The sequence below is a fragment of the Camelus dromedarius genome, chromosome 7 (genome assembly GCF_036321535.1).
Source record: "Camelus dromedarius isolate mCamDro1 chromosome 7, mCamDro1.pat, whole genome shotgun sequence".
Classification (NCBI taxonomy): domain Eukaryota; kingdom Metazoa; phylum Chordata; class Mammalia; order Artiodactyla; family Camelidae; genus Camelus; species Camelus dromedarius.
In genome coordinates, this window is record NC_087442.1 from 16,655,470 (window position 1) to 17,650,260 (window position 994,791).

Consider the following 994,791-nt stretch of genomic DNA (forward strand, 5'->3'; position numbering starts at 1 on the left):
TCCTGTATTTTATGTCTCCTACGAGGGAAAATGGCAGGCTGGAGGAAAATGAGGCTCAAAGAGATCTCGCCAGATCCCACACTCTTTCTACACACAGCAGCATCTCTGCTCACTCACTGATCAAACAGGGATAACAATGCAGATTTGCCAGCGATTCTGTTTTGGACAAACCAATGAGTAGGTGCGCCTCCCCCTGCATTTGGGAAGGAAAATATTGAGCCCCCGGCTGCCAAGCCACGGACACTGAGATTCACTTCTACTGCCAAGGGCAGAGCAGATTAAAACATAAATGAGAGGAAGGGAAATGTAGTGCTTTCCAATGAATGGGCAAACATAGCCCCATCAGCGGCTAAAATCAATGAAGCAACAACAGACGGATGATATCTGAGCCAGCCAGGACGAAGGCCCAGAGGCCCACACCTCCTTCAGTGTCCTTAGGACATCTTCTGTCTCTCTCACACCTGCGGACTCATCGCCTGTGCCCCTCACCCCTGCTACTGCCCCAAAGACACCAGAGGGGGCATGCAACAGGAGCCACATGGGGTACGCACAGTATCTATGTCCTAGCTGTCTTGACCCATCTCTTGTATCTAATGCAGGCACAGGCAGGTTGGTTCCAGGTTAACTAAGGGACAAAAAGAACTTTAAAAGGGCCACATTTAGGAAGTGCATAGTGTCACTAGGGGGCAATTAAGTAGGTCTGATCTGGGAGGAAGGAGAATGAGCAAAACTGTGAGAAGTGAGATGTAGAGGCTGCTGAACTCAGCCCACCCCTCTCCCCAGCAGGGGGTGGAGACAGTAGACACGTGGTCCTTTTGGGTGGGCAGCCTAGTTTATTTAAAATGCCTGCTGGGATCTTTCACCTCACTGGTCTTCATGAGCCACCAACTGGTCACCTGACCCCACCGTGGGCAGCATCTGAGACCAGTGCTGTTCACGCCCCCTTCCTCTGCCTCACGGCAGACCTCTCTCAGGACTCCAGATCCACCTTAGCAAGCAAAACCCAGTTAACTGACGACCAGTTTCGTTGGCATGCTGCTGAGGAACTATCTGATTGATTTGCTTAATACTAAACTGTGGATGTCAAGGTCACGTAACTGCAGCCTGGAAGGGTTGCGCTGTGTGGCTTCCCTATGGCCACTCACCAGCTGGGCGTTTGCTGCCCTGGATTGGTTAACAGTCAAATCCAGATGTGTTGGCATCCTGTGGACTCTTCCACTGGAACATAAGCTTCTCGAGAGCAGGGATTTTTATATAGAATCTCAGGGAATCCATGGGGGTCCACAGCGCCTAGTACACTGCAGACACAATTCCTGCTTGTTGAATGAATGAAGTTTTTGGGTTTTTTTTTTTTTTTTTTTGGTGATGGTGAGGAGGTAATTAGGCTTATTTATTTACTTACTTATTTAATGGCGGACCTGGGGATTGAACCCAAGACCTCACACATGCTAAGCACGCCCTCTACCACTGATCTATATAACTTTCCCCACTGAATGAATGAATGATGAATGAATGAGGTGCAGGGGTTCATGCTCCCAATGAGATACAATAGGTTCAAAGAAATCTGAGCCTTTTTGGAGAGAAATAGCCTCAGACATTCTTGGCTCCCTGGCTGTGATGGGAGACCCTGGGCTAATGGCCCCGTTCATCTCCTCAGAACGTCCCTACAAAATCCACCTCTCAGAGTCACCTGGGAAGCCCCGTCCCTGAATGCCAACCTGCAGCAGATTTCATGTGATTCTGAAACCATCCCACCTCCACCCAGCTCTCCACCCCCTCCCCCCACCAGCACCTGGCCAGGGAGCTGCTTCCCAGCTCCTGCTTGTGTTCATGTCAAGATCAGCTCCCAGAAACACGCCTCTGTCCCAGACAGCCTTACTCTAAATGTAAATCTCTGACAATGAGGAGGAAGAGCCTGGGATGGAAGGGCGGGAGAGAGGGAAGGACAGACCAGAGGGACATCGTGTGGAGACTGGCTGCCCCTACCAGACGCAGGATTTTTCCTTCTCCAGCAAAGAAGGTGGAGTCACACTCCACGGCCTCCCTGGGGGAGGGGACAGCTCCTGCTGGAATCCCTTCACTGTTCAGGTTTCCTCTCTTGAGTCTCCAGGTTTCCCTTTTCTGAGGATGTTCCTGATGAAGGCAAAGACACCAGACTCCACGACCTTCTCCTCCAGGTAATGTCCACTGTGCCACTGAATGAATCTAGCAAAGGAGTCTTTTATAAAGTTTTTGATTCTGAAGTGGAATCATTCATAAAAGACTGAGCAACTGTGGAGACCAGAAAACCTAGTCTTCTTAGTTGACTGATGAGGAAACAGAGGCACAGAGATGCTAATGGTCACGGAGCAGGTGATGGGCGGCTAAGACTTGAAATCTCCTGCCCCGCTGCCTAGCCCAGCTCTGCAGGACCACTGCGATGATGCAAAGAGAGATTCTCTCCACCAGGGAGTCTCGTTTCCAAAATGTACGCGGGTTCATTCAGCCTTGCACATAATTCCCCGAAGTGGTCAAGTCTGCAAGCGTACTCTATTAGCCAAAGTTGTTAAGGGTTGGCCACATTTACCAATTATCATCCTCTTTCTCGCCCCTTCATTCCCCACCTACTCTTTTCAAGTCCAACCCCCCACACCCCTGCCCAGTTTCCAAGTGATTATTTAGAGTTTAGTCATCGGGTCCTCACTCGGACCAATACAAGACTTGTGTCCATGTGACACCAGTTTATGGCTGGAGATTATTTCTGCTCCCAGAGTCAGCACCTCTTCTACCGCCAGCTTCCCCTAAGGGCGGTGACTCCTGGGAGCTCTGGCTCTGACTTTGTGAACTCCTCTCCCGCTGGCAGTGTGCAAAGTAACCATGGAACAGGTGGCAGCCCGTGCCTTAGCTTCTATAAAGACAGTAACAAAATGCATTCCTGGAAAAATCTATATTTCAGTAGTCACATTATTTACATTTTTCATTTATTAATCCTATTAGGAATGTTCCCTCCAGGAGTAGAATAAAGATGGAACAAAAAAGCAAGACAAATGGGCAACTCTAGAGGGGGTGGGGGAGAAGAAAAACCTCCATTCAAAGGCCTGCTGTTTCTCCTGGGCACAAGCTTATAGATCACCTGTGTGCAAAGAGGACGTCTGACTTGGTGCAGGTACGGGAACATCTGTGGCTGAGTGTCTCCTGAAAACCCCCAAGACCCTGCGATATCCCAGCCTAAGGGAAGCTGCCGCCAAACATTTCTTTAGAATTCCCGTGATAGCCGTATCAAATGCGACAGGAAGTGTTGAAAAGACAAAATACGGCTGAATAAATAAACCGACGGGAAGGCAAGCGGGCATGGGCTGTGCGGTTGGCTGGCTGGTGGTGACCGGCGTGCGGAGGGCTAAACACGGACCTGAATTCCTCAGGAACACGGTGAATGGAACTGCCTTCATTTCAGCCCCGAGCCTGGCACTCAGTCCGCCCGGGGTTATCGCCGGTCCCCGGGGTCGTTGTTGCCGTTTCATCACCTGTCGAGGAAACACGACCCATCCCTAGCGATCAGCTCTCCGGCTGCCTCTTCTGGTAAAGCTTTCTGGCATCTGTGCCTTCTCCAAAGTCCTGCCAAGTTGGGCTTCACTCCTTTTCTCAATGTTTTAGTCCTCTGCCTACTCTCTGTCCCGTGTTGGACTGTTAGTACCACAAGAACTCTGATTTTTACTCACCCTTTTTACCACCCCCATGGCATACAGTAGGGGCACAGTAAGTAAGCCACACACTCACGGAAGTTGGAGGCCGCCATATTTATTTGTTGGTACTTTCTGCTTCTTCATATTATAGCTTCAGAGATGGGAGAAAGTTTTTATAAACCAGATACACACAGGGAAGGGAAATTCTTTTTCTCACTTGCCTTCGTGCTTTAGCCTTCTGGGATTTTGAGAGAAAGGAAAGGATTTTGGTCAAAAGAAAAAAAAAATCAAGAAATGCAACCCAGTCTTGTAATACAAGGTGGAGGCATAAGTTTCCAAAGTTACAATTTTCTCACCTCCAAGATGAATAATACTTCCTATTCTAACTACCTCGCAGGGCTATCATGAGGCTCAAATAAGATAATATGCATCTGAAAGCTCCTTGCTAGTAGGAAAGCATGATACGGGTGTAAGGTATTATTATCCCTTTAATCTTTCTATTCTCATAATGGAGAAAATTTTCCAAAGACAAATTGGCAGCTCATTTCAGGCTCTCAGCTGCCTCTTGCTACATGACGCTCATGACAATTAATGCTGCAGGAGAGCCTGGCTGAATTCAGATAAACAGCAGGTGAAACACATTTGTCAACCCTCTAGCTCTGCCGAAATTGGGGAGGATACTCCTGCTGGTCTCTGGGACTCATCACTGGTGGAGGCACCAGTTCACATGAGAACACCATGGACGCCATCCTGGGTAAGACCCTTCGTTTCTTGCATTCCTGTTTTCTGCTTTTACCAAGCCAGCGACGGCGGTTCTGCAGGAGGGCATAGTAGTTCTCCATGATCGTAGAACTTGCAAAGTCTTCAGAAGTGAAATTCAGGGAGCTTTGCCCAGACCCTCTGCCCACTCTGGGACTGAGGGACCCCTTCCCCCAGATGTTGTGAGTCATGAAGCTGATGGCTCTCAGTGGAGCCCAATCTGGGGACTGCCCTCAGCCTAAGAGATAAGATAGCCCCTTTTCCAAGGCCACATTCCCTCCCATATCTGGTGACTAGTCAGTGGCAGGGAGGGGAGGCGATAAAGTCCTGGCTATCCGATCTCAAAGTGGGACAACTGCGAAGAGCCATCCCCGCTCCAAAGCTCCCCCGAGGATCTGCTGAAAGCTCGGACTCAATTTTATTGCCACCCAACTTCTCCCTTTGCCTGGTCCTCTGTCCCTCACCCTTCACAGGTGATGTTCTTGAAATCACTAATCAATAAATGTCCTGCGTGCTGCTCTCTGAGAAGCTCCACCTAGGAGACCGCTCCGTTTTATGGTGGATGGGTTACTGATCCACAGGGATTGATGCTCTCAGCCCTTGGGGAAGCTCAGTGGGTCCCGTGTCAACTCGTGTCCCCCAGCAAGTTGCCTTGGCCACAAGCAGCATTCTCCATTTACCCAAGGTTGCCAAACAAGCATTATTTTCTAGGTTCCATGATGAGAAAAGGGCCGGGAAGCACGCTCAGAAATAAATCTATTTTAACACAGTATCGTTGCCTTTCCAATATCCGTTCCCTCTCTCCCTTACTGACTGAACCCTGATTTTAATTCCAGGCAGTAATTTTCTGAGCTGAAAAACAAAACAAAATCAACCTCCAACATTCCCCCAGCCTTCTGTGCAGCCAGGAGAGCCATGCACACGGTTCCTGCTCAGTGGAGAGAAACAGGAATTGGCAGCTTCTCCCATAAAGGCATCTCCCCACTTGCCTGTTGGTCCCTTCTTTGTCTTCCCGGCTGGGATGAGGATGGGAGGCTGGTGACCAAGAGACCCCCATGTTGAGTGTATTCAGCATCTATTGCTGCATCTAAAAAATCACCCCAAAATTTACCCTAAAGTTACCCCAAAATGTTAAACAAATATTTATTATCTCAGTTTCTGTGGGTCAGAAATTATAGGGACAGGGATCCCTTTGATGTATTCTCTGGTCAAACAGCCCAAGTGTGGTACAGTGTGGGCAGGAGCTCTACAAGGATGTGCATTCCAGGAGGCAGGGATCGTCACGGGCCTTCTTGGAGGCTGCCTAGCGCCGTCACCCTCTGGCCCCTGGGATGTGCATTCATCCCAGTTGCAAAATGTACTCCCCCTCTCCCCAAATCTGCAAATGTCTCAGTCCATGACAGCGCCAACATCCAATTCAGAACCTCGTCCTCTAAGTCAGGCCCAGATGTGGAGGAGGCGCCTGGTGGGTAGTTCCCAGCAGGTCGTCCAGGATGCTTCCACCCCCAGCCCAGCTCCCAGCTTCATGGCATTATACGAGCATGTGTCAGGAAGGAGGAAGAAGAAAGATAATCTGGCTGTGATTTCAGTCCCCTCTCTCCCTCCCCGTCCACTGCAGGCTAAAACTGGAGTGTGCATGTCTGAACCTGGATGTCCATGCACACACATGCACACTTCCCCCAAAGCACACTGTGAGAAGGGAAGCTCTCACCAAGTAGGCAAGCCAGGGAAGGGGGTGCTCGAGGGGGATACCAAAACTGGTATTTTTGCAGTGAGAACAGGAATTCCTATCAGGAATACTGTTCATGAGTGGCTGGTCCAGCAGAAGCCAACTGAGGGTCCAACCTCTTCTTCAACCCTCCCTGAAGCTCCCCTTGGGAAGCAGTGATACAGCAATAGGGGGATGGGGCGGGAGATGCTTAGCAAGCTTGGGACGAGGGGCAGTAAGAGCTGCAGGCAGAAAAGGAGTAATAGAGAAGTTTCTAGGGCAGCATGGCGCCTGTCTTGCTTTAAGCTTCCAAGGTGTTCTGCAAAACAAGGGACACAGAAACACCCCATGGTGAGGCGATCTTCAGATGCTGAATTGCTTAACTGTGATCTGAGGTCCCTCTTTCCTCTCTGGTTGATGGCACATCCTTGGCGTTGACTTCAGAGAACTCCCTCAGGCTCGGCCAGCTAAGCACTGTCTTCCTCGTGCTATCTGTGTGAAAAGTCACACTTTACAGGTTCTCGGAGAGTGATTCCAGATACTGATAGAGAAGCCAGCCCTGAATACCACTCTGCTGGCTTTGCTGCCTGTGCAGATGTTCCCAGAGATTCAATCACTCTCTCTGCATTTTCAAAGTTCGTGCTGCAAAATTAACATTAATAACCAAATGAAACTCACTTGTTTTTTTTTCAACAGAGGCCACCAATCCAGATTTGAGATTCAACCTTTTTCATCCTGTACCCAAGTAGGAAAAATTTAAGAGCATAAAGCCAGTAGCTGGCATCAAATAACCTTGGTTACTAGTTTCTACCTGATCTTGATCCCTCGTTTACAATAACTGGCCAAGCCTTTGCCATGAGCCCCAGTTCCAGCGGGCTATTAGCCGTGGTTCCAAGGAGTCTTCTCCAAGAGTAGGATAACACCTTATCCTTCATCCTCTGAAGATTGATGTTCCATTTCTGAACCCAAATTCCTGAAGGTAAATGTTGCCTTCTACCTGGCGGTAGTCTGCTCTGGTGTCTAGTTGTTCCAGACCTGGAACTTGGGTTTGTTGGAACCCTGACTCTTCCCAGGTCAAGGCTGTGTCCCTCACTTGTCAGACCACTTGTAAGAAACACGGTATTCACAGCTGGAAGGGACTGTACGCGTCATCTGGTTCGACCATTCCAACATGTCTTGGTGACAATAAACTCAGGAAATTATTCAAACAATGCCTCAAATTCAGAGCTCTCCCCTTGTCATGACGAATAAGAATGACTTAGAGTCAATTCAAAAATTTTCTCTCCAATGCCAAGGACCAGGGTCTAGGGATGCAGTTTTCAGATTGCTTGGAAAAGGGTCTGGCTAATGGGTAAAGGAAGGCTGGCCATCTCTGTCCCGTCATGTCGCTCAACACCGGTCCCTGACACAGTCCTGGTCTGTATTCGTCTGAAATTGCACCCTGACAGCCCAGCCAGCCCACAGAACCCCCGACAGGCTAGATGGCCAAACACTTTCAGGGAGGCGGGGGGTGTGGGCATCGTGCATTTTGTGGATGTGGAGAAAGCCTGATCAACTGAACCTGGGAGGCCCAGGAAATGTGGCAGATTTGGGGCAAAATGGGATCAACAGAGGCAAAAATAATTCAAAGGATGCCCTGCTGGGAGCCACCAAGCTTTTCACGGGATGCTACTTGACTGCACCAAAGTCAATTTTGACCTGGCAAGTCAAGGGTGCACTAGGTAACGGTGGTGGCAGTGCCTGGGCTGAGGGAGGGAGATGCAGAACCACACGACTCATATGCTTTGGCTGGACCACTTCTATCGAAGCAGGTAGTTTGGAGCTATCCAGCCAAGTAGTGTCAAATTACTTGTTCAGCTAGAGGTAAATATATCCCTGGGAAGGGTTGGGGCTCATCCGACACTTTTAGAGGGGTTGGGGGAGGGGGCAGTGAAATTGTGCAACTCTCAGGCAGTGTGTGGACTGTCAGCACAGAGAGCCCTGACGTCTGGGGGCCAGAAAATTCTAATGGGACCCCAAGCATGGGGAAGACTCCACAGGGCCCCCTGAGAACCACAGGCAGAGCCCGCTCCTTCCCACCATGGCACAGGCAGGGCGTGGGATCGATGGTGCCCGCAGACCCGCAGAGCTTAGCAGGGAGAAGCAATTCCAGAAGGAGAGCGCAGGGCTGATTAATGCGCCACAGCCTTTGAGAAGATTAATGTGTGGACAAGGGGAAACCAATGAATGTAATTTATTTAGACTTTCAAAAAGGCTCCATGCTAAGGGCTATTTTTAAAAGTCACCATGGAATCTGGGTTTTAAAGGACCTGCTTTTTGAGGTTAACGCCAGTGAGACACCCACATTTTCTGGCTGCCACTGCCACAAAGTATGGATGACTCGTGACTTTTACCCTGTGTGGCATTTCTAAGCAGATTCCCACCTCCTCTGGCCCCTCCAGAAGCAATTCTCACTCCCTCCCCTCTGAATTTCCATCCAGTCCTCTCTTACTTAACACTATTCACCTTATGTGTAATTCTACTTGTGTATCTCGCCCCTCATAGACTGGGACCCACCTGGGGACAGGGGCAGAGTCTTACCCATTTTTGCATCCCATCCGGTACTCTGACTAGGAGTTCCTCTCCCTGAGTAGGGAAAACACAGTGACCTCAGACCCAGCAATCTTATCCACCACAGCTTATACCTGGGGCTACGTCCCAAGCACCTCAGATTTGGCATGGCCAGCCCTGCAGCCATCATCTCCAGCCCTGTCACACACAGCCACTCCTCCATGTCCCCTCTCGGTTAGTCACCCTGCTCCCACCCACCTGGTGATACCCACTTCTCTTCATCCTCACCACACCCACCATATTGGGGCCCTCACTGCTGCATCTGTATAACAACACTTTCCAACTGGTCACAAATTTCAAAGGCCAGTGTGCAGGGCTCTCTCTGTCCCTGCCCAATTTCCCCTCCAGCCTCCCCTTTGTGCCACCTTCTGTCCCGTGTGTGCTGGGTGGGGGGGTCCCTGTAGGTCCTTCGTACACCTGGATAACTCCTGCTGTCCTCTGATTACCTCCCACTTTTCCTTGTCCTCGCTTCTTCCAGCTTCTTCTTGTAGTGAAATATTTCATTACAAGAATGAATGAATGAGCACATAGCAATTGCTTTTCCTATGTGCTCATTCATTCATTCAACAAACATTTCTTGAGCAGCTACTATGTAACAGGCATTTTATTAGGCAAGGGTGATAGAACAGTGAACAGGACTGATGGTCTCTATTTTCACAGAGCTCAGCATCTAATGAGGGGCAAAGATAATTTTACAAGGAAGTATAAAAAACATAGTAAGTGTTAGAATGAATGCCCCCATCTACCACAGGGCCTTTTTATATGCTATTCCCACCCCCTGGTGAACTCTCTCTCCCCTTTGTCTAGTACTCCTCCAGGTTAAACTCAATTAGTTCCCCCAGGCTAGATCAAATTCCTCTCCTTTATGCTTTTGTCACATTTAGTACTTCATAAAAGCATTTAACACAATTATAATTGTGTATGTATTTGTATCACTGCTTGATTAATGGCGACTAACTCCTCGAGCCTGTAAGCCTTGGAAATGCTGGGCCAGGCACAGTTTGCTCACCATGATAAACCTGGCATGACAGACACATACCAGGTATTTGTTGTATGATGAAATGCTAGGGAAGTGAACAGCAGTCTCCCACCTGGTTTTTCGGGGGGTTAGGCAAAGCTGCCCAGAGGAATTGATAAATCAGACACCCTGAAGGGAGTGCAGGAATTAGGCCAAGAGCAGGTGGGCAGTAAAAGCGTTCCAGGCAGCAAACACAGCATTGGGAAGACTCTGTAGCTGGAAGGCTGGTGTTTATAAGCACATGTTTCCAGAGTAAGGGGACTTATTCCCCAAGGGGTGCACAAGAGAACCCTTTAGGAAGCGGGAAAAAAATATTCATCAACTAATGCTGAATTTTTAATCTAACTGAATAAGAAAGAAATTAAGCTCTCCTATTATCTAATAAACAGGCTGAAGCCAGCTACTCCCTTAGTGTTAGAGGGTCACGTGCCGTACAAAGTCCAAAGTCCATGACGTATCTGAAGGAGCAACAGCTGTGCCCTAACGTGCAGCTTATGTGTGTCTGTTACATGAACTCACGGAGCGTATTACTTAGCCTAACGTGACCCTCACAAAATGAAACATGGTTTAAAGGGGGTCCTGCCAAGAAGTCACAGAGTGAAGGTAATGCTAATAATATAAGTACAAGTGAACGAGATTATCTCCTTCTGAGCTGACACTGCCTCATACAAGCTCATACAATGTCAGCCACATTATGAGATGAAAACAATGGTTTAATAAGACCTGACAAGAAGACTGCCAAAAGAATACAAAATTGTCACCAAGTCTGCTCGAAATGTGGATTTGCGCCCTCTGCTGTTAAGGTTGAACTTTGCTGTTTATGGTTCTCATCTTGATACATTAGTTAATGGTAACAAGGCATGTGCACAATTTATAAATAAATATGCATCCCTTAGAGTATATACTCATACGTGTGTGCATATATACAGAAGCCTAGAAGGTTTTTGCATCTTCATTTGTTGTTTTCTAATTGAGGTGTATAACCCAAACTTTGGAAATCATTTCATTCAAGAACTGAAAGAAGACAAGATGGTAGAACTGGCGAGTAGAGGAGAGAGATTAGTCTAGAGAGGTAAGCAGGACATGCATCTCTATCATAGCACTAATTGTACTGTTTATAATTGTTTATTTTATGGATACTTAGGGTTAAATTACACCCAATAATTTATGCATATGAGTATTTTGTGGATAAGATTCATAACCTTCATACAATTCTCTGAAGGTCCATGTCTTTGTAAATTTTAACTGATTTAGTTAATGGCCTATGTCTCCCAACTAAACTGTGTTCCTTGATGTTGAAGACTCTCATCTTTACGATCATCATCATCATCATCATAGATACGAAACAGGGATTCAATGATTATTGAATGAATGAAGGATTTACTTATTGCTTTCTCTTCCAGCAGTGGAAGACAAAGAAACCAGAAAACCACATGCAGCCAAAAGCTGATTCTTTCTCATAGAAAGAGAGTCTGGTAGGTTTTATTCAATATACAGCTACACAGCACTGACTGTATGCAGACATAAGTCTTTGAGCGATATTAACACATTCAGTCCTTGAATAAAACCTAGGAGGAAGGTGCTATCATTGCCCTACTTCCTGCATGGTAGAGCTGAGGGACAGGGAGGTTAACTGGCCTGTCGAGGGGATGCAGCTGGTAAGTGGCAGGGGCAAGGGTCAAACCCAGACAGTCTGGCTGCAGTCTGTGCCAGGGACCACCACGCTGCGGCATGACCTGCGTGTCGGCTCACATCGGAAAAGGGTCTTGTCATCAGAAGATACTCAGTGTAACCTGACAGCAAAGACACCTGCCACGACCTCACTCATTCTGTGGCAAGTAATGACCTTCAAAAGCAAAGTAGGAAAAAAGCAGATTTAGATTCCAACGCCTTGGGTTCCTGTAGCCATGAATGATGCACTTGAGTGGACAGTTTTACCTTGTGAGATAGAAAACTGCTGACAAAGTTGTGAGATTATATTTAACGTTTTATGGTGGATATCCTCAAAAATATCCAAAAGTGTAGTGAAAAACACAGTGAACCTCCATAGACCCCCTCACTCAGCCCCAACAATTACCAACACGTGGCCAATCACATTTTATTCTTATGCTCACTCACTACCCCCTTTATTATTTTTAAGTAAACTCCTGATATTGTGTGATTTCATAATGGGACTTTAAAATATTGTATTACTCACTTAGAATCTGTCTAGAAATGAAATCAGGAGACTTGAGTTTGAGCCTTGCCTCTACAATTTTCCAGCTGTGTCCTTGGGCAATAACTTCTCTGAGCCTCAGTTGCAACATCTGTAAATCATGGATAATATCTGTTTTACCCTGTAGTTTTTGAGGATGAGTTAAGTCAACACATGTAAGAGTAATTTCTAAACTGTAAGGTCTTGATTGAACCTCAGTATAAGTCTACTTCCATCTTACCCCACCATGAGAACTGTAAAGGTTATTTTCATATGGCAAGACAATGGTGACCAGTTACTTGGTCAAATACCAGTCTAGATGTTGCTGTAAAAGTATTTTTAAGGTGTGGTTAACATTTACAATAAGATGGCTTTAAGTAAAGCAGACCAGCCTCCATAATATGGGGGGTCTCATCCAATCAGTTGAAGATCTTCAGAGAAGACTGAGGTTTCCCCCCAAAGAAGAAATTCTGCCTCCAGGTTGTAGCACAGAAATTCTGCCTCCAGATTGTAGCACAGAAATTCTGCCTGATTTTTCAGCCTTTGGATTAAAGGCTGCAATGTCAACTCACTCAAATTTTCAGCCTGCCACTTGACAATGGAGTTTGGACTTGCCAGACTCACAATCACGTCTGGCTTCAAATTGGGATTTGCCAATGAGAATCCACTGCACGCAATCGGAGGATGGAGGAAGAGAGGGGTTGGGGTATTTATTCCCTTGACTTTTCCCTGGTAGGTTGTACTAAGCTGCTCTTCCCAAGTGGTCCTTTCCACTGCCCAGGTTCAGTACCACTTCCTCCCCTCCCCTAGAGGTGATGGGGTGACAGTGCTCTCTCCACATTGTTCCCAGCCCCAGGCACTAACCCTGTGGTCTCCTCACACTGTGCCCACACCTTTGTTAATGGTCCCTTTATTAATCTCTTCTCAGTTACCCAGTTTGAGCATGCCACCTATTTCTCACAGGGACCCTGAGTGATACAGATGCTAGAAAAAGCAGTTTAATGGAGAATCACATGCTAGTTATGTGGATTAAACAAATTCACTAAGAATTCCATTAGGAAAACTTCAGGTGCTCATCAGTATCACTTTTCTGGAGTTCCCAGACGGCCACGTTCCAAGCTGTAAAGCTCTCTGAGAACCTGAGCTAGTGCGTCCTCCACTCACTCCCTCTCCAAAGGTGTTCTCTACTGGGAGCGGGACTCGCTCAGGTCCCTTAAGTCTGCCCTTGACCCTTTACTGCATCTTGGGAGGAAGGAGAACCAGCTCCTTCCCTTTCTCACAGTACCTCTTCACCTCATTCCTTCCGTGCCCCTGCCTCCTCTTTCCCCAGCCTCTGAGCCTTACTCCCTTTGGGACCAGCTAGCCCACAGCCTCTGAAGCCAGCTCAGTCAAGGCCAGAGAGTCCCCATCAGTGGCTAATGATGGCCTCCAGTTCAGCCTCTCCCCAACACACATGCCAAAAAATACTTTGGTTATGTAAGTCGCTATTGTCATTTTTCTTTTAGATGTGGTGATTCAACAGTTTGGCCATTTCTGCAGGACTACACAATTAATTTCAATCGAGAGCTAATTGGATATCCTTTCATTTCCCCACTAGGCTCTAGCGTGGCTCCCACCACCCCTTGCCCCCATAAATATTTATAACTCCACTCCAAATGTTAGCAGTATGTTTTGAAAAATACATCCAATTATAACAGGAATCTGATATTATATTCAAAGCTAGTCACAGCCTTTCCTTCCTCGGCAGCTTACTTTGAAAACTGGAAAACAACCTTTCTTTGTTTATTAAAAAAAACAAAACAAAAACTTGTGTGTATATATATATATATACCACAACACTGTAAATCAATTATGCTTCAATTAAAAAAAAAGAACCAAAAAAGAAAAAAAACCCCACAAAAACTGGACCTCTATTCACCAACACATCAGTGTGTGGAAATTTTGCTTCAAATAATTAAAAATATTAATAAACTACAAAGCAGTCCTTTCGCCTGCTACAGCAAAAGCTGTCCATTTTAATGAGACACTGATACAACGTAGTGATTTTGATGTTCCCCTGATTTCATTAAAATGGGATTATGTGTGGGTGGGTGTGTGTAGCCGTAAGAACAAACTCAAAGACCTGAAGTCCGAAAGCTGTTTGAAACCTAATTAAAATGGCCCTTAGGATTTGGGGCACAGCAAGAATGTAAACACCATCTCCCTGCCAACTGCCTCTGTCAAGAACATACAGCTTGAATTCAGCCAGCATTCCTGCTTTTGGAGTTTATGACTCAGCTGGTGAGTGGCCTGTGGATGATTATTACCGACCTGAGTCATCAGTTAGCGGGGCCTCTCTGACATCCTTCCCCAGCCAAATTTCCGTTAGACCGTGGCACCTGGAAATGGGGGGCTTCCCGCAGCAAATCTGCTCAGCCAACCTGGCTGGGGAAAGATCTTCTACTCAGTAATGGGGAAAAGCAGCCTGGGACGAGGCTGAAAAATCTCTGGGAACCAGACCTGCTGGGGACCACAGCAGGGACCTGACCCTCCTCCCAGCCTGACCCCACAAGGTGGCAGAAACCAGGACCCCAAAGATTCACAGCTTTTCAGAGCAAGTGGCTTTTCTTTGTCCTTGTAAGGCATTAGCCTCCGTATCTTGGGAGCCATTTAGAAACAGTGGGTGAGAAGTAAAGGAACGTGCCCAAATTAGCCCCTGGTGGACTCATTTCTCTATCCTGCTCTCTGAACCTTTCCTCTTCAAACCCTGCCTCCTCCACTCTCTCTACCGCTTCTCTCAAATGCGCTTTGAAAGAAGTTATCAAACAGCCAAAGGAAAGAAAAAGATTTTACATGGAAACGTTTGTCCTCCTTCTTTTCGCTCTGGAACTAAACCCCCAAGCTGGGTGGTGAGTGTGTCTGCTGGGATGTTCAGTTCTTTCTACTAGTCTGTCTTTGCATGTCTTAGGAAGGGCCTGGGCTTCAGGGTCAGGTAGATCTGGGTTCTATTTATGCTAGATTACTTTGGGACAATTTTAACCTTTCTGGTCTGCAGTACCTCATGTGTCCATAGGGCCTCATAACAGGATAATTATGAAGATTAAATTTAGCTAATGAATACAAAGAAGCAATGGGCAGAAGTTGGAATATCTCAGGTCTTCAATCGCACGACAGACACCAAGCTATCTACCCAAACCATTACTGGGGCACGGAATTTACATGCTCCTTGGAAAAGAATAATTAAGGCCCATCATGAACGTATAAATTATGAGACTTACCAAGGGGAAACCCTAACCTGGAAACTTTGAGACAATACTCCTGACTCCTAGGTTTCTAACTCTCTCTCGAGAATTAAATTCTCCCCATGAGTTTGCGTTCTCCCAGCTGCTCTGGGAGCCACTGTCTTCTGTTGTTTAAATGGATCAGAAGTTCAAATGAGGACAAGATTCTGTTTTTTGGCTTTAGCTGTGACATTTCTTCTCACTGCACCTGCAGGACTTAAATCGGGTCTCCTGGTCCCATTCATGCCCCTATTACAGTCTGTCCCAATAGTGAGAGGAATTTTCTTAAAAATAAATCAGGTGGTGTCTTTCCATCTCACTGTTTATCCATTCACCTATTGAAGGACATTGTGGTGGCTTCCAGTTTTTGGCCATTATGAATAAAGCTGCTATCAACATTTGTGTGCAGGTTTTTATGTGGATATAAGTTTTCAGCTCATTTGGGTAAATACCAAGAAGCACGATTGTTGGATCAAATGGTCAGGAAATGGCTAACTTTGTAAGAAACTGCCAAACTGTCTTCCAAAGTGGCTGTATCGTTTTGCATTCCCACCAGCCATGAGTGAGAATTCCTATTGCTCCACATTTTCACCAGCACTTCATGTTGTCTGTGTTTTGGACTTTAACATTCTAAAAGATGTGTATAGTATCTTGTCATTTTAATTTGTGGTTCCCTAATGACACATGATATCCATCATGCCTTTGTGTTTTTTTTCCTAGTTCATCAGCCCTATGGAATCAGAGACTCCTGTTTCACTTATTCCTGTCTGCCCCATACCTCAGAACAGCATCTATATAAGGTCCGTTCTTTATAAGTGTTTGTTAAATAAATAAATACATTTTAAGAACAGTGGGTGTAGGGAAGATGGCGTCAGTCATGCTCCCTCGCCTGACGTCTGGTGCCCAGTGACTTAGCAATATTATCCCGCATGCGCAGTACCCATGTGTTGGTACGTCGTGATGACTTGCGCTGCGCAAGCGCAGAGGTCAGCCCGTAGGTCAGTCGGCTGCTTGCCGGTTTTTGCGAGCCTCGCGATATAAGGCGGGCGGGACTTTCCGCCAGCGCCGCCGCCGCCATTGAAGCTCAGGGACTCCACTCCGCTCCGCAATAAAGGCGCGTTTGAGATGCGGCTCTGCGAGTGTTCGTCTGTCTGCCCGAGTCCGTGAGCCTGCCAAGCCTGGAGCTCTGTGAGCACCTACAGTACAGTGGGTTTTATAATTTTTAGTTCTCAGTTGCATTCATTGTCCAAGATGACCTCCTAACATCTTGTGGAGACTGGCCTTCCACCCACAGACCTTCGTGGACCTGACATTGTGAGACTAAACACAGCTCCAGGAGGGGCAGAGTGACACTCAGCCTTTTTTATATTTGGGGGAAGGTGGTGGGAAGTATAATAGCCCCCTAAAGATTCCCACATCCTAATCCCCAGGACCTCTGAATATGTCGCCTTGCTTGACAGAAGGGATTTTGCAGATATGGTTAAATTAAGGCTCCTAAGGAAAGTAGCCAGAATCCGTCAGGTGGGTCTAATTAACCACAAGGGTCAACATATGAGGGAGGTAGGAGGGTCAGAGGCTGGAAGGTGGTCACGTGATGACAGAGGCAGCGGTCAGAGTGTTGCAGGACCATGAGCCAAGGAATGTGGCAGCTTCCAGAAGCTGGAAAAGGCAAAAAATGGATTCGCCCGGAAGCTCCCAGAAGTTTCACAGCCACGCTGGTCTCTAGAACGGTAAGAGAATAAATTTTGTGTTGCTTTAAGCCATTAAACTAGTGGTAATTTGTTTCGGCAGCTGTAGAGAACCAACACAGGGGGCACCTGCATATAAGAAAATAATGAAAATGTGTGAGAAATGCTAGAATCAAAATTGATCTCTGTGATGGACTGATCTCGAAGACGAGGAAATGATGAAAACTTCTTCAGGGGAAAAGCGCTGTATTCTCAGCAGTGTGCTCAAAAGGCAAGGAGTCAGTCCCCGGAGTGCAGCCCGCAAATGGTGCAGAGAAATTAAGCACTCCTTTTCCATAGGTGGTATGTTGTTTCCCTCCGTTTTCCCAGAGCCTGCTGGAGCATCAGGCACAGAGTGGGTGCTCTGAACATGTGTGTAGAGAGTAGGGTGGCAGGGACTGGAATGGAGGAGAATACTGGGTTGGAGGCAGAGGTCCTACCGGAAGTGGGAGATTTGGTTACTGGCAGATGTCCAGGTGCTGAGGTTCTTCTGAGCCTACAGAGGCCCCTCGGAGAAAAGGGGAGGGAATAGTATTGCAAGAAAGGCCAGAGGAGGTGGTGGCCGAGGTCAGTTTTGCTTCCATTTTCAGCAGGTCCTGAACAGTTCTGTAGTTCCTAAGCTGCCCTGACCCTGAGCTATAGACCTGTCTGTGCTCATCCTGGTCCCTGATGGGGCGCATCCCTTTGGGCTCAACGTGCATAATGAAGGATCAGGTAGGCTGCCCAGGCTTGATTTCAAAGACAAGGAACCTGGTCTCGCTGTACAGATGGCAACTGGCCTGTCTTGCCTTCCTTTATCTGTATCTGAGGCTTCTGTTTTCCCAGAGCCAGCACAACACAAGGTCAGCCCATAAGAAAGCCAATCAAACCAAACATTTAATGGTTTTTAGTACTATTAGTGGAGAAGAATCCCATGGTGCAACGTATCTCTCACTCTATTGTTATCTTACTCCTCCTCCTTTTTACTTTCCTCCTTCTCATCTCCAAGGTAGAACAAACATATAAATAAATAAGGTTTGTATTCTTAAGCAGAATAACTTTGGCACTTTCTCTGAAACCTTGGCACCAGAGAACAGCTATGCTTCAAAGCAATTGACTACACAAGTGAGCTTATCAAGGCATTTTTCTCAAAAAGGCAAGCCTCTTCCTAAGATAAATTCTTGTACCAGCTACTAAGAGGATAGCATTTTTCATCTCATTGTGCCTGGGAACTGCAGCTGAGTAGAGTAAGGCGTCTGTCACACAGACAGTCTCCTGGCCCGGACCCCAGGTGCTCGTGGCTGAGTTCTGCAATAAAAGAGCAAGTCAAATCCCAGAGCGCTTTTTCATCATTATCTCCACAGGGTTCTGAGAACACAAGACACCACTATACTGGTCCCAGCAGCTCTGCAGTGGTGGGAGATAGTGCCAGGGACTTCAGAAGTGCCACATGACAACTCCCTTGCTCTGATATCTAGGCTTTCAAATCAGGCATCAGCTGGTGGCAGTTGCAGTGGGGACCTAGGTAGAAAATTCATGCCTGGATGTTGCTTTTGGAGTTGACCCAATCTGGCATCATTCAATGGACAGGAAAAGGAAAACTGCACTGTGTTACAAAGATAACCAATGCATAGAATTCACAGGAGACACCCTCACTCCAGGGCGCCTTGAATGCTCTGGGAGGGATTTGAGCATTAAACAGATGAACTGCACTAGGTTCTCAGCAGGGGATAACAGGGGTCTCTCTGCTAGATTTCTATCATGAATAGGAAATAATCCATCATACCAAACATATCCTCTGTCAGTTTGCCTTCCACGGCACATGGCAATGTGGCTTGTCTTGCTCAAGGTTATTTAAGGATAATTTCGAAGCGCGGAGGAAAGAGAGCTTGGCTGACTTGGCCTCTTTTGCTTTCTCTCCTATCTCCCTTTCTCCTTCCTCTCTGAGGGACACAAATATGGAGACAAAACTTCTCGTTGATGATCCAGGAAAGGGCAGAGAGAGTTCCATCTCTGATTAAAGACACTCCTGAATTGTGTTAACAACTTCCTTATCCCTCCATCTTTCCCACTCCTCCCAGTCAATTCTTTTGATACACGTGAGCTAAGATCTTGGTATCTACACATAAGGGATGCTAAAAGCTAATTCTGTAAGGTTAAAAGTCCTTTTCCTAAAACTCTCAGATAAAACCAGTGTCCTTATAACCTGCTAAATCCTATAATTTTTAATGTGAGCTAGAGCCCTTTCTTCCATTTGCTCCACAGTCATTATGTTGTCATCAGTATCCTTTTAATCTCTTTAAGTTGTAAATAGATGAGCCACAAATTGGGAAAGATAAGAAATCTACTGGAAGAGAGATGAAAGTTCAGTGCTGTTGTAAGCTTTACTCAGTGTCAATGCCAGTTTGTTTCATCTAATGATCTGCATGGGGTATGAGTGTAAAGAGTGCTTACGTTGGTGCTCATGGTTATAAATCTTGTACCACCCTTTGGTCTATGCCTGACTCTCTCCCGTTGCTCAGGGTTGTTTCAGCATTCCCCCATGCAGCGCCACCTCCAGACAGCGGTCACCCAGGTGCAGCTGGAACCTCTGACCTCGTGCTGCCTTCCGCCTCATCCCCACAGCTGCTACGTCCTCCCTAGCACACAGGAATGAGGTCCTAATTGGCTTCTCAAAGGCTGGATGTTCTGGCTTCAGCATCCTTTCTTTCTGCCAAATCTGAATTACGACTGCTTCTCTGGACCATCCACTCTACCTGCCTTTTCTTCTTTACACCCGACATCTGTGGATTTTCTCTTCTGTGGGTTTATTAGTACGTTTAACCAGCATTGATATCTATAGTTTTCTCCTACAGTGTGCATCATATAATTTTAAGTCTTTTTTGTTCTTACATTCTCTTTCCCTGCATCCCTGACTCCCACGCACACGCACACAGTAAAAACTCCTATACCCAGTACTTCACCCATTAGAATGCTTTTTGCCTACACATTGATGCGTTTTTGCCTCATTTTCTACTACCCTATGATGAGAAACTTAGACTTACAATGATCACAAAATTCTTATACCAAGCAGTATTGGCTATCATTTGTCTAGATCTGTGAAATACCTGGTATAGAGATGAGGAAATTGAGAGTTGCTGTTTAAGAAACTTGTTTAACATTAGACTGCTAGCACGTGGTGGAGCTGGGACCTATTTCAAGGTCTTTTTGACTCTAGAACATGTTTTCTTAACTCATGGCCTGGTTCTGGTACCGAGAATTTGAAATCAGTGCTGACACTAACATTTGATTGCTGTACCACTCCTCTGTACTTCTGGACTCCCCACCTTTCCGTGTAATACTCATAATTTTAGGAAGGATGGGGGAAGCCTTGTGCATTCTGTCCCACCTTTATGCCGCTGGCCCCAGGTGTCCTGAGCCTAGTCCATCCCACTCAGCAGTGTCCCCAAGCCAATTCCCTCATCAACAAAACTCCTCTCCTTTCCCTCAGATGGCAGATAAAAACAGCCTGCTTTATTTTTAGACCCTAAGTATAAAACAAACCCTACTTTAGAATCATTCTAGCAGTCACTTTAGAAATTGTTTATAAATGGTAGTGTTTGTCCTTGGTGAGCAAAGTTAAAATTTGAACATGACCTTCCGAGCCTGAAGATGAGAAAAACCTATGGACTGAAAATAACCAAAAGGATTTGAAATGGCTCGTGCATGCCGAATTCCTTTTGTGATTAAAATAGAGAATTTTGAAATAAATAACACAATTCAATAAACACACATGATTCCACTTGAATAAGATCCAAAGGTATTTTTGGTTTAGGGTTCCACTGTTTTTCTGGGCTCATTGAAGGACACAGAGCAATTTATTTTCAACCTGTGTTTCTGTTATTTGATTTAGAGGTCTGTGCATCAGAGAAGCAAAAATATCTGGAGCTGGGGCTGAGTAGGTGTGAATTACAGATTGACAGCAATTAGTATTTTAATAATATATCATGTCGACTAAGGTCCTTTTTACACTGATGTCAGTCTGATCTCAAAATAACTTTTCTTCTGAATCTAGACTGCTCTGGTGAATTTAATATTATTAGAATGTTTTCAAAATGTTCTTAGCTACTTTCACCTGTTCTCCAGAATTATAATTATGAACCTTATAATTATATTGCCAGTTTCCAAAAAAAATAGTCCCATCAGCATGTTGATTGGGTTTTTAATAAATGGATAAACTAATCTGGGAAAATTTAACATTTTTACAGTATTCAGCCCTGTTATCTAGAAGTATGCATATGTCTCCATCATTTTAAAACTTAAATTTATGAGTAGTGAGTATATTTTGCTGTTTTACCTCCCAAACTATAATAATTTTATGCTATTTTTAAAAAAAAATTCTGCTTTTTTATTCCTTTTATTTTCCTAAGATTTGTTTTAATCTTATTATTCTCTATTCATCTATTATTTATTTTTTAAATTGAAGTAAAGTTAATTTATAAATATATTAGTTTTAGATATATAGCATAGTGATTCAGTATTTTTACAGATTATACTTCATTAAAAGTTATTATAAGATAATGGCTATTATTCCTTGTGCTACACAGAATAGCCTTGTTGCTTATCTATTTTATACAAAGTAGTTTGTATCTTTAACCCCATCTTGCCCCTCCTCCCTTACCTCTCCCCGCTAGTAACCGCTAGTTTGTTGTCTCTATCTGTAAATCTGTTTCTGTTTTGCTATACATGTTAGTTTGTTTTACTTTGTAGATCCTACATATAAGTGATATCATAGAGTATTTGTCTTTCTGACTTATTTCATTAAGCATCATATTCTCTAGATCCACCTATGTTGCTGCAAATGGAAGAATTTCATTCTTTTTTTATGACTGAGTAATATTCCAGTGTGTGTGTGCACGTGCACATGTGTGTGTGTGTGTGTGTGTAGGTTTCACATCCTCTTTATCCATTTGTCTGTTGATAGACACTTGGGTTGCTTTCATATCTTAGCTACTGTGAACATTGGGATGCATATATCTTTTTGAATTAGTGTTTTTGTTTTTTCCAGATATATACCCAGGAGTGGAATTGCTGGGTCATATGGTAGTTCTATTTTCAGTTTTTTGAGGAACCTCCATAGTGTTTTCTATAGTGGCTTTACCTATTTACATTCCCACCAACAGTGTACAAGGGTTCTCTTTTCTCTACATTTTCACCGACATTTGTTATTTGTAGACTTTTTGATGATAGTGATTCTGACAGGTGTGTGGTGACACCTCACTGTGGTTTTACTTTGCATTTCTCTAATAATTAGGGATGTTGAACATCTTTTCATGTGCTTGTTGGACATCTGTATGTCTTCTTTGGAAAAATGTCTATTCAAGTCTTCTGCCATTGTTTTGATTGAGTTGTTTGGTTTTTTTGATATTGAGTTGTATGAACTGTTTATATATTTTGGATATTAACCCTTTGTCAGTTATATCATTTGCAAATATTTTCTCCCATCTTTAGGTTGTATTTTCATTTTGTTGATAGTTTCCTTTGCTGTGTAAAAGCTATTAAGTTTAATTAGGTCTCATTTGTTTACTTTTGCTTTATTTCTTTTGCCTTAGGAAATAAGATCCAAAAAATACTGCTATGATTTATGTCAAAGAATGTCCTACCTATGTTCTCTTACAGGAATTTTATGGTTTCATGTCTTACACTTAGGTCTTTAATCCATTTTGAGCTATTTTTGTATATGGAGTGAGGAAATTTTCTAATCTCATTGTTTTACATGTTGCTGTCCAGTTTTCCCAACACCACTTATTGAAGAGACTGTTTTTTCTTCATTGTATATTGTGCCTCCTTTGTCATAGATTAATTGACCATAAGTGCATGGGTTTATTTCTGGGCTGTCTATTCTGTTCCATTGATCTATGTATCTGTTTTTGTGCCAGTGCCATGCTGTTTTGATTACTATAGCTTCATAGTGTAGTCTGAGGTCCGGGAGGGGGTGATTCCTCCAGCTTTGTTCTTTTTCCTCAAGATTGCTTTGGCAATTTGGGATCTTTTGTAGTTCTATGTGAATTTTAGGATTATTTGTTCTAGTTCTGTGAAAAATGCCATGGGTATTTTGAAAGAGATTGCACTAAATCTGTAGATTGCTTTAGTTACTTTGGCCATTTTTAATAATATTAATTGTTCCAATCCAAGAGCACAAGATATCTTTCCATTTCTTTGTATCATTTCTTTGTATTCTTTATTAATCTTTTTTTTCTTTTTAACAAAATAAGAATATAGTTTATGAAATAAGAAAATTGAGTCTGAGGTTACCTATAGTAGTGCTTTGGTTGCCTTCCATTAGACTTCATATCTTCATAGCTAATCTATTTTATTATTTTCCTCTTTAAACTTTTATTCTTTGGGGTAATAGAGGATGCAACTAAAAAATAATAACAATAGTAAAAATAGCAACAGCTAATATGTATTGAGTGCTTATTATATGCCAACGACTATAATAAGCTCTGTAGAACTCATTTGTTCCTCAAAACACTCACAGAAGGTAGCTCTTTTACAGATTAAGAAACCAAGGTTGAGTTAGTAAACCAGAACGTGACGCCAAAGTTTCTGCCTTTTGTTTTCAATCCTCATAATTTCCACGCATCTGAATTTCTTGAGGTTGTCATTTGGGACCTGTATTTAAGTTTGGCATTGGTAGTGCAACAGAGGTGCTTGATAAGAAAGCTGTTGAAATGTACAAGCTTGGAAGTTGATCTGTTAGTGAGCATCCCCTTTGCCCTTATCTGCACTGCCTACCTCCTCAAAGACTAAGAGGTTTCTACAAGTCTCAGTGACCATGCTTCTCTCCCTTCCTCCTGCTTGCGCTGGAACAACTAAGCCTTTTAAATTTATCAAAGATCTGCTGCATCATGGAGCCTATTTATCACAATTTCAATTCTGTCCTTTATTGCCTCCAAAGGGAATGTTTAAAAATTCTTTTGAAAAGTAATAAATATTTTTTTTGCTTTTTAGTTTCCCTGCAAGCCTCTCTCTACTGTTTCCATTTTTATCTCACCCCGTTGCCTGTTCATCTCAACTTCACCCATCACTTTCTTCTTTCTTGTAGAGCCCATATCTTCTTACATGCTACTACCCATATCAAATTACCCTCTAAAATTTTCCTCTGGTTTCAGAGACCTGCCCTCACCCTGAGCCATGGACATTGCATCCTTCTTTCTCCTCATGTTTTCTCTCTTTCTCTATGCTCATCCCAAACTTGGTGCCCATTAAGAGACAGAGCATGGAAGTATCACTGGTCCTGCTCTCTGCCCCTTTCCTGCTCTGGACTTGGCATGTAAGTCAGTGTGCAGAACCCCTGTGCTGGTTCCTAGGTCCTGCAGGCTTTTCTTACTTAACTTTGCTGAACAGAGATGGGACCCCTGCTTCCCCTCTGCTTGATTTTTCTGATGCTCTGACTGGTGTGACAATAAAAGACATTATCCACTTGCACGATAAGTAGACCTCTTTCTGTCTCTACCTTGACTTCCAACAATTTTTCTCAACTGTGAATCCAGGAATCCATGAGTTCTAGGAGAATTTTAAAATTCTGTCCTTTTATTTTTATGATAATCTAAAAACATTTATTATTATAAAGATTAATTTCTGTTTCAGTAGTAATTTCCAAATGAAAGATATTAGCATAGAACTGGGTTTTGGGTTTTTTTTACGTAACAGTTTTTAAAATTATCATAAGTCATTATTAGCATAATTAGTGAGATTGGATTAGATAATAGTATTGTATCAATGTCACATTTCCTGATTTTGATAAATGTTTATTGTTGTAGAAAAAGAGAGTTCTTGTCTTTAGGAAATAGACATTGGAGTAATTATGAATATGAATAAAGGCTGCAAGCTCCTTTCTTGGCTCAATGAATGTGTGTGTTTGTGTGTATGTATGTGTGTGCATAGTAGATTGATGAATGAGCAAATGGAGCAAAATGTCACCAATTTGTTAGCAATTGGTAAATCTGGGTAAAGGTGATACGGGAGTTCTTTGTACTTTTTACAACTTGTTTATAAGTGTAAATTATATAAAAATGTGTTTTTAAAAAAATGTCATGACTTTCACTGACCTTGGTCCACTAAATGCTCTTGGAATATACAAAAAAATCTTTTTTATTTTCATTTAAAAGATATCAGGTTGAGAAACATAAATAAATTCTCCACTGTCCTACCAGGTTGATCACTGGATGGACCTATTTTTAGAAACCCCAACTTTTTTACTTTCCTGCTTAGAATGTTCTGGTGGCTCCTGAACACCATGTTCCAAGCACCTCATCTGGCCTGCAAGACCCTCCATGATGTAGTCCTTGCCCAGTACTAGCTGTGGCTACTCATTGCATTTAATTTAGAAACACTAAACACTTGTGGTTTCCTAAGAACACTCTGTGGTTTCACTCTTCTGGGACTTTGGCCAGATTACTCATGTTGTGCAGAATACCCTAACTTGCCCTCCTTACACATCCTTCTCTCTATAATGGAATAACTGTTAAGCGTTTGTTAAAACCCAGTTCAGACAGTTCCTCCTCCAGGAAGCCTTCCTTGAATCCTCCCAGGCTAAGTGCGTCCACTCTGGGGTCTGAGAACCTCCTATGGGACCCTCCATCACAGTCCTCTTACTGCTGTCTCCACCAGACTGAGCTCCAGAAGACAGAGAAGTCTGCCTTCTCTTTGTACCTTGCATAGTGATCAGGAACAGAGAGGACATTATTGACCTGAGTTGAAGAAGTAGAAAGTAGAAGTAGAAAAGCTTGGCAGATGGCTCCATTGGTGGGGTCCTACAATGTGTGCAGAAGAACATAGCTGCCTTGTGATGGATGAGTTAGAAAACTCCAAAAGAATCTGCCTCCTTTGAATGTGTTCCAGTCTTCTCCCACAGTGTTTGAAATTTCCACCTTAGTGTCTTTTGTTAGAAGTAACTGGTTCTACAAAGATAAAGTTTAGCTGTGCTTACCTTTTCTGGTATGGATAACCCATTAGTATGCATTTTTATAACAGTACAAATCGTCATCATTAAAGCATACCTATTCATTTGTAGAGTACTTTGTGATTTATAAATGATGTAAGTTTCTTGAAAGTCTCAACTGTCTTCACATATATTTTTGTTCTTTGCAACCCAGCAAAGTCCTTGAACATAGTAAGTACTTAGTAAAATTATTGACTAAGTAAATGAATGAATGACCTTCACACACATTATCTCAATAGATGCTCACATATAAAACCCAAAGCCAGGAGAGCCCTTGACTACAAACCTCCTAACATCATTTACCTAAAGGAATGAGCTATTTGGAGTCAGAAAGAGGGCCACCCCAAGGTGACACACTTGTCTCATGAGTTTGCACATTCACTCACCAACTGGGGCTGGCAAGAGTAAACTTTTTGAAGAGGAGGGACAATGATGGATTTACCTGAGTCCAAAACAGGTGCTGAGATACCTCTTCTGCATCCCGCCAATTCAGCAAGGGGTTAATGGAAGCTTTCAAGCAGGCTAGATAATTAACAGGATTAAATCTCTACCTGTCAATTAAGCCAATATATTTGAGTATAATGCTATTTAATTCTGTACCAGGAACAGTGCAATAAATCAAAGTTTACAGATGTCTTCAGCAAACCCTTGATGGATGAAACACTGTAACTCAGAGGTGCATAGAAAATCTCAAATAAGATAACCTCCCATGTGATTAATATAGCTGTCTGCATTGGCATTGGCTCCAGAAGGTTCTAATCCAAACATGTTTAACATCACATACTTTATTGTGACAGATTTAGACACTTGAACTAACTAACCAGGCAAACGGTGCTTAATTATACTGACTCATTATGGACCTCAGCAATAAAGCTGGGATGCAGAATTAGGTGTGAATTCCCATCACACACAGTCACACAATGCAAACGGCCTCATGTCCAGAGGGCCTTACAGGGTCTGGTGCACAAAGCACAGAGTAGAGGAGCAATCTGATTTCTCCAAGGAACAGTTTCCTTCTCTGTGTTCAGTGATGCTTGTCCTCAGTCCTCGTTCAGACTGTCTAGCCACCAAATGCATATTACTGATCACAAGGGGAAAGAGGCCAGTGGACATGAACATCTTTATGAATGTTTCCCAATTTAAAAAACAATAAGAATTGAGGTTCAAGTCTTTTTTTGTGAAAGATGGTGCCTACCCAAGTATATATGTATGACTGGAACTCTTGTTGAATGGGCGAACCCAAATGCTTGTCAACTTTCCATATTTATTCTGGAACGCAATTCTAAAAGCATGGCCTTCTAAACAGGTATACAGATTTGAGTTCTCAGAAGTGGGCTAGAAATTTCCAGATACAAAATTCAACACCCAGCCCTGTTTCTAAGCTGAACTTACTCATAGGGGACCCCTCTCTGTTTCATATGAGTGGCAAAGTGTGCACAATTAATGCTCATTTTCCCAAAAGGATCTAGTTGTTGGATTCCATCTGTGCTAATGTCACAGTGTAATCATGAGGAGCGGGTCTTAGTGCTTGCTTGCTGATTGACTAAAGGATCAATAACGTGTGTCAAATGTGTAAAGATGGGGTGGGACAGAAATCGTGCAGAACAGTCATTTTCAAGACATGCCTCATGGATTTGAGCAGCTCAACACATACTAAGCTACAGTATTGGCTCTATGTGAAAAAAAATTCAGTGAAGAGACACCAGCATGGGCTGGAGTGAGTTAAGAAAGCTTGCATGAAGGAGGTGAATCTGAGATGAATGTTAAAAAAAAAAAAAAAGGAAGGAGTTTGGACTGATGGAGAAGATGAAATAGGATGTCCAATCTGGAAGAGACCACACACAAGTCCAGAAGCAGGAACTGATGTGCTGAGGGGGGGAGGCAGCGTGGAGAGCAGTTTAAAGGGTGTGGGTTGCCTCTTAGTGGTGGATGGGATCCTTGTGCTAAAACCACATCTGCAAAACCACCCAGAAATGTCCAAACCTAAAACCAATGGCAAGAGAGAGAGACATCTGACTTAATTGGATAAAGACGTGACAATGTGAGAAGAGGGTTTTAAGAAGCTTCGTCTAGCAGGGGGTGTGTAAAGTGGGGACTGGAGAAAGGCAAGGTGAGCCAGAGCAGGTAGATGAGAAGTTACTGCAAAATCTAGGAATAAAAGCATGAGCAGCTTGACTGTGGTAATGATCAAAGAATTAAGACAAGAGGAATCAACCCAGGAGAATCAAAGGGAAAAATTGACCTAGAATGTCTGTTTCTGTGACTGCAAAATGGAAATAGAGATAATGTCTGTGATGGACTCCCCAACATCCATTCCACCCAAAAGCTCATCATCTTACCCCTGGACTAACAGTTCTCAACCAGTCGCTACAATTTTATTCTTCTTACCAGTGATGGCTTCAGAATTCGGCATGTAACCACTTCTGGCCAATGAGAAGTAGCTTCTGGGAAACATTTCCTCTCTTTAAGTGAGAAACACGAGATGGGATGATCTCTTTTCTTCTTCTAGACATCGTCCCATATGGATGTGATGTCTGGAACTGCTCTACTACCTTGCTAGCAGCTTTGGAAAATAATCTGAGTCCTTGATGACATGATGGAGCTGCTGGATGAGCTAACCCTGAGCCCCACAAAGCCCCCAGACTCTCAGTAATGTGTAATAATTCACGTCCTTACTGTTTCAGCTAGTTTCAGCTAGGGGGTTTTGTTGTGTGTAGCTGAAAACATCCTAACTGTCCACAGTTCTATCTTCTTGAGTTAAGGATAGAACCCTTTTGTAATGTACTATACAATGAAGAGGTAGGGGGAAAAGGAGGGGGAAGTAATGATTCAAAAGTTAACACAATTTAAGACTTGTTTTTAAGTCATTTCATGAGTCCATTGCTGAACAAAACAAAAAATTTTAATTGCAGCACAATAAACTAAGGTTCTTTATTCTTCAGATTTGCTAAAATTGGTATTTTCTTTCCATCTCTGCCAAAAGAGATGCCACTAACTCAAATGGAGATTAGTGCCTTCCTGCTCACCTTATGTAAATAGTTATTAAGGATGGCAATAGATACTTTGATTATTTCTTAAGAACACTGTGGGATGGTGGCTGAGATTTTAGCTTGCAATATTCTGTGTGGTTTCAGTTGACTTTGAGAGTTGACTGTAGCTCTAGCAAGCTGAAAACCCACACAGTACTATGGGACATGCTGGGTGATGCTACAGTAACAACATGACTACCTCTGGGGCTTAACAGTAAATGTTTCCTTCTCACTCACACAAAATCCAGTTCAAATCTAGAAAACTCTCTGGGCAGCGGTCTTCCATATGGTGACTCAGCGGCCCCAGATACTCTTGTGACTCTCCCCACATAGGTTTCCAACATCCCATGGCCAGAGAAGAGAGGGCTGAAGGTTCTCACCCCAGCAAACAAACATTCAGCCTTGATGTGACACCCCACTCACAGCCCACTGGCCAGTTCTGATCATGTGGTCTGCCTAACTGCCAGGAAAGCAGGGACGGGAAACCCACCCACGTGCCCCAAAGGAGAGGAGAACTGGGTGAGGGTGCACGTCCTTGCCACACGTACTAACACGTGATGCACCCAATATATGCTCTTGAAGTTGGAAAGTTCTAAAGAGCATTGTCCGGTCTTGCTGATGAGGGTCTGAAGAGAACTCCAAGGACTTTAATAAAATGAACAAGAGTTGGGAATCAGAACCACTCCCATAATGACTCTTGTCTTGGTGGACTTCCAAAGAGCTGCCTTTCAGTTATTAGGTCACCTAGCTTAACAGTTGTCCACCTTGACCACTATCTTCCCTGTGACTCCAAATTCCCTGAGCTCAGTGCCTTGCATGGAAAATAGAATCAGAGAAACAGTAAAGATAAGATGAAACTGGATGCAGCTTGAGTGGGAGGGGCACTGGGAATAACATACTCAAGGAAATCAGATGTCCCAGCCTGCTCCGGATTCTCCTGTTGTCAAACAATGGACAGTCAGTTGTTCTGTGAATGGACATAATGTAATGTGGCAGATTTCCCCCAAATTGCTTAGTATTTGGAGCAAAGAAGCTGTCAGGAAAAGTCATTCCTAAGGGCTTTATACAAGCAGGAGAATTTCTCTAACCAATATCTTGAGGCACACCCTTCAAAAATGTTATTTCTAGTTGATACTTACCAGTATCACATTTTACCAAAATCTTTGAGTTTCCATGGCAAGCTTTTTTTTTAGATTGTTAATAAAAATATAAAGTAGTATCAGTTCTCTCTGAGATTTGGGAGATTTCACTGTTTACATTTCCCTTAGAGTCCCAGGGAAATGTTGCTCAGATATGACATGTGAATGAACAAGGTGGAGGAGGTAAGGGGGACCCCTCTGCTCCACTCTCTGCTCACATGTTCACCTCTTCTTTTTGCTCCTCTTTCTAGCTCCTCCCCCTTAAGGATCAAATGATCAGAGTATAGCACATTCACAGAGATATCTGCATCTTGAGATATCTGCATCTTCAGCCAGCATCCTGGGCTCCACTACCTCTCCTCCTGATGCTTGGAGGCTTAACCTAACCATCAGTAAAGCGAAAAACTGTTAGAAAAGGGGGCTCACCTGACCCTTCTCCTGCTGTAAACAGAGAGCTAGCCTAGCCACAGCCCCTCCAGAACAGGAAGTAGACAGGAAACTCCTGAAACAATCTCTAAAAGGCAGCTAGTCTATATTTAAGGAGAGTTAATCTGCTGGATGTGTCACAAGTATCTAATATAGTGTCTGCCACTTAATAGATGCTCACTAAACATTTTTTAAAAAACAAATAGCTGAACAGGTTAATTGGATTTGCATCTGATAATTTTGTTTTTCTCTCTCATAATGAAAACAGTCCTGCTTTAAACCCCAGCAGCACTTTGTGGCTTTGGGAAAATTATTTCATCTCTTCAAGATTAGTTTTCTCTTCTATAAAGTGGAGATAATGGTGATGGCAGTTAATAGCCCACAGTTGTGTTGGGAAGACCAAATGAGATAAAGTACACAAAACTCCCAATAAGTAATCATCATCATAATGCTATGATAATAATGATAATAACCCTTAAGTGAGCTCTCCACCCCCTTTCCACGATGAATGGATTTGACTGGAGCACATTTTGGTCACTCCTGTCAAAGATCCTAGTAATGGCAGAGCACTAGGGCCATATTAGTGACTGAGTGTCCCCAGGCCCTTTGTTACTAGAATTTCATTTCCACCATCAGTCGTCTGCTAAATCAAGTCAGCTTCTATTTCCTAGCTGGTGTGTTTTCCAGTTTTTATTGGCCAAAAGGAACCCAGGAACAGAACTAGTCTTGGTTTTGTTTGTTTAATTTTTAATTATTATTCTTAGGTAGGTGATTCATTGGGTCAAATATCAAAGTGAGTAAAAAGTTATACGTTGAACAGGCTCATTCTCACTCCTGTCCTCACCCACCCTGTTCCTCAGCTCTAGTGTTCTCTGGTAATCATTTTTGTTATTTTCCTATATATTTATTTTTTTCCTTTCCATATACGCAAGGCAGCATACTTTAAAGTGCTCTGAACCTTGCTTTTATCACCTAATGATACATCCGAGGGTTTTTCCATATTAGAACGTACAAAGTTTCTGAATTATTATTATTATTGTTACTATTTCTAACAGCTACATGGGATCCCACTGTGAAGGTACTATGGTTTATTTAACTCATACCCTACCATAAACATTTATGCTGTTTGCAGTCTTTTGCTCTTACAAACAATACTGCAACAAATAATTTCATACAGAAATAATTCACATGTGTGCAGATAATCAGAATAAATCCTTAAAAGTGGTTTGCTGGCCCAAAGGGTCAATATACTTATCATTTTGATAGAAATTGACAAGTTTATCTTTATTTGAATTCTACCATTTTCTACTCCCAGCAGCGATGTCTATGAATGTGATAAGCACGTTTAAAGCCATTTAACAAAGAATAAATGAGGATAAATAATGAAAGTAAGCAGGAGCTTGGATGAAGAGCATTGGCATGTTGTAGATTGAAACTGCATGATTTATTAGAAATGGGAAAGTTGTGTGTTGATTGCACAGAAGGTGAGAAGATGAAATTTACAGCCCCAGCAGCCCTTATACCACCTTCTGTAACAACAGCAGCAGCTCGTGTGTGTAGCACGTCACAGCCTGCGAAGCCCTCTGTGTAGATTAGCTCAGTTTGGCCTTCGCAGCATCCCAGTGAGGTATGTGAGGCAAACAGAAGTACTATTCCTATTTACAGAAAGGTCAAGGAGTTGTCTTAAGGGAAACAGCTGGATCCTGGCAGCTCTGCAACGTAAGCCCCAATCTTCTAACCCCAGTTCCTGGATGCTTTCTTGGAAGAGAATCTGAGTAAAAGCCAAACACTCCTCCCACCACTAGTTCACTGCCTCCCACCCACCCCCAGCTGCCACCCCTATGCACCTTTCATCCAACTACTCACTCAAAATCTCCCACTCTTCGTATCCTTTTCCCCTTGACCCTGACTTACGGGTGGTGAAGCAACCCTCTGATGTCCAGGTGCATCCCCTCAGCCTACCTCCAATTTCAGCTGCAGCCGTGGAGGACTGTTCCGGTGCACACACACTGCCTCCACCGATCCCATTTCAAGCACCACCATGCCTCTTTACTTTTCTGCTTTAGGACATTTTTCGAAGCCACAGGATCTCACTTTGCCGGGATCTGCAGGTGGGGAGGTGTCAAAGCTCTTGTGATGGATCCTCAACCAAAGGGGGCAGGAGTTGGCAGGTCAGTGCCCCAGCTGCTATCCTTTGGAGGGATATCTGAGGGGCATTCCACCTGGTTTCTTGGAGGCTCCCCAGCAGGACTGAGCCCCAGTTGGCCACATCTGTAATCAGCCTTTCTCCTTTTTCATCTCACTCTACCCTCTTACTCCTGCTTCTTGGGATCCCCTCCCAAAAGACCACCCACAACGGAGTGCTGGTCCAGGCTCTGCTTCCAGGGCAGTTCCAACCAAGGCAGGTGGGCTCATGTTTCAACACACATCACTAGGCATAGGTTAATAATCTGGGAGAGTTGGAGAGAGACCTGTAGAAGCTGTGGACAGGGAGAAAGCATGACCGGGAGTTAGGTAAGTTAAACTATTCTTAGTTTTGCCTCTAAATTGACTTGTGATCTTGGGCAAATCACTTCCCCTCTCTGAGCCTCAGTTTCCTAATATGTAGAATAGCGATAATAAATATTCCCTGCTGCCTCATAGGGTTGTTGCGGGGGGGGGGGGGGGAGGGGCGGGGGCGGAGGCCCTGTCCTAATTAACCTCTGAAGTTTCAATGTCTTCTCTTTGCACCACCAACTCTACTATACACTCTGCGGAGAATAGCTGACTCCTTCAAAACTCTCTCCTGGACCCTGAGTTGGAGGGAGGAATTCTTAGGAGGAGGAGGAGCAAAAATGTTAAAATTCTTTTTTTCCTAAGTGGAGGGGCTTCTCTTTGGGATTGTCATGCTGTCTTAAAACTGTTCTCACCTTGGACTCAATCCAGGGCAAGCAGCCAGCTGATGGACTGTTAGAATTGTGGGCGTCTGGGGTACACGTGGGCTTTATTTCACCACCAAATTTCCAGGAGTTTCTTCAAAATCTGAGTCTGCCCTTGGAGTGTCGAATATGTGAACATCATTGTGTGTGTTGCAGCAGGGAAAGGAAAAGCTGAGAACCCCCGTCTTTACGTGGCTTGTTTCCTATTTGGCTTGCTTGTGTCACCAGTGGTTGTATGAGTGTGTCAGGGTACAGCAGAGGCTGCCCCAGCAGGAAAACTAATGTGCAGCTGACTTCAGTTGGAGTTTGTTCCTCTCTTGAGCACTAGGTCCCAGGTGCAATGTCCTGGCGTGGAGCGGAGCAGGGGGCAGCTTTGTTCCATGCACTTCACCCTCCTTCTTGCCCCACTGCCCTATAAGGTGCACTGGGTCTGGATGACCAAAGCTGAGTCATCGCCTCACCCACCCAGCTTGCAGAAATTTAGGAAAAGAAATGTTTTAAAGCAACTGTTGCAAATATGAGGGGAGGACAAATTGCAGTCTGCCATGCTCACCCCAGCCAGTTATCCCCTACTCCTTGGTGATCCTGAGAAAGGCCAACACTACTGGCTCAGGAACAGCGGGAACCCAGAGTACTAGGGGTAAATCTACTATCATAAATGCAGAGGGGAGCATTCGCAGTGACCAGCTGTTCTCAGGGTGCCAATGAGAACAGAATATAAAGCACAGACTTAAAATTCAGGGCAGAGACACACGGATGTGAGAAGGGGCTGTCGTATTGGAGGGGTTAAAACATGCAAGCTGGGATGTTGAAAAAGGCTGTAGCATCATCCTTCCTGCAGGCTCTTTCAGAGCGCCATTGTTAGTGATCATTTCCGCCTGGAAACCAGAATCTGAGCAAGGTGACCCCTTGAACTTCCTCCAGATTTGTGATTTGTATTATTCTGGTCCCTAACAGGCTTGTCATCTCCCCATATGCCGCCCCCTGAAAAAAAGTCAACTTAAAAAATATTCTGTGTAAAAAAGAAATGCTACCAGAGGGGAAAAAAGTCAACTCCTAGATAATTCTGCTTCCATGTTAAGAGATTTTCTTCCTTTTATTTTTCTGATTTAGACCATTTGCATGGAGACTGAGCCACTGTCTCTCTGCTTGTGCTGTTTCTCTGTGTTCGTATTCTTGTCTGCTCCACGACGTGACAGTCAGTCGCTGCAGAGATGACTGCATGTGACAAGAATAGAGAATTTCATCATTTCAGGTGTAGGATGACTTGCTGTGTCCTTGGCTGATGGTTTCTGTGATAGCTTTGGCTCTTCAGCTGCTCTTGTGAGAGCAAGAAAGATCTGTTGAAAAGAACTCTTCTGATTAACATTTTAAAAACTTACTTAATTACTTTCTTATTCTCAACTCTCATATCTGGCACCCATCTAAAGTCACTGTCCCTTTACAGCGGTGGCAGTCCCAAATGTCAACAGAAGCATATCTCTGTTTGTAGTCTTGCAGAAAATAAGATGATGACATGCATTCACAAGCAACACATCACAGATTCCCCAGGGCGGTGAGTTGGCTGCCACCTGGTAGAGGCCTAGAAGGTAACGTATTTCAAGACTCTGGGTAGATCTCTGTCTCTCCCAAAACATACTTCTCAATCAGCTGACATTTCATAATGAAAAATTCCTTCGTTGGTCACCTCTAAAAGGCAGAAGCTCCCTTGGAGCCTCCATTCCCACCCAATTACCTGGAATGGACACACGGAGTGAGGACTCTGGGGGTGGGATTGGAGGGAAATGCATGAAGCACAGGAAGAAGAAAGAGGAGGCTGTGGATACGGGAACACACATCCCTTTCTTAGAGTTTTCCTTGAAGGCAAGGAGAATGCATGGCAGAAGCTGATGGTGGCCCACCCATCTCTCTTTTGCCCACCTGAAGTCACCTGCAGCTCGGGAAAGTTTCTATACGGGGTGATGGCTAACTCTCTTAAGCACCTGTTAGTCTTGAAGACTTTCTCTGGCCTCGTGCTAGGAGCACAGTCAGTTTACTTGTGGGGAGGCCAGAAGTGCAGGGAGTTAGTCCCAGGAGCAACCTTCAAGCCAATAATATGAAACTGGGTAGATAAAAATAGCTTCCTTATGCCTCGGTGCGGGACAGCCGCAAAGGCTGACTCGACTGTTTCACGGTTCATTGTCAAACTTCTTTGGAATGTTTGATAAATGCATGTTCATTCTCAGCTTTATTTCCAGAAGCTTAACTGTTTGGGCCATGAAGTCTAACTCCAGGTTGAACTTTTCTTGTTTCATCTCAGGCTAAGTTTAAAGGGTATTTGCAAAGTCTGAGTGAAATTCTGTTTGCTCATTTTCAGCTAAGTATGAAGAAAAGTGACTGCATGCTTAAAAACCAGAATTGTTCATTTTGTGCCTAATTATCAATTCCAAGAAAAATAACATCCCGAGTGTTCCTCAGGTCTCTGCGAGGACCCCCGTGGAACCGAGCCCTGGTGGCCCACGGTGACACCCACTCATTCACACACGCTTGGCTGGCTTTCCTCCTCCATCTCACTTTCCCACTCTCCATGCTTCCTGGGATCGCTTCCCAAAGAAACTACTTGTACCCAGTTCCTTACTCAGGGTTTACTTTTGAGAGAATACAAACTAAGACAGCACATCTTCTCAAAACAGGAACTACTCATTCATAACCCATCATGGGACCCACCGCCTTACATCAGTTTCTCACAAGTCCCCACTGGGAAATATCTGCTTCGGTCACACCCCTTCCCTTTCCCATCAGTGTTCTCTGATGCCCACTTCGTCCCATCTCCACATTTTTCATCACCATCTTCCCCTCCTTGGAAGTGTCCCATACTTTCTCCTTGCCTGTGTCCCTCAAGACGCGGGAGATCAATCCTTGATATTTCTGGCAAAGAGATCTGCTGACATTGTAAACTTTTTGACGACTTCATGTCATACACTTTTCCCCATGACTCTGTTTCATTGCTTCATTAGATACAACTCCATGCCAATGATCCTATCAGAAGATGCAAAAAAGAAATCCACCCTTGAGTTAACCTGATGACCAATGACACCTCTATATACCTCAAATGCCCAATGCTGGTAGCAAAAACACCCCCACAGACATGGCCTGATTAAAAGTGGGGATAGATGTGCAGGGTTCTCTTGGCAGAAGCTGTAGTGAGTTCTTATTTTCTGTCTTAATGAAAAATGGTAAATTTTACACTCTCATAGAACAAATAGAATTGTGACTTATGCTTCACAATTTAGGTAATTGACTTCTTGGATTTTTGACAGTTCTATCATGCTTTCAACAAATGTTTCTTTCCTCCCTAGGAAGTTAGTTGTATGCTATTGGGAGATGGTGTTTCAGGGAGCCCTGATTATTTTCCTTTCTTTCAATTGCAAGGCAATTACTGCCTAAATCATTTATTTGGCACTTAGCAGAAGTCATCTTGCATTTTTAATTCCTTTTTCTACCCACAAAAGCCCAGCTTCCCCAGGCAGGCATCTTGCCTTGTACTTCTCCCAGGAGCTGATAATTGCCGGTCATCTAAAAATAGAACAATAATTTTTTTCTTATTATTGTTGAAAATGTTGACACTCTTCTAAAATATATTACAAAATTCCCTGCCTTTCTTAAGAGAAGTGTTGGCAGAATTGGATCTCAGCAATTGCACCATGCGCTGTTACGTTTCTACACTGAATTTAGATTTCTGTCTTCCTCTTCCTTAACCAACTCGTCTGCTCCCATGGTACCCATCTCAAATGCCTTCTCTTTCCACATGACAAGTCCTTTCCCAGTTCCTGGATTATACTCTGCTGCAGGCTAGGAATCCAGTATCCCAGCTGGGACTGTGCTTGGAATGAAGAAGGCACCAGATGTCTGTCTTTTGTTTTGCAGCTCTGTGATGGACATATCCAGTGCTCAGAGACCGTCCCCCTCACATCTCCAGGCGGGAGCTGTTGGTTGCAGAAGGCTTCCCTCCCTGTGTACACAGGGTCTTGGGTGGGCCTGGGCAATGCCTGGGCAACATTAAATGATGCAGAGAAAGGAATCATTGACATCCTAAAAGCCAGCATGAGAACCCCTATGCATGGCTGTGACTCATGCAACATCACTCCTAGCTTTGGTTTTCCATGATTGCAAACTGGAAAAAAAATAAGACAACTCGCTTCCTCAGAATCCAGAAAACCTATTGATCAACAGCAGCTTTGCCCACGAAGAACAACCTTCCCCAGCTCTGCCCTCTGTTAACTTTTTTTTTTTTTGAAGTATAGCTGATTTACAATGTTGTGTTAGTTTCTGGTATACAGCATAATAATTCAGTTATATGTATGTATATATTCTTTTTCATTATAGGTTATTACAAATTATTGAATACAGTTCCCTATGCTATACAGTAGGATCTTGTTGTTTATCTGTTCTGTATACAGTAGTGTGTATCTGCTAATCCCAAAGTCCCAATTTATTCCTCTTCTCCCCTTTCCCCTTTGGTAACCATAAGTTTGTTTTCTATGCCTTTAAGTCTGTTTCTGTTTTGTAAATAAGTTCATTTGTGTCATTTTTTTAGATTCCACATGTAAGTGATATATGATATTTGTCTTTATTTGAGAAGCTTCACTTAGTATGATAATCTCTAGGCCCATCCACTTGCTGCAAATGGCATTCATTCTTTTTATGGCTGAGTAATATTCCATTGTATGTGTATATACCACAACCTCTTCATCCAGTCATCTGTTGATGGATATTTAGATTGCTTCCATGTCTTGGCTGTTGTATATAGTGCTGCTGTGAACATTCAGGTGCACATATCTTTTCAAATTAGAGTTTTCTACAGATACATTAACTTTGTTTTGGCCTATGGCTGGAAAACCTCATCTTTTATAGGCAACCTCAGGCAGCCATCCCAGATCCACAGAAGTTAACTGCAACCTGTGTCCTACTCGAGGTGATATGGTAGCATTAAAGTTCCCATTTCAATGGGCAAAAAAATGCAACATACAAGGCATTTTAAAAATGTTTGCTATCTCTTTTCTATAAATGAATTATATTGGTTGTACTGGCAACCTGCTGTTGCGCACAGAAGAAGAGCCTGTCTAACTGAACAACTTTTATTTTTGTTTGTTTGTAATTGAGGATCTTGGGAAATTTAAGTTAGATCATTAGTGGGCATTGGGCTTCTCAGTTTTAATGGACTTAGTCATCACACCTACCCTCCTGCAGTGTCAAAACCCTACCAGAACAGTTTGCTCTGGCAGAAGGAGAACTGACAGAACTCTGGTTCTCCTTTGATGGAAAATCCTGGGAAAGTTCCATTTTCACAGGTATTTTAGGTGTTGCACATGCACAGTCAGGACAGCCTGAGAAGTCATTGCTGGTAGTGAATGTTGGTGCAAAGTTTCTGCAGCTGAGTGAAGTCAGCTAAAAAATGCTCCATGTTAAGAATGGTCCAACCCAGGAGAACTAAGGAAAATGTTAATGAAACCAGCAATTCCTTGAGAAAATTCACCTTTTGGTCCAAAAGGGTATGCACGCATAGCAGATGCTTTGTGAATTATGTACTTGAAGGTGTACTTGGAGGTCCCATAACTGCAAGACTAGCCAGTGAGCAGTATGGCACCCCAGGTGTACTTTGTGTGGACAAAGATGAGACCAACAAGCTCTCATTAGGGCCGGAGGCTTTACCCCATTTATTTAGTCTCACAACCTGCTGCATAGGTTCTGTAGGAAGTAGTTTTAATTCCCTTTATAAATGAGTCTCAGAAGAGAAAAACAACCTGCCTAAGGTCCCCCAGCTAGTAAGGATTGGGGCCAGCATTCAAACCTAGGATTTTTCTGCTGAAACTACAGACACATTCTGAAGAAGATGCGTATTTGGAGACAATGTTTCTGTTGATATAAATTCTTCTCCAGGGTGACAATCAAAATGTTTAGCCACCAGAATGCCCCAGGGCACTGACCAATCAGAAGGGAATCAGCAGTAATTAATGTGTACAATCGTACGGGTGCATATCTGCTGAATATCTGTCCATCCTCGGCAGTCCATAAGCGAGATTCAGAACTCCCTGAGTGATTGTAGAAGAGTGCGTGGATGGTCACTGACATCAAAATATTTTTTATTTCAAATATTTTTGATGACAAAAATGTAGATTGGATAAAATTACAAAATACTTAAAAGCATAAAAAAGAAAATAAAAATTGAATGTAATTCACACACCCATATACTCCTGCCATAGGTGAGATCTTGCCTTTTTCACTGATGTTCTCATGTCATTTAAAAAATCTCTGGTGACTTTATATGCTAATGGCTGCTTAAAATTTCATTTTAGGAATGTAATATAATTGATTTAACCTTCCTCTTCCTATTGTAAATTTCAAATATTTCCAAGTTTTCATTTGTATAAATAATGCTTTGATAAATATCTTTGTGCCTGAAGCTCTGTTTGCTTTTATGTCCTTCAGAAAATTCTTAGACCAGTTGCTGGTAATTGACTAATGTTATAAATCTGAACTCTAAACTGACTATTATTTTCTCAACTCACCTCTTCAATGAGGAAAATTTCCCTTCCACTCAATATAGTTACCACCAATACTAATAATTATCATCATCACTATTATGGTTATTCCCTTTGTGGTCCCCTCACTGCCATTAGGATGAAGTTCAGTCCCCTGTATGAGGTTTACGAGGTCATGCGTGAGCTCACTTTGTCTTATCCTCTCTGTCTCATCTGTTGCTACTCCACCCTTGAACTTCATGCTCTAGCAACATTATGTGACTTACCATTTCCTGAATGTACCAGAAGGTCTCCAGGACTTTGTATGTGCAGTTTCCCCTGCCGGGACCACTTTCTTCACCACCTCTGTAACTCCCAACTAATCTCTCCAGTTTATGCTTTGATATTCTTTATTCTAAGGAGTGTCAGGGTCACTACATTGTGCCCCATCCCATGACTGGGCCACCTGGCCCACCTGATGCCGCCATTGCTTTGTAGTGTCCACCCCATCATCCATCACTCTGCAGTGTAATTAACAGTCTTCCCCACTAGTTACTAGGCTCCTTGACAACTGTGTCATGGAGCCTGTTGTGTCCTCAGTGCCTTTTGCAGATCTGGCATATGGTAAGCAGGGAATAGATATTTGTTGAAGATACAGGACATCATCTATATTTAAAGTATTAGTTTCCTGCTCCAATTGAATGAATCAGAGAAAGTCCCCAAGCGCTAGGTGTTTGTAGATCTTGAGAAGCTGCCTTTTTTTTTTGCTTAGAAAATGATACATTTCAGCAGAAATGGCAAGAAAGTCAAAGCCAAATGTGTAAGGCTCCGGTTACTGGGAAACCAGGGAGAGAGGAGGGAAAGGCATCCACCCTTCATCCCACAGTAAGTTTAGATAGCAGACCTACGTGCTGACTTCAGGTTGGAAATTCCCATTGCACAGATTAGCAGTACAGGGATGGATGAATGATTCCTGCTTTTAAGAGCCCAGCCACAGTCTGGAGATCACAATCCCATCCTGGCCTGGGAGCCAAAACAACCAGATGTAGGGAGGCGGCACCCTCAGACCTGCCATCCCTGCCTCCCAGATACAAAAGGGAAATGTCTTCTCATGTTTAACCATCAGTTGTGAACCAGCCCCTTAACTCGTCCCATCGCTTGGAATCCAGTTGAGCTTCTAGATTCCAGCACTTTCTAGAATTTTCAGAGGAGACGGTGACTCATTTCTGCGTGATCTGCCCATGCTCTTTCCGCCCTCGAGCTGATGTGTCAGTACAAAGACCTTGGGGTTGGCCAGCTTCCAAGCTACTGAAAGCTATGTATAGTGCTGTGGAAGAATACAGAATTGGTCATCAAATGACTTGCATTCTGGTCCAAGTTTTGTAATTAACTTGATTGTGTATTTCTTTATGTATCTGCCCCCTCACCTGGAAATTGAGGTGTTTGGGGCCAGGTCACTTCTTTTCGGGTTCTTTTCCATTATATGTTATCATAAGAAATTGAATATTGTTCCCTGTGCTTTACAGTAGGTCCTTGTTGTTCATCTATTTTATGTATAGTAATGGTATATGTTAAACCCCAACCCCTAAGCAGGCCACTTCTGAGATCCCTTTCAAGTCTTAGATTTTTCTAATTTGATTCCTACATAACCCTGTGCTTGGCACTGCTGGGAACTGGTTAAATGTAAAGCATGATTTCGGTCTTTTGGCAAACTGAGGGAGAAAAGATGACCTGGATTGGTTCATATATTCTCCCATTTGTGTAAATGCCAAATAAAGGGTTCATGCCCTCCTCCACACTATTGGAGACAAAGGAGAGGCTTGAGCAGATCCTTGAAATGAACCATTCAACAAAGACCCCTGGCAAGAAACAGCCCCTGGGGTGTGCCATAGCCATAGCCTAGTGTTTGTGTTGTAACGTTTACCTTCCATCAGAGCCCTAGAGGTTCTCTAAGAGGGGCAGGTGCTCAGAAAAGTTTGTGGGGCGGGATGGGAAAGGACAGGTTGTATTCATGTCCAGTCTACACTTCACACTGTACTTGGCTGTAATTCCTCACTCAGAGACTATCTCTAAGTGCTTTTCTCTGGGGAACCACTATTACTACTAATTTTTAAAAAATCGCTTTAGCTCAGCATAGGTACACATGCCTATATTTGCAAAAAGTATTGCCAGGAAAATAGTCTTCATCTCTGACCCTTCACCTGGGAGGGAAGAGGGATTGTGAACTAAAGCTAGTCAGGCACTGAGTCTGAATTAGGTGGCACAGCCCCTCTGTGACCTCTCCCTCCACCCACTTCTCTCCCCATCTTGGCCTCCTTTTACCCAAATGAGTCATCTGCTGCTTCCCTCATCTGGGAGGTTAGCTGCTAGCTGAACCATGGGGCTTTAATGGCTAGGAAACTTTCCTACTGTTCACCGTGTCCACCTTTCCCATAAGATCATGCCTCCCCTCCTGTGTCTGCATTTGGATTTCCAATGGGGATGAAATAAGTAAATAAATCAAGGGAGTGCATATGAATGGAGGAAAGGAATAGAAAAGAAAAGGACAGAAGGGATGTCCTGGAATTACTTATCTGGGTTGGAAGTAGGGAACTGAAGTGAAACTGATGGCAGAATACCTCTGTGCCACTCCCACTGGCCCCCACGTCCATCTCAGGCATCAAGTCTCCACTCTAGTGGCTGCCAGGAGCAGCAGTGTGCTAATCTGTAAATCATGCCACGTGGAATCACTTTATTAATTGCATTTTTCATATGCTATTAAAATGAATTTGGATCTGACCTTATTAAACAGAGAGTGATCACAGGTTCTTAGTCGAGGGGAATACTTGAATACAGCAGCTTATACTTTGTATCTGCCAGAATCGTGGCAGGAAACAAATGGCATGTCCCAAGTGGGTGCTTAAAGAAAGTTCATTAAAGACACTAAGTACAATGGTGTGGGTGGAGAATAGGGAAGCCGGCAAGGGAGACTGCAGGAGACCCGAACTGGTTACTGCACCTTGGACCAAGCTCTAGCTGTAGGAGACAAGCGGCTACCTGCTGGCAGCTGTGGGCTCTGGTAGAGGAGCACAGTGTGGCTGGAATGGAGGGAACAGGGAAGTAACCCAGCTCTCACCTTCCAGTCTCCTGCCAAAGCCTCCCATTGGCTAAACCCAACGTGAGACCCAGTGAGAGAGCAGGAGAGCCTGTGGACAATGTCCATTCAAGTCAGCTTCCCAGGGTCAGAGCAGGGCGGGGACATGAGGTTCTGGGTCTGCAGGGGCACACAGAGACGATCTAGTCCACATTTGTGTAGTACATGATGATAGCCAGAAATACAGAAACTCAGATCTGGATATAGAAGTCTATTTTATAATCTCATTTGATCCTCACAACAACCCTGCAGCATGTTCACATTTTTCCAGTAAGGTAACGTGAGTTCTCAAGTGATCAAATCATCAACCCAACTAGAAGAGGTGGCAAAGTGAGGCTATCCATCCAGAATTCTGACCCTTACAGATGTCACTCCCTGTGTCTGTCTCTTCTCTGTACCCGCCCTTCTCCCCAACTACCCAGGGTTGACCTGTCCTTCAAGTCTAGTTCAAACTATTTGAATGAAGTAACTCCATGGATCCCACCCCTTCTCACTGTGGAGACTCTTGGTGGTGGTCAACTACACAACTTGGTGGTGTTCGCTTATTGACTTTGTATTGTCCTGGGGTGTTGGTCCCTGAGCTCCAGGGTCTGTTTTCTTAAGACAATATCAATAGACAATTCCTGTGGATGTCAACATCTGACAGTGCTTGGCACATTCTGCTACTCAGCAAATGACCAGTAAATACTTCCTAAATAGAAATCAGTGGTGTGGGAAGGCAGTCAGAAATAGGTACACATCTGTGAGTGAAGCTACCTGTGTCAGGCAGGAAACAGAACCACTTGTGCTGAAAGGGATGGAATGTAGTATTTCCGCATGTTCTGGGATCTTCAGCTTTACTTCCTCTTAACCTTTTTCACCATTCTGTAGCCATCTTTGGGTGACTGGTAACGTTTGCTTGCAGAAGTAAGGGGCCACCGGTTAGACTTTTGGTTTTAAGATCAAATTACTCTAACTGTGATTGACAGGTCAGGAAGTTGGTATTGCTAATGACCTCTGCCTACTTCTCCATTCTTCATTCAAGATCAGCTCACTGGCATTATTTAGCACAAGCTAAATTGCATCTGGAACCCTAGCTCTAAGAAAGAATGAGAAGGCGGTTTGGGAGCTCTTCACCCTTGTACTATTGAAGGAAGCCTAGAAAAGGGTGGGAACGGACTCTGAACAGAGCATGTACATGCAGGACTACGAGTGGATGGACAGTATCCGTGTGCTGCCATCATTCAGAAATCAAGACACTGCAGTCGGGGCTGGGAATCCAGGAGTGTCAGGAGGCTCAGTGAGGCAGATGCTTTTGAGGTATTTTAGATTGAGCACTTTTCTTCCAGTCTTCAAGGTCAGCCTTGGAGGGACGCGATGTCAAAGAAAGACAACCTGTGACACGAGGGTGGGTGGAGAGGAAGGGCAACCAGCCTTCCCTGGGAGCCCCAGGGGTGCAGTGGAGTGGGGCTGGGAACCCCCCAGGCTTCCAGATTATGAACCTGCATTTCCTGAGCATCAACTGCTCATTAAAAGCCCCCTCTCCAAGCCCTCTTCCATCACCCCACCACAAACTCCATCCACCCCCACATACTCTGGCTGACATCTTGAGCCCTTCTTGATTAACAGGGCCCCCTGGTGGCATCTCAGAAACAAATTTTCTGTAGCATAGCAACACATGAGCTCAATTTGAACTCAACTTTTACATGGCGGAAAAACACAAATCTAAACTGAGACAATGAGCAAGTTGGAACTGGAACTCAAGACGCTTAGCTCCTGGCAACTGGGGCAGCTCCTACTCTCCTCCTGAGGTGCGAGGCTGAATCCAGCTAGTCCTTATGCAGGGCAGTGGTTCTCAACAGGGGCTGTTCTGCTCCCCCCAACCCAAGGCACACTTGGCAATGTCCGGAGGCATCTTTGATTGTCACAACTTGGAGCTACTGGCATCCAGTGGGTAGAGGCCAAGGATGCTGCTTAAACATCGTACAGTGCACAGGACAAGAAAGAAGCATTGGTCGAAATGTCAACAGTGCGTCAGTTGAGAAAATCTCCTTCGAGGAGGACAGCTGTCCTCTCAGGATGTTCCTCAGGTTCTCACCAGGCTCAAACTCTGCATTGCTCTTCAAACCTGAGACACAAGAGAAATGAAAAGAAAGGAAATGGTAAAAACCCACAAACCTCACACCCACTAAGATGACCGTTATTTTTTATTTACAAAAGGAAAATAACAAGCATTGGCAAGGATGTGGAGAAATTGAAACCCTCGCATATTGCTGGTGGGAATATAAGATGGTGCAGTCATTGTGGAAAACAATATGGCGGTTCCTCAAAAAGTTAAACAGAATTACCGTATGATCCAGGAATCCAGGATGTACCCCAAAGAGCTGAGAGTAGGGACTCAAACAGATGCTTGTGCACCAATGTTCATAGCAGCATTACTCACAATAGCAAAATAGATGGAAACAACCCACATGTCTGCCAACAGAAGAATGGGTACACAAAGTGTGGTGTATGTGTACCATGGAGTATTACACAGCCTTGGGACGTAATGAAACTCTGATAGGTACTACAATGCAGACGAACCTTGAAAATGCTAAGTGAAATAAGTCGGACACAAAAGGACAACGATGATGTGATTCCACTTAGAGGAAGTACCTAGAAGACACAAATGCATAAACACAGGAAGTAGAATGGTGGTCGCCAGGGGCTGGGAGAAAGGAGAATGGGGAGTGTCTGTTTAATGGGTAGAGTTTCTATTTGGGAAGGTAAATAGTCTTGGAAACAGATAGTGCTGATGCTCGTACAACACTGTGACTACTTAATGCCATTGAAGTGCACGCTTGAAGATGGTTAAGATGGTAACTTTTATGTTACGTATATTTTGTCACAATAAGAAAACCTCACAAGCTTGCAGTTCTCAGCTCTTTTAGACCAAACCACAGCAAAGGTCAGCAGGGTCCCCAGATTGCCAAGACCCTCTGACAGGGACCCAGGTCTCTTTGCCAGAACGTATGCCAGGTCATGACATATTTGCTGAAGATCAGCTGCACATGGCTTTGATTACCCTGGGCTCAGCCTGGATTTCACGGGAGTGGGGACAGCTGGCAGCAAGGTGACTGCCACCCCAGCTCACCAAGAGGGCTTCACTAAAAAGTCAGAAACGCACTGCGAAAGGGGGCCCCTCGGAAGCCCTTTTGGCTTCAGTTGCAGAATCAGCAGGACTGTCTTTCTGGGGAAAAGAAGACAAAAGGAAGGGGCTGGAACTCGTAGGAGGAATGGGGATGGTGCCAAATCCTTCTGGCTGTCCCTGCGCCTCAGCTGCGCCTGGGAGGCACCAGCTCTGCTCAGGTGAAGATGAGGCTACATTACTTGTCGTAACCCGTTTCTCTGTGACAGTTCACTGTCTGTTTGTACAGGTGGATGTGATGGGTGCACACCCATGGGTGCTTTACTTAACATTTCCCTCTAAGCTGGTGACCTCAGTCTTTACAATACAGGGACGATGGGCTGAGGGTAGGATGTTCAATTCCAGTTATGAACCAGTTAGCATCACCAGTGAAAACTGTCCTGCATCACAGAGAGTACCCTTGCCTCAGACAGCCAGCTGGCAAGGAGATCGGTAAAGGAGTAGGATAGCTCTGAGCAAGCCGTGCACACCCAGCCACGCCCAAGCCCTCGGGGAAACAGAAGCCTTTGTCAAGCAGTGAGTGGTGCTGAAGGGCATCAGTACCTGGGTAACTGGCTATGGCCGCAAGCTGTCATTCACCCAGAGGGTGCTGCGGATCCCAGAAATACCCAGTACATGGTATTAGTCATTTCCCATCAACTCAGCAAGCCTCAAGCAGCGTGACTTCTCGGTTCTCTTTTTGAAGTTGTAGATGATGTCCACTGTGTAAACCCAAGATTTTCCCAGTGTCCCCCCATGGTTCCCAGTGAGAGGAGTCAGTAGCTTGCGAAGGTCCAAGCTGGGTGAACGTGGTTCCTCAGCTGTCAGGATTGAAGATCTCTGTATGACCAGACCAGCCTCTGCAGAGTCTACAGACCTTCAAGACATCCTCTTGGTGCGGTCTTAACCCAGCAGTGCTAGAATTACTCCAGTATTCCCCTCCAACAACCACAGAAAAGCACTCTCACTATGGAACTGAGTATAGGGTCAGAAAAGCCATGGATTTTCTAAAGCCTGGATGTAGGGGTGATGTCATCTCAGGCCGCTCCCTGGGGTGAAGCAGTGTCCCTGGCCATTGCCTGTTTGTGCGGGGTTGTGGCAATATGAGAAGCACCAAATCTCTTAAATATCTTTGCTATACCTTCCCCCCTGAATAGGATACCTTCCCATCCCAGTATCTTTATTCAGTCTTCCCCAGTTTCTACGCATCTTTATACATCATACTATTTAAGCAAGTCAAAGCAAGGCATGTTACAAACTGTTTTCTTCTAGAACCTTTTATTTGCAACTCCGAAACCTGCCACCAGGTGGCGGCGGCACGTCACGTTTTGCTATTTCGGTTCCCACGGGAACAAACATTTACTGGGAACCTATCCTGCGTCAGGCAGTGCGCGGGGAGTGGTCCCCGCGTGGGCTCGCTTTATCCTACGAGGACCCAAAGTATTACCGTCCCCGTTTTACGAAAAGGAGGCAAATTCTGAGAGGTTGAGCAACTGGCCCAAGATAACACCACTCCATAGAGGCAGAGCTGGAGTTTTGAAACCCGGTGGCTATTTTGATTCCCACAGTGTTTGCGCTGAGCTTCGCTGTCAGGGCGGAGTTTCCTGACGAGCCTCCTTTCTATGTGCCTGCGCCTCTTCTCCTAATTTTCTATGCCGCACAGTTTGCCCTGCAGTCAAGGCCCCGCCTTGTTCGTTTGGCGCTCTCACCTGGGGACTGGATTGCCGGTTTCCGTGTTCTGAACCTCCTGCGCATTCCAGGCTAAGTGGGGCTCACAGAGAAGGTTCAGTGCGTTTCGAGGGCTTGCCTGGCTTGGGCTCTCAGCGTGGGGGTGGGTGCTGACTGAACTTTAATTGTTGGGGGAGGGGTTGCCAGACATCTTCGGAATGAGGAGGAGGTGGGAGAGGCTGTGCAGTGGGGGTCAGCTCCGCAGGGCAGCGTGAAGCAGCTGCGGGCCAGGCCCCACGGGTGATGTGAAGACCCACTAGGTACCCCCAGGACCCCACACCCCCGACCGCCCTCCCCTTGGTGCCCATAGCTCTTATGAACTGTGTGAGCTGCACTTGCTTAAGGAAGGGAAGGTGTCTCTGGAGAGGGTGGAGAGGGAAGGGAGAAAGTCTGGGGCCAAAGAGATGTTGCGAGAAGGGCAGGTGATGTGAGCAGCAGGAAGATGGAGAGGGCTTGCCAAGGCTCTTAACTGTTCCTGGGGCACCGCCAAGGGGCGGGGCTGGGGGGTGATTACATAAGCTAAAGGGAGGGAAATGGGAGCAGCTGTGAGGGGAGGGAGCCAGGGATGTGTGGGAAAGTGGCAGAGATTCCAGCAGTGTCCTGGGCAGGGAGAACATGGCAAGTGAGACCCCTTCCCGTTCCCATGCCAACGATCCTCTCAGGCTCCGCCCCTTCCTTCTTGGTTCTGAGTATCTTCCCGCCGGGGTGATCCTAAACAGTCATCACTTGTTCAGATCCCTGCTCTCCCAGAGGAGGGGCAGAGAGTCAGCCCACAGGGTGGGGGTTCCTGCGTGGCTGGACTGGGTGATGACAAAAGCCAAGGAGCAAACAGAACCAAGAGCCCAGTTGTGAGCAGAACGTACAAAGCCAGGAGGTGGAAGGGGGAGCTTACAGGCCCACAAACCATGGGGACAAGAAGCAGAAAGAGAAGGCAGAGTGTAGGACCAGGAATCCAGTGTCAAGGAGGCAGGAGCAGGACGATGAGAGGAGACAGGAGGGTCGGCCCTGTTTAAAGGAGATGCTGTTGGCCTCCTCTCCTTTTAATGTGGCTCATGGGGCCGTTCCTGGAGAGGGTCAGCCAAGTGTACAAGGCAGGTTGGGCCCCATGAATGAAAAACAAGTTTCTGGGGATCAGCTTCTGACAGTGGCTTTGTATTCTAAGAAGAATCCCCCCAAAGCCAGCTCCCCCAATTCTACCTGAGACATCCCACAGCTCGTGGTGTGCCCCCATTAGAGGTGGCCTGGGGTACAGGACAGCGGTACCAGAAAATGCTGCGCCGGGGAGAGCTCATGAAAGCCACGGTGCTTCTGCAGTGGCTGGACTAGGATTTAGCTTGAATTAGATGACGGTGTGGAGAGAGATTTCTTATGTCCCTTTTTAAGTAACTGAACCAGAGGTAAGAGGAAGAGGACTCAGGTGAGCCTGACAACTTCGAGAAACCTCTTTAGGGTACTTCTGTAGGAATTCTCTAGAATAGCCATCCTGAGGAAGAGGGGCAACATTGCAGGGCTCGTGGAGTCACCGTACGGGCAGGAAGCCAAGGGCAAAACACAAGTGAGGAAAAGAACACAAACACCTAACAGGACGGACAGACCACAGCTCGCTCTCCCCTTGTGCCATCCCGGAACCGACCAGCCGGAGCGTCCTGCCCCTGTGACTCCCCAGCCCTTCTGCGGCCCACAGCCCTGTTGTCAGGGGAAGAGTGCTTAGTCCCTCATAGAAGAATCTCTGATGAGAAACCATACTGTCTGCATGGCTGGAGCTGAAGCATCGCTTACATCATTTCAGTATTAGGAAGGGGAAAATCACCAAGGTGACCCTGTGTTGCCTCTGTGACTGTATCTGACCGGCAGACTCCAGCGTCTGGGTGGGGTTGACCTCTGCCTGTCTGCTGACAGTTCACACAGCCCTTTCACACGTGCAATCTCCCTTGAACCTCACAACAGGCCTAAAGGGTGGGCTTCTCATCCCCATTTTGTGATTGAGGAAAGGAGAGTCAGGAAGTAGCTCGCCCCAGCCACGGAGCTGGTGGGTGAGACTAGACTTGAATCAGATCTTTTAATTCCAAATATCCCCGCCTTTTTTTCTATTATCAGGGCCAAATGATAAAAAATACCAATCTGGGGAGTTTCTAAAAAGCTATTTTCCATTTTATGAAATTGTCCTGTGTTCTGTGATTATTTCCTTTCTGCTTTATTTTGGAGGCATTAAAATATCTTTTCTTTAAGAAAGTGATGCTAATGTGGATGGCAGATAAACATTTTAAATGTAAGGTTTACTTGGCCAGATTGAAAAAAGTGACAACCCTGTGTTAGCCTCCAGAATTTATATCGGGACCGTCCCTTGTGTTTGACCTCGGAAAGCCCAGGAACCAGCCCCCTGCAGTGCACCGTATTCACAGGGAGCAACTGAATCCACCTACACTGATAACCACTGGAGGACAGTTGCTTTATGCTATGGCTGAGCGTCCAACCACATGCCTGAGGAGTCTGCCCGGCCGAGAGTGGGAGTGACGTCCTCTGATGTATGGAAGAAAGCTGCAGAGACCCTCCTCGCCCCAAATGTGACAGGCTTTGGAGTACCCCTGGCACCTCAGTGCATTAAAAACATATTCCTGTCTCCAAAATGCATGGATACATATCGTATTAGCAGCATTCTTATTGCCAAGAGAATTTTCCAGGTCTGTTTTTACTTTGGCAATTAAAGTTATTCAAAACTCTTTAAACTCTGGGAAACCTTAAAACTGTGAATGAAGCAATTTTTCTTAAATTTCAACAATCAAAACAATGTATTTTAATGAATCTCTGAAAGCAACACTACGAAGGTGGAAATGGGCGACCTGGTTACCATTGGGTCCGTTTTTGAACCATCATGTCTATTCCCGGTTGCATGTGATGCTTATGTGATTGGCGCCCGTTGACTGTGTTTAGACTGTGTACAGTCTAAACAGCCCGTGGAAGGTGTGCCCGCATCCATCAGCGGGTCATCACGGACAGGCTTCGTCAAGCCTGGATCAGAAGACCTTGGTATGCCTCACCAAAGCCACATCCACTGTTATTTGCAGAAGCTTATAGCAAATTCACTGATTATATCAATTTCCTCCCATTTTTAAGTCAGAAAAGAGCAGATCCATGCGGTAACGTCACTTCCAAGAGTAAATATTATGCAGTGACAAAGAAAAAACAAACTGGCAAAATTAACATCCTTTGACGAAGCAGAAGTTATCACAGTAACAACTGCCCAGACAGCCCCGCAAAAGCCACCAGCCCAGACCATCGGTCTCCTCTTCTTTCCTGTGCCAGCAGTTTCACCAGCAGGTTGGCCACACTGTCCTCCTGACAACCTGTCTCATCCTGAGAGTGGGCTGAACCTAAGGGTTTATCATCGGCCAGACTGACTTTGCCTTAAGCTCCTCACAGTCAAGGAAAAGAAATGCTCAGGCCAAACAGCTTTATGGCAAATGAGGAAGAAATGCCCACCAGATACACCTTTCTGGACCCTGCCCTGGTTTTGTGTTTTTGTGATAATGTGGCACTGGAATGTTTTGCAACATCATTGTGCCACCTTCCAAACCGGCATGTCACCGGCAGAAATGCAAGAGTCTTTTTATAAATAAACTTCAGCTCACTTTGTGTGAATACTTACATGCTCCTAGGGTTGCTTATTACCTGGAAGAGTGTAATTATTTGCATTCTACATTCCACAGTACCTAGCACTGTGCCCTATGCCGAACAGATGCATCATACCTGTTGCACTAAATCATGGATGGGCTTTAAGTCAGCACATTATAGAATCCCTTGAGGAGCAGGCTCCCCAAGGCAATCTCTTGTGATGATCAAGACTGGATCTATAGGAAATATTAGTGAACTACACCCTTCCACCTAAGTGTAAAAGTCTGAAGGTGATCAGAGGAGAGGCGTATTGGTGAGAGAAATGAAATTGTTTGAATTCCACTTGGCAGTTCCGGGAATGTAAGTTACTCCCAGAGCATTTATAGCCCTGGAGGATCCTAATCCTAACACACCCTGGGACAAGTTAGTGGATTCTGGCTTCAGCATGAATCCAGAGAAGCCAACAGAGTTGTCACAGCACCAAGCATATAAATATTGAATTATCATGTACTGTTAAGATGCTGTACAAGTGGCAAAAGAATTTTCACTACTTTCATCAGCCATGGCTGAAAACTGAGGCAGGTAGCCTAGAGGAAAGAGAACAATTTCTTCAAGGTTCACAGTTTACAAAATACTTTCACACACATTATCTCATCGAGTCCTTCTAACAGCCAGGTGAAGTAGGTATTATTTTCAGAGAAGAAAGGCTTAGAAACGTTGCAGTTTGCCCAGACTGGGTTGGGAAAAAAGTGTCTCCAAACCAGAATATTTGACTCCAAGACAAGTTGTCCCCGACCAGGCATGGATTTAGTCATCTAACCCTTAGAAACTTACTGAAACGGACCAAAAGGACGATGTGAATGCGAACCCTATTTGGTTAAAAATTATTCTCTTACATGTTAGTAATTTCAGTGCATCAAATGGGTCGTGGTGTAGCCTTTCTTGCCTTTTTAGGGAATTCTGACAGAATTTCAGTATTCCTTGGGGGAAGTTTCAACTCTTTTGCTCTCTACTTGTAATTCATTCCCAACCAGTGATTCCCACTGTGCCTTATTTGTAGTTGCAAAATATTGGAGCAAATAAAATTGCACAGCTACAGACAATGTGTTAGATTAACCTCAAAATCATGGTTTCTCTGCTTGAGTATAGAGGATTCTCTCTCTTCTCTGTCACTCACCTGTGCCACTTTGGAATGTGAGTTCCCTGCCTGGCTGGTCTCAGGTCCCCCTTGCTCACCCAGGCTCAGGCAGGAGTCCAAGAGCCATGTGACCATGGGGGTAGTGGGCCCTCTGCTCAGAATTGCCCCTGCTCACTGCTGGATGAGGGGGAGCCACCTGGTGGCATGTGTCACTAACAGCAAATATTAAGTGCCACACAGTGATGGGCTAATAAAAATTAAATTGTAAAACAATAAAGACATCCACCCCTTCCCTTTCCTAACTTCGGCTGTAGACCAAGGCAATCTTTTTTTTCCTTTATTTTTTAATTGAAGCATAGTCAGTTTACAACATCAATTTCTGGTGAACAGCACAGTGCTTCAGTCATAACATATACATACATATATTCATTTTCATATGTTTTTTTTGTTATAGGTTACTACAAGATATTGAATATAGTTCCCTGTGCTATACAGTAGAAACTTGCTTATCTATTTTATATATAGTAGTTAGTATCTGCAGATCTCAAACTCCCAATTTATCCTTTCCCACCCTCTTCTCCCCTGGTAACCATAGTTTGTTTTCTATGTCTGTGAGTCTGTTTCTCTTTTGTAAATAAGTTTGTCTTTTTATTTTTTTAGATTCTACATATAAGTGATATCATATGGTATTTTTCTTTCTCTTTCTGGCTTACTTCACTTAGAATGACAAGCTCCATGCTGTTGCAAATAACATTATTTTGTTCTTTTGTATGGCTGAGCAGTATTCCATTGTATAAATATATCACAACTTCTTTATCCAGTCATCTGTTGATGGACATTTAGGTTGTTTCCATGTCTTGGCTATTGTAAGTAGTGCTGCTGTGAGCATTGGGGTGCAGGTGTCTTTTTGAATTGTAGTTTTCTCCGGATGTATGCCCAGGAGTGGGATTGCTGGATCATAGGGTAAGTCTATTTTTAGTTTTTTAAGGAACCTCCATAGTGTCCTCCAAAGTGGCTGCACCAGATGACATTCCCACCGACAGTGAAGTTCCTTTTCCTTCACACCCTCTCCAGCAGTTACGGTTTGTGGACTTTTTAATGATGGCCATTCTGACTGGTGTGAGGTGAGATTTCATTGTAGTTTTGATTTGCATTTCTCTGACAATTAGTGACGTCGAGCATCCTTTCATGAAGGCAATCTTTTTTATCCTAAGCAAGATTTCATACTTTTCCTTCTCTCCTCTCCTCTTCCCATCCTACTGCATCTGCATGTCATATACACACTCATTTTTGAGGTCCAGTCCTCAATGACGAGAAGAATTTAAAATATAAAAAGATGGGGGAAGGAGGGTAGAGGAAAAGGAACAAGCCAGCTGGATCGAGGGCCTCCAAATCTCAGGGGGACTGGCTGATGTTAGTGCAGTTTGGAGACCGCCTCATCATTTAGTGAAACACAGAGAAGAGAGAGATGCATTTGCTATTCTAAAAAGCCGCAGTCGGTAAATGCAAATGTGCCCTATTGGAGAAAACCAAATTAAAGGAACTGCTGGGAATTCTCTGCGTAGTTAAGCAGAACAACGTTCCCCCGTTAAGGCCATGTTTACTCTTCAGAAATCACATACCCTAAAGCACGGAAACCTAGGCATGCATCATTTTCAGGAAGGATAAGTTACATTAGCCCGGTTCTGTCCTTCAAAGGAAGAAACACAAAATCCATCACTGCCCTGAACAGCTTCTGCAAGGAGCAGGAACTCCAGGGCTCACATCCGACTGCTTTGAAGTGACTGGTGTCTGCGTGGTCAGAAACTTGGCCTTCCTCAGGCCACTGCTACACTCCAGTGTGAAGATAGTTTGAAAGATTGTAGACCAGGGAAGCACCTTCCAAAGCCAGAGACAGGTAACTGGCAAATAAACAGGGATGTGGAGAGCTCACGCCCCAGTTCCTAAAATTTGTCACTGGGTCAGTTGCAATGATCGATTCAAGATGTATATTCTTTGTTTAAATGGCTAAAGGAACTTTCTTCCAATTGTTCTGTCTCCATCTCCAACCAGCCTGTATTGGTTTTGGGTTATAGAAATTCACTCAGCCGAGCCCAAGTTAAAAGGAGATTGGTTTCTGTGATCTCATAAGGACAAATAAAATAAAATAAAGTAAAAATAAAATAACAAAACCAGAGAGTGCAAGGGTGTATCTGACTCTCTCTGAGTCCCTGTCTCTGTCTGTGTCTCTCCCTGTCCCCATCTCTAGGCCTATGTCCCTCCTTTTGTGGGTGTTTCTCCTCTTGCTTTCTCTTGTCTGGCAAGAGATTCATTCCCACAGCTCCCGGAGGATTTGTCTTCAATGCAGGCAACAAGCAGAGACTGACACCATCTCTGATTCTCAATTCCAGACTCCTAGAAAATAGAAACTTGTGAACAACAGCAAAAAATACTCCCAGCCTTTGTGGAATTATAATTTCATGGAGAGGAAAAGACACTACCAAAAACTGCCAAAACAGGCACAGACGTTTATAAATTGCAAGGTGAGAGGCAGTGGTACGCAGAAGGACGGACCGCCGAGGGAGAGGAGAACGGTGGGGTAGTGCGGTAGGCACTCTCGTTCGTATGAGTCCCTCCAAAATGCGTATGTTGAAGCCTAACCCCCAAGTGATGGTATCTGGAGGTGGAGCCTTTGGGAGTTGCTTAGGTCATGAGGGTGGATCCCTCATGAATGGGATTAGTGTCCCTATAAAAGAGGCCCCAGAGAGCTCCCTCACCCCTTCTGCCCTGTGAGGACACAGTGAGAAGGTGGCCGTCTACGAACCAGGAAGAAGCTGCTCACCAGACGTAGAATCTGCCAGCTTGATCTTGGGCCGCCCAGCCTCCCAAACTGTGAGAAAATACATTTCTGTTGTTAAGAAGCCACCCAGGCTATGGGATTCTGTTAGAGCAGCCCGAGCAGACTAAGCCTGGGGGGTTATATAGACTGGGGGCTCTGGGAAGTGCTGTCCTGAGGGAGTGACACTTAAGGTGAACCCTGAGCAAGAGTAGGAACAAGATTCCAGACCAGGCAACCACAGGAACAAAGCCGCAGGGCAGGGAAGAACTGAGCTTATCTGAGAAATGTTATGCCAGTGCAGCCAGAGGATGAACTGGGATAAGTCTCAGGAGTCACACAGGCTGGGTCTCACAGCCCCGCTGTGGTATTTGATTGGCAGGGCCATGGGAAGCAATGAACGAGTTTTAGGCAGATGCATCATTTTCGATTTTTGAAAGATCATTGTGGTGAGAGCATGGACTGATACCTGGGAAGGAACAGTGGAAGCAGGCGGGTCAGTTAGGAGTAACTGAGAGTCCAGAGGAGAAACTATGCTGGCTTCTTAGTCCAAGGCTGTGACCACAGAGATGAAGTGAAGAGGATTCCAGATTAATCTGGGAGACAGAAATGACAGATGTTGGGATGTATTTTATTGGGGGCAGGAGAGTGAGATAAAGGGTAGAGCCAAGACTGCTCTGGTCTGAGCTGCTGGGTGGATGCAGGTGCCAGTACTGAGACCAGAAGCCCTGGAGCAGAAGCAGACAGAGCAGGAGAACCTGCTCCTTTTCGGACCCATGAAGTATCAACTATCTCTGAAACATCAGAGTTGAAGAGCAGGCCATTGTGCATATTAACCTAGTGCTCAGAAGCGGGGTCTGGCTGAGAAGGGTCCATTTTAGAGGCATCCGGATAAAGAGGTTTTTGGGTTTTTTTGTTTTTTTTTTTAAATCATGGCAGTGGGTGAACTCACCCAAAGAGAAAGTGAAGAGTGAAAGGAGAAGAGGGCCCAGGACTGAGAGTGGACAACTCTTAACATCTAGAGCTTAGGTAGAAGAAAATCAGCTAGGAGGTCTGAGAGGCAGTGGCCAGAGAGGATAGAGGACAACCAGGCGAATGGGCTATCGCAGAGCAAGGAAGGGGTGGGAGTTGAAAGCTGGAACAAAGGCTGCTGACATAGTCACCTAAACCAACACCAGTTCAAAGCCTAAGTGTGGGGGTGGGGCCATCAGTTCCCCAGAAGATGTCATACATAGCTAGTGAGAGCACTATTCCTACTTTCGTCCTAGCCCCTTCCTGTTTTACAGCTATTCTAGGTAAACTTTTTACTCTAAACTCCACCTATAAACTGTAAACATCCAATTATCCATCTGGCTACTTATCCATCCATCCATCCATCCATCCATCTATTCATCCATCCATCCATCTATCCGTCCACCCACTTATCCCTCCATCCATTCATCCATCCATCCACCGTGCCTCACGTACAAGCAATGATATCCAGTCTGGTGTTTGGCCTTGGTAAAGTACCTTGGATCCCAGTTTAATTATGTTGAGTTTGTAGTAGTAATCATAGCAATGATAGGAACACCATGATTGGAACCACCTTCCTCTTAATGAAGAGAAGGAATATTTCTAGCTTCCAAATTACCCACACTGTGTTTTCACACAGCCAAGATGGCCTCTCACCCATTTAAGGTTCCTCTTCCTCTCAGTTCACTTGGTTCCTTTCAACATTTACATTTTCTTTCAGCTTGTCAGCACGAAAAACTCTTCTGTAGCAATGCCTTAAAGGTCAGTGTGTACTACCGCCACAGAGACTGATGAGACTATTTCCTGTAGGGCTACACCTGACAGTGAGCCTCCTTCTCTCCTTGCAGCTGATGCCCGTCCTAGCTTAGCCAGCATCCTTGCCCAATGCCAGTGCTCTCACTAACTGATGCCGGCTAGTAGGTCCCTTCCTCCTGCTATCACCTGGACTTGCCTTTTTACAGATCATTTATCCATCCAGATTTGGAGTAATGGCAGACTTCATTTGAACTTCCCCAAACAGATGCACATATTCCTTAAGGACCCTCTGTGACACCGATTATAAACTAAGACACTAGTCATCATTCCTTAAAGCTTCTACTGTGTCAGAATTTACCTATTGTCAGTTTTCTCTTTCCCTAGACTGTTTCAAAGCAGCTTACAAATGGTTCTTTCACTCCGCACCAGCTGTAGCCCCTGGGACTCTCTCTGCCACTTGGTCCATTCAAATTATGCTCAGTCCAGCCCAGATTTTCACACATGGAGACCATCCTTCATCTTTCTTCAGGGGAATATATCACATAGCGCTCAGCTTTTTTACGTTCTCTTTTCACTGAACTCTGAGCCAACTCCATCAGCAGGTGGTCTCACGTAATTTTGGAATTAGGTAGGGGTGTAAATCCTTAGGAAAATAGATAGACTCCGTCAGCTTGTGTTTGCTGTGGCAGGTGATGAATTGGGGGATTAAATTTCCAGCAAGCGAGAGTTGTTAATGCTGCCATGGATCTACCAAAAAGAGGTTCCTGAGTGTCTTTCCCTAGGGGGTCTTTCCAAATAAAATGAACCTGCCTCAAATGATTTAGGGGGACAGATTAGATAACTTTACGAAATTCCTTTCGGTCCTGAGTTGCCACTATTCGTTTCTCCCCAATGCTGCCCTCTAACTTCAGAAGCGTAAGTGAAGTTATGTCTTGATGGACTGCACCCATCCCCCGCCACCAACCTGTGTTCTCTGTTGCCCCGATTGTATTGATGGGGTGCAGTGGACTTCTGTAAATCCATCAAAAACACATCTGAAGCATACTCCGGGGTACATACTAACTCTAGGAACCTGATGTCCTTTTATTTCTGTACCTGACGATTAAGCATCTGTTCCCGTACTTGACCAGCTCTTGGGTTTGCTGATTTGCTGATTCTCTTTCCCGTGTTCATCTCTCCAAGTTTTGAGTGAATGGGCACTTCTATGAGGCACTGAAAGAAAGTCTCCTGAGAAATAATTAAGCCATGGAATTCTTTGCTTGAGAGGGTAACTACGAACTCAGAAGCATATTCCTGTGAAGCCTGATGAATTTAAAAGCCAAAGAGGATTGACTCACGCCATCTTGCTCGGCACAGGTGCAAAGGGTGGATTAACTGGGTTCGTGCTTTTCCAGCAACTCGCTTGCTCCACAAACACTACCAAGCACCCACTGTGTGGGGGGCCCGGTGCTGGGGAAATGCCGAGAGACAGCATCTTCTCTAGCCCAGGAGGAAGAGAGTGCAGGGTAGAGGCAGAGAGCCTCGGTTCTGGAGCCAGACACACATGCACTTCTAACCCTGCCCTCACCACTTCACAGCTGGGTGACCACCAAATCCACCAGTGCCTTCGTCTTGGACTTCCCGGCCACCAGAACTGGGAGAAATAAATGCTTGTTGTTTAATTTAAAAAAAAATGTTAAAGCCTGCTAAGCTTCAGTTTCTTCTCTGTGAAATGGGGGTAAATCTAAGACTGTTGTGAGTTTTAGGTGAACCAACGAATGGGAAGTGTTCAACCGGCATCACCAGTGTCCAAGGTGCATTAAACACGTAGTGACTACTCCTGACCCCTGAATTTAACTGGGCTGTTTTGTTTAAGGCAAGTCTTGGTGCAGGGCTGCATTCAAAGAAATGCGCAGAAAGCTGTGAAAGGTAATACATGCCTCCCTGGAAGCGTCTTAAGGAGGCAGAGAGAGAACTTAGACCTGGGCTCCCCAGCCAGTCTGTTCACTCCTCTCCCTCCCCTCATCCCACTTCTTAACCAAAGACCCCACTTCTCTGCTTCTTGTAAATCTTCCTTGCTCCGTCCCAGCCCCCTGGCTCTCATGCTTTCTTCTTCACTTTGAAATCACCTCCAGCGCACGCCAGCCCACTTTCCTGCAGCCAGGAAGCCTGCTATGAGAGTGTCCTGAATTGGTTTTAAGCCATGCTAGATGGGTATTGGCGTTTTAAGGATTGTGGAGACCGTTACCCAGAGGCAAGTGACTTTTCCCATTTGTACTGAATAAAACTTGATTTTAAGGAGAAAATCTACAGGAGAATCTGAAAGGATGGAGGAGAAAGTGAAAGGCAATGTTCTCCCCTGCTTCTCAAGACAGAAAGCACCTGTCCTCCAGAGAAAGGAGGGTGTAACTGTTCCGATACATTCACCTGAGAGGAAAGAAATGTCACTGGTCACAGGGAGGTGTGAGTGGCTTGCATTTCAGTCCTCTGCAGAGCCCATGGTTACTCCACATCATCACTGCAAGGGCACAGCCTCCTGCAGGAGTTCTGAGAACGTGGTGAGCGCCCCACGCCTCTCTCTTCTCTGGGGCCCACCAAGGGGGGCATGCACGTCTGCAGCAAGCTCAGAAGAAGGTGTGTTTGGTTGCATCACTGGTCATCCAGGCTCCCCACTCCTGGGTCAGGCTGACTTCCCAAGGTCATATCGCATCTCCAAAGAGGAAGGAAGCATTAAAGGATCTGGATTCTACATGAAGTTGGTGCCCAGACCCTACTAAGAGCCCCAAAGCTTCCTGTGGCTGTGGATTTGATCTGGCCACCGTGAGAGTAGATATCTGGAGGCACATTCAGCAACAGCTCTCTTATGCAGGAGACAGAGCCTTCTCCATTAACCTTGGCTGTGTGTTTCATCTGATGCATTTCAAGGTGGACAGAGGGCAGAAAGAGATTAAAGTTAATTGAGTACATCCCCTGTACATCCCCGGAGCTTTACTTTGTAATATACTGAATTCTCGGGTTTATAATAGATATGTGCTATTATTCCCTTTTACAGATGAAGAAACTAAGCTGCAGGTTGTTAACAACTTGCATAAGGTCACAATACCCGATAAGAAGCAGAGTCAGGGTTTGAGGCCAGTTCTATCTGATTCCAAATATGTGTTTACTTTTCCCATATTCCACACATTTTCCCCTTCTTTGGTATCTTACATTAAAATTCAAGCCCATTAACTCTTTTAATCCAACTTTACACATTCCTAAATTAAGGCTTGATAGCAAAATCCTCAAAACAAATTCATTTTCACAGAAAAAAAATTACACAAACTGAATGCAGTTAAAATCATCCCTCCACCCAATGCTCAAAGCACAGCCCACAGCCTGCCAGTTTCATCTCTGGATTTATTTACTCCTGTGCATGTTCAGGATGGACACAAGTCCGTGACATCTGACATATGAGTCAGATGGAATTTCTCCACAAATGGAGGAGGACACTCTCTTTTTGAGAACATCGTGGTCAAGGTTGCACCCTGTCCAAGGCTCACCGAGCAGCCACAATACCCAAATCATACTGAACATTCAACACTGCCCGTTCACCATTTCAGGAGCCAAAATATATCTGGGTAATTTTTTTTTCACAAAATGTCAAATCAAACAGCGAATGGACCTAGCTCCTTTCCTTCTAAAGCACATTGGATAACTTACTGTTACCAGAGGGGGAAAAGGTTGGAGAGGGATAAATTGGGAGTTCGGGATTTGTAGATACTAACTACTATATGTGAAATAGATAAACAACAAGATCCTACTGTGTAGCACAGGGAACTATATTCAGTATCTTGTAATGGCCTATAATGAAAAAGAATATGAAAAGATACATATATATATGTATGTATAAATAAGTCACTATTCTGTACACCAGAAATTAACACAACATTGTAAATTAACTGTACTTTGATTTAAAAAAAAGAGAAATGCCTTTTGCCACATCAAGAAACACATTCTTTCAAGTTTTTCGTTACTTGAAAAAAATAATAAGCACATTGCCCCAATGGGCTTCCTTTGGTCACCCAGGTAACGAATTCTCCACACTGCCAGGTGAAGGACCAAAAAGAAAAAATATATCCTAGATTAAAAAGAAAGGAGTCCCTTAATCATTACCCACCGAGTCTGGAAAGTCTGCACAGAGTGTGCCCCTATTAACGCTTTCCTTCAGAAAAGGTACTTCTTAACTGGCACCTGGCTTTTTGTTTTTCTTTTATTTCTAATTTAACTTCAAATAACATGAGGGTCTCTAAGGAGATAGGAGGGGAGGGAGGGGCTCAAAGAGAAGGAATAATTGCAAACTGAGGGAAGTCAGTGGGCCCCAGAAACTGGGTTCTTTTATCCCTTGTAAGTAGGACCCAGAGGTCCATCCTGAGTTGCTGAGCAGTTGGGCAGAGAAAAATATTCTGCAAAAATGAAGCAGAGCATCAACTCTGAATATCTGAGGCAGTGCTCAGGAGATGGGGAGAAGAAGCCAAGCCCTAATGTCCTGTCACTCGGCCTCCAGGATGTCCCTGGAGGTTTTGTGTCTGAGGCTGGTCCACCCTCGATTGGAAGAAGCGGTTTCCGAGGCTCCCCACACGGTCGCCTGCACTGGGTGGCCTCGCTGCCCGAGACAACAACAGTCACTTGCTGTTCTGCTTCTCAAACCTCCTGAGAACCTCTCCTGGGGGGTCTCCGCCAAGGACTGAGTCCACTTTCTCTGGGTCCCCATGTCTGGCATGCTGTTGACTCTGCATTAAAATGCTGCTGACACCTGCCAGTAAAGGAACGGGGAGTGGGGGTGAGAAACCTCTGAAGCCTCGTGGTGCATCAGCAACTTACAAGTTGAGGAAACCGTCACTGGAAACTTAGGTTGGAAAACGCGTTACCAGCCAAGTACGTGGCCATTAAGGTTCTTGACCAGATGTAAGGCAGAAGAGCACAGCAGCAAAGCCCCTCTCCCACCCTCCCAGCTACTTGGAACAGCAAGGTGCACGACCAGTTCAAGTGTGCATCGTGCAGACAACCCATGCCAGAGACTTCAGGTGCCTGTGATTAGTGGCAGAGGGGAGTTGGCCCAGATTTATAGATTTCCCTATGATGAGATCATTACTTTACACACATATCCAATTCTGCATGAAGAGTTTCTTTGTAATCCCTTTACAACTTTCTACAAGTTAACGTAAAGTAGGAAGCAAGGAGCTTATAGACAAAACTTGGACTCTGGTAGAAGATGCCCATGGATCCCAAGGTCTGAAAACTCAGGAGCTCTGGCTTTAAATGACCTAGAGGTCCCTTAAGTAGTAATTTTGTGCCTCAGTCTTCCTATCTGTAAATTGGAGAGAAGACCACTTGTGTGTCCTATAGGACTACTGAAAGGGTAAGAATTTTAAGAGATCAAAAATGTGCTGCAGACATTAACTACACGTGCAATATATAAGGTTCCTTTATTCTGAGACATCAAGGCATATCAAGTAAACTCACTTTGCTAATATATACTGAGCATGTACTGTGGGTGGCCAGGAAGTGATGGGGAGGTGGGGGGCGGACCAGCCTCATACACAAAACCTGCAGGGACATACTGGAGACCGAGTGACAGAGAGGACATTAAGGCTTGGCTGCTTCTCTTCTACCCATCTCCTGAGCACTACCTCAGATATTCAGAGAATTGATGCTCTGCTTCATTTTTGCAGAAGTCTTTGCCCAATATCTCAGCAAGTCAGGGTGGACCTCTGGGTCCTTTTGGTGAGGGATGGGAGAAATGATAAAAGAACACAGTTTCTGGGGCTCATTGACTTCCCTCAATTTGCAATTATTTCTTCTCTTTGAGACCTTCTCTTCCCTCATCTCCTTGTAGATCCATTTGTCATTTGGAAAGGTCAAATCATCTGGGGAAGGTCAAATCTGACATCCAGTGACATCGCTGCTGCTGGTGATGCAGCAGTGGACAGAGCGGCTAAGTCCCTGTCCTGAAGGAACTTACATTCTAGTCAGAGAAGACAGAAAATATAATGTGGTATGACATGATACAGTGTGATATAGTATGATAAGATATAGCATATTTCAGGTGTTGATGAATATGCCTTAGGAATAAAGAAGGTAAGGGGCTGGAGGGGAATGAAGTGGGGGGAGGGGGTGTTGCTATTGCAGACGGGGTGGCCAGGTCTGTCTAACAGTCTGGCATCTAAGCAGGAAGCTGCATGCAGTGAGGAAGTGAGCGATGTGGACATTTGAGGAAGGACCACTCTTAGCAGAGGGAACAACAAAATGCAAAGTCTCACCCCTGCTCAGTATCACAGTCAGAGAAGGGACAAAGATTTGCCTCCTCCAGGGGAGGCTGAAAAAGCTGAGGTCCAGAGAGAAGCAGGGCATAGACCGGAGATCTGCCTGTGGTCCCCGCCGCTCCATCAGCCTGAGTTAAGAGCTGAGCTGTAGCAGCCTCTGCAGTTTTCTGAGACCTGAATTTCTCCAACTATGAAGATCCTTCTAACTTTTTTCTGTAAAACAGGGGTTGAATTCTGTGTGCCTCTGAAAATGGGAGCGGAAAGCTTGGTAAATGATCTTACTTATATGAAACAACCCTCTTGTCTACCCCCACTCTGCCCGTGAGTGGGCAGCAGGCAAAACACCACCAGGGTCCCTGCACTTTATGCACAAAGTGCCTATTACCCTCTCACTAAATATTAGTTTTTCAAAGGCTTTAGCTAATTTACAAGCCACTTTATAGCTTGAATATACCCCACTGTAGCATGTATATTATACTGAGCTATAAAATGCTTTGAGGTTTCTTAGGATGGGAATAGGTAGAAAATTACAGTCCATTATCATAATATATTTCTTTTCATTACTCTTTGTTATATTTCTTAGGCCTAACTAAAATAATTCTTACTCTGCTGACTGTTTACAACCTTCAGATGTGAGTAGATGGTCCCCGAGTTCCCCCAGATCATCATTTATGGAGCTCTACCATTCAGCTCTTTTAATCTTCCTTCGTAAATCCAGTTTCCCTCCCCCATCACTCTTGTATCTTTCCTCCCAACACACAACCCATTTGTCGGTACCTGGATAGTAATTAGGTGCTCAGAGCGGAGCCCAGCCTTCCAGGTGGGGTCTCAGCAGGGTCGTCTGTTACTCTAAGTATTGCTTTGCAAATCCATTTCTGTTTCTTCCGGGCCCCGCATTTCACTCCAGACAGGATAAGACAAAGAGAGCACAAAGGAGAAAAGCACAGATATTACCCAGGCCCACAGAATGGGTCCCAGGAGGGAAGATGACAAAACTGGGCTGTGTTCCACTTAGAGCCCAGAAGCCGACACAGGAAGATGGTGTGAAGAGGGCAGGGATCCATTTTCTCCTCCATCTTCAGCAGCAGAGACGTTTTGTCTTAAATGTTATGAAACTGCATGGAGCTGAGCTTTCTGGGATCTCTCTCCTTCCAGAAGTCACCAGAAGGCTCCTCTACAGAGAGATGAGATGCAAGGAAGAATGTCCCATCCCACGAGCATATGAGGCCACAACCCAGCAACTCACTCTCTCTTGTCCACATCCCCTCACCTCTGCACCTGCTCCTTCCTCCCCCCAGTCACTTCAAGGGACCTTCCCAGCTACTCACTCACCATGATCCAGGATTCACTCATTTTTCCATCAGCAGGTTGATGGAAGGAGAGAAAACCACACCAGCAGACAGCCTGGATGAGTTCACACCTCTGGCAGTTTTGTTTTTCCTCGCCTTGTGTGCCCACCCCAGCCCCATGTATACCATTTATCACAGAGCACGTATGTGACAGACACTTGGGAGACGGCCCCAAACAGTGGATTAGAATGTTTTTTAAAACCAGACAGCACTGGACTTGTTGCCTCATCCTCCCATCAGCTGTGTGATTTGAGGTGGGTTACTCCACCACCCCAGACCTCAGTCTCATGTCTAAGACAGAAGCAAGCGTTTCACTGGGGTTCTGTGAGATGTGAGCAGACATAAGAAAAGCCCTTGATACAGAGCTGGCAATTTCTACGATGTTAGTTTCTCTCCCTTGGTGGGGGGAAACTGGTAACTGTGGCTGGCTCTGGTAGACCTCACAATCTCGCACACATACAAAATTTCTGTAATCATCTCTACTTATGGAAAATTCGTGTTGGGAGAGAAAAAAAATTCAAAGAATACAGTTAGTCTAATCCATTAGGAAGACAGCGCAGAAGTTCATAACCTAGCTTTGATCCGCAATTTGGAGGAAGGAGTTTCCAAATACTTGAGGGATCATTTCTCCCCCTTGATGTGATGTTGGAATTTAACTTCCATTAACTATTACAGGCTTAATGAGTCGCATCCAGGGGAAACATACCTTCTAGTGCTTAATGAACACAAAATAAAACATTTCCTTTTATCTTCAACATCTACCAGAGTAATTTGAATAATGATATTCATATTCATGATGCATAAGACCCTTCCATCAGCTCAGAATTGTCACAGCACCTATAGAATGCCAATAAGGACACTGAGATCTTTTTGATGACACTGTGGTGACGGCACTGCTGCTGCAGATGAATCACAGGGTCCCAGGTCAATAGAAGGTAAAGAACATTCTGCAGGAGCTGTGTCTTTCCACTGAAATGAGTGGAATTAGGAGGCCTTGAAATGATAACCTCCAGATAAAGCACAAAGCACCTTTAATCCAGCAAGGATACTTTACCTGACAGGTGAAAACAGGGCAGTGGCAACAGTGTGTGAGTTTCTGTAGTTTGCCCAGTTGGGACTAGAAGGGGCAGGCTTGGGAGTTTAAAAAGGACTGGGGGCTGGAGAGGGAGGATTCAGGCTATACTGTAGTCCTGAACTGAATGCCTCTGCGGTGAAGCCATCTCTCTCCCTCATTGTATCTGTGAGTTCCTTGAGGCATAAGGCTATGTCTTAGGTATCTTGACCTTCCCACCTCCTGGCACAGAGCTTGGTACACAGTAGGCTAACAGTTTGGAAGCATTCACTATGGCCCAGACCCTGTGTTATGTGTCCTACATCATATCATTTTACCCATTTCTCATTACAAGTCCATGAGGGAGGGAGGGAAGGAGTGGTATTATTCTCTTTTTATAGATTAAGAAGCTGAGGTTGGTTTAGAAAATTGTAAAAGCTTGCCCAAGGTCACCCAGTAGATGTTAGAGCAGAGAGTTGAACCCAGGTCTGTCTGGTGCCATAGCCTGTGGTCTGAGCTACAGGTGCTCAGTGCAAGGTTTGCTGAACAGCATTGGAGTCAAGGGTGGAGTCAGGGTGTGCAAAAGCTGCATTGTTTGTGTTCACGAGTCTGTGGATATAGGCAGTAACTCCAATATGGGATAAATCTAGAGGGGATGTATATCATTCAACGGCAGGGATTGCAAACTTTTTCTGTAAAGGGCCAGATAGCCAATATTTTAGGCTTTGTCACAACTACTCAACTCTGCCATTGTAGCATGGCTGAGGTCCAATAAAAACTATTCACAGAACAGGCGGTGGCTGGATCTGCATCGCATCCGCCTCTGGAGTTTGCCAACTCTTGCTGTACATTGTCTTGCCAGTGAGGTCAATGGCCACATCAAGTGGGGGAACAGGTGTGCCCCAGAGAGGACAGAGCACAATTTGATGCTGTCTGTCAGGATCCCAGAGAGAAACAGATGACGCCCTCAAAGAGTTAATGAAACAGAATTTTACGATTAGACTTTCCAAGAGATGTGCACAGGGATAAGGGAGCCAACAAAGGACCATGAAACCTCCAGGGACTAGAAACTGCAGGAGGCAGTTACCACTCCGAGGCCTGAAGGGACAAACAGAGGACCATTATTATTGGAACTTGGCCTGAGCTACATTCATGGGAAAGGCGCCCTCCAGCAGGGTTTGCAGCCCAGGTAGAAAGATGCAGTCGCCGCTAGAACCATGGCCTACGGGATGAGGGGCAGGGGGAATCAGGAGCCCAGCCTCTCTCTCCTCCTGCCCTCTGATCTCCTGGCTGGTGCTTTCTATCTGCCAAACTCAGCAGGAAACCAGGGAGCAAGGGAGCCCAGGTGATGTGTCCCATAGCTGAGTTCCCAGGGTTCAGGGCAGGACAGAGAAGAGTGGGAAATGGATCAGGAGGGACGATGAAGAAAAACCAGCACCATTTTCTATGATAAAGTTGTGCACTGCTGTTCCACTGGGATGTGGCTAGTTTTGTGACTCAATCAATATTATTCTAAAACTCTTTTTCACCATATTTTTGGGGCCAAGAAACTAGAGAAGGGCTGTTTTCTGGACAAACTAGTACCTTATAGTCCCCTCTCCAGATTTATCAGAAAAGTCTCCTTATCCAAGGTTGCTCAACTGCCCCATCTCATCTGCTGAGTACAGATTAAAACTGTGTCAAACCAGGTAAAAAGTGAATACTGAGAGGAAATTAGTTCTACTGTTAAAAAAGAAGATGCTGGAAGGTTGTGATGTCTGGGTGATTTTTTGTCTTTAATGGATACTTTTCTGTTTTTTCCTTTTATTCTCTGGTAAACAGGGGGAATATCTCCCTTGCACAAAAGTAAAGAAATAAGAAGAAAAAGAAAAAGAAAAAGAAAAAGGGAGATCTGATCTAATAGCACACTTTCTGGTTCAGAGGGATGTCCGGGTTTACAGCTCCAGGCTCTGCTAAGGATGTGTCATTGCTGCCCAGCCAGAGTCATTCACTCGTTCATTTGGTAGATATTCATTGAGTATTTCTCATGAACTAGTGACTATACTACACACTAGGTTTCCAGTGCTGGAAAGATTAGCATAGCCCCACCTATATGGAGCCAACACAGCAAGAAATAGGTGAATAAAACACAGGGTTCTTAACCTTGAGGTCCTTCCAGTTTGGATACACTGACTACCCAAGAGGGTAAGTGCTGAGAGACAGGTAGGCAGAGGAGGTGTAAGAAGCCAAGGAGGGGCACCTGGGTTCCTGGAAAGGAGGACATAATGCCTGAACTTATATTGGGAGATTTGTAAAACTTATGCAGGAGAATAAGGAGGGAAAATGAAGTCCAGACAGAGGGACCAGCACAAGCAAAGGCAGAGAGCTGGTACAAGAAGTTAGGGTAGTTTCTAGAGCAGTACTGTTTGAACTTTCTGTTCTATTCTGATGTTCTGACCATGGAAACGTTCTCTAAGTCTATCCAAGATGGTAGCTGCAAGCCACACGTATCTACTGAGTACTTGAAATGTGGCTAATGTGACCAAAGAACTGAATTCTCCATTTTATTTATTTTTAAATTCTTAAAATTTAAATAGCCACATGGGGCTAGTAGCTACCAAAATGGACAATGTAGTTCTAGAAGAAAAGATTAGGGGAGGGTTCACAGGAAGAGGACCATAGATCTGATGTCATGTTTTGGACCTTATTCTGTGGGCAACGGCAAGCCACGGAGGAAAGTTAGTCTGGAAATGACTAGTGGTCAGATTTGTGCAGCATTGGAGGATACACAAAGCTTGGCGTGCCATACGAGCTTTTAAGAGGGAGTCTCAACTCAGGATAAGGTCAAGGGGAACTGCCTGACTAGGAGATTGCACCTGAGCAGAATTAAAGAAATGAGCAGACATTTGCCAGGTGTCTCTAAAGAGACGGAAATAACAGATGCAAAGCAGCAAGGAGGGACAAAGGTGGTCAGCGCATGCTCAGAGAGGCCCAGCCAGGTGGTTTTCATAATCAAGGTCCCAGTGATGTAATGCAGAGTGTGAAATGAGGCTGGGAAGATAGGGGTTAAAGGGCCCTGGAAGGAAATCTGGATTCCCCCCCCCTCCCCCGATAATGATAAAGAGATCAAGGAAGTCTTTTAGACAGGGAAGTGAGACTTAGGTATGTAAACTCGGGTTAACTATCAACCTCTCTGAGCTTCTATTTCATTGTTTGGGAATTGCAAAATTGAGGATACGAGATCCGCCTCACGGACCTGTCTGTGTAAGGACTGCCCCCTTTCCTGCAGCAGAGTCGTTTCACAGAAATGCTAGTCTCCTAGACTCCCCCAGCTGCCTCGTCAACACTTGGCATCTCGGGATGTGCTGTGGCCTCCTTTCTCAGCTGTCACCACCACAGGCTTGATGCTAAGCCGACTAGAACTTCCTCTTCTCAAATCCACCCACCCTCCTGTGTACTGCCCTCCACCCTTTCATGAAATTGTGGGTGTTGGGGGTCTAGGGGAGAAAATGAATGCTGACTCTGTAAGAGTGACAAAAAGAGTATCTGTATCCTTACAGGGTTTGTTAATAACAGAAAGCCAAAATTTTTATTTTCAACAAAACTCAGACCATCACATTGGTGCCTCAGGGGAAACGGTTGATACTGCCTCAGGGTTGTTTTGATTTGTCATGAGAGAACCGCCTTCCCTCACCTTTTCCCTAAAAACCAATCTGAAGTGAATGGGGTAGTTTTGTTAAAGATGGAATTTTCCAGGTCCACATTCTGAATCTTCCAGGTTCCACGTTCAGAGTATGACTATTCACCAGCAGGAGATCAGGGACCAACTCTCCACTTTCCGAAGGCATGATGCAACTCCCAGCAATCAGAGCGATGGGAGGAAAGCAAGATGCAAAAACCACACTTGGAAAAAACCTGTTGACACATCATCAAAAACTTGGAAAACACTGCATAGGAACAAGATTTCCTTGTATTAAAGAGGTGGGCGGGAACAGAAACCTTCTCTGCCTCGGAGTTCCTTTGACCACTCTCCTCGTTACTGCTCACAGAGTCATTTGTTCCTTATAAGCCATCTGTCAAGGCTGGGGGAATAAAGTAGGGGGACCTGAGGTATCTTGGAGGAAACGAGTCCTGAACAAGCAGCTGCCCCATGTTCAGACCCTACTGAGGCTGTGCTGTGCACGTTGGGCTGAAGCTTGAAAAGCCCATGTTCCAGTTATCTTCTTTGTCTTGTCAGAACTTGCTGAAATCAGTGTAAAATGGAAGAGAAACTACTTTATTCTAAAAGTTTTGGAGATTCAGACTATAGCTCTGCCAGAAAAATAAGCCCTGGGAGAATGACACCTCAGGACATAATCCGTAGTGGGAAAGAGTACGTTCGGATCCTGGCTTAGCCACTAACTGCCCACCAGCAGGTTATTCATCCTCCCTGAACTTCTGTTGCTTTATCTTGTCTGTAAAATGAGAAGGAAATAATACACCTCTCTCCTAGGGTCGTGGCAAAGTAATCAATGCTATAATGTAAGACATCTGGCAAAATGCCTAACACAGAACTGCTGTTCAATACTTGTCAGTTATCTTAAAGAACAATTATCTTAATTATCTTAATTTGTTCATCCGACAGTTATATACTGAGTGCTACTATCTATGTACCTGGCACTGTTCTTGTCGCTGGAGGTGCACACAAAGTCCGTGGCTTCCCCCAAGTTTACTATCTAGAGGAAGACACAGAAAATAAAAGACAAATCTATAAAAAGGTAATTACCATCATGCTAGATAATGGTAAAATGAAGAAAATAAAGCAGGGCAGGGCCGGATAGAATGTTAGGGAATGCTATTTTATATGGTGGTCAAGGAAGGTCTCTCTGAGGAAGTAACATTTTAGCACGAAACTGAATGAAATGAGGGAGAAAGCCATGGATATACCTGGGGGAAGAGCATTCTAGGCAGAGGGAAGGGCAAGTGGAAAGGCCCTGGGGCAGGTGTGTGCTCAGCATCCTGCAGGAACAGCAAAGAGTCCAGAGTGCCTGGAGAGCAGTTGCATAGGGACAAGTGGTAGATGAGTGGAAGAGAGGTACCAGGGGCTGGGTTACAGCTAGAGTGTTCTGAGAAGTTTTGGTGGCTTCATGTGTGTTTATACTGTCTCTCTGATAAAACTGAGAACCTCATGGGTCAGTGGAGCAGAGGAGTTACGACTCTGACCTCTTAATCAGACAGATCTGGGTGTTAGCTGAGCTCATAACTTTATATCACCTTGGAAAAGTCTTAATCTCTCTAAGCCTCAATTTCCTCCTCTAGAAGATGGAGATCTTAATAGTGCTTATGTGTATCTTATTGGATTTTTATGACCATTAAATGAGATAATTTGGGAAAGGTGCCGGCATTGAGTAAGTGCTCCACATGGTGGCTATTATTTTTGAGGGCAGCAGAACCACGTTCAGCACTTTTCCTTTATCAGTCAACAGATACCTGTTAAGATCTTGCCATCACAAGGGCAAGCCTGGTGATGTACAATCTCACCTTCCTAGCATCGTGTTGACCACATTAACTAGATTCCTAATGAATTCTGTAGCCTTACAAAACAGCAATAACTCTCTAACCCAGCAATCAGCTGACTGACAACTCTATTCAGAACCCAGGAACTAGAAAGAAAACAAAATGTGTCTTTGAATTCCCCAAACACCTGTCAGAAAGATTATGCCCTAAAGCTATAAGCTTGAATCATGGAGAGCTCTCCATTTCTAATTTGTTTTTAAACCCAATCACATGCTCAGTCAGTCGGGTTTCTCAGCTTACAGAGAGTTGGAAGGAAGAGTGGCCAAAGGCCAACACGCTTAAGGTATAGAGAGCAACAGTGCAAAAGATAAAATTAAAGCTATAAAAAGCAGGGAGGAGAACGCAAAAAAGGAATATGGGAATGTATTCACTCACTCCTTCATTCATTTATTCAATCATTCATTCACTCAACAAATATTAATGGGTGACTATTGTAGGCTACGCACTATTGTTGGGAGCTGCGTACACAAAAGTGGCAAGAACCTCACAGCTTACAAAGACAGGCAAGGAAACCATTTCAACAGTGTGTTAAGTGACAGGACAGGGTGAGCACAGGACACTAGAGGGCGCTGGAGGAGCATGGATCGGTCTTCATCTGGCCCAGATCATTTCCTGGAGAAAATCGGAGGCCATTTAGTATCAGGGCACTCAGGCCATGGTTCATCCAGTGACTCAGAATCACCACACTGCAATAATGGATGCTCAAAATCTCGATGTTCAGTGCGCCAGATAACGATAGGCAATGTTCCCTGTATTCTATTTGATAAAGCAGGGAATAACATGAAGATTTCCATTAAAAACTATTTCAGTACAATTTTCAGTTCTAAAATTGATGCACTATCTGGAAATTTTTGTTTAGTTGGAATCTGGCCCTTGTGGCACTAACATTTATTTCCTAATGATATTAGATCTAAGAGGAATTATTCTTAGGCTGTAGTTTTCAGACAGTGTATGAGGTATACTATATCACATTTTGTCTTATACATAAATATTAAATAAAGTATCTGCTTGTTTTTAAACTATCTGGTTGTATGGAAAAGGCTCAGGAAGAAGTACCCTAGCTATGGGAGTCCTATGAAAGCTTGGCACTATTTTTTTTTTCAATTTTTTTTATTGTGGTAAAAGGGTAAATAATATTTTAACGCAATGTTTTTAAAAAAGCAAAATCAATGCAGAAAATCCACAGTGAATGAACTGTCACAGTTTTAAATACAGTAAGACGAATGAGGTGAATATGCAAATTCAGGGTTGGATCCTGAGGGTTTTTTGGGGTATAATTGACATACAGTATTATTAGTTTCAGGTGTTCAATGAAGTGATTTTTTTTTCATGGTGATTCATTTGTGTACATTAAGAAATGATCACCACAATAGGTCTGGTTGCCATCTGTCAGCATACAAAGTTAATACAATATTATTGACTGTATTCCCCATGCTGTACTAGACGTTTGCATGACTTACTGATTTTGTAACTGGAAGCTTGTACTTTTTGATCCTTTTCATCTGTTTCAGCCCCACTCTCTCCCATCCAATTTCTCTCCCCTTTGGAAACCATCAGTCTGTTCTCTATGTCTATGAGTCTGGGTTTTGTTTTGTTTTGTATGTTTGTTTCTCTTGGTTTTTTAGATTCCACATGTAAGTGAAATCACGTGGGAGTTGTCTCTCTCTCTCTCTGACTTATTTCACTTAGCATAATACCCTTGATGTCCATCTATGTTGTCAAAAATGGCAAGGTTTTATTCTTTTTTATGGCTGAGTAGTGTTCCACTGTGTATATAAACAACATCTTTATCCATTTGTCTATTGATGGGTATTTAGGTTGCTTGACTATTGTAAATAATGCTGCACTGAGAAAGCTTGGTACTATTAATGCTACAATTTTGAATCTAAAACATGAGTCAATGAGATAACTTGACTATGCTAAGTCATTACCAGTTGTCCACTTCTTTGGTTTATTCAGAAATACATGCCATTTATATTCAATGGAGTGCTGTTTGCAAAATATTGGAAACAACCTAAAGATCCAACAACAGAGACCTGGTTAAATAAAAGACAGCACATCCATAAATGGAATATTATATAGTCGTTAAAAAGAACAACACAATGCTTATATGTTCCATATAAGATATATTGTTAAGGGGAAAAAATGATATATGAGTGGAAAAAACCCACATATTTTGTTGTAAATGGAAGGATGCACAAAACATTAGTGACAATGGTGGTCTCAAAGTAGAGGAGCTAGGTGCCTGAGGTTCAGGAAAGGGAAGGAAATTATTTTATACTGGTATACTTTATGCTTTTGGAATTTTATACCATTTGCATGTATTACAAATTAAAAAATTAATCTACAAAAATTTTTTTAAATGAAGAAAAAGTAAGAAGTGTCATCAATCCCAAAGAAAGCCTGCTGGGGTAAGACAGTGGAGCAAATTGAACAGATGTCGTGTGAGGGTTGGTCAAGGGCTGTCTCCTGGATCTGGCTCTGTCACTTAGGACATAATCTGATTAAGGGTAATAAGCCTTCAGCATGCAGAAAGAATCTGACCCAAATCTCCATTCTTTAAAAATGTGAATTTGAAGGACTTGAATGCATATTTCTCCAAAGAAAATATACAAATGGCCAGTGAGCACAAGAAAAGATGCTCAGTGTCACTAGTCACTAGTTAGAGAAATGCAAATCAAAACCACCATGAGATACCATTTCACACCCGTTAAGATAGCTACTATTTAAAAAATAGAAAATCAGTGTTGGTAAGGGGACAGAAAAAAGGAACTTCTGTGCACTGTTGGTAGGAATATAAAATGGTGTGGCTGCTGTGGAAAAGAGTATGATGGTTCCTCAAAAAATTAAACATAGAATTAACATCTGATCCAGCAATTCCACTTCTGGATATATACTCCAAAAAAAAAAAAGAAAGAAAGAAAGCAGGGTCTCAAAGGGATATCTGTACACCCATGTTCATAACAGCATTACTGACATAGCCAAAAGGTGGAAGCAACTCAAAGGTCCATCAACCAGTGAATGGATAAACCAAATGTGGTGCATACAGACAATGGAATATTATTCACCCTTGAAATAGAAGGAAATTGACAAGTGCTACAACATGGATGAATCTTGAGGACATTATGCTGAGTGAAATAATCCAGTTATAAAAAGACAAACACTGTATGATTCTACTTCCATGAAGTATCTAGAGTAGTCAAATTCACAGAAGCAGAAACTAGAATGGGGGTTGCCAGGGGCTACAGGGAGGAAGGATGGCTGAATGATTGTTGAATGGGTACAGAGTTTCAGTTTTGCCAGATGAAGAGAGTTCTGGGGATGAATGGTGGTGATGGTTGCACAACAACATAAATGCTTTTAATACCATCGAACTGTGCACTTAAAAATGGTTAAGATTTTAAATTGTATGTTATATGCATGTAACATACACACAGTTAAAAATAAAATTTAAAAAATTTGAATTTGAATGTATCCAGACACAGTTTACACATTCCAAGTCCCCAACAAACTCATGTTTTGCAGTCAGTTTCACACTTACCTTGAAAATCGGTTTCACATTTATCTCGCCTGCCTGGCCCCACATACATTCAAACTTGTGAGACTTAGCAAATGTATTTAAACTTTTTGACCCTCTGCTTTTCTCGTAGGAATAATAATCTCTATTTAGCTCACATAATTAATGGAGGGGTAGATAGGCTCTGTGGGGAAGCATTTATAAACTGAAACATTCACTGAGATTTGCTGTGTTCACCCCCAGGAATAGCAGATCAAAGCACGTTTCAGCCTGTGGGTTAGTAACATAGCTTAATATCTGAGGCGAGGAAAAGGGGACGGAACCAGGGATAGGAAAATCAGAATTGAATGACCCCATGGGTTCATTTTATCCCTTTAAAATATTATTAATTATCCCAGCAGGGAGGGTGGAAGCCCAGTAAGTAACTTTGAGATGCGTCACAGTCACACTCAGAAAACTTGATTCTCTGACGTCATTCTTTTCCTAAATGTGGCTTGACAGTATCTTTTCCCTCATAGTTAGATTTGCCAGCTCAGTTCAGTAATGCAATTTAACAAAAGCCAATTCAGCAGCAGTGAAGGAAGCGGTGAGGCCCACAGAGCAAGCAGACATGGTTCTTGCCGTCAGGAGCTCGCCCGCAGCCCCAGGCACTAAGGGCGACTTCTTCAGAGCTTTGTCCTGCTTAGTAGTTTCTCCCATAGCAGGTCCATTTGCAGGCCCTCACCTGTTTATGTATGGGAGCTTCTTAAATGGGACCTGGTTTTTCCAAAGGTCCTTCATCCTCCCTCCCTGTGTTCCTCCATCCTTCTGTCTCTCCGTCCCCCTGGACCTCCATCCCTCTGTCCCTCTGTCTCTCCGTCCCTCTGTCCCTCTGTCCCTCCATCCCTCTCTCAGTTCCTCTGTCCCTCTGTTCCTCTGTCTCTCCATCCCTCTGTCTCTCTGTCCCTCTATCCCTCCATCCCTCCATCCCTCTGTCCCTCCATCCCTCTGTCTCTCCATCCCTGTGTCTCTCCATCCCTCTGTCCCTCTGTCTCTCCGTCCCTCTGTCTCCCCATTCCTTTCTTCCTTCCTTTTCACCTTCCAACCATACTCACTGAGCATCCTGTGCCATGATGTCATCTAGATGTGGAGGGTGCCGTGGCTAATAAGACAAAGTCCTTGACCTAATGCCACTAGCATTCTGGTCGAGAAGGCATCCTTCCAGGCCAAAACTCTATGTGCCTTAACTGTAGTACCCTGAAAAAGGTCATTTGTCTTTGGATAACATCCTTGAAGAAGCTAGATTACATAAATCTATCAACACATGGGGCCACTGCTTGAATCTGACCTATGAAACAAGTAACAGAAATATTTGACTTAATAAGTAACACCCTACATATATTTATAGTGTGCCTTTCCTGTACATAGCTCCAAGCATCTCAAGATTTATGTGATAGAGAGGAGAAAATCATCTTCACGTGACAAATATGAAAACGAGTTAAAAAAAATCAAGTGACAAATCTCTGTAGGTTGTCAACTTGAGGACACTTGTCAAGCAGTATCCCACAAGGAGCCATCTTACTTAATTTTTTGTCAACAACGTGGTTAAGTGGATTTAATAAATGATTCAAAATATGTCTGAGTGGCTGGAGCTAGAAATAAAAATGGCTTTTAAAACAACCTTGACATCTTTTTCCTGCTGACAACACAGGGGCAAAAATGATGAACATTCCCAGAGCGATAGGTCCTTCCTCCCAAGGAAAGTGAATTATGTGAAGGTTTAAACATGTTGAGCCCAGCTGCTGTCTAAGATATTACTGTTCAAAGATGCTAGAATTTTGAACTCAGAGGGGAAAGCAGAAAGAAGTCTGGGAGGTGAAGCTTTGCCTACACTTCATAACTTTGGTTTTATGATGAAAAAACTAAAATATTAAAGTTGAAATGACTCAAAAAAAAACAAACCAAAAACCCGTGGGGTGTCCCAGTTGACAATTTACAGCCTTCTGGCTCCAGATCCACCTCTCATGGCCCTGCTTGTGGTGCTGAGGCAGGATCCTCTGGTGACCGCTCCTCTGCCAGGTGGGGCAATGCGGACCTTTGTCACGGACGGTGCTGCAGGAGCACTGCGGGGGAGGGGGCTGGTCTTCCTGGTTCTGGTGTTTTTTCCTCTTTTCTTGTTCCCCCAGCCCATGGGGCATCCCGTGCACTCACCTTGCTGAATTCAGTGCTACCCGTACAGGTGGTTACCAGGACGTTCTTCCAGAGCCTCAGCCAGCTTCCTAGAAAGTACATCGCCCCCAGCAGCGGTTCCCAAGGAGTTGGCCAGTGCCGCAGCTGGACTCCAGAGGGCGGTTCATAGCTAGTTTTATCAGTACTTTACTGAGCTTCTCTGCTGGCCAGAGGGCTATAGCCATGCCCTCTTCAGTAAAGCCTGAGTCTCAGTTTGTGGAAGGAAAGGCCCTCTTCCAAATTTGTTCCTTCCTTGGGCAGTCTGCTTCAGTCCTAGGCAGTACTGCTGTTCCTATAATCCTGGGAGTTTTTAACCCCTTATGGTGACTAACCCTCTGTTACTAATTAATAATTCCTTGTATTAAGCTTTTCTTGTTCACTCTGTGATTTCTGTTTCTTGACTGAGGACTTTGATGAATCCACTGACATCCAACAGAAATGTGTGTTTATGTTCACCAAAAGCTTTGTACAAGAAATTTCATAGGAGCACTATTCATAATAGCCAAAATGTCCATTACCAGGGGATAAAGTGTGGTATATTTACACCAGGGAATGAGACACAGCGATGAGAATAAATGAACTACAAGTATATGCAACAACACAGATGAACAGACAAACAATGTTGAATGAAAAAAGCAGAAACAAAAGAAAATATTCTGTATGATTCCATTTCTGTAAAGTCCAAAACCAGGCAAAACTAATCTCTGGTGCTAGAGATTAAGAAAACTGGTTATTCGTGGAGGGGGTTAGTGATTGGAAGGGGGCACAGGATTCTTCTGGGGTGCTGGTAATGTTCTGTTTCCTGGCCAGGGTATTGGTTATCTATCACTGTTTATGCCAATTCATTGAGCAGTGCATTTTTGATGTTTACATTTTAGAAATTAGTCAAGCTGGAAAATATTACATATTTATTGAATTTATGAGGTGTGAATTAGTGGACTCAATAAAGTCAAGCTCATTCATTCATTCATTTAACAAAAAGTATATGTACATATTATATACTAGTTACTGTATATAATGCTAAGGATCTAGAGATGAATTAGTTATTCTTGGTTCCTGTCTACAAAGGGGCACTGTCTAAAGAGGGAGACCAACATGAAAATAAGTTAACTACAATACAATGTGATTGATTATTTATGGATGGAGTGCTGGAGATATAGAAGAGGGAGCCATGAATTGTGCATTGGAAAGTTACACACGGAAAGGTGATGTCTAAGCAGAAGACCTTCCCCCTGCACAGTGTGGAAGTATCTACTTACTCCTCTGCCCTTCATTGCCATAGAAGATGAGCAGGAGTTGGCCAGAGAGAAAAGGATATTCAGAGCAGCCAGAACAGCATGTGCACAGATGTGACTTTTGAAAGTCACCATAAACTCACAGAACAGTGTTTAATGTGGCAGGAGTCCAAAATGGCAGAAGACAAAATCACAAATTTAAACCGAGGCTTGATTGGGCCATGTTTGTATGCCTTCTACAGAGTGTGAATTTTACACAAGGGGCCAAGAAACATTGAATACCTATGTCTTCAAAGATGCCCCTCCCCACTTACACAGCTGATGCCTTTGTTAGTTCCCTCCCATAATGAATCTGAGTTGACCAATGGAACCACCAGAATTTGGTGTAAGTGACACTGTGTGACTTCTCAGACCACTACGGCTTCTGCCTTGATTTCTTGGAAGGCTTGTTCTAGGGGGAGCCAGTCGTTCTGTAAGAAGTCCACCTATCCTGAGTCCACAATATTGTGAGCAAGCCCAGCCAAAGAGAGACCATGAAGAGAGAGCTGTTCATCAGCCCAGTCAAGCCTTCAGGTGACTCCAGCCTCAGGTGACATCTGACCACAACTGCATCAGAAACCCCAAAAGAGAACAGACTAGCTGCGTGTTGAACACTGTCAACAAAAAGAACTGTGAGAGAGAGAGAAAATCTTTTTGTTCTATCCTACAATTTCGAATCACCACATATTGGGGTGGTTTCTTATACAGTACTAGGTAGATAACTGGAACACACATCTTGGAATAGCAGTGTGACAAAAAGAGTTTGAGTTTGTTTTTGGAAACAGTGTAGAGACAGTATGGAGTATAGGTTGAAGAAGGCAGAGGCTGAAGGTACCAAGACAAGTTAGGAGGCCTTCACAAGAGGATAAGTGGACGTCGATGAAAACTGAAAGGAGAGGCTGGAATCCAGAGGTACTTGTGAGGCAGACCTGACAGGATAGAGAGATAAAATAAATATGTGACAGAAAAGGAAAGAAGACTGAGCGTCTTTCAGGGTTTTGCCCGAGGAGAATAGGTGGTGGATAATGTCCTTACTTAAAATAAGGGCCTGTTTGAGAGGGTATATAATGAACTATGTATATGCCAATGTTGAGGGGTGTACAAGGATATATTGGTGAGAATGTTAAATAGGCCGTTGGAAACTTTGACTTAAGGCACACAGGAGATTGGGGTTGTGTGTATGCATACACGTAAGATCACAGCTACATACAGTGATGGTTGAAGTTATGAAGAAGAGCTCTTCAATATAAAATGTTCAGGGCAACAAGAGGAGGGGACAGATGACAAAACTTAGAAAGAACTCAGTGGGCAGAGGAGAAAGACCCAAAAAGAAAACTGAAAAAAGATAAATCAGAGAAGTAGAAAGAAACAGGAGACTCGTGTCTCATAAGCAGAGGGACAGGAGAATGTCAAGAAGAATTGTCAAAAGCCACTGCAAGATCAAGAAAGATGCGGTGTATAGCTTTGACAACTAAGAGGTCATTAGGACTCTGAATGAGACTACTTGCAATAATCTGGCTTTGATCAGGGTAACAAGCAGAGACTATGAATGTAGATTACTCTTTAAAGACATTCAACATTAAAGTGAAGGAGAAGGACAAGTTAGTTTGGGCAGGACCGTAGGCTACGGAGAAAGAGGAGCCTGGTTGGCTGGTTGGCTCACACGAAGCCAGTGGAAGGGGTAGGAAAGAAAGGTCTTCAGAGTCAGCTGTTTTACAGGCATCTGCTCTTCAAAGTGTGGTCGACAGATCAGTAGCATAACCAACACCTGGGAACTTAAAACCTCGGCCCCACCGCAGGTCTAGGGAATCATAACCTGCCTTTTAACAAGATCCCTCGGTGATCACAGCTTTTAATGCTCACAACAACCAGGTAAGATAGGCATTATTGTTCCCATCTTCACCTATGATGAGATGGAGATTCAAAGAAGTTGCCTGAGATAGTCCAGCTGGTTAGAGGCTGAGCCAAGATTCATCCCCAAACTTCCTAAGTCCGATGTTATTTTAAGAGGTAGAGAAGGAAATTCGGAGGAATTTCTACTTTCCCTCAATTCAGGAGAACTTTCAGATACTAGAACACCTGTAATGATCAATTAATCACAAGTCTGTAGTTCTAGTGCCTTCAGCTGTGAGCTTGTTGTGCTAATGATGGACGAATCCGTTCCAAAGCCCTTAGAGGCCTCTTAAAGAAATAACATTTACAGTGTTGGGACTTCACTTCCCAGCAAGCCCCGCGGCTTCCTGCCGCGCGAGGCATGACGGGTACCTCGCCCCTTTCCTCTCCGGTGGAGCCGCCCGGCAGAGGGAGGGCACCTCTCAGCCTGACGTACGGGCGCGCGGCATCCTGGGAAGTGTAGTCTGGCCCGAACTCGGACGCCCCCTCGGATGGATGGGCCCCCGCTGCCTGCGAGCTACAGCTCTTCCTCCGCCAGCGTCGGTGGCGGCCGCGGGGAAGGGGGTGACTGCGGCGGCCCGAGGAGAGCAGCGTTCCGGGACGGTGGTGATGTTCAGTGCCGCGGCGAAGCGGCAGCCAGGCTTCCTGGGGTAGCGGTCTAGGCGGGCGCTTCCTCTGCGCGCTCGCTTCCTCTCCGCCGCCCGGCCATGCACCCGGCCTTCGCGGTGGGCCTGGTTTTCGCAGGCTGCTGCAGTAACGTGATCTTCCTAGAGCTCCTGGCCCGGTGAGTGACCCCGCTAGCCGCACTACAGAAGCTGGAGGAGGGGCGCCCCCGCGTGTCAGTCTCCCGAGCCGCGCCTCTACCCGAGGTGCGCGGGGGCCGGGGTGGGACCGCCTGAGCCCCGGGTCGGCTCTGGGCTGCCTGGGACCTGGCTGAGTCGGCTGCTGGGTTATTCTGCGCACCGCCCGCTGTCCCGCCCAATAGTTTCACAGCATCCTTCGAGGGGAACACTCGGGGTGTTGCTGTCGTCACCCCCGTTTCACATCCTGAGGGATTGAAGCCCGGGGAGCTTTTCTTCCAAGGTCAGCAGGGAGCTCGTGGCGGAACCCAAGGTTCCTCCAGCTCTTTTCTCCATCCTGCCACATGTTTGACTTGAGCAAAGCTTTTTGACTTAAAAAGCAGTCTGATTTGGTACAGGCTGCGAAGAAAGTTTCAGTTGTATTAAAATGGCCTGCAAAGCATTTGTTTTATTGGCTCTAGAGATGGTTTTGAGTACTTACTCAAACATACCTCTCAGTGATGAGGTCCAACTGACCACAGATAGCATTTTCAGCATTAAGATATTAAATTAGGAAGCATGCAGGTTGAGGCGTAACTTTATAAATTGAGAATGATTATGACTCTTTCTCAAAGGGACACCAGGGTAGCTTTATTGAGGTGGCATGCAAATAATGTTGAGCAATAAAGTGCAAAGTTCAGTAAATAGAAGCTGTTACAGAAAAGGCAACAGGTGGACTGGAAAAGGCTCAGGACTGAAAAATCTGTTATGAGTTTCAGTCTTTGGCTCTGCCATCCACTGGCTTTGTGACCTTTTCAAGTCATTTAGCATCTCTGAGCTTTTTCCACTTGTGAAATAATATCGATGGTGCTGTGTAGCGCCATGTTTTTAAATCTACACATTATCTCCACTGACCATCAGAACAATCTTATGTACAAGATAGGCCAAGAATTATATTTTTGTTTTTACTGAAAGTCAAACAGGTCCCAAGAAGTTAGATGGTCTTTTACTACTTCTAATTGGCAGAACCAGGACTGGAATCCAGGAATCTAAACTCCTAGCCCAATACCGTTTTCTACCTTCCTGTTATTTTTGCACTTCAGCAGCCCATAGCCCAGTTTCTGACGTGCCTACTAGAAAAAAATGTATTTTATTTTTATGATACTGTTGATTAATTAAGTCATTCTGAAGCAACCAGTTAAGGTTAAACTCTGTGGGGTTAATTTTTTTAATTTAATTTTTATGATTGCAGAGCTTGAAATTGTGTCATGCAAAAAATGTTGATAAAGATCTGTCATTTGTCATTCTTGGAAGTAGGTGGTGAGGGATATGAAAATGAAAAGAAATGTCTCCAGCTGTCAGCTGGGACACTTCAAAGGAAGGTCACTTTGGAAATGGATTTAAAAATATAAAAATGTGATAAAATCAGGCCAGCCATGGAAATGAAGGTCAGAGAATAATACTGTAATGTTTGTGTTGAATATGCTGTTAAATTAAATCTTGCCAAAGGCTGTGTGACATCAAAATATGCTAGCAACTGAAGGCCCTTTTTACTAGTTGTAAGCCCTTAGCTGAAGTACTTGATCTCAGCGAGTCTGTTCTCAGCTGTGAGAAGGCGGTGATGGCTCTACCAGCCTTCACTGGGTATGGAAGGATTAAATGAGACACAGCTGCAAATCAAAAGCTCCCAGTCAGTTCCCCTTCTACCTAACAACTTTTGTTTCAATATACGTAGACCCTGCTTTATTGAGCTGTTCCTGAAAAACTGTGGGCAAATCTAACTTTACAGAATGTTTTTCTACATTATAGGAGCTTCTATTTAGAATACTTTGAGTAATTTGTTAAAAAAAAATCATCATTCCTTATCTTTTTTGTAAATCTGGATTTTTACATACAGCCATGGGTTTTCATAAAGTGGTAAGGGGTACATTTGTTAATTTAAAGAATGGTACCCCAGGCCGAATAGCAGCTTTTTCCTGATTTGCTTGGGCAGCTCACAGCTTATCGTGTTTCAGATCAGGATAATAAGAGCCGGTTGGACCAGATGGTCTTTAAGTTTCTTTGTAGATGTGTCCTGTCATAATATGTTACTTTATCTTGGGACATCACAGTGGAAGGCTAATAAATTTTTATGGAGCAAGAACTGTCTTCTCACATGGCTTCCTTGGACTCATTAGGTGCCCTTGGAAGTGGGAATTAGGACACTAAGTATGAATGGAAATGCTAAAGTGACAGCTAGAGAGACGTGAACATTTTTAACCATTTTCCTTCAAATTGGAGAAACAAATTTAGGGTTTCCTTTCTGACTTCGTACGTATAATTAGGACCTATAATAAAATGGAAATCACCATGCAGTATACAGAGTGGGCATGAAGTAATGAATGAGTGCATTGATCTCTGTCCTGAGAGAGGTTACCTTCCACCTTGGAAATGGGATCCGCACCCATCAGGCTCACTAACTAGGTGAGGTGTCTTACGTCAGGAAAACAATCGGAAACATTCTCTTTCCCCGGTTTTACTTTCCAATCAAGTGCCTGATGTTAATCAAGTAAGTTTTCTAAATCTAGAATAAGAAATATGGAAGTCATAAGCTATCTGCCTAATTCTTTCTCTTCAAAGTTGCTTTTTTTTTTTTTTTAAAAAGAAGTGCAAATTTGGATTCTTGCCAAAGAGACTTCAAAGGGAAAGCGTTTGCAGTTAGTGATTATCATTCCCGGGGAATAAAGTTCAAGAAAACAAGTGATTTAGAGAGAAAGGATTCAAGTTTTTACTCTGAAGTTTTAAAATGAATTATCCAAGTTAAAATAAATAGTTCCATTGGTAGCTGTACAGCAGTGTGTTCTTAAAAAGCTCTGTAAGTTGATTTTTTTAAATCGAATTATGTGGGTACATTAGGAAGATATAAACATCCTATGGAAATGGAGATAAAGTAGATTAAAATTGTCAAAGAGAGGGGGAAATGAGGAATGACTCTTAACGGGTATTATTTAATTTTGGGACACAGAAGTGTGGTAATGGCCACACAACTCTGTACTAAAAACCATTGAATTGTAAAAAAAAAAATAATAATAGCAATAATAAGGGGGTCTGCAAACACCATGTATTTGCCAGGTGGCCCTGGGAGACTTACCTAACTCAGTGCCATGTGGCCCCCAGTGTCTTTAGCAATAAAATGGGCATAATAATACCTACCTCCGTAAAAACAGATGAAATTAAAAATTATTATGATGACTTTTTAAAAAATATCCTATGAAAAGTACACTTTTAAAGTGAATCATTTTCTTGAAGTAGTTACTTTTAACTCTCATACAATCCGAATATTGTAGATCACGTTTGCTTCAAGTGAGGCAGCCCTACATTCGTTCAGTTGCTTGAGTGAAGACCAGACACTGGTGCCCAGTTGAACTGGCTTAAGCTTTTGGTAAAGAGAAAATGGAAGGGAAAGCAAGAAAGGTGACGAGCCCCTTGTGGACTAAGTATTGTGCTTGGCACTTGATGCATATTTCCTCTTTGAATCCTCACAACGATGTTAGACAACATTTCCATTTTATAGGAGAGAAAAAAATGGGTCGATGTAAATGTCTTCAAAAGGGTTACTATACTTAGATTGAAGGCCTTTCAATATGCAAGATTCTAGTGTTCCAGTCTTTGTCTTTTCCCCTCTGTTAAGAGCTTTTCAGGGACTGGGTTATTTACTGTACAATAAACCAGTGAGCCAGGCACTAATTCCGTTGACATTGTAAAGATAAGAAAACTTAGAGTAATTAACTTCCACTGCCACAGGGTAAGAGGTGCAGCTGGGTCCTGTGTGTCCCTGTGTTCTTCTAACCACGTGGGGAACACTGCTTCTCAACCCTGTGACACACGCACGCTCACACCCCCTCCTACACCTCCCAGCTCTTTTTCCAGACCTACACTGGTGGTTCTCAACTCTGGGTGCACATTCGGATCAAGAGGGACGTTTTCAAAAGTAACAGATTCCAGGGCCCTGTCCCAGACCAGTCCTATCAGAAATCAGAACTGGGAGGGTGAGGCTTTCAGGCCGACGGGTTTTAAAAGAGCAGCCCAGCCAGAGCTGAAAAGCACTGTGCTAGGAACAATCCAGAGTTCCTCCTCCTGCCACTCATATTTAGGCTAATGGTTTTAATTAGCTCCCTGAATGAGGCAAGCGTCTTACGTGATTATTTATGGATTCCGGCACCGTAGCGCCCTGTCCCTTGAACATAAGGAGTGCTAAAAGAAATGGTGCAGCTGGATATAAAGCAGTGGTTTTCCAGGGAACCGTCCTGGGCAGTAGAGCCTAAAGGGTAGCAAGCACAGCTCTGTACAAGGATGGCTTACGCTTGGCCTTAGTTTTGTGCTGGGTGGGTGTATTTAAGAATGTGATCCTAGGACAGGAAGTACTCCTTGTCTTGAGCCACAGGGCTATTAATTGAGTGTCTGTCTGCATCTGTGAAAGCAGGTATAAAATTTGTGCTTTTCAGTATGTGTACGTTATACCTCAATAAAACAAAACAAAACAAATCAACAAGAATGTGATCCTGTTAATACAACAATGGAGAATGAGTTGTTTTCAATAAATAGCATTATGTTAATATATAATAATATAGTTAAATCCCTTTAATCACTAGCTATGAGCAAATGTCTTGGTTACGATGAAAATACAGAATATGAAGTCTATATTTCATAACATGGGAAGAATGGGAATGTGGAAAATCTGGAAGCTTCGGTAAAACAAAGGTAACTGCTGACTTTGCACTTCTTCCAGTGACTGAGCAGAGCTTCACGGAGGACAGGTTTTCAGTAATCAGTGACGAACTTTCACAGAGTGCCTCAGGAGGGTTGCCAGAGGAATTTCCACCTTGTAGACATATTCCTAATAGTCACTGCGGAAAACTCCCCCCACCCTTACACAGATCACTGAACAGGGCGATTGAATTCCATGGGCGTTCACTGGGTGCCTAGTCTGTGTTAAGGGTTGTGGAGAATAGTAGACTTCAGCAGTGCTCCTCAAACCTCCCCTCATTATCGCTCCTTATCACCCACTACTCCCACCAAAGACCCCTTTTTCCCCTAATCATCCCTCCACAGATACACTGTATATGGGTTCAGGTACTGTGTGTATATTGGTGCTTTATACTTACAAAGATATTAAGATTTCCTTGCCCCCCACCACCAAGAACCAATTGTTGCTGCCGTGGGGGGCTCTGTCTAAGGTAATGGATGTCCTTGTCATCAACACTGGGTACGAGTCTTCTGTTGACACCCATCTCAGAAATTCTGGGCCCAGAGGCTATGAAAACATCCCAGGAGACCTGAGCATATTTCTGTCCTTGGGCTTTGTGCTTAAGCTGACAAGGAGCTGGAATAAAGCCCTCTTGGTTAAGTGAGGATCCTAACAAGACCATAAAAAGGAAAAAAAAAAAAAAAAAAAAGACCACATGACTGACTTTCTGCAGTTTCCTGGGAATGCTGTATCTCAGTTCTCAGAACAAGCATTATCAGCATGACTCTTCCCCATGGCCTGCTACTCCCATGGCGGGGTGAAGTGGGGAAGCCACTGATCTTGCCTGTGGGTCTAGTGCTCTTCGTGTCATCTGTGGGAGGTGAGAACTGAAGCAAAGGAGAACAGTGGGTAATAGAAATCTCTGCTCCCTGGTATCAATAAAACAATCTGTGCCCTTTCTCTCAGTTTTTTGATGCCTTTTTTTTTTCCTTTATGTTCTTTGCTACGCAGGAGGCATCCAGGATGTGGGAACATTGTGACGTTTGCACAATTTTTATTTATTGCTGTGGAAGGCTTCCTCTTTGAAGCTGATTTGGGAAGGAAGCCGCCAGCTATCCCAATAAGGTATGGCCCTTTGAAGTCGCTTTTAGCCCTCTTTTTTTCTTTTTTAAAGTTAAGAGCTTTACTGGTACCTATATAAAAGGAAATGAGGCATCTTTTTACAAGATTTGTGTCAAAGATATCAGTAGAATAATTCATTTTCTGAATTTAATACATTATGAAACTATAGAGAGCCTAGTTTTAGAATAAAATTCCTGCCACAACACTTAATATAACTCTGACAACTATACGTACGTAGTGTATGTGTGTGTTTCTGTCAGTTAAAGGTCTTGTGTGACCATCAATTTTTAAATAGTTCTGTATGTTATTATCTTCATGTTGGTAAAGTTATCAAATATGGTAAGAGTAGTATCATTGCTCCTTTTAAAAAACTAATGGCTTTTGGAAATAGAGGTGGTGGTTACACAACATTGTAAATGTATTAAGTGTCCTTAATTGTTCACTTTAAATGGTTTATTTGATGTTATGTGAATTTCACATCAATTGAGAGGAAATGAATGGCAAGTTCAGGTAAGGTAAAACTGTTGATTCCAGACCTCCATCCATTAGTCCAAATTTGCGTAACTGTACTCATGGGGCCAAATGAAAAACAGGGCAGTTCTTACAGTAAACAATGTATTGCAGACTCAGCATTCTTGCCGTGAGAGACTTGAATAAAAGTGTGATTTTTTTTATCCAATGGGGAGTATTTAGTAGGCTAGCGGCCATTAATCCCTTTGAGAGGGACGTTCTGGTGTGAATGCACCAGAGGACTGGTTAGGATTCCTCCTTGTTGGTGTTATGTTGCAGTGTTCCTGAGTAGCTTGCTCTAGAAAATCTGGCTGAATTTTGTTACTAATATTATATTTTAAAATTTCCCAATGTGATGCTAAATATTCTGAATACCTACCCCCCCCCCACAATTGACTTTAGTATCTGCATGAAACTTTCTGCTCCCACGACCAGCATTTACACCAGAGTAGGAGCTCCAGCATTTTTTTTTTATTCCTCTGACCCTTTCCCTCCTCCTCGCGCTATTTCTTTCTACTCTGGCTGCCACTAGTGTCGTTCAGGAACGTGGCGTAGTCACTCTCCCCACGACATTTATACTAGTAGCCTCGCTGGCTGACCTCCTGCCTGTCCCCTCTTCATCCCTCCATTTCAACTTCCTGCCACTGCCTCGTGACACCTGCTCTCACAAGCACTCAGGGGTCACCGTTAGGTTCAGAGTGAAGCCCAAGCTCTGATGCTTCTTGGATGCTCCCCATCATCTTGTCCTAACAGCCACAATGTCCAGTGTGTGCTGGGTATTTTGCTTTCTCTCCATGAGGCTAGAATCAAAACCTCGCTCATGTCATTCATTCCCGTGAGCGATCTCTAGGCAGTGCTAGGCAGGCAGCAGTACAGAATAGCTGAAACTAATTATCCTGAAAGAACTTGATGAACTCACTTTATCTCCAAATGGCGTCTTTTCAAGACAGGACTTAGAAAATGGGGCAAGAAACCTTGTGAAATCACCGATAGTGTATTATTCAGAGGCTGTGAAGTAGGTCTTACCAGTAACTCTGCCCTCTGCGCTCTGCATTCGTGGTAAAGCTCCTCACACTTTCCAGACTGAGTTCATTCAGCCCTGGTGTGGCTGCCTCTCCGGGCAAACAGTGCCACGCCTAACCAGGGATGCAAAACAGGCTCTGGTCAGGGAAGATAACTTGAGACTCAATGTTGTCATGTTCTCCAGATGTGCAAAGGTGAAAAAGGATGGGGACCTGTGCTTAAAGACTTCCACCCTTTCCTGGAAAATATCCAGCCACTTACTCACCTTTGCCCTGCACTCTAGCCATGTACTTCAAGAATAGTATTTTTCTCTTTTTGAATGTATTAGGTTCATATGAAATTGCTGATGTTCAGCCCCTTTTGACCTACAAAAATGGCATTTTAAATGGTTGAAGCTGATATGTATGAAAGGCATCTTAAGGATTTTCTAGATCAAAATAGGGGCATTACAAATATAAAATTATTTACTTTATTTATTTATAATTTTTCATTTGTGTTTATCCCTTTACCTTTTTAAGTGATTAGGATTACTGATTTTTTTTTAGCTTTTGTTGTTGTTATTTGAAGACCTATAAATTCTCAAAAAACAGGTTTCTTGATTTTAAATACAAATCTATATAAGTCAAATGGTGTCCTCATTAATCTGGAGGCCACTGGTTCAGAAGGTGGGGTAATTTTAACAGCTTCTAGGCTAAAAGTAACTGTTGACTGAGCAAATATTTTTAGAAACAGTGACAATGGTATTAACAAGTTTGTAGAGGAAATATTTGAGAGAGTTTAACCATTTACAAGTTCTTTAGACGTGTATGAAAATTATATACAAAGAACTTACAGAATAATAAAAATTATCCATTCACTTAAAAAAAAACCCTATTGCTGTATATTAGGTAACTTTTTGAAGCCTCATTTTTATTGCTATGCATACTTGAAACATATTAAAATAGTGTTTCTTGAAACATTCTTTAGTCCAGACTTTTTCCACATCAGTCTGGCTTTGTGAAGTATTTTCATATGTACCTAGTCTTTAACTTCACATTCTAATAGTGATACGATCTTTTAATACAGAGGCCACAGGCATAATACATTTTTATCCAGAAGTATGAGTTTCCTTCTGTACTTGATTTTCTTGAAATAGCAGATTCTGTGTGGTGTGAGCTGTTGTCTCTGCATCTCAGGTACTACGCCGTGATGGTGACCATGTTCTTCACCGTCAGCGTGGTGAACAACTACGCCCTGAACCTCAACATCGCCATGCCGCTGCACATGATATTTAGATCCGTAAGTGCTGCGGGCGCTCGTGCGTGCGTTCCTCTGGGAGATGCAGCTAAGTGGGTGCATTAAACACATGGCAGAGGTAGAAAGGTCCTGTAAGACGTAAAGGCTCAGATACAAGAATAGGTCTTACGGAGGAGTAAGCAGAGGCTTGCTTCCATCTTAGAAGTGAGGCAAAAAGAGAGAAATGGGAAGGTGGGTGGTTTACGTTTATTTATCAGAGGTCTTAACGAGCGACTAATAAAGGAAGAGTTAATATCTCCTTGGGAAACAGATTTTACCTTTAATTTCCTTCATCTGGTTAATTTTATATTTAGTTTTGCTGTGAATGTTATTTAACTTATTTGTCATCACTCTTTGTTTCTTTCATAAAATTACATTTACCTCTAGTACATGAAATAGGTATATCCCTTTTCTGACTTTTTTGAAAGCAGAGACTTGGGATAATTGGATAAAGGGAAGTTCTTGATGGAGGTAGATTTTCTCCCAAAGCAACAGAGGTTTTCGTCTCATGCATGGTGGGAGATCTACGTTTAGTTTGTACATAAATAAGAACAGAGTGTTTCCTGAGGAACAGGAAAGAAACTCAAGGGGGAGTGTGGTTAGGCTTGCAGAAGAATGCACAGTACATGAAAATTAGAATTAGATCATCTCTGTGTGGCCTGAGATTTTTGTGAGACGGAACATGCTATTCCTAATGGGACTTTCCAGAGCTGATCATAATTACTAAGATGACCTTCAAAGCATTAAGCACCTAGTAGACTTTCAATAAACACTTGCTGATTGATTGATGCCTTTCCAGAGAACAGAGAGATCCCTGCACAATTTCATTCAGTAAAACTGTGGGTGAGGAGAAGTTAATAAAGAGCTCCTGTAATCCAAAACCACTAGCTAAATGTATCAAATTCGGTCTAACTCACTGTGTACCATGTGAACCCTTGTAAACCAATCAAGAATAGTTATTTAATTTTGCATTTAAAGAACTGCTTTTGATAAAACTGCTTTTAGAACTAAATAAATAAATAAATAAATGCTCCTATAAATTAGATGGAAACTTTGGCAAAGATAAGCCTATAATATAATTTATTCCTGCCAGCCTTAGCTTCTGTTATGACCACTTACTGGGAAGTGATCATTTTTATTCTCTGTCATCTTTAAAAGTTCCTGTTATTTTGTGTGATAGATTTTTATGGTTTGTACTTTTTGCCGTCATAAGAACAAATGAACCTTGCTAATCATTCCATCCTAACGCCCTCCTTTCCACCTGTTTTCCCCTCTTGTCCATGTTCATATGTATCTTAAATTAATGCAGTTTTCTTTCCCTAGTGCACTGAAGCTCTGTTGTCTCTTTTTACAGGGTTCCCTAATTGCCAACATGATTCTAGGAATTATCATTTTGAAGAAAAGGTAAGCAATACTCCTTAATATTTTACGTGCAGGAAGGCTATCCTGAGCCTCAGCCGTGAGCTGGTGGGGATTCCCTTTCTCCCCGCGGTGCTGCGTTTGCCCGGCCGTCTGCCTTGCTCCCTAGTTCTCTGTGTGACGATGCCGCCCGCTCCCAGGGCAGCGGGCCAGTGAGAGCAGCCGCAGTGTTCTCTCTGCGCAGAACTAAGTAGCTCTTGTCATCGTTGAATCCTTAGTTCCACACTAAACTCCGAAGCCAGTTGATCTAAAACCTCACTGTCCCATGTGGTCACCACTGGCTACATGTGACTATTTACATTTAAATTTAAACATTTAAAAGTAAATGAAATTAAATATGTAGTTTCTCCATCTCACTAGTCACAGTTTAAGTCCCCAGTAGCCACATGTGGCTAGTGGTGACCACAGTGGAGAGCCCCAATGTGGACATTTCCACACTCACAGAAGTTCCGAGGGCCGGCGCTGTCCTAGGGGGCGTTCATCAGGACTACATGGTGAACTGAGGGACCCTCACACATACTGCAAGGAAAATCCGTAACAAAGGCCCCGGTGGCCGCGAAGACGGGATGAAAAGCTTCAGGGCTGTTCTTTGGGGCTGTCACCAGTGGCTGTCTTCGGGGGGCGGTTGGGAAATATCAGAAGTGCTGGGATGCTTTTTCAAAGCAGCTTGGAAAGTAGCTGTCAGTTCAGTGTGGGAACCAAGAATTTTTAAGTAATAAGGGCTGTGTCATTGAAAGGACAACTGTCCTGTCCTACTAGGCTCCTGACGTTCATCTCCTGAGGCTTATGTTCCCCCAGGTGAGCACCGCTGCTGCTGGTTCCTCTTCTAGGTTCTCCCTTTTCAAGCATGCTTGAGTAGTGGCCAACATCATTACCCTCAAAGTGACCCCTGTGCTTCTCGGTAGTGTTAAGTTCACCTTGGGACGGACCACGGCCTTTCTAACCTTTGATTGTTTGACTCATAACAGGGATACAAAAGAACATATTATAAAAGGAATGTATCCTCCTGATAGTGCCCCGAAATTTGAGGGGCCTTTCTCAAACATCTCAGTTTTCCTTAAGGACTTGTTTTGAGTCTGTCATCTTAAATCTCTCTCATCTTAAACCTTCTTCAGTGTTTATCAGTCAGAGAGCAGGAATTTCCCCAAGTTAAACTATCTAAGATCAAGAATTAGTAATTTTTTTATCTCCTTTTATTTACCTTGAGTAGAGCCCCTTCAGGTTCACAGTGTGTTCCTCATTCCAGGATTTGAAGACCGAATCTATATTCACCTTAACCACGGCCTTCACTATTTTTTAGGCCTGAATTACAAACCTCTCTCTCTGATCTTCCCACACTGAAGAGTTCCCTGATTTTGCTATCCGCCCCTAGGAGTGCCTCTTCCCTCCTCCCACCCCTCTTCTCTACCGTGGTGCCCTTGGTTCCTTGCTCAGCCTTTTTACCTAGTTTTGTTGGCCTTTTTATAAGGTGCTGTGAGCAAAACTATGCAGAGTATTTGAGTAGGAAACTTCAGATGTGTATAAGGTTTTCATTTATGCCTGAGGCCCTTTGCTTTATCACCAAGAGCCTGAGAAGGATGTTAATTGATGCTATTTTAGTTAATGTGAAATGCCACTGTTATTCGTGCTAATAGCCCCATTAGTTTAATATTGCCCCCTTTATTCAACTACGCCAACATTTAAAAACAGTATTTAAGTCACTCCAAAGCATAAGAACAGTACCCTCCCTGAACACGGTCAATTGAATTGTTTTCTGAGTATCGAATCCTGCTGCTCGTCCCCGAGGCTCTGTTCTTCCTCTGCGTGGTGGGTCTCCTCACACTCCGGTTTGGGCCCCAGAAGCCAAGAAAAGCAACAGGTGTCCATTAAGATCTCAGTCAGGCGTTCATTTGGAGTCCAGAGCAGGATGGACTCTCATGTCCAGTCTGTGTCTTTTTTTGATTTCCTGATGAAATAATCTATTGGTCCACAAACTATCGGTAACTAACTGTTCTAAACAGCACCAAGGAAGGGGGTTGTTTAGAACCAGTCAGCATCCTGATTCTTTGACACACAGACTTACTGGGAAGTGGTTCCCCTTGACCGTGTTTTGGTGATTTGCACTCTCATGAGCTGCCTGACTGTACACATCATGTGGAAATTCATATCTGTACTTCCCTAAAGTCTTCTTGTTCTTCTTTTTGCAGATACAGTATATTCAAATATACCTCCATTGCCCTGGTGTCTGTGGGGATATTTATTTGCACTTTCATGTCAGCAAAGCAAGTGGTAAGAATCTACTCACAAATCATTTATATTCACTGCTTGCCATGGGGGCCCAGGTACTTATTAATGATACAATAAATGTAAATGCTCATGTAACACAAGGGTTTAAACCTCTGAAAGAGAAGAGTGGAGGGAAATGGCTCACAAATGTTCCCCTAGTATCTAGGCCCCTTGCAGGTAGTTGTGGTCTCTGTACCTTGTATTTTTTCTTATTTCCTAGACTTCCGAGTCCAGCTCGAGTGAGAATGATGGATTCCAGGCATTTGCATGGTGGTTGCTAGGCAAGTACAGTAATTACAATGAAGCTAATTGCCTCTGCAGTTCTGTTTTCAAAGTTTGCTCCTGAGGGATATGTTTCTTGGCAAGAAGCTTCGGCTAAACAAATTGTGTCGTGGAAGAGAGAGGCACCTGGGATAATGTATCTCTGAACCTTAGTGTTCAAGAAATGAAAAAGAGGAAATGTCCATGTTCACGGTGGTGTGTTCTACAACATGGATGTTTTCCTCAGTGGCTTGGGTGCTTAGGGTAAAGTCCGTGTCTGGTTGCCCCGCATGCTCTCTGGGAGCAGTGCTTAGAGTGTCATCCATTTCTTTATGATCTGTCTGCTGAGCAGAAGCTTCTACAAAGGGATGGCACATTACAGCAGTTGACTGTTGAAATTTCCAAGGGACCCATTTCTAAATCTTAGATTAATTTTCTTCCTAAGCTGTTCCACATGGCAACGTTCCCAAACCTGACCAATCATCGGAATCTCCTGGAGAATTTTTTAAAATACAAGTAGCTCTTTGTGGAATTAATCAGACAACTCCTACAGAGCTTTGCCCTCACTGGGTGTGAGACAGGAGGGCACGCCTTCCCAGGTGCGCTAAGTGACGGCAGTAGCAGATTGGGGCCGACTGTGTGGAAGAGAAGGAGCCATGAAAGAGCTGTCTTCTGGCTTCTTGACTTTGAAACTTTATCCCTTTAGGTTGCTCTTCTTTACATAGAAAGATCTTTATGAGCTCTGAGAAAAATACTTTACCTAATGAGAAAAACTTGCAAAAGGTACGAACACACAGTTCATGGGGAAAAAAATTAATGTCCAGTCATCTTATGTTCAGTCTAATAATCAGAGAAATGCAAATTGAAGCCAAAATGCAGTACCTTTTTATTTTTGGTCTATTATATTGGCAAGATAAAAAATAATTATTCTCACTGCTGCTGGTGGGGGCAGTAAGACGACTATTTTCATATAATTTTATGGTAAATTGATACAGCCTTTCTGGAAAAAAAATTATGTATTGAATTTTTTAAAATGTCTACAACCTTTGACTCAGTAATCCCACTTATGAGTGTTTATCCTAAGGAAATAATCAACATTTTTTTGAAAGATTTATATACTAGGATGTAAGTTGATTTTAATGATGAAATACTCGGAGGTAATCTAACCCTTCTTGTATGGTAAGACATCTAAGTATGGTACACCCACATGAAAGAATAATATGCAGCTATTAAATCATACTTTTGAAAAAATTTTAATGAATGACTTGAAGGAAAATCTAGGGGAAAATCGTTAGGAAAGCAAGATACAAAGTTATATATTCATTATGATCATGTCTTAGCATTAAATATATGCATAAGTATGCATAGAGAGCCGTAGCAAACTGTGTAGGATAGGATGGTAATATTGTGGTTGGTTTTTATTACTTTTTAAATTTTGTACATGTACATTTAGTGTGTAATATTTGTAGAACTTAGTAAGTGTTCTTTAAGAAAAGATCTGGCAGTTAGCAAATGCAGGCGTCTTGTAACTGGATGTTTGCTTTCTAGGTATTGGGGCACTGACTTTTGCTCTTCTGATGTCAGCAAGGATGGGTATTTTCCAAGAGACTCTCTACAAACAATTCGGAAAACACTCCAAGGAGGCTTTGTTTTATAATGTAAGCGATTTCTTGAACCCGGGGAAGATGAAAATCACTGAGTTATTATTGTATGTACACATATGTAATTACATATATGTGATATGTTATTTCAAATATGATATGCCATCCTTCTGATATTTATTATCCAGTAAGGTGCCTTGGGACCCACGGACTCTGGCACTTTTGATAGACTGCCACAGTCCTCTACAGGAGGTGATCATAATCAGTCAGTGTAAACAGAACATGTCTGCTAACCAGGTACTGCCCCATGGGACAAGGAACCCAAGGTTCCCACAGATGAAATCAAGTTAAAACCAAGATGGAAACCTGAAACGGGAATAGAAGGTCCAAGAACCACAAGCCAAGGAGCATGTATGCAGGCAGGCCTTTGAGAGAGCTGAGGAGGATGGGGTTTGAGGAGTTACGTTCCTCAGTTGGGCTTTATTCATCTGATGGAGAGTTTAATTAGTTAATTATATACGTTCACTCTTCTTTGTTTGAAACTGCTGATCTAGAGCCACCTCCTCTAGTGTTCCTCTTTCTCGCCCCTCTTTCCTATTAAAAAATGTCCAAAGTACAGCCCCTCAAGGTCACAGTGACAGGGTTGCCTCCAGATTCAACAACCTCAGGGATTCCTTCCCTGCCAACTTTTTGTACTGAAGTGTCAGATGAGCAATTTGAGATATTTAATTGGGAGCTAGAGTATGTGGCCAGGAATTTTTAAAATAAAGGAACATTCTGTTTGGTTCACATGATTTTTTTTAGCACAATACCTGGCTCATAGTTAACTGCTTGGTTAAGGTTAGCTGTGATTCCTTATTATGATTGTGGTGGTGGTGGTTGTGGGTTGTGGCCAAGCCCATTAATCTTTGCTTACCTGTTGTTTCCCCTTCCTTCTTCAGTCTCTCTTTATTCTTGTCTTCCTTTCTTTTTCCCTGACATCATATTGTTCTCCACTCTCTTTTCCCACTAGTTTCCTGAACACGCTAAAATCTGCCTTCACATTCCATATAATTTTTAAATCCATTATATTTGCTTAACTGGTCTCAAAAATAGTAAAATGTGGCAAATCGTTAGGTTAGAATGACTGTGTGTTTACATTTCCCATTCTCTTTTGTTGAGTAAAAAGGTGCTGGCTCTCTTTTTTAGTTTTGTGTTAGGGACCATCACACTCCACAGGGCACAGACTGTAATTCGGGGGTTGATATCATACCATACAGTGTCAGGTGGTCAGTAGCACTGGATACATTTAACTTAATAAGTCTGACTTGCCTTTCTTGATGTTGCCTGTTAAACAACTTGTAGAACCTTCAATCATTGTAAAGATACTCTAATTATTCTGTAATGTTTTTGCAGTTAAATTTACGTGAAATGTTTCTTCCCATAGCACGCCCTTCCACTTCCTGGTTTCATCTTCTTGGCATCTGATATTTATGACCATGCAGTTCTATTCAATAAGTCTGGTGAGTCTGGGGTTATTCAGTAGAACTACCTGAGAGTTTCAGAGGCAACGTCTCAGTTTTACTCTTGACTTGACCACTGCTTTTTTCATGATTTTTTAAAATTTATTTTTATTGAAGTACAGTCAGTTTACAATGTTGTGTCAGTTTCTGGTGTACAGCACAATACTTCAGTCACATAGGAATATATACATTTGTCCTCATATTCTTCTTCACCATAGGTTACAAGATATTGAATATATTCCCTGTGCTATACACTATAAACTTGTTCATCTATTTTATATATATTAGTTAGTATCTGCAACCTCGAAGGCATTCTGAGTGAAGTAAGCCAAAAGAGAAAGAAGAATACCACATGATGTCACTTACACGTAGAATCTAAAAAAAAAAAAAAGACGAATGAACTTATTTACAAAACAGAAACAGACTCACAGACATAGAAAACAAATTTATGGTTACCAGTGGGGGAAGGGAGTGAAAAGGGATAAACTGGGAATTCGAAATTTTTTCGTGATCTTATCCAAATCATCTGTCCCCCTGAAATTGTCTGTCCCCCTGAAGTCGTCCCCATTCCACCTTCCAGGAATATAGGGCCATTAATCTGTAGTTGCAGCAGCAAAAGCTTTTACAAGCACTTTTCAGTTATTTGCAAATGAAACAAGACAGTATCTTCAAACTTTCTATTTTGCTTTGGAATTTGTGTGTTTGCATTTGAATGTGGAATGTTTGATATTCTGAAAATGCAAATGAATAGTAATAACACACTGCAGAGACTGGAGCCTTGAACAGTTAGGCAGTGGTCCAGCTCTCTCCACTCCTGTTCATCCTTCTCTGCTGGGAAAGGCAGATCTGCTTAGAGATCCAGGCCGAGCCACCTCAGAGCCAGGAGGGTGAAAATGACAACAGGGCTTTTTCCTAGTTACAGAGTAGGTAGGCGGTAGGAATCAGCAAAATTAGTTCAAAAGTCTACATTGTAAGTTAGCTATGATTTTTTAAAGTGGTTGTTTAATAAGCTATTGCCAGTTAACTTGAGAGAAATTACTTGTATAATCTGATTATCTATTAAAAGAATGTGTGTTATACAGACAGTGAATACACAAGGAACAAAGAAACATTTTTCGTCTTTTGGGGTTTTTTTTAAGTTTATGTATTTATTTTACAATATCGTATTTTTTAATTGAAGTATAGTTGATGTACAATATATGTTACAGGTATAAAATATAGCACAATTTTTAAAAGTTATACTCCATTTACAGTTATTATAAAATATTGGCTGTATGCCCCATGTTGTACAATACCTCCTTGTGGCTTGTTTTATACCTGACAGTTTGTACCTCTTAATCCTCCACCTCCATCTTGCTCCTCCCCCTTCCCTCTCCCCACTGGTAACCACCATTTCCTTCTCTACATCTGTGAGCCTCTTTCAAAGAAACATTTTTAAAACTAAGGCTTTATGTTGTTCAGACCTAAAGTGGCAAGTGTGTTGCATAGAATGACAGTAGCTGCTCAGTGAACATTTGTTTGCTCTCTGATTGTGGACTGTGAAGTTGTGGTTGTTCTCTGTTTGCAAAATTGCCTCTCCCATTTGCCCACAAATAAGTGTAATGAAGGTAGAGTGTAAGAAAGTTTTTAAGGCTCTGAATTACTCGGTCATTTCTGACTTTTTAAACTGAGATATAATTGACATATAGCTGATTTTTGATGCAGTGATTTTTCAGGTCTCTTAGGGCCCCCACATAGCAAAGGGCTATTGAAATAAACACATTGTCAAATTCCTTGGGATTAATAATGATTTAGTTACTAGAATGTTCCTTCTAAAAGTTGCAGGGATGGGTATTTATATAATTTTTTTTTAAGAATCTGCCTTCAACTTCCTTAGAATCACCCCTAAGTATACATTTTTTTCTCTTGCTTAAGTGTCTGAGATGAACCTTTTATCCTAGAATTTCCTAAGGGCACTGAACATTCGTCTAAATAAAGCCCTTCTAATTGCCTCTTTCCCCAGCAAACTGATACAGTGGATCTCTGAAGTTATTAAATAGTAATAACACTTGGTAGCTTACTTTTCATTTCAGTACTTGCTAAGTGTTTCAGAGACAGTATAATATTGGGATTTCCCACTAGTCAGACATACAATTATAACAAGTTATCTTTATTTAGGTATATGAAATGTTATTTTTTGCAAAAGAAAATTAATGTTCATTTACTAACCAGATTGCAACATCACTTTGTTAGACTTTCCTGAGTTATGCTGTATAATTCAAAGCCCCAAACAATTCAGCAATTCAGAAAAACTGACCCTTCAAGGGTGTATATGTCCTTATTTTCTTTGATCTTGGATATTTTATTTCCTCCCAAGTATGTACTGTGTAGGCCTCATTATATAAAGCTAACATAAGTATGTATTTAAAGGAAGAAAAGGTACAGTTCGATCACCCTACCCATGAGCTAATTTCATTTTATCGGTGTCCTTCCCAACACTATTTACATATATTCTTGTGTAATCCTTGTGTAGGTATAATTTTATACTTGCTTTTTCACTTTCAGTCTGAGTCATAATCCTTGTGTAGGTATAATTTTACACTTGCTTTCTCACTTTCATTCTGAGTTTTTTATGTGACTGTGTATGATCTTTGTTTATATCAAATATATAATGCCTCATCTAGTTAAAGTATCTTTGCTTACATAGTCCTTGCTCTATCATTGGACATTTAGATTGATTCAGAGTTTTTCCTTATTACAAATACTACTGCGATGCATGTAGAACTTTTTTCTTCTTTTAAGGTAACTACGATTAACTCCTAAAAGTGAGTAGCAATACTTTTATGGCCCCTTGATACATAATGTGAAATTGATTTTTTAAAAAAACACCAATTTATGCTACCACCCACTGAATGGCTGCCAGTTTCACCACCATTTTGCCAGATTAGGATATTATTTATCAATGTTTAACAGCTAATTTAATAGATACAGAATGGTACAGCCTTGTATAACTTAGAATTGGTTACTAGCAGTATTGAACATATTTCCAAATGGCATTTAGTTATAGGTTGTCTCTCATCTTGTATTAATGGTCAGTTAAGACCATATCATTTTGAACTTCTCTGTGTTTCACAGTCTTTCTTTGTAAAGTGGGGTCCTATTCAGGCAAATGGTAAAGAGTCTATTTTAAAAGTAAAATAAATTATAATTTGTTTTAAGGAACCAGTGAAATGACTCTTGAGGCTGATAATATTCTGGAATCAAGGCAAGTAAAGTGGTGGAAGGTCCAAATGTCTCTGCGAGAGAGAACGTTGCTGCCTCTGTTATGTTCACCTGTATTACTCGATTCAAAAAAGATGAAGACTTAAGACGTCAAAAGTGATGCAACTGTCCTCTCTTAATCTTTGCAGAACTGTATCAAGTTCCAGGCATTGGTGTGACAGTGCCCATCATGTGGTTCTACCTCCTCATGAATGTCATCACTCAGTATCCTTTGCACTCCTCTGCCATCCAGTCATCTCTGTGTTATTTTGGCCCAGGAAAGTTTATCCTTTTCTTCTAATGGTGCAGTGACATGAGTTTTGTTTTTGCCTTGATCTGTTCTGCAGTAAGTGGGAGACAAGCCCAGCCAGCGAGCTCCTTTGTGGGGGGCCGGAGAGACAGTGGTGGTCGGAGGGTCAGTCGGCCACAGGGCACCATGAAGGAGAAGCTCTAGGTGCAGGTGTGGAAATCAGTGGGTAATCAAGAATTAGCATATGACACCAATGCTCTGTGATTTCTACCATCCTAGGATATTTCACAGGCTGTCTCAAAATTCTGCAAAAAATTTCAAATTAATGAAAACCTACTTTTTTTTAAAAACGTTCTTTTGAATGACCTCAAGCCCTTTCTAAAAATCATCTTTGAAACAACTGAGATTGACCTCATTCCTCTGAAGTCACCTCAAAGGACTGCCCTACAGAGAGAGATTCTTTGTAGAGGAGGGGGTGGAAGGACCGGGGACCAGATCAAATAAAGAGGGATGTGATCGCCTTTACTGAGAGTTACCCTCTGTCATTACTAGGGAGACAGCCTTCAGTGTGAACTGTGAGAAGAATCCAGAATAATCATAGGAGGGCTTCAGGCCCTTTGACGTTAGGCCCCACAACCAGAATGGCGGGACGGGAGTTCTGCAGGGTGTTCGGCCAAGGAAGAGCCTCAGAGCAGCCGTAGCTGATCCCCACGTTTTCTGGTTCCCTCAGTAGGAATACTGAAGCTCAGATCCTTGCCAGCAGGTTCTGCCGCTGCCCTCTCGGTAGTCCACCGAAAACCGCCTTAACCCCGCCCCTCCAGGTACGTGTGCATCCGCGGTGTGTTCATCCTCACCACAGAGTGCGCCTCCCTCACCGTCACGCTCGTCGTGACTCTCCGCAAGTTCGTGAGCCTCATTTTCTCCATCTTGTATTTCCGGAACCCTTTCACCCTGTGGCACTGGCTGGGCACCTTGTTTGTCTTCCTTGGGACCCTCATGTACACAGAGGTGTGGAACAACCTGGGGACCAGCAAAGGCCAGCCTCAGAAGGAGGACAAGAAGAACTGACGCCTGCCTGGAGCTGAGAGACCGGAGGCAGAGGGGAGCCGGATGCGGCCACCATTTCACCTTGGTTCGTGCCGAATTACCCCCCACGCATCGAACCAGCCCTGCACCAGAGAATCCTCAGAGAGGGGACTTCTCGGGTTTCTCATGACTATAAAGATGGCATTTATGGACTCTGGATTAGAAGCCCCTCAACCCTGAAACAGAAAAAACAGTTCTCTATGGTTGAACAGCCGGTCCATTTGGTGTATGTTTTGTTTACCAGAATATTCAGCACTGTGCTTACTGACGTCTGCGTCCCCAGAGCTGCTGGTTTTACATCCGTGGTCTCGGACAAGATGATCCCTTTTGTTGCTGTTCTGAAGATTCCCGGCCACAACAGTCATTATGCTTCTGTGGCCTTGTCCCCTTGTTCTGTCACCCTGCCACCCCTCAGCAGAACTTTTCAGTCAGTCAGACACTTGAGGCACCTTCACCAGGAACAACAAGTGGCCAAAGGAACAGAGACACGGGTGACCCTGGGGCTGGACCTTCTCTGCTGTGCTGGGAGAGAAGTGGTCGTCCCCAGGAGCCCTGCCGACACCGGAGCAGGCCCGGTGGGAATCCTTTTCCACGTTTTGCTGGGGTTTTTTTTCCTACGCAGAAGTCATACGCTTTCACACCTCCTGTGTTCTGTACTTAGAACAAACCTGCAGCATCCCTCTATGGCTCAACATTAATAAGAAAGAGAGGTTGTGTATGAATTAGGAAAGACAGACATTTCCTCCCAGCCTTCTACATGCAGCCCATCAGCCTGGAGCTGAGATGGTTAACGCCAGGAGAAGCCTGGCCCTGGTGGCACCCAGAGAGCCACGGCTCCCCTGCCGGGCTGGTTCCAAGTGGGCAGGTCTTTGAAAGGCTTCTTACCCAGAGAGATTCAGCTCTGCCCGGCATCTCTGATAGAGTCATGACCAGTCAGGCTAATGAGTAAACCCGTTTCTAGTGGGTGTGATGCGTCAATCGGGCCAAATCACAACCAACATGGAAAGTTTTTCTCGTTATTTATTTTTTTAATAAGGCATCTTAATGTTCTTGATCACTATGCGGGGGTATGTGGTTTATTATATGTAGAAACATGACCCTCTTTTGCTAATCATCTCAAAGGTCCAATTTTCCTCCCATGTGATACTTTTGAGAGAGAGGACCAGGGTCAGGGTAGTGTGTGTAGGTGTGTGTGTGTGCTCTTGTGTGGTTTGTGATCACTCAAGAGGAGAATGGAGCACAGAAGTGAGTGTTTTTATCTCTGTTCTTCACTTAGCCTGGGCCTCCACCGCCTCACCCAGGTACGTGCTCTGGAGGCCAGCAGACTCACCAGCTCCTCTCTTTGCACCCGGACAGAGGCCTCTCCTTTTGCACTGGATGCAGGCTGTGTTCTTAGATCAAGAGGCTGCTCCCTGCGTCTCCTGGGCTCGCCCAGGGGGTGGTGTGTTTATTCCACTGTCGAGCTGTTCTCTGATAGGGTCTGAGATAAGTGTCCTAGAACCACTGGGTCACTTTGGGGAGGTCTCTTAAGCTGCCTTGGGGTTTTTGATACCTAAAATGTGGCTACTGTTTCTCCAAAGTTAGAGGGTTTTCAGATCAATTTGTTGATCTGGACATGGACAGCTGTGCGGTGCCAGTGAGGGTCTGTGCTAAGCGATGCTGAATGAGGCGCGAACCTGTGCATGGACTCGAAAGGTACTGTCCTTGAACTATGTAGAGGTCCTCAGACTGATGGTGCTATGAATACCACGTGTTAAATACCCTCTTAAACAACAACAAAAGCTACTTTTCTTACTGTTTCATAGCAGAACCTGTCCCTCGGGGCTGTTTGGTAGCTGCATATCTGGAGTCTTGACAGGATAACTCTGGACAAAGCTTTACATTTATAGTAATCACCCTTTTTATGTCGATGGGAAATGTTACCTTTCCTAGTAACCGAAACAGTGTTGATGTACACAGACAGCATTTAACTGAGCCGATTAGGTTTTAAATTCTGGTTTTAGTGAATATGTGTTCCTCTCAGTCTGAATACCTCTGTTGGTCTTATTAACAGGAGGATACGTGTGGGCAGATGAGGGCCCGCGTACAACACAATGAGCGCGTGTAAGAACAGGATGCCGGACGTGCTGTGGGAATTGGCTTTTATCTCTCGTCTTTGGATATAAGGAAATACATCTAACAGACACCAGTTAATATTTTTAAAAACAATTTATTCCCCTTGGTTAACTTAGTTTTCAATCCAGGCTGAAATTGATTTCAGCCCCTTTTAAAAGGGAAAAAAAAAACGTTTTGCAGAGGGTCAGATACCTACTAACTGGAGGAGAAAGGTCTCTTAAAGTCGTCTCCTCTTTCTCTGGGTCAAGACTATGTAATTTTGTGCCCCACAGATAGAGGGTATAGTTTGTTAACAAAACCCTTAGAAGATCAAATAACAAATGAGACCAGCCAGAAAACATACTGTGTGTGTGTGTACTTCTGTGCCCACTTCGCAGCTTGACCAGAGTCCTAGATGAGGTAACAGGAGAAAACAGTGGACATGTGAATTATTTTAATTTAATGTCTATTCTTTACTACAATTCTTGTCACATTACAAACGCTTTTTCATTTTTTAATAGGAATTTATTTTGACCCTTTATTTGCTTTTTTATCCAACTAAAACCATTAATGCACTTGATAAGTTTCTATCAAGTTCTAAAGTATTTAGACACAATTCAAATAGTTGGATTTTTTTTGTACCTTCTTCCTGCCTAGTTATCCAAAATGAAATGCTGTGGAGCTTGAATTTGGTCATTGCGTCAAGTGAAGAAAAACCGTGAAAGCTGAGTTGGTCTGTGCCACTTCCACCAAACCTTTTCCATTCTTCTGGGAAGATGACCTGATATATTTTAAGGATTCTAATAAATACCTTGTGGTCATTTCCTGAGTGCCTTTCCTCCCTTCTGCATATATTTTTTAACTTCCTAACCCCCATGTCCAGTTTCTTCATCAGCCTCCGTTCACTTGGATACTTTTCTGCTGAGTAACAGCTCTATTCTTGTATCTGTTTATGCCTCTATTCTTTGGGGCTTCTGGGTGTTTTTGTGGATTTTTACAGGGTATATATATCTGTGTAGCATGTATTTTGTTATACACTGTTATAAGCACTGATACTGGGGTGGGGGTGTCTGTGAGGATGAGAATATCTGGCGGAATATATGAGTATATGTGTAATGAGTATGAATGTGAAGGGTTAATGTAAAAATGTTAATATTTTCTGTTACAGCTCAGGGTGGGGCTGAGAATCCTTACCACCGTTCCTGTCTGTATTTGGAAAACAGTAGTTTTCATACTTTACTCTTTTTACACTACCTCCAGCTGATTTTGCTCGCAGTGCCAGATGCCTGTGGTGAGGGGAGGTGGAAAACACCAGGTCGGGAATAACCGTAAACCAGTAAATTAGCTCTGGGCCAGTGGACGTGCTCATCGGTGGACCAGCTGGCATGGCAGACATTGTAGCAAAGACCTGAGCATCTGACAGATGCACATGGAGAAGAATGGCATGGAGATCTGAAATCGAGATCCTCCATTTGTTGTAGTTTTTTCTCTTTGGCTAGGAGTAAATAGAATTATGAGTAATTCTGCCCTTATTAGATAAACAAAGCATTTTATTCTCAATAGCTTTATCCTGAAAAGTGTGCGGGGAACTCATCTGTGACAGTTCATTCTTAGGTTGAAAGAACTGTCAGTATAGATAAAATCCATTGTTACTAACTGATTGGTGTGACATTTGAAAATAAGTATAAACAATATTTGTCAGTAAAAGAACTAGTCATAAGTGTCGGAATACATTCAGTATGTACCGGGCTGGGGTGGGAGACTCTGTAGTGTGCTCTTTCTAGCAGCTTCTTCACAGTGGACAGTGCAGAGAAGAGAGGGACCAGGGATGACATCTCACTCAGTTCTGTACTGCCAGCCCCTGCACAGAGTCTGACTTGCATCCCAGGAGTAAATGAACGCTTGCTAAGATCTTATTCCCTCACCTGATGATGGCTTCTAATTCCTGTTCCCACTCTTCATCAGCTGGTTGGCAGGAACACAAATAAGAGGAAACATTCCTAAGGTTCTAAGCCAGAGACAGAAGGGAGGATATACACCAGGGATGGGGGGGGGTGCAGCTTTTGCTCTCTGGTTACCTGGTGCGAGGAGGGCAGAGAATTATAGACTTAGCGTCTTACATCATTTGGTGCTCAGTGCAGGGACATGCCCTCAGGGTTCTATTAGGATTCTTAGAAGTTTCTGAAGTAGGCTGCTTGGGGTGACCCTTAACCTCACCATAGGTAGTTGGTTTGTATTGGCTGGTGCCTGGGGCACATTGTCCTTTTGTCGTCTCGGTATCATGCTGACACCACTTCCCTGAGCTTTACCTATGAAATCACTAAACATCCTACCAAATTTCCTCAATTTCAATCAAGTAAGGCAAGCTACAAGGGTACCACAGATAGGTAGGGGGGAAGAGCTTGGTCTACATTTAGAAGTCATGACTTACATTTTTTAAAGGAGAAGGCTGTAACAGTTCCTTGGCACATTGAATTATTTATTTCTTTTCAGATGTAAAGAAGACTCCCGTGAAACAACAAGAGAAGCAGTAGTTACTCCCCAGAGCAATAAAACTGTCTTTGTGTATCACTTGCAATCACAAGTCATTTCTGTGCTAGTTGCTTTCATTCCAGAGAATGGTATCCTCCTCCAAAAAAGAGGATGATTTTCAAAGTAGGATTTCCTAACAGATTATGTGGCGTGGGGCTAGGGGAGGGCTGGTGGGGATTTGATTTATTCAGCCTCTGAGCTCTTGATTCAGCATTACAATTTAAGAACAAAGATTGGAGGAGGAGGAGGGACTAGACAGCGGTGGAGGATGTAGAACATTAGTGAGCATTCAGATTTTGAGCTGTGTAAATATCAAATGTCGGCTTCCAGCCTTATGAGTTATTTGAGCAGAGAGTTAAGAAGGAAAGGAAGATTCTGAATAAAATGTTTGGCCCAACAAATGGAATGAGTCTTTTTACCATGATTTCTCACAAAGAGCAATTTTCTACCTTCTGAAACAACTCATCAGACACCTGGTTTTTATCTTAAATTGTACAACCATTGTTTCTTAATAAAAGTGATACATTTCTTGCAGGTGTTTCCATTCACCATTACCTTTCAAGTGCTTGTGTGCAGTTTCAAAAGGTCTCCAATTTTTGCCCTGTGTAGTGGTGGGACTTTTTACTACAGACAATCGTAAGGAACCCGTCTTCTGATGCCTGACAACTGGATCAATCATACACCACTTCGCAGGCTACAGGTAGGTTTCTACTTCAGAAATTTAAAGAGGATCAGCCTAGTTTGGGAGGTTTTTAGAGGTTCATGGCAGTAAGTGTCTGTAGCAAATCTCAAAACCTCTTTGCCTTAAAAGAAACGCATTGATTTTTGTACTGCTGCAATGCCCAGCTCTCTTTATCTTCCATCTGTTGCCTTTAAATGAATCTTAATGTGAAAGCAACTTGCTGAGCAGTTTACCGCACCCAGTCTATTTTTTCACTGATAGTTGATTTACAGTATTATATTAGCTTCAGGTGTACAACATAGTGACTCAAAAGTTTTATAGATTACCACTCCATTTATAGTTATTATAAAATACTGGCTCTATTCCCTGTGCTGCACACTATATCCTTGTAGCTTATTTATTTTATATATAGTAGTTTGTGTCTCTTAATCCCCTACTCCATCTTGCCCCTCCCTCCTTCCCTCTCCCCAGTGGTAAACACTAGTTTGTTCTCTATATCTTTGAGCCTGTTACTTTTTTTTGTTATATTCACTAGTTTTATTTTTTAGATTCCACATATAAATGATAACATATTTGTCTTTCTCTGTCTTATTCCACTAAGCATAATACCCTCCAGGTCCATCCATGTTGTTGCAAATGGGAAGATCTTATTCTTTTGTGTGGTTGAGCACTGTTCCATTGTATGCATACGCCACATCATCTTGTCCATTCATCAGTTGATACATACTTAGGTTCTTCCATATCTTGGCTATTGTAAATAATGCTGCTATGAACTTTGGGGTGCACATGTATCTTTTTGAATTAGCATTTGTTTTCTTTGGATATATATATGCAGGAGTAGAACTGTTGAATCATATGGTAGTTCTGCTTTTATTTTTTTGAGAAACCTCCATACTGCTTTCCATAGTTGCTACACCAATTTACATTCCCACTAACAGTGCACAAAGGTTCCCTTTTGTGCACATCCTCCCCAACATTTGTTTTTTATGGTCTTTTTGATAGCCATTCTGACAGATGTAAAGTGGTATCTCTTTGTGGTTTTGATAGGCACTTCTCTGATGATTAGTGATGCTGAGCGTCTTTTCATGTGCCTTTTGGCCATCTGTATGCCTTCCTTGGAAAAATGTCTATTCATATCTTCTGCCCATTTTTCACTCATGTTGTTTGTTATTTGATGCTGAGTTGTATGAGCTGTTTATGTATTTTGGATATTCACCCCTTGGTATATCATTTGCAAATATTTTCTCCCATTCAGTAGGTTGTCTTTTTGTTTTGTCGATGGTTTCCTTTGCTGTGCAAAAGTTTTTAAGTTTAATTAGCTCCCATTTGTTTATTTTTGCTTTTGTTTCCTTTGTCTTAGGAGATAGATCAAAAAAAAATTTCTATGATTTATGTCAAAGACTGTTCTGCCTATGTCTCTTCTAGGAGTTAAATGGTTTCCAGTGTTACATTTAGGTCTTTAACCCATTTTGAATTTATTTTGTATATGGTGTTAGAAAATGTTTTAATTTCATTCTTTCACATGTAGCTGTCCAGTTTTCTCAGCACCACTTATTGAAGAGACTGTCTTTCCTTCTTTGTGTATCCTGCCTCCTTTGTTGTAGATTCTTTGTCCTTAAGTGTGTGGATTTATTTCTGGCTCTCTATTCTGTTCCACTGATCTACGTGTCTGTTTTTGTGCCGGTATGATACTGTTTTGATTCCTAAAGCTTTGCAGTACAGCCTGAAGTCAGGGGGTGTGATACCTCTAGCTCTGTTCTTTAAGACTGTTTTGGCTATTAGGGATCTTTAGTGTTTCTGTACAAATTATTTGTTCTAGTTCTGTGGAAAATGATACTGGTATTTTGATAGGGATTGCACTGAATCTGTAGATTGCCTTGAGTAGTATGACAATTTTAACAATATTAATTCTTCCAGTCCGTGAACACGGAACATCTTTCCATCTGTTTGTATTGTCTTCACTTTCATCAGTGTCTTACAGTTTTCTGAGTACAGGGCTTTTGCCTCCTTAGGTAGATTTATTCCTAGGTATTTTATTCTTTTCAGTGTGATTGTAAATAGGATAGTTTCATTAATTTTGCTTTCTAATAGTTCATTGTTACTGTATAGAAATGCAACATATTTCTGTATATTAATTATGTACTCTGCAACTTTACTGAATTTACTGGTGAGCTCTAGTAGTTCTGGTGCTGTCTTTTAGGATATTCTGTGTATAGTACCATGTTGTCTGCAAACAGTGACAGTTTTATGTCTTCCTTTCTAATTTGGATTTCTTTTCTTTTTCTTGTCTGGTTTGATGTGGCCAGAACTTCCAATATGTTGACTAAAAATGTGAGAGTGGGCATCCTTATCTTGTTCCTGATCTTTGGTGAAAGCTTCCAGATTTTCACCATTGAGTATGGTGTTAGCTGTGGGGTTATTATACATGACCTTGATTAGGCTGAGGTATATTCCCTCTGTACCCACTTTCTGGAGAATTTTTATCATAAATGGATGTTGAATTTTGTCAAAAGCTTTTTCTATATCTGTTGAGATGATCATATGGTTTTTATTCTTCAATGTGTTAATGTGGTGTATCACATTGATTGATTTGCAAATGTTGACCCATGATCCTTTTAATGTATTGTTTGATTCATTTGCTGAAATTTTGTTGAGTATTTTTGCATCTATGTTCTTTAGTGATACTGGCTTGTAAATTTTGTGTGTATGGTATCTTTGTCTGGTTTTGGAATCAGGATGATGCTGGCCTCATAGAACGAGAGTGGAAGTGTTAATTCCTCTGCCACTTTTTTAAAAACAGTTGAAGAAGGATAGGTGTTAACTCTTCTCTGAATGGTAGAATTCACCTGTGAAGCCATCTGGTCCTGGACTTCTGTTTTTTGCAAATTAAAAAAAAAAATTACTGATTCAATTTCATTACTGGTAATTAGTCTGCTCATACTTCCTATTTCTTCCTGGGTTAGTCTTGGGAGATTGTACATTGCTAGGAATTTGTCTATTTCATCTAGGTTGTCCATTGTATTGGCATATGGTTGTTCAGAGTAATCTCTTACAATCCTTTGTATTTCTATGGTTTTGGTTGTAACTTCTCTTTTTTTATTTCTGATTTTATTGATTTGAACCCTCTCTTTTTTTCCTTGATGAGTCTGGCTAAAGGTTTTTCAATTTTGTTTATCTTTTCAAAGAACTAGCTTTTAGTTTCATTGATCTTTTCTATTGATTTTTTGTCTTTATTTCATTTATTTCTACTCTGATCTGTATCATTTTTCCTTCTAATAACTTTGGGTTTTGTTTGTTCTTCTTTTACTAGCTCCTTTAGGTGTAAACATTGGTTGTTTATTTGAAGTTTTTCTTGTTTCCTGAGGTAAGCTTGTATTGCTATAAACTTTTCTCTTAGAACTGCTTTTTCTGCGTCCCATAGGTTTTGGATCATTTTGGTTTTGTTTTGTTTCCAGGTATTTTTAAATTTATTCTTTGATTTCTTAAGTGGTTCATTGGTTGCTTAGTAGTATATTGTTTAACCTCCATGTGTTTGTGGGTTTTGCAGGTTTTTTCTTATAGTTGATTTCTACTCTCATAGTGTTGTGGTTGGAAAAGATGCTTGATTATGATTTCAGTTTTAAGTTTACTGAGGCTTGTTTTTTGACCTAGCATATGATCTATCTATCTTGGAGGATGTTCAATGTGCACTTGAAAAGAATGTGTATTCTGCTGCTTTTGGATGGAATGTTCCATATGATTCTGTTAAGGCCATCTGGTCTAATGTGTCATTTAAGGCCAGTATTTCCTTATTGATTTTCTGTCTCAGTCTGTCCATTGATGTAAGAGGGATGTGAACCACTATTATTGTGTTACTGTCATTTTCTCCCTTTATGTCTGTTAATACTTGCTTTATATAGGTACTTCTAGGTTGGGTGCATATATATTTATGATTATTGTATCTTCTTTTTGGATTGATAGCTTGATCATTATGTAATGTCCTTCTTCGTTCCTTGTAACAGTCTTTGTTTTGAAGTCTATTTTGTCTGATAAAAGTATTGCCACCCCAGCTTTCTTTTGATTTGTATTTGCATGGAATACCTTTTTCCACGCCCTCACTTTCAGTCTGTGTGTGTGTCTTTAGATCTGCAATGAATTTCTTGTAGGTAGCATCTTATTTCTGTAACCATTCAGCCACTTTATGTCTTTAGATGGGAGCATTTAGTCCATTTACATTTGAAGTAATTATTGATATGTATGTACTTATTGCCATTTTGGTAGTTGTTTGGGGGTTGTTTTTGTAGTTATTTTGTTCTTTTGTTCTCTTCCCTTGTGATTTGATGACTATCTTTAGTGTTAGATTCCTTTCTGTTGTGTGTATGTAAATATTACAGATTTTTGGTTTGTAGTTACCATGAGGTGTATGTGTGTGTGTATTTATATGTGTGTATATATACTTATATGTGTGTATGTGATTAATTTGCTGATTTCTTAATGTGAAACACATTTTAATAATCCTGAATTTTTACTCTCCTCCCCTCATAATTACTGTTTTTGACATCAAATTTTACATCTGTTTGTCTTGTGTATCCCTTAACTGCTTATTATGGATATATAGATGATTTTGCTACTATCGTCTCTTAACCTTCCTAGTATCTGTATACGTGGTTGATTTACTACATTTACTGTGTATTTGCCTTTACCTATGAGCTTTTTACTTTTGTAGTTTTCATGTTTCTAGTTGTGGCCTTTTCTTTTTTGCTTAAGAAATCCCTTTAATAGTTCTTCTAAAACTGACTTGGTGATGCTGAACTCTTTTAGCTTTTGGTTATCTATAAAACTTTTGATCTCTCCATCAAATCTCAGCCTTGCTGAGTAGAGTGTTCTTTGTTGTAGGTTTTTCCCTTTCATCACTTTGAATATACTGTGCCATTCATTTCTGGCCTGCAGAGTTTCTCCTGAAAAGTCAGCTAATAGCCTTATAGGAGTTCCCTTGTATGTAACTTGTTGCTTTTCCCTTGCTGCTGTTAATAGTCTCTTTACCTTTAATTTTTGCCATTTTAATTACAATGTATCTTGGTGTGGTTCTCTCAGGAGTTGATCCTGTTTGGGACCTTCTCTGCTTCCTGTTCTTGGATGTCTGTTTCCTCTCCCAGGCTGGAGAAGTTTGCAGCTATTATGTCTTCAAATGTGTTATCTGCCCCTTTCTCTCATTCTTGTCCTTCTGAGACCTCTATAATGCAAATGTCAATACGTTTGTTCTTGTCCCAGAGGTCTCTTAGACAGTCCTCATTTTTTTTTCTATTCAGCTTCAGTGATTTCCATTACTCTGTCTTCCAGCTTGTGGATCTATTCCTCTGTATCATTTAGTCTACTGTTGATTCTTTCTAGTGTATTTTTCATTTCAGTTATTGTATTCATTTCTGTTCTTTATATTTTCTAATTCTTTGTTAAAAGCTTATAATTCTTCATTCTGTTCATCCATTCTTCTGAGTTCTTTGATCATCTTTATGATCATTACCTTGAACTCTTTCTCAGGTAGATTGCCTATCTCTACTTCACTTAGTCCTTTTGGAGTTTTATCCTGTTCCTTTGTTTGGAACATGTTCCTCTGTTGCCTCATTTTGCCTACCTTGCTATTTTTATTTCAGTGTATATGGTAGGTTGGTTACATTTTCTGAACTTAGAGAAGTGGCCTTGCGTAGGAGACATCATGAGTCCCAGCAGCATGCTCCTCTCTGGTCACCAGAGCTGTATGCTCTAGGGATGCCCCCTATGAGGGCTGTATGGGCCCTTTTGTTGTAGCGGCCTGACTACTGTGGGCAGTCTGGTAGGCATGACTGGCCCCCATCTGGTTGGTTGTCAGGCCCTGCCTAGTGTGGAAGCTGCCAGCCACTGGTTGGCAGGGCTGACTCATGAGGTGGGGGTCCAAGGGATTCTGAATCTGGTGCCTGAACACCAGTGTGTGGGTTTGGGTCCTGAGCCCTCTGGTGGGCAGGGCTCAGGGCTCAGGGAGTCTTAAGACAGCATGTCTGCTGGTGAGTGGGGTTGTGTCCCTGCCCAGTGTGTTTCTTGGCCTGAGGCTTCACAGTACTGGTGGGCTGGGGCTGAGTCCTGAGGCTAATAAGCTAGAGGGAGGATTACAAAATGGTACGTGCCAGCACCAATGTCCGCATGGTAGAAAGGGCTCCCCTAAAAGGCTGCCATTCAGGATCTGTGTCCCCAGGGTGAGCTCCAGTTGCCTCCTCCTCTCCAGGAGACGCTCCAAGATCGGCAGGTAAGTCTGACCCTTTCAAATTACTGTTTCTTCCCTGGGTCCTGGAGTGTGAGATTTTGTGTACACCCTTTGAAAGTGTAGTCTCCCGTTCCCACAGCCCACTGGTGCTCCCAAAAATAAGCCCCACTGGCTTTCAAAGCCAGATGTTCTAGGTACTCGTCTTTCCAGTGCAGGACCCCCAGGCTGGGGACCCCAGTGCGGGGCTCACACGCCTGGCTCCTCGGGGAGAACCTCTGCAGCTGTACTTACTCTCCTGGCCGTAGATCAGTCACCTACCAGGGTCACGGGTCTTGGCTAGACTGCATCTCTGCCCCTCCGACTCATCTCATTGTTGCTCCTTCTTTATATCTTTAGTTGTAGAAGAGCTTTTCTGGGAGGTTCTGGTCTTTTTCATTGAGAGGTGTTCTGTAAATTGTAATTTTGGTGAGCTCCACGAGAGGAGGTGAGCTCAGGGTGTTTCTACTCCCACCATCTTGAGCTTTTCCCCAAACTATTTTTAATCATGTTATTCAGTGGCCTCTAAGTAGAGAACACTAAAAGAAAAAAAAATGGGAGATTTTTGCACTAAATACAGCATAATTAAAACTCATCTCTTTAAGAACGTCAAGTCCTGTCCTTCTGATAAAGTTGTGCTATGACTTTTAAACAATACTGAGCCTGTAATTGCATGCTTGGAATGGTCTTAGCTGCTTCTGAAGCCCCTTTACTCTGAAGTCATATAGGTATAGAGGGTGGTGAACTACAAAAAGTTATGAACTGCAAGCCCCCCCCCCCCCAAAAAAAAGTAAAGAACGCTTTGGGAGACTAAGTCAAGGTTTAACTCCCCAGCAAATTGTATAATCTCATCAGTGGAGCAGTCTTCTACAGGGTACCCTGTGATTCCAGTGCCAGCAGCAAAGCATAAATGCAGACAACACAAATGACATAGCAGTGTCTCAGCTTGAGGCGCCCCTCCTTAATAAGGGCTCAAGCACATAGGTGGATGTCAGAAAAGAGTCACTTTGTGCCCATCGTACATTTGCCATTCAACAGACTATCAGAAATGAACATAGATGAATGAATGGAATGTGTACTAATGTCAAAACTTTTCTTCAAAAGAAAAAAAAAACCACATCTGGCTATGCAAGTATTTGTTACTTGTCAAAGCTTTTCAGTGATCTTTATCTGAAACTTAATTTTAACAATGGGATGAGTTTATTAAGTTATGTTCATGTCTGTTTCTTAATCAACACTTCAAGAACTTAGCATCTGGCTTCGTTATTGCATGTGACTCCATGGTGCACAGATGCTTTCTGAAACTAAGGGAGCTTATGATGATAATTACTGGAGGTTTATTATTTCCTATAATAGCTTCAAATGAAGTTTACTGCATGAACACACTCCTTTCATGAAGGCCACACATCTGTATCAATTTCCCAGAATCTTTAGCACTGTTACAATAATGAGTTTCATTCCGGCAATTAAATGGCATGACTTAGTAATAATAGCAAACATATGTACCATGTGAGGCACTTTGCTTGACTTATATTAACTTATGCAATCCTCACGACAAATCACTGAAGTTAGAAAATTACCCTAGTTTCACAGGTAACAAAACAGAGGAGCTAACTTGCCTCAGTTACTCATATGCACTGGATCCAGGATTTGAACCCATGAAGACCAAGTCCAGAATCTACCCTCTCATCATCATTGTACTATGCTACCTCTAAAACCTCAGCAGGAGACTGTCCGAGCTTCCTTTGCCCTATGTCTCCCTGTTTGGTGTTGCTCTCTATATGCCAAATGTCAATTAGTCTTGAATTAACATGTGTTTAATTCATATCTTATTCTCTACTTTTCCTCTAAGAGTTAATGATCTGTGGTACAAGCAAGAAAATAGAAGAGGGAGATCAAGATGGTGGAATAGTAGAATGTGGAGCTTACCTCCCCCCCACAAACATATCAAAAATACATCTGCATGTGGAACACTTCTCATAGAAAACTAACTGGCGAAGATCTCCTATATACAACAACCAGGGCTGCAAGAAACATTCCCATATAATCAGGTAGGATGGGGAAAGTGACACTGGGTCAGGACCTGTGCCCCTGGGAGGAGACTAAGAGGAAAAGGGAAATTGCACAGGTGGACACATCCTGTAGCGGGTCAAGCTACAGGCTGGGCATCCCAGTCCTGGGGTCCTATGCAGAAGAGACAAGCCCCCATGGCTGCCTGGAGAACCCCTGGGACAGATACAAGGGCTGGAGAAGCCTAGACTCCACTTGCCAGGAGTCTGCAGGTGCTAGCTTTCCACCAGAGAGGGCAGAGAGAGGTCTGCCTTACCAGCTGCCACCTTGCCCTGCTCCCAAATCCAAGCTGAGTGAACACCCCGGCCTGCTTACTCCACGCCCCAGCTTGTCACTAGATCTAGGGCAGCCAGGTCCTGGGAAAAGACCCAACCTAGGGATGCAGAGGTGGCCCAGGGTCCTTGGGTGTGGTCTAGGCAGGGAGGTGGAGGCCCTTGTTGGTGCTTAGTCACAGTGCCACAGCAGCAGCCCAGACTTCTGGTGGCAGTGCAGGCGCTCCAACTCCTGCGATCCCTACTCCCCACCTAGAGAACGCCCCAGCCTGCTCCCTCCATAGCACAGCGTGACACTGGATCTGGGACAGCTAGTATTGACGCTTCAGCAGCACCACAGCAGCAGCCCAGACAGCAGGGCAGCTGCTTCAGTTGTTACAGCCACAACACTCCCAGTCCCAGCCCCAGCCGTGTGACTGCTCCAGCCCTACCCACTCCATGCCACAGCCTTGCACTGAGATCTGGGATGATCACAGGGGAAAAGATGCAAACCTGGGCTGTGCCCTAGTAGAGCCACAGACACCTCCAGAGGCAGTGCATCAGACCTCGATAAGCATGGGAGCCTCACTCACTCCTGCCCTCCTCTCCTTTGGGGCAGAGGCCCCATTGTGGGGAGAAGGAAAAACACACTTAAAGGGAACAGAGCCTGCTTGAGCCCAACTCTCAGGGCTTCTGCTCCAGTAACTTGGGAGCAGATTCCTACCCTGACAGGTGGCTTCTACCACTGAGCGGAGAGAAGTCCCCCCTCACACCCTGCACAGGCTCAAGCTCCTCCATCAGCAGCCGCACAACCTGAGGAAAGACAGGCTGGAGTCCACATCAGATCCAGCGCTCAGACCAAAGACACTGGGTACATGCAGTCTACACAGGAGCACTGCCACATAAAAATACCCCTTCAAGACCACAATAGGTAACTGTTTCACCAAAATTCAGAGAGAGAAAGTTAAGTAAAATGAAAAGGCAGAGGAACTACTCCCAATTAAATGAGCAAGAGAAAACCCCTGAAAAAATAGTGAAACAGATAATCAGGCTAGCAGACAAGGAGTTCAAATAGTTGGTCATAAAGAAGCTGACTGAATTAACAAAGTGAATTGAATGGTGGTGGGATAGCCGGACAGCTGCATTTAAATCAAATGAAGTTAGAACACTCCCTCACACCCTACAATAAACTCAAAATGGTTTAAAGACTTAAACATAAGACAAGAAACCATAAATAGAAGAGAACATAGGCAAAACCTTCTCTGACATAAATCATAGTAATATTTTCCTAGGTCAGTCTACCAAGGCAATAGAAATAAAAGCAAAAATAAACAAATGGAACCTAAGTAAACTTAGGAGTTTTGCAGAGCAAAGAAAACTAAACAGAACAAAAAGACAACCTACTGAATGGGAGAAAATATTTGCAAATGATGCAACTGACAATAGCTAAATTTCCAGAATACACAAACAGCTCATACAATTCGATAACAAACCAAAAGCCCAATCAAAAAATGGACAGAAGACCTAAACAGACATTACTCCAAAGAAAATGTACAGATGGCCAATAGGCACATGAAAAGATGCTCAGTTTCACTTAATTATTAGAGAAACGCAAATCAAAATGACAATGAGTTATCACCTCACACTGGTCAGATGGCCATCATTAAAACGTCTATAAACAGTAAATGCTGGTGAGGGTGTGGAGAAAAGGGAACCCTCTTGCACTGTTGGTGGGAATGTAATTTGGTGCAGCCACTATGGAAAACAGTATGGTGATTCCTTAAACTTGAAAATAGACTTACCATATGATCCAGCAATCCCACTCCTGGGCATATATCCAGAGAAAACTCCAATTTGAAAAAGTCACATGCACCATAATATTCATAGCAGCATTATTTAGACTAGCCAAGACATGGAAGCAACCTAAATGTCCAGCAACAGATGAATGAATAAAGAAAATGTTTATATATATATAACATATATATACACACATATACACACAGTGGAATACTACTCAGCCATAAAAAAGAATGAAATCATGTTATTTGCAGCAACATGGATAAACCTAGATATGATCATATTAAGTGAAGTAAGTTGGACAGAGAAAGACAAATATATGATATTACTTATATGTGGAATCTAAAAAAAAAAAAAAATGACACAAATGAACTTATTCCCAAAACAGAAACAGACTAAAAGGACATAGAAAATAAAGTATGGTTACCAAACAAGAAGGAGGGGAGGGATAAATTAGGAGTTTGGGATTAGCAGATACAAACTACTATATATAAAATAAACAACAAGGTCTTACTGTATAGCACAGGGAACTATATTCAATAACCTGTAGTAACTTACAATGAAAAAGAATATGAGAAAGAGTATACGTATATATAACTGAATCACTATGCTGTACACCAGAAATTAACACAAAATTGTAAATCAACTATACTTCAATTTAAAAAAGGAATCTAAACACTTATTTAAATAAGAAGGTAGAGACTATAGGGAGACCCAATCAAAAATAGGTAATTCAATTTCTGATATAAAAAGCACTCTAGAAGTAATGAATAGCCAACTAAAAAACACAGAAGAATGCATAAGTGATCTGGAAGATAGAATAACGGAAATCACTTAATCAGAACAGAAAGACAAAAAAATGAAAGCAACATATGAGATCTATGCAATAATATAAAATGTGCTAACATACTCATAAATAGAGGTTTCAGAAGGAGAAGGGAGAGAAGGGGGGACTGAAAATGTATTTTTAAAAATTATGGTTGAAAATTTCCCAAATCTAGAGAAGGAAACAGATTTCAAGGGACAGGAAGCACATAGAGTCCAAAACAAGATGAAGCCAAATAGACCCACACCAAATGTATCTTAACTAAAATGGCAAAAATTAAAGAGAGACTTCTGAAGGCAGCAAGAGAAAAAAAAAAGTCATATACAAGGGAAATCCCATAAGGCTATGAGCAGATGTCTCTGCAGAAACTTTGCAAGCCAAGAGGGAGTAACATGATATATTCAAAGTTCTGAAAGGGAAAAACCTGAAACAGGATGCTGCATATAGCAAGATTATTATTCAGAATAGGACAGATAAAGAATTTCCCAGACAAGCAAAAACTAAAAGAATTCAGCAATACTGAATCTACTCTAAAAGAAATGTTGAGGGGGGTCTTCTCTAAATTGAAAAGAAGTAAGAATTTTTAGGAAAGGGAAAAATCCCAATAGGAAAAGAAAATATATATTAAGGATTGAAGATCACTTAAGCCAGTATGTAGATGAAAAAAAAATTTAAAAGCAATTATAACCACAATAAACAGTAAAGGGATAAGCATGAAGGAGTAAAATATATCAAAAACACAAAATGTAGAGGAGGGGAGTAAAAATGTAGATCTTTTAGAATATGTTTGAACTTAAATGATTATCAGTTTAAAGCAAGTAGTTACAATTATTGTCAACATATGTGAACCCCATAGTAACCACAAATCAAAAACCTACAATAGATACACAAAAACCAAAAAGAAAGGAATGCAAGCATACTACAAAAGAAAAGCATCAAACCACAATGGGAAAAACAAAAGACGAAATGAACAGAGAAGAATTACAAAAACAACTGGAAAATAAGGAATAAAATGGCAATAAGTACCTATCTGCCAGTAAGTCCTTTAAATGTCAGTGGGCTAAATGCTCCAATCAAAAGACATAGGGTTGCTGATTGGATTAAAAAAAACCCAAGACCATTCAATATGCTGCCTGCAAGACTCACTTCAAAGTCAGACACACAGACTGAAAGTGAGGGGTCAGAGAAAGATAATTCATGCAAATTGAAATGTCAAGAAAGCAGGATAGCCATATTTATATCAGACAAAATAGACTTTAAAACAAAAGTTGTAATGAAAGAGAAAGAAGGGCATTATATAATGATAAAGGGATCAATATGAGAAGAGTATATTATACTTGTTAACATATACACACCCAATACGGGGGCACTTAAATATATAAAGCAAATACTAACAGACATAAAGAGAAAAATTGACAATAATATATTAAAAGTAGGAGACTTTAACACCCCAGTGACATCAATGGAGAGATCATCCAAACAGCAAATCAATAAGACAACAGGTGTCCTAAATGACACAGTAGACCAGTTGGACTTGATATCTACAGGATATTCCATTCCCCCAAAAGCTGAACACACATTCTTTTCAAGCACACGTAGACTCTTCTCCAGGATAAATCACAGACAAGGTCACAAAACAAGCCTCAGCAAATACAAGAGGATAGAAATTATATCAAGCATCTTTTCCGACCACAACGGTGTAAAACTAGAAATCAGCTACAGAAGAAAAATGGGTAAAGAACAGACACATGGAGACTGAACAACAGGCCACTAAAAAACCAATGGGTCAGTGGTAGAATCAGAAGAGGAAATCAGAAAAGTCAGAGAGAAAATCAGTAAATACCTTGAGATAAATGAAGATGAAAACAGATTTCTAAAATCTATGCAATGCAGCAAAAGCAGTTCTAAGAGGGAAGTTCATGGCAATACAGGCCTTCCTCAAGAAACAAAAAAACTCAAACAACGTAACCTACCACCTATAAGAATTAGAAAAAGAAGAGCAAACAAAGCCCAAAGTCAGCAGAAGGAAGGAAATAAAAGATCAGAGAGGAGGTAAATAAAATAGAGATCAACAAAACAGTAGGAAAAAAAAATCAATGAAACCAAGAGCTGATTTTTTAAAAAGATAAACAAAATTAATGAACCTTTAGCCAGGCTCACCAAGAAAAAAAGAGGAATCAAGTAAACATAAAAAGAAATGAAAGAAGAGGAATTATAACTGATACCACAGAGATACAAAAATTCATAAAAGAATACTATGAATAGCTATATGCCAACAAATTGGATAATCTAGAAGAAATGGACAAATTTCTAGAAACATACAGCCTGCCAAGACTGAGTTAAGAAGAAACAATTTGAACAGACCAATCACTAGAAGTGAAATAGAATATGTTGAAAGAAAAAAAAAAAAACAAAACTCCCAGCGAACAAAAGACCAGGATTAGATGGTTTCATTGGGGAATTCTACCAAACATATAAAGAAGAACTTTAACCTATCCATTTCAAACTATTTCAAAAAACTGTAGCGTGAATTCCCCAATTCATTCTATGAGGTCACCATTATGCTGGCTACTGATCACAAAACCAAAGAGACTACAGAAAAAGAAAATTACAGGCTAATATCTGTGATGAATATGGATGCAAAAGTCCTTAAGAAAACATTAGCAAGCCAAATCCAACAATACATAAAAAGGATCACACACCATGATCAAGTTGGATTTATCCCAGGGTCACAATGATGGGTCAACATATGACATGTGACACACCACATTAACAAAAGGAAAGACAAACCACATGGTCGTCTCAGCAGATGCAGAAAACTCATTTGACAAAATCCAATATCCATTCATGATTAAAAAAAAAAAAACAATCTGTCATCAAAGTGACTATAAGGGAACATATCTCAACATAACAAAGGCCATTTACAACAAACCCACAGCCAACATGATACTCATTGGTGAAAAGCTGAAAGCCTTCCTGCTAAATTCAGGAACAAGATAAGGATGCCCTTGCCACTTCTACATAGCATAGCAGTGGAAGCTCCAGCCACAGCAGTTAGACAAAAGAAAGAAATGAACGGTATCCAGGTTGGAAGGGAAGAGGTAAAACTATCATTGCTTGCAGATGACATGATACCCTAGATAGAGAACCGTACAGTCTCCACACGAAAACTGTTAGAACTAATAAATGAATTCAGCAAGGTTATAGGCTACAAGATTAATATATGAAAATCTGTTGCAGTTTTATACACTAATAATGAAATATGGGGGGGGGGAGAAAAAGAAAAATCCTGCTTAACATCACATCAAAAAAATAAAATACGTAGGAATAAACTTAACCAAAGAGGTGAAAGACTGATACTCTGACAACTAGAAAACATTGATGAAGGAAACTGAAGATGATTCAAAGAAACGGAAAGATAACCCGTGCTCTTAGATTGGAAGATTATTATTAAAATGGCCATACTACTCAAAGCAACCTATAGATTTAATGCAATCCCTATCAAAATACCCAGGACATTTTTCACAGAACTAGAACAAAAAAATCCTAAAATTATATGGAACTACAAAAGACCCCAAATTGCCAAAGTAATGCTGAGAAAAAAAGAACAAATCTGGAGGAGTCACCTTCCCAGACTTCAGACTATACTACCAAGCTACAGTAATCAAAATAGCATGGTACTGGCACAAAAACAGACACATAGATCAATGGAGCAGAATTGAGGGCCTGGAAATAAACCCACACACCTACAGTCAATTAATCTATGATAAAGGAGACAAGAATGTACAACGGAGAAAAGACAGTCTTCAACAGTTGTGCTGGGAAAACTGGAAAGCTACATGTAAAAGAATGAGATTAGAACATTACCTCATACCATATGCAAAAATAAACCCCAAGTGGTTTAAAGACCAAATCTAAGACCAGAAGCCATAAAAGTTCTAGAAGAGAACAAAGGCAGAACACTCTTTGACATAAATCGTAGCAATATTTTCTTGGATTAGTCTCCTAAGGCAAAAGAAATAAAAGCAAAAATAAACAATTGGGGCCTAATTAAACTTAAAAGCTTTTGCACAGCAAAGCAAACCACTGACAAAACAAAAAGACAACCTGCGGAATGGGAGAAAGTAGCTGCAAATGATGCGACCAACAAGGGGTTAATATCCAAACTATACAAACAGTTCATGCAACTCAATACCAAAAAAAACCCCAACTTAATCAAAAAACAGGCGGAAGACTTGAATAGACATTTTTCCAGAGAAGATACACAGATGGCTAGCTAATAGGTACATGAAAAGATGCTCAACATTACTAATTATTAGAGAAATGTAAATTAAAACCACAATGAGGTTATCACCTCATACCTGTCAGAATGGCTATCATCAAAAAGCTTCCAAATAACAAATGTTGGAGAGGGAGTGGAGAACAGGGTACCCTTGTACACTATTGGTTGGAATGTAAATTGGTATAGCTACTATGGAAAACAGTGTGGAAGTTCCTTTAAAAAACTAAAAATAGAACTACCATATGAGCTGGTAATTTCACTCCTGGGTATATATCCAGAAAAAACGAAAACACTAATTTTAAAAGATCCATGCATCCTAGTGTTCACAGCAGCACTATTTACAATAGCCAAGACATGAAAGCAACCCAAGTGTCCATCAACAGATGACTGGATTAAGAAGATGTGAGATACACACACACACACACACATATACATACATACATACAATGGAATATTACTCAGCCATAAAAAAGAATGAAATACTGCCATTTGCAGCAATGTGGATGGACCTAGAGAACATTATGCTTAGTGAAATAAGTCAGAGAAATACTGTGTGATACCACTTACATGTAGAATCTAAAAATGATACAAATGAATGCATATACAAAACAGAAACAGAATCACGGATATAGAAAACAAACTTGTGATTACCAAACTGGAGAGGGAAGTGAGGCGGGACAAATTAGGGGCATGGGATTAACAGATACAAACAACTCTATATATAAAATAGATAAGCATCAAAGATATACTGTATAGCACAGGGAATTATACCCATTGTCTTATAATAACCATAGTGGAATGTAATCTGCAAAAATACTGAATCACTATGCTATAATCTGAAACTAACACAATATTGTAAATCAACTATACATCAATTTTTAAAAGTGACTTTTTTTTTTTGGCCATAAAATCCTATCTTGTATACCCAGAGTTGATTTTAGGAATGTTAAAAAAAAAAAAAAAAGAAGGCTGTGGCAGCAAATACCAGTAGCAAAACAGGACTCTGGAATAATTCTGCTTCTTAAATATTCACATCAGATTGTTCCCATTATTCTTGGTATCTGAAGCACATGACTTGGGTTCATCAACATTATCAGTATGCATTATGGAGACGTATGTAATTAAAGTACAAAATCTTTATCAATAATTTGCCTAAGTAGCTATAATTTACAGGATGTTTAATGTATGCATTAATCGATCTTTTTAGTTTCTCCAAGTTCCGCCTCAGAAAGCATTTAAATTGTTATCTCATCTACCTGGATAAACGCCATCCCTGAATTATACTTTGATAATAAACCTTCAATCATTACACAAGGATCATTACAGTTTTCATTTTCAGGAATTCAGTATCTTTGGCCCAAGTGGAGTTTACTGCATTATACATTACCCACTGGATTGCCTAATATCCCCTTTTCAAACAAGAATCAATGTTATAGCACTGCTCAGATGTTAGTTCTAGAAAACATTTGTTCCTGCACTTATGTTTGCATATGTAATTTTGTCAGAAAATAAAAACTTAACTGCCATTCATTTTATACAAATTTTATCAGAATCAGTTTTAACTACGTGGAATAGAAACAAAACTACAGTAACTTAACCTCATGGTTTATTTCTCACCGGAGGTAGGCAGCCTGGGGCTGGTTCAGCCACTCTAGAAAGTCGTCAAGAAAAGCAAGTGGAAGCTTCCATAAGATGGTGCATCTGCAAAAGCCCTCCTCTGCCCACTATCACGAGATGAGCAACTATACCGCTCTTGATTCATTTCTGCCTTCCACATCGCACGGGTGCACCGCATTAGAGGGCTCTCCCAAAACACAGCTGGCAAAGATTCCAAGGACTGGAGATTCCAAGATTCTCAAGCCCTCTGGTACAAGGAAGAGATTAGGATTAGATAGGGAACAGCTGAACTGCCAGCAGGCACTCCAGCACGGTGCCCCATGGCTGGACTATTAATCCGTACTGTTTAACTTCCAGACCAACAAGTCAAATAAAACAGCATGCTTCTGCCTAATAAGATATGACATCCCTCACACAAATGAACACGCTCTCCTTTTTTCCCCTTAAATCCCCAAATCCATCTCTGGTTCAGTCAGTTCTCCTTTGATATCCTGTAACCTGAAGCCAAAACTTAAGTTAACCACTACACGTTCTTACAGAAAATGAAAAAGTGGGGGATGGGGATTTGTTGCTGAAAAGAAAATTAATTTGCATTAACTTCCATTAACTTGTACCTCTGGGCATGTAAGCACTAAGAAAGTTTCCCAGAGGATGCCTTGAGCTGCAAACATTCCTTATTTCCATGACATGGCAGTACCTTTGTTTCCCCTTCATAATCAAGATCAATCCCCACCCCCTCACTCCCCACCCCGCACCGACGATAACCATCCTCCACTTTGCCTATGGCTTCAGTGACATCAGAAATCAAAAGTGAGGAGGTGACAATCTCAACTTCCCCCTAACTGGACCTGCTGCATCCCTCCCTTGGGATCTAAAACCTGTAGCCCAGCAGCACTTAACGTCGTGAGAATGAAAAACACACGTGTTGCAACTGTTTTGTTAGGGGTGATGGTGTGAAGCCACTTCACATCTACCTCCTAATTCTTGGACCCCTGTTTTCTCTGTGGGTGAAAAGGGACTGTCTATTGGTTGCTGGTTCAAGCAGATACTTGCAGGACAGCAGGTTTTAACTGTTCTTCCAATTGGCTCACATTGAGACTGAAGCAGGCAAACCTAGAGCCTTTTTTTCTGGCTGCTGCAGAAACAGCCAGGTCTCAGGTATTCCAGTTTCTAACAGCTTGAGTGGCATGGAGTTGGTTGACTTGACTTAATCCGTCTGTCTCTACATCTTTCTCAAACGCTACTTAAACACTTGCAAATGAAACACGCATTTGCAGTGCTTCTGGTGTAAAAAAATCCTGAAAGTGACAATTTTTTCTTTTTCTTCTGAAGGCTTTCCAGTCCCCCCACCCCTACTCTCTTTCTTTGGTGGACGCATTTTAAATGTGTTAAATCTAGGAAAAGATGTCATCAAAAGGAGAAAAACAGGTGGGGAAGAAAGAGATGAAAACACTCTGACAGCTCACTTCTGTTTTGCAGCTGTGAGAGCCGCAGCTTTGAATTGTGTTACCTCCCTCACCAAGTTAATTAATCTTCTTTTAAAAAAACAAAAAACAAAACCAGAAAAACCCACATCTCCTTCCTTCAATCAATGTCAACAGCCAATTACAACCTTTCATCACCCAAAGTGCAATAACACAAATGTTATCAAAGAAGAAAACAGTTGGACTGACAAGATTAGCAATTCACTCCTTTCTTAATCTTGTAATCACATGGTATGCAGCAGTTTACAATAACATACACCCAAGTTTGCCAGTAAATTACTCTAGAAAGGCCTTGTGTAAATTCCCCATCCTGTCATGTCTACTTTTGGCACAGAAGCACGTGTCTTCCTGTAGAAGACACAGGATGAATTAAGATTGACTCCTTAGAGAGCTTTTCCCTCATCCATTAAGCACTGCAGAAGGCTGTTAATTATGTAAAGAGGGGCACACTTGGTGGAATATATAACCATGAGTGGCATTTAGGGACGTCAGAAAACGGAGACAGCTGACAGTGACAGAAGTTATTTCGCCAGTGCTAAGATTAGCACTCTGCTGTCATGTGCTGGAAGGCAGAAGGCTTCTTGCCTTATAGGGATCAAATATTTGTTGATATGATTTGGGTTTTTTCCCTAACACCTTTGGGAAGCCCAACTTTGTTATCAGTGCTCAAAAACCAAACTCCCTACCACCCCAGGGGGTGTGAATGTAATGGGTATGAATTTTAGACCACCAACAGGATTGTGAAAGGAATGTCTCATATAAATGATATAAAGAAATTAACTTAACAGATTCTCATTCTGCCCTCATTCTTCCAGGCTGGTGGGGGTCTCAAGTTGCTTCTTGCCAAGGCTGCCCCATCTCCCTGGGGTTGAGGAAAGACCCAGGAGGCTCATATGATGTTTAGAAATTGAATGAAGGGTTCTGAATTCCTGTCCACTCTTGATGGGTGGGGTCTCTGAAGCTACTGCATCCACACTCATTCCCTGATTCTAGACCCTGAAGGAGGATTTCTCTTTCTTGAGTGGCTACAGGAATTTTGGCCAATCTTGGATTTTATCTGAGAGCAATCACACTGCTTTCAGAGCCCCTCTACTGTGGAAACTGGAACATATTTCCTCCTTTTCCAAAGCCCTCTTCATCATTTCTGCCAGGACTCCGCCAGGATGTCCTATAGCTGAATAGCCCAGGAAGGCATGAAGATCAGGCCTCACATTAACCACCGCTGGAGTCACACACTTTTCATACAGGATCAGATCTTGGCAGTCCACAGGTAAGTCAACACAGCCAGAATATTTCTTAATGAAAACATATGTCCCCAATCTCGGGATCATCCTTACGTAGCCAAAATATAGCCACTGTAGACAATTTATGGAAGACATGAATTATCTGCACTCAGCATGCTGAGTGCCTTGTTCTTGACAATCTCCCACCAAGAGTGAATGAAAATGTATCTATTTCAAATCAGAGAGGCGCACACTCTGCTGTGGATACTGCATGTTGAGTTCATTTCACATAGCTATGGCACAGATCCACAAAAACACTTCTCGCTGACAGTGTGCAGGCATTTGAAGGTGCTGGGAAAAATACGTTATGTATCTCTGCCACTTGCAGTGCCCAGACATGCCTTTGGCATGGCATGCTAACCAACTATTTTACAAGCAAGAATATATGATGATAAGTGAAGTTTTAAAATACACGATCAATGACAAGTTATTGATAATGAGCTATGAAGGGTTAAGATTTCTTACTATTTTAAGTGAATTATTCTAATTAATTGTTGACTATCACAATTCACAAGTGTTGTGCCAAACTATAAAAATACCAAGCCAAAAAACTTGGAACTCATTTCAAGGCACTTACAGTCTAATGCAGTAATCATACATATAGACACACCATTGTAAATAGTGCTGCTATGAACATTGGGGTGCATGTATCTTTTCAAATTGGAGTTTCCACCACATATATGAGGCAAGTAGTTTTTGAGCAAGCTACTGTTGCGTGGTGTTCCACCACTGGGAATACAGTGATGAGCAAAATCAACAGAATCCCTGTTCTTACAGAGTCTAGATCTAACAGAACAAGATGCCCGCTCTCGCCACTTTTATTCAACACAGTTTTGGAAGTCCTAGTCACAGCAATCAGAAAAGAAAAAGAAAGGGAATCCAAATTGGAAAGGAAGAAGTAAAACTGTCGCTGTTTGCAGAGGACATGATACTATACATAGAAAACCCTACACAGGAAGCAGCTGCATTTCTGTACACTAGCAATGAACTATCAGAAACTAGGGAAACAATCCCATTTACCTTTGCATCAGGAAGAATAAAATATCTAGGAATAAACCTACCCAAGCAGGCAAAAGACCTGTACTCGAAACTTCAAGATGCTGATTCAAGAAACTGAAGTAGACACAAACAGATGGAAAGATACATGTTGTTTTTGGATTGGAAGAATCAATATTATTAAAGTGACCACACTACCCAAGGCAATCTATAGATTCAATGAATTCCCTATCAAAATACCAATGTAATTTTTCACAGAACTAAAACAAAAAATTTTTAAATTTGTATGGAAACACAAAAGACCCCAAATAGCCAAAACAATCTTGAGAAAGAAGAACAGGGCTGGAGGAATCACGATGACTTCAGACTACACTCCAAAGAATCTTTGTAGATTTAATGTTAAATTTCAGAATTAAGAGCTCTGGAGCAGGAAAAAATAAGAACAACAAAAATGAAAACTTTGGCTCTCCAAATACCATTTATGCAAATAATTCCAACAAATTAAAATTTACTGAGCATTATAGCAGCTGTCAAATTGCCCATAAATTATGTGATTACAATAAATTATGTGTTCAGTTGGTTTAGGTTATGGAGGAATATTAGAAATTGGTTTAACTCCAAATGGTACTTGGAGAAGCAAAAATAATTATTATTGTACATTGATAATTTAAAAATAAAAATGAGTAACTCACATGTCAAAGGAGTTGTCTATTTATCTTTCCAAAAAGTTATTTAGGAAAAATTGCCCAAAATGCTAGGAATGGGAAATTTTAAGAGGAATTTCTATATAATGTGATGGGTTAAGCTGACATGGATGGGTCCCCTTCCTGTTCCAAACCCATAGTTAGTCTGGGAGGAAAAAAGTGTAACAAGGAAGGGAGGGAGGAAAGAAGAAAAATTAAGCTACAAACTAGAAGAATATATTTGTCATATATATAGTCTTTATACATATATATCAGATAAAGAACTGATACTCAGCATTTATTTTGAAAAAATAACTCCTAAAATCAATAAGGAGAAGACAACTGACTAGAACAACCGGGAAAAAAGACATAAACAGTATTTCACAGAATAAAAAACACCCAGTGGACTCTGAACATGAAAGGACGCTCAATCTCATGGGTAATTAGGGAAGTGCATCCTAAAACCAGACTGATGTATCATGTTCCATTCATCAGATTGACCAACGTTGAAAAGTCAGAAAATAACAAGTAAGGACAAGGAGTGTATCAATAGGAACTTTTTTAAAAAAATATTTTGCTATGGAGTGTAAATTGGAACAGCTAACTTGGAAAATAATTTGACATTATCTTTTAAAGCTGAAAACATGTCTCTCCTAGGAACAGAAATTCCGCTCCTGGCTTCACCCAATGAGAAACTCTTAAGACACATGTACCAGCAGACAAGCCCAAGACCATTCATAGTAGTGCTGCTGGCTTTACAAAATAAAAATAAATTTTTTTTAATGGAAAAGGTCAAAATTGTCATTGATAAGAGAATGGAAAAAATGGAAGAGTTATGAATGAACTATAGCTTTACTTGTCAACGAAGATGAATCTCAAAGACATACTGTTGGATGAGAAAAGCAAATCTCAGAAAATGATACACGGAATGCTAGCATTTTCATAAAGGTCAAAAATCAGCAACATCAAACAGTATGTACTATTAAAAAAACACAAGGTAACAAAAGGCAAACTGAAAATTGAGAATTGTGGTTATCTCTGCCTCCTGGGGCTTACATATTAATACGGGGAAGTATACAATAAACAGGATAAATAATTAAAATAAATGTTAGGCGGTGAGAATGCTGGGGAGACAAGTGAAGCAGGGAAAGTGGGTGAGTGTTGGGTGGAGTGGGATGGGGGCTCTAGGCAGAGAGATTTTACACAGGATGTGCAGGGAAGACCTGAGACAGTGATGTGTGAGCAAAGGCCTGGAAGGGTGAGGGAGTGAGCCCTGTGGTTATCTGCGGGGACAGTGGCCGGGATGGTGTTAACACAAATGCATGCACTCTCATCAGTAGCTTAATTTCATATGTGCATCGGAACCAACCAACATCCTTCACCTAAAAGCTACCTTGCCTTTTCTGTTCTTCTTTTCCTTCTTTTGTCTAGCTTTCTGAATCATATGTTGATTGGGTTTTTAAGGACTTGCCCCCCCCCACCACCAAACAAGCAAGTGGAGTTATTATTTAGGTAAAATGAGTGACCCAAGGAAAAAAAGTCTTTATTTGGCAGAATTGATAGTTAGATCAGGAATTCTGCTACAACTCGCAAGTACTGCAATTTCAGGAAAAATAGATTGGGTCTCGGTACCTAAGCTCAGTGATTTAGTAAATATAGAATTTAAATATTCCACAGTGGCAATGGAGAATACTTTTGACTTGCCAATTGGTAGGAAGTGCTATTTCTTATGGGATTTAGAGAATTAGAGGTAGGCACCAGGATAATAGAATTTTCAAGAGACCCTTATAAACTAGGGTGAAAATTAGATGTTGGGCTTCAGCGTCTGGGATTCTAATTTAACGTGCTGTGGAATTCACCTCATCAAATTGCTAAACTAATCTTTCATGCCAACAACTTGCCTGGGTTAATAAAAAACCTGGAGCTTTTCACATGTTAATAAATTTGAGAAAATATAAAACTGCAGCCCTTTCTCCTTCCTAAATGCAAGCAGGAAATATGTGACCTTAGCTGAGCCACTTTGATGGGAAGGAGGCATTCTAATTAGTGGATCAAATTGCTCTCATCTTTCTTAGTTCTCAGGCAACAAAACTTGCTGCATATGCTTTTTAAAAACTGATACCGTAGATTCTGTCTGGTGCTCGCTGATTTTTATACTGAGAAGCTGTTCTTTGTGTGTTGATTTCACCATCTTTCTAAACAACACCCTCTACTATCAACAGAGTTTGTGATTGGGGTGTTTTTATTCATCAGGTACATTAGGGAAGAGTTTTCACATGTGATCACTTCTCAAAAAAGTATGAAAACAGTAGTATATGATGCTTATGCACTGGGAAATCTGAGGGACAAGCATGCAGCCTCTCATCAACACTGATGAGACAATGATGGGGTTTGAGAGAAGAGGGTCAGGTCATTCTCCGGGAGCCCTCACACCTCCCTCCCCACCGGGGCTCTGCTTCGGCCCCTCAAGGTGAGAAAGCCCCAGAGCACAGAATTCTGGGCATTGTTGCTGTTCACACCTTCCAGTCACAGCCTGGGTTTTTTCCTCACTTCTCTTTTAGTTTTTGGCTGATTTATTTTATTAAGGAGATAAATATTATGTGTATGTAACTAGTCTATACATATAAACCTATTTGTATGTATTATGTACAGAGATATGTATTATTTTACTGAGTTTTCCTCACTCTATTTGTATTGTTTTGTTTATATTCCTATCCTGTTTTAAAATTTATCTATTTAATCTTTGTGTTCTCTATTTTGTCTTTTAAAATGTATTAGTGTACATGTACATGTCTTAGTGTTAACACTTTAAAATACTTATTTTGATGTTTTAGTTTTAAATAGCTGTTTTGCCTTCTCAAATGTTTTTCATTTAAGTCTAATTTGGGAACTTTTTACTATTTTTTTTTAAATTTGAGTTTTTATTTATTCTTGATTTCTTGGTTTTTAAATTCTTGTTCCTAAGCTTTTATGTATCACACGAACTTAAATTTTTAGCTTTCTATATTTAAATTATTTGATTTCTCACATTGTATGAATAGAAGTGGAAAACTGACCCCGCATAACCTACACATAGTGTAAGCTTATCTATTATTATGTACACTGGAATGCTTTTGAGAACAAAAGGGAGCCCTGTTCATAATTTTGCTGGGACAATGGGCATGAACTGGGACTGCCCCAAGCAAACCAGGATGCGTGATCACTCAGCCCCTAAGGGAACTTTTAGCTCCTCCCCATGTCAGCATTCCCCAGCCCCACGAAACACTGTAGCATTTCTGGTTTTCTCTAATAGATCCTTCCTATCTTCCAAACATGCGTTGCCAAAAGTCCTTATAAAAATTTAAAAAGTTAATATTTATTGAGCATTTACTATTCGATAAGCACTTTGTGTGGACAGTTCTGGGGGGAACAGGGTATGAACTTCCCCTGAAGGTAGATGCAGGTTCCTCCAGGACTGGGATGGTGTGGCTACTCCCCGTCTGCCCTTCCCACGCTGAGGTGAGTTTCCGAGAGCTCACACACAGTGGTCTTTGATTCCCTTCCTGGTGGATTTGGGGCCAGTCTTGCCAACAACATGCTACCACACAAGAGGGAAAAGTCCGAGGGATGGTCTACTGGCAATGACCTCTCAATAGTCCTGGCTGACTTGTGAAATAATACATAACCTTAGGGAAGTGGCACCGGAGGGTCCCCGACAGGCTGTCCACTTACTCTCCTCTCTACCTCCCTCTAATTGAGGATTCTTATGCTTCTTTGGTAGTTTGACTCTTCTCCTCTACTGACAAAACAAATTTTCTGGTACATACAGTTCTTTCGCCTCATTACACCTGGGGAAGATGGCTAATGCCATGGTTAGCCCTAAAAGGGCATCTTTTTAAAATGGGAGAGCCATATTTCTGCTCAACACCTTCTCACACAGAACCCTAACTGGACGTCCATGGCTCTCTCTGACGGCTAGAAGTTTGGAAAAATCCACGCTACCTCCCCAAGCAGATCTTAGCTGTCCCCGAGGAAAAGCTGGTCTCTTACAATAATTACCCCTATCATATTTTATTGAATCTAAGATGTTATAAATTGTAACATACACCATCATTTTATATTCCACCAAGAAAGAAAAACAATGCTGCCAATTCAACCATGGCATGCCATCAATTTTAAAATGTGCCCTGATTTTTAAAATATTAAAATGTGAAAAATGTGTCTCAGAATCAATAGAATACTTTGTTTTTCCTTCAATTTTTCACGACTTGATTATTAATTCTCCACCAAGACCCACCACAGGGGGCTGGAGACTTGAGGCTGGAGACCTCATTCATTACAACATGATTCATTACAACCTGCCCCACCCCTGCCCACCCCCAGCTCTGTGCAATGACATCTCCATCAGTCCCTCCGTGACTGAGCCTAGCAGTGGAGGAAATAGAGACTTGAGCAAATTACCTAAGGTCGGACTCCTGCGAATGGCTGAATCGGGGTCTGAACTCAGGAATTCTGATAGCAGTCTCACATAGTTAGCCATTATGTCATAGTGCCTCTCTACACATTTAGACAGGGCCTCTCAAAAGTTTGCTTTTTTGCAGGGGGAGGCGGGGGCTGTGATTGTATCATATAGTCTATACTGCAGGACATGATAAGAAATGGCTGTGTCAAACTCAAGCTTAATCACTGCCTGTAAGGTGTGGAGAATGTGCCACGTGTTCAGATAGCGCCCCCTTGGGGCAAACTGGGAAAGAAAGGCCTCCTAAGTCTCTTTAACAAGAAAAGCTGTGCTGCTTCTGGGCGACCGCTTGACTTTATCTGGAGGTCACCATGATGCTAGAAACTGTGGAACTGACTGTGCTTCCTTCTTCCCTGAGCCTCCCAGGAAGGTTAATTCTGCAGCCAACCTCTAACAGTTAGGGCTCGCATTTGATGTAATAAGGCATTGTCTTTTTTCTCTTTACCTTAATATCCTCGCTTTTTCATGTGTTATTTGATCAAACTGAATGCACCACCGTCTGCGTCCTCAAACCTTTTTGGAATGCAGTGGTCAACAATCCATCCATCCACCCATCTTTATGAACTTTTGAAAATTTTGCTTTTCCTAGAAGTTGAAATGCAGGCATCCGGGTTCACACAGCAGTATATTTGCAGCTACCTGTCCTGACTTCCCATTCAATAAAAGACGAAAGACGCCGCCCTTATAAAGTCCAAACAAAACAACAGTAACAAAAGTAACTGGCACTAAGAATAAAATCTAGAGGTAAATTAACATGCAAAGTCTTAGAATATCTACTGAGTGCAGGATCCTGGGAGAGCAGAAAGAAAATATATCCTGGGAATAGAAGAGTAAATGTTAAAAGGTGTAGGAAAAGTTCAGTCAGCTCTCCCCTCTTGTTTTTCCTACTAGAATACAGAAGTCAGATTCCTCCGTTACTATAGAACTATTTTCTGAAATGCTTCCCCCTCCTTACTTTCCCTTCAGGCTTCGAGATGAAGAATTTGACAGTAAGAAAGTAACCCTATAAAAGAATTGGTAGTAAACATTGACATTGCTGAGAAAGCCAGAGAGAGAGGAAATAAGTATTGAATATAAAGTCAAAACAGCTCTTGAAGATTTATTTGAGGAAAATAGAAAGAGGTGTGAGGTTTAATAAACTAAATCTACAAACCCTGATTACATTTATAACTGTGGGAATGGGAAAGGCAGAGAAAAATACAAACATTTTAAATTCCATGCAACAGATCAGAGTAGGGGAAAATATACCTTCCAAATTACTATCAAAGAAAAGAACAAAATAATAGCAAAAGACATAAACCAATAAGCAAAATGGTCAAAAAAGTCTAAAACTATCAAAATATAAGGTGAAATGATAGAAATAGGACTGAACTCATCAGTATTAAAACTAAATAAAAATAGCTGTGCTCCACCACTGAAGTAAAGGCAGAAACTCGGACTGGGTTAAGGAAGAACATTCAACTGCGTGTTTCTTACAACAGCGAGACCACAGTCAAGTTACATAGAATAGGACTGAGAGGGAAGAATAAAATGATTCAGGCAAACAAAAATGAGCAGAGGTTGCACTGGCATCCTTAGAGGAAGGGTCAAAGCAAAAAGGGTTCAATGAAACAAAGGGACCCTTTTATATTGAAACAAGGTGAAATCCATAATTATGAAATAGAAGTCCTGAGCATGTATGAGCTGATTAACGTAACATCAAAATCTAAATAACAAGAAAACTAGAAAACTGTAAAAAAGCAAACAAAATAAAGGGAAAACATTCAAATAGCAAAAAACTCTGTAAGAAGAAAAAGACAAACACAACTATAGCGAGATACTATAATACCAATATCATTTATGATAGGGCAAATTGATAAAAATAAGAGGTAGTTTGAATGATATAATCAGGAAAATCAAATTGATAGATGTAGCAAAATTTTATACCATAGGCTTTCTTTTCAATCTCATTGATGATTAAAAAAAAAAATCCAGCACATGCCAAGGCATAAAGAACATCAATAACATTTATAAAATATAAATTACATAAGCCATATTTTCATTTCTTCCTTGAAATCCACCAAAACAAGAATGTATAAAGAAAAAAAAAACTCTCAAAGTAACTGGCAAGCACAAAAAGTCCCAAAACTACAATGGTACACCCTTCAGAAATGCACTCTTCAGTGTTGTAGCCACTAGTAACATGTAGTTACCTACTACCACATTAATGAAAAGTAAGCAAAATTGGAAATTCAGCTCCTCAGTCATACTAGCCACACTTTATGTGCCCCATAGCCACGTGGAGCTAGTGGTGGCCACAGTGGACGATGCAGATATTCCTACCTATTTCCATCATCACCAAAAGCTCTACTGAACAAGTAATGCTTTTAGAAAATAGATTTCATGATCAAACACAAGCAAACGCTACAGAAGAAAACAGAGCTAAAAGCTTCTCTATTTAAAATATAGACCAATGACAAAGCGAGATGGATATTTAAAACAAATGGGAACCAAACAGTTAATATTTAATAGACTGAGCTCTCACCAAAGTATAGGAGAAAACACTGACATCCCAGGATAAAAATGTAACAAAGATACGAACCAGCAATTCACTAAGATGGAAATACTAATAAAAAATAAATATGAGAAATATTGAACCTAATCAACAGAACATTTGTGAACCATCAAATTAATAGTGATAAAAAATTATAATACAGTTTATGCTAATAAGGGTGTGGTGAAATGGTCAGTCATCTGCTGAAGACAAAAAAAAAAATTGACAAATTCATTCTAGAAAAGCCTCCACCCAACCCATTAGGAGCAGTGGTTCTCAAACCTGGCTACCCAAAGGAATCACCCTGGAAACTTTTTTAAAAATTACCATGCTTTAGCACACCCCCTCCCCCCAATTTCTTAATGAATTGGCTCAGGAGGGAGCCTGAACAGTGTTGTTCAATCTTACAGAGAGTCTGATATGCTGGACCAGGTTGCGAACCATCACTCCAGAGACATAACTTCAAGGTCCAGGGTACAGTAGAAATCCCACTGGAATGTGGACGTGAAGAGCAGGACCTCACTGCTTGACTCCCCATGTGGGGCTGTACCAGGCAGCCAGCTGACTGCATTCCCAATATATGCATGTGCTGGGAACTCAGCAAGGACCGAACACTGCATGGGTGTCAAGGCAGAGAGGGGCCGAGACAGACCCCTGGCCGCGGATTGGCACAGTGGAGCAATTGGCTTATGATGTGCTTTCATGAAGAGAACCAGAGTTACGTAAAAAAGAGAGCTGACGTACCTGGAATGCTCAAAATAATGGGGACGTGGCAGCAGCTACAGGCATGGTCCCTGGAGAGGAGGCAAATCCCAAGACTTTCTTGTTAATGCAGGAACCAGATGCCTCCCCCAGATGCCTTAAAACTCCATCATAACACCCTGGAAGTTGGATGAAATTCCAGGTTAAAAGCAAGACAGAGGCAACAGAATTGACTGAGACTGGCCTGAGTTGACAGAGAATGAGATTGTTTCTTTCACTTTCGATTTGAGCTTACAATTAAAGAGTTTGTGGCCTAAGGTATTCATGCTCACTACATACACATCATCTAGCTTAATTATCGAAAGAATCCTAACAGGCAATCCTGTTATAATCCTAATTTTATAGATCAGAGCACTGTGATCCAGATAGGAAGCAATTTACACCTCCAACAATTTTTGCCTTATATATGTGGACGTTATATGACTCACTTCATAGACCTCAAAGGGTTCATGATCGTTATATCTTAGTAATGGGATGTACCTATTTTTATGTAAAAGGGTATTTTATGTATCATTTAATGATTTTTGTCTTGACCTCTTATTTCATCTGATTACAATATTGCTACCCCTGCTTTTTTTTAATTTGTGTGATGCTTACTTTTGATGCTTCTGTAAGCATTCCTTTACATACCATTAACTTCTCTACAAGTCAGCAGGTAATCCAGGAAGGGAGGAAGGGAGGAAAGGAGGAAGAGGAAAGAAGGAAGGAGGAAGGGGAAGGGAAACCCAATCCTAGTGAGAGGGCTTTTTTTTAAACATTTCAATATAAGTAAGTAGGAAAAAAAGAAAATAAATGTTTTGAATAATACAATTATGACTGAATTAATACACTCCTCAAATTTTTTGTATGCTACAAACACCTTCTTTTCAGTACTCATTCATTGTAAAACGCATAGTAAACCAGAAATTAAATGAAAATTCTTTTTCCAGAGAAGATGATCTGCCAAAAATCTACAGCATTTTTCACACTTAATAGAGACACATTAGAAAGATTTTTAAAATTGTAAGTGAGACAAGGATGCCCACTATTGTGGGAGTGCGAACTTGGGTTAACAAACTTTGATACTGTAATAATTGCTTTACCAAGTCATATTCTCACCTTTATGTAAACACATAAGAAATGTAAAATCAAAACCAATGCTTTCTATTAGTCATTATACTGCTACTTCAAAGCAAAATGTCCAAAAGCACAAAAGACTGAACTCGCAGTACCAGTCACCACCTTACTGACAGAACTTAGCTTAGTTGCCTTGAAGCTGCTTTGCCAGCGCGAATCTGCTACAACCCGTCTCCTGGCTGTAAAAAGCAGAGACTTGCTTTGCTTAGTTCGAGGTCATAGATTCAGCGCTGCTTGTGCTTATGGAAAACCGTAACTTGTCCCCTGCCCTGACCGGCAGGACACGCGTCGCTCTCAGGCGCAGGCGGACAGATAGGGTGGGCCGCTCCTGCTCACGGAAGACCGCGACTCAGCCCTCAGCTGGGGACAGCGGCGCTGCCTCGCGTGCTGAGCTGACTCCTGATCGCTGTATGGAGGCTCTGTCGTGGTCTGGGTTTTCATTATCAGTTATTCAGAACACTGTAACCTTGCTCATGATTGTTTGGGGCTTGAACTGTTTGTACTATCAATATTGTAACCTTCTCTCTCAGTATAAATTAAGATTATAATGTTTCTGTTTTTCACGAACTAAAACTACTGACCTGCATCCCTGCACATACACCGTGCCCCTTGCTCATTCCTATGACGTATTTCACTTTGATTCTTTGTTTGTCTCTTCTCAGTGAATACAAGAGATTTGGAGGGCTCGGGGAGTCGGTCTCCGGCTCCCTCTCTCTCTCTTGACCTGACAAAGTCTTGAGTAATTTTGTTCTTCCGCGGTGGAACTTCTGCTGGACAAAACCCACGACAAACAAAACCCACACACTATCGTTGCTTCTACTCAACATTATATTAGAGGTTCTCTCCAGGGAAGTTTTTAAAAGAAAAAATAATGAAATAAACAAATTTTAAAAATAGAGAAGAATAATAGACATGGAAAGAAAGGGGGAAATTACCATTTTTGATGATGATATGTGGAAGGAAATCCTGAAATAAACTACAAACATATTGTTAGACTTAATAATACACATGACATCTGTGGAAATGAAATGCATTCCATACACCAGTCACAGAAAATATAATCTTAAAAAATATTCCACTTACAATAACCAAAATAAAAGGTACCCAGGAATAAATCTCTCTAAAGATATATAGGTCCTTCATAGAGAAAATTTTATAACTTTATTAAAGGAATTAAAGAAAACCTACACAAAGGGAGCAAGTTATAGACAGAGAGATACAACATAAAGAACACAAGCTTCCTCAAGTTCATGAACTAAATGTAATTCTAACTTCAAACAGGGCATTGGGTAGAGTTTGATACATATTCTAAAATCACTTGGAAAGGCAAGATGTGAAGAACAGTCAAGATAATTTTGAAGAAAATCGAAGTGTACAACTTATCCTACCATACTGTAAGACTTATTATAAATATATAGTAAATGAAGCAGTAACGAAGAGCAGAGATCCCGGAAACAGATCCAAGCACTTGTGGAAACAATATGAAAGACATGGTCTTACAGATAAGAGAGAAACAGAGGTGGAACAACTGGATAAAATTTAAGACTTACCTCACACCATACACAAAAATCCATTGCAGGTAGAATATAGACCTAAACTGGAAAGGCAAACTTAAAAAAAAAAAAGCATTTAGAATAGTATCTAGGGAACTATAGTTATGACTATGGCATAGGGAAGGAATTCATAAGCCATAAAAATGCATGAACTATCAAGAAAAGTTTGAAAAATTTGGCTATATTGAAAGCTTTTATTCATTAAAATATAACATTTTAAAAAGTGAAAAGACAAGATACAGCCTTTAAAAAGATGTGCAATACATACAACTAAAGAATTAACAATCAGAATATATAAATAAATCCTGCAAATTGATAAGAAAAAGATAATAATCCAATTGAAAACTAGACAAAGCATATAAATAGGCAATTTACAGAAGATGAGCCATAAATGGCTAATAAACATAAAAAATGATCAACTTTGGAGAAATTCAAAGCACCACAATGAGTTTACATTAACACCTATTGAATTAGCAATAAAAACACTGCTAATTCCACTTGCTGGTGAAGATGTGTAAAAATAAACTCTTACGTATTTGTGAAGGCATACTAGAGTAACTGATGTAGTATTATCTTGTAAAGTTAAAATTTGTATACTATAACACAGCCATTCCATTCCTAAATAAAAATGTTTTTTAGCTGCCCCTTTTGAAGTAGTAAAAAAAAAAAAAAAAAAGTAAAAACATTTAGCATTCATCAACAGGAAAGTGGATAAATTATGGATAAACTCTTGCAATGGACTATTCTATAGCAGTGAAAAAAATCTTTAAAACAATACAATGTTCATGGCTTAAACCCACAAACATGATATTGAGAAAAAACTGATGGATATATACAGTATAAAATAAAGTTTAGAGTCATGGTGAACAAAAGCATATATTGTTTAGGGATAGAGACATACATACTAAAGTCTTTATCAAATTTAAGACAGTCTCCTTAATTCCTAGATTTATTATCATGAATGGGTGTATTTGACTTTGTTAAATGCTTTTTCTGAGTTAATTGATCTGATCATGTAATTTTTCTGGTTTACCCTGTTATTATGGTAGATTACATTGGTTGATTTTAACTAGTGAACAGCCCTGCATCCCTGGATTAAATCTCAGTTGGTCATGGTGTGTAATCTTTTTTACGTATTGCTGAATTTTATTTGCTGATATTTTGGTAAGGATTTTTACATCTACAGTCATGAATGATATTGATTTGTAGCTTTCTTTTTTGTACCATCTGTCTGATTTTGGTATCCAGGTAATATTGGCCTCATAAAGTAAGTTGGGAATTGTTCTTTCCTTTTTCATTTCCTGAAAGATTATGTAGAATTGGTGTGAATTCTTCTGTAAGTATTTGGTAAAATTCTCCAGTGAAAGCATCTGGACCTGGAGATTTCTTTTTCATAATTCAATTATAAATTCTTTAATTCAATTTAATTATTCAATTCCTGTAATATACATATTGGGTTATTCAAACGATCTATTCCATATTGTGTGAGTTGTGGTAGTTTGTTTTTGAGGAATTGGTCCATTTCATCTAAGTTGTCAAATTACGTGTGTTGAGTTGTTGACAGTATTCCCTCATCCTTTTGATGGCTGCAGAATCTGTAGTTTTGTCCTATTTCTTTCTAATATCGGTAATTTGTGTCTTCTGACTTTTTTCCTTTGTCAGTTTTATCAGAGAGAAGTTGTCAATTTTACTTTTCAAAGACCTAGCTTTTTGTTTTATTGCTTTTTCTCTGTTGTTTTTCTGTTTTCATTTTCACTGATTTTTGCTCTTTATCATTTTTTTCTGCTTACTTTGGGTTTGTTTTTATTTCCCAGGTTCTTAAGGTAGGAGATTCTTATGTAAGAATCCTTCTCTTTTCTAATGCAGGCATTCAGTGCTATAACTTTCCCTTTCAGCGCTGTTTTAGCTCATCCCATAGATTTTGATATGGTGTCTTTTCACTTCCATCAAGTTCCATGTATTTCTCAGTTCCCTTGAAACCTTCTCGTAGGCCCACAGGTTATGTAAGGCTGTTGTTTTGCTTCTAGATGCTTGGAGATTTTCCTATCATCTGTTACTAATTTCTAGTTTGATTCCATTGTGGTCAGAGAATACACTCTGTACGGTTTCAATTCTTTTAAATTTGTTAGGTCTTTTCATGGTCCAGGATATAGTCTACCTCGGTAAATATTCCACGAGCACTTGAAAAGAAGGTTTATTGGGCTGTCATTAGATGGAATGTTCTATACATGTCAATTAAATCCTATTGGTGGATGATGTTGTTGAATTTGTATATATACTTGCTAATTTTGTCTAATTGTTCCATATGGCAGTTGTTGAGAAAGAAGTATTGAAATCTACAACTGTAATTGTAAACCCGTTTTTCCTTTCAGTTTTATCAGTTTTGCTTCATATAGTTTGCAGCTCTGTTGTTTACTGCATACATAATCTTAGTATGTCTTCTTAGTGGATTGACACTTTTATCCTTATGCAATATATCTCGGTCTCTGGGAAATTTTTTTTCTCTGAAGCCTACATTATCTGATACTAATATTACCAGTTTTGCTTTCTTTTGATGAATGGTTACATGATATATGCAAATACTTTTCCATTCTTTTATTTTCAACCTATGTTGTTAAATTTCAAGTGGGACACTTTATAATTGGGTCATTTTTTTAATCCACTTGGCCAGACTCTGCCTTTTAATTGGTGTATTTAGATCATTTACTCTAATGTTATTATTGGTATATTAGGGCTTAAGGCTGCTTTTCACTTTTTGTTTTTCGGTCCTCTGTTTTCTATTTCCTGACTTCTTATGTGTCACTTGAACATTTTTAAAATTCTGTTTTTATTTATACATAATGCTCAACTATATCTCACAAAGTAGCTTTTTTGGTGATGTTCTAGGTATTACATTATTCATATATGGCTTTTCACACTCCACTGGTGTTGACATTTTAACAGTTTGAGAGAAATGTAGAATGCTTACCTCCTTTTAAGTCCCTTTACTTCTGTTTACAATATAATTGCCTTAAATTATACATGCCTTCTACATATATTGAGAACCACATCAGACAATGTTATAATTTTTGCTCAACCAGCTAACATAATTTAGAAAACTCAAGATGAGAAAGAATTTCTATTACATTTACCCATATTTTTACTTTCCGTTGTTCTTTTTTCCTTTCTGATATTTTTAGATTTCCTTCTTTTATCATTTTCATTCTGTTTCAAAAAATTTTTTTTAGCCATTCTTTTAGGATAGATCTACTGGCAACATTTCCCTTAGTTTTCTTTCATCTGAAAAATGTCTTGATTTCCTCCTTCATTCCCAAAGGACTTTTTACTGAATAGAGAATTCTAGATTGATGGGTTTTTTTTTTCTTTTAGCACTAGAAAATGTTGTTCAATTCCTGTGGTTTCTGGTGGTAGCATGATTTCTAAAGAGACATTTGCTATCATTTGACTTGTTTTTTCTTGATAATTAAGATATCATTTCTCTATTGCTGAAGGTATTTTTGTCTTTAGTTTTCAGAAGTTTGATTATGATGTGTCTTATTGCAAATTTACTGGGGTTTATTCCATCTGGGATTCATCATCATCTTGAATTTGTGGAGTTTTGGCTTTTGCTAAATTGGGACAATTTTCAGTCATTATTTGTTTTAATACTTTTTCAGTCCCACACTCTTTTTGGTTCTCCTTCTGGATCTCTAATGACATAAGCATTGGACATTTTCACTTAGTCCTACATGTCCCTGGAGCTCATTTTGTTTCAGTTTGATTTTCTCTCTGTTGTTCAGATTGGGTAATTTCAATTGCTCTGTCTTCAAGTTCATTGATTGTTCTCTCTGTCCTCTCCATTTTACTTTTGAGTCAATCTAGTAAATTTTAAAAGTTTAGTTATTCCATTTTTAGTTCTAAAACTTCCATTTGATTCTTCTCATATTTTCTATTTCTCTGCTGAGACTTTCTATTTCTTTTCTAAGACTGTCTATGTTTTTCATTTGCTTCAAACATGTGCATAATTGCTTGTTGAAGCATTTTTATGGTAGCTGCTTTAAAATCCTTTTCAGCTAATTCCAAGATCCGTTTCATCTTGGTGTTGGCATGTTGATTGACTGTTCTCATTTAAGTTAAGGTTTTCCTGATTCCTGAGGAGTATTTTTATATTATATCTTCAATATTTTAGATAGTATGTTATGAGACTCTGGATCTTATTTAACTCTTCTGTTTTAGCTGACCTTCTCTGACACCATGCCAGTCGGGGAGAGAGCACTGATTCATTACTACCAGGTGGAGGTGGAAGTCTAAGTTTTCCTTTTCCACTTGGCCTCTCTTGACACTTAGGGTGGGAAAGGTGGGAATGATGCTTTACTAATGCTGGGCTGGGGTGGAAGTTTAGGGTCTCCACATGGCCTCCCCTGACACTGCAAGGAGATGGGTCAGTGGTGGAAGTGCTGGATCTCCACAAGACCTTCTCTGACACCACTCTGAAGGGAAAGGGAAGAGGTACCTCATTACTACCAGATGGGAATGGAAGTCGAGGTTCCTAGGTGGCCTTCGATGTTACTCTGGGAAGCCATAAAAAATAATAAAATAATGCCGTTTGCAGCAACATGGATGGAACTGAAGATTGCCATTCTAAGTGAAATAAGCCAGAAACAGAAAGAAAAATACCATGTGATATCACTCATATGTGGAATCTAAAAAAAAAAAAGACAATAAACTTATTTACAAAATAGAAACAGACTCACAGACATAGAAAACAAACTCATGGTTACCAGGATGGGAAGGGGGTAGGAAGGGATACGTTGGGAGTTCGAGATCTGCAGATACTTATAAAATTGATAAACAACAAGTTCATACTGTATGGCACAGGGAACTATATTCAATATCTTACAGTAACTTATGGTGAAAAAGAATCTGAAAACTAATATATGCATGTTCACATATGACTGAAGCATTACGCTGTACAGCAGAAACTGGCACAACATTGTAAAATGACTATACTTCAATAAAAAAAAAATTCGTATACAAAAAAAAAAAAAAAAAGACTGGGTGGTAGTGAACATCCCTGTTCTCCATGAGAGCTTCTCTGATACTATCACAGCAGGGAAGAGGAGGGGAACATTGTTACAACCAGAAAAGGGCAGAAGCCTTTGCTCACAAGGGTGAGGATAAGGGGTGGGGCACAGTTTTATTCACAGTATTTGGCTGCAGGAAGGCAGTTATTGTCTAAAAGTTTTCTGTCTTGCTAATTTGCTCCTTTCCTAGTCCTTTAGCTAGAGAGAGCAGGCGTTTTGTTGGAACTTTGGTTGTCTGTATCATTACTGTTTTGGCGGTGGTAGCTTCTCCAGCACCCAGTTCAGGATATCTGAGGCCAAAGGAAAACCCAGGGAAATTACCACTATGTCATTACCCAGGTCCAAAGGTCCCCAGGTGGTTTGCCTTCTTTTTACCTCTCAATCTTCTTATGTTTGTTTTAGATATAATTTCTAGGATTTTAGCTGTACTTAGTGGGAGAAATTTTTAAAAAATGCATCTCTTCCATACCATCTGAAATTGTATCTTCCTGGCTATCTAAAACATTTCATAATAACTTTTTAAAAGATTAGATGATGGTGGTGAGTTAAACTGTTTTTTAAGATTCTTGGGACACAGCAACCCACTCTCTGTGTCCCCACTCCTCCAGAGAGGATTGCCTCCCTTCTCTGGCTCAGCCTTATTCTATTCCACATTCTACTCTCCTATCCTTTCCCACCAACCCCAAGAAAAGAACTTTAACTAGTTCCCAGTAAGAATAGGGCTAGGTGGAAAATAGGAGCCATTAACAAATCATATTACACCCAAATTTGAGTTATTGGGGTGGTGGGTAGTGGTAAAGTGCATGCCTAGCATGCACGAGGTCCTGGGTTCAATTCCCAGTATCTCTATTAAAAATAAATAAATAAACCTAACCACCTCCCCTCCAAAGACAAAACAATACAAATTTGAGTTATGGGGAAGGAGGTTGATATTTTTCAAATGGAAAATAGGGGGTTGATATTTTTCAAATGGAAAGCATTAGAGGATTTTGATATTTAAAATATTTAGCAATGAATACAGCACTTTGTGAAGGCTCTTGTTCCCACCAGTCATCATGTACAGAGGATTCAGAGAACAGGACCATTTATCAATCCAAAGGGATGTGTTTCAATGCTTTAACCACCAGGATAGTCTTACCTGTACATATCAGCTGAATACCAGCCTCATCTATAACTGCAAACAGCAGGTGATGAAACCACAAAGATGATCAGTTTATAAACTTTCCATAATCAGAGTTAGGAATGGGTGAAATAAAGGAAATACCGCATGCTCTTTATTCCTTCATATTGCTAAAGCAGGTTGAGACATCATGTTGGTTACAAGTTAAATGGAACTCTACATTCCTTTCATAATCAGAAGAATAAAACATTTCAATCCCCTAAAGGATACACTGATGTTATAAACGGACACATTGAAATTTCAAAATCACAACTCCCATTGGCTATATCAAAAATCACTACGCACGTAGCAATGGAGAGATCTTGAGAGATTTTGCCATCTGATATTTCAGAGAAGGAAGCAGCTGGAAGAGTCATTAATAGCTGTGGGAAAAACTGAAATCACATTTATAAAAGCTAAGAATAACTTACATTTTAAAAAGATAGGCACTATTCAGAGAATCACAAAAGAAATTGATTGAGGGGTTTAAGGCATTTAGAACATTCTTTCATAGGTAGTTGGTTGAGTGAAGAACAGCCAGGATCCACGGTCAGGTAAGACAAAGGCACTGGACATGATCAGAGCAAGTTTTCCATGTTAAGATCAAATGTCAAGCACGGGTCTACTTGCGGCCCTGAGGGATTGGAGGGAGGGTGGGTTTCGTATTGGAACCTGGGCGACTGATGAGTGTGATTGTGTGTCTTCTGTGTTGGAAAGATCCTTTGTCACATGGAAATGACTGTTTATCTAGTGCTGTAAAACATTAAGAAAAAGAAAGATACAGTACATATAGTTAATCCCTTGGTACAGTAAACAAAGAAAATAAGCATAAATAAGAATAATCCTTAGAATTCATTCATAACAAACTATAAGGAATAAATGACATCCAAACAAGAAAAACAGGGGATGAGGTTCAGACTGTATCATGTGCGTAGTTGGACAAACCTCAGGTTGTGCAGACTTGCCCAGTGACTGGAAGGCTGCTACAGCCAGGAATTCCTATGCTACCCTGCTACGCTGCTTGTACCGTCTGTAACGATGCCCTGCACCATACTCCTTTTCAGTTGTACATAAGCACACTTAGCCCAGACGCATACACACATCCTGAAGTCCTTCCTAGAGAAACCTTATCTAGTGCCCTTTAAAGCTGGTGGTTCACCAAGGATGAAGATACCAAAGATGAACCATGGAGTTAGGTTCCTTCAGGGACTGTGCGAAGCAGGAAGAGTTTGAAAGACAGCGACTGAAGGTAGAAGCATGTGGCCACAGAGGAAGCTGAATTCTCAGTGGGGAGAAAGTAGTGTAGGAGGGATTGAGAGAGGGAGACAGAGGATTCTACAGGGAGTGAGAAGAATGGAGCGACCTGTAACACAAGATCAGGAAGACTCAACTCACTGGGCAAACCAAAGCAATCCAAAATGTTGAAGGCAAAATGGATCTTTTAAGGGTATCTTTAGAGCAAGAATGGTGCACTCCTTAAGAAGATGATGTTGTGTTACAGAGGACAGAAAAAGAAAAAAAAAATTCCTCCTTGTTTTCTTCTTCTTCTTTGTTTTTTTCCGCTATGGAAATATTTTAAAGCTGGAAAAGGTAACAAAAACATCTTAAGAGAATAAGGGCCCTGAAGAGGAAAGAAGACAGTAGAAGAGAGGGCCTCATACCCAGGTAAGTTACCTCCCAGGGCGCTGAAGTAACTTACAGAGGTGGCGTTAAGAGTTTCTGGTCTTTGGGAATTCATCACAATGAGGAAAGTACTAGAAGCAAATACTCTTGCCATTTAAAAAACGGAAATAAAGATCTATAAACCAATACAACTGATTTTAGACCTTAGCAAATTTGAGCTTATTAAAGAAATGGTTTGTGCATTTAGAAAATAACGTAGTGTGTGATAAGCGTTGGGCGGGATTTGCAAAGAGAAATCATTTTGAATTAATCGAATTTCCCTTTTAGTAAGGCAGGGGTCAACAAACTATGGCCCACAGGCCAAATCTGCTCTGCTGCCTGTTTTAGTAAATAAAGTTTAATGGAACCCAATCCATGCCCCTTTCTTTACGTCTTGTCTGTGGTTGCACTTGCACTGCAGTAGTTGAGCAAAAAAAGTCTATGTAGACCACAAAGCCAAAAGCATTTATTGTCTGGCCCTTTACAAAAAGCTTGTTGAGCTCTGAGTTAGAAATGCCACTGATACAATGCAAGGCACATATCACAGTTTCCTGGGAGAAGACACTAGAGACGGGAGTAGGGCTCACAAAGCAGGGAGACTGGCCCTAGAAGTCAGTCTCCACAGAGCTTCCACAGGATGCTGCTCTTGGCCAAGTCCTGGGTCCCAACGTTGACAGCAACTATGACAAGGGCATGGGTGGCATGCTTGCTGGCTTTACAGAAATCTCTAAGTAGTAAATATGGAAGAGGAATCAAGACCCAAAATGACCTAATCAACTTGGAAAACAAAATGATAAAAAGCTGAAAATAAAAGTTGCATTTATGTGGGAAAAAAATCAACTGCACGCATATTGCATGATTAAAACTTGGTTTGGCAGTTCATGTGAAAAAAGACATGAGGGTTTAACTGACCCAGAGCCAGTAGTGGGACGTGATTTCTAAGAAAATCACCACAGGAAGATGTTGGCAAGATGGCTGACCCGGAAGCTCCAGGCCCTTGTTCCCCCAGGGACACATTCAATCAACAACTAGAAACTAGCGAAAATGACGTTATAGGAGCCCCCGAAATCAGTCAATGATCTACAGAACCAAGTGAGCGCCCCAGTCAGGAAAAAGCCACACTGAAGAGGGTAGGAGAGCTCATGACTGACCTCTGCCCCACCCTCTCCCCAGTGGGTTGAGGCACAGCTTGGGGGAAGGGAGGGCTGGGTCCCAGGGTCCTCCTGTGAACCAGAGAGAGTAAGGTTCTAACCTGAGTAGGGGCAGTCTCTTTGGTCTCTGTGTCACCTAACTCAGAGCCCAGTGGGCTAAAAGTGCCACTGCTGGGGTCTTTGGCTAGAGGAAGCCACAGGAAGCTGGGGGCAGGGTTCCTGAAAACCACAAGGGGTCACAGACCCAAAAGAGCCTGGAACAAGAGAGTCCTAACTGAGGAATACAGTAGGGGCCCCAAGAAGAAGCAGGAGTAAGTCACTTAAGGAAATTAATACATTCATTTAAAAGCATTTGTGTATACTGGGGAATTGGAAAACAGCACACTCACAGGCCCAGGGAAAGGCCATGCCCAGAAAAGGACTGAAAAGCCCTTGAGCCCTCCTACTGGGCCGACCCTGGGCTCAGAGCACGTCCTGCTAATTAGGGAAGGTCTGCCCCTAAACAGAACCAGTCTAGACTTGGAGAGGCAGCTGCTTTTTCAAATGCCCAATTTTCAACAAAAGCTCACAAGGCACATAAAGAAACAGGAAAAAATGGCCCATTCAAATAAAATAAACCTCCAAAAACCTGCAGAAAACAACCACAGTCTTCTAAGGGTATAAAAATATGCAATCATAATACCTAGCAGGCATCTAGCACTTTACTTCTTACTTACACCACACCCCAGCGTGCTGGTCCTATAGTATTATATTATGTATAACATTATAATACATACATATTACAGTAATGTACAGTAATACAGGATATTGCTGTATTATTGTGGAGCAGATATTATTATCCCCAAGGCTCAGACATTAACTGATTTTCGCAACACTGTGCAGCTAGGCAACAGCAGAAATGGAACCAGAAGCCAGGTCTTCTGATTCCTAAGACAATGTTTTTTCCACATACCCTCCCCACAGGTAACAGCCCAGCTTTGGTCTGGCCAGACTATGTTGGAATGTAGCTTTCAACCCTATGCATCCCATTTAAGGAAGGATACAGGCAGAGGAGAGAAAATGAGACGGGAAAGGTCTGGGAACACTGTCCTAAGGGAAGCCAGAACCAGACATGTTTGGTCCAGAGCGCTTGTGTTCCCTCAGGCTCTGAAGTGGCAGGTCACAGCCTTTAAAGGGGTCCTAGAACACTTGCCACACCTGTGAGATGACATAATATATCCACTTTTGAGTACTTGGGATTATTTCCTGAAAATCTGGTCTTGGGACTAGTAAAAAATTAATCAACAGAAACCGCAATTAAATGGAATTGGGAGACCAGAAGGGGGCGCTCTCACGCCCTGCGACCATAGCAGAGCCCAACAGGAGGAATTAAGACTCCTCTTCTTTCCTGGCAAGGACTCAGCCAATGAAGAGCCATGGCCTCTTTGTTTACTAAAGCTTTCCCAACCCCTTTCCCTTGTATAAAAAGCTTTCTCCTCTTGCCCTGTGGAGACTTGCACGTGGCTCGCCATGGTTGCAGACCCCAAATTGCAATTCTCTGCTGATCCTGAATAAACCCATCTTTGCTGGAGAAATGTCTGACAGTCTATTTGTTTCAGGTCAACAGATTCTAATTCTTATTGTTTGTGTCCTCCCTTATGAGTAAAATCCTTGAAAAGACCCTGTCTCAGTCAGCTGTCCTGAATACAACTACCCCTGAGGAGGGAGTCCACCTTTGAAATGGTTACAAGATGCCTGTTTTAGGAACAACCTTCTGGAGGTGCATCTGCTATGTTCTCTTGTCCCTGGCAACCTAACAAGCCTATATTCTCTTTCTGGGTCCCCTGGTCACCTGAGCAAGCAGGGAATCCTCACGTCATCTTCTGGGTCAGGCAGACTCCCTGCTCCCCTCAATCTCAGGCTACAAATGGTGGCTCCTCCTAGCCTCCAGGTCCTAGCAAATCCCCCCTAATTTATTCAGTCTTCTCTCAGTTGCTAGCAGAACCGCTTGCTGGGTTACTGTTTCCCTGTCTCATTTTCACCTCTAACACTTCAGTCTCCCCACCCTGTTACATACTCAATGTCATTTATGAACATTGCCAGAGACAAAAATGCAATAGCCACTCTGTCTGTGCCTAGAGATGCGCATTCATAAGTGTGCTGGGGAGCAAAGTGCAAAAAGGAGGTGAAGCAGAGAAGCTGGGCCGGATCCTTCAAACCTAAAATGATCAGGATTCTGTGAGACCCCCAGAGCAGGAGATCAGCCAGCAATATGAAACCTTCCCTGCTTTTCTTCACCTTCCCTGAATGGAGCCCAAGTTGCTAAAATCCCCTACAGGGAGCATGTGCCCCTCGCCCCAGAAGACCCCTGCAGGGAGTGTGGTCAGGTGGGTGGAGCAGCTGCATCCACTCTTTGTAGCTAAGTAACTTTGGGCACATTCCAGACCTTTTTGAACTTTGTTTCTTATCTATTACACTAGGGGGTAAATAATCCACCCTGCCTCAAAGGAGAGATTCTGACTTAAAACACTCACTTAATTAAAAAAAAACTCAGAAAGTCAGAAAGACAGTGGGAAATATATATAATTACAATATTAATATTTATATAAAAACCATATATAAGCGACTCCTACCTTTTAGGGCCTGATCCTGAGTATCACTTGTTACTGATCTTGAGTGTGAATAAATACTGTCCTCTGGAGGCCAGAAAGGCAGATCTTTGGACCATGAACAAGGCTGAAATAGTACAGAATGTTTCATGGTACCACTGGAGTCCTTGTCACTGAAAAATGAGCAAAGAATGATATCTTTGAGATGTAAAGCCACCACTGGCCGTATGATCATAGGGTTACCTTTGTCAAGTCATCTCATTAGTTTGCAAACACATCTCCATTGAGCTAAAGTTTTCAATGATACATAGGCAACCAGACCTAGCAGTTAGCATATTAAGTACTGTACATATTAGCATAAACTTCTCGTCCACTGTGCGAAGCATCACTGAATACTCACTGAGAGCAAAGCATCGTGGTAAGTGCTGGAGTATAAAACAAGATGAGTCAGGCACAGATCCCAATTCCTAGGACTTTAGAATCAAGCACAATTTATATATGGTGGTTCCTGCTATTTCAAGGATACAGAAAATGAAAGCGTGTTAGGGGGCTTGATCTGGACCACACGCTGGGCATACCGAATGCTAGTTCTTTGTTCCCCGTCTTAGGACAAGGTTGGGATGTGACCTGGGTGTCTGAAGTCTCTGTGTCTGGGCCAGTAAGCCTCCTACCAGCAGGTTGCTCTCCTTTGGGACCAGCCTGTTTCCTGGTTTCCTCTGGGGGAGGCAGCGTCACCGTGGGGGAGCTCATTCTGCAGAGCACTGTGAATAGGTGAGCTTTGTTCATGGCAAAAACATTATTTCTTGTATTTATTCAATAGCTTTTCTCCTGTCTTTTGTGAGCTACTTATGTCTTTTCTTCATTTATCTTCTGAGAATTTTAGTGGCTTTCATATCAATTTGTGTGAATATATGTGTTTTATATATTACATATTGAATTGAATATATATTATATTGAATTATATATTACAAATTGAATATATAGTATTGAATGTTATAATATATGAATGTTATAGCATGTTCATAATACATATTATATATTCATAATTAGAAATATTTCATGTTATGAATATATAAATTATATTTATATTTAATTCATTATAGAATATATTAATGATATAGTCATAATGTATATCATATAAATGAATATAATATATATTACAAATATATATTATGAATATTATATTCAATATATTCTATATGTTGTTACACATACTGTATATCACATATATTATATATTATTAATATGTATTTTATATAGATTGCTATTTTCCTTTTTAATTTGTTTTGAACCTAGAGAAATTTAAAATGTTTATATAATTGAAATATATTCATCTTTTCTTCTGTAATTTTTCTCATCTCTTCAAAAACATTTCATTAGCACTTTAATCAGCCTACTAAACATATATAGTTAAAACTGAGTCATATTATATAGAAGGGCTGATAATAGAAAGTAACAGTCACCCCAGTTGCATTCACCCCAAAGCCAACCATTCTTAACTTTGTTTTCAGATACTCTGCCAATAATCTTTTTACTTCTAAATAATGTCACTGACTTTTATTGACTTATCAGTTCTAAACATATCTTTGATAGATACAGATTTCTGCTATGATCAGAAAGGATTTAGCTCACTTAATAACACTCCTCCCATTTTTTCTCCCCACAAACAGTTCTATCACTATTCTCACTTCCTCCATCAGTCAGATCTACGTCATCATGTACCGTATTTTAAATCCTCATTTCTTGTTCCATCAACCACAAATGATATATACTGACTTTCCACCTCCACCTCCTAACCTTTGTCATTAGAACTTTTCACTGTCAAAGTTGATTGTATTAAGTTTTGTATTCACACTTATGTCTCTTCATGATTTAGCCAAGGGTTGATTAACAATGTTGAAAATCAATACATAATTGTTTACTACAGAGCCTAGTAGTTGGCTGTGATTACGCTTTCTTCTCTGTACTTTCTATGTAATGATTCCTATCTCAGCACAGAAGTACGTTTCTAGGATCAAGCTCAACTTAAGCTCATATCTGGCAGATGAAGATGAAGCCTGTCATCTATATGAGGATATCTAAATGAGTCCATATCTACCAGGACGATGTTATGACTGTAACAGAGATGGAAAGGGTAGAAGCAAGTCTTGATGGGGTGTCCCCAGGAGGTCATGGCTCTATCACTGGAAACACAGTCCAGTTAGCTGCCTGGGCCTGTCCTTGACCCAGGATGAAATATAGTGGGTGGTCTAGGCATACTAAGGGGACACTTCCAATGTGTTTGAATGCCAAGCAGAGGCTGCAGCCCTTGGGTGGTAGTTTGAGTCTGGAATCCAGAACCAGCTCTCCTGGAAAGCTCCCATACTGCTGAGCATGGTCACTGTCCTCTGGCTGGATCTAAGCTTCCCATCAACTACAGCCAGGGCTGGATGGCACCAAAATTCCCAGGAAGAGATTGTCCAGAATGGAGTAATCTTCCTGTGCCTATGGGTTCTGCTTAGAAGTTTTGGCTACTTGTTATCAACTAGAGAAGTCTAATGGCTTTCTTGAAGGCAAGAGTCTTTTTTACTAGTCTGGGCAGAGTTCTGGAGTCTTCTTGTTGATAGACAACAGCTTTTGGAAACCCCTCATAGAATGCTAGCCCCTTTGGGTAGAACATCCATGCTCCTAGAAGATCTTGTTTCCTAATCTCTTGCTCCCACATAAGGTAAGTGAGCTTTTCCAAGAAGCACTTCCTAAAGAAGTATATACCCTGAGACCAATACTGCCAATATCTGGATTTCCCAGTCACTAACAACTCTTCCTCTACCCTTTGCAGTGGAAAGTGTCACTATTAACCAGTGCTTGGGATCTTCTCTCTAGAAGTATAACTAGACAGAGTCTTTTCCCCTGAATACAGCCTTAGACGCACTTACCTTTTATGGGCTAGATCTTTCATTCCAAACTATAGAAGCATAAAGATGTTCTTCATTTTAGTACAAAATAATAATAATAACCCATACATTTCACAGCCAGATCTCTAAAGTGATATAAATAGAGCATGTTGAAGGGAATTAGAAAGAAAATGGCATGAAAAATGTCACTGGATTGTTGATACCTATTGTATTTGTTTGCTAGGGTTGCCATAACCAAGTACTGTGGACTGAGTGGTTGAAAGTCACTGTCTCATGGTTCTGGAGTCTAAAAGCCCAAGATCAGTATGTCAGCAGGGTGGGTTCCTTCTGAGGGCTGTGAGGGAGTATCTGCTCCAGGCCTCTCCACTAGCTTTGAAGGTTTACTGGCCATCTTTGGTATTCCTCGGCTTTTGTATCACCCCAAGCTCTCCCCCTGTGTGTGCCTATTTCCAAATTTCCCTTTTTTATGTAAACACCAATTATATCTGAATAGAGGTTCACCCTTCCCCAGGACAACCTCATCTTAACTAAATTCATCTGCAATGACCGGACTCCCCAATAAGGTCACATACTGAGGTTCTGGGGTTGGGACTCCAACATATACATGTGGTGAGGGAGACACAATTCAACCCAAAACATATTCGTTTTGGTCTTATTTTCGGAAAAGAATACCTCTTCATTTAAAACACACACCAAAAAAGGGATCAGAGAGCAAGTTCTGCCTTTCAACAATTGCTTTTCCTCTGTATCATAGGAAGTAGTAAATGAAAATGCTTCAAAAGTCAGAAGTCAAGAAGTGGTGGGGTTGAAACACACATGTGTTACCACATGGGAAGTGGGCAGACCTGAGTGACAGATCTGACCCACTCTTTCCCCTGTGGGAACAGATGATATATAAACCCATCGCAGCCTATTAAGCATTTTTATTATTTTTTTTTTCTTCTCCTATGGACTGAATGTTTGTGTCTCTCCCCACCCCTGCCCAAATGTGTATGTTGAAATCCTAACCCTCAGTGTGGTAACAGAAGCGGGTGAGACCTTAGGTAGGTAATTAGGTCAGGAGGTGAAGCCCTCGTGAAAGGGATAAGTGCCCTTACAAGAAAAGGCAAGGGACAGCTTGCTTCCTCTTGCTGTTTTCCACCATGTGAGGACACAGCAAGAGGACAGCCATCCGCAAACCAGGAAGAGGAGCCTCACCAGGACCTGCCCACGCTGGCCCCGTGATCTCAGACTTCTCAGCCTCCAGACAGAACTGTGAGAAATAACTGTCTATTGGTTAAGCCACTCAGCCTACAGTAATTTGTTATAGCAACCCAAACTAAGACATCCTCTCTCCCATCATGCTACCTAACTCTACTCAAAGTTCAGAGCATCAGTAAATCCTCAGAGATCTACAGTTTCAACATTGTCACAGAAAGTTAATTAACTGACTATAATCTGGAGTCTCTAGTATCTGGTGAGGTGGACAGACTCAGGTGGACCATTTAGAAGGGCCTGTTATTTTCCATCATCAAATTTATGACAGTAAACCCGAAGTGTTACAATAAAACTCAGAAATAAAGGAAGGCATTGTTCATTTTTTAAATTGTCCTATTCATTATGACACATCACCTTCATAAAATATCCCTTTGCTGTGGCAGACTTTTAAAATAACATTTTAAAATTATATTAATACTTCAAAAATTATAAAATGCTCATTGTTGAAAATGTGGAAAAGAACAAAGAAAATTAAAATTGCCCATAATCCCATCACCAGAAGATAATAATTGATAATATTTTGGTATGTTTCTTTTTAGTGTTTTCTTTTCTATACATACACATGAATATTTTTAAACCTGCATTATGCTGGATATACATTTGCATCTGACTTATAGCACGTCATTTATATTATAAGCATTAATTTGCATTTAACTCCAACAATTTATCTAAAATTTGTTTTAACCTATAGAGTGACATGAGAAAGTTAATTGTATCTAGAGCACCAGTGTTTCCCATTTATTGAATATTTCATCAAATTCTCATGGATTTTTAATAGCTTTTTTTAAGGATATAAAAATAAAACATACATATTCCATGCAGATGACTTAGAAGTTACAGAAAAAAGATAAAGAATAAAAAAATTCTAGAGGATACCCACTGCTAATATTTTAGTGTGCTTCCTTCCAATCACATCTCTTGTCTATTACGTTGCCACGCATTCAGAGAGACCAAACCCACAGACCCCTTTTGAAGAGTTTTTTACCTGCCTCTCTGTCACTGCTCTGGACACAGATGACTGGATAAAGGGTTGGTACTTGACCTAAGGGCAACCAATCTATAGACCAGCCTGTTAACTACAAGAGCTCTCCCCAAGAGTGATACCCGTACTAGATGGTGATTGATCCAACCAGCCAGATCTTTGCTTGGGAAGTTTGGGATCAAGACCTACAGAAAGTCAGTGGTAGTGGCAGGCACAGCTGAAGCAGAAACAGAATGTAGTGGCACGCCCACAAACGCCAAGCTCTCAAATCAGTGGCGGGGGTTCTGCTGTGGTCTATACGAGGTTCTCAGCTTACACAGATTCAGGTTTTGAATCACACTTCGGCATGTTAAGTATTGGAACCAAGGAAATGGCTTTTTATAAATTGGGCATCAGCTGGGAAGCATTCTGAAATATAGCATTGTACTAATCAAAGATGTTGATTGCAAATTACAGATGCCAACTGTGTCTGGCTAATTTAAATATCCAAAAGGGAGTTACTGAAAAGCTACTGGGTAGTTTATACACTTAATAGAAAACTAGAGAACCATGTTTTAAAACTGGGCAGGAACACAGTAAGGTTGGTACATGCCAAGAACACACCCAAGTTGCGATGCAGGGAAAGACTGGTAGACATCGCTGCTTGCACTCCACAATGGATTCTTGACTCTTCTACCACTTGAATGATCTCTTAACTGCCCTGCACCATTGGTTGTGTCACTCTCTCAAGATTCAGAGAGAAGCTTCCTAGGTTCCAGTTAACCTAGGTTGGGGCCAGGTTAACCTAGAGGGCCAGGATCCACTCTGTTCAAATTCCATGGTGGGAGATGGGTCCTTGCTTCCCAGTTTTAGGACTTCTCTGAAGCTTAGGGAGGAGTGCCTTCTCTTAACTAACCAGAAGAAAATACCGATTCTATCCAACAAAACTCAACTCACCTCTTTTCAGGAGGTCCAAAGGGAGGTTTAAAATAATCTTCACAAAGCTCAAAACTTTTCTTTAGTTCTAAAGCTGCAAAATAATGTAGACTACAGATGGTGGGTGCTGGTACTAGACCCCTGAAATTAGAAATTAAAAAAAAAAATCCAAAGAATTTTATAACGGTACAAAGCAAATACATATGTAATATCTAAATACTGACTTTTACATCCCAAGTAAATGCAAGTGCCAATAAAATCTATTTGGCATAATGTAACATATGCACTTATAAACGTTCATGTCAGAGCCTGTCTTAGAGTCTGGCATTACTGCATTCTAATTTGTAGATTAAGCAAATTTGTATTTTGGGGAATATTCCTTATCCATTAAGAAATTAATAGAGGCAAATTATTTTCCTACTGATTAGTATGTATTCTATTGTAAACCCTCATCCATTTGTTACATGAAGTCCAGCAATAGATCAACTGCTATAAAAATTGAAATAGATGTTTTCCAATTTTGTTTATGTTTATGGCTTTAAAATAATACCAAAATAAAATATTTCTAAAAATTCTCATATTGTACTTTCAACCTAACTTTAGTATAAAATACCCTTTTTTCATCTATGCTTGCCTGTTTCCCCAGAGTGACTTGAGAGAATCATTAACTATTTTTAGAGAATAAATCCTACTGCTGTTCACCCTAGACTTGCTAAATAGAGGAGCTATGTGCAAAGTCGCCCGACTGCATATAAATGCATGCAAATTCAAAGTATCATTCTGCCCTAGTATGACCCATTTGGAGCACACATTTAAAATGGCTTAGTGTCTCTGTCCACAGTGTTTTAAAAGGCACGGCCACTGTGCTGGTCAGAGGTCACACAGGCTCCAGCTTTAGCTGCTCTAGGGGACACCGCCTATCTCCTGCTACCACCTTCCCGACCCCTCAGTGGAACTTTGTATATTCCACACAGCCTGTCTTTTGAATCACACTATCCAAAGATGGCTTACCAATATGGGGGAAATTAATCACACTTTTTTTGATACATGACAGACAAGACAAAGTTGAATTTTATTTATATTGGTTAAAGATTTTGAACAGATAGCTTAAAATGACAGACAATAAAGGGGAGTAAAATTGAAAAGAATTTTTAAATGGCTTTTTTATTCCATTTCCTTGAAGCACTGCATGTTAAAAAGCTCTTTAAAACACTATCATTAAGGTCTTGTCAGTGCTCTTAGTAACTTTCTGAAAACGGGGACTTGACTTTATTGCTCATATTTTCCAAAAGGTCACACAGAAAAGAGAATTCAGAACACTGAAGCCTATAACATTAATGAGAAAATAAAATGCAAACATTTCATAAACATCTTGGCTGTTCATTTTGAGTACATCTTAAAGCCTAAATGTGCCTTTTCACATGTAATAATTAATAGTACAATAATTATTACAGCCACTAATATCTAGGAAGCCTTTACTATGCATCAGGGACAAAGAGAAACATTTCACATTAAGGACTAAGAATTCATGGATTAATAAAGATACAATGGTCTCCATCCTCATGGAATTTAAAGTTTAATACGGAAAGAAGACATTAAACAAATGATCCCGCAAATCATCAATCACTATTGTTTTGAGATTCATGAGGGACAAGAACAGGCTATTGAACAGGATATAATTAACCTTCAGTCATCAAAGCCTTGGTGAAGGCCAATGCTGATATTCAAACACCACCAGAAATATCATTCTTTGCAGGCTTCAAAGACTGCAAAAAAATCATCAGTTTCTAATAACTATTAGCATATTGTGCCTTTAAAAATACATATAAATGAAAGGGAAATACAACTTCAAGAACTAGGTTTATTACTGAATCACTGGGTCCATTTTAGCACAAAGGTCCCTGTTTATGTTGATGATTTAGGATTCATTTAGTATATCTGGATACTAGAAAATCGATCTAAATATGCCCAGGTATAAATAAATGTGAGAAATCGCTACCTTTGAAATAGAAGTGTATGACAAGGTGGTGTCTTTCCCATTAGAGCCTGCCGGGCTACCTCATACTGTCTCACCACAGATTCTCTTTCCTAGGCAAGAAATAGGATCTAAAATTACATTGATGTTCAAAAATGTCAGATGATTAAAACAGCTACAGTCATTCTCTTCTTGCTACAGATTGCCAAATGTGTGGAAAGGAAAAGGGGAAAAGAAATGGGCCTAAAATAGAATCAATATTTGTTCAGTGGAAAGAAAGAACAATTTATTAATAAAATGAAAAATATTTTTATGAAGACTGCAATTTAGTATGTAAACTTCATTTGACATCTAAATAATACTATGACAAGTTTTAGTTACATTTTAAAAGTCTTTCTAATGAGATGATCTCCCAAGGAGTTTTACCAGATCTCAGCACATATATAGTAACTAACTGGTTGGCTATATCCAACCATGTTAGGTATGATCCTGAAACAGGACAGATTGGGAGGTCTTTCTTGGGTATTTCACCAACATCCCATCACCATCACTAAATACTTGGTAAGTATTTGATGATGTAGATACAAAGATATTAAAAAAAAAAAAGTCTCTGCATCCAAAGGGTTTATAACCTGGTGCCAAAAGACATCTAAAAAGACGGGGAGGAAAGACAGGCTGTATTATACATACACATGCTGTTGAGAAACTCTAGGTCAAGTTTTTGAAACTGTTCATCAGACAAATGACCTGAGGGCTGACAAGGGGACTCACTGAACACAGCCTCTCAGGTGGATACGTGATTGCCAAGATCACTTTATGGTTCCCCTGACCATTAGCTCTGCAGTTCGGTGTAAGCATAATGAGAAGGAAGTATCTGCTGGTGGGAGGGAGGGGATTTATAATGGTACAAGAAAGGAATAACCAAACTCTACTTAAATTTCATCATTTAAAAACTATGTTTAAATAACTCCATAAATACATCTAAATTGTTTCATGTTACCATAAAATGACTATACATCAGCCAAATCTGCTGTCTTACTCTCATGTTGATTTGTTATTGTTTTTCCTCATTACTTTATACTAGTATATACATTTTCTATCATGATTTTACTATATACCATCCTTATTTTTTTCCTATCTTGATCCTTGATTTAAATTATATTGTGACTGGGAAGATGACAGGGGTAGTGGAAGCACAGTTTTTGGGCTTTCCAGAATTTCCACATAAAAATAGATATAGCAACTAAATTGCAAAATAGAAACATATGAAAGCATTTACAAGAAAGCCAGGTAAGCCAGGTGACAAGCTCTCCTCAACCCCCCCAACACAGGTGATAACAGCCACAATACCTGCATGGATCAGTGTCCACGTAAGAGGAAGCCGAAGGAAGCAACAGGGCGACTCAAAGACCTGAGAACAGGAGAAGCTCAAAATAGCTCAGAAGTAGTCACTGGAAAGCAAAGCAGGACAATCCGGGAACCACAGCTGAAACCTAGGAGGGGCTGTTCCCATTCTCATAGTGGCTAAGAACAAGGGGTCCATGGTAAGTTCTGAAGGAGCTGAATCAACAATGAATTCTTGAAACTAATCCACTACAGGGCTCCCTTCTAAGAGAAGGTTCTACATTAAAAAAAAAAAAAAAAAAAAAAGGAAGTAAGGACTAAAAATTCCTGGGGGTAAGGCAACAGAACCAGGACATCTCAGGAAGGAAACTGCCATGCATTTAACACTATTTGAAAAACCATCTTCCTTCTAAAAGTTTGAGAAAACAAACTTCACATAAAAATGAGAAATTTTCTAGTCAAATCCCATACAAAGTTATTATAAGAAGTAAGAGGAAAAGGGGTAGAATAATACTTCTATACACAATGAAAGGAAAACAGATAAAATCCATAACCTACTATTTCAAAATAAACTAAAAGACACTAAGAAAATGACACAAAACATTAAGGAATAAATTACAATTTTACAAACTCACAAAAGAGGTGACAGAACTCAGGAAAGAATTAAAATTTAAGAAAAAACTCACTCAGGAAGTGAAAACTAAAACAGAAGGAATACAAGAGTGAATATACACAACAAATAATAATAAGAGAAATAGAAAATATATAAATGAAAAAATGTAACTCAAAAAGAAGTCAAGAAAGAGGTAAAATGATTTAAGAGGTGACAAACATTTAAGATAGACAAAGAAGATCCAACATATCAACATTAAGAGCTCTTGATAAAGTAAACCAAAACAAATAGACAGGATAGGTGATAAAAACTACAATTCAAGTGTAAAGTATAACAGACTGTTACCAACAGGCAAGAATGCAGGAAATATTTTCCGCATAGCGCTTTCTGTATCTAGCAGAGAGTAAGCTTAGGCAATAAAACAACTAGACAGATACTGACCTAAGGTCTAATGATGAGTATTACGTATGAACATATTTGAAAACTAAGACAAAATGAGAGTTAAAAGGGAGAGAGTATATGACAATAAGCTCTGATAACACAGCTATAATATAATCATTAATAATGGGAGAAAACATTTGCAAAAAACTTTTTAATAAACTATTTTCAGTTTTTACAATAGGTGCTGGTAGTATTTAGTATTGTTATTCTGAGAATCTTCTGTGTGTAATGTGGATAAAAAAATGAGAAATACAGTGAGAAACTGGGATGCTATCATCTCCCATGTCTTTGAGAAGCGGGATTTTCAGTGTGGAAGAAAATATGTAACAGAGGAAAAAGTAAAGTAAAAATCCTGAAGTCTTGAATCTGAATTGGAAATATTAACTTGAATTCATGAAATATTTTCTCTAGCCACAGAAAAGGCCTAGAAGCAATGGCCAGTCCAATAGCAATAAGCATTTCTAGCAACCATGTTGTATTCTTGTACTACCATCTCCCATTTAAAGAAACCAAGACTTCTAGGGGAAAAGACTGATTACAGGACTAGGATAGGTAATGAAAAAACAGCATAGAATACATTGTTATATCAACTAGCAAGATGGCTATCAAAGATTACATGGGTCACGTTAAAAGGACACAAGAGCCAACTTCTATATTGCTTTATAATTTTCAAAAGTTTCACACACCTGACTTCACATAATCCCAAAATAACTTTTTTCCCCTATGCTTCCCCCTACCCTGCTTGGCTCTCCCAACTGGTAACCACTAGTTTGTTCTCTATATCTGTGAGTCCGCTTCCTTTTTGATTTATTCACTAGTCTCTTGTGTTTGTTAGGTTCCACATACAAGTGATATCATACAGTTTTTGTCTTTCTCTGTCTGACTTATTTTACTTAGCAAAATGCTCTCCAAGTCAATGCATGTTGTTGTAAATGGCATTATTTCATTCTTTTTTATGGCTGATTTTTTAGTCATTCATTATATATATAAACCACATCTTTATCCATTCATCTGTTGATGGACATTTAGGTTGCTTCCATATCTTGGCAAATGTAAATAATCCTGTTATAAACATTGGGGTGCATGTACCCTTTTGAATTAGTGCTTTTATTTTTCTCAGATATATACCCAGGAGTGGAATTGCTAGGTCATATGGTAGTTCTATTTTTATAAGCATCCCTTTATAGTATTATTCTAGGTAATAAATGTGGTACTGTACACCATGCCCTGAAAAACACAGAGTAGAAGAAAGCACTTGTCCTTTGGAGTCAACATAGACACTTCTAAGCTGTGTAACTTTAGACAAGCTCGCTGAGCTGACCTGCCTCACAGTGTTGAAAGGAAACTGTGCTTAGTAGATGTAGGGCTCAGTATTTTGTTAACACAAGTCCAGTTTCTCACCAGACTTCATTTCTTTGGGTACTTTATAGGATTTACAGGATTGTACTGGCCTTCTCTGCCACATGCATCCATTTGTTAAATTGGCTTTGAATGAATTGGTCATTCAGCAATTTTTTTTTTTCCTGGAGAATTGACTTTTAGTAACTTGGACTGCCTCAGGAGTAAGGGTCTCCCCTAAGGAGGTCAGAGAGAAAAGACTGATTCCAGGTCTAGGACAGGTAATGAACAAAAGAACACAGAATACATTGTTATACCAACCAGCAAGATGGCTATCAAAGACTACTTGGGTCATGCTAAAAGCCCGTGTAGCCTTCCTCCAGGCTGGACAAACAGATACAACTGAAGTTCTGAAAATCAAGCTTCCCCTAGAAGGCAAAAACCTAGTCACAGCAATTCCAGAGCGAAAAATCTTCACTAAGCCATCATAACCTTCGTGTGTGTTTTCCAGGGAGCCAATCATGCGAAATGGGGTTGCCTCCGGCAAGGGAAATGGAAGGAAGCACAGTGATATCTGACAAGTAAAACATGCGGAATTACATTTTTGTAATCACTGGTATGTGTGAGGGTTGTACAAATAAAAACCTATCACTAGATAGTGTTTATTATATACTTTTTGCAGCAGTAAGAAAAGAGCAGTGCATTTTTTAAAACTCAAACCTAAAAAAGAAAATTGTCAGTGTTTAAGAAGTAAGGGTGATTAAAATTATATTTATAGTTCTCCAAGAATCTTTTAGATATGTTCAAATTAATGTGCTTTGGGAGTCATTTGGAAAAGAATACCATTTAGGCTATAAAGAGAGAAAAAGATAAAGCAACAAAGGATTATATAAACAAGGGATGAGGAAATGAAGAAACTGACTATTTTAATTCATATTAAATCATGGTTATATTCATAGAAAGCCTTTTGTATTGATAAACTATTGGAGAAACAAGCAAGAAAAGCAATGTTAGCAGATACTATACAGACTTGAAGAGCAAAGACTACCATTCTTGGATATCTCTTCCAAACAAAGACAAATCAGTAGGGCCCTAGAGCAAATCCCCAGAGACCTTAGAGATGAGGGAAAAAACCAGCTGCCAGTAATACTGAGGATCTCCATCTCCATTAGCCCATTTCCTACCCAAAGAAAGAAGGCAGTAGTAGAAGGGCTAGAGATACACTGACTTCACCCTACCGAGGAGACGAGAGCAGAGGGTTCCATAGACTATACGTTCCATAAGGGCAGGGGCCAGGCCCACCTTGTTCAGTCTAGAACAGGGTCTGGTCAGAAAATACTTGGTCTACACTGAAAAGTAAATCCAGATCCTATATACATGGTAGGAATTCAGCAAATTTAGGACGGGTAGACAGATGAATGAGTGAGAAGAAGGGAAGGGGAAGGAGAAGGAGATGGGAAGGGAAGGGAAGGGAAGGGAAGGGAAGGGAAGGGAAGGGAAGGAAGGGAGCCTTTTGCACATGGGGTTGGAGAGGGTGTCTGAGAGCAAAGACCCTTCCTAGGCTTGCTAAACTAACGAAGCCGTAGTGAACTCATCCTCCAATGAACTGCCACACAGACCATGGGCACTACTCCTTCCACACATGGCTGCACTTCCCTTAACTCATTATTTTACTTTTCTCAGATTTGCACCCATGAGACAGGAAGCTAAGTCTTGGCTGTTAAATTTCCCACCCTGATCTGGTCTATCACCGTGATCTGAATTTCTCACTATTTTCAGATTCTTCAGATTGATCATCTAGTTGGACTTTTGTCTGGTTTTGGTTTCAGCATCACCTTATAGAGTTCCCTTGATCTTTCAAGCTCTAGGAAATCCTGCCCAATCCTGGAGTTGCTAAGTAACTCACTGAGGCTTGTCCAGCTGATGACACTCATTCCACTACACCAAATACCCTGCTAAATTCCACAATTGCCAGCATCCCCCAAGTCCCTTAGGACCCTTTTCAACAATTACCATCTTCTTCCCCCTCCAGAGATAAGTACCCCACTGATTTTTATGGCAACCACTTTTTCTTTATACTTTTATTATCTTAACTTGCATCCCTAAACATTATGGCTTAGTGTTGCCTGGTTTTTAATTGTATTTTACGAGTATCATATAGCCTGTATTCTTTTGAGTCACAAATTCTTTGGTTCAACAGTATGTTTGAGAGATATATCCATGTGGTGAAATTTGTTCACTTTTTATCACTGTATATATTTTATTATAGGAATATTCAAAATCGTGCTTGGCCCATCCACTGCTGATGGGCATTTGAGTTTCCAGTTTTGGAAACTATGCACAGTGCTTACTATAAGCACTCTTGTACATACCTGTTGGTGTGCATGGCTACCCATTTTTGGTGGGTTTATACCCAGGATTACCACTGCTGAGTCATGGAATGCATGTGTCTGCTCAACTTCAGCAGATAATGTTCAACTATTATCTACAGTGTACACACTGAACCTCCCACCAATTGCCTTATAAGAATTTCCATTGCTCCACATCTTGAGAGTCAGGTCACGACTTTAACAGTTCTAGTTTATCCATGATGGTATCTCACTGTGGTTATAATTTGCATTTTTCCTGAATACGAGGTTGAATGTCTCTTCGCATGATTATTGGTCATCTAGACATTATCTTTTGGGATTTTTCTATGGATTACCTATTTTTTCCTTAAAAATTTATAGGGGTTCTTTATATATTCTGGACACAGTACTTTGTCAGTTATACTTAATGCAAATATCTTCTCCCTCTGTGTGGTTTTTTTCTCTTTAATGCTGCTTTTTGATTAATAGAAGTTCTTAATTTGAATGCTCCTCAATGTTTGAAATTTTTCCTTTGTAGTTTAATACTTTTTAACTACATTTAAGAAATCTATCCCCACCCCGAAGTCATCAAAACCTCATACATTGTCTTCTAAAAGTATCATTGCTTTGTCTTTCACTTTTATACAATCTACCATAAGGTAACTTTTGTGTATGGTGTGAGATCAGGGTTAAATTTAAATTTTTCCATATTTCTACGGAATTGATGCAAAATACCATCATTTTCATACTGCTCAGCAGTGACACTCTTTTCATAAATTAACTTTCCATACGTACATGGGCACGTTTCTGGCCTCTTATTCAGTCTATTAGCCTATTTTTGTGCCAATTTCAGCATTTCCATATAAATATTAAAACCTACTTATAAATCCCCACAAAAAATTTTATGAGAGTTTGACTGGATTGCACTGAGTCTATAGATCTATTTGGGGAGAGTTGATACTTGTACAATACTGAGTCTTGGAACTATGAATGTGGTCTACCCTTTTACTTATTTAGATCTTTATTTTTTCTAAATAATATGTTTAGCACTTTTCCATGTAGAGATACTATACATCTTTCATTAGATTTATTCTTAATATTTTATAGTTTGGAATGCTACTCAAAATATAAAGTTTTAAAAATATATTTCAGATTATTGCTATTAAAATGTAATTTATTTTTGTATATTGACATTGTATCTAATAGCCTTGACAAATGTACTTATTACCTGCTACCAAATTTATACCAGTCATTTCTTTTTTATTGGTAATATAGTTGACATATAATGTTGTCTACATTTAAGGCATACAATAGCTGAGAGCCTGAACCCTTTCTCCCCTCACTGTCAAACATTATCTCAAAAATAATAAAACATTCATTTTGTGGTCCATGATATATAAAGAAATTCCATATGCATTTGATCCAATACCATCGTAAGGTACTGTTACTAGCGCTACTTTACAGAAGAGAAAATGACATCTCATAGCAGATAAGTGACTTTCGTAAGATCACCCAGTAGGCGGCAAGACTGTCACATGAACTCAGAGTTACTGAATCTCCTCTTGGGTCAAGGAGTCAATTGTTAAATGTGGATAGAGGCAAGCCTAGATTGAAAATACACACAAACGCACACATAAATACACACTCACCCATCTAGTGAAGACACGTGCATATGTGACTACCCGGGAATAGGACCAGTTTCCATAAGACACAAAACCAAACCTATTATTTTATAATCATACCCTGACATGCACGTAGTTACAAACCACGCACAAGGAAAGAATGGAATATTAGAACAGAGGGGTTAGACTGAAAGGTCGCACATCCGCAGTGAGAGCGAGCTAGTTCTGAGCAGATGGGAAGATGCCGTCCTCAACAGGAGCAGAAAGGGTGCTTCAGAGAAACAGAACCAAAAAAGCACTGACGGTGGGAATTTCTGCCTAGTCCATCACTCTCAAATGGCTCTCTTGACAGTTTATAAAGGTAAATATAAAGACATTAAATCTACAGTTAAGACACCAAGAAAGCACAAACATTTCTACTTTTTTTCTTTGACAATTCACGATACAGGTTTTCTACAGAGGAATTTGCAATTCCTTTTTTCAATCCACCAAAGAGTTCCAAAAACACATGGGAATTTATGTTGGGAAAGTAAAATGAGGAAAAATCACATCTCCTAAGGGCTGCAATGACAGGTACACAAGACAACTTACATGAAGCCCTTTCCAAGTTATAAATGCTGTATAAAGGCTACTTCTGGTCTCCAACAGCACCATAACATCTCATTAAAGCTTCTGTTGTGATGATCTCAAAAGAGCTGTTGCTCATTTGCAGCATTATAACAGCTGTTAAGAGGTTAACAACTTATGAAATACCCTAAAATTTGAAAAATACTTACAATTTCAAAATAGCATTGAATTCATAATCTTTATAAGAAAATGAGGCACTAAAAATAATCTTAGGCAAATTCACTCCATATATATGACAGCAGCAATTTAGCATTATCTTTGCACTGATTTTTGATGAGTGAATCTGTTGGTTCTTATGGGATTTGATTTGCTTTTCTGTGAAACCACTCTGTTGCATTATATCTCCACCAGGACTGGGAGGTGAAGGTACCAGAACCTCAGGTTGCAAGAGATTCGAGCATTGCTGCCATCACAAATCGGTAACTGCCAACCCTCTAACACAGGACACAGTAGGTTTCCAGACTAGGCTCTAGATGCCCTGGATTATGGGGGCTGAATGCTTTCTCAGGGAGGACTGCAGGTAAGGAGTGACACTGGGCATGTTAAAGTTCATGAGACTGTTGGACAGCAGTTGGTCTGTCCACCTGCTCTCCACCCACCACCAAGGTGGCTGCTTCTACTCTCACATTGCCTTTTTAGCATACCTTCCCCTCCAGGCCCTCCATACTGCTCGTTAATGTTATACTGAGATGTTGGAGATGAATTATAGCTGAGAACACTGTGTGTGTGTGTGTGTGTGTGTGCGCGCGCGCGTGATCTCTGTTCCTCTGTTCATGTTCCTGGGTACTGAGTCTATTCAGGTTGGTCATGTTTAAACATATCATGAAAACCCACTAACTGGCAGAAGTTACAAATTAAAAGTGTGGATTTCTCATTCGTGTGTCTGAGGTTGTGTGGCAGGACAGCCTAACAGGGACGTGAGCCAGTTCTGGTCATCAGGACACAGACTTATCATTAAAGAATAAAGGTGGCCAAGGATGTGAGTTCTGGAGTTAATAACCTGGATAGTCCATGTCCTGGAAGATGGAAAAAGAACTGGTATTTGAAAGTCTAAGCTCTAAGAAGCATAAAGCCACATCATCCGAGGAGGACGGGATAGCAAGTACAGAGAGAAAGTGGTGGGCTGAGCTGAAAAGGGCTGTGTTTCCAGGACTGGGAGGACAGAGGCCGATGGGTTTCTCAGGGAGATGGAGCACCTAGGGTATGGCAAGCTCTCAGGGGTCAGCTCTAGGCAAAGGTACTAGTGGGAGAGGATATGGAGGAAAAGGAGCCACTGGCTCAGAATGGAACTCAGGGTTTCAGACAAGGAGAATCTCCATGGTAACCATGATGGTCTGAAACCAGGGGCCCTTCCCTAACTTTCCAGGATGGTGAAAACCTCAGGATTCTTGAACTTAATCCAAAGAATGGGAGTGGCCCCCACTCCTCATGACTGATATTTGATTTCCCACAGGTCCTAGCAGATGGGAACAAGTGCAGATTTAATTCATTTTGGATAAATAAATAGGACATTTTCTGCACTCCAGTCTCATTTTGCAAATTTATATTATTTATCGACGTTTATTTAGAGGGCACCACCCTCTGCTGCTTCTAAGAAGCCACAGTCTGTACCACGTGGCCCTGCCTTTCGACCTGCCACGGGTGACCGGAAGAGCAGTCTAATTTGATCCATGTGGGATGGCCTGAAAAGTCCTGCTGGGCCAACTAGATTGCTTTGCCTTCCTCAATATGAATTACAGAGACAGAGAGAAGTGGCCAGGAATTGTGGGTACAGAGCCAAGGGGTCATGGAGGGTCAAGGCTGGCACACACGCGAATGAGTTCAAATTATGTGGGAGGGAAGCCGAGTGAGTGGAGGAGGCCGGGCGGGAGAGAGAGAGAGAACAACAACAGAACATATGAAAAACAGAGGCAGAGGCAAGAGGAACCTGGGAGGCAGAGAAGCCTCAGCACCGCGCTCTCCGATCCTATGTCCGGTTACTGTGAGATCTGTACGTCCTCCCTGCTCACGACGTACTGTGAAGCCACTCACTGTATTTTTTAATAATGGAACTACCTCTTACTTAAGCTGACTTTCATGTCTTCTTGCACCTCAAACACCCCATTCTTAGGAGTTAATCAGAGCAGAATGAACAGCTATCCCTGTACAGACCACGGCCCTACACTTTTCATCTGAAGTCACCAGTCTGATTCTTGTGACCATTGCCTACGGTTGTGACTTTAGAAGATAATGTGCTCATTTGCTTAGAACAGGTGAGGCTTAAAGGAAACTACGACCAAGGAGGTGAGAACCAAATCGCGAGTTCTGTGCCTTCTGTGGCAGCTGCGATGATTTAGGTCCCTTTGTGTCCCAGACCATCACAGGAAAACCATCATGGAGGGGAAAGGAACGCGACCTAATTTGAACAGTGCCATCCTGACATCTCTGAGCTAAAGAACAGGATCAGAAATACGTTACAGGACTAGCTTAAGTGCTGCAAGGTTATGAAACGTGGGCTCTTTGAGTGGACTCGCTTTGAAGGCTCAGCACAAGAATACTCAAAATTATATCCCAAGAGCAAAGCAAGTTTTCCCTTGATGGACGTATTTACAGCATTAATTCTGTTGTAGTGCTTTCAACTCTGCTAAGTAGAAGAAATGAGTGTCAGAGTTTTGACTAGGAGCCTGGGGGGAAAGGTACTCACAAAATCTACACTGAATATTCTGTTTTTGGAACCTGAGTCTATTTGTAGAGGTGTAGAAGGAGGCAGGGGGAAAACTTGTCTTCGGCCGATACCAGTCAGAGAACAGTTTTGGCAAAACTTGCTAGTCTGAAAATATCAAACCCTCTTTTTGTCTGAACTGTGTAATGCTCAGGTGCCACTTCCCCCCATCTGTCCCTTCTTACCACTGGCGTTTTTTTGCCTGAAAGTTTGGCCCATAATTTCACAAAGTAGTTTCTGTCTGTAGAATTCAGGCACTCCCAGTCACTCGAACCTCTAAACTTCCTAGGAGACTTTTCAGATTTCAGCTGAGGTTGTTTAATATCTGCTAGGGGAAAAAAAATCAAGTTTAAAATAAAAGACATAAAACAGGACAAAGCAACGTTCTGAAGTGAGAGAAATGTTTTATATCTGGATTTGCCCAAACACAGCAAAGTGTATAGTTAAAGTCTGTGAATTTCAATTTGAAAATAAGATAGCTAAAAATATATCTTAGGCTATGATAATAATTATTACTGTAAATTATAAAGTGACCCTGTAGCACCTAGTAGATACGTCCTGAGAGTATACTTAGTGTTTAATCAATGTAAGCTTATGAATGGAATTAAAGGAAGTAAAACCTGGCAAAAACAATGGTTTCCAGATATTTAACTGAAAAGTTCCCTTTATAATTACTTTCCATTTGACAAAATTATCCTAAAAGGCTATAACAACAACAACAACAACAACAACAATAATAAAACATGCAATGCTAAGAAACTAAAAAGGAGTGGAATGGATGATGAGGTCACTATTTAACAGTATTCATAAATAACGTCTAATGTTTCCTTTAAAACATTAGAACGTCCACTTACAATATAAACAGTCCAAGTTTCTATTACCGCACCCGTATAGGGGGCCCAGGTGCAAATACCTTTGGATATGTAGGAACATCAACACTTTCAATATCACTCTAAAAATGCCAAAATAAATAAATTCCACATGGACCACTAGCCAATATGGCCGACTGAGCAGATGAGGGAAGCTATCTCCAGCCAAGACAAAATAAACACTGGATAATGTATTACAGAAGTTTGTTTTTGATACATAGCAAAATTGAAACCAAGAAAGAAAAATTTCCAGGTGCTAGAAGTGAAGGGAAGATTCCAAGTAGGAGGAGTTGGGAATTGAAGCTAAGAGGCAGAGTGTTCTGGGGGCTAAGGTTTCTGGACTGAGAAGGGAGACCAGTCCCTGTGTGCTTCATGTATAAGACCGGAGAAGTTGGAAAGGGAGTGTCCAGAAATCTCAGCCCATGGACCTCAGGACTTGGCCTGGGCACAGTCTCACCTGGACTGAGGGTAGGAACACCTGTGGGAAATCAGACTTCTAATCCTGTGCCGTGCTGCTGGTATGGAATCTGAACTTGAACTCCCACCAAATTGTGTGGCAATCCCGAGCCAATAAAAACAAGGTAAAAAACGTTTCAGACAAATAAAACTATTTAACCACAGCACGGAAGTCGGAAGCTCCACAACCCAGCACCCGTCTTGAGAGAGGGGAAGAAACTCAGAAGACGCAACAAATGGGCAAATCCACACCCAAGGTCCCAAGGTGATAGAGCATTCTGCAAAGGAACGCTGTAGTAACTATATTTATAACAATCACAGACATGATAGGAGACAATCGTTATCGTTATGGAAACATTCTCTGTTAAATCCCTGTGATGGAAAAGCCATTCAACTCATATTCGTTGAGTATCTGCTATGTGCCTGCCAGACAGTGCTCTGGACGTTGGGGATATGGCAGTAAATAAAAAGTCCTTGACCCGTGGGACTTGACATTCTCCTGTTGGAGACAGACAGATAACACGTCAGATAATGTCAGGTAGGAGTAAGTTCCCTGAAGGACCAGGAAGCCAGATAAGGAGACAGACTGAGATGGTCAAAGAAAAACCTCTCTAAGGTAGTGACATCTGGACAGTGATCTCAAGCCATAAAGAAGGAAGGCATCAAATATCTGGGGTGCAAGCATTTCAGGCAAAGAGAGTGGCCTTATATAAGGACCCAGAAGCGTGCTTAACACAACTGAGTTACAGTAAAGAATTCAGCAAGGCTGAAGCATAGGAGAAAAAAGGAGACGGTGGGGCTGGATTCTGTGTGCTCATTAAAAAACAAACAAGCAAACAAATGGAAAACCGGAACTCTTGTCCTCTTGATGGAACTCTAAGAACAGAGCATTGTAAAAAAGGCCAGATGAATTTGGAAAAAGTTAAGATAAAATGTAAAGAAATAGAAAGTATATTTATATAATTTCCATAGAAAGGATGCTTTATATATAAAAGCTTTTTTAAAATACAGTATTTGTGTCAGGGTTCCTTCTTCTAGCTCTCTCAGACATATGCTATTTGTACTACAATAGAGACAAATCAAGTTCTATCTGACGATACAGTGCAGCTATAATTCAACAGGTTAATGTCCTAATGGCTTCTCAGCAACAAAACATTTTGGGTAAAGATAATGTGTTTAGATTACTGTTAAATTACATTATAATGCCACCACTTCAGTGACTTGGACTCCTATAATAAAGAGTTCATATAGTTCTTAATATAATTTCTAATGTCTATAATACATTAATGGATAAGAGATTCTATTTCTCAATTAAAAAAAAGAAAATATAATTACCAATATCATAATGCAACAAAGTTTCTTAAAGAGATCTTATTCAAAGTATCTCAATTAAAGTCAAACTTGAGGCAACGTTAGAAAGAAAAAAATATATATAATATATATATATATGTTACTGTCCAATCCATAAAAATTACCAAGTTCCTCCGTGTATAGGCTAGTTAAATTAAACACCTACAATGAGGCATACATGAATCTAATGAGGTATGACAGACTTTTAAGTTATTTTATGGATTGGTATCATTATCAAAGGCAGGAAAATATAAATGAAATATTTGGAACAACTGGAACTACATCTCAAATTAATTCAAAATAACTTAGACCTTTTATTTAGACTTATATCTCTTAGCAGTCAAGTGAATTAAAATAATGTTTGTATAAAACATTTTAAAAGAATAGGCACACAACCCAACCGAAATAACAAATGTAGTAGAAGCCACGAATCTAAGATAAAACATTTGTATGTGTATTTCCTAACGTATCATCACACAGACTAAATAGGTTCTTTTACTGAAAAGAAAAAAAAAAGAGAGGAAAGAAAAGATGTTGATCTGATATTACAGGCACAAAGCCATTTCAATAACTGGTAATAAAATTAGAATTTGAGTCAGATTGTGAATATTTTCAAAGGCAAAAGATCCCTATTTTCATAACCAATTTTTCTATAGCAGTAAGATTACTTGCATAGCAAAGCAACGAAGGCATTCTCCTGTCCAAAAACACGAGACTGAAAACTTTAAAGTGTACATTTTTGACATTTAAATAAAACCTTGACAAAAAAAAAAAAAATCAATCAACACTAGTCTGCCTCTCTTTGCAAACACTTAGAAATGTATAACTTGGAAATAGGCTTTAATTTTCAGACAATAGTTCTCAGCCAGAATCATTCATTTTTCCTTCCCACTCAAATGGGACTTTAAAAAAAACACGTTTATTTAGGTAATAGTGAGGTTTTTTTTTTAAACTAACAAGAGTAATTTATACCTACCATAATTAAATACAAATATATATACATAAAATATAAATAGCTATAAAAATCCCTGTAAAAGAGTTTCAGTACCAAAATATGTAACCATAAAAAGGGCTGAAAACAATAATCGGCACAATTTAAAATATTTATTTACTTTTAATAGGATAGTTACATAATTCATAGCGGAAAATTAAGGGAAATATTCAGTTCATTAAGGAAGTTACTATCACAAAACTGAAGGTGCTGGAAGAAGCCATTTTCCCAGGACAGAATTAAATCTTAAAAGTCTTGTCTCTCTGTGCTTCTGAGAAAGGAATAATAGCAACTAGAAAAATAATCATTTCACATAATATCCATAATCATTTTCCACAGCAAAATAGCTTTTGTAGTAGAAAGCTACCATATGAGTCCAAAAAAATACAGTAATAATGTTCATGTTATATACATGGTAAAATGAACACACTTATGAAACCATTCTAACAGTAAAGCGCTGTATTCTTGAGTGTCCAGTCAAAGGAATAATCAGGCATTTAAACAGAGAACAGATGCAGGACAAAGGAAAGCACGTGAGTGCGTCTTTCCACTCACAGAGAATGAGGTACAAAATAAATGCTTCTCTCTTTTGAACTTCATACTTTGGAATGTCTTCAGTAGAGCCGAACTAATGGGTTCAATACTGGGATACCCTATCCAGGTTGTCCCAGAAAAAACATAATAACAATAGTACCCTGAATCTCAAGAGTGTTCTTTTAATGGATGACTTTATCATGAAGAAGTGAACTGACACTTTGAAGGAGACAGGACATAAGACAGGTAGATTTCAAGAGTGGAAACTTGATGCATAAGATCTGGATGTGTACAGAATCAGGGAAAGGCAGAGGAGAAAAGGGAAGCTAAGACTGGCAGGAAATCAGACAGACACCTGCAGGGAGCTTGAACACACACTAAAGGTTTCCTCTCCTTTGAGCAATATAGGTTTGATACTAAATTTCTGATGTGATTTTGACCCAACCCTATACCCCCACCTCCGGGAAATGTGGTCTTTGCTCAAGGGCTCATCCTTCAAGAACAACATTTTCAAAGATGTTGTTTCATTGGTCACTTCTCAAGCAAAGACATCTTTTGTCTTTCTTTTGCTATCTTTGTCCTTGGAAACCGAGGGTCTTTAGATCTGGTAGCTTGTAGAAGCCAATGTTTGTTTCAAACTACCATAAAAAGAAAACAAAATCCCCACTTATCTGGTAGTTTATTCCTGAATCAGGTAGCTTGTTGGCATTTACCACTTAATCAATCTGAAACACAGAATATAAATGTTTTTGATATTATCAATGACAAAAAATAGCAAAAATGATAAATAACATTTATTGAGTAGGTACTATGTTCCAGGTGTTATTACAGTCTTTTCTGTGTGTATCATGAGTCAGTTTCATAAAAACCTCAGAGCTGATGTCTCCCCACTTCATTCTCCAAGATACAAGCCTACCTGTGAATGTGCATGAAAAAAACTCAGCCTCAGAAATGTTTTGCTGAACTACAATTTCTTTCCAATATTATTCTAATTCTGTTTAAGCCCCTTAATTCAATTAAGGTTGTCAAAGTTTTTAAAAAGGATTTTCAGAGAAGACCACGCCATTTGCCAAATATTTTACCTACTCTGAACAGTGTTGTTCTATTCCAATTAAGGATAAAATGTTATTTAAAAAAAATTTTTTTTCTGTTTACAGGTTAAAGCTAACAGACACTCATATAAGCACTTACAGTGTGTCAGACTTTGTTCTGGGTGTTTTTCAATAAATTGAACTCATTTAATCCTAACAATAATCTTGAGATAGATACTATCAATTATCTCAATTTTATACATGGGAATTTTGTAACTTGCCCAAGGTCACACAGCTAGAGCCAGAATTTCCAATGATAATTTTGACTTTTAGTGTTATCTTAAATCATAAATTTCTAAGGTTACAAACTTTTAAAAAAGATCTCCAGCTTTTGCTAATCATGACTGTTTTCTCATGATCACCTTTGAGAACAAAGATCTGGTGGTCTAACTTTATCATCAACACAAAGAAACAGTCTCTTCTTACGGTCTTCTCTGAATGCCTGGTCAATAAAGAAAAGTGATTTCTAGAACGATGTTTTTCAAACTGAACTAAGCAATTAATCAAATTCATTTATGCACATACTGTGCTAGACACTTTAGAAATGGTACAATTATCTGAAGTGGAATTTGGAGGAACTTTTATAGTAAAAAGGTGATTTTCAGTGCTGTTACGGAGCAAGAAGAAATGCAACCAGCTAAGTGGTTAAAACACTATAGATCAGGATTATTTTGAGACTGATTTTTTTTTTTTTGCTTTACATAAGAACTTACTACTATGCATAAACATTTCCGATACATCTTTTCTGGAGCCCTAACACTAACAAAGAACATAACTGCCAATACCCTGGGTCCTTCTACTGTCCCGGAAAACAATTCAGCATCAATCATGCCAACGCATCCCACCTCACTTGAAGGCAACCAGAGCAGGGAAGCATCTGGACAGCTGGCCTCTAAGAACAGCACCACAGCAAAGCTCTAGAGCGCTCAGGACCGGGTTTTTCAAACTGCAGACTAAATTGCAAAATCACTTTAGTAGGTCATGAGCAGCTTGGAAAAGTAAGATTGAATAAAATAGAAAGTATCAGGGTTTACCACCACAGTAAAGGTATTTCATTATACTTTTGTCTCCTATGTGTCTGTGTGTAGGTGGGTCATGATATTGTGAGCTGTATTCTTAGTTATGGGTTTTGGACTAGGAAGTTCGAAAGCCACTGATCTAACAAGGACTAGCTGTGTGCAATTTTCTAGCACTAAGCTCTGTATTTAATAAAACAGCCTGCTGGGTTCTTCAGAGCCAGCAAGTAGAGCCAGTTGTAGTGAACAGATCATAGATTATAAGAGGAACCTTGTATTTCAGCCGGTCCAACTAGTCACCCAAAGTAAGGAGACTTTCTGGAAGATTCCCGTCATAGAGCGTCAAAGTTCTGGAGAAAGCCTGCTGGTTCCTGTGTACATGATTCTGACTCTTAGAAAGTCCTCATTATGCCAAAAAAGAAACAGAACATGAGGTTGCTGCTTTCATAGGACAGCTTTTTATGTGTGGGACTTTAGTTCTATATAACTTTTTCTGAATAAACACAGGTTCATTGTAGAAAATTTACAAAACACTAAAAGGCATAAATGAGAAAATTAAAATTATCCATAATCTAACCACTCAGAGCTCACAACTGGAACCACACACTAGCCACACCTCCTTAACCTGCTTTCTTCTTAATAAGTAACAAACATTTTCTTTCTCTATGCATTCTTCTACAACATGATTACAATGGCAACATAGAGCTGTATCAAAACTTTCTTCCCATAACTCATTTTTGAAATCCCATTTGATGGCTAGATTATTTTCAGATTTTATTATAAGACAGTAATACGAACATCCTTGTACTTAAATTACTTCCTCATGCTAATTCTTGGATTAGAATTTCTAGGTTAAAAATATGCAACATTGTAAGGCTTTGACAGATACTGTGAAACTGTCCCCAGAAAAGTGCTGTCTCCACGATACAGAAAGTTCATTTACTCTTCACCTCACCAAGAACAGCCATTAATTTGTTTTCCATCTTTGCCATTTTGGTACCCAAAAAAGTCTAATCTGTTTTGACTTACAGTGATAGTGAAGGTTTAATACTTTTCAACATATTTTCTGGCCATTTTAATTTCTTCTTCTGTAAATTACCCAATCATATACCCTTTGTCCAATTATCTTTTGAGGTTTGAAAATAATTGATTTAGTTCTTTAAATATCTGAAGCAGGCTCTTGTGCCCAGGGGAACAATTATCTCTGTTGATTTGAATACTATGTACCAGATTTCTTTTTAAAAGCTGAAGATTGTATTAGCTAACAGAGTGACTGAAGTCCACAAAGTTCTTTTTCTCCCCCATTGAGAGCATTTTGCTGAGGAACACAGCAAATGAAAGTGGTATCAACTTTGCTTGTAAAGATAGATGGAAAATGGCAATTTAAAAATATTTATGTTCTACAATTAAAAAGCAGGAGTTTCCCTTCTACCAAAAACATCAATAATAGTAAAAACCTCTCACCAGTGAGGAGTTGGTAATCTTTTCTACTCCTTTCCTTGAAACACAAACAAAGTGTTGTCCAGCTGCACTGAACTGGAGACATCTGCACAACCAAAACACAGACATAAACGCAGAGCTGGCACCATCACGGACCCCCGGGAAGGGTGTTAAGGCTTCTTCCAAGTCAAATGAAGGGAAATCTGGCATCTCGCTTTGCATTAGGACCCTGATGAAAATGCAACCCCAAATGCCTTAAGACACCTCAGAAACAGCTGCCCAAGGAGGAGACCAAGTACATTTCTAAAGTTCTTCACCTAAGTGAGGTATCGGTGCCTCTGAAATGCCCCGTGCAAGGGTCATAAAGACTGGGTGCTTATCCAGATCATACTCCTCTCTTGCACAGTCTGCTCTGTCCCCACATCCAGTCCAAATACCTTGCATCTGCCCATTCCTGTCACGATGCCTTATTTCAGGCCCTTACCTTCTTGTCAGGACTACTGCCATGGTTCTCAGCCATTCTTCCTGCCATCTGTATTGCTCTCCTTAAGTTAAAGTGATCCTCCATGCCAACTCGGAGACGGGTGCCTCTAAGATAAAAAAAAATCTAACCATTCCATGGCTCCCCGTGGTTAGAAGGTCAAGTTTCCAAGCTCCTTAACATAGCACAAAGTGCCCTTTGGCTCTACATGCACCTGCTCCTGACATCTGAGTGCTCAGAAGACACTACGCCTGCTCTTGCCTCCATGCTTAGGCACACACTGTGCCCTCTCCTAAGGGACCTTGCCCTCTCTCCCATCCGTCTGCTGACTACTTCACAACCTTGATGGCTTAGCTGAAGAATGAGCTCCTCTTGGAAGTGGTTTCTGACCCAATTCTCACATCCCAGGCTGAACTCAGTGTCCTTCCTTAGTTTTCTTATGACATTCTGGAAAAGTTAAGAATTGGGTTTTCTTGTCTATTTGATGCTAAACCTATCCTAGCTCGCTGTGGGGCCTCCAGTTGCCCTAATCACATGGTATTATAATGAACCCTCTTATCTGTCTCCTTGATGAGAGAGAGAGCTTCTTTAAGTGTCCTCATCAGCTCACTGTATGTAGCCACTATCATGGTGTCTGGCATATAAGAAGTGCCCGATCAATCCTGTTGGAGGACTTGAACTAACCTAATAAAAAATAAGCTATGATATATTAAAAAAAATCACCATATTAATTTCATCTTGGGCAAACCAGATAAATCAGAGGGTAATTACTAGTATAACATAGGCTCTTCATTACACAGGAGGAGTCCTGCATCCTGGATTGTAAAACTATCAATTTCCTCTACTGCCCTTGAAGTAACACTTTGCATACAATTTTTGTGGACGCATGCCTTTTGTGTAAGAAAAAACACTTATACAGGCATGCAGTCATCAGTTCCACTTTTAAACACAGGATGCCCAACACAGCTTAGCATGCTGCTGTGCACACAGTAAGTACTCAATAAATCTCTTGAAAATTCTTAAGAGTTAAATCTTAGATTGGTTGCTCTGCTTATGGTTATTTTCCTTTATGTGAATGCTAGGATTCACAAGAGTGAACCCACTGAATATATTTAAATGTGACCCTGTCCCCAGTCAGAGGAGATTGGTTGAAGGATGAGCATCTGACCCAAGGAGAGCCAGTCTTCCCCTGGAAAAAAATATATATATATATATTTTATATATAAAATATAAAAAATATATATTTTTTATATATATATATATAAAATCTTAGGGCCAAGGAGCACGTGAATTAATCCCTTTCTAATAGTGGGAGCTGCCAGATGTAAAACCAGGTGTAAAATTTAAGAGCTCTTGATGGTCATGTTCTCTGCCATGTACAGAAAATGACAGAGTCATTTAAAGCATAGGGGATGAAGCCAGCATGGAGAAGATACAGAGATGAGAAATGACGAGAGTCCTGGAGGTGACAAGAGTCCAGGAGACGATGAAAACACTGGGGATGACAGGAGTCCAGGTTATGTTCAAAGATGGTCCTCAGTCTCCCTGAGGTTCTGCTGCACCTCTGCCCTCCCCATAGTTCGGTTGTGTAAGATACTCCACTCCCTCCTAATAGATTCACATACAGTGGCTCAGGTTGGATTCCTGTCACTCTCCAGCAAAAGAATCCTGATGGTATGAATAGATAAATAAAAAACAGATTCGCCTGAATTTTCTCCCCACTAATTCCTTTAAGTGATTCAACCAGATGGTTCGGCATAATGAAGGTATGGGCTAATTTATCTGTGGTTCCTATTCAGAGAGAGAGGGAAGGTATTCATTTCAAGCAAAATTTACTTTCAGGTAATGTGTCTACGTGAATCTGAAGCTCTCGATCACAGTGTCATGGGCGTAAAGGACTTGTCTTCTTCCCACAAATTAACTGTGGGTTTGGAATCCTTGTGGAAGAGATCAAGACTGAGGAACTGCAAAGTCTTCCTTTCTCAGAGTTTGTTTTGCTTCTGGACCTCTCAATAAAGCAAGAAGCCTGAGAAATTTTTCTAATCTAGAAGTGAATTTCCCTAACGAAGAAAACGAAACTTACTGGCAGTATGGCACTGCTTCAGCTGGAGCTGGAACTCATGTTGGAATTCGCACAAGTCTGGACCAAAGGCTCCTTGCTGACACCAACTATTAAGACCAGCTCTATCAGCTGGCAGCAGGAGTACCACTTGCTGGGTATCCCTCCAGAGGGCGCTCTTCCAGGCTGCGATGGCAGGCCACAAAAGAGACGCAAATGTGCAAAGACTGGCAGCCTTCTAAGAATCTATCCACGGGCCCCACCCACACTGACTTGGTGTTGCGGAGGGAAGCTGGTGTACAGACCACAGTGCCCTGGGATGGCTTATACCTTGCTGCTCTGACTGCCCCGAGCCCACAGCCTTCCCTTCCAGCTGCCCTGTTCCTCGGCAGACACCTGCTCCTGGGCTGCGGCTGGGCTGCTATTCTGCGGTGCTCCCCCATGTTTCTGGGGATGTCTCTTTCTGGCTCGCTGCCTGGAAGCACTGTCCCTTTGGATGGAGCTCTCTCTGGTCTGGCTGGTCCCCTGATGGGTGTGTGTCTCTTTAACAGTCTGCTGGGTGGGGGCCACGCCATCCTGCTCTGTGGGGTCAGGAGCAGTCTCTCCCTTCTGAGAACTTCCTCTTCTATGACTCTCTCTCTTTCTTCTTGGATGTTCTCCAGGAGCAGAAGTGCTTGGTGGTGACTCTGCAGAGGCATCCTCAGTAGGTTTATTTTCCTGAGATAATCCTCCAGGATTATTTCTTTTTGAAGGTGGTCCCTTTTTGGACATGGCTACCTTCTGAACCTGGGCATTTAGGGGGAGGCTGGCATGGGCCTTTTTTCTGGACTAATGTACTTTTCCCCTTTTCTCTTCCTGTAACTGGGCCTCTGTAAGTAACGGTGCTGTATGGGGTGGGTCAGCAATGCCTAGTGTATGGCCTTTTTCTCTCTGGTCCCCCTGAGGGCTCCCAGGAGGGCTGGGGTTAGGGGGGCTGGGCGCCTCTGGGGGAGTGGGCTCTCTCTGGGATTCTGGCTGCCAGGCTGCCTGCTGGCCTCCAGGTGGCGCCCGTTTGTGATGTGCAGGCCCCTTAGGAGTCTCTTCGTGGATGAGGAGTTTTTTTTTTCTAGCTCCGGTCTGCTGCACTGGCTTTTGGTTTTGGGGCGAGGCCTGTATGTCTGGAATCTTCTTGCTAAAGGAAAGGCCTGCTTTGGGAGCCTGCCTTTCCTCTGCAGGCCTCGAGTCACGCTGGGCTGCCCTAGTGTTCTGCGGCAGCTGCCGTTCGGAGAAAGAAGTGGGGATCTGTGGAAGCTTAAGTGCCTGAGCCCCCTCTTCCTGGGGCGGATCAGGGGCAGGCTGTGGTGCCCGGTCCTGGGCGGGGGGACTGACAAGAGGGAGTTTCACCTCCCTGACTTTCTCCTCCTGGACTTGCCGAGGACTGTGGCCCTGATGGGGGCTCCGAGTCTGTGGCTGCTTGGGACGACGGGAACTGATGAGAGGCAGTTTACTGGGGTCTCCTTCCTGAGCTGGCGGGGGCCTGGGAGAGGGAGTCAGGGTCTGATCTGAGGCGGTCCCTGAGGCCTCCGCCCGGCTGGGTGAGAGGAGTTTGGGTGTGGGTCTCCGACTCTGGAGGGGAGCGAGGACCCGGGGCTGGGGCAGCCTGGTGGGAGCCAGCCGGCTTGTGGGAGGCAAAGTCACTGGGTCTTCCCTGTCCTGGGTCTGTCTGGTGTTTGTTGAGCCCTGAGGGTGTGACAATTCTGGGTAAGGAGTGCCGACCCGGACGACTTCAGCTTTGGGGACTCCCTCCTCTAGAGGTTGCTGAGAATCTCCCAGAGGTGGTCCAGGTGTCTTGGCCTTGTCAGGACCAGAAGGATCTCTTGGAGCATGATGGGAACTGTTGGGTGGCAGGTTGGCTGACTCAATTTCCTCATCCTGCATTCCCTGGGGGCTGAGGGATGCTGGGCCAGACCTCTGTGCAATTTCAGACGGGGGAGGGCCGGTGGGGAGTACTGTGGCCTCCCCCGATTCCTCATCCTGGTTCAGCTGAGGGCTGTGCGCTGGCAGTGGGTCAGGGTGCCGAGGAGGCCCTTGGGAAGGAGTTGGGGAAGGCTGCCCTCCTTCACTGGCTTTCACCCCGGATGTCTGGGCCTCATTTTCAGGGAGATTTGTGGTTACCGTTTTGGAAGAAAGATCTGATTGTTGACCACCCCCATCCTTCTGGTTTGGAGCCTGCTGGGGAATACCAGGCGCTGATGTGCTGGGCTGTGGAGGAGGCTCGGCGCTGACGTGGCCGCCGGGAGAAAGCTCTTCTTGATGGGTTGCTCCCTCCTGAGTCAGCTCTTGGTTCTGGGAGGGAGCTAGGCTCTGATTTTCAGGGACCTTTGCAGGAACCTGCATTCCAGAGAGATGCTCTGTCATCTGGCCATCGGCCTGCAGTTTCGCCAAGCGCCTTGGGGATGGAACCAGGTGTGCTGGCACCCCAGAGGCAGTCTTCTTGCTAGAAGGAGCTCCTGCTTCAATATAAAAAGAAGTTAGCTAAAAATATCTCAACAGGTACGACGATGTAACTTTAGAAATTAATAACAAAAAATCTTTCCCTTGGTTGATGCACATAGGCCCTTGAAAAGAATAAAATTACATGTACTGAAGAATTTAACTGCCCCTTCTCCTTGGCTACAATTTTTCCTATTTAGTGGAATTAGAGCAATTTTTAGTCAATGGAAGACATACACTTTAATGAATAAACATAAAAAGGCTTATTCACAGAACCAAAATCTACACTCAAGTCTGAGAGTGATAAGAAAATTTTCTAAGTGAATGAGATTTTAAAATTTTCACCACCTTAGAGGTCAGTGCTGTTTTTGATGGTAGAAACTAGAGGATGGCCATCTAACCCAGATAAAGTCGCGTTTGTTTCCTTGTTTAATGGCCTTTCTCCTTGTCCTGTAAAGAAACTGTGAGCTCTCTGAGAAGTCGTGCCAGTTTACCAGTGACCAGCAAGGTGCAGAAGCTCAGCAAGCACTCAAAAAATAAACGATGAGTGGAAGGAGGGAAAGAACAGATCCCAGGGACTCACAAGGCTCCGGGGCTCAGAGGAGCTGCTCCTGAGGACCCACCGTCCAAGCTGCTGCCCCACCCCCACCCCCACCCGAGGGCTACCTCTTCCCTCCAAGTCTCTCCCGGCTTTAAAATTGGCTCTCAGAGGCCACTAGCAATACTGATGCTGCAGAGGGGTGTCCCTGCTTTCAGCTGCCACCACGGGAAAACGTTCTGGTCTCACGGACAGTCTCACGGACACAGTCACCCCAGCAGACACCTGCTTACGACAGAAGCCCTGATATATTCTGCCCACGTACCACTTTAACCCAGTCTGGCTCTGAAATGCCACTGGTCAGAGGTGGCACCCCAGTCTGCAACAGCCTTGAAGAAACTAGTCTCCTCTTATTTGGGGGCACACCCGACACTCAAGACACTCCACACCAAATCAGACCTCGGAGGTGAACCCATGGTGGTCCAGCCCCAGAAGCAAACCAGACTCCTGGCCACCTTCCTCTCTCTCCCCACAAAGCAGGATGAGCTTGGACTACTCTGGGTTCTCACGGAACTTCCTAGTCTGGGTGTGTACCCCGTGCATCCAGTCAAGCCAGGTGTCTTGGGGGGGGTGGAGGTGGGGAGAAAAAGAGGGAGGACAAGGAAAATCTTGCCTCTGGTGGGGTTTCTGAGGGGCTGCCCTGTTCTCTTATCATTCTTATCACCCTAGTTTATAACAGTTATAAATTAAAATACAAATTTAGTTAAACAAGGTTAAAATAAAACATAAGAAGAGTGAAAATATTTAGAAAAGGCAAATTCATAGAGACAGAAAGTAGATTAGAGGTTACCACGGGCTGGGAGGGGCAGGTGGCTGGTTACTGCCTGATGGGTATGGAGTTTCTGTTTGAGCTGATGAAAAAGATTTTAAACAGGTAGTGGTGATGGTTACACAACATTGTGAATATAATTAATACCTTTAAATTGTACACTTAAAATAGTTAAAATGGCAACATTTTTGTTATTTTTTAACCACAATAAAAAAGTCACTAAGAAAAAGAAAAATATAAGAACAGTGAAATCCAATGCTGAAGTTTCTTCCCATCTTTAAGCCCTTCTGGCTTCCTGTAATCAGACACACAAGGATTTTTTCCCTCTACTTTCACCATTTAACAATTCACATAATTTGGCAAATGATACCATGCCGTTTATTAGAGATAAAGGCACCACTTTATGGACCAGTAAATTGCTCAAATTCCCCGTTTGACTCATCATCACCATCATCATTTTTCTCTACCATTAGTCAGAATTCTGAATAATGATTTTCAAATATAATTTTATTTTATGATCTCTATCATGAGAACCCAGGGTGGTACTTGAATCAGCTTTTTAAAAGCTTTACTGGAAGTACTGACTATTCCAGAAATCAGCTGTACAGAAACAAATGGAGGATAAAGACATCCCTGAAACTGAGTTGTGAATATAGTGAGTTTTTCCTTATTTTGTAGAAACAATATTATTTACTCAGGGTTTTTTTTAGTCTTCCTGCTTTAGAAATGAATATTACTTATAGGAGAAAAAATAAAATAACTCTGTACTTTAATTGATATACCCATTTTCAATTAATGGTATGTCTAAAGATCTTGAGGGTTTATAATCACTCTGTACCCAAAGTTACTATTTTACACATGCATTAAATGAACATGTAATTAATCTCTCCTCCAGTTAAGGTTCACATTTCTAGGTCCAGGCTGACGGGCTGCTATACTCAGAACTGACAGACCTTGGGCTTATTACTTTCATTACTTTATTCCACTCTCATCGTTAAGAAGAAGAATTTAGAACTGCATTCTCAGTTACAAATTAGCAACATAAAAATTACTAAAGATAAAGCTATGTATTATTACTTCAAATGTTTGGCAGTCATTTTCAGTTTGCATTGACACAGGATTACCGCTTCTATGAAAACAATGCCATTGGCCATCAGATTTCTATTTGAACTGAAGCTGAACATGGAGATGGTCTAACCCAACTGAAGAGAACAGCTTGGCTCTGGAAGAGCATAAAATGTCCTAGAACATTATATATAGTTCATCGGGGGTTTGTTTTTTAGAAACGGGAGTTCAAGTGATTCCCTCTAATCAAATGAATGACTACTGGTGAAATTTAGAATGCAAAACTAAGGCTTCCTGTTTCCGGCCCAGTTTTCTAATGGCTCAGACAAAACTGACTCTCATAGAATCTTACTTATCTTTTATTTCAGTTTCTTACCTTTGATAGCTCAATTATATATAAAAATTATTCCAGTATACTAAAATTAGGGATTTTTGTTTCTAGGAATGCCATGAACATTTATGTAAGTGATGTAAGTCTCTATGCAGATATACCTAAACCACAGAGCTTAACATCAGAGTGACCCAGCTCAGAGCAGAGGCCAAAAGTGGAGAGGCAGCCGGGCCTGTGGCAGTGACCCTGCTGGGGCTCTGGGCCCTTCTCTGGGAGTCACAGCCTTCATTTTGCGATGATTATGACTGGGCGCTGCTCTCCTGCAGGGAACCCGTTAACACCTGCCCGCGCAGCCCTGAAACCCAGAGGGCCACTAGCTCTGCTCCTGCTCCTGCTCCGTTAGAGACGCTGTAAGAGCTTATTAATAAGGACTACGTTAATTAGAATTTTTAAATACTTGAATAATATCTGGGCTCCACAAAGTCACTTTATGTGCAGGTGTATCCTTAAGCCATCAACTGAAAAAAGTACCTTCCTCCCCAGATTAACTGTATAAATAAAATAAAGGGTTTGACTTCTTAAGAAAACACATTATTTTCCAAAATAGTAAACCTGCCAGAAAAGCAGAGATCTGTTGGGGCCGGAGGTTTGGTATATTAATTACAAACCCTCCCATGTACTTTTTAAAGCTGGGATTCTATTAGTCAATAACTGGATGGCCCAGTTTCAGTTATTAAATGTATCTGTGAGTGATAACACTTCTACAAATTCCGTAATTCATACTTTTCATTAAATCAGACAGGCCTAACCTAATTAGTCCAAATAAATGAAGTTTCAAGATACCCTTTAAAACAGGAGTCTATCTTCTTCTGCACACATTATCTGGTCTATTAATTTGCCAAACGGCAGCTGCATCCAACAGTTTGTGTTCCTGGTGGTGGCAGAATAAGAGAAGCCAGAGGGCAGGTCAAGCTCCAGAGCCACGATTCAGAGGCGCCTGGGGCATTGCTGATTGAGAACCACGCTCGCCTCAGGTACTCAGAGCTACTCAGGCTCGGGGGATCAACTCAAGTTTCCCCAAGCCCCTGAGGGGCTGATTTAAAAGCCAGAACACCCACTTACTAATTTACAGTGGGAGACAGGCTGGCTCAGGGATGGGGCAGGGTGCTCTTACAGAGGGGAGCCCCCCCAGGGACAAGCCCACCCCGGGGGACTAAATTAAACACCAGAGGTTGCTGGGCTAGCAAACAATGAAAGCAGCGGGAGCCAGATTTCCTCAAGAGAAACTTCCACGGAGCTACAGAGGCCTCAGGCACGCACAGCTTTCTAAAGAGTGCAGCCTGGCGCGGAGGAGGAGAGCAGTGCTGGGCGGTCACACCCGCTCCTCCCTGAGCGCTCCCTCTGCGGATGGAGCGTGGCCCCGCCCCTCCAGCTGTGCCTGCTTTCACTGCGCCCACTTTCCTCAGGCTCCTTCAGGGCACCTGTCCCCTAGGAGACATACCCAGAAGCAAGCCTCAGACATTACCCGTCAGTGGGTACCAGTTTCTCACTAACCTCATTCAGAATTCCAGGGGCACCTGCCCTGGGAGAAGTGTGCAGAGTTGCACAACAGCACAATTAGTGTGGACTCAGGTGAAACAATAACCTGGCCTCCTCCTGCCTGGCCAGGATGCGACCTGGCCAGCAAGATCCTGCTTGGGCAAAAGTATCGCAAAGGCTAAACCGCCCGTACACACAAAGCCGTGGAACATCTACACTTCCGCATGGCAGCAAGTCTCATATTAACATTCTACAACATGCCATGTGTTACTGCAGTTCAGCCCACTGTGGGAGCATTCTATTATTATTATTATTATTATTATTATTATTATTATTATTATTATTATTATTATTACTACTACTACTACTACTACTACTATTATTACTGTATGTAACATAAAATTTGCCATCTTAACCATTTTCAAGTGTACCCTTCAGTAGTGTTAAGCACATTCGCACTGTGTGCAACCAATCCCCAAAACTCTTCATCTTGCAATCCTAAAACTCCATCACCATTAAACAACACCCCCATTTCTCTCTCCCCAGTCCCTGGCGAGCATCCTTCTACTTTCTGTCTCTTTGAATCTGACTACTCTGGGTACCTCATGTAAGTGGAATCATACAGTCTATGTGTTTTTGTGGCTGGCTTACTTCACTTAGCAGGATGTTTTCAAGGTTTATCTATATTGTAGCAGGTGTCAGAATTTCCTTCTTTTTAAAGGCTGATAATATTCTCTTATATATATAAACCATATTTTGTTTATCCATTCATCTGTTGATGAACACTTTCGGCTATTGTGAATAATGCTGCTGTGAATGTGGGTGTACAAATACCCAAATATCTTTGCAAGACCCTGCTTTCAGTTCTTTCAGGCATATACCCAGAAGTGGAATCACCAGATCAGATGGTAATTCTATTTCTAATTTTTCTGAGGAACCACCATACTACTTTCCATAGCAGCTATACCATTTTACATTTTTACTTTCTCCACAACCTTGCCAACACTTATTTTCTATTTTTTTGTTTTGTTTTGCTTATTCATAGCAGCCACCTTAATGGGTGGTGAGGTGAATTTGGGTAGAAACTGCTAAATACATCTCAAAATACTCATGTACTAAAAATAAAATTCTAAGTTAGGGCTTTAGAATTCCTAGATTCCAAGGAGCTGCACTCAGATACCCCACGACATTTGCTGTGCATGATTTGTGAAGCAGCTGGGGAGCATTAAGTCCATCTGACAAGACAGCAAACTGAAGCTCAGAACAGCAAAGCAGCTTGTCTCCCAGGGGCAGCTGGACTGGGATCAGGCTCACATCCTCTGACCAGCGCTCTTCTGTTACACTCTGCAGTGCAACAGTTTGAGGACTATGGCAACATGAAGAAAGGGGAAAAGAATCTCTTGGATTAAAACAGTGCTGCTGAGCAGAAAACCACCTCAGCTCCCTAAGGGAGCCAAACTTCCCAAAGTCTGAGTTCTGAGCCATGGGGCTGACCTTTCTCTAAGCCTTCAAGGCACTGCCCAGCACGTCCTGGAAGGACAGTCCTCTGAGGCTCATTATGGTCACCGAGACAAGCAGAGGTACAGGTCCAGAGGGCTGACGGGTGTAGCTTGTTTGTGGGGACAATGGCACCAGAGGCAGTACAGGGATTAAAGAGTTAGAAGCAGCTTCAGCCTAGCTGATGAATCCCCACAGATTTGTTTTTCTTCCCATAGGGGGGAAAAATAGTTCTGGCACAAAAGGAATAGGATGGTACCTGCAGTTGGAGCCAAAGTCTTGGCAGTTTCCTCCGACAACCCTAGGTACTCTCGAATGAGCTCACTCAGCCTTTGGTAGGCGACATCCAGGTCATCTACGGTAAAGGAGATAATGTGCTTTAAAGCAACAGAATTACATTCAAATAGAGTCAACCCGTCATAATGGTTTTTTAGCTAGATCTAATTTTATGAATATTGTGGTAGGCAGAATTCTAAGACCCAATGGTACTTCACCCTTGTATAATCACCCCAGCTTGAGTGTGGGCAGAACCTGTGAACGTGATGGGCTATCACTCCTCTCCTGCAATTTTATTAGATTCAATGGCAAAGAGATATTTGTGAATGTAATTAAGATTACTTATCAGCTGCATTTGGGCTGATCAAAAAGGAGGTTATCTGGGTGGGCCTACTCTAATCACATGATCCCCATAAAAGGAGGTTTTTTTGGTTGCAGAAGACAGACCCTTGAAGCATGAGGAGGACTTGATAGCCTGAAGACAAAGAGGGCTGTGTGGATAGGACCTGGGAATAGCCTCCGAAAACTAAGGGTGACCCTTGGCCAACTGCCAGCAAGTAATCAGACACCTCAGTCCTACAACCACAAAAAACTGCATTCAGTCAACAATGAAGATGTACTCTGGAGCAGATTTTTTCCCCCAGTAACCTTACCCTTGCTGAAAGTTACTGACCTGCATTGATTACTGCATCAAAATATCCTGGGAAGTCCTGACTAATTTTAACATAAAGGTCCACTCTGGAGACAGCAAATTCAATCTCTACACGACTGAATAATCCTTTTCTCCTCAAGTAGCCCTCATATTTTTTCTTGTTCATGGGTACCACCAGGATATATCGAGGCTCAAAATAGGAATGTTTTAAACTTCTTACACCCTACACATTTAAAGAAAACATAATAAATTAGTAACAGGGACACAATTTAGAAGTCATTTAGGAGACATGAGACAATACAGGTATAATAAACAGTACTGTATTTTATTTGTATAAGTAGCTATTACTTTCCTACTAATATCTCAGGATTGCATTGCTTCTCTCTGTTCATCAAATATTACATTACCATTGGAAATACACCAATTCATTCTGCCCAGTTATCCTCTAATGAATCACTCTAATGAATCTGACTGTTACAAGAGAAAACTGCTAGATACAAATAGATACACTCACAGCAGTACTGCATCTTTATTACTGGAAAGTAATTTCAATTCCACATTTCAAAAGGCATCCTTGCAGTCCCAGGAGACAGAGATCTTAGCAGAGAGAAAGGCTCTTCTGTTACATCTTTGTCATCAACTTGGGCCCTTCCTATTTTGAAACCAGCAACCTGGTTGGCTACTTCCTATGACATCTCACAGCCTGTACCCAGGGCACAGGAAGGCCAACCTTGTGGTACCCTGGTAACTGGGAGCCACATAACCAGGGAAGCGGTTATCAGGTAGTGGTCTGTGGATCTGGAGGGTGGGGTCATGACTGCAGCTCTACAGCTACTGTGACTCCACGTAAATCCCTCAAACTCCCTGAGCATCAGTGTCCTCACCTGTAAAATGAAACTTATTCCAAATGGACTCTAAACATCTCATTCCTACCATCAACAATTTAATTTAGTGCTCAAAATCATTTTAAAAAAACCAGGGGGAAGAAATACAGACTCTTTAAAAACGGTTTCTAAAAGATTCAATGATAAAAACAGTTTGGTAAAATGGTTTATGTGTGAACCTGCCACTGTCCTGTGGGGACAGGGAACTGGTTCCGCACCCTGTAGGAAACAGATTTTCCTTTAAGTCACTTATATAAACAGAGGCTGTGCTCTAAAAAGAAAAAAGGGATAATTTAGTGAGGAAATAACTTAGAAAATAAATCCTGAGTGGCAGTTTTACTCCACAGTGTTTGGGCAATTTCCTGTTTTGTAATCTAACTCCTGTCATTTGAATTATTTATATCTTGCCTCCCTTAAGTTAATTACAAACTTAAAATCTCACACTTCTGTTTGCATTCCTCTTGGGCCTAGCAGCGTGCTGCCGGTCCCCTGCACCCCCTCCCCAGTCCCAAATGTACATATGCAAACTCACAAACACACATTAAAAATATATTGATTGGTCCGGAATAAAATAAAGTGAATAAATAAAATAAAGTGAAGTGGGTAAGAAAGAGAAAGAAAAATGCCACATGACATCATTTATATGAGAGGAATCTAAAAAATAATAATAATGAGGACACAAATGGACTAATTACTATTTTGATTTCTTGAATATGTGTAAGTACATTTGACTGTCCTTTATGATTGGATTACTGCATTCTGTTGATTCTTATTTTGTAGTTGGCTTTATTCCTTTGATAACTATGTAAGTTTAAAAGGCTAACAATCTAATCTGTTCTTAGAAATAATAATTAGTACATATATGTAAACTAAAAGACAATGTGTAGTATACTGTATATATGTATTTACATGCAATATAATGTGTATGTGCAGTCGAACTGTAATAATTCTACATAATAAAACTGCAAAAGGAGAAAAAAATTGATTGAATGAAAAGTACTCACTTCTATTTCCATATGAACACAGCTTGCTAAACCATCTCTTGCGATACCTTCTATGGTGTCCCGACTTAATCCATACTTGTGATTACCGTAATTAAAGGTTAGAATGAATTTCCCCTGAAATTTAAGAAGTACAAAGATTTTCATGTAACAGCTGCCATCATGGAATTTAATATAAATAAAAAAATTTGATGTTTTATTTTATATGATTTCATAAAAGTTATAAATATTAGCAATTTTATAAGGATGCCAATGCATTTATGAAACATAATAACAAGTTGTGATGGAGAAATTCATTCAGGAGTCTCAGCTGGCAAAACAAATTAGGTTTTTGGAAATAATCTGCTGACCAAATGTTTGAGCAGAGGGAAGGCCCTGAAGCTCATGGTAAACAGATCATTTGCTGGCTTCCCCATCCCCTGCCAAACCTACACTATAAACCTCCATTACTGAGAAGGCAAAACTAATACGTCACCCTCTGCCTCAGCCATTTCAGCTCTGCCAGCACACCAGGTCTCCCCCTGAAAAGCTTCCATTCTCAAAAGCCTTGCACTCGCAGATAAGCCTGCAGGCCATGGATTACAGGGATGTCCTAAAACCTTTGCAGCCTGAGATAAGCCATGAAAAACAGATCCATCCTGCTTTTCCTTACAAACATAGCTTTTTATTGAAACTACCCCAGATGTATTCAGCAGCACTGTGTGCCCTCCAGTCATTTGAAGTATAAATACTGCCTTTGCTCCTTATTCTGGAAGCCCAGTTCTTCCCAAAGCTGTATTACCATGCAAAAAAAAAAAAAAAAAGCAAGTAGAAACACACATCTCAAAATTGTCTGACTTTTTCTCTGAAGATACTATATTTACTGAACCACAAGGTTTGATCTAAACTGGAAGGCTGATGACAACAGAAGGAATAAAAATGTGGACATTCTTGGCAACCGTGACTCCTTACACACGTTGATTTTGAAATAAATAATGATGTGAAAACTCCCAAGGCTGAATCCCATCGATTGAAGCCCATCAAACAGCAGCACCGCCATTAGAAACAGTAAGAGTTCAGAGACTTTTATGCTACCCTGTGCCTCCTGGCCCCAGGTTTTCTGGAGATCTGTGGGGATGAGGGGGCGGGCTGTCTGTTGGAGGGGGTGTTGGAAGGCCAGGAGACATAGGGTGTCCCTCACAGGGGTGAGTCTTTGGGGGATGTGTCTGCTGCGAGTGATGAGGAAAAGCCACACACAACATAATCCAAAGAAATTTATGTCATGGATTCTGAAAGTTAAAATCTCAACAGTAAATATCCTTACTGTTTGACTTCCTCAGTGTCGTGTACTCTTTGTTCTTTCAAACACACACTGTGACTCCTTTCCTTTTAATATCTGTAGTCTATCTATTTGGTAACTAGGCATCTGACGCCCCCATAAGGTATGTATTCGATTTTGTTCACTGTGAGTCTGTTTTTGTAATGTCTATTTGAATCCCCTTTTCAGATATATACTACGAGTTTGTTTACTTGTGTGTACGAGGGTCTCCCTCTGTGGATCCCAAAAACATTTTCTGGAAGGATGTTCGGTTGGGAGGAATCTTGCATTGTTACTTGTGTATCTAAAAGAGGGCTTATTCAACGGATTTGTTAAGAATTGAGTTGAAGTGGTCCCCCAGCTCCTGGATAGTCCTTGCGTTGTTCCCTATGGATTTCTTAATAAATAGCAATAATCATTTTTCAGAAACCTCCAGATTTGTGGTCTTATTTCCACAAGAGAAGAAGAGACTCTGTAGGTAAGTGACTGTGTTTATGTCCTTAAAAGGGGCTCCTGTGTCTACGGGCACATGGGGTCGGGGATGATCTGTGTTGGGGGTGGGGGTGGAATGTATATGGAAGGGTGTGGGAGTTAGGTCTTCCTCTCACAGAGGGTAGGTGTGACTGTCCACAGCAGGTGAGCAGGGCTGTCTGTCAAGGTGGGGACTGTGATTTGGGAGGGGGACAGGCTGTCCGGGTGAGCGTTCCGTGGAGGGGGGTTCTGTGTACAGAAGGCTGAGTGTGTGGGCGTGACTGGTGAGGCTGACCATGTGTCTTGAGTTTCTCATCTCTAGGTTTGTCTCTGTTCATGAAACAGCCTCAAGCTTACTTTCAAGAAAAGAAGATCTGAAGCAAAATCCAAGTTGAAGATAAAGAACTTACAGTGAAGTAATATATGTTAGCAGAAGCAGTAAAAATGAGTACTTCTCAAACACACAAGAACTTTTGTGGAGGGAGTGAAAGTAGAAGACTAGATTTGGTACAGAAGTACAGTGATTTCCTTCTTAGACTAGGAACGGAACCAGACTTACTTGACCACAGATACGATAAGGAGTGAAACATCAGAGGAGCATGTGAGGCACTGAGGACAGATGAATTAACCAAGAGGAAAATGTCTCAGACTCTAACGAGAGAAATTAACATCAACTTTGGGAACTAGTTGTCTTTCAGCCCAGAGTCCTAGGAGGGTGCTTCTTACTAATGTCAAGATAACTCCTCAAATTTCTATTACGGCTTTTAGAAATATGAAGTCCCAGAGTACTCCTGATACTTTAGACTGAACTTCTAAAACACAGCCCTACGAGAGAAAATCATAAAGAATTTCCAAGAGGTTCTCTTGACAAGATTAGAGCGAAAATATCCTGGTGATTATAGGACTTTCTCGCTTGGGTTTCTCTGTGAATGCCAGAGAGAACGCGCAGCCCGTGTAACGCTGGCCGTTCCAAATTAAACTCGTGGCAACTACAGAGCCTCTGCTTTAAGTGCCCCAGAAGATCTAAGCTCGTGCACTGAGGTGTAAGCCAGCTCCATTTGGGGGGGAAGGGGCAGAGAAAGGATAGAAGGAGAGAGAAGAGAGGGGAGAGGGGAATGTAGCTATCAAAGCATCACTGGTTGGATGGTAATCTTTCAAAAGCAGAAATATAAACTCATCCTTAATCCAGTCTTTCAGTAGGCTTCAGGAAAAAACAAGAGTGGTGTAGGATTCATTTGGTGACAGAAAAGATGATAATATAAGCACAATAAAGGCCCACGGTGAAGAGAAAACAAAAGGCTTACAGATTCATCAGTAGCGATGAATATGAGATACTCTCGCTGTTTAACTGAAGTCATGGGTGGATATGTATTGACATTAGCATATACTTTTGGCAGATAAAATACACTAGGGTTGTGAGAATTCCCTTTGCATGTAAAGACCAAGAAAGAATGAATTTTTTTACAGGAAATGAACTCAAGAGACAAGGATGTCATGAATTATTACCAATAACTAGATTTATCAGGTTTCAGGGAAAAAAATCTTCAAATTGAGTAAGATTGCCCATAGCTAGTATGAAATGGACTAGGGCAGGGTAGTTAGCCTCACCTAGTAAAGACACAGACCTCAAAGAAATGAGGAATCCTCTCTGGTCTAATGGCAAGGGCTTCCACCTGCATTAGTGAACTGCCTGCCCTCCAGGACTCAGGACTTCACACACAGGTATGTCATGGTGGGAGGTTAAGGCTGTGGACGTGTCCAGGGCAGACCAACTAAACGGGGTATACCAGGGTGAAATGGAGCTTAGGGTTGCAACAGTCAGAAAGCACCAGTGATGGCAAACAGAGGGAGTGGTCTCTGGACAGAACAATCCAACCCCCTGAAGTGCTCAGTTCACAAGCTTGGTGCATCCCAGCAGGTCTGTGAGAACTGTCTGTTGTGAGTAAAATCCAATCAAGAAGAGAAGCACCTGATCAATACAGATCTAAAGAACTTTTCGTAGTGTCCTTCCTCCCAGCTTCTTAATATGTCTGTTTATTTAGTTTCACTGGAAATTTACAATATTTTCTCCAAGGTCATAAAATCAAGCAGCATGTGAACAATGATGTATTAAATGCTTAAGGAAAAAGTAACTCAGTAAGAACACATCTCTCATGAAAAAACAAATATAATTGTTCTCTTTCTTATTACTATTTCCTAATATTTCTACCAGAGAACACGTCTTTCTTGTGCGATAAAAATTGAGAACTTTCTTACCATGTTGAACATTTCATCAAAAACTTCTTGAGAGATGAAATGATAGTCAACTCGATCTCCTTCTCCAAAGTAAGGTGGTCTTGTGGTGTGAAAGGGCCTGAAAACATAAAGCAGGTAACCTCCTCATCCAGTTCCATTAACTTGAAATTCAAAATGGAAAAAGTTTTGGTCTAGACTATGTTTTAAAAAAAAATTAAAATTGATCCGCAAATCATAAATCATAAGTAACATAACTGTGAAAACCCTGAAGTTTTACAGTGCTCAGCTGCATTCACTTGCTATATTCTACGGGGATTAGACAAATTCCGGATTATAGACACCAAACTTTCACTCTGTTCTTTATCACCTCCTGAACCACCTCCTCTGATACCACATCATAATACTTTAAGATATAACAATATTTATTATCCACAGGCTTTTCACCCCACTGTTTTCATGCTGTCTCTGATATACGGGCACTTTCTGTGTGCTTCCCTCCCCATTCCTCCGCCTGGCTGACTCACTTGTCTTTCAGGACTCAGTTTAAGCATCACTTCCCTAAAACGCCTTTCCTGACTCCCTGTCGCTGAATTTCACACCTCCTCTTCATCTTTCCAGAGCCTCAGTGCCTACCGCCATCTGCCTCCCAGCCCCTGTTCAGGATCCCATCTCCTCCGCAGCCTGAGGGCAGGGATGAGCTCATTCCGCTGTCCCGGCACAATATCAATACTGTGCATGAACCTCCCATGGGAATCCAGGACCCCAGTGCCGAATGGAATTCTCAGCCCAGCCAGAGAGGCCTTTCTGCTCGCCCTCTGAAACAGCATCCCCACTCCATCCTGCCACACCCCCAAGTACTCTCCATCACCAAAACTACCTTCTTCTATCTGTTTTTTTCCTATCTTCCCCAGCAGGACGTGCGAATCATGAGGGGAGGACTTCATCTTGCTCATCTCATCTGCCACTGCATCCCCAATGTCTGGCATTTATTAAATATTTGCAGCATGAATGAATTAATGAAACATGAAATGGATGTGATGAACTCCATTTTAAGATGACTACAAATGTGACTTGTCTGAGACCAGGCCAGGATCAGTCCCAGACCCAGAAGTGCAGGCATCCCAGCTAGGCCAGGACTCTTGATTTTATACCATTCTGACCTCCCAATGTTAAGTTCTGGGAATGCAAACTGATCTTTAGATTATCCTACGGTTTTAAAATAAGAGATGCAAGCAGTTAGACACATGATATGCTACTTCATTTACTCCTCACAGAAAACCATGAGGTAGGTGTTACTGTTTTTATTTTATAGAGGATAAAACTGAGGCAGAGCAGTTATAAGTAATGTGAGTAAGAAACAACAGGATCCTGCAACTCTCTGAAGCCAGAGCTACATAGATAGCATGAAAAAAAAAAAAAAAAAAAAAAGGAAGAAAGAAACAACAGGTTGACACCAAAGTCAAGTCCTTTCAGCATCACACTAAGAGGGTAAAGTCGCAACCTCAAAATCCTCTCCATTACAAAGTCAAAGACAAATGGATTTTCATAGCTCATACCACTGTTCCTCTTCCATTATAATCAAGAACTAACTATCCTATAAATTCGAAGGTCTTAACATTACATTTAAATTGTATACTCAGGAAAGAGAGCACATTCTAAGAGAAGAATGTCAAAACACATGACATTTGTTGTGCTGTTTGGGTACACTGGCATTTCTCCACACCCCTTGGCAGGGACTTGAGACCCTCTGTCTACAGGACAGATAACTCAGTAACTTGACATCCTGTACTGCACACCCTTAGCATATCCTTTATACACTGCACTGAATTTGCATTTTCCAACAAAGGAATTGAGTGGCAGGGATTTTTGTCCAGAATTTCTAAGAAGAAAACAAAGCAAAGAAGCAACTCAAAGCTTCTAGGCAGGTGAATAAAGAGATGGCTTCACTGACGCGGAAAATGCTGATGACAAAACCGGCAGCCACTGCAGAACTTTCTGTTAAGACAGACCTAAGATGACCTGTGGTTTTTTGAATCTGTCATCCAAGTCTCACATATAGAAATGTTCTCTGTGTAGTATGCCACCCAAATACAAACATCTTAAAAAGGAAATACTTCATAGAAAAGCAATATTTGACTAAACTTAGAAAAAACATGATACCAGACTTTAGGGAAGAAATTTGCCTGGGCCATCACCTTGAATATTGTTCCTCTCCCGTATCTAAATATAATTTCACTTGTAATTTACATTTCCATGAGTTTATTATCACTAATTAATTTACTAGTTAGATGACTGTAAATTAGTCAAATCATGGTTTGTAATGGGAGCCATACTCCCTTGTTACTTTCACTTAACAGACAAAAGAGTTGACTTAGCAATTAGCCCCAGGATATAACACTGGTGCTAAGTCTAAGGGTGAGTGGGTTAGCACACTAAAGGCCAATTCATTGGCCATCTGTCATTGAGGACCCTAACAAACCATCTCCACAGACAGGAGAACATGATCAGGAGGGAAAGGAATCCGGAAAGGCCAGGCCAAATAATGAAACGTTAATATACCCAGGAAAACGTAATAGGAAGAAGAAAAGATATCTAAGAAAGCTAGCAGGCGGATGAGGACATAGACATTTTTTCAATGTGATTCAGAAGCATGCAGATTTAGAATCTCAATTCCGGACCAGATTGCCTCAAGAAATAACGAACTTCTTGTCACTGCAAATATTTAGGCAGCGGCTTGGCTGTGAGTGCATCCAAATTCAAGTACATTATAGCATGCCATATTGTTAGTTAGGGAGCTCTTTCTCTGGGGAGCCACAACAGCCCAGGTATTCCTAGGGCATTTGGTAGGCAAATGAAATTAATCCCAATGCCCAGTGCAAATAAATGTCGGTAAATTGCTGGACACAATTAAGAGATCATGAGCACAGCAGATGCCAGCACGTAGTGCATCTGAGCATCAGATTCCAGGAAGCCAGTACTCTATTCACTTTCCAGTAACTACATACCACTTTCTAATTCATGCCATCAACATCCGTCACTATATCCTAAGCAGTGATCCTGTCTGCAGCCTTCCCTCCCTGAGCCCTCCCCCAAACTGCCCACAGGATGTACTTTCTAAAATGCAGCTGTGATCATGACACGCCCCTGCTTAGAGACTCTTGATGCTCAGACCCCGGTCTACTTTTCTGGTCTTATCTTCTGCCATCTTCCTCCACACCTCAAGCCCAGCCACACTACAGTGTACTTTCAGTGACCCAACTGTGCTCGGTATTCTGCCTGCATGGAATCCAATCTCCACTCCCCAATCACATCCCACTATCTTTCACTTCAGTCACAGAGGCTCTTTCCTTCCTGCACCACAGTACCCAACAAACTGTCCAGTTAGACAGCATTTACTCATCATCTAAATCTCACACTAGGTGCAAGCTACCAGGAGGACAAGGGCCATGTCTGCTTGATTTCTAGTTTTCTCACTGGAACCGGGCACATGGATGGTGCTCAGTAAACACTGACTGAGGGAATGGATGCACCATCCTACCAGTCCGCCACATCTGCATAAACGGACAAGAGAAGAGATGGCACTTGGGCAGCCATAGCTCAGACCATCTCATTTAGCTAAATAGCTGTGGTCTTTTACTTCACTGTAGTCCAGTCCTAAAAGGAAAATCTAGTAGTCAGCGTCATGGAAAAGGTCATAAAAATAGAGATTGCTATAAAACAGAGATCTAAGGAAGAAGCACAAAGTTATGCTTCTATGACTTTTCAGATCACTTTCAAGGCCTCACGTCTGGAAGATGAACACGCACGCTGCTATTGTTGTATGTTTCTCTCATTATCCAGCACGCTTCCAGGAAGCCACAGGTCTGCATGGTAATATTAAGATTGGAAATAAATGGAGAGACTTGGAAGGTAGTAAATGCCCTTCTCCATGCCACCTACAGCTAACACAGGTAAAGAAAGAACATCCAGCCTATTTTTAAAATCAAGAACAAATAATAAAATCAGAACCTTGGACAAGGGCACAATCTCTCGGCCACACCAATAATTTGTTATACCACCGAGCTATGGTTTTAATATGGATACCTCTGGATATGCAACTTAGCATGTGAAAATTTCATTGAATGTCTTGGTTCTGGGTCAATGCAATTTAAAAAGGAAGAGAAAAGTGCCAGGAGAAAATGAAATAAATAGGAGGGAAAGAAAAGATTCAGACAAATGGCAGAGAAAGTGCCTTTGTAAATGCTTATGTGTTTCACAATAAGACTGTACATGTGGCCTTTTTTTCTTTTCACTTAATAAAAATCAATAAAATGTATGCTGGATAAAGAATAAAAGAAAAGAAAACCTAAACAAGAACAATGACTTGCCCCTGAGGATGTGCTTCTGTTTTATCATTTGTTTCAATCAGAAAGTTGCTGCATTAAATTAGTAGTACTACCTGACTTTCTCAATGCATGAAATGATGAGTTCACTAATACCTTTTTAATTCAATGATATGCTCTTTGATCCATGCCTTGATGGAATTCTTAGAATGATTTGCCACTGAACAAGCCTGACCTCTGCCTCCCGGAGGATGCCAGCGCCTGGTTGGATGCTGCGTCTGAGCCTGTGAGGGAGGTGGGTGAGTGAGCGGGAGGCACTTGTGAGTGTCTTTCCACTCACCACGAGAAACAGCAGTGGCAGCGGTAACAGTAAAGGAGCAGGAAGCTAATTTGGGGATTTTGTTTTGCCACCTTGTGCCTCCACACAAATTGCACATGACACTAACTATTTAAGGTCTGAGTTCCCCACCAGATTACAAAGTTCATTAAGGCAAAGACCTCACCAGTCTTGTTCCCACTGTATCTTCAGGGTCAAGCACATGGGAAGAAACCGATAAATGTTTATCAAAAGAATGGATGGACAAATCCCTCCGTCCCTCCATATCCCCATCGGTGGAAGTTGGGGAAACCACCTATGCTTCTTATTACAGTAATTCCCTGCTAAACACTGCATACAATAGCATTCATTCATTCCTCCACCAATTCACTCAATCACTTAGTCATTCATTTACCAAATATTTCTCATGCATTTATTAAGTGCCTGGCTATCTGCTGAACATTGAGAACTCAGTGGTAAGCAAAGCTGACGTTGGTGGTCAGCTTACAGTCGAGCAGGGCAAACAAGCGTTAAATACATCATCACAAGCATGATGGATAAATATTCTAATAGGCGAAAGGAGGATTTAATAAGAATGAACACTGGGGGTGCCTATCCAGGAGAGAATGTAGAGGCAGACTGGACCAGAAACCTTTTTCGTGTGTGTGCAGGTACTGGGGATTAAGCCCAGGACCTTGTGCATGCTAAGCATGTGCCCTATCACTGAGCTATTATTACCTCCCTTCACCCCCCAGATCAGAATCTTTTTGATGAGTTAATAAACACCTCCAGAAACACATCTGACCCAGAGTGCCTCAGCGGTGCCCATCACAAGTAAACATCAAGGACGGGCTACCAGCCATCTGCAACCTAATTGGTGTCAGAAATGTGAAAGGAATTTTAACTGGGGAAAGCCTTGGCCCCCGTAACTCACTGCGGTTTGCTGAAAGGTTCCAACCAGATTTACGTATTAGCACTGTAGTCGGGACACACCTTTTTGCTCTAATTGGATCATCCATTCATCGTGTTTACTTATTTATCAAAACAGGTTCCGTACCACCATATAAGCATGATGACACTCTGTACTTTTTTATTCTAATATCAAGTTTTAACTTATTGTTGTTGCTTCAAGGTGTTTAGAATATACTAATGGATAAATTGTTCTATGTATTTGTATCCTAGAACTGTTCAAATGAGGGATGTAATGTTAGATTTCTAAATAAATGGACCTGTTTAAAATAGTGTTTACATTGTTTGAACATGTGTAGCTTAAGGGAAGGAACTTTTCTGTAATAGCATTAGAAAATAATCTGCATTTCTCTTTCTTTCTGTCCTATATATCTTGGCAGACACATTCTCGGCTCACTGGCAAACATCACTAATCTAAAAGTAATGTTTTTGCCATAGATGAAAAATAAGAGGAAACCAGTTTTAAAGACCACAGCAATAATTCTAAATCTGACTCCCAGAAAACTTTTAAAAAGTCTGTAAATCCAGCTGAAGATTTTCTTGGATGGTTGTAGTTTTTTGGATATAACCTTCTATTTTAACTGGGTCATTAGGGAATCACGCAGCAAAATATTTGCTCTGGAAAACCAAAAGTATATTGAAGGCTAACCTGAGGAAAAGGAAAAGAAACACTTTAGCTGCCCCTTTTCCTTCCTCTTCCTCTTCCTTCTTCAGGAAATATGCCTCCAAAGAGGAGGACCCGTGTGCAAATGAAGCAGCTGATGTCTGGCAGCATGAGCTCCAGCAGAGACCAGGAGAGGCTGTCACTGGTGCACAAACCCACCCACCACCTGTCACAACACTGTGATTCGTGTTGTCACACCACACACAGGATGAGACCGCGTTTCAACACCACTGTGCTTAATTAAAGCCACGTGTACCTTCCAACACGTGGAGAGTGATTTCGGTTGTTGAATTAAGTAAAACATTTGGAGAATTAAAGTAAAAAAAAAAATTACAGTGTGTATCACAGTGTAACACCTAGTAAAGATGCTCATAAGCCTTCTATGTACATTTTTAAAAACTTGCTTAAAATTAATAACCAACATTTGCAATATTAGACATGTGACAGCCTTATCAGCCAACAAAGAAACTTACCCATATCTGAAGTAAGTGCTAAACTGTCTGCAGAGGCGGTGAGCGAGCTCTCGTTTACCACACGCTTGAGGACCAGCCAACACCAGAATGGGATACGGGGCATCCAAACTCGGAAGGGTGCTGCAGCACGGGGCAGAGACAGACACGCATGTTAACTGCATCCAGGGTGGCAAGTGTCCAGGTCACAACCACTGTAAGTTCAGCAATCCAGCACCTGCTCTATGTAGACACTGTATAGAAGGATGGTCCTACTTTCCAGATGCAAGTTGGTTATACTATGCCCCCAAATTTACTTTAACAACAATTTTAAGAGGAAAAATACAGTAAGAGGTATTAATTCTTGGTTGATAAAATATTGTCAAGAAATTCAAAATAAATGAAGTAAGACTACCCTCTCAGAGGGAAACTTTAACATCCATACCTGTTGAATCAGAACACAGATACACAAAGAAAACAGTAATCACTAAAATTTACCTGAGCAATTACTATGTTCCAGGCACTACTCTAGGAGTCTTGTGTGCATTTCCTCATTTAATTATCACAGGAAGCTAATGAAGATGTTTCTGTCACGATCCGCATTTAACACAGGAAGAAACTGAAGTACAGAGAGGTTAATAAACTTGCTCAAAGTAATGGCTACTAAATAAGAACTGCCATGTGAATCTACGCATGGCTTCTGGGTCTAAAAGACTGAAGGATGAATTATTAATAAAATCTCTTGCCACGCGCTGAAGTGTTTGGGTTCCACTCATGACACAACTTATAGAAATTTAGAAGAAAATATTATTTTGAAAATACACGTCTGAGGTTTAGATTCTCGGAAGAGTGGGGGCAGTGCAGCATCATTTTTCAATCTCGCTGAATACTCAGAGGAAAACTTGAGAACCAAAACGCATGGAAAATATGTATAACAAAACCAGATGAAAAGCCGCAAACCCACCAGACTGTTATGGCACTGGAATCTGTGCAGGAGGAAGAACAAGGGAGCAGTGGGCAGAGTCCGAGAACAAGGGAACCCCAGAAACCCCAGAACAGTGGGTATCCTGTGGAAAGCAGGCAGGCTGAAACTGGGACATGTCCAAAAGCCTGCATGTGAATGTTCCTTATAGATGTATTCGTAGCAGCCAAAAACTGGAATCAGCCCAGATGTCCTTCGAGACATGACTGGTTAAACTAATTGGGTTCATTCATACCAAGGAATACAATTCAGCAATCCAAAGGAGTGACCCACTGATACATTCCACAGCTTGGATGAATCTCCAGGGAATGAGGCTAAGTGAAAAAACCAGTCAATCCCCAAAGGCTATATATATATACAATATGATTCCATTTATACAGCCTTCTTGAAATGACAACATTACAGAGATGGGGAACAGATTATTGGTTGTCAGGGGTTAATAAGATGAGAATGAAGGAGCTGGCTGTAGCTATAAAAGGGAAGGAAAGAGTTCTTTGTGACAAAACTCCTGTATCTTGACTGGAGTGGTGCTCACATCAATCTGCACATGTGATAAACTGCATAGAACTAAGTGTACACGTGAGTACATGCAAAACTGGTCAAATCTGATAAGGTTGGTGGATTGTACCAATGTCAGTTTCCTGGTTTTGACATTCTACTAGAGCTAAGTAAGATAATACCATTGGGGGAAACTGTGAAAGATACACAGAATTTCTCTGCATTATTTCTTACAACTGTATGTGAATCTAAAATTACCTCAAAATAAATATTTTAAGTGATTAAAGAGAAAAAGTTTTGAAAGTGACAGATATGGAGGATAGGCCAGAGATCTTTTTCCAGAAGAAGAAAAACAAAGCAAAGCAACAGAGCAAATATTAAAGTGTCATTCAAGAAAATTTTCCTGAAATTTAAAAAAAAAACAAAACCAAAAAAACTATATAATGTATCCGAGAATATTAGTCCAGGGAACAACTGGGCTACAAATGTTGTAACAGTAATACCAAGACAGAGTCTAGTAAAATCATCAGACTTTTAAAAAAAAGGGAAAAAAACTGTTCAGCTAGAACAATAGAACACATGATTTATAAGGGAAAGAAGACGAAATTGCCATCAGATTTTTGGCAGCCATGTTTACACTGGAAGTAAACAAGAGAAACATTTTTAATATACTCAAGGAAAAAAATGTGAACCATGGACTTTATAGCAAGAATGCCTTTCAAGTGTAAAGGGCAGGGAATATTATCAACACACGAGAGTTCAAGAGGCGCTGATTCCACAGCCCTTCCTGAGGAATCTACTGGAGAACAGGCTTCACGCAACTAAATGACTCAAGAGACATCAGCGCGAGGGCTGGCGGCGAGCGATCAATATGCAGTTACCCATAGAACTAGGATTAAATGACAGCAAAGGAGAAAGTACAGTACGTGATGGATATGTGTTCTGACAATATAAATAGAGTGCACTATTTTTAAAATGGAGTGATTGATGCTTATGTGAAATATATACAGTAGGCAAATTCATAGAGACAGAAAGTACATTAGAAGTTACCAGGGTCTGGGAGTAGCAGGAAATGGGAGTTCTGTCTTAATAGTTACAGACTTTCTGTTTGGGGTGATGAAAAAGTTTGGGATACAGATGATGGTGATGGTTGCACAACATTGTGAATGTAATTAAAGCCACTGAACCACACACTTTAAAACGGTTAAAATGGCAAATTTTATGTTACAGATATTTTCTGCAATAAAAACTTGAGGTGGGTAGTTAGTGGGAAGAGCACAGGCAAAATATGTTTTTAATGTTTTCAGTAGTCGTAGTGGTGATAGTATTAGCATTGGTAATCTGATACTGTGGGGGTGTAATATGGGGTTTTAGACTTGAGTAATTGTGGAATATTCAAATTCCATCTTCCTGTGTCTTCAGTGAGAGAGAAAAGGAGATATAGATGTGACAGGAGGTTAAGGAAAAGCTAAACTGTAGTCTTGAAATTGAACTGTAAGTACCAATATGAATTCAGAAGGTATTTATTTTATCATCTATCTATAGATACAATGATCTAGATACAGATTAGATATAACAGATTGAATAGATACAGATAGATAGGTGCAAATAGGCAAAGGGATGGATGGATGGATGGATGGGTAGATAGAAAAAAAATGGATGGGAAGAAGGAAGGAAGGAAGGAAGGAAGGAAGGAAGGAAGGAAATACATTCCTAGCTCTGTCCACTAAAAAGCCTAGAAACAATGGCCAACCCAGGAGCCATGATTATCTCTAGCACCCAGATTGTGATTGGGAAATACCAGTTCTCACTAAAACAAACCAGGGCTTCTTGGAGAAATGGCTGATTTCAGAGTTCAGACAGGGCTTGTACAAGAGGACCCTGGAGAATGCTGTCATAGGAGAGAGCAAGAAAGCTACCGCTGACTCTCAGGCCAGAGTCAAGGTTCTGCCAGGTCATTTTAATACTAGATCCTCGCCCCAATCCCACCAGGAGAGGGGACAGTGATTCACCAATATCACAGCCAGAAAGTCCCAAGATCAAGAGTCGGGTCCCTCTCCTGGAGCCTGACTCCTGGGGCTGCCAGGGAGCTGTGTCCTGGCCCAGACAGGGAAGGGCATGGCCAGCCTGCTCTCGCCTCCAAGAGTTTTTCATATTGTACACCGCTCCATCCCGGAGCAGCTGGGGCTGCTTGGCCACTTGCTATTGTCTGCCTGACAGCCAGAAATGATCAAGAAAGATGTGTTCATCAGATACCGCTGTAAATATCTTTGATACATATTTTTATATAAATGTACCTAAAAGCATGGAACAACTAGCAATCTCATAAACTAGAAAAGAAATACAATGAAGACATAAATGCCCTTCATTGAAATCAAATGTGCTTTTCCAGATGTATGCAAATAAATGATAAATCATTTCACCTAGAGGGCTACCATAAATACATAAAACTGTCAACATCTATATTATTAAATTACATGTAAAAAAAATCATGTCCTGGATGCAAAACAAAACATTTTCTTTCTGTGGGAAACCAACCATGTGAAGCACAGGAGCAAACCACATGAAGAAGAGAAGCCATTTATAACCAAGAGATTTTACAAGTATTTTTAAAATGCCTTTGGGTATTGATGGAATTTCTGTATTATACTTATAGCATAAGTGGCCATCTGCTTCAACAGATTGTTTAAAAAGAAATGGAGAAATCGTGGTGAATCTGCCTTCGAACTTAGAGGTGAGAGACTCTATTCCTGTGTTCAGCCCAGCTGGGCGACTCCTCCCTGCTGGGCTGACTGCAGCTCAGTGCAGTCTCTGTGAGGACTGTGCCCGGTTTCCCCGAGGCGAGCAGGGCCTCCTTCTGGGGACTCTCCAGTCTATAACCTGTGGTCATGGGTGCTCTTTGGCAGGGGTACCTCGCATGCACTCACAGCTACGGAAAAACATGGATAGAAATCATCACAGGCCTCCATTAATGAGGCTAAGGTCTGTGGTTCTGTCTGTTGTCACACTTTTTTTTTTTTTCCTTTCACCATCCTATGTCACAGGCTAGCCCCCATTCAAGGGTCCAGACGAGAGGGAAGTTGAATCTACTCATCGCCATACCTGGGAAAACGTAAGTGAGTGAGCCCCTACTCAAGCACGTGATAACACGCTGTACCTGAGACAGCACAGCCTATCAAAGGAAAAAAAGACCTGATTCCTTCCCTCAGAGAGGTCAGAACGGAACAGTCACAAACCAGAGGGCTAGAGGAACGGTGAGGTCGTCCTGCGCTGGCCATCCCAAGTTCCACCCCGCGGACCCCTAAGGAGTACCTGTCAAAGATCCTCTGTGGTTGCATCAAGCTGTTGACAACGTGGGTCATGTGATCTTGGGCTGCGACCACCTCGGGGGGTGGCTTGTATTTATTCACGGCCATAACCTTTTCCAGAATTAGAAACGCAAAGGGAAAACACATTTCATTGTAAAACAAAGATGAGGCTTAGGTTTTCTTTCATGAAATGTTCTAGGAAACGTGCAACCAGGAAACTTTGTGTTCAGTCTTGGCCACCTACTTCTATACATTCCCTGGTTCGGGAGGGAAAAAAGCAAAAACAAAACCTCTAAGGTCTAAGATGATCTTTAATATAGTAAACACTTCAACTTCTAGTACAAGAAGGAGGAATGAAATTCATAGTTCTAGATTCCAGGCTGGTAACTACTGCAGAATTTTTCCTCATGCCATCTCACCAAGAACTATTCCTGCGATCTCAAATTCTACCCCAAACTCTTCCTCTTTTAGAATAACGTTCTCTGCTCAGAGATATGGGCCTTTTTCTCATACTGTCCAGTTCTCTATTCCCTTGTCCTTGTCATCCCTCTAAATACACTGTCGTCGTCCACACCTTTAACTAATGTGTGGTTTTAAATTGCATTCCCTTCGCAAAACGTTAAGTGGAAAGAGAAATCTAGTAAGTGCCTTTGAGTGTGTGAGTAATAACAGACTAGCTTCTGTACCTATTTTTAACCAAGGTTTCAGAAAGGCATTTATGCACTGGGATATCTCCCTCTCTGCATCCTTATACCTGCTTTTTCATTCCCATCTCAAGTCTGCATCTGGGGTGAGAAACCTCTCATGAGTGGAGATTTCAGCTGACACTAGCCATGAAAACATGACACAGCAGCTTCCACGGGTACGGTGGGGGAGGCAGTGCTGGCATCCAGGGCCTGGTTACTCCGGAGCTGTGTGTCCAGAGGAATCATTATTTTACAGAGCAGAATAAAGGATTTAAAATATCAGAGTAGTGATTTATTTGAGTCTTTTTGAATTCTGTGGTAGAATGACATCATAATTCATTTCATTATGAAGTGAATTTTTAGAGTAACACAGATAGAATCACACACCCTCCAAATATGACACTTATCCAAACTAGCAGTCGGCCGTACTGCTGCCAGCCTTGCACACACAGCAGGGCTCTCACTGCATTTGTGGGGATGCTCCGCTTTGCAGAGGGTTAAACACAGCCTCAGACAAGGAAACACTTACCAAATAAATAATGAGTGTACGTGCTGCTCTGTGTGTCATTATGGACCACACCAGTCCTGCAGCAGGCAGAGTGAGCTTTTGAGCCTATTAACTCATAAACACATGAAATGATATGATTACTTACCTTTTCTTCCACTTTAATCTTCTTCTGATCTAATTCTGTTAATCGGAGGAGCATAAAAATTACAAAGGGCCAATAGTCAGATTCTTCCTGTTTAAAACATCAAGGGGGTTATTCATTTGCCTTCCTTTTCCCAAACTGACAAGCACTAGCAGTCTACTTTCATGAGCACAGGCCTTTTCACCTACTAACTCTGTCACTCACTCACACACACACACACACGTACGTCTTCACATTTTCACAGTTACCAGTCCCCTTATATTAACAACACAAAAGCAGACCATGCCTTGTAACTTATAAAGCTTTTCAAACATGTGATGTTGTTAATCTCCCTGTGAGATAAACAGGACAGCTCTGATTATCTTCATTTCTAAAGAGAAAAACAACTAAGACTCAGAGAAGTGAAGTATTTCTTCTAAGGTTCCATGGCCAGTGATCAAAACCCTATCTTCTAAAGACAAAGAGTTTCAGTATTACAAATAAGGAAAAATTACTTGTAATTGGTTTCTCATTATTTATTACTTTGCACTGTTTTATATATTGATTTGTATAATTAATTTATGCATTTGTTTTATAATAAAATAATATTCATTCATAGAACAATTCCCTTATCACTCCCTATCATCCGCTGTGTTAGGACTGTCTGCCTTTTAGAAATATCATTACAGTTTTTTGGTATTAAAAAGCTACATCTCTTTGAAGGGAAAGATATTAAGTGGATGATGCATTTTATAGATAAGAATACGCATAAAATGATTATACAAAGGTATATTTTGTGTACTTCAGTGTGCAAGGCTGGGCGGAGTTAATATATAAATGAGTCAGCATGTGTGAAAGGTTTGAGCTGTTTATTTATGCAAACACCCAGATGCTCTTCATGGGTCTGGAACTGGAAGAGATGGCTACTTTAAGTCCTTTCTTTCCCAAATATGCTTCTAAATTACCTGCCACTATTCTCATCCCAAGGATGGTTTTAATTTTAAAATCTTATCTTTCACTTTTCATTTTGATTTTTTGCCTGTCCAGACATGTTTATCAAGATACACACAAAAGTTCAATCCCCAGTACCTCCTCTAAAAAAAATAAGTAAAGCTAATTACCTCCCCACTCTAAAAAAATTTTTTAATTAAAAAATAATAAATAGTTTTTAAAAAGACATAAACAGAAGGAAAGGTACTCAGAGATACATACAAACTCAAGAGTTTATGGAAAGATGAGTGAATGATACAAGTAGAAAAACAGAATGAATGATGTTTGCACAAAGAGGGAGGGACAGAGTCCAGGAGAAAGAATCTGTCACTGGGGGGAAAAAAAAAGAGAGAGAGAGGATCCTTAAAAAGTCATGGATCTTTGATTTCCAGAGGTGAAGAATCAGCAGCAAATACATTGTTTTTTCTATAATCACTTTACAATGTCAGTATCACAGCTATCCCCAGGCAAATTTCCTGAGGTGTCTAATCTTAGACTTTTTCCTGCCCTGTTTTAAAGTAGGAACCACATTCCACTTACACCTCAGGCATCGTGCATTCTCTGATGTAAAGGGAACACTGCTCTACAATCTCAGTAGCTCCCGCCTGTAATCTTTATTACCTCCCGGATGAGTCACAAATGACCACACAGAGTAGGCAACCAGTATTTAATTTCAGGTTTACTCACGCCGATGGCGTGCACAGGTGCTACTTTGCTTACCCTTCTAATAGAGAATGAAGAGAAACACACCTTATTCACATTCCTGATGTTCTATCAAAAGTACTTCACAAAAAAGAAGAATTTCAGAAAAATCTTCCCTCCTCCCTCTACTAAGGATCTCTCACCTGAATTGGATTTCTTAGGAGATTGAGAACCCGAAGGAGAGGTAGGTTTTCAATGTATTCAATTTCACTCAGCTCAGCAATCTGTTTAATCAAAAAAAAAAAAAAAAAAAACCACCACACAAAATATTATCAACAGACTAAATGCACAAAGACAACAGGAAACATAAAAGCAGCTACTTTGGGTCCTCTAAACTCAACTTATTTTAAAAATTGCTCTGCTGGATATACAGAAAATTCCACAAAGCTACGCAGAACAAGGGAATTGTTGCATGTGCCTTCAATAGATGCAAACACACAGCCACATTTTCTTTTTTCTTCTCTGGGTGGAGAACAGTGAGGAAGATGTTCCTCATCTCACCCATGTTTATTTTAAGGCAGAAGTAAAATAGTACGTAGAATCAGAGAAACTACAAAAAAACGCGTGCAAGGGCTCCGTGGTTTTCTCCATCACTAATCCTTCCAAGCCTCCAGTTCCCTAATTTCTTTTTCCAACACTGCTTCTGCTAGTCTGGTGACTTGTAACTGGTGAAGCCTTCTCACTGCATGGACATGTGTGGCTTTATTATTTTTTCGATGAGATAGTTGTTTCAAGAAAAGATAAAAAATGGGAAATTGTGTGACATATTTCTTGATGTGAGTGTTAATGCCTGTTCACCTTAAAATTCTTTCCTAAACTGTATACTTATGTGTTATACTTTTTTGTCTAGGTTATTTCACAACTTTAAAAAGTATGGAAAAAAAGGTTGTTTGACAGCTCCTTAGTTTGACTGGGGAGAGAGCTTGGGTTGCAGTCCTGAATTCTCCACTAAACTAAAGACAGTTTTCCTTAAATGTCCTGTAATTAGCATAATTATAATCTTATTTCAGATGTAGCTGCTGAACTTTGGCAAAAAATTAATAATCACTTTCTCATTTGTATTTCTCCCCAAGACATTTCTGCATGCATGGTGAAAGCACTCCAAAAGCAGTCACTGATCATCCCTGAGTTACCAACCACAAAATGCAGCTGAAATGTTAACTATTCCCAAAGCTTAATCAGGGAAAGGACTCATGCAATGTGTTCAAAGGATGCCATTTTCAAAGACATAATACGAAAGGCGAATTCTGAGTTACAGTAGACAACCTGCACACGTGAATCTGGTTATAGCTACGTTATGCTTTTTCCGTAAGATGACTAGACTCTCCATTAGACTGCCATTTGGATCATCTATGAGATAAAAGGATCAATTTTTAAATATTGTGTTATTCAGGAAGGTGGAAGAGTCAACTTGGTTCACATTGCTCAGTCAGAACTTTCAAACGATAGATTGATTCCCCACAGCATACAGCTAGCTCTTGAGTTTGGACCTAGCACGATGAGGAGGAGATGTTTTTGCTCAGTCAACATGTCCACGTGTGCTTGCAGACGTTGCTGGTGGGAGTAGAAATTGGCAATCTGGTATGTTACATATGCATAAGCTATAAACCAGCTATACCACTTCGAGAAGAGATCATCAGATAGGCAAAAATTAGACACATGAACATTCGGTCTAACATTTTCAGTGAAAGTTTAAAATTTTCTAAGTTCCTGAAAACCCCATCATTATGTGATTAAATGAGTCATGGCACAGTCCCATAAGAGGAACACTAAGCACCCATTTTAGAAGATGGTGACATACATGGTGCTTGACATGGAAAGATCTCCCTGAAAACACTGCAAACACGGTGAATAAAATGGTCACAGACTATGTAAAATACTCTCACTAAGATGTCAGCTGGATCATATGGTAAGCCTAGTTTTAGTTTTTAAGGAACTTCCATGCTGTCCTCTGAAGTGGATGCACCCATTTGCATTCCCACCAACAGTGCTGGAGTGTTCCTTTTCCTCCACACCCTCTCCAGCATTTATTATTTGTAGACTTTTTAATGATGGCCATTCTGACTATTGTAAGATGATACCTCATTGCAGTTTTGGTTTGCATTTCTCTAATAAAATCAGCGAAATTGAACTGTGGTTACCAGAGGGGAAAGGGAGGGGGAGGTATAGTTAGGAGTTTGGGATTAACAGATACACATTATTATATATAAAACAGATAAACAACAAGGACCTACTGTATAGCACAGGGAACTGTATTCAGTTTCTTGTAATGAGCTGTAATGGAGAAGAAACTGAAAAAATATATAGGTATGTATGCATGCGTATAACTGAATTGCTTGGCTGTGCACCTGAAAAAAGCATTGTAAATCAAATAACTTCAATAAAAATAAGAGTTAAAAGAAAAAAAAAAGATGTCAGTTGGGATCAGCTGGTCTTTTGAGAGACAAATGAGGAATCTAGCTGCCCTCCCAGTCCTTTTGAAGGATGGATGAAGCAGGTCAGGACAAAGAGGGCACATGTGGAGTAGCCCGGCTTCCAGTTTCCACATCTGCTGCACACTGGTGATGGGCACCAGGTCCTGGCCATCCTGCTTGTGCCCTCCCTCTCCTGTAGACCTCTCCCCGCGGCAGACCCACCTCTCTTCAAATCCCAAGACCCAAGGCTGTGTGTGTCACAGGCAATTACAAAGTGTGCAGAGACACAGCACCCCAAACCACCTAAAGTGAAACATTGCCAGAAAGGTTATATTCTGAAAGAACTTCAGCCATCTGCTGCCAAAAATGTCATACCAGCAGGGCTAATCTCCAGATTCCAGTCAACCCCTCTTCCCCAATCTCCTTTGCCCCTGCTGGCTTCTCCCCACCCCCAAGAAGCTTATCAACTTCCACTAAGCAGGGAGAAGCTGACTCTTTTTCAGTCATTTCCTTCTAGGCCATCCAGATCTGAAGGGGCCTGTTAAGGCTTTTTCTTAAAATAGATGATAGATAGACAGACAGACAGACAGAAGGATGGAATAATGACACTAAGACTCAGAGAAGCAAAACAGCGTTCTCTAAGTAACTCCCAGATCTTGCTTCTAGAAGACTGAGGTTATAACAGAGTTAACATTTGGGGGGTAAGTTTCAAATACTAGAAATGACATAAAATCTAAAGAGGGCTATAGAATGACACAGGCCCCCAAATCATCAGTTGATGGTGAACATTTTTCAAGGGACTTAAAAGAGATGTTCGAATGATCACGTGAAAGTCTGGCAATGTTTCAACAGTTAAAACCAAGTAAATAATGCTGATGAAAGTGATAACAATAAAACAGTACTCCTAACAGCAAGTTAACATATGAGAACCAACAGCTATGTTATGTTTCTTGTAAATGATAAATTTTCCATCCTTGATACACAGTATTCTCAGTAGTGCTAGAGAAACCTCTGAGGAAACCTTTGGATGGCGCATAGAATATTTCAAAATACTGCTGGTTGCTCTCCAACCTGCCCAGCAGGGAGCGAGGGAACTGTGTTATTGTTACAGACCCAATCGTTACCAAAGGGTCCTTCCTTTGGGATACATGGCTACTTTTATTTTTTTTTTTTAATGGAGTCTCTTTAACATTTGAAAATTATAAACTCTTTCCTTCACTTAATAATCCTCCCTTTTTCCCCCTTCAACTTTTCAAAAAGTCTCCTGAAATGGAAGAGAACACTATACTACTCGCGAGGTCCTTCTAGATCTGCACTCTCCAGTACGGTAGTTACTAGCCGTCTGTGGCCACTCACCACTGGGAATACGACTGGGATGGTTTCAAATGTACTGTAAGTCCAAAGGACACAACAGATGTCCAAAACGTAGTATGAAACATTAGAATATAGAATATCTCAACAATAATTTTTATGTAGATTATAGGTCGAAATGAGAATATTTTAGATATACTGGGCTAAATGAAACAAATAATTAATTTCATCTGTTTCTTTTTTACTTTTTTATTGTGGCTACTAAGAAATATAAAATTACATATGTGGCTCACGTGCATGGTTTACGTTATATTTAAACCAGAAACCACTCTTCTAGATCATGACAACGTACATGCTTCTGAAGGGAAGGTCATTAGCATTTCATTTACGATATGATCCTGCAGGATTAAGGAAATGACTCTGGGGGCAAATCATTCTATATTTGGATTCTGGCTCTGCTATTCACTAGATGTGTATAACTTTGGGCAAGTTGCTTAACCTGTCTTTGCTCTAGTTTCTTCATCTGTAAAATATCGATAATAATAGGTTTATAAGGACCATTAAATGAGATGATATATGCAAAGTGCTTAAAACAGTGCCTTGTGCATAAATACGCAGTGAAGCTCTCTAGATTATTTTATGACTGTAATTGTTATTATTATTACCATTACTCAGTTGAAATTTAATCAGTGCATTCTGCCTTTTCAACACCCCCTGCATACATGTGCAAACCATTTTAATGACCATTTCATGAAAAAGACACTAAAACCATATGAAACAGAGACTGCATTGACTTCATGAGACACATGGGACAGTGAACAAAAAAGTGGATTAAAAATCCACTTCTTCCCAGACCTAAAGACTGCCTTTTCTTGATTTTTAGAAATCTAACAGCTAATGGAAGTCCATTGCAGAAAGTCATCAGGGGCAGCTGATAAGCATAATCACAGCTGAACACAGAAGCACATCTCACCCCAGGTAGGATCTATGTCTCTTTCAGGGTCAGCCAAACTTTTTATTTTCAAGAAGAAATAAACATTCAACTTTCTTATGATATCTTTCCCCAAAATATGACAAAATACTCAAGATGAATAAAATCACAGTGCAGATCTTATTGCATAAGAAGTGAGCTATAACCCGTACACTCACAGTCAATTAATCTTCGACAAAGGAGGCAAGATTATACAATGGAGAAAAGACAGTCTCTTTGGCAAGTAGTGCTGGGAATGCTGGACAGTGGCATATAAATCAATGAAGTTGGAACATTCCCTCATACCATACACAAAAATAAACTCAAAATGGCTTAAAGACTTAAACATAAGACAGGACACTATAAATCTCCTAGAAGAGAACATAGGCAAAACACTGTTTGACATAAATCATAGAAATGTTTTCCTAGGTCAGTCTACCAAGGCAATAGAGATGAAAGCAAAAATAAACAAAAGGAACCAAATTAAACTTGTAAGCTTTTGCACAGCAAAGGAAACCATAAATAAAATGAAAAGAATCTACAGAATGGGAGAAAATATTTGCAAATGATGTGACTGACAAGGGCTTAATTTCGGGAATATACAAACAGCTCATACAACTCAATAACAACAACAACAAAAAAAACCCAACTGAAAAATGGGCAGAAGACCTAAACAGACATTTCTCCAGTGAAGACATACAGATGGCCAATAGGCACATGAAAAGATGCTCAATATTGCTCATTATCAGAGAAATGCAAATCAAAACTGCAATGAGGTATCACCTCACACCAGTCAGAATGGCCATCATTAAAAAGTCCACAAATGATAAATGCTGGAGAGGGTGTGGAGAAAAGGGAACCCTCCTACACTGTTGGTAGCAATGTAGTTTGGTGCAGCAATTATGGAAAAACAGTATGGAGATTCCTCAAAAAACTGAAAATAGAGTTACTATGTGATCCAGCAATCCTACTCCTGGGCATAAATCTGGAGAAAACTCTAATTTGACAAGATACATGCTCATCGTAGCACTATTTACAACAGCCAAGACATGGAAGCAACCTGAATGTCCATTGACAGATGACTGGATAAAAATTTGGGGTGTGTGTGTGTGTGTGTATACACATACATATATATATAGACACACACACACACACACATATATACATATATATATATACACACATATACATACACAATGGAATACTACTCAGCCATAAAAAAGAATGAAATAATGCCATTTGCAGTAACATGGATGGACCTAGAGATTACCACACTAAGTGAAATAAGTCAGACAAAGAAAGACAAATATCATACGATATCATTTATATGTGGAATCCAACAAAATGACACAAATAAACTTATTTACAAAACAGAAACAGACTCATAGACATAGAAAACAAATTTATGGTTACCAAAGGGGAAAGGGGCAAAGAGGGATAAATTAGGAGTTTGGGATTATCAGATACAAACTAATACATATAAAATAAACAACAGGGTACTACCTGTATAGCACAGGGAACTATATTCAATATCTTATAATAACCTATACTGGAAAAGAATATGAAAAAGAATATATATATGTGTATAACTGAATCAGTACGGTGTACACCAGAAACTAACACAATAGTATGAATCAACTATACTTCAATTAAAAAAAAAAGAAGTTAGCTATAGGTACCATCTTGATATACCACGATTAGGAGCATAAGCACTTTATTAAAAATAAAATGTAATTAAGAGTGAAAGCTACTTTATATAATTTGTGAAGTAATATGTGAATTAAGCCAGATATGGAAATTTGAGTTAGTCCAATGCCCACCTTAGACAGGCTGGGAACACGCACTATTGTTACAACAAGGATATGAGTTCACGTGCTGTGTCTCCTCGCTTTGAATGGCGGCACTGACAACACCAGCCTAAAGCTATTCTCTTGTCTCTAGTTTCTGGGCTCTGACACATCAGACATTCCTAATGCCATCTTTCTACCCCAAATTTCACATGAACACACCTACTTCAGAAAAGTCTTGCACACTTATTTGCAGTTTAAACCTTCAAAACAATGTAATAAGGAATCTTCAAATTTTTGAAAATCAAGAATTATTAAGTATGTTTTTTTTTTAAAAAGTCCTTCAACTGTTGCTTCAGAAGGTTTTCTAGAACAACATTTCTAAGCTGGCACTGAATGCCACTGCACCTGAGAAACCAATAATGGGCCCTAATATGGTCTCTTATGTAGACACTGAAACCAAGCCATATAAAGTATGACATTACCTTATTATCCTCCAGGTTGATCACCTCCAAGAAGTCATGACTCTCTAACCCTTGGAGGCTACTGATCTGATTGTGGGACAGATCCAGGATCTGCAGGGCTCTTAGGTCATCCAACCCTGTGATCTTCTCAATCTGGTTATTGCTCTAAAAATTGATAAAATACACTTAATGTCCTGAAGGCCTCTCATAGAGAGAAGTGTAATGACAAGTTTTCATTTGGATAGTGCCCCAAACCTCTTAGAATCAGTAAGACATTCTTGTCTCTCCTCTCGTTCCCATCATTCACCTCTTTAAACACACACACACACACACACATCCCAGAAAGAAATTCCACTTCTTCAGCTGGGAGACTCAGGGCATAATATTTTCACTAGAGGTAAAGCAGATGATAGTCTGAATCAATAGGAAAGACAAAGGTTACGTAGTATAAGCTTCCATCACTGCTAACCTCAAGCCTAATGGCAGCACAGCTCTATGCTAACCATCAGAGATATAAATTTAATGCAGTTCTTTCATCGCCATCACAAAAAACCACTTGAATATTATAACTGCTACATATATTAGGTTTTCAGAAATATTCTGAATATAATCACTTCCTATCACGGGGGCTGTGGTGGTGTGATACAGGCCTCCACCTATTCATGCTCTTGTACAGTTCCTCCTCTTGAATCCAAGCTGGACCTAAGATTCGCCTTAACCAAAAGAATATGGCGAAAGTGTTGCAGTTCCAAATCTAAGACTTAAGAAGGCCTAACAGCGTCCCCTCTTGTTCTTGGAGCCCTGAGCTGCTGTGTAAGAACTCTAGCTCTTTTGTGGGAGAGAATTTGTGGACAGGTCACATGGGGAGGAGCCCTGAGACCAAACAGAGAGGAGAAACCCAGCCGTTCCAGCGTCCCGGCTGAGCCCAGCCAGCAGACAATCTGCAAGCTGAACATAGCAAGACCAGTGGAACCACCCTACTGACCCCAGCTCAGATTACAGAACTGCTGGCTAATAAAATAGTTAAGTGATGAAATTTCTCCACACCACTACACTTGGGGTGGCATGTTATGCAACAATAAGTAACTAAATTCTTCAATAATTTGCATATAAGCATCTTCTCAGACAATAACCATAAAACAAAGAAATAAGACTTAAATGTTGTTCTCTTTCCTAGCTCCCATGTACACATAACAGCAAATTACAGTGATAATAATAATTTGCATTTTCTTGTAATTTTCCAACAGATTCAAAATTCCTTGGCTTCATTAGCCTTTGAGCTATAACAATATGCCACAATAAAAGTAAACTTTGAGTTGAGAATCACAAAGTAATTTTGGTTTCAATTAACACCATGTTATACCCATCCTTAAACTTTTAAAACTTTTACTGAGCACTTTAGAACTAAAAAATGAAATTATAGTATTCTCTACCATCTATCATTTTTTCCTGGTACATGTTTTCCAATATATTTAATAGTAAGAGCTCATTTTCACCCAATTTTCATAAGATTTCACTTCAATAATGAGCAAGATTTATGTTCATTAGTATAATTCTATGGTTGTTGAAAATATATTAATAGAATGTTGATAATCTATAAAGCTGAATGATAGTACATGGGGGCTCATTAAACTACTCCCTTTATCTTTAAATATGTCTGAAAAATTCCATAATAAGAAGGAAAAATACTCATAACCCAACTGGCCTAAGTCAAATTTCCTACTGTTCAAAAAAGTTCTAGAAAATGGAATAGAAAAGGGAAAGAAAAAACGACACTAACCTGAACATAATATCCATATTAATTCAACTTAGTGAAATAAGACCTCAATATTCTATTTAAAATATGCACACATATCAAATTTATATATAATACACTTCTCCCAAAGAAATCTGAAGTGCTGTAGATGTGGAAGATAACCTGTAATTCTTCTTTAGAGGGTCTCTGATGGCTTTCAAAATGGTAAGCAGAGTGAGGCATAGAAAAGTTTAATTACATAGCCTATGGTCATAAAAGAAAGCAGAACTGAGAGACCTTCAGAATCAGAATTTCTGAGTTGAAAGTCATCTAGTCAAACCCTAAAGTGATACATTGCTCGTCAAAGTGCACATCTAGTTTCTGCACGAACAGTTCTTCTAGCTTGTTTTAGCATGATTAGCAGGGGAAAGGGGGCCTTCAGAGAGAAACTATTTTATTAAATAAATGAAATGAGAAATATCCTTATTTTCCCATGGAGGGGGCACAAATGGCTTTTACCAAGACAAAATGATTTTTAAAGTTTGGAATGTGTTGTCCTTACTTGCTAAAGGTTGACAGAACAGGCCACAAGTGAATCATATTTCCCCCTAACATTTATCATGAAAGTTGATGGTAGAACATTAACAATCGGTTTGTATAGTTATTGTATTTGCATTGTTATTTTTTTCTCTAAATTGCAAAATGAATTATTTTCAATAGCAAACCAATTGGTTTACCGAGTCCACAAATTTAAAAAATAAAATCATTAAAAACTGTTGAAACAAATGTCATTTTACATTTTATGTATTGTATTTAATATATGGAAAAGAAAGCTTTCCTATGCTCAAAAAATTTTAAGGAAAATGAATGAGGTATTTTCTAGTTCACCTTGGGTGATGTGGGTGGGGAATGGGAACAATCCACCTAATCTACTTGTAGGAAAAATAAGTCTTTTATGCTTTTCCTAAAAGCTTCTTGAGACGGAACTGTCAGGACAGATTACGTATTTAGTTATTGAAGCAAAGTCTTAGGATGAAGGTGCTATGTGTTGTTATTAATAATGAGCTTAGCTCTCGTTCCCTCAGGCACACCCCCACATCTCTTTCCACATACCATGCTCCACTTAAAAGTTAACAGGAATGCCAATACAAAGAGATACAAAAGGAAAAGGATAAGGTTCTAACAAGCTACTGAACGTACTGCCAATAATCCTCCAAGTTATTATAATTTTAAAATGCGACTCTCTTTAATAATTTTTTAATTTGCAATCCAACTTACCAAATTCATTTTCATTTACGCTTTGCTAACATGCCTTAATGGGCAGAAAGTATGAAACCTCAGGGGAATTATTAAACCTTTCCATACCTTGGTACTGGGAACCAGTCCTTCACCGTCACCTAACTCACTGTAAAGAGTGAAGGGTCTTGAAAAGGCACTTTAGGCTCCAAGCTCAGGGAGAGAAAAATTAACACATAGCAGCCAACTTTCAGATGTCTGGTTAAGTAAGACAGAATAGTACATTGAATACGTCAAAAATCAGCAGATAACCCAAGACGTCAGTTCAAACAACAGTTTAACACTCTCCTGTGGGGTAGTTCACACAAGAAATTAATGAGCTACTAGACTCATGGCTTAAAATCCCCCTGGTGACAGAAATAATAAAGCCATCCAAGGGTAGGTAATAAGTGAGAGGAGGGATGTGAGGAAGAAGAAAGAAACCTAGATAACCTACACACTATGTTATCAGCCCCCAAATTAGTGAGCTGGACTGTTACTTCAAAAATACTGTATCTTTGGAATTATGATGATCCTGCCGATTTTTAAATAAATTGTATTTTCATTCCGTCACAGTCATATAGAGTGTCACAGCTTAAGAAGAGTGCTTTCTATGGGAAAAATTAAAATTTTTAACATTCTGATTGGACTCATTCACTTATTCTCAGCACTAACTCTGGTTTTCTAGAATGAGCATATAGTGATGTTAAAGGACTGCCAAAATTTCAGTGCCCAATGATTCATTTGAGAGCAATGAAGTGTTAACTGCAATAGATATTACGCTCAAATATGTCTAAGTGCTATTTCATCAATAAGACATTATAAATATACTTTACACAGTGATTAAAAGTATGCCTTTCTTACTCAGTGTTAAAGTCGATCTTTTAAAAAATGGAATTTGTATGCCAAATTAGAAAATCATTTTACTTTAGTATCAAATATTCATCACACACACGCACACAGCACACAAGTTACGAGAAGGAGCAAACAACACGGAAGACAATGACATTTCATGAAGGAGTTAGCTCTTCATAAAATTTAAAAATCCTAATTGTCATTCATATATTTCCTAAGACATTAACACGTACTCCTATAAAGAATAACATTTTTGTGAGACTCACCAGGGAAAGTATTTTGATTGGCAGCATGCCTAAACCATCGATAGCTGTGAGCTTGTTCTTGGCCAGACTGAGGTGGGTGAGGTTGCTGCACTGATCTAGCCCACTGATGTGGGTTATCTCGTTGCCTGGACACCACAACGATGTTTAAGGAAAATGTTATCAGCAACATTTTGAAGAATAAAAGAATCAGTATTCAATCATCATTAGAAAAACCAGACAACGGCATACATTTAAAAAGTACTCACTACCCAGTGTAGGATGAACGCTAAATCTTAAAATTTATTTTATCATATAGAAGTTAATACTAGCACATTTAAAATTCATTTTTTAAAAAGGCATAGCTTTGGAGTGTGCTCGGATGCATTTGTATTCATATGTGACTCATTTAATTGGTGAGGAAAAATATTTCAGAGTGATTCAAAGCTGCCTCCTTGGCAGTGTTCCTTCCTTGGTTCCTTAATGGTCTCCATGAGACGGTCCTGTGCTTTCCCACAGGCAGAACTTCTGAAGACAGGGTCGCCCTGGAAAGGCACAGGCACCCAGCTTTCTCATCCCCCTAAGCAGGGAAAGAGGCTGGGAGACAGCAGGTGCAGAAAATGGGTGAGGCCGAGAGGAACAGCCTTTCCTTCTATCTATACTGGCTTCTCTCTTTAAAATACTTGAGGCTTAAACTCAGCCTTCATTTCCTCACCTGTTGATTAAGTTTCTAGTCATTTTTAAATTGAACTTCTAACCTTTTGTGTTCCATTCTTACAGTCACCTAAAACTGCAAACTCAAAAGTCGCCAAGTCTACTTACCTCTCTCTGTCCTCGATCTGTTTGGCCAATTTCCCCACCAAAGCTCAGTTTTCCCTCCCAAGTAGGATTAGACATCACCATTCTCTCAGCCACTTGTAATCCTCAGGGCATCCAATCAATCACCAAGACCGGACATCTTTTGCTTTAAAACAGCTCTTCAATGACACCCTTCCTTTTCATTCACTCCTCTGCCAACTTAATTCAGCTTGGGTACCAATGGGCACCTCTAACATCCATTTCTTCCTGCCCTCAAGCCCACCTGACCCACTGTAGTCAGCTTAATTTTTTTTTCCAAAATATTCAATGGATATCATGCTTTGGTTAAAAAAATTCTCACAGGACAATTTTCAAATTCTTCACTCTGGCATTTAAGGCCCATCAGTTTAAGCAAAAGCAAAACTGATTTATGCAATATCATCCCCATTATAATCCAGGGAGAATTCTCCAATTCTGTCAGGTCAGTCTTCTCAATAGTTCTGGAATATCCCAACAACTTTCGTACTTGGCACTGTATCTTTTTTTCATACTGCTTTCCTATTTCTTTCTAAACCCTGTCCATTCTTCAGGACTTAATTCAAATTCCACATTTTAAAGCTTTCTTTCTTTCTTTCTTTCTTTTTTAACATTCACATTAAACCAACACCTTAAGTATTTCTTTTTGACAAATCACCTCATTTCCTTATTTCTATTACATTTTAATTACATAAGTACAAATGACAGACTGGCAGAATATATCTGCAACATAGACAGATATAGACAAAGAATTACTATCTAGAAAACAAAGAATGACAATAACCCAACGGAAAATGGAGAAAGAACATGTCCAAGAAATTCCCAGAAGAGCAAATCCAAGTGGCCAACATGATAAACACATGAAAAGACACTCTGCCTCAGCTGTAGTCAGGAGAAAGCAAAGTGAGATGCCATTCTTCCACCTGTCAGTTTGGCAAACATTTCAGAGCTTTTGAGGAACAGACTCTTTCCTACCACTGGGTGAGAGGGTTCGCTATGATACAGTCACTTCGGAGGCTCTTTGGCAGTGTCTGTTATAACTGTGAATATCACAGCAATTCCGATTCTTGGCATCCACTCTAGACAAACTATTTCTTCCTCAAAGCTTTTTCTGGTCAACTTGTGACACCCCATCTATCTCCTTCCATTAATCACGGAATCAACAATTTTTTTTTTAAGAAAAAGGAAGGGATCACAAGTATCACAAAGTCATACATTTTGCCTCATAATTATTTGTAGTTATCCTAATTTTACTACTTGCTACTTACGTGACATAATTTCTTTCTGCTCAGATTTTTCACCTGTAAAGTGGGGATAGTATCAGTTGCCATGAAGGCCAAAAGTTAGATCTTGAGAAAAAAATTTTTAAATGATTGTGAATGAGTTGCACAAAACATAAAGTACCTCATAACTACAGAGGCATTGTTATCATTACTAAATTACAAGCACATGAGGCCAACCACATCCTCCACTTCTTGGCCAATAGCATAAAATGGAAGATTCAAGGCCAGGGTTGATTTTGAGAAGACCCAGGCCAGAGAAAGAGGTTATTAGGAGACTAGCAGCAATGATGAGAAAACACTGCCAAATGAACCAGAAATTCCTAGAAATTTCTAGATTTTCCTCACTGGTTCCAGAGTCAATCCTTGGGCTGAAGCTCGGTTCTGCTTGTCGTCAATATGCATTTCAAAACCACTTTCATTAAGCTTCCTGCCAGAACAGCGCTACAAATAGAGCGGTAACACTTATGCCCACAAACATGGTCCTTCTTTCTGCTTCCATTTTCTTTGGGCTATTTTTAAACCATCATTCTGGAACTAGAACAAAGACTAGATCTTTGTAGACACAGATTGTAAGGAAGGATGTGAAATATAGGAAACAGGAGCTTTAACTCTCACACAGATATAGATGGAATAAAACATTCTTGGAGTGGCAACCTCAGGTTAAAAAAAAAATAAGCATGGAAAACTTCAAATGTCCATCTGTCTCAGTCTAGCAGAGGAAGTAACAGTCTTTAAGTCCTCTTTCAGGGCCACTAGTGTCTTGGCAGCTCCACTTCAACCAAAATCAAGACACACTGAATTACGAAGGAGAGTAAAACAAATTACGGGTGGCTGAGTCAGGAAGTGTTCCCATGGGACACAAGAGGGACTAGAAAACAGGAATCCTGAACCCGCCAAGAGATAATGGGACCCGAAATGGGAAAGGCTGTTTACTGCATATACAGCAATTTTCCAAGACATCAGAGGCAGTTCCCTTGGTGCATCCAGCCCACTCTCTAGCTTTGACTAGCAGGACAAGTCATGGCTTATGACATTAGTGCTGCAAGGGCCAACAGGAGGAGGGATACAGATGCCTCACTGCAGCCGTGGCCATGGCTTCTGCAGCTGCCACTGCGGTCGCTCACAGCACTGGGCAAAGGGTGAGGGTTGATGGAACATCTCTGTTGAGAAATCTGTTCATTTCACAAAAATTGTCTCCAGTTTTCCAACTCTTCACTTCGAATTTCAAGGAATTTCGGACACTGTAAGTTACAATTGGCCCTTGAAAAACATGGGTGTGAACTGTATGGGTTCATGTATGCTTGGATTTTTTCCACTCAATACACAGTACCGTAGTACATCATCTGAGGTTGCTTCCGCTGATGCAGAGCTGTGGATGCAAAAGACTCAAAGTAATGTGTAGATATTCGACTGCTCTGGGGTTGGTCCCCTAACCCTTGCTATTATTCAAGGGTCAACTGCAATCAGGCGCTTAAGTAAAGAATACTTTTAACAGTGATGTAACACCTCCCCTCCTCCAATTCCTCCCACAGTCACATCAAATGTGACTACCAGCAATGACAATGGTCAATATGCAGGGCTGGCCCATCCAGAGCCCTAAATTCAGGAACATCTTTATCTCCTTCATCTCCCATTTTCTTATCTTAAGAACCTTGCCCTTCCTTTTAACATTATTCTTTCATGTTCTTTCATAGGTCTTGGGACTTTCTGATAAGAAGAAATATAATCAGATAAGTCACTAAACTATTACAATGAATTAGCTTACTGGGCTAATCCTCTTAGGTATATTTTAATTTTAAAAGGCCACTATCAAGAGAAAGAGACTCAGAGAACTCAAAATCATCATACTGCATTCCAGCTCTAAAGTTTTTACAATTCTGCGAATAAATCTTTTACAATGGAACTGAATGAAGGGACCCAAAGGCACATAAGCATAACTTTACAGCTAGAGAAAAGCTCAACAATGTATTTTTACATTTTGGCGATGCTGTCAGCAGTTCACAGTGCCTGACATGAATTATTCACTAGTTCGGTATTTGCTCTTATTCATTTGTCTACAATCATAAAATATGGGCCGGGTGTATAGAAAACAGTTACTAAGAAAAAAGTAGGAAATCCATCATAATTCTCTGAGTGGAAAGAACCACAATGATGGCTTTAATCAAAACCAGTCCTGAAAGATCTATATCACCTTACCAGTGAAAAATGTTCTTCAGTTTAGGGGTGAGTCTCTCTAAGAAATGAAATACGCATACTCTTTAAATGGCTATGTGATAAAAGTCGTAATTATTCAATGAATTGCAACATGGGGAAAACAATGGAATTCAAAAGACGTAGTCTCAGTTCAACCGTTTATCAAATAATCTCATGTCATGTCACATGTCACAGAACCTCCCTGGGTCTTGGGCTCCGATTCCATAAAATAACAGCAATTCATGATCCTTAATTCCTGTCTGGATTTAAATACTCTATGAATCACTTTTTTTTAAATTTCATGATTCTATAATCATAGAATAAATTTTAATGAACAATCAGTCAATATTTTTTAGGTAAAGAATAAACTGCATCCTTTCTTAAGACCACACAACTACTTAACCTTGGCAAAGTTTACCATCTGTTGATTTGGGATGATTATCAATTAGTCATCAGTTGCCCACATACAGAAGGACAAAATAGCATAAGATAAACTAAAAAGTGGATATCTTACAGTCAACAATCCACTCTGAGGTTTTAACGTAATCTACTACAATCACACTGTCAGCACTACAAGCTTAACTGATTTGTTCTTATTTTAAATAATTATTTTTAATAATGATAATCACACTTTAATTTTATTTTAAACAAAAGTGCACTTTTCCCTCCCTCAAATAGAGAAAACCCATATGCCCTGTAAGGAAAGCTTCAACAACTATAAAGTTTAAAAAGGATAATAGCCAAATTTCTAAAGCATTCTGAAAAGGACAAATGGACAGCATCAGATTAGAAAAGCATGACTCTCAGGTTATAACAGGGAGGACTGAGCAGCTTAGAGCTGTGGATCTCAAAGTGTGGTCTGCAGACCAGCAGTATTAGCACCACCTAGGAACCTGTTAGACATGCAAATTTTCAGGTTCCACGCCAGACCTACTTAACCAGGAGTTCTGGAGGGTGGGGACCAGCAACAGGTGTTCCAACAAGCCCTCCAGGGAATTCTGAGAGCGCTGAAATTTGAAGTTTGGTAAATAATTGCTTTCAAGCAAATGAATTTATCACTTTCAAATTAAAAAAAAATTTTAATGGTCACAGGCACATCATTGGCCATACACGGCCTGCTTTTACTTACTTGTAAAAATTAAATGAATACTCTTGAAAGCAGCACAACTCCCAGCCTAAGAAGGACATTAGCAGTAACTTCTACCTACCTCTGCTCATCTCTCCTGTCACTTCCTGATGTATCCCTCTCACAGGTACCCCTATGCTGAACTGCCTATTTCCTCCCCTCTCTTCCCTTTGGTTTTATACCTAAATTACATTTAGTTTTATTAACAGTCAGCTTGATTGATGCATGGAGATATTTCATTCATTTTCACTGCTGGGTGGTAATGCTATTGTAGCAGTATACCATGATCTAGTTATGCTTTCTCTTATCAAGGAACACTTGAGCTATTTCAATTTTTTGCTATTATGCTATTTTTTTGCTTATATGTTGTTATGAGGATTCTCATACAAGCCTTTGGGTACACATATGCTAAACTTCCTGTAAATAAGAATCAAAGTGCTACATCACAGAAAATGTTTTATTGTTCCTTGTCTGGTTTGGATATCAAAGTAACTTCATTAGAATGAATTGTGAATATGCCTTTCATTTTTAATCTTTGAAAGAATGTGCTCATTATTGAAAGGTTTGTTCTTAAAAGTTTGGCTCCGGTGGGGTTTTTTGCATAAAGATTTTTAATTTAATTAATTTTAATTTGTAATGAATTACTTTTATGGGTACAGGACTACTCAGGGTTTCTATTTCCCAATCAGCATTTTGGTGCATTACATTTTTCAAGGGATTTATCTATTTCACCTAACTTTTCAAATGTACTGGCATAAAAAGGCTGTTTAGAAATTTTTTATCTTAAAGCTTTTTAGTCTTTTCAAAAATCTAATCTAATTACATAATTACACACAATATGATATACTTGAAAAGAACAAAAGAAAGAGGCATAGTGAGAACCGGTTAAAAACCAGCCTACTATCTTTTCAAAATCGTAAGCTATCTAAGAAGTAGTTTATGAAGGGTAGCTTGTTCTGGATATTCATCTTTGCATTTTTTAAAAACACAGGTGAGGAAAGGTGCCAGGTTACATTCTAATTACATGGCCATGAATTTCAGTTGGTTCTGATGTGATGATTACAGCTTTTTATACTTTGAAGATGCAATTGCTGCAGCTCAAGTTAAAGAAGAAAACCACTCCGATTCCTTCCTCCATTGACATCTGCAAAGTCATAACAGTTTAGCTTTTTACATGGAAAGAAAAATGCATATAGAAATCAAGACTTTCATAACAGAAATGTTTTAAAGTACGTCTTCTGTTTTGAGTCCAAAATACTGTGGAGTTGTTTTCTCTGGCAAATTCCACGCTGGACACAGAAGAATATTTTTTCTGGGAGACAGAGCTCCAGGCTGTCACGTCACTATCCTCATACAGGGTTCCCTGAAGATTAGAATGGGCTCTGGACATTCAAGCCCCTCTGGCTGGTTGGACTTCAGGGGGCCAGCTGACTTCTAGACCTGTGCTTCTCAAGTTTTAATATGCACTCTCATTACATGTGAGTCAGGTTAAAAATGCAGATTCTGGTTTCAGAGGTTGAGCGTAGAGTCCAAGAGTCTGCATTTCTAAGAAGTTCAAGGCAATGCTAACACTGCCAGTGGTACCCAAGCAGCATTCCTGCAGATGCCCTGAGACAAGCAGATCTCTGAGCCAGACAGCTTCCGGGCTGTCAGACTCTGCCTCCTTGTGAATGCAATATACACAGTGGCCAAGCATAAAGTGACGGTTGTATGGACGGGTGCTGCTAACGTGCACTACTTGTGGAACATTTCATTTTGATCATGTTCTCATTAGGCTACATGCAGGAAAACTTGCTCGTTTCAAGAGCACCGTCTAAATGTCCCCTAACTGCTCATTTTCACACAAAAGTTCTAAAGAGAGTGGGGCTATGTTTTAAGCCTTCCATCATACATGAACACACATATTTTCCTACAAAATATGACTTCAAGAAAATGTACCTTTCATTCTCCCCACACCCCAGCCTTATTACAAGTGCAGTGTGGACTAGCTGCTGCCACATCCCTGGAATGAGGCACTTGAGGGCAATCAATTCATTCTCCACTAGGCCCTGAAAAATCCTCAGGTGCATAAGAGGCTACTTACTGAGAAAGAGAAGGCGCTGCTCCCTTATTACCCAGAGAACATCAGTCTCTGGTGTAAAGAAGAAACTCGAGCTCATTAAACTCAGACATCCCCAATCAACCCCTTAGGCTCCAGGAGCTGGAGGTGCCTCCTTTAAAGCAGGTGCTGTGTTTGCACGGGAGCTTGGCTCATGCAACAGGTTTGCTCCTGAGGTTGGTTGCGAATCAAAAGTTGTTGGTTTCACTTTTTTTTTTTTTTTTTTAATGAAAGCATCATTTGAAATACCCTAGAGAAGCTTGCTATTTAAAGGGAGCTTAATATGAATTCTTCTGTAAAATAAATAATCACTAATTTTGGCCGTATTTGGATTTTCAGATACTGAATATATATAAAATAGAGTATCAGTTTAAGTAAATTCAGCAAAAGGAGTTGGGTAAGAATCTCTTATCTGGTTCTAGAATTAAAAATAAGCCTACGTATATCAGAAGAACCACTGTCTTAGCTTTTCAGGCATAAGATGTTCTTGTCAAGCTTTGACATACAGTCTTACTCATGGTCAATAAAATATCTTTCCTCATTTTGTGAATATCAGTTCTTAATCATTTAAATGAGTCACACTTCTCTAGGAAATTGCTTATCTGGTACTGTTCCATGCCATGCGGTAGACACGTATTAATGGGTCTATTAACCAAAATTTCCCCTTTACTCATTCAAAGGATACTGTCCAGAATTAGTTTCGTGAGAGCCTGGTATGCTGACAGATCACACATTGCAGAAATTTGGTTGCAGGAAAAATCCACCTTCTGATGAGAGAAAGAGAGCAGTCTGTAATACTACACTTCTCATCCATCTTAACCACACAATTACCGGCACAAGAAGAATGTATTTTCTGATGAGGGTTTAGAATTCATTGTTGAAGTTACACATAGGCTAACATACTCACCCACGTTTCATCATTCCCTAGCTGGGACCCTTGTCTGTGCACTCTGAAGGGTACTAAGGGGATCCCTTCCCTGTGGTGGGCGCAGACATCCCCACAATTGAAATGCTTCCCATATCTGCAGTCACTCTCCCCATTTTCAGCATTTATTTTAAACTTTCTTGATCTTTCTTCAAAATTTACCTCAATTTTACCCTTACTTCCCACCATGTCTTTTTCCTCTAATGCCCAGCAGCCTGTACTCAGTTTCCATGCATATCTCTCCTCTGTTTCCTTTGCCTTCTCTATTTCTATCTCAATTTACTCTCCCATGTCACCCCCTAAATGCCTGAAAAGTCTTTCTTATTCATCCCTCAGGCCATTCCTCTTCCACTCAGCACCCTTTCTCAAAATTGACTATTTCAGGAAAGTGTGTATTTTCGGAAAGCATCACTGGTTCCTACTCAAAAATATGAGACTAAAGAAAAAGATCATTAAATAACTTTGTTTAATTATCCACCTACTGGCAAAAAAGTAAAAAAAATTAAGAAAAAAAATCCACTGAACTGATAACTTGCTGAGCATAGTGTACTCATTTTCTGGAAAACTACCAAGCAATTATATAAGTACTATTCTTCTTGTGCCTTTTAATACAGTAATTCCACCCCCCAAATGCACTAAGATTATTTTATTAATGTATTAAATACTAAATACTTCAAATACTGAATACTAAAAAAATTTTTTTTAAAAAACAACTCAAGTGGCAAGAGTAGAAAACTGGCTGATTACAATATAGCAACAGGACTGCACAGTCAGTAAAATACAAGTACATAAACCATGTGAAGAAACAGAAATGTGCGAACAGAATAATAGTAAAAAAACAACCAGAACACAAAATTTCATGCATATACAAATTGCAACCACGTAAGATGCATCCTGTGAATGAATTAAAAAGTCAGTTTGGCATGACGAAATAAAGTTTAATATTTGCTTTTTTTCCCTATACAATAATGATGGATTAGAAATAAACTTATAATTATAGAGGCTTACTTATAACTGACAGATTTTCATCGACACCTTTCATTCTCGTGCCACAGCTTGCGTCTGCTCATGATACCCGTCTAGCTACTCCCCTGCCGGGGCTGTGTGCACTGTGCCCCACACGCACCTGTGATGCTGGGTTTGTTGAGACCTTGAAAGGGTTATGATTTTGCTCTGACTCGCACTGGGAGTTCCATTGGAACCCAGAGCTTGTAAGAAGTGCTCATCCGTCAAATGAACCTTCTTCTCCTATTAAGAGCAAAATCATTCTAGGAAACACAGAACGGGTAGCAAGTCCGAGCTCCTGCTCTTTGGCAAATGTATGCTTTTTCTGGTTGGTGGCACAAGGCACAGAGACAAACAGAAGCAGAGCTTCCCAACAGGGTGGGACACTGGATGCAAGCCTGACTTACCGGAAACACGGGTTTTGGGTCTCAGACATGGGGTTCAATCTCAGCCTTGCTACCTGCCAGCAAAGATTAAGTTATTTAACCTTTCTGTGCTCCTGCAAGCTCATCTGTAAAATGGGTTCATTCCAGCTGCCTCACAGTTCTTTTGGGAGGATTAAAATGATACTGCATTGAAAACACAGGAAGGTCTCAGTTATTCCCCTCTCAGGTTCACTTAGGGTTCATATAAGGTTGAAATATCTCATCAGGGACAGTCTGGCACTTTGCAAGCATTTTCCTAAGGTTACCAATGTATTTGCTCTTAATTCTCTAGGAACCTTAAGCACTGAGATACATGTCATTATACATTTGTCCAAACCCACAGCATATACAACACCAAGAGTGAATCCTAAGGTAAACGGTGGACTTTGGGAGATGATGATGTGTCTGTGCGGGTGTGAGTGTAACAAAGGTACTGCTCTGGTGGGGGATGTTGATGATGGGGAGGCTGGGCGCACGTCTGGGCAGGGGCTATCCAGGAAATCTCTGTACCTCCCCCTTAATTTTGCTGTGAACCTAAAACTGCTCTAAAAAGAAAAGATGGGGTATCTGATTTGGTTTTGCTCATTTGTGCAGCCTTTTTGGGAGGGAGTGAGATAAGGCTGTGAATGAAAGAAACTCCAGGGAAGATTTTCCAAGGAAGGGGTCACGCTGTTGCCATGACTGGCATCCCTGGGACTCAGGGCAAGGCGGAAGGGGAGGCAAAGGGGGAGAATCAAGACAGCTCTGTAAGTACAATTCCTGCTGACCTGGAGGCCACAGGGCCCCACGCTGACTACAGTTAGGTATCTTGTATGGCTTATCTGGATAAAGGAACACCACCCCAGCAATAACTGTAACTACAAAGGGGGAAAATGCTCTCCTGATAAAAATGGAGTGATGTGGAACAACAGAAGAAAAATTAAGAAAGGCGTCTTACTGGCAGTATGGAGGAGGTCAGATTCTAGCTTTCACACAGACTCATATTTGTGCAAGTCCCGGCAGAAGACTTTGGATTTAAGTTAATCTGGTTTGTAAATCAAATGAAACTAATAGATAATAAAAGGCAATCATTGAAGTCCCTTCCTTAAAATAACTTTTTAATGAAATATTTGAGTCCAGTTGAAGAACTCTAATCTCAGGCTTGTGGCAACAGTTCCCAAATTTGTCAGCACGTTAAGAGTCACCTGGGGTGGGGGAGGTGGGGTCTTTAAAAAAAACTCCCACACCTAGGCCTTACCTTGGACCACTTGCATCAGAATCTCTGGCAGTGGGATCCAGGCAAAAGTAGCTTTCAAAACTCCCCAGATGATGCCAACGTGCAGAAAATACTGGGTACTGTTAATCTATGACCTCTCTGCTTGAGTGTGGTCCACAGACCAGCAGCCATGGCTCACCTGGAAGGTCGTTAGAAAGCAGAGTCTCAGGCCCACCCCAGACCTACTGGGGCAGAATCTCCTTTCGCAAGAACGCCATGTGGTCGACATGCACATTACAGCGTGAGACACAGCACTCTACAGCAGAGCAAGTGACTCCATCCACCACGCCATCAACAGAGCTTAATTCTGCCTCCGAAATGCAAAAGCAAGGGCTGAGAAGCAAGAGTGAAGAGCTGAAATCATGGTTTTTCTAAACAAAAGTAAAGGCTGGATCAACAAGGAAGGCAAAATTTGAAACCCTGGAAATTTTTAACAGATTTTTCAGATAAAAAATTGTTCTGCTATAATAAAAATACACACACAATAACTAGTACTTAAATGAAAGCAGGAGAAAGGAAGGAAGTTAGTTCTTTGGTTTCAACACTAGGTTTCAGCAAAGCTTCCTAAAAAGATGATCTTTTGATAGATCTCCCTTTCCTAACATAAATAATATACAAATCCTTCTTTTTTATTTCATTTCAGACACACACTATTCACTCCTACGCCTTATTCTCTCTGAATTCTCTTTCAGTGCTGTTTTGCTGGTTAATACACTTTGCAAACCAGTTAACATAGGTAACTAGTATATTAATAAAGTTTACCTTGAGATTTTTGGGTGGCTTGAAATTGAAGAATGAAGTCAGCTTATTTTGAGAAGCATTAAGTTCGAGAAGATAAGGCATACAGCTCACACAAGACAAATCTGGGGGTGGGGAATGAATACAGAATAAGGCAAGCCAACAAAATACAAATTAGACAAAGTCATTAAAAACAGCATACATTACAACAGAACACTTTTTAAATTATGCCAGTTGCAAGCACAGCCAAGCAAGAAATGACTCAGGCCTCCTCGGTGTCCCAGCTCACTCTCTCACGAGCTGCTCACAGTCAATGCTTCAAAGAGTGCCATCCTTGGAGAAACTAAAGCCTTCGATAATCCTCTGGATAATTAGCCCCTAAATCACTGAATTAGGTCTTTTCGGAAAGGCTGAAAATGCCACAATTAATTCTTTGTTATCAATTAAATTTTGCTTTAGATGGACTTAATCTTAAAACTCATTCATTATTTGAAGTGATTTAAATTATTGTTATTATTTTACTTTGACTCTGGACTGGTTCAAAAGTATGTCCGTGTTTTGCATTTTATCCCAAAGCCAATATTCTGAACCTAGGAATACTAAGGAAAGGACTACAGTGTTAATAAAAATTCATGAAATTACATATAAAACATAAAAACGGTGAAGCACTGTGCTGCCTGCCTTTCTCTGCCCCTTTACAGCAGACGGACTTTGGGGCAGCAGGGGAATTAGGGAAAGTCTCAGGAAGAATCACATGATGAGGATTTACAGCACATCGCTATCAGTAACTTGCTTTTCCACCTGTCTTGTCATTCTAGAATCGCAGAATCGCAGCCCCTCAGAAGATGGCCTCTGGCAGGAGACCGGAGCCTCCACACCTGAGGCCAAGCAAAGTGCTTCTCCCTCTCACCAGGTGACGAAGACACACCCCGATGGGGGGAAAGAAGCAGGGCTGAGCAGCTGGAGCCGGCAATGTGAGGGGCCCCCGCCCCATTCCCCCAACATCCTTCCTTCTCAGGGTCGCTGAAGCCAGAAGATCCCCACCAATTTCTACTGCATTTCTCTGGTCTAAACCATACCCTCCTTTAGCCTGTTTATTTTATGAAATTGTTCTAGGAGGGACCATACATTGAGACAGTAACAGGAGCAAATCCAGAAAGGCTGCCTGTGAGAGGAAACTTAAGGGGAAACTCTAATTGCTTTACAGGTTTTGCCTATTTGTCCATCCGAGCTCAGCTGCACGTCTATCACCAGTGGTCTCTACCCTCTTAACTCCACGGGCCCTCACACGCCTTGGAGCTCATCTCCCAGTGGGCAGGTTAAGTGCTGTCCCATGGAGCTCTGTCTTGAAACAGAAGCAGCAGCTACGCTTGCATGGCAAGTACGTCTCCAATCACTGTGATAGGAAAAGCCCACTGCCTGGGTTGCTGGGCTTCTCACTCCCCTTACTCAGTGTAGTGACCTCCGTGTCCACCAGATGGCAGGAGCTCCTCACATCTACATCCGTGGTTCTCAAACTGTGATCCTGGACCAGCAGCCTAGGTTTCCCAGGGAACTAGTTAGAAATGCAAATTCTCAAGCCCCACCCCAGATCTACTGAGTCAGAAAGCCTGAGGGTGGGGCACAGGCAACCACGTTTTAACTGGCCCCCTCCAGGTAATTCTGGTGCAAGCTGAAATCTAGTCTATATCAGGTCATCAATAAAGCCGTTCTCTTGGGGGAAAAAAAAATACTGTACCTTACACGCAGGAGGTTCTCAAACACTTGATGAGTTAATAAAAGGGGCCATAAAACACTGAAGGAGACATCTGATGAGGAAAGCTTCATTTGCTACTGGGGACTGCTTGCTCAAGAGCACTGCAGATCGTTGAAGTCTCTTGCACTCTGCAATCCCTCACCCAGTAAATGAAACCAGCCTTGGAGGTGTGGAGTGTGGGCAGAGCTCCTGCCAGTAACGCTAAGAGGTCTTTCTGATGATATGATATCCGGGATTTGCTTTAAAATAACCATAGGAAGGTGGGCAGGGAAGGATGGGTCAAGCAAGACAGGCCACAGGCTGATAACTGTTGAACCTGAATATTCATTACAAACCTCTCTACTTGTGCACGTTTGTAATTTTCCATTAAAAAAGTTTTGTGAAGCCAGAAAAAAAATTAAAAACCTCTGAAAATCAGTAGCATTTGAAGAATTAAAATCTGCCTGCATGTTTCTTAGCCATTGAAAAGAAAGAGTGAATTTTAATTATTGCAGTCAGATGAGGGGAAGAAATCAGAAAATGAATCAGAGAAGACCAGCAGCAACACTTAATCGTCATTAAAAAAGCTAAAGAAGCACGTAGAAAGATTATCCATGAAGGAAGAAGCAGGTCGGAAATTTCAAATAAGATCAGAAAATTAGAAACAAGGATCAAGTTTGAAGAAAACGTGACTAATTTCATTAAATGTGAGCAAGGTATCATATTAGACACCTTATACAGAATTACAAGTGGCAGACTGAGTCTTGAAAGAATCAACTAACTATATAGAGACAACAAAGAGAGGGGGAAAAAAATAAATTTCGGAATCCCTGGTGCTCAAATAAGAAGAGAAGCAGTTAGCCAGGATTAAGATGTAGATGCAAATGCAAAATAAAGAAAAGAATCCATTAAGGGGGTGGGGAGAGGACTAATTCAACTACATTGAATAAACTAATAGGGGGAAAGAAAAGGGAGTCATCCAATATTCAGAAAGCATTAAGGAAGTAATGATCCATCTCTTAAAAGGAAAGAGCAAAGCAAACATTCCATCTGATAGTCTTTAATGTCACTGAGTACGTCTCAACCACAGCGTAACATTGCGTGTCTGCTGACCTCTGCCTTTTTCTTTACTCATCGTCATGCAAAACAGAGGATCAATATGTAAACTGATCCACAATAGCACTTATGTCTAGTTTGGTAGTATTAAAGTACATTGCATTCTGCAAAGCTTAAATTTTCAAACAGTTCAGCGATCCATCAATTTACTAGGATGACAATTACGTACCTTCAATTTTATTTACTGAAAGATCCAACTTCTGTAGGTGAACGTATCCACAGAGGATGCTAATATCAATTAAATCGAGACCCTGAGAAAACAAAAGGTAAAGGACTTTAATGTTGCTTTAACAGATTAGTATTCAGACTTCTCGAATCATCTGGAAGTAAAAGTTGATAGGATGAAATCTGGAATTTCCTTCGAAAGTATAATAGAAGAGAACAAAACCTGAAGCCTATTACTAATATGCTCTCAAAACAGACTACAAAACCCAACAGAAAATGCATTCTTCTGAAGGAAATAATAGCTCGGAAAATTAGTGTTGTTAGGGAGAACAAATACGACATGAAAAGGCAAATTAAAGCAGTGTTCATGAAGACCTTTAGAGCAGTTTTACACTTTTTTAAAAACACACACACACACACACATAAAAGCAATAAAGTCCAAGCCTTTATCTAGTAGAAGAAAAGAAAAAGCAAATGCCTAGAATTCAAATGAAAGGTTGAAAGAGTTCACACCTAATCGGGGAGATCATTAGAAACAATACCTCCTACGCTTTTCCAGGGTTCCTTTTCAAAGCTCTCTCACAATAATCTCATCTGATCAAACAAAGCTGTGCGCTCTGCGTGCAGGGCAGATTATCCCCAATTTAGAGATGGGGCAGGTGAGGGCCAGAGAGGTACGTAAATCGCCTAAAATCACTTAGCAAGTTAGTGATGGAGAAGGAGCCCCAGGTCTCCTGAGCCCTTGTCCAGGATCCTTTCCATGAAATCTTGCTTCTGGTGAACTCCTAGAGGGGTGGGAGGGGAATCTGGTCCCTTGGAACAAAGACTCATGTCACTGGCTTATGTTGTGGTGCCAAGAGTCAGAAAAGACCAATCAATGAAGTGTTATCATAAGCAAGGTCTCAAACATTTCTTATATAAGAATGTTTAATGAAGGCTGCTGGAACAGTAAGAAAACTACCAAAGACCTACTATGTACAAGGCATTATGCTTGGTAAGATGAGAATTACGTACAGTGATGGATTAGAGCTATATCTGCCCTTAAGAAACATGACTTTGGTGGGAGAAACTATGTACACAAGTAATAAGCAAAAGGTAAAAAAAAAAAAAAGAGTAAGGTAAGTAAGATATAAAGAGGAAAAAAAATCACCAAACTAGCCAACCCTAGGAAAGTGTATTCAGTAAAACAGGTTATTAGGGCAAAGTAATTCAACACGTAATATCTTAAATGTAAGGAGGTCAGTGGCAAAGTAAGTTAAGCTTCGGACCATCTAGCTGAAATCAGATTTAAAGGATTGCGGTTTTTTGGGAGATCAATTTAAGGCGTACCACTACGTATATAAGTAGAGTATTGACTGAAAGGGACTTGCATGGGGATGTACTGGGTGCTGGAATTATCTACCATTCCAATGCCTAACACAGTGCAGGGCACACACGGTGCTCCCTGTATGTTAATGCCTGACTGGCTGAGTCATCTGTAAAAGCTTATAAGGTGAAAATAGCAAAAGATTAGAGTCTTAGTATGCTGGTCTCAAAGGACACGTCATGGAACCGGCATGGCTGAGAAGAGCTTAACATCTCTTGGACAGTGTACTAGTTCAAGTCCAAGGCAAAATAGCCTTGCTGTGAATTACATATGCTTTGAGCCAAATTCAGGTGCTATAGCAAAATTTCAGTGTGTTTTTTTAACCTATGTATCTGCATTTACTCTGTCGACCTCCAAGGAATATTTAATGCTTTAAAATATAAGGAGGCAAAAAGAGTTAAATTGTTTTTCTAGGACTACAGAGAAACAAAAGGAGGAAAGAAGCTGAAATACTTTGAATACTCTGCTCTAACAGCTTCTCTTATGATAAAATTAGAGCCAAGATTCTGGTCTAGTATTGAAATCTTGAAAATTGATGAATAACAATACATTTTTTTTTCATAATAGGTATCTTTTAGAAAGTGTGCTATAGCTCAAAAGCTACTTATTTCTTGATGTACTTAGGGGGGAAAGTCAATACCCAAAGACTTTGTTCCCTTGGATTCAGATACAAAATTTCAGTCCTGGCACTGATCAGAGAGAAAATTCTTAAGGAATTTTTGATTGGTTTTACAGAATCAAATTCAACCTCCTGGAAGGAAAGCACTGATTACTATAAAATAGACTACTTAAGATGAAAGAAATAGACTGTGAAGGGAATGAAAACAAAGGAACTTGAGGGGGTTGATTATGGGATTGGCCAGGGCTCTTTGATGTCAAAGAGAAATAATTCGTTTAGCCATTCTCCATCAAATGCAAGGCTCTGAGATTTGGGGCCACCAAAAAAGCTATGAGTACCAGAGAAAGTGGATATGGTCCAACCAGTGTCAAGATGTAGCCACGGTGATCTTGTCATACTCACTGATAACGTCAGACTGAGGTAGACCTGCTCAGTCCCAGAGCCCGAGCGCCCCAGCTGGTAGAGTTTCTCAGCCACAACCTCCTCTCTCAGGACCCCATCAAATTCCTCCTGGTGGGGGGAGGGACCACACACACAAAAAACAAAAAACCAGAGAGATGGACAAAGAAAGGACTTCCATTAGACTTTAAAGAAATAATCCACCTCATCATATCTAGCATTTATTTATTATATCACATATCTGGGAGCTAAGCCCTGCAGAATTTACCAGCCCCCCAGAAAATTCTGTGTTGAAGACTCACACATATTACTTACGATTGAGAAATAGCTATCAAATCAGTGTGTTGCCTCTGAACTTGCAAGTGGTTGCCTGCACTAGTATTCAAAGCGGAATTCGTATTCACAGTAGCAGTGGAAGAAGCATCCGTATCAGTGGTGATGGCTCTGATGGGTGAATGCTTCTCTGCTCTAAGCACTCGGCTAACAGCTCTCAGTGGGTCAACTCATTCCTTTTGACAGTCCTGAGGTAGGTCCTCTTAGCTCTATTTTACAAATGAAGAAACCAAGGCTCACTGACACTGAAGTTAACTTGGCTGAAACCGCATAGCTAGGATGAGACAGAGCCACAACACAAACCCTTGTATGTCTGACCCCAGGGCAGTTCTAACCACTACACTTGACTGCCTGCCCACACCCCAAAGGATGGTGACATCAGACTAAGGCAATTACTTCTCTAAATCTGATATTCTTGCTGGAGAAAACAGGTCCTCAGTTCAATTCCTTTTGGTTGATTTTGCTGGATTCATACAATTTATAAGGTTTATTAAAAGGGTAAAAACCATTTCTAGGAGGAGGTTGGCCCTTAATCTATAGACACCATGGACCAGTGATGGCCCAACATGCCCTTTCCCCAAAAATGACAGGTAGAAGAGATAGCAGATGGGTTAGTGCTGCTCTGTTTGTGCTGCCTTTAACTCCATAATGACCAACACATTAACGCTAACATCAGCACGAGGACACAAAACACAGTAGTCACATCGGCCTCACTGACAAAACTAACCAATACAACTAGGGCATGGACTGTGATGGCAAAGTACCCTTTCAGTTCTTCTATGTTAATTTAGGAGCTCCCAGTGCTGCTCAGGCTGCTGGTACTGAGGACATAAGTCCATGGGCTCGTGCTACTGTAAAGTTTCTTTCCTCCCAAATTTCCACTATCCCAGAGAAGCAAGTACCGCTCACAGGGAGATACCGCACAGCTGGGCAGGCTTGGTTGGAACCAGATAACTTTATATAAATTTTATAAAGGTTTCTCTGAGCTTCATCTCTAAATAGGATATGGTACTACTTTTTCTTAGTGTTTTAGAGAGGATAAAAAAAAATTGTGAACATAAAGTTCTTAGCATGATGTCTAGAACACAGCAAGTGTTCCCAATAAATGGCAGTTGTTATCACAAATTGATGAATTTCAAAATTTCACATCTTAATGTTTCATTCATCCACGCCAACCAACCTGTTCACAAAATGGGGGAAACAGATTTACTTTTCTAAACAAAGTTGCAATTTTTTATAGAAGACCTCAGAAGGAATAGAGGTGAAAAAGTGTTAACTTCTCTCCAAAAATGTCCATCTGGCCCACCCCCTCCATTTCCTGGAATCAAGAAGATACAGCATCCCTTACTCACAGCAGGTGGATGTCTACTCTTCAACATGGGCAATGGTATGGAGACTGGCCACCCTGTCAGCATTTTCCCAGATCCCCAAGGCAAGACTCCCCCTGGCAACCCCTTCACACCTCCTTTAAGGCTCCTGCCGTTTGTCAGTGTCATCCCTCTCCCTTCTGGTCTCTGGTCATTTTCAGACCTTTACCAGCCCTGTCTATATCTTGGGTGGCTTCAGAACCCCTAAGGAGGGCCACTCAACACCCCTACCACTCCAAGCGCGCGCCCACGCACACACACACACACATACACACATTAATCTCTCAACTCCAGACAACTTAAAATTGATCATCGACCAACTTCAGCCATCCCCTGCCCGGGCATTCCCTGGACCTAGTCTTCATGCTAAATTCCACCCTAGACACCTCAGACCGCAGTCTTCCATTACTCTCAGGTCCCACAGCTGCTCGCCCTTCAGCCTCTTCAGCATCTACTGAACTTCGTCTTTGACCACAACAAAATCTCCAGTCTGTTCATTCTTCCCTTTCTCAAAGTCTGTCTGGCCCCTCCTGACTATATACTTCCCACAGACAATTTCAATGTCTCTCTATCCTCAAGTCTCTGACTCCTTGGCCTCTGATCGCAACTGCCCAATACACACCCAGACCTCAATTAACTTCACAATCGACCACTGTGCTGAGATAAAAAACTGGGATAAAAACTTTTCTAGCATGCCAAGCACATGCCAGACAAGGACACAAGCCATTTCAGGAGTCTGATATATCACAACAGAGGTAAGTGGGGTGCTTGGCCTAGAAGCAGGGCCCCCACGTTACATTGGCTCTAGGTGGGAGTAGAAGGTTAGCAAAGGCTTCCTTGGGGAAAGAGCAAATGAGACCCAAAGTTGTGTGTTATTCTGGCAAAGGGGAGGAAAGGGCAGAAGAGGGCCAAGAAGGGTGCTGCGGGCACAAGGGGCCACATGTACACAATCCCACAGGAACAGATGAGTGTGGACCACTGGGGAGACTACAGAGTTCAAAATAGCTAAAGTGTAAGGTGGGAGGGGAGATACAGCACTCAGTACATGGGGGGAGCTCCGACATGGGCTGAATGAGTGAATGACCTGACTCCTTCCCTGAGCTGCCGAGTCTGCATTCCCATGTGCATTCTGGGGCCTCGGTGCTATTCGTGCTCTCACCGGCTCCCGTTCTCCTTCGGCGGCCTTTCACCTCCCCACCTGGCTGGTCAGGTCCCAGGCGTCTCCTCAAGCTGCCTGGCGTCTCCGCTTCTCCGTCCTCACTCACTCTCAGCAGAGGACCTCCCAGCCCTTCTCTCCAGCTTCCCAGGCACAGTATGAGCCACCAGACATGAGCCCCCTGGACATCCCACATCCGTCCTGAGGCTTCCTGCTGGGGTCTCAGAGGAGGATGGCTCCTTCTCTGCACTCAGGCTCCCCCTCCCTGTGTCCCCGGGGACCGTGTGCAGGGAGCATCAGAGTTGCCCTCATTTGCCTGAGGTTTCAACTCATGACTCTCCATGGTCATTCTCCTACCTGTCACTCTTCCAGTTACACAAGCACGTGAGCATCTTCTGTCCCAAAGAGCTCTACCTCCATACCAACCGGATGCCTGCAGGGTTGCCTTTTCACTCTTTCCCTTGTTCCCCTCCTGTTCACTCTTCAACTCCGTTCAGCTAGGCTGCTGCCTTCACCACATCACAAGCCCCACAGAGGCCAAGGTCTCCAGTGACCCTCCCGGAGGCAAAGCTAAGGGGAACTTTTGGGCCTTTTCCCACTCAACCTCTTGGCTGCATGACCCATGTCCATGTTCTCTAGGCTTTCTTGCCTTGGCTCCCCTACCACGCAGCTTTCTTCTCCTTTTTCTCTCACGAGTCCTTTCCAGTTTCCTTCCCTGAATCCTCTTCATCTGCCTGCCCCTGAAATGCCTGCAGCTCCAGGGTTTTTTCCTGGCCCTCCTCTTCGCTTCTCTCTTCTCTTCCTGGATGATCTCACAGACCCCAATGCTGGTGATTCCCAGGCCTCCCATTCTGAGTCCTCTTTTGATTTCCAGAGTCAAATGATTCATACATTCAGCGCAAAGCACAGCTCCACCGATCCCTGTTTCCCATGGTGGTTAATGGCCTTCATATCTCCCCAGATCATGCCAGAGACCTGGCGGTCAACCTAGACTTCTAATGTTCAATTAGTGGCTGTCTCATCTTAAATATTTTACAAACACACTTATCTAGCTTCCTTTCCATTCCCATTGCCTTAATCCAGACTCCTGTCTCTCCCCCAGAGATTCTGCTCTCACCTATAACCCATCACTAGGAAAAGTTGCCACCTATCTACCCACACATCACCTCTCCACCCAAACACGGGTTTGGGCTCCCTTCATGTCTTCCACAATCCTTGCAATCTAGCTGTGATCTGCACACATCTCTTTACAGGCTGAACAGCTACGATTTACTCACCTTCTTATCTCACCTTGGGAGCAGGGACAACCATGTACAACCTCCATCACATTCTCACCTTCTTCCACCATTACTATAGCCATTATGGATTACATCTATAATTTTTTGAGAGCCTGCTCTGTACCAGACACTATGCTAAGAACTTTAACAGAGGCTTTCCCATTAAATTTGATGTTCATAACTATCTAATGAATAGGCATTATTACCCACATAAAGATATTGGCAAAGAGTGGTTTTCATGCAGCAGAAATATGTCCTGGGTCCAGGCACCCCTTCTGCCTTATAGAATCAAAGAGTACTTCCTATATAGCAATCACTTTGTGAATGTTTATTCAGTGAAGGCTAAATTAGTGAAATCACTTAATGACCTGTAGTTAGCAGATAAGAACACGTAAATTATCATTTGTATTAGGAACAGTATAAATAATACATTGTGCTAAGTAGTTTACACATAGGATTTCATTTAATTTTCACAACTCTCCTATAACGTAGGTATTATTATAATTCCCATATTGCAGATGGGACAGAGAGAGTATGAGTAACTCGCTCAAAATCTCACAACTAACAAAAGGCTTTGTACAATTCTTTGAGTCCAAAGGTGATATTCTGAACAGCTGGTCTGCCCTATCTCGCTCAAGTTCATTGAGGTTAATTGCATTATAGGCACTTCATAATCACTGCAACCATCATAACATTATAAATCTTAATCAGGCTAGGATATGGAAAATAAATCACTGAACATAAAATGTTTCCTCTTTAAACTTTTCAGTTTAGTTAGCATATCAAAACATGAGACACTATAGAAAACTAAAATAGAACATGAGAATACAAAATAAATATTTAGAATAGAAATGAAAGAAATAATAAACTTTTCCCCCACACAGTCTACAAGCCAAAAAGGATTAACTAGTTCCAGTCAACCCCCTCCCTCTATGGTTTGTTAAGGGCATACTGAAGACAGATTAACAATGGTACTAATGAACCCTGTAGCCAAAGAACATGTGTTAATTAGAATAATAAACTGGTGATTCATTTGTTAATTCCTCTGGGGTGGACGCTGGTGGAAACCAAACCAACATCTTAAGTTGTAAAAGCATTGCTACAGTTTTGCAAGAGTCACCCTTAAGCATGGCAAAGTAAATCAACAAAAGATGAACAACAGAAGTCAATTTTCTGCAGTCCACTTTAAGCACAGTTGATGTGTAATTAGCCCATACAGAAGGAGACAGAAGAAGAGGAAAAACAAAACTGGGGATGAGGGTGGAAACAAATGGGCCAAATGTGGAAAGTGAACAAAAGGACATTACAAAAGAAAGGAACCCAAGTCGGGGACAGAGTATAAGTGGCTAATGGCAGACTCAGAGTAACAGAAGACACTGCAATTTGCAGAGGGGAGAACAAGAAAAAAAAAAATAAATAAATAAAGCAAATGAGGAAAGGAGACAGTGAAAGAGAACAGATATAACAAAAAGAAACATGTCTGGCCTCAAGGAGAAAAGGTGTCTAGGAAAAGGTGCAATGATGCAGAGGAAATGCCAGAAGATCCTAGGACGAGGATGCTGGAAACATTCTATTTTTCTGTAATATATCTACTTAGGAAAAGAATTTGAAGCAATTTATGCAGTGAAGGAAGAGGAAAGGGGAGAAAAAAACCTAATCTAAAGAAAACACACTGAAATTAAGACAAACATTGAATTAAGAAAAAAAATTGTTTCCTGGCAGCCAAGACAAAGAGGAAAACCTAACAGTGTATCTAAAGAAAGCAAATCAATTTATGTGTTTAGCAAAAGCAAACAATGTTTTAGAAAGTCAAGAGCAGGAAATGATGTGATGAGAAGTTGAAAGGGACAAGAAGATAAGCAACTGACTAAGAAAGAAACAAGACGACAATAAGTGTAAGAGAGAAGTGGAACTGGGTGTTGAGAAGAGGCATTGTAGAAAAGAGGGAATTGATATTAATGTGAAGGGTCAAGCTGCCAACAGGTCATTACAGACGGGGATGTTGGGAACATTCCCCACATCCTAAAATACTCCCACAGTGAGCAGTGTGTGTGAGAGTGTTGCTTGTATAATGCATCACATACCCCAGACAGAAGTCATATATAAAACTTTCAAGTCACTTTGTCTTTGAGAAAGCATTTAGACTATTTCAAGAGAGTAATTTTTTTTTCTCCCTAGAGGAAGGAGGCTGAAGGGACTAGAAGTTGGGGAGAGTGTTGGAATACTTCACAATCATGGGGAAAATGTGCAGGGGGTGCAGAAGTAGCACTCTGCTCATTCTCAATACTGTCAATGCATGATTTTGAAAAAGTTAAAGCCGTAACTCCCACACAAATAAATAGATACTTTTTAGTAGCAACGCTATGTAACTTGACTCTTAAGAAATCAAACATGCTAACGAAAAATAAAGGACATACTTGGAGACATCTTAGGCAGAGGATGAGGAAACAGGACAACAGAAATGGGAAGGAGAGAGGGGGAGTCTCGGAGCAGTAAGAAAGAGGCGCTCCTGGAGGCGAGGAGCCCTAAGAAAGAGCTCAGCCATGGGCTGGTGAGGGGTCCGACTGCTAAAGAAGAAAGCGAGGGGATGGGGTGGGGGGGAGGCACACCTCCAAATCCAGCATTTCTGACTCTGAGGATTCCTCGGATTCCACTTCACCCTCGCCCTCTCCCTCTCCCTCGCCCTCGTCCTCTTCCTCTTCCTCGCCCTGGTATTCCTCTCTGTCCACGTCTGACTCCTGATAGCGGTGAACGAGCTGCTGGAACAGGTAGGAGGAGGCTCTGCGGAAAGTATCTTTCGATCTCTGCCCCATGGGAAAAGGAGACCAGCAACACTGACGTTCCTTTTCTGAGTGCAACAGTTTCGACTGGGCTCCAATTCGTGAACTGCCCGAACCTCCCTGGAGAAAAGAGGGCTTTGGCAACTGGGGATCTCTCCCGGAGGTCGCCATCTTGTTTACCCGGTTGCCTAGGAGACTGACGCCCCAGGAGGAGGTGCCGCAAGGGATTTTGGGGGCTGTAGTCTCCGCCCCTCCGCAAGTCCTCGCTTGCAGCTTGAGCTGGCATGGGCGCCCAACTTTCCTTTTCTTTTTATCCTCCTGTTCTGGTGTTTTTCTCTTTGTAGTCCATTCAGTCTCTGGCTTTGTTTCTTTTTGTTTGTCCTTCTCGTCTTCACTTCTTTTCTCCACATCCTTTTGTGTCCAACTGTATTTTCTCTTGACCTCGAGGCCCCTCTTAAGAGATTTTTCATCTCACCCTAAGATCACCAGAGAGTGTCCCATCTGGCTTCATTCAGGAGGGATCTTTCTGCCCAGTCGTACTTGTTAGTGTCAGGTGTCCCTAAAGCCGTCTGTCTGAAAGCTAGTAATCCTGAAATTTTACTCGCTGCAGTGTGGTGAGCACAAATGAAATAGAAGGCATGGCTCCTGTCCTTACGATTTAATTGCAGATACTACCAGACAACGATGACTGAGAGCTGGTTTGCAATTTACGTTTTTACCTCGAAATGATAAGCTGTGTCCTTGGGGAGAAAAACTGGCCATGGTCTAACAGTCCAAATAGAGTTTTAAAAGAAACAAAAACAAACTGACACCATATCTGAAAGCCTCTGTAAAGCTGTCAGCATCCCCTAAATAACTGTATTAGCCAATGACCTGCACTGCTAATTATTTTTATCTTGTTGCATGAGTTCTCTTCACACTTTTATAAAATACTCTTGCAAGATTACAAAGCATGATTTTATGCTAGTGTGATTTCATGTGACCCAAATCCCATAGCCTTGAGCTCCACAAAATAGACACTGTATAGAAAAGCAGAATGAAAGTTATAGTAACTATTATTGCCATAGTGATGACAAGAGAGATCCCTGCAGGGAAGTCGCCCTCATCCTGCTGGCTTTACAGGGCCTTTTCTCCATGCTTCAGTGATAGCACTTGTGAATACAAAATGATCCTGTCAATGGCTGTCAGGGGAGAAGGTGAAAAAATCCTTATGGACACCATCCATTGACTATTATCTTTCTCAGTGCTTGAGGGCCTGTGAGAACTGACATAAAGCCTTCAGAACTACCTTCCTTCTTTATCTTGCTCATCATAAATGTAAAGGCCATAATGAAAGTTTCTCTTTTGGCTAGGCTCATCTTACAGCTTGCTTGCTTCTTTTCCAGTGGGTAGAAACTCCTCCAAGGGGCTTTTCTCCACCCTTACCCCCAGAGGCCCTGGATCTAGCTGACTGACATAAGGACAAAGGGGACAGAAAGTATAAAAATGGAAACCCAGTGCAATTTTTGTTTTTTTCAATAACTTAATCAGCATTTCTAGCAAAGTGAGTTTTGGCAATGTCAGTCTGTTGAGAAAAGTGTCGTAAGGCAGAGTTAGTTAAGATCTGTCAAAGAGTAATTTTCAGAAAGTTAAAATGATGATTATCACCCAAAATAGAGGGAAACACATGTGGAAGGTTTTTGTTCTACTCATTAATTGATGAGGGAACCAGTAAGGTGGTAACAGGGTATTTGCAGTCCATAAAGAAAAGACATTTTGAAGTAAGTTTGCTAAGTTAGAGATAAAACTGGTTAATGCCCTATGGGACATTAAACTTTAGCCTTTGGAGTTATACATTTCTAAACTTTTCTTCTCTTTTCACCTTCACATCTACTTACTGTCCATCCTCATTTTACAGATGAGGTAACTGAGGCCCAGAGAATTTAAATAACTGGCCCAAGGACAAGCAGTGGTGCTGAAGTCCAAACCTAGGATGACCAGCTCCACAGTCTACCTTCAACTAATGCTTCTGCAGGTGGAAAATGTGATGCAGGATCAAGGTACACAATAGGTCTCAGAAGAAAAACCATTTATCAGTTAATGTTCTTATGTATAAACAAAAGAATTCACTCAGAGAATAACCCTGTCATATCAGAATCATAGCATGTCAGAACTAGAAAGAATTTAAAAGCTCATCCCAACTCTCCCTTTTACAGAAGAAGAAACTGATCATCCTCCAGGGACAATGACTTGCCCCCAAGCCTCTGAATTGTTAGCAGCCAAGCAGGAATTAAGAGTCCAGACCTCTCCTTTCTCAATCTTTGCTTTTGCTAGTTCACAAAATGCCCCATATGCTGGAACTGTATGAGTAGAATCCCTTCTTTGGGATTCTGAGCATCAAAACAGAAGGCACTGTCTCTATAAAAGTTATTCTACTGGGTGGGGAAGACAGAATTTAGCAGAGGGAGAGGAGGTGAGGGGAGGGAGTATTTTGTCTAAACGTTTCCTATTAGCATAAGACATCAATAATTGCTTCCATTTATTCATTGCTTACTGGAAACCAGGCCTGTGCTATGTGCTGTAAACATATCTCAGTTATAATTATTCCAACTGCTCTCTGAAATAGGAATTGATATCCTCATTTTACAAAGGAGAAGAATGACACTCAAAAATGCTAAGCAAGTTACCCGGTCACACAACTTGTATCCAAACCAAAATTCCAACTCAAGTCTTCCTGGATCCAAAGCCTCTGATCTTAACCATTAATACTCTGCTTTCTCCAGAAGTATGAATTAGCTTCTCAGGAAGTAATTGTGAGGCACCAGGCCCTGTTGAGGTACTGAAAATTGGGGCATGTGTGTGTGTGTGTGGGTGGGGTGCTGGGGGCCAGGCAGGAAGACTCGAGGTTTCTGAAGCCAGGGAAGCACAGTGGGGTGGGCAGAGGCAGTGGGATATACTAACCCAGGAGAGCAGGGTCTTCTTTGATAGCCCTGGATCCTTACCCACTTAGGTGAGAGGAAGAAGAAAGAGGAAGAGTGTCGCTGTGACACTCAAGAGTGCCTCTCTTGAGAGGATGTCTGGGATAGGCTATGGAAAGGGGGGAATCAAAGGGGTGAAGAGCTTAAGTTTAAAAGAGGGTGCTAACTACCAGCTTTGGCTACTTGGTAGCTTTACCCTGGTACTATCATTGACCTTTACCCTGACTTTTCTGTGTAGAACAGGGGTCCCCCCAAATCTGGAGCCGGCCCTCTGATATAAGACATTACTTCATTGAGAATGGAAAGAAAAGGCAGGGAAGAACCGTCTGCTTCCTGTGTTTGGGGAGAGCATCTTCCCAGGATTGTAGACCCTGGGCAAAGCAAAGAATCTATGCTCCATCCAGTTCATGTATATATACCCCCTCCCCAGTTTGCTGAGAGAGAAAAATGGGTTAAACAGTGCTCAGGTATGTTGAGGTGGCAGCACCTTGAACTCACGGTGTTTTTGATAGAACAGTTAAATTTTCACAGAATATCATGACATGGTGAGAGCAGATAGGCCATAGAAGGTGCCACTGATATACTAATAACAATGAAAATAGAATCACAACTAATGTTTATGAGTAAGAACTATGTGCCGGACACCCTTATAAATACTTTACATATATTAACTCATTTTATCCCTGCAAAGAGCCTACAGAGTAGAGATTAATATTATTATCCCCACGTTACAGATGAGGAAAGACAGGCATATAGGGGTCATGTAACCCACTCAACCCACTTTGCCACAAGTGGCAAAGCCAGAACTCAAATGGAGAGAGTCTGGTTTCCCGACCCACATCCTTAATCAAAACACTGTACTCCACTCAATTGCTTTAGTAAAACTTTATGGGGGATGTTATGAACTGAATTTTTGTGATCCCCAAAATTCATACGTTGAACTCTAATCCCCAACGTGATGGTAAGAGGAGGTGGGGCTCGAGGAAGTGATTGGGTCTTGAAGGTGGAGCCCTCCTCAGTGGGGTAAGAAGAGGCCAGAGAGCTAGCTCCTCTTCCCACCAGGTGAGGATACAAGGAGAAGGTGGCTTCTGCAGCCTGGAAGGTTTTCACCAGAACCTGAACCTGGCACCCTGACCTTGGACTTCCAGCCTCTAGAACTGTGAGAAATAGAGTCTTGTTGTCTATAACCCAATCCATATTCTCTGTTGTAGCAGCCCAAACTGACTATGACAGGAGAAGACCTTAAATCTGAAATAATTTGATGCATTAATATCATATTCTTTTATGTTTTGTTATTCCTTTCTATGAAGAAGGGATGATCATTCATAAAGAAGGAAGTTTATTATCTAATAATAGTTCAGTAGGTCTATAGACATTAGGCACATAGTTACACAAATAACCATCTATTTCAATTGCCGTAAAGGCTAAGAATGGAAAATCTAGGGGCCAAGAGAACATCCCCTGGGGCCACCCTAACTCAATACAGTGTATTGGCAAACTGTCAGACAGACACTTCGAGCCTCAGTAAAATTATCAAAAAAGTTGGGAAAAGACAGTACAATAAATGAGGGACTTCACTTGTTATTTCTGCAGAAATCAGCTGTCTTCAGACTATGGTGACAATAATTAATTGGGCTGGGAGGGCTGAATACAGTCCAGGGAAGATTTGACTGAGCCGAATAATATCTGTCCCAAACAAGTATCAAAGGCATTTTGCGGAGCGTCCTATAATAGATATCCTGTATCAGATACTGGTGTGGAGATCAAAGATAAAAACTGCAGTTGAGGAAGAGATAGTATTAAAAGCTCATAGACAAAGGCAGAAAAATCAAGCCAATGAAGAATTGTTTGCAAAAGAATTGCAAGCATCAGGTCATGAATAAAATCTGAACAGAGGACTGGATAAGGATTACTGAGAATTTCTAGCTCAGATTTTCTTCACAGACAGAAAAGTAGGTTTCATCAGGGAAGTCACAACAACTTAAGATCAAAATGATTAAAATGTTAAAATGATGACCAGAAGGGACCACGTGAAATCTTCTGGAAGAAGATAGGGGGACTTGAAGAAGTTATGCTAGGACATTCAGAAGAAGGTCAAAGGAGACCAGAAGGAATTCAGGAAGAAATCATCATAGGAGGGACAGAAAGGAAAAGGTGTTTGAGAGACATGAGGTTTAATAACCAGAGCATCCCAATGGCACTAAATAATAAAAACAGAAGGAAGAGCAAACAGAAGCCAGGCGAATGAGCTGTGCAAGAAATCCCACCACACCCATCCACTTCAAGAAGCACAATATACTTCATCTAGGTAAGAGCGAGTTTGGAACAGTGGTGCTTTGTGGGAAAGCAATCATGCAGGCTGTGATGTAAAGCACAGGGAACACCCAGGTCATTATTATCACCAACTGATTACACAACCTATGGAAGAGGGGTCTGTTTCGGGTGCTGAGGATGTAAAAGTTCAAGTCTTGGCCTCTTTCATCAAGAAATTTGCTAAACAAGTTTATACTGAATAGCACAGGGAAACACAGCCAAGATCTTGTAGTAGCTCATGGTGAAAAAGAATATGAAAATGAATATATGCATATTCATGTATGACTGAAAAACTGTGCTGTACACCAGAAATGGAGACAACATTGTAAACTGACTATAACTCAATTTAAAAAAAAGAAATTTGCATTATAGTTGTGGCAGCAGATGCAGAGATTTTAAAAGGTGATTAAAATACACAGGAGAAGGTAAGTCCCACCTGACTGGTTTCTGGTTAAGGTTATAGGCCCTCAGGGAGGGACTGAGTTGGAGGCAACACAGATCATCCCCTTCCCTTTTCCACTCTTGGCAGACAGGACTCACTCCTTGAAGCCGATAAAGCAGGGCCCCAGGCCGGTCCATGGGAGTTGTCAGTTGAGATCAAATCTGTGTCCCAAGACGGGGATGCTCTGAAGCTTCATAGATGAGGTAAGAGTTGAGCTAGGCCTTCAAGGAAGAACGAGACACATGGGAGGAGGAGGTGGACAGTCCTGAAATGCGAAGTGGCATAAACAGAGACAAAGATGCTGGCCAGGATGTGTTTCAGGAAGGGTCTCTGAGAAGTTGTTGATAAAGAAATGAAACCTGCTCACAGGAAGCTGGGAAGAAGGGGGATGGTGCTGCCTTCCTGGAAGAAAAGGGGCATGAGCGAAGAAGTGACTGAAATTGCCTCATGTGTCAATATGTCTTAGCAGCATCCAGGGGATAAGACTTTTAAAAAGGGGGAGAAAAGATGGGCCTGGTGACGGACTCTGACAGCCACAAGGGGAAGGCAGGAACCTTGTAATTCTTGTAACGGACCAAGTCCATTTCCCACAGATGATGCTTTCCCATGAGATTAACAGGAGACTCTGTCAGTCTCTGATAATACTGTACATTTTAGACACTTTATACAATTTACGTCTACACCTTATGGCCAAACTTCTTAGTTACCTTTCTCCACCGAGGGTCCCTCCTTTCCTTGTAAAAACTGCCCAGCACATAAACGATGCTTTATAAACATGTATTAACTACACAAAACTTGGCTTTATACTGATTATACTGAATGCAGCTGCCCCTTCGCTCCTCCTGAGTGGAATCACATCTGGGCAGATGATGTCTGTCTCAGAACAGAGTACCTGGACTCCGAAGCTGGCAAAGAAGTGAAAAGACACGAACCAGCATCCAAGGGTCTATCAGGACTTCTTCAGTCAGGCCTGGCTAATCCAAGCCAGTCCTCAGGGCTGCCTCCCAAGGTTACAGGGAGAGTTAAATGAGACGAGTGTGAAATTGGCCGACTCTGTGGTAGACCGCATATACGGCCACCAGTTCTTCTTATTCCTGTACACAGGCCTTGCAATGTGACTTTAGCCCCTCCCATCAAGAGGTGGAGTCCGCTTCTCCACTCCTTGAATCTGAGCTTGGCCATGTAACTCACTTTGGCCAGTAGAAAAGTAGCGGATGTGGCACCAGCAGTGACTTGAAAGCACCTGGGCATTGGGATTCTGTGATCACCCAGTGAGGAAGCCAGGGCCAGCCTGCGGGGTAATGAGAAACAATGGCTTGGTTCTCTGGGGCCTCGGCTAGCTCCTCCCACTGCCTAGATCATCCAGTACCAGCCAACCTGCCAACTGATCTAAGATTCCTGAGGGAACCCAACAAAAACCAGATGAACAAAACCCCAGCAAAAACCAGACCAGAAGAACTGCTCAGTCAACTCAAAAAATCGTTAACTAAATAAATGGTTGTTTTAAGCCACTAAGACCTGGGATAGTTTGAAAGGCAGCAAAAGTTAACTTACGCGAATAGTGTCTGGATTGCCTGCAGTCTCACCCAACCGGGTAGTAACAGATTGAATTCAGAATCTTTATCTTCTGACTCAGATTCAAGGGATTATTTCCGTATTGGCCTTTGCTACTGCCAGTATTATTTTCCATCGTAAACAAAACTTTGCTGCTCTAAAGGCCAAAAGAGAAGCTGCAAATCTTTCTAACAATGCAGGTACATTAATTAGGGTTCTCCAGAGAAACAAAACCAATAGGATATGTATTTACAATAAGGAATTGGTTCACATGATTACGGAGGCCAGAAGTCCTAAGGTTTGAAGCTGGTAAGCTGGAGACCCAGGAGAGCTGATGGTAGAAATTCCAGGTCAAGAGCAAGGAAGACAAATGTCCCAGCTCCACAGTCAGACAAGCAGAGTTCCCTCTTATTCAGTCTTTTTGTTCTGTTCAGGTCTTCCATTGACTGGAGGAGGCCCACACACATGAGGGAGGGCAATGTGCTTCACCCAGTCTACCGATTCAACATGTTAATCTCAACCAGAAACACTCTCACAAATGAACCCAGAATGATATACCAAGTGTCTGGGCACCCCATGTCCCAATCAAGTTGACAGGTAAAATTAACCATCAGAGAAGGTAACACTTATGGGTGGTTTCTAAGTAAGGTACAGAGAGAAAGTCCTTGGGAAACTGTGGAAAAGAATAAATTTCACATCTTATACTATCATTGTACCAACCACCCTGTCCAGCCAAATGGGCCTCGTGGACCGTCTGCTTGACCATCCTCCTCCATTTCATGCCCCACTGTCACGCAAACCACAAAAAGAGTATTAAGAAGTCTAGGATACACTTAGAAATAATAAGAACAACAACAACAACAACAACAATAATAAAAGAGCCCCAGCTGCAAGTCAAAAGTACTAGTAGACAAGAAGTGGCTTTGGAGTTCTTATCCCTTCCAACGAAACATTATATATTCAAAAGTAGAAAGAGGATGGTAAAGAGAAATCATACCTTGAATCATGCCACAGGTCCTTTTAGTGAGACTTGGGATGCTGGCAACGTGCATTTCTGGAGAACAAAAATCAGTAACCATCAGACGCATAGGAAAGAATCCTGACCTTTGGCATCTCACTGCCCTTACATACCCAGGTGAGCAAATTTGTGCTTGAATTATTTATGTGCTCTGTAAAGAGTCTTGCAGATACAAACAACTCTGAATATGCATAGTATTTTCATGATAAATAAATAGAGGCTTAGGGCATTTTTAAAGTTCATTAATTATTGAGGTTCCCTCCAGCAGCTCTCACTCTGTCACGTTTTGATTTTTATTCCTGACCAAGTCAAGTTACTCAAGAGTCCATCTTGACTGAATTCATTCAGAAAGTGATTTATGGCTTTTTATAAAATTCTGCTGCATAAAAATCATGTTGGGAAATTTGATTTTAACTCTTTTGGTAATGAGTTGCTCTTCAGACTATAGATTTTTTAAAAATTGTGGTAAAATACGCGTAACATAAAATTCACCATCATTTAACCATTTTAAGCATGCAGTTTAGTAGCATTAAGTATATTCACAGTGCTGTGCAATCATCACCGTCATCCATCCCCAGAATTCTTTTCATTGTGCAAAACTTAAACTCTACACCCATCAGGCAGTAACTCCCCACTCCTTACCTCAGCCCCTGAAAACTGCCATTCTATCTTCTGTCTCTGTGAATTTGCCTAGTCTAGGTATCTCAAATTCAGTAGACTCATACAGTCTATGTCTTTGTGTGACTGGTTTATTTTATTTTACATAGCACAATGTCCTGAAGGTTTATTCATGTTGTAAAGTGTCAAAGTTTTCTTCCTCTTTAAGGCTGAATCATATTCCCTTGTAAGTATATACCACATTTTGCTTATCCCTTAATCTGTCAGGGGACACTTGCGTTGCTTCCACCTTTTGGCTACTGTGAATAATGCTGCTATGAACACGGGTGTGCAGAAACCCTGCGTTTTATTCTTTTGGGTATATACCTAGATGTGAAATTGTTGGATCATATGATAATTCTATTTTAAACTTTTTAATAAACTGCCATACTGTTTTCCTTAGCGGCTGTATCATTTTACATTCCCACCAACAGTGCAGAAGGGTTGCAATTTCTCCACATTGTCACCAAAACGTGTTATTTTCTGGGTTTTTTGTTTGTTGTTTTGTTTTATTTTTGATAGTAGCCATTCTAATTAGTGAGAAGTTGCATCTCCTTGTGGTTTTTGGTTTGCATTTCCCTAATGATTAGTGATGTTGAGCATCTTTTCACATGATTATTGGCCATTCGTATATTTTCTTTGGAGAAATATCTATTCAAGTCATTCGCCCATTTTTTTTTTTTTAACTGAAGTATAGTCAGCTTCCAATGTTGTGTTAATTTCTGGTATACAGCATAGTGATTCAGTTATTCACATATATATTCCTTTTCATATTCTTTTTCATTATAGGTCATTACAAGGTATTGATTATTCTTCCCTGTGTTGTACAATAGGATCCTGTTGTTTATCAATTTTATACTTTGGCCATTTTTAAATCAGGTTGCTTTTCTGCTGTTGCATTGCAGGAAATCTGAATACTTATGTTTTATCAGCTGTATGATTTGCAAATATTTTCTCCCATTCCCAGGGTTGCATTTTCACTCTGTTGATAATATCCTTTGATGCACAACTTTAAATTGTGATTTAGTCCAATTTATCTATTTTTACTTTAGTTACCTGTACTTTCGGTGTCGTATCTGAGAAATCACTACCAAATCCAATGTCATGAAGCTTTTCTATGTTTTCTCCCAAGAGTTTTACAGTTTTAGCTCTTTTGGTTTGGTCTTTGATCCATTTTGAGTTAATTTTTATATAGGGTATAAGGCAAGGGTCCAGCTTCATTCTTTTGCACATGGACATCCAGTTTTCCCAGTATCATTTGTTGAAAAGACACTACCACTTTTTAAAAAATGTTTTTGATTCTTAAAAGAAACCAAGATTGTCTCTTCAGGCAGAGAGCAGTAATGCTATACAACATGGGACCAACCATAGGGCAGGCATTACTCAGTACCTGATTAGTATCCATTTAGTAATCTCTGACATAGACACTGGTTAGTCTTCACTTCTCCCTGCCCCTTCTGTTTCCTTCTAGTCTCTGGATTCCTGGAGGGCTGACTCCTGCAGAAAGTATCACCTGGATCCCTTGCCACTTGTCTTTTGATCAGTTTTGGCCAATGGGAGGACAGGCAAGAGAATGGTCAGAGTTACTGTCAAAATTCCTGCAACTCTCTGTGACTATGGTTCTTGTCTGAAGGTCCCCTTCTATAGCTTCAATGAAGGCATTGTTTATATACATTCGGCCATGGAGACGTTTAACCCAGGGATAGATTACATTAAGCAGTAATTTCTATCAGAGGCTAATGAGGAATGGCACAAATCTGGGACAAGTATTCTGTTCTTTTAATCTTGCTCCTTTAGCCATCTCTCAAAAGAGTTGTATCTTCCTTTGTCTCATTTCTCTTCTATGAATTTGAACCTAACTAATGAGCAAACTCAATCCACACCCAATTCTGCCTCAGTTATCAAGCTAATCCGACTGTGGCCGGAAGGGACGTCTGCTAACTAGCTGGACTTGAATTAGAGCATTCTGTAAACTACACCCAGAATTTTGTACCATAGGGGTGAACCCTGCGCACACATGTAGTCAGAATTACAGTACTTCCCACACCTGTCATCCACCCTCACTGCTGATGCAGTTCATAAGATGTTTCTACACTTAAAATCCCCAACTACCTCTGGGCAGCAGCTATCAGAACTGCAGGTTTACACCTCAGCAGAGAATAATCAGATCAGTGCACTACTTGTGGGATATTTTGTGAGCCCAGCATTTTCCAAGGATGACAGTCATCACAATTTACAAGGTTACATGGTTAATTCTTAGTCCTTTGCCATCTCAGAAATTACCCTGTATGTTAAAATTTTACAGAAATAAATGGATTGGGATCATAATTACGACTACAGATGGAGAGATCTTCTCATGCCCTATCAGTTCATACTTTTTCAAATAATGACTAGGAAGCTGGGAGAGAGGACTTTCGAGTTTGATTCATATCTCCCCATCCAACAATTTCTCAAAGCAGCTGCCAAGTCTTCTTAGATAAATCCTAAACAATATTTTATATTTTCATTATGCTTGTTTTAAAAAAATGAAGGTAAAAAGACAAAGTATTTTTCACCATGGCAATAAACCTGCGCAGGCAGAGAATTGGATGTCAGAATCTTTAGTAGCCACCACATTATTTAGCTGATGAATTAACAGGAATTTATGGAAGAGGAGGTAGGATTTAAAGTTAAAGCTGAATAACAATTAGGTTTTAGTGTCATTAAAATTCTGCTTTCAGCTGCTACTAATTTTCTTTTTGACCACAAAAGACATTAGTTTTTCCGAGTAAAGAGGAAAAAGATCTATCTTGTTTTACAACACAGCCCACTGAAGAGGCTGCCACAGTAGTAAGAGGCAGGCATTTGAATTGTGTAGACAGAAACAGATGAAGAGGACAGAGGAAGTTGGAGAAAGAAAAGAGTGAGCTGGGATGCCTGAGAATCTAGAAAGAGTGAACAAATTCAGATTGGCGAGAGTAACACTTTCTAGTGGTAGGAAAACAGATGAGGGAGAGGAAGAAGAAAAACAGCATCTGGACCCCACCTCGACACAGGGGGTGGGGAACATGAGACACCAAGATGTCCACTGCTGAGAAAAAGATCAGGTGCTTTGAAAGGGAAGGTTGGGGATATTATGTAAGGCCAAAAACAAGTTCACTTAGCACCACATGACAGTATGGTTATTAGTTTTAAGCCTTGAGCAAATTTTCATCATTGAGGTACTAGTTGGTATTTGGAACTTACATGGGGTGGAGGACTTGGATTCACAGCATGGTTGTGCTTTATCACGCTTCCTTCCCCTCGCCTAAAAAACTGCTGGTCTACTATTAGTGTCACCAAGACTGTCCACCCACCTAATTCCTGATTAGCGATAATAAATATGGAAATGGAGTACACTGCATTGTTAAGCAGGACCATTTATGTATTGAGAGCAAAAGAGCATAAGCACCTTAATTATGTGACAGACTGTAGAACCGGAGCTGTAGGCTGTCAAAGCTACAATTCTGAGCTGAAACATTCAAATACGGAACCATCTAAAGAGAGGAAACATCACAGCATGAGTACTGCATGGAAATCCCAAAACAGAGACCAGGCTACCACCACTAGACCTCAAGACTACTTAGAAAATTAGACATTCTTCTTAAAGAAAGGCTGGTCAACACAGAGCTCCTGGAGAAAAGCAGCAAATCAAAGAGAGCTGATTCCATACATCCTGGGCCACGCCACCTGAAGAGAGGAGTAAGAACTCCCTCTCAAGGAGCAGCAGTTAAGAGAGCTGCCAAGAGAGGCTGAGATAAGAAAGCAATGACTCAGCAAGAAGATGGCAGCCCCTTCAAAATGAAATGTGGGTCAGAGCCTCAGCCCTTCCTAGCCTTCCTAATGGCTCCTCTGAGGGCAGTTCTGTTAGCTTTGCAGTCATCCCCTAAAGACAAGAATGAACACCCCATGACCTCATCCCAGCCCTAAAAGGGGTCACCATTTAGTTAGCAAATGGCAACCTCTCTTTATAAAATTTACATACTAATCAGAATCTTCTATTCCTGGAATTTCTCTTAGGGAGACAAGATGAATAGGAAAAGGTGCCTATGCTAACCTTTGGTCTAGCAGGAGAAGGTGCACTAAGTATATAGATGACTCATACAGATGGGTGGGTTTTGCAATACGATGTGAGAGATACCACGGAGCTATGGACCAAGAGCTGAGGGCGCTGTGGCTAACTGGGCCCTTTTTGAACCCAGGCATTCTCACTGTCTTGGGCTAGTGAACAATCACGGTGTCAAGTCCTAGTGAGGAGAGAAAGGACATGCCACTGTGTTCCCTCTTGTTTGGGTCTGCTAATGTGCTAGACTGACTCTAGACACCCCTCTTGCTCTGTATTTATGAAAAATACCTATTGTCCTTGCTTTCTCAGACGACTACGTGGAACTGTAAATTATTTCATATGTTTCTCTTGAAAGCAAATCTATGATGTCAACCCCCCAGCAAATTAGTAAGCAGCTGGTCCACCCAGTATCGCCACCATTTCTAACACAGATAAAAGGATTTCACAGTAAGGGCACCTGGCATACGGCAGGCACTATGCTGGGTTCCTTACGTACTCTCTGATTCTTAATATTCACAACAGTAGGAATTATTATTCCCATTTTGCAAACCAGAAGACAGAGTTTAGGAGGTCAGCTGACTTGCCTAAGAGAACGTGTTGCCAGTAGATGGTACAGCAAAAAAATGTAAACAAAGTTTTTTTGACCCCAAAGTCAAAACTGAACTATAATCAAGTACCACTGAAATCACTTAAAGGAAAAAAGCCGAGGTTTCACTAGTTGAACAAGTGGAATTAAAACCTGATGCCCAGGCTGAAAGCATTCCTTGCTATTTGCAGAGCTAGTGTCTGTTACCTCCAACCTCCACTCCTCCCCTCCTTCCTAACAGAACTTCAACCTCCTCCAGGATCCCTGCTTTCCAGCAGCCAGGAGCTGCCTGCAGGAGGCTGGCCCCATCCAGCGGCAGCCCCTGCTGAGGGCCTTGATCGATTTCAGGCAGAGTGTCCTGCTCCTTGCTGGTGAATGGCTTAGGATGAGCACATGGCACTTGTCTGGCCAATGTATGTCTTTACTGGAGGGGCTTCTGGGTTTTTTTGGTTTTTGTTTTTAATGGTTCAGAGGCAGACATGGTCTCTGTTTACATGGATTGGTGACACTCCCACAGAAGGCTCTTGGAACTGTGTTAGCATATGTAGTGGGGTAGGTATGGGGTCAGAGGGAGCCTGGGTTTCCTAAAATAGCTACCCTCTGCCCAAGCCAAGGACTACCTTGCTTTCACTATTTCCCTCGATGAAGGAATCACTCTTGAACGTGTCCCAGGGTTGCGTGATCTATTTTTCTTTTCTTTTCTTTTGGTAGAATCTGGGGCAGTTAATCTCTTCGCATTCATTCCTCTTTTGTAATATAGAGACCTTTCTCTGTGAAATGCAGAGCAATTTCACAGAAGCCATAGGAAACTTCTCTCCCACTTTTTTTTTTTTTTTTTAAATAAGATCAAACAGGTATCTGTCAACAAAGGGCAGTCAATTGGCGCTCCGGCTCCTTAATGTGATAATGAGATAATGCCGCTCTCTGATTTCTCTGGCTCTTCAATGGTCGGCAGACCGCACCCCGCGTGCCCCTCTTCTCCCAGTTCGGTCCCCTCCAGCATCCTCCTCCCACTTCTCTCTCTCAAATTCAAATGAATTTTTCAGTATTCTCTGTGTTCTTTATACTCTCAACCTTTTCACGCTGCAACTTCATGCTCACAGGGCACCCCAGATTTTTATCCTTCAATTCAGTTCAACAAAGGCTTATGGAGGGCCTACCACGTGCAAAGCACTGTGACAGACACAAGTGCAAGATACAAGCCTGAGTGAAGTCCCTGCCCTCAGGTAGCTTATACTCCAGTAAAACACCTCAAAAATTTTAAAATATTAATTCTACGTTGAAGTGGTAATATTTTGGACATATTGGGTTAAATAAAATATTTTATTAACATTAATTTCACCTGTTTCTTTTTACCTTTTTAAATGTGACTGCTAGAAATCATTTAATTACTTGCGGTTCATTGCTGTGTATTGCTTTGATATGATTTCAAATCCACTCACTCATGACAAAGACCAAAAAAAAAAATTGTTTTTTTTTTTTTAGAAGTTTTGTTACAAGAATGAAGTAAGCTGTGTCAGAATGTCATCATCTCTTCCATTCTCGTTGATAAGCACTCGGAGCTTGATTGATAAACCCCAGCGGGTTTATCAATCAAAACATATCAAGAAACAAATAAGGTGAGAGGACATTTAGATTATAATACCCAGAGTTTGTGAGACTATCCCAAAGTTTCCATCTGAGCAAGGAGACTCTTTGCTGACCTAAACAGCTCTCCAAATACCCAAGGGGCATTAGCTCCTATGGTCGTCAAGGTGATTTTTCTATTGGCAGTGCCAAAACCTTGCAGATGCTCCTTGAAGATCACCTCCCCACCAACACCGGGCCGTTGCTCCCTCGCAATGTGCGCCGGTCACAGGGACTTTGGCTTTTGCGTGGGCAGCAGGACGTCAGCTCTTGGTTGGTCAAGCCAACTCTCTGGAGTACCAACTCGTATAAAGGTACCCCTGGAACTAAAGTTGGACTTTATTCCCTTCATCTCCTCTTGCCTGGAACAACAGTGTCATTACCCTGGACTGGAGTGTCATTACGTGGACTGGAGCATGTTGTTTCTTTACTGGCTTATTAAGAGACATTACCTTGTATGTTATTCTCTTGTGAAATTATTATAATTCCTGCAGCAAACCTGCATTAAGTAAAATATTGATGAGAGCAGTCTCAGTCTCTGAGCATGATAGGCACCTAAAACAAAACACTCACATTGTATTTTTATTGATGAGGCCATGAGGTAATGTGTAGTTTTGGTGACACATCACCATGTGAGCTCTTATCCACATTTACTTGACTTAGTAAGTTTTGATGATGAGATCATACAAGCTTTGTTCCCTTTTTCCTGGCTCCTTAAATACTTAAGCAGAGAAGTATGGTCAGGTGTGAGTTCAGTATATTATTCTACTACCTTTCGCCGTGGAACGCGAAGGGTTTTCTGACTCTGCTTTAAAGAAAGTACATTCTCCTTCTGGTGCTAAAAGCATCCAAGGTCTTCTTCCCAGATGCTGCTTCTTTTGTCTCTCTCCCCTGATGCACCTATTAAGAATAGTTCGATGACCAGAGCTTCCTCCGTCAGACAGCTCAGTGCTCACCAACTGATTAACTCTTCACGGAGAGCCGAGCTGCTATCCGCTGGCTTTGCTTTCTCACTGCCTTGGTGGTTCTAATTCTGCTTCTGCTAAGGCCTGAAGAGCAAAACGGGGCAATCACCCTCAGGGGCTGCAGGACCTGAGGCTTGAGTTCATGATTTTGTTTTTCCAGCTGGGAAGGACCTTCCTTGACAAACAGCTATTCATTTCATTATTTCACCTTTGAACAGAGAAGGATAACTTTGCTAAAAGCAAAGTCTTTTACTGGCTAAATCTTTCCTTTGTTAATAGTACTTGAAAGAAAAACAACCCATCTTTGAATAGATTAGCACCACCTTTAAATGGATTTCCAGTGGATTTTTTCCCCATATTTCACTTAATTTCTTGTATAGTAGAACTTTTTCAGCTGGCTTCAAAATTTCAGTTCTGTCGTCTAGGCGAATGATGTCACATTTTCTTCCATGTTCAACTGCCTGCTGGACTCCTCTGCTTGGGGCCCCCACAGACACCCCAAAGTCAGTGTGTACAAAGGAACCCCTCAATCTTGCCCTCCTTCATGGGGAGGAGTTCCTCACTGAATGGGTAAATGGCACTGTTACCAAACTCAGATTTGGCTTCTCACTGCTGGAAAGCCAATATTTGAGAAACAAGTGTTGGTAGGAACAGAAAGTTTGCTTTATTCGGGAGGCCAGCAACCCAGGGAGAAGGTAGACTTGTATCCAAAAACCAACTCCAAAGATTCTGTTCAACCATGAAAGCTTTTAAAGGGGAGGCGGGGGCTCGGGGAGGAGGCAGAGGCTTCCCTACCTTCCACTGTGTGCAGACTTTCTTTTGATTGGTTGGTGGTAAGGCAACAGGGCGGTGTTCCAGGAATACTGTGCTTGGCCTGAAGTTGCCATCTTCTGCCTGGGTGGGGCCCTGGGTTCCTGCAGAAGAACTCTAAGGTGTTTTGTTGTATATATTCCTTGAGGAGGAACCAGGACCCTGCCCCAAGGCTGCACTAATGTTTCTTCACTGCTCCTCCTTAGTTTCTGCATTCCCTCCCTTCCCTGATTAGCAACTGTTTGAATCTGCGCTTTGGAACTCAGGGAAGGTCAAGGAGGCTAAATAAAGCCAATGTCCTACAAACAAGAAGGGGGGTATACAGAAGGATTTGTACCCAGGAGGGCCCCACAGGGTCCTGCTCTGTTTTAGCTCTACCATTCTCCCAGTCACCAGGCTCAAAATGTTGACAATATTATGGTCAATTCCTCTCTCTCCCATCCTCTCCACTCAGACCTTTAGCCAGGTGAACACAGACTTTCATCTCTCATCTGCATCCCCTCTTCTCTGTTCTGCTTCCATTTGCCTGTTTCTGTCCTTGGCTTCTTTCTCAGATGACTGTCGCAGCTTCTTACCTAGGCTGCTGCTTACCTCTCCCTTCCCTAAGGAGGTGTGTCCAAGTTCATTTTCCTGCAGAGGCTCTGATCAAGTCACGTCCCAGCACACAGCCCGGTTCCCCATGACCTGCAGACCAAAGTCAGGCATCTTAAATCACTTTCTGCCAAAGTAGATGTAAATAAAGAGACATATAACATAACCGAGAAGCCAACTCCCCAGATAAGAAATTTCCTGGCATTCAAAGCTCTCTACGCCTGACCCCAGTATAACTTCCCTCGGCTCCTCTTCCGCTCTTGGTTCCAGTAGAACTGAACTATACAATGCTCCTGAGATCCAAGCACATTCGTAACTCAGTGAGCATGTGCTCCTCTCTACGCCAGAGGGTCTCTTCTCCCGTGTAGAAAACACAGTCCTACAAGTCTTACTGGTTTGCCACGCAGGGCTGCTGTCACAAAGCAGCACAAACTGGGTGGCTTACAACAGCAGAAACTTACCGTCCCACAGTTCTGGAGGCCGGTCCAAAATCAAGGTGTCAGCAGGGCCACGTTACCTCTGAAGGCACTGGGAAGGGCTTTGTTCCAGGCCTCTCTCCTAGCTTCTGGTTAAGTTCCTTGGCTTGTGGTAGCATAATTCCAGTTTTCATATGGCACCTCCGCACGTGTGTGTGTGGCTTCAAATTTCCCCCCTTTTAAGGATGAGGGGCTCATCTTACTCCAGTGTGACCTCAGCCTGACTATTCACGTCTACAGTGACCCTATTTCCAAATGAAGCTGCATTCTGTAGTACTGGGGATTAGGACTTCATCACATGAATTTGAGGTGGTACAATTCAGCTCGTAACACCATCATTATAGCCAAACTCAAATGTCACCTCCTTATGGAAACATCCGGGGCAGACTCTCCCTACTCCAAGCTTGACACAGTCTCTGTCCCTCCTTGACGGCCTCTGGCCTAAGGAACTCCTAGAACTTCTCTGTGCTTTATGACACAAGTACTGGCTTTGCAACTGGTTCAGGCGCGGCAGTGGGTGCCGAGCTGTGTTTTGAAGAGAATGATGGCCCTGCTTGTAGGCTCTCTAATTCCCATGTCCATCTCTCATCTCCCTTGGAAGATGGAGGAGAAGCATCCACGCTTCAAAGGGGACTCTCCTTGGCCCTGGGAACCTGCCATGTGTGGTGAGGTGGCGTCCCGGTGGCAACTCCCTGCCATGACAGTGGTTCCCAGAACCAGTGCTGACTTCTGAAGACAGTTCTGAGGACTCCTTCACTCCCAACTGCTCCAGGCTGTACTTCCAATCGCTCCCTCAGAAAACTGAGATTGCGCTGAGCCATGCCCGCCCGCCAGCAGCTCGTCCAGCCACAGCAGATAATCTGCTATTTAAGATGCAGATCTTGATTTCTCTCCACAGCCTGCCCAGCCACATTTTCCATTTTTGATTAGGAGATAGCGCCCTGTGTGCAAGAACTGGGTCGGGTCACACCATTTAATAAAGCTATCATGACTGATGGGAGCATGACACACAAAAGGGAACAGGAGTCACACGGCTGCATTCTTTGCGGCATGAAATCCTGCAGCTTCTAGTGGGGTAGGGACCTTTTTGATGTCACGGGGTGAGGGATTAAGTCATAATTATGTAGAGCTAAATTACCTTCCAGCAAACCCACTGGCGCTTCTTCATTAACGTCGCAGCAGGCTTTAATTCCAGCCTAAGACTGATCACCCTTCAGCTGCCCGACATCCAGCCTACAGAATATGTTTGGAATTAAGCAGGGACTTTGGCTGAGAAGAACACCAGGTGCCGTTTCTCTCCTTTTGTCTCAGACCTGATTTTGATTAAGTGAACGTCCTCCTCTCCCGTTTGTACTGGGGATGCGTGTTTGCCAAGTTCTGTACCTTTTACTTCACTGCCCAAAGCTCACAGCACTGATATCTGAGAACCCAAGAGTTATTAGGACCCTGGATATCACTGATCATCAGAGTTTTCATCAGAAGGCAGTACAACTCCAGGTCCGATTTCTTTCAGAACTGTTTATGACTAAGGCGGCCAACTGACATGATCATGAACATTTTCTAGGCCTATGTCAGGCTCAGAATCAGAGCTGTACCACCTTTGTGTCTTTTTCAGGGCCAATGAAATAACCAGAGGAGGCTTAGGGATACGGAGGATCTGTGAGGAACTCGGATATTTCCATTCCACATCAGGTTGTGGAGGCTGATCCCTGGTCACAGTGCAGGAGGCCCTAAGATTGGCTAGTTGATCCTTCTTTTGGGTCACCTGGAAGCTTGTTTCGGCAAGGACAGTCTATGAGCCAAAACCACCTCCTCCGTCTTTCATTAGTGTGAACCAAGGAGTCTGCCTCCTAAAGTTAGCAACATCATAAAATAGCCTTGTTTTAAGAGACTTCAATGACACAACATTGTAAAATGATTATAACTCAATAAAAAATGTTTAAAAAAAAAGAAAAAAGAGACTTCAAGGTGGTCCCTGAAGCAACAGACAATGAGATCTTCTCTTCTCCACTAAAGAGGGAGCTCGGCTTTCATACTCATCTTAGGGGATCGGCTACAGATCCGTTAAGGTATTAACGCCTTAAGATGATAGAGGTAATTTTTTTTTCCATCTGTAACAGGGAATATTCTTCAGTTTACTGAGTAATGTTTAGCCCTAAGAAATGCATACAGGAGATGATAGAGCTGGGAGGAACGTTCTGGGCCAGAAGATCCTCCAACCAGAATTAGCTGGTGGGCTTAAAGAAGGAACACACTGCCAGGCCCTGCTCGAGGCCTACAGAGTCAGCATCTCCTGTGGCTGGGAGCTGGATCTTCTTCTTCTCTAGGCTTCTGTTGGGCTTTATTTTGATTGCAGCAATTCTCCTAATTCTCCTATGTGGTTTCTGGTCTCTGTTTTCTTATTTTTATCTTTGTTTGTTTATGTGTGTGTGTCATAGTTCCAGACTTTTTCAAACTCTTTCTGGAAAACAGATGGCAGCGGTAGTGGTGGGTGCTAAATTGTAAGTAAAATTAAAAACAGAGGTCACTCACAAAAATCATCTGCCCATAGAGAAAGAAACCACATTCATCATCTATGATAAATGACCATCTATCTTTGCTTGAAAACTTTAAGTGATAAGCAGCTCACTACTTTAAAATGTGACCTATTCCAGTGTGGGCTGCTCTCACTATAGAAAGTTCTTCCTTGTTTTAAAACAAGATTAGTTTCCTGGTAACATTTCTCTAGTGATCTTAATTCTTTTCCTTTTTTAACTAAATCTTTATTTTTTTATTCTATTTTTTGGGGGTGAGGGGGAAGTAATTAAGTTTTTATTTCTTTATTTTAATAGCGGTACTAGGGATTGAACCCAGGACCTTGTGCATGCTAAGCATGTGCTCTACCACTGAGCTATACCCTCCTCCCTTAATGATCTTCTTTTCTTTGATTATTTTAGAGGATTTTTCCTCTCAGCATCTATTACTTATTATTGCTGCATAACAGGAGAGCTGGCTTCGCAGCTCACTGAAGCCAGACAGCCTTGGTTTGTGTCACACATAGGTGTTAGAGTGATATTACAGGGGATCTTTTTGGTTTGCTATAATAAGCCTAATTTTCCACGGGGAAAGAGGCTGAGAGATTTTCATTTTGCAATATACTTACTGAGAGAAACTGGCCCACACCATTGAGGGGCAGAAGGAGTGTAACTGGAATACCCCTGCCAGACCTCGACCTCCTGCCAATCCTTAACTAGGGAGTATGACAGATTAAGATGGATGCAAACTCTTTGCTAGTCTTCCTTTAGAGAGTTGGAATCTACTACTGGCCTACCTGCCCTTCAGAGTACGGCCAAAGTGGATGGTATGCTAGTTTCAGGGCCAGCTATGAAACGTTCTGCCTTGGTCTCTCGGCGCCCTGAATCATCAGGCAGTAAATCTAACTACCCTGCTGGAGAGACCATGTAGGAGACTGAGACTGCGTGGGGAGGGAAGGGGGCTCGGCTGAGCCCAGACTTAGAGCCATTCCTGCCAAGGTGTCAGGCATCTGAGTAAAGCCATCTTGAAAGCCACCCCTTGGTTGATGCCACGTGGACAGAATTGTTCAGCTAATCTCTGCCCAAATTCTGGATCCACAGAATCACAAGATACAGTAAGTATTTTAAGTTACTAGGTTGGGTTAGTTTGTTCACAGAAACGCGACTGGAACGTGAGCCAGTGCCCTCCTGTGAGTGCCTCTCACATAAGCAAGGGACTAGGGTTAGAATCTAACTTTTCTGCAGCAGCATCTATATGGGGCCCCCACAGAACCCCCTAGGGTGCCAGGACTAAGAGGCCTGCCCTGTGCATCACTGGGTGGGCTCCTAGTTGCCTACCTGGCAAGCACGGTAGCCATACTGAAGTAGGGTCCTCCTGGTGGATAGCAGATTTTGTGCTTATGGCCAGCAAATAAATATCTAAAAGGGAAATTTCTGTGTTATGAATATGTCCATTTCTGAGCTTTTTGATGCATACTGGCAAACTGTATTCCAGAAAGATCCTAGAAATTTCTAGTTCCTCCCACAGTGCTCCCTGCCCTCTCAGGGACACTGGGATTACCAACTATGATAGTAACTGTGATCTTACCAGGAGTGTCACCCAGCTAGAAACCTGGGAACCTTCCTTTGCTCCTTTACCACTTCCTCTTACTCACCCGCTCCCAGCCAACCAGTGATCATGTCCTGCCAATTCTATTCCTTCTTCACCTATTGGTACACTCTAAAAATATTTCTTGATCATCTACTATGTGCTAGAGATTATTCTACGTAATGGAGATACAGAAAACAAAAGATACAAAAATCCCTGCCCTCATAGAATATATCTTCCACTTGGGGAGAACAAAAAGAAACAAATTAACAGTGAAATTATATAAGATGTCAGAAGGTGATAAATACTACAGAGAAAAGTTAAGCAGAGAAAGGAGATAGGGTGTGGGGGAGGGGCTGCTGTTTTAAATAGGTAGTCAAGGAAGGACGCACTTAGGAGGTGAAATTCAAGCAGAGCCTTGAGCAAGGTGAGGGAGCAATTACGCTTTTAAATACCTACTGAACTGGGGGGAGGGAATAGCTCAAGTAGTAGGGCACATGCTTAGCATGCAGGAGGTCCTGGGTTCAATCCCCAGTAACTCCTCTAAAAATAAACAAACTCAATTACCACCCAAACCCAAAATAAAATAAGTGATTTAATAGTTCACCATTAAGTCAGTTCTGAAGTCCCTTCTGAGTCACCCACATTCTGGATGGAAGATGTAAAAAAATGAAAAAATCTACTGAACCTATCTCCATCTGCACTGCCATCACCCATCACCCTCGTTCAAGCCACCACCATCTTCCTCCTGGACTATCACTCGTCTCTCTGCCATCCATCCACCTTCTAATTTATCATCTACCTTCCTCCCACAGTGATATTTCTCATGTCAAAACCTGATCCCTGATCCCACTCTGTTACTTACAATCCCTTAGTGGTTACCCCCATACTCCTCAAGATAAACACTAAAAACTCATCTCCTATGAGTCCCCAAGTCCATCTCCAACCTTATGTCCCTCAAGTCCCCCAGAGAACCATAGCTACTTTTTGTTCATTCCATAAAGCAGGGCCTTGAACTTCTAAAAATCTTCTTAAACTTCTCTCTTCTCATTCCACAAAGAAAATATCGGGGTTTTATTTTTGTGGTTGGTTCCTTTTTATCTGGATTTGAGATGCATTTTAGAACACTTGGCTCCCTTTAAAAGAGCCATTCATTCAGAAAGGGTAGGTTTGGGGACAGGATGAAACTCTCTAATCAGTAAGGTAAAAGCTAATCATGCAAATGAGGGACGTTTGTAGCTTAACTAAGTCAGGGTCTGCAGTGATACATTATTAATAAGCTATGGGCTGGTGGTGTGGCCCTGGATATTAATAGGATAAGCTAGATGGACTCTAAATCTTGGTATAATAAGGGTACAAAGCTCTGTGCCCTTGGACAGGGAGCCAGTCTGCACCAGCAGCAGGGTCAGGTGGGGGGCTCTATGTACCAGTTCACGGTGTCTCTGAGTCAGGCTTCCTGATTGTGTGAGAGTAGAGTGGGGTGCTTAGTGGGTTGGAGAAGCACCGTATCACTGGGGCTGAGCCCAGCCTTATTTCCAGTGGGCCTAGTTAGTATCCTTGTGGCTCTGAGGCAGGTTGGGACTACAGCCTGGGTCCTGCCTTGCAAATTCAAGTTGTAGGTCCCAAGGTTGTCTTGGTCGCTCAGTGTAAAGCCGTGTCCACAACTAGAAAGACGACCAGTCGGTAGATGTCCTATTGTGGGGATTAGAGACTGACACTAACACAGCATCTATAGGGCGGGATATTAATGAGGGGTAGGATAGCCCAATCAGGTGGCTCCCTGAGAAACGCTGTCCCCAAAGACCAGATTTGGGGGCATCCTTCCAAAACCTGTTTCTCCAGAGGTGGCTGTGGCAAACTTTTAAAGTATTGCCACTTAAATCTGAAGAGTACCAGAGATTGGTTAATTACCATGAAGGGGTAAAAATCAGTAAAGCCAGTACTTGACAGCTACTGAACAGCATTTTGATCCCTGATCTCTCATAATTACAGAGAATTCTGCCTCCAGATCTGACTAGAAGATGAGTCTGACCCTGCTGTCAAAACTGCTGTGCTTGCCTTGGAGTGAACATCCCAAAACGGTGCTGATCGGAGAGGAGGCGCAGATAGTGGGGACGCGGCTGAACTCACAGAGCAGGCTGAGAGATGACTTCCGTCCTTGCCTGCTAAATGTCTGCAGCAAACCACCTGCTAGCCAAGTTGTGGGGAGGAGGTATACTGTTCCTCCTTACTTCTTATGGTTGAAGGCTACTGATGTTTACCAAAGGAGCCTCGCAAATAGTAACGTCAAATTGGCTTAGATCTGTGCTGTGGCCTGAATGTTTGTGTTTTCCTGGAGTTTTTTTATTAAAAAAAATTTTTTTTTGAATTTTGGGTTTTTTTAGGGGGAGAGATGATTAGGTTTATTTATTTATTTAATGGAGGTACTGGGGATTGAACTCAGGACCTCATGCAAGCTAAGTACGCACTCTACCACTGAACTACACCATCCCCTCCTCCCAAAGTTTATGTATTAAAATCTTAATCTCTAATGCGATGATATGGGGAGGTGGGGGTCTTTGGGATGTGGTTAGGTCATGAGGGTGGAGCCCTCATAAAGAGGATCAGTGCCCTTATAGAGAGCCCCACCAAGCTTTCCAGTTCCTTTCACCATGTGGGGACATAGTGAGAAGGTGCCATCCATGAACCAGAAAGCGGGCCCTCACCAGACACCAAATCTGCTGGTGCCTTGATCTTGGACTTCCCAGCTTCCAGAACCATGAGAAATAAATTTCTGTTGCTTATAACTGACCCAGTCTCTGGTAATTTGTTATAACAGCCAGATGGACTAAAACAGTCAGTCCTCAATGGAGGGGTAGAAAATGGGACGAATTACTCAGATACTCTTACTTCCCTTCTGAACTCTGGGTAGGGTTTGGGACAGTGTGTAACCATCCCGGGGGTCTTCTGGAGCATGACCCACACCACAACTGACTGCGTCCAGAAGACATGAAAATGAAAATCCAAGAAAATGATAACAGTTAATGAAATGCAAAACTTAAGGATTTCTGTAACCCCTGTGAAAATACTTTAAGGTTTGCTATATCGGAGATGAGTGAATTGCAGCTCTTTAAGTACCAAAAGGCCTAGTACCTTGTGCTTTATTAGTCTCTTAAAACTGGCTGAGTTAACAGCATTTCAGTGTTATGTGTCCTCATTTTGAAATTGCAACTTCACATCTCCTTCAAAGCCGTTAACATTTACTTCCATTGGGACATCAGAAAAATACAAGGTGCTCTGAGCTGTTGGAGAAGAGGGTAGATAAACAGAAATAGATTTTTTTTTTCTCTCAGTCTTTTTTCCTGTTTTGGTGAATGGGCCTGGGTTGTCAGAGGATAAAAATTCAGTTCTGGGGGCTGGCATTGAAGGGCACTGTGACGGAAAGCTTCCAAAGAGAAAGGGGCCAGTCCAGTGAGATGAACAGACCTCACTGAAAATGTAGAGGTTTTAAGCTTTAATAACTGTTAATTACAAAAGAAAATAACTTTTTTCTCTCTATGTACTGACATCTATAGAAGATTTCTTATGAATAGTTAGGAACACTGAACTAAAGACCTACGTATGTGATTCACTAATATTACAGGAGTTAAAATGAAGGTGGCAGAAAAAGCCAAAGACATAAATAAACTAGGGGGCTCCTTGAGTGAACAACACATCTCTGTTGCCTCCATCTCTAGGGCCAATGTGCTGACTGAGCACCTGATGCTGGCAAAGCACCACCTCCTCCCCCTTGAGCCTCTAAATTTGGCTCCTGTTCCCATCACTTCACTCAAATAGTTTTCTTTGACATAGTAACTTCATCCTTCTTCAAAATGCCCTTGATCTTTCCGTTCCCCTCATCATGGTCAGTCTCTGTTATGTACATTAGTCAGGACAGGCAAGGCTATGCTGTAGTAACAAACAGCCCACAATTTTCAATGGCCTAAAACAACAAAAATTCATTTTATGCTTACATCATATGTCCACTGTAGGTCAGCTGGGGCTCTGCATCTTCCTCCCTCTGGGACCCACACACACTGAGCATTCATTGTCTGGAATGTTACCGGATGTTGTGGCAGAGGGAGCAGTGAGCTCTGGAGGGTTGCAAACAGGTAATTAAATGCTTTGGCTGGGAAGTGATATATCTGTATTCATAATTCATTGGCCACACTAATCGTACGGTCCCACGCAAACACAAAGGAGCCAGGAAATGAAATCCTACTATATTCCTGGACAGTAGAAAGCAGGAAATATTAAGAATCTGATTAAAATCTCAGACTTTTATTTCACAGACTACACTAACAAGCCATCCCTCCAAATGCTGCATACATGTAATCCCAGGAGATTCAAAGGTCCCATGTATCCACTGACTCCCAGCAAGGTTTAGAACAAATAATTAAAGGAAGACCACTATGCTGGGCCTCCTCCCTCACTAGTTTTCCCTCGCGACTAGCTTTCCTAACCGTACTCTACCAATCCTTCTTCTGAGTTATCTTTCTTGCTTAATTTTTTCTTCTTTATTTGAACTGTAGGGTTTGTCAAAATGTACTCCTTCATCTCTAGTACCCCCCACCCTATCCCCAGCTCTACACTTTCTTCAAGACTAAAGTCCAGTTCCAACCCCTCCATTAAGCTGTATCTGGCTAACAGTAGCCTACAACCTTATTCTTTTCTCTGAACTCCTCAGCTATTTAGTCTGCACCATAGAATGGAACTTCCAGCACCGTGCTGGCTTGCAATATTCCACAGCTGATTCACATCTGTTGCCCTCTCCTTTCCATGTCTTCTTTCTTACCCCTTCACTTGGCAGCCTGATGGCGTCGGGCACATTTAGGATCCTGAATGCATGCTCCCTGGGATGAGCAGTTAGGAGACCTGGGTGCTGGCCCTGCCTGTCACTAAGTGTCCCCACTCTCTTCTCTTAGAATTCCTTGCCTGACCCTCAGAAAAGGAGGTGGTTGGGACAAAAGCTCTCCAAAGTTCTATCCAGCACTTATGAATCCACAATAGGGTGTTACTGAGGAATTACTTGATGTCATCTCTTCACCCTAAATGAGAATCAAGACTCTCTCCCTCTGCCACCCCATGGGAGTCTTTCTGGGGATTGTTCCTGGGGCCCAGTGGGGCAGAAAAGAGGAGGGAAGAGAGGGGACTCCCACAAGCAGGCTACTGTTTTGAAAGGTTTAGGCTTGGGCAAGGACCTTGGATCTCCCAGTGGTCAAAATAAGACATTTTGGCATTTGAAAGAAAGAGGGGAGAACTGACCAGCCTGGAGTGCTGAATCCCCCAAAGCTGAGGAGAGAGACAGAGGCCCTAGATTCCATGGTGATGCCAACCTGCACCTAACTCAGCACCTTTCAGTGAGTAGGACCCTGGGTGGGGGTGACTGGGTGGGGGCATCACCTGTGGAGGCTGGACACTGAAGCCTGGGCACACCGGAGAGGACTTCCACATTCAGAGCTGTGGCACCCCAGGGCAGCTGGCGTCCGGAGCAGGGGTGACGAAGTGATCAGGAGGCACTGACGACCATACTGTCTTCACAGAAGGTTCCCCTTCCCCTCCCCAGGAGGAAACACACAAAGTTACTGCAGTTGGACTTTGGCCGAGAAGGGTAAGTGAGAGCTAGAGTTAGATTTAGAAAAAAAAATTTTTAGAAGTGACACTTTTCTCACCTCAGTTTCACGGAGCAGTTTGTGACTTAGAGAGCCAGGCTCTGACATTCCTCAGCAGAAGACCATCTCATTTGTTAAGGCCTGGTCTCTAAAGGCTACTGGAACCTTCAGAGTTTAATGAGAGGCACATAACACGTTGGCAGGCAATGTGATGCAAACTCACCTATAGCCCGAAAGGAGGCAGGTTTGAGGAAGCAGACACCGAGGGCAGGTGTCCTGTGTGGGAGAGGGGGCGGAAATGCTGGAGGAACAAAATCAGGAAGCGCTGTTCAGCAGGCGGGGCTTCAGGCCTAAATCCTGGGCTCCATCCGGCAACACCTAGGCCTTCACAACAGCAGGGCCTGTCAGGGTGGCTGTGCTCCTATGCCACCTAAACAGAGTAAGTTTTCCAGATATGGGATCAATGGCACGCCATAGAAACAGACAAGATACCTTTATTAGAATATTATTTATTATGTATACATAGTACTCATTATGTTCCAGGCACTGAACACCCTTCTCTTACTTTATAGAGCAATAGTGTTGGACCGAGCTATTATTATTACTTCACAGATGAGGAAACTGAGGCCTAGGGCGTTTGGTAACTTGTACAACAGCAAACCACTTGTAAAAGGCCGAAGTGACATTCTGAGCCAAGGCAGAGCATATTCTAAAACCTGAGCATTAAGCCCCCACCTCCCCATCCCTCCAGCCTATGGCCAAGGTGTGGGTCCCTTCTGGGGCTCCAGCTGGCTGGGCTCAGCCCCTGTGCCGAAGGGCTCTGTTTCCAAGAATTATGCTGATGTGCTGGCCACAGGGGGCTCCGGCAGGAGGGGGCTGAGGAGGAGCAGAGGAGAAAGGCAGGCAGCCCCAAATTCAGCTCGGGAATGGCTCCCTCTGGGGGCCACAGGAGAGGACAAAGCAAATGGAGGTGTCAAACTACCAGAGAATGTCACTTAGAACTCCAATGGCCGTGTGAGGGACTCTCCCTTTGCCACACGGGATGAGAAGTTTGGCTCAGGACAGAGAACAGAGAAGGTTCCAAAAATGAACCCAGGTGTCAGCATCGGCCTGGGGTCCGGTCCTTCATCTGAGCCTTAGTTTCCTGTGGAAAGTAGGGATGCTCATAGTATCTGTCTCATAGGATTTCTGTGAGGATTAAATGGAAGTTTATGGTGAAGCATTTAGCACAGCATCTGACACACATTCAGTGTTCAGCAAATGGCATCTATAATAATGTAACAGCAATCGTAAAACAGAAACAGCAACAGAAACCAGGTACCAAGGGGTCCCTGCTCTCTCACAGTAAATAAATTCTTATGCAGGAAAACTCAGCCTGGTAGGTAACTAAATAAGTTTGGGCAGAGGAGAGTGCCAATTTTTCTCCTCCTAGAGTATCTATTTGCAAAGTCAGCAGGAATCTGAGGCCACATTTCTAAATGAGATTGAATATAATAACTATGCTCACCTGACAGCACCTTTTTTCCCCTCATTGTACGTACATAAATAAACTATATACATTAAAAAAAATACACGTGCAGCTTTTACAGGTCATTGCCTTCTCGGGTTCCCAGGGACTCCTGCTCCAGGTGTGTGAATGTCCCAGCGATATTTTTAATTACAGGCGTAAGTCTCTGGCCCAGGTATGCACCTCAGACCTGTCACACTGTGTCACACTCACACCTAGCTCCATTAGCAGAAATGCTTCTCTGGGGTTTGCAGCTTAGTTCACTTTTAAAGATATTTCCAGCTCAATTCCAGGGCCTTTTGCATCTCATCACACGCTTGCTAATTAGCTCTATCTCATTACACCCCAGCCCAGTTGGAATACGATTAGTTGTTTTCAGGTGTAAACCCGTGGTGCGCCTCCTACTACACCTCTTCAAAATTCCAGGCAGGCCTTCTGCCTCAGCCGAATTAGGACAACCACTTCCAGCTGTGTACACTTCAGTACAACTTCCAATTCAGGAAGAATCTCTGCTGCATTTCACATCTGGTCATATGCCTATTAATTATGTGCTTCTTAGAACAACTGTGCCTAATTAGGATGGAGTCGAGACCTTTGCTGAGCCCAGTCATCCTTTGTTTTCTTGTTCTCGGTACCTCATTACCCTCCCTCCAAATTATGCCCAATTTGTTTTACATCCTTGCCACATTAAGACAATTGCTCTCAGGTGTGTGTATTATCACACACACACACGCACACACACACGCACACACACACGCACATAATGCTTTTCAAGCAAAATTTTGTTAATCAGGACACTCCTTGTTTGCACATCCTGCCAGAATGACAGCCATTTTGCTGGTCTTTTCATCAGATTTGCCTCCGATGGAGTGAAGTCAAGCTTGGGCTTGTCGAATCCTGGGTTCCCTCTGTTGTTTCCTGTGAGATTTCTGTGCCCTGGTTCTGGGGAGGCAGCCACAGCCATGTCTCAGAGCAAGAATCCTGGATGTAATGGCCTTGGTACATTCATGGAACCTGTGAGGCAGGAGTCTATTTCCATCAACAAACGGCCAAGGGTGAACTTCCCAGCTCTTTGCTAGTTAAGGAGGGAACAGTGAGATACAGTCAGAGGGTAGCAGGGCGTTGGGCTGAAGATGTCAGTCCTCCATCCTATCAGATGTCTTCCTAAATGAAAGGGTAGCCTTGGGCAATATGGACTCTGGGAAGGGCAAGATCTGAGCAGAAGCTGTATGACTCTTCATTAGAGGAGAAGTACACGCTCCGTGTCCCACAAGGGGCTGTCTCTTTCGCTTACCGTTGCATGAATCTGGATCAGGATTTGTTACTACTGTAACAGGCAATTAGATCTTTTGGATTGACTGAACGCACGCCTTAGGGCTAAGACATTCACGGATATGACTTGACAGTAAGAATGATTCGGCTTTCGTTGCCAATTCAACTTGGCTGAATTTGAGATTTTCTTCTCAAGCTATTTGAAACATAAATTAATGCCTGTCTGGCTAAGAAAACATTCAGGCAAGAATGAGGTCTTGGAGAGGAGCTGGAGCGTCTGTGACTGAGGTCACTCTGCGGAGGGCAGTAATTCCAGGTGGACGGCCCCTCGCCACGTTCTGCAAGACTGACTGTCTCAAGGGTATGGGCTGTGGGAACTTAGGCCTGGTCCTACCAGTGACTTTGAGCTGACTTGTCTGCTTGTCTTTCACAGTTTGGAAGCAGGGGCCCTCTTTGGCCAAGGGCTGCCTGAGGAATGTGTATCTTTGTTCATCATCTAATCAGCAGAGATGTAATCACATGTGAGAGGGGGAAAGTTCTACTTGGGCAGTAAGATGAAAAAAATCCATTGTGAAGTAGGAATAACAACACTGTACTAGGATGAAAGTCCCTGAGACAAACTGTATCCAGAGCACAGGTAAAAATGAGTGCTTGCGGGGTGAACAACACAATATCATCCAGAGTACTGGTTATAAATTAAGAGGTGCAATGACAAGTGATAATACGATAATCAAAAGTAACAAAACAGTGAAGAAGAAGAAACCACCAACAGTAGTTCTCAGAACACAATTTGCCAAAATATATCAAGAGTTGGAGCCAATCTGAATTCAATTCCTTCCTTAAGGAATCTAGTCTAAGGAAGGCTAAGTTGAGACTCCTTTACTGTTTATTTTCCAGCCCCTTGGGTATGGAGGGAAAGAAAGTATTCACGACATGGCTGCTTTAAGGAATGGGAGGTGTTAGGTACCAGAGAGGAGGAGACAGTGACAATGAGAGAAGGCAGCTCTTCCTGGGGGCAGCTATTGCTTATGGAGCTAGTTCTCTGATGTCCAGGCTGGATCTCACCTCAAAGCCCTCCTTCCTCGTGCTCTCGTCTCTTGCCCACTTCAGGATGGGTCCTCGTGAGCCTTCTCCATGGTGCTGACAGTAGTGTAGGCAGCATGCAACATGCGTCCACTCTGTCGCTTTGTAGAAGAACAAGATAGTGGTTTGCTTTGTTTTAGTGCTCTTTCTGGGGAGGCCTATTTGATTGGCATTTTAGCTGCAGCAGCACACTTAGGGAGTGGTCTTCATGGCCAGAGTGAACTCTTGTGGCTACCTATCAGCGGGCATGCTTGTTGGAGCTCGTGAGTGACTTCCAGTCATGGCTGTGAACAGCAAAAAAGCAGTCCCACAAAACATCCCCAAAGTAGCATGGCAACATGTGGAAATCTCCACTGCGCCCTAAATGACGGTCGGTTCTGAGGTGGCTGTGCCCTGCTCATCCGCATCCACTTGACCATCCACCAATGACTTCCAATGATGCTGTGTATTTTCCCATGATTGTCTCCACATAGATTCATCTTCATTCCAATTGGGCCTCTGAAGTTACACAGATTTATAACATCCTTTCCCGAGTCCTGTGGAAGACAGGACCGTCCTCCAGCTGCCTGCTGAATTCCCTTCACAGCTGCCCCTCTGGCCTGGTTTCTGACTGAGCCTGCACGCACATCTCTTAAGGTTCTGGTTGGCGTCCAGCTCCCAAATGCCTTCGGGGTGGGTAATAAGGGTGTCCTCATTATCTAGCATCCGCCTACATGCCTGGCAGCACTGGGCACATCCTGGGTTCTCATGGAATGTTGCTGAATAAAAACAAGAAAAACAACACACAATGTTTAAGGTTCTTGAAATATTTTTTAATTTTCTGCTTTTTCTACCAAGACCAAAGTTGTACAGACAGGTATACAATTCTGGACCCTTAGGGCATGAGGTATCACCTCACGTGGTCCAAGTCCTTCCTGCTCTCCTTTCCACGTGTTTTCAAGCCATGTTTCAATCAGCGCATTGCTTTCTTCTGTGACACGTCAACCACAGGCAGCAAGAGCACTTGGAGACGTGGGCAGGCGCAGTGTACTGGACACAGTGAGCTCCTACACCAGCCGGGAGCACTTTGGAAATGGCCACAGCTGATGCGTGCACAGAGGAGGAACATCATGGCTGTTTCAGCTTCCTGGTACTCATCTGGGTTACCTTCTAAGGTGAGAAAGACCTAAGGGCTCATAAAGAGAGCGAGTATTTAAGAATCTTCCACATCCAGACAATGTTTCAAGTGAGATTCAAAGTTCTCTAACCATGATTTTATCTTGGAGGGTGGAGGAGAAAAATCCAGAAGATGGTTGAATCACCTTTCATTCTTCCATTTTTGTCACTAATTTGACAGTTCTTGGTTTTGATGCAGCAGAAATAAAAACAAAAAAGGCATCAACCAACCTATAACTTGTGTCCGGGCTACTGCATACAAAACTCTCCTAAGGACTGAGATAAAAGGACTTTTCCCGCAAAGCTCTGTCCTGTTTTGGTTTGGGAAATTTGTTGAAAACTGCAGCCAGCTGGGAAGCTGTTGACATCGAATTGCAAACTGACAAGGGCAAGAGAACAGAAATTCTACTCTTTATGTTCTAGAACCCTATTAAGCGGTTTTAGGAAGGGACTAAAACTTAGGTAACAATCTACTTTCCAAAGATCGCTGGGCATTAGTAATTCATGCATTTTTTTCAGAGTCCAATTTGACACAACCTTCCTCCCCATCCCACCCTAGACCCTCTGGAATTGACAGCATTAAAATAAATGTTAAATCAGAGCATCCAGTACTGCAAACTCCCTTTAGAGTTTATATGAAAAGCCAAAGCTGAAGAGAAAAAGATCCTTACACCTTCTCTCCACTCAAGAATCAGCGCAGAGAAAACTAAATCAGCTCAGAATATACCAGACAACATACCCAAGGGAGGAATATGACGAAGGAAACAGAGATGACCACTCCCCCCACCCCGCCCTGCCGTGCACCCAGTTAAACTGTAGTTATTTTCTTATCCTTGGTGGCCTGCTTGATGGCAGCCTGCTCGCAGATGATCTCCTTGAGCCGCTGCAGCCTCATGTTCTGGGTGGTCTGGTCTCCCACCCCCGTCTGGCTGCGGTGCAGCAGGGTCAGGGCATGGATGTACTCCAGCTCCGTGTACTTCACGCCCTGGTCCACCACCAGGTTCAGGAGCTCATCGGCCGTGTTGTACAGCATCTCGTAGTACTGCCTGAGAAAGCAAGACAGAACTCTGCTCAGTGTCTCCACTGTCAGCCACCTATGCGGTCTTAGGCGTAATGGAGGTGCTGTTTATAAACTACTTACTTTACCTATTCAGTAAACACTTACTGATCGCTAGACATTGTTCGAGGCCCTATGAGGATAATGGAGGACAAGATTCCCGGAGCTCACTTCTTGAGAAAGCCTAAATGGAGACCTCTTGTAGTTCAGGGTCTCAGTTCACTTAAGACTTTCTCCTCAGGAGATCAAAAGAAAGAACAGGTTGGGGTACAGAAGCAAGAGAGAGAGAAAGAACCAGCCGGCAGGCATTGTGAATCATTTCTGTATCATTCAATCCCTCATTCGTTCCTCATTCATTGGAGGCCCTGTGAAATACGTGGTTTTTTCCATAAAGTGGGATAATAACAGTACCTCATAGGGTTATGGTAACTCTTAGGGTTATTGGAAGAATTAATTAATCCATATAAAGTACTTAGAACAGTGCCTGACACAATTCTATGCACTTCATAAATATTAACCATTATTATTGAAAATATATTCATAATAATGCATTAATAGTCATGTAATAATAGTAACAGTAGCACATAAAGGTGAGCAAGACAGCTCCTTTCTTCAGACAGCTCAGAGACAAGTAGGAAAGGGAATGAAAAGCAGAGAAATATCGATTGTGTCTCTGATGGCTAAGTTCATTTCCATGTACTGTGTCGTTGAACCCTTTCTGCACCTAGGGAGCTATTACACCCTCTTCTCAGATAAGGAAACTGAAGCACAGGGCAGTTAGAGGACTTGCCCAATGTCACAAAGAAACTGAGTGGCTGGGCCAGGGTACTGACTCGGAGTCCAATATTCTTCATGGACACAGACAAGAATATTCCATGTGCTGTGAGGGAGGCATCAATGCTGTGAATTAGAGCAGAGGAAGGAGAGATCACACCTGTTGAAGGGAAGGCGAAGGATAAAGGAAGACTTCATACGGGGTAGGATACTGGCAGGCAGGGCTTCTGGGAAGGAAACTCTAGATTAAAGGAAAAGAAAAGAGATGAGCAAAGAAAAGAGGGAAGAGTAGTCTGGTCAGCCCGGGGAGTAGAGCTGAACAGGGCAGAGTCACGGGAAAAGGCACTTAGAGCCAGAGGCAGAGTCTGACATCCGGTTAGTTTCATCAATAAAGAACTTTAGGCCCAGTTAGGTCAGTAAAGCACCCCCCAACCCTGGGGCCCCCGGTTCTGTTGAGGACAGAGGCAGCATTCCAAGTTGTGCTTCTGGAAGATCAATGTGACAGCACTCTGCAGGATGGTCTGGGAGGGGACCAGGTATAATAGCAAAAAGGAAGGGACTTGAGAGCCATTTGGCTCAAGGCCACTGGCCCAGGTGATGGAGAGAAACGTAGTGCATGTCAGAGAAACATTCATTAGAGTGAATCTTCAGTGCAGAGAGAAGATGAAGGTGGGAGTCAGGGAGGGAGAAGGCTGCCACTAGCCAGTCCTAAGCCCAGCATCATGCCACCTCCATCCCTCACCGAGTCTACTGGACTCTGAGGCTATGTGCTGAACAGCTACTACAGGTGACCTGGGACGTACAGTTCAGTGCAGGCTCTGAGTCAGTGATGCCATCACAGCTGGTCAGCCAAAGGACAGAGGGAGTCTCCCCAGGAACACGCTACTTCCTTCTCTCCTCCTCCCAGGAAAGGCAGCATTGTCATGAATGAAGGGACAGAACAAGGCAGTGGGCCCCAGGCAACTCGGGGTGAAGGGATCTTGCTGAACTATTATCAGGGTCACTCACTCAAAAATCCTGTTCTATTGGACTTGGGGCCTTGAGGCCTTGGATTTCTTCATCAGGGACATCTTTAGGCCACCCCACGGCCTCCTCTCTGATACCAGCCCCTGTTTTGAGAAATGAGGCCCTCCATCCTTGAATTCTTTTTCCCTTAGGTACACAGTTGAGGGAGAGAGCTGTCCTTTAGGGAACTATCTAAGTACACATTTTAAAAATTGTTCAGGAGGAACACACATTTGATTCTAGATTTGCCGCATGGAATATTAGAGAACTGGGGACTCGTGATCTTTCAAAGCTGGGAGGGACTTGATAGCTGCAGTTCTAGAATGGCGGCTCTCCAATGGTAGAGTTTCTGGGGAGCTCCTGAGAAGTACAGATTCCTGAAGCCCGATCCCCAGATGCTCGGAACCAGCCACCGTGCTGAGCCAGGGTCTGCTTGGTGCGGGGAAGAGTTACAGAACCATTCCCATCTCCTTAAGCCAAGGACCTAAAAGCATGAGGGAAGGAGACAGAAGTAGTAAATGGGTCCTAATACTTTTCACTGAGATTAAACCAAAATAATTGTGTGTCTTTGTATCATTATGTCGATATTTTCATTATTTATCTTAAGGAGTAACACCGAACCTATCTGACTCAGTGAAATTGGTTTTCTTTTGAAAAATCTGATGAATTGTTTCCAGGGATACTGGCTGATTTTTCTACAGCGATGGCTGTTCCATGCTGGGAGCAAACGACAGAACAAAGATGCCTGGATTTCTAGTCCTGGATCTTCCAATGTGATAAGTGATAAAGGGCATGCCACTTAAGTCCTTAATGTTTCAATATCCTCTGTGCAATGAAGACCTTTATAAATCTCAGAATGACACTCTGAAGTGGACTGAGAGACTAAGAGAGTCCTCAAGAGTCTCGGATGAACCGTGCCCCAGAATTACAAAGCTGAGTTATTAAACAAAATTGACAGGTAACTGATGGTGTGTTTTCTATAGTTAGGGGGAAAAAAATTCCCCATAACCACGATGATATATTAGATCATAAAGAAACATAAATATTTAAAGACAGAATGAAATTCATTCATCTTTCAGAATAGCACCCAGGAGCAAAGACTGTACTAAATCAGCGCAGCAACAGTTCTACTTAGAGGTGGAGAATGGGTGCTACGAGGCGCCCTAAGGAGAAGACAGGAAAATGCCTCAAACTGCACAATTAGAATGATCTTCCGTGATAAACACTGACACACTGAAATGAACATGTAACCCAACGCAGATAAATAATTTATCAGCACTTATTGAGGCCCTAGGAAAATGAAAGCCTGATCTTTATCAGCACAAGTTAAAATAGCAGCCATGGCTTCCAGGGCACCATGTTTTATACCAGACAGCACTCTGTTGCCTCCATCGGATCACTGAACACACATTTGATTTAGATCCGTTCTGGCTCATGATGTATGTAGAGCAGGTTTCCTCACAGCCCGTGATACCCAGGGACCAACTGGTAGATGTGGACCAAATATCCCATTTCAGAAACCAGAGATCCATGTCCCCCATGATGGGTGGGATATTCTGGAGAAGGTGGTTCTTTCCTGTGGTTTCTCTCTCCCTTTGCTGTGTGTCTATGGGCAGAGTTCCCCAAGTGGGATGAGTGGGGGCTGGGGAGAGGCAGAGATAGAAAAGTGAAGGTGTGATGTCACACAGACTGGTCTCAGAGTCTGTAACACGACCATGTTTATATTTTATTCTGGTACAGATTACTTTGTCATATCTTCCTCATGTTTTCTTTATCCATAGACTATTCTTTCTCATTTTTTTTTCTTCTTATTTTATTTTAATGATATTGTACTGCAACTCCTTCTCCCCAACTGATTGTGTTTGAAAACCATTTATACCAGTAAGGATACAAAGGGTATTTTGGTAAGTTGGGCAGATCTTCTCTTCAAAGTGTAAAAATAAAGTTTGTTTACCTGTGATTGGAAAATTAGTATGTGTCATATAGAATATACAGACTACACAGAAAGATTAAGCAGAAAAAAGATTAATCACATAATCTCACCATAGAGACATACCACATTTTGGCATTTCCTTTCAGATTTTTTTCCCTGTATGTAATGCTCTATCAATTTCTTTCTTATAGTTGAAAATATCTAGATTGATACACTATTGGACACTTTGGCTGTTTGCAATTTAAAAAACTTTCTTTCCTGAGGATAGATTTCCAAAGCAGAATTAGTCAAAAGGTAAGTATATTTTTTAGGACTTAGGCAATGCCTCCAAATGGCTTTTTAAAAAAGTTGTATCAGTTTATCTTCCTAGCAACAGCACATGACAACACCTAGTTTCTCCTGTTCTTTTAATTTACATAAAGCTGAACAGGTTCTCACCTACGTATCAGTTTTTAATGTATGTGGATATGCATATGTGTATAAACAAATTGTTGATGACTTTGCATCTTTTGAGTATTCGTGTGTTTCTTACTTCTCTTTAAGAGCTCTTCATAAATGTTCACAGACAAGGAGCAAAGAATGTTCTAGTCTCTCATCCTTGATTCTCCCTCCCACTGTGCCATCCATACTCAGTGTAAAAGTTATCACTGTATCTCTGAGAAGTTGTCACTGTATCGCTATGTTCTGAAAGCAACTGGAAACAGTTTCAGGTCTCTTCTTTGGAAAGGGAGGGAAGAAAGTCTTCATAAAACCAATTATTCCCAACTAGGGCAACTCTTACTCCTGGACCTGCAGGTGGTCTATAAAGTTTAGATGGTGGGGCGTGAAAGGCAGGTGCTGACTGGGGGACTGGCTACAGTCCCTGGGGAAAGCTTGGCCAGCTGCCTCCCTCTCTACTGGGTAGGGTTTGGAGACCTAGATCCTCAAATGGAAGCTGTATTTTCCACAGACACACAGCCATGTCTCATGTTTTAGAGTCTATCTTGATTGTAGCAATATTAACAATAATGTCTAACTTTCAGGTTCATTAACATATTGAACCTTTTGAAGTAAGTACTGCAATTACCCACATTTTACAGATGAACAAACTGAACTTTGGAGAGTGTGAGTGATCTGTCTGAGGCCTTGCTCCAAAGCCACCGTAATACTGAAGTATTTGAAACTGTGAAAAGCAAAAGTACTAACTGCAAAGGGAACTTGTCTAGCTAAATCATTTCCAGCCATGATTTAGGAAATACGAAGTAAATAAAATTCACAAACTAAATCAACCCTCTGCCTTCCATTGTAATGGAATGAGCCAGTATCGTGGCAATTCAAAATTCATTTATACACTTGGCAGTAATATTTGAATCACACTAGGTTTGATCTGGGAATCCAGAGCTCTAAACCAGATACTGAAGTCATGTTGTATCTTCAGCATTCAAGAGTTACAGGAAAGACTTTGGGCTTTTTCATTCTGTCTCTTTATTTCTCCCCTTTTGCCCCTCTAATCTGGTAATGACAAGGTAACCTTTCTTTCCAAAAGTTGGCTGCCCTCCTGATTCATTACTTGCTAGAGGAAAGGGGATAATTAAGTAATTTCACTATGAAGACTTTCTCATCTAGTCCTTCCGGAGATAACGATAGTATTACTGTCAACAAGAGAATTGGGCTCTGAAGCTGACTTCTTAAATGTAAGTTTCAAAGGAAGAACAATTTACCTGATTATAATTTAGTATTGACGGAAGCTCCCCCAATTCTTTTCAGCCAATAGTTGCAGCATTATGAGCAATTTAATAAAAACTCAGTAGTAGATGGGTCACTAGATTGTCAGGTAGGACATTCAACTCCTGTTTTCTCTGCACACTCAATGGTATATATGGTAATAAGCAGGAAATGGAAAGAGAAAAGAAAGGAACTGAATAATCCGTAAACTAGATAATCATCCCATAAATAATTGAGAGGTAGTTATAGCAGAGAGACGTAGAGAAGTAAATACTCAAGAGATCAACTTAGCTCGGATTCTGGTTAAGTCTATCATTCCCTCCCTAACTAGCTGTGACCCCGGGCAGCTACTATCAGCTCTTCAACCCCCTGCTTCCCATAGGAGAAAAAAACAGGTTATCGCACGTGCTACGTAAGCACGGGAAATTTTTTGAATTTTAAAACATTTACAGCATCCTCTGCTTGGTCCTTTAAAATCCTGGGCTTCCACCAGAATTAGCTGATGCTGATTTTCCCTAAGCCATAAGATGCAGTAGTGATCAATTCGAAAACATCCTGAACAAGTGTAAACTTAGCTCAGATGTTCTTTCTAGACCAGTAAGAAAATGGATGCTAATTCTGTGTGCCAGAAGAATAAACTACTTTATTAAAAAAAAAATACAACATAATTGCTCTCATTTGTCTCCCCCTTCAAAGAGCTTAAGAGTTTATTACAGACATGATTGAAAATTCTCATTTGAAAGAGTTGTAGTTATTTGCATTTCAGGGGTGAGAAAACTACGGTGGAGAAAAGCTAAAGAATTTGCATTTAGTGGCAAAATTAATTTGTATTCTATATTAGGATAGCTATTAACACTCTTTACAACAAATTGTGCAGTTTTGGTCCAGGACAATCCTGAAGAGAAGTAGAGAATGGTCTTTAGAGAAAAAAACAAAAAACAGTGCAGAAATTCCCTCAGCTGGTGGCAGCAGAAAACCATTCAAGAGGCAAAGAGAGTTCGGAGTCTGCTGCTGTAGGCTTGCAGTGGCTTTCATGAGTCATCTAAGTACATTTTCATTATGTGACGTGGCACACACACCACTGCCTCCATCGCGGCACTGTGCTTAAACGGCTGTCACCTACTGGCCTACTTCTGATCACCACCAGGCTTCAGCAGTCCTGGGGGGCTGGGGCAGGGTGGCTCTTCCAGGGAGACGTTAAAATGTAAAAAGTCAGCTGCGTTCATTGCCCTCAGGAACACATCCTAATATTTTTGATAGCAGTGGCCAGCGCCTTGCTTTATTTCTCTTCAGAACATACAACCACAAAAAGGAATTCCTTTGAGATGCAGCACTTGTGAGAGGATGACCCTCTCCCAGGCTCAGTGACAGTCGCGGAAATGGGAAGAAAAACGGCTTTTTGTTCCCTTTGCTAGACATTTTGCTCCCCACCTTCGGAACACAGTCTACATTTATAAATCTCTATGGTTAAAACTTCCTCCTCAACAACTTAAGGATTCATATGTCTCTCTCTGCTACATCAGATAATGTTTGAAATTAAGTTTTCTAACACAGGGTTAGAGGAAGCTCTGCATTTTAAATTCAGTACAATTAAAACTGTGTCTCTTTGGTCTGGCACTGCCTTTGGTCAAACCCCATTTGTATGAATAATTATTCAGTCCATTAAGAAGTCTGCTCGACGCCTTCTCCCATTTTGAAGGTTTTAATAAATATTGATCAGGCACATTTCTGTTTGCACTTGCCAAAGCAATTGTGATGGGTTCATCTTCTGATGTTATCAAATAATGAAATATGAAAGAGTGAATAGAATTACCCTCTTGTTCTGTGATTTTTTATTTAGGTCCTTCATTTTACTTTCATAATTGTGTTTGTCTCAGACTCCTGTAAATGTTCTTTTGATTATCAAAAGGTGAGTCCAGGTTAAGGAGAGCCATGCTGTGCTGGGTATCACTTGGGAGAGTCTCTTCCATTAAAAAAAAATTATTGAATATCGCTTTCTAGAGTCTTTTCAATTAAAAAAAAATTTATCTAATACCGGTTGATAAAGGTTGATAAAAGCACTTACCATGCACTTTGGTGGCCTCAGCACTACAAATTGTTTACCAATCAGCACCAGGCCTTTATATTGTACACTGTCTATATTTCTCAGATTAGCAATGTGGGAAACAACTGCTAAGATATGCCGAACAAAAATAATTCAAAGGCCCTATGGCTTTTTCAGTTTTAAGTAATGAAATGGAATTATCAACTTTTCAGTAAATAATGTAAAGGATTTCTTCCAATGAAAACCTGGTATTATTACTAATGCTTAGGAAGCTCTAATAACATGTTAAATGCTAATATAACATACAGAGGTGCAGTCCTTGGCTTCCAGAAGGTTTTTTTAATCTACACTTAAAAGAAAAAAAGTCCAATTCAGGCCCAAATCAAAGGTCTCTCAAACTCAATAAACCAATGATTTAATTTAAAGTAAAATAAATCCTGGGTTTGCTAGCCAGCCTGCCTGCTAATTCTACAACTCTTTTTTGGTACATGAGAAAGAAGAGATGAAAGGCTGAGACAAGGCGCAGAAACCAAGGTTACGGCTTCAAGTTGCTATCAGAGTTAGTGATGGGACGGAGAAGTGAAAGGCAACACGTGTTGGGTTTCTGTATTTATAATACAGGGCTTCTTCTCTACCTGTACTGTCTGGGGAGAAAGGTCAGTGAGGACAGGAATGGACTGCATGGCTTTGATGAGAGAACACACCCATTAGAATATTATGCTAATGAGACCAGGATAATGGATGGATGCTGGTAGATGCCAGTTAGTTGTATTCTTTAGCTCCTGACTCCACCTCTACCCAGCTATCTCACAAGTGTGTTAAGACAAAAACTGGGTAAGACTGAAAGGCTAGTTCACTGCAAGCGGTTATTACTGCTGGGGGCTTAAGATGCAAAGATTGCTATTCAGCCAGCAGTTGGCTGAGTTACTCAAACCCTGACTCCCCCTGATCTCAGTTTTGGGGACCCTAATATGCTTCTCAATAATGTTATAGGAAGTTTCTGTACTTTGCCAAGACAAAAGACTGCACCATTTAGCACTGAAGGGCTAGAAAGGAAACTGGTTTTGGCAGAGGAACCAAAAAATTCAAGGGATTATTTGAAAAGTGTGAGCATATGCAAATCAGTAGGTCCCAACGGCAAACACTCAGGGGTGTATTTGCTAAACCCTTAGGTTATTTATGAAAGAGAGAAAGACTAAGTAAACCAAAGCTACAGAATGGGCCATCTGAGATTCAAGGGCACGTGACTCAGAACGGATGTCAATTAGGAAAATAACAGACTAAATCAGAAGGAGCTAATGGAAACATGTACAATATCCAGCAGGGTTTAATTAAAGACTCAAGTATTCTGACAAACATGATGGATAGCTTTGGACAGCAGTATGAATTTGGTGGATGTAAAGACCACTGTGGCTGAATATATATTTGGATGTCAGTGAACCATTTTATACAGTGCCTCTAAAAAAATATGACTAACAAAATGAATTTATTCTGAATGGCTACCCCTGATAGGACACAGGCTGAAAAGCAAACAAAGGGTAATGATGAAACAAATCAAATTCAGAAGAGAAAGCACCCAGTGAATGCTAAGGACACTGCCTTATAACTGATCTCACCTAATACTTTAATTAATGTGCAAGAACATACAAAGAGTGCTGAAAAGGTCGAATGTTACGAAATGGGGGAAGGTCGGGAACAGCAACCAAGTAACAGAAATAACGCAAAGGGCATCAGAGAATTTAGAATTATGGGTGGCAAATAATGAAGTGAGACTTACCTTAGAAAAACCCAAGTGAATTTGTCTGGAAGAAATTTTAACCTCCTATATTCAATAGTTGGGAGACGAGCACTGGAAAACTTGTTCCATGAGGGTATGGGGGTAGGGTGGTAAGGGTATGGAACCAGGGCATTTTCTTACTTCCTATTAAAAAAGTACCAGTTACAGGGCAAGGAGGTGATGATAATCCCGGCCTCTGTTGCACTTCATAGTTCTGTATTGCTTTCTATCATAAGCCAATTGAAATAAAATCAGAAAAGAGCACCAAATGGGATTAACGGGACAGAAGGCTGGAGGGAAATAGAAGATTAAAAGAGATCCAGTCCAATTTTTGCTCAAATGTCAGCTCACCAATAGGTAAGGCTTTCCCTGACCACCTTAACTAAAATGATACTTGTCCGATCCTCAACAAGCTTTGTCCTTTTACTGAGCTTTTCTTTTCTTTTTAGCTCTCATCTCCATCAAAAATATGTATTTCCAAAATACATTTTTAATATATATTTTATATATTTTAAAATATATATGTGTATATACATACACACATATACACAATTAGAGACACAGCATAACACAGTGGTTAAGATCATGGACTCAGGAGTCAGGGGCCTGCGTTCAAATCTTAATTCTGCCTCTTACTATTTGTAGGTTCTTGGGCAATTTATCTCTCTGTGCCTTATCTTCTTCATCTAAGAAAAGGAAAAAGTAAATGGGGTTGTCACAAGGATCAAATAATGAAGAAGAGTGGTTGGAACAGAGTAAATGTTGTATAAGGATTTATTAGGTAAATAAACATTTGCTTCCCGGCCTAGAGTGCAGGCTCTATGTGAATGTGAGAGCACGCTGGATTCTGTACCATTCCTTGTACCCCGTGGGCTGAGAACAGAGCATCTAGTGAGTGGTCAATAAATGAAGAGGAATGAATGAATGAATGAATAAGAGAGAGGACAATTAGTAAACTTCACTAAGAGCACAAGGTAAAAGCAGTCAATGATTCTCTGACTCTGGGAGGGGAGGAACCAGGAATAAAAGAGTCGCTCTGTGTAAAAGGCTAAGGGGTGTTCTGATGGAATTCTGATGTGGATGTTTGGGAAAACCGGTTACAAATGCAAAAGGGGAGGAGGGCCCAGAGGGAAAAAAATCTGTTTTGGCTAATAAGCTGCAGTCTTCCCCAACTTTGCTTTCATTCTCTGGCAAAATTACACATGATTCTAACAATTCTCGTATTTTTTACTTAACCCGTTTGACATAATAAATTTCTCAGCCAATGTGAACTTCAGTTTCTTCATTTATGCAATGGGGTAAATAATACAACATCATAGGGTAGGTTGGAGGGTGAAATTAAATGACATCATAGGACACACGCTGTGTTAAAATGGTAAAAAAAAAAAAGCAGCAGCTAACTTTTACTGTACTTTGTACTGGTCGTGTACATAGTATCTCCTTGGATCTTACTTCACCATAATTGTGTGCATTATCATATCTTCCACACTGAAATTATTTTTCATTAATCCTGCTTTCCACTCTCAATTCAAATGAGGGTTTCTTTTCTAGTCTTCTTTTTCTTCTAAGATTGGCCTTATGCCTTTGATCCTAATCTCCTGATACCTTTAAGATCCTGCTGGGGTTGGTTTGGTTTGGAACTCTTGTTTCTAGCATTTACTCCTTTCACTGGTTCTTTCGTGTCTGTCTTCAAATATCCTAAATATCCTTATGTTTCTCATATTTTGAAAAAAAACCAAACCAAAGTAAACCATAAACTCCAAGCCCTTCGCGCAGTCCTGTGTCTACTCTTTCCCTCATCTGGTTTTTCTTTCATTGACTAAATTCTCAAAAAAAAAAAAAATCATTTGTATTTGATATCCTTCAAAGCCTCCATTTTGTCTGAAACTGTATTTAAAAAGGTCACCAGTGACATCCCAGTGGACACACACAGTGGCCCTTCCCCTCGACAGCTCCCACCCTGGACTCATCTCTTTGAGCCTAGTGGTTTAGGCTCTTCCCTCCGCTCCCTCAGTTCCTTCCTTCCGTTTATGGGCCCCTATTCCGTCTGCCCACTGCAGGCCTCCTCACCTCCCCCTCCTCCCCAGTCAGGTACTCACCCTTTGCCCTTCTCTGTCTGCTTCCCAATGTCTTATCTGTACATGAGATGCTCTCTCTCTCTCTTTCAAGAGGTGGTCTCTGAGTAGATCAAAGCTTCATTTTCACTGATTTGCAGACATTTCTACCAGATGCCCATATCCGGTGGCCTCCCTAACTTGCCAATTTGGCAAGTTCCATGAAGGAACTAGAGTTTGCAAAATCTCAAAATGTCAGTCTCTGCTTTGAGTCTTCACTCTTCATTTCTTTGCCTCCTGGTCACCAGGTCTTATCAATGCAACATCTTACATACTCATTTCTTCTTTCCAGTCTCACATCAGGGATCTCAGCCACTTCTCACTGGGTTATTATAATCCTCTCCTACTCGAGCCTCTCAATCACTAACTCCTCCTAGACTAAACTTCTGTGGTTATAACTGGATCAGATCACTATTCTGCGTTAAAACAACAACTTGTGACTTGTGTATTCACTAGTGTTAATAGGATAAATTTCGAACTTCTAACACTGATGTCCAAGGCCTTGGATTTGGCCCTTGTTCCATCTTTTCTGTCCACTCGATCAACCTTGTAGTTAAGCCAAACTGAGCTACCAATGTCCCTTGAACATACTTAGTACTTTTTAGCTCTGGGTTTGTGTATCTAAAGCCTAACCTTCAAGATTGCTGAAATCCCCTATCCTCTATGAAGCTATCCTGAGGGTTTCTTCCTTCTCCGTTACCTACTGCATGGGTCACTCATTTACCATGTATCATTCAGAGTAGTATCTGTTTCTTAAAAAAACAAAACACAACAACTAAGGTTCTTTTTGAACTAGTGATGCAATTTAAAAAGTTATCAGGGTTATCTACTTCCTACTTGTGTGAACTTGCAATAGTTATCTCTCTGGGCCTCAGTTTCCTCATCCATAAAATGATGATATTGACAGGACCTACCTCATAGTGTTGTCAGGAGGATTACATGCATTAACATCTGTAAAGTGCTTGGAACAGTGCCTGGCACATAACATATAAGCTTTTGTTGAATAAGGAAATCAAAAGGTACAAAAGCAAATAGGGCAAAGTCTCTTTCTCACTCCTGTCTCTTTGCCGCCAAGCCTGTGTCCTTTCTTGGAGACAATCGCTGTCACAAAGTTTCCAGGGTCTCCTTCCAAATATATTTTATACATATACAAGCACAGCTGTGTGTGTGTGTGCGTGTTTGTGTATGTGCAAGTGTGTGTGGACATACACACATTTAAAGAGAAAGGGTGTTTACATGCTCTTCTGCAACTTGCTTTTTCCACTTAACAATTTATCTTGGAGATGGTTCTGTTTCAGTACATATCGACCTGCCTCTTTCTTCTTAATGGCTGCAGAGGGTTCAATTATATGGATGTACCATAATACATATTTATTATCTTCTTCCAGAATGCAGCCTTCCTGATGACAGACTGTCTTACGACTCCCTGTAGCATCCTTAGTGCTTATATAGTACCTTTCAAAATTCTTTTGTTTATTTGCTCAACAAATATTTAAGCATCAGTTACACACTGGGTAGTACATAGTAAGCACTGTGGATATAGAAACGAGTAAAACACAGTCCTTGCTCTCTCGAGGTGCAGAGTCTGGTGTGACAGCGGCCATGTAATTACAGTAATGTGACAGCAGCTGTAATAAAGGTACAAGTAAGACTCTCTAAGATGACCAGCAGGAAGGGTTGTGTACTTCTTAGATCAGACAGGGGAGGCTTTGTGGAGGAGACATTAACAATGAGGCAAACATGAAGGGAAGAAAGTTCTCTTATAAGCAAGGGAGGTAGACTGTGCAAAGTAGGTGGGAAAGTAGGGAGACCATGGTATTCAGAAGGAACTACAAATGGTTTATCCCTCCTCGGAGTGGAAGGGGTGTGTGGAGGCGGGAGGAGGGACAAGAGGTTAGCAAGGTAAGCTAAGGCCATATGAAAGCAGACCTTGTGTGTCATGGCAGACACTGGACTTCCATGGGTGGCTGGAAGAAAGGGCTGAGGGGTGAGACTATTTGAAACCTGTTAGCCTTTTGCCTAGGTTATTAAGACAAAATAATTATCATCTATTATTACCAGGATTTAATAAAAGAAGGTATTTTAATACTTCTCAAGCAGAAAACAAATAATCTCTGAGCAAAAGTCACATCTTCATTTTGAACTCACAAACTCACTGCACTGTCATTATTTTTTTCCTTTTCTAAGGATGACGACGCTCTAGCTTCAGTTTACACTCTGGCATTTGGGAACCAAAGCTGTAGTTGATGGAGAGGAATCTGAAGACAGAGGATTTTAGAGAGATGTCAAACATGATGATGGCTGTGTTTTAGAAAGACCTCTCCAGCTGCAGGTGGAGGACGGACAGTCTGAGAAGCAAGAGAGCCTTTGGGCTGTCAGGACTACCCAACTTTTCCCTGGTTTGCTCTTCAGGCCGTATCAATCTTCTAGGTTTCCTCACAACTCCTGTTCCCAAGCTTGAAGCTGGACAAAATCAACCTCCAAGAGAGAAAGTGCCAATACCTCGACAGAAAAACATATCCAGGCCCTCTCCTCTAGTACCATTTGTTCAGGTCACCAATGGCATGGAACTAGTCCAGTACCCTCCGGTGGACTGAGATAAGGCAGAGGGGAAAGGGAGGACTGACAGTAAGAACAGAAGAAGGCAGGAGGGCTACCTTTCACCAGAAGGTACCTCCTGTCCCTAACTCCTCCACTGGTCTGGTTGAGGGAGCTCAGTGTGACGGAAGGAGTGTCTAAGATGCTTTTAATTATAAATACAATTATAAATTAGGAGTACATCCACTACCTTGTTTGATCTGTTGACAACCATGCACCACAGGCTTAATAAGCTCCGTGTGGCAGATAAACAGAGGATCTGAGAAGGTCACGTTCTTCATGAGACTGACACTAGATCCAAACCCTGGTCCTTTGGATTTTCTACTACAGTTATGGGGGGGCTTCTGGGAGCACTGGTACTCGGAGCGCCATAGTACATAGCAAGAATTGGCACCGAATTCTTAGTTCAGAAATGGGATTTGAGTACCAGGAGGGTGTCTGGAGGGAAATGAGACATGGCAGGATAAAATTAACCATAGGAAAATTCATTCTTAGAGTCAGCAGAGAAAATCAGGCATTGAGGGATGAAACAGCAATTTTTTTAAACTGACCCTTTCCATATAAAAAGACTGATAGACTGCTCATCATTGCCATTCTCCTAAGTCTGTATATTAAAAAAAAAAAGGGGGGGCCTTTTATGGGGAAAATATATATAGCATTTGCATTCTTTTTTTAGGGAAGAAAAAAGTATCAGATCTGAAAAACCTCTCAGAAAGGGCAACGTTATGAGAGAAAGGTCTCTGAGTGTGCTTAATACCTCTATTTAAATGCTAATGCTAACCTATAGCTCTGGACCACACAGAAACCAAAGTTTTTCAAAGACCAGAAAGTGAATTTAAAATGAAAACTTAATTTCTTGAATAAAAGATTCTTTTTTTTTTTTTTTTTTAAATTTCTACAGAGCAGCTAACACAAAGAATTTCATGAGAGGAATATCCTTCTGGTTCAGGGTGAAAACCAGCTGGTGACACAGCCGGTGAGTTTAATGGCAGGGCGGGGGCTGCAAGTGGCAGTTTCCCCCTCAAAAGACTTGCCTTGGGAGCTCAACATTTGCCACAAATGGTACCTGATGGGGGGGGGGGGATGCCCCCTCCTCCCCGTTAATGGCCCATGCTGAGGGGGCGCTGGGGTTTGGAAGGAAAGCTGGAGACAAAGGCCTGGAGTCAGTTGGCCCAGAAATGCCAGGAGGACACAGAGTGCACAGTGAGGGGCTCCTGAGAGGTTCCGTGCTGCTTCATTTCCCATGGGAACCAACAGTAATGAAGCAGTGACTGAGGGCCGGAGCGCTGGGGACCCGACTGTTCTGAAATCAGAGTTTGGTGGAGGTGGGGAGACCACATGCTGCATGTGGGTGTGCAGGGAAACGAACTCAGAAAAGTAATGTTACTGGAGAGTAGGCTCTTGTCTCTCGCAAGAAAGAATTCAAGAACGAGCCATAGGAAAGTGAAAGCACGTTTATTTAGAGATACACATTCCATAGACAGAATAAGGCCCCTCTCAGAAGGGAGAGTGCCCCTAGGAGATGGACACTCCATAGTAAGGTCAAAGTCCATCCATTCAGGGAGATACCACTCCACAGGCAGAGTGCGGGCAGTCTCAGAAGGCAGGAGAGGCCCTGGGGTGCGGGGGCGGTTAGTTTTTCTGGGCTGGGTAATTTCCTATGCTAACAAGTGGAAGTATTGTTCCAACTGTTTGGGGAAGGGGTGAGGATTTCTAGGAACTGGGCCCCTGCCCACTTTTTGGCCTTTTATGATCAGCCTGGGAACTGTGGTGCCTGTGGGTGTGTCATTAGCATGCTAATATATTACAAAGAGTGTATAATGAGGCTCAAGGTCCACGGGAAGTCAAATCTCCCACCATCTTGGGCTTAATTGGTTCTAACCAGTTATGTCATATCCTCAAGGGCTATGTCACGCTTTTGATGCTCGTGACCTGCCCTTTCCCCTCCTGTCTCAATAAAAGTAAGTAAAATTAGGAAATACCCTAGTGGGGATAATGATTAGGAAGGGGGCACAAGGAGGCTTCTGGTGTGATTCTAATATTCTACACTTTTATCTGGGTGGGGGTTATATGAGTGTATTCAGTTTGTAAAAAGTAATCAAGCTGTATAGTTAAGATTTGTACAGTTTACTGTATGTACAGTCTACTTCAGTAAAAATAAATTACCTTCCTTTTCCTCCTTCTCCCCTCACCAACCAAAAAAGAAAAACAGAGCAGGCAACAGGCCAGGTGTTGGGGTGGGTACCTAAATTTTTAATTCAGTCTCATTTCCTAACATTAAGACAACTGCTAATTTTATGAACCTTGAAAACATTATGCTAACTAAAAGAAACTTGCCACAAAAGACCACATGTATTCCATTTATATGGTATATCCAGAACAGGTAAACAAGAAGTAGATTAGTGGTTGCCAGGGGTGGGGTTGGGGAATGAGGAGTGACTGCTAATGGGTACTGGGTTTCTCTTCAGAGTAATGAAGATGTTCTAAAATTAGCTAGTGATGACAACTGTATAATTCTATGACTATACCAAAACAAACACAGAAACAAACAAAAAAACCCCAAAACAAGTGCATTGCACACTTTAAAAGGGTTAGTGTTTATGGTATGTAAATTATACCTCAATAACACTGTTTAAAAATGTTAATTTTATAAGCTAGAACCGGGTCTTAGCTACACAGAAGATGTCCATCCACAGCCAATGCTATTGTAAAGGCTGATCCATTAATCAAGACATTTGCTGCAGTTCTGTGTTCTCCTGTGATATTTGCAGAAAAGATTCTGTAAGCTGACAGACATGGAAACATTTTCACCAGCTCATATTTTCACTAAGTGCCTCTGAAATGAACTAAAGCCGTTTCTCAGGGTTCCACACTTTGGCAGGTTCTGTGACTCCCCCGCATCTTTGCATTAAATGCCTCTGAACTCCCTCCATCCCTGTACTCAGTTCTCAAGAAAAATTTATAACAACTAGAAAAACAGGTTAGGATTGGGAGCAATTTTGTGTGTATGATTAGAGAATAACAGAAATATAATTGAGCCAAAGATCCACTAATTATTAAGGGAAACAATTACTATTTATTTAACACTTACTACATGCCAAATGCTTTACAGGTTTACCTGATTTCATTCTCACAATCGAGCATCACAAGAACCAAATACCTAAGGTCACCAGGCTAGCTAACAGCAGCTAGATCCCTAAACTACCGCCCCTAGATCATTCCAGAAAAACTCTTGAGTTGGACCATGAGAAAACGGTTTACATCCAGAATCAAGATTGGGGAGACAAAAATGTTCACTCATCATTAAGAGACCCTTTATGATCATATTTGTGACAGCCCTATATGAACTGTAAAGGGCTATGCAAATACATATACCTGTCAAGAATACATTAATATTATTTTGTTAATATTACTATCAGATGGGGGAAGAATTAGAAGCTGAGGTGCAGGTGAATGCTCAAAGTGTGGCTGTTGTGCTAACTTCTGCTAAATTAAAGTGAAAGTTGGGACTTGCAATGATCTGTTCTTCCACACAGCTGAACTTCAGCTCTTTCTTCATGGTAATGAGTGACTCTTCAAGGTTGAGCTGGGGCTGTACTTGAGAGGAAAATGTAGGGCAAGATGGGTATAAATTTTAAAGAAAAAATATATTGATCTTAATGGGAAAAGCCAAAAGTTATTCAAAAAGCAGCAAACATAGCCTTGACTCCTGAACCCATTTTGCACAAATACTGCAGAAGAAGGTGGTAGAAAGAGTGAGAGGGCTTATTCCATTTCCTTCACCCTTGCTACCTTCAGAATTAGCATCTCGTAATTTTCAGTGCGTTTGAAAACCTAATGAACTTCCACAGTGTTCGACACATAGTCGAGGGGAGCTCTGTCTGTCAGCAGGATGGGACCTATGATTATTCTTCTGTGGCCCCAGGGCAAGGCTGCTCTCATGATCTGAGGATCAGGACAGGAAATGAGAGGAAGAAAACACAGGAGACTGAAATCAAGTCCCCCTAAAACTGAGTTCCCCTGCTGAATTTATGATTAACCTCTTTATCACAAACTGTATTTCCTTTCTTGTCCCACCCCTGTTCCCCTCAGGATTGAGGAGTATCAAACAAAAGAGGGAACTGAAACCAAGCAGGACCTTGTGAGGCCCTCCTGGGTGCAAAAGCTCCTGATGTACAACGATTCTTGTTTGTAGAAAAAGGATTTAGTCTCCTAGGCCTTTCCTGACTTCCAAAGAGCAGGCTTGAGCAGTTATCAGTTAGGGAAGTGAGAGAATGTAGAAACAAAGGAAAAGCAGTCAAGTGACAGAAGTAATGATAGCTTAAAAATGTAGTTAAGTGATAAAACGGAGTCTTCGTTTCCTCCTCAAGGGATATCTGTAACAATCTGACACATATCTTCGAGATGTTCTGCAGAAACAAAGACCCCCACCCAGGTAGAGGATGCTGACTACATGCTGACCACAAGCCCAGTGGACCCCATACTGGATGGAACCAGAAGGTTGCTGATTACAGTTCACAAAGCATCTTCCTATCACATTATCACCAGCCAATCAGAAGAAAGCCTATGAATTGCAACCCCCAAACGAAGCCTTTAAAAACCCCTCCCTGAAAGCCACTGGGGAGTTTGGGTCTTCTAAGCACAACCTTCCCATTCTCTTTCCTTGGCGCCCTGCAGTAAATGCTGTACTTTCCTTCACCACAACCCGGTGTCATTAGATTGGCTTTGCTATGTAGTAGGTGAGTGGACCCAAATTTGGTTTGGCAATAGGATTACTTGAGGTTATCCACAAGTCAGAAGTAGAGTTATGATTAAGCTCGATCTGCCTCAATCCCCAAGTTGCTTATCTAGTCACTAATCCATAATCCATCACTAATCAGCCCAGTGCTACTAACCAAGGTTAACCTAACTACCCTGCTTCATATCAGCACTACTGTTACAGCTGCAGGGGAATGTGGGAAAATGCAAGGAAGAAACAAGTAAGCCTGCAGTCTAGCCTTTCTCCAGTGAGACTTTCTGGACAGTTTCCTGCCTCTTCTCTCCAGACTTCCTTCTCAATACCTAGTCTAAATTCACAGGCACAGGAGGGAACTCACCTGCACCCCCCACCCCGAAAGAAACATCACCTAATCTGTAGCACGTCTCAACGTACCTATTATAGTTCAGAACCAAAGAATGTCACAGTCTAACATCGTGCTGGGAGATGCTACACGTTACTTCTGGTCCAGGAAGGAACTGTTGTGTCTGGAGGCCCCTAGATATCACAAACCACGTAGCTGGGGGTGCCCCTCCCACCCCAGGCTTCTACTTCTGTTGAGAATTTGCTTTACTGGCAAACATTTCTAATGTTTCCAATGAGAAACATTTCAAGTGTGGTGGTGAAACAAACATTGGTTTGTGACCCAAATGTTCCTGCAAATGTTTTCTCAGATGTGGGGTGGTGGAGAGAGTAGGGGGGTTGGCAGGGGGAGGGGGCAAATGTTTACAAACCATTTGTGCATGAAGACTGCCATGATATGTTTCAGAAAGAGCTGCTTGGGGGAAAAAAGTCCCAACGCTACCAAGTGCAGCCAGGATGTCACTAAGAAAATGCCTACATGTTCTCTTCTATTCCATGTGACAGTGCAGACATGAAGTGAAATCTCAGAGGCCTCTATTCCAATTCTGGCCCTGCCACTTCCTAACTAGGGATCGTGTTCCTACCACTTAATACCTCTGGAAAAATAAGTGGATTAAACTAGAACAGATGGCATGTAAAAACCATCCCAACCCATGAGGGAGACTGAAGTTGGAGGGAGGGGCAGCATTATTAATATTATTTCCATTTTTCAGGAAAAGAATTTGAGGCTTGGAGAGATTAGGCCCCAGGTCACAAAGCTCATCAACAGCAAGGCTTTAAATCTGTTCCCCCTCAGCCCAAGCCTGGAACTTTTCTATCACACCACACAGGCTCTCAGTGATTTTTCTGGCTCGCTGGCTTCCTGGGTGCCTCTATACTAAACAACAGTGTGTCCAGTCATAGATGGCCCACATTTGTTATTTGTTCTTTCACTTTCTTTCTTTTTCTACCATGTATTGTGTCACTCAATCTGCACTGGAGAGAGAGAGAGAAAAATACAACAAAAAAGTGCTTTTCGACAAGAGCTTTGAGCACCCTGGGAGGGCGGGAGATGCAGCTTTATTTCAGTGCATATTCAATTGAAAGTAATAGTAGCTTCATTGTAATAAAAGGCTTTATTGTGCTTTGTAATGAAGACACAAAGCACTTACTTGAAATCACAGTCTTTTAAACTAATCTGCTTTATATTCTACAGCGGAGTTGCAGATACAAGGGAATTCAAAGTGATTTCTACAAAGCGATTTACTCAAAGTAGCTCTACTCGGGAACCTCAGTTTTGCCCTGGTACTCTCTCTTGGGTCAGGATTTCTTATCTTCTCCCTTTTCCTGCTGTGTTTATGGCGGACACTCTGATCTTTCTCAGTGTTTATCCTACTTATGAGGACTGGTAGATTTCCCCATAAAAAGCATGACATATTATATGATCTCAATCAGGGTATAAAGATCCTGTGCCACCTGCCTGGACACACACACGTGCTCCCATGTGCATACCAGAATACAAGACCGCTAGCTCAGTGGGAGGAGAGGATTTTAAAGCCTTTAAATAAAGATTATAACTGTTGTTGGCCCGCACAAAGATACAGGGTAATTAAAAAGCTCTTCAAAGAATGGAGTAAGTCCATTAAATCCAGTTAAATAATTTTTCAGAAACACTGCAAGAAACACTTCTTGCTGTTTCGTTCTCTCACAATGAACTGAAGGAAGGATATCTCATTTTCCAAATGGAACTTTATGGAGTTTTCAATAAGCCCCCTCAGCACTTATCTAAATCTTTAATTAGTTCTATAATATACTGATGATATCAAGCCTAATTAAATTTATATAGATAAGGTGCAATGAAATTCTAACCAAGTGAGCTGGAAAGCATATATTAAATAGTAAATTTAATGGTTCAAGCTGATAACTACAATTTTATATCAAAAAATTAAATTCAATTTACATGTTGTATTCAAATTGATTTTGAGTGTGCAAATTATTGGAAAAATCTCTTGAATATATCAGTAAAATTGCTAATCCAGCCTGTTTAAATATCAGTTATTAATGTCTGCATTTGCAAATAAGCCACACACATTTGCATTTTTACTGCATATAGTAAAAAATTATCTAAACTTTATGCCGTTTTATTAAGAATACTAAGTGATTTTTCTTTAGGCTTCATGCATAAATTAAGGAGGCAAAGAAATGACTATTGGGTCTAAATAAGAGAGAGTCAGCAATTCAAACATACAGCAAGGCAAAGATGATATATATTTTGCTGACTAAAGGAGTTTACGCTCCCCTTTGGGAACAGCAGTCACAATGGTAAGATTCTCCCTTATTCCGGATCATTTGGGATGGAACTGGACACGAACACCTGATGCCGTAATCACAGGGAGAGGTGGATGTATACAAATTTGGTGGTACTTCCCATTAGTTTGGGGAAGGGAAATGCCTTGTTATGTTTATCTAAGGGTAAAGGTAGACACCAGCTGATCCCATGTCACAGTTCAGCCGAGGAATATGCTTGGGAAGGAATATTAAATATTCACTTGAGTAGTCCAAGAGAAGGCCCAACCACCTATCCCGTATAAACTGACGGGCAATCGTCCATCCTTGGTTTCCACAGGTAATTGGCTACCCTAGAAGCCTCAGCATTAACATGCTTATATCTGCCTTTTCTTGCTGACATACAAGAATATGGAAGATATGACAAATACTGTTAATTGAACTTCAGTAACCTCAGAATTAGCTGCATATTCATAAGAACTCATGCAGTGATTACTCTGGACCAGCCAGTATCTGCTTTCCCCTAAACATGTTACTTATTTTGTAGATTCAGTTGGTTAGAAAGCTATCCTTGAAATACTCAAATACTTTCTAAATATCTATTCTATGTCATGTGCTTGCATTATGGGAGCTACAAATAACATGCCAATGACTTTAGGGAATAGAAAAATGAGTGTCAACTGGAGGAGTCAGTCATTCCAAAAAAGAGGTGGAGGGGGACACATTTTGAAGAGTTAGAAGTTTAAGAAAAAGTAACTACAGCAAGAACAAAGGCATGGAGACCAAACTATGTCACATGGAAGGACTGTGAGGTCAGTGGGAACAGAAGATTCTGGAATATATCATGAGAGAGTAAGTTGGCCAGTTAAGAAAGGACAGTGGTAAGCAGAATTTTTATTCAAGCCTGAAAAGTCTGTGCTGGATAGAGTATGAAAAAAGTCGCTCTAAGGATTGAGCAAAAAATTAATTGAAGGGAAGCAGTATCACAAAGGGTGGCCAAAGGGAAGGGACTAAAAGACACAAAGAGCAGCTGTAGGATTGTGGCTTTATTCCAGATGTGATATGGTTGGTAGTCATGGAGGAAACCACAAAACAGGAATCAAACCGAGCCCCGTTTGGAGGAAGAAAGATGAACAAGGACGTAAGAGGTTGACATGATTGGTTCAGGAGCCAGAGAGGCGCTAGCCATTTTTGCAATGTAAGCGCTAAGGTTAAGGGATGGGAACTAGAACTGAGGTTCAGATTTGGCAGGTCTTGAGCCTGCTCTTACAGAGAACCAAAACCACAGGGAATGAATCTCTGATTGGTATCTGAAAACCTGGAGGAAGAGTTGCTGGGACCAGAAGAGAATGATCAGAGAGAATCAGGAGCCAACATCCAGATTTCCCTCCTGAATGCAGAGCACGGTCAGGTTTAGAAATGGGAGCTTGCTTTATAAGAGAAGATGAGCTCTTTTCAAATGTAAAGTCCTCAATGAAGTGAAAGCCCGCGCATTCTGAGACTATGCCCATGGCTGTTCATTCTGTTGGGACAGCTAAGCAGAACAATATGAGTATCTGGAGAAGGATCGTCAGTCCTGCATGGAGGACCATGATGGTGGGCAGCGAAGACGGAGACAACATTCTTGGGCTTGGCATGATTGTATCATTTCATCACTAGCATGATTGCCTGTTCTGATCCTCAACTCTCTGCTCAGAATGTTCCAAGGATGGTAGAGGGCCAAAGAGAAGGGATTTGGCATTTCACAGCATCTTTTGAAAATCTGGTAAAATCATGGACCATCTTGCCAGAGAAAATTAACATCCACATAAACACAGATTTTACACATAAATCTGGGGTATGGTTTATAGACCCCTCCGAAGCTCCATCATGCATTTCAAGTTAGGATTGTCCAGTTTATACTCTGAATACCACACACACATACACACATATATCTCTGTCTCTGTAGAGAGACACCCATCTTTTCTATGCGAACAGATGCCAGGCGCCAGACCCACATGCATGCGTATCTAGCTGTGTATCTACATACCTACAACAAGGCTGCCCGTAGCCCTCTTTTACCCGCTGCTCTTTCTGACGAATCAGGGTCTCTATCCAGACCACAAGGGAGGAAGAGAGTAGGGCAATGTCAAGGTGGGTGGATCTTCCCATGTTGCAACAAGGAAAGTGAAGGAAGAAATCTCATTATCTCCAGAAGCTGCAACACAGGTTATGGGATTTACTGTATGGACACAAATGTGGATACCTTTCCATGTGCACCTGGAGTGCTTTGAGACTGCTAGGTAAGCGAATATCATTTATCTTGTTTCTTACGGGCCTTACCTAGAGCCAGTCAAGCCCCAGAAGAGTCGTAGTTCACACTTAGAGCCCAGGAATCTTACAAAAGCCCCTGTGTATTGCTGTTGGTGATACACGCAGGCTGAGAGCACCCTGTGCTGGGCCTGCTCTGCTTGGTACAGGCCTCACGCTACTTACGACCTGGGAAGATGAGGGTCTGGGGGCCCCGGAAGACAGCAAAGGAGTACCAGGCAAGAAACAGTGAAAGAAGTAAAAGAGAGATGAGAAGGCAGAGGTAGGGAGAGATGAGGAATCAGAATGGTTTGCAAGTGATTTCTCAAAAAAGATGAGTTTACCCACATAATTTAGCTCAGCACTCTAAGACAATTTCAAAGATGTGTAAGGCAAATTAGAGAGGCCACCAACTTCTGAAAAACCGACTACACGCAGTGGTTCTCAAAGAGCAAAAATGCAAATCTTGACGCCTACAGTATCAACACAGCACTTGGGGGAACTATTTTTATGCTGCGATGCTGGACTTATTAAAGGCTTAAATCTTTTTATGTGTTCACTGGATCTCCGTGGGAGAAGTCTCAGTCTGCACTTTAAAATCCTCAGCCTGACGTGTGAAAGTTCAGCAATGCCAGTCCGCCTGGTGCGGATGCCTTGCAGTTCAATGAGTTCAGACAGTCCCCATCTGCCAGATATGCTAATTCTCATACAATCAATACTGCAACTCCTTAGCCGTGTGCTTCTCAGACCGGCCTCAGAAAATGTGATGTCTGTTCCACTGTGCGGTCCACAGTGGGTGAAGAAGGCCAATACTGCACTGAGTTTTGTTCCTAACTTGACCTTTTAAAAGTAGAGAGTGGAAAGACAAGTTGCCTATTTCAGCTCCTTGTTATTCACAGTGTTAGGCATTTTGCAAAGAGCTCCCTAGGTCCAGAACCAGCTGGTCAGTAGTAAGATGCTGCTGATTACTCTTTTATAATTGGAATACTGGCAATCAAAACATGGGCTTTTTCAAGAACTCCTGGGCTACAGCTGAGGAATAACAACTTCTAGAAGGTCACAGGAAGTCTTTATTCTGTTGTGGCATTCCCTCCAAGGGCGTTCAGAGATGAAATAAGAAAGATGGCACCTCCACTCGGGACCAACAAAGCCCCCGAGTAGGGATGAGGATAAATCTGCTTCTAAATTGTGCCTAAAATATTCATGGCAAAGTGTATAAAGCCATGATGCTGAAGTGGCAGGAACCCTGTTCTGCCTCATTGCCTTGGTGTGGGACATGAAGAGCAAAATGTGTAACGCCAGGCCCTCAGCACCACTGACCGATGACTGACATGTTGTAGCTCACTGAGATGATACATTTGAACTTCTTTGAGCTTCTCCACCAGGGAAAAATGCTAGGGAAATTCAATGATTATTGAACTATAATCCTATAACATATTTTATCCATCATCTCATGCTTTTTGATTATCTGAATCGGATTTCTTTTTATAATTCAAAGTGTTTCCATGAAGACATAATGTTACCCTGGTCTCCTTCTGTGAGGAAACCATTCCACTGAAATCTCCTTCAATGAAGCTCCCTAGGATTCAGCTCAGGGCAATGTGGGAGCAGCCTGCAGTCTTTGATTGAGAAAACGTGGTCAAAACCACGAATGCTTTCTTCCCTTCTCCCCTCGGTCTTGATCCTCATTGCCTTTCATCTCTCCCCTTGTTAGTCTATTCATGTTTCAAATGAGAATTAAATTCCTCTGCCTTGCCCCCTAATTTGACTCACTTTCCAATAATGTCAACCAACCATCAAACACATCAAAACTGGGAAACCAAGGGCTAGCTAGCCTTTTGCACGTTACAATAGGAAGAAAAAGACTGAACGAATGCTGACATTCTCCATATATTTATACAAGGTACTGGTATTTGCAGTTGCATTTAATCCTTAAAACCACCCTAAAATATAAACAAATGATTTCCATTTTAGAGACAGGATAACTAGAGTGTTAAAAGGTTAAGAACCTACTGGAAGTCGTGTAGCTATGAGTTAAGTGGTAGAGTTAGGATTCAAATCCTGGTTTGCATTTTGTTCCCACTACACCAGGTTGCAATACAAGGAAGTTTTCAGAAGAGATACGGAATCCTTCTCTCTCCCTAGAATCTATGTATCACAGAAAAGCTATAGAATATCTAAAAAGAGGAAGGATCTTTTAGGATTTATGAATTATATAAAGCTGTTTAATCAAAGAAAAAACATCGCTTAGCAGTTCCAAGGATCCAGATCTGATACATCAACCAGACAGAAGGAACCTATATCTCAAGGGACAATTACCAAAGAAGGAAACTGGACAGTCACTGTGGTCTTTTTTTCTGAGTTACGTCTGTAACTGAATTGAGTATAGGGATAACACAGACAGCTTCTCTTTAACAGGTCTGGTGGCCTGAACACTTAACAATTAAGAGAAAGAGGAGATTAACAGTTGCCATGCTTAAATCTTAGGTTCATGCTGAGATACAAATTGCCACTTCTTGGACCTTCTGCCAAGTCCAGTAGGCTGAGGGGTGGCTGCAAGAAGGCGGCTTTCCATTCCTGTTGCCAATGACTGGCTTAGCGGAGGGTGTGTGATACAATTGGGGCCAATGAGACATGAGAGGAAGTCTGCTGAGGGACAGCTGGAAAATGTCTCCTGGTTGACAATAATAAAGCACAGGAAGGGAAACACTCTTTTTCCACTGAATGCTTCTGTGATGCCTGGAAGCACAGGAGCCAGCCTGGGACCACAGAGGGTGCCGTGGAGGATGAAGCCAACACACCTTGAGGAAGGAAGAGCAAATGGCAAGAACCTGGGTTCTTAATGACATCAATGGCCCCTGAATTAGCCAACCCTGAAGACCCCCTAACCTGGGATTTCACATCATGTGAGATTTAGCATTTTTAAAATAAATATTTTAAGTCACTTAAATCAGGGTTTCCTGCTACATGGAGTCAAAAGTATCCTAATAAACCTCCTGATGCAAAAGATAAAGATACAGCTCCCCTGTGAGACTTCTCTCCTCTTCCTGTTTTATTATTGTGGTGTGAAAATGCCGTTCTTTTGTAATTTAAATAAACTACCTAAACCATTATTTTTACTTCTACTAGTCTTCTGCCTTTCCTCGCTTTTTAGGATGAAGCTTTTAATAACCCTTTTAAAAGCCTTCCTCCCTCGACTGTCCATGCACCACCCTTCACTCTGCCCCCATCTTCCATTTTTCCACGGCTACATTTTTACTTTGCCTGTACCGTCCAGCAAACACAATCAAGTCTTCCATGCTTTGCCTGCACTATTCATGAAGAACTATAAGAAGCATTTGCATTATTTTGTGTAGTAAGTACTGTTCTGTGCTGGGCCCAGGGAGCACATGTCCTTCTCCATCAGTCAGTCACAGCCCAAGGGCCTTTCAAAGAGGATGCGTCCAGACGTTTACTTTGTATTTGGACTATATATAGTTTGGACCATATACAGTCTTGTATAGTTTTTTTCCCCCTTGAAAGTTTCCAGTTTACTTTCTTTTTTCTTGCATTACTTGTATTTATCACATTTAGGTGTTTTTGTTTTTTAGAAAACTTCTGAATCCTAACGTCTATTTTCTTTGAGTCTTTCCCCTCCCCGAGGACCTTCCCTCGAGGAGTTGTATCTTATTAATCCAACTTGGACTAGTTCACTGAGCCTGCTTCATGGTTGTCCTGTTTTTCTGAGTGGGATCAAGTGCTTTTTAAACACTACATTTTCTAATTTTTTGGTTTATTTACTTGCTTTGCTCAAATACACCCTTAATTAGTTCCCTAGGAAGAAGAGCATGAGAAGCAAACTTTCTGAATCCTGATAAATCCGAAAATGTCTTTATCTTGCCCTCAGAATTGCCTACTACGCTCTTTGGATAAATCCTTCTAGGTTGAAATCATTCTTCCTCAGAGCTGAGAAGACACCAGTTTATTATTTCCTCGCACTTACTGCTCTCCATCACAAGTCTGATGCCAGCTGACATTTTTTCCCTCCCTCCCACTCTATAAATTTTAGTAACTTCACTTTTGGCACCCAATATGCTCCTTTACCATGGAGATGTGTGCCCTTCCCTCAGTTTTAGAAAAGCATTTCTACTAATTCTGCAGTGCTTTCCCTTCCCCTTCATTTTCTGATCTTCTCCTGGAACTCCAATTAGTCAGAAGCTAGCCCTATAAACAGAGGTTCCTAAAAAGCCTCCTCTCAATGGGAGAATGTTTTGCTTGGGAGCATCACGTGGATGTGCCATGAGTGCTGACAGGTAGGTTTCTCCTTAGGGTGAGCAGGTGCCAATAGTCAGGCTGGGGCCCTCTTTCTCTAGGGCCATGATGAGGAGGGTTTATTCTGGGGCCAAAACATTCACACCAGAAGTCTTGACTTTCCTTAACTATTTCTTAAGACGGCTCTTTCAGGAATAAATTCTGGGATGCCACCACGCTGAAGGGGTGAATGAAATAGTGTTATATATTTCACATTTGTAACATTGTCACTAATCCCTCTGTTTTCAGTTTCTCTTGGCATGCTCACTTTTTTTTTTTTTAAACAGTAGATTATGAGCCTAGAACTTCTCCAAAGTGCTCACTGCATTTCCCATACCGAGGTCCCCCCCCCCCACTGGTTAGTCCATTAACTGTCTCCCATCTTCTTCTTATCTTCCAGAAATCTGCTGACATCACTGGTTCATTGGTAAATCTCTTCCTATTCTTTCTCAATTGTGGATTTATTCCTTTTTGTTTCTCTGTGAAAGTACCATAATTGGTCTGCCCCCTTGAACCCTACATCTTATTTAAACCTCACAAGCTTTGTTAAAAACATTGGAAGTGATGCAGAACATTTTAAAATAACTTTTAACATATGGCATTGAAATTCAGTGTATGGTCAGGGAGGAGCATAGTACTGCTTAGTTTTCAAATTGCTTTAACCTCCAGAAACAAACAAAGAGAGATGCTGGGCTCTAATGTGCTGATTCTTACAAGTGCAGGATTCTTTGAGTGCCCAGGGCCAGCCTCACTGAGGTCCCAACTGCTTCCACAGGTACCAAGGTGACTATCACACCTCCTTTACCAGTTTAGCAATGGTCCCAGCTGGCGTCATCGCTGGGAGGGAGGTAATGAGCAGTGGCAGGAAAGGGTATCAGATGGCTCTGAGCCTGGGGTTGGTGAACAGCTTCTGCACCTTGATGTGGCACAGAGAGGTGCCAATCAGTCCCATTAGCAGCAGTCGCAAGGGCAACAGCTTGTATGAGATGGTGATGACAGTAGCCACAGTGAGAACAGGCTGGCAGCTGCCACAGACACCCGAGGAGCAGCCACTGGACAGTGACAGCAGCTCCAACTGCAGGAGAAAGTGATGACAGACTTAGGGCAACACATACCTAACACTTGAATGTAACAGACTGAAAGTCACTTTCCTATAAAATACTGCCTTCCAGGTAACATGGTTATAAGGCAAGACTTCAGTACGCTTAAAGATGCTGATGACAATGGGTCTCACCCCAGCACCAAGGTCAGAGACCTTATAAAGGGACTTTGTCACCATCTCTGCATCACTGATTCTGAATTTCAGCCTTCGAGGGATTAATTTGCTTCTAAAAAGGCTTGTGTTTCTAGAAGGGCTGTATTCTTTGCTGTCATCAGGTGGCAATAAAGAGTCATAATTTATAATCCCAGACGGTTTGGGTTACTAGGGAGATCAGACACTTAATATTTTAAATCACGATTTCATAACTACACTCCCTATCTGCTTGTTAAAACAGCCTGAACTGAGAGATCCAGTAAGAAACAAAAACTGAGAAAAGATGAAGCTTCATTGCAAATACAAAACAAAAGAATCCCCTTACATTTCTTTAGCTGTTCTTAACTTAATGGGTCTATAATGGAGCCTTAGATTCATTGGCACAGACGTTTCTTTCTCCTCATTAGATGCATCTATTTTAACTTTGGAGTTATTTCTTCTGTGGCTTCTTGCAGTTATGGCTCTTTTTCTATAGTAAAAAAGTCTTCTTCCAGCTGGGATGGAAGCATGCGTCAGATTTCAAACCAGTAATATCTGTCTCTTCTGTCCCAGTGTAATTCACTCTTTCTCTAGCTGGAAGTTCTTTAGTCCTAATTAGCTCCATAATCAACTAATAATTGTTTTTACAAATCACCAGGACTAATAAAAGCATCCCCTTGCTACCAGAGGCAGCGTCAGAAACTTTGTGCCTGTCTTTCCTCAACCAGAACCTGAGGCAGTGAGGAGAGGGGGGTAAGCGTGAGGTGGGGGTGATGCTTGGGGGTGATGGGGATGGACATGTGGGGGATGGGGCTGGGGAAGAAGAGAGAGGGAGTAGGAGAGAAACACAGATTGGGGGACGGTTCTCTATCATTCTATATCACCACTCTAAATTTTTGTTCTTATTAGTTTTTTTAGAAAGCAGACTTACTGAGATATAATTCACATACCATATAATCCACCCATTTAAACAGTGCAATTCAATGGCTTTTAACAACTTTATAGACGTGTGCAGTCATCACTGCAATTTTAGAACATTTTCATCCTCTCAAAAAGAAATCCTGTACCTTTAGCTGTCACTCTCCTGTTCCCTCTGCTCTCCACCCAGCCCTAGGCAACTGCTAAAACACTTTCTGTCTCTAAAGACTAGACTTTCCTATTCTGGACTTTCACATGAATGGAATCATATAGTACCTGATCTTTTTGGACTGGCTTTTTTTCACTTAGCATACTGTTTTTAAGGTCCATTCATGTTGCTACATGTATCGATACTTCAGTCATTTATGGCTGGATAATAATCCATTGTATGGACATACCACATTTGTTTATTCATTAAGCAATGATGGACATAAGGGTTGTTTCCACCTTTTGGTTATTATGAATAAGGCTGCTATAAACATTTGTATACATGTTTCTGTGCAGACATGTTTTCATTTCTCTTGGGAATGTACTTAGGAGTGACTCTTACGAGGTTCTAACATCCCTTCTTATCTTAATCCTCTCTTTCTTAATTCTTCTTACCCCACTGTATTGCTCACATTACTGAGCTCACCCTGACATACTTGTATAAGCAGGAACCGTATTTTCATCTTTAAAGCTCCAGGGATGGTTAGCTGTCATATATGTTCAACAACTATTTGCTGCATGAACAAATAACCCCTTGACAATTTGCCATAACCACCTTGAGCAACTGACTTCTTTAGGAAATGCTTCAGATATTGAAACAGTTTAAATGGTACGCTTTTGTGCTTTTACATGGCTCTGTTCATTAAGGAAATCAGTGGGAAGATGTTCCTAATGGTAGACGTTTCCAGACACCTGTGAGCCTTGAGAATAGGCTACTTTAAAAGGACCACCAAGGTACTAAAATGAGACAGAGGCTTAATGTACAATAAGCAAGGGAGGCATCAAGCAACATATTTTGGATAATGAGACTATGTCATCCCTCAGCGTAAGAAAGATAACCCACTGGGTGAGCACATCTTGGTCTAGACAAACCCTGCTTCCTTTATGAAACTCCTACATAGGAGTCGGATGCTCGAGAGAGTTCTGCTTCCCCTTGCTCCCTCTTAACTGCTCAGAAAGACCACTTTGGGGTCGAAGGGTCCTCTCCTGTCTATCTGCTAGACAGGCTATATAGCTGAGCATGTTATTTCAAGGCAGACAGCACGTGTCTAAATTAAAATAGATTCCTCTCCTGGAGAAAGTAAGAACTTGAAGGTTTTAAGTGACCTCAACACTAAACCTCAGCTCCCTTCCAAACTGGGCAGAGAAAAATAGATCCTTCCTGCCCCCCTGGCACTTTAAGGGTTCTCCTCTACATTATTATCATGGACTCTGGGGCTAGAAGAAAAAGAACCCGTGGAGGATTCTTCATTGGAGGTGGAGGACTAGCACCAGCGTTAGTAATTAACAAGGTAATGATGACATTCAACTTTTAATGGCATCTGCACTGTGCCTACTGGTACAGGGGTCCAGTCACCCTCCACACGGGGGCTGACTTCAGGACTCCAGGTTCTTCTGTTAAGGATTTGACTTTCCACTCCTTAGTAACAGGAGAAGTCCCTCCCTACAGTATCTCCTTCTCACATAACCCCAATTCTTATATTTTGTTTTGACTTAAAAGTTTAGTGGGATTTAGATAGTAAAAAATTGTGTTATCATTTCTCTTTTAATTTACTTAGGAAAAAAGATTCAAATTGATGTGGGAAGAGCAGATATTTATAGTTAAGCAGGAACATGGCAATATCAATATCAAAAGCTAATAAAATGAATAATCATTCTGTGCGTACTTAATAACAAGGACATGGGCATGTGCTGATAGTGAACAGAACTCATAATTGTTATCACATAGTAATTTCTATTTATAAAGAAGTGTCTAGCAGCAATGTTGTTCTAGTTAGTGTTAGAGAAGGCAGACATTAAGGGGAGTGGGGTTAACACGACACACTTAGGGTTTTATCAGAAACTGGGAGGTTCAAACCACAGGATGCTGCCCCTTCTCCCCAGGTTGCCTGTCACTGCCCTGGGTTGTCACCGGTTCTGATGTGAAGATGAACTTGTGAACGCTTTCGAGATCAGCTTGCAAGAGGCATCAAGATCTCCAGGAGAGACTTGCCCTAAATGAGGAGTCAGGAAATCTGGGTTCCAGTCCTATTAGGATCACTGACTAGCCAGTTACTCCATTGCTCTGCGTCAGTTTCTTGCCTGTTAAAGGAAGGGGCCAGATGATACCAACTCCAAGTCCTATCTAGTGAAGACTTTGTAGCTTTCTGGGAAGACACTATGATCTAAGAAGCCTGAGAACTAATCGGAACTCTTCTTACCAAATTCTAAACTCTTCTCCACCCTGTACTGCCTTCTTTTCACCAATCTCATGAAAACAGTAGTCAGTTTAGACAGTTCTGTTTTTGCTACATCTCTCCTCATACTCTCAGTTATCTTTCACTGTCTGAGACAGAGAGGGTGAGAGAGGGAGCTGGACTCACTTTCTTTTCCTCCTTTGCACATGAGACAAGAGCTAAATTAATTCACATTCATGTAAACTTTCAGCTTCATAGGAGGACTGTAAGTGCAGAAATGCAGATTACTCCTATTTCTAGTAATTTCAGCATCTATTGTTAATCAAAGAGACAGAGGACAACAAACGAATATATATTTTACAAGATTTTCTTTTCCTTTGCTAAGAATCACCTTGGAGGTTTTATATTTGTGTAAGTCCCTTAAACATTCAAAACACCCACATTATGTTCAGGGTTAAAAGAACCATCTAAATCTGAAACTATATAGTACACCACCCTATAGTAACCAAGCTTCCAATTTTCTTACAGGTATAGTTTAAGGACAGCAGTAGCATCCCCAAATTATACTTTGTAACCTTCTTTTTAATAGCTTTCGGTTCTTGAGAAAGCAACCCTTCCACTGCCTGTGATACCCTCCCATTCCCTCTACATCTCATCTCTTTCAAAGTACAGCTCAAAACACTGCTTCTACATTTTCCTCTAATTATTCCAATCCACTCTGAATAATGTCCCAGTAGCACCTCTATTAACGCTTTTACATGAATGCTTTTCCATAAAATAATTTTTCATTGTCTATCTTCTTTGGCACATAATAAACTCACCACGTTATTGGCTGTACCACTCACTTATTAAATTTCATTTGTTCAGCAAACTATTAGCTATAGTAGTTATCTCTTTTTGTTTATTCAGAAACCATCCCACTTCTTTCAGTAACAGAACCTTTCCTTTTCTCTGGAACTTTTCTATGAGGTCCAAGTTGGACCTTCACAATAGGTACGGACATGCGATGTGGATTGTCCAATCAGAATGCTCCATGCTCTCTGGCCACAGCAGTTGGTTCAGAGACGGACAGGGCCCATCAGAGTCCCTCCAGGAGATTTGCTATATGGATTTTAGAAGAGAGAGGGTATCTCTCTTTCTAAGATTTCCAGCTATAAGTATGATATAAGTTCAGGGCTACTATTTTGCCACGTGGGGAATCAGGCTATACAATAATAAAGCCAAGCAGGTACAAACAGAAGCAAGAGTTTGACAGAACAAAAAAAGACTTTTGAGTTTCACAGTGGCATGTAAATCAATGAAGTTAGAACACTCCCTCACACCATAAACAAAAATAAACTCAGAATGGCTTAAAGACTTTAACATAAGACAAGACGCCATAAATCTCCTAGAAGAGAACACAGGCAAAAACATTCTCTGACATAAATCGTAGCAATGTCCTCCTAGGTCAGTCTACCAAGGAGACAGAAATAAAAGCAAAAATAAACAAATGGGACCTAATTAAACTTATAGGCTTTTGCACAGCAAAAGAAACTATAAACAAAATGAAAAGACAACCTACAGAATGGGAGAAAATGTTTGCAAAGAATGCAGCTGACAAGGGCTTAATTTCTAGAATACACAAACAGCCCCTACAACTCAAAACAAAAAGCCAAACAACCCAATCAAAAAATGGGCAGAAGACCTAAACAGACATTTCTCCAATGAAGACATACAGATGGCCACTAGGCATATGAAAAGATGTTGAATATCACTAATTATCAGAGAAATTCAAAACAAAACTACAATGAGTTACCACCTCACATCAGTCAGAATGGCCATCATTCCACAAACAATAAATGCTAGAGAGGGTGTGGAGAAAAGGGAACCCTACACTGTTGGTAGGAATGTAATTTGAAGCAGCCATTATGCATAACAGTGTGGAAATTCCTCAAAAGACTAAAAATAGACTTGGCACATAATCCAGTAAACCCACTCCTGGGGATAAGGAAACCCTAATTCAACAAGATACGTGCACCCCAAGTGTTCATAGCAGTACCATTTACAATACATGGAAGCCAAGACATGGAAACAACCAAAATGTTCATCAAAAGATGACTGGATAAAGAAGATGTTGTATGTACATATGTATGTGTATACACACACACACACACACACACACACACACACACACACACACACACACACACACACACAGTGGAATACTACTCAGACATAAAAAAGAAAGAAATGTTATTTGCAGCAACATAGATGGACCTAGAGATTACCATACTAAGTGAAGTCAGACAGAGAAAGACAAGTATCATATGACATACATAGAATCTTAAAAAATGACACAAATGAACTTATTTACAAAACAGAAACAGAGTCACAGATATAGAAAACAAACTTACGGTTACCAAGAGGGAAATGCAGGGGAGAGACAAATTAGGAGTTTGGGATTTGTAGTTACTAACTACTACATATAAAAATATGTAAACAACAAGGTTCTTCTGTCTAGCACAGGGAACTATACTCAATATCCTGTAGTAACCTATAATGAAAAAGAATATAAAAAGTAATGTTCTAAAAAAACCAAAAGAAGACTGAGTTCCACTGTTACGATTTGAATCCTTGGACAAAACCAGGTATAAAACCAACCACTTCCTGAATGTTCCAGTTTCATAATTCAACATATTCTTTTTTTTTTTTTTTTTGGCTTAAGCTAGTCTGGATTTGGTTTCTGCCCTTACAACTGAAAGACTCCTGACAAACACATTAGCTGTTTACTGTGCCAAACACTGAATAGCTAATTTGGAGCCTGAAGTTTACATACAGTGGTAGCTAAATTCAAAGATAACCCTAATGAATCATGCCTTCCTTTATGTAGTCTTTGTGTAGTCCCCTCCCACACTAAGCCTGGGCTCACCCAGTGACCTGCTCTAACAGAATGTGGCAGAAGAGATATTACACCAGACCTGGATCTAGGCCTTAAAAAGGCCTGGAAGCTTCTCCTCTCATACTTTTGAGAGTCCTGGGTCACTGTGTAAGAAGTATGACTACCCTGATGGAGAAACCACAAGGAAAAGCTGTATGAAAGGGGAGATCTCTGAGACTACATGGCTGTGGGGAGGGATCCAGCCATCTGAGCATCCCAGCTGAGGCAAGCCATCTTGGATGTTCCAGCCTCATGTGCCATCAGATTATAGCCATGCAAGATACCCCAAGACAATCCAGCAGAAAAACTGCAGCTGAGCCCCAGGCAATCTTCTAAATCAAGAGAACCAATATACCGGTCGTTGTTCTTGGTACTAAGTTTTGGGATGATTTATTATACAGCGATAGATAATGGAAACAAATGTATAGATTCAATAATTACATTTTCTCAGCTACAGGGACGCAAGCTTCAGGGCATGTAATCCAGCCAATTTTGCTTTCTCTTTAAGAAATTAAAATTCTTGATAGGAATTTAAGTATTCTACACAATTGATTGAAATAAAGAGATACAATGTAAATTTACATCAAAATGTTAATACTTCAACAAAGAGCACTAATCAAATCAAAATTTAAATCAAAACTTCAATAGTAGGGGGCAGGGCATAGCTCAAGTGGTAGAGTATATGCTTAACATGCAAGAGGTCCTGGTTCAATCCCTAGTATCTCTTCTAAAAACAAACAAACCTAATTACCCCTTCGCCAAAAAAAAAGGAAAAAAAAGTATGAATTAAAAAAAAAAAGCTTCAATAGTAATGAGTAATAATGCAAACTCCAAGCTTTCCTGAGGATTGACAAGATTAAAAGCTAAAACTTCGTAGATACAGTAGATTTTACTATGTATGTATGGAATAGTCAAGGTTCTAAGTGGCAGAGAAGGAATTATCGAAAGCATACTGGGTAAGTCATAGATGATTCAGGAAGATGGAGAGTGAGACTTGGAAAGTAAGCAGGAATAAACCAAGCTGGGCAGCAGATGGGAGCATGGCCAAAATTGCTCCAGAATCACTCTTCAAGGACAGTTTCATGAAGATTACCACCACTGCTGCTGCTAAACACAGAACACCACATCCTGCCCTGCAGACTGGATGTTCACTGTGCCAGGGCCACTGCTGCCGCCGCTGCCCCAAGTGACTGGAAGTTGCCAGTACTGCCTATACCACATCACAAGACCCTCCATCACCTCTACACTCGGGGTCCTGAGCTCCCTGATTAGAGTTTAGAGTAGGTGCATGTGATTGGTCCAGCCCAGGATGGGTCCCCAGAGAGCAAGCAAGCCTGGACTTGGTGTTTTTATAATGGAAGGTGAGCTCTGTCTTCCTCCAAGGCCACACTGTGGGGAATTCCCTAAACACAGAAAGAGATTTAGAAGCTAGGTGGTCAAAAAATGACAAAGGGCAATCATATATCACTATTTTATTTTCCTTTTAAAAAATGACTGGGCTTTCTATGGATAGAACAAAAAGACATAGCTTCTTGCTTCTCCTTTCTGAACATACTAAATTCATTTGGAAAAAACATAGGAGCTTCTTAAAAGCTATTTTAAGACAATGTCATCAGCCATTGTATTACCACCACGTGTAGGTATTTCACTGCTACTTTGGGCATTGCGGTTTGCACTTGGAAGCAACCCCTCCCTGCGCTGTCTGGTCTAGCCTTCTCCCTGACCTGGACACCTTCTAATGCTGCTGCTGGGCTGGGTTTGGAGGGCCTACCCCCGTCCTGGCCCCGTCCAGCCCAAGAATGACTGTGATCACGCCTAGACAGGCTTAGGTGCCCTGCTAAAATCCATTCTCATGATCTTTTTGGTCTTCTTTTGTTCATCCCCACAGGCCTACAAAACAGTATCTCCTTTCATTTTCCCTCAGGGAAGATAAAAAAATTGTTATACCTCCTTTAAGTCCTTTCAACTAGGAACACCCCATCCTCACCATTTTAATAGAGTCTATAAAATCATTGAGGCCGTTGTACATCTTCCTGAAATACTAACGCGTTATGTTGTCCTGAGCTGTACAGCACAGTAGCTGCGATGAAGACAGATCCGGCTTTGAATCACAGCCCTGTCACTTACTAGCATAGACCTTGGGTTATTTAATCTTTCAGAGACTCAGTTTTCCCATTTGTAAAATGAAAATGCTAATACTTAAGCACACTAGGTTATTATAAGGATTAAATAAAATAATGTATGTATAGCACCTAACAGAGTGCCTTACACAAAGTATTTACTCAACACAGTTGCTATTGGCAATAATAGTAGCAAGAGAAAAATGATAAAACGATTTATTTTAAGGAGTTTGTTGTTACTACCTCATCTTATTTATACGTGGAAAAATGAAATTTTATGGAAGAATGAGAGATATAAACACTTCACGATGCAGCATGAAAAGAAAATGGGGAGGTTACAGTTAATCAGATAATCTGGCCTATACTCAGGTATTATATTGAAGCATCAATATTAAAAGACAAAATACAGTAAAATATATGTAATGCTAAAACTACTAAATGCAGTAGTATTCTTTGATGGGGGACAGAATCTACCAGTCTCAGGTGCAAAATTCATAAACCCCAATTATCATTGCAATGAGAAAACACAGAAATCCCAGCTAGCACATTTTTCTTCACACAGATAAATGATCAATAATCAATTCTTATTGTTCCTCTATTTGGTTCTAAATATAAATAATATTTCAGGGAAAGAGATTAATATGGGAAAGGGAGAAACAAACTTATTGTTCTAAGAAAGGGTTAGTCTGCTGTAGGAGATTAAACAAAACTTTGAAGTTAGGATTTATAATGGAGTGGACAAGACAGATTAGACAGAATAGAAAAAGTTAGTATTAATATTAATTATCTGATTAAAAAGAACTGTGTTCTGTATAGCACAGGGAACTACATTCATTATCTTGTAGTAACCTTTAATGAAAAAGAATAAATGTATATATGTGCATGACTGGGACATTATGCTGTATACCAGAAATTGACACATTGTAACTAACTACGCTTCAATTAAAAAAAAGAAAGAACTGTGAACATGTATAATGTATAGCTCCTGTTTTTAGGGGTGAGCCAGCCTTCGTGCCAACAGCAGGATATGGATGTGTGACAGTGAGTCACCCTAGCTAGTACACAGTTCTCCCCATTGTATCTGCCTGGGTGAGCCTCCCTTTTAAGATAGTTGACAAAAGGAAATTTCTCTCTCATTCTACAGGTGAACTAGCACAAAGGTGGGTATTACCCAAGCAGATCTGCACAGGTCCTATCAGAACATAGGGACCTGAGGAAAGGAGTTGCAGGTTTTATAGGAAAACTGCATTTTTTTTTTTTAATTTAAAAAAGGAAAAAGAGCTATTAGAGACTCTTTGGCTTCAGGGCCCATAATTTAAACATATGCCATTGGTGAGGAGCCTCAAAATGCCTGAGAGCACAATCTTCCCTCTTCACAACAAAAAGTAAATATTTAAGGCTCATTAGAGGAACTGGCAAATAGCTGATAGCCAATAGCTACAAAATTTTAAGGCAGTCAGCTCCCTGGCAGACAGATGCTTCCCTTGTTCAAATGTTAGTTATGTGTCATTATCATTTCAATACTTTCATCCCTGGAGAACTAGGAAACCAAGAAAGGATTTAAAAAAAAAAAAACGCAAACTTTCTGACAACTGAAAAAATAAAAATTCTCCTATGCTATATAATTAAAGTTAACAACAGAAACAGACTCACTGCCACATACACAGAGAGGAGAGAAGCTGAAACTTCAAATGACTGATTTATCACAGCAAGTAATTACTTTATGTTTTTCACAAACATTTGAAACCTATTATTACTTTCACAGCGGCACACATCAACAGAAGACTGTCACCTAAGGGAGAAATGGGGAACTGGGCTGTAATTAATTTCTGGTCGAATAGATCATGAAGCCTTTAATGTTGTCAATAAAACGCTCTAGCCACTAAAAATCTCCAACCCTTCCCTCCCGCCTCTGTCCCAGTACCCCAAAAAGTTTAATCAGCGTCTTTGTGAAACTGATTGCCTTAAGGAACCTGAGATGCTGTGTTCAAGCTGGCTGCAAAGTTGAGGCCATCGATCCAGATCCAATCCCTCCCCGACCCGGGTATCAAGAGAGAGATGTCAGTCAAGAGCTGGCCTCTCCTACCCCCACTTGTTTTTTTCCACATTTGACTCCATCTCCAAGTGAGGAAAACAGAAGGTGTGCAATTCTTTGGAGAAATTTAAACTTGCAGATGCCAGGCAATGGAAATCATTATAGCAGCGACCGAAGCCTATATCTTTAAAGGTTAGAACACAAATATTAAAAGTGCCTCCAGGAAAAAGTGAAATGGCTGATCTGAATAAAACCTTTCCATCAATTGGAAAACCACAGCACAGCAAAGAAGATGAACAGCTACAGCAGATCTGACATTTATATTTTTGAGTACCTACATGTTTATTTTTTGAATTACTGTTCAGAGCCTTATGAGACCTTTACAGGTCATACAAAAAGTGGTAGCCAGCTTCTCTATCTAACTCTCCAGTACATGGGGTGAGCAAATGCTACAACTGTGATCTTAAGCCCAAGTTTAAGCACAACTCATGGGTTGATTTTATTTACTAGTGACCCATGAGATAAATAAAATACTATACAGTTCACCCCCAAACTTCCAGGAACACAACTTGACCCGGCCTCAAAATAATAATGGTGACTCCATAAGCAGTTTTAAATGATGATGTAACTTAATCCATAATAGTGCTTTCAGGTCATTTTTATTTTCACTGCCTGCAGAAGGGGGAAAAAAGAGGAAGGGGGACTCAAGGAGAATAAGAGACTGAGAGATAAATGGCCTGTATATCAGAGAGTCTCAAAGAACATGAGGTTAGGTCAGCATTTCTCTAAGAGTGTCCAAGAACTACCTCCATAAGGATGCCCTGGGCACCTGTTAAACAAACTGCAGATGCCCAGGCCCTACTCTCAACTTTCTAAGTCAGAACTTTTAGGGATGGGATCAGAGAATCCCATCTAAAACAAGTTCCTGAGGAAATTCTTATGTCCTTTAACCTTTGCTAACCACTAGGTTAATTGGCTTGGTGTTTTAAGAGTACAGGTGGAAGCACTTGGGATTAACGATAGAGATTACCAGTGATGCGATCATGTGCTGGTTCTCATTTGCAGTATAATTCCTCTTAAGAGCATGGTCTTGGACGTCCGGGGCTATTGCTCCAGGACAGTTGTTTGGAAAATGGGGAGAACACCAATAAGCAGCACTGCACCTAACGGCTGAGCAAAATCAGCCCCAACGTATTCCAGCCTAAGAGGGGTGTGCAGAGCCCTCCAGTGACACTGCTAATTTAAAGCTACGTACAGCTGCTGAGGACAGAGCTCGATGCAGACACAACCAGAAGAAATAAAGGAAAAGAACATGTCTGAGAGCTATTGAAAAATAAAATCATCTTTTAATTAAACAAAGAAAAAACAGAGACCTAATGTTTACCAAACGACAGCCCTGATTTCACATGGTTAAGAACATTTAGAGACTTTGGGGCTAGACTGACCTATGTTTGAATCCTGACTCTCAGTATTATATAAACTGGGAATTTACATATTAGCCTCTTTAAGCTCTAGTTTTTTCATGTAGAAAATGGGGTAATAATAGCTACATACAGAGGTTTAGGGAGGATTCAGTGAACCAATGTAGGTAAAATAATTCCTGTGGTTCATGTTATGGACTGAGTTCAATTATACAAAAGTAACAAAATTACTCTCTTATTAAAATGGTAATATATCATCATCATCACTGAGAGAGAAATTTAGGCCTCCAGGTGATTTACACTAAAGTCACTTGACTTCTAGATGCTGTCCTTGTTTTAGTGGAAGCAGTTTGGAGTCAAAGGTCTATAAAGCTAGGCACATGTTTATTTCTTAATAACCTGTCTGTAACTAGCTAAGGATGCTCTCTGAAACATGCATGGAAATTCACATTTATCAAACATGCTTTGAAACTCAAATTGCACTCGTGAACACTTTAGACTGCTGGCTATCACAGAGAAGTAAAGGAAAACAAAAATAAAACCCAGAAACATAAACCAAACAAAATACAATCATAGTAACTAGTCACAAGAACTTGATGATGAAGTGAGGAGGAAGAACACAGTAATAAAAATAAAGTGTTAACCAATGGGTACAAATGAAGAGCCATATGGATATGCTGTGATATTAATTTCAGAGAACAGAAAATCGAGGGGGATAAGAGGGTTATAAAGTGAGAAATCAACAGGGGCTTGACTGTTGAGGAGGTTGAGAGACCAAAAGGGACTGGCTGGGTGCTGACCACTGAGTTCACTGCGGCCCAATGGGATGCCTTTGGCACTGTGGTCATTCTCTCTTTAGACTGGTAAACGATGTTCAGCAAGGCAGGAGATAGAAGGGAGAGGCCTTTCTATATAAGATGGAACAAGAAAGGGGGTGAGGAAGTCTGGTCTTGATATGGTTTAGAAGGGACTGTAGCTCTGCTTTTAACACTGGTAATTGTGCCTATTTCCTACTTTTAAGCATTGAAATTAAACACTCTATCTTTATTTATAAAACAAGAAAGGTCAGCTTCCAGTCTCAAGTTTTTCCGTAAGAATTCTAATAGAGGTGGTAAATGATCGTTCTTGGGCTTCAGTCACAGAACAAGCTTAATGTGTTTCTCAAACAGTGTAGTCTTGGGCTGGCAGAAAAATGGCCTCATAGGGTGAATTAATTTAATTTCCGAACTGTGACGACGACTGAAGTAGTGCAGGGTATATAAATAGCACAATTTGATGAGAGATTTTGGACAAGTCACTTCTGATTTCTGTTCCCTGGGATCTTTATTGGAAATAATAACACCTGCCATCTAAGCTAATCTCTGAATCATTCCAATGCTAGCACACGGGAAGAAGACAATCACTGGCTGCCAATGATCTTGAGGAACCTTAAATTATACATTGGCATTGTATATGTACAAGGTATGGTGACACTAATTGAGCATAATCAAAAGAAATCTTACTTAATCAGAGCCTCATGCATGAGACAGGTTTATGAGAAATCAAACACCGATACGGATAGGTGTTATTTGGAGAGTCTTCTAAGTACTCATTGTTTGTTCTGCGGTACTCTCAGGGGATACGAAGACCAGTAGGCATATTCACCTGCCTTCAAAGAGCCCTAATTAAGCAATGAATTATCAATTAATTATTAGAATGCGTGGAACCTACTGTAAGTGCAATAAACACAGCAAAAGGAGATCAGTGGAAAGTGGTATGATTAGAAACAGCTATAGTCAGAAACAAAGTAAAGGTTTAATTAGGGAGATGTAATACCATTTAAATCTACTTATAAAGGTATTTACAAAAATTTCCTCAGAGATGAAGTCATACAAATTTTTGTTTTGTTATTAAATTTTAATATTTTCTTCTTCCAGGCAGCAAAAAGCTATTCAGCCCATTTTATTCCCCAATTTACTTGGGTACCTAGGAAAGTCAGGGCTAATACTGCATCACCATTAAATTCAAGAGATATAACGGAGTTTTTACTGGCACCATTATTACAAGAATCTTGGTAGCAAACTAAGCTGTCCTACAAAATTAATCACAAATCCACACGGTTAATAATCTTGAGCCAAAGCCTGGAGTAAAGGGTACTCAACGGGTAAAAGTTAGTAAAGGGATAGGTTACCCCAGAATTCAAAAGATAGTTAAGAGCAATGGCAGAGTAAAGCTGAGGAAAAAATGTGAAAATGAAGTGGGGGAAAAAAACACATACATATATATGTGTGTGTGTATATATATATATATATTTTTTTTTTTTCAGGAACAAACTTGCTCTTTAAGCAAGGCAGTCAAAGACTATTCTATTTGATAGGTGGGGGCATTCCATATTCAGCCAAGTCACTTCTGAAGCTGACTGCAGAAGCAGCACCTGCTCCTGACTCATCAGAGAGCCAGGGATTCAGGAGATCACAGGTCTGTCTGGATGTCTGTGGGTGTTTCCAGTAGGTGGCGGCATGTCATTGCTAATCCCTATCTATCCAACTACGCCCTGGTCACTCCAAAGAGAAAAACCCATAACCTTTCCTGCAGAAAATCAAAGTACCATTCCTGGTACAATAGGTTTGTAGGAATTAAGTCTACCTGAACAGCTTCCTTGGAAGGCATTCAGTACTCTCACCTATGCCAGAGATCATGCCTGGCCTTGTAAAAAGTACAAGGTCAAGGATAAAGCAGGGGTCCGGACTGATAGACGCAGGTTCCAGGCTGGTTTTGTCACTCAATCGCTCACTTTGAGGAAAGCAGCTTAAACAGTTTACCTCAAAGAGGAGTTGGAGAAGTTAAAACGAGAAGATGCTTTCATTCACTGAGAAGAAAGATGCTCCGGCACCGGTCCCTCTTCAGTGCAGGCAGCACTTTCAGGAGCTGTCCTTTTCCGGCTCTCGCACTGCGGGACCATTCCTTCCCAAAACCATCTCCTCTAACGGTTTTAAACAACAACCCTATGCTGATGATTCCTTAAACTGATTGTTCAATCCAGACCCCTCCTCCGTTCTCCAAGCTTCTAGCTCACACATCATGTTGCACATCAGCCATCTCCATCTGGAAATCTCACAGGCACTTACACTTGTAAGTAAGTGTACCCTCCCTCTTTCTGTAGCTTATCTTATTTGGTGGTATGGGGACCCAGACAGACACCCACGTCAGAGTAGAGGGTCATCTCTGACTCATTTTTCTTTATCCTCACCATTCAATTACTTTTTAAATCCTGCCTATTTTAGCTTGTTCGTACTTCTCAATTCTGTCTCCTCCATCCCCACCAGGACTGACCTAGTTCAGGCCCTACACATCTCTCTTTTTATAATCACCTTCCAGTTGGTCAGCAAGGCCTCCAGTTTTATTGCCCTCAAGTCTATATCCTATACAGTTGCTGAAATCACCTTCTTAGGATACAAATCTGACCATCTCACTCCTCTGCTTAAAACCCTGTAGGTCACCAACAGAATAAAGTCCAAACACTTTAACCTCATCACTCCACAAATATTTATTGAATGCCAGGTACTATTCATAGCCCTGGGGCTACAGAAGTAAGAGTCCTTGCCTCCTGGAGCTCACATTCGACGTCCACTTGAGATTAAGTATCACCTCCTCCAAAAATTCTGCCTTGATCTATCTCTCCAGATGGGAGAGGGAAACTCAAACAGAGGTATTTCCTTTACAGAGTTTCCCACTCATGTGAGTATAAAACATGGGCTACTTATTTCCTATGACATAACATTTAGGGTGTTTAAAGCTGTAAAGTTCAACCTTTTTAAAAACTGAGGTATAATGGACATAGAACATGTTAGTTTTTCTTTCTTAAAAAAAAAAACTTCATTGAGATGTAATTCACATACCATACGATTTACTTATTTAAAGCATACAGCTAAATGTCTTTTAATCAATTCACAAGGTTGTCTAAATGTCAGCATGATCTACTTTAGAACATCGTCATCACTCCAAAAGGAAACCTTATACCCATGTCCCCATTTCCTTCCAACCCAACAGCTCTATGGAACCACTATTCTACTTTCTATCTCTGTAACTCTGGCTATTTTGGGCATTTCATATGAATATATATGGTCTTTTGTGACTGGCATCTTTCATTTTACATACAGTTTTCAAAGTTCATCTATGTTCTATTATATTAGTACTTTTGTTTTATAGCTGAATAATATCCATTGTATATATGGATTTATCACATTTTATTCATCACTTGATGGCTATCTAAGTTGTTTCCACTTTTTGGCTATTATGAATAATGCTCTGATGAACATCTGTGAACAAACTTTTGTGGAGATGTATGTTTTCCTTTCTCTTGGGCATATACATAGGAGTAGAACTGCTGGGTCATATGGTAACTCTCCGTTTAACTTTTTGAGGAATTGATGAATTATTTTTCAAAGCAGCTGCAGCATTTTATATTCCTATCAGCAACATGTGAGCATTCCAGTTTCTCTACATCCTCTCTAAGACTTTCTATTGTCTGTCTGTTTTAGTATAGCAATCCTAGTGGGTAGAATGTGGCATCTCATTGTGGCTTTGATTTGTTTCCCTAGTAACAAATAATGTTGAGCATCTTTTCATGTGTGCATTGGCCATCTATATATCTTCTTTGGAGAAATGTCTTCCTTGTCTATTTTTTAATTAAGATTTTATCTTCTCCTAATAGTTTTAGATTTACAGAAAAATTGAGAAGATAGAACAGAGATTTCCCATGTAACTTATACCCAGATTCCCTGTAATTAACATGTTACATTAGCATGGTACATTTATCACAAGTGATGAACCAACATCGATACAACATTACTATTAACTAAAGCCCACAGTTTATTCACATTTCCTTAGTTTTTACCTAATGCCCTTTCTCTGTTTCAGAATGTCATCTAGGACATCACATTACATAATTGTCCTGTCTTCTTACGTTCCTCTTAGCTACAACAGTTTCTCTGATCTTCCTTGTTTTTGATAACTTTGACAATTTTAAGGAGTACTGGTCAGGTATTTTGTAGGATCTTCATGTACTGGCATCTGTCTGATGTTCTTCCTCTTTATGTTATGGGTTCTGGGTTCTGGGGAAGATCACAGAGGTAAAGTGCCACTTTTATCTCCTCTTATCAAGGGTAGAGCCATCAACATGATTTATGCACGTTGATGTTGACCTTGATCACCTGGCTGAAATACTGTTTGTCAAATTTCCCCACTATAAAGTTACCCACCATATGTACTCTGAGGAAGGAAGTCACTATGTGCAACCTGCTCTTAAGAAGTGGGATGTTACGCTCCCTTATCTCTAGAGTAGCTACGTAATCTATCTGGAATGCTTCTGCACAGATTTGTCTCTTCCTCCTCATTTACTGATGGACTCAATCATTTATTTATATCCACATATAGTATGGACTTACGGATATTCACCTTCTACTCCAGGTTATAATCCAATACTACCTCACTTTGTTGCTCATGTTGTCCCAGCTTTGCCGTCGGGAGCTCTTTCAGTTGGCGCTTTGGCCTCTTGACACAAGGGCTCACGTGTGTGTGTAATTCTAGGTCTTCCTTACTTTCTGGTACTACAAGATGCTGCAGGCTCATCTTGTGTATCTCCTGCTTCAGTCCTGGGATCGCCCATTTCCCCCAGGAGCCCTGCTTCCTTTTACTGAAGAACAGTACTTAGAAACCAGATTGGGGTACTAGGTGTGCTTGTTGCTTCTGGGATGGCTTTACTTAGTCTTTCATTAGGTTATTTGTTTTTGTATTATTGCTGTAAGAGTTCTTTATATATTCTGGATATAAGTCCCTTATCAGATATATGATAACCAAATATTTTATCCCATTCTATTGGCTGCCTTTTCACCTTCTTGATTCAGTCTCTTACTGAGTTAAACAAATATGGTATATTGTATTTCTCCTTATAAACCTATGTCTAGGGAGGCAGTTCAGGTAAGATTTTTTTTCTCCTTTGGTCCCTGGGTACCAGATGGTTCCTTCTCTACCAGTGAGATCTTTCTGTTGTCTTCTGTGGAGTAGGTGTTCCTATGAATGGGCATTATACATAGGAGATACAAAGCTTCATTGGTCAAATCAACATGTGTAGAACAGCTCCAAAGCTAACCTGGACCTGCCGGAAGAGGGCCTGGGGCTAGAGAGGGATGGAGCACCTAGGAACAGAGACTGCCAATTACTAAAAATAAAACCACTTGTTTAGTATCCTTCTAAGAGTGATCACGACTCTGCTTCATCATGGGAAACGCATGATGAGTACCTATGCTGGTAAGAGCAGGGCTTTCTTAGTAGCTATTCAAGGAGAAAAGAGAGGCTGCCAATCTTGGCCTTTTACATTTCATACTAGAATCACTCTAATTGCATTTTTGTTTAGCCTGAATGCTTCAGATTCTGTCATGGAATTGGAGTGAGACGCTTTTCCCAAATACATTTGAAGCTTGTTCCTATACTAGGTAAGTTGTGTAGGGAAGATAAAGGAATGCAAAGCAAAGCATCTCAGGCCTCATCAAGTCCACCAGTGGTCAGTTCTCTCTCTAGAGCTAACTGAACCTACCAGCAGCATTTGACACAGATGAAGACATCCCCCCCTTAAAATATTTTCCTCACTTCTGGGACACAAACCCCTCCTGGGTATCTTCTTACTTCACTGGCTGCTCCTTTTCAGGTTCCCTTGCTGGTTCTCCTCTCACTCCAACAACTAAACAGTGGAGGATTCAAGGGTCAATTCTTGGACAGCCTTTCCTTTTTCTCTATTTGTGTTCTCACTGAGATCTCACCTCTCATTCTGTCTCGTGGGTTTAAATATTATCTGTAGGCTGGTGATTCCCAAACTCCTCTTTCTAGCCTACACTTCTTTCCTGAACCCTAGACTTGGATATCCAGCTCTCTCCTCTTTACCTCTATATCAGATGTCTAATAGGCATCTCTATATTTCAAAACCCAAACTCTTGATATTCCTTTTCTATTTGCCCCTTAGTCCACCTCCCCAAATGAGCCTGCATTTCCCATGGTCTAGTTCATTCTCATCTCAGTAAAGCTCATTCTCATTTCAGTAAATGAAAACTCCATTCTTTGAATTGCTCAGAATAAAAACCCCAGAGTCATTTGTTCACTTCCGATCCCTCAGCAAATCCCGTCAACTCTACTTTTAGAATACATCCTCACCTGACCATTTCTCATCCTCTCCACTGCTGCCATCTTGGTTTGAATCACCAATATCTTCTACCCAGATTATTGCAATAGTTTTCTAACAGAGCCTTCTGTTTTTGCCCTAGTCTGCAACCTCCCTGCCTCAGGAAGAATGGAAAATTGTCCATTTTCAACTTGGCATCCAGAATTATTCATTTATGAGGTAAGTCAGATTTTGGCATTCTTCTGCTTCAACCTGTCTGATAGGTCCCTACCTCACTCAAAGTAAAAGCCAATGTTAATACAAGAATCTTCAAGATCTCAGCTTCTGAGATTAAACTCCTGACCTCTTCTCTTACTCTGTCCCTTGTTCATTCACTTCAACCACACTGGCCTTGCAGCTGTTGTTCACATGCCAGACATACGCCTCTCCCAGGTCTCTGCTCTGAAAGCCCCCTTCCTGGCATGCTCTTCCCCTAGATATCCACGTGGCTTGCTCCTACTCTTCCTTTAGGTCTTTCCTCAAATGTTTCCATCTCATTAAGGATTTCCACCAACACTCTAAAACTGCAGGCTACCTTCGTCATATCCGGGCACACTCTCTTCTTCTTAGGTCTAATTTTTCACCATCGCCTATATCATCATCTGAAATACTTTGTATTTTCCTTATTTATTAGTTTGTCTGTCTTGCCCACAGTAATGTAAATTCCACAAGGGCATGATCTAGAGAGAAAGCACACTCAATAAATATTTGTTGAATGAACAAACAAAAGGGTGAGGAAGCTTTCTTCTGTGTTAGAACCTTACCATTTCCCGAACCTTAGCTTTCATTTCCTTATCTTTATCAGATACCAGTCTACAAAGAACCAAAATGACCACAAAATCAAGGAGGGGTAATAGAAGCAACAGGAGAGATAAAGGAGGTAACAGAAGTGACTGTAATGGGAGAGACAGATACAAAAGGGAAAAATGCGGTGAGAGAGGGAATGTGGAAGAAAATGCTGGGTTTTTTTGTTTTTTTTAAATGATGTGAAGACTGCCGGATCTACCCCGGGGACTTCAGTGCCCATTCAGACTCCTCTGTTATGCACCACCTGGACTCCTGGGTTGCTTCGGTGACTCAGTTCTGGGGAAGCACAGGACAGCTCAGGGTAAGATCTGATGAAGGCAGCTAAAGAGCACACTCAAAAAGGCCTTCCACTTCCTAGTTAGTCTATGGAGGTTTTCCAGGACAAAGTTTCTTTTTGAGTCTGAAAAATCAGTGTTGGGGTCAAAACCATAGCAGAGATCATTACCATAAGGGAAAGTATCTCTGTAATTCTGGTAATGTTATAGGTCATCTTGATCCTTTGCTCACCCAAGATTTATCCCTGTTAGAGATTAAAAGTAAAGGTGTGTAAAACCGACAAAGGCTTGATCTCCAGAATATATAAGCAGCTCATACGACTTAATAAGAAAAAAACAAACAGCCCAATCCAAAAATGGGCAAAAGACCTAAACAAGCAATTCTCCAAGGAAGAAATACAAATGATCAATAGACACATGAAAAAATGCTCAATATCACTAATTATCAGAGAAATGCAAATCAAAACTACAGTGAGGTATCACCTCACACCAGTCAGAATGGCCATCATTCAAAAATCTACAAATGACAAATGCTGGAGAGGCTGTGGAGAAAAGGGAACCCTCCTACACTGCTGGTGAGAATGTAGTTTGGTTCAGCCACTGTGGAAAACAGTATGGAGATTCCTCAAAAAACTAGGAACAGACTTACCATATGACCCAGGAATTCCACTCCTGGGCACATATCCAGAAGGAACCCTACTCCAAAAATGACACCTGCACCCCAATGTTCATAGCAGCACTATTTACAATAGCCAAAACATGGAAGCAGCCTAAATGTCCATCAACAGATGACTGGATAAAGAAGATGCGGTATATTTATACAATGGACTACTATTCAGCCATAAAAACGGACAACATAACGCCATTTGCAGCAACATGGATGGTCCTGGAGAATGTCATTCTAAGTGAAGTAAGCCAGAAAGAGAAAGAAAAATACCATACGAGATCACTCATATGCAGAATCTAAAAAAAAAACAAAAACAAACAAACAAAACAAACAAAACATAAATACAAAACAGAAACAGACTTACAGACAGAATACAAACTTGTGGTTTCCAAGGGGGCGGAGGGTGGGAAGGGATAGGCTGGGATTTCAAAATGTAGAATAGATAAACAAGATTATACTGTATAGCACAGGGAAATATATACAAGATCTTATGGTAGCTCACAGAGAAAAAAATGTGACAATGAATATATATATGTTCATGTATAATTGAAAAATTGTGCTCTACGCTGGAATTTGACACAACATTGTAAAACTATTATAAATCAATAAAAAAATGTTAGGAAAAAAAGAGCAAAGGTGTGTACAAAGAAAAGAGCCAACTCAACAATACCATAAATAGAAGAATGGACATAAATGGGATCGGTCCAGATCTTTCATTTATTTACAGAAAGAGTGTTCTATATTCCACTGGCCAGGAAGGCTATGAAAGTGAAAAACAACAAGAGCCTTGCAACTTTTTGTTAAGTAAGTTTTTTGACACATGGCAACTAGTGATTAATTACTGTGTTAGAAGATAACATTCCTACAGAGATTTGCTGGAAATACAGATGCTGGCCATACTTGATTAGACACTGCTTAAGGAATGCTGAGACACGCTGCTGCAGTCTATTATTTCTGGCTATTTTGGTATCGCTGTTGTATTTATTTTACATAGCTCCAAGTTCAGTAGAATTGATGGAGCCCCTTTCACAAAACCTGTCCCTATCAAAAGCAAGAACAGAAAAAAATAAGGCTATAAAGTGTATCTACATATATGTGCATGTATGAGAGCAAGAGAAAATGAGGGAGAAAGAGACTACACATAGTAGGGACATATTATTCCTTTTTGTAACACTTCCTCTTTACAAAGAAAGAACTGCAAGGGAGATGCTCTGTTTCTCATAAGCTTCTAAGGAAACTGACCCATGTCAGCTGGTTAAAACGTTCAGGGCATTAAAGATAAACTAAACTTTGTCATTATCCAAGCTCTTTACTACAAAAAGGAAGCCTTGATTTGATACCTATTCGCTCATCCAATATACAAAATGAGCACTTTTGTCCATGCACTGAGGAAATCAAAAACATCTGCGTCTCTTAAAGCATCCAAGACTTGTAAAGATGTCTTTCAAACTGGGATCAGGACGGAATCATCCAATGCTATGTATTTATCCGAGCCAATCTCCTTTCATAGTTCATTAAAGGTTAAGAGTAATAATGGCAGTACCTCTCTCTCAAATAGTCACATTTCAGCTTAAACCTACCTCCTTGGATATCACTCAGAAATCCAACAGTGAAAGGCATGGCTTTCCTGAAGAAATGCTTTGTAGGTATATGGCCTATCAATGCCAACTTTAATATTGCCCAGTCAGCATTTGATTATTCAGATGATAGTGTTTTTAACGTGTGTTCAGGCCCTGTACTGTCTCCCAAAGACTGTGCTAATTTACTTATTTCAGCTAAATTTTTTAAAAAATCATTTAAAAAAGGATGATTGAATTTAGGAATTACATGCCTTAGAGAATTAGAAACGCTTCTCTGTATCCCTTAGGCCTCTATGTTCTTAACTTCCCCTTGTCAATGTTATTATGAATAGACTAATTCAATAATGAGATCATTCCCCATAAGAGATACCAAATAAATGCAGCATGCAGTCACACCTGGTTTCCCTAATCTGAGCAAGGAAGGCTTTCCACCAAATTTAGCCTAAAATAGGGAATTTAATAAACACACACACATACACACACAAATAGGAAGAAAAAGGCAGGGAAGGATGACAGAAAAGCAAAAGAACAGAGTAGTAACTGAACAAATGGAGTGAGAGATTGGAAAAAAAGGATAAAAATGAAGATACATGGTTATACAATTTCAAAACAAAGATCCTAGCATATGTCTTCATAATTATCAAAGTAATACAATATTTCATCATCCCCTTAAATGTCTCAAGAATGATTTAAAATTTGCTTGAACTTCTCCAGGAATTGAAAAATCAAGTGAGAAGACAAAGAAATACTAAATATTAGGCAGGCGCATTCTGGACTATTAAAAACAAATGGCTTCCTAGGCATAAAGGAATTTGTGGAATAATTCATCTAGGTATAAGCAGCAATAAAGAACCAATACCACAATCATCACCCAACTTCTTCAAAACTGCTTAAGTTTTCACTAAAGCACCAAAGGGCCAATGATTTAAGAAAAGTATAGTTAGTGGTAAGACCACATGAAGAGAGCAAAATTAACTGTTAAATTTGAAAAGGTGTATAATAAGGAAACACTAAAAGCTGAGATCAGCAAACCTAGAAAAGAGAAAGTGAAAATGCTACTTAAAAGAAGAACATTCAATTAATTACATGAAGGAACAGCATAGACAGTGATGAGTAACCGCTTTCCCCCCATTAAAACAAGGGGAGATGAATTTCACCTGAAAAAGACAGAAGTGACGAGGAAATAGATTCAAGTAAAAATACACTCGACACATGTCATTTATGATGAGAGGAAAATGTGAAAAATCCAAATTACAAATTTGCAAATAATTAAATAAGGAAATTATGGTTTACTTATACCATGGAACATTTGTTCAAGCATTAAGAATAATATTTGCAAGGGGTGTTGATGGAGATGGGAAAAACCATGCTTTCAAAGAATATTATTCATATGGGAAAATGCAATTCAGTGAGTATACAACACATTAACAAATCTGTGAAGAGAAATCATACGCATATACACACATGAACCCTCACCTATACACACAGCATATGCACAAAAACCCGGAGAAAGTCTATCAGAAATCATCACCTCTACATGAAAAGTTTAAGGGTCATGTTTATATTCTTCTTTTTATTTTATGTTACATATTTTATGCAATGAGCATATATTACTTTTATAATCAAAGTTATTGAAGTTTAGTAGTAAAACAACTTAAGTTAGACAATAGGAAAAATTACCCACTTAAGGGTTGTTAAACATCCAATAGGACTTTAAAGAATTACGTTCTCTGTGACCAAAGAACATCTATTTGTTCCCTTTACCTTTTTAAAATTGAGATATAACTGACCTATCACTACATTAGTTTCAGATGTACAACATAATGCTTCAATCTATGTATATATTGTGAAAGGATCATCACAAGTTTAATTAACATCCATCACTTTTTTTTTCTTTAACTTTTTAAGTACTAAGAATCCATTTTCAAAAATGATTTTATAGGCAATGAGTCTTCGCTTTGGTACAGGAACTAAGCCCAACCTTCTCTCCTACCTTGCGAAGTCCAGGTCTGCCTCCCGCGACATGGTGATGTTGGTCAAATTTTGCTGAAGGACAAAAATGTTCCTACACATTTTCTTGATGCCAGACTCACTGATGCGCCTGAAGTACTGGGCACCGTTAATGAGGATGCAGGAGATCAGGTGTCCTAGGCCTGAGGGATCAGCATCAGGCAGTGGGGAGGAAAGAGAAGGGAGATTAGTGCCATCCTGCATAAACCAAGGCATAGGATTCCTCTCTTCTAATTCTCTGCAAATTTAAATGACCAAAGAACACTTATCTCTGATGGTTGTACCAGTTGGTCTTACAATGATTTCAGAGTATTTATACATTGCCCAAGGAATTACAAATAGGGAGACTCTTTTGCTGGCAATAAAACCTGGTATATCCACAGCTCTAGTACTGCCATATACAGCTAAAGCCACCATGCCAGGGCTTAGAGATTATGCTAGGTTGTTATAAACTGCTGAAGTGCAGAGGACTCTTGTTTCTCTGTATAGTGATTTTAAAACAGAGAAAAACGCATATAAACATGATGATCTTTTTGGCCTCCTTTTCCTCCCACCAAACAGGTAGGAGTGTATTTCCAACTTAAAAGTTGATTGGGAACCTACCTAAGTAAAAATAAATCAATAGGAACCAAGGCTACGGGCAATACTGTTAATACACCTCAACACTGACAACGGAGTCTATTTCCAAAGTAGTAGCTGGGGAGAATGTAATCAGAAACCAAGTGCAAAGGAAAAGCAGACCATGCATTAACTGTTAAGTTTCCATGAGACACATAAGGACTTTGCTGGGGTCTCACGGGTGGTTTGTTCTCACAGCCTAAGAACCGTCTCAAGGTTTATGAAATTTGGCAAAGAGCTGGTTATTACATTTAGACTCAGCTGAAGTTGAGGAATACTGGTCAGAACAACTCGAGGCACATGTGGGTTACCATTTTTAGAACTCAGATTTTAATTCTAAATATTTGGAAATAAGTAAACCTCTCTTCCTTCTTTTTCCCTTATTCTTACAAAGTTGGACTGTACAGGACTTTTCCCCCAGGATTCTAAAGCTGGCCTGACTAGTCACAAGTCTTTAATATTTTTGCTACTTTCCTCTTCTGAAGTCATAGTGGCGGTTATGGTGCAGATCAGAGCTCAGGGCATAACTTCAGATTCAGTGGCTCCTTCTGTTTTCAAAATGAGTTTTCTCTTGATTAGGATAAAGTTAGAAAAGGGACAGAGGAAGGCATTCTCTCCTACTTCAGCTACACTCACCCAACGCTGCTGCAAGACCACAGTCTCACTTCTATGTGCTACTATTTGAAACTGAAGTAAAAAGCTTTTTACTCAAAGCTAAAGAAACACATGCATAGATTTTACGTTTAAGGCTGGATAATTTATATGAAAGATCTCTGTAGGCCAAGTTTTGCTGTGATTCCCCTGAGCCCATAACTTCACGCAGAATTTTGTTTAACATGGTCTGGCCTAAGTGTAGGCTATGAAGGGATGCACTGTCTGTAGAGAACAGTCAACAGATTAAATAAATACATCTATATAATAAGTATAATAAATTACGATAAAACCAGTCAAAAAAGTTATATTATCACTATATACCAGGAATTCTAAACAGTATCTGTGATTAAAATATTCTTCCTTAAAAAACAAATAAAATAAAATAAAAATAAAATACTCCTGCCACACGAAGATCGAGACCAGTGCCACCTCCCCAACTTGGAAAACTCTATACTATGCCTTTGAATTTAGAAAGTTATATCACAGAGAGAGAGCCAGCTTTTTAAATAGGAAGTCTCAAATTCACGATTTTTTTTTTCAGTTAAAATCTTTTCCACATCAGTTATGGTACAGTATCACTTATACTTTTTGGGTAGTTTTTTAGGGATTTTCCCCTTCAGAACTCATCTCCATCACTGTGACATAATTTAATGGGAAAATAGGATTTTTTTGGTCCAAATTTCCTGGAAAAGAACTATTTCATAAAGCAAGACATGGTCATGCACTGACACTTTCTTCAGGCTGCCACAATCCTTTGCACAAAGTACCTTCTTAAGTGTTTTAAATAACACTGATTTGGGGTGCATAGCTCGGTGGTAGAGCACATGCTTAGCATGCACAAGGTCCTGGGTTCAATCCCAGTACCTCCAATAAAAATAAATAAAAATAAATTATTAAAAATAAATAAATAACACTGGTGTAATTCTGCGAGATATCATAGATGCTTTTGGCACCCAGGTCTACACCAACCGAAACAAGAAAAGAGGGGATGTAATCTGAAGTCCCAAAGGGGGTCGTTCAGAGCCTGAAAGCGATTTGGCTGGCAGCGCATTTTTGTAAATGTCAAAGGCGATGCCCCTGGATGGTACTGTCTTTCACACCTTCCTTGTCTCCTTGACCCTGAAGGCATCTACAAATGCAACCTTCTTCAAACTGCTGCTCCTCAGAGGTTTCTGTTCTTTTCAGACAATAACTCACTACCTAAGAGAAAACTTCTCTTTCCAGCGATCATTTTAGCCTGTAAGGGGATCTTTTGGAGTTCTCTCCTTATTGCGTGTGTGTTTCTTTTTCCTTTATGAGCTCCTCTTGAGTTAATTTGTGGTGCCCTCCACACATTTACCCAGTTCTCCTCTAGTGGCACGTCAGGAAGGTAGCCGGGCTGCCATCTGCCTTATCTTGGATTAAATCTCCTTAACAAGAAGGATCGCATGGCAGCCATATTGCCGCCTACCTCACCGCACACGGAGAGGCTAGGTAGTGCAGCTTTAATCCAAAAAGGAAAAAAAACCACAACAACTTTTTCCTACGGATTTTGGACTTCTGTTGTACAGAAAAATCAGAAAAATCTTCACTCTTCCTTCCTCCCAAACTCCCAGGGACCGGGGCAGGGTCCGACCTTCAAATATATACTGGAACTTGTGCTGCTGGAGGCTGGCACTCATGGCCTCTTCAATGGCACTGATGTCCTTGTTGAGCTTGACCACCAGGGGGTCATAGTCCATGCTTTCCACATTAGCGACAATGGCATAGTTCCCCTCCTTCGCAAGAGGGATGAGATAGTGGAAACAGTGAACCCTGAAAAAGAGAGAGACGGGGAAAGCAGTTCGTTTACATAACTCTTTTTGATGAAAATAACAATCTTCTTGTGACAACACACCCAAATATTTAAGATAGCAGTGGCCCTGTAAATTTTTATATACCTCTCCCCAATTTTACCAAAAAGCCACCTTAGTTATTCTATAGAAAAACTGAGTGATCTTGAGCAAGTCAGCTTCTGGGATTCTCACTTGTTTAACCCATATGTTGGGGGTGAAGATCAGATGAGCTCTAAAATTCCTTTCAACAAGATTGTTTGCAGAGCCTGAGAAGCATCATCTCTTTCAGCAGATATTGTAGTGAAAATGAGAGGCAGAGGTCACAGACCTTTGAAACTTTGGTTTCAATTCCCATTTACTGGCTATGTGACTTCAGGCAAGTTACCTTCTCTCTCTAAGGCTCAGTCTCCTTATCTGTGAAATGGGGATGGTAGCAACACACACCTCACAGGGTGCTCTGTGGAGCTACTACAGAAAAAGAGTATAGCACAGGGCCTGGTGCTACTGCCGTATTTATTACTGTTCATCTAGTACTTACACAAAATGCTTACCAACCATGTAGGAATTTGTTAGAAATTGTGCTAGGCTCTGGGAATGGGAGACAGAGTTAGTGCCACTAAAGATTCCACTGCTTAACAGGCATGACCCAGAAAAATGGACCAAAAGAGGGTAGTGTCTCACTCAGAAGGACATGTACCCATGGTGCCATGGAGGTTTGCTGAGGGTGTCAGGAAAGGTTCACAACAGGAGGTGATACTTGAGTCGCGTAGGACATATCTGAGTGAGCTTGTGGAAGGAGCACACTCCTTTGTTGAAATGGCCCGCGTCAGTTTGCTCATGCACACTTCTTAGGTTCTTTCTGGTAGGTATCACTAACTGCCAACAAAGTCTGAGATCGCTAAGGACTGGCTCTTCCATAACCTTTATATTAAGCTGAAAGCAAGTTCCAGACCAAATCATTCTACCGCACATACAGGTATTTATTAAAAACAAACAAATAACAACGCTAAAACCCCACCATCCACTGGCGAACATAATTCAAACAGGCTGTTCTGTAAGCTCAGTGATTGTTTTAAGTTCTGTGTCTGATCTTGCCATGGAAGGTTCACTGGAAGTAGACAAGATGACAACCTGGAGTTAGGACTCTGTTACCCTTAGAGTTGGCATCCAGTAACAAGAAATAGTCCTAAACAAATGGCTGCAAAAGCCTTGGGCATTATCCCTAATTATGCACCTATAGGCTTGACCATCATCTTTCTTTTTTAAAGTCAGGTTTATGGGCAAATAATTTACAAACAGTATATTTGCCTTTTTCAGTGTACAGTTTTATGAGATCTGACAAATGCAGCCGGCTATATAAGCACCACCATAACCAAGTTATAGAGCAATATCATCACCTCCAGAATTCCCTTGTGCCCCGCTGAAGTTAACCACTACTGACACCCTAAGGCTCTCACAACCACAGATCTATTTTCTGTCCCCACAGTTTTATCTCTTCCAGAATGCCATATAAATAGAACATGTAGTCTGTGGCCTTTGGAGTTTGGCTTCTTTCAGTCCTCCTAAAGCACTGAAATTTATCCACGTTGTCGTTCATTCCTTGCCAGGGCTGAGAGGCCTCTCACATATGAATGTGTTGTGATTTAACTGTTCACCAGCTGACATCTGGATTGTTTCTAGTTTGGGGTGATTATGAACGAAGCTGCTTTGTGTACAGGTTTTTGTGCAAATACAAATTTTCATTTTTCTTGGAAGTGGGATTCCCCTAGAAGTAGGATTGCTGGGTAATATGGTAAGTGTATGTTTAATTTTATAAGAAACTGCCAAATTATCTTCCAAAGGAGCTGTGCCATTTTGCTTTCCTACCAGTAATGTATGAGCGTTCCAGTTGCTCTGCATCTTCACCAACACTTACCGCTGTCAGTTTTTTTTTTTCAGCTTTATTGAGGTATAATTGACATAAAATTGTAAGATCTGCTTAGTGTACATCAGGGTGATCTGATGTATGTACACATTGTGGAAGGATTCCTTCCATTCCCTAATTAACACATCCATCACCTCATATATTTATCCTTTTTCAAACATGAGAATATTTAAGTACTACTCTCCCAGCAAATTTCAACTATTCAATACCAGTGTCTTTTTTTTAAATTGAGCTTATTTTACTTAACATAATGCCTTCAAGTGCTTGTCAGTTCAAAAAAAAAACTTTATAGATGCATGGTGGTATCATTTTGGTTTTAACTTGCATTTTGCTAGTGACTACTGATATTGGACATATTTTCATGTGCTTATTTGCCATCCATATATCTTTGTCTTTGCATCATTTGTGTCATCTTCTATTGAGTTGTCTGTTTTCTTATCACTAAGTTTTGAGAACTCTTTACATATGCTGAATACAAGTTATCAGACATGCATTTTGCAAATATTTTCTTGCAGTCTTTGGCTTGTCTTTTTATCTCAACAATGTCTTTCAAGGAATGGTTTTAAACTTTGATAAAGTTCAATGTATAATTTCTTTCTTTTATGGATGGTACTTTGGGTGTCAGCTTTAAGAAATCTTCACCCAAACAAAGCCACAATGAGTTCTTCCTATATCTTCTTCTAGGCATTTTATAGTCTTAGATTTTACACTTAGATCTATGATCCCTTTCAAGCTAAGTTTTGCACAGGATGTGTTATATTCTTATAACCTGTTCATGTAAGGGAGTCCAAGTATCTTGACTACCAGTTCGTTTTCATGATAGGTAATTGTATTAACAGCTGTTAATCAACTAATGATTAATTTTGCCAATAAAAACCTCATTCTGACATTCATGAGGTCATTATCAAAGTATATAGTTTCAATCAGGATACCAGTAATTGCACATTCCCAGCCCCCTCTGGAATAGGACCCTTCTGATATAATGAAAGTTGACCAGACCTGGAGTGGGATTCACAACAAGGGAAACTGAGCGCCACTGTGCTTGAAATTTAAACTAAGAAGCCCTTAGTTGAAAATAAAATCAGGGGATCAGTGCTAAAATATTTTTACAGTAAGTTACAGACCTTATAACCTCAGACAAGGGGAAGACCTTATAGGAAGGCATGAGGGTGTGAATGGAGAATGGTTTGAAGGAATGACCGACCAGTGGTTCGTTTTGGTACACACAGATCACCTGACAGAGGCATGAGGTGCACAGGGGCCAGGCCATCACAGGCTTTGGAAGTTATCTAAGGACTCTGGACTTTGAGAAGTCGTAGGGAATCTGAAGAGGATTTTAAGAGGTGAAAATGATATAATCAAAAATAAGCTTTGGCAAGATGACTCCGGCACAATATAAAGGGTGAATTAATGGTGGAGAATAGGAGCAAGCGGAAGTAGAGAGATTGCTTAGGACATTAGTATGAATTGGGGGTGAGAGCTTCTGAAATCTTCAAGTGACTGGCAGAGAGGAGAGAAAAAAATCTGTTTTCAGGTACTATCTTCCTCTCCCAAAATGATTAGACATGAAAAAGCAATTAAAATAGTCATTGGCAAATGCCAAATTTAAAAAAAGTGTTTTTCTTTTTCTTCTGAATCCTGACATGTTGTGGCTGACCTTAACACGACTTTGGCATGAAGGTTTTCTGCAAATATTGCTGATTACACAGCGGGATGGTTGATTTTCAGAAAGTGCACATTCAGGATCCCAACAGTGACAGGCAGTTACTGTTGAAGCCCCTTAGAACCCTCCTGATGGGGAGAGAAATCAGCTGATAAAGGTGACATTCTTAGCATCTTAGATTCAAATGGCAACTTAATTTTCTTCTTCTAAAGTTCAAACAGGGAAAAGAAAACCCAACAATTTTTAATGGTCTCACTATGTCTTTCTTCTCTTGGGGGGTGTCACATGCTTTATGCTTCAACTGTAAAAAGGCACTGCTTGGTGGTTAAATGTGACCTACAGGGACTTGGGTAAAATGTCAAATGCTCTTTGGATGGGTCCTTCAACACAGAATTTACTGGATTTGAGAACACCTTTTAGTCTGAACTTTAACAATGTTAAAGAAGAAGATGGGCTATGGATATACAACTATTTGCGGGAATAAGACAAAATTTCCACATTTGAAGTTGTTCTGGACTTCTTGCTAGCTCTTCCCATAATTTTTTTCTGTCTATTCCATCTGTGCTCTTACTACAGTGGCTTCTTGGGTCAAAGTGCCAGAGACAGTGCCTAACCAGCCACTTCTTCACTGTACCAGCTCCTGGACACAGTGTTTAAGTTCTAATTCTCTTTTCCAGCAGGATGGGAACAAAACAAACATTAGCTGATTGATGACAAGGGCGACGTTGGCCCTGCAGTCTTTGTACCTTTTAAATACGTGGAGGGGGCTGCCAAATGAAAACAATCTCTAAGCCAATTCACTCTCTTTAATGAGCAACAGGTCTTGTCTGGGAAACTTGCACTTATTTTTTTCTGGGTTTGATTTCAAACCGGCTAATTCTCAAGAGTTGCTGAAGCTTTTACTGAGCATCTATTATGCAGCAGGACTGTTTCAGGTTCTGGGGCCACAGCAATGAACAAGGACTGCCCAGTTTTACGTACCATACTTGAGCAAGAATGAAGACAATATTGCGTACATTCTGAAGAAAACAACCTGAATGTGGAAACCACGTTACGTGCAGACATAAGGAAATTTAATTTAGAAAAAATAAACATGTGTAGTGTTTTCATTTAGATAATTCTACATCCAGGACTCTAAAACTCAGTCTTTTTTTGTTATTCATTCTTAAAATGATCTTTTTTCTGTTTTTAAACTAATGATGAAGGAGATATTGTAATAGGTGTCAGAGCAGTGAATCGTTTCTTGTAAAGTTAATAAATAACTACTGAAACATGTTCAGCATTATTAAGAGTAGTCCTGCCAACATGCACAAAAATAAAAAGGGCAGGATAGAGGTTAAGGATTTAAAAGATTTTACTCAAATGCCCTGAAAATATCCCACTTGGAATTAACTACACTACAAGCTGATAATTGCAAATGCAGAGCACACCGTGCGTGTACCCCCACAATCAATAGCATAAATTTAAGGGGCTGTGATAGTTAATTTGATGTTCCCTTGTTTTTCTGTGCAACCCAGGTAACAGAGGCACCAGCGTGTTACTGGGTGGTTTTTCCCCCTTTGTCAATTACGTTTATCTATTCTCAGAAAACACCTGATTTCTTTCACTGTCAGCTTATAAATAAAAAGAAAACAAATCTGAAAATGATCGTAAAACAAATCAGAAAACAGAGGAAAAGACTATTTCTGAACAGCTGAATGTAAGAAATAAGATCAGAAAAATGTTGAGTAAAACAGATTTCGAATCTACAATGCAACTTTTCTGCTCAATTCACAAGGAGCTCACAAGCAATAAAGAAGGAACTCATTGGATAAGACAACGAAGAATGAAAAAAGCCAATAGATTACAAAAAAAGTGACATCAACAATACGTTTCAGTTAGGTTTTGCCTGGGCACACCTGCAAGCTATCCTTATAAGGTCTAACTGGAGTCCAAACATACAAAAGCAAAATCCTATTTAAGTTTTTAAAACCTAAATCTAGTAAAGACTCCAAATGAAAAGAAAATATTCTGTCAACTTGTTTGTTTTTGATCCTGATGTTTCAAAAGTACACATCCAACTGTCTATTTGACATCGCTACCTAGATGTCTAATGAGCATCTCAAACTGAATGTTTACGAAATTGAACTCTTGATTTCCACCCCTCCCCCAATCTTTCTTGTCCTTCAGTCTTTCTCACCTCACTCAATGGCCCTGGCAACCACATAGCTGCTCTGACCCCAAAAGCTAGTGATTTTCCTGGAGTCCTTCTTTCACTGCCGCCAGTACCTGCACCCAATCCAATCAATCAATATATTTTTATCAGTTCTATCTCCAGAATACACTCCCAATCCAATACTTCCCACACTGTCACCTCTGCCACTCTGGTGCTCATAACTGGTCTCATCTGGTCACTCTGCTTCCATTCATATTTCTCCATGCAGTTTTCCCCCATACAACAGCCAGAGTGATCTTTTAAAAACATGAATGAGTGAATGAATGAATGATCTCCCCACTGCTTAAAACCCTCTGATAGCTCCTTAATGCCTTTAGAATAAAATCTGAACTATTCATTTGCTCTTGAAGAGCCTGCTATAAGTCTGGCTCCACGACCTCACGTGATGAGGCTCCAGTCCTCCTCTTTCTTTACCTCTCCTTCTGCTCCTCCCCGCCCCTTGTTTACGGGGCTACAATCACACTGGACTCCTCTCTGTTCCTCCGAACTGCTAAGCTTGATTCTGTCTCAGGATCTTGTGAGTGCTGCTCCTTCCGCCTGAAACTCTTTTCCATCAGGTTTTGTATGGATGGCTCCTTCTAGTTACCTTGTCCCAGTTTCTCTGACCACTCTGTCTAAAACATAAAATACCAAATCTCCCTTTCTGGTCAACCCCAGCCACCCTCTGCACTGCCCAGAATGATAGCACTAGCTGCATGTGGCTACTGAGCACTTGAAATGTGATGAGTCCAAATCCTGATGTGACATTAAGTGTAAAAGATGCAGTAGATTTCAAAGGCCGAGTACAAAACATGCAAAATATTTCATTAATAATTTTTATGTTAATTACATGTTGAAATGATAATACCTGGGTATATTGGGGGTAGATTAAATATATTATTATGAGGTACATGTTTCTATTTTTTCAAATGTAACTATGAAAAAATTAAAATTATTCATGTGGTTCACATGTGTAGCTCACTTTATATTTCTATTCGATAGCACTGTTTAATCCTGTTATGCTATTTTATTCTCTTAGTTACACTCATTTGAAAGTTTCCTTTTTAGTTCCTCACTGGCTATTTCCCCTGATTAAAGTGCAGCTCCATGAGGGCAGGGAGCCTGAGGGTTTTGTCACTACTGTATCTCAATTCTTAGAACTCCACCTGGCACGAAGAAGGCACTCAATGAGTATTTGTGGAATGAGTAAGAGAATGATTGGTGATTCCTAGTCTTTTCTTCCCACCATTTCCAGAGGTGTGATAATACAGTCTACCAAAGTTAATCAGAATATTCCACACTTCAGGGGAAGGAACAAGAAAGAGTCCAAGAATATCACATCTTTGAAACTATTTTCTTGAATTATGACTGAACTCAATCTCTTCAGTTGGGTTTGAAGTTCTTAAGGGAAGGGATCATGGTTCTTGCATCTGCAGACTCCCTTCCTGACAAGCAGAGTACTTTACTAAAAATATCAATGCAATAAAGTCACCATGGTGGATAAGCTACCACATTTTGAGCACTTATCCTGTGGCTGGCATTGCACCTATTTTATTTCGTTATTATTTCATTTATAAAATCTATAAAAGTTAGAGATTATTGTTTCTGTTTTTATAAGAAGGAAGCTGAGTTACTAAAGTTAATTCACTGATTTAAGATGGTCTAGTCAACTGGAATAGACATTCCAATCCAGATGATTCTGATGTCATCGGCTATGCAAACTCCGAAGCACCACACTCACAATACTGTGTGTGCTTCAAAGCCTCAGTAAGTGGTGACGGAGTAACACTGAAGATCACTGTCAGTGTAAAAAAGAGCATCAATAATAAGAACCAAAAATGATGGTGATACTCTCCAGAAATAAGCAAGTGATTTATGACCATTCATGACCCACAGTGCACTGAAATCACAAAGTGCTGGGCTTTACTGGTGTCATACCTGACTTCCAGATGGAGGACCAGCAAGCAGCGGTCAGCCATGTCCTGGAAAGATTTGGCAAGTTCGCTCAGGGTTTGCATGATCTGCTCCGACACTGGAGGGAGATCCACGTTCATGTGGCTGTCTTGAGCAGGAGACAGATCTGAAAGAAGGGGTGTGGAGAAAACACCAATCATTTCATTAGATGCCAACAGATTTCAAATGACATGGTTTTGCTGTTCATCATGTTGTTTTTATCGATTTGGCTAATGCTTTTGTTGGTAGCATTAGACATCCAAGGCATGAGAGACTATTTCTGTACTTGATTAAACACAGTAGCTCAGATGATTGTCTTGAATCAATTCACAGAAGGATAGAAACAGGATCTCAGAGTTGGATGTAAACTTCGTCATCTGGCCCAACCATGTGGTCTATGCTTGTTATTTGTGCATCTTCAAAACTGGCTGTTCAGCTTCTGGTTGCAAACCCACACAAGCATTTGGGAAAGAAAACTCAATGCCTTTTGTGGCAGCCTATTACATCTCTGAAAGACACGATCATCTTACATCAAGCCATATCTGTTGTCATTGACTTTTAACCATTGGCCCCGGTTCTACCAACTTTGCAATCACTCTCCTATGCACAAGTACTTCCACTAAGGAAGATATCTCTTTTGGCTTCCTTGAAGTCTTCTCTTTTCTGGGCTAAATGTCCCCAGATTTTCCACTATTCTTCAAATAATCCAAATGAGTTATTTTATAATTCCCAAAACTCACCAACAAAAACATGCCAATTGTTCTATACCTGCTTGAAATGCGGGACTCAGGACCAAACACAATTATTACTAGAGTGGGCTGACCTGACTAGGGAGAATGATCAACTCCCTTTTCTAGATGCTGTGCTGCTGGCATGTAAGCCCAGAATCTTCTGGGGGGCGGAGAGCAGTAGTGTGCTGCACTGTCCTTTAACTTACATGGAGCTGACAAGGCATCTAAAAGCCCTAAAAAGGTCTTTCTTGAAAATTTGATAAATCTAACTTCTGTATCTCTCCCAAGTCATTGATCAAATATTTAACAGCACTTGGACATTTTCTGCAGGAAAATACTAAGCAGCAAAAGTGTGAGCTACATGTCTTTATGTCTAGATTTCCATTGTGTACCCAGTTCCCTATAATTTCTCAAAGATCGCCAACAATAATTTGGTAATTTCATTGAAAAGTTTTTTGAGTTCTCTAGAGCCTCAAAGACTGGCCTTGAGTCCTGTCTCCACTACTTACTTACTAGTATGACTAAGAGCTAATTACTTAAATTCTGTCTGCCTTAGTTTCTCCCGTAAAATGGACTTAATAGTATCTATATCATGCCTTTGGGAACATTGAGTGGATTATTGAAGATAAAACACTTAGGACAATAGCACATAAAACTCACTCATATATTAATATAAATAAAAAACACAAATAATAATTATTATTTAGTATGTGATATCCAGGTCTTTTTTTTGGGCAAGGGGAGGCAATTAGGTTTATTTATTTATTTTTAATGGTAGTACTGGGGATTGAATACAGGACCTCGTGAGTGTCACGCACACTCTACCACTGAGCTACACCCTCCCCACCCCATCCAGGTCTTAACCTGAAGTCTCAGGCTTACTTATAGCAACAAGAGATTTAAAAGATAATTCCATCCGCCTTGAAGTTCTATTTTCATTTAACAGTATATTTTGCTTTTCCACTTGAAAATTCTTTCTATCAGAGAATGACCAGAGGATGTAGTCCTTTGGAAGAAGGGCTTCCTGGACTTAGGGCCCATAGGATCCGGCGAGGCACTGCTGACTAACTCAGGAGGCGTTCACCTTACAGAGCGGGAGTCAACACACCTAGCTGAAGCAGCACCTGTGGTTACGGGCTTTTAGCACCGCATCTATTCCTAGACTCTGCCAAACCCTAGAGAGACAGTCAAGACTTAAAAGGCTAAGTTCTCCTCTGTGGAAGCAGACTTTAATAAATGAAAATATCATGGCAAATATTAAAAAAAAGAATTTTATTTTCAGGGACTAACGTGTAAGGAGGAAGGAAATGCAGCAATGTAGATTTAAGATCATGATGAGCCTTGGCATCGTCTGAAAGTTCATGACCGGATCTGAGGACTGGAAGCGGCCACTGCTTTCTCTAACGTCCTCATTGCTCATGCTGTTTGATTGCAAGGTGAGATCCCTGCCTTCACAACGTTCTCATCGGGCAGGCTGGATGAAAGCAACTCTACGTAACACGTTTCTCACATTTCGAGGCATTTCAGAGCTTTTGAGCCCTCAGATTCCTCTGTGGTGTGACACTAACTGTGGCAGGAAGAGCAATCTTTGTGTCAACCAAAGAGGAAGAAATCAAAACCCTGAAAAAACTGGACTCGTGGTCTGAGGTCCAAAGCTAGGCTAATCTCCCAAACTCTACGAAAGGCATTTTGGACACATTTCACCAAGAAAGTTAGGGAAAAAAAAAAATCTCTTATTATAAAAATATAAAATAAAATAAAATAAAATAAAAATAATAAAAATAAAAAAAATGTCATCATGTGTTGCAACTGACCACTGCCAAACTGCAAACTGAAAAAAAAAATCCAAGTAGAGTTAAGCAGTCAAGGTAAAACTTGAAAAGAGTGAGGGAAAAGTAATTTAGAACAGCAGCATGCTGTGCATTTTGCTAGACTATAATCTACAGCAAAAACATTTCAGTAAAACAACATGAAAAATTATGCCCAGAGCTCCACTGAAAAGCTGGTTTGAGAATTCCTCACGGCTCACTGAAATTTATAAAGTTTTCTTAACAAGAAGGAATAAACTGAGCAAAGAAATGCTGAGCATGGCGAAGACAACACAGAACAATTAACTAGCTCTTAAGAGTCAAATGGAAATTTACAAAAAAGTGATGCTGACAGAACCCACTTGGGAGGTCACAGTCAAGACAGGAGGTTACTGGACACACACGCACACACTTTCTCTCTCTCTCTTTTAGAGGCTATGTGGTTATATATTTATCTCAGGGCTGCTCTTCATATTGGCAGAACCCATATATTTGGGGCTTTAACAATATTAGTATTTGATTATTTTATGAGGATATGTACTTTGAACTGTTGTTCTAATACTGGGGATGGGTCACATCAGATAATTCAAAATAGCCTTATTCCTCTTACAGCCATTGTATAAAAGCAGGCATCTTCGAGATAACTATTTGCAGCAACATAACCATGGCTTCCTGAACTAGATTGACTGGTCTACATGAGGAAGCTGAACCTTTGGTCTCTGGGGCAGACACTCCTCGTTACATGAACCAACAGATATTGCCAGTACTACCTTGCTCACTCCGCTGTCGACTCTGGGGAGCTAAATGCCTGTACCTCTAGCCTTGCCTGTAGCTAGAAGTGGCTACGTGTGACCGTTTGGCCAACGACCTCATTGTAGATTCTTTTGTGGCTACTTGACCTAACCCTGGGCTATTTCTACAACTCATATCTTGACAGGAAAACAAAAGTACAGATTATTGCCACTAAAATTTTCTGAATTTTAATCTCGAAAAAGCCCACAACACCATCTGTCAATCCTTTCCTGGTGCTTGGCTAGCTCCCCAGGCCCCCGAGGACAGATCCTTCCCACTCTTGTTAACACCTCTCTTGAGGACATCCAATTCTTAGTGAGATTTCACAAGAATTGTCAGCACTTGTTTTCTCCATAGTCTTGGCTTCTATTAACTCTTCCATGTGCCCCAGTCTGATTTCTACCTTCACCTCTTTATTAGATAATTATTCTGATAAGTGTCACCAGTGGTATCCTAATTGCCATAACCCTTGGGTGCTTTTCCATCCTCATCACAGAAAGGCTCTCTGCTACATTCCACAGGACCGGCCATTTCCTTTTTGAAATTCTGTTTTGTTTTGTTTTTTTCCCCAGTTGGCGGAGGTAATTAGGTTTACTTATTTATTCTTAGAGGAGGTACTGGGGATTGAACCCAGGACCTCATGCATGCTAATTATGCGCTCTACCACTTGAGTTATACCCTCCCCCCTTGAAATACTGTTTTCTTTTGGCTTATACGACACCACGTTCCTCCGGGTGTCCTTTCACCTCTCTGCCATTATTTTCACAATTTCCTCCACTGGACCCTCTTCCTCTAGCACCCCTACAAGTGCTGGGCCCCCAGGGATGTTTTCCTCTATTAGTTTCCCTTACGTGTCATTCTATATGTTCTCTCTGAGTGAGCACATCAATTTTCATGATTTTTGCGATGATCTAGGAACTGATGACTCCTCAACTCCATCTGATCAACTGTTTGCAAGCTCTCTTGACCTGTACATCCCGCGGGCATCTCACATATGATGTGTTCAAAACTAAACCCATTATCTATCTTTAGCATCTGCTCTTTATCCCAAACTCCCTTTCTATCAGTGGTGTAGCAATCTAGGAATCTCAGCTGCAAACATGAGAGTAATCTTTTAATCTCTCCCCTCCCTCCCTCTTCTTGGCAAAGACTAATTTCTGCCAACTTTATTTCCTAACTGTTTTCTTAATCTATTGTGTCTTTTCTCTACCTGTCGTCACTTTCCTGGTGTAGCCTTCATCTCTTCCATGGACGACTGCAGCAGTCTCCTGACGGATGTCTCTGCCTCATGCCCGGCCCCTACCTTAACTCAATCCTCCATAGTTAGCTAATTAAATATAAGTTAGATACACAGCGTTATTTATCTAAGACACAACATTTGACTATGTTAACTTCTTGTAAAAATAACATCACTGTTTCCAGTTGCTTATATGATGAAGCCTCTTAGTAAGGCTTTCCATCATTTGTGGGTTCTGCCCAACACTTCAGTTTTTTTCCATCTTTCACCACTTTTTCCTTCCTCTCCAACTATCCCCTCCCCAATCTTGCCCTCTGAGCCACCCCACTTTGAAAGCAAATTCCCTAAATCCTAAAACATATTATGCCGTTAAGGATTCTATATCTTTGATGGCTCATATTCCTCTTTCTAAACAATTCACGCTTTCTGGCTCAGAAAGTCTTTCCTGATTCTCCAGGCAGGGTCACTGGTTCCTCTGGATGTTTTTCACACAGTTCTATTATCATATTCAATTGACATGATCTTTTTATCCATCTGTCTTCCTACCAGATCATTAACTCCTTCAAGGAAAGAATTATGTATATACATACATTTATATTTATAAATATATATATATATTTCCCATTTCCCATTTTCAGGGCCAGCAGAATAACTGGAGATATAATAGGAGCTCAATCAATGCTTTTTAAAGCAGAACAAATTATTTAATTGACCAATATAACATGACAAATAATTCACATAATACCATATTGATGGTCAGGCAAGATAAGGAACGACATGCCATTTACAACTGTAACTTTTGCTTTAGTTTCTTGAGTATACTTTAGCGACAGAGTGGGGAGAGGGAAGCAGTTTCTTAGAGCTGGTTTCCTGGGCTCTCTAAGAATCTTGCAGTACAGTTTAAAGCAATTCTGGCCAATCCCTACAGACTAAGCACTTTTTCCATAAACTGTATTGCCTTTAGAAATCACTTTAATTTCATGAGTCTACCTTCCTGCAGCCGAGACTTGGGGAGTCTGTTTTCCATTGACATAAAACCCCTGGCATATCGAATACTCAGCATCTCTCAAGGAAAGCCATATACTAACTGTCACGGAGAAGCAATCAGCCCAAGACATTAGGATGTCTCAAGTGGTTCCACATCCTAATATTAACCAGACTGAAATTTGTTTAGGTCTTAAAATTAGTCAAAATTGGACTCATTCAGACCCAGAAGAGCATCTGTTTTCAAGGATGCAGCTGCTATACTTTCCATGGCAACTTACTGTGACTTCTATAATTGATTCATATGAGGATGTCCTTGTGCATCTGCAATATTATCTAAAATTGTTCCAATATTAGCTTAGACTAGTATCAGCTGTCATGAAAGTGATAAACTGAAAAGGGGAAGATGGTTATCATGGCAGGAAAAGAAAGGTTAACTCTGAATTCAAGCTTTTTCAAAGACGGAAGAAGACAAGGAAGAATGATCTGAGACTTTTCTTGCTGGAAAACATTTTAGAAGATCAAATTTTGGTATAACCATTATTTCTGCCTCTTCTTCCTTTTTGTACAGAGAAATGACAGACACCACATAATGATCTCTGCTTGAACCTGGGATAAAATTCTTTCATTTCCCATTTTCAGTTTTCCTATTTATAAAATTGTAGTAATAGGACCTTCCTAACCACTAGAGCAATGTGTTATTAGGTTTTGCAAATAATTTTGAGATCCTCTGATGCTGTTATCTGGCTGACATTATTAAAAAATAAAATTAGGGATACTGATTAGGCCTGTGACATTTAGAACTCATGGGGCTCACAGAGTCAATGGGGGCTGTGACAGGAGAGCATCCATCTAACCTCTTTTTTTCTCCCTAAATAGCTATGGTATATGCTCCTATCATGCCCGGCACCGGGGTAGGATTTAAAAGTGTCATACGCTATAATACGACAGTTCCAAGTCAGAACTCTTAACGCTTGCTAGCTCTATTCTCAGCCTTCGTAATTTCTCTGTATCATTATCCCTACTTTTTACTCATCCCCTTAAATTATTTGCACAATATGCACGCTAACCTTCCTCTACTCCTGCGCTCTGTACACAGGAGGTACTACATAAGTCTTCTTGAATTATTTCTCTATTTATGAAATCTACTGGCTTTTGGAATGGACAGGTGGCCTTCACATGGTCAAGAATCTACTGTCTTATTAGCATCTAATTTTAATTTTCTTAGGATAGAGATGTCCTTCCTTCCTATCTAAGCCAATTACTCCAAGTTAACATTTCATGGTGACTCTTCTGATCCCTCTTTCTCTTTCCTGAAACACATTTTTAGCAGCCAGCTACTCTTTGCCAACAGTCCTAGCTTTAGCCCCTATTATCAAATCATTTATTTTTGTCACTTTCCCCCATCCTCCTAATAATCTAGAATGCAGTTTTAAGTTCTTTTCTACATAAGGATGAGGCTTATCTAAGAAACGTGTTTAGTAGGTCCTCTCCATTTTGCTTCCTATTTCAGAAGTAATGGTTCTTCTGTCCCCAGATAATAACCACCTCTTTTCAGTCCCAAATACTTGAGAAATTTTCCGTTTAAAGTAGCAAAATCAATTGATTTTGAAAACCAAAATGCTGACTCAGATTGTTCCTTGACCTACAGAATTCTGATTGCAAAGGGTGGGAAATACTGAGCATGATTCGGATCAGATCCTGTATGTACATGACGCACATGTGTGTAACCTGTTCTGGAAATACAGCCCACTCTATGAGACACAACACCCAATCCTTTTACACCTAATAGCTAGGTGTGACAACACCACCAAGCCTTTTCACTGCTGCCTCTGGAAGGGATTTCTCTTTTGTCCACTCTTACTGGGGAAGAAGGGAAAATGGAAGACATTTTAAAAAAACTAGAGCAGGGAAAAGTAGAAAAAATTTATTATTAGGAAGGAAAAAGGAGTTAAGAATAGGAGCAATTAAGGATGAGGGGAAGGTGTCTTACTTATACTGCTTTTCTGGGTCTAATTGCCTAATTGATAATAAATTTATGGTCAAAAAAAAGTTTCCAGTGGGCACAGGAGGCAAAGACCTACTTTCTTCTCTGTGGTACCAGTTATTATTTAAATGACCACATGTTACATCTTTCCCCACTATTACTCATAAGACTATGGGCAATAGAAATCCACAGTGTTCTTAGGAACATCTCCCTCTCACTCCCTTGAAATGTCTTATAGTACCCTGACTATAGGTAGTGACTCTCTGAGGAAGAGAAGATATACCACTCACCGCCCAGCCTCATGTCTCAGATGTTCAATAACCTTTATTTGGGACTGTATAAGGCAAAAACAACAACAAAAGCCCAAACCCAAACCAAAAGAAGCCAAAGACCAAACTTTTATAAAGAACTTAATTTTAAGGATGATGCTTACGAGTAATTTTCATCTCTATGAAACCAAACTCTTTTCTGTTGCTTCCCAAAGGAGTAAAATTTATTCTTCTGCTTTTCATCACCTCTAGAACACATTTCTTAACAACTCAGGATCGTTTTCCTCATATGTGCAACTCAGAGAGTTGTGAGGACCAAATGGGGACTGTGGCCCCTAACACAGCACCTGCCACAGAGCTGGGGACCATCCCCTGAACTCTAGTAACTCCCCGCCTCCCTCTTCCAGCCTGCCCACATTTCATCTCCCACTGTATTTGCCTATAGAATCCCTGGTATTGAGAGATACATGACAACAAAGCAGTAATTTATTCCTCCTGGCATCTCTCATAGCCTACAGCTCTTCCTTACCCTCAGCAATAATGCCTATTGAATTTAATCTGCAAGTTAAGGACAAATCAAAGACTTTTATAACATTTCCCCCCCCATTATATCTTCACGATGCTATTAACCTAATGCCTTCCAAATAGTTCATTAGCCTGTAACATTTTTCTATTTCAGGGTAGGAAATTGAAGCTCCAGAAAGCCTGTGAGTGTTTGAAATTGAAGAATTATTCCAAATATTGACCTATATGGGGAAAACAAAGGAGATTTGTGTAAGGTCCATTGTGAAGAGCAAATCAAAAGAAAGAAGCAAGGTAGACAAGGACAGCTTATCTCCTTAGGCTACCACAGGATCAAAGGCCAATTCTGAGGCAACAGTTTACACTACACACCGCACAGATCCACGGTGGGAAAAACACATCTAGTTCCTCACCAAATAGTGCTTGAAGGGAACAAGCCTGAGCAGGTCCCAGGTCCTCGGTCACAGCTGACCTCAGACCCCTACCTCCACACAATGCCAATGAGCACAGACACGTGGTTTTCACACCTCGGGAGTGAGACAACAGACCTCAGTCTCTTTTGGTCCTGGGGGGAAACATTAAGATTGATTTTTGTTTTATTCCAAGTAATCCTCCCTGAGGCTTGGTAAAAACCTAATCATCTACTAAAAAAGGCATGTGGTGTGGCCAATTCAGGTCCTGCCAGATATGAAAAGAGAAACGGGTGGAAAAGCTAATGAACAGCTCCAGTCCTTCTGTTGAAAGGCACCATTGTGGAGCTATATTAGATTTCCATGGACTTCGTAAGCCTTTTGTATTTCTGTAAAACCCCACATCAAAGAGCATCTTCAAATGTTAATAAATACTTAACCAGATATTTTAGGTGAAAAAGCGACACAGATTAAAGTTTTAACAGAATTTTAGAGGCAAAAAATATAATAAGGCAAAGAGATAACATTTATCCATGTGTTCAAGCAGGATCCTTCCAGCTTTGCATCTGTAAATCTTCCAAAGAGCCTTAGGGGATGGCTTATTCACTGGGTAAATTAGAAACATTAGGTCCCTTTACAAATGGTGAAACCGAACTGAACAGAAATAAAGCATGAATTTCAATATGACACAAACGAGTGCCACAAATAAAACCAGAACTAAAGGAGTTCAAATCAAAGTCCTGTATCAGGTCTCTCTTCAATTTAATTTTCTAGTTGCCTTTTTTCTTGAGTTCCCCGTCCAGGCAGCTGTATCATTCATGAATTCTGGCCAAGTTGGGAAATAATCAGCAACTTCTTGACTGACAACAGGTACACACGCTTATCTTTGTAGCCCCAGTCTACAGTGCAGCTTCTGGAACCAGCAGTTAAGGATCAAGTACAGTGAACAGCCAAGTACCCTCTGGAGACAGATCTAAGTTCAAATTCTGACTTTCTCATATACCATTTGGGTGAACTTCCCTAGAACAAACTGCCCACTTGTAAAAGGAGAATCATCATACTAACCTCAAAGGATTCTGAATATTGAGAGAGAAAATACATAAACGCTCAGAATAGCATTCAGCACACAAGGGTTTACTGTATAACAATTACTATTAACTGTTACATATTCAATAAAAGTGTGTTGAAGGAAAAAATAACAAAAACTCAGTATCCTTCTCCTCTATCTATAGCTTTAAGTAAGTTTGGGAACAATCAGACTAGCTTTATATAGTCAATGGCAAAACCTTATGAGCTACTGTGACTGCAGAGAAAAACAGGCAGAATCCTAGCAGCACTGGTCACTCTGACCCTACCACTATGTGGACAACATGCAGACTTATCTGCAAGACAGAGCTGACCCTGCCACCAAGCACAGTCACCGAGACCAGCTGTGTAATTGGTGATGGCTCCCTTAGAAGCATGCTGGAAGTGAGAAAGAGAAAGAGAACGAACTCACTAACACACACTGCAGGATTTGCAGGTATAAATCTTGCTAGAATTTCTACTCAGCGAGGACAAGAGTGGTCACTTCTCCAGGATGCGGTAAAGATAACAGTTAAGTACCTCCCTTTTAATTTTGCTTGTGTCAGATACTCCCTGTGAGGGCTAAATGGATGAACTGGTGCCACATACCTACTGACTAATGCCTTGCAAAGGTCCATAACATCCAGCCATATTTCTGTCTTTATACATTAGTAATACACAAATACTGTTCACACATTCATTCTAGTCTTGTCATATAATCCCTAGGATAATTAACAGTTCGCATAGATGCTTCCAGAAGCAACTTCCCTAAAAACCAAAAGATTAATAATCTGTTTTTATGCCAATTAGGGTAAGCTACATAGAGAAGCAATCATTTATATATCAGGCGATTTATAAAATCCCAGGATATGGCCTCAAAATCTAAATGATTTCATTTCCCTAGGTAATAGGATATGTGTCCTCATATTGATTATGGAACCAGAGTTTCCACCTACTGCAACATTTCTTGTGGGTTGACTATCTATGTTTAGGCTCAGAAAGTGGTGGTTAAATTCTGATTCAACCATTTACCAACTGAATAACCTTGGGCAAACTGTGAGAACTTTGTATCGAGGCAATAATTTTTCAGCCTCTTGAAGGTCACTGTAAGGATTCAATGATATAAAACACATAAAGCTTTACAACAGTGTTTAGCACATAGTAAGAGCTCAGTAAATCTAAGCTATTATTGTTGGACCTCCTGCTGGGTACCCTGGAAGAGAGAAACTGCGAGACTCATCTCCTTACTCGTGAAAACACCCTGTAAAATACCTGAGAGCTGCGGGCTTAGTGGTTTATGTGGCTAATGGGCCGAAAGGAAATGACATAGTGAGATATTAAGACATTCACACTGTGTAAGCTCCCGACATTTTGACCTTAAGATAAGGAACTGCGAAGGTCCGAGAACACTACTGAATTCTGGCAACGCTCAAATCAGTGGAGATGTGAAAGAAAACAGGATTCAGGGTGGCAGGCTTAAATTTTCTCTTTTCTTCCACAAAAGGGGTGGGAGAGAGAATGATTTTCTTCAGAATTGCAAATCCAGTAAAAGAGGTGGCATTTCAGGTGGGCATGAGGAAGGGGTAGTTTGGTGGGAAGGCAAGGAATGATGCTCAGAAGCAGCTTGGGAGGAGATCAAGTGCTGTTTCTCATATTTTGAGGGAGGAATGACAGGGATCACTCTTTTCAAGAAAAGGATGTCCCTGGTGCTTGATTCTTTAGCAAAGTGAACTCGGGTGTTATCTTAGGAATTCAAAAGGGTATTCAACAAAGCTTTGAAATTGTGTTTTTGAGAGATCAGGTCTGCCTTACTCACACAGGGCCTGAAAGGTCATATTTATATTTTGAATCATCATTTATTTCCTGGTCACAGTTTATTTCCCCTCCTGCCACAGGCACTCTGAAAAGAAAGAAGAAATCCAGAAGTGTGCGTCCATGTGCTGAAAGTAAGGGAGGAATGGTTAGGAGTCTATGTAGCCTCTGAAATTTGGACCTGAAATGACAGAAGTTACTATTTTCACTTGAAGAGACAGAAATTGTGTAATAAATTATTTCAATATGCACATAAAGACACTGACAAGTCAGGTCTTCTATTAAGGCTAAAACAGCTGAATCGGGCTTCTTTTGGAAAGACGTTTTTTATATTTACTACCAGAGGGAACTTGTTATTTCATTTGCTTTCTTGGGAATATGTTCCCTTTGATATCACCCTAGATTAAATTTACTGCAGAAAGAGAGATGGGAAAACACCCTGTGCCCTTGTCTGCTGTCAACTTGGCATCATCCCCAGCCCCCTTCCTGGAAACAGAGGAACTACATTTTCCAACTTCTTCCCAGCAGGGTTTGGAGTTTAGATTCTGTCAGGGAGAGGCACTCCCCAAAGATGTGGAAGGCCAAAAGAAAGGTTAGGGACTATTTTCCTCTTGCAGAGGGAGAAGAATGCTCACACAGATGGCAGATAGGAGGCTGGCGGCAGCTTCCAGGAAAGATCCTGCAACAGCTGCGTCTTCACTGCAGGCAGGTGACACCACTGGCGCATTTCCTGCGGCTCCACATTTCCCCGCAAGCCAGCAGCTAGTTTCCTTGCGCTTTGCTTCCTCCCAACAGTTTTCTAAGCCCTTTTAGCAATTTTTAAAACATTTAATTCCTTGTATTAAACTCCCTCTTGCTTGAAATCCCTAAAATGACTTCTGTTTCCCTGATTGAGCCTTGATGAATAAATCTAACCTTCAACGCAAGAGATTCTTCTGAGCTTTGGCCACTCGGATGTCAGAGGACATCTGGAGCAGGAAGGAGTGGGATGAACGGTCACAAAGATGCCACCCTTTAATGGCATGTTGTCACCCCTAAGGCAAGGATTTTCCCAGTGTGCTCTCTAACACATTCCTAATCTCCCAATCTCCATTCTCTAAGTTTTGTACCCACCCCCTCCACCCCCCATCAGAGAAGCTCCATTTTCATTTGTTACATGAAGATTTGGCAGCGCAAGTCTGCTAAAAGAGCTGTTTGCAAACCACTGTCCTTGAAGAGGAAGGATCTGTTCACAAGCAGACAACTTCCCACCGCACTCCAACCTTCAGGTACCACCCGAAGGAGGGATACAGGGCAAACCTTTAAATTACGGCACAACTCCTACGGAATGCATATAAGAGGCAGGAAGAGCTACATACATAACAGAAATAATATTTACTTGGAAACAAGTGATTGGCTTTCTCTTTATCATTTGAGTTATAGGAACTGTAAGATCATTTCTTTTTCTTTTGGATTTATTGAGTACTGAACAAATTATAAATTGCTCTCATTCTCAATAACACATGCCAAGATTCCCTTGCAAAGTAGATTCAATCTTCTCTTTAGAAAATGTTTCACAGGACCATTTTGCTGTCTCATTTTTCAGAAAACTGTACCATGGGCTTTTCTATTGTTTTTTTAAAAGAAACCACAGATTAAAGATATAGACTCAACAAAGCAGACTTACTCTAGCGAGGTCACCCAGTTTGGAGCTGCTTTCAATGACTATATAAAAGCCCCAGCTTAATACTGAGGTACTTTCCAAAATACTTCATGTTTGTGAACATGCTAAGTATGTAGTAACTTCTGGGCTCCATAGTTCAGATCACCAGCCCTTTGGCAACCAGGTTAAAGGCATGAAATTTAGAAGAAATCATCTAGGTATTGACCCAGAAAGGTTTAGATCTCTTAGTTCTAAGCTTATTCATCAGCTCCTCTACCCCTTTTTTTGATGTATAGTTGATTTACAATGTTGAGTTAATTTCTCATATACAGCATAGTGATTCATTTATACATATGTATATATATTCCTTTTCACATTCTTTTTCATTATAGGCTATTACAAGGTATTGAACATAGTTCCCTGTGCATATAGTAGGACCCTGTTGTTTATCTATTTTATATAAATTATTTAGTATTTGCAAATCCCAAACTCCCAATTTATCCGTCCTCATCCCCTTCCTCCCCAGTAATCATGTTTGTTTTCTGTCTGTGAGTCTATTTCTGTTTTGTCAGTAAGTTCATTTGTGCCTTTTAAAAAATATTCCACATATATGTGATACAATATGGTATTTTTCTTTCACTTTCTGGCTTACTTCACTTAGTAGGACAATCTCCAGGTCCATCCATGTTGCTGCAAATGGCATTATTTTACTTTTTTATGGCTGAGTAGTATTCCATTATACATGTACCACAACTTCCTTGTTCAGTCATCTGTCAATGGACCTTTAGGTTGTTTCCATGACTTGGCTATTGTAAATAGTGCTGCTATGAACACTGCGGTGCATGTGTCTTTTCAAGTTCGTTTCCTCTGGATATATGCTCAGGAGTGGAATTGCTGGATCATAGGGTAAGTCTATTTTCAGTTTTTAAGGAATCTCCATACTGTTTTTCATAATGGCTACACCAAACTACACTACCACTAAAGTGTAGGAGGGTTCCCTTTTCTCCACAGCCTCTTCAGCATTTATTGTTTGAGAACACTGGCTTTTAAAAAGTGAATAATACTTTTAAATTTTTGCATCTTCCTCTGCTGGGCTGATGAATAGAATTTTATTTTCAGAAAATGATAAGATGATATTAGTAAATCTTGGTTTGAATGCAAGAGCTAAGTTGAAAAATATATTAATGTTGCAAATGACAAACATGGATGGACTTGGAGGGTATTATGCTAAGCGAAATGAGTCAGAAAGAGAAAGACAAATACTGTATGTGAGCACCTACATGTGGAATTTAAAAAATGAATAGTGAACATAACAAAAAAGAAACAGACCGACAGATACACAGAACAAACTAGTGGTCGCCAGTGGGGAGAGGGAAGGTGGGAGGGGAAAGAGAGGGATAGGGGATTAAGAGGTGCAAACTACTTTGTATAAAATAAATAAGCTCTGAGGATATATTGTACAACAGATAGGATATAGCCAATATTTTACAATAATGATAAATGGAGTATAATCTTTAAAAATTGTGAATCACTATGTTGCATAATGAAACACATATTGTAAATCAACCACACTTCAATGAAATAGAAAGAAAAAATATCTTCACATCTATTTGGAAAGTAAACATACACATCTGAGACTATGACAAGCCTTATCTCTGCCCACTAATGATATATGCACAGCACCCCGTTCTCTCCATTATAAATCCTGCCCAGCCTCTTTTGGTGGCCCTTGGGCAGCTACGATGCTTTCCTTTGCCTCCTGTGAACCCATGTTGGCTCCTGGCACTTGTCAGACTCTTTTCTAGGTGCTAACAATCACTTTGGTTCTCGGGGTCATTGTCAAACCTTTGCCTAGAGTTTCTAGAACTTCTCTAGCTTTCACTGCTTTAAGAATAGGAGTATCTGCTGTAATCTGGTGTTTTCTGAATCATCTTTCATGTGCTCCACATTTGCTCAAACTCAGCACATTCCCTTCAACACCCAAGATCATGTATTTAAACTCTTCTTCAGAAGCCAGATGCCATCTGCTGCTTTCCTCACGATTGTTTCCTACCACAACTTGTCCTCTCCTTTCATTTGAAGAATAAGGCAGAAACCAAAGAGAAATAGAGTGGCCGTGCTTTCTTTTAATGATCTTCACCACTTTACCAGTCATGGGCCCATCCATTTCCTGTTTTCTGCACCCAAACATCCTCAGCATCTCTAATGGCCAACAGGTCTTCCTGGGTTTTGCCTTCCTGACTCTTTACTCATAGTCTCACCTTACATTTTGTGTGCATGCTGTGCACTCATCTATGATTACATGTCTCTTCTTTCATTCTTATACTCTTCTTTTTTGGGGGAGGTAACTAGGTTTTTATTTATTTTTAATGGAGGTACTGGGGATTGAACCCCAGACCTCATGCATGCTAAGCACGGGCTCTACCACTGAGCTTAGCACTACCCTCTTCATTCTTATACTTGTCTATGTGAGTTCATTAGAGAGCTCTTTGGATGCCGTACAATAATGTGGTGGTGGAAGTACTGACTGCGGAGGCATAATGAGTAAGTTCAAATTATGGCTCCACCACTTGATAACTTAATAGCTATGTATCCTTGGGTAAGTAATTTCACTTTTCTGGGCCTCAGCTTCTCAGTATGTAAAAAATGGAAATAATTATGGTCTCTACTTCATGGGTTATTGTTAGGATTAAGAGTGTGTGTGTACATATTTTAAGAATACATCTTGGCATAGAGTGTGTTTGCTATTATTTTTTGTTGAAATTACTTAACATTTATGGTTCAAATCTTGTTGTATAATCTCCCACCCCACATCATGAACTGTATTTTTCATTGCCTTTGATAGATTCTAACCATGGAATCACATTTATACTTTTCCCAAATGTCTGAAAATGTAGTTTACTTTCTTTGCTGTGTAAACTCTGATTTGGTAACATTTCCAAACACTTATTATAATTTTTTACTTCCCCAATGAATTCTTTCTTGGTTAGGATTAAGTACAGAATATTCAGTCTCCACATTTTTTCCTCTTGAGAAGGAAAATCATCCAAAAGAACTTATAGCTCATCCTATTTTAGTTGAATTAGACTAAATTATCATCATATCTCTACTATCACCATATCTGTGGCACCGTTATATCAAGAAAGCATCATCCATGGTCTATATCTCACTGAGCAACCTGTAGTGTATACTTTTACATCACTTGCTTCTTTTTATGCTCATTTCACCTTTAATAGAATGTTATTTCTAACCTCTCCTTAGAGAGGTGAATTTTCACAAGATATTTCTCACATTTTACCTATTAGCAAAGACGGTTGCTAAACAATTGTGTTTTCTTCCATATGAGAGAGAGAACTCAACATAAACTTACAGGACTTTTGACAGGGTGTTAATTTCCTTGAGCAATACATGGCCCATTTTGTACTCTGCTGGTACTTTATGTTTAAGCGCTGTATATACGGCAAAGACATTGGTAAGTAATTGCAAAAGCAGTAGTAGAGTCAATTCCCAGTGAAACTTATACCAGATCCCATATTTTAATTTTAGTTGGTAGTGTCAACCTCTTCCTTCATTGAACCAGTCACAAGAACTACTAAGAGGTTGAGTTACTTTAGGAGTATCCAGAAGTTTACTGCCCAGTGTGGAAAATACCTCTGAACCCTTCTAGGTTATCTACCTTATAGCAATTATAGCTATTATAAGATGCTTGTAATTCCACATGTTAACCCATCAACTGAACTTCTGTTTCACTCTGTCTCCCAACATGGGGCAAATACAGGGCATTAAACAAATGACATTTGAATGAGCCCATTTTGCTACACCTAGCAGGTCTGTTACGAGGACAATAATAACAATCTAATAATAATGATCATCATCATCTAAGATTGGATTTCTATATTATAGATCAATTACTATTAATATAAATATCTCTATAAGGAAAGAAATTTCTATGAATCAGTCAATTGAGTACATATCCTAAGGAGAATTGTATATAATAAAGTTCTAGTTCAAATAAATAATTTGGGAAGTTTCCTTTAGTTGCTTGTGTTTGGATTTAAGGGGTACTACACATCTATGATGCGTGGGAAGCGTTTCATTTTAATGAGTGTCATTTTAGCATACGGTTGTATTTGGGAGAGCTAATTGCATATCCTGGCACAAAGCTTGATACAAAGTCCACCTGGTGGTGTAGACAAGGAACTTGGAAAGGCCTTCAGTGCCTCTGTCCCCTGTACTCCCACATCTCATTAGGGAAGCCGGCTGATCATTCTTCTGTAACCTCTCTGAATCCATCCTCACTGTCTCCACTGTGGCACAGTCTTTCACCATCTATCACCCATATTAAGGTAGCAGGTTTCTAACTAATCTCTTTGCCTTGGAAATTATTCCTTTCTAATTTACTCCCCTGTAGTCTTGCTGAAGAAATCATTCCAAAACCCCGTGTGACCATGTCTCTGTCTAAAATCTTTCGGGAGCTTGACACTGTCTTCCAAATGAGAGCCCAAGTGGCCTTCAGCTTCACTGTCTGTTGCTCCCCTACAGCAAACCTCATGTTCCAGCCCTATGGGATTACCCTGAACTCACCATATTTTCTTTCACTTCATAGCTTTTTCTCCTCCTCTCCCCTCCCCTTCTTGGTTTCTCCTCCATAAAATACCCTCCTGTCTCATCTCTGTCGGGCTAATTACTATTTATCACTTAAGACCCAGATCAGCTGGAACCTTCCCAGAAAGCCTTCTCTGACATTTATACTCCCCTTTAAAATGTATACGTCATATTTTTCCATAGTAGACTGTGCTTACCCCAGAGTTGTGAAATCACAATATGGTATAATTACCTTCCCACCGGTTTTTTTCCATGACTCATAAAGCCCCTGCAGGCAGAGGTGGGGTTTTTATTTATTTGTGTCTCTAGGGCCCAGCACATAGCTGGGACTGGGTTATTTGTCAAATCAAGCTGTTCCACAAATATTTATTGAATAAATGTATATCTTCCCTGATGGCCCCATAAGATAGTGCTTCAATGATCTAGCAAATTAAACTAGATAAATTTTCCACTTATCCAATAGAAATTAACTGTTGGATAAATTCAATAGAACATATGATTTATGAATCCCTGTCTATACATGTAACCACTGTGACTCTCCAGCTAATTGACCATGTATCTTTTTGTCTCCTCAGTAGAGGATGCCTACAGGAGAAGACAGATGGAGGGTGAAGCTGCTGGCAAAGCCAGGAAACACAAATGAACAGTCAGAGGTCAAAGGCAAAAACAGAGGCAAGCCGAATTTACTTTTGTAAGTAATACACTTCCAGCACTTCCTTATTCTCTGCAATTCAAACAACCCATAACACACAAAAATCACAAAAACTTCCCTAGCACAGAGAGTGAAAAATCCCTAAATTTTTACATTTGCAGTGTTCATCTAAGACTTGCTTTATTTAAACATAAGACACGTGAATAACTCCCTCTGCACATCCTACCACAGTATACTTTCAAACATGCTTTGAAATGAATGAAGCAATTCTGGTATTCCAAGTTTGGTAAAATGTCATTAAACTTCTTCTATCAGGTAAGGAAACAACTCAAATGATAAGGAAGAGAAGCCAAGGACTTCCTAATCCAGAAAGTAGAAAGCATGTCCAAAAATCACCAAAATAGAATTTTTAGAAGAAAATAAATACAGCACTTCTGATGAATAATTGGTAAAAAACTGTCGCAGAAGGAAGTGGAGATCACAGAGCAGACAGACTAATCACGCACAATGCGGAGCACTGAAAGAACGCGAAGTAGAGAAATGGAGAAGAAAAAAAGTTGAAGCAGAGTTAAATGTCTTTTTGGCTTAATGAAAAGATCAATTTCCCAGCTCTGTCACTAGTTAAGCACAGTTCACACTTTTATGCTTGTTTTTCCATCTGTAAAATGGGAATAAAGAGGCTAGCTTTCTAATTACCTCGGAACGTGGCTGTGGGGATTAACCAATGGAAGACTGGAGTAGAAGTCACAAATGTTTAGTGCTAGAGAGTTTCTGCTGGGGACACAGAGGAAGAGAGAAAAAAAAAGGTAAAGGGAAGAAAATTTTTACATGGATAAGATAACTTCAGAGCTTCTTTGGTACCCCTGGACTGCTCATTTCAATAAAGACAGGAGAGATGCCCAGCGAACCTCAGAAAGTGACATACATTCATCGGAGATGAGCTGTGATAAGCAGACCTGATCACGCTCCCCACCAGCTCAGAAAACACTAATGATGGAGAGAGTGCAGGCTGCCACTGGTGATAAAGAGCCAGCTAAACACTCGATTAGGTTTTCATTTTGTGAATTAATGTCCTTCATGGCATGTGTACACTAACCAGTAATGAACTGTCTCCTTAGAACTGCCTGGGGTAGTCGTCCCAGCCTCTGCAAGAAGGTGTACATCTCACATGGAAATTACAGCAACTTTTAAGCAAGCAATCACTCCTTTAAAAACAGTTTGCTTTCAATTAGTTTCTGCAAACATCCTGCCTTGAGAAAATGTCTCCTTCCTTCCCTCCTTTCTTCCCTCCCTCCCTCCTTTCTCTCGCTTTCTATCTTGTAAAAATTACAGAAAAAAAGAGGCAAAACAATCCTCTATAAGATTTTATAGATAGATACGTCTGATTTATATAACAGCCCAGATACGAGCTGGGAATATTTTTTTTAAAAACCAACAGCTCTGAAGCCCTATTCGTCCTCTCTAACAATAAAGAGAAATCATCCTTTTACTAGTCAAGTCTTGCACATTAACCCTGAGGAGTCTTCTCCATTTGCCAAGGTCCTCTACACCATATCTCCACTGCAGAATTAGGAAGTTGGGCCTGGGCCTCGGAGGCACATCATCGGATTTCATTTCTTTGGGGTCTGTAACCACCGTAGCTCACAGAGGACGGCACAGTGAGGTCCCAGGTTCTCACTGCAGCCTTTAACCAGCCTCTCCATGGGTTCTTTTTCTAGAAGACATTTCTTAAGAAAGACAGGTCTAGGGAAGGCCATTGAGAAACTGGAGGCTTCCGGTGCTGGCTGTTTGCTCTGTCGCTGACAGCCTCGAACCAGTAAAGTGTTTACTGATAAAACTAACTTATAAAAGCTGGAGATAAAAATATGGTTGTTTTCTTCAACTTAACTGGCTCTTTCTTTTAATAGAAAAAGTTATTATCAGGAAGACTGTTATATTCTGACATAAAGAACTAGACAAGGAGCCAGAGGCCTGATTTCTATGGCTGGTTCTTTGACTGATTTTTCTAAGAGAGTTGTGAACTTACTTTCTTCCCCAAAGATTTATATAGTGCCTATTTTCCTAAGAACTAGAAGTTCTTTCTCACATATTCCCTAATATTAGCCTTGCAGATTTTAATTAAAAAGATTTCACAGGGGCATGCATACATAATAAAAACAATCTCATAAAATATATAAGACAAGTTGCTATTTCCAAACTTAACGTTCCTCACATTCATCCCTTTAAGTCGAAATACCCCTTTCTTCTTTTCTCTGTAATCTTCAATATTTCCTAGGTGACTGTGTTAAAAATAAAACAAAAACCTCTGCATTCCTTTCACCATGTGTCTGCATTCATGTCTTATGTAGATAATGGCCCCACTAGACCATAAGGCCCCAGATGGCCCGGCCCCCGGAGTGCCTGCTCACCACTGAACACCTCTGCCTCCCCCTGGCCTGGGCACAGGGCAGACTCAATGACTGAAGGCTTGGTGCCAATTTCCTCCTCTTCTTTCCCTTCCTGGGAATCCTCATCTCCTCTTTTTTGGCACACTAATATCATGGATTCACATCTAATAATTTAAGTATAAAATCAGTCTTTTCCCCAAATCCTTGACACTCATTATCCCACACTTTGGTGCCCATAGCATCTATTATTTGTCACTTTCTTTTCACTCTTGGCCTTACTTGTCAAAAATGCTCTGAGCGCTGGTATTTCTTTTGCCCCTGGGCGGTCTCTAGTCTAAAGAGAATTTCTTAAGAGTTCAAAATTCCTGTGTCTCACTGGGGAATGTATTTTGTAGTCTATTATATCACAACGGTACTTAACTGAAGATGATGGTTTCCTTCTTGGTCAATTACCATTCATTAAACACTCAGAGTGTACTCTATAATGTCCTTTAAAACTGAAAGGCATTCACAGAGTTCGTTTTTAAAAAAATATCTGAGCTCTTTAAATATTAAAGACCCCTCCATCCCAGAATGTAGTCTGGTGCAGTCATTATGGAAAACAGTATGCAGACTCCTTTAAAAACTAAGAATAGGCTTACCTTTTGATCCAGCAATCCCACTCCTGGGCATATATACAAAGGAAACTCGCATTCAAAAAGATACATGCACCCCCAGGTTCATAGCAGCACTATTTACAGAGGTCAAGACATGGAAGCAACCTAAATGTCCATTTACAGATGAATGGATAAGGAAGTTGTGGTATATATAATGGAATACTACTCAGCCATAAAAAGACTAAAATAATGCCATTTGCACCAACATGGATGCAAATGGAGATCGTCATACTAAGTGAAGTAAGCCAGAAAGAGAAAGAAAAATACCATATGATATCACTCAGATGTAGAATCTAAACAAAAAGACACAAATGAACTTATTTACAAAACAGAAACAGACTCACAGCCATAAAAAACAAACTTATGGTTACCAGGGTGTAAACGGGGTGGGAAGGGATAAATTCAGAGTTTGAGAATTACAGATACTAACTACTATATATAAGATAGATAAACAAGTTTATACTGTATAGCACAGGGAACTATATTCAATATCTTGTAATAACCTATAATGAAAAAGAATACGAAACAAATATATGCATATATACATATGACTGAAATATTATGCTGTACACCAGAAATTGACACAACATGGTAAACTGACTATACTTCAATTTAAAAAATAACAAAAAAATAAAGACACCCCCCTCCCCAAATGGGAGCCCCATGACAAGGTTCTGTGATATCTGATGCAGGGGAGTGAGACAAGGCACAAATGCAGGAAGTGATTAGCTGGTAAAGTGGAGGAACCATGGGAAGTAGCCACAGGCTGCGATGCTCCCTCCTCACGGAACCATCTCCTTGTTTGTATCATGCCTGCCACCCGAGCATCTCCGAGCCATCCCTACACATACAGCATGTGAAAACATATTGAAAGCCTCTTTGGATCACAATACATCTGTTCTAAGAGGCTGAATGAGAGATGCCAGGGGAACATTAACTCAGAATTTCCTAACTCGAGTGCAATTAAAATCTCAGCCACAGTACGGAATTAATGTAGCCCTTTGCATTTTAAATACATATTTTAATTAAATGACACCCATCTGTAGAATATGAGACTGCATTTTTATTGAGGATTTCAAATGATATAATCTGTTCCTATGACGCGTAAATGGATTGGTTCATGTTTCCAGAAACCTCCAAAGAATTATATAGATCTGGCATAAGCACATGTGGTGACACTCCACTTTGCTTAAATTTAAATCTGTTTAACTTGCATGGTAAATGTTGTTGGTGTGATAAGATTTAGATTGTGTATGAAAGTGACAGAAAATAAGAGCACAGCCCTTTAAATACCTTGGATCATTTCTCCGGAGAGTCTGTCAGAGGAGACACAGGGTCAAGGACGATGCATCTCTGCCCCGGCTAGAGCTGTGTAGTCATGGTGATAGTCTTTTAACTCATTTAACCTAATGAGAAGTTTCATGTAAGGTGAAAGATATGTTAATGACTCTAACTACTAAATTATAGACAGGACAGCTACCTGGGAGCCAAACTATCAGTTTTGACAGAAATGATTTTGGGGAGATGTAAAGTTTCTCAGGAAACTGAACCTCACTAAGAAGAGGTAGAAAGCAAAGGCGTCTTTTTCTCTCTAGATTATCTTTGCTCCAGGTGGTCTTTTCCACCTGTATTTCCACATGAAATACATTCTTCAAGAAGATGAAGCCCTAGAGGGGGTAGGGGGTGACGCGGGTTCTAGATCTGGTTGTGGCACCACGTTGACAGGTGACCTCACGAGAGTCAGACACTTGTCCCTTCGTTTTCTTGTCTATAAACTGCAGGAAGATGGCAAAGTGGTGTTGAGATGAAGAGTGTGGGCACTCGAGTCCGACCACACAGATTTAAATCCTGCCTCCCCCACTCTCTTTAACCTCTCTCCGCCCCCACTTTCTCCTGTAAGCGATGAGGATAACCACCACCTCCATCACAGGTGGCGACGAGGACTAGCTAAGGTAGCACAGTGGAGACCTTAGATCAGGGCCTGCCTCATTCTCAACTGGTGTTCAGTAAATGTCAGCCATAACTGCAAGCCAGAGAGTCAGGCTTCACCCTTGGGAAATCTGGGAGGCCAGTCCTGCGTGCTTTTAGGCAAGTTGTTCAATCTTGTGAACCTTATTTTTGTCATCTGAACAATGGGGACAATAATGCTCACTGCATCTGTTTCCTATTGTTACTGTGACCAGTTACTACAAACGCAGTAGTTCGAAACAACTCAGATTTATTATCTCACAGTTCTAGAGATCAGAAGTCCAATACAGGTCTCACTGGGCTAAACCTGAGGTGTCAGAGGCTCTAGGGGTGAATCCATTTCCTTGCTTTTGCGAGCTTTTAGGGGCTGTCCATACTCCTTGGCTTGTGGCCTCCTCTCTCCATCTTTAAAGCCAGCTGTGGAGGATTGAGTCTTTCTCACACTGCATCACTCTGCCCTACTCATCTGTCTCCCTCTTCCACTTTTAAGGACACTTGTAATTGCACTGGGCCCATTTGGATTATCCAGGATAATTTCCTTTACCTTAAGGTGAGCTGACAAGCAACCCTAAGTCTATCTGCAACCTTAATTCTTCTTTGCCAAGCATCTTTACAGGTTCTGGGGATTAAGACTCGACATCTTTAGGGGGGTGATTATGCCTACCACACTTACTCTTACAGCATTATGAAAGTTAGAAATAATATTCTAAAACCCTCAGTATAGTGGCTTGTGCATAATAAATTCTCAATAAATGGCAGTGTTCACTATTGAGGCTGACTTGTGATCAAGGTCCCATCCATTTTGGAAGTTCTGTAATCTTGTTATCACATTGCTAAATGTTTTGCTAATAGTTTTATGTTTTGATCATAAAGAATTAGGCTCCCAGGTCTGATCATACATCCATTAACATCTCTCTGTTAATAGCCAGAATATTACAACAGCACAATATCTGGCTCTCTGATTAATTTGTTGGCAGCAATTTGTGGTAAATTAAATCTTCTAGCATGATTATTATACTCTATAAGATTTGCCTCAAAAACTCTGTCAATTCTGTCAAATAGGTTGTGGAAACATGTTAACAATAGTGAATTATTTGTAACATTAATTCTGGGGTTACAACATTGTATTTCCAAATATTAAACATATTTGAATTATTTTACCAATTTTTCTCATATGTATTTACTTGTACACGCATGTCTATATAATATAAGGGCTTAAAATTTTTCATTGTATCTAAAAAAACCACCCAAGTCAAATTATCAGGGTTCTACTATTTCTCATAGAATTACTGCTGATGAACAGAATCCAGCTCCATCTACTATATGTTAGGCATCCTATTAATGTTAGCGATCTAGTTAGTAGTCCTTATGAAACCAGGAAGCATCTTGGTCAAGACAATGTATTCATGAGCAAGGCAGACTGTTGAAAAGGCCACTTGGGATCTTATTAAATACTGGATAGTAGAGCTTAAATTATCTCACCCAAGCCCAAACAAAGAAATTTTTCTGGTAAGATCTGGGTTTGGTGGGGAGCACCAGGAACAAGGGTAGATTACATCATTACTTTTGTCATAAATTTCACAGGAGAAATTGTGAAAGCCCAGATTCCAAGTGACATTTGGAAGGTCTGTTTTTCTCTAGTTTTTGGATCTCAGGAAGATCGAATGAAACTTTGTAGACGATAGGCTCTTCTTGATTGGGTCTACCTAATATGTTCATACAGTGGTGTAAATTATTCATCAGAATTGATTAAAACTGAAAAATGAGGACCCAGTGAGCACTTTTGCCACTGTAATCATTTTTCAGTTCACTTTTTATTTTAATGAAACCTAGATATGCACATAGATTAAAGAGCCAAGTGGTTTTTATAAACTTTTTCATCAGGCCATAACTTTCAGCTCTTAGTTGATTTCCTTGGTGCTTATCCCTGTATCATTGAAGAACCTGCCTATTTTGCCACTTCTTGACTTTTCATGTTTAGGTGTTTATTTGTGGCTCTCTGACTACGAAAAATGAGGATTTAACTCCCTCCACAGACGCACTGTCTTCCCATTGCTTTCTCACCACAGGTGTCTCATAACAGAGCTTAGATCAGTATTTTGTGTTTATGTTGTTATGACTCAATAAATGCTACTGACGTCCACAGCCACATACAATTGTGCATTCTCCCTGCAACCCCCCGCCCCCTGCACAACAGGTTTGTTTCCTCTATTTTCGTCCACCTTGCTGGATACTCTGGGCTCTTTCAACTTAAAAATTCATTTTTTTTGTTTGTTTTAGGAATTTTTCTTAATTTTTCTTTGATGAGTCTCTTTCCTTTATTTCTTCTTTCTCTCCGTGGCCCTATTATTCAGTTGTTGGACACAATGGATTGCTCCAGAGGGTCCTTTTCTTTAGTTTTTTTCTTATTTTCTATTTGTGTATGTTCTGTCTTTTTTTGGATATTTATTCAGCTTTGTCTTCTAACCTTTATTCTGTGGTTTTTATTTTTAAAACTTATTTTTTTTAATACCAGGAGTTCTTTTTGTCTTCTGAGTTCCCTTTAACATAGTGCACTATTCTTACTTCATGGATGCAATATCTTCTCTTACTTCTTCTAGGGATATTAACTATAGTTTTTTTCTTTTTTAAGTGCTTTTTTTCTTTCTGGAGAATCCTTATTCCAAGTTACTTTTCCTGTGTATTTTGGTCTCTGTGTTGCATATGGCCTCCCCCAATGTCTACTGTCCTTGACTGCTCATATTTAAGTGGGGCTGACTGAAGTCTGGTGTCTGTGAGGAAGGAGCTTACACACTGAACTCATCATTATAAGTGAGCTGGCTGGTCTCTTTCATTGGGGAACCACAGATGTCAGTGTCTTTGGTTTTTGGTTTTTCTCTTTTGGGCTGATCAGATTCCTCAGAGAAGACTGTCCAGTCTCTTGTCTGAAGTTATATACCTGGCTGCCAGCCAATTGAAGAAGGAAGGTGGGTCTCAACAGTCATTAATGTGAACTTAGAATTAACTGCCCTAATGTCAGGATGGTAGCCCCACACTTAATATGTCTTATGTCTTGCAGCCCAAGGAACTTCTATTTTACCATTTTTAGAGAACAGATCTCCAGGGCTCTGTTGTGATTTTGATAGGAACAATGCCACAGCTATGTGAAAAAGGGGGGAAAATCTGAGAGTAAATGTCTCATAGACAGACTGCCAACAAGTCTTCCTGTTTTCAGCCCCTATCTTTCAGAGGTAGTCAGCCATGCCATTTTTTTTTTTTAATGTAAGTTGAATAATTTCTCAGTGTCCCCACTACTGGTACAGAAATTAGCTTTCTTGAATTTTCTCTTCTGTTTTCTTTGTTCCTGTGGACTTACACCTTTAAAATTCCTTTTTGTTTTGTTCAGTGGGGTTGATGGTGGAAGCACTGATAAATGTATGGGTTCATACAACATATTTCTTTATAATTACTTAATGTTCATGCTAAGTGACAAACTGTTGATCCTTATTAACTTTATGTTTATATTGCCACAAGGCTGGACCTGGGGTGTATTTTACTCAAAATGGCATTCTTCTGTTCTCTCAATCTATAGATTCATCAGCTTACTGAATATCCCTCCTAAATTCTATGCCAGTCTCCTCCTTGGCAAGTTGCATGCCTTGGTATATCAAAGCAATATTCTAGGTAAGTAAAAGGCAGGCTTCAGGCATCATAATTAATCACTGTTTATCCCTCCTATTTCAATGTCATGGGAAGAAATCTGCCAGGAACAACATAAAAGATGGAGTTGGCAGCTTTTACTGAGTTTTCAAATCCTCTGACTCTGTGGACATGAACATCTCATAGCTAAGTCTATGAGCTGAGTTCAACACTAATCTCCAGTTACTGGCCTAAAATTTAAGAAGGGGCTCTGGTTAAAGTAAAAGGTGGAAAGCCTAGAACTCTGCCTGCTCAGAACCCCTCTAATCTGTCTGAAAACCACCACTCCATGGCAAAAAAAAAAGGGGGGGGGGTCTAAGTTGACAGTCCATTAGTCTACTGGAGAGAACCTGATATGGTTTTTTTTTTCAGAAGGATTTTGACCTGCCCACAGTGCCTACTTTAGCCCAATGACAGAGAGGTTTTCTTAACTGGCTCTCAAAATGTTTACTGGATCTCTGCCACAATATTGCCCTAGTGAGAGAGGCTGTTCTTGTTTATATTATAGCACTGGTTTTGGTCCACATCACATTATTTAAGGTACAATCTCATGGGAAGTGAATGTTCGATATCAAAACTAGGGGAGCTATTGGGACTTGTAGGGCCAGTGGGTGGGCAGGCAAGTTCTGAGACTGCAGCACAGGGGCTGTGTTCTTGGAGTCATTCAGGTTATTTCCACCCTGGAATAATATTATTAACAGAAGTTAAGGTTGATTAGTTTGTCCATTTATTTGCTTATTGATATATCCACATTTTTTTGAGCCTCTTCTATGTACTAGTTGGTAGCGTAAAGAGGAAAGAAACCAAGCACATATATTCAAGGTGCTGACAGTTTGGTTGAAAAGGCAGATAAAGAAATAGATAAATGGCATAATACAGTATGTAAAATGCTAGAGATGGCTGGTGGGTATTTTTAGAAATAAGATGAAGATTACTTAATTCAGTCTGAGAAGGCCCAAAAGAGTTCCTTGAAGTGGTGAGGCCTAAGCTGAATTTTCAAGGAGGAAGAGGAATTAACCTGGTGAAAGAAAAAGAGAAGGTAGGAGAAAGAGTAATCAGAGGGAACGGCTTGAAGAAAGGCAAGAAGGTGATAACGACAAGGCACTGCAGGAGAACTAGGGGCAGTTCAATGCCCGTAAAACCTTCTAGATTGTGAAGAACTTTCCATGTCAAGTTAAGGATCTTGGACATCGCCCACGAGATGATGAGAAGCCACTGTAGCAAGTTACGTGGGCAGATTTGCACTTAGACAGATCACTGTGGTACGGTAGTTGTATCAGAGGAGGAAAAGGAGAATGAAAACAGACCAATCAGTAGGAGGCTACTGAGATAATTCAGGTGAGAAGCAATGAAGGTGTGAAGATGTGAATTAAGGCAGTGACAGCAGGGATGAAGAAGAGAGGACAGATGTGTAAATATATATTTAGAAAGTAAAATTAGAAGACCTTCATTGCAACTATGAGAAATAGGCATTATTATGATACCTAATCTGTAGATGAGAAGCCTGAGACTCAGAGAGATTAAAAATCACCTCCTATATCTTATAACCAGAAATAACAGTGTCTCTGTGGGAGAACTGCATTCTGAGCTTCTTAGCAGTCAATTTACAAAAGAACTTCTGGAATATAACACATTCATTAGTCCGTGAGTATTGGTGCCAAAACAGGTACCTTAGGAAAGGGAAGATAAGTCAAAGTAGAAGGTCAGAAAGAACATTTTCAGTAAATAAAATCCACATTCAGCAAGAGAAAATGGGTATATAATTAAATATATTGCTTTAAATAAGGAAGTTAACGGCCAAAGATACTGTGGACATCCAAAGGTAATCACACTGTTTAATCCTGGGAGAAATTCTTAATGGAGATAAATGGATGACCTGAGAGTCTCTTTCCTGTGCTGTGTAAGATAACTGTTACTCTCACTGGTTGAAATGAGAAGGGGAAAAAGGGAATGGTAGTACCCACAGAAATGAGAAAAAGATTGGTTCACCTGCAGACAGATTTACTAGCCAACTCAGCAAAGGGAAGAAGGGTAGCAGATTTCAGGCCCACATGGAAGCTCTTTGTTAATTTAGCTCAATTCAATGAAACATTGACGGAGTACCTGCTATGTTCAAGGAGTAACGCCTTGAACTGGCTTTATTACTGATTCAGATGATTAGACTGGCCTTGTCAACGTGTGTATCCACGTGAATCACTCCTCCTGCAGGCCCAGCGCACCTGGGTGAGGTGTGGTTTCTACCTGGTGCTCTGGCGCCCAGTCTAAGCCAAGACGGAGGACCGATGAGGGGCAGGGGTCGCAGTGCTAGCCGGTCTGGCAGTGGTGGCAGGTGGTTAACTAATTCACATGACTAATTCAGTGTGGAAAGTGGAAAATTAAGTGAATCACAACATGGATAACTGACCCCTAATGAATTCAAGCTCAATAGCTCTTTTCACTCTTCTTGTTTCTCGGCCCTTCTAAGTGTATTACTGGGATGCCTTTCTCAACTGTTTCAAGGTTTCAAGTGATTCTGCTGAGGCTAACAGAAGCTCCAAGATAATGAAGCCTTTCTGTGACTTCCTGTTGTAAGTGAAACCTTAAGAAATGATCCTTAGTAAAGGACTGGTATACAAAAGAATCATGGAATAATCCATTACCCCAAGAGTAGACAAAGAAAATGCCATATTAGCACTTAAGAATCTTATCTTCTTAATCTAAAGATCAGAATGGCTTGAACTCCTTAGACCGTTATAAGAAAAATCTTATTTTGGACTAAGTTATACTTTGCCATCAGGATTTTATTGAATACTACAGACTATAGTTAATAAAATTTTAGTATGTTAAAGCTAGGGCAGGTGTTTTAAATTAATGTGTATTTATTTCTTATTTTTAAAATTCTACTATATACAGCATCAATGAAGTGTCAGTATCCTGCTCACCTTCCTAGAGATATTCAGGATTACTCAGACATTTAACAGTCTATAATTATTCTGCTTTAAAAAAAATCAAACAATCTGTAAGACATTTAACTGAAAAAAGTCCACGTGAACAGTCAACTCAATGAGACATGTTACAAGTTAATTCCTAACGAACAAGAGAATGCAGCTGAACTCAGACAAAATATCTTGATGCTTCTAAAAGGCCCAAGAGCTTCAGAGCCAGCATGGGCTCTGGAGTTGGACAGTCTGTTTTTGTTCTAGTTTTACTAAAACCAAGGTGTAGCAACTACTTCATCTCCATATCCTGCTGATACACTGAAGAATAAGTTTACAAAGAAAGTCATTTCATGAGAGCTGAGGTTTACCCTTAAGTTTCACTCACTGTGGCCCCTAATAAACACACCCTGACCCTGTGCCTGAGTTCAAAGGCCACGTGGATTTTGGAAGGCTGCTAAACGTAAATGCTCAAAGTTGAATTTCAACTGCAATACACCAAAGAGCCCTCGATGGTGAAATTAAACTACCAAGCAGAATAGCCAGGTTCTCAACAGGAAGGATAGAAGGAGGGGGGAAAGCTGGAGGCAGACTCTGGCATCTCACTTTGAGTACCACTCTGGGCAAATCTTGGCAGTAGAATGAAAGAGGCAGAAATGAAACATTCTTAGGATGGCTAAGAATGAGGAAACAAGTTTAAAGGGAGGGGAAACAGAAGGAAAAACTACCATTTCCTGACATGTATTGAGAGATTACTGTACGTTAGGCACTGGATCAGGTGTTGCATATACAGTAGTTGACATGATCCTCGAAGCAGTCCTGTGAGGGATCTAGGATACAGACAACACCATCGAGGATGTTAGAAGTGCCTTGTCCAAGGCCAAGACCGTGCTCCTCTGTTGCATCATGCTGGTGCTGAGGAACAGAAACAAGGCAGGATGGCAACATTAGATGTCGGCCTTGCCTCAATATTCCATGGGCAGGGCTGGGTCAGGGGAAAGAAAGCCTGGGCACTATGTTGAAGAAATTTCTGCCTGTTTGCGGGAACAGGAGGTGGTGGGAGGAGTTTCCGGCCACCGGTGGCACTTGTGGCAGCCATCTGTCTGTCAGTGACCCAGCCTCGGCTCCCTGGAGTGAGGCAGACCCAGCAGCATATGCAAAACTCTTCTGTGGGGGCGGATCTCCAGCACACTTCCAAGATTTCTGTGAAAAGCCCAAAGGCTGTTGGCTTGAGCAAACGCGTTAATTGGGCTTGTGGTACCTTTAAACAAATAATATGATGGTGGATTTTTCATCACATTCCCTCCTTTAGAAGCAGACAGGACAGAAGTTCTGAGCACCTCTCTCTGGGGCAAGTTGGAGCAAATATTTTTCTTCACAAAGCCAATTCAAAAGGATGGCCTTTATAATTAGTGTATGAAAAAAAAAGACTCTGATATTATTTCTGTTCTGATGCTTACAATGAGAACCCACAAATCTTAAAATTAATATTTGGGTGAGAATTTCTTTCTACACAATCTTTCTCAGTATTCTGACACCACTATTTAAAGCCTGTACCATAAAAGGTCAAAAATCTTGTCATTGGTTCTTGAGTGAAGCTCTGTATTTCCCTAAAAATTGTGTAAGAGACACCTTCAGAGTAAACGGACAGGTCCTCAGTAGGCCTAAGGAAAGAGTTTCCAATAAAGTGACAGGACATGTGGCTACCTTATTCTAATCTTTTGTTCAGGCTGCCTCACCTACATCTCCCAGAGATTCCTTATTACAGAGAAGAGACCTGGTCCTAACTAGAAAGTGACACCACTCCACTAGAGTGGCCCAGAGAAAGCCTGGAACAACACATAAACACCTAAAAGAATGCGTTATGAAATCCCAGGCTGGGAGTTCAGAATTTGTAGATACTGACAGGCATGTGCAGAATAGATAAACAAGATTATACTGTATAGCACAGGGAAATACATACAAGATTTTGTGGTAGCTCACAGCAAAAAAAAAAAATGTGACAATGAATATATGTATGTTCATGTATAACTGAAAAATTGTGCTCTACACTGGAATTCGACACAACATTGTAAAATGACTATAACTCAATAAAAAATGTTAAAAAATAAATAAAAGAATGTGTTATGGATCAGGTAAAAAGTCTGGATAAAGCATACACATCTTCTCAAAATCATTCACTTGTTGCTGAATTTTTTGTTCAGATTCTCAATAATGAGCTATATATAGAAAGAGATACTGTTTGGACTGGCATTTTCCCCTCCAGATGTGAGGCTAATGACTTTATCATTTTCCTTTCAGTAAGTTTCTCCTATAAAGACAATCTTTACATACAGAGACCCGCTTACACAGCTTATCAGCCCCTTTACTGAGGTTCAGTAATATAGTAATTCCGCTAATGCCTTGTCTTCAACAACATCAGGCTTCATCATACCTCCCCTTTGCCATACGGTGTGTGTTTTAGAAGAATGAGGTTCCGAAGAGATACAGAATACACACATACTGGAAAACAAAAAGAACGAAAAGGAAGAGAGGAAGCCTCAACTGCAATTAAAATGCAATAGTCTTCCACGGCATGTCCCAATGCTAGTTAATACAGACATTTCCAATAACTTTAATCTTTAAGTGGTGATGGTTGAAAAAAAAAGAAATCAAGTTTGCGTTTCTTAAAAGACAAGAGTGAAGAAAATGACTTGTCATATCTGACTGGTTCGGAAATATAAAATCCAATTCTGAAGAAGCAGAGATAAGAAAAGTGCTGTGGAAACGCCATCAGCTTAGCAAACACCAAATAATGAACAATGCGGAGACTGTCCAGCATGATAAAATACTCTATTAGAGGGACTGTTTTTAAATGAGTGATAATTGTGGCACATCCACAGTGAAAGGTTATTGAATTTTTATCTGCAGCAAGAAGCTTTTGACAGACTTGCTGAAAAGTCCCCTACAAACAGTACCTTCTTTAGATGAATTTGACCAAAGGGGTTTTCCAGCATGTAACATCTTTCTGACATTTACAGGATTTTTGCTTCCTTGAAGAATCTGATCAGATATTCTTGGTTTCTGGAAAGACACTTAGGTTTTTTTCATCAGTCTTAAAGAAAAGTCCTCATTATTCTTCCTTTCATAAAAATTGGATTAAGATGTTAGTTAAAAACTCTAGTCGAATCCACCTAGGATTCAGCCACCAGAACTTAAAGATGACAGTACACAGAATTAACTGCTATTCACAACCAGCACTGTGCCCTGGAGATCCACACCTGACACATTCTTGCACCTCGCATGATGGAGGAGGGAGGTCTTTTACATTTTTATCGTCTAGTTTGTAACACTGCGCATAAATCACAGTATTGAATTTAGGATAGAAAAGTAAAAGAGAACCTTTCCCTAAATACATGACTACAAAATTTAGTTTCAAAATAGATCCTTGGTAGGGGAGGGGGTGGTCAGGGGATTTCCAATTTTTAAAAGCTTCAGCTTCTTACAGTGGGTGAAGGTCAAGATCACCTCTTTTATTTTTTCATTTTTCACTTGTTTTTAAAAATTATAGTAAAAGCAGTTACAATGTGTCAGTTTCTGGTGCACAGTACAATGTTTCGATCATACATATATTCGTTTTCATATTTAAGATCACCCCTTTTAAAGTGCATCCAATGTTGTTCATAGACACATTCAGGGATGTAGCATGGCGCCCATCTTGCTGCTATGATTTTGGGAGACAGCAGAAGAATAACATTGTCCCTGTGGGGAAACAGAGACACGCTGTCTGCTGTTTCAGGCACACTAGCAACAGGTGGTTATGTTCTTTTTTTAGACCCTGTGGTCTGTGCTCTGAGAACAGCCAGGTTCAGTCTAGATTTTGTCACCATCTCATCTTGACCTTGGCCAATGGCCAGCCTTCTGTTTCATGACCATGTTTTGTAAAACTGAGAAAATAAAGGCTTGCTTGTTAACTCCAGCTTGAGGCGGGGATAAGGGATTACGAATTAATGATTATAAAGGTCCTTGAAAGGAAGAAATGCAATCAAAGTGTGGAGTGGCATTACTGTCACCGTGGCATCCTTTGGGACTGTCACAGGCACACACGTTTGCACATATCCGCCCCTTTGCTACACTTCCCTGGGGCTGGCAGTCTGGAAATGGTCTTTGTGCACTACTGATTAATAAGTAAGCTGTCTGAAAAAGCAAATCCAGTTTACACTTAGAACCTTTTTCTAAATCCAATCTCACAAAGTGACAGAGATTTCTTACATTAAATCCAGGCCGGCCCCCAATCCTCTTCCTACTCTCCCCGCCAGGAGTTGTCTCTCCCACCTGCTGCATTTAGAGTTTATCTACATTTAGTTTCAAGAGTCAAGAAATTAAAAGACATTCTTTTTCTAGTGAGGAGCTCATGGAGTCATAGCTTCACACTGGGGAGGGGGCTTATCTCACGTTTTAAAGCACCCAGCTATCGAGGGCTTTTCTAGACAAGAGCTTAGATTTAATAGCACCATCAGTGCCTCCAGGTACAATCTTTCACTGGCTCCCACTGTAAGAGGTTTTCTCTGTTTGGCAGCCAAATCAGTCCCCGCAGATTTCCTGTTCGAGTCCTGCTGCCCCAGTAGTAGCCCTCCTCCCCCAGCTCAGGATGCCAGTCCAGGCACCCGCAGTCCTGCACTTCTGCCATCTCCTTGGCCTGGCTGTTCATTTCAGCCATTCCAAAGCCCTCTCTTGTCTTCCAGCTTCTTCTGCCTCCCCCTTTCCACAGAGATTTTTCATTTCTATTTCTTCTTCCTGTTTCCATTGTAGAGTTTTATTTGATGACACAATCATTCAGCTGGAAGCTCCCAGCCACCACACTTGAGCCATCCCTGGTATTACCATATTTTAATAAAATGTTTCCCTTCTGGATACAAATGCTGGCATTTTCAAAGAAACAGCCACGTAAGTCTTCACGGGTAGATACTTAGAACTCCCCAAATTACACAGCAGCACACACAGAACAGCCTTTGAGAGCTTCATGGCTAACAGCCACCTCCTTGCCGAGGGAGGCAGGGGGCTGTTTTCTAACCAGTACTCGGGACGGGACAATGAGCTCGACAGACGACCAGCTGGTTGACAGGAAGGAACTGTATTTAGTTCTGGAATGTTTTTCAATGATATCCGAACCCTCTTTTCAGAGTTTGGAAGAAGAAAAAGGACAGATGTTAATAGAATTTTAAGAGAAACCACAAGACTTTAAATAAAAGCCTGAAAGGTCAGGAGGAAGGGGAAGACTAGTCCTGGGGAAGGAGAACAGTGAGTGAGAGACCCAGTGACACGGGTCATACAGTCTGGCGGTACCGCCACGTTGTGTTCCCACTGTGTGCCACGCACGGCTAAGAAGTCCAAGTTCATCACCTCAGGTAATGGTTACACCAACCCAATGAGTCTGCATCATTATATCTACTTGACAGGTGAGGAGACCTACTTAGTTCAGAAAAGCTAAATCATTTCCCTATAGTGATACAATAACTTGCCTGATTTGTCCCCAGGTGTGCTTGACTTCAAAGTCAAATGTGTACTATATGTCTCCTAGACTAAGGGAGAAGCATGGGAAAGAGTCTATGAATTAACAGAACATCCATGTTTAGAAACAGGCAAAATGCTCACGACTCAGAAGCCATGTGAGGGTATTCAATGAGAAGAAAGGGAAAACAATAAGAGTAGAAATGCTTAAAAAGTGGACTAACCCTTGTGTATCAGTACTTAAAATGTGCTAAGGACAAAGGAACACAGGAATCCCACATGTAAGCCTGAAGCTTGGGTGATAATCAACAGTAATACTGCACATGGTGCATCAGTGCGAGGAGGGCGCTAGAGGAGTCCAAATATTTTTCCTTATAAAGTGAGAGAATTACCAGCATCTCCACTGTTTGTAACAACACAGGTCTCAGAAAATTTCTAAGAACAATCAGGTGAACACCCGAAGCACAGGGACTTCCCCACACAATTCTTTCTTCATTGAGATCAATTTCAATCACTTTATAAGTAACAATAGAGAACAATGGAGACCAAAAATGAACAAAACTGAATCAGCATAAAATTATCATTTAGTGTTTTTATTCCTACAATACATATGATTAGTTCTGAAATTGGTACAACATGGAAGTGTATTTGGACACTTCCAAATATTTTAAGAAGTGATAAAGGCTCACACAAAGTAACTGTGTCAACTAGGTAAGATGGAGACAAAATCTGAATTGGATAGTAGGTGGAAAATTCATGAACAAGGCATAATACCTATGGTAATGTAAATTTCTCAGTAAACAGGATGCTCATGAAACTAAGCAATGCCAATGAATTTGGAAGCCATCAGCAAGAGAGGAAAAAGAATGGTAAGAGTGAAACCGCAGAATGAGAGTCAGTTTAAGAAAATGACAACTAACAAGACCAAAAAATGGTAACAGCAGAGAAAGCCCAACCCCGGAAAGACGATTAGAGAAACGAAATACATAGAGTTAGACTAAGCAACTCCTGAGCAGGGGCTGTCTGATAACAGTCTACAAATATTTGGAACTTGTAAATACCCAAGCAGGAGAGGAATTACCATGCATGGAGTTTTAATTAAAAATAATCAGATGAAATTCTGACAGGAAAACTCTGGCTTAATGGTTTAACAAAAGCACAGCTGAAACAGGACAATGTCCCACGAGATCTTGGCAAGGGACATTTTTATTCTCATTTGTGTCAAAGCAGAAAAACAAACAGCAAGGGGAGGGGGAGTCTGCATTTTATCTTTCATTTGCCATTAAGGCTGACAAAGCCGATGATCGTGAGCTTGATTCATATTCAATTCCTATTCCACCTTCTAGAAAATGTTAAATCCTAGTAGGAAATGCATAAAGCCCTCCTGGTTTGCCACAAAACCATGTATTTGAGGGATTTGGGTGTACAGACACACGGACCTTGTCCCTCTTTATTTTCAATGATATAATTCACTTGTAAAGACTTCCACCTTCATTCAATCGGTTTGGCAACTGCAGCGTTTTGTTTTACAAGAGACCCTGATTCCTCGCCCTTCTCATTTAGGTGACTTGAAAAAGGTTAAGAGGAATGTTTTTATTTTTAGTCAGACTTGGGGCCAGTTTGGCTGACTAGGAACTGCTAAGCAGAAGTGGGTCGTCGTCTGACTCTGGTACAGAAATGAAGTACAGCACTCTGAGCCTGGTGTTCTTGTCTGTAAAATGGGAAGTCATGTTAACCCCAAACTTTTGAGGCTAGAACTGGCAAAATAACTCCAAAGCATTTCCCAAATATAAAGAGCTATGGAAATTAAAGAAGAATTTAGGAGGGGGTGCTCAAAAATCAGTGGTTCTTCACCTTGGCTATTTGTTGAAATTGCCTGAGGAGATGTTAAAAGGCAAGATATTCTGGGCATCTCCCCTGGAGAGCCTGATGGAAAGCTCAGGAGATGATTCTAATATAAGCCAAGGTTAAGAACCAATCCTGTAGAACAGTGGTTCTCAACCTCTGAGTCTAATGGTTTGGGGATGCCCAGGCCACACCTTGGAACAATTAAATGAAAATCTCGGGGAGTGGGGCCCAGCAGCAGTATTTTAAAAACTCCCCAACTGATTACAATTGACGTGCAGCTGACTCTGAGAATTGGTACTCTAAAAGGACTTGTGTACGGGTTTTGAGCCAACATTGCACTTCAGAAGAATCTAATGCAAATGGGTTTAAATAAGACTTTATTTTTAGTGAAGAAAATTCAAATAACTCTTTTCATCTCAGCATGGCTCTCTCTGGAATTAATATGCTTGTATACATTTATTAAGGATTGTTCAGCACTGTGGCAACTAAGAAGCGGGTACAGGCCCTAATAGAATGCATTGCTCAGGGTAGAAAAAACAGTTCCTCCCACATAGAGACTTTTAGACCCACAAGATTATAATCTTTATCAACTGCATAATTGTTTAAGGTGGGCAACAATTTTTTTTTCTTAGCAGCTATTCAACTTGTCCAAACACTGGGCTTATAATAGATGCTTTCATCATGTTAAAAAAAAAGTCACTAGAAAGATAAACAGACAAAAGCAATTTGTGGTGATAAAGTGGAAAGTCGATCTAGAATTCAGAAGGAACTGTCTAGAGGGGACTACATGAGTTGGAGGCATAAAAATCAATCCCAGAACATGACCAGTGATAATTCATATTGGTAGGAATTATCCTTAATATGATGTGATGAGAATGGTTTATCTTTGTGGTTTTCCTTCCCAAAACTCATGAGCCCAGTCTAATCATGAAAAGAGATTAGACAAACATATTGAAGGACATTCTGCAAAATATCTGACCAGTCTTCCTCTAAACTGTCAAGGTCATCAAAGACAAGGGAAGTCTAGGAAACTGTCACAGTCTAACTGAGCATAAAGAGACAATGACTAAATGTATTATGATATCCTAGATGGGCTCCTGGAACAGAAAAAAGACATTTGATAAAAACTAAGGAAATCTGAATAAAGTATAGAATTGAGTCAATAATAATGTATCAACATTGGTTCATTAGTTGTGACAAATATAAGATAAAAACAACGGGTACAAGAAACCCAACAATTCTGTCCTATCTTTGCAACTTTACTCTGTAAGTATTCTAAATTAAAATTTTTCTTAAAAAAAAAATCAATCCCTGGAGTCCCACAGTGGACATATTAGCATTTATCCATGAACTGAGGTGTGGAATTACATTAGTAGCTGGAATCTGAGCATCATGAGGAAAGTGTGATGACTGGACAGCAGCCAGGTTGGAAACAAGCAAAAAAGGAAGCTACAGTTATTTTATATTGGTTGATGTGAACATTTCTCAAAATAATTAAATCGAATAATAAACTAACCAAACTGCAACAGAAGTCATCTGATGGTGTGCAAATGTGCCAATAATATGAAATTACAGTCCTGCCACAGGGAAACATGTGTCTTGTCCTGTGCCTGACTATGTCGGGAGAAATAAAAGATTCTGAACAAATTATATAAATATAGGAAAGGGTTTCCCAGAAGTTTTCCATGCAAGAAAAGTCTTGTGAGATGCTCTGGGGTGAGAGAATTCCATTGATAAATAAGTTTGGGGAACACTGCATTGCTGTAATTACTCCATTAACATATTAAAGACTTTAAAAATTTCACTGTATGCAGGAACTATATTTAATGTTCTTTAACCTAATCTCAAGTGTACTTGATCACTAAACTTTTTTTCCCTTTAGTAACAATAGAAAAATTTCTGGACAATGCTAGGCCTAAAATATACTTCTCTGCCAGAGGATAAGGAGGCTAAACAATTGAATTATTTATCAACAACTGAATTATTATTATTGATAAAAAAACTATGTGAACATTTCAAGTCTGTTTCAAAAAGCTAAGTATATGGACGGGCATTAGTTTATCAATAAGACCTTTATCAACAGTGACCTAGGTGATGACCTAAGTACTATCCAACAGGACGTTCTGTGATGATGAAAATGTTCTACAACTACACTGTCCAATACAGTGGCTACTGAGCATTTGAAATGTGGCTAGGATGACTAAGCAAATGAATTTTCTATTTTAGCTAATTTTAATGAATTTAAATTTAAATAGACACACAAGGTTAGTGGCTACTGCAGAGAACAGTACAGCAGCTAGAATATATTCTATGACATGATAACAAGACAAGTGAAGTTTCTAACTTAGAAAATACTTGTGGAACAAATCAAGAGGGTGAAAATTAGTAAGATATTTTCTTTCAACTAAGATGAAATTCAAAAGGGAGATGTACAATAATCCTGCATATTTAAAGCACAAAAAGTCTGGTTACACACAAGACAAGGAAGATCAAAAATGATCACAAGTTAACTGTAGGCATTAAAGTGCTTTGATTAAAAAAATAATAAGATGACTTTCCTGGATAGTTTAGTAGGAATATGGTATGCATGGAGCTGCTATGTACTGCCAGTACTTAACCTTGGTACTGGTCAAGATGGTACTTAACCTGCCAGTACCTAATCTTGGTCAAGACAACAATGCAGTAGAGAGAAAATTAAACAGGCAATGTGAGGACTTGTTCCCATCCAGTTCAGGTAGAGACATGCAGAGTGACCATTCTGAACCCTTAATGTTAACTTCATGTGCAAAGTAACTTGAGTTGGACCAGATGATTTCTAAGATCCCTAGCAACAGTTCTACTTTAAGAAAGAAGTATAATTCGCACACTTACATGTCACTGCAGCATTATGCACAACAGCAAAGAGGTGGAAGCAATCTAAATGTCCGAAAGATGCCTGGATAAAGAAGATGTGGTATATCCACACAAAAGAATATTACTCAGCCTTAAAAAAGAAGGAAATCTGGTCATATGCTGTAATACGAATAAATTTTGAAGACAGGCTAAGTGAAATGAGCCAGTCACAAAAAGACAAATACTGCATGATTCCACTTGTATGAGAGCATCTAAAATAGTCAAACTCATAGAAACAGAAAGTAGGAAGCAGTTACCAGGAGTTGGGGGTGGGGTGGGAGAAATAAGGATTTTTGTTCAGTGGGTACAGTTTTAGTTATGAGAGATGAAAAAGTTCTAGAGATCTGTTGCATCGTAATAAATACATAATTAACACTACTCTATTGTACCATACACTTAAAATTGGTTAAGACGGCATATTTGATGTTGCCTATTTCTTACCACAATAAAAATAAGTATATAAATAAGTGCATAACTAATACTATGATTCCTGAACCAATTCCAGGAACCTAAATTATGAAATTTATTTGGCCTGGAAATTAGATGTTAAACCCTGTGACTTCTCAAGCTAAAAAAAGGTTATGATACGACTTTTTATGACTTTTTTATTATCCATGCATGTGGGCACAGCAGGAACTTCAGTAATGAGAACTCAGTAAGCCAGAGGTGAGAAAGCCTGGTGTCAAAGGAACTTACAACATGAGTCACATTCACAAAGGCTAACAGTCAAACCACCATCCAAGAGAGTGTCAGTGAACTTGGGCCTGATCTGGGCTCCTAATTCTATTAGATCTGGTTGCCAAGGACTCAGAGACTGGGACCTTTGGGCCTAGTCTTTAATATCCAGAGATGGGCAGGTAGGGGCCAAAGAACTGTTTTCAGATACATTGAAGTATTTTATTGAAAAAATATTCAACATTACTGAAGCGTAAGACAGAAGAAAGAAGTTTAGATTGAAGCAAAAGAACTTTAATAAAAAGATACTGACTTCCTTGATGGTAAGGTTACTTAAAGAGCAGAATATATAATCAAGGAAGTTTTAGATTCTCTAATCCTGGAGATTTTTTACAGAATCCAAGAGAGAGAGGAGGGCCCCTCTGAGGAAGCAATGCAGACAAAATAAGCCCTGGAGTCCCCTTCGAATTCTCTGTAGTCTATTTTTAAAAGCAACACATCTTGAAAACAAAAAGATAAAACACAAAAGAAAATCATTAGTGTTTCAAATGAATACACTCTAACAATTTTTATGTAGGTCACATTTTGCTGAAAATTTCCTTTACCGTAACAGTTACTCTCAGAGTTTTTACTTAGGATTCTTACACATAGCAAATACTACAGAGGACAGATATTATTCTGTGCCTTTACTACAAGGCTGAAATTGTGATCAATGGGGGAAAATAGGTGTAAACCTAGATCCCGAATGCCCAGTGCTAAATATAATTCTGCTCAACTTCCTTGTACTGAAAGCATATTTGTTAAAACTGAACATAAAGAGATTCTAGAAGAGGGAGTGAGAGACTAAGTTGCAGGTGGGGGTCAAGAGTCAGAAAACAAGGTGTATACTAAAGGAATCTGAGAGACCCATGAGAGGAGGTCAAGCTAGATTATTCCAAGTCTTCTCTGGGACTGTTTTGGGAGACAAAAATCCTCTTTTTGTCTGAGATGAAATAATCTTGTGGCTGTTGATGGCCAAGGATGTGGCCCTATGAAAAGCTCTTATCTGAGATGGACTGCAATAAAGAGCATACACCAAGAAACAGGGAAAGGGAGAGAGAGTGAGCAGGTTTGTAAACATGTTTGTGACGTGACGTTATCCCATGAACCTCTGGATCCAGCCACACCTGAAGTCTTCTGATTTACTACTTCTATAAATCAATGCATTCTTTTTCCTTTCACTGGGCTGTGACTTTCAACAGAAAGAATCTTAAGTAGAATAGGTTAAGGAAGACTGAGCAGGGGAACACCAGCAGGAATGAAGCAGGAACCATGGATTCAGGTAGCCCGAAGTAAGAGCTGTGCCTTTGGTGCAAGCATGAGGTGAGGATACTTTTTTAGTGTAAAGAAGACAGAGCGATGTTTAGGCCAACACTAAAAGAGACGGAAAAACTATCTTTGAAAAAATGGTCAAATCTTATCTCCTCAACAAATGACTAGCCACGCTCTGCCATGAAAATGCAATACTCTCTTCAGTAAGTTGAAAAATATTTCAGGAAGAGGAGAATCCTAATGTAATATCCGAACAGATATTCTACTATGAAAACAATTGTCTGCCAGCCTCCTCCATTCCATTCCATGAATAGCTTCTTAATATAATAAAGCTCAGCATTTATCATATCAAGTAGTTAAAAGGATGTGCACAGAAAATAAACTTCTACTCTTCTTTCCTTGACTTTCTCTCCTCCTGACCATCTACGAGGGCTAGACAAAGGGCTGGCGTTTTCTTCGCGTTATCTAGTCTCCAGACTTGGAACCACTTCTGCTGAGGTCATCATTTGGTTCACTTTTCAAAAGAATAATAGACAGCTGTCCCTTCTTCCCTTTCTAAAGTCACACTGACATGGAACAATCAAAGTAACCCATTATCAGAGAATTCCCTGCTTTGTTCAAATTATAAACATCAATGGGCCTCTCTCCTACGAATTCAAAGATTAGGTGAGTGTGGGTGAGCGAGGCTTGTTGTTAGCAGAATAAACCAGGTTCGCTCGCTGCTTTGTTTTAACAAAGGCAGCACAAGCAGCGATTACAGTGCACTTGGGTTTGGCGCTGACTGGCAAATGCTGACAGCTACTTAAATCACTCACTGGGTGGAATAATCACCCTGAAAGGAACTGAAAGGGTACAACTTATATTATAAAATGGATCTGAGCACATGAGACAAAGTATTAACAGGAGTGGTACAAGAGGTCTTTGTCAGAATAACAGGGAGGATGGAAGACATGAATTGGACATTACCTGTACTGGGGACTCTCAGTGACATCAACACAACAGGTAAATTGTGAGATTACAAAGTTGAGCGTAGCTCAGCGAGCATCCTTCTCTTCTGGAAAACAGCTGAAGCCAGGGGAGCCTGTGTGACTCTCCCCGTGACTTGCTATAGAGAGTGTGTCCTCTCTGGCCTTGTGGAACCCTTTCAGAAGGGCTAGAACAGAAATGTGGAATACTGTGCTGCTAGCAATAAGACTGCATCACTCAGGGTTAGACTTTGATGGCCCACCAAACAAAAGGACTCCTTGCAATCACCACTAATAAGCCGACCCAAGCAACCCGACATTCGCAAGAGTCAAAGAAAACCAGGACAACAGCTGTTCTTCTGCAGCTAGCAAAAGGGAAAGTCAGCGGTTTCTGGTTTGTTTTGTTTTTTTGTTTTTTTGGGTGGAGTGGGGTGAGTCTGGGAGATAAGATGACTAATTTCAGCTACTACTTGTGACAGGTCCCCTGACATGACAGGATTATCCAGTGGAAGACCTTCCAAGGATGCCTACGTCGGCAGAGCCTGCTCAGACGCCGTACTGCGCCCCGCTCTCCTTAGTAAGTGAATACATTTCTAAGAACAAACATGCATAATTTTACTGTCAGCTAAAAGTAATATTTTAATCAATAAAAAGTGTAAATATAAAAGCATAAATACAAAGTAGTATTTTAAGAAGAATTCTAAAGCAGAGTATGTGATCTCAGCTGCCTCCTCCTTCCATCCATTTTCCTCACCCTCTGCCGACCTCCAGGACAGCCATGTGATCAGCACCGGCCTGTAAGTCATGTGCATGCCAAGGACTCCTAGACTCTGTCCATGGGGCCTGTGTTTCAGGCAATGATTTACTCCAGTGAATTTCATCCACATCTCTTCCTTCTCTGGGCTGGAAATCATGGTTTAAGTAATAATAACTTTTCAAAAGACAGTGATAAAAATTAACTTACTCTGAAGTTCATGGTCCAAATGATAAGCATTTTCCTTCTAATAATCTTCTAACAGTTAACTCTGATACTAAGTTCAGAGCAAATATAATTTCTTTCATGTTCTTGCTGTTATTTTGCTTTTTTCCACCCTGTTTTCTGTCTCTCCATTCAAGCATTCAATCTGCCATCTCCTTTATTCCTTCTTCGTATCATTTTTTCTTTATTTGCCTTTATTTTAACTGCTTAACACTTCTGAACTAGCACTTTTTAAAAAGTATTTATGTTATGGTTACTGAATAAAGTGTGTATATCCTCAAGTTTTCAAATTATTTTCTGAGTCACTAATCTGATAGAAAGAGGGTTCCCATTTTGACTTCATACCCTATTCCTTAATTTCCTTGAAATGTATAATGAAACCATCTTTCATCCATCTCTTTTCCAGAATAATTTCTCTCAGTCTCTATTTTCTAGCACCATAATCACTTCTTTTATTCTCTTTTTAGATACTTTTTCATTCATTTCCTATCAATTAAAATGAAAACAATGACCGCATGCTCAGCTTTGAGCTCTGAGACAGTTTCTACCCTTGAGAAGTTGTAAGGAGGACAAAGTGTATTGCTTTCTGTTCTTGAGACATGGTGGTTCAACCTTACAAGGTTTTGTGTTTCTAAGGTTTAATATCAAGCTATGTTAACACAGACCGTTTTTGGTTTCCTGCGCCCTACACAGGGAAGCGGAAATGACTTCCCTTTGCAGAATCACAAAATACCAGAGGTTCAGCACCAGCAGAATTCCTGCACCGACCTCCTGACAACACGAACACATCCCATAAGATGACATGTGTACACACTCACATTTCAAATGAAAGTACTCAGTTGAGTTCCTCAGCTGTCCCTACAAGAACCATCCTGCAAGGTACTCACTCTGGGATGTAGAAAGATTGGAGAAAGCCGACTTCGTTCGACCTGCTAACCATTCCAAGCTTTCATGCATGTTGGCCAAGGCTTTGAGGTCGCTGACGTCACGGAGGATGTCTTGTGGAGGGATTAATTTATCACCCAGGTTCCCAATAAGAACTTCTGATTCCTTGCCAAAGGCTGCCCTGCAAAACAAGTCAGAAACACACTTTACATCCAGCATGGAAAAGACAGGGCTGGACAAGACTTTCTAACACATGTCTAGCAAAATGGTTGTTATAATCATGGTATTTCAGCAGGCTGTTTCTCCTAGGTTTAATTTTGTGAGAAAATTATCATATATATACACACACTTAAAATTACTCTGGTAGGAGAAAGTTCTGGAAGCAGGACGAAGTGACTCTGATTCTTGTACCTTCAACAGGAACCAGTGTGGACCTGACCTTTACAAGGGCGGTTCTCAGGGGTGGCTTCCATGTCTGTTCTTTTAAAATAGGCTTTTCCCTTGCCTCTTCTGCTGTGGGAGTTGAAGAACAGCTTAGGGTGTTACCGATACACATGGTTGGAAGGTTATTGTAATCTATAAAACAACCAAGTTAACCTGGCACCTAGAAAATGTTCTAAAACATTCAAAAGCAAAGAGGGCCCAGCCTCTTTAAGAAAGCAGATTATAGTTGAGATGGATGACAAGCCTCACTCATTCATTCATTCATTCATTCACTTGTCCTAAAAATGATTGGAGGCAAGTAAGCTATAAAGCATGAAGGTATTCATTATTTGGACAGAGAAACTAGTAAAAATCAATGTGGGATCCTTTTCCTGGCTGGAAAAATATAATCAGGTGGATTTCACAAAAAGCCCGGTATCTTCATAATGTTTTTCTTGTTTCCGGGGGGTTGAAAAATCAAGTTATGTGGGGTTACAGAAGAATGAAGTTGGAAGGGACCCCCAAGACTATACGCCACAGCCGCTGCACAGATGAAGCAACGGAGGCTCAGGAGGTTGACTGTTTTGCCCACAGGACACACAACTGGCAGGGCTGGGACTTAGGTCACCTAAATCCCATAGCTTTTTTCCTTTCAAACACAAGGCTGAAATGATACAAGACGACTGACAGTGTTAGGGAGAAAAATCACACCTTTTCTGGAAAGTTACACCCAGGTGGGTAAGCAGAGCTGATGCTGCCGGAGGCTAGAACAGGTACCTGTAGGTTCTCTGTAAGTCTCAAAGCTTTTAAAACTCACAGCACCTTAAGTGAATAGAAGGCAAGGGCTTTATTTAAATAGAACAAACCAAATTATAAAGTTTCAATTAGCAGTGATTATTAACAGTTGACATACAGCCAGACGGATGTGTAACTGACACCTAGGCATTTAGTGCCCAGCGCTACAGCAGACGCTGGATGTTGAAAGAAGTGACTGCTATGAACTAAATGCTTATTAAATTATTATTAAATGCTACCAAGCAGTGGCTTATGATAAGGCTTTTTATTTCAACAGAGGGTAACATTTTTTAGGGAAGGGCCTAACTGATTGACTGAGTCGGGAAAGTTGGGGTTACAGAGTCAGTAACAGTGCAGTGGTCAGTCAGAGCACAGGAACCTTGGATGTGCATACAATCCTTACTCGGGGGGTCTTGTTAAAGGTCTTGGGTGGGACCGAAAAGTCTGCATTTCTAACCAGTTTCAGTCTCCTCGTCTGGGAAGCATGTTTTCTTTGTATGCTAAGGGTTAGCGCACAGGCTGCTAAGTCAGACCAACCCGGGTCTGACTCCTCAGTCTGCCACTCAGTGGCTGTGTGACGCTGCTCAACTGCCCAGAGCACTGTTAGCTATGGGTTATAGTACTGACCTCGTATATGAAATAACATAAGTAGAAGGTGAAGTGATTTAAAAACTTCACTGGGAAAATTTCAATTATTACAAAAGTAGAGAGAAGAGTATAAATAATAAACTCCCAGGTATCTGCTGCTCAGCTTCAATTATTAGCAACTCACTGCTTTATTTCATTTATTCATCTCTACTTCCCATTCCACCCCCTCGTGGATTTTAAAGCAGATTATTCAGGTGGTGTTACGTGCATAACACAGGGCACAGAATTTGGTGAAAGCTAGTAAGTTGTGGTTATTATTATTCTTAGGTCTGTTGAGATGGCTGGTTTATTCAGCATCAACCCAGGGTATGCTATGATGAATAAATGAAATAGATGAGTGATCAGAAGTACGTAAGTTAGATCTCAAGGGCTAGTTTTACAAATGGAAGCCTGGAACATCATAGCAAACGTTACTCTGTCTCAAGGGTCCAGACTTCTCAGAGTCTTCAAGAGGTAAATCACTGTGACCGAAACCACCAGTTGCCTACCCGGTATCCATGGTCTCACGCGTCCGCAGTAAAAGGACCTTGATGTTGCTGTGGTAAACAATGTACCCAGCTTCAAAACAAAAATAAACCAAACCAAAAATGCTGCTCAATTTCCCAGCCCCTCTTTCAGATGTGGCGGTCAGGGAGATATAAGTTAGAATCAGGAAATGGGCTTCCGAGAAAGTTCTTTCAAGCAGTTGTAGTTGGCAGGGACGTTTTCTGTCTCCCCCTTTCTGGAAAGCAGCCATGGTAAGTGAGGCTGTAGTAGCTCTGCTTCAGACAGATACCAGGTGACCTTAAGGATGAAGAGAAAGCTGAGGATAAAGGAGCCAGGAGGGTCTGGGGGCACTGATGACATCACACAACTGCCATGTGGCCTCAGACAACACATTTTTGAACTTCACGCTATAGGAGAGAAAATGAAACCTCATTTGTTTAAGCCACTGCAATTCCAAGTTTCTGCTACTAGCAGCGAAATGTAATTTCAACTGACACAATTATCTAATTAGCATAAGTGATGTCACCCTCAGAAAACTTCCTGTGAATTTAGCTCTCCCTAAAATCGAGTTACCGGGGAAAGCAAAACAGTATCTCCTCCATCATTCGAGCCCAGCAGACAGTTGTAAGATCTTCCCCTTGGCTGTCACTCTGTAAGGTTGTAAATATTTAGTTTTCTTAATCTGTCCTTATATATCAACTTTCCCAGCCCCTTAATCATCTTTGATAGATATAACAGAAAATGCCTCTGAGCTGCGTGGTTAAAAAGCAACAAGGGAAGCGAATGGCTTTGAAAACCAGGCTTGGAGCCATTTTTATGCATGTAGGTGTAACCCTGGGTGGAATATGACAATCAAGACAAATGTATTTATGTAACAGTCTAATCTGCTTATGCGCGGATCTCTGGGCCCTGGGCAGGTCTGCCGTGTGCTGCCAGCTAGATGCCTATCCCACTCCCCTTCGGCTCACTGAGATCTGCTTAACCTCCTCCGACGGGAGAGCAACAGACTGAGAAAAATACAAACTGCCTCATGTTGAATATATAGTAGACATCTCATTTGACAGGAATCCATAATCACCCCCTAACAACCTGGAGAGAGCACCGGAACTGTGACTTTGGGAATAAATGATTGACAGCTATAACCATTTCACACATAAAAATCATTCCTTCGAGGATTCGTGTGTGTCAGAGAGTTTGGTGGACGGTTTTTATGTGTTACACTAACCTTAAGGGGATGGCTTTAGCTGCACAATTACGGATTTTTTCCTCAACCCTCTAACTTATTAAATGAATTATGGCATATCCACACTATGGAAAACTATGCAGGCGTTAGAAATTATATAGTAGAAAACATCTGGTACCAAAGAAAAATGTTTGGTATAGTTTATTTTTAGCCATTTTAGCTGAGTAAAAATAAGCTGCTATAAAACTGTATGCATCATATGATATTTAAAAAGAACATAATTATATATCTATATGAACTGAAAAATGATCAGATATCTCTATACCAAAATGTTAATTGTGTGACTGGATCATGTTTCGTGCTTCTCTGTATTTTTTAGACTTTCTCCAAAGAACATGTTCACTTTTTCATTGAAAAGAAAAAACTGAAAACCCTACCACAAATCAGAAAAACTTTCAAATGGATACATCAAGAGTCTCAGCCTGCAAAATTGGAGGACGCGGGTATTACAGTTACTTGAGCCAAACTGGAAGTGATGGTTGGTTACTTTAAGGCTGGTTTGGACCGGGGTTCCAGGCTTACTCAAGACACAGTAAGAGGGGAGGGGAGGTAATAGCTCAGTGGTAGAGCTCATGCTTAGCATGCACAAGGTCCTGGGTTCAATCCTCAGCACCTCTACTTTAAAAAAAAAAAAAAAAAAGAAGAAAAAAAAGAAAAAAAGATGTGGTCAGTGTTCATGGCAGAGACCTCACTGTCAGAATGACTACCTGCCAGCATCTGGGTCAGTACTGTTTCCTCTTTCTAGACCTGAATTTTTACTTAGTCTTCATCTTCTGCTTATAACGAAAACACATTGTTTATTGAAGGTATTACAGGTTTGTGTGAAGTGGGCAGTAGGAAACTCATTATCTGAAGAAGGTGAAGTAAGAGGCATTCAATCATGACCCAAAGATTAGCTGACACACCCAGGAACAGAAGCCAGAACTCAAAAGCTGTGCGTCTCAGGTACTGAACCCTACGTGAGAAGTCACTTTACCATCAGTAGGCCTACGTGCTCACGCAGAGGCCCAAGAAACTGAGAGTATTAAACCTGTGAAGCTTAATTTTACCATACAATTATAATCGTTAAAGAGCTTGATCTGACAAGAATTCACTTCAGAGAATTTTGCCAAGAATGTAAAACCTGTTTAACTTAATCTTACTGCACAATTATAATCTTTAAAGAAGTCAATCTGACAAGAATTCATTTCAAAGAATTTTGCGAAAGACGCCAAAGATTGTCTCCATTTAGTCTTTAAATAATTCTGTTACTCCCTGAAATCTTAGGAAGGAAAAAAAATCTGCGCTTTCAGCAGACTAAATTCACTTACGAAAGAAACATCACAACTAGTTTCAAAATGATTGATTGGGGGTGGGGTTGGATATAGTAGAGCAGTAGAGCGGTAGAGCACACGCTTAGCATGCACAAGGTCCTGGGTTCAATTCCCAGTACCTCCATTAAAAAAAAAAAAAAAGATTGATTTGTGGATCTGGTTGTATTTGACCACATAACATACACTCAGACTCTGCCTCACCCCCCCAGTCTTCGACCATTGTTGACCTGCTGTAAGACAACTGCCCCAAGAGCCGGGAAACACTGCCCAAAGGGAAGTCCCCTATAATCCAGCACAGGGCAAGGACACGGACTGGCTCAAGTGAAGCAGCAGACGGAGTAGACTCCTTGCATCTTGGAGGGGGCAGTGCTGTACCCATGCTCAGTATGGATTGCTTTCTTGGCCCGAAATGTTTCTAACAGTCAGGAGATTTACTCAAGGTCCTTTTTGCAATCATGATATCCTATTCAACAATGTTGCTGGCCAAGAAACTTATTTTACAGCAAAAGAAGTAAGGCAGGGCCCACTCTCCCAAAATTGCCCTCTTTTGCTGCACATCCAAACCCCAGAAGGAGCGGGGCTGACAGAGGGAGCAGAGGGTAAAATGGACTACGCAGGATTCAGCTTTGGTCCAGCTGGGATACAACACTTACAAGGCATGAGTGCTGGAGTACTCTGACCCAGAGCCAATCCATAGTGGTTTTATTATTACATTTTAATAATAACAAGAAAATTTGGGTCTGGGAACCAAGGATTAGAAGTAGTAATGGTTCCCTCTTCTCATTATTAAAACCATTCACGGAGGTTTTGCTCCCACAAGTTTGGGCTAAACTGGTCTGTAGGTACTCAGGAAGGACCGCTTCCACCAGAAAATACACCAATGACCGAATTACATGGGGTAGGAGAGACTGCCATGTGGCTATTTGGGGCTTCTCACACTACTGAACCAACAGGCGGAGAAGGGGGTCACTTTCATGCCTGGAATGACTCACCTCAGTTGCCGAGAGCAAAGTGAGTTGCTTCTATGCAACAAAGGCAGAGAGAACTATGTCCGATTCACTGGAACCCCTTTGGGTATTTCCAGGTTCACAGTAACAGTAATGGGAAAAAAACACAGCAGTCTAATCAAGGCAGAACTGTCAAGAACTCAGTTTTTCCAGGAACAAGCTCAGCTTCAACAAAAACAGGTAAAACACTCTGAGCAGCTGAGGTGCAGGCAGAGGGCAAGGGCAACATGGGACGGATGGCAGAAGAAGGAAGTGATGAATGTGACCAGTAAGAGAAATGTGACCAGTTACAGAAATGGGGACTGCAACAGCTTGGCATTTTTTGCATATATTCATCAACTGTTTCTTTTTGTTTTCTACTTCCCTTACTATTTTTTTTGTGGCAAAATATACTTGAGATAAAACTTACTATTTTAACCATTTCTAGGTGTACAGTTTAACGGCATTGAGTATATTCACAATGTTGTGCAACAAACATCACTCTTTCCAGAACTTTTCCATCTTCCCAAATAGAAACTCTGTCATCAGAGTTCCTCCTCCCAGTCCCTGGTAACCACTATTCCAGTTTGTGTCTATGAATTTGTCTATTCTTGATACCTCATGTAAGTGGAATCAAAATTTCCTTTTGTGTCTGGTTTATTTCACTTAGCATGTTTTCAAAGTTTAGCCACATCGTAGTCTATCAGAATTTCATTCTTTTTTAAGGCTGCATATTTCATTGTGTGTATATATCACATATTGTTTATCCTTTCATCTGCTGATGGACATTTGGACTGTTTCCACCTTTTGGCTATTGTGAATAATGCTTCTACGAACACTGGTGCCGAAGGATCTGTTTTAATCTCTGCTTTCAGTTCTTCTGGGCACACACAGAGAAGTGGAATTGTTGGATCATATAGTAATTCTATGTTTACCTTTTTCAGGGACTGCCAAACTGTTTTCCAGAGGGGCTGCACCATTTTACATTCCCATCAGCAATGCACAAGGGTTCTAACTTCTCCACATCCTCATCAAAATTTGCTATTTTCTATTTTTAATTTTAATTTTTTAATAGTAACCATCTTAATGGGTATGAGGTGCTATTTCCCCTGCTGTTTTACATGAAAGCTGGTAGTATTAATTTTCCGTTTTAGTTCAGAGGTCACCACTTGACACGGACGGAGGGCTGCAGAGATTCGAGACTTGAGATGAACTCAATGACAGATGAGACTGACTCACCCCTGCTGGGGAGAGCAGTAGAATGCTTTTATCAAGCAGAAGTACCAAGTTTTAATGGATACAGAATAAAAAAGGGGTGAACTCTAAAAGTCCTAGGCCTGTTTGCCCAAAGATCCATTCCTCACCTTTGCTCTGCTCTGCTCTATGCTGGGGGAGGCAGGGGCCAACTCCAGGAAGCTGTTTTCCACCTTCTCAGCTGGAAACTGACAAGGGGAGGCCCTGGCAGGAAACTGACGGCTAAAAAGAAAGGAGATGCCAAGCCATTTCCATTTCTCTCCCTCCCTCTCTGCCCTGGGTGATGTCTCCAGTGACCGACACATCTTCTTTTTGGTTCTAGCTCCAACCATGCCCCAAATGCCTTTAGGTGTCTTTGTGCTACAGTAAATGCCTCCTCCCTTTGGCACTTCAGCTAAAGGGAGGTAGTGGCTACTTCCTGTTGTTAACCTGTGGTTATCTTAAGGTCTCCTGCTTGATGCTCAGATCCTCATTCACCTGGATAACCAATTCTCTACGTTTAATTCTCACTTGAAGTAATTTAAGGGAATACTTGCAGCAGTTTCTGTTTTCTGTGCCAGACCTTGACCTAATCAAGACCTAGTAAGATGTCTGACCATATTCAATGCAACTGGAAATTACATTCTTTGGCATGAGATAAATTAGTTCTGCTGTATAGGTAAAGAAACTGAGACATGTTAAGGTGACCAGTAAAGATCACTTAGCTATTATCTGTCAGAGCTTAAACTGATGAAGGTTATAAAAGAGTCAGGTCACCTACCTAGATTCCTAATAATACCGACAGATTCTTATGAGATGTGACAATGACACTTCCATCTATCACTTCTGCTTTTTACAACTGCTCAATCTTCCAACACTTTCAAAACCTGTCTAATTTGTCTGTGTCAAAAATAATGGAGGTGGTACCATTCTGATGGGTTTTTTAATCAAGTTTTCAAAAATTGTTTTTCTAAAATGCTCTTGGCTAAACTCTCATAAATAGGAAGAAATAAAATCGTCCAGTTATCTTGATTACGATATTATTTTTTTTCTCCTAGAAACTGCTAAAACTCATCACTGAGTCTATCCTTCAATGGTTTTCATCACACACTATGATCTGAGTAGCTATTTTTCACATTTAACGAGTAATTGCTCCTCTTTAGAAATGTGGCTCCTCCTTCAATGATCACAATCAAGGATTTTTCATTTGCTTTCTTTGCCCACTGTTCATCCATGAGCTAGAAACTCGCAGTGCTCTCGAGGGGCGAGATGAGGCTGAGCGGTCCACAGCTCGGTGCAGAGGCAGAACTGGGAATAAATCAGGGAGGGTCCTTAGCGTGTCCTTTGCAATCAAGGTGAGTATGTGTGAAATATCAGCAACTTCTCTTTTCCTGGGTTCTGCCTGGGACTTAGAACAATCTCTCTCTCTCCCCCCTCCCCCCTCCCTCCCTCTCCCTCCTTCCCTCTCCCTCTCTCTCCCTCTCTCTCCTTCTCCCTCTCTCTCCCTCTCTATCTCTATTTGGTTGCAGGGCAATTTGAGTTTCTGGGTTTCTATTCAGAGATGGCAGCCAAAGAAATTAATCATGCCCATTATTAAGGTGGACTGTGGGGTGCTCACCAGCTCTTCAGTCTGTGCTTTTAAATCACCTTGTTCAACGCAACAGGCACAAACCACTAGATTTATGGATTCATGGTGCTCTGGCACTGAGAAGGATCTTGGTAGTTAGTCTAAACCACTAGCTATAACTCTGGCTGTACAGTAAAAGCTTAACTAGGGAAGGTTAAACAAAATACCTGATGCCAAAAGCTACCTGCCAAAATTGATTTAATTGGTCATGCGTGGGGCTCAGTCATGGGTATTTATAAAAATAGCTTTATTGAGAGAGAATTCATGTACCATACAATTTACTCATTTAACATGTGCAGTTCAATGGTTTTTAGTTTAGTCAGTGTCACAAAATCAAACCACAATTAATTTAGAACATTTTTATCACCTCAAAAGTATCCGTAACCATTAGACTTTCTGTTTATCCCCAAATCCAGCCCTAGATAACCACTAATCTGTTTTCTGTCTCTATAGATTTCCCTATTCTGGGTGTTCATATAAGGGGACTCAAACAATGTCATCTTTGTGACTGGCTTCTTTTACTTAACATGGGTTCGAGGTTAACCCACGTTTGTGCATGCAGCAGTAATTCTTTGATTAACAAACAGTATTTCACTGGATATATCACGGATCTATTCTATTTTGTTCATCTGTTCATCACTTGATGGACATTTGGGTTGTTTCCATTTTTTGGCTATTATGAATAATAACGTTAATGATCACTCATGTAGAAATTTTTGTGTGGATGTATGTTTTCATTTCTCTTCAGTATATACGCCTAGGAGTGGAACTGCTGGGTTACATGGTAACGCTAACTTTTTGAGAATATGCCAGGCTGTTTTCCAAAATTGGTGCATCATTTTACATTCCCACAGTAGTATTACATTAGAGCTACCAAGGTGATGCAGGGCAAAAGATCTAGGAATTGAAGTGCAGGCACCATTCTGCTACAGGCAGTTTTACCCCTACTCAGGTTCCCTGTCTAACAGACAGACACAAAGGCATTATCCTTTTTATCACAAAGCCTGTACAGGCTGGGCTGGTAGCAAAACACCTGGGTTCAAACAGTGAGCTTCCAACTAGAGGCCAGGATTTTAATCACAGGCCAACGTAAGTGATTGTATGAAAAGTCCAAATACATTATTAAGGGAGATTCATTACGTTAAAAAAACAAACAAAAAAAACCCCAAATCTGTTCCTATCTGACTCAGAACTGCATAAGTCATATGATAAGAAATTCTTTAAATTTTCTCTATAATCATAGTTTTAATTTTTCTTCCCAGGCAGCATAACTTTTGTTCTTTAGTCTGTATGTAGCAATGCAATCTATACATTACACAGTTAGCTTTTTCATGTGACCAATTTCCAACCACTAGTGTAAAATAACAGCTCAGATTTTAGGTAAACAGGTACGGATCTGCACCTTGCTATGAACTGAAATGTATCCCCCCAAATTCATACGTTGAGGTCCTAAACCCCAAAGTGACGTATTTAGAGATAGATCTTTGGGAGGTAATTAAATCATGATAGTCACGATGAAGGTGGAGCCCTCATGATGGAATTAGTACTCTTACAAGGAGACCTGAGAGGGCTCTTATTCTCTTGCTGACATGTGAGGCCACAGCAAGGCACTTCTGAAAGCAGGGAAGAGAGCCTTTATTGGGAACTGATTTGGGAACTGAACCTTGACCTCGGACTTCCCAGCCTCCAGGACAGTGGGAAGTAAGCTTCTGTCCTGTAAGCCACTCAGTCTACATGCATTTTGTCAAAGAGGCCCAAGCAGATTAAGACACGCCCTATACTCTGAGACTCTTCTATGCTAACCTTTCTCTTATTTAACGCCATTACTTGTACATCAAGCAGTATGGGAGTACAGACGGACATTCAACAAGCACGGATTGAGCAACGGTGTGTGCCTCACCCTAGGCCTGGCATTTAGCACCAAAATTCTAGAGCAATAATGTTAACTGAGCACTCGGGTCCTTAACCCTTTGATACCGTTGAATCCTGATTTGATCTAGGAACCTGGTTTCAAAAGCCTTTACAGGTACCCACTGCTTTTATGACAATACTTTTCTGGAAAACAATAATCCTCAAAGAATCGGCCAAATTTTCTTATAAAAACAGCTATATAACTCAAAGTTGTGATTGTGAGATATGAAATAAATGAATGTTTGCGAAAAATATTCCAAAATGTAAACACAGTAAAACTAGAACCCTGAGTAGTAGCTAAACAATAATAAAATTATATTCAAAATTCTACAAAATGGACAGAATGTACTGGGTGTACTGATTACATAAAGGGCTCCAATCTACTCTAAAGTGTAAATACACAACATAAAAACCCAACTGTACTGGACATTAAATATGACCTAATATGTTAGAGCACAAGCACACCACACACAAAACCAGCATGTAAGTTCAAGCATTAAAGGTTGTCATTTACAGATGAGAGACAGAGGTGCAGAAGGGTGAGGGGACCTGGCTAAAGACACAGAGAGCATTAGGGGAAGGAACCCAGGGCTCAGTCTCAGGGTTTTTGCCACATTCTGTATCTCCTTTTTTCCCACCAAGTAGACGAGTACATTGATAAAACAGTGTGTAAAGACAGTGAAAAGTTACGTGGAAATTGATACTAGGTAACAACAAGCAAAGAGCTAACTATGAAGCAGCACATCATTTTCAGGCTGATGGCACTGCTCAGAGCTCGATGTAGCCTCAACCTGGAATAAAGCTGCATGTGAAAAGCTGTGTTAGTTGGAGCATGAATGCATCTTTCTTTAGCCAAACCACTCAAATAAGCCTGGCCACTAAGTTTTCGTTGTAGGATGTTGTCAGGCAACACTGGATATAAATAATAAGGTACAAGATTTTTTCTACAGGTGCTGGGACTTTCAGAGGTGTGCAATTTTTTTTTTTTTTTGCCAGGAGCTACCATAAGCTTTGCATTCATAAAATAACAACAGTTTTCCATAAAGAACATTTCTCAAGCTTCAAAACAGATTATCAATATACAAGATTAAAGTAACCAATAATTAAGTACTATAAGTTGAACAAATACTTTGGTTTTTCAACTACCAAGAATGATTCGAGATTTAGAAGTCGAAATTTATATAGCATTGAACTTCTTCATCGAGTATTTCAGCTTACTGACAATTCTGGTTATTTCTCAAATTGTTATACAATTTCCTTTTGAAAAACTTAAATCTACTCAGAGCAGAGACACTCAACAATTGATCTCAAGCAATGATTCTGTAGCTAAGCAGCTAAGTGTCATGTCTTCAAGGTAGCTCACTTGGAACAGAAAGGGGGAAGGGTGGGCATATGGGGGTCTTAGGAGGAAGACAAAGAAAGAGATCGGAACCTCTGGGGCAAAGTAAGATACTGCAGAGAAGGGTAAATGCTTTGCATAAAATTGGCAGGAAACTGAAGATGGTTTAAGATTTTTTTTCAGAGATTAAAAAAAGTTAGAATGATAGTGTATTTGTGAACAATTGGTGAACTTCCAGTGATGAGTAACAGGGTTTGAGAACTTTTTTCTAAGCAAAGGAAAAATTTAAACTTAGGTAATAATTACTCTTGGTTAAATAACTGACATTGATGAGCAGTGATCTCCTGTTCCAAGCCCCTCACGTTCATCATGTGTCCCAGAAAGCACCTACTACTTAAAAAAAAAAAAAAAAGATTTCTATTTCTAATTCTTCCAGTGGTTACATCCACCTCTTTATATAATCTGTGGAAACTGCTACTTGTTGAGATATTCATTTTAGACATTTTGTACTGACATCCTGCTCCATGGATCGGTGAGGAATTAGCTTACTTACATCCCATTCCCCTCAACCCCCATCCCAGCCAATTATACCAATCTCTCCTTCTTAGGGTAGTTATGTTATTATTTTTAGTTCTTCTACCAGTCTCTTCTTTATATATGCACACATTATCTTTACCTCTAGCAGTAGCATTCAATGCTCTATAAACTGCTTATTTGTTTAACTCCCCCACAGATAATGAGCTCCTAACCCAGGTGAGCAGCAGGGTGGGGTGCAGAAAGGAAGAGGATTCTGGGGAGGAGATGATGAAGAAACTGATACCTGAGCTGTATCTTGAGAGCTGAACTGGACAGGGACAGGAAGCAGGGGTGGGATGAGCAGAGGGTATCTCCGGAAGAGAAATGGGCAGGGGCAAAGACGCAGAAGTAGGAAAGAGCACGGTAGACTGGGAATCTGAAAAGGTTCAGTAAGACAGGGGTGAGAAGGCAAGTGGTCCTTCATCACCTGGCAGGGAATTCAGCCTGCCACAGAGAGCAGCCGTCAATAGATTTGGAACTGGGGAGAGAACTGATGACACAGGACTTTTCAGCGGTGGGTGCAGACTGTCTCATGTTTGCCCCTGTCTTAGGAACACCTCTTCCTGCTCCTACCCAGGCAAGATAACAAGTATCCTTCCCATCATCATGATGGCACAGAACATCATTCTCAGCCTCACTTTCTTTTTTTTTTTTTTTTAACATTTTTTATTGATTTATAATCATTTTACAATGTTGTGTCAAATTCCAGTGTTCAGCACAATTTTTCAGTTATTCATGGACTTATACACACTCACTGTCACATTTTTTTCTCTGTGAGTTATCATAACATTTTGTGTATATTTCCCTGTGCTATACAGTGTAGTCTATTCTACAATTTTGAAATCCCAGTCTATCCCTTCCCACCCTCCACCCCCCTGGTAACCACAAGTCTGTATTCTCTGTCTGTGAGTCTATTTCTGTCCTTTATTTACACTTTGTTTTTGTTTGTTTGTTTGTTTTTGTTTTTGTTTTTTAGATTCCACATATGAGCGATCTCATATGGTATTTTTCTTTCTCTTTCTGGCTTACTTCACTTAGAATGACATTCTCCAGGAGCATCCATGTTGCTGCAAATAGCATCATGTTGTCGGTTTTTATGGCTGAGTAGTATTCCATTGTATAAATATACCACATCTTCTTTATCCAGTCACCTGTTGATGGACATTTAGGCTGTTTCCATGTTTTGGCTATTGTAAATAGTGCTGCTATGAACATTGGGATGCAGGTGTCATCCTGAAGTAGATTTCCTTCTGGATACAAGCCCAGGAGTGGGATTCCTGGGTCATATGGTAAGTCTATTCCTAGTCTTTTGAGGAATCTCCACACTGTTTTCCATAGTGGCTGCACCAAACTGCATTCCCACCAGCAGTGTAGGAGGGTTCCCCTTTCTCCACAGCCTCTCCAGCATTTGTCATTTGTGGATTTTTGAATGATGGCCATTCTGACTGGTGTGAGGTGATACCTCATTGTAGTTTTGATTTGCATTTCTCTGATAATTAGTGATACTGAGCATTTTTTCATGTGCTTTTTGATCATTTGTATGTCTTCCTTGGAGAATTGCTTGTTTAGGTCTTCTGCCCATTTTTGGATTGGGTTGTTTATTTTTTTCTTATTGAGTCATATGAGCTGCTTATATATTCTGGAGATCAAGCCTTTGTCGGTTTCACTTGCAAAAATTTTCTCCCATTCCGTAGGTTTTCTTCTTGTTTTACTTCTGGTTTCCTTTGCTGTGCAGAAGCTTATAAGTTTCATTAGGTCCCATTTGTTTATTCTTGCTTTTATTTCTTCTAGGAGAAAATTTTTGAGATGTATGTCAGATAATGTTTTGCCTATGTTTTCCTCTAGGAGGTTTATTGTATCTTGTCTTATGTTTAAGTCTTTAATCCATTTTGAGTTGATTTTTGTATATGGTGTAAGGGAGTGTTCTAGCTTGATTGTTTTACATGCTGCTGTCCAGTTTTCCCAACACCATTTGCTGAAGAGACTGTCTTTATTCCAATGTAAATTCTTGCCTCCTTTGTCAAAGATGAGTTGACCAAAAGTTTGTGGGTTCATTTCTGGGCTCTCTATTCTGTTCCATTGGTCTATATGTCTGTTCTGGTACCAATACCATGCTGTCTTGATGACTGTAGTTAGCAAATAGAATCCAACAACACATAAAAAAGATTATACATCATGACCAAGTGGGGTTCATCCCAGGGACACAAGGCTGGTTCAACATACGCAAATCAATCAGTGTAATACATCACATCAACAAGAGAAAGGACAAAAACCACATGATCATCTCAATCGATGCAGAAAAAGCATTTGATAAAATTCAACACCCATTTATGATAAAAACTCTCGCCAAAGTGGGTATAGAGGGAACATATCTCAACATAATAAAAGCTATATATGACAAACCTACAGCCAGCATAGTACTCAATGGTGAAAAACTCAAAAGCTTCCCACTAAAATCTGGGACAAGACAAGGATGCCCACTATCACCACTCCTATTCAACATAGTCCTGGAAGTCCTAGCCACAGCAGTCAGGCAAGAGAAAGAAATAAAAGGGATCCAAATTGGAAAAGAAGAGGTAAAAGTGTCATTATATGCTGATGACATGTTACTATATATAGAAAACCCTAAAAGGTCCACACAAAAGCTACTAGAGCTGATTGAAGAATTCAGCAAGGTAGCAGGTTACAAAATTAACGTTCAAAAATCAGTTGCATTTCTTTACACTAACGATAAATCAACAGAAGAAGAAAGTAAAGAAACAATCCCCTTTAAAATAGCACCCAAAGTAATAAAATATCTGGGAATAAATCTAACCAAGGAGGTGAAAGAATTATACACAGAAAACTATAAACCATTGATGAAGGAAATTAAAGAAGACTTTAAAAAATGGAAAGATATTCCATGCTCTTGGATTGGAAGAATCAATATTGTTAAAATGGTCACACTGCCCAAGGCAATCTACAGATTTAATGCAATCCCTATCCAATTACCCAGGACATATTTCACAGAACTAGAAAAAGTCATAATAAAATTCATATGGAACCATCAAAGACCTAGAATTGCCAAAGCATTACTGAAGAGAAAGAAAGAGGCTGGAGGAATAACTCTCCCAGACTTCAGCCTCACTTTCTGAAGAGCTGAGTGGGGCTAAATTAGAGGGATGATTTTTTTTTTCTTTTAAGACTTTAAATGAGAGAAAGAGGAATGGTATTAAATGTACATCTAAGTGAAAAAAAAGTTAAATAATTCCAGGATTTATAATTAAACCAAAAAATAAAGAAAACACTCTAATAGTGACTTTTAAATGATACTAATAGATAATTATAATCCTCAAATAACTGTCTCAGTAGACGAGCATTTATGCACTGTATAGAGGAGATTTAACTTTTTTCTCATTTACTGCCAATCTTATGCTAACAAGAGTCATATCATTTTGATATAATAACAAAGTGCCTAATTCAATCAGCTCAAACGTTAATTGATATGTTTGTAGCTGAGTCTCCAGTTAATTACCTGTCTTTTTTGTTTAATTTTGAGATTTAAGTCTGCTTCTCATCCAGGCTTGCCTGTCAGTGTCCTACATCCATCTATGACCTTCATCTTGAGTAATCGAGGGAAAAAAACATTTTAGCAAAGCATTTTCTATTCCTGTACTTATTTAATCTATTCATGTTTTCTGATTGATGTTCCCTTTATAATTGTATTTTTAAAGTCATATTAAGCATGCAGAGATAGTGAAATAAATGTCTCTATTGTAATGAACACTTTGTTCAAGCTAACTAAAGCCTTTTCCTCCCTGCATTAGATCTTTTACTTATTCCTTCAAATTTATCTAAAGATTCTTCAACAGCTGTAGTTACCTAGAACTTTTATAACAGTCGTTGCTTATATTGTTTTGAGAGCCTTTACATTGCCAAGTGGAATTTCTTTGAAAACTATTTATGTTCTACTTTACTCATACTATATTTACATCTAAATAAAGTCCTAGGCCTACTAGATTTCTACTTCTCTTAATTGTTTAGTCTCAGCTGGAGAAGAAACTAAAGAGGTGTAAAGATCTAACGACAGGCAAAAACAACACAAAACAAAATAGATTAGTTAATGGCAGTGCCGAGGACTAGAACTCAGGCCTGCAAGCTTACAAAGAGAACATGCTACTATACATGTAACTTTCAGGAAGGCTATTGAAAGCATTTTCTTCCAATTAAAGTGTCTGGCTCACCAATCTTTACATTTTTTTTTTCATTTGAAAAGTGAATGATTCTTCTCATTTTTAAATTCAGTTTCATTCATTCAGCATTTATGGAGGGTCCATGATGTACTGGTAGGTGCCACAGAAGGTCAAAGTACAAACCTGCTTTCTGCTTTTATTCTGACTCTTTCTCATTAAATATCTTAATACAGAATTCATTCCAAATAAAACCTCAGGAATTGCCTTGTTCTTTGAAAACAGTATTTTGCTGTTCTTTAAACATTCTGAGTTCATAATTTCATAAATGACAAAAATCAGTCTTTTTTTGTTTTTTATTTTTGTTTTTCTTTGGCAGGGGGAGGGAAGTAATTAGGTTTATTTCCTTATTTTTAGGGAGCTACTGGGGATTAAACTCACGACCTTGTGTGTGCTAAGCATGTGCTCTACCACTTGAACTATACCCTCCCCCCCAAATCAGTCTTAATAAACAGTTCACTCATTTGATTCTCCAGAGAAAATCAAAAGTTATCTTCTAAACAACCCAATAACTAAAAACAGCTAAAAATGTCCTGGAGTTTCTCTTCATTATTCAGGTCTGTATACCCGCTATCTTAAACCTATATAATTTGTTTCCTACCATTTTTGTGTTTTCATCTGCTTTGTATCCTTCTTTGTTATTTTCAACAATGACTGTTTTTCTTTTTCCTTTTCTTTGATTTGGCAAACATAAGACTCTGAGGAAAGACAGTCAGTTTTAAAGCACATACTTTCCTGGTTTTAATATATCATTTCCCTCAAATAGCTGGGTATTCTGTTACCAACCTGTTACTGAAAGGGAGTGACCAGGCAACAATATAATACATGAAATATAATACAATTAATTCTAAAAGTAACAAACTAAATCTAGGGTAAAAGCACCTTATGATAAATGTCTGTGACAATAGCATAAAATTATTACAATATCGGTCAAAACTATGATGATCAGTGAAAACAAAGGTATAACTCAAGTGTCCAAAAGTACCAATTCCTGATCCATTTTTAAAGGCAAGTTGATCACAGTATAGTAGCTCTGAGAGCCAGACTACTTGGGCTCAAATTCTAGCTCTGTCACTCAGCAGCTCTGTCAATTTGAGGACGTTAAGTTCCTTAATTTCTCTGCACCTCAGTTTCCTTATCTGTTGAATGGGAGTAATAGTGCCTGAAAACGCACATTGCTGTCCAGTGCTAGGTACTGTCAACTCTGATTGTTGTAACGGATTACACAATCTTTCCAGAAACTTGATTCTTTATCCTTCATCTTTCTACATGCTTTCAACACTAATTTGTAGGTTTTATATATTCTTTGACTTTTTATCACCTGAATACTCTTGTCCCTGTCCTGCCAATCACATCTGTCCACTTAAGCATTTTCAAATCTGGCTCTAGGGAAATGATTCTTATTCTTTGAAATTCTGGGGTCCTGAGTGAAATGGGGGCAATAGATTTCAGGGGACAGTCTCTAATGCACATGGCCTCCCCGCCCCCTTTACTTCTCCCAACACCTTACCTCTTCTGTTAATTACATCTCCAGAAAGCAGGATTGCTTTTATCAGTGGATATTCATTGATCTCAAAAGGATAAATATATACAGATATATGACAGGTGCAAAGACAATGGGCTAGAAAGCCTGCTTTCAGCTTCTTTGGAAACAAAAGGATACTGGCTATTTTTCGTTTTTCTATTAAAGCCCTGGCCCGACCTATTTTTTTCCCTTTATTCAAAGTTAAGCCTGGAAATAATACATTTTATTTTTTACTTAAAAAACAACAATAGAAAAGGGCCTCACCCAGTAATGAAGGGAACATAGCCTTTATTCAATGCAAAGGGCACTGGATTCTATACTCATCTGGGTGCCAAACAGCTCTAAGCTTTAAAAACTAATTACAGGAGGAGAGTGTGATTTTTCAGTCTCCCTGGCTCATTCCGTGCTCTGTGGCACTCTAACGTGCTGAATCAAGGCTGTGTCAACTACACCACGCTGGAATACCAATGCAGAGTGTTCCCCTCTTCTCACCTTTGCTTTCAACTTCTAATCAGCACAGAGAATGCGACAGATTAAGAAAAAAGAACCAATCACATACAAAACAAAATAGATCTAAAAAATTGTTTCTCTTCCTGTTAAAGCAAATATAATTTGTTTTCAAACCCTGTCTGCATGCAAAATCACGGAGAACTATCTCAGGCATAATGTTCAGCAAAATAAACCAAATATTGTAATTAAATTCATGTAAGATTCAAGGACAGCCAAAACTAAACTATGGTGATAAAAGTCAGAATAGTGGTTACCTTGAGGGCAGGACTTCTGGAATGCTAAAAAAAGTTCTCTATTTTGATCTGGGAGGTGGTTCCATGAGTAAAATCACACATAACATTTCATTGAGTTACATCGTTAAGATTATACTTTACTTCAAGTACCTAATAATTCACCAAAACTTTAAAACATATATATATATAAAATTTGTTTTGTGTTAAAATTTAAGATGGAAGGTGACACAATTCAGTGAACAAAACAGAAGTAAAGAAAGCCAAGACCTTTATTCCAGCTCTTCTAAATCAGAAGCATGAGGTGGTACAGAGGTTCATCTCCCGATTAGCATTCTCTTTTCTGAAATAGGGCTAGAAACTCTTCCCTTTAACTCTAAGCTATTAAAGATTAATAAAACTGATTTAAAATGTCTTTGCAAGCATAAAAGACAACAAGGAGTTAGATACTAATAAGCCGAGGAACAGCAGGAAGGAGACTTATGTTCAATTAAAGTAACCTGAAAAGTTGGGGAGAGAAATTTTTCCTCTAGAAGTTGCATCTAATACAACCACTCAGGTTATAGATATATTACATAAGTACTCTTACAGGGAAAGAGTGGGAATATGCTTGCCCAGACCTCTTAAAAATCTTGCAGCAGAAAAGGATGATGGCAACATGGCCTGACCTCGCTCCTATGGTCAGCTTGATTATTCCTACTCGGCATTCTAATTAACCAATGTCTCAATCACTCTTTACCTCTCTTGACAGAAAAAATCATGAGGCCACTCTCTGCTACTCTTGCTGTGACAACATGGTCTAAATTAAGGGCAAGTGTAGAGAGAGCTGGGATAGGAGACAAAATTTTAAGAATGTATATAACTTCTTTTGTTTTGTTTTATTTTTTTATTTCATTTTAATTATTTTTCTTAAGGGGGAGGGAGGTAATTAGGTGTGTTTGTTTGTTTGTTTGTTTTATTTTCAGAGGCAGTATTGGGGATTGAACCCAGGACCCCGTGCATGCTAGCACATACTCGACCATTTGAGCTATACCCTCCCCACAAGAGTGTATGACTTATTTCAGATGCTGGGGGAAAATATATTCACCACAATAAAAGCTTTAGAGAAAAATATCTCTGTGATTTTGCCATAAGCAAAGATTTCTAAATAGGACACCAAATGTCTTATCTATTAAAAAACAATATATATATATCTGACTTACTAAGATTTTAAAAGTCTGTTTATCAAAAGACATCATTAAAGATAGTAAAGAGGCAATTTGTAAAGTGGGAGAAGATGCCATCATCTTTCTCTTTACTATCTATCCATCACAAAGGAGTTCTATCCAGATATATAAAGAATTCCCATAAATCAGTAGGGAAAAGAGAGCGAGCCTAATTAAAAATGGGCAGTCGATTTGAATATATTGTGAGAGCAGATATCCTAATACCCCCAAAATACATAAAAGTACATTAAAACGGGTTCAACTTCATTAGTCATGAGAGAAATGAGTATTAAACTTCAATGAGATACCTCTACAAACCTACTGGAAGGCAATAGCTCAGATGGAAAGTATCAAGTACAGGCGAGACACGGAGCATCTGGAGCTTTCACACACTGCTGTAAGGGTACAGACTCTTAGCACCACTTTGGGGAACCACTTGGCAGTGTGCACTGTAACTGAATGTATGCGTATCCTGTGACCTAGCAATCGACGCCTAGAATGTAAGGAACAGAAACATACACGTGTGGTTACCAAGACACGTGCAGTGGAATATACACAGCAGCACTATTCGAAGCAGTGGCAAGTTAGAAACTACCCAGATACCCATCAGGAGTAGAATAAATGAATATACATATACACACATGTGCTCGCAAATAATATAATATTTTTAAAAAATCTGGTGTATTCACATAATGTAATACAATATAGACTACAGAGTAACAAGGATCTGTACATAACAACATGGATGACTCTTGTCAACAAAATGTGGGACAAATGAAGCCAGTCATAAAGAATACATAACTACATGATTCCGTCTATAAAGAGCCCCCAGACAGATTAAACTAATCTATGTATTTAAAGGTCAGATACAGATAGCTTCTGGAGAGGCAAACAGTGACCAGAAGGAAGCATGAGAAAGCTCTTTATTGCTTTAATCTGTTTCTTGTTGCCATTATTCTGTGTCTTGATCTGGATACTGGTTACACGATGAAAAGTATGAAAATTTGCCAAGCTGTGCCTTTAATATGTGCACATGTAAACTATAGGTAATGTAAGCAGAGAGATGGAAACTCTAAGAGTCACAAGGAGATACTCAACATTAAACATGCTAAAACAAACATGAAGAATGCCTTCAATGGGCTTATTTAACAGACTGGGCATAACCGAGGAAAGAATCAGTCACCTTAAAAAAATGTAAATAAAAATTTCCAAAATTAAAACCTGAAGGGAAAAGAAAATAATGAAAAGACAGAACAGAATATCCAAGAACTGAGGAACAATTAAAAATGTGTAATGTATGTGTAGTGGGCATATCAGAAGGAGAAGAGAAAAAGAAACAAGAAATATTTGAAGTAACAATAACTGAGAATTTCTCCAAACCAATGACTAACATCAAATCACAGATCCAGGATGCTCAGAGCATATCAAGTATGAAAAATGCCAAGAAAATACAAACAAAAAAACCATCAAAAACCAAAAAAAAACCCCCTATACCTCAGCGTATAATTTTCAAATGGCACAAAATCAAAAACAAAGAAAGGAATTTTGCAGTATCTCACTTATAAAAAAGTATCTCACTTATAAAAAACAAGGATAAAAATTACATTGGACTTTTCTTCAAAAACTATGGAAGTAAGAATAGCGAAGTTAAATACTTAAAGAATTAAAAAGAATCACCAACCTAAAGTTTTGAACTCTGTGAAAGTATTCTTCAAAAGTGAGGGAAAAGTAAACACTTTCTCCAACAAAAATGAAAAGGAACTGTCTTTAGTAGACCTGCCTTATAAGCAATGTTAACAAAAAAAGTTCTTTAGGGAGAAAGAAAGTAATATAGGTCAGAAACTTGGACTGATATTAAGAAAGGAAGAGAATTAAAGGAGGAGTAAGTGAAGGGAAATAAAATCTTTTACTTCTTATTCTTAATTGATCTAACAAGTAGTGGTTTGTTCAAAATAATAATGGCAACATTATACACAGTGATTATAGCTATGGATGAATGAAAAGAACGGCAGCAATGTTATAAGTGATGGGAGGGAGAAATTGGGACTACTTTGTTATAAGGTGCTTGCAATACCTGTTTAGTTGTATAGCGTTATTTAAAAGTAGACTTGGATTAGTTGTTAAGTGTATATTACAAACTCTAGGGTAATCAGTTAAAGTAAAAAAAAAAAACAAAAAAAGAAGTATAATTTGTATACTAAGAGAAGAAGTGGAATCATACAAAACACTCAAAATCAAAGGCAGCACAGCATTTTAAAAAAATCATTCAGTCTGACTTCATTAAAATGAAAACCTTCTGCTCCACAAAAAGACACTATGAAGAGAACAAAAAGACAAGGCATACACTGGGAGAAAATTTTTGCAAAACACCAATCAGTTAAAGGACTGATATCAAAATATACAAAGAACTTTAAAAACTCAACAATAAGATGGCACACAACCCAATTTAAAAATGGTTAAAAGATCTTCAGATATCTCACCAAAAAACACATATAGATATCAGATAAGCATATGAAAAGATGCTCAACATCATATGTCATTAGGGAAATACAAATTAAAACAATGAGATCACTACATACCTATTAGAATGTACCAAATCTAAAACACTATCACCACCACATGCTAGTGAGGAGCAGGAACTCTCATTCACTGCTGGTGGGAATGCAAAAATGGTACAGCCACCTTGGAATACAGTTTGGCAACTTCTTACAAAACTAAATATGCTCTTGACATACAATCCAGCAATAACATTCCATGGTATTTACCCAAATGAGCTGAAAACTTACACCCACACAAAAACCTGCACATGAATGTTTATAGCAGCTTTATGTATAATTGCCAAAACTTGGAAGCAACTAAGATATCCTGCAGCAGGTGAACGGATAAACAAATTGTGGTATGTCCATACAATGGAATATTATTCAGAGATAAAAAAGTTATCAAGCCACAAAAAGACATGGAGGAAATTTAAGTGCATGTTGCTAAGCAAAAGAAGCCAATATGACAAGGCTACATACTGTATGATTCCAACCACATGACATTCTGGAAAAGGCAAAACTATGGAGACAGTAAAGAAAACAGCAGATGCCAGGGGTTGGAGGAGAGGAAGGCAGGGATGAACAGGAGGAGCACAGAGGATTTTTAGGGCAGTGAAACTATAATACTGAGTAATCCTGAAATGGTTACATTCATTGCAGCCATAGAATAGGTACAATCATTACATACTTCTCAAAACTCATAGAATGTATAACACAAAGAGTGAACCCTAAACTATAGACTTTAGTTAATAATAATGTATCAATATTAGCTTACCAATTTTAACAATTGTGCCACACTAATGCAAGACATTAAAAATAGAAGAAATTGAGGGGTGAGGGTAGGTGAGGGGATATGTAGGAACTCTGTATTTTTCACTCAATATTTTTATAAACCTAAACTGCTCCCACATGCAAATTAAATCTATCAATTAAAAAACTATAATATACAGTTTTCTTATTATCAATGCAACTAGCTGACAAGTTTTTCTGTGATAATGTGACTAATAAGGAAGAAAACATAAATAGGAAAGCTTTAGGTTAAATTACAGCTTAGCTTTTGAGTCTCATGATTTGAGAAAGTTTTAAATGGCACTATAGCAATTTTTCATAGTAAAATGTTGGTAAAAATGTGGCACTATAGTGTATGAATATGGTTAACTTTGTGAAGGGTAAAGATCTGTTTATCTAAGTTGCAACCCACATTTGGAGAAAGAGATGAGCCCAGAGTTCTATGATGAATTAAAGTAAAATATTGGCCACTACCTCTTTAATTCTTTTTTCTGGTCTTTGCTTCTTTAAAGTACTTTTACTCTTTTTCCCCCCACACTATTTATTCATTCATTTGGGTAGGCAAAATCCAGTAAAAATAAACCTAATTTTGATGTGACAAAATATTATTTTCACTTTTCCTCTCATTATACACAGCTTTAAAATGACAGAAGTAAAAATATTTCACTGTGGCAAGCCAGCCACGTGAAAATGAGTAGCTTCATCAAATTCAATCACATCTTCATGGCCCAGTAAATAATTTAAACAGTACAAAGGTAAATGCTGAGTGATGAAGTTGAAAGAGAGACCTTACTTTTGTCAAAATAAGCAGAAAACAACTGGAGATATTACACTGTATATGAACAAACATGGGGAGCACACTTGTATTTCTAGAAAGTTCCACCAACAATTCTATGAACTAAAGAACAGGCTAAGAACACTGTAACATACTTACGGGCAGGAACTTTATATTATTAATTCTCATGTTTCCCAGGTATGGCACATAACAAGGTCCATACAAATGCTGAATAAATAAATGAATTAATGAGTAAATTATGTTTCCCTTAAGAGGGGAGAATGATGTAGAAATTAAAAGATATTTTAACTTGATTTAGCAATATCCCAAATTTGATTCATATCAATCCCTTCCTTCTAGAGTTCTGAGTACAAGCCACACTTGCATGGGACATGAGGTGTAGTACTATAAAAACAGACTTGACTAAGTTCAGGTCATTGCTGTTTGATATTTAGAATTGGTCAAAATTTCATGTAAGAAGTAATGAGCTAAACAGATGTTTTTCCTTCCCATGTTTAGTACAACTTAGAAAATTGACCCTTTACCTTATGAAATCTTCTTCCTCTTCTCTCTTTGGCCTCAGCTGTTTGGGTTGAGCCATATTCATCCAGTTTGGAAGAGATTTCAGAAGCCTGCTGATATCATCATCTTTTGCCCAAGATGCACTGATGACAAGTTTTTCTTCAGACTGGACAATGCCCCTAAAAGGACCAACAGAAAAGAGACACTTCAGGACACTGCTTGGTTTCCAGCTGGCATTTTTTTCATCCATCCATTCATTCATTCAAGGTACTGGGGATTGAACCCAGGACCTCATACATGCTAAGTATGCATGCTACCACCTGAGCTATACCCCTCCTTGCCGTTAGTATTTTTTTAATCTACCTCTGCCATGGGAAAAAAGATACCACATCCATCTCTCTTATTAATATAACCCATTATCTAGTAACTGGAGGCATGGCATCCATTAATAGCTCACTTTTGTGGGAAACATCATTTCCAGATTCCATTCTTAGGTTCTTCATTGTTGAGTAATTAAAAAACTAATAGTACTAACTAATTCCCTTTTCATAGTTAATCCCTTAGGATAAATAAAAGTTTATGGTAGGTTTGGGAGTGGGGGACTCTTTCAAGAAAGATGTTGAACAAATAAAAAGTGAGTTAACCATATCAGAGACTGCAATTAAATAACAAAATAAACGATACTCGAAAGGTGATGGAAGTGTTACAAAACTCTGTTCTCTGACTTCTTGGTTTAAATGATCAATTAGCTCTACTTGAAGGTGTTTTTTTTGAACCATGGACCCCCTCTAAGTCACAGCACATCTACCATCACAGAGAAGCCTTCTGCCCTAGTGTCAGGCAGAAAAAGTCTTTGATTATTGCTCTCTCCAGTGGGCTTTGACTAGTGACCCAGAATGACAGGCTTCAAGTCCTTTAATAGGTCCCATGGGTGAGCTATTAACACTTCTCTTACCAGAATGTACCTGTAAATTCATCATAAATGTTCGATTTCAACCTAATTAAAAAGCTTCCCTTTCTGTTCAACAATTCTGTCACTATAACTAATTTCAACAGTCTAAAAATCCTCATCAGCAATTCTAGGTGACAGAATAACATTTATTTATGAAGGGATTGCTAATAAGCTGGCCAGCCCTCTGAAGTTGACCAAGACCATAGGGAGTTTCTCCCTCGATCAGAGGCAGGAACTTACACTGGTGGAAGGGTTATACTGGAGACCGTAATACACCTCTAAATACATAATATATGTATGGTGTATAAGCTTGGATGTGGGACAAAATCCCTCTTACCCAAGAGACAATTAATGTTTGTAGACAAAAAGCTATTGAAGCTTTAACCTTGACTCAGGACAACATGACTTGGGGTAACATGATTTCATGTTGGAAGGGGCAACAGTGTCCTAGTTCTCTGAAAATAAGCTAGAATAAATAAAAGAACCATAGCTGATTTCTAGAATTCCTCCAACTCACTACAAGCAAAAGTTTTCTAACAGTAACTATGGTCAGTGATACAAAAATTAGACAGAACCTTCTTCCTTGGGATCTCTCAAATTCCTCTCACTGGTACCTTCTCTTCCTGTTTTTTCCTTATTATTTTCCTGCATCTTTTCTGCAATATTTATGGATTAATCCTACAATATAATTTTTACACATTTAAATGTGGGATGCTAAATACAGTCTTTTAGAATGGTACCAATTCACCCTACGCTACTCCACACCAGAGAGCCCTCAGCATTCTCTGGAGCTCTTTTTACCTGTCTCTGATCAACTTCCTCTCCCATTCCCCCTACAGCTATTTTTTTAAACCTTTACCTTTTCTTTATCTCCTCATTGCTTATCCCCCATATTCTTCCCATCTGCCAAAGAAAGGAGGGGACCCAGTTCCATACTTTCAAACCTTCCACCTCTGCTTCTCCACAGAAGTATGTTCAAATCTTTTTCCCCCTCATTCACTTTCAGTAATCCCTCTACCTAGGATCTAGAAGACCCTCTCTCCCTGCAGTTACCCCCTCCCTTTCCTGTGTATCTGTTCTCTCCCAATATAGTCCCCAGCTCCATGTGTTATTTTTTTAAGTGAATGAATGAGTAAATCTCTTTCTTGATTTAGGATTTCTCTCTAGGAAAGCTCCTCACTCTCCTTCACAGACACTCATAAATTGAGTGTGACCTTCACACATTGACTTCAATTTCTCACCTCTCATTCACTTCTTCAATTCATGAAGTCTCTCTCCAGGATCCACTCTATGATTTAATCCACCTCCTCTTTCTTACAAATTTTTCAGTGACTACAATTTTCACTTCTAGATTTTCTATTTAGCTTTTTCAGAAACCCACTGGCTTCCTCCTTCAAAATGCCCTGAACTTGTATTATGGATTCTATTCCTTCCTTTATTTCTTTGAATATTTTAAAATCAGCAATTTTAAAGTTCTTTTTATGTGGCTCTCTATTTTTTTTGGTACTTCTTTGGATGTCAAATGTCCTATTACATTTTCCTTCTTTTCTCATGACGGTGAGTTTTCTCATGTGGTTTGCTCTTCTGGTCTACAAGCTCGACCTCAATGGGGCTGGTCCTTTGCAGGAAGCCACATCTGCCCTGAGTTTTAGAGATGTCACTATTAGATGGGTTGTATTTGCCTCTCCTGGATCTTACAGGTTTCTCTAGTTCCAAATAAGTTTTGAAGACTTTTTTTACTTCCTTTTTTTTTTTTTTTTTGGCTTAAAACATTCTCTCCGTACATGGTTGGTACAAACTGAGGTACTTAGTTGCATATGTCACACGTGTAGGGTTCTGATTTTTTTTAGGGGCCACTTTCTCTACTCCAAGTAGGGTGGCTCATTTCTAAGCACAGAGTTTTCGTCATTTCATTCAAAAGAGGAAAAATCCATGCATAACTTCTGCACAGATGAAGTTCCTGGCCATGGAGGCATTAAAATGCTAGCTCCTCTTGGGTCTTCACCTCTACTATCGTCTCAATGTTGTGTCCCTCAAAAATTCACATGTTAGAATGCTACCACCAGTGTGACAGTGGTAAGAGGTAGGGCCTTTAAGAAGTCATCCTCATCACCCACAGACACCACATCCTGCTAATTTCATCTGTTTAGTATCTCATTAATCTGTTGTTTCCTGTCCAGGTTCATTGCCCTTAGCCTATATTTAGACCCTCATCATGTCTCACTTGGACTTAGCAGTAACTTTGTAACTGGGTGTCTTGCCTGGAGCTTTAAAACCATCAGTCCAACTCACCACGTTAGTTGGAAGAATTATTTTCCTAAGACTGTACAAATGTAATCATGTTTTCTCCTTCTTAGAAGTCTTCACTGATTCTTCATTCTAAGCCAACTCCAAACCTAGCAAGGCATGAACATCTACCTTATCATCTTCATCTCCTGCTATTATTTCCCTCTTTTGTCTCTGTTTACTACTCCCAGCCCAACCCCTGCCTGTGTTGGCTGAAAACCCTATCCATAATGAGTCATCTAGCGTTTTCTGAGTGGGATAAACTGTTTCCTGTTTGTGTGTATTATCTCTGCCTAGAGAGCCTTTTCTCATCTTGTTTGCCTCTAGCGCTCAAACATTACTTCAGCTCTTCCCCTGGGACAGCTGAGTCCTCTCTTTCGTGCTTTATCACCCTTTATCCAAGGTTTTCAACTCTGACTAAACCTGCAGCGCTTTAAAAACAAAACAAAACAACTAGGTTCCCAAGCCACATTTAAGACCTAGTAAATCAAAATCTCTGGGGTTGGGACCCAAGCATCAGAACTTTAAAAAGTTCCACAGGTGATTCTGATGTGCAGTCAAGGGTGCGAACCGCTGCCTGAGACATACCTCTGCTCTCATTGGTCCTACCCCACTTCTTTACAAGTTGGCATCCCAAACTGGATGATGGGTTCTCTGAGGACAGAATTGATTTCTCATTAATTTCTGTGCCCCCAGTGTCCAGCACAGTACCTGGTATTTGGAAAGTATATAAGAACTGAACTGGACATAAAAACAAGCCCTCTTCAGTTTTAGGAGTCTAGATAACCATTTTAATGGCTTTCCTTTACTACTACTCTTGCACTGAATGACTTAGGTGAGCGATCAAGCTATTTGGCATTTTGATCAAATTACAGATTACTTTGCCACGCTCTCACCATGCCTCTCTGAATTTAACACAAATCAGAATAATGAATACAAGTGTGTTCCTCTCTGAAAGTCCAACATAAAAAAAGTCAACATAAAAAAATCCTGACTCACAGAACAAATGAACCAAGGACTGCTTACTGACAAGTCTTCCCTTCTACGTCACTTACTCAGAGGTGGTCTATTACTGGAAAGTCTCCCTCACTTTCTCTGTGAAGACTTTGTTGACTATGTCAGCCTACAGTCATCTTCCCTCTTGGAAAGCAAATGAATAAAAACCCTCCTTTTGTACTTATTGTTTATAACCTCATAATTAGGGCTTTGTCCTCTATAATGGGTTGGGCAAACTACAGCCTGTTGGTCAAATCTGCCCTTTTGTATGTGTTGTAAGCTATGAACAGTGTTAACAGTTTTTAATGTTTTTTTTTTTTTAAATCAAAAGAAGACCACTATCTTGCGACATGTGGCAATTATACAAAATTAAAATTTCAGTGTCCATATCTAGAAAGAACTTAGGCTAAGTAGTTCAATTCCTTTTATGCCTACACTACAAGTCAAATTCTACCCCCCAGAATTGAAAGCTCAAATCAGTTTTCCACCCTCTAAATCACTGAGCCATCCATGCTGGCCCACATCTGCCCCAGGGTTCAGGAAACAGTTTGGATCTGTAGGTGTGAGATGGTATTGTACATTTTTGGGATCTAGAATTTTTCAGTTTAGCACTGGCTAGAATTAAAAAAAAAAAAAACAGCTGCTTAGTGGGATACTATGTTAAAGGTACTAACATTATTTACTTACATTTCTTTAAAGACTGGTATAATTCAATAATATGGTATTACATTACTGCCTTCACTAATATTCATAGATCCTATCTTACTAAAAACAGTAATCTAAATTAACTAGCATGTCACCTATATGCTGCCCTCAACAATGAATTATTAATTCATATTGTAATGAACAGCAATCCCAAAAGCAATTCTAAATATTCTAATTTGAAATATTAACTTTGATTAACAACATACAATTACTGAAAGGGAATTTTCCATTCAAATGGCAAAGATCCCATCCTGATGGATTGCATTTATTAGTTTATAATTTTGTGATAAACTGGATTATGTGGGTTTAAAATTCCAGGATATATCCAAATAGCCTCAAAAAAAGGAGAACTGAATCTACAATTATTCCGCAAGAGGAGTAGGGTTAATCATCACTGCCAGAACCACAAGCTACTAATTAATTCACAGCTCAGTGGGCCACAGACAGAACCATCTGTGTAACTATTTGTACCCGTTCCCAGGAGGAAGAGGAAAACAGGTATACCTCTTGGAACAGGTGATGAGGCTGCCATGGGAAGAGTCCACCCTCTAGACACAGCCAAGTGAATTTCATTCCGAAAACATCTGCTGGTGTCGACTGGCCCTGATGCGCACTGCTTCCCCTCTTGCACAGTTGGGAAGTTCAAGTGCGCCTGGTCCCTGGACACAGCTGGGGTGCTGAATCTTTCATTAGGTAAACAACCAGGGGCAGGTGGGGGCTAATTGGATTCAACTGTTTGGTGACAGCCTGGCCATGATGTTTACTCTTCTACAGAATGAATCTTTCGCACACTTTAAAAACTAGGCACCAAGCTAGGCAAATGAACCCCAGACAAGGCTGCTCCAAATTAAGCCACTGTAGTCCATTTCTGACCGTGAATGACTGGACCTGTAGCAAGGCAAACTGCAGTGCAACGTCCAGCAACACAGTGATCGTGACAATGGGGGATGTAGAAATAAGAGCTGGTGCTACGCTGCTGATGAAAACAAAACAAACATAAAAGCAAAGGCAAACCTAAAAAGTCTCTAGAAATAAGATGAAGCAGAACAAAAAGGAAAAGAGCAGAGAAATAGTGGATTGTCTTTTTAATCACACTCAACGCTGGTCAGAGAGCTTTAGGATGGTGTGAATCCCTACCTTGGTATCACAACTTACGAAACACCTGATAACCCTGGAGATGGTTGATAAGAAAGAGAAACAATCCAAGAGAACCCAGGGAAAGGACTGGGAATTTGAGAGGTTATAGAAGTAACTATTGGAGATAATTTAGTAACAACCTTTAAATGGACACGTTCTCATATGGAGGGTTGTAACTGTTTGATGTATAAAAAACCAAGAAGAAAATAAATATATTGCAACATAGTGGACCAAGAATATAAAATCTGTCTCAACTGTCAATATTCAGATTTTTTTATGATACACAGATTTAAATATGAATATCCTTAAGATCTTTATAAAAAGTTATCAGACTGGGTAACTCCTGGTTTCAACCCTAAATTAACATCTTTCCATTTCATTTAGATTAAAACTCAAATTCCCTGACCTTGAGATCCTTCATCAATGGTCCTTAATCCTGACTTCACATTAAAACCCTTGGGAAGCATTTTTACAAAAGTATCAATTTCACATGCTGAAGTGAGGCTCCGCATGGGTATTCTTTAAGCTCTCAAGTGATTCCACTGTTTAGCCAGAAATAACCCAAATGACCCGAGCCCTGCACCTGTCTAACCTCACTCAGTGTTCAATCTCTTCGCTCCCTCTGTTCTGGTCACACTAATCTGCTCCACATTCTGCCTAGGATTCTCTTCCCCGTATCTCCAAGTGGCTCCTCTTTGTCCTTGAGAATTGACCACAAGCATCATGCCTACAGTGAGGTCATTTCTGATGCTGGCCTGAATCTTTTCCTGTTATTTCTGAGAAATTTATTTTGTTACTTGATTATTTTCTAAGTCCCTCCATGAATGAGTGGAAAATCTATTAAGGCAGGACTCTGCCTAGTTTATTCACTTCTGTACCCTTAGCTCTAGAATAATGATGGGCCCCAGGAGTGCTTAATAAGTAATTACTGAATGGATAAGGGCTGAATGAATGAATAGTTGATACTAGCGAAGCACGAAACACCAGGGATAGAACAGAGGGCATAAAAATATCCCTTCTGCAATCTTTCTAGCAAATAACAACAATATTATCAATGAATTTAAAAATAAATAATGACCAGAACATCACCAATAGAATCAACAATGAATAATAACAACATTGGCTGAGACTTCTTTAGTATTTACCATGAACTAGGCACTCTTCTAAGCACGTTACATATGCTAACTCTTTCAGTCCTGCTAACATCCCTGTGTGGTAGGCACTGTTATCATTCCAATTTCATAGATGATGTACAAAGGCACAAAGATTAAGGAACTTGCCATATCAAGTGGCTGATGAGGGAGACTGAACTGAGCCCACCCTGACTGTTCTGGAGTCTGCTCCTATTACAACGTCTCTCCAAACTATTTGAAACCTTTTTTGAGTTTCCCATTTCCTCTTTAATTTCCTTATCTCTTCTTTGGGCTTTAGAATTAGACTTCGCTTTTAACGCACATACTATCACTTGCACACTCTGTGACCTTAGCCACAGTACGAACCTTTCTGGACCTCTGCTTTCTCATTGGTAAGGTTGGGAGAATCTAATCTTCAGAGGTGTTGTGAGTGATGGGATGAGCTGATGACTGGAAGTCCCTTGTACAATGACTCAGTGCTTTCCTGAGTGTGTATGTCCAGTCCAGTCCAGGTCCTCATTACTTTGCACCAGACAGACTGCAACAGACTCCTAGCTCATCATGGTAGACTTGAGTCAGGAATCTGTGGGATGCCTGGCTGGGTGGGCAGCATCTGTATTTGGCAGGAAGGCAGCTGAGGTGAACTAGAAAAGTAAAGTTATTCACTTGATTAATAAACATGAGGGAAAGGCCAATATGCAGATATCATGTTAAACGCTGGAATAATCATGTGGAAGAAGATACAGTAACTTCCTTCTAAAGCCTGAGTTCAGATCACTAATACACAGAAGAATCACTTTGTGGACATTTTCAACTATTGTTGCCCAGACCTATTGCTCAGTGGACCTAATGTGGGAAATGGATTTGTGTATTTTGAAATCTCCCCTAATAACTCTTGCTGTGAATCATGATTGAAAAATGGTATTTTTGAGGAAGACGTGGAAACCGGTAACTGATCAAGCAGTATGCAATAAAAAATTTAAATAGCAGTACAGTGGGATAAATATCAAAACAGAGCCATGCATGATAAATTATAAAAGCTCCCATTTGCTGAGTGCTCCCTATGAACTAGATACTGTACATATTTTTATAGATTTCCTTTTGTTATCTCTTTCATATTTAATAAAAATGAACGCATCACTGGTAGGTAGGCCGAGAGGGTGGAAGACACACAGTGTCAGGAGGCGAGCCAGAAGGCAGGCAGGCGTGGGCCTGCAGAGGGTTCCCTGGCACGACTTTGGCTCTTCTGAGGTTCAAAGGCAGCAAGGCCAGCTCAACTAGATTCTCATTCCTGCAGGAACTTGGCCTCTGTCTACACAGGAAACCTGAAGAGGGTCATAAGCCATCATAGCCCATGGGGTCCAGTGATTGTTATTAGCACAATGGGGCCACCGAGGTCTTCTTAAAACACCACTTTGCTCATGGAGGAGGTAAGCCATCCTCCTCACCAAAACCTATGGTACTCCTTTACTTAGCATGGGAAGTTTAAAAAAAAAAAACAAAACACAGAACTTTTCTGTTCATTCTTACCCAACTACAGGCATTTTCATTTCTCTCCCCTCAACACATCTTGTCCATCCATGTAGCCCCACTGCTTGTTCAACCTCTCTGGACTGTCAGGAATTTCCTCCTTCTTTGGACGAACATCCTTAGGGCCTACAGGTGTCCAGCCCTGGGGCAGACCTGGTTTCTGCCCTTGGTAATCATAAGTTCACCCCACACCCCTCTTCCTTCAGGCTCGGGCATGAGTTCTCAGGCCTCAACGGGGAAGTGGTGAAAGGGGGCCCCTGAAGATGGTGACACCTTTTCCTAATAAAATTTGCTTGTATCTTACATCAACTGAGCCTCGACGATTAGAAGATGTTTTATTGGTATTTTCTAGTAGGCCCAACACAATGCAGGAAGGTCAAAAAAAAATTTGATTAGTGAGCTGATACTAACTTGGAACAGACAGGATCTTTGAAATGCTGTGATTTGCCAACTTAAAATGACTGTTTAGGGACACATAAACTGCTGGTTGTATCTCAGGACAAAAAGGACGACAAAGGGAGAGACGCACTCAGGAAGGAGCAGACTAATAGACCGACTGCCTGATGGCTAAGGAGGAGCAGTAGAGAATTTAATTCTCAGCTGCATTTTCCTTGAAGTCCCAAGGGGCGTGACTAATTAAGAAAAAGACTTCGAGTCTTCATTTCCCTTTTAGGAAACCTCTCTTTATCCCAAGCATGTAACATGACATCATTGTATAGCACAGGCTTTCTCTCCAGAGTGACGTGCTCAGAGAAAGGTGAGATGTTTTTGACCTTTCCTCCAATCTCTAAACTCCCAGTGGATGCTCCGGTTCTCACGGTAAACTTAGAAAACATGCCGGCTCTCAGCAGAGGGCATTGTGAGCTTATGGATTGGATCAGTTCTGGAAAAGATATCTGCTGAGAAAGAATCAGATTGCAATGTTTCCCCGCTCCCTTCCTCCTTCCCCAATGTTACATCATTTCGGATCATCTGAATTGTATATGGCTTTCTATTTAAGACAGTCATTTGTTGGCAGCCAAACTAGAACATTTCCTGTTTTTCCTCTCACTGTAATCAGGATTTGGCTGTCCAAATTAGGACTGCCCTAATTACTCCTCGGCAGGTGCCAATCTGGGGGAGGGCAATAAGTGGGAAGAGACGAAGTAAGGACACTTCTGCATCTTCAGACTCACACAATAAGGAAACACTTTCTCCCTAGCCTGAGAAACCTGATAAAGTAACAGGTAACAGGCACCATAGGGTTACATGTTACGTGCACCTGTGCTGCTGTGTAACAACCACGTAAATGATTTTCTGTTTAAGCCTCTTCAAAGCTTCTCAGGATTCTTTTTCCCCACCTTAAGATAAACTCATCCTAGACCTGTAAGTCAGCAACTGTGGTAGATTACAACAGATATTACCCTGTAGAAGCAATGATCTGAGAGTGGGCACCAATAAGTGGGCGCTATTCCAGAGAATTCGATGGTATAGTCTCTCGGGGGAAAGGAATCAAGATACTCAATGACCACAATATATCAAGAACCAAAAGCAATGGCTATATTCCCCCACCAAAACGCAGTATAGCACAGATACAGTTGCACTGTTTGGACCAAATGATGAAATAAAAATGACAGAGAAATAACTCAATACCTGTAAGAAGGACTGAGCCTGGTGAACAAAACTATCCGAGTTCCTGCCTAAAGCCAGCTACTACACTTACTACTGCATGACATCCCACCCCAGACGCAATTTAAGCAATTTGCCCCTTTCCCTCCTACATCAATAATCTTCCCTTTCTCCTAAATATTTTTTCAAATGTAAGCATGCACTTATTTCTGTTTAAAATAACACCTAAAACAATTTAAAAAACCTTTCATGTGACCTCAATTCACCAGCTACTACCCCATTTCTCTGCTCCCTTTTGCAGCAAGTCACTGTAAAAGTTTCGTCTATATATACAAGTTCTCTACTCCCAGATTCTTTTTTAAGCCCACATCACATCAATCCAGGTTTCACTCCTATTACTCCAGAGAAACAGCTCTTCTGACAGTCACCAATGTCCTCCACGTTGTTAAATTTATCGATCAATGCTCAGTTCTAATGATGACCAAATACCAGTATTTGGGCCAGGGATCCCTCCAACCCTTTACTTGGTTTCCAGGACACCACATTCTCTTCATCTTCCTCATACTTCACTGATTGTTGCTTCTCAGTCTCCTTTGCTGGTTCTCCTCATCCTGCAAACTTCCTGAAGTTCATATACCTCTATCATATTTAAACTCACTCCTATAGAGATTTCATTGAGTCCGTGGTTTTAAATACCATTAAATATACTATTTATATGTCAATGGCTGCCAAATAATATCTCCAGGGCAGATGTCTCTCCCTTTGATGCATATACCCAACTACCTCCTCTGTATCTCCATGTGGGTGTCTAAGAGACACTCCAAATTTAAATTGTGATCTACGTGCCCCCAAACCTGCAGTGCCCTCCATCTCAAAAACTGGCAACTCCATCTTTTCATCATTCAAATAAAAAGTCCTGAGTTTATTTCTGATACCTATCTTTTTCTCTCTCACATTCTACATCCAATTTGGCAGGTAGGGGATTCTGTTGGCTGTCTCTTTCAAATACAGTTGACCCTTGAGCAATGTGGGGGTTAGGGGCATCAACCCCTGCGCAGTTGAAGATCCATGTGCTGCAATTGTTAAGTACGTGGAAAGGAACAAAGAATTGTTGAGTGACTCACCCAAGGGCAGGAAGATGGACAGAATCAGGACTCAACTCCTAACTCTTTTAACCCACATATTTGATCTCTATTCAAGCACAAACTTTTCCCCACACTTAGCTAATTTAAAGATGTGCAAAATGAAAAAAAAAATTTATTGAAAAAAATCTGCCTATTAGTGGACCCATGCAGTTCAAACCTGGGTAGTTCCAGGGTTAACCACATATTCAGTGTTCAACCAGTTCTCACCACCTGTGCTGCTATCAACCAGTGTGAGCTGTCTTCATTTCTCACCTGGACCACTGCCACAGGCCCTGATCGGTCTCCCTGCTTCCATCCTTGCCTCTCTACAGCCTAGCCTCAATACCTATATTCTAAAATATAAGTTAGGTCATGCTGCTCGCAGGTACAATTCCTGCAATGGCTCACCATCTCAATTAGAGTAGAACTCAACAACCCTACCGTGGCCTACAAGGCCCTACATGGTCCCTTTTGGACATCCGTTTAATACCCCTTCTGTTCACTTTATCCCAACCACACTGGCCTCCCTGCTGTTCCTGAGACGTGTCACGCAGAGTCCTGCCTTAGAGCCTTTGCCCTTTGCCAGGGCACCCTTTCCAGATATCTAAGTCCCCAAACCACCTTCAGCATTTTCTCAGACCTCAACTTGACGGGGCCTGCAGAGGCCCCCTATGTAAAACTGCAGCCTCCTTCTCCCATACTCCAGAGTCGATTCACCCTGCTCCATTTTTCCCTGCAGCACTTACCATCTTCTAAAATGTTTTATATGTTTACACATTATATTTATTGTCTACCCCTTCCCTCCCATCTCTAACAGAGTGTAAACCCGATGAAGGCAGTGTTTTGTCTGTTTGCTTCACTGTTGTATCTACAAACTTTTGTATAAGTACTCAATAAATTTGTTAAATAAATGAAATTCTAGAAACCTAGTAAATAAATTAAGGATGGAGTAATCAACTATGTCAAAAGTTACTGAAATTAAATAATATTCTCACAGGTTTAATAAATTGAAGCAAGAACCTTGAGGCACAGAAATAATTCAAAGTACAGAATCACAGAACCACTGCTGATAATCTTAGCAGTACCCTGCCAGACAGGGGAAAATGCCTGCAAGCAAACGCCCATGGAAGAAAAGAAGGTAAATTACAGAAGTTGGGTAAGTTGGGAATTATAGGTAAAATTCTAAAACAGATTGCTCGTGATGGTTTGTGAACAATTAGGAAGTGGTATTCACTAGGAGCCAGAAAGAGCTCACAATGAACAAATCATATGACTATGTTTCTTTCCTAACTGGGTAACTCATTATCTTGAATGAAGAAATGGTAAATTTGGCTCAAGGTTAAGAGATCTTGTTTCAAACGGTTATCTGTAAGTTGTCCAAGATGAGAGATCTTAACAAAGCGTTCAGCAGAGCAGGGAGCGATGGGTCCTAGAAGGGAAGGGGTAAGAGGATTCTTGAACAAACAGCTGGTCTTGCTGGCTTGTACATGCCCACCCCAGGGAGACATGAGGGAGGGGTAGCTGCATGGTCAGGACTGGGAGGACCCCAGCGAGAAATCCAAGTCTCTTACGAGGTGGGTGATGAAACATAGGGGGGTCTGGTCATGAATAGTAGTAAAGGTAATTGTCATTGTTGTCGTTGCCATTGTCAAAAAAGCAGCTTATCATCTGAGGGGGACTGTCTATTTCGCTAAAAACAGTTCTAAAAGGTTGACATTTTCAAAGTAAGCCTATGAGGGAAGAACTATTATTACTCCTTTTTATAGATGAGAAAACTAAGGCACAGAAAGGCTGAGGAACAGTTCAAGGTCACATAACTAATAGGTGAAAAAGCTGGTATTTAAATTTAGGCCCCAGAGACTATTCTGGGGCTACAGTCTGGGTTCATTGTCAGAAAAACACACGAACCTCTGAAGCACTGAGTAACCTATGGGTGTCAATCTCAAAGGAAGTCTCGAGAAGTAGGCCGCCAAAACTTTCAACTCAGTCCTGTCCTGAGGAACATTTTAAAAAATGACACACACAAACAAACTAAAAGATTGCTTATAAAACCAAGAATGACAAGGAATTTGCAGGAATAGCTATGATTTTTTGATGACAGAGTGAGGATTCAAAAATATCTCAATAGACTGAAATGATGAGCCAAAAATAACATTAAATTTAATGGGTAAGTGTGAGATCTTGAATTTTAAGTTTTTTAAAAAAATCCCAGAACTACAGCATAGAACAAATAAGACTAATTTCAACTAGCAATTCTTCTTATATTTCCTTACCCCTCAACAGCCAAACAGCGGCCATGCCTACACATTAACATCTTTAATGTCTCTTGATCTGTCCCCTCACCTCCACTTCCCCCACCTCCCTTCTACCTCGATGTGACATCCTCTCTTTCCCATCCATCTTACACAAAGCTCAGAAAGGTCTCCCTACAGCACAGTCTGCACCTGGTACTCCCTGTAGAGTCACCTTCAGTGGCTCCTCACTCTAATTTGAAAAGGCCAAGCTCCTTGATCCTGGCATTCAAGATCCTCCATTTTGGCTTCGCCATCTTTTCCAAAACCCCAACTTGTTTTTCCTCTTCCTACTCTTCCCGCCTCCTTGACACTGCTCTGGTTCCTTCATTCCTTTCAGCTCCTGAAGCTTAAATCCTCCTCATTCTTTGCAAGGCCTAGACCGTATCGTTCACCAAACCTTCCCTGCCTTCCTTAAGTAACTTCCCCTTAGAGCATGTCGTCATTACCCGTCTTTTTGTATTTTCTGTCATAAATGAGTGCTGTGGATATACAGGTCCAATTTCTTTGTCCCCTATTTTCCTTTCTACCCTCTACCAAGAATGTAAGCTCATTCAAGGTTTAATCAGAGACTGATGGATTTCTTGATCCCCACACACTCAAATACAATAAAAGGATGTAATAAGAAGCCCTGTGTCTTGCACTGGGTCCTGCAAAAGGAAGGCAGTGCTTTTGCTGAAGTATGAAAGCATACCTGGGACACTGGGCTCAGAGTGAAGAACTCCTTTTTTAAGACAGACACTGCTCGGCTAATGGGTAATGGAGAAAGAAGACTGGGATGGTTTGAGGCCCAGGACATATCAGAACCCACGAATGTTAAGTTTAGGGGCAGGGAAAAAACCTAGTAAATGGACCATGATAGCCATCTTTATATATTTGGAGGGCTTTTCATGTGTAAGGACAAAAGTGATTTCAAATCACTCCAGAAAAAAGGAACGATGTCCTGTGGATAGGGGACTATTGTTTCAAAACAAGACACTGTTCAACAGTGACCACTCTGCTTTGTCAATTTAGGAGGCTTCCCATTGCTTGGCATGTTGAGAGGCAGGATCATAAATGATGAGGAAAAGCTCACCTGCAATAAACAAGGTGCCAAGCCATACAAACTTTTTGAAACATTTCTGTCAAAATAACTAGAACAACAACAATATACCTATGACCACCAGTGGGATCCTAATTTTACCTTACCTTGGCAGGTTATGTATATAACGTCTCCATTATAATTAACATTCACCAACGTTACTATTTGTTAGAAATTATTGGCCACCCATAATGAAATATAAGAAAAAGAAGACATGCCTTGCTTCTTAAAAAAAAGTTGAAAATTCAATAGAGGTTAAAATAAAGACAAAAGCCAATTTTTAAAATGTTGCTGGGCTCTCACTTGGGAAACATGACATTGGTACAGCCACTTCAGAGTCTGGTTTGGTAAAGGTGAAAATACAATCTGTGGCCCAGAAGTTCCAGCCTGAGATAACTAACCCAAAGCAATGGCTTTTGAAATTTTCATTTGTGTATCTCTTAAAGGAATTCTGAAAAACTATATTCTCCTCAAATTCTAAAGTTGAAATTTAGGTTTGTTTTTTTTTTTTTTAGCATGAGTTTAATGGTTATAAAATAAATAATTTTGGCACGTTATAAATATTAACATTTTAAATCACTATTTAAATATATCCAATGGAATCTCAATACCATAGGGATTTGATATCCTCCATAATACATTTAAAATATCCATAAATAAGCTCTTTTTTAACAGTTAGATATTTGTCTCTCTGAATTATTATTTCTTTATCTTTCCTCACCAAATTTGATCCTAATGGAATAAATCTTTATGCTTGAAAGTATTTTATTATTACTCTATTTGTGGTTTTCTGCAAAAAAAAAAATTTGTACAAATTAAAGTCTAAAAATCCAAATTAAAATTTTATTTACCAAAAGATTAAAATTTAACCTATTTTTTGTTTGAAGTGCCATTATAATTTTCACTTAGTACACAATTGAGTTTAGCGTAATTGTTGATTATATGTATGATTTTAACCTAAGTGTATCATCATTCTTGATGAATAATCACTGAACAAAAAAAGTGAAATATTATTGGGAGTGCATTTTTCAATGAAATGGCTGGGTTTCTTTCCTTTGTTTGGTTCACGTAATTGTGGATAAACATTACTTATTGCTGGAGTGAAGGAGGTCAGGCATCAGTCTATGTTGTATTCCTTGGCCACATCAATATTCCCCAAACACTGCCTCCTGGCTTACTTATAATGACTCCTTACCATCTACTATGCAACATCTAAATTCCAAGTCAAATGTGTTAAGACCCTTTGTTATTTGGTCTTATTTTTCCTACTCAACATTACTTCCTATTACCTTCTACTAAGAACTCTGTTCCATTCAAACCTCCTCCTCACTTCCCCTCAGAATGTCAGGCTACTATGTTGGTGCTTCCTCTCCATCCCTGCAATGCCTGTTTTCTTTTTACCTCCCCAAATCCCATTCATTTTTCTAAGGTCCAGCACCTATTTATTTCACCTGTGAGATCTTTACCCGACTCCAACCAGCCTACCACTCTCTTTTGGGTTTTATTCATTCCGCTCTTATAGTCTGCACTGTACAAGTAGTACCTGATTATGTGCTGGACTGTACCTATCTCTTCTTAATTATATATCACATAAAATCGAGGATTTTATTACACATTCTTTCCTTCCCTAATCGTTTCAGATCTTGTCAACCAGACCATAATTTGCTCCTATTATTAGCTTCTTACAAGAAATGCTATGATCTTTTCCACAAGCTCAAAGAGATTTTTGAACTCAGAGAAAAGAAATCAGAGAAAAAACTCAAGGTTTTCAAGTTCATAACAATGACTTTTCATTTCCACTGATGCTAAAAACAGGTGTAAGCATCCTTTCATGACAGTAGGAAGGCTATGGATCAAACATCAGGAGGAAGACGTTTGTAAAAAACTAAAAAGGAATTCTATTATAGATTATTAAGGGTTATTAAGAGTTCAAAATTGCTTTACTTTAGAGATCTTTTAGAATCACAAGAGGGACTAATTAAGGTGTGGAATTTCCTTGAAGAAGACAAATCTTACGATTTTAGACTTGCAGAAAAATCAAAGCTAACACTTCATCTAAACTACCCAATGGCAGTCCTAAGGGCATTTGTCCCTTCCACTTCCTCTGTTGGTATGACTATTCATGTGTCTAGGACACTATTTCTTTGGTACATGTTCTCATCAAGCCTCTTGACAAATTCAAGGATGGTCCTTTCCCACAATGGCGGAAAGATAGGCTATGAAGACAATATCACCGACCACCACACGATCTTGACTTTGCTTAGCTTCCAACAGAAGCTCTACCTGTAGGCCACAGTGCAGGTGTCCTTGTACTCCTGGAGCTTCACGCACACCATGTTGAGGAACTGATCCGAGTAGGCACTCAAGTCATGCATCAGGTTCAAGAGGTCTTGCACTGTCTTCTCCACAATGATTGTGCTCTGGAAAAGAACATGAAGAGAGAGGACTCAGAAATCCATGAGTTTTTTGACTCAAGTCACATACAGGACGAGGAAGAACCTAAAAGGATGCAATCATTTAAGACACTTAAGCTTTCCTGGAAGGATCTGACATTTAAAAATATTCATTAAAAAAAAAAAAGTATCTTCCATAGTGCTGACCTTCCAAAGACCTGAGACTGTGTATTTTATGGAAGGACACAGGACAGGGATTTTCCACTGGATTTCATGGAATTCTTGGCATCCACAAGATATCTCCAGCTTTTAAGAAGAAAATGAATATTCAGTTCAAGCCTGATTTATCACTCCCAGGATTTTACTTTGAGATTAAGGACCTATACAGGCAGCATAAAGAAAAAGCCTTCCAAACTCCTAATCTACATATTACTGTATATATAAAGTAGATAAACAACAAGGATCTACTGTATAGCACAGGGAACCATATTCAATTTCTTGTAATGATCTGTAATGAAAAAGAATCTGAAAAAAAATATATGTATGTGTTTATATAACTGAATCACTGTGCTGCACACCTGAAACTAACATTGCAAATAGACTATACTTCAATATAAAATAAGAATTAAAAACAAAAAAGAAAAAAAACCTTCCAGGATTTGTTTTAAAAGTTTCAAAACCATCAATCTATTAAGAATAACAACCAACATTTGTATTGTACCTCACAGCTCGTAGAATGTTTTCACATACACAGCATATGTTACCTCACTTGAAACTCACATAATAATATAATCATGTGATAATCATGAACACTTATTGGATTCTTGCAAGTGCAAAGTACAATGTTAGGTACTCTCCAGGCTTTATTTCATTTAATCCTCTCTACATGCCTACCTATTAGCTGAATCCCTTCATCATCCCAGTGTAAGGATGGGGAAGCAGGCTTAGAAAAAGAAACAAAGCAGGACTCTGGGCTTGGCTCTCTTAACTACACCATTCTGCCTCAGAAACCATTTCTCATGAATCATAGTATTTCCTACTGTTTTTGTCACTGTAGAAGCACTATCCAAATAGACTGAGATAGGTTTGAAAACTGAATGAAAGAAATATCCGAGGGAAAAAACAATAAGCCTATCTTCGAGACTGATAATCCTGTGCAGCGAATCAGTGCTGTATCTGAAAAGAGGCATATTCAATCAGTTCTCAATCTTTGATTAAGAAAAGACAGAGTTGTTTAAACCACTAGTTCATGACTCTTTCACAAGGAGCACAATTACACTGGAGTGAATATTAATCACATACTTAGAAGCTTGGAATCCTTTGGTCAATAACTGGTTTGATGAATATGTATTTATTTAGAGTTACATAAGCAATGGTAGACTTAGCCATAATAGTAAACATTGAAAAATTTTTTAAGTCTGACAGTAACCAAGAAATAATCAAAGACATTTTATTATGTTTACATACAGACTATGGGATACAATTTTGGTTAATTTTTTTTTCTTCTGAAGATAAGAACAGATAAAAGTGTACAGCTTTTCTCAGCACAACAGAGGAGTAGCTTGAGTTATGAGTTTACGTGTGATGCTTCTTCAGGATTATTTTGTGGCAGAGATTTCTTCTTTCCTTCCCCTTTCCCTGCTACCCCAAGTAAAATAATCAGAAGGTGAAAGGAAGGAGCAGTTATGTTCTGTCCGGCAAAACTCAGAGGAAACCAAATTACAGTCTCTATAGAATCCCCAAAGTTCAACTTCCTTTTCTGTATCGATTTTAAGATCAAAGCACTGCAGCTTCACCCTGTTCCATAATCCTGCTCCTCTGCATTTGTGTGTGAGTGACAGGAATTGATTCTGCTTAGCTACATGTCCCCATGCTGCTAAAAAGAATCTAAAATCATCACTCTGATTAAGAACACAGGATATCCTACAACATGTGGACAGCAATTAATAAAGGAGAGTGGAGTTCGGCCATCCTAACAAAGCCCGTTTAACATCTAAAACACTGCAGGGAAGATGCGCTCAGGGAGATGGCTCAGATTACTGAGAGAAAGAGCCTGGCTCTATTTCCAATTACGCTATTGATAATCAACTCTGGGGCAGGTTTGGGTGGCCCCTTCCTTTCTTATGACTCAATCCAGTCTCCTAGTAACCAAGGATAATTTAATGGCTCTTCTAGTCTACTGATTTTTATCACTCAGTTGCACTGGTGCACTGGTCCTTGTAGACTTAGGGAATTCTGTGTAATTGTTCCAGGTCATCTCAGGTGTGTGTAGGTGTGTGTGTGTGTTGGGGGGGACCTTCCTGATTAGATTACCAACTTCTCAAAAGCAAGGCTGATGTTCTTTTCCAAAACCACCTCCCGTTTCCCTCTTCCCTTGGTTATTTATAATTTCTCAGGCTCCTCAGGACAATACTACTAATAAAAGAAACTACTAATTCTGTTAACACAAGTAAATAACGTGAGGGAGGTCATACATGTGGAAGATGCTAGATGCAGACATCTTTGCATTCTGAAATCTGTTTGGGTGGATTCAGTTTGGTTGTCTATGTCCCGGTGGTTTTGGTGACTAGAACGGTGCTGATGACAGTCAGAGGGGAGGGGAGACTGCAAGCACATAGGAATATCCCCTGGAGGTAAACGTTTTGGGGTAACAGGAAGTCCCTGCAGGGAATGACTGGAATGCCATGGTTTAATCCCAATGGCTGTGCTCAACAAGAGCCTATGTGACGCTATATGATTACATACAATTTTCCAGCTATTTGGTTGGTTTACCTTGTCATGGTAGCAGTCTGGATAATCAATCACTACATTCTTTTCAAAGAAAATGACACTGTAGTTTGCCAAATGATGGGTATTTTTACAGGGAAAAAAGTTTCCATTTTCCAAGAATTTATAATAATTTCCAAATCAGTGGCTCTGACAAATACTGAAAATACCAAATTTCTAATAAGGTCAATCCTGTTTGTGTTTACCTGATTTCTTTGGCATCATAAATGATTTATTGTCTTATTATTAATTTTGGGATTTGCTGATGTTGACTATAATGACTTCATAATAACTAAAACCTTGATTTTATTCATTATAATTTCTATTAAACATATCACAAGTGATTGATATTTATTTAAATATAACTCAATTCTCATTTCTTGCAACTTATTACCAGGTAATAAAGTCTGAGCATGACATGAAAAATGAGAATAGGAAAAAAAAATCCCAGGATAGCTGAGGCAATTAAGAAACCACTGCTATGAAAAATAAACAACTCGAGTTTCTTACAGGGATACACCAGAAATCTAAAGTAAGGAGACGGTGCATCAGGGCTAGCTCTTTGGTTCTGTACTTTAAAAATGCACGAATGCGTGAAAATGACTGGACATTTAAGACCTTGTCCATTTAGCCCAAGCCCTAACAGGGCATGGCCATCACTGGCTCACTTCTTTATTTGTATTCTTTCATCAGACGACAAATCGTTTTTGATCAATGACTCTACCTTCATCTCTCTACTACCTAGTAGCAAAATATCTGGTATGTTGCAGGTGCTCACAGATGTCTGTTAGATTAACTGATGCACATTCAGAACAGGGTGAAAAACCTACTTAGAGTGTAATTATAACACAAAATAGTGGCTCAAAAGCCTGATTTGGTAAGGTGGACTCAGACCACAGTCTCTTTATTACTATATTACTGTACCTTTATTCCCATGGTACTAAAGACAGTACATTTATGACTAAAGGTCTTAGATTTTTCTATAAAAAAATTCCTAGTTTCACCTGATCATATTATTTTCTATAATGGCAATCCATAAATATATACACACACATGCACACACACATATATATACATATACACACAACTAAATGTGCTACTTTAAAGTTTTAAGATATATAAATAAATTCACAATTCAGAAAAAAAACAAAACCAAAAAGCCTTAATCTGGAGAAGGCAGTATTTGTGTGTTGTTTTAGCCCTTGGAGCATAGATGGTTCAGAAATGCTACAAAGAACCTAGGGTTCTGGGAAACTGCTTTAGGAAGAATTTGAAAGAAAACATAGAGTTAATCCACCCATCACTCCAGACACATCCCACCACACACACACACCCCCACACCCCCACACCCACCCCAGCAATTGTGGAAGGTGGGAGCTTCAGGAATGTCTGATGATGACAATAATGTTTCTGTTTATTGGGAAATACCCAACTACAAGTCGCCAAAAATTGTTACGCTATATCATCCTCCAATTACTATCAGCTCTAAGTTGTAGCTGGCTGTAAACCATCACAACTGCAACAATGACAATAATGACAGAAACCAGAAGGAAATCTGCTGGTTTTGAATCTATATTTTGACTGGTGTGATGTTTAAAATATTCTGAATGGGTTTGCTCCTCTAATAAGGTAACTGGTAAAAGACTATGCACCCAGGGAGTTGGTGACTGAGGAGAAGCACTTTTCCGCTCCCCCAATCATCCTCCACCTCACAGGCAGAGTGATCCTTCACAAAGTTACGTCTCCCACAGAAATGAGTGCTTGCATCCATCACAAGACATGAACACAACTACTCACAGCAGTTGTATTCACAATAGTTTAGAAAAGTAATAAAGGTGATCCTCAAGTCCATCAGTAGTTGAATGGGCAAATAAACTGGTATATTCAGACAACGGGACACTTCAGAGCAAGGAAATAGGACGAACTCCCCTATATGTGACAACATGGACCCAGCTCACAGATTGCGGGGTAGGTGAAAGCAGTCAGACAGAAAGGAACACAACTGTATGGTTTTGTCATTACTAAAGTTCAAAAACAGCCATAAGGAATCCCTGGTGATAGAAGTCAGAATAGCGGCTACCCTTAGTGGGTGGGTCCTGACTGGGAAGAAGAGAACCTTCCAGGTGCTGGAAATATCTTGACTGGGTAACTGTCGCATAGCAAAAACACATGCAAAAATTTTTTGCACTTGAGATCCGTGCAGTTTACAGTTTGTAAATTCAACTTCAAAAGAAAAAATTTAAAGTTCTATCTGATTCTGTCTCTACCAACTTAAAGCTCTTTAATACACTAGGCCCCACGTTCATCATATAATCCATAAGGCCCTTCATGGCCTGGCTTCCATCTACCCCTCCAGCCTCACCATCTACCATTCTCCCCTTGCCTCCCTAAGATCTGCCTACGTGGGGCTGCTTCAGGGCTTCATTCACGTTTCAGGGCTTCATTCACGTTTCAGGGCTTTGCACTTGTCTGCAAAGTTCTGTCCCTTGTCTTCCTTTCCTAGAGTGCTTTTTTTTTTTTTTAAATCTTTCAGGTCTCAGCTAAAAGCGTCTCTGTGTGGGAAGACTCTCCCTAACCTTCATTAGGGCCTCCTGTTGGAAACACCAAGAACATATCTATCTACGTATCTGTCCATCTCCCTCTCCCCCGCTGTTGGCTCCCATTCCCTGGCGAACCCAGATGAATACCCGTTGCTAGGGAGGAGTGGGGTATGTATGGACTGGGAGGGACATTTGGTTGGTGGTTACAAGCATACATGTTCAATCTTAATTTTAAACAATTTATGTCCAACTGTCACACAAATGAATAGATACCCCCTTCAAAAATTTGTCTCAGAATACCATCTGTAAGTGTGTAAGTCTTCTATTATAATGGCTTTCACTTAGGGTATATTTTTAAAATGTGAAGATGTAGCAGTATTGTTGGCAATTCTACGACAGACCACTGCTATAGATGAGAACTGTTCAGAAGGATCAGAAGTTTTGTGGGAAAAGAGTAGGGAATTTAACTAATTGATTAAATAGGTACGTATTTATTAAGCAGATAATATCTCTGGGCCAAATACTAGGCTAACTACAGGAGAGAAAATGCCAGGAGACAAGTTTCCTGCCCTCCAGCGACCTTAGATATTAGTAGGAGGAGACACACAAGCTCACAAATAAGGACAATGAAGTGTCATCGGTGCTGCTGTTCGGGCACCTGTATATTGTACAGCAGAGGCACAGAGGAGGAAAGAGTTAGTTGGATTGGGGTGAAAGGGGTGGAGGGAGTTCTGAGAAAGAGGAAGCTACAACTGAACTGAATCCTGAAAGATACTTTTTTTTTAATTAAAATTATTTTTTCTCTTTATTTGTATTTTCTAAATTTACTTTGGTGGGGGAGGCAATTAAGTTTATTTATTTATTTTAATGGAGGTACTGGGGATTGAACCCAGGGCCTTGTGCTTGCTAAGCAGACACTCTACCACTGAGCTATACCCTCCCCTGAAACCTGAAAGACAAACAGCAACTTGTAGATTGACGGAGCGGGAGGAAAAAGCACTTCAGGTAGAGGGAGCAGCACGGACATGAAATAGCGTGGGTTTCGGGGAACTGCAAGTGGCTCTTCACGGCTGGGGAGAACGGAGTGCACAAGTGTGTCAGGAGGGCAGGCTGAGAGAGGCGGTCAGGAGCCACATCCTCGAGCTACAACCTAGGCCTTAAATATTTTGAATATCTCTTTTCTCCCCTTCTCCAGCAAGAAAATACAACAAATTAATCCAATCTGATGTCATTAGTTATTAGATGATCCACTCCAAGTGTTGGAAGATCATTTCAAAAGGTTCCATTCCATCATTCAGAAAAGACAAATATATAGCGAACAGGGAAATACACCTGAGCTCTGGAAGTCTAAAGAGTTAGGGAGAATTTGTAAGCAGGCTTAAAAAAAGAAAATATGAGGTCAAATTCTGGGCAATCAGTAAAACTATATTCCTTTAAAATTCACAAAAGTGATTATACAATTTATCTGCTAATTAAAAACTTGGAAAATATATATGACGTAAATTACTAATAATTTTTAAAACATTTTGGGTAGAGGATCATTTGCAGTTGAATGAAATCTGCGTCTAACATATCTTATAAGCACAGCTGGCTTTTTATGAGGTTTATTTAGGGGTTTGTGATTTCATGTTCAGAACAAAACAAAATAGCAGGGAAGGGGAAAGAGTTGTGTTTAATTAGACTGTAAGTTCCCAGGGGACATCTTTGTTTTCCTAGCTAATACCAGGTAATGAAGTATTTGTTGACTTACATACTTCAGATCAATGTAACTCTAAGGCCAGGTTATCAATTCCCCTTCATATATAATAGAACCCAGAGAGTGGAAACAGATCAGTGAATAGGTGAGCACTAGCACTTGCGAGAAATATCGCCAATGCCCCCTCACCCCTACACACCACATACATATTTCAAAAGCATTTAAGGTTACTGTTCTGCAAACCACATCGTGCTACATGTTAGGCGGGACACAGAAGTATAATAGGAACAAAATTAGCAGCTATACTTCTTCTTTTCTGCCAAGCAGTGTTCTTGGTATCAAGCATGGTCTCTTTTTCCCAAGCGGTGATGATAATCAAGTTGGGATAATGTCATTTATAACAAGAAACAAATACCATTACAAGAGATGAAAGTAAGTACAAAAGACAACACAGAGGAATAGGAGTTGGAGAGCCTCAGCTGGGATCTGGAGGATGGGTCTGCCTTCCCAAGTTTGGATACATGGGAAGGCAGAGGCAAGGTATTTCAGGCTAGAGAAAAGGGGCTGGCAAAGGCTGGGAAGAAGGAGTGAGCTGGTCTCATATTACAAAGACAAGACATGTGTGGCTGGAGGAGGAGAAAGGGTTGACTGGACAGGGGGAGCCAGCTTGTGGAAGGTCTGGATGACAGACTGAGGGCTTTCTCCTGCAGATGGAGAGAAGCAGGGCAGTTTGTTAGGTTCTGGGGCTCAGAATCCTAACTCTAGAGCCAAAAGCAACTTGCTGTCCACAGTCTAATTCTCTTAAGCCACATAATACTTAGGGTCCCAGATGGAATCCTAGTTTGGACAAACTAGTAGTGAAGAACATTTTTGTGACATTTGGGAAATTTCAAAATGGACTAAATATTTTATGATATGAAGAGCTTATTGTTAATGTTGGTAAAAGTGATAGTTATTTAGATAATGAAGAAAATGCTCTTGCTCTATAGAGAAGTAATACTAAAGTGTTTTGGTATAAAATAGCTTGAAGTCTTGGTTTAAACAACCAGAAAGCCAGATGAACTATATGAAGCAACAGTTTTCAGACACTGGAGAAGGAAAATAAATGAAGTGAGCCCTGTGGATACCCCACTTGGAGTTTCCAAGCCATAACGCAGGAAGGCAGTTCCCAAACAGAACCTGGGAGTCTCGGTGAGCTGAAAAGACAGACCTTGGAGTTTTGGAAATCTTTTGTTATTTCTAGTAACCACACAGAAGTAGAAAGGTTGTATTAGTTGATCTTCTTAGGCAGTCCCCAGTGCCCATGTAGCAAGTTAAGGTGAATGAGGACTGACTATGGAAGGTTACTGTGACCTTCAGATGACAATTTCAGTACTGTGACTAGTGAGACCAGAACCAGGTTTACAGGAAGCTGGGAAGGGAGTTAAGACACTCATTTGAGACATGCGTTGGTGAAAAGAAGGTGCGAGGTAACCCAGCACGTACACAGGATGGAGTCAGGACAGGCAGTAAAGACTGGACCCTCCTGGTCACTAGGCTCTTCTTTATCTGGGGGCACAGGTCACTCCAACGCCAGCAGCCCAGACACTCTTCAGGGACAGTTGTAAGCCAGCAAGGGCTCTCATCTCTTCATACTGTCCTGATGTCCTGGCCTCTTAAATGACCCAGAGCTGTTACTTAAGACAAAGGATGGACTCATAAGGACATAAGACTGCCATACAGGCTCAGGTTAATAATTCAAACTGTTTCTTTCTGAAATTATACTTTCACATAAATTTTTATGTCCTGCCAACATCATCACCATCACATTTTCTAACACCCTCCTTCCTGAGAACTCAAGAGTACTTCGTAAATATCTCAATCGATATTCCAACAGATTGTGAGAAAGTAGAACAGTCATCATCATCCCTATTTTTTTTTAGCAAGTCTAACACTTAAAACAGTTTCAAGGAACAAGTATAACAGTTAGAAAGAGGTTTTAAAAGAACGCTACAACACCAAGCTGCCACCAAAGGTGGCCCTAAATGTTTGCATTTCTTTGTATTTCTCAAACTCTCATTCTAGTTTCTGTCAAGTCGCACAGCATCTGTATTCACAGAAGCCCCTCTCTTGATGTAGCAGTATTATTCAAGCGGTTTTTGTGATTATTCTGTCCTTTTAAAGATTACATGTCCTCAGCCACTCCGTGTAGTGCCAACAAACAACCCAACCCGGAAATTCACAGAGCAGAACCTTGACAATTTCTTTTTCCTAGCAAAGGCGAGCTCTCTTCAGCAGGAGGTGCCAATGACCCACGATGGGGCACCAATTCATCAGGGAAGAGCTACAAATATATAAATCAACATGTCAGAGGAGGAAGCCCGGCTAGGCCTAGTGGGAGATGCGTAACTACACACACATTTGTTCCACTCTGTGCAGGCTCACCTGTCTTTGGTGGCTGCCACCACATAATAATCAATTATGCTGACAAGTTTGGCTACAAATTGTTTCACCTCAGAGGTGAGAGCTGGAGCCCTCTGAGGGGAAGAAGGAGCAGGGAGCTTGGCTTCTAGGAAAACAGGACATATGGAATTGTTTAGGGGAGAGAGGGTGCGAGGGAGCGTGGAAGTGTGCACATGGAAAGGAAAATTTGTTCCAGGGTAGAGCTCCAAGTCGGTCATGACTCATCCTAGGAGGGACAATAAAATATGAGAAGAGCTAATGAATTTCAAAAAGTAGGTCTTGTTTTTGACAAAGCGGGCTGTGATAAATCCGGCATTCCAGCCCATTCTATAAAGTCAGCTGTTCTACATGACCTTTGCGCTGCTAGGCAAAACTCAAATCACGAGCCATCAGGAGATCTGGGTTCCAAATGTGGTTTTAACACTGCCTGCTCTTGGGATCCTGAACAAGTTACTCTCCCTTTTGTCATGCACAAGGAGTGTGATATTCTTCATGGCCCATGGTGACATCTCCAGCCTGCCCACCACAAAATCAATTTGAGCTCTACCTCATCTTCCCAAGTTTAGGAGATGAGTCATTAGCACTTACCCTGGATTTTAGTTATCAAAGCACATTATTTGTGAAGAGAGAGGCCTATATGAGATGAGAAAGTACCACCATGCATTTGATTAAACTCAACCCAGTGGCATCCCGCCAAAGTTTGCATGAAAGGAATGGTAATAGAACCACCCACATACCGCCCAGGGAAGCTGCTTTCCTCCTGAGTCCAAGAACAGTTAGTGGTTAAAAATCAGAATATCGAAGCTTTGATGTATTTCTTTCTAAGACAATCTCTTCACACAGGAAACACCCACGCCACTGGGAAATATATGGCCAACAGCGACGTGTACCATAATTTCTAGACTTCAGGATTTCACTAACCAGCAAAAATAAATGGATCAACAGAGATCCAACCTTTTATGTTGCTAAGTTATGGTGCTTAAAACAAAACAAAACAAAAACAGATCACCTACAATATCACTGTTTCTACATTAGTATGATAAAAGTATGAATATTTTAACACCAAAAAATAGGAAGAAAGTAGTATCAGAAAAAAAGGACAGTTCTTCCCCCAAAAGTAAACTTAAAAATCCCCCCACCCTTTCCTTCTCTCTCTCTCTCACACCCACCCAAACACGTCCCCCACACAGCTCCCTCTCCCCCGCTACAATGACCTCACTTTATTCATTTTCTATGGATTCCATTTTGGATTGGTTGGCCCGGTTGGTGGACTGGCCTTTGGGGATCAGAGATCCAGGGGGGCGGTGTTAGGTCTCATTAAAGGACTACATGTTTTACAGATCATTACGCCTAATGAGACATAGATGCCAAAGGACAATGTTCAGCTGTTGCGACTGTTTTCAACCTTGGGGTGGGGTGGGGTGGGGGTGGGCAGTCATCATTCCACCAAACCAGGGCTTTGCACTTATTCTGGAGTCTCTTTTCAGATTAAAGAGAACAGAGACAGACTCACATGTTTTAAAAAGTAGGAGAAATTAAGTACGCAAAAATTCAGCAGTCATGATTTTATCTTTGGGTTGTAAGTATAACTTTTTTTAAAACATAAAATTAGTACAAAACTCCAAAGTACTAAATGGAATAATAAAACTGTTCAATAGCCTCTTAGTGTGGGTAACTGAGGAGGCACTTTAAGAGCACGCGGATATAATTTGGAAAGAAAACTCTAATGATTCATAAAATTACCACCATTCCCATGTAACTGAAAACAATAGAGCCTACTGCAAAATACAGGCAGAGCATTCAAATCATTTAAATGGTTTCTCGTTTTTTTCTCTTAAACTCTCCATTCCTTTTATCACTAAGATTTTCTTTTTTTTTTTTTTAATGAAAAGTGGAAAGTCCCTGCTGCCCATTTTCTTCTTTTATTGTTTCCCTTTTGTTCTAAAAATGAGGGTAAAATTAAGTGCTTAGATCACTAGAGATTTCCAGATGGTCAGACAAATGAGTACTGGGCTCCTGGGCTGGCGTGTTTCAGAGATATGGACGCACATCTCTCACTTGGTCTCCACAGCTCTCGTTCAATACAAATTTGATTTAGCTAAGTACTTTCAGTATGTGACAACCAAATTTCTACCTTGAAGGAGGGGCAAAATTGGTTTCATTGCTTAAATTAAAATGGGAAGTTTCTATGCATTATAAAGTATCCCTTTATTTTCTTGGTGTGTATATCTAAAATAAAATATAAAACATTTATATTTATATATTTTAATGTGTGTAGATTATTCTGAAACATGACAATTTTTCTTCTTATTTGTCTCCCTTCCTGATTGTCACTTTTTCTCCAGGTTATTTTATTAACGTTATTCCTAGTTCCCTAGAGCTGTGTTATAACCCCAGGCCATTATTCGTCTTCTTTTATTCTCCTGTGCTCCTTTGGCGTTTCCGTTTTCTGTCTGAAACTCTCGACCACACAGTAAGCCTGTGGGCAAGGGCTGGGTAACAACAGAAGCTGTTTACTTTATTAAATAAATACACATATATTGCTTGGGATATGCCAGGCATTATTCAAGGTGCTTTTAAAGTGATTCACTCATATAATCCCCGTAATACTTCAATGAGGTAGACACTACCATTATCTCCACTTGACAGCTGATGACCTGAGGCACAGAACGCTCAGGAACCAGCCCAGTGTAATACAACTAGTGAATGGTGTAGTCAGATGTGAGGCCAGTCAGTCTGGCACCAGAGCCCTGGCTCTTACGAAGAATAAGGAGCAGGAAGGAGAAAGGGAGGGGAGGTGGAAAGTAGAGGGTGAAAGAGAGAAATTAATGAGGGACTCACTGGGGATGAGGAGGATGGGGGGAAGGGCAGCCTAGGAGTAGCCATGGAGTCACTGCAGAAATCAGGACTGGGGAGCCAAGGCAGGCGTGACCAGGGGAGTGGAAGAGCTCTGCCATCTTGAAGATAAATGGCAACTGATGCAGTGTAAGATCACCAGTGACTGGAACACTGGCAGCAGTAAAAGAGAACAGAGTGAATGCTAATGTGCTGGTAAACAGCTGACAACCAGCTCTTCGGGGAGATGCAGGAGTCCCAGTTTTTAAGTTTTGCTGGTTTCCGTTTATAAATACTCCTACCATGGCTGATTTCAAGCTTCCAAAGTGATGTCACAGAACTCAGAGTTGGGAAGAGATGCACAGTAACACACGTGGTAATACAGCGTTTCTGCTGTCATCTATGACGGGTGCAAAAAACCAAGAACAGAGATAATAAGAAAATGCAAAATCATCAAGAAGTGATGAGTTTGAGGATTTATTATCTTTGTTTTTAATATTATGGAACTCACTTTTTAATAACAGCTGTATGTAAAAACCGACGCACAAAATTTCTGAAAATTTAACAGCCAGCTCTAGGGAGCTTATGGGAGCCAGCTCCCGTACATCATGGAGTATGACTATCCAAATACATCTATTCTCAAGTAAGTGGGTGGACAGTGGTCTGGAGACTTGACCTTCACAATGTCCCAAACTGGCCACACCAGGAAATAAAGGCAGGAAGAGGGAAACAAACGAAAGTGAAAGGAGTTTATGAAAAAACGAACATCCACGCTAATCTGATGGAGAAAGAGGTCAAGTGTGAAAAAGGGAGTTTGAGAGGCTGAGCCTTACATTCTCTAATGTGCTCAAGGTCAAGGGCACCAAACAAAAGAATTCTGTGGACACTTGCCACCCATCCTCACACCCTCTAGGCGAGGTCTTGCATCTTCAGTCTCTGTTCTACTAGACTATTTATGAGAAACAGAGGTCAAGGAGGAGTAGAGCACATTTCATGAAATAACAGGCTTTGGGCGAGCAAGAATGATAAACTGTATAAATGAAGATTCAGGAGCATAAGGAATACCACATGAATCTAAAAACGTCGCTGAGAAAAATCTGCACGTAAAGCTCTGACACAGAGAAAAGAAGTCAAACATCACAGGGAACTAGCACTCTTTGGAGAAAGCCAGTCTGTTTCACTCGCAAAGGTTTCCCCAGTCAAGCACAGACTATAGGACAATCATATTCAGCAAGTTTTTTTTTTTCTTCACTAAGTGAATTTCCATCATATCTGCTACGTGAGGTAACTTCTTTGAAATTCTTGTCACTTGAATACAAAGTGATGCTAGTATGTGTGAGAACTGTTTTTATGGAAAACTTTCTGCCTTGTTCTTTGCTGCTCAAGATTCTAGCAATATTTGAAAATTTATGAGCTTACAAAGGAATGCACATTTAAAATTTCTGACCTCCAGCTCTTCAGATAACCTTATGAGGTACAGTACAATACAGAATTTTCTGTATAAAGCACTTATCAGCTTGTCGAATTGGAAGATTAGTTAGTGCACAATCCATCTCATTACTCCAAACTGCCAAATAATGGGCTGTATTCCTAACTGACACCTGAACATACAATTATAACTGGCAACCCTACATAGCAGAGCACCTTAGGTTAAAAAATCAGCTAGCTTCCAGATCCCAAGTGGCAAACTGGGGATTGAATTGGAAGCGAGTTAACACAGTTCTCACTTTGATAATTGCTGAGAGGAAGCACAGCTACAAGCCCCAGGCTGGCTTTGGTAAAGCCAATACTGAGATTAAGGCCCTTTCAGTTGGATTGAGTACTGTGTTTTTACCTCCCCCAGTGCTCCCTACTCAAGGGAGAAGGATTTCCCACCATAAAATTCTAGTTTAGAGAAAGGATTCTACCTTCCTGCTAGAGTTAATGTGGTGCAGCTTGGATAGAGAAGAAGAGAATAACTAAGTTTAATGAAGAAACTTTATCAACTTCTTTTTCTGGAACAATCATTCAGTGAATACGGTCGAGCATCTACCACAGGGAACACCATGCCAAGGAGCCAGGGACACAGAAGAGGAGGCGCGGATGGACTAACCTTTATTAAATGCCTCCTGTGTGCTGGGGACTAGGCTAAGCAGGGCCACACGCTTCATTTCATTTAGTCTTCACAGACCTCATATGACAGAAAAAAGAACTTCAGAAAGGTGAAGTTCCTTGCCAAAGACAACAACAGCTCTGCGGAGCCCAGAGCTGCCCGCAGACTGGTCCTATTCCGAAGCCCATGTTTTTTCCATTCTAAAATATGGCAGCATACGTCACGAATCCTCAGGAAGGCCTTGGCAGGAGGGAGACTGCAATCTAGTTTTAAATTTATTTTTATTGTCTTGTCTTCCTTCCTCCCTTCCTTCCTTCCTTTCTTTCTTTTTCTTTCTTCTTTCCTTCCTTTCCTTCCTTCCTTTCTTTCTTTTTCTCTCTCTCTCTCCCTCTCCCTGTCTTCTTAATGGAGGTACTGGGGATTGAACCCAGGACTTCGTACATGCTAAGCACGTGTTCTACCATTGAGCTATTCCCACCCCTTAGTTTTAGGGCTTCTTGAAGAGGATATAAAAGATATATACACAGAATTTGTATGACTCATATGAGGGCTATACAAGTGCTTTTCATCACAGCCTGAGATGCTCTGGAAAGCTTTTACAGACAAGTTAGAGTCTGAGTTGGGCCTCCAGGGAAGGTAGGTAGAAAAGGTAGACCTTAACAGTACGCAGAGGTAGGAAAGAAGGGGGCTGGATGTTCTGTTTTCCTCCAGTTGCCTGATGGGAGAGGCACGGCAGGGTCTAGAGAGTAAAAGCAGAGGGAACAGAGGTGAGAAAGATATACTTAGGGGAGAATTTACTTCTGGGTAAAGACAGCAGATTGAACATGCACATCTATTCTGTCTCCCTCCCAAAATCTCAATGAAATGACAGTAAAGAGATTATTTTTGCCAAGACATAAACCTACAAGGAGAAGGAAAATAGGAAGGAGAAGACATAAGGAATCCAAGCTTGGAAGCTGGAAGGCAGATCAGAGAGGTAAATGCCTCAAACAGGCTCAAACTGGAATCTTATGTCAGCAGTAGAAAAAACTGAGAAGCAACCCAATCTCCAGTGCCAAGTCTGGGCAGGCCCGGGTTCGTCTGGACGAGGGGCACAAAACAGAAGGAGTGGTTAATGTAAGGAAGAATTGAAAGTCTATTTAAGAAGTCATCAGATCTGCAATCCCTCCCCTCACCCCAGGTAAGTGTCTCTCCTCCACTATTGTAAAAATCTGAAGGCTTATTCCCTGGAAATAGTAAAATAGAGGGTCTGTGGACTCAGAGGGGGGATGAACAATTAAGGATGGGGAAAAAACAGAAGAATTATGTGAATTTATGCAAACTAGATGGCAAGAACCCCCAGTTCTCTTCTGTCCTCTTCCCGGATTTGGTTTCCTGGATGCCGGCAGTGAGGCCTTCAATCTCCAGACAACAGATCAAAGACCTAAAGATACTGACATTGGAGGTTTCCCAAACAAATGGCCCTGTCCAAGCTTCATGGTTCTATGACCCCAGCCCAAGGCAGGAAGTGAGATTCGAAGAATAAAGAAAAGCTAAATAGCTTTTACCCTTTTATATCTGAAAAATTAGAAAGGCTCTCTTTCAACCAAACTCCATCTAGAACTATTATTCAAGAGAGTTCATAAAGTATTTTAACTTACTAATAAAGGAAAGCTCTTGTTTTTTACTTTCTGTGTTCCTGGAAATTATTTGATTACCAAATTGATGAAATAAGCTCAAATTCATGCTGGTTTAAATGAGAAGGCCATTAGCACACAGGCTTTAAAGGTCCCTGGGAACCCTTCAGTCAGATAACATACAGAGTGCAGTGCACAAGTTATAATCTGCCTTTAATTAAGTTAATCAATACACATTTGCCCAGGACCTACTGAAAGGAGCTGGTCTCTTTTAATATGCACACCCACCTCGGAGGCTTCTCAAAATTAGTCTTTGGCAGGTTTAAGTAAGTGATTAGAGTTTTCCACTGTTATCCTACGGGCCACACCATGTATCACATTTAAGTGAATGTGGCAGGATAATCTTCTGAGAGACCATCTTCTGTTCTAACTGCCAAAGGAGACTTGGCGGTGGTGAGGGTGGGATATTCTGAAGGTATTTTTCTCCTTTTCTGCTCCCACTCGTAAAGAAAAACCAAGTCTTTGGTTCCCCAGGAAAGGGTTAACAGCTTCCTTCTGCCTCAAGGAATTCCCCAAAAATCCACCACCCAGGTCTCTGGGAAAGGGACGTGGAGGCCTCAGAGGCAAGGGTCGGAGGCTCTGCGTGCTTTGGAAGGACTGGGACAGTGGTAGTAAAGATAACAACATCGAACTTCCACTGAAGGCTGCCCAGCACAGTAGAAAGTTGACACTAACAGGTAAGTTAGAAATTTACAAGTTCATTTACTTAATCCTGTAACCACCCTATGACAAAGGTACTTTTATGGCCATTTAATAAAGGAGAAAACTGTGAGACACACAGAGGGAAGAAGATGTACTCAAGGCCACAGAGCTAATAAGTGGCAGAACCAGGACTCAAACCCGAGCAGCCTGGCTAAGGACCCACTGATTTCATCTCTCACAGTGGAGTCCTGGAGTCTGGGGATGCCTGGGCTGAGGGGCTGTTGCTCCTGTAAGTGGTGGAACCTGCTACTATATGCAGTGCCCTGGCAGGCGACAGCACCACTGACCTTGAGAGCCGGGACAAGGTCCAGTAGCTGAATTTAGTTGGCACAGGTGGAGAGACTGCAGGGCACAGAAGAGCCACATGTTTTCAAATCAACTATAGGACCTTGCAAATGAGCCACTCAGCAAAGACTAGGATGGACAGCACCCACTTCCATAGACATAGCATGCACATTTCTCTCTTCATTACAGAAAGCTGCACCAATTCTTGCAAAGCTCTAAAATTCAAAGCTTCAGAGCACACAAGGGCTCTTAGGTCCCAAGTTGAATCAAAATGAACTCTACTCTGGAACAGAGAAAGAAGATAAATAATTAAGTTGGAAGGCACTCATCAGAGCTGAGACTTAGTGGAAGAAGAAAGTAGCAATGCCTCAAATGAACCAACCCCCCTGCCCAGGCTGCAGGCTTCCGTACCTTCTCATCAGAGATGGTACCAGCACGGCCGTTCTAGTTGGCAGCACCTCTTGCCTACTTCACCCATCTTCCACAGCTGCACTGAGCCATACACCCCAGCCACCTCTTCCCAATACCTGAAATGTCCAGCTCTTCTTTCTCTGCTTGGTACTCTCCTAACCTGAACTGCCAAGTTCAAATGTGAGCCTTCTCTGCAAAGCCTCTTCTGACTTTTTCTGAATTGGTCATTCATTCCTCTGTGCTCCCACAGTGCTCTGGGCAAATCATGACTCTAGAATTACTTGTATGCCTGTCTCACAACCATTTCAACGAAACTAGACCCTGAGTGACATGAGGCTCTGCATATACTGCGTGGCTAGTCAGTTTCTGGCACTCACCAAGTAAATGCCCAAGGGAGGCAGTAGAGTTAGAAGCGAGAGTTACAAAGACTGGGATTTGTGGTGGCCAGTGGCTTGTTCTGTGACCTTAAGAAGTCTCTCAGTTTCTTTCAACCTCATCGTTGTTGCAAAGATTAAATGAGATCTTATCTATGAAAAGCATATTGCTCAATTGTCTCCTCTTCATAAATGTTAGTATAATGAACGTAAGTTTCCTGAGAAAATATTGAGAAATTAATATATTCTTTATTAAGAAAATATGTATTGAGGGGGAGGATATAGCTCCATGGTAGAGTGTGTGCCTAGCATTGACAAGGTCCTGGGTTCCATTCCCAGTGCAGCCATTAAAAAAAATAATAAAAAATACATAAACCTGATTACCTCCTCCCACCAAAAAAAAAGAAGAAAATATGTATAGCAAAATAGATGTCTCCAAGTTCATAATGACTGGTCATTAATAGAGGCATTGGAATGCAGCAACTAACTAGGATACAAGCATTTCTATAGAGGAATTAATAAAAATAAACATGAAAATGCAAAAGATGGGAATATAATCTGGTTCAATTATGTTAGGAGTATTAACATAATTTAAAAGAACTGCTTATACACTCAATTTATATATATTTCTAAGTAAACTACATGAGAGGACTTGAGGTTTTCATCATAAACAAACTACACTTATGTTTTCATCTACTTGTTTCAATGCATTGCCAATCAATTTCTTAATCTTCATTTCTACAGGAATAAGGTTTCCATTGTTTTTCTTAAGGGAATGAAAACAAGAAAGTCACTAAAAATAAAAATCATCTTAAATCTGGGCAAATAAAATGAATCAAAATAATAACTCTATCCCATGAAATTTATCTCAGAAAAATGTTTAAGTATTATATAATGAGAAACATCTTTCAAATTAAATACATAATTATCCTTTCTTTTCTTTTATTTATTAACTTTATTTACTTTCATTTCTCAGACAAAGTTTCTCAAAATCCTAATTCTAACAGGTGGTTTACTTATTTCAAAATAATATTTAATAAAAGTCCCATACAACCATACACTTTATATAATTTCTCGCACTCCCATCTCTGATGCTTTTTAAAAAACATATTCACACATTTCTGCTCTTTAGAGAAGACACTACAGATCTTAATGTAGCCCTGTAATGACTCATTACAAATTAATGATCCACCATTATTGATATCAACCTTTCTGTTTAGTAATAAAGTCATGCCCTTAAAGGCTAGTATGGCGGGTAAAGCAGTTTGCACCCCAGTTAAATGGCTCCAAACCAGCATGTCATTTTATGATTTTATAAACTTTTCCTTCTAGAGACTAGCAGCTATTAAAACTCAATACTCTGAATAGAAAATAGCAGATTCTTACTGTTGTCAGTTTCTGTAATTGCTAAGTAGCTGCTACTTAAAATAATGTCAACCAGAAAATCAGACAGACCAACTTTTCTAGCATAAGTGAGCTTTAACTAAGGGCCTGTGGGTAAAGCACATGGGCTTTGGTACCTTACTTTATTATAACAGGTATTTATGTAACTCAGAAGCTCTCAAATTTGCTTATATGAACTGACTTTTGGTACTTAATTTTCTTAATCAAGAGGAACTTAGAGGAAATAAAAAGCAAGAGCATCACTGTCCTCTCCAACAACCAGTCAGGTGTGCAAAAAGGACTACAAATACTTTGAGGAATAAGACAGAATTTATGACATGGATATATTTTTCATATACTTGTGTTAAAGTTTCTTGAAAGCAAAGCCTCGTCCTATCCATGTTCTGTTTTGTTTTGTTTGTCTATCTCAGAGCACCAGCACTGTGCCCTGTATACAGTTAGCAACCAACTATTATTTACTTCTTGAAATAAACAGAGGTAAGAGGGAAAGAGCCTTGGGTAATTCATCAAAGGCACCGACTGCCTCCAGTGAGGATGAGAACACACGTGGGTACACTTCCCTGTCAGGACACAGAATGGGGAAGGAGGAGTCCAACAACAGTGTAACTGGACCGAGCAGTCAGTGCTGGAGATGATGAGTGCTCAGGGAGGACCTCTCCCTCCACTGTCCCCAGACCATCAAGTATCATCATGGCAAATGGGGACTAGCGGTCCGTGCCTTGGGTTTCTGCTTTCAGGGCTCCGACCACCTAGCCCTACTCCTGGATTTCCACTTCTTCCCATGTCACGTTACCAGATCTAAATACACCATGGCATGACAACGTTTATATTTCCTCATCTGATATGTGTAATTTACTTGCAAAATCCAAGATTTTACTGACAGGAAATTTATCTCTTGTTCTATAATCATCTATACTAACCAAATCCCTCTGCTTTTTCTAATTTGAGTACAAATGGCTTAAAGGCCAGAAGAAAAGGATTTGATGATTTACTGCTTCCCAATATGCCATGGATGGATATTTGGCAAGTTACTAAATACTCATATTTGTAGGAAAAGTTTGAGAGCCAGTAGAATTACCTACTAATTCCTATCAACTTCCGTAAATTAACAAAACCCCTTAAAACCTTCCAGATCCAGAAGAGGCAGTATAGTGGAGTGAGAAGAATATGGAATCAGGGTTAGAATATCCGGATATTAGACCTTGATCTACCACTTACTAGCTGTCCTACGTTACCTAAGTCATAAGTTTCCTTCTCTATAAAATGGAAGAAATAACCTACCTCGCAAGCTTGTTGAGCACATGATTCCAAGGCCCTAGGTAAATGTGATCCAAATATTCACTCATCTCATCAATTTCCACACAGAAATCAGTGGATCTAGTCAAATCAAGTTTCAGGAACCCATGAAAAAATAACCACAGTGGCTACACAATGCTCTCCACATTACAGCTATTTATGTGAAGTTGTCATCAGAGGTTTTACAGCAGAGATGGTCCTCATCATCCAAAGAACTGATGATGCTGACAGGAGTAAGTCCGAGGCATGGAGAAAAGAAATTCCAGAATCAACAAGATATAGTTATTGCTACAAACACCATCCTAAACACGTACAGGTGGGAAAACAAACAATGGCCACCTTGTGCCTCTTGTGAAATCTGTTTACTCATAAAGCTCTGTTTGATCAGTAGATTCCAGTAGAACTGTTAATTGTCACAACTCTCAGTCAGTCGTACAGAGCTTCATCGTTGGGAGTTTTTCCACAAACAGAAAGTCATCCCAAACTAGATGGGATCCTCTCATACAGCATTTATTTTCTTGGCAAAATGTTTAAAGGAAATATAACACAAACAGAAAAGTGCGTTAATCACAAGCATAGAGCTCAATACATTTTTACAAAGTTAATTCATCCATAACCACCACCTAATCAAGATGAGAGCATTGTCAACATTCCAGAAGCTTCCGTTATTCACTCTGCCAGTCACTGCCCTGGCCCAAAGGTAACAAGTGTCCTGAAGTCTCTGCCTTTGATTCTTTTGACTTGTTTTTGAACTTTATGTAAGGAGATAACGCAATATATATACTTCTGTATCAGTTTTTTTGGCTCAATATTATGTCTGTGAGATTCATCCATGTTGTGGCATTTAGCCAGTGTCTTTTCTTTTTCATTGCATTATAGTATTCCAAAGAAACATACCAAAACATAGGAAACAAACTGTAGTTACCAGGGGAGAAAGAGGGTGGGAGGAATAGATTAGGAGTTTGAGATTAACATACACATATTACTATATATAAAATAGATGAACAACAAGGACCTACTGTATAGCACAGGGAACTATATTCAATTTCTTATAACAAGCTGTAATGGAAAAGAATCTGAAAAAAAAATATGTATGTACATGTATAACTGAATCACTTTGCTATATACCTAAAACTAACATTGTAAATTGACTAGACTTCAATAAAAATAAGAATTAAAATATAAAAGAAACATACTATAAGTTATTTATCTATTCTATTGTATATAGACATTGAGTTGTTTCCAGTTTGGCTATGAACAGTCTAGTCCGCACCTTTTGGTGAACATATGTACATAATTTTATTGGGTTTATACCTCAGAGTGGAATCGTTAGGCAACAGGATGTTTGCACTATCATCTTTAACAGGTGCTGCCAAAGGGTTTCTGAAGTAGTTAAGCCAATTTGCACTCCTACTAGTGTGTGAGAATTCTAGTTCCTCCATCCTTACTGTGCTCAGTATGACAGTCTTTTTTAAGTCATTTTGTTAGATGGGTAGTGGGCTCTCAGATGGTATTTATATTTCCCTTGAGACTAATGATGCTAAATATTTTTCCACATGTTTATTGGAAAGGTGTATTTTCATAAGTGCCGATCCAAGTCTTTTGCCCATTTTTTTCCCAGTTGTCTTTGTCTTACTAGTTTGTGTAAGTTCTGTATATATTCTGGACTATATCTTTTGTTGGAAGTGTGTAGTACAAATATCTTCTCTCACTCTATGCCTTGCCTTTTTACTCCCTTAAAGGTGTATTCTGATGAACAGATATCTTAAAGAAGCTCAAATTACCCATCTTTTATCTCTATGCTTTTTACATCTTGTTTAAGAAATCTCTGCCTAAGTCACGAAGATATTCTCCTACAAAAGCCTTATATTAAAATTCCAGTTGGATATCTAGTTGATCCAACACCAACTACTGAAAGGTTTGCCCTCCCTCCACAGCCCTGCTTTAGCACTTTTGTCATAAATCAGGTGCTGGTCTGTTTTTGACCCTCTATTCTGCTTCACTGATTTGTCTTTAATGTAAAAAACTGTGCTGACCTTCTCCCGGTAGGGTTTGTACTCTCAAATATTCATCAACAAAGAAAATACTTAATGAGCCAAAGATACTATGAATTCAGTAATGCTTACAGATCATATTATAGTGTAGCTGTCATTGTAGCTTTTATCTATATTGACAAATAGTACATTTATGTATGAGATCTAATTATTCAGATTCATGATCCTTGCAAAAACTCACAAACCCTCAGCCTGGTAACTGCTGCTTTGGAAGTTAATTTTTAAAAACTTTTACTCGCATATTTCTGCCCTAAATAACTTCTCCCCATTAACATAAATCTGTCATCACTACCAAATGGAAAAAGAAACATACCTGTTATGAATGTATGTGTGTGTGTATGTATGTAATTATCTTTAGTTTAAAAAACAACCTTGGTTTCTTGTACAGATCCTTGAAAATCTTAGGAGCAGCCAACAGTTTCACAGCTGAAAGCAATGATTTAGTTTACCTGAAGGCCATCTTTTGTGCTGTAACTAGTATTTCAGTTAATCAATCAATTGATCAACCCAAGAAATAAAATGCCTTAGTTAATGAAGCCTCCAGGAATAAAGCTCTTTTTGATGAAGCAAGACAAAGAGAAAAAAAGAATAAAGAAAACGAAAGATATGGATCCCGTGGGCCAGTGTTAGTGTGTGCCTATGGCTTTATCGAGATGTTTCTAAAGCTACGCACACGAACAACAGCTGATCAACCACCCTGCTTCGTGACTTTTTATTTGCAATCACCAAAAGAAAATGGGTCTGATCTCCGAATTGTGAAAGTATCCCTCTGACATTACCAACTTTGCCTTTTTCACCCTTCATTATCTTGATATGCGAGCTACCTCCCTCCAAACCAGTGTTTCTCAACGTGTGGTCCAGAAACAAGTTTATCAGAATCACCCCGGAGTGTTTGTTAAGACTGTGGATTCTTGAGCCCTACTCCAGATCTAGAAAATCAGAATCTGTGGGGTGGGGCCCAGAAATTTCCATTTTTAGACAAGGTCCCACAGGCAATTTTCTGTGCCCAAATTTGAGAATCACTGTTTCCAGTCCTACTGTAGCTTTTTCTCATTTTCTGAAAACCACTGGAGATCTCTTCTCCAACTTAGTGCCTACCCTGCCTGAGCATGGGTCTGCTTTAAATGAATCTTCCTTTCTCATGATTCAATTCCTTTTTTGACTTGAGAACAGAGTGGGAGAATTACTTTCAGCTGCTTTGTGAAAGAGATAGCAGTTAAGCTAGTAATATCTGGATATTTGAAGATGGATGGAAGGACATTCCCATTAGAGAAAACTGAAGGAATAAGAATGTAAAAGCAAGAAGACTCTCATCATGTAAAGGTGACAGGGAGCAGCTGAATTTAATTATTTCTAGTTATATAGAGAGAAAGAAACATATACATGTTGACATCAGGTTTACTATGCATATAATACATTTAGGTAGATCATGAGATTATATATGTATGTGGAGGCTCTCTTAAAAATTTAAAGGATTTTGTATAGGGTATTATTATTTTAGGGACTAAAAAATTTAAATTCCATGTCTGAAACCTAGAAATAAAGAGGAAGAACAAAAATAACATCCATAAGCATTTACATCTTTTGTCTCTATACTAGATACTTTACTATTTGATCTTTAATTCGCTAACATTTCTGTGAAGTATATTTTCCTTAGTACGAAACCCAAACTAGTAGACATTAAGGTATTTGCCCAAGTCACATAGCCACCATAAAGGGCGGGAGTGGGTAGGTATGGAGACGGGGTGGGGGTTGGGGTGGAGATTTGCTTTTAATATGTTTTGCATGGTTCCTTCTTCTCTCCCACAAATTGCCAGAATTAAAGTTTTTCATTGTTAAGTGGCAGATTTTGGAATGAGGAATTGCTAGCTCTTTGACTTTCTTCCTCAGAACTTGTAATTCGATGATCTCTCATGCTCCGTTAGGTAGACTATGTAATATGCAGACACGCAGTGGAAAATGAAGCTTAGAAAGGGACGGCGAGCTGTCCGACATGAGCCCGTCTGTGTAACCAGATGTTCCCTCATGAAGCAGTTCTGAGGCATATTTCTGACTCACAGCTAACAGCTTCGAGTTGGGCTCCTCTCAAGGACATATGGGCACCAGCCTACAGGCTTTGGATGTTTTTCAAAGGGGGGAAATATTCTATGCGCTTTTGGCCTAGAGAATTCTATCTAAAAAGTAGGCACTGGTACAGGGTGAATCATATAAAATTGCCAATATTTGACCTGTGTGACCTACAAAAGGGGAAATTTCCTAAACTGACAGAAGCATACCCAGATGTGTCCACAGGAATTTTCACATAAGTTTCTGGCTCTGCTTTCTAGATGATAATACAACTCTTTGTGACAAAATTTCTTGCATTTTAAAAAGCTTCAGCATACAGAACAATGGCAACATTGACTATACTTACACTAACACTTGAAAGTGCTCAGAGCAATTTTCAGCCAGTATCTTATTTTAGCTTCACAGTTCCGTACACTGAAGACAGACACACAAAAATTTCCGTTCTTTTTCAACTCTTAAAACTCCAAGATGAACCTCTTAGGTGACGCCACTTGTTCTATATGTGGAAGGATTTTGTGACTTCACTCCGGAAACAAAAAACAAAACAAAACAAAACAAAACACAAAAAGCAAAGCCAACCAAACCCTCCTAAGTGATGGAGGACAGCAGGAAAGCAGCCCCCTAGTCTTGTCTCCAGTAGGATTTCCTTCCGACGTTGACGACTATAAGCCACTACCCAGTGAATAACCCCATTTAGGTCTCCAAAGCCAGCTGCAAGTAGGAAATTAGAGTAAATGGAAAGCGAGGCGCTGCTGCAGTTCCAGCGTGGGTACCGGATCCAAGAGACACTCATCCATTAACCAAACAGCCGCACTTTCAAACCCAGCGGGAAACAGTGGCTCCCTGCTGAGCAACAGAAATTAACTTTGTGAGGAGATAATTCGTCTTTAGATGGTTGTCATATTCAGAAAAGCTCTTTGAGTGAGGTGGTGGGAGAGGGTGGAAAGCTCTTGACAACACAGCCACATATAAAATAAAAGCTTATCAGGCCAGGTGGCACTGAAGATTGATGTAGGAAGTCTTCCTACCTTTGGGATGTGTGCTCAAAATATAGCAGGAGCTGGGGTGTCATTTACCTCTAATGGCTGCTCAGGAAAACAGGCTGCACAAACAATGGGTGTAGATGTACCTTGACTGAAAAGGATCACTGAGACAAGGGGAACAAGACACTTTGAGAAACAAACTGGTGCCACTGGGTGGGGGGGTGGGAGTTTGCAAGGTTCTGAGGGGAGAAGAGTCAAGGACCCAGGGGGTGCCAAAGATGGCAGCAAAGCCACCTGCTGGAGTGGAAGGCTGTCACAAAATAAGCAACTGGAATTTGAAATGTGCCCTGGGATTGGACGGCAAGCTGCAACAAGATGCCTCATGCCGTTCAGAACAGATGAAGCATTATAGACACCTAAGACTAGGACACTATTTTCACTAACTTGAAAATAATTTAATATCACAGGGTTTGGAAAGTGTCATAGGGTAAAAGTATAGGAAAACACCCTAATGTCTATGAACTGAGAACACCATTCCATTACAATTTTTTATTTTTATGTTTATAAATTGAAGTACAGTTGCTGTGCTAGTTTCTGGTGTGCACCATAGTGATTCAGATATATATATATTCCTTTTCATATTCTTTCCCATTATAGGCCATTACAAGATACTGAATTAGTTCCCTGTGCTATACAGTAGGACCTTGTTGTTTATCTATTTTATATATAGTAGTGTGTATCTGCAAATCCCGAATTCCCAACTTATCCCTCCTAACCTCCCTTTTCTCCCCTCATAATCATAAGTTTGCTTTCTATGTCTCTGAGTCTCTCTCTGTTTTGTAAATAAGTTCATTTGTATCACTCTTAGATTCCACATATAAGTGACTGATGTCATATGGTATTTTTCTTTCTCTTTCTGGCTTACTTCACTTAGTATGACAGTCCCCAGGTCCGTCCATGCTGCTGCAAATGGCATTATTTCATTCTTTTTTTATGGCTGAGAAGTATTCCATTGTACATATATATACATATATACCACGACTTCTTTATCCAGTCATCCCATTCCATTTCAGAATCAACATTTCTTGAGCACCTGCACGATGCCAAGTCCCTATCCTCAAGGAGTTTCCAAGATGTGTGATTCCAAAAGGCACTCAGAGTGTCTTTACCAGCACCATCTGGCAAATAAAGTGATGTCTGTTTAGCCTCAGGGTGTTAGAGGACAATCATCCAGGTAGATTAAGTGGAAGTATTATTTTAGAAAATGTCCTATTTCCCCACTGCATTTCTGGCTCTAGATAATAACCCATCAAGCAAGGAACCTGAATCAAAACGCGTGAAGAAGCCTAGAGCTGCAGAATGGAAACAGCACTGGGTGTTTCATACAAGCTCCATTCGTTGGCCGTTGCCCTATCAATTCAAATGGGAGGTTGTTTTTATACATGACAGGTGATACTTACGAGGTACGACCATATAAAAGGTACAGCAGATGATAAAAATCATGCATTTATTCATTCAACAGACTGCTTCAGAGCACTTAGATATCCCACTAGGAGATCAAATGCAGTGAGAAGACAGTCTCTATACTCAAGCAATTCACAGACTTGTGGGTGACAGAGAAGTGAATAAACCATTATAGAAGAGGTGATGTCACACTGTTGGTAAATGGCAGTGCCAGGAAGAGGCCTGGGCAGTGTGCCCCAGGTGCATAACCATTATGATGCTCTCACGACTCTAAGCTGCTACAGTATCACACATGTATTTTCCCATTTACAACTGCACCAGTAACTTAAATCTGTGTAGAACTTACATTCATAATGTACTTTACATGTATTACTCATTTAATCCCCATACTGACACTGCAAGGGTCAGAATAGTATTATTTCCATTCCAAAGTAGTAGTATTTCCACAGAGCAGGAGACAAAGGCTCAAGGAAGTTAGACTTCTTGTGACAGATCATACAGCTAGCAGGCGGCACGGCTGGGCTCTGACTCGACATTTAATTCCAAAGGCCATGCTTTTGTTTTAATTCTACAGGCCAGATTCTTAAAATCAATAATCATGCTGGGTTTCACTTTACAAAGTGCTTTTGCATGTTCCAGATCATTTGATCCTTCAGACAACACTATAAGGTAAATATCTCAGATTACAGGTAAGGAAATTGAAGCTCAGCCACATTGAGGGACAGGGCCCATTTACACAGCTAATAAGTGGGAAAGCTAAAGGCTTACATGGAGGTGCCCGACGCTGCACTGTCGCTTTTCTCACTAGAGGCTACACATGTAATAACTGCCCCCCAACATTCTCAAGCATGAAGGGGAATGATGTGACTGGCAGACAAAACACGGGGAGCTGACTTAATGCCTACTTTCCTATCACCAGGTGCTTCTACCCTCTCACAAAGAAAAGGTATTCACTCTGCTTTTCAGAATCACTCATCGTTCTATATTATGTTAAGTGTATTATGACATCACCCCTTGGGCACTTAGCACAGGGAAAATGAACGTGGAGATCTGAAGGCTACACAGGCTAAGACTGAGATCCCAGGGCCCCAGACACAAAGCCACTATCTCCTTGTGCCGGTACCTTGAAAATCGAGATAAAGAGTCAGTCCTGCCTGCCCAGTAAGTGAAAGGCATGGACATGGGTGTTCTTAGATCTTCTTTTCACATCTTATTAGACAGAAGAAATCTTCTAGGGTACCTGTTGTAGTATAGAAGAGCAGCTAAAATTCATGGATGAAACTAAATTGGTTTTTGGGTTTAGATTATTAGATTATTCCAGAAAGGCTGGTGGCATGAGAGGGATTGAGAAAGGTGTATGAAGTAATACTCTCTACTGAATGCCTTGGAAAAGATGAAACTGAGAAACAACTGTCCACTTTTCTTTGCTGGTACAAGTGCTGAGCTGGCAGTGCCTTGGGAATAGGAGGGGCTGTTTACAATTCCATCATCGGCCAGAGGGCGGCGCTGTGTTATATCTCCTTCCTTCAAATGAGAAAGACACGGGGACATGAGACAAGAAGTAGGGCTAAAATACTGCACAAGTCTCTAGCTAATGGTCTAGATCATAAGCTTCTTCCTTTTTTAATTACTGCCAACAGGCAAGTTCTTTTTTTTTTTTTAATTGGTTTCTAGGGAGAAAAGGAAAGGGGTGGTGAGGAGGAAATATCCAGAAAGAAGAAATGGCTATTAGGGACTATTGGCAGGTAGGGGTGGGGTGGGAGTTAAGAGGGCTCAAAAGTTTAATATGCCTCAGGGTCCCACACAGTCTCTCCATTTTGCTGATGGCTGTGCTTGTGTTTTAAAAATAAAATATCTGCTGAGTGGATTAAAGGAGTGAATTGAATTCCCGAGGCTCCGATTACCTTTCCCTTTGCCAGTTTTTATCAGCAACGATCAGTAAGACTGTCAGATGTGATGTAAACTTTTTCCCTCTTGCACTCTTTTTAGCTTCAGAGCACAGGAAGTACAGGATTAATTTTTTTTTTCTTTTGAACAGTTGTGCCCAGGAGGGGAATGTGCTAGAAAAACACCTAGTAACCAGGAAAGCCAAGGCGCTGTCCTCGGAGTCTTGGAAGGCACTTGCCTCCATCAGTCCCAGGGTCCCCACATGCCCTGTGTCTATCACTCAGCTCTACCCCGACTCACCCTGAGAAACAGGAAAACAGCCAGTGTCTGGAGAGGCACATGTAAAATGGCACTGCTGATCTGTCTTTATGAGGCCTCTCCCTGCAGTCAAGAGGGATGGACTGTTTCACACACACCCTCTCCTAGGAACTCTGCCTACCATGCTCCTGGGGAGGGCTGTTTCTTCTGTGTGCACCACATCTTCTCGAAGATTCCACACTCTACCTCGATAAGGCAGATTTAACAGTGTACCCGCCAGGGACTTTGGACTCCCATACCTGCTACTCAAGAGCCTTCGTGCTCACAGATGAGGTAGGAAAACAACGTACCTGGAAATTGAGCTCCCTCTCAAGAGGGAGGAGCAAAGCCTAAGGTTGGAAAGAGGGTGTAATTCACATCTGCTGCTCGCTAACATAAACCAACAGGTTCTTCTGAGGTTAAACCCGGTTAGAAGAGGTGGAAATCTCTCTAGAACAGGATCTCTATGCCTTCCCAAGAGGAATACAAACATGAATGCCGGTAAGGGTTTAGTAAATACTTCCTGACATGGACCAAATGGAATCAGGATGTCCGGGGAGTGACAGGTGTGAACAGTGTGCTGGGCCCTCAGCTATGCCGAAGTATGTTTGGGCAAAGAAAGATTTCCTTCCCCATAAAATAGAGGTGATGATTATCAAGACAACAGATGAGACCTTGACAAGAACAATAGTTAAGAGGGAAAAAAGCTGATGGCAACAGAAGCCAGCTAGCTTTATGAAGCAGGTGTTCCGGCTGGTGACTTAAGCACACAGTTTCCGTCAGTGTCACACTAAAGCATGGCATTGTTCCCAAGAAGCCTGAGGCTGCCTGGACTGCCCAACACAGCCAAACTGCACTTTAACAGGTACTTGTCTACCTGAGGCTACAATCATTTACTGGATTCTGAACATTAGGAGAAAAAGACAGGTAATTGACTAAATCTAGCTTCTACTCACTTAACCACATCTTAGCTCTCCCAGGACTTTAAGGAGGACTTAAGAACACTGTCTTATACTTGTTTATGTTGTGTTTTTAACAAATCAGTGGTCCCTAGGTCAATGTGAGAGTGCCCGATAAAGACAAACATGTTTTGTGTGAATTCATGCCGGATAGGTGACACTTGATGTAACAGCAAATGTTGCTATTCCTTTCTCTGAGGAAGAATGCTTTTCTCAAAGACTCCGTAAGTTTCACTTGCTCCCTAATCCAAAGACTGGAGTCAGAAAATGCTGGGGTTTTGGGGTTTTTTTTTGTTTGTTTGTTTTTGTTTTAATGAAAGAGAATGCATTTTAGAAAGAATTGCTTAAATTTTAATCATCTTTTGGGTTATGAGCATTTAGAAAAGGAAGCGTTATCTGAGAGTTACCCTGCATTCACTAAGGTGTTATGTAAATTTTCTTTTCTTTTCTTTTCTTTTCTTTTCTTTTCTTTTCTTTTCTTTTCTTTTCTTTTCTTTTCTTTTCTTTTCTTACAGGATTAGTAGACAGTGATCTGTATGACTTAAGTTATCTTAAGGGCTATCCTCATGGTATAAGTATGGGGTGGATGACAGTTTGGGAGTCAAATATCGCAGGAGGTTGAAAAGCTACAGAGAAAGGGTTGCTTAATGGATTCTTTTCAAGGGATATCTAGTAACAGATTACAGTCCTTGGAAATAAACTGTACAACAATTTTATTAATAACTTTGAATAAAGACATTTAAGATTTATTTATTGAAGAAAAACAGAAAACTGAGAATGCCTGTTACTACTACTGATGACAAAGTCAGAATTCAACATCTTCCTGATAAGCAGGAAACCAAATCTGTGAAATTTAAGAGCAACAAATGTTTTCCACTTAGATTCCAAATTAGTGGCTTTGTCATTAGCAAAAGAAAAAAAGTAAAGACCAGGAGATTTTACTTTATCAAAAATCAGTGGGAATTAGAAATTTGATCAGATTCTTAGAAAAATAACAGCAACAACCAAAACTTGTGGGCTGGATTAACAGTAGTAAAATGAACTATCAAATGCAGGTCATCGTGCTATCAATGTAGAGCAAACTAACTGGAATTAGCCTTTAGAAATTCACGTTACTCTCCCCTTCTCTTCCTATAAGTCTCCCCCACCCCCGCCCAAAGATGTCGTCCTCTCTACTGACAATACTACCTGCAGATGTTCACCCCTTGGGGTTCCTCTGAATCAATCGTTCAAGAACAGCTCAAACATCACCGCCATAGAGGCCTTCCCACCACTGACCTAAAACAAGCCACTTCCATCCTAAATACTTTCTATCACAATAGACATTCCTATCTTACTGTCTTTATAACATTTTTGACTACCTGAGATCATCTTCCTTATTTACTTATTTCCTGGTTTATTTGGTTTTTCCACTAGACTCTCAGGTCCGTGAAAGTATGGCTTTTCTGTCTTATTGCTTGCTGTAGTCCCAGTGTTTGGAACAGTGGCTCCAAAAGTCTTTGTTGACTAACAAGTCAAACATTTGTGCTTGGCAGGCCATGGCAGACTGTGTTTAATTCAAGGTATTTCGTTTCAAGAGAGACCTGGATGTTATCCAGAGGAGAGTAATCAGGATGGAGAATTCTAGAAAATTCCTCATAGGAGAAAGAGTTGAATAAACTAGAGCTGCTCAATTTAAAGAAGAGAAGGCTAACAGAAAACAGGAGAGTGATCTTGTAGAAAGGAAGCAAATTTGCTTTGCCAGTCCTTCAGATGGCAAAACTAGAAGTAGTGGATAATTTACAAAGAAACATGTTTTTAATTCAATTATAAGAACTTTGTTTTAAAAACAGAAAATCAAAAAAAAAAAAAAAGGGAAAGGGGGCCCGAACTGGAGTAGACTTCCTTTTGGAGTGGTGAGCTTCCTGCTAAGGTTGGCATCCAGCAGAGGCTGAACGGCCACTTGGCAGAGGTGATGTAAAATGGATTCTGACATGGAGGTGGGACTCGGGAGAGGTAGCCAGATAACCTTTAAGCGGTCTCAATTCGAAACAGTATATAATTCTGTAAGTCTGTTCATATGTGAGTGTAACATTTCCCTAATTCCTTAGAACATCAGGTCCTTGTGATACTCTTGTGATAAAAATTTACTGGGAAACAGCACATACTGCATCCCCCTCTGTAATGTGCTACTGTAAAAATACCGTTTAATGTTAAACTGATTTTTTCCTGAAGCCCATTTTTACCTTGGAACCACTTCTCACACAAAATCTACTAATATCCCACAGAACTGGATCCTGTGGAACATAGTTTGAGAAATGTTAGCCTGCACTACAGGAAGTGTATTATTTTCTCCTTAGCATACCTTAAAGTGCAAAGACACTAGAGTTTCTATTTCTGGTCAATGCCAAAGCTTTAGGTTGAAAACATGGAAGTTATGCAGCATCCAGAGAAAATTTTATAATCTTCTGCAATTTTATAAAGACAAGTAGTGTACGTATCACAGGAACTGGCAGTGTTCTGTTGGTTTAGAAGAACACAAGCAGATCAAAGAAACTGACATTCTATTGAAAAATAGTTCCTGAACATATTTATATTGAGTTATTTCTTTGAACACTATGCCCATGAATAACTCATTGCAAGATATTGAAAACATTAATATTTCATATGCTAAAGTGCCTAGAGATGAACATTCATCGTAAGTATATTGTCAGAGCTGGGCAAATCCAAGAAATTAAAATGTGATTTTTAGAAAAGGAAACTTTTATCTTTTGTTTCACGGTATATTAATTTGGTGAGAATGCAAACAATTGAAATGATTCATTCAGTCAACAACTACCTGAGTACCTACTATGTGCCAGGCATTAGAGATGTACTGGTGAGCTAATCAAGACACCGTACATGCTTTCAGGAAGCTCATTATTTACAGGAGGAGGAAGACAGTTAAAGAAACCATCATAATACATTATGATAAGAATCGTGATGCTGGAGCTGACTCCTATAGACTCGTAAGAGTGAACTGTGAAATTCTTATGACTTTGGCAAGCCAGTTATTCAACACAGGCATTATTAAACATACATATCATTACTATTACCCATCCTCCTGAGGTTATTTATGTCTATTGCTTCCGTATGGTGAGAATTCCATATAATGGCATACATCTCTTCTCAGCACCGCATTTAGCACCACGCTGGTAGATTGCAATTGGCCAGGGCAGGGATAGCTACAGCACAGAATTAGCAAAACTTCAAATCAGGGCTTGATTTATTGATCTCCCTCCCACATCTCACTGTCGTCTTCCCAGAGAGCTGATTGTTAAACAGTTCCTGGAAAACCACTGGATAAAAACTACTTTCAAGTCCCCAAGGTTCCGGTTAAAATAGATGAGACCTCCCTTAAAAGCTAAAAACTATCAAACGAGGTTTTTGTATCCCAGTATTCTTAGCCTCTGAAAGGCTCTCCCATATCAAAAAATTTTTACATTTCCCTTAACATATTTTGACTCAACAAACACATATTACACACCCCATGCAAGATATTAAGGAGTCAAAAAAATGCCATGCCTGCTTTTGAGGGCGGTCACCAGACCAGTTATAAATTTTACGCTATACAGAATATACCACTCTATCTAAGATAAAATTATCTTCCACTGTTGTCTCTTATGAAGCATATTTAAGGCTAACTCCATTAGTGTTAAAAATTTGGAGAATGGGAAAGTTTCAACATGATGTTCCTTGAGTAGAGCAAATCCTTTCTGGCCAGTTTAAAATTTTCAGATGGCAACACTTAGATGGGAGAGGCACCGTTCACAATACTGATCACCCCACTGACTGTCAGGATTGATGTTAAAAGATAGCAGAGACCGCATGGGCATCACCTCCTGTCTCCTATACGAGCTTCCTGAAGCTGTGTCCTCAGGCAGAAAGGGCCATTTCTTATTTTTTCCCTTTGCTACATGATTTGTTGCTGGGGTTTCAAACTAGAATCATATGCGTATGAACACCTCCAGGTGCACTCCACCTCCCAGCATGGGGCTGACTCGTAGAGGTTCTGCCCCCAAACCCGTAAATTCCAAGATAATCTGATAAAGTTCAGGGAAATTGTAAGCGAATTCTAATCCTCTGCTCCCTCCAGGAAAACTGCCCTTGCTACTGTGAATAACATTCATCAGGAGAACAGGCTATGTTTACACAGTACTTCATAGTGAATACATCTCATTCATGCATGTTATCCCATGTAACTCTCTAAGGAAGGCACAAGGGCTATTTCTACAAATTTTACCAATAAATATACAAGCGACAAGACTCACTTAAGACCACACTGTGATGAGAGAGATTTTAAACCTCATGTGAAAATCCAGCTCAAGATCCAGCCATCTTGCCACCATATCAGGAGTCACTGGTTTAAACTCTGGTCAGTGGGTCAAATTTGGTAAACCGAAGTTGATTGGAACACAGCCACATGCGTTCATTTATGTGCTGCCCATGGCTACTTTCCTCCCACAGAGGCGGAGCTGATTAGCTGCAAAAGAGACTAGATGGCCTGCAAAGCCTAAAACACTTACCATTTGGCCCTCAACAGAAAGCCTGCTGACCGCTGCACTACACAACACTGCTCAACTGAGTGGTCCTAGGTTTCCAGCAGGACAGCATGGACGCCTTCAGTGCAACACGTAGCAGACTGATCCGGGGTACTGGGTACTGGAAAGGGACTCTCTAGGCCTGGGGACCCACTGGGGCCCAGATGTCACCTACACACCAACCACAACTCAGCTAAGGGTGGTAAAAAGACTGGGCTTACCTAGGGTACTTGCCTAACTTCAGGTGGGCCTATGAATTCTCTTATCAGCATTTTGAGGTTTCCATGAAACTGAAGAAAAAGAACTGAATAGAAGGACAGAACTAAAGACTTAAAAGATTAAATGAAAGCCTAACGCAATGGAGCAAGCAGGTGACAGGGCCAGAGGTGGATTTCACAAAATTCCAGTCTCAGCTTGCTTCTTGCGTTGCCTTTTCTCAAATCTCCCACATTATCCCCTATTTCTTTGCCTGACTGAAGACCAACTTCACAGATATTAAATAAGCATGATGTTTTACTATTTTTGTTACAAATTGAATTTTTCCCTGTGTGTGTGTGTGTGTGTGTATGGGGGGACTGAGGGGCAATTATCATAGAATTCATTGCAAAGTCTGCTGGTTTATTATGGTGCACAAATGCTTGCCTTTTATGTTCTTTTAAATCCTATACGACTGACAAGTTTAGCCAGTCAACCGGAGACACTTCATTTCCCCCTGAAAAAAAAAAAAGTGCACCGTCAGCACTCTGACACCACTGCAGCCGAGCCCAGATTATTGAGACTTGCGCTCATGACACGATTATAAAATGAACCTTTAATCTGTTAGAGTAAGCCGTGCTTCCTTTAGCTCACTGCAGGGCAACACAAAGTATGGGGGTTGTGTTTCAATCAAGCTCCAAACTAGCGTAAAGAAAGATGCGGTTAGCTGGGTGGGAGGGAGACGACGTGGCTAGGACATATGTTAAGTGTGTGTGTCGGGGACAGGCCCACCGAGCCCAAGGGTTTCCGACTTTCTGAGAGAATAGATACCAGACAGTGTGGGATGAGTCTAAGACACAGATATCGTCAGTTGGTACAGTGGGCAGAGGTTACAGTCCTAACCTAGCTTCCTGTCTCTGTAGCTGCCCATACCTGGCCCTCAATACATTCTGACTGAATGCAATGTTCCCAGTGGGCCGTGTGTCTTGGAGGACCCAGGAAACAGGACACATGGATGGCTCAACCGCCGCTCTTGCACTAGAAAGACAGCAGAAAGCATATGCCCACCTGTCAGGGCTGGCCTCCACGTCACCCTTCTAAATAGGTAACAGTTTATTCTCCCTATTTCACATCAAGAGAAAATGCACAAGCAATAAAAACCAATGTTGCCATGATGCACAGACTACTTATATACACAACTTTCAATTTCAAACAGAAGTTTGGATTTTCAGGCTTGAGTTAATGAAAGGCCCTTTTAAATAAAAATTAAAAAAAAAAAAGAACCCCATACCAGATAGAACAAAACCTATTATAATCAAAGTAGGTAATGAGTAAGTAGGTGACAGGGCTGGACAGTCTAGTGTGGTTTTAAAGTAAACACAGATATTTTCAGGGGTTAGTTTAGAGGACCGACAATGACCTTTTCAAGTCAGGCAGGGGCTTCTGAAGGGGATTTTAAGTTCAGTTGTGAAAACTGAGTGGCATCTGAGGAAAAGGAGAAAGCAATGCTGTTACACCTACAGAAGCAGGCAAAGAGGTACGGCCAAGGACGTGGAGAAGGCAAGTGAGCAGCAAGGTCCACGTCTGTCAAACTGGTAAGAAAGAAATGTGTGGCACAGGGAAAAATCGGTCAAATGAAATTGGTTGGCTAAAAAATGTAAAAGAGAGTATACACAGATACACAGTTTGAGGTGACTGTTGGAATTAATGAACGTGTGAAGATGGGCAATTGAGCACGTTCTTGGTAGGACTGCGGTGGAGGTGGTGGTGATTTATACCCACCTGAAAAAGTAGGTATGGATAATAACCTTTGTGTAGAATAAGAATAGGCCTAAAAGGAGAGAAAGTTACAGCAGAAAAGGCCTCACCGACTATGGGTACTTTATTTCCTGTCTCAGCAAATGCCATCTTTTTAGTCAACAAATGAAAAAATCTGGGATCACAGAAGACCTTGACATTCCATCCTCAAGAATCAGTAGCCGTGTGATTCTACTGCCAAATCCCCTTCATGCCTATTCTTTCATTTCTCTCTGCCTTATTTCAGGTATTTATCTTCTTCTTTTTTTTCCAAAAAACCCTCTTATTGTAAAATATATATATTTCATAATAACATGTATATGAAAAATTTTATAATATGTATATATGTCTTGACAAATAATCCTGACACAAACACCCAAAGGAACCACAAACCTGATAAAGAAACAAAACTTTCCAGTATCTCATCTACTCCTGACCCTAATCAAAACCTTTTCCCGTCCCATCTGAGGTGAACTTTATAATAATCCTTCCTATTTGCTATGATTTTTTTGCTATGATTATGATTTTACCCCTTAGATATGGACCCCTAAACTATCTAGCACAATTTTGCCTGCTCTGAATTGAATCATAATTTACATTTTCTTTTGGGTCTTACAATTTTTGAATATTATTTCAGATTCATCCAGGCTACATGTAGCATGCAGTTCACTCATTTTCACTGCTGTATAGAATTCCATTCTAGGTATGCATGACAATGTATCCATTTCCCTTAATGTGCTTTACCACCTCATGTCTCTTTATCTTTGCTAATGCTTTTCCCTCTACTTGGAACATCCTCCCACCTTTCTATATTCAGCTTAAGTATTATATTCCTTTATGAAATCTTTCTTGAATGAGCACTCTTTCTCTGGAGCTCCCAATGTGCCATGAATATATGTAGACTATGGCAGACAGAACACCGATCTGTAGTATGTCTGCCTCTCTCTACTAAACAACAAACCTGAGGGCAGGCGTAGCTCTGTGTCTTATGCCATGTTGAATACTAAGTATACACACAAAGTATATTGGCTAAATGTGTGAATGAATAGTTGGGTAACTTTCAAGTATAACACTTCAAACTTCAAAGAAATAAAGTCCATGTGATCTACATCAACAAACAGATTTTAAAGGTGAGCCTAACACACTAGCCTGAGGTTCCTAAGTCCTGATTCTAATCTTCCCAGAAAGCCATCGTCACTATAGAACGGGGGTACTGCCACAAGCCCTCCATGGCTGATATCCTAAAACTCAGCAGTACTATGAAATCATCACCAGCTTTGGTCTTCACTCCTTGTTGACTTCCAACTCTTGTGCCCAGTTCTCCACTACCAGCAGACCAATAGGCAAATGCTGAATAATCTTGCCAAGGAAAATACAGTGAAAATGAATTTATTAGGAGCATACTTTTTTCACCCGAGCACAATCTTCAAAGCAATATGCTGCACTGTCATTATCTCATTACAGTAATTTCAACACTTGCTCCTGTTAACTTATTAAAAAAACATTTTAAATCGTTTTCTTCATTGCAGGCACAACAAACTATCTCATTACTGAAATATGGATCAGTGCCAAATGATAAGGCAAAGGATGTGATAAAAGAAATGCACATATGCAGGAAAGAGTCAGAGTTGGGAAAGAGGCAGCCATGTAACAGTATCTAACTGTAAACCACTGCTTGCCAAACCAGAAGTGGTTTTTCCAATATTGTCATCACTATTTTGCCACAACAGTGCTGAAACATTATGCCTCTTCCCTTATCCTAATTCCTCTACAGGGAAAAGATACCATTATTTAGTTTAACTTTTTTTTTTTGCACATAATAACTCGGCAGAGCATAAACTAATCTCTACCCATTTCATACATATTCCTAACACTGTAAAACAATCCTACTTAAACATATGGGTGAAAACTTTCAAGTTAAAAAAAAATACATATATCATTTCAAAGACATTGTCTAAAGCAAGGGCTGGCAAACTATGGTCCTCAAGCCAAATCCAGTTGCTGTATCTTTTGGTAAGTAAAGTTTGACTGGAACACAGCCATGCTCATTCATTTACATATCATCTATGGTTGCTTTTACATTACAGTGGTACAACTGTTCAAGCAGAGACCACATGGTTCCCATATCTGGCCCTTTACAGAAAAAGCTTGTTGGTCCCTGGTCTACAGCACTGCTATTCAAAGCATGGTTCATGAACCAGCAGCATTAGCATCACCTGAGTGCTTGTTCAAAGTGCAGAACCTCAGGACTCAACCAGAATGACTGAACCAGGCTGTTCATTTTTAAAAAGGTCCCCTGGTAATTAACATGAATATTATAGTTTTAGAAGCACTGGTTTAAAGAATACAGTCCTAAAGATAAATAAAATTACAAAAAAGAGGCAGGCTTACCATTAGACTCACAATATTTTATGACTAGACAACAGAGAAGAGAGCAGCTTGCAAAGATTTTCTTATAAAGATGAAGAGGTAGAAGAAGGAGGTAGATTGAAAATTACGGGAAGCATCAATATTGCATGTGAAGGGGAGAGATTGCTAGCATCAGCTTATACCCCTAGAGAAGATGGGACGCGACTAAACCACTTTCACTCCGATGGCTAGGTTTTTTCCATATGACAATCATTACTGCTGAGAGCAGGTCTAGGCTCCCTAATACTCTCCCTAGTGCAAAAACAAGTATATAAGAAACAAATTTGCCGATTTCAACCAAGTCCACTTGGTTGTCATATTCATTTCCTTTTTAAATACTCCATTTTCCCTGTGTAACAGGAAAACTGTTTTTCTAGTAAGGCAAATGGATTATGATTTGCTCCCTGAAAATAAACATGTTATAAATTCCACTCTAAATCTCCATTTTATCCTGTGTTATTTGTGTTCCATTTCTAACAGGCATATGCCATCATTTTGGACTTACTTTAAGGATCTGACAAGAGATGAAGACCATTTTTCTCTTTGAAGTTACAAAGCCTGGTCCATCATTGTGTTTATCTAAGTTTCCTAAGTTCCTGAGTTGGCGAGTTTCACCATTTCCAAACTACACACCTCCAAAGAGAAAAGAACAATATATACAGAAGAACAAGAACCACTGTGTGACCTTCCCTTCCAGTCAAACAGACGGTGAAGTTCAGACTTGTGAAAAGCACATGTTAGAATCAGAATGCTCACTGGAAAAACAGCTTCGTGAGCTAGAAAAAGATGTCGGGCAGTCAGTCGAGAGAAAAAGGTATTGCTCCTTTGATAACAACTTTCAGTTGCTTAGAGACTGTTACCTTCTGCCCCTAAACACTCCCCACTTTAGGCCAACTGGACTCAGCACACAGAAAATACATTCCAGCAAAAGGAATCCTTTAAGAGTTTTCAGACTGGACCATCTTTAACTTCAGAGGTGACAAAGTGACTTCTGTCACAGAATTTTATCCCTTTTACTACCTCCAAGTCTTCCAATGAAACCTTACAAAGAAGGAATGTGGCTGCTAGTTTATGGTCTTTTTCCAGAGAATCATGGGATGTCATAGCTAGAAGGAAATTCTGAAGAGGCACAATACCCTTTATTTAGATGAGAAATCGTGGCCCAGAGAGGTTAAGTGCGCTGCCCAACGTCCTATCACAAGTTGGTGGCAGATCACTACGATGTACAGTCCTATTGCAGTTTCCCCCCAAGTCTCTGAACTTCTTAACACTTAGTCTAGTGCCTGGTACACAGGAGTCATTCAGAAATTGTTTGTTCAGCTGAATAAAGATCCCTGAATTTCAGGCCAAAGTTTTTTCCATTGCACGATGCTTGTTCATGTTTAACAATGGATTAATCTCTCTTTTATCTGCCAAAAGAATCAGAAGTCACATTTCAAATTATGCTTTTACACAGGTATAATTAAATCTTTAAAAGGTGGGATGGCAAAGAAATTAGAGGCTAGAGCGTAACAGACATTTTACAACTTGCAGATGCCAACAGCAGGCGGCCCACCCTACTCCACCCCCCTTCCCCCACAGTATAATGGCAATTATATTCCAGGGTGAATAATATAATTATCTAAATGAAACCAGTGAGGAAAAAAAAAGGCATGCAACATAAAAGGATTAGCTGCTCAAGGACTAGGAGTTGGAGGAGGCAGAATGATGGATCCAGGCTGACATTTTCATAAAGTAGCCATCAATTATTTAAATCATTGTGACTTTTCAGACAGTATTCGGGGCAGCAAGAGAAAAAACACTCTAAAGTTCTGAAAACCATAAATTAGAAGAGAGATGCTTGTTACTTGGTTTTGGAGTGAAACGTGCTCTGCCTTTAGAGAAGGGAGCAAGAGGAAGAGCAAAGTCATCTTAAATAGGAGGTGGTTCAAGAAGATGCTTTTCTGGAAGTCCAGGTGAACAAAGTATCCTTACAGTACAAGTGTGAGCGCTGTTAAAGTCCAAAGTAAAACAGTTACTCCATACATGAAAGGGCAGCAGGCTTTAAATAATACTGCAGGTAGAAAAGGAGAAGTGGGTCAGCAGGACAGAGACCTGGATTCTACTACTGGAGCTGCCACTTATTTGATGTCACCTGAGACAAGACACTTACCTGGCCGAGCCTGACTTCACGCATAGAGCTGGATTAAAATTCTAGCTTTAAAATTCTACTGGAATCTAGTCTTTACATGATAATACTAACACTAGCTGGGGGAAAAGTCATACTGAAGGTTAATGATACACAACCAGTCCTTTACCAAATAGAGGTAAGACTTACAAAGGATATGTGTTCCATGTATGTAAGCTTGGTTACAACACTCCCTGTCTGTTATATTTCTGTCACATAAGTAAACCAGCCTGTGCCTATATGCACAGGACTTGAAAGAAGGAAGGAAGTAAAATTAAAATAAACCTCCAATTTTTGCCAGTACGTGAAGTGTTTGCACTTGCTAAGCTGGCTCTAAAGCAATGGATTGTTTCTACCCAGGTGCAAGGTTTGCAGTTGGGTTAGTAATCATAAGGTCGGTCTGGTCAGTAGTTTCACGAACCAATTAGCTTGGTTTTCCCTAGGAACAGCTAGTTGAGAAAGAGTAAAAAGAAGTTTCAATCCAGTCACTTATGATTATTTCTATAAAACTACTCCATAAGAAAGCAGACATTATAAATATATAACTAATCACATAAATATTTAATGAGTGCATTTCAGACAAATACATGTACTATAGCAAGAGATTTTAAAATATAGTTACCCAGGAACTAATTAAAAACATTCACCGACTAAATTGTAACAGTATAATTTACAACTTATCTCTGATTATTTTTGTTTTTCACTTAAAGAGAAATCTTTAATTTTCTCTTACTTATGTTCTGTGCATCAAAAAGTTTCTGATCACTTGCAGCTTACAAATTTCTTGTCATGCTGGGTGTTCCAGAAAGTTCTTTCTCTACTTAAAATTTTGCTCCTCTGCCTAACCTCCCTCCTATTACTTCCTCTATAAATAAAGAGGACTTGTTAATCCAATCAAGACTCTGAGCTTGTGGTCTATTTTAATATGTAGGTCACTGAACATTCAGGAAGGCTGTGCATGTGCCTCCTCTTGGCATTCCATTTCCCAGGCAGTGAACACTTTCCTTCTTCTTCTATTCCACCCTCTTCACCACTGACTGCTGGTGAAGTCAGGCTCCAACTGGTCCAGCTGACCCAGCCATCTAACATTCAAAAGTGTGCAAGCTGGAAACAAGAGACCTCTTAAGGGCCCCGTGGCATCTGTTCCTAGAAGCTTAAAACAAAAACTCTTCTTGAAAGACATAGTGACAAAGTGAAATTTCATTTCCCATGTGGCTAGTTCCTTTGGGTTTAGTTCTTCCTATAAGAAATCACTGGGGGAGGAACCCCAAATCCTGGAATAAATGTTCCTGTTGTTAACTCTGAATGACTTGGTAAAAGAATTTTATCTGCTCTTTTGATCTATTAATTCCAGGATTCCAGACACCTAAAAGTTCCTATACCCTCTTTTTTTTCCTTATGGGAAAGAGCTGGTTTTTTTTCACCCTTACATGGATTCCCTCCCCTACTATTTGAGAAGAAGAAAAATATATTAAGTTCTGGAGGAGTCTGCCACCAGTGAATTCCTACGACTCTATTTTCAGAGTATTTTGGACCACCTGACTCATGATCTTTACTGTAGCTGTAACAATACGTCTTCAGCAAGTTGATTTTATTTTGGGGTGGGGGGTTGGGGGTCGGGGGCTAGAGTTGGAGGGAGGGTGTTTTCCTGGAAAAGAATGCTAAGTACTTTTTAAATGGAACTTAAGAGTAAGTTTTAAAATAGAACCTAAGAGTAAATTTAAGTATTTTTACTTTCACCTTTTTCTTAGATATAACAGTTGACTTATCTTATTCATACATTCATTAAAGCACTTAGCACATGATACACTTGTTTATTTGTAAGTCTGTCCTCACCACCACTATAACCCTATTCATCCGCACAACTTCTAAGCACAGTTAAAAACAACATCCAACTGATCTAAAAACTTATGACCACACAAAAACCTTTATGTGGATGTTTATAGCGGCTTTATTTGTAATGGAAGCAATCAAGATGTCCTTCAACAGGTGAATGAATGAATAAACTGTAGTATATCTGTATCATATCCCACATCCATAATCCATACCAGACAATATTATTCAGTGATGAAAAGAATTGAGCTGTCAAGCCATGAAAAGCCATGAATCAATCTTATGCATAGTGCTCATTTAAAGCAGCCAGTCTGAAAAAGCTAAATACTGTAGGACTCCAATTACATGAATTCTGGAAGATGCCAAAGTGTAGAGAGAGTAAAAAGATCGTGATTGCATGGGAAGAGGGGACAAGCGCTGAGTAGATGAACTAGAGGGAATCTGGGGAGTGGTAAAAACCATTCTGTATGCCGCTCTAGTGGTAGATTCATAACATCATGCATTTGTTGAAACCCACAGAACTTTAAAGCACAAAGAATGAATCTTACTGCATGCAAATTTAAAAAATTCATTTAGGAGGTTGAGGGATCCCAAGATGAAGTACAGAATGTGACAAAACAATCTAGCCATATTACAAATATGCAAAGCAACCTTCTTGAAAGAAATGTGGGAGAAAAAGGTAATCTGACCTAAGTAATTTTGGAAATAAGGAGAATCTTTAAAACTAAAAGAATGCATGCAGTTCTAAAGATAAATAAAGTTGCAAAAAAAGAAACCTGATCAACACTGCCTCAGCCAGGTCATTAAGGTTAACAGACAGTGATAAGTCAAGTTGACAGCATATACACTGGATGTGATACGCAGAGAAAGGCACTTTACTGTGGTTTTCCTCCCGAAAACACCCTCTCAGTCAAATCGCTAGAAAAACAGCAGATTAACCATATTGCACGATATTCTACAACACATCTAACCTGATGTCAAGGTGCTTTGAAGAAAGGAAAGTCTGAGAAACTGTTACATCCAAGAGGAGCCAAAGGAGAAAGGACAACTGAACATAACGTGGTACCCTGGGTGGGATCTGGGAACAGAGGACGTTAGGTAAGAAACAACGCAATCTGAGTAAAGTATGGACTTTAATGAACAAGAATGTATCAATACTGGCTCATTAATTGTAACAAATTCACCACACTAATATAGGATATTAATAACAGGGGAAACGGGGTATAGGATGTGTAGGAACTGTATCATCTTTGCAGCTTTTCTGTAAATGTAAAATTTCTCTAAATGAACTGCTTATTTAAAAAATAATATTTAAAGCTACTTTCCTTGGCCAACAAAATAGGTTCACTTTTACCCAATCCCTGACTGTAAGCCAGAGGACATCCTTCAACACAATTGCTGGCAATTTCCATTTTACCCATTAGCAAATGAGCACCTACTATGTGTCAGAAGTTTCTTTTGGCTCTAAAGCAAAACTCTAAAAGGATGGAAGCAAAGGGGATATTTCTTATTCAAGAGATAAGAAATTCACACACCATCCGGCCCACTCGCGCTTTTTCCAGCGAAGTCTTGGGAAGCCCCGGGCGAACGCAGCAAGCAAGGTCACCAGAGCACTTCTGCAAGCACCTGATAGGTAGCCATGACCTTGGAACGACCGAGGGGAGAACAAATTAAAAAATGCTTTGTGGAATAAAAAGGAAGAAGCAATTAAGCTCCTGCGGTTGAAATGGGGCAAAGAGAAGTAGTGTGTGTCCAGTAAGAAGTGGTACAGAATGGCTCTCCTTGAAGTGCAGCTATCTGAATTTGACTTTGTAGCTATTTGCAAGTGAATACTCAGGGTATTCTGGACTCCAAAGATATGCCCATCCATCATGGGAATAGCTGTAACTATGGAGGGGAAAAAAAAAGCAGATAAAAATGAGGAAGAAAAAGAAAAGGAAACTAGAAGCTGAGATGAATTTTTTTTCCCTCCTCAAAAGACTCTTCCAATACGTACAATCCCAAAAGGACATAATGACATAGATAACCTGTTAATGAGCTAGCTGCGTGTTGCCTTTTCCCCAAAGCAAGACTTTAACTGACAGAGCTGCAGTGTCTAAAAAGGTAATAAAGGAGAAATGTACAGCTTAATCTTTAAACAAACACGAACACGCTGCAGCCAAATGGATGCTCTTGTGGACAGAGGTGATGAAGGAACCCGTCCAGTCACTGCCTGTGAGGGCTCCGAGAGGGAAACCCATGAAGATTCATCCCAGAGCACAATACTTACCCCAGAAAGTAAGCCCGCCTGCTTCATCTGGCCAATTATGACAATCAGTCAAAAGAATGACTAACTCGGAGCAAAAGGTTAGGACTCAACAAACCTCAGGCAGCCATGAGGTTACTACCTGAAGCTTCTGCCTGGAGAGAAACACTCGCTGGAAACTTTGTCTTCCTTTGAGAGCTCGATTCCTGGATGACTAGATCCCTGCCTTGGCTGGTCTCTGACCCCAGGCTCTCTGCCCTCTGAACTGCCAAAGCCCATTCTCCCTTAAAAGAGCATCCATTAGAGTGTGCCCCTTTGCGACTCTGTACCTCTGCCCACTTCGGAAGGAAACAGTTCCACCAAAATTTCAGACCTCCATGAGAGCTCTGTGTCCTGTTACCCTTACTTCTCACTCTACAGTCCGTCACTCACCCAGACTGATCTGTCTCAAGAACACCCCTTTGGTGTCTTCACTTAACATTATTTGGGTCACTGTCTACTCAGCTGTCTCCATTTCTACATATACCACAATGCCCAGGTCAGGACCTACTCCTTGCCTAAGTTTCTTTAAAAAAATAATAATAAATAATTTATTTATTTTTATTGGTTTTGGGGGGGAGATAATTAGGTTTATTTATTTACTTATTTAATGGAGGTACTGGTGATTAAACCCAGGACCTCATGCGTGCTAAGCATGCACTCTCCCACTGAGCTCTACCCTCCCCTTGCCTAAAGTTTCTTGAATTCTGTAGCCCTTAGCTGAATCCTCAACTCCTGAAATGCAACGCTTCTGAACCATCACACTCAGTGTTCAGTTATAAAACTGCCCTCTACAGTTCTCACGTTTGTGGATGTGTGGCATTCTGACTTCTAACTAAACTGGAAGTGACTGAGAAGTGGGAGTCATGCTTTAAATTTCTTCTGTATCTCCACACCTTCCTGTCCAGTGATAACACAAAGCAGGCGTTTAATGAGTCAACATTTATCATTTAGTTTTATTAGAATTTCAACAGTGGAAATTATTCAACTGTGTCATGTCACTCTTGTTATAGCAGATGTATTGGATTTTCACCAGCCCATCTTAGAGTGACTAAGCTAAGATGAAGTGCACGCAAGTTTTTAAGGAGGACAGGATCCTTGAAAAGCATGAAGAAAAACAGCTGCTTTATTTGAACAGTTAATCTTAAAGGGCCATTTAACTTTCAAGCTAAGACAGTCTTAGAGATAGTCTTATTTCTCTCTCTTCCTCTTCTCACTAGAACATCTCTAAGCCAGAGCTGCGACATCCAGACAGGGCAAAAATTACTTAGGATAGGAAACTCCAAAATTCCCCAAGAACAGCAGTTCTCTGTCTATACTCATCTGGCTCCTACCAGTAATCTCACCAGATCAGCAATTCTGCTGCTTCCAAGAATGATAAATGTCATTTGCTGGGGCTGTCGAGCCAGCCTTTTCGCCTTCTTGGTATCTTTTGATGGGATGCTCTTCCTCTTCTCTAGTGTTTAAAGAAAAGAAATAAACCTGAAGATGCCTCTGTGAGCAAGTAAAGTCAAATATATTTCAGGGAAAGGCAGCTCTCTAAAGATCTAAGCGACGGAGTGTTAATGTGGTTCACTCCCTGTCAGCAGATCTGTCGGAAGTCATTACCTTCTCTCCTGCTTACTCACTGAGGCGTGGGCCAAGGCAAGATCAAAACAGACAGCAGCCAATCAACGTATCAGAATACTCACCCCCAAATAAGCCCTGTTTCACAGAACAGTCTAGGTGACAACTAAGATGGCCATCGGTGGGTCTGCCTTTACTTAGATAGAAAGTAAATTCAGAATCCTACTTTAAAACCCAGGGCTTATCCCTATATTGATGTCACTCTGAAATAGCATGGTACTCAGGCAAGTTTCTCAGTCCCAAGCAAAGCTGGTAAACAAGTGTCACTAACTGTAATTACTTTCTCATTCAGCAGTCCCTCGTGACTCCTCTATCCCTGGGGATAAGCCCTTCCAGCCTATTCTTTTTCAACTGACCTCATAACCCAGATATCATAAACGAATTCTTGAAAAGTTGCATCTAAATTAAAATCTGTCCCAAACACATTAGGAGAATTGATGGATTTCTGAAGAAAACATTTGGAATTTTAACTGACTTCAAAAAATAAAAACTTGAGATCATTATTCGTGTAGAATGTACAGGGTTGGTTGCAGATGATTTTCTGCAGACAAAAGAAAAATAATTTCTTCATTTCTAGCCCCTCTGGGCTTTCTCCAAAAGCCCAGCTGGCTATACTATACGGAAATCAGTTTAAATAAACACACACACACACACACACACACCTCTTTTCTTCGCCCCTCTTCTTGATTGGCAAAAAGCTACTTACAGAAGTCTAGTTAACCTGAAAATTTCTAAGAAAACCAGCCAACTCGACAGGAAGATCCTATTTCTTCTTCATCCAGAGATAAGACTATAAAGATATTTGTAAAAATTCAAGTTGATCACATTGTGTGCCTATTCTGCTTGTATGTAAAAACCATCTCTCATTTGCTCACTCCACAGCCTTTTTCATCAACAGTTATGAGGACAAGTTCCCTGGAAGCATCATGTCAATAAAGGCAGTACTTATAGATTAAGCACAAGCATGAGCTGGTCCATTTCTTGTTCCACGACACCATTTAAAGGAAGCGTTTGGATGGGTATGTTTAGAAATTGAGCACTCTTAACAAACCAACTACTTTCCCACTTAATTTGTTTCTATTTATGTCCAGATTTTCTAAGTAAGATATTAAAAACCTATGAACACCAGGGTAAAGAGCTTAGGGAATGACTGGGAGTTTATTTCTGGGATGGCTGAAGAAGAATTCAAATTACCAGGTTTGGTTGTGCTATGAAACAAATTCAAAAGAGTGCTAATTATAGAATCTGGATGGCCGAGTATGTGGGCCTTTTTTCCCCAATCCTTTTGGATGTTTCAAATATTTTTATGACAAACTGTGGGAAAAAACTGCCAGGTTTTTATGTTGGTTGTCTAATAGTACATGAAACAAACTGTTGGGGAAAACTGGTGAAGCCTTTCATTTAATGGGAAATATTTTTTCATTTCTGTAGGTGTTTTCTTAGCATCGTTCCCTTTAATGCTAATGGATTTTCTGACTGATCATGTGGGTATGTGGATCAATAGTAGTAACAGTTATGAGACAACAAGTCAACATGCAGGGCAGTTCAGAAGGTCCTGCTGAATCCATGACCCCACTGCACTCCCCACCTTAGTCTTACAAGGTAGTTTGAGCCAGCATCATTCTCGTTTTATAGATGAGGGAAGTGAGGCTCAGGGAAGATCAGTGACTTGGGCCCATCTAAGACCACTGAACTGACAAGAAGACCAGATCCCCGTTTTAAAGGCTTTTCCCATCATTCAGTGATGAAATTTACATCAGTGATTTTCCTGAATGGCGACCAAGAATAACAACAAAAATTTTACAAAAGATAAGATGTATTACACTAGTAAGAGAATTAATAATACAAAATAATACAATTTGAAGACACAGATGAATGCTATGAGATTCTTAAAGTCCCCATTAATATGGAAAGATTTCATTTGCTTAGCTGTCTCAGAAGTAAACAGGTGAGTGCTGAAAGTCACAGTGACAATCTAAACAAAGACAAAAACAAAGGCATCTTCTACTCCATCTTCTTGGATAAAACCTGAAGCAGCCACTAGTGGTTGATTTGAGCCCCTCCTTGTGTCATGATGAGGTCAAACAATATTGCTAATGAATAAAGTAAAATTCAAAGAAAATAAAAACTGCACACTGTGTAAGTTAGTATTTCTTGAGGTTTAGATACACACTTTAGAATCAGATTATACTCTAAGGCTTCTTGGTTCTAAGACTTATTTTAGCACGGTGAGACCGTTAACACCACCTCTCAGAGCTTACAGGAGAGGGGGAAAAAAGTCAATTGATCAGCTCTCTTTTCAACCTAATGATTTTCATGATGACTTCCAGCAGACCTTAAATGGGACTAATCTATTTAGGCTGATAAAAGCTGAATCTATTCTGTACCACCGGCTGCAGTGGCAACAACTGGCCTTAATGCAAATACTGCTTAAATCTAGCATTCTTCATATTAACATAATTTGATATGATGAAAACAATATGCTGTTGCTGCTGGCCACACTTCCCTGGGAAACCAGCAAGAGGTTACTGGCAGTACTCTGGCCTAGCTGGGGAGATAATAGGTTTGGGCATCAGTGTAATTATCTCCGGCAAATCAGCATACTGTAAGCAGCTGTGTCTACCAACCTTCAATAAGGCTTAACTGGAGCTCCAGCAATCACTCAGCCAACCAAAAACTTCCATTTGGAACCTTGCTGACACCAGAATTCAGGCCATATCACCTTAACAGCAATACTTCTACACTGCTTCCTGCTAGAGGGTATTCAAGAAAAATAAAGCAAGTTGAACCTGTCTCATTCCATATAATTTGCTTCCAATTGTTAGCTATAGTGGGTTGAATAGTGTTCTCCCAAAATTTCATATGCAATCTCAGAACCGTGACCTTACTTGGAAATAGGGTCTTTGCCGTGGTAATTAAGGTAAGAGTTGAGATGAGATCAAGTTGGGTTAGAGTGGGCCCTAAATCCAAAGAGAGCATCCTTATAAGAGCCAGAAAAGGAAAAATGGAGAACACAGGAGAAGACCCTGTTAAGACAGAGGCAGAGATCAGAGTCATGCTTCCAGAAGCCCTGAAGAGTCAGGACCACCAGAAGGCAGGAGAAGCAAGGACAGGTCCTCTTCTAGGGCCCCGGAGGGAATGTAGCTCCTGTGCTCCACACTGTGAGACAATACATTTCCGTTGTTTTCAGCCACCAAGGCTGTGGTAATTTGTTATGACTGCCCCAGGAAACTAACACACTAGCTTTAACGGCTGGAAATACTGCATGCCACTTTTGCTGCTAACAAATGATCATTGAGTTGGCAAACTCCAGGAAAAAGAGAAAGGAGGTAAAACAGTATCATCTCTTGCTGTCACACCCGGGCAGTGTGGGCAGAGCACACGAGTTACAAGGTGGTGCCAGAGTACAAAGAACAGCAGTGAGTAAGCGGCAAGTGAGCGATGAGAAAAGATGCAGGGTGAAATCCAGACAGAGATGGCAGCGGCAGAGACGCAGAGTTGGCAGACGCCAGAAGTCTGTACAGGTGAGAGTCAGCGGGCAGGTAACAGCCATCAGAGCAGTCAGTGCTGAGATCCACGCAGATGGGACCCAGGAAGGGAAGGAGATATGTTTTACAGTCATTACTCCATCTCAACATTAGAAATGATTCCTGTGTCCCTATGACACATATTCTATTATTTTTGTTTTACGAAGGAGGAAGCAGGTACAGAGAGGTTAGTGATTTGGGCCTGACCACAAAATTATCAATTGAAATGTCTGGGATTTAAATGTATTTGTATCTGAGGCTAAGGCTTACATAGCAAGCTTAGCTCAAAAACAGAGCCCTCTTGTTACACACCTTACTGAATTAAACAATGCTTCAATCATAATTTTTTAGGTACTTCCTCTCAGGGCAGTCACTCATTCAATGGAATAGAAAGATCCAGGCTAGCAGTACTAATTCTGGTTGCAGAGTTGGGATCATGGATCATTTGGGCAGCTTATAAAACTTGGATGCCCAGGCCCCACCCCTGATCTGGGCTGGGATCTGGGTGTTTTCAGAAAGGGCCTGGGTGATTCTAGTGGGTACTGTCTTTGAGAACCGTGGCTCATACCCCTCGAGGTAGCAATGGCAACTGTAGGGGTGGAGGAAGAGATGAGAGGGTGGGGTGTGTAGGCTGCTCCGAACCATTCCACTGCTCAGAAGTACTCTGACACATACTGGGGTGATGAGGGAAATGAAAATATGCTTTAAATGTTTCAAGACTGCCTACAATTTTCACTTGCAGGGTTGACGTTTTTTCCTCCCAGGAGACAGGGATTGAAGCCTAAGCATTAGGAAAGCTGTCTCTGTCTCACATCGCCCTACGTGAGCCAGAAAATGTACGTTCATCCTGTGTTTGGAAAGTACTCTGCAAAATTCAGCAATGTGCTAGACTAGGAAGTAGCTTCTGCTGCTGCCATAAATATTGTTTTTACAATTTCTGGGCCTGCATGAAACCGAGCTGAATAGCTTTTTTAAGTAACTGTGTTGTTCACCGCAAGGCTAAGGGCCCAGAGCATTAGGTCCTGTTTCCTAACCTCCAGCTGGAAATGGCAGTGTTATTAAAAGGCAACGCTTCTCAAACTTTAGTTGCAGATACTAACTACGATATGGAAAACAGATTAACAACAAGGTCCTATGGTACAGCACAGGGAACTGTAGTCAATATCTTGTAACAGCCTATAATGGAAAAGAATATGAAAAGGAAGGAAGATAGATAGATAGATAGATAGATAGATAGATAGATAGATAGATAGATAGATAAATTTTTTAATTTAAACATTGTCACAAATCTTAAACCCAAGACCATGAATCTTATACTGTGGGGGGAAAGCATGCAGACATGCCCCTGTACTTTTCATTCACTCATCCATTTATTCCATATGGCCTTCTCTACAGCAGGCACGCTTGCTGGAGCTGGAGATTTAGGAGAGAACCACCTGCAACAAGTATCCAAGCTATTCCATCTGTTGGAAAGTGCCTTAGACACTGAGGCCAAGAGAGATGGTTAGCTCTTCACTTTTACTTCCCTGTGAGGCAATAGAGGGATTCGCATCTCTGACTCAGGTGAGGGTCTGGTTCCATTCCTGCCCCACCTCAATCTGTTATGAATTGATGCTTTTATAAAATAAATAAAAACGAATTCATAGAAAAAAACTTTTAAAATCCACAAGGATAAAAACGCAAGTCCCAATTTTTTTATTACTAGAGTCAACAGACAATGTCAAATTGCTTTTTAAAAAAACCCAGGAAAACAATGCTTACTCTCAAACTCTGGACATCTCCTAGCAGACTGGACACAAACAGCGTGCCGACAAGCATGCTCCTCAGGTTACACTTTGGGCAGAACTGGGTTAGAGCACGGACTCCGGGGTTAGGTTGCCTGGATATGAATTACAGTTCTAGTACTTGCTAGCTAGGTGACTGTGGGCAAGCTATTAACTTGTTTCTCTCAGTTTCCTCCCCATAATAGGAATACCACCTTCACAAAGCTGTTGTCAACGCATGTAAACATTTACAAGTCACTACACATAAAGCACTCAGAATAGCGTCCGGCTCATAGCAAACGCTACTGAAGTGTTTGTCACCACGACTACTGTTCGCTATGACGAGTGCTATCGTGGCCACCATCACTGCTTCTCCTGGTACTGCCAGTAGCACACCGCTGTACCATTCTGGGCCAACACCTGCACAGTTGTTTCACCTACAAAATGGTGCCTGTTAACTTCTTCCCAGATCCTGCCTTCCTTCCCTCCTGTGAATTCTGTGTCTAGAAAGTAAAATTACCAGCATGAAAGCATGTTATCGCCCAAGTAAACGCCCCGTTATGACTGACTGTCCACCCTGCCCAAATGCCATTTCAGAGAGGTAAGGACAAAGTGTCCTGGGGTTCTCTGCGTCTGCACATCATCGAATAAATACAAGCAGCACTGAGACAGCTGTCCGTCCACTCTCCCTGGAGAATCCAATTGGGCTGATGCTTTATGACACTGGGTGCTGCCCCAGGGGAAAGGCACAGTCCTTTCTACCCTGTGACCAAACAACAGTCTAGCAGAGAGAATGACTTTGAAAGACATGTAACTGAATACTTAATCCACTTGCATCTTTCACACATACATATTTCTCCAAGCATCCTTCTTAACAATCGTTGTAGATTCTCAGCTAAAATGTGTGAGAATTATTTCTCAATTCTTTTTCTTTAGATTACTTACCTACAATTAGCTGAGAATAAAAATATCAAGGAGACACTGAAACACATTTAAGAAACAGTAAAATTTGACCATGGGAAATTATACCAGAAAACAATTTACAATCATTATAAAGCAAGAGATGTTCTCAAGATGGGAAAGGAAAAAAACCAACCATCTCTTCATTTGCTTTTTTAACTTTCATAACTCTGAGAATATAAAACAAATTTATTGATAAGGTCTAATTCACGTTCTCATAAAACTAAATTATGAAGAAAGAGAGGATAACAAAATAACCAAATAAGAAAGCAGGTGTTTCAGCTCTGAGAACAAATCTGATGTTTGATGAAAACAAGTTTGATGGCCTTAGTTTTAAGATTTATCCACATGCATACAATTATCATATGCTGACAAGGTCAAAGAGACGAGAGGTAAAGTCAGAGTTCTTACCTACCCTCAGAATGAAGTAACTGCCTGAAAGAACAAGAGGCATATTGACATGTACCAATGGCTGGTGATGAGGTTGGGAGTGGCCTGACAAGCACATCGGTAGACTGACCAGAGATGTCACTTAGCCAGCAGTATGTGGCCCTGACATGGCCCAGACTATAGTCAGCTAGTTATGAGGTTTAATGTTTCTTTCTTACTCAAGTTGAAAATTATCATGTTTAATAAGCCAGCATCTTTAGTTCCCAAGATTCACTCTGTAGTGCATTGTTTTTTTAATTCAGTACGCTAAGCATATTAAAGTTGCGCTGAATAGCACATAGCATGACACTTGAGGGAGATATATACTGAGAGGCTTTGTGATGGCGAGGAAATTAATGATATGGTCAGAGAGAAGATAAATGTAAACAAGTTTTTGTCACTCTCTGTTTCTCGTCTTCCCACTATGATTCTGCGGTTAAGACTCTCAAAACTTATTCACTATGTCCATCCATCCACCACCACCAACTACACATATATACATTCATTCAACAAGCTATTTAGTGTCTTCCTACTGTCTGATGCTGTACTATACTTTTGGAACTTAATTTCTACTGGGAAAAGACAGAAAATAAACAAGCTAGAAAATAAATAATTACAGTTGAGCTAAGAAGGAAAAAAAGTGAAATGTTAAAATAGTGACTAACTGGGGAGATTTATTCAGGATCCCAACAAAAACCAGAATTCCATTCAGATGATTAACTCAAGAAATGTTAATGAAGAGATGACGTACAGAGGTACAGGCAGCACTGAAAGAAGCAGCTAGGATGCTGAGGCACCCAGAGACCAGTAACAGCAGGAAGCTATCATTAAGGGGCAAGGAGAAGAAATGGTGGTGTCAGAGTCCAGTGAGAGCTCGAGCCACGGAAGAAGTGTCACCTGGCAGGATCTCTGGTGATGGATGGGGGCACCTGAAGCCAGAACCATGATCCAAAGTGGAGAGAAAGGAGATAAGAGCCCCATCTCTTTCTCCTCTTACCCCCCAACCTCCTGCTAGTGCTTCCTATGGGCAGATTCTGATCATAAGCCACCCGGCAAGGGACTTCTGATGATACAGTCCATAGAGTTTGGCTTCAGTGTTGAGAACAGATTGGGGGCAGGGGGCGGGGGAGAAGGGGAGAATGGAGACTAACCAAAGAAGGGTAGGATAGTCAGGAAGAGCTTCCCTGGGGAGGTGACACTGAAACTGACACTCAGAGAAGATGCCAGCCATGCAAAGAGCCAAAGGAAGAGTAACCCAGCAGAGGGACCAGTGAGCACGAGTCTCTGCCACTCACCCTCCTCTGCATCCCATACTCAGTACAGATCCCTCACTAGGATCTAACACAGACTCACACCATCCAAATGAACACTCTCCTATGTTTGGTGCTATTATTCAAGTTCTGGGAGAAGCAAATGCCTCTATTCCACTTTCTGAATACCACAGAAGACTTTGCTTATAAAAAAAAGAATGCTCATAACTAGGACGCTTCCCTATGAAAGGCTTGGCATTTCTGTAATTCTAATGTACAAGGAAGGAAAAATCAAGGAGGATATATGTAAAGGCAGGTTAAAGCAGACAACTGAAGCAGCTATAACTCCTTTCCATTTATATAACTTCTCTTTGAAGAGCACGTCTCCCATTTTGACACATTCTCGTATCTTGCAACTTAATGTAAGACTTACGTGCCCATCATTCTCTTAAATGAAGAAACATTATAAAAAGTCAGTTACAATGCTATCATAGTTAATGTAGATCCGTAATTTAAATTCATACTAATTTTCTTTTAGTTTTATTTTTACCTCCACGTCATTGGCTTAAAGCATATAAAATAAATACCTTGAGCTTATTAATCCAAATATCTGACTAATTATTTTCTTCCTGTTGTCCAGAAACATTTTTTCTTTATACAGTGAAAGTAAAGTTTTTATATTAAGAAGATCATCACTGGAATTAAATGATTTGACTTTTAAAAGCCAGTTTGCTAGGTCAGTTCAAATTCACTGTGAGCTAGCCAAGTTATTTACAGTAAGTCAGCCCTCCAATGGTAGAGGGTTTACTGCTGGTCACTGAGGTTAGGCAGAATAACTTCCTTCCTGTAAATCCTTAATACTCCAGGACATGGTCACCACTGTAAAGAGAATTCCTTTCAAGGACAAATTCCAGGCAAATAGTGAGGAGCTGTCTGCATGTTAATGAGACTCACCGTCTCCCATATTCAAGGCTAACCACTTTTTTCTTAAAGATCTTCAGGAATTTCCATTATCTCTACATTAGTCCTTAATTTCCCTAGTGCCTATTTAATTTATTTCCTCTTGTTTTGTCCCCGATGGATATGGAAACAGATGGTAATTTTTTTTCTTTTTTCAATTTGTGACTCTTGCTTGATGATAAAAACAGTAAGTGCAGGGAACGTTATTACCTGTAGGAGAGGCCGCTGCACCCCCAGCCCTTTCATGGTGTCTGCATTAGCGAGGATCTTCAAGGGATCAGATGTTTTAGTGACTCCTTCAATCTCCTTGTTGATCTCAGCCAAGACTTGATTGAGGAAGATGTTTTTGATGTACACGGTAAGAAACTCTCGAAGAGGACACTGTTTGGCTGGGCCAAGTCCCAGAGCATGCTCTATCTCCTGAATAAATCTGGAAGACAAAGCACAATCATTGTTAAATATATCAGAAAAATAGCTACGGAAATATGACGAAACACCCATGGTTGTATCTGGCTGTGGCTACTCGCGTGGAGAGATGTGGGAAAAGCACCAGGATTCTACACAAGAACAAGTCATCACTTGATTATTCATCTACATATCTTTTTAAATACAAGTTATTTCACTTATTCAACAAAAACAGGATGAAAAAGAAACATGACTTCCAAACTACGGGGGGAAAGAGACAAAAATATGTTTTATCAATTCAAGAAGGAAATAAGAATATAAGCAGCAAAAGAAAGCATGATAAACAGAGAACAAATTGTGATGTAAAGTAAAAAGAACACCCCAAATACTATATATTTCTCATTATGATCTTTCCATGTATAGACAGAATTTTTTTAACACCTTTATTGTGGTATGATTCCTGTACAGTAAACTACACATATTTCAGATGCAGTTTAATGAATTCTGATAGATGTATATACCAATGAAACCACCATCACCATCAAGATAGCTAACATTTCCTTCACTCCCCAAGAGGTGCAAATTTTGAATTCCCAATGTATCCCTTCCTACCCCCTTTACCCCCTTGTAACCATAAGTTTATTCTCTATGTTTGTGGGTCTGTTTCTGTTTTGTAGATAAGTTCATTTACGTCCTTTTCTTAAGATTCCACATACAAGCGACATACGGCATTTTTCTTTCTCTTTCTGACAGAACTTTTTTAAAAAGAGAAAATAAAGGATATTCTTTAAATTTGTGATGATACGTGGGTTGGGAGGTCATAAAAGTCAACAGAATGGGAGGTGAGAACAAAGGAAAACTTCAAACTTATTTATAATGATCAATTTCCTTTATAAAAAAATTTAAAGCATAGATAACAGAATACTAACAACTGTCAAAAATCAGAGATGAGTATGTAGATATTTTTTATGTTTTTCTTCATACTTTTCTACATCAGTAGTTCCTGCTTTGCATGGTTCTGACACGCATAAATTTGAGTCCCTACAGTTTAGTGAATAACACCAGCAAAACAAGATTTGAACTCCAGTTACCACACTATATTAACTGTGAGTAATGGCATGAGGTACAAACTCCAGTGCTTCCGTCCAGAAATCTGTCAATAATTGGTGATCATCATAATCAATGATCAATCATGCCACCTCTCTCCAAGTCCATCAGTGATTGGCCACTGCACATCTATTATTCAGTTCACATACAGACAGCAAAGTGTATAGCTGTGTTGTCTCCTTGTCTCCCAGGGATAAACCCATGTGACAGTTTACACATGTAGATAATTGAAAAAAAGAACTGGCCAAAAGATAAAAGTACAGGAAAAAAAGAAACCTTAAAAGTAACACTTAGAATTAAATTTGAATTGAATGTAAATGGATTTACAGAAGAAGTAACTGACCCTGGGACTACTGACACTGGCCGCATTTGAGAGTCATTTGGAGCCAAACTGAGGGGGAACTTGACCTGAAAAAAGAAAAGGGCTGTGATGGAAGAGATGAAGACATTCCAGAGGAAGTGATGCTGGCAGAAAAACGTTACCTTAAAGGAACTCTTGGAGATATTTCATGGCATTGAAAAACAAAGAATAAAATGCTGGCAGCTGATGCAAACTGAGAAGGAAGTACGACATTTCACCAGGGCAGAGAAAAGATGCTCACCACTGAAAATCATAAAGGATCCAACAAGGACCTGGCAAGCCCTGTTCAAATGACCCTTGGTAATTTTAACAAGGAAATAAAATGCTTTAATTCTCAATGTTTCGGAAGTTAGAGTGGACTAACACATATAAGTCTTCTCATTTTTTCAGTCCTGTATATATTTGTAATTGACAGTAAGACTTTTTAATGTTTTCACAAAATTTTTTTTAAAGTCATGAAACAATTGAGATGTCATGAAACAATTGAGGGGGAACCATTGAGTAATATTGCTTTGCATGGTGATTTTTACAGTTCCACAAATGCTTTGCAAAGCAAAGGTTGCCTTGTACTTTAAATTTTTCTCCAAAAAAAGCAGTAGAAGGAAAATAACATGAAACAAAATCACATGAAATAAAGACAGAAAATGAATGACTAATTGGGAAGATATATTTGCAATCTGTGTCACAAATGGCAGGTAGAGGAAAAAACCAAATGACTTAGTAGAAAAACAATCAAAGAACATGAAAAGACAATTTATAGAAAAAGAAATACAATGGCCATTATACCTAAGAAAAACATTTTAACTTCATTCATAATGAGAAAAATGAGAAGTAAACTATACTGAGATACGATTTTTTATACCCATGCATTGGCTGGATTCCAAAAGTCTGAAAACACATTCTGTTGGTTTCAGTGTGGGGAACGAGGCATTCTCATATATTGCTGATGGGAGTGAGAAATGTTATAGCCCTTATGAAGGGCAAGCTGGCACTGTCATTCAAAATTACAAATGCATCTCCTTCTGACCCAGAAATCCCACTTCTGGGAAATTCTTCCAACAGCTATTATCTGAATATGGATGAGATGATCTATGTATAGAGGACAGAGATAGGCGTAGCATTGTTTTCATGGCAAAAGACTGGGAACAAATAAAAACAAAAATCCATCAATTAGAGATCACTTAAATAAACTGGTGAATCTACAAACTGGAATACTGTGCAGTAAACCCAACCACCAAACATGGAAGTTTTTGATGCGCTAACGTGAAAAGATCTCCAGGATCTTTTTTCTTTTTAAATTGAAGTATAGTCAGTTACAATGTGTCAATTTCTGGTGTGCAGCATAATGTCCCAGTCATGCATATATATATATATACATATATTCATTTTCACATTACTTTTTATTAAAGGTTATTATAAGATATTGAATATAATTCCCTGTGTTACACAGAAGAAATTTGTTTATCTATTTTTATATATAGTGGTTAATCTCTGCAAATCTCAAACTCCCAAATTTATCCCTTTCTACCCCTTTCCTCTCAGTAACCATAAGACTGTTTACTATGCCTGCAAGTCTGTTTCTGTTTTGTAGATTAGATCATTAGTGATTCAGGATCCATACATAGTTAAGTGAGAGAAATAAGTATTTAGGAGTATTTATATTTACTATACTGACCTTTGTACAAGAATTATATAAATTCATTTATTTCTTTTATTATAAAGACGCCCTGGGAAGATTTCCAAAAACCTAGTAAAATGAGTACCTATAGGAAGCAGGGGTGGGGGTGGGGTCTGGCAGAGGAGTGGGAATAAGACTTCTCAATGATAACTTTTTATAATTATTTGATTTTTAAAAACTATGAAGTATTAGCTAGTCAAATAAAATTAAATCAAGACAACATAAAAATTATCTACATATATCAAAGACTCTATTTCACAAATTGCTTTCTAATTAGACCACATTTGAAGTTTGGTGTTTAAATGTTCCTTGAGTTTAGCCATTTAACCTAATAAAGAGTTTCCTTTACTTAATAAGTAAATACATCATGGTTAATCTTGCACATCACCAGTTAAACACTCCATTAACCTCTGGGGCATGTGTGGGGGGAGGAGGGAGGAAGGAGTACGCACAGGATTATCACAGTGAAAAAGTCACCCAGGAAAGGGGCAATTGAGAAACCATGAAAACCAGCAATGAGGTTCCTTTTGATGTTATCAACATAGAAAGGGAGGTAAAAGCCTGACCCAAAACAGGATATAATAAATCTCCAAGAAGGGAATGAATAGAAGAAAGCAGGAAAAAAATGAAGAAATAAAGAGAAGATAGTTAAGCATGGCTGTAATTTTAAGATCTCCAAATCCCACATCATGCTACGCGACCTCTTTTCATTTCACCTAACCTCAGAGAAATCCTCTGCCCAGGGGCATCTTGGTCTCCTTGTTCTGACTCTGAAAGAAAATCACTGTTTCTAACAATGAGTAAATACACCAATCCTCAGAATCTCTATTTATTCTTCTCAATGGGACTCAGAAGAGTTTTCTGAGCAGAAGTACTTCTTACCATTTTCAAAATCTTTAACAGCTATTAGGATGAAATTTCTAGTAGTTAACCTGCTCCTAAACGGAGGGGCAGAAGGTTCTAAATTACCCACATTTTTTTTCCCTAGTCCCTTATTTGCCTTTGGTGTCCTGAAAATATGAAATCACTCTGAGCAGCACCAGTGGAGGGGCTCCCATCACATTCAGCTGAATGATTTCTTTCAAATACAAATCATTCATCCCCTAAAGCACACACATCAGTCTAAAATGACACATCCAGGTTGATGCTGTCATCTCTAACTCGAGGGGACCCATTCAACAAGTTTCCAAATCTGCTTTCAGGGCTGTGAGGGCCCTCGCTGTGCACAAAGCATGAAACACGTGAGAGAGAATGAAAGAGACAAATTAGGGCTGTCTCACCAGCCTCTTCTTTGCTCTGATCAAAAATGAGAAGTAATCACATTAAATGGGCAAAATGCCCTTTCTTGAGCAGGAAGGACACAGAATAAAAGCTTTCCTAGGCATCCAGGAGGTAAATCATGCTCACAGTCACTGTGGGGGAGGTGGGGATGGTTTAGGGAAGCAGAGTGGCCAAGGGCAGAACATTTCAAGTAGGTATTCCTGAGTCTGAAGCTTGAATGTACAGTCTTGGGCAGGTTACTTAGCCTCTCTTGATCTTATTACCTGTGTATTCTGTAAAATGGATATAACACACAGGGATTGTTTTGATGATTAAATAAAGAAACAAAAGCTAAGTGCTCAGTACAGAGGCTGACACATGGTTAAGTAAGTGGTGGCTGCTGCCATCTGTATAATTACTATCAGCACATAAATCCTGATGAGGTTGGGGATTAGAGGAAAGTGTGACCTATTTGATGATTTTTTTTTTCACTTGCTGCTTTACTTTCCCATGTAATTATCCCATGATTGTCAGTTTGGACCACTAGATTATTACTTTGACTATTTCAGCAACAAGCAGATGTAGGAATGACCCAAGCCCCACATGGTGAGGGCCAAATGTAAACTTCTCACTGCTGTATCCTCAGTGCCCAAGACTAGTCTACAGCTGGCACGCAGTAGCTTCCCAGGAAGTATCTGGTGAATGAAATATTGAATAAAATAATTCATAGGTCCTTTAACTTCAATCTATAGTTCCTAAAACTAGGGTGTGACTTCTCAGCAAATGATGACCTTCTCCTAAGGATCTGGACTGGAGGTCCAAATACAAGATTTTTTAAAAAAGAAAGAAAATCATCCCATATCTCCACGAGAGCTGCCTCTGACTGAAAGAGTATTCTCTAGTCTTTGCCCACATTCTCATATTGTTTTTTACTTTATGCAATACGGTTATTCACATCACTTTATATTCTGCCCTTTCACGAATGTAATACTTGTAAGTATAAGACACATTCCATCATGCTAATGAACACAGCATTATTAACCCAAACATCTATTAGGGAACATTAATGCTGCTCCCTGGTTTTGTTATAGAGACCCCTACTGTGAACATCTTCCCTTTGCTTCTGTTGAATTATTTCTACAGGCTAAAATACTGGGAGTAGCTCCTCTTCATTTTTTCACGGGCGAGTCCCTATTTTGTTTCCCCCAGATTCCTGCAGTATGCTGCGCGACTCTCTTCACCTAGTAAGTACCTTAAAAATAATCTGTTGAATGGGAGACAGGGCAGAGAGTCACAGGTATAGAGGACAATCATCAGAAAGCCCAGTTTTTCCAACAATGCTCCTAATCAGCTCCACGGAAGTAAGAAGACATTGAATTTTTAACAGTGAAAAGAATCTCATTAGGAAAGAAAACACTTCACTTCAAAGTGAAGATGGAACACAGATGGAAACACTGTCGAAGGGGTATTATCTAATCTTGTGAAGTGCTTTCACACTAGGGATTTCCTATCCTTGAAAACGGTGAGAAGGCAAACACAAAGCACAGGTACATTTGTGTATATGGAAAGAGAGAAAGTGAGACTCAAAGGAAAGGATCTACGTAATGCTACATGCGGAGCATCTAATTACAGGATTTTGAGGAATCTTATTCAGATCAGCTTCCCAAACATAAAGCTGTAGAGTAGGATAAGCCAAAAAACAAACAGAGTGCAGGCAACATATTTTTATTGCCTTTGAAAGTCTACAGCATGGATCTTAGTTTCTAAATTCTAATATTGCTATTTGTAAATAGTTTAACCAAAGGTTTTATTTTCAGATTATCATCAACCAGGGGGCCTCCAAAAATCTGTACATATGCAATACCTCTATTTTTAATTTACTCTTTCTTAAGCAAGTATGTGTCCTTTGGAATGCATAAACGAGCACACAGTACCCACACCTGACCAGTCTTTTCAAAATTTTTATCCTGATTTGATTTCTATCCAGGAAAACTGTAAACTAATTAAAATTTCACTCAAGCATCCCAGGCCCCTTGCTTAACCCAGACTCCTGAACACAAATTTCATCTCACTGTAAAGCTCCATTTCTTCCATTTTATCTCAGCCAAGAATTACGGCTGCTACCAGCTGGAAATATCCTTGAACACAGAGGGCCTGGATTATATTTTAGAAGCTGCAATGAGAGTACTATTCAGTTGAATAAAAATAGTTGCTCATGGTAAGTAAGTATTCCTTATATTCACAGCCTAGTAATTAAAAAAAAAATTTCTGTGGCCAACATTGCCAGTAATGGGACAACCTGACATCATGTGCCACTTGACAGAGAAGAACACAGCATCACTTCTCTGATATTCTTGCCAAAAATGCATAACCTGTATCCAATCATGGAGAAATAGCATCTTTCCCTAAAACCCAAATACAAAAAGCAAAGGTACAAATTTCAGAAAACTCAAATTGAGAATTCTGGCTTTTGGAATACAAGGAATTCATTCCCGGCTCTCTCATGAACAATACATCACTGTTTATTGCTAATTCTGTTGTTAATATATACGTTTGTATATAATGTACATCACACAACATAAAGTATCTTCATTCTTTTCACTCTGATATTTCCTGATTTTGTTGTACATTACCACACGTATGTTTTGGTAGCTTAGGCTGAATAATGTACATGAGAATCTTTATCTGAAAGGCTTGTGATTTTTCATCTGATCCCAGGTTTTAGAACCATCAGATATGTCTGATTTATCCCTCTGAGCTCCTATATCTTGCAGAATCTCACAACATACCATTTCCACTAAAGTGTCTTCTAATCTAGTCTTGCCTCTCTGCAGAGATGTACCAAGCTCACCTCCACCAAGAAGCTCTGAATCTCTTCTACTAAGTAGCAGTTTTAAAGACATTAAAAAAAATCTGAACCACCTTCTCCCCTTCATTTTAGTTCAAGGTTTCTACGTGAGAAGTTACAAGACACTGACGAGTCTTCAGCAGCTCTGAAGTCATCAAGCATATTCAAAGGTAAGTCCCCATGTCACCTTGCTCACTGTGCAGTACCCCACTGTCAGGTTATTACACGTACATTTAATAATGTCACAGGACACAGATATTTATAAATATCTACATAAAAAAACAATTCGCAATAAACAATGAGGCACTGTTTACGACAGAGACATGAATGAATAAATAACTTGTGCCCTCAAAGTCAGAATTCTGAATTTGAATTTCCTGAAATCTGGCCCTTTGGTTCTGTTTTGGTTTTATGGAAAGACTGCAAACAACAGCAGTAACAACAACTTGACAGCGTGAACAACATGTTAGTTACCAGGAGACCAAAAAACGCACATTTTCGCCTTAAATCCAATAAACAAATTATCTTGAGGCCCAAAATGAGAATGGAACATTGACTGCCAGATGCAGAACTTTTCTGGGGAAACATGGGCCTGTGTAAAAAGATGCCAAGCAGCACTAATAACAGCCCTGCATGCTGACGACACTTTCTGCTCATCATTCTAAGAGAAATAGTGGCCTTTTTGAGAACACAGGGCACTCGAAATCTCTGCCACGCTTGATTGGTATGAAAAAAAATCAATCTGCAGCCCAAAGTAAAATCCACTCCCAGACACAAGCCCATCCTTGCACAAGGAGCTGTGACCAGTTAGCTGTACTCAGGTAAATGGGCCTTTGGAATCAAACCCAAGTGAGGCCATGCAAAGGCTGCAAACATCTCGGTGCTGGGGGTGGAGGGGGAGCGGTGTGTGTATAGCTCAGTGGTGGAGCACGTGTTCAGCATGCACGAGGTCCTGGGTTCAATCCCCAGTACCTCCACTGGAACAAAAAAAAAGTAGCTGCCTGGCAAGGATGTCTCCTTTATGACATATTTCTTTCCTACTCAATTACTCTCCGATACAACATTTAAGACACAGAGCAAACTGAAAATAACTTGGGCAAAGATGGAAAGAAGCCTCAGAGGAATTGATTTGAGATATATTCAACTTCCTGGGATTATCTGACTCAAAAAAGATCATTTAGCAATGATTTACAAGGGACTCATTCAGAAACAGCAGCAACAGGCATATTTAATACCATAAATCAGTGGAACATGAAAACCGAAGAAAAATCCATAAAGGTTAATGCACTTTGGGGCACATTTGCCTCTTAACTCCTGGGAGTGAGTCATCGGCACATCAGGACGAGGTGCCCCCATCGGTCTGTAATTGTTCACGCTGAGTGTAACTACTTTCTGTGACTTTGGTATATAAAGATTTTCTGGGCAAAAGTGCACAATAAGCTCATTGCAGAGCCCACACCCCTAGGAGACAATTTGCTGAACTAATAAAATAAAAAGGGATTTGGGTGATCTTATTTGTAATGAGTAAAATTCATGCTTAGGAATAGAAGAGAAAAGAGATAAAAATCATTAAGGAAAGGCAGAAAAGAATATTAGCTATGAAATTTGAACTCTGTAGGCTTGTAAACAAATTTAACTTTTGAAAATCTTACAATGAGTATATTGCAGGTGATTTGTGACTACATTTAAGTGTTCCCTCCAGACTGAAAAGTACTTTAGGTAAAATGAAGTAAGCCTCTTTACAATGACAGCTGTTTACATTTTTCAAGCATATAATTTGGAAATTGAAGTAACTCAAATGCTAACTCTTAATACCAAGCAATCTTTAACCAAAAAAATCATATAAATAAATAAGGACTATTGATATAAAACGCAGATAAAATGATAATCCTGCTTTTCCAATAGACCTGGAATTCTGTTCTTATCCTTTGCATTTATCTTATTTATAATAAAATAATTTCTCCTTTTTAATAAAAGATAAGGTTGTCAAAAAATTTTTCAAGAAAGCAATCACAATTTATTATAAAATATCTATAATATCACCTGGAAACTTACATGTAACATATTAAATACACTTTACTTGGGGCATTCCATTATCAGTTTAGCAAGTTTTTCACCTGTGGCTATGTCAGTAGGAGCTATGCTAATACTTGCCAACAGCTACTGAGTTCCTACCACGTCCTCACAGAAGAGGTTTATGTGCATTATTTTATGCATAATGTGGAGTTATCACAGTAACTCCATGAAGTCTGCACTATTAATATCTGCATCTTACATATAATGAAACTGAGCAAGTAAAAAGATAACAGTAACATTAATAGCTGACAGTTAGATTGTGCTCATAATATGCCAGCACTATTTTAAGTAATCATCATGCTTTGCTTCCATTATTCCTTCCAACACTAATGAAGTAACGTTCTTTAATAATTGCCACTTGGAAGAAGAAATGAAGGCATAAAACGATTAAGCACTTTTCCAAGGTCATGAGTGATGGGGCCAAAGTTTGGACTTGGATGACTTGGCTCCAGACGTCACCCAGGACTTCACCCTTACTCTACACAATGCACTCTTCAGCCATTGCTGCCTCCCAAATGTTTGCCCCTGGGGTTAGAACTCCAGAGGAGGGCTGGTGAGGGGAAGACAGTTGACAGAAGTCCATGAGGAAAATTCTAGCATGTGTGTTGCTATAGTGAAACCCTGTGTGGGTTGAGAGGACCACAATATTGGTATATTCAGATATTTGTATTTAGCAAAGACCAAATTATTTCTCTTGAAATGTAATAAATCTGATCTCCAGCCCTAATTTCTTTCCCTAAGCTCCTAAGCTGCATTTTTAACTACCTGTTAGATACTTTTGAGGGATGTCCCCAGGCTAATTCAAACTATGTCCAAAATGGAACTTCAGAGCCGCCCTCCCATTATTTCAATCCTCTCCTTCTGTGTTCTCTATTTTTGCACCATCCTCGTGAGTTATCCAGTCTCAAACTTAATTGTCGTTCACTTCCTCCTATTTTCAGCCTTGCTACTCATGCTTCTAGACTTAGGGACATTCTCTTTATATTATCTCTTTATTTATTTATTTATTCCTTCATTTATTTAAGCAATATTTATGGAGTGTCTACCTTCTGCCATATACTGATCCAGGGGCTAAAGCATCCTCAAGGAAAGAATCCTGCACAGGACCTGTCATGTACTTAGCACACAATACGAATGGTGCCACATCAATTAGTTCCATGCCGGAGCCTGGGAAGACATTCCTGTGTCTCCATTTGTAACATCCAGCACCATACTTCAGGCTTTTATTAAATGAGATGATGTAGATGAATGGATGGAACTTAATAAAAGGTAACTTATTTCCCAGGCCTCTCCAAAACAGCTCTCCTAGCTGGTTTTTCCATTTTTCATCCTTTCCTCCTTCAATGTATCTAACATATAGCTATAATATTAGTCTCACTAAAGCACAGAATATGTAACTGCTTGCAGTTGCATGAACGTGCCCTGCTCTCTTGCCTCCAAGTCTCTGCATGTGCTGGTCCGTTTGCCTAAACACTCTGCCCGTATCTCTTTTTCCAAGTGTCATTTGCCCTACAGCCACTAGCTTAAATACTATTTTCTCCAGGAGGACCTCCCCCTTGAGTCTAGGCTGAATGCCTTCCACCCCCACAATACTCCTGTTGAGGTGTCTGTATTCCCTCCTAGTCTGTGAACACCTTGAGAGATGTATCTTGTTCATTGCACAGTGCTTGATACCTAGTAGGTAATCAAGAAATAAGTCCAATAAATTTCTCTTTTGATTCATCACCAAACTGTTTTCTGCGTACTCTCTGCATTTCTAAAATATTCCATGTCTTCATTTCACAATGTCTGTGCGGTCTATTTCAGTTCATCTCTGCATTTTCTATGTTGGGACATACAAGCTAGAGTGGAGGTTTGAAAAACTGTCATTTTCACTATAATCTCCCTTCAAGACCCACTCACAGTGCACTCAACTCATAAAATTTTTCCTGATCTCTTTAAACTACTTTATTAATTTGAACTACTTTATGTCATCACATAGTTTTAGCCATTTTTCTATGTTTTTTTTTTCTCTCCTACTAGAATTAAGGTCCTTCAGAGCAGCAACTGTGCCTTGTACACTTCTGAATCATACCCAAAGCCCTTAACAGTATGTTAAGTACAGTGGACACAGTTAATAAATGTTTTAAGAAATGGTAATGCTATTTTTTGATCAAACTTACTTAGGTTTGTGCTTTTTTGAAGGGTTACAATACACAGGTTATTTTAAGGCTATGTTTTAGGGTATAGATATGGCTGGCTAACCAAGTTGAAAAGAAGAAAAGAGATAGTGAAAGAAAAAAAGAAAAGGTTACCAAGCTAAATGATGCATGCGATATGTGAAATCTATCAGTAGGAGGCATTTTTAGGCAAATTTAACAAATCAAAACCTGATCACATTGCTGGTAATGTGAAATTTAGTGAATCTGGTCTAAACTGAAAATGACTTCAGCGTCAATGACAGAAGTCAAAAATTGGATGTATGTGATATGTCAATAATATGAACTGTGAGTCTGCTGGGATAAAATTACAGTATATGTTTGCTGGAAGAAAGGGGCTGGCCACTTGGTTCTCTCCTTCATTGTTCCTCAAAAGGATGGATTTTGTTATATTTAGTAAATGAACACTTTGGAAAACTCAGTTTGAATTATCTCTAATGAGCCTATTTGGCAGCTAACTTTGTTCCTGAACTCAGCTTATGATTATTTCATATCCTACTTTTATGTTTATCATCACTTGATTAACTGCCAACCTAAATGCAAAGCACTCTAAGAAAAAGTACCTGGAAAACAGTGAGCGAGCCTCTAGGCAGCAATTATGATGTATGCGAGTCACAGACATGACCTGCCCTCAACTTTTCTACTTTTATTTCCTTTACTCACATACTTGATTGTTTCAATTAGACCACGATCATCCTCTCACATCACTGTTGGTTCCATCCCCTGCTCCCACATCCACACTTTTCCAGGCCAATATCTGTAATTATCCTCCAACAATATTCACAAAGTTATTTTCTATAATGGCTCAAAGTTCTCTTCAAATTTACCTCCTATAGAGCTCTTTCTTATTTGGAAGAGATTATCTGCTTTCCAGAGTCTCATTTTTGGCCATTTATAGCCATATCATACTCTCAGAGTTTCAACATGATAAAATGGGTTGGAGTTACATCAACTTAACACTGAAATTAAACTAAACATTTTTAAGCCATCTCAGCTGGCGGGTGTTCTACTGTTATTGTGTTCCTTTCCTTCCAGAGGTCTCAGAGTCATCATCTTCTTTATAGTTTCACTTACCGGTGGGATTAAAGACTTTAAAATTCCTACCATTCTATTTTATTCAAATTTTCATATCCTCTGGAAGGCTAAATCAGACCCAAACATTCTGCTCACAAATCTGAGATGCAGATTACACTTATATGTAAAATAATACAGAAAAAAATATAGCCTCTTGCCTAACAGGTTACTTGTCGGTGACTATCAATTAATCACACAGGCACTCAAATGATGGAATATACAACATTTCTGAAGAAAAACTAGACCCTATAGAAAGATTTCAATTACAGTATCATCAGTTCCTGCAGAAGTGATATTCCTCTGGATAACACTGATGACAAATACCTAAAACACACAGAAGATAAAAGAGCTGTCCAACAGTCAGTGTCTGCAGTCAGGTTCCTCTGTTCAGTGAGTTACACTCTTGTGCTGACTGCTGCTACTAACTGCAGCCAAATATGCAAGAGACAGAAAAAGCCTATAGAAGTAGTTTGAACAATAGGGAAAAAAAAAAAAAAAGCTAATGTAAGCCCCGGTTTCATCTGAGAAATGTCTCCTGTTTTCAAAGCAATGAAAAAAATGTAATGAAAATATGATTTATCACAGTACAAATATGAACTACACCTTAATGGAAAAAAATTATTTCAGAAAACTACTTTTCACATTAAATTTGTGAAAAAATGTTTGGCCCGTCAGACTGGCTGCCAGTTACCCCTGACAGTTTATTTTTAATATGACAGTGTACATATTAGGTTCCAGGACCCCGCATCCCCACCGCAGGTACCAAAATCCATGGATGCTCAAGTCCCTTATATATAATGGTATAGTAGAATAAGCCCTCTGTATCAGCCCTCAAACAGAACGCCAACTGTACACAAAAACTGTCTACTTTTATGAGGACAACAATGAAGAACCATGGCCACAGGCATAATAGCCACAGGTACAAGAGTTTGTTCTACATTTAGCATTTCTGTACTCAGGTATTTATTATGTGTATTCATAATTATCTATCAATGTTCTTTTTAAAGGTTATACTCCATATAGTTATTGTAAAGTACTAGCTATTTTCCCTGTGTTGTACAATGTATCTCTGTAGCTTATTTTATACCTAATAGTTTGTATCTCTTACTCTTCTACCCCCTTATTGCCCCTCCCCTCTACCTTCTCCCCACTGGTAATCACTAGTTTGTTCTCTGTATCTGTGACTCTGCTCCTTTTTTTGTTATAGGCACTAGTTTGTTGTATTTTTAAGGTTCACATGTAAGTGATATCATACAGTATTAGCCTTTCTCTGTCTGACTTATTTCATTTAGCATAATGCCCTGCAGACCCATCCATGTTGCTGCAAATGGCATTATTTTATTCTTTTTAATGACTGAGTAGTATTTCACTGTATATGTGCACCATATTTTCTTTATTCATTCATCTGCTGATGAACACTTAGGCTGCTTCCGTATCTTGGCAATTGTAAATAATGTTGTTATGAACACTGAGGTGCATGTATCTTGTTGAATTAGAATTTTCTTTGGATATATGCCCAGGAATAGGATTGCAGGATCATATGGTAACTTTATTTCTAGCTTTTCAAGGAACCTCAATACCGTTCTCCATAGTGGCTGCATCCCACCAACAGTGTACGAGGATTCCCTTTTTTCCACACCCTCTCCAGCATTTATTATTTGTAGATTTTTAGAGGATGGCCATTTTGACTGGTGTGAGATGATACTTCATTGTGGTTTTGACTTGCATTTCTCTATTAGCAATATTGAGCATCTTTTCATGTGCCTGTTGGCCATCTGTATGTGTTCTTTGGAGAAATGTCTATTGAGGTCTTCTGCCTACTTTTTTTTTTTTTTTTGATACTAAGCTGTATGAGCTGTTTGTATGAGTTGTCTATATATTTTGGAAATTAATCCCTTGTCAGTAGCATTATTTGCAAATATTTTCTCCTAGATCGTAGGTTGTCTTTTTGTTTTGTTCATGGTTTCCTTTACTGTGCTGCTAAAGCTTTTAACTTTAATTAGGTCCTATTTGTTTATTTTTGCTTTTTATTTCCATTACTCTAGATGATGGATCCAAAACAATACTGCTGCAAATTTTTGCTGCGAGCATTCTATGTTTTCCTCAAGAAGATTTAGAGTATCTGGTTTTACATTTAGGTCTTTAACCCATTTTGAGTTTATTTATGCATATGGTGTTAGAGGAATGTTCTAATTTTATTCTTTTATATGCAGCTGTCCAGTTTTCCCAGCACCACTCACTGAAGAGACTGTCTTCTCTCCATTGTATATCCTTTGTTGTGGATTAACTGACCATAAATGCATGGGTTTATTTCTGGGTTCTCAATCCCATTTCATTGATCTATGTGTCTTTTTTGTGTGTGAATATCATACGATTTTGATTACTGTAGTTTGTAGTATACTCTGAAGTCAGGGAGAATGATTCCACTAGCTCTGTTCTTTCTCAAGATTGTTTTGGCTATTCAGGTGTTTCCATACAAATTGAAAATTTTTTTGTTCTAGTTCTGTGAAAAATGCCACTGGTAGTTTGACAGAGGTTGCACTGAATAAGTAGACTGCCTTGGGCAGTATGGCCATTTTAACAATAATGATTCTTCCAATCCAAGAACATGATATATCTTTCCATCTGTTTATGTTGTCTTCAATTTCTTTCATCAATGTGTTATAGTTTTCCAAGTGTTTTTATATCATTTCCCATGCTCATATTTTGTTTTGGCGGTTATATAATACGCTCCTCTTGGACAGGAGGTATTCACTGCATTTTCTCTCTTTTTAAGAAGCAATAACATGCATTTTACTGTTTCTGACAAATCCTTGCCATCATCGTTCACGTGAAAGCCCAGCAACTATCCGCAATATGGTGGTAAACCTCCCTAATGTCTAATTCATTCAGCTAACATTTACTGACCATGTATAAGCCACGCCCTAGGAGTGAGGGACGCCAGGTTCTGCACGTCCAGTGAATACATGGTGATCTCTCATATCTACAGTGCTTATGAGCACTTTTGAAGGACTTTCATATACTTTAATCTCACTCTGCTTCAGGGGCTGTTTTGACAGTGATATTTCCATTTTGCAGATAAAGAAACTGCAGTTCAGACAAGGTAAGTAATTTGCTGAAAGTCACACTACTACCAAGTTTTAAAACTTTGTTTTGTACTTAGATCTGCCTCCTAATTAGTTCACCATTCTTCCTTCTATACCATATCCTAAAAATGGCAAAGTCCATATGCATGGAAATTCAAAAGAAAGTAAAATAAATGGTCACAGACTCAATGATTTTAGAAAATTTCCCAATGTGCTCATTTCCAAAGATGGAAAGGCCTATTTTTCACAACTAAGTTTTCGATATTTTGGTAGTTTTAAAAATATTGGCAAACTCAAATACATACAACTTGATTGGAAAAAATGAGTGGGCAAAATGCAAGTATAAAAAGGAGAGACATGACAGGAACCTCTGCTATTGGTATATTTCTATAGGGAAGGGTTCCAGACTGTGTTAAGACACGACACCCACACTCTATGCAGGACTGAGGAGCTGTGAAAGTTCTGGAATATTGTAAGATGCAATCACAATGTTAGGCTAGGCACAGCATCCACATCTTTTGCTTCTTGGTTCAATGTTCTATTTTTCAATGACAAAAGTGAAAGAGTGATTAGACTATGTGGGTTTCTCTTTAACCTGGTTGGCCATTTCTCCTCACAGCACCATTACCCTGCTAATGAGAATAAATTTGGTTTAAGTAGGGGATTATTTCACTGCAGAGCTCCCACTGACTCCAGTTCCCACAGGAGCCATCATTCTGAGGGTGCACCCATCTAACATTCATTTGCCTTAATGAAAGCCAGACAGAAAAATTGGGCAGGCACAGTTATAAGAAAACACAAGGGCTTTTGTTTATATTGAAAAAGAGCCTCATTTAGTCAATCTGAATCTTTCTAATACCTAGTGAAATATTTATTAATGAGTATCAGCACAGCAAGCCAGAAAGTCTTATTTGCATTAATTTAAACCATAAATAATTGAAGGTAGATTTCATTCCTCAAGTCATGGTTTCAGAAAACATCCTCAATAGCATGCTGAATAAAAAGAGATCATGAGTGAAGCAAAATGTATTAAAAGTTGAGGGTGGTAGATGTTTTGCCTACCGTTGGTCCACATGGATTACTTCTCAATAAAATAGAATCCATTATCCTGTTATCCTCACCTCAGTAGAAGCGACACAACGAGACACTGATCACTTTTTAAAATTTCTCTCACTTAAGATTATAGTAAATAAATCTGAGCTATCCACCAGGATGGATCAAAAATGAGTTCTGAGCAAATCTGGGTATCCATTTCTTCACTCACTTGCTAAACACTGCGTATGCTTACTACACGGCAGGGCCCACTAGAGGACAACAATCAAAAATGGGCAAAACATAGAACCTACTCTTAAGAGAGTTCAGTTTCAAAAAAAAAAAAAAAAAAAAGAGAGCACTCAGGTTAAAGCAATGGTGAATCCAAATGTAATTTACACCAACTGGTAGTCACAAAACAAAATTAAACAACTGCAATCAACGTTGAGAAAGACAAAGTGGGGGGGAGGAAGGTGGACTGAATAGGAAAGAGAATATAAGAGTATATTACATGTATATGGTAAATATTAACGTGTGTAATTTTATTTATATATATATGTGTGTGTGTGCTTATTTATTTATTTATACACATATATAGGAGTGTACCAGATCCTAGTATAAAGTACAGTTTTTACTGTGAAAAAAAATACATAAGCCACTGACCCAGAGAGAAGAGAACTTAAGAATTACACTCTAGACAAGCTAATAGCACTAATGGTAGAGATCACTTCATAATTTGTTTACATACCTCATCTCCCAACCTGACTCTAGGCGTTTGAGGTAGAATATTGGGTCGGCTTCATCACTGCATTCCCCTCAGGGCCTAGATATGCCTAGCACAGGGCATTGTCAGAAGCTCAGTGCAAACCTCCTGCATAAAATCGTAAATTAAGCCAGCTCTGAAAATGGCCACGATGTAAGCCAGCCAACTTAGGCCTGTGATTAACTGAGCATATGTGAAGAAAATGTATATTCATTTGCTGTTGGCCAGTGTTTATGATCATTCTACGCTTGTATCTTCTCTCCCCATGAAAATTAGATCTAACTTCATTTGTGCAAGCTCTAATTAATTCATAGTTCTTCCTTTAGGAAGTACTCAGAAATTACAAACAATATTGCTAAGACAAATTGTGCCTCTTATTAGCTGGGTATGCCATGGTGTAGGGGGAGGGAAGTAGGCCTATTGATTATTCATAAAGAGCAAATATAACATACTCAACCAACAAGACAACATAAGCATGAGGGGACGCTAGTAAATAATGTCTACCTCACAGCCAACAAGAAGAAAATCGTTTCCAAATTTCAGTCCACGCCTCTCGTCTCATTGCTCCCCTTGGAAATTAACACAGGAATAAACAATATCGTTAAGAAAGCAGTAACGAGTGCAAAGAGAGCCACCCTCCAGCTCTCGAATCGCCCTGGCCGCACATGCCCCACATTCAACGTCTGCCCTCATTATACTGAAGTGTCTGATGGGTGTCTGCCTCGCAGGTCGTGGCTCTTGGCAAGTTGTCATGTAACAATTTTTTTTGTCACCTGCAAAAAGATCATGATCAACTATGACCCCAAGACTGAACCACTGTATTCCTCAAAGTAATATATGTAAGTTACAGCACTGGAAAGGAACAAAAAAGCATTGAGATGATCTTAAAAATTTTCTGTCTTTCTCCCTGACTTGAGAAGATACGCATGCTTGATATTTTGCAGCATTTTTACTAGAGAATAGACGATGCCTGCCTGTCAGGTCTCCACACTGTGAAAAAAGAGTTGTTAATTAGATGTCAACACTGACAGTTACTTGGGTCACCAAAAACCTTGAAGGCAACGATCAGGAGATGTCTGTGAAATGTTGAACTTGAAATGAATGAACTTATTTTTGACTACTGTTCCTAAGACTATTTGAGCTTTTGAAACAAAAGAAGGAAAACTGCACCATCAGAGGAATGAAAATTCAGTGCTAGAATATTACTAAATAATATGACTATTATTTAATCCTATCTTAAGAGGAAAATAAAATAGATGTTACTAAAACAGCAAAACTTTCATTTCTGAGGTTGTGCCTCTTTCATTCAGAGCATTATAAAGAGAACCCAAGTGATTATTTAGATCTTGATGGAGAGAAGGAACATTTCTTTACTCTTTAGAAGGTTTAGTCATAAAAATGCAGAAGGAATCAGAATAATTAGTAACTGGATCACTGAAGGATGTATTTATTTTCAAATGTACAAGCAATACATATATCTACCTACCTAATCTATATATGATTTTAAGAGACTCCAAAAGGAACGAAAACTAGATAAAAACAGTCATAATGTTTCACAGTTGTTTTCAGAACTTGAGTCACTTTCATTTTCATTACCTAATTTTATGCCATGAACACAGTGCTACACTGGGACTGTTACCTGAGGAAGTAATGAGTTTAACTGTAAGCATCAATTTAGAGAGGCAGGAAAGAATCTAAGCTGGAGGGATAGACAGATGGATGGCTGGATGATGAAGTACAACTGATTCACTAATTTCTTGGTATTTAACCTGCTCCTTTGAATGTATATTATTCTCTTTAAATTGCTTTAATTAGATCAAGCAAGGTGAAAAGGCAACAAAATCATCTCCTAACAAGTCTCATCTCTGGTCTCTAGTTTTGGTCTCTACCATTTTCTCCTAAATTGACAACTATCTCTGAGCTGGTCTTTCCCATTCGTACTTCACTATCCACCCTACGTTTCAGGCAGATTAATCTACATTAAAGATCTCTTCCACAGCAGTATTTCATTTCTCAAAGACTTTCAATGGCTTCTACTTTCATCACATGAATCTAGAATCCTCTCTCTGGTTTTCAGGGCCCTCCTATGATCTGGCCCCATTACATTCCCACCTCTCTGCAGGATGCTCATGTGCTCATTATTTCATAAGAATCTAAAATTATTCCTGCCCCAGACCTTTCACTTATGTTTTTCCACTCATTCAAAGCACACTTCAATTTAGTGAAATTTCAGAAGACCCATATTTAATACATGTGAAATCAACGATACATGGGCTAAGCTAGACAGGGCAACTGTAACACAGAAAGGTATTCGGCCTGCCATTCTACTTGATGAGAATATGTCCCAGGTAAGCAGGACAGGGAGACATGAACCCAGGTCTCACAATCAGACTCAGTGCCCGGCTACCTTTGTGATATCAGCATCTAGCCACTTTGAGTCTGGTATTTTAAAATATGTATTTTTAATGCACTATAATGCATATTATTCATAAGGTGGATACTTCTTTTGGAGCTTAACCAAAGGGGGAAAAAATCTGGAGAAAAATCTAACAGCATTGAATTTACCATGTCGACAGACGTCAGTTGATCTCTAACTTGGCAAGTGATTTTCATAGGTAATCATGATGATATTCGGTTTTCCCCTTAGGTGCTGGAGTAGATTCTAAAACCCGTATATGACTGAAACGCTATGATACAGCCTACCTGAATTCCACCTGTCTTTAAAAAGCTCAGCTTCAGAACTATTGTCTCCTGCCTGCATTAATCTCCCTATTTTCCCAAGCTTTCATAGACCTAGGAATGCAATTATGTGTTTATACCTCATCTTTCACTGTCTGCTGTTATTTCTCATGTAATCATCTCTTCTCAACTGTATTTTCATTTCTCTGAGCACAGAGACCATGCTTTTATTTATTTATTTTTCTGTATTTCTCATGGTTCCTAACACAATGTGCCACTCGTACTAAGGAACTCTACTTAGGATCTTTTGGACAAAACTGTATGCAGAAGAGAACACAGGGTTTGGGGTTAGACAAGCCTGGGTTGGAATCTCAGCTCTCAGATATTTAACCTGACCCTCAAGACCTTAATCTTCTAAATGAGAAACAATACCTGTCTTGGAGGGTTACCGTAAAGTTGGCAGTGATATATGTATTGAACCAATGTGTTATGTTCACCTTATAATATATATAAGCAAAGTGCCTGAAATACAGTAGCACCCATTATGTGGTAATACTTCTAACAATTCATTCATTTGTTCACTTTTTTACAAATGTGCCAATCAAATAAATGACAGAGTATTTGTATCATGAAAGTTTGGTCACCACTGCGTCTCTTGAAGTAGAAATTCCTTTGAAACTTTTAAGGACTCAGTTTATAATAACGGAGCTCTTGAGTGCTAACCCGGAGCTGAGTAACCACATTGATGTCCGTACATTTAGAGATTACTACACCCATTCACACATACTATAAATCTTCCCTAATTAGAGACCTTTATCACCTAAAGGAACCTAGTGTCTTGGTGGTAACAATGACAGAAATCCTTAAAATGTACCCCAGCTTCCGAAAGTGCGGGCCCCTCTGCCTGGACTGCCCTTCCTCCCCCACACAACCCAGCCCTTCACTGCAGCCTGGTCTCTGCACATCTGTCCTCTTGTGGAGAAGTTCAAGGAGGGCCTGACATCTAAAATAGCTCCCCAACCACTCACTGTCTCCTTAAATTGCCTCCTTCTCTTTATAGAGCTTATCATAATAAAATGCCATATAGATTCACTGGCTTACACGCTTATTCTCCATCTGCCTCGCTGGAATGTAAGCCCCAGGAGGGCAGGGACTCAGGCTGGCTCACAGCTGTATACAGAGAACTAAGAAAAGTACGCAAGATGCTGCAGGTGCTCTAGAGATACTTGCTGGGTTCCTGTCTAGTCCTCCCTTGAACTGAAGGACTAAAAACTCCAGGAGGTGATGGTTCTTGCTGAACTTATGAATGAATGAATGCAATCACTGCCTTCGCCACTTCTCCCCTATCAGACCCCTCCCAGCCAGCTGTTTGGAGAGGAAAAAAGCTGCAGAGCCCAGGTCTGCTTTCCAGCTCCCAGATTTAGCCCCTCCCACGTGTTCCCTGACCCTCCGTGGTGCCAGGCAGTAAAACTGCAATCTGTGAAAGAAAAAAAAGTGCTTATGCAACACGCACTGCAGATCTTGTCACCTGTCTTTAATGCCTCTTTAAGACGATTGCTGGATGATCCTACCCGACACGTTAAGAAAAGAGCACGAGTCTAACGACATTCCTTGGGCAGACTGGCTTAATTTTTTTTTTTTTTTGAATTATCACCAGTAGCGCATTCTTGCATGTTCAAATCCTGCAGCTCTCAATCTGGCCCCCTGTAAAAAGTAACATATGCTCATAATAAATCTTTAAAATGGCTCTATTAATAGAGTGGCTGCAGTGACAGCTTTATAAATGGGCCCCATCTTTATGCAAACTGTGTTTTATTAGATTGCATTATAATGATTTGTAGTAAGAATACAGAGATGAATTCTGAGAGAAGGGACTCCTAAGCTGGTCAGTGGTTTCCAAGCCTGTGAATTCTGTGTAGTAGACTGTGCATTCCGGGAACAACCGACATCATCAGATTAGCTTTGCTACAGTTGTATGCTTCTCCGCCTGCTTTTTCCAATCAGATAATAACAGCCTAATAACTGGCTTTGTGTCTGTCAATCCAATTACTTCCTATTTGGGATGTGCTGACACTCCATTAAATCGGCAGACAGATGGCAGGGTCTTTCATTACCCTCCGACTGAATAATTAGCTTCCAGGGCATATAACTAGGGAAGGAGCCCATCTATAAAGTCAGGTGTCTTCCAAATAAAACCAAAGACACAGATCACTAAATATAATCTTATTAGCCTCATGTTATGTCGCCGCCATGCCTATAATAGGCAAAGCCATCTAGCTTACCCTCCAGTCAACTTAATTAAGAGCCTTTCCGGGCAGCCTTGATCAGGAGGGGTGGCCCTCCGGCCATATTTCCACTAAAGCCCTTTCCCCCCGTAAGTCTGATGGGTATCCATTCCAGGAAGAATACCATCTCAGTCTGGGATCCAAATGATGTCACCTCGGGAAAGCTAAACTGTCCTTTCATCTGACCTGATTTCACTAAGAAATCAACATCCACTAAAATAAGCTGCCTATGGAGAAAATTAAGTAGAATTTAACCTAAAATTTTGAAGGCTGAGGACTGGGTGCCTATAGTAAATAAGAATACAATCATAAGAATTTTAATGAACTTATAAATCTTCATAGGATGCTTATAATACAATTAGGAAAAATGATTTTAAAAGGAAGAAACATTGTCTTCCATATTCTGCACTCTATTTACCATAAAGATCAGCATTTAACAGGTGTCCCATCAACTCTCTGTGCATCAACTTAAGGATGTTATAAAGGAGTTATTAATAATCACGATAATTTTAAAAAGGAAAAATGTGGTGTAGTTGGTGAAATTAATGCCTCCAAATATCATCAGTTTACGTCTACAAACCCACATGGTTGACAGAGACCCTCTTCCACTCCTCTTCCCTCCTTGAGTAGCTATGTCACAAATGTCTCACTACCATGGACAAATTCTAATTAGATATTTGGCATTTCATACCTTCAGTGGGTTAGAACCCCAGGAATGAAAAAGGCAAATTAATATGGAGACAGCATGATGTCATGGAAGGAATATGGTCTGGGCACCAAAGACCTGGGTTCCAACCTGACTGTCTGATTTACTACTATGGAACCCTGGGTTTCCATTCACTCACCAGATGAACTTCAGAGATTCTCTGTGTACGACCCTCACGTTACCTGATTCGATATGGGATGCTGGCATGCCTGGGACATTTCCTCAGCTTTCCTCGCTGCTAAGAGTAATTCTCTCAGGTCCCTAAAAGGGTCCTGGCATATCACTGCCATCTTATTATGAATATTCATTTCCATAGGCCACAAAGACTAGTCAACTCCCTGCTAAAGGGAACAGAGGGTCAACAGACTAAACCGGCACTAAAAGCAAGGAGACATTAATGCACTGAATCACGAAAGCAGACAACTTTATAGCCCTTTAATGAGGAATATATTTTTTCATGGTTGTGGTTAAAGGGACAGGCAGACCCATTAACCATGGTTCTCCCTTTTCTAAGTGTCTTCCTTCCTTATTTACCGAAGGTAATGGTTATATTCAACAATAGTTATATATGAACTTGCTTGTGTAACACCTGATTTTCTTTTTTTAAGTTCTTTGAATACACAGTCTCTCTGACTGAACACTTAAGAAAGCACTCACAATGAGTAGCTGCTGTGAAAAACAGTGATTAGATTGGGAGATGCTCAGTCAATGGAGCCAAAGAGTACGGCTACTGAAGTGTAGGTGACCAGTGACAGTTGGCTGTGACACATTCAGGCTATTATCAACAGCCTGGATGGCATCTAAGAAAACTAATATATCAATGGAAGGGAAAAACACTTGGGCTCGAAGAACTGAACCCAGAATGAGGTGAATCGAAGCTGGTGTCACTCATGTGCCAAGAGAAGAGATGAATAACCTACTGACTCAAGTTCAATATCAGGAAAAAGGTGATTTCACTGTGAGATTTTACAAACACTGAAAATTAAGAATTCCAAAGCAGAAGAGAGAGGCCAGAGAATGTCCATGTTTTTAATATGGTGGACCAGAGGCTAGGCTGCCAGTGAAATAACTCACTATTTAAAATGGGAGAGAGACACTCTGTCCAAGACTTACCTGGACAACCAAGGTGACAATACCACCCTCATTACTGAAGTCCCCTGAATGTATACAAGATGGCATCTTAAAGAGTTATGTTTCCAACCAGGAGTCAAGAACACTAGAGGCCTCGTGAAGGCTTCAAAGTTGATTAAAGAGACTAGGAAGTAGGAAAAAATCCACTTGGCAAAATAACGGGCAACATATGTGAGGAGAAAACAGCTTTCCAAGCTCAAGATCCTCAAATCTGACTCTTTAATCACTCTCCCACCATATCAAGAGAGCCCTGGGCGGAAAGACCCACAAAAGGCAAGGGCACATTTTCACTGCTGTTAGGAAGGTAACATAAAGTGAAAAGTCCTCTTGGAATTGTATCTTTGAGCCCCACGGTTCAAAAGTTATATGACTGCTAAATACAGTCGAGATCAACAGAGCACTCGCACTCCTGCCTCTGCCAGGGTGTCTTCACATCCCTGACACTGAAGTCAGCAAAGACGACGAGGTGAAAAGGCTCCTGCTCAAGCTCCTCGTGGAGGATTCTGAGACCCCACTTTTATTAAACATCTTCTTCTGCCTGTTAAACGCACTGTGCTTGTCTCCCCAGCAACAGACGTCTTTTTGCAGGTAAAGAAGAAAATGAGTCACGGTGGGGTGGGAGGGGATGCCTTAAAAAAGGCCAAAGGCATGACCACTTTCATCCTTCTTGCGCCAGCCCCGCTGCTGCTCTGGAGGCAGGAGCACCCTGGGAAGACAGCCCCCTACGTGGCGCGCTCTGTGCTAACGCGCCTCCGAGTCCACTCAGACAACCTGAGGTTACTGCTCTTTTTGACACTCCCTCCTAAAGAGCTATAAACGCACGTTATTTTTATACACTTTTTTCAGAGCATCAAAACTGTCTCAGTTTTTACAGTTCCATTTCCATTTGGGGACAAAAATGCATATTCTACAACAGCTCCACTTACGGCTTCATCTCAGCATAGTAATTTACATTTTTGCTCCTGTGAACATTTTCTTCTCTGGCAGTTCTTAGAAAAATGAAAATGCCTTAGTTGTAAATAAATAATCACTTTCTGTGGACGAGGTGAAAAGTCTCTCTTGAGGGGGATGTTTTAAATGATGAATCATTATGGGCTGTTTAATCCTGATCTGCATAGAAGCAAATGTGAAAGCCCTAAAGAGAACACCCCAAATTATGGGAGGGACACAAGGAAAGGCCGCAGACTCCTTAAACCAGGGTCTCTAACCTGGGGTGTGTGAGTTTCCTGATGCTGGCGTGAAGATGCATGGATCCGGGCGTACAAGTCTCTCTTCAGGGTCCACAGCCAGCATCAGATTCTCTAAAGTAGCCGTAACCACCTGCCCCGCTAAATTCCCTAAATCACAAAATCCCCCTAAACAGTCTCATCTGCGTGGAAAAGAAACAATGCTCAATTTAGTTTTCACACATAAGAATAAAATAAGGAAGTAACTACAGAGGTAAGTTTTACTTAGAGCCACAGATGTTTGCTTTCTTAATCTTAGACAACATTTTTATTTCATAAAGATCAAACATATAAAGAAACCTGATCTGTTTTAGATCATATGGTTTGTGGTGGGAACACTGTGTAGACCCAACAATAGTTCTGGATTCTAATCCTGATTCTGCAGTCACCCTGCTACTCAGTTTGTAGCAAGCTGATTAGCTTTTCTGTGCCCTAGTTCAGAACTACTGAAGGTAGTTAACACATCAAAAACTTAATTCACTAATGCACTCTCAATGAGATTTTGTTTTGAAGTATTTTTTACTAACCAAACTGCATAATAAATGCAACAATAATTTATTTCTCCTTTTCAAAATTAACCCAAATTAATATAACTGCCAACAGACCTTTAAGCAGAGCTTCCACTCATTTGTCTAACCACATGCAACCAGCAAATATTTATTAAGTTCCTAGCGTGTGAGGCCCTATTCAGGAAGCTAAGGACACATAACTAGGCGAACCCAGCCTCTACGTCTATGGAGTCTACAGTCAGTGCCCCACCTTCAGCTGATATAACAGCAGCCAGAATATAAATAAACCTATTTGTAATTTTGCAGCCATATCACGAGTGCATCCGTGAATATACTGAAAATAACTTGTGAAGCTTATCACCAACTTCACAGACTTCTAGGAGCTGGGAATCCGGGACAGTCAGCTGCTGAATGAGATCAGCTGTCAGATTCCTTCTAGTTCTAAAATGTTAAGATCTTACCATTCTAAGTGAAAAAGCGAGGATCCAAAGTTCAATTCCAGTCCCTGAATGCCCAGCTCTAATAAGAATGATGTGTCAGTGATTAAAACATTCCCACATCTCCCCAATCTACATAAATGCCTTCTTTCACTAAAACCTAATTATGTCTATAACTAAAGCAGATATTTATAATGATAATTCAATTTATGTAATGTACATCTTCCTCCATGCTTCAGAGAGTTGAGTTTAAATGCCTTTTTTGATTACTAATTATTTTCCAAGTGAGTTAATGCTTGTGAAAGTTATTGGGACCACATGCCCGAGGATAAGTGCTCTGTTTATTTGACAAGGAGGTTCCATGGAGCCCTCAGGAGTGTGCACCATGAACCTCTCCCTGCAAATCTCCATGTGGAAAGGCTCGTTTTATGAAGCTGAAGAACATTTCAGTCGTGATATCATCCTTCCGGTTACTGGAGAGTTGTAAATCTTAAATAAGAGGACAACCCAGCTCTAGAACTAGGGGGTAAATTATATGAAGAATTTGCCTAATCATTTATTTCAAGTGGAACAATGTCTCACAGGGCTAACATGTGAACTTGTGACAAAGGCAAAGAGCTTCTACATATTTCCTACCAATTGTGTGAGTTCTATCACTTTAGCACAATTTGAGGTGTTACGGTTATCACCCCCATAGTTCCAGCAAATCGAATTATGGTTTTTTGCATCATTTGTTTCAGCGTCCTCAGTGCTTAGCAACTTGTAAGTGCCCCCTGTGGGATGGGCAGAGGCTCATTAGCAGCTCCCAGCTTTAGGACTATTAAGCCATCTCAGATAAAGACATCACTCAGACTTTTCCAGTAAAAATCAATTCATCAAATTTCTTTCCTGTCTCCATTCTACTGCATGCTCTATTGCTTCTAAAAAAGCTTGTTTCTCCTCCAGCTGGGAAAACTACAGTTCACTCAGCAGCCACTGATTCATTGACCATATTGTGGACCGGAAAGTAGGCTGACTCTTATTTCTGCTGGGAAATCAGGTTGTGTTAGATATGTGTTCATTATTTACCAGGCTGGAGGAAGCTTCTGACTCCCTCAGAAGCCACCTAACATTAATGGTGTCAGGTTTGGTACATGAGAATATATATTTCTTCTAATTATGTGGTCAGTGGGCTGAATATCTTGCTGTCCGAAAAAAGTGGCAAGTCCGTGGACAGTTTAAACTAGATAATCAGTATGTTGATTAAACCTAAGATGAAGAGTTAGAAGCTTGATCAGTATAATACGGTTGTGATGGTTAAAATGCACAACTTATGTCACTACTTTCAACAACAGTGTATTCTTGGAAACTGAAATGGAAAGAAGAGTCTTTTTCGATCATTCCCCACGATCGACAGCAAAATAACATTCTCCCTGTGAAATGGATAGACTTACACTAATTAGTAAACCTGCAATTATTATAATGGTAACACAATCTTATAATCAAACTCAATAACTGACACATGGAGTTTTGTAATTTAACCAAGGCTATACGTAGGTCAACACTGGGCCTGGAGCCCAGGACTTTCAAATCCTCTCCTGGTCTTCTTTCCAATACACTGCTTTGTTTTAACATCAAATGGTAATCCTATTTTGTTAGTGTGGCTGACTATACAACTATATTAGAAAGCTTGCTGGAAATAAAAAATTGAAGAAATTAAGAGACGCAGAAGGAAAATATGTGCCATTTTGCGGCTGGGGGTAGGGTGACGGGGGGGAGAAGTGGCCTAAAACTGAATCAAGGTCAGCAAAATATGAAGTGACACAAGGTGGAGAGTTTCTGTACAGCCATAAGCCTGAGGATAATGCTTTTCTCAACCCAGTGCTCTAGAACTTTCAAGATAATTTCCCTCCTTCCATCCTTCCTTCTTTCATACTACTTTTAATTAAGATTTAATTCACATACCACATAATTCAGTTATTTATAGTTTGTAATTCAGTGCTTTCTAGTATATTCACGGAGTTGTGCAGCCATCACTATAACCAACTTTGGAACATGTTCACCATCCCAAGAGAAAGCCCACACCTACCAACAGTGATTCTCCATTTCCAACCCCCACCCCCAACTCCACCCCACCGCCAGCCCTACGCCGCCACTAATCTACTTCCTGTTTCTATATATTTGTCAGTTCTAGAATTTCCATATAAATGGAATCATACAATAGGCAGTCTCTGTGACTGCCTTCTTTGACTTAGCATAATGTTTCCAAAGTTCATCCATATTACAGCATGGATCTGTACTTTATTCCTTTTTATTCAGAGTAATGCTCTATTATATGGATATACCACATTTATTTATTCACTTATCCATTCATCAGTTGATAGATGACCCTTGCTTTTTCATGTGTTAAAAAATCTCTCCTCTGGGCTCTACATTAACTTAGAGTCCACAGCTATCACTATTATTTTTTTTAATTCATAATCACTAATGGAACAATGACTGAAGAAACCAAGGTAATCAAAAAATGAACTGAAAGCCAGATTAAAGATACCTGAAAGGACATGGATCAGTGTGAATAATCAAAACAACTGTAAACCATTAATGGGAAACCAAGAGGAAGTGATGTGGATCCTAGGAAATAGGTGATGTATTATGTAGGAAGGTGCTTGTGTGTAGATGCAATGGTAGTGACTCAACAGAGACATCAGGTTTCATAGTGCCTTCATTATGATTTCTCAGTACCTCATTAGCAAAAGGCAGTGTCACTGCTGGAGCTACTACTCACCTGCCAGCTCCTGTGTCTTACCCATCTTTGAGCCTCCCCCAAGCCCAGAATAGCATCTGGTCCAACTCGAGTTAACAAATATTTATTAAATGATCACATATTCCAGCTTCAGGTTCCCTGTAAAAATGCCAGAACCTGCCCTTGCACTGAGATCTCCCAGCAAACTCTCTAAGAGACACACTCTTTCATCAGGTCACTGCTGAGTAGGAAGATACTTGATTCTTGGAATTGCACTTAAAATGACTGATTTGTTTAGGACTGAATAAACATCTGAACCCAACTGCTAATCAGTTCACAGGTATTTGTTGTGTATCTACTATGTGGCAGGCATTGTTCTGGACACTAGGGACCCAGCAGACAAAGCTGCTGACCAATGCAGCGTGCATTCTAGTTAGGGGAGACAGACACGAAACAGACACGTATCAAGTAGTGACAGACGCTATGAAGTAAAACAAAGGAGACCGGGAGATGGGAAAGGATGAGCAGTTGCTCTTCTGCACAGGATAGTCAGGGACAGCCTCCTAAGAAGGTGACATTTTAAACAGAGACAAGAAAAGTCCAAAGTGATGCATTTTCGGGAGCTCCGGCATTCCAGGAGGAGGAAATAGCGAGTGCGAAGATCCTGAGGAAGAACCTATCTTTCGCATTTGAAAAACATCCACGAGGCCAGGTGGGTGAAGCAAGACGAAGAAGCGAGTAATGAAAGATGACACCTGAGGAGTCACAGTGGGGGCCAGGTAATGAGGGGTTTTAAGGCCACAGTAAAGAATCTGACTGAGTGCCATGATCTACCTTGGGTTTCAACAGGATTGCCAGAGTGACTGCCATGTGGACAACAGAGTATAATGGACGAGAAAAGGAGTAAGAGCTTCAGAAAGCAACCCACTGAAACAGAGCAGATGGGGGATTATGGTGGGCTGGATCAGAGTGGGAGCAGTGCAGATGATGTAAAGCAGTAGATTCCTCAGTCTGAGAGTAGAACACCCAAGCTTTGCCAGTGACTTGCTGTGTACGAGGTATGAGAGGGGTCAAGCATGGCATGGAGAGTTGTGGTCCGAGCAAATGGAAGGATGGGGCTGGCATTTACTGAGATGAGAAAGACAATAGGAGGCACAGGTTTGGGGAGAAATTACGAGTTTTGTTTTAGATAAATTAAGCTGAAGATGCCAGTTAGACATCTAAGTGGAGAGATCGAGGAGAGAGTTGGATACATGAGTTTAGAGCTGAGACGAGAGACTGGCAGTGCAGGTAAAAATTTAGAAAATATTAGGGCATAGTTGGTTTAAAGTCATGAGACTAGGAAGTGCATCTGAGAGAACAGAGAAGAGGTCCAAAGACTGAGCCCAGAGATAGTCTAATTTAGAGCCAGAAAAGACAAGGAGAAGCAACAGCAGTGAGGGAGGTGGACAACTAACCAAGAACCTAATAATTACAGTTTTGAATATATATGAACTTTATTCCCTTTCCTCTAGGAAAATCCCTAAAATGGTTAAGAATATGAGCATTGAGAAGAAGTATCTAGGTCATGCTGCCTCTACCAGTGTGACCTTGAACAAGTGGTTTAACCTCCAGGAGCCTGCTGCTTCATCTACAAAACAACAGCACCCATATGTTGAGGGATTAAACGACATGGCCCATAAAAAGTGCTCAGTATAGTGCTTGACAGAAAATGCTCAATAAATACTGCTTCTCATTTTTGTTATTCATGAATCCTTCCTCTTTTGTGTTGAAAGCACTTTCCACCTATATACTGATCATTTGGGATTTATTTACAACCTTGAAGTATAATGGTAACTACTTCTGGGTTGATGTCTTATTTTGTCAACTAAAGTGCAAGTTATCTGAATTCAGGAAGTGGCTCGACTTCCTTACATTCTCCGCAGTTCTAACACAATACTCTGAGCGTTGCAGAAACATGAATATGCAAGTGGACTAATTGCATTATTTTACATTTTTGACAAGGTGAAAAAGAAAACGGGTCTTTGGGGGTTTCTTCTACATTTGCCTGGATACTTGGAAGGGAAAATTTAATATGCAACAAACTAGTATGTTCCTGAGAGATACATAAAACGTAAGTCAGGATGAGGAAGTCATCACTGTTAGATCTTCCCTGGCCTTTTGTTGGATGACAGGAGAAGTGGCAAACAACTGAATAAAGGTCAGCAAAATGTATTGTGACACCAAATGTAGACCTTCTATATGGCCTTAAGGCTGGGGAAAAATGCTTTTCTAGACCTAGTGTTCCAAACTTCTCAGGTACTGGATATGCTTCTGAGAGCTTTCGTTACATTTCTGGAATGAGTGTTTGTCTAAAAAAAACCTGACACTTGCTTTTTTGATTAACTAAAATGTAGCTTCTGGAACCTTCAACGACCACATGGACTCTCTTGAGGATGGGCCCACCCAGTTGCCTTCTCAGGAAAGAATCCATAACCCCCAGAAGGGTAGACTCTTTGAAGCTATTTTTTTTTCTTTTGCACAATGCTGTCTTTGCATGAACTGATCTGCACGGTGTCCAGAGACATCCGGCCAAAGTGGGAGAGCTGGGTCATGTGATGGGCACACTGCAGAGGGAAGACTCACAGACCCTTCTTGCTGAGGTCCCCAGAGATGTCTGGTTTCTGTCCTTCCAAAGGCTTGAATTCTATCAGGCACTATACTGATTTTCCAAAAAGTTTCCTTTTTGGGGGGAGGGGAAGGGAATACTGTTTGTTTGTTTGTTTTCTTCACTTACAATTGAAAAAAAAACTTCATTGATATATCTGGTATACTGAAAAGAATATGAAGTAAGGCTTTTTAGTGTTTGTAGAGTAAAACCAAGAATATAGAACATATGCACATTTCCTTCCTCCATCTCTTCCTCTGACCTCTTGCTTGGTGATGGAGATAATAGCTTTCTCGGGGACTGAGGATGGAAGAAGCCAGGCAGTTTCGAGAACGTACGTATGTGCTTAGGAAAGAAGGAAGGAACATGGGGTGGCTTTTGTCCAAGTCATCCCAGTTCTTCCCTCTCTTACCACTCTCCCTATATTACTCAGTAAACAAGGGATGAAAGTCCTAAATTATGATATAGTGTAACAAACGAGACATATATGAGAAGGAAAAAACCCACTGTGAAAATTTCTCAATTCTATAGAAATGCCAAAGAAAATAGTTACTGAAAAACCTAAGGCTTCGTCAAGTACCTGTATTATTTTTTTATATTTAAAAGGAAACATCACAACTGACAATGGAAAAAAGATTAATGTACAAAAAGTAGGAGCTGTTTTTAGAAAAAGCACTTCTGACACCCAATGTGTCAGATTTTTTCTACAATCAATTCTCCAACTATCTGGACACCAACTGGATGTCCAATGATTCAATTCAATTCTGACACTAACCATTCAGAGTTAGCATTAGACCCCACAAGTTAAAGGCTCAGTCCCACAAGACTGCCCCCACTTCAGACACCAAGCAGACACCAAGCAGTCCCAGGCCTTTCATACTTAAGAGTGACTGGCTAAATCAGGAGCTAGGTTGTGGGAACAAAGACCTCCTCTTTGGGTTTGATAATTTGCTAGAAAAGCTCACAGAATCATGGAAAACAACTAACTTGCTATTACTGAGACAAGAGGGAAGTGGGCAAGGGACAACTATTAGAAGAATGACACAGCAATGAGCACCAAGATGGCAGCAGCTTTGACTTCCAGGAGACCTTGAGCTTCATTTCATTAAACGCTCGTTGTAATACATTAGCATGGTAAATGGCACTCCCGCGGGCGCCGACAGTTCCAAGGCTGGCAATGAAAGTTCAAAAAGTGGGCAATGGCCCAGTTCCTGGAAATCCCAGCCCTCCCCCAAAGTAGCTGGAATAATCCTCCCACTTGGTTGCATAGTTACTGAGCCCCCCAAAAGTAAACACCCCCATGCCTCATGGCCTTTCTCTTGCCTTTTGAGATGGCCCATACTGTGTCTACAGAATGTGTATTTACTTTAAGCTTAACACCCTCATGCCTCATGGCCTCTCTGGCCTTCTGAGGTGGTCTGCACTGGGTCTGTGGAGTATGTATCTCTCTGAATAAATCTACTTTTACTCAACAATGGCTCACTTTTGAATTCTTTCCTGCGCAAAGCCAAGGACCCTCACTTGGCAGGGCACGTCCCTGGGACTTGGCCATCCTCTCAAAGACCATTTTTTCCTATATCATTACCAGTTTATTATAAAGGGAAGTATAAAGAAACAGCCAGCCAGATGAAAGGTACACAGAGCGAGGTCCAGGAGGGTCCCAAGAACCTTCTGTCCCAGTAGAGTTGGGGAGCACCACCCTCCTCACACGTGGATGTGCTCCCCAAGCTGGAGGCTGTATGAATCCTGTGGTTTAGGGGTTTTTATGGAGGTATAGTATAGTCGATTATATCATTGGCTGTGAGTGATTAGCTCAATCTCCAGCCTTTCTTCCCTCCCAGGAGGCCAGAGGGTAGGGCTATAAATTCCAATAATCATGCCTTGGTCTTTCTGGGCACCAGCCCCCATCCTGAAGCTATCCTGAGGTACCCAGCCACCAGTCACCTCATTAGCATACAAAAGACACTGTCACTCCAGAGATCCCAAGGGTTTTAGAAGCTGTGTGCCAGGAACCAGAGACAAAGACCAAATATTTCATACTCTAGCAAATAATAATACCATAATTCTAAAAATTAATTCTAAAATTTAATTCTAAAAATTTCTCAGCCAAACAGGCATAGAAGACAGTTTTATTCCAATAGTGGTGGCACTTTGGGGCTGATCTACAGAAGTTCTTTTTCCAAATCCCTTTCTGCTATGAGGCAGAAATATGGGAGATAGCTAGTTAAGGTTAGGGACATGGTAACAGTAAAGTTAGTCGGTCCTATGGGAACCAAGCTCACAGCACTGGTATCACTCAAACTGTGCTCCAATTAACTACCACATACTGTTCTGGGGTCCTGTAGCTGCTGAGAGCTGCCGGGAGGAGCACAATGTTCAGAGTGAAAACCGGCAGCCAAGCAGTTAACCGCATTTGGGAAAGGAAAAAAAAAAAAAAGCCTTCTTTTTTTAAAAGTGAGTGTGAGTGCAGCTGTGATTCTTGAACAGCTTGTTCTGAACCACATGGCCTTCCAGCCTCCCAATCTTCCCACTATGTTCCATGCTCAACTGGCTTTCAACAGCTTTCCCGAAGCCACTCTTCAGCATACTAAACTTGGGATCCTTTAACGCCAAGTAACACTTCTCTCTCTTTAATGGGATAATTTAGCCTTCTGACTTTCGCAGCAGATGCATTTAAGACTTAGTGATGTCATTTAATTACAGACTCTGAAGAAATCTGAAAGCATCATTTTAACTAGCCTGTGCTGTCAGCTCCCTGATGGAGCCCACCAGCAAGGCCATGTACACGAAGGAAGTACTCCAGGGAGGAAGAAAGAAAGAGAAAAAGGCACAGGTCACGGCCTGTGTTCAGTCCCCTGAATATAGATGTCTGAGGCTCTCCATATATCATCTAGATAAACGGAGATAAAACTCAAAGGCAAAGACTGAGGGTCCAAATTAAAGGCAAATGAATGATCAGGTCAATAAACCTACGGAATAATTATTAAGGTGTATTTTCTCAATTAGAGTGACCAAATTAAGACATCAAAGGTACACTTTTCTGTCCTCTTAATGGTCTCTTAAAGTCTTAACCACTCGAGTTCAATAACTACTGTGCACCATTACAAGCACTTGTATCTGACCTTTTGCCGAGTAAGAGATGATCAAGATTCAGGGGAAAAAACACAGGCAAAGAAAAGCCTATGTGTTAATCAAATGAGAAAGTGCTTTAAGAAAAAAATTGAATGGCATAATTAAAAATTTTATTGATTTGAATTATTCACATCAAAATTATTAATAACATTATGACTAAAAATGGAAGGATAGATAAGATGGATGTTTTAAACTAATGTATGTCATTCATTAAGAACATAAGGATAGGGCTGTGAAGAACTTACCACATTTCATAAGTTATCCAAAGAAAGCAAATCGAAACAAATCAAAAATAAATACAGATTTTACCTACTGCATAAAACTTTCTCTTGGTACTCAGTGCCATAAACTAAGGGTCTGAACAATTAAATTGTATAGAAGAGTTTAGATAATTGAAAGCATCACAACCTCAAATCTGTATGACGTCCTGTTACTGAGCACACATATCACCAGTATAACATAAGGAAAAAAAAAACTATCTTTGTTAGTTTGTCAAAATCTGAACCTCCCTCCCTTTCAAAAAATATACAATTTTTAAAACTACCTACAAGCAATGATCCTATACACTAACTCTCCACAGAGTTCACTGAATGCACACTTTATTACATTACTTAAATGCAAGAGCTCACAAGCATAAATGTGGATAAGTAATTTGGCATGGTGAATGAGATGAACCCTCTGGCCTTTTGCCAATAGAAACCACGTACAATTCACTGTTCATAAAAGCAGTTATGTCCCAGGGGAACTGCACGTGGAGGATGGACAAGGCCACGGCTTGATATCAAGATGTCATACACAGCAGTGCTTCACAGGTAAGCATCCAAGTCCACCTGGGTATGTGAGATGATCCTCTCTTCCACCAAATAACCACAGGTACTCCCTGGTCTCTGGGTCTCTCCAATCAGAACTGGTCTTGGCAAAGAGCGTGGCAGCTATGAGACTTAAGAATGCTATGAAGTGGGGCAAGAGTATAGCTCAGTGGTAAAGCATGTGCTTAGCATGTGTGAGGGTCCTGGGTTCAATCCCCAGTTCCTCTACTGAAAAGAAAAATAAAAAGAAGAAGAAGAAGAATGCTATGAAGATGTAGGTGCTTTAAGTTCCCTATTACTGGGAAGAGGATAAAAAAGTCAAGTTTTCAAGGGATACAGTGGCTCATTTCCACAACAGAAGATAAAAGTTACAGAAGGTTCCTTTAAAAGTCATTCACTGAATACAATGAACTCTATGAATTGCTATACACATTTTATTACTAACCTTCACAATACTGCCATGAGACAAACATCCCCGTTTTAAAGGGGAAGCACAGTGAAGTAACTTGTCCAACATCACTAGGCAAATATAAATGGCATAGTTGGGATTCAAACCCTAGTATGCCTTAAAATCTGGGTCTTTCCATTCTGTCACCCTCTACTTTCCAGTGTCCTGAGCCAGGGACCAGAGCAGAATCCACTGGTGTGTGACCTTGAAGCCAGAGGGAAGGTCTATGGAAACTTATCTTGTCTGTCTGTACACTCCACACAGTACCATCAACCTTTGACATCATGCCCCTCTCCCCACATGCACAGTATAACTGTAGTTACATATATACCCGGGTCGAGGGAACATTTAATCTAAAGACAATACTTTCTGGTATTCATTTAACTGGATTTTATGTACAAAATAAAGTATTTCAGGGGACCCATTAAAGTATGATTTGCCCCAGGCTCCACTTCTACTATGGATGATGCTTCTAAGAAGTTCCCCATGTTGGGATCTTTTTTCTGCCCTGATTTGAAACTTATCCTTTGACAGTTTTCAGCCTGCCTGATCTGAGTCTCATTTGTTCAAGTAGATTGTTGCAAACGAGACTCTGCCTAGTGAGATCAACATGCATGGAGCATCAGATAATTTCTAATTGAATTTGCATCACTTTGATTAATGTTAATGCCCTAAAGGCCCCAAGGATGGGTGCATTTGTGTGATTTGAAATAATTCAACAATTTTATAAAACCAAGAGGGAATAAGTGCCTATTGGTAAGCCTAGAGGTCTAGGTATCTAACTAGATTGGATGCCAGAATGATTGCATGCCCTCAGAGGTTACATTTACTTTAGTAAACCTAGATATGTATAAATATAACATTTCCTGATGTAGCATTTTGACAAATAACTACCGATGTCCGGATTGACGACTTCCTCTGAGCTAAGGAAGCTCACATGTTCTCAGCGCAAATGCTTAAAAGATGGTATGAACACAGACAATACTACATCCCTTGGCAGCCTGTTCATATTGACCCAACTTGGTTGTATTCACCCCCAAAGATAAATCAGGTGGAAAGACTCATAGAGGCTGGGATTACAAAGGAACAATTAAATATATCTCTTACAAGCCACAGGGGAATGATTAAAATTAGAAAAGGTTGCTTCTGACACAACAAAATCTCTTTTTTGTATGTTGTCACTCACTAAGCGACATGTCTGGAAGGAGGTATTATTTGTTCTTTGTAGCTGGTGAAACTAAACATATGACAGACAAGTTGTCCAAAGGCACAAGCGCCAAGAACGCAATTGGGAGTTGAGGTTCTGTGCCCCTACCTCTCCAAGGATCACAGTCCATTAATGCCCAGCACCATATGGCAAAATCACACAGATGGCTACTGCAGGACAAATTCTCCAGAGACTATCAGTCCTTCCCACAAGCTTCCGGTATGGGGGTGGCTGGGCTTCCATCATCTCTAAAGACCCCAGACAGAATCAACAGATCTTAGAATTGGGATCGGTCTCTGCATTCACTGATATTTCATTTCTTTCATTTTGCAGATAAAGAAACTAACCAACAAAGACTAATTACACGATATGCTGAAGGAAACACAATTAGTAAGTGGCAGAGCCAAATCCCAAGCTCAAGCCTACCAACTCCTCCACTGCTCTCTAACATCACCACAGTGTGGACCAACACTGGTAGATTTGAGAACCTACAGAAAGCCAATTTATTTTTGTAGTGAATCCAAGAACCCCAAGAAGTCTAGTCTAGAGTTTAATGACCACCCCCACAACCAGACTACCAACAAATGTACCAGCTAACCTAACACAGCCTTCTATAGCTTTCAGCTTCCAACAGCCCTTTTGCACAGGCTCTTCGGAATTCTACATTCAGGGAGGGTTTTCTCCTTCTTGATACTTAATACTTCCCTCTGCAGAAAGAGCTGTCATTTTCTTTTAGAGCCCAAGTGTTGGTGGAACAGAGGCAGCATGTTCTACTCTCGACAGTGTGGCTGATGCACCGACCTGTGTCTCAAATTTCCAAAACTCAGAGAAGACTGGCTGCTCAGTGTTGTGATGTCATACGTGGCGTCACCATGAAGCAAGGCATATTATAATCAGAGTGATCTTCAAAGGCTCAAGTAATGAATTAGCATTTCAGGCGGCGAAACGGAACAATTTCTAGTTTTAAAAACACCAACGTGCTTCCAGGGGTGGTGGCAGCCATGGAGGTGCTCCACTTAGATCTGCCTGTAAGAGAACGTGGTGAGGGCAGCAGAACCGCTCGGTGTTCATGGCAGGCCATGTTCTCCAGAGTTGCTCCCAGTGACTGAGCATGGCAGGCATACCTTAACAGGACCACTGTAGCCCAGTGTGGGATATTTTATGATGCTACTCTGCTCCAAAAAGAAAAAAAGACATTGCTCTTGGGAATTATGAACAATAATTTGGTAGACTCTTGGTAAACCCAGGAGAATTGCTAATTCCAAGCAAGAGGTTGTCTTTATTAACATAAAACGGCAGTTTAAAAAAATGTATGTAAAGGAAGAAATCTGTTTAGCGACAAACTCTTAAAACCAGTGTTTGAGCTCCCAAATCCAACACATCTCGGAGGCTGCTAATATCATTAATACTTCCCTTTTCCATATTTACAAAAATAGAACAAACCAAAAAACCTCTTATTAACTTAGTAACACTGTCAAATAAAATGCTAAAAGTGTAGATTTTTAAAGCCTTAAAAAGGAATCACAGGAAGAAGAAATTACTCTAAATATGAAGAAAATGAAGGATTATTTTTGAAAGCATGTTAACTATGACCATTAAAGCATTTAAGGTACTGCTTGATGACTAGAAATAAAAACTTAACTTGTAGTAAAAAGTGGTTAGTGATCATTGGTTCTATGATAATATCATTCGTCAAATAAAACTCATCCCTCCGGCACCCAACTCCTACCCTTTCAATCCACCAGAACACACTGCCTGCTCTGGATTAGGGTTAGGGTTAGGGTAAGTCACCAGGTAAGTCCTCTGACCTACATAACAAGAAATCTAACTGATATTTCCCAAGTGGTCCAAAGCCCTAGTGAGTTCTAAAAAGTTTCAAGGAACAGAGTTTCTAAGATATCTGTACCTTCTCTTTTTTCCCCTCACTCTTTGCTTTTTATTGTATCATAAATCCACACTATTTACCTAGCACTACAGCCAAAATAAGAGTTAATAGTATTGAGAAAGCCATTTAAGGGAAAAAAAAAACCACTCATTTTTGTAGACAAGGACTTAAATGCATAGTATTTAAACCTTTCACTTATACAATGAAGATGGCAAGTAGATATAAATTTTACACTCTAAAAGCAAAACCCTGTGGCCTACCAAAACAAAATCATCTTTCTAATGCAGCTTTGCAATGGAGATTTAGACTCCAAAGGTAATTTCGCATCCAGGGTGCTTACTGATATATGAATTATACTCACAGAGACGAGTCAATAGAATTTGTTTGATTGCTTTATCATTCCTCCATTATATCAAATCTTCTAAGGCAGAAAAGATCATAAGGATGTTTGAGGATTGTTCATTTGAAGATATAAGGAGGAGGCCAAATCCTACCACACCTATTACAGAATCGAGTCTGACCATGAAATCTTAATTAACACTGTAACAATTTACTTAAAAGTCTCGATGCAGCCTGCATGCTGCTAGTATGTAGGAAATGCTGTTGGTATTTTAGAAGAATTAAAGTAAAAGGAAAAATCCAATATGGCAGAGGCCACATCATAGACTAATAAGGGATCAGACAAAGCAATTATTGCTTGGGTATTGTTTCTAGTAATATGATAGAATGAGGGGGAAAACAACTCTGAAACTTTGGTTAGACTGTAACTTTGGGAATTAGTCATGGTGGGAAGACAGTAGGTGAACCCCCACTTTCTGACTCTGTCCACCCTCTAGAAACAGTGGAAAAGTCTTAAATGAGACAGTATCTCAGATCAAGTCCTGTTTAAAGTTAATAAGGAAATCATGAAGAATCTGGTTTACATTTTTTTCTCACTAATTATCCCCTAAGATCCGAATCAAGAGAGTAGCATTAACAGCAACCTGAATTAACTCTCATTCTGCATAGTTTGGACTTTTCCTTTGTCCAAAGAAGACATGTCCTGAGAAAAGTGCCTGCAGTTCTTATCAATCAAGTATACTTTTACAGGCCTTTCAGGGACACTTTTTATTAAAGAGGTAAAATAAACAGTGAATGTCACTAGATATCTCCAGGGAGAACAGACTATCACCTGGCTAAGGTATGGTACCAAGACAATCTTCGTAAGGACTTATAATAAAGATGCTATATATGTCTAGCTATATGCCAGAGATTGTTTTAAGAACTTTCCATATATTAGCAAGCTTAATCCTTACAACAATCATATAAGATAGGTCCGTTATTATCATCTCCATATAACAGATGAGGACTAAAGAACAGAGAGGTTTAGTGAATTGCCCAAAGTCACACAGCTAATAAATGACTGGGCCAGGATTTGAATCTCGACAGGATATCTTAAAGTCTACCTTCTCAACCATATGCCATATCTCTCATCCATACTACTGCAGTTCCAAATCAGGCCATCACTGATTCCAACAATAATCATAATACTGCCTTGTTCTCTAGAATGAAATTTCACTAAGAATGTGAATGCATTTTTTTCAGCTCTGGAGTAACTTCTCGCATGACCCTCTGCAGGAAGCAGTTTTACTATATACTGTGGTCCAAAAGGAGAGCCTCAGATTGTCTGAATCAGACCTGGATATACAATTTAGTAATAAGGTTTCCTGATAATTGCTTCCAAAGATGCATCTGTGAAAGCAAAGTCAATTAACAAAATATCTACTCTCAGTAGAAATTCTGGTAAGTACTATGTTCAAAAAATTCTCTTTGATAAGGAACAAAAATCATTAAAGATCTTGGTAAGATTATTTTAAATCTATAATCTTGGCAGACTAAACATAAAATCAGTAACAAAAGACAATTATGTAATAATCTCTGTAAATACAAATTAAGTAATTTTCTTGGCCTCAAGTGGTCCTATATTTGGAACAAAATTAAAGCTCATACTCCTTTTTGTTTTCACTTTAGTTTCTTTCCAGAAGGCTAAAGGGGGCCTTCATGTTACAGGACAGTTTTGTTTCCTATTTTTAATATGGCAGTAAACTACACCTAAGTATTCTTGGATATAAAGTAATTAGGAGGCTATCAACAGAGCAGAGAACAAATTTGTGGCCCACAACTTGCAATAAAGAAACTTAGAAAAATCATACTTTAAGAATAACCATTTGCAGACCCAAAGCAACAGGTTTCTGGTTTCTGCACTTAATCCAAATTATTTGGCCTATAAATAGGCTTCCTCTGAGCCAAATGTTAGCTCTTGAACATTTGATAACTCTCAAAAAACAATATGTTGATGACTTCAGAGGAAACAAATCAAATATGAATTGAATTTTTCATAAATTACACATGATCTTAAAAATTAAAGAGACGAGTGAATGAATCCTGTCCACATTCACAATGGAACCCAATTCATCATTCACATGCTGTAGTCCTTCATTTGCAAAGAGGTCAATTAGCCTTCTCTGATGGTCCCTTTTTCTATATAAAGGAATTAAACTTGGGGCAACACGTGCCAAATGTCTGAAACAAGGGAGAAGATGTTCAATTAACTCCTGAAAAATGACTGAATAAATTAATATAGAAGTGAAAGTAATGTACAAATCATGTCAGTGCAGTTTTAGCATCAGACATGGAGAGGAGGAAGACCAGCCTATAAGGAAGATGCTACATTGTTGTGTTATTGAGGAACAACACAAAGATACCACCATTTTCATTCCCAGCCACCAAAGGGTGGAATTAGACAATAGAATGTGACAATCCATAAAGAGACAGTAAAAAGAGAAACCAAACCTCAAGCGGCTTAAAACCACACATACTTGCAACTTGAAGTCCTCACTTCCTTCAGTTTCTAACCTAGCTAGAGTTGTATCGCTACTTTATTTTGTCCTATTTCTTTGATTTAAGAGTGCTTTTCATGAAAAAAATGCTCAATATCACTAATTATCAGAGAAATGCAAATCAAAACTACAATGAGGTATCACCTCACACCAGTCAGAATGGCCGTCATTCAAAAATCCACAAATGACAAATGCTGGAGAGGCTGTGGAGAAAGGGGAACCCTCCTACACTGCTGGTGGGAATGCAGTTTGGTGCAGCCACTATGGAAAACAGTGTGGAGATTCCTCAAAAGACTAGGAACAGACTTACCATATGACCCAGGAATCCCACTCCTGGGCTTGTATCCAGAAGGAAATCTACTTCAGGATGACACCTGCACCCCAATGTTCATAGCAGCACTATTTACAATAGCCAAAACATGGAAACAGCCTAAATGTCCATCAACAGGTGACTGGATAAAGAAGATGTGGTATATTTATACAATGGAATACTACTCAGCCATAAAAACCGACAACATAATGCCATTTGCAGCAACATGGATGCTCCTGGAGAATGTCATTCTAAGTGAAGTAAGCCAGAAAGAGAAAGAAAAATACCATATGAGATCGCTCATATGTGGAATCTAAAAAACAAAAACAAACAAACAAACAAAAACAAAGCGTAAATACAGGACAGAAATAGACTCACAGACAGAGAATACAGACTTGTGGTTACCAGGGGGGTGGAGGGTGAGAAGGGATAGACTGGGATTTCAAAATTGTAGAATAGATAAACAAGATTACACTGTATAGCACAGGGAAATATACACAAAATGTTATGATAACTCACAGAGAAAAAAATGTGACAATGAGTGTGTACATGTCCATGAATGACTGAAAAATTGTGCTGAACACTGGAATTTGACACAACATTGTAAAATGATTATAAATCAATAAAAAATGTTAAAAAAAAAAAAAGAGTATGAAAAGCATACATGTATAACTGAATCACCATGCTGGATACCAGAAACTCACACAACATTGTAAATCAATTATATTCCAATAAAGAAAACCAAAATTTAAAAAATTTAAAAAAAAAAGAGTGCTTTTCATCCATAGAATACCCATAAATGTCCAAAGACCCTTAAGTCCAATAAGACTTATAAGTAAAAAGAAGATAGATGTATTTCCTTCAAGGGAACTGATGATGTAGTTTTCTTCTAACACTGAATCTAATTCTATACTCCCTAGAAATCATTTTCTGAAATTTTAAGAACGCCAAATTTCAATTTTTCTTTTGTAGACACTACAACATCCCAAATGGTCTACAGCCATGACTTACCTGCACTGAGGGCTCCATACCAGTCCAACTATTTTCTATGTGTTTATGGACTTAACGACATTCAACAGAAGAGTGAAGGAATAAGCTTGTGCAATAATATTATGGATGGCTCACAAAAGACATGGACAGGGAAAAGACCTCATATTTTCTTGGATATTTTGATGCCTTATCTGTGTCACAGTCCTCTCCACTGTACTAAATCCACAGAAAAAAACTATAGGAAGACTATGTCCCAGGTAACATTAGTGTAACTGTACCTATATTCCTCCAGATGCACCTGCTATATATTTGGTAGATAAAATTAATTTGTCTTCTTGTCTAACTTCATTAAGGATGATAAACTAAAAGACAAGAGTACAAGGACAGTGCTACACTGTGTACCCAGATTAAGAAAGCTGTGTGTCTGCAGATCACCCTGCGGGATTATCAAATTGACTATTTTATTGAATAGCTCAACAAATGGCTTGAAGTCATTTCTCCATGACACAGCCAAGAATAATCTATGTACACTCTTCTAATTTATATGTATGCTTAATGCTTAGAGGCTGTGTATTTCATCCTTGTTGATTTCTACTCCTTTTCCCCAAAGGATAGGCATACTGCAGATTAAAGAGATTAAGAAACCTTGGCAGGTGACACTACATAGTAAAGAGTTTAGGAGGGAAATGAAATTCCTTACTTCCGACAACACAAACTAAGGGGGAAAAAAAGTATAAACACTGTTTTTATAATCGCAAAAAATTATAGTCTGCATGTCCCAAATATTAAGCCTAGGGGCTTGTTTAACATACCACAATTCATATGAATTTTATGAAACAATTATCACATACATAAAACAAATCTATTTAAGGATATAGACAGATATCCATAGTGGAGAAACTGAGTGAATAGGCATATGTAAAATAAACACAGATAACAGGATGCCATGTTGGGGTCACATCTACAAAGGAAAAAAAAAATCTCTCAAATGACACCTAAGCAAACATTAACAATGATGAACACTCAGCATTAGACATTATGGGCCATGACAAATCCTTCTTTTTCTCATGTCTATTTTCTGTTTATTCTACTATATACTAGATTATTAGTTTATATAACTTTAAGAAGTTAATTTAAATACTTTCCTATATGTAGGTAGTGGATTGGTATAATAAACTTCATATACAAGTTATGTATGTACATTTCTGTGTTATTGCTAAATACATGGCTTTACTCACTGAGCCTTGCTTTGTGATTTATATCTTATTTTCTCTTTGATCTTGCTTATAATGTCTATTCCCTTCCTTCTGGATTATCCTTCCCACTCTCCTTTCCTTGGATCTAAATTCAGTCTTCCATAAATAAGGTGACAACAAAATTTCTCATATAAACTGGGACACTTTTGAGAATGAAAGGGGCCAATATTATTCCAGCAAAAGAGGTATGAACTAGTGTTTGTTTTCACAGCCAAATCAGTACATCTGGTCAACCTCTTATAATTCCCTTGTTCAAAAAATAAATTTTAAAAAAAGTAAAGAATTGTATTAAAAAAAAAAAAACTACCACAATTATGACTCCATAAGGAGTTAAATCCTCTTAAAAACCACAGACCTGGAGCCTTGGGGTAAAGGCAGTGCTACATCTTATTGCCATATACCTGAGTCACTGCTGGAGGTAACAGAAGTTAGTCAGGTTAACCATATTTTCATCATTATTTAGTCAACTAATAAGGGGTAAGGGTAAATTGAGTGGAGGATTAGAATCTTCAGGGAAACATAATCATAAACTTTGAAATGACATTGTGAGTTTTCCATAAGCCTCAGTGATTCCTGAAATTGGTCCAGGGATAAGACTCATACAGCCCATTTAATTCACCTAAAAACATCTAATTCACTAAGCCCAATGGAAATATGGACTAAGAACTAATGTCTGTAAGTTAGAGACCATATACTACCATATGCACAAGTAGAGTAAGAAGAAGTTAGGCTTGAACTAAGCAGATTTATAAAATTGCTTTTTTCTGAAAAATCACATTAAATGCCTTCAAGTTTTTATGCTTAATATCCACGGTCAATATGCCACTGATTATCAGCAATAACCTGAGTTAAAACAGCAATGGCATGGGAATTAACAGTAACAACCTAGCTGGAGCTAATATTTTTTGAATGCTTACTATTTCTGGGCTCTGTCTAAGCTAACTAACCAACTATATATATATAGTTTCTTTGATTGCCTTCTTTTTCCAACATCTTGATTCGGTGTCATTCTACTTCCTACTGGAACATCTTTAAACCTTTACAAACACTAAGAGTCCACAGCTGGTAAGGAGGCTGCATTCATTTAGAAAGCAAGTGAACCATTATAGTAACACATATGGACTTGGCTAAGCATACACTTTCTGCTCATGCCTAAGAATAATTCAAGATATCAGTCTGGATCTTCAGGGATATTGATGGTCTGCACCCCTGCAGCCTTCCCAACTGTGCCCCAGCAGGTTAGCTCACAGACACTCATACAATGAGATCAAGATTATGGCTTCATCTGCTTTCTGATATCACTTTATTTTGCACAGAGAATAATCACTCAGTACCACATACCATATCCTTAATTCCACCTATGTGTTTTGAAAACATGTGTCTTTGGTCATGAGGGTGTCAGATGTAAGAGAGAATGGCTTAATAGAAACTCAGCCCTATTATCAGGATGGTGGGTGTGGGTAGATTAAAACCATCACTGCAACAAAACAAAACAAATCTCAAACTGGTAGTGGACAGCAGACCCATTTTCACAGACTGGCCATCTGCTATACAGCCCGTTTAGGTCGGAAGGGCTGCGGACAGAGTGATGGTGAAGTTGTGGGAGGACAGCAGGGGGCAGAAGCTTTTGTAAGTATGACTACAAAGGCAAGGAAAGGAGAGCCAGCAGCTCCAAGAATTACATTATCAGCTTACTGCTGACATTTCAACCTCCAAAATGTAAAAGTTAATTAGAACCCACAAAAAAAGTATCCAGAGATATCAGCAGCTGTAGAAGGTAGCACATTTTGGGATGTGATCTGCTTTGGTAAGCAGCATTTCCCAGGCAGTCATCCAGGGAGCTCAAAAGGCAAAAACAAATAGAACAAAACCTAGCAAATATACAGATTATCAGGCTCTGCTCCAAACCTACTATATTAGGTTTTTCTCAAGGCGGGTTGACAGGAGGGTAGATGTCAGTTGGGGAGCAGAAATCTGTACTTTTAAGAAACTCTCTAGGGAATCTTACTCTGTCACATTTGGAAACCACCACCCTCGACACATCAGTTGTGATACCCGGGGTGAAAAAGACTAAATTTCTGCACATGACTTGAGCGGCTGTGTCTCTAAAATAGGATATAGAAACTGAGTGGGTAGCCTGTAAACCAGTGTTGTTTTCAACCACAAAGGTGCTGAGAGCCTTCTTACGCCTCCTAGTGGAAGTTTATGAGGCGCAGGCAAGCACTCGGGAAACATGATTTGACAAAACCAATCAGAGGGCAACTCAGGGTGCTTGGAGTCCCACAGCCGACCAACCGGGAGGCGCGTTCCGTTTGGGCTCACTGTAACCCCAGGAGGTAGGCCGTATTCCCACCCTCATTTTACAGACGAGGAGACTCAAGGTCAGAAAAGCCTTAACGATTTTCACATTCACCCAGATCATAAAGCAGGAGGTAGTGCTGTTAAGGGAAAGGAGCAAGATTCTAGAAGTCAGGAGAACAGAGTGTCAGCTGAGGCTTGCACTGAAATTAGTTTAGCACTCTGGATCTCAAATGTCCTTGTTTGTAAAGGGATTGGATTAGATCACTTCTAAGGTCCCTTAAAAATTTAACAGTCTATGATTTTAAGCTGTCACAGGCAGGGTTTCTGCCACACGGCTCAGTTTCTGTTATATCCTATTTGATTGCCACGTTTATAATGATGTTCAGCCAAAGCAGGCACTGAAAATCCAGGTTAGGGGCTACTGCAGGAGTTATCCAAATGTAAGGTTTATATACGAGAATAAATCATTTTAATTCATGCACTGAAAGATCTTCCTTAGTAAAGCTAGAATGTGGAGGTGGGGTGGGGATAGTGGTTTGAATTCAACAGTGTGAAAATTCTTTGTGTTTTAACACGTAAGTTGCCACGGTAAGTGGCATGTTCCGTGAGACCAGGCGTTAGAGGCTGCTGTGTGAGATGTTCCTAAATACTACCAGGGCTGCAGCAACAACTCTGTCTGCAAAATACATGCCCGGCACAGCCGGGGATGCAGAGTACATACTAAGTAGCAAACGTAAATGTGCAGAACGGCTGGATAATTGTTGAACTCGTGCCTCATATATTCATAGTTAATTTTGGCAACCGATTTCAGTTACGGGAAGGGGGAAGATGGGGAGGGGGCGACTTCTCCTGTCCTTCAACTTCCCAGAAATGTATTAGAAATGACAGCCTATGATTGCTGCAGACAGTATCTAATTAACTGTCATTATAAAACACATGTCAGAGCCTGGGGCCTATGAGGGATCTGATGTCTAATTTCTCCCCAGAATAATAAGAGTCTCCTTTGAAATACGCTGGTGAATGAATTTTGTTGTCTTATTAATCAACTGATTTCAACCTGACCCCTGATTTCCCTCCCATACCTTATTCTTTCCTGCTGCGTCCCCCTCCCCTAACTACTTTGGAACTCATATTTTAGACAAGTGATGGATTTAAAACAACTTCCTGTCGTCTTCTGCCAACGCAATCTCAATAAAGAGCTACTGCAGAAATATGATATGGAAATGGAAGCTGTTTGTAAAAACTATTAACTCAATAATGAAACAATTATTCCTAAACAACCATGAAAATTACTTACAAGCCTGATTTTCTCTCATTTGGCCGTACCCCAGATTGTGATTCTATTTTCATTCCTATTAATTAGAACAAAGAATTTAATCCTTTCTCCTTCTATTATGCAAAAACAAGCGTGGTTATTAGGGAGCTATCTAGTTCCCAATTAATTTCATTTAGGACTGAGTTGCAGAGACGGAATCATTACTGATGTCCTCTAACTAGGGGCTTAAGATGAAATGGGGCCTGAATCAACACAGAAATTCCTCCCCATTCACTATTCCATTCACAAGACAGCATCCCCAAATGGATCCATGACATTCTGCAACTAAGCAAGGAATATTAACAAATGAAGCCAAATGAAACCAGAAAACAGATTCATTTGACAGAATTTGTGTGAAATTGTGCATATAATACATCCATGCTAACTGCCACTCACCCCTTCCAGTACTGGAATAATGTGCATCCACAATCATGTAGAATTTTTCTGGGAGAGGAAGTCACATTCCACCTGCTTAATATGTGTTACTGATAATGCTCAAAGCAGTGTTTTTCAAACTGCATCATAACCAGCATGGAATGGATTAATATTCAATGGAACAGGACAGAATAGAACAGAAAATATCAGAGTGTATTATATGTGGTCATGTTTATATATATGGATGTATATATATATATAACAATGTAAGTATGTATGCCTGGATACTGTTGGTTATAGTTGAAAATTCTGAAAACCTTTGGACCAAGGCAAAGAAATTGGTCAACAAATATTCATTAAATACATAGATAACCTCAGTGAATTCAGTTGACCTAGTGCTTGTCAGCTACTTAATTTAACTTCACACTCTACTCATTAAGCATATCTGCTCCCTTCTTTCTTCTACAAGGAGACATCAGACAGTGTGGGAATGACCCTCATGTCAAAGGTCTAAAGATAAACTCGTAACTTCAAGTAAGTTCCAACTTCTGTTGAAGAATTAGCTGAGGTCTAGGACACTGGTAAATGTTGAAAAAGCTCCATTATGTGAATTACTGGAATGTAAAGTAAGCCATAATATTTTATCTAGCTGATCAGAGCAGATAATTATGTTCTATCTTTAAAATGCTATGCTCCTCTCTACATAGTCAGAAACAGTCATTTAACTGTGACATATTCGAGAGCCAACAAAATCCAGTAATCTATTTATACATCAGGTATTTACATCTGCCCAGGAGAGTACTGATAAGAAATTACTGTAGTGAAAATCAAAATCTGAGTTTGCCTACATTAACTCAGGTACCTTGTCCAGAACCTTATGTGGCTCAAGGCCTCAGACGGTAAAACTGGCCCAGAGGTAAAACTAAGCTAATGGATTTTGTGAACTGGGCTGCTATACACAGGATCTGCTCAGGACAAAATTGTTCATTTGTCCATACATCTATCTACCTATCTGACTAGCATTTATTGAGCAATAACTATGTATGAAGCTTAATGCTAAGTACTGAGAATACGTCGACAGAAAATGGTTTTTGTTCTCGAAAAATTTACTATATATATATAGTAAGAAGATACCAGCCTGTAAACAAATGAGTACATTAAATATCTGAGATGCTGTAATTCAAATATATACAGTAGACAGTGGAGAGGAAAGGAAGGGGTGGTTAGTTCTCAGGAAAGGCTACTCAGAGGAGAGCTGACACTTCAGTGGGCAATGGCTGCAGAAGGAGAGGACATCAAACATTTGGTTATGAGTGAGACACAGAGGTAAAGCTGAGCAAAGCAAAAGAAGACCCTGGAGCCATAGGGCCAAATCCTGTGTGCTTCACTGAAGAGTCTGAACTATCCCCCATGAGTAGGGAAGGGTAGGGAAGGTAGCAAAGTAACTGGCTGGGTGTTTTAAAAAGATGGCCCTGGGGAGAAAGCCTAGAGTCAAGAAGTTCCTTTAGAGGTCACTGACTATGAACCTCTTCGTTCAGGGATTTACCTCTCCATTCAGGGTTTATTTCCTCAAAATTATGTAATCTATCTCCCTCAGCACTAAATTATTTAATAACCTCACGTCATTTCCTATCTAGACTTTATCACTAAAGCACCTTACCTAAGACCATCTTTAAAATAGAAAAAGGAAAAAAAAAAAGGTATGCCTCAAGATTTCCCCTCACTTTTATGCTGGGGTAAACAAAATTTGACTGGAGAATATTTATTTCATGCATTCATTGTACTTCTATATGATCAGAGCACTGTATGGTCATTCATAAATAAGATACTTACTTTCTAGATGAAAGAAAATTTAAATTTACTGCATGGGTGATATTTCTCATCCTTGATGGCCAACCTAAATGCCATCTCCCCTAGGGAGTGTACCCTAGTCTCTTGGCTAAAGTTTTTCTATCCCACTTTATTTCAACTTTTATTTTATTTTATTTCAATTTCCTAACGCACGTGTTATACTTCACCTTTCATTCTGTACCTGTCCTACTGGTTCATGGTTTATTAGTTCCTTAAGGAAGCATTAACAGAGCATGGCTTTTGAGGAAGACAAACCTCAGTAGGAACCTCAGTTACACCCTGAGTAGTTGTGTGAAGTTGGGTAAGTAACCTCTCTGAGCCTCAAATCACTCACTTATAGAAGAGACAAAATCACCAAACACCTCTCAGGGTTGTTTGGAAGATGAACGAAAATATCTAGCAGAGTGCTTGGTACATAGTTTGGGCTCAGAAACTGCTGGTTCCTTGTCTTCCTCCTTTGACAAGGGGCTGGGGCCATATCTCTATTTCTTAGAGTGCCTAGGAAGAGACACTACATTAAAGATATGCTGTATATACTTGATGGCTGAATGGATAAATGAATAAATGATAAATAAATGAAAACAATACATTGACTCAGTTAGTCTCCAGTAGCAGAGTTCAATGGCAGTAATAGACTCAAAGGAGAAAGACTTTTGGACACGGAACTGTCCCTGCAACCTCTCCTATCAAATCATGGAGATGACAGGCTCACGACTTTTATGGAAGAATAGCCCCTACTGTCAGCATTATGGTGTGGGAAGAGTTAATCATTTGATGTAATTTTGTGGATTTCTGGGAGTGATGAAACACGCTGCTGATTATTTGAAGAGTCACTATGAAATAGCACGTACAACTGCCTACAGGAGGTGATGTACGAGTTCCAGTCGTTACCCACCCCATCACTGTGGTTCCAGAGGTCGCAAGCGGCAACTTCTATACCTGTGGCTGAGACTCCGTTCTTCAGAGTCAGTCAGCTTCCTACAGGGGCCAGGCATGACACTTTTATATGTAAAAGATGCTAGTCTTTCAGGATTTTCATGAGTAATTAATCAACATAAGATGTCTTGTTTACAAGTTGTTGGACAAGATGCATTTAGGCTATCTTCTTTAGCAATACAGACATGCTTCTAGGCAGAATTTTCTATTAGGATGAAACAAAGACATTTTTAAAGAGAACTGCTTCCCATAGTACCTTCTATACAAAATGATAAATTGTTCCATAAAAGACAAAGTAAAGGCTCCTGATGAAAGACAAGCAACACTATTCTCAAGATACGAAACTACTGGGCCCCTTTCTTCTTTTCAAGCTTGGAAACTTATTCTTCAAGATCCTCCCACCACCACGACACTCTACGCCTCACCTAAAAATACAGAGGTTGGAACTGACGTATTGTCTTATCTGAGTAGTGGAAGTTGTTTGGGTCATAGACGAACATAATTCTTAAACATTCACAATCCTATAAAGGAAACATTCAAAACTAAATAAAAAGGTAAATTCTAATGGGTACTTCACTTACAGATTATTCTTGGCCTTAGATTAGAATCTGCCTTGGTAATGCATCTGGAATTCACTTTGCCACATCAAATCCATGTGAAGGTTTGTTGGTGACACCAAAACATACTTCACTGCAGCTTAAAATCCTAATCTACTCAATTATTCTCAAATTGCATTGGAAAAACATCCAATGGCTATTCTTTAATTCATGCTGTTGGAGACAATGTCCAAGAGGCTTTAGCTGGTAGGATTCTCTCCTCTGTTTACACAGGAAAAAAGCAGTAAGCTATTTAGGCTACAGCTATGCTGAGAATAGTTTAATTGCCTCTAACATGTTCCTGCAACTACTTGTTGCCTTTCCAAATTATTCTGAAAGATGACAGAACCCTCTGTCTTGTCCATGCAAGTTTTTTCAAGCAGTCTTCACTAGTGGTTGGTCCCTCCTCAGCCACTTCAGTGGCTCCCTCAGAACATGCTGGCCTGACAGTGACAAGTGACCTGGTGATGGTCCTCTCCTTTCTGATGATTCCCAGCATCCACCTGTATCACCTGACACTGCCCCTGACCCAGGGACGGGACACACGACTCGTCTCCCATGCCTTGTTGTGCATCCCCTTTTCTTCTCCACTAACTGCTCCTCTTTAAACTCTTCAGCTTCATTTCTTCCAGTGAACCTTAAATACAGGTCACCTGCTTTTTTTTTTTTTTTTTTTAACTTTGTAATGCCCACCCTCGAAGGTAACATTTACTGTAGTAGCTTCAAATCACCATAAACAACGACTAAACATGAAGTTTATAACTCGTGCTTCAGACCCTAAATTTCAACTGCCTGCTGTACATCTCCACAAGCATGACACAGAGGAAGGTCAAATTCAAAGTGCATGTGATCACTAGCTCCACCAGCTCCTCTCCCAATCTAAACCCTTGTTCTTCCTACTGTATTCCAGGTCCTGGTTAATGGCATTCCCATTCGCCCAGACGCACAAATTAGAAAACTCGGAAGTCAGCTTTGAGGTCTTTTCTTCCATCTCTCAAGTCTTCTCTTCTCTGTCCTTGCATAATTACTGCCACTGCCTTGGTTCAAGTCCTCATCATTTTGAACCCTGTGTGCTATAGCATCCATGCTATATAGGCAAGAGGGAATTCTCCCATGGAGAAATCTGATGAGATGACTCCTCTACTTAAGGCCTCCCCAGGCCTCCACAGGGCTCAGCCACCAGGAGAACCAGTGCACTCTCCCTGTGGCATGCAAGGCCCTCCATAACCTGGGGCCAAGTTTCCTTTCTAGTCTTGACTCCCATATGTACCACTGCCAGAATCTTTAATGATTGTGCATCTTTGCCCTTGACTTTTGCTCTGCCTGGATTGCCTTCTACTTTTTGGCAAATTCTATTTTTAATGCCTGAAGCCTTTCTTCTGTGAATCTTTAACTCAATCAGGTCAAGTGACCATTCCTTTCTCTGGGCCTCCACGCCTCCATTCACTGTATGGGACAATCCCCTCTGCTATACTGTTAGGACCAGATGTATATCAGAAATGGGAAAGATCAGAATTTAGAGAAGTCGTGCACAGCATTTACTACATATTATGTAACAAGTCCAAACGGCTATATACAGCCTCACAGCAGTTCAGGTCTGGTATTAGTGCTAAATGAGCCTCAAGTAGAAAAAAAACTTTCATTTCTTAGAGCTCTTTGGAATTTGGAATCAGGAACTCCCACACTCTTGCCAACTAGACGCGACCTTCTCAAGGTCAAGAGATGTCTTTCTCATTTTTTAAACTCCAACGCCCAGTGTAATGTTTGGCTTATTAGCAAAAACATCCTTGCTAAATAAGCATCTTACTAAGCCTGCATAGGCTCCAGCTTGCTTTTAGTGTTTACAAACAAAACTATTAATAAGCAAATAAGCACTATCATAAAAGATCAAATTATGCTTGACATTAAGGACAATCATGTAGAAAGTCTACTTGAGAAGATCACAGAAGGATTAAAAAGATGTAGTATAGCCTAGTGTTTTCAGAGCCTGGGCTCTGGAATCAGACAGGTCTGGGTGTCTAACCCAGCCCTGGGAGCTGTAGGATACTGGGCAAGTTGCTTGACTTCTCGAAGCCTTAGTTTCCTAGATAAAGGGTATCAAATGAGCATCTATGTGAGGACCACGATAAATATGCATGAGATAACACATGCTAGGTGCTTAGTACCAGATAAGTGATTAAAAAATAGGTAAGTCATATTATGATTATAAAATTATGACAACATTTATAACATTTTGTATTGAAATAGCTACATAAGCGATCATGTCTAGAAGGCTATACGTGTTGATTTTACGAAGCCTATTAAAGCAGAGATCTACTCTTTCCCAACATATAATTTGGTCACTTTCTCCATGTCTCATCCTGGCACCAGTGGGCATATTTAAAATATAGCTGATGAGGCCAACGAAACAAAAGGACTTTCTGTAACTACATGGAAAATGATTCTGTTCTGGGGAAAAAAAGGATGGCAGATAGAATCGGAGTGTGAGGCTCCCTGCGGTGATTGCTAATAGTCCTTCCATCCTGGAAACTAATTCTGAACAAAAACTGGCTCCTTTGGATATTAAACATTCATGATAAAGGGAATAAGGGAAAAGTTCAAAACTGGCTCAGATTTGCTTTGTTATCTAGGAAATAGGATTGATGTATTACACTGAGAGATTTTTTTTTCCCCTCATTAGAAAATAACCAAAAGTTTCTCTCAAGTAAAGTCATCTTTTTTCTTAAATGCTAACTATTTCCCTTAGTTGTTAATAAAAAGAATAATAAAAAGAAATCATTTGTGCCTCTAACTGCTACATGGCTCAAGGCACAATGTGTGCAGACAGACTTTAAAATTGGAATAAAAACCAGACACAACCCCAGGACAGAGAGATATGATGGATCAAAAACATGCCTGCTCAAAGTCTCTGAGAAAAATGGTGCATTAATTGGAAATGAAACTTGGCAAGTTCAGCCGCTGTCAAACACCAAAATTGGGCTTTCTTGGCACCGAAAGTCAAATTCTCAGTGTTTAGAACCAAACCAATTGATTTTCAAACAACTACGCACCAGGCCTCAGTTAGCCTCTTTCTCACACTTACTTCTCACAATGTTTAGTGGTAAACACTGAATGTAGCTGTGGAAAGGGATATTCAGAGAGGGTAAGTAACTGGTGGCCCCTGTACGACCACAGGGCCTTGCCCAGGGCTGGCCCGGTCTCTGGTGCATCAGGTGGCAAAGCCTGCGTGTTCTCCACTCTGACAGACAGCAGACAGGACATCCCCACCGACGGCTTCATCCCTCTAATTCCTAACTTATTCTGAGACACTCAGATTAAACGTCATGGCCTCTGACACCCTCTTTTCTATGTCCCCAAACCTGCTCTCCCTATTTCTTCTGCAGCACTTAATACCATATTCTGAAATTATCCATTTACTGGTCTGACTTCTTCACGAGACCATGGCTCTCTGATGACAGGGGCCTTGCCTTTTCCCTCATGTACACGCTGCAGTGCTTGGTATACGTGGTCAACTAAAAAGTATTTGTTGAATTGAACAGCTGTCCTATATTCGGTGTCCCATTTTAGGGACTTCTTAGAGTGTTATCATGTAGCCAGTAAGTATTACCTTCCTGTGAGCCAAATACAAATTTCAGATGATAACTAAGAATTTCTCTCAAAAAATACTGCAGTATTTCCACTTTTGCCAATGAAGGTTCATGATCTAACCTTGGTGATGGTTTAAGCAAGATGCTTTCCATATGCTGGGTCGTTTGACTTTCTCTCTAAGCCCTATAAGGCAGACACCACTGATAATTCCATTTTATAAATAAGGACCCTGAGGCTTACAAAACTGCCAGTTTACCTGAAGAGTATGTTTTAAACCCATTTCTGTGTAGAGCCAATGCTAAAGTTCTTGAGATAGAAAAGAAAGTTTTGGATGTGAATTGGCAAGTGTTAACAGGGCGAATGTACTACAAAAATTTTAAGTTGGTGTTTTAGAGAGAAAAACTAGTTTTAAACTAAATGAAGGAAAGGAACAGATAAGAATCAAGCCCTGTGAATAGGTGCAAGTATGCAGGCAAATGAGAGGGGAAAGTAACATAAATAAAGAGTTCCCAGTTCATCACGAGATACGTGGTGGAAATTTTTTTTAAAACATCAAGTGTCTGACAAAGAGTGGGAGGAAGAGGAAACCTATAGAAGAATTTTGAAACAGAGAGAATGGAAAAAATGAAATGGAAAAAACCCCAACTCCACTGGGAATCTTATTTTAACTCTAATCAGGCTTGAGAAATTCTATAAATGTACTAAGCATCGTGAGTGATCACAACCAAGCGATCTGGGCAGTCTGATATTAAACAAATGCTTCAGAGAATATGTGTCACTGTCAAGTACTAATTCTCCCCCTCTTTCTTCTAGAGTAGGTGATAAGGAGGTTCTGAAGGACAGGGATGGTTTTCCATAAAGGTTGACAATTTATCCTTCAGTAGATGAACCACATGTAGCATCGGATGGTGGTTTGGTAATGCTGACCATCATAATCTAAAACTTTATGATACCCAATTACAGTTTGATGGTAAAACAGCTCTGCTAAATTTTAGCCAGTCCAAATTCCACTGAGGTAGATAAATACTTTCAACTACCATTCTGATGAAATGTCACTACCATTATTTCAGAAAGCATATTAAGTTGAAATTTAATTTAAATAGAAAGCAAGCTGCTTTCCTTTAAAGAATTACACTGTTTCCCGTGTTACACAAATAATAAACACAAGTACATACAGTTATAATTAGCAGGGAATTTAATTAAACAAATATGCCAACATAACCAGATGCATGACAAAGTAATTGTAATAAGCCTTGCCAATGTGTTCTTTCCCACTTCATAGTTCTACATAGTAATTATAAAGCTATTTCTTTTTTTTTATATATAAGCACATACGTTCTAAATATGAACCTCCTAGAAGCCATATTCAAGTGAAAGAATGCAAAGAAAAGAAATCTTACTGAAGGGGGAGCACCTGAGAATGAAATCATTTTACTCAGAACTCCTGATAAAAGTTCAGTTGATTTTGATTCTTTAGCTCTGTCTGAAATTTACCAGATTTCATCCTTGCTTCAGTTTTCTGGGGTAGTATCCCTAAGCTGAGCAGAAAGAAAATTGTATTTATTTTTAAAAGCCTGATTTTACATAATCTCCTAGAGTAAGTACTATATCCTTCAAAAAGAAAGCAAACCAGCCAGAAATCATATGCTACTTTGACAAAGTCTTGCAAAGAGTCTCAAATGAGAAAAGGGAAATAAATCACAAAAGGGAGAGGACCTATGTTTCAAGGGTAAAGTTTATAAAGCATGCACGCTTACTTAACACTAAAGAAAGAAAAATGATGGGTTAATCTGACATTTTCCTTATTGAAAAGATTATAATACAGAGGAGGATGATTAATGCAGAAAAGAGAAATTTTTAATTAGGTCATTTCCAGAATACCTCCCAAGTATAAACTTTAACATCACAACGCTACGCTATACCAAGATCTCTAAATGCCTTCCCTTTTTATCTTATACGTATAAAATGCTTACCATGATGCTTTCAATGATTAAGAAACAAATGATTTGCCCATGGTAAAAGAGGACATCTAGAGAAAGACATACAACTTCTAATTCCTGAGTCTACCCTAGTTAGAAGTATTCCATTAATTTTGGATTTTCAAAATGAGAACAAGCCATTTTAAAATCCTGCCTCTTCTGCCTACAAAAAGATTCAGCTATTCAGCTTGTAGAATTTTACCTAGCACAGGTTACATGTAAATCAGTGATAAACTGAATCAAAAGGCAGGTGGGTCATGACTGTATCTCTTAGAGATCTCATCCATTTAAATATGAAGGCCCCAAATCAAGGAGAAAAAACAGTGATCCTGATTAGAAATAACATCCAGTTAAATCAAAGTGAAAAATAAACTCTCCCAAAGCAACAGGATATGCTGATTTTACAGGGAAAAAAAATCCCCAAACAAACAAAAAAACCCAAAAACTTATGTTCACAGTATAACATAAAGGTAGCACCTAATAGCCTAAAAAATTCCAACTACCTCTATGGAAGACTTCAGAAGTTATGACGTTTTCACACATCTTACCTTACCTGATGGCCACAACAACTGCAATTACTTAGCGTCTGGTATTGGTATTTAATAATGCAGCATCTGAGACCTGGAGAGGTTAAACGTCCTGCCCAAGGTCGCCTAGCTAACAAATGGCACACCCGGCATCAAAACCGTATCTTTGGGTTTTGAATTTACTGTCATTTCACCACCTTGCAGATGTCACACAAAGAAGAAAGGCCTGTATATATGTATAAGAGATCCAGGTTAGCAAAAGCTTGATCAATATTAATCAACTCCCAGCTGGGTTAGCTAATGGCAAAATACCTTATCAAGTTATAACAATACACATGAAACTAACTTTCTCATTATTTCAGATACTACTCAAAAGAAAATTAAATGGCAACGGTGCATACCTAAGATAGATAATTTCTTTCCTAACTGTCTCACAGGAAATCACCCATCTGAGATGAGGAAGTTTTTGAACTGAAAGCATCAAACCAAACAAATTTCAGTAGCATGCCTGCCATACTGTACTGGAGCTCTCCTCACAGGGGTCAGTGGATTTGCCCCCAACTTAGAGACACCCTAACGTCAGATCCACGAAGCCTTCTTGCACTAGAAGAGTGAAGAGGGCTTCCTATTTTCAGCGAACAAATTTTCAGCGAACTTCTTAGAGCACATCTTCTCTTTTTTCATGGCATGAGTATCATAAGGATTATTATTTTAAATTGTGCCCTTTTAGAGCAGTTTTAGAGCATGCCAATTCTAGTTTAAAAAAAAAAAAAACCTTGACTTCTGTTCAACATTGGAAAACTACACAGAAATTGTGGGATGAAGAAAGATGAGCAGACGTGAAAGTAGGGAGATAAAATGAATGAATATTTATTAAGTTGAATCAGCTGTGTGCCTGGCACCTTGCTAATTCATTTATCCATCATTCATCATTTACTATTCACTTGTAACCTACAAGGAAAGCTGTACTGTCATCATTAACTTAAGAGACATAGGCAAAAGTCATAAGATTAAAAAATTCTGCTCATCCACAGAGAGTCATGCTTTGTTGTGGCTTATTTTTATTTTTTAGGACTACAAAAATCAAAAGAGGACTAAGAAACTTTCAATTACTTTTGACAGGTCCCATAGTTGGTAAATCCTGGGACTATGAGGGCCACTCAAAGCAGAAAAGTCGAGTAGAAATTTGTCATACTGCTTTCAGAACTCTATTTCTTCCGTGGTCCTTTTCCTCAGTTTCTGTAATTAATAAGAGAGTCATAATTTTCCTTTCTTAAAAGTGTTTGGTACTACATTTTTTTTTTTTTTGCTGAATACTCAGATAATTTTTTTAAAAAACATCAAAATGCAGACAGTCTTGTACGAAAGGAACAACAGCTGCTAACGTTTATTAAGTACTGTTCTGAAACTTCCCAACAACCCCATGAAGTCATTTCACAGATGAGCCAACCAGGGCACCAAAGAGGTTAAGTAACCTGTCCAATGTCACATCATTAGTAAGTTAAAGGAGATGAGTTCAATTCATTTTTTACTATTTCAGAACTGTACTCCTCACCACTTAATTCATCCAATTAACCAACCAGTGTAACTGAGTATTTATCTCTCTGCCAAGCACCATGTTAGGTGAAGGACATATAGAAAGTAACGGCATGGTATTGAGTTCTCAGGGCAGACACGTACTAAGACAGTAAATGAGCTGACCTCCAAACTTCCATTGGTTACCACCTGGTGACTTAAAAGAGACAAACATTTATACTTGGTGCTCAATCTTGTTTTAAATAAATCTAACCACCATTCATAACAGTTTCCCATACTAGTAGCACCAGCAGCACCTGGAAACTTGTTAGAAATGTCAGACGTCCATGGTTCTACGTGGACATGTTAACCTTTGGCCAGGGAGACATCTGACTTTGTAAACTGGTGTCCAACAAATAATTATTTTAAACGTTCTCCCACATTGTAAAAGCAATACATGTTAATAGCGTAACAAAATGAAAAGCGCAAAGAAAGAAATAACTATTGTCAACGTTTCGGTGTTATTTTCTTGTCTTTTTTCTACATCTGTATAGCTTTTTACATAGTTAAGTTCACATTTATCTTATTCTGATACTACATTATTCACTTCTTAAATTCTAGACACTTTTCAGTATCATTAAAAAATCCTTGGTAAGTATCATTTTAATTATTGTATAATACCATATCATATAGATATAGCATGATTAACTTACCATTTCCCTATTGAGAGATATTTAAGTTTGTTTCCAATTTTCTGCTGTTATAAGTAAGCTGTGATGAACTCATTTATGCAAAAATATTTACTCACATATCAGTGTACTACTTTGGTATGAATACCTCTAAATGAAAAACACTAAGGTTAAGTATTTCCATACATAGTGGTTATAGTAATTCTTGATGCCACTGGCAGAGTATAAGGCTACCTGCTGGACTACCATTTGACAAAGGTAAGGAAATGCTTTCTTATTTCCATGTTCAGTTTTTGGTTTCTAGCAATGTTGAACTTCTTATATATTCACCTTATGACCTTTTCCCATACATATGATCTCATTTGTTGATTTTTACTATTTAGCTTAAGCCATATGAACTGGCCTTTTAATAGATAAGTTATAGTTAAAAATCAGCAATTTCATATTGTTCAAACCTAACAGCTTAACTTTCATGTGAATTGTGTCACTTACACAGTGATTATTTGGGACACAGGACGTACATATGTACATGAAAAGAAAGAAAGAAATTCTGGTTATTAGTCTCAGTATCATCTTGGGTCCCACTCAGAGCTCTGTCTCCTCCTACAACCAAGTACCCAATGGGATTATAAAACTTATAATCTCATCTTAATATTTTCCCTTAATAGAATGTCAGTTCCTAGAATAAGGAGGAAGAGGAGAGGGAGGGTTATAAAATTGCTGGAAACCTGACCTCTTCGAATCTCAGAATCCAGTGTCTTGTAGGACAAGTCTCTGGTGCTCTAACCTTTCTACCTGATACTACTCTGCACCTGTGCTTTCTCTCGCCTGCTCGCAAGTCAGAAAAGTCCCAGCCCGAGAGAGCTGAACTCAAAGAAACAGCGAAGAGCATTCCCCTTTCTCTTCACCTACTGCTATTACCTCAATCAACGTAGTCGACCGCCCACTGGAAAGTACCCGTCAAGCAATATGGAGAAGCAGAAAGAGCAATGAACTTGTCTTTATGTTTCGGGCAGTCTGGCTCTAGCCCTAGCGCTGTCACTGGCTACGGGACCCTCGCTGAGTCCACAGCTAATCTGTATGTCAGTTTACTCTCTTGCAAAAAGAGATAGATTTAAAAAGTTCTAAAGTCTCTTTCCAGTTCTAAACTCTATAATGACGTTGGCAATTGGATAGTACTATAGTCAGCCTATTTTCCTTATAACTCTGGCAAACGGCGTATTTTATCGAGGGAGACTCATAGCAAATCTTTCAAAGTAGGCTCTTAAGCATCCTTAAACTCTCACATATGCTAGAAAATACAAGCCTTTTTATGAGTTTCATGAGTCTGTTCAGATGCTTTAGAAGAAATAGCATTATCCAAGCTAATTAAATCATTTCATCTGTGTGGCTCTGCAATTGTTGGGATTTTTCCAAAAATGATCCTTAGAGTATCTTCCATTTACATTGTTTTGTTCAAAATTTCAGAGGTAAACATCAACAGAAAATGCTAATCTTCCTTTAAGACTTCTTAATTAGGGAAGGTTGAAACCCCAGTAGATTTATCGTTAATACTAAATTCTTAAATTATCAGTTTGTTTGCTCTCTCCCTGATTGCTGACAGGCTAATGCATGCAAATTTTGGTGCAGGGTTGTGAATTTGCTGTCTCGTTTTTGCCATCAAGTTGTAAAGCTGGGTATTACAGGTCAAATAAAGATAACAGGAAATCCAAACGATCCTATAGCACTGTTTATTCTGTTATCATTTTGTTGGATCAAATCTTTCTCCTAATAAGGAGCCCATTTCCTAGGCCTTGGACATATTTTTGTCACACAGAACTTTCTGTTGTCTAGGAAAAGACTTCTTTCAAAGTCTTACTTTAAGAACCAACTTAAAGAAGAACTCTAAGAACCCTTACTCTAAGAACCAACATTCTCCTAAGGGAAAATATTAAGATGGTGTAAATCCTTCCAAATCCCATCCCATCACTAAAATCATATTTTTAAAGACTTTCTGTGTTAAATAAGAGCAGTACACATATTCAAATGTAGTTACCGTACAAAGATGCTACACCAAAATGCTACTCTCTTCACTAAAAAAAAAGACTAACAAGAACAGGGCCTTCTGCATGCCTCTGTGGTACCAATCTGCTTCAACTCAACACCATGTGCTGTGTCCACAGGTGCTGGGAAAAGCCTCACCACACGGAGCTGAGCATCACAAGAGGATGTGGTGTAAAAACAAAGGTGGTCTCCCAGCGATCTCTCTTGTAATGGATTTGACTTGTGCTGCCATTTCAACTCTGGTCAGACTGGTGCTGACTTGGAGAGGCAATGATTCCTTCTAACCTGTACCCTGCTTCTTCTCATTTGGTTTTCTATCTCACATCCCTCGTGTCTTCTTTTCTCATGAAAAGAGAGAGGCTACTTCTAGACCAATTTGGAAAGCAGAAGAAGTCTACCACTATCTTCCCACTTCACCTTTCTCCTACTGTACTCCCTACTAAACTCTGCCCACCCCACCCCTAATCCACCCCCCACCATCCCACCAACATTCAAGGGCTAATGCCCTTTCTCTTGGCTCCTTTGCTTCATCCTCCATCCCTGCTCCAACCCAGCAAGGCCCTTCCCTTGCTTGCTGTTATAGTGATAAGGAGTCAATAACTCAGTGATTTAGGCTGTAAGTATCTGATGACAACTTTAGGTGTAGGATTACACAGTGCTGGTGAAGACAGAGGCAAGTGGCTTTGGAGTCATACTACCAGGGTTTGAATCCTGGCTTTGCCATGGACTAGTTGTGAGACTATGAAAGTTAATAGGAACACAATCCTGTTAAGCCGGTATGTCTTCATCTGTAAAATGAGGAAGCTAGAGGATTGCTGTATTTAAATGTGATAATACAGGTAAAACCAGTTTAGATCTGCACGTGGGACACAGTAAACACCCAGTGAAGCTTAGATATTGTTTTATTATACCATTAATGTTATCATCATTTTATTATCTACTAATCTCTCCCAGATTCATTAGAATTATAAAAGATCCAAATGCTTAGGGAAATATCTTAATCCAATACTCCAGGAAAAAAAAATTCTGTGGTCACATAAGTTTGGGAAGTGCTGCTATAAATAAAATGAAATGGATTTTTTTTCCTTACTATGGGACTTTTCAGATCTTTATTCTCCTAAGGAGTAATGAACTACTGAGAATGCAGTTAGTGGTAGTGTTTTCCAATCTCATTACCGTTTGCTTATGGAACTCTGCCTGCCTAGAACATCTTTCAACATCGTGCAAAACTAAGATAATTCTACAGAACACAACTTAGGGAAAAGTACCCTAACCTAGAAGATTTTAATGGTATAATTTCCAGCATGTTATGAGCTGGAGGGAGGGATTTTTGCTATGAGGAGTAATCCCTGAATCTCACAAAACTGCATCATATTTAAAACTGCTTACTCTATCAATATGCTGTTGGCCCATCTTGTTTTTCCCCACCCTCCAGACATGCCTCAGAATTTTAACATTGATTTCTTAAGCATTTGAAACTGCCCACACACTTTAATTCTTGATTTTCCATAAGGAGTAACATGATCTTTCTACTCTACAATCTAAAAACTGAAAAGGCACAATGTATCCCAGAAAAAAAGAAAAACCTACATATATTAGGTTATTAAACGTAAAAGATTAACAAAGAATCCTTTGGGTATCTAGGAAGAAGAATTAATGCTCCTTCATACACATACTCACCTCCTACACATACCACCCTACATTTTTTGGTGTATAACTGTAACACTGTATACCATTAGAATTTTATACCATGTTCTGTTTTACTTACTAAAAATGTACATATGTGCATAAAATAGGGGTTAAGAAGAAAGAACACATTCATCCCCAGTGCTCTCAATGCCTCTGTAACATGTTTCGCTTCAGAAGTGCTCTCAAGACTAACTGGACCTGTGGGTTTGCATGTCTGCCTCTTCTGCACAGCGGGACACGTCCCTCAGGTACAGAATCCAGGCCATTTCATCTTTGTACCCCTAGTGCCTGGCATGGTGCACTCAATAAAAATCTTTCATTCAACGAATAAATCATGCACTGACTGGATCATTTTATACTAACCTCGTGCCCTTCTGTCTGGGTCACAGTCGTAAGTGGTACCATTAAAGATGTTTCCCAAGTAGTCTGGCAGCTCAGAATTCCTCCAGCTGAACAGAAATAAAAGCAACCAAGAAAGTCGTCCTTCCTGACCTCCCTGGGGAAGAGAGCAGACTCTGGGACCAGAGAGCCTGCGTTCTGATCCCTGATTTACTCCTTAACTTGCTGGATCGGGCAAGTTATTTACAATCTTTAACACTCAGTCTCCTCAAGATGGGAATACTAATAGTACTGGAGTAATCAGGGTTCTCAAGAGAGACAGATCCAATAGGATGTGATACACACAATACGGAGGACTCAGGAAGAGGCATTCAAATGCAAACTGCTTTGAGGTCACTGAACAAATATTTAGCTAGAATCCAGATCCATGCATATCCTGTCTTCACTCAGATCTACAGTATCCTAGGAATGTTAATAGCAAAGCTTTTTCCACAAATTATGAAAGACACCTCATTATGCGACTCTTGTTCATTTTAAATCACAATTTAATACACGTTGGGATTACATGGCAAAAAGACTCCCTTAGAAGAATCTAGCATACTTTTGACTCCAAAATCTCTCTGGGAAAAAGCTGGTGACAGTCTCCTTTCCCGTCTCAACCTGGACATTTCCAAAGCTGAGGCATCCTTGTGACACTCCTTTAAACATCTGAATCACAAAGTGAACAGAGTCTACATCTTAAAAAAATTAGATGCTTCATTTTTTTTTTCTAAAACTGCTTTCTTCCTCTATCTTCTTTAACTCAGCAGAAAAATCTTGAGCAATTTAACTACAGCCATAAAATGCAACTTATGTTTAATTGCTTACATTTAACATTACATCACTTCCCCATTATAATCACATTTTGAAGTTAGGATCTACTGTCTTCACAGCAGGTGATCCTGGAAGAAAGTGGCCTCACTGGTATTAAGGCAGGATGCTAGTATCTGCTTATGCTTTTGTTACCTACAGAAAACAAAATCTCAAACAGCCAATTTCACAGATTTTCTAATAATGTACAATGAAGCCAGGGAATATTATTTAGTCCTTCAGTGCACATTTTTAAAAGGCAGCCAGACAACTGTGATCTTGCCCATTTTTCCCTCTCATTCTAGAAGCCCGAGTTCAGTATTTCCATGCATAGCTCCAAGAGCCACCATTTTTTGACTGCAGTAATAGTGATTCTCCTAAATTAAATAATCAGATTACATCCAAATGTTTTAAAACTCATTTTGGTCATTTTACATAACATTACAATGGGTTTTACACATGCTTTTCAGAATTTCTTCCCATTTTCTGCTTTCTTGGTAACACACTATTAGAGAAAAAAGAACCACGTCATTTCTCCTACCTCTCGGATATGAAATACTCTCTGAATTCTACATCATTTCCATGTATTTTTCTTTCCTGTGCTTAGAGCAAAAGATTCTTGGTCCCCAGATGGTCAGGCATGAAATACTTTATGTGTTTGTGCATAGGGGCATTTTTTAATGGAGAGGATCCAGAGCTCTCACCATACTCTTAATGGAGTGTAAGACGCAAAAAACTAAGGAACGTACCAAGGCTGTATAGGTTTATTACAGTAACAGAGTCACAGAGTCACAGACTGGTTATTGTGTAAAAGGACTTTAGAGACACTTAGAGACAATCAATATCAATGCCTTCATTCTACAGGTGGAGTAATGGAAGTTCTGAGAGGCTAAGTAAATTCCAAAGAAATTTTTAACAAAACTGACATTATCAAAAGAAAAAGACAGGGGCAATCGAGGTTTCCTTAGCTATTTAAATATCCTCCCCTCCACCTCAAATTGTAACACAGGTACCTACAGAAAACAAGAAGGCAGTATTCTCAATGATGATGATGACGGGTGACTTATTTTCTATAATGGGGAAAATGACCATTATGAAAATTATATGGAAATATGAAAAATATGATGTGTAAGAGAAAAAGCAGAATACAAATTAGTACACGCGGTATTATATGAATATACATTCATGAGGAGAATAACCAGAGGGCATGGGACTAACAAAGCTGGTTATGTAGGGAGAGAATGGTAATTTTTTTCTTCATCCATATATTTCATTGGTATCACACTATTATTTTTCCTGTGATTTCATTGGGAAAGGAGCCACCATGCAAACTCTGGTAAGACAAGGTACGTCTGGAAGGATGAAAAGGTATCAGAGAGAAGGGAGGGCAAGATATTGGGAGCAAACTTTCCACCTTGAGTCAAGACATGAAGGAAATGAAAACAGGCATCTCTAGGGAAAGAGGATCAGAAGTTCAGGGTGTGTGAACACCTAGTTGTGCGGGTAAGAGAGAGACATGCCATGCACTGTGCCTATTTGCACAGAGCCTGGAGCACAGCAGGCGTTCAGCTAATGGAATCCCATGTTGTTCTTATACTTTAACTCCTTTAAAATACGGGAGTTACTCCTAATGAAAGGCTTACCGATTGCTTCATATGGCTTTCCAACGTTGTGCAAAGAACTGAGTGTCAAGTAGGCCTTGTGGAAATAAAACTGGTGAGGGTTTGTTAGCACCTATTTTCTAATGGTCTTTATTTAGGTGGATTCTCAGCATCTGCATTATATTTTATGTTATTTTTTTGCAGTGTCTTTTAAATAAACTTTGTTGTCAGAGGGAGGTATATGAGAGAAGTGCAGGGTCAGCCTTTGTGTCAAGATTTTTTTTTCTTGTAGGAAAAAGGTCATTATCAATAAATAGTTATCAGCAACTACAGTATTGTGTTTATAGTTCTATAGAAAAATGTGGACTATCAGAAAAGAAAGTTACCAATTTCGTTTCTTTGAGCAGCTTTAGACCTCGATCTTAGAAACAATACTTAGTAGCTCTTCTAAATGCTGAGAATGAAAGAGACCCAGATAATAAAGTTATTAACTTAAGAATTAATTTGATTATTTAAATATGTGATGTTTACCATATTTGTTAGTGCTAAATTTAAAGTAAAATCAAGGTTTTTTTTTTCTTTTTAGGGAGAGGGGGGAACTACGTTTATTTATTCATTTATTTTTAATGGAGGTACTGGGGATTGAACCCAGGACCTTGCACATGCTAAGCACATGCTCTACCACTGAGCTATACCCTCCCCTCTTCAAGCTGTATTTTTAAATGCTACAAACGTGTACTTCATAGTACATCAGGGCACCTCAGATAATCAGTCGGTACTGTACACTTATGACAGCTAAACGTTTTATCACAGTGAAGAATAACAGCAGTTTGTAGTAGTAATATCTTTACTTTAGTCCCCCTTCCTCTGATGATTCCTTAAGTAGGATGTTCCCAAAGGTGTCACCCAGTTCTCTTCTTACTTAGCAAACCCAGAGTCCATTTCAACTACTATCCTGGCTTCAGCTACCAGGCACATACCCTTAACTCCCTTACATATACCGCCTACCTCTGTCCTTTCAAGCTCTTGAGACGTGTTCCGAACTAACTCACTACTTCTGGGTATTTCATTAGGACCAAATGCCACAAGTTCAAACCTAAACTTAACACCTTTCCCCAGAAACCTGCTCCTGCTCTCACAGTCTCTCTGTTACAAGAAGGGCACCACCATATGCCCAGTTGCCCAAGGCAAAACTGAGGAGGGTCATTCCGGCCTTCTCCCTCACCATCACCTCCAATAGCCTGGCCCAAATCCGTCAGTTCCTGCTGCCAAGACCTCTCCACTCTAGCCATACTAAAACAATCTTATTTTAAGACCCCATCATTTCTCAACTAAACTATTATAACTGTTCTCATTACCTTCAGTTTTGCCTGGTTCAAAACATCCTTTACGCCACTGACACACAACCGTGGGCACTGAAGATGCGAGGATTAAATGAGTTAATCCAGGTAAAGAGTGTAGAGCCTGTCTGGTACATTGTAATAACTGTATCATCTCTTCTTCACTTTCCTCCACCTTTTTCTTTAAGTTCAAATCTGATCAAATCATTCCTCTGATTTGAGCTCTGTCAATATTCCCCAACTCATGAAGCCTAAAGTTATGAGCCCTATACGTAATACACAATACACACGTGGACCCTCAGGCTCCAGCCTGCCCCCCCCCCCGCCTCCCCACCAAGCACTACAGGTCCAGGGAGCAACTGTAGTTCAGCAAATGTGCGAGACTCTTCCCCACTTTAAGCCACCTATGTGTTAACTTCTCAGCCTAGAGTGTGCTGCTTTCCTCGTTCACCTGGAGAAATTCTTGTCACCCTTAAGATTTAACATAAATAGTTGCTATGGTCTGAATGTTCCCCAATGTTCGTCTGTTGAAATCGCATCTAATACCAAATCCCTGGTATTAGCAGGCGAGGCCGCAGGGAGGTGATTAAGTCATGAGAGTAGACTCTTCAAAAGTGGTGTTAGTGCTTTTATAAAGGAAACCCCACAGAGCTCCCTAGTCCCTTCCATCCTGTGAAGACACAGTGAGAAGTCTGCAGCCTGGAAGGAAGCCCCCATCCAAGCACGCTGGCACCCCGATCTCAAACTTCCAGCCTCCAGAACCATGAGAAATACATTTCTGCTGTTTATAAGCTGCCCAGGCTGGTATTTTGTTACAGCGGCCTGAATGGACTAAGGCAATGGTACAATGGCCATGGAGCCTTCCCGGGCCTTCCCAGGCAGAGGTCATTTAACCCTTTCCATGCATCTCTGCAGCACAAATGACATCTTACTGCACCTAGAAGGTATTTATTTACACATCTCATTTCTAGAGTTTTTGCTTATTGTTTAGATGTAACCTAAGCTCATCCCCAAACGCTTGTTAATACAGTCCTTCACTTAAAACATCTTGTCCAGTATCTACCATGGATTATATTTGTGGGCATGCTAGTGATACAGCAGCGAGTAAGTTCAGTCCCTGCCTCAGTGAGACCGCCATAAGGTAAGAGACTTTAAAAATAAATAGGTACAATGAAGACCACAGAATTGGTCTTGGGAGAGAACCGTTATTTCAGCTCCTTGGTGCTCATATTCTTACCAGATCAAAGTTTCCTATATTTATACATTTAAGCTGAAAAGACTCAGAACACACAAATAAAGCACATTCTATAAGCTCTTTGATCTCTGAAAGAGATGGTCAACGTGGTGGAGAAAAACATCAAGAGTGTTCTGCAGGATAGGGCTAAAAGGAGCGGTGTCGGAGGAACAGGGGTGACCAAGTCTCAGGGAAAGGAAGCAGACTTCTCTTACACAGGGGCGCATCAGCAAAACGTGGGGCCAGATGCCAGCAATTATGTACAACAGTGTCTGACTAAGCAAGATGAGAGTTCAAAGGTTGAGACAAATTGGAAAACTGAGACTCTGGTGAATGATGTGCAAAATCTGCTAAGGCCAGCAAAGCACGGGCTATTTTAGCTCACCTTCCACGGAAACATCCATTAAGTTAACATTTATTTGCTGAGCAAAGTTGCTCGTGACTTCTCTCAGTCTCTTCTTCCCCTGCCAAAAACATTTTAAAAATACATTGACGGCTCCTGCTATAGACTGAATGTTTGTGTCTTCCTAAAATTCCAATGTTAAAACCGAACCCCCCATGAGATGGTATTTGGAGGTGGGGCTTTGAGGAGGTGATTAGGTCCTAAGGGGAGAATGCTCATGAATGGGATTAGTGCCCTTAGAAAAGAGAGCCCTGAAAGTCCCTTGTTCCTCCTGCTACGTGAGGACACAGTGAGCAGGTACCATCTACAACCCAGGAAGCAGGCTCCCACCAGACACTGAATCTGCCAGTGCCTTTATCTTGGACGTCTCAGCCTCCAGAACTGTGAGAAGTAAATTTCTCTTGTTTAAGCCACTCAGTATATGGTGTTTGGTTGTAGCAGCCCAAACAAACCAAGATAGCTTCTCTCTGTTTCTACCCTGCGATGCTCCAGTGGCATTCTGTACTCACTCTGTTCTGCTATGAAACAGCGGTCACCATTGGTAGCTACTTGTTTAATGTCCACTCTCCCCACTAGACTGTAGACATCATAAGAGCACAGACTACATCCATCTTGACATGCCTAGTGTTGGCACGGTGCTCGCCATGTTCTGAACGAATGAATGAAACAATGCACAAACCAAAGAAGGAACAAATGAAAAAACAAACAACACCCCAGAAAGACGGGTGCCACAGGCCCCATTCTATGATGAGAATATCATCACTCTGAAAAGTGAGCTGACCTGCTCAAACTCTCAGAGGCAGCGAGCAGCAAAGGCAGCTGTAAACCCAGAATGATCCAGACTCTACCACTCACGCTCCTTCTCCGTGTTCACGCAGCTTTCCTTAGGCTGCCATGCAATAAGAGAAAGCAAATGAAAAACTAAAGCCTTAAGTGCTAGAGAGACATGAACGAGTCCCCTGGAAAAGGACAACTGGTCCCTTAAAGCTGCTGGTCTTAAAGAAAATGAATTAGGAAACTCAGGAGATAGAAACGAAAGGAGCACTATGTAAGAGGGCAGTTTCAAGTGCTCTTGAAACAAGTTAAAATGGAAAATCAGATGTAAGTATTTCGCAGTTGTGTTTTCAGACAACATGTAAAAACCAGTATGACTAAAAGCTGTGTATGAAACCGTGGTTTTGATGAAAACGAAGGACAACAAAGAACTAACAAACACTCCAAGATGCTATTATGTACAGAGTAATTTGCTCACTGACATCAGCCACCTAACTTTTGCTTTTCTGCTTTAATTCAGTCCTTGAAAACCAACTACACTTGAATGGAATGGAAACCAAGCAGTTTCTTATAAGATCTAACGGCCTCTCACATGCTGACAAATCAAATTTGGGTAGAGGCAAAGCATCAAGGAAATGTCAGACAATTTGGGCCACATGTTTTCTCAGGTCTTACCCTTGCTAACCCTTCTCACCCCAGATATTTGACTAATTGAAACTTGGAGATTTCAAGCAGAAGTCTTGAGCTGTAATTTGGTACATCTGCTTAGAAATGTGCCTAGAATCTCAAATGATTCAATTGTAACATTCAGGAATGGTGCACACTAGTGCAATGACAAACTACCACCAGAGAAATGCTAAAAAATGTCACTTGGTTGGGAAAAAAGAAAGACATGATCCAACTTCATGCAAGCAATTAAAAGTGCCTTTGTGACCACGAAACACACTGGCCCTCCAAATATTTGTATGGTCTTGGATGAAACAAGAGACTTAAGGGATTCAGTAAACCAGTTCAGGGGAAAAAGTACTTTCCGTGTAGTGGTCCTCCCTCCACACTGATACACATGTGTGGGTATGAAATACATAGGACTTCTCTCCCAGTGGTCTGCCTCTTGCATTTCAGGAGACTTTACACTCCCCAGTAATTGCTTTTCTGAAGTCTTCCCATTGACAAAGCTCAAAACAGGGTCATAATCCCCCCATGCATTCACTATTCATCTCCCAGGTCCCACACTGTCTTATTTTAAAACTGGACGCCCTAAAAAAGGAAGCACCAGAGGCATTTCTGCTTTACACATATATTCATTCCAGAAGAAACCAGGGGTCTTCCAATGGTGCTCTTAGTCTCCATCCGGGAAGTGCATACAAACTCAAAACAGCTGAAGACTTCCTGAGAAACTGGAGTTCAATGGAGACAATGGAAAAAGTGTTGTAGGCCAATGATTCTTAAACACATTGGGGTCTAAACATGCTTGAAAAATAAAGCACATTTCCATCAGCCATTAATCACAATGGCTCAATATTAAAGGCATAGAGAACCCAGAATCTTGGGTGAAAGGAGACAACGCAAAGCAGACGTGGTAGAGAAACAGAAGCCCACGTAATCCGGGTATCCAGACAGTTCTCATACACAGCCCACCTTCTCTGCGGATGACGAGAAATCACAGCATTGAGTCTTGTAGCTTTCCTTCACTTCAGAGAAACTTCCAGCAACCTCATTTTAGTCTCAGAGGCTTGTCTGTTTAGTATTCATGGCACTAAAATCCACTGGCAAAGAAAAAAACAACCAAACTTTATGAAGGCCAGCAGGGGAGGGGAGGGGAGGAGAATGAGTTAAACAAGTGGCCAGGAGTCATCTTTTATTGAATCTTGAGGTGCTGTCAAAGGAGAGGCAATTCAGTGTGGAAAAAAGAATTGACCACTGATTTGATGTTAAAATACTAGTCCACGCCAGATTCGGCTTGAACTAGGGAGTTTTAGAAAACCTATTATCCTGTGAAGCTTGACTAGATTAGAATTGTGTATGACAGAGATTGAACAACACTCAAAACAAGTCACATTTTTAGAGTTCTTCAGTCTGATCATACATAAAACTTTTTAATACAGGCCATTGCCCACCAGGAGCCAGAGACACAGGTAAAAGTAGGCCATCTGGGGGAATCTCTCTCCTATCACGCTTTTGGACCCCAATGAAAAGTCTGTCAGCCAGGGCAGGGATTCTTTAAAAAATCAGCATGACACTAGAATCTGATTTTAATTGCCAAGTAATGAAGTCCCCCCCGCCCCCATTACTACCATGGCGAGTTACCTCTACCGAGGTGAGGGTGGACGTGTTTCTCTCCTACCAACAAGCACAGGCATCTGGCCTAAAGCCAGCAGTCCTGGCCCCTGAGCCTACACTGTCACGGTGCCCTTCAGCTGGAAGTAAATACTCTTGTACAGAAAGGGACTAACATAGCAAGCCTGAGGCTGCTATTTTAAGAAGGGCCTGCTTGCAATGTTGGTCCTTCGTTAGCATTTGGCAATTTAAATTTTGGAAGTGTTCTCGCCTTTCCCTAACTGATAAAAGTGGTTTACTGTGTTTAGGTTGTCTGTGCAAGTAATGTGGTTTATGCTTCCCTTCTTGGAGTCTGGGATCCTGGGTGCTGGGCAGAGGGTGCCGACAGCACCAGGTGACCAGCCTCTGACCTTGAGCACTGAATCACTCATACGTGTTGCCGCATTTCTGTTGCTGGGAGAAGAGGGTGCTCTGAGGAATCTTCTCACGGGAGAGTGTAATGAAGCCAGTCCATGAATTCCTACAGACCTCGTATGTGCCTTTTTCACTTATCAGCCAGTTGTGTATCCTGACTACAGCACTGCAGTAAATCTTAGCCAAGGGTACCACTATATACCAAGTGCCTTGAGTCCCACTGAATCTCCAAACACAGGAGTGATCTTGGGGACCCCCAGAGGAACTATGAAGTGATTTCCTAATCTGGGGCTTCTTGTGGTTCCTCTCACGAGGAACAGGATTCATTTATGGGTAGGTTTCACATCCCTTCTCTTGAAGCCTGTCCTCGATGATTCATAAGGTATATTAATAAAAAGAATCCCGGTAGATTTCTAGGATCTGAGGTCTTCCTTCAAAAGCATATCATTTTCAACAAGTACCCTTCTGAAGAAAATATCCTCAGGCTCATTATCTAATCCAAAATATTAAGTCTGGCGGCAGAGATCTAAGGCCAGGTAGGAAGGTGTCAGTTCAGTGATCAATTAGTTTAAGAAGTACGTGGGGGCAATACAGGCTTGTAACACTTCAGCTCATACTACACCAGCAGTCCCTAGATCTGCAGATAGGCTGGCCCAGCACAAAGGGAAGGCTTAAGGGACACACCCACAAGAAGATAAAATCTACTGGTCTCCAAGCCTCTTGGACTGTTTAGATTCTTTTTTGTGTGTGTGTGAGAACAGGGAGCAAAAACTTAACGAGCCATTCTAAATCGGAAAGACCACATTTCCAATCAGGATGTAGATGTTGCAATTATGTGGCAATGGCTGATATGCAAGAAAATCATTAATATTCTCCCTAGTTGCTGGTTTTTCTTGCTGACTCAGACAGATTTTAGACACTGCCTCAGAATAGGAACAGTTATGTTGAGCTCGGGGGAAGGGGAGTAATGAAGAGGCTAAGTTAGGCTGCATGCTCAGTCTGATCCTGTGGAGGGCAAAACAGCTTGAATCATCTATTTTGGAGCAGAGTAAATCAATACGTAAGGGCCTAGAAAGATGTATCATCATCATTTTGCCAACATACATTTCAATGTATGTGAATTTCAAAACCAATTCACAAATTGTTTCATTTGACCCTCAGAGCATACCAATTTCTGGTGGGATTTTAATTAAATCATGTTACTACTAATCCTCCAAGAGTTCTTACTACAAGTTAAACACGCCAAATTTACTTCATAAGACAAACAAAATATAACTCAATAACCAAAAAGCAAACAACCTAATCAAAAAATAGGCAGATTATGGTTACCAAGGGGGAAGGGGGTAGGAAGGGATAAATTGGGAGTTCGAGATTTGCAAATACTAACTACTATATATAAAATAGACAAAACCACAAATTTCTTCTGTATGGCACAGGGAACTATATTCAATATCTTCTAGAAACCTATAATGAAAAATAATATGGAAATGAATATATGTATGTATATATATGACTGAAATATTATGTTGTACACCAGAAATTGACAACTTGTAACTGACTATACTTCAATAATAAAAAAAAAGGGCAGAAGATCTCAATAGACATTTCTCCAAAGAAGACAACCAGATGGCCAATAAGCACATGAAAAGATGCTCAACATCACTAATTATGAGAAAAATGCAAATCAAAACTACAATGAAGTATCACTACACACCGGTCAGAATAGCCATCATCAAAAAGTCTATAAATAATTAATTCTAGAAAGGGTGTGGAGAAAAAGGAACTCTCCTACACTGTTGGAGAATGTAAACTGGTGCAGCCACAATGAAAAACAATATAGAAGTTACTTAAAAAGCTAAAAATAGAATTACCATATGATCCAGCAATCCCACTCCTGAGCATGTATCTGGAGAACAGCAAATTCGAGAAGATACATGCACCTCAGTGTTCACAGCAGCATTTTTTATAATAGCCAAGACAAGGAAGCAAACTAAGTGTCCATTGACAGATGACTGGATAAAGAAGATGTGGTGTGTGCATGTATGTATGTGTATGTGTGATATATATATATAAAATGGAACATTACTGAGTCATAAAAAGAATGAAATAATGCCACTGACAGCAGCACGGATGAACTTAGAGATTATCATACTAAGTGAAGAAATTCAAAAAGAGAAAGACAAATATCATATGATATCATTTATATATGGAATCTAAAATATAATACAAATGAAATTATTTACAAACCAGAAACAGACTCATAGACATAGGAAACAAACGTATGGTAACCAAAGGGGAAAGGGCTGAGAGGGATAAATTAGGAGTTTGGGATCAGCAGACACAAACTACTACATATAACATACATAAACAACAAGCACCTACTGTATAGCACAGGGAACTACATATTCAGTATCTTGTAATAAACTATAATGGAAAATATGAAAAAGAATACATATATGTATAACTGAATCACTTTGCTGTATACCAGAAACTAACACAACATTGTAAATTAAGTATACTCCAATTTTAAAAAATTAAAAATAAATAAAAAAGAAAAACGAAACAGCAGCAATAGAAGTAACCACCACCACTGCCATAAGAGCAACATGGCACTTCACCGTGTATCCTTTCTAGTAAGTACATAGTTTTCCTGATACTATGGACTATGTTACTTTCAACAGTCATTGCTTCTAGGTGTGTTCACTCCAGTGCATTACAATACTATATAAAATTTTTTAAATAATAGGTCTTAATATACAGTAATAATAGTATTTCAGAAAACTGAACGAGTAGCAATTTGGAATTAATCTAACTTAAGGGCTGGGAGAAATCTCAGACCTTCATAGCAAATAAAATGCTTCTGTAAGATTCACTACACTCATCCCATTTATGTCACTTCTACTACAGGTCTGGAGATGGAGGGGCTTTCCTAAGTACTGCTTGAAACAACATACCTTTTGTCCTGATACACCCGAGTCCTAACCCTCCCCAGGTGGAGATGTACTGGGATAATGCCCTTCTTCTGAACCTCTGACTTTCTCTCCTCAACATATTTCTTCCTCTCCTTCTTTATGCTTTGTCTTTCTCCAAAATGCTTCAGGAAGACCCTCTTTAGGAAAGAGAAAATTCTGTCCTGACTTACAACAACCATGGTAGAATTTATTGCTGTCACTTTGGCAGCTGAATGAGGAATTACGGGGAAAATGGGATGTATCTCCGTGACTGTGAAATTTTTTAGAAACAGACGAAAAGATTTCAGCATTCTGTTTGAATTCTCTGTATGAACCTGTGTGGACTGTTACAATTCGATTTTGCTAAAGTTTCCCCTTCAAAAATCAGCACTGAATTAGAGTTACCAGAGAGCCTATGGACCTCAACACTGAATGCCAAGACCAAATTTTACTGAAAGGCAAAGTATCTGACACAGAAAAAAAGTATTTCCCCTCACTGGCACATCTGCATGGAACTGAGCCTCTGGCAGAGATGCACTTTGGCTCAGTGGGTCAAAAAGACGCTAGGTAGCAACTCAGACAGTGGGAAAATTAATGATGAGTAAACCAATGAAGGAATCTGTGACTTAATTAGTCAGGCTACAATTTTTTGAATTAAAAATTTGAATATTACTTCACCTACAATAAGGTTTTAAGGTAACACTTAACTAGCAAAATAACTGAGGCTCTCTATATAATTTGGAATTGGCAATTACCCTAAAAAAGAGCTTTACTATGTTAAAAACAAAACAGTGAAAAATCAATCTATCTAGGATTTTTCTAGATTGATTAAAAAGCTAAAAAAAGAATCAAAAAGTTAAAATAAAGGCTTTGAGTTGGAATGCACATTTTTTATTGATTTATAATCATTTTACAATGTTGTGTCAAATTCCAGTATAGAGCACAATTTTTCAGTTATACATGAACATACATATATATATTCATTGTCAAATTTTTTCTCTGTGAGTTACCATAAGATCTTGTATATATTTCCCTGTGGAATGCACATATATTTAAAAAAAAACCCAGACAAGTAAACATGTAACATAAGAAATATTTTCTTACTATCTGCTACCTTACCACGAACAGCAATAATATGCCTTTCAGAGGGCTGAGATGTTTTTAAAATAACATTTGTCCCCTCATTACAGCAGTTAGAAAGTTTTTTTTTTATATTGAATGAGTCTTTAAATTCTACAGTGCTTTACAATTTTCAGAAGTTTCACACACGTGATTTCATAGGATCCTGTAATAACCCTTTCCTCACCCCCATCCTCTGCTGCCCCTCTCCCCACTGGTAACCATTAGTTTGTTCTCTGTGTCTGTGAGTCTACTTCTTTTTTGTTTTATTCACTAGTTTCTTGCATTTTTTAGATAGAAATATTCTATTAACATAATTGGAAAATAGGAAAGAAAGAAGTAAACACATTCATTGGACAAATATTTATTGAAGGGACATCCCCTGCCAGACACTTGGCACTGGACACAGGACATACAATGGTGGAAAAGACAAGCACGAGGCCTTTCTCATAAAACTTCCATTCTAGAGGAAGACAATCAAAAACCAAGTAAACAGATCAATAAAAAAATCGTGTACTGAGGTAAGTACCTCAAATTTACAAAAATAAACAAGGATTAATAGGAGGCAATGGTTCTAAAATAAACCACAATTTTGGTCTATTTTATTCTAGTCTCTTTTAAAACGTTTAAGTGTTTGTTCTTTCTGGTTGTAATCATGTCACTTTATATCCTATTTCTTTCATGTAAAGTTCTCTTGCAAACATTTTCTGAATCATTAAAGGCCTTAAGAATGTAATTTTAATAAGTTATTATTCTATATGCTAACATTTCCAGAGCACTGTATACAAGGCACTTTCTGTATGCTAGCTCACTTAATCTTCATAATATGCCTGTAAGATAGGACTTCTATTATCCTTGTTTTATAGATAAAAAATAAGACAGTAAGTTTAACTAACTTACTGAAGATTGCATAGTTAATTTAAAGCATATCTAAGATTCAAACCAGGCAGTTGGACTTTCATCTAAGCTTTTATCACAAAATTAAACTATACTGCCTCAATGGGTGCATAATATTCCATCACTTTTATTTGGTACTTGGTATAAAAACTTTTTATAGGGTGAAAATGAAAACAACAAAGATTAAAAAAAATATGGAGGAACAGAAGGAATAAATACAGGGGGAAAAAGCAGAGAAGTAGAAAAAAATTTTCCTTGGGATGTCTAAATAAAATAAGTCAAGAGGGAAGAGGAAAATGAACTTTCAGAAGTTATCCTTGAGGCAAATTTCTCAACGCATCTAATCTAGAAGTGACTGTGTATTTAGAATAATTTTTTTTTCCAAGTTAAAGAACAGGGGCTGAAAGGTATAGCTCGGTGGTAGAACACATGCTTATTAGCATGGTTCAATCCCCAGTACTCTCCATTAAAAAAACATTTTTTTTTTTTTTTACAAACAAATACACCTAATTACCCCCCACCCCAACAAAAACCAAAAACGAAAAAACAAACAAAAAAGTTTAAAGTAAAGGAACAAAAGCTTATTCTGTACTACTTTCTTAATGAAAGCATCAGCTGGAACCTTCTCAACATTTGAAATTGTGGGCAATCAGCAGCAAAGATTTCAGCCATCAGATGTGCTCAGGCTTAGCTGCTTTTACAATAATCTAAGGAGTGCCCAAGATCTTCTGAGGGTCTTGACACAACCTTATAAAAGTGACAGACCCATCTTCCATCAGGACTGATTTTACTTGTTGGAAGTTCCACGTGTACCAGAGATTCACATAAGTAAACCCACCAGTGGTGAAATAATACACAACCATTTGTAATATTAAGAATTATTAACAACAGTGGGGAGGGCACAGCCAGGTGGTAGTGCTGCTGCCTAGCATGCACAAGGTCCCAGGTTCAATCCCCAGTACCTCCGTTAAAAAATTAGGAAAAACCTAATTACCACCCCCGCCAAAATTATTAGCAATAATTCTCACCAAAGCTCTAGTTGTACCTATGGCTCCTCGTCTTACTTTTCAATGCCTTTGTGTGTATATGTTTTGATTCAACAGTCTCCCACCCCCACACTCCAGCATCACTACCAGTAATTAGATTTTAGTTTACTGAGTAAAGATCACACATTTCATCTTCCCCTAGAGTTTTTTTTTTTAAGCTTCAAGTAAAAATGATAATGTAATAAACGAGTTAGGAGCTTGTGCTTTGAAATTAGACTGTCCTGGATTCAAGTCTTGGCTCCATTACTCACTTTTGATTTACCAGTTGGGGGTGGGAGGGGAGGATGTGTGCGTAAAGTTTATTCTATTATTTCTTGCACCTAGGGAATCTTCTCTAATGCTTTGTATAAAGCAGGTGCTCAATAAATATTTTCATATTATATTTCACCATATCTAAATTTTCTCTGTATAACAAGATCTAACTTTTTTTTCTTCTTCTTTTTTTTTTCCTCTAGGAAATATGTACCTGGCAGATGTTTAACAACTACATATCAGCAGTGAATGAAATGATGTTGGTACATAATTTGGTTGTAAAGTTTATAAAGTGCTTTGGACTGACAGAAATAGTGCAAATGAAGGCTGGAAATGGACATAAAACATGAAATATCTCTCTCGCTAACCTATCTTTTCTCCTTAGATTTACCTCTTCCAAACCAGGGATTTCTCTGGCTTTTTTCCTTTCCCTAAGAGGCTGACATACGGACCTCATGCAGCCGTCAGAAACAGGGTTGCTCCCATTTATTCAGGACTTCCAGCATCAAGGCACAAAAAATGTCAAAGCAGCTCACAACCAAAGATTAGACTCAATCACCTAATGTGGACAGCTTGTTCATTAAGGCCGGATACACGTACAGGCACAACTGATCCCTGTCAATTATGGACACAAGGAGCTCTGGCCAAAGTATGGCAGACAGACGGTTTTGAGTTATTTCATGGTTTTGTAAAGGATGGCATCTAATTTCCAAAAAGATCCTGTTTCTGGGAGAAATTCATCCACTGTCTTCCTCTGGAGCTTTGATACAGGACATGTCACAGTGCTTCTGAGTGGGCTTCTGCCAGTGGTGCAAAAACTGATGACATGAAACAGGTACCAACAATGGCACAGCTGCTAATGGGTGCATTTAAATCAACGTCTATTCTTCCCACGCCATCAGGCAAAGCCCCTTTGACTGCCTCTAAAACAAATACTGCTTAATTTGATTTCCTGCCTGGCCTTGTATAATTTTGACATGTCCTCAGTCAAACACCACCCAGTCCTTCAATCAGGCCCTATTTTTTTGGAGATGGGAAAACAAGAGGAAGCTAAAGTAATTATTGAAAACTCATAAGCAGCAGCTTTAGCCTAATTACCTTGACTTTCCTTTTTAATTTTTCCATCGATTGTCTCTTGTTAATATACAAGTATTGACTGAGCTGGTAGAGCCTGGTGCTACTATGAGAAGAACAGGTGCTGCTGGGAAGCAAAACGTCATTAGGAGACCCAGCGTTCTGCTCTTCTTTTTCCGAAGCTCACGCGTACACACAGACTGGCTTGAGACCCTCTTAAAATCAGCAGCAGCACCTACACAGTCAGAATCTTTGTTCAACGCCTTTGCTGTCTGTTGTGACTTTGCCACCAGGGGGCAGCTGGGAAAAAGAAAAACAACCCCTTTTTCCTTTGTTCCTCTTCTGATGTTAAAATAATACGTTGCTCTTATTTTCAGCACATTATCTACTAGAACTCCTGGATCAACAATTCCAGGGGCGACGAGCAACCCAGGAATGAAGGTGACATCCTTTGGGGCTGCATCTGTTGCCTTTTAAATGCTGTTGTATTTAACGTTTCAACTTGAAAATACCTAAGCAATATTGGGTGAGCTGCCCTGCATATTAATGGATCATTGACAAATGCTTTTCAACAGTTTCCTACTCCTTTGTCAGGGAGAAATGTGAAATTTTCTTGCTGTGGAATATGAAACTCACTTAAAAAAATAATTATTTCTAAACCACTTTAAACTTTTCAGTTTCTCATACATCTAAGTTTTCTAGAACATTAATAACATGTTGCAGGTTGAGAGTCTTAAACTGCTATCAAAGCGTACCTCACTACTGCAGCCGCAATTCAGTAACATTATATGGAAGTCAGTTTTCTTAGGAGCCAAGGAAACCCTGGTAAACCAGGGTGTTGTGTTGCATTCTGCTTTATTTCACCTTTTAAAGCAACTCTAAGAGAAAACAAAGCAAGTAGGAGCAAATAGCAATGCTACAATAATCAGAAATACCTAACGGGGAGTTCTTAAAAAATAAACCCTGTACACAAATTCAATTACATATTCCAGAAGGAAAGACACATTTTTTGAGAAGGACTGATAATAGCCATAAAAACCAAGTGAGTGGTGCAAAATCTAAGAAGCATGGAAGACAGTGATAGAAGGAAGCCAATGGATCCAAAGGAAAAAAATGAATGAAACAATCATTAGACTAAGGAAGAGGGTTAAGGACTGGTATACTGTTGAAACAGTGCACTGAATAGTAGGAGCAGTAGCCAAAGTAGCAGAAATAGTTTAGTTCCCATAAAGCATATTGTAATAACAACAAAGGTACATCAGCTATAAAGTAACAAGTTCACGGACTTTGAGGGACAGCTAGTGAAAGGGCAAATGGATTTCTATTAAAACAACTTCATCAAACTCAGAGGGCATCACTGTCATCAGCAAGTCACAGGCATAAACATACCATCAATTCCTATGAACATACCAGCAAACAATTCACTGGAAGGAACTGAGAAACGAAGTCATACTATAAACCGTATGTTGTGGTACATAACAACATCAGAGAAGATCACAGAGATTCACCCATTATATAGGTTTCAAATATGCTTTAGTGAAAGATTGATTCAGGAAACTTATACAATATTTAAGATTCAGAAATGAAAGTTGAAATCATCTTTAGGATTTTGAATTAATGAATTCTAAAGAGTAATACTGAAATCTGCATACTGATGGATTAGGACACTTAGACAATATTTTAGCAGTTCAGCAAATATTTTCTGAGACCGGGCAGTGCAATACAAAGACGATATGACCTGGTCTTTCTCTCTACAAAGGTCATTGTCTGGTGGGGAGAAACCCATAATTACGATACAGTGTGACAGGAATGATCATCTTAGGAACAAGATGTTAAGCCAGCCAAAGAAGGACGTCTTTTGTTTGTTTGTTTGTTTTGTTTTTTAATGTATTTAAGGCGTATCTTTAAACTGTATTTGAAATAACCATCAGCAGGACTGGAGCAGTGTGTAAAGAGAGGCCCTGGCATCCTCAGGTTAGTCCAGGCTTCAAGTGGGGAGGGACAAAGCAGTGTTGCTAAGGGAATATTCATGTTTACAAAGACAATGATGAGAAGAGGGAAAGATCGCTGGGAGGCAACTCTAGGAGACACAGGGAAAGGCAGGCAAAATGAAAGGAAGAAAGGGAGTCATCCTCCATAAACTGAGTTCAGTTTCTTAGCTCTTATCGACATCCTCGACATGGTGTAATAGAAGGAGCTACGGATTTGTTCTCACGTGACCTGGACTGAAGGCCTGGCTCCGCTATTTACTGTGTGTGTGACTATTTCAACCAGAACTCTTTCGGCTACAAGTAACAGAAAACTGACTGAAAGTGCTAAACAGTTGGGGTTTCACTGTAAGAAACAGAAACCCCTCTAGTTATTCTAAGCAGAAAGAGACGTAATGTAAGACATTTGGTGCTTATGGTTTCATAGGAAGGGCTGGTGGAGCTGGGTCGAAGCTGGGTTTCCAGGGATTATTCAAAAGTGACTTTAAAGAACTGACCCACGAGAGGAACTGTTACACCTGTCACTACTAGGAAAGTGAAGAAGTAAGAGGCTGCTAAGGCTACAGTTACCTCTGGAGAGCCATGAAACTAGTGAGTGACTTTTAATATTGTTACAAAATTACCAACATCTTCATTCTTGCTCCCAGAAGACAGCCAAGCCACAAAAAATAATCTTCACCTCAGCTGCCCCTTCCCAGTGTCACAGGAATGCACCTAATAGGAAAGAACCGAATTCATCCCCCAAATTCTGCTGCAGGGAGCTCAGGAAATGAACTCATGAAGGCAAACCAGGAGGAGCTGGAAATGTTTTCTGAGTGTGAAGCCGCCAGGTTGAAAAGTCGATTAAACAATACAAATAATGATTGGCATTCATGACAAGACTTCCAAAGGCAGGGCAGTTTCAAAATTAGTTAATTACAGTGTTATGAAGGACTCAAGATCTTTCCGTTTTTCTGTTGTTTATCCTCAGAGGCTTGTCTCTTTTTGATTGCCAAATGACTGCCACAGTTTTACGTAACACACATACGTTTGACACTGTCGACAGAAACAAATGGGCCTATTTCTTTCCATTATCTTTTAATCAAAGAAAACCTTTCCCCAACTGCCTCAGAAGACTTTCTCTCAGACTTGCCGAACAGAACTGTATTATTTATCCATGGCCCGGACCATCACTGGTGAAAGAAACAGCATTAGCCAGACCGGCCTAGATAAATCATAATGTACCCCGAGGGGCAGGAAGAAAGACGCTTCCCTGAGCACGTGGCCTTGCGCAGAGAACAAAAATCAGCCTGTGACGCTAGGAAGATGGGGGTGGGTATGGAGGGGTAGGAAATTCAGGTGCCAACAAGCTGTTCATAGTCAAACTCTATCTTGCTTTCCTCAGTTCTAACGTAAGGAAGTTACTATCTGCCTCCTGACCTAACGGGCCATCACGCCTATGGTAACCTGCCAGCCAAGGGGGCCATCATTCCAGAAAGCTCACGGGAAGCAGCATGTGTAAAACCTCTGCAGGCAACGTGAGATGTCATCAGTATTAGTACAGGGTGGAGTGAGAAAGGAGACTTTTGTTCTCAGAAACTATCACCCTCTCCAGATAGTGTTAATTGAAAGGGCAAATAATTGTCTTGAGGAAAAGCAATTTGCTGAGATGAGTGTTTTTGAAGCGTTTTATACTGTCATTATGGAAAAGAGGGCTAGGTTCTATCTGAAGAAAGACAATCAATAAACCATAAAACTGCCCAACACTACTGGAGTGTTTCCAGAGAGAGAACTTTTTTTGTTGCTATTAAGAGAGACTCTCTTGAGCAGTGTCGCTCTGTTGATGAAGCAATGATGTTTATGAAGCATGTGAAGCATTATCCCAGCAGGTAATAATGGATCAAGAGCCTGAAGATTAGAGGACAGGACTTACTAGTAATGCACATTCTAACATCCATGCAGGCTCGGTATAGACAATGTGTGGCTAGTTGCAAATTTCATAGTCCTGGAGTTTTCAAAGGGTCATATCTGTTGCTTACAGGTACAAGCTAAAGCATATCAATCCCTCCTGTCAAGTTCAAACTCTTTTGGTACATGTAATTTCCAACTTTTGGTACATTTCATTTCCTATGGTTTTGTGAGGGTAGCAAGGATAATTGCCTACTAATATTCTTATATAATTTTTCTGCTTATGAAAGTTCACTGAATCAAATTACATTGTAATATGAAATATTATTACAGAATTGATCTCATAAACTAATGATGAAACTTCTAAGGAATCTTCTCCCCTAATATTCTCATTTATTTACTCTTTTGTTTAGTTTTGTTCGGGGGGATAATTAGGTTTGTTTGTTTATTTTTAGAGGAGGTACTGGGGATTGAACCCAGGACTCTGTGCATGCTAGGCATGCACTCTACCACTTGAGCTATACCCTCCCCCCTCATTAATTTTCTCTTCTTTTTACCACATTAGAATCTTACACCTTCAAATACAATGGGCCATTATGTAGGAGTCTCAGTAACATTAATGATGCAGTTACGTCTACTGGTTATGCCTAGAATTTTATCGTATAGATGTTATGAGACGGCTGGAAGAAGCTTTGACCTGTAGAATATTACCTTCCTGAAATGACAGAGAAGTGAAGCAGAAGGCTCATTTGTTACATGGTAGCTGTGTAATGTGCCAACTTGGCCAAGCAAAACTGCATTTCCCTGAATTCCTTCGCTGTGCTTCCGGTTAGAGGGGGCTACAAGAGACATTCTTGCTAGAGATTTGTGGGGTGGAAGTGAAGCTGTAACCTCCGTGTTTCACAGATTCAGGGGGTTGGGCTTGTAGTGTTGATGCCAGTCAACTCGGCGTGGGGCATGGCAACTACTCCATCTTCCTTTGGACCCTCTTACAGCCTCTCTGACTCCTATCTCAGAGTGATGAAGGGGGACAACTTCTCCTATAAACTCATATCATCAGGGTTGGAGACAGGGAGAACTCACATGAAGTCCAGCCCATTTTCATGAGTTCTAACTTGTCCACAATATCCTTTACTTTATATCCCTCTCTCCCCCTTCTGGACTGTATGTCCTGAAGACTTCAAATTACAGTACAAGCTGTAAAAAACTGTTCACCCAGAGCCCACAACTGCATAAGGTCAAGTCCCTGTAACAAATTTTACTGTATGTGTGTTTTTATGTAACACACACTCACACACCCACAGATGCCTTCAGTTTTCAGGCTGAATATCGGTTATGCAATGCCATAATCAATTTGTTGGCATATCATTCCATGGCATACTGTCCTTAAAGATTTCTGTTTTGAAGAGAAATGACTAAAGGTCAACTTTTTTTCTTAACATTCCTACAACCTAGTGATTGACAGATGTGTGAATCATCCAGAAATGGATAGTTTAGGCTTAAAGAGACAAGAAAGATTACTACACATTTAAAGAGAGATTTCCATTTGGAAAGGCTCAAAACTTAAGTTTTAGCATTAAAAGCTACACCTCAATTATCTGCTAAATTTTGCTTTTGAAACTTATTTCCCACCATCCTAGAAAACTTTGGTATTGCTATACTTAAAATTTTGTTTTTTCAAAACACACATATTTACAGAAAATAGGATAAAATGAAAACAGCATTAACAATATGTTAAATACACAGATCTCTGTAAGGAAGGGGTGGTAAGAGCAGCATCTCTTGTACAAGGGGGTTAAGTAACAGGAACCTTCTAAAGATTAATGACTATTATAGCTAACACTCATATACATGGTTCTGCAATGAAATTTCACAAAAAGCACACGCCTGTTTTATGAGTTTAAGACATAATATTTTTCTTCAACAACTCTTCTATAGGAAAATTCGAGGATTACCTCCTCCGTATCAATGAAGAAACTAAGACAAAAGAGGTAACGTTCCTAGGATCATGGAAAAGGAAAGGAGCAGGACAAGGCATCTGGCCAACTCCTGAACTCATACACTCAGCCAGAATGGCCTGCTACAATTTTTAAGATTTATACAAAATGTTCAGAAATAGAAATACAGCTTATAATACTCAGTGACTCAACATATACGCCTCTTATCTCAATGCCTTATTCAGATTCACTAACTAAACCATCAAAGTATAACCAGTTTTCTCTGATCAGAATGTAAGCTTCCTGAGGCCAAGTCCACAACATCTTTATGACACTTCAAATACTCCAGAGTAACATGCATCTGGTCATGGTCTTTATGAATCAGTGGTCTGTGGTATTTAAGTGCCGACTGGCTAAGCCTCCTGATGGCGGGTACCGTATCTCCTATTTTCTTGTGTCCTCTCAACTGTACGTAGTGTTTTACAAACAGCAGATACTCAATGAAGCCCTATTAATTTTAATAGTCAACTGGCTTTTTAATCTGGCAGCATAAGGCTGGAAACAGATATAAAAACAGATTTCACTGGGGAAAATCTATAAACATGATTCAGAAACTCACTCACAAGCTGCTTAACTCTTCAACAAAGGGGGCCTATCTTGAAGCTTAAAGGTTATTTCAGAACAAATCCAAGAAAAGTATCATAAACAATAGATAGAAGCTGTATAGAACTTGTTACTCAAGGAACAATACCGATTTGAAATAACAAAGACTGCAAAAGAGTTTTGATAAATTTGAAGTACACGTTCATCGTGAAAACAAGGCAGGCCGAAGTCATGAAGTTCAATGCTGTGCTTTCACAAAATGTCTTCTGCTGCCCTGTCAGAAAGAAGCGTCGCCCTGTACTCCAGTCGGTATTGTTGTAAGGCAGGAGCGGTGGGAAGGGTCCCGCCTCGGGCCACCACACACGGTTTGCACTTCTCTCATCCTGTCTAGTTTGCATTGTACTTTTGGACCTCACGTTTTGTTTCCGTCTCTATGTGGGCCAGTTAGTTTCACTCTCTTCCCCAGCTACAAACTGCCCAAACAAGCCACCTATTTTATAAATATGTTCTCCATGTAAAAAGGAAAACTAGCCTAGAGCATATTCATCTCAGTTATTGAGGAAGAATTCAAATGGAATGGAACTAAAGACAACCTGGAGATGGAAGGGAACTTTCAGGCATGCTGGTTCAGGTGGTACCCAAGCTCCTTTGTGCAGTCTCCCTGGGGACAGAAGTAGCACTATTTTCAAATCAGAAGAAGCTAAGAGTTAAGACAATTTCTAATAGTCACCACTTTAAAAAAGATTCTCAGTCATGTTCTATGAAAATGATATTCTCAAAGCATCCAAAATGTATGTCCCAAATTCTCTAAGCAAAGCAGGTCATGACGACTGGAACGGCTCAGCTTTTGCAGAAGTGCAGAGCCTGCAAGTGAATCTCTGCCGAATGCCTTATAGCAGGAAGCTCAAACAGCAAGAAGTTATCACTTTGTCATTCCATTATCCACATCTTTAAGTATCAAGCTCATTCTGCTAAAAGAATTCTCCTTCTCCTTTAAAATGTTGCACTAAGCATTATACTGTTTCCCAGTGATGCTAGCCACAAAGGTAATGATGCTGTACATTTAATTTTTCCAGCCTTCATGTGTCTGCCAGCATTATAAATGAGTCATTAACAGTCTCCAATAGATTGACATTGTTGTTTGCTACTGCTGAGAAATCTCATTTCTTTCAAGACAGCAGGAGGACAATTTGGGTTTAATAATCGTGGGGCAGAGAAAGCATGCCAAGTTTTTAAAAAGTCTAAAAGTGTACTGTTCCAACTTTCTAGGATGATGTTTATTTTGTCCCTGAACTCAAAGGCCGAATGGCATATTTCATCCAAAGCTCCTGGCTGGGAAGAGAGATTCCAGCCTGCAGAAAATATGGGAATTGTCTCTAACAAAAAATTGAAAAGCCTCAACTTTACCTTGTATGGTTCAAAGGGAAGAGCAATTTACTAGGCAAAGCCCCCGGATGTGCATGCGTCACAACCAGCCATAAGCCCATGAACAAACACACTCTGGTTAAATGATATCCAGGCAACCAGAAACCTCAAGCTACTTGGTTCCAAGTTGACTCTGGAAGGCAAACAACATGAGAAGGATCCACAGAGCCTAGAACTTTTATAGCAAAAGTCTTCCTTTCTAACGGTTTCAGGAAAACAAAAAACAAAAAGCTAGTGAGGTTCAGAAGGTAGAACATTTACACAAGAAAAAATGTCAGAAAAAAGTTTAGAGGTGAGGGAATTGCAAACAGCCCAGTTTAGCTTAAGTGTGGAGCTTTGTGAAGAGAAATGGGGATGGACTGAACAGCTGTCAGGGACTTAACCTCACACACCTAGAATTTCTTGATAATTGTATTCAATTAGAGTCAATAAGGATCCATGGAAGGTTTAAAGGATAGTGAAAAGATTGGAACTGAGCCTGAAAATTAATATAACAACACTGTGGAGGACACAGGGAAGACCAGCTAATGGACTACTGTAATTGTTCATACGCAGCAGAGCAAGATTAATGATTGTGGAAATACGAAAAGAAGAGCAATCTCAGGAGCAATTCCTGGGATAGAATCTACAGGATTTAGATAATAACTGGTTGTGGTGAAAAGGAAGATGAAATTGAAGATAAATATGACGCTTACGGCATAGGTGGCTGAAAAACAGAAGTCAGATAGAAAAAATATATATCCAGCAAGACAATAAGCCCTTCCTTGGACATGAGTGACCACGGTATATGTAAGGTAAAGATGTCTACAAGGCAATTTATGATGAGGATTCTGGGTTTTGGAAGAGAGTAGGGTGATATTACATAAATACAGCGGTGAAGCAAGGACATAAAATCTCTGATCTAGACTATTTAGACTAGAGACCTATCTAGTTAGGTTAATACATATTTTGAAAAAAAAAGAGGAATTATCACAAGATAAGTGAACATCAATGAATCCATTTACAATCCTGCCAGGTCCTTTTTAAATAAAATGGAAAACCAGTTTATGACCCATCACCATCTCCCTGCTTAATGTGATAATGACTGCACAGGCTTAAAAGGTTTAGTTTTAAATTCTTTCTAGTACTTGGGATGTTCCCATCAATAATTTGCATTTTTAAGTGTCACCAACTCTCACCCTGGGCTGCTAACGGAAGCTGTCCCCATGATACAATGAAGCTCTCCTGTGGGTAACAAACAACCCACCTGTACAAATTTGATCTGCCATGCGCTCTATTGTCTAGTGCTTGGTAAATGGTTTGTATAAAAATCCATATATTGAGTTGAGCAGAAATGAAATAAAGTCTGAGCAGTGACAGAATGTCAATTACAGAGTTGGCAAAATAGCCCTTTTAAAAAGTTGTTAACTTGGGCACTTTTTTGACTCTCCCAATTTTATTTAAATATCATATTCCTCTGTCACAAGTGACATTTTGAAAAACAGGAAAAACTATTTGGTGCAGAGGAGAAAAATTATTCCTCTAGGTAATTATCTTCTTGGGACTTCACTAAAAATGAGTTAAAATTTGCATTTTTAAATTATATCTACATGACAAGTTTGGAATAGAGGGCAAATAAGCAACAGGACCCACCCCGTCTTATCAAAATAACAGGTTCTGTGTCTCTCATTTGCATGGTATCTCAATGAATTAGAAGTGGAGAGTCTCAAGAGATCACTACAAGGTACCTACAGAGACACTGATGGGTTCTGAACACCATAAAGGAAGTCACCACAGACTCATAAAAGTGAAAGCTTAGGGACAATAATATTAAAGAATGACATTCACATTTGTCAAACATAAAGACAAAACCTCAATGTAGGATATTAGACTTGGCAAGGAAAGGCCATCCAAGCAAACACTCAGGTCCGTGACATAACAACATACAAATCAGCATCTGACATGTGAACTCTGATTTTCAGAATACTTTGACATCATTAACTCCTTGGTTCCTTATAAAACCCCTGTAAGGTAGGCAAAGCAGGTTTTTATTATACCCATTCTACAGCTAAGCCCAGTCAGGCTCAGAGAGGTTAAGTAGCTTGCCCAGAAGCAACTACCTAGACTAAGTATCGGAGTCAGGACTCAAACCGAGGTCCTACCATGCCAAGCCCGCGCTAGTCCACTACACCAGTGAGTGTTCTGTTTGGCTGGACAGATGACTATTTCATTGCTTTACTGTCTTTCTCTGCAGTTTTGCAAACTAAGTAGTCCTAGAAGTTATTACGATTTTTTTATTGTATCCTAACAACAAGCAGCCTTCAGTGAGCACCTATTACTTTACAGAAAGTCCAAGGATAAAGGACATTTTTAAATTTATGTCCCACACAAAAGAAATCAAAAGCAATAAAAAGGGGAATGGGGAGAGTTACTGTTTAGTGGGTAGGATTTCAGTTTGGGAAGAGGAAAAACCTCTGGCAACGGAGAGTGGTGACGGTTACAGAACAATGTGAATACACTTAGTATCACTGAACTCTGCACTTAAAGTGGTTAAAGTGGTGAATTTGAGTTACGTACACTTTATCACAGTAATAACAACAAAATATTTCTAAAACCACACAAAAACTGAATTGTTGTAAGAAAAGTAAGTAATAAGAGGGTGAAATCTACTATTGTTTTTCATTATCCACATTAAATATGTTTCTACTTAAATATGATGCATACTTTAAGGAAAATCTGAAATAAAGAAAAACTAAATCTCCTTTTCCACTTGGAAAACTAGATTCACTCTGTAATGATTATCAAGTAAGTCTTGTGAAGTCAAATGGACTCTATTAGTGAAAAAAAAATGTAATCTTACTAAAGGTCTTTGATAGCATTAACACGAAAGCTCACCATATTAGTGCATAACTGTTAACGTGAGTTAATCCATACAAAACAGAGGGGGGAAGGAATAAAGCACATAATTCTAAATCATTTAATATTCAATACTGGTATTTGTGAACACTTCTTCCAAAATGCTTTGGATTGTAAGCCCCATGAGCACAAGGACTAGTCTTATTCTTTGCTGTATGTTCAGATTTAGCTAATAACAAAATAAATAAGCTACACAGTTCTATTATGCAGCATAGGGAATATAGCCAGTCGGCATTTTATAATAACTATAAATGGAGTATAATCTTTAAAAATTGTCAATTGTACTTTGTTGTACACCTGAAATTTGTATAATGTTGTAAATCAACTAAACTCCAACAAAATATTCATTTTTCCATTAAAGAATTTAGCAAACAACAGAAGGAAGAGAGGGAGGAGAGAAGAGAGAAGGAAAACTAAAGGCCTTATAATCATATTCTAACAAGTATCCAGAAAGAGAAAGAAAAGTACCAAATGATATCACTTATATGTGAAATCCTAAAAAAAAAAAAAAAAATAGAAAAAAGACACAAATGAACTTATTTACAAAACAGAAACAGACTCATAGACATAGAGAACAAACTTATGGTTACCAGGGGAAAAAGAGGGTGGGAAGGGATAAATTGGGAGTTTGAGATTTGCAGATACTAACTAATACATGTAAAATAGATAAACAACAAGTTTATCCTGTATAGCACAGGGAACTATATTCAGTGTCTCAGAGTAACCTATAATGAAAAAGAATATGAAAACAAATATATGTATGTATATGCATGACTGAAACATTACATTATACACCAGAAACTGACACAACGTTGTCAACTGACTATACTTCAATTTTAAAAAGTAGTTAAAACAACAACAGAAAAAACCATGAGATCTGCCAAATCTGAAATAACTGGCAGTTCACCGAGTTGACTTGATTACATCAAAAGCTATTTGTTTTGTTTTCTCAGCACGTATGGCAGCACCATTAATAACATCTTACCAATCTATCACCTGTTTGAAAGGAATAATGGGAATTTAGAACATTTCAGTAAAGGGTCATCATAGGCAATTAATCCTAAAACTCTGTACTTGGGGATCCTGCTTGGTAACCTTTAGGAGTTCCCCTATAAGGCCCTGTCCAGGTCGAGAAAATAACTTCAAACCCATTTAACAAGATTCCCATTATTGTCACCAGTAATTACTACTCTGTTTCTAATCATCTCATTTGTAGTATACAGGTCAGAAGGAAGGTCACTAAAAAGATGCTTTATCTGCCTTTAAGATCTGCCCTCCCCCCATTTTCAACCTCTCTTGCTTTGCAGTTGTTAGAAACAGTAGCTCTATTAGAATAACAGAAAATCAAAGGCACACTGTTATTTGGTCAAATGCCTAAGTCACTTATTCTCTTCACCTAATCCTAAGAACAAGTAATCACAATAGTCAATGATTATTCATTTGAATGATAGAACATTTAATTTCTAGAGGTCAATTACTTTATATCTTCCTCTGGGAGATTTCCAGATTAAGATTTAATTAATATTACTCCTCTGACCAAGAGACTAAGCTATTTTAGACCGAGAAAAAGAAGTTTTCTTAAGTCTTCTGTATTAAAGGGAGAACCTATCTCCTGAATTCATGGGAGTATTCAGAAAAAGGAGAATGATAAAAGCTGATTTTGACTGTCTCAATTTTTAAAAAATAAACAAAAAACATTGAGTATGAAGCTTAGAAAAAGAAAACCTATTAATTCATACATATAAAAATCTATAAGCTAACTAAAACTAAAATAACATCAGGAAATTCGGCATCAATCTTACCACACCCTAAATATCTTGTAGGTAAGCACCCCCTTCAAGTCACACCAGATAAGATCATTTCCATAGGAAGCACCAGGAATCCTTTTCATGACTCCCTAGTATTGACCTTGAAGAATCTTATGTATTTCTCTTTTCCCCATTCCTCCATACAACAGTTTGCAAAATTTGCATAAGAGTCCAAATCCATTGATTGTGATGGATAAATAAACAGTAGTGCTTTAACAATTATACAATTCACAAGTGCAATTACTGTCTCCCACAAATAAAGACTTTTTTAATGGCATAGTATGTATTTACTCAACAGAGAGCAAACAAGTCAGCTGTCAATCATTCCTACATTTCTTACAGCCTGCCTCAAGTCTGTTGTTAGAAACGAGGTTTTTTCACATTTACTGTCTGTAACTTTTCTTGAAACTGATTCTAAGGAAAACTGAAGGGAGAAAACTCATCAATAGACACCATTTCCTGAGAACTTACAGGGTTCATAGAATAGAACTATGTTCTTGTCGTCCAAATATTGGAAGGACTATTCTGTGGAAGAGGGGTTAGACTATTTCCTTAAAACCTCACAGGCTAGAAATGGAATGGGCAGCAAGGCTATAAGGAGCGGGTGCACTTAAAGAATGCTAATAGGTGATTTCATTGAGTGATGAAGTCAGTTTCCTCAAAAGCTGGAGAATTTTGTATTACTAAAGGTCTAAATACTGAAATGGACAAAATTCAAGATGAAGGGTGATACTTCTAAAAATAGAGAAGATCACGTGATGAAGGGTGATTGGATTAGAAGACCCTCAAGGTTCTTAGTAAAATGGCTTGAACACAGAAGCCATTTAGTTACGAGCTAACTAATAGGAGGGTTGAGATCCCCAAAGGAGTTTATAGAATAGACAAATTTTACAGCACGTTATAGAGGGACATTATGTAGGTTACAAATAGCTAGAAGGCAACGAAGGAAGGAAAGTCTGCATCTAATAATATCAAGACAAATTACCAGCAAATACAACCATGTTCCACAGGAAAGACAGAAAACCCAGCTCAAATCTGACAAGGGAAGGACCTCTCTGATTGATTCAATATAGTCAAAAAGGTTTGAGACCTTCTGTAACTCCCAATGTTATCTACAGCTCTGAAATAAAAAGCTATCCTCCATAAATATTATGTGACAACATCAATAAAAAGTCTCAATAAAATTAAACTTCCCCGGACATACTGTGGCAGAAACAATCCTTTCAAGACACCTCCCGAGCAAATAGCTATTTGGGGAAGAGCAACTATGTTTCCTACTGCGGAGGGTTCACAAAGCCACTAAGCAAAGGTTTAACTCCCCATGTTAACTTTCTGTTTCTCCACCTGATGCACTATCATAAATTTTTAACAGAACATTTTAAGGTCTAATGAAAAAGTTATAAGTATTGACTTGAGTGGCAGCTCCTTTTCACTCAGAGATGTTCTGTTGATTAACAAGAAAAGTAGCTTTGGGGGGCAAAGGAAGAATCAGATATTCATGTGCTGTTATCAAGTTAAATTGTCGAGGGGCAATTATTTAAACAAACTTCAACAAAGATTGTAAAAAAGAAAAGAGAGGGTATTTACCTGTAAATAACTTAAGGCATAGAAGTTAATGCTTATTCCTTTCACTATAAATAATTTAAGAGGAGGTATATGCAAGAGAAAGTGAAACCTTCACTGAGATAAGAACAATAATCTCTTTACAATTATTCCTTGCACAAACTTAATTGTTAAAATTATTTACATTGAAAAAATTTAACTTTAATCTGACAAAGGGTAAATGTAATATATGCATAAATTTAATACAACCATCTCAGTTAATTCTCACGAAAACTTCTTTGTCTAAATTTACAGGTGCAGAAATGGAGCCTCCAAGAGTTGAAGTTACTTATTAGCAAAGTCTCAAGCCAGTCATGGCAAAGCTGGTATTTAAAAACAGGTCTCTTTTGTATCATTCTCTGTGCTCATAATCAGTCCATTCTAGTGCCATGCTTTTGTTACAAGGAATCTAAAATTTCATGTGGAGATTAAAACAAATCACTGCAGTCAAATGTAAGGTGAGAGGAACGTTAGTAGAGCCATGACAAGGGTTTAAGAAGGGTGAGAAGAGAGAGATGGAGGGAGTGGGGACATATTACTGGAGAAGAGGGTATTTGATTTGGCCCGGAACAGACTGCCAAGATTTCAACAGGGAGGGACAGAAGGGCATTGCAAACAAAGGAATTGGAACAGAATGGGTAAATAAGAACTGTAAAATTGCAGGGCTTACTGGAGACCTGTGAAGTGGTGTGCAGTTCAGTTGACAGCCATATTAAAATATAAATTCCTGGTCAAGGACTTGGACTTTAGTAGGCAAAGGAGAGTCATTAAAGGCTTCTGAACAGAGGGTTTATATGTCGCAACTCAGCAGAAGTCAGTATACAGTAGTGTGGCCAATGATTCCTTGACTCCACAAACATATATGTGCCTACTATGTCCCAGGAGCATCTGATAAGTACTGATGAGTCTCTCATTGACACAGTTTTATGTGGTTGCTAGGACACCACTTTTTTGGTTGCTTAGACCCATCCTATAGCCTCCTTTGCTGTGTTCTCATCGGTTTTACCTCCACACACTGGAGTATGCCAGGGATCACTCCTCAGACATTTTCTCTTCTTTATCAGTCTCTCACTCTGTAAGATCTTAATCACATGCATTATGAAGTTTAATACCATTATTTTTGATGACTATCAAATATACCTCTGCAGTCTGTATCTCTCTCAACAATTCTAGACTCTCCTTGGATGATTACCAGACATCTCAAACTTAACAGAGGAGCCATATTCAACTGGGCTTCTCCTCCCAAATCTGCTCCCCTCCAAGTCTTCTGTTTTAATAAATGGCAACTCGATTTTACCAAGTGCAGAGGACACTTTCACGCTTTCTGCTTGTGTCTTCTCATTCACACTCCTCACGCAGTCTGCTAATAAATCCTGTCAACTCAGCTCCGGAAGTACAGCTCAGTCCAAGTCACTACCACCTTTTGCCCACGTAGGGGTAGGCAAACTACAGCCCAGGGGCCCAATATGACCTGCTAATAAAGTTTTATCGAAACATGACCACTTTAGTTCATTTCTTGATTGTCTATATGCTGTGTTTATGCCACAACCGCAGACTTAAGTCGTTGTAACAGAGACCATATGACCTGCAAAGCCTAAAGTATTTGCTAACCTCTGGTCCAGATGATGACAACAGCTTCTAAGCTCTTCTCCCAGCTTCTGCCCTTCTGCCTCCCCACATAACTTTCTCCACAAAGCAACCAGTGAAAATTTAAAACCATGCTGCCCAATATGTGAGCCACTAACCACAAGTTGCTATTCAAATTACAATCCTATGAAATAAAAAATTTTGTTTCTTGGGTGCCTGAGCCCCAGTTCAAGTTCTCAACTGCCACTAATGGCTAGTGGCTATCTTGCTGAATGCTGCCGATTGTATAATGCTGCCATCATCACATCAAGTTCTGTTGCTCAGCATGGCATAAAAATCTACGACCATGTCCCTCTGCTTCTGTAAACCCTCCAGTAATTCCCTCTTTTATTCATTGTCGACGTCTTGGCTGAGGCCTATGATATGATCATTCCCCATCCCCAGTGCCTCCCCACTTCTCTGTCCTCATCTCCTTTCACTCTCCACACTCACTGTGCTCTAACCATCCAGCATCCTCCAAAAGCCCAGTAGGCACCACTCCCAGGCACTTTGCACTTGCTGTTCCCTTCATCTAAACATCTGTCCTCAAATATCTGCATGATACATCCCCTCACCTCCCTCAGTCTGTGCTCAGAGAGCACCTTCAGAGAGAGCCCTTTCCTAACTAGCTTGTCAGTCTGCTTTGTCTGTCTTCAAGGTACTTGTCATCAGCTGACCTATTACATCCATATTTTCAGACTCACCAATAAAATAATAAACATGCCAGTATTAATATCTGTGTTTCCACGGTACAGCGTGAACTCCAAAAAGCAGGAATTTTGCCTATTTTGTTCTCTGTGGAGTCTAGAACAAGGCCAGGTTCACGGTAGGCCCTCAATAAATATTTGTTGAATGAATGGGTGGGTGAACGAGCGCACAAATGGGAAAAAAATGAGCGCAGGAAAGACTCTGGAAGAATTCAGATGTAAGAGGTTCTGCTTTGAAACCTGCCTCACTGACCTATCTTCCAGATGGGGGTTTAAAACGTTGTCTTTCACTTCCACCTTGGCCTAGTTTTCCTGAGATCTCTTTTCAGTTGACTTTGGAGTAAGTGATAAAGTGAAATTTTCCCAACAGTTCCTACTGAGTCCTTTCTGCTTCAAGAAGTTCAACAAGAAAGGCCGGAAGACTTTGGAAATACCATCCAGGTAAGCCAGCTCTGACCGAGGAGCCCCAGGCCTCAGACTAAACTGGCCAGCCCAAGGGCAAAACTGGCCATCGCCAAATCTGCCAGCCCAGGGTTAATTATTAATTAGTAATGGGATTTTCAATTCTCGCATAACTTAAATTGCCATGACACAAACGATTTTTTTGCATATATTAGTCAGGGCTTCACTAATTTTGAATGAGTCATTCTAGAAAAAAATTAAACTTCTGTAGTAGCTCAAGATATTATAAGCAGTCAAGTCAAGAGGTACTGTCTGTCATATGGCTGCCCGGAGGAGACACTATTTCTCTTGTCTTTAACTGTGTTCTGTTTCTCCACCCCAACCAACTCCACCTGGTGAGACAGGAGGGAAAGGGGCAGGGCACTGTCATGAAAAAAATGACACAGCAATTAGCACCTAGATGGTGGGAGATACACCACCCAGTAGACCTTGAGCTTCAATATACGCTCACTGAAATACAACAGCATGCTGAATGGCACTCCCACAGGTGCCAAGACAGTTTGAAGGCTGATCATAAAAGGTCAAAGGGTGAATCATGGCCCAACTCCTGGGAATCCCATCCCCTTTCTCAAAGTAGTTGAAATAATCCTCCCACTTGTTAGCATATAAAGTTACTGAGCCCGTAAAAACTAACAACCCACACCTCCTGGCGGCTCTCCCTTCTGAGTGAGAGGGCCCACACTGTCTGTGGAATGCTTATCTACTTTTACTTTAAACTGAGCACCCAACCCCCACTACTCTTGATCTTTCTCTTGGCCGTCTGAAACAGCCTGCGCTCTGTCTATGGAATACGTATCTCTCTGAATAAATCTACCTTAACTCAACTGTGGCTTGATCTTGAATTTTTTCCTGCATGAAGCCACAGACTCAAACTTGGCAGGGTGTGCCCCCAGCGACTCAAAAGAGACTTGGGACATGGCCATTCTCTTGCCCCACAGTCTTCCCTGTATCACTAGGACTGAATGAAGTAAACACAGAGAAGGTCAAAGGGTAGGTGAATGCCACTGCTCAAGGTTTAATGGAAGCTTCCAGGAGGCCAGTCAGTGTCTGCTGTAGCAGGGCCGACTTTGATGCAGACCACCTGGCCTCTTCTCCCCTCTTTTCTGCCCTTGAGGACAGACTTTTTATTTCTGCCCTAAACCCCAAACCAGCTACTTTAATGGGCAACAGATAAGTAGCACAAATAAATTTGCCCATCTGACAGCTTTAATCTGGCTAATTTGTACTGAATGAATTCCAAAGTAGGTAAATAATTTAAGATTACTAATGTAAAGGGAGAAGTATCATTTCACTTATAAATAATACTCAGAAAGAAAAGAATTTTTATTCTCTGAGGCATACGCATAAAAGCAAATCTATGAGATGATCACTGACCTAGGAAAAGGTTAAGAGCAGCTTAAATAATAAATGCAGAAGCAGAATTCAGATTGACATAAATTTATTTTCCCAGCTACCGCATCCATATGGCAATAATCCAATCTGAGAAGCTGAATTTATGTGGTAAGGGCATAACTCAAAAGCCTGCTTGTTTAAAAATTCAACAATTTAGGATAGTTGGGAGTAGTGATATTATGCACCACTTTGCATTTTGAATGGCAGGGAAATTTTACACTGATTTTCACAGAAGACACTTAGATGAACACTCTAGTAAAAATTAATGGATTATTTTCCCTTTCCCAGTGACCTTTAAAATGCCTAGAATTCAAGCTGAAGTAGCTAACAGTTATCACTTCTGCTTATTACACTGGTTATATTATACCAGAGACCTAAAGTTTCAATTAACGTTTTCAAATTGGCTACTAAGAGAGACACATAATTGCCCAAAGCAGGGTCTAACAATAGCCAGATCCTTTTTCCTTGTGAAAAGAATCCATTTATTCCTTAACATTCCTTGGTCTGCAGAATCTTGAATTTTTTTCCTAAAGGATAAAGAAATTAACTAATTTTCTGCATTTAAAGAACCTCTGATTTCTCCCTGAGGTCTAGATAAATGCAGAAGCAACAGGAATTTCATGAATTCAAGCAAAGTAACTGAATGTGTGGCCAAAAAAACTATTCTTCTCTAATTTTATGCCATAAACTCTCAAAATCAGAGTGCGTTATCAATAGATTTCTAATATTTCATTACAATGAAAGGATAGTTTTAAAGCAAATCCCAAATGGGATAAAAGGTAAAGCCTGTTTAGCAAGAAATCTTCAAGTTGCTACATTTTATACCCTGAGTATTGACCTCTTCCTGTGGGCCAGTTGCACCAGATACATAACTTGCTTCAAAATCAGTATGTTCAAACTCAACTCTGTCAAGAACATGAAGGGTCTGAGTTTTTATCCTACTTACAAGCTAACAAATCAGTAAGACACAGTTTAAAGGATGCTGGCAGATGGAAAAAGCCCCCTGGGTCAGAGACCAACATTTCATTACATCCAGCAATAGTAGTAGCCAGAGTATCACCACTTCCTTGCACAGGTTCCTTGAGGCTCAATTCCCGTGGAGCCAGGTGATACATGTCAGTGCAGGACACACAGTGGGTTACAGGACAAGAGGGGAATCCTGAGCTCAATAGGCTGCAAGCAAATCTGCCCAATCTTTGCACCCTGGAGGGAGCTGTTATTTTTAGGATACTGGACAGTATCCTGTCCTTTCCTCCAAAGGGGAGACAATACTTCTTCCAAAGCTGTCCACTGAATAATCATCTTTGAGAAGACAGTCCCCAGTAAAAGGGTGTCATGCTTTTCTGTTCACGTGACATCAAGAAACACAAGAAGCCCACAGTAATTGTTTCCCAACAAACATTTTTTCACCGTACACACCTGCCCAGTGATTACATGTGAAAGAGGCATCCAACCCCCTAAGAGTTCAGGAAAAGACCTAGTGCTTTTGGTTGACTACCAAGGTTCAAAACTTGCTTCCTCTTACACTCAGCATCATATTCTGTCTGCTTTTTGCTTTCTCTAAATCTTACAATAGGCTACATCTAATGTGATAAAATCCGGTCTCTGACATAGTAACAAAATTAGGAACAGGAATGAGACCTCTTCACTTTCAAACATATCATTTTTTTTCCCTACACCACATTGCTTCTGTATTAAAAGAGATTCTCTGTTTTATTAATGGCTCCAATTATTAGTTTTGATTCCTGGCTCTTTCCCTAAGGATACTATATGAACCCCAAATAGGTAACACTCAGCAAGTACACCTGATGATGTTTCAAAGTATTTTTCTTTATAATAAGCTCTTAAGAATATGGAAAAGAGTAAACTGTGAGGTGATGCCACTGCTGATAAATGTGCAAAATATGGTTGTTTTTCTTAACCGTAATGAAAAAATGGAAATGAAGTTCCACATTTTCCCATGTCAACCCCAAACCAAGGCCAGTCCATTAACTTAGTGACAAGAAGAATGAGGTCTCTGAATTTCAAGTTCTCCATTTTCCCTTAATTGGATCAGGATAGTAAATGCAAGGACACGTCTACCAGAGGCAAAAGGAACAGAGCAAAACACCAATCTCAACATCAAACACCACTTAGCTGCATGTTTACTTCGGAAAATTGAAGGGTCCTATTTAATGCTAAGAAGTTCTATTTTAAACTCAAATTCTTTCTTCTTAAAATCATCAGATAAATATAAGCCCTGACCAACACTGCTTGCTTTGAATGGCAGTCAAGTCAACCTCAAGTTATCTGTCCCCTTGCTGGAATGTTCATTTTCCACATCTCCAAGAGTCTACAATTCTGTTTATCTACAATGGAAATATTACTGTTTGGTCAACACGCCAGCTGAGCTGCCATTAGGATCATCAGCAAGGTAAGGAAAATACTTTTTTCACTGAAAAGTCACTTTTCTCTGATATTTGAATAGAAAACAATTGAGGTAGGAGTGCAAAATTTACTACAGTGCCAGAAATTTCTGGTTTTACAACTTGAAATATCCCCAAAAGGAAATATTTCTTTTTGTTTAATGTGAATGAGGAAATAAAATACCTCCAAAATCAGATGCTAAGGTGGGCTGGTTTGTGTATCACGGTTTCCCTGTGAAAGAGGCTGTTTCCTTCTGGGTGACTGTGCCTTGAAGTCGCACTGTTAGAATGGCTCACGGGCAATACTCAGGACATAATCATTTGCATTAGCTGCATATTCAGCAGACTTAATTATTAAAATTCTAACATATTTTTATTATATTTGAACCTATTATTTATCAACAAAGTAGGTGTTATAAACATTTTCCTTAGATAAGGAAACTAAGACTCAGAGATCTTAAGCGAATGATCCAAGGTCCAGGAAAATAATCCTTTTTTTGGTGATGGACTCTCAAAAATCCCACAATTAACCCTATTTCAGAGGCAGAGTCACTTATTCAGGAAATAAAGACCATTCAAGGCACTGAGTGAGGAACTGGGGATACAGTGTGAACAACAGAGGTGCAGTCCTTGCCCCAAGTGGCCTATGGTCCATGGTCCAGGGGTGATGATGGTGGAAGACACATCAGACAATCATGCGCATCAGTCACATTCCAGCACGGTAAAAGCCAGTAATTCTGAATGCCTTTGCAACCCATTATTTCATTCATTCATTTATCCATCATTTCTTGGTCAGTTTCTATCAAGTATTACACCTGGCAGAGTTGGAAATTGAACACTAAGACACTGCAAACATTTACAAAACTCTGGCTTACTACATTAAAAATAATTATTTCTTGAAAACAGGAGAGCATTGTTTCTATCAATTCAATTCAGTGAGAACTCACTGAAATCCACTTCAAAGAAATGCCTTTTATATATACTGTTTTATGTTTTTATATGTTACTACATCCTATTAAAAATAATTTCAATTACTTTTAAGCCCTTTGTTTTTACAATGCTGAGCTTCAAACTGTGCACACAAAAAAACACGGCAGCAGATGGACACAGGTCTCAAGGCACGTTGCAACTAAGACTGCAACCAACCGGAGGAAGGCTGACGGCAAACCAAATGGAAGTCAAAGTTCAAACAACTCAAATCTACAGCTTCCTGGAAAATAAATTACTTCTAGCCTAAAAGGTCTTCCAGCTTTCAGTTTCTTTCCCTTTTAGTATACCTGCAATGCCTACCACCACATTATTTTTCTGAAAAATTCTCTACATGTCATGGTTTGACAAGAAAATCTCCAATGGCTGCAAACTGACCAGAGGATGGCTATTTAGTCTGGCATTAAGGGCTCTCTACAAATCCAGTCCTATTCTCCACAAAATGAGTCCTTCCCCTGACAAAACTGGTCCACCCACTGTCCCCGGAACATGCCTGCTCGCACACAACAGCTCTCACTGTTCCCCTTCTCGGAGGATCGTTGTCCTTTTCAGCTCATGTTTACTGAACATTTACTATGTGCTAAATGAAAAATGAATTAGGTGGGTATTATCCTGATTTCACATTTCAGAATATTGAGGCTTAGAGAGGTTAAGGACCTGAGGTCACCTAGCCTAGTCAGTAGGCAAGTGGGGATTTGAATTGAGGTCTCTACTTCTGGGGCCCAGACTTTCAACCACTGTACTGCAATAAGCAGGATTATCTGGTGGTGACCCCAGAGCTCATTCAGTGTTGCCTGCACAATGAACTAGCTGGGCCAGGTGAACATCTTTTTCCCAGCAGAAAGGACTGTAATTTAGATCAGTTATCCACAGCACTGGTGGCTTCCCTCCTCAGAAGAGGAAACCAAAACTTCCTGGGGGTCTGAAAGCATTGAGCCCAGCAGGTGACGACATTCTTAGACAACTCCTGTAGGCAGCTGGGACATCAAATTGAACTGCTTGGTCCTAAGCAGCCTAATTATTCTTCCAATGACAAGGATGCTTTCTCATCCTTGTATTTGATAAAGCAGAATAACAAGGGAACTCAAACCCACACTGCAGGCTCGCAAAGTCCCAATCCAGTACACCTCTGTGGGAAGACGGGAGAACAGGGGCAGCTGTGTCTTCTTTCCTCCTCCTGACTTGGTTGTGTAAGTTTTCCATCCCCCTAGTAAAACCTATTCCTTAACCCACACTGGGTCAGATTGTGTAATCAGTCTTGAACCCTGAGACATGATAAATGAAGATCTAGATGGAAACTACTAGACACAACCACCACCTACGGTGCCTTTTGGCATAAATCTTATCCACGCTTTCAAAGTTGCGCTAAAGTCTCATTTCTTCTGCGAAGAAGTTCCTGATTCTCCTCCAAGGATCCTAGAGCAAAGGTTATCCTTTGGTATCTGCACAAAGCACGCCTTTGAGATATAGGTAGATAGGTAGGTACGTAGATGGATGGATAGATAGATAGAAAGAAAATAATTCAAAATAATACATATATTTAGTTATGGCTTCTTTTGCACAAACACAGGCATATCTCAGAGAAACTACAGGCTCAGTTCCAGACTACCACAATAAAGCAAGTTTCACAATAAAGCAAGTCCCATGAATTTTTTGGCTTCCTAGTGCACATAAAGTTATGTTCACACTATACTGTAGTCTGTTAAGCATGCAACAGCATTATGTCTAAACACACAAGGTACACACCTTAATTTAAAAATATCTTACTGCTAAAAAGATATCAAGCATCACCTGAGCCTTCCACTAGCTGTAATCTTTTTTTGCAACTGTAACAGCGAAGATCACTGATCACACACCACCACAATGAACTAATAATAATGAAAAAGTCTGAAGTATTGTGAGAATTACCAAAATGAGACACAGAGACACGAAGTGAGCAAGTGTCAGGAAAATGGTGCGAAGAGGCTTGTTTGATGCCAGGTTTGCCAAAAACCTTCAATTTGTTAAAAAAAAAAAAAAAAAACCCAGTATCTTGAAACATAATAAAATAAGGTTTGCCCATATGCATTTAGATTCCAATGAAACTGTAAGCTCCTCAAAGGTAGGAGAGGAGTCCTATTATATGCTGAGTACCTTCAACAGGCCTGGTGGCAATTCTATATGCAACAGGTATTTAATGCATGTTTGCTGATTTTGTGTCTGTGTGTAAATACATTTTGTTCTCAGAAGGTCACATTTCATTAATTCATTAGATATATATGAGCACCTACTAAAGCACTATGTTGGGCACTAGGTTTACAAAGATACTGTTCTGGCATAAGGAACTCATAATCTAGTAGAAAGAAGGATTTATAAATGATGGATGATGAAATTATACAAAACCATGGGGTGAAGTGGGGGGCAGATTGTGGAGAGCATCACAGAAGGGGTTGGGAGGGGTGCAAATGCAGAACACTGACATTTTAGTAGAGTCTTGATGATGAATAAACCAGAGTAAAAAGGAACAAGCTTCTGCCACCGAATGAGAGAAATACATGAACTCTTCAGTTATTAAATGAATAATACTAATTTAAAAGGAGATGATTCCTATCATTTGTAAAATTAAAAAGCTCACCTAATGTTCAAAAGTTCTTTCACCAGTCGTTAACCTTGAACTGCACAAAGAAGAGCAACCTAAACTGACTTCATTCTTTGGCAGTAGTCACTTGAAAGGCTAAGAAAGAGCAGTGAAATGTTCAGAAGTTCTAATAAGTTATCGTTGTCTGGAGTTCTTTTTCTTTTTGTTTTTTTGTTTTTTAAGAGCTAAAGCTGAACCTATAGAAAATATCAAGTGGAATTACCAACAAGATTTTTGAAAAAAACCATTAAGTGAACGAGAAAACAATTTGTTTATATCTGAGTCTAAGGAACACAGAGCTGGTGTGAATTACTGGCAACTGAAGAAATATACCTTTAAAGATTTTCTATAACTAATGTAAAAGAAACTCTTTAATTATAAAAATACTCTAGAACAAAGCTGTAGTTGGGGGGGGGGTTCATTTTTACATTTCATGACACGAGACCAGATCTATATTAATAACCATTTTAATTCTTCAAGTCAAACAGGCAAGGCCAGATGTGAAAAGTGCATACGGCTGTCCCCAGTATCCATCCCTTGGATACCTGACTCAGATACAAAGTCCACAGATGCTCAGTTCCTTATATAAAATGGCATAGTATTTGTATGTATCCTATGCACACTGTCCCGTATAGTTTAAATCATTTCTAGATTACTTACAATACAATGTAAATACTATGTAAATAATTGTAAATACAATGTAAATACTATGTAAATAGTCATAAATACAATGTAAATGATACGCAAATAGTTGCCAAGTATGGTAAATTCAAGTTTTGCTTTTGGAACTTTCTGGAAGTTTTTTTTCTGAATATTTTCAATCCATGGTTGGTTGAATCCATGAATCTGGAACCCATGTTTATGGAGGACTGATTGGACTTACTCTGCTCACATATGAGTCTCCCATACACAAGCATTTCAAGCTCTGTAACTAGCCCCTGCAATTGTTCAATTTGCTTTTTCCACCATATTGAAAGTCCTTTGATGGTAGAGTCCCACATCGACTTTTTTCATGGCTCTGTGCCCAGCATTCCACAGTGCTCTGCACATATTTAGTATTCAATAAATATTTGCTGAATGAATCACTAAATGAATAGAATACATCTAGAAAGAGAATATTTAACAAGTAACATGCTAGAACAAACTTCTCCCAAGGGGAGCAGAGTAACAGAGTCCTTGAGAACTTGCTTGGAGTATTTTTAAGCAGGAAAAAAATTCTTGACTGGGATACAGTATGCTTTCAACCTAACTCAAGGCAAAGCTAACTGCTGCAATGATTCTGTGTTGTTTATAAATAGTTCTCCCCATTTAATCAGGAATAGAGTGACTATTAAACAGTATCTTTTCTAAGAAGAAATATGCTTTCAGGATTAAGAATAAGAGTTACCATGAAAAGTAAACTGTCCAGTTTCATGTGTTGATACTCCAAATACCCATTCCTCCCCAAGTTCAATAATTAAGGGCACCAACACCCTAGCATGCTCCCTTTTCGTCCCCTCCTCACTCTTTCTGTCTCCAAATGCCCCTAATAGGGAAGAGAAAACAAGCAGGCAATGTCTGGTGAAACAACGTACAGAACGCAGCAAAGGTAAGAAGGGATCATCTTCAAATTCATCAAAGTTAATTAGGACAGAACGTCCCTAAGAAGAAGCTTAGGAATTAAGAGAAAAATACAAAAGAAGAGCATAGAATAAGGCCAAAAATCTATAATATTTGCTCAAAACATAGGGGCCTTTATGTTTAAGACTCTGAATTACACTAACTTTTAACTTTTAGTTTTTAACCTGGGATCTCCTGTTTGTTGAATTCCCAGTATTACTACCTTCCCTCCAAAGAGAAATCATTAGAAGACATTAATGATTTTAATGACTACTTCAGGATCAGGAGGGAAATGGTTAGACCCATGTTTGTTGTCTCAGGTGAAGAAAGACCATTTCCAAATGGTCTTTCTGTGATGGCAGCAAAAAAAATGAGAGGCTAATGAGACCTCTGAAGTCCCAAATAACTGTTTTGTCACCCCAAAGTCTCAAACACATACATTACCCCTGGTTGTTATTCTCTGCCTTCTACCTTCACTCTAGCTATACAACCCTGCAAGAAACTGTTGCTCTTTTGTGAAGACCACAATCAGTTTTTGGGAAAAACAGAAGATAAAAATGGAGGAAAAAATGAATAGAATCAGAAAATTTATACAAGAAAATTTGAACATCAATAGAACCTCCAACATTATTTGTAAGAGAAACAATGAGGCTTAGAAATGAGGTGTCTTTCTCAAGATCCTAGAATGACAGAGTAGAGGCTGAAGTCCAGAGCCATTTATTCCTTTCTGGTCCAGAGTTATTTTAATTTTATTAAGAAAGTGATTATGACATGAAAGGGAAAGAGAGCTCGAGTTGAGCTCCAAAGCTGAGGACTGTAATCCTGGCCAAGCCTCAGGCAAGTCACTTCCCCACTAGATCCTTCATTTCCACTCTGGTAAAATGGGGATGATGTTCACAAACTGACAGAACTGTTTTCTCAAGTAACGCCCTGTGTTTGAGTGTATAGTACAGACACCATGGAATATAAACATCCAAGGAGATTAGCCGTCACTGTGCTTTCAGTAGCAACGGAATGACACAACAGGACAATCAATCATCTATTTTCTCATAGGACAGGAAGTCTAAAGGTGGGAGGGTGCCAGGAATGGGAAGATCAAGGCTCCTGCACCAATTGTCTGTGACTCTCTTGGCTCTTCACTGCTCCACAGCCAGCTTGTCCTTAGGTTATCATCCCTTAAAATTGCAAAAAGAGAGAAAAACACCTCTCCTAGCTGTGGATAAAAATCCTTCCTTTCAGTCCAATTAGGCCTGAAAATAATTTGGATTATATCTTCTGTTTGCTAGCTGAGCTCTCTTAAGAGCACCTAAAAAAGCAGTATTAGAAGTATCCAAGGGCCACTACAATGGCCCTGACTGTAGGCATGTACACCCCAGGTTGACAATCTGTGTTCCTCAAAACGTAGGGGGTCTATCAGTATCTGGCTGAGTCTACTTTCCCTATAAACATCCACGAATTGCTTAATACCATGTACTTTTATGAGACACTCAAAAGTGATCGTGTGTGCCTTATCAGTGGGTTTCAGTTTGTGCATCGTGCTACAAAAAAAATCCATGAAACCCTTTCCTTTGAGTTTCACTAAATCCATTTCTCTCTCATTTCAGTCTGAGCATTGCAATCCAGCTCTACAGGTAGCAAATTGAAATGTTTAGTGGCCCATTGCAGACAGATTGAATCTGAAAAGAATACGGCAATAAGAAAGAAGCAGGGCATCAATATCATATAGTAAAGCGCTCCCAACGACAGTGATGATGTAGGTGAATGATTGAACATTTGTTAAACGTCTACCATTGTAAAAATAACCTATTATTTTCCTGGTTGTGCACTGAAATGCCTCAATCACCGACAGAACAAGTCAGTAAAAAAATGATACAGTTTATTTTCTATCACTGTTGTTCTATGGGGACAGTGTAGCATATTATACTCCCACCCTCTGAACTCCGCTTTACCAACAGTGTGCTTAATTTATCCCTCTCCTTCCTTCATTTGTAACATGTTTGATATCCTGGTGGTGATGGTTTTTCCATTTTTTTAAAAATTTTCCTGGTTGTTAAAATTAAGCCTGATATAGTTTAATTTTAAGCTTAACATGACATGGTTGTCTGATTCAGGATTACTTACAAAAAAGAAAAAGAATGTGGCAGTCATGTCAAAGTAAAACAAAGGAAAAAGAAATTAAGTAGCAGCTGCCGTGGAATACGGTTCTTTGTTTCTCTGACTGACTGCACAATAAAAATAGTTGAGGTTACAGGATAGGTCTCACACAGGAGCATTTTGTATCTGCACCTACCAATTTAGATCCCAACTCGTTTCCGCATCTCAATCATCTCACCACTGAGTGTAATCCCCATGTACATCATGAGCCACAGCAGCCGCACTGACCCAGGGCTGTCAGCAACAGAGAAGACGCAGGGAGGTGCCTAAAAGATCAGGTGTCGGGACTAAGCATCTCCCCAAGGTCGACCCCAACCTGCGGGGTGAGCCCCACCATCACTGATGCTGTTTCTGCTGTTTCCCAAGTGCCATGGACTAAATGCTGTCTCCCCCCAATATTTGTATGTTGAAGTCCTGGTAATCCCTGATGTGATGTTACTTGGAGGTGGGAACTTTAGGAGGTGATTAGGTCACACAGGTGGAGCCTTCAGGAACTGGGACTAATGTCCTTACAAGAGTCATGAGAGAGATGATCTTTCACTTGGCCATGCAAACATACAGCAAGAAGGCAGCTGCCTGCAAATCATGAAAGGGGCCCTTGCCAGACACTGACTGATCTGCTGGCACCTTGATCTTGCATTTCCAGCTTCCAAAGCTGTGAGAAATAAATTTCTGTTGTTTAAGTCACCCAGTCAATGGTATTTTTGTTCAGCAGCCTGAACTGACTAAGACACCAAAAATTCTGTCCTGAATGCCTGATTCCTACTGCACTCAATGTTTCATTAAATTCACAAATTCTATCATGGATGATCTAAATTTCTCTACATTCATAGGCAACATACTAAGACTCTGAAAGTCAATGCTCTTATTCATCTGCCATTTGATGCTAAGAGGATAATGGTGACCAATTTAAATATGGCATGACAATATGTCTGTAATAATAACAATAACATCAACAGTCACACTATCAGTCCATTTAATGCACAGAGCGTTTACCATGGGCCAGGTACTCGTCTAAGTGCTTTACCCACAAAACTCCTATCAAGTGGATTCTACTGCTATTCCCATTTTACAAATAAGGAAATTGAGTCAATGAGAGATTAAGTCACCTGTCCAAGCTCTTACAGCTAAGTAGAGATTGGCACCAAGGGAATTTGGCTACAGTACCAGACATTCTTCACCCCTATATTAAACTCTCATGCCTCCCTAAAAACAAAATACAAAGCATTTATGATAGTGATGATTCCATCACAGGAAATCTTAAAAACAATGCTAAACTCACATAAGTAATTAGGTATAATAATCCCCCAGCTACTAGTCTGAGGTTTGGCCAAACACATACTAAATAGGATTACGCCTCCTTCCACTGGGCCAAACAAGGTGTTTTTACAACTTGGTAGATAACAACTCTAACCTGCTCGGGCAGAGCCTGATGACAGGCCACTGCTGATAATCAGTTTACAGAACTTTTCCCTGTAGCTGATCAGTAACGTGTGGAACTGTCTTCCCCTCCACCTTTTTATCTGTTTTCCCCCCTCTGGATGTCATCTCCTGAATGCTATTTCTTCACCAAATCTCTATATTTCTATAACAGCCCCACCAACATCAACCTTGGCAGACACTGCCTCATTATAACTGGCTGTCCTTTGCTATTCCACAGAGTGCACTATTAAAGAGGCAACTGCTTATCAGAACCACCATTCTGAAGAGAGCTCCCATTAAGAACCTTCCTGTTGTTATTGAGGGGATGCTGTCGTTTGTGCTACCAGGTCAGACTAAACATACTGGATGTAATTTCTTTTGAAGATGTAATCAAGCCCAACACTACAAAATGACTTCTCTGAAAAAAAGCATCTGAAGATGACCAAATTCACAGGGTCTAATGTTACTAAATGCTGATATTTGGTAAGATATTCTTATAAAGAGAGTGACCACGCGAGATGGTATAGTAATGGAGCCACAGGGTGAAGGGGTCAGAGAAAGCAAGGTTTAATTACTGTAACAACTGTTGCTTACTGGCTGTACAGTCTTCAGCAACGTACTAAGACTCAGTATCTTCATCACCAGATTGAAAATAACGGTAATGTCACAGGTTGCCATGGGACCACTGAGAGAATAAATAAAGTACCCAGTGTATTGCCCATAATAAAACAGAAACTTCTCCCCCACTAGTATTTAAACTTCATGAAGGTAGAAATTTTTCTCTGTTCTCCAGAACATAATAAATGCTCAATAAACATTTAAGGAATAATAAACAAGCATACTGATTGCCCTTTTCCCTTTTAACAATGTTGATTCATAGCAATTCCTTTTTTTCAGTGATGTACAAAGAAATGTTTTTATTAGTTCTAGGTAAGTTACTGAATCCAATCAGTATATCCCTACCAAGCCATTCAAAATGTTTGTTCTCTTCCCAAATTTAGTATTGAAAGCTAAAGAGTTTGTGATGATAAACATCTCAAACCCTTCATTCATTTTGGTTTGCTAAGTCACTTAGGAAGAATTCCTTTTTCCTGTATTGACCACAGTCTGCTTTTTTGCCGCCTTCTTATAATTCTTGTAAATCAGGAGATTCACCTGCATTGTAATCAAAGAACTAAATTAATGAATCTCCAGTGAGAAGTGGGATTTGTCTTAGCTGACAGCTGTGTGGTCCTGCCCCAAAACTTCTCTGAGTCTGAAGGTTTTCACTAGGTTCTATTTTAAGGATTTCAAAAAAGCACTTTATAACATGAACTATAAAGCACTATGTAAGTTTCATGTATCATTTCTATTATTCCATCATCTAAGTTAACTGCCCATTGTCACTTAAGATAATCAGAATTTCAGGTCCTCAAATCTGTTAGAAACAAAAATGATAGCAAGTATTTTTCAAAAGAATTTGAGAGTTGAGAAAAAAAAAAACTAAGCAGATTTCTATAATCTAAACTAAGAAAGTGTTAATCATCTAATTAATTGGTATTTCATCGTCAACTTTATTTTTCTTTGTTTCTATTTACAATGGCTTTTTTCTTTTTCTTTTTTCCCCCTCTTTGGTCATTTTCTTAACTAGTCACTGATTTAAGTTGAATTCTGTAACTTTACCAGTAAAAGCGTCAATGCATATCCTTCAAACACCTAACAATTAGTTATGTGCTAAAACAAATCTCTTGGCTTCGATTTTATACTGTTTTTTTTTTTATTGTTTTTCTAAAGAAAGAAGAGGCAGGGAATGGCCACTGAATGTGTACACACACAAAATATTGTTAAGAACTCCAATCTGCCAGGAATGGAGACAGTGAAAGCCTGAGATATGAAAGCAATTTCCAAGTAATGGACTGAATGTTTGTGTCCCCCATCTTGAAATTCATATGTGAAACCTTAAGCCCCAGCGTGATGGTACTTGGAAGTGGGACCTTTGGGAGGTAATTAGGTTTAGATAAGATTTAGATGAAGTCATAGAGGTACAGCCCCCACGATGGGATTAGCATCCTTATAAGAAAAGGAAGAGCCATCAGAACTTCTCTTCATGAGGTGAAGGCACAGCAAAAAGAGAAGCCAAATCTCTAAGCCAGGAAGAGGGAACTCACCAGAACCCAACCAAGCTGTCATCCTAATCTTGGACTTTCAGTCTCCAGAACTGTGAGAAAGCCACCCAGTTGACGGTATTTTGTTATGGAGGTCCCAGCTAAGACACCCCCTTCATACTCTGTCTCTATATTCATATTAATTGGGCCTGAGAGTCTGCAGATGCAAACCATTCTGAGAAGCAAATTACACGCACAACTCTGCACCCACCCACAGAAGGCAAGTCCCAGTCCTCCACACTAGGGGTGTTCATGGAAGCTTCCCAGCCCTGCAAGCCTCCTGCCACTAGGAGACAAGGAGGCTTTTCCTCCCCCACCTGAGAAGGAATCAGCAAGGACTGGAAATTTCTGTGTTTCTTACCCCTATTTTGAATTTGAAAAATGTAGCTTCTGTCGGCAAAGAAAGAAAAATAATATAGGCAGCTTTTTTGGCAGATTTTCCTTGCATCCACATATTTCAGTAGCTGTCTTTTTTCCTACCCTATGTCTCTTTTTAACTTCCTACAGTAAAGAAGCGGTGATTACTGGAGACCCTATTAAACAATCTATGATTTCACCCTAACTTCAATATATTCTCCACCTTCATCCTCTCTGCAGCTCACGCTGGGTGGACACCCTGGCAAGCTCCAACTCGGAGCTGTCCAGCATGCTAGCCACAAGCCACACCTGGTTATTAAGTACTTCAAATGTGGCCAGTCCAAACTGAGGTGTGCTTTAAGTACAAAGAACACAATTCTAAGATTTAGTATGAAAAGAAGAATGTAAAATACCCTATTAGTAATGTTTACGTGGATTAAAGGTTGAAATGATATTTTGGAGGTATTGGGTGAAATAACAGATAATACTAAAACTTCTGTTTCTTTATACTTTTATTACTAAAACTTATCTCTGTTTCTTTATACTTTTAAAAATATGGTACATATTCTATTTCTACTGGAAATAAATTACAGTTGTAGCTCATATTTCTTCTGGAGAGCACTGATCCATACGTTCATTAGTCAACCAAAGCCACATCTAAACTTAGGAGTTTGTGTATTAATGTAAATATACATACAAACATACTTGTGTCTGTATCACCTTGGTAGTATGCTTCTGTAACTGATAAACCAAGTTTGTGAATTCCTATAAAGAAGAAGGAAGGCACCATGCTGGAAACTGTTTCACTGGATGTTTTCATCATAGTAATTTCATTATATTAAGGGTAATGGAACTAATCAAATTAAAGACTATACACTCATGTATATTTTTTCACATACACAGACCTGCATACATACATGCACACAGTGGTCATAAAAGTGGCATCAATTCAAAATAGTTGCTAGGAAAACCCATTCACACCCCAACAGAAAGGACAGGTGAATACTATGTTTTTATTTGAAATTAAATTTGATCACTTCTAAAGTTATAAATGCACTGGAACTTCTAGCTAAATGCTGTCTAGGTGAAAGTATAATTTAATACACAAATAAAAATCTCACACAATTGGCACAGCAAAGCCTCAGAGGAAATAAACTCTTTAACGGTGCCTGAAAATGATTTGATTATTAGCTTTGGATCCTGTTGATCTTGTTTAATGGTGTTAATATTCTCCTTCATTAAAATCTTTACGGTAATAGTCTGCTTCAACTCAGCTCCAATTCGAATTATCTCAGATTGTGAATTATGCAATTCTATTACACTCTGCACACATCTTTTTGAGGATGTGTAACAGTTATTCAGGTAATGGAAAATTTCTAAGTCTAGGACTACATTTTAATTTTGATTACTCAGGGAGAAATTCAACTTGGAAAAATAAGACTTTCTAGGTATTTGTAACTCTTTGGTGTAATACCACTTGCAAATTCAAAATAGTATTGATTTTGCATTTTGATTCTCAAATCTATTGCTTGCCTAGTCTTTTCTGGTTTTTCACCAGGTAAGAATATGCTATAAGACAACTGTTATTTTTAATTAACATATGAAAATTTAAACATCCAAGTAAGAGCTAGTCTTTCCAAAGTACTTGCCAATGGATATTAGATATTTATCTCAGAGCTGCTGCCACTGTTAAAAATATTCCAGAGTTCTATTTTAGGAACTCCCTTGAAAAAAATTAAAAGGTAACTTTTCTTTGTCTGCTGTACTTTTTCAACAATCTAAAATCATTCAAACCTCAGCTTGATGAATGAAGCAGTAAACAAATTAGGTACTATCATTTGGTGTAATATATATATATATATATATAAAAATATATATATACATGCATAAAATATATGTAAGTATATACAAAGTATATGTTAAAATATATAAAGCAATTGTACTTAATTTTGGCATCCTTAAATGTGCTCTGAGCTAATTTCAAAGGAAGATTTTTTTTTTTAATGCTTGGAACAATGGCACATGTTTATATTTTTAAAAAACCATCCTAAAATAAGTATTTTTATAGGAAAAATTCAGTTAGATTATCAAACCTGGAATATTTACTTAAAAATCAGTCTATGATCATGTTTCTAACATAGTGACTCAAAAATCAATTGCAAAGACCAGTTTACCCTACTTCCTTTTACATTCCTAGCTCAGAATCATAGAATTAGTCATATTAGGTATGACCTTCTATTTCCTCTTAAGTAAATAGAGATGGAGTTGACCAAGGTCACAAAGCTAGAAAATGGCAGAGTCTGGTGTCCTGAGCACACTCCTTCCACACTAATTCTCATCTAGAGCTCTGCCTTCCCTTTGAAATTCAGACAGACCCAATATTCTCATTCTGAAATTCGTAATATTTCTTCTGTGTGGATATTTCATTCCAGACCACATTTAACCAAATTAAGCTACTTCTTCCCTTGGGGAAACTGTAAAAACTCAATTGTCCTTTCTACCATTATGAATTCCACATAGTGATAGCGTTAATACTCCCACGCGCTGATTATCCTGGACACAAATGGGTTCTTTCTCTTTACAACTAGAGCTGTGGATTCTCTCCCCAATTCTAGGGTCTGTATTAGCTTTCTGAGGTCTCCTCAAATGACAATATAACTACTTCTAACTGCCCTCCAGTAATTAAACTTTAATTCATATTAAGCCTAGGATTTGAACTTGATCAAGATGAATTTTCTCACAACAGATACTATTAAGTTAGTATTTAATATCATGGAAGGGTTCTTTCTTTCCCTTTTATCAACTAACAAAGTTCAACAGAGAAGTAGTCCCTGCAATGTTCCCTGGACCACAGTGAAACCTAAGCCTCCATAAAAAAACAATTACCAAGCCAACCTCTTTCAGGCAATAAAACAAATTCAGTAAAATAAAATAAACAAATGTAGACTGTATTATTACTGTTATAATACGATCTGATACATGCTTCTTGGCCAGGACAAAACAATCACTATAGGCAGAACAATCACTATAGGCTCAAAATCATGAATCCAAAGGTTGGTATCTGACCATGTGTCTCCCCAGATAGGCCCTTTACTGATGAATAAATGATTTCCTGCAATTCTGGAGCTTGTCAAAACTCACAGAGTACATCAGAGACAAATCCAGGAAGAGAGTTCACAACCAATATCTTCCAATTTCTTTTCTTCTCATACAAAGTCAAGATGACTTTGACATAAATAACTTGAATGAACATCACACAAAATTCATTTAGTGCAACTTCTCTAAATTGCACTTTTCAAAAAAATAGTCTCTTCAGACAAGAGTAATTTTAAAAGAGGTGGTTCTGCTAACATATAACTTTGGAAAACACTGCATGCTATAGCAATCTCTTTGGCAATGTGCACTTTACCACGTTATAGTTCAGAAGAGTACTAGAGTTAAAAAAAAAAAAAAACTGATGAATTTTATTTAACCAAGGGTTTTTTTCTCCCGAAGTTCCACATTGTCCCTTACTGGCCATGACTGCAGTTACACGTCCTAGGACACGAGCATCCTCCGGAGCATAGTTTGGCAAATGCCAGTCTTGAAGAGTATATACAGGGTTGAAAGAGAAATGAACATGGCGCCAGATGAAACTTAAGGAATTCTATATGACTTTAGCACACTATTTAGACACCCTAGACCTCAGTTTTCCTAACAAGAAGAGTCATAATGAATCTCAGAACGATATAATGCAAAATTAATTGCTCTGATGCGTTTTTCCATTGCAAAGGCAAATCACAAACTTTATTCCTTAAACCAAAAGCAAACATTTAGTGAATGTGTAATGTTTCCGGCTCTGCAGGAGCTCCTCGAGATGGTCCTTACATGAAGGAGCTCTTAAGGATTGACTTAAGTGTGAAAAAAACACACACTTAAGTAAATCATTGCAGGGAGCTACTAGAGGAACAAATACTGATTCAGCCTAGAAAGGGTCAGGCAGAGAAAGCTCTACTGAGGAGTGGACCTGAGGGATGAATATCAATTTGTCCAAAGGGCTAAAGGCCAAACAGAGAGGAGTTGAAGAATATGAATCTTTGAACAGACTACATGTAAACATCTTCCTCGGCAAACACATTTCACACTAGCCTCCTCAATGTGTGTTCTAATTTCCCCCTTGCAAATATTTTTATCATATCTGTAAGTATGGCTCTTAAAATGGTGAATGTTGATACTAAATAGTTGCTTTAAAAAGCAACTTCAGGTTAGTGCACAGTTTTATAAGAAGTAACACATGCCTGGTGTATAACTGCTGAAGCACATGTCTACTTTTACTGACTAATCTATTAATAATGGTCTGATTCTTAATTTCCATATTATAGACACATAACATACACAAATATATTAACCATTAATCTCTAAACTTTAATATTCTTTGCAAAGTCTCAACAAAGAGCTTCAACAACCATCAAGAGAGAAAAATAATGGCCAACATACATAATATAAGAAAAAACAAGACAGATATTAGATCCTGGTACAGAGTAGTATGTCTACTGAATGCTGGTAGCTCTATTCTTAAGCTTAAGATATCTACATCTATATAGGTATAGATACATAGATATACAGATATTCTCTAGTGCTAAAAACAAAGTTGTACAATATCTCCATACATCTTAAGCCTCACCTAAAAGTGAAGCCACTCCTTAAAACTACAAAGATTTTTAAAAATAACCTAAGTCTTTATTCCATGGAGGGGCACTGCTACACAGAGCAAGAGGAAAAATAAAATAAAACCAGAGGTCACAAATATAAAGTGAACTTAATCTTTTTTCATAGAGCATTTGAGCTTTTTTATGAAGCAGTGAACTTCTTTGCATTTTTTCTTCGTCCTTAAAACAGAATACATAGGCAGTTAGCACAACAGATTTTTACTTATTCATTTATTTATTTTTTGAATCGAGGTACTGGGGATTAGCCCAGGACCTCGTGCAGGCTAAGCATGTGCTCCACCACTGAGCTATCTCCTCCCTTCAGCACAACAAATTTTTTCAACAACGGATTTCAGTTTTATGGTACAGCTTGTTATATTGAGGTAAAAAAGGGGGGCTCCTGAATGGCTCAGCCCTCCCTGAGTTATGAACCATTCTTTACCATTACCTGGATGTGTGACCTTGTTTAAGTTTTTACAACCTTTACTGATTAATGGGGGAAGGAGAATAATAATAATTACTTCGCAGAATTACTGTAAGAGTTAAATGAGATAATCTATGTTAAAGTGCCTTCCTATCCCTTAAGCTTTAAAATAATCCACTTCTCAGGGACATAGAAAACAAATTATGGTTACCAAAGGGGAGAGGGTGGGGGAAGGATAAATTAGGGGTTGGGGACACACATTACTATATATAAAATAAACAACAAGGACCTACTGTATAGCACAGGGAACTATACTCAATTTCTTATAATAACATAATGGAAAAGAATCTAAAAGGAAAAAACATACATGTATATGTATAACAGAATCACATTGTTGTATACCTGAAACTAACATTGCAATCAACTACACTTCAATAAACTATTTAAAAAAATAAGCCACTTCCCCTCCACACTTCATTCGCAGTTTGTTTCCATGAATGAGAACAAAGAAAAGGAACCGAAACAAAGATAATGACAAAACATAAGGAAGACTAACTAGTCTAGAAAAAGGACCATCTTTTAATCTCTCAACCCTGAGGGTACATTAGAATTACCCTGTGAGCTTTCCAACAATAACTTTCCAGGTCCCAGACCTTAATTTACAGTGTCAGGATCACCAGGAATGGAGCCCAAGATGTGCACTGTTTCCTCAGTAATTCTGATGCCGCCAACTCCAGACCTGTGCTTAAAACAAATTTCCCACAGCAGGTAACAGTCCTAACACCAAGAAGGGGCTCAGTAACTGTTTATTAAATAAACAGACTGCATGTGATTGATTGAGCCATTTGTGATAGCATTTAAAAAGAATTTCTGAAAACTACACTAATAATGTTCTAGGTATAGAATGCTGACAAGTAAGTTTTTGCCTTCAGAGTTTAATAAGGGAGGCTGATATGTAAACAGATAAAATAAAACTGTGATGGATGCAACAAGAGAAAAACAGCAAAAAAGGAGAGTGGGTTTAACGTGCTGCTCTAAAGTCGCTTATTTCAAGAAATCAGTAATTATTCAACGTCAACAACAGAAAACCTGAAAGATTATACAGCAGAGACCAAAATTTAAAGGGGAATATCCATTAGTTTTACATTTATGTCATGCTTTAAATGCTCCCTGATCAATACTACATTTTGTTCTCTATCACCTGAGAAACAGGACAAATATGTAGAATACTTGACCCATATTTATGTGTTAGTCTTCATATAAGACAATATTATTTCAATCAATCCCTAATACAGCCACACTTCAGTATAATACATGAATCTGGACAGCTCTTTGGCTTTTACTGGGATAGGATTTGATGCATACAACACAATTGTTCATATAAGCAGAAGTCAGATACAACAGAAACACATTGTAGAGTCACACGTCAAACTTAAAATGCTGAGACAACTTAAGGAAAATCAGTGATAATGAGAACTAAAAAAACTGCTGTCACTTAATGGTGTAACAACTATCAATACAGACTTACTTAAGCTGCTAGTGGCTTGGGTTTGTCCCAGCTATCAAAGCTGACAGGTTAGTTGGGAGGAAGCTCAACTCGAGAGTAACATGGCCCCTGTCTTCAAGTAGCTGATAAATATAGTGGGGAGAGACAGATAACCAACAAGTGTTCCTGGGGAGGTGATACTGAAGTTGAGAACTGAAGGTCCTGAGGTGGGGAAGGGCTTGGCATGTGTGAGAGACTGAAAGGAGGCCAGTGTGGTTAGAGCACAGCCATGTTATACCCCTTCTACCAAGTGACACAAGGATCCACATGAGTGATGTATCTGCGCATCTCTGCACCCACCACAGGAGGGCTCAGGGACACACTCAAGGTCCACCTGTGACCAGGAGACCAACACCAGGCCTGGTCCTATCACAACTTTTGAGCCACAATTTCCTTTACTTTCCTATTTCTCATATAGTATTAAGTTTAGCTTACTTGTATCTTTATAAGCCAATTTAAATCCTTTGTGTAAAAGGACAGAATGTAAACAAATACATCTGTTTGGTGAGATGAAGCATTTCACTTACTGGAATTCCTCCCAGAAAAGGCTGACAGCAGACAAGGCCGTGTGTCCAAGGAAGCAGGGTCTGCATCAGCAGTGAGAGGACGAAGAGGAGGAGGAGGAAGCAGCATGGTGAGATGGGGCCAATGGACCCACGGTTAGCAGCTGTTGTGACTCTTAACTTTGGGGTTTGGGAAAGCTATCTGAAGAAGGTCTTTACAAAGTTTTGCTGCAAGATGAACTTTTTAAAAAAAAGTAATTCTTCTCCTCTTCAAGAAAATTGGCAGTAAAGGTCTTGATTAATTCACAGCTCTCATGGTTAAACTGGTATGTTAAGACTGGGCCATAAGACTGCTCAGTTTCCGTATTTCCTACGTGCTAGAGTGGGGATATGTAAGAGGAACCAGTTGAATGCTAAAGAAGAAAGCTTAACCTGGTCAGGGGAAGTATTTCAGCCTGGTCACAATCACTCTACTCTAAGAATTATTTACCAAGAGGTTGCAGGTGTATTGGCTAATGTTACTCAGAGACTGAAACACAGTTTCAAGACTGGATTTCTTTTCCAAACTATGACTTACAGCAATAAATCTGGAGATGAGAAGGCCCGAGCTGCATATGGAAGAAACTACTTAGATAAATAGTAATATAACAAAATATACATAAGGAAAGAGGGCACAATTTCATTGTGCACACAGAATACTGCAAATGCTTGACTGGTAGAGAGATACCACTGGCATCTTTTGGTTTCTCAAGTATTCAGAGTGTAACAAAAATGTCGAAACTTTCACACAGGAACCAATGAAGCATCTCCTGACAAAGAGAAATGGGCCTGGACCACAGGTCTAATGCTTTCTGAAATGTTTAAAATGACAGATAAGCTAAATTACATTTAAAGGTTTTATTTTTCTAAGGCAGACAAACTACGTTTTTCCTGATACCAAAAGATCATTTACTTGTTTTAAAAAATATATTCAGACCATGTTCCTCTAGTTCCAGAGTTCCCATACCATTTATAACAGAGAATACTAATGGCTAATAAAACTGGGCACCGTTTCTTTTCTCATCAGTCCCACAGGAGCAGTAATCACCGCTACACTGCCATTCTGAATGTCAAGTAAAATAACTAATCCACTGGGACTCAGAGTAAAAAGCTGCAAAATATTGTTTTATTGCTGCCATTTTTTCAATACATATTTTTATTTTGTGGAAGAATTCTATTTAATTAAACATACACATTGATCAAAGGAAAAACGCGTGTAGATACGTACATGATATAAAGCTTGTTTTAGACAATGTGTACTTATACGTAGAGTTTCATTTTCAGCTGGCTTTGAAAAAAGGCCAGCTTCTTCAGAGTTAATCATGCTATAAAATGTACTACCTTCTTCCTGGTTTTGGTGAAGAGACCTTTAAAATTACATCATGACCTCAGGACATTTCTATTTGCATTACAGGGTGTCTAAATCATGATTCCAAATCTGAGTTCAATGGCGTGTAAAGTGAGGCTAAATAGTTCTCCTCTAGACCAACTTTTTTAACAGTGCTTTAAGGCAAATATAAGACATCCTTTATGCCTACTTTTAAAAATTTTACATATGTCTGTACCCACAGTTTGCTCGATTCATACATTTCTATTTTAAGATTTAATTCAAATATTTATGTTAAATAAATACCCTTATCCAACAGGCTTTTTTTTTTTTCTTTAAGTCACATTTCATGGCAACTGATTAATAACTAGTTGAGCTAAAACAATGAACAATTGCTTTTAAGGCCAGAATGAAGAATTTAACTAGAGAAAGTTTAGTACTTGTATTAATAGTCAGGTCCTGAGGTGTGGGGAAAGAAGGTGCTCAGAAGCAACAGAGACAGGGAGGCAAATGCCATGATGGAAATTTACAACTCAAAATATACGGAACATGAGGACGCAGAAGAAATCCAATTGTTACACTTGGTACCATTCCACAGCAAAACTATTCTTTGCCTATAGATTTAATTAAAAATGTAGGAAGGAGCCCAGTCAAATCTCAGTTTGTACTAGCTGATTAGGTGGAAATTCCACTCTGCTGGCTGTACAGAGCTCCGTGTATTAATAACTAGGTCATGCAACTGCCACTCTCATTGAGTGCATCTGCTCCACATATAGTACCTGTTGATGCGGTCAGCCTACAGACCTGTTCTACTGCGTGATTCCGTCCTACCAAGCTGGAGCTCATCTGACCAAGGGTAAGCATCTTATCCAATGGCAGCTAATTCAAGGGCTGGCTAGAAGCCAAGATCATATTCTTACTCTCAGTAAGCTGAAACTGAAATGAGGTAGCAACTAAAGGATTATGATGTAGAAGAATACTGGAAATGCCATGACATGTTAAGTTGAACTTTTAAATGAACCCAAGTTGTGGGGAAATAAAACTATAATGAGGGAAAAGTGAGCATGAATGTTACCTGGAACATTCCTGAATGTTTACTGGAAGACACTATTTGTGGACCATCTATCATTCAAATTCTTCTGTCTCTTTTCTCTTTAAAATGTTTACTATTATTGCTGCTCCCTCTGCGTTTTTTTAATAACTCCCAGTACATCACATATATGCCCTAATACTTGCAATAATCTGAATGAGTCTCTATTCTTTGCAAAGAAAAGATCCAACCAAAAGATTGAGCAAAAGTTTTGCCAATGAATTTTAAAACCAAGTTAAATATCTAAGTAAGCTGTCTTCTCTGTAACTTATTGTTATCCACCTGACCAGATTACCATTGGCGAGAAGAATAAAGATGGTAGTAATGGCCTCACAACCAGCATTCTTAGCAATTTTATAATCAGTAACTTCTTCACTTCACATGTGTCTCTCCCCTGTCTCACACACATCTCCACTTTCTCTCATTCATACTCACTTACAAGACTTCGTTTATTGTTGACAAATGACAGTGACTGCAGGTGTTTGGGAAATGAAATAGTCATCTTCAATAAAATGTAGACTCTTTGTTACTACAGACATTCAGAAGATCAGATTTGAAGAATACAGAGATTTTTCAATGGAATCACTAATGATGTAAAAGCTGAAATGCCACCTTGCTCATCATCCACCAACATACCCCATTTCTAACAATTCTGAGACTTTAGCCATAATGTTCCATATCGCCTACTTCACCTCTTCCCCTCCTCAACTCCATCCACCCACACTGCCAAGGCTCAAAATCTCCCAATCAAGTTGAATTTTATGCCACATCTGCTTTGATCTTTTTCCTATGTGTCAAATTATTCACTTAAACCAAAAGGTAAACAGGATTTACTTAATCTCTATCCTCCAAATCCTTTCAGACTAAGTATGTACTTCCTTCAAGGAGATGTCACACAGCTCCCTATTACTACTGTTCATTAAATCTTCATATTCCTTGTCAAATTTTCATTACAAAATATTCAAGCACATAAATAAGTGTAAAGAATGACTATCCATGAAGTCACTACCCAGTTTAAGAAATAAAACATTACAGAGTGAAAGCATTGAGTGCAGTCTGCCCTAATTACATTCCTTATCCTTCTCCACTGCCACCCCAGAAGTAACCATTATCTCTTTAATGTTTATCATTCAAAATAAGCCTTTATATTTTATACATGTAGGTATTGCTAAAGAGCACATACAAAGACATATCCACATGTATCATTTTTAAACTTTATATAAATGCCATCACACCACATTCTTCACCACACATCACATTTGGGAGACTAATTCACTTTGATATACAAAGCTACCATTCAGTTACTGTTTACTGCTGGATAGGATGGGTGGCTTTTTATTGCTGGAACATGTCAATGCATTTATCAACCTTTCCGCCAATGAATGATGAGGATGTTTCTAGTTTTTCACTCGCTATACCAACTAATGTAGGTTGTACTCCATTGGTGAGTAACTAGCTTTTCTGTCTGCTGTTAATATCTTATCTTCGACTTTGGTGTTCTACAGGTTTATTCTGCTGCATTAAGGCATGAGTTTCTTCTACCTTTCCTGCTTAGAATTCATTATACTTCCGAGATTTAAGGATGTATGTCATTTATCAATTCTGGAAATTTCTCAACTTCTATCTCCTTAGATATTGCCTTGTTCTCATTTTTTCTATTGTCTTCTTTTAAATTTCTTTCAGATGTATGTTAGAACTTCTCATCTTGTTTGTTCCATTTACCTATTGTTATGTAAGAAACAGCTCTAACACTTAGTAACCACCACCAATCTGTGGTGCAGCCACTCACAAGGCAGAGCAGAGACGGACTATTTGTTCCACGACATCTGGCACCTCAGCTGTGAATACTCAAACAACTAGAAGTGACCCAAAGAACTAGGACTGGCTTCTCCATCAGGTTTGGGATTCCTCAAAATATCGTAGCCACGGGGTAGCTGGATTTCTTTCCAGTCAGCTCACTATTCCAAAAACAATTATTCCGGCAAGGCAGAAGCTATGTAGTCTTTTATGACTTAGCCTCTGAATTTACAGAATATGACTTATGTATGCCACACTCTTGATTCAACAGCACAGATTCCATCTCAGGATAGGAGTAGCATCAAAAAATCTGCAGTCCTTAATAAAAGGGCCACAGCATCCTACATAGTTTAACCTTTTTTCATATTTTCTAAATCTTTTGTCTTTATTCATTACATTTTAAGTCAATTTTCAGGTTTTTAAAAATCATTTGCTAATTCTCTCTTAAATGTGTCCAATCTAATGTTTAAGCCATGCATTAAATTCTTAATGCAAAGATTAAAATTTCATTCTTAGAAATCTATTTGGTTCTTTTTTAAGACTACTTAGTTTTTTGTTTGTTTGTTTTAACAGCATCTTATTCTTTTATCATGTTTTAGATGCAAATTTTACTTCTTAAATGTCTGAAACATACCCATTTTATATCCTACAATTAGTAATTCCATTTCTCAAGTTACTGGGAACCAATTCAATTGCTTATTATTTCTGCTTGACTCCAGCACACAGTTCCATATTATTTGGGGTTGTAAACTTATGTTTTAGGAAATTTTATCCATGCGGAGAACTAAGCCTAAATTAAGTTTATTCCTCCAGAGAAGAACTGTTTGTTCTGCCAGGACAAATTACCTTGTCATTTCCCTTTACTGATGAGTGGATTTTTTTTTTTTTAATTTTACCCTTTTATTGAAGGTATAACTCATCAAAAATTCTCAGCTTTATATGGTGGTTTTAATTCTAAATCCCCTCTTGTATAGGCCCCAAGTCCTGTTCCCAGTAGTGATGCAGCTGGTAAAACTCAAGCCTTTTGGTTAGTGAGACTGACAAATGCCCTCAAGGCAGGTGCAGTATCAGTATCTGCTTGAGGCTCTGGTTTTTAGTTTTCTCTTTATTTTCATCCCCAAGGGACCTCTTACTCTGTAACAAGGTCAGCACTACATTTAAAAGAAAGTTTATTACATTATATCCCAGATCTTCTAACTGCTCTGTACTGGAAAAATTTCCAGACATTTTAGCTTTCAACCATGCCAGAAATCAAAGTCCCTTCATTTTATTTTTATGGGGTCATTTCTAATATTTTTCTTCCCCATTTCCTTTGACCTAGAACCTACAAATTTGTCACACATTATGTGAAATCCTTTTACTTCATCAGACCAGATTAAAAAGGTGATATAACTTAGTATTTTTTAAATCGCCAATCCTCCAATTGAAAATCAAATAAAAAGATGGTAACTTTGTATTAAAATAATTTGTCTTTAAAAGCTTGTTGAGTTTACATTTAGTATAGTTCAACCATACTTTTGCATCATTTACGAAATTACAAGAGTTCACTAAAACTCAAAGAATAACATTTTCTGGCATTTAAGATAAATTTTAATTATTTTAAATTTAATAAATCATACTGCAAGATTAATACTCCACCTTTCACTTGTAAAACACTATTTCATAGTTGACAAGTAGCCGTACCAAAAGGCAGAAGGTAATATGACATTTGGAGACGTCTTTTCTGCACAACATCTAGTCCTCATACCAGATCCTCACATGTGCTCAGCAGCAATGCACTAGTTAAGGTTTGTTAAAGCAACTAATCGGATAAATCGTGCATGTTACATTGGCAGAATAATACATCTTTCAAATAGCAAATGAGATTTTTTTACTTTCTAAATGACCTAGGGCAGCTTGCTATGCATGTATAAACAAACGTGACCATACGTTGTGATCATCTGCTGAATATGCTATGTTTCAATTAAAAGGGAAGAATTTCCACTTTCTAGGTATTTTATTTTACATCCTTTTATTTTGGATATTTAGATGTATTGGTTAAAATATTCACCAGCTTTTCATATTTTTACATTCATATAAATTACCTGAATTTTCTTTTCATAAAAAAAAAAGTGTCACAAAAGTGACTTTTTAAACAAAACTGGCAAAATTGCTTTTTCTGGTTCAAGAATGCCTTAAAATCTCATGTAAATTCCCCAAAGTTGGGCAAAAGAGACGGTGTGCTGTGTAGACCACAAAGCTCTAGTAGGAATAGGGCTTTTAAATGAGGATTTTACTGGAAATTATTTTCACCAATTCTGACCTTAAACAATATGTAATTAATGATCCGTGAAAGAGTAACAATCACTGTGTTTTCTTTGATTCAAAAGCTACAGATATTAGTTATAATGGCTTAGATGAGCAAATTGTAAATCACTCCTATTGCCAGAGTCTGGACAGCTGAATATATATATTAGGTAGTAAGCCCTAGGATATGAAGCAGCACTGTGTATAAAATCAGCACACTGTGAGTTACATTAACAAGTCAGATGCAGAATAAGCTGCAGACCTGCTACTGATCAATTATGCCCCAAGCAGAGCAATCAAGGAGTGCTATCTTTGAAAGTAAGCCTGTTGACCCAAAAGAATGAGAAACAACACCCACAGTGATTTTACTCCTTCTAATCTATCTGATAACGCTAACAAAATGTGTCAGCTGGAATAAGCCATGTAATATAAACACACAGGGAAGGAGAAGTGGGGCCCCACAAAGCCAGGAGTAAAAGAAGAGGAGAGATGACAATCAAAAGAGTCACAGGGCTCAGAAAATCAAGGTGGGTAGGGTGGTCTTTCAAAGGAACTCTCATACTTTTTCCCCCTTTCATAGAACGACAAAGTCTCTGCAAGATCAGAGCACCAACTCGTTGAAAGAAAAGCATTTCACGGCGCTCAGCGCAGAGGGGAGATCCACGCATCCTTTTGCCATCTGTGGACCAACTCCTTTCCTTCAAAAAGCATTGAGAAAATAACAATGTGCTCCAGGACCCAGCAGGTGTAGCTTCTGAATCATTTTGATGGAAAGCCTCAGACCCTATGAGGTGGTGAAAAAGTCTGATCATAAATACCACTTGTACATGCCACAGAGCTAGGCAAGGAAATCGTAACGTACGCGTGAGAAAGGTGGCTTGTGAAGCTGCTCGGAGTATGCTCCTCTTTCATAGCGCCACCCATGGATACCAGAGTGTTTCTTTAGTAAACATTATGTGAACCCAGTAGTGCATGGATTCTCACAAGTAGGGCAAAATGGTTGATGCATGTATTGTAAGAATTTGTCTCTGTGCCTCAATTTTCTCATCTACAAAATGAAGATACTAACAATGCCTGCCTCATAGGTCCTAAGTTTTAGTAATAAGAACTAAATCAATATATGTAAAGTGATTAAAACAGTGCTAGATTTATACCATTCCATAGTTCTTAGCTATCCTAACAGCATTATTAGCTTTATCATGCTTAACAGGCTTGTTTTCCTGATTTCTATATCAGTTATCCAAATTGTCAATGTTTCTATTTTTTATGAGTTTCCATCTCAATAATTTGGCTATAACATTCCTCCTAGATAGTAAATGGCAATGTGTTACAGGAACCTATTTAAAAATAAACAATAGAAAAAAGAAAAAAAATAATGAAATAGAATACTCTAAAATGGTAACAAAAGAAATTAGGTCAAATTTCATCAGGTTAGTAAAATTTTTCATTATACAGATGATACAGATTGTTTCTATTGTATACAGTTGAATACAGCACCCAGTATATCACTTCTTTTGAATAAAGTTACACACCTGTCTACTTCCCATGTACCAGACTTTTCTTTTCAACAGTTTATTTTGAAGTAACTGTGCACTTAAAGAAGAGTTGCAAAGACAATATACCTTCCACCTATTTCCCCTTATTTAACCATGGTGCAATTACCAAAACTAAAGAGTTCACGCTGGTATAATATTATATAGACTTTATTCTGATTTCCCCAGTTCTTCCACGAATGTCCTCTTTCTGTCCCAGGATCTGATCCTCAATGTTTTGTTGCATTTAGTTGTCCTGTCTTAGTCTCTTCCAATCTATGATGGTTCCTTGGTCTTTGTCTTTCATGATTTTAAAACTTTTGGGAGTATACTTGCTAGTTATTTTGTTTCTTTGGTGTTGTCCGGGATGAGTGTGTGGCTGTGGATTTGGGGGAGGAATACCATGGAGGTGAAGTGCTCTTCTCATTTCATCACATCAGGGGATATGTGGTGTCAACATGCCTCATTACTTGTGCTGTCAACTTTGATCTTCAGCAAGGTGGTGTCTATCAAGTTTCCCTACTGTAAAGTTACTTTTTCCCTTTCCAGACACTCTGGCTGTTAGAAGTGGGTCACTATGTCCAGTGTACACTGTAAGGCAGGGGAAATGGCTTCACCTTCTTCTGGAGGGAGGAGTATCAAAGAATTTGTGGATTTACATTAAAACTATCACAGTCATTAATAAATACTTCGGGACAGATACTTTGAGGCTATACAAATATCCTGTTTCTCTAATTAGGTTTTTTCAAAAGCCATTTTTACATATATCATTTTCTTTGCCCTTCACAAGAATTCCTTATCTTATGAATAGATAAACTGAGCCTGAAAAACATTGACTCAGCTCACTATGAGAAAAGGGTAAAGTAAATTCTGAAGTTCATGGGAAGATTGTAAATCCACATGGCAGTGCTAATTCTGTTGCTCGGTATCAGCGTTGGTAGATTTCACCGTCCAAACAGAAATGGGGGCCAAATAGGCACACCCACTTACTCAGATTAACTCCCTTTACTGCAGAGTAAATTTAAATAGAAAACAAAGAAGAGGGCTGGGCTAGGAGACAATTAAGTGTTTGATACTTGAGCTATGTGTGCACAAAATCACCATTCTTCTTCTAAATTGAGACTTATTCCCTGACCTAAAAAGAATGTCTACTTGATTCTCTTTTCCTAAAAAATAAACTAGACTCTGAACTACCTGACCAGTTCTTCAAAGTCATCTGAATCCCACTAGGGGATAGAGTTTAGGCTGAAGCCTAAGATACAGCTGCAGATAAACCTATTTTCTAACTGTTGAATCACACTTCACTCTAAACATCTTTAGTTAATACCGTCCAGACCTGAAAGTTCATAATGTTTAAATTCTAAAAAACAAAAAAGCCTACATAGAATATTTTGCATACTTTTAGGTAATATTTATAACGCACTTTTCCATTTATTTCCTCATTCCATCCTTTCAACCATAATTTGAGATAAACAGAAAAAAAACACCTCATTTCTGTTTTACAGATGAGACTTCTAAGGTTTTAAGTAGCTTACTGGCAGCATTCGAACTTGAAACTAGACAGACGTATATTATGCTGTAAATCTACATTTGCTCTACACTGATGGGTATTCATTCTTTCTATTTATGTCTGAACTGGCCTGAGCATACTTGGATGTATCAGATCATTACCTTTAGACAAAATGCTTTTTGGAGACTATGTCAGAGCTACTGACACTTTTTAAAATCACATTTTTTCGAATCACAGGACACAGGTTCATCTGATAAAAAATAGAGAAAAAAACTAAAAAGTAGGGAAAACAACACCATGGGATAACTACGTTATTTGTTAATATTACTTCTTAGTAATATTTTACACAGTTAAGATCATATTGTGTCTATAATCACAGATCACAAAAACTTGAAACACAGGTCCAAAAGGACCTATGTTTATGCTAATAAAGGCTCTTCATGGACATTTATTAGTGTTTACCACTAACAAAAATGGCCAACAGCTATATGATGCTTACATGCCAGGCACTGTTCGAAGGGCTTCACACATATGAACATAGTCTTCATATCAGCCCTATACGGTAGGTATTATGATCTCCATTTTATAGGAAACCCACTTAATGGCTATATAATAGAACACTATTTGAAAACACCATAATTTACTTAGCCTTCCCACTATTTCCTGACATTTAGGTTGTTCACGATTTATAAAACTATCATGAATATGGCTAATGTTATGTTCTGGCCCTGCAGGTATTATTAACATAAATGTATGCTGGTTTGGCTGGAACTGTGAATTAAATAAACTAAAAAGTGAAGCACAGTCTTTTTATTAGGCATTGCTGAGTAAGTGGTACCAAAAAAAAAAAAAAAAACAAACACAGGTAATAAAAAGCAAGCAGTCTTTATATTTTCAAATATCTTGGACTGCCTGTAATATTGGATGTAAGTCTCCTGGCCAGAAACCCACTGAATCACATTTTTTGCCTGAATAACAGTCATTATTGTTGATGTCATGATAATGACATGATTCCCCTCCAAGACCATAATATCTGGTGCTGTGGTTTAGGGAAAGGAAATTGTGACAGGGCGAAGGAAAATCGCTCGTGTATGATCAGTCAATAAACAGCCAGCTGGATCAGAAAAACCACCTGGGTTAACTATTTTGTTTGGGCAGACCACATTGCCTTTCTATTTTAAAACTAAATAAAACGCTCTCAAGTTGTTCAGAAATGTTTCTCTGCACTACAGTGGGGAGCCCTAAGTCCATACGCTAACAATACTGAACGCAATCTAAGGCCCAGTGAATGGGGAAACCTGCCTTGCTACTGCCAGTCTAGAATTGTTTATAGGAAAAAGCAGTTGTCCTGTTTTGTCATAAATGCAGACTTTTTTTTTCCACTATAGATACAGAGAGAACATTTCTTTTTTAAATTAAGAAAAAAAAAATGCTCTACTTCGAAGCAAGTTTCCATCATTCAAAAAGAGATCTGGTGCCAAAACGCCCTTTACCTCCTCTATTTACATGAGAAACATGGCAGAAAGAGACTTCATGCTCTCCACTATCTAATTTCTCTAAGCTACAGCCATTGATTCTTTGTAAGTTTATTTATTCAAAACAACAGCACAAACAATTCTTTTTTCTTGGGTCAGCAGCTTACTGAATTAACATCAATCATCAAAGGAGACGGGGCTGAAAGGAAGATGGAAGCCCATTTTCTCAGAGATTGATTTTTTAAAGCCCAAACACGCAGGCAGAAGCAGGAGACTGTTTCCCTCTGAAGGGTTCAGCTTGAAAGTCACAGCTAAAAACTGGGCACTCACAGTACTGACCAGGTTCACCGAAATCTTAAAGCATTCTTTTTAATCACTCATATTTCTTTGTTTTGATGGCTTGTGTGAGTGGATGACTTCACTCTATAAAGCCCACCTGAATACCTTAAAACAAGGGGAGGGGAGCTTCCAAAGGGAGGCAGATCAATGCTGATGTTTATTATAATGCTTTTCTAATGGCTTTCTCTACTGTCTTTACTTACTTTGATGTATTTAAAGTGGGAAAAGGTCATCAAAGGCCTCTTTGATTAGAGGCTTAAATGTATTTAAATACCCATCTTTGGCATGTTTTAAAGGTGATTTGTTGTGTAGGTCCCAGCAAAATTATTCTTTGAAAACCTTGATTTGTTTCTTGCTAGGAATTCGGCTCAATTATTTTTCCTTGCAAGGTTGGGGTGGAGAGCGCTTGCCTGAAAATGAAAAAGTCAGAAGGGTCAGTATTCCTGAGACTAAGAACTGAGAAAAGTAATTGGTTTATATCCATTTTACACCCTGTCGTGTCGGGGGACTGTGTTTCCTTCCTGTAGCTTTTCTGGAGATTAACGTAAGGTGAGGAATGCATTAGACCAAGCATGTGTACACTACTGGCCTCCTATTTCAGTCGAATGTGCTATACTCTTTATTTGGGATACTTTTAAACATTTGCCCTATTGGTAAATCAATTTTAGGAGAAAATGTGAGATTTTTCAGTCTTGGGTACAAGTAAATAAAGAAAGATGAAAGAAAGGTCCCATATGCCTGAGCTGGTTGGCAGAAAGGACCCTGTGTTATCACTGTTTTTTCTCAAATTGAGACAAAATTTATTTCAGTTAAGAACTTGATATCAAAGCCATCAATCACCCTCTTGTCTGAGAATGAAGCGGGAACATCCATTTGTTTGACAGATGTAAAACAAGTATTTTTAGCCTTTAGTTCACAGGGATCATGCTGAGGAATAAAAGTGGTTCCTTGGAAGGGAGAAATAAATTAAGTCATTAAATCAATATGAAGGACTTTTACCTAATTTTCAAAAAACTCACTACTTACCGATGAGATATGATTTGTTCACCATTCTAAACTTTCTATTCACTCCCACACTTAGATCATAGACAAATTAGTAAACTAATGTTGTAAGGCAAATATTACCTACGACCATTTTAGAGTCAACATTCTACAGGATGTTGCGCAGTGAGAAAATGCAAAATCTAGGAGAAAAAACGGCCTGCCACAAGTTAATGGCTGGTAATTTCAACTGGTTATAAAGCATTATAGTTAATATAATGTCCATGCCATTCTATGGGGATTAGGTGGAACCCAAGTGAAGCTAAAAATACTCCCCAGGACCAGCTCCTGGGCACAATACAGTGACTCAGCAGGAGAGGTGGGAACTTCAGGCCACAGGCTCTGCTCTGAGTGGCTGTGGGGTGGCCAATCTACAACGAGAAGAAATCTCAGAAGCCCTCAGAGACGGGGAAGGAGAACTTGAAGACAGCATTGTTAACAAAACTGCTCTGAGACAAAGTAAGCTGAAAAGCAGGATTTGGAATAAAGGTGGTGAAGGGAAGAAAAGGCTTTGGAAAATTCTGAAAATAAAATTTCCTAAATGGTGCACTCACTTCCACGACGATGGGCCATCTCCAAAAGAACAACTGATGGGAGAGAAGCTTAAGACTTGCAGGACAGTAGGTGAAAACATGGACTGCTTGTCCAAGGTTGGGCGCATAGGGAGAAATACTCTAAGGCAAGGGCCTAAGTTCATGTGTAATAGATACGAAGCACTTTCAACAAAACAGAAGTCTTGAGATAGGTTTTAAACACATAAAGAATAACCAAAAAATATAAAAATAGAACATTCAAGTGAAAGAAGTAACTTGAGATCAACCAGTGGGGAAGAGAGTGGGTAAAAACCATCAAGAGTTTGTTCTGGAGACACAATGTGGAGACTTAAAAGGGGGAAAAAAATAAAAGGAGAATGAGAACAGGTGTGTGACTAAATTTATGACCTCCAAAAATATTTTATTTTTTTCAAAATTAACCTAACCTTGAGAAATCAGCTACTTTAATAAAGGGGTCAGCATGAGGGAAACAGTTGGGAGTAAATTGCATTAAATTATTTCCTTGTGAGTGAACACACAGTGTAATAAGCTGTGAAGAGTGTAATTCTGTACTAACATCGTGTTTTGCAAGCAAAGTGGGAAATTGAGAATTACTGAACCTTGCTTAAGTTCTTATCCAAACAAGTGTTTCAATTAGTTAAATAAGATTTCATCTAGTTTTAGAACTGGAGTTGGTCGGTGGAATAAAGCAGTCCATCTATGGTGCTGCAAAATGGACCATCAAATTTGTTATTCATAGGATTAAATCTAACCAAAGAAAGCTATTTGTATTTATACAGAAGTATTATTTAGCAATATTATCTTCTAGGTTAATCCACGTATACATGACAGCTTTACTGAAATATAACTTTGATACCATTGTTTACCCTGTTTTTAAGGTTATGCTTAACTTGAGCAAAACAGGAGAAAACAGAGCCTTATTAAAAACAGTTTATGAAAGTTTAAGAGTATAATTAGAGTGATGCATTTTTAAGCCCAGTATACTACTGAATACATAATAGGACAGTAAATAAACATTCTAATCCACTAAGTGATAAGTGCTCTCTAAGAAATATCTATCTAGTAATGAAATAAAATATACAATATCTTTTTGTTAAAACTAACAAGGAAAAAAAAAAAAAAAAACCCCAAAGCATTCTATTTTGATGCTATTTACCAGAAAGGGAAGGATTTAAGAGTGACTGCTTCTTTGGGTGGCTTTGCAGTGGGGAAAGGAAAGGAGATTTCATTTATGTTTGTAACCATCAAGGTGCTGAGCACAGTTTTTTGCAATTAAATACTTGCTAAATTAAAGAATAAAGGAAACTGACAAACAGAAAGAAAGCAAAAGCCAAAATAAAAAACCAGAAAAAAGCAAACTTCAAAACACAAGCCTGTAATTCCAAATTGAAGCTCTGGAATTGTATCCTCATGGTTGGTAACTTGGATGACAGTCAGCTTTTGTTTGTTTGTTTGTTTGTTTGTTTTTTAAGTTGCATGCAATACACCTGACATCTGAGGATTTCTACTATGTATCTCTTGCAGAGAGATCAGTATGGAGCTGACAAAGACGGAAGTGTCTAATGATGAAATCATGGAACACATCTAGCCCAGTAAATCACCTAGATAGAGTTCTCTAAACCATGGATTTGGTAGAAGGTTTGTGGAATGACAAAGACATGGGGATTTGTCATCTGTTCCTATAAACAGCAACACATCTTAACTATAAGAAAGATGTCAATAAGAATCTTGTCATTCTTTCCTCGAGAACTCAAAAATAAGAAATAAGGGAAATACCTAAAATTATGAAACCAGTTAGTTTTATGTCATGCATAGGAAATAAGGAGTTCAAATAAAACAGAATAATACTCTGTAAGGATAAGACGGGTGTTATTCAGTATAAACAAGAACAGCCATCACCATCAAGGAGGCAAGAACTCCAGACCTTGGAGATTCATCGCTTTGATCTCATTTGCTGTCTCTGTCTCTCTCTCTCACACACATGTATACTGTATTTTTGTACCAGTAAATGATAATTTTATATGACTTTTTGAAAAGCTTTCTATAAAAAGTTGAAGAACTTCCTACTGCAAATAAAAGGACATAATCTTAGACAATCTTCTCACTAGCAAAAATTATCTGGAAAATAAATAGTTCAAAGATCTGCATGCTTGGGTATTACACAGATATCTAATACCTGTTCATTACTGTCAATACTTAATGAAGAGAGAAAAGATTGCCTTGGGAAAAAGAAGGTGGTAGTTAATAAATGCCTTAAGGAAAACTAATGAATCATAGGAAGTATGGTACCCTCTCCTCCACTTTGTATAGATCAAATCCCATCATGAATGCTACGTTCAGTCCTGTTCCTACACGTGAAAAGAGGCAATACACTACTAAAGAAGAACCAAAGAAGGGAAACCCAACTACTTAGAAGAAAGAACTGTTGAAATTAGGACTATTCAGCCTAGACATTATGCTCATGTGACTATTATATTTAATGGTGGTCACAAAGGGATTAGATCTACGGTGCTCTTCAAAATACATATACTACATATTTTGCTTATTTAAAAAATAAAATGTCGAGCACATTCTACATGTAATGTACTCTGCTGTGCTAGGTGAAGTACATGATACAAAGGTGATGAGACAAGAATCCTGTTCTCATAGAGCATACAGTCTAGAAAGGAAATTAAGACCTAGCGTCAGAGGATGAGTGCCATCGAGTATCTGGAGCAAGTACCTGGTGTATAACAGGCACTCAATAAAATTTTTTGAATGAATAAATGATTGCAACTCTCATCCCACTGATCTTGTGACCCTCTGCTTGACTGAGTTGCATTAGCGCATCTGTCTAACTCGGGTTCTTCAGCACAGCTGCAGACTCATGGAGTAGGCAACCTTCCCAAATGCTGCAATTCTTTATTCGTGAGCCAAGTATAGATACTGCACAAGGCAAACCGTCAACTGCCAGAGAAGAGAACCAAGCAGCGCTCTGTGAATTCAGAGGTTGAAGAAATCAGAAGTAAAAATTACAGGAAGGCAGATTTCATCTAAATCTATAAAAGAAACAAGAATCGGGCTCTTAGCTTCCCAAATCAAAATTGTGCTTTCTGAAACCTCTCATCAGAGGGTTATTTTATACTGTTCCCCACTCTTATTCTGTTATCTGGAAACACAGGCCAGGGCTGTTTATCTCAGCAGGGCCATCAGGAGTACAGCCTGCTCTAAATCGAACAGTCGACAAAGTAGAATAATTTGCTCACACTAGAAGCAGACAACTAGTAAATCAGCCCTCAGAATCTTTCAGAATAAAGTCAACTCTCCCTGATCGAGAACCACAGCCCTATACACAGCCTAGAGTGTATTTCCATAATGCACTGCCTGGTTTTTACGGATAACAAAGGTGATTTAACATATCCTTAAATAGAACAAGGAAGACAAAAAGTCTTCATAGATTGATACACTATTATATACATATACAAATAAACCATCCTAGTTGATACCAAATAAATTTGTATCTAGAAAAGCAACACTGGATTGCAGAGATAGATCAGTATGGATTCTCCTGCATATCACATGATAAACAATAAAATCATGACTCTAGCAAGTGCCTTTGAATAAACCAAGAAAATCCTCTGATACGTAGTTTTTAAAAAGTTAAGCTTGCAGCGGGTTCTTCTTTTTGGTGACACCTAGGCTTCTCAGTTGTTAGTAGCAAAACACAGCCACCAAATCGCGTGTCTATGACTCTATTACCATAAAGGTAAACCTCAGTATATCCCTCTACCCTCCATGTCTTTCTGTATAAATATACACTAAATTAAAATTTAATTGTATTGATTTTTAAAGACTGAAAAATAAAAATACAATATAAAAAAAAAAAACACTGAGTGTTTTGTGCTTACTGTGTTACATCTACTTCTACTTTGCAGAACCTCCCTTTAGTCAGCATTCTTCTGTTAAAGACATTAAAGGTTTTAAGTGATGTTCTTTCAGGGAAAACCCCCAGCAATGTAACATGAGGTAAACAGGCAAGACCAAGGAGAAGCAAAATGGAGATGCCTGGAGCTAACAGTTCAACAGGAGTCTTGACTGTATCAACATTTTCATGAACTTCTACTTTAAAGCAGAATTATCAAGCTGGCAACCTATGCACCAAAACCAGAATGTTGACCTATTTGGTACAAGACTACGTATTTAACTTTTAAATAGACGACAATTGAATATATGAGGATTTCACATGAAAGTCAAAGATACCTAACTTGCTTATTTGTTTGTTTTTCAAATTTAGACAGTCTGGCTCCATTGAGATTGTAGTATACATAACAAAGATGATCTGGACCTGAGTACAGGCTGACCCCTTTAGATGGAACAAGGGTCTTCCAATTTGCCTAAGTCATTCATTTATCAATCAAGCTCTATAGGCATATAAATTTGCAATGCTTTATTTCAAGGAACAAAAGTCTAATGAAGGGAAATAGAAGCAAAGATACTACAAAAATTACCTGAATAATCTCAGGATATAACAGGGTGTACATTTATACACAAAGAGTTTTGAACATTCATGACTTAATTCTGTCTGGACTTCAACAGTGAAATAAAATGGCCCTACTGACCAAGGACCATATTGAGGATCTGGCTTACAGATATTTCATTTATGGATAACTAACACTTAGGGTCATCTTGAGAACCTCCAAACTGATAGTAGATAATGAAGGGACTGTGAAACACTGTCCTCCAGCCCCCACCCACCCCCCAAGTCCAAGGGTTTTCTATGAATGAAGATAGCAGAAAACACTAACCTAACATTTATTTAGCACAAGAAATTAGGTGTTATATACGTTTAAGAACACTTTCTTACTTGAATTGCTAATTTGGAGTTGATATTATTTTCTAAAATGTGGCTAACATGACTGAGTCGCTTCCCTTCCCAGTCTCATTATGTTTGGATGGCAAGACTAAGCACAATGTTAAGTACTGTAATTCTGCCTTTATTAGATTCAGGTATATAAATGGCATCCCAGTGAGCGTGGTGAATTGTGATCATTATTTCTCCACTCAAGTTGTGTTCATCTTCCTGCTGAGAGGATGATCACTGAGTTTTACCATAAGCCCAAGGGACCTATTATTTATTATATTACATTTTATGGTGTGGAGTAAATAAATAGCATTAGAGTGCTACATTCATTCACAGAGATGAACTGTATTCATAAACTGAAGAAATTCTTTAAATCAAGCCTAAGCTGCTAATAGGCTCTTCATAAAAATGCAGAGAACATTCATTGTAATATGGCAGCAATAAAGGAGGCAGCTGAGTTCACACACAGAAGTATCGGAAGGCAAACATTCGAGGCGAGGCACATAGATGGCATGTAACCGAATCACGAGGTTAAACACACAAACCTCACTCAGTAATCTGTCATTTTCACGGACTGTAAAAATTCACACCTTATGTAATTATCATAATAGAAGAATTCAAAATAAACTGAACGTATGGAATGGGTGAAGGATTCGGCAACCCTGACCCCTCCTAAGACGTCCCTTAATTACAGTACATTTTGTCTTAATCGGCTTGTCTTCTATTAAGAGCCCATTCGGCAGGGAATGTGTGTGCATTTGTCTTTTGTATTATATATAATCCACTCTCATTTCCATCTCTGATTTCTGGGGTCTCATGCAATTGCTTTTGGTATAGCTTTTGACTAGAAAAGATTTTCTAGCCACCAACCCTTTGGGATTTTCTTTCCCCATCCCTCATGCGACTTTTAATCATTGAAGGCAAGTTATGACTCTGCATTTCTCCCTCGGCAGATTTAAACTCAGAAGAGCTAGAGAGGACACAAATTCCTTGCCTCCTTCGGATGTTACTGCAGAGAGTTAGCATGGGTCTCAAGTGTCCGGCCTCATACTACAGCATCTGTTCCTCCTCATCCAGTGCTAACCAACGCTACCCACAAGGCTGTGTGTGTTTTAACAATAGGAATGATAATGATTTTCTGTGCCAATTATAACATTAATTTAGTATTATAAGGTGGCACAATACTGATATAAAGAACAGAAAAAATGAGTATTAAAAACAAACTATCACAGTAATATTTAAAATCATACCTAAGAGGATTACCATATGAAAGGTGGCAAGGAAAAAGACATGCCTGTTGTCTCTTTGTTTTTGAAATTTCTCTCCAAGCCAATCAGGGATGACAGAAAGCAATTTAACAAACACTGAATGGAAGGTAAGGCAGAGCCAGGTGCAGAGAATAAAGTCAGAGGTCTGGCGGCAGGGGAGAGCTTCCACATGGAGGCAAATCGGGGTACAGCAAGACAAAACAATGATGTGGGTGGTTAGACCAAGTAACAGTCTGAGTCAGGGCACAGGAACAATGAATGGAACTTTTCAAAATAGAGGGATGCATGCAGAAAAGAACAAGGGAAAAACATACACAAGAGAAAAGGCAAGAGAGATAAAATCCACTGTCAACATTCAGTCCAGAAGGACTAAAAAGGAAGCTGAGAAAAGAAAAAAAAAATTAGATGAAGGGATTTGGGGTAAAATAATCTGCTTCTTCCCAGTCAGACCCAGGAACTTCTTCATTGGCCTAAAGTTGGCCCAGGCCAAGTACACTGACAACTGGAGAGACAGCCTAGGGCCACGGCTGTTTGGTTCTTTCATGACAGCCACTGAGGTAAGAGATGCTGATGTTGTCTATCCCAGTTTCTCCAAAATCATGCCCGTTTGTACTGGGGAGGGTGAGATGGTGGAAAGCACCAGTGGGAAAGAGGTAATAAGCACAGTTTGGGATTTCAAAAGGTAATAGTTCTAAGATTTCAGTGCACTGACATTAAATTAGGGAGCAAATTTCCTGAACCTCAGTTTGTTAAAAGCTGATGGAGTGATCCATTCATTTGTTCAACGTTCTTCATTTTGCAATTACAAGACAACAACTACTTGCTAGGCTTGGGGATAAGGACTTGTCTCTCTAAAGGCTGCTTAAGTGATTCACTATGTAAGGAGGGCGACGGCCCCTCGGCAGACAGAGTGGCTCACTCTCCTTACAACACTTTCTTCACTTGGTTTCCTGGAAACCACTTCTCTGGGCCTTGTGCTTCCTTACAGTCTCCTCCTTGAACATCAGTATCTACCTAACCTCTCTGCATTATAGGTCCTGATCCTCAGACGTTTTTTTCTTTTCTACCCATGCTCCCTCCCAAGTAGATTTTATCCAGTCATGTTGATGACTTTCAAATGTGTATCTACTGTCATCCATGTTGACCAATACAGTAGCCTGAGCTATATGAGGCCACTCAAATTTTAATTAATTTCATTAAAATTAAGTAAAATAAGAAAGAAATCAGTTACTCAGTTGCACTAGCCAAATTTTAAGTGCTCAGTAGGCACACATGGCTAATGGCTACCATATTGGAGAGTGAAGTTATAGGACATTTCTATCATAGCAAAAAGTTCTCTTGGATAAGAGAACTCGCACGTGCAAACTTTAGAGTCATATGTTCAAGTAACTACTCAACATACACACCAGGCTAACTAACAGACATCTCAGATTTAGCATCTCTAAAACTGAACTCAGGACCAATGAGCTCTTCACATAGTCTTCATGCTCTTTGGAAAGCACATCTTCATTCTTCTTGTTGCTTAGGCCAAGAACCACTGAGATATACTGCACTCCTCTTTTTATCGTACCCATATTCAATTGATTGGCAAATCTTCATAATACTTCCAGAATATAACCACCTCTCAACTCCACTGCTGCCAACCTAGTTCAAGTCAACAATGCTCACCAGAATTATTGCAATAGCTTTCTACTCTCTGCTGTTACTTCTGCCCCTGCATAGTCTTCATATGGCGGCCAAAACAATACATTAGAAAAGTTAAATCGAATTCTGACATTCCTCTACTCAAAGCTCTCTGATAGCTTTCCACCTCACTCAGGGGAAAATCCAAAGTCCTGACCACATCTATAAGGCCTGAACTAACCTTGTCTCCAGCATCTCTCTCAGACCTCATCTTTGACACAGTCCCTTCCTTGCTTACTTACCTTCAGCTCTTCTGGTCTCAGTGCTTTGGGGCTTACTCTTTCCTCTGCTTAAAATGTTCCTCTCCCAGATATCTCATGGTTTGTTCCTGGATTTCATTCAAGTCTCTGCTTGGACACATTCTCTGCACACCTGGGGGAAAACAGCATGCTATTCTACTCTTTGCCCTGCTTTGTTTTCCTTCATAACACTTACCACACTGAGGTATCTCATACTGGTTTATGGTCTGACTTCTCCCATTAAAATATAAATTCCATGACAGCAGGGACTTTATTTTTTCCATTGCTTGACATATAATAGGAGTAAATAAATATTTGTTAAATATTAACAAAAAATTAGATCATTGTGATAAATGTCCTAACAGAGCAATGTATAGAAAGACATTCTCTAGATCCACCAACTCAGTCCACCGGCTGGGATGACCTCCATCAGGCAAATAGAATCCACAAATACAGAGATCCAGGTGGAAACAAACATTTAAGAGCACGTCCCACCAATAACAAGGTACTTGTGAGGAAGAAGAGAGAATTCAGGAACCAAGAAAGGGAAGCAGGAAATTCCAGGGACTCCTGTTCCTGGCAGAGCCAACGCCGGCTGGCAGGTTGGGTGGTTAAACAAATACCCTCCAGTCAGACTGTGCTGCTGTTTCAGTCTGCTTGTTAGCAACAGGCCAAGCACACAGTTGGAAATGGAATCAAACTAAAACCGAACATTCGCTGGGGCTAGTAAACACACGAACCTGTCCTATGTATCATTTTAAGTTGCCACTTTGAATAACACTGCCAGCTAGTTATCATTTGCCTCATTTCACAGGTGAGGAAATAAGTTCAGGAGACAAAAGAATTTGCCCGAAGTCACAGAGCTGGCCAGCTAGAATTTTAACCTAAATGTGACTCCAAAGACTCTGAAAACTGTGATAAGTTAATATGGCTACTGGTGGCAGCATTCCAAGTTAGCAATGTAGGGACCAACCTTTGAACCAGACACATAAAATCACTAAGAAACGTCCACTCAAACCAGTTATTTCCAATTTTAACGTTCATCACTAAAACCAAAATCCAACGGTACTATCAAGAGTTGAGATAACTTACCTCCAGAAAGTTACCAAAATTACATCAGGAACTTCAGTTTTAAAAATCAAATGAGCTTCCTAATGGCTCCCCTCCCCCACTCTCATAGCTATACAAAGCCAAATCAGGTTTAAAAAAACAACAAAACCCCCCCAAAACCTATGAAAATAAAGTTTCCATATAAAAATATAGTAAGAGAAACAGCAGCCTTCAGAGTCATTTCAGGTGTTGCTCGGAAATGAGAATGTTCTCTCTCGACCTTCAAGAAGCTTGAGTGAATCAAGGTACTCACTCTCACGGCATTCTTCTCAGGGGCCTCTGAAGAATTTTATTGCGTATGTCAGTGCCTCTGTCCTCCCCTCTTTTCAACCAGCCTTTTACCCTAAACATACACAATTACATTTTACTGGAAACTTCTATCTTTTAAAACATAAATATTGAGATGATTCAGGGTAAAGGGACATACTTTGTGTGTTAAAGACAGTCAGCCCATTTCATGAATATGGTTCTGCATTCCATGTGGTGTTTGAATGTTTGCTGCCTACAATCCAATCTTCCAGACTAAACTGCCCAGGATTCATCACTTTATCACAAATTCTGATTCACCAGAAAAACACTGAGACTCTCCCTCCAACCCTCTGCCTCCACATGCCCACAGGTGCCCCAGCTTACCCTCAAAGTCAGAACTGTTATTCTCTCTACACGTCCTTAACCTCTCTCCCCATCAACAATGGCTTCCCCAGCACTGTGATGTGGGAATCCAGCCCTGTACTCAGGCAGCCTCGTTACTGACTCACCCCAGCTGGGTTGCCAAAGAAGCTCCTCTTCCCTACTTGCTGCTACAAACATTCCCACTGCACCTCCTTGCACCACTGCAGACTCTGTAACCACCAGAGTTTGCTCCTCATCTCTTCCCTCCAGTCATGGCCTCCTTGAGGACGGGGGGAATCTGTTCTGATGCATGGTAGTGCCAATGGGGAAGAGAAAGAGGAATGCCCTCTTACCACAAGAAAGGGGGCTCACCCAACATGCCTTAATAACTAACAAGGGCAAGCAGATGGAACAGAGTACAAAGAGAGAGGCAAAAATGGAGAACAATTCCTTCATGCCTCTCAAGAAGGGGCCACATAGTCCCTCCCCTGCCCAGACCCCCATTACCACTTCACCTTCCCTGCCTCATCCCAAAACTGCCCTCTGACCCAGGCTGCTTCCTACTCCTCACACCAATGGCCCCTGGAGACGCTGCCCCTCACCACCTAGCTCTCAAGGAAGAACGCTCCACCCCAGGCCTTGGTACCCACAAGGGGGGCACGTTGGGGATGGTGTCCTTCATCTCTAAAGTAAGAAGGCTGGCCTGGCTCATCTCTAAGATTCCCCTATTTACCACAGTCCAAATGACATATGGCCTTCTGACTCTGCTGCCAGGTTTCAGTAAGAAGAGATGTGCTCCCAGAATCCCAAGCCAAACTCAAAATCCATTCCCAGGACACATGCTCATATTTCAGTTAAATCTGACAAAGCTACCATAAGACTAGAGATATATTATGGATAAAAACTGTTTTGTGAAGGTTTGCACCAAATAAGATGATTTCTATGAGAAAAATGCATTCTGAGTTATAAACAACTAACAAATGAACTAGATGTATGGACGATAATCTATATACAAGTATGAAATTATAGTGTAATGGTGCTACTGGGTACCCTGTTACAGAAGAACTTCAGGAAACAGGCAATTTGGCAAAAAATCATGAACATGACACCTTAAGATGCCCACAGACTGTATCATACAATGTACGTATTCTTATTTGACTTATGTGCATTTCTGGAACACATTTATGATTAAAGTAAGGCCTTCTGATAACTTATTTTCCACTCATATTTAATGGTTTTTATTCCCCAGCCTGTATTTATTGCACTTCCTCTGACATAAAAAACCATTCAGAATTAACCTACACAGGGCCTCGGTAGCGCATCAGATTTTAACTGTGAGTCACTGCAGTATTCACTTGTGGAGTATGGAGGAGGGAAACTCAGCAGAGCCTGAAACACAACATGGCTATTTAGGTAAAACATCCTAAACATCATGTTGAAATAGGTGGCAGACGAGAAAACCACCAAGTAAAATACGAACAGCTGGCTGATTTAGATATTTTGTGGGAAAACATCAAAACAAGCACTTGATTGTAAAGGCTATTTTTAGCCTGTCTGAGTGTAAAGTCTATTTACGCAGAAGTTTGTACCACATGCACTGGGTGTTGGAGTTCCAAGTATCTAGGGTAGAAGATGTCTTATCCGGTATCATCTGGGGCACAGTGTGGTAGAATGGAAGAGTCAGGAGATGGGTTTTCTCAGGCTCTGCTTGTAACTAGCTCTGTTACGCTAGGTAAGTCACAAAGCCTTTCTCTACTAGCTTCAGTTTAGAGGGTCTAGACCAGGTGACTGCTTATCTTTTAAGATTTCTTTGGCCTCACGCATAAAAATACCTTCTACAGACTGAGTGTAAGTGTGAGCCATGGGGAGGCAATCTTTCTTTTTCATACGCTACTACTCAACCTGGGGGAAGAAACAGCTTTAAAGGGTCACTAGATTAGATCCTCAACAGCTGGACAGCCTGCCCATGCTCACTTCTAGTGCTGTCAAGCAAGTAGATGGTGAAAAATGGCCATGTCATCTGTTCTTTCAGATGTGTTCTAAAGAATACAAACTCCAAAATACACTTCTTGAGTAACACGTTTACTGTTTCCATTAGCTCGGAAAATGCTGCATATGCTATCTGCCTCTGGAGACTTACAATGAACCTGCTGTATTAAAAGGCTCTGAAAAGCTCTTCAATAAAGGGGTCTTCATTTTAAAATCAAGTGAACAAAACTCAATCAATCACTCACTCAAACAAACAAACAAAAAGTATATGACACTGTTATGGTACTAAAAAGGATCTACTCAAATAGAGCTTCTTGGGGACAAGAACTGTGTCTGAATTCACCTTTTTGGGCATGACCCTTAGCACAGTTTCTCATGTCTGACAGTGTTCACATTTTTTTGAAAAATTGGAAAAGCCCAGAACCTGGAAATATGGCTAATGTTTTTTTTAATAAGGTCTTGTATACTAATGTAAAAAGCAAAATGTATTGAGAAAACGCAAGTGGAAAAGTGAAATGTACAACATCATAACAATAGCTTGCCACGAGGACCAAAAAGGTAAAATCAGGCCAAGAGGTTCCGCAATACTTTCCTCGAGTAGTAAGGGGGAAAGCCAGGAACAACATGTACTGCACAGGGCTCAGCAAAGTACTCTGCTCCACACGGGCTCAATAAACATTAGCTGATGGTTCCCAGCAGTGCCCTTAACTTGTTTATCTAGCCACTGAGATGCTCAATGCCTCAATTTCCCTGTCTATAAAATAAACAAATATTTACTGTAAAACAAAACAGCAATCCACACTCACTCAGCAGTTAGGAGGCTTAATTTATGTTTCAGAAGCATTTGGGAACAGGCAGATGATGGATGGGAGTGTCAATCATCATCACCGTCACGAATGCTACTTCGGTAAACAGGTTAGAAAGGCAGCATGCCAACTCACCTGGCTCCTATGTTTGCTGTAGTGGGAGAGGTGTCCTTTTCATAAAACCACACACTGCTCAATTTCTTAGAGAAAGATGAGAATTGCTAAGTCAGTAGACCTGGATACAGCTAAGTTTCAATGATCTCCATGAAAAAAAGATGCCCTTTATTAATCTATGACAAATATTTTTGCCCACACACTATGTACAAATTAGATTCTTTCCTAGGAAGAACTGAAATACAATAGTTTAAAAAACTAAAAAGGTACAGATCAAGGCTTCAAACCCAGAGTGGAGACAGGGAAGAAAAAAAATCTTTGATAAGACCCTTAACTGTATACCAAGGGGTTCCTAATCCATCAGTCTGCAAGTTACTTGAGAACAGGGATTGTGGCAACCACTCTTACATCCCAAGTGACTGGAAGAATGTCTGGAATACATCAGGCACTGAGGAAAGGCTGAATGAAAGAATGGTTGAACACCTATGCCTCGGTGTTGTATCAGGCAATTATCAAAATCTCACCGGCTCCATAAAGTTGTCTGTAAAATGCTTTAAAGAAAAATTTTAAATGTTACCATCTTCATGAGCTTAAGTCTTAAATGTAGGAGAAGAGAATAAAAAGACAGCATCTATATACACTATAAAATCTCCACCAGCTTAATATATGACATGGCTATCAATCTGTACACCAGTCACCCCAATCCATTCTGAAGAAAAATCATGGCTCCCAACATAATACACTAAAACAAATTTATAAATGTTAATAAAAATTTTAAAAGGTCAGGTCACTATTTCCTGTAACGTATGTCAGGGGGAACCTAATACATTTCAGGATCAGGTCATTGGCAGGACAGCTATGACATTAAAGAATGGAGAAAATGAAATTTTTTCTCTTTTAAAATTAGTTAACCAGCACATCCGTCTGTTTCCCCTTTGGCTGCCTGGTATGGAGCAAGCACTGTAACAGGGGAAATTTATTGAAACATACCATTAAATCAATATGGCAGAGTGCTCTACTTTATATGGGGCCATAAAAGTCACGCATATGGGAAAGCTGAAGGGAACAAACTGGCACTGAAAATAAGAACAGAAATGTTTTTGAAAAGTAAATGGATTTCTAGAATTTACAAATTTAGTAGATAAGACAGCAAAACTAGGGTCTTGAAATCTGCCTTGTAATCCTTTCTTCTTAGGCTAAAATTGGAGCTGGTCCTCTTTCTCAAGAATCTAGCTTGAAAATAACAAACAAAAGTAAAGGTTCTGGCTTGATTATCAGAAATTACTTTGGAAGAAGGTAATAAAACTAGATTTATAGAAAAGAGTCATATCAGGGTTTTATTTAGGAACAAATGGAGATGCTATTTTTTGGTAGATCATCCATGGAGATTCAGAGGGCAGAGAGGAAATGTGTTGTCAAATAATTCTGCAGTAGAGTAAAATGTGTTCTGATTATCTGAGAAGCAAACGCTGAAAATCCAGGATGTGTAGTTCATACTGACATCCTGAACAGATTTTTTAAAAAGTCCTAGGCCAGACCAGACTATATACTATCATGAAGATTATAGATATACATATGCAAAACCTATGGTTTCTAAGAGGCGAACATGAAATATTTATATTTATATATCCCAATTACCTAAGTTTACAGAATATACTAGAAAGACTGCTCTGGGAAGTCTTAGAATAATTTAGTTCTATAAATAAGAGGAATCTTAGAGATCAACTGGTCTAACATCCACACTGGCATCATTAACTTAAATGTCTACCGTAGTTTATAAAGCGTATTTATCCATATGCATTTGATCCTCATAAGAATCATGTGCAACAGAAAAAGGTAACTAATTTACCCAAGACCACTAAGCTAACCATGTGAAAGTCAAACGGGGAGGAGAAGCACACCTAGTTAACAAGCTCCTCACTTAAATTACGAATGTGAAAGAATGACGGAAAATGGGATCAATCAGTATGGCTCACTAAGATAAAGGTACAAGTGTCTATAAGCACAAATAGCAAGGAGCGAAAAAACCGAATTTAACAATTTGCAGGACAACGCATATGCTGCAGGAAGGGAAACGAACTACACCAGGCTGAGACTGAGAATAGAGAGCAGCGTATTTCTATGTAAAACAGCAGAGTCCCCCACCGCTTCTAACAGCATCTGTACCTTTTACAATCCGGATGCAGGCGCCTACGGAAGGGGAAAGGAAAGACAGAGAGGCACCATGAAAATCCCCTTGAACTTGGCCTGCAGGCTGTTTCATCGCCTCTCTGGGTGTGGTTTTGTTCTGTCTCATTACTGTTATCAAAAAGGAGAAGTCCCCACCCCACATGGCACTGAGCGCACAGAGGCCCATCTTGTCACGGTTGTCAGTGCTCATCATGATACAGCTTAATGCAGTTGTCTGCTCCCTTCCGTGAACTCTGCATAGATTTATCTTGAGCTAACGCAGCAGAGGCTAAGGTCTCTGGATTTGTTTGCCTTTGTAGGGTAGCATATTGAAACCACTCTGGGCCAAAGGGACTCTACAGAATTGGAGATGGGAACATATGCCTCTCCCATCACACTGGCTCTACCAGGCAATGGCTGTTCACAGGGACAGAGACCTGGGTGCTCAGAGGCAGGTAACTTTCATCTTGGGGCTGGAGCTCAGAAACCAGGAGAAAAATTTTACTCACAGACCCACATTTACTTACATACCCTGACTCCACAACTCAATTTTAGGCTCTGAAACTTCATTCTTTCACTCAATAAACCTTAACTGAGGGCATAACATGCGTCAGGCACCATTCTAGGTGACAGGGAAATAACAATGAACAAAAGAGACAAAAATCCTTGCCCCTATGTAATTTACATTCATTGTGGGAGGAGATAGGCAATAAGCCAGATTAAAGATAAAGTACACAGATGGTGAAAAGGGAAACGAAGAGCAAAAAGTAGGGCATATTATCATTTTAAATAAGACAGTTCGAGAAGGCGTCACTGGGATGGTACCATTTGACAAGAGCTCCAGAGGTATGAAGGTAGTGATGCACAGGGACATCGGGTGGAAGAACTACTGTTCAAAGGCTGAAGGAAAAGTTCAAGGACACCAGCGGGGCCAGAGGAAGTGATCCACAGAGAGGGCTGTAGGAAATGCACTCAGTACCAACTGGTAGGGGCACATTACGTGGGGCTTGGTAAGCCATCGTAAAGAATTCTGGGTTCTACTCTGCATGAAATTGCCATTAGAGAGATTTATATGACCTGACTTGCATTTTAACAGGATCACTACGACTAAAGGGAGGAGATCAAGAGATCAAGCATGAAACCAGTTAGGTCACGAATCCCAGCAAGAGATGGTGGTGGCATAGACCAAGGGAGTACTTTCAATGGTGGTGAGCAGTGGTTAGATGCTGGGTATTTTTTTGAAAAACCAATAGGATATGCTGATGGATTGCTTCTGGGTGTGACAAAAAGAGATGACTCCTAGATTTCTGGTCTGAACAACTGGAACAATGGTGCTGCCATTTATCGAAATGGGGATGACTAAGGGGCAGCAGTTGGTGAACAGATGGTGTGAAATACTGGGATCTCAGTTGGGGACATTTTAAATTTGAGATTCCCATACAACACAGACACAGAAATGTCAAGTAAGCTGAAAAACATGTAAGGCTGGAGTTCACTGGAGAAGTCCACAGGCTGGAGATATCAATTTGGAAGTCAACAGCTTGAAAAGATATTTTAAGCTGTAGGATGAAATGAACTCACAAGGGAAGTGAGTGTAGATCAAAAAAGAGAAGGTGGCCAAGGACTAAACCCAGGATACTACAGGCTAAGAGGTCAGTGGGTGAGGAAGAAACTCATGAGATGCTAATGAGGTGGGAGGAACTAGAAGAGTGTGTGGTCCCAGGAGCCAAGCGAAGAAAGTCTTCAGAGGAGGAGGGAGAGATTAGCCGCATTAAATACCACAGACAGGTTTAGTAACATGTCAAAGTAGCTGGTCACAATAGTGGTAGCACTTTGTCCCTACCAGAAGGAAAAGTGCAGACCAGGAGAGAATGCAGAGAAATGGGAAACTGGGTTCTGTTTGTTCCATGCCACCCCTTTCTCAATTTCTCTATTACCAAAAGAAAAGGGGGGGAGGGATTAACAGCCTTACATGTCATATTTTATTTATGAGAAATCAGCATGTCTGTGAAATGTTTTGAGGTCTTAGTAAAAGGCAGAGAAAATCTCACTCTAAATAGAGTCCACTAATACATTTAGCACATCACCTGTTGCCATCTTGTACCTATTACTTCTCAGTAAGTCTTCTTAAGCAAGATAAAAAAAAAAAAAAATTCTCCTGTTCCTGTTCTCAGTAAGGCAGATACCATGTTGCTTTTTTTCCTCTCTGTTTTATATGTGTACTTTTTGATTCATTTAGGAGGAAAGATGGAATGGGACAAAGAAATGAAGGAAGTATCACATGGGTTCTCACATGCTAAAAAAATGTTAAAAACTATTAGTATCCTAGACCAAATACCTGAGGATAATCACTGAGGAAACTAATCCTAAGCTTCAAAAATGCATGGCATATTGAGATATGATTAAATGGGCTACTCAAACTGCTCGGGGCAAAGTTCCCAAAGACATGTAATCTCTATATCTAATAATTTCTTTCTCTTCTTTTTGATTTCTCTGCAGCCGTTTAAAATAACTTTCTCCTCCTCTAAACACTCTTGCATGGTTTCCCTAACTGGCTTTCTACGTCCTTTGCTATCTCATCACTTCCATCATCCTCTGAATAAGGCATGTTCTAAGATTAAACTGACCTCAGCTTTCACCTATATTCAAGGCTTAAAAATCACTTCTATGCAAAATACCACAGGGATTAAGAGCTTGGATTTAAGCATCACCAAGATTTCTGTTTGAATCTCACTGTAAAAATTACTAGTTGTACAACTGACAGCAAACCACAAAAATCTTATCTGTGCCAGTTTCCTCATCTGTCAAATGTGGTATTAATACTACCTGCTTCAGAGAGTTTTTGTGAGGTTTTTGTGAAGGTTAGATGAGCTGACTTATGAAAGATTCATTATGGAGACTGGCACAAATTGAGCAGGCAAAAATTGTTGGCTACTGTTGTGACTCTCAAACAAAAATTCCTAGCTCCAGCCTCTTTTCATTTCAAGTCAAATTTCTGTTGCCTACTGGAATTAGTCATTTGGCTCCCTCAAGCTCTTTGTGAACCAAAGACAAAATAACTATGGAAAATCAGAGATGAGAGAAGACCTACTCTTGTATCATTAGTGAGTCAATTATAGCAAATCATTCCATAAACATTAGCCTAGGAGAGTGATGACTAAAATGGTCTTTCAGTAACAGAAACGTAACTTGGAACGGTAAGAATGTCTAGAAGGTGTTTCACAATCTCTTTGGCCTGTTCCTTCTACAACTATATTACTCTATTTTCTTTGCCTCTGCTCAAATTTCATTCTTACAGTTTTTATTAATAAAACAGCACATTTATTTACTCAGTCATCCCCACCCTTGTCAAGAATCACTGGTCCAGGAAATGTCACAGGGAACATCAGAACCCCATGCTTCTAAGGTATCTTCCTTTTCTAAAAAACTTGTAGACATGAGTATCTTTTAAATAACAAATCATTTCATTTTCAAATACTGTACCCTATCCTGCTAAGAACTGTCTTGGAAGAAATACTAACAGAACACTTAGCACCTACACCTGTCCCATTCTCACCTACAAGAACATTCTAAGTATGTCGTCACACAAACTCCTGCTGGATAGGGAGCTCACTGCTAATTTTTTTAATGGATATTCTGTTATGTGTTGTCAAAACCTCAAGTTACCAATAATCTGCTCTGAAACTTAGCTTCTCATTGCCATTAAAATTCTCTTATTTCACAAATACATAGCTCCTAACCATTAAGTAGCTAAGAAAACATATCCACAGGGCCAATAAAATGAGTATTTTACCATTTCTGCGTGAGTTTTGCACATTCTTTGTAGCTACAATCTTTTACATTTGCCCAGAAGAAGGGGGCCGACCACCACTAGGGCTCAGGTGTTGGAGGTAGTTACTAAATGTACAGAATTCCTCAATGACTAAACATAGTAGGATGGGTATAGGGTTCACTGTGATTTTGTGTTTCTTTCCCTCCAAAAGCAGCTCTTAAAGTGTTAACTCCCACTGAGCGCCTCGCTCTTTGAATATACAGCTGCTCCAGGAACACGGAGCAGCAGAGACTTGGAAGGACGTGTATGTGATGGGGGCTGCAGTCCGTTATCCCTCTCTCTCAAGGATGCTGCTGAATCCCTCTGCTCTTGCAGGGCTCTCACTACCCCTCCTAAACCCCCAGATACCCTGGCTGGACTGAGTGGCATGCTGATAAACAAACAGAACTTAGCGCCAAACAAACATGAGTCCAAGTCTAAAATTCACATGGTGCTCTGTTCTATGGCCTTGAGCAAATCACTTTGCATCTTTCTCAGACTCCTGATTTTTAAAATCAAATGGCTGTTAGAAGAATTAAGACAAGCCACATGAAAAGTAGTTGATACACAGCTGGGGCTTAAGAAATGAACAGCAGCAGTTCCCTCCCCAAGCTGTGTGTGGGCGACTTCTGCAGGTGGCGGCACATCTCCATGCACCCCCCTTTCCATCCAGTTCTGCACTCAACTTGAATGAGGTATTTATTATGTTCTTATCCCCACAGACTAAAACTGGCATCAGATCTTCCCATCAAGTAATCAAAAGGAACAAAGTTGAGAGAATAAAAAAAGAAAGAGGAAAACATTAAATTGCACTCAAAGGTTTGATATTCTCCTGATTGGATGCTTTTAAAATTTACAGAGTTCCACCAGGCCCATTCAGGACGGAATTTATCTTTTCCATGGCTTACAGAGAGCAACACAAAACAAAAACAACAGGCATTAAAGTGCTACATGCCTGTTATCAAGACATCTTTCACATAATGTGGCAGAAACAATATTTTAGAGAGAGAGGGCATCTTTACAACCATTCATTCTCCCTTTCTGTTTATTCTTTTTTTAAAAAATTATTGCAGTAAACACGGGCGCACAGCTGTCTATCTCTGCCTCCACATTTCCCTCCGCTCTAGCTCACGGGCAGTAGTTTTCCCATATTCACCTGTGCTTGGAAAACACTCTGTAAAGAAATGACTGGAAACAAATTAGCCATTCTGCAGTTTATTGATTAAGCCACACTAAATCAGGGTCACATTGGGTGTGCTTTGGGGGAAGGGAAGCAATCAATTCAAGGCTGCAAAAAAAAAAAAAAATTAATGAAAACATGCGCAGAAGTTTCAGTCCTCTTTCACTTCACTATTAACATTCAGGCTGTGAGTCCTGAACATACTGCCCAAGGGCAGTAACAAACCCTACGACTGGAAACGGGAGAGCACATTACTAACTGCATTTTACTGAAGGTTGGTAGCAGACAGGTGTTAGCTGCTTGAGTTTTCGAGAAATGGGTGTTAGTAAAAGAGGACGTATCCAGAGGCAGTTGAGTCATATCTTACTTATTTCTGAAGAAATCCGTGTAAAAGAAGGCTGCTAAACAAGTAAACTGCCATTTCTCCATCTCAAGTAAGGCAAGACAGTTTCTTCAGAAACGAAGTTGAAGAAAGTTCATACAATAAAAAGAACAGGAAGGTGATCGCTACCTTTCCTTAATGTAGCTCTAAATGGGAAGTCAGTGAGACCATGTGATCCCAATAGGTTAGGAGCCTATTAGGTGGGAACCACCCACTTAGAGCCGTTTAGCACGTGGATCCCCCACACCACGCCCAGAGTTCTGATTTAGCAGGTCCAAGTAAGGACCAGGAATCCACCTTTTTAATAAACTCCCCTGCTGGTACTGAGTCAGGTGGTTCTTGGCAGACCCTTTGACAAACACTGCAAAAGTATCAAACAGAACCATAAAAAGCAATCATTTTTGCTTTGGAGGAAAAAAAAAAAAAAGAGGAGGAAATTCAAGTAACAATACAAAAGCAGTCACTTCTCCCTAAAGAAGGCTAGATGACAAGGCTCGTTCAGCATCCTGAATACTTACTTAGCAGCTTGTTAGGTCACAGTTACCACTTACTGAGTACTTACATAAACCTCAGCAACTCTGTGAAACAGAAAGCTGAAGACACCGAGATTAAACAACCTGCCCAATGTCACACAAAAAACTGTGGAGCTAAGTCTACCTTACAGCACAGTATGGATAGTTAATGGCTAATGATTGGAGGGCAGTTTTCTTAGAGGGAAGACCACAGCTGCTTCTGTCCTGGAGAAACCAGCCCCAATAATAGCCTTTTCTCCCCTCATTTATCTTAACCGGAAAAAAATCTTCCCTGAATTTTAAACATAGGGCAGATGAAAATAATTTTTAACCCACTGGGATTCTGTAAGGCCCTAGAAACACACCGGGAGGGTCATGTGGGGGGCATTTTCAAGTCATAGTCAGGAATAGCAAGGGCTAATGACCAAAGCAGTTCATACCAGCGCAGTCTGGTGGTGGTACCAGGAAATCCCTGAACTTGACAGTCAAGGTCGCAGACTCGCAGAGTCCTCACGGATGTGTGTGGATCTCTCCTCCTCCCCTTTCTCCCTGCCTCTGCACATGCCCTACTCTGACAGGTAAGTTCTCCCTCCACTCCTGACTGAGCACGGCTCATCCTCCAGGTCTTAGCACATCTCTTACTATAGGAGGACTTCTCTGACTCTCAAAGGCTGTGCTGGGTTACTCTATTCTCCCAGCCTTCGGGCACTCAGCTGCTTCCTTCAGGACAGAGGGGCTCCCCCACTAGCCCGTGAGCACAGCGAGGCCTGGGAGTGACATGCACGTCTGTTTTATCGCTATCGGTCTGCAGAGGCCACAGCCAAGGTACTGGTCTCCTGGAAGTAGTACAAAGTGCCTAAAAGCGAAGACCATGACTTGATTTTTCTGAAAGCTCAAACCAATGCAGAGCATTAAAAGATGCATTTAAAAACGCCACACCTCTCTTGGTTCCAAGTTTTCCCACATAGCCTCATTACCATTCAGTTATCTCCCAATGATGATTCCACACTCAACCAAGGCAGGAGCCACACTGATGTCTAAAAAATGTGACTCTTGTTAGATGAGAAGAAACTTATACCCCCAAGAAATAATATGCTCAGGAAATGGAAGATCATTTCTGCTTACAACTATGACTCATGTTAAAAGTATAATGACCCTCTTTAGTGAAAATATATTTAAAAATTTGGAACATCACTGAAATTTAATTGTGTCTGTCAGGGTCTGGGATAGATTAATATACAATTTTCAAAGATTTTTAAAAACCACGCTAAAAAATGCTCTCAGTAACAAAACTCTAAGAACCTCTTAATAACCATGAACGGCAGTCTCTTTTTAGGGGTGAATATTAATTATGAGCAGAAAGAAATTGATGGCAGTGACTCTCTTTTGCTGAAATTCATTCATTACCATTAAGTTAATAAGACAGAAGTGGTCAGCAACAACTATCATGATGCAGTTGGCATGACTTACATTTTTGTTTTTTAACCATGCCTCATTTCCTAGAGGAAATGCCATTTTACCTTACTAGACTAAGAACAAAAAACCAAGAAATAATACCTGCCACTTCTGATGATCTCCTTGGCTGTCTTCACATCTTCACAGCACAAGTTAAATTAGATGAATGGGGTTTATTTTTTCCCCTTAAATGTCATCTATTATTTGAAACACTCTTCTAAATTCTTTTTAAGTCCCCAAATCAGAAATTCTTCCCCCTTTCCATGACTTAACTCCTAAAACTGGACATCAAAAGTAAAATATAGGTGAAGATTATATAAAACTTTCAAAGAAATCATTAAAAAATGTACTATATAATTTCACAATATTCTAGTTGGTGTTAACTAATTTGGACACATCATATATAGAGTCGGGCCTGATTCAGTCAACTCAAATAACTGCAGCTCTTGTTATTTTCAGAAATATTGTCTGCGGAAGATGGAAACATTTTAAAATAGGCTGCTGCCTATCTTTTTACTCCATGAGGTTCACTACAGTCTGCACAACGAATTGGTTTAATGTAAACATGTCTACAAGGGCTAATTTCATCTATATCCTACTGTCATTTCATTTGCCCCATTATTTTAATTATTCGATCATTCATCATTTTACTAGCGCTTTTTTGTGTTTGAGGGGGCTACTGTTACCCTCTTAGTATATGTATTTAGAACTTCAAGATAATTCTCCCTACTGCAGCTACATACTTTGTATAGTTTAACTATTTCTTCCAATCTCCAATTTCATTATGATCTTTGCATAGGCAGCATATTCTACGTATTAGTAGGAAAGTGCCCAAGATGTTATCTTGGCCAGTATAGCTTAGCATTCAGCCCTAAATAATTTAAGAGCAAGTGATCTTTCTCCAGGTCCTCCCTACTTCAGCACAGGAGGAATATATCCCATCATCATCTAAAAATGGTAATCCATTTAACTGTCCACTTTCAGTTTCTACTATAACCACCTCTAGAAATATCATTAATTGAGACCTTACTATGTTTCGAGTACAGTTCTAAGTAGTTTAAGTATATCTGCTCATCTTCTAAAAATCCTCTTAAGCTCATGGTATTATTCCTGTTTTACAGATGCAAAAACTGAGACTTCTTGAAATTCAGTAACTAAAATGGAAAACGGAACTTAGATGGTTTGACTCAACCACCTGAATCTCAACAGTATTTCTGCCTTCAGGGCTAAACTCACTCACAACTCTCAGAATTCTAATGAGCTAAAGGTACTCCTTTAAATTCCTACTAAGGCATATTCTTTTGTGCAGGATTGATTTTTATAAACTCTTATTCACGCATGCATAGAACCAGTGCTGGGATGACAGACATCGCCCAGCTCACTACTTGATTTCTTATTAGAAAAAAACCTCCATATATTAGAAACCCCATTTTATGAGTCCCAAAGGGGAAAAAAATACATGATCTCTAGGAGGAAACTCATTTCTTCCCATGATTGCCTATATCTTTCCAACTAGGTTTCTTAATTACCTCCTATTCACCCTGCCTAACAGAACTTGAATTCCTCCAGCCCTGAATTCTCTGCCATCCTGGGCCCGCTCATGCCTTTCCCCTCCCACCACTATCAAACACCAAGACAAGAGCTACGAACAGAGAGCACCCCATTCTCACACAGCTCTAGTCTGTTCACTTCAAATTCTGTGAATTTCAGAAATCGCAAAGTTCTTTGGAGAGTGACAACAGAAAAATCTTCATAAAGTCAGGTTTCCTTACTCTTATCTGTCAAGAGAGGAAAACGGAGCTATACAGAGAAGAAAATCCAGCTATCCAGGGAAAGGTAGTTGCTGAGCTTTGGAGAGTTGACAAGGAATGAGGGGATGTTTCCAGAACTGAAGACCCAGAGAAAAACAGATTAGAGGAGGTACTTGCCCTGTGAACCTGCCACAGAGGAGAAAGTCCCAAAAGATAAATGAAGGCTGTGTTTGGGTGCCAAAGAAAAACAGTGCAAAAACAGTACAGAGCAGTCTTGTACACCCTTCGAAAAATGACTCTGAGACACAGTTTTACAAATGAAAGGGTGTGCTGATACGGCGGGCATTTTCAGCTGTGACTGGCCAGGATGTTGAGAGAGTCCAACCCTGGCGAACGTGGAGGGTTCTAGGGAACCCTTGCCTCAGCCTCTAGGGAAGGAGAAGAAAAGCTTCTGAAAACTGAGTTATGGTTTTTGGATTCCAGACCAATTCCATGTCATAAAGAATCCGAAAGTATAATATCTACTCACAAATATAAAACATTATTATTGGTAATTTTAATAACGTTTTCCTTCCTCTCTGAAGTTTCATTAGAAGCTCCCCTCAGGCCTGTCCAAATCTACAGGAACTACTACAAACTACTGCTCCATTAAGGATGCAAATATGACACAACATTGTAAAATGACTATAACTCAATAAAAAGATGTTTTAAAAAAAAAAGGATGCAAATATGTAACTTCAGGTTTCAAAACCCTGAAAGGACACAATCTCACTCACTCATTTTGCTTGCTTCCTAAAATTCACCCTAATTAGGAAATTAGAAAATAGTGAGCATTGACGTTGTTATTTATAGTTTTCAATTTTCAGATTTCTTTGTCTTGGTCATTTTTACTCTGTTTTTCTTCTTTTCACCAGGAAAAGCAGGGTTAATATTTAAGTCCACAAGTGGTCCACATTCATAGAGTACCTGGCCTGTGAGTTTTTAGGAAAACGCCACAAAATCTATTTTTATTTTTCTATCTGTAAGTAAAAATGAGTATTATGAACGAGAGTTTGGAGGTGGAGAAACAGTCCAAACTTCATTTAAAAAAGTAAAAGCAGTCAATTGCTCTGAGGCTGAAAAAGAGGCACTGAAGGCCCTTGGTCCTGGGGCTGCCTCTACCCCGACAGCGGCCACACTGTTCCCACTTCTCTCTTACTAGGTCTCCTCCTTGAACCCGGTCCCACGCCTTCCCCACTGTTTCTCCTCCTCTCTGGAACCATGCCATTCTCTTCTTTTTTCTTTAATGTTCTTTTGTCACTCTCTGCTCCTTTCCTTTGCTCCATTCCCTCTAAGTGGTTTAAACAGAACTGAGATTTTTTTTAAACAATTGTTTAGCAAATAAAGCACTATAATCTCTATATTACATTAAAGACAAATTACAGAGCTTCTATTTTCCTAAGAACCAAAAAAAGCGAGAAAGAAAACTGCACTCCATCAGTATGTAGCACTCAATTTATTTGGGGGTAATCCAAAGCAAAAACTCTCCACCAAGTGCCACTTATCTTCATTAAAAATATCCTCTACCTTTAGGCTATTTGAGAAAGTAATTGCGGTTCACTTTTCTCCCCCTACATACTCATTTCAAAAAAATACATCCATCTATCATAAATGCTTATGCTGGTAGCTTTGTGTCTACACTGAGACTATTAGCTGTGAATGTCGTAGGGAAGATGGCTGTTATAAACCATCACCATTATAGCCAAATTACCTAGAAAAGGAAACCAACCAGCTTTTCTGTTTATCTCTTATTTACTAATGAGAATCAATCTACTAAACAGTATCTGCCTACTAGGGTTTTAAAGTTACAGATTAAGGTCCTTGTGGGCAATTCTGGTATCAGAGAGAAGTCCTCAGATTAATATTTAAAATCATTCTCTTCAGTGAACAAGCAATCTGTATCTTCACACTACCGTTTAATGCTAGGAGGCTAATTCATATTATAAGTGATCCAAAGCCCATTTCTTTTAGAGTCAACAATCCTTTTCTTATGATAACACAATAATTTTTCAGACTAATGAATCATGATGTTTTTCTGAAAATGTTCAATTCAAAACAAACACAGAATCTGCAGTGCTGAGAGTCTATAGGTGTTGATTTTTTTAAATCATGTTTTGATTTTTAATTTTTGGAAGCTATATCATCCTTTTCCTCTGTATTTATTCAAGTTTGAATGAAAGTTCCTGCTTCAGTTCAGAGTTTTGAAGTTCTTGGCTATGATGTCTTCCTTGGCCTACACCCTAATAAGACTAAGTCTCCATGCATGCTGTCAATTATCTACATCAAATGCTGGGATTGATGAGAAAGTGACTTTTTAGTACAGAACCCTGAGGCCCTCTTCGGGGCAAAAAGGAGGGAAATGTGGTGAATGACTTCTTTCAATTTTTTTCTTCTCTCACAGGGGGAGTACTTAGGACATATTCCAAGAACACTTTATGGTCCTAATAATTAAACCAGCAAAGAAATCACCTTCCCCTCTTTTTTCCTTTCTTCGGGGATTACATAAGCAGTGTCCATTCCAGAAATGAAAATGACCAATCTCAACAGTAAGAAAGGTTTATTTACAAGCTAAAATGAAAAACTTCTTTCTATGGTAGAATAAAATAACCTACACAATAAGAATATGCCTCCTGGCTTTTCTCCCTCTTTGGATTTCTTCTACTACAGTTATTTTACAGATTAGCCTTAATCCCCCCTAACAGCAAATATCTGGCAGGGTAGGTTATTGAGTGTATTTATGATAAGAATACTATTTCCAATTGGGCTTCAACACTGCCTGAGAAGTCAACTAGAACTATTAGTATAAAATCTTAGCATAAGATTCATTTCCAGTGGGGAGTGGGTATTGCTCAGTGGCAGACAGCATACTTAGCCTGCACAAGGTCCTAGGTTCAATCCTCAGTATCTCCACCAAAAAAAAAAAAAAAAAAAAAAATTCGCTGCCCCGTTCCAAGGCATAATCACTGTAGTAAGGGACCTTGAAATGGCCACTCCATTAGCTTTAAGTGGTACTAATTAGAATTTATAATTTAGATCTTATGTAAGACACAGACGCCAGCATGGGCTGTATAAAGTTTTGGCACTTTATATAAGAAAATGCCAATTTGAAGATTAAAAATATGACTAAGTAGTCTTAAAGGGTAATTTTTATTCTAGAAAGGAAATAATAAGCAACTTGAAGTTGTTGCCAGTGGGAGGAACAACCGAGTTTAAAGCTCCATTTCACAAATTAAATTCTGGCTGCATTTTAACATCAAGACTTTTTTTTTCCCTTCACAGTGCCAGAAATACATTCCAGAGCCAATGTTCTCAAGTGAAAACATACAGTATTTAGACAAGCAGTAATTCGCCAGTAATGTTTCCACATAATCATTTCACACACGATTGCTAATCATTCCATGTGAGGGAAATCTCTCAGCCAGGGAACATATATTGGCCATAAAATTAAATTATCAAACTGATAAAGGAAAAATGGTCAAATAAAATAGTGCATTCTAAGCTGGTTCAGAGTAATAAAGTGCATTTTGGATACTTACAAAAGGGCAAAAATCTGGAACGTAACCCAATCTTAGAAACACATTCTCTCCTTTACTCCTGAAATATTTAGCTAAAATTACTTCTCCCCAAAGTAGTAATATAATATTCAAGAGTTTCCCATTCAGTCCAGCATCCCTTCTAAGGACTAAGCTCTTAAAAAATTATTTACTGAGATCCATTCCAATAGTTTCACCACCAAACCACACTCTTGATCTCAATACCCTCTCAACCCACTAATGGGCAGGGACAGAGAGAGGCTGGAGTAACACCAGAGCTTCTGAGAGCATTCTCTTGCTGAGAAGCAAGGCAAGGCATTCGGAGCAATTCCATCTTCCTCCTCCTGCTCAAAGGGAAAGACACAGAAGGTGCTGATTGAAAGCATTAGGGAGGTTTACATGGAGGAAAGCCAAAAGAGACACTCAGAGCAGGCACACCCCTCCCTGCCTTCTTCAGAAACACAAATGAGCATGGAAGAAGTCAAGTTATAAATAATCTTCGGTGGTAAAAAACTAGTAATGTTTCCCACATGGCAGGATCTGGCAGAGTATACTACAGAGCCAATTTGTGAAATGCTTAGCTATCAAATTAATTCCAGTTGGCTGGGATATGAACCCTGTCACATACTGAAAACTAGATGAAACATAACTAAACGGAATGATAAAGAGCAATGGAAGTGGTGCTGGAAAAGAAATCATGAAGCTTCGGGCTTCTTTAATGATTTTGTCAATATCTGGAGATGAGAAATTCCACAGGAACAGAAAAAAACCACAGGGGGATTTTTTGCAAACATTAGGAAGAAATTATAAAAGGGTTGGCAGTATCAGTACTTTCAAAAGAGGAAGGGGGATTATTTTAAAATAATAAGCCTAAGAAAATGCTAAGCTAAATTTTAAAATTTAAATTGATTTTTCCCTTATGAGTGGAACACTGACAAAAAAAGGTCTACTCAATATTCATTGCAATCCACCATAGAGGAAAATCATTCCTTTCATTTCTCGCTCTTCCTAATTTTTAAGGCATGGGAAGGAAAAGCACAGGTAGATTAAGAGAAATGAATCAGCAAAATTAAATACCTCTCTTTCATAAATTGTTTCTGGCATTGTTTCCCTACAACTTCAGTTTTCAACTGCTCCTGAAGCAAAATACAGTTGACCCTTGAACAACATGGGTTTGAAATGTGCAGGTCCACTTATACAAGGCTATTTTTCCATAGTAAATACCACAATACTACACAGAGCAAGGTTGGCTGGATCTAAGGAGGCAGAGGAACCTCAGCTACAGAGGGCTGACTACAAGGTATAGGTGAGTTAACCTCTGCGTTGTTCAGGGGCCAACTGTATTTAATCAGCCATCTCACATTCTTGTCAGAAAAGCATAAATATGAAATGAACAAGTGAATTTTTAAAAAATCTATGAAGTTTCTGAAACAAACTGCTAATTATTTACTCAAAGTTTTCCAAATAAATACATATGTGGTTCCATTCTTCCTAACATAAGAGTTAGATTTAGCACGATGACACAAATACATGGCCTGAGCACATCAGAACTGTTTCCCTCTCTTTTTTGGGCTCATTCTCTATTATCCTGCTTTAAAATAAGGAATATGCAGTCACATACCTGGACCACTATATATAAAAATAGATTAAAAAACAAATTTCTTCTGTATAGCACAGGGAGCTATATTCAATATCTTGTAATAACCTTTAATGAAAAAGAATATGAAAATGAATATATGTATGTATGTATGTGTGTGTATATATATAAATAAATATATATGTACAACTGGGACATTATGCTGTACACCAGAAATTGACACATTGTAACTGACTATATTTCAATAAAATAAAATAAATAAGGAACAAGGAATACATCATATACATTCAGAGCTTTATATGTTTAAAGGCAATTTCTAAGAGCATCACAAAGACTAAAATATTTGAGAATAATGCTCATTGAAAAAAAGGAGAGCCCACAATGGCAGAAGTCATTTGAGAAATAATGTAATGGCACAAAATATAGGGGATGCATGCTTCCCAGAAGATAATGCCAATAGAGAACATTTATCAAGAAGATATTCCTGCAGGTAGCAAAAGGTTCTTGCAAGTTTTCCTTTCACTTCATATCAAGATTCCAAGCTAACAGGAAGACCACAATGTTCTATTCTAAAAATACCCAAGGACTAATTCTTTTCTGCAACAGAAACATCCCTGATCCATGTTGAGAAATTTTCCTTTATATAAATTAAATTATATTCTAAATAGGCTTGAAATTTTACCTTGGGTAAATTTCTATTTAAAAAGTTCTTAAGTTCTGCAAATAATTACATCTAAATGAACCAGTTAAATTCATAAAGTTTTCTTCTAAGTCAGCCCACCTACTTTCAGATACTTATCTTCCAGAAGAAAAACAAGAGAAGGGCATAGTGATCAGACTAGACCACCACAACAAAGTACTCTGAGGTTCTGATCTTGACCTGGCCTGCGATGTCTCTGGGACTCAGAGCTGGTCATATTGTGTGTTTCCATCTTAATTTTTTTTTTTTTAACAGAAAACTCACTTGTTCCAACCCACTAAGAGAATTATGTTTAGGAACAACTCCCGTGAAAGAGTCCTAGAGCCTGAGAAACCTTCTCTTTTAAGAGTTTTGAATGGAGGTGCACCCTTGAAATACAGAGTAGAGGTAAGAACTAGGGCTCTGGGGTACTTCTGCCTGGGCTTGAATCCTGGCCCCTCCACTTGCAGTAGTGTGATCTTGGTCCAGCTACTTCAACTCCATGCCTCACATTCCATACCTATAAAGTGGGGATAATAACGATCCCTACCACATAGAGTTGCCGTGTAGACTGAATTACACAGAACATGTTAAGCACTGATAAAACACCATGATGTAACTGCGTATATCATTAGGGTTCAATAATATTGGTTATTTTCGTCATTACTTACTTGAGTTGACTGAGACCTTTACAATACACAAGCAGACTGCAGAAATGACACCCAGAATGGACACTTGGATGATCAATGCCACCCTGTATTACCCTAACATTCCTAGAACTCAGCATGTTTCAAAACTATTATTTACTTTCTTGTATGTAACTCCAAATATAAGGATTCAAGATGTATACTCATTACTCTTTCTGGGTCTAGGTAGGAAACAATATTAACATTCCAGAAGTGCAATGTTTGCACGGCATCAAACTTTGGGAGGCAAATTGGATGTGAGCAACCCAAGCAAAATCACTAGGACTGCATCAATAAACTGACTCCTTATGACTTCAGTGGTAGTTTTCCTGGAGTTTCCTGTGATAATGAGCGTAGACAGCATTGATCCATTAAGGACCATGCCTGCTGCCTTAATGCGTTCCCGCAAGAAATTCAATCATGTTTGTTCAGGAGAGACTTTGAGTTATCTTAAGGACATTCAAACACCAGCTTTCTCAGGATACGCTAATATATTTAAATTATAGAGGGGATTTCTGATTGCATTAGAAATGCATCCATCTTCCCTGTCTTGTCTTTGCAGAGGGCATGCCACAGGCATCATCACAACCAAATGCAAACTTCGAGGCTGGGGTTACTAATTATATTTAAAAGAGCAACTGGTTTCTTTCTCAGTAGTTACTCACCATCCACCAAATAATATCTGAAAAAATGTAGCACACATAAATATATTTCATCCAACTCCCAGGTAAATCCCTGTGTGGATGTTTAATCCAAGAATGGGCTTGGTAGAGAGTCTAGAAGACTAAGAAACTTAAAGGAAAAACTCAGTAGAAATTTTAGAAAAAGCAAGACCCACTTTTCAGAGAAAGTGGAAAAAAAGAAAATGAGATATCACTAATAGTTTGAACAGGAAAAAAAAAAGTCTAGTTCCTGGCAGTGTAGCTGACTTAAATTGCTAGAAAGATTTCAAAATGTCAGCAGAGACTGACTTCCTCTCCCAGTCTAAACTATGAATAAAACTTCCTGCAGATGCTCCAAAGCCTATGATAAAATGCTTCTAACATTTACATCTGTAGTGGTTTTTCTTCTAGAGAGAAAAGAAAATATGGGGAAATAAATTTTGACAGCCTTTGTGATGTTCAGTAAGGTGGAAGGATGTTTGCAAACTTCAAACCTGAGTGACTTGTTGCCGCGCCTTTTCTGACAGGCAACGTTAAACAAATGTCTCACACAGGAGGTAACTCTGGTGTGTGCGCTTGGGTTTGGGGAGGGGAGGAGAGAGGAGCTTTATATGCTGTCATGGGAAATTAACGGTCTTCCTTAAGGAGTTTCACAGACTATCATTTTTAATCAAACACAGGCAGCCTGTCAGCTCACAGAAGCACTAAAGATAACAAAACAGGGGACTGACTCTCTTGGCTTCATCCTCATCTCCACAATGACCTAAATAAGAAGCAATTCTCCTTAAATAACTTCACCACAAAACACGTTTGGAAATTGTGTAGTTTACCTATTTGGATGCAAAGAGATATTCAAGCAGAGATCTTGAGTTCTTATACAATCCAACTCCTTCCCTCATCCCTGTTCTTCTTCTTCCCAAGCATCACTAGGAAATCACTAGTGTCCATGTTCCCCTGATGAGGAGGTTATTTTCCCATGCTAACATTTTCACTAGATGTGGGTATATTAATTTCAAAATAAGACTGTGTCCCAACATTGTAAAATGACTATAACTCAATAAAAAAAAAAGTTTTAAAAATATATCTTAAGTGGTTTAGAAATATGATGAGAAAAATTTGTGGTAAGTAAAAAAAAAATTAGACTGTGTCCTTCCCTGAGCCATCTCAAACTGATGGTTAAGTGCTATAATGAAAATAGGTCTAAAGCACAGAAACTTAAAACATTTCAAAAGGGAATTTCAGAAAATTCAAAAGGAAATGTATTCACAAACTACTGTATGCAGAAGAGATATAAGTAACAAGGTCCTACTGTATAGCACAGGGAACTATATTCAATAACTTGTAATAACCTACAGTGGAAAAGATTAGGAAAAAGAATGTATATATGCATAATTGAATCACTGTGCCATACTTGAGAAACTAACACAACACTGTAAATCAACTATACTTCAGTTTTTTTCTAAAAATGAAGGAAATGTGTTCAACTCATATCTTGCAAGGGTGGGTGAGTGTAAAACCAGGTAAAAGCTGACTTCACTAAATCTGGAAGGATAAAGTGTATGCCACATGATGAAGGTGATAGACGACGGGCAGATTTGGAGTAAAAATAAATAAATATGGGTAACAGCATGACAGATGTAGGAAAGGAAAGGTCCAGTGAGGCTCTGGAGTATAAAAGGTGACAACAAGAGCCATGTGGATAAGGTCAAAGAAGGCCTTATACACTATGAAGAGGTATTCTGGCCTCAGTAGCAGACAATGGAAATCACAAAGAAGAGAAGCAGCCATCATGCAGGCTGAGGTACAGAAGATGGATTCGAGAAGTTTAGGTTTAGAGTAATAAAAACCAGTTAGAAAGCTGAGAGAGTAAAGGAATGGCAACAGGCATGGGAAGGAGAGAATGGATTTGAGACATAATTACAGAGCAGAATTGACAAAAATGAATGACAGTGCATGAGTAGGGTCAGGGGGATGAGAGCTTCCTAGGCAAAAGCCAAGATATTTTTTGGTCTGGGTGACTAAGGAGCTGAAGGCATCGTTTCTCAGGATAAGGAATAAAGGAAGATTAGAAGCAGAAGTACATTTGGACAAGGATGTAGGTACGTCTAGGGGAGCAGAGGCTGGGGATGGAAAATGGAGACTGATGATTATTATTAGTCCAGTGTTAGAACTGAACGTGCTTCCTGGACCTTGGGCGAGAGTTCAGTTTGAAGATAACACGTTGAAAGTAGTAACTCAAACTACTGAATGGGTGATAGAACGGCAGAGTAAGCAAAAAGAGTCAGGGAAGACTGCAGAGAATTTGTGTTGTGAGTGAGCAGGTCAAGAGAAAGGAACCTTCCTGAGCCCGAGAATGAATGGTCTGAAGAGGAACAAGACAAAGTGGAGACGGAGAAGCAGATGAGGAAAAGGCTGAAACGCAAAAGCACGATCAGCTGTGTAAAATACTGATGAAATCAGGTAAGATTGGGCTGAAAAATACCCTCGAGATGTGGCAGTGAGGTGGTGAACAGTCAGAGCGTGCAAAGGACCGGGGGAGAGGGGGAGCAAAATGAAGAGCATAGAATAAACTTGAACAGCTTAGTGGGGAGGAAAAGAGAAACTTCAGTGATGGGCTGGGGAGAGGGGTGATGCCAGGATTACGAAAAAAGATTTTATAAAATAGGCAAGGTTGAGCATATCTATAGGTCCCAGGGGAGGAGCCAGTAGAGAGGGAAAGGCTAAAGAGGAAACACAGGATCCAACAACAACAAAATAAACAAGATCCCAGCGGGCAAGGAAGGAAATGGAATTAAGACTAGAAGAGATAATAGCTCTGAAAAAAGAAAAGGGATCCAATGAGACGTGCCTCTACAATAAATAAATGGCTGAGGTAAAGAAGAAAAATTAAGAAAATGCGGCACTGGCGGAAGAACGGACTTCTTTGTCAGGGACCTTTTTATTCTCAAATCACCAGGATACTTTAATAAGGAACAAAAGGTCTCTAAAGGCAAGAGCAATGTCTGGCACACAGTAAACTCTCAATAAACACTTACTGAAAAAAAACTCAATCAATGAATAAATAGTAATTAACAGAAAAACATGACTACATTGAAGAATTCGCCCCTGAAAATTCAGTTTAAGTACAGTCAACTTCTATTGAACATCAGAGGTGCATCTTGAAAAATCAACATGCCAGTCAAAAACATGTGAAAAAGAAAAAGTAATGAATTAAGGCTTATAAAGTAGAGGGCTTCCAACTTTCAGAAAAGGATGTTGGGTCCTTTTGATTCTTCAGTGCAATCCTTATTTCAATTATCTTGAAAGCTTCAAAATAAGAAAGAACTGCAGATTCACTCAGATGCATTTCTGAGCATTGATGCACCTCTATCAAACCCACTCAACATTTCTAATTTCACTTTACAGAATGGATTTTCTGGCCTCTTTTCATACAGTTTTCTTTGCTATTCTTATTTCCACTCTTACATTTTAAAAAGTAAATAACATACGCAAACGAGATATGGCTGGCTTTGCTCATGCAGTGCCCCGAGCTGGGCCGAGTGGGAGAGCTCCCTGTGGGTGGCAGGAATGGGTGCTGACAGGGAGTTCCAGTGGCCACAGGAGAGGCTGCAGGTGGATTAAAATACAGAAGACGAAGTGGCTGTGACAAATGTGACTGCATGGACTATATATGCTAATCACCAAGTAGCTAAAATGAAGGCAATGAATAACTATAATTAACAATAAACCCAAGGGAGGATAAAGAGGTTAAAAACACCTACCTCTTAACATGCAAGAATTAAAATGCAAGATTCCCAAGACCTCCTGAAAGAATATTTAATACTCATCATGCTTATTTTGCACTTTTACAACCCGCCCACCCACTTATCAATGATTCATTGCTCATTTCCTTGAAACAGTTTTACTGGCCGTCCATTATGGACCAGAACCACATGATTTACCTACTCACCACAATTATGGTGAGCCTCTCAGCTGGGCTCAGGCCTGCTCATGGCTTCCTGCGATATTCCTACATCCCACTGGCTCTTGGCTATTCCCGCATGTCACACTTCTCCCCTCCCTCTTGCTGTTTCCAAACACTAGCCTACATACTGATATCTGCATAAGAATGTTGACTTAGAGTTTCCAACCATCTTTCTTGGAAAAAGGTTAATTCTTAATTCTGAAGTAATAATATTTTTTTTTTTTACTTTTCCTAGCATTGAAGTTTTTGTTCTTTAATAAAACTGGAAACCTATGTTGGGTCCAATTACTTTTTCATTGATTAATTCATAAATCCCAAAGTCTGGGAAATACAGAGCCAATTAATTTTAACTTCCCAGGCTTTTAATTCCAAGCTGCAGGACACAGTCTAAATTCATCATCTAGGAAGTCTGGCTTCTGGGCAGTGTGGCTCACCACCTAGCTAGACCAGGCCCCAGCTCCCTAGATCTCTCTTCCTTGCTTGAAAGGTTCCTTGTTCACACAAGTTAGGAAATCAAAAGACTTCTTGAAAAGGTGTTTTAAAGAAGTTTTTTTAAATTGTAAGCAGCTCTTAGGACCATAAAATCCTAAGAAGTTCTCATTGATCCCAAAACAATAATTAAATATTGTTTTTATAACTGAAAATTTCAGTGGCGTACTGATACAATGACTAACATAAAGGAACCAACCACCGCTGCTACTCCCAATAACACAGTAACCGACACAGACACAGACATGCTGCACCAAAGCAGCCTGACACCACAGAGGACTTATTGTAGTATTCCATTTAGATGAAGTTCAAGCATAGGTAAAAATCTATCTATAATGATAGAAATAAGAATAGTGACCTCCTCTTAGGGAAGGATATCAACTGTCAATAGGAGGAAGTCTACTGGGGGATCGAAAATGATCTGTATCGATGTTTCATATCTTAACCTGGGTTGTGGTTACATTTGTATATATGTACATAAAAATTCAAACAAATATATGAATATATGTAACTATATGTAAAAATTTAGTCATGTTAATGTATGTCACATCTCAATAAAAATGCACAAAAACAGATTAGCTTTTAAAGTATTTCTAGATTTTGAATTCATCAAGCCCAACTAAGTCAAATATTCAGCATTCTTTCACTAGAGCAATATCCTAGAAACTTTACGGCATTACACTTCTTTCTACTTGTTGTGAATCAAATACTTTCTTACCTATTTACCATGTGAAAGCTTACAGGAATAGGCTTTAAAGAACGCTCAATGACTTTGACAATAATAATCACCAAATAATTAATATTCTTCCCCAAGTACTGAAAACTACTTGAGGACATTAAAAACGCCAGTATCTATTTCAATTGCAAAAGAAAGGAAAGGAAAACCCCAGCATTTCCAAGTTCAAAATCACTGCTCTTACCAAAAAAACAAAATGAAGGTAATTAAAAATTAAATCTTTTATGATACCTCCACCTGGATTCTTTCAACCTGGCTGTTCTTGTTCCTCTCGTTTGAATCAAAGAACTCTCCTTTCTCACTTACTAAACACCAAAGTCTCAAAGAAAAAATACTGTGCTGAGTTTGAGGTTTCTTTCTGTTTGTTTGTTTTTAAAATTAAAAGGAAAATTAAATGAAAATGGAAAATATTTCACTTGTGGTATGAATTACTTAAAAGAAAAGTAGGCAATATTAATGATTAAATAAATGTTCAAACGACAATTACTGAAAGTAAGAAAGTGGAAAATGACCAAGGAAGAGCCCTGTAACAAAGAGGGTGAAACAGAAATAAGAGAACAAAATGAATAGGGTGTGTGTGTTTCCTGACAGGCAAGGGGAATGGTAGAATAATCTTCCAAATCATACAGAGAAACCACGTATAGGTAACCCCTGGAGGAAGGTAAGTTATTAAAGGGAAACACTGTGGGGACTGTATTTTACCACTAGGTATTCCTATGTTATTTCTGATACCAAATGACATTATCAACTTAGGATTTAAAATCAGATATGAACGTGCCTCTGGCTGGACATAAGCATATCTCATTGAATGCTGAATAAGCATATTTTTGCTACTATAGTCCAAGAAAAATACATGTTCAGAATACATCAAAAGCAGTACACAAATTATGTAAACATTTTGCACTGAAAAGAATCTCCTCTACAGTCTCTTATAAGTAAGCTCCCAATAATGTTAATTGATAATGATAAAAATCACCAACTAAAATATCAGCTTAAACCTAAGTCCAAATCACTGCAGCAGTCATGAGGATTTTAGGCTTAGCTGAAAATACAGTTTTAGTTCCATATTAGCTGTACCACAGAAGCAAGCATGCTTTCCTTTTGCCTTAAGAGTCACTGAGACAGTTAACTTACAATTACATGTACTAGGTACTGGCACAGGGAAAAAAATATAAAAACATGAGCACAGAAGGAAAAAACACAGAGACTAGAGGGACTCCATTATAGAGATGGGTGAGTTCTTCTAAAAACTGTTCTATATACAGCCATGACTCAAGTTTCTCTCTTAACCCTGTGTTGGAAAGAAGAAAGTCAAAGCTGTAATGACACAGATGTCAACTATAACGCCTTGACCTGGTCAGTGATCATCGTCAGCATTAAACTCAAGTATAAAAAAGCAACTCAAATGAGCAAGAATAGAAGAACCGTTTCTATCCAGAGTTCTGAAACTGCAGAGTGTAAATAAAGACTTACAATCATAGATTTAAAAAATGTGTAGACCTGACAATTCAACATCTTATTAACTGCATCTTGAATTCATCTTCTGATTAAGCATCTCCAGGAAGGATACTGTCTTCCAAGGATAACTTTCCTGTTTCTGGATTGCCTTATTCATTAGAAAATTCTCATTATGTAGAGTTGAATCTCTTTAACACCCACCTAACTAATTACTTCTAATCCAGACTTACAAAACAACAAAAACCAAAACTGCTTTATCTCTTTTAAGTGACAGACATTCATATATTTGAAAATAGGTATCAAATCTTCTGTTTTGCATTAGCACTTTCAGTTCTCCCTACTGTTTCTTGCCTGTATTTTTCGGCTCACTAGACTGGCTTGTCTTACCTCTCTTGCCACTGTTGCTGAAACGTGCATGGACATGTGGGTTGGAAGCTTGATTGGCTCTCCGTTTCACTCAGTAATATAAAATTGCCAGTCAGCCACGATTGGTATTCAGCCATATATCATACAACATATTTTGAAAATACAAAAGTAAAAGAAAAGCTTTGAAAAGAAAATTTTTACAATCTCCAAAATTACTTAGTTTGAAGATTAAAAGCATTTAATATTTATCATATAAATTCAAAAGCAGAGACTGAAATGTGGGGTTTGCAGTCTAAACATACCACCACCCGAGTGTTTCACAGGCCTTCACAGGTCAGACAGTCTGAGAAGATAGCAGTATTTTTCATAATTCTGAGGACATGGGAAAAAAAACCATTGTGTTTCATAAAAATGCAATAGGGCAGCCACATTTCCTCCCATGCATGAATAATGTATGATCTACAATGTTATTTGCTAGACTGTCTAATCACCAGCATCTTTCAAAATGTCTATATAAGCTTTAGCTCATTAAGAATAAACATGTATCTGTATAAAAATATCACATACCTGGGAACACTCAGAATAATATTCCGCCAAATACCAATGCACACGTCAAGCTGACAGGGGTGGGCCTACTTTTATGCACTTCTCAAGGAAAAGAACTACAGAAGGATTATTTCAGTTTTTGACATTCACGGTTACTGTAAATAATCAAACTTAAATTCCTTTTTCAAATCACCCCCCCAACACACACACACTACCTATTTATTTAATGTCAAGAAATAATCCAGGGGCTATGGTACCCTTTTAAATAAAAGTGAAAAAAAAATCCAACAGAAACAGAACAAGGAGCTACATAAGAAAGCTTTTAAAGCAAGGTTTCCTTTATTAGAAAAGGTTTTATAATCTTGAAAGGGGCTCCCATAATTCATGAAAGAATAATAAGGTAAAAGTTACTTTATGCAACCATAAGCTTTCAATGTAGTAATAAGAGAAAGAAAAGGTGAAAGGAAAATGTATCTAAGTTTCTAATAAATAACTATTAAAAACAAAAAAGGAGACTAGTTAAAAGAGCAGTAGTTTGGGATCAATGCTATTTTGAAAAAAAAGGTAGATTTCTAAATTCACCTTTACATTTCTATAGTTTACCCTTTAACAAACGCTTTATATTTACAACAGACGTAAAATGATGTTAAAAAGAATTGTGTACCATTTTTAGGTACAAAAGAAAGATTGATTCATTTCAATATCATTACTAAACAAAATTTCCTATATATTTTTATTCATATCTGATGGAAAACCATTCATTTCATATCAACAAATGTTTGCTAAGCACTCCTGTAAGTTACCTCTTAATTCTTTAAACAAATATTTATTGTATACCTCACTCATAGAGAAGACACATCTGAACTACCAGTCTCCCTTTACTGTAGAAGTAACGTTAGGAAAAGATTTGAGAAAGGAAAGATTCCGAAGGGCAGAAATCCAGGATGTTACAGGAACACAGACTTGGAGTTTAAGACCTAAAATAGTCTTACCAAATTAATTCACTTAATAAGCAAGTTAGTATCAGAAAAAGTTGAAAAGACATTTTCTGCTCAAGCAGGTTTAGACTAACTATATATATAATTCATATGTAGTTAAGTGATTATCCCAGAATTATTTTCTATAAATAACTGTTAGATTTGTTGGCAAAGCTTATTACAAAGAAACTAAACAAACCAACCACAGGCTTTCTGCAAAGCAGTTCATCAAAAACAAATTTTAAGAGAAAACAACAATCTATAGCTCACAACCATTTAAAAACTTTCATTTATCTGGAATGCCACACAGGACTAACTCCTTCATAACATCTTGATAGGCTAATGGCAGAGTAACACTTGTTCAATATCTTTGGCTAATACTGTCAAAGTGGGCTATAAGATTTATTTTCCATTTCAGGAGACCTAATTGTTAGGGTGGACAGAGAACTTTCACTGTACCAAATAGAGGAGTGTTAATGACTTCACCCTTAAAAAGAGGGCTTCCTGAGCGTCCAAACTACAGCAAGATGAAGTCTCAGAAAACAGTTTTTACTGACAGCCATTCTATCAGGTTCTCTCTAAGCCTTCAAGAGGCTGTGGAAGTTTCAGATCAAATCCCAAAAGTTTCTTATGTATCTAAATACAATGCCTTCCTTGCAGTTGAAATAAAAAAGGAAAAATTGTTAACTTTTACCCATCCTGTGTACAAATTCCTTACTCCTCTACCCCAACATGTGCACCAGCAATAAACATCCCCCTGTTCACCTTAGTCTGTCCACTGCTTCTTGAATATATTCAACTGCTTCCTTTCCACCTACAATGACCCCTGCCCAGGTCCCTCTCCCCCTAAGATACTCATAAGGTATCTTCCCACACTTCAAGCCTAATCAAACGTCACATTCTTAGCCTAGCCTTTCCAGTTCATTGCACCTAAAATAGAGTCCCTTCTCTGCCACCAGTCACTATCAAATTCCTAAATCTTCGTTGCTCTGCATAAAATGATCACTCCCTAATACTGTTTTCCACGTATATTGGTTTACATTTTCATTCTCTGACTTTCCCACTAGACTAAATTCCATTTACTGGTTACAAAATGGAGAAGACTTGGCACAAAGTAAGTGCTCAATAAATTTTATGAAATGGATGAACAGATTTTCATTATGCTTAACTAAAAAACAATTTTTTATATCTTTGATCAACCAGTATTGTCAACACATGATATTACAAGTCTTATAATTAGTAAAACAAAAAATGTAAGTGTTTATCACCCGTTGTCATCAACTTTGGAATACTGCTTTTAGGAACATGTTAATGGCATGATCAATTCTGGGGCCTTTTACTGCTCCAGGTGCGGTTTCAGCTACTTCCTGACCTCCAAGCACTTCTTAGCCTTCACAGGCACTTCAAGGCTGTTTCATTCACAACCAGGCCATGAATAACTGTGAAACAGTTCCCTATACTGCTGCTAGCTGGCAGTTTCTACATCTGACAGGATTAACTTTAAGAAGTTATTCTTCTCTATAAGTACAGACAAATATGATTAAACGGTATGATTACAATTATTGTTCCCACGGCTGTTTGCCTGAAGAAAGGCACACAGCCAACCACAGAGATACTGCCTATCACCAAGGCGCAGGCTGTCAAGAAAGTTTCATCTTCCTATCCAACCTATAAATGCCAGCCCACTCCTTACTGACCAATAAATACTTCATTTTTGGTTTTACCCAGGAAGCCTTTAATTGCTCCCTGATTTAATGAACTGTGGCTGAAAATAAATAGTGAAAAATGCTCACAGCCCGGATATTCAATATTCCGGCTGGGGTCAACAGAGCAAGCATGAGTGACATTTTTGCAACTTCAAATACCATCGTCATCCACTATTTCTCCAGCCTCTTACCTCTGCCAACTCACCCCAAGACTGCAAACATCTGTTCTTCAATTGTCTCATAAGAAACGTCCTTCATCAATGCAAAATGTTCATTACCCTAAAGAGCCAAATGCCTTTTAAAAGCTAGTTGAAGCAAGTAAGAAAAATATGAGACAAAACAAAAAATCACTGTCATTTGGACTTCTAAATTTTAAATGTCAAGCCTTTGGAGTCCCTAAATATTATAAAAGCATTTCCCAGTCACAATATTACAGACTTGAAGACAGAAAGCAAAATCCAGACCCACCAACTTTTCTATTTTATAGATACAAAAAACTAAGACACACAGGGATTTGGCCAACATCAAAGACTAAAAAGTGGTCTCCTACACATCCCCCAGCCCTCTTTCAGTGGTCCATCCTCTCCATCATGCAATACACAAAACTCCTTTCCATTGAAACAATGGCTCTAGTGCTAAAAGAATGATTAAATAAGTCATTTAATAAATCAATTTCCCAAGTTTGTTCTAATTGCAAAATTCAAAGTATATTCCCTGCAGTAGATACTTAAGGTTAAATGAGGTCATAAGGGTGGGACTCCAATCCAATAGGGCTAGTGTCCTTGTTAGAAGAGAAAGAGGCTATGTGAGAACACAGTGACAAGACTTCTCTAGACTCCTGTGTCCTCATTTCTGACTTGTCCTAGCTCTGAACACTTGGTATTTTTGTTTCTCAGGCAATGATGGGCTGTGTTAAATCCCACCACCTTTCTTTGATGATTTCACCTTTAAAATCCAAAATCTACAAGTGTGAGATGATGGATGCAACAGTCAAGTATAGGACTTTGTTTTCATTAGTAACACCTTATAACACTCCTCCCCAGTGTGCCTAAGTGTCCCAGAATGCATGCAATTAATAAATGTGTAATAAATGTGTGTCATGAAAAAGGCATGTGATAAAAGGGGGGGGTGGATAAAGCTTTAGATTGTTTTCTAAATGCTTTACTGAGATGTCACAATCATTTAGATTTTAAAGGAATAATTTTTGTTGTCACTCATTTTTTGCTATATTAAAGAACTGTACCAACAAATGTAAGGCATAGTATCAGTCCTGTTTTTAGGCTTTTAAAGAATAAAGAATAATAAACAAAAAAAAGGAAAAATAAATTCTCACTCCCCTCCCCTAAAACCCCACAAATAGCAGCCACAAAGTAATTTCAAATTTCCTGAAATGACTAGATTATATATTAATTGTAACTAAAAACTTACTGTATATCAAATTGTGGTTGATATCTCAATAAAATGCACACTTTGTTGGTAAAGGTGTATTTATATTAAGATCACAGTTAATATTTACCATGATGTAATTATTCAAAAACAGTAATTTTGGGTGGGGAGGAGTATAGCACAAGGGATATAGAGTGCATGCTTAGGATGCAGGAGGTCCTGGGTTCAATCCCCAGTACCTCCATTAAAAAAATAAATAAACCTAATTACCTCCCTGCCCAAAATTTTGTTTCTTTAAAAAGTAATTTTTGTAAAACAATCTAAATGCGTGTCAGACCTAGACAAAAGAAAGGAAATATGCCATTCAAGCTTCAACATTAATACATCTTCCTTCTGTTCTCCCAAATCAAGGCCTATAAAATAAAATCCCACAAAATTAGAGTGAATTCATCCATTCCTCTTGAATATTTCCAGATAAACTACAAAACAGCAAATGTATCAGTGGAGAGGAAAAAAGTACTAGCCCTATCATTTTCAGGGACTGTATTTTGGTGAAAGTATTTCAGAATCTACCCAGAAATGGCTAGAAATCTTTTTACATCAGTATGCTGTTGTTCATTTAGACCTACACAGAGAAAAACTGATAAGATGACTTCTTATCAAAAGCGTACATTAAAGGTTTTATTGCACACAATGTCTTGTTATGCTACGTAAAGCAAACAAGATAAGGAATACTATAAATCACCTTTCTAAATTTCACTCCAAGAGACAATTTGTTGGTTTCTTAACTAGGAAGAGAAAATAATACAGAAAAGCATTAAACAAGCAAGGGGCCAGCATGGTTAATGGGTAGTGAACAAATCAGAAGTCAGTAGTATATTTGCCTCTAGAACCTTGTGTGATCTCCTAGTGATGGGACTGCCATGCTTGTGGGAAAAGCACAAGGGTGAGTTTACAAGGGTACCAGATCTGGGACCTTGTGCAATGATTTTATAGAAGGACAGTAAGAACAACAGTAAGAATATATGAAACAGCATAATGGGAATCTGCCATGTGGTCTTCTTAGCAGAGTGATTCAGAGCTTCCAATATGGAAAACCTTTAGGATGCAAAGGAGGCACTCTCATTTGAATAAAAATTATGAAAAGAGTATTTTAAGCAAACGAAGTATAGAAAAGCCACATGCAAAGTTTCAGGAAGACAGAATACAAGTGTTGCCAGACAAAGGCAAACAACAGCAACAAAAAATAAAGGACCCACACACTTGAGGGCTTTTCCCTTTCAACACAGAAATGTTGAGTTCACTGAGAGACAGTGTAAGAAAACAATGACACAATGTCTAAATAGGTGTTGGCTGTGATAAAAGCCAACTTGCGGTAAGTCCCATCCAAACTTACTTTTTGAATATACGGTATAAAGAATAATTATTATAATCAATTAGAGAAAGAAAATTGGGATGGAAAAATAATGTGAGTCACTCCATACAAGCAGAAGCACATCAGGAGGCAGACCACTGGGTAACAGGATGTGTGACTGCTCACTGCTCAATAATGGCAAACTGGCTTCAAGAGAGGCTGTACCAATTTACACACTGGGTATAAGAGATCCCATTGATCCACATCCTCTCCAATAATTGGTGTTTTCAAGCTTCTTAATTTTTGCCACTCACACAGCTACCAAGTGAGTACATTTAAGCAAGGGTTTGATCATATTCTGGCATAGAATCAGAGTCCAATAACCAGTGAGTAAAACTGAAGTAAAGGAACCTAGATTTGAACCTAGATAACTTCTGGTTTCCATTTTTTACTTCAAAATTTGTACTTTTTTCTCTGTCTTTCCATTCTTCTACACTGCCTCTCCCACTATGTTATATTGTCTTTTAAATAATAAAATGCTAAATCACATTCATTTTCAACTAGCATGGAAAACCAAAAGCAAGGGGACACTTCAAAGGATGGAAAATGATATCTCTACATATTTTATTTATGAAATCCCATTAAAAATAAAAATGACTATTTCTAAACAAGAGTCCACATCCAAGGGTAAACACTCATTATAAGTGTGTAATAAACACTTTAAAAAAAAGTGTTGACTAGGAATAAATGAATGACTACAAAAGAAATGAGAAATTTTTATGATAATAAAAAATGAAATATACTAGTATGAAAATGCACACTGATTCTTGTCACTATCAAAACTAAACTTCTAAACTTGAAAAGAAACAATAAATCCAATAATCAGCTAATGCTTAAGTGTAAAAACTGAAATTAAAAAAAAAAAAAAAAACCCAAACCATTAAAAGATCTTAGTCATTTGAAGTTCCATAAACCCATTATGGGTATTCAGTTGAGGCTCTATAATGAGCTTGAGAAGCAAGGTTACAATTTAACCCAAAGGCTAAGGTAAAGTCTATAATGATCACCTGCTTAGGAAGGAATTAACTTACCCTGCAGACCACATAGTAGTCTTGTGACTTCTACTCAAGAGTTACACAGCGAAAGAATGAATGATCAACTTTATATCATGCAACAAAATTTTATCCAGTTCTAATCAATAATAAATCAAAATACTGAATAAAAGTAGAGATCAAACAAGTGAGTCAAACTAGTAGGAGTATTATCAAGCCTTAAAACAACTCTCCAGTGAAGCAGCATAAATGTAACAGTAAAAAAGAATCGTCAAGAATTGTAATACATTAAACTTAACCAGTATATCACCAGAAATGCATTTTATTAAGTATGCGGTAAGTATGTTTTTTTTTCCATTCTCCTAACTTTGCAATAAAAGAGAAAAAAGTAAGTTGATGGGGGAAAAAAATCTGAAAAATGGTTATTGACAACACTGCTTTAAAAAAAAAAAGCTTCCAAAGGGTTTATTCCATAGTTAAGAACAAATGTAAACATAAAGATTCCATTTATTGAAGCCATAGTGTAACTTGGCAATAAATTATGGCATTAAATCTCGGTCAGAAGATGCCATAATGATTAAGCTATCTTCTCATTTTCCTAACAATTAGCAACACTAACTAAGTAGAAATCAATTGTAATTGAAAGAGTGTAAGTAATTAGCTAATTACCAAAGTCAGTTAATATATATGAGCGCTGTTAATTTAGAAATTCTGTATGTTGTAATTTACTTATTATATATACATACATATATGTAAAGAATTATACTTATACATATTCTATACATAATCAGCTAAATTCATAGAGGAATAGTTTTAATTCTCTTAATTCCATGATTCATAACTCACATGAATTTACTTACTACAAATGTTTGCTAAAACATTTTTTTTAAGGTTAGTGATGCTTCTTCAAAAATCTCTTATTTTTAATTGTGTGAAAGTCAGGTATTTTTGTAGTTCAACTTTTAAATACAAAAATACAAATATAACTAATTGGGTAAGGTATGCCAGTATAATTTTTAAAACTGGTTACCTAAATAAGGGATTTGCAGTGAACTAGTTCTACTGATTTCAATTCACTAAGTGTTCATTAAGGAGAAGGTAGGATAATTTCAGTAATAAACTGCTTATGTTTTGGAAAAGTACATTCAGTATTATCTCTGGCCAATTTAGCAGCATTTATTTAACTGTTATTCTAAATGCCTCAAGTATTATAGAAGTTACCTGAGAAAGCTAATGTGGTGATCCAAGGTACCTATTAATGAACCCCAGAGTTTCTGATCCATTGTATAAAGATACAGCAAAATAAATACTAGTTCATTATAGAGAAAATGTACAGTTAGTATTATATTATATTCTGTGCCTAAAAAGTACCCAAAAAAGTTGTGCTCAAAAATACGTAACATATAACTTACCATTTCTTAACCTTTTTTAGGTATACAGCACAGCAGTGTGAACTACATGAGTCCAGACCTCTAGGACTTTTTCATCTTGTAAAATTGAAACTTTACATCCACTGAACAATTCCCCTCCCGTGAACCATTCAAAAAAGTACCCTTTTAAAGGTATTTGGAGCTTAGAAGTTGTTTTTTTCTCCCCCAGCAGAAGTATCACAGATTCTTACTGTCTTTAATCATAGTATCACAATAAACTGCATTTTAATAAATTTCATTCCAGTCACCATCAAGTTATCCTTCAATATATAAAACCATATATTTGATCAATATAATATCTTTTAGTTTCTATAAATCATATTTGTTCAGAGACCTGCCAATTCTCAAAGGACATCTGAGTCATTAGCATAAATCAGTGAGACAGACCATGAGTCTGCAATTTTTTCCTGTAAAGGCCCAATAAGTAAATATTTTAGGTCTTGTGGACCATATGGGTTTTGCTAGAAACATTCAACTCTGCAATGATAGCACCAAAACAGCTACAGGCAATTCATAAATGGTTGAGCATGACTGTGTCAATAAAAATCTATTTACAAAAACAAGGGACAGGCTAGATTTCTTTTGTGGGCCATAGTTTGCCAACCCCTAGAATAGTTAAGGACGGGATGGGAGGGACAGTGATAAGGAGAGGGGCAGGGAATAGGAAAAAAAAGAAAAATCCAATAAATTTATTTATGAAGTATTACTCCTGAGAACAAGTAGCTACTTAGTACAGTTGATATTATTTTTCTATTGACGAACTTTGATAGTGAGGCCCTATGAAATGGAACAAGTTCTTTTAATGACTTCTTTCAATGTGACTGACCTATTGGCATTCAGTACATCAACATAAATAATGAAAATATTGATCTTCAGTGAGTATAGAGGATCTGGCTTACCTTAGTAAAGGATGGAATATGACGGTAATATTTCTGGCTCCAGGTTTGCAGACAAATTTTGTTCCCCCACCTTCAATTAAGTTGTCATCAGGACCCCCTATCAGAAACAAGAGAAGAGAGAGATTAGCTTATTAGAACTTTTGCAAAGAAATAAACCAAGCCCATTAGATGTCTGTTAGACCGTCATCAGGAAGATCATCTTTGGAAACAACTGCTCTCAATATTTACAAAATTATTTTGAATGACTTGATCCAGTCTTCCTCTTTAAATAAACGGTCTGCACTTCTACTCTAGATGAAGGATGCAGAAGCACAGTAAGAATAATGGTATATTTAAACAAATAATGCAAGGCTATACCCCAGTTAAGGTTAAATTTCTGATCTCTAGTCACCAGCGTCTACCTTGGACAGTATGACACACGAAACTTTCAAAGGAAGGAAAAAGTGCAATTCACGGGTGTCCAAGCCTGTATTTATAAATAGATTTAAGGGCTTTTAAAAGATTTTTAAAGAAACAGATGTTTAGCATAAATCTCCCATACACATTTAATAAGGAAATATAAGAAAAATAAATTGGTTAAGCCATACTTAAATCACGTAATATTCAGAGTCCAACTCTTCTGAATGGCTCAGAGTTGTCACTACCTTTGTTTTCAAAACAGTGTCACTGAGTGGATTTCTTAAAAGAGTGCACTCAGTATTTTATTCCAAGCTGCTGACACCCAATCTGCAAGGTTTATGTTACTATGTTCTTGACGCTATTAGAAGTTTTAAGAAGGTGTCCTTATACCAACCAACAGTCACACTCTTTCTTCAAATGGTCCTTCAGAGGTTCACTAATTAAAATACAGAAGGATCAAGGTATGAAGAATAACCACTCAGATCACACACACTGAAGCAAAAATAGTTCATTATGACTATCTCTCGGTGGACAGTCATTAAGATGTTGTTGATTTAACACACATCCTACTTTCAGACAGTTTAGAACATGAAAAAATGTACACCTGAGGCTAATGGGAGAAATGCTTCCCTGTCCCCCACCCTCAGTGCTTCTTTTCATTAAAACGAAGCTCAATTCAAGTAATGTCTGGCTTCTCTCCATCGTTCACCCTCTCAGGTGAAGTGAAGTATAACTTCTTTGATAAAATTGAGAAGGAAAAACTGGGCATGCCCAGCTCAGCAACCCCCTTACTCCACTTTAGGAACCAGAATGTCTGTACAAAGTGAGTGTTGTCTTCCCAAGTTCAGCAATAAACATCCCACTTTGTCAGAGAAAGATGAAGTCGTCCAGCACCTTCTGTAAGGGGGTGACTCAATTTGTCTAATTTCAATGTTCGGTTAGCAAACACATTTTGCTCTCAAATGAGGCTACATCTCAGTCCAGCCGATCTCAACATGGAAGTGGTATTTCACCTGCCATCTACCTGCTCGTATCATTTCTTAATAGTGTCAGAGCTCTGACAGGACAGGCCGTGCTGTATCACAGGCTTCCTCAAAACCCTAACAATCTACACTTAGACGATATTGCATTTTTTTCTAAATCAAACAGTTTCTTTTTCATTGTAGTTCTTTGCATGATATCAAACATAACTAAATCTCAACTGATTTATTATCTGTCTGAATGGTCTCTGAGGTATCTTGGAAACTGACTGATAAAAACATGTGAAGCTTTAGAAATCCATAGGCCGGATCATCAAGTCTTCCCAGGGGCACCAGAGTCTAGAAAAATCCCATTCGGATCAGTTGTTTCCATCAACTAATCAAAGGATGGTTTTTCTTAAGAAAAATAGAAAATATAATAGTACTTACAGCTCTTGATTCAAAATCACGAGCTGTTTGTTCTCATTTGGAAAAAAAATCCATCGTGTATTATTATATTTGCACTGGAATTATTAAGTGTTCTGCCAAGTCAGTGGTTTTAGTCAGTTTAAAGGAAAACAAAGGAGAGCATCAAGACTACAACAAAAACTACTCCTCTAATAAAAATCCTCCTCCAAAGATCACAAGGTATGGTTATAGATGAAAAAAAAAAAAAGGATGAAAATTTCTTTATTAGCACCTCTCTTTCTAAGATCATATAACATGGAGGCAAAATTGAATCACCAAGGAAATGTGCCTATGGGTGGAAGAAACCAGGTACATTTCGCACTCCAGGAACAACATAAATGACTTCCTATGAAATAAACACATCCACACAAAAAAATAATGCACTAATCTACTCAGGGTGAGCATATCTTTTAAAGACAAATGTGAGTTGGAGTACATGAACTCTAATGATTTCTAAAAATTCTGACGTTCTCTGATTTTAGGTACTGAGTAATTAAATACAGACCTGATTAACCCAGGTCAAAGTTATACCTTCCTGCACACTTCATGCATTATATGCAGGACCACCTCAATGCCTCAGTCACACTGGGCTCTATCTGGGGAGCCCTCTCCCCTCCTACCATTCCTTTAGGGCCCAGGTTTAGCCCTAAACTGTTGAATGCCCCTCTCCTGATGTCCACAATTCCATTAACAGTGACTTTTTATACAATAACCCATATATCCTTAACACAGGTCTCTCCTGCTATTGTCACAATTCTTCCGTAACATTTTCCCCACTTGGAATGTAAGTTTCTGGAAAGTACTTATAAAAAGCATGCATTTGTTGAATGAAGGAAGGAAGAAATGATAACCTTCATTCTAACTTAGTAAAATGTTATTAGAATTAGATGAGAAAGTATACATAAAAGTCTTTGGTAAACTGCCAAGTCGCTGACCAATGTCAGCGATTCTCGTGGTGTCCCCACCCAAGGCCTCACAGGTGGTAGGTGTGCTTCGTCAACATTTATTGATGAGAATCTTGTGGGGAACAGGGATACCAGAACTAGAAATGTGAGAGGAAGATCTGGCTGTGAAAATAAAGGCACGAAGGCAGTGCATTAAGCTAGAAACTGAACAGTAGTTTCATTTATCCTAAATCCCTGTTAGCTACATAAAAACCATTACCGAGTCACACAGTAGGGTTAAACTAATTAAAAAGTAAAATCTGGGCAGAATTATTAAAAAAAAGAAAATTCCCCTCTCTAAATCAACCCACTCCAAAATTCCACTGACAGGAACCCTGTATACTCTCGGTCCCATTACTAAGTGCCACCAGCACTGCATTTGACCTGATATCCTCTTTACAGACTAGAAGTCCAAACCTAGCTCACTAAATTATTAATAAACAATGAAAATATTATTGAAAATAAAGCTGTCAGAACCAAAAGTAAAGGCCATGGCCAAAACCTGTATGGTCTGGGAGTCTCTATCCTCTGAGGTTTATTCCAACATTTCAATATTCTATGGGTGAGAAACAAAACTCGCCTCACTGCACGTGCCTTCCAGTAATTCAGTAAACTGGGAGACGCTGTCATGAAAGTTCTTAAAGAACAATCCTTGCTCAATCCTGAGAACATCACGGAAAGGGCTGTTGCTTCTTCCTCCCCTTCATTCATTATGATTACAGTCTAATCCCAGCTGTCAGAGGCCAGGTGACAGGCACCAGAGAAAACGGTGAATGATGATGGATGGCTGGAAAGAAAGGGGAACTGACTACAGTGTTATAAGTAGAATACATATTGTGCAGAAAGGTGGTGAAGAAATGCCCCAGTCATATTTCTTGCTCCTAACAATGAAGACAGTGGCTGACAGGCTCCCTCAGGTGACCGGCCAAAGGCACCAAGTCCAACCAATGACCACGGGGGTGAGACCATCTTAGCGCTCGCAGGCTAGGCCCTTCTTTTAGAATTTATTCACTTATAATTAATATTTCTAACTTATTTATTCCTTGATTCTTCTTCCCAGCTAGAATTTGATATCATTTGTAATGAATATAGTCATGCTAATAAGACAGAAACAGAAAACCAAAGCCTCAGAAAGAAGTGGAAAGGAATGTTCTCACTAAGAGGACTATGGTACCATGGGAAGAATCAGAAAGATCTGTGTCAGACCCCAGATCTCTACTTAGTAGTAATAGTAAAAGTGAGACAAAAATATTTAAATCCTATGAGCCTCAACTTTCCCATTTGTAAAACAGAGACTGCAATAAACTCAAAGACTTATGGTAACGTTTAAGGAAAACTCTGTCCTCGAGGGCATTCAGTACTGTTGGGCACCTAGCACATCTCAGATAAATGGTTGTTTACTTTTCCCTTTAGATTCACTGAGCAGTTAAGAATCTAACTGATCACACGTATACACACACACACCCCTCCACACACACATCACTGAAACCTCAACTGAAAAACAAAAGGTTCAAATTAAAAAAACATTGTCCTTGCTACTTTAGGCAACACTGTACTAGTCGATACCATTAATGAGACCAATTACAACACATGTCTGATTTGGAGGGCAATATCATTGCAGTGAAAGTTTAAAAAAATTGCTGAGAACACTTACAGCCTGACAGAAGGAAATTAGTCTTTCTCCTAATTTTTCAATTAAAAACAATCAACATTAAAGGTATAGATGTTAAAATTATGAATGCTTTGTCCTAAGTGCTTAGATAAAAATAGTATAGAATCAGACAGCCACTTTTGTGGAGCCACAGAAAGCAGGGTTTTAATATGTTCTGGATTTAAAGTTAGCTTTTCCACGTAGAAAAGAATCACAGTGAAGGTGAACTTTTTTACAGCAAATATTTTGCTTCATAAATACTCTCTAAGGATTATGAAAATGTACACAGTACCATGAATATGGAATTCCTGACTGTGTCAATAAATAGGGTCTTTAATTGGCTCTTGGAGCAAGCGGAATGGTCTGAGAGTCCCCTGAATTCACAGCTTTCACCTTGCCAGAGGTGTTCTTTTTTTTTTTTTAATTAAGATTATGTATTTAGCAAGAGCTTCTTCTTAAAGCACAAATTATCATGATGACTTAGCGCTGTTGCTGCTGCTACCACCCCGTCAAACTTGTAACCAGGGTCTGTGCATGAGCTTGGTGCTCGGTGCTAGATTAAGAAGAAAACAAAGATAAAATACTTATCCTTACCCTCAAATGACTTACTATTACATGCAAGTCAAGCAAATCAGGATTGGTGATGATAGTCTATTGCTATTGGATCTGGTTAGAAAATCCAGGCAACAAGCCTCTTTGAGTAAAACATCATCTTTTGGGCTCAACTCTTATTTTGTGTCTAATTGTTAATAACAATACTTTGCACACACTGTTGTTCATAGATGTAACCCTTCTGTCTACAATAATTTCTGTCACCTAATAAGCATTTGGTAAATGTTTGTTAAATAGATATATGAATAAGCATGTAGAGCACGGGACATATATTTAATACCTTGTAATAATGGAAAATTTAAAAATACATATAGGACTGAATCACTTTGCTGTACTCCTGAAACTAACACAATATTGTAAATCAAGTACAGTTAAATTAAAGAAATTAATAAGAAAATGAACAAAAGGAAATGATAAAGCATATCTCTTTCAGACCAAGTGAATTCTAAGTACAAACCACATAGGAACAAATAGCAGTTGTGTTTTGCATAAACTATGCTCACTGAGAAATATGTTTCAATAAAGTGCTGAAAAAGTATATTGATTAAGATATTTACAGAATACAATCTCCCAAATAGAAACAAATTAGTTATTCCCACCATAAGAGAAGTAAATGGCTTGCCTGTATCTCATTGCTCAATTGTATTTTATTCCTGGGTACCGCTAATGTTGTACTGTAATTAAGACAGGCATAAACTACTACACAGGGTGTAGGAAGAAGGTCAAGAGTGGGAAAGGGGATTGATGTTTACTGAACACTGACTAGGAATCTGGTACTGGTACTCGCTTAATCCTAATAATATCCCTGTAATATTATTACGTAACAGAGATACAGAAATGAAGGCTCACAGCGGGGTTGGGGGGATGTGTCTTGCTCAAGGTCACACACATGGTAGATTCAGGATTCGATTTTCTTCCCAACTATTATACTGCAATGTGCTTAATATGTATGGTCCCAAGAAACTCATAGGTTCAATAAAATGATGTCAATGGTGGGTGATACAGGAAAATTCTAGAACAGAGAGTTGTAAACCCTGATTTTACAGTGGTCTGACACATAAAATGCATTTTCCATGTAAGAAACACTAAAAACCGCAGTTAGTTATCCAAGTCAATGCACAAAATGCCTTTTTGAACAAAAATGTAAGTGAAGCTTAAGAAAAACATTCTATGGATAAAACCATCATGTAGACAATATTTCTACACATTTAATGGTCCAACCGAGGCCAGAAATAACACTTTCTAATACAGTCGGGCAGCAGCAAGAAGTGGAACTCTACTTTCCCCCATCTCTGTGGAAGAGCCAGTAGAGGATATAATGACCCCTCCAAATCCAAACTGTTGGCTCCTTGGTGGTCCAGGAACATGAAAGCAGAAAGAAAGAGTTGGGACTTTGAGGGAGAGAACCTGGATAGTTTGCTTGTGTTAATATCTCAAACACTGAAAGAAGCTCCCCCCTTTTTTTTTTCTGTTTCTCCTTTTAACTAAAAAATTCTAACAGCCCTTCTTTGATGCTTCCTTTACTTTTACTACAGGTCAGTTCAACATGTCTACTCATTTGAGGCCCATTCCATGTCTTATGGTTTTTTAATTTTAGCAACAAAGGAAAAAGGGAAGATGAGGAAAAATACAGTTTTGAAAAGTCTTCAAGATCTCATAAAAAAATGAGCTGTCGAAGTGGGTAAATGAAGTTGATTTTCTTCTTTTTCTTTTTTAAACTTAAAACCTTGTCTGTATTTCCTTTTCCTTTCAGGTTTTTTGAGATACAATTAACAAAACTGTAAGATATTTAAAGTGTACATTGTGATGACTTGATATGCATACCCACTGTGAAAGGATTCCTCCCATCTAGTTAATTACCACATCCAGAACCTCACATCTTTATTATTTTTTTTTTAAGGATGCTTATGTTCCCCTCTCTTAGCGAATTTCAATTATACCATACCCTTGTCTCTAGTTCTGATGTCCTCTGTCATTCTTGAAAATCCTGAGCATGAATTTTGGGCTAACACTCATGAAAAACATCCTCCCTCCTCTGACCTCCAACCATCCGTAACTTATTATGAACATAGCAAACCCCGTGAGAAAAGTAAGTGATGTTCGTGGGTTCTTTTGGTACTCAAAAATTATAATACAACAAGGATGCCATGTATCACTCAGGATGCCACTCATTCCTCTTATAAGCACTCACATTCACTGCCAAGTAACAGAATCCTTTTGTGTTCAAAGCCGCCACAACAACTGTTAGGAGCTGATTGAAACTTCCCACCTCTGTGGTAGAGAAAAACCATGTCACTTGCTCAACACTGTTCCTTCGTCAGGATCCAAAAACAAACCAAAACAATCTAATAAACAAAAACGTTCCCCCAAACAATCTGTCAGAGTACTTACTTCTATCACACAAAATGAGTGCCTGAGGGTGACATGAAGAAGCAAAGAATTAGGATAAGTCAACTCATGCTTCCTTGGAGGGGTGGAAGCTTAAGGTGAGTGGTGCTGAAGTGAATTAATCTTTGAAAGAAATTGGAGAAAAAAACACTGATGAAAGATTCCTTGATAATCTTTCTATACTCCCGAGAACTGAGGTTAGATGAAATAACTGGAATTTACAGCAACACCATGTAATTATGGAATATTCTAGAGAAAAAGTAAGTGTGTAGAAGAGAGACTCTGAGAGCCAGAGTTACAGATTTACCAGCTGGATGTATGAGAAGAACAAGGGGGGAAAAGTTGAAGATTCTAGTAAGAAAAAAATTCAGGTGATTAACCACACATAGGTCAAGGCTTGATTAAAAAAAGAAATGAACTTTGAAAAGGGCTTGAACAAAAACAGTGGAAGCTGACACTCAAGGGTCTCTACAAGGTCAAAGAGCACTCGAGGCTGAAGTGACAGAACAGATGTGAAAGGAACGGGCAGTAACAGAGAAGGACATACTTAGAACCATATCCATCCTCACTTTCCCTGGGGTCACAAGCACCAGAAGCCCTCCCCTGAATTAGAAATAGAGTGGTGAATGTGTGTGGGGGGGGGGGGGGTGCGGGGTGCCACTGGGGGAGCAGTTAAGTTTGATGTTAGGTAGTTAAAGAATTAGGCAGCAGCAAAGTTTGGGACGGGGATTAAGACTGAGGAACAAAAGAAATAAAGGAAATTCCAAGGATCTCAGCCCAGAGGAAAAAGGGAAGTTTCTTTTGGTTCCCCCTAGAGTCACTCACAGGTAGAAGGTATAATGTAGGGAAAGATCATCTAAATTAGGGTCTGCCTAATGATGAGCTACTGTGAGAAAGACACATAGTACATGTTGTGAAGTACAAACCATATAGGATGTGCACGTGCAGTTATCTTACATCTTCTGCAAATTTCAATGTGAACAGGCTGCTAGGAAGCAAGTAACTCATCTGAGGTCTGTTTCAAGTAAGACAATCTATCAAAGATTTTTTTGGTTAAAGACTGTGAAATAATTCTTACAGAGAAATAAAAATCAACATTCTGTAGTTCAAGAATTGAATACATTCTAGCTCCTAAAGAACAAGTGAAATTTATCATCTATTATTTTGGGGTGGTCCCTTGGTTTAAAAAACAGAAGGAAAAAAACCAGTTCCTTAATTATCTCCCTAACAATCAATTATAAGTGTTTTTTTAAAAGAGGTTTTGGAGGATGGGATGAAAAGGAACAAAGAAAAGTGCAGTAACAATTTTTGAGGTTAATAATATCCTAAGCCAACAGTAAAATGTGTTCACCTGGAGCTCTTCCATGAGTGTAAGTCAAAGAAAGTTCCATTAGTAATAGTACTGCCTGTTTCTGTAATGGAGTCTGAAATGACATGCTCTATGAAGAGCAAAAGGTAAGATATGAGCCAATTAGCAAAGGATCCACAGTCACTGCCTGCATATTTTTAAATGGTTGATCAATAAGGCACAAGGGAAGTTTAATTGACCATCTTTGAGGAACATTCCTATCTTAGTGACATTATCCTCCAACTCACTTTAAGGCTATATAAGAAGATTGCATTGATTCTTTTTTCTCCTTCCACCCTTTAATGGATTTCCCAGTTTTCATTATCTTGAATCTATTAAATGTATTTTAGTGGCAGAGATTCTCATGTGTCTAAGCTGGAGTCCCCAACCTTACTCCCTGTGTGTCTGGTTTCTTAGCAAAATCTTTTCAAAGTTCATCCATGTTGGAGCATTTGTCAGTATAGTACTTCATCATTTCCTATGGTTGAATAATATTCCAGTATACATATATACCACATTTAGTTCAGCTATTTACCAGCTGATGAACATTTGGGTAGTTCCACTTTTTGGCTACTATCAACAATGCCACTGTGTTCAAGTTTTGTGCGTACATATGTTTTCTCTTCAGTATATACCGAGAATTTGACCTGCTAGGTCATGTGGTAAATCCATCTTAAAATTTTGAGGAACTGGTGGACGGTTTTCCAAGGAGTCTGTATCCTAATGCTCACTGTTGTTCTATCTTTAAATTACTATTTAAAAGAAAATGTGAATGTGTGTGTGTGTGTGTTGGTTGGGGAGGGGGTTTACGATGGGTAGCACACAGAGGAAGTTTGAGTATTTTGTTCTCTAGAAGAACCATTTCCCACCAACGCCAGACCTCCCCAACTCCTCTAGGGGTGGCCTTGTCTGTTTCTATCATTAAGGAAGCATTATTAGATGTAACAGGTGATGGTGAGGGCAGAAGCATTTGGGCATTGGTACAGCTGAGTAACTATCTGTGCTATCTATACTGTTTCAACTAAGTGTCTGTGCTGGTTCATCACCCGTGATTAAAACCGACAATAAGGTTTCTCTCCTCACTCAAGTTTCAGATTGCAGAAGATTCTGCTCTTTGCCCAGTAGTTTGTTCAACAGCTCTTGTTAAAATAAAGCAAGACTGCTATGAAGGATGACAGAATGTGGTAGAGTTCTCTAATCAGATGAACCCATCTCAGTACTGACCTAACATGGATGTTTGACTGGTCAGGAGTCTTCTGACGATGTCTGGCCAGCTGAATGGTAGATTTATGGTGCAAAAAAGCATCAAGCTGAAAACAGATTGAGCTCATCAATCTTATTTTTCCTGTAAAATGGCCTACGATGGAGCCCAGGCTATTGGAAGTGATTAGTGTATAAATATACTAGTTCATTTGGAAGAAATAGTATTGTTAAATGCTGTTATTGTCTTCATACTCAGAGATGTGCTTCAATCTAAGTACCCCCAAAGTTTGAAAGGTATTACTTTGAAGGGCTTGATGTGACAGGTATGAAGTCTAAGAACACAAAGTGACTATGAGAAGAGAGAGAAAGGTCTCTTTAAGAACAAATTAAGAATCAAGATACAAGGGGCAAAACATGGTAGCATTTACCTCCCTGACAAAGATAATCAGTGCTGGCATCCAAACAGAAACAGCATTATTTCATGGCTCACTGGAAGCATCTGGAGTACTGAGGCACAGGTGGCTTTAAATAACTTCACTGTTTAGGTCTAATCAGCAACAGTCAACTTTCCAGGCACTCTAGGCAACAATTCTTGCAATATTTCCACAGAATTAAAATCGATCTTCCAAGCTAGCTAAACATGAGCCATGACATGATCAACACTCAGAATTACAGCTGGCAGAGGCATCTTTGGGTCTATTGTTACATAAATTGAGCACAATACAGGACTGTGCATACCCAATGTTCAGCAAATAACTGATACAAATAATCAGTGTTTTACAACCTGCTTAGGCTGTTCATTCCTTGCAGCTCTCCCAAGACCAATACGCTTTTTTACCCAAATGGAATCCTGTATTGCTAAAAAAGGAAAGCTAGCCCTCTCACTCATCTACAATTGAAATAATAACCATTAGAAAAAAAAGTGCCTTCTATGTTTGAAATCCTGACCTCCATCCTCCATTAAATGCAGTAAGTTCAATATCGGCTACTCACCAAGCCAAAAACTCATGAATTTGCAGTGAATTTTTCCAGTCATATCTGCTCCACATTTTTCTGGCACACTTATATCTTGAACTTATTCTCAAAATTTTAATTTTCCATTTGATCAACAGTGATTGTTGAAAAGCACATACCCTAAGTGTTAATATTTTACACATGACTTGACGCCAAAATTTCAGTTCTAGGAATTTCCTCCTAGGCTCAATAAAAAAGTATCATGGGTGAACTTAAGATTTGACAAGGAAGTTCATCACAGAACAATATATCAAACTTTTAAAAGAATCACTTAAAATTCTAAACAATAGAGACTTGATTATAAATATATACACAAATATGTGTGTATATAAATATATATGCATATATATATACACACAAACATTTATAGGTATAGATATCTATAACTGGAATGTGATTCAGTTATTAAAAATATATAGACATTGCAATTAGGCAAGAAAAAGACAAAAGGCAGGAGCCATTACAGCAAAAGGTTATTAATTACAACACTGTGAGCTAAGCTCATATTATGTGTCTCTTGATTGTTAATACTGGTAGCTATTGCTTCCAGTAGTTTACCTAAAGTAACTACCAACCTGGAACCCATTTTAAACTAACTTCTCACTTTGAAATGTTCTCACATCCAAATGTTCTCACTGCCAAATGTTCTCACATTTTGGCAACAAAACTGTTCTCCAGCAATTTTTCCTCCCTTTACCCTATGCCAATGTGACCAATTTTCTTTCAGTTCCTTATGGGTAGGGGAAGAGATTATGAAAAAGAGATGGTATCTCTAGATGATCCATATACTCTGTGGAGTTTGGGGGTATGTTCTACTGGCTGCCCTAGGTTCTGTAGGTTCTGGGCTTTGTTTCTGTTCTATGCTTTTCAAGTTCATTTGGGTTTGGCAAATACCCTCAGGGTTAAAACTAACCTTGGTAGCATTTTCATTTTCTCCAATATCTCTCTGTAGTCCTTTTATCTTCTTTCTTTCCTTTTTTTTTTTTTTTTTGCTTCAATAATCCTAACTTTCTTAGCTTATCAAAGCAACATGTTAATATGCTTTATCCAACATTTACAATTTTTTCTGGGAAGTTCAGTGAAGGTACCAGTCATACTGCTAGAAAGAGAAGTCTCCACACAATCTGCTCTTCATAGAACAGTCTACAAACAACCTTCCCTCTGAATTCAGTTATTCCAGTGCAAAAATCTTTGGATTCTATTCAGATATCCCTATTACTAGCTGGCTGTTCTAAATCAATTTTCGTATTTATCCTATGATAATCATTACAAATAATACAAGGAAACTAAAGATACAATAGAAACAGTAAATACAGCTCTTGCCTTAAATGTTATCAGTTAAGTCTCATATGGTGAAAAGTAACAATATATAGTAAAATGCAATTTGATATAGTAAATTATAAAATCAGCTATGGGAAGAGTGAAGTTATCTTTCCAATTCTGATATCAAGTAATTACATAACATTAAGTAAGTTGTTTAACCTCTCTGCCTTCTATTTCCTATCAATAAAATAAAGAGAATGAATTAGTGTAAATCTTGAGAAACTTGTCCACCTATGAATTTTTATTTCCTAGATTATAAAATTTCCTTTACTACATATTTAACCCTTAGTTTATTTACACTTTCTGATACTACAGAACATACATACCTATACCAAGTAGAAATTTATGCCAATTATAATGACTGAAATATGATATGCAATAATTCTAACAATATTTCAAATGAAAATGAACTATACTTTTGCTTTGGGATATTAGTTATGCTTCAGGAAAAAATAATCAGTATTATTTGGGGCTGGCATTTTTAAACCACCTAATTAGGGTTATCTTATGCTCTCTTTCTTTTATGAGAAGCATCTTAAATTCTGCCGTGATTATTACAAGAATTCCCCAATGCAGAGAAATAAAATGGGCAAAATTCATGGCATGTCCATACAATTCTAACCTAAATTGTTTCTCAATTATTCACCACAAAGCAGGTATCAGAATTTTAAACAAATCACTATAATCAATGGTTTCCAAATAAGCAATTCTGACAGAAACATATTTAATAGAAAAACACTATTTATTTATTTGAACTTATTCTATAGTCAGGAACTCAGTATTTTTGTGCCTAGGAGTGAGCTTAATGGTGAGATAAACATAATTAAATGACAGCTCATGACATCAAGGAGTTCATGTTATAATTGGGGTATAAAAAAGGACACAGCAAAAGTGAAGAGGAAAAGCTATTATGAAATATACCAAAAGAAAAAAAACATAGCATTCCAAAAAGATAAAACTGTTGTTCCTGAGTTTGGAAACCAACTTACAGAAACATCATAAAACCCAGGGAAGATACGTGAAAGCTGCAGTTGTTTGGCAGAGAAAATAATGACATTGTTCCAAAGAGAAAATAATGACATTGTACAAAGTAGCCTGGTATTAATAATACAAGAAAACAGACGGGCAACAATAGCACATAATATAGAACTCCTAATATTGGTATTCAATAAATACTCCATTTGGCTGATCAAAAATAGTGGCTCAATCACCTAACAAAGGAGCTACTGACTTTTCAACATTTTCTAAATACATCATACAAAATTATTGCTACAATCTCTTCCTGGAAAAGTATTTTTCTTTTGTATTTCTTCAAAGATCGGTGAATCTGCTTTTTAAATGCTGTTTTTCAAAAGTCTAAAATATAGACTAAGGCTTTTATTAAAACAAAATACACAAAAGAATGGCTTGTCAATTTAGCTCAGGCGGGAGGAGAGACAGGCCAAGGTGACTAACACAAAGGCTCTGAGGATACCAGACAAAGCACTTAGGCCTCAAAACTAACGGTCCACGGACACAGCTTCCGTGTAAACACATTTTTATCTCAACGATCAAGCACCACTCCAGCAACACAGAACTAAAGGGAGACCAGAACGAAAGAATAGGAGGTAGATTAAATTCAAATACATTCAACAAGTATTTACTAAGTACCAACCATGTACAGGTACTGGATAAGGTCCTGCCAATAGTAAGAATAACATCAACCTTTGGTTGCTCATGTCGTCAGCCCTGGAGTCCTCCTCCCTCTTCTGTTTTATTCATGCCTCTCATCCAGTCCATCAGCATAGCCCCTCAGCTCAGCCTTCAAAAGACAAAGAATCCCAGCACTTGTCACCACCCTCACTGCCGCTGCTTTAGACTAAGCCACCACCACCTCTCTCCTGAGTACTGCTCTCCTATCTGGGCTTCCTGCTTCCATCCTCGCCCCCTTTCAGGGGATTCTCAACATTTCAAGCCAGAGAGATTCTGTTAAAATACAGTTACTCCTCTCTCTACAACGTTTCTTATCTCATTCTAAGTAAATAAACTTCTTACAATGACCAAGAAGACTCTACTACCTGCCCTGTACTCCTCTGGGTTCATCTCTTACAGCTCCTTCCCCTTCTCACTCTGCTCCAGATACGCCGGCCATCTTGCTCTTTTGTGAACACACCACACATGCGTCTTCCTCAGGGACTCTGTTCATCCTGTTCCTTCTGCCTGACAACACTCTTCCCAGATATATACAGCCTGCTCCCTTACCTCCTTCAGGTGTTTACTCAGCTATTTCCTTCCCAATAAGCCCTTCCCTGGTATGGAAAATAAAGCGAAGTCAAATATGAATTCATTTAAATAATAAATTCAATCAGTCAAAAGCACATATTTCTCCCTACCAGTGACTATAAGCAGATAAAAAACTAAGTTCCTGTAATCTGGCCATGATGATAGAATTCTGAGGACGTTATCACACAGGGAAGGCCTGCTAAAATGACACACTCGCACAAGCACATCACTAAAGCACACCCATAAAAAATTGAAACCTCACATATATCAATTTCCGAGCCAGCTTTCTCCCCCTAACTTTCTCTCCTGAGTATTTCCCCATGTCATTAAATATTCTAAGAACAAGATTATCCAAGATTGCATAATACTGTCGGGATGCACAAACATTCACCATTCAGCAATTATTGCAAAGTCTGCTGCATGCCAGGGCTATGCTAGGTGTTGGGAATACAAAGTGATCAAAAAAGAGACAGTCCAGGCCCTTACAGGGTTGACTACCTGGTGACGAGATAGACAGGCTATCACACAAACACATACGTAATTACAAGTTGTCCTCTATGTTATGAGATTGGAACAGACGGGCAGGGGAGACCATGATACCTCTGTGACACTTAATGATCTCTATAGTAACCTATCAGGGGCTAACTTACTTCAAGGTCAGAGAAACCTTGTTGACAGAGTGACATTTACACAAAGCCTGAAGAGGAGGAAGAGTTGGTCTGTAAAGAGCAGAGGAAGAGCATGTGGGAAGGTCCTGAGGCTAGAAAGAGCTCAGCGTGGTCAAGGCCATGAAAGCGTTGAGTTCAGTGACTGAAGGCTATTGAGGAAGAGGAGTAAACGGAAGGGGAAGTAGGCAGGGCCAGATCAGCCAGGACCTGCTAGGTCATGCTAAGGAAAGGACATGTTTTTCATCGTAAGTATAGGAAGTTGCTAACGATTTGGAGCAGGGATGATGTGATTTAATGCAAATATAAGACTGTGTTTTTTAAACCCAGAATAATCTCTAATACAACCCTCTCCTTAATTTTTATCCTGACATAACGTCTTACTTCCAAATGCTTCTCATATCTTCTCCATAGCTAATGGAAGTCTCCTTCTAGTCTCCCTGCCAAGCAGCACACAGAGCCTACAGCTCCTGGGACCACCATCAACCAAACTAAAGGCGACAAAACATCATCGGCCAATCTCTTGGACAGTAACTGTCTACTACCACCTGACTCTCCTCCTCTTAATATTCCGAATTTCCTTGCTCCCGATTCAGAGCCTACTTTTCTCCAATCTCTCACACTCCCTGATATCCCCTGGTTTTCTCCTGTGAAAACCATTTCTCCACAGGTCTCTGCACTGTTGGTATTTCCTCTCTAGACTGGCTGGCAGCCCAGGGCAGCTTCCAGACCACTGCACCTCCAGCACTTGAACAATAACTTCTTAAAAATTCTGACACTTTAGGGCCCATCCCATGGTGCCGTGGCATCATACCCTATCTTCTTTGGCTACCATTTAAGAACTTCGGCCCCTGATTCACAATCGACTTCTTACCTGAAGTTCTTCCCCTACCTAGGACGACGACCTCCATGTTCATGTTCACAGCCCATCAAACTCAAGAGGCCACTGAGAGCTGTGACAGTTTCATCTCCAATAACCTCCTTCATTCCACCTCAGCCTCTGTGCTCGACACAGGTTCGCACACTGCAGCACACAGGCTCCAGCTGTCAGCCACTTCAAGGTCTGCCTCGGCTGCAGACAGCCTCTTCTCTGGAGGCCCACATCCCAGCCATAGCAGCTCAATGCAAGACAATTCTGATGGGCAAGATCCACTCCGCTGACCCCTGCTGTGTTGGCAGAGGCTCTAGAGAGCCTGTCTCCAATTTCACTTTCCTCTCTGCAAAATCCTAATTCCATCCCAGATGCTCTCCTAGGTGGTGATCCCATTAGACATCCTGCACCTCTGTCTTGGTCTCTGTATCTGCTTCTGGACCAACCTGCAGCAGCTGCCCACCCCTCCATCCCCACCCAGACTTACCACCATAGATTACTGCTCTAACTACACACTTCTCACACCATCTTCTTTAACTCCAACACGACTTTCAATCTGCAGTCCCTTTATCTTTCTTCCATTTCACCACTTTTTTTTAATCTTTCATTTTCCTTCTTATTCAGCCAAAATGCCACGATGCATAATGCAAGGACCATACTTGTTAATACCATCACTCACCCTTCTGTCCTTTCGTAAGACCAGCCTGATAAAAGCCAACCAGACAGAAGCCCCATTACCTGCCATCTCTGTATTTTCACCAACCACTGCTATAGAGAGTCACCAAACAAGGTATACTGGCTAAAGAAAATCGGCCCTTCCACACTGCTTAAGCAAGTCAACTACATTTTTCTGAATAATTCATTCTCCCATTGTCCACACAATTATATCAAGCCCTCTCCACCCCCAACCATACTCCTTTCTCCTTCACTCTCACCAGATGACTCACTCTCACCAGATGACCTTGCTTTTTATTTTATAGAGAAAATAGATACCAACAACCTGGACATCTGCCATCTTCCTTTTCCCAGAAAAACAAATGTTCCTACATCTATACCCACTCTAGCCTTCTTCTAAGCATTTCAGAATTCCCCCAACCTGAGGCTAATCCCTAAGAGTCCTGGAATACTTTTAACCTTATTACATAAATGAAAATGCAGCCCCACTCAAAATAACCAAAGAGAATTGATAGCACACAATAAACTCTGACAGAAATTCAATATTATTTAATGAGGTATGACAATAAAGTAATAAGACAACTTCCAGAAACCAGATTTATTTTTTCAAAATTTATTTTCTTATTGTTTATAAGGCTAATAATAAATGATTTCTAAATTTAAAAATTTGAAAAAAATGGAAAATATAGTAAGAATATAAAATACATAAGTGTGTGTGTGTGTGTGTGTGAGAGAGAGAGAGAGAAAGAGCGAGAGAAGGGGGTGGGGGGAGATCTAGTTAGATCTAAAAACTGTAAAATGTTTGTTACATACATAATCCTATAATACAGCCAGGTGATTCAGCCTAGGGCAAGGCATCTTTGCCCTATGATGTGAATCCAATGAAAGCTGTGTCTCTACAGGAAAGGAAGTATGAAAGCCAAATCTTTTCTTGATAAAAGATTCTACCTCCACATAATTTCCTGATGAATACTCTTTCAGAGAAGTAAGCAACATAGTTCTTCACCTTGGTGAAGTCACAAAAGCCTTTCAGAATTTGATGTAAACTGTGGCTCTCCTCAGAAAAAAAAAAAATGCACATGTACATGAAGACAAACTTTTACACAGAATTCCAGGGGGTACGCAGACAGCCTCAAGACCAGAGGCCCCAGGTGTTAATAGAATTAGGAGAGTTCCTGGAGTCAGAAAGATCTGGATTCAAATTCCAAATCCGCTACTTCATCTCTCTGTGTCTGTCCTTGGTCAAGGCATGTAAACTTTTCCAACCTTTCTTTATCTATAACCAGCATAATAATATATTCCTTGCCATCAAGCACTTAATATAAAGAACAAGTAAAATTATGTGTGTGAAGCTTTTTGTAAAATTTTTGTAAAGCACGGTATGAATGATAGTTATAACATGGACTCAGTCATGTTTTGCACTAATCCCTCCCACAAAGAATCTCCAAGAGTCAAAACCTCCATGGAAAGCAGGTTCAAGTAATTTATGTTTAATACCTGAGAATAAAACTAAGAGCAAAAGGAAGGGGAAATGTTTTAGGTTAGTGGAATGGGAGTGTAGGGAAGAATATGATTGTTGTCTTCAGATACGCAATGGGCTACATTATGAAAAAGGAGATAAAATTGTATTCTGTGTAGTCCTGTAAACATTATTAAGACAAATGAGATAGAACCCTCAAAAGGGCAGAAATGGCTTTATAAAAGGAAAAATTTACCCAGGATTACTGGAGCATAAAAAAGTAATGACTATGTTAGGGGACAGTTTCTTCCCTGTAATGTAAGATCTTTATTTTTTGATTTTCCTGAGACAAGCCAGATGTGCAGTTGTTGAGGTACCACGAAGGAGAGTCAAAGCAATGACTGGAAAGTAAGAATCAATTCCAATGGTGAGATTTTGGGATTTTTCATAAAAATGTCCTGAGACTAAACCTATAAATATTATTAAGTCAAAGATCATCACCAAGGATTCTATAGCAGCCAACTTCCCTCAAGAATTCACCACTATATTCTATCACAGTCATATAGGATGATAAAAATGAAATTAAATTTATGTCTAATTTTATCACTTATGTCTAGTGATATCAAGAATACAAAGAACATTGTCCCTGTTAAAGAGGCAATGATTATAATGCAATGCAGACAGTTTTTTGGGTTTTCTTGTTTTTTTTTTAAAAAGCTGAGGGCACAAAACAATAAAGCACCATTTAAATCTTATTTTAGAAGCACTATAAAATAGTATATAGTAATAAAGTACTATATACTATAAAACAGTATATAGTGAAATAGTACATAGTCTTCACTGACTATAACCACTGATGTGTTAGTAAATGTTTAATAACCAGCTCTCCGAGGTGGGGCAGAATTCCTTATCTGTAGCCTGGGCTGATTTCTGTGGTGTAAGGACTTCCGTCAAGGCCAATTTCAAGCTACCAACATGATGTCACAGAACACAGATTTGGGAGGAAATGTTCACAGTCAGCTCCAGTGAGCCAGCACGAGCCTCCCATGGCCCACCAGCGAGTCTGAAACCATTTTCGTGATTCTTACTGCACAACTTTACTATCACCCCGTTCCCTTTCCACCAAAAAGCATATGTATGGTTAACGATATCTTTCCTTTAGATACAGGTTTTTCCCATCTTGGCTATAACTCTGTTACTATAAACATATATACATACATAAATATAAATATATATATAAATATATTTGTATTTATGTCTCCATATGTGAGTTTATAGGAAAATTTTCCTCTATTAATATTTCTCCTCAGAGGGTTTCTACACACTCCCTATGGTTGTCACACAACCGAGGAAGAATAGAGCAACGGCTAAGACTTACTATGAATTAATAATATCAGAAAATTATTAATATTTTTAACACATTAGCAGGCACAATATACATATACAATTGGAATATGCTGAATTCACAAAGGTGGAGAAACTATTTGGTATAAATTTCTGAACTACAACCTTGAACTACAAGTTCAATTTTTTTTAAAAAATTTTAGGGGTGGAGGTAATTACGTTTACTTATGTATTTTTAAATTATTATTATTTCTTTTTTAGTGAAGGTACTGGGGATTAAACCCAGGACCTCGTAGATGCTAAGCTTGCACTCTACCACTGAGCTATACCCTCCTCCCTAAGTTCAATTTAAATATGGAAATACTTCATACCTAAAATAGTAATGAAGGAGTTCTGTATTTTTATAGTGGATTTCATACAATAAAAATGATTTCTACCACCTCCTCTTAACTGGTGAACCCTAAATGAAGGCAAAATATATAACTAGAGTTCCTAGCATTTCCATGGAGCTCAGGACCATATTAAACAATTGTCAGAACTGTGGCTAGCTAAGCAAGTATCCTTAGTATTTAAAGACTCATATTCAGGCATGGAGGTATAAAACGACACGTTGTCTGGGTGCTTCAGCAAAGAATTAAAAAGGAGAATAAAATAGGAGATGAAGCAAATAAGGTAAAACTTTGATAACTATTGAATGTGGATGATGATCATATATAGAAATATTTGTATGTGTATGTATATACACACACAGTACACACACACACACACACATATATATATATGCTATTTCCCTTTTAAGCTCATCTGAAATCCTCCCCACCCCACCGCAAAAAAACAAATAAATAAAGCTGCCAGAAGTACACTACAGATGGTCCCTGACTTACAATGGTCCAACTTACACAATTTTTGACCATGATTTTTTGACTAAGCAATACACATTCAATAGCTACCATACTTCAAATTTAATTTTGATCTTCTCCTGGGCTAGCGATATGCAGTACAATACCCTCTTATGAGGCTGGGCGGTGGCAGTGAGCTCACAAGGTTCATCACAGGGGTAAGCAACCAACACACTCACAACCATGCTGCACCCAGACAACCATTCTGTTTCTCACTTTCAGTACAGCATGTGGTAAGTTACATGAGACATTCACACTTTATTATTGCATTGGCTTTGTGTTATAAGATTTTGCCCAACTTTCGGCTCACGTAAGTGTTCTGAGCACATTTAAGGTAGGCTAGGCTAAGCCATGATGTTCTGCAGGTTAGATGTATGAGATGCATTTTGACTTAGGAATATTCTCAACCTACGATGGGCTTACAGGGAGGGAACCCCATCATTAGTCAAGGAAAATTTGTAGTTATATTTAACGCAGAAAACATTTATTAATTTTCCTTGGATCCACTACAGTTAGTAAACACCCTCCTAAATCCAGTTTCAGCATGTCTGAATACTATATACATATTTATTATTATTATTAACAATGGAAGGATAGTAACACTTTTAACTACTCAAGCCCAAACTGTGGAGAGGAACCACCAGTTCAAAAGCACTTACATAAAGCCACCTAGACTTCCCTAGGGTTCTTTTTTGACCCTGCACAGGTATCTTTACTGTATTCATAATGTTAATTGTTCTCCTATTAAAGGAAACTCCCTCAAAGTAAACACCTGCCTTTAGTCATTTTAGGTCTCATTCGCTGAGTACTGGGCCTGGCAAATGGTACACACTCAGGAAGCCCTGATTTAGGTGAAGTCGAAGGCTTGACAGCATGACATTCAATGTGTATCATCAAAAGCATTAAGTTTAACAAGAGTTGTTTCGGGGGTGGCATTCAGTGGTCTCAAAAATACCTAACTAAAGAAACAGCCTAACTTAAAATATGTTTCCAGTACCCCTCTAAATCATAAGACAGGCTGAAAGAAAAACAACACAATTGGGTACAAGACTGTCGCAAGTTAACCGTAACTGGAAAAAAGTTTTACATTCTGGGCCCAGAACAAATGTTTGCTCTGTCAAGCTAATCTTATATATTTTAATATTTAATTTCATCTTTATTTTCATTGCATTTTCAGGCAGTTACATGTATTGCATGCTCTCCCCCCAGGAACTGTGACCATCTTGAAGGCAGGGTCTTTTTAAGCTCCCAGTTAAGTATAATGCCTAAAGCTCTAATACAGTGTTCAGTAATTGATGAACCCAATAAATGTAACACCATTCTGAGAAGGCAGAAGGAAATTACCACAAATTCAAATGATGTCATCAAGCCCAGTGTTAACCTAGATATCTCTGAGGAATATAAGAGAATTCCTGTCTTTTTCATGTTCTCCATTTACTCAACCAAAAACAGCCCCAATCTCAGATTAAAGTGTTAGGATCCAGAATCAAAAAAAAACTCCCAGGAAAATCTGCTATGAAACTTTGAACATCTTCAAGTTGAAGCATATTCTACTGAAAATGTCTTATTAAAATAAAAAAAAATAAAATAAAGAGGAAAAATTCCTTACTCCACTTATAACTTAAAAAGTCAATCAAGGATGACCTAAAATTACTTAAAATCATTTTTTGCTTGCTTCCCACCCACATCCTTACTTCACAAATAATGAATTCAAACTTCAGAGTCATGCTTATTTGCTCTCCTAAAATCTGTTTTTTCCACTTAAGCTGTATATAGTTTTATGAAATGGTCCATTTCATAGCAGTATGTGAACAAAAGAGACGGTTGTATAGCTACATTCCAAGAATAAAAGCAGGTTCACAGGCACAGATGCAAATTTGTCCGTTATGAAAATTTGCATTTCTACTGTTAATGCCTCTTACGAGACATCTATAAAGTGATTATAGTCTTCTGATCTTCTTAAAGCACAATAGAGAAAGAAATATTAGACTGATCACAGAATGCTTGTGGTAATACAATTTCGCTCTGATCTCTTTCATGTACAACTCCATGGAGATCTTGCAGGCTCCTCTTGGCGCACTATAATTATTTATTTACTAAATTTCTGAGCTTGGTGCCATGAAATGGATTTAAATATTGTTATGCAGATGATGCTTAGGGACAATGTCCTTCTGATGCTGCTTAATCTATTTTTACTCCCAGTACTATCTTGTCTAAGACCCAACACCATATGCATTGAAATAAGTTGCTCTTCAGTGTTTCAAAACCTGATTTATTAGTTGTTTGCATTCCATCTGCCTCCAAAAACTGCAATGTGCATTTACTTTCACTGGCTGCACAAAAGGTTGAGGCTCAGTTTTCCTCCACTTTATCATTTGATCAGCATATCTGACACATGTGTTAAGTTCTCCTTTCAACTATATAAATCACTTAAAATCCACGCATCTTTTTTTTTTAAGATCAGGCCACTACAGTAGGAGTTTGACTAATGCATTTGTCATCTTCCATATTTACTGTTTCAAAAAACTGATCTCAAAAAACTGTCCTTGCTCTTATAAAAAACAATGAAGCCAGGCGGAAACACTGATGCTTGCCCCAACTGGGAAAACAAATTATAATTAGCAAATACATATTTTGTGATCTACAGTTAGGAAAAAACTGGAACAATGCTAGGGTCTGTAAATAACTACAACAAGAAATAATAACAGATGGAATAATCTGACAGTGTGGGAATTTTTAGGGAGATGAGAAAGAAAATGGTCTGGAAGAGGCAAGAAAGATTACCACATCCCTGTATGTGGCAGAAAAGAGCCACTATTAAAGCAGCAGCAAGGGGAGCAGGCTCTCAAGGGGGAGACGGGTCTTAGTTCTAACTGCTCCAGGAAGAAGGTTAAAAGAGCATTCAGTAAAGACATCTGGGATATAAAGGGTTTGCAATGACAAGATGGGCAACTTCACTGGACAGAGGAGGGAAATGGGAGATGTATGGAGCAGTACTGGGGATAATGGGCCTGAGAATGTAAGATAACTGGGACCCTGGGCTCACTGTAGTAACTGACGTGAGTGAGATACTGGGCATGATGCCATGGAACAGACTAAAGACATGAGCCTGTAAGAACTGCGGGGGATGAAGGACCATGACAATTACTAGGAATATACCCAGGCTTGAGGCCCTCACCTTCACTCCATCAATGGTGGTGTGAAAGCTACCTTCTTAAAATGGTCTCAGTCGATGAACAGTTCTCAATCCTCATCTTTCTTATTGGATCTAGCAGCACCAGTTGACTCAACTAACCTTTCTTTCTTGAAACAACTTCCTCACTTAGCTTCCAGGACCCTGACATCACTCGATTCTCCTTCTTACTTACTAGTCAGTCCTTCTCCATTTTCTTGACGATTCCTCCTCACCTTCCTGACTTTTTATCATTTGAGTACCCCAGGGCTCAACCCTTGACCCTTTTTTCTGCTCTAAATACATGCCATCGAAGATTCCACTTAACCTGGCAGCTTTAAATATCATCCATATGCCAATGACACCTCAGTTCATAACTCCAGTCCAGACTTGTGTGTCCAGCTAACTACTCAGCATCTCCACTGGAATGCTAATAGGAATGATCCTAATTTACCCAAAAACAACCTCTCACCAACCTCTCCCATTCCCTACTAGCTCCTCCAACAGCCTTCCTTATCTCAGCAAAAAAAAAAGAGTAAAGAAAGTACTGACTCATACTACAACATGGATGAACCTGAAAAACATTATGCTGAGAGAAACCAAACACAAAAGGCCACATGTTGTATTGTTTCATTTATACTGAATGTCCAGAATAGGCAAATCTGCAGACAGAACATAGGTGAGTGGTTAGCAGGGGCTGAGGGAAGGCGGGATGGAAAGTGACTGCTAACAGAGATTTCTATTGGGGGGGGGGGGGCACTGATAAAAATGTTCTGGTATTAGATAGTAGTGATGATTGCAAAACTCTATGACCATACTAAAAATCAGTGAATTGTACACTGTAAAACAGTGAATATTATGGTATGAGAATTGCATCTCAATAAAAACATTTAAAATAAAATGAAAATATTAAAAGGTTACAGGAACTTTGTTTTGTTTGCTCTTAGATCTCAAGAATCTATAACATCTGACAACAGTGGGTACTCAGAAAACTTTGGCTGAATAATTTGATGAGTTACACTCTAAAGTTCACATACACATATATACACCTGATAGCATTTTACTCTTCTCTCTTCTTCATACATCAGTACTTAATGATGTGTCAAAGAGGAGCAGAGGTAAGACCAAAAGTCCATTGTTCTTATCTTGAAACCAGCCCTAAAAGTTCACGTAAATATGAAAAAAGAGCCAACTAAGAAGTAACAAGTGTGTTAATTCTTCAAGTTCAGAACTCTCTCAAGTTCATTTTAATCATTTAGGTATTTGTATAACACTGCCATTTAAGCTTAAAAATTACTTTCAATAGAGCACAAAGGGTAAATTCTAAATCAATCCACTGATAGGTACTATAAAACTATTTTGTGCACGGTATAGTGAGAGAAAACAAGAAGTCTAAGATACCGTAACCTACCATCAAGGAATTTATAACCTTTGTGGGTAGAAAATAAAGACCCAGGTCCTAAAATTTCCAAAGGTAAAAGACCAGCAAACAAAAGAATAAAATTACACAGGATTTTAATTTGGTTGTGATTGGGAAAAAAAAAATCTCATATCCAAATTTCTTATTTTTTTAATCTGGAATTTTTTTTCAGTGTGGAAAAGAACCTATCATTAACTGGGGTAGTAACAGACAATCAATATTTTTTTTTATTTTGATGACCAGAACACCACAGTATACCTTAAAACCCAGGTAACCACATTAGTCGACACTCACACACACTTATCAATTTTTTCTGCGCACACAAGGGACTCACTTTCCATTTCCCACTGGCAGGCAGAGATCATTCCTAATACCACAGGTTCCGCAAGTGTGCCGCTGCCTGGGGCACTCAGGCCAAAGCACAGAACACACCTGTCAGGAAGAAAGGCCCAGACAAAGCTGAAGTATCCGACTGTCTAGATTTCATCCTGCCATATCGTATTCCTCAGCCTGTTCATCCATAATCTGTTTTAGATGGGTTTCTCTCCCTTCTCATCATGGCAGCACTGTTTTGTCTGAAATTCAATCACAGATGAATTAGACTTTAGGAAACAGTCCCATTCTAGCTCTGTTGTCACATCAGCAACCCCAGACCCTGTGTTAATTTTGTTACAGCTTTTAGTTCTCGCATTTCCATGCAAAAATCACTTTCCCCTGGAGAATGCCAGTGATACTGGCAAGAAAGCACAAAAGGCTGCCACACAACTCAGTCGCCAATAACAACCAGCGAAACTCAACCCTCAGCAGACATTAGTAATCACGGGAAAACAGCCAGAACTTTAATCACAATTCTTTCAAAAACAGCCAGGGATTTCAAAATGTTGTTATTCTAGGATATGACCCTAATACAGTGCTTAATCAAAGCCTCTGCCAGTACAAGAATAACCTGCAGACTTTAATAAAAACCAATTTCATAAAAGTCAGTGTGTCAGCATCATGCTGGACCCAATTTAGCAAAACTCTAAGAAGTTTACATCTATACACATTCTATAGATAAAATTTGTTTATGATACTATATAGCACATCCATATATGGGACTGTGTATTTACATAAACACACACACGTGCGCACCCACATACACATTGCCATTTAGGCATGCGGTCACACACAATTAAGGTTATACAGTCAACAAAAGCACTGCAAAATGTCAACCTGTGTAATTGGTGACCAGCTGGATGCACAGGTGCAGGATCTGGATGGAATGGCCCGGGTGTCCCAGAGATGATCTGGAGGCTTTCTTCAAACTAGAAACTGGGGACAGAGCATTTTTGGTGCCAAGCCTCTGCTGGCAACAGACACAAGTCCCAGATGTTCACAAAGCCACAAAGCTTGACTTAACTCTGTCACTAGCTCTATTTTTAGGCTACGTCCTGGTGACATGGCAAAGGTCATGATCATATCTCAAGATACAGCAGCTGCCACGAAGTCTACCGTAGCTAGAGAGAGAGCAGCAGAGCCGTTCTTTGTCATCAAGGAGAAAGAAGAAAAGCAGACACTGCTGGTCCATCCTGTCTGCTATACTCCCATTTATGGGGCTGTTCTCTTCTCCCCATCTAGGAGAGAATGGAGGGAAGTAGCAGGGAGTGGAGGGGCATGGGGAGGGAGAGAGGCTGTACTGAAATGTTCTGTATATTTACAAAGAGGGTTTCCACCAGGAAACATATATAATATATAATATGTATTATATTGATTATATAACATATTTTATACATGTATATATGTGTATATGTATAAAATAAGACATTATATATAATTTATGATGGTGGAATATAAATACAACAATTCAGAGTGATTTATAGCCTATTAGAAATGAAAGGAATGAGTTCATTCTTAATTCTTAAAAAACATATGCCCATATGCATACAGAAATACACATATGTATATACACACACAGTTACACTCACACCTCCAAACATTTCCACAAACTGCTTTATATCACCAGATCTTTCTACCAATAAAAGGGGAGAAAGTCCTCTGAATAGAAGCAATGTAACTAGGAGTGAATATCCCAGGCCAATAAACATCAAAATTGAGCATTTCAATTAAATTTTTAAAAATCTGAGGTTTTTTTTTAACCCCTGAAAGTGTTTTTTTCAAACACTCCGATCACAAAGGGGAGAGGTCTATGGAAAAAAAAAAAAAGAAAGAAAGAAAGAAAGAAGGAAAAGAACATGTCAAATAAAATACTTCTTTATTAAAAAAAAAAAAAAAAAAAAGGCAGAAAAACAAGGGAGAGGTGAGGCAAGGCAAAGGAGTCTACATTTGTTGCATTTCTAGTCACCGTTACCAGGACAATCTTCAGGGGGTTACTCCCAGGATGAGTGATTCACAGCAAACCTGCTTCCAAATGTATATTGACAATATTTAATTATATACTTTCTTGGCATCATCTGTGTGTAGTTGATGCTTCTACAGAAGCTAAGAAAAAGGCTATTTCACAAATGCCTGTTTCTATTTGACTAAAGATTTGAAATATTAAGAAAATAAGGCAACGATGCCTTAAGCTAAATCCTTCACTGGTTAGAGACAGAGATGCACTTCTGTCCCACAACAGGCTGTGGGGGAACAAAGGGAGAAGATGGCAAAGTTGTAAAGCTTCTTATTTTCTTCTGAATCAGACCGAATTTTTTCTTTTTTTTTTGCTTATGTTTCCTGAATTATGAGTTCCTGAAACATCGGAGAGACCCATATGTAAATGCTGAAATATTTTGTAAGTGATTTTCTAATTATCCGCCTTTTTGGGGAAATTTACAAGACTGATTCTCTCCATTAGTGCAAATAATAGAGGGTACTCTGTACCTAGATGATTGGGCAAGTGGGAAACCACAGCACCCTCGTTTCACTGAAGAAGAAAATAGGTCGACACAAATCACAATACCTTACAGTAACATAGCTGCTAAATGTTCAAATTGCTTTCGCAATCATACTCTCATCTGAGCCTCACAGTACTGTGTTATTGAAGCAATTGATGAGAAAATCAAGACACGAAAAGGTGCAGCACTCTGCGTAAGATCCCTACAGATGGCTAGCGGTTTAAAACAAATGGAAATGCTAGGCAATGGAAGAACATTCAAACATCTCAAAAGTCAAGGGACCTGTCTAGTTTCTGACATCCATTACATAATTAACTTATAGAGCGCTATTTAGGGAAAACAGGGTAAAGTTGGACATTAATTTGCACTTTGTAGAGTAAAATCGTACCACTTTCCCCCAAATATCTCATCACAGATAACAAAATAAATGAATAAATAAAAGGTAGGCTTTTGGACATAAAACATTCCACACAATTTCAACATTTAACCTGCACCAAATTATTTCCCCTTTAAGGTTTCTTAAACCTTAGATCACTCTTAGATCCTAAAATTCCTCTCTCAGTTTAGGCTGTGACAGTTCTGCCTCAGTGACATGTGGAATGGTCAGTATGACTGTCTTTGGTTTGAGGACAGCCTCTTCATCACTCACCAAGTCAACTTGTTGGAAAAACATTACTTATTACTTACATACAGCTAGGCATCACAGGAATTTTTTTTTTGATAAATACACTTTTAAAGACTTATTAAATTCTATTACATCTTTATGTAACCACACGAAATATGAATTCTGATAGGAAATTAGAATGCATTTATTCTTGTTTTAATATTTAATAGGAATAAAACACAAAACTGGCTTATTTTTGTTTGCTTAATAATTTATTTTGTATATTGTTTTTAAGATGTATATTTTACTACATTTGCTCAAATAGCCTTGCTCATCTATTATAGAAACACACTATGACATGAATTTTGGAAAAGTGAGGTACAGGAGTTGTGACAACTGGATGCAACAAAAAAAGAAGTGTCTCTTAAAGTCAATCCTTCAGTGTGTAGAAAACAGAACTGAAGAATCTCAAATCAGGAGGGATGTCTATAATTCAAGAGTTTCCAACCATAAAGATCTCCTCTGATTGTATAGATCTGACAACTGAACTTTATCTGCCATTCTTCTCAATCCAGATTACCAAAGATGAGCTGATTCCCATTTTATAATTACATACACATTAGTAATTCAGGGAGTAAGATGGCCTATGGCTTTAAAGATTTCTAGCTGGATTATCTCCGGGTCTGAAGGTTATGCCTGCTGGGTAAGGATTACCAGAGTTAATTTCAGATAGTGAACTGGAGATATGAAGGTTAAAGAAGCAATGCCAGGGTCTACAACCAGAACAGTAAAGCAGCTTCTCCAATCCTGCCTTGACAAATCTCTCTTGCTGAGATGTTACTTATTCTCCTGCTTCCCTTGTAAAAACAAAATAAAACAGCAAAGTACCTACAGCACACAAGTGCTGACTGTTTATAGTACTTTTTCTCTGCTGTGTTTCACAACGGATGAAGACTGAGAAGAATTATTAAGACTAAAACGAAAGACTTTCTCATGTTTTTGAATATTAAATCCCTTTGATTAATTTCTATTTAATTATTGGATGGATCGTTCAAGGTCTCACTAGATAATCCCAAGTGTGTACTTTCCTGCATGCAATATAGTGGCCAAAGGGGAATGGTTTCCAAAGGCTTCTTAAGTTGCAAAGAGCTCAAGCCCAGATCTTGCCATGCTTTTGTTTAGTCAAAGAATTCACCCAGCAGGTGAATTTCAGAGTTCGGAATGGGAAAAATACAACATCTGGGTAAGAGGTTCCACAGATTCAAATGATATTCTCAGGATACAACACACATCACTGCCACACGTCCATGTAACTGAATCCTCCTTGTTGCCACAGCACAAGGCAAATGAAAGCAAATGAACCAACTCTCAAATCTATATGCGTTAACTCCCCCAAAACCAAGTGCCACCTTTTATAACCTAACCAGCTGCCCATTCTGTCCAGAAGTGTACAGACCTAGAGGAACTCACTTCTGCAATTAAATAAGCCCCTTAAATTCATATCAGCAACTTTAGTCGGAAAAGAGGTATTTTTTAAACAAATATATACAGTATTAAAAATGAAGGAAAAGAGGCAGTGTTGCTAGGAAGTATGACCACGTATGTATTTTTTAGCTATTATTAAAATGAAATTACATTAAAGTAGCTGAAAAGGGGGCCAAAAAGTGCTAGGTCTTCATATCCTTTTTATTTAGACCTCTTTATTTTATATGAAACAAAGAAAAGACAATGGCCAAAAAAAGTAATCTTTGTTACTACTTTACTTAATGGCTAAGAAATGATGGTTCACTCACACAGAAAACCGTAAATAAGCCAGCCAGAAACACTGAAACAAACAGCATTTTGCTTGTTTGGTTTTTTTTTTTTTTTTTTTTTGGATGCTATTAAATATTTTAAAAGGGTGGAGTGGGGGAGGGCCAGGTAGAGGTGGGGAGAGAGAGAGAGAGAAGAAAATCATTCATCTTGTGTATGTGGTATTTAATTTCCTTTCTGGACTGAACCGAGGATCTGGGTCTCATGAATCTAAATGCTGCCACATGGCCCAGTTCCTAATGATTGGTCTATTACACTATAGCTGGATTTATTTGAACAATTAAATGGCTTGTCCAAAACAGAAGGCATACCTGCCTTCCTGTAGATAAAATACACCAATTCCCTTAGGGGATGAATACAGGGCAAGAATACAGAGAAGTGTGCCTAACAATGGTAAAAGTGTCAGGAAACAGAAAATGTCAAATCCCCAAGGGAAAAGCCAACTCAAACTTCGGTGGGAGCTCAGGCACCAGTTTTTGGTGTGATTAAATTATAGTCTACAGTCTCCCCTAAGGGAAAACAAATGCTCGAACTAATCCAAGAGTAGTGTTTGGTGGATTTTCTTTTTCTCAAAGTTCAAAACAAAAGCAATAGCAACAATATAGCCTTCATGTCACTGCTGTCAGGAAATTTAACTCTTTCCAGGATAACTTTTCTTTGGAAAAAAAAACTGAACCAGAAATGGGAGTTGCGCATTTCTGAGTTCCTCTTTCTGATTGCAATTTCCTGCCTGGTAGGCTGGAAGCTAAAGAAATCTGGAGGACAAATTTAACTGTTAGTTACATACTCAAGTCATCATCTGATTTTGCTGATGGGTTCCAACAATGATGCTAAAACTCGGACATTTTACTTGATTTTTGGTCAGTCTGACATGGAAACACCTTGTAAGAGACAAACGATTTAAAGTAAAATTGGCCGCAGGCTCTGCACCTTTCTCACGCCAGTCTAGTTCAGTTTCAGCATGAGCACTGGAGTTTCACTTAGTTCTCAGTTCAGGTAACTTCCCCTCGGAGGTCCCATTTCCATTATGAAACTCAAAGGCCCTGCCACCTTCATTCCAAGTCTCCAAAGAGCAATAAATAACGCCTGGTGGAGGCAACTAATCTTTATTCTTCTGGTTTCAATTGTGCAATCCTAAGCGTCTGGCCTAATAAAAATTAGATGAAACAAGTATTAAATATTTAATTTTCATGGAATGCCATCAACCTCCTCTTAGATAGGAAGACCTTGCATTTTCCACCACTTCCAGTTACATTTTGATGCCTTGTCAGGAGGATGTATTTTCAATGCAGTGAAAGTGGGGTGAGGAGAAAAAGAGTGACTTCAAATTAATCCCTCATTGCAGGAGCTCGTAATGGAGCTGAGGTCAGAGCTCAGGTCTGAACACATTTCTAGGCAAAGAACAACATGTCATAGACTAAGTACTAAGTGTTTGTCAAGTGCTTCAGGACTTCTAAAGAGAAAACTTCAGAAAGGTCTTCCCCACCCACCCCATCTAAAATTTCAATCTTCTCTCTTGATATTTCTTGTCTCCCTTTCTTTCTTTAATTTTTTTCCTTTGCATTTATCATTATTGGAACTTTGTTTCTTATTTCTTATTTTTTTTATGGAGGTACTGGGGATTGAACCCAGGATCTCATGCATGCTAAGCATGCACCCTACTGCTGAGCTACACCCTCCCCCTAGAACTTTATTTCTTACCCTGTTTATCATCCATCTCTTCCACAACGGAAAGGATTTTTGTCCATTTTGTTCACTACTGCATCTCCACTGCCAAGAGTAGTGCCAAAACTGTTTGTTGAATGAATAAATATGTGAATGAATTAGATGTCCCAGAGGGATAAAGATCAGAAATACTATCTACTATGGTTCACATCCATTTTTATTAATTTAACCCACACAATGGCTTATTTTACAAATAAGGAATCTGAAATTCAAAAAGTTCTTCAAAGTTACACAGGTAAGAGGAGCCGCCCAAGGATTTACACAAAGCTCTTTGTTTATTCAGCATCACACAGCCTCCTCTTTAATGAGGAGACTTGAACTGTTGTGTTGGGCCTTTGAATGAGTGAGGAGTGAAGGTAATGGAAACAGCCCAAGAAAAGGCACAAATGAAAATTCAGGAAGATCAAATATTACAGAATGGCAAAAATCTAAAATTAGCGCTGAGATTTACATCTGGAAAGATAAATTAGAGATAGACTTTGCAGGGCCTTAAATGTCAGGACCTGTATTTAAACAAAAGAACACTTTCAAAAAAACTTCATTTTTCTTCAACAGTAGAGCTTTTCTCTGTCTTTTGAGAGAAAACCCTAGAGACAAGAAGGTAGCTTAAAAGAAAACTGCAGTAGACTAAAAGCAAAGGCCTGAAAAACAATGATGATGGGGGGGGGGGAATGCCAGATTTGAAAAGTATTGCAAAAGAAAAAAGCAAAAGAACTTGGTAACAGATTAGGCCAAGATAACTGCCAGAGAGGACTCGCAATTCTGGATTCCAGCTACAGTGACAACGCTGCTGTTTTGAGAGAACAAGGAGATTTAGAAGAAAAGGATTCTGAGCAGAGATGACAACTATGACTTCAGTTAAGTGTCGAGGCCCCCAAGGTTCTGTTCTCCAGTTCTTTGTTCTTCTTCGCTCCCTGAATGAGCAAATATACAATCACGGTATCAACTACCACCTGAATACTAATTAAACCTAAATACATGTATGGTTCTGTACTTTTTCCCAAGTTCCAGACTTCACCTGAATACCTCCTACATTTCAAAGTCAACAGTCTGAACTCCTCATCTCTATATCCTCCTCTTCTTCCCTCAAAGCTAGACCCTCCATTGCCAGGTTTCCCATGTCAGTACTCATCTCACCTTTCTCCCTGCATATTCTCCTTCCTCCAGCCAATCAGTCAGAGGGACTGAAGAAGTATGTTCAAGTTCACTTTATACCTTTCTGCATTATTTGAATCTCTACAATAAGTATACATAACTCCCATAACTTAAAACCCATAGATTCAACAGAAAATAGCACATGTTGGTGAAGGTGTGGAGAAATCAGAACCTGTGTGTGCTACTCGTAGGAATGTAAAACGAAAACAGCATGGTGATTCCTCAAAAAATTCAAAACAGAATTACCATATGACCCCGTAATTCCACTTCTGGGAATATATTCTAAAGAACTGAAAGCAGAGTCTTGAAGAGATGTATGTACACCCATGCTTATAGCAGCATTATTCACCATATCCCCATATTATTACTTATATAGGTAAAGCAGGAAGCAACTCAAATATCCATCAGATGGATGAATGGGTCAACAAAATGTGGTGTGTATATATATGCAATGGACTATTATGCAGGCTTAAAAAGGGGAAAGAGTTCTGACACATGCTACGTGAATGAAACGTGAGGACATTACGCTAAGTGAAATAAGCCAGTAACAAAAACACAAGCATCATAATATTCCACTTATAAAATGTAACTAGACTAGTCAAATTCACAGAGACAGAAGGTAGAATGGTGGTTGCCAGGGGCAGGGAAAGGGTGTAATGGGATGTTACTGTTCAATAAGTACAGAGTTTCAGTTAGGGACAATCAAAAAATTCTAGAGATGACGGTGGGGAATGTACTTAGTAACACTGCACTACAAACTGGTTAAGATGGTAAATTTTATGTGTATTTTACCACAAATAAAAATTTAAAAATTTAAAAATAAATTCAATGAAGCATTTCAATAAACTCCTACTACATAACAATGATAAATAGTAGTGCTTTAAAAAGAGCACTTAAGCACCAAAAGATATTCACACTATGTCTGTTCCTTACTCTATACTCAAGAATGGTCTTTCCTTATCAAAAGAAATGATGCATTACAAGAATAAACAAATTATTTACTCATGTCAGGTGCTACATTTTCATTTCAGAAACAAAAAGCCAATATATTACACTCTATGCTAAAGTATCCCTTCACTGTTATCAAGTTTAAGTAAAACTCTTTATGGATGGCTGGAGACCTAAAAGTGAAGTATCAGTATACCATTAATATTTTAATTGAATCCATGAATATTCATTGCCATTTATTTCTTTAAAGAACAAGAAAATATAACTAAATTATTCTAATATGCAAATTTCAGTCCCTATAAGACATCTTACCTTCATCTGCATTACAAAAACCAATGCATTTTGGGCCCATTCATTATGTATGTAATCCTAGAGTTTTATAGGTTAATATGAGCTATTGAACATAAGCAGCATTTTCTCAGATGGGGGCACAGTAATTGTGGTGTTCCAAAGCCATTCTGCGCTAGCCATCTGAAAGAGTTGTATTTTAGTTTTTCATGATTCCAAACTAATTTCAACACCACCCCCAACACCTATTCTTCACTACAAGCCCAAGAGAATATGAAGAATGCAATGTTGTTAAAGACTTGTTTCTTTGCTTTTTCTTTCAATGAACTGAAAAACTCTAGCTCTAACACTGCAATGAATGTTAAGAACTCTGACAACTACGCCAACTGTTTTATAAAACTAATAGTTCATCACTTCACTTTTCCATTATAAAAAATGTATGCAAATTGACCTTTAATTGCCAAAAGTAAAGCAACACATTTTGATGCAACAGTACAAATAATCTATTAATTCAAGGAGCTATCCGAAGTATATCACCATAACAGGATTAGACATATTTTAAATCATGTTGTGATTTCAAGTAAGCCATGATGATAAGAAATACAATAGCTATGAGAAATTCTAATCCTCACTGATTTTGAGATATAAAAATACATCTTAAGTTCAAAAATCATGTGACTGGAGAATAAGATTTTTAGTTGACCAATAAATAATGAGGAACGTGGGTACTAGATTAAAGGTTCTGTAGCATTATATAAAGTAAGAAGAGCTCTTTCTAAGGACTAAGACTGGCTAGATAAATCATGAAAACCCCACTAAGTATCTGAGGAGAGGTGAAACTGAGTTCAAAGGGAGAAATATGGCCAAGGTGGGGGGATATAGAACATGGGCTTCCTTTCCTTTGAATCCCATGTGACAATCCCACTACAAAAGATAAATACTACCATTTCAAAAATTAAGACAATATAAGAATAACAACATGAAATGTATATGCTGAGTTGGGAAAATCAGCATCTACCTATTGAGAGGTTATGAAAGGAACACCTGTACTGTTCTGAAAATCTGTGATCACCACCATGCTGATTTGTCTCCGATCAGGAACATGTATTTTCACAATGTGACTGTGCTGGTATTTACCCACGTGGTAATATCCTTCCAAATAAACCAGATGGATCCATCTTAGTTTCTTTTTTTATTTTAACATTTTCTGGGGGGAAGTTAGAAAAATTGCATATGCAAAAAAAAAACCCTACTAGTTTCATTCAATCAATAATATGATTTTTATATATAAGGCCCCTAGGTAATAAATTTGAACTCCACTGTTCTATTATTAAAACATAATGAAAACACTGATAATAACCGCTAGACTGAAACAGCATCCTCCTGACGTTTACAGGCAACTCAGACTGAGAATGACAGGAGGCAGCATGACTAGAAGCAAGAGCACTAACTGGAAACAAGATCTGGGTTCCTCCGCAGACTCTGTGATTTGAAATGTGCAACCTTTAGCAAGACACTTAACTCTGGGGGCCTCAGTTATCTCTTCTACAACAATTCTATAACAAAAACTAGACTTGATCCAAGAGAACTTCTAACTTTATAATAATCATTGGAACAATCTGTAGGAACAGTCATCTTAAGAACAGTTATCATAAGGAAGAGAATGAAAATGCTTATGGTGGTGATCCTGGAATTCACAAGGTAGCATTTTTATAGTTCAAAATTTTCATAAAGAAAAATATTATTAAAGAGGAAAGACTGACAAATACAAGTTTCTTACTTCATCATGTATTTGCTAGCTTCCTAAACTCTGATGAATGCATTGAGTGAATATTTAAAGATGGGTGGAGGTAACACATTCTACTTTTCTAATTAAAATATTATCCAAACTTTAACAAAGGTGTGTCTCAGCTGCATCATCTGTATAATTTATTCTTTTGGATTATGTGTCTTTAGATCGTAAAAGAGACTGCCAAGTCCAAGCTTCTGTGCCTACAAGTATGTAAGCATCTTCTTCCATTTGTTAATAAATGAAAATACATATCCAACCCTGTGCATATTAACTCTTTCACTCATGTGCACACATGCACATAAATAGTGAACAGAACAACCAGAAAGCAAAAACAAATTAAGTTAACTTATCTTAGCATCTTTTTATAAGCAGAAATAAATGTCCATTATTATCACAATAATTAGGTACAATGCCAACAATCACAAATGCTGAATTAATAATTACCACAACTATGGATGTTTTAAAGGTCATCATCTCATTTGTCATCACTGAAGTTAAACGGAGGAATTAATCTGCCCTAAATCTCAAGGACTTCAGTAAAGACGTGCTGTGTGAGGGAAGGGCTCTAAAGGGACAGGTCCCACAGTCACCTCCTACACTGGAGTCCAGCATCCTGGCTCTGTGTTGGTCATCAGCCTTCATTTAGATGGTTTCACAGGTTCCTCTCACTTCTCACTTCTGAATGTTTATTTTTCTACTGGGACTGTGTAAGATCATCTCTAATGTTACCTGGGTGGTGACTGTTCATCCTCCTTAGGAAACCATCTTGAAGGATCTGGGATTATTGGGATCCCCTCCTTTGCTCATTTTGACTTTGCTGGCTGTTACTAAATTAGCTAATGTAAGAGAATGTTTTAAATCAAGCTCAGTGAACAGATGCCCCCTGTAAATGGGTTAAATGAGTCGAGTTTTTAAAAAAGCATAGTAATATACTACATAATGGTAATTTGACTGTGACGGAGACAACAGATTAAAATGGAAGAGCCAAGCCAACCAATCACTTTTCTTAAGGTGTGATCTGCCAATTATCTCAACCAACACAGATCCTAATATTATCATTCTAGGCCATATGTGTAATTCTCGGGCAAAAAATAAGTCTTTTAACAAGTCTGTAAGAACTGTTGGCACCCATTCATGCCAGCCTGCACTAACATCTTGAGAATTTTCTCTATTCCAAAAAAAAAAAAAAAAAAACCAGATAATGAGGGGGGAGAAGAGGTGGGAGAGAACCTAGCCATAAACGTGGGTTTAGTTAAAGGTTTAAAAAAGATGGAAAGATCCAAGTGATTCTTTTTTCAATTTGCTAATAGATAATAAGAAAAACCCTGGCAGCGTTCACCACTCACACACTGAAGGAGTGTGCGCAGGTCCAGAACACTCTCAACATTCGCTGCGCCCATCTGCCAGCAACACAGTCACCGAACAGAACGGGCAATTACCAAAGCCCTTTTCAGATATCATCTGTCAACCACATCTAGTATCCCTGCCAAAAGAAATCAGAATTGAGGAGTGCAAAAACAGACTGGCCTTATGGGACCAAGGAGAGGTTCATCTAGGATGGACCTGGAGGTGAAGAAAGGGAAGGGGAAAATGAGAGGACTGGTATACCCACTTACCCCACTTACCAGAGTATGTCTGAATTGTACACCACCGCGCATCAGAGGACCACCAGGATATAAACCTACTTTGCTCTACTGCGCTTAGTACAACTTTCAATTCAGGAAAAGTGTCTACTCATTCCCAGAACTGGTTCTCTGCGACACTGAACATACTGGATACACCCCTCTCTATAGGCAGTCCATTCCTGCAGCCTACCACCAAAGCAGTCCAATTTTTAAATCAAGGAATTTATCAATTCATTAAATATTTAGTGCTTTCTTTTTCTTTTTTTTTTTTTTCAAACAGGGTTCGTTCACTTTATTTTTTGCATGTAAAACTATGCGGTGGCCACAGCTGGAGCCTAGGTCCTCTGCACGGAAACTCTGGTGTGGGTCTTTACAAGATGGTCAGTGAATAGTAAGTGTTTTCAGCATAAGCAGTACTGTATGTGCTGTGGCTCCACAATTATTTTTTAAGGTGAATAAAAGGTCTTTTTAAAGTTAAGGCTGTACTACTAATCAACACTTCTCTGGTCCAGTTTGTGATCGAGCTTTCCAGTTGCAACATAAATAATGCGCCCTGAGGAATGAGATACATAGAATGGATCAGAATTAGTAGAGAGAACAGTAGGTATATAATAATGCAGGTGTGAGGTGACAAAGACAAGGTGGTAACAGTGAGACCACAAAAGATAAATCTAAATGAAAGAGAACATGACAAAGTTTGGTGACAGGTTAGACCTAGGAGGTAAAAGAAATGTAGTACCTCCAAAAGTACATATGATGAATATATACTAACTTCTTTTGGCGGAGGGGAATAACTTTGAAACCATTTTAGCTAAGAATTAAGAATTAAGTACATCTCTTTCTTTTCAACAAATGTGTACAATTATTTGACTACTGGTGAGCACTTCACCAACACAGGTAACATAAGGACACGCTGAACCACCAGGCCATCTGTCTCATGACTAGTACCATTTTTCTCATAATACTCCTACTAACAACTTGCTTCTAACAGATTTGTCATCACTACTTAAGAGAAAAGATAATATTTTAACTTGTAAGAGGTTCCACATCTTCATCAAAAAGCATCTCTGCAGGTGCCATCTTTTCAGATGCACAAGGGTGCAAAGGGCAGAGGCAATGTTCTTGTGACTAGAGGAGAGCAGCCAGCATGAGACACAAGTACAACAACATTAACAAGAGGGAGGAGGTGTACACTGCAGAGAAGCAATGGTTATGGCAGTCATGGGCTTCATCTTTCATGCGTGTGAAGAGCAGACATTTCAGGATAAAGGCAAGTAGCAGTTGTGGCAGGTCGGCAGCCCCGTTAGAAACACTGACCGACTGACACACAGAAAAAGGCCTGACCTTAATTATCCTTAAAAAAATAAAAACAAAAAATCAGGGCAATCGACAAATATTTTTATTCAGCATCTCTAAGTGAGAGTAGCAACAAGTTTATTTTAAAATGCCTGCTCTCAAGAAGCTTACAATCTAATTCAAAGTCTTACTAGACTCTAGACTGAGTCAAATTCTCTCCCTAAATATATCTTTAAAAGCATATATGTGTATTAGTACATGTGTATATAAATATTTAAATAATTATATGTAATTTTGCATATGTAAAAACTATAAGTATCATATATGACAGTACATAATTATATATGTACATATACGCATACATGCACACACGTGCGCACATGCACACACACTGTGGCGCATTCAAGAGCCAGAGCTATCTCTTCATGTACTACTTTCTACTTATTCATGGTAGGTACTGGTTATAAAAAAATAGTATCATCAACCACCTGAACTACTAATAAGTGCAATAGTTTATTAGAAGTCTTACCTAATAACTTATAATACTAAGAACTTTGAGGGGGTGGGTTAGCTCAGGGGTAGAGTGTGTGGTTAGCATGTACGAGGTCCTGGGTTCAATCCCCAGTACCTCTATTTTAAAAAAGTACTTTGAAAATACAAAATGTCTTCTATGCACTAAATTTATAACTAAAGTAATTATAACATGTAATCAAAGGTATTTTAAAATTTGATAAGAACATCTTCCCACAGCAAAAGTAAAGTCTCCAGCATCTTTAATCCCTACTTAACACAGGCACATACAACCCTGACGGCTACAAATCAAAACCCCAGGCTGGCACTTAAAAGGCCTGGCTCTGAGTCCATGAAGTTCTAGAGGGTTGTGTACTTTGGGGTGCGTTACTACATCTTCCTGGGGCTCTAGTTCCCCAGTTATTAGAGGTGCCTGTGGTGATTCCTCAACTGGATGGGCCCAGGTAGAAGACCAGAGGTGAAGACTTGTGGAGGCTGATGGGGAGACGAAGCACCACCCCATCCACGCTATCTGACACTGAAACTGGTCCTTCCACTTTTCTAAGTAGCCCCAGGGCTTTTATGACTGGTGCTCCCCTCCCGAAAAAAGTTCCTATTTTTCTCTGTCCGTAACTAGTCATTTCCCTCTCCAGATCTGTTTGCAGACACTAAAAATGAGGTTCTTTCCAGCTCTAACATTCTATGTAAACTTTTGAGTATTACATACATCATAGACTAGTACTGGCTTTCTTAATCAGAAACTGTAAAATCAACACATTAACTATATTCCAGCTTTAATGTTCATATATTATCACAGCCATGTATGACCACGCTCCTTTGTTTCCAGAATTAGCATAGTTTCAAATTACCTATTTATAATAAGTGCTTTATGATATGGTCATATCCTTAAATATTACTTCATAATGTGCCTACATAGTAAGTGGAAGATACCTAACTGCAAATTTTAAAAGTAATAGACTTTCCCTAAAACATTCCCCATCTTCACAGCGAGGACATGAGTCTATTAAGTGGAAAATTTCTAGTAGTTAGAGTAGGAGGCTGAGTCACAAGCCATTTTAAGTCACTATAGATCTTATTCAGGTATCAGCATTCTTGGGTTACTCCTCAGCAATCAAAAGCATGGTGTTTCAGCGGGACGGCACTTACAGATGTCCCAAACGCTTCCCTAGAATGCCAACGGCTATTCGAATCAGTAATATGTTTTCCCCAAAGTTCATTATTTTACTTTCCTAAAGTGATTTTTGTTATGCCAGAAGGAATTCCTTTTATCTATTATTTGTTTGTACTTCCTTTATTCTGCTGTAACTTTTCAAAGGCTAGAAATCTTATATACACACACAGAAACTATCAATTCTTTTTGTTTATGTTGTTCAAAGAAAAACGATTATCTAAGCAACTTGGCTGTTTATTATTCTTGATTTATTGCTGTTTTTATTTTGAGCAAGCTTGTACAAGCTTTTTCCCTAAGCCTATTGATTTTTCAGTTCCAGTCATCTTTTCCAGGCAGGTTCGTGTTTGAGCCTATTCAATTATTCACTGCTATGATTCAGATTTCCTGTTTGCATCACTGCAAATTTGGAACAGAATTTTAGACAGCATTCTAAACAAGAATTTAGGCTGTAATGATGGGGAAACAAGAGAAAATAGACTTGAATGTTGTGTTAAAGTACCTCAAAGCACAAATAAGAGTGGCCATTCAAATAACTGTCTGGTTTCTTTAACATCTGCTGACGTATTCTTCGTTAGTAAATACTAGTGCCTTTTCCATTAGAGTCTCTCCATCACCTTCCAGTTTATTTTCAACCAATGACTCAGTAACAAAGAAAATCTCCACATCTACTTTTTCAGTGAATCCTAATTTTTCATTAAATTTCCTTTTAAAAGCATTAATTTTTATTAGTAATTTCCACACTCACTGGCTCCCTTCTGTCTGGAGACATTTTGTCTCTATGGACCATCAAAGGGCTTATCTGGTCACTACTCTGATTCACACTGGTCTCTTGTCAACCATTACATGACCTAGCGCCATACAAGTTATCACCAAATAATCATTTTTTAAAATATTGTCCCTTAATCCTTTACATATTTAACTAGAATCTTCTGTAAGTTACTTAAACGCGGAGTCCTGAAACAACCCTCAATTCCACCATCTGGGCAAGAAATGCCACCTAGGAGACTCAACAGGATAACGACTGGAAAATGTGAAGATACTAGTACTTAAATTAGCTTCTCAAAACAGTTTCAGATTAAATCACTTTAAACATTAGCTATCATAGTCTTACTTCTTTTAAATGCCTATTTAAAGGTGGCTTATGCTGGGCAATTTTGCTTTGGTTATTAACAAGTCTTTGTCTTTCTAAATCTTGCTCCCAACATCTAAGTGGAATCACTTCACATTCCACATGAAAATCACTCATCAAAATGATGTTGAAGAGTGAGTCAAAGTCCTAGTTTCATCACTTCCCAGACAGGAGACCATGGCTATATAACAGCTATGTGCTCCAGCTTCATGCAGGACACAGACCATCCTTCTCATCAGGTGGCCCAAGTACCATCCAAGTGGATGTTTATTTAAAATGTAGATTTTTGGGGCCCAGATACCAAACCACCAAATCAAAATCCTGAGAGTGGAGATCAGGAACCTATATTTTTACCAAGTATCATTTGGGTGCACTGAAAATGGAGAACTGCTATGGCAAAGGAGCAATATGTGCTGGGGAAAAAAAGCAATAAAGCAAGTCAGAAAATCTGACTGTCGACCACACTTCTGCCACCAAATCGGCTTGTATACTCAGAAAAAAAAAACACTTTCGGTTTTACCGACCTAAACTGTGAAATGTGACTCAACTGGATGATCACTAACTGCTGAGGCTGTAAGACCTCAGACTCCCAATCCTCAGTCCTAAGAGACCTGACAACCCTTACTACACACAGTATTGTAAGTCTGCAGAGGCCCTAAATGCATGAGGTCAAGACTCACACAGCGCCACCCATTATACATTATACACTGGCACTAGTAACTTGACTCTCACATACTCAAACTGACCTGCCAAATATCTCCACTTAATCCACAGAGGATTATTCAGGTAATTCAGATTCAGCAGCACTGCCATCCTGGTACAGAAGGAGTTAAGCAACCATTCGATATTTTATTTCGTTTTGTCATTATCTTATAAAAATTAGTGATGGAAAGAGAAAGAGGAGTGTGTACACTGGTGATTAGCCTAGGTCTCTTAAACAAATTCCAGTTGAGATACATATGTAAAACTTTAGTTGTGCAAATGTACAGAATCTCTAGCAGCTGCCACACATTTACTGAGAGAAGCCTGGAAACCCAAGGATTCAATTATAAAGGAAAAGAACAATATTAATTTTCATGCAGGAAATGCAGAATACTGTCAAAAATTAAAGAATTATTAGATATTTTATAATTATTTTGGCTCTCTAGGAACAAAATTTAATGCCCTACTATAATATCTGTGTGTATACATATATATGCACATATACTTTTTTTTTAATATAATCCTCATACACTTTTGAGTTTTCTTCCCCCAATACTGAATCTTCTACATTCTTTATTCTCTTATTAACACTGGGTTAATGTATGCTTAACTATAAAACTGTATGTCTCTACTTTGCTTTGAAAACAACTTGATATCGTTTCCAGTTGAAAATAACCACTAACTGGTACCTGACATCACATTTCATTCACTTTTCTGAAGCTTGTCAGTTTACACATTTATTCTTCCTTTCAAAATCTGAGCTGTTCTTGTATCATTTATGCCCTTTGGACATACCTCACCATCTTTGTTGTCCCCTTCATTCAAGTCCTATAACGTGACTTTAAACTCACTGCTTACCTTCATCAATTATACCATGTGTTACACATTTCTTCACATGATTAAGCTGCCCCACCTCACAATTTATTCTGTCACCTTTCTAGTTATCCAAGGCTCTAGTGTAGTGGTACTTTGGCCTTTTAAAAAATGCTTTATTAATTATTCTTGGTTCATAAAGGGAGTCCCAAAATCATAAAGTTGGTATGGTATTGTTCTTACACTATCATCCTCTCCATCTTGAAAGCTGGCTGTCTCAAGTTAGTTTCCCTAGTTCTCTTTTTTATTTTTTCCCTAATAAAAAAAAAATGTAACACTAGGGATACCAGACTTACAAATGTGAATCGTATCTTCAATCTACTCACACCTTACAGTCAACATTCTTGTAACTCAGACTGCACCTGCTTTTGTAAATCAATTTTTCAATGAGCATCTTATAAATCTAAATTGTTTTAAGGTACTAATCACTTCAAAAATTAGTATGGTCATATTTCCTTATTGTGAATCCTGTCCTTCCTTATACACAGAAAGAATTAACCTTTTTTTTTTTCATCAAACATCACTACCATTGTACCTATAATGCTTTTTCATGTGTAATTTGTTTTGGAAATCCTATCCACCCTACTAAGTGATAAGATGTCCTATAAAAGAGTATCCAGCAAAGTTCTTTGCACATAAATGGTACTCAAAACAGAATTAGTTCAATTAGTGAGGTCCTAAATAAAGCAAAGTCAAAGCAGAAGTCAAATGATCTTCTCACAATTTATATTTAGATAATTTCCAAATGGATTAAAAATTTTAATGCAAAAAAAATTGTAAAAGTAATAAAAATCATGAGGAAAGTCCTTATATTATAATCATATAGTGTATATATGTAAAATTTATATTGTACATTATCATATATAATATAAAGTCCTTCTATTGTAAGCCAAAAGAAGTCTTTTCAACTGTGTCACAAAAAAAGACTGGTAAAATAAAGGCTTGTTATTTTTCACAATATAAAAATCAAAGATTTCTGATGGCAAACCCGATGGTAAGGAAGGCCAAAAGATAAATGAAAAAATTTGAAACTCGTATCTCAAAGTGCTAAATAACCTGATAAGGAATTTCTAGAAATCAATAAAAAAGGGAACAGATGAGGCAATTAAAAATTATTCAAAATAAAATGGCAGATCACAAAAAAGAAACCCAAAAGGTTCTTAAATGCATGGAAAAAAATTGTTGAACTTCACACAAAAAAGTCTAATTCAAACTAAAATGAAACACTATTTTTTACATATCAGAATTGAAATGAGTCAAGAGTTTGGTAATACAATGTGCTGATGAGAAGGGAAGGAAACAGTCTCAAATACAGCTTGGCCAAAGTGTAAGTCGGCCACTGCCACAACTAACTGGCATACTGCCACTCTGGTGAGCAGTAGGGCAGTGTCCTTCAAACTCACAAATCTACATACCACTTGACCTACAAACTCCACTTCCAGGAAGTTATCTTTCAGATACAGTCACACATGCATGAAAGTCACACAACATCCATGTTGAAGCTCTGCTTATGATAGCAAAGGACCAGAAACAAGTTGAATGCTCATTAATAGGGGAGTAGTTACATAAATTATAGTACCTCAATACAATGAAATATTCTCTCACCATAAAAAAGAATGAAGGAAGAAAACTCCATGATATATTCAATGAAAAAGACAATGTCCAGAACACTATTTATAGTGTGCTATCATTTGTGTAAAATGAGAGAAAATAATATACATATATTTGCTTATTTATACAAAAACTATCTTTGAGACAAAACACATGAAACTAATGATATCATCACCTGTGGGAAAGGTAACAGGGCAGCTGGTGTTAGAGGTTGCAGGCAGGTGTTTACCATCTATGTTTTTAAACTCTGGAATTCTGAGGCAGACAAATGTACTACTACCTATTTACGTTTACTTTTTAAAAATAGAAGTTTTTTTTTTTTAAGGTAGCATCAAAAGGTTAAAAGGAAAAAGGAAAATAAGTCAAATGACTTTATTCTCACATTAGTACTATTAAAAACATGCACAAATGTGTAAAAACCTTTCCATTTTTTTTTGACATTCTGTGTGATTTTATACATGTGCCCAGGTTTGTTGTTTAAAATACTCTTAAATTTTAGTCTAACATTATCCATAAACACATAATCTTCCAATATAACAAGATCACCTACAGCTAACTATAAAATCTTTAAAATATAGTTTATGCAAAGTATTTGCCAATGGCAGTCATCCTTCATTCTTTCCATAAGTACTTACTGAGTACCTATTATGTACATGCCACTGTTCTAGATCGTAGGGATAAAACAGAGAAGAAAACAAAGATACTTCTTGCACTTGGGCAGCTAATCTAATGGGAAATAAACCAACTAACTTAACTTTAAATATGCATCTTTAATCAATGCACATTGATTATGCATCATCAATCAATGATGTTTCTTGGTCCAAAAGAAAAACAACCCAACTTGATTCAGAGGATTAATTAACAATAGCTTAAGAATTTATCTACCTAGAGTGATTTGAGTTAACCTTAATCTTATTTTAGCCAACATTTGCTTACTACACAGTAAGCCATGCTGTTCTCTCATCCATCATGTTCACAACCACCCTATGAGATGGGTACTATTATTATGTCCACTATACAGATGAGAAAACTGAATCTTGTGTGGGTTAAATAACTGTCTAATTCTAAAGGTCATAAAATAACTACTCTCACATACCGCCTCAGGTTTGACTCATTTCTGGTCTCTGACTTAGAGAGAAAATATATAGTACAGACGAGTTTAAAAGTTTGGCCCTTGGCCCTCTCACTCCAAACCCAAAATATAATTCCTGGCATTAAAAGGTTCTAAATCTGAAATTCATGAAGATATGGCTAAATTAAAATCATGCTAAAAAATGGAATCTATTATCTTCACTTCATTTAGGCCAATTCATTTACATACCTTCATAAATGATAGAGACTTCATATTCCTTATTTTTAAAAAAATTATACCACATATATATGGCCCCCATTGAATTTTCACTATTTAGACAGTAACATGACTGTATTCTATCTCTGACATCCCCTGAACTTACAGGGAACTTTATCTACATATTGTGCTACAGTTATTTGAAAACAATTACTATCACAGTCCTCAGTTCCACCCAGACCAGATATGCAGAGGTTCTCAAAGTGTGGCCCTGAACCAGTAGCAGCTGCATCACCACAAGCGAACCTATTTAACATGCAAATTCCTGGACTCCACACAGACTAGAGTTGCCAGATTCAGCAAAATCAAAACAATAAATAAGATGCCCAGTTAAACTCAAATTTCAGATAAACAATGAATTTCTTTTTTTTTAGTGTAAGTATGTTTCAAATACTGCATGGGACATAATTAAGTATTAGCTGCTGTTTATCTGAAACTCAAATTTAACTGGGCATCTAAATTTTATCTGGCAACTCTGCACCAGAATGTCAATCCAGTCAAAAATTCTGAAGGTGGACCCTAGCAATCAGTTTCAAAACATCCTTAAGGATACATGCTTAAAGTTTGAGAACCACTGACTCAGACTTTAACTCCTTCCTGAGCCATTTCTAACCAAGTCTGTGTCTAACGAAGTTAATTCCTTTGAGCGTATAGCATCTCTAACAGTCAACATATTTACTGAATACTCACTATGGCCCAGGCACCAGTTTAAGCATTTATTCTCCATGGATTTTCTCTTTTAAGGTCCATAAATAACCCCATGAGGTAACTACTATTGTTAACTATTATCATTTCATAGATGAGAAAACTAAGAAGAAAAGAGGTTAAACCCAGGATCCAGCATGCCTGGGAGAGCCCATCCAATTGCTAATCTTCCTTATGGATTCTACCATGCATGCCCCGTCCTTGGGATTAGCTTCTCCCCTGGGTCCTAATTAGCTTCACTTTGCTGCAGTTCTGAATGGGAAACGTCTTTCCCACAGTCACTAACTAGGCTTCTAATTCAAACTAAAAATGATACAACAGAAGATGCCAACACTACTACTCACCACACTGGAGATTTCTATTGTAATTCCCCACTCACCAGAGAGGCCTGGGTTATGTACAGTGGGCTGGGCAAAGCCTGAGTTCATGGAATCCCTCGAACTCCATGAGTCAGACAGCTGGAACTAGGCTTCGTAACCTCTGCTCACAGGCCTCAACCTGCTGGCCCATAGCGACCTGTAGCTAAGCCCCAGGTTAGGATATATACCAACTCACTCAGAGCAGAATTAAAACTCTCTTTCCTCTTTGTTCTCACATTACACGTCAAAAGCCTTATATACAACAAATAATGAAAAAATATTACATGAATAGTGAAAATTCAGCCTGTCTCCTACTAGTCACTTGCTAAAACTCAGCACTCTGACTGGTCCTGACCTTCAAAATGGATCACTAGAAGTTTGGTTTAGTACAATACAGTTAGAAGTATGACATAGAGTGACTAAGACGTGTTTATTATACCTAACTTAATTTCTCACTTAAAATAAGTGGAGAAAGAGGCCAAAAAGGTGGGAACTTGACTGTGACCTACAACTGAGTAGGCAAAATGAAAGAATTCCTATAAAGCAAAAGATCTTTCAATAAAAAAGCTCAATTTGAGTCATAGCTATGTCAGGAAAAATAAAACAAATTCTCAGCACCTTCATTTTTTCTCATGTCTCTTTCAATTTCATATGGCATTAAAAATGGCCATTAAAAATGACCACTAATGCCAAGAGTAGGACAGCCCGCCAGTACAAATCAAACAACTGATATACGAATCCATTCTACAGAATTATGCTCCAAAAAAGTAACTCAGCAGGAAAATTCAAATGGATAGAATGGTTGATGTCAAAAGACAGTGGTCTCCATGTGCAATTAATTCAAGTCCTGGGAATTTTGCAGAAACAAATTTTTTACCATCATCCAATCTTGCCTTCATATTGCAAGTGGAAGCAAGTATATCTGAATCACTACATCTTAAGGCCCTATTTTGCAAGGTCTTCATCTAGAATAGGAGTTGTCTAACTTCTTCCAACTAACTTATGCCACCTTACCAAATCCATTTCCACAGAAACATAGAAAAGACAAACCACATATTGGATGTCTCCCACTCAATCCACACATAACTAGGCTACAGCTGGGGCAGAGTCAATGCAGTGGTTAACAGGCATTTGAAGGAAAAGGCTTGAGCAGATTAAGGCACTTGTCTTTAGGTTTTTAAAAATAGCTTGAGCCTCTTAATCTTTCCATGGAAGGAAACCCATCTGACCTAGGGAACAGCAGAAAAGTGACTCTTAACAATGAGGGAATAAAACTAGAAACCTCCCAGCCAACAGCAGCTGCAGGAAAATTCAATTCAATGTTTACAGATGTTCATGAGAGGGAATCTGCCCAATTTTGATTTACTTTTTAAAACATACATTTCTTTAGACTTGCCCCCAAAATGGCCATTTCCTTCTGGCTACTTTAAGCAGTAATTAAAAAACACAGTTTTACTTCCAACACTTCAGTCTCTTTCTATTTCGTATGTTAATAAAAATGGCCATCAAAAATGACCATGAATGCCAGAGCATGACAAGCCACCAGTACAAATCAAACAAACGAAATATAACATAACCACCCGAATGCTGATCACAGATAGTCCTCGTTGGCTTGAAACAGCCATTTTAAACAAAATGACACTGAAATGACCAAAATGATTTCATCCTCTTTGCAATGACTTCATGAGTCACCAGTCCATCCCAGCAGACCTAATCAGTCTTTCTGTTATTAAAATTAATTAGTCAAGTATTCAGTTTGGCCACAGGGGGGCTAGCAACACAAAAATGTGATGACTCAGGGCCAAAAAATTAAAAGCTCTTATTAAGAGACATGAAGATTACTAAGGACACATTAAGATCCTTTTATTTTAGATTTCATAAGTAACAAGGTCTCAACATGAAACATGAACCCCACAATACATTAGTTGCATCATTAGAAACTACAATGACTCATGCCCTCAATCCTTCTTTCAATTTATTGCCTTAGTACAAAAGAAGAATATTTCAGCTGTGCTTATCTGAAACTAATTGCAATTTTCCAGCTCTTCACACACTTGTGAAAACAGCTATGGCTAAAATAAAGCTAATGTTTTTCCTAGGTAAGAAAGAACTCTATTTGTCAGGGGTAAGCCCTAACTGCTGAAGCAATGAGACCTAATAAAAATGACAAGTCTGGAAGTGCCAGATGAATGGGATTTAGAGAACCACGTGCACCAGAAGCACAAGGCTGCAATTTCGGGAGGCAGAGGAACCTAGGAAGGCAGAACTCAGGAGTCAGAGAAGCACTGTGAGCGTTTAATCCACAGGTCAGATGTGGGCCAGTGAAACTTCAGCTGTTGCCTTCTTACCATCAGAGTAGAAACCAACCCCTGGGCACGGGCAGCCCAGAGCAGGAAGGCAAAGTGGACAGAGAGCGTAAAAGCACAGAAGTTCAACTATATTTCTTCACAGTAAAAAAGGAAATGGGTAAATACAAATAGAGCCACCATTCCAACTAATGATGAATGCCCAAGGTATTTCAGTATTAAAGAGTCAAGGAATGACATTTGAAACTGATAGAAATGAAACGTAAGTGATTTCTAGGGTTTCTGGCACTCTGTCCTACGCTGCACAGGTGGTAGGCAAGTAGGGATAATGGCCTGTTAGAAATCCTGGAGGGAAAAGAGTGAGGAATTAATCAAGAGGTATAGGGAAATACTGGTTAAAGAAGATATAGAGAAACTTAATCATCTATGATACAAAACTGGGTTTATACAATTTAACGTATTTTCAAGGGTGATTTTTCATCTTATTTGTAAAGACAGATGGTGTTGACTGGCTGCCCAAGGCCAGTCCAACCCCACTTCCCAAGACAGAACTAAAATGCCAAACACTTGCTTTTCTCAACTTCATTTGCATAGAAGAATGGTCATGTGACCAGACATAAGCCGAAGTGACCTGGAAAACCTTTTTCCCCCTAACAAGGGGACAAGCTAACACATCCCATCCCTCACCCTCCTGCCTCAAACATGAAAGTAATGACTGTCATTGCAGCAGCCATCTTGTGCCTACCAGACAAAAGCCGACAGAATTGTACAGAATAAACTCTGATTTCATTGAGTCATTGAACCAACTGCCTATCTTCAGACTTTTTTATGTAAATAAGAATAAACACCTGCTGTAACACCTTCCTGTTATAAGTGAATGCATTCAACTGACACAAGTGCCATTTGTTGTAACAAAAAACTAACTCCTATGGAAGATGCAATCCCGTCATGTCCCTCCATGTAAACAGCAATCCCTGAGTGGCAGGATTAGAAGAAATCTTTATTGATCTCCTTTAATCCCATGAGTTGTCTGAATTATTATTCTATGAAGCATTATTTGGTTAAGCACAAATTAGGAATGAAAATCCATTTGACATTAATACAGCCATGTAAGATAGTTTCATACAAAAGAAAGACTGAAAAAGAAAAAAAAAACAGTCACACCCTGATTTGGGTCTCAGATTAAGAAGCCAATCCTCAGCTTATAAACCTAGAAATTCAATATATTCCCAGCAAAAGAACGATGGAATGCATAAAGAAATATAACATTCTGATTCTAAATTTCATCTTAATGAATATCAGTCAATAATATATTTTTTTAAATGAGAAGGTACTTGTCCCACGGTTTTCGAAGGCAACAGCCCACAGCACTCAATCAGAACAGGCTGGGCGAGCAGCTACACTGTCCTTTCTAGAGAGCCTGGAGCTGGACCCACATGCCTAAGGTTCAATGGGCGCCTAAGGGAGTGTTAGCCTGCTACTAGTCACTGCGCCTTTTCGCCTGGTTCTGGTAGGGCGGGCTGTGTCTTCACATGACCTCATTCCCAGGACACAATGAAGGGCAGCTGACCCAAACTGAGATTTCTGGACCAGGGCCTGAAAGAGTGCAACTCTTTCTGGGCAGACGAAAAGCTCAGGAACAGTCTACAGTGTTTAAAGACAGTCCACGGTAAGAAAGAGGAATGAATGTAAAGACAAGAGGAAGTGAGAAATGAGGGGAATGAAAAAGAGAAAGAGAAAGAAAACCTGATGGCATGTGAGTCACTGGTCATAGCTGTTCCCAAGACTCAACCACATTTCCTGTTCGGTGGTTCTGAGAGAAGCCCCTTCTCCTTAATTAGCCCCTTTTGCTTAAGCTCACTAAGCTGGCTCCCTTTCACCTGAAATCAAGATATCCTAATTATGCATATGGGCCTGAGTAGAGATTTCAAATCACTGGAGAAAGGACAGGACTGATCAATAAAGGTGGGTGGGTCACTGATTTCACATCTGAAAAAATTAAGCTGCAATCCTATTTATTCTGTTTCAGATTTACACAAAACTAAATTTCATATAGATTAGAGATCTAGATATAATAAGGAAACATTGTATTACATAAAGACTTAGATATAATAAAGAAACATTTAACTGTGGTGTCTAGGAAAAAGTGTTCTTTTTTAAATATTGAGGTAGGGAAGGTTTATTTAAACAAATTAAAAATCAAGAAGCTCTAAAGGAAAAAAAGACAACTGACATAAAATGTTAAATTCTTACATAATGATACTATAAACAAGGTTTAAAAAATGAGCAACACACTGGAAGAAATTGATTTTGCCACACTTATTAAGAAAGGATATATGTAATACATACAAATTAACAAGAAAAATGGAGACCACTATGGGAAAGTGGTCAAGGGATAAGAATAGGCAATTTGGAAAGAAAAAAATAGAAACACACACCAAATGCAAACCAGTCTGGGGTAATTGGTTTAGCTGCTTAAAAATGAACTACTATATATAAAGTAGCTAAAAAGCAAATTTCTTCTGTATAGCACAGGGAACTATACTCAGTATCTTGTAGTAACCTATAATGAAAAATCATGAAAATGAATATACGTATGTATATGTATGATGGAAACACTATGCTGTATACTAGAAATTAAACTATGACTACACTTCAATTTAAAAAATCACAGATCTGATAAGCATTTTACATGACTGCATATTATCATGTATGTCTCCCCTTTAGTCTTAAAATACTACAGAGGGCTAATGAAGTTGGTCATATATATGGTAGGTACCCTGGGAGGTACCATAGTGGAGCACACACTTTCCATCTTCTGCTCCTCCTGCTTCTCCTGGAGACAGTTGTCAGCAGCATTCCCCTACAGGGAACTGAAAGTTTACAGGACGATCTGAAGTATCAACAGTGTTAACTGTCAGATATCTTAAACAATCAGGATTCTGTTAAACATAGTTTATATCTCATTATCTCTTCAGTGAGCATAACCGCAGCCTATAGGAACTATCAGAAAGACATAAAGTATATACTAATCCCTTTAAAATTGAAAAAAGAAAGAAAGGAATAGAAATATAAAGACTATGTATAACATTTGTTTGTAACTGCCAAAATGACTGCTCTCCCATTGGGGGGGGGGCATTTTCCCCATTAAATCAATGTTCTGCCCACTCCTCCAAAACGCCTCAGGTATTTCATGAACTTAAAAGAGAGTGTTAATCATACATTTAATTGAAGAAATTGATTATTATGAAGTTGTACCTAGAAAATGAATGCAAATTAAAATACACAGTAACTTTTAATTTCAAGTTCCATCTGAACTCTAAGAATCACAATTCTAATGCTGTTATTAGGTTTATAACAGATTCCAGGGCAAAAATGTTTTTACTAAAAAAAAAGGAAACAGAACCAAAATGCCAGCTAACATTTCCTTTCAGGAAGCATTTCACTGTGGGTGTTCTAACAGACATATTTCGGCTTTGATCAAGGAATAAAAAGCAGATGAATTAACAAACATATGACATAGGGCAGAAACAATGCATGAGGGGAAAACACTTATTTTAATTCCCCATGCATGTGCTCTGTTAAGTACAATGAAGAATGAACTGTTGGATTTGGACAATCAGTGTCAGGAGAATTTTCCTTACTATTCAGAGCTCCATAAAAATCATGCATGTTTTATGCACCACACACCTGTATCTCAACATCCTGACAGGTACTAGAAGTATGTATCTAACCATTCTATTTATTCAAAATGAAATTCTAATTTTAAAAAAAGGTCATGAAAAATGGCAAGCTTTGATTTTAAAATCAAGTCATTCACACTGGGCTCACGAAATCCCTAGACCATTTACAATATGCAAATGGCATGCATCAGTTAACCGGCCGAGAATCAACATGCTACCTAAGATTTTGGTGTTTGTTTCACTAGGGAAGGAGGAGAGGAGGCTAGGTGGTATTTAAGAGTGTGCTGAGTACAACATTCTAAGGAAGCCTCACTGAATAAAAGCTTTATTATTTACACTGAAGGGATGGGTATCTATGGTCTCCATGGTCAAACACGACAATTACCTGCTTTGGGCAAGTGCTCTCTTCTGCAGAGCTAGATGACCAGCACTGAGGTGAAACGCACTTAGAAATTCCAAAGGGGGCCCACCCTCTACCCATCTAACAACATACTGTCTGACTTAACTTCATTCACACTCACTTGCTCACTCACTGCTAAAACAAAGGGAAGAAGGAAGTTATCTAAGAAAGCCCTGGGCGGAGAACCATCCAGTCTGTGGGTATCACCAAGGCTTCCTTGCTGGGTAGGCTCCTTTCCTTTCCACTTCTACATCACTGGATTTCCCCAAGAGCGAGGCCAAGTCCCTAGTCCTTTGCTCTTGAATCAATCCACTCTTTCAGCATTTCATTCATCGTTTCCACCAATACCCACCCAAAAAATTCCATTAGTGCCTTATCTCCTTCGTGTACAGCCCCATAATTCTTCCTAAAGTGGCTAATTTCTAACATGATACCCACTATGGGTCTCCAGCATCTAAGCAGAAACTCTCCTTTTACACACCGAAACTCGTCCTTACCGTGATACTTCTTACTTTATTTAAAAAGCTGACATGATATATTCTATTAAATGTGAAGTTGGAACTTGATCTTTTTCTTTCTGGATAGCCTGGGAGTCGTGAATTTGGCAGTGACACAGGATTGAAGATGGACGTGAACCACGAGGACTTGGTCACTAAAATTAAGCTCATCTTCCAACAGGAAAAAAGAGATGGAAAAAGCAAGGCAAGAAATCTCCTTTCAAACTAAGAAGAATTAACTCTAGATATGTATGGAAATTCCATTTAGGATAAGAATCAGCGACAGGAAACTGCCAGAAGGGACTATTTGTACTGAAATACAAGCCATTAACTTGAGCCAAGCTAACAGCAAATGACTGTACTGGCAACTGCTGGCTGCAGATAATTAGTTTAGAACCTATTTTAACATGAATATTTTATCATGCAGCACAAAACTCGTTATGGAGAAGAATTAGACAGCCAGGACATCTGAAGGCTCTGGAGAGGTGATCTGTCAGGTCCCAATAAAGAGCCTTCTAAGAGAAAGCAGGTTTAGTGATTCAGCCAGACTGGATTTCATTAAGTTACAACAATCCATTAGGAACATATCTGGCAACCAGTTAAAGAGCACAGGTACCAAGCTACACTGCAACAACTTAACTGTGGGCAACAACTGACAGGAAAAATGAAGCTAGCGAAAAACCATCTGAAGTGATTACAATTTGCCCAGTGATGTACACACCCCATTTCTATCAGAAACAACCTTATCTGGTCAATTCTGTCATAAAACCATAACTACTTCATATACACAAAAGGCGAAAATCCTTAAAATTCTGAAAATTCAAAATTGCATTTTTCATGCTGTGGAAGAGTATGCCAAGCTGGAATTTTTACTTTAAAAACAGCTGCATATTGAGTGTATGTTATAATGGTTAATGATCATTGTTAAAAGTTTTATTTGCGTTATCTCATTTAATCCTTAGAATCAACTATGAGGCGGATACTAGTATTGTCTGCAGTGTTTTGTAGATGACAAAATAGCAAAGAGATGGCTCGAGTAAACATGTTTAAAATCATGCAGCTGAAGTAGCACGGCTGAAGTTTAAACCCACATAGTCTGATTCTAAACTCTTTCTCTCTTTATGTATCTCAAGTGGTTCTAAGGTTTCTGAATATAAACCTAGGTTCTCAGAGGGACAAGGTTATTAATGTATTTGAATTTTTTTAACAAAAATTAAAAAGAAGGGTACATAGGTATCACTCAAAAATTACTAAAGAAATATAACTAAAAAAAATTACAGATTATCTTTGATGATGAAACATGAAATGTCTTACCTGAGAAAACAGAACAGCTAACATACTACCATGTTCTTAACCACCACATATTCAGTGACCAGCAAAGAAAAAAGGCATTTTAATTATTGTTAGTTTTACAATCTGTGTACATGCCTCAGTCTATACACAGAGTGGCCAAGTCTAGCACAGTCCCTTAGGCTGATGAGGACTCAATAAATATTGGTTCATTATAATTGAGATAAATAACAACATGCCCAGGCCATGCTGTGTTATAGGAATTAATCCACACCCAAGGGATATTATAGGCTAGATTCAATTTTTCCAGTAACTTCTAATCCACTGGTTTCCCAAATATTTTTTCATCCACAGCAGCCTTGGAGGTTTCTATATATTTCATGACATACTGCTCTGCCTAAGGAGAATTAGAAGATTAGGAACCTCATGATTGTTAATACATTTTTTGATTCCACACACATACACTGCCTGTAAGTTACAAGGCACAGGATTTTAAAAAATTATTAAGATGTGACTCCTGCCCAACAGTGTCTCACAACTGAGCTGGAGAAAGAAACACATAAATATATAAATATATAATATATATAAAAACTGCAATACAATGTGATAATTGTTCATGTATAAGGAGCTAATGGAATAGGAAAGAGAAGACATTAAACTCTGAGAGGTCAGGTGGCGCTCTGTTGATAAAAAGTGACATGCACGATGCTAGCCTGCAGCGTGACGGTCAGGCCGAGGAAAAGAGCACATTCAAGTGCAGTAATGAAGAGGAAACACAACGGCCACAAAACCTAAAACCTGAAATGGGCCCTGTGATTGGAATTCTGATTCGTGGTAATTTTGTTAAAGTCAATTTGGTTGCATGTTTTGAAGCATGGATGAGGCAGGTCATGTAGATCCTGCCCCAGCACCTGGTGAAGGCTGCAGAAGCAATGAAATTCTCTCCCGGAGATCGATTTACTTTGAAACTGACAAAAAGTCTATCATTTCTATTTTTGGTGTAGAAAGCTTAGGAATTTAGAACCAAAACATCTTTTTCATGACTCTTGTTACTCAAACCTTTTAACAATACAGACTTCCAGAGAATAGGCCTGGGCTGCATACCTCTAGATATTACCACTTAACATGGGATGAAGTATGACTTCAGAAAAGCTGACAAAGAGAAACCTAAATTTACATAAGAGATAAACTGAAATTTTTCAATATACAAAATGAATTTTTACTTTCAAGACATCTGACGTCTATTCCTCTAAACAGTGTATTTTCTAAAGAACTGACATTGTAAGATTTATTTAAAATGTATATATTATATAAAAAAGGAATATTTATTGCTCTACCCACAATCCACTTATTAGGTAAAGAAAAATTTAAGCACCAAAGAAGAGACCTAAGTATGGACAGGAGGCTCTGGTGGGTGACATGCTACATGAGAGAGAAAAACCTGCCACAACTTTTAACTTTCCAACAGCAAAATCAAACCTGGGATCACCTCTCACCATGATGGAACAAGAGAAAATCAAATTGGGTTATACTACCTCCCCCGGCTGCCATCCCTTATTTCTGGTTCCCATTATCCATGCCATTTCTAGAAACGAAAACTTGGAGCTGGTAAAAAGGTGGGGGTAATAATTAAAGGTAGAAAATCATATTTAAGATGCGCCTTGAAAGAGATCAGACTTTTACTGAGTAGATACAAATCGTGTTTAAAAGGGAGGAAGGGACTCTAGGTAGAAGTAACAGCACATTAAAAGGCACACAGGTGCCAGGCAGGGAGTCTGAAGAATAGCAAGTAATTTAGGGAATGGACCGGCAAGAAAGAAACGTAAGGGAAAATAAAGCTGGCAGAGTAGACAGGTGGCACTGGAAAGAAGTCTTGAAAAGGAAAGTAACGTATTTGGAATATTATTTCAGGACTAGTCAACACATTCTATAAAAGCCAGAGATAGGGAATTTATTTAGTAGGAGATCTGACAGAATCTCAATGCTTGAATTAACTGGGACAATGGGAATGAAAACAATAAATTACAGATACACTGTAATAGAATAGTACCTTTTACGTCCATTCCACACTTCATAAAAACTTTATATTCATTATCTTATTTGATTCTTATAACAATCCTGTAAAGTAGGATATAAAATGCTGTCTCTGTTTCATCAATGAAGAACCAATGCCTGAGATACTATAACTTGCCCAATGTTACCTACCCACTAGTATTTACTAATGGTAAGGGGAGTATTAGAGCTCAGTGCATGTTAACCTGATGCTCCTTCAACTCTACAAAAAGCAAATAGATCAGACATGAGGAAGGGTAAGTTCTGCTTTGATATCTCAAACACATTTTATTCAAATATTTAATAAACATTTTTAAAGAGACGGGTAAATACAACACATTAATGCTAAGATGTGCCTCGATTTCAGAAACATTTAAATGAGAAAAGCTTGATTTTTTATTATCAAGAAAATTGGGTATTGAGGGCTTTGCACCAGACACAGTGCCAGGTGATATGGGTAAGGTGGAAGACACTCATGAAGGCTGACTGGGCTGTTGTGTTGACGAGATGTGCGACCAGTTCCCTCACCAGTTGGGGGAACTCCCCCTCCTCCCATTTCCCATTCCAAGTCACCACTGAGTTTCAGCAAAAGAAGCCTGCAGTAACAGTCCAATGTCTCCGTGTCCCTGGGAGGTGGCTATGGGGACAAGGAGGTAATGCCTCCTGTATCTGGCTTTTGAAATAACTTCAAATATCAATAACTATGTCTCGATTGCCCTATCATGTGTATATCAATAAAAGGGTCAAAGTTTCCAATGTTTGCTAGACTGTAAACAAGGACTCTTTTGTTTTCACATGACAGCAGTAGCACAAAGACATCTTCAATGATTTCTGCCCTGTCTATTAAGACAGCTGCTTTGAAGAGAAGCTCAAACATTTAAGATGCAGTATAAAACAATGCTGGCTGACACATAAACCAATAACTCTGTCTGCAGGTTAGAGAAACAATTTTATGAGGTCTGAAAACCATGGTTCAATGGAGCTATGTTTTGTTTTTTGCTCCTTGGGTTATTTTTCATTTCTGAAATCAAAGGTTCTTAATGATATAAAACAATTGCAGTATCATGCAGTCAGAATGCAACCGGTTTTATTACTTTTTATATGCAATCAAAATGCCAAATGCCATTCACAATGCCATTACTCTTGAACCATGAAAACATATTTAAATTCATTATTATTATTACTTCTAAAGATGCCCCCAAATGATCTAACTCTATCTTCCCATGAAGATTCAATAAAATAAAAAAATTAATTTCCCTCTCTACTCCGCAAGTCAGAAATGGATACGCTGCTCCCCGCTGTTAATGAGGTGATAGAAACACTAATGCACTCATTTAAGGAATTCTTTTTTCTTGGTGATTGATATAATAACAGTAACTCATCCCAAACTTCAGCATTTTAACACTGGCATATTTATTATTTCCATTTCCATATTTAGTTTGCTTACCTCTCGGACAAATTTAAATGAATGAAAATCAGCTAGAATACAGGTGGTAAAAACCCCAAAAGAAACACCATATGGAGATCCATACGCTTTGGCACTCTATCAGCAAGTGACAGAATCCTGGAATGTAACTTCAGAATAACTGACATCCCCTCTGTATCAACTCTGTACCGGCACTCTGGAACATTCGTGTCAAAATCTCATGCTGACATATTCTACGTATAACCACTGAATACAGTAAGTCAAAATGCACAGCAGTTACTTTTCTCCTTCCAAAAAAAGTAAACAGAGCAATTTCAAAACAACTAAAATGACAAAAACATTACCTCCCTATACACTAAACCAGAAAATTATAAGATGAAACCTCCCTTCCAAAAAAAAAACCTGGGGTGGGGGGTGTGCAATCAAATGGCAAAGCTATAGCAGTACAGTTTAGGGCAGCTGTGCAATGGAAGAGTCTGCATAAGAGAAGCATTTCTCATAGAGCAAGACTCTTATAACATATAACGTAGGACCAGACTGATGAATTAGGAACCATGCTCTGCACCATACTAATCCTTATTAATTAGGAACTACCTCTCTGATAGGGTAATAGATCAGTCATGGTTCAGCCAGAGAAACAGAATTAACAGGAGATACAGAGTAAGAGATTACAAGGAATTGGGGGCCAGTAGGGAAGTCTGAAATCCAAATTCGGCAGGGAAGGTTGTCTGGAAGGGTAGGCGCTAACCCACAGGCAGGAGCTGAAGCTGTTGCCACACACAGAACTTCTCCTTCAAGAAAGGGACAGCTCTGCTTTGAGGACTTTTGATGGCAGAATCAGGCCCATCCAGATTATTTAGGATCACCTTCCACACTTAAAGTCACCTGATTTTGGGCTTTAATCGTGTTAACAAAATACTTTTACCACAACACCTAGATTAGTGTTTTACTGAATGAACTAGGGACTGCAGACTAGCTAGCTGACACATCAAAGAGATTATCAGAGGGAGTAATTTGGAACCTGGCCCCATGCCCTCATTTGTGGGGACAGAGAACAGTGGATGGCACTCCTGCAGCGGCATCTCAGCTAAGTCTGAGTGCTTATGCTTTCTTTCTTTCTCTTTTTCTAATTCATAAAAATGGGTGATAAAGTACAAAAAGCCTTTAAACTAATGATGCTACTGGTGGTGATTAAAAAAAAAAAAAGGAAGGCCATTATTCCTGCCCAAAAACTAGACATCATTCAACCCAAGATTTGCTCAGAGATACAGGTTTTATAGTTTCAAACTTGGAGCTCTATTTAAAAAAAAAAAAAAAAAAACTTACTCATTAAATTCATGCAGGAGAAATAACTTACCATAAATGATGGCCATAAATACAAGCCTAAAAAGGGCTTGGTATTTAATAGAACTAAACATAGTACATTCTGCAATCAAAGGGGATGGGTCTAGACTCAATGATTCTTATTTAGGGAGCACATACTATGGGTTGGGAATTCTGCATGATGCCTAGGGTCACCAGAGAGACATGGTACATACCCTCAGAAAACTTACCTGGTAAATATAAATGGTTTACTACATAACAACTCTTCCTTACCAGTGTACAATTGCTTATTATCTAATGAAAGTGACAAAAGTTTCTTAACAAAAACCATGACTTCAATTCAAATATGAAAATGTCTTACACTTCATACAAGTTTTGATTAGAAAAAGTCAGTTGAGATACAAAATTCATTGGTTTCTTACCACTTATGGCAAATGGAAAGTACAAGACACAAAAATTCCAAAATTAAAACCATCAAGGAACAGAAATGACAAGAGAAACACAAATTTTAACAGAGTGCACCATATGATAGTTTCAAAGTCTTGTCAGTAGGCAGAAAAGGTTACTAGACTATTACATAATGGAAATCCAGGATGAAAACTGTGTTCCAGGCTTCAACAAAGCACCTGCCAAGATTTCTTGTGCTGCCTTTGGTTAAAATATATGTATAAATATAAGCAGAATAATAATGTGTTTAGGTAGTTTAAAGCACAACACCACAAGAGACTGAAAAGGGAGTAAATGTCAACTTAGAAAATGTTCTTTAGTGTCAAACAAGGGTTCCGCTTTTGTTCTTATTTTTGGCCAACTGTCCCCTCCCACCCCCAGTAACGGGGAAGAAAAATACAGCCAAAATGCATATTATATTGATGAATGTCATGAGCTTGGGAAAACAATGAAGACAGAATTTAGAGGAAGGGGGTGGAAAGGGATAAACTGGGTATTCAAGATCTGCAGATACTAACCAGTATATATAAAATAGAAAAAAGAACAAGTTCATACTGTATAGCACAGGGAACTACATTCAATATCTTGTAGTAACTTACGGTGAAAAAGAAAATGAAAATATATATGCCCATGTATGACTGAAGCATTATGCTGTACAACAGAAATTGACACAACACTGTAAACTGACTCTACTTCAATAAAAACATATTTTTTAAGAAGTCAATATGAATCAACAGAGTAACTAGCTATAAAATTTATCTAGAGTAGTATTAGATCACATTGGCAGATATACAGTATCTAGTACAAGAAAAGTAAATCAACCAACTCTCCTCTGGACAGTAGAGTTCAAATCTTATCCGGAAAAGAGTAGCATTATTTTTTTTTAAAGAGCCACTGGAACCAGCTGAAGTAGTCAAGAATATCAATCAGAATGTCAAGGGTGCTGAAAACCCAGCAATAAGCTGGGAACTGATGGCTTTCACCTGGAAAAGAAAAAGCTCAGGGGGAACGTACTGGTCATTGTCACATGTCACAAGGACCACCATAAGAAACTGAGATAAGACATTCTCCGAGGCTAGAGGGAGTCAAAGCAGGAGCAGTATGTTTAAGCAACAGAGACAGACTGGAAAACTCCTTGAAGAATTAATGCAGAGAGAATCCAAGTATAGTCAAGTTAAATGGCTTTTAAGATCCTTTAATATTGAACAGAGTTCAAATGAGTGATGAAAAAAACTGAACTGGAGAACCTGTAGCAATATGGAAAGAAAGATAAGAAAACTATCTGAATGTAAAGTCTAAATGATTCTGCAACTAGGAGAATGTGAAGAAATAAGAGAAAGGTAAGTTAAATCAAGTTACTATATTTAACAGGAAAAGTGAAAGAACCCCGTATGTAGTAAATGACTATTTGGAATCAAGTGCTGTCCGAGGTATTTTATACACATTAACCCTCAGAATAACCCACTAAAGTAGATGTTATTACAAGTCCATCTTCAGAAAAGAAGAAATTGAGGCTCAGAGAAATTCAACAACTTGCTGAACATCTAGAAACTGGAGGAGCTATGATTCTTACTTGGATTTGACTAGAAAGCCCACATTGTGTCCACTGAATGCCAGTGTGATTCCCAGATGGAGAATTTAGTTATATAGAAAATTAACTTTTGAGGGACAGTTTCTTAATGATACCAACAAATGAGGCATTACTATACTGTTTTCCTCCATAAAGCAGGAGTCTTGAACCTGCAGTGTAGGAGGGGGAAACCTCTCATTTATGAGTACTTGGCAGAGAAGGAACTGTCACACAATCAAAGAAAAAAGTTGTTTCAGTGACCTTTTTAATCCCTTGCCACTTTTCAGACATCAAATATATATACAGATCCCTTGACTTTTGAAAGCCCAAATTGAAACAGAATTACAAAACAAAATAATCAGAACAAAAGGTAAAGAGATATCCTCCTATTCATTCAAACCTTATCTCCCTCTTATTTCATGTATGAGATACAAAGCTTTGAAGCATGCTGACCAGGAAGAAGAAGTAAAGAAATCTACAAATGAAAGATAACAAGGTTTTTTCCGCACCCAATCAACTCAGCACTCAATATCCCGTTGCTTTAGAAACAGAACATAAAAGGTTACTGCTTTAATTCCCTTGATTTGGTTAAACCTCACATTTGACAAAATACCATCTAACAAACTTATTAGCATGGTCCTGGGGCTTAAGAATAGAGGAAAGGGGGGAAAAATGATAGTGTAGAGGTTCTAAAATTTCAGTTAAAATGTAGAAGAAAAAGGAATTAGCCACCATGAGGTGACCTAATTTAATTTGTTATAGGAGTTGACAAAAATGGGCTCTAAAGTGCTTGATCCTGACTGATAAGGAAAAGACAACTTCAAAACAAAGATACCTGAATCACATGGAGAAGTGAGGTAAATCAGTTTCCTACTGAGAAAACAAATGAATAGCGGAAGTTACTATAAAAGTTGCTTTACCAGCAGGAATTATACTAGATTTCACTTTAACGTGATCTTTAAATGATTAAGGGACTAGAAGGAAGACAGATAAAACCATGAAAACATTAGTCCTGGACATGCTGTGATTATCAAGATGGAATCTGGGGGGAAAAAAAGCTAAGCACAAGTACCTGGTAAAAAATTATCTTAAGCATGTATTTTTCAGGTTATCTGAGTATAATTTTTAAGTTTGGTTGCAAGTAGAAATGATGAGGGTCTTTTGTTCTCTTCAGGAAATATGTGCTGAGTTCATAACACTTTCATTTTCCCAAAGAATCATTATTTGGTGCTAAAAGCCAGGGGAAAAAAAGTCTGTATAATAATCATCAAAATGTAGCCCCTAGCCTTTACTATTTAACTTTGTTCAGAAAGGTATAATTCACAATTTTCTAAGTAATGCTATTTCTTGGGAGAAATAAGATAAAGCTAATTTCATTTACAGGCTAACTAAAGACTGAGGGTCCATTTATCATTTTTAAAATGCTAGCCGGCAGATAAGATTAGTTTCTGTCACTCACAGCGCTGTCAAGATGACTCAATATGATTGCAAAGTCGATTTTTATGGCCATATTTGAACAAATAATAAATGTTCCTATAGAGGCTTCCGTTTGAGGATCTCAAAGAATTTGACTGATGGAGAGGATAAAGGACAAGCACACTTCAAGCAAGAGATTCATTTTATAATCTCATGCCACTTTTTTCTAAAGAAGATCTAGAAGAAGCCTCTAAAATTATTAAAACCTGGATAAAAGCAGTAGAGAAATAAAGCTTAGAGGAACTGAGATGATTTTTGGCTGAAGAAAAGACAGCATAAGGCTAACCTAGTAATAGTTATTAAATATATGAAAGTTTAATGTATGAAGGCTAGGTGAAGCTTTCAAGGGAGCAACTCAAGCAAAAATGGGAATTAAGGAATCAGGTAAAATGAAGAAAGCAACTTGCCCATAGTATAGCCATTAGGTATTGAAAGTTATAAAAGAAAACTTTAAAAAATACTCCTCTGAAACCTAACACTAGAGAACAGCAACTGAACAATAGCTTGAATGGAATCAATAGAATTAATTAAATTATACCTGTGTACTCAAGGTAATCTACTGAGATTCCAAAGAAATACTGAATTAAATAGAAATAATAAATTAAATAGAAATATAAAAATCTGCCCTAGGGAAAAATCTTAGGCGATGCCATTTACATACAAAGAGAATTTTGGAAGACTTACAAAAACATCTGATTGCCTTCTTAAGTCAAAAGGAACTAGATATCAAAAACAAACTGCAAAGCCAACCAAGAATTCAAGGACAAATCTAAAAAGCTCAAGTTTCCCAAAACAGTCAAGCTGTTATATCTGTAGTCTAACTAAAAATAGGGAAAATTTTATTTTTATAACTTTGGTCACCTTCTGCCTCCTGTTTTGCAGGTTTCTAGTCTAAACACACACAATATTATTAATATTTTTAATCTCTGAAGTTTTAATTCTGAATCTACCAAGCTTGAAAAAATTCAAATTTTTCTGAATATACACAAGAAAAATAAAACTGGTACTAATAATCAAATACAGAATTTAATGTTACTCATTAAATCCGTTTCAAATCATTTCAAATCATTCTGTGGACATTTTTTAAATGGGCATTCTCTAGCTATCTGCAAAAAGACAAAAGATATCAAGCCTTGTTGAGTATATGAAGGAAAGGGAACCCTTATATACTATTGTTGGGAACCAATGTAGAGAAAACAGAATGGAGACTCCTCAAAAAACTAAAAATAGAACTACCATATGATCCAGCAATTCCTCTCCTCTTCCTCTAATGGATAAAGAAAGATGAATGGATAAAGAAGATGAGGGGTGTGTGTATGTCTATGTGTGTGTGTACACACACACACACACACACACACACACACACACACACACACACACACACAATGGAGTATTATTCAGTCATGAGAAAGAAGGAAATCCTGCCATTTGCAACATGAATAGACCCTGAGGGTACTATACTAAGTGAGATAAGTCAGGCAGAAAAAGACAAATACTATATGATATCACTTACGTGTGGAGTCTAAAAAGGCCAAATCTATAAAAACACTGAGTAGAATTGTGATTATTAGAGGCTGGGGGTGGAGAATTTGGGGAGATGCTGTGCAATGGTACAAACTTGCAACAAGTTGATAAATAAGTCTTAGAGATCTAATGTGCAGCAGAGTGACTGTACTCAACAATACTGTATCATGAACTTCAAAGCTGCTAAGAGAACGGATCTTAATAGTTTCCACTACAAAAAGCAATGATAATTATGTGACTTGATAGAGTTGCTAGCTAAGGCTATGGTAGTAATCATACTGCAATACATAAACACATCAGACCAACGTGTTGTACACCTTAAGCTCACACAATGTTTATGTCCATTATAGCTCAATAATAAAAAGGAAAGAATAAATGGCCATTCTCCAAGCAACTTATTATCTCAAAATAATTTAAAATATAAGTTTACAACTGAGGCCTCCAGCTGGCAGCCATGCCCTCCAGCCCCAGTCAAGTCTTAGATGACCACAGTCCTGACTAGCATCTTAATTATAATATCATAAAGGGGTCATGAGCCAGAATCATCTAGCTAAGCCTTCCTGCATCCCTGACTCACAGCAACTGTCTGGTAATAATTATTTGTTGTTTTAAGCCGCCCCAAAAAATAAAACTTTATAAAATGCACTTACCCTGTGTACTAAAAAAAGAGAGACTGATATGAGAGTTTAGGACCTTGGAGTCTCCTAGGACTCCAAAGTGCATGACAACACAAGAGAGACTTGAGCCTCTGCTTCCTCACTGGTAACCCTTCACTCACAGGATGCAAATACAGTGCCTCGGCAAAATTTCTTTCCCCTAAGTACTCCCAACACTGTATGACATTTTTTTACTCTACCAATTACTGAAATATCCTCCAAGTAAAGGCCGAAGGACACAGGTAAGAATTTTTCTTTAACATACAAATATACGTGGGTGGATAATACATATTTAAAAAAAAAAAAAACGAATTATGGGGCACCATGCATCATTATTCCCAAGTGTTCACAGTCAACAGCTTTCAAAGTTATTACAGAGATGGTAACCAGCAGTGCCAAAAAATGGAGGTGGTAAGAGTGATGGACATTCAGACATGGAAAATTACCTCAAGTGCCATTTGGGAATAGGTTCTTAGAGATGGTATACCTGACCACTGCTTCCCGTGTAGTGCACAAATTCTCAAATTGTTTGAAAAAACTGGGGGAGAATCACGTCCAATGAGGAAAAAAACTAAATAAAGACTATAATCAGCCTAATTAAGCCTAATTATTTCATGTAGATATAAATATTCAAAAGATGGACCATGATTTTCCTTATTGTTACCTATTTTAACGTGAAAACTTTCATGTTCCTAGAATTAAAAATACAAATGTTAGTAATGTCAGAAAAAGGGAAATAGCTAGTGAGAAGCGCTTTGACCCATTATGTAAAAAAATACCCTACAAATCAAGGGATTCCAAATTCTAAAATGATATTTTTTAAGTTTCTTGATGAGAAGGAAACAGAGAATAAATAAACTGATTTCTGCAATGCAGTCTTTCTCTACTTTATAATGGGAAGCTATTAGCTTGCAAGCGAAACTCGCCAAGTCCATCAGGTTAATATATCGTCCCATAACACACAAATTGATACCTGCTGGCAGGCACCGTTCAGAATAAGAGACCCAAAGCTTTTGAATAAGGAAGAAATGGTAATTTACCAGAAAAACACACACATGCATATATACAATGAACTATACATTAGTAAAAGAAAGCATAGGCTTGGAAATTATGTTTATAAATTTGAAAGTAAATAAAAAGGCAACTTAGCAATTTAGCAATTGGTTATAAAAATGAAGCCATGCATGGAAAACTTATTAATGTTCTTTTAATAGTTTTCTGAGGTAATAAGAACTATGATGGGGTAATCAGCTGGAGTCACCCTGGTTTTTAATATGTTTTTCTTCTCCTGGGCACCCAGTACCATATGGTCCTAAAAAAAAATTTCCATTAGTGGCTCACTGACAAATGGGACAGAAACAGTATTCGAAGGCTGGAGTTTGAAGGAAAAAAGAAATCCAATGGCAACATTTAGATGGGATGTGGTTTACCGCAGATTACATAATGACAAAAAGTGGCCATCAGGAACAAAATTGCAGCTCCTGTAAGCAATTGCATTAGTGAGGCAGGTGCTACAAAAATGATAACAAGTAATGGCAATAGTAATAACAAAAAATGCCTTATGTTTATCTAATGCCTTCCTTCTGAAATACTCAAAACTACCAATGGGAAATAGCTAACCGCTCCTCCCAGGCTTTGGAGGTTGCTGGTAGGCTTTTTTTTTTTTTTTAACTATCTGAATTAAAGAAGTTTTAACAAAGTATCATAAAGCAAGAAGGGGTTCTGAGAGATTATCTACAGGGAACCTCTTACCACTAAATGATATGTGCCCCTTGGCATGCCTCCTTAGAATTTTCTGGGACGGAGTCTACAGATTCTCAGGTCCAGGGAGTCATAAACTTCATAGAGTGATGAAATTCTTCCAGAAGGGCAACTGAAAATTCAGGTTATATCCAGGATGTGATCTATGGAAAGTTTCCATGCTTATAAAACCATATACTATACTGAAAACTATGTACACAAAAAAAGGGGAAAACTCCAAATTATTAAATCATCACATCCTACATAGATATTCTGGTTAGCTTCTAGAGAGAACTTATGTCTGAGACAAGTGGCTTTTCCTGTTCTTGATTAACAGGTACTAAGACAGCCTGTCTTCACTTAAGTGAGCAAAGAACAGAATGCATCTGAGATCCAGAACTGTGCTAAGTCCGTGTTCCCAAAGGAAGCTGGTCCCTGATTTCGCGATTTGAGATTGTTTTAAAGTTCAGACATTGGTAGTTATGCAAAATGGACAAATACAGTCCAGGGGGTAAGGTTAAGGACAAAATGAGATATAGGAGAGATGGCTATTTGCATCAGATATCAGCTGATGACAATAAAAGAAAAAATCTCTTACATAATCAAAGCATCACAATGCTTGAAGGAGGTCAGAATGAAGACTGATGCGATCCCCATTTCCCTACAGGGACGGACTCTCTGCCTTCTGTCCCACTCTTTGTAATTATATGACAAAGTGGGTGTGTGTGTATAAATATAAAATGGTTCTTCCTAGAAGTAATGGAGTAAAGCAGAGTCTTAAGCATACCATCAGTACAAGATACATGGGTAAAAGATGAAGACAATTAAGTAAATATTTCCGGAACAGAGGATGACATGCAGGTCAGTATCAAAATATATTAAAAACATACTGGATAAAGAACTAAAAGAAAAGAAAAACATACACATGCAGCAATTTCACTGAGACAAGCGTGGCAATGCAACCCTCTCTTCATCCATAAAGTCCGCATCCCTAAAGGAAATTCAAGTTCTTTGAGAGCGTGGACACAATTTTTTAACATATATCATAAATTCAATCATAGGAAAAAGAAAAAAGAAAAAAAGGACTAAAAGATTGTAAGGAGAGAGAAGGAGACCTTTGCTAAGCTATGGATGAGGAGAAAACTGTTTTTGGAAAACAGTTTTACTCGAGCTAACCATTTTGGGGGAAACGAGGGTTCACCCATGAAGGATGACCCAATCATTGTTTAAAAAAAAAAAAAAAAAAAAAAGGCAGCAACACGGAATTCCGAGAGTTCACAATCTGTGCTAAGTGAAAAGAATGTGCTTATTTTCCAGCTCTTGTACCACAGTGCAAAAGGAACTGAATTTGGATTCAAAAGGTCTAGGTCTGATGATTACTAGTTATATGACTTTGGACAAGTTACCCAACCCCTGAACCCAGTGGCCTTATCTATTAAAATAAAAGTACTCTTATGTCCCACCTGTCAATCACAATAAAGAATGGGAAAAAAACAGGAAAAATTCTTGTAGTTGTTGCTGCTAAAGAAAAGAAACATTTATTTAGAAAAGATAACAAAATGAACCCAAAGTATGAGCTACTGTGATCAAAATGTGAATTTTTTTATAATGGCATCTTCAAAACAGTTCACGATTATACCTGAGTACTGATAAATCTTCAATATGGACTATATTTCCACAGATGTGTTGATAAAGATAAACTCCAGAGTTGTACCGCACCATTATTCTAGTTGAAGGCAATATTAATATCCACATGTTGAATTACTTTCAGAGAAAAAAAAATCCACCTGGCATTCAGCTAGATTTGCCTGCTAAGCATGCAGCCAGTGATCGTGGCTGCTGCTTCATGAGGGAACAAAGAATCTGACTAGTAAGGACACTTTTCTCTTGGTAAGAAAATGAACAAAATGGAGTACGGATGGTATTGTATTTCCAGACAGTGCAGACTTAGAGAAAGTACGGTACAAGAAGAGGGACCTGTCCAACTGGGCCCTGCCTACCTCCTGATGACTAATATGTAGTATGATGGCAAGAGTTCAAGTGCTCATCAGGGACCAAGAGGAGACATCAAGAAGGGAGCACGCACATGACAAAACTTTAGTTTAGAAAGAGCCTATATCCTTGACGACATCATGGATCAAGGCCACCATGCCAGGACTTGACTGCCTGACTTTTATGTGAAAGAGAAGTAAAACTCTATCTTGTTTATACCACTGTTATGTTGAGTCTCTTATTTATAACCAAACCTACTCCTACAGCCAAGATAAAGATGTTTGGCAGGAAGTCTGTCACCTTGATAAGGAGAGTTTTAAAACGGATTGACAAAGAAGCTCAGACAAAACAGGTAAGTAAGTTGGGAGACAACAGGTGGGGCTGGGGAAAGTGTTGGTGAAGATGGTACCCAGACATACTTTGCTGAAATAAAAAAGCTACTTAGAAACAATACTGATGACCCTACTGGTCAAAGTTAATGACCAGAGCACATAGTCAAAGCAATCTTCCAAGAGGATAACTGTGATCTCCTAAGAATCATTAAAACTCTGGGGTTGTGAACAAGAGAGAAAGACAAAGAGACCGGGGAGCGGGGGGGACACTTCTAGTAAAAAGTATGGGAAACTGTATTGCACATGAAGGTAAATTATACTTTATTGAACACTCACTCTGAGTAAGGGACCAGTAGCATTTCTCTTCAGTTGCCCTATTTAATCCTTGAAATAACCCAACTAATCCCTGCTGTTACAGATCAGAAGTGCAGGTGGAAGAAATTCAGTAACTCCAAAAGCTGGTAAGTAGAAAGCAAGAATCCTAATTCAGGTCTTTGTCTCAAAATCCCATAACTTGCCATTCCATGATGCTGCTGTCTCAAAGTTCTATTTCTGAACAAAACTAACTAGACTCAGAATAGAATCAAAGTAAAACACCAGACTGGCATAAAAGACAGGAGAAGTAAATGTGATAGCACTCTACTAACCTGAGCCACTGGGACAAAAAGTGATAGTGTGATAGTAACAGAAATTTCGGAACAAAATGAATATGTTCATTCAGAGTTCGTAAGAACAATAAAATGTATGCTGGAAATACTTAAACATGCACTCACCAATCGTAGAGGAAAGAAAATGACAACATGTTTAGAAGATAGGTATATACCATTCCAGGGCGAGAGTCTCTACAAGCAAAGAAAAATCTACTAAAAGGTAGACTTTTTAATCAGATGAAAAAATTGATCCTACTTTACAAATACACATTACACTGGCTGCCATAAAACAGTACCAGACTCCTGATCCCCACGCTGTCCTTAATTTGAATGCAAATCCTACAATCCTCTCAGAGAACGCGGGTGTAAATTTTGGTGTCATCCTTGCTTTCTGTGCTGTTTCCAATGTTAGCACTTATTCTAAGCGTAATTAGGGTTCATGATAGCTGTGGTCCACAGATATGACTGTAAGCATCAAATTATGAGGATTTTTTTTTAAATGCAATCCTTATAAAACATATTTGGGATAACGTCAGCTCTAAACATAAAATCTATCCCATCTACCACATGGTTTTTCAGTTTCTGCCCATAAAGATAGTACGTTTTCAATCAAGCAGTTCTTCAGCTGGATATCAATGACTCAATGAGACCGAAGGTAAATATGCTGTTTATGGAAGCTGACTTGAAATCACAAGAGAAGCCATCCTCAAAGTCTATTTCTTTCCTTTGTTTGATCCGGTCTGATTGACTTTAAACACTGATGTAACACTACTTCTGTGTGTGTGTACGCGAGTGTATATACATGTTAATGCAATTCAATGCTACAAGGTTAAACTGCAGAGAAAACATTTCTCGCCCTTGATTAAGGCCTGCATTAAACCATCAGACCCCATCACAAGCCTTGCTGATGAGTAGCTATTTGAACACACACAGAGCTGTGATTTCCATCCACTTTACTAATCAGCAAGTTCAGATTTGCTGTTAATGTGACATTGACGAACAGGAATGATGCTAATGTGACAGTGATGAACAGAAATGACAGCTCAAGGATGATTAAAATTAGCTAAGGCTCTTCAACCCAGGACAAAATGGAGGGGCTGTGAAAACAACTGCAGCCAAACATGCATCTCTGCAACAGAAAGGAAACACCAAAAACATGTGTTTACTGATTACACATAAATCTCAGTAAATACACACCACAACGTAACATCGTTTAAAACGTAGGCAGTCATTATTCAAATCCTACACTAAATCAAAAATGAAATAAGAACATGAATATACAGACCAAAAGTGCTGAGCAAAACAAAATGGCCAAAAGGTAGATGGTACTGTTTGATTATGAAAATATACGGCATTAGAAATACAAACCAAGTGCTTCATTGGAACTGAAATAATATTCTCTGGTCTATGTTAATTTAGGAAAAGCATTCTCAACTGCAATCTGGACCTCACACAATTTTTCTCAGAGACTTGGAGTTAGGTATCTTATCCACAGCCCTAGGACAATGACCTCACCTTCCTTACCTTCCCTTTCCTCACCAACTACTCCCCTGCGACTGAGGCCAAATCAGTACATTGGGGAAAACGGGACTGCATTTTGTTGTTTTAATTTTCTTATTATGCCTGCTGTTCACCATGTCTCTTCCTGTAGAAGGTAAGCTCCATGTGGACAGGAATCTATGTTGGTTTTTTACTTGCTATTATTTAAAATTATATGTGTAGCTCACATTTTATTTTTATTACATCAAGTTGGTATAAAGGCTAGAAGCAGGATTCTAGAGCCAGCCTGGCTGAGTTCAAATTCCCTCTCTGTCACCTACTAGCTTGATCTTGGACAGGTCATTTGGCTTCAATTTTCTCACCCGTAAAGTGGGGACATAGCAATATCTACCTCAGGGAGTTGCCACCCTCACAGGTAGTAAAAGGCTCCATGAAGGTTGGTTGGGGTTCTTACTGGTTACAGCACTTATGTAGGGAGTCAAATAGAAATGCATTTGGCTCCTCCTGGACCCTGTTTTCTCCTATGAAATGATCTCTGACATAACAATGACCAGCCCTTCAAGCTAAGAATTTTTACCTGAACTTACGGAGACAAGGCCTCCTGCCCTGATGTCTAACCAAAATAACAGCAGTTGTTCAGCACCAAGCACCTTACAGCCAGCTGAGGGACACTCCAAGGGGCCACTGGTGGGAACTATGAGTGACAGACACTGGACCTCAGTGGCCCATCCCTCTTCCTCATGTGCTGCCATCTGAATTGGTCAGGTAGCTACCTGAACTGAGTTTTAAGAGTCAAAATGTACTCCTTCCAAAACTGAAGAAGCTAGTTACCTATGTCTATTTTCTGACATAGTCTTCTTACTCCATCCACCAGTATTTCTAGCAACATAGTACAGCTTCAAAAAACCACAAACTAAACAAGCAAAAGAAAACAAGGAAATCTACACAGAAATGGATGGTCAGCTGGGGCACTACTGTAGCTTTTTATGGGTAATCTACACTGTGCAGGCTACCCCCAGAGCTGGAGCAGAATAGGATACAGATGTCTTTTTTTTTTTTTTTAAGTGTAAGTCCATTAACACATTCTGCCCTTGTTAAATTCTAAATAATCATTTCACAGAGCTGGAACAAAAAAAAAAATGTTCAAATTTGTACGGAAACACAAAAGACCCCAAATAGCCAAAACAATCTTGGAAAAGAACAGAACTGGGGGAATCACAATCCCTGACTTCAGGCTATACTACAAAGCTATAGTAATCAAAACAGTATGGTACTGGCACAAAAACAGACACACAGATCAATGGAATAAGATAGAAAGTCCAGAAATAAACCCACCCACTTATAATAATCTATGACAAATAATCAAATAAGCCATAACAAAAGAGGCAAGAATACACAATGGAGAAAAGACAGTCTCTTCAGTAAGCGGTGCTGGGAAAACTAGACAGATACCTGTAAAAGATTGAAATTAGAACATTCTCTAACATCATATAAAAAAATAAACTCAAAATGGATTAAAGACCTAAATGTAAAACCAGATACCATAAAATTCCTAGAGAAAAACATAGGCAGAACACTCTTGGACATAAATCACACCAATGTATTTTTTGAACCAGCTGGAGTAATGTAAATAAAAGCAAAAATTAACAAATGGGATCTAATTAAAAGCTTTTGCACAGATAAGGATACCATCAACAAAACGAAAAGACAACCTACAGAGTAGGAGAAAATATTTGCAAACCATGTGACCAATAAAGGACTAATTTCCAAAATATACAAACAGCTCATACAGCTTAATATTAAAAAAAAAAGCAACCCAATCAAAAAATGGGCAGAAGACCTAAATATATATCTTTTCAAAGAAGACATAAAAATGGCCAACAAGCACATGAAAAGATGCTCAACATCACTAACTGTTAAGAGAAATGCAAATCAAAACTAAAATGAGGTATCACCTCACACCAATCAGAATGGCCAAAATTTAAAAGTCTACAAATAGTAATTGCTGGAGAGACTGTGGAAAAAAAGGAACCCGCCTACACTGTTGGTGGGAATATAAATTGGTGCAGCCACTATGGAGGACAGTATGGAGGTTCCTTAAAAAAAGGAAAAGCTAAAAAAAAAAACAAACTAAAAATAGACTTACCCTATGATCCAGCAATCTCACTCCTGGGCATACATCCAGAGTGAAGTAAAATTCAAAAAGATACATGCACCCCAATGTTCACAGCAGCAGTATTTACAAGAGCCAAGACATGGAAACCACCTAAATGTCCATCGACAGATGACTGAATAAAGAAAATGTATATATACAATGGAATTCTACTCAGCCATAAAAAATAATAAAACAATGCCATTTGCAGCAACATGGATGGACCGGAAGATTGTCATTTTAAGTGAAGTAAGCCAGAAAGAGTAAGAAAAATACCATATGATATCACTCATATGTGGAATCTAAAAAAAGGGGGGGACAAACGAATTTATCTATAAAACAGAAACAGAATCATAGACATAGAGAACAAATTTATGGTTATCAGGGGACAAAGATGGTGGGAAAGGATAAATTGGGAATTCAAAAACTGCAGTTCTGGCAAGTGATGGAAATGTTAGCTGTCTTGATTGTGGTGGTGCTTTCATGGGTATATGTATCTATCAAAATTCAAACTGTAAAATCTGAAATATGTGTAGTTTATTGTACAGGAACCATCACAATAAAAATGTTAAAAATTAATAAATTCTAAGTAATCAGACTCTCTCATGCTGACAGTAATGAATTTAATTCCTAAAGACAGATTTATTCAAAACATAACCTGCAACAATAAATCATTCTAAAAGGATTCTAGCACTCAACATCAAGAAGTATTTCAACACTAGCATTCATATATATATATGAGATTCTATAAAGGATAAGTAAGAAAAGTATATTTTGTGCCCCAAACACAAGTCTCAGAATTCTAGAAAATATACCTTGGATTTTGTATAATGTTAATATTGCTATCAACTGAATATATTCTATTGATAAATAGAAATGGTTAAGTGACCTTCTCAGAATCTAAAAATCTATCGATAAACCAGACACATTTTACAATCATTTCTGAAAAGAGGTAACAAAGAAGATCAAAGAATAAGATACACTGCTCAGAGCTTCTGTAATCAGATACTGAAAGTCAATCAACACAGGCAAATCTTCAATTATGGTATTCCCAGTGGCAATCATTGACAGGGCTCTTTCTGAGTCATACTTCTTCCTTGCAATTTTTACCCTGAAATCTCAAAGAGACTATTTTCACAGAGAACCTCTCATTTTAAACTATCTATAGTAACATTACTTCCTTTTTAGTAAACAGTCTTTTCTCATGCATAATGTAATTATCTAAATTATCCTTTATTAGAATTTCTTCTCAAAAGCAAATTTTCTGAAACTATCTGAATTATCTCATTGCTTCTAAATAAGTCAATTATAGATGCCTCCAAACAAATTTATATTGAAGTAAGTAATTCACTTTTTTTTCCATCTGCTAAGGTTCAAAATCAAACATGGTTTCCAAACTTAAGAACAGATGTGGCCAGTTTATGTCTTAGCCATCCAAAGTCCCACTTAGTTCTAGAAGAAAAGGATATCAAAAGCAGGCTTTCTCCATTCAATGTTTTCTTTTAGCACTGAGCTTTGTTTTCTGGCATTAACTTAGGACCAGAGTACCACGTACGAAAAGCACTCGGCACTCAGGACAATAAATTATCTACTAAACTAAGTACCACCACTTGGTTAGTGTGGTTACCACGCTCCTCTCTGTTTACAGTGGGAGAACACAATAGATGCTCATTTCCTAAGCAGTGAAGCACTTGATTATTCTAAGCCCACTCCTCCCTTTATTTGTCTCAAGTAGCAAATTATGATGGGGCATTGTTAATGAACACAGTTAGAGAGTCAAGTTCAGGCTACTTGAGGGAAAAATAAAGTTCAGAGGATTTTTAGAAAGAACTGGGTTCCCCAAAATTAGCAAAAATAAATACTGGATACTTGTAGGTTTTTCCCAAAGCTAATTTCTAAAAGCTATTCAATGGAAAGGGTTTGTTTTTGTTTTCTTTTAAATAAGAAACTATCACATTATTAAAAGTCAAGTTCACTGAAAAGAAGCAGTACAAGTGAATTCTCAACTGCAACTCCAAGAAGGAGCCTTATCCCTGAGAACTACTACATTTTTCACAAGAAAAAAAATTTTTTTCATGTCTTTTTTGTTTTTTAGAAGGAAGGAAGAGGTGGGTAATTAGGTTTATTTATTCATTTTTATTATTTGTTTTGTTTTTAATGGAGGTACTGGTGATTGAACCCAGGACCTTGGCATACTAAGCATATGCTCTACCACAAAGCTATACCCTCCCCACCTTATGTCTTTTTTTTCTTACTCAGGTTGATAGACCTGCCCTCGAGCCTTGCTTTGATCTCAAAGAAGTGGCAGTGCCACATAGGAAGACTACGGTTTTATTACAATGTCGCTCCAACTTTCACCTACTTGTCAAATTTAACAAAAGAACATAAATTCAGTTAATAAATCTGTAGTTTGATGCCAAGGGGACTATACCACAGATCAAAAATTCAAAACAAGAAATGATTTATCATATTAAAACTGATTAAAGCAGCATGGCTACTCGACATGGATGGTCAAAAGTCCATAAAACAACGGTGGCAGAATCTGTGGTTCAGGAGTTAACTTGGGAAAGACCATCTACGTACACAGACAGTCCATAAAATAAAATAAAGATATCTCCCATATAATGATAATATCAGCTATGCTTTAAAACATATGAGTAACAGGTACTATGCTATTAATTTTAATTAAAATATTTCCCCACTAGAAATTTCACCCTTTTCCTATTTTGCTTTGCTACAGAAAATATGTACATTAAGAGGCATTTGTATGTATACGGACACTAAGAACTGTCTATTACTCCACCCAAATGTTCAATGATTACAGCATCCACTACGTTCCGCCTCCCTAAGTCTTGCCATGATGTCTGAAAAGTCATATATCTTATTGGGCTTTAGGGAAAAAAGATTAGGGTAAGCCCCTCCACTACACTCAAGGTTATGCAGTGAATATGTCAAAGCACCTGCCATCCTTCCCTGCTCCTCACAGATGCTTTGGGATGGGAACATCCATCAGATTCATATTCTTCATCTCCTTTGATTTTTGACAAAGTTGTATATGTGCAAAAACCTCTAGCCTTTCTTATTACTGCTTTTAGCTTTTTTTATTCTCTAAACTCCCAAGTCCTTCCATTTATACCCAACTAGAGTGACTTAGAAATCATATAACCAGCTATTTTGGTTCATCAAAAGTATAGAGTAAATACACATTAACTTACTTTAACTTCTCTTTAGGAGATTAGTATTAAAGGAGGGATAAATGTACCTCTGTCTTTTTTTTTTTTTTAACATTTCTATTTCACCAGGGGAAAAAGAAAATATCCAGGTGTTCAAATAATCCACGTCTTTTTTTTTTTTCCTAGGCAACAATACCACACCACACCCATGTTGTAAGCTGCTACCTCTTGGCAAGCTAGCACAGATGGAGACAGTGAGTTCTGGAATCTGATGGCGGTTCTTGCCCTGACAGAATACATGCAGGCTATGTGACCTTGGGCATATAATTTAACTGCTTTTGGGCCTTATTTTCCACATCTATTCCTCCTCTTCCTAGACAATTAAATGAAATAATCCATGTATGTAGCTGGCACATTGTAAACTCCAATATATTTTAGTGGAGAAGCTGAAATGTTTCTCTCTGCAATTAAAAGGGAAGCTCCAGATTGCTATTCCTGGTCACCCTTGCTTGTTTCATCTGCAACTGAATAATCCCTCAAACAGAAAAACGATGATCTAGATATGCATGTGAATCTCCAGATAAAAGTGGTATTTTAACCTGCTTTCTCTAGTTGTCTTTCTTTTTTGTTCTGAATAGATAATCATGCCTCATAAGGAAACAATGATGCCACATGAAAAATGAACATGGACATTTTAATTTGTATATAATTTACAAAAATGCTGCGTAAGTAGTAGAGAGCGAAATTACAGTCAGAATGACACACATTTGAATCCCTGTTCCACAGTTTACTAACTGAGTTATTTGACCTTTCTGCTGCTTATGCCCCGTCTACAAAACGGGGTGACACTACTTATAGCTCATAGATTTATTACCACAATCAAATGATGTGGTATAAGAGAAGCACCAGGCACAAAATAAGCATTCAAATGTAAGCTCCCTCCCCTGACAGGCACGATGAATTAAAATTGCAATCCCTTCGCCAGCAAAGTTGCTTTTGATCCCCAAGGGAGCAAGGATGTCTGAATGGTAGGGATTTATCTGCACAAATCTGTTCTTAATATTCTTCTTGTTACATAAACAAGAGATATGTACTAATTACACTAGGGCTTTACTTTTTAAAATAAAAGGCACAACATACACCATAAACATAATAAAAAGCCAAAGAAGAGGAGAAGAGATAACAAGGGAACAGCTGGTATAAACTGTGCACATCATTCAAAGAGGCAATGGGGCCAGTAGAGTTTTTCAATAAAAGCAAAGAGAACACTAGGTGGTAAAGAAATGGATACTTTAGATCTGGGGAAGCAAAACATATTCACTACTCTTCAGGATGCCAGGGGAGGCTTGGATAACATCTCCTGTCTTAATGAGCTATACTCCATTCCCAGCTGTTCAGAACAATGACAGAGTTCATTGCAGCAGAGGATCCATATATAAAAACTCCACGGTCCCTGGAGCCAGAGGTGCAGGGCAAAAGCTAAATCACACATCTGTTGGTGTTTGGATGTATAAATGAACAGAGATTTAAAAAAAACAAAAAAAAACCTTGCATATTCAGGATCTTTCTTCTCCAATAACTGTCAAACTTAGGTATATTTTCTAATCCCTTCTTTCTTTGTTGGCTCTGAGCACTTTTTAAAAAATTAATCAACTTTATTTTTTAGGGCAGTTTTAGGTTTACAGATAACTCGATGGTATAAATGAATACTCATATACCCTCTCAATCTGAGTATTTTTAAGGGTCCTGGCTCATTTAAAATATTAAATGGTCACCCAGAATTTGAATCAACTAATAAATAAAATGACCAAAGTAGAGAATTTGAGATCCTATTTGGAACTGCAGATTTAACCAAACCTAACCAGGGCATCACTAAAGCCAAACTTAAAATCACATTAACGAATAATACATTTAAAGTGTATTTGTAAACAATCAGAATTTTCACAGTTAACAACATTAGTATCTCCTTAACTTCCATATTTGCTAAGACTATAAGGAAACATTTCATGAAGGACTTTGAATGTTCCCAAGATGGAGGCTCAGAGCTTCCTTTCTGTTTATTAGGCTGCTTCTTTCAACTATGGAACTGCTTCCTTTTCTTTTTTAAGATGAGGCACTCTATTGAGGTCACCCAGACACACTAAGAAAAAGATCACCAGGTCAGTCGCCACTGCCGCTTTGTAGTACAGAAGTTCTCAAAGTGTGGTACCCAACTTGTTAGAAACGCACATTTTGCGGTCCCACTCCTGATCTAATAATGAATCAAAAATCTTGTGGGTGGAGGGGTGTACACACATCCTGCAGTCTGTTTTAATGAGCAGTGCAGGTGATTCTAATGTAGATAAAGTTTGAGAATGACTGGTTTATACAAGGATGCCTGACCATTTGGGGGGGAGTGAAAAATGAACAGTAAATATGTGCTCTTACCAAGTTTGGGGGGTTTTTTTTGTCTAAAAACAGTTAAGAATTTTGATAATTTTTAGAACAATGTTGTATTCCATTTGAGAATTTCAATGTCTGTCTTGGAGGGCTTGCTACTGTGGCTACTGAATAGACCACTTTTAGCCACTGCCATTTTTCTTAATTGGGTGCAATTCACATTTTTCATGCATCACAAAATGACCTGCCACTCTCTGTTTTACTGATATGCAACTTTTCTCTTCTGTACAATTTGAAATTTAGTCTAACCAGGATTTCTTACTTATTTTTTTTCTTTAGTTTTCCAGAAGCTTTCCAGCATTTCCAGAATACCTTCCACTATATTGCCTAACCCTTCTCATTCCTTTATCTATATATAGCTCGACATGTAATAAGGCAGACATATACGAGAAAGATCTGAGATAATGGTCTCTATTTGTATGCTTGGGCCCTCAGTTAACTCTATAAAAGACCCAACAGTTGCATAACTTAAATATGTATTGTTTATTTCAAATCAACTACAGCCCAATGCAAGAAAAACCCAACTAATAGGAATGGTATTATGGTTAGTGTCCCTGTAACTCTGCTTCCTTTTTGTTACTGTCCTCTAAATCTATTTCCATTAAGTCTCTATAGCAAAATTAGTTATATTCTTACTGCTGATTCTTATGTGCCCAGAAAACTGAAATGCCTTCGTGAATCAATGTGCTCAACTAGGTAGTCATGATCCATTTGTTTGCCGCACAATGCTAGATCCTGGTAAACTTCTCTTGAGAAATAAAACATAGGATCAATGGGGAAAGTTTTAAAGAATTTTAGATCATGTTTTATTAAAAAAAAAATTTTCTCTGCAAATCAATTTGGTCTTCTTAATCCAGTGAGTAGCTGGTTTATTTCGGGTAACTGAACCTACATCACAAACAAACTACTAGCCTGCCATCAACTTGGATAAAGGAGGAGTGGTCAACATTTATAAATGAGACTAACTTGTATGAGCACACTGGAAAGAAAAAGATTAGGTATTTCTGATTTATGCTTTGGGCTACACCACCCCCAAGAAATAAGAATTTCTCACCTGTTTGGGTAACAAAATTATATTGGTCTCTCAAGTGAAGAAAGAGCCAATTATCAGGGGATGGAAAATAATGCACCAAACATATGTCTCTTCTGGCAGAAGAAACTAGAGAGACTGAAGCCTTAAGCAGCCTTATCGGCCTCATCTGATGTGGAAGGAAGTCAGCCCTTCAGGAACTAAAGGGGAATAACAGTCTCTCTCACTCTGGAATACGGGCTCAAGAAGAACAGTGATCAGACAAGCAGGAACCCCTTTAGGAAAGGGGAGGTCCTTAATCCAAGGTCCACAGATGGAATTCAAAGAGTGCATGACCTCAGACAGGGGGAAAACAATCTTTAATTCAATATTAACTGAAATTTACCATTTTTTTCAATTATGATTCTAGGCAATAACTACAATAGTATTAGCATACATGTAACTGTCACCAATAGAAATCATTATTTTCACATCATATTCCAGTTGCTACAAGTACCTGAAAATTATACTTATGCTCATAACTGCTTTGAAATTATAGTATTATTAGACTTGCCATTAGATATTGTTACTTATTACAACTATTTCAACATAGTTGGTTCCTTCTGTGCTTCTACACATTTTAAAGGCATTCAACTTCTTATTCTAATAAGTCAAAAGGGGTCATGAATCAAAAAAGGCAAAGAACTCTACTTCTGAAAGAAAGAAGTAGGACAGAAAAGAGAAAATACTCCCAAAGTCGTCCCAGAAACTCCAGCATAAACCCCCATGATAAGGAAGAATTTTCCACGGAAAACATGCATATTGTTCTCCTCTGAAATCCACAAACACATTAGAAAACAATACCAGCATATTATTCTCACTTAGAAGGAACTATGATAAAATCTAAAACAGGTTGAGATGTCTTTCTTGGTCTCAATAGACATAATTTCCACTGGTTTGACCTTGGAAATATTAACCTAACAATAGTAGCTGTTCTGGGAAAGGAAAAGGCAGCTCCATGAAAACTCAACAAACACACCTAGGAGTCACATTTTCGTCATCCCAAAACACTTACCACCCTAAGGTACCACTACAGTGACAATACGAGGTCCTCCCAAGAACCATGGCCCTTATGGTAGGAAAGTAGTAACTAACATATAACCTGCAATGGACAATTCAAATGACTAAATGTCACACACAATGGAATAGGTCAAAGCTCTATGTTTGTTTCAAGTGCCCAAAAACAGAGTAGCTTTTTGAAATTCTAAACAGGAGATTAAAACATTCATAAAACAACATTTTAAAAATTATCTGATACGTTTTGATAATTCAAGCTCTACACCTAAGAGATGGCAGTTTATAAGTCAGATACTTTCAATATGCTAAGAAAGAACTCATCATTGAAAGGAGACTTCCAGTAAGATTTGAGTTGTCTGGGACCATGCCTAGGGAAAACATAGCAGTAAACCATGATTTCAACATCACATGGACCTACCCAAACTAATTTCTGTATGAGCCATTAAGAAGTTTAAATCCTTACTGAATGTAGTATGTAGCACCCGCTTTTAATAGCGCTGTCATCTGCCATTTATGTTATGAGATTATAAATTTTAAGCTTTCTTTCTGGTATGGTCTTTTCCTTTAACCTCTCCCAGAAGTGGGTCATCTCAAGCAGTCAGTACCTAAGATGTGGTGGCTTATTATAGTTATTAGCTGGAATTTTAACTGAGGGTAAATCCCAATTATCATTACGATGCAGCTTTAGTAGTATTTCTGTGTGGCATCAGGCATAAAAGCAAATGCAAAGTCGAGAGTGAAACACCAGTAGGCAAACCTGACTTGATTCAGATATGAAATGGTGCAGATGCCCCTCAAATGAGATAGTTTCTGAAAACAGTTCAAAACCAAACAGTTGATTATGGCTTTCATATGGCCCTATCACAGACCCTCAGGCAGACAGGCTCCTACTTATTTTAGTCATTTATAAAATGAAATTACTTAAAATCATGTGTGTGCAAGGACTTTACAAAGGGAAATTTGAGACAGGTTCTGAGCATTTAAAATGCTCTGTGGCTGACAAACACCTTTCCCCTCTCCAAACAATGAATTTTCTATTTTCTACACGACTATGCCATCTCAACTTTTTAAAAAGCATCTGCACACACAATTATGATTCAGTTGAAACAAAGACAGTACCACTATAATTGTGCCCAATGAGCCCAAAATATTAAACTTTTATTTTCAAGTAGTGCTTTCATCACTCCCTCTTCCAATGCGGTATATATGATAATATCTTACTTGTTATTCAGAGGGGAAGAGTTCCATACAAAATGAATGACTTCAACTGCCTTATAAATAAAACATAGATAAATGTCTTGGTAAAATAAATTAAAGGAGCATTTGTATTTGATCACTCCATCATATTACTGTCTCCAACTACAAGCAGGAGAAGCTATTATTGTGTATTTCCTGAAATTCATTATGTGAAAAGTCCATAATGGAGAAAAATCACTACTAAGTTATGGCTGAAACTCAAAGGACACATATAATGCACCTCAGAGAGACTGAAAACTCAGAAAAGATAATGGTGGCCCACATCTTTAGTTTGGGGGTTTGTTTCTATGGGGAAAGCTTTTGCTAGCTTTACTGTTTTAAACATTAAGCTGTAACACAACCGTGAAGGTTGATATTAAACTCCACTTTCATGTCAAGATTTTTAAAAATGGCTGAAGAATACAGTTTTGATGAAATGCCTTTTCTGATTTTGATTTAATAAATAGGAGTCATGAGAAAAACTACTTAAATCCATTTTTAAGGAGAGCTGAATCCACACCATTATTATATTATATTGTTAGTTATAAATACAATGTGAAACAGATTGGAATAAACAACAAATAATAAACACAGGAGATTTTGCTCTGGGGTGGAATTCTAGGTTACCCTTCATTTTCCCTATTATTGTTGAAATACATTAGGGGCAATACAAATTTCAAAAACTATAGAAATAAATAAGGAACAGTAAGTTTAGGAGGAAGCATGTTTAAATAGAAATGACAAACTATTTTTAGTGAGAAAAGTAGGAAAGAAAAAGCTTTTTTCCCACGTGCTCCAGCAGACTGATTTGCAAACAAAATATTAATTACAACCATTATGAAAGACTAGGTAAAATAAAAATCATCCAATTCCTAAGGATTTCAAATTTTCAACTAGTATTTCCCACAGCATAAAGAGCTTTAGAAGAATGATTAAAATAACAGTAAGTGTATTCAACATAATAAAAGTGAGAGCCCGATTCATACAAATGTCACTGTGCAAATTTGTGAACACTGTCATTTCCACGAGCCAATATTAAGTTGGCTCAGTTTACCAACCAGATCATGCAATTACTAGCCCTGAAGGGTCAGCATTCTGCGTAACATCCTTTTATTTATTTTATACACCCTCACCAGCAGTAATTGCTCTGCACTTGAAGCTTATTTCCCGTCATTCTGGGGCTATCTTAAACACATACTTGGTTGATTTTTATGGCGAAGTGGGGAAAGGCATAAAAGAAATCAAAAACTTCAGTCTCTTTGTTGAGCTTGTTGTGGGGAGGGAAAGAGAGTGAGAGAGGGAGAAACAGGAAGCAGGGACAGAGGGAGGGAAAGATAAAGGAAAAAAGGAGAGCGATGAAAGACAGGAGAAATGAAGGCAGGACTTCAGGAACTGAAAGGGAGAAGAATTAGCAAGAGCAACAGAAAGAGCTCCCATAATTAATTTACATAAACTAATAACTGGATAATCTGCTTTATAATGTGACTTCAATAACCATTCATTTTTCATTAGGATATGTATTTTTTTCTTTTAAAATATCCTGCACCAAATATTGCACTTGGAGCAAATAAAATTTGTACAGTATTTTAACTGAGCACTGTTTTTCCCCGTTTCTCAAATCAGCTTCATCAACTGACAAATGTATTTGTCAACATTTCTCATCTCAGTAAAAAAGGGGCCCATGATCCAATTTCTTCATACTCAGATGCTACTGGATTCCTTCTATGAGCTAGATTCTGTGCTTGTCCCTGAAAACATCAAAATGAGTAAGGTACCTCCACTGAATGAGACAGACACAGAAACAGTAATAAAAACAAATGAGTTAAGTATATTAAGAGACATGCACAGGTCTTCTGGTGCATCCAAAAGTCTCGTATCTGGTCAAGAATGAAATCTTGCCATTTGTCACAACATGGACGGACCCGGAGGGTATTATGCTTAGTAAAGTAAGTCAGAGAGAAACAGACAAATACTGTATGTTTTCATTTCTATGTGGAATCTGAAAAAATAAAACAAATGAACAAATATAATAAAACAGAAATAGCCTCACCAATACAGAGAACAAACTAGTGGTTACCAGAGGGGTGGTGAAGGGGATTAAAAGATACAAACTACCAGGTATAAAGTAAGTAAGTTACAAGTATGTAACATACAGCACAGGGTATATAGTCAATTTTTTATAATAACTTTGTACTGAGTATAAACTATAAAAATATCTAATTACTATGCTATACACCTGAAACTAATGTAACACTGTAAGTCAACTATACTTTAATAAAAATAAGTAAAATCAATAAACAGTTTCTCAAATATTCTGAACTGGCTTTACCATTCTGCTGGCTTCCAATTAATTAAATAAATCTTTCACATATGTTCATTTAAAAAATCAAAAATAAAAACAGATACAGTATCAAGCTGTTGGGAGGAAAAAAAACTTTAGCCTTCCCATCATCTTTTCAATTTATTGTGTTTATTAGGGTAATGGTTGTACAACTCTGTGCATATCCTAAAAACCAGTGAGTTGTATATTTTAAATAGGTTATTTGTATGCTCATGTGAATTATATGTCAATAAAGCTGTGTTTTAAAAAGTAAAAACATGCAAAATATCACAACAAAACAAAAAGCACCCCCAAACCTTCTAGTGTTCAGATAGTTACCATAAACTGTCACATGAACCACATTAGAGACCGCCATTTCAGTAATGAAACACCAAAATCCTTCCAGTATTTTTTAAAGCAGTGCCATTGAGCAATGATTCAATTCAAAGATGTATTGATGAGATGTCAATTAACAAAGACAAATTTTTTACTCAGATTGATGAAACCACAGTTACTGACAATAAGGCTCCTCAATGGCATTTTTCATTATTTTGATCATGATTATAAATTGTAAGAAGACATGCTGTTGGTGAATTCTTTAGAAACTGGCTGTACTAAAGCATATATTTTTGCTACTATAAAAACCTGACTTGATGAAACCCAAGTGCCACTGGAAAATTCAGCGTCCTGTGCTCCACTGATGGAGCGACCTCCACAGTTGAAATATGTAAAGATTTGATAGTCTGCCTAAAGAAAGTACGTTCTCAAGTTCTTGAAGCACATTGTATTATGCATCAGTATTAACAAGCTGCAGAAAGATATTAATCCAGTTCTTTATCCCTCTCACAGTATAATAATTAAACCAACAGTAATATGAAGTTGCATGACAAAAAAATAAGCAGCTAGTAATTACAATAAACTATCTTGTAGAGATGTGTACAAAAGCAACAACATGCTCTTAAAAATTTATTTTTTGACAATTAAAAACCAGACTTCAACACTTGGTTTATCAATCTGAATTTCTCAATAATATAGAATAAAGTAGTGGTGGCACCAAAAATTTTGGAATGTTCTTAGTCTGCTGCATCAGAAAAAAATTTTGTATATGCAGAGAATATAACTTACCATAAAATATAAAAAATATTGAATCAAGAATAATCCACACTCTCCTGCGGGACCCAGATTTTTCTCATTATAGGATCTGGTGTCTAGCACCTGCAAGTCTAAGCCCAGAGCTTCACTGCTATCTAATTAACCCAAAAATGTGAGCCTATACTTCGCTATAAATTTCTGTATTTTCTCTACTCTCTTTTTAAGAACGTTGATGCATCTTGTTGCATCCTCTAATCGAGACTAGGTAGCCTCTCATTTATAATTTAGATACTGAAACAGTTTTCTGGTGCTGCACAACAGTACCTCTTTGTCAAATTTTCTAGAACATTCATTCCAGAAGTGGAATGATGAGAAATTACATGAAGGAAAAAAAACAGCTCCTTGTTTTAAATACAGGGATGCTCCTCTGAGTTGAATATTAGGACTAAATTAACCAACTTGAATTACATAATAGTAAGAAAATATTATCAATATCATTAATACATGTAAATCACCTACAGCAATGTCTGGATATTACAGACACTTAATGAAGGTTAGGTGTCACACTACATACATAAATTAACAAGCATGACATGAGACCCTGGGACAGCCACAAATGTGCTAGAAAAACACCACTCAATAAAACAGTCAATTTTGTCCCCTGCCCAAGTACTGTCCAACAATTTGGAGAGCAGATAGAGCTCACATATATCCAGCAACTTCATGAATCCCGATAACAATCAAGATTGGAAGTAAATAAAAAAGGCTGCTCAAGGGACAAGACAGAGGTTACAAATTTCATAAGCCTTACTCACCTCAGGTCTATTTAGTTTTATTTACAGAGAGCAACAAATTCTTATATCCAATTTCTATGTCAAAAGAAAAGAATGAGAACAAAGATTATTTGCAGAAAGTAAGCTAAGAGCAGGGGAAAAATGGCTGGCAATAAGGAAAGAAAGAAATAAGAAATAAATAAAAACCAAATTAAATTAAATTTAAAACCAAGAACACAAAAAGCCCAGATGCTGGATGATTTGAATCTAGAACAAACAGACCTAAATCTTAATACAGTATTATATTTTAAGTCCATAATGATGACTCCTACTTATCAATAAAAAGCTATCTTTCATTTAAAATATTCTCTTCAAGAAGACAAGAAATACATTAACTATCTTAGAAAGCTTTAAGAAAATATAAAAAATTTAAAGATAAAAACATTATCAAACATAAGACTAAAAACTGCATATACTTTCTCTTCAACTCCAACTGCCTCCCTAATTAAAAAACGCATTTGCACACAGCAATTTAGAACCATTAAGATGGTTCTGACTTGTCAACCCATATAGGCAACAAAACATCACAAGTATCGCATCACCAGGAGTGTCACAATAGTTACTACAGCGTCTCCTGTGATCTGTACCACCCTGTCCATAACACAGCGAACAAACTATCATGACCATACTAATTAGTCATTTGCAGCCCTGTAGGTCCCATGATCACCTACAGTACTTTATTGAAAATCACTCTAATTGTGTGATTTATTTTAATGTATGCTTTTAAAACAATGCTATTGCTGATATGCCTCCAGTGGTTAGATTTCTTAATAAATGATCTCTCACAGCATTTCATTTAATTCACACAGCAACTCCACAAGGAAGACTGTCATCATCTTCTACAGATAAAGAAAGCACATCTCTTAGAGATGATCAGTTAGGCGGTTACCTCCAGCAACCAGACTATTAAGTGGAGGAGCAAAGGCTCAAAGCCAGGTGTGTCAAAGCCTTGCAGAGCAACGTTGAGCAGCAGTCTTCAGAACAGCCCAATAGTGGAAACAATCCAAATATCCATCAATGATGAATGAACAAGATGCATTATATTCACATAACAGAATGCTATTCGTCAAGATAAAGTAATGAAATACTGACGTATGATACAACACAGATGAACCTTGAAAAATTATGCCTACTAAAAGAGGCCAGATACGAAAGACCACATAACTGTAAGATTCTATTTATATGAAATGACCCAAAAGACAAACCTATAGGGACAGAAAGTAGATTAGTGATTGAGGCTGGGCCAAGGGTTTACTGTGACACAAGGGATCTTACTGGGATGACAAATATGTTCTAAAACTGGATTGTGGTCATGTCTGTACAACTTAGTACATTCATTTAAAATTACTAAATTGTACACTTAAAATGGGTGAATTTTATGTTATTTTAATTATTCCTCAACAAAGTTGTTAAAAATAAAATGTGTATGTAACTCTGAAAACATGCTACCCACTAGGAGGAAAGAGGAAAAAAGAAGTGTAAGATGACAGATCCAGTCACACATGTGGGATGATTTACAACAAACTTACAGGGTCAGCAGTGAAAACATCTCAGGTTTTGAAGATATACCTTTCTTTAAAAGGAGGCAAAATGCCACCTTCAGTATCAATTGCAAGTTTACTTGCAAATAGCAGAAAAGCCAAATAAATTGCTTAAACCAGACAGAGGTTTATTTCTCTCTCCAATCTGAGGGTACACAGAGGGTACACAATCTGAGGGCTGGAATGATGGCTCAGTGGTCATCAGGGACCGAGGCTCCTTTCTGCTCCAACATCAGTGTTTAGCTCCCAATACCAAGGTGGCCTCAGTCTGGGATGACTGCTGAAACTTGAGCTACCACATCCAAGCTCCAAGCAGAGAGAAATCAGAAGGGTTACAAATGGGTATCTCCCAGCTGAGTCAGCTCCTTACAAAGTGTCTTCTCAGAAGCCCTATCCACCTACCTCAGCTTATTTTTCATTGACCACACCCACTTGCAAAGGACACTGGGAAATGTGTTTTTTAAGCTGGCAACATTGCCATCTACAATACAATCAGAAGGGGAATTAAAAAAAAAAAAAAAAGAGGAGGAGAAGCAGGCAGCTAAATGGATTCTGACTAGGCAACCAGCAAGTTCTGCTAAATAAACTCCCTTTAAATTTGCTCAGGACTAAAAATAATCAAAAGAAAGTCTGGAGTTAAAACTCAGTACTAACATACTTAGCACATAGTTATCTTTTGTAAAGTATTTTATTCTTCTCAAGAACGTGGTGCTCCTATCACAAGCATCTAAACTGACTACTCATTTTCAATACAAAATTAGAGCCTATAACCTCTATTGGAATAACACAGTTTGAAAGCTAGTCTTTCATCCTTTCCCTAAACATTCTCCCATCTCCAGTTCTATAATTCATACATAAAACTCAAATGAAGGAGACTTGAGCAAACACCCAATTATAGAGCCCAGTAATTGTTAATTTGTTACTATAGCTACAGGTTTTAGGTCATTTGGTGGGAATGTCTCTTTTCAAATTGCTCTAGGCCCAGGGGAAAAGGTGTAAGGTTGATGATCTCTTAATGCACATGCGTAATTCTATTAGGTTGATCCTCTCCAGGGAAAATAAGATAATTCCTAAGTGCTACAGTATTAAAGAGGGAACAAAAGTAGTTAGCCAGAGACAACAGGGCTATCCTGACTAGTCCCATCTTTCCTCATTTTAGTACTAGGTGGAGAGGTTCTCAAAGTGAGTTCCCTGGACTATCAGCATCACATAAGAAAATATTAGAAATGCAAATTCTCAGACCCCACCCCAGAACTACTGAATCAGAAACTCTGGAAATGGGATCCAGCAGTCTCTGTTTTAACAAATCCTCCAGGTCTTCTGATGCGCCCTGAAGTTGGAAAACGCTCTCCGGATATACTCCATAATGCAATTCTTTCACTGAAAAGACGTAAGTTTTCAAGGAGCAATAAGAAATGTCATTATATGTTCAACTAGGTACCTTTGTGGCCATGGATAAAAGTTAATTGTATACTTACTGATTTTGGATTTTCAGAGGAGAGGAATTATAATGCCCTACTTTATACTCCTCACTGCTGGTGATAGGGGGTAAAAAATCAACTAGTGATGCAAGAATTCTTCCAGTCATGCACAGCCATGGTAATCAGCCACCATGGTGGTAACTCCTCACGGAGGTCTTGAGGAATAGAACACAGGAGTGATTCTCATGTCTTTTACAAGAAAGACCACAGATTGGGTCGCATACTGCTAGACGAAAGAAGTGATGTCCTATTTGAATGCCAAATGCATCTTATCTTGAGAGCACATCTAAACAGAGTAAGATTCTGATTTCTGCTCCTGTTGTGGTACAACCTATAGCTAGTTACTGAACACCTGTTCTCCCTTCTAAAAAGTGCAGAAGATGCCCACTCAAATCTATCCAAAAAGGATACTATGATGATCATAGTCTACAAAGTAGACAGATTTTAGGAAGAAAAACTGGAGTCAGGTTGCTACTTATTAATGAAAATTTTGAAACACTAAATATCAAGATTTTATTGTCTTTTAAGTAAATTGATAAGAAAAGTTTTTTAGACTGCTAAGTAAGCTGAATAGCTATTCAAACTAACTCAGGATGTTCATTATTCTTCAGTTTTTTCTAGGGTTAGAAAACGTTTGTAAGGACTTGGGACATTAGAAGAGATTACCCAATGAAAACTGTAATAGCTGCTTACTTAAAAATCTTTTTAAAATATTCACCCATCTGAAAGAAGTCATAGTATCAAAAATATTACTAGTTTAGTGGCTTTAAAATAATTTTTACAAAAATAATATTTTTCACCCCAAATTAAATCTTACCTAAGTGTCACACTATGGAAGAAAAAAAAGTAACTACTATCTAGAACACACAAAAAATATCTAAAAGTCACTGAAGAAAAGCAGAAACAGACAATCCAATAAAAAGTAGGTAAGTGGTTAAGGATCAAAGAGTTTTCAACTCAATAATAGTAATTCAGTGAAAAAACTACTAATGTCAAATAAATGCAGAAAGATGCTAAACCTGGCAAGTAATCGGGTATACACTCCAGTCAACTTTTTTAAAAACTGATAATATCAAATGATGTCAAAGATGTAAAGATACAGACTTTTGGAGAGAGTACAAACTGATAAATTTTTTTGGAATGTAGTTTAGTAGCCTATTCCAATTCAAATTTTCACATTCAAATTTTGAAGAGACTTATCGTCTTACCCCAGTGTTCCTCTTCTACATACCTACATAAAGGAGTATTCACAAATGTTCATTGAAGTGTCCACTGTAAAATTTTTGAAATAGCAAAATTTGGAAAATGTGTATATGTGAGATCATGTGATACATATTATAAATACATAGAACAGCAACCAGAAGGACGAACCCAAATTCCTTATAGTGGATCATCTGAGCAGAGGAACAGGCGTGACAGGTTAAAAGGTTTTACTAAAAGGCTTTAAGAAATTACACGCCAGTCAAGGTGAACAACAATCTCATGTATAAAATTCAAAACACACAGGATTTTACAGACGAACACTTGAAAGAAATAAAAATCTTACACTGAATCCTAACATATAAAACAAAAAAGCAAAGACCTTAAGCCTCCCTGGTTGAAGGTTTCAAGGGAGGACTGGGAATCAGGCTTCTAAGTGATCCAGAGAACAAACAGCTTTAAAACCACTGAACTATAATAAGTCAGAAGATACCGCCTAGCCTCACAGGAGAATATGTTTTGAGGGGTTTAGTATCACTAAATCCATTCAAATTTCATTCACACACATGAGTATACTTAGATTACTAGATCACTATCGTGGAGTGTTACCTTCAACTTAAATCAATCAGACATCAATTATCTTCCTAATCCATTTAGATATTCTGACATAACCTGTCTGCCAAATATAATACAACTACCAAATAAGCCAACTTCTGTGGAAGTACTCTTCATAGTATTTCTTCAGTGTATCTCCCATTTCAAGCAAAGTCTAGTTGAGGAAGATCATTTAGAAATATATAGACATTCACTGAACACACTAAGAAGGGACTGTTCATTCATCCCGTACTCAGTGCCACTGATGGGCAAGACTGCACAGTGACTAAGCAGGAGGCTTCAGCAGTGGTTAACGGCAATTAAGTTGAATACAACCATAAAAACATAGCAATTAGGATTCCCAAAGAGGAATGTGGGAAGTCATCCAAGCTACTCATCATGTATAACACTTTATACATTATTTCAGGGAATCCAGCTACAGAACATCAAGCTTTTGTTATTATACTATCAAGCTTTTGTTATTACACTATCAAGCAATTAGAGAGAAATCTGAAAACATTAATGGGATTTGCAATTGTACTAAATTTTTAGAAGAATCAGAGTGAGTATGGAGTCCTCTTAGGAACTTGGGAGGTTCTGCAATTACCTGGGCCTCAAAAGAAGGTTCATGAAAAAGACAGAAATTCTTGTTGTTATATATTAAAAGAATGTTATATATTAAAAGAATGTACTATATAGCACAGGGAAATATATACAAGATCTTGTGGTAGCTCACAGTGAAAAAGAATGTGACAATGAATATATGTATGTTCATGTATAACTGAAATATTGTGCTGTACACTGGAAATTGACACAGCATTGTAAACTGACTATAACTCAATAAAAAAGAAGTTTTAAAAAAAAACAGTGATCATGGCTCTCATTCATTTCATGTCATCAAAACAAAACATTAAAGATGTGATGCCCTTATTTATCCAAAGATTGTTTTTCAATGACCATTATCATATTGGTCACAAAAGTCATACAAGTCCCACTCAGAAATTTGTATTCAAGAGTAGACTATTAAATCATTAAAATAAACCCACAGTCTCAGATGTATCAGGCTCACAGACAAAGGTATAGTTATTAGCAAAACTCACAAAAGGGCACTAGAAGCAAAAGCAAATATTTGATTATGGTTACTGGGAATCATTAAGACTTCATCTAGGTGAGTTGTTTTTTTGTTTTTTTTTTTTTAAGCTGATGGAGGAAGATTTTTGTACTTACAAGCCTTGGTTATCCACTTGCCCACCCTCCCCCGATACAAGACACTCCTCAAGTCTCCTGAGCTATTCTTCAACCAAGACTCAGTCCTGCGCTTTACTTTGCATTTATCCCTACTTTAAGGGCTTGGCAACTACCACACAGAGGATTCATGTATTTCATTCCCTGACCTGAATCTCCGAATCTGTTGCTTGGAACCCTGAGTTGTCTTTCAACCTTCCATATCCTGGCCAACACCAACCCTCATGCTCATAAACATCTAATTTCATAAATTAAACTTATCAGGATCTTAAGAACATGGACTTCTTTTTTCCTACTATCTGTTTCTGCTGGAATAGGATATCTGTATCAAATCAGGTATTTCAATGGGCAATGGGATTAAAGAAGAGAGTTTCAGACACTCAATGTAATTTTCCCAATAGAAACTTCAACAATAAGCATTTATAGATTTCATAGTTAAATATCTATATCTATATATATATATATATATAAAATCATATAAACATACAAGAGTCAATCACTATTAAAGACTGATTGTATCATACTTAAAAGTAAAAGTTTTCTTTCCAATCATCGCCAGCAAAGATTTTTAAATAGCCTTCTTCCAAGTCCATCATCCACCACTATATAAACGGAACCCATAGCAAACCAAACAAAGCAGAAATGTTGCCAGTAGAACAGCTGACACCCTTACCCCACCACTGGGAATTCCATAATGTAATAAGGTTACTACCAATTGTAAGCTTCTTAAAGCAAATCAACTTCCTTAATTAACTGATTGATGGAGCTATATCAAATCGTATTCTTTTTGTAAAAAACCTAGCATTAGAGGAGAGAAAAAAGACCTAGATTATTGGTTTTTCCACTCCACTGAATAATAATCACTGCTTCCTTTAAAATGATTCATATTAAATTGCTATGCCTTACCTGATTCCCCTAATTTTTATAAATTCAATTATTTCTGCCTACCCTTGATACTTAAACATTTGAATATAGGTATATATGTATTTAATTCACACTTATTACAAAAGGATATCATTTCATGTGCTTTCATTGAAGTTATTTTATTATTTTCTTCTATGGATAACAAGACTTTCAAAGTTGGGAACTATATTTGTATATGTACTTGTAAATGTGTGTATTTACACACAAACATGTAATACCATTTTGCAAACCTTATGAAAACCAGGCAACTTCTTCCCCCTACCTCAACAAATGCACATACAATGTTGGGGGTCACAGATTTCCTGTAAGCCATCCATGAAACCTTATTCCCCCAACACATGCCCACATAGGTTATTAATCCCTAATTCATCTGCTTAAAGGCTCCTATATTATGGATTTGTCAATGTAGAAACATTTTCCAACAAAAAAAAATCTATAAACATAATGCTATAAATTCTTCAGCATTTACTGGACACCAAAAAAGCACATAATCATCAACACCCAAAAAGATGGGCACTGCAGCTGATGGCTACAAATCTGACAAGATCAACTCCTCAGCCTCTGGCTGGCAGTTTTCCCTCCTCCTTTCCCCTAGATTACACTGTGGCCAATTTTCATCCAGCCAGTGATGGAGACTCTTCACCTACAGAGAAAGGAGGATTAGGCAAGACTGACAAAGATGAGAATCAACAGTGGGACTGCAAGAATGATAGACTAGCTCAATGAATCATGCTCCCAAAGTAGAGATGCTTTAGGAAGAAAAAGGCAATGACAGAAATCACTTACTATATAGATGTCATATGGTCTCTTCCATTCATGGTTAGCATAGTGCAGAAACTGCATATGAAGCTGTTATTAAAAATAACCCCCAAGATTCTAACAAAAGCTCCCACCCTTTGTGAAAATAGAAAAACGAAGTCTGGGAGAACATGAGATAAACCAGATATACCCAGGCCAATTAACAAGTCTTCAACTCCTCCCTAACCTCCATGCCAAGCCTAGGAAGGGATCCTTCACCTACGTCAAAAAACAGGCAGTCCAGAAATAGTATGCATCAATAGAGTCACATACGCAGAACACCATCATAGGCGCATAAAACAGGGCAGTGAAGAGAAGGGTTGGTGATTTAAAACACCGTCAAAGTCCCTTTACTTAGGAATCTTAGAATCTAATGGATAAAGAGAAGATAAGAGTGCTACCCAGGCAGAGTGAGCTAACACAAAAGATGCACTGCTCCTCTATTTCTCAATTGAAATTAGACAGAAGTCTAAATTAAGAGAAGGTGAAAAATATTTTTCCAGAACAGATGAATTTTCATTACATTGTATCTCCTTGGGGAGCACCAATTACGCTGATGACAGCATACACTTTGTTTTACAGGAGGTCTGGGGTTGCCTGACTTCTTAACACAGACACCTAAGCTTCACAAAGGTCACTTATCATTAAATGGTAATCTATGTCTTGAGATAACTCACTACCCCAACTATGTCTCAAGTGATTTAAAATCATTGAAAACACCAATGAAAATAAATAGACCCCAAACCACCATTCAGAAAAGAAACTTCCTTTTCTAATCAAAGAGATTTTGGCTTCTCTCCAAAACAAACACTTTACATATTCTTCAGCCACTGAGTATCTAAAAGAAATTTATTGGCAGAAGATGGAATAATAAGTAATAATGCAGGAACAAAATATATTGCTGTGTTTCTAAAACATATTCCAAGCAAACATTTACAACAGATACTCTGCATAGCAAATAGGCCACTAAAGAATCAGGCAATTCAGGTTCTTGAATTTTTAGATTTTTTTGTTCTTCCACTTCTGTGAATTTTCCATTGCCTTAATAGCAATCTGAGAATTAAAATCAAAAGACAATTTTTTTTACATATAATTTCACACTCTCCCACCCCTGCTTTGCTGTCAAGTGTCTGACCCTGGTTTGATAATCTCATTTCCTGAGAATCAAAAAGCTGGAAATTTAAGCTTCCTAGAGTGTTAATTGCGGCCCTGCTCCATTGCTAATCAAAAAATTGGATGTTTTGCATGAAAATGCTTCTCTAATTAATTCTCAGTCATAAATCGCCCTGGTTTTAATAACCCCTCCTTGATTGGATAGCCTTTGAAGAGACAGTGCAGCTAATCCGCTAAACTAGAAAAAACACACGCAGAGGAAATAATAAGTGGGCTTACAAGGTATGAACTAGATGATTGCATTAATACTGTTAAACCAAAAAAGTGAGTCTCCTTCCCAGGCCCTTTATGCCTCACCCTGCACCCTAGTAACATAAACCAGGAAGCCAGGAATCGTGAACAAAGGCAATTGCCCAAGAGGTCAGACACCACATATCTTCCTTCCATAAAATATCTATTCCTAACATTTTTGTATAAGAGGCTTCCCTTGACATTCTTTTTTTCCTGGAAACTGGAGATCCAGCAAGGTCCACTTGGCACATTGTCTATTTTAATCAGACAGGGTTTTTGCTTCCCCCTTTCCCTCTGCTGCTGACTGACAATATATTATCATATGTATCTCTACGAGGTGCTGAACTGAATTTTCATTATCCCAAATGTCAAGATTCATTTTTGTCATCAGAGAACACAGCTGGTCTACACCAGCAGCCCTTTGATTAATTCAAATGGAACAAGTCACCTATACATAACTTCATTTTCCCTGGACTAGGTCTTGCATTCTGCAAGTTTTAATTTACAGCTTGTCAGTTTAAGATAACATTTGCTGCCGTGGCGACACTCAAAGAAAAATAGAAAGTCTTAATTAGCAGCACTTTGCATTAGTCCTGTGAGTACTAATAAAGGCAACAATTGGGAATTTTTAGCTTCAGAGCAGAAGTTATTTAGAACTCACTCACTGTTGTTTAATAACACTACACAAACTTTCAGAAGATGCTAGAACTATATAGATACATAATAACCAGTGCTTTTAGTAAGCACTATTTTTAACATAAATGAGTAAAAATAGTTATGTCTCTTATCTCTGTACTTAAAAACTTCATGGAGGTAAGTATTTTAAAAGTTATTCCAAAAGAAATATCATAGAATAACAGGTCTCAATCAATTACGACAACAAGAGAAAAAAGATTTGAGGTAGATTCTAACTCGAATATAGAATGCTGAAATCCAAAGCTGTATAGCCTTCTACATCAATACTGAATTAAAAATGTGCAAACCACCACAACAAAACACCACTACACACATTTGAAAGTCTGAAGTTAAGACTGACAAATCTAAGGTTGGCATATACTGCTTGTGGGAATATAAAATGACATAGTCAATTTAGAAAACTGGCATTTTCCTAAAAAGTTAAACATAAAACACCTACCATATTATCCAGCAATTCCACTCTGAAGGATTCCCGAGGGAGCTGAAAATATATGTCCCACACAAAGACTTGCACATGAATATTTACAGCAGCATTATTCACAACAACAAAAACTGGAAACAACCCAAACATACATCAACAGCTGGAAGGATAAACACTGTAATATACCCACATCTATGGTGGTATATCCATACAACAGAGGACTACTCTGTAATACAAAGGCACAAACGACTGATACAAGCAACAATATGGATGAAGGTCAAAATCATTATGTTGAATGAAAGAAGCCAGACATAAAATTGTACACTATCTGATTCTATCTATGTAAAATAGAGAAATTGCAAGGTAATCTCTTGTGACAGACATCGTTTCAGTAGCTGCCTGGGGCTGGGAATAGAGGGAGAAACAGAGGACAAGAGGACACTAAGAAACTTTTAGGTGATGAAAATGTCCTGGATCCTGACAGGGGTACAAACCTATCAAAACTCATCAAGTTGTTCATTTTAAATGAATGTGCCTTAAATACGTAAATCATCTCAATAAGGTGGAGAAATGCACAAGCCATTTCAAATGCAAGTTATTTTGCAAACCTTATATAATGAAACTCTATTATGTTAATTGTTCAACTCTATCATTTTTTGCTTTTCTGACTTCAGTCAAGTCACTTAACTTTATGAGCCATGGTTGCTTAACCATAAAAAATTACAAAACAAGGCCTACTTGACAAAATGATTATATGAATCAAGTGATAGTTATGCATATACTCAAAAAGTGCCATCTCAGTAACTTCACCCTCTCCTCTCAAATAACATTAGTTCCCCTTATCTTCCTTCTTAGTATAATCTAGGATATATTCATATATCTCCTAAAGAATTATTAACATACTGGAAAAGGCTCTGAACTTGGAGAGAAAAGACCTAAGCTTCTATCTAGTCCATCATTTGGTAATGGGCAATATTGAACTTCTTTTCATTTGCAAAAAGCATAAATGTTTATTGGGAGCTTACTATACATCAGATATTGGACAAAGAGGTTGGTATGTAAGGTGAACACAACTGACACGGTTCCTGCCTGTGTAGGACTTGAAATGCGTAATACACATTTCAAATAAACGACTATAAGCAATTAATTGACTAATTATAATCAAGCTACAAATAAGGAAGCTAACCTAGTTTGGGGGAGTTTAAACAAACAAAACAAAAAAGCTTCCCTAAGGAAGTAACAGTTAAAAAGATAAACGAAGATACTCCAATATTGTACAACACAGGGAATATAGCCAGTATCCTATAATAACTATAAACAGACCATAACCTTTAAAAACTGTGAACCACTACATTGTATACCTGTAACTTATATCATACTGCACATCAACTCTATTTCAATTTAAAAAAGATATGCCCTGCAGAATTTTTTAGAATACTGATTGACATATGGTAAGTACTTAACAAGCATTATATAAAAATCTTTTCATAAAGCAGAGAACTAAAGATGACAACTAGCTGTCAAGAAGGAGAAGACAGAGGGGCAAGCCACATAAGGAGGCCCCAAGGCCTGAATGATCGTGACAAGTTCCGAGAAGTCCAATATGGCCGTGGTGAGAAAAGGGGGCCAAGGAGAGGCTGTGTGTAAGTGGTGGCCAAATCATGCAGAATCTTGTTAGCCATATTAAGGACATGGGGTTTAGTACAAGGGACCTAAGATACCACTGAATACTTTGAAATCACTCTGGTTCTAGTGTAACCAGTGGTTTGGAAGGACTTAAGGTAGAGACAGTAACAACCAAGAGGTGATAGCAGTTAGAAATGCTTGGATAGGGCAAGAGACGTTTGAAAAAGAAAACAGTAGATGGGTTTGTAACAGTAGCTGGGTTAGAAGTAACAGAGTGTGTAGAGCAAAGATGGAAGGCAAGAATGATTGTTTATGAAATCGGGTCTGTTGAAGAAGAGCAGGTCTGAGGGTGGTGGGGAGAAGCGGAGATCGTGAGTTTGATTTGGACATGTTCAGTGTCTGGTGCCCACATGCCAGCCCAGAGGGATAACAGATCCTGTCTGGCTTGTCTTAAAGGTTTATCATAATGATGCTCTTTATTGTATATGTAAAGTATAATAAAAATTTTTTAAACTGTTATCTTGTACTATAATGTCTACAGAAACACAGAATACCTATTAGAACTCCACTCTTTCTCAAAGCCCCTTTCAGCTTCTAAATTAAAGTCATAGAACCATAGGGGCAGGGAGTAACTCCAAGACTGACGGCTCAAGGAAACTTGGGGTAGGAGGGGAAAACTCAGTTCAAAATTCCTTGCTTACAGCAAGAGAACTAGTTTAGCAACTTCCATCCATTTGTCCAAGGGAATGCTTGGAAGTCTCAAAGGAAGAATCATGAAGTATCAAGACTGGGTAGTATATTCACTTTCTATTGATGTGTAACAACTCACCACAAATTTAGCAGTTTAAAACAACATCCATTTATTACCTCACAACTTCTGTAGGTCAGGAGCTCAGGCATGGGTTAGCGGGGTCCTGTGCTCAGGGTCTCATTAGGCTGAAATCAAGGTTTGAGCCAGAGTTCCAACCTTACGAGAGGCTTGGGGTCCTCTTCCCAGCTCACTCAGGTTGTTGGCAGAATCCAGTTCTTTGTGGTTATAGGACCTTGTTTTCCTGCTGGCTGTTGGACAGGGGTCACTCTCAGCTCCTAGAAACCTCAGGACTTGGCCACATGGCCCATCTTCTCACAAGAATTATTTCAAGGCTAGTGTCTGTACTGTTTCTTGTCTCTTTAAGGACTCACTTGATGAAGTCAGGCTCACCAAGAGTAATCTCCCTTTTGATTAACTCAAAGATAAATCATTGTGAACTATAATCATATCTGCAAAATCCCATTACAGGCGATATATGATGTAAACTAATTATGGGAGTGATATTCCATCATATTCACAGATCTGGACAACAAACAGAGGAATTGTGAAGGTCATGGGTCATTGGGGTCAATTTTGAGCTCTGCCTACCACCAGTGGGAATATCAATATGATACATGTAATAAAGACAGAATTCAAAATAGAAAGCCATTAACAAAAAAAAAAAAGAAACAAAAGAAAAACAAGCAAAGAGGGAAGAGATATTTTTATATTTCACCGCAAAAGTGATAGCAGATTAATAGGCAATTTCTAACAAGAAAAGCCACCCAAGAATTCTGGGTAAGACTGTACATACAAAGTAGTGCTTCCTAGGAAGAACACAGGCCATTTTACTATGAAAAGCTGTAGTACTGTAAATCAGTGCATCAGGAAATAGACTCAACTGAATATTCATATCCAGAAGTGAAGAGATCTTACAGTTTTTTTTTAAAATAAAGTACACATTCACTAGAATGGTGAAAACTTAACAGGCTGATAAACTCACATGTTAGTGAGACCATAGAAAAATGAAATTCTCATACAACTTCTCATTAATTTCTGTAATTGTGAAATGCCTGTTAGTATCTTCTAAAGCTAAACATAGATTTAGCTCATGAACCAGCAATTTCACTCCTAGGTTTATATATTCCCAAGATAAATGAGTGCACATGTATAGAATTCTTCATAGAAGATTTATGTATCATAGCCGAAAGTGGAAATGATAAATATCTATTAAGAGAGAGAATGAGTAATTTGTCCTACAGTCTTACAGTGGGATATATAGCAGTAAAAAACTGATACCCTGAATAACATGAATGAATCTCACAGACATTATGTTGATCAAAAGCAGCAAGACACATAAGACACTGTATGATTCTCTTCATACTGAGTCAAAGAATACAGAAAATTAAGTGATAGCATTAGAAATCAGAATCGTAGTTACCTCGAGGGTAACTGGGGCTGGCTGGGAAATGGCATAAAAAACCTTCTGGGGGCTGGTTACATGATTTTGCATATATATGTAAAATTTTAGATGTCTATTCAAGATAAGCACACTTTACACACTTCATTGTAGACATATTCTACCTTAATAAAAAGTAAAAATAATAAAATGGCAATAGTTACAATGAAGAAAATAAGGTAGAAAAAAGAAAGAACAGAAAGAATTTAGTTCTTAGGGAACTAAAGCTCACATATCAGAGAGAATTTCTGTTGATACAATTTATATTATTACTTCTAAAAGTATCTGAAGCAGCAACAAATTTCAAAGTGTAAAATAAAACAATTATGGCTAAAAACTATACAAACACCTTCTAAAATTGAGCTAATTATTCCACCTGGGCATTATATTTGCCTAAAAATGTCCTAGAAGTGAAGGTAAAAAAACAAAACAAAAGACATACTGTCTGATTTGAGGATGACAAAGGATTTCAATTCCTTAAGAAATAAGACCAAATTCTGTATTCATTCTGAGAAAACTATTAAGTTAATCAGAGTAAACAGTCTTGAAATGATCTGAGTCAACCCCTCAAATTAGACACCAAAGAATTTTTGTGGCAAAAGATCTTCTCTTAAAAATTTTTTTAAATGATTCATGAAATATTTAAGAGTTGGAATTACTGATTCCAGTAAGAGTCACAGAATCTACAAAGGGAAGATAATCATCAATGAATGAATGGTTTGTCCCATCAACAGCCTTTCATCAGTTCTCTTTCTGTAGCCATCTGTTGGGGGTGGTGTCTATACACAGTTCATTGCTCACCTTCCGGGCCAAGTCAAAAATTTCCCTATCAGAGTAGCCGTCTTTTTTTTTCCACTTTGTTTCAGTCATCTATCTTCTATAGTTTTTAAGAATTTGTTGTTTTCAAACAATCATTTCAATTTATTTCCCTTTATGGCACTAAGTCGAGCTCTCTGCTAGCTCTAGGATGTTTTTAGGTAAGAGTTATTAGCAAGTCATGAGTTAGAGTATAACTTTCTTCTCACTTTTCGTCATCACAAGTAGCAAGGAAATGATTTTAAATTGGAGGAAAGAGGAAGGCAAAACAGCAATGTACAGAAAACAATATCAAATGCTCAGATGTGCAAGTAGTTAACTCATAAGTGGAAGGAATGTCCATGCCACCTTAGCCTGCTATTTTTGTCAGATACTAATCATTCTAAATTATTTGTCATAAAATTCAGTTAGTGACATTGAAGATCAAAATATCTTTGAAGAAAAATGGCCATTGTCAGTACTTACGTGAATATTTAGCTCTGGGGAGGATATAATCGGAAAGAGCAGATCACTGAAGAGTCACTAAGCACTGTCGTCTCTATTAGAGACAGATCTGAATTCCACCTAGACTACTGCAGTGGATGCCACTTACCACTGTAAGATTGTGATGATCACCGAGATAAACATGTTTTCTCAACACTCTCCTTAACTAAAAGGACTTTCATCAAAGAAAACAGAAAAGAAGACTAAGAGTTTCAAAGGACCATTCTAGGAGATTCTATTTGGATTTACCTGTCCATTACCATGCTTAGTCATTTTTTTGTTCTTTTTATCCTCACTATGGCCCAATGAGACAAGTATACTATATTCATAGTTTATAGAAAATGAAACTGACCCACCAAGGAGTTAATTTGCCCAAAGTCACCCAGGTAGGAAGCCTGAGTGCAGACACTACACTCTGAACCACTAACTAGTCCTCAGACGCAGATCTAAGAACAGAGAGTGACCGAGGGGCTGAGACCCAAGAATCTAGAACTTTGGACAGAATGAGAGTCACAGAAAATCAATTAACTGCTCTTTACAATTGAGGAAATTGGTTAAGCGACTTGTGCAAAATCATAAAGCAAGTTATTAAGAAAGATGGATGGTAGCTTGATTTTAATAACAAAAATACAGGATACATCTAGAAGTACAAATTAAAGAATTCACATTCTTCAGAGATGTAAAAGGGCACTACAATTAACAGACCAGTCAAAGCCTAGAAAGGGGAAGGCACTGTCTGCAATGTAAAAATAGAGAGGAAGAGGGAGGGAAGGAAACTTTAACTCCAATACTCTGCACTTAGGAAGGAGAACAGTAATGGGTAATCAAACACTGCTGAATGCCTTAATTATGAGGGAGTTCATAATAGATTAATGTGATTAGTTAACTGAGCTAAAGTTTGATTACATGAGATAGATCTAAATAAAACTAAGAGAGAAACATGCAAATATATATTTTAAAAAGGTTTCTTCGCCCCTAACACTCCATAAAAACTACTTCTCTTCTTGTGTTTCCTATCTCAACAAATAACATCACTAACTACCCAAGTCACCAGCTTGGAAAACTGGGAATCAAGCCTGCCTCCAGCTCAAGCTCCACACAGAATGAGTCATCGTGTCTAACTGATTCTACCTCGAAACTGGCTTTTAGATCTATCCCCCTCCTCCATCCTCACTGCTATTACCCTTCTAAAAAGCTGGCATAATCTTCTATAAGCTCTCACCTGAAACAACACACAACCTGCCTTCTTGTCCGCAACCTCCCTGCACTCGATTCACCCTCCACAAGCCACCAGACTATTTAACATAAAGTACGGCTTTGATTATGTGACTCTCCTGCTCGAAATCCTTCGAGGACGCCCTATCACTCACAGGACAGAAACCATGCCTGCTGCTGTTACACCAGGTCCTCTGAGATCTGCCCACCTGTCTCCCTTGTCTAGGTTCAATCTTCCTCATGTGCTTCAACCACGACGAAACACCTACAGCTCCATGAAGCTCCTACACAGCCGTGTGTTGTTTTATATCTCCTCCCTACTTACAGTTGAATGCCCTTCCTCTGGTCAGTCTGGTTAACTCATCTCTCCAATTTCAATACAAAGATTCCTCCTTTGTTATACCCACTGTGACTCCCCAGGGAATGTTGTGCTGTCTCTTCCACATTCCCCAGAGTACTTATAACATTTAGTAAAACTGTCAGTGTTTGCACGTCAGGGTACCCAGAACTCTCTCATACGCAGATGCTCCAGGAGCAGGACCCAGAATACAGTTGGCCTAGAAATGCTGACGATATATTGTCACCTCCTATATTATCAATTACAAGAACCCTAAGAAAGTGTCGCTAGCTTCATTACACAGATGAGTAATCTAGGGCTCAACAGGTAAAGTGACCTGCCTAGTAAAACCAAGATGAGCAGCGAGGACTCCTTCCACTCAATCACGATGCTCCCTTAGCTACTCAAAGCACAAACAGCTGCACCAATATTCTGCATATGAACCTCACTAACCAACTGAACAGGGACATGTAAATTAGTTAACTGGTGCTGAAATCAGACATTAATGTGCAAACAAACAGGGACTTATTTGAGCTAAGTGGGCATGAATATGCAAATGAACTGGCTGCAATTCAGTAGATGTCATCACAATTCTAGGAATGAACATCCTATATTATGACTATTACAATATTCATGCAGCATTCATACATCATATCCTATATTACTGTAATATGGGCTTTTCAAGTTTAAAACTGTGGCGAAGCCAAAAGTAACTTGGTGTATATTTTCATCCGCACCACACTTACTAGCTGGAAATGCAGTGTAAGCACACAGAACTCTGCCATCTCCATACAGAACCAAGCTGCCATTTGCAGCCTAAGCTGAACAAGGCACTCTGGAATGAGGATGGGCTGGTTCTTCAAGATCCAGGCACTGCCAATATCTCCAGCCAAATCTACCATGCACAGTCTGATGCAGTATGTTACAATGGTTGTGTTTAAAAGTTATTTTTTCTGTCGGATTTTTAATAATAAAGCAGTAAAGCTATACCATTTGAACACCGCTCAGAAAACCCAGTGTGTGATTACATTCAGCTTTTGCTCTAATATAATAATGACTTTCATATTCCTGTCATCACCAATACACCATTCGTTTTATCAATTCTTAATCTCTTAATTGTTAACAATGAACAATGGCCAAAGCCATTGACAAGAGCTTTGGTGTCCTTTCTATTCACTCTGGTTCCCAAAAGTAACAAATTATCATCAGTAGAAGTCTGTATACATAAACTGATTTCCTTAATTAACACAAAAAGTTATTTCCAACTTGTGTTACAAAACAAGAAAAGCCTCTCACACTTTAATGTATTTATCCCCCATGCCCACTGCTTGAAATGCCCACCCCCTTCCTTCTTTATCTGGAAAGCGTCTCTTCATCCTTTATAAGAAGCTTGAGCCTTCAATGCTTATGAAAGCCTCCCTGCCTTTCCCAGAACTTGTATGCACATCGCAGTTACATACACACACAACTCTCACAATGCGAATCAGAGCTCTGATCACATGTTTGCATGCTGAATGAATTAGGATCTAAGTAGGGCTGCAAGTAATAGAGAATCAAAATACTAGGGACTTAAACAAGACAGTTTATTTATTTATTCTCAGAGAGAAGTCTGGGATCGTATGGTGGCTCCAGGCATCAGAGTGTGGCACGTCACAGTCAGTCCCAGGAACCCAAGCTCCTTTGATCCCGTTGCTCTGCCATCCCTACTGCCCATCATGCTTCATTCATATTGGGCATGTGAACATCTTCACACAGCACAAGTGCACCAGATGGGCGAGGAGAGCCCACACTTTCCCTTTAAGACCTGAAGTTACGCACATCACTTACTGCAAATTCTATCGGTGAGAAGTAAATTAAAGGTCTATGGCTGGCTGCAAGGAAAGCTTAGAAATGTTTCTATTTGGGGTGGTCACATGCCCAGCTAAAAATCAGGGGCTCTGTTAATATAGAACAGATGCTGAGAGACAAGAGCCAGTCTCTGTGATGCACTCATGATTCTACTGTTCTTCTGCCTAAGGTTTTATGTCATTGACTAGTTCTGCATGATGATCGAGACCACTTCTCAAGAGCGAGGCTCTGGGGCTTTATGGACGCTTTGTGATGGCTACCTTGCACTCTCAAGATCCACTTTCTCATGACCTCCAGGCTGTTCCACATGGTCCAGCTCCCAGTGGTTTGTCCACTGGGTAGAGAAGACGTAGTATGAACTAGAGTTATTCAGGAAATAAATCCATATTCTATCAACTAAGACCACAAATGAAGAACATTTTTAAATAAAGTAAGTATCTACACTCAGGCTAAGAGCTGGTACACTCAGTAACAACCATGGCATAAGAACACTTTTATTTCCTAAATGATTTGAAATAACGCATCAGTCTGTTCACAACCTGAGGAAAGTATATTTATTACTTACTACTTCTTAGAAACAGATAAAGAAATTAGCTTTTATAAAAATTGTATTATAACTTCATCATAAGACAAATCTTACATAAAGGTAAGTTAAGATGGGTCTTTTTAAAAAGCAAGAATATAAATACACCAAAGGAAGGGGAATCAATTTTTATACACTGTTTTAGAACCTATAACACAAGAGATAACTATAAATGATTAAGGTTACTTTGAAATAATTATATGCAATTTTAACAAGAAAAAAGTACTTTTTTCCCACGTCCCCTGCACACTGTTACCCAATTATTAACAAAGTCATTAAGCAAAATTTTAAAGACTACGAAGAATTTTCTAATCAGATTTATATCTAATCAGCTTTGTATCTTTCCAAGTGCTTCTTACATTTCAGGCTGAGGAACAAATGGGTGGTATGAGGGTAAAATTGCTGTACCTCACTTCAGCCAAGATGTCCCTGAAACTGTGGGCATAAATGAAATCATGCTTTAAATGCTCCGTTCTAGAACAGCTTGTTACTTAGGAGAGCCCTGTTATACACTCTTCAGTAAAAAGGACAATCAACTCATGGTTAATCTGTTTCAAATACTGCTTTACCTTAAAGCAAGGTAACTCCAAGCAGATTAATTACATATGATATCATTACATATTCACAACACCAGTCACCAACAACCCATTAGAAAAAAATACTCAGACAATTCCCGTCAGGTCAGTATAAGAACCCAGTTTTCCCTGATGCCAATCCTTTCATATTTACTATGTAAAGCAAATCCTCTTAAAGAAGACAATTCCCCTAGAGATTTACAGAATATTTCAATGTCAGGGCTATAGAAATGCCACTTATTAAACTAATGGGAATAAAAATGGCACTTTTAAAGGTAGTATCAAGTACGAACAGAAGTACTAAGAAAACTGAGACAGAAAAGAAACTATAATCAAAACTGAGTATACATTTCTACTTGGATCTGTGACAATTAATGTACTCCACCCATCTGTGAGTTGTACCATGTTTAAAACTGAGCAAAGACAAATCACAGAACTCCTGCTCTCTTTATGAAAGTTCCCACTAGAATTTCTCAAATAAGTAGGCTTATACCTACAAACAAGGAGATAGTGAGTGAGTGTACTTCCTTCACCACATAGTTTCTAAACTCCTAAATCAAGCCAAGAATTGTCCTAGGCACTGGAATGCACTAACAAGTAAGGATTGCCTTCTGACTGAAGTGCAGAAAATTAACAAGTTAATAAGATGTACGTATTAGGAAAAATATTATGAGGAAAAATTAAAATATGCTGTGATTAAGAATGGGAGTGCGGGACTGGATGCTGGAAGAGATAAAGAAACAATAATGAGATCTGGGCAGCAGACGTAGGTCTGGGAGTTATCTGCACCTGGGCCCTAAGCAAAGCTTGGTTGCGGCTCAGATCGTCTGGGGAGCGTCTACCCGGTGAGCAAAGGAAAGATTCCAGGATGAAACCAGGGACACTCCCAAGGAGTCCTGCAGAAGGCTCAGAAAGAACATGAGGAGGAAGGAAGAGGAAAATAGCTGGTGAAAGACCAAGTGAGACGAACACAGAAAAGCCAACACTGACTCTGCCAAGACGGAAGTCACTGGTGACCTTGAGAGCAGACTCTGCAACAGGGAGACCGGAGGGGAGGAGGAAATGAGAGAGAAATGGAAGAGGACACAATTCTCCTCATTCCACAATGAACAAGTCTCTACAGCGCCATTTTAATTTTAATCAATTACAGCTATTCTAATTTTTCCAGAGTTTTAATATCTAATTTTATAGTCACATTATCCGCCCTAAAAGAGTCAGAAGTGGTAACAGTTCTATTTTTCAAATGAGAAAACCAAGACACAGGGGACTGATTAACTGAAGAGCTTATTTTGGTCATGAGCAGCATCAAGTATTTTGATTTTTTTTTTCACCCTCATGAGATAATGTGTTCATCAGTTATCTTATTCTCCTGAAGAAGCACACATTAAACCTGAGAAGCTATATTCAAGCTAAATGTTCATTAAAACATTTATCTTTCTAACCTACAACAGAGCTGTCTAAGCTGTACAACGAGGGAGCAGAGAGGCTCAAAACAACAGGAAGTCTATGATTAACGGAGACACATACGCAAGTTAGATTTCCACCTGTTTGCCTGCACACTTTGAAACAGCACCCCCACCTCCTCAGCCCAACTGCCAACAGCAGACTATATAATGAACCATCTGTACCCTAACAGTTAGAGCCAACTGAGATGGGTTGATGATACCAAAGAAATCTCATTTTTTCATTCTTTTCCCCCTTGTGTGTTGTTAGGGTGAGTAACATTTTTAATTGCGTGATGAATTGAGAATGTTGGCAGGAACTTAACTTTCGTCAAGTTTGAGCTGCTCAATGTTACTTTGATAGCCTTTTCTCTACCGCTCTCCAGCAACAGAAGGAAGAGCTGACCTTATGAACCCAACCACTGGGAAGCGAAGCCTGCAGCTACGTGGCATTAAGAGAAGAGACAAAATTCTTCTGCCAGTCTCTTATGATTTGACTGAACTATTCAATTATGCCTTTTCAGAATAAGCTGAAATGCAGATCTCACTGTGGTCCTTGGACCAGCCAGATTAATAGAATGACTGAAAAAGAATGGCCATTTTTAATGGAAAATAGATGTGATTCCCCTCTCCTTTCTCCAGCTGAAATATCAAGAGCTTTCATCAGAGAAACTTTTGTTCCCGAACAAAACACTGTAACACTTTTTTTTTTTTTTTTTACAAAAACTGGTCAGTTGATAAGTCTCTCACCAAGCATATGATGTGTCAGCTCAGCTAAGTTATTTTTTAATGATTATTATGAACATGATATGTTTGCTAACTACTTTCTCCCCATAAGCAGAGATGAATCCTCCTATTTTGCTGAACACTGCTAAGTACAATAGACTATTGCTTGAAAGTTCCCTCTTTCAATTAACTTTCTGAAGGATGGGAACATTCCTAGTTAGCTTATAGTGATTCTTCAATTAGCCATCCTCACAGAATGAAATGCCTCTGTAACTTAGCTGGATTTTAAAATGTTTTTTAATTACATACAGCAGGGTTGTCCTAGGCCAGACAGCTCAAGGGCAACATTTCTATTTAATAAAGCCATGTATAACCAGCAAGAACAAAAATGTACCTAGGCATAGCCTCTGCTTTGCCTTAAACTTAAAAACTAATGGAAATCTATGAAACTGATCATGGCTGTCGGTGGTCCCATCTCCTCTGGGGCCCTTCCTAACCCCTCAGCGGTAGGCTTTCTATCCTACTGTAGACTCTGCTGTCCTCATTCCTTCTGTACGTGGGCTGGTCGGTATTTGTTGAACAATTACTATATGAAGCACTGTGCTAAGCACAGGAAATAAAACAGTATTTCCTTCATGCAGCTTAGAGTGCAGTGGCTAACTCAAAAAATGAAAATTAATCCACAATATAGTGTGGAAAGTGATCAGAAAGGGAACACTAAAGATGTGAGCACACAGCAAGGGCCACAAGCACAGGGGGAGAGAGTGTGTGTGTGCTAAGTTAGGGACACCAGGGACCGGCAGGGAATTTCATATACTAGTTGTTCACCAGAACAACTAAATTTAAGTTGGAAAGCTGGGTAAGGTTTAGCCCAATTAGGAGACATAACAGAATTGATGTGAAAATCTAAGTGACAGTCCTAGTAACAGTATTCGAGGAGAAAGACAAAGGCATAACGTTTGTGACATGTCAGGCACTTTGCTAAACATTGTTTATACCTTAACTCACCTAGCTTCCACAACAGCCTCATGGGGTAGGCACTATTACTTCTAACCCCATTTTGAGATGAGGAAACAGAGGCACAGAGCTTAGGAAGCTAGGCAACAGGGAGCTCGATTTTAAATGTGGACAGTGTGGGCCAAGAACCTTCTACTCTTCATTGACTGGCTCTACTGTCTCTCAAGAGATCACCAGCCATGAGTGGCGAGTGCGGCACAGAAAATCCTTCCACGTGGCTACTGCAGGGTGTGGAGTGCTCACTCACGATGCCTACTATCTAACCAAAAGATAGTAACCGCCATTTATCCTTGCTCACCAATAATGCGTGAATCTGAGTGAACGACAGGGTGCACTGTCCCCGCTAACTACGGGGTCTACCTTTTCATCTCTAACTGCCGAATGAAAGGCTTTACTGTGGTGCAGGATGCTGAGAGCAGGGGAGGTCGTGCGCCTGTGGGGACAGGAGCTACTACTCTCTGTCCTTTCCACTCAGCTTTTCTGACAACCTAAAACTGCTCTGAGAAATCAAGTTGATTAGTTAATAAAAATGAAATAATCAGGATTCAAGCCAAAAAAACGGGGGGAGAGAAAGAAGACTCTGTTTGCCCTTATTAAAGGAATGTCATATACGAGAAACCAGGTGGAGAAAAATTATGGAGGTAAATTTAAGCTATTCCTTAGGCCAACTCTGAATTTAAGAATAGGACGCTACGGTAGAAGATGGAGACATGGAAGATATCTCCGGCCCGAGATAATCTGCTACCCCGCTAAGTGGCAGTCCAGGTATCATCAGCCCTACACGGATGTGTGTTCAGAAACTGCCATTTCCTTCCAAGCTTTTCAGTCCACCCCATACGCCTGGGAGGTAGCTGCCTACAGAAGCCCAGGCCACCTTCCTCCTTCACTCCTTCATTTGTTCTAATTCTAACTACTCTCTGTACTCCGGTACTTCAAAACTCCGAGACACACACATATTGTGTCTACCAGAACAGTTAGCAACACTTTAATATTAAACGAAATGCCTGTAAGCTAATCTCCTTTTCCTTTTATCCTCAAACATATTTTCAGGCTTTTAGCTCTGGTAACTGTATATATGAGCTGTGGAATTATTACTGTGATCTAACTATGAGACAGCATAGCAGGACCTCTGGAAAAATTTACATGTATTTAGATGAATTATGAAGGTGAAGACAGGAATGACCAGGCAATAATCTTTCAATCTGGAAAGGCCTGGCTGGCTGCTTCATATTATTTTGATGTAGAATTATGATGCGTTTTAAAAACTAAATATTTAACTGTGTATACTAGTCAATGCAAAATACTCCAAGTGCCTGTAATGCATCAAAGACAGTGAAAGTGTTCTTATCCATCTTTCACGGAGAAAGCCCACAGTTTTAAAACCAAGAATCACTCCCTTCTCTCAACTCCGCTAGCAACTTTATGCATCCCGTCTACTTAGTTGTTACCACTGACTGCCCAATACTATTATTGATATTTATTCATAACACATTTCCTTACTTTCTTAAGGCTTTTATCTTTTATTTCCTTGTACTCATCCAACGCTTAGATGTCATGCACTTAGCAGACCCTCACAAATGTTTAACTGATCACATTTATCATAATTAGCATCCTTTTGGTCATAGAAAAAGATGTTATTGGTCTGTTTTTTAATTTAATTAAGTTTACTTAATAATTTAGTTTCTTAAGTATTTCATTCTGCAGATTACAACTCTTCAATAACCACATATGAGTATCAAATATCCTGTGTATCAAAGTTACGTTGATTAGAACAACTTCTTCCCTTTAAGTAATAATAGGGGCTGCATTTGCCCTTTTTTCCCAAATCTCAAGTACTCTTGCCATATTCCAGAAAGTATTGAAAAGAGTAATTAAAAGTAGCAGTGGCAGCCACAGAAGACTACTTTCCCCTAGACTATGACTGCATGCTCAGAGTGCCATCTTTAAGCAAGAAGACACTGACCTCATTTCTTTTTGCTCTGAGTTCCCACTTGAATGGTAGCAGGTCTATAAATCCTGTGGCCCTGGTAATAGTTTAAGCTGCTTGGCAGCAGAGGCTGGGACATGATAGAAGAAACAGATTACCAAGTCTTTAAATCTTTGTGATCTTGAAAGATTCCTGTGAATGCAGACTTCAAATTCACATGCTATAAACACGTCAGATCTTCCTCCAGAAAACACATTTTTCCAGAGAGGGTCAATTACCCACCTTGAAGTTCTCCACTCCGACTGTACAGCTCCCTTCTCTGTTCCCGCAAATAGGCGCTCATACTGATGGCATGGGAGGACGATTCGAATCTGCAACGAAATGCAGCGTGAACTGTTAGGAGTAATCAAATAGGTGATGTCCAGCTACATAGACTCCAAAAATATTCTCCTCCAGCTCCCTAGTGTTCCACAACCAAGACATTCTGGCTACTCCAGGCCAGAGCAGGCTGCCATCGACCTTGATTCATGAACAATATTCCTGTCTGAACGCTCCTCCATGGCAGTGTTTAAATCTTATGCTCTCCTCCATCTCACCCGGTACCACTCAATCTGTTGCAACTTTCTTTCACCTCCAGATCCCTTGCCAGGATCCCTACACACAGCAACAGCAAGAGCATCCTGCAGAGTCATTCTGTTTTGCTCCAGTGCTGTCCCAAAGCCATCAGTGACTGTCAGCTGCCACCACAGAAATACCAGTGCCTCACAGCAGCCCTCCTGCCAGGCAAGCTCCCCCCATGAGAGGACTGCACTAAGGGCATGGCAGAAATGCTGCTGAATAACTTCACCAAAGAAACAAGGCATCTGTGGTCTCTCCTCCAAAACAACGTACTTTCTAAACGGCTGCCAGGATTCTTCCCTGCCACCTATCACTTAAAACACTTCCAAAAATACCAAGCTACAAAATGTTTGTTCACACCTCGCCAGGCACTGTTTCAGCAGTTAGAAACATAGGGGACAGGTTCCTGATAGAGAACAGGTCTTTAAAAGCTAACACAATGACTATAAAATGGAAAAAAAGAAAAACGAAAAGCAGAACCACAGTCTGAAAAGAAACCTGAAGGTAAGGAATCAAAAAAAAAAAGGTAAAATCATGACTTTATCAAACTGTAAGTTCTCTGATGTGCTAAGAAATTCCATTTTAAACCTGAGATTTTCAGAGTCAGGATAACAGGCTGACAGGAGAAATCCTTCTAGGAATCACAGCCACCAAGAGGTAAACAGCGACACAATGAAAGAGCAACAGTGATCGTGGGATAGGTTTCTGGTCCCGACTAACGAGCCCAAACATTTTCTTAATTATGCCTTCTTTAGCCATCCTTTGACAAGGAGGATGAATACCAAGATCAATGTCAGTCCGAGGGAGACACTTGGGTTACTTGCTTCTTCCTCTGCACTCTGCCAAGAACTAAGAGGGCACTGACAGCCAGAAGGCAGGCAAAGTGTGCGGTACTTCAAAAGTGCCACCTGCCAGTCAAATGCTGAAGAGAAGCTACTGACCTCCAAAAAGCATGCTGACAGCTATTGATCAAAAATGGCAAGGGAAGAAAATACAGTCGTGAGCAAAGAATAGAGAGGCACACATTATACAGGAAGAGAGACCTTAAACACAATTAACCTTGGCTAGGGGCAATTAAAGAGAGTAATACAGTTCTTCATGGATGTGATAAAAACAGGTTACAGCTTGCCAAAATCTCAATCCTTTATGACCTGATGCATTTTTACTACTCAGGAGTTCTTTCTGTGTGTGCAACAAGTCACAGATTGGTGTAATTTTACAGTAAAAGAGGCACTAGAAATGAGCCCGTCTCACCTCCTTCTTTTATAGCCAAAGGCACTGAGGCCCATCGAGATGGGAGGCCTGCCCTGACTTACATGGCTCATTAATGGTGGAACCAAGACTAGCAACAGGCAATTGTGTAATAATAGCCTAATTCTGCGTGGGTGATGAGTTTTTATTACTATGGAATAATTATGAGCGTGTAACAATTATTTAAGTTCATTTGTTCATTTCCAATAATTTACATGTTTTCTGATACCACAATTTCAGGACTGGCCAAATGTCTGACAATGTTTATGTGGTCTAAGGTTGAACAGGGTGAGAGCTTGAGAGCATCTAATCTAAACACCCTGAAACCTACTTTCTGTAACGCATGTAGATTTAGAATGGTAAATTGAGCTAGGAGAGGAGAGGGGAGGGGAGAATGGGAGGAGGGGAAGAGATGGGAGGAGGTGGTTTGGGAGGCGGTGAGGGGAAGGAGCAGAGAGAAGAAAGAAAAGGCTTAATGGTTAGACAGCATTTGAGGCTGTCTTAGTTGTCTCCATCAACCATCTTTCCTCCTACCATCTTTCTTGCTTGTTGGCACAGCCCTGATTCTACCTGGGCATTCTGCTTTCCAGCTCCCTCTTCATAAGCAGGGTGCTTAGGATAATGGGCTTCCTCTCCGACTGGAGAGCTGCCGTTGAAGGTGAACCCTGACTGATTTAAGACAGTCACCCTGGTCTGCTCCCCTTGCAGAAGATAGTTTGGCAGTGTCTTACAAAAGTTAAACATAGTTCTACCATCTGATCCAATAATCATACTCCTAGGTATTTATTCAAATGAGCTGAACACTTACATTAACACAAAAACCTGCATATGAATGTTTACAGCTGCTTTATTCATAATTGACAGAAGCTGGAAGCAACCAAGATGTCTTTGGATAGCTGGATGGACAAACCAACTGTGGTACATCCACACAACCAGTATTAGTCAGCAACACAAACGTTGCCACAAAAAAGCCACAGAAAGACATGGATGAACCTTAAATGCATATTGCTAAGTAAGAGAAGCCAGTCTGACAAGGCTATGTACTGTATGATTCTAACTTTTAGATGTTCTGGAAGAGGCAAACTAGAGAGATAGTAAAAAAGATCAGTCCAAGGGTTCAGGGGGATGTTGGAAAATAGGGGATACTTAGGGAAGTGAAACTATTCTGTAAGATATATGACATTGTGCATCTCTCAAAACCCACCAAACTATACAACACAAAGAGAGAACCTTAATGTAAACAACAGACTGTAATAATGATGTATCAATACTGATTAATCAATTGTAACAATGTCACACTAATGCACTAATGTCCATAAGAGGAGAAACTGGGAAACAGAGACTTATGGGAAACCTCTGTATTGCCAGCTTAATTTTTCTGTAAACCTAAAATGGCTATAAAAAATGAAGTCTAATAATTTAAAAAATGTGCAGGACTAAAAATGTGCACACTGTTTTCTTGGCACAACCATTTTTACTGGAGTGGGACTGAATGCAGAGAAAAGGAAAGGGCTGGGTATGATAAATTTCCAATGGGTTAATCTATTCATTTGGGGTTCTATGTTATTTGCAGACTAAAGCATTTTAACTGATATTGTATCCAACCCCTGAATAAAACTTTAAAGAGAGAGAGAGATATCAATAAACAGAATGGATTTTATTCCAGTGTGGGCACAGTAAATCTCCTCTCCTCTTGACCACAAGATTCATGAACTGTTGAAACTTTCCTTAATGATTAAGAGCTCTATGAATCCATGAAATAAAGAAAAAAACCCAAAACAACAACAAAAAAAACCCCTCAAAAGTGAATCAATAAAAGACAGGGGACCTTCAGCTATTCAAAAAGAATGAATTCACAATACTGGGATGATACTTCTGTACTCACTGTCTAGGCTTAAATTTACAGATACAACTCTTAAACATCTGTTAACTCCTCCGAAGGACATAGGACTGCCAAGATTTAAAACCTGTTTCTATCACTTGTTAGCCATGTGAACTTACCTAAATTCCTTAACCTCTCTGTGCCTGAATTTTTTTTAATGTGTAAAAACAGGATTAAAAATAGAACTCACACCCGTAAGATTGTTACAACGAATGAGTAAACAAGATAATGCATGAAAAAGACTTAATAATGCCTTGGCTAGCATGCAGTAAGGACTCAGTAAGAGGTAACCACTACTACAGCTGCCAAAATTTGATATCATCTGAATTAAATGATGTTTAACTGAGATTATTTTGAGAAATTCATCTACCGCAGTGCCTGGTACATAGTTAGCACTCAAGCAATGGTAGTTGTTATCACTGTTATTCTTAATGCCAATAACAATATCAACTGTTAGCTGTTGCCAAGTGACATACAAACACTTAGGATACATAGCCAAGTGAGGTCAGCTAAGACAGTAATTAGAAAAAAAGAATTTCCAGATTGTTCCTTTATTAAATCAAATAAAACCCAATACTGTGTAGCTAGGGAGATTTGCATAACTTTATTAACAAAGACTGTTTCTTGGTGCTTGGGGCCTTTTCAAAGGCTGAAATATTGCATTTCCTTTCATTTCATATAAAATTCCCCAGAAACAAGAGAATTTCATTTCATATAAAACTCCGCAGAAATAAATTCCAGAAATTTTTATTAACGGTTCTAGGTAGTCCACTAACTGTATTCCAAAATACCCACTTCCCTTACAGAAAACGGAAGTACAGAGAATTGAATATATATTCACTTCCCATAGATTATTTCAAATCAACTTTAACTGGGTGAAATAACGGCTGTCAATAAAGTAGAAAACTATTCTACTTAGATGTAACACATCTTGACACCTCTCTTACCAACAGGGAGATACTTACTTGAAAAGAGAATTTTTGGGCCTTTGAGGTTTCTTCTTGGCAAAAAAGGCTGCAAACTCTCGTCCAGTGCTGGCGTAACTCAGTTGAGCTGACGGTTCAGAGGCCGTACGAGTATTTTTCATATCCAAGTACTCGGTCAACAGCATCTGTACAATCAGATGAACAGCTTAATATACACATTTATTATATGCAATTAAGAAAAAGTAATTTCAAAACCACAAAGACCTAATTCTAAAACCTCCTTGACATTCAGAAGTATATTAACCCAGCTATTCCTATTTCTAGTTGTAGGTCTAAGGAAAAATTCATTACAGCCAGAAAATCATCGATTTGCTGCCTACTCCTAAAAACTGGGAACAGGGCACTGTGGGCATTTGCACAAGGAGGTAAAGGGAAAGTTTTTATTAAGGGTCTACTATGTGTCAGGCACTGTGCTGAGTTAATCAATGTACTCCTTTAGTCATAACTGAATCCTCATTATTCCAAATTATAGCAGCATGAGCAACAATGCCTTAGTATTTACTGAAGGCTTAATATACTAAAGGGCTAATCCATTTAGATGTGTTACCTAGAGCAAAGTTTTCTCAGGTAAGTAAATTCCCAGATTACAGATAAGGAAATGAGGCTCAGGAGTTGCAAAGGGAGCCCTAGTGGACTGATTATCAGAACAGCAGGCCAGCACTTTAACAAACCCACCAACCAGAGAAGCACAGGCCACAGCCAACTACATAGTCCTGACCTGCAAATAATTTCCAGGGCCACTACTCAGCTTTAGAGCTTCAAAGTGACAAAAGCAACAGCTTCTTTGATCACTACTGCCAGCAGGTCCTGCTTATAAAAATCAATCCACTTTAGAGCCTCAGGGGTTGGGGCCGGGGCTAGAATCAACTGTTCTACTATTTCTCAGACAAGTGTTGCAAAGGTTCCCACTGCTGTGAAAGAAAAGAGTGGATCTGGAACAGAAATCACCGTGGTTCCTAAGAAATCTAATCCAGGACTGAAGTATATCAACTCATTTCTAGAATCACTTAGCACATTTAAAATTCTAAGATAACGAAGTGGTAGATAGAGTACATGTAGGCAAGCTATCCTACTCATGACTGAAGTAAAAGCTTTGCACAGACTCACAGTCCCCTTTAACTACTATTTCTGCATATATATATATAATCGTTCATTCAGTAAAGGACTGAGGATCATATTAAGCATTATCAAAAAACATTTGTAAAGCATTTGTGAATACAACATTGATCCAAGCGTTAAAGCCAATTATGTCTCTATTATGAGCACATACACACTACTGAGTACTTGTCAAATATTAGACATTTTAAAAACAGGATTTCACTCGATGTTCAAATCTATGAAGTTAAGTGCTACTTTCTGTAATTTAGAGATGAAGAAACTGAGAATTCACGAGATTAAGAAACTAGCCTATATGCATATGCAGGGGCAGAAGTTAATGAGAAATCTCTGTACCCTCCCCTCAATTTTGCTGTGAACCTTAAAGTACTCCTTTAAAAGTTGAAAGAAAGAGGAAGGAGGGAAGGAAGCGGGGGGGGGGGGGGGGGGGAGGAAGGCAAGAGGAGGGGAGGGAGGTAACTAGCCTAAGGTCTTATAATTACAGAGTAATAGGCCAGGAGTTCAACCCAGGTTTAACTGATGCCGAAGTCTGTTCTCTTTCCCATGACACTCTACTCTCCCTAGAAGTATAAAAACTATCAATGAGAATGATTACGGGTGGCAGTAAATGGACTTTATTTATTTCATTTTCTGTTCTTTTCAATAAAGATTTCACTGGGAAAGCATAAAGCATGTTAAGAGATTGGTCTTTTTTTTATTTATTTATGCAGCCATTGGAGTATTATTCCTCATGCTGATGAAGTCATACAGTGAGACAAATACTATCTCTGCTAACGCATCCCCCAAACTGCACAAGAGTCAGGAGGATACTGAATTGGGTTTCCACTTTAGTCACAACTCCAGTGAGGGACTCAATTATTTTGTACATTTGGCACTAACGCTAACAAAGTTGGCAGGAATCTGTGATCAAAAGAAGGCCAGGGAGGAAAATAAAAGGCCAGTAAATCAGAAAAGAATTTAAAATTTACATAACATAGAAAGATGTCTACAAATGCCCCGGTTTCACTCAAGTGTTGGTTATTACACCATTATGACAGAAGTAGGTTTCTACCAAAGCATGAAGATGCGCTAAAGCAAGTAATCCTTTGGGGATAATTATTATCCTGGAATTTAATGACTGTCCTCATACAATAAAACATTGACCGACCAAGGCCTAACTAACCAGCGTCCTTTAAACCCAGCTGTCTTCAGAGCACTGTTCTTCCCCTCCTTCCCCCACAATCAAGTCCCCTTAATTATTAGCTCTCAGGATTACTAGTCTATCTTTATCCACCAGCTTCTTCCTTTCTATCTACATGTATGTACCTTCTCAACAAAAATCTTGCTTTGAGCCTTATATTCTACCATCTTATTTCCGTTTTATCTTTAGATTCTAAACTTCAAAAAGCAGCCTTCACGTATGTCATTTCCCTTGCCGTGACATAGCTTATTCCTCATTTCTCTCCCAAGTTCCAGTCCCACATCTGTGACTGCATGCTTGACCTATTCACATATTTCACTGATAAAATCAACCCTAAATTCTGAAACCTAAATCATCTTCCCATAAAATCAATAATCCCTTCAGTCAACTTTCTGGGTTTTTTAGTAGTTTCTTATTCTCACTGATATCCAGGTTTAAAACGTCAAAACCGTCTTTAATACATTTCTTCATCCTTTGTATCCACAAAAGAGTTAGTGCCCAAATTCATGAATCATCCCCTTCTCAACTCTCTATTAGGTGACCCCTTCTGGTCCATTTTGACAGCCACCACCTCATGCAGTTTTTCTCATTTAGTTTTCTGCCTCTCATCTTTTATACTTCCTGTCCTTCTGGAGGAACTGCTCCTTCTGTAGAAACACCATCAACAGAGTGATATTCCTAAAAACACAGGTGCTGCTGTCATAAGGCTCCTCATATCACCTATAACTACCTGACCCCAGTATACATTTCCAATCACGCCTTATTCTCCCTAACATGAAACCAACACTCCAGTCAAGATCACCTACCTAACCTACCTCTGAATATGCCTGGGCCCTCTCATTTTGGAATGCCTACCCTAGATTACCCTCTCTCTTAATTCCGAACAAACCCTTCAGAGTTCCAGTGTTTCCTCTTCAATGACCTCTTTCCCAGGCCACTCTAGGTCACCCGAACCCTTTTCTGAGCTCCCAAAGTACTCATTTTACACATCACTCAATAAAATATTCATCCAAAATTGCCTGATACAATTAGCTATTATTTAATGAAAAGACACCTGACCATTTACAAACATGAGGGATTTTTCTATTCCTTAAATCACGGTATTTCTTCATTTCTACCACGGAGCCATGTAACATACAGGTGAATCAAAAAATACAGCGAACTGCTGACTTCTTAAAAAGCATGTGATAAGAAGCCTTGATGCATATGTTGTTATATGTAAATCAGAGCGTCTCCAAAATACAGCCCTCAGTGCAAACATCTATACTATGAGTAAAACAAAAAGGATAGGTGTGATTTTAATCATGGGCTTTGTGATGTTTGTTTCTTTCACTGTGTTTGCCTCTTTTTCCTAATAATGTTCATCATCAGCTGAAAAAATAATGCTTTAAAACAGCTAAAGTTTTATGTTGACAGCCAAATTGGCAAAAGTACAATTTTTTTTACTATCTCAAAGAACAAATAAGCCCCTACTTCTAAGATGTCTGAAATGTGTTTGAATTGAGCTTAATCTTTGACTACAAAGTCTTGACATCAGATGCTTGGTATTAAAACATAACCATATCATTTCTCAGTGAGTCTACATCATTGTGGATAATGTACCACATTTTCCAAATTGTTCATAACTATCCTAACCACTCATGGACGAGTTCAGATTTCCATTTTTATGAAACGAAATACACTATACAGTTTGTCTTTCACCTGGGGTAAATCTCCCAAGACTGGAATTCTGGGGCAAAGGGCATTACATCTAATATTAAATACATCCTGCCCACAGAAAATCTTCAGAAGATAATCCCATGCATGTTCTTACTGACTCTAAATTCCTTCATATCTCAGATGTTCTTTTCTTTTCTTTTTTTTTTTTAAGTACCTGGAATTGCTGTTTCTGATTGATCAAGAGTTCAAAAAATTAAAGGTCATAATTTATTTGTGTTTTAACTTAAAAGGTATTCATTGTGGTAGAGTGCATGCCTAGCACATATGGAGTCCTGGGTTCAATTCCCAGTACCTTCACTAAAAATAAAAAATGAATAAACCTAATTGCCTCCCCCTACCCAAAAAACAAATTAAAAAAGAAAAAAAGGCATTCATTTATAAAACCAAAGACAAGAAACATGAAAACATAGCTGAAAAGCACCTGAAAATCTACATATCCCAGTGATATCCTGATTCACTGTATTTTTGAGTATCTACTATGTTAGATGATTCTGTGGTAGAAGCAAAGAAATGTAATACTTTAAAAAGAGCACATATAATGGGGTGGTCAGGTATCTCTTCTGCTATAATATTGATTAGCAGTTGCTAAGATGCTAGTCAGAAATCTCATGATATAAAAAGCAGAGCCAAGATTTTGAGATTCATAACTTGCTATAACATGGGTAACATCATTCTGAATGAATCCCTCATTTACCATTTAAGCCTCCTTATTTAACATATTGTCTGTGGTTACTTGTGGTTATTATACATGTAGAATTTTCTAAAAATAAATATGGGATTTACAGGCTGAGAATTAACACACCTCCTGTCTTCAGCTTCTCCATTTATCCAACTAGTTGCTCCCTGAAACACCCAGATCCTTGTAGACACTTAATGTGCTGGGTCCTTTTTAGTATCTTCCCAGCTTACAAAATCCTTGCCTCATCTAAGGACTGTTTCCCAACCAAACAGTGGATTCTGGTAAACGTGACCATACTAGGATCCCAGCCTTTCAGTCAGAGCCTACGTCACCAAGGAAACACCCAACTCCCAATTAGCCAGTCAGATTCTTTTCCCCAGGAATGTGTTAGTGGGATACAGTCTGTGCTGGCCGATGTAAGTGAGAAGATGTAAGAGCTTGGGGGCAACCCCCTTTTACCATGCGGCTGAAAAAAATCTAAAAAAACCAATCTGTACAGAGAGAATAAAGAATTAACCAGATGACCAGAGAAGAACAGGAGACACACAGAAGAGAGATTCAAAGGTTGCAATCAAAGTTTTCCATAGTGCAAAGGTCTCAAATCCAGTTACTGATAAGGCCTTAGATTTTCTACCCCTGGGTTCTATAAATATTTCCTTATAGCCCTTAATACATTTTCCTTATTTTTCCCTTATGATAACGTGAATGAGTCTTCACTAAGATATCTATGCATACAAGGCGGGAGGGGGATGGTAAGGGAGTTGGAGATTTTAGATACTGACAGGTATATACAGAATAGATGAACAAGTTTATACTATATAGCACACAGAAATACATTCAAGATCTTGTAGTAGCTCACAGTGAAAAAGTATATGAAAATGAATATATGTATATTCATGTATGACTGAAAAATTGTGCTGTACACCAGAAATTGACACAACATTGAAAACTGAGTATAACTCAATTTTAAAAAAGGTATCTATGAATAAACGAGTATATACTAACCTGCATCTAGTAATGACGTTTATATCGCAAGTACTATTTTTGTGGAACACTGGTATTTCATAACAGGAGCAGTGGTTTGCACAGATTTCAGTCTACACAACTGGAAAACTAGTTCTCCTGACTAGTAACGACTATTCAATGATATACAGAAAAGCCATACCAAATTTGTGCCCCTAACCCTCACCCCCATGAATCAGAGAATTAGGCTGCTTCATAGCAGGAGCAATACTACCATGAAAAAAATCACCTTGAGCTCCCAATATGAACTAAGGCTCAACTTGTGCAGTATCTTGAATGTGCCTACAGTAAATACTGTCATCTTCAATAATTTGCTCTTTTAAAATGCAGATGCCCAGGAGTTTGCATTCTGGGAACAGCAAAGTTGCTTCCATTGGACTAATCCTAAATACTGATAATAATTATAAAAGCTGAAAGAAGTATAAAAAGTAGTAAGTCTTTTAAAATTTTTTCTTTAAAATAAGGCCCTGGAGAGGAACCAAACTGGCAGAAACTGGTGGCTACGATCCCTGAAAGACGAAAGGAAGCACACTAGGTAAATTCCTCTGCCTTTTTCCACGAGAGCCCCTTCCAGTTCCCATGGAGAAGGAAAGTACCCAATACAGTCTTACGGGATTGAAGGAGACAAGGCCGAGGTCAAAGGGCACCAAGAGGTCCAAAATTTGAGAAAAGAAATTCTCAAAGGCAGAGGAGGAGCATATCAAGGTAATACAACCCTCAAACTATCTCCTTGATTCCAGAAAATATTAAACAGGACCACCATTTAAAATTACCAAAAACTATCAGATTTCCCCCACAAGGCTGCTAATGGATGAAATATCAATGACAGACAAAAAAACAGGAAAAGTTATTTTTTGAATATAGTAGTCTCATTTTCCCATTGTATAAGGACTAAAAAATTCTGCAGTAAGAAAACCAAAAGAAAAATTAACAGTCATCCAAACACGGAATGGCTGTCTGCTTAATTATACTCACAATCAATGGCAATTGCATCATTAAAAGCACTATTAGTACGGTCTTGTGAATAACCCCTTAGTGTTCAAAGTAAAACATACTCAAAAATTCCAGGAGTACACATGTATTTCCTGGTTGGTCCTGTATCAAATCCCTGATCGGCAAATTCTCAAAGAGCTCACGCTTAGCTCCCCCCATTACCCCAAGAGAAGAACTTCTTAACAAAGAAAACCCAGATTTACATAACTTTCAAAAGAAAGTTTTCATTTATTTTAAACATGTATTTACTTAATACATAAAATATGAATGGTATAGTCCGAGATATAAAAACAAGACTCAAAAAAAAAAAAATCCTCCCCTAATATCCAGTGAATTTTACATATATAAATAAAAAATTTAAGTGAGTTAAGAGCCAAATCAGTCAATCAGTCCTTCCCTCAATGTGCTTATCTAGTAAGAGAGACACACATGAATGACTATAATACAAGGGAGAAAGCGGGAAGCATCAGGTCAAAGAAACTGCTGTGAGCATTTACGAGAAGGCCAAAACTGCTCCCAGTTTGGACGATGAAAACCAGTTTCAGGATCATGGCGCTATAGGACATAAATAGATTCTTAAAATGTGCAAAAGGCAAAAAAAAAAAAAAAAAAACCAGAATAAAGAAATGATGCTGAGGAAATTTCAAGTATCCTTATAACAGCAAATAGTTCGAGTAACATAAAAATGAAATCTGAGAAGAAAGCTTGGAAAGGTGGGAAATGGAAAGCTTCTCAGGGCCTTTTAACACCAGGCTCAGGTACTGAAGTCAAATTCAAAATAAGGGGGCAGTAAAAAGCTTTGACTAGGGAAATAAAATGTTTATTAATATACTTTAGGTAAATTAATGTACCAGCATATACGAGAAAGGAAGGCAATGAGATTGGGGGCAAAATGAATGATTAAGGAAATGTGATAAAGAGAGGGGACAAAAATGAAAAGCCTACCAAGATCATTCAGGATAAAAAAGAGATGTGAAACTAAAGTAGTGATTGTAACGAGATCATACAATTAGTATACAGTAAAGTGTAATAAGACTATACAATTAGTGAACAGTAAAGTATAAAGTAATGAGATTGTACAATTAATTAGACACATTTGTGAGTCAACGCAGAGAAAACACTTAACAAAATTTAACCAGTTATTCTATGAAGGAAAGAAGAGGAGAAATTTTAAAATGGGTAAAAGTTTGCATATGTGAAGGACTAAAAAATTGTGATTCCATGAACACTGATTAGGAAGGCAAGAAAACGGGTTGGATGGGGACAATAAATTTAGTTTGGAATACAATCCCTTGTGAAGCTTATGAATATTCATATTCATGTGTACCCTCAAACACATAATGTGAAAGGGTAAATAATGTTGATTTCTCTGATTTATACATTAATTAAATTTCATTAGGATTGTTAAGTGTACGTCTCTAAGCTCTCTGAAGGATACCGTGAAGGACATGTATCTGAATATTCGTAATCTGGTTTTATCCTATAATATTTTTAAAACAGCTTTGTTGATGCATAATTTACATACCATAAAATTCACCTATTGTAACATACAGTTCAACCATTTTTAAGTAAATGTACACAGTTGTGCAACTATCACTACAATCATTTTAGAACACTCCTAACACCAACAAAGTTTCCTTATGATGTAGCTGAAAGTTTTTCACAGAGCCTTTTATCAGACTGAGAAAGTTTCCTTCTAGTTCTAGTGTGCTGAAGATTTTTGCTTTGGTTTTATTTTTTTTTAATCATCAAAATGGGTGTCAAGAGCTTTCCCACGTCTATTGAGATGATTATGTAGGTTTGTCCTTTATTTTATGAATATTATACATTCATTAATTTTCTTTGATAAATGCCACTTAATTGTGGTATATAACACAGTTTATATTGATGAATTCAATTTGCTAATATTTTGTTTAAGATTTTTGCATCTATGTTCATGAAGGATATTGCTGTACAGTTTTCCTGTGCTATCTTGTTTTTTGATCTGGGCAATAATGGCCTCAAAGGATGTGCTGGATAGTGATTCCTCATCTCTTTTTCCTGAAAGCGTACGCTTATATTTGTTATAGGACAATTCAGATTTTCTGTGTCTTCTTGAACCAGTTTTGGTATTTTGTGTCTCTCTAGGAATTTGTCCATTTCATCGAAGCTGTCTAACTGGTTGGCATAAAGTAGTTCATAATAATTCATTATAATCTTTTTAACTTCTATAGGGTCCACAGTGATGCCTCTTCTTTCATTCCTGATTTTCTCTTTTTTTTGGGGGGGGGTTCCTCTATCAGTCTAGCTATTTATCAATTTTTGATCTTTTCAAAGAACCAACTTTCAGTTTCATTACTTTTTTGTATTGTTCCTCTGATTTTTATTTCATTGGTTTTTCACATTAATCTTTATCATTTCTTCCATCTGTCTGCTTTGAGTTTGATTTTTTTTCCTTTTTCTAGCTTAAGGTGGAAACTTAGATTGCTGATCTTAGGTCTCTCTTATTATACCCATGATGTATTTAGAAGTTTGTTGTTTTATTTCCAACTATTTCAGAAGTTTCAATATTCCCCTTGTTTTTATTTAATTCTGTTATGGATGGGGAACATACTTTGTGTGATTCCAATCCTTTTAAATGTATTGAGCTTTACTCCACAGTCTAGTGTATGATCTATCATGAAGAATACTCTATGTGAACATGAAATAATCTGTATTCTGATGAAGTGGGTGGGGTGTACCAATATGTCACTTTAAGTCAAGGTGCTTGACAGTGTTGTTCAAATATTATGTGTTTTCTGTCCAGTTGTTCTATGAAAGAGAGTACTGAAATCTCCAACTATAATTGTTGAATTTTCTACTTATTTCAATTGTCAGTTTTTCCTCCATGCATTTTTGATCCCAGTGTTTTCATGATTTGTCATTTACAGCTCACTCATAAAAAACAGAAGACAAGAGACCACGCTAGGGGAAGACACAGAAGTGGTCTCAATGCCCAAAGGCACATTCCTAACTGTAGCTTCATTATAATAGTCTCTGCCCATTTCACCAAAAACATATTTTAAGGTTCTTCTACATAATTACATCACTCTCTCCTGTTCTCTCATCAGTGATGACTACCAAGCTCCATGGTTTTCTTACACCGTTACAAAAACGTCAGCTACTGGTATCACAGTTTTACTCTGTTCTAAGACTCATATGTTTCATCCTAATATATTAATGACTCCTTTTATCATTAACAGTCTTTCTCAGTCTCCTCAATTCCAATGACCTCTACTCTATTACTCTTTGACATTCTTTCTCCTTTGGAAATACTCTATATCCAAGGTCTCCAACTCTGAATTCTCCTCTCTGACCACAATGTTTTATCTCCTCCAAAAAAATACATACACCTCTTGTTTCTCTGTTGGTGCTAAAATTCTAGAAAGACTAGTCTACGGATAGGAATCACTTGGAGAAGTACTTTAAAACAAAGATTAATGTGCCCCACTTTAGAACTGCCAAATGAGAGAGCAACATAGAAATGTAGACAGTCTGAGTTTGCAGTTCCATCACATATTAGCCATGTGACCTCAGCACATTACTTAATCTTGCTAAACCATATTTCTCTCATCTGTGAAATAAGGAAAATAGAATCTACTTCATAGAATTAATATAAAAATTAAAATAAATATCATATATAAATGCTTGAAAATAAAATACAATAAAATGCTTGGCTCATAACAGACTACTATCATCCCTGGGCATGAGGCTCAGCAATCTGTTGGATTTTTTTAATGCATCACAGGAACCAAATAACTAAGGTATTACCTCTCTGTGCCTGAGAACCTTGACTTCCTCATCATCGATAAGACAGGAGTAATAATATTACCTATCATCAGGATTAAATGAGTTAATGCTGTAAATCACTTAGAATATTACCTGGAGCATAGCAAGCACTTTATAATTCTTATTAAATAGATAAATAAAATTCTCTGTGTATCCTCACCATCTTCTCACTGCTGTCATCTTCTCCTCCTTCTTCCCTCCCCCTCTTCTCTCTGCAGTAAAGACCTCAATTACTAAATGCAGGCTTCTGCTAATATTCATTCTCCAAACTTTTGGAATGCTTCCTTCCATTTCAGTGAGTCTGATGACCACATTTTTCTTCTTAATTATCTGAATGTTCAATATTCTTACTCTTGCTTTTGTTTGCTTCCATTTTAGTTTCACCTACATTTCAGGTGATTCCCAGATCTCCCTCCACCATCATAATTTCTCTCAAGCTCCAGAGATGCACTGTCATTTGCCTGCGACAGTTACTTATCCCAGTAAGGAACTGAAAATAGACATCAAGAGTAGTGAGGCATGGGGTCAACAAACAGCCTGACCAAGCGAACTCTTTATTATCACCTCTCTTCCAAAGGAGGGACGAGGAGGGGGGGTATTGCTCAGTGGCAGAGTGTATGCTTAGCATGCGTGAGGTCCTAGGTTTAATCCCCAGTACTTCCATTGAAAAAAGAAAACAAACAAATTAAAAGGAGGGAGGAAGGGAAAGAAGGAAGAAGGAAAAGTCCCCTTAATTTCTCTCTGTTAATACCACTGGTTTGGTTTTCTGACCTCCCAAGATTAAAATCTGTAGTTCGTTCTGATTCTTTTCAGTCTTGTTCTCCAAATCAACTGTGAAATTCTATAGTATACTGCGCATCTCATGTCCATTTCCTCTTCTATTTTCATTCCTACTCTTATCCATTTAAATCTGATCCTCATAGTCCATTGCACAACTTAGTACAACAGTCTCCCAAATGGTCATCTGCCTTACACCTCTTGTGACCATCCTTCCCACAACCCGCTAAGCTCACTAATGCAGAGTTCAAGGTCATCACTCTTCTGCTCAAATCCTTCAATGCCTTCCTCCTTGCCAGCAAAACAAACCTCCATCTCCTCACTGTTATTCAGCACCTTCCACAACCCCTCCTAGAGCCTTATTTCCTATTAAGTTGTTTTTACATAATTACCATCTGGTTAAATAATTTCCTGTTCCAAAAATAGGTTCCCAGGGTTTTTGTCATGTTTGAGTTTATCCTTTTTTCTCCCTGCTTGTAACTACCTCTACCATTTATCAAGTATGGAAGACTAAGATCAAAAAAGTGACTTTAGTATAACTTGACTGATTTTAACAAATTACAAGTGCTCCATTCAGATGTTACTAACCAGAGCCCACATGACCAGGGAAGATGCCAACCTCAAGCTTGAGGAAGCAGAGGTTGGTGTTATACCTTTGAAGTTTTATCTTCTCATGGAGGTGTTACCTCTAAATTCTTTTGAAAGTTCTTTTTTCGGTGGTCTTTTCTGTCACTTACCTTTAGTCTTATGATAACAACTAGCTGCCTCTGTCTTCACAATAGATACACATGTGTAACATGTGCTGGTGGGTAGAAGAGACCCTCCTTACCCTCTTTACTACCTGAAGGTCAATATCCCATCAGAAGGCTAACACACAAATTGAGACCTTCAGACAGTCACTGAGCTATCTCCAAAAGATGCTGGTTTCTGGTTTTCACATCTTTACCATACTCATTTTAGATTAACACCAGACATTAATAATTCATATCTCACAGGGGGAAAAAAGCATTTATGTGAGAATTGTAAAAAAATAAAAATAAAAATAAAAGTGCTTCTGATTAATCTAGTTGATATTTCACCATTATGTGTGTGTACATATATACATATATTTGCTCTTATTTATATATATATATATATATATAGTACATCTACAGTATATCTACAGTATATTTATATATACACATATACTGAGAAATAAACATGAATGAGCACATTGTGTCAACAGCCATGAGCCCTACCCTTCTGGGAGGTTACCATCTATTTTCACTGATAACTATGGTACCTCACTCTCACTGAAACCCACATAGCAGTTTGTATCTCTCAAAGATTTTATCTTGTAGTTATTTGCCTTCTCTCCTGCCTCTTAATTCAAGCCATGCCTTTTCTTTGTATCTCTGTTAACAGTGTCTTGAACAGAGTAGATGCTCCCTAGTAGGTGACCTAAATTGAAAGATGCTCCAAAGGGCAGCTACTTATTGATGTTTTACATTCACAGATGAGCTCCTAGGAGTAGGACTGTAACACCCATGGTGAAACTTCAGGCTTCTTGAGGTACATTAATTTACTCACATCACAGGAATACCATTTATTAAATTTCTGCTCCAATGAGATAAGTGCTACCCTAATGACCTGAAAGAGTTAATGCATCTTGGAAAAGACCCAAATTGCTCTCTGGAGACAGTTTATTCAATTAAGTGGCTACGATCTAGAATTTTCAATTAGCAGTTCAGTTACTAAGGACTCCTTCATATTGGTTATCTGTAATCTGTGAACATTGACACATCTTTTTAAGAAAAAAAAAAAACGTTTGCTTATAGTTCATTCAAAATGGAATATTTAGGAAAAACAAGTGCAGATTCAGATTCGATTAACATTTATTTTACACCTACTGAATGCCCGGAACTGTGTTAAGTACACTCCCATTAGGATTTAAGGGGAATATTCTTAAGACTGGAAGATAACGAGGTTTGGAGATACTGAGAATACAAAGCACCAGGCTGAAGAGACAGTAAAGTGGCTCCCTTCGTTAAGGAGTCCACAGAGAAGACTGCAACTGAATTCATCTAAGGCTCTTCAGAATCTGCTTTCCGTCTATCTAATCACATCTTACACCCTTCTGTAAAAATCGTGTAAACAGTAAATTCAGTAAGGTACTCACTGTAGGAATACATGCATATTAAACCTATGCAGAGTTATCTTCCCACATGCCTAAAGTCTAGCCTTCCTTAAAGGGCCAGCTCCTTGCACATACACAAAACCTTCTCTGACCACCAATCTATCTTAAGTCAGCTTCTTTAAATTCCTACAGGATCCACAACTGATTACCTAGATTTGGCAATTAATCATATTCTGCTATATATTTAACTTCTCCTGTTCTTATCTCTTAAATTCCCAACACGACTTGATGAGAAGGCACTTTGTCTAATACTTGCCTACATTACCACAAATTCATGCCATGCCACACTGGAATACCTTAACTAAAATCCTTTAACACTGAAGGAGCACTTTAGTACCACTCATTTCTATACTTAATCAACTCCTGCATTTACAAGAAACTGACTTATTTATAATAACTTCATGTAATATAATCTATAAAAATATCAAAGTACTATGTTGCACACCTGAAACTAATACTGTAAGTCAACGACACTTCAAAAAAAAAAAAATGCAATGCAACAGGATGATTCACCTGACTCTTTACAACCTGAGAGTGAATGTTTGCAAACATGACTTCAGAACATGAGTGTAGGGGAAACGGAGCCTAGCCATCCTAGTTATGAAAATTGCTACAGCTCTACCTAATTTATCCTTGGTCCTGTTACCACTCGGTAACAAACTCATACCATAAAGCAAGTCACAGGAAAGAAAAACACGGCATGCTATTTAAATACCAACCATGTTCACTCAGAAGCAAAACAGTACAATTCATGTACCTCATGTTCTCTGCTAATTGTTGAAGACACTCTGCTCTGGAGAAGACAGCCACAATAGCCAGGCCCTAGTCTTCTGTAAATGCCAGCTCTTAATAACTCCCAAAAAGGTCTTAATTGCATTTACCAGGAGCTCATGAACTTTAAAAGTTGTTAATCAGATTTCCATGTAAATGGAAGGACGACTAAAGGTTAAGTACAGGTTTCCTGAAACTTCACAAGTTGAGAATATATTGCCCTTCACAGGGGGGGTGGAAAAAGAACTATCAGCCCTGACAGGAACTAAACATCTTAATTAAACATGCAGAAGTACATGCCTATTTTTATGTGAAGTTCTATTTTCAAATGTCAAAGTTAATCATGCACTTGACTAAAAATGCACAATATTCACTCTGCCAGAGAAGAAATGCCTTGGTATTCTTTTCTGAGACAACATCTGTAGGTCTCCAAAAATTCCTCTGGTGTCCCCTCAAACCTGGTCCCTGCCTCCGCTGCACAAAAACCTGAGAATCAAGGTGTAATGCCTTCTAAAGGGAGGTCTTAATTGCTCTCCATCTGACGAGTAATCTCAAGCCACCCGTTTTCAATCAAGCCTGCTTCATATTTATGTGGCTCAGGAGAAACGCAAGGTGCTTCCTCCATAAATTTGCTGCACCTGTGTCCCTGGAGTGACATGTTGACAAATGAACATGACATTGCCTCAAACTCCAAAAAGGATTTATGATTCTTGGTAAGAATATATTTGATCAATTATAGTGTCATCAGAGTTGAAAGCAAAACCATGTCTTTGGAGTGCACTTCAGAAAATTTGTGAGGGCTTGTATTGCACAAAGGGATAAATGACAGGTCCTAGGCCCCAGAGTCAGGTCCTTATTCCAGCTTTAATCCTCAATCTCAGATTCTCCAGATTACGAGGAGCTGGTACCACATCCACCAAGGACCATCATGACTAAGGTAAATAGCCACGTAGTGCACTAGACAAAACAGCTGCAGAATGCAAACCTGTAAATTATTTGTATTGTAACACCTGGCCAGTCAAAATAATTATTCTTTAGGTACACATTTAGGGAAGGAAAAAAATCCCTTCTGCAATTCTGTTTTCCCACTTTTGTCTCTGATTAAGCTTCTGATTCTCCCTTCTGAACTTCTGAGAAAAGTTCAGTGTCTGCTCCATGCAAAGTACCTGTAACACACTTTAAAAGAAAAGCAGGGGGTCTTAGTGTTACTACCAGAACTACAGTTATCACTGCTGTTAGAATTACTTCCAGTAATCGTTCCTATCAGGATTCAATTTCTTTGAAGAACAAACCAGAGCTCGTGAGTTTTCAAATCCCTAAGTGAAAATGTAATACAATATACTGATTAGCCAATTTAAGGTGGAAAAAAAAAAGAGGAAGCAGGGAAGAATTTGTAAAGGGCTAGTTTTGGGAAATGCCTCTGTTAAATTATGAGGTCCTTTTAGCAGCCTCTGCAGTTGCTTCTCAAGGGCTGGTACAACAATGAGATACACCAACTTTAAACTAGAAGGGGCCCTAGTTTGGGATTGGCAGATACAAACTACCATGTACAGGAGAGATCAACAACAAGGTCCCACTGTACAGCACAGGGAACTATATTCCAGTGGCTTGCAGTAACCTGTAATGAAAAAGAGTATGTGTATGTGTTTATATATATGTATAACTGAATCATTATGCTGTACACCAGAAACTAATACAACACTGTAAATCAACTATATTTCAATTTAAAAGATGGAAAAATAAATAAACTAGAAGGGGCTCCCTCTTCCAGAGGACAGTTTCAGAGTTTTACATTTGATGCAATCCACCAATTGTTGATGGGACTTGGGAAAACGACTCCGACTCAATACGGTGAGCTCTAAGCTGCAGGAAGGGGGCATGCTGAGCTACCACACTTGCTTCCTGTTGGGGCCCCTTTGTCAGTAGCACACAGCAAGGCTCTGGATCAGGAGTTACAAGATTGGCCTGTGAGAATTTTTCCATAGAAATGTCTCATTCTCCTTTATATTTCCCCAGAGAAGCATACACTGAGTCTTACCGTATGTGTGTGTGCATGCACGTGGGTGCATATCAGTCAGTATCAACCAAATTAATAGTTTTTATGCAGATGAAAACCATGAGCCTAGCCTCATTAGTATCCTGTTCTCCTAAAGTAGGTTTATCCAACAAGACCACCGGGACAGGGCATCAATAGAGACAGAACACAAAATTCCTAGGAATTGGCCTTTAGAACAACCTCTTACAACCATTACCACCACAATATCTAACACAGTCTCTAATCAGACTGACCTCTTCAGTGTCACAAAATCAAATAAGCTCATTCCAACATCTGTGCCTTTATTCGTGGAGTCCTACTAGTTTGAAAAGCCATCTCACTTCCCTCCGCTACATCCAACTCAGCCACCTTGCAAGGCCCAGCACAAATATCAACTTTTCCCTGACATTTCTATTCAGTCGACAAACATTTATGAGTGCGAGGCCCCATACTGGACATCACACCAACAGATGCGTTAGACAGTTTATGCCCTGAAGGAGCTCTCAGCATTGCTCAATGGTCTTTATTCCTTTCAAATACAGCATTTAGTTTCTCTGTTGGCTTACACAAATAATTCTGCAAATAAAATTAACCTTTAAAATATAATAAACATGACACGGAGGTATACACTCAAAGAAGTACCACTAGAGCGGAGATTCCAGCCACGACTTGACTCATCTTTGTTCTCCATATTCTCTGGTTTGTTGCTGTTAATTCCTTTATTAAACAGTATTTACGAGTGCCTTCTATGCATGAGGCACTAATGTACATACCTTCATTTGTCACCTAGCTGCTCTGTGGAGTGACCCCTATCTTCAAATCACCTATCATGTCCTTCAACCATGGGCATACCTGATTCTGTACTGGTAGCAGACCAATAGTAAGCTCCGAGAACAGGAGAAGGCACATCTGCCATCAAGTGCAAGGTGATTATCTGCACCATCCAGAGCACCTTACGGGGCTCAATTCATGATGTCTCCCAAGTTTTCTCATACAAGAGACACTAAAGTCGACAGAATAGAATCTAGCTTGCTATTATCACCCAATGTACCAGAGTAGCGCCGTCTAAAGTTCCTCTCCCTCCTGAAGGTGTGCAACTACATGATCACATGAATGGAAATTATGGTGGTGAGCTCCCTAAAGGCAACAACAGCATTATCATCCCTGAGAGTGATGCGCTTCCACTTGGTGAAGATATAATAATTAATGCCTATTTTGTTGGCCTTGGTACAGCTATTCTTTCTTCTGGACTCATGAAGCCATTATTTAAACATTTTCTAGCCACATGTGGACCCTTCCCATGACCCATATGAATACGGTGATTCTAGGATTCAGTTACAGTAACCTGCAAGCATAAGTTAGAATTGTTAATGATCATGCACAGGCTGAGATACAGGCACTTTCATTTTCCCTTGCATTTACTTTCAATTGAAAACCATGTTATTTCCCATGAACTAAGAGCTTCCATAGATAAAGGCAGAAGACACCTAGACTGAATACAGAACCCAGCACAGCAACAGATGACATTCAGGTTTAGCACAGCATGGAAGGAAACAGACTACTCACATAATTTCTTATAATTTATGTCCTCAGAGAATGGAGCTATTATAATAAATAATTCTCAGATTAATAAACAACATAGGTTATGATTTGGGACCTGACGGACAGGGCAATAACTGCACTGCTTATGTTTCATGGAATTCTGTTACTGTTGCAGCTTGAAACATTGCCAAGACCACAGATAGATGATTCAACTTTTAGGTCAAAATAGTTCAATAAGTTAAAACTCATAAATCCATAGAATTCCAAATATGCATATTATACATGGAGTTTTAAAGCTGCAGTCAGCACTTTCTCATCCAATTACCAACTCAGTCTTATCCGTAAGTATTAGTGTGTACATATATATATGTGTGTCTGTGTGTGTGTATATATATATATATACACACACACACCTATCACGTGAATTTTCAAATTCATCAACTCCGAAACAGCTTTCAAAGAAACCCAAAACTCTCCATAATAAAAAGGTTCTACAGGTAACAACTTTAGAAAATAAAAGAATATGATTTATTCTCATGTGTCAACCATGATAACTAAAAACCAATGATATGAATCTAGGTATTCCCAAGGTTTGTCATAGAGATGAAAGTTGGCAAGACAATAATTCTGTTACATAATAATCACATACTGCCACCTTAGAAATATGTTCTATTCTTAGCAGGGAAGGAGGTTGGTATTTCAAAACCTTAGTTTAACAACAAACTAAAGCAAATCCTCTTAAGGAATGAAGGTAGTGTTGGAGAAATAATTTAAAATGCAATACAAAACATAAAAACAAGGAGTTGTTTTAGGATAGAAGAAATTTCCTTTTAGAGATGAATTAAGGGAAACATCTCCTAATCTACTGGAAACGGAACGTTTAGAATGTTTTCAAGTCCAGTTATGTGTGAACAGGGGTAAAAAAGTAATAGTAGCCTGTCTCTAGTTTTCTCTAAGACTGACATGTAAAAGCAGCCTGAACCACACAATTTAGAACTTAATCATATATTGTCTTGAAATGTCAGTGCTATTAAAAATATTAGTTTGATCTCAACTAGGAAGCAGTCTAAGAATAAACACCATCTGATACTTTTTCTTTATGTCCCGCATTACCTATAGAGATTGCTCAATTCCAATGACATAAAGCACTTTTTATATAGAAAGGAAATCAACCTGCTTTCAAATTAAAATTGTACATTTAATATTAAAGATTAACTCTTAACTGTGTAAGAGTTATATATTACAAAGAAAACTTCCTAAAGCAAAATATAGCCTGTTAACTAAAACAGCTCATTAACCAAGTATAGTATAGAGAATATGCTCTTTAACACATGTTTAAAAAATAACTTACATGTTTATGATTAACTTTCCTTAGAAAATTTTGCTAAAATAGATACAATGGGGAAAAATTAAGGAGATTCTCTGCATTTCTCATAAATAAATACCTCAAATGTTAATCACTAATTTCAGATAAATAACTTTTTAATTAATTAACATATAATACTTGAAATTTTCAATACAGAATTTCGATTTTTAAAGGACTAAAAATCTGCACGTGATTTTCTAAGAACAAATGTAAAGAGAAAAGGGAAACACTTCTTCTGACAACACCTTGACAGCAACAGAGAGCAAATGCAATTCCTAATAGCAAGCAAGCGTCAGTGCTCCATGCTATCAACGATCATCCAGAATTTTTTTTTACTGCGGACCTCTCTAGTATCTTCCACATCAAATCCAGTCAACCAATGTTATTAAAATCCCTGAGCCTTATTGTAGGAAGAAAATATATTTCCACTTTCATATAAAATGATTTCTAAAACCCTGCTGTATTATTTATAATTCAGTGATTTTTATATTCTCAGTCTACTACAGACTTTTCTTAGTGATTTATGTTAGGCAGTCCTAAAGCCCGTTCATATTTATGGTTCATTCTCCTCCCAGAAAAAGTAACAAATCCATTCCATGTATATATGTCGTGATAAACTTACAGACTGGCAGAGGGTGGACACCCGTGGAGTTTACATAATGGAAAGGAGACTGATGCTGTTATAAGGTAGTTTTTCACATGGGAAAGAAAAGCCAGAAAATGGACTGCAGAATGGAACAACTAAGCTCACGTGACAGAATTTTAAACAGACATATATTTCAAAATGTCCACATATCGCCCATTTGCTCAGAGTAAACACAAAGGTTAGCAGCTCACATATGTAACATTCTGTTGGCTACTCCGTCATTATTATAAGAACATGTTTCCACAGTATACATTTGTTAGACTGTCAGTTGCTGTCAACAACCCATAATGGTGGAGAATCAAAGCAACCTACTTAAAAATAACTTTTCTAGGGAGGGAACAAAAACCTATTATTTAGAATTGATTAGTATTAGCTTCTCTAGACACACGAGGTGGGCGAGGAGCTGAGGGCTGGGTGGAGTATGAAGAAGGCAGTGGTGGTAAAGGCTGTCAAGGTCACTCCTGACCCTCCTCTGGGCCTGGGCTGCGGCGCCGCTTGGCCTCTTTGGTCACCAGCTTTCTCCTCAGACACATTTAGTGCTTCTCGTCACCATGCACAGCACTTCTCTCTGTTTCTTAGATTCTGTGATACAGATTTTCTCACATTTTAACATATCTAAAATAATTACATCAAATCCTTAAAAATAGTTAGCAATAGTTTTTTTTTAACAACAGATTACACATTTAAGGTACTTTTTTCCCTGACCTTATGCTTCTTAATGTCTTAGATCAAGAAAATGAAATATTCACTAATACTAATAATAAAGGAACCATTTCTAATTTAAGTTTTATCCCTCTTCCCCCTTCTCTGTTTTTCTTCTTAATTTTATTTTATTTTGTCTTCAGTTGTTTCTCAGACACCTTCCATGCAAAAAGCTGGGTTGTTCAACAAGTCACAGTGCATCAGACTAAATATCAGACCTTCACCTCTTCTCAATGGAGAAAAATGTTTAAAAGCACCACAACAAAGTGAATATACTTAGCACAACCAACTGAATTGTACACTTAAAAATGGTTAAGATGGTAAATTTTATGTTAGATGTTTGTACCACAATTTAAAAAAAAATTTTTTTTTTCAGTAAAAGCAAGGCAATAGGTCTCTCTGGAATCATCCTGGTAGACAGCTGTATCTTCTCAACTCACAATCACTGACCTCTTCTCACCACTCAGTGAGCTATGGGCTGAGCAGGTCTACGCAATCAACGCACTGGAAGCCAGCAGCATGTTGGAGACCTTACTGAACAAAGGTCAGAACTGGGGGTCCGTTTCACATTCTGTCCCTAGCACGGCAGTTCAGACAGGCAGCCACCACCTCAAATCCAAAAGTGAATCCCTTAACTCTTCCTCTGACTCAAGGTGTTTTTTGTTTGTTTTAAATTTCACCATTTCACACTTAGAATTCCAATATATCTGGTCTTATTTCTGAAATATTTTTAAATTTCTATTTAACTAGTTTTGTTATTGTTATCTTTTTTTTTTTTTAACTGAAGTACAGTCAGTTTATAATGTGTCAGTTTCTGGTGTACAGCATGTTTCAGTCATACATATACATACATATATTCATTTTCATTATAGGTTACTACAAGATATTGAATATAGTTCCCTGTGCTATACAGAAGAAACTTGTATATCTATTTTATACACAGTAGTTAATATTTGCAAATCTCAAACTCCCAGTTTATCCCTTCCCACCCCCTTTTGCCCCTGGTAACCATAAGTTTGTTTACTATTGTCCGTGTGACTCAAAGTTTTTAAATAAAATATGCTTGGGGATAAAAAAGAGTAAAATACACAAATAGGAAAAAAGAAAATTTTTAAATGCTTTGAGTCTATCAAATAAATAAAAGAAAAATCTGGTCAAGAACACAAGAAAAAATGTTATCTTATACCAATAAATAGAATATTAGTAAATTACCTGAATTTATATTAATCTATGTTAAAAATATACATTTAAAATCCCACTTAAAGCTAAAGAAAGTAAGATTTTAAAATGATCTTGCCCTAAGTTTTAAGTCAATAGGAAATCCCTAAGTAGAAATGACAAACCAACATCAGACTTGCAAGTTAAAATGTACAAGTGATATTTGGCTAGTAGCACCCCCACACGATCTCTCCCGCATACTCACTAAAACACCTATGAGAGCAAAAGAAGACAAAAAACAATTCAACAGCGATACTATAGATCCACACACAACTACTACCAGAATCTTTAAAGAATTTCCACTAACTACAAAGTGTATGGAATAGAGGTTAAAATCTATGCCTTTTGGATTTAAACTTAACGGTAACCGCTGCATCAATGGAAGGAAAGTGAGTCTGATCACCTGGAAAGAGACACAAAGCCTTTTCCACTCCCCCACTGTCTGTACTCTCCAAACCAAACAGAACTGGGCAACCATTCACTATCACAAAGATGCTGACCTGAGGGGCAGCTAGCCCTCCTGCTTACCACCCCCGTACAAACACTTCTTATCCTGCATCCATCAGAAACAGCCCTTCAAATTAAACAATTTTCTAGAAGGTAGGAGAGGGCTGGTCATGGAGCTCTGACAAAGAATCTCTTTGTGTAAAAGACTATAGATAAAGACAAAAATAATCATGGAAGATGCACTTATGTTTATTTTAATACGCCACCTATTCTCTGTGGACCAGGGAGTCAGGTAGTAATGGAGGATGAAGATTCCGTCTCCAGGAAGTAGATCTGCATTACATGAAAACTAGGAACTGAGCTGGCAGACACACACGTGAATTCAATTTCCAGCAGTAAAACTCAGAAAATGATTTCATTAGCACCCAAATGTGTAAATCATACATGAAGAGGCAGCCTTCACACTGGAACAGTCAGTAAACATCGTGTCTAGATGGGATGGGCTTTCTCTCATTTGAGAATGAGGAAACAGGAAAAAGTAAAAAGAAAAAGTGAGGAAGAGCTAAACTTCAAGAAACGACAAAGTTTCAATAAATCCTGGCATCTTGAATAGCATATAAGAACACATGGCCTCTTGTAATAGTAAAAGAACTCTTTAAAGAGAAAAAAGGTTGAAAAGACACCAGGATAAGATAAAAAAGGACAAGTGAAAGATAAGAAAAAGTACAAAGAAAATGAAAGGAAACGTTATGACAGAAGAGAAAGCTGTAATAAAAAAGCACTAAGTTAGTTGTTGATATCCTATCATGTAAAACCAGAGGTACAAAAAACAAATTTGAGAAGTACTTCCACATATTAATGGGAAAACAGCAAAGACTGAAAAGGTTGAGAACAGATAAGATATAAAGACTTAAGAACAATAATTCAATCCAAGAATTACAGAAACAACTTAAAAAAAGATACATACATACACACACACACTCTAAAGTGTATTTTCTTGCTTTGGGGGAAAAAATACCATGAGTAAAACAACAGTTTACCACATTTGAGGGGGTAGGGAGGGAAAGCAATGAAATGACTGAAATGATCCTTTCCTAGATAGATCTCATTTGTGAGGCAGATGGGAAAAAAAAAAAACAGGCAGAATTAAGAACTTACAAAAAGAACAAAAATCAAGACAGCTTTATACTTTCTGCGACACTATATGACAGAGAAGACACTATATAGAACAATGTCTACAGCTTTTCAAGGGCAAAACGTATGCCCCCCCCCCCAAATTCTCACATTTAAGAAAGTTCAGAATACATACCGGAGAGAGTTAAGAAAATTAAGAACCAGTGTTCTTAGGAGTGTATTAGTTTCTTAGGGCTATGGTAACAAATTACCCAAACAGGGTGGCTTAAAACAAGTAATTATTCTCTCACACTTCTAGAGGCTAGAAGTCTGAAAGTAAGATGCTGGCAGGCCATGCCCTTTCTGGAAGTTCTAGGGGAGGATCCTTCCTGGCCTCTTCCTAGTTTCTGGTGGTTGCCCGTAGATGGCATCACTTTCAACTCTGCCTCCATCGTCACTTGGTATTCTCCCTGGGTGCCTTTTTCCCCTTTCTGCAAGAACACTAGTCTTTAGATTAGTCTGCACCCACCCCAGTACAGTATGACCTCATCTTAACCTGATAATGTCTACAAAGAGCCTCTTTCCAAATAAGGTTCCATTTACTGGTCCTGGAGGTTTGGACTTGAACATATCTTTTTATGGTACACAGTTTTACTCATTATGGTGGGACAGTTTTAAGACATACTTTAGAACATCAGAGATGAGTAGAAATTAGGAATGAAAGCATAAGGAAGTCATGATATGAAAGGACTGGTGGGTTTTTCCTAACCCCAATGTTAATAACCCAAATGGACTGCATGTAGGAGGGCCCATTGTGCAGTTCAAGGGCAAAGCACAACCAGAGAACACCTCCTGGACCTATGCCTTCCTTCTGCCCTTCACCTACAACCACTTATTTTGATCCACAATCAAAATATTTTAGTTAGACACAAAACAGTAACAGTGTTAGTCTTTCTACCACTTCCTATGGTAGCTCAACTATTTTAAACACATTTGTGACAATATTCCAAGTATACTTTATTAAGTATATCCAATATTAAGTATACTTCTCTCTCTAGAAGGGAAGTTACATAGAGCAACATATTAGCCATTCTTTTAACCAAGAAACTTGAGAAATAATTTTTCACCATTTTGAAACTCATACTGAATGACCTAAATCATTAGCTTTTTTAATATTAACTCTTCTCTCATCTACATCTTGTGACTATGCTTAAATAGGTATGCTTAAAAATAATTAGGATATGAACTCAACTATGCTTAAAATATATATATATATATATATATATATTTTATGTATATATAAAAGTGAAAGTTAAAATTTATCCCTGGGACATAGGAGTCTGGATGATTTTTAAATTTTCTACTTTATAAGTTCTCTATTTTCTAAATATGCCTACAATGCACAGGTAACTACTTTTATAAACTGAATAAAATGACTTATATAGATAAGTGCATTGATTTTTGCATTCCCAATATGATGACAACTTTGTGATTTTTAATGAAGCAAAAATTTGGAGAAGAAAACCCACCAAAATCCAACAACAATTATTTCTAGGTGCTGGGAACATGAAAAGTTACCTTTCCTTCTGTTTTTCTGAATTTCCCAAGTTTTCTGTAATGATTATGCCTTATTCTTACAACAAGAAATAATAATGTAAGAGAAGGGAGGGGGTCCTGGTGGACTCTGGGGAAAGCGTGGAGAGTGAACCAGTCTTCCTTTCTCATCTGTAAGATCTATATATCCTAGTAAGGTAAAAGCAAGCACATGTCCCTGACTTCCTACAACAATGTGTAGCAGAAAAGGATCAAAACTGTCTTTTCATGCCTCAATATGTTTTAGAAAATGATGTATCTTCTAGAACATAATCGTGCAGAGCCAAAATGCATCTGATACTAAAAAAAAATGATGAAATATTTAGTTGACTTGGCCAGACTCACTTAAAAATGGAATCATAAGCTGCCAAAACAAACTGCAAATGATTTTTCGCCTTTAGTTCTTGACTCACGGGTAAAAATCCAAATTAAACCTACCGGAATGTCCCTGTGTCTTCAAAGGGCTAAATAACATATGGAAATGTAACCGCAGCCTAAGAACAGGTGGCCAATAAAGTGTCAGAAGCAGGTCTAGAAACTTATATTGCAAACTGAAGCTGCGTCCTAGGCTGATTCCCATTGCCAAAACTCCAATTTTACAACCCCAGCTTATCTGTCTACAACCTCAAAAATAGTCCCAAATCAGCTATGTTACCACAATTCATCTGAAAAAAGTAGGAGTGGCCCTTCAGTCCTCTCAGATTCTGCTGGGTTCAGAGATCTAAGTCCATGGCTTCTGAAATATCTGTGAGGATGGATCAGTTTTGATACTTTCTCAAAACACGAAAAGAATAAAATTTTAGAAAGATAACTATGAACAAAACCTAGGCTCTGATTTTATTTTTTTTCATTCAACTCAACAGACAGAAAATAACTTTGTCCCATCGCTAAGAGTTTCTCAGTGCTTAACCTCAACCTCAACCTCTGTCTTAGGCCGGGGAGGATGCGTGCCAGTGAGCATGCTGGCTAGTGTGGCCAGGCCAGTGCCAGGCCCTGAGCAGCACTAACCTGGCCAAGCAAGAAGCCACCATGTAGGCCCTAGTTAATAGTGAGCAAACTCGAGAAGAGGCCGTCCTCATTTTTACAGACAAGCCTACTTAAAAAACTGGGAGTAACCATTCAAAACACCATGGAATCACTGGAGAGAGTTTTAGAGCACAAAGGATGCAGCAAAAATTACAAAAGCCTCTCTCTCAATCCTGAAATCTGGACAAAGCCCCCTGTAAAATGAGAAGACAGTTTTATTGACAGTCTTAGGATGTAATTATATTAGGCTGAGAGAAGAAAAGGGTTGGTCCAGCCTCACTGGTCTCACGTACCGGCAGAGAGAAAGCCAGAGAAAGTATGTGTGATGCATTCAAACTCACAACCGGAGAGGGAAAATTGTCACAGTAAGAGTGAAGATTCTGTCTGAGACTTAACTGGAAAGAAGAGAGAGGCCCCCCACACCACTGTCATCACCAAGTGTCGGCTGACTCTGTAACAGCTTAAAGAGACGATGCATCTGATGTCCACACAGCTCCTGGGAAGGCCGTGTGGTACAGGCCAGGGGCTCAGAGCTATCACTGCACAGCAGAATCACCTGGGGCAGGCCTGGCAGAGGAGGTTTTGTTTTAATTCCTTAAGATGATTCTTGTGTGTAACCAAGGCTGAGAACCACTGAGGAAGTACAAAGAGCCTTGGCACGGAAATTAAAGTCTTGGGTTCTCAGGCTGGCCCTAACAATTTTCAGTTGTGTTGCCCTGTATGAGTTACTTCGTATTCCAAAGCCTTACTCTACACAACTGTAAGGGAGAGAGTACAACACCTTCCTGCCTCACAGGAATTTTGAACGTCACATGTGTGTTAGCTGTAAAGCACTTTACACACGTTTCCGCCATCCTTTTCAAATACAATACTTACTAAGAGAGAGATTTCAGGGACTCTTAATAAATCTGAAGATCAGAAACCTATGACCACATATGCACACTTGAGTAGATCCTATAATGAGTTTAGAAAAATTTCAATTTGTCAGGATATACATTGAAAACTTTTTTGAGAAATGCTGTCTGTTAGAATTAACTACATGATAGAAGGAACTTGGCAATCACTATACATATGATCCAGAAATATGGAAAATTAATGCACATACAAAATCATATTCATGCCCCCAAAGTTCTGCCTAATCTTTTTTTTAATGTTCTACTTAAAATGAGAACTTTTAGGGGAGAGGGTATATAGCTCAATGGTAGAGTGTATGCTTGGCATGCACAAGGTCCTGGGTTCAATTCCCAGTAACTCCATTAAAAAAATAAATAAACCTAATTACTCCTCCCCCCCCCAAAAAAAATAAACAAATTAAAATAAGAACTTATATATGCAGTTTATCTCTAGGCAAACAGACAGATTACAAAGAGCCCCACAGAAGTGTAAACAGATCTCACCCAGTCCTATGACTTCAAAAAACAATCTCTCAGCCCAGATCTCTCCCTTGAGTACCAAGAGGCATATGCCCACCTGCCAGCTCAGTATGGCATGTCTCACTGGCACCACAAACAATACGGCCAAATACAAGCCTCAACTCTCTTCTCTCTTTCCCCAGTCTTAATGTGGCTGGCTCCTTATCATTCAGGACTCAATTCAAATGTTCTCTCTTCAAAGAGAACTCGTTGACCACTCTAGCTTGAAGAAGACATTTCCAGAAAAAAAAAAAAATCACACCCTACAGTGTTGGTCCCTAATTTTATCTTTTTCATAGGACCTCATCATTCATATCTAGGATATAAGCCCCATGGCAGAAGGGACTCTTCTATGTCCCAGCTGTTCATTACTGTGGTCCCAACATCAAAATATTCTCTGATATAAATTCAGTCCTCAATAAATATTATTCTCCAACTATCTGTCTCTATAGAGGCAAATGGAAGGAGAAAGATTCAAGAAGATTAAAAGAAAAGGAATAAGCTACTCACAGATGATCAGGTTCTTTTAACAAGTTCTTTTATTCACAGCTGAGACCCCATGTAGCCCTAAATAAAGATAGTGCAAAAAATTCTTCAGACTAATTGCTACTCTCTACCCTGATCCTTCCTCTTCTAGGCCCCTGGTCCGTTACACTGGCTCTCATCCAGAATTTTCCTTGTCCCTTTGGACTAAAAGATCCTTTAAGTTAGCCAGTTTGACTCTTTAATTTGGCTCTTCCTGAAGACAATACTCAGATTGAGCCCTTGGCCAATCACAGTGAGTGAACCACACCCCACTCCAATGCAGACCTGGTTCTCGGCATACTTTTGGGCCAGGGTATCAGTACACCCAAGTCTCCTGGGAACAAGAGAACAGAAAGTAATCATAATTCCCTGTACCACGTAGCTCCTGGGATCTGTCATTTGTCCCCAGTGCTGGCACAAATAAGGGCCACTCTCCACCCCATTATCTGGGCACCATCCTCTTGTTGCAGGGGTTTCTTGAATGCTTTCTGTGCACAGAACTCCTCACTTAACCACCTTCCACTCAGAGGGGCCTTTTTCCAGCTGATCTTTCTGGGAATATAACCTTGAGGGACAGGGATGAAGCCTCAGGGTGCTTCGGTACTAGGCTTGGTTCTAGCCCTCATAACATCCAGGAAGACTGGGGAATCTTTCCTAAAGGGGGCGCTTACCACTCACTGACAGCCCCAGAGAGGGCAAAGCCAGCAAGCAAACAACTGAATCTGTATAGCAGCAAAGAGAAGCACTCATCCAGAGCATCTACTCAATTCTGCGCCCTGATGCTTGGCCATGGGAAGGGATAGAGAGAAGAGTCTCCATCACCAGCATGAAGTGACAAAGGATCTGGGGCAACTGTGCATTTCACAGACTGAGTCAGTCCTTACCTACACACCTGATTTGCTCTCCCGTCCCATTTTTTTTTTAATGGAGGTACTGGGGATTGAAGCCAGGTCCTCGTGCATGCTAAGCATGCACCCTACCACTGAGCCATGACCCTTCCCACCAAGCCTGATCTTTGACTCCATCCAAGATTACCCAACTAGCTGCTCTCTGGTGAAGAAGCCAAACATGAGCCCACATTCTGCCCTGTATAGGAGAGAGTTTCCCAAGGCTAGTGTGTCTCCCCTCGCACTGGGCCTCTCTTGCTGGGATTTCGCAGAGAGCCATCCTTCCACTTCTAGCATCACCTTTATTTCCCACACCAGGTCTAGCCTCCACAGTCATTCCATGCCTGAGATTCTGAACAAATGCATCACCTATGGAAGGATATCTGAGGACACGGAAGCTATGGTGCCACCCCAACAGGGAAATGAACTGCCTTACAACTCAGTCCATGACTCCTTTCATAGAAACTACTGATTCTCCACGGGGAAATATATACAAGATCTTGTGGTAGCTCACAGCAAAAAAAAAAAAAAAAAGTGACAATGAATGTAAGTATGTTTATGTATAACTGAAAAATTGTGCTCTACACTGGAAACTGACACATTGTAAACTGACTTTAACTCAATTTAAAAAAAAATTAGTCCGAAAAGAAAAAAAGAAAGAAAGAAAGGAAAAGAAACTACTGATTCTCACTCTCACTCTCACAAACCCCCCCAGTCCCAGAGATGTGCCCTTGGCATTATAGACACATTCTCATTACACACCTCCTCTTTGATCGATGGCACCCATCCTTATCTTTCGCTGGTCAACCTTATCAACCTGCACTACAAGCTTCCTATTGGACCATCAGCATCTCAAACTCAAATGGGTTTAAAACAAATCCATCTTCTCTCTATTACAAATAGTACCACCCTTCTGTTAGTTACAAACAACTGATTACTTGGTCAGCTTTGATTTATTCCTTTCCTCCATATCTGGCCAATCTTCAAGTCCCCCAAATGCCTTCTCTGTGCAGTCAAAACCCATTTACTCCCACCTCCTCCACAGTTCACAGCATTAAGCTCAAATACCACCCCCCTCAAGCTCCCCTTGAGTCCCTTCCCCACCTCCACAAGACAGTGGAATCCCCCATTTCCACAGCACTTCAGCGCTGCTCCATCATTAAGAACATCATGTTATCACAACTGATGTCTCTCCCTGTGAAGGCTCTGTGAAGCAGAGTCCAGCTTTTCCAACTTTTAAATCTCCAAAGTATAATAAACTTCAATAAATGTTTATCAAGTGAATAAATTCTCCCTATACCACTTTCTTTCTACTCTCACTGTCCCTATGCTCGACTTTCAAAAGGGTCTTTTTAATTGGCCTTGAGTTATCCCCCAACTATTCAGAAAATTACACCAGTACACATCCCTTCTAAAACAAGTTTCATAATATCAATTGCAGGATTTTAAACACACACACACAAAACACAAAAAAACTCCAATGGTTCCCATTGCTTATAGCAAGCCTTGTCAGCAGGTTGAGCGTTAGAAATTAACAGCTCTGAGAGACCATGTGTTCAGAATTTCACTTCACTGCTTCCGAGAGTATTCGCAAGAAGAGACCTCAGCCAGCAGTGTTGCACTCTCCTCCGCTCTGTTCACGGCCTCCCATCTCAGGAGTCTCTGTTAGTGTGTTTGCATACGTGCACACATATACACAGACACAACACACACAAAGGCTTAGCAATTTTAGTTGGAATCAGCCCCACCGAACCATGCACAAGCCCAAGAGTGACTGGAGCCTTATAGGGAGTGATGAACACCTCTTTAAGGTGTTAAAAACTCTTGCTCCGTAAAATATAAAATTGAAAATCTTTAGCTGGTATTTCTAGACCCTCCATGACCCAGCCCCAACCTACCTGGACAGGATTTTCTCTCCCGCAGGACTTACCGGTGCGGCTTCTGAGTTAGCCCGCGAGGTACAGCACCTCCCCCACGCCCACCGGGTACCTCCCGCGGCTACCTTTTTCCTGCACGGCTTCCCAGATCTTACTTGCTTACTCATCCGTAATACCACTTCTATCTTGAAGCATTTTCCAGTAACTCAGTGATCTCACCTTCCTTTGAACTCCCCTGGTATCAGAGTCTGTATCATTTATTTGGCATTTACCACTAGCTGTTACAGTCACAACTTTTGAAATGGAAGATTTCAACCACAATCTCCCAGTAGTACTAAAATATCTCCAGTCAAATGATGAACACTGGATGACCAACCGTAGCATGAGGAGTTAATTCTAAGGCTAAAGTGCTTGAAAGGAAGAGGGAATTGAATGGGCAGCCAGGGGTCGAGTTAAAGGTGAGAATAACAGAGTGAGTCTTCATAAAAGTACACAGCTGATTCCAGCACTTTCCTCTCCGTCCATCAATATGTCATCCAGGGACAGTAAGACTCAGTAAAAATGGGAAACAAGTTAAGATGGCCCTTGCAGTTTTCAGGAACTATGGTAACTTTATGAAAAGTTTAAAAGGTAGCTGATGTTACCTATCCAAGTTCCTCACTTGGAAATAGTTAAAGTATGTTTCTGTGTTGGGGTGAAAGAGGGTTGCCAGTAAGTGATTATTTGATTGGACCACTAGGCTTGTTTTTAAAAATGCTTTTAAATGAACACATTTAATTAAAAGGAAAAAAGAAAGAGGTTGTAACTCCCAAGAGACATTGTGCTAACCTGAGTTTGGTTTCTCTGAGCTGTCTGAACTGAGTGATGGATGGAAGAGCTGCCCACTGAGTTGCAGTCACCCTGATTACTTCATTGTTAGAGATTGCTACACACTCCGCAATTCAATAGTGAGGCAAATCCAGGGGAAACGCGAGAGGCGTTATCTGGGCTGAAAAATTGATGGACTCCCACTCCATCTTTGCTTCCTCTGTGTTACAGACTTTATGTCTTTTAATAAATCCTGAATCTTCCAGGAATGCCGGACCAGTGATATATATTTTTTGGTCCCAGGTAATCAAGTGTCAGGAGTTAGAAGCTAGTTTCATGCAGTACCATTGTCCTCATAAATACAAACACCCACACACAAACACATAGGCGGTATTTCATTGATTACATGATGCACATCATTTCACATTTTAACATCTCTGAAGTTGAGAGGGGTCTTATAAATGACGACATAATAGAACTGATGAAACCAGATACATTTCCTCTAAATCTGACTGTGAGACCTAAAGGCAGACAGCAGGACCGAGATTCAAAAACTGACTGAAAGGAACATTAACAATCTAATCCAATCCACTTCCTTTCCTCTCTCCCTCTCTCCCTCTCTCTCTCTCTCTCTCTCTCCCTCCCTCCCTCCCTCTCTCTCTCTCCCTCTCTCTCTCCCTCTCTCTCTCCCTCTCTCCCTCTCTCTCTCTCTCTCTCTCTCTCTCTCTCTGTCTCTCTCTCTCTCTCTGTGTCTCTCTCTCTCTCTCACACACACACACAGTCAGAAGAAATAATAAACCAATCGAATCCAAATCTCCTGATTCTCAGTCATGGCTCTGATGTTCTCTAAGCCCATCAGTACAAATATTGATGAACTGACTCACTGTTACCCATCAACAACCGGAAATCAAGGAAGTTTCTGAGATGAGGAAGACATAAGGAAAACAATGCAATACACTGTAAGCATTGCAAGATCGGGGACAAAGTCCATTCTGCTCATTATGATATTCTGAGTGCCCAACATAGTGCCTTTTAGACAGCAGGCATTTTATAGATTAATTTATGAATGAATGTTGTGAGATGAACTTAAGGTAATCGGCAGGCGCAGCAGTAGCGAACAGCAGTGTGGTCAATGGACCACATCATCAAAACCTCTTGGGACACATGCCCGTTAAAAATGAAGATATCTAGGCTCTTCACAGGTCAAATGAATTAGAATATCTGGGCTTGGGACCCAAGAATCTGGACTTTAAATGAGCAATCCATGTTGATTCTCATGGCCATTAACGTCTGAGGACCAGAGTGTGTAAGAAGATAAATGACCTGCATTGGAGACAATGGAGAGAAAGGGAAAAACACAGCAAATAAAAAATTTAAATCTAAAGACTATTGGGCATTAGAGAAAGAGGAGACAGAACTTGGGCAATGGGGGAAAAACAAGGGAAAGTTAGTTATCAAGTAACATAAGAACTATTTAAATATCAATGCACAAACAGTAAAGAATCAGGAACTCCGAGGAGCCCTAGGATGAAGGATTAATTCCATCAGTGTGCAAGAGGCCAGGAGTACCATGTGAGATATCATTAGGATAATTAAATAATTAACACACGTAGGATTAAAACTCCTCTTGGGGAAAATGATAATGAACAAGAAACACCTAGTGGAGTTTTCACAAATGACTCTTCAAAGAGCTACAGACAAAGACAGATGTGAACTAAATATGGAGAAAAGTGAGAAGTACCTTGTTACAGCTAAAACTTTCAGAAGAGAGTTGGAGGTAGCCAATTAATTCACGCTACTCCAATACGTCAGACAATGAGAAGGTGAACTTTTTCAATTATCAAGGGGGGAGAAAAAATAAGAAAAGAAAAATGCTGCTAAAGTGAGTGGGGTCTGGAATTAATGAAGACTAAGCTAGCTCAGAAACTGAACTGATTCTTTTCAATTTGTCTTTGACAAGAAAAATGAAGAAGACATATTTGTATAATTAGAGAGAATGAAGACTGCAAAAATAGCAACTGACAAAAAGCAGATGGGGAACACTTGACAAAACTGAACTCATACCAATCAGGAGCCTGGATGATGGGAAGCTAAGCCTCTTAAGGGAATTCACTCACGTACTTGAGGAGTCATTTACGATCATTATGGAAATACCACAGAAAAATGGGGAAACACAAGATCTGAAGGGGGAAAAAATTAGATAATGAAATAGCCTATCAATCTTAAAATGGTTACAATGAGACATTATGGAAAATGTTAGTGGTAATGAGTCAAGGGTATGAGAAGTAAAGTGTGGGGAATGTAGTCAGTAACTATGTAATATCTTTGTATGGTGACATATTGTAACTAGACTTATCCTGGTGATAATTTTGAAATGTAAAGGAATATCAAATCACCATGTTGTGTAACAGGAACTAACACAGTGTTGTAGGCCAATTATACTTCAAAAACAAACTCATAGAAAAAGAGATCAGATTTGTGGTTAACAGAGGCAGGGGGTTGGAGGTAGAGGGAACTGCATGAAGATGAGCAAAAGGCACAAATTATTGGTTGTAAGATAAATAAGTATTAGGGATGTAATATACAACATGATAAATATAATTCACACTGCTGTATGTTATATATGAAAGGTGTTAAGAGAGTAAATCCCTAAGAGGTATCATCACAAAGAAATTTTTTTTCTATTTCTATAATTTTGTATCTACATAAGATGAAGGCTGTTCACTAAATTTACTGTGATAATTTCACGATGTATGGAAGTCAAACCATTATGGTCAATGCTTTAAACTTATACAGTGCTGTATCTCAATTACACTGCAATAAAACTGAAAGAAAAATAAATTTAAAAAAAGAAGAAAAGGCTTGTGGTAAAACCAGAGACATTTTCTCCTATACAAATTGTGAGCGGTCTCCATGAGACCACAGACACTCTTCCTCACTATCCAACATGAGCACCAAGTTTGGAGCAAACTGCAAGTGATCACCAAATAGCTTAAATGTATAAAGACAAAGAGCTAGAAAGAGAATGCTACCAAACTTTTCCATTTCTTCTGAGCAGAAAATTATACTACAGGAGGGTCTAACTCATTTTTTTCCTCATGCGTGTGAAATAACAGCAAAAAGTAAAACATTTGAATATCTGGTGGGTAATTAAATCATAAACCATACTCACAATAAAAACCTGAAAACTCTAGTGACATAAATACTGTAAATTTGAGAAACACAAAATCAAAGCAAAAAAAGTACAAAGCATACTATACATTTGAGCAAATATTCTCAGTACTTCCTTTAAAAAGAAATCCTTTTATGTATTTGGAAGACATACTAAGTTTAAAGAGAAATAAAAAATCAACAGAAATCCTAAAAGCTACCTCTATTATGATCATCATATAATTTAATGATTCACCAGAAGTTCCTCACATACACATTCCAACACAACCCTCAGCCAAAAACACTCAAGTCTATTTTTATCAATTTACCCTCAATTTATAGACAGGGCAGATAGGCAAGTTTACATAAAGGCATATGCTTTCAGGAGTTGCACTAAGCTAATAGGAAAAGATCTCAATCATAAATATAAGCAAAAAAAAAAAAAAAAAAAAAAAAGACTAACTGCTGCATTTCCCACAAGCTAAATTAAAAGGAGAGGGAGGGAGACTCCATTTGGGGGTATCTTTTTGTGTAGACATTGTACATATTAGTAACCACACACTGATTACACTGAACTGAAAGCCAGTGGACTCACATATAGGGAAGGTATATGACACTTAACAAAGGCTCTGCTTCACAGATCAGCCCTAGTCCTCTGATCAGGTCCCTAAAAGTGACCTCTGTGGCCTTAGTGAAAAAATAATTAGGCTAGTAGACTATCTTATAAGATAGGGAAGACGTTAGGCTTTTTTTATTTTATCAATTGGCCACACTGCCTTCTTTCAGGAAACAGAAGTCAAAAAAGAAAAAAAGGAAAAGGGTACTGGTCCTGATTATGAGGAGTGTGTTTCATCATTTATGAGTCTTAATGTCAAGTGAGGAACAAAGGAGAAAGTAGACTGAAACGTAATAACGTCATTTATATGAGGAACAACAGCTCTGGCCTAAAGAGAACACTTAGAATCAAATTTGAGATCTTCTCATCCAGAAGGCCAAGCCCAGGGTGGATAGACAGGTAAGTATCAACATACCAGCCGAAACAGTAAAAACAGAGCACAAGAGAGGCCCTGACCACCCTAGGTTTCCCCAGTTCATATCTACTCAGTTTGCCTGGATGCCCCCTAAAAATTTCCAAAAACAATCAAGCTGGTATAAGAGCACCAAACTCTTAAAACAACTGGCCAACACTAAATTCTATCTCCTTAAAACGACACCTGAAAAAATGCTGCTTGAGAGAATTCAAACACCCTTACACTACCCTTCAGAATAAAAGATCAACAAGAACAAACGAAGAGACTGTTTCCGGATCTTAGCTATTATGACTAATGCTGCAACCTAAGTGCCCATCAATGAATGAATGGATAAGGAACATGTGGTATGTATGTGTATATAACCTGTTTCAGGTATCATTTGATTGCCATTGTTAGCATAATACCTAGTTTATCTGGCAACCCAGACCACTGAGAATTTAAAGAGTAAGGGAGAAAAAAGGGAACACATACATAGCCAAAATTTACCTTTGTTACAAGATCCAGAGTTAAGAACCCAAGAGCTTGATGCAAAGAGTGTTTCTCTTTTTACTTACTCTACACAGAAGTCTATCCACCTTGCTTCCTGTCTTTGCAGCTTATACCACAGCGGCTGGGCAACTCAGAAGGCAAGGGGAGCTTGTCTGAGACAGACGCAATAAAAAGGGAAAAAGACAGATGACATGAAAAGCAGACAGTGAGTTAGAAAGAAATGGAAGCCTGGGGCTGGGGTGGGGTTAGCACAGTACCTGCCTACACCTGTCATCAGGTGGTCTCTGACACAACACAACACAACACAACACACTGGTAAGGGGAAGGGCTGCAGACATCGAACAAAGCATCAGTTAACCAGGTTCAAAATGGCAGTTAAATAGTGGCCTTCAATCATCAAGAAAAGTCTCAGCGCTCAGGATTTTCAGACAAAGGAAACTGAAGGAGTTCAGAGCACGTCAGTCCAAAATATGCCACTGTGGCATATTAACTATTTTGAGTCAAAGGCACTTGCAAAAAAAAAAAAACAGCAAATAGAAGAAAAACACTTTGATCTTCCTTCTTTTTCTTAAAAGCAGGAAGATGAAATTCCTCTATGAAAGATGTCCTCTCTATACCAGAAGGAAAGTAACATTCTTATCATGAAGGATGAGAAGTTGAGACCAGAAGAATTCCATACCAACAGGACTTGTTAAAGTATCTCTTCGTTTGGCATCTTCACAAGGGTGAGTCACTTCTCCATACCTGCCTCTCTTTGTTTGCCCTAATCTAAGAAAGCAAGTGGATTTTGCCACATCTTTGAGTCTTCATTTCCTTATGAGGGTTCCCATATCACATAAAACTAACAGGTAGTCAATGTGGATGCTTTTCTCCTGTTAATGTGTCTTTGTCAGTTTAATTTTCAAACCCGGTCAGGGACCCTAACAAGGTAAAGGAAAATTTTCTCCTCCCCTACAGACCCGAACTGAGAAATACATAGTACAAAATTTTCCATTTCCAAGTGTTAAAAATGCAACCTTTGGTGCTTTAACAGGGTGAGATTTTTCTTTTTGAAAAATTAAGATGCATTGAAAATCAGGTTCCTAAACGGTGCTAAATAAATTGGGCATTACCAATCTTCTTCTTAAAGAAAATAGGATGCAACAGTTAGGAGTTTACTTACAATATAAAGTAATCAGCCCTCTTCAGAACAAAGATAGCCATTTAAGGAGAAGAAGCGTAAGGATAAAGCATTAATTGTGAAAACAAAGAGCCACATGGATTTGTCTATCATGACAGCACAATCCTGAGGTCTGTGAAAAGGCACCTCCTGTCAGTCCTGGCACACAAGCCTTTAAAAAAAAAAAAGATTCAACAAGCTCAAAGTATCTTTGAAGCAGCATCAATGGTGCGTTGCGTTTCCGATTTTTTCCTGCACTGAATTAAAAGTTAATAGATGTGGCAGGCAGTTCCTCTGCCTTGCTCAATCCACAACCCCCCAAACTCTAGGAAATAAAAGCAGCCCATGCCATCACTTTCCAGTCTAGAGGGTTTTGCAAAATGACACGTGGTGGGGGAGCTTTGAAGTTTGTAATAATAGAAAGAGAAATATACCACGAATGCCAGAGGGGGGAGCTCAGAGCAAAGGGAAAGCGCGTGTTTATGATGGGCAAGAAAGGGAAATTCTGAAAACCTTCTGAGCTTTTACACAATATCCTTTTTTCTCTTTTTCCAGCGTTCTCTTTTGAAGGATGAGTTCCAATACCCTTTGAAATAAACAATTTTTCTTTTCCTCCTCGTTTTTTCTTCCCCCTAGGTAGAAGGAAAATAAACAAAAGCACTGCTGAGGGTAACAGGTTTACACAATGGGGGAGGTGTCTGAAACTCCTCCTGCACACAGCCGCCCCTCTCTAATCAGTTTTGTTTGCAAATGAACCTACACAGTAGGACTGGCATCTAATGATGCAGGAGGCACAGTGAAGGAATTAGCCCAAGATAATCATCATTTTAAAGTGGTGTTTGGCCTCCAGATTCCTTTACAAGTTTACTTCTAAAGACAAAATGGAATTTTAATGGGCTGTTTCCATAATTAAAGAGACTATCTTTGTGTATTCACTGCCCTTTTCGCTAAGAAGGAAAAATCAACAAGAAAGGAGCCACTGGCCATTATCTTCCCCTAGAAATGACTTCCAAGTACAGAGAGGTTTGCAAAGACAGCCACAGGTCAACCAGCGCCCTTCTTCTAGATCTGAATTGTTAGCTTTCCTTTCAACTGAGCTTTCAATCCTGAACAGTTTTGTCAGTTACCGGAGACATGAAATTGGCGTTAAAGTACGTACAATCAAACGATTAAGATTTTTGATTCTGCAGGGAAAGTTGAGGCTCCCAAGTCAGGGCACAAAGAAAAATCTTCAAAAGAAATCAGCATACCTTTGTATGTGTTAGCTACTGCCACAACAATACTGAGTAATAAACCACCTCAAAACATAGTAAGCTTGCTCATGTATATGCTGGTTACCTGGGATTCTTCTTGCTCCTAGAGATGCTGGTTATCTGGGATTCAGCAAAAGACCAAGCCCGAACGCACAAGCACATTTCCAGCCTTTGCTAGTGGCTTATCTGTGAACATTCCACTAGCCGCAGTAAGTCTCATGTCCAACCCAACATCAATGAGAGCAGGCAGCACGTAGCTCTCACAGAGGCTGGGCTAGGTGGTGGTGGAGTGGGTTGGGAATGAGTATCTGCTGAACAATAATCCAATCTACCACATCCTTGGATTCAGGTTGCTGTGATTTTTGTTTGTTTACACACACCTGGTAACCTGCTGTTAATGGAATACAAAGGTCTCATCACTTATACCACCTAGGTAAAAGAGATCTAGCTTTTCAAGTTTGCTACTTAGAGGACCATTACAAAATAAGAGTTAAATATGGGGGGGAAAACCTTAAAATTGGGATCATACTGTATCTCTGAGCATAAATGGAGATGATTAAAAGCTATTAGCCCCTCAGTTATCTACTGACTAATAAATTGTCTACCTTACATCAGCATTAACAATCTTCTATGCAGTATTAACTTTGCATAGAAATAGCCTAGTAGGCAGCAAAATTACATAGAGAAGGCAGAAAAGATTTCCAACTTGGGTAACGGGAGCAGTAGTGGTGGCACTGGCAGAAACAGGAAGAAAATGGAAAGCACTTGACAAAGAGACGGTACCAGCTACAAACAAATCTTTTACAGTAAATAACAACTGAAGATCATTTTTTAAAGGTTCTGATTATCCACATACATTTAAGAGTTAACCTATCAACCATCTAACCAGTTAAATCCTACTGGAAACAAGATGTGGGATGGAGACAGCTGAGGTAGGGGGATATGTAAGTGTGCGTGCACACGTGTGCGTGTGTGTGTGTGCGTGTGTGTGTGTGTGTGTGTGTGTGTGTGTACATAACAAAACTTCATTACGCAGTCCAATGAACCCCAGGCTCAGAATCCACTAACAATTACTGAAGGCCTACTGTATGTCCCACACAGACTCTCAACAAATAGGAAATACACATCAAAAGGAATTATTATTACCCATTTTTTACAAATGAGTCAAGTGAGCCTTGGTGAAGCTCTGTGATTTAAAGATTATACAATCAGTTAGTCATAGAACCAAAATCTGAACACAAATCATCCAAGTAAAAGCCTGGGTCTTTTTCCCTACCACCCCATGCTAATCGCTGAAAAAATTCCTATTTCTTACCTTAACAAAAAGGAAAATTCTTCTATAATTCTTACCCTTAACTCCTGACAGTACAAGGATGTAGGAGACCAGAAATACAATTATGACCTTAATTGCTTATGATCTTCCCTAGGAAATCTCCGACAGATCTGGACAAATATGACCAAAATGTACTAATCTGTTAAACCTGTTACTTTAATACCAGGTATCAATCAGATGATGAAAAGTTTCAAAAGGGGGTTAATCTCAATACCTTCAAGTAATGTCTTGATACTCTGTTTCCTGGAATGAGTTTTAACTAAAGTAATTGAATCGACTGTTTCCCATAAGGCCTTATAAAACAAAGGCTCTGTCAAAGGCAGTGTAATATACACTCTCTGCATTCAACGGCTCTAGATTTCTACCTACAGCCTACAGCCTTTGTGCGGCGATTCTCAACCTCATTACGGGTCCAGTCTATAAACCTATCCTTCATGGCACTCAATTCCACTTAACATGCAAATGTGTCTCAAAGAACACTGCCTCCGATACAGCCTCATCTATGCTTACTTACGCTAGGCTACATTTAATTTATACATATATTACTCTTGAAGAACAGAGTGTGGAGGAAAGACTGATAAAATGGATTCTTCCACCCACAAGGGTGATTAGGAAAGAAAAGAATACTGGTAAATAGATAGCAAGTCTGCATTAACTTGTCTCATTTTCAGATAATTAACTGTGAATTTTTAAGGCAAGTGACTCACATGGGAGAGGACAAATTTATTATCTTCTACCATCTAATAATCTTGGCAGCTGTGAAAGTTATCTATTGATGGGCAACTGTAATTTACCTTCCCTAGGTAAAATGTAGTTATTTGAATGTTTTTCTCCTTTTATGAATACTGGTCTCAGCAGTAAACATGGAAATGACTTCACAAGAACAAAAACACTCATTAAATGTCAATAAACCCCCAAAACAAAGCTATAAAACTGTCAGACAATGCTGTACCAGGTCAGCAATGGACCACCAAGCTTACGAACAACTGCAAATTCAAGATGATTGTGATGGTAATATCTTGGCAAGGAAATCAGGGCTAGTATCCTAGTCATTGCTCTGCCATTAAGTCTCTCTGTGATCTTTGGGATGTCACTTGACTTCTCTGAGCATTTTTCTCATTAAAACACAGAGGCATTCAGTAAGATTCATTCATTCAGAAACATATACTGAGCACCTACTATTTCATAGCACTGATCTCAGGGGAGTGGATACAGCACTGAGGAAATGGAAGAAGGGGCCTGACCTCAGGGACCTTCCATTCCAGTGGGAAGCTGAATCTATCAGAATTCCTCCAGCACTAAAATTCTATTACCTTTCAAAACTTTAGGTAATAACTCATTCCAGTATACACAATGTCCAAAAAGCGCAGGAAACAAAGGATAAACTGATTTTTTTTTTAACAGTATGTCAGTTAAATTTCAAATAACATGCCCAATCTAGCAGGAATATAAAATTGTGCAGCCAATTGGAAAGCAGTTTGGCAGTTCCTCAAAAAGTTAGAGTTGCTATATGACCCCAAATTTCCATTCCTAGATACACTGAAATTGTACATGCATCGTGCAAAACCATGTACGTGAATGTTCATAGCAGCATTATTCACAACAGCTGAAAAGTGGCAACAAGACGTCCATCAACTGATGAATGGAAAAATCCAATGACCACACAATGGAATACTATTAGGGAATAAAAATGTATAAAGTGCTGACACATGGTTGAAAGCTGTAAACACTATGTGAAAGAAGTCAGCCACAAAAGATCACATATTGTACTACTACATGTATATGAAATGCCCAAAGTTGATAAATCCATAGAGACAAAGAGTAGACTGGTAGTTGCCAACAAGCTGAGGGGAAGGAGGAATGGGAGTGAGTACTCATGGCGAGTTACTACCAATAAACAGGTTCCTTTTTGAGATGATGGACATGTTCTGAAATTAAGACAGAGATGACAGATGCACAACATTATGAATATACTACAAACTGCTGAATTTATGCTTCCAAACAGTGAATTTTATGGTATGTGAATTATATCTTAATTTTTTGACCTGGAAAATTTTTTTAATTATGGAAAAAAAAATATTGGTCTCAATAGCTAATACATTCACTTCCCTTAGCACAGCTTAGAAAATGGCCTATTGAAATAGAAAGTGAACGATGTGCTTTAGAGAATACTTAGTGAAAACTTTAAAATAGACTATGATTTCAAAGTAAATTTCACACTTGGCTCATTATTTTAGGTCCAAGGCAAACACTGTTAAAGTTGATTAAAAGACATGAAAAGTCATGTTTCTACCAATTCTTTCTCTAGTATTCTAAGACTTCATTGTTCTAGTACCCTTGCACCAACCAAATCAATATACTCTCTACTTCTCCTGCATCACTGTTTCTCTTAATCCATATTATTAATTAGTTCAATCCCTATTCCCAAATCATCTGTCTCAGTTCACACCTTCCCTGCCTTGTAGGCCTTTCCAAGGCATCAAATGGTTCTACTATCCCCCTTAATTAGCTTTTGACTCCTATCAAATCAGGATTTTCAGCTATAGATATCTGCATAACATTTATAAGATAACTTCTGGTTTAAAAGGAAGCGATAAAACACAAAAATTAAGAAGATGATATTCACTGTAAGGAATTTCACCGAAATTAACTTCAAGTCCTGGTATAACCCAATTCAGAACTAACTAAACACACTAAGCGCCAATAAAATGCTTGTGGATTAACAGGAAGACACACTGATGCAGACTGTAGCTGGAGGAATCTGGAAATTATATTAAACAAGTCCTCGAGCCACAACTACTAAGTCAATTTCTTGACTTATAAATTTTACAACAGCAAAAAATTTCTGAACGTTAAGTTTGTGCATGTTTAGCCAAACCAGAAGCTTCAGGGATTTTTAGAAGAACTGTATGTGGGCCTATGTAATAAATATAAAATATTAGCCCAGAGTGACTACCATGTGTTCTGAGTTGCTTCTTCCAGATCATTCTCAGGCATGTGCTCCAGTTCGTGGCACAGGCTATGGCTGCTAGAATAATAAATGGTGTTTAGATGTCAATGAAGAACAAAGTCAAAAGTGAAGGACATGTTAGTAATTCTCTGAGAAGTCCCAGAGGGAAAAACTCCTTCAGGCTCAGTTTGGTTGGCCCTGACCAAAAACTCACCTGCCGTTGAGAAATTTACATTCTACTACACAAGACTACAGAAGGGATAGCTGCTCCTCACATCAGACCAAGGGAATAAAATCAAAAATTTTTAAATCAGGACCTTCTCTATGCTGAAGTTTAATAATCCATAGACATACAAATCACTGTCAAGTATGATCCAGCAATTGTGAGCCCTGCATTTGAAGCTTCCATTAGACTGGAGCACTTTTAGCATGATCCTATCAGTCATAAGTTGAGAAGTTAAATACCCTATTTCTCAAACTCTTGAAAGCATCACAGACTGAAAGCAAATAATTTGCAAACACAAGGTGGTTATGTCTCTCATCCTTTAATGTAATAAGGAAATTGATTCTCTCCTCAAAGTCTACCAAATTGATTTTTCCCCCTTTCTTTTAATCAGGATTACTAAAGGTAGTGTAATTTCTCTACCTAGGGACCTCCATCTGAAAGAAGGAACAGCAGAAGAGTGGATCCCCCAGGTGTGTATGTGTAAACTGCCCTCACCTCTCACCCTCTGGAAACACAGTGAGAAAATATTTGGCCACCAGCCTTTCGAACCCTAATTTCTACAGCAATCAATGGAGAGAACTGGCAAAGAGTCCCCCAAGGCAAGATCTTAATTTCCAGAGTTCACTGATTCAACCTTCCTATTCCACCCCATGTTCTCTTGCACCCCAACCCACAGTAACCGCTAGACGGCAAAGAAAGGTTGGAGAGTAACTTTCATAAATTAATCTCAGGTATAAAATGCTGTTTTCCTTTTTGACTGGATGGTAAAATGCCTTCTCTAGCAAAAATGAGAGCAAAAGTCCATTTCCATTCTGTTTCCCATTTTGTCAACAATAGATGATTAATCACAATGTTTCGCGTGCTGTAAGATAATGGTTTCCAAATTATGTCAAAATGTCCGGGTTGTTGATGAAAATGAACAGAGGTGAGCAAAATGCCTGAGACTTAGCATCAAGAGAGCAAACAAAACAGTAACCTAATGGGGGTGAGAATCACCCTGTCAAGAGGGGCAGTCCATGGATAAGCCTAGCCTGTAAAGTTAAATAGAAAAACAGTTACTTCTTATCCCAACCAAAATGTTCCCTAGCTTATGAGGCATCTGATACACAATCCAAGTTAATGAGCCACAAGAATTGATTATCTTGAAAGAATAAAAGAACTCATCACCTGTGATGTACCCCAAGGAACACACACATGCAGGAGCACAGAGAGGCACAGCAGGACACTGGGGGTTCTTCAGAACGTGTGGAGTACTAGGTAGACTTTAGAGCCATCTTTTCAAATTGAACCCACCCACTCATGAACAGAAAAGGCAAAGACCCCCCCCCACCCCCACCAAGGATCACCCTGTCAATATCAACTGCTCAATTCCATGTGTTGCTTTGAGAGGAAACGTCGGAAGTTCACCAAGAAGCTGACATCAAAAGATGTTCATGAAAAAGATCAACAGAAAGTCAGTCTGGACTGAATTACATGTGTGCAATAATTCAGTTCAGTAATAAGAACCTCTGTATTACATAATGAGGCTGATGATGGCAGCCAGTTGTTTAAGGCAGAAGAAACCCACACGCAATTAACCGTTCTTTCTTCACCATGTGTATATAAATACTGTCTTTAGAATTGCCCTTGGCAAGGCAATGAGAGCAAGACAAAGTAACAGCTTCCAATTTCTATCAAGTATTTCTGAAAGAAAGGCAAAAGGAACCCAGTATTTATCATTTTCCACAGGAAAATTAGCAGAAAATTGGGCCGTGTAAATAAACTTACCAGAAACATCCAAACAGATACTATTATTATCCCACACTTCATGAGCAACAGTTATTTGCATGTAATTAATTTGCTTACTTCCGGTGCCTCAGACAATGTAATATGCTTATCAGCTTGGTTTCTAAACAATACGTGTGTAACTCTCCCTTTTATATTTATAAGAAAATATTTATCTTGCTCTTTCCTTCACAGATTCAGAGCCATCTGCAGGCACAACACACAAAACTGCTTTTACGGCGGTTACAAACATAACCCCCAACTAGGCCATGATGTCACCAACTTTAAAGTACGCCTGGAATTAGCCAAGGCTGAATTCAGTTAACACCTGTACTATCCAGACAGGCTTGCTGACCAGTGATACACTTTGTGAAAAGCATTACCAGAAACAGAGAAAACACTGAAGGGAAAGGGACGGGGGAGGGGGCGTGATGAGCACTAAATCCAACTACTAAATCCTGTCCTCCCTTAAAAGGGCAACTCCCTACCATGTGCTCCTGTCCTTTGCAGCTTTCAAGGCTGCTCAGCTCACTACCTTCAAAGCCCTTCTCCCTAAAGACCCAGAACCAGAATCCATGGAGCACACGCACCTGCCCCAACGGGCACCAGGACAGGTCTGGCCCCTCTTCTGAACTCTGGCTCTGGGAAAATAACATTGCTTCTTTCACTGGACTCACTGCCACCACTGACTTAGCTTGAGACTGCGAGAACTCCCATAACCTTGTTTATACATTGGCCAACCTAGTCACCAGGAGCTTCGTGCCCCAAGAATTTACGTAGTCATTTGCCAAGGCGTGAGTTCGAGAGGATAAATGTTCCACCTACTGACTATTCTCTTATTCTTTTCTTATCTTGTTGTAAGGTTAGCTTCTCTCTGATAGAATATAAGAAATAAGAGTCAAAGTGATCACACTGTTTATGGATTATTGACTGACTACATTCATAGTGCTAAACCTTACATCAAACGCACAATATTCTAAGAGCCAAAAAATTATGTTACTTATAAGTATTTCTGGCATATCTTTGTATGCGTAATACCTGTAGAGCACAGGGTTATGTAAGTCAAGAATAAATATCCATTCATTCAGTAATTACTAAGTGCCTACTATGTCCAAGGACAGCACAAGGTACTGGGTACATAGTGAAAATAAGGTAGCCACAGGGTTCTCATTTTCAATGAGATTAAAATCTAAAAGGGAAGAAACTGACAAATATATACAAACGGGTACACATGTACACGTCTGAGTGCACACACACACACACAAAATTACAAAATAATCCAGATGACGTAAAGGTAAGATGAAGAGTGCTATAATATAAGAAAACTATGTATGTCTTGTCCAAGACAAGAAAAAGAGGTAGGATAGAATATCCAGGCCAAGATTAATTTTACCTATGGTTTCACTCCTCTGTATTATGAAGTCTCTAGAACAATTTTAGAATTAATCTTGAGAAGAATTCTCACTTCAAAGAAAATTATTTAGCTCATCCTTGGCTTAGCCCGCTAATTCTATTATTTTCCCCAATATTTTCAAAATAAGACTAATTAGTTTCTTTTCTTTTAAAAACATAAGCATTTCCCACCATTTCTTCAGTAAGATAAAGCTTCACGTATTTCTCAAATTCTAACTACAGCTATTTTTTTCTGTTATTAAAAAGAATGAGATTCCTAGTTTTTCTAATTGTTTCACAAGTCCCCAAGGGATTTTCCACCAATGCCCACTTCAATCAGCTCTAAGTTGAATGTCATTCTGAACTGGGTCATTTCGAAGAGCTGCACACGCCAGTAAAACATACAACCTATATAACCTCCATGTTAAGAAAATGTGGTCCTAAAATCAGCCCTACGCAGTTCAACTGTAATTTTGCTGGCTTCCATCTAATTTCAGCACCCATTTTATTATGTAATGCTAGCTACAGGGAACACAGAACTCTTATACTGGGTGACCTTTTTATAATGCAATGCAAGCTGTATAAGTACCCTTTTATTACATAATGCAAGGACACAGAACTTTTATATTAAGTGCCTTTTTTAGTATATAATACAAACTATATACGCATCCTTTTATACATAATGCAAGCTACAGGAAACATAGAACCTTTAAGGCCAACCTTAAATAAGGAAGTGTCCAAACCACCCCAGGTAAGGGTGACTTAGTTATCTCAAGAAAGGAAACAACTTCACTGAGCAAGTTTTTGGTGTTTCTCTATGAAGGTCTAATTTCCCTCCACCCTCTGTCACTCATCCCACGTAGGAGAAGATACCTACATTAAAGTTTCCTAGGTTTCTAAACTCCTTACATTAGATCAGCAAGGCCAGAGCTATCATCTTTTGGTCCCAAATTCAAATTTCAAGGTGGAGAATCCATGTGGCCCTGTTTGGGTAAGGGGTCAGGCCCTGCTCTGCTGGACTGTGGTCAGACAGACACGATCAAGATACAACCATGACTTTTACGCACCAGCTTCTATAGGAATAGGGCAGTACTGGGGACTAGGCATCTACCACAGAAGGCGTTTACACCAATGTTACATAATGCTTCAGGTTTACCAAGAGCTTCCACAGTCTTTAACTTGTTCAATTCACACAATGAATTGAACAGAATTCACATACAAGGGAACTAAGGCCAAGGACAGTCCAACAACTTTCCTGAGGCTGCTCAGCTATTAGGGCAGGGGAAACTCCCCAAGTCCTGTACTTCCCACCAACTCCCATGACCAAAATGGAATAAGGGAAAAAGAACTTTTTCCCAGAGTCAACATTAGGAACTCACAGATTCTCTCAGAGAGAAGCATCCAGCAGAATCACAAAAGTAAAAACCACTGCACTAATTGGAGGTGGCGAGGTTGGGGGAAATGGTAGGAGACGCAGTCAGTTCTCTGATGTGAATAAGTCTTTACACAAATTAACTTGCTGGTCATAAAAGTCTACCTGGCCAAGCCATGCCCGAAGTGTTTTCCTCTCCCTCTAAATCAAACTCTTTGGTCCCTACCATCTAGAACACTGCTTCTCAAAATGTCATCACATGAGGAATACAGTTCAAATGTAGATACTGATTTAGTAGATGTCAAAAACAGACTTTAGGGTGGCCTCCATGATCCCACCTCTCCTGGTATCCACACTTTTCTTTAATTCCCTCCCCTTGTGTCTAAGAGGAGATTTGTGACTTGCTTTAACCAGAAGTATATGGTAAAGATGACAGGATGTCACACTACGTTATATAAGACTCTGTCTTGATAGGAAACTTGACTCTCTCTGAGTCAGTCAATCTCCATTGTCAGCTGGCTCTGGAGAAGCAAGCTGCCACGAATTCTGGAGCAGCAAGGAAACTGAATTCAGCCAACAATCAAGGAAGAGCGCCAGCAACCTCTTTCCCAGTGGACCCTCTGAACCCAGCCCTGGCCAACATTTTGACTGCAGCCTGGTAAGAGCCCCAGACAGAGGAACCAGCTAAGCTGCTAGGACTGCTGACGCAAAGAAACTGTGAGATAATAAATGTGTGCTCCATTTCACAACACCAAGTTTGCGGTAACCTGTAAGACAGCCATAGAAATGCAACAGAGTAGGTCTGGGTTGGGGCCTAAGGCCTGAGATTCCCACTCTGAACAGCAGCAGTGCTCATCTGACACCAACATATGCTATCATCCTTTTGGGTCAATCTTTCAAATTGCTCTTGTCCCAATCAGACTACAGTCTTCTTAGGACACCAAGCGTATACACCCTGGCTCCCAAGACAGGAGTCAATAACCTCTTGAGTGCTGGCTGCGTATGGTCATGCCCCTGTTATCTTCCAGGTGTCAGTCATTCAGACTTTTGTTGCCTTTCTAAATCTGCTTCACATCGAAACTCCAGACAGGTGGTAAATTTCTTTAATGTTGGGTCTCAAAATTTACTTTTTTAAAAAAATTTAATAGAGATATAGCTGACATAATATTATCTTAGTTTCAGGTATACAATATACTGACTGACTCTCTCCCTCCCCCATATATATAAACGGTCACCACAGTAAGTCTAGTTGATATCCATCACCACACACAGTTACAATTTTTGCGTGTGTGACAATAACTTTTAAGATCTGTTCTCTTAGAGAGACGGAGAAGATGGCGGAGTAGAACGACGCTCGCAGGTCACCCTCTCCCACAAATACACCAAGACCCACATCTACAGACCCACTCAGCCAACCACAGCACCTGCGGAACTCCGAGAGAACATCGCCCTCTTCAAAAGATAAAGACGCCAAAAATCTGGTAGGAGAAAAGGAAAAAAGAAACAAAAGGCAAAGCAGCGCGGGACGGGTCCCGCGGGGAGGGAGCGGCAAAGGAGGACTGGCGCTCGCTCGCTGGGTCTCCCCTCTCCAACTGAGAGGCCAGCGGGACGGAGGGGCAGCCTCCGAGGCTCGGATCTGTACAGAGCAGCCCTTGACTAAAAGAACTAAGTTAAACGGGCACAGAGCGTCCCCGCGACACCCAGCCTGAGACGCGGGCCGGCAGCGGCCGGCAGGGCCAGGCTGCCCAAGCTGGGCTGAGGACGGAAGTGGCTGCACGGAGGCAGCCCCGGGGGAACGCAAGGGGCTGCGCGCCGTGGCTGTGGGTGCACAGGGCAGAACAACCTGGGCCCTCCATAAAACAGCAAGGCTGACGTGCTCTCGGGGGAAAGGTGCACACCCCCATCTCTGAAAACCCGCGGAAAGTTTTCGGGGGAAGAGAGGCGGAGCTCAAGCACAGCCGCGGTATCCTCCGCGCTGAGCACTCAGGCGGGGGCAGGGACGGGGGCGAAACCTGCATACGCACCGAAGGGCTTAGCAGCCTCAAAGGCCAGACTGAGACTGGCCTGCAGCCCGGGGCAGATAGGATCCTTCCATCCTGGTCCCTCAGAGAACTTGCTCCACAAAGACAAACAAGGAGCTGGGTTTTGGCTCAGAGCAAGGACAGGGCTGTCCCTCGGTCTTCCCCGAGCCCACCCGCGGAGCGCCGACCAGGGCGGAGCACCGACCAGGGCGGAGCGCACAGCCGCACAGAGCAGCGGAGCTACCGGCAGCGCAGGTAGAGCGAGAGCGGCCCCCCGCCTTTCAGGCAGGAACACAGCTCCTGACCGAGGTGCAGGGAGAGGCCACGACCTGCCCTCCTACCCGGCCAGTCTGCAACATCTGACTGCGGCATCCGGAGGGGCAGCGACCCGCCCGCCCACAGCAGAGAACTGCACCTGGCCCAGTGTTAGGAGGAGGCGCGATCGGCTTGCCGACAGGTGCTGGGAGCAGCACAGAAGAGGGCGCCAACGGAGGGCCTCTGAAAACAGCAAGCTGAGCTTCCAAAACAGGACGAAGACAGAAAGACTTCACATTAAAAGCACACAGACTCCAGGAGAACACCGACAAACCCACCCCCCCCTTTTTTTTTTAATCTGTTTTTACCTGTTCTATTTTCTATTACTCTCTTAATTTTTACTTCTTAATTCATTTCTATTTCCCTTGGGTTTTGATGTCCTGTTATTGATTAGACACAGGTTTCAAATACATCTACTCATCCCCCCCCCCTTTTTTTGTAAAGGTTTTAAAAGGACGTCTCAACCCGATTAATACTCTGCTTCAACTCGCTCTTCTATTATTCATTATACACTGTTTTCAAACCCTCTTTTTCCCTTCTTTTAAAATTCTTTCTCTCTCTCATTTTTTTTTTTCTTTTTTTCCTAAGTTCTATTCCTAAATAGGTATTAGATAGATAAAATCCTTAAGGACCAAAATAAACAACTGATACTCCATGAACCACAGTGCCAGAGAGGTATGAGCAAGATGAAGAAGCAGAAAAACCTTTCCCAATTAAAAGAACAAGAGAAATCCCCTGAAAGAAAGATCAACGAAATAGACATCGATAGCCTACTAGATCAAGATTTCAAAAAAGGAATGATCGAATTGCTGAAGGAATTAAAAGAGATAGTGTTTAGAGATATAAAATATGTCAAAAATGAAATTGAAGCTATAAAGAAGAGCCAAGTGGAATGGGTAAACTCATTGACAGAGATGAGGAATGCTCTAATAGCTGTGCAAAGCCGACTAGATAATGCAGAAGAACAAATTAGTGATCTAGAAGACAGGGCAATAGAAAGCACCCATTCAGAAGAACTACAAGAGAAGCAAATAAAAAATAATGAAAATAGCATAAGGGACCTATGGGATAACATAAAGCATCCCAATCTTCGCATAATAGGGGTCCCAGAAGGAGAAGAAAGATCAAAGGGGATTGAAAAGGTTTTTGAAGAAATCATGACTGAAAACTTCCCAAACTTAAAGAAGGAATCAGATATCCAAGTACAGGAAGCTCAGAGGGTCCCAAACAGGAGGAACCCAAATAGACCCACACCAAGACATATCATAATCAAGATGGCCAGAGTCAAGGATAAAGAAATGATTCTAAAGGCAGCAAGAGAAAAGCAAAGAGTAAGTTACAAGGGAACCCCCATAAGGCTCTCAGCTGATTTCTCTACACAAACACTACAGGCCAGAAGGGAGTGGCAAGATATATTCAAAGCCCTGAATGAAAAAAAGATGCAGCCTAGGATCCTTTATCCAGCAAGGCTATCCTTTAGGATACAAGGAGAAATAAAGAGTTTCACAGACAAAAAAAAAAAGCTGCAGGAGTTTAGCAATACTAAACCCATGCTAAAAGAAATATTGAAAGGGCTATTCTAAATAGAAAAACGGCAGGATGCTACAGAAATGAGAAACTCACAACTGGAAAGGTGATCATGAATTACAAATAAAGTAAACATGAAATTACAAAAGAAGACATACAAATCACTGAGAGTGGGAGAGGGAGGCAGGGAAATATAGAATATCTTTTTCTTTCTTTTTTAAATTTTTTTAACAGTAGGATGGGTTTGAGATCATGTTACTATCAGTTTAATAAAAACAGTTATAGTAATGGGTTAATACATTTACAAAAAAGGGTAACCACAAACCAAAAATTTACAAAGGAGTCACAAAAATTAAATAAAATCCATGAAAATACAAAGGAAAATTACCAAACCACAAAAGGAAGAAGAAAGGAACAAAGAGGATATACCAATTCAACAGCAAAGATAAGTTCAAAATGGCAATAAACACACATCTATCATTAATTACTGTAAATGTTAATGGACTAAATGCTCCAGTCAAAAGACACAGAGTGGCAGACTGGATAATAAAGCAAGAATCTTCAATATGCGGCATACAAGAGACCCACTTTAGGGAGAAGGACACATATAGATTGAGAGTGAAAGGATGGAAAAGGATATTCCATGCAAATGGAAAAGCCAAAAAAGCAGGTGTTGCAGTACTGATTTCAGACAAAATAGACTTCAAAACAAAGGCCATAAAGAAAGATAAAGAAGGACATTTTATAATGATTAAAGGAGTGATACAAGATGAGGATATTACACTCGTTAATATATATGCACCCAATATAGGAGCACCTAAGTACATACAAGAATTACTAACAGAGATAAAGGGGGATATTGATGGGAATACAATCATAGTTGGAGATTTTAACACTGCATTAACATCACTAGACAGATCTTCCAGACAGAAAATAAACAAGGCAACAGAGAAATTAAATACTACAATAGAAAAACTAGATTTGGTGGATATTTTCAGAGCATTACACCCCCAAAAAATAGGATATACATTCTTTTCAAGTGCACATGGAACATTTTCCAGGATCGATCATGTACTTGGGCACAAAAGAAACCTCAACAATTTTAAGAAGATAGAAATTATCTCGAGCATCTTTACTGACCACAATGCCATGAAACTGGAAATCAACAACAGAGAAACAAAGGAGAAAAATAGGAAAGCATGGAGATTAAACAATATGTTACTGAGAAAACAATGGATCAATGAGGAAATCAAAGCTGAAATTAAAAAATACCTTGAGACAAATGATAATGAAAGCACAACCACTCAAAACCTATGGGACACAGCAAAGGCAGTGCTAAGAGGGAAGTTTATAGCGATACAGGCCTTCCTCAAAAAAGAACAATCTCAAATAAACAATTTAACCCACCACCTGAATGAATTAGAAAAAGAAGAACAAAAAGCCCCAAAAAGCAGCAGAAGGAAGGAAATAATAAAGATCAGAGAGGAATTAAATACAATAGAGATTAACAAGACCATAGAAAAAATCAACCAAACCAAAAGCTGGTTTTTTGAAAAAGTAAATAAAATCGACAAACCTCTGGCCAAACTCACAAAGAAGAAAAAAGAGAGAGCACAAATTAGCAAAATAAGAAAGGAAAATGGAGAGATTACAACAAACAAAATAGAAATACAGAATATCATACGAGAATATTATGACAAACTATATGGAACCAAACTGGATAACCTAGAGGAGATGGACAAGTTTCTGGAAACATACTGTCCACCAAAACTGAATCAAGAAGAATCTGAACACTTGAACAACCCGATCACTAGAAAGGAAATAGAAATAGCAATTAAAAACCTCCCTACAAATAAAAGTCCAGGACCGGACGGCTTCACCGGGGAATTCTACCAAACATACGAAGAAGAACTCATACCAGTCCTTCTCAAACTCTTCCAGACGATTGAAAAGGAGGGAATACTCCCAAACTCATTCTATGAAGCCACCATCACCCTGATACCAAAACCAGGCAAAGACACTACAAAAAAAGAGAATTATAGGCCAATATCACTGATGAACATAGACGCCAAAATCCTCACCAAAATTTTAGCAAACAGAATCCAACAACACATAAAAAAGATTATACATCATGACCAAGTGGGGTTCATCCCAGGGACACAAGGCTGGTTCAACATACGCAAATCAATCAGTGTAATACATCACATCAACAAGAGAAAGGACAAAAACCACATGATCATCTCAATCGATGCAGAAAAAGCATTTGATAAAATTCAACACCCATTTATGATAAAAACTCTCGCCAAAGTGGGTATAGAGGGAACATATCTCAACATCATAAAAGCTATATATGACAAACCTACAGCCAGCATAGTACTCAACGGTGAAAAACTCAAAAGCTTCCCACTAAAATCTGGGACAAGACAAGGATGCCCACTATCACCACTCCTATTCAACATAGTCCTGGAAGTCCTAGCCACAGCAGTCAGGCAAGAGAAAGAAATAAAAGGGATCCAAATTGGAAAAGAAGAGGTAAAAGTGTCATTATATGCTGATGACATGTTACTATATATAGAAAACCCTAAAAGGTCCACACAAAAGCTACTAGAGCTGATTGAAGAATTCAGCAAGGTAGCAGGTTACAAAATTAACGTTCAAAAATCAGTTGCATTTCTTTACACTAACGATAAATCAACAGAAGAAGAAGGTAAAGAAACAATCCCCTTTAAAATAGCACCCAAAGTAATAAAATCTCTGGGAATAAATCTAACCAAGGAGGTGAAAGAATTATACACAGAAAACTATAAACCATTGAGGAAGGAAATTAAAGAAGACTTTAAAAAGTGGAAAGATATTCCATGCTCTTGGATTGGAAGAATCAATATTGTTAAAATGGTCACACTGCCCAAGGCAATCTACAGATTTAATGCAATCCCTATCCAATTACCCAGGACATATTTCACAGAACTAGAAAAAATCACAATAAAATTCATATGGAACCATCAAAGACCTAGAATTGCCAAAGCATTACTGAAGAGAAAGAAAGAGGCTGGAGGAATAACTCTCCCAGACTTCAGACAATACTATAGAGCTACACTCATCAAGACAGCATGGTATTGGTACCAAAACAGACAAATAGACCAATGGAACAGAATAGAGAGCCCAGAAATGAACCCACAAACTTTTGGTCAACTCATCTTCGACAAAGGAGGCAAGAATTTACATTGGAATAAAGACAGTCTCTTCAGCAAATGGTGTTGGGAAAACTGGACAGCAGCATGTAAAACAATGAAGCTAGAACACTCCCTTACACCATATACAAAAATCAACTCAAAATGGATTAAAGACTTAAACATAAGACAAGATACAATAAACCTCCTAGAGGAAAACATAGGCAAAACATTATCTGACATACATCTCAAAAATTTTCTCCTAGAAGAAATAAAAGCAAGAATAAACAAATGGGACCTAATGAAACTTACAAGCTTCTGCACAGCAAAGGAAACCAGAAGTAAAACAAGAAGAAAACCTACGGAATGGGAGAAAATTTTTGCAAGTGAAACCGACAAAGGCTTGATCTCCAGAATATATAAGCAGCTCATACAACTCAATAAGAAAAAAATAAACAACCCAATCCAAAAATGGGCAGAAGACCTAAACAAGCAATTCTCCAAGGAAGACATACAAATGATCAAAAAGCACATGAAAAAATGCTCAATATCACTAATTATCAGAGAAATGCAAATCAAAACTACAATGAGGTATCACCTCACACCAGTCAGAATGGCCGTCATTCAAAAATCCACAAATGACAAATGCTGGAGAGGCTGTGGAGAAAGGGGAACCCTCCTACACTGCTGGTGGGAATGCAGTTTGGTGCAGCCACTATGGAAAACAGTGTGGAGATTCCTCAAAAGACTAGGAACAGACTTACCATATGACCCAGGAATCCCACCCCTGGGCTTGTATCCAGAAGGAAATCTACTTCAGGATGACACCTGCATCCCAATGTTCATAGCAGCACTATTTACAATAGCCAAGACATGGAAACAGCCTAAATGTCCATCAACAGGTGACTGGATAAAGAAGATGTGGTATATTTATACAATGGAATACTACTCAGCCATAAAAACCGACAACATAATGCCGTTTGCAGCAACATGGATGCTCCTGGAGAATGTCATTCTAAGTGAAGTAAGCCAGAAAGAGAAAGAAAAATACCATATGAGATCGCTCATATGTGGACTCTAAAAAACAAAAACAAAAACAAACAAACAAAAACAAAGTGTAAATACAGGACAGAAATAGACTCACAGACAGAGAATACAGACTTGTGGTTACCGGGGGATGGAGGGTGGGAAGGGATAGCCTGGGATTTCAAAATTGTAGAATAGATAAACAAGATTACACTGTATAGCACAGGGAAATATACACAAAATATTATGATAACTCACAGAGAAAAAAATGTGACAATGAGTGTGTATAAGTCCATGAATAACTGAAAAATTGTGCTGAACACTGGCATTTGACACATTGTAAAATGATTATAAATCAATAAAAAATGTTTAAAAAAAATCTGTTCTCTTAGCAACTTTAAAATATACAACAGAGTATCATTTACTTTAGTCATCATGCTGTACATTACATCCCAGGACTTATAACTGGAAGTCCGTACATTTTGACCGACATCACCCATAAAACTTCTTAATTCTTTCAATGATGAATACCAACTTGACAAATTGGAGAACTTGCATCTCTAAGTCTTCAACCTGTTCTATGTCAGGAGCCTCCTTTCCTTTTCATCCTTAACCTTTTCCCAATCCTACAGACCAATCATCAGCTCACCTGCCTCTGTACCGTTATTCCCTTATCAACAAAATTTTCACTAGGTGATTCGTCTAATATCCCTCAAATGAAAACCACCTTATTATTTTCTTGAAATCACTTTTCTCCTATACCTTCTTTAATTCTGCCTAGACACCCTGTTACTTGAAATGAGTTTTTCAGGAGTCTCCTCTGCCTCTTCGGCTGCACAACACTCCTTGAATTCACTCAGACCAGGAAGATCATACTGAACCATTCTTTATACTGAATATCACTTCTAAACATAGACGAGGATGACCTTTTTCTCAACACTGAAAACATCTATCATCTGTACTCTATTTCCCCATAAGTGTCCATTCTTTTTTCATTTTTTAATTAAAATTCTAAAAGCTTATCAAGTATGAGGGCTTTAATCGAATCCTATTTCCTACATAAGGGTGTTATAAAATAGCTAGGCAATCAATTACAATGGTCTCCCCACCCCAGAGTATATTCACCAGCATTGTGGTTCTTAATTCACCTCATATCTAACAATAATCATGATAATCCTAACAGTAGTTACAGGTAGTGAGTATATACAGTGATTCAAAGCAGGATAAAAGAAAATGCAGAATCCTAGGAGTGCTGGCTACAGAAGTTCAGGAGGTACGTAGTGCATATTCTGAAAAGTTTTAACCAGACATTCTGTTGTGGATCCTTGAAGACTGCAACCCCCATCCTTACCCAAGAGAATCTGTGTACTGACACCTTTTTTCTCCCCAGCACTTTTACCAACCTGTGTACCCTTTAGATATTCTTCTTAGTAATTTCTAACACACTGTTTTTTCATGAATACTCTGACTTTAATTCAGTAGTATCTTTGCAGTACAACATGAAAGTAAGAGGTAGATTATTCAGTGTTCTCTAGAAACCAACAACAACCTTAACAAGCAAAAAGAGCTAACTGGCCAACCTTATGATCCAAGCTACTTTTCCATTCCTTTCGCATTCAGATGAAGCAAAAAAAAAAACTACAGTAATCAATACAAATTTCTAGACACTAATGGACCACATCAAGAAAAAAAAGAAGTGTTCGGTCTGGGATCCTACAAGATCACAGCCTACAGCTTATATATGTCAAGCACTGAGCCAAGAAAGAAACCAATACATGAATTCTGTACCAATTAGTCGCCCCTTTCCCTGGGCTTCATATGTCTGAAGACATTCTCTTCACAAGATGAGTAAAACTGATAAAACCTAACATGATTTTTCCATTACTAAGAGGAAATGATGGGGGGAAGAAAAGTTAGGAAACAAGAATCATTTCAGAATTTTTTAGTAAAAATGGGGGGGGGGGAATTTAGTTAATAATAGCATAGTCTTCACACAAAATCGAAAATTCATCTCTTGATTAATGCCAGTGAAAAGAAAATCATGCAAAAACTGGAAATGTATTAAAAATGTTCATGTTTCACATGCGCAGTCCACAAATAAATTTAAAACTCTTTGGTTTATATTTCAAAGGAGTTAATTATAGTTAATGCACTCTAAAATGAAATTTTAAATAAGAGTAAAAACACATGGAGCCCAAAGGTGCCTCTAGGCTGGTTGAGCATGACTCCAAGTAATGGGAGCTATAACTGATGAGACCATGTGGTTGACTATAGAGGCAGAAAAAAAGTGGATTTTGACAACAACTATGGCATGGATATTCCTCAGTTGTCTTAGATCTTTGGCTGCTTTCTGGCTATAACTGATGTCCAGTCTGGCTTGTCCTCATAGTCATTACCTTTTTTGTTCCCTGCTCTTAACTATAAATTAGATCGTCTTACTCCATCAACCTTTTGATCACAAAACCTTTTAACACCCTAAGTGACACCAGTGTTTCCAGGTGACATGCAGTCAGACCTTCCATCTTACATCTGGCCCTGAGTCCTTCCTCTGACTGCAAACTCCTTATCTCTCAAAATAGTGTATTCCAATATTAGATAAGCCTAATGACTGCTAAGTTCTTTTACTGAGCAGGAATCTTCGACTCTTTGGCCTGAGTTCCATACTCTAATGACACAGAATTAAAAGAATTACTTATCTACACAGGTACTGTTCACACATTTAAAAGGAAATTACCACGCCTCTGCCCAATCTTTCCTTTGCAGCCCTGTGAATCCCTCCCTTTGTATTACACATTCAGGATGCTCTTCTTCAATCCCAGCTTCCAAAGCACAAAAATCATAAATTCACAAAGACTTCATCAGTCAAACTACCCAAATTCAAGTAAACCCTCAATGTTACTACTAGACAATACATTTAGTCATCAGCCCTTTACTTCTTCTCTCATACAAATGTATTCCAAAAGCTCTTCATTCTCTTTAAAACCCCTCACCACCGCTTCCATCACTGCAAGACCTCACTTCACCGCACGGAGGGCACTGACCAGGCATTCTGTCATCATTCCTCCTCTCCTCCGACACTGGCTTCTGCTCCCTCTCTCCATGCTTTTCTCTTTAAAACCTTAACTCTGTCAGCCTTTCTGTCTTCTGGATTGCTTTTCCTTAATTATTTCCTTTCAAATATCTGGAGGGGGAGGGTCCATGAGGAAATACTAACATTTATGGACCATGAGTTAGGTGTTTTGTGTGCACTTTGTACACACTCTTTCATTCAATTATTCAATTATCCTTTGATACCAAAGGATCTTAAGAGCCAAAAAGAGAAAAGCCATATATGTAAGTAATATAATGCTTTTAACAAGGGAGGAAGGAGAGAAGGTATGAATAAAGTAGTAGTCACTCTAGAGTTCCTAAAACAAAACAGTGTGTTGCTGTGGTGTCACTTAGAAATTCCAAGCTGTTCACATGAATGATGGTCAAGTACTGTACCAAGTCTGATGCACAAGGCTAAATAAAGCTCTTTGATTCATCCTTCCTTTTAAGCTATTGTACTATTACTCTCCTTCAATTGACTGATAACCTTCTTAATGTATTTTACTCTACCTCACATACCATATATTGCTTCCCTCCTACAACTTAAATTTAAACCTTGCTTCTAAAACCAAAACTCCATCCTTGGAGAATATTAATGAGCTGATTACCAAATAAAAGGTTTCATTGTTTTTATTTATTCTCCCTCTCTGCAACATTTGACAGACAAACCCTTGTGGACAAACCTTACTTGGTATCTGTACTAATAAATGATTCCTCAACTTGTATCTTTCTGACCAAACTTTATTTCCTGTTTCTCATATCTACTTGCTTCACTTGTGTCATGTCTTTCTTTTTTCATTCTTTAAAAAGTAAAATGACAAAAATACAGCTAAAGCCCCACTCTCCCATCTCTTTCCATTTTTTATACCTTGATTATACACGTTTTGAGAAACAATACATACTAAAATTCTGTATGACTGAAAAATGTATATACAATCAATAAACACATGAAAAAATGATCAACATCATTAGCTATCAGGAAAATGCAAATCAAAACCACAATGAGATGCTGCTTCACACCCACTAGAATGTTTATAATAAAAAAAAATGGAGAGTAAAAAGCGTCAGCAAGGATATGCAGAAAGTGAAACCATCATGCACTGCTGGTGGGAACGTAAAAGGATGCAGTCACTTTGGAAAACAATTTGGTAGGTCCAACACAGTTTAATTCCATATATTCCAGCAACTCCACTCCCAGGTACATATTCAAGAGAAATAAAAGCATATATCCATACACAAACTTCTACGCAATATTCATATGGGGATTCAAAATAGCCAGAAAGTGGACATAACCCAAACTCCCATGAATTGATGAATGGATAAATAAAATGTGGCATATTCATACAATGGAGTAGTATTTGGCAGTAAAAAGAAATGAAGGACTAATGCATGCTGTACCATGGATGAACCTTGAAAACATATCTGAAAGAAACCAGCACACACATACACACACAAAAAAATCGTGATTTCATTTACATGAAATGTCCATAATAGACAAATTTATAAAGACAGAAAGTAGATTAGTGGATGCCAAGGGCTAGAGAGGATGGGAGACTTGGGGGTCTGGGAGCTAAGGGTTTCTTTTAAGGGTAATGAAAATGTTCTAAAATTGATCATGCTGATAGACACACAACTATGTGAATATATTAAAAGCCATTGAATTGTATACTTTAAATAGGTGAATTGTATGATATATGAATTATATCTCAATAAGACTGGTATATATATATATATATAAATTGTATACATGTATTATGTTACAATTATATAATACGTATTTTACATACATCTATAACAGTTAACATTGTATTACACAAACATAATATACTCTCTTATAGCTTATTAACTTGGTACTGTATTTACTTAGTACAACGAGTTTATTTATCTTAACTGCTCCAATGTGTGGGGAAAAAATTACCCTACATTTATCAACTCCTCTACTTTTTTTTTTCTATATGAAGTAGTACTACAGTGAACATCTTTGTACATATCTCCTTGTTTTACATGTATGACAACTTTCTGAGCTAACCCTAAGAGTAAAATGGCTGAGTTGCAAAAATGCACATCTTCAACTGTTCCAGATACTTCCAGATTGATAGCTAAAAATATTACAGCAATTTATCCCCATCAGTCATGTCCAAGAGTTCCTGTTTCTTCTCATCCTTGCCAGCACTTGGTGTTAGCAAGCTTATTAGGTTTTGCCAATCAATAGGTGTAAAATGGAATCTCACCAGGGTTTTATTTTTCATTTCCTTGATTATTAGTAAGGTCGAGCATCTTTCGTAATTGGCCATTCAATCTTCTTCCTCTGTGAATTGCCTAGTCATGTCCTCTGCCCATTTTCTATTGAGTAGTTTGTCTTTTTCTTTCTGTTTTATATGACTTCTTCTGAACTCTGGATACTTATTTTTGATCACCTAGAAGAGTTGCAAATATGTACTCCCAGTCTATGGTCTGTCTTTCCATTTTGTATTTAATGCCTTTTGATACAGTGAGGCTTTTTATGCTAATGTATTCCAAATGTCAGTCTTTTCTTTCAGGGCTTGTGACTTTTATGTCTTGTTTAAGGAATTCTTTCCCACCACAATGCCATGAAAATATGCACTGTGTGTTCTCCTAGGAAAGTTTTGGAGTTTTGCTTTTCACATGGAGACTTATAACTCATTTGGAATTTATTTTTCTGTATGATATGAGGTTGATGTTTAATTTTAATTTTTTATATAGCTAGATAACAGCTCCAGGTTCATTTATTTTTATCAAATCCATTCTTACTCCCACTAATCAGTAATGGATACATAACTTTCAAATCTATATGACCTAACTAATTTATAATTACCAATGTAATAACTGATTCAGGCAAAAATCCAAACTGGATACAAGAACTGTCTGGTAACAGGCTGTTAAGAGGATAAACAAATGGTCTTAAAGTATCACTTTATAGATTGCTTTTTAATTATAAAGGAGCTCTGTTTCCTTACAGTTTTTCCTCTAACTCTCTATTTTAATCAAGTGATCAAATTCAGCATCACCAATAACAGAACAAAGAAATATGTACTTTGGGCAGTGACAAAAGGGAAAGTACACAATATTTCCTTACCTTGTCCCTCACAGAGTATGCAGTATTCTTGCCCAAATTTGACCGATTGATCTAATCAGGAGGAATTAGACAAATCCAGAGGTGGGACATTCTTGTAAAACAACTGGACTGGACTGGACTCTTCAAAAATATCAATAAAAACAAAAAAGGTGACAGGACTATTCTAGATTAAAGGAAATTCAATAGGCAGGACAAACCTAAACGTAATATAAAACCCTTGTGTGGATCCCAGATTACTCTTTAAAGCCCAAAGGAAGATTTTTGGATAATTGGAGAAATGTGAATATGGACTGCATACAAATATTACATCAATAATAAATTGTGTGTGATAATGCTATTAAAGCTATGTGAAGGAATGCTCTTATTTTAAGATATAGGATGAAGTTTTTAGGGTTAAAGTGTCTTGATGTGTGCGACATCATGTTTGTTACAAATACACACATATATATACACATATATTTCGTATAGACGTGTATATACATAACAGATAATATGTATACATACACAAAGAGATTAAATAAATACAGCCAAGTCACCTTGAGTTTGTGAGAATCCGACCAAAGCTGGCACAACACAGAATCTTTCATCAACCTACTTTCAATGAACGTTTATTGAGCACCTATGATGTACCATCAACACCGTTCTGCCTGATGACAGATGAAACAGGAATATAGCACCAGCTTTGGTCCAAGGAGGTCACAATGAAAATGGTTAAGACATGAAATTACCACATTGTACGCAGTCTGAGAAACAGAAATGTATACAATATACAGAACAGGAAGTTGATCATTCTTTTTAAGGAATAAGTTATCTAAACAGGAACAATGAAGGCTGAAGAGACGTTTACCAGGTAGACCAGAGAGCAGTCAGGGCATGCCAGCGAGAACACAGGGGAAGAGGCATGGACAGCATGAAATGTTCTGGCCTCGGGCATGCACCATGAGAAGATAAAGGGTAAGAGATGGGAGGGAGGTACCACGATAGGGGAGAAGCTGTGACTACTACACTAAGATGTTCCAAAGGAGAAAGGAGGCGGAGGGATAAATTAGGCGTTTGTGATTATCAGATACAAACTACTACATACAAAATAGATAAACAACAAGGTCCTTCTGTATAGCACAGGGAACTACATGCAATAGCTTGTAATAACCTATAATGAAAAAGAATATGAAAGAGAATGTATCTGTATATAACGGAATCACTATGCTGTACACCAGAAACTAACATAACATAGTACATCAACTATACTTCAATAAAAAATAAAATTTAAAAAAGTTCATGAAAGGCAAAGCTGCAAGGTTTCTAGCCAAGAGACAACTATATGTGCAACAAAAGGTGAGTGTGTGTTTGCACACGTGTCAGTAGTGATGTGATTGTGATAAATTAATCTATTCAAAGAAAGTGGCACCTACCAAGCACCAAAATATGTGCCTTACATTATCTCATTTAATCCTCTCAACAGCTTCATGATATCTATTTCAATTCCCTCACTTTATAGACCAGAAATGTAAGGCTTAAAGAGACTAATTTCTCAAGGCCACACAGCTGGTGAGAAGCAAAGCTCCATTTCTCTCCCCCTATTTCATTAGTACCTATTAACTCCTGCTTCATTTGTTCTCTCAGAATTATACTCCTGACTCTCCCGTGTGATCCATATGGATGCTAGATCAAACATCCTAATACACGCTTTTAGCATATACTTCCATGCTCAAATCATCTCAACGGCCCTTTATTACCTACAAGAAAACATCCAAATTCTATCATTTAATCTCTATCCTCCAAATTCCCAAACTGGGATTCCCAGAAAACACACTCTGAGACAGAGTTTTAGCATGCTGGATGTTTATTAAGGAGCACTATTGGGTTCATACCCACAGTTTCCTTCCAGAGAAGTCATGGAAGCCGAATGGAGCAGAGGAAGATGTCAAGCCACAATAAAGGCCAAACAACAGCACTGGCTGACACGGGAGAGCCAGGGAGCTAGACTGACCCTTGGGAGTTGTCCAGAGTCTGGCCAAGATGGCCCAGCCTTTACACTCCCTCACTGCTCAGTCAAGGCAAGCCAACCCAAAAACAAGCACGCTGGGCGACGAGGCCGTTTGCAGCGTGGGCAGTCTCTGAAGGGTTTGAAAGCTAGAGTCCTGGGCACCAAGGTACCTGGGCTGATCCACAATTATGAACAGTCCCCTATGTAAAACTCCTCAAAGGCTTCACTGCCCTTCCAACAAAGTTCAAACTCATTAAGCATGGCCCACAAGTCCCCACGAAGAAACCGAAGTTTATAAAATATTAAGTCACTTATGCAATACCCCAAAGCCAGCTAAAGCGGTAGAACAAAAAGTCAGGCCTCAGTCTGACATCAAAGTCACTTCTGAAGTATCCATGACATTGTCAATAAAATGCCAATGTGATGGTATGGAAGGAGAGTCAAGCTAGGGGTGACTAAAGAAAGACTACCTACAGTAACATTTTCCTACGGGCAGTCTTACCATCTATCTAGGTCCCAACAAAATGACTATTAAACAGTGAATTAAGAATGCTCCCTGATAACTCCTTTGGATGTAAGCACTCAGCAAAGTGACAAGAAATTTGGTTTTGAAATGACCCAATTACCAGTTTCAGCATAAACCTCCACTGGAGCTTGTAAATCAGAAGAAAATTCAACGAGCTGCACAAAAGGAAAATCACTGAACTCAACAGAAGGCATCATTCTGAAACAGGCCTTCAGTAGATGGAGCTCTCCCCTCTGAATTGGTGCTGAACCACAGGGCAGGGAAATCTGAAGAGCTGGAAATACAGTCGTTCAGACAAAGGTTCCGAACATTTGCTCTGATTAAAATGCCAATCACCCTTCTCCTGAGAGCACTGGCATTAACCCTGGTGTGCCAGCCACATTTCAACCCTGAATAATGTTATTATTAAACATGAACTAAGCACCAACAATGCCTTCAGCACCTCTAAGAAAGAGACAAAGTCCTTGCTGAGTACTTTGTCATCAAACAAGTGTTTCGAGAAAAGACAGCAGAATGACTGTAAACCATTTCTGGATTTTATTTTCATGGGGAAGAAAGAAACCCTCAAAAGTCTCTCTCCCCTTAAATTTTAACAGGACTTGGGAGTTTATGGAAAAATGTCCTTTACAATTGCTTCTTTTTTCTTATGGTTTCTGCTGTCATATAAATTAGGCTTATGACCAGGCTCCATTTTAAGTAAGAGGTTGTTTGATTCTATATGTTGGTTTGGGGTTAATATATAATTGTGAGGTTGCAGGATGGGGCTACCCTCAGATGCTAAAAAAAAACCTTGTACCTGAACGTGGAAAAAGAACCAGACATTACCACCAAATAAAGATGGCAATATTAAAATAACTGATTACATTCAAACAAAAATATGTCTAATCCTCCAAATGCCCCACCACAACACACCACTTTTTTAAATCAGCTAAGTAATGCCAGCCCACCAATTATTAGCCCAAAAGGCTGGATTATGAAGTATGTGGCAAATGTAAATCACAAGTTCTGCACAGCCTAGATGCTTTCACAAGGCTTACAGTTAGCTTGCCCAATGCGTAACAGCACTAACGTTGGCCAGGAGCCAAGTAACAACCTCTCAAAAGCAACACACCCTACAAACAAGCCCAATGAAAGACAGGTGATTATTAATGATTCACTTTAAGATTTGGGGGTCCTACCTCTTCTTTTCAAAGGCTACACTTGGAGGCAAACTGCATCATTAGAGGAACAAAAAACTTGCAACTCAACACGAAGGACAAAAAATTGCTTTGTTATGATGATTTACTCCACAACTTTTAAAAGGCTGAAGACAGGCAGCAGGTGAGAACACACATTCAAGTATCTCAGTATAAACACCACTGCGTGAGTTCCAAATAAACTACCACCTTCCACTTGACATTGGGAAACAGCTTTTCTAAGCCAGTATACTTTTGTGACCTTGAAGATAAGTTTCTCATAATCTGATCATAATTTGCACCTTGAGGTACCTTCACTGGGGTATCTGTATGTTGGGATTTTTGTTCAAACAACTTTCTTGAGAATGTCAATTCGTATTTAGATGGAAAGTAGAGACAAACAAATTGTTATATTTTGCTGATGCTGAGTCTTGAAAACATTAAATCGACAGATACACAATCTGCGATAAGATCTAGTTAGAATTCTGCAAGTGTAAGGATGTGTTCAATGAACTGGTAGAGGTCAGGAAAAGCACAGGAAAAGGGAGATGTCTTTATAATGCGTAAATAACTAAGCATTTCTATTTAATGACAAGAATTCTTGAGTTTACTTCTAATGACATCTCAAACTATTAAAGATAATTTAATAAGTAAAGTGATTTAACGAGGATCTATGATCTATGGATAGCAGAAAGATGCTTCAATTTCCTTATATTTGATTAACAGTTGTAATAAATGATTTAAGGCCCTTTGTATCCAAAAATGTCTCTACAGATAAAACACATGAAGTGTAACTGCTTTTTACAAAAGTGGGTATGAGTTTACACTAATCCACACACATTCTTTTGCCAACTTCCTTTTGATATTAAAGATGGGTATCTTTGAGATGGCTGACCATAACTTATTTACAAATAAATTTATAATTATATTTAAATGTATATATAAATATATATGTGTGTGTGTGTATATATATATATACATATATAAAATTTATCATATATAGCCACAAAAATAGAACAAAGTTAACTGACCCAAAGATCAAAGCACCATCCAATGTAGTGCCAGTTCTAAACTTTAGCAAAATAAGATGTTGACCTAGTGCAATTTAAGTGGTCTAGATCTACTGATGCCAATGTGATTTCAGACAATACATTTTACTACCATCCTTTGGGGACTTAAGATGTACTTATCCAAACAGAAGACAAAGTAAGCCAGCAGACAGATGCCCACGTATGTGCAACATGAAACGCATGTAGAACCATGTGCAGAGAAGAAATTCACACACAAATGGGGACACATTCCTCAATCTAAAGTGCTTTTGATAATCGTACACAAAACTCTAATTTCCCTGATATAATGCTTTCTTCTCTTCCTCCTCTGATATCCTGTAAGATATAAGTCCTGATAAGGCCCTGAGTTACCCTGAAACACATGCCCAACACATCATGATTCCTGCAGACTATGTGGTGCTCATGGACACAAAACCATTTCAAAAGCATACTCACTGTGGTTTAGCCCGGCTGTCTGGGGGTATGGAAAAAATGAAAAGGTAATAAGCAGGCCCAGGGAAAATATAATTTCCTTTCTTAGCCCAGAAGGGAGACTCCCTGCAAAACTATATGCTTAGTCTCTATGTCTATTTGTAAAACAAGGCTAGTAATTCTGAATATTCTCTTAAGAACATCATACAGATAGGTGAATTAACAATGAGACAGAACCAGGAAAATGCAAAATTCTTCTAAAGTGTTAACTGACATCAGGTTTCCCTACATGTAAGGCCCAGTAATTTCTAGTTCTTTCATTCCATTCCTCTCTCCCTGGTCCAGTAAAGCTAACTAACCCAGAGCTATGAAGAACAGAGTTATCTCCAAGACTTATCAAGCTGGCCAAAAGTAACAGTCTTCAGAATACCAGATCTCTGGGGTAATTAAAACAGAGACAAAAGAAAGAAGGAATTAATTGAAGGACCACAGCCTGCCAAATGAGTAAGGCCGAAGAAGGCAAGTTATGAATATGTATGCTCCACAGTAAGAAAAGTTGAACAGGGGTCAGGAGGAGGCTAGAAGAAAGTCACATCCACTGCTCTGAGCTAGTGATCTCGAAAAGGGAATAATGGAAATGCTCAGAAAAGCAAAAGCAAATCAACTCCTCGGGCCATTTCGGGAAACATTCTGAACATAAACAAAGAAAGGCAGCCTCCAGCAAGTTCTGCGCCTCAGAGCTGGTGATATTCACAGGATGGCCCTGAAATTGGGGAAGCCCTGCACTGAGCTGCAGCGTGTCACACGGTCCCCGCATCTCTCCTGCACCTGTGCAGTAGGCAGGTTCTGTACCAGGAATGAATTAAGGGAAAGGAAATCTAACAGGGCTAAAATCCTGCTATTTTAGGCCATCAAAATGGTCACTTTGTAGAAGAAAAACAAAACCTCACTAAAGTGGCAATAAAGCTTGATCATTCTGTTACTGTATTTTAGCTGCACATTTATAAATCTGCTAGTTTATTGTACAGTCCCTGATGAGCAAGGCAGAGACACAGCCCGTGAGTGAGAATGACGATGATTTATCTACACACTAACCTACTGGGAGGTTTATCTGATTTTGATTACACTTCTCTCTCTATGCAGTCACTCGGGATAGCTCCAGTAAGACAAAACTGTCTACATGTGACCATCCTAACACAGGCTACCTATGGCGCTTCCAGAGCTTTTGGTCTTTTAAATACAGTGAATATTAAAACATGCAAAGGTAAATGAAAGGAATCATTGATACCCGTCTGACCATCTGCTCTTAGCCCCATAGTCCCAGAACCCATGGCTAGTGTCACCATTCTATGAAAACATGCAGAATCCACTCATGGTTGACTGCAAACAATGTGGGAAGCAACACATTGCTTCCAGCGGACATATATTCCAGTGGAATATAAAGACTTTGGTGTCAGACTGATTTAGGTTCAAATTCAAGCCTTGCCACTTGGCAGCCAGGTAGTAAAACATGGATACAACATTGAAATGTGGGCAAAATGAGATCACAGCGTTTAGAACAAATGAAATCATAAGAAATGCCAGCACTGTATCACTGCCACCAACATCATCACCACCAGTACCTCTACTATCACCACACCAATTCCATCATCACTACCAATCCCTGCATCATAACTGCATAATTGAGAGGACAAAAGCAAATTAAATGAGACCAAGTATATATTTAGGAATCAACTGTTAACCATGATCAAATATCAAATATCCTACTAACGTCACATACTAGGACTGTTGTTAGAACTGGACTCAGTAAAGACGAACACAGAAGCCCAAGGTCAAGGCCTAGTCGAGAAAATGGCCAGAGGAATCCAACTAAAATTTGGGCAAGGAGAGAGTCTTTGTCAAATCCAAGAGGAAACCCTCCCAGAATGAGGGCAAGGGTAGCTGTCCTGATGAAAGGACACGAGGCTCACTGCACACGGGCTGGGACAAGCACACTGGCAGCAGTGGACTGTTCCCTCTCACTCTCTGTCCAAGTTGGAGATTATAATACCACTTTACGCCCCCATAGCATATTACACTTAATAAGCCAGTTACATTTATTTTTATCAATTGACACTGTCAAATGATGTGACTGTTGCCTAAATGAAGACTTTCTGTACAAGCAGATACAAAACTAAACAAAAGTGAACTGTGAAAACTGTATTTTATTTATATGCTCTAATTCCAATAATAAGTTTCCATCTCCAAAGTTCCTTCTGGCTATAAAAACTTCACCTTTTGTATTTTATCAATATAGCAAAGAAATTACAGGAGGCGAAAAGAATCAAAGGAAATTTCAAAAAATACATACTCTCTTTTTTACCACTAAATTAAAAATAACATATTTAATACTGCTGAATTACATACCTAAAAATGGTTAAAATGGTATGTTTTCTGTTATGTGTATTTTGCCACAACAAAAGAAACTGAAGGGGGGGAAATAAAGAATACAGCTGTGAACAGGAAAGTCCACAGGGCTCTAAGGGAAGTCCACAACACAGGTACCTCATCTTTCCTTGGAGGTTCAGAAACTCCTCCCAAAAAGGTTGACACTAAAGTTGAGACATGAAAGATAAATGAAAGTTACCCAGGGAAAGAAAGGTGAGAAAAGGTATTTTAGGCAGAGGGTAAGTTAAGTGCGAAAGCTTGGAGGCAGGAAAGAGTAGGACCTCATCAAAGAACTAAAGTGAAGTGTAAAGCTGCCAAGGTGTTCTCAAGGAAGGCCTTGCACGCCACGTGCCAAGGAGTCCGGGCTTAACCTTCAGCGCTGCGACATTAAAGAATGCAATGGGAAGAGTAAATCAGAACAGGCTAGAAGATCAGTTAATAGACCTGGGGGTAGTAAATGACACCCTGAACTAAAACTGTAGTCTTGCAGTGACAGAGAAATTAGAAGGTTCTGAGATGTGAAGGGGTGGAACTGTTCAGCTTTAGTGATTACTGTAGGACGTTTCTGATGTGGAGCATCTGGAATGGTAATACTCAGAAGTCACTAAGGTGGAGAACACAGCTGGCTCAGCACCTAGCACTGAGTTAAGCAAATAAATAATGTTGGCATCACCGTAATGGCCAGTCACAGTCCTAGGCCAAATTCATTTCTACCTACACTGACAACCCACAGGGAAGTTCAGAACTTGAGTTCTGGGTCAAATGTGATGCCCAGCCCACAATCCTTCCACAGAGGCGGCAGGAGCACAGTAATTAGGGGGAGAAGATACTGAAGAGGCAGGAGTAGTGACCACAGTCCTTTATAGATCACAAGCAGCTCCCTGATCTCACAAGATGAGAAACTCTAAAGGATGGTGCATGTGTGTTTCCCATGAGTAAAAAGAGTTCTCCGTTTTTTCTGAGAAATATTAGTGTCTGGCTAGTTAGGAAGTGTGGTCCACACAGCATCACCATCACTTCAGACCATGTGAGAAATGCCAATTATTTAGCCCCACCCCAGAACTACTGAATAAATGTCTCCAGTTTAAGAAGGTCAACAGGTGATTCATATGCATGAAAGCTGGAGAAGCACTGAATTAGGGGATTTGTCCACAACTCACCTCCCTAAAGCTAAAATGAACACGTCAGCATTGCTGCCTGAAGGAATAACTTAACGACAGCCTTCAAATTTTGCAGCTTACACAGCAGTACAAACTGGTACTTAGTGGCAATTAGCATGAGTCAAAGTAACTACAAGATTTCCCACATTCAGTAGGCCAGAATACTTAGGCAAAACTAATATAATTATGATTTGTTCTTGTTTTAAACACTTTCCGGAGAAAAAAATTCATTTCCACTACAAATGTGTTTAGTAGAACAATAGATAATTTACATACTTATAACTCATCCCCAGTTTTCTTGTTTCCCCAAAGGGCTTTGCAAAGTCTTTAATTATATACTAGTCTGGAACAACTATTTCATTAGCTAATTTTCTGCCCACCCCCTTTTGTCAGGTGAAAATGTGTTACCACGGAGGCACAGTTAATGTGTTTTGGATAGTGATTTGTCTTAAAAGGGATAATTAATATTCTAGTTCCAAAATAAACACCACATCTATTAAAATAATGCATTCAGGAATAGATTAAAAGGTTGAAGAAGCTAAACTTACATCAAAATTTAGACCAAAAAAAAAAAAGAAGTTATGCAAAAAATCACTCTATGTTATGTAATGTCTTTATTTTTTTTTAATCTTCAAAAAGACTCAGACTGATGATTTATCCTCTAATTATTAAAGAACACAAAGCACTGTCCATCGAAGACAGACCAAATTTTAGGACAACCAAAATCACCAAGAAGTTCAACAACTGACAGAATGGACAGCGAAGAAAACAGATACTTTCCAAAATCTAAATCCGTAATAATACAAAAGCCACTACAAAGAGGCTCCATCTCTTCAGACTGCCCAGTAAACATACATGTGCCCTTGGCATCAAGGACCAAATTGTATACAAACAATAATGGTAACAAGGATTCTTAGGCACATCCCAGAGTGGTATTAAAAATCACAGCAACTCTTCCAGTTGGTTAAAAGAACGCTTGAAAGACCTTTTTATAACTTGTACTGCTTCCTGCACGACTTCGTTAAGAGTTTCAGAACCTGACGTCAACCACGAACTTATGGCTACAAACAGCACCTCGTGCCACCACTCCGAGGCCTCACACTTCTCATTTTCCCTGACCTGTTTCATTCTATGTATGTTTCACTCCCTGCATCTGTTCTTCCCTCCTTCTTTCTTATTTCTCTAGCCCATAATTCATTTTCCAGAATACCCACTAATCTACCCAACTATATACTGCACCTATCTCTGTACTCAGCCTGTCACTCTCTAGTTTTACTAGCCCATCATGTCAATACAAAGCAGGAACAAGACCTCCCAGAGGGTTGATGGAAGGAAAGGAGGGCCCGAGACAGACCTTACAGAGGTGTTACGGCCGACAAGTACTAAAACTAAGGGAAAGATCAAAAGAAATTCCCTGAAGAGATCTGGCTTTGGCTACTAAAATGATGAGAAACTATCAACTAGAGATGCAGTGATCCAACACTAGCACACTGCTGTAAAAAAGCACAGCAAAAATTCTGAAGGAGAAAAATGGAAAGAGCACTGTAAAACCACAGTCTTCCGCCAGCAGGGTGACTCCGCAACTACTGGTTATATATAAATAGTAAGAGTAATTTATTATTGGTTGCCCCCAAATTAACCAGTGCCCAGCAAGCAGAGGAGGGGAGTGAGCCACCCATCAAATCTAGTATAGAGGTGTATCTACAGAAGGTGACTGGTAAGTATCTGCCAACTAAATACTCATTGCATTATTATCAACTCTTACATTAGGTGGTATGTAAAATAACCAAGAAAATCTAAAGCCCTTATTCTCTAGGTCCAGGATCTTCAAGTTGCTGGATTTATAAATTTTAGGACTAAGCCTAATCTAAGTCTCATCATGTCATGTCTGATCAACCATTAACAGTCTTCTAACTGCTTCTCCTGCCTCCGGTCTCCCCATTTTTCTCCAGGTTGCTCGTATGTCTTCAGTGCCACTAATCCCTGCTCCCACAGCGCCAACTTCTTGAATGTAAACTCAAAATGCACATAAAAGCTCTGAGCATTATGCCCAACACACAGATGACTTTCAGGGTCAGTTTACTATGAATCCTTAGCTGGCATTCAAGATCCTCAAAAATCTGGCCCCTATGTACACCTCTCAAATTTTACAGGATCTACCTATTACAAACAAAGTGGGATACTTACTCCTGTAACCAGACCATGTGATGTACAGAAGAATTCTATTTTCTGCTTGGAATATATGCCACTCTACTGTCTTTTTTTTTTTTTTTTTTTTCCTTCTCTTAATTCAATCCTACTCTTCTGTCCAAGCTCTCTCTCTGTCCCCAGGAGCGGCCCAGCTCTAATCCCACCTCCATGGGAAGCTTTTCTAAAAGGGCCAAACTTCACTCCTGGGATGTCCAATAGCCTATTCTGTCAACACCACTCATGAAGCGTGCATCTCTTTCTGTGAATATGACACACTACTTTAAACAGGTGAGACAAAATTTCTGGAATGTAAAAAAATGAGTTTCATAACTGAAGCAACATCTCAGCATGAAAACTCATCATGCCCATAATTCCCACTATACCAACCTGTTTCTCGTAAGGCAGAATCTTGTACTCAAATGAACTTAATGAACAAGTGATCAGAGAGTGTCAGAGTTCCTGACGGTGTTTCATTTCTTGACTTGAGTGCAGATTACATGGGTATGTTTAGTTTGTAAAAATACATGAAAAATACACACTTACGACAGGGACACATTCTTGTATTTATAAAAGATACAAAATAAACAGGTGGAGAAGTGAAAGTGAGGAAAATAAAAGAGGAGGGAAGGAGAAAAACCTCAGATATACCATCTGTACAAAGGAAATAAATTAATTCTCAAAGATGGGGCTGGTAAGCCACCTCAGTAGTTACAGGCACCTGGTTATCTCAAAGGTACTTAAGAATGTTTAACTTTAATGGTCTAAAAGCTATTAATCACCCTCATCCTTTTAACAAGGTGTAGTTTGGCCTAAATAATTACTATCAACCAAAAATGTCAACAATTAAAGAGGATAATACCGACATAATTTATAGAAATACCAGGAGGACAAGTTAATTACATGAATAAAGCACTCTGGAAATGTAAATAGTATACAAACTCTAAATGATGATAGTAATGATGGTTGAGTTATCAATATTTTAACCTTTAGGAATATAATTTAAAAATAAGCACTTTAATACCACTTTACATTTGCTAATCAGTTTAGAGATACTAATTAAGCCACAGGTCATCCTCTGAAATACATGCAAATCATCCCATTTAGAGAGAATGGAAGTCAAGTCACTAAGCTGGGCTCACCCTGAAAGAAACTAACGGGAATCCAGTTCTCTTTGGTCCTTGGGACTTCAGCTGAGAAGGTGGATCATGCAAAAATAAGCAAAAGAGGACAACAAAAACTCAACTTTCTTATTTTGCTTTTTTTAGTTCCCTCCATAATCCTGGCTTCAAGAAAGAAATGATTACTGGGGAATGTCTGGAAGGGCAATGTTACTAAAATGAAGAGCTGGCCCCACCATGTTCTAGTCTACAAGAGAAGTTCAACACACATGAATAAGGCAAATGCAGAGAGTGAGTGTAAAATAAAGAAAAATGTTTACATGCAAGTGGACAAAGTCACTATGATCCAGGATAAAAAAGGAACTGCAGGATCAGAAGAAGGAACCACACTAGGGAAATGCTGATATGACCCTACTTCCTAGTAGGACTATGTGTGCATCCTTATCCTTACACCTATATTACAATCTATTGAAAATGGCTGCCAAGCTCAAGTATGAAGTAGAACAAGGACACAGCTTGAGTCACATGAAATAAAATTTAACCCAGGAGGCTGCAGTCCATATGGTCCCTTCTAGTAGAAAAGTCCCAAGATTTTATGTGTGGGGGTTCTGGCCTAGAAGGCCTACCTAATAGTCTATACACTTTTTTTTTTTTTTTTGCCAATTACAACAAGCATGTTAAGCTTAAAACATAAGATACCATAATAAAGGGAAGCAGACAAAGCCATAAAGGTTTACATAAACTTTGAAAACAATGGAGATAATTTATCATGTTAGTTAAGTGCCTACTTGGAATTAGACAAAGCTGAGTTTAAATCTCGGCATCATCACTTAATAGTTGGGGCAAGTCACTTAACTTCTTTAAATCTCACTTTTGTCACCTATAAAGTAAGAATAATAATGGCATTATCAATGGGGGAATTAAACGGAATAACATGTATAAAGTGCTAAGCACAGTGGCAGAGTGGTAAATGCTCAGTAAATGTCAGCTGTAATTTTTACATTTTTAAATTATTAATGGAGAGGAAAGTTTAGAAGGAAGAGAATATCTACACTAGAGGAATGGCAAGTACAAATGCTCAGAGGTAACAGAGGATAAATTACAAACACAAAGATAAGTGAAATAGTACACAGACAGGTTTGGAAATAGGAAAAGACAGCAAGATAAATAAATCAATTATTAATATTAATCAAAATATTAATTCTTCATGAAATTACTGAGTGCCTGCTATGAAATAGTGTTAGTTTACAGACAAAAAAAGAAGTTGTCCTCAATGCCTAACAGCTAATAATTCAGCAAAAGAGACGGCAACTTTAGGTGACGAGCAGAGGTTAAAAAAAAAAATTAACAGAAAGAAAAAAAAGAGGCTATGTACAGGCCTAGATAAGAAGGCTAGATCATCAGCTCTTGTGGTGACAGACCCAGGCCAGTTCAAAGGCTGTTATGAATCAAGGCTTGAGATGGATGGAACCATGATTGTTGTGACAAACAGCAAAGTTGCAATTCAAAGAGGTATTTTAGGTTTGCAAAAGGACTCCTAAATAAAATGCCGTACAAGTGAACTTCAGCATCTTGGTTAGTTTGTATTTCTTTGCTCTTTGAAACATGATGGTAGCAGTTTCCCTCTCATAACACCAATATGAATAGAAGCAAAATATAGCTCTTCCACTGAAAGGAAGATGATGACCTTGAAAAAGTCACTCCACTGTGCTAGTTTTCCCAGTTGAAAGTGAAAGCCAGGCTCTGTGAAAGAGGCTGGCACACTTCACAGGCAGTAAGAGTCATCTAAGGAACCAAGTAAATGAATAAAACAAATGACTAGACTCTTAGACAGAGAATAAATTGCTGGGGCAAGAACCAAGTGCAAGGTCTATACTCTGGTTTGCTCTTGGCACCCAACTTGCCGTGGAACCTCTTGGGTACGTAACTAATGATGGCATACCTAGTTGTAAAAAAGTCACAATAATAGTCACTTAGAATCATTCTTTTTTGTCTTCCTATTTAATAGTAGTTAAGACAATAAGTGTTGAAATCAGACCAGGATTCAAAGCCTGACTCTACCACTAACTCATCATGACCTTGGGCACAGTGTCCTGATCTGAGTGTGGGAATACTAACACCAAGCTATCTGAAGTGTTGTGAGGATTGAGGAAATAATGTAGTTAAGGCTTGGCCCAGGTCATATCATTAGCACAAGTGGTTATGAGGTGTTTAAGTTTCTTAAGCACACCAGTATTTCCATATTTCACAGTCTGGCATCTAATTCCATGGTTCTCCTGCACATTAGAATAACCAGGAGGGCTTGCTGAACACAGACTGCACAGCCCTGTCCTCCCAGAGTTTCTCAAGCAGTTAAGTCTGGGACAGAGCCCTAGAAGTCGCACTTCTAACTAAATCCCAAGTGATGCTGGTGATGCCACTCTGGGGATCACCCTTTGAACCACTCGTCTGTTTAAAGTCATACCTGAAGCCATTGGCTTCTCTGAGGAATTGTCCTAAGACAAAGAATGAACCTCTTCTACAAGGAGTAAGAATAGGCTAACATTAAAAGACACAACAATAGTTTACCATGTACACATGCAATAAAGGGGAAAAAAAAAAAAGCATCTGCTAAGTTGGGAGCTAAATAATCCCTAAAGAGAAAGTTTTGGTCCCTCCCAACCCCCTGGCACCCTTTTTCATAAAATGTTAGCACAGGTTTATTCTGTACAAATCCTAAGTGATTCATGTCAGATTAAGTCCCCAAAGAAACGTAGGCAGAATGAACAGATGGCTTTTTCCTTGCTAAATACTGTGTGTGTGTGTATGTGTGTGTGTGATAGATATAGATATAGATATAGATATAGATATAGATATAATTTTTTTTTTTACTTGAACAGTGAAACTCACTGCCTCCAGAGTCACATAGGGTCTAAATATGAGTCAGCTCAGAGCATTCACAACCACAATTCTGGGGTCCTATTCACTTGCTCCTTTAATATTGTGAACGGCTTATATGCTATCAGATCCCAGTTGGCCATGGATGAAAGGAGATATAGTAGATATAAAATCAAGAACATAATGGATATAAAAGATGAGGGTTTTCCCAAGCTCTTGTGCCTGCCTCCAGGTTTTCATTTTAAAGAAAAAGGCACTGCTCTTAACGGCATATACTTTCCCTTCTCTAGTCCTCTGATCAATGATCCCAGAAGCTGAACAACAGCTGTTCACATATATTGGAATGGTGTTTATATGTAGGGAGAAGAAAATCATAAGGGTATTTTATATTAAAAACACAGACTTTCTTTAAAGTGAGCATTTTAAATATCCCTGTTTCACTTTAGGGATTTCACCCTTACCCTTCCACAAGTAAATGGACTTTAATCCCCTCCAACTGCTACCAGGTTGGGGGAAAAAAATGCAAAAGAACTGCTCTTTGACCAGCAACAATAATATAAAGACTTGGTGACCATGGCAAAATTATACTAATTACCACAGACTAGCTGGACATCTTCAAATTGAAGCTCTCAGAAGTAACTTACTATCATAAACTGACTCAATTACAACCATTTTAATTTCATATTCTTGTAGCTTCCTTTTTCCACTTTTTTTTTTCTTCTTGTAACTCTGCTGGTCTTTAAAAAGGGCACTGTCACCTTTGGTAGGATCTTTTTTCATGCTAGATTTGTAACATTCTCTTGAAGCTTGAAATTAAAATTTCTCTTTCCTACCAATTTAGTCCCTTCCCATTTGGCAAACATCTTTTTTGATTCTTGCATCTCTAATGGAGCTGAAAATTAATATGACTTTTTTGTTTAATTCTTTGATTTTGCAAAAGAATCATCAATGATATTATTAGCATGGCTCTTTCTGTATAGTAGCCTGGGAGTTATAATAAAAGCCTTACATTTCTATAGCACCTCACCTCCCAGAGGACTGTGGAACACTTCAAGTATCCTCAGAGGAAACACCTCCACACCACTCATTCGCAGCTGCCCCTCAGGTGAAATGCATGCTCTGGTTAAATAGCATTTACTCAAAAGAACTGCGTAATAGCAGCTCTAATGATTGGAAAGAAAGACAACACTCAGAGAAGGTAATTATACACAAAAAACATCACTGAAAGAAAGGGTTGAATTTATAGCAAGTGTGGTTCACTTATAGCAAGATATGAAGGAAAACTTTTTTTAATAAGGATTAAAAAAATCAAAATGAAAAATCAAACTGTAAAAAATTTTTTTCCCCTAAAGAACTAGGGGCAGTTTTTGCATACTTTTGCTTTAACCTACTATGAAATTTGTCACCATTATTCTCAAAGTATTGTCACACCCACAGTAAAACTAATGCCGATGAGTGAGCATCAGTTATTCAGTAACAATACTGTGATAGTCTCCACTGTTAGCAGTTTCTCTTGCCAACATTATTCCATGCCCCTTATTTGGAACCCTGAGCTCACCTGCCAGGCCAACAGAAACCCTGGGGATGATTTAACCACCATCCAGTGTAAGAGAGGATGAACTGGTCTCCTGGGAATGCAGCAATCATTCAAATCTTCAACGCAACAAAGTTTTATGATCCCTCTGCTACATGACTTTTAAATCCACAAAGTTCATCTGATTTACAAAGCATTTATCATTCAATCCTCAATCAACCCATCAATTGATATGTACTGGCATCTACTACTCATTCATTCAAGAAATATTAATTAGGTTCCTACTGCATATAAGAAGAGGGACCAAATTCTGGGGTCGGAGGGGATCACAATCATCAATAATAATCCCATCCTTTCTCTCAAAAGGCTTAAAGATGAGCTGAAAAAAAGCAAAAACTGAAAGTGGGAAAGTACTGTGGAAACACTGAATGACGTGTAAGACAATGGTCTTCCAGAGGACTTTTACCTGATTGAAAAGGAAAGATGTAGATTCAGTAGAGAAAAAATGTATAACTATGAGACATTTCAAATGGGGAGTAAACCAAGAAGTGCAATGAGTTCTCGAAAGGAAATGCTGCACGGAAGCTTCACAGATGAGGTAAGACAGAATAGACCAGAGGACATGGGAAGGTATTCAGGGATGAGGGTGAAGACACTGGGAAAGATGTGCAGTATAAACCGCAGCACTGCTGTGAGAAAGTGCAGCATCACATTCAGAGCACAGAGGTAGAAACTAATTTAATTAGAGCACAGTGTTTCTACACAAAGAACGTAAACTAAACAGGGAAAAATAGGTTTTGTCCCAACTGTGGAAGCATTTGAATGACAAGCTAAGGAGGGGGAAAAAAAACACCTTATCCAACAAACTAATATAGGAAAACACAGACCATTTGGAGTAAACCTACATTTTAATCTGTATTTCCTATTTGCTTCTTTGATTATACAATGATGCTACGACAAAGACTGGCCATATCACCACCATCCCATAGGAGTCAAGCTTTGCTTTAAGAGCCATTATCTATCCAAAACCCTTAAATTATCACATTTTTACAGGACAAAGGAAGAGTCTATGATGACTATAATATGTTGAATATTCTTTCTCCTCCTGGAGGGGAGCAGAGGCATAGGACTGGCATTCACTCCTGCAGGGAGCAAGCTTGCAACCCTGTTGGGTTATTAGGTATCTTTGAAGAAGATCCTGGCCCCATACATACCAGCCCACTCTATCAAATTTATCCACCTTCAGTAAGGGACCCTACTGACCCTGCTAGTGCAGTCTCCCAAACAGAGGGGAGTAATTCTATCAAATCGGGGGAGGGGATGCTGCCAGGTCAACCTCAGGGCCATGAATCTCCACTTTAGCCTGTGTCAATCAGCAGAGCATCTAAAATATGCCTGGGTGTGAGAAAACAAGAGCTGGTATTTCTTTCAGATCACAGCAGGTGAACAGACCATCAACCAGGACCCAGAATCAGAGAAGAAAGAAAGAAAAAAAGGCTGCAGGGATATTCCGTCTATTTCCCGGCTGATACACATTTGATTCTGTCAGCATCAAATGCCCAATGGAATTCAACCCCATTTTCCTTGGGGACTATTCTATGGCCCAATAGTTCTCACTGCAGAAACACTCCCTGACACTCAGTTTACAGTCTGCATCTCTTTCTTTCTGCTGTGCTCATCTACACTACTGTGGAAAGGTAAGTAATTCTTTTACTTCTTATTTGAATTTTTAAAATTACTGTGAAGTCTCACCCCTCACTGTTCCCAAGTTTAATGTCTGTATTTGAAGTTTCAATCAAAAGCAACTAAATTATCCATTATGAGTTTGTATTCCTTTCCCCAGTACAGCAGGCACTGCCATACTTGCTGATCCCTTGATAAAAACACAATTGACAACAAGTACCTAATTTTACTCTGGAGCCCCTTTTTGATGATCTGCTATCCGTGAAAATGCTTGAGGAACCCGTCAAAAGGGCTCTGTATCACACCAACGCCAACTGGTGAGGAGTCACAACTCCCTTCTGAGTGACTAATATTACAGTGACGCTATTTCTTCAGTGTCATCCTGTCTCCGAAAAGGTTAACATCCCTTTGCTTCCGTGCCTGTGACTAAACATGCCAGTTCTCCAAAAAGCACGGAAACTTGCCTCATCCCAAGTCCTTCGTCACTGCAGATGCTCTGCTGGGGACGCTCACCCATCTGTCTATCATTCTGGTGTACACGTGCCCCACACTCAAGGCAGGATCCCAGATGCTGCCTCACCGGAACTGGGGAGACAGGGTTGCTCAGCCCCAACTCCATGAAAAGATGCCGTTTTGTGCAGCCCAGCCGAAAATAGTGCTGGCCTTTTTCATTGCCATATCACGCTGCTAACACTTATCTAATGTGCTGTCGTTTATCACCCCCGGGAGACTGGCTATTTCGTGCTGAGCTTTCGTCATTTGCTGTAGTTCACTTGGCGGCAGCCCTCATTTTCCTTAGATGGAATCCTATCCAAGGAGGTGAATTCTGTTGTCACTGTTCACTTTCTACTTTAAAAATCCTTCAAAACTTTGAGGGAGCTAATCCAAAAAGGTTCATGCCACTCACTAGTGTGACACAACTCTTTAGTAACGCCACCACAGATTTCTGGGAAGATCAAAACTACCAAAAAAAAAAAAAATTGCACCTTTGAATGTTACAAAGTTTGCTATATAATCTTATTAAGGATAGAAAAATTAAAATGAGTTTGAAAAAAATTCCCCTGTGATGGGCCCAGGTTTTTTTAATGCCTGATCATTATTAGAAGCATAGACTTGACAGCAAAAATACACTTTATCCATCCTTCCACAACTAGGCAAAAGTACACAGAAAATCTAAGTGGACAGATGTGATGCTGTTAAAGAGTTTAGGAGAGATCTCTGAGTAACACATTTTCTTAAGACCCTTTAAATTAGGAAGGACTTTTTTGACTATATGTGATTTTTGTGGCTTTCCATTAACCATCTTCCCTGGAGTTCTGACGGTTTTAAGAGAAGGAACAGGAGAAGATATCAGGAAACTCTGGGAGCCCACCCTCCCTTAGCAGGTCTCAGTTATGCTGTAGCCAACGCGGGGATAATGAGGGAAATAAGTATCACATCACCTCAACTCCAAGGTCCTTTCCTTATGGCTGGCCGATCTGCTTTTTGTCCTGCTTGCTCCGCTTTTTTTCACTTCCTCCCAGGCTCACTTCCAGACCTGTTAAAACAGGCTTTTATTTCCTCTCCAAGATGTCTGTCCACATCACCTAAGGAATCAGCAGCTCCTGGGAGCCACCACCTAACTTGAACAGCCTTTGAGTGTTGCTCAAAACTTTGCTGCCGTATGACCCACACACAATGAGAAAATGCGGAAGCAAAGAAAGGCAAAATGAGGCATCACTGTAAGAAATTCCAGTCTCTGGGGACTATATAATATGCTGCTTGTGGCAACAACGGAGAGCTGATGGAGTGAATGAACTAGAAAAGCAGTACTTGCTTCACTTTTACACACATGCGTGCCTGAGCTGGCCCATTTCTACAACTTCAGCTAAAACCCCCAGGCAGATAGATGATCCCTAAATTTCCACCTCCCACCCTAACCTCTCCCCTAGCCCTCAGTGCTCAATCTCTAAGTGCCTATAACACAACTCTACAGGGATATTCTGCCAATACTTCGTATTTAACAGGCACAAAGCACAGTCTTTCTGTATTTCCCAATTCCCAACCACACAGGCTCAAAACCTCACCCTGACTTATGGCTCTCCATTTCTTAGAGTCAAAGTTAAAAAGGTTTTGAATCATCATTCTTCTTTCAAAACCTCTCTAATCTCTGTCCTCTTTCCTTTCATTGACACCGCCCTAGTCTAGCCCTTGCTTCCTGTATTGATTGAATTTGCCTTCTAGTTGGTATTTCTCCAGCCACTACCTTCTCCGCCAATTCATCCTGCACACTGCTGCCAGATAAGTCATCCTAAGAACAGTACTTTCACCATTTTACACTTCCATCAAAAAAGCGTAACATCTACCATCATCTACGAAGTCATCGTGCCCACCAAAAATCAACTTAAACCTGATGAAGCCCCTTGACCCAAGTTATGGGACAATAATAAATAGCAAATGACACCATGGGTAAGCAATTAACAAAAGTCAGAATGTGGGAAATTCTACAAGACAAATGATCTGGTTTCTTCAATAAATAAATTTCAAGAAGTAAAAGTGAGATGGAGGGGAATTTATATATAAAAAGAGTTTCAAGAAACTTACCAGTCACACTGCAGTATTTAAACTATTTGAATCCTGATTCAAACTATAAAAAATATACAATTATGACATTTGAAACTGGAAATATGAACAATTACTTGACATTTGATAAGAAAATTATTTTTAGGTATAATTATGTTTTGTTAAAAGGAGTCCTTATCTTTTAGAGATTCATATTGGAATACAGATGAAATATAATCTTTAGGATTTTTTTCAGAACAATAAAAGAGAAAGGGAAATGGGCACGGGTAGAAATGAAACAATATTACTATAAATTGGTAGCTCCTGAAACTGGTGAAATTGGATGATGGGTACATGGGGGTTCATTATACAGTTCTATATATTTCTGAACATGTTTGAAATTTTCTATAATAAAAACAAGAAACCATAATGGCAGCCTACGGTCAAAAGGGGCAAATCCAAACTGCCCAATCTCCTAGTCAGAAATCTTCCTGTCACCCAAAATTATTCAACCTTATTTTTTGTAACACTTTCCAAACAACCAACAAACCAGAAAACGTCCATTCTCTCCAGCTCTCCATAATCTACTTGTATTATGTATTCAACCCTAACCATAATAAGATGTGCCAAAGCTCTCCTTGTCCATGAACTCAACTTCTTTAACCCATTCTAACCTCTTCCTTCTATGTCTTTTCTGACATTTTTCCAGGGGACCATAAACAGCTATTACTGATGGTTATGTTTTTGTCTTACCTCTCTGCAAGGTTAAATAATTTCTTAAATTCCTTTTACATAAACATCTTTCTAAAAAAGAAATACCTTTTCCTTTTAGTTAAAAACAACAAATTTCCATTAATATAAATTTAGAAAACTCATACAAGTAATAAATAGGAGTAAGGAGAGAACAAAGAAAACGTCTTTTCTTAATAACAGACAATTATTAAAACTCTGATATAATTTTTTCCAGTCCAAAAAATTCTTGAACGTAATAATGTTATTTTCCAGTGTTCTCAACAATTCAAGTCAGAAATAGGAATTATCTACGTTTCTGCCTTTGGGCTGCTACTCTAAAGTTGACCAAAACCTCTCAAAGGAGAGAGCAGTTACAGCACAGTCATTTCGTTTTCCTTTTTCCTTTAAAGTGTGTGTATATTAAAGCATTTTCCCATCTTTACAGAGTTTCAACTTGCTATCATCATTTGCTACATGTCAGAGAACACACACTCTCTCCTAAACACGCCACAGTGATGTATCTTTCCAAATTATACTCTTTTTGTAAATTTCTCCCACCCCTTAAGACTACCTTCTAATGGTCTTGGTTTTAATATAACCAAGCCTATAATACTTGCTAATCCTAGCTCTTAACCAGACTGTGCATTAGAATCAGTTGGGAATCCTACTGATGGCTCTCCAGATGTGGGATCCACAGGTAATTCCAATGGGAGGAAGGGAGGAAGGCTTACTGACCACTAATAGCTGTAACTACCAAAATATTCAGAACATTTGATGATCTAACTTGAAGCCACTGCAAAAACAAATGAAATCATCTGAATTTTCTTAACTCTAAAGGCTTAAACCCATTTCAGTGCATTTAATATTTCTGACATTTTAGAACTGGGGAAAGCCAAATCTATTCAATGACTGCTATTCCTTGAAACTTGAAATCTTCAATTTTCACAATTTGAAAACATGCATACATATATAGGTGTAAATAAACTTCTTTACATACAAACACTTAGTAAAATGCCTAGCGAGACATATTCCTCAACACAAAGTCTCTATTTTAAAAATATGTGAACATTTTAGCTAAATGAATCAACTCAAAGTATCATAGATTCTCAAGTTAAATATCAAGGTGTCAAACTACAAGCCAAAGGAGGCTTGTAAATCACTGACTTAAAAAATTTTTAAAGAAAGCTTGGGCAAACCAACCTCTACATTTGACTCTTTGGTGTTATGAACATGATTTAAAACTTTTATCTCCGTTTCTCCACTCTAAAATGGGGACAATACAACAAATGTAAAAACAGAAATCACTAGCTTCCACCTTTGCCTTTTTGAATGCTCCCTAGTAGAAGCCAGCACTCATGTAAGAAGTTCAACTACCCTGAGACTGCCATGCTATGAGGGCCTATGGAAAGAAACCATGCAGAGAAGCCTTCTTGGACCTTCTAACCCAACCCAGTCTTTAGCTAAAGCAGTCAAGGGAATGATCTCAGTTAATGCCTTGGAAAGTAGAAGCATCACCCAGCTGTGCCTGAACTGAATTCCTTACTCATGAAACTGAGAACAAATCAAACAGTTGTCTTAAGCCACAAAGTTGCTGATTAATTTGGTATGCAGCAAGAGACAAGCAAACCAAAAGAATTACCACTATACTCAAGAAATTAGGCATACCCTCAGATTACTTCTACAGAAGTAACAGGTTTAAGAAAATGAAATTTTTTAAGAAACTATTATCAATTCAGGTAAATACCATTATTTTTGCTCTAAAATAGTCTCAAGTAGGCAAGAATAGTATCAATGAAGCAATGCCAGTTGCTTTAATTTCACTCAAATCATATGATGATACTCTCTACATCACATTATTTCACCTACCAATAATCACCGCCACTTATTATGACCTCCTGGTTCCTAGCAATCCCTTGCTTTGGGCCAGGTGCACCAAACCTTGAGAAGCATACAGCTTCCAGAAGGACATTTAAATCACTAGTAGCTATATGAATCTGACTTGGCTTTCAATGGTCCACCCTCCAAAATCTCAGATAAAAGGAGACAAAGAGCAAAGCTTGGAGGTGGTGGGTTGGAAGGAAGCCCTGTCGTTTCTACTCTTGGGACCTCTAGACCAAGATCTAATCAGGACTAAGCAGACCCTTCCCTGGTAACTACAAATTTAAGGAGAGCCAACTTTCCACCAGATTCATCTATGCCGGGGTGTAAGCCACCAAGCTACCATTTTCTAAAGTTTGGCCCAATGTATTACGATGCCCGTGACATTCAGTGCAAGATTCACTGGGCCTGAGACATCCTAGCACTAACTTGTGCTGCTGCCACACGTGCACTGGGAGACAGAGAGATCTCCTGGATGGCCCATCACTTCCTGCTTCAAGTAGTGAAGGTAAAACAAGACAGAGGAGTCCTGGTGCTACAGAAGCTGACTCCACTGTAGAGGAAGATTTGTATTTTAACTTCCACATGTTAATTCTGTTCATTGGGCAGAATACTACCATTGACAAGACAGAACAAAAATTTTAGAAGCAAGCACCTTTCTGGAGACCCAACGGCCCGGCTAATGACATGCCTTCAATATGCTATTCAGGATAGAGGCTATCGAAAAGTTTTAAAGGCTGAGAAATGAAGAAAACTACTTCTGCAAGAATCATCTCACAAATTATCTGGGCTAGAATACTGAAGAAAAGCTAGTTTTACTTTAAGGACTGGAATCCCCAGCTCACTGAAACATCAAATGAAACAAAACCTAAGAATAACCTAGTTTCAGACCTGGATTCAAAACAGAAATTGCATCTATCTCCTTGAAAAACCCCTCCTGGTCATGGATCAGTACCAATAAAAGATTTGTGGATTTTCTTACCTGACAGTACACTTCAAATTCTCTCAGCGTGAGGTTAATTTTATCACTATTTAGACATTTAAGTGGCAGTTAACAAAAGTAAAATGATTTTACATTCTGTCTCTGTTAATCTCCAGAAAAAGAAAGCAGGGCACTAAGAAGGGAAGTCACTTGTTGTGAGTGTCACTGCCAGTGGTAAACAGTGTAATATCAACCCACTGCCTCCATCTGTAGATCACTACTCAGCACACTAAGGGGTTATACACTTAAGCCAACAATGGCTAAACAGGCAGGTCTGATTTGAAAAAAGATATGAAGAAAATGAGATTTTTTTCAGAATCGTGACACCTGAAAGATGAGTTTGTTCCAAGTGATAGTCTTATTTCCTCTGTTATGTTCTATCCCACAAGAAATGGAAGATTTTGTGTGTGGAGCCTATCTCTGTCTTATACACTTGAAAATGTGCAGCCAACAGCATGACAGGCATGTCACCAAGTAGATGACATTCTGGGAGGCGCTGCAGCTGCTCTCAAGGGCCAAAACATGTATTTCTATTATCACAGTTTCAAAAAGAGTGTAAAACGGAAAAGAGAGTGCAACGGTGTGTGGTCACAGGGCTGACACCAGGAGAAAACTGACACCCTGTTACTATGATAGCAACAGCCTTGTCTCCTTACACGGCTCTCTAGACACAAACACGCTGAGACAAATAAGCCTTCAGACTACAGGATGGATTCTGCCTGCCAAGGACAGAGGAGAAAGGCTGCTCAAGTCTCTACATGATCAAAAATTACTTTCTTTTCCAAGATTTAATCAACAAAAGAGCACTGCGTTTTTTCAGCAAGAAACATTTCCCATTCAAAGTAACACCGAAATTTGAACCCTAAACACTTGTAACTCCATTTATCCCATGACCCAATCACCTTCATCCATGCGGCTAGGTGCTTTACTGTAAGCGTCTACTGTTCTCCAATTATTTCTGTTCTCCAAGAATGATTTTAACTGAAAGAGCATTCCATCAATGGTCTTTTCTTTTTTTTTGTATATGAAAATTAAATTGGCCCTAAGCATAAAACTCTACACACCAACTTAAACCAAAAATCTTCTTTTCTAAACCCTCCATGTTGGCAGATAATTCTCCTGTGTTACTTCTCATGCCAGATGGCTAACATGAAGGAAAAACATACAGGCTCCTCTCATTTCACCAGAGTGAGCTCTCTAACCATTTTGTGCTCACCTTTATTCCCAAATACCCAGCACATGGCTGGCCCCAGTAACTTAACACTAAATCATCACTAAAATATGTCATATTGGAAACCAGCCTGAAAAGTTGACTATATGGTTTTGCAGATTTTTCAAAAGACTCCCAAAAGTTTTACAAATCCTTCTCTCTTCTTTGTATTCCTTTACCATGCCCCATGAACACTTGTCTTGTTTATTCCACTATTCAACAAGACCTCAAGCAATATAATCCACAGACTCTCCATTAGTCTACAAAACAGTTTCTCTGTCTTAGTCTCCAGCCTCTACCCTCAATCCTTTTCTATGCAACCACATTAACCCTCCTTCATCTCATTACACCCTGATCAGAATCCACAATGGTTCCATATCTCCTAAAACAAAGGTCCTCACACTTCAGCATGCATATGAATCACTTAACACTGACCCTAACTCTAGGGCTTATTAAAATACAGATTGTATAGCCCTATCCCTAGAGTTCCTGATGCAATAAGTATGAAGTAGGAATAAAAATTTGCATTTTTAATATGTTTTCAGGTAACACTGAAACTGCTGGTCCAGGAAACATACTTTGAAAACCCCTGGCCCAAAGCAACAGTTCCCAATTACAGTATCTCACAATCACACTAGGAGCTAAAAAAGCAAATAAAACCCCCACAGAATCCAGTCCTTATCCACAGCGATTCTATTCAGAAAGTCAAGGATAGGACCAGGAAATCAAGCCAGAGGTAAATCTAACGCATACCCAGCTTCAGAAGCTATTAGCCTGAAGATAAATCACAACCACTGTAGATGACACTAAAGGGCTTCTGTAAGCTGAACCCAAATCCACCTATCCAAACTTATCTTCTAGTCCACAAAATAAACCCTCGGTTACAGCTAAACCATTCTTTTCCTTACTGATCCCTGAATATCTTTGTCCATTCATTGCTTTTGTGCCACATCAAAACCTTACTTGCCATTCCAGCTGTCTGCTGTGCCAGTCCCCTCTCCTCCACCTCTGTGAATCCTCCAAGGATCAGCTCATCATCAACCTGGAACATCTTTCTTGGTCCATTCAACATGTTTCAAGATGATTATACCAAGTACCGTTCGTACATTTAGCAACATTAGTCCGTGTGTGTCTGTGTCACTGCATATCCAGTTTACTGATGGCTGTATAACCTAATATTACTCTATAAGAAATCTAACTGGAAAGAATTTGAGGGAACTAGAAAATACAGGAAAACTAGAAAGAATTTTTAAATTGTGTGACAATTTTTCTTGTATAACAACAATTTAAAATATTGAAGTAAACTTTTATTTTAAAATGTTTTATTTTTGAAATCTGCGGATGAATAAAGATGAGTAGAATAGTTAAAAAACAACCAAGCACAGATTAATTCAAGTCATGATTAAGGTCATTCTTTCAAAACATGTCTAAGAAAACAGAAGAGGGCAGAAAAGTAGATAGGTAAGAAGGGGAGAAAAAGAAAGGAAAAAGGCAAAGAACACTGTCATATCTTGACCTCAAATCAATTAAACACAATACATGAAATAAAATGTTATTTCTACATTAGACCCCTTACCTTGCATTATTAGACCATTTTTAGTTTCATATCCTTTATCTGTCAAATAGCTTATGCTAACAGTATACGTACACATTAACATAAAAAAGCAGCAGTGTTGCCAAGGGTATGATTTGGAGACTACAAGCTACTCAGATGTAACACACAAAGGATGCCTTTTTAGTGTCTTAAATACATCTTGGGGGTGAAGGGAGTGGGGAATGGTGATTGTTAATTGATACAAACAAGGTTTCTTTTTAGGGTAATGAAAATGTTACAAAATCATAACATGGTGATGGTTGCACACCTCCATAAATATATTAAGAAACACTGAAATCTATACTTTAAAATGGGTAAATCTTATGGTATGTCCATTAAATCTCAATAAAGCTCTTTAAATAAACAAATGAATAACTCATTTCTTAATATGAAGATACGGTCCCCAATCACTCTTTTGAAACCACATGTGTGAAAGGTATAATTCATTTAATAAGCCAGAAACTTATTTTTAATCATTTTTGCATTTCAAGTTAATATCTGATGGAACTTAAAGTTGCTTAGTTTATTTAAAATATTTTTAATATGAGATAATGGGTTTTGTTTTCCAAAATGTAGGAATTATGTACATTTGACAAATCCTAAGTAAGGCATAATATCTTACTTTGTTAATAACCATAACTAATTCTTTATAACAGTATTATAAATAGGATCCTAGTAGATTCAAAATTGTTTTAAATTTAGAACATTAGTCTAAGTCAAATATCAGGTATCAAAAACTTACTCAAGTATTTTATAACCTTGTGACAGTAGGATTACACAGCCTACTTTCTAAGGCTTAATACGACATTTAAAACCTGAATACATTAAGACACAAATAATTCCATTTGATAATATTATATAGTGTCTGATATGTTTGCTTAAAACGTTTTATTAGTATGCCATGGTGTATCTCTTTCCATTCATATACTTTTAATCTATCTATATCTTTATAAAGTATATTTCTTAAACCCAAAATGAGGAATTTGAATTAAAAGATGGGGATATATTCTTCAAAATGTCACTGTTCTAATAAAAGGTCAAGAAAGGCTATGGAAATGTTCAAGCTTAAAGGAAACTAAAGAGACATGAAAAGTAAATGCAGTAGTGAATGCCAGACTGGTTTTCTACTGGAGGGACAAAAACAACTGCTCTGAAAAACATAATTGGGTCAACTGACAAAACTAGAATACAGACAGTAGATTAGGTAACAGGGAAAACAAACACAAGTACATATGTACTTAGAGAAAATAACTGATAAAGTGACAAAATGCTAACAATAGCTGAATTTGAATAACAAGGTATAAGGATGCCCTTTGTACTATTCTTAACATTTTTCTAAAGAGTTTTAAATTATTTTAAAAATTAAAAAGTAATAAAATAACAAGCTACCTCTTGTAAACAGCATTGTTCAGTCATTTTTTAAACCAATCTGACAAACTGTCTTGTAATTAAAGTATCTAGTCAATTTAAATTTAATGAAACTATTTATATAGTTGGTTTAAATCAAACATCTTCCCATTTGTTTTCTATTCATCCTTTGTTCTTTATCTTTTTTTTGTTTGTTTCTAACATTTTTTATTGATTTATAATCATTTTACAGTGTTGTATCAAATTCCAGTGTTCAGCACAATTTTTCAGTCATACATGGACATATACACACTCATTGTCACATTTTTTTCTCTGTGAGCTACCATAACATTTTGTGTCTATTTCCCTGTGCTATACAATATAATCTTGTTTACTGTTCTTTATCTTTTCTTTCTTCTTTGTTCTTTGTTCTTCCTCTCCTGCTTTCTTTTGGATTAAGCAAGTGTTTATTCAGTACCAATTTTATTGCCTCTACTGGCTTTTTAGCTATACATCTATTTCACAATTTGATGTTTGCTCTAGGGATTAAAATATGCATCCTTAACTTACCACAATTTATTTTATCTCTTCATGTATAATGTAAGCAGTAGAGTTGCATTTACCCTACTCTCAACTTTTGTGCAATTATTGTCATACATTTTACTTCTAAATATATTATAAAACCCATATACATCATTATTGGTTTTGCTTTAAACAAAAACTAAGAAATGAGAAAACAACATTTTTACCCACATATTTACCACTTCTGACCTTCTTAAAGATTTTCCTGTAGATGAGTTACCATCTGGTACCATTTTCCCTTAGCTTGAAAAACCTTCTACAACATTTCTTTAAGTGCAAGTCCAGTGGCAATAAATTCTTTCAGCTTTAAAGTTAATGTGAAAATGTCTCTATTTCACCTTCATTTCAAATGATTTTTTTCAGTGAATGTAGAATTCTAGATTGACAATTTTTGTATTTTCCAGCACTTTCAAGATGACATCCATTGATTTCTGGCTTTCATTGTTTCTGATGAGAAGTTAGAGAAAATTTTTCTTCCTGGTTCTCTGTAGTCAATGGGTCTTTTTTCCTCTGGCTATCTTTAAGATTTTTTTCCTTTGGTTTTCAGCAACCTGATGACAATGTGTCTAGGTATGGTTTTCTCTGTGTTAATCTTCCTTGGGATTTGTTGAGCTTCTTGGATCTGTGGGTTTACATTTTTCAACAAACTTTGAAATTTTTGGTCTTTGTTTCTCCAATAATTGCCCTGATCTCTCTCTCCCCTGTCCTTCTGTACTGGTAACAACACAAATGTTGGACAGCATGATACTGTCCTACAGGATGTTATGGATTTGTTCATTTTTCTTCTCACTCTCTTCTCTCTGTGCTTCAGATTGGTTTTGGCAGATTTTTCTTCAAGTTTTCTGATCCTCTACAGCATACAGTCTGCTGCTAAATCCATCTGGCAAATTTTTCATTTCAGATATTAATGTTTATCAACTTTTTTAAATCCCGGATATGAGTCACATTTTTCTGTTTTCACAAGTATAATAATTGTATGCTGGACATTGGGGGTGTTTTGTTATTGAGGATTTGAATTATACTGCCTTAATTCAGCATGAGTTTCACTCCGGCAGGCAGTTAATTTACAGGTGGATCAGGCTGATACTGCAGAAACTTGGTTTGGGGTTTTGTTAAGCAAGATTTACAGTAACCCTTACTCTATGACTAGCACAGCCCAACTCCTAAAACATAACCTTTCTGAGGTCACATTTGAAAGCACACAGTGTTCGGCAAGTTCTCCCCACTCTGGCTGGTCTGAATGCCAGTATTTCCAAGCATTTAGAAACTTCTGCAATTTCCGTCCAGCTCACAGATCCACAGCAGCTCTTTTCTGCCATGCCTTGGGGTATGTAAAGCTTCATATTTGACCAAAGGCTTCATGGCACTCTTTTCAGATTTCTGGGGCTCCTTCTCTGTGCAATTCCCTCTTTTCGAGTATCCTAATCCACAAATTCTAGCTGCCTCCACATCCCTGAACTCTGATCTCTGCTTTCTCAGCTTAGAGAGTGCAGGGCTCTGTTTAGGCTTCACTTCCCTATGCCATAGTTTAGAAAGTGTCCCCAAAGAAGAAGCTGGGATGAATGTGAACCTGACCTCATGTATTCTCTTCTCTCCACAGACTGTGCTGACTGCCTGAATCCATCCAGTTTTCAAGTTGCTTACAGTAGGAGGTAACTTCATCATGGCTGGAACCAGAAGTCTCTAATTCTAACTATTTTTGAAATATCTTTAAAAATCTATTATCTTATTTTATCCTTAAAATAAATATAACCTGAGAAGCACACGTTTCCATGACAGATTAGCAAACCAAGATGTAAAATGTTGAATAACCAATTCCCAAGCAATAAAGATATTTTATTCAACACATAAATATTCATCAAGTACCTACTATGGGCATACAGTAATTGACACAAGCAGTGAAACTCAGGGAATATAGTTGTATTTGTATTATACTGAACCATCAATAAAGCACACAGACTGAACCAAAAAAATATTGTCTAATGAATGAATTACCAGGAGTCAATCATTCAATTCACCAAGAGCATGCCTATACTCCCAAAAATGACTACAATTTACATTCATGATTTATGTTTTCCTGCAAAGACTATTTGCCATGCAAGCAATTTCATTTCCACAGTTATATTCTTCAATTCCCTGTATATACTTAATTTTTTTCGTATTAGTAGGTGCTGTCTAACCAAGTCTTCTTCTATTTAGCTATGTCAAATTTGCTTCAGCTAAATATTAATCATATTTCTAATTTTCATCTGGTCTAATCAAATATATTTTCCTGACACATGGAGAGAAAACATAATAGAATTTCTAAACACCACGTCTGCAGCATTATACCAGACAGCAATATCACTCCTCTGATCTTCAACAAATCAATCAGAGTGATACATTTATACCTGATAGGTTTATTTTCAACTCTTAAAATAAGCTCTTGACCTGTCTTTTACCCCCACTATATGCAAGAGTCAATTGTAGGAAAATGGTCATAAAATTAAACTATGTATGTTTATAAACTAGTGTTTAAGAACATTCTAATGTTGATTACTGAAATATTTGACTAATTCCAATGAAGTAGTACATTACAACAGAAAGCCAGATACTATACATCCCTCATGGCTACATATTGATAATCTCCTAATTTTAAAACCTGGCTGAAAAAAAAAAAAAAAAAAGCTCGTTTAAAAGGTCTTTTAAAGGTGACAGAAGTCTGCAGCATCAGCAAGGATCACCTTTAAACAGAAACAAAACATTCTCACTGTTTATGATTACGGGAATATTTTCGGTGGCTGATTTTTATTTTCTCACCTGTTATTCTGAATCAAGATGGCACCCTTCATAAAAGGACCTTACCTGTAGAACATCTTGGATCTTCACCCACACATCTGCCATGTCATACAATTTGACATCTTCCTGCTGCGTCAGTGGAGTCACAACAGCATCTTGCAGGTATCCCAGGACCACAGAGTGTGCAGTGGCTACAGCATTAAACTTGTCAAACAGCAACTCCAGCAGTTCTAGCAGTAATCTAGTGAAAATAAATAAATAAAGGATATTTACATACAAGCACACATACACCAAAATGACACTGGCCTCTAAGAAAAATATCAAACTAAAGGGAACTGGCACATGTAACATGTAAACAGCACATTAAATTTCAACAGATTTGGATTTCAAACAGTTTTCTGATCTAAGCAACTTCTAAAAACTTATCTAAGCCTGTTTCCTCTATGATATAATGCAGATGGTGTATGAATTTAAACACAGTTGCAAAGTCCCTAAACCAGGAGCAGCTCAACAAACATTTGTTTTCTAACACATTTCCGTGATCGCTATACTGTATTTACACAGGCAGTTTCTCCTAAGAATTCAGGCAATTTTTCAGGCAACAGTTCAAATGTTACACAGAATACTCTATTTGCTAGCAATAAACTGGACACTTTGGTAAGGATGCTAATCCCTTTAGTCATGGAAAGCTGCGCTTGCTACCATTCAAACGTATGGCCTAACTTGCCTGAAAAAAATACACACCTGCCAAGCAATCTGACTTTCACCACAGGGAGCAGCTTAGACATCCACATTATCTCATTTCTCATAGTGAGAGATGCTGGACACATATTATTACATCAATTTTATATACTCAAGGACACAAAATAAGGTTGTGAGGCGGCTGAGCCTAGAACACAAGTTGATTTCCATGTCAGTGCATTGAGCCGCCTGCCTCTCACTGCAGTTCTAGAATGTGGATGTATATTCAGAGACGGCACAGAGCCGTATGTCAGGGATGCAAAGTAATTCCTTCATCTCTGAGCCTTACAGCATCCTTGATCACCCCAGCCAGGAATCCTCCCCTCCTCCTCTGAACTTATACAGTATTTTATCCCACTTTCAAGGAACATATCACATGTGGCTCACATACATGACTCAATTAATGTGGGTCACATTTATTAATGTATAGACATTTGACCTCCTTTCTTCATTATGAGCCTTTTAGAGCAGGCACTGCTTTATACATCTTTGTATGCTCAGGAGCACTCAGGAGTGATCCGCAAATGTTTGCTGAATGAATTTAATGTGTATACCATGACCAAGTATAGACAATTTGGGAACATGACCTTTATTGTACAATACGTGGCTCTCAGCTCATACTTTCGAAGTAGACTTATAAACCAACCTCGAAACTAAAAAAAGGAAAGCAGAAGAGCTTGTCAGCGGTGTCAATTAATGAGGTTTTATTACCATAAATAAGAGGCTATAACTACAATCTCATCAAAACGCATAGCATATTATCTATTCCTATGGCTTCTTTACTGCCCAATTACTATAATTAACGTGCCAATGTGACAGCCAATAACTATCTTATGATAAAACCCTAATATCTGTTTGACATTTTAATTTAGACAGGACAGAATCAATAAAAATTTATGCAGTACTCCCAGCCTAGAATATACATACATAATCCAGAAATTACACATTGTATCTGTAAATAGGAGCTGTTCTACCTCTGAACGATGATTTTTTAAAAATCTTTTAAAGGTCAATTCATATTTATACTCACGTTTACCTAAAACAATTCTTTTTGCATATGCGTTATTGGAAAACTACTCAAATATCAGCAGAGAGAGGTACAAAGTATAGGACGATGTAGCTAACGTAACTGAAATAGTTCCTCGGTGTAGGTAAGTAACCTGTATAAAACTGGTATCTGGCAACATACAGAGAATATACCTGATTAAGTTAAGGTTCTACTTTACAAATAAAGAGTTAGGCTGAGTATGTAAGCTTGTGGTTCCCAAACATCAATCCACAGACCATAATGTATTTTTCAGTGGTTAATAGCAAAAAAAGAAAAGTAAGACCGTGTATTAGCATTCCACAAAAGTGAATATATTTCATTTCTTTTCAGTACTCTCTTCAATGGAAAATCTGTTACTTTCTCTAGTGACAGCAGTTAAAGTGTCAAATGTCCTTCACTGATAAAATTAAAACCTAATAACCTTATGCTGTACCCCAACACTGTTTGAAATCACATTGACCCATGACATTCAGAACTGTGAGGTGCACTGGTATTCAACTTCCCAAAGACACGAAATTCTAGGTACAAGCCTACAAACCAGCAGTGAAGCAGAGAACACTGGAAGAGAAGTGGGGCCTCTGAATGAAGGGGCTGCTGTCTGGTCACCTCCAGGGGCACTAGGCTCCATGACTGCACACACCTTGACCGCTACTTGAGGACAAGAGGAACTCAGCAACCAGGGGCAGTGCTCCATTTAGAAAAGAGACCTCAGGGAGAACTGAGGTGTTAAAATGAGATCCACGGTATCTTATCATCATAGAAATAGCAATCCCTTGAGAAAACGCTGACGCACTGCCACCTTCTGTCACTCCTAAAAGATCAAGACCAAGACAGACCTACTGCCGTATGGCCATCATATCCATCAGACAGGCTACTCAGGGAAGAAGAAAGTGAGAGGAGTCAGGCCGGAAGTGGAGGGATTAGACTTGCGGCTCTGCCTACCTTGAAACATCTACCCATTTCAGTGGGAGGGAACCTCTCCCCTGCCTCACCACAGCACCATCATGGCAATGTTAATAAAGCCTGCAGCTCCAATATCAAAATTAAGAACTTTTGTGCTGCATAGGACACCATCAAGAAAATGAAAAGACAATTCACAAAATGGGAGAAAATATTTGCAAATAAGTTATATGGTAATGGATTTGTATCTAGAATACCTAAAGATTTCTTAAAACTCCTAACAGAAAATGGCTGAATTTTACAAGGGACAAAAGGATCTGAATACACATTTCTCCCAAGAAAATGTGTGAATGACCAGCAAGCAAACAGAACGTGCTCAACATCTTGGCCAAAAGGGAAACACAAATCAAAATTGGGAGATACCACTTCAACCCACTGGGACAGCTATAATCAAAAAGACAGACAATAAAAAGTATTGGTGAAGATGGAGAAAAACTGGAACACTCATACAGTGCTGGTGGGAATGTGAAATGGTACAGCTACTTTGGAAAACAGTTTGCCAATTCCTCAAAAAATTAAACACAGTTACCTATGGACCCAGCAATTCCATCCCTAGGTATATACCCAAGAGAAATGAAAACATACGTGTACATAAAAGCATGTACACAAATACTCACAGCATTCTTAATAGTAAAATAGTATTAAAATAGTAATACTAAAGTAGTGAAATCATAAAAGTGGAAATAATTCAAATGTCCATTAACTGATAAATGTACCCACCCAAAAAAAGGTATACAATAGATTATCATCTGGCTATAAAATGAAAGTACTGATATATGCCACAACATGGATGAACCTTGAAAATACTTTGTTAAGTGAAAAAAGTCATAGAAGATTACATACTGCGTGATTCTACTTACGTGAAATATCCAGAACAGGCAAATTATACAGATGGAAAATACATTAGTGGTTACTTAGGTAGGTGGAACTTGACCACGAAAGCATTTGGGGTTTGTTTTGCAGCAGAGAGGAAAATGTTGCAGAACTACACGGTGGCGACAGTTGCACAACACTGTGAATGTACTAAAAACCACTGTTTCGATGGCTGAATTGTGCAGTGTGTGAATTACATCTCAACATATCTGCCTAAATAAAAACCAGCAGCTGTGGCTCTGAGTGAGGACAGTGAGGGCCCAACACCTCCCCCGTGGTGAAGAGAAAATATAAAGGTCAGTGAAAAAAAGGAAACAACTGATGTCTCCAAAAGTGAAGTATTATGAAGGCTGATTCCTTTGGAATCTTACTACCAAGAGGACATTAGCTTTTCTCTTTTGGTTCACTTGTTTGTTGTTTGTTCGTTATTCCTTCTCATAGAAGTAACTTATAAAGAAACAAAAGAGTCATGTTCTTTCCCAGCACTGGTAATCCCTAAGTCTTCAATTATGAAAAAAAGTCTCTCACTGTCTCCAAGTGTTCCCATCTGTAAGACCAAAGAATTAATTAATACCTGTTCCAGGAGCTTCACACAACTGCCAGATAAATCACATTAGAAAATGGACACAACTGGCTGAGGTAACGGTGCCACATTAAAGAGAGGAGGGTTCAACATCCCTCTCTCTGGGTGTCTGGCTTGAGCAACTCTGAAGACAGTGGTCACCCTTCCAGAGAGGGAAAGAGAACTGAAGTGAAGGCAGAAATGACTGAAGGACAGATGCTGGGTTTAGATCTGCATATGTTAAGTTTAAGGTGTTCCGTCCTGGTACTTGGATGCGCAATTCTGGAGCTCAGGAGAGAGACTGATGTCAGAAATTTAAAAAGTGAAATATCTGAGAGGATGAGATTACTCGGGGATAAGGTGCAGAGGAAGAAAAGCAAGCCGGGTCCAGAACCAACACTCGCGAAAAGAGCAGCACTGAAAAGATGTTTAGGAAGCAGCTAGAGAGCAGGAAGACAGGAGGAGGAGAAGAGAACAGTGACAAGGCTACGGGGCGGTCTGGTGAGATAAAGCCAGAAACGTACACCTCGCAGGTCCCAGTGACCTTGGCAGGAAGGGTTTCGGGGGAGCACTGGATGCTCAACTCAGCAGTGGGATGAGGAGGGAATGGCTAACAAGGGAAAAGAAACCAAGCCCATGACACGCTTTGCAGAGGCCCACCACTCTCATCAACACATGCCCTCCTAAAAAACAAGTGAAAAAGCAAGATGACTCTCTCCCAGTGCAGCAAAGAATAGAGAGACCAGGAAATCACTCACATGAACAGGATATGACCTGCACTAGCGTGGCCCCATTTTAAGCTCCCAGAAATAAACTATGTTGTTAATATTCATATACATGGGCCACCTGCCCGCACGACACTAGATTGAGAGAACAAGTGTTTGCCTTTAGCTGCTAACACGGTCAGGATAACCTACACACACGAAGCACCACGAGAATCATTCCCCACCCCACTCTCACCACAAAATATTAAGTAAATAAAAGAAATAAAACATTACATTGTAATATCAGTTGCTTAAATCCTGTTAGGCTCAAGGTCTTCACCGCTCATCTAAAAGACAAAAGAGCGGGCAGAATCACTAAATTAGCGGAGATTCCTTAAACTGAACTGAATAAGAAAAGGCCTCAAGTATGAATAAGCCTAAGAATCACAGAGATTAGAATTTCAATTAATTGCAGCTTCTACCCTTCGGAAGAGAATCATATACACACATACACCCGACAGGTTTATTTCCAGGGTCACAAAACAGTATGCAGAAACGTGCAATGCAACATCACAGTCGGTGAAAGAAGACTCCAATCCTGGGATGACAATGTGGTATGTGCCCGTAGGAAGCACTAGCATTTAGAAAGCTCTGCTGACCATCATAGACTGTTTCCAATTTCAAGTTCCTCAAACACAAATTTTTTTCCTCAATTACAATTTCCCAATCACAAATTGTGAGAATTAAATGTAAAAATGTGAAGTGAAAGTATACTAAAAAGCAAACTCAAAAGAACAGTGAACTGTACTTTGTACCTTTAACAGTTACCATGCAGGGAGGGGTGAAATGCTCCAGATGTCCCCAGGGCCCAGGTGCACCTCTATCCTTCCCACAGCTTGGTTAGTGACATCCTGCTTGTATTCCCTAAGATACACTAGTATCATTTCAAGAGAACTCCCTCTTTAAGTTACTCGGAGCTGGGTTCTGTCACTTGTAACTAAAAGAGGCCTAATTCACAGCATAAGAGCCAATTCCTTCATTTCTCTCTGATTCTATAATCCCTCCAAACAAGAACAGATGAGCACAACGGACTGAGAGAAGTGACAAAAACAGCGATATTATGGCCTCCTGGGCCAGAAAGTCAGAACACGGTCCCTGTTCTATGGGTGGTTATGTAACGACATCTCTCCCACAGCACATGGCCCACTGCCCAGAATGCAGAACAGTCCCACTGTGTGGATGCCTGAGTTCATGAGTAAAGAATGAGCAACTGAGGGTGGCGCTATTAGGAGAAATCGAGGCTTAGAGCCACCAGCCTGGGGTCCTCTGCACGGGGCTGGCAGCTGAAGCTGTCATGATGGACGAGATCCCTAAAACTGTCAGGCTGAAGTGAGGAGATGATGACGACAACAACGAGGACCACAACAAAGACCATTACGTCATCACAGCCGCACTGAGGACAACAGGCAGGCGTTGTGTGAAGCGCACACTTAGTCCTCGGAAAAACACTACGAGGGAGGTACACATTATACCCCACGTCACAGACAAGAAAACGGAAGCTCAGAGATAAAGAGAGAACAAAGGACCTGATTTTGGAGCTCGCTTCTTTTACGGGATATTAGGAAAAAGGAATTAATTTGAGAAAAGGGGCCAAAGAGTCTTAAGTACTGCACAAGGCCAGGGAAACCAAGGCCGGCAGGAGAGTCAAGAGAACTGTCGACACTGCCTCCACCTGCCCGCTGCCAGCCAGTTCTGACTCCTGGAACTCCACTAGAACAATCCTTGCAAGTCTCACATCGTCGTTCTGCTCATTCAAGTCAGTGCAGCACTCGTTTCTACTGACCACTCTCTCCTCCTTGAAACATTGCCTTCCAGAGGCTGCAACCCTACACTCTTCCACTCTGCTTCCACCTCCCTGGTTGCTCCTTCTCAGCAATCTCTTCCTCAGCCTGTTCCTTAAGTGCTGTGAATTCTTCTCAATCCTCAGACTCTCTCTGGGTGAGCTCATTCACCACTGTCTTCACCAGCCAATGATTTCCAAACATACCTCTGGCCAGATGGCTCCCCTGAGCTGCAGACCTCAGATCTGGCATGTCTCAAATGAAACTCATCATACTCCTCCCCAAATCTACTTCTCCATTTCCTTCATCAGTGAATGGTATCACTTGCCCCAGCAAATCATCCTCCCCTCTCCACTTCCTCTAATCCAACCAATCACCAACTTCTTTTATTTCTATCTCTTTACTCCCTCTCGAATGGGCCAACTTTAGTCCACTACCAACAGCTACTCTGCCAAAGCAGCCTTCTCATCTCTTCCCTGAATTATTAAAACAGCCCTTAAAGGAGCTTCCTTTCCCCCAGTTCTTGCCTCCCGTTCTGTGGACTATAAACTCAATGAGGGCAAGGACTGTGATTTATCACTGTATCCCAGTATTTGTGATAATCCTCAGGCAATAAATGCATATTTGCTGGATGAAAGAATGAAAAAATGATCTCCAGCAGGTAGGAGAAACAGAGACCTGATTACCAATAGCGAGTGGTAAGAAAATACATACTATAAATTTAATCTCCTGGTTATAGAAGCCCACAATAAAAATATTTCACACAAAACTCTCCTCTCAGAAAGACAACTTTATCACCTTAAACACAAGAACCAAAACAAATACAGTTACAAGCTGAAAGATACAATATTATTAAAGTTAGCTCTGAATGAACGTAATAAAATCTACTTTGTGTAAAAAAAAAAGTCAAGGTGAAGAAAGTATCTGTTGGCAGAGCATTCAATTTAAACACACTTTCCAATTACCTAGCATGTTTTAAAAACCGCTTTCTTATGGATGTAAGCAAAATGGTACCTACTCTCCCAGATCTTCAACTAACTTCCTACCCTAGCAATATCATATTGGAGTGCCACCAGGAAAAAACGCAGAGGAATAAGATGAGGAAAACGTTAAAAAAAAAAAAAAAAAAGTCACAGTTGCACAAGGCAAGGAACGTCTTTGGTACAAAGCTGTATCACCAAGCTGTGAAGAATGTTCAATATTTAAGGTGAGATCTGACGATCCAAATCTAAACTTAACATCCAGGGAAACTTGAATTAGTCATTTGGCTGGAAAACTCATGTCTGCAGCCAAGAAGCTGCTTTACTTGGTCACAAAGAAGCAAAGACAGACACACAAGGTAGAAAAATCAGTTCTGTTCTAGCACTTATTTGCTGAGACCTTAATATCAGAGTTCTGCATTTCCCCACTGACAGACAAAGGCAATAACCACAGAATATTTATTTCCCTACCTCTGTGCTCTGAAAGATAAGAACATACTAAACTCTGAGCTTAGGTTTTATATGAAAAATTAAAAGAAACTGATCATCAATTATTTCGGATCAAAATGGTCTTGGTTTTACAGGCCTTTATCTCACATACACATTTTCATAATAAGCTTGGCTGAGCGGGTGTTCTTCATTTCAAGCAGGAGGACACAGACACCACTTAATCTTCAAGGTTATCTAGTATCTACTTCCAAGGGGTAGAGATTAGTTTCACTACTTATTAGTAACAATCTTCATGTAAATAGAAGGTACTATTTGAGGAGTGCTGACTCATTCTTCATCTGCATTATGAAAAGAACAGGGGGAAAAAAAACTATTAGCAACATAGAACAAAACACAGTAAAAATAAAAAGAACTGGGTTCTGGCTCTAGTAGTGTCCTTCCTGTCACTTCCCTACCTGTCATGTTCAGTTTCTGAATTCTTTGATGACCTCCAGTGAACTTCTAATTCTAACGTGTAGCAAATTAGTGACTAAAATTAGAAAATAAACCCAGGCCCTCTTTCTTTGAATTCAACTATTAGTATCAGGAGATACTTTCCCAGGAGAGTCTCCTCAACAAAAGGTGTTGGAAAAACTGGACAGTCACATGCAAAAGAATGAAACTGGACTACTGTCTTACAGCAGACACAAAAATCAACTCAAAATGAATTGAAGACTTGAATGTAGACCTGAAACCATTTAACTCTTACATGAAAACACAAGGATAAGCACCCTGACATCAGTCTTGGCAATGACTCTTTGGATTTGACACCAAAAACAAAAATAAACAAGTGAAACTACATCAAATTAAAAGGTTCTGCACAGCAAAGGAAACCATCCACAAATTAAAAAGCAATCTATAAAATGGGAAAAAATATTTGTGGATTATCTATCTGATAAGGGGTTAACATCCAAAATATATGAAGAACTCATACAACTCAACAACAACACAAAACACAATCCCATTTCAAAATGCGCCGAGAAATTAAGACACTGTTCCAGAGAAGACATACAAATGGCCAAAAGGTACATAAAATGATGCTCATTATCACTCATCATCAGAGAAATGCAAATCCAAACAACAAAAAGATACCACCTCACACCTAATGGAATGGCCATCATCAAAAAAAGACAAGAGATAACAAGTGTTGGGGAGGTTGTGGAGAAAAGGGAATCCTTGCACACAGTTGAGTGGGAATGTAAACTGATGCAACCGCTATGAAAAACAGTATGAAAGTTCCTCAGAAAATTAAAAACAGAACCACCATATAATCGAGCAATCCCATCTCTCAGTATGTACCTGAAAGAAATGAAAACATAATCCCAAAGAAATGTCTGCACACCCATGTTCACTGCAGCATCATTCACAATAGCCAAGATATGGAATAATCTAAGCATTCATCAATGAATGAATAGATATGAAATACACACACACACACACACACACACACACACACACAGTGGAATATTATTCAGACATGAGAAATACGGACATCCTACCATTTGCAACAACATGTATGGACCTTGCAGACATTAGGCTGAGGTAAGTCAGATAGATGAAGACAAATACATGTTCTCATGGATATGTGGAATTTTAAACAGCCAAAGGAACAGAGACTAGAGTGGTGGCTGCCAAGGACTAAGGGTGGGGAAAAAGAGACGGTGGTCAAGGAGTACAAACTTCCAGTTGGAAGATGAGTAAGATGTGGGAGCTAAGGAAAGCATGGTGATCGTACTTAATGATATTGTATTATATAATTGAAAAGATGCTAAGAGACTACATCTTAAAACCACATCTAAAAAAAGAAGACATTAGTGAACTAATCTACAAACAGAAATAGACCATATGATATACTTATATGTGGAATCTAAAAAAAAAAAAAGAAAAGACAAACGAACTTACAAAACAGAAACAGACTCAGACATAGTAAACAAACTTATGGTTATAGGAGAGAAAGGGGCTGGGAAGGGATAAATTGGGAGTTTAAGATTTGTAAATACTAACTAATATGTACAAAAAGAATAAACAAGTTTCTACTGTATACCACAGAGAACTATATTCAATACCTTGTAGTAACCCTAACGAAGAATGAAAACGAATATATGTATGTGGATGTATGACTGAAACATTATGCTGGGCACCAGAAGTTGACACACTGTAAACTGACTATACTTCAATTTAAAAAAAAATTTTTAATGTTATCACCACCAAAAAAGAAATGTTAATTATGTTACATGATGGGGGTTGTGGGTGAGAGAATAGACATGTCAGTGCAAATACTGCCCTTCTCCTGAGGAAGAACAAAATCAGGCCCAGGAAACGAGCTAGGAATGTCATCTCTACATAAGCCAGAAAGCAAACTCATATGGTGGAAAGAGACAACTTCTGCTCTGAATTCCACCACCAACCAGCTTTGTCAACTGTCAGATGACTGCAGCTTTCACATTTCCCTGGGTAAATCTGGGATTCATAATAATGCCCCTAACTGTGATGAGGCCAACAGGTGAGATATCAGACGGCAGACTGCTTTGCAAAGCATAAATGCTACAAAACTGCACAACTCTGATGTCTGCGATGTTATGAAGAGTATTTTCAAATTTTAGCATGCCTAAGAATAATCTAAAGCAGACTCCTGTGGGCCCTGCACCCAGGGATTCCAATTCAATCCCTCCACCACAGGGATGATTTGCATTTCTAATTCTCCAGTGACACTGGTATTGCTGATCCTTAAGACCCCTGTGTGTAGGGCTGAGATTTTGGTTTTTTAAATTAAAAATCACTTCCTTTTATTAAAAAATTATCATCTTTGCATTTAAAAAAATTATTCATTCATTAAACTTCCTGGGCATTTAGTATGTGCCTAGCCCTAAATCAGAACGCAAACACAAAGTTAACCCCTACCCCTTACAAACTCACGGCCCAATCTGATTAGAGAATATGATGATATGGGCCAGGAGCTGGAGGAGCCCAGAAAATATGAAATACAGCCTAAAATACACACAAAGGTGCTTTAATCATATCTGACATCACTCCCTAACATCACCAAGGGAAGAATCTCATTCAACGCATGTTTCTGTTATGAGAAAGATTCAGTGTCAGTTTGAATGTGGAGTATCGTTGTATTATGACACCAACGTGTGCACAGAAAATGACAAAATCTAAGGCAGCTCCTACCATCTGCCGAACAGAGAAGTGGCCCTGATACAACACGAAGGCTGACACCTAAATAGCATTTATTAATAATCTATAATATAGATTTTATCTATTATTTCCCTAACAGGCCCTGTCTCTAATTTGAGCCTGCTTTAGTATGCAAAACAAGAGAAATCGAAAGCAAATTTTTTCCTGTTCTGGTGTCCAAAAAAAAAAGGGCAATTTTTTTTTTTAACTCTGACAAATATAAAACAAAGATTTAAGAAATGTAACATTGAGTAAGACCTCTAGCCCATTCACCCAAGCACCCTTTCTCTGGAGACTATAACCAAAGGACAATATACAATCAGAAAGACAGTTGTCCAACTGCATGTTTACCAAAGAGACATGACCATTACCCACATTATTTCTTCACCTGATACACTAAGAAGCTATCATCAATAAATCTGTCTTACTAGAGAGTATGTAGATTTGGGACCAGTACTACCTTCTGTGGTAATGAACTGTATATTTTAGTTAACAGTTGGTCTAGTAAGTCCCATGTGTAAAGAAGTAATTCCTTTCATTTGTTCTAAAAATATTTCAGTAAGGCTGCAGGGGATATATTCCGGTTGAGAAACAGTGGAATTCCTTCTATATGTCCCTGGTTCATCCTATTCATACCCTTCAGTATTTAATAGTTGGCTGTATTTAAAGTATGTTCTCACTGGTATGTGTAATCAAAAGTCGAGATTTAATCAAATGGAATCATAATCACTGAAGTTAAATTTACTTGCTTCCCGCTTGCTTTGATTCGAATTAACTACTCATCTAAATTACATCGAGGCCCTTCCTGATTCCAAGCATGTCCAGGTGCTACATGCAGTGCTTGGGAATGGCTGCAAGACACAAGGACAAATGCTTGAGCTTGACCTTGTTTCAAAGCTGCTCTTCAATGACTTTTCTGTAAAATCAAATGACCAATTCCACCAAATCCTACATGGCAGACAATTAGGAGAAGAGTAACTCAGAGAAAGAAGAGATGAAAGGAAATGCTACTTATTTGAAAAAGAAACACATGCCTCACTTTAACTAGAGATATAAAGAAATCATGAGAAATGTTTTTCATAAACCTTGTCCTTGTGCCACAAAACTAACTTTGGGCATGAGCCTTCAGACTCTCTCCTCAATAAAACCACTTTATAAGATTGCCCTATTACAACAGCATGCCGTCATCCCAAGTTCTGGACTCTGAATTTTTTAAATATTTTTAAAGTATACTTTTCCAACTTTTAGAACAGTAATTCAATTTATTTCTAGAAATCTACAGCCTTCATAGATTGAGAAACCTGGGGCGGTGGGGAGAGTTTTAGGAAATGAGGCAAATATCAACCTTGGAAGAAAAAAAAAAGCATGACTATAAAGCAGATGATTCAATGTTAGAGATATTCCACAAGCATTCATCTAACACACCATCAATTATATAACAGGAGGCAGAAATGAAAAGGGTATAAAGACTGTTACAATATAGTGTAGTAAGTGTAAAATATAGTATAGTAATTGTTACATCTGTTTAAAAGAAGTATGGCCACTCCTTCAGATTCCAGATGTATCAAAAATATAAATATTCAGACCACAGTAGAAGAAAGTTTGTGAAATTTTATTTATAATCAAAGAATAAGGAAGACCTAAGCTTGACACAAAAACCAGAAACCATAAAACACTGATAAATACACCCTCATAAAAATAAAAACAATGACTACATGATTAAACTTCATAAAGTCAAAAGAGAAAGAAACTAAGAGGAAATCACAATATAGATGTCAAAGAACTAATTTTCTTAATATATAAAGAGTTCCTGCAAATCAATAAAAAAGACAAATATGCTGGGAAAATACATAATTGGAAAGGAAATAAAACATTACCTGAACACTATTATTGAAAATTTCATATTTTAAACAAGTCAACTTTTAGGATAGGAGAATGAACCATCCTATACCTATCACCTGCTTCAATAAGCATCATTTATCACTGATCTTATTTTAGCTGAATCTACACTCACCCTCAACCCAGATTATTTTGAAATAATGTATCTAGATATAATCCAGATAGCATAACAATACACTGTTTTTTACATAAATAGGTTTAACCTCAAATTTTTTTCTAAAAATACAAATCAAAACCATCTTGGAAATACCACTTTTCACCCACCAGACTGACAAAGATAAAAATGTTTAATAATACAATCTGTTTACTAGGGAATATAGGAACCCTCAAACATTACTGATGACATGAAAACTTGGTATTATTTCTTAAGAAAAGCACACTTGGCAATAATTATCAAAATCTAATCAACCACAAAATTCAATCAGCAAAAACTCTGAAAATGTCCTATCAAGAACTGAGAGGCTTTCCTTCTCACATCTTATACATCAATGTCATGCTAACTGCACAACTAGAGGAGTAACTCATAGGTGCTATCAAATTAATGGAGCTTGCTAACTACAACTAATATAAAACAGCAGTAAAAGCTGCCTCATTTTATTTTTAAAAAACACCTGCACAAGACACACCCTAACGCCCACCTACACAGAGCAGATCGGGCCCGCATGGTTACGTGCTCCCATTGCACGTTTTGTCTTTCCTCTACAGCACTTAACACGGTTGTAAGAACACAGTTACCTGATCATTCTCTGATTAATGCCCCTCTTTTCCTCTAGACTTTAAACTCCATGAGGAAAGGGGACCATGTCTTATTTGTTTGGCATTTTAGCCCAGTTTCTGGTCCATGGCAGATATTCAATGTATGCGGAATTCATTCTTTCATTCAACAAATATTTATTATGGGTCTGGTGGGCACTGTGCTGGACTCTGGACATAAGGTGCTGAATAAGGCAAACTAATTCTCTCTTCTCTTGAAGCTTCCATTCTAGCAGTAGCCAGAAAACACACACACACCATTAAAAGTAATCTAATGAACATAATCCAGTTGGTCTGCAAACAGGTATTACTGTTTTTCCATACTGATACCCCCAATCAGCATTTCCATTTTTAATGATTTCTTCCGATTAAAATAACTTGAGTAATACTTTAAATTAATTCTTAAATAATGAAATTATTTTTCACTACAACTTAATAATAGTTCCAAAACAGAGGGAGAGAAAACCTATCATATCTTACGATCCAAACACAACTACTTTTAGCATGAAAGTGTATTTCCTTCCTGTAGTTCTCCATGAATCTTTCTTCACTATCACAGTGAGCACAGAATATGCAACGTTCTCTGCTTTTTATGTCAGACACTTTATCTTCCTTCATCCATAACAGAGATCAAGAAACATCGCAAAATGGTCTCCTTCCCACAGGGAAAAGGTCTCCCTTGGCAACCATGGCGTCCAGTCCTTCAACCCTTCTGCCTCTTCCAGACCCACAGTTTTACCAACTTGCAGCAGGCCGCCAGCACCTCCCCAGTCTGCTTGCACGTTTAAACTTTCCAAATAAGTCAAACAGTTGTTACACATATGCCAATCTTTCTCTTTTCCCACATTCTTCTCTCTCCCATATTCGTGACAGGATGCAACACCTTTAAGACTTTGTTCCATGTATCCCTCTTGCTTTTCTTATTTGTTCAATATTAGAGCCCTTCCTCCAGCACCTTTGAAACAAAATTGGTAGGCAAATGCTCATGAGCTAGATTTGCAGAAAGAATCAATAATCAGGCAGCAGGATCTGAAGAAACTGGTCATGCACTGCACAGGCTGCAGACCACATGAGCTGTCTGAAAGTGAAGACACTGCCTGCCTTTCTGAGGAAATTATGGGTGGCAAGTGGTTCTAGGAGATTAAAAAAGCAAGTGTTACCCTAATGTTTGTCAAGTTCACAAGAGTAGTTAAATATCTTCCTTTCATAGTAAACAGAGGTTTATGACAAGAGACAATAAAAGACCAGAAAGACAAAGTATTTCTCCTATAAATAGTTTGAGGTGGTCAAAAATAAAATAAGTGGGTGACCAAAGTGATATTTGAAAACTGGCTGTGAAAGTATTCCACTTCTGAAGGAAGCGAAAGCGAAACCGAATTCACCAGTCTGGTTTCTTCTACTTCTCTAGAAAAATAGCACACAACATTAACTCTCTTTACATAAAGACAAATGAAAATATGCCTGCAATGCATCACAACCAGAATGCATTTAATAAGATGATGTTGAACAATGAAACTTTTAGGGAAAGTTACAATACCAGTACCTTAACTCAGAGCAGCATTTATATGCTCTCAATTTGGAAGAGGTTATTTCATGGGGTGAGTGAGAGAATCATGTTTGAAGGATTTACGGTTCTTTTTGCTCATGCTCCAACTTTTTTTTTTTTTTTTTTTAACAGAAAACAGGCTCTTATACCTTTAGCATAAGATTCTTTGAATGGTTAATAATAATAATAATAACAACAGCAGCAACAATAACAATAATAATAATAATGCAAAATAATGTGACTTTACCTCTCCTTAAAATAATGTCACCAACACCTCCCAGTACAGTTTAACACAAATTACCATTCAAGCCTCAAGGATAATCTGGCAATATCCTTCCTACAGTTCTAAATCTCTAGAAGCAACAATGCAATCACTCTTGAATGAAGTTTCCCAGGTAATTAATTCTCAAAGAGTTTTAAAGCATTTGTGGGCACCCAGCCACCACAGACGAGCTCAAATTTATCAGTCATTTGGAACCCCAACCCAAGAATTTCATCTTTGGCTTTCAAAAAGAATGGTTCAGTCTAAATATTTGCTTTCTCTGTACTATTTTATCTCATAATAAAGAGTTTGGGCCCAAAACTTCGTATCTGTACCTTTTATAAAATGGAATCACGTTATAGACATGAAATCAAGACAGACATCTGGTTCACTTGCCAGTGTTCAATACATCCTGCCTACAGAAGCCTTTAAAATACTGACAAAAAATCAAAACTTCAAGAGGAAAAAAAACCCTCCTGCTGACTCATTCCTCATAGAGAAACATTTATTATTTCCTGGGGCAGTATGCTGAACTTCCACTTCTACTGCTGTAACTTCCACTTGTGAATTTGGGAAGGGGCTGTGGGAACAGAAGAGGAAGAGGTCAAAATCCTATGAAAGACAGACATGCTGCTTTTAAGGATACTGTAATGAGATCTGCAGAAAAGTTATTGATCCATGCCCTTTTCATTTTATTTCCAATATATACTATAGTCGTATTATTTCCCTATGAAAGTGCAGTGTCTTCACCTAGGGATTTGCGGCAACGGGGCAAATAGCAAACCAGAATTTTGGAGTGTTCATTCTGAAGAGGGCAAAAGATATTCATGAAAATTCAGGCACCAGGCAAAGAAGAAAAGCGAAGTTCAACTTAGAACCACTCCCAGCCTCCCTGCATCACAATGTGAGTGATCAAAGACCAGGGGAGTTGAGGAAGGAACCAAGAATAAATAAATAAAACTTAGGTATGTGTTCGAATACACACGTATGCAAGTAATAGTACTCACTGGCTCTAACTCTACCAAGCTCTAACCATATGACCTTGCCTAATACAAGGAAGCTTGTAAGACAGGTATTATTCTCCTCCATTAAAGAGCTGGAATTCAAAGGCAGGTCTGCTCGACTCCAAAACCCATGCTCGTCAAAGCATGTGCTTTGAAACATTCTATGGCAAAAGAGGGGCTGAGAATGTTTTCTTCACCAATCGTACTTCTGAATGAAGTTTACAAGGGAATTAAGTTTTAAAGAATCTTTAAGTGTAATTAAAATCAATGTTATTTAGAATAACAGAAGAATATAGAAAATGTAAAGAGAATACATTAGATTTCTTCAAAAATATCGAAGTCTGGGGAATTTCATACTAAATAAGCTATTATTATTTCTCCTTAAATTTGCTTGTCTTCTTTTAAAAAAAAAATTGTAAAGCCCTAAGTACAAACAGTAAAATTTCCTTAACATGTCAACAAAATTATGATCCCTGTCTAGCACACACTGTCTAGCACCTCCCAGGAACTCACAATATTTGAGCACCTGAGAAGACATGTTCTACTCTGCCCTTTGTTCTCAGATAAAATTAGAGTTTCCATTGGCCTTTTCCCCTCCAGTGCCAAATTCCTGCCTTGCCCATATCTGATGTACAGAAAGGGCCCTGGGGAAAGAGCAGTGAAGGGGAAAGAGGGAACTGAGACCCATGTAGAGTGAATCTTGGATCTTCTACAAAAGCCTCAATTTGAAATATCTTGTCCCACCGTCAGAGAACATTAGTGTATCATGCCCTAAGCTCTCGTTTGGCAGATGTAATCTCCCCATGTGTGACAGTCAAGACAGAGTTAGGATCAGAATACAATTTCGATTTTCCCCTTATGAAGCAAGAACTAGGAAGTCCAAGCCTTATTAGTTGATTTAAGTAGATAGAGGAATTTCTGAGACTGATTTGCCTATTGGCAAATATCACCACACATTAAAGAAGAAAGCATGGGACAGAGGGAAGACCATGGACTTGCATTAACTCCAAGACTGGCCACTTGTTCTGTGACCTTGAGATAATTACTCAATCTCTGAGCCCCAGTTTCCTTAACTGTAAAATGTGGATACTAAATGAGTAGCTCACAAAGTTATATTGAGAAAGAAATAATACACATAAATTGCCTTGAACAGCATTTAGTAGTACTCAAGAAATATTCAATAATTGCTACATTTTTTGCATGGACAATATGCTTTAAAACTTCTCAACTAAATCAAAAACCAACTGAACTATGACTGTTCAAGTGGTTTTCACCAACCTGAGTTTGTATGGGCCATAGTATCCCAAGTTCAAGAAATTATCAACCTAAGGTATTTACTTACCCCTACCCTAGAAAAGGCACAGTAAACACAATTATCAAAGACACAAAGCACACTCCCACCTACCTTGGTTGGTTCTCGGCCGTGAGGTTCTCTCCCCTCTGATAGGCACTGTCAGCCACCTGGGTTGTAGACCGCTTCACAATTTGCTTCAGCTCCTGCTCTAAGCGTTCTGTGATTGCCTTCACTGTCTCTGGGATCTTCTTCAGTTTGGCCAGCCCCTTGATGAGGATGCCCATAAAAAGAGTGCTATTCTCCTCGGGATCCAAATCCAAATCCTCCCTGATGTCCTGGAGGTTTATCTCCTTCACTGGTTAAAAAAAAAAAAAGAAAGAAAATTAAAAATAGCCAGAGATTCCATTACCAAATTCAAACACAGAATGGGTCTAAAAACTGAGATCACGCTCTTAAAGGAATCAGAAAAGTTTTTCAATTAAATGTGTGATTAAATGGTATTTACCTAGTAGCTATCTAAAAATCACACACACACACACAGTTACATTCCTCAAATCATACCCATCAGTTAGTAAGAGGTAGAAGCAATTAAAAGCAAGTAAGCAAATCTCCAGAGTTTTCCATAGACAACCACTTCCACAATGAGTCAGCTGGTTCATGATATTTATTAAGCATTTTCTGTTTATAAAATGCCATACCTGGTGCTGCGAGAGAATTTTAAAGAGCCAGACCACAGTCTCAAATTCCTGTTTATTAGTTAGCAGAGATACATAGCTTGAAAAGACAATAAATACATGTGGAAAAGAAAAGGTAAATAAGTTAAAATTATAAAAAATGATAAAAGAGCAAAGAAAAAGAAAGGAAAAATAATATGTACAAGTGAGACAAGACTGTGAGGAAAAGACTAATGCAGAGTATTTCATAAACATAGAAGAACCTTCTATTTTTCTTTAAACATATGTCTAACACAACATCATTATCTACTGAAGTCAGGTCTTGCTAATCCATGGAAGTTTTCTGAGTAGTATTATATGTCAAAAGTCTCTGCAGATCTTTCAACTACCATCTGGTTTGGGAATGAAAGACACAGCCTTTAACAGTAGTTCTTAACCCCTGTAGGGAGTTGGGGAGATGTTAAAGTAAAGTAACTCTAAAAGTAACTCTTTCCTTCTACAAATGGCTGGATTACGGCAGACAAAAGCAAAGACTGAGTACAAGCCTAACGACAGACCCTCATAAAGTTTGCCCACCCTTCCCTCTCCTCCACACCTCAAAATAACTGAAAGGTTTTAAAACGTGGTATCCTAAAAGAATGCATCCATTTTTCTTTTGTAGATTCAAGCTCAACTATACTACCAACCCACTTGGAGTTGTTCGGCACCACTAGCATGTTTTGAAATTTATTTATTTAGGGAAGAATGAAAATATCCCTGCACATGGAGTAAATCTTCATAACCAGCGTGTGAAGTCTCTAAAAACCACTACTTCAGATGACATGTTCTCCTCAATGTCTTTTTTGCTCTCAACTCATAAAATGCACTTACATATGAGTATTTAATGTTCATTTAGTGACATGACATGTATGAATGATCTAATTACTTACACAAGTTTGTTGTTAAGTGATTAAGTCCTCTACATATTTATTCATAATACTGCTGTCTTTCTTAGACTCACTAGACCCCTGAAGCCTCCCAACAAGAGAGAGAAGCACAGAGAATAACTAAATCCATATGGTTTTCTTCACAATGAAGAGGGCATTTAAGGATTTGATATTTAGTTTTATAAATTTTAATACTAGCAAACTGGGAGTAAAATCAAGTCTTAAGCCTATAACTGACTTGACAATTCTAAAGGAAAATCAAAAAAAGTCATCGATATTTCCAAATGTGACATTCCAAGGACAGACATTTTAGTCACTGGTTTTGCTTTCCACATGAAGAACTAGACACCTCCAGCCACGGAATTACTCCATCCTGCAAAACCAACCCCAACAGGGGAAAAGAAAAGTACTTAGCAGCCAGGGAGACATCGAAATTCAGCATGTCAGGCAGGGAAAATGAAGCAAAACTATAAGCAGAGCTTCAGGAAGGAAAGTAATAGAAATTCAGCTGAGACAAAATGATCTTCACAAAAGAGCACATATGAGTCACAGACAGGACACATGCAAAGGGCCACCTGCTGCAAGAATGATGGGTGATGAGATAAATATAGCTGAATTCATTAAGCCCCTAGATTATGTGGCATATGGCTACTTACATGCATTCTAATATGATAGATAGCCTATTAAAAAATAGCAAATAAGCAAAGTATGAATAATAAAATGCCACAGCCCCAAATGGCACATTTGTTTACCACCTTAACTTTCTGTTTGTCTCCTGAAATCTCCTAGAGCATAAACATTGAGCAGAGCCAATATTAATTAATTTACATTATCTATTTCACTTACATCAGCTGAAAATTAAAAGGCAATTTAAAAGAATAATATAATCAACCATGAAGACCAGTCTAGTAATCACAAAATCTCTGTAAGGTCAGATAGAATTATTGGCACTTACAGTAGAAAGCCTCGTACAAAAATAATTTAGCTGAAATTCTGTTAAGGCCTCACACTACCATTAAAACAAAATATACCTATTTCCAAACTAACAGACCTCAAATCATTCTCTCTATTGCTATAGTATCTACTCAATGTGCAGGTTTTAGAATACTTAAAAATTAGAAATACTTTACCCCCTTTCCCAATTCTCCTAGATGTGTTTTTTTTTTTATCTGAGGACCTTATCAAGTGAGGATTTCTGGAATCTGGTTTTGAAGATTTTCACTGATAGGACAGTGCTATTAAAAGACTTTCATGTTCTTATCTTGGCAATTATAAATAATGTTGCTGTTAACAGTGGGTTTTTATATTTTTTTGAATGAATTCTTATTCAGTAGTTGGCTTTATTCCTTTGATAACTATGTAAGTTCAAAAAGCTAAAGCTCTAAATGTTCTTAGAAACAATGAACAGTACATATAAGTAAATTTTTAAAAATACGTGCAGTATATTGTGTCTATGTATTTACATGCAATATATTATATACATGCAGTCAAATTGTAACAATTCTACCTAATACAAGTCAAAGTTAAAAAAAAGACTTTCATATTCTTTAACAAATTATTTCTACTAAAATCCTACTGGCCCCAGTTGTTTCTTATTTACACACACACACACGCCTAGAAAGATGGATAAACAGACACGAGACAGACAGATACAGATATATAGGTATATATGCCTAAGTGGCTGGAAATCGTGTCCTTGTGGAATCATGGAAGGAGATTTTAACTAGGACACTCTGGCCGTCATGAAAGGATTAACCAGATGGTATCTCAGGTCTTTTCAAGCTCCCTAATTCCATGATTCTATTAACTACAGTTCAACTTAAGATATCTCTGGCTACAAGGCCTATCGCTAATTATATATACCTATATTATAGGAGCCCACTTAAAAAATAACAAATAAGCTGAGGTGACTAATCCACTTATGCAGCTAAATAGCTTTTAAAAGTCAACTACTTTTTTGTTTCCTAGTGAGTACAGAAAGCAAACTAGAGCAGTCCACGGCTGCTCTCAACCTCAGGATGTTTGGTAAGACCAGATCAGTAACACACATCACACCCTACACACATCATCATGCTGCAGAAGATAAGGGTCCTGGTAACACACTTTTACTTCTTATTGAATGTGTTATATTATTTCATTTATCATTTATATTTATACATGTTAACTAAGGTGTAAGAGATATTAGTATTTACTACAGAAACTCCTGGAGCTGTCTCTCCTGACACTATGCATGGTACCTAAGTTATGTGAAGTTCATAAATATGATTTCAACCTACAGAACTTAACTCACATGTTGTATTCAAGAACATTAGCCCTATTATAAGAGGAGAAATGTCTGCTACTATTGAACACATTCAATATAAAAAGCAGCCTTCAAAAAACGACTAAGCCTAATTAGACCACAAAGTATCAAGAGAATTTACACAACCACAATGCTGCCGCCCCTGCAGATGGGAGCCTGGTCTCAGAACACTGATAATATTCTCAACTAGAAAATAACAAGAAAGTTACCACTTAGCAATAATTCTTGGGCTTCTGATCAAAATGGCACTCTAAATTCATACTTGAGATTTCCAATCTGCTCAAAACACACTTATACATAAGATATAAATTAAGATATTAAAAAGAAATAGTTGGCTCAAAATTGAGAGTAACATCTCGGTAGTCAAGAAATACAAACAACTCAGGTCAGAGTGTGAGTCCTATGAGCTGTGGAGGGAGAAACAGGCAAATGCAGGTAGGATTTGGCCCATGGAGGGTTACCGAGACTTAATATGCTCTACTGGCCAGGTGAGCTGACCATTAAGGGCGGCAAGCACAGGACCAAACCAAGCCCTAGGGCTACCCTGGTAGGCTACTAGCCTTATCAAAGCCTTATCCTCCATTCACATCCCAGTGGAGGTACCTGGTCAACTACTGATCTTAAATACCGCTCGGTTCACCAATGAAAAATTACTTCCAACATCTTTTATTCTAATTAACGCGCCCACTGGTGCAGATTGAGAAAGCAGTATCTGACTTACTGGTTGCCTCTGGAGTATAGAATCTTGATCAGGGTCTTTCAAATGTTAACTAACTACCCCTACATTGTGCGTTCCTGATTAAGGTATTTCAAAAATGTTAACTAAGCACCCCTAAGGTGCAGATTAAATTACTTTAAAGAAAGCTACAGACAATATAACACCCCATTCCTGAAAGGAGGCTGCCAAAAGCTATTGCCAACTGCTATTTGGGGAGATCATTTACATGGAGCTAAGAGATTTTACAGCCTCAGCACGGGGATAGTTTCAACTAGAGGTGGAGATGAACCCCCCCCACTGAAGTGATTTTTGAAAACACAATGAATATGCACTGGCCCCTCCATAGCGAAAGTGGGCTAAGGGGGAAATGATGGTGTGTTTGTTTGGGGAGAAGGTAGAGTGGAATCCTCTATTAGGATAAAAACAAAACTAACATCTGTGTTGAATCAACTTTCTTTGGGACAACAATTGATGTGCATTATCTCACCTAGAGGAAGGAAGATGTACCTTTGTAGGTCAAGGAATAGCAACCAATGGAGAGGAGGCTACTAAAAATATAACAAAGATCCAAGCAGATAAGAGCATAAACTATGGGGAAGGGACTTAAAGGCAGACACAATTTGAAAGAGCAGTGTTTGAAACACATAGCCTCTGAAGGAGAAAAAAAAGAGAAAAAGGAAGAGAAAAATGCATTTTTGCTACTGGATGGTGAAGAGAGAAAGAAGCAAAAAGAGAAAATTCAGGACCGTACAAGACAAGAGATCCAAAATCAGAGAACAAACAAGTTTCCCCCACCACCAAAACAAATAAAAAGTCCACTGAAGTGTCTGGAGTTTGCTATAATGACAGAAGAGGGAGCCAATGAGCTAGGAATCCTAAAAAACACCTCGGTATCATAAAAATAAACAAAAAGAATGAACAGATTCATATGAGAGTATTACAAAAAAACCCAATGCACATCGATGGAGGAAAGTTCCCTCCAATAAAACAACCATGAAGCACAAGAAAACCAGAAGACAACACTCCAGGTGGAATTCATATACTCTAACAAGAATTTGGGGATATAGAAAGTCACCTTGAATCAGAAACTCAAAAACTAGAAACAGACATGGACAATCAAAAGCAAAGTGTGAAAAGAGATGGAAGAAAAAGAAAATTTTCTCAGATATGAAGATAAATTACAAAATACCCAAGGGAAAAGAGACTCAAATGAGTGTAGTATAAAGGATATTGAGAAAATACAGAAAACCAAAACAGAATAAAAGGCAGATTTTAAAAATAAATGAAAAGATAAAAGAGAAAGTAGTGGAAATGGAAGACAGGCAAAGAAAAAAATAAGTGATAAAGAAGAAAAGCAAACAATAGAACACTTAAAATTGTAAACCAAGAAAACTTAACAAAAAAAATTTTTTTAATTGTGAATGCACATAATAAAACAACAGCTGACTGATTATCTTGGAAAATGAACTCCCAAAAATCAACTCCAAGACACAGCCTACTAAAACTACCAAACTCCCAAGATTAAAAAATCCTCAAGGCCTACAGCATTAAGTAACTTACAAAGGAAAAAAAAAATTAGGCATCAGAATTTTCATAAAGCAGGGAGGTGAGTATAGCTCAGTGGTAGAGCATGTGTTTAGCATGCATGAGGTCCTGGGTTCAATTCCCAGTGCCTCCAAAAAAAAAACCAAAAAATTTAAAAAAAAATGTTCATTCAGCACACAAAGGAAGACAACAATGAAATCACATTTTTTTTAAAAATTCAATAATTGAAAGTGTAAACCAAGGACTCTATATCCCCTCAAGTTGTAAGTATCAAGGCCATAGGAAAGTGGGGGGGGGGGGTAGTTTTCAAATGAAGGAACCCTGCACCCATGAGCCCTTCTTGAGGGATTTTTTTAGATGATGAACTTCATCCAACTGAAAGACAACTAGGAAATTTCAGCAAAAAGCCTGTGGGCAATAGATGAGATATAAAAGATACCAATAAAAACAGAAATCTGAAAGTAAAGGTTTAAGAAAAAAGGGGGCTAGGAGCATTCTTTAAAGGCATACATTAAAAGACAACTACTAAGGGAAAAACTTCCTAAACAACCAAAAAATTCTGCTTAAGTTCAAGAGCAAAGAACACGTATCTCAGAGAGAAAGACATAGCATACATAACATAATACACATATTTATAAAATACTATGATAGTAGTTGAGAAAAAGTGTTATCAGTCATATCAATACATATCAATGGATTCAACTCATCTATTAAAAAAAGGGTTTTCAATTTGGCTTACAAAACCAAAACAAGGCCTAACTATATACGCTATACATGTACCGAAGCCAATTTAGTGGGGCTAAAAATATAAGATCAACAAACGCATGCCAGTCAAAAAACATTACCCATGACAATTAAGGACACTTTTAATGCCAAAAGGCACAATTCATGATGAAACTACAACACTTATGACTATATATTCATACACCAAATAAAATAGCAACCACCATTGGTAAATAACAACTTCAGGTGATACAAAGAGACATAGAAGAAAAACACACTAAAAATAAGAATGGAGATAGAAAACCTAAACAACGTAATTAAACAACATAATTAAGGTGGCTCTCATGAATACGTATCAAACCCTCCATATGATAACAGAAAATGCATCATCATCTCAAGCACCCCTGGTACATTCAAAAAAATTGATCATATATTAAGTCACAAAGAAATGTCAGTGAGTTCTATAAAGAAAAATTATTATAAGCAACACACTGAATTCAATGCAATAAAGCTAGAAAATATTCAAAAAAACAGAACAAAGACAAAAGACCCTTTCATTTTTAAATTTAAAATTCTTCTACAAAAAATGCTTGGATGAAAGGGGAAATAAAAACTGAAATAAGACAACTTTTTAATGATAATGTGCCTATGGGATACATTTAAAGCAGTGATGAGAGAAAACTTCGTATCATTAAACACTTTGATCAGTAAAACTGAAAGAATTAAAGTACATGATTTTAATTACTAACTTAGAAAAAAAAAAAAGGACAAAGAAGGAAAAAATAAAGATAAAGCAAAAAATGAGGTAGAGAACAGAAAAACAGACCTAGTCAATAAACCAAAATCCTGGTTACTACTTGGGGGGTGGCAGGGAGGAGAACTAACACAATATACAAACCATTAGCTACTCTGATCAAGAAGAAATGGCAGACAACACCAAAAAAAAAAAGACAAAAAGGAAACAAAAGAAATTTTCAAAAGCGTAAGAAAATACTTAGTAGATCTCTACATGAATAAAATGAACAAATAAATAGAATTAATAATTTCCTAGGGAAATACCGATTACTAAAATTGATCCCACTAGAGACAGAATGCTTAAGAGAGTAATTTACATTGATGAAACAGAAAACTATTGAAAAAATAAAAAGTCAAATAATAAAAAAGTACCAGATCCAAAAGGTTTCACAGGGAAATTCCTAAAATCTTCAAAACTCAGACAGCCCCAATGCTCCATAAATTGTTATAGAGCATTGAAAATGAAGGAAAATATCCTAATTCCCTTTATGAAGCATATTATTACAATGAAACCAAAATCTAGTAAGGTTTAGACTATGGGCCAATATTATTCATAAAAACCTATGCAAAAATACTAAACAAAATATTAGCAAACAGAATTCAACACTACACTGAGAAAATAATACAACACAATTAAGAGGGATTTATTCAAGGAATGAAAAATTGGTTCAGTATTAATAAACCCACTAATGTATCATATTAGCAGATTAAAAATAAAATTTAAAAATGGATAAAAGACATACAGTCGGCCCTCCAGATCCATGGGTTCCACATCCACAGATTCAACCAACAGTGGACAGAAAATATTTGGGGGAAAAAAATTCCAGGGAGTTCCAAAAAGCAAAACTTCAACTTGATTCATTCTGACAACTGATTATATAGCATTTACACTGTATTTACAACTATTTACATAGCTTTTACATTGTATAACGTATTGTAAATAGTCCAGAGATGATTTAAAGTATATGAGAGAGTGTGCACAGGTTCTATGCAAATTCAGCACCATTTTAACATTAGGAATTTGAGCATCCATGGAGTTTGGTATTCCCAGGGGTCCTGGAACCAATCCCTTGCAGATTCCAAGGGATGAATGTAATGACAACTCACAAAAAAAGTATTAAAATGGATCTAAAATATAAAAAAAGTTGTTCAACTCTTAGAGAAGTGCAAATTAAAGCAATACTGTGATACCATTTTCCACCTATCACCGGTAAAATTTTTAAGTATGAAAATATATTCTGTTGATAAGGCTGTGGGGAAAACAAGTACTATCATTCCATGGTGGTGGGGGATGCAAACTGGTACAACTCTTCTGAAGAACTGTTAATACTTCAAAAAAAAAAAAAAAACTATATGGGCTTCTCTTTTGACTTAGCTATCCCTTCTCTAGGTATTTACCCTAATGATGAATCTGCAACAATATGAAAATACAAATTCACTGCATCATTGCTTGCAATGGCAAAATATTGAAAACAACCTATATATCCACACATAAGAGAGTAACTGAATGATGGTAAATCAAGCCAGTGGAGTACTATGTCATTGTGAAAAAAAAAATCTGTATGAACTAATGTGGAGTGATTTCCAGGATAAAGTGAAAACAGCAAAGTTTAAGAGAGTAACTATAGTATCTTATCCTTCATGGAAGACAGACAGGTATAACAAAAGATACATGTTATCTGTGTTTGTGCAGAAATACTATGAAGATAAACCAGAAACTAATGAGACTGATTAACTATATGGGATGGGTAGAAACAGAACAGAGAGAATAGGAGACTAGTAATAGGATAAAAGAAATGGGAGGTAATGTGTCTGCGTATCTGTTTACATAAATCTGACACTCAGAACAGAATAATATTTCCAGTGTCCCCCCAAGTAAGTAAGAAGAAATCAACCAGGATCTGGGGGAACCCAAATGCAACACAAATAGTAAGAAACGAATCTAAATGTATTCAAATAAGTAGCATAAACACACTGAGTGAGTTAGAAAAGAACTAGCCTAAGCAACTTAATTTTGACTGTTTCGACCAAATACCAAAAACCTTACAGTATGCAAACAGAACTGCACACAAATACTGTACTCAAGTTAATCAATCTGGTTTTCACTGGGACATAAATTGTTTTTCATGGGTTAGCAATTCTGAGATTATATTATGTGTATGCTAGGATTGTGCAAATAAGAAAAGAAAGGTACAAATACACAAGCCTGAATTTGTGTTATTTCCTACCTCTGTCATCTAAGAGGGACTACAGTAATAACACATCAGTAGTAATGACTACAACTAGAACACAGATCTTGGTTACACTAAGTATTATTCACTTATAAAAGAACCAGGGCTTATTAGAGAAACGGTTAATTCCAAGGCTAGGACAGGGGAAGTACAGGTGAGCCTGAAATGTCTTGTGGCAACAGATGTAAGGAAGCATCCAACAATGATGGTGGCATATTGGAAGGACACAGGTACCAAGCTGAATGAGCTACCAATGGCCAAATCTGGGATAAACTGAGCAACAAAATAATGGTGGCAAGTGATTATAACTTGCAGAACAAGATAAATATCCATGAATTCTTACTGATATAATTAATGAATAAATAAATGTAGAAGAGGCAGAGCGTCATCACAGTAGAATTTCAATTAGTAAATGTAGACAGAATGATAGAAGAAAATTACAACTTGGCAAAGACCTAATAATTGCTGTAAGCAAGAATCATAGCTTGGAACATGTACTGCATTTCAAAGAAGAAAGAAAAACAGATGGTTAAAAAAATTTTAAACATCTCTATAGCACAGTAGGCAGCAAAAAAGGAAAAAAATACAATCTATAGCTTCCCACTCAGTATAAGAGGAAATAACTGGTCAAAAACTAAGAGTAAATATACTGAATGGTGACATTTTAGAGGCATTTCCATTAAAGGCGAGACCCACTGTTGCTTCTGCTATTCAACTTCGTGTAACTGCAGGTTTTCCTGCTATGGAAAAAGTAACAGAGAATAGGAAGGGGAAACAAATAAATTTTTAAGAAATAAAGACAAAACTGTCCTTAAGTAAGACATTATAACTGTTTACATACAAAATCCAGGAAGCAATACAAAAATATTTTTCAAATATACTATCCTGATTTTTAAAATAATTCAGCAAAATTGCTAGGAAAAAGATCAATAGGAAAAAAGTAAAAGTTTCAGAAGTACAAGCAAATAGAAAATGTGGCAAAAAAAATTCACAACAACAACAAAAAATATATATATAAAGTACTCAGGAATACACCTAACAAAAGATGAGCAAGACACTTACGGATCTAAAGAATTAAATGAAGACCACAAGATGGGAAGACTCAGTAAAAGACATAATTCTCTCAAATGACTGTAAGTTAAATGAAATTCCAAAGTCCCAACAGGGTTTTTTTTTTTTAATGGGATTTAACACCTTGATTCTAAAATGAACAAGTAAAGAGACAAGAATAGCTTAGATAATTTTGAAGATGAGGAAAATGGGAATACTTCCCTTATCAAAATAAACAATAAAGCTATCAATATCAAAATAGTGTGGCATCAGTGCAAAGACAGACAACAGTCCAGTGAAACAAAGACCATATGAAAACCCACATATGTAAAAATATGACATAAGTGGTGCAAAAAAATGAGTAGGACTCTGTACTGTCTTTGCAAGTTTCCTATAAATCAAAAACTATTTTTAAGTAAAAAGTCTATTTTTAAAAAAAAAATTTAAAGTCAGTGGGGGAAGGATGGACTCCTGTAAATGGTGGAATAATAGCTATGCATAAGAAAACAAAATTCTGTTCCTCATAAAATAAATAAATAAAAACCAACCCCAAATAGCTTAAGAGACCTATAAAATATTAAGACAGGTAAATGCTTTTTCACAAAATCATAATAGGAAAGGATTTCTTAAGACATAAGGAATACAAATTACAAAGAAAAATACTAATACATTTAACTACATTAGAATAAAATCTAAAACATCTGTATAATAAAAACAAAGAGAAACTAACTAGACGATACCTACAAGCAACTCATTTACAACAATTATTAGCATCCACTTAACTTTCTCACACATTAAGAAAAGGAACAGCATGATAAGACTGTGCAGACAATTCACAAAAGAGACCCAAGTGGTCCATACACATGGGAAGATGCTCAACACCACTAGAAACCAGAGAAATGCAAACCAATAACTTAAACTAAAAACACAAAACCTGTCGGATCTGCAGAAATCACTTTGCAAAAATTTAAGTCTAACAAAGCCAACTTCAAGGGCAAGAAGTAGAGAAACAAAAGCTGACGCACTGCTCGGCAGAACCTTCACTGGTATCATCACTTCAGAAAGCAACTGTAAGCAAAGTTTCCAAGGCCCAATATTCCTATCCGTATACACACACGCACCCTGCCCCACCTTTTGGGCATTCTGGCACACGTAGAAAACAACAGTACTTAGCACAACCAGGGTAAACGGAGGTGGCTGTATATGACTAGAAAGGACTTCCCTAGGGATTCTGACTGCCCCAAGACCCAACCCAACTCCAAAAGTCGAAGAATCTGAGATCCTAGATATTTCTATAAACCATTCCCAGTGGTTGGGAAACTCTGTCCTAAAGAAATATGTACAAGAATCCTCATTGCTGTAAGGCTCCTGAGAATGGAAAACTAGAAACAACTTACACCTGGTTTACCTGTAAGGGAATGGGTAACTTGGGACCCATTTATATAATAAAACACTGTATGTACAATCGTTAAAATTAATAGTTATAGCACATGAGAAAAGCCAAAAAGCACAACATTGGTATAAACTGGCTACACTTAAATTAAAAACGACAACAACAACAACAACAAACCACAATGTTGGCTGAAAACCTCCAGTAGTAGAATGCTACATATTATATTATGTAATTATAAGTTAATTAAACAAATTATATAGTTCAAATTAAGTAAATAAGTAAATTATATAATGTACTTAAGCCTTAAAATATTCAACAGACAATATGGTTTGTATATACAAATATATAAACAAATATAACATATATATGATCTATAAACATACATATACAAATACATAAACTACATGTATTGTTTCTATATTTACCCATGTACAACATACGTACATATACATTCATACACATAGCAAAAGTATGAAAGCATACAGGAAAAAGATACAGAACAATTTCAAAAGAGCAGTCAACCTCTGGGATAGAAGGGAGAGGAAAGAATTCATGCATTCATGGGAACTGCAATTCTTCCTGTAATGTTTGATTTTTTTTTAAAAAAAGAACTGAAGCATATATGGAAAAATAGTAAAATTTATTAATCTAGTGGGAAGTGTATGAGTGATGGTTATATTGATCTCTGATGCATAAATAATGTAATACTCATATTTTATAATGCATATTGATTATAAATATACTTTAATAATTAAATATAGAATACAGGCATACTTTGTTTTACTGTGCTTCATTTATTGCACTTCATAGATACTGCATTTTTTTTTTTTAAACAAATTGAAGGTTTGTGGCAACCCTGCATCAACCAAGTCCATCAGCACCATTTTTCCAACAACTCATGTTCACTCTGTCACATTTTGGTAATTCACACACTATTTCTAAAGTTTTTCATTATTATTATTACTGTGTTTGTAACAGTGATCTATGATCAGTGATCTATGATGTAACTACTGTAACTGTTTTGGTGTGCCCCAACCACACCCAGACAGGACGGAAGACTTGGTAAATGTGTGTGTGCTGACTGCTCCATTGACCCACTGTTCCCTTCTCTCCTTGGGCTTCCCTCTTCTCTGAGACACAACAATACCGAAATTAGGCCGATTAATAATCCTACAATGGCTTCTAAGTGTTCAAGTGAAAGAAGAGTCAATCAATACAGCAAACTTCATTGCTGTCTTCTTTTAAGAAATTGCCACAGCCAGGAGAAACTGCCCAATCTTCAGCAACCACCACCCTCATCCGTCAGCAGCCACCAACAGTGAGACGAGACTCTCCATCAGTACAAAGATTAACACTCACTGAAGGCTCAGGTGATGGTTAGCATTTTTTAACGATGAAGTGGTTTTTTTAATTACAGTATGTAACATTGTTTTTATTAGAGATAAGGCTGTTGCACACTTAACAGACTACAGTATAATACAAGCCTAGCCTTTATATGCACTGGGAAACCCCAAAATTCCTGTGACTTGCTTTATTGTGTCATTAGCTTTACTGTGGTGGTCTGAAACCAAACCCACAATATCTCCTAGGTATGCCTGTATTTGTATTTGTATTTTTTTCCTGTATGTTTCCATACTTTTACTATGTGTATGTATGCACAGGTGCACATATGTTGTACATTTGTATAAAAACAATACATAGCTTATCTATGTATGCTATAAAGAGTTTATATATCCATTTATATACACAAACTATATTATTTTTTAACACTTTTAATAAAATAAACTCTGACCTTGCTTCATACTTAGAAACATTTGAAATATTCATTCTATTTTGCCTCCCTTGTGTATATTCCTCAACTCTACTTTTGATCAATTATAGAAATCAACAAAGGTTATTTAATAAGAGCAAATGCAAGGGTACTTTAGGAACAGTTGATTTAAAATATCAAGGGAGGTTCTGACCTGAGGGCAGAAGTAGCTCAAAAGCTGTCAATATTTTGGAGAATCAGATCTTCACTATTCTAGACATGTGAGCTCCAAGAATAGACACTTCATCTCTTTTTATGTTAGGATTCACAGATTTCACTCCATACAGAGAAAACTTTTAAAATATCAGACCCAAAATTCTTAAGGTAAATATCGACTCTCAGAGTAAGATTTTATAAAATAAAACACACTTCAAGAAAACAGCAGGAAAAGAAAAAAAATCATTTAATTTGTGCTCTCTTTAAGTTTTATTGCTTAACCTATGCTGGTACCAAAAAGAAAAGGAGTAAGAAGTCCAGTTTCATTATAGTTATATTCACAGCAATCCCAGCAGGAACGTGAATAAAATGAATAAAGAAGCCACAAATGAAATGCCTGTGTACCCTGGGAGTAATTGCTCAGTCAAAATGTTCCAAAGGCAATTTGCCAAATGAAAAGACATACTGGGAATCCAAAAGCTTAAACCAACATTTCACTACAATTATTGGCTTTTCTCCATACTTCTCCCATCTTTTTACCTAAGTTATAGTTAAATTACTACATCTAAATTAGACATTAGTTTCCCTGCACATTACAAAATACTGTGACTTGAGAGAATAGAAAGAAGGCTTGCAAAATACATCTTTTACATATTCAGAGTGAGAACAACATGAGGCCAGCCTCCAACAATTACCATCTTGGCTGAAACTGGACCAATCACTCAACTTCCCTGGATTCAGTTTCCACATTTGTAAAATGAGTTTGAAGAATAACACTTGATTAACTAGAGTGTATATGCAGTTTTGTATATATTTACTAGCATAGGTGTCCTCTTATGCAAACTGTCTGTTCCTATTTTTGCCTGTTTTTCTACCTGCTGGTTTTATTGATTTATAGGGATTCTTTATATATTCTGGACACTTAACCTCTGTCAGATAAATGTCAGTCTTTCCATGTATATGGACTCTTCTGTGAATTGCCCATTACTTATTTGCTCAGTTTTTTATTATGCCTTTGCTTTTCTTCATTATTATGTAGGAATCTTAAGTAGATGTTAATCATTTTTCTCTTAATGGGTTGCTTGCTTCTGTGCCTTGATGTTGCATTTTGCAATTAAATGTTTTATTTTTAATTAGATGATTCATACACATAGTTCTATACAGCTTGTATAACTTAAATGTCTGATAATACACTTAAATATGACAGGTATCAGTTGAATGATGTAACGTATCTTGCAAACTGTAACATGTAAACTATGAAAAAAACCTCTCACAGAAAGGCCACTCATATCTCTACCTCTAAATAAGACATCTGAAAAATGACTCATTCGCAAGCCATCAAAATTCTCATTTAATTAATAATCATCTGAAAGTTCTCAGAAATCACCTCCAACTTTAATTTATGGCACCCCGATGAGAGATCTATTCTACCCAGGGATTCCCTATTGGAACTTCCTCTATAAAAATGTCAGTTCTAATGGATTACACCCTCAATCCTACTATTTCACAAGATGAGAGAGGAGCTTTAAGAGCCTATGTTAAATTCCCTGCTGAAAATGACTATTACTTTTCAGGCTGACTTGCAGAGTACTTCACAAATAGACTCTTAGGACTTACTGTTCATTATTAAGAATAAGACAAAATTTTTGTCCTTTGTTACAGTATATTTTATCAGCCTCACACTTTTAAATGTGCTTAGTAACATTTTACACAGTTCCCTATATAATTTACATCTTCCTCATTTATACAATCCCCATTAATGATGTGACCCAGATTAACATAGTCCTGAAGACTAGAACCGCAAAGACTTCACATATAATTTTAGGAAAGTCCAATTTTTATACATTGGCTCCTAAAAATAACTTAAGTCATAAACTAAGCGGTGCAGAGTGTGACAAGCAGAATAATAGCCCCTGAAAGGGATCCGTGTCCTAATCCCCAGAATCTGTGAATATATACTACCTTTCATGACAAAGGAGACTTTGCAGATGTGATTCAAGTTAAGGACCTTGAGACAGCGAGTACCCTGAATTATTCAGGTGGGTATCAACTTAGTCACATGGATCCTCAAGAGAGGAAGGAGGAAGCAGAAGAGTGGATCAGAGAGATGGGAGGTGAGAAAGATGTGACCCAAGAAAGATGTGACCCACCATCCCTGGTTTTGAAGATAAAGGAAGGGGGCCACGAGCCAAGGAAGCAATAGCCTCTAGGCATAGGTAAAGGCAAGGAAATGGATTCTCCCACAGAACCTCTGCTAGGAACACAACTCTGTCCACAATCTTCATAATAGCCCAATGAGATCCGTATCAAACTTCTAACCTGCAAAACTGTAAGATGACACATTTATGTTGTAATTTGTTGTAGCAGCAATAGAAAACTAATATCCAGAGCATACCTAGTTTATTTGTGGGAAAACAAACTGAGCACACTCTGAAACCCAGCTCTCGATCTGAAATCTTATCTCTCCTATTTGTCAGCTGTGTCAACTTAAACCAATTAACCACCCTCAACCTTGGTCTTCTCATCTGTAAGATGGGGCTATTAGTGCCTCGTTCATAAGACTGTTCAAGGACTAAACGAGTTAATTCATGTAAACCACTTATTTCTATTGTTTCACAGACAGAAGGCTTAATTAAACACATCTTAACTACTGCTACTACTGACTTTCATCAGTAATAATTTAACTACCTTCTCTTTGTCACCCACAGAAAAATCAAGAGATAACAGTCTTCCAGTCAAGGAAACGAGCTCTTCTAAAAGGAAAGCTTTGTACACATATCTACAAGCAGTCTCCATATAGGTCCCAAACACCACTGATGTACCACATGGTTCTTTAAGAGTCATGCCCAATAATGAAGAACAGACTGCTGAAGTCAGAGTGTCACTGTGAACTCCACTGAGTGACAAAGGCTAACTACAGGGCCTAACAGAAAAAGTGGGTGGTGCCAAATTAGTTTCTATTGAAATTTGCAGTAATTGGCATTTTTTCCAGCTTATTTAGTATCTATTCAGCACTTTTCACTTGCAAACGCCTGCCCTATTAAAGAAATTAAAATTTTTATTTCACTTGGCCACTGACTCAGCAAAATCTACTAAATTCATACAACCAGGCTAAACAATGATTCACATTATAAAAACAAAAAGACCTAACAATTGGTAATTTCCACAAAAGGCAGAGGTAAAATACAAACCAAAAGTATAAACGTATTTTCTATTTCATAACACCTCAAAGCAGTGTCAAAACTCAAAAGAACAGCAATACTACATCAGAAAGGAGGAGAAAACAAAAGCTTTTAATTCCAGGAAGATGCTACAAACCTCTGTAAAGGGTCATAAAAATAGGTGTTTGGGTTTAAAAAAAATTAGTAACTAAGACTAATAGAAAAATCTATTATAAAATAATTCCTATGCTTCTCCTAGAGTAAAAGTAATAAAGTTCAAGATTCCAAGTCTAAATAACCCTAAAATTTAATTAAATTGTATTTTATAAGGTAATTAAACATGCCCCAGTAACAATATATTGTTGGGCTCTCAAAAGAAACTCTTTCAGTTAGTTGACAAAATGTATTGACTGAATCCAAATTATTTTTCTACCTTTTCATCACTTCAAGCTCTATAGGGCTACAAAGCTAGTGAGAACAGTAAGAACTAATTTTTAATCTGAAAAGCCAATGATAATCAAGATTACTATTTCTTTAAAAGGCATTGAGGCCATTTGCAGCAACATGGATGGACCTTCAGATTATCATATTAAGTGAAGTCAGACAGAAAAACAAGTATCATACGGTATCAACTATATGTGGAATCCAATAAAATATACAAATCTTATTTACAAACTAGAAATAGACTCATGAACATAGAAAACAAACTGTGGTTACCAAAGAGGAAGGGGAGGGATAAACTAGGAGTTTGAGATTAACAGATACACACTACTGTATATAAAATAGATAAAAGGTCCTACTGTATAGCACAGGGAACTATATTCAGTTTCTTGTAATAAACTATAATGGAAAAGAATCTGAAAAAATATATAAATGTACATATATATACAACTGAATCACTTTGCTGTACACCTGAAACTAATGCTGTAAATCAACACTTCAGTAAAACTGAAAATTTAAAATAAATAAAGGGCATTGAGAACTTTGGCTGTCACACAAAGGCAGCTGTGGGACAGCCCACAAAAATAGCCAGTCACCTTCTCCCCAGGCCAAAGCTGCAAAAGCACAGCAGGTGTCTGCAGAGGCACAGAAGCTCTCTGAGCTCCACTGAGCAGAACCCTCTCTAATAGGGCAGGTCTGAGACACTCAAGAATTCCCCTAAATCTTTGCATCCATATGCACAGTACACCCCCAACTTTAAATATAGGCCAAAATGGTTCTCCTTTGTCTCATTCAACAGGGTATTAGGTAGCCCAAGAAGACACATGATTCGTTTGTGGATATGCTTCAAAGCACATTGTGTGCGTGTGTGCGCACAGGCACCACAGAAGTGAGGAGGCCACTGCAAGATATAAGGCATCAGGATATAGGACGGGGTCACACACTCAAAAGCTCTCACGGTCCAGGCAAGGAATATAGTATGTGCAGTAACTGGGTAAAAACTAATAGAAGCAACAGAAGTTACAGCAAAAAGAAAACAGAAAACAAAAGCAAAAAAAAAACATGCTCCATCAAAAAGCATTCAAATTCAACTTCAGAAAAACAAGTAGTGCTGGTCACATAAAACACAGCTGGATTCAGCAGACAGACCCGATTTAGCTGCCAGTTTTTCAAAAAAAAAACAAAAAACAAAAAACCTCATACTGCGACAGACCCAACCAATCATTTTCTGTATTATTCCCCGAGGGTGTTAATGGGCTCATCACAGGATCCAAGGCACTAACCTCAGGACCTCCCACTCCTGCCCTCACAGGCTTCCCCAGGTCTGTGCCAGGAAGTGCAGCATCCTAAAGAGAAGTTGAGTGCTTGAAGAATTAAATACTTACCACTTGAGCTTCCAGGAGTAGAAAACTGAGAGGTATCAAGGAATTTTCGAGGAGTAGGAAGGTTGGTAACGTCAATCAGGGGAACAGGAGAAGCATCTTTCACAAGGGAGCTAGAGGGGGAAAGGAGCAGTAGTTATTTACCACTTTCTCTGAAATCAACTACAGTCCCACTTCATGCCCATCCCTTTTCATTTTCTTTTTGTCATGAGCCCTCTTTATACTTTATACTCCCAAGTGTATTTCAAGGAAACAGGAATGTCACAGACAGAGGAATAATTATGTAATTTAAGGAGTCCAAGTATTTTTACTTTGTCTTTTTATTTCAACTTTGTGTTAAAAGAAAAAAATCAGTTTAAGTATCTTCTGATCATCTGGATGACCACCTTATAACAAGATCATGCCATCCAATTTCAGCGCTTCCTTTGTTTCTCTAGAAAATTAATCAGCAAAGAAAGATTAGGTAATACTTGATCATGATAACTGAAAGTTTCAATAGTTAAGCTAAGTTTAACTTGTGTTTCTCATGAAGTTTGTTGGGGGTTTTTTGTCATATTCTGGGAATTCACTTAGTTTCCTTTTAAAAAGGTTCATAAATTTCATCAAGTTGAGAATCACGCCAATAAAAGATGTTTTAAGGCATCTTAAATAGTTTAATTCAGTATTTGATTAACCATTTCACCTTTTCCAAAAAGACCTAGCAACTCTTAATAATTAACTCTAGAGTTTCCAAAAAAAACACATTAATTTTAAATGACACAAAGACTATAAAAAAAAAAGACAAATTTTCACATTAATTCCCATTTATAGGCATCTGTTAAGTGCAAGAATGCAGGTAATGCCAAGGCAAATAACACCTGTGCCCTGCCCTGAAGAAGCTGAATCATCCAATTACATCCCATCTACAACAGAACAGCCTCTGTAACTCACATTCCAAGGGCAGACAGGTCAGAGCCATAGTCCTCACCTCTATCCAGTCCCAATAAACATCACCAGTAACAATGGCTACCCATGGAAGTGAGTCTCCAAGTGGGCTGTAGAAGAAGGGCAGCAGGAACGAGACTACACCTTCAAGAAAGCTTCCTCCAAATGGGATACAAGTGTGTGCAAGTCTGAACATCTGCCCTCACCCCCACAGCAATATATCCCCATCTTCCTCCCACCACTCCTTTTGAAACGAAAGTGCCAGATATGCATGTATTTTTAAGCTAATAAAAAAACAAACATGTTCTTTCAGAAAACTTTGAAAAGCAAACTTGACATTAAAGGGCAAAATTATCCTTTAAGGTATTATTTTTACTGAGTGTTAATAACATTCTGAAGGCCAAGGACAGTGGTTCACATAACTATCTCCAGTCATTAACTTCTCCCTTTCCACTTCTTACAGGGAAGGGGGGAATCATTATTCAAGTCTCATCTGTTACCTGCTTGGCACTTCACTCAGTGCTGAGGATCCGAGTATGACTAAGATATGAGTAAAACCAAAACTTCGTGCATTTCCAAGTGTTGGAATCACTCACAGATTAACGTGAAATCTCAACTGAAGTTTAAGATATAAAAGTAACAGAAATACCATTTAGAAAGAATTGAACTGACATACTTAGTTCCAGTAACTCTTCCTCCAGTACAAAGCTGTAAGGTCCTCTGTGCCTAAGCTATCTTAAGAGCCTCCAACCCACTGATTTGCCATAACAGTCTGTCTAATGATAAAATCAATTCGATCACAAATGTATCCATTCATCTCTTATCTCTTTACTACTGTTGTCTTCTCACTTTTTTCTCCTCGGTATATTCTCTTTCACCTGCATTTTCCTCACAACTGGAAAATTAGCTCTACACACCTCCCTAGTCCTTGGATACACATGCCCAAAGAGACAGAGGAGAATCCTGATGTCTACGACGCTGTTACTGAGTAACTAAGAAGAAGTTCATTTCAATTGTAAATGATAGCAAAAATGACTTGATAAATGTTGTATTTCCATAATGAAAGTGTAGGAGTTACTTCTAAGGCATTGATAAATGAAGGTGTCGCCCAGCTGGAAATTCAGGTATATAGCTGGAATACTACCTGCCAAGGCTATAAATGAGGCAATACAGTTGGTACCTTTGTGTGTGCACAGTGATATGTATATGTGAGATAATACACACTTCTGTAAAACATATGTACATACAGATTCTCTTTAGATAAAAACCTACAATTATTTCCTCAGTTTTAACCTAAAATATATTTCAGTTAAATACAGGGTGATAAATGGCTTGCCATTTTAACTTTGAAAAACATAACCTGCTGACTATTATCAAAGCCAGAAGGGTCCTCAAACTCCATCAATAAACTCTTAGGAAGTCAATTTACTGCAAAAACTATTTTCATAGACTCATCTTCACTTTCTAGAATTTTCCCTGGGGCTTCAATTTTCTCCTTTGTGAACACTAACCCAAAGGCAAGTAACCTTAGAAATGATTTTTGGTTTTTCTCTTGTTCTTTTATGGAAGAATTTAGTCTTAAAAGTTCCAGAGACAGGAGGCACGCTCATTTAGTTACTACAGACACGAAGCCAACAGAAAGGTAGGTGCTATTACAGAATATCGCATGCCTCCATTTCCATTTCAGAAGACAGAAAGCCTGTTCTTGTGATACATCAGAAATAAAGTTGAGAAGTACTAATTAATACCCTCAGAGGGTTTTGAATCTTTCAGAGGAAGTACTTTCAAAAACAAAAAATAAAATCAAAACCGGATTGTTCTTAAAAGGCAAGAAATAGTAAGTGTTGAAGAAAATGTGGAAAAAAGGGAACCTGCATACACAGTTAGGAGGAATGTAAACTGGTGCAGCCACTACCGAAAACACCAGAGATTCCTCAAAAAATTAAAAATGCAATTACCTTATGATCCAGCTAGTCTAGTTCTGGGTTATTTACCTGAAGAATACAAAAACAATACTTCAAAAAGATATGCACCCTATGCTCATACCAGCATTATACACAACAGTCAACATATGGGAACTGCCTCAGTGCCCATTGATGGATAGATGGATAAAGAAGATGGGGGGAGTACACACAATGGAATACTACTCAGCCATAAAAAAGCTGAAATTGTCCTCATTTGCAACAATGTGTATGGATCTTGAGGGTATGAGGATAAGTGAAATGAGTAAAACAAAAAAAGGCAAATAACTATGATTTCACTCATATGTGGAATATAAAAACCAAACACAAAATAAATGAACAAACCAGAACAAAACAAGTAAGAGACACACAGAACAGAGTAGTGGTTACCAGAGGGAAGAGGGGTGGGGGGAGGGCAAAACAGGTAAAGTGGGTCAACTGAATGGTGAATGGATGAAAACTAAATTTTTGGTGGTGAGCACACTGTAGCATATGCTGAAGTCAAAATATAATGTTGTACATATGAAACTTATATAATGCTATAAAGCCATGTTACCTCAATAAAAAAATTAAACTGTCTTTTCAAGTTTCTAATACGAATCCTCCGAACTGCTTCACTCTGAAAGAAATACTGATAGAAATCATTTTTCTTTCTAAATACCTATGATTACAAATTTTTATTTTAAATCCATTCAGAATCATCCATAGCTGAGTTTAAAAAAAAAAAAACAGTTGATGCACATAAAATCCTTCCCAGTATAAGATACCCCCCTGCAAAATTAGTAATTATATATTGTGATTGAGTGGTTTGCTATTTAATAACCACATGGTGGCAGACAGGAAAACAATAAAGCAAATGTAACCATAACAAAAATAACAATCCCTACCACCATAACCTCTAGGACTTTCTGGCTGTTAAACACCCATCCAACAAGTAAGGATCTACTTCTAAATGTGTCTGGTTTCAGTACTTCAAGCCATGAAGTTTTCTGGGTTTTTTTTAAAGAAGGCTTAGAAGTGCTAACAGCTTATTAAACATTTGCTTTTTAATTACAACTTATTTCTGTTCCTTTACTTAGTAATAAATATGTCCAACTATGTCCAAAATTCACAGCAGCAGTTCATTTTGCTGATTTTATTGTCAAACTAAAATGTGACAGAAGTGAATTGAACTTTAAGTTGTAAATCCACTAACGAATATATTCACCTCTATAACCCTGACAGCTGGCACAGGACCTATCAAAGAGTAAAATGCTTGTAAAAATTTGTTAAATTCAACTCAGTTGAGAAGTCTCTGTCACAGACAATATGCCCTTAGTAAGAAAATTTAAGGGAATAATGAATCAGGAATGTCTGGCATATTAATTCTCTATAGTTCTGAAATCTGCCTGAACATACAGAAAAAATGAGTGACTCAGAGGGTATAAAAGTCAAAAACAGTCGTGGTCTCAAATGATAAGCCAAGAGAAAAGATACATAATACAAAATAAAGTGAAGCTAAAATCTAAGCAAAGAGGGGAAAAAAGAAAGAAATGAAAGATAACAAGAAGAAAACAGACATACATAAGAAGAAATTTAAAGACAAAATACTTTGGGAACAAATAATACAATGGGCTTAAGGACACCCTTTACACACCCAGAGACAAATATCGTCACCAAAACCGATGGGCCTGAAATTGTCTCCTCCATGAGCTTCAGTGTCCAAGGAAGCAAGGTCAAATCAAGTATTAACACAGGATGCACACAAAAAGTGAAAGGATTAACTGCTTTTAAAACAACTTTGTATTGATTTTTATCTGCTTGCAAAAGCTATTGTAAGTTCTTTTTTGAAAATATAAAGAAAATTAAAATAATCTACTAATACAATTACAGTGTAATGCCTTCCAAAACATTTAACAGAAAGGAGTCTCTGTCCATCCATCCCTATACACACACACACCACACACTTATGTATACACACAAAAATGTACATGTGCTCTTTTGTTCAACGTTCTTTGGCTCCTTCAAGGAAAGTAGGTTTCTCTATTTACACTGTTAAGTATTGCTTCTGTTTCTCTCTGTATTAGTTCGCTAGGGCTGCAGTAACAAAGTATGACACACTGGGTAGCTTAAACAGAGAAAATTGTTTTCTCATAGTTCTGGAGGCTAGACGTCCAAGATCAAGATGTTGGCAGAGTTGGTTTCTTCTGAGGCCTCTCTCATCAGTTTGGAGATGGCTGTCTTATCACTGTGCCTTCACATGGTCTTCCCTCCATGAAAGTGTGTCCAAACGTCCTCTTCGCACATGGACATGTCATATTGAATTCGGGCCTATGCTAACGACCTCATTTTGTCTTATTTACCTCTTGAAAGACCCTATCTCCAAATTTAGTTACAATTTAAGGGGACATAACTCAGCCCATAGTACTATCACTTTAGTGCCATTCTGTGCAATACCTAAAACCATTGGATTGAGACTATTCTCCATCTTTCACATCTATTATCTTTCTTGCATGTTTCTTCCTTCTTCACAATGAGGAAAGTTTTCCCTCCATATCACTGATTAAATTCTAACATTTTAAACAAATATTTAATTTCCCTACTTTGTTTTTTTTCCTTTTCACATATTGTCCCTGTTTTAGTTAGTTCTTTTTGCATCTCTCCAGATTCCATCTCTACAGCTTCCCATTAACGTTTCATAGAAGCTATATGCTTATAGCTGACTGCTGACACATGACCAAAATGCCAGTCATGTTCAACAATAAGCACATATTTTGGTGGCTGGCTGATCCAGGCTAGGCAGCTCAGCTGATCTTGGCTCAATTCCATGGGTCTCCCATCCTTCTCCTGGGACCAGCGCCATCATGGCAACAGCAGAGGCATGACAGGGCATGCTCATTGGCACAAGCACACTTCAAGCCCCTCATGTCCCATGCTAACAATCAGCAAAAGCAAGAGCCCAAAATTCAAAGAGAAGGAAATACACTTCTCCCACTCAAGTGGTAGAGAAAGGGTGATAATTTTTGAGCAATAATCTAATCTACTGCATCATCTTGCATCTTTTGAGAAATCTCAAGCTTAAATGTCCTAAATTTTCCTGTTTCACTGTATAAATTTTTTTTCAAATAACTGCTCTTCTTTGAGACCTCAATGTAATGCTCATTTTCCTTTATGCTTATTCTAAAGCATTATAAGGGAGTGGGGTTTTTTTGTTTCATATTTGCATGGGAAGAAATCCATTTAGATCTGCTATTTACCACCAGGCACTGTGGAAGGAACTTCCTTAGCACTGCTCCCATCCACCACTTTACTCTCCATTAAGATTCTACTTAGATCCAGTGCCGAAGTTAAGTCTCAGGTATGTAACCCTTAGTGCCTGCCAGAAGGTTTCTAGTGCCAATCTGCAGAAGAGATAGAAACTTCTCTTTCTCTGTTAAGGTCTCTGAAGCATCACATACAGTTGGCAATTTTGTTTAAATAGGATAGGACTTAATGGACTTCATTCCCAGCATGCACTGCTCCCAGTGCTCCTCTCACCCACAGCTCAATGGAAAAGTATGAACACGTGTATTTCAGCACACAGTGCGAAACTGCCCTCTGAAACATCTGACAGCTATTTTAAAGGAATGGTGGAAGGACACAGGACATGCTCAGCTATCTGACCCATGTTAATAACACCAATGTTCTACTGTCTTAAGATCTGGTCTTATTCACTACCAGGTCTACACTAACCTAATGAATTTCCTGAGTCCACCCAGGCCCATAAACAGACTATGCTACAATCAGCCCAGGGATAAAAGAAAAGTGTTCTCTCTGAACCTCTCCCAAACTATTTCAGAAAGAAGATTGTCTTAAGCTGAACACAACCCTAAGGAAAAAAGGATGTTCTAATTTCAGTTTATACATCTGTATTTCTTAATTAGGCTGACTTCACTATCCAATTTAAGGATTTTTTTCTCTTCCTGAGATAAACCAGAGTCTCTCTGATCTAGTCTATTAAAGGCCCACAGCAAACGTTTCTTATGTATCTTTACATAAAAGGACCACAAGAAATGTGCAATACAGGAATGAACTAACTTTGAATGTCAGCCTTTCAGAACGTGGAGTATTTGCTAACATAAAACCATCTTACATTTTCAGAGACAGCATGTTAAAAAGAGAAGTAAAATAAACTACAACAATATTCTGGACAAAATAATATTTAGTAGAATTCTACACTGCCACGAGACACTGTAGCAGAGAGGCTCTTTAACCAACCTCATCCTCCCTTTTTCCTTGTTCTGCTGCACAACTCGGCTAGTGGATTTGATGTACAGGTGCCGGTGCAGCTCGTCTATGAGAACCAAGTGCAGATTCATCTTCTTGCTGTGAAGTTCCAACCTAAGGTCACTCAGTCCTTCCACCTGGAGCAGAGGCCCCTCCAAAGACTCGACTGCTGACACCTGAGAAGGGAGGGAAACACAATTAAGACAACTAAATAATCTCACAATATTACAAATATGAAAGACCATCTTTTAAAAGATACTCCTGAAAGAATTTGAGAACCTTATCAGCATACATCAGACACTGTCGAGTATAATGCAGATGGGCCCAGTTCAGCTCTGGAAGGGTTGATCTTGATCAAGATAAACATGAAGGTACCTACAGCACCTCAGCAAAGCTGTACCTAGTGTTTACTCCCACTCACACAGCCTATCAACAGACACCAATAAAATGATCCCCAAATAAATGATTGTAATATTCATATGCTCACAAGAAGTCCCTGTTCTAATGATTTAAACTTTCAGTCACATTTAGCCTTTTAAGACTAAGACTAAATAAAAACACAGTATGTAAATTTTTTAATAATTCTCATGGTGATCAAGAGTCAGAGCGTGATCAGCCTTTGTCTACACGGGTGTCTGCACAGTCTCTCTTGCTCTCTCTCGTGCTCACATACACACGGAGGTAAATACATTTTTCCATGAATGCTACAAGCAGACAGTAGCAGTCATCACCTCTCCTTGGACTGATCCAGTTTGATAGACAAAATGGGACTTGAATGGTGAACAGAAGATAAACTATGGGGAGGGAGATTCTCTTGGGAGATTAAGACAAAAAGGACTGGATGAATAAAAATGGTGTAGGAATGAATGCCTACAACAGAGGGAGAAGATGAGGGACTCAGGGAACCTGGAATAACTCACTTTGAACCAAAGTGATGACTGCGAAGGGAAAAAAGATATAGTATGTATTATAAAATCCCATTTATCCACGCATACAGAATTTTGTCTTTCTATATGTAAAGACCTTACATATTTTTTACAGAGGAAAAACAAAGTGAAGGGTATACTCTAGGTACTATTCCTTGGGAGAAAAAAGGAAGAAGTGCAAAGACTGTACTACTAATACTAATAATAGCAATAGCAGTAGAAGCAGTAGCAGCAGTAATAGTAATAGTAGTAGTAACAACAACAGTAATGACGGAGAAGAGACGACTACCAGCTGAACTCAGGGGAAAGAGCCCTACCCAGCTCCGTGAAGGGATTCATGTGCTGTGACTATTCCCACGTCGGTCATACATCTAAATACTCCTCAACTGTACAGATAAAGGCAATAATGACACTACTTTAGAGTAAATGTAATTAGAGACCAAAAAAATGCTCATGAAAAAAAAAGCACTTCTACAAAAGCAATAGGAGAAAAAGATAGTAAAAGCCATGAAAAGTATCAGTGATCAAAAATGCTGATCACAGATCTCCCCTGGCACAGGCAGTCACTCAGAGTGTGCAGACAGCGAATACAGCAAGCTTTGCAGCTGCCAAATACAAGCCAGCCTGAGATCGGGAGGGCAATGCAGTGGCTTAGTCACAAACACATCACTTGTTTTGTGATGTGCTATAACCAAATGTCAGTAGCAAATAAATTTCCTTAAGTTACCCAAGAAAGCATCTAGGAATGAAAAGTGACAAGCCCTGGGCCAGCGCTGCCCTCTGAAGCCTGCCGGTTCATTTTCACACAGGCTTGCAACTGCCCCTGCTCTCAGAGCCCCTGGGCCTGGTGCAAGCTGTGGGCAATTCCAAATGGAAAGGCAGCCTCGCGAAATGACCAAAGTGTCCCCAAGGAGGAAAAACAACAACAAATTCATTTACACTTATGCTCTAAAATGGATTTTAACTTGGGTCTCTAGCAGAGAAAGGAGGATGCATTAACCTTTAGTGACATCAAGATCCAGAAAATGAAAAATAATTTGGTAAACCACTGGCCCATCATGTAGCCTTATCCCTCAAGGTAATTAAATCCAGCTGAGATATTTAAGCTTAAAAACCACCCACTGCACATCCACTCTCTGTTCGTAGGAATTTGCATGGAGATTTTTAACCCAAACAGCTCACGTTCCAAGTATAAAACTCTACGACAATGTTTGCTTTCAAAGCCACTAAAATTTTTCTTAAATATAGCTAAAGCAGTTAGCACAGTGCCTGGTACATACTAGGTGCATACTCAAATTATTTTTTAACAGAACCTACTTATTAGATGGATAGAGAATCCTTAGAAGCTGTTTCCAACAGGTTTCAATGCAGGATTTTCAGTAAAGCACTGCTTCCATCACAGAATCATTATTAACCACTTAGATGACCATGATTTCTGAATACTTGTCTTGATCCAAAATACAAGCACAATTACCATATTTACAATCAAGAGTTGTCTTAGAACTTCAAGGATTTGAAACCTTACCACAAATAGGATAGAGAATAGTCTCTTATTACAGTTTGAAAATACAGGGCTTTATTTCTTGGCTTTCACAAATTAGAAGTCTACTTATAAAGATCGAATTATGGGAACTGAGCAAGGTCATTGTCCTCCCTTACTCTACTAAGTGGTACTCAAACCAATTTGAAGAAAATAATTGTCATGCTGTATTTGACCTCCAGAACATCAGTTTAGAAACCTGATAACTTACCTTATGTGGTTTAAGTAGCTTATACCATAAAGCTTACACAGAAAGAAAACTTGGTGAGGCAGCAGTCAACCCAACCACCACTGATTAATTCTGTTGTATTGGAGGGTATGGTTTCTAGGCATTTTGTGATATTTAACCTTCACTAGAAATCATTAAATATCCATTTACATTTAGAAATGCTCATAATTACTGATAAAAATACAACCGAAGGGTTTTTTTAATGTATGGGAAGTGGTCATTTAATAAATTATGTTACTGTTTTCCAAATTTAATGACTACAGAGCACTTTTTAAATAACAGTGATGAAACATCAACAGGAATTCAAGAGATGCAGCTGGATTAAACTAGACAGCATCAGGTTCGTTCTTTGAGAAATAATCCAACAATTGTTGTGATATACAACACTGGAAAATGTCACAAATATATATTAAACTTACAGTACAAGACATAGGAGATGAAAGATCAGACAACACACAATGAAACAGTTCACTGGTAAATGCTGTCTACAGATCTACTCCCCGATCTAATACCATGAATTCATGTGCCAAATCACCTCTACTATGACCTCCTAGAATTCTCAGGTATCCCACATCATCTCTTAAAGGTAGACTGCTGCATAATGAGCCAACTGGATGTATCTGGAAGTTTTCTTACACGTATTTTCAAAAATAAATGGGTGGGGGGCGTGGGGAATAGGTACTACTAACAGTGATTTTTTTTCACAGAACACCTATTATTAATTTAACAGAACATTAATGTTCTCACCAGAGTTAGAAACGGCTCACATAGGTAAGAAAAATCTGTTTTGGCATTGAAAACAATTATTTCTTTTAGGATTATGAAAATAAGCAAACATCCACAAAATGTTTTAACACATGATATTGAACATATATTTCACTATTAGAAACCTACCCATTTTAAAAAAACAGAAGTTCTGAAAAATATTTCCAAGCCCAAAAAATTAGGTTAAAGGTACAGTTAAAATGTACATAATCAAGAATTGTCTGGTATTTCAAAAAATTTTGCCTTCAGTTGAGATGAGTCTACAACAAAGGAAATCTTTCTCATTAGCAACTACAGTGCCCTTAAATTTTCTTTCCCAAATGTCTATTTCTCACCTGCATTTTAGTTTAAATTAGGAAATAATTATTTCATAGTTAACTGTCTTCTGCCAGTCTTACTCAAGCTGATTAGATAAAAAGATCTAGTCTTATGCTTTAATATGCACCAATGGAAATGTTTTAGAGGAACACCAAAGTTAGCCATTCTTAACAGCTGATTCATTGAAGAAATGCTGGGAAAGAAACTACTGACTTTTATCTTTTTTTTTTTTTTTTAAATACTGAGGGAGGTGGCATACACAAAGATAAATGAAAACAGTAACTGTCTCTAAACAGAACTAAGGTTTAAGCCAAAAAAAAAGAAGAAAAACTTAAGTATAAACAAAAAACCCAACCCCAAAACTAAATCATCTGCTAGCTAATAAAAATGCTTATACTGGCAACAACATTCCTTAAAGAAAGCAAACGTGTTGCCAGTGTTGAGTTCAAAACAAATACTTCCGGACTCTGATAATTACTTGGTTCCAAAATATTCTATCACTTTTAATAGCTCAGTATGTCTCCCTTAAGGAAGTATTTTTTTTAGTAAGACAACGTAACTTTTCTGAAAATGCTACTTTGGCCCAATTTACAGATGCAGTACAAAGATACGCAATTAGGTTACTCCAGAGAACTGATACCTTCTCTTCCCATATGCATATAACAAGACACAAACTTTTTGAACAGTCTCAACTAAGAATCTCTGGGTATGAACAACAAAAGAAACATGCCTTGTAACCCAAGATTTACTTACTACCCAGGTCACCGGGCCCCTAAACCGTGGGAAGACAAACTCTGGTGTCCTCAGGCTCTGCTCCTCAGATAACCCTCCACCTATGATTCTCCACATTCAGGCAGATACAGGAAAATGGGTCGTGGAGTATGGCCATGTCCCAGGTCCCAGGCAAGACCCTGGGATGCGTCCCATCAAGTGAGGGTCCTTGGCTTCACACAGGAAAGAATTCAAGAGTGAGCCACAGTTGAATAAAAGTAGATTTATTCAGAGAGACGCACACTCCAAAGACCAAGTGTAGGCCATTTCAGAAGGCCAGAGAGGCCATGAGGCGTGGGGGTGGATGTTTAGTTTAAAGTAAAATTAGATACACACTCCTGGTCCATCTCAGGAGGCAGAGAGACCACAAGGTGTAGAGGTTCCTAATTTTTATAAGCTCAGTTATTTCATATGCTAACAAGTAGGAGGATTATTCCAACTACTTTGGGAAGGGGCAGGAATTCCCAGGAATTGGGCCACCGCCCACTTTTTGACCTTTTATGGTTGGCCTGAGAACTGTCATGGAACCTGTGGGAGTTACATTGTAACTGTATTACAATGAGCATATAATGAAGCTCAAGGTCTACTGGAAGTCAACTCTCCCGCCATCTTGGGCCTGAAGGCCTACTGGGAGTTGAATTTCCCACTAACTTGGTGCTGCTGTCATTCCCTTAATGGCTGTACCCTGCCCTTTACTTTCTGTCTCAAGGAGTCCCAGATGGGCCTAAGAAGTCTTGCTCTGAATGCAGTATCATTCATACCCATCTCAGCACATGCAGGGAAGATGATTATCACCAAGAATCCCAAATCACTCACCTACCAAACATTTCCATTTAGCTATTACATATGTCCCAAAGCAGAGGTTTTATTTTTTAATCAGACAGAAACTGGTAAAATAAACCAAATGGAGATAAAAACAGAATTTCATGTATTAGTTTGAAATTTGAACCGTATGAAACTGCTTTCATTTGTCAGAAATGATCGAAATACTGGCTGTTTCATATGGTTCAATCTAGTAGGTTTTAGGAGCAGGTCTGAAAGTTTCACTGCATCTAGGACATCACAGTGCTGTTTGCACAATGTCGTGCCTTTATAGAGCCCTATGTATTTAACTGCAAAGAGAAACTTGCAACAATTTTCCTTGCACAATATAGTATCAAATTATAAGTAGGCGATATCAAACCACAAGCATGTGACTTCAAAGGATTTTGTTCACAAAAATCCCAACTGTTAAAAATAAACTTGATAATATAAGTTTTAAACTTCCTTAGGTATAAACATCATCTGCTCACCTGTGTTTATAGCATGACATCAGCCACTAATCACACGGGACCTAACAAGTAGAAGATGGCTTAGACTGCTCTACACGCAAAAGTGGTTGGTCAGTGGGGAGAAAAAGAGTATGGGACACACAAGGGAGAATAAAGGGAATCTGTTCAAGGCTCAGGACTATCGTGGAGGTTTGGGGGAGTCTTAGGGGATCTAGAGGAAAAACAGTCCCTGATCCCAGCTTCTCTGGAGAAGACTGAGAGGTTTCCAGATCCCTAAGGTTCAGCCTCGCCTCTGACCCAAGGCCTCAGGCTATTGACAGTTTGGTACAAGGGGCAAACTTCCCAAGAAAGCTGCATCCCAGGGCAAGGCCGAGTGCCTAAAGCAAGAACACTCCCCCACCCCCTCTGCTTGTGGCCAATTCACAGTGATCAAATCAGGCCATCAAAAAAGGCCCATTCTTCAACTCAGTTCAGTAACATAATATTGATCAGACCCATTCAGGTGCCCCTTTTCCCTCAGGAAACCCGAGACCTATAATGCAGACTCAGCAGGCTCTCTCCACTAAAAACAGGATGTCTACCTCCATCCTCCCTTCATGACTGCCGGGGTTACTGCATGTTTTTATTTAATAAACCTTCATCAGCTCAAATGAAGGGTTGTTATTAGTTGAGCTAACAGCCAAATGATAATACTCTAGAGAGGTATCAGCACTCGTTGGCGCATTAACCAAAAGAGGAGAAGGGCTGGGGTCAAGCATGTGTCAATGTAAATGAGGCAATGTTAGGTACTAAAGGCTTAATGCAATGGACTGCCTGGGAGATAATGGAGTTTACAGGATAAAGCACATGAGATGAAGTTATTGATAAGTGAAGGAAGGGAGGGGTCCTGGAAAATAAAGTGCCGTCAAAGAAAACGTCTTTTACTTGTGAATTTCTAAGTATCTTCAAAGCTATCTTAGAAAACAAAGCTCAAAAGAAATCTACCTTGATGGAAGACCTCATCCTACAACTGCTGTGAAACAGACCTGTTCTAAAAGTGTACCATTCTATTGAATCATTCTTAAGCTTTCTTTGGGGTTTCCCCTTATTTTCAGTTTTTCGTAAACATCAGCGCATTCTAGCACATATAATTCCCATATTTAAAGCAGCAGTCTTTTCTTTTTTCCTTTTGTAAAGTATGGGCAACCAGGTTTTCTAAGATATTCCATCAGCCCAAGCCTCACAGAATAAAAGTATCTGCAAAATGAATTGTAAGAGCTTTCTATTTTTAGGGACCTTTAAATGTTGTCAAAAAACTGAAGTCCCATCCTAATTTTACATTTTTTTTTTAAAAAAAGGTGAGGCCCAGAAATGTATTTTTTTCTTAACCTTTTTGTAAATTTCCCAATTACAAAAGTAATAATACATGCTCAATCAAGAAACTTGAAAAACACAGAAAATCATAGGGAAAAAACAATCCCTATTTTTACTAATTAGATAAAATACATTTTAATCTGACTCCTTCCAATCATTTTCCCACACACAATTTTTACAAAAATACTGTTAATTTTAAATATGCTTTTTCCATTTGGAAGTATAATGGGAACATCCGCCCATCACTAAACATATGACTAAGTGTTTTCATATGAGTCCATAATATGAATATTCCACAAATTTCTGAAACCAACTCCCTATACTGAGGTAATTGCTAATTTTTAACTTCCATAAATCTGACTGTGATAATTACCCTTGTATATATATTTTTGAACACTTCACACTTAAAATTCTTAATTCTTTCCTTAATGTGTAACAGCCAAGAAGAATTCCAAGACCAAAGTTATGCAGATATTTAGGGCTTCTGATGCTTAATGCCAAATTAAGAGCCTTATTTTGTTCTAAATGGACTTATAAGAGGTCTGTTCACAATGACTTTCCTGATAAAATTGAACTATACCTAATACCTTATGAGAAAGATAAGAATTGTGATTGCTTACAGGAAAGCTCACGAATAAATCCTTCTTTGTTCCTAAATCTTATGATCCCTTAATTCCCAGTTCCCATCAGTACTCCATAAAGAGGGCATTAAAACCTAGGTTTCTCCTCTAAAACACAAGAGATCACTAGGTGCGATATTCTTAGTTTACAAGTGTCCCCAAATCACTTACCTTTACCATCTTATATGTTACTTGGGGACAAGAAAGTTATACAACACTCTCCTCCTAAGAGTTGGCAAAGGAGGTCTCTGACAATCACTGCAGGTTCGCAGTTAAATCAAGACAATTTCACCCACATTCTGCAAGAGCCCCAAATCCACTAGAAATGCTCAGGACTTCTATGCTCTTTACTAACATGAACTATTAAAATCCTACAAAAGAACATGAGAGGAATATGGCTTTTCATTTTAAAAGCTAGGCAACCACAAGTAATTAGTACTGGGATGAATTACCACAGAAAACAGACCTCTTTAGCACATGTCTCCTATTTTGTCAAAGCCAAACAGAAACTATGGATCAGCACCCTCAGACCACCATGAGGCTGAGAAAGGGCCTCCCAGCAACAACAGGCATTGTCATCTGCTGCAATTTACACCTAGACAGGGTCCCCACCTCGCTGCAGACTGACCAATCAAAATCCTGTTCAAACAAGTCCGTATGCTGCAGCCAAACACATGACGGATGATGTCAGGAAACGACTTGTGTATTATTCTTGACTGAGATCATTTCTCCTACAGACTCAAGTGTGTAAATGTAGGTGCCTGTGCACACACAGTCCATCTGAACTGAAACCTGTACGCATTAGTGACAGTAGCACTACGAGAGAAACGCTGCTCAAGGAAACAAGCCCCAGACCACCGCTGTTTCCTTCCACCTGGTGCCATGTGACAGTGATGAACCGACGCCGCTGTCCACCTACATATTGCCTTCTGTTTCACAAAGCACCTCCCCCATCCAAAATTTCATTTTTATTCTCACAACCATCCTATCATGTAGACAGAGTAAGTATCCATATAGCCACTCTATAGAAAAGGATACTGAAAAAAGAGAAAGTGATGCATTTGCCTAAACTCACAGAATTGGTGAGTAGGTGGGTCAGGATTAGAATTAAGAACGTCTGGCTTTTCAACCCATTTTGTTTGTGCTGGACTATGCTGTACCTAGTCATCACTTATCAAGAAATAAATTCGTGCCTCAATTTCAATCCATTACATCTCAGCAGTAAGTCAGATAAAAACACAGTGAAGATGCAGAAATCAGAGCACCAAGACTGAGGGTGCTGAAGAGTTCCAAGTCAGCCCAAACCCCGAGAGCATCTAATTTAACCATTAAACAAAACTCATATTGATCAAACAGTCAGGCTATAAAATCAGAATAAGAGCCAGATACTCACCAGCTCTATCCAAAACCTGCAATAGATGACAGCAACAAAGCAACTTTAGTCAAACTACAACATTTCTACATAAATGTGACTATCACCATGTGACAATATTTGGTTTCCAACCACTACTTAAGAGCTGGTGTTAAATGAAGCCAAGGAAAAAAATATAAAAAATAATATTTATTTCCTTTATACTGTAATGCTCCTTTTCATGGATACCGTCTACTTATGACATGATACTAGTTTTCCATTTACAATAGTAATACAAAATTTACCTTTTTATGTTTATATGTATATATATATAAATGAAACCAAGGACAATTCATTTTGATCTATTGCATAGCACAGGCTATACCCTACATCAAGGGTTCCAAATTTGTCTCAACAAGAGAATCAGCTGGATAATGCCAAAAATTACTGAAGCTGGTGTCCCACCCCCAGAGATTTCAGTGTAATCAGTTTAGGGTGTGACCTGGGCTTTACAATACTTGAAGGATTCCCCAATAGGCAGTTTGGGAATCACTGCCCTACAGCCAAGTGAGCCAGCTGAAAATTCCTGAACCTTATGAGGTTTAGTGCATTAAAGCAGAATTTCTGTTGGCTTTAAAATAAAAGAGGCAAATGAAGAGCAGATAAAAAAAGCCAACTAAAAGAGAAGAAAAGCTACTGCAATAACCCAGTGCCTATCAAACAGTGTGGCTTTTAAAAACCCCAGCCTTCAAAAACAAATTAAAAGGGTACTGAGCAGCAAGAAGAATAGTTACTACAAAGCCCTGTACCCTCTTACTCTCTAGGAGAAAAATAATGCTACCACACTAAAGCTATTTACTTAATCTGAGACACAAAAACTGAGGTTACTCATTTTCCAACTTTATCTTCAGCTTCTCCTTAATCTTTTTGCCAAGAAAATCAGATGTAGGTGTCCAAGGGAATGCAGGGGTCCAAAACTCAGCAAGAAGCAGCTACAGCTGACCACCCTATTTCAATAGCAAACACTACCCCACTCCCACCCCCAGTATTCCTGGAACCCCTTTCTTGTTGAACTGATCGTGATATGAGACGCTTTATTTTTTCATCATCTCTCCCTTCCTACTAGCATGTAAGCTCCTTCAAGGTTAAGGCCAGCTTCACATATACACATACTATAAACGCAAGTAATCAACAACAGCACTGTCACATTCATTTGTCCATCTATCAGAATGTGTGCCAGACTCTTTCCTGATAAATTATTAGTATAGAATGGGCATCAGTCTTTCAAATCAATCTTCTACACTAGGAACAGATGGGCTTTACTGGTGGCTGTTTCATTATTAATCAACTGATATATTTTTATCATGTTGTAGAGAAATCCATATGGAACACTGAAATATTTTTGCAGTCACTGAACCTCTTTCAGCTTAGGTCCCACAAGTTCACTAGATTGTTCCAGCTTCTGATATTTATGGTGCTTTTACCTCAATACCATTCCCAGAGTCATGATGAGAAAAAAAAAAGAGTCCTGTGAGATCTCAGAAACTTTCAAGCCAGGTGAAAGGGATACACATTTTTGGCCCCTTTTTTCTCACTTGTACACGAATCATTTCATAGTGGATGCTATCTCTTCCCTGCCCATTCATAACACAAGAAACGAGGATCAGTCTACTTGCTAATGACACAGTTTTACTGGTACCAAGAGGCGCAACCTCATTGGTCCACCGGTCCTGCCACCCAAGCACTGACAGAAAGACACTGTAACATCAACTAGTCAAATACTAAAATCAACATTTTTGATAAGCACCCTCCAACAGTGAACTGGCTTATATCGAATTACAATACCCAACAGATTAACACATCAACTTACCTAAGACTAGATTTTGCAACAAACTGATCTTGGACAGTTGACCAACAAATCACATTGTTTATAATTAGACAGTCAATGGGTACCCAGTGAACACATACTTGATGTAGCCTGAAGAGGTGACTGATGACACAGAGTCTGAAATCTGTTCATGCCAAATCCCCAAAATATGGCATAGAACTTTGGGGTCTTGATAACCCATTTGAGTATGTGTTAGAGCAAATTAAACTTGTTTTCTGAGAAAAATCCTATCACTGCCTGCAGGAATTCCCTGACTATAAAATGTGGAGTAGTCTTCCATTCAGGCATATGTTCATGTTGGGCAAGAAGGAATCAAAAATGCCTATCCTATGCTTCAACTCCTTCATCAGCTAAAAACAAGTCCACTTCAGACCGAGTTTTGAGAGTCTAACATGGGACAATCACCATATCCTTTCTTACAGTATCAATAAAAATCATCAATTATAAATCACATTTCTAAGGTCTTACTACGTACACTGTGCATACTTTACAAGCATAGCTTAATATGTCATTTAATCCCTCCAACAACGATTATTCTCAATGCCAAATCTCAGAAAAAGTCTCAATAATTAGCCCCAAGTCATCCAGCTAGTCAAAGCCAAAGCTGGGATTAAAGCACAGGTCCACCTGAGCCACACTAAGCTGATCTTCATAACCTTGAATGTTGTCCAACAACTGCAAAGGATCTGGTCGACTAAAAATATGCCAAATATACTTATTTTTATTATAGGATCTTAGAAAATTGTGCAATTAAATAGCTATTTTACTTCTTTATCCCTGACGAGGCCACATTTTCGTAGGGTAAGTGAAATAATTCCACCGTACCATTCTCTCAGCAAAGCACTCTGGGATACTCTGGGAAGAAGGAAGCTAACATAAATATGTTGTTCTTATAATTACCATAATAATCCTTAACTACACAGCTAAGGATTCTTTTTTAAAAGGTGTATAAAAAGAAAAGACAAAATGATCGACAGACACAAAATCTCTACAATCTCAGGAAGACTTAGAAATGAAAAAATGCTTTCAGTCACAAGCCTTGTGACTGTCAGCTGAAGTGCTTCAAAACTCCTCACTGGCATGGTTTTCACAGATTGAATGCAATTATGAATTGACTTCTATGGGTTGATAAATCAGAACTTGGGTAAGTGGTTTTCAAAGCTCATCTGTGCAATTTCAGGTTGATGCAGACTTCCACGCAAACTCGCCTTAAAAAAAGTTCATAAAAATATTAACTATCATGAAATACCTTCCTGGTTAGCTCGTGCCACTGGGAAGCAGCAGCTATTCTTATATTAATAATTCTTCCCAGAATTAATCAGTCATTGTATATTAGAATCAGCAGCTGGAGTGTTTTGAGTGATAATGAAACCTGTAACAAGGCATCTTCAGCCGTCTTTTCAAGACAATAAGGGAATTAAAATTTCAATTTAAATGCAGAGGTTTGAAACACGCTTCACTGGCAAAATTACTTCAATTAATGTGAGTGGAATACAAAGGACAGACTGCAGAAATGTGATGCAGCAACCAGAAATTATGTCATTAATGTGCTTGCATCAACCCAGCACAATGACTGCAAAGGTCTAATTTAAACCATACATATCACAAAGCTACAGGCTACAATATTAATCAAGTCTCTGATTTCAATGTGACGGATACAGGCTTCTTGTTGGATCACTTTTAGCTTCTCGTAAGCCAACAGCAGCTGTTTACCTTGAAGAAGGAAACAAAAGGCCAGGCCTATTTGCAGACAGTCCCTGTCATGACAATTTAATTATTTTATGCAATACTCAGGTAATCATATCAAAAGAAATAAATATCCCATCGAGAAGCCAAGTCTACAGCTAGCAGCCCAGTCCGATGGTGAAGCAGCAATTGCAGGAGCTGACAAGAGCCACGGGTCACCACTGATTTATTTACTCTGGTTTTATTAACCTAAGTAGGGATTAAATTACTGGGCACCTGCACCTGCCTTAAAATGGAAATGCAAAATCTTCTGATAAACAAATCCAAGGAAATCAGAGGGTTTTGAAAGACTACATTGTTCTGTCTTCACTTTCCTCTGATGTCTTTTAGCGAAGATTTCCATTTGGACCCTTGAGATGCCTTAAGTAGATTTTACTTCTAAGAGCACATAACCATGAGGAAAGGAAATGTGATTATTTTCTCATAGGAAGTCCAATGAAAGTGCAATTACAGACCTTACTATTCACTCATACGAAAGGCCAAACTGAAGAATACTTCTGACCTTTTGAGCACACCTTGAAATCTTTATTGTATATTGGGATATGCTAAACACCCCCCCCAGGTCATGCAAAGCAATTACCTCATCTGGAAACTGGGGAGGATATCAGAAACCTACCCTCTCACAGGGTTGTTGTGAGAAGTAAATGTCTTAACAAATGTAACATACTTAAAATGGAACCAGCACACAGTGAGGGATTAATACATATTAGCCATTATTATAATTATGGTTTTTGTTGTTCATTTAAATACTGCAGAAAGGAAAGGTTAGAAACTACAGAACCTTGCCATTAAAAAACAAAACAAAAAACCCAAATCAGAGATGAGAAACCAGACCAGAGCTCCAGAGAGGAAATGCCCTTGTCTCTGTTTAGTGAAGTTAAAGTCTTCCACATGGTTACCAAATGGGCTAATCACCTGTGAATGCTGACTGTATGCAGTGCACTATGTACTACTAAGCACAAAATAGACAGAAAAAGGTAAGATACAGCCCCTGCCCTCAACGACCTACCGTATTAACAAAAACAATTACATTTCAATGAGATACACACAGCGTATGGAAACAAAGAAAAGCATCCGATCACATTCAGCAGTCTTACCACAAAATATGTAACAATTCTTTAAAAAGAAAGAGAGAGAAAAGCATCTAATTACCCAGGATATTCAGAAACCTGATGAAATGGGAGACAAGTCTTAAAGAATAAATCATCATTTTCCAAGCAGGCAGCATTAGAATTAGGTTCAGGGAAATTTATAATTTATAAAATAGAGAAAACTCTATCACATCCCTATATATCAGCGACTAATAACTAGAAATTATAATAAAAAGCCACTGTTTTTAAAAGCAACAAGAAATATGATAGCCAGAAATAAAACATACATAAATATCTCTAAGGAACAAATTACTAAGGCATCATTATAAAAGACATAAATGAAGATGTCAGTGAAAAGACATATCTTGTTCACAGAGCTGATACCAAAGTTCATATGGAAGAGTAAAAGGCCAAGAATAGCACAGCAATTCTGAATAGCAAAGTGACAGAACATCTTTACCTGCTATCAAGACATATTACAAAATTATAGTAATTAAAACAGCATGGTTTTGGTGCAGATACAGACAAGACCAATTGGACAAAAATAAAGAGCTCAGAAACAAACCCATGCATATGTGGAAACTTGGTATGTGACTAAGGGGAAATTATAAATCTGTAGGAAATGAATTCAATAAATGGTCTGAGTCAAGTGGCTATTTATAAAGATGATTAAATTAGATCCATAGTTCATATCATATATGAAAATAGATTTTAAATAAAGAAAATTATATAGGAGATTCTCTTATATGACAATGATTTAGGGAAAAGTTTCTCAAAATAAAAATCACAAAACAAAGAAAAAAAGAATGAAAAGCATTACTGCATTAAATTGTAAAACTTTTTAACAAAAGACACCATAATGACAAGGGTCTACTTTATAGCGCAGGGAACTATATTCAATGTCTTGTAATAACTTACAAGAGTCTGGATAATGAAAGCACAACCATTCGAAACCTATGGGACACAGCAAAGGCAGTGCTAAGAGGGAAGTTTATAGTGATACAGGCCTTCCTCAAAAAAGAACAATCTCAAATAAACAATTTAACCCACCACCTGAATGAATTAGAAAAAGAAGAACAAAAAGCCCCAAAAAGCAGCAGAAGGAAGGAAATAATAAAGATCAGAGAGGAATTAAATACAATAGAGATTAACAAGACCATAGAAAAAATCAACCAAACCAAAAGCTGGTTTTTTGAAAAAGTAAATAAAATCGACAAACCTCTGGCCAAACTCACAAAGAAGAAAAAAGAGAGAGCATAAATTAGCAAAATAAGAAAGGAAAATGGAGAAATTACAACAAACAAAATAGAAATACAGAATATCATACGAGAATATTATGACAAACTATATGGAACCAAACTGGATAACCTAGAGGAGATGGACAAGTTTCTGGAAACATACTGTCCACCAAAACTGAATCAAGAAGAATCTGAACACTTGAACAACCCGATCACTAGAAAGGAAATAGAAATAGCAATTAAAAACCTCCCTACAAATAAAAGTCCAGGACCGGACGGCTCCACCGGGGAATTCTACCAAACATACAAAGAAGAACTCATACCAGTCCTTCTCAAACTCTTCCAGACGATTGAAAAGGAGGGAATACTCCCAAACTCATTCTATGAAGCCACCATCACCCTGATACCAAAACCAGGCAAAGACACTACAAAAAAAGAGAATTATAGGCCAATATCACTGATGAACATAGACGCCAAAATCCTCACCAAAATTTTAGCAAATAGAATCCAACAACACATAAAAAAGATTATACATCATGACCAAGTGGGGTTCATCCCAGGGACACAAGGCTGGTTCAACATACGCAAATCAATCAGTGTAATACATCACATCAACAAGAGAAAGGACAAAAACCACATGATCATCTCAATCGATGCAGAAAAAGCATTTGATAAAATTCAACACCCATTTATGATAAAAACTCTCGCCAAAGTGGGTATAGAGGGAACATATCTCAACATCATAAAAGCTATATATGACAAACCTACAGCCAGCATAGTACTCAACGGTGAAAAACTCAAAAGCTTCCCACTAAAATCTGGGACAAGACAAGGATGCCCACTATCACCACTCCTATTCAACATAGTCCTGGAAGTCCTAGCCACAGCAGTCAGGCAAGAGAAAGAAATAAAAGGGATCCAAATTGGAAAAGAAGAGGTAAAAGTGTCATTATATGCTGATGACATGTTACTATATATAGAAAACCCTAAAAGGTCCACACAAAAGCTACTAGAGCTGATTGAAGAATTCAGCAAGGTAGCAGGTTACAAAATTAACGTTCAAAAATCAGTTGCATTTCTTTACACTAACGATAAATCAACAGAAGAAGAAAGTAAAGAAACAATCCCCTTTAAAACAGCACCCAAAGTAATAAAATCTCTGGGAATAAATCTAACCAAGGAGGTGAAAGAATTATACACAGAAAACTATAAACCATTGAGGAAGGAAATTAAAGAAGACTTTAAAAAGTGGAAAGATATTCCATGCTCTTGGATTGGAAGAATCAATATTGTTAAAATGGTCACACTGCCCAAGGCAATCTACAGATTTAATGCAATCCCTATCCAATTACCCAGGACATATTTCACAGAACTAGAAAAAATCACAATAAAATTCATATGGAACCATCAAAGACCTAGAATTGCCAAAGCATTACTGAAGAGAAAGAAAGAGGCTGGAGGAATAACTCTCCCAGACTTCAGACAATACTATAGAGCTACAGTCATCAAGACAGCATGGTATTGGTACCAAAACAGACATATAGACCAATGGAACAGAATAGAGAGCCCAGAAATGAACCCACAAACTTTTGGTCAACTCATCTTCGACAAAGGAGGCAAGAATTTACATTGGAATAAAGACAGTCTCTTCAGCAAATGGTGTTGGGAAAACTGGACAGCAGCATGTAAAACAATGAAGCTAGAACACTCCCTTACACCATATACAAAAATCAACTCAAAATGGATTAAAGACTTAAACATAAGACAAGATACAATAAACCTCCTAGAGGAAAACATAGGCAAAACATTATCTGACATACATCTCAAAAATTTTCTCCTAGAAGAAATAAAAGCAAGAATAAACAAATGGGACCTAATGAAACTTACAAGCTTCTGCACAGCAAAGGAAACCAGAAGTAAAACAAGAAGAAAACCTACGGAATGGGAGAAAATTTTTGCAAGTGAAACCGACAAAGGCTTGATCTCCAGAATATATAAGCAGCTCATACGACTCAATAAGAAAAAAATAAACAACCCAATCCAAAAATGGGCAGAAGACCTAAACAAGCAATTCTCCAAGGAAGACATACAAATGATCAAAAAGCACATGAAAAAATGCTCAATATCACTAATTATCAGAGAAATGCAAATCAAAACTACAATGAGGTATCACCTCACACCAGTCAGAATGGCCGTCATTCAAAAATCCACAAATGACAAATGCTGGAGAGGCTGTGGAGAAAGGGGAACCCTCCTACACTGCTGGTGGGAATGCAGTTTGGTGCAGCCACTATGGAAAACAGTGTGGAGATTCCTCAAAAGACTAGGAATAGACTTACCATATGACCCAGGAATCCCACTCCTGGGCTTGTATCCAGAAGGAAATCTACTTCAGGATGACACCTGCACCCCAATGTTCATAGAAGCACTATTTACAATAGCCAAGACATGGAAACAGCCTAAATGTCCATCAACAGGTGACTGGATAAAGAAGATGTGGTATATTTATACAATGGAATACTACTCAGCCATAAAAACCGACAACATAATGCCATTTGCAGCAACATGGATGCTCCTGGAGAATGTCATTCTAAGTGAAGTAAGCCAGAAAGAGAAAGAAAAATACCATATGAGATCGCTCATATGTGGAATCTAAAAAACAAAAACAAAAACAAAAACAAACAAAAACAAGGCGTAAATAAAGGAGAGAAATAGACTCACAGACAGAGAATACAGACTTGTGGTTACCAGGGGGGTGGAGGGTGGGAAGGGATAGACTGGGATTTCAAAATTGTAGAATAGACTACACTGTATAGCACAGGGAAATATACACAAAATGTTATGATAACTCACAGAGAAAAAAAGGTGACAATGAGTGTGTATAAGTCCATGAATAACTGAAAAATTGTGCTGAACACTGGAATTTGACACAACATTGTGAAATGATTATAAATCAATAAAATATGTTAAAAAAAAGAGTCTGAAAAAGTATATATATGTATATGTATAACTGAATCCCTATGTTGTACACCTGAAACTAACACAACATTGTAAATCAACTATATCTCAAATTTTTTTTTAATTTTTAAAATTCAAAAAAGACAGCATAAATGAAAAGACATACCACTAACTGGAAAAAGGTATTTATAATCCATCTAACAGATAAAGGCTTAGTATCCAGAATACATAAAGAACTACAAACAGAAAAAAAGATACATTTCTGGGAAATCCCTCTCTCACACTCACTCTTATCTGGAGGTGACTGGTCTTCCTTCCTAGGCAACCCCCCAGAACCCCCACTTCCCTCAACTAACATAGTTTTAGTTAGAACTGACAATCCTAGTACCCAAGCTGGCCCAATCTAGATCCTATTCTCATATTTTTCAATTAGAAGAAAAGGGTAATTTTCCTCTGCAAAGCTGGAAAGATGCAAGATACAGCTTACAACCCTTCTTCTCCCCTTTTCCCCACTCAACCCCACCCACATGCAGAAGTAGCAGTCTACAGTAAAACAATGAAGAAAACCTGCATGAAGAACATACAGATGTTCCACATATGCCCCTGTCCTTTTAGCAGAATGGTCACCTGAATAAAGCAATTCTTCTACCTAAGCTAGCTAGAACTGAATTTCTGTAACTTACCACCAAGAATTTAAACAAGTATTCAATGAGGTCCTTAAGAAAGTAAGTCAAAAAAAAAAAAACAAGAACAGTATTCATTACTGATTAGCTCTTAAACGAGCCCTTAAGTAATAAAGGCTAATTCTAAACTCTGAAATCCTAAAATGAACATAATTAACATGGAAATAAATTCTAACAACCTATTTTTAATATACGGCACTTACTTTAAAAGCAGGCCCACTACAAAAAAATCATGATTCAAATAAATGCATATACGCTACACATATAATATATATAAGCTTATCTACTCTAATTGCTGAATCTTCATAATTTAGCACCTACATGCCTTCCTAACACATAAACCAACAGTAAAGCTAAGAGGTGACTAATTTTTTTGTCAGACATTCTAGTCATTAAGGAAGATGCCACAACAAAGATACTGAAAATAACCAACTATTTTGCTGCTCCGAAGAACAGATCATTACTAATCTCCTTCCACTGTGGAAACTTACTATTCACTATCACATAACCAGGTTTTAACAGATGATGAAGTACAATGACACATCTCCCCTCCTAGTTACCAAATTTCCTTAAAAGCTTCTTATGGCAGACTTAGAGCAAAATCATTCTTGAAAGTCAGAATAAATTAGAACCACTTAGAGGACCTAACCTGTTTTTCTCCCATTAATTCCTCTCCAGGTTTTTTTTCCCTGTGTTACAGTTAATCTAATTTGTTGAAACAAAGATGAGGGACGTTCACCTATTGCGGAAAAGAAAATCCAAATCCAGTCCATTTGCTACCAAGAGTTTCCGTGGTCCCCAGACAACTCCGAGAAGGGAGTGGAAGAGTTTGTGTGCAAAGAGGTAGCAGACACAGCAGGCCTCTCTAAGAGAGCCACAGGCCCTGGGAAAGTTAGGGTTTTTAGGGAGCAAGATGTGTATTTTTACTTTTTATTCATCTTCTTGACACTCAGCCACATGCACCACCAGCTGCAACCATCTCTGAATTTTCATTTCTAATTCACAAAGTACCAGAATGGACTAAGACAGAGACTGAAGGCTAGGCTATGGAGTACTCCTGCCTGACAAAGTTACTTCCAGAATTATTCCCCCAAAATTATTTTCTTTCTTATCAATTTAAAGGAAAAAACAAAGCCCTAATGTTAAAATTCCTTCCAAAGAATTTGTAGAACATCGAGTTTATAAATCTCCTAAAGTTCTCTCTTGTGCAGATTTCATTCTTCAAAATGGGATTCACTATCTTCCTCTGAAGCTTAAAAAAAAAAACAAAAAAAAACCTCCCATTATCATTCCATCATGACTTAAGTACCTTCACCATTACACTTCTTGCCAATGTTCTAAAGGCAGACAATATGTAAATAATAATCTCCTACCATTTGAAACACTGAAATTAGGAGGAGAACCAGCCAGGCCTCACCTGCAAGGGCTCCTGAACCCCAAGAGGGCAATTTGTAATGTGCTTCATGAATTACAAAATTCAGAGAACAAAAGAAGGCTCTTCTGTCTTAGCAGAAATGCCCACGAGCGCATGCTGTGCTCTTACCAGCATGTCAGTGGCACTGAGATAGTGCTTGCTGGCCATGCACTGTTCCAGCTTCTGAGGCACTTGCTTGATGTTCTCAATTTCATCCAGCAGGTTCAGGACATGCTTATGTTCAATCCCTTCAATCCACAATTTCCGAAGCTCATCTCGTTTGCAGTGCAACAGCATCTTGCATGAAAGCAGATTCTCTTTCACCTACAATGTAACACAGTTACAATCCTGGGTCAGTCCCAAGTCTCACCAGCCTAAACCCATCATCTGTTTGGATGCTTCACTGGTACTGCTGTAAGGATCAGTTCCTAGTTCCCACTCACTCCCTTTCATTGGTCTGCCTGCAAAATTCTAATCCTGGTTCTGACAGACTCACCTAAGTGCGTCACCATTTCTGTGTCTGTATTTTCTCTCTGGTCCCACCTTTGAGTTTGTCTAGATAAAACTACTCACAATATAAAGCACTTTGAAAAGAAGAAATTCCACCCTGATGTTAATACCTCTAAAAGGGAATGACTGATATCCCCATTCTTCCTGGCATATTTCCTATTCAGCTGACAGGTCACTGGGTCTATCCTTTGAGATCTATAACTTCAGCTCAAGTTTACAACCAAGGAACTGGGCCTTCATTTCACCTGACCAAAATCAAGACAAGCCCAGTTTCCAGAAGAGAGAAGATACATTCAGAGATCATCCCCAAATCAAGAGAATTAGGACACACCAAAAAATTTGTCATGTATTTTGCTTTTTAAATAGTGAATAAGACAACTGCAGGCATTCTCACAGATCTGCAGTTTGGTGACCAGCATAGGTACAGCTTGAAAAACCAGAAGGAGAGGGTAGTCATAACGTACATGATAAGAACATTTTCTTTATCCACCCTAATTTAAAAAAAATTTTTTTGCTTATTTTTACTTTAATTTCCTTTTTTGATTAAAATAATCCAAAGTTTTTGTACTTTCAATTTTATTTTTAATCCTTTAGATTATTTCAAGCCACTGAACACACATTATGTGAAAATCTAGATTACAATAACATAATTGGTGGGTTTTTTAATTTTATAACATGAAAAAATAAAGAGAATCATGAGCTTTCACAATTCACAGAACTACTTTCACATACTTTTGACGTTCTTCTACATATATTTTTATTTAAATTAGAAATTCATAGTTGTTTAGTTTTGTTGCTTTTTGTTTGAGGTAAAATTTATACATGAATATATCAAGTGTCCCATGTAACAAGTTTTAGCAAACACAGACACATGTGTAACCCAAACCTTCCTCAATATATAGGACATTTCCATCACCCTAGAAAGTCTACCATTGTTTTTAAGAATTGAAAATCTGTCTTCTACAGTATTTGGTGTGGTGGTGCACGATGCTATATTTTTGGTGATTATAAAACTAAATTTCAACGTTTTTCCAACAAACATGGAAAATATGAAGATAGAATGCTAAAATTAGAAGACATCTCGGGAAAGCATCTAATCTAATCCTACAACTTTAAGACAATACCTAAAACAGTTTTATCAAACTCTTCAATATGAAAAGAGTACTGAACAAAGGGACTTTGTCATCTCTCTTGATAAGCATAGCAGAATGATTATTAGCTTTTTGGGGGGGGGTCACAGACCCCTTGGAAAATCTGTTGAAGAAGGTTCTAGTTACCTCTACTCCTTCTGCAGTCCCACCAAAGAGATGGCAAAATTATTTATTTTTAGCATAAAACATCAAGAAAAGAGAGAACAGAGAAGAGGGGACAGCAAAGACGGCAAGAAAATCTTGGAAGCTGGCAAGAAGACAGATGACATTGAGTGGGATTTGCTAACACTGAAAGGGAGGCACCAAGAACGCTGAAGGCAAGAATACAGGGTTAAAATGTTAAGTGTTTATTTTGGAGCCTTCATCCAACCACACAAACATGCAACTCCCTCCCCTCAACGTTGGCCAAAAATAGGAGGTTTATAACTGGAAGAAACTGAATTAGAATCTGGACCAGGAAATGCCAGATACATCCCAAAGGAGGGTGTGAGGCACTGGACAGCAGGAAGCTGAAGTCAAGGTAAGTCAGCCTGCTCTGCATCCTCAACCTCCTTCCAAGGTTTGCTCTGATAATACTCAGCTTGACTTTGAGCCCCAACACAGGAAACTTATGGCTTTTCCCTGGGAAAAGAACAACCAAGTGGAAAGATCTATCGATAGTGCTATTTGAGGTTTCACCAAGGCAACTGTCAGGTCCCTCTGCCCCATCACCACTAGACAAGCCCCACTACCTGCTCTGAGCTTCCCATCAGCTTTGTAGGACACCTCCCTCCATCCAATGAGTTAGCCAAGAATCACCATACAGTCAAGGAAAGCCTGTATTAAGGAAAGATAGACATCAACACAAACAAAAAAGTGCTGAGGGGTGTGGGGGGACAGAAACTAAGCAGGAAAAAGAAATTTTTAAAAGCTCTAATATCCCTTAGGGAAAAGAAGAAGGTCTTACATCAATGAAACAAGAGTAAGATGCTATAAAAATATCAGAGAATGAAAAGCAGTTCTTGGAAATTAAATATGTGATAGAAAAAAAAATTCAATACTAAAGTTAGAAGAAATCTTTGAGGAAATTTAAAACTCCAAAAAGCAAAAAACAAGGAAAATAGGACATAGGAGGGGACTGACTGAAGAGGTCCAACACTTGCTAAGAATTCCAGGGGAGGAAAAATGAGACAGTGGAGAAAAAGAATAAAAGAAAAGAAAATTTCCCAGAGTAAAAGACATGAATTTTCAGATTCAAAAGGCAGACCAAGTGTTCAAGATCATGAAGTGAAAAAAGACCCAAGCCAGGGCACATGATCCTGACACCATAAAACACAAGGACGTAGAGACGATCTTAAAAGCTTTCAAAGCGGGGGGTGGGGGGGGGGGGGTGGGGTGCGCAGCCACAGGCCATACATACCAAGGATTATGAATCAGAATACATCAGATTTTCTCAACAGCAACACTAAAACCTACAAGACAACTGATTTTGAAGACACATTATTCCTAAGAGAGAATTCTTTCTGAGGAAAACTATCAATCAAGTATGAGGACAGAATAAAGACATTTTCAGACATGCGAACTCTCAAAAAAATAAACCTTATATGCACCATATCTCAGCAAGCTACTGAAGAAGGTACTCCATCAATACAAGAGAAAAATAGAAGAGAAGAAACACAAGATCCAGGGAAGGGGCAAATTGATGCAGAACAAAGGCAATGGCATTCTTCAGTCATTAACTCCAAGGCAAATAACAAAATGGTACGAGCAGAAAGAGTATGTTGGATGGCTTAGATGCACATATTTATGTTGTTATAGTAAAATGAGCACAGGCTATTTAACCAGAAACCAGGATACAACTACACAGAGAGGATGAAGGAAGATGATGAGGTGGGGTGGGGAAAAGAGGAGGCAGGGGGCATAACTGGAAGTTCATATACAATGTCTAAAACAGAAAAATCAAGAAAAATAGTATAAACATATTACTTAGAAATACAAATAGCTGGTTGAAAAAACAACTAAAAGAGTTTAAGTCCATGCCTTTGAGGTGTTGGAATTGGAACTGGGTAGAATGAGACAGGAGAGTGCTAGTTTTTAATCAGCATTTGTGGTTTTATATGATTTTTTAAACACATTTCTCAAGGTCATTCCTCGATCTTCTTGGAGTTCCTGGTCTCTGGGTTAACAACTCTAGCTATTAAATCCATTCTATTTCAAATCTTGGTTAAAATCTATCAGAATCTGATTTCTGATATTCTTCTCCTATCACCTTGGTTCTTTACTTCTCAGCTTTATCCCGTGTGTTTAATGGTTACTATGCAAACAGTTTAAAATACATTTTATGTCATACAACTCCCAACTAGGCTCCTGATGAAGAGAGTGGGAGATAAACTTAGAGTGTCAGGAAAGCTTGGCAAACTCCTTTCTAATGGGAAAAAGACCACTATGGCATTTCACACTAGGATATATACAATGTAATCCACTCACCCCTTTTTGTTTACTACATGGAAGGAAAATGAAAAGGAAGATAGAATTTCTGTGTGTATTTGGGGGTCGGGAAGATGGCATCAGGATGTGTGGAAAACAAACACAACAAAATTATTCCCTCAACTGAGTTCAGCCAAAGCTACAGACCTAAGAAGCTACAAGAACTTTTAATACTAATTTGCCCTGGGCCTTTGGCTTTTTGATTAGAAAGTCAGAGTTATGAGGAAATGTTCTTTTAAAGCTTGGGGTCGGGGGGGACACTAGCCAGCAGTAAAAGAAGAAACATGAAGAATCATGTGCTGAGCAAAAGTTGTCAGACATAAAAGAGTATATATTGTATGAAGTTCTAGAACAGGCAAAAAGAATGTAGAGTAATAGACAGGCTTAAAATCAGCAGCTGTTTGGAGCTGGATGGGGTGGGGGGTATTGCCTGCAAAGCAGAAGGGAACTCTCTGGGGTGATGGTAACACACTCAAGGATACATACATTTGCCAAAACTCACTGCATTGAACTGTACTCTAAAAAATAATGCATTTTATTGTATGTAAGCTATAGCTCAACAAATATGATTTTTAAAACAGGATGGAGAGAAACAGGAGTATATCCATTAATGAATATGTAAGAAGGGTACCAGCTTACACCTAAACCTTTACTTCTCAAATGCCTGTTCTTTTAGAAATGCAGTGACAGCATCTTAATTACATTCTACTTAATTTATCAGCATAATTAAGATTGAAAAGTTACATTACTGTTTCTTCCTTAAATAAATTCATGAAGAGTCAAGCTTTTCAAATCATGACATCAAAACCCAAGAAATCCTTCCTCAAACCCAAGTTTCCTTTGCTTCCTAAGAATTCTAGCAACTTCAGTTGCTCCTAATCACCTGTTCAGCAATAGTAAAAATTTCCGTTTCAAGACTCACAGACATAGAGAACAGACTTATGGTTAGCAGCAGGTAAAGAAGGTGGGAAAAGATAAACTGGGAGTTTGGAATTTTCACCTCTTGGGGAGTGATGGAAATGTTAGCTATCTTGATTGTGGTGGTGGTTTCCTGAGTGTATACATCTATCAAAATTCATCAAATTGTACATCTGAAATATGTGTAGTTTACTGTACAGAATTTATATGACAATAAAGTTGTTTAAAAAAAGAATATCAGTTTCAATAAAAATGAACTTCAATAAACAAGTTAGTCTAATTAGAGACTTTTTAATTGGTGACTTTAAAAAGAGAGAGTAAGGCACACAGGGCCCAAGAGGTCATCGTGAATGGATACGGGAGATGATGCAGAAAGCAGGGAAACAGACTTCAGCAACTCTGCCTTGGGAAGTATCAAGAGAGGGAAATGAACGGGGGGCCTCTGAATAACACTGTGGGAGCATTTGACAGAGGAGGATGCTGATGGAGGCACAAGTCAGGTGGTGGAGGCCTTAACTCTAAAGTTGTAAAATCAGAAAAGCATTGAACTTGATCAAGGATAAGACAAGGGGAGGAGGAGAATGCCTTTGAGTGTGCGTATTATCTGTAATAAAGCACTATCAATGTGCAAGCACCTCATCAAAAACTGTACACTAGAAATAGCCTGTACAGTTCCCCATATGCAAGGGATGGTAAATGAAAATTAATGTAACAACCAACATTAATTCTAAAAGTACAAAATACCATATTTTCTCTTTTTTGTAGTCAAAATAAATCTACATATAAGCATTTTTCATGGGTATCCGAAACACGTGACCAACACACTTTTTTTTTTCCCCCATAGGCTTATATATAGAAAGTGCCTAGAGAGAATGAACTTCAGAAACACTACTCCATGTTTGGTTTAAAAGCCCTTTAAAGCTATGGATCATTTTTAAATTACCCTCAAACTTCTATTTCCTGTGCTTTTTGCCCCTTAGTTTTTTAGCTTCCATTCTAAGGTCTTAAATTCCCTGAGAGGTTCCACTCAACCCTTTCCAAAGGCAGTGCTTTCCTTCTGAGTTGCAGAGTCTGGATACAGTACACAAATTCAGATACAGTTAAACTTGATGAAAAGATTTCCTCATAGTTCTTGTGACCGCATCACGGCACTCCAGACTACTGCTCAGATTTTCAACTACAGTGTCTCATCATTGCTCTCAGTTTCACATGTCCATTTCTGGGCTTTTTCGCCTTTCTTATACAAGCAGCTAGGATTTTCTATCTTATATCCGGACTTAAATAACTTCTTACCAAAACCATGTTGTTTGACTCTGACTTTTTTTTTATATTAAGGTTATTCTTCATTCTAATTCTACTGCTCAAGGTATATTTTCATATACAAAGTCACAACACTATCTGAGTTAAATGTTAAGTAATGGATGTTGTATTACTCAAGAATTAAGCCCTAATGAATTCTTCAATCATCACATATAGTTATTTCCAATTATAGGCAAGAAAAATGACTTAAGAGCTTGATCTAGCACCAAAAGAAGTGCCAAAATCAGGGCAAAATGTAAAGGGTTTATGCACACATCACAACAGAGACGAGCATCTATGTTTTCCCTTCAGCCTACCTGCTTCTATAATAAGCATTAGATGGATACTTAGTATCTTTAAAGAAATCTAATGTCATCTCATCTACCTAGTACAGGATGGAAGAAACACTCAAAATCAAATACTACCAAGAAGCATCACCTGTACGGCCAAAGCCTCCAACTTGTATCCACTCATATTCACCTATTTTGGTGGTGCTGCTGCAATACCAGTCATTATTATGAGAGACACTGACGGAACCAATGGATTCTGAAGTTTTCTAACGTAACATCTCATCTGTATTCAACAGTAATAGGATAGCCCGAGTATTTTGCTTGTTATCCACATAACTGACCTGATCAATTGTACATGGTGTTTTATTTGCACATATTTTTTTAGTCTAGAAAAAATGCCAATTGGACTTGACTGGTGTCAAGAAGTTCGGAACATCTGGGAAGAGTCAGATTCATCTGTCAGCTCATATTATCCTCAAGGACGTAGATTCTGCCAATATAACATAAACCCGTCCATGAAACAAATTCCAAATACACATACCAAAATGGGAAATGTGAATAGTTTTGTGTTCAAGCTTTTAAAGGTAACAAAGCACGAATATGAATATCTCTCGTCTGCCCTGGCCCCCACTAAAATCTATTCTCATTATAGCAGCTAGAATAGCCCTTTTAAAATGTTAGACACCACATGTCATTCTTGGGCTCAAAACCTCACCACCATTTCCCATCATACCCAGAGTCAAAATCAAAGTCCTTACAGGGATCAAGACCCCACATCACCTTCTCCCTCTGCCACACCTCCTCTTCCCCGCACTCCTCTCTCTGGCCACTCTCCCCACTTCCCTCTGTGCTCCAGCCCCCTGTCCTCCTTGCTGCTTCCCCCAAATTCCAACCCTGTTCTTGCTTCAGGATCTTTCTGTACCTGATATTCCTTCTTCCTGAGGTGCTTTTCCAGACTCTCCCTCAGCTCCTTCAGGTGTTGGCTCAAATGTAACCACAGTGAAGCCTTTCCTGACCTCTCTATTCAAAACTCCCTATTCTTTTTCCTTGCCTTTTTTTCCCCAGTGCAGCATTTCTTACCATCTGTTATGCCCTCTTTTACTTATCTATTAATTTATAGCCTGTCTCCCTTGACTAGAATATAAACTCCACAAGGACAGGCATTTTTGTCTGTTTAATTCACCTCTATACCCCAAAACCTAGAGCAAAGCTCAGCACAAAACAGACACTTCTTACACAGAGACTAAATCAATGTTGCTAAATTCCACTTGTTTTCCTCTCTCCTCCCACTAGCATGTAAGCTCCACAAGGACAAGGACTGATATTTTCCATTATATGGAAATCTAAAAGTTCAGCACCTAGGACAGCACCAGGCACACAGCTGGCACTCAACAACTATTTGTTGAATGACTCATTACATTCTTTGACAGAAAGCAGGAAGAAAATTTCAACTCAGATCTACACATTCTCAACAACTTCCTTGGCTCTGAAATAATGTCATCCAATGATTATTGACTCCTCCCCATTTTTAATTTAGAAATATACGTACTTATATTTTGTATATAATCGAAAGTGCAATTAAAACCCAAAAATGACATGGGAAGATCAGTGAAGAAACAGTGGTTCCTTGGCAATAAGAAATGGACTTTCACTATAACTCAAAAGAAAAAAAAACAGAAATGGACTTTAACAGTACAAAATTATCAAATTATACAATGAAAAATTCACCTTCACTTTTCCCTAGTATCTTTCTTCTCCCCTTTATCAATTAAAGGCTTTTCTGAAAAGAAATTTACCCTTTTCTTTCTCTTGCCAATATTGAAGCTAATTCATAACAGTTTTGTGACATTTACTTTCTTGACAACTGTCTGATATAGTAAACAAAAAGCTTTCTTTTTCATTGTTTCCTTTTGCTGAAAACTCGGGCATCCTTAAAAATGAGGAGGGTGAAAAGACTGTGGCTGCTAAAACAAATGTGAAACCATCAAGATGAGACTCTCTTTTTCAGTGCCAGCAAACACTCTTTGTTTGGGCAAAGATGCTATCGACTCAAGAGTGATAGGGAATGAAGGCAGAAACCACTGCAGTGCTTCCCTTGAGATTAGGACAAAGTCTTTCCAGTCAAGCAGACTAATCGGAAAACACAAATACCAAAAGGTCCTTCACCCTTACTGTGATTACCCGAGGCAGAGCCAGAAGGTCAGCAGCTGTATACGTTCATTTTCTGTCCCCTCTCAAGCTTAGTATATTGGGTCAAAATGGACTACAGTTTACTTGAAATCTACAGCAGCTGATCTATAGCTTTACCTAGTTTCACAGATAAATCCATAGGATGAACTCACCATTTGTAAAGGCTAAGAATTATAGTACTGCCTTTGATAACGCCCAGTTAACTTTAAAATAGAAAGAGGCCAGCACATTGCTTTAAAAAAGGTTAAGAGTCTCCTAGTTGTGGAACTATACTCTTAAAGGCTGAATCTTGTAACAGCTTTCTTACAAGAGTAACTTACATATCTGCTTACCAGATTGTAATGTAAGGGTTAGAAGGCAGGGAAGAAAACGTGAGGATACCACAAGCACAGCCATTACCAGGCAGGTACCGTCCAGAAAATGCCTTAACCAATCGACTAGCACAGGGCAGTGCTGCAAATAGTCTATGCAGTGCTCTGGCCACAGAGGTGCTTGAAGGTCAGCTGCTGAGTGCTAAGGAGGGGACCAAGCATGGGGCTCTGCAGCTCTCGCCCCAAACAAGAGGGGAGTGGTATGTTGGGGTTCTGCAGAATGTCTCATTTACACCAAAGTGGGGGAATACTGTTTTCCAGATGTCTGAAACCCAGCAGCAAGGACCTCAGAGCAGAGACCAGGGTTCAGATCCTAAGTTTGTCAACTGAGGAACAGACACCATCATGCCTGGCAAGGAATCAGTGCTCAGTAAGTGGTAGCAATTGTTATTTATCAGACAGCAGTAATACCAGGTGTTAAAGGAGTGACCCTCGAAATACACAGCCAAGAACCATGTAACTATGATGTGACATTACGTAACCTTTATTCAATTAGTGCATCCCTTGGCCAAAAATAAAAATACCTCTCATGAACCCACTTTATCCTTTAGGAGCTAAAGATGTGGCACTCAGGAACCAACAGGTTTTCAAAGACCAACCACAGAAGGAAGGAGGTGAAGAAGGAAGGAAGGAAAGAAGGACAGGACCAACAAGAGGGAAGAGAGGGGAGGAAGAGGGAAGGGAGAAAGAAAAAGAGTGAAAGAGACAAGGAACAGCTCCAAGATATGAAAGACAGTCACAAAATAAAAACTAATACATGATTGTCCCTACTAAAGAATGATATTCAAGAATTTCAGTATTTATAAATATTCCACTATATGTTTAAATAACTTGTAAATTAGATTTTCTTCACTATAATTACCAAGAATGTACCAGGATGGCAGAGAAACCACAACTTCAAATGGGGATGACATACTCAAAACCATTTTTTTTTTTTACACATTTTCAACTACTACAGCAATATACACACATACAAAATGTGTGACGTGGGCCCTTTAAATCCATCTAATACACTATAATGAGAGCCTCCAACAGTAAGAGGCCCTGGAGTCTTAAAACAGCTTCCCTTTCAGGTTTACCTCAAGGTGAAGCCATCTCCTCTGTGTCCCATCACACTGCAGGGGAAAGTAATGGCAGAAACCAAAGATCAGACATAGGGGAGAAAAACAGCAAGGCCAAGATACCCACAGTCTTCCTCTTCACCTGCAGAACTCTTGAAAAGCATCAGTCTGAATCAATCGTTAAGGCCATTACCACTGCCAAGGCACCTCCCCAAGCTACAACCCCTGGACTAACTGAAGGTGCGACCATCACCAGACATCAGAGGCACGGAGGCTCACCTGCTTTATTTTGTTTCGGGAGTTAGTGATGCGCTCAGTGATGCTCTGGTACGTGCGAATGGCTGTGGTCAATTCTGTGTAGTGCTGCACGATCAGTTCATCCAGGTCGCGGTCACACTTCTCATAGGCTTCTTCCAGCCGCCCCTTCTCGTTTTCTCTGTCCTCAACATCATCACTGGTAGACAGGGTCCTGGTCAAGACAGAATGTATCAAGCTGAGTCAAATTTAAAACCAGAAAGTAGAAGAAAGATGAGGTAGTCAATGAGAGCACATGCATCTAACCAGGAAATGAAACAAGTTACTAAGAGAAAATACAAAACCACCCATATAGTCAATTCCAGTAGCAATCTAAGTGGATTTATTGGTGGTTGATCCAAGAAGTCTGTCCCTTCACTTTTCCCCTTGGCATAGTCAGGTACCAGGCAACATGAACTTGGCAAGAGTCTGGGCAGGTTTCAATTCGTTTGAGTGAATCCTAGTATTTCCAGTCCCCTTACCAGTGAGAGGTCTGGCCAATGAGACCTAAGGACTTCTAGGAAGAGTTTTCTTGCAGGGGAAGGAGGCCCATTTTCCCAACACTGGGTCTGGTTATACGAAGCTAAGATACTCAAACAAGTTAGCCATCTTACAACCCTGGAAGGGAAAGCCAAGAGAAATGCCAGCTACCGCCATTACGTCATTGGGCCATGGAAGTAGCCAACAGTCAGCTGCCTTATCTCTAGACTTCTTCTGGGAAGATAATAAATACCCATTTCTTAAGTCACTTTCACTTGGTCTTCTTTTTATGTACAGCCAAACACTATAAAACTGCTCCTATGCTGAGGAACCACTTTGCAAACAGTTCATTCAAATGACCTGAATTTGGTACAGAGCCCCCAGCGGCCTGGAAATCAGGTCACAGTAATTCTAAAACCCATTACAACGGCAATAATATCAGCTATACTACAAGACAGCCCCTGCATTTACCATTCTTCCAACAGTACTAACAAGACTGATACTAATCAACAATAAGCAGGGGACGAGATAGATACTTATTAAAAATCTTTCAATAACTTAGTTTGATACATGGGCCACAGATCTTTGTTTCCTCCATTATCTTTCTTGGATAATTTTTTTTTAATTTAGTGTTATAATCAGTAACAAAGAAACCTTTTTCTCTTATCTGTTGGCTGCGGTAATTTAGAGTTTCATTAAATTCCCTCGGATTTGTCAGCTTATACATTCAGCGTACTTTGTTTCATTTATCTTTTTTAATTTAGGGAGGGGGTAGTTTAGGCTCTCAGTGATGGATGTAATCAATTATAAGTCCATCATTAGAACTGCTTTCAGAGATGGTCTGTCAGTGAATCAATCACATATCCACTTTTAGATTTTTGCTGGCAAAATACTGTAGAACAGTCTTCTCCAAACTGTCATTTAGAGTAAAAGATCTTAATTTGTGAGTCACATAATACATAAAACTTCATTTTCAATTTAGAGGGGGATTCAGCAGGCCAGTCTCTGACTGCAATCTAACCTCTAGAAAGAATTCTCTAAATGTGTTAGGGTAGTCAAGAGATGGGGTCCAGCATGAAATGGAGGTGGGGAGGGTGGGGACAGAAATTCAATGAAGGACTGCAGGGTACACTCAGAAAGGCAATGCAGTGGGAACCCCAAGACTTGAAGGAAGGCCTTTACCATGCCAGGTCCCTTGCCCACCTCTGTCAACTGGTGAGCCTATACCAGGCCATCACCAAGCTTAATTTCAGGTAGAAAATACCACACAAGCATTTGAGTAATACAGGTAATCAGAGTAGCAAACTTAGGGGGAGTCTGGTTTCAAGGATGGACCTACCAATATTACTTGCAATATTTGGGTCCTAGGTGGCTAAGCATGCCTTCCTGTTGTTTCTACAACACAAAACTTTGCTCTTTTCATCTGAAACCTTCCAGGCTATTGATCTTAAGTAAAGCACAATTAGAAAATAACTTCAAATTATCAAATAACTTCAATTTATCAACAGTCCCAAAGGGAAGAATTCCTAGATACTTAACTCTATTTCCCCCTTGTCACAGCAAACAGCCACAGACTTTTCAAAGCTACAGTGGATCAGTCTGCCATCTTTATGATGCTTTGCATAATTTCCTCTCCACCGCCATTTGTGGAAAGAAACATGCCCAACAGTCACACTGTTTATATCAACTACCACAACTACCATTAAGGAAAATGTCAGGCTGAAAGACAGGACACCTTCTTGGGCATCACCTGTCACTGTAACATATTACTACCGCATTAGGAATTATTCAGAAAACAGAAAGGGTTACTAAAATGAAGATGACATAGTAAATCGGGGCTATAAGGGGTGGGTTTCAGCTCCTATTTTCATTTTCAGAGACAATATTTATATAAGGAAATCGCCTGAGCCATGTTTGCCCCACATATGAAATTCACCCTCCTGATGTAAACTGGGCTGAGTGACATTTTGCCTTTAGTCAAAAATACTTACATTAGAGAACTCTGAGAGAACAAAACTGTTAAAAGGTTTGGGGGTTTTGTAATTAGAGAAAAGAAAAGCAGTGATAATAATAGCCACTAACATCTAGAGAGGCTGCACATTTTATAGATGGTTAGTCCTCAGAACAGCCCACTGGAGCAGGTCCTGTTAGCATCCTTCCTCTGCTTTTTACAGATGAAGCAGCTAAGATTTGAAGAGGGTACATTAATTTGCCCCACCTCACAATGAGGGTAAGGGGTAGTACCGTCTGTTTTTAGATTATGCTCCCAATGGGTGGGTAATGGCTCAGTGGCAGAATGTGTGCTTAGCATGCACGAGGTCCTGGGTTCAATCCCCAGTACCTTCATTAAAAAAAAATAATTTTTAAAATTAAAAAAAAACGATTACACTCCTAACTGATAGAGTCATGGGCTCTTGAACCGAACTGCCTAGACTAGAACCTTGGCTCCCCCATTTACTGCCCATATGACCTTGGTCAGGGTATCTCATTTTGCTCACCTATACAATGCGGGTAGTAAGTATACCTTCCTTACAGGGTTGTAGCTGAGAATTAAATGAGATCAGACAAAGCCCAGCCTATCAATAGCACTGGCGATGGTGGCTGGCTGTCACTGTTACAACAGCAGTAGTTACAGCGGTCCAGGCAGTGGCAGTTTTCCCAAATGTCATGGAAATGACACCCTTTGGAGACAAAAGGTTCAGATTCCATCAACCCCAAACACTAGATCATTTGGCCCTGGGCCTGGGTTTTGACCTCTCTTTCACCTTACTCCTCTCCTTAACGTCAAGAACTGTGAAGACTCTGAGATTTTATCCTACTTACAAGCTAACAAGTTAGCCTGCCACAGTGTCATGGATGTTTGTAGAAGTCACAAAACCTGGGTCGGAAGCTAAGGATTTAATTATTCATAGCACAGCAAGCAGCAGGAGCATCAGCCTATTTGTAACAGTTCTCCTTGCCTCCAAGTCCCATGGGCATCAGGCAGATGGGCCCAAGTGAATGCCTGCAGATGAAATCTGAGCTTAGAAAACTGAATCTCTTATACTGGACGGTAAATATGCCTGCCTTTTGCTCTGGAGGGAGGTATTATCTCTATCTTCCAAACATCCAAACATGTCAAACACACATTCTCGACAAAGACTGTCTAAAATAGGCACCAGTGTTCTGCTCACAGGAACTTCAAAACACAACCCTCCCAGGGAACCGAATTCATTGGGTTCCTCCAGGGACTGCACGGTGTCAAGCAAGAGTAGACAATAAACAAAGATTCATTTCCAACCTGTTTCCTTTTCTGCAAAGTGAGACCACGATAAATATTTGCAAAATGAAAGAATGATAGGCAGTAAGAGCAGATTAATTCTAGGGAGAAAGTTCCCCCATGTGCTACAAAAACCCAGCAGATTTCAGTGCAGGACTATCCCACTTGTAGCCGGACACTTGACCTGAACTGATAGCAGGGTAGGAGAGAAATTGTGTCATCCAGCTTACCCCACCAGCCAGGTCAGGAACCTCTCTTCAGCCTTCTAAGCCTCTGTTCCAGGGAAAGCTCACGAGCTCACAGAGCCTTTCACTGCAATTCTGCACAGCTCAACTTGTTACAAAGCCTTTCATTTAAATAAAATAAAATCAGCCTCTTTGTAATGTCTACCCACGGATCCTAGTTCCACCTTTTTCAGTGAGTCTATTCCCTCTTCCATAAAGTTTCACTTTAAATGGTAAAGGACTCTCAATACTTCTTTCTTCTCAGGTTCAACACCTCCAATTTCTTCAGTTGTTTCTTCCACAACATGGTTTCCATGCAGCCCATCATCCTTGCTAATTTCTTCCAGTCCCCTTGAAAACGGTAACACCCATGTATGACTTACTACATACCTGCACTAGTCTAAGTGGTTTACACATAATAATTCATTTGTTCCTGCAACAACCTTGTGAACTAGGTTCACTGTTCGCCCTTTTTACACATGAAGAGACTGAGCTGTGTGTTCGAGAACTTTTAAGTACTAGAGCCAGGCCTCCAATCTGGATACTTTGGCTCTTAAAAGGTTCCCTATCCTGCCTTTCAAGATGTGGTACTCAGAACCGACACAACATATGGTGTGACCAGTCCACGCAGGAAAAGGTTTTATATCCCATAATATGGGCACTATATTTCTAATAACGTAGCCTTAAATGACATAGTATTTTTGTAAATATTGAGTCCAAAAATTATCCAAGATCCCGCTGACAGTAATTCCTGAGAAGCTCTCATCCTATACTTGAGAAATTTTAAAACCAAATGCACAAACATACATGCATCCCTGTGCTCAACACCTTGGGAAGGGACGCTGCAAGTGAGGCACATGATATAAATTACTGAGTGTCTACTTTATACACCAGACAACGCAGTGGTTATTTTGCACACAGTCTAAAGCAATACTAAAACTGGTCTGGTAAGGCAGCATCACTGCACTTTTTACAAATAAGAAATCAGAGGAACAGAGAGGTAAAGCAACTTGCACACATGTATACAGCTAACAACTTCAGTATTGGAATTAAAGCTAAGTATACTTGACTCCAAAGCCCACGCCCTTCCCACTTACACATGTTATGAAAATCTGTTTTTCCTGCTTTCCACTCCTGAGCTGCAGGACTGCACCCAAGTCAAGCTATAGATCAACATAAAGAGAGTCGAGTTGAACTGAAGATGTAAACAGAGCACTTGGCAGCATTTTTTTTTTTTAGTAGTAACAAGCTTTTTTTCTTACATTATTCTTTTTTTTTAATTGAAGTATAGCTGATTTACAATGCTGTGTTAATTTCTGGTGTACAGCATAGTGATCCAGCTATACGCATACATATTCTTCTTCATGTTCTTTTTCATTTTAGGCCATTACAAGGTATCGGCAATAGTTCCCTGTGCTTCACAACAGCAATAGTCTAATCTGGACAAGAAGGTCTAAAAAGCATGAGCTAAAAGACATGGAGCAAAGAAGAAACTATCTGAAGTTTCCACCCAAACATGCCTTCGAGTTACTGAATCATACTTTAGAGATTTTTCCATTCCTATCTCAAAACCATTATGCTTTATTGCCAAGTTCATGGAGGAACATCAAAGCATAGATCGCAGTTAGGCTGGAAACAGAGACATTTCTGGATCACTGAGGACTTTTCACTAAGACAGCTCTGGCATTTTGCATGATGAATCACGTCTCTAACCATGACTAATTAATCCCAAGAAGGAACTTATTTATCTAATGGGCTAAAAGGACCATGGTGCACGTGTTAAGCTATTGTTAACAGTACCTAGTGGGAACATGTATGCTAAATGGTTCTCATGAATTCACAGCCATCAGCTCCAAGCCAGCCCTATAAATAAGCATAAAAACCCAAGGTACATAACTGCAGATCTAACACTGAATTTGTCAGTTTCCTTTTTTGATACCCGCTTGTGTATTTCAGTGCAGCTGGTCAAGTGTTTTGAAAGGAAAATAACTAGTCACCATCACCGGCTCCTTCCACAGAGCAATTTTGCTTTCACTTTGGACTTAAGAGTAATGGAGTCCAGACAGGATAAAGTACACAAAAGTCGATATTACTCTTCAAAAGACAAAAGGAACGTAAAATAAAACAAAAAGGACACCTATGAAAATAGTCACCCAAAGGTAACCCATCACTCAAGAGGAACAATAACCTTCAGTCAAAGAACAAGCGGATGCAAGAAGAAAAAGCACAAGTCTAGAATACTACCATTAGGGATGCACCAGAAGTGTCTTACTCCTCTCACCAAATCATGTCAAACCTGAGGTGTCTGAAATTTTCAAGCTCTCTGACCTTGGGCAAGTCACTTAACATCTCTGGGTCTGTTTCTTTCCTTGTCAAACAGACAAAATAATAAGCATACCTGCCTCACCAGGTTATCATGAGGACTGGAGAAGTGTGTGAATGTGCTTTGTAAAATATAAAGTGCCCTCAATGTGCGGGGTGACCAATTATTAGCAAGAAAAATAAATCATCTATGAATCACAACATTGTTAGCCTAAATCCCCTAAAGCCTCCCCCATTCGAAAATTCCTGAGGATGTATATTTATGAACTGAGATTGGACCTTTTTTCTATGTTTTTATGGTCCTAGTACATTAAGTGCTTAGGACAAGCTAAATAATGAGCAGTAGCAAGATGCAGGATCTGGAGAGGTCATGGAGTTCCCTACCTGGAGACAACTGCAGCTGGATTATCTCACACAAAGAAATGTCTGTTCAAAAATCTCTAGGCAAGGACCCACAATAGTTACATTGACCCTATTTAGTTCTTTCAGTCATTGAACAAATAATTATGACACACCTATGACTCAGCAGGCACTGTTTTAAGTGGCTGGAGATACAGCTGTGAATAAAACCAATCCCTCCCTCATGAAGCTTACACCCGGGTTGGGTTGGGGAAGCCAGCATCAAACAATCTAACATGTGGAGGTGGAGGCGGGGGTGGGGAGGGGCGAGAGCAGTGATAGGAAGAAACAAAGGCGGGGTAGGAGGAGGGGGACTCTTTTACACAAGGAGGCCAGGAATGGCCTCTCAGATCAGGATGGCAGTTGAACGGAGCTTTCTAGAAAGCTGGGGGAGAGAGGGATGGCACTATCTGAGGAAACTGACTCCAGAGACAACAGAAGATGCACCAGCCCTGAAGAAGGACATGTTTGGCCTGTTCAAGGAACTGAGAATGGCCAGGAAGTCCATGTGCTTCAGAGAAGTGCGAGGGTGACAGGGACAGCAGATGAGGTCCAGGAGTAAGCTAGGAGCCAGATCAGATACCAATTTGCAGATTTTTACTCAAAGTGTTCTTTGAAGTCACTTGGGAGTTAGCACCCAGGCACAGCATAAGAGCTTTCAACCAGCATTTAAATGGTGAATAATGAGTAACTATTTACCCTCTCATTCTGTCCTATCTCTTTCCAAAATAATTTGAAATGGTTTGTACAAGAAGGTGGATAATACATATGAGAAAGGGGAACTAGTCAAAGAGATGCAGGACAACAAAGCCATACAAGTGTAAAACACAAGGTACACAGGTCATATGGATAAACAGTGTATTTGAAATGAGCCCCCAATTCCACTTTGAGGTTCCTACTAGCCAATGCAAAAACAGAATGACAGCCAGTTATGTAATTCTCATTATCAGAAAGATTCCAATTCTCCTAAGGAAGTGAACTTTAAACTAGTACTAAATTCTAAAAAAGGTTCACTTAAAACAATAAGGAAGATATTATACAATATAGTGAACAATGTCCTCAACAGCTTTCTAAAAACAAAGTAATGGGGATGGGGCAGGGATGGATATAGCTCAGTGGCAGAGTATGTGCTTGCATGTGTGAGGTCCTAGGTTCAATGCCCAGTACCTCCATCAAAAAATAAAATAAAAACAAAGTAATTTTACGTGGCCATTTTTTATACGTTCCTTCAAGAATGTAACATTACAACACAACTCAGACCGAAAGACTTTGAAAGACTGAATTAAGCTTTCCAATGATCCACTTTAACCTACAAATGTGTGGAATTTAAACAACTAAATGGATCAGATCATGTTTCATTAACTTCCTCCTCTCAACAAGCCTTTTGATAGTTCCAGCCGACCAGCAGTTCTTTGAAGAGCATCCACAGTACAAGCGCTTGGTGTTAGAGGGCTAACAGAGGACTGTTACACACTGTAAGACAGAAAAGCACGAGTAAGGCTGACAACCAGTTGTGAAAAATCGGCCTGACCATGGCTCTTACCTGAGCCTCAAGACTGCCAGACTCACTCTGGAAGCTTTTTAGGGCTGTGAGAAAATATGCTGTTTACCCAGTCCATGCTTTCTGTTACAGAAGCCTGAGCAGAATAACACACCACCCTGTAAGACCCAGGGAGCATTATTTTTCTTGGGTAAAATCTCAAGGCAAGTGTCATCAGTCATCCCATTTAACAATAGCAACATACTCTTCCCCAAGAAGAGTTAATTGCCTGATCAAGTCTCAGATAACTAAACTAATTAACCTGCTATAAGAAATATTTAACATAATACACCTGAATTTTGGTGACACCTGCAGAATAATTAGCATTAAGTCACGCTTTCTGAAAACAGTTAATATGCTTAATTGTCGACTAAGGGCATTCCTTGTTGGCATCCTATGACCTCCCCTCCAGGAATAATATAGATTAATGAAACAATTAATAGAAATCCCTTCAAGCAACTCAGAAAAACTAATTACAAGTAAGGCTCCACATATCCAGAAATCACTTATCAGGAAGCTACAGCTCTACAGAGCAAAATCTACAATGAGAATCAAATCTCAGTGATCCCCATTCTGGGAACTCCTCAAAAATGGGCCTCTGAGCAGACAAACTAGATGTCGCTGAGCCCCTGCACGTTTTATGCAAGCAGCTGACCCCACAGTGAGCATGGCCTTCTCGCCTGTTAGGACAATTCTAATGAATTGTTTTAACTGCATAACGGAACAAGCACCAGAATACTGACAAAATATCGTAACACATGATCATACAGCCAGAACTATTATTAAACTCTCAACAAACATTCAAGGGTTAACTAGTTTCAGAACCTCACTCCAAGTAGGAAGAAGATGAACAAGTAGCTTATTGATCTTTCTAGAACCTAACATTCCTTTCTGGTTTTGATCACAACACAGGGAGAAAAAAAAAGTCTAGAGCTGACATGATTCTTGAAAAAGTGAATTCTATTTTCTTTCCCAGACCGCTTTTAACTAAGATACTAGGTTACACTGTTAGATCCACTCAGCCCTTACTTCAAAGGGTGAGTCAAGATTTTCTTTTCCTTTCAAATATGTAACAGCCAACCTACAAAAATGCCTGACAGGAACAAACACCTATTTTGTCAGCAGGGGCACTAAAGACAGTTCTAAGCATGAGTAGAGTGAAAGTACAAACTGAAAAGGAGGAAAAGCGGTTACTAAGACTATAAACCCTAACCAGTCAAGTTGAGAAACGGTCTTCAAAGCCTATCATACAAAGCAGAGCACTTTATGTAAGATGAATAGTCTACAAACACTTCCAATGAAATATAAAAATAAGAGACCCTCATTGTAATTCTTGGTTGTTTGAAAAAAATCAGACATTAAATGTATGAGACGTGTATCACTATATAATCACATAAGATATGGCTTCTCTCAAAGCATAACCAAATCTACATTACACTTTTAAATCGGATTTTATTATATTGAATTATACACTGCAATTGCTTGTTTCTTAATTATGTCTTATTAGATCCCACAAAATACAAGATAATCCTGTCCCAACTGATAGCAATTCAAATGACAAGCCCCTCTGAAAAAGTTTTCTGATGCATAAAAACAACATCCTTTGATTCACTACAAAGAGATTCATTTAATACCAAGTGACAGGAAACAATTTCTGCTTTCAAGTCAAGTGAAAATTCACTGGTGACTTACCTCAGACAGCACTTAAGCCCAATTACTACACCCAACACATGCAGTTTTTCAGTATTTCAATTAACTCAGTTATACAAACCACTTTCAGAGACCGAAAGCTATCAATCTTGTAGCCAACAGAGAAGGCCGTTACCAAAATTAAGTGAAACCACCCCTACTAAAGCATAAAACAGCCCAGGGATGACGAAGTCCACATAAAATCTCCCGCACCCTGACTGAACCAAACTTTACCTCTTTCCATTTCAAGCCCCATATCGTTAAAGCACTGTCTTTAGTCACCTCATTTTTCACCTCCAGTACAGTAATTTTGTTACTACAACACATTATAGTATTTGATAATTTTTTAACGTGTATGCTATTTCCTAATGAGAAGTTTCTAGGGAGTTCTTCAGAAACACTTTTTTAAAAAAAATAAGTCACCTTTAGTGTGGTATAATTCCTGTATACTACACATATATCAGATGTACAATTTTATGAATTCTGATAGATTTATATGCCTATGAGACCACCACCACAATCAAGTTAGCTAACATTTCCATCACTCCCCAAGAGATGCAAATTTCAAACTCCCAATTTATCCCTTCCCACCCTCTTTATGCCCTGGTAACCCTAAGTTTGTTCAGTTTGTGAGTCTAGAAACAGGGTTTTACAAGATATTATTAGATGGTATGTTGTAATGGGTCATTCTGGAAATTCTGGGTTACACAAATTGAAGTAGGTTTCCTAACTACATTCATTTTCAGGAGACTTTAGTATGCTCATGTACAGGTGTGTCTGGGTGGAGGGGACATGATTATATAGCATTTCTGCAATTTATCTACAGAACCTTGTAACTCCCACCACCTTCCCTCTCCCCAGCATATAAACGTACATACAAAACATACGTTCTTATGGAAATTTTCAAACACGGACAAAAATTAAGAGACTCTGGAACAAACTCAGCTTCAACAATTACCAACATATTCCCATCTGGTTTCATCTATACCATCCCTGACTCCAACTTTCTTCCCAGTTATTCTGAAGCAAATCCTAGACAATATCATTTTTATTGGTATATATTTCAGCATGTATTGCTTAAGAACAATTTTTTTTTTAAATAGCCATATCATTATCTCAGCTTTAAAAGAATGTTAACAATGCTAACTGGTTTCTTATACCTATTTTCATGACGAAATTAGGTCCTAAGGGCTACTCAGACTTTAACACTCATTCCATTCACCTGAGAATCATTGTTAATCACTGTTAAACAGCAGGTTCAGCTCAGGTGGTGCTTGAGAGTCTGCACTTCTAACACGTTCTCAAATGATTATTTTGAATAAAAAATAATGTCTCCCATAATATTCAGCACAATGATAGGTACCAAGTTTCCAATGGAAAAACACCTTCTGAATTATGTGCCTCTGGTTTTTTTTGCAAGGGCTTTATTAACTTTTAAAACAATAAAAAAAATTTTAAGAAGGTTCTAAGGATCTTGAAATACTTTTTCTTACTGTGTCAATTGATACATGAGAATTTTCCCTCGTAAATTCCTGTTAAATGCTGAGTTTCTATGTTTTTCAAGGTGAAAAAAACACAAAGAACTGGCTACTATAAGGACCAAGGTTGTAACTCATTTCATAGCTTGAAAGGAGTTCACAAAAATACACGAGACAGCTGAGTATGAGACAGTGGGGAGCAGAGCCCACCCCTGCAAACCGGAAAACGCAACACAGGGCACAAGCATCCAAATGCAAAAACAAAAAAACAAGACGAAGTTACGACCAACAGAAAGACCAACACCCAGAGAAAACCCATTTACCAGCCACGCTAGACCTCAGGCGAACAATAAACAATACCATCACAAGTATTGAATGAACAAAACCAAAAAGAACTATATTTTTTAAAATAAATAAATATATAAACAAATGCATACTAGTTCTAAGGCATTTCTAAGAGTTCTAAAGGAAAAGTTCCTCAAAAAGTACTATGTGAAATAAACTAAATACTGTGCAAAATCAGAAAGAAGTTCAGGGCTGAGATACCTAGTCTGCTTTCCTGCCACCGCTTTATTTAGTATATCTCATTACCTTTTCCTTCCTCTCTGAAGCATATGCAACCCACAATCTGACCCATGAAAATTAATCTTTAAAGATTTTTTTTAATATGAAGCATTGATAGACTATTACTCCTGGATTGGATAAAATAACAAGAAATGATTTACCCTCCCACCCGAAACAACTAACAAAACAGGTTTCAAAACCTTGGACATTAAAGCTGTCAGAAGTTTCCAGAGCCCTGGAGAGGAGAGCTTCACAGAACACTCTGGAGAGCCGCAGAGGAGCTGCTTTAAGTCTTCACCCGAGCATGCGTGGTAGAAAACTACTGAAGGCCACGAAAAGAACCACCTGAAAGGATTAGCGAGAACAATTACCTGAAATTGAAAACAGCCAGGATGAAAAGTCTCATCCTTCGCAGAACGCTGTGCGGGGTACTCAGAAGGACTCTGCCGTAGCACTGAGGCAAAATGGCCCTCGACTGAATGTTGCTCCTGCTCCCAATTAGCAAAATTTAAAACAGGACCTGAACAGCCACGCTGTTTCCAAGTGCTTAACCACATCCCAGAACAAAGCTCAAAAATACTTAGAGGAAAACAAAAATATCCACTATCAGTACCCAAGAAGATAAAATTCACAAAATTCAGCATCCAAAAAGTACAAAGGAAGCAGGAGCGGCATCAATCAACTCAAACTAACCCAAAAATGACAAGTGATAAAATTCGTAAACAAGAACATTAAAACAGTTATAATACCTATATTCCATATGTTCAAGAAGCTATGGGAAAGACTGAACAAGTAGACAGAGACATTAAAGATATTTTTTAAAGAGCCAAACTGTTAGGTAGCTTAGATAGAAATAAGCACTGGGAAGGGAGAGAGGAAGGGGAAAGGAACAACCCAGAAAACGGCAGTGTGTCTGCATTCATGAAAAAGGACTCCAGAAATTTTAACTTTCTCTAAATGAGAGCCAGTAAAAGAAGCCAGTTAAAATCAAAGCACTGCCGGTGCGCGTGGGATGGGGCGCTGGTATAACCTGACCCAATGAACCCGCCCAAAAGGGGATGGGCGTGCCAGAGCGCAGGGAACCTGAGTTGTCAATCAATCAATCAATCAATCAATCAATCGGGAAACCAGGATCTAAAAACAGGAAAAACAAAGGAACCGCGCCATTTTTCCTCTCTTGGATTGGCCCGCTCCCAGTTCTCGGAAGTGGACTATCTTTTACTATTTCTTTTTTTACTTCACTAATAAAAATCTTGCTTATATCATGCTTTCCGTCTCTCGTCAAAAACTTTTTTTTTCGGGTGACTAAGGACCGATGTAATTCTTATTTTCCTTTCCCCGGTAACAAAACTTCTTAGAGAGCAAAACCACAATCTAATAAAAATTACATTACACGGAATTAACAGCAGATTAGGAACTGCAGAAAAGATTAGTGAGCTTGACTACACAGCATTAGAAACTATACAAAAGGGAACACTAAGAAAGAAAAGACACTCCCCCTCCCCAAAAAAGAAAAATAGAACATCAGCAATCAGTGAGCTGTGGGAGAATTTCAAGTGTCTTAAAATACTTAGAGGTACATCTAACAATATGTAAGACTTGACACTGAAATCTACTCAAAAAAAAAAGTGCTGAGAGGAATTAAATGGAGAGATACCTTGCCAATGGATCAGAAGGCTCATGTTGTTAAGATGTCAAATCTCCCATATTAATCAGTACACTCAACGCAGTCCCAACCAAAATCCCAGCAGGTTTTACTTTATAAATTGATTAGTTAATTCTAAAACTGACATAGAAAGCAAAGGACCTAGAATAGCCAAAATAACTTCGAAAAAGTAGAATACCATTGGAAAGCTTACGCTATCAATCTCCAACACTTATTAAAAAAAAAAAAAAGTAATCAAGACTGTGTGGTATTGTCATTAAGACAAACGAATGGAACAGACTAGAGAGTCAGGATATAGTCCCATGCTGGCCAACTGAATTTTGACAAAGGTGCCTAAGAAATTCAGTGAAAGAGGTCTTTTAAAAAATGGTGTTGCAACAACAGAATATCCTTACAAAAAAAAATTAACTGGAAAAAAAATTGACAGGGATGCTGGAAGTCTCCTCTATCTTGACATGGGTAGTGGTTACACAGGCAAACATTTATTTAGCCTCATACTAATATGTGTGTACTTTCTATATGTATGTAGACCTCAAAAATGGAGACAATAAAGTCATATAAGTTTAGCATATAGAGTAAGATCCCATATTCATTTAAAAAGATATTTCTGTCTATTTATCCAACATTTCAGAGAGAGAGAGAGATCTGAAATTAGGTTCACCTAATATCAATGATAGTAACTTACGGAGGATACAGTTCAGAATATTTTTTACTTTCATCTTCACATTTTTCTAATTTCCCTTGTTTGAAATCTTTATAATGAAGGTATACTATTTTTATAACAATGCAGTGATTTTTCAAAAACTGGAAGCAAAGATATTAACAATAGTTAATTCTGGGTGAAGAGAATCAGTTATTTCTATTTCCTTCCCTGTAATTTTCTATATTTTTTAATTCCCCCACTTAAAAAATATTTACATAACCAAAAACATATAATATTTATACTATTTTGTTGTGCTAAAAATGTGAACTGTATTATAATTACAACTATTAAGCCTCTGCTTGTACCTGGATAAGATCCACATGAAAACAAAAATAGTATTTTGAAAAATGGGATTTTTGGACAATGTTTCTTTGATGATTTTTTTAAACAAGTTTGTGCAATATAATTTTCATAAAAGAAAATGGGAAAAGCTGCAATGACAACTGTGCATAGAAAGACAACAAAAAGCATGAAATGTGGTTGAAGATCCCACATGCATTCAACAACAGAGAAAAGATCTTTTCAACAAATGGTGTGAGAAAAACTAGATATTCACAGGAAAAAAAAATAAAAAAGAATCTAGACAGAGGTGTTATAGCCTTCACAAAAATTAACTCAAAATGATTATGAGACCTAAACATCAAACTCGTAGAAGTCAGCATAGGAGAAAATTTAGATGACCTTGGCAATGGTCAGTAACTTTTTAGCTACACCAAAGACATGACCCATGAAAGAAACAAGTGATAAGCTGGATTTTATTAAAAATTTCTGCTCTGGGAAAGACAAATTCTCTGCCTAGAGAATAAGAAGCCAAACCACAGACAAGGGAAAAATATCTTCAAAACACATATCCACAAACATCCAACAACATTGTCTAGATGACAGCAGGGCAAACACTCCCCTCTCAATCATGCAGTAGAGAAGAGTAAATAGGGACAGTCCTCAAATACGCAGTTTCTGGCAAGAGCATGGAAAACTACAATATACCACTTGTGGAAGTGTAAATTACTGTCTTTCTGGAGGACATCTTGGCTCTATCCATCAAAATACAAAACACACATATATTCTAAAGCAGCCAATCCATTTCCATTGCCATGAATTTATACCATGGATATACTGTCCAATGTACATGAATGCTCACTGGAACTTATGTTTAACAGAAGGAAAAAAAAAAAAAAAACAGAAGTACGTGTTAAAAAGGGAGGACTAGGGGCCACCAATTAAATATTTTGGTGTATCCATGTGACAGAATGCTACATAGCCACTAAAAAAATGAGAAAGATCAATGCACTGCTAGAAAAGGTCTCCAAGATAAAGAAAAAGAATTGAACAAAGGTTCAAAAGTGTACACAGTATGATCCCTTTTGGTTTTTGTTTGTTTGTTTTAGTGGAGATACTGGGGATTGAACCCAGGACCTCGTGCGTGTTAAGCGTATACTCCCTATCACTGAGCTACTACCCTCCCCCTCGATTTGTTTAAACAATATATAATATATAATTTTATGACTATTTCTTAAGTACATATAAATACATAAATAATATTATATATTAATATAACTACTATACACATAAATATATATTCTTTTGTTTAAAGATCACACATTCACACACACTTAAATATATTTTTCTCAAGGAACCACAGGACACTTAACAGGGGTATGTTTCAGAAGGGAGATGAACAGGGAGAAAAGCCTACTTTTTTTGTGTATCTTTTAAAACATTTGAATTTTCTAAATATGTAACTAACTTTAGAAAATTATGTATATAATTTAAGAAAATCATATATATAATTTTTTAATGGCAATAAGGGTTATCTAGGGGAAGAAATTACATGCCTTTTGATTTGCTTGTTTATAGTCTTTCTGTCTTCAACAAACATTTTACATTTTATGTCTGTTCATATTTTATATGTATATATACACACAGAAGCATACATATAGCTAAATCTAGTTTCTTTAGCTGACCCTCAAATTATCAAATAATTACCATCTTACTTCAGTTAAACAAGGTTTCCTGGTTATAAAGAGAACATTCTGAAAACTGGAAACATTCTAGTCAACCTACCAAGGATATTTCTGATGAAAAAATTATATTCTGTTTGCTATCTAGCAAACATATTCAAATCAAGTTTCTAACCAGAGGAGCTGGTACTCCTGGAAAGGAGAAAATGAACATCTGAGTGTCTTCTCTGTGCTAAACTGTGCTAGGTACTTTTACATTCTCCTATTTAATCTTTCCAAACCCCACAGCACATTGCATTATTATTCCATTTTACAAGTGGCAAATTAAGGCACCAGGGCTTTAAGCAATGAGTCCAAGGTTATTTTACATGGATAATACAGTAAGTTTCTACTAACTATATGAGACCTCCCACTGAAGACTGTGACCACATTTATCTATAAGAAATGGCTTGGAAAAAACTGACCATATCACTCAACATTAAAATTCTACGCCTCAAAGCCTGCAAGAAATTTCAACGTTAAAAATTACACAAGGTTAGAAAGTAAAACATGGGTTCCCAAGATATTAATTCTGCATGTTTAGCCAGAAAAAAAATGGGATTTTGCCCCTCACATCCATATATGCTGTCAGGTGCCCCAGGACTTCCAGAAAGTTTATACATGTTTAGTCTCCAGATATTCCAGCAGTGGTTTTCAAACAGTACTGCATCACTAGTGTCAAGACTCCCCAGGATACAAAGAGAGCTGGAAACCCTAAAAAGCATGAGACAGGCTCAAATAAAGAGAGGAGTTGGTGCTGGAAAAACAACACTAACCCCCCAACAACAATATCCAGGACGCTGCTCCAAACAGCAACCACACTCCTTTCCTGCCACAATCTGTGTCATGGACCTCAAAGCTGTCTGTTCAAAGCTCTGATCAAAATGTGGCCTCCTTCAGCAGTTGACTTTGAATTAAATACAGGGCTGACCAAAATGCTCTCTGAGGAGGAAAGGAATTTAACAGGTGTCTTCAAAAAAGGATTTTCTAAGTTTTTGAAATTCCAACTTCTGTGACAACATGAAAGTTGATGAAAATGTGAGCCTTTAACTGCCTTCCAACCTCCTTGACATCTGTAAGCAGAGTCTGTCTACAAAAGCTCTGCTCTGAGGTTTCAATAAGGTCTCCTCAAGTCACAGCCGAAGTTTGTCTTCCCAATTAAACCGGCTATTAAAGGCCAGCTTACAAAGAGCAGAGAGTCAACGTTTAATTGAGAAGTAAATCACCTAACAGTAAGTGGTAGACACATTTCCCAATTAAAAATCTGACAAGACCTCACAAAAATAAAATAGCATCTCCAAAATGCCATCTTGCTTATTTCCTGTTTAGAAAGGCTGCCTGGACAGAAAGAAAAAAAAAAAAAAAAAAAGCCTGGGAGTGGGGGCGGGGGGGGTGAGGGGGAGAATCAATAAAAAAGTAGGAAAATGCTGTGTGTGTGTGTGTCCCTTAAACTGTCCAAACTGTACATCAGCAGGTAATCAGGACTCCGTCCACTCAATTAGTTCCATTTTAAAGGGCCACTGGCAAGACTTAAAACCAAAAGCTGTGGTTAACAGCAGCTTCCAAAAGACTCAAGCCCAAACATTGTGTGTCTCCTCATCAAAGCCCTGCCTCATGAAAGAACAACTTCTTCGGCAAAACCCCGGAGTCAACCCTTTGAAACTTCTGACTGTCCTGAAATACTTTTATTCAGGACTTTATAAACAGTTACAAATTTCACTTACAAGTCCCAAGGTACTTAAATAACCCATCTACCACAGGTAACATTTTCATTGCAATTACACTATACTTCTTTAAATTATTTTGACTTCAAAATACTTTAAAGTGATGGACTTCACACTAGCAAAATAGTCATCAATTAACTGTTTGGTACCATGGCTGCAAATAGTGATGAGATTTAGATATTATCCATGTCTACACTTACCCTGTCCTCAGGGCAAACTCCTATCCACCTGTAGTTTTTCTGCTAGTTAAAACTGTAATGATAAATGCTGTTCCAACTATTAAGGATAGTATGAAAACGTACGATAGTGTTATGCTAATATATAATGTAGTATAGAAATGACATTTTTTACATATCAGAGCAAGAGAACTGAAGGAGAATTTTTAACATTATTCCACCATTCAAATAGGAAAAACAACTGCTCAGTGATAGAAAAAAACGAAGCTAAACTAATCAAACTTTTCGAAAGACAATGGACTCTATCACTAGTAAGGAATTTATTTTGTGACAAACTGACAGGTCCAAGGAAATATGGAAGAAAACTGGCACGTACCAGATACATCTTCAGGGATGCTCAGATTTTATAAACATGAGACTAAAATGGTTTTTCTTTTTGAGGCTTGTTGCCAAAGCAACCAGGAAAGCTACAGTCTTTGAGAGAGAATTTGAAAAGAGGTTAAGGATAAGAGGAGGTAATCAAAGTTTTATGTGAGGAATTTAGAATCATGAATGCAATGTTTCAAGGGTAACACAAAGAATACAAATTGAACTGATAGACAAAGCAACTTCAGAGTCAAAGAACAATTTACTAACAAGAAATATGCATCCCTCATTCTTTTCATTTCCGTATTATTGAGATATATTTGACATATAACACTGTATTTGCTTAAGGTGCACAACACGATTTGCTACCTGTGTATGTTGCAAAATGATTATCACAGCAAGTTTAGTTAACATCCATCACCTCACAGTTACAATTTTTTTTCTTATGATGAGAACTTTTAAGAGCTACTCTCTTAGCAACTACCTTCCTCTTTCCATTCTACCCTGAAGTACCCTCCTCTGACTCCCCAACCCCCACCCCAAACATCAAAGTACACTACCATTGTCCTCTCATCCACTGCCACTGTTCATGAAATTTAAACCACTGGGTATGTTCAAAAGCACATCAGAGAGGAAGCAACAAGGAGAGTGAGCAACACTCTCACTACAACATCAAAATGTTCCTGGGACTCAAAGAAATATTGAAACACTCCACACTAATAACATTCAGGCTTAAGCAAGTTCATATGCAACCATGAACCCCCATCCTTACTAAACTTGCCCAGGATGCTAGATGTGGATGCTCCATTATAGCTTACTGATAACAGATAGACTAAAGTAAAACTGTCATTCAAGTGATCTGAGGTGGTCAAGGAAAGGAAAGAAAAATGACAGACAATAACATACAAGAGAAGTCAGAGTAAAAGATGCCAAATCATGGTGGTAACGTGAAGGTAATACAGATGGATGTAAGAGATACATGGATAACTACAAAATCGTATTCCATTTATCCAGCAACAGGAGAGTCTGCCTGAGCAACACAAAGGAACAGCCAACCAAACACAACGTATGTTCCTGATCAGTATCAGGAAAAAAGCTTTAGTTTGGTTTTCAGGCATTTTTTCAAATATAGGAAATTTTGGATAAATTTAAACAGCCTTTAAGAAAACTGATATATAGCATAAAAGAAATGAGTAGAGACTACAAAATCATAAATACACAGGTGAGACGGTACATTTGTATATAGCCACTACCTTCTCTAATTTCCACTCCACTTCTATAGGAAGCAATCACTCCTTCTCCTGAACTCCCAGCACATCTCACCCACCTCTTCTAGTCTTATATCACAATTGTTACTCACATATTTTATCCCTCAAGTAGACTATACTCCCAAGGGCAACATCAAGTCAGATTTGTCTTTGCAAAACTCAGGGCACCCACCCATTCATTCAACAAATATTTACTAACTCCATAGAAAGTGCCAGGAATCATACAATAAACTGACACTAAATTCGTACTGTTTAAATGAATATTGACAATTAAGCAGAAAAAAAGTTCAAAAAAGAATCCAAAAAAAATTCAGGTATTATAGTTCCACAGGGATTAAGATGGAAAACTACAGATACTCTAGTCGGAGTTTTACTGTCATGAGAAACATTTACTACCTGTGTATTGTCACAGCAAAAATGTGGGTCCAACAATAGAATAGCATTTCCTCTGTATGGCCTACCAAGTATACTAAGTATTTCCAAACACAGAAGAATTATCTTCTTAATCCTAAAGAAAATTTAGTAATAATGATTTCATATGCCACAATCTTAAATTAGAGTCCCCTAAATAATACTCTTGAGGTGGATCTTTATCAGTCCATGAGAGATGCGCTGTTTTAAAAGTTTCATCTGTTCATTCATTCAAATGCTTATTAACCACCAGGTACTGATGGGCCTGGGTTTTAAAAAGATCATTAGGACACTCCAGGAGCTCTCCAAGAACTCAACCAAAAGTTTAGCGTAAGTGGAGGGGAAAGGGGGGGGCGTTTTATTTTACGAAAAATACGTAGGTTGAAATCCAAATGCTAACAACGTAAAAACGTTTCATGATACAGTTTATTCAAGTTGTTTCTCGTCACTCCCTGTATCATCCTTAAGGGTGTCTGAAAGGGTTCCCCAGCCTTCAAATTTCACTTTAAGAAAGAAAAGCCCCTAAAAGTTTGCCACTCCCACTCCCACCATATATAGTCTGGGAAAATGATATGCACAAAGGAGAACTTGAAATTTGTTTTGGTTTTTTTTAAAGAACAGACCGAGACAGGAAGGCAGAACAAAAATCAAACACAGATGTGTGACTTCCAACCCACAAGTTCACTGCAGGCTCTTGTATTTGAGGCTGTGGCCATTCACAGGTGGTTGGAGATGTCCAACATGAGCGAACACAATCTGTAACTCGTAACAGGAGTCTCCGGACGTCAGGGCCTGACACCCAGAAGTCCGGGGAACAAGGCGCCTTTACCGTGAGCGCTGCTGAAGGCAAGCACTCAACGTTGTATGAGTAAATGAACACACCTGGCTTTCCCTACCACGCCCCAGACAGTGTGCTTTTGGGGCCCGGGCCCCTAATGGAGAGCTCTGGCCCTAAATTAGGAAAACACTGTGAGGCTGGGCTCCTCCCTCAAGCGCAACCCAGAGAAAAGGGGGGAATGGTGGGGGCCCTTGGGAAGGGCTAGGGGGAGGCAAGGGGAGGGGTCGGCAGGGTGGAACCCGGCAAACCCTTCTCCCTTCCAAAGCGGAGGTCGAGCCGCCGCCCGCTGCCCCCTGTACCCTGACCCTGTCTCCTGCCTCCCTCACCTGATCACAGAGATGAGCAGCCCCGAGGGGTCTTTGCTTTTGCTGACTGTGCCTCTGTATTTCCCACCAGCTGCTTCTGCCGCCATCTTGGTGCGAGGGGGCGAACCCGTGGGCTAGAAGGAACCCACGCGTAAACTCTGTGATTGACCTCTCTGGAGAGCCCACCAATGGGAGAAGAGAACTGCGGAATCACGGACCTGAACAATCCAATCGCTGGAGGGAGGAGGCGGGACTGAGGCAAGGGTCGCGGCCCGACTGGCGCTCTAAGCATTCTGGGAATTGTAGTTTTCCTTCCTCGGTTCTTGGACGCACAGGAAAACTAAACCACTACGACTTAGGGAAGTCTCCTTTTGTCTTCCTTTAAATTTGTTTTGATCTTCGGGTTTTTCCCAGTTTCCTTGTTTTTAGAATTTAATTAGTTTTTTAATAAAACGTATCTGATGGTGCCAAAAAGTGAATGTGGGGATGTGTATTTAAGTAATGTCCATCCTTGATGTCCATGTGCAAAGTTTTTACTTTAAACACAAGTGGTTTTTTTAAAAATCCAGTAAAATGTGATAATGAATAGGCGGACATGCTTTCTTTAGTATTCTCTAAAACTAAATGTTTATACATTCGTTTAAAGTATGAGTTCAATTATTTTATTTCCAGATAATCCTAAAAAACATACGAGCAGGAACATGCAAATGCATGTTTGTAAAGAAAAGACTGAAAAACCAGAAAGCCAAAATGACCAGGTTCCTTTTCTTCCCATGCTTAATAAACTATAGATGATAATGTTGCACATTTGTGCTTTGTTAATATTTTTACTAGTCAGTTTTCGTATGTCCTGCTTTTCACTCTACTGGCTTAGTCATTAATTCAGTAGATGAAATGAACCACCAAAAAAAGGATTAGAGTAAGAATGGAAAGTGTATAAATCGAGAACCAAGAAGAAAAATACATATTGAGAAGGAAGGAAAGCAGTGATCAGCTTAGTAGCAGTAAGATTAAAGAACTTCAGAGATGAATAGAAAGCAAACTCAGATCCTGGAGTTGTGAAGTAGTGAGCACAGAGCATATCAACTACTTTGATTAAGCAGATAGAAGCTGGTAGAGGTTCACATTGATTTTTAAAAATAAGTTGGAAATGTATGTATATATATTTGTAACTGTTCCTTGCCTATGGCCCAATAACTCCAATCCTACAGAATTTGATCCTATAGAAATAGAGATACAGAAAAAAAATTCTGAAATTTTTAAAACAACATTGAAGTGTTAAATTATAGAACATCCTTATGTTCTATATATAATATATAGCCACTGAAAATAATTTTAGTGGCTTTTAATGAAGAGAAAATGCTCATGATATAAGTGCGAAAAGCAGGCTATAAAATTAAAGAACTCATGTAAATGGAAAGGGGTCATTGTGGAAGGGTCTCAGGATCTCTGTAGGGTCTCTCTTACGAAAACACTAATCCTAATCACCTCCCAAAGCTCCCATCTCTTAATATCATCACCTTTGAGGGTTAGGATTCAACATACGAATTTTGAAGGTGGGGAGGATAAGACACATTCAGACCTCAAACCACATATAAAATTTAACTCAAAATGCATCAAAAACCTAAATGTAATAAATAAAACTCTTAGAAGAAAACACAGATTCTTATGATGTTAGGTCTGGACAGTGGATTCTTATATATGACACCAAAAATATAAGCAAGAAAAGGAAAAATAGATAAGTTGGATTCATCAAAATTTAAAACTTTTGTGCATCAAAGAACACTATAAAGGAAGTAAAAAGACAACCCACAGGATATGAGAAAATATGTGCAAATCATGTATCAGATAAGGCTCTTATATCCAGCATATGGAAAGAATCCTTACAACTCAAAAGCAAAAGACAAAAACTCCAATTAAAAACTGGACAACAGACTTGAATAGACATTTCTCCAAAGGACATGTGCAAATTCCCAACAAATATATGAAAAAATACTCAACAACATTAGTCACTAGGGAAATGCAAATCAAAACCACAGTGAGATACCACTTTACAGAAAAAATATTGAAATTTAGTATGGCTTTAATTTTTAAAAATAGAAAAAAATGCTGGCAAAAATATGGAGAAATTGGAACCCTCAAACTTTGCTGATGGGAATGTGAAGGGGTGAGGTAGCTGGGAAAAACAGTTTGGTGGTTCCTCAAAAAATTAAACAAAAAAATCACCATATGACCCAGCCATTCCACTCGTAGATATATATTGGGAAGAATTGAAAACACATGCTAAAAAAAACCTGTACAAAAATGTTCATAGCAGCACTGTTCACAATAGCAAAAAGGTGGAAAAAAATCCAAATGCCCATCAACGGATGAATGTGGTAAAATAATGTGGTATATGATTGAGGTATAAACAAAATATTACATATCCATCCAATGGAATTTTATTCAGCCATAAACAAGAATGAAATACTGATGCATGCTACGTCATTAATGAACCTTGAAAACATTATACTAAACGAAAGAAGCCAGACACAAAAGGCCCCCCAGTTTATGATTCCATTTACACAAAATATGTGGAATAGGAGAATTCATACAGACAGAAAGCAGATTAGTGTGTCCCAGGGGTTGGGGGTAGGTGTGAATGGACAATGACAATTTTATAGACATGGGGTTCCTTTGGGGATGATGAAAATATTCTGGAACTTAATAATGGTGATGGCTGCACAATTTTGTGGGTGTATTAAAGGCTGTTAAATGACACACTTGAAATGGTTAAAATGATAAATTCTATGTTATATATGTTTTACCACAATAAAAAAAAATACAGGTTGTACAATAAGACTGCCTGGATTCAATCCCAGTTCTCCATTTGCTCGCTAGGTTACCTTAGACAAGTTACTTAATTGTTCTGTGCCTCAGTTTCCTAATCTGCACAGCAGATGATAATAGTACTTCCCTTAGAGAGTTATTGTGAGACTGTGCGAGATACGCAGCATCAGCACTTTGTGAATATCAGCTAGTGTTACTGAAGTATGGTGCTAATTCTTGTTTAAAATACATCTCTGTGGGTATTATGAAGTTGTTTTGAAGAGCAAGAATATGGGTAATTTTTCTTTCTTTTTTTACAATTTACTGTGTTTTTCAAAATTTCTCTGAATAGATATTGCTTTTTTTTACTTTGTTTTATTGAAGTACAGTTGATTTACAATGTTTGGGTGTATAGCAAAGTGATTCAGTTATACATATGTATAAATCTATTCTTTTTCAGATTCTTTTCCATTATAGGTTATTACAAGATATTGAATATAGTTCCCTGTGCTATACAGTAGGACCTTGTTAATTATCTATTTTATATATATTAATCCCAAATTCCTAATTTATCCCTCCTCCCTTGCCCCATTGATAGCCATCAGTTTGTTTTCTATGTTGGTGAGACTATTTCTGTTTTATAAATTTTTTCAGATTCTACATATAAGTGATAGCATATGCTATTTTTCTTTCTGTGTTTGACTAACTTCACTTAGTATGATAATCTCTAGGTCCATCCATATTGCTGCAAATGGCATTATTTCATTCCTTTTCGTGGCTGACTAATATTCCATTATATATATTACATACTCTTTATCCAGTCATCTGTTGATGGGTATATAGGTTGTTTCCATGTCTTGGCTATTGTAAATAGTGCTGCTATGAAAGGTGTTGCTTTTAAAAACAAAAAAAAATTTCAGAACCTTTTTAAAAGCCAAAATTGGATAAACACCCAAAATGACCAGCTACTTTAATCACAAATGGGAAATGCAATTACGTGATAATTAAGTCAACACACCCCAATTGAACCTTAATTCAATAAATTGTTTTAGCTTCTCTGTTCCACTTCCTTGACATCCCATCTCAGGAAACCTTTGTACCATTGTACCTTTCATCTTCAGGTGACAACTATGTCCTTTCACATTGCTTCTATTCTAGGTGACCTTCTGAACTAACTCCAAACTTGTACCACTAAGCAGTGAATAATGGAAAAATAAAAATCAAAGGAAGGCATAGTGGGTGGACTCATTTGCAACCTTCAGCTTTCAATACAGAGTCCCAAACTCACGAGGCTACTTGCAACCAGCTAAGACTTATGAACATCTGAGGGGTTAATTATAGACTCCTCTGTGTGGAGGGGCTGACATGCTATAGCGGGAAAGAAAAGAAAAAAATTACCATAAACCACAGCATCAATGCCCAAAAAATAGGAGCATAAATTGTGCAGATGTTTCCATGGGAAAAAAGCACAGAAGGTTAGGATGCTGCAGCAGTCTTCGTGGAATGTGTGGGTTACAAGTAAGCTGGACCAAAAAAAAAAAAAAATGTAGAGACCAAAAACACCTAAAGAGGAGGAGAAGGACCTTCTAGAACAGGTTAAGATGCAAAGTGAAAACATGCATCCTATGTTAAGGGAATAATTTTAGTAAAATAAAGAATTCATGGAGAAAAGGTAGAGACATAGGTGAAGAGATACATGGAGATCTGCTCAGAAAAGACCTTGAACTCCATGGCCAGCCATCGGATATGTTTGTGCAGTGAGGGTGAGAAGCAGTGTATGTTCAGGTCTTGTTTTATGCTGTCTATTATATTGCAAACCAGAGCAGACTGTTTCTTATTATTACATTTGTAAATATACCCAGAGGCTCTTAAAGCCACAGGAACATCCAATTAAATTAAAGTGCTTTGACCTCTTTGGTTGAGAGGCTCTATATAAATCCAAGGTATTGATATTCTTATTAATGTGGATAAATGATATGTGTGAGTGAGGCTAGCTCAGCAGCAGAATGGCTTCCCTGAGATTCATAAAATAAAATAATGCCAGACCTGGGTATCTGCAGGACACCCAGCACAGATCCAGGGGATTTTAAAAAGAGTGTCTCATAATATTAACCATGTGGGCAGAACTCTGGAAAAGGAGCTATTTCACATCCCCATCAACACTGCCTGCTCACCCAAGATATAAAAATGTGCCTTAGGCATGGCTAAGTAAATCAAGGCACAGCATATAGATTACAAACTGAAGGCAAAAGTCCATGATGCTTTCACCATGGAAAAAGGAACTTTTATTTATACAGGATTTAAATTTTATATCAGCTTCTTCAGTTTCTTTGGTTTAAATACATCTTACATAAATATAAACTTAAATTAAGATATATACACATGGTGTTCTATTTGAAGGGAAATATTATAAGTAGACACAATAGTCTGTGTCCCTCACCAGTTGATTTTGTTTTCCGCATTCTTGGTCCCTGGTTCAGCCTGTGTTATCTGATTGGGGAACTGTGGTTTAAAATTCAGTTTGCACTGGAGTTTCTGACTATTTTAAGAGGTTGGCCAAAACTAGTTTTTTTCAATAATAAATGACAACTTTGTTGGAAGGGGAGTGTCCTTTGTTTCTGTGGGATACAGCCTGACTGTAAGGCAGCAACTGTCCCCCAGCTTCTCCCCCAGATCCCATCAATCAACAAACATCAGATGCATAGGATGTTCCAGGCACTATGTGTAGCCAGATACCTTCTGGGCATCCCCACCCAGATTTCCAAACAATGCCTCCAACTGAACCCACTTTTCCTACTCCTTTCTATTCTCATGGCTTCTTCCTCATGTTTCTTGTTTCAATAAATGGTTCAAAAATCCCTTGACTGAAAAGAAAACCTACAGAATGGGAAAAATTACATGCAATTCCTACATATCTGGTAAGTTTAATTTCCAGAAAATATTTTAAAAATCATTTCAACTCAGCAACATAAAGACAAATAATCCAATGTTTTTAATGAGCAAAGGATCTGAATAGACATTTCTCCAAAGGAGATGTACAAATGGCCAATATGCCCATGCAAAGATGCCCAACATCATTAATCATTAAGGAAATGCAAATCAAAGCCACAATGAGATACCACTTCCCACTCACTAGGATGGCTATACTTTCTTTAAAAAAGGAAAATAACAAATGTTGGCAAGCATGTGGAGAAATGGAACCCTAGTACTTTACCTGTGAGAATATAAAATGGTGCAGCTGCTTGGAAAACAGTGTGGTGGTTCCTCCAAAATTTAAACATAAAATTACTCATGACCCAGCAATTCTATTCATAGGTACACGTGCAAAAGAACTGAAAACAGATGCCCAAATAAAAACTTGTGCACAAATGTTCACAGCAGTACTATTCACAATATCCAAAAGGTGAAAACAACCTTAATGTTCATCAATGGACAGATGGATAAACCAAATGTGGTATATCCATACGATGGAATATTACTCAGCCATAACAAAAAATGAAGTACTAATAGATTCTACAAGCTGGAAGAATCTCAAAAGCATTATGCTAAGTGAAGAAGCTAGATGAAAGGTCACCTATATATGTATGATTTCTTTTATATGAAATATCCACAAGAGGTAAATCTGAAGAGAGAGAAGTAGATTAGTGATTATCAGGAGCAAAGGGGAATTGAGTATGGGGAGTGACTGCTTTCTGAGTACAGGGTTTCCTTTTGAGGTGATGAAAATATTTTTCATCACCTCAAAATATTCTGTACCAGATAGTGTTGCATACCAAGTGAATGTATTAACTGGCACCAAATTATATATGTTAAAATGGTTAATTTCATATTATAAACTTTACCAAAAAATACATATATACATATTTTATATATTACATATATAGAGAGAGAAAGGAGAGAGATATCAAGGTAGGATTCTTTAAGTCATCTTCAGCTGGTCACCAAATTCTATAAATTTGACCTGCACAATGTTTCTTAAATTATTCCCCTTTTCAGCATTCCCTCACCCACTGCTTGATCAGGCCTTTCTCATCTCTCTTCTCAGCTCTTCCCATAGCTTCGCACTTGTTCTCCCTTTCTCTTCCACCACCCTCATTCCAGTTTACCCACCACACTAGTCAAAATCTGCCGGTTCAGATGTGCAGTTCACAGCATCTGTGGCCTTTGCTGTCGGGAAGCCGTTTTGTGAGGTTTGCTTATCAACTAATGACTTAGTGATCAAACTTTTGCACTATGGATTAAAAAATATTTTTATTATGCATGATATCAAATTTACCACTCTATGAGGGGAAATGAAGACTTTATATAGTTTTTATGTGTTGTAGTATTTCTGCAAATAAATCTCTACCATAGGGAAACAAACAAACAAATGAGGCAGGAATCTGATTCTTTTACTCTTACTTTAAAAACCTCCAAGGACTCCCACTGCCCAAGGCATTGTTTTTCACACTGTTTACTGAATAAAGGGCTAGGCTTCAAACTATTTTTCCAGCTTTCTCATCAGTTACTCCCCATCGTACCCTGCTCTCTAGCCATGTCCCAAATATGTCAAGGAGTCATCTATTTCCCTTTTTCCTACCTTCTTTTTTGCTCAGCCTAAAACATCTCTGAGCCTAGATTCCACTCCTGTTAAAATGTGGCTTCCAGTCTTCAGGTTTGTTGAGACAGTCCAACATAATAAGATATGTTTGTAGGAAATGCTGCATATGGTGATTTTTAAGAAAAAATGGTTTTCAATTCACCTGATTAAAATTCTGCTCACCTTTTAAGGTCAAATTTCAGCGGCTTACCTCAGCACTCATGCTCCACACATGTGCTTAGCACAGCTTCCTTAATTCTTGGTTAGTAGCAGTTATAAGAAGAGGATATGATTGTTGCAAAGGATTTGTTTGTTCCCTTTAGTCTTGTTCATTTGTAAATGAGAGTGCAAAACACCGTTGAGTTCATTTTCATACACTCAGTGCCTTCCACAGAGCAGGGGCTCAGTATTTGTTAAATTAAAGCATCCTCTATACTATAATACATAATGAAGCTAAGACTGAATCATCTGAAAACACTTGATTTTAAGGAATATTACACCAGAGAGGCTGGTAAAAGTCATCACAGTCATCAAAGTAATAACAAGTGATTTAAATGCAATATTTCCTTTAGCAATTTTAAAAAGATTTCCCCATTTAGTTGAATTAATTCAAACTTAAGTTACCTTTTGGCAACAACAACAAAAATAAAAGCCTTTCGGCAGATTTATAGATTATAAGCTCAATTTTTTAAACATTTTTTATTGATTTATAATCATTTTACAATGTTGTGTCAAATTCCAGTGTAGAGCACAATTTTTCAGTTATACATGAACATACATATATTCATTGTCACATTTTTCCCTCTGTGACCTACCATAAGATCTTGTGTATATTTCCCTGTGCTATGCAGTATAATCTTATCTATTCTACATTTTGAAATCCCAGTCTATCCCTTCCCACCCTCTATAATCTCAATTTAATAGAAAAAATCACAAGGAATGGTAAAACAGAATCAGCAACATGATTTCCTATCTGAAATTTTTCACACTGTCTGGAGTAAAATCCTCTAATGTGTTGTTTAAATTTTTCACATGTAGAAGTAAAACTGTAGGTAATACAAAAACTCATGTGCTTGTTCTATAAAAATGCTTACAGCTATTTATTGTGGAATGAAACAAATATGCAAAATACCAAATGCCTTTGAATTTGTTTTTAATTACTTATTTGATGCTTATTTTTGTCCTTAATTGGCTCATCAGTGATTTGGAAAACAAAACAAAACAAACTTGTACCTGTCAGTTATACAGCTGTGTTGCCTATCCCAAGATTTCAAGTACAGGGTTCCTCCACTATCCAAAATTAGAGCATTCCAATGAAACCTTTTGTAAGCCAAATGACCTAAAGGGAGGAAGCAATTACCTTCAAACAGATCTTGGTAAGGGATGCACAAAACAAACTGAGACAAAGCACAGATGCACACAGACACAGATCAAGGCTCTGGCAGCTTGGTGCTGAGATGCGGAGCGTAACTCCCAGGGAAGAAGCCTGGCAGGGCCACTGAATATTATTTTTGCCTTTTGCCTTTTTCCGTAAAAGTGAAAATCCTCTTCAGATTTTTCAGTTAGTGAAAACAAGTACCAGTGTAGGTCTTTCATGAAAGTGAACTGGTATAAAGTGAATACTCGAAAAACAAGGGGCACATGTATTAATGTCTTAAAAAATTCAGTTACCCTGAAATCACGCTTCCCATTGCAATGGGTTCTGGCTACAACAGCATGACCATAAACAAACAAACAGCATGAACATCTTCCACTCTTCTAAGAGGATTTGTAACCATCCAGAGATCATTTTATTTGTTATGACAGTGCCCTTTGATAGCCAGAGATTGGAAGGCATCAATCACATGGCACCTGGTTCACAGATTGGATCGATTATTCTATGTGGGATTGAACATCTATTGAACAAAGGTGATCAAGTTGAATTGGTTCAGCTGATAAGGAAAAAAACAACCTACATGATATCATTTGATGAGCTCTCCCAAACTAACTAGCTCTATTAGTCCTGTTTCATAAAAACGCTTGCAAAAAAAAAAAAAAAAAAAAAAAAAAAAAAGCCAGTGTGTGTGTGGAGAGAATAACACATTAAGATTTAGTTACATTTTATGTATATATTTTTTCCCAACCAGTATGAGTACATATGCACCAATAGACGTGTAACAGATATTCACAGCAGCCTTATTCATAATATCCCAAGAGTGAGCATTGCAGAAAAACACCCAACAAGAGTAGAATGTACAAACGGTGCCACAGCCATGCAATAGAATACTCGACAACTATGAAAAAGTCAACTTCAGCTACACACAACATGAATGGATCTCAAAAATACAATGTGGAATAAGCAAAGACAGACACAAGAGAGTGCATGCTATTCAATTTCATCTATATAAAGTTCAGAAACAGGCAAAATATACAATTATAATTCAAAATAGTGATTACCTTCCAGGTGAGAAGGACAGAATGGCAACTGAGGGGAGAGGTCCTGGTAGCGTTCTCTCTCTGGATTAGCGGTGGTTATGGAGATAGTAACTGTGTTTTATATTCCATTTATATTTTATTTTTATGTGGTATTTTACTAACTTTTCTGAAGGTGACAACAATATACTGTCAAATATACTCTTTCCTTTCCTGAATGTGAATAGATATACTGAATTTATATATATTCTGAATAGATTATTTACATTTGCATTATATACCCTTGTAGAATACAGGAGGCTGAGGGGGGCACCGTGTAGCTCAGTGGTAGAGTGTGTGCTTAGCATGCATGGGGTCCTGGGTTCAATCCTCAGTACCTCCGTTACAAATAATAAATAAATAGATAAACTTAATTACGTATCCCCTCAAAACAAAAGAAGGGGGCTGGCTATAGCTCAGTGGTAGAGCACATGCAAGAGGTCCTGGGTTCAAGCCCTAGTACCTCCATTAAAAAAAATACAAGAAGCTGAGAATACGGTAACCTTGGTTGCCTCTTAGTGAAGGAAATGGATGGCTAAAGGGTAGGGAATATAAATGGATTATCTGTTCAAAAAATAGTAATGTAAATAAATTATTGCAACAAGCTTTACCTGACACAACATTGATTGTTCTAACAGACAAATAATGTCAATATTCTGGCTTTTACTTACTGAGTTTTATTTTCGTCACTAATGTCTTGCTTGCACAGTGCTCATACTGGTGCTCTGCTATGGTGTTGACAGCCTGTTGACTATCAGCATCTATTTCAGAAATTCTCCAGCTTTTCACTCTTTTCATTTCCCATCCTCCTCCTCATTCAGCATTTTCTACCCATGTTCCATTTCAGATTCCAAAAATCTCTCCTAATATTTCACTGGCAATTCTTATATGGTTTTTCAGAGTTTCTATACACAGTTCATTCACTTTTACACATTCTAAATCTTTAAAAATTTTAATTAAATGATTGCTCAGAAATCTCATCAAATTCTTTGATTAGGTAAATAATTGCTCAGAAGCATCACTTTTATGAACACTGTATGCAGTAAGTAAACGTAAAATGGATAACAGTTGTTTAACTTTACAGGTTTGTGAAATTTCCACACTTAATTTCAAAAATATTAAGTAATTAAATGCTCAGCTATGCACATAATTCTTTAAAAACAGTCATTACCACCTGTTACCTGTTCAGCGCCAACTGTAAATTAATAAACATGGTTTTCACCTGAGGAGTGAACGCTAGGTTCTTTGGCTTGAGTAATTATGTAGAAAATGTGCTCTTCTTTGAGGAAACATAAATAGGATTTAAAAAAAAAATTTAATTGAAGTATAGTCAGTTTACAATGTTGTGTTAGCTTCTAGCAACATACAGCATCATGATTCAGTTATACATATATATTCCTTTTCATATTCTTTTTCATTATAGGTTATTACAATTATTGAATATAGTTCCCTGTGCTCACAGTAAGACCTCATTGTTTAATGGGATTGTTATGTATGATAGATTAGTATAAGTGTAATGAAAAGCGAAATGCAGAGAATTGTGGGAATGAGTAACAGGACGATTTAACACCTTAAATAGTAAAAACTGTTTAATCCTAAACCTACTGAGTGACTTGATAAAATATCAGAAATTCTAAAATAATTTTTTTAACAATAATCTCATTTAACAGATGGGAAAACTGACATAGACACAGAGTAATCTGGAATATGTCTATTCAAGGTTTTCATTCTTTTAGTCTAGGGGTGATATGTAAAACATTATAAATGACATGATATAGGTGGTGACCGATTAGAAAAGACATCCCAGCCTTGGTCCCAGAGGGCATCTGTGGTGCCAGGAATTAAGTCTTCCGGTGCTGTAGTGATGGCTGTGAGAGAAAGGGAGGACCTGGAGGGACAGGGAGGCACTCAGGCAACAGCTATTCACCAACAGTAAATAGCATTTCAGTGTTAACACCAATGCAATTGTGCCGGTGCTTATCAGCAGACATCAGCCCTGTTCTAATCCTAATGTTATCTCTAATCCCTCTATGATCTTTCTAGGTAGAAATAATCCAGATTCCACCAAAAAAAGTGTGATGGGACAGAAACAGTAAATGAATGACTTTGATCTTTCACATTCATTCAAATTGACTTTTTGGATATAAGATCAAAATGCAATGCATGAAAAAAAGAATAAAAAAAAATAAAATTTAAAAAATGAAATGCATGAACCTCAAAAGGATGCTAGATTTTTAAAAAGCAACACAAACAAGTATAAAAGACATTTTTGAGACAGTTCAAGGATTTTAAATATGGACCATATATTATTCTTTTTTTCTTATGATGTCATGATAAGACTGTGGTTATATAGGAAAATGTCCTTATTTTTAGGAAATGTGTGCTGTAACATTTATGAGTTAAAAAAAAAAACATGATTTCTGCAGCTTATTTTCCAGTGGTTTGGAAAAAATAAAAGACAAAGCAAATGTGGCCAAATCTAGATACACAGGTTCTCATTCTATTCTCCCAACTTCTCTGGAGGTTTGAACATTTGAAAAATAATACATCGGGAGGAAAAATATGAAAGGTGTATATGTGAGAAGCGTATTTATTTGGTACATAATATATACACAGCAACGAGCCAGACAGGGAGAAACATTAAGCAAATGTGAAATTCGTGCCCTCCTAGTGGAAACACACTGGCAAGGTGGGAAATAACTAGTGTGGTGCATGATTGCAGTTTGATGTTACCACCTGATTTAGAAATGGAGTGTTCAAACAATAGCACTGTCAGTCGATGGCACAGAGAGTAAGAGAATGTTCAGTGCTGTTACCCAGAAAGTGCCACAGTGTAGCTCAAAGCAGGATCTTTTTTTTTTTTTTTCCTTCATCTGGGGTCATTTTCTACCTTGGTGGGAAGGGATGAATTTGGAAGTTTGAGATTTACAAATGTTAATCACTATATATAAAAATGGATAAAAACACAAATTTCTTCTGTATAGTACAGGGAACTAGATTCAATATCTTGTAATAACCTTTAATGAAAAACAATATGAAAATGAATATAAGTATATATGCATGACTGGGACATTATGCTGTATACCAGATATTGGCACATTGTAACTGACTATACTTCAATTTTTTTTTTAATGATTTTAAAAAAAGAACAAAAAGAAAAGCAGGATCTTTTAACACAGCTGCCAAACAGGACGTAATACTTTCCAACAAAGGGTGATGCAACAGCTCTGCAGTCGCCACCATACAGGAAATATGACTCGTACCAAAGCAAAAACAGAGGCCAAGGGACCAAGAGTGCAGTGTGCTTTGAGCAGGATGAGAGATGCTGCAGCCTCACACATCTGTTCTTAATAACAAATCGAGTAGCAACTAGCAATTTGCAGAATACATGGCAGGCAAATCTTCCATAGAAAATAGGTTAAAAAAAAAACCAAACAGATTCAGCCCTTAGTGGTGATGCTTTGACAGGCAAATGGATCTGCATTTGCAGCGAGCACAACACAGAACACACAAAAAATGGTACAAACTCGACCTGAACCATCCTCTTTCAATGCACTGGTTAAGGTTTTTTACCAGGGTATTGGAAGATATGCTTTAGAGTATGTTTCATATAAATGCTAAAGCTATTTTCCTTACAGAGAGTACACTCAGTCTTTCTGCCAACAAATCTTAACTGCCATTTCGACAAGATTCCAAGATTAAGAAATTTTCCCAAATATTATTACATTTAAATACCTGGACCCAATGAACCTCCTATCACGAAGTCTGTATTCCCCTCACCGGAGCAGGCAAATGAAAGTAAAGTGGTCCCCTTTGCAGAATCCCATTTCCACAGTATTATGTCTGTCTAGGAGGCTATGTTACATTAATGTGAGGGACACTGGGAGTTTTGTAAGATAGAAAACTGAGAATGGGACTTGGAGCAACAAAACAAAGAGTGAGAGGAAGGAAAAAAAACATCGTTAGGAAACCCAGAAAGATAACGTAGGGTTACGTTGGAAGGAAGGATTTGCTGATTATAAGGATAAATCATATAGGAATGAGTGACTACAGGAAGCAAACACACACACACACACACACACACACACACACACACAGTTTTCACAAATATCTATAGGCAGCGAAAATTCTATTCTCCCCACAAACTCAGAATCACGCTTCCTGGAGCAGGAAGCGCTCCCTGGCTGACCTCCATCGTCATCAACCCCACCTTCCACATCCTTCCATGACACCAAAATAAGAAAACACCAGCACCAGCCTGCAGCAAATTCTAACAGGCCTTTGGCATATCTCATTGTTTTTGCATCAAATTTATTGCTGAATTTCACTGGCTTCTCCTGATCTGGTTTATTGCTGATTTTAATCTTGGCTGTGTTTAAGCGTCTGAGCCTACTGCAAAATACCTAATGTGCTCTTTGTAGCCAGAGACTGTATAAATAAAATGCATCAGATTCCCGTTATAACCATGCTACATCATCTACATTACCCAGCACCCATAGCGGCCTATATTTTCAATTATCTTCCCCCAAAACTCTAAATGACTACAATGAATTTAGAAACTCCTCCACCTCTCATCAGCACAAGCAAGTAACTGAACACTCCATGGAGATAATAAACCATTTTTCCTCGTAAGTGCTCATTCCCAGAGGGCTTGTCTCTGTGCTCAAGTCTGCAGGCAGTAGCTCCGGCCGGGCAGCGTGTGCTGTGCACTCTGATAATAACGCTTTGTTATTTTGCCTTGGATCTTGGGCAGCTTGTACTGTAACAAACCCTCCCAGTATTCCACGGTCAAATGTATCAAGGGAGCGCCATCCTTCAGGTAGAAAAGCGATTCCCAGCCTCTGGGGATGAGGATGTTCTTTGTTTCTTGATACAGGGAAGGCATCTTTCTCATAGGAAATTTTAGGTAGGAAAGGGGGAGGTCAGAGAGCCCTTCCTGCACCTGCTGTTTCTCAAGTGTCTTCAGCTCAAAATAATCGATGGGCCAAAGCAGCATGTTTGAGGAGGGGGTGGGGGGTGTTGAGGGGAAGGCCTGAATGCCTTCAGTAGCCTGGGTGGGCGAGGTGGGAGGACCGATGAAGGGCCTCAGAACAGACTCATCGCCCCCAACAAGCCATGGGGTGGCAAACCACCCGTCAGTTCTATGCTTCACATCAGAAAACCCCTCTGGAAATAAAAATAAAAATAATGATCAAGAGAAGGACGGCTAGCATCTGATCAGCTCTCCCTTCAAAACCTTCTGAGTCCTGACCACAGGTCCCTCCCCTAGTGCTCAAAGCCCCCTACCCTATGGCCCCAGACTGCTTTTTTCCACCCGGACTCGTAAGTACTTTCCACATTTATCTGAGCTCTGGGCCTTCTGTTCATCCTGCTGCTGCTACTCAAGTCAACTTCAGCAAGAAGTAATTCTTCTCAAAGCATCTTTCCAAAGGGTGGCTATTTACCCCATCTGGGCTTGGGAACCCTTTCCAGCAAGTGCCATTAAAGTCCCCTGAGTTCCTCTGTCTATCCCTGGCAAAACCTAAGGGTTTTCCTAACAGAAGGATGAATTGCCCACACAAGAGTGGGAAGTTTATGCACAATAACTAGGGGTTGAGCTTGAACATCAACTCAGCTGTAATTGATCGATGATGTCATCCACTTGCCCTTCCAACCCCCTCACATTCAGCTCAAAGGGAAGTACCTCTTCCCTGGTGGGTGGGATTCTGAAGGGGTACCAGGGATACTAGAAGCCCCAAGACAAACCTAGAGCTTCTTTTTGACTCTTGTCCTCTGCACCATGCAGCCGTGGTTGGTAAGGTCCACAAATGACTAGCAAATAAACCGTAGAACATCCGGCGGCTCACAGCACGTCCTCCACAGCAAATGATACCGATTCAGGACTTAAGGATGATTCTTTCACAAGAAAACGCAAAGGGGCAGGAGGGACCTTCTGCAGTGCCTGGCATGTTCTGTTTCTATGCAGGGCTGTTCATTTTGTGAAAATTCATGCAGCCTCACACTTAGGAGTTGTGTACCTTTCTCTATGTGGGTAATACTTCAATTAAAAAACTCATTAAAGTATTAAAGAAATTGAATATGTTAAGGATATGTGCTATTTGAAATTTAAAGGAATTTTAATTAACTCTGTAAATGGACTGAATATTAATCAGTTTACAAGTTATTGTGCAAGATCTGCTAATTTTATGAAACAGAACAGTAAGATTTATAAGCTGAACTTTAAAACTTAAGGAAAATATTATTCAGCCATAAAAAAAGAATGATGTACTAGGACATGCTACAGTGTGGATGAACCTCCAAGACGTTATGCTGAGTACAAGAAGCCAGACACACAAAAACACAGATCGTATGATTCTATGTATATAAAAAGTCCAGAACAGCAACAGAGATAATTTGTGGTTTCCAGGGTCTGGGGAAGGGGAAATAGGAATAAACTGCTTAGTGGGTAAGAGGTTTTACTTTGGAGTGATGGGAATGTTTTGGAACTCGATAGAAGTTGTGGTTGCACAACATTGTGAAATGCACTAGATGCCACTGAATTATTCACCTTAAAATGGTTAATTTTATGTGAATTTCACCTCAGTAAGAAACCGAAGGATGATTAGATTTAGATTTTAATTCATTAAAATTTAATACATTCAACTGCAATTTAAAAACCTTTCAACTTTTTTTTTTCTGGGCACCATAGCAACCCTCTAGGGCACACAAAGCAATTACATTTTCTTTTGGCTTTGAATGTGGGGGCTATCCATGGGGTCAGGTTCATGGCTGGGTGCAGAGATAGGAGTATTCCTCTACATTCTTTGCATGCAATGGTTTGCTGTCCCTGTAAGTCCAATTTCATAGGTACTCTCTAAAAAATGGAGAACTGGATACTGCAAATAAAATGCAATCAATGCATCTGAGGGATTGTTTAGTCTTTGCCTCTGCCATTTGGTAAACCTGGATTCAATCCATTTGAGATGGGCTATCTTTACCTCCTGAGAGGATGTTCTACAAACCTTTTGTGATAGTTCTTATGTCTAGAGAGAAGGATTTACAAGATATACCAAAGAGAATCATCTGACATTGGTGACTCAGGCTGCTTAGGAACATTCTATATGGTCAATAAGGAGGTGGAACTTAGTTTCACTTTGTAATTTAACTGGAGATGTTTGCTAGTTTGACAAAGGAAACTGTTTTGGTGGTAGTGGAAGGGATTGAGCATCTCTGGAATTTGGGGAGAGAGAGAGCAAATTCCAAGATATATCTATGAAAAACTTTCCCCAGTATCTTCAGAGGGGGAATGGCACTTAAAGTGTGAGCTTTGAGTAACTACAGACAGAAACTGAAAATTATTTATAACTAATTTGCATGTCCTAATACAAGAAAATGACTGTTCCAACATAGGCCAGCACGGGACAGTGACAGTGTCCTCGTCTCTGATTAGACTACATTCAGGGGTAGAAAGTGGATCCGAAGTTTAATTAGGTGTAGGTTGCCAGATTTAACAAATCAAAATACAGGGCATCCAATTAAATTTGAATTGCAGATAAAGAACACATTTTTAAGTGTAAGTATACTCCATCTATTTCTTGGAATATACTTAGACTAAAACGTTATTCATTGCTTCACCTGAAATCCAAATTTAACTGGGTATCCTGTATTTTATCTGACAATCCTGAATTAGGGGAGTGTGTGTGTTTCTGTATGTCTGTGTGTTTAGGAGAGAAAATGAGGCTCAGAGAAGGAATGTAGCTCATCCAGTTTACACAGCCTTACATGGTGGAAGAGGGTCTCTGGTCATTCTACCCTAAGATGGTGTGAGAAGGTGAAATAGTGGTTTGAAAGATTTGGAGTTTCTTTCCTGATCTCCCATACTGCCTTTTGTGTTTTGTGTTTTATGGCCAGATTTCTAATTAACCTCTTCTGTTCCTTATATGGGCAATCAACCTCATGGTTTATGTCTCCAATGAAACTGTCATCTTCTCGCAGTTTTCTTATCCTGCCCTGAGATTTAATTTTGTTCAGGAGTCTTCTCAAGACAAGTAGAAAGTAAATGAGGAGTGTCGATGTATCTCAACCTGGACGGGGGGTTGGTGGGGGAGGCAGCGAAAACATGAAGCAGAAAAAAGGAACAAATACTCTGTTGTACTGTCCCCTCTTTGCCACACATCACAGAGTACGGGACCTGCTGTGTCTGTGTGTATTTACCTTAGAAACAAGCTTTGTGTAAATTGGGGAAACCACTTGACCTCAGGTCTTTCAACTATAAGTAAAAATAATCTCAGCCGAAGCCTGCAAGGAGGCTCCAATGAGAAAAGGATGTGAAAGTACTTTGGAAAACGTTAAGGGCTATGATTATGGGGTTATTTTTATTCTATTTTTTTCCTTTTGGAATACTACATCCAACACATGCTTTGATTCCTATAAAAGAAACGTTGTTATTATATTCTCTTCACCTTCACTCTAATCCCAAACAACTAGTTAAAGGTGTTATAAACGGTGATAAAGGAGCTTAACTAAGGTGAACCAAGCGCCACCTCCAGTATAAATCACTAGCACCTTCCAGTTTCTTGAGTTAAGCCTCTGCATTAGGAGCAGGTGATGGCTGGGTCTCTTTTTAAAGCTTCAGATGTATGAAAGGAAATGTTCTGGAGCTAAACACCAGGAAACATCTATCAAAACACAAAGAAAGTGACAAATTACTTTATAATATGCAGAAAAATGTGCATCTGAATGACCATCTTTAAAGACTTTTTTTGGGGAAAATAACACATTTATAGATGTTATGCAGGAGGATGGGTGACTGCTTTCTTCTTCTATTAAGTCTTCCCAGAAAAGGAAACTTTAGGGACTCAAAAGGTGCTTGCAAATCACAGTTCCAGCTCCTCTCTTTCTCTTGCTGGCTTTTTTTTTTGACTTTTGCTCTCAATAAAGCACCGCAATTCTGATGGTTACATCCATCACCTGTGTTGGGTCTCTGCTTTAATTTTTTTGTTTGTTTTGTTATGTTTTTAAAACGTCCTTCTTGTGGTCTCTCCTTTTCTGCCCCACCAATATAGCTAAGTGTTTTCTAGCTGTTTGTGTTCTTCTATCTCTTGCATTCAATCCAGTTTTGTAAATTCAAGTTACAGCGATTCCCTACCTCTCACAAAAGAGGATGTGCCCCTTAGAAGCCCTTGCATGGGGCCCTCTGTGGCCATTTAACACTACTTCTCAGTGTTGGTTGCCAACAAAGGGTTAGACCATAGGTCTCTAAAGGGGAATGGAGGGGGATCATAGGAGTTAAACGCCAGTATTTATTGTATGGGTTGACACTGCCACCCTCACTCGGTCTATTTAGTCATTTGTCACCAGTGATATGCCAAATGTCTTGAGAAGTGGAGATTCCACAGTTGAGATTGACAATGCCCCCCCCATTCACTCTATTTCATAGAGTTGTGCAATATTGCAATTTGCATGTATGCGGTAGCATAGTATTACCTATTATGTTGTTTAATTTTAATCCACCAAATGAAGAAGTAGCTTTAATATATTCCTGCAGAGAGGCCATGAATTGAATTGAATTTTAACAAAGCAAGCACAAAGAAATGACAAGAAATTGACAAAGCTGACACTTTTCCTTCTCCCGGCTTAAGCTCTAGCTCAGCCGTATTATAGGTAAAAGCAGTGATGATGTAACAGAGCTGACGTTTTCTCTTGCATAAAGTTTGTTTCTATAAAAAGAAAAAGTTTCGTATCACAAATAAATGAAATAAAATCTGTTTAAAAATATTTTGTATGTCCCCTTAATCATATAATAGCTATATTGGTAGAGCAGTATCTATATTTTGCAATTGTAAACTCAAAAAATTATTACTGACGGGTATATTCAACAACAACAACAAATTTTAGCAACCACTGGCTGAAAGTCGGCTTGTTTTATCATCAATTTAACCATTCAGAATTCAACGTAAGTCTATGGCCATACCACCCTGAACGCGCCTGATCTCTTCAGAATTCAACTTAATAAGTGATTATTTAAGACTGCCCTGTGCCACAGACTGGCCTGGGCTCCTGGGAATGAAGGTTGGGATGGGAGGTAAGAGAACTATATTAAACAGTCTCTATATTACAGACTTTTGAGTCGAGTTTACAACGTTTTAAGGAAACTCCAATCTTTTTCTAATAACAAATATGGCTATT

General features: G+C 39.3%; 3 protein-coding genes across 9 annotated transcripts; 1 reads left to right on the plus strand and 2 right to left on the minus strand.

The window, feature by feature from the left end:
* The first annotated feature begins 80,810 nt into the window (after positions 1 to 80,810).
* On the plus strand, positions 80,811 to 106,580 carry SLC35B4 (solute carrier family 35 member B4). 2 transcript variants are annotated; one of them, XR_004137931.2, is made up of 11 exons: positions 80,811 to 81,145; positions 86,878 to 86,991; positions 89,697 to 89,799; positions 91,151 to 91,200; positions 93,402 to 93,483; positions 93,701 to 93,761; positions 95,290 to 95,399; positions 96,769 to 96,844; positions 100,234 to 100,309; positions 101,156 to 101,995; positions 106,008 to 106,580. XR_004137931.2 is itself a non-coding variant. In XM_031455395.2 (10 exons), exons 1-10 carry the CDS (start codon positions 81,069 to 81,071, stop codon positions 101,400 to 101,402), a joined length of 996 nt encoding a protein of 331 aa, XP_031311255.1. In that variant the 5' UTR covers positions 80,811 to 81,068; the 3' UTR covers positions 101,403 to 106,580. The 2 variants fall into 2 exon arrangements, 1 of the variants encoding a protein (XP_031311255.1); XM_031455395.2 differs by having other exon boundaries at positions 101,156 to 106,580.
* A 38,464-nt stretch (positions 106,581 to 145,044) lies between these two features.
* Positions 145,045 to 246,188, minus strand: LRGUK (leucine rich repeats and guanylate kinase domain containing). Of its 2 annotated transcripts, XM_010975678.3 has the most exons (20): positions 244,376 to 246,177; positions 237,637 to 237,744; positions 235,254 to 235,335; positions 232,258 to 232,358; positions 228,571 to 228,652; positions 220,376 to 220,500; positions 216,266 to 216,409; positions 209,442 to 209,522; positions 207,631 to 207,717; positions 206,296 to 206,402; positions 201,528 to 201,647; positions 194,805 to 194,901; positions 190,784 to 190,897; positions 188,917 to 189,118; positions 188,227 to 188,322; positions 169,595 to 169,734; positions 158,400 to 158,488; positions 156,422 to 156,541; positions 150,377 to 150,525; positions 145,045 to 145,704 (listed from the first exon to the last, which is right to left on the minus strand). In XM_010975678.3, the coding sequence occupies exons 1-20, from the start codon at positions 244,715 to 244,717 to the stop codon at positions 145,574 to 145,576; spliced, it is 2,517 nt and encodes an 838-aa protein (XP_010973980.2). In that variant the 5' UTR covers positions 244,718 to 246,177; the 3' UTR covers positions 145,045 to 145,573. The 2 variants fall into 2 exon arrangements, with proteins under 2 accessions (XP_010973980.2, XP_064343417.1); XM_064487347.1 differs by lacking the exons at positions 145,045 to 145,704; positions 150,377 to 150,525; positions 156,422 to 156,541; positions 158,400 to 158,488; positions 169,595 to 169,734 and adding an exon at positions 180,511 to 182,188 and having other exon boundaries at positions 244,376 to 246,188.
* A 26,657-nt stretch (positions 246,189 to 272,845) lies between these two features.
* Positions 272,846 to 974,943, minus strand: EXOC4 (exocyst complex component 4). Of its 5 annotated transcripts, XR_836802.3 has the most exons (19): positions 974,808 to 974,943; positions 953,360 to 953,549; positions 942,954 to 943,148; positions 922,654 to 922,838; positions 915,536 to 915,645; positions 896,337 to 896,580; positions 878,156 to 878,330; positions 784,465 to 784,610; positions 780,031 to 780,119; positions 666,783 to 666,879; positions 486,225 to 486,444; positions 429,916 to 430,052; positions 412,813 to 412,968; positions 387,890 to 388,068; positions 342,708 to 342,849; positions 334,790 to 334,968; positions 331,886 to 332,045; positions 277,112 to 278,419; positions 272,846 to 276,976 (listed from the first exon to the last, which is right to left on the minus strand). XR_836802.3 is itself a non-coding variant. In XM_010975676.3 (18 exons), exons 1-18 carry the CDS (start codon positions 974,891 to 974,893, stop codon positions 278,182 to 278,184), a joined length of 2,928 nt encoding a protein of 975 aa, XP_010973978.1. In that variant the 5' UTR covers positions 974,894 to 974,943; the 3' UTR covers positions 277,009 to 278,181. The 5 variants fall into 5 exon arrangements, 4 of the variants coding, with proteins under 4 accessions (XP_010973978.1, XP_064343415.1, XP_064343416.1 ...); XM_010975676.3 differs by lacking the exon at positions 272,846 to 276,976 and having other exon boundaries at positions 277,009 to 278,419; XM_064487345.1 differs by lacking the exons at positions 272,846 to 276,976; positions 942,954 to 943,148 and having other exon boundaries at positions 277,009 to 278,419.
* Between the last annotated feature and the right edge of the window lie 19,848 nt (positions 974,944 to 994,791).

Excerpts from the sequence above, each read along its gene's own strand:
- SLC35B4 (XM_031455395.2), top strand. The coding sequence starts at position 81,069 with ATGCACCCGGCCTTCGCGGTGGGCCTGGTTTTCGCAGGCTGCTGCAGT. Across the intron at positions 86,992-89,696 it reads CCGCCAGCTATCCCAATAAG|GTACTACGCCGTGATGGTGA; the intron begins GTATGGCCCTTT and ends TCTGCATCTCAG. Across the intron at positions 96,845-100,233 it reads AGTTCTATTCAATAAGTCTG|AACTGTATCAAGTTCCAGGC; the intron begins GTGAGTCTGGGG and ends TAATCTTTGCAG.
- LRGUK (XM_064487347.1), bottom strand. The coding sequence starts at position 244,717 with ATGGCGACCTCCGGGAGAGATCCCCAGTTGCCAAAGCCCTCTTTTCTC. Across the intron at positions 209,523-216,265 it reads TCAACCTGGAGGATAATAAG|ATTGCTGAGCTGAGTGAAAT; the intron begins GTAATGTCATAC and ends TTGATTAAACAG. Across the intron at positions 207,718-209,441 it reads TCCTAAGAAATCCAATTCAG|GAAGAATCTGACTATTGGCC; the intron begins GTGAGAGATCCT and ends TGTTTTAAACAG.
- EXOC4 (XM_010975676.3), bottom strand. The coding sequence starts at position 974,893 with ATGGCGGCAGAAGCAGCTGGTGGGAAATACAGAGGCACAGTCAGCAAA. Across the intron at positions 332,046-334,789 it reads GTTCCAGTATATATTTGAAG|GCCTAGGACACCTGATCTCC; the intron begins GTCGGACCCTGC and ends CTGATCCCTCAG. Across the intron at positions 278,420-331,885 it reads GCAGACCTGGACTTCGCAAG|GCAGTACTACGAGATGCTGT; the intron begins GTAGGAGAGAAG and ends TTGCTTTCTCAG.